Here is a 1,111,601-nt window from a genome sequence, read left to right on the forward strand (position 1 = left end):
AGAATATGTGCTAGAAATTTTTTTCATGAGTATACAACAATCTACCTCATTTAAAAAACTAACTGCAAGATGCTTTTAATTTACTTAACTACTGCCCTATTGGTGTATAGTTAGGTTATGCCTAATATTTGTTGGTAGAAAAAAACTGCATTCCATTTCTTTTTTATTTGAAACATCATGATCATTGTGTTAATATCTTCTTTGGATCTTTGGGAACATATTCACAGGTAAAAGTGGTTATAATTTTTTTTTCCTTATATTGTCTGGATTTTTATAATTTATACTACCTTTATAAAACCAGTTCAGTGTCACCCATCTATTTTTACACTCTGAAAGAACTTTTAAATATGAATAATACTGAAATTTTTGGCTCCTGAAGATTTTCTAAAATTTGCACCTAACCCATCTGGCCCTAGTTACTGATAGGGGATAGTTCTTTCTATTTCCTATTATTCTCATTATTTTTTAAAGTTTTATCATTAATAGTTTTTTTTAACATTGCCAAGTATTTCTTTTCCTATATTTTTGCATTTCTACTAGTAGCTACCTTCATATTTTAATTAAAATATTTAAAATATGTCTAAGTATAAACTTAAAATATCAGTTTTCCTCCAATAATAATAACTTCGTGTTGGAGAAAAATACAGTGCTTACTGGGACATGGAGACTGATGTGACTATAGACAAAGAAAGAACTTATTGGAAAGCTCTCCCAACAGAGGGGATCTGAAGAACAGACTTCAGCTCACTCCTGGAAGGGGGACTTGAATTTATACAGAACTTTCCTAGGCAGGGAAACAATAGTTGGTGGGAGGGGGTTGAGGGCCTGAGTGAGGGACAGGGGCCAATAGGAAGCCCTAGAGGTGAAAACTTTCCCTGAGAGTGACTAGAAGATAGTGGGTTAGGGAGCTGTGTTTTCTTGGAATGCTGCAGGGGCAGATGTTTCTTTGATCTGTAGGGATTTCATCCCCCTCTGATATGCAGGTAGGGAAGGTTTCCATTTCCCTTTAATCCCGTATCTATGTGGTTTCTTTGTTTAATCTGTGGGGAAGTGCTATGCCCTTAGGCACATAGGAGGGGGTTTGCCTTTTTCCCAATGTATATCAGGGGAAACTGAGCTACAGCTTGTTCATTAGTGCAAGCCTCTAACACTTCCCAAAATGGAAGACCTTTAATAGGCTTTAACTTATGTCTCAAGCTTCTAGTTCTCAATTTTTGTTGAATTCTTCCGCAATTCTATCAAATTATTTTTCATTTTTACATTACAGTTTGTTTTGTTTTGTTTTTATTAGCGAAGTTACGGGTTTACAGATCAATCATGCATAAAATACAGGATTCCCATATACCACCTACTGTTAACATCTTGCATTGTTGTGGTACATTTCTTACAACTCTGATGAAAGCACATTTTCATAACTACTGTTAGCTAGAGTCCATGGTTTAACCTGAGGTTTGCTGTTTCTGTAGTGCAGTTCCATGGATTTTTAAAAAAAGTTTGTATTGCCATAGATGCATCCTATTATTCCTTGTATAAAACTGGATTTATTGATTATATCAAATTGAAAGCCTCTAATTTCAGGAATTATTTAGAGTTCATGAAACTATTCTGGATTTTTGATTGACAAATAATTTTTTATCAAACCTATAAAAATAATCCCTTCCATTTTTAGAGCTGTTTCCAAATAATATGCCATTTCTGAATTCAACAATTTTCTCAACACCTCATGAGATAAAGCAGGCAGGGTTAGCCCAAATGTGCTGTTGGAGAAACAGAGGTGCAGAGCCACCAAGGTATTTGGTGAAGAGCTTGTGGTTGGCAAACCACGATCATCAGGACTAGGAGTTACTATTCCCATACTCTTTCCTGAATTCCAGAATTAGCCACTGCAAAAGAGAATATTGGGAGATTTGCCTTCCATTGTAAGTGTACTTCTTGGGTGTCTGGGAGAGAGAAAGGGATTCTGCAGTGCTTTCTGGAGTCAGGAATGCCAGGAGAAACATGCAGCATCATTTCAATGCTGCCAGCCTTTTCCACTTGAAGCCTGTTAGTGCCCTGACATCAGACCCAATGGTCGTCCCAGGGTATCTGGGATCCTGTCGGTCACTGGAGAGTTGAGTCACAGGAAAGGAGAAAGCAGAGCACCCATGAAACTGGAACAAGTAAGGCAATAGATCAACAGTCAAGATTTTTTTCTCTATCGATTGAAATAATGATTTTTTCTCCTTTATTAATGTGATAATTATATTGTATTCTTAGTATGTAAAATTAGTCCAATATTCCTGGAAAGAATCTTTTATTTATTTATTTTTTTCTGGTCTATTTCCTCTCTTTATTTTGTTTTTTATATGTTACATTCAAAAAATATAAGAGGCCCCCCACCCCACCCCTCACCCCACTCCTCCCACATCAACAACAACCTATTTCATCATCATGACACATTCATTGCATTTGGTGAATACGTTTTGGAGCACTGCTGCACCACATGGATAATGGTTTACATAGTAGTTTACACTCTTCCCCAGTCCACCCATTGGGCCATGGCAGAACATACAATGTCCAGCATCTGTCCCTGCAGTACCACCCAGGACAACTCCAAGTCCTGAAAATGCCCCACATCACATTTCTTCCCTCTCTCTACCCTCAGCAGCTACCGTGTCCACTTTCTCCATATCAATGCTACAATTTCTTCCATTACTACTCACAATAGTTTCATAGGTTTTCTGAATATAATGCAATAAGTTTAGCTTTCAACAATGAAGAAATAATCCAACTCAATCCACAAATGTTTTTTAACTAGTTCAATAAGGTAGAACTAATGAAATGTTTATTTCCAATTTCCCTGGTAACAATTCTGAGAAAGACAGTAAAGGAACAAAAATAGGTATACATCTACAAGGATAAAGAGGAAAGAAAGCAGAGAAGGGATGACAAGCAGATTTTGGAAAATGGCAAGCAGATGATCTGTGACTGACTCAGTAGAAGAATGTTAATCCTGTAGAAGAAGAAAGCAATAAAAATGAATTCTGGATATGAGCACAATAATTACAGACCCAAGGTACTTCCAGGGATTTGGGAGGGACTAGAGTCAAGAAAATTGGTTTAAACTCTATATTGTTATTTTAAGACTAGTGTATATATTAGGGCAGTCGAGTATGTCAAGCCCTCAACATTGTTGCGATTATCTCTGAATATGGTCCTTCAAGTAATGAAGATTGGTTGTCATTGTGGGCCCTGAGGGGAGGGGGAAAGAGGTGTTGAATACATGGAATCAGGGTAACTGTGGAACAATGGAAGTGTTCCACAAGATCATGCAATGATGGATATAGGACATGTCAAATTACATTAAAAATGTATAAAAGTCTATCAGCTAAAATGTAAACCATAATGTTAAACATAAGATAACTAAAAATTTAGAAAATTTTATAGTCTAAAATATAACCCAAAACGTAAACCCAAATGGAACCATGTTTGAAAGCTATTGTTTCAATATCTGTACATCAGCTTTTATTTTTTTAATGTATTTATTTATTTATTTTAACAACATCTTTCATTCTGGGGTGACTCTTAATCAATTGAGATCTCTAAATCTATGTATGTATGTATGTATCTATATCCATCCATCATCTCTCTATCATCTAACTATTAAATCTGTCACATTTAGCACCAATTAAAAAGCCCATTCCTTCGATACAATTGAAAATAAGTAAAGTATCTATTTTCCCTACATTAAGAATTTTTTTTGGTGGGGAGGGGGAGTGTAACCACAACCAGATAGATTTATTGTTGTCACAGTTACTGTGTAGTAACTGGCGAACTTGTAACATTGAAATAAAGACAGTGGCCACCAAGGATTCAGAAGGAAGGGGGAAGGATGAACAGGTGGAAGATAGGGCATTTTTAGGGCATTGGAATTGTCCTGCATGACACCGCAACGATGAATACATGACACTAAATGTTTGTCAAAACGTATAAAACTGTACAGTGAAAAGTATAAACCACAATGTAAACCATCAACCCTGGTCAGTAGCACTACTTCAGTATTGGTTCTTTTGTAATGAAATTACCACACAATGTAATAAGAGGGGGAACGTGTGTATTTGGGGGGGGGGGGGGGAAGGGAGAGGCTTTTGTGGGAATCCCCGATACTTTCGTTAAAAATACATTTTTTTTTTATTTTTTAAAAAGATACTTAGATTGCATAAATGTTACACCAAAAATATAAGGTTTCCCATGTGCCCCACCTCCCATACCTTCCACACCTTCCCATATAAGCAATATCCTTCATTAGTGTGGCACATTCATTGCAATTGATAAACACACCCCGGGGCATTGCCACTGAGCATGGACCATAGTTCACATTGTAGTTTACACTATCTCCTATCTCCCACACAGTTCTGCATGTTATGGGAAGATATCTGTCATTGCAGTGTCATTCAGGATGACTTCCAAGTCCCAAAAAAGTCCTGTATTGCACCTGTTTCTCCCTCTCCTGCCCCCAGCAGCCACTTCCTCCACCTTACCCTACTTTAAGAATTTTATCTGAAAAATATCAGTAGGCTGAATAGCTTATAGACTGTAGTTCTCATTTATATTTTATGACAACATATATTAATTCTAAATTTAAATCCAGAGCAATTGGAGAATATATTTGTGCAAATAATTTATACCATTTAGGTTAGAAAACTTTTTATTTCAGTCCCTGAGGTGATTTGAAGCTGTATGTACCCCAGAAAAACATGTTCTTAAATTTAATTCACACCCATGGATGTGGACCCACTATTTTAAGTAGGAACTTTTGATCTGGTGACTTCAGTTTGGGAGGTGTAGCCCACCTCAGTCTCTATGTGTCTTAATCTATTACTGGAATCCTTTATAAGCAGAATGAAATTCAAACAGAGGACAAGAAGCAAGAAGCCTGCCATCTGCTGGCTCCGGAGGAGAAGGGAGAGCCCAGGAGATGCTGCCATGTGCCTTGCCATGTGACGGAGGAACCAAGGACCATTGCAGGGAGCCCCAGAAGGCCACTCTTCAGGAAGAAAGCATTGCCTTGATGACACCTTGATTTGAGCTTTTTTCCATCCTCAAACCATGGGTGAATACATTCCCTTGTTTAACCCACTCTATTACATGTTTTTTTGTTTTTTTTTTTGCTTGAGCAACCCAGGAAACAAAAACAGATTTGGGACCAGGAAAGTGGGGTGTCACTATTACAAAGAGAAAAAAAACAAAAACAATGTGGAAATGGCTTTCAGATTGGATAATAGGTAGAGGCTGGAAGGCAAATGAGGTGCTTCACAGAAAAAGACTAGACAGCTTTGAAGCGACTAACGGTAGGAATACGGATGCCAAAGTTATTTCCAATGAGGGTGTAGAAGAAAATGATGAATATGTTATTGGAAACTAGAGGAAAGGCAATCCTTATTTTAAAGTAGCAGAGAACTTAGCAAAATTGAGTCTAATATCAGATGGAAGGCAGAACTTGAGAATGAACTTGGGTATTTAGCTGAGGAGATTTCCAAAGTAAGTGTGGAAAGTACAGCCTGGTTTCTCCTTGTAGTAAGAAAAGGAGAGGAAAAGCTGACAACTGAAATCCTCGGCATAACAAAACCAGAAATTCATGGTTTGGAAAATTCTTAGCTTCCAAAAAGTAAGTCTCCAGAGAAAAGTGCTCCATGTGAGGGCTTAACTGAACATGGAAACAGTCAGCAATTTCTGTTACAAGTCAGGTTTAGAAACACAGTTACCCATAAAAGATTTGTGGAAAGTCGTACTGTCTGACAGTTTCGACCCCTGTGTATTTTATGCCAAACTGACTCTTTTTTTTTTGCATAATACGTATGAACAGAACCACTGCCAGCCTGGACTAAAAGGAATGGAGATGGGATAAATTGAAGAAAAATCACTTCAAGGGCAAAACCATGGAATTTGAGGTCTGGACCAAAGACATCCTCTCACGCCAAGAAAGTGGAGCCATCCAGGTGTGTGGAAACTGTGAATCTGTCTCAGCACTTGTAGAAGGTGGGCTTTCCACCCCATTGTTTAGAAAGAGTCCTGACACCCCAGTGCTCAGAGAGGTTGGAGCCCATGTCGTGGAAAATACGGAAGGTCTGGCGGCCATCTGGTGCTCGGAGAGGGTGAAGCCTTCAGTCCAGAGCTGGACAAGCGTATGACTGTTGGGCAAGCACTTGGAAGGGGTGGTGCTGCCATTTCATCAGGCCCAGAGGACAAAACATCATATCATAGGTGATGCTCAGACCTTGAAATCTGATGACATATGCCCTGCTGGATTTTGGAATTGTTTGGGATCCACAACCTCTGTTTTCCTTCCAATTTGTACCTATGGGAGTGGGAATATTGACCCTTTGCCTGCCCTTCCATTGTAATTTGGAAGCAGGTAACTTGTTCTCTAGGGTTCGCTGGGTCAGCCAGAGGGGGACTGTGGCCAAGGAAAGACCACACCTGTGGGTGATTTTGGTGAGACTTTGTGCTGACCATTGTTCCTGAAAGGACTTAAGGAGTGGGGGGGTATTGTGATGGAATGAATGTATTTTGCATATAGAAAGAACATGTCTTTTTGGAATCCAGAGGATGGATTGTGGTGTCTGAAGTTGCATATATCCCATAAAAAAATTTTTAATCCATTGTAAGTAAGACCTTCTGTCTAGAAGATGTAGCCCACCTCAATCATGATGAACCTTAATCCTACTACTGGAGTCCTTTTTAAGCAGAATGAAATGCAGACAAACAAAGGAAGCCACAGGAAGCAAGAAACTGGACATCTACTAAACCTGGAAGAGAGGAGAGAGACCAGCAGATGTGCCACCTGCCTTGCTACATGACAGAAGAGCCAAGGATTGCTGGAATGCAGAAGTAAAATGCTCGTTGTTTGGGAAGAAATCATGCCTTGATGACAGGTTGATTGAGATTTTTTCCAAGCTTCAAAGCGTGAGTGAATAAATACCATGGTTGAACCCACCCCCATTTCACGGTATTTGCTTAAGCAGCCAGGAAATGAGAACATTTCCTGTTCAAATATTTGGGAAAAATCCTATTATTTTTTTTCTAACTTTCAAAACTTATTTGTCACTCATTTTTCTTTAGGTATATGATATTTTCTTTTTTTTTTCTTTTTTTTTTTCTTTCTGGGTGTACATGTGTTTTTGTGTCCTACATATGTGGCCATCTAGAGAAACAGTAACTAACATTTGACACTTTGCTTTTAGAAAAGACATAGTGACTAAGTGAACATTCTGTTCTTTGGGTTTCTATTAGAGAATATACCGTTATATCACATACATATAGAATCGCGTTTGAATGGTAATTTTCAGGTAGCTAAATCTACCTTTCACTTTTTATTAAGTTTGCTATAGTTGAGGAGAAGCTAAGTCTAAATCTAGTAAATTGAACTAAAAGTCAATTTTTAAAAACAATTAAGTAGTTAGAAATGTAATCTGAGCAGAAATGACAAGTACAGTTGTGATTATACATTAAATTATCTTGACACACTATACATAGTGTTTTGCATGTCATAAAGTTATATAGTGTGGTATGATATAAATACTTTTTTAAAATATATTTTTAAAGATATTTAGATTGTATAAATGTTACATAAAAATATAGCGGATTCCCACATGCCCTGGTCCCAAAACCTCCCACATTTTCCCATATTAGCAACATCCTTCATTAGTGTGGTACATTCATTACAATTGATGAAAACATTTTGGAGTGTTGCCACTAAGCATGGATTATAGTTTACATTGTAGTTCACACTCTGCCCTACACAGTTTTGTAGGTTATGGCAAGCTTTGTAATGGCCTGAATCTGTCATTATAATATCATTCAGGACAATTCCAAAGTTCCAAAAAAGCCCTCATATTTCACCTGTTCTTCCCTCTCCCTTCCTTCAAAACCTTCAGTGGCCACTGCCTCTACATCAATTACATAATTTCTTCCATTGCTAGAATCACAATAAGTCTCTAGTAGAATGCCAGTAAGTCTACTTTAGTCCATATTTCATTCCCCAATCCAGAGAATTCTGGGATGGTGATGTCCACTCCCCCTCTAATTGAGAGGGGGCTTCGATTCCATATGGCAAATGGATGGGACTCACTTGCTGTTTAGACTCTCTTGGTTTTGGGGATGGTCGTTGTCCATCATCATCTTCTGGGTGAGACCAATGAACTGGAGAGTAGGTGTTGCAAATCTGTTGAGATTCAGGGCCCAGCTGACACATGGACAGCCCAAAGATTTTCATCTCTTGAACCTATACCTAACAGCCTAGTCCTAATTATAGGCTTAAATAGAAGGGTCAGAAGAGTCATGTGTAGGAAAACAACAACTGAGTCCAGCTCTGTCACACGAGGAGGTACATAAATTCCAAAGTAGGGCCCACTGCCAGGGCACCACACTCCCGAGCTATCTACCCTGCCTATAGTGTCTGGATGTCTCCAGGGCCCTCAGGAACCCCACTATTTGGGGAAGTGTCTACTTTGGCAGTCAAAGAGATTCTACTGAGACGTGCATGAGGATAATCTCTGGAATGACTGCCCAACTCACTTTGAAGTCTCTTAGCCATATAGACTCATTTGTCTTTACCTTTTCCCCCTTTTGGTCAAGGTCTTTTTCCAGTTGCATTGCTAGTTGGTGACTGGGAGTAATCCCTTGGTGCCTTTTAACACATCTATTTTCAAATCCTGCAGTTGAAAATGATGTCTTCAGGGAATCTTGTACCACATGCATGTTTTCTATGTCTTTTTGGTCATTGGTCTTTATACTGTCCTGTTGGGCAAGCTGTCACCTGCCTATAGAACTCTGGAACCAAATGCTGTACCTGTCTTTCTCAAAAGTCTTCCCTCAATCTTTCTTCACTTGGCTCCTGGATACATGACTAGATTTGTTTTGTTGGGTTTTTTGGTAACAACTAAGCATAATTTTATTTATTTAAAATATTTTCATGGTAACAGAAAACTTTAATTCTTTAACCCTAATGTGTGAGTGGTAATTAAAATACTGATACTGCAATATATGGAAAGTGTAGATACTATGGAATCAGACTATCCCTTCATTTCCCCTGAAATCAAATACTGGGGGCCTTAGGTGGTGCCCTCATTTTGTCCAAGTGCATCTCCTTGATGGATATGAAAGAAGTATCAAAACAGTGCATGATTATTTCAAACCAAACTAGTATCTTAACTCATTAAAACTGTAATATGACTTACTCTGTCTATAATGTCCTTAAAAGCTAATTATGCAATTATTTATTATATTCATACCATTAAAAGGACTCTTAATATTCATTTGCAGTTTCAGGATTGGAATGTAACTCATAATTCTAGCAGTCTCTAATACATAAATAGGGACCCTAGAATTCCTTTATAAAGTACATTTATGAATCATTCAAACATGTAATAATCCTTCAAAATTATCTACTAAATTAAAATATCATTTTGATACATTTAAAAATGTTAAAGTGTCTAACACTTAACCACTGCCCTTGCTCCATTACATAAAAGACAGTATCTCTGTTTAATCCAGACCACTGAGATTGTCTTCATTCTGTAGAAATAGTTTGAATTAATTAATGTCCAACTGCTAAATATTTACGCAAATGTCCTTTGATTGTTCTGCTATAATATATTTACTTTTCAGCCTTAGTCCCTTTTACCCTTCAATATTTCATATTCAATTATTCATTCTTGTTACTCCAACATTTAACCCATGGGTTCTCCCTAAAGGATTAGCATCATTATGATTCAATCTTGTGATCTGACAATCTTCATGGATTTTGCATCACAATTGTCAATAATTGTTAACTTCTTGAACTTCACAATCCTTGGTACTCTTATGATTCATATTTTCTTATTTGGCATGTATTAGAATAATCGTATTTTAATTTAATGATCCATTCATCACTTGAAAGGAATTACATAAATGCACAGGATAGATTTCTGAATTATTATATAATGATAATTTGTAATCATTTTGATCTGAAGGGATTGTACATAAAAATAATTACAACATAAAAAAATAATCTCTTAATAGTTTATTACCATGAGGGTATGCATTTTAGGATACATCATCAAAGATAAAATGAGTTTAGAAATACAAGCAATATCCTAGATGAGTCGGGAAATGGTGGCATGTTTACTCTTGATTTTGTAAGAATATCTTACAGCGATTTCTATGCTTTACTTGATCTTGTAAGTTTGTACTTGTCTATTTGAAATGATATAGTCAAGCTATAAAAATAAGCAATGTGTGGTATAAATCTCTACTGGCTTACTTTTTTTTTCTTTTCACAACAGAGTTAAACTTCATTTCTCCACCAAACTCTTGCAATCCTACATCTTAATCATTTACCATTTGAACAAATAAAATAGACTCATAAAATGACGGAACAGTTTGTTTCACAGTGAGCAGATGTGGGCATACATTACACGGCATCCCATCTGTGACCATAATATATTTCCAAGTCTCATAAAAATCATTGGTTCTACTAGAAATTGTTTCCCAGATGATGATTCTGCATGATGAGTCAAGGGTCTAGCTGCCTGAGATGACGCTTTTTAACACAATCTAGGAACCCCTCTGAGGTACTGCACTGAGTGTAGGGAAGAGTACTGGGTGTTTCTTTCCCGAAGTGCTGGAGCTTACTGGAGTAGAAGGACCTTTCTCAAGTGCACTGCTGTATTTTAACCAATATGTAACTATAGACACTTTAGCATAGTATATAGTGTTTAAAAAGGAAAGCCTGTCAGATACGAAGTTAAAAAGAGTATTTCCCAAACAAAACATAAAGTAGGTAAAATTTCCCTGAGTAAAAGTAATAGGTAAACAACAGAGTAATTAATTATGTTTCCTACAACCTGCAAAACGTTTTCCCATGTGTATGCTGAGCATCTGCTCATGAAAATAACTATTTTATTTTTTAAAATATGAGTGCTGAAGGACAATCAAATGACTAGTATGAAAACTATGAAAGCATTTTTAAGATTTGAGACTATTTCATTTTAAAATGTCCTATGGACTTAAAAAAAAGTATTTTTTTAAAAGGCAGAGTTAAATGTCAATCTTATTGTTATAGAACGTGTATAAAATCATCTCATCTCTTTAGTAGTAATGAATTCTGATTTATGCTCATAATAGGTGAATTCGTGATCTATTGCTGAGTAACAATTACTTCAAAACTTAGTGTTTTAAAACATTACACACAACTTCTGTTCAAACAAATTCGTGGCATAAGTTGCTCTAGGGTGCCATTCCCCTACAGACTCTTCAAACCACTAGTAAAAGCTGGCAGAGCCATCTTTCTCGAAAGAGTTGCAGTACATCCTCCCCAGCATGTTCTTGATCCAGTTGAGACTTCCATTGTGGGCACCTGGCCCTGTTCTGGAGGGAACAGAGTAACATCCATGTGCTTATGGGATGCTTGTATGTCAATGCCAGTCTATCCATGAAGGCTGAAAGAGTAAACTAGAAAAACGTGGCTCTGGTTTGCCTTCCCAGAACTCATGCAGCAAGCAGAAGCTGCTTGTAAACAGCTCAAACACTGTAAGAAACAATTAAGTAAAAGTGGCCTGGGGCAAAGGAGTACCTGCTCAAGTCATAGAAAATGAACAGCTAAGATAGGAGAAAGTCTATTTCATAGGGAATAGAGAAGGCATACAAATCCCTATAAATGGGAGAATATTTAAGGCCACAAGCAAGGACAAGCCCAGGAAAGATGTAGGCTCTGAAAAGATGGAATGGACACTGTAGTTTACATTCATCTTGGGCTGGTCTTCTTGATACAAAAGTTAAACTCTCAAGGAGCACACCAGCCAATATACAGTCAACTTGCAAATACTATGAAAGGTGTTTTGTGTATTTGTATGTGTGTGTGTTGGTTCATTTGTATTTTTAGCTCCTGTCACACAGGAAATCTGTCATTTCAGTAGCTGGATACAAATGCAAGGAACATACAGCTTAGGGACTAAAACCTAGAGTTAACACTTTAAAATATTAAAATGTACTGTAGGCAAAAAAAGATTCAAGTTTACTTATTCAACACAAACAAAGAACTAAGAAATTATGGCCCATTGAAAGGAACAAGATAAAAATGCAGAAGCCATCAACAAAGAAGACTAGAATTTGAACATACAAGACAAAGACTTTAATAAAATGATCATCAATATGTTCAAGGAGATCAAAGGAAAAGCAGAGAAATTACTAAAGGATATCTGGAAACAATGAATGAAGCATGCAAGAATCTCAAAATAGAAATTTTTAAAATGAGCCTGACAGAAATACTGGAGTTAAAGACTACAATTACTAAAATGAAAAATCCCCTAGAGCATATCAACAGCAGATTGGATCTGGTAGAAGGAAGAATCAGTGAATGTGAAGACAAAGAAATAGAAACAATTCAGGCTGAGGAAGCAAGAGAAAAAGGAATGAGAAAAGGTGTAGGGAGTCTAAGAAACCTGTGGGACACCATCAAACATACCAATATACACAATATGAGAATTCCAGAAAGAAAGGAAGTGAGAAAAGAGGAGAAAGAATATTCTATGTATGAGAAGATATAGATTATTAGTTCAGCACCTGCTTCCCATGCATGAGGTCCCAGTTTTGGTCACTGTTGCCTCCTAAAAACAAACAAACAAAAAATCCAACTCTCATTAGGGAGGGGATGTAACTCAGTGGTTGAGCATCTGTTTCCCATGTATGAAGTCCTTTGTTCATTCCCCAGTATCTCCTATAGAAAATGGGAAAAAAAGAATATTCAAAGAAATAATAGCAGAAAACTAACTAAATTTAATGAAAGACATGAATATTTATGTATGGAGAGAGAAGAAGCCAAACAAACATCAAACAGGATAAACTCAAAGAGAACTATGCCCAGGCACAGATGGTCAAACCGTTGTATGTCAAGGACAAGGAGAACGTTCTGAAACCTGCAAGAATAAAGCAATGTGCTATGTATAGGGAGTTCCAATAAGATTGTCTATTTCTCAACATAAAACACGAGGCAAGAAGGCAATTGGACCAACTCTTTAAAATGCCAGAAGAAAACAATTGCCAACCAAGACAACCAAGAAAAATGAGGGAGAGATTAAGATATTTCCAGATAAAGAAAAGTTGAGGGAGTTGGTCATTACTAGAATTGACATACGCATTGCCAAAGGGATTTCTTCAGACTGAAAGGAAATGGCACTAGGCAGTAGATGGAAATGGCATAAAAATAAAGACCTCTGGTAAAGGTAACCTTATGGTAATTATAAACCTTAATACTATTGTATTGTATTTTTAGGTATATAACTCTAATTTTTAATTCTTACAGGTTCTAAAATGCAAATTCATAAACTATAATGATAAATCTATGGTGTTGGTCATACAATGTATAAATAATGTTGCATTGTATCATTTGTAACAAACATAACAAAAGGTGGGGAAGGAGGGGTATGTGAATAGTTTATATGTATGCTATGAAGTTAAGTTGGTTTCAAACCACGATTGTTATAGATTTATTATATTAAATTTACAATGCATGGTAACCACAAAGAAAATATATTTAAATATATATACAGAAATAAATAATAATCAGCTCAAAATTTTACAATATAAAAATAAAATACAAAAGTAAGATTTAATAGAAGAAATGAGGGAGCAAAGGGTATTTCTTATAATGACAAAAAAGTAAAATGGCAAAATAAAGTTCCTAATTATCAGTGCTTATTTAAATAAAAATGTACTCATCTCTCCAGTCAAATTGCAGTGAGTGGTAGAGTGGGTTAAAGAGCATAACTCAGTGTATTAGTCAGCCAAAGGGGTGCCGATGCAAAGGACCAGAAATCTGTTGAATTTCTAAAAGGGTATTTATTTGGGGTAGAAGCTTACAGCTACCAAACTCTAAAAAGTCCAACTCAGGGAACCATAAGAGCGACTTTCTCATCAAAAGTCATTGGCCATGTGTTGGAACAAGATGGCAGGCAACGTCTGCCAGGGTTCAGCCTTCCTTCTTCCTCTTAAGGCTCCATAGTCCCAATTTCTTCCAATACCAGCTGTAGACTGGGATAAGTCTCGTCTCTCTCCTGGGGCTTGCTTCTCTCTGGGCTCAGCTGCTCAAGGCTCTGGACTCTGACACTGCAGACTATAAATGAGTGGCTCATCTCTTTCCCGTGGACACAGAATCCTGTATAATAAACTGTCTCTCTTTCTCTGTGCTCTCATTCTCCATGCATTTACTTCCTGGGGCTTCAGCATCAGAATTCCAACTCTCTCCTCTGCTGTGTCGTTTTCTCTGTGAGTCCCTGTGGGGACTCAACGTCCCACTGACATGGCCAAATCAGAGCTCTAAGTTTAATTTAATCAAGTAAAACTGAAACCTCTGAATTTAAAACAATCAAAGGGGAACAGACCCAGAAGAACAGACCAGTTTATAAGCAATAACTATTTTTGGAATTCACAAACAATGCTAAATGCTATTCCTATATCTATTTACAAGAGACTCACCTTAAATTCAAAGATACAAAGAAACAAATAGATTGGAAATGAAAGGATGGAAAAAAATATATCATGGAAATAGTAATTAAAAGAGAACTAGGGTACTGATATTGAAATCAGATAAAATAGACTTTAATTCAAAAACTATTATGAGAGATAAAGAAACTCATTATACACTGATGAAGGGTCAATTCAACAAAACATAACAATTATAAATATATATGCACCTAACAGCAGAGCCCCAAAATTTATGAAACAAATATTGACAGATTTGAAGAGATAAAATAGATGGTTCTTTATTACTAGTAGGAGACTTCAAAATACCATTTTCCATAATGTATAAGGCATCTAGACAGAATATCAATAAGGAAATAAAATACATGAACCATACTATAAAGCAATTAGAACTAACAGACATATATAAAACACTTCAGCCAACAGCAGCAGAATGCACATTCTTATCTAGTACACATGGGTCATTCTCCAGTATAGACCATATCTTATATAACAAAACAATCTCAATTAGTTCAAAATATTGAAATCTTAGGGTGTTTCATTTCTGACCAAAATGGAATGAAGCTAAGAAGTCAATAACAGAGAGAGAAATGCAAAATTCACAAATATGTGAAAATTAACACACTCAATTAATGGGTCAAAGAAGGAATCATAAGGGAAATGAAATATCTTGAGGTAAAATAAGAAAATCTGGACTATGTTATTTAACTAATCTGTGCTCATCTGTGTATCTTTCTGAACACTAGAGGAATAACTCAGTTAGTAGTGAGAATTAGACAAGATAAAAGTCCCTGGACAGAACTTTATAGGAATAATGCTTCCGTAACTTGTTGAGCTGCTATTTTCTGTTATTTTTTTTATTTGAAATAAAGCTATGGAAAAAGAAAAAAAGCAAGTAAAACCATTTCACACTCACTGGAATGGCTGCTATTAAAAAAAAAAACTCAACAGAACATAACATGTTGGAGAGGATGTGGAAAAAAAACACACTCATTCATAGTTGGTGGGAATGCAAAATGATGCAGCCACTATGAAAACAGTTTGAAGGGTCCTCAGAAAGTTAAGTATAAAATTAACATATAACCCATAATTGCACTTCTACATGAATATCCCCAAATAATTGAAAGCAGGGACGCAAACAGGTATTTGAATACCAATATCCATAGCAGCATTATTCACAATTGCCATATGATGGAAGTGAAATAATTGGTGGTATAGCCTTAGCAAATTCAATCTCTCTATCTCATACTCTCTGTTTCTATCTCTACCTCTTTTCCTTTCTGTCTCTGTATCTATTTCAAACATACGTAGATTCATGTAAGTTAAGATCACTTACGATACAATTATATTCACTGTATTTTTAAAGAAAATGCTAGTAACATTTTTCTCATTCTGTATCCTCCTATGTGTGAGGTACTTAGCTTTTCCCCTTTCACAAGTGGAGAAAATGAAACTTAGAAAGATTTTAGACACTTATCCAAGGTGACAGCATTGGATGGTGATAGCATCTGTATCAGGACAAGCTCACATTTGAATGACCACCAGACCATGCTCTTAATCAGTCCACCAGTAGTTCTCAGTCTTCAGCTGTGGCTACCCATTAGAATCACTGGTAATATTTAAGATTTGTTTTATTTGAAATTTTATTTTTAAATCCAGATTCCTGGAAATTATCCAGAAGGTCCTGGTATGGATATGGGCATCTCTGTTTTTATTTCTTCTCCCAAGAGCTGCTAATGATCACCCAGAGTTGAAACACACAATTGAACAAGATTTATTTAAATTATACTATACAATTTTACTCTCTCCTGTGATACAGCAACCTGTTAAAATCAATAGTACTGTAAATCATCTGTACTATATATTTTTCTAGTCACTGCTAATCTTTGAGGAAGCTAAAGATGGGCAAATCTGACGCATCAGCTATCACTCACAGGTCTTCCTTGAAAAAGGGCTAAATAGAACATAATATCTTGTGTATTTTTTCCTAGATTCTGGATTTTCTATATTTGGGACTGGTGTCAGAGGCTGGTATCATCCCTGATTGTGTTCAAGGATGATAATTAGCCAATCATTGAACGTACACTAGGAACATCCCGGTAAACTTGCTTCCTTAGGTGGAGGACATTAGAGGATCTAAGAAGATGATCTACTTAAGACTCTTCCATGTAAGACATAAGCTATAATGAGGCCAATTTCTGCAATTTTTCCCTTTATGTATCTTCATTGTATTTGAAATCCAATGCCGATAGAGTCAGTGACAATCTGTAATGAATACTCTGCCCCTCCAAGATAATTAAGTTAATATGTATTAGCGAGCTCTTCTGGAGGCATTTAAATAACTCTTGTAGGAGAATGACAGCATAGAGATCATAGGTATTTGGAAGTGACTCTGAAAATAATTGAGGAATTGCTTAATGAGAGACATTCCTCTTCTTTTATATGTTCTTGACTTGCTATCTCTTGGAGAAAACTGGGGTCATAGTAGAATTTAAATTTTATAAGTTTGTTAAATTAAGAGGGAATCCATAAGGGCTGGTAAAATAAGTTGCTCTCAAAAATTATGAGAGTGAAAAACAGACAAGAGTGACTCATTAAAAACAAGTTGGGTGAAAAATACCTTCATGAAACAAGATTTTTTTATGCTGAATAAATCCAGAGCAGAAAACAAATTGGGACTTTGCCAGGGTTTTTATTCAGCTAGATTCAAGTTGCATGAAGCAACATATTGTAGGGAAATTTTGACGGACTTTAAAATTATGAGCACAGCCAATCTAAGGGAGATGTGAGAGAATGGACTATGTGACGACGGCAGCAGTACTCTCAGGAAAATATTAACCATGGGAAAGCTCAGAAGTATTTAAAGATACTATGAAAGATTTGCCAAGAGCTGACACATTTAGTAATGGAATAATTACAGGGAAAACAAAGGTTAAGGGAAAGCAGCATGTTGGAATGAACTAGAAAAATAATGAAGAAGGCTATTTTTCACTCTCCTTTTGCTGATGTAAATGCATAGCACTACTTGAGAAGTTAAAGAAAGGAAGGCATGTGTTTTGGGGTGTTTTTTCCTAATTGATTTGAAATTATAAAATTAGAAAAGTTTTGTCTTTGGCCTCACTTTTAGACAATGAAAAAACTTTCCTAAGGTTCTGTTATAAAAGTCTATCTGAAAGTTGTATAGAAGCTCAGAACATCAATTTAAATGCTTTGCAAAGCAAAAATATAAAAGAGGAAGGATGAAGTTTGGTAACTCGTATATGACTGTCTTCTTCTGGGAATTGCAAACTGTTACCAATACAGACATATGTCAGTGCAGATTAGTGTAGCATAGCCAGGAGAGAAGAGACAAGCTAGGGACTTAGAAAGACTCCAAGATTCCAATTGTTTCTGATCCTTAATACCAACTCTTCACTCTACTTCCATTTGTAAACAATTCCTTTTATGTCTCTCATTTTCATTTCCTCCAAAAATGTCAGTTTTTAAAAAAATGTACATCTAACAATCTTTGCAAACTCAGAGTGTACATTATCTAAGAAAAATAAGATCCTGCCATCCCCGTCCCCCGCCCCCATAAACTGCAAGGCTTTCATCTAAATTGAGGTGACATAAAATTCGAGATTAGCGCTGGAGGTAACCCGTGATATCCAGCAATGTTCTCCTCCAGCGTGGATATTTGTGAACCATGGGGATGCAGGTGGGTGTGTTGGGAAGTTTCAGTCCTGAAATCACCAGAAGAAAGATGTTACATGTAAGTTATCAATTTTAGGTATTTTGGATAATGTACATTAATACTGAAACAAGCAATATTGAAATGGAATCCAAAATGCCAAGAATTTTAAGGACAAATAAACATAAACATGAAAAGGCATTCCTCACTTGAAGCATTTATCTTGGTTCCTGCTACAGATTTTCATGGATGTCAGCTCATTGTCTTTCACTGTTAGGACTAATAAGGTTTAAAATACGAGAAAATATTAATATAATGAACCTGTTATTTAAGAAAGCAGGGAGATTTTATTGGACACAGCCTAAGTATAAAAAAGGCATAACAATAAAGTAGCATTAAAAGATTAAAAATTTAGAAGACATAGAATGCTGGATTAATTGGTTTAAAATAATCATCATCAAGGAAAAGAGAAGGCTTGGAGAGATAGAAATGAGGAAACTGAGGCATGTAGTATGTGAACAAATTTAAATTAGAAATTGAGTTATTGAGTTCAGGACTTTTTAATTCAGAAGAGCTAATCAAATTCTGCCTAATATTTCCTTTTTCTCAGACTAATTTTAGTTAATAACCCTCAGAATGCAAATGGTCTTAGAAGCTCCCTTGGTCTCTGAAAACCACTTACTCATGGTAAAATATTTTCAACAAAATGTAAGGAAGACACAATTGCTCAGTGCATTTTGAAAGCCCAAAGTGATACCTTACTCCAGTGGAAAAAAGCTTTGGGGAAAAAAAGCATGTCTTTTGAAGTAACGTTAATATTGTTTTTCATGATTACTTTTTAAAAAACAGTATATTCTTTCTCTGCTGGAAACAAAACATAATTATGTGTTCTGTTACCTACATAGCTATATGTGTTCACAGTTGTACCTATAAAATAAACCATGAAAATTAATCTGTATCTCCTTGAAATGCATTTTTCAGTCACAGACTTGAGTCTGAATTCCTTAAGCTGGAAACTCAAGAAGGAGGAGAGGGGTTGTTTTGAGGCAGAATTCCTCCTACTTTCTGGAACCCTCAGTTCTCCCTCTTCAAACCTCTGGCCTATTGGATGAGGCTCACCCATTACTGAGGACAATTTCTGCCCTGTGGGACTTGGGCTTGCCAGGCCCCACAATCACATAGGCCACGTCTTTAAAGTAAATATCTTAAGATATATATTTACACATTTATACACACACGCGTGTGCACACGCACATATGCCATTGGTTCGGGTTTCTCTGGAGAACCCTGACCGATACACAGCAGTAGGAAGTACCTAATGGAATGATATACAGAGCAAAAAATATTTATACTATGTGAGTTGTGTAAACTTTATCCAACACAACAGAGGTTTTTCTGTGTCTATATGGTGGTTGTGCTGGTATTTAATACGAGTTTATAAATTCTTTTATATATTGTTTCAATTATCACTTTGTACAGAAACTACTGACTCTAAAAAGTTAATGAAAATGAGTCACTTTATGCCAATAAAATTGAAAACTTTTAAAAAGTAGAAAACCTCTTAGAATATTACTTATCAAGCTGCTAAGGAAGAAAATTTAAAAATGTGAGAAGTCCTAAAATAACTTTAAAAATTGAATCAACAATCAAAATCTTTATTATTAAAACCAAATAACAACAACAAAAAACAAACAAAAGCTTTTATTTTCACTAATGAATCTACAAACATTCAGGAAACAGATAAGCCCAACATCATACAAACTCTCCCCAGAGGAAAAATAATAATAATAAAACACTTCACAAGTAATTTTATGACATTAGCACAATCTTGATAAAAGATATCCAAGAATGTTAATAAAATGAAAATCACTGATGAACATAGATTAAAATAATTCAAAATAAATTATCTTAAAACTTTCATCAACCATCATGTATAAAATAACATATTCTGACAAACTGGGTTTTAATCCAAGAATCCAAATTATTTTATTATTATAAAATAGATTAATTAAATCAAACACATGAATAAATTAGAGAAATAAATCATTTAATCTAGCAGAGGCAGGAAATGAATTGATATAATTTATCATATCACCTATTCATGGAAAAACAAAAAATAGAAATAGAAAGGAACTTCCTCATTATAATATAGAGTACAAATACCTTGACAAAACATTTAGACAATGGGGAAATAAGGAAAAATTTTCCCACAAGAGTGAAAACAAGAAAAAGACTCAGCTACTACCATTTCTATTCAGTGCTGTACAAGCTGCCCCATCCAATGCAATAAGGAGTGAAAGAAATAGAGAAAAAGAAGATGCCAAGCTCTTATTGTTTGGAAATAACCAAAGCATTTACATAAAAATTATTTAAGAATCACAGAATTGGTTAAGACGGCTTAGAATGTTTTCTGGAGACAAAAATATCTCTTAAGCAATTATATTGCCAACAAAAAGTACTTAGAAAACTAAGTAAATTACCGCTTAAAAAGTACCAACCTTTTAAGTGCCAAGGGATGACTCTAATGACAAGTGTTCAAGAAATCAATGAAAAATATTATATAACTTTTATTGATAAACTGTAATAATGACTAAATAAACAGAGATACTATGTTCATTGATCGTAAAACCAAATGTTTTAAAAACACTTCTTAAAATTTATCTGTACTTTCAATATGATCCCCAAAAAAAACAATAATTTTTAAATCTTGAAAATCTATTTATAAAATGGAAATGGAAATGCAAAGGATGAAGCTAAGCCAGGGAAAAGGCAATATAAAAATCCAAAAATCAGTATAAGTCACGTATCATATTTAGGAACAATTTCTGAACTGCCTTGAACTCATTTCGTGCTGAAATGTGATGCGTACTGAACTGAGACTATTTATACCACTTCCTTATTATGCAAAAGTGAATATGCTTCACCACAAGGATAGTGTGGGAGCTTGGAGCTATGTACCCCAGAAACACATATTCTTAAACTTGACCCTTCCTGTGCGGGTGCACCCTTGTAAATAGAACCTTTAGATGAGGTTTGCTTCAGTTGAGTTGGCCCAGCTGAGTCAGGGTGGGACTTGATCCCATGGCTAAAGGCCTTGGAGGGACGGTCACACAGCGAGAGATAAAGCCACAGGGAAGCAACCAGAAGCTGCGAGGCCAGGAGAGGCCCCCGTGTGCACTGCCAGGTGACAAAGAAGCTGGCAGCCAGCCCAAAAAGACAACCTAGTCGAAAAGCTTGAGTAGGCAATTCACGAAAACTCTATCCAAGTGGCCGATACATTCATGAAAAAATGTTCAAACTTACTGAAAATAAGGGACAGGGAAGCAGAGGTAGCTTAACCAGTTGGGCACCTGCCTACCACATGGAAGGTCCCAGGTTTGGGTCCCAGGGCCTCCTAAAGAAGACAAGCAGACTCCGCACCTGCTGCAGAGAGTTAGATGCTGTACATGTCATGATGAGCAAATGCCACAGGCCATCGGACGTCACAGCCCATGGGAAGCAGATGTGGCTCAGGCTGTTGGGCACTCGCCTCCCATGTGGGAGGTGCTAGGTTCGGTTTCCAGTGCTTCCTGGAAAAGGCAAACAAACAATGAGCAGACAGACAAGAAAACCATCTCGGGGAGGGGGAATAATTTTTTTTTAAATAACGTAAATAAATAAATCTTTTAAAAAAATCAGAGACATACAAAACAAAATCACAAGGTGATACTATGACCAACCCAGCAAAAACAATTTTTTAAAAGTGATTAAAAACTAGTGCTTTGGAAGATAAAATAACTTCTATTACCCTCCTGTTAGCAGTGTATATAAGCGAAACTATTTTAGAATATTATTTAGTAGTATCTATTAACTTAGGCAATGTGCTAAGCAGGTATAGAGTAGATAATCCCATGAAATTAAACACCAAAAGGAGGTACATAAGACCACTGATTGTAATAGCTAAAAGAACATGTTTGGAGAATAAAGAATGTGTAGAAATAAATGTATGACAAATTGTACAAAAGCAAGGAAGGATATAACAAAAAGCCTGTTATTTATTTATTTATTTTTTATTAGAGATGTAGGTTTACAGAAAAATCATGCAGAAAATACAGAGTCCTCATATAACTGTTCCTCTCAGGCCACGAGGCTTAGTCTTAGTTTAGTCCTAGGATGTGTATATCTAAAGGGTTGAAAACAAGAGTGTAGAAATCACCGGTGCATCCAGAGTCAGATAGCAAAGGGATATATCAAAACAGTGGTAACCAGTCTACATCCATCAAATGGCAAATATTTGGTGATAGAGGAGAATGGTCATAGGGGGAAGGGGTTTTTCAATTTTCTTTTTGTTTTGTTTTTAAATTTTTTAAATTTAGAGATGTTGCAGGTTTAGAGAAAATTCATGTAAAAAATACAGAGCTCCTTCTTTTAGTTTGCTAAAAGCTGCCAAATGCAATATACCAAAATGAGTTGACTTTCATTTAAATAGGATGCACAGACTGATAATATCAAAAAGTTTAGGGTTTAGTAAAATTCACTCATCATATGAAAAAACCAGGAAAACATCTAATTGAATGGGAATAGAAAATCAACAGACACCACCAGTGAAATTGCATGTACATTAAAGTTATTTATAAAGGCTTTTACAATGGAGATTTACTAACTTATAAGCTTACAGTTCTGAGGCCATAAAATGTCCAAATTAAGGCTCTACCAGGTGATACTCTTTCCAAACACCTGCCAGGGATCCTGGGCTCCCATCACATGGCAAGGCACAATGGCAGGTCTGTGCTCTCTCTTTCTCCTGCAGCCTCTTGCTTTCAGCTTCCCCAGCTTTCTCTCTGCTCTATGGCTTTCTCTCTCTCTGGTTCCACTGATCTCAGTTTCTTACTCTCATGACTTCCTCAGCTTCTGTGGACCTTTTCTGTCTCCCCATATTCATCCCATCTATAAAGAACTCCAGTAAGATGATTAATACCCACCTTGTGTCACACCGCACTTCAGTAGTCTAATCTTGTACTATTGTGTATAATGTTAGCTGTGAGTTTTTCATAAATGCCCTTTATCACATTAGGACTTTCCCTTCTATTAGTTTTAAAATCTGTGCCAATGTGTTCAGTGCTAGTATTTAGAAATACAATTAATTTTGTATGTTTCTCTTGTTTTCTGTGACTCACTGGTCAGTTATTAGTTCTAGGAATTTATTGTGTTTTGTTTTGTTTTATTTTTGCAGATTCACAGACCTTCATGTTATTTTGAATAGAGACCATTTTATTTCTTCTTTTCCAACCTATATTACTTCAATTTCCTTTTCCTGCTTATTGTGATAATCCAAAACTGAAAGCCTTCTCTATAATATCAGGAACAAATCAAGGATACCCTTTTTCACCACCAATATTCAACATTGTACTGGAAGTTCTAGAAAGAAGAAGTAGACAAGAAAAAGTTATAATAGCATAAATAGAAAGAAAGCCATAAAAAGAAATAAAAAACTACCTCTATTTGCAGATGACATGATCCTTTACGTAGAAAATCCCCAAGAATCCATAAGAAAACTTTTAAAGCTAATAAATGAATTTGGCAAAGTTGTAAGGTACAATATAAACGTGCAAAAATGAGCTGTGTTTCCATATACCAGCAATGAACAAACTGAAATGAAATTATAAAACAACTCCATTTGTAATGGTTTCTAAAAGAATAAAATATCTAGGAATAAATTTAACCAGGGTGTTAAAAACTTGTTCCCAAATAACTACAAAATACTGCTGAAAGAACTTTAAAAAAAAATAAATAAAGGGCAAGGCAGTTCATGTACGTGACTGGAAGACTCAATATTATTAAGATGTCAATATTGTTCAAAGAAATCTACCGATTCAACACAATTTCTATCAAAATCCTAGCAGGATTGTTTTGCAGAAATGGAAAAGCTAATCTTCAAATTTATATGGAATTGCAAGGGGCCTTGAATAGCCTATCAATCTTGAAAAAGTTGAACCACGTTGGAGGTCACATACTTCCTGATTTCAATACTTATTACAAGGGCACAGTAGTCAAAACAGTATGTTGCTGGCAAAAAGATACTTATATCAGTCTATGGAATAGAATTCACATCCCAGAAATAAATCCATACTTCCATAGACAAATGATTTTGATGAGGGTGCCAAGTCCATACAATAAGGAATGAATAGACTCTTCAACAAATGGTGTTGGGAAAACTGGATACCCAGAAGCAAGAGAAAGAATTTCAAACCCTACCTCATGCCACATACAAAACCAACTAAAAAAAGGATCAAGTAAGTAAACATAAGAGGCAAGGCACATCTATTTTACTTTTAGAAGAAAACATAGGAGGAAACCATCACAGTCTTGGGTTTGGCAGGAATTTCTTAGATATGACAGCAAAAATATGAGCTACAAAGGAAAACATACTGAATGTACTTCATCGAAATTAAAAATGTTTGTATATCAAAAGGCATTACACCAAAAGACACCTATAGTGACATCATCAACATGGTGATGGAAGACATACCTTGAAATAAACTCCCCAGAGATTCAGCAAAGAAAAGGACAAGTCCCACTGGTTAAGAGCACTGGAGGAAGGGAGAGACTGGGGAAGGACTGCGCAAATGCTGAATCGAAGAAAGAGAAAAACATCAGGTGCTATAGAAAACTTCCACACTGGAGCTGCTGGTTCACTTTCTCCCTCACTCAGACCTAGACAGTTTGGGGAGTTTGCACAGCGGCTCAGATCCCTCCCACCTCTCACTGGGGACAGCAGTGATAGAACCCACTCATATCCAGATGTCGGGTTCCAAGTCCAAAAAGACCTAGAGAAGAGCAGAGCCACGGAGGAGTGCAACACTCAAAAGGGATACAGAGGATTGTGGGAAGATGGCAACAGACTAGCAGGCAGAGCTGAACGCTCTCACAAAAACAACAGAGAAAGAGCCAAAAGCTGTCTGAGGGATCTGCTTTGGGGGTGGCAGACCAGGACAGCAATACACAACTCCCAGGAGAGTGAGGGACAGAGACATGAAGAACCTGAAATAACAAACTTGAGTTACCAAGCCCCTGTGGTGGCCAGGAAGGGCTCTCCTCCCCCACCCCCCAGATATTGAGCTGGGGTAAAACCCCTGGATCACTGCAGCCAACTGAGAGGAATAGACATTTTCCTCCCTGTCAGCTGTTCCAAGGGAAAAGGGCGGGGGAGGGGGGTGGTTGGGTGCTTTTCTTCAGTAAATTCAGCCAGCAGAGCCTGCTTTGAATCTGATCTGCAGATTTAACACCGGAACACAGGAAAGCCCAGATTGAAACACCTCCATGGAATGGTGCACTGACTAGCACCATCTGCTGGCCAGTCTGGAAGCTGCGTGGACAAAAACTAATCCCTGGGAGAAAATCTGCTCACCACTAGAGAGTCCCCGGCTTGATTTTAAAAACTTAAGCTGGGGCAGTTTTAAAGACTGAGAATAAGTTGAACCAAATATCAAAGCAGAGCTGTGGAGGGAGAGGGGGAGCTATGGGCAAGAGAGAGAAATTAGCCATTAGAGAAAATTCACCAACATATTCAGATGCTAATGCATCAGCAAAAAATTATAAGCCATACTAGGAAACAGAAAGAGATGGCCCAGCCAAAAAATCAAACCTCCTAGAGATACAGGATTTGATACAATTAATCAGTGATAATCACATAAATTTCCTAAATCATTTCAAAGTATTTAAAGAAAACATGACTAAAGAAATAAAGGATATTAAGAAGATACTGGGAGAGCATAAAGAACAATTTCAAAGCATGCAAAGAATGCTTATGGGAATGAAGGACATGATGGGCAAGATTAAAAAATACATTAGAGGCAGACAAGAGCAGATTTGAATTGCTTGAAGACAAAATTAGCAATTTTGAAGACAGAACATTTGAACTGGAAAAGACAAGGGAACAGAAAGAAGAGAATGGAAACATGAAAGAATCTCAGGAAATTGAATGACAATGTGAAATGCACAAGCATTTGCATTATCAGTGTCCCAGAAGGAGAACAAAATGGAAAAAGGGCAGAAAGAACATTTGAGGAAACAATAACCAAAAACTTCCCAACCCTTATGAAGGACATACATTATCAATATCTAATGACAATGCACCCCAAACAGAATAGACCTAACCTGATACAACTCAGAACTAACAGAGATAAAGAGAGGATTATGAAAGCAACAAAAGAGAAGCAAATTGTCACATACAATGGAAACTCGATTATCAAGTGCCTACCTCTCATCAGAAACCATGGAGGAGAGAAGAAAGTGGTATGATGTATTTAAGGTACTGAAAGAGAAAAACTGCCAGCCAAGAATTCTCTATCTGGCAAAGTGTCCTTCAAAAATGAGGGTGATTTCAAAGTCTTCACAGACAAACAAAAACTGATAGAATATGTTACCAGAAGATCATATTTGCAAGAGATACTAAAGGGAATGCTGCAGTCTGAAATGAAAAAAACAAAGGTGAGAGATTTGGAAGAGTTTAGAAATAAAGATTATTAGGAAGAGCAAACTTAAGGATAAGAAGACAGACAATAGAATGATATGACAAAAGAGAGCTGAAGGACAAAATGGATGAAGCAATTTAAAGTTTTAAAGTTGCACTTCATATCTATCCAATGAACCCTGAAATATGGAAAGAAGGCCTTTCTTGGGCAAAAACGCTCCAGGAAGAGCAAAAAGTGGTGCAGAGGATTAAAATTAGTGAATCATCAGCAGAAGTAACAGATTTCTCACCTAAGTCAGTTCCTCACTATGACTTTGAAAGTAATGAAATTGTTGATGTTTGTGCAGCTACTGCTGCGATACAACAGCTTCAACAATTAAAACAATGGTTATTGTGTCTGTTTCTGGGACTGTCGAGACTGTAACTGAGAAGTAAGATGGTTCTCCAACACCAGATGGTCCTGTTTTTATCAAAGCCTGATGAAAGAAAATACATAGCATGAATTATTTGAATCTTTCTTTTTGTAATACCATTTAGTTTTAGACATAGGGACATTTATTTTTGAGAAGTAGGGCAAAACTCCCATTTATAAGATACGTTTTTCAGATGAAGCCTATAAATGTAAATGGGAGCATTATTGTATAGTGTTTGGACTATGTTTTGATAAGTCATTGTTTATACTTAAGATTAGAATTCTAAGCAAAATGTTTTTAATGTATAATGGATGGATACATTCTAAAGACAACTTGAGAGCAAATTTATGAATAGTAAATAACATGGTCAGTGTTATTAAAATGTTGACTGATCAACTTTTGTTTTATGATAGAGGAAATAAGTGGTTGCTTTCTCTCCTAGAAATACACTACTGTTACTATTCACTCTGCTTTCCTAGTTTCTGTAGAGTAAATTTGTCACAGGCTTAAATGTTTTTAATGTTACTTTGATTCACAGTTGTAGTTTTATTATATATGAAATATTTGAAAGTACAGCCAAAATGCATGCAAATGTGAACAATCTGAAGTTTCTCTTAATTCTGATTTGTGCTTAATTTTTTTTTACTTTAAAGAAGTTATAACAATGGTAGTTTCCTCCTTCAGTATTTGTTAGATATGTGAAGTACTGATAAATGTCACAGTGATAGTTTAATTTTTAAAATGTGCATTTTAACTTTTTTAATGAGTGGTTTTTATAGACACATGATAATAAATTGTCCTACTACATTTTTTAAAAATAGGGGATCATGTGGGAGAGGGAGGAGGGTACATGGGAATCCTTCATACTTTTGATGTGACTTTTCTGTAATCTAAAACTTCTTTAAAAATAAAGTTTATTATATTAAAAAGAGGGTTACAAAAGATGGATAGAGAGATTGCGAGATGATTGTTAAGAGGTATGGGGTTTTCTTTATAGAGTAATGAAAATGTTCCAAAATGTGTCATGGTAATGAATGCACAACTCTGTGCATTCTGTACGGTATATGAATATGTCTCAATAAAAAAGAAAGATAATGAAAATTATGTGGATGAAAAGTACAATAATAGGAATAAAAATACACTACAGGCATATAAGAATAGATTTGAACAGGCCGAAGAAAGAATCAATGAATTAAAAGACAGGACAATTGAAATCATAGAGTCAGAACAGATAGAAAAAAGAATAGAAAAAATTGAGCAGTGTCTCAGGGATTTGAATGGCAGCATGAAGCACATAAACATACATGTCATGGGTATCCAAGAAGGAGAATAGAAAGGAGGCAGAAAGAATATTTAAGGAAATGATGGCTGGAAATTCCTGTGAAAAACATAAATATATATGTCCAAGAAGTGCAACATACTCCAAACAGAAGGCAGTGTATAGTATATTTAAGGTACTGAAAAAGAAAAACTGCCAGGCAAAAATTGTTTATCTGGCAAAACTGTACTTAAAAAATGAGGGCCAGGAAGTGGATGTGGCTCAAGCCACATCTACAATATAGGAGACCCAGGGTTCAATTCCCAGGGGCTCCTGGTGAAGGGAAGCTGGCCCATATGGAGAGCTGGCACAGCAAGATGACACAACAAAAAGAGACACAGAGGAGAGACAATGAGAAATGAAGTAGACCAGGGAGCTGAGGTGGTACAAGAGATTGAGTGAACACCTCTCTCCCAATCCAGAAGTTCCCAGGTTCAGTTTCTGGTACAACCTAAAAAGAAGACAAAAAGACACAGAAGAATATACAGTGAATGGACACAGAAAACAGAGAGTAAGCACAAAACAGTGGGGGAGAAAGATATAAATAAATACATCTTTTTTAAAAATGTGGGAGAATTTAAAATATTCACAGACAAACTAAGAGATTTTGTCAATAAAAGACCTGCCCAAAAAGAATTACCAAAAAGAGTTCTGCAGGTTGAAAGGTAAAAATGGAGACAGTGGCTTGGATTAATGTGAAGAATGAAGATCCTCACTCTGGGTGACTAAAAGGGTAATTTAATTTTCGCTTTGAATGGTAGGTTATGTATAAATAAGGGCAACCATAAAGAGTGTCATGAACCAAGGGTGATTATTAATTCAGTTCTATGCATCTGAGGTCTCATAAATTTAATTCATAAAAAGTTAAAGAGGGCAAGTCACAAAAGAGTAACAGTTCAAATAACAGGCAACCTAAGCAGTATTATATAGGGTTATTGTGATGATTAGTCTTATTATGTCCATTTGGCTAGACTAGTTCATCAACATGAATGTAGGTGTTGTTGAGAAGGTATTTTGTAGATGTGGTTATTATCTAAAATCTGTTGACTTTAAATAAAGGAGTTTGTCTTCAATAATGTGATTGGGTCACAGTCAAACAGTTGAAGGCCTTAAGAGGAAAAACTAAGTTATCCCAGAGAAGAAAAATTTCTGCCTCATGTCTGTAGCATTAAATCCTGTGTGACTTTCCATCCTGCTGGCTGCCCTACATAGCTCAGTCTGGTCAGCCTCCACAATTACATGAGGCAATTCCTTATAATAAATTATATATATGGACCTTCTATATATATCATCTCTTATTGGTTCTATTTCTCTAGAGAATCCTGGCTGTTGTAGGTACATAAAAAGATAAAGCTATATGAACAAAAGAAAAGATATGATTATCAGAAAATCAAGATAATATTTGCTTTGTGAGATGGGGCATGTATTTGGAACAGGATAGGGAGCTTTGGGAATACAGACTTTTTATTTCTTAAGCTGTTGTCTTTAACTGGATGATCGTTTATTATTATTTAAGGTCTCATATGTGATTTAGATCATATACATGTGTGCAATCATGTATATATAAATGATATCTCACAATACAACTTTTAAATGAAAAAGAATATTTTCCACAATTAGTTTTATATGTCCAATAAATCAAATCTGTAAATTGTGCTCATCAATATTTCTGTACCTTTAGTAATCTTTGCTTGTTTGGTCTGTTAATAAAGAGACTTAAATTGAATTATGCCCACCATGATGGTAGACTGGCCAGTTACTCCCTCCATTTCTTTTCAGTTTCGCTTTTTATAGTTTCAGGTAATGGAATTGATGCAGTATTAGTTTACCAGTTGCTAAAACAAATACCGTATAATTTATTGGCTTAAGCAACGGGAATTTATTGACTCACTCTTTAGTGGCTAAGAGAGGTCCAAAATCAAGACATCCATAAGGTGAAACTTGCTCCTGAAAGGCGTTCTGGAATGGGCTGCCAGCACACATTGGCACTTGGCTTTTCCTTCACATGACAATGCACATGGCAGCATCTTCTCTTTCCTCTTTTGGGTCCCACTGACTTCCAGCTACTGGCTGCTCCTGTGGCTTCTCTTGTCCCCTGATTTTCACTCCACTTATGGAGGACCCCATTAATCTATAAAGTCCAACCTGATTCAGTTGGGTCACACCCTAACTGAAGTAACATCTTGAAGAGAATTTAGTTGCAATAGGTCTACACTCATCAGAATTCAGACCAAGATCAAGAACATGTCCAAACTGGGTTACACTATTCAATCCACCTCAGATCTTATGGGTGAATGAAACCTTTCGTCAGTATGTACTGAGTCTCTCTATCCTGATAATCTGTTTATTTTAAAGTCTACTTCTCAAAATATTATATATCCTTGCCAGTTGAATTATTTAGGTTAGGATTTACCTGTATTTTATCCTCTTTCAACTTCACGTGAAGAGAAGGTTTTAGGTATCCTTCTTATAAACTGTATCTAGACTTATTTTATTCTATTTATAATCAAATGATCTCCATCATTAACTGACAAGTTTAGTTCATTTGCATTTATTGTGATATTTTGACATATGTCTATCTGCTTACTTGACAATTTTCTACCCATCTGCTATTAAAATACCTATCATTTTGGGGTTGATTTTTTTCCATCTTTTTCTTAGGCACTACTTCCCTCTACTGGATTGGCAATTGTGTACTTTGTTTTTATTCTTTTAGTTATCCTTGAATGCTTACACTTACTTATCATTAAAAAAATGTAAAGTTAAAAACACATCTTCCTTTCTTTCTCAAATAACGAACACTAAGGGCTGGAATACAAACAGGAATCAAATGTAGTTTCTGTGCTCTAGATGTTTCTATTCTGGAAGAAAAGAGGTAATGAGCAATACAATGAACATTAGTACATTTTGAATATCCAATGAGAAGTATGACCAAAAGTGCTCTAAAATCTCAGAAAGGAAGAAATGGCTCAGGCATAGAAGCAGGACTGGGATGTGTGGGCTTCTATCATATTAACCATTTTTATTATTAATGAACACAGAGGCTCATTTGGCTGTGTATTAGTCAGAGTTCTCCAGGAAAAAACAGCCGGCAGGGTATGTAAATACTACGTGAGTATGTAAATATTATGAGATTTGTTATAAGAATTAGCTCACAGACTGTAAGGGTGGGCGAGTCTGAATGCCATGTAGTAGGAAATCTTCTCAGGAAGATTTTCCATTAATTTCTCAGGAAACTTGGCTGGCTGAGGTCCAGATGGAAATTCTTCCTTTTGACTCCTTAAATCATCAGTTCTCCTTTTAAGTCAACTGATTGGTTAAGATGTCTGTCATTGTTGAAAGCTATCTCCTCAGTTAACTGTAGATGTAGTCAGCCGTAGATGCAATCAACTCATTGATGATTTAAATCCACAAAATATCCTCATGGTAACAATCAGGCCAGTGCTTGCTTGACCAATCAACTGGACACCATAACCTTGTCGCGGTGACACCTAAACTTAACTATCACTGACTGAACGTATGTTCCATAAGGAAAATGGGGTAGAAAATTCCGGATGTAAGCATGACTGACGTGAATATGGTTCCCACACCCAGTCCTTGGACCCTGGGGTCCACGAGGAACCTGGAAATCACAGTGGGACTTGAATGGAAAAGACCATATGGACCTTCAGCATGCCATCCCCTCAACATCGCAGCTCTACTTTCTTGGCTTCTGTGTTAAGGTGATAAGTAAATTTATTTGAAAAAAAAAAAACTTCACTGCAGTAAGAAGTTGCTGAAAATAAAACAACCTCAAAAATTCCATATAGGGAAAAACAGATGTGAAATTATCAGATAATGGCTTAGTTTTAATCTGAGGGTATATTCACATGGGTACTGCTGACTGCCCCCCTCCCTCATCCTGCCTCTGGCATATTTATTTAGGAGGGCACTTGCTTCAGGCTGAAAAGATCACCACTGATCCTTTCTAATTCATGTTGTATTGAGAACTAGGGGTGAATAATAAAGACCAAAATATGTAGGAAAGCAGCCAGAAATCAATCAAAGATATATATTCCCAAGGTGGGCCAGACTTTCAGGGACCATCCCAAAGCTTACTGGTGCAATAGAAAGGAGCAGGACAGTTGGAGACGAAAACTAAGGAGAAGCACCTGGCAATGTAGCTGGCTGCAACCCAGGGCAGGCAGTGATTCACAGCTGATGTATATCTGTGCACATTATCACACATGAATTATTCCAACAAATGAGCTGGAAATAATAAAAGTTTAGCTTAGTGCAAAATGTGATGACTTTATGTCGGTACGTGGGTCCAAGTGTACTTCTCCAGAAATACAATTTGACTTTCAAAAATCTCAGGCAGGTATGAAGTCAAAGGGAAGGGTTTAAAAAACTGGAGTTGGGTTTTTTTGCAGATTTACACTGATTTTATAGTGAGATTTAACTGAGATGCACCAGGGCAAGCAGTTTTGAATCTAGGAAGAAATCAAAGAAGAGAAAAAAACGAACACTGTTGATGCATTGTGCACGGCTGGTGAAAACTTTGCACTGGCATTCTGCATGCTCTCAGGGTGCAGGAGGAGAGGAGTTAAATCAGGGACAGCGGAAAGGGATTAACCTACTTTGTAATTTTTCAATGGCAGATATAGGACTGGTATTTGTATGGATGTTAACACTGGGCTCACCTGGAAAAACAATCTCAGACTTGTTTAGTTTTCTAAATTCCATCCTTTCTGTTTGATCAGAGTTTTCACCCCTCAAAACAGAAGGAAAGAGAAGCACAAGCTATTTGCCACAGAGGAAAAAGCTATCTGGTCAACCTCTTTCTTTCCACCTTCCCTCTCTTCTCCACCTCCGTCAACATTTGAGTTCTGTGGTGAGTGATCGTGTACTCCTTCAAGCAAGCTGCAGGCTAGAGTTTCTCAACCATCTCCATCTCAACGCTGAGGAATATGAAGGAACAGGCACCCCAGGGGGTTTTGCAGTTTGCATCCTTTTGGTACCAAATGTAATTCAAAGTCGAAGCTGATTTCTACAGATTCAAATGTGTAGGGCCTTTTCAAATGCAGAGGTGGCGTCTTCTCTTGTAGATGTACCTGTCCTAACAAACCAAAAGCAGATCCAAATCGAAGGCAAACTCAGTGCTTTAAGGCAGATTCAACAGGATGATAGTTGGGTCTCTGTACCCTCACTGTGAACTGTGCCCACCTGTGTGGGCATCTTCAGGGTGAGTGTGCAAGGTTATCAAGTCAAGGGAGGCCATGGAATTTTCAGGTACAGTATTTTTCAAAAGTTTTCCCTTAAAGTCCAGACAGTAAACTTATCCCTAAAAGACATGAAACTCTGTGGCTGTCACTAATTCTGACATTATCGTTTTATTCATTTTAGGCATTTGTTTTGGTTCCTAAAAGTCTAAATAATTTCTGCGAGGACCCCAATAATATAAGCTAACATCTTCCCAATTGTCCAGTTCTGTTCAATTAGTTTGAGGGTACCACTTAATGCACTGAATATTTGTAATACCACCATACCACGTAATATTTTTTAATTTTTCCGTAATTATTCCATTGTATTACCTTTGCAAACCTATAAGTAACCCCCCTCAGGTATATAAACCAATATTATGTGGGTGTAATTAAGAGTGGTCTATCCCATTGTTGTGGAAGCAGAGAGATTCAATGATTGTGTATTGAAGGCCAGGACTCAGGAATATTTTGAGAAGGAAAAATTTATTACAACTGGCCAGGCCCAAGGACTCCTGTCCAAAAAGCTGAGCCCTGAATAGAATTTCTGGGTCCCTTTTATACAGAGGACGTAGGACCAGGGAGTCAAATGGTGCTTTTATGAAAAAAGGACTTCTTTTTGCTAGTATCTTAGAGTTTTAAGTGTTTGTTTGAGTACCAGATAGGTTTCGAATTAACATACCTCCCACGTTCCAGGTAAGCTTGAATTAGCATATCACCCACATTCCATCTGGATGTAACTTTGAATACACATTCCGTCTACATACTTTCTGAATATTTAAAGCCTATAGGGTCTATATTACTTAACTGGCTATCTAGAAACTAGGCACACTTGGATACAGAATTAGATAATTTTGAATTCATGCACAGGCTATGTTACCGTTCCTGGGATCTTAACCCTGAAACAGGTCTTATTGTCTTCTAGATTGCAAATTTGCTCATAAGTTGTTTGATTCTCCAGCACTGGGTATTACTGTTAATCTTATTGTCTGCATCATTATGAATTTATAGCCATTCAAAAATGGTTTGGCGACACCTGTCAGGTCTGGTCCTGCAGAGAGTTAGTGGCTGCTATTGCCCAGTGTGTAGTATTAGCTTAACACCGCCCAAGAGCCGCAGTGCATGCTCCCTGTAAAGCCCTTCCTCCTGCGTAGCTTACAACTTCCTAATGTGTAATCTGCTATGCATTTGTCTACCTTAATGGCAGAGGAATTTTTTAAGTCATCAATGAATATGGTGGTTTGATGTCATATGGACTCCAGAAAAACATGTTCTTAAATCAAATCCATTCTTGTGGGTGTGAACCTATTGCAAATGGGACCTTTTAATGAGGTTTCTTCAGTGAAGGCCAGCCCAATCGGATGGGGCCTTAATCCTGTTACCAGAGTCCTGTATAAAAAATAAAATCAGGCAGGAGAGAAAGCTACAGCAAGCAAGAAGCTGAGCATCTACAGAACCTGAACGAGAAGGAAGAGGCAGGGGCTACTGCCATGTGCTTGCCATGTGACAAGCTGAGAACCAAAGATCATGGGCAGCCAGCTCCAGAGGGCCAGGGTCTTTGGGAAAAAATACTGCTTCATGATGCCTTGATTTTTATTTTCTTAAGGATTTTTTTTTCTCCCCTTTCCCTTCCCCCCAGTTGTCTGTTCTCTGTGTCTATTTGCTGCATGTTCTTGTTTTTGTCCACTTCTCTTGTTGTCAGCAGCATGGGAATCTGTGTTTCTTTTTGTTGCATCATCTTGCTGCATCAGCTCTCCGTGTGTGCGTTGCCACTCCTGGGTAGGCTGCACTTTCTTTTGCACTGGGCAGCTCTCCTTACGGGGTGCACTCCTTGTGCGGGGGGCTCCCCTACGCGGGGGGCATCCCTGCATGACACGGCAATCCTTGTGCGCATTAGCACTGCACATGGACCAGCTCCACACGGGTCAAGGAGGCCCGGGGCTTGAACCATGGACCTCCCATGTGGTAGACAGATGCCCTATCCACTGGGCCAAGTCTGATTCTCAATGATACCTTGATTTTGACTTTTTCCCAGCCTCAAACCATGAGAGAATAGTCCCTATTTTTTAATCTGACCCATTTCATGATATTTGCTTGAGCAGCCTATGAAACAAAAACAGTGACTGCCTGGTGGGTATGGTCAATTTGTAAATTCTAGTCAAAATTCAAAGAATTCTTATAATCCACAAAATTGACTGTGGTTAAGCCTAAGGGAAATATCCCATGTTGTCCATCTAATTCTGCATGAGCAACCTCGTTATCAAACCACTCTCATAATACTTCAGGTTTAAAGAGTTCAGCTTCTGATGCTGAGTTTTGTGGCTAATGCAGGTTCACGTATAGTGGTATTTCCATAATGGAACATCTTTGGACATTCTGTGGCCTTAAACGTTATATGAGTATCATTTTTGGTATCTTAACTCCACAGCGCCCTTTTTCTTAGTATATGGTAACGAAGGTCATTTCACATTAACCTTAGGCCATTTTTGGTGTAATTCAACAATTGTGGCTATACAAGAGTTATAGGAATGGCATGCATTCACAGTGTAGTACTGGGGATACTGCTGTTTCCTCATATTCCTCTCCTGCTTCTTTGTCTCTTTCTTTTTCTCCTCAACATTGTAGTCACCATCATCATCATCATCATCATCATCATTAATTTCCTGAGCTATCAGTTGTATAAAATAATAGGCAATTAGTAAAAACCTCTTGCTGACACTTCTAAGTAGCATTCAAAACATTTCCTATTTCATGGATCATGTGGGATCATGTCTGTTATAAGGCTTGAGATACTTTTGCCTACAAGATTATAGTAGTTCCTCAGCACATCCCTGAACTCTTTGGCAATTTCCCATTGCATTATTTGTACCTGGGCAGCAATGGTAGTCGGCTTGCTTTGCCATGTGGTTAGACTGTGGATTCTAATGTACTTATGGTGGTGCGCTCCAGACTTATTCAAATGTTGGTTAAAGTCACCTGCACTAGCCTAAGAGAATCAATGTTCTAATTCCGATGTTTTCGTGTATTCATATAGGCATCTGAGGTTTGAAGGCTACTTGTCTCTGCTGGCCAGTATAACCAGCCAAAATTAAATGTTTTCCTTTAATCTGTGTAATTGAGCCCATGGTAGTTGGGACCATGGCTGTAGTTTCACCACGAGAATGATCAGTCATGCTTCTCCTATGGTCCATATTGAACACAGCAAGCAACAACTAAACAATAAGGGCAATGCAGAGCCTTCAAGAGCAATTAGCTGGAATTCTTCATGGATGTGTTACTAGTTTCCCTAAACTAGTTTCTGCTACTCTGGCAGAAATCAGGTTTCTTAGAGCCCTTTGGTTTTTTTTGTGGGTGGTTCTGTCAGTTCTACAGGAACAACCCATTGTGCAGAATATTCACCTGCTCTTCCCCTATAAAAGCTTTTACAGAAGGTAAACTGGATATTCAATCTGATTGTTGTTCACTTGAGCCTTGAATAGTGCCTCAAACTGCCTTTAGTTCGATCACAAGTTGTTCAAGAAAGTCTGTCTCAGTACCTTCTGTAGAGAAATCACCAAAGTCCTTAGTGAACCAGGTTGGCGCTTGCCGTTTCCAACTTTCCCTTTGAAGGCCCTGGACTTCCTCATTGCAGCGGCTCTCTGATTATGCTTTGGCCACTGCTTCTCTTCCCTCTTTGAAAGGGCTGAAATTATTGTGGTGTCGGGCTAATGCAGTAGGAGGTATGGACATAACTTTGGATTAAATAGAGGAACCACGGTTTGCTCGTATGACAGATAGCTGGAGAAGTTGTAGAGGGTGGGGCTACGGCCACCATTTTCTTTTCCATTCTTGCTATGAGTTTGGCTTCCAACAAGGATGCAGATCAAAACAGGATGAATAATTCAACCAGGACTGCTATGATCAGTGCCCTTGAAAACATCTGCAAGTTAGACAAGCACGATTTTATTATGCTTAACCCACCCTAGTTATCCTTTTCCTAGGTTGGCCAGTAAGTCCTGCATGAGGCTTCTGACATCACTTCTCTAGGCCCCATAACACTGTCTGCGCTTCTAACACTTTCACCTCTATTCCTTTTTTAGTGTGTCATTCTGTGTTACTTCATATCTTTATTTCTTTATGTTGTGTTCTGATCATGAATATTTGGCTAGGTAATTCCAACTTTTGCTTATGATTTAAGGCTTTTGCAGCTTTCCAGACTTGTTCAGACTAATCTTTCAGGTCTACATGATTTGCTGTTATTCTCAATTATTCTTTTAATCATCCATTATATCTTTCTAAGCTTCCTGCTGTGTGAGGTAGTATGCTAAATGAAAGTTCCAGCATATCCCTTCATTTTCTGCCAATCTTTGCACTTCTATTCCTGTAAAATGGCTACCTTGGTCTGATTCTATGATGAGAGAGTTTCCATAAACTGCTCTCCATATTTCAAGGCTTTAGCAGTTGATTTCTGATCATTCTTTTTACATGGAAAAATTATTCCAATTGCTGACCATGTGTCTACTATATTACAAGTGTCAGCTTAATTTTTATTTTATATTTTATTTCAGACCTGTATAGTTAGTATGTATTATTTAAAATGCTGCATCTGGTTTTTAAGGCAGATAAATTGTTTTTATTTTTCCATGTTTAATTTTTTTTTTTTTTTACAAAGCTCACTTTTGTGGACAGTGCCTGTTACAATGTCTGTGTATGTGGGCAAATTTTCTTCTTTTATTTCCATTTTACTGTACTATGCAAGACTTCATAGCCTGATAGCTCATGTGCCAATTAATATATTTTCCTCCATAGTGATATTTCATCTTTCTCTATTTTCCATTCTCTTTTTTCTTTCTTTATTATTACCTTAGGTTTAGTTGCCCTACATCCTTTTGTATTCTAGTTAATCAGTCTACTGTATTATTGTTTTGCTGTCTTAGAATTCTCTTTTGATGTGTGGCTGGTGAATCTGTGATCATAATATCCATTTTATATTAGATATTTTATTCCATATTTCTTTGCCCCAAATGCGATGGTTGTAAATTTGCCTCTTACTCAATTTCCCATGATCCAGACCACACTGTCCATGAACCTGTAAATGTGTATAGACTCTCCTTTTCTTCTGTTAGTAATTGTTCAATTGCCAGTGCACATTGCACTGAATGCATTGGACCTTGCATATTTGGGTCTCAAGGCTGCACCCTTCCAGGGTACTCCACAGCAGCTCCAGCATCTGTAAACCATGCATTTCTGAGTGCCTCTAAAATGTGGTCCTTTGCCCAACTGTTTGTGCTTAGATCAACTCACACTTCAGACATTCTGTCGAGCCTGCAGTTGGCAATGCTGAGGTTTCCTCAGTTAATGCAGAGGTTGAACTTCCTTCTGAGCACCCACTCAGAATTACACCATTTCAAATTGAAGACCCACTGACCTGGCATAGTACCCTTGTGCTAATTTGGTGTTCGCTTGGCTCTTGCCAGTACGGGTTGTGGGATTCTTAGAGATACGCCTCGTTTTTCCATTAATGGCTCGGTCTGTGTGTTGTAATACTTCAGAACCATGCCCAAGCATTATTTTCTAAAGGAAAATAACTGGTCTTGACCATGAAAAATTTTAGCCCAACAATCTACTGGATAGAATTTAGTCAATTGGTGCCTTGTTCCATAATGACCATGAGGTAAAGCCTCATGTAAATATACTTTCTAGTCTAAATTTAGAATCTGATATATTGGTGCTAATGTCTGATAGGTTGTAATTGCATCCTTGTGTGGTTGTAATGCAAATTGCTGTTTATATGCTTTGTCTTTTTTGTTTCATTTATTGGTTTCAATAATATATCTCAATGGGGTTTATTCTGTTTCCAAAGCAAATAAATCCATCAATTTCTGGGTCTTTTCCTTTGTGTTGGGTGGTTGTAACTGTTGTAATTTGTGTATAGTTACACTTTCTGTGAACCAGTGTATTCCTAAAGATTCTGTAATAGTACCTGGTCCTTGCAACTTATTAAGATTTATACTTCAGCCTTATTTGTTAGAAAGGAAATTGTTTGTATTTCAGTGTTTTCCTGTTTTCTTTTGGCTGTTTCTATTATAATTATTATTATTTCATCAACCTAAGATAATATGACATCCTGGTATGGATATTTGTTAGAAAATATATGTAAATCTTGTGTTAACAGGTTGTACCCTACTGCTGCGCTGTTAATATATTGTCATTAGTGAACACATATTGCCTTCCTTCCCATGAGAACGCTGCCATGGTTTAGCTTTCACCAGCAACAGGTATTGCAAAGAACATACCTTTAATATCTGTGGTTGTATACGATGTACCTTTTATGGGGTAATTTTATTAATTAGCATACTAATACTTTGAAGTACTTATTACAGTTTAGGACCAATCTAATTGAGGTTTTCTAAAATCTACAATGAATCTATGAGATCCAACTGTTTGTTTTTTTTAATGACCATATGGGATTATAATAAAATGAGGTGGTAGAGATTATTATATCTTCCTCTAGTGGAACTTGTATTTTTTTAGTAAATCCTGGAAACCTCCTTTCCAATTATATTGGGGGATATTATTACTCTTTTTACAAGTGATAGCACTATAGAAGTCCATTTAGCCTTTGTTAATGCAACTGTCATATGACCTATATTTCTATTTTACAGGTGGTGGTATAATGTCCATTCCCATTATGTTTTCTAAATTAGGTCCTATTAGGTATTTGGCTTTCATAGATTCCATTTCTACTATTATAATGTAGCTATTAACCCAATTTCCTGTATTAATTTTGTCTTCTAGACCTTCAATATCACCCTTTTTGCTATTTTCTTCATCTTTGTTCATTTGGCCTCAAATCATTGTGATTTGGGATCCAGTATCAATTAACATTAAATGTTGTTCATATTTACAATTATCCTCAGAAATGGCTATCTTTACGTAGAGGTAAATGTCTCTGGCTTTGGCCAGGAGATGGAGACTGCTGACTTCCTATACAGAGATAAGGTCCCCATGTGTCTCCATCTTTGTTGATTTACCTTGCATTTCACACCTGGCTGCCCTAGTTACTTAAGGGGTTCTAGCTGGTCTGAGGTTCTACCTGTGATCACCACTGTTTCTAAACGTTGTCTAAAATTCTCCATTCCTATTATTGAAGATATTCCTGAAATTTTGTATCCATTTTTTTTCTATATTTTCCATAGTCATATATGTGTCTTTCCATTCTAGATTAAATGGGAGGGGTATCATTTGTTTTTCAAGCCTGAGCTGTGTCCCTAATGCATAATTTTTACCCTGACTTATTTTTTCAGCAGTCTAATTGCATCAATTTATTTGCCAATTGTATCAGCACTGAGAAAGCTCTTTCACGTGTTGATGCTGATCTTAGGATGATTTTCTTAATGGTAGGTTGCTTCTGCCTCTAATGGGCTATTGATATGACCATCATAAATCATAGTCAATAACCCCCTTTATTAAGGTATTAGTGGCATCCCCAGGAGAGGACCAAGTCCCTGTTTTCACTGCTTTTAAATTTGGTAAGAGCCATCTTGATTTCCAGGCCCTAGATATCTAATCACTGACCTTTCTGCTTCCTGATGTTTTTTCTGCAAAACTTCTAAGTATTTAATTCAGTCGAGCATCATTAGATACGTTTCCTAATTGTATTAATTTGCAGCCTGTTAGTGGCAAATTATATCATCCTTTGGCTCATAGATCTAAAAGCCACTGTGTTTCAGTTTTCCTTCCATTTTGTAAAAATTCTTGCCTTACTTTTATGATTTCTTGTCTCGTAAATGCCTTTTTCTGTGTTCCTGCACTAGGGTCATCCTCATGACTTGTTCTTAGTAGTTTCAGCTCTAGCCACAGGTCTCGCTACCCATCCAAAGGGCTGATGGGTCATCCTGGTAGTTACTATTGCTGGGCCACGGATCTGGGTCATCATCTGGAGCAAATGGGTTGGGATTTGGGATTGGCTTTTAAACACAATCCTTCCGGCCAGAATTGTCTCTTTCTTTCTGTCTCTGACTCTGGTGCTTATTGCTCCCACTAGTCAAGAAGGTCTTTCATCTTTCTTAGCTCTCTTAATTACAGGCTATAACCCTCCTGACTGGGTAATCAGGTTGACATCCAGAGTGTCTCAAATAGTAAGTTTTTGTTTTATGAGGTCCTCCATTGGCCTCCAAGGATCCTAATTTTTAACCCAAAGCTTTATCCTTTTTTAGTTGTTTTAAACATTTTTTTCCACAACTTGAGTATTCTTCAAGCTTTTTCTCAGTTTTTTTTTTCCAAACGTGAATGCCAAGTAAAATAAGAACATACAATATTTCATACAGGCAGTGAGACTATACCTGAATAAGAGCTCTATAGCCTATGGGTTGAGTCAGATGTTAGGCTTTTACATGTGCCTTTCAGAAGATTCTTCTCCATAGGGATGGATGCCCCAATAGCACCTGTGTCTGACTCATGACCCGTTATCCCTTTCGCAGGACTCTTTAGACTGGTGTGTGCCCTTGCGGCATCTGTACACAACCTGTGACCGACCAGCAGTCTCTATTGGTTCAGGAACCAATCAATTCACACCTCCTGTAAGATTTTAAAAATCTAAATACAAAATTGCCTTTGTGGTGTCTTAAGAAAGTATTCACATTGGTATCTGTATCCTGCTAACTAGAATTGTCTTACAAATGTTGTGGATTGAACTCCAAAGTCCAGCACTTGAAAGCAGAGTCAACAGGATGATAATTTGAATGCTCCGGGCAACTTATTTGGTTGCTTGATCGCAGGCTGCCAATCCACCCAATGCACAATAGCCAGCTCAAGGGCACACAGCACACCTGTCTCAAAAGGCCCATAAGAAAGCAGGTGGTCCCTCAGATAAGGGTCTCAAGAGCTTGGTCCCATGTGGTGGAGGTTCCAAAGCCAAAGACAGGAGGTGCTGGTCACCGGACAGAGGCGAGAGCGGCAAGGAGCTTCTTCCCAACACAACGCGGGCATTAAGCAGGAGTGAGAGCAGCAGGTGTCCATCAGCCTCTACCTGACACTTGCTGAAGTGGCGTCTGCACTGAGTTTTTATGGGAAATGCCTCTTTGGCTGGCATCAAGCCAGTGCATAGCATATCCTCCTACAAATATCTGGCTACCACTTGCTGCAAAAACATGTTTTTCTCAAGTTGCTCACATTCTAATTGTGGTTAACACGCTGACAATGTTATGGGGATTCAAGATCGCTGTCATTTCAATGCACAGCACATCACTTCATCACAGACTTTGAACTGGCGCTAACAGAGTCAGATCATTGTCTAGAGAGTTTGAAACTTCGGGGCAAAATAGTCTCTGCCAGCTTGATTTGGCAAAGCCCAGAGCTTCCTTACCTTCAGGGGAAGCCTTCAGCTGTGCCTTTTTAAAACAACCTCTTTCATCAGTGATTTAAATACCGTGTGGCGTTGCTGCTTCTGTTTCATGTATCCTTTTTAATTGGAAGTCTTTGGTACTCAGTGTTCTGAGGTAATTTCCTAACGAAGGTTGTCACTTAAGAAAAATCCAATAAATAATTAACAGACTGAAATGCAGCCGAGACCCAATTAGCTATATTTATTTTAATAGTTCTGGGACTTAGCTTCTGTGCTAGGCTCCCTTTGAGCAATGCCTTTACAGAGCGCAAGACTCTTCGCATCTCAGAGGGATAATAAGTGAGGACGTGTTTTCCAGCTCTCTGATATTTGAAGCGCAATTGACAGCACAGTACAAGAAGTGGGATGCTGCTTGCTCAGAGACAAGGACCTTCTCTGACACAAAAGACATTCCTACAGGAAAGGTCATTCCTTACGGACTTTTAATTTGGGGGATGGATCATTTGGTTTCTGCTCTTAGCTCCTATCACTATTGCGAGGACAATTTAAGGAGCTCCTGTTGGCACTGCAGGGCTTGGCTTTGTTTGATGCTCTCCAAGAGATGCCTCTTCGGTTCCTCACTGTGATTGCCTCTGTCGGGGGCACAGACTGGAAGGAAATAATTTCATGCTCAGCTGAATTTGTGGTAGGAGAGCTGAATAAGGAGACATGGTTCTAACTCTTTCATTTCAAAAAGAGAAAAGTTCACCTGCAGCCTACTGCTCTGTTTTGTTTCCACGATACTTCTTCATTTCCCTACTTCTCATACAAGTTTACACTGACTGCGTGTAGGTTTGTGAGAACCCTCCATCCTGCACGAAGAGGTATATTGAGAAAATATATGTGAATCAGGAGCCTTCCTTTCAATTATAATTCATCTACTGTATACCCCCAATACCACCAAACCACTGCCAAAAGCTGCAAATTTTTATACCAACCACCATTTGCCCTATGGAGATAACTAAAAGAACAACTTTTTGGTTTCCACTCACTGGAGAAAGAGGGTACTTAGAACCTACCAGTTAGGGTAAAACACGCCTTTAAAAAAAATATTATACATATGTGTGTGTGTGTATATATATATAAAGTTAATCAAACTATGTGCAGACACTTTCACAGTCAACTGAAGTTGGGTAATGATTTTCTTCCATGACATATTGACATTTATGTCCCAACTCTGAAACATAAACGTAATACCAAAGGTAAGAATCATTCTTTTTTTTTTTTATTGCAATAATGTACTTTTCATACCTGAAATTTATTTGTATGATATAAAGGTATTATTTTAAACAAAATGCAAGGGATTTGTTTATAAAATTTGGGTAATTTATAACAAAAGAATTTACTGAAACTTGCTAACACTTCATTTTTTTCTTATACATATTGCATTTTAAAAATAATTTTAAAGTTCAGTTTTATGATGGAGTCTCTCACAGACACATTTTTTAAAAATGCAGGAATCTGGCACATTTGCCTTTTTTATAATAGTATAACTCAATACCTTCAACGTCTTTATTTTTCTAAGCCCTTCTTGATCCTTTACTAATAGTCTTTTTTTTTTAATTGACTTTGTAATAATATTACATTAAAAATATATCTGTGAGGTCCCATTCAACCCCACCCCCCCACCCCCCCTCCCCCCCCCCAACAACACTCGTTCCCATCATCATGACACATCCATTGGATTTGGTAAGTACATCTTTGGGCACCTCTGCACCTCATAGACAATGGTCCACATCATGGCCCATACTCTCCTCCATTCCATCCAGTGGGCCCTGTGAGGATTTACAATGTCCAGTGATTGCCCCTGAAGCACCATCCAGGGCAGCTCCATGTCCCAAAGACACCTCCACCTCTCATCTCTTCCTGCCTTTCCCCATACCCATCGTCCACCATGTCCACTTTTCCCAATCCAATGCCACCTCTTCTATGTGGACATTGGATTGGTTGTGTCCATTGCACCTCTATGTCAAGAGGAGGCTCAGATTCCACATGGATGCTGGATGCAATCCTCCCACTTTCAGTTGTAATCACTCTAGGCTCCATGGTGTGGTGGTTGTCCTTCTTCAACTCCATCTTAGCTGAGTGTGGTAAGTCCAATAGATCAGATTGTAGGTGCTGGAGTCTGTTGAGGCTCAGGACCTGGCTATCACATTGTCAGTCCAGAGATTCAAATCCCCTAAATATATCTTAAACCCCAACATTAACTGCACCTCCAGCACATTAGCATGAAAGTCTTATGAAGGGAGATCCCATCTGAGTCCAGATTCATCACACATAAACACCATAAGAATCATTCTTTTAATCACTGCTAATTAACTCAACTCTTCCATACTCAGCAAAAGACAAATTACTGAAAGTACAGCCTGAATACCAATTAATTTTCTGACTACTTATTGTGTAATTCTGGGTAAATTATTGTTACTGGGAAAAAGTTATAGTTATGATTTGCAAAATTAAAGAGAACTGTTGAAAGTGGAAATAAAATAGGAAGAAATTAGAAATAATGGAAGTTTTCCTGAATATCCCAATAAACAGCTGCCTTATTTGCTTGAATTATTAGAAAGCTAATCATAATTAGCAATTAATTTGTTAACCATGCTATGTAGCTTGCACAGCTTTTTTTTTCAAAATTTTATTTTATTAGAGGAGTTGTATGTTTACAGAAAAATCAAGCAGAAAATACTTCCTTCCTGCCTCAAAAAAACACAGCCCTCTCTATTGTTAATGTTTTGTACCAGTGTGGTAGCTTTGTTACAATTGATGAAAATATTAACTATACTATTAGCTAAGGAACCATAGTTTACATTATGGTTCACTGTATTGTACAGCCCAGTGTCTTGTTTATTTTTTATTTTTTATTCTCCTAACATGTATACCCTAAAATTTCCCCTTTGAAACAAATTAAAATATAACACACAGTAGTGTTAATGAAATTCACAATGATATGCTACTATCACCACCATCCATTATCAAAACTTTTCCATCATCCCAATCAAAACTCAATACCCATTAAGCATTAACTCCCCATGCCATACCTTCCGCCAGGCTCTTGGTGACCTCTATTCTAGTATCTGATCTATGAATAATGCTTATTCTGATTATTTCATATCAGTGAGGTCGTGCAATAATTGTCTTTTTGTGTCTAGCTTTTTACAGTCAACATGATATCTTCAAGGATCCTCCTTGTTGTTGAGTGCACCAAAGCACCACTCTTTTTTACAGCTGAGTAACATTCCATGATATGTATATTACACATTTTGTTTATCCATTCATCTGCTGATGGACACATGGGTTGCTTCTGTCTTTTGGCAGTTGTGAATAATCCCACTATGAACATTGGTGAGCAAATACGTGTTTGAGCCCCTGCTTTCAATTCCTTTTGGTATATACCTAGAAGTGGGTGCGCTAGGTCATATGGCAATTCTATACTTAACTTTATGAGGTAGTTATTTGGGTATATACGGTTTTTTCAAAATTCAAAATTCTCCAGAATAAAGGAGAGCATACTTTACCCAAGGAATATACATTCCTATATAAGAGAGAATTTGTTTAAGGTCACTTGGTCAGAATTTGCAAATAATAAAATTAAGCATAAAGTAAATAAGTCTAAAATTTGTACACTGTATGAATTAGCATTATGTTTTAGAGAAAATACGACTCAGAATTATCATCTACTATTATTATTTTTTATTCACACCATTAAAATTTTAGCTTTCTAAAGTCATTGCCAGTGTTCAGAAATTACTATGGGAAAGCATATGCTTTTTGCAATGTTTGAACAGAAGTTGCTTAAAGGATTTGGTTTTCAGTCATGATGCAAGATAAAATCTCTGGCTTTTAAAATGGAATATTAGAAGTCTTTGATCCTCGGAGAATAGAATTTAATCAGATTGAAGCCAGATAGTTGTGATGGACAGTTATTTATTTAAGAGCAATATGACTTTTCAGTTTCGATAAGCAGAGTGCCCTCCTTTAATATTAAAGCTGACAGCTGAAGTGAACTTACTTTTAAGTTCAGAAGAGAAGAGAATGCATTTTTATGGGGCCCCAGGAAGGTTTTTATGTTTCACACTGGGGGAAAAAAAAGTAGTTAGACCACCTGGATGCCAATAAGACTCTATCATAGTGCTGTTTTCAGGGAATTTTAAAGCCACATAACAGAACAGCCTGAGGCCTGCTAGCAAATCTCTTCCCTTTGCATTTTTCAGGGTCTCACACAATCCCTGGCTCACACACTGTACTCAACAAATAATCGTTAACAAAATGAACACACAAAAAGGGTATGAGGAACTATAGGTTATAGTGATCCATGAGATGCATGCACTTTTGTCACTAGAAATCGTGTCCATCTCCTCTAAGGAACCTTGTCATAAGACCCACAGGTGGTTAGTAAAATCCTTGAGTCCTTCATATATATCCTGCACTGTGTAAAATGACCTTTTGTATGTCATCACACGTAACCCCCATAATAACACCAGAGGTCACCACCACGATTAACCCATTTTATAAACAGAAATCAAAAGCACAACGAAGTTGGATAATTGCCCCCAACTAAACAGCTAGTAAGGAGGTCTTTGATATTAGACATTTCTCTTATCACCTCACATTGCCTCCCAATATAATCAAGGCTTTCCATTCAGATAAAGTTGTCTCCACTGATTCTAAGATAGGGGGACTAGCTCATATATGAGTGATTTGCTTAAGGTCACCAAGTTTTCAATGAAACCATAACCAGGATCAAAACATTGATTTGGAATCAAATGGAAACCATAGTTTTACCACTTTATGAATAAAGCTGGGAAGTAAAGTATTTGGAAAAACCAATGAAATACGTAATTTTTTAAAAAAAGCTTTTTTATGATCTTCAGAAGGTTTCTGTCTCAACTGACAATGTTGTACTGAGATATCCCACCAAAAAGAGCAGTTCATGACAATGATCATTTTCTAGTAATAGTCACAGAGATAAGAGAGTTAAAAATGGAGTGAATATTCATAAGTTTCCCTCTCCCTCCCCCCAAAACATGATGTATGAGAAGACATTGTAAACTCAAGATGAAAGAGGCCTTGTGGCCTAGCAGAGAGGCCCTCTGTGGAAGCTGAGGAGAAGGTAGTTCTCTAGTCTGTCTTCAAGTGAGTTCACTAAGGTGTGTGAAGTGGACCTTCTAGAGAAAATGAGGACCGAAAGCCACTTTTGTAAAGGCTGTGGTTCACTCCCTCCCACATGTTGAAGAAATATTGGTCGCATAAAAATGAGACTCCAAACTGAAATGAGTTTTACATCCATCTGTGCATATCTGAGGCTGTGTATTCAAATGCTAGATGTGTACCAGGAAATCTCTTTCAGCTTTTCCAATCTGAAGTGTGTTCTGTCTATTTAGTAAGGCACCGTAAAGCCTAATTTTTCCAATTGGACTTCCCAGTTGGATTCTGACTTCTGTAACTCATATCCATGGAAGGTAGAGAAATTGAGGTATTAAAAGTCAAGATTGGAGAAGAATTATGGGAAGATGGCAGAGTAGGAAGCTCCAGGAACCAGTCCTACCACCAGAACAACTATTAAGCAGATAAGAATGGTCTGAATCAACCATTTTAAAAATCTGGGTCCGGTGGAACACTGTCAGCATTCAGGGAATAGCAAAAGCAGGGACTCAAACAGATATTTTCACATCAATGCTCGTAGCAGCAAGATTCACAATTGCCAAAAGATGGAAGCAACCCAAATGTCCATCAACAGAAGACTGAATAAACAAGCTATGGTATATACATTCCATGAACTATTACTCAGCATTAAAAAGGGATGAGGTCCTGACACATGAGACAACATGGATGAGCCTTGAAGATGTCATGTTGATTGAACTAAGCCAAGCGCCAAAGGACATATATTGCCTGATCTCACTGATAGGAAACATTTAGTATAAACAAGCTCATAGAGTCAGAATCTGGACTATAAGTAACCAGGGTGGAAATAGGGATAAGGAATAAGGAGTTATGGTTTAGAATGTGCAGAGTTTTTACCTGGAAGGATGGAAATGTTTTGGTAATGGATGGTGGTGATGGTTGCTCAGCACTGTGAGCATAACTAACAGCACTGAATTATGTTTTTGAATGTGGTTAAAGGGAGAAATTTTAGGTCATATGTATGTTACTAGAAAAAAAAATCAAAACACAGACACCATGAAACTGCCCTTTATTTTATGCATGATTTTTCTGTAACCACAAATTCTCCATTAAAAACAACCACAACAAAAGGTTTGGGGCTTCCCACAGATAGATGAGACGTTGTAAAAGTGGACAGAGTGTGGGATTAGAAACCTTCACATCAGTTTGGTTATGTGAGGTGAGCCTTTCAATTTCTTCAGGTATGTTTCTTCTCCCCCAGTGAAATGTAGCTGGTGTCTGAGATCAGCTCTAAGATTTCCTACTACACCAAACTCTCTCATGCTCTAGATGTTCAGCCAGAGAACCTCGAGCACCTGCTTTTCCACCCAAGGCTCATCTACCTTGACTCCTGATAAGCTTCTCTCTTGACATCATAGTAACTCCTTTTTACCACTCCTTTTTCAAGTAGGTACACCCCAGGGGTAATATTAACCAGATTTTTCAAGGAAAAAATAGGTTAGACTTTCAAAGTTTTATACTTAACTCCTGTTTTAATGTTAACATTTATAAAGCTTTTCCTGTCTATATGATGCTATAGTGGAATAAACGTAAAACATAGTATTAATTTTGCATGGAATGGTAAAGTTATTCCTTAGCAAGATTTAAGAGCCTCAAGAGAGTTGCAGTAAGAATAAATCATCTGAAATATATTAGTTGTAATTTTACTCTGCAAGATTTGAATATAATTGTGTTTATACATATGTCAAAATTATTGATTTACTGTTCTCCTTTTCATTTCCCTTGAACAAAAAATTAAATAGCTTTTAGTCTTACTTCAAATACTTTGTACTTACTACTTAGAAATAACATATTTATGATTGCCTCCAGATATTCTAGCATATTTCATATCATAACAAATGTGTATGCAAATGGAACTCACTTCACTAAACTGCTTATTATCTTGTTGAACACGGTTTGGGTTAAGATGGACAGTTTTTAGAAAATGAATAGTGACTTTAGAATTTGAGGACCTATTTCTGTTTCAAGGGAATTTTCTTTCAATCCGAAAATATTGTTCTACCTCTTGCAACCTCACTTTGTCCTCTCCAAAAGAGCTTGGGCTGCCTTATGTGCTAGTGACAATCCCAGAAGAGTAAGTTTCGACAAAGCAGCTGAGTTCTTCAGATAAAGAAGAGTCTATAGACAAATTTAATACTCCCTGTAAAATAAATGAATTTTTAAAATGAAGATTGCTTTTCAATTTAGGGCATATATGAATATTGCATGAGGAATGACATTTGTGATCAAAACCCTTCTGCATGCAAAAAATTTTTTGTTGTTGCTTTATAGAGAAGAGAAATTTTAAATTCATAGATACTATTGCAGATGACAGACACCTTTTAAATGCTTGACTTAAAATATCAGTGCTCTATAAATATTTGGCTGATTTACCAAACCAATTCATGTGTTGATAATTTCTATGGGTATTTAAACATAAATCTATAATGCATTTAAGTGTGCTTGTTGGTTTTATTATAATTTTTACAATTTAAAATATTTTAAATATTTGTATACAATTTTTAACCCAATTCAGAAAAATAGGGAAAAAAATCTTATAATGTGTTTAGTTATGTTTTTCACATTTCTTTTGCGTGAGTTTGCAATTGTTCATATAAAACTAGCGAGATTGGGCAAAACTATCTTTAATAAAATCAACCTCAAATATAAATACTTATGAATAGTTGAATGAATACTTCGAAAGACTGAAAGGCAGTGATAACCTTTTTCTTAAAATTCTTAAGAGAAAGCCTAAAATAGTTGATAAAATATGCCATGTCCACATATGGGAACAATCAATGGTTGGTGATTTCAGAAAGTGTGAGCAGGCAGGGAGAATAAGACAGAAACTATGCATTATTAATATGCAGGTATGGGAAATAGGGACACAGTACAGCTTGGGGTTGGCACACAGTGCCCTGACAACACTTTCCAACTTTTCCTCACTACTAACTTCTTCAACCTTTTCATAAATTATTTCTGTTATATCCACCCTTGAGGTCGGTATTGAGCTTAAGTGTCCCATATCTGGTTTCCGAATCTTTATGTCCTACATAGGTGATCTGATAGCTATTTTAATGGTCTCAGCCTTTTTGTCTTCTGCCAAATCTCCAAGAAAATAAGAAAAAAAATCATCTAGCATCTTATTATACTTCTAGTAATTCAGACCAAAATACCAATAGCTCATTTGGCAAATTGAATGCTCATTTGGTAAATCTGTTTCTTACAGAAGGGTACAAATCTCAACCAGTTTTCTCCATTGAATTTTAACTTGACGGTACAATGACTTTTCTCAACCCCATAAAAATTTCAGAAAGCTACAGAATGAATATTGAGTATAGCTGACTTAAGAGATCCAATATCATGATAAAATAAAATAGTACGTTCAACTAGTGATATTACACCTCAGTGGACTGTGCAATCCTGAAAGGTATAAATTTGCCATATATAGCTTTGCCTTATAATTGGGAGTTGCTTCAAATGAACTATTTGAAATGATATGCAGAATATGCAAAATATACAAACAAATCAGTTTTCTAATGTTCTGTTAATTCTGCTGTTGAATTAACCTTCAGTTAAGCAATCTCTTTTCCAATGATGCTGAGAAACTGAGATTAATTTTCCTGCATGTATCTCATTATTTTGTCTTCATTATAACCTAGAAATTGCATTTATATTGTTTTAAGCTATTTAGAAGTCACATAAATATGTCTTACTTTGCTAAATGCTGCCTAAGCAATATACCAGAAATATGCTGGGTTTTGTAATGAGAATTTATTAGGTTAGAAGCTTACAGTTCTGAGGCTATGAAAGTGCCCAAATCAAGGCATCATCAAGAGATGCTGTCTCACCAAGTTGCAGCTGTGGACTATCAAGCCCAATGCAGATGCACTCATCTCTCCCCTCTCTTCTTTGTCTTGTCTCTTCAGCTTCGTGTTGCAATGTGGGCTTAACTTCTTGGGGGGCCTCTTCCTGTGCTCGGCTGATCCCAGACTCTGGGACCTCTCCCTGTGTCTCGGCCATCTTCTTCTTTGTGTCTGATGCTTTCAGTCCCCCATTTCTAAAGGACTACAGCAAGAGGACCAAGACCCACCCTGGGTCACGCCTCACTGAAGCCATCCAATCAAAGACCCCCAACTGAATCTAATCCAAGGGTCCCACACTACAGGAATGGATTGGCTCCAAGAACATGATCTTTTCTGAACTCCAAAAAAAACTTCAAACTATCACACCATTCCATTTTATTCTAAGACAATTGAGGAGAAACATAATTTAGAAAAATCCTGCTTTTAATTTGACCTACTTTGTAACTGTCAGTATAGACTAGACTAAGAAGGCCTGAAGACATGACTTTAAAATGCTGTTTGACCTAAAGTAAGGGGGAAATGGAAAGGAGAAATGAGTTTATATGGCTACGAGTTTCTAAAAAAGAGTCTGGAGGCTGGCAGAAGGTTTGCCCTCATGCACAACTGAGCAGAGTCAGAGAGACAGATAAAGCAGATACAACCCCCAGATATTGGTTCCTTTGAGGGCTAAAGAGACCCATGGGAGTTATGGTCATGGCCGATGGGGTTAACTACCAGGGCAGATGGCCCCTCTTTGGAAATGGTGTTTATGTGTGATGAATCTGGACTTAGATGGGATCTCCCTTCATAAGACTTTCATGCTAATGTGCTGGAGGTGCAGTTAATGTTGGGGTTTAAGATATATTTAGGGGATTTGAATCTCTGGACTGACAATGTGAAAGCCAGATCCTGAGCCTCAACAGACTCCAGCACCTACAATCTGATTTATTGGACTTACCACACTCAGCTAAGATGGAGGTGAAGAAGGACAACCACCACACCATGGAGCCTAGAGTGATTACAACTGAAAATGGGAGGATTGCATCCAGCATCCAGGTGGAATCTGAGCCTCCTCTTGACATAAAGGTGCAATGGACACAACCAATCCAGTGTCCACATAGAAGAGGTGGCATTGGATTGGGAAAAGTGGACATAATGGACAAAGGGTATGGGGAAAGGCAGGAAGAGATGAGAGGTGGAGGCGTCTTCGGGACATGGAGCTGCCCTGGATGGTGCTTCAGAGGTAATCACCGGACATTGTAAATCCTCACAGGGCCTACTTGATGGAATAGAGGAGAGTATGGGCCATGATGTGAACCAATGTATATGAGGTGCAGAGGTGCCCAAAGATGTACTTACCAAATCCAATGGATGTGTCATGATGATGGGAACGAGTGTTGTTGGGGGGGGGAGAGGGGGGGTGGGGGGGTGGGGTTGAATGGGACCTCACATATATATTTTTAATGTAATATTATTACAAAGTCAATAAAAAATAAAAAAATTAAAAAAAAAGAAAAAAAAAGAAGGCCTGAAGAAAAACAGTACTTATGCTTTAGATTATTTTTTATCTAATCTTCTGGTGGCCAATTTAGAATGAACCATTTCTATCTCCAATGACTGAGGTTTTACTGACTCTTCAATTGCTTCCTAACATGAAACACAAAGTCTCTTCGAACTGTTTTTGAAGTCCTTTTTTCAAATGCCAAACTGATGTGGAGGCTTGAGTACAGGTTTTAATTAACATACATTATTGAAGTCTTTCAGAGTGATCAACTTTCCCATGGTTATTTGACCTAGGTCTCTTGATTGAAATATCTTTTTCATCTCAGAACTCTATAGTTTGTGAACATGTCCTGAAGTTCAAAGTCAGTGATACATAATGCCAAAATATAATTCATTTTTCATTTTGTGGTAATGGTATTTCCTTTCTAAATATTCACTTTGAAGGAAGAGGTATAAAATGAAGTCATAACATGAAATGTATGCAAAATAAGATGTCTGAATTCATTTTTCTTTTACAGAAATGTTTAGTACCATTAGTTACTGTATTTTCAATTGTGTTGCTGTAAGGTTTGATTTGAATGATGATGCTGTCTCAGGAGGCAAACAACAGGGAAAATTAAGCTCAATCATATGAGGGAGCTCAATGAGGAAATAGTGAAGGAAGTTAAAAGGAAGTATTTTATAATCATAAACTAAACTTTGTGATGTTAGATCATTATATTGTAACTCAAACTCTCCAGTAGTATAAGACTCATAATTGGGGACATTTACATGCTTGATAAAATAGGAGAAGGGCATTACAGAAGAGAGGCAAGTTGGGGAACTCATGAATGGTGTTCTCCCCAAATTCATATAAGATCTTTTCCTAGGGATTTGAGGATTGGGCTGGATGGGAAATGAAGTACATATAGCTATGCTTATAACTCTGGAGGGTAGGCTAATGTGTGGAAAACATTAACTCTCATTTAATGATCACTTACTAAAGGTCAAACACTATCCTAAGTGTTTTGTGTGCATCCTCACAAGTCTATGAGTTAGAATTAGTAGTGTCCCCGTGGAATGATGAGCATCAAGTCATTGGGCATGGTAAGCCCGGCAACCTCCAGACCAGTATAGTATCTAAGTTAAAACAAATCAGTAATATTTGGGGTAGTTCAGTGTTACTGTAAAATCTGTCCTTGGGTAACATCACACTATCAAGTAACTCAGAAAATTTACAATTTCCCTTGGTTGTTCTTCAAGAGCTAGTCCAGGAGATTGGGAGTGGGTGGGCAAATGAATGCTTTACCAATAGCATACACTAGAACCCTCACCACCATACTGCCACAAATGCTTCTAGATCTCTTTTATAAAGTGAGTCTTTGGGACCATTTAAATAAACATTTCTGGGGGAAAAAAACCTGATGAATGATAATCAAAGTCACTCTATTGACAGGGGTTCTCTCATTATAGATTTATATATTAGTTTGGCGCTTAGCAGGAAATAGAAGGCACACTCAGTTGGGATTATGAAGAGAACTTAATACAGAGTTTGGGAAGGTTTACGTGGCTGGAGCAGATGTGGCTCAAGTGGTTGGGCACTCATTGACCACATGGGAAGTCCCAGGTTCAATTCCCAGTGCCTCCTAAAGAAGATGAGCAGACAGATGAGGTAGCCATCTGGGGTGGGGTGGGGTGGTGGGGGACTTGAATTAAAAAAAAAAAAAATTAACCAAAGATTTTTCAGGATCCAGGGACTAGCAAAACCCAGATTAAGTTGGTGCAAAAGTAATTGAGGTTTTGCATTGTTGAAATATAGACATATGTATATTCTTAAATAAATGTTGTTATGTTATACATCATTTTAATGTGCATTTCTTACTTTATGTTTTATTGCTAATGATTTATTTCTTGCTGTTTATTATATTTACTTTAGACTATGGAAATGATGTTAAGACAAAAAACAAATTCGAGCAATTTTCTCATTTGAATTCAAAATGGATCATAAAGCAGTGGCAACAACTCACAACATCAACAAAGCATTTTTTTATATGCTTTCTTTTTTTGTCTTTATTTATTTTTTAATGCTACATTAAAAAATATGAGGTCCCCATATACCCCCCCACCCCTGTCACCCCACTCCTCCCATAACAACAACCTCCTCCATCATCATGGGACATTCATTGTACTTGGTGAATGCATCTCTGAGCACTGCTGCACCACATGGTCAATGGTCTACATTATAGCTTACACTCTCCCCCAGTCTACCCAGTGGGCCATGGGAGGACATACAATGTCTGGTAACTGTCCCTGCAGTACTACCCAGGACAACTCCAAGTCCTGAAAATGCCCCCACATCACATCTCTTCTTCCCACTCCCTACCCTCCACAGCTACCATGGTCACTTTCCCCACATCAATGCTACATTTTCTTTGATTACTAACCACAATAGTTCATGGATAGAATATCAGTAAGTCCACTCTAATCCATACTCTGTTCCTCCATCCTGTGGACCCTGGAATGGTTGTGTCCACTCCACATCTATATCAAGAGGGGGCTTAGATTCCACATGGATGATGGATGCAATCCTCCTGCTTTCAGCTGTAGGCACTCTTGGTTCTCTGGTTTGGTGGTTGACCTTCTTCACCTCCATGTTAGCTGAGTGGGTAAGTCCAATAAACCAGAGTGTAGGAGTTGCAAGTCTGTTGGGCTCAGGGCCTGGCTATCACATGAACAGTGCAGAGATTCAGGTCCCCTGGGTGTACACTAAACCCCAGTGCAAACCACAGGTCTAGTAAAAGTAACAGGACAAACTGTGAACAAAGATCACATCTGAGTCCAGCTCCATCACACAGAAACACAAACTCCAAAGTAGGGCCAACTGACATGGCACTGAAGTCCATCTGCCATGACCATAGAACCTGTGAATCTCTGTAGCCCTCAGAAGAACCAATACCTGGGGTTATATCTACATTATCTGTCTCTGGGACTCTGCTGAGGTGTGCATAAGGGCGACCCCCTGATAACCTCCCGGCTCTTTTTTGGAGACTCATAGCCTTATAAACTCATTTGTACTTTCCATTTCCCCCTTTTATTCAGGTCAAAAAGCATTTTTAACTCCTGATATTATATGTAGGCTGAGATATTCTGCTGGTCTGAGGTGACCCTTTTATTCAAGGTCATTTTCTAGTTACATCATCAGCTGGTACTTGGTAGTAATCCCTTGGTGCCAGGGAGGCTCATCCCCATGAGTCATGTCCCAAGCTGGGGGCAAGGCAACACATTGAATGCTGAGTTTGACTTCGAGACTGGCCACATCTGAGCAACATGGAGGCTCTCAGGAGGTAACTCTTAGGCACCCTGCAGCTCTAGGCCTTGTTCTTATTTCTGGCGCACAGGCTCACAAGCATAGTCATTAGTATCAAGGGCTCATTATTGGACCATCCTTCTTTTTTGGTCTTTGCCACTGCACTTGGGGGATTGTTGCTGTTCCATCAGGGAATGTGATAGAGCTCCCCTGGCTAGGAACTCAGCACTCCCTCAGTTGTCATTTTTAACTGTAACCACTATGAAAATATCCAAACATTTTTATGTATCCTGGAGAACTCCCTGCCAACCATGTGTCCCCTGTCAATAACATCCCACACCAGTATTCCTCCCCTGCCATTGTTGAAACTCTCTGTGATCCAAAACCTCTTCGAAAATGAAGCCCAATATAATGCCAAGTTCCATTAATAGTAAAATGGAATATAGTGATGAGTTTAAAGGTTAGCTATAGAATACATATTAATTTAGAAATTTTAAGATAAAAATTAATTGGGGCATCAAAAAATTTAAAAATGCAAAAGCTTTATTTTTGATGTTTTTCCTTCCATCACTGCAATAACTGTTGCTTTGTATGCAAATTGGGAAGGCAAGTTCTTCCATCTTTTCCTCAGTGTCTATGTCCTTTCTTTTCCTTTATTTCCCCCCTAATTATTAAGCTTGTCTTCACAAAACTTTTAGATCACAGTAATTCATATATACAATATACAGTACTCTCACATATCCAACAACCCTTTTCCCTTCCACAGCAATAATCTTTTTTACATGTTCCTACTATATTTACTGAAACTGATGTATAGATATTGAGACAACAGCTTTCAAACAAGGTAACACTTGGGTTTACATTGTGGTTTATATTTTAGACTATACAATTTTCTAAATTTTGTTATTTTATGTTTTACATTATGATTTACATTTTAGCCTATAGGCCCCTATACATTTTCGGTGTTGTTTAACATGTCCTATATACATCCATGCATAATCTGAACAAAGCATTTTATAGTACAGTGGTGGTTCAAGAAGTTTTGCAAAGGAGACAAGAACCTTGAAGATGAGGAACGTACAGGCCAGCCATTGGAAGTTGACAACGACCAGTTGAGAGCAATCATTGAAGGTGATCCTCTTAAACTATATGAGAAGTTGCTAAAGAAGTTAATGTCAACCTTTCTACAGTTGTTCAGCATTTGAAGGAAATTGGAAAGGTGAAAAAGCTCAATAAGTAGGTGCCTGATAGCTGACTGAAAATCCAAAAGATTTTTGTTTTGAAGGGTTGTCTTCTTTTCTTCCATGCAACAACAATGAACCATTTCTCAATCGGACTGTGATCTGTGACAAAAAGTAGATTTTATATGTCAAAAGGAGATGATCAGCTCAGTGGCTGGACTGAGAAGACGGTCCAAAGCACTTTCCAAAGGCAAACTTGCACTATAAAAAGGTCATGATCACTGTTTGGAGGTCTGCTGCTGGTCTGATCCATTACAGCTTTCTGAATCCTGGTGAAACTATTTCATTTGAGAAGTGTGCTCAGCGAATCGATGAGATGCACCAAAAACTGCAATGCCTGTAGCCGGCATTGTCAACAGAAAAGGCCCAATTCTTCTCCACAGCAACACCTGACTTCACATTGCACAACCAATGCTTCAAAAGTTGAACAAATTGGGCTACAAAGTTTTGCCTCATCTGCCATATTCACCTGACTGCTCGCCAACCCACTACCACTTCTTCAAGCAACTCAACTTTTTGCAGGGAAAATGCTTCCACAACCAGCAGGATGCAGAAAATGTTTTCCAAGTATTCCTCAAATCCCTAAGCATGGATTTTTATGCTATAGGAATAAGCAAACATTTCTCATTGGCAAAAATGTGATTGTAATTGTTCCTACTGTGATTAATAAAGATGTGTTTGAGCCTAGTTATAATGCCTTGAAATTCACTGTCAAAAACCGCAATTCCTTTTGCACCAATAATATTTCCAGTAGGCTTCTGTGTCAAGGGAAAGAGTGTTTCAGAGAGACAGCTGGGCAATGGAAGTGAGGTTGCTCAAAGAACCTATAATTATATAGGGAGGCAGGCACCTCCTGAGTTGTGGCAGAGATGAAGAGGGGTGAGAAGAAGAAACACCCTTACACCTCTCTCTTCTCACTCTTCAGTCTGCTGCTCTAGCCCACATTGACTGAGTTCTTCCTGAAATCAGAAAACAAGAATGCTTAGGCAACGTGGTCCATAGGTGTCAGCTCCTTAGAACAGTGAACACAGAACAAAAGAGCAGAAATTTTTCTGTGGAGAAGTAGAGGAGTGGCAAATAGAGGTCAACCAATACTCCATGCATTTATGCAACCCAGCATCCATTTGTTTCCTGGGAAGTCACAAAATCCTGTCTACCACCAAAACATTACAGGCTGATGTCAATTTAATAATACTCTTGGTGGATGCTAAATTATAATATTTTCTGTATTAAAAAAAAAGAAATGGAGGGAAAACTACTCATTTGGCATGTGATATAACCACAAAGCCAACCACAATGCCAAAGTCAGTAATCATAGTTTCCATCTTCCTCAACTAATTCCCTTCACCCTCTGCCAGCACCTTGGTTCCTTGAGGTTCTTTACAGAGTGGGGCAATCTAAAACTTTATTTCCACAGAATCCATGACCATGTGGGACCTGAGCTTATTGAGTTTCCAATCATTACTAGACATGGGACTACAAAGAAATCCCTTATGAATCCCGATGGTCACAGATTAATACCTCCTTCCTTGCTATCTATAGTAAGGAACCAATTTCTCCTTGGTAATTTGTATAAATTATCAAAAGTCTGCAAATCAATCCACTCATTTGCTTGTCAGCTCACTAGCAAGGGAACCCCAAATGGCCAACTAGAAGTCTCACTTTCCAGTTTAATGGAACCTGACTATAGACATTAGCATAGACAGCTCTTTTGGATACCAGCACTGCCAATCCAACTAAGCCAAGCCCAAGGTTGTGTGTGTTGAAAGAAAAAAATTGTGAGTGGGCTATTAAGTATAATAGTGGAAGGCCCATTCCTCTGTCCAAGTTGTCATATAATGGCTATGGAGGAAATAGCACAATATATCTATTATCTACTATTTTAAACCATGTGCCATATTCTCTAAGGATCTTAAATTTGCTGGATTTCTTTCCTCCCTGATGGTACTGCGACTGAGCCTTCCATTGGCCATTGCCACCATTCTAACAGGTCATCTAATTTTGAGTGATGGGGCACCTAGTAAGATCAATGAATTCTATGGCCACTATACCTGCTACCCTCTACTATTAATATTTGTAGAATGAATTTATTTATTAAAGGTGATATTTTATGGGCTAAATAGCAAAACGTAAGGCCCTCTGTTAGCGTAGGAATGGTGGTACTGCCAGAAGTGCTGTGAGCTGGAAAGGTCAGTCTATATCCAGAATGACTGTTCTTGTGGGAGCAATCCAATGCTCCCTTCATGAAGAAGGATGTCCTGTGTAGTCAAACTGCAATCCCATGGCTAGTGAGGCCACTGGGAAATTGTATTAAATTGCAGACCCTGAATTGTTTCTTTCTTTCAGCTTTTGGGCAGAAAGCAGATTAGCCTTAGTGAAGCAAATTGTCAAGCTCATGTGTTCTCATCATCCTTACCAATATAGCTACTTGGTTCCTGGGCACATTGAGTAAGAACAAGAGAGCAGGTAGCCCCAGAACAGGCCTTCCTTTCTATCTGATGATTGAGCTTCTCCCCTGTAGTAGATGCTTTCTAGGGCATTTAAACTTGACTCAAATATCGTTGCACTTCATTCCTATTTTGGTAGGTCAATCCACAAACCTCTACTCTCCCTCAACCTGGCCTTCCCTGCCTGCAATCTTCCGTTCTTGTCCTTTTTAATTCAACCAAGTCATGAGACATTGCTCAGAAATCAGTGTAACATTCCAAAGAAAACTGGACAGTCAGATTTACTGCTCAAATCTCTGCCAACTAGGAAGACTTCCCTTCTGTCGGTGAGGACAGTCCCTGTGCAGGGCTGTAATACAGCAGCTGGTGTCTGCTGCACACCTTGCAGACTCATCTGCAAACCAGGTCCTTGCATTTTGCTCTTGCATTAATTGGTTAATTCACTCTTCTCTTAATGGAAAACTGCCCACAACAGCATCACTGTAGGTTGCAGCATTGACAGTGAAATAGTTGAAGATGGTACAGTGAGTGAGCCACGTGCTATGCAATTTTCTTACGTCTTACAGGCCTGCTCAAGCGTGATCTTGTACATATCATTTCCATTTGATAGTGGAATGTTGTTGCACACAAGAAGTTTTATTATTTGATGGATCATCTGAGATTGCCAAGTGACTTGGTGTTCCGTGGTCATCGTCTGAGTAGGTAGGTGCTTCCTTTCAGATAGAGAATAATTGTAGGCATAACAATAGCTTTGCTTCAAATTCCTTAGGGGCTGAACTGTGATTCCCCTGCAGGCACTCCATACAGCTCTCCTGTCTGCCACATATTCTTCAGCCATCACTGGAAGTGCTCAACCACAAAGTTCAGGCATCAAAAGAGCTTGCACCAGGGTATGAGCTTGTATTAGTCCTAGCTTCCCCTGGAACCCCACACAATGCTGGTGACCTCATAAGCTATCCAGAAAATTTATAGAAGCCAGAAGCTAAATGGACCTAAGCCTAAGAACCATGAATTCCTACTATGTTGACAAGAATCAACTTGCTGACCTCTGGACAAAGAATTGTTCTGATTATACATATCAAGCAATTCTTTAGTAAGTTATCTATTAATTTTTAATGGAAGCTTATGGTTAACTAGCTATGACAATAGATCCCTGTGTGTCCAAACACATTTTTTATACTCCCCCATACTTATTATAGTAACTGCATCTACTCTGACTCTGAAAATTGAACGCCACCTTTCCAAGATCTAGATCTAATCAGGAGTCTAATTTCATGGTCGCATCTCCCCAGAGATTTTTCTAGGATGCTAGTGCCTCCCTCTCAAATGCATTTCTTTATTCCTTAATAAAAAGAGTGTCCTCAAAGAGGAGTTGTGTGAGCACTACAATTTGTATTTGACCAGCATGTTGCACATAACAGATCCATTCCAACATTCTCGTATTCCAGAGACTTGGGACTCTTCCTTCTGCAGTATGTAAGGGAAGTGCCAATGCCTCAACTACACTGATCGTCAACAAGCTGACTCCAGGTTTCCATCAACAAGGCTTTTGGAGCATTACTGCCTCCCCCAGCTGCTTGAGCCCATCATTGTATGGACACCAAATTTTTTTTTTTAAATTTCTCTCCCCTCCCCCCTCCCCAGTTGTCTGTTCTCTGTGTCTATTTGCTGCGTCTTCTTCTTTGTCCACTTCTGTTGTTGTCAGCAACACTGGAATTGTGTTTCCTTTTTTTGCATCATCTTGTGTCAGCGCTCAGTGTGTGCGGCGCCATTCCTGGGCAGGCTGCACTTTCTTTCGTACTGGGTGGCACTCCTTATCGGGCGCACTCCTTGCATGTGGGGCTCCCCTATGTGGGGAACACCCCTGTGTGGCATAGCACTCCTTGTGCACATCAGCACTGCACATGGGCCAGCTCCACATGGGTCAAGGAGGCCTGGGGTTTGAACCGCGGACCTCCCATGTGGTAGACTGACAACCTAACCACTGGACCAAGTCTGCCACCACCAAATTTTGATTGAGTACTTCGTCATTTATAAATTCAGCCCACCAGACTTTGTATTTAGCCCTCTTTGCACTAAAACCCTTAGAATCCACTTCAATACACTTTTTTTGTTGCTTGGTAGTATATTCTGGCAAAATCTTTCAATCTTGTGAGATATCACATTTTCCTCTGGTTCATGGCAATTAATTAGAAAAACTGGGTAAAGAAATTCTGGTGGAACCACGTCATCACCATCTTTGTGATGATGACAGTGACCCATGTAACCTCAGGATATTTAGCAGAGAAACAGGTAACAAGTTAATTTTGAGGATGATTTTTAATTGCTGGCCTGTTATCTTTGAGAGGATATGCTCCTCTGGTCCAATAGGCTATAACGCTCCATTCCTTCTGCTGTCTAGAAATTAAATGACAAATCCATGACCTAATCAGTGTTAAACATCCTCCTGTTAATTGCTATCAACTCTTGTAATTGTTGCCATAGCTCTGTACAAAATGTATTAATGTTCAATTAACACTTCCCTTTAAATTTATGCTTACTTTTTCAGAGATATATGCTCCTATCTTTTCTTAATCATGTTTCTGAATCATAGCTTTTTCCTAACAAGTACATACAAATAAAAATAAATATGTAACTATTATTATCTTTATAATTTTTATTACAGAAGTTGTAGGTTTACAGATGATTATTTTTTTAAATTCCATTTTCCACTGAAAATTCTGTTATGCATACAGCTATGAGTAAACCATCTATAATCACATGCTTCACAAGAAAATTTTTCACAAATTCTAAAGAAGCCAAACAAAATAGCATTAATATATATCACAAAAAATGAACAAATTTAATCTAGGTTTTCAGAAGTTAGATAAGTGATGGGAGAGACTAGTTTTAGTAAGGAGAATAAGGTACAATTTCTTTCTTAATAGGGTTGATAATTACACTAGTTGTGAAAAGTCATGTAGTGCAATTCTACAAATTGTACATCAAATTGTACACGCTGATTTTTCTTTTCAAATGTAGGATGGTCGAGCTTGTCATCCAGGGCACTGTGTCCACAGGCTAGTCTACCATATGCCAACACCCTATCATCTTAAGTTTAAGAGTCTCATGCTCTACCGACTGAGCTAGCCGGGCTCATCTTTAGTTTAATAGCATGTTGCAAAGACAATGAAGCAGGGTTTATGAAGAAAATAAACTCTATGATTTTCAATATAGGTTTTTTTAATGTTTTACAAAAACTTTAGAGAACAAGTTTGCTAACATTTACTTGGTCTTTTTAACTTCCATCTCTCCCTAAAATTCTCTCATGAGAACTTAGACAGGATGTAACAATTTTTCTTTCTTTCTGTTCCTTGTCTTGTTGCTTAGACTGTAAAGGTATGTTGTGATGCTCTCCTGTCTTTCTTTCTGAACTCTTTTCCAGAACATTTGCTCCCTTACTTCACTGACTTCCATACCTGAAAAAATGCCAAGGCGAAAAGTGTTATATTCTCAAATAAGTGCTTCCACTGCCCCCGCTACACATGTAAATTGAATGAATGAACCTTAGCCATATCCCTGATCTAAAATTTCATAAAGTACTCTTAATATATTAATAGATCATTTATTGAGTATTACCTATTTAACCAAAGCATCATTGACCCTTAGCTCCTTTGTCAAAAGCATTGTAAACTCCCTATAATTATAGGGAGTTTACAATTGCTCATTGTCACTTGAATAGGTAATTTTAAAGGATTCTTTAAAGAGTTGCAATAGTGGTAAATTTTTACATGTTAATTTCTGCTTAATTTCCATTTACATAAATTGTGCAGATTAGATAAATCTTGTAACTCTGTGTATGTGTGTGTCAGTTGGAGATTATTTTATGAATTCCAAAAAGAGAAAGATTAAGTTTGTAAACTAATCTATTCCTTTGGGTGTGATATCTTTTGATTGCATTGATTCAGTTGAGGGGCTGTAGATTAGATTACTTGATGAGATTGCAAATTAAGGCTTTTGATTGAACTACTATGTCAGTGAGACATGGTCCAGGTTGAGTCTCCACCCTCTTGCTAGATCTGATATAAATGGACACTTAGACAGACAGAGGGAAAAAGGGGAGTTGGCATATTTGGTTCTGCAATTTGAAAGAGAGGTCGCTTAAGCACAGAGTCCTCAAGAGCCCACAGAGCAGCTCAAGAGGAGACAAATCCAGCTATTTCCTGATAGATCACAGCTGAACTTGAGAAGAAAGAAGAACAGCAGAGACTGACATAGGAGGCCAAAAAAGAGACAAGTTGAGCTCCAAGAGGTGATCGATTCTGGAGGGAAAGGCAGAGGTAGATTCTGAAAAGGAAGGCGAGACCTCCACAGAAAATGGTCGCCATCTTGCTTCACCAAGTGGCAGCAATGTGAGGATCAAGAGTAGCTGAACTTGGTGAGAAAGCATCTCTTATGGTGCCTTGAGTTGGACTTTTCATGGTCTTGACACCGTGAGATTTTATCCCAAATAAATACCCTTTATAAAAGCTAACAAATTTCTGGTACTTTACATTGGCAGCCCTTTAGCAAACTATAACAATATGCATGTATATGAACACATTTCAAGGATTCAGAAATTAATCATAGTTAATTCAATTATGATGAAGTAGGCCACAATAATTTTGTTAGTATAATCTAGATCCTAGTTTGTATCCTTTGGATCCCAGGGTCTCTTGCATTCTTCTTTATTTAATAATTATAAAGAAAATAATATATTTTGAAAATAGAGTCCACATCTACCTTGGAAATCTTAGAAATTTTCTTAGTATACTTTAGAGTATCCCAATAATATTGGAGCAACATGATCAACCTGATAAGTTATGTAGAAAGGGTTTTAGAAACTGAATAAAGAAAGTTGGTTCAGTGACTTGGGTATTGATGAGCCTAGAACACCAAAAGATAGGAAGTTAATGCTAAAAGAAAGTACATGTAATGGTGTGAGGTTTTGTGGGTTTTTTTGAGCTTCAATTATTATTTTTTAAAATATTTTTTAAAGAAGCTTAGATTGCATAAAGTTTACATCAAAAATATAGAGGATCCCCATATACCCATCCCTTTCCCTTTACCACTTCCCCACATTAACAACTTTCATTAGTGTGGCACATTTGTTAAAATTGATGGACACTACATATAATGTTTTATTCCTCCCCTGAAATGGCTTCCTCATCCATTTGCTTGTTGTTTCTGCTCATTGTTTGTTCATTGTGTCTGTTCATTATGTCTGCTCATCTTCTTTAGGAGGCACCAGGAACAGAACCCAGGACCTCCTCTGTGGAAGGCAGGTGCCCAACTGCTTGAGCCATATCTGCCCCCTGCTTATTTCATCTGCTTGTTGCATCAGTTCATTTCCTCTGCTAATCGTGTCTGTTCGTCTTCTTTAGGAGGCACTGGGAATCAAAACCAGGACCTCCCCTGTGGGAGGCAGCCACCCAACTGCTTGAGCCACATCCTCTCCCACATAAAATATTTTTACCAGAGACTATCCCAGCTGAGATCAACTGAAAGGTAATTTTGGCAATTTGTGACTTGAGATTAGTGTTGGTCCACAAAGTACAGATATATGTGGCTTCCTGTTTAGTACAGCCTGGCTTTGACCATTTAAGCTCCTTGGTGGAATAGATCTATTGATTTTGTGGAATTTCCAACATTTAGTTGTTATGTTCAAAGGACATTTAGGGACACTGGAATGTGAACTTCTTGAAGGCAGGGCTAGGCTGCATCCACCTCTGAGACGGAGTACCCACAAGCACAGTATGTGTTCAATGGGCAAGCTCTAGAGTGTGTGAATCTACACAATGTTTGTGAAGATCTAAAGTGGCCATGATGTAGTATGCAGACAATATTTTTGAAATTCTTCCTAGGACGACTTTCTTGTTTAACTTATCAAAGCTTTCAGGTTTTCAATGTGATAGTGTTCCTTGTGTTGAGGTTTTTGGCAAAGTGACATAAATCAGATATTGAATTGGAAAAGTCTCAGCCTATCCCTTTTAAATGAAGAGGCTGACAATTTTGTGATTTATAAGTATTTAAGCTGTCACTGGCCACCCGGTGCCTTGCTAATGATTTTTCCCCTTTAGATGACAAATCCAGCTGATTAACTGTCCTAATTGCTACTGTTCACATACTTCCTTAGTGGAATCTGAGTCATTTGGAAGATATTTTTTTAACTAGGCATTTGTTTGGAATTTTGAAATGTAAAAAGAAAATTTCTTTATAAACGTACTTGAATATACTTACATGGCTTAGTTAAAATGACAAGTAAACCTGATGTGTCCCATGATTTATTTGAGCAGTAAAGGTATGTTAAAGTTCAGGAAAAGTATCTATAATATATCTCACATTTAAAACAAATGTTTTGAAGAACAGTTGTAGACATAACCAAAAGGTTTATTACTCTAAAGAAAAATTTATCTTAGGCTCATATTAAAAATCAGTTCCTTTAGAGGGGTTACCCTATCCCTAACATATAACAAGTTATACAATATATACAATTTATACAACTTCCAAATTTACATTGATTACATACAGTGGGTATTCTTAATGCAGTTGAAGAAAACAATTACTGAATTTCTTTATGTCATATCTCTTCCTATTTTTGTGTCAAATAAAACGTGAGAGAATTCTATTGTGCTACCATCCAATACATAATTGGTTCAGTATAACTTACTTAAGTAGAGAACTTACACTACTGATTTCTTTGAGCATGGCATTCAGTAGATGCACAGGCAATATACAAGTCAATAATTAAATGTTCCAATCATAAGCATAGATTTTCCAATTCTGTGGTTCTGATATAGCTACTTTTAAGAGGTCTGCTTTTGGAAACAGAGCTCTCCAGGAAACAAAGAACAAAGCAAGGGGCCCAATTAAGTGACATTTAATCACAGGTTAGACATTAGGGTGGGCCAACCCACAATTGGAGTAGTAAATGTGTCTACAGGGATAGCCAGTGAGATTTGCTGACAGATTGCATTAAGGTGTAAGAGAAAGGCAGGAGTGAGGCATGAGTCCAGCAGTTTTGCCCTAAGCAACTCAAAAGATAGGGTGTACGTATTGAGAGAAGAGGAAAGACAAGTTATGCAGCTTGAAGAGAGATGGAACCAAAATTTGGGTTAGGCATTTTAACTTTGAGCTTCCTGTGAAATATCCAGCCTGAGATGTTGCAAATGTAGTTGAGTATACAACTATGAATTTTAGAAGAGAGGTCTTAGATGGAAATAAAGATCCATGAATATTCTGATTGTATTTAAAACCAAGAGAATTGAAGAGATCATTTAAATATGAGGTTGTTTACTAAAAAGTAGAGGTCTGAAAATTGAGCTCACAATTTAGTTGTGGATAAATGAGGAAGGACTAAAAAGAAAAGAGTGGAAACTATGTCAAATGCAGCTAATATGTCAAATAAGATGAGGATTGAGCATTAGCAATTGGACTTGACAATGTGGATGTCACTGGTAACTTTGTTAGGTGTTGTTTGGTCAAATGGAAGGGAGAAAAGCTGGCTGAAAAGTTTCACATGAGATAAGAATTGTAAACATTGGATATAAATATCTATTTCAAGGAGTTTTTTCTTTAATGGGTAAAGGAAAATTGAGATCTCAGAATTTGAAAGGGCTGGAAGTGATCTTCAAGCAAAGAGAAATGTTCTAAACCAATGTCCAGACAAAGGACCATTTGCTATCAAGCTTTGTATATCATTGCTAAGGTAAAATATATGACTTACATGTCATTCATGTAAGGTGAAGATTATTTCTAAAATATTGTGACAAATCAATATATAGTGAATATCTTTAATTTACTAATGGGGACACATTTATAACATTTATTAGACTACTAAAAGAATTACTAGTCTTACTAAGAGCAATGCATTTTTGAAAATCACTATGCTAATTTAAAAAGAACCAGTAATTTTAAAAACTTCATAGTAAAGGGCTTGTAGAGAACAACTGCTGTAATGTCATCCTTTCTCATGTAATTTCAGGCCACCATTCTATTCTGTGTATTATTAAGCATGACAAAGGGACAATCTAGATTTAAAATCTAAACAAGTGGATCTGTACATATTATGTTATGCCGGGAAATCATACATCTCAAATTGGCATAGAAGGTTCTTGTTTATATCTCTTGTCTCGGCATGTTATTAAGAGTGCCCCCTTGCATTGCCAAAAAATATTCTGATTTGGGTGATGAAGTATATGATCATCACACTACCACAACTAGTCATTTTATTTCTTGATCTTCCTTTCCAGTGACAACCTCTTAAATGATAATGTGTCCACATCATTTAACCTTTTTAGTTTGTTACTTTTGATCAAAGAGACATGAGTAGTTTATGCTGGAGATTATAATTGATGTATATATAAGATTTTATTTTCCTTTAGTGCCAAAGAAAACAATGTAGAGGCATTTCCCACATAAAATATTTGTTGGCAGTCAATGTTGGAATAAATATTTTATTGGATTAATTTTAACCTTAGAAAATACATGAATTCCAATCAAGGATGAGTAAGAGAACTTCTGCTTCCAGAAAGATGTGGTAGATATACCTTTCCTTATTTCAAATCCTAAGACAAGCCTAAAACCTGGATATACATAAAAAAACAAACATAAGAAGACAGAGGAAAGACACACCAGCTAGGGAAATTGGTATCTTGGAAACGACATTTCAGTGAGTTATCTGGATTTTCTTTTTGCCTCATATATCCAAGATATGGTAATATAGAACGACCAGTCATGATGGAAAAATATCAGTCCCCAAAAAGCATCCTCTTTCTATCCAGAAGACAAACAATAACAGCTTAATAAGACAGAAAACCTTTAGAAAATAATTGTTCTACTCCAGCCAAACAGCACAGGAAAAAAGTGGCCCCAGGACTGACCTCACAAGAAAAATGTTCAATGGAAATACTAGACTTCCACCATTTCCAAGCAATAATGGGTCACCCCCACCCTGTCAGTAATGGCCAAGTGAGGAACTGGGAATTTAATTCCTGCTAAGTGGTAACAAAATTGCCATCCCAAGGTTTCATTTGAGATCACAAGGGATGCCTAGACATCGCCTCTATCCAGTAGTAACAGGACATCTTCCGTCTCCTCACTGGGGTTGAATCAGAGGAGGCCTACTGGATAGTCAAGACTTTTACAACTGCTCAAGGTCTATGAGTCCAGCCCTTGCCTGTAGTGGTGGGGGAAGAAGGAAAGGAACTTCTCTCACTTCTAACTAGGATCATATCAAGAGAAGTATAAGGGAGAGTATAAGCTCATTCCTCCATACAACAAGAGGAATCTCTCTTCATCCGACATGTCAACAGAGGTTAAGGGAGAACATGTACTTACTTACTCACCTGGCAGTAAAAAGGAAGTACTTCTTCATCCACTGCAGGAAGTTCAGAAAAGGAATGCTAAGCAATATAATCAAATAAGATGTAGAGTCTTATAATACCCAAAAAGTTCAGGTTTTAGTAAACATTTATTCATCATATCAAGACCCAGGAAAACTTCTAATTGAATGAAAATAGCCAATCAACAGACTCCACCACTGAAATTGCATGAATATTAATATTATCTGTAGTGCGTTTTAAAACAGTTATCATAAAATATTTCAATAAACAATTGTGAACATACTTGAAACAAACATGAACATGGTTGAAAATTTTTAAAAAATTAGAAAATCTCAACAAAGAAACAGAAAATATAATAAAGAGCCAAGTGGAAATTTTAGCACAAAAATATTATCTCAATTGGAAGCAAAGTGGGCGTTACCATCCGAAAATCCTCAAGATTGAGGAATGAACAAACATATCGGGGGATTGCAATTGTGAACTAAAGTAGACTTATTATTATTCTAGTCATGGAAGATCTTGTAACATTGATATAAAGACAGTGGCCCCCACAGGTTCTAAGGGAAGGCAAAGGGAAGAATAGGTGTAACATGGGGGCATTTCTGGGACATTGAAGTTGTCCTGCTTGACTTTGCAATGACAGATAAAGGACATTATACATTTTGTTAAAACCTATAAAATTGTGTGGTGCAAAATGTAAACCATAATGTAAACTTTAGATCATGGTTAGTAGCAATGTTTCACTAAGTGTCCATCATTGGTAACCAATGTACCACAATAATGAAAGATATTGTTAGTGAGGAAAAGTGTGGGAGGGGGAGAAGGTGAAGTATTTTGGATTCCCCTATATTTTTATGTCATTTGTGTAATCTAAAGCTTCTTTAAAAAATAATAATAATAGGTACTATTTTTAAAAAATACATTACCCAATGTACAGAATGAAGTTGAAGAGGAAATAACCAGTGAACATAAAGATAAAATAAGAAAGGTTTATCAAACTGAAAAACAAAGAGACAATAAATTGTGGCGTGAGCCTCAGGAATATGTGAGATTATCAGATCTACCTTTCATGTCAGCAGAGTCCTGGAAAGAGAAAAGAAAGAGGGTGGGGCTGAAAAGGTACCTGAAAAAAACATGGTTGAAAATTTCCCAAGTTTTTCAAAAGACATAGATCTAAGAAGGTAAACAAAATAAATCAAAATAAACCCATGTCAAGACAAGACATCATAGTCAAGCTTGTGAAAACTGAAGATCAAGAAACAATTTTGAAAACAAAAAGAGAGAAATGCATCTTCATAAAGGGGAAAAAATTGAATGACAGTTGATTTCTCATTGGAAACTGTGGAGGCCAAAAGCAAGTGCGTAATATTTTTCAAGTGCTGAGAGAAAAAAGTATAAACCCAAAATCCTATTCCAGCAAAAATATCCTTCAAGAATGAAGGGGCTATGAAGATATATGAAAGAAAGAAGAGAAAGAGAATCTGTTGCCAGCAGACATCACCTGAAATAGTTAATGGTAGTTCTCTAGACAAAAAGTTGACAAAAGAGGGAATCTTGGAACATGAGGAAGAAAACATTGAAGCATCGAAAATATGGGTAAACACAATAGACTTTCCTATTTCAACTGAGTTTTCTAAATTAAGTTTGATGGTTGAAACAGAAGTTATAACACTGTCAAGTATGGTTCTCAATATATTTGAAGGAAATATTTAAGACAATTGTATTATAAATCGACGAGTATAAAGACATTTAAAGGGAGGTAAGGTTTATATACATCATTTGAACTGGTAGAATGTTGTCACCTTTGGAGGGCAGCATATTATGTATATATATTGTACACATATATATTATATAAAATGTAATACATAGAGTAACCTGTAAAACCACTACAAAAGTTACACTGAAAAGCACTATAGGAAAATAAAAGTAGAATTCTAAAAAAATTCAAGGATCCTAAAAAAAGGAAGGAAAAAGAAAACAGAGAAACAAAAAAGGAATAACGTACCAAAAAAAAAATAGCATACTTATGCCTTAACACTTAAATAATTTTATTAAATGTAAATGGTCTAAACACACATTAAAAGAAGATGTTGGGCAAAGTGGATAAAAATCATGCTACTATATGCTGTTTATAAGAAACTCCCTTCAAATATAATGATATATATATAATTAAATGACGGAAAAAAGATATAACATACAAACATTAATCAAAAGAAACCAAGATTGTCTATTTTAATTTCAGGCACAAGAATGGCTATTATGAAAAAATGGGAAATAAGTGTTGGCAAGGCAAGATACAGGAACATTTGTACATTGTTGGTGGGAAAATAAAATGGTGTAGCCACTGTGTAAGACCATTTGGTGGATTCTCAATAAGTTAAATATAAAAATTACCATATGACCCAACAATCCCACTTCTAGATGTATATCCCCAAATATTGAAAACAGCAACCTGGAAAATTATTTGCACACCAATGTCCATAAATTATTCATTAATAACCAAAAGGTGGAAATAACACAAGTGTCCATCAACAGATGAATGGATAAACAAAATGTGCTAAATACATTAAATGGAATATTATTCAACCATAAACAGGAATGAAGTTCTGATACATGCTACAACATGATTGAGTCTTAAAGATACTATGTTGAGTTGAATAAGCCAGATATTCAATAACAGCTATTTCATGATTCCATTTATGTGAAATATATGTGCATAGATTACTGGTTACCAGGGACTAATAGGGGGTGGGAAAGTGGGTGAAGGGAATGGGGAGCTATTGCTTGATGGAAGAGAGTTTCTGTTTGGATTGATGGAAAATTTCAATAATGGATGGTGGGTATAGTAGCACAACATTGTGAATGTAATTAAGGTCACTGAATTGTACACTCAAAAGTGGTTAAAATAGAAAATTTTGAGTTGTATATATGCTACCACAATTAAAAGTTGTAAAAAACCTATATACAATATCAATACATTCTCTCCCACCAAAATGAAATAATTAGATGTAAATCTATAAAAGCTGTCCAGAACTTGTAAGTTGAAAGCTAAATTAAACTGATGAAACAATTCAAAGATCTAAATAAATGAAGTGATATATATCATGTTCATGAACTGGAAGACTCAACAAAATGAAAACTTCTCCCAAAACTTATACACTGTTTTAATGTAATTCTTATAAAAATCCTAGCAAAAATTTTATTAGATATAGGCAAGATTATTCTAAAACAAGAATAGCTAAAGTAATTTTGAAAAAGAATAGAGTGGGGGTAAAAAATCTACCCATTTTCAAGACTTATTATATAGCTATAGTAATAAAAATGTTTGGTTCTTTTGGAGGTATAGATGAATGGAACAGAATAGATAATCTTAAGCAGACCCACACAAGTGCATCCAACTGATTTTTGTAAATGGTGAAAATTAATCAATCCATTGCAGAAAGCATAATCTACTTAACAAATGGTGCTGGAATCTTGGAAATTCACAGCCAAAAAAAAAAAAATTTAACTTCTACCTACAAACCATACCTTATACAAAAATTAACTCAAAAATGGATCATATTCCATCAACCAATAAATGGATAAACAAAATGTGGTATATACATATGAGGAAATACTATGCTGCAGTTAAAAAAAAGAAATTGGAGCACTTATGATAATAAGGATGAATTTTGAAGATATTATGCTAAGTGAAATAAGCCAGACACAAAAGGAAAAATATTGCATGGTCTCACTAATATAAACTAAGTTCGAAGAATAAACACATGGAGTTTTAAAACCTGTAGTGTAACTTATGAGGAGGTAGAGGAGGACTGAGAAAGGGTTCTGACAATGTATGTGGAAGTTTTAACTAACTTGACTGTAAAAGTGTGGAAATGGATAGAGTTGATGGTAACAGATTACAGTAAGAAGTAACTGGTTTATAAGTGGGATTGTGGCTGAAAAGGGTAGTCTAGGCATGTATATATGAATTGAAAGAAAGCTAAAGTATAACCTAGGGACTAAATAACACAGTGATCCCAGAAATGGATGAGAATTGCAGTTAATAGCACAAATGCCAAAAAGTCTTTCTGTAAACTAGAATGGGTGTATATCATCCTTGCATGATGGAGGGAATGTGGAGAAGCATGAGAAAAATACAGTTAATATAACCTATGGACTATAGTCAGTAGCAATATTTTAATATTCTTCATCAATGCCAAAGATATACTGTGTTAATAATAGGGGGATATTGAAAAATATGCCAAACTTATGTATGCTAAGGACCATAGTTATTGGTAATAGTCTGATGGTGTTATCTCATAATCTGTAAGAAATGCTCCACAGTGGTGTGGTATTTTGGTGAAGGGGTATTGTTTGGAAATTCCACACATGTGCATGATTGTTTTATAAGTTCACAACTTCTGCAATAAAAATGTATTTTAAAAAATGGATCATAGATTTAAATATAAAACATAATTACAGAGCTATTAGAAGAAACATGGGGAAAATATATTTAGGATCTAAGATGTAATGAAGAATTAATTTTTTTTAAAGATTTATTTATTTATTTCTCCCCATTCCCCCCATTGTCTGCTCTCTGTGTCCATTCGCTGTGTGTCCTTCTATGCCTACTTGTATTCTCATTGGGTGACTCCAGGGACTGATCCTGGGGACCTTCCCGAGTGGGAGAGAGGTAATTACTTTCTTGTGCCACCTCAGCTCCCTGGTCTGCTGTGTCTCTTATTGTCTCTCCTCTGTGTCTCTTTTTGTTGCATCATCTTGCTGTGCCAGCTCTCCTCACTGGCCAGCATCCCCATGCAGGCCAGCACTCCTGTGTGGGGCAGAACGCTGCGTGGGCCAGCTCATCACATGAGCCAGCTTGCCTTCACCAGGAGGTCCTAGGTGTTGAACCCTGAACCTCCCATATAGTAGACAGGAGTCCAATGGCTTGAGCCACATCTGCTTCCCAAGAATTCTTAAACATAACACCAAAAGTAAGATCCACAGAAGAAAATCTCAAGAAATTGAACTCCGCAAAGTTAAAAACTTTTGCTCTGTGAAAAGACCCCACTAAGCTGAAAAGACAAACTACAGTCTAGGAAAAAATATTTGCACAAAATATATACTTCAAAGGACTAATAATTATAATTTGGGCTATATAAACTCAACATAAAAACCAACAATCCAATTATGAAATGTCCAGAAAATATCAAAAGCCATTTCATCCAAGAGAATATAAGCACTTGGAATTATGCTCAACATCATTAGCCATTGAGGAAATGTAATTTATGTCAATGAAATATCCCTACAGAATATTAGAATAGCTAAAATAAAAAATAGCATCAACACCAAATGTCTGCCAGGTTGCAAAGAAATTGGATATCTCATATATTGCTGGAGTTTGGCAATTTCTTAATAAACTAAACATTTATGTGCCATGCTATCCAAAAATTGCACTCCTGGGCATTAATACCAGAAAAGGTGAAGGTTAAGTACACATACAAAACCGTATGTGATTGTTCATAATCAATTTATTTATAACGGTTCCAAATAAGAAATAACCAAAATGTCAAACGGATTACTGCACATCAATAAAAACAATTTTTTAAAATTTATTTCTCTTCCCCCTCCCCCAGTTGTCTGCTTTCTGTGTCCATTCGCTGTGTGTTCTTCTGTGTCCGCTTGCATTCCTGTCAGTGGCACCCAGAATCTGTGTTTCTTTTTGTTGTGTCAGCTCTCCATGTGTGAGGCGCCATTCCTGGGCAGGCCGCACTTTCTTTTGCTCTGGGCGGCTCTCCTTACAGGGCTCACTCCTTGCGCGTGGGGCTCCCCTATGCGGGGGACATCCCTGAGTGGCAGGGCACTCCTTGTGTGCATCAGCACTGCGCATGGGCCAGCTCCACACAGGTCAAGGAGGCCCAGGGTTTGAACCGTGGACCTCCCATGTGGTAGGCGGACACCCTATCCACTGAGCCAAGTCCACTTCCCAAAACAAATTTTTGATACAAGCAACAACTGGATGTATCTCAGGAGCATTAGGCTGAGTGAAAAAGGCCAACATCAAATTTAACATACTGTATGTTTCTAGTTATAAAACATTCAGGATATGATAAAATCATAGAGATGGAAAACAGAGTTTTTGGGACATGGGTGGAAGTGGGTGTCAGTATAAAGGAGATATCTTTGCAGTGATGCAGTAATTCTGCATCTAGATTGCTTGGTGGTTACACAAATCTACATGTGATACAATGATGTAGAACTATATACACGCATTGTACCAAGGCAAAATTCTCCTTTTGTGATATCTACTATATTTATACAAGCTGTAATCAATGGGTAAAGCAGGGTGAAGGGAACATGGGAACTTTTAGTACTATTTCTGCTAATTACTGTGAATCTATCTTTTTTTCAAAATATAAAGTTTAAAATAAATATGTTTTAAAAAAAGAAAATTGCTTTCCTTACATTTCAGTAACTATCCATACTGAGCACTACCTGATGAGATTATCTGTCTCTGAGGCTTCAAACTGAGGTGAATCCATTTTTGATGCTGGAATTATTGGGCAGTTTTGTATCTTTTAGGCTATTCCTATGACAATTTTAACACTTATCAGTACCTCTCTAGGCAAACACAAAGCTAACCTACAACATAGCTGGGTCAGAAATGGTGAAACCAATCCATCCATTGAATATTTTCTTAATCCAGACATCACATCAAAAGAATATATTATGCGAGCTGCTCATGAAATGATACGAATTTTTAAAGTAAAATGAATAATTCTTCGGCACCATACAACTCACATTCTAAAATCAACAAGAGAACTTTTTCAAGGTATATAGTGAAGAATTTAATCTTGCCCAAGGAAAGAGATGACCTTTTCCTTCACCTTCTAGGAAGTGATTCTAAGCCTTTGTAAGGCCTTGCCTGAGGAAAGTGTCTTTGGTTGCCTGGGGACCTCCGGCCAGCCACAAAGTAATATTGTAACATTTAGGGTGGGAGCTTTGGGCCAGTCAGATAGTAACAACATGAGTTAGGGTGTGGGCCTTTGTGATTTAGGGTAGGGCCTCTGAGTCATGGTCAGTCAGTCTCATGAGCCGTCATCCATGGTCACATGATGGAACCCCCAGTGAAGACTCTTTGCACCGAGACTTGGCTGGGCTTGCTTGGTTGATGGTACTCCACGGGCTGTCACACTCTGATGTTGGAAAAGAAATGCTGCCCACGACTCCACAGGGAGAGGACAACAGACACGCTGCACTTAGTTCTTTCTGACTCTTCCCTGTGCACTTCTCTTGGCTGATTTGAGTCTCTATCCTTCAGTTGTAATAAACTGTAACCACGAGTTTAGCAGCTTTCAGTGTGTTCGGGCGTCCTTTGGTGAGTTATCGAACTTGAGGGGTACCCTCTAAACTTGCAGCTGATGTCATAAATTAAGTGTGGTCTCGTGGGCTACCGTGTGCTCTCTAACTTCACACAAGTCTTAACCTGCCAAATGGTGTTTCCCTACCAAGGGCTTAGAATAGAAGCTCTGGTACAGAACATTGTTTTTCTTGTTTTTTGTTCATTCAAATTTATTGCCATCCATCTTTCTTGCAATGTGTGACCATTTAAATACAGTGCAAAACACAAATATTTTTAAAGATGAAGTAAATGTTTTTGAATAATCGTGGATATTTTGCAATTTATTTTGAATATTTTTGTTCTTTCCTATAAAGAAAACAAAATACAGCAATTATATAACATGGCAGGTTAAATGACTATTTTAGAGATTAGTATCATATTTAATTAATAAATAAAATACTATCAACCATTTCCTAGGTAAAGCCGTATAAAGTACTGTATGTTACTTACCATGTGATATACATATAATCTTATTATTATCTCCCTCCAGATATTGGTTTGGTCTGCATTTGCTCCTTAGAGGTACTAGGTATAATTAAACTCCTGCCAATTCTGTAGCCTTGGAAATTTTGTAGCTATTCTTAATGCTTTGTTTTCTGCTAATTCCAAATATATTACATCATTCCTGTCCTTTCAGCTTCATGAATTTTTTTAAATCTCTGTTTTTAATCTGTTTAAACCCAGATACAAATCTCATTAACCCTTAGCATTTTTATTATAAAAAGAATATACACACACATGCTGTAAGAACATGTGAACAGTAAAACAAGTTTGAAGATTTTAATATCAAGTTCAAGTGACAATATAGGAGACTAATGAGACCCTTGTCTACTAGGAAAACATCCAGCCTTACAGAAAAACATGGGTATTTTGTAAGGGTTAACTGTTCTCCTTCCCCTCTAAGCACACAATGAATGCTATTAAATCCATTGCTGGAACTCAAAAGCAGCACACCATGGAGATGGGAAAAGGCAGGTTCCTGCCACGTTATAAACAGTTTTGGCAGTTATACTTAAGGTCATGTTGTAGGAGCTTTCGCTTGCCACTATACATGACTGAGACAAAAAAATTAAACAGCTAGGGAGAGGAAGTTAATTGTTTTGTGAGCTAGAATTCATGAGTTGCTAAAAAAGTTTATCTAAATCACTGTGTGTTATATTCTAATATAGTTTTCTTTGGGTTTAGGATCAGTACTTTGCCTAAACTGAAGGATTTATTGATATTCAAAGACCATCTTACCACAAATTACTTCCTATGTTATTCATCTTGAATTCCTCTCACCTTCCATAGAGTTTTCTCCTAGGAAAAAGCCACCTCTACAAGAAAGGGTTAGATGCCCACTAAAGGAAGGGGCATCATCTTCCAAAGGCTCCTTGGCATTTGTTATCCTTGATCCTGTGTGCCTTTCATCATTACCAGAGTAGTTGATCAGATTTACTCATTCACGGAACATAGGAAACTATTACCCAGAAAGGCTGAAATTCATGTAAAAGATCCTGACAAGCTGAGCATTTTTTACTGTAATCTCACAAGCACTTAGTCCCTAACTGTTCCTCTCTTCAGGTATTTATTTTCAATTGCTGAATAACACATGATCACAAATTTAAAGGCTCAGGATAATGCAAGTTTATCTCTCAGTTTCTGTGGCTCAGGAGTTTGCAGGGAATTTTGTGTTTTGGCTGTCTTTTCTTGAGGAAGTGAGAGTATTTATAATATATAACCTGATTCGTGGTGGCTGATGTTCTTGGGAAATAATAACAAAAATCATGAAATAATTTACCCTATCAGTCTTTTGGGGGAATTGCTAATGTTCTGGTTGTATTGTAAGAAAGTGTACTTGTATCCACCAAGAGGGAAGTTGAGGGAAAAGAACAACCAAAACACGGTCCTTTTGGTCTAATTAATTGTGGAAAATCTTTCCTAGCAAATGCTAAGTATCCTTGTCTGAATGTATAGTTAACAATTTGCTCATTAATGGCTTTCAGAACACTTGTGGCTGGACAGCCGCTGTCTACTTGAAAAGTGATGAGAAAAACATTTCCAATATTCTGAAAGATTGTTTTTAAAGGCTCTTTTCTTTAAATGAAAGAAAAGTGAAAACAATTACTTCCAAAGGGGGAAAATATCTGATTTGCCTGTTAACTTCTTTAAAATATCATTAGCCCGAACACCATTAGCTGCAATATTTCAAAAGGATTCCAGCAGATTTGTGAGTTTTGTTTTGTTTTGTATTTGTGCTCCATCAGAGTTTCACCTGGGAACATAATAGTGTTTTTAATAAATATTTCTGAACACACACATCACTTTTCAGAAGCACCTATGTCTTAGCTATGGAGAGAGAGTAGTTCTAAAGTAGACGTCTGAAGTTTTCTTTTTTAATTCATTTCTTTTTGCTGTTAGGCAAAGCATGTAATTGACCCAAACTAAACTGACATTTGTGGCAACGAATGAAAGACTCCGATTGAAGGCTTTGAAATTTTATTATTATAGTTTTCATTGAATTATCTCTATTGTCTAATGAATGACTGTCAGTAAATGAAGGCTGGCCACTGTCTAGGAAGCACATTTAAAAAGTGTAAATATTAATACACATTTTGTATTATTGTTATTATTAGGTGACAATGATGATGATTAGCGAGTCAAATCTAGTGATGAAGAACATGGAATTTAAGTCTAAGTGCCTTACTTTGAATTTCAACTTTGAACTGTGTAATTTTAGGCAACTCAGTATATCTCTCTGTTCTTCATCTATTCATCTAACAAGTTCTCCTATTCATAGGGTGTCAAGAGGTTGTCGAGGGGAAAACTATCTCTTGCTTCTTCCCAATTATTTCCATGATTGGATAAAACAAACCTTATTGCCCAAATGAAAGAAGAAATTCGCATATGATTCTTACATCAGTGCAGTTGCAGCTTTGGTTTATTATGTCCATTTTGCAAACACGTCATTGGTGAAATTACTGCTCTTGTCCTGGCTGTCGTTTTGCCCATGTCTAGCAGGAATTTTTATTTTAGTTGACAAGTATTAGGCAGCTCCATAAAATCCTGTCTTTCTAAAATTGTTTTATTCAATTACGCAATTTACTGAAGAAAAATGACATATTTCAGTATGAAAGTAATATTTAAGTGAGAGACTTTTTGTCAATTCAAGGTAAATTAAATTAACTTTGAATCAAACACCTAGGGAAGTTCCTTGCTTTACCTAGCATTTTGAATTAACCATACTTTCTTCTGAATGATTTCAATAAAATAAAATGAGGGCTCTTTGGATGATGCTTTTCAAATCTAGTAAATTTCATCATGGGGAAACAAAGAAGAACTCCCTGCAAATGGCTTCACTTCTTAAAAATTTTTAATAAGTGGCATTATTTTCTTAATAAAGGAAAAGAACACAGAATTTCTAATAAGTATTAGAATTCATTTAATAGCATGTTAAACGTTGTGTCGAATGCTGCTATAAAAGTATTTTTTACATTTGTGGAGAGGTCATAAATAGTGAACACTAGAGAATCTTGGAGTGTAGGTATGTTTCTGTGTACCTTCTACTTATTTAATGATAATGGTATTGTGAAAAATTTAAGTAAATAACAAAAGGCATAATATTTTATCTTATACAAATGAAAAGAAATGTAAGTTAACTTAAATAATTTAACAAATAAAGTATATATTTTACATTATTGCCTTTATTATAATATGTATTATTTATGTGTGCTTTTATAAATAATGTATATACACACACATTAAATATTCTTCACATTTTTGTTTAATCTGACAATTCTGAGTAAATAGAGTAGCAAAAGCTTAAAGTCTATTTTGAAGTTGTAACTATGAAGCAAGCTTATATCTAAATCAACCCCAGTTTTCTATGATTCTCTGGGAGTCTACAATGGCACATTGCTGCTGGCCGCAAAATTGGATTGAGAGAATAGACAGAGTGAAAATAGTGTATTAAATAGAAAAATGCTATTTAGCTGGAAGTCTCTCCATTACAAGCAAGACAGATAATAAATCGTATACATTTCAATCTAGCTTAAAATCATGACATTATGTGGTGTATATACCTAAAACTGGAACATGCCCAGAGTTGGGAAGGCTTCGGTCAAGACTTGAACCCCTTTAAAGAATGCAATTTATCCCTCTCTCTTCTCTAGCTGCTATTGTGTCTGTTTCATTCTAGAGGAACTTGCAGGTCACAAAACGGCTGCCAGCAGTTTCCAAGGCTACACGTTTCCTCATTCAGTTCAAGCAAATGAAATGATTCTCTCCAAGTAACTTTCACTGAAAACCAAGAATGCTTGTTTCCAAGAAGCCCATGGAGAGAATATATATTCTCTCTCTATAGATGATTGTCTTTAGCAAGGTCGTGAGCCGACACCTGAACCAAAAACCATGTGCAGCTTGAAAGGATGTGCTGACTCTTGGCAGAAAGATTGGAGGATATTGACAGATTCCATCAAGTTACGTGGGCTATGTGATGAAGGCATGGATGCCTGAAAAGAAATCCAGGAACTGTTACCACAAAGAAAGAAAGAATGGACAATGGTCAGCTCAAACCAATGAATGACATTTCATATGCTTTTACATTTTTCAAATATTAATGTAGTCTGTCATTCTTGGAGGAGAAAATATGGATAGCATTAAGAGAGTCTATATAGGAAAAATAGAGAAAGAGCATAAATGTACTCCCTTCAAATAAGAAGTAAAAATAGAAGCAGAGGAAATGGGTTTTACACACTAAATAGCGAGTCCTTCACCTTAACATTCTGAAAATTTTGTGGAAATAATATACAGTTGGGGGTAAAAAATCCCTTAAAAATTGGTGATAAGGGAGTGGATGTGGCTCAAGCAGTTGAGTGCTTGCTTCCCAAATGGGAGGTCCAGGGCTCATTCCCCAGCCCCAGTACTGTTAAAATTAATTAATTTAATGAATTAATTAATTAACTTCCCTCTTTAGAAAACTTGATGACATAAATTAGAAAGAGTAAATCCACCACCTAAGATTTTAACATAGCTAAAGCCTTTCCTAAACTAATCTGAATTGAACAAGACAAGGAATACTCAGGAAGTCTAAAATTTATGGTGTCCAGCAGAACTGTTTCAACCAGAAATTAAGCTCATTTTAGTGCAAGGAGCTTTGCATGTACATTTATTTTAGGGACTTCTGAAATTGAAAATGTAGATGGCTTTGATCTAATGGTGTCCCTCCTTTGTACTACATGAGTACAGCCTGGTATGTTTGTATACCATTAATAATTGATGTTTTCAATCTACTTTGTTAAGCTCCAAAGCTGCCAATATATTGGACCACATATATTTCTCACCTATTTGGCTCAAAGATGTTTAAATTCATTTATGGCAAGAAATTCAGATGTCCTTGCCGTTGTGGTGATAGTTCTAATTTATTTTTAAAAGGGAGGACAGTGGCTTAGTATGTATACATGGCTGTTTGTTACACGTTTACAATATATAAACACACCTGTGTATTTATTTAGGTGCGGTCACCCCTCAGGCTGAAGTGTGGTTTGCTGGCCTGGCGGGGGAGCAGCCGCGGCAGGCCAAGCCGCTGCCCCCATAATAGGGTGGCTGGTCGGACTCACCGCCACCCCTGAAGGGAGCTCGGCATGGGCGCAGAGTGCCCTCGGGTCTCCCCTTCTCGGCAGCCATGCTTCCGCGGCCGCCCCTCCTCCCGGATGGCGCCACACGATGCCTGTGGGGCGGCACCCTTCTTCTTCCTTCTCCCTGCGCAGGCGCAGGGCGGAAAATTCCAGTCTGCCCTTTTCCCCTCCCCCGACAGCAGCAACAACCAGGCGTGGGCGGGAAACTCCAGTCTGCCCTCTACCCCAGCAACAGCAGCCACCAATCCCTAAACCCTGCCCCTTCCACTAGCAATAGCGACAGCCAATCCCTAACCACCACCCCTCCCCTGTCCAGTACCTCCCACTGACCTTTCTCGGCAACCAATCAGAGCAGGGTGTGGCTTCGACCAATCAGCCTTCCCCAGCCCCTATAAAACTGTTGCCTCTCCCTCAATAAAGTGGACTTGCGTGTTTACCTTGTCTCTGCGGTAGTTCTTCTGCCGTGCGCCCTCCAGTCCTGAGAGCCCCCGACAAGGGCCTGGCCTCCCTTGTCCCCAGTTCGTCGCCTGCTTCTCCGGGCGACCCCGTCAGCCGAACCGCACAACCCCTGTGAGACCGACCCCTCGTCTGCTGCCGGACCGACCCCTCGTCCCAAGTGGGACCGACCCCTCGTCCCAAGCGGGACTGACCCCTCGTCCAGAGCTGGACCGACCCCTCGTCCGCAGCCAGACCCCACCTCTACCGACCGAGCAAGCCGCCGCATTTAGGATTCTAAGTGTTATTAAAGATGTTTTGAAAATTAATTTTTACATTGCTTCATGGATCTTCATACACCTTTTAGACACAAAAATCATTCAAGGTCATTATTTTATCTTGTCTTCCTTCCATGGCTGTGCTGTCAATAACCTCTTCCGATTATACAGCGCCTAATAGATTCCAGAAACTGTGCCAGGAGCATTCCCTACACTTACTGTCTCCACTACAGCATCCATTATGGCTCCCTCTGGCTGACGCTGGCCCCAGGAAGCTGCAGCCACCCTGGCCGGTCTAGAATTGACACAGCCAAGAAGCCGCTCATGCCTGTGAGCTCCTTCTGAACTGGCCCTTGTAGTTGGGCATTTCGGGGTTCAGCCCATTTTAGTGGTGGGTATACCAAGACTCAGAGAATTTTTTCAATTTGGCAAAAGTCAATAAAGCTCAGAAGAGACAAAGCCTGGATTTGATCTCTGGTAAATGAAATTATTTTCTGACCAGAAAATGAGACTATAACCTTTTGATCTGATTATCATTGTCCTTTTTCTTTCTCATTATATTTAGGTTTAAAAAAAAATGTAGTATTTGTGGCAAAGAAAGAATGCGTTTTGCATTTTAGTATTGTTTTGGAAATATAGACATCTAAGTATTTTATCTGAAAAATAAAAAAGAGACAAAAAATGTTTATTACTAAATGTATTAGTCAGTCAAAGGGGTGCTGATGCAAAGGACCAGAAATCTGTTGGCTTTTACAAAGGGTATTTATTTGAGGTAGAGGTTTACAGTTCCAAGGCACTAAAGAGTCCAACTAAAGTGCCATAAGAGGTACTTTCTCACCAAAGTCATTTGCCACGTGTTGAAGCAAAATGGTGAGTCACATCTGAGAGGGTTCATCCTGCCTTCTTCCTCTGAAGACTCCGTGGTCCCAGCTTCTTCTAATCTCAGCTGCAGGCTGGCATAAGACTCCTCTTTCAGGGCTTCTCAGCTGCTCTGAAATCTTCAGCTACAAACTCTCAGGCTCATCTCTCTTCCCTGGGTCTCTGCCATGCCTGTGGAGCTGTTTCTCTTCCTGTGCTCTTCTTCTCTGTGTATCTTCTTCTGTGTTCTTGATTGAGCATCCATTTATATAGCCCACCAAGGGGGCAGGGACTCAACCCTGCTTGCCCTAAAGGCATGGTCGAGTCAATGACCTACCCTTGATTTGATAAAGTACATGTGAAACCTCTGAATTTAATATAATCACAGGAGGACCAGACCATTTTACAAACATAATCAATATCTCTTTTTGGAATTCATAAATAATATCAAACTGCCTCAATAAATTTCATTAAAACATTGGTCTTCTGATTTAGAAGAGTTAAGAATTTGGTGATGGAAGAAGAACTAATTTCTTTTTTAGAAGCGTTACCATAAGGAATCAACAACTAATTTCCGTTGCATCCAAGGAAAGAGGAAAGAACCCATTAGGGGCTTAGAAGAAAAAGGATCAACATGCTAGAATTAGCTTTGTTTTCTTCTCCCCTTGGATTCGTATCTGTGCTAGATATTTTGATTCATCCTACCAGTTACATGCCCCAGACTTCTTTCCTTCCTGGGCCCTTGGAAACTGACCCATATGGACTGTATCAATCTGCCTTCACATTCTTTTTTTTTTTTTTTAAAGATTTATTTATTTATTTAATTCCCTCCCTCCCCCTGGTTATCTGTTCTCTGTGTCCATTTGCTGCGTCTTGTTTCTTTGTCCGCTTCTGTTGTCATCAGCGGCACGGGAAGTGTGGGCGGCGCCACTCCTGGGCAGGCTGCTCTTTCTTTCGCGCTGGGCGGCTCTCCTTACGGGTGCACTCCTTGCGCGTGGGGCTCCCCTACGCGGGGGACACCCCTGCGTGGCGCGGCACTCCCTGCGCGCATCAGCACTGCGCATGGGCCAGCTCCACACGGGTCAAGGAGGCCCGGGGCTTGAACCGCGGACCTCCCATTGCCTTCACATTCTTGAGTTTCTGTTTGGGTTCAGTCAATGGGAGAAGTTGGCAGAAGATCAGATTGTAGAAGGAAATTAAGGTTGGGTTTTTATTTTCCTGGCACCCTTCCTGTAGTATGACTGTCAGATAGCTTCATTTGCCTGTTAGAGATCACAGTTCTTGTCAGAGAGTCTTTTCAATACAGCTGTCCCACCCTCTCCCCTGGGTTTAGATAACTGCTTCTGCAGCATGCTGGTTTAGACTGAGGACAAGAAAGCTACCCACTTTGTTAGCCTCAGGGTATTTTAGTATTCTTTGTTGGTTTATTCTTTTTTAATATATTTTTCATTCATTTTTAAAAGATACATAGATTACATAAAATGGTACATTAAAAAAATATAGGGGGTTCCCATATGCCCCACTCCCCACACCTCCCACTTTTTCCACATTAACAATTTCTTTCATTAGTCTGGTACATTCATTACAATTAAAGAACACATTTTGGAGCATTACCACTAAGCACAAATTATAGTTTGCAATATTTTACACCCTTTCCCACTCAATTCTGTATGTTTTGACAGGATAAATAATTGCCTGTATCTGTCATTGCAATGTCATCAGGACAATTCCAAGTCCTGAAAATGCCCCCATATTACACCTCTTTTTCCCTTTCTGTGACTTCAGCACCTCCAGTGGCGACTGTTTCCACATCAATCATATAATTTCTTCCATTGCTGGAATCACAGTAACTCCTTATTGGCTTCTTAATACCCTGCCCTCACCTTTGTAAAACATCTATTTATTAAACTTTCCTTATTTATTTACTGTAAATACATCATATTTTTCCATCTGGGACATTGACTAATATAGTAACTGGCCTTTGGAGTAACTTTAGGAACCCTGAAGGGTTACAGAGTCATAGCAACATAAAATTATAGGGTCGAGCTGCTCATATATTTGAGAAAAGCAGAAATATCCTCTTTTCCAGAAGTATGGGGCCACTGGTAATCCATGGCATGTGGTGGCATCAGGATGACTCAAATTATCCCCATTGGTAACGTGAGATGAGGGGTGTTGTGCAGATGGAGGTCAAGTGGCTAAAGCACTGGTAACTATGGTAACAATAATGAGCATAAAGATGTGAAGTCTGGTGGCTTATTCTGGCTGGTCTAGAAAGCAAAAAGAGGGAAAAGGACAAGCTGAAGTCCTTGAGTGCCCAACAAAAAACAAACTGAGAAGAAAATAAGCAGAACCAAATAAATACCAAAATAGAAAGAATTCAGTCTTAAATTAGGATCACTAGTAGGAAAGGAGAGAAGGAGACAAACCCTGAGACATGAGGTGGAGATATTTGAGCAGAGGCAGTCAATGGTGAAATCTTTCAATGCCCAAGTTCCCCGCAGTCCACCTTGCCAGCAGAGAGATCCTTCTTCCACACCCACATGCCCCCAACACACACACCTACACTCACACACAGTGAAGGGTCCAGCTTGCTCCTGAATGATTGGCCCATGGCTAATAGTGGATCCTCAGGCTGTGGCCTCAGAAGGGGTTGCTGACTTACCTTTGGAATACCTCCATCTTGTCTGTCTGTCTTCACATCCAGAAGAAGTTAGATATTCATAGACTTGACTCAAAGTGTATGGCTTGCCTCAAGAAGAGTTAGTCTCTACCTTAAGTATATTGAAGGATGTCAGTAATTTCTATCAGCAGCAGAATGGTGAGTACTTTTTGAGTGGACTCTAAAGGTATCAAACCAGAAACCATGAAATATAAGTATGGATTATGCAGAATTTATTGATATGTATGAACTTGTCTGAGATTTAGGATTTATTGTATTAATCTGAGTACCTAAGAATGGTGTTAATAGAATTTGAAACTCTCAAGTTCCCCTGAACTTACTTTGCCCAACCTCCATTATTATCTCGACTCATTGAAGGTTTAACTCAATATTAGCCTACAGCCATTGAAAATAAAATGGCTCAGGTTGCCATGAGAGTTAGACTGTCTCTGTTATACACAAAGTTCCACCTAAAAAACTCCTTCTTTAGAATAGATTAAAATAAACTCCATTCACTAAATTGTTAAGAAACATATTGGTGAGAAGGACATTAGCACATAAAGCTCTGTAGTCACTGTCTTCCATAAGTCAGAGATAAAATTTGGGGGTGCTGCAATAAATTTTTCTATTCTGTCATCTCAACAGGAATAATAGGAGCCTAAATATAGAGTGGCAGTGTTGATCTGTCAGAGATCATGTGGTTGCCTTTAGAATAATACACCACTGAGATGGGGTGATAATTACCATGTTTTGAGAGACAAGAGATCTGATCTATGGCAATGGTTAATTGATCACCAAGCCACCAGTAATAAAAGAGATGGGCAGCTAATGTTTAATATGTAGAGGAGGAAATTTCTAGGGCTGGTAGGCAGAAACCTAATTCATGTTGCACTAGGGTATTTATGGGAGATACATCTTGTGGTTATTTCCCAGTGTCTGAGTGTATAGTTGGAATGAATAGAGTTACTGGTAAATTTCTTACATGGGTCTTATGATCTGTGTAGTGAAGGCAATTATGGTACAAAAGGAAGCCCTTGGATCTGAGCACTCCTATTAAGACAGTAAATAAAAAACCAAGGCAATCTAAATGATATTTGCAGATTTTAGTACCAACTAAAGTATTTTCATGATGCAAAGGTAGTGATTCCTACCACATCCTTATATAATTGCCTGTTGACCAGCATAAAAGAGAACCAGATCATGGAATATGATTGTAGATCATCACAAAATTAATTAGAGGATATTGATAATCACAATTGAGTTGCTAGAGGTGGTATCTTCACTGTAGTAAATCAGCACACTACCTCCTGGAATCTGGAGTTCAGCTACTGGGTTAGCAAATGTGGTTCTTTTTCCCATTCCTATCAATAAAAGTAGCCAGATGTATGTTGCCATCATTAGAAGTGAAAAGAGTAAACACCACTTTTCTAACTTAGGGCTTTGTGTACTCTCATGCTCTCTCATAATAAAATCCAGAAGTCTCTTGATGATACTGATATCTCGTTAATGCTATTTTTGTTAATTACATTATTCTACATGAACTTAATTATTAGAAATCAGTTGGCCCCCACAGTTCTATTGTAAGATACATGGATATAAGAAAATCGAGAAGATTCCAGGGGCTCTGTAATGTGGTGAATATCAGAATATCCTCTCTAAAGTGAGAGCAAGTTGCCACTCCTTGCACAGCCCACTATGAAGGAAGATGCTCAACACCTGTCAGTGCTCATTGGATTTTGAGGCATGAATCTTATTTTTGTGTGCTTCTCTAACACATTGCTGGATAGCTCATAAGTCTGTCTGTTTTGAATGGGACCCAGAATAAGAAAATACTTTATAGCAGGGAAAAGATGCTCTGAAGTTTGGGTCCACTCAACAGTATTGGAAGTGTTAATAGCAGACAGAGATACTCTACAGAGCTTTTGGCAAACTGTATAGAATTAGCACAGACTCCTACTAAGGTTTGAAAGTAAGGCTTGGTCTTTTCAGTCACTAACTCTTTTTTGTTTGAAAAGCACCTTATGTCCTGGTATTGGTCCCAGTAGAAAGAGAATATTTGACCATGGGAAACAAGTAAGCATACATCCCTACCTGCCCGTAATCAGTAAGGTGTTAACTGACCTACTGAATCATAAAATTGGATGAGTGCAGTATCATGCCACCATGTAATAAAAAAGAAATTTATTAGACTGGACCTGATCAGGTCTGAAATGGAAAACTAAAAAGAAGGTATAGTCTCAGATGCACATGTTTCCATCTCTTCACCTCTGCTCTCTCAATATACATCCAAATCAGGACATTTCTGAGATTGAAAAACAGCAATATTTTTAATTAGAATGCAGAAGTAGTTATAAGTAGTGCTCTGGGAAACCGGGATGTATCATCACCCTATGTAGTGGTTTGATATGGTTATGAATTCCAAAAATAGATACTGGATTATGTTTTAAATCTGATCTGTACCTGGGCATGACTGAGTTATGATTAGGGCAAGGAGTGGGGACTCACAGATAAAAGGCATGGCAAAGTACAGAGTTGGGGGCAGTTTGATATTGGAGTTTGATGCTGAAATGTTAAGCTGGAGCCCTGGGAAGAGGGCAGAGGAAAGAGAAGCCAGCCCCAGGAAGAAAGGAACCTTAAACCCAGAGAGAAACAAGCCCCAAGAATGTAGGAACCCACCCAGATGTCAGCAGCCATCTTGCTCCAAATAGACTTTGGTGAGGGAAGTAATATATGCTTTATGGCCTGGTATCTATAACCTCCTACCCCAAATAAATACCCTTTATGAAAACCAACCAATTTCTGGTATTTTGCATCAGGACCCCTTTGGCTGACTAATACACTCTACTTGTGACAACTTGATGAAGCAAGAAATAAAAGAAAGAAAATTTAGTGTTTGTCTTAGAGTAATTGCATCACATGCAAACAGCAGTCAGAACTGGACAGTTGAGATTATAATCCCACTCAAGAATGGCTTTGAAAGCCAGTGATATAGAGATATCGCTCTAGAGGACAAATTTTGCAAGGTGGCTGATAAGAGGGGAGATGGCTTGAGATACAGGATCTATGCTGAGTCACGGGCAGTGGTTAATGGGTTATCAGAATAATTAGGAACCAGAAAAGAACAAAACTGGAAGATTGGTGATAGGATATTTTGGGGTAAGGTATAGATCTCTCAGAACAGGCAAAGAGTGTAAAAATATTTTTCCTCTCCAAATGCCTACCAAAGAGCGACCAATATGCACAAAACTCTCAAAAATGAGATGAGGTCATAGATAAGCACCCTGAGGATGTGAGCATCCACGTGCTTTCTCAATGGGCCTATTTACTAATTGGCCATGATGGCAGAGATGGCGACCATGGATGGATTGAGCAATAGGCATTTCCTTGCCCAGACTGACCTGGCCACTGCTACTATGCTCAACCTGCCAAAAAGTAAATGCCAATGCTTCTTTGCTACCAGTTTGGCTTCATTCCCTGGCCAACTACTCACTGGCCACCTGGTGACAGGTTGATTAGTCTGGATTCCTTTAATCATGGAAGTGTTTATTAGCTAGATTTTGTTACAGTAAAAATCATTCTTAAAGTATCGGTGACTTTTAACAATAACAATAGCAAAAACTATTTCTTGCTCACATTACAAGAACAAGACTTTCAGTCTGCTGCATTTGTCTACTAATCTGAGCCCCACAGTGAAAGAGCAACTCCTGTTTAGGACATCCTGGTCTTGTGGCAGAGGGCAAACGCAGAAGAGGCTGAACCAAATCACATAATAGCAGTTAAATTATCTGCTCTCTGTGCGAAAATGGCATGTCACATCCACTCAACATCTTTTGACTGAAACAATTCACATGGCTAAGCCCTGCAATGGAGATCAGAAAGTATACACCTACCAGGTTGTACAAATCACACAGCAAAGGGCATTATAAGGAAAGGCTCTGATATTTGTGGCAATAATGCAATCTACCACAAAATGAGACCAATGTTGCCTATGCCACACAGGAATAGATATATATTCCAGATGAACATTTCCCATGTCTACTCACAGTTCTTCTGTAATCACAGAATGCCTTATGCATTGCCATTATATTCAGTACAAAAAAGCCTTTAATTAGGAGACATACATTATTTCAAAGCAAGAATGGCATTGGGTTCTAGCACACAATTCACAGGTCTTACTACATTTTCATCACTGCAACAACATATTTTATGGAATATGCAATCTACCAGTTGAGTTGCCAACCAAATAGATGTATTATATGCATTAAATCAGTGGATGATGTGTAGTGCAACCTCTGCTATATTAAGGATGCATGTGTTAGAAAAACAAAGAGTGGAATTGGGAGTGGTTTCTCTCACTATTAAAACACATAACCTTTGGGGGAATTTTTGCTCCCCACCTCCATCTGTATGGACTCTGTAAGTACTTGGGTGTCTGTGCTCAAAAAAAAACTTCCATGAGGGAACACCATCATGAGACTGTACTTGGACCACTTTGTGCTCTTCTTTTTATCACACAAGCAGAGAAGAGATCCTAGGGAGACTGATCCTGATTTTTCAGGAGAAATGTCTTGCTGCAACACAGTGGAGAAACTGAGGACAATGTCAGGAACCCAGGTGATTCATGATTCACATTAAGCTCCTTTTAGGTTGACTTGACCAATAGTGTAGGTCAGTGGGAAAATGCAACAGGAAAACCCAAAGCCTAGATCCTATAGGAATGAAGATTGGGATTATTTCCCCAGATAAACAACCTCATTCAGATGGAGTTCAAGTAAAGTTTAGGACACTATAAAAAAATTGGTGGAAGATGCCACCTGTGATTACTAACTTAGGCCTCATGCCTAGCTAGTGAAGGGAGGACTACAGCAACTATGTTAATGTTAACTGATTGTTTCTTTCCTTACCTTTTCCTATCTTTTGGATTCTATAAAGGGGTAGATGATTTTTTAGTTTATGATGAGAAAGCATTAGCATGTATGCCAAGGAGAAAAATGGATGAATTGTGTTATATATTTCATTTGCCCCTACTAATATACATTCCATCATTTTCAACCCTGCTCTGTGACAAAACTAAATTGTGTGAACTGTATAAAATGGGCATGTCGATAGATTTGTGAGAGTAAGCACAAAGTTTGTAGATCTTTTTATTGCATGATAACACTCACCAAGAGTATCCACCACAAAAGGGGCATTAAGTAATTCAGGAGACACAGTGGCTTGGCCAGGTGATGTCAGTCCGACCCTGACTTCATCCGTGGCCAGGGCTGTAAATGGGCTCCTAGATGGTGGAACCATGATGTAGGGACATGGATGGCGGTTAGGAGAGGGCTTACCAGAAAGGACTCATCACCAAGGCTAACCCGGCTACTGACACTGCCAAATGTCCAAACTTCTAGCAACAGGATCAATGCTCAGACCTCAAGAAGATACTACCCCTCCAGACCATTTGGAGTAGAGGGTTCTGCAAATTTATTTTACTCGCCTTCTTCCTCTTGTTAACTTCCTCAGACAAAGAAATGAACCAGAATCCCAGAGGCGCTGCTTCTAGATGAGGTGAAAGTACTCTATGATTGGCACAAAGGCTGGAACGTCATGGTAAATGTAATGCACCTTTCAGTTGCCAACTTCTGCACTGAACCAATTATTCTCCCAGCTGCTTGGAGTAGCGATTGCTGATGGCTAAAAGCTAATTCCCTCTTCAGGAATGGATGTAGTCAAGAGGAGCTAACCCATCTGAGTTTAAGTTCCTTCTCCAGGAACAAATCACAGCCAGTGACTATGGGATGTAGAGGTACAAAATCTGGACCCCTTGTTTCATTTCAGGAAAACTGAGAGTGGTCACCTCACTTCCAGAACTCCTGGTAGGAGCAGCTGAGGCATTTCTAGCAATTGCATTGTAATTCAACTGCATCCTCTTCCCTATCCTTCTTCCATCACTTTTTCTTAAGTATATTTCTAAGGACCTCTCCAATAAAAGACTACTCACAAAGCTTCTCAGAATTTGTTTCCTGAAGAATGTAAACTAAATCAGATGTTGAAATTAATAAATAATTTTCAGTATTTATAAAGAAGATGATGTTTTTCTTTTTTAGTCTAAGGAATTTTAAATCATAGTTTTAATTACTGTTGAACCATTCATACATTTCTGGGACAAAATATTCTTAGGGAGATTTCTGACAATATTGTGTGATATTCAGTGTGCTATAGTATTTTCATTAAGAATTTTTGCATTGTGGAAAAGAGTTCCCCATAACAATTTTTTTTCCACTTTTGCTCTATTTTCTTTAAGAAAACTTTACAGTTATGTGTCTTCATATGGTTCTTTCTTCACTTATTTTGGTGGGTTTTCAGTGAATCCTTTCAATCTAAAGACTAAAATCCAACCATTCTAGAGAAGTTTCTCATATAATGTCTATGGCAATTTCCTCCTATCTTTTTTCTTGAATTCAATTGTTCCTTACATTTCTTACCTCTCTATTTTCCATCTCTTTGTCTTTTTTTCATTTTTTGGAATGGAGGCTTGGTAATGGTAAAGCAAGAGGTTTTATTAGTAGAGATAAATTTAATAAAATTGAATGTCTATGTGGTCTTCGGGAGTAATAATTGTTAGTATTACCCAAATAATAAGATTCTACTCTTCAAGGACTACTTAGATCATTTTTGATGCATTAGTTGACATTTTCATAACATAAATAATGGTGAATAAAAATAAGGATGCCTAACTTTCTAATAAAAATTCTGTAACAGTTTCCTTTTTTATTTCCATGATTTCTATTTATTTCCAATATCTCATTATTTTTGCTGTGAAATATATCATACATAAGACAATATATAAGGAAATGTATGCATGTAGCAAACAGAACACTAATAAAAATAATATATGTATGGGACATCCAGTCTAGAAATGGAACAGAACCATGCCTTAGCAACACTCCTCCCCAATCAAAGCTTCACTTTTTCCCACTAAAGGCAACCCTAAAAAAGTCATGAGTTCAGTCCACCAAATATGTCAGGTCCTTCTCTGAGCAGATGGCAGGATTGCATCCCTCTTTTCCTGTGAGTAGGCGTGGCTGTGAGATTTGCTTTAGTCAATGGCATTTGTGCAGAAGTTATGTATGTTCTTTCAGGCAGACGCTTTAAGAGCCAGCTCACGATTCTTTCCTTCCTCCACATTAACTACCAATATTCACGATAGTGGGAGGTTTATTTTGTTGCTCAGAGGCAAGATAGATGAAGCAGAACTTCCTGTCAATTTGCAATAGACACAGAGTATAAATGAAAAATAATCTTATTTTTCATATCCCTGAAATTTTTTTGAAATTGTCCTTCTAGTGCCATCCAGCCACTGACTGTAAAGAGTAACCATAGTTAAACAAAGTTGGGTTTATTGGTATTTGTTGCAACAAGGGAGAACACACACAATCAAGAAGTGTAGGGAATCTCAATAGCAGATTTAGGAGAGGGATGTTTATCGGATTTGTGCTTGTGTCAAGTAATTTGGGGAAATGTTTAAGTAAGAAAACAAGTCTTGCTCTGGACTGGGTGCTCCCAGTGAGCGGGACAATTCTATGATTTTAGTATCTTGATTTTTATTTAGGAGGCAGGAAGAAGAGAGTAGAGCAAAATCCATGATTGGAAAAAAAGCAGCCATTACTTATAAACAGGTGAAGGGGATGTTTGGGTATATCTGTGGTTTGCCCAGAATTCTTGTTTTTGTCTGTGCTCAGACATAATTAGAGTGATTTTGTTTTAAGCTTGTTTTATCATGGTTCGAGTAGCCTTGTCTAACATTGGTGTTCTGTGAAATTGTTTATGTCCAGCAGGAGAATACCACATCCCAGCTCTTAGAGGCATGCCAGCTCATCTAGAGAGCAATAGTTGTGGACTATTTTTATCTTTTCCTTTTCCAGCCCTCCTTTTGTCTAAGGCCAAAGTCAGGAGGTAGGACATTAATCCATGATGACCACATCTTCACCATTACCAAATTTTGCTGATTAAAAGTTTGTCCAGTAACTTGTCTGTTGTAGGCCTAGAGTTAGTCCCTCATGCTCCTTTGTTGCAGGATAAATTGCCCACTCATCTGACGTGACAATGACTATGCAGTCACATTTAGGCTCTAGATAAGGGCCATGGGCTAACTGCAACACATACAAATAATGGTTATTAGTCCTTGTAATAGGCCTCAAAGCAAGGGAACTAGATTAGGAAACCCAGACAATGAAAACATGTTCCCAAACCCAGCTGAATTTCTTCTGAAAGTGAATTTTTCTTTGATCCTGGTCCCAGACTATTCTATTTAATGGACGTAAATAGATACATCAAGTAGTGTTTGCTATAGTACAACTACTCCTCTGCACTTTACCACAAGAGGCAATCAAGAGCTATGTGATATCCATGAGATCTCAGACCAGTGAATTTACACTGTGTTCTTGGGCTTCCAGAGTAGAAGATGTGTTTTCATTAGAAGTGCCTAAGAAAGGCATAAACTCTGTTGGTGACATATCAGTTTTCTCAACGAGTAGCACATCATTTGTCCCTCAGTTCCTACAAAGCAAACTAGAGTATCACTGAAGAGAACAAACTATTGTGGCAAGGATATACCTCAGAGTAATTCACATTCCATGTGGGTGACATCTTGTTCGCTGTATTGTAATGACCTCAGCAGAGGTTAAGGTTCAATTTTTACAAGACTGAAGTCTTGGGATTATAGAAGGCAAACTTAAGAACCAGAAGGAAACTGTACAACTGATCTTCTGAAATGTTTAAAGAAACAGACATTAAACTTTGTCAGCAGATAAGTAGGTTATAACAGAGCAAATCAGGGAGAACATATTGAGATGATTGGCTACTAGAAGTTGTCAAAGCACAGTAATAGGGAAGATAAGTTTGACACAAATGGAATTAAAAATTGTAATGAAGACTCAAACAATTAATTATATTGTATTGTCTTGGGTATTTATCAGTCATTAACCTTCTATGGCAGCTCTGAATGAAAGCTGTCTGCTTTCCCAAGCCTCTGGAATTCAAGCTTCTGGAGGATTCCTAAGAATCGTCCACCAGGCTTCCCCGACCACATCTAATCAGAATATTTTTATTGGGATCAGGAGATAGACAATTAGGTTGCACAACCCTGAAAAGGATCTGAAACCTATGGCTCATTGAAGGATACCAAAATCCCCTTTCAACCAGGACACAAGGAGTCACTGATAAATTAGTTGCCTCATTCTAAACAGAGAAAAGAAGTGGATGGAATTTCCCATTTTATCACTACTTAGTATTCTTTCATATACTGGCATTGCCTTTTATTTTTTGCAATCTAGTGAGCTTAATATAGCATTTCATACTAGTTTTATTTAGTATTTCCATATATAGTAATGAAGTCAAGCAACTCTTCACTGAGTATGAATAGGCCGTCTATGCCTTCTGTTAAATTCCTGTTCATTGATTTTTCCCATTTTATATTTGCTAATTTTTTAAAAATTCTTATAGTTTACTAGAAGTTCCTTGCCCATTCTTCACACAGAATTTTTCTGTTACATGTATTACATATATCTTCTTTTTTAAACAATTTTTATAGTGTTTGGATAAACATGTTTTAGTTTTAATAGTCAAATTCACCAATCATTTGCTTTTTCATCTGTGCTTGCTGTCATGTTAAAGAAATCCCCCTACTTGGATATAAATAATTCTAAAAATTATGTAGAAATATAAGAGTCCTAGTCAAGCAAAAACACTTTTGAAGAAAAATACGGTGCGGCAGGTGGGTGAACTTGCCAAATTCACACACTAACTCTTAATCCTTTGTTTATAGATTCTGTTTAATTTTCTGTCTACACTATCAGGTCTGTCTGCAAATAATAATAGCATTAGTTTATCATTTTGTGTTTCTTCTTATTTCTGTTTTGGAAGATATGCTTTTCAAAAAATTTATGGATTTTTCTTCTGGCATGAAGTTGTCCATAAAGCTTCTTATTTCTTATTAATATCTATAAAAAGTTCAGTGATGATCCCCCTTTTTTCTTCCTTCTTTCTTTTTTATTCTAGTAATATCTATTATCTACAGCTATCTGTAGCACATAAAATTTTCCATATTAATCATTAAGTGACTGTGCACTTCAGTGGCACTGATTACATTCACAGTGTTGTACTATTATCACAACCATCCATTACCCCAAATCAAAGGTCATTAAGATTTGCCCCTCTGTTTTCTTCTAAGACATTTATGATTTTAGCTCTTGTACTTAGGTCATTGATCCACTGTGAGTTAATTTTGTATATGGCGTGAGGTATATACAACTTCATTCTTTCACACATGGAAATCCAGTTTTCCCAACCCCATTTTTGAAGAAACTATTCTTTACCCTTACTCCATTGAATAGATTTGGCATCCTTAGAGAAACTCAATTCGTCATAGACATATGGGTTCATTTATGAACTTTCAGTTCTATTCCATTGGTCTACATTTGTATCCTTTTGCCAGCACCACACTGGTTTGAACACTGTAGCTTTGCAGTAAATTCTGAACTCAGAAAATGTGAGACCTCTGCTTTTATTCTTCTTTTTGAGATTCTTTTGTCTATTTGGGAGATCCTTGCAATTCCATATGATGACTCATTTTATTTACTCATATTTTAATTTCTGTTTAGTAGATTCTTTTAATCAGACCAACTAGGAGATTAGGATCAACTTTTTTTAAAAATCATCTCTATTGTATGCTCTTTTTTCTGTGTCATTGATTTCTCCACATAACTTTATTATGATTTTCTTTCTATATTCTTCAGATTTAAGGTGATTTTTTTACTAGTTTCTTGAAGTAGAAGCTATATTAATAGATTCTAAAATTTCTTATTTTATAATGAGTTTAAGAAATATAAATTTTAGGTATGGCTTTAGTTGAATCCATCAAATTTCCTAGAAGCATGGGAGAAGTCATGGCCCATTTTTACAAAAATACAAATATATTTTTTAAAAATCCTCAGAAGGAATAATGAATTTAAATGTTAAAATATAAAACTTCAAAATCTTTAGATTAAAACATAGGAGAAATCTTTGAGACTTTGTGTTAGGCAAAGATTTCCTACATATGACATCAAAAGATTGATTAATTAAAAAAGAACATCTGATATAAGGACCACCATTTGAAAGGTACTGTTAAAAGAATGAAAGAGGAGCCAAAAAATGGGAGAAAATATCTACAAAACGTAACTGAAACAAGATTTGGACACCAATTACATAAACTCAATAGTAAGAAAAATCATCAAAATGTATGAACAGATTCCCCAAAGAAGATTCAACAGTAGCAGATAAGCATGTGAAAAGATGCTAAGTCATTAGGAATATGGAAATTAAAATCATAATGAGATACCACTCCACACTTATTAGAATGACTAAAATACTGGAGAGGGTTTGGAGTAACTGGAAATTTCATACACTGCTGTTAGGATGCATGTAAAATAATACAACTATAGTTCTCAAAAATGCAAACAAATCTGTAGTGATACAAAGGAGATCAAGGGTTGCCTGAGGAAAAATTGGGTAGTTTGGGGAGGGGCTAGAGGAAAAAAAAGATTATGAAAAATCAGTAGAAAACTTTTGGAGGTGGTGAATATGCTCATTTTCTTGATCATTGTAATGGTTTCACAGGTGTATTCAAATGCCAAAATTTATCAAATTGTACACTTTAAATATGTGTAGTTTATTTGTCAATTAGACCTCAATAAAGCCATTAAAAAAGAAAAAGCTAAAATGTACACTATGTTGAGCAATTTGGTGAAATTGTGACAAATATGCTAAAACATAAGATTGATGAAAAATCTAAACCTGGACTTTCAGTTTTGATAAGATTGTCTCTAATGTAAGTGAACAACCACATGTTCCTGCATCTCAAAGGAGGAAGGCTGATTTTAGAGTTTGAATTTGCAAACGATTGATTGACTGTGAGGCTGGATGTCTAAGAGTGGGACTATTTTTATTAGGTTTCTACAGTTTTTGTGATTATAAAGTCCCATAGATTTGACTAGTTTGTCCCAATCCTTTTTTCCCCATCAGATGTATTTTTTTAGTCTACAATTTTAAAAGGTACATTTTTTTTCCAGAAAATATATATTTGTTTTGCTTTAGTGTGCATAAGGGCTGCCAATGTAAAGTACCAGAAATGTGCTGGCTTTTATAAAGGGTATTTATTTAGCAGTAAAAGCTTTTGGTTCCAAGGCTGTGTAAAGTCCAAATAAAGGTACCATAATAAGTGCTTTCTCACCAAAGTCAGCCTTCATGTATTGAAGCAAGATGGCAGGTGATCACTGCCCGCTCTCTACCTTCCCGTCCAGGCTTCCTCTCTCATGCTCTCTCAGGTTCAGCTACTTACCTTCCTTCCCAAATTCAGCTGCCAGTTGACATAGGGCTTGTCTCTTTCTGGGCCTCCTATATCAGTCTCAGCTATTCTGCTCTCTTCCCAAGTTCAGCTGTAAGCTATCAGGCATAGAGCAGGGCTGGTCTTCATTTTGCTGCTCCATGGGCCCAGCCTCTTGGGGACTTTGTGCTTTAGTGACCCTTTACTCACATTGCAGTATCAAATATGCTGGCTCCCCTTTTTTTTTAGACCCAGCAAGGAGGCAAGGACTCAACCTGAGTCACGCCTCTCAGACATAGTCTAATAAAAAGCCCTACAGCAGTCTTAGCAGGTAATCTAATCTAAGGGCCCCCAACTGAATTTAATGCAATCAAAGCGTATCACACCCAGAGGAATAGATTAGTTTACAAACATAATCTTTCTCTTTTTGGAATTCATAAAATAATCTCAAACTGCCACTGCTGTTCTACGAAACATTCATGTACATGGTGTTAATATTAAGACATCCTTTTTGATGAAAACAAAAAAGTCTGTTTTGTTCTCTAATGGTATTTGAGCATATATGATAGTAATATTAGATGCTCAAAATATTTATTGAAGGATGAACTATTATTTCAGAAGGTGGTCATTTTCTTAGGCTGAACAATTCTCAGAATGTATGAAGGCATTAAGATAAATATTGCAGATGTTCCTAAATAAGGTTTTAATTTATTTGTAAAAACTTCATAAGTAATACATGAACATATATACATTGTAAAAATGAAAATAATACATAATTATATGATTAAAGATCAGAATCCTTATTGCTTTTACCATCCCAATCCCAACTACTTCTACTGAGCAAACATTGTATTTATGAGTGTGATTCTTATTTTTTCAGATACTTTTATATTGCTTATGTAATGTATCTGGAGAAAGAGAATGAGAGAGAAAGAGAAAAAGAGAGAGATAAAATTGGTCCTTGTATTTTAATGATCACAGGAAGTATTTTCCCAGTTATTTGTTCAGTTATTCTCTGATTTTTAAGAGAATAAAAAATTGCCATAGAATGTACCAAGAGATCTAGTCAAGAATTGCCTTTGAGTTTTTTTAGAATTATTTCAAAAAAGAGGTTATGGTTACTGTATTTATAAAATGTTTCAGAATATCTCAAAGTATCTCTAGTTCCATCTCAGGTTTCTTTAGCTCCATTTTCCCCAACATCTCCCCTGCGTTTTCATCTTTCCCTCCAGGATGATGTTTCTAGTATCATCAAGGGCATATGTTTATCATGGATGACATAAAAGAATGCAGTATTCATGATACATTCTATCTATTTCTTTACCAGTGGTGAGCCAATAATTTAGAATAGAATTGGCAGGTAACACAGGAGCATGAAATCAATGTTGGCATAAACAGAAGAATTTTTCATATGGCTTCTTAGTCACACTCTCAGTTTTTCCTGCTCTGGTGTAAAATATTCTCTTTTTTCCCTTTAACAAGTGTTACTAAGAGTCAATTTTCATGCTACACTCTTTGTTGAATTTTTGAAAGATGTTTAACCTTGACAGAGATTTTGAAGAAAGGCTTCTCTGTGGGAATTAAATGTTATTTTACATCAGGCACATCAGGACTCATACGGATATTTTCCATTTTTTGCAATCCGTAGAGGTCTTAAGCATAGAAAAAAAATGGAAGGGCCATGCATTCTAACAATGTTGGCGGTTTAAACTGCCATTTTTCACTACATTTACATCCTTCAACAGTGTTGAAAATAACTTAGTGTATTTTCATAAACAAAGAACTCTGTGTTCAAGGAAGACTGACTAGAACTCCACTAGTCTTCATCCATTTACCTGTTGTGTGAAACGTGTACTGACCTTGGGAGATAGAGAAAATATAATGGAACAGCCTAGGCACCAAATGTTATGAATAGAAGTACAAGCAGATGTGTTAGTAAATTCAAACTAAGCCATAGAGTTTTCCCAGAAACTTACAGAGAAAAAGAAATAAGAAAGGAAAAACAAGCAGAACCATAGATGGATTTATAAAGTAAGGGCGATCAAGAACACAAGTCATTAAGTCAAATGTGATTAGGTCTCCTAAGGCCTGCTACGTGGAAATGAATTACATAACACTTAGATTGAGACAGAGTCACATTGCCCAGGAAGATGCACACCCCAGAAAATGAAAAATGCAGGTGATATCTAAAAAGTTTAACTTATGCCTCTGTGCCCGAGAGAGCTTGGGAGTCCTCCAGGCCTGTTGATTCTTCCACTTAGTTGGTCCATGACATCGTAAGTTATGAAGCAGGTAGGTGCATATCTGCACACTCTTCGATTCCTCACAATAAAAATCCACAGAAAGAATCAAGAATGGACAGCCTGCTCCTTAGATGAATCTTTGTATTCCATCTAATACCCAAGACCTTTGAACGTATAACCAATTTTCTTCATTCACCCATTCATTCATTTATTCAAGAAATGCCTACTGTGTGATAGCATAGATATCCACATCCTAATTACTGATTACACAGTATATTTATATTTCATTTTTATGTGTAACTGTTATACATCATAATAAAACTAGAAGAAAAGCATAGTAGAAGCAGAAAATAACATATTGCAAACTGCAGAAAACTGAACAGGCAAATTAAAAGAAAAACTTGAAGTAAATCCAGGAATATCACCAGGGAAATGGAATCCACAGCACTTAGGAAAAATAATTTTTACAAGGAGAATAGACACAAAAAGTTCAAAAATACATTGTAAAAAAGCAAAAGATGCAGGAGAATAGAATATTTGAGCTGAAAAAGGACTTTAGGTTTTAGACTGGTTCAATTTGCTGGGCAAATTAATATTGTAGTTATAGTCTAAATAAAGTCAGCCTTCATTAATAAGAATAAAATCCTGCAAGAATCCTAGCAGGAAAAAAATGTTTAAGTACCAAAACAGCATATCCACGTAGGAAATAATCAGCCACAGCAACATTATTCTTTGCCTACACTGCATGTAAACCAGAAGATTATATAGCAGTGTATACCATGTTTTGAGAAGAAAATATTGTTACTCAAAAAGGAAAACACATGGCCAAATTATTATAGCTGTATGAAGGCAAAAATAAAGACATTCTATATTCAAGAAATCAGAAATAATACTTCCTTTCCTTCCAGAAATAATTTACCCCCAAAAAGTGAGGAGAAATCATAAAATCTAATTAATAAAAAAGAAATAATTTTAAAATAGAGAGATGTGCCATTTTAAAGAAATATTTTTGTGTAGCTTAATAAATCTTATCAATATATTTCTGAAATCATAAAAATTTAAAAAGATTGCTCATGTCAACAAGGGGCCTTTAATAAATAACCACCTCTTCCATGCTCAGGTTCTGAACAAGCTGCAAAGTTACACAGAGTAATGGTGAAGACCAGAACATGGCCATTTTCATGTGTTTAATCTCAGCTGAATCCAATGCACGCCTAGGGAGTATTGGGAAGATGTGCTCAGCCAACCATCTGGTTCCAAGTTATCAATCGGATAAATCACTCCATTGTCCCTGTGGGGCAATGAATACAGGGTTGGAAAGGAAGACAAAAAAATTAACTTAGAAGAAAAATCGATCATAGTGGAAAATAAAAATGGGAAAAGTTATTGCTAACGTAATTCTTAAAACAGAAAGGTGCGTTATATAAAATATTGAGCAATATCCATTCGGTCAGACCATAAACATTTATTGAGCAACTAGTATGTCTGGCACTGATCTGGTTGATAATGTTGCAGCAATAAGTACAATTAAAGGGAAATGTCACTACAGTCAAGGGCAGTACTCTCAACCTAGAAATGAAAGTACACGTTCATGACTTTTATTATATCCTTATTGAATATGTATGTATATGTATGAATGAGTAGCATATTTTCTCCCAAATTCTGTGATTATACCAAATACCATTGATTGTACACTTTGAATGAGTTGTATGCTTTATCAATATGTATCTATAAAATTGATTTTTAAAACTAAAAAAAAAAAAGTACACGTTTATACAAAGACGTGTGCTTGGACATTTCCTGTGACTTTAATCATAATTGCCAAAATATTGTCAAGAACCAAAATGTTCATAAACTGATGAGTGCATAAACACTAAATACATACAAAGGGATTTTAGAAATGACAAAACTGCAGTGCCAGAGAGCAGATCTGTCACTGTGAAGGGTGGTCCTAAGAGGAGGGAACTGACCACAAGAGGGACATGAAGGAAATATTTGAAGCTATAGTAACGTTTTGTTTCATGGCCCTGGTGGTGACTACACTACTATTTGAATTAGCCAAAGCTCATCAAAAGGCACACTTAAAAAATTAGGGGATTTTATTTTATGTAAATCAAACGAAACTTACTTTTTAAAATGTTTAAAAAATTATATAGAATGAACAAATTGGGTTTAATCTGCAAGAGAATTGAAAAAATTATCTAGTGGAAAACCTAGAAATAGATTTAAAAATAAATGTCACATAATAATCCAAAAAAAAAAAAAGAAGAAGAAGAAACATCCGAGTCAGGCCATTTAACTCATCTGCAGGCTGCCATTGGCAAAGCTCCAGCCATCCTTTAGCCTTTGGAGTAAAATTCTCTCTACTGTCCTGGAAACCACGAAACGCGAAAAGTAAGAGAGCGGCTAGGCACCAGAAATGGGCCTGTCCCTGCTTCTCTGTGAGCTCTCTTCCATCTCAGGGATGATTTTATTGTCCCTTCATCGCAACCCATGGGAGGCATCCCACTTCTATCTTCCTCTATCATCCCTCACCTCCTGACCTCGGGGCTCTAACCCCCAATCAGCTTTGTTCATTGTCTTTGCTAACCCTATATCAAGTGTTATAACCACACCTCTCCATTTGAAAGTTTCCATTCTCCTTTCTGAAGTTCATGGTCACATATCAGCAATATCTCCTATATTCTTAAGCTTATCTGTGAACTTTATTATCTGCTTCTTCCTCTAAGTAAAGCGTGGCTCTCCCTCAAGACTTTGCTTCCCATTTACCTTATCATGTGGTAGTTATTTATTTCTTAATCTGTTTTTTTTTTTTTGTAAGATAAATACCCTTCTTGCTTATTATGGCCAATTACAGATGATACCTCCTCCCTAAATTCCTCCAGTTTACAATTTTTTAAAGCAGATTATACAATCTGATAGCAAGTTACAACCCCTACGTAAATACCCATTTTTATTATTTATTTTTTTTGTTCTAGATCACTGTCCTTTTCTCCATCACAACTCCAGTAATAATTCTTGATTTCAGCATCTATGTAGATGACTTCCAATTGACCCTTTGGTTTTATGGCTTCTTTTCTTCTAATGACCCAGTGCTCTGCTTACCAATGATCTCACCTTCCATGCGGTCCTGTGGGCACGCTGTAGTCCTTGTTATTTGCAATAATTGCAATCCTTCTTTTATACTTCCCACTTCTCAATAGTGTTTCCTCTCCTCTTGGCTAATACTTTCCAACACCCAAACTCTTACATATCTAATATATACCAATTTTGCAATGACCCTCACTCTTTCTTTTCCTCACTTCTTTTCTTCCATAGGTTAAATTCTAAAATTAATTATTTATAGGCAGTGTCTTGAATATATGATCAATTTTTTTCCCCATCTCTTGCTTCCTCATATTTATTTGACTATCCCCTAAGGCAGTGACAGCCAACACTGGTTAACTCCAACTCCATGGCTATTTCATGTGTGCTGACTGCAGTGAAGAGTGGCTATGGAAAATTACATAACCATCCTGAAAACATTCACGTGAAATTCTTGTCATGATAAAAGTTATCACCCACTGTGCACCCAGTCACTTTTCACCAACTCGGCTGCCACCACGATAGACCAAGTCACCACTCTTACCCTTTACCTGGATTACTGCAATAGTCTCTTAACTGGTCTCTGCTTGTATCCTTTCATTCTTATGATTTAGTTGCAAAGAATAGTGAGAGCTATCCTGTTAAAATGTAAATCAAATTATGTCATCCCTCCTTTCTTAACCTTCTGATGGCCCCATATCTCACGCGACATAAAGTCCAAAGACCTAAGAGGTTCCATGGGATCCAAATGCCCATCTGTCCTCATCCTCTATCTTCCCCTCTTCCCATCCCATCCTGCCACGCTGGCTTCCTTGAGCATGCTAGACTAAAACTGCCTCCTGGCCTTTTCAGTTGCTGTTCCCATTTCCTTTCCATGTTCATCCCATTTGCTGTCTGAAATGCTTTTTCCTAAATTTCACAATGGCTCAATCCCTTATCTCATCTCACCTCTTGACTGTAATGTCAATATTGATGACTTTACTGATTCACTGATTCACTGATTCAGAAGAATAACTTTCAATCACTCTTCCAAATATTCTCTGGCCCTTCCCTTTTTTAGCTTTCACCGTATACATTTCCTTTGTACATATTGTGTATTTTATTTATTTTGCTATGCCTGTCGACTTACTGGAACATAAGTACCATGGGAACAGGGACTTTCATGTCTTTGTTTACCTCTGTATAAAATGCCTTGAATTGTACCCTGCATATATAGGTGCTCATTAAATATTCATTGAATGTGAATTTTTAAATGTTGACATGCAGCTCTTATTAATTAGAAAAAAGGATACATGGACAACTTGTCCAACTTCAAACATCATATTTGGTGGTGTTAATGGAGGTTGGATTCCAAAAATAATTATTACTTTTTATAAACTGGAAACATTATGGTCCAGAATAACAATCTTACCATCCTGGTATTCAATGGTATACACTAAAACATCTAGCAGATTTCACTAGATATGAGAATAAAAATAAAATTCATTATTGAATCAGGAGATACCTTTCCTCCATATGTAAATATGATGATCATCTACTTTGGAAACATTCATGAGCTTGATAAGAAGAAAGAATGAATGATGCTTACTAAAGCACTAGGCCCAGAGTACAAGAAACTCCTGGAGGAATCCCAGAAAAATTTGGGATGGACTTGAGAGAAGTTCCTGAAGATAAAGCAGAAATGTAATTAGTGAAGTAATCTACTTGGACTGTTGCTATCCTTTCAAAGTGTGCCCCCCGTGGGAGAGGCCTGGGCACATGGCATTAAGCTTCATGATTTCTGACTAAATAGTTTGTCTCTTCAGTTTCTTCACACGAATTCCTCTGATTTCTTGGTTCTTTTAGTTGTTTGTTCTCCTTTGAACAATCTTGTTTTGCTTTTCTCGTGTGCATTACTCTGAATGGCAGAGAGCTTTAAGGCCATATCAAAACAATTCTGGTCATCTAGGGAATATAGTAATCTCTACAATCATAATCAAAGAACAGTTCCCTTCTCAGAAAACTGATTTCTCCTAATTAAATCTAGTAGCAGTGCACATGGTGCAACAATGGAGAAATAAGACCCTTTCTTAACCAGTCACATGAAACAAATCAGCCTTGGAAACTGATGGTTAGTGAATTTAGAGCCAGTTAAAATGAACCAACCATGACAACCAAAATCAGATTCCTCTGACGTCTTTCTGAATGGTTTGTTTCATAAAAACATACTCTATAATTTTTTCTTTACACTTGTACCTTAATGACCTTTTAAAACTGATTTCTTTGGGGTACTTTAGATAAGTGTATTTTCTTCTCCTACTGGAAAGTTAATTTTAAATATATTATGATGGTCTATTACATATTGGTTTACAAATACTTTCTTCCACTGGTCATGACCAAGTTGTATGCATTTTCTTTTCAAAGGAATGCATACTTATTCTAGGACAATTCTTCAATTAATTCACAGTTTTCTTTATAATTCTTCCTCTTAAGCCTGTTAGTATTTTGTGTTCCATTACTTCTGCTTATTTTATGGGGTTGCTTTGTCCGATGTGTCTGTACCTCCTCTTGCCCTCTTCCTATCCTTTCTGTAGTTTGTATTGTTATTTTCTTCTCTAAACTAACCACTATCTTATTTCCTCACATAATTTGTTACACAGTTGTAACAACCATCTGATCATTCCTTTTCATCATGTCATTTTAAAAAATATTTTTATTGATGCTAGCACAAGCTATGATGTAAATTAGTTTAGAGTATACTAATTTATTAGTTTCTCTTGCTTAAATGTAAGCTAATTTTCTCAACTTCACTATCACTATCTTGGACTATTCACATACATACTCCCACATACACAAAGGTATTACTTGTCATATACTTTAGCTAGAAACGAAAAATCTATATATCAAATACCACCTCAAATGAAAATAATTCAATTGGAGAAATATCTTGAATAAGACTAATTTTTAAGTTCTGCCGAAAGTATAATTGCATATCATTATCTGTGGAATTGTCTATAAAAATCTAAGTAACTCATCATGGAGTCTAAATTTATTGTACTTATCATCATAAAAATAATATAACAGAAATTAAAGTATCAAAAGTAATAAACAATTAAATTCCCTAATAGCAAGAATACCAAACAGCAGATTAAAAACATCCAAGGAATTTTTCAAAAATATGCATTAATTCATTTGAAAATCAGGTACAACAGTTATTTTCCTTTCTATTGAAATATATTTAGAAAAAAAATCAATTACTAGGTATTTCTGAAAGTAAGTGTAGCAGTTTGATATAGTTATGAATCCCAAAAATAGACACTGGATTATGTTTGTAAACTGGTCTGTACCTGGGCATAATTAAATTATGATAAGAGCTTTGATTGGGCCACATCAGTAGAGTGTTATGGGGACTCACAAATAAAACACATGGCAAAGGACAGAGCTGGAGGTTTTTGATGTTGAAGTTTGATACTGAAATCTTAAGCTGGAGCCCCAGAAAGTAAACTCACAGAGGAAAGAGAAGCAAGCCCTGGGAAGAGAGGAACCCTGAAGACTGAACCCTCGCTGATGTCGGCAGCCATCTTGCTCCAACACAGGCATGTGTTAATCCAACACAGGCATGCATAATAACAGAAAGATTTAAAGGAATAGAAGGAACTCAGCAAACGCGAATCCCGCCTGTTTACCAAAAACATCACCTCTAGCATTACAATTATTAGAGGCACCGCCTGCCCAGTGACACACGTTTAACAGCCACGGTACCCTGACTGTGCAAAGTTAGCATAATCACTTGTTCTCTAATTAAGGACCCGTATGAATGGCTAAAGGAGGATCCTACTGTCTCCTATACCCCATCAGTAAAATTGACCTTCCCGTGAAGAGGCGGGAATATGGAAATAGTGAGGGAAGTAACTTGTGCTTTATGGCGTGGTATCTGTAAGCTCCTACCCCAAATAAATACCCTTTATAAGAACCAACCAATTTCCAGTATTTTGCACCAGCACCTTTGGCTGACTGAAACAGTAGGATTCCAAATGAAGAAGAAAAATTAAATCAATATTATAAAAAAAAAATGTAAAATTTTCAATCTCAGCCATAAAAACAGATCAGATAAATATATATTTCTCAATTCACAATCTTAATTTTTTTTCCTAGTTCCCTTGACTTTCTTCTTGTCATGCCTTCTATTTTTTCTGTGTTTATCAGTTGTAGACTTCAGTCTAGCCAGTGGCCTTTGGGAAAAGAAAGAGCAGATGCTGTAGAATCAGACAAATCTGGAAATAAATACTGCTTCCCAATTTCCCTGGATAGAAAATTATCATCATGTTATTTAGCCACTCTGAGCCTCTGGTTTATCATCTTAAACTGAGCATAATTTTACAAATATAGTAGAAAATGTAAAAATAAATAAATAAAAACAAAACAAAGGACAGGAAAGGAAAGGAAAAAATGTACAAGTCTAACTGTGTGCCATACAAAAAATGTTCTGCTATTATGGTTATAAATATATGGGACTGGTTGCAGAACTGTTTTATTTGTTTTTTTAAAGACACTTTCTCAAACATAACCCAGCTAGTTGAAATATACATCAGTTTATACATATGCAAAATTAGACATACTCCTCTAATAATTCCTATTGGGATTTTCCTAGTTTGAAAATCATAAAAACCAATATTAGTCTTTTAAGCAAGAATTAAAATATAACATAGACTAAATATATAGATTATATAAAGTGTTTAGCTGGGCCTAAGAATATGTCCATGAATAAGTAAATGTATTTATTCTTTTTATAGGCACTTATTGAGGTTATGCCTTATGCCAAGTCTGCCTGATTGGAATACAAGAGTGAACAAAGAGTTATATATTGCACAGAAAAAGCTTGTATATCTAGAAGAAAAATGAGACACTTTATAATCATGAAAAGGTAATGTAACTATAACGAAAGGAAGGTATTGAGTGCTAGGGAAGCATATGTGGACTTTCACTTTATGATATTGTAATAAAGGAGACACTGCTGTCCAATGGGTAAACAACAGATTTTTCAAAAAGTGAGGCATTATTTCAAGTGAAAATAATATAATTTTAATGCAAAACATAGGAAAATATCCCTATTAAAATGATGGAGGCAAAGCTTTCTTAAACAAGACATAAAATCTACTAAACACAGAAGAAAACACAGCATTGGAATTGTTCTGCATGATATTGCAATGGCGGGTATTGGCCATTCTGCACTTTGTCAAAACCTATAAAATTGTACTGTACAAAGTGCAAACCATAATGTAAACTAGAGACCAAGGTAAATAGCAATGCTTCAATATTTATTCATCAATTTTAACAAATGTACCACACTAAAGAAAGATGTTGTAATAGGGGAAAATGTGAGAGGGGAAGGGGTGGGGTATATGGGAATCCCCTATCTTTTTTATGTAATTTTTCTCTAATCTAAAACTTCTTTAAAAATTAAATTTATTATATGAAAGAATAAATAAATAAACTGATAATATTAAAATCAAAAACTTATGTTCTTCAAAAGATGCTTTTAGATTTCAAAAGGCAGTGCCAATACAGGCTAAATTCAACCTAACAAAAGACTTCATTTCAGAATATAAAAAGAACTATAAATTAATAACATGATCCAAAACTAATGATTAATAACTTGAACAGTTCTAAACAAAAAATTTCCAAATAAGCTAATAAAGATGCAAAACATGCTCAACTATCTTTGTTATCAGGATTATGCCAATTAAAACTTCAATGAGAAATGTGTATGTAAAAAAACTTAAACAAGAAATGAAAAATTAACAAATCAAACCAGCAATTTTATAACAAGGATCATATATTATGGCAAATAGGGTTTATTATAGGAACGAAAGTTTAATTCAATGTTCAAAAAGAAATCATGGGAGCTGGTGTAGCTCAGTGGTTGAGTGTCAGCCTCCCAAATGCAAAGTCCCAGTTCAATCCTGGTCCCAGGACCTCAAAAAAAAAAGAAGGAAAAAAAAAATCAGTGTAATTCACCGTAGTAAGAAACTAAAAGGAAAAAGAATCATACAATCAACTTGAAAATCTTTTTACAAAATCTTGTAATTCAAGATGTACAAGACTCTACATTGAAAACTAACAAAAACTTTAGGGATGAAATTTTAAAAGTTTGAAGAAAAAAAATGAAGATATAGTCCAAGTTTCTCAGTTGAAAGATTCGATAGATTTAAGATATCAGTTCTTCCCACACTGATCATAGATCCAATGCAATGCCAATCAAAATTTCAGCAGACTATTAAAAAGTCAGAAAATTGTAAATGTTGGAGAGGATATGGAGAGATAGGAATGCTTTTTCACTGTTGGGGGAACATAGAATGGCACAGTCACTGTCAAGGGCTATTTGGCAGTTCCGAAGGCAGTTGAATACAGACTTGCCACGGTACCTGGCAATACCATTACCATTACCAGGTATATTCCCAGAAGAACTGAGAGCAGTGACATGAAGAGACACCTGCACACTGATGTTCATAGCAGCATTATTCATGATTGCCAACAGTTGGCAACAACTCAGGTGTCCATCAACTGATGAATGGATAAACAAATAGCGGTGTATATACACAATGGAATATTATGCAGCAGTAAGAAGACATGAAGTCATGAAGCAAATGACAGCATGGTTGAATCTGAAGGACATTATGTTAAGTGAAGCCAGTCTAACACAAAAGAATAAATATTGAATGATTGTGCTATTATGAACTAAATATATTGTATAAACTAATGGAGTTAATAATTAGAAGATAGGTCACCAGAAAGTAGAAGGAAAAAGGGTAGAGACTGGAAAGCTGAGGTTTAATCTGTGCAGAATTGGTCAAAAGGTTGATGGTAAATCTTTGGAAATGAATAGAAATAGTGAAAGCACATCATGGTGCTTATAACTAGCAGTGCTATTGTATGGGTATGACAGAGGTTGAAATGGAAAGTCTAAGATCATGTATATTAACAGAAGGAAAGCTAAAATCTGTAACATGAAACTGTATAAGATAGTAAAACCTCACATAAAACAAGAATATAGGTGATATTGAAATAAAAATATATTAAAGAAAAAGAATAGCAGCTATGTACAAGAGGCAAAGCATAGAGAGATTGAGAGGTGATGGGTTTTGCTTGTTTATTTTTATTATTGGAATAATGAAAGTGCTCTAGAATGATTGAAGTGATTACCCCAAATACCATTGATTGCACTCTTTGGATGGATTTATGCTTTATTAATATGTATCAATAAAATTGATTTGTTAAAAAAAATCTAGCAGGCTTTTAAAAAAAATTGAAATTGATGAATGGATTTTAAAATGTATATGACAAATCAAGAGTCAGAAGTTTCAAATCCATTTTGAAAAATAGGACAAATTTAGAGAATTGATACTGCCTGATTTGAAGACTTACTGAAAAGCCACAGTAGTCAAAAGAGACTTGTACATATACATTGAATTAAATTTTGACAAAGGTCTTCTTCATATCATATACACAAATTAATTCAAGATGGATCAATGACTTAAATATAAGAGCCAAAATTATAAATTGTTTAGAAGAAATTAGGAAAACTGCTGCCACTTTAGTGCTAGGCAAAGATTACTTAAGACATAAAAGGTACTAACCATAAACAAAAGAAGTTGGACCTTATCAAACTTAAAAATTTCTGCTTATCAAATTTGTACCTTAAAGAAATGAAAAGATAAACCAAAGAGTGGAAAAAAATATTTGTACCTAGAATATATAAAGAACTTCTACAAGTCATTTAAAAGCCAAGCAACCCAATTAAAAAGGTTGGCAAAAGACTTGAATGGACTTCTTTTTTTTTTTTTTACAAAAGAAGATACATGAATGCTCGGCTATTAAGTACATAAAAAGGTGTCCAAAACATTAATTGACAAGGAAATACAAATTAAAAATGTGAATGAGAAACCATTCTAAACCCAACAGCATTCTTAATTTTAAAAAGATTGACAATTCCAAATGTTGGCAACAACATTGAACAGCTGTTGGTACAGTTGGGTCTCTCAGGTATTGGGTAAGAATGTAGATGGGTAGAGCCATTTTGCTAAACTATTTGGCTAGTTCCTATAATGTTAAACAAAGTTCTACTCTGTGACTCAACATTTCTGCTTGAAGAGATATAAACTCTCCAAATTTTTGTGCAACAATGTCCATTGTAGTTCTAGTGATCATAGCCCCAAATTAGATACAAGCCAAATGCCCCTGAAATGCTTAATAGGTATATAAATAAAAATAGATAATAGTTATACAATGGGATATTACTCAGCAATAGAATGAAATAACTGACACACCAAACAGCATGCATGAATTGACAAAATGTTTATCAAAAGGAGCCAAATACAAAAACATATATACTGTATGATTTCACTCATGCACAGTTCAAAAGCAGACAAAACTAACATAAAACTACAAATGAGAGTAGTGATTGCATCTGGAGCAGGAGAGATTTAATGGCAAAGAACAAATGGAAACTTCCCAGAGTGATGAAACTTTTCTAGATACCAAGTGGAGTGGCAGTTTCAAGGGTTACTACATGCATTAGTCAGCCAAAGGGGTTCTGATGCAAAATACTGGAAATTGTTGGTTTTTATAAAGGGTATTTATTTGGGGTAGTAGCTTACAGATACCAGGCCATAAGCATAATTTACTTCCCTCACTAAAATCTGTTTTCACGTGTTGGAGCAAGATGGCTGCCTACGTCCGAGAGGGTTCAGGCTTCCTGGGTTCTTCCCTTCCAGGGACTGGGTTCAGGCTTCCTCTCTTCCCAGGGCTTGCTTCTTCCTGGGCTCAGGGTTCCTCTCTTGCTGGGGCTTGTTTCTCTTTCCTCTGTGAGCCTACTTCCTGGAGCTCCAGCTTAAGGCTTCAGCATCAAACTCCAACATCAAAAACCCCAACATCAAAAACCCCTCCACTCTGTCCTTTGCCATGCCTTTTATCTGTGAGTCCCCACCCACCAAGGGGAGGGGACTCAACACTCTAAAGATGTGGCCCAATCAAAGGCCCAATCATAACTCGATCTCACCCAGGTACAGACTAGATCACAAACATAATCCAATATCTATTTTTGGAACTCATAACCATATCAAACTGCTACACTACACTTGCCCAAACTCTTTAAATTACATGCTTAAAATCTGCACCTTTCACTGAATGTAAGTTACCAATTAATAAAGAATAAGAAACAAGGAACAAATGAAAATGCTTATACTCACACGTGGGCTTTCAAGCATATGCGCTAACCTTAGGCCCAGAAAAGGGGCAAAATGACAAATACGTAATACCAGCGTTGATAAGAAGGCGGAGCAGTCAGATGCCTCATATACTACTGGTGCCAATATAAACTGATGAAGCCATTTGAAAAACTGTCCTTCAGAAGAGCACATAGGCATTTCCTATAATCCAGAAATTCCACTCCTAGAAATTCCACACCAATAAGTGAGTGTACATATGTTCACCAAAGATCATTTACTAGAAGTTCTTTAGTACCACTATTAGTAAAAGTTAAAAACTGGAGAATAATCGAATGTCCATTAACAATGACATAAGTAAATTACAATGTTTTTACACAATAAAACATTACACAATAATGAGAATGACTGACTTGCAACATACAAAAATATGCATTAATTCCCCAAACATAATGCATAATGCAAATGAAAACCAGACACAATAGTACATATCATATGATTCCCTTTATTTTCCTTTCATATTCACAAAAACAGGTCAGGCCAATCTGCACTGCAGAGTCAGATAGTGACTGGATGGAGGGGAAGGACAAGTAGAAACAAGCAAAATGTCTTTCTTTGGTCAAGAGATAGGTTACTCACGTGTAGTCAGGGTGTGGAAATTTTATCGGGCTGTGCAATTATATACATATTTCCACTTTAAGTGAAAATTTTAAAAAACTTCTTGAATAATGCAGAGATTGTCAACAGCCTAAGGTAAAAGAACAAAAAGTTCATTGATGTCTTTCACTTGATTCGTTCAAACATCTGCTGCAAAATTGGGGGAGTAACATGTTTTATAAAAGGGGATTCTGAAACTGGGGTCCAACCTATATATCAGCTCCATCGCTAATTATAAAATACAACTTCTCTCTCTGAGCATTTGTACCTATAAAACAAGAGATTTAAATTGGATGAACTATATGATCACAGTGTTTGGATCTATTGTGCAAGACAGATCTAATAGTTTAAAGTGTTTTAATCTACAATGCAATAAAATATAGAATGGCTATATAAAATCATGTTTAAAATGTTTAATTTTTTATCAGATTGTAAACAATCTCTTCGGTATTTACCAAAAGCGAAAAACAGTTTGTTTAAACTCTTATCCCTTTGTCCTTGGCAGTAGCTAAGATTTTGATTAAATTGTAAGTGACGTCTATTGAACAGCACAGGAATCCACAGGACTTGCTTGATACCAGCAGCATTTATGCGGGCCCACGATTCTCTAAGTTTCAATGTGATTTCATTACATGAGGTTTAAAGTATTTATGGAAGGCTTCTGTTTAGGGGAACGATTATCCCATTTTCATTTTTACGATTTCTAAATGCAACATTAACTCATTGGTATTGATTCAGATAATAAAATAGCAATCAGTATTCAATGGATTGGATAATTTTCTTACAAACGTGAGAGCCTACTATCTATCTGCTTTTATATCCATGTTTTTATTTCGGTTCCCAAGACACCTTTCTTTCACAAACCATTAAGTTTCTCAATGTGTGGAAGCTTTTGGATTATTTAGCTTATCATAATAAAACAGCCCATTTGTTATAATCTCTAGAAAAGGTAGACCACATCTAAAACTATTTTTTATGTTCTTTTTAATCATATTAAAATGATGTCTATTGGTTCTACAAAGGCACAAATAAACATTTTTCGGAAAAAATTTTCAGGCACCATGACTTTTAATTTTTGTTCCCATTCTCAAGCCAATAAACTTTATATCATATAATTCTTCTCATTGCCAAAGACTAAAACAAAACAAAAAATAAAGGCTTCCATCCATATTGAAAACTGTAAATGTTAGGAAAACAATGTATTTCATGGAAAAAGAACTATTAAAATTTATAGCAGCCATCTTTCATGACTTTCCCTTTTGAACACCATGTACCCATCTTTTTTTTTTTTTTTTTTTTTTTTTTTGCAAGGGAGTAAAGAATTTATTAAGAAAAAGAAAACAAGAAAAGTACATGATCCATGCCATGGTATGGACTGTGAGCAAACTGCAGGGTGAGTTACATGGGCACGGGACCCGAGGTCAAGCCTTTTTAAAATATTCTCCCCCTTCATGATGTTGGGGGTAGGGCCTTAGCTGTTTGCAGTTCTGATTGGTTGCTCCACCTGCCAGTTCTCAGGGGGCCAATGGCAGGCCTTTTGTTCGGAGTTATCTGGGACCTCCCCTTGGCCCGGAAAGAGTCCCAACTGGGACCTCAAAGTCAAGGTCAAGGTTTTGGTGAGGGTCTGATAGCCATGTTGTCTGTCGGCCATATTGTCTGTCAACCATGTTGTGACTCCTCCTTGTTTCCCTGTACTAGCCTGCTTCCACTCCCCCCTCAGAGAGTTCACACCCTTATTCTTAAGGGGGTGTTGAGGGGTGATGATTGTTCTTCTGTAGTTACTTCCTGCTGGTTAGGGCAGTTGTCCCTGCCTGACAGGGTGCAAACCTCTCTGGCTATTTTTTGCTGTTGATGGAAGATGGGTCCTGGCCCCTGGTTGGAAATGGATGAAATTCCCACATAACTAATAAGGCATTGATTCTGTAAGAAATAAACTTAACTAGAATTTTGAAGATACATGGTTCCCCTAAAAGAATAAAGATGGTCCTACCCATCTTTTTAAACTGAGGATTATTGTTTGCAATAAACCACTTGCATGACTGCTCTGGGCCTGAGTTAGTGCATTGCAAAGACAGCTCCCATGAGATGCATTCTCACCCTTGCTTTTTATCTTCAAAGCTATAGATTAAAAGTTTCCAGAGCACTTGAGGTAGTAACCTTCAAAACCTTATACTCATCTTTCTATTAATACCTCTACCTCCACTAATGCAAGATATTGGTAATGGGGGGGGGGGAGGGTGTTATATGGGCTCTGTATTTTCTGCATGATTTTCCTGTAAACCTACAACTTCTCTAAAAAGAAAAGTTTCATGATAACAAAACCCAATTTGCACAAAACTGAATTCATCATGTTCCCAAATTTGCTCCTCTGTTCACAAAGGACTCAATTTCCCTGTGCTCATGTGTCCACATGAAAGGACTGAGCTGGCTCTCTCTCTGTTCCTTATCTAATTGTCCATTTGCAAGAAGGAGCTGAGTATGCTTGGCTTAGCCCTTAGAGTTTCTCCTTTAGTTCAGAATTTCTACAGAGAGGATGCTCTCTGATCTGCTTTCCCACAAAGCACCTCTGCTGTAGCTGCCCCAATAACAATTCTGCCAATGACTGAAAGAGTAAGTCTGTTTAATTCAGGGGTAAAGAGTAGAAACTCATTGTGCCCACATGTGTAATTGACAATCTCTAATTCAGCTTTATCTGGAAAATAATATTTTGCATTCTGCTCACTTCTATGCCTATCCCTCTTTATTTGGGAGTATGGGGCTAGACAACCAAAAGACTCATCAGACTTTTTATATATGTATGTACATATGTTTGAATATATATAGATATAATTTTAATTTTAATGAGGTATAATTCATACATGATAATATTTACCCTTTTAAAGTATACAATTCAGTGATTTTTTTGGCATATTCACAGAGTTGTGCAACAATCACCACCATCTAATTCTAACTAATTCCAGAACAATACTCATCATTCCCAAAAGAAACTCCATGAACATTAGCAGTGATTCCACATCACTCTTCCCTTCTTCTCCCCCAGCTCTTGGCAACTACTAATCTAATGTCTGACTCTATAGCTTTGTCTATTTTCGACATTTCATATAAATGGAATCATGTAATATGTGGCTGTTGGGTCTGGCTTATTTCATTTAGCATAATGCTTTCAAAGTACAAACATGTTAGAGCATGAGCGAGTGCTTTATTACTTTTTATAGCTGTATAGTATTCATTGTATAGATCTAGCTATTTTGTTAATCCATTCATCAAGTTGCTGGACATTTGAGTTATTTCCACTTGTTGGCTATCATACATAATACTACAATGAACAAGTTTTTATGTGAACATGCTTTTAATTCTCTTGGATATGCACCTTGTAGTAGAATTGTTGGCTATATGGTAATTCTTTGTTTAACTTTTTGAGAAATGGCCAAACTGTTTTACAAAGCTGCTGTGCCACCTCACATTCCCACCAGGAATATTTGAAGACTCCATTCTCTCCATATCTTACCCAACACTTTGCATTGTCCTACTTTTTTATTACAGCCTTTCTAGTGGGTGTGAAATGGTACCTTCATTGTAGTTTTGATTTGTATTTCTCTAATGATTAATTAATTTTTTGATCTTTTTATTGGCCATTTGTTTACCTTCTTTGGAGAAATGTCTATTCAAACATCTTGCTCATTTTATAACTGGGTTATTTGCCTTTTTGTTGTTGAGTTAAAATAGCTTTATATATTCTAGATACTAGACTTCGACAAATGTACAAATACATATAAATATTTTTTAACATATCAGTTTTAATTGCCAAGTTTATCCCAGGGCAAGAGTCCATTTCCAATTACTCATCTCCAGTTCTTGTTCCTACGTGGCCCAGCCAAGATGATCATTCCAGTTTATTCTTCAATTCATGCTTGATTTTCCATACCCGTCCTGATTTGGCAAACACAGAGAGCAAGATGTTCCTGCTGACTTCCAGCAGCAAGTCATCTCCAGGTCCAACAAACTAGTCAATCTTGGTCGCATGGCACTGAACGAGTGCAAGTCTCCAGGTGAGTCCCAAGGTGCAGTCCAGGTGTGTGTCCTCAGCTGATGCACAGGCCTCCCCTACATACCATGTAACAGTCTTCCAGTCCTCAGGCAAGAGGGAGCCAAAGTCATAAGACCAAAATACTTGCAAATATTTTCCCATTCCACTATTTTTTTTTCAATTTCTTAATAGAGTCCTTTGAAACACAAAAGTTTTTAAAATTCATTGAAGTCCCATTTGTCTGTCTTTTAATTTGGTTGCCTGTGCTTTGGGTATTACATCAAAAAGCCTTCTCCTTATCCAAGGTCATGAAGATTTACACTTACGTTTTCTTCTAAGAATCTTACAGTTTTGACCCATACATTTAAGTCTCTAATCCATTTCGAGTTAATTTTTGTATATGATGTAACACAAGGATCCCATTCTTACCTTTCAATGGTTCTCAACTTGAGAGAGAAGGGAGGGACAATTGTAGTCTGCTAAGCTACCGAAATGCTATAAAACAGAAATGAGTTGGCTTTAACAAAAGGGATTTCTTAACTTATGATCTTACAGTCTGACGTCCTGAAATTGTCCAAATAAAGGCTTCATCAGAAGATGCTTTTCTCCCCAAAGACTGACTACTGGTGATCCTGGACTCCCCTCACATGGGAAGGCACGAGACAGCGTCGGCTGGCCTCTCCCCGCCTCGGCAGGTTTTGTTGCTTTAGCTTCTGGCTTCCTGTCTTTCTCTCTGCTCTCATGGCTTTCTCCCCGTGAGCTTCTGTGGATTTCTCTTTCTGTATTCCTCCCATTTATAAAGGACCCCACCCCAGGAAGAAGGTTAAGACCCACCAGGGGTCATGCTGCCTTACTGGGGAAACCTAATCAAAAGACGGTCCCATCCACTCCAGGTTTACACCCACAGGAATGGATTAACCCTAAGGACACAATTTTCTGAGGTCCATAAAAGGCTCAAATTACCACAAATACAATACCATACAAATGTGTCAATAAATTCTTCTTGATCTCTCCTCTGAACTCTTGCTATTTCCATTCAACTCTAATCATGTGAATTGAACTACTTCATAACCGGCATTTTAGTCCAGCCAAAAATTTTATCATAGTTGGAAAACAGGTATAGCCTCTGACCTGTCTCTTCGAATTCACTATTGCCTTTCAGTAGTCCATTCTCCAAAAGGAGCCACATTGACCATTTTTAAGCACAATAAATCAAATCATTCTACTGCTTAAAACACTCCCGATGACTTACCATTACAGCAATGATTATCAACCAGAAGAATTTTGCCTCCTGGGGAAATTTGGCAATGTTTGGAGACAATTTTGGTTGCCACAATGAGCAGGGGAGATGCTATTGTTATCTAGTAAATAGAGGCTAGGGAAACTGCTAAACATCCTACAATGAACAGGACAGTCTCCAGCAACAAGGAATCATCTGGCCCAAAACAGCCATAGTCCTGAGGTTAGGAAGCTCAGTATTATCATTAGAATAAAACCCAACGTCCTCCCTGCAGGTTGTAGGGCTACACGACCCTGGCCTACCTCTCAGATCTCATCTCCCACTACTGCCTCTCTCTTAATGTTCCAGCCACACAAATTTCATGTTCTTGAACATAAACTTATTTTCTGAATCAAGACCTTGAAACTTGCTCTTCTCTTTGCCTGGAATGTTTTTACCCAAGATTTTTCCTTCTCATCACTCAGGCTTCTGTTCAAATACTAGAGATTCAATTCTGCAAACCATAGGGGATACATACTGACATGAGAAGGTGGCATTTTAGAACAGTGGGTTGTGAGTAGAACAAAGGAAGAAAAACTAATGAAAAAGAAAATGAAAGGAGGATAGACAATCTTGCAAGTATAGGGTATGCTGAATATATGAAATGTGTAGTGCATGCAATCACTGAGGCAGTCTGATACTTTCTACGAAGGTTGGGCAGCCTGGGATTGCAAATGTCACACATAAATGTGAATTTATGGTTGGGAATTGACGGGTGGACATGGCAGAATGTCAGGGGGAAAGAAGATTGAGTCTTCCATTAGGATTCAACCTGGATTGGGGGAGTGATGAGAAAAGTGGGTAGGTGTTTGCAGAGTGTGGAAAATACGAAAAAGGAGTTAAGCCTTTGGAGGCATATTTAAGGTAATGGGTGCAATTTCCATAGGAGAATTATTCTTAAAAGCAAATGTGTAGAGTACTGACAGACAGGTATTTTAGAGATTCAGCTCTTCAAGGCAGTAATTCCCATGGATGATTAGATACAGATTTTAGCCCTTCACATAGGTTTCTATCACACAGACAATTGTTCCTGAGCCTTTGGAAACCCTGTCAATGAGTACTTTCTCCCATCTTCACTCCTCGTAGATTCTTTGGTAAGACTCAGAAATAAAATTAGATGAAAATCCTTGCAACCATATGGATTAAAAAATACCATGCAGGAGTGACAGAAGGGTCATCCACATAAGTATTTAATTCCCCAATGATGATGACAGGCGATGGGGTTGAGAAAAAGTCTTCTGATTTTGAGCTGAAGTGAATCAAGGAAGTGTTAAGCCAATTCAGATCAATTAATAGTGGCTTCCTGGAACATACACTGGTGATGGACAGAATTCCGAGCCTGGAGCCAGAATCAGCAGGATAGATTGACCTATAAGAATGGTTGGAGGAAGAAGTTTCAGGACCTGCTCTGGGTAAACACTGCTGTTGTGAAAGGAGTGTACTTGAAATTGAAATATAACAAAAATGAAAATCCCAGCCTTCAAGTAGAGAGAATACAAATCAGGCAATTAATTAAAGATAGTGAAGTGGGGAGCAAAGAAATGTTTGACTCCCTGTCTAAATCCCATGCAATAGTGGTGATAGAAGAAGAAACCTCTATTTGAGAGAATTGATGGAGAATTGATCTAATTGGGGTTGTGGGTGGGAGAAGACTGGAATTCAGTTAAGTAGAGGAGGTGGAGTTGTTCGAGGAACTAGATTTAAATGAAACAGGCCCTGTGGGGAACTTCAAACAGTCTTTTATGAGAATGAGTTTCAGTGTGAGAAGACGGGCCCCTTTTCTGCCTCGGTGTAATGGGGCTGTGCGCCAGAACATCTGGGAGATATTCTTTTCCTTTCTACATTCTCCTCAATAGGTGAAAACAGAGGATCGGGGGGTTTTTTTGTTTGTTTGTTTAATTGCAATAAAATCTCTCCTCTAGATATTCTTAACCTCTGCTTGAGTGTTAGATTTGCGCGTAAATTATCATTAAGCCCCATTACTTTCCTTCAGCTGCTTTTAAGTTGTTTGGTGTTGATTTCCGTTACATAAACACCATCAAAGGAAAGACGTAGGATGTGATGATCAGTTAAAATGTCAGCTGAACTGAAAATCAGTGGGTGGGAAAGCTCAAGAGCCACTTACGGCTTTAAAACGGAGCAGACAAAGCCAGCTGAGTAAATAAATGCTGCTGCTCAGCCTCGCATTAATTGTGCTGTCTAGGTGAAGGGAAATGGTGTTACGGACTTGCTTCTAGGACTGAGATGGAAGTCGTCCCTAACTCGGACGGGCTTTCCCAACCCACACGATCCCCTTTTTCTCAAGCATCTGGATGCACTGACAGTGTCTTGGGTCAGTAGCACGGGTCAAAAAGACGGTGTATTGTTATTCACAGCTATGTGACCAGGTTCATATCATATGGAAGATTAATATTCTCCCAGTACCTAAAGGACTACGGTAGCGAGTCACTTGGTATGAGTGGCATTAATTTTCTAGACAAAGGCTCATATAATGAGGTCACTCTTGCTAGTACAGGGTTTCCTTGGCTAATATTAGTAGTTTGCAAAGCTTCCCTTACAGCGCGGTGAGGTTCACATGTTTTTCTATCATGCAGACAATTGCTTCTGAGCCCGTGGGACCCGGTTAGTAAGCACTTTCTCCCAGCCATCTCCTTCATGGATTCCTTAGGCAGACTCGTGCTTATTCAACCACAGAAGAGGTATATTTGGCCATCACAGAAGTTATATTTTAAATTCCCAGGAGGCACAGGATGCAGGTCCATCCTTATTAGCAGCATGTTCTCTCTCCTGCATATTACTCAAGTATATTGCATCATCAAAATATATAGCTGTAAATTCCCAAGAAATAAAGCATTAACACAGCATGTGAAGAGATGAAATACTCTAGAAAATTACACTATTATCATAGGCTAGAAAGACATATGATTTATGTCAATAAATTTATATATGACATTACTTGCCATTTTACTGTTTAACATCTATCTACGCAGGATGGAAAGTGTGCTAAGAGCTACATATCTCAATAGAACACTACACCAACACATGCATAACACACACATATTCTCTAGGAATTTATGCATAAAATAATCTGAAAAGGTAACCTTGAAAATTCAAAGAATATGGGATCTAACACACACCTAATAAGAATGCAATTTATAATATTGAAGAGTCATGAAATTTTACGACTTCATAAAAATGATTTATGAAAAAGGTAAGTCTTCAGTGTAAAAGATAAAAATCTCAAACCACATGTACTATGCCTCATTTAAAAACCAAGCATTAGGAAAGAACTATGGGCTTAGAATATTTAGCCTGTGGTGTGTACATTGCTCATATGCAAATGTATAAATCCATATCTTACCATGAGATTAACAATTAGTATCAGAATAGGAAAATTAACAATCAGATTCCTGTGTTGTGTTTTAGCTTAAGTACTGCTTCCCAAAGTTAATTAAGTCCTGTCTTCTGCCTTGTTTCCTATGGTCATTATCAATCAAAAACAATAAATGACAAACGTAGCTTAGCCTAACAGTGATGTTGAGACCACTGACATACCATTTCAGTGACTTTCAGTAACATTTGTGGATTTCTCCCACGCAGTACATGACGATGGACAGCCAAATGCAGCCTTGCACCCTGTCACTGGCTTCCTGGGGCCAGGCTGAAGGAGAGCCCCCGTCTGGCACAATAGGTCCCATGGCAGACAGAAATAAGAGGTGAAAAGGAAACAACAAAAGGTTCTCAAATGCTTTCTAAGTAACTCAAGCTACTGCCACTCAAATTTCTGTGATGAAAACAAGACGTCGAGGTGGTGAAGTAAACTTTTCTTATGGGGGAAAGAGCCCCATAGAGAAGAAAATACATAGATGAACAGTATATCGATCTACCCCAGTTCATCAATACAGTTTATTTTACACCCTAATCTGGGCAAGAAGGCAGAGAATTTGAACCGAGAAAATCAAGTTAGCTGCTTCTTTTCTTGGCTTACTCTGGCCCATATCCTAGGTTTCCAAGTTGTCCGATGTGTCTCTGCCTGTTTTCAGTTACATCCCTCACCTCTGTGGTTATGCCTTTTCCTGAAAGCCTTCTAGGCAGAGGTTCCAACTCGTTGTTCTTTCTTTGATACACCTCACTTGAACCTCTAAGCAGAAGACCCAGAGACTGTCTTTCTGGCATGTATAATGGATTCAGATACCACGAACTTTGCGTTTTACTCAAGGATCTCTTCTGGAATAAGTCCGTCCTAGTCAACAGAGCACAGTTCATTAGTAGAGCTCTGAATATCTCTAGGTGAATGTCTTTTGATCATAAATTTACACGAACAAGCTCTGAAGCTGACCTACTTTTTCTAGCCCAATAAATATATGTGCCTAAGTAATTTTATAGCTTTTTACAGAGTAATTTCTTTAGATAAAAAGAGTGAGTATTGATTAATACGTCGAGAAATAAATTATTTGCAGGCATACAGTGCTGTCTGATATTTTACAATAAGGGTAAATTAAGGAGTATCAAAAACTAAAATGGAATAGGAGTAAATAATCCTTCCTGGCTGCTGCTGCACGTAACTAAATTGCTGTATTTAGAACTGGTTTTTAATGACATGGCATGACATAGCTTATGCAAAGGGTAATCATTTTGCCTATTGCCTATGTAGTCCATCGTTCCATCTGTCCAGTAGAGGGCACCTCTGTTAACCCCTGGTGACAAGCAGGGCTGTTGCAGGACGAGAATCACCCTTTCTCCTCCTCTAGTTGCCCTGTCCTCAGAAATCAGGAAGCCCCACGTTCCTAACCTTTAGTGGGTCTTGTTCACAGCCTCAAACAGCTATTATCCATTTCATTAGTCAGAGTTCTCCAGAGAAAATAAACTGACAGGATATATATTTGTTCATATTATGAATGTATTTAAAGGAACTGACTCATATGACCATGGGACTCAGCAAATCCAAATTCCATAGGGCAGGTCACAAACTGGAAATTCAATGTAGATGACAATAAATACCTCAAAGAGGCCACAAGCTGGAAACTCAATTGAAGGTGACATTCAATTCCCCAGGAGAAGCTAGCTGGCTGATGTAGAGGTAGAAATTCTTTCTGATTGCTGAAATCCTCAGTGCTTGGTTTCAGGTCTCTAGCTGAGTGGACAAGGACACTCTTCTCACTGCTGAAAGCAACCTCCTTTGTTGATTGTAGATGCAATCCGCTGTAGATGCAGTCGACTTACTAAAATATCCCTCTACAAAATATCCTCACAATAACGATCAGGCCAGTGCTTGCTTGAAGGAACCACTGGACACCAAAATCTTGTCAAGTGGACATGTAAACTTAACGATCACACCTGTCAAGAGCATTTCCAGCAGGTTATGGGGGAGGAGTGAGTTTTGGATCTCAAACTGGAATAGGCTAAGAGGTAACACATTGGTGAAACTTTGACTGTGGATGTCAGTGTGATTATTTTCCCCACAAAATCTTTCTTTCTTTTTCTTTCTCCTCTATCTAGTCTCAAAGCACTGAACTGTAGTAGAATCATCTCCTTATTATTGTTTCTCTGATTCATTTTCCTTTATTTAAATAGTAATAGAGGAAGAGCATGCTCTCCTCCATTCATATTCCATCTCCCAAAAAAACTGGAAACATCCACTTTACCAGTTCTTCATCTACCCTTTCAGAGATAGTCTATACTTTTAAAAACATACGTTCCTATTTGTTTCTCACAAATATGAATCCATTATAATACTATGGACCTTGCTTTTTCCACTCAAGAATATACCTTAGAGATTTTCCATATCAGTTCATATGACAGACTCACTCTTTAATCTTTCTTTCTTTATTCCTTCATAATTTTTAAAAATTAGTTCTTTTATATTATGGCTATGTAATATTGTACAAATAATATGTGTGCATATATATTAATTATAAAGTAAAATGATTCAATAAATGTCCAAGAACTCTCTGTCCTACATAATAATACAATCTACTAAATAATACATCTACTAAAGGGTTCCTTCCTTCCCCTTTCTCCTATTTCTTCCCAGAGAAAACAGCTCTTCTCTTAATTTTTGTATTACAATTGTCTGATTTTGAAAAAGTTTATGTCATATGTTTTTATTCAGAAACAATAATTTTCAGTCTTGATTTTTTAGCTTTTTAAGAATGTTATTCTATATGATCTTCTGGGATTTTTTTTTTCTCTCAATACCACATAGATACTTATAATTGTGATACGTTCATTTTCATTAGTTCATAAGATTTCATCATGTAAATATGCTACAACTTATCAATTTTTCTGTTGATAGCTTGAGGATTTTTTGTTGTTTTTGTTGGTTTTTTTAATTAACTATACTGCTGTAAAAATTCTTTATATGAGCTATATGCCTAGCAGTGAAAGAATTGTTAATCTGTAGGGTATGAGAATGCTCAGCTTTTCAAAATAAGATCAAATTATTCTTCCAAAATGGTTGTGCATTCAACTTTACACTCTAACCAGTAGCATAAAAATTCTCCCATTGAATCATATTCATGCGGAGTTAGTATTGCCAAACTTTGTATATTTCCCATTTATTTTTCTTAGGTATATATATCTTGGAGTGGATTTGCTGGATCACAGGGTAGTTGTATATATAACTTTAATAGATCTCATCAATTTTCCAAAGAGGTTATTTGAGCTTACCCTCTTACTATTAATTATTTTAACTTATAAGAATTCTTTTTTGTTCTATACATAATTTTACAGATTCCTCCTCATTTGATGGGTGTATTATCTTCCTTTACCTGAGGAAAATATTTTTCTAAGTTGTTTTATGCACATTTTTAATCCTTTGATTTCTTTCAATTTTTTTGTGATTGTTTTATTGAATGGTCAGAACTTTAAATGAAGTAGATTTTAGACATGGGAGATGGGTTCAGAACTGAAACAACCAATTGTCACTTTCTGTAGGTCTTCATCTGTGCAAAGTCATTATTTTACAGAGAAAAACTATCTCCCACCCTCTGGCCTCGTGGAATAAGCCCAGATGTCAGCATTCTGTGAGACAAGTAGGCTGAGGTGGCTCTGGGGTTGTATGGTCATATAATTCCCTTCCTTGAAGTACATGAATTAGCCAGCCAAAGGGGTGCTGATGCAAAATACCAGAAATTGGTTGGCTTTTATAAAGGGTATTTATGTGGGGTAGGACCTTACAGATACCAGGCCATAAAGCATAAGTTACTTCCCTCACCAAAGTCTATTTTCATGTGTTGGAGCAAGATGGCTGCCGACATCTGCCAGGGTTCAGGCTTCCTGGGCTCCACTGGTCTCAGCTCCTCTGTTTCCTCCACAAGGTCAGCTGTAGACTATGAGGCTCTCTAGGCTTTGCCTCTCTCCACAAGGTCAGCTGTAGACTATCAGGCGAATGGCTCTCTTTCCCCAGGGTTCCGGCTTAAGACTTCATCAAATTCCAATATCAAAACTCCAACCTCAGAAACCCCCAACTCTGTTCTTTGCCACGCTTTTTATCTGTGAGTCCCCACCCACCAAGGGCATCTCTGTGACTCAACGCCCTAATCATAACTCAGTCATGCCCAGGTACAGGTCAGACTACAAGCATAATCCTATATTTCTTTTTGGAATTCATTAATAATATCAAACTGCTACAATACCCAACCCTCTATCCCAGCTTATACAATGTCATGACTGCAGAACCGTGGCAATTCTTCAGAGAACAAATCTTCCACTTATTCCAGGATGGCGAAAGAGTAGTCACATATTTGCACAGGATGGAGAAAGAAATTATGATTCTGTTTTAAAAAAAAAACAAAACAATCAAAATCAGACTTTCAATCAGCCTTCTCATTTGCACACTGCCCCGCCTAAAACCCCACCTTCAAAAGTACGGCTTCCCCCCAAATCCTAAAACATTCCGGGATTCCCCTTGTTGAATTGCTTGAATCAAGACTTCCTCTGCATTTCAGATTAGGTTTCAGATTTCTCCTGTGTGACATCAGTTTACATTTGTCCTACTTTCCCCCTTCTAAAAGGTCCTTGCTCTCCTGTCCACTCCCCTCCCCTCCTCTCCATGGGTTGATGAACATTGTTTCTCATTTTCTGCCACTTTAGTTAAGTTGCAGGTGGGAAAGAAGGGACAGCTGTGTTCTATCGGCCATGCTCTTTTCTCTGATCTTTGTAGTTGAACCGCCCAATCGTCAGAATAAGAATTTTCCTGACTCCTCATTTCTTATCTTTTCAGAGAATCTTAACCCAGTCTGACCCTTTCTGAGGCTCTTTCCAATACTTCAAAATTCCTGGCTTTGCAATATTTGGAGCATTGGTCTGCCAAACTTTTAAACTCATGGAAGCTTTTGACGAACATAAAACATCTTGATGTTTTCAAATATGGTAAGCTAAAAAGAAGAGTGTGCCACTTATTAGAATCACTGTATTATCTCAAAGCCACAAGAAATGTATCCTTCTTTGTTTTCGATATTTTTCACAACCCAAATCAACAAAAATGTTTTTTTCCAAAGGGAAGACAATATTGTAAAATAGGGCATTTGTTTCAAACTCGGTAGATCCCCAGGTCCGTGGGGGCTGATGCTGGGTAATTTAGAGATCTCCAGTTGTGCAGATAAAGGACAGAGCAGCAAATCAGGGGACCTGATTTGGATTCTAGCCAACTTTGTCATTAACTCTTATAATGAGACATTTAGCCCTCGAGAACTCTTTCCTTGTCATAAATTTGAGGACATTTAAATCACTGGTCTGAGGAGCTCTAATGTAATGTACTTGGAGCTCTACTTAAATGGATTGTCTCTAAGGACTCAACTCAAGCACTGTCTTATTACTTTCCCACTTTCCCATTACTCTCCTTCCCTCCCTTAATTTAGCCAGATACAGCTGATGAGTAGGGAAGGTTCCCATGCATTTAAAAATAATTTAAAAATAAATAAATAAATAATTGTGAGTAAATAAAAATAAATTATAAATAAGAGTAAATAACTTTAACATAAATAAATTTATAAGATTTTAAAGAAAAAAATAATTATAAATTATTTAGGACACAAATATATCTTGATCGAGCATAAGGGGAGGAGACTCAATAATATTGTTTACTACTCCAACCTAAGTGCTTAAAATAGTGCTAGCCACATAGCAGATGCTCAATTAATATTCAAAGAACGAATTCTAATATTCCATGCAAAAATCCCATATACAAGTTTGGCTTTGTAGTCTTTTCACTTTGTAGTTTTTTCCCTTGTCTTCCAGGATGAAATAATTACAAAGCCAACCAAAATAAATGTCCTCCACTTCCAGGAGATATTTATAATTATCTTATAGTGGATAAACTTGATTTTTAAAAAGACGGATCTTGAACATAGATGCATTAACAGGAATTTGGGAATAAAATAGTAAAGTAGGAAAGGATAAAGAAATCATTTGATAAAAGTAGATTTAGCAGAGACAAGTACAATGGGAAGATTTAATGATTTATATTTGATCTTTAGCCTTTTCTGAATAAAGGGGGGAAAAATCTTTTTTCTTCAATTCAGAGGTCTTTGAACCATTCTTCTCTTTTCCTCCATGTTCTTTTTATATTAAAATGATGAATGAGCATTAGCCTGACCTCATAGTCTTTCCTTTAACAACCTATTCATATTTAATGTTTTAATCTACTTTTCTTCTCCTCAGAATTTCTTTCCTTTCTGAAAGTCTTTGTCCTTGTCTTGTCTTTTAGGGCAAATGGCTTCTAAGAACTGAAGATCATACTCCAGGCATAGCTAAACCGGAGCGGTACACTAGACTTCTGCTTCCCACCTATCTGTAACGCTGACCTGACTCTTTTCACAACCTATCACATTGCAAAATTGTGTCTGGATTGTTCTTACTGTGCCTGAGGGGTTCCTGTTTTAGAAATATAAGAAAGAAGACTTGTTGTGGTTGTGGTGGTATTTTTCCCCAATAAGAAAGTTACATAATTCTAAGAAGCTTTCCTTTCAATTATTTTAACTTACGACATCATTAATTCTTTATTAATATGTGGACATTAGATTTATTAAGTGCCCACCAAGTTGAACATAGAAATACATGAGTGTAAAAATTACTCAGTAATTTTCCCAATGCAATTGACCCAATAATAAAAAGTGTTCTTCAGGAGAGCTCAGGTCCTCAAGTAGCCATCACCTTGGGTAAGACTAGAAAAATCAAGGGATTTGCCTTGACAGCAATCTGTAAAAGGACAAGTTTTTGAGACTATATCTTATAATATAAAAGAGTAGTCACCTTAGTGCCATTAGGGTTTGTCAGTCCCAGTTGTGGACAGCATGGAAATGTCGTTTTTATTATTTGGCATTTGTTTATGTGACACTCTTTTCCATCCAAACCAAAGACATACTTTCCAGTTAAGTTATACTCTCTAGAGGAGCAGGGTGTTATCTGCCTTACTGGTAAATCCCCAACACCCAGAACACAGATGTTCACTAAATGTTTAGAAGAATAGAATAAGCAAGGATTTTTAAAAAGATGTAGCATAAGATTTCAGAATGGTCACATGTGTCTTAGACTACCCAAGCTGCAAATGTCTTGCCTTAAAATAGTGGGAACAGTGTTCTGTTCATCTGTAAAATGTCAACCTATTGTCGGATGGTGGCTTGTACTTACATAATGTTTAAATAGTACTGGTTTAAATTAGTTAATGAATTTATTAAATTTTGTCTAGTTTTGGAAGGGCTACTACTTGTCCAGTTTGCAATAGGGTTAACATTTTTTAAAAATTTCTTAACCAATCAATTTTGATACATATTAATAAAGCATAAATCCATCCAAAATATGCAATCGATGGTATTCAGTGTAATCACATATTTACGCATTCATGTCTTCAATCATTTTAAAGCACTATTATTATTCCATTAATAATAATCAGCATAAAACCAACAAAACTTATCACACTCAATCTCTCTGTGCTTCCCCTGTCATACATAGCTTTTTCCTGCTCTGTAGTATATTTGTACTTATATTTTGTGAAAACAGTCTTATATACACAATATCACCCATATTTGTGTTTTACCTGAGGTTTTACTATCTTATACAGCCCCAGGTTACAGTTTTTAACTTTCTTTCTAGTAATATACATGACCTTAGACTCTCCCTTTCAACCACTATTATACCCATACAATAGCACTGCTGGTTACAAACTCCATGATATGCTTTCACTATTTCTAGTCAGTTTCAAAGATTTACAAACAACCTTTTTACCAATTCTGCACAGACTAACCCTCAGTTTTCCATACTCTACCTGCCTTCTACTTTCTGGTGATGTATATTCTAATCATTAATATTAACTTCATGAGATTACACAGTATATTTAGTTCATAATAGTGCAATCATTACAGTATTTGTCTTCTTTTGGCTGGCTTGCTTCACTCAAAATAACTTCCTCCAGGTCTGTCCATGTTGTCATACGCTTCCCTACTTCTTTTTCTTCTTATCACTGCCTAACATTCCTTCATGTGTATACTCCACAATTTGTTTATCCATTCATGAGTTAATGGACACCTGTTTCCAAAGTTTGGCAATGTGAATAACTCTGCTGTGAATTTCTGTGAGCAGATGTCTGTTCATGTCTCTGCCCCAGTTCTTCTGGGTATATACCTAGCAATGGTATTGTTGGGTCCCATGGCAAGTCTATATTCAACTTCCTTAGAAACTGCCAAACCATCCTCCACAGTGGCTGTACCATTCTACATTCCTACCAACAGTGAATAAGTGTTCCTAACTCTCCACATCATTTCCAACATTTATAGTTTTCCAACTTTTTAATAGCGGCCATTCTAATAGGTATGAAATGATATCTCATTGTAGTTTTGATTTGTATTTCCCTAATTGCTAGCAATGTTGAAAATTTTTTCATGTGTTTCTTTACCATTTGTATTTCTTCTGTGGACAATTGTCTTTTCAAGTCTTTTGCCCATTTTTTAATTAGGTAGTTTGTCTTTTTATGGTTGAGTTGTAGAATCTATTTGTATATCATGGATATTAAACCTTTATTGGATATGTGATTGCCAAATATTTTCTCCCATTGAGTTGACTTGTGACAAAGACCTTCGAGGTGCAAAAGTGTTTAATTTTTATGTGGTCCCATTTATCTATTTTTTCTTTTGTTGCTCATGCTTCAGGTGTAAGGTTTAAGAAACTACTGCCTATTAAAAGATCATGAAGATGTTTTCCTACATTTTTTCTAGGATTTTTATGGTTGTCACTTTTATATTTAGGTCTTTGATCCATTTCGAGTTAATTTTATAAAATGAATGAGGTAAGGGTCATCTTTCTTTCTTTTGGATATGGATATCCAGTTCTCCCAGCACGGTTTGTTGAATAAATTGTTCTGGGACAGCTTGACAGCCTTGTCAAAAATTACTTTACTGTAGATGTGAGGATCTATTTCTGAGTTTTCATTCAGTTCACTGGTCAATGTGTCTGTCCTTATGCAGTACCATACTGGTTTTTACCACAGTAGCTAAGTAATATGCTTTAAAGTCTAGAAGTGAGGGAAGCGGACTTAGTCCAGTGTTCAGGGCATCCGTCTAGCACATGGGAGGTCCGCAGTTCAAACCCCGGGCCCCCTTGACCCGTGTAGAGCTGGCCCAAGCACAGTGCCAATGCATGCAAGGAGTGCCCGGCCACGCAGGGGTGTCCCCATGTAGGGGAGCCCCACGCACAAGGAGTGCACCCTGTAAGGAGAGTGAGCAGCCCAGTGCAAAAGAAAGTGCAGCCTGCCCAGGAATGGTGCCTCACACATGGAGAGCTGACACAACAAGATGATGCAACAAAAAGAAACACAGATTCCTGTGCCACTGATAACAACAGAAGTGGACAAAGAAGAACATGCAGCAGATAGACACAGAGAACAGTCAACTGGGGGGGGGGCCAGAAGGGGAAAGAAATAAATAAAATAAATCTTTTTTAAAAAATTAAAAAATTAAGTTTGGAAGAGATATCCTCCAACTCCCTTCTTCCTTTTTTAAGATCTTTTTGCTTATTGGGGCCCCTTACCTGTTGGAAACTGAGGCACAGTGGCCTCTCAAGGAGAGATGTGCTGTCTCCATGACTACGCTTGCAACCTAAGGAATGCAGTGATTGGGAGTTCCCAGCAATGGGCTGAAACTGTTAAAGGCTGAAGGAAAAGATGAGCTCATACTTTTTGTAATGTATAGAACACTTAGACTTTGCACCTTGAGGTAAGATTTTTTTAAAAAGAAAATTCTTTAGACTATAGGTAATGTTGATGGTTAATACGTGTTGCTCCTTGATGTCACATACACTATGTTAATGCTAATGTTTATGCTTAATGGCACGTAGGCTGCTGTGGGCCTGCTTGTAGACACGTACACTTTGGTGTATAAAGAGCCCCTTGTAATCAATAAAGTTGTCTGATGAGTCTCTACTCACAGATCCCCTGATCCCAGCTCTCTCCTTCCCAGCTCTCTCGTTCTTTTTCTCTCTCGCTCTTTCTCCTTGTTTCCTTCACCCTTTTCTCTTTCTTTCATTCCCGATACCCTCGGGTCACTGATTACTCAGACACTTACCCTTCCAAATAAATTTCTTAATTGGGTTTTCCAATTCTACAAAAAAGGCTGTTGGGATTTTTATTGGGATTGTGTCGAATCTGTAAATCAGTTTGAGTAAAACTGACATCTTAATGACATTTAGTCTTCCAGTCAATGAACACAGAATTTCCTTCCATTTATTTAAGTCTTTTTTGGTTTCTTTTAGAAATGTTTTGTGGTTTTCTGAATACGGGTCCTTTATGTCCTTGGGTAAGTTTATTCCTAAATATTTGATTGTTTTCAGTTGCTAATATAAATGGATTTTTTTTCTAACTTCCTCCTCAGATTGCACATCAGTAGTGTATAGAAGCATTATTGATTTTTGCGTATTAATCTTGTATCCTGCCACTTTGCTGAACTTTATTAGTTATAGTAGTTTTGTTAAGGATTTTTTCAGAAGATTCTAGATATAAGATCGTATCATCAGCTAATAGTGAAAGGTTTACTTCTTTCTTTTCTTTTTGGGTCCCTTTTATTTCTTTATCTAGCCTAATTGCTCTAGCTAGAATGTCTAGCACAATTTTGAATAACAACGGTGATAGTGGGCATCCTTGTCTTGTTCCTGATCTCAGCAGAATAGCTTTCAGTCTTTCACCATTGAGTACAATGCTATCTGTAGATTTTTCATATATGCACTTTATTATATTGAGAAAGCTTCCTTCTATTCTTATCTTTTGGAGCATTTTTATCAAGAAAGGGTGCCATGCTTTTTCAAACACCTTTTCTGCATCAATTGAGAGAATCATGTGATTTTCCTTTTTCAATTTATCAATTTATTCTGTTTAGCCATTTGATTTTCTTGTGTTGAACCACTTTTGCATACCTGGGATAAAACCCACTGGATTGTGGTATAAAATTCTTTTAATGTGCTTTTGGATTCTGTATGCAAGTATTTTGTTGAGGACTTTTGCATCTATATTCATTAGAGATATTGGTCTGTAGTATCTTTATCTGGGTTGGGTATTAGGGTGATGTTGGATTCATAAAATGAGTTTGGTAGCATTCTTTCCTGTCCAATTTTTTGGAAGAGCTTGAACAAGATTGGTATTAGATTATCTTTGAATGAATGGTAAAATTCACCTGTGAATCCATCTGGTCCCACGCTTTTCATCTTTGGGAGGTTTTTTGTTTCATTTGTTTTTTTAAAGATTTATTTTATTTATTTAATTATTCCCACACACACACCTCACTGTTTACACTTACTGTGTCTATTCATCTTCCTTGTTTCTTTAGGAGGTACCAGGAACCAAACCTGGGACCTCTGATGTGGGGGGGGGGGGGTACCTAATCACTTGAGCCACTCCATTCCCTGCTTTGTTGTGTCTCTCATTATGTTTTTCTTCCTATGTCTCTTGTTACGTCAGCTTGCTGCACTTGCCCATCATGCCAGCTCACTGTCTTCTTTAGGAGGCATCTGGAACTGAACCAGGACCCCCCCCCCCCATGTAATAGGCAGTAGCTCAATCACTTAAGCCACATCCGCTTCCCCTTTGGGAGGTTTTTGATGACTGTTTCAATTTCTTCACTTGTGATTGGTTTGTTGAGGTCTTCTATTTCTTCTAGGGGCAGAGCAGGTGGTTTATGTGTTTCTAGGATTTGTCTATCTACATTGTCTAGTCTTTTAGCATCCATTTGTTCATAGTATCTTCTTATGATCTCTCTTATTTCTGCAGGGTTAGTATTAATGTCTCCCCTCTCATTTCTGATTTTATTTATTTGCATCGTCTCACTTTTTTTCTTTGTCAATCTAGATAAAGGTTTGTTGGTTTTGTTGATCTTCTCAAAAAACCAACTTTTGGTTTTCCTGACTCTTGCCATTTTTGTTGTTGTTGTTGTTGTTGTTCTCAATTCCATTTATTTCTGCTCTGATCTTTACTATTTCTTTCCTTCAGCTTGGTTTGGATTCGTTTGCTGTTCTTTACTAGATTCTCCAGGTATGCAGTTAGATCTTGAATTTTATCTCTTTCTTCTTTTTTAATGCAAGCACTGAGGACTATAAATTTCCATCTTAGCACTGCCTTTGTGATGTCCTATAGGTTTTTATATGTTGTGTTCTGATTTTCTTTTATCTCAACATTTGCTGAATTCTCTTGCAGTTTCATCTTTTACCCATTGATTGTTTTAAGAGTGTGTTGTTAAATCTCGATATACTTATGAATTTTCCCTTTTGCTGACAACTATTGATTTCCAGCTTCATTCTGATATGATCAAAGAAAGTGTTTTGTACAATTTCAATCTTTTAAAATTTATTGAGACTTGTCATGTGACCCAAAATATGGTCTATCTTGGAGAAGGATCCGTGAGCACTTGAAAAGAAGATATATCCTGCTGTTTGGGGTGCAATGCTCTATCAATGTCTGTTAGGTCTAGTTCATTTATCATATTATTCAAGCTCTCTGTTTCTTTATTTCTCCTCGTCCAGATATTCTATCTGATACTGAGAGTGGTGTATTGAAGTCTCCAACTATTATTGTAGATACATCTATTTCTCCCTTCAGTTTTGCCAATATGTGCCTCATGTATTTTGGAGCACTCAGGTTAGATGAATAAATATTTAGTATAGTTAAATAGTATAGTTATTTCTTCTTACTGAATTGCCCCTTTTATTAATATATAATAACCTTCTTCATCCCTTATAACAGTTTTGCATTAAAATCTGTTTTGTCCAATATTTGTATCATTACTTCAGCTCTTTTTTGGTTACTATTTACATGGAATGCCTTTTTCCAACCTTTTACTTTTAACCTGGTTGTGTCCATACTACCAAGGTGGGTCATTTGTAGACAAAATAAAGGTGGCTCATATTTTTTTATCCATTCAATCATTCTATGTCTTTTGATTGGGAAGTTCAATCTATTAACATTCAATGTATGACTTTAAAGGCATTACTTACTTCATCCATTTTGTCCTTTCACTCCCTGTTGTCATATCATTCTATTGTCCTCTTACCCTTTAGTTTACCCTTCCTAATAATCTTCATTTCTAAACTCTTCTCCAAATCTCTAGACCTTGTTTTTTACTTTCAGGTTGCAGCACTCCCTTTAGTATCTCTTGTAATTCTGGTCTTTTGGTAACATAGTCTCTCAGTTTTTGTTTGTATATGAAGACTTTGAATTCATCCTCACTTTTGAAGGACAGTTTTTCCTGAAGAATTCTTGGCTGGCAGTTTTTCTCTTTCAGATCCTTCAATACATCATACCACTGTCTTCTCACCTTCATGGTTTCTGATGAGAGGTCAGTACTTAATCTTATCAAGTTTTCCTTGTATGTGATGCTTTGTTTTTCTCTTGCTGCTTTCAGAATCCTCTCTTTATCTCTGATATTTATCATTCTGAACAGTAAGAGTCTCAAGTTCGGTCTCTTTGGATTTATTCTGTTTGGGATTTGTTGACCTTGGATATTGATATTTATGTTTTTCATAAGGGTTGGGAAGTTTTTGGTCATTATTTCCTCAAATATTCTTTCTGCCCCTTTTCCATTCTCTTCTCCTTCTAGGACACCCATAATATGAATATTTGCGCATTTCACATTGTCACATTCAATTCCCTGAGACTCTGTTCCATTTTTTCCATTCTCTTCTCTTTCTGTTCTCCTATCTTTTCCAGTTCAGATGTTGTCTTTGAAATCACTACTTCTGTCTTCAAGCAATTCAATTCTGCTTTTATGTAACTCTAATGTATTTTTAATCTCACCAATTGTAGCATTCATTCCCATAAGGTATGCTTTTCTTTGCTAGCTTTCAAATTGTTCTTTATGCTCACCCAGTGTCTTCTTAATAGCTTTTGTTTCTTTAGTCATATTTTCTTTAAGTGATTTAGAAGAGTTGTGTAATTGCCACTGATTAATTTTTTTAAATCCTGTTTCTCTTCAAGATATTTGATTAGTTCCTTTGTCTGGGCCATCTCTTCCTGCTTCCTATTATGGTTTGTAATTTTTTGCTGATGTCTAGGCATCTAAATTGATGGATTTACTCTGATGGCCAGTTTCTCTCTCTTGCCTCTTTTATTTTCACAGCTCTTCTTTGATATTTGTTTCAACTTATTCTAAGTCTTCAAAATTGCCTGGCTTAAGTTGTCAAAATTGGGCCAGAGACTCATTAATAGGATGCAGATTTTCTCCCAGGGATAGTTACCATGAATAGTTAACATCCATGCAATTTCCAGACTGGTCAGCAGAAGGCGCTCATTAATGCACCTTTCCTAGGAGGTGTTTCAGTCTGAGCTTTCTTGTTTTCCTGTGTCGAATCTCCAGAGCAGAGATTCAAAGCTGACTCTACTGCCTGAATTCACTGAAGAAAACCCCTTGCCTCCCCTCCCTTTTTCCTGGAAACAGCTCACAGGGAGGAAGATGTCTGTTCCCCTCTCAGTCAGCTGCAGTAAGCCAGGAGTTTTATTCCAGCTTAATATCTTGGGGATGGAGATGGGGAGCTCTTTCTGGCCACTGCAGCAGATTGGTAATTCACGTTCATCATTTTGGTTCTTTGGCTCTCTGTCCCTCCCCTTCCTGGGAGTTGTGTAGCACAGTCCTGGTCTGCTAACCCCCAAACAGATCCCTCAGACAGCTTTTGGCTCTTTCTCTGTTGTTTTTGTGAGAGCTTGAGCAATGCCTGTTAGTTCAATGCCATCTTCCCACAACCCACTCAAACATTTATTTTAATATAAAAATGATTAGGGATAAAACTGTAAAATAAAAAAGGCTTAAAGCAATTCTGAACATATATTAGCAGTGGAAATGAAGACAAGTTTATGGAAATGAAAATTTCAAAGTTAAAATTGAATAGATATGATGATGGATTTGACATTGAGAAATAGGATGAGAAACATGTCAAGGATAACCAAAAAAACTTCTCATTTTTCAGGTGGATAGATGGTGGATAGATTAAAAATTTATAGGCCACAATAAGAGGACTAGGTGAATAGAATTAAACAATTGCTTTCCAATTTTTGAAATTGTCTTAGTTCATATTTTGTACTAAGTACTTCTGTAGAGTGTCTGGTTTCTATAGCTGCACTGCCACCATTTAATTTTTATTTTTAGAAATCAGCATCTTACTATACTACTTCTAAGGTTATATACAATTTTCATTTTTATATCCTAGTTTGGTATTGACAAAAATGATAAATACCCATTTTTCTTAATCTATTATAACTTTAGTTTTTCAATGCAAAATTATCTTTAATTATGTAATCAATTATGTAATCCTTGCCATTTCATCAATCTGCATAATTTTTATCTAATTTTCTTTTAAAATATTCAGCATCAAGCATATACATTTAGGATTTTATATTTTTCAAAAAATACATTTCTATTCTTATTGAACAAAAAAAATGTTATTCCAACTTTAAAATCGAGACATTTTTGCTTATATAGATTCAGTAGGAATCATTTCTGACTTATGATATGTTGTCAGTGGTGTAAAATATAAAAGTTGACTTGATACCTTCTCGTTCATTTTCCAAGTATCTTTGTGCCTTATGTCAAGTTTTCCTGAAAATGTGGTTGGGTCAAAAATCGTTACTTTTAACCTCACTTGGGATATGAAAAGCTGCTTTATGAGTTTCATATCATTAAAACACACACATTCTCCTAAAGTATTCAGTATGTCAAAGGACTGTTTAAGTAAAGTAAACTCTATGAAGAGGTGTTAAGATTGACAGTGAGTGGCAGCCAGCACACACAGAGAGAAAGGAATAAGGAATTTGCGTTTTGCTGGTGTAGTTGCAGGAGGAGAAACTAAAACAGAACCTAAATGAATGAAAATTTAAGTATCATAGTATTTGTTTCCTAGTGAGGAAAATCTTTATTGGCGTAAAATTTCCCTTACATTTTATAAAACATTAAGTGATTTAGCAATTATAGTGACTGCTGCATGTATATTTTATTAACTTTCTCTTTTTCTTACAGCCTGAACTTTGGAATCTTGTTTTCTACTACTTTGAGAAAGCATGAGATTCTTGCCCTTCTAAAATATTTCTGGTGACAGTTGGGCCATGAGATTAAAAGCACTAACAGGGAAGCGGCTGTGGCTCAATCAGTTGGGCTCCTGTCTACCATGTGCAAGGCCCTGGGTTCACATCCCGGGGCCTCCTTGTGAAGGCAGGCTGGCCAGTGTGCTGTGGAGAGCTGACAGCCCATGCGCCCTAGAGAGCTGACGGCCCATGCGCTACAGAGACCTGATGCAGCAAGATGATGCAATGAAGGGAGAAAAGCAGACACAGAAAAAAAAGAAAAACATGCAGTGAATGGACATAGAGAACAGACAGAAAAAAAAAATGCTGCAAGGGGGGGAATAAATAATAAATCTTTAAAAAAAAAAAAAAAGCACTGACAAATTTGGCCTTTTGTTTGGTAAACTTATAATGCTATGTCTTCCACATAGATTATATTGTCTATAGGGTTTTCCACAATATCCTGATACCCCAATTGTGATCACTTGAGCAGTCTGCCATTTTTTTATCAATCCATTAGAATCAGTATAGAATATTGTTAAAAGAAAAAGCCTGTCACCTGTCTGACTAGGATAAATCCTAGCTTAGCCACTGTGGTAGTTTGAAACTTTATGTACCTGGGGAAAAAACACATTCCTAAATCTAATCCATTCCCGTGGGTATAAACCCAGTTTAAGAAGGATCTTTTGATGAGACTACTTCAGTTTCAGTGTGAACCACCTCACTCAGAATGAGTCTTAATCTTATGCCACAGTCATTCTAAAAGAATGAAATTTAGAGAAAGAGAAAGAAAGCCATGACTGTCTGACACTACAGTCAGTGAAACCCGGAAGATAATGCAGCAACCTGCAGATGCTGCCATGTGCCTTGCCATGTGACAGAGGAGCCAAGGATCACCAGCAGCCAGTCTTCAGGAAGAAAGCATTGTCTTGATATTGCCTTGATTTGGACATTTTTCCTGCCTCAAAACCATGAGCAAAATAAATTCCCATTGTTCATCCTGACCCATTTCATTGTGTTTCTTTTGACCAGCCTAGGAATCTAAAGCAGCCATTTACCAGCCTAAACAAGTTGCCCAATATTGCAAAGAATAATGTGTACATCATTGGAGTTACATCAGGATTAAATTAAAAAATGTATGTGAAGCAGCTCAAGCAAAGCAAACTGTACAAGAAGTATGCAATAAATATAGCCAATAAAGATTATTCCCTAGAGAATGTCGCTGGCCAAATAATTGTCTTATTCATCCTTAATTCATTTACTACTCCCAGTGATTTTATGGTTTTCCCTATTTCAGTAGCCTCCCCTTAGCCTGAGAAATTCCACCTTTTTGAAAGTTCTCGAAGATGAGGTTTTAGACTGCAACAAGGAAGAGTGAATTGGACTTTCCTTTTCCTAGAAACCTTTAACATCTATGTTGATTCTCTGCTGCCTCTAGGATTTCATTGCACTGAAAAGGGGACTTGCTGAGCTATCCAAAAGGGATTGTAATTTCCTGACAGGTTATTACATCACACCACAAGGATTTTCAGGACTGAGAGCTCATGTGACTCCTTCTCCATGGAGCCAGAGGATTTTAATTTTCTCTTCCCCCTTGACTCACAAGAAGCTTGTTGCCATGTCTCTAGATCACATCGGACAACTCTTGTCCTAGAAGACTCTGATATCTTTATCTTCTTCATAAAATCATGTTTTAATTAGAATGATGAATTCATTTCTGTCCTTATAGATTTTTAGCCTGTCTAGCTCGTCACTTGGAGAGATCTAGTAAAAGACAGGGAGGAGTGAAACTTGTGTTTCTTTAGAGTCACTGATTTCTTTCATTTTCTATTTTAAAATATTTCAAAAGAGAATCAGAATGACTGTAACCTGACAAAGAACAGAATCAGAGTATTAAGGAGCAACTAAAGTACTTCATAAATCGAATATGTGAAGGGGAGGTAAAGTACCTTACAAAAGTTTAAAAGATTTCCAAGAGGACTTAGTATATTTGAAGAAATAGTAAAAACCACAGTCTACCATGAGAAATTTGCTCACTTAAAGGAACTCTTATATTTCAAGCAGCAGGAAGCTCCAGGCACAGATTTATTTCAGATGAATCTATTTCTTAAAAATTTATTTCAATGGACATCATTGAGTAATTATTATGTCTTACACTGTACTAAGTTCAAACAAAGCTGTACAAAAGGCTTATATGGCTCTGGGACATACTACTAACTCAAATCTCAGAAAAGAACACCAAGACAAAGAAAAAAAAATAAGAATGGACAAAGTATATTGTGTATTGAATGTTGTATAGGTAAGATGAAGAGAGACACATAAGCTCAGGTTTCAAATTAAAATTTCTTCTCTGCAAAAACATTTCCAACTTTAATAAAATATTTGACTTTTTTATCATTCATTCAATACATATACACTTTTGCTTAGTTATATGTGTGCCAGACACAATTTTAAATGCTAGAGATAAGGGAGGTAAATATCCTGTGGATGTAGTCTTCTGGGAAAGATAAGTAGAACAACTCATTTAAAATAATTGGTGATCAATACAGATTTATTAAATGTAGATATATATTATTATTTCCTGGTTTGTTGAGCAGCTACAAATATCCAAGCTACGGTTTAGGGATATACAGGTAGACGTATCCCCATTTCCACCCTTAAGGAGCTCATAGTCCATATGGAAAGAAAGAATATACATACAACCAAACATGGCAATATAATCTGGTGACTGTTGGTGAAGCATGCAGACAGCATAGTAGAGCAGAAAGAAGGCATCACAAGTCCAGCTTCAGAGGACCAAGAAAAGTCTCCTTAGCATGAGACTGGAGAGACAGGTAAAAGCCAGATCGCTGATGGACCAGACTGTGCTAGAAATGGATGCTTTTTTTGTGCTAAAGGGAAATGGGCTGGAATGTGCTAAAGGGAACTGGGCTGGTTGTGTTTTAGATGGTGCATTCTGGCTGCCATGTGGGAGAATGAATATAAGGGAGACAGGCAAAAGGACCAGTTAAGAAAGTGTTGCTGTGGTCTAGGTGAGGAATGAGCATGGCCCCATTAAAGACATGGAAGTAAAATGAATAAGGGGGATGGAATTCAATAAATATTAGGACAGAATTTGTTGACATTATTGAATAGCAGAAGGTAAGAGTGAAAAATGAAAAATAAGTATGTATGGCTAGGATAGAATCAAATAAGCATGTCCATGAATGAAGCACATTGAGAAATAGAGAAACAGAGTGATTTCATTGCTGCATATGTTAGTTTTTTCAGAACCTGTAAAAAAGCGATATGGAGATACAGAGCAGAAGTTGAATAAATGTCTAAGATAAAAAGAAGGGGTCTGAGCTGAAGGTTTGAATTTTGGAATTGGCATTCATTTACTCTTTTCATTTATATTTCCACCCCCTTGTTGTTTGTGTTCACCGTCTGCTCATCTTTTTTCCTTAGGAGGCACTGAGACTCGAACCCTGTGTAAGATAGGCACTCAATCACCTGAGCCACCTCAACTCCCTTTATTTACTCTTAAGGTGCCAGGAATGTGTGAGATCACTAAGGAGACTGAGTAGACTGTGAGAATAGTTGCTAAATACCACAGGAAGAGAAAGGGAAGCCCAGAAGAAGGAGAAAAGCTGAGTGGTGTGATGATAACAGAAGAGTGCAGTAACACAGCAACCAAAGAATTGAGAAAGAGAGAGGATAAGCCACACTGTGCAGCAGTCAGGACACATTCAGTGGAAGGGCAGAGAGCATTCTCAGCATTTTCAGCAGGAAGGAATTTTAACTAATTGGGTTTTTACAAAATTTCAGAAGTCTTGAAAGTGCAAGTTCCAGTCTAGGTCTTCCAGAATGATGAAGAGCAAAAGGAAGAGTACTTTCAAGGACACCACTGGAGCTATAATAAGAACAGAGCTACTCCTGCTTCTGCAGATAAAACTCACAACTGGGATGTTGGAAAAGTAGAAAATTAGATCAAGAATCTGTTGCTCTTTTCAATTCTTGACATTGGGCTGTTGGACAATGAACACCAGAACACAACTGAAAGGAATCCACAGATTTCCAAGTCTTATTTATAAGCAACAATAACTACAGACTCTAAGAAATTGGTCTCCATTGGTTTACCCTTTCCTTATCTTGCTTCAGTGCATCAAATCGGAGAAACCTATTGCATACCCAAAATTAAAGTTGCAAGGGAGCTGGTGAGATGTTGATTTAAACTTTCCTGTCTTTCCAAATAATAATGTGTAATTTTGAGAAAGCCAACCCACAGATCCATCCACAGTTATCAGAAATAGCAAAACCTTCCAACAAGAAAAATATTGAAAAATACCAATTGAATAAATCAATTAAAAGGCACCAATGTCATGGAGAACCCAAAAACCTTCCTAAGGGAGTTTAGGGAAGTATATGGAAGATAAGAAAATGCAAAGAAAAACTAAAGACTGTTCTTGATTAATTTGCATAGAAAGGAGAAGAAAAAATATTCAACAGTTTTTAGTATAGGAAGCAGGAAGAAGAGTTTTTTGTTGATTATTTGCTTGGGAAGAGAACATTTAAGCATCCCTATGTACTTAGAGTAAGTTGCCTAAAAGATAATGGAAATTAAAGATACCACAGGAGGAAGAGGAAATTCTTGAGAAAGTAAGTCCTCAAGGGAGTGAAAAGAAATTAAGTTAAGGGCACAGATAAAGTATTTACCTCAAACAGAAAGAAGAAAAGTTCACATTTAAGACTAAAGGAGGAAGGAATAATTAATATTGAATAGATATATTTTTAGGTACATGAATGGAGTGGTCGGGGTTGAGATTGCAACTCATTGTCTTAAGTGCTTTTTTTGATTATTGTTTAATTTTTTTATTGTTGTTTTTTTGTTTTGTTTTCTCAGTATGAAGTAAGATCATCCAATAAGAATGACGATTGCAATAGGGGATATGAGAAAATTGTCAAAGGTTTAGAATAATCATTCTGAAGAAAGATGGGACTAACCAAGACCAGTAAACAGATTGACTGATTTGTTGAGATTACTAACCATGATATTTTCACTACTAACCTGTTTTCCTCAGAGAATCCTTTTTCAACTAAGTTTATGAGTAGAGAATGAAATTACAGCACTTCTAGATTGATTTTATGATAGACGAATTGCCAAAATGATAGGTGCAGAGGAATCTATGGTGTTGAAAGAGTTGCTAAAATACTTGGCATGGCATTCAAGAATTGAACTTGTGACATATCTAAGGTTATTTTGGGTGAGCTAAGTTAAATGGTAGTTTGTATTACATCCAATATATAAAATCTGGGCATCTGTAATAATTGGATTTATTTTTAATCTGAATAGTTACAAATGGCCAAAACTTCTGAATAACTACTGCTACCAGTAATGTATGCTAGTGCACACAAAATGAATTCAATATTTCTTTGCCCTTCAAAATCATTATATCATTAAAGCAAAGTTTCCAAGGCCTAAATAAGCTTTGAAAATAGCTTCCATTTGTTCTATTTACAAGAAAACTTAATTTTGACATTTAAGTTTTATGTGGCCCCAACCTGATAGGCTTTTTCGCTGGACATATCTGCTGTTATTTGCCAAGCCCTTTATCCAGGGACTTTATGGGTAATTTTCTGCAGATTTTTTATTCTCTTAATGAGTCAACAAGCACGCTCTGTAAAAGAAAATGAAAATGTGTCCATTAGATTTGCTGTGTCTATAAAAGACAACCTTGTAGTGTGAGGAAATCAGACATTTTGGGTTTTAAATACCTGGAGATAGTAGTACATTAAATTGTTAACAGTGATAAGTTTTGCATACCCAATGTTTTTGAAGGAAAACAACTGCATGTTTTATTACAATAAACTGTCAGTTGATTCTTTCCCAAGCACTGTAGGTACATTAACCATTCAAAATATTGTGAAAATCATAGTCTGAATAATCTTATAAATCAGATATACCATAAAACTGCTCCTTGTGTTGGCCAAGGAAAATGTTATACAGCTCCTGGTGTTGGATGTTTAACAAGAGATTTGTTTCAGAGAAGACAAATCAAAATGTTCCTGTGTGTAGCTGCTTTCATAAAAGCACATACCATGTTGTTCCAAGGAAAGGATGATTATGCCATATTTCTCATGATAATTATGTTTAACATTGCTCTATATTTTTCATAGTATCTTTTTGTCATTTCCCTAGGAAAAGTAAAATTCACAACATACAGTCCTTAAAGGAACAGCAACAATCCCCCAAGTGCAACGGCAAAGACCAAAAAAGAATGAATTTCCAACAATGAGCCCTTGATACTAATGACTATGCTTGTGAGCCTGTGCACCTAAAATAAGAACAAGGCCTAGAGCTGCAGGGTGCCTGAGAGTTACCTCCTGAGAGCCTCAGTGTTGCTCAAATGTGGCCAGTCTCGAAGCCAAATTCAGCATGTAAATGCATTGCCTTCCCCCCAGCATGGGACATGACTCCTGGGTATGAGCCTCCCTGGCAGTGAGGGATTACTACCAAGTACCAGCTGATGATGTAACTAGAAAATGACCTTGAATACAAGGGTCAACTTGGACCAGCAGAATATCTCAGTCTACATATAATACCAGGAGTTAAAAATGTTTTTTGACCTAAATCAAGGGGGAAATGGAAAGGACAAATGAGTTTATATGGCTATGAGTCTCCAAAAAAGAGCTGGGAGGTTATCAGAGGGGTCACCCTTATGCACACCTGAGCAGAGTCCCAGAGACAGATAAAGTAGATACGACCCTGGGTATTGGTTCTTCTGAGGGCTACAGAGACCCACAGGTTCTATGGTCATGGCAGATGGAGTTCTGTGCCATGTCAGTGGGCCCTACTTTGGAGTTTGTGTTTCTGTGTGATGGAGCTGGACTCAGATGTGATCTTTTTTCACAAGCCTCTCCTGTTACATTTACCAGAACTGTAGTTGGTGCTGGGGTTTAATACATACCCAGAGGATCTGAATCTCTGGACTGACCATATGATAGCCAGGCCCTGAGCCTCAACAGACTTCAGCTCCTACACTCTGGTTTATTGGACTTACCTCACCCAGCCAACATGGAGTTGAAGAAGGTCAACCACCACAACAAGGAGCCAAGAGTACCTACAACTGAAAGCAGGAGGATTGCATCCAGCATCCATGCAGAATCTAAGCCCCCTCTTGATATAGATGTGGAGTGGACACAACCAATTCAAGGTCCACAGGACGGAGGAATAGAATATGGATTAGAGTGAACTTACTGATATTCTATTCATGAACTACTGTGATTAGTAATCGAAGAAAATGTGGCATTGGTGTGGAGAAAGTGGCCATGGTAGCTGCTGGGTGTGGGGAATGGGAGAAAAAGATGAGAGGTGGAGGCGTTTTCGGGACTTGGAGTTGTCCTCGGTGGTGCTGCAGGGACAATTACTGGACATTGTATGTCCTCCCATGGCCCACTGGATGGAACGTGGGAGAGTGTGGGCTATGATGTGGACCATTGACCATGAGGTGCAGCGGTGCTCAGAGATGTATTCACCAAATGCAATGAATGTCTCATGATGATGGAGGAGATGGTTGCTATGTGGGGAGGGGTGGAGTGGAGGGGGGGTGGGGGGTGTATGGGGACCTCATATTTTCTGAATGTAATAAAATAATAAATAAAAAAAAGAATCAACAACAGAAAAAAAATTCACAACATAAAGTGCACTAGTCTCCTAAATTCCATTTTTAATGCATTGTTCATTTGTACAGGAAAAGGTGATCCTAATGTAAAGAAATAAAACTTTTATAGTGAAGAGTTAAAAGAAGGATCACTTTGGAATGGCAGAGTGAGGGCGTTCCGGGGATCCTCTCCCCAGCAAAACAATCACAAAGTATGAAAATTATTTAAAAATTATTTGAAGCCCCTGGAAATTGTCCTTGGGCATCCAGCAAATGTACAAGCATTTATTCAAGAAAATTGACTAAATCTTGATAAGACCCATGGAGTCTGTGGCACTTGAGCTGTTACCCACTCCTTCTTCATGTCCCTCTGGCTACATGACTCAAGCTCCACTGTGAATGGATGTGGTCAAGAAGAAGTGGCTCCTGCTCCTTCCTACTCCCAGTCCAGGGGTACAGAATGTCTCTGGAAGGGACCAACGATGAGTACATCTCTTCACCTCCAGATCATTGTTGCAGAAGCTAAATTTCTCATGAGTGCAGCCAAGAGGTCAGGGGCTCCCCTACTCATGGGTGGAGCCTCTACCTCAGGAATGGCAGGCCAAGAATATCCAGGCTCAAGGACCATCTCCCAGCCCCTGTGTGGGGGGAGGGCTTCCACGCGTGGAGAGGCAAGCTGCAGAGTCCAGAGGACACTGCCCACACCAATGCCTTGCTCAGACTGTGGGGCTGATGGCAAAAGAGGACCTGTGACCATTTCCAGCTCTGAGCTGAAGGTTCCAGACTTTCCCAAAAGAAAGGAAGGTGGTAACAACTGAGCTCACTGAAGCTGTCGCCAAGGAAACGGACTTGATCTGAAACAGAATATGGAGAAGTTCAAGCCTAAGGGTGTTTTCAGAGGCAATGGAAATTTTGGAGATAAGCAATTAAGAGAAGGCTGGTAGCTCCCTGAAGCAACAGGCTAAACTGAAGGCTAGCTAGTTTATCAGAGAGAACCACAGAGAAAGACTTAAAAACTGACCTAAAAAACTACCCCTGCAAAGAGACCCAAATTTAATGGATCAGATAACAGAGCAATTTATCCTGTCAGGGAATTGTTGAAAGCAATTGATCTATCAGCTGGCAATGAGTGGAACTAAAAGCTGGTAGGATGCCAACAGAAGCAGACAGCTTAACAGGGAGGTCAGGAAAGTGATAGCCAAAGAGAGCTCTGCTAAAACCACTCTTTCCGGGATGACCACATGCATGCCCTCTGGGAGGGAATGCCAGAGCCATCACAAGGCAGGTGAAATAGACTTTACTAAAATAATCTAGCGAGTCACTAAATAAACAAGCAAACAATAACACCTCCTGGGAAGGGTTGGGGAAGTACACAGAGCTCTTCAGTCTACTATATAAGATGTCCAGTTTAAAAAAAGAGAGACATGCAAAGTAACAGTAAAATGTGACCCACACACAGAAAAACAGCAAGTGAAGAAACTTCTGTGAGAACAACCAGATGTTAGATCTAACAGACACAGACTTGAATGTATCCTCTGTAAATATGTTCAAAGACTTAAAGGAAACCGTGATTATATAAGTGAGGTAAGGTATGATGACAATGTCACATCAAATACAGAAGAGCAAAAAAGAGATAGAAATTAATAAAAATTTTAAAAAATTTTAGGACAAACCTAGCAGAAATTAGAAAGTTGGAAAATAAAGTAGCTGACATGAAAAATTGGCTAAAGGGGCTCATGAACATCTCAGAGAAATATGCGATACCATTAAGCACACCACCATATGCTGATGAGATTCCAAAAGCAGAAGAGAGACAAAGAAAAATATTCAAAGACATAATGGCTAAAAACTTCCCAAAGTTAATGAAAAACATGTTAATCTATGCTTCCAAGAAGTTTAGTGAGCAAATACGATAACTACAAAGAGAACCTCACAGAGACACATGTTAGTAAAAATGCCGAGAGCTAAAAACAAGGAGAAAACCTTGAAAAAAAACAAAGAGAAACATGATGTCTCACTTACAAAGGACCCCGAATAAGACTAACAGCTGATGACATCATTAACAATGAGTCAGAAGATAGGGGGGAAATATTTTTTGTAATATAATTTTAAAAGATACTTAGATTACATAAACATTGCATAAAAAATATAGGGGATTCCCATATGCCCTGCTTCATACACCTCTCACATTTTGCCACATTAACAACATCCTTAATAGTGTGGTACATTCATTATAATTGATAAACACATTTTGGAGCATTGCCAAAGCATGTATTATAGTTTACATTCTCTCCCTCACAATTTGTAGGTTATGGCAAGATATATAATGACCCGTATCTGTCATTGCAATGTTATTCAAGACTATTCCCAAGTCCTGAAAATGCCCCCATATTACACCAGTTTTTCCCTCCCCCTGCCCTCAGAACCTCCGGAGACCACTGCCTCCACATCAATGGTATAAGTTCTTCCATTGCTAGAATCACAATAAGTCAATACTGGAACACCAGTAAGTCTCCTTTGGTCCATAGTTCATCCCCCAATCCTGAGGATTCTGGGATGGTGATGTCCACTTTCCTCTATTTGAGAGGGAGCTTTGGTCCAACCAAAGAATTCTTTGGTCCAACCAAGAATTCTGCAGCAAGCAAAGGTACCTTTAAAAACTGAGGGTGAAATAAAGACATTCCCAGATAAACAAAAACTGGGAACGTCTGTTTCTAGTACACTTGCCTTACATGAAATATAAAAAGTTCTTCAACCTGAAAACAATTAGAATCCACACAAAAACAAAAAGAACACTGTTACAGGTAATTATGTAGTTATAAAAGCTATTATAAATGCATATTTCTTCTCCTTTATTCTCTTAACTGGTTTAAAATGCAATTGTATAAAAACAGTATATATATAATTGTATTGGACCTATGACATATAGAAACTAAATATATTTTCCAATAACAGCATAAATGAGATGAATGTAAACAAAGCTGTATTAGACTACAGAAATTACTTCAAATAGTAACTCAAATCCATGGAAACAAATTAAGAGGATCAAAAATGATATATCAGAAGATAGAGTTCAATGCTCAGTTTTCATCTCTTAGGTTCCTTAAAAAAACAAATTTTCATATAAAGTGATAATTATAATAATGTATTATTGATTTTGTAATATATATAGCTGTAATATGTATAAAATAATATCAGATAAAGAGGAAGAGAGATTAGAACTATATAGGACTAACAATTCTATATCTCACTGGAATTAAGTTAGCATAAATCTGAATTCCATTCTGATAAATTTAAACTGTATCTGATAATCCCTAGAGCAACCACAAAGAAAATAATTCAAAACAGTATAGAGAAAAAGCATTAAAAGGCATCCAGATTGAAAAGGAAGAAGTAAAACCATATGTATTTGCAGGTGGCACGATCTGATATATAGAAACCCATAAGGATCCATGCATAAACACACACATACAAAACAAATGTTACACCTAAAAACTGTTACAACTAATAAATGAGTTTAGCAAGTTTGCAGGTAGAAGATCAATATAAAAATATTTTGTATATCCATAAACTAGAAATGAACAATCCAAAAATGAAATTATGAAAGCAATTCCATTTACAATAGCATTGAAAGGAATAAAATACTTAGGAATAAATTTAACTAAATAAGTTAAAACTTATACTCTGAAAATATGAAACATTGTTGAAAGAAATTAAAGACCTAAATGCATGTAGAGACATCACATGTTCTTGTATCAGAAGATTTAATCTTGTTAAGGAAGTACACCACAAATTGATCTACAGATGCAACAGAATACCTATCAGAATCTTCTTTGTGGAAATTGAGAAGCTGATCCTAAAATTAATGTGGAAATATAAAGGATCCAAATTGACAAAAATATTGAAAAGAATAAAACTGGAGGACTCACACATCCTGATTTCAAAATGTACTATAAAGCCACAGAAATCAAGATTTGTAATACTGGCATAATTTTAGACATATTGATCAATAGAATAGAATTGGGGGTCAAAAAATAACCCTTACTTTATGATCAATTGTTTTTCATCAAGGGCTTCAAAAAAACTTAATGTGGAAAGAATAGTTTCAATAAATGGTGCCGATACAACTGGATAACCACATGCAAACAAGCAAAATTTGACTCCTTCATAACTTTATGCAAAATTAACTCAAAATATGGGAGCTAAAGCCAGAAACTACCTTAAAAGAAAACAGACAATAAACCTTTGTTTAAGCAAAGTCTTCTTATTAAACCAAATGCATAAGCAACAAAAGAAAAATATAGATATATTTGACATCATCAAAATTGAAAACTTTTGTGCTTCAAGGAATACCATCAAGAATGTGATGGTAAAACAAAGAATAGGATATAATATTTGCAAATCATATATCTGAAAAGGGAATAGTACCAGAATATATAAAGAACTATTACAACTCAACAACAAAAAGGCAAATAACACAATGGAAGAATGAGCAAAGGGTCTGAATAAATATTTCTCCAAAGAAGATATACAAATAGCCAATAAGCACATGAAAAAATGATCAACATCAGTAGTCATCAGGGAAGCGTAAGTCAAAACAACAATGAGATACCATTGTACATCTACTGGGATGGCTATTATCTAAAACACAGATAATAATGAGCACTGGTGAGAATGTGGAAGTGTTAGAACCCTCAGACCCTGCTCATGGGAATGGAAAATGGTGCACTGTTTGAAAAGTAGTTTGGCAGTTCCTTAAAAGGATAAACAGAGTTACTTTATGGCCCAGCAATTTTACTCCTAAATATATTCCCCCAAAACTTATATATGAATGTCCACGTCAGTATTATTCTTTTATTTAAAAGATTTATTTATTTATTTCTCTCCCTCCCTCCACTCCCCTGCCCCAGTTGTCTGTTCTCTGTGTCTATTTGCTGCATCTTCTTCTTTGTCCGCTTCTGTTGTTGTCAGCGGCACGGGAATCTGTGTTTCTTTTTGTTGCGTCATCTTGTGTCAATTCTCCATGTGGGTGGCGCCATTCTTAGGCAGGCTGCACTTTCTTTTGTGCTGGGCGGCTCTCCTTACGGGGCGCACTCCTTGTGCATGGGGCTCCCCCATGTGGGGGACACCCCTGCGTGGCACGGCACTCCTTGAGTGCATCAGCACTCCGCATGGGCCAGCTCCACACGGGTCAAGGAGGCCTGGAGTTTGAATCACAGACCTCCCATGTGGTAGGCGGACGCCCTATCCACTGGGCCAAGTCCATGTCCCAGTATTATTCTTAATAGACAAAAAACTGGAACAACTCCTAAGTCCATCAACTGATGCATGTATAAATAAAATATGGTATATCCACACAATAGAATATCATTTGTCAACAGAAAGAAATGAGATACTGAGTCCTGCTATAACAGATGAACCTGAAAACATAACCTAATTGTAAGTGAAAAAAGTCAGACACAAAATACCACATTGTGAAAGATATCATATGTATAAACTGTCCAGACTAGGGAAATCTGTGGAGACATAATTTAGATTATTGTCTGTTTAAGGCTAAGGTGAAGGGAATGACTGCTGATGGGTCTAGACTTTCTTCTGGGAGTAATGAAATGTTCTATAATTGATTGTAGTGATGGTTCCATAGCTTTGTGGAACCACTGAGTTGTGTTGCTTTTAAATGGTAAATTTGTGGTATATGAATTGTATTTCAATAAAGCTGCTACTGCGAAAACAATTTAAGAGTACGAATCAAAACTTAATTTTGAAAAATTATTTTAGTGCTACACTTTCCTCTCCTGCTCTAATTTTTCATATTTATATGATATAGCTACATGGTTTATCTATTAATATAAGTCCTTTTTAAGAGTACCAATGAATTAGGAAAATGAGCCTAGAGAATATGATTCTCCTAAACAAATATAAACTTCACCACAAATTTTCTATATTTGTTATTAGTTTTCACTTTCCATTCTACTGTTAGTATACTGTGACATGAATATGAAAATAAAATAAAATGAAATAAAAATGGCCATTTCCTTTTGAGCTCTATGCTAATTCTGGTTGCTGTCACCACTTTAAAACTCACAGTTTTCTGTTTTGTTTTGTAGACCACACAATTAGGACCTTTCCCTTAAATAATTAACTAATGATGTAATTATATAGGTAATGTATGGAAGTGGGGTCCAAACGATCTGAAATCCAGCCCCAACTCTCTAATATTTGGACCCATCAAAATTCTTTAAGTCTTGGAGAGTTTACTTTCTCATTTATAAAATTAAGGTTACTTACTAAAATCCCCCCATTGCACCTGCAGAGTTCAAAAAAGTTCAAAATTTAACAACCATTTAAAATATTTTCTAAAAAATGCAACAATTAACAACCGTTTAAAATATAACTTGTGTCAATCTATAGAAACTATTTATTATAAATATAAAACAACCTAAAAATACAATTTCAAGGCAAATAAACATGTGCAAGTTGCCACTTTACTGTTATTGGATTTAGAATAACATTTAATTTACATTTCATGTTATACCAAGGCTAAACCTAAACCCTTTCCTGTTCAGGTAGATCTTAAGCAGGACTTAAAAATGTTTGTATCCCAGATTCAGACCTACCCAGTAGTACAGCACCTTCCTTAGCTTACCATCATCTTCCTTTTTAGTTGGGGTAAGAAAAGCTTCTAGCTAACGTTGATTACTTGTTTTCCACAGTCCAAGACCTAAAACCTTTGGTTTGCTTGGGGCTTTTTGGTTTTTTTTCCATTTGGCTGTGAAGATGGCTGCCTCTGTGCACACACCTATCACCCCCTTCGAGTTTAATCTGCTTGCAGTTGCTTCTTAAAGGGTGAACTGTGCCTGGGGTGAGCAGGTAGGCAAGACCAGGAGGATGCTATGAAGCTTAGGGTTTAGTTGCAGGACAAAGGAATGGATGGGCCAGGGGACAGGATTTGCTTACCAGAACCCCCTATGAACAGTCCTAGAAGAACTGCTGGTCTACCTATTTCTAGATGAATTTCAAGGGAGCTATAGAGATGGCATGACGTATTCTCTACCCCTGTGGTTGAAAGAGCTAAATTTCGTAACTTATGGTATAGATTAGTGAAGCATTTTCCTGGTGCCTCAAAAATGACCAGCTAGCTTGTCATTGGTACTATACCAGACAGCAGAGTCAGGGATTGCTCACCTACTGCTTCTTATGGATATGTTCAAGAAACCTCTATAGTCTCAGACAGTGAATAGATGCATCATGGCCAAGAATTCTAATTGCCCTTTGGTGTCCATTACCTCTTCTTCTGTTAGTAACAGATACCCTAAAATGTAGCTGTTTACTGGACTGCCATTCAGGTACCCAGCTTCCTTTGCGCATACTGTGGCCACGTGACTGATGTATAATGGAAAATAAGCAGAAGCAATGTGCAAATTTAATTCACTTCAAAGTGAATTGAAAACAAGCTTCTTTCCCTGGACTGCCATAAAACATACTACTTTTGAAGAAAGTGTTCTGCCAAGAAAAATTCCAAGTTGGCTTTGGAAGCACTGAACTGCTTCATTATAGAAAAATTGATTTCTCTCTTGTTCGAAGGTCTATCTTGTGTTGAGTCTTTTTGCTAAAGCAGCTTAGTTTTACACGAATATAGAAGGCAAAGGAGAAAATAACATACTTAATAAAATTAAGCTATGAAAGGCAGGGACAAAAATCAAAGCACACGGATGAAATATGCTTAGATAAACAAAATTGCTGTCAATTATCAAACACACAGTTTCTAATGCTAAAAAAGCAAGAGTTTAAAATTTTGAAATTGACTATATGAATTAAGGAGTTCATGCCTATTATGACCTGAATTGGAGGTCTGCACATCAAGAGGAAATAATGGTGCAAAGTGATAAGAAGGTAGATTCAAAAGTGTGGGGAAAAGAAGAAGAAATGAAATGTTTATAAACAGTAAGCCTTATCATTTATTATCAGATCAAAATACATGATGTTGTGATGGAAACTTTTAGTATAAATGTTAAAGATGCTATAATAAAATAGATTTATTCTAACTGAACTAAAATTTCTATAGCAACTCAGTGAACCCTTGAAGTTAGTTGGAAGAAGAAGTAAAAGCATTCTAATGGTCTCATTTTCTATCAGGATAATGTAAGCAATTGGAAAGGAATGCACCTCAGCATAGGTGATATCTTGCTTTTACTGATTAGATTAAAAATTGAACACAGGACAAGTGAAGAATTAATAACAACAGATAACATATTAAAAATAAGGAAAGGGAAATACAAAAACACATTATAAAATAGTAAGCAAAGTAAGAAGAAAACATTTGATTTAAGACTACAACCATTATGTTAACAAACTAATGAGTTTAGTTGCATTCAATTTTCCCATTGAATTAACAATTCAAGTCACTCTAATTGAAATATAAAACTATGAAGAGGTTGACATTAAAAGGATGGAAATGATACATCATGAGTAGCCATAAGAAAGCTTGAGTGACCACATTAATATCAGACAAACTAAATTTTAAGACAAGAAATACTACTAGAGAAAAAGAGGAATATTTTATCCCATTCAAAATCCTAATTAGATTTTTGTAGAAATTGCCATGCTGATTCAAAAATTTAAATAAAAATGAAAAAGGCCTACAATAATCAAAATAATTCTGAAATAGAAGAACAAAGTTATTAGATTCTCACTACATAATTTCAAATTCCAGTAGAAAGCTACAGTAATCATGACAATGTGGTATTTGCATAAAGATAGTTATGGAGAGAAACCAGAAATAGACCCACAATTACATAATAAATTGATTTTCAACAAGTGCCAAGCTAACTCAATGATGTAATAGTATTCTTTTGAACAAAAGTTGCTGGAAAAATTGGATATCTATATGGAAAAAAATTAAATGTTGGCCCTTACTTCATTCCATACACAATCATGTGAAAAGTGAATCATAGCCTAAATATAAAAGTGCAAACAGGATCCTGCAACTTTTGGTAGGTTGTATTTTCATTTTCAATTTAGTTTAAAAATATTTTAAATTTCCTTTCTATTTTGACTTATGGGTTTTTTAGAGGAGAGTTAATTTCCAAATATTTGTGAATTTTCCAAATTTCTTTCCCTTATTATTTCATAATTTAATTCTGTTTTGTTTTGTTTTTTTGTTTTTGTTTTTGTTTTTTGTTTTTGTATGATTCCAAATGCTGAAATTTTCTGAGACTTATTTTATGGTCTGGGAATAGTTACATTTTTGTGAATATTTCTTGGAGCCTACAAAAGAGCACATATTCTATTTTATTGTGTGGAGTATTCAATAAGTGTTAAGTCTATTTGATTTTTAGAGCTGTTCAAGTCTTATATATCCTTACTAATTTTCTCTCATGTACTTAATCTCTCAATTATTGAGAAAACAGATACGAGAGGAAAGATTATCTACCATGCAAGCATTAATCACAAGAAAAGTGGTCTCACATTGTTGTAATATAGTTTATTTCTAGTGACTGTTTTTCTTTTTGCTTATGGGTCAAAGTCTTGTGCTTCCAGTGTTTCATAAATTTTGAATGGATATTGGACATTTTGAATTTTGCAGTGTTGAGGGCTGAATATTTTTGCCTTCCTTTAATGAGTGTTGGTTCTGTTTTGGAAGGCACCTCAGTTACTTGAAGATCAGATTAATTCTTTAGAATGCTCTTTTTTTCGTATATCTTAGGGTGGGTCTCGCGTAATCCGTACTTTAGGAATAATTTAACTCTTCTCGTAATAGGTGACATTGCTCAAGTCTTCACTGAATACCTTGGTAATTCAATTAGAAGTCTCCTCTCTGGCAGGTTAGGATCAAATCTGTCTCAGCCCCTGTAAGCTCTAGTTCACCCTCCTGGCTGTCCTTTGCACAACATTACAATACTATGAATAGTCAACTTGTGTATGTAGAGCTCAATATTCTGCAACTGGCTCAAGAGGCTCAGATCAGGTGTGGACCTTTTCTTTTTTTTCTTTTTTTTTTTTTTAATCTAGCTACCTCCTTTCCTGGAAAGTTCAGCCCCCATCACTCTGATCTCTGTCTCCCTAATTCAGTGACACTCTCTTGCTCTGCATGAGTTTAATCTCCCTTCACTGCAGTCGAGAAATTTCTCTAGACAGAAATCTGCAGTAATCAGAAGCCTCGCCTTGTTTGTTTCCTTTAGGTCAGGGATCGCAGTCCCACATTTCCCATTGTTCAATGTTTAAAAATATTTGCTGCATACATTCTCCTAGTTTTTTAATTGTTTATGGTGGGAGGGCAAGTTTGATCCCACTTACTCCTTCATGCCTGAAAGTGGATTTTCTGGAAGAAACTTTTAAAAAATACAACATCTGTATGACCCCTTCTGGGGTTTGAGTCTTGTCCTTCAAGATGCAGTACATACCTTAATCCAAAAACTATTAAATGACTCTGTGTTCCCAAATACACAGAATATATACATCTTGGAAATAAGAAGTAGAAGTAGGTTGGTCCCTTTTCAACTCCCCTTCTAGTGATCTCCTTGGAAATCTGCACTCCCTTTCCTGCAACATTAGCCTCCCCTGATACAGATGTCTGAATTCCAGATGCAAACTGTGGTTCTACGAAGATACACAGTAAGAGCTCCATTAAACCGAACCCATGGCTGCCTTCTGGCTTGACTGTATCCTTAGTTCCAGTAGGCAACCAGACCAAACAAGGAGTTACTTTCTGCACTCACCCTGCGCATCACAAGGGTCCTCACTCCATAATAGGTTTAAGGCCAACTATGTCTGGAACTCAGGAGGGTCCATGGCGGAGCTCTTCTTGCTTCCATATTTGGTGGTAACCATGAACATGTAATAGAAGAAACTCCTTCTTGACAAGGGCACAACAGGCAGGTCTTCGGGTTCCTCAGGGATGAAGGTCTGCACTATCCATGGAGCCAGCAACCAAGATGAGCAGCAGTGCTGGCCTACAATGAAGTGACTCAATGTGTATTGAGAGAGGGAAATAATATCAGTTACGGTTTTGGTAGCAACTCCAGGAGTGGGGAACATGGCTTGTCCTATTAGCCTCCCTTTTGTAAGCTACGTTTTAGAAAATGTGAGTGGTCATCATCTTGGGGAATCTGTTTTAGAGCATGGAACAGTCATAACTACTTTAGCTTCCTTCCTTCCTCTTCTTACTTCCTTGCTTCCATAACTTTGGTTCCTAGAATCACCTTCCAAGCAAAATACTTGCACTCGAATCCTCAGGGGAATATATACTAACAACATATTTATTAGTAAAACCTGATATATGGCAAAACTGGTGCTGTGGGTCCATAGAGAAAACACAGAATTTTCATGATCAAGGTTGAGACAGTTGAATATCAGTTGGGGAAAACAGGGAGATCTATTTCTGCAAAAATCAATGACAGATGGATTGAAGATATAACTGTGTCCAAAATAGCTTAAAAACATTATAAGGATAATATAGGAAAATATCTTCATGACTTTTGTAGGGACAGGATAGGAAGAATATTTCATAAACATGATACAGATCTTGAAAATCAAAAAGACTGATGCCCTCAATTATATTAAAATTATGAAATTTAGTTCTTCCAACTTTGTACATTTAGAGAAGATATTTCCAACTCAGGATTATTTCCCAGAATATGTTAATAACTTCTAAATAAGAAGAAGACAATTTCAAAAGAAAAACACAGCTTGGAACTTGGGTGAGAAGCACCAGCCAACAACATACCTAGTCTAAATCTTGGGGAGATACAGGATATTATGTTTTTAAATCCAGTGCTGCAAATTTTGTATTACTTGCTTTCTTGGTTATTACTTGCTTTCATGCATGAAAACTTTAGAAATACGGGGGGTTCAGCTATGCAGACTGCTTTTATAGAAATTACAAAGTAGGAAGATAAGTAGAATATTGCTGGTGTTTTTTTTTAAAGAAAAATTGTTTCTAGGTTTTTAATAGAGACATTTTCAAATTGTCAAGTAAACATGATCACTTCCACGTGAAAAATTCCTCTAAAGTGCAATACATATTCTGATAGAAAATAAAATGTCACTTAAATAAGATTAGCTGATGGAATTATCTGTTACCATAATGGAAAGTAAAATAGAGATTTGAGCAGTCAGGGTCTTTTCCTTTTAAGATGTTAATAGTCCTTCATCCTGGTTGTAGTATGCTTAGAAGTATATTTATTTTCAGCATTCATTGCCTTGTGCAGAATTTCAATCTCTTCCTTCCTTTGATAGCTAATAACTATTTGGGATTGATGTTATACTGTCTGATCTTCTAAATAATGAATATATCTTTCTAGCTCAGATAAACTCTTATCCAGAAAGTCAGTAATTCCAATCAAAGGCAATACTACTGTAAAAGTTAGGGGAAAGTAATGACTTTTTAATTCCTCAAAGCAAATCCCTAAATGCTTTCTTCTAGAATGATTGATATGTACAATAGGTGTACAAAACCATAATTTCCCCCTACGGTTTGGGGGGAAAAAATTCCAATACATTTTTAATATCTCGTTTACCTTCTCAAGAGCAGAGTCTTGTATTATTTCCCAGCTTCATCAGCAGAACTATGTAGCTACAATATTGAGGTAGCCAAGGTCAGGCAACAAGTCTGTGAGGAAACTAGCACTTGCCCTCTAATCCCACGGCATTTCGCATCAGGCTTTTGTCAAGAATTTTTCATATTTGGGGAATCCTTGATTTCGTCTCTTATACATTACCCAGGTACCTGCAAGCCAACCTTGTGCATAGCAATTTCATCTGTCCTAGTTTATAGAAATAAACCAAAGTTATCTTAAGAGATTTTCAGTGGGTTACATGCTAGAGACAAGAAACAATTTAGTGCCAGAACAAACTGTTCCGTGTTGCTGTTAGTTTATGATTCTGGATTCTTGATGTTTAAGTTAGACTCCAAGGTGCTGAGTTTTTGAAAATGAAGCCTGGATTTCATAAGCCCCACCTGACCAGTAATCTTTACTGAACTAGAGAAGCCGCAGAATGCTTTAAAGGTTGGGAAGCAATTTTTTTTTGTTAAACAAGAATAAAAGCAGTGAGTCATGTTTTGGCATATATTTCAAGAGTTTCAAACGGCAGAATGTATAATACATTCATCTTGTATTAATTATATAAATTATAATTATTAAATTATAATTATACATTATGCATATTCTTCTTCACTTTAAAAATAATGGAAAGCCGTTAAGCAGTAACCTGGGATGCGTGTCAAATAGCAGATGACAATCCACACATGTGAATTCATTTTTTAAATTAATTTTATTTAAAATGTGATAATTTTATCTAATTGCAAACAAATTTCTAAAATACAGTTGTTGAAATCAAAAAGAAAAGCAATTCCAAGGCTTTAAATATTAATTTTTATTTTATGTGTTTTTTTAACTGAGAACTTACCTGCTTAGGATAATAAGCATCCTATACGATTCAGAATTGAGCTAATACCAAAATAGTAGGTCTAGCTAATTCATAAGCTGCATGGGCAATTTTACAGGAATTTTATCCCCCTAAAGGATATTCATTTTCAAGATTGAGTAAATATTGTTGATTAGAAAGTATAGAATGTTATAGCAGGAAAGGGTCTTTCATTTAAAAACCCTTCTGAGGACCTTAAGTAAATTTAAGTTTTCTTCCTCCACATCATTTTTTCTCCTAACATTTCTTTCCTTTTAAGCTCTGCCATCGACCACATGCCTCTTCATACATTCAGACCACTGGTATTTAGTGAAAGTCCTTTATGTCTAATACACAAGGCTGGAAATATAGGAAAACACAAAATAAACAGAGCAGCTGCCCCTTAGAGCGTCATAGGGGAAGAGGACATAATTTTATGCATATGTAATTATAAACTGTGGTAAGTACTAGAATGGAAAAGTATGTGCCGTGATAGTACGTTTTGCAAAGATCTGAAGGGCGAGTGACTAGAAGTCAATCAGGAAAAGAGAGGTGAAAAGAGTTTGGAAGAGCCAAGTAAGAATTAGTATGGTGCCTTGAAGCAACTAAAACAAAGTCATAACAGCTGGAAAATGCCGACTAGTGGGGAAAATGCTAAGAGTCTGTGCATAATCTTGGCCTTTCAAAGCAGTAGGAAGCCAATAAAGGATTTAAAGCTGGGAAAGCGTAGAATCAGATTTGCATTTTAAAATGCTACTTTTCTTCAGTGTGGGCAACGGATGTCATTGAGTTAAGACCAAATGGGACGGATGGGGCAAAGAGAAGAGAAAAATGTTAAGACGTTTGCAAGGGGAAATCATAAGATCTTAGTGATTGGGGATCAGTTAGGAGAGATGTCAAAGAAGGCTCCTATAATCCTAGACTGTGCGGCCAAATGAACAGTGGTTCCATTCACTGTGTGTTGGAACCCAGAAGACTATGGTGAGTAAGGAACTTTATAAGACGCGCTTTTGAAAAAGGTTGAACTTGAGGTGTATTTGTGACATCTTAGTAGAAATGTCAGAAAGGCAGTTAAATGTGTGTGCCCTGATACCAAAGGAAAATATTTGCACAGGAAACATAAATCTGGGAGTTTTTGGACTACAAATGTTGGAAGCCATGGGCTAGGTGAGATCACCAAATGGGAAAATAGTAAGAAGGAAAAAGGAATTCCTACATTCAGCAGCTAAGAACAACAGCATGAATGGCCACTTTTCCACAGAGTGGCCACGCAATTAGGAAGAAAACAGAAGAGTGTGGTGAAACGTAAGCCAAGTAGAAAAGGAGGAAGAGGTTACTTCTGTCATATTTTGCTAAGAGAAAAAGCCATTGAGTCTGAAAATCATCTATCGGATTTAAAGGCAGGGAAGTCTAGAAAACCTAGTCATAGTTTTTACAGAAAAAAATAATGGAATAAAAAGTAAATTGGGGGAGTGGCTGTGGCTCAAGCAATTGCACACCAGCCTCCCACGTGGGAGGTCCTGGGTTCAGTTCCAGGTGCCTCCTAAAGAAAAAACAAAGACAACAAGTGCAAACAACAAGCATACAGATGGGGGGCAGGAATAAATTGTGGTAATTAGAGGACCTATTATGAAAATGGAAATGGGGAAATAGGCATGTAGAGCGTATTCAATGTCTTCCATTTTGAAGAATGAGATAGGGCAGTAGGTGGGAAAATACACTGAATGGTTACATGCTTGTTTTGATGTTGAAAAATAAAGTGATAATTAATAGTAATAGGTCCTGACAAGGAGGGAGGGATTACCTAAGCATCATCCTTGAGAGAGTTCTTATCATTCCTTTCCACATAGTCTTTCCTATCTTTTCTAGTCTCAAGAAACATCTTTGTCTTAGGAGTTATTTATAGAATGTATTTTCTATGTTGACAGTTCTCAAATATTTTTCTTCCAGGTCCCCTTAAAACTCTCCAATATCATTGCATGCCCCAGAGAAGTTTTGTTTATAAGAATTATAGCTATCAAGATATACTATATTAGTTATTAAAGCTGAGAATTAAAAATATTATATATACATTTATTTTAAATAATAAAACCAAAATATTTTAACTGCGATGCTTTTATGAAAAATAACTACATTTTCCGAAATAAACAAAAGTTGCCCAGTAAGAAGAGTGGTGTCATTATATGTTTTTTATAAAACTCTTTATGGTATGGCTTAATAGGATATGGCTGTATTTTCATATCCACTTCTACCTTTGGTTTGCCAATATATATTTTAGGTTAAAGGATATGCAAAAATCCAGGCTCACAGCACAGGTAGTTGAAAAGGGGGATGTATTTTAATAGCCTCTTCAGAAAATTGTGGATATCTTCTCTGATACTATATCAAATCTCAACAAGTACTAGTTTCTTCAAGGTTCTTTCCAATGTGGAAACTGAACTATTTCAATCAACTTCATATTCTCTCATAAATTAAAATCCATTGGTCTATACTGTACTTTGTATGGCCTTTCTACACATGCACCATTTTGTAACATCATCCATTAGGCCTTTGAAAAATATTGGTCTCTGAGTTATAAAATAACTGAAAAATCCCATGTGTTAACATCACCACCAATATCGTTGGAAAAGTCTTGGAAGTATTGGGAGGCTGTCAGGCCACATTGTGGTACATACAAGTTGTTCTCAATTCTAATTTTCACCCGAAAGCTTTAATTTCTCAATGGCAATAACCACTGCCAGGATGTTGTTTCTTTGAAGCGACAGTCTCCCTTTGTTCATTTTTGAGAAAACGTCTGCAAAACACCCAAACCTCTATAGTCAAAGCCTATCAGTCCTTCCTTCAAGTAAAATGATTTTCCATTTCAAAAAATGCGGTCAGTTCCCTTCTCACTTCAAATAAGTTCACAAGTGCTTTTCCTGGACTCAACCTTGGTGTGAGTCTTGGTATGCAGCGGAAGCTCTTAGGTGTATTTCTCTTTTCATTACACGGGATATTAAAAAAGCTGTTTACTCAAGAGTCCAGACTTAATAAAACTTATCTTTTTACTGTTTCATGAAGGGCATTCTTAAGCAGAGCCTGTATTTCCCCCCACAAGGGCAGGACAGTAAAGAATGTAGCAATGACTCCGACAGTTTGGTGCCACTGCCGAGACGCCAGAACTTTGATTCACAATTGCTTTGATCCCACCAGTGCAAGAATAAGCGCAGTGGAAAGGGCAAATACCATCCTGTGTTATTATGGAAAATGTTTTGATCCTTCAGATTTCTCCACAAACTATCCCAGGATTCCCAGCAGTCTCCGGGTCACAGGGAGAATTGCTGGTTTATAACATTCTGCAATTAACCACATGATGCATTATGATATTCATTCTAATGCATTTTAACTGCTTCTCTACAATTTTTATTATATTTTTCTTTTTGGTATAAATCTACATTGCTTTATAAGACATTACAACCTGTTGTTCTTGTTTAAAATGTTTTGGTTCTGTCCCCATCCTTAATTGTAGCATATTTCTTTCCAATTTTTCAAGAAACCTCTGACTTATTTGAATTCTTTTAGCAAAATTTTACATTCCAAAGTGGGTCTGTGTGACTGCAAATTATTCAATGTCTGATGGGCTGAATGGATACCACTTAGATAAAAAAAAAATACTTGCTCCATTTAATTCCTTTCTGTCAACTTAGTTCTTACATAGTTCATTTCCATTTATATTTGTGAAAGCTCATTTGTCTTTGATAATTCAATATTTTTTAAAAAGTTAAAAAGAAAAAATGCATGCTGTTCCTTTTGGCAAATCATAAGAAATAAAATGTGTGCAAAGACAGTGAAGACCATTTCCCAGTGAGGTTTTTTCTCAAGAGCAATGCATAAAATAGAAAAATATTGCCTTTATATTGAGAAAATAGGGACCTTAGTTATCTGTTTCACTGGGGGATGCAAACAGCCTTTGTCGATGGATAGGTGCGGTAAGGAAAGCTTAGAGGGAGGGAGAGAGTGAGCAGTGGCTAGTCTCCTCCACTCACAGTTCACAGTTCACAATTGCCACTTTCCTTCTGGTGAGACTACATATGAACATATATACCCCTGCATCATACCTAAAGTAACTAAATAAAAGGAATAACGTCCTCATTTTAAGATGCTGGGTTCAAACTAAAGTAGTCTTTAGCAAACTCACTATGAGAATTTCCTGGGCTTTTTTGAAATTCTTTTTTATATCCTTTTTTTTTGTCCAACCAATATCGAGTGAAAGGTAAGTGTTCTATGAAGATCTTGGGGCATAAGATTGAATGTAACTATGTTCCTCTCTATAATGTATTTACAGTTTATTGGGGAAAATTAAGATATACTCACAAATTAACAAATTACTAAAATGGAATTCGTGATAAATTCTGTAAGGGAAAGTATGAACATAAAGATATAGGGTTGAGGAAAAAATGAAAATTAGAGTGTAAATGAGTGGAGGAGATGGCATTCTTAATTAGATTCTAAGGGCGGGTAGGTCTTTAACAGATTGTGAAAGTCTTGAAAGCTTCCCAATCTAAAAACGTCCCAAATAAAAAAGTCACAAAGGAAAAATAACACACATAATCATCAAGGTGTGCTTGACAGTTGGTAATAATCTACATTTGCTGGAGTCATTCTAGGTGGACCTGGTGGAGAAGGAAAAAACTAAACTAATGTCATAGATCGGCTTTAATTTAGGATATGTGACCTACAATTATATGAATTGGACATGTCTCTTTACGTTTCCATGACTCAGCCTTTAATCTTAAAGAAATATGATTATAATATTTGCCTTTCCTATTTTACAGTGTTGTTGTTAGAATCAAAAAGGATACTCACAATTTTTTGACAACTATGAAGTAATATACAAATGTAATTTGATAATATCTGGCCAGACAGACTGGAGACCAAAAAAAAGAAGAAGAAAATTATTGGTTCTTTACCAAGGAGCTTACTCATTTAGATAGATTAAGAAATGATAGAAGCTTTATTCAAGGAAATACTAGGAATAAACTGAACAGAAGGAATGCTTTTGTGATGCAAGAAACTACATGGCCTGAGGGATAAGGTATTTCTTATTTGAAATAAGTAATTTTAAAATTTAGTGAATAATAGATCAAATGCAATCCAAAATATCTGTATGTAGTTCCTAATATTTTTACAAAACTGAGTAAAATTGGCAAGTTAGTTAACTGTATATGCATTAAATCTTATATGTCAATTAAAAGATAACACAAAAAATTTGTATTAAGATTACTATCCCTACTAAGAAATCTATACTCAATATTTCCATTGGAATTACTGAGTAGCTATCAAATTTTATTAAATAGAATTTTAAATTTATTAAGTAGCTATTCATTAGTTTGTTTTATGTAAAGATTGAATTTCAGATTTACAACAAAACACAAATAATTATTGAGTGGTTCTCATTTAATACCCATTAAAAGGCAACTAATAAAGATAAGTATTTGCATAACTTTAATTCATTTTGGGTTATGACTTTTTATTTTACTCACTGATTTCAATGCAAAAATAAAGACAACTATAATTTTTAAAGCAACAAAATAAGAAACCAAAAAAGCAGCAGAGAATAATTGTAGAAATTTATTCTCACAGTTAAGTTATTCAAATCAAGAGGGTTGACATTTTTAATATTATTATACCAGCATGCATGATTTAAGTTTATATTGTTTTACCAGATCTAAATTAAACTGCTTTGGTCATCTCAGCCTTAGTGGTTTACAACATGGAATTTTGGATATAACCAATTTGGAAGTTTTCTATTTGATGTTTAAGTACAAAAGTAAAAATAATTTGGCTTGTATTTTTAATGATTGATTTCCAGGAACTAATCCTTGACAGTTTAATTCATAATTCTATTTATAAACTTCATACAATGATTCTTTAGCAACAAGATTTTACATTTAAAGTGTCATGTATCATGTAAAATTACAAATTAAGAATGATGTTTGGTGGTACAAATAACTGTCATCAGAGATTAAGTATTTGGAAAAAAAAAAGTTCTAAAACCATATACAGCAGGGAAACGAAAGTGGCTCAATCAATTGGGCTCCTGTCTACCATATAGGAGGTTCAGGGTTCGATGCCCAGGGCCTCCTGGTGAGGGCGAGCTGGCCCACGCAGCAAGCTCCCCCCATGCAGAGTGTTGGTCCATGCAGGAGTGCTGCCCCATGCAGGAGTGCCAGCCAATGCGGAGAGCTGGCACAGCAAGATGACGCAACAAGAGACACAGAGAAGAGACAATAAGATGTAGCAGAACGGAGCTGAGGTGGTGCAAGAGAGTGATCGCCTCTCTCCCACTCCAGAGGTTCCTAGGATCAGTTCCCGGAGCTGCCTAATGAGAATACAAGCAGACACAGAAGAACACACAGGGAATGGGCACAGAGAGCAGACAACATCGGGGGTAGGGGGGAAGAAATAAATGAATAAATTTAAAAATATATAAACATACACAATATATCTTGACTATATCTAAAATAATCGTTCATCTCATGAAAATATTTCTATTGAAAATATTTTAAGTCAAAGTCAAGAAGTCAATCCAGAATTAGACAAATATAAAATATATTTAATATATATTAAATATAAAATATATTTTCAAGTCACAATAGTTAGCACAAGGGAATAAATAGGAAAATGAGTAGAAGAAAATGGGGAGTCCAGAAATAGTCTAAAATATCTGCAGGGAATTTTAATATTCACTAAAGGTGAAAATGCAAACCAGTAGGAAAAAAGCTAGATTAACCACAACCAGGTTTAGAACAGTACTGTCTGTTAAAAAACTTTCTGTGCCATTGGAAATATTCAATATCCATGCTGACCAATATGGCAGCCACTTACCATATGTGTCTGTTTTACTTTCCTAGGCTGTTCAGATAGATACCCTGAAATGGGTAGACCTGAACAATGGTTTAGGTTTTAAGGCAAAGAGAAAGTCTGAATCAATGGATGCTTTCTCCCGGAAGACTTGGTGTTCTAAGGCTATCTGCCAATGGTCCTTGGTCCTTGACATGCCACATGGCAAGGCATATGACTGTGTCTCCTCTCTCTTCATGGTTCAGCTTCTGGTCTTCGTGGCTTTTGATCACTGTGTCTGGAAATCATTCCACTTCTAAAGGACTCCAGTAATGGGTTCACACACACAGGAATGGATTAGATTTAAGAGGATGCTTTCCTAGGGCACATACAGCATCAAAGCACCATAGTATCAATTCAACACTTGAAATGGATCTAGTGTAACTAAGAAACCAAATCTTTTCTTTTTCTCTACTTCAATTAATATAAAATTAAAGTACTCACATATGGCAACTGGCTAATGTATTAGACAGTGTCAGTTTAGAAAATATTAATAGCTAGGTACAAGAAAAATAATAAAAAAGGGCTATGTAGCTCATTACTAACATAAATTTCTACTGGATCTAAGATTTCAAAGTAAATATTCTAACCATAAACTTGCTATTCAAGCATGATATATAAAAAAGAATTCATAAAGGAAAGGTTTGATCAACTTTTAATAATGTAGACGTCTATATAATTAGCAAAAATACCAAAGACTAACTGGAAAATTATGTCCAATACATAGGATAAATAAGTCTAAATGGCTTAACATACAAAGTGGCTTTATCATTCAATTAGAGCAAAAAATATTAACAATCTAATAGGAAAATAGTAAGACAATAGTAATATGATAATAAAAATAATAGTAAAGGAGAAGGAAATGAATAGGAAAAGAAATATAGATTTGCAGTAAAGACATTAAAAAGGTGTTCAAGACAAGCAGGTGAGACTCAAGTAGTGGAGCACCTGCTTCCCACATGGGCATTCCCAGGTTTGGTCTCCAGAGCCTCCAGAAAAAAACAAAAAATGAAACAACAAACAATAAGCAAAGAGAAAAAAAACTCAGGAGAGCCAATGTGGCTCCAGGGTTGAGCACCAGCTTCCTATATACGAGGTCCTGAGTGCAATCCCTGATACCTTAAAAGGGAAGGAGGATGTGCTCAATATGACATTTTAACTACATAAATGCAAATTAAAGTAAATAAAATATGTTTTTTACTCTTTAAATAGACAAAGATTTACATGTTTTGGGGACCAAGTGCTAAAGAGGTTTGTGAATGGGGCCAGTTCATAAACTGGTGAAGGCCTTCTAAATTGGTGCAGCCTCTGAAGCAAATAATTTTGCAAAATTGATTAAATTTTAAAGTGCATTTCTTGTTTAATCCTGTAATTTTACTTCTAAAGATTTATTCTACAACTATATTTGCACAAATATACTAACAAATACATGTAAAAATGCTCACTTAATATTTTTGTAATAGCAGAACTGGAAATGACATATATACATACAAACAAATGCCAACATATATTCAAGACATATTTTCAAGTACAAGTTTTTAATATTCAAGATGTCTAAATATACATTTTGGCCAAATGCCTAATGGCCAATATGAAAGTTAATACTCACCCAAAGATGAAACTAAAGCTTGATAACACCATCCTTTTCAGAAGACAGAAATAAATACTGATTTTAATCAGAAGTAAATTGTTATTATGTTTATTATTATAAATTTTAGGTGTCAATTTTTAAAGTTGCCATTATATTACAGCCATAATTATTTTCAGCACTATCTGCTGCTAAATTGACGCTTTGTGCTACACATTAGCTCACTTTCAAATGAGATCAGTAAAGGAGCAATATTTAGGGAAAGCCTTTGTTATTCTTTAAACTATTCTTTGTGTCTTTATAGTCTATTAATCTTATGTCTGACCGGAGTTAATTTATCGTATGTATTGTTGTTGAAGATTTTGGAAATAGACCCCTCCCTGAATATGATTTCCAACATTGACATTACACTTTTAATTTATCCTCCCAATAGGTACAGACTTCTCAAACTAAACATTTTTTAAAAGGCTCATGGCTGAAGTAAAACTTAAATGGAGTTTCTTTAAGTTTAGTTTGTATAATGTTATGAATAATAGAATATCCAACCACTGTACACAAATTTGAATTAGGATATAATTTACACTGTGTTATTATGCTTTATATTACTCTTTAATATTTATAAACATTGGCTCAGAAAAAGTATGCTGTTTTAAAATTTTCTTGTTACTCAGATTTTTAAATATTTATATTTACTGTCAATATATTTTCTAGTTTATTTAACTATTGGAAACTCTTAAACATTTTTATACATAAAATTATCAACTTTTACAATCCCCATTAATTATTGCATAGAATTTCAAATTCTAAATCAAAAATCACATAAAAATATTTTCACTCTTAATTACATCTAAAAAGCTTACATAAAATTGAAAGTGAATATTTAGATATTAGCAATATGTCTGAATGACATGCATCATTCAAGTATAATTAAGCATGATGCTTATCTATGTTTTTAATGATCACTGATCAGACACAAGTTCAAGGATGTCAAAAATGTCATTGCAGTAGTCATCCAAATATTTGGCTTTCCAAAAGTGAACACTGGACCAGAATTTCATGGCAAAATTTGCTTAAATAAAAACCTGCAGCCTTTTATTTATTTATTTATTTTGTTGCTTTATGGTTAGACAGATGTGTAGTGAAATAGTTGTTGGATAAATACATGATAGCATTATATATTAAGTTATACTACTCATTTAGTGATCCAACTAAGTGAACAAGTACACATTAAGATATATTTTAGGGAGATAATATTACAGAAGTCAGACTAAATAAAAGCAGCAATCTGGGTCCATGTTAATGACAAGGCTAGCCAAAAAGATATTGCAAACTGAGTGGGACAGTGGTGATAGTTAATTTTTTTTTTTTTTTTTTTTTTGCTAGATTGTAACTGGAAGATGATTCTGAGCCAAGGTCTTGCTTTTCATGTTCTCTTCTGCTTTCGAGGAGAGTACTAACCTGGTTGTGTGCTAACCATTGCCAAATATTTTTAAGTAATTTTCTTTTGTTATGGTCAGATAGGCCAAAATAAATTTCCCTTTTTTTCACTATCTCTTCAGAGAAAGATGTGTATTAGTCAGCCAAAGGGGTGCTGATGCAAAGTACTGGAAATCTGTTGGCTTTTATAAAGGTTTTTGTTTGGGGTAAAAGTTTATAGTCACAAGGCCGTAAAGAGTTCAGTTCAAGGCTGCTTTCTTACCAAAGTCAGTTGCCACGTGTTGAAGTAAGATGGCAGGTGATCTCTGTCTGGTCTCTCCTTCCTTCTCCCTCTTAAGGTTCCATGATTATGCATGACAACTGAGGGATTGCAGAGTTCCCATACTGGGGAGCTCTGTCACATTCCCCAATGGAACAGCAACAATCCCCCAAGTACAAGGGCAAAGACCAGTGAAGAAGAATGGTCCAATGATAGGGCCTTGATACAGATGATTATGCTTATGAGCCTGTGTGCTTGAAATTTCAACTAGGCCTAGAGCTGCAGGGTGCCTAAGGGTTACTTCCTGAGAGCTTCCATGTTGCCCAAATGATGCCACTCTCTAAGCCAAACTCAGCATGTAAATGTATTACCTTCCCCCCAGCATGGCATATGACTTCCATGGATGAGCCTCTCTGGTCCCAAGGGATTACTACCATCATCAGCCGGTGGTGCAACTAGAAAAAGACCTTGAATAAAAAGGTAAAATGGCAAAGACAAATGAGATTATATGGCTAAGAGACTTCAAAATGAGTTGGGAGGTCATCAGAAGGGTCGTGCTTACACATACCTCAGCAAGATCCTAGAGACAGTCAAAGTAGATACAAACTCAGGTACTGGTGCTCCTGAGGGCTATGAAGACACACAGATTCTACAGTCATGGCAGATGGCTCTGGAGCTCAGTGCCTTGCCAGTGGGCCCTACTTTGAAATTTGTGCTCCTGATTGAGATGGAGTTGGTCTCAGATGTGACCTCTCTCACACGCCTCTTCTGTCACTTTTACTGAATGTGTGACCACTGCTGGGGTTTGTGTATGCTCAGGAGACTTGAATCTCTGGACTGTCCATGTGCCAGCTGGGCCCTGAGCCTCAGCAGAGTTGCAACACCTATTCTCCAGTTCGTTGGACTTACCCAGGTCAGCTGACAGGGAGGTGAGAATGGTCAACCACCACACAAGGGAACCAAGAGTGTCTACAAAGGCAAGCAGGAGAATCCCATCCATGAGCCGTGTGAGATCTAAGCCCCCTCTCAATTTAGAGGTGGAGTGGACATCGCCATTCCAGGGCCCAGGGGATAGAGGAATATAATATGGATCAGAGTGGACTTGCTGGTATTCTACTATAGAATTGTTGTGACTTTAGCAATGGAAGAAATTGTATCCTTCAAGTGGAGATGGTGGCCATGGGAGTTGCTCAGGCCAAGTAGAAGGAAAAAGAGATATGATATAGAGCATTTGCAGGACTTGAAGTTGTCCTGAATGATATTGCAGGGATGGATGCAAGACATTGTATATCCTGCCATAGCCCACTGGGTGGACTAGGGGAGAGTGTGAACTACAATGTAAACTATGGTCTATGCGAGGTGGCAATGATCCAGGGTGTAGTCACCAAATGCAATGAATGCACCTTACTGATGAAAGGGGATGTTGATGTGGGAGGAGTGTGTGTGGGGGGGAGTGGGGTATATGGGGACTTCTTATGTTTTTTAATGTAACATTTTGTGTGATCTATTATCTTTTTTAAAAAAGACAATAAAAAATTTGCTAAAAATAAAAAATAAGATCTTAAGGAAGAATACTACTTCCCATCAACTCTGGGAGGATGCAGCCTCTGGAGCACCTGGCTTTTCTTACTCTCATGGTCCACAAAGTCATGACTGGCCCCCTTTTTCAGCTTGCTTACCACCATCTTCTTTATCCTTTCACGAGGACCATGTATCTTAAATGCTGTTTATTTCTTCCAGAATCAGCATCCTCCAGAACAAGGTATTAGTCATGTGGAGATTTCATCTAGCTCCAGCCACAATGCTGAACCTATCTTCCCTCGGACTCAATAGAGTAGCCAGAGGGTTTTACACCCTATCAGGCAGGGCTTACTCCACCTAGCCAGCAGGAAACAGCTGCAGAAGAATGACCGCTGCCCTTCAGCTCACCCTTAAGAATAGAGGTGTAAACTCTCTGATGGGGGAGTTGAGGCAGGTTAGTATAGGGAAAAGGCAACATGTATATTATCAGAAGAAAAGCCAAAATATGTAACATGGGACTGTATAATATAGCGAAACCTCATGTAACATATGAATATGAGTGATATTACCTATATAAGACATTTTTTTACAAAATTTATATATAAATAATCTAGAGAAAAGGAAACAGAGTAGCAATTATATATGGCAGGGGAAGCACAGAGAGATTGAGAGGTTATGAGTTTTGTTGGTTCGGTTTTTGTTTTTTAGTATTGTATTATTACCGGAATAATGAAAATACTCTAAAACTGATTGAAGTGAACAAATGTGATTATACTGAATATCATTGACTGCACACTTTGGATGGATTTCTGCTTTACTAATATGGATCAATATAATGGATTTGTTAAATCCATTAACATGCCTAGATGGCAAAGATTCTGTATCTTAGAAAAATCTCCTGTGCTTTTTATTGATCGCATTTTTTCTTGTTTCAGGAAACAAGTGTTCTCACTTGTAAAATAATTAGGTATATTTTTACCAAAAGAAAAGGCTCCATGGGCCCAGCTTCCCATCTCAGCTGTAGGCTGACAGAGGGATTGTCTCTCAGGGCTTCCTGTATCAGTCTGGCATGGGCTCATTTCTTTCCAGGCCTTATCAGCTGCTCGGGTCCTGTTCTCTTCAGCTACAAACTAACACGTGAATGGCTCATCTCTCCCCAGGGCTCCAGGACCAAAATTGACAAAGTTCTCTCCTCTTCAGGATCCTCCTCTCTCTTCCTGTGTGTCTTCTTAAGTGAGTGTGCATTTATATCAGCCCACCAAGGGGTGCGGTCCCAAGTCCCACCTTATGACTTGGTTGAATCAAAGACCCTAAATTGATTTAATCAAGTAAAGTTAAAACCTTTGAATTTAATACAATCAAAGGGTATCCCACCCAGGAGAACAGACCAGTTTACAAGCATAATTCTTCTCTTTTTGAGGGGTTCATAAACAATCTCAACCTGCCACAACATGTAAATTCTTTTTCTGGAAATGCATGTTTGATCTTTAGGTACTACTGCACTATATTCAGACTTATAAGTCAACCTTTTTGAAATCATAATAAACTAAGAAAATCAATATATAGTTTGGTGGAAATTTCACAGTGTAGGTGCACAGTAACAGCTAAAAATATTTGTTAAATAATAGATGACTTTACAAATTCAGAAACACTAATAGTGTCTTGGATTTAGGTAATTTATGTGATTATTATCTCAATTCACAAATCAATTATAGCTGATTTAACTAATTGAAAATTTTAATTTCAAGTTGGTTTTCTACATGAATTATAATTGGGTTATTATACAGAAGAGCCTAAACTATTATTTAGGAAAGAAATGTATAGAAAAACAACAATGTGTTTAATCTCTGTTCTCTACCTTCCCCTGCGTGCTTTCATTTCTAGCCTCTTCACATGATCAGCACGTGTGAGAAGAAATCTTAACACTGACATGGGGTTTATCACTGCACCCTTCTCTTCTTTCTTGTTCCTGCCTCCCAAAGCCACTTATGAATAATGGCAATAAGAACAGTCAAAGCCAAATTATACTACCTCTTTCCAGAGAAAGGTAAAATATTACTGAATCCAACACTGCACACATTCATAGAATCATTTACTATCAGATCTAATTATTATTGGTAGGTACAAGGAATGATTGGTACCTCTGTGATTTCAATGGTGAATTTAATGAAAATTCTAGGCTTGTAGGTCAGAATTCTTCCTTAGAAAATAGGAAGTGAAAACTGCAAAGAGGTCTCTACCACTTTAACAACATGAAACAGCTGATTAACTAAAGTGTTATAACTTTTCTTGAACCCAACAGAGTTACAGTTGCAGGGCAACCAAATTGCTTGTATCATAAGGAAAACGAGGTCCACCAAAGAGACAGGGCAGGACCAGAAGAAAGGGACACCAGGCACCATATAGGCAACAAGAAGAAAGCAGCTAAACTTTTGAGAAATTGCTAAAGGAGAAGTGTTTAAAGGAATAGCATGACAGAATAGAAACCCTGGGAATCATAGACAAGTGATTTCTGCTCACAGGTTCTTCTCCACAGGCTAAAATCTGAGTGCATGTAAGAGGCAGGGGTCAGAGGGGGTCTGGGGGGACCCTCCCTCATGGTATCACACTGAAGAAAGGAAGCGACATTTCCAACAGGAAATCCAACCCAGGAGCCTTCACCAAGGAACGGGACAGTACACGCTGTTGCACATGTGAAGACCCATTGTATTGGGGGAAAATAAAGCATCTACCCATCCATTAGGGCAGAAAACTGTCCTGTGGTCTCCAACCACAGAGAATGGATCAGGAGTTTCTCTCCCACATTAAATTCACCAAATATGCAATGCATAGTCTGGCCGCCATTGAGAACAGAACACTGAGATTCGTTGAGAGCAGATTCACTGAGAAAGCCCTACCAGTGAGTTCCAGGGAAGGAGGGCCTGCCCAGCACAGGACAACAGAGAATCTTCCTGTCCCCTAGTGGGACAGCAAGCAATGAGTAACAGGCAACAGTAGTCCCCCCCGGGGGAGAAGAGCATTGAGGAGAGGCACAGTCACAGAGAAAGGCCAAACTTAAGGATATAGAGGAAAACTAAGGAAAGTCCTCCAGCCACCTTGCCACCACCTTAAGCAAAAAGCTATAAGAGGGAAGCAGATGTGGCTCATGCAACTGAACTCCCATCTCCCACACAGGAGGTCCCGGGTTCAGTTCCCAGTGCCTCCTGGAGAAGATGAGCAAGACAGCAAACTGACACAATGGGCAGGCATAGCAAGCTGACACAACTAGATGATGCAACAAGGAGACACAAAGAGGAAAGACGATGAGAGACACAACAAAGCAGGGAACTGAGGTGGCTCAAGTAATTGGATGCCTCTCTTGAACATGGGAGGTCCCAGTTTTGGGTCATGGTGCCTTCTAAAGAGAAGATGAGCAGACACAGAGATCCCACAGCAAATGGACAGAGAGCAGACAGTGAACACAAACGATGAGAGGGGAGAATAAATAAATAAAAATAAAATTTTTTAAAAAGCCACAAGAATTAGAAACTGGTAGTACATTGAAGGCAACCAAAACAATAAAATGAAAGCACTACTGAACTCCTGACTACATTGACTTCCATACTTATTTCTAGCAGAAGTCGTGTGTCCATTTTCAAACAAATAGTAGTTAGCTCAGCCTATTGTTTCATTCAAGATATTCAACATCCAACTAAAAGTATGGGAAACACACATACACACACAAATCAAAGAAAACAAGCACTTTCAAAAGACAAAACAGACAATAGAACCAGTCTCAGAGATGGTCCAGATCTTAGAACAAACAGGGTAGGAATTTAAAGTAATTATGATTAACTTTCTGCAAATATAAAGTAATTTTGGTCATCATGTTAAGGACTATAGTTGAAAAGTTAGAAAGCAAGTATAAATAAAATTTGGCAGAAATGTAAAATGGAAATGCCATAAATAAAATACATAGTAGCAGAGTAGAAAGTTGCCTTTGAGAGTATATTCAATGGATTTGATAAAGCAGAGGAAATAATCAGTGATCTTGAAAATAGATTAATAGAAATTACTAAAACTGATATGAAAAGATGGAAAAATGTTAAACAGAAAAAGAAAGGTATCCAAGAGCTGAGAGACAATTTGCAATGCTGAAAAATAATGTTCTAATTGCATATGTAATTAGATTCCCAGAAAACAAAGAGAGGAAACACAAGGCAAAAGTAATATAAAAGAATGGCTGAGAATTTTCCTAAAACAATATAAACCATCAAACCACAAATTTTAATACTAAAAAATAATAAAGACCCAGAATGAATGAACTGCATGGATTTTCTGTAAATTGTAAACTTCTCTAGCAAAGATAATTTTTTAAGCATGCCTTAAAAGTTACCCTGGGACCTGTAGAAATTCCAAGGATGCATAGATACCTGCTAATGACTGCAATTCTAAATCTTGACTGAGTATGTTTACATAATCAATGTAAGCAGATAGTGAAACTATACATGCTTAGGGAAGACTCAACAAAATACTGAATGCCTTTTTCAATTTTCTTAAAATTTTTTTAAAGCTGCAAGTATGAACATTACAGCTAATTTAAATTTTGGGCCATCCATGATGTTAGAAGGAAAGCTAAAGGGTAAAACTGGTATTGTATAACTCAGTGAACTTTGGGGTAGCCAAGGATTGTGGTTAAGAATACAAATATAGGGAAACGGACTTTGGCCCAGTGGTTAGGGCGTCCGTCTACCACATGGGAGGTCCGTGGTTCAAGCCCCGGGCCTCCTTGACCTGTGTGGAGCTGGCCCATGCACAGTGCTGATGCGCGCAAGGAGTGCCGTGCTACACAGGGGTGTCCCCCGCGTAGGGGAGCCCCACGCGCAAGGAGTGCACCCATAAGGAGAGCCGCCCAGCGCGAAGGAGGGAGCAGCCTGCCGAGGAATGGCGCCGCCCACACTTCCCGTGCCGCTGACGACAACAGAAGCGGACAAAGAAACAAGAAGCAGACAAAGAAACAAGACGCAGCAAAAAGACACAGAAAACAGACAACCGGGGGAGGGGAGGGGAATTAAATAAATTAAAAAAATAAATCTTTAAAAAAAAAAAAAAAAAAAAAAAGAATACAAATATAGGAATCTTATTTCAGGATCTATAACAAAGGTATGTCACTAATACAGGGTGTTGATAGTAGGGTGATATATGGAAAATGCACCTAAAATTTCTTCTCTGAGATATAAACATATTCATGCTGTCATAGGTATGTTTTCTTGATAGATAGGGGCCCACACAGTAGCTACCAATATATCGAACTTCCATCCTGGGGAAGTACTGCTATTTTCTCAAATAAAATGGCAAAAATCTCAGGAATACATAAGCTATGCCTAATAAAAGAAAGCAGACCACTATTCCAAGCCCTCCATCTTAATGCTTGTACTTATTAACCTTATTCCTGCAAAAAGGAAACTTAGCCTAATGTTAATCAATGCCTAACAGTTACCTCCTGAAAACCTCCTTGCTACTCAAATACAGTCCCTTTCTAAGCCAAACTCTGCAGATAAGCTCACTACCTTCCCCTCAATGTGGGATAAAACTCCCAGGGAGTGACCAAGCCCCAACCAGTGATGCATTTAGAAAAAAACCTTGACAAAAAGGGGCAACCATTAAATAAAAAAGAGTTTTTATGGCTAAGAGGTTTCAATGTGAGTCAGGACGTCATTCCAGAGGTTACGCTTATGCACGTCTCAGGCGCATTTCACTACCTGCCACAGTGAACAGAGCCTCAGACAAAAGTGTTCCCCAGTGCTCTCGGGACATCCTGACACTATAGGCAGGGCACACAGCCTCATGAAATCAGCACCTCTTCAGCAGACCCTATTTGGGAATATATGATCATTTATTTCCACAATATAACACAATTATACTCATTTATGATTCCCCTAGTCATCATTCTTCTAGTCCTTTTATTTACCTTGTAACCTTCAATATACCTGTTAAATGTATCTCTCAGAGACCCAAATCTTCAGTTTGTTCACATGCCGGTGAGCCCTGAATCCCAGCAGAGCAGCAGCCAGCAACTACTCTCCAGTTCTTCAGGTTAGCCCTGGACTCCTAACAAAATGATGATGCCAGACAAGTCCCATCCCAAAAAGACAAGGAGGGTCTACACTTACAAGCAAACAATTCCTTCCCCCTGCCCCACGCTACCTAAGTCCCCTCTCAGCCGGAAGCAGGCAGAGCAGACATCCTCCCAAATCCCTCCAGACTGGGGAATGAACAAACACAAGCGGGGAGTGTAGCCAGGGACCAAAGTAGATTTGTTGTTATTGTAGTGAAGATCGCATGTTAAAAGGGTAACATGTAACATCGATGTGAAGATAGTGGTTGTCAGGGGTCCAAAGGGGAGGGCAAGGGATGAATAAGGGGAACATTTTTAGGGCAGTGAAACTGTTCTGTATGATACTGCAATGACAGATACATGACATTCTACATCTGTCAAAGTCTATAACACGGGAAGCGGATTTGGCTCAACTGCTCGAGCATCTGCCTACCACCTGGAAGGTTCAGGGTTCAAACTCCAGGCCTCCTGACCAGTATGGTGAGCTGGCCCATGGGCAGTGCTGATGTGTGCAAGGAGTGCCCTGCCACACAGGGATGTCCCCCATGTAGGGGAGCCCCATGCACAAGATGTGCGCCCCGCAAGGAGAGCCACCTGTGAAAAAAGCGCAGCCTGCCCAGGAGTGGCACCACACACAAGATGACGCAACAAAAAGAGATTCCCAGTGCCGCTGACAAGAATGTGAGCAGACACAGAAGAACACACAGTGAATGGACACAGAGCAGACAACCGGGGGCCGGAAGGGGAAAAAACTAATTAAAAAACAAAACAAAACATTAATATGAAGATAGCTTTTGTCAGGGTTTCAGAGGGGAGGGAGAGGGATGAATAAGTAGAACATTTTTAGGGGAATGAAGCTGTTCTGTATGATACTGCAATGACAGACACATGACACTGTACATCTGTCAAAGCCTGTAACACTGTAAGGCACAAAGTATAAACCATAATGTAGACTATAGACTTGTTTATAGCAATATTTCAATACTGGTTCATCAATAGTAACAAATGTAACTAGTGAAAGATGTTAATAATAGGGGAAACTACGTGGGGCAAGGGGCAGTTATATTGGAACTCCATATACTTTTGGTGTAATATTTCTGTAAATCTAAAATTTTTCTAAAAATAAACTTTACTATTTATTTTTAAAAATACCCTTAAATATTTACATTAGAAGTTAGAAAAAGTTTCACAATAAGCTATGTTATATTAATGTGACTGTATACACTTATATAAAACTCAGTACTGAACACTAAAAAGGGTTCATTTTACTTACGGTAGGTAAGTTACCTCTGGCAAAAAATTCTATGTCAATACATAAATTATCATCAAAGATTTTCAGGGAAGGAGAAATTTAAAGAATGTGAGTAATTACCAAATTTCAAAGAGAATGATGAAATGATTAGTTGGAAACCTCAAAATCAATGGGGTTATTTATCCCATAAATGAAAAATATATTTTGTGAACATTCAATCAGAACATTTACATATCTACCTGGGTCTTATAAAGAAAATATCTTCCTCCCAAAAAAGATTAGAGGGTGTCCATAAGTCTAATTAGAACTCATCCCCACAAGAAGGAATAAAAGTGTAGAGAAAATAGGCCAATGTTATTTCTTTGTTAACAATTCCAGAAAGAAAGGTACTATTTGATAATTATCATTAAATTGTTTGTACTATGCCCATTTTAGACACTCTCAAAGAAATGAAAGTATCCACAAATAGACATGATTGTTCAATTAATGAAGAACACAAAATTGCTTCTGTTGAAAAATTTCAAAGTGTTATTTTTCTAATTTCATTTGTTGGCCCTATCAGCACACAAATGCTATTTGAAACGTAATTGTTATCAATAAGTGTAATTTTATTGCTTACAAAAAGTAAACATGAGATTTTGGCATAATAAGGTAGTTTTGTTCTATTCTATAGAATAGTTTCATTTTATTCCTGGACACTAAATTAATAATTCTTCTAAACTACCCTTCTCAGGATTTAGTTTGCATAGCATCGTGGATGCTCTCTTGCTGCTACTATCAATAATTTGCATTCCTGAGCATGAAGCATTTCCGAAGGTTTGGGTCTGCGTAGCTCGACATTCAACTTCCTTACACAAGAGCTAGGTAAGAAGCATACTTTCTTCAAATACTCAAGGTAAGCCAACTAGCTGTTGTATATCTCCCAATGTTTCAGGCAGCCACACTTTTTAGAACTACTATTATTCAATAAAATTCAGTTTTCTCTTGCGTCCTTTAACCAAACTTAATCAATGCGTATTTAAGTATTTCCAAACACAGTGATTCAGTTTGTGACAGGATTTTACTTCTGTAACATGGACAGTTGGCACTGTTCAATAAAAACTCATGCACTTGAAAATTAGGTGTGTTTTTTTTTTTCCCTGTTCGGAGTAGCATTTTCATTTTTCACCATTTTTAAAGACTATTAGAGTGCCTATAATTGAAAATTTTTAGGTACAAGAAGCAAACATGTCTGCTAAAAATCATCAAGTATCAAGGGCAGCCAGCATAACCACCTGAAACTTGAGTCGGCTTTTGTAGTTCAGGCTTTATTTCAATAACACGAGATCTCTAAGGGTTTCCAATAGCAGTTTTAAACTGGTTTATCATTGAAAGCTCTGCCAATATTCCCTTGGAAAAAAAACAGTGACAAAACAATGTGGAGGGTGTACATTCAGATTATAGTTCTTAATGATAACCCAGACATACCAGCTCTATTGCCACCCAATAGCAAATAGGGCAGAGCTGCCCTAGACCACCTAAAATTCTCTGCACTCCCGTGCATCACCGCAGCACAACTATCGATGTTTTTCAATGCACCTGTAAATCTTTCATGCTAAAATGCTCACCAAATATCAAAATATGTGTCATTTCCCCAATATTATACTACAGTTCTTTCTAACAGCTGGAGGGAGATGAGGAAGGGAGGAAGACGGGAAGGAGAGAAGAGGGAAGGAAGAAGGCGGGACATAAGAATCAGGCATGAGACAGACCTAGCTTGAAAGTCCTGGCATGTCAGTTTCCTACTCTGCTTCTATAAACAGGAGTGCTTTCCAGAACATCCTTCTACACAGTAACTGTTGTGCAATTTCTGCCTTTCCTCGTCCCTATTTACTTGGATATATAGTGCTTTCCGTATTATTTCTTAAGTCACACTCTGGCATCAATGAGAATAAGTGTAGAGGGGAAAGTACAGGAGAAGGACGTGTGGGCATTTCCAGCTTCTTAAGCCAACAGGGAGTGGCAGAGCAGAAGCAACTCTGGAGGGCTGAGGGGCGTGCCACACGTCGGTTAAAACAGATGAAGTCCAGCCTAGTGATGTGACCGCATGGGAGGAATATAAAACCCCTGCGTGCTCTTGGTCTACACTGACAAAGGCTGGGAAAGCTTACGGAAGTGGTCATAGCGTGTCGTGAAAGGCAGTTTGTTTCCTGAACATAAGCACATTTTGTTTGTCTTGCAAAAGAATGCTCTGTGATCCACACAGCTTTATCTTCTGGAAGGCGTCTGCCAAACAATCTTAATGGTTCTAAATAGGACTTTTAGGTTTAGAAGATAATTGCTTGATATTCTTTCTTTCTATTCACTTGAAGAAATATTTGCCTAACTACAGTCATTGAAAAGCTTTTATTTCCCCACCTAAACCCTTTATAGGGAATTCCAATTCTAAGATAGGAATATACAATTTGAAATGTAGTCAACTAAAAGCAAGATTCTCTTTAAAAGCAAGCGTGAGCCCCAGCGCCCGTGCGCGGGTGGGGAGGTAGAGTTTACAGGTGACCCCTAAGTCAGCAGCCGCGGAGCTGGTGACCCCCGGCCCCGGAAGCAGTCTTCTAATACACCACCGGTTTACTTAGCTTTCTTTGTAGTTTATTTTCCACAGGAACACCACGATATGCTGCCTGGATATGGGGCTTTACTAAAGAACTAACCAGAGTTAAGGATACAGAAACCTAAGAGGAAAACTAGATTAAGGGCTTGCTCTCAGTAACTGCCCCACGTTCCAAGGGAAAAGCTCTCCATGTGGGTCCCAGCGCGGGCATACTCCAGTTCCTAGTTGAGCTTCTTGGCCTCAGATTAATCAGTGCTGACTCCCCAAAGAGATCATAAAAGCATGGATTAAGCAACACTGAGTTTATTAGACTTGAGGGAAGGAAGGATGCCACTTTGTCAGAGTCATGGTAAGATCTAAGAAGGAAAACGTTACAGAGGGCCATGTAGAGTGTTCAAGAGTGAAAGGCAGGTCTTCCAAAGCTGAGAATTGCTTGAGTTTGGGCAAGGTGTATGACCTTGTTTCACTTTGCTAAAGGCTGCCACGGCAATAGCCCAGGAATGGGCTGGCTTTTACAGTGGGCCTTTATTAACTTACAAGCTTACATTTCCGAGGCCATGAAAAATGCCCAAATCACCGCATCAGGTGGCGCTCTCTCCCTGAAGACACGGCTGCCAGCCATCCTGGACTCCTGTCCCATGGCAGGACACGGAAGCAGCATCTGCCCTCACCCCCTTCTCCTCTAGGTCTTGCTGCTTTCAGCTTCTGACTTGCTCCAGCTTTCTCTCTCAGCTTCTGCAAGCTCCTCTCTGAGCTCCTGTGGTGGCCTTTTCTCTCTGCCTGTCTCTCCATCTTTATCCCCTTTATAAAGGACTCCAATAGAAAGATTAAGTCCCACCCTGGGTCACGCCTTACTGAAGTCATCTGATCAAAGGCTGAAGTGATTTCATCAAAACAGCCCATCTCAATTGGCTCACACCCCCAGGAATGGCTTAGCTCTAAGGACATGTCTTCTGGAGCACACACAGTCTCAAACTACCACAGATAGAAGAGGTAAAGATTAGTAGATCGCATGAGATGAGGGTCCCGAAGCAAAACTTGATGGCCAATATATGGACTAATGAGTGTTTTCCCAGGTGAACAAGCTGGTCACCCAAAAGTTTTAGTTTGCAAGAGTTTCCTAAAGTGAACACTTGAGTGTTTTATATGTTTACACCCTTTTCTTCCTGGACAAATATATCCTGGAATAGTCAACCCCTGTTGGGACAGGTTATCTCAGTTCTTAGTCCCAATAATTTCAATCTGGGGGTGCTGGCGATTGCAATTCTCAGGTCGGTCCTCTGCAGGGAAATGCCTCCTTCCAGCTTCCAAGCTGCAAATCTCCACTCCACCCCTTGTCGACAGAAGCACACACCCTCTTTAATGCGAGCTTTTATTGTCTTAGGATCTGAGCAATATCATTTTCCAAGTCAGAGTTTCTGTTTCTAGTGGGTTTATAGTTTTGTTGGGGGCCCAGGAAGCATTAAAGGTAAATGTAAGTGTCCAGAGGAGGAGCTTAAGCCAGATTCCTCTAATGCTTCCCCACTGGTAAGAAACAGTCTTTCTTCTATTGAAGTGGGAACATTGGTCACTACTGCCCTTGGACTACGGCAAGAGCGACTCTGCTCCCATGCACCTCTTGCCATGTAGAAAGGAGTTTGAGGGGCCGAGAGGACTTGCCTTCCCAAAGCCACAACCTTCCTTCCAGACCACTGTATCAGGGACCTTGGAATTCCTTGCCCATAGGCTCCCTACAGGTTTCCAGGATCTGCACAGCTTCTCTTTGTCTGGTTTGCTGAAAGCAGAAACTGCAACCAGTTTATATAGCCACAAAGCCAAGGGGCCGCTTTGTGGTGGAAAAAGAAAGCAGTACGAGGGTAATGAAGTAGAGGGTTGTGGAGGAAGTGAAGATCCGTGGGCTGGAGGATCTAAATACAAGTTTCCCGTGAGACTCCTCAAGGAGGTGGGAAGTAGAGGGAATGGTCTGCAAGATAAGGTTAGGGATGGCTTTCTCTATGCTAAGTTTTATTTCTGAACTCTAACAATTCTGAGAAATCTAAATCTGAGCCACCCAGGTGGTTAGGAAGTTACATATGTCGAGATAATAAGGATAGAACATATTTCATTTACCAGTTTACTGGCTTCATTTATAACTTATAATAGATAGACATATTTATGCGGGCTCCATTTTGCATGCAATGCCCAATCCACAACAGCTAGAGGCTTCTCCATTTTGATTAAGATAAACGCATGCATACATTTACACACATACACAAGCACACTCACAAGACAATATGGTCAGGATCAGAGCCTTCCACAGCACTTTAATATACTTTAAATGGGCTACTGGAGCAACTACATGCCCACTCCCTCGACTTCCAGGTGGCCAGGCAGGATCCATTTTGCAGAATCCCCTGGCAATTACCCAAAGCAGCAAGCAACCTCATGCCAATCATCACTACATATATTATAATTTTCTGTGTGTACTAAACATAGAACATCACAAAGACAAGGATCTTTGAATGTTTTATCCCAAGTAGAATAATGGCTACTGGAGATGAGCTGCTTGATAAGTGTTTGCTAAATTAATGAATGACATGAAAAAGTTGAGAGTCACTGGTCTGTGTCAATATCAAGAAAGAAAAAAATTCCCTAACTGTGCACATTTGCTCAGACCCTCTGCACTCATGGAATAGTGTTTAATATTTCTAGAAAATGCAATGTGAGCCCCCACGCCCATCATTGCACCATGACCAGCTTCTGTCTTTAAAGCTGGCTTTGGGAAGTGGATGTGGTTCAACTGATAGAGTGTCCACCTACCATATGGAGGGTCCAGGGTTCAAACCCAGGGCCTCCTGGCGCATGTGGTGAGCTGGCCCACACGCAGTGCTGCCGTGCGCAAAGAGTGCCAAGCCACACAGGGGTGCCCCAGCGTAGGGGTGCCCCACGCACTAGGAGTGCACCCTGCAAAGAGAACCGTCCCACGTGAAAAAAGTGCAGCCCATCCAGGAGTGGCGCCGCACACACGGAGAGCTGACACAGTCAGATGATGCAACAAAAAAGAGATGCAATTTCCCAGTGCTGCCTGATAATGCAAACAGATGCAGAAGAACACACAGTGAGTGGACACAGAGAGCAGACAACGGGGGATGGGAAGGGGAGAGAAATGAATAAAAAAAAAAAATCTTTAAAAAAAAAATAAAGCTGGTTTTGCTTGCATTAAAATGAGTCCCAAAAGAGAAAAATCTGCTACAAAAACTGACTACAAAAATGGCTGTACAAACGGTCTGAAAATTCCTTGTATTCTCAAAATCTTTTTTCACTACACCAAACACCAGGGCTCTCTCCTATGGTGGGTGCCTCCAGATCCTTTCCAGTGAGGCTGTGAGGGTCCCTGGTAGGAGGTGCTGCCTGCAGGGCAGGAGGAATGAGGGGCAGCCCCTTCAGTCACAGGTCCTTTGGTAATGAACTGTCCCGAATCCCCTTTAGGCTTTCCAATCAGACAGGAAATTCACCCCCATTTCCTGGATCTTCAAATGCTTTTCTGTTCTAAACTGAGTTTTTCTCTCTGGACCTCTCTTTCATAGCAACTCAGAAAATAATTCCTCATGTGTCATTGTTTCCTTTTCTGGGATCAGACTTCATGTATTCAAACATACAAAATACTATGTTTCAAAAGGCAAAAGTATACTTACCTCGCATCTCCATTTTTCTCCTTCTAAAGTGTGCAAGATTATTCATGTCCAGATCTTCTTACTTTATTTTAAGATACTTAAATCATTATTTTTAAAAAATTTATCTGTGTGTGTCCCCATTTGGACTATATTTACTCCAAAGTAGATGGGGCATATGTATAAAGAGAAGAACAGAGAGGAAGACAGAAGAAAAGATACTAGAAATCACCCAGCTTTTCCTTTTACCCTCTTCACATCACCAGGAGTCTGTCCTTGTCTGAATCCATTAAGTGAGAGGACCCAGATAAGGATCCTTTTGTCTACTGCCTGCTTCTTTCCTACTTAATATATGTGTGTGTGCATGCGTGCATGCGTGAATGCATGGGACACAGAGAGACGGAGAGAAGAAAAAAAGAGAGGTGGAGAAGACAAGATGAGCAAACCCAAATGTAACTATAACTCTAACAAATCAGACAAACGCTGCCAGCATCCCCAATAGATGAAACAGAGATAAACTTAACTGCAAGGGAAGGACATCTTCCTATTGGGCTTAGTCAAAAAGACTTGATCAAAGCACTTTGCACAGAGCTGCAGGGAAGATACCCCTGAGGGGCTGATTTCCCGATGGAAATCCATGAACTCCACTATTCGCAGAGCAGGAATTGGACACTCTAAACAGGAAAGTTATAATAAGGCAGTGACATTATAAATCTTTTCTGACTACAAACTTAATGAACTTTTAGCAGCCCAAAACTATTTCCCTTAGAATTGGAAGGTACAGGAAGAGCTAGAACAAACAAACAAAATTTCCTTCTTCCTTTCCTAGCTCCAGTAGTACCTAACTAGCTCTATCTGGAAATCAGTGGGCCATATGTTGATAGAGGTTATACGTGTCTCCTTGATAACAAATCTCTGACAAATGCCCTAGGAGGGGGGAAACAGTATTGTTTACTGCAACGTTATAAATCTCATGTCTGTCCAATATATTAAACGCAAACATGTGCAAGCTTACTTTTGTTTTGCCTGTATTATTCATGACAGGAACTGCACCAAGTATGCTGCTAAAACAATTTTGTCCTTTAAGAATTGACAATTATTTCCACCAGTAACAAGGTATTGGATGCTGGTGAATAAACAGTTCTGCAGCTGGTAACTTAGATATTTATTATTAATGATTTAACATAACCCTTGCCTTTAAAAAGGTACCTTCCAATTTACCTTTAACATGCGCTGCATTCAGGTACAGGAATGTTCCTGGACTACTAAAATATTTTTACAGCTGAAGAATTCTGTATTTCTTCTTCCAATTTTTCTCTCTAGTTATTCAAATAAGAATGGTGGGAAGTGGCAATTGCAGGATGTGGCAGCTATTCGCCTGCTCTTTCCTCCGATCTTTGGAACGCTCGGTGGGATGCGGGCTAAACCATCAGTAAGATGCCAGCAACAGAGATTAGCTCAGTAGTCAGATGTCCTTTCTTTCTCCCAGCAGTAAGTACGGGCCTTTCTGAAATTGCAAAAGCCTCTCAAGCATATAATGTATGGCTTCCAATGAGTTTGAACTTCATGCTTGAAGTGACACACAAGTAATTTAATTCATGCACCTGTATCTGGACTTTTTCCAGCCATAATGCAATGGGTAAATACTTCAGGATTTGCCTAATACGTATTGCAGGAAGGCATCAGAAAGGCACCGATTGGCATATTTCGGCAGGCAAAGGCAACAACGAGCTTCCAGTCGAGCTGTGATAGGCATCTGGGTTCAACCCTTGAGACAAAAACTGAGCATTTCTCAGCTCCAGAGGCCAAGCCCTTTGGCCTCGATGATATACAATTTTCTCATTACAAACCCTATTGTCCCCGAAGGAATTCCTGTCAGCTCTCTAATTATTTTCTCAGTTTGAAATAAGACCTTGTCTTTAAGAAGAAAGAGTTTTTGTCATGGGATTGTTTTCAACATCAGCTCACAATGCAAAGAACGAGAGCACAGGGAAAATAACAAGGACTCAGAAAAGGAGAAAGGCCTTTTTTTAAATAAATGCAAATCATTTCCCTGTAGGGAATATCAAAACACAAATAATTATGCTGCAAAAAAGTACTGTAGGCATTGACCAGACAGATTTTTAAAATTGCCTTTGCCTTAGCCCTCTGTCTTTGGTGGTAATATTTTAATAGCTACTATTTATGAGGTCACACAAACCCTAATCAAAATGCCTTGAGCTTTGGAGCCATATAACCCATTTCCATACAATAGAGCCTCCACAAATGGCGCCCACTTGGCGACTCAAGGAAGCTGACGCCATCTTTGAAAGTGGTTTTACTTCAGTCTATTTTTGCGGCCAATATTTTAACAATGAGCTAAGGCTGTTTTCAATCTTTTAGATGCTTATTTTGCATTTTGATATACTAAAGGGTATACTTTATTCCTGTTTCCTCTTCTGTCAAACAAAACAAAATTTACCAGCAGAGTTAGGTATAGTAATCCTTGTACCGGACTTGTCCTTGTTTGCTAAGGCTGCCATAACAAAGAACCACAAACTGGAGGGATGAAGCCAATAGTTCCAGAAGTCTGCAGTCAAGATGTCAGCGGGTTGGTGGTCTATCCAAAATCTGTGGGGGAGATGCCTTCCTTGCCTCTCGTGGTAGCAGAACCAGATCATGAAGTTTGTAAAGACAATATTAAGGTTTTGGTTTTTGTTTTAAGAGCAATAGGAACCCAATGAAAATTTTCCGGTGAAGGATCAAATAAATTTATACTTAATATACAAATTTTCTTATTACAAACACCATTACAAAAAAATTCCTGTTAGCTTTCTGTATTATATATGCATATAATTACACATATTTATATATAAAACTCTGGATGAAGTGTGGAGATAGATTGGAAGAGATAAAATTTAGAAGCTGAAAATTAATGATGGGTTATCATGATAAATTTAAGTGTGATTTGACCCAGTGATTGCTTGAGTATTGGCATGAGGATGGGGCAACACCAGTGTTTTGTCCTACAGATGAATGGATGATGGTCCTGCTGGCTGACTCAGAGAAGACAAGGAAGAAAAGATCGATTGTTTGTGGGGGAGGGCAGGTAGTGAGAATTTTTAAAAATGCATGTTTGATTTTGAACACACTGAGCTTAAACCATTGAGAGTCTAGGGAAGAGACAAGGATTTGCAACTTCTCAGCATGCAAATAGTTACTGAATGCATGGGACTAAATACCGAGGGAGGACCAGGTGTGGAGAAGGAGAAATGGCAAATGAGACTGAGAAGTTGCTGAGGGATAGACCAAAGCTCAGGAAAGTGTGTGGCAAGGAAGCTGAGGAAAGGGAACTTTTCCAAGTCATCAATCCTGCTTACAGATCAAGTTGGGTAACTGAAGATCCTGGTGATATTAGCAAAGGCAGTGTCCATGGAGCAGTGCTGTCCAACAGAACATTTTGAAATGATAGGAATGTTTTATATTTGTGCTGTCCAATCCAGTAGCCACATGTGCCGATTGAGCACTTGAAATGTGACTTGGGAAGCCAAAGGACTGAATTTTTAATTTTGTTCATTTCAGTTAATATAAACAGCAACCTAGAGCTACATATTGAATAGTACTGGTGGATTATGGAAAAGAACGTCAGATTCTAATAGACTGAAGAATAGAACTGGTCATTAGAGATAACTTGTTCATGAAGTTTGCCTCCAAAGGAGACGAGAACGTGCAAATGAAAAGAAGGTGGTGGAAAGGGAATGGTTGACTAGAGCACCAAGGGAGGGACTGGTCTTAGATGACATGAGGACTATGGCTTCTCTTCTACCCAAAGGAACTGATCAATATGTAAGTAGGAGCAGAGGTCAATTCGTATGAGTAGAAAATTAAGTGATTGCTTTCTTGAGTCTTCTATTTACTCTGTGTAGTAGAGAGGAAAGCCCATTCCCTGGGACCGTGGAGAGAGGTGAGAAGACTGAGGGCGTCTGTGACTCACTTATAAATGATTTCCTCACTTCCTTGCAAGTTCATCTCTCCTGTTTCCCCTAAGCTTGCTCACTTGTTTGCAGTTGAGATGTTTGATTACCAGGCATAATGTGAACCCCAGTGAAACTATCTCCCTGAATGCCCTTCAACTGATGCTGAATTTCCCACCACTTGAGTCAACCCCTGTGATCTTTTTTGGGAAAATGTGCATTTCAGTTAGGATAAAACAGTAAATAAAGCAGAAGCATTTATCCGACCTTCGGAACAATCAGTTCATCTGATTAACTCTTTAACAGATTTTGCCACAAAACGCAAATTTAAAAAGTAAGAAATGTTTCTGATCCTGGAGGATCCTGGAACCCAACATGTGCTAGACTTGTGAGTGTCCAGGAAGGACTCTCTGATCTCTTTGAGAGGAATAGTCTAGGACATTGCTAAAAAAGGAGATGGACAGAGCACTGAAGCTAAACTTGGTTTATCTCATTAAGACTCTTAAAGCCTATCCTAATTTTGTAGAGTCAATTTTCGAAATATGTCATTTTGGGAATCTTTCTTTCTTTTGGGGACAAGAAATTATTGTACTGCTCATTTCTCATGGACACATATATAAGTCTTGAGCACTGTGTGGCACATTCTACATATCCAGTTTGTAGTCCACGTTAAGCACCTTCCAAAGGGAACAGTTGGTATAGAAGTAAATCAACAGGGAAAAGGTGTGCCCTTCTCAGGAGAAGATGTACAGATCCTGCAGTTGTTTTTAAGAGCTGCTATACAAAAGTATCAAACTGGCTCAATAAACTGTCACTAAAGTTAAAGCAATTGCTCTTTATCCTCGCACATAACTTCAGTTAGATCATGAAACGGGAGTGCAGTAAATAAGACAGGGATAGAAAAAGTGAAGGGAAACCAGTGACTTGGAAGACAGATTCTGAAAGTATTATAAATAGGAACAAGAACCAAATTTGAAAATAATAAGAAGAGCAGAAGAGATATAAAACCAGAGACCCAACAGGATACTACCCAATATTTTCATTTTGTGCCAGCTGCCATTTATTAACACTCACTCTCGGCATGGCATAAACCTTCTCAAGGTCTTAGGGTAACTGAGCCAGCTACTGACACCGAAGAAAACACAGAAACCAATATTCACGCTTCTCAAGGGCAATGAGCACATGTTCATTTCCTTATAAGCAATGTTGTATAGCACATGCCTATGTTGAAGAGCTAAAAAAAAAAAAAAATCGATTAAATTACTTTGGGACCTAGGCTAATTTTAATAATTATCAATCTAAATGTGAACCACAAACCAGCATGATAAAATGTTACACAATTACAACATTACTTAAAATTCTACTTAGTTCATGTTTTCTAATTAGTTAGAAGTTACCGCATTAGAATATCTTAGTTCAAGAATATAGTTTACAATTATTCAACAGAGGTAACCAAAACTGAACTTATGCTTCTTCACTTTGCAACTGTTTGGGCTCTAAAACTTTCTCTAATATATTTTTAATAAGTTAACTCTACTTTTTTATAATAAAAACGTAAAACAGTTGTAAAAAAAATATTGTTTTAACAAAATCACCACTAGAGACTAAAACAAACTAAAACTAAATATTCTAAAGGCTGTAAAAAAAGAATAAGCCATTTTTTTCCTCCCATATTCACTAAGAACCAAAATATTCATGTTCAAAACAAATGGTTTCAAACATACTTCTAAATGAAGAAGTGATAAAACTAATTATTGGTCTGTGTATCTTTAGTTTCTCTCAAGTTTTCAACCTAATTAATAATGATGATCATGCTAATAAAATCACTAGCCTGAAGAAATAAAGTATCAATATATAGGTAATTCAGTGCTCTCAGGCTGGTTTCTGTAGGTCACAATTCCCCTGAGCTATGACAAAAAGAGTGTTCTGTAAGGATCCTATTGAAAATGACGATTTGAGATCAGACCAAAACTTTGACATGCATACCACATTAATATGTTTCTTACACAGGTATAATATATATGAAGTCTTCTTTGGTAAAAAATGCATTCACTAATTATGAACATTTATATAACCATGCTCACAATTAATTTTTCTAATCAATTATAAACTGATTATTATTATTTATAAATTTCTTTATAATTGCCATGTTCACAGTGTTCTTGTTCATAATGTTTCTCAGTTGGTAAATTTTGGACAGTTATTGCAGAGGTTTCTCATGAAAATTTTTATTTACTAGGTCAGTAATATTTAATTTGCAAATGTTTCTCCATCTTTTTCTATAGAAATCCTCTCCTTCCATCTGGTCTCCCATTCAAAATGTAATGGGCTCTAAACCTTTAAAATGCCTACTTAGGATTGCCAGATATAGCAAATAAATATGTTGCCAGGAACAGACTTAACTAAAAACCTTTTCATTACCTGAAATTCGAATTTAGCCAGCATCCTGGAATTTACTTGTTAACACTACTTATTTAATCATTTTTATGAATGATATAGATAGACTTCCCTCTACAAGCTCTTAGTGGTTTCCATCCAACGATGTGCCAAATTACAAACACTTGTGCTTTTAAATTCCTGGGAGAGCCCTTGGAAGAGTTATGCCAGAAAGATCTCACTATAGAGAAACCCGAATAGAAAGATCTCTTCATTCTTTAAAGTCTAACAAGTCATATTGTTCTCTCTAGCTTTTCTCTTGAAGAGTTCTGCTTCTCAAATATTTGATTAGTTACTTTTCCCCAATCTTAACAACAGGAAATTCATTTTCCCCCCAATATCTGTGATGAGGATTCCTTATCAAGCTCTCATCCAAATGTCTCAAGGACATCAGAATCATTTACTCTCTCCTATGACCATGTTTTCAAATACCTCTTAGGAAAGCATTCAGGCATTTCCTCTTGTCCTGGGGTAAGAAGGTGAAACAGAAAAATTTATTAATGTCATTACCATAAGACCATAAAGAGAAAAATGGTAAAGGGAGAGGAACAATGTAAAATAATTTTGAAAAGCCTCACTTCTCAAGAGCATATTTGAAAATGTACCACACAGAAGCAAAAGTAAAAGCATGCAAATGTGTGACGGGTTTAGTAGTGGTTTATTTAACTATGCTTAAATGGTAAACTTTTTGGAACATATATCTATTGCAATATTGCCCATCTTATATCATATATATTCATAGCTATATATATTATGTGTGTGTGTTCATTGAACCTGCCTGTCAGTTACAAATGCTGCCTGATGATGAATGAATGAATGAATGAATGAGTACATACATGCATACATACATACATACATGCATACATACATACACAGACAGCCTCTTTAAATCCCTGTAACAATTATTATTTGGGTCATGCAGTTGAACAATCACGCACATATTTTTTAAACATTTTAATAGGTATATCTAAGTCAATTTAAAGTCTGAACTCCTAGTAGTTTGACTTTCCATAGTCACGTGGAAGAAGGAGACCACTAAGGCTGTCACAATAAAGATGGGAGCAACAGAACGAAACCAGCAACCAGCTAGAAATTGAACAGCAAAAAAGATGTGGCGAGATGGGAAAATCAACTTCATGTGACAGGTGTTGAATTGGGCATGCAGGAACCAAAGAGAAGGGTAACAGAAAAGTAGATGCAAAGTGACAATAGAGGGAAGTGGAGATTAAAAGCTCAAGGACAAATCTGACATCAACCCCAGCCAGAACGCCAAAATGCTAAGGTGAGGGCTAGTGTAAGTGTGTAATTAATTGATAGGCACTGACTCAGGTGAATGGTCACTGGTTATCATAGAGAAAATGAGGTCTAGAGTCCTGCTTCTCTGGGCACATTTTCATCAGTTTTAAAGACATACCCTTTGCACAGCAATTTACTTCTTGGGATCCACTGCATCAATCACAATGCTAGTACATTAAATAAATATTGGTTATAGATGGATTCATATTAGCATTTAGATTCTCTCTATATGCTATAGCTACACATTATGGTCATTGATTCCTACAATTTTTCTTATAAGAAAAATTCACCTAACCTTTAATGTTTTATTTCCTTGTTATGTCTAAAGCTAGTTGAACAAATAGTAGCAAGTAAAACAACAACCAAACACGTGAACCAAACAGCTACCCACTGATAACAATAAATTCAAAAGAACATGTTTACCGTCCTGGTTTGCCTCATGTCTAAATATTACCCTGATAATTGCTGGCCTTCGATGAAAGAAAAGTGGCAACCTTTTATGACATGCTGAAGGGCCCTGATGAAATCATCTCTTTGCTTAGGCAAAATAAAGCACGCACCGGAGAGTTCAACTATTTCATAGGCCTGGGAAAATATTTTTTAAAATAGAACTGAAATAAACCTTAAAATGATGCTGTACAGCCTGGAATATATTCCAGTCTGATGACAATGTTTGTGCTATGTTGAATTAGAGCTGGTTTTTAATTATGGGTTGAATGTCAAAGTATAAACCCCTGAAATTAGAAGACTTTTGAGGTACAAAGAATTGGTTATTTGACATCCACATGAAACCTGACTTAATGTGGCAGCAGAATGCCATCAACTGCACATTAAATTATGACAGTCCGCATAGGGCCCATGCAATGCTCCCCATTATGAGAAGACGCATCTGCTCCCTTTTGGAGGCGGGAGATTATTGGAGAAGCTCCAGTACTTCTCTGTGCTTTTTAGATATGTACGTAAATGCATTTAGATCCCTCCAGGGAACAAGTTTGGTCATGTGGATCATTTAGGGAGACGAGGAAATTTTAGATTAATGACCAAAGATTCCCTTCCGATGGAGATGATAACCTTTGGGGCAGTCATAGTTTTAATAACCCATAATGATCAGCCATGCTCTTATTTGTCCTTTGAAACCAGCACTGTTTAATAACATTTTAGCAAAAATCAAAGTGGAAGGTTAGGGTAAGAAATGCGATTGATAATGCCATAGTCCAAGAAAAAAATATTTGGATGACTAGAAATAATGCTAGTGAATATTACCTGGGTTTTACCCCATGTCAGACACTGATTTTAACAATCTGGAAAGGTGAGTTTATTTAAATCTCCAAACAAATCTACCATGTGAATAGTGATAGCTCCATTTTGGATGTGGGCAGAGGGAAGGAGTTAGCTTTAAAGAGAAAACTGGTTTGTGTTTCTTTTTACCACCTGCAAGCGGTAAGTCTACACCAAACCCAAGGTGGAGGCTCCAGAAGCTAAGATTCTTGAGTATCAAGCGCGAGCATCGCCTTGGTGACAGATGATATGTATGTATTGTATCTCACTTCATTTTGTCTCTTCTTTCCACCTACCTATGGCCCCCCTCTGAGCCCATTTTCACAAGCAACCTAAAAAATGTTGAAAACCTGAGTCATTCTACTCCCCTCCGGATGAGATGAGGACTCTAGCAAGGTCCATTTGTCATTCATACAATTTTTCTCTAAAACTACTTGTGATGCTGGGTAATAATCCCCAGATGGAAGTCATTAAGGTTTAATTTGTATGCATATGTGACATCTTGCTTTTCAAAATCTTTTTGACTTTACTCTTTCCATTACTGAAACTAATTGATATATATGAGAAATAACTAATTAAAATGAGTGTAAAGCACTTTTCTCAAATTTAAAACGTGCCATAAAATGCTAATAAAACTATAAAAATATATGGAAAAATCTGTCAATTACAAAATTAACTTCATATGGAGAAGCAAATATCATTTATCCTTTACAATGACCAAATAAATGACTTGTTTGGCAGCTAAATGCCTTTTTGTTTTTATTTTCAAAATCCCAAGAATGATAGTTGTCTTTCTTTCATAAGGCTAACCACAGTAAAATTCTGCAGATGATCATTGTGGTCATAAATTAAAATTTTAAAAACTTGACATGCTGACAATACGTTTAGAATACTATTAAATAAATTTAAATCACCACTGTGGCAAATTAAATCAGAATGGAAGTGTTTCTTCCTTGTCTTCGTGGGCACTGTATCTGGGCAACGGGGAAGGGGAGAATGCACGGTGGATAAGAGGCCCTTTATCAGTGGAAGCAGCCCGCAGTGACCAAGTCCTGAGCAGGACTGAAGCTGCCAGATGGCCCTGGCTGTGCAGATTCAGAGAAGGCAGGCTCCGGAGGGTCCGCAGCTCTTAACTGGGGCAGCCTGAAGATAATATTCATGGAGAGACACAACCGAAAAAAGACACTGCTTGGCTTTGTTTCTGTACATGCCTTGAATGGAAAGATGAGAAAAAGGAGGGCTTCAAATGTATCAGCATGTTTTAAATAGAATTAAGTCAAACTATTTGCTGTATTTCTGTCCTTTTTCATCATTTTATTATTATTTTAATTAGAAGTAGTTCTCGATTTGATGACCTTCTGCCTACACTTCTTCATTCATTTGTTTACTCACTCACTGACTCATTCTTCCAACCAATCTCGCTTGAATGTCTGGGATATGCCACAAAGAAAAGGTCTCCATAATGCCATGAAGACACATGGTCTACTCCAAGGACAGTTTTCATGGAACTCATGGTCAATGTCCAGCACAGGCAAATACAAATAATCATATAAATAATGATATGAATATAATTTGATGAGCTAAAAAATACGGTGCTGGGGAAATTATGAACTGGGAATCTTGCACAAGCCTGAAAATCACCTCCAAGTTCAGGCTCAGAAGTCGGGAAGGCGTGTGGCCCAGAGAAGAGTTCCTAAACGCTTTCTTAAGGGTTTGAGGCTTTCCTTACGGGTCGCACTGCCATTTAGGAGACCAGGTTTTCCAAGTGAGCCCGAGGACATGAGAAAATTGTGAACATAAATTATCCTAGTTTTGTTGTTTTCTAGATAAGCTCCCTAGCTGGAAGAAAAGAAACTTCACTTCCAAAAAAATTAACTGTGTTCTTCTCCTATCAGGAAAAAAGAACAAAACAAGCATTATTGGGAAAGAACGACATTCATGTATTATTCTCGAGATCACGGGCTGCTAGACTTTCTTGGAGAAGGAGCTACATATTTTTCTGAAGCTTATTGCCACTCTAAAGGAGTAGCTTGTGGGGTTTGCTGATAGTAATAGCCAAAGAGACAAGGGCACACAGGGGAAAAACCGAGAAAAATAAACCTTCTGAGTAGAATCTGGAGAGGAACATCATAGTCAATTATGTTTCCCTCCTCCTGGAAGTGGCCAGGGAAATCAGGAGCAAGATGGAGCTCAAAGAGAAGGCATCCTGTAGTCACTATCTTAGGGTTTTAAAATCTACAAGCTCCTGCGATCCCTCTTTTAAAAAATGTTATGAGTATTGAGATCAGAAGGCAAGTTTTTAAAAATGAGATAAATTATTTCCTTCTGTTTTGTAAAGCCTCTCTACCCATTCTGTTTATCAGGTCCAAATCAAATCTGGGGTGATGCTACAGTATTCTCAACCCTGAGGTTGCTTCTATACCATATCTTCCTCATACTCACCAAAAAAATCTTCACCACAATGTCATTTTCTATTTTATGTATGAGTAGACAAGCATTTTAAGGAGATTCTAAACAGTGTTAAATAATCTTCATTGACCTTGAGATTGAGAACTAATGATCAAGGGCAGCTGGGGGCCTGGGATACAGGACAATATAAATAATTCAAAGATGTAAGTTTACAGCTCCATCTAGCTTCATTTCTGGTTCTTTAGTATCATGACTGCCAGGTGGGGGGAAATGTCATTTGGATGATTCAGGGCAGCAGGTAAATATTTTCTTCACACTGTTGAACTCATTTTGGGGTATCTTCTGCTGTCTGGCACTCTGTGCCACTGCTGCAACAGCAGCTTGCACCTCTGCACCCCACTTCCAGTCACCCCCTAGTTCACCCAAGCATGGAGCTCCTTGAGACTTCCAAAAAATTCAACCTAAGTGATGTAAGAACTTTCCACCTTTGTAAAATCTAGTGCTCATTGTTCTTCCATAGCATTGCAAGTATCTTTAAAAGAGTATTTCCATATTGCACCTAGCCTTTGTAGCTCTTGGAGTTCAGATGTGTTGGTGAAAACCTTCTTGAAAACTTGGTTCCATTCCAGTTCCTTACTTTCAGGAACAAGATATTCTGGAGGGTATATGGCCTGAGCACCAAAAGGCTGCTATGTTTTATTTTCAAAATCCAGTGGACTCCAGATTTTTATGACACAGCACTGAGTAGGTAACCTGAGGTTAGTCTTTAAGCACATCCATGTGCAACTGACAACCAAGCATAGCTATAAGTTAACATAAGATAAGAGGCATAGAATCAAAGTGGTACATCAAGTCTTCAGAGAGAAAAATCCTATTCAACAGTAGTCTCAGGAAAGATTCCTGGAAATCAATCTTAAATGGTGGGGAAGATTTTAATAGGTAGATATTTAGGGACACATTATTTTCAATTTGAAGTTGTTTATAAAACTCACAAACAAAACCAAAAGTAAACATAAGTATTGAATATAGTCACATAACTGAGCACAATTTTCCTAAACTGAATTGTACAAATTCCAGAGTAGAAGTAACAAGGAACAAGGTAGAAGCCATGTTTCAAGGATCCTCAGAGAGGGACATAAATGAAAATGATGATGAAACCTTGGACAGCTCTTAGACGTGTCATTATTGTGGAAGAGAAGAGTCAATGATGAATTCTCTGAATCCACCACATAGCATATGTTCTCTTCAAATAGCCTATAATATTCATTTGGCATTAAGTACCACTTTAATATTTTTAAAAACTAGGATATGCTCAGGTTAAGAAATTCTATATAAATTTTAGTATCTACTCCATATTTGCAGAGAGCATACCTACAATATACAAGTCAGGGCGAGGTGATATAATGTTACTATTTATTCCTTGGAGAGAGGAGAGGCCTGGATTTTTATTAACTTCTAGATGTCTAAGTGAAACAAATTAATCAAGTTTCTGAGCTTAAATAAAAATTCTGTGTAGATGTGAACAGTGCAGAAACTCAGACTGGGTTTTAGGCAGATGGTGCTTCCTTACTACAGTATCATACTTTTCCCAGAATGTTTGCCCTAACCTTCACAATGTTCTTTACCTTTATTACAAATAATCTCTAAGAGCACGTCTCTTCAGATAATATGTCTTTTTAACAAAAACCTGCGCCTTATTTTCTTATTTTTCCGTTGCTGCCATACCTTGTAATGAGTCCTGCTGACCCCAAAGCCAGGTTGTTGTGGCACTGATATAAAGGCAGTGGCCACCGGAGGTTCTCAAGAGGGAGAGGGGAGAAGAGGTGGAACATGGGGCATTTTTATTTTAGGAGGAACCGGGGATTGAACCCAGGACTTCGTACTTGGAAAACAGGCACTCACCCACTGAGCTACACCTGCTCCCCAAAGACAGTTGGTTTTCTTGTTCGTTTGTTTCATTTTTAGAAGGTACCAGTGATCAAACCCAGGACCTTGTACACGGGAAGCAGGTGCTCAACCACTTGAGCTACGTCCCCTCTCCATAGGGCACTTTTAGGGCCTTGGAATTGTTGTGCATGGCACTACAATGATTGTTGCTGCCTCCCTTCACCCCTCCTCCTAGCCCTTGTTATCTCTCTTTTCCAGCCGTTGCTATCCTTCCCGCCAGTCCCGCCCACTTAGCCAACTCATAATCTGCCCCCTTCCTTAGTCACCGCTTACCTCATAGCTGCCTGCACGGCTCCGCCTATCCACTACCGCCCCGTAGTTAATCCGCCCCAGCTCCTACCCCTCCCTTAACCCGACCCTATATAATCAAGTGTATTTCCACAATAAAGTGGACTAGCTCACTCTCACAGGCTGTCTCCGTGTTTTTTACCGCGCGTCCCCCACACCTGGAGAACCTAGGCCTACGCGCTGGCCTAGGGGCTCACCGCCGAGCCGTGGAAGCCCGCCCGGTCCTCGTGGGTTGCTAACTCAAAGTAGCAAGCTCAAAATAGCAAGCCCACAGTTGGGGGCTCGTCCGGGATCCTTTCCTTCCACCGCCCTCCGGCCCCTCTCTGCTGCTGCTGCTGCTGTTTACAGGCGACCATTTCAGCTCTCCAGGTAGGGACCCCATCGCCGTCTTTTCTTCTCCCACTATGGGCGCCTCTCTCTCCTCACACCATACCCCTCAGGTTCCGCTTTTAGCCGCCCTGCTTGACACCAATGGAGTCCGCGTTTCCCTGAAACAGCTCCAAAAATACTGGGACCTGCTACTCCCTTTTAATCCGTGGCTCGCCACCTGTCAGCTCTGGAGCCCGGACACATACTCTCGACTCATAGATCGAGTCACCTCTGCCATAGAGCATGAGAAGCGGTCTTTTCCGCCCAGCCTGCTGCCTGCTCTAGTAGCCATACGCGCCTGTCTCCTTGGTGCGCTGTCAGAAGCCATCCGAGACAAATCGGTTAAGCAACCCAATGACTATGAGCCCGATGATCCTGGCGACACAAATTCTCTGTCTGACCAGCTTGCCGCCGCTCTCGAGCGCGAACCTCCCCGCCCGCGCTCCCCACGGCCCGCAGAAGCCGCTTCAGTAGCTCCTCAAAATAGCGGACTTTCTCCTTCTTCTTCCACCTCTGCCCAAAATGGCGCACTTCCGGCTTCTTCTTCACCTATATCCGAGCCCGCCGGCGGGAACAAAGGCGCTTCCTCTCGCCTTTACCCGCCCCTCCCTGTCCCGTCATCTTCCGGCCCTGCCCCGGAAATGATGCAGACGCCATCTTCCGTTAAACCGGAAATGCCTTCTGCGCCATTTTGTCCCTCACCGGACGTGACTTCGCCGCCATCTTGGCCGGCGCCCGGAAATGACGTGACTTCGCCGCCATCTTGGCCGGCGCCCGGAAATGACGTGACTTCGCCGCCATCTTGGCCGGCGCCCGGAAATGACGTAACTACACCGCCATCTTGGCTGGCGCCCAGAAGTGATGTAGCCGCTCCGCCATCTTGTCCAGCGCCCAAAAATATCCCACCGCCAGTTTGTTGCCGCCTTGACGCTGCTAAGCCATCATTCTCTCATCTGTTTCCCGCTACCGTTCATCCCTCGCCACCACCGTATGGCAGCAGCCCCCCACCTGCTTCTAGCGAAGCACATTCTCCCGCCCCCCAGCTATACCTGCTCAACCCACTGCCCACACAGCAACGCCCTCAGACTTGGCTTCCCTTCACAGCAGAAGAAGTTAAAACTCTTTGCAAAGCCGTTAAAGAAGACGGCATTGATAGCCCATATGTTCAACAACTAATAGAAGAGTTGGGGGTTCAGCTTGTTCTTCCTTATGATTGGATTTCTCTAGCCCGTTCCATCCTTCAGCCAGGCCAGTTCCTTGAATGGCGCGCTCACTATCAAGTGGCTGTTGATCAACAAGTAGTGGAAAATGTTCGAGCAGGTGTCCAAGATCCAGCTGATGCCTACACAGGGGTTAACAACTATGCTGACCCTCGTTCCTATGTGGACATAGACCCAGGGTTTTGGCACCGAGTGAAAGTTCTCGTTCAGCGGTCATTCTCTTTAATTTCCACCAAACAATCCACCAAGTTCGCGCAAATGCTTCAGGACTCGCAAGAAACCTTTCCGGCATTTGTCGCCCGTGTTATCGAAGCATGCCAACGTAAAATTACTAACGAAGATGCTCAGTTTGCGTTAGCAAAAGAACTCATTCTCGATGGGTGCCTCGCACCCTTCTGAGCTGTCATCCTTCCTATCCGCGATAAGCCGATGCACGAATGGGTCCTAGCTTGTCGAGATATTGACCCGCAGACTAAAGCACTTACTGTTGCCTTCGCTTCCGCCATGGCTGTCTCATCTGCCTCCACTTCTGCCTGTTTTCGATGCGGTCAGCCCGGTCATTTTGTTCGTGAGTGCCCTCAACCGGCAGCTCCCCGCCCTGCCGTAGCACTGCACAGACCAAGAGGTCCCCCCACGCCATGCCCGCGCTGTGGTAAAGGGTATCACTGGGCCCGCGACTGCCGCTCAGCGCAACGTTTTTCTCAGCCTTTAAACTTCCAGCGGGGCAGGCCTCGGCCCCTCCCCCAAGAGGCCCTCCACAAAGCTCCAAAACCCTAATGTGGACCATGCCTATCAAACGTCACCAAAGACCTTCACTAGAACTTAAAATAGAGGGACAATGGCTTGACGGACTCTTGGACTCGGGTGCCGAAATCTCTTGTATTCCCTTCGAAATCGCCGCTTTTAATCACTGGCCCCTCGAAACTGGCCCTCAAGTCATCGGCGCCACGGGAGCTGCTACCTCTTGGAAAACATCTCAGCCTCTGCATTGGAGCGACCGAGAGGGTCACGAAGGCCAAATTCGTCCACTCGTCCTCTCTTCAGTCCAAACCATCCTGTGGGGAAGAGATGTACTCAGCCAGCTAAAAGCTCGAATCACTACAGAAGCCTTCTTAGCTGCGCCGCCCCCCCCCCTTATAGGGGCCACTGCTCCCGTTTCAAGACCTGACCCTATCCCTCTGGAATGGGACACAGAGGAGCCCATCTGGGTCGAGCAGTGGCCCTTGCCAACTCACAAACTACAAGCTCTCTCTGCCCTCGTTGAAGAGCAACTACAGGCAGGGCATATTGAGCCGTCTACCAGTCCCTATAACTCGCCAGTTTTTGTCATCAACAAAAAGAACACAAGCAAGTTTCGCCTCCTCCATGACCTTCGAGAAATTAACAAGCATATTAAGCCAATGGGGTCACCTCAGCCTGGTTGCCCGCATCCCACTGCAGTCCCCCAGCATTTTTATGCAGCCACTATTGACATCAAAGATTGCTTTTTCTCCATTCCCCTTCACCCGCGAGACTGTCCACGATTTGTGTTTACAGTCCCGCGTACCAACAATCAAGGAGCAGCACTCCGATTCCAATGGCGAGTACTACCACAAGGCATGCGGAACAGTCCAACTATATGTCAGCTCTATGTCAATCACGCCATTGAGCCGCTACACTCTAAGTTCCATCCAGAGCACACATACATCATCCACTATATGGATGACCTTCTTTTAGCAGCAAGTTCTAACACACTTCTCAATGATTTACTCTCTGCAGTTATGACGAACCTCTCAAGTCTCGGATTAACAGTGCAACCTGACAAAGTTAACCCCCAGCCACCTTTCCAGTTCTTAGGCTTTCATTTTCATCAATATATTCGGCCCACCAGCCTGCAAATCCATGTTTCTGATCACATGACGCTGACTGAGCTCCAACGGCTTTGCGGACAGATCAATTGGCTTCGATCAGCACTCCCCATCACAACAGCGCAAATGCAACCCCTTTTCGAGCTCCTGCAGACTAAGTGCAGTCCATCCGCTGCAGTCGTTCGCCCCATCACCATCACCCCAGCTGCCAAAGAAGCCATCCAACAAGTAAATGCTGCACTCCAGCAATGCCGCCTAGAGCGATTCTCTCCCGATCTCCCAATCCTTGCCTTAGTTTTGCCAACACCAGTCACCCCAACGGGTCTCCTATGGCAAGATGGTCCTCTTCTTTTTCTACACACGTCAAAAAGTAAACTCCCAAAAATCTGCCCATTTACAAGGGCTTGGATCACATTAGCCACTGACTTAGTACTTCTCTCCATACAAACGTACGGCGTCCCGCCACACACCATTGTTTGGCCCTTTGATGCAAAAGAAGTTACTTCCCTTATCATGAATAATGCTCAAATGCAGAGCCTGATAGAGTTCTTTCGTGGCTCCTTCGACAACCACTATCCTCATCATCCACTGCTGCAAGGTGTATCTCAATTAGCATTTTTCAACCCGTTCCGTCCGCTGCCCGCAAGAAAGCCAATTCCCTTTGCCATCACTGCTTTCACTGATGCCTCAAAAAAGGCCTTCGCTGCTGTCATATATGCGCCAGGAAAGCTTGAGCCACGACAGGTAATGTTTGCCAATCACCTTTCTGTTCAAGTGGGTGAACTTTTAGCTGTCGCTGCAGTCCTCAATCTTTACCCAGACCAGCCTCTCAACATCTTTACAGACAGCTTATACACCTTACAGGTATGTCGCAGCCTCCCACTTGCTACCTTTCTACCCAGCGACTCATCTATAGATCAAGCACTCACCTTTGTACAGCGACTGCTTGAAGAAAGGCAACAACCCTGGTTCATCGCTCATATCAGAAGTCACTCTGGCCTGCCAGGACCACTGACTCAAGGAAATGCCCTTGCTGACGCCTTAGCGTCCAGCCGCCATGTATACCCAGCTGCCATTCGAGAAGATTCCATTGACAAAACAAGACTAGGGGACTTCGTCAACCAAGCCAAACTTTTACACTCTCAATTCCACTTCTCTGCGCGATCTATCCAGAAGCTCTTTCCAGACCTCCCCATCGAAACATGCAAACATCTTGTGCATTCCTGTCTAACATGCGCACCTTTGCTACCCCTTGGACCCTTGCAGCCCCGCGGAGCTAATCCCCGCGGCCTGCGGCCTAACTCCTGCTGGCAGCTAGACGTCACCCATGTTAGTGCTTTTGGGCGCCTTAAATATCTTCATGTTGCAGTTGATACCTTCTCGCACCTATGCTATGCCGTGCCCCTCACAGGAGAGAGTGCCAAACATTGCATCAAAGCGCTTCGGCAAGCCATTCTATTCATGGGAATTCCCTGGGATCTAAAAACCGACAATGGACCAGCCTACCGCAGTGCCACCTTTGCCAGCTTTGAGCAGATGTACCACATCACACACCATTTCGGCATCCCCTACAACCCGCAAGGGCAAGGAATTGTTGAGCGCACTCACCAACAGCTCAAGCTACTCATTCAAAAAGAAAAGACTTCCTCTCCCCATAAAGCCCCTGCCGACGTCATTACTGCTTGCCTTATCCATCACAATCTCCTGACCTTCGATAACAAAGGACTCTCCCCAACTCACAAACATTGGGGAACCATGTGGCAACCTTCGCAAGTTCCTCTTGTTCATTGGAAAGACCCCGCCACAAACCTTTGGCAAGATCCAGCCCCCTTGCTAGCACAGGGGAGAGGCTTTGCTTGTGTCTTCCCAGACTCCGAGCCACAACCGCTCTGGGTTCCTGGGCGCTACATCAGGCCTGCCACCGACCCCAAAGTTCCACTGAATGACGAGTACACTGTGCCCTCCATTAGAGACAACATTGACTGCGGAGGCCCAGATGTCGCCCCATTCGCTCAAATTCAACACCAACCAGCCCCTCCCTGAAATGTTTATATTTAAATAAGTACTCTCTCCGAGTTTCTTTCCGCTGATTGTCCCTCCCCTATGAGGGCTCTCTTCTCCCTTCTTTGTCTTTACAGATTCCCCAAAAGACTCGACTCTGCACAATTTACAAGAAGAGCCTTATTGCCGCCTCTACAACCTGCTGCTGACAAGTGCCTGACCTCCACCGAAACGTGCCTTACAACTTATCAGAGAAGAACTCTCAGTGCAGATGCTCTTCCCACTCCCCTCGCACCCTCACCCACTTTTATACTTCTTTTTTATAGTCTTCATTTTTTTAACAATCTTTTCAGCTGTCTGTCTCGTGGCTACAGCCCCAGCAGATTGGAACCTCCGCCAACGCTTTCTCCTTGCTGTCGCCTTTCTACTTCTAATTGGCGTTTTCACCTCCCTCGTCGCCCTCCTCCCATGACCACCATGCGCCCCCAAGCAAATTCACTCGAGCCTACCTCTCCAACACCACCGTCCGCGAGAACCACACCAGCTCCTTCTCGCCGCGAACGACGTCGACAACGCTTCCTTGCCCGCCGCTTAAGCCGTCTTTCCCTGGAAGATGATGACCCCATCGAGCGCCAAGTTCTCCAGCTCCTCCGACAGGCCCGCTCTGTTCACACCCCCGCCTCCTGTTCCCCTACCCTTCCCTACCTCATCCATCTCCTCATTCTCATGTTGTCTCTAGCCTCCTCTGCCCAAAGCTCCTCATCCCATCAGCCATTCAACTGGACCTTGCAGACATTCCCGGAAAAACGCATTCTCGCTTATAATGTTACTAGTGTCGCTCCCTCCTTTCTCACGCACGTCTGCCCTCTTGCTGGAATTTCCTTCCGTCCCGAATGCCAAGTAAACAACATCAGAAAAGCGAAAGTAGGCCACCACTCCTCCTCATCCTGTCGAGGCGGGAATACAGCATGCCTGCTTTCTCGAAACAACCGTCTCCTTGGCCCTCAATTCAACCCTGTGTCTGGTTTTTACATCTGTCCTGCTAGTGCTCGAGGTTGTCATGACCCATCACACTTCTACTGCCCCTCTTGGGGATGTGTGACCATGGCCCATGGATGGTCCGGCGCCCCCAACAGAGACCCGTATCTCTCTCTCCAAGTAGCCAACAATTCCCGTTGGGACTTTATTTGGCTGACAGTAAAAAACCCAAACGACGATACATGGCTGGCCGCTCGCCCCTATGGACTCCGGTTGTACATGAGCAACTATGATCGTGGCGCTTTGTTTGAAATCCAAAAGCGTGTTGTCTCTACCCCACCCTCTGCTATTGGTCCCAACCACATCCTTAACCCTCCTCCCTCACCCACTGTTCACCTTCTTCCGTCCTCATCTACTCCCCTCAAAATCTCTTCCACCTCGGCCGCCGTCGTCCCTTCTACAAGCCCCACTTCCCCCCCCCGCTTCAGGTATACAACCACATCCTCTCATCCCCTCTAGTCCCTACTTCAAACTCCTAAACGCCTCCTATTCCTCTCTCAATGCCTCCCACCCCAACCTCACTTGCTCTTGCTGGTTGTGTCTTTCCCCCAGCCTCCCCCTCTATGATCCACTTGCTATCCCTTCACCACTCTTTACTTCCTCCACCGACGATTCCCCCTCTTCCTGCAATTGGAATCAGTCTACTCATGTCCCACTCACTTTTACGCACATCTCTTCCAAAGGTTTATGCATTCACCCCCGTTCTTCCCACACTCCTAGCCTTACTGTCTGTACCAACTATACCTCCCCAAACATCTCTGCCAAATACTTAGTTCCCCTAAACACCACCCAATGGCTCTGCTCTTCCACCGGACTTACCCCATGCTTATCTGTTGCCACACTTAACAAGACCAAAGAAACGTGTGCTCTCATCCTCCTCACGCCTCGAGTCATCTATCACACTCCTCTACATTTCTTTGAAGCCTTTGATCACACTCAAGAAGCTATCTACCTCCACAAACGCGAACCTATTACTGCTGTACTCACTGTCACTTCCCTCCTAGCTACAGCTGGAGCTGCCACTGGTGTTGCAGCTCTAGCCACACAAGCCTCCGCCCTCCAAAACCTCAGACAAGCAGTAGACTCTGATATCATCTACCTCCGAGATGCAGTCAAGTATCTTAAAGACTCCCTCAATTCCCTTTCAGAAGTTGTCCTGCAAAACCGCCGAGGCCTTGACCTCCTCCTCCTCAAAGAAGGTGGCCTATGTGCAGCTCTGGGAGAAGAATGCTGCATCTATGCCAACTATACCGGTTTAGTAGACTCCAGCTTAAAAGAACTTGAAAAAGGTCTCAACCAACGCCGACTTGAACGAGCCCAAAGTGCTGGTTCCTGGGGCTTCCTGCAGCCCCTCCTCCCCATCTCCTCCCGCTAATAACCCCAGTTCTGCTCATCATCCTAGGTCTCACCGTTGGTCCTTGGGCCATTCGACGAATCATCCGCCTTGCCAAGGATCACGCTGACAGTGTATTTTCCTCATTTGTTCAAATCCATTACCACCGTCTTGCTACCTCTGATCTCGCTCCTCAATCCCGCCCTTGTCCTCGCCCCCTTTCCCACCGTACTTCCCGCCTGTGAAGCTGCTTGCTGTGAAACTCCCTGACCTTAGCCGCCGGCACGGGTTTGTTTCCCTCGGCGTAAAGGGCTTGGGTGTACCCTCCGCCCCCCTTTATTGCTATATGTCTGAGAGTCCTTCGCGGTTAAGCCAGCCACAGTGCTATCCACCCCAAAAAAGCGTGCGCAACATCATGTTAGATATTTCGTCTAGCACCGGCACGCACCGACCCTAAGGGCTATGCATACATTCTGGCCAAATGATATGTCATTTGCCCATCGCCAGTCAATTCTACCCCTTTTTTCTCTCACCCTCCACAGCCCATCCCTCTACTCTCTCACGCCCCTTTTTTTTTATAAAACAAAAGGAGCAATTGTTGCTGTCTCCCTTCACCCCTCCTCCTAGCCTTTGTTATCTCCCTTTTCCAGCCGTTGCTATCCTTCCCGCCAGTCCCGCCCACTTAGCCAACTCATAATCTGCCCCCTTCCTTAGTCACCGCTTACCTCATAGCTGCCTGCACGGCTCCGCCTATCCACTACCGCCCCGTAGTTAACCCGCCCCAGCTCCTACCCCTCCCTTAACCCGACCCTATATAATCAAGTGTATTTCCGCAATAAAGTGGACTAGCTCACTCTCACAGGCTGTCTCCGTGTTTTTTACCGCGCGTCCCCCACACCTGGAGAACCTAGGCCTACGCGCTGGCCTAGGGGCTCACCGCCGAGCCGTGGAAGCCCGCCCGGTCCTCGTGGGTTGCTAACTCAAAGTAGCAAGCTCAAAATAGCAAGCCCACAAATGATGGATGTGGCCATTATACCTTTTGTCAAGACCTATAAAATTGTGCAGGGCAAAGTGTGAAACATAATGTAAACCGCAGCATGCTTCCATACGTTCATCCATTGTAACACCTGTACCACACTAATGAAAGAAGTTAATGGAGGAGAGTGTGGGGGGGTGGGGTATATGGGAATCCCCTATATTTTCCAAGTAACTTTTATGTAATCTAAATCTTCTTTGAAAATAAAAAGGAAAAAAAAACAAAGGCCAGGGCGAGTTACGCAGTCAGACCCAGGCAACTGCAGGGAACATATGTGTGTCAAAAACTATCTAAACATTCCTAAAAGTGCCTACTTTTCACCGTGACACCTTTTTATGTAGGCGCCCTAAGGACCCTTGAGGAAAGGGCTGCTGGGGGCTGGGATCAAAGCCTCAGCAAGTGTCCTGGGGCTGACTTTAAGATGGAGTAAGTGGCAGGAAACCATTTTAAAGGTAGATCTTTGTGTTTCTGCTTACAAAACATAATAAACAACGAAACAGAGCCTTAGCTACCTACACGTGCTCCAAACTAGAAGGAACATAAACTGGTGGATTTTTTTAAGGTAACATCTACTATTTGTAGGGTGACAGAAATGGACGTGCAGGTTCCCCTAGCAACTGTCCCTCGCCCTTTTTAAAAAGAACTGCTGGATGTTGCACACAGGATTAGTCACCCGGCATTTCTCCTTTCTTCTGAGGAGTTTGGGGGGTGGAGGGACAGCAAGACAAAAAGGGACATACTGTTCCCAGATTCTTTTGGAGCAAGGATTCTGGATGCAAATTAGGTCTGCGAATCTTATGCATGGGTGTAAGATTTGGAGGCAAAAGTCATCTTCCTGCTTGTTTTGTCAGCTTCTGCTGGAAAGCACGGGGAGGAAACCCGAGACTTCTTGTGGCACTGCAGCAGCGAGCTTTTTCTAGCTCTGTTCTGCCCAGATGTCGTCACTCACCACGTGTGCTACACTGAGCACTTCAAAGGTGGCTCGTCCAAATTGAGAGGTCTGTAAACACAGTAGGTAAGTGTAAATATATGATGGATTTTAAAGTCCTAGTACCAAATAATAAAGCATTTCATTATTTTATATGAATTATATTTTGAAATGCTACGATTTTGATTAAATAAAACATGCTATAACTAATTTTATATGTTTCATTTTACCTTTTTGAAAATAAGGCTAATTTATTTCATATTAGTGTTAATAATAGGGTGGTATGGGGGAACCCTGTATTTTATGCATGATGGTTCTGTAAACCCACAACTTTTCTAATACATAAAAAGGCCACTATGGGAGCGGACGTGAGTCAGGTGGTTGAGCACCTGCTTCCCACGTGGGAGATCCCAGGTTCAGTCCCCGGTGCCTCCTGAGAAACAAACAACAAGCAAACAAACAGAAAACCAACTCAGGAGAGCCGACGTGGCTCATGGTTGAGCGCTGTCTTCCCATGTACAAGGTCCGGGGTTCAATCCCTGGCCCTGGTGCCTAAGAAAAAAAAGGCTACTAGAAAATTTTAAATTACAAATGGGCCTTGCCTTCTAGCTCTTCTCTGGCTTCCCATGGGGGCGGAGAACGTGGTGCAGCTCCTCTCTCCGGCTTCCTCGGCCTGGCTGGCAGCTGTGGGGCCCGTTCTCCAGCTCCCCGATGGCTCAGAGTTCCCGATTCCGGCCTAGCTTCCGTGGCAGCCTCAGCAGCAGCCCTCCTGGGGGCAGCCCCTCCTGCTCTCGGGGTCTTTCCAACGTCTTGCTTATAGCCCCCTCCTCCAGCCCTTCCACATATTGGTGAACCCACTTCTCTGCATTAAAGGTGTGGTACCCTCTCCCTTAAAGCTCTTAATGTGTTCTCTCTTTGTTGTGCCGAATCATGCCTGATAAGAAAGAGAAACATCTTATAGAGGAGAAGGAATATTTTCTCCTGGAAATAGTTTAGTTTTTCAAGTGAGACCAAAAAAAAAATCTATTTAATGACAAACGCTCTGAAGCCACACGGAGTATCCCCAGGGTGTGTGCCCATCCTTCTTGCCTGAAGATAGTGCCATATCACCTGAATTTGAATATTCCAGATAAGGAGCCAGACTTGAAAATCCAACAAATGATTTGAAAATACATATACAGGGAAACGGACTTTGGCCCAGTGGTTAGGGCGTCCGTCTACCACATGGGAGGTCTGCGGTTCAAGCCCCGGGCCTCCTTGACCCGTGTGGAGCTGGCCCATACGCAGTGCTGATGCGCGCAAGGAGTGCCCTGCCACACAGGGGTGTCCCCCGCGTAGGGGAGCCCCACGCACAAGGAGAGCACCCATAAGGAGAGCCGCCCAGCGTGAAGGAGGGAGCAGCCTGCCCAGGAATGGCGCCGCCCACACTTCCCGTGCCGCTGACAACAACAGAAGCGGACAAAGAAACAAGACGCAGCAAATAGACACAGAGAACAGACAACCAGGGGAGGGGAGGGGAATTAAATAAATAAATAAATAAATAAAAAGAAAATACATATACATACCTGCTTCCCCAACTGTATCTGTTTCTCAGCTGCCAAAGCCAACACCACACAACGGGTTGGCTTAACAACAATAATGTGTTGCCTCCTGGGTTCCGAGGCCGGACACTTTGCTCCTCCCTGGGTTGGAATCTTCGGGCTCCCAGCAATCTTTGGGATTCCTTGGCTTTTCTGCCATAAGTCAATGCACATGGCGCCGCCTTCCCCTTCTCTTCCAGGCTCCAGTGATTTCCAGCTTCTCGCCTCTCCGAGGGCTGCCCTTTCTGTGCCGAGTTTGCTTTGCTGGGAAGGCCTTATTGGACGATGCCCATCCTCATTCAGTGTGGGCACCGCTCAGCTCCTAAGGTGGCCACGTGTCCTTCTTACAAATGGGCTCACACACCCACAGGACCTGGGACCCCAGCCTGCCTTTTGGCTGGACAGGATTCAATCCCAAGCCCAAGTCCCAGGGTGTTTAAAAAACGGAATTTTAAAGAGAAGGCTGCAGTAAAGGGAGAAGAGGTGAGACGGCCTCAGTCGCACACTGGCACTCGTCCCTGGTGCACCCTGATCTCCACGCCAAGGGCGTACAAAATGGCTGTTTTCCCCATTTTCCACATATCTGGAGGGCATCCAAACGGAGACCTCCCTTGCCGTGTTACTGTGTCCCTGTTGTAAAAGCAATTTATGAATCTGCCTGGTGATCCCTGGGATCATTCTATTTTGTATGAAGGTCGCTGCCTATTTCCTGCACGGGCTTCTCCGTGCGTTACTAGGGGCACTGGGCACCCGTATCACAGCATCAGAAAATTGCTGCCCTCGCGGTCGGACCTCCTGAGGTTTTGTGTGCAGTGATAGGAGCGCACGTGTTATCCTCAGCAGTGTGAGATTTTAGATGTAAACTGATAAAACAGCAGCCTCTGTCTGTCCAGTGAGGAGGTGGCCAAGTTGTTTAAAACCACAACAGGTACAACAATCATTCACACACACACACTGGGCGTATTCCTTTCCAACAAGTTCATCTCTCACCCATCCTATCATTCCAGGCATTTGACGTTGCACTAAGAGATCTTTCAAATAATATGCAGGAAAAAAGAGATGGGTATTACCGAAAACGATTTTTGGTATCTCGTGCTAGTGTCAACCTTGCGTTTTAGATTTACTTAACCTGTACCTGAACTGCTTAAATTTCTCGGGATGACTTGCAAATACTGTCAGGTTAGGGTAACGACTGATCTATTGCATCAGCACAGGTAAGAAGTAGGAAGCCAAGCTATGGTGGGAGAAGAAGGAGAGCCTGCTCTGTGAGCTCAGGCCTGGGTTCAGCTCGTGTTTAGCCTGGGGAGATCTGAAGTTATCTGATAGATTCAGAGATGCATGCGATTTTGCATTTGATATTGTATGGGGATCCAATCATAGACCTGGAAGAAAGCAATAGATTTACTTACAGTGTGGAAGGAATGGAAAAAGAGGAAAGGGGAAGGAGGAGAGAAAGTTAGTAAAGATAAAACATTGAGCATGAAACCTGAACTTCTTTCTATGGCCTGTAAACCTTCCGTGAACCACACTCTTTCCGTCTCTCCAAATTCACCCCACGCTTCTCCATCCCCAGCTCCTGACATTACAGCTTTCGGAACAGAGCTCTTTCTTTCCTGCCTCTAGGCCTTTGCCCATGCTTCTTAACTTTGATTCTCGATTGAACACCATCTACTTTTGCTCATCACCATGTTCACTATCAGCCCCTGGATCCTTCAAAACGCTTCTGTATGATTTGCATTCTCTTAGCTCGCTTGTTGACTTGGGTTTACCTTTCCTCTGTAATAAAAATATAAGCGCCATGATAACTTGCATTACTTGGTGTTCGTTTTTCATTCTGTTTAGGAGCATGAGTTTTTGAGTCATGCTTGCTATCTATAATTTTATGGCTGTTTCTTTTTGTGTGTTTGTTTTCTCTGTACTTTTTGTTTCGTTTTGTTTTGATCTGTTCTAAAGGCTTGTGAGAAGGAACCACTAGAAAGTGAGGTTAAAGATTTAGGTGGGTTTATGGGACAACTCAAAGATCTTGAAACAAGAAGAAGGGATGGGATCCAGAGGACATATGGAAGAACTGGACCTGGGTCAGAAAGAGGGAAAATATCTTCTGTTGTAACATGAAAGAATTTTTTTTAAAAAGGTAGCCACAGTTGGTTTTGTTGCTATGGAAAAGCAAAAGCTGAGGTAGTTATCAAAAAAATATCTATTTTCTTTTTTTTGTTCCATAAAAAATACAATCATGGAATGAAATTGAAAGTCAAGTTGAGGGTCTTTCCTTTTACTTTTCGTTTGTTTCTCTGCCATCACCCTAATGGCCTTTGAAACCAACTACCTGATAAAACATGGACCTTGGAACCTTGGTGGGGCTGGGAGGAAAGTGAGAACAAGGGTGGACATTTGGACAGTGAAAAATTAGAGATAAGTGTTGACAAGTTTTCAAGAAGATGGAGGAACATCTAAGCAAAAATATGTACTAGTAAAAAGTTATGATTATAGAAGAGAATTTTAAAAATCATTTCAAAAATAGGTACATTTTAGATGTGACCGTGTTAGACTATGACTGAGGAAATAGGTGAATTAGGAGCAAAGCCATGGCTTAAGTCAACCTAGGCTCTTAAGTGATGGCCTGAGTACATCTTCCATTCCAAGTGAAATGCTTCTGGTCACTCAGCGTCCCTTTATGACACCTATGAATGGAAGACAAGATTTCTAAGAGTCACACAATACTCTCTTGATGCACCAAGAGGCCCTATAACATCTCAATGTTCTACAGAATTTATCTCCTCACTCCCTCAGCCCTTGGAGGTGAGACATCTCACATCTCGACCCCGTGGCCTCTGATGCCATCTTTTGCTGCATGTGATGATCTACGTGGGCTCCTTCCCTTGTTTATCACTCTTGACTGATTCTGTTAGGCAGAAAAGAGACAGTAGCTTTCCCTGAGTACAAGCTGGCGCCCTCCGAAGTAGGCCTCTCCATTCCCAGAAAGTCTGGGCCTTCTCTTGTTTGGTGCCCCCACTATTCCAGGAAAGCAGAGAGATGCAAACAAAAATCTCCCCAGGGTATTTCTGTTCTGAAATATGCCAAGTGAAATAGGCTCTCCACAGCATCTGAAGAGGGTTCACAGCCTTGAGTGCTCATTGGGTTCCTGTGGGGGGGCGGTTTTAAAAAATACCGATGCTTGGGCACGATCTCCAATATTTTAAAGCAACTGCTCCAGTATGGGGCCTGGTCACAAAGATTTTTAGAAGCACCCCAGGAGACCTAAATGTGTAGTTAATATTGAGGACCATTGATCAAAACAACACATGCCTTTAAAAGGATGCTCATCTTTAATTCTCAAAGAGCTGGAGACATACAAGCCCAATCATATATCCATGTCTGAAGATCATGATCCTGAGAGGTCAAAGTGGATACACAAAAATCTTACCAAAAACTAACTTTTGAGGAGGGGGATGGGAGGAGCTGAAATAGCAAAATCCAATTAAATGCTAGTAATCTGTGAAAATAAAAAAAGGTATTTTTATCCCAACATTTTAATTGTTCAAGGTTTTTTTCTGAAGCATATTGCCACTAAAATGAACATTACAAATGAAATGGCACAAACGTCTTTGTAGCTCCTATGAAATAAGAGGCACTGTTAATGTCTTTCACAGCAGGGAATCCAATCTGTAGTTGTCTTTTGTTAGCTGCAAGAGATGATTTTTATGGGCGAGTTAGAAAAAGTGGAGACAATGGATGCAGATATTTCCTATCTTAACTTTGATGAAATCTAGAGTAAATGATTATTATGCCCTTCTATATTTCTCTTTATAACCATGTGATATGAAGCATGAGGTCTTGAATTATAATAATTCTTCCATTATAAATTTCTGATTATTTTAGCAGGCCATAAAACTATAACATTCTACGCGTTTTGAGACATGACAAAGTTAAAGGCCAACTTGAAAAGTAATGATTAAGATTGGATAATTCAGATTTCAACTTTTTAAAATTATTTTCTATGTTGGAGAGGGATAGTATCAGTATTGGGATTTGAACATATATTTTTATACATAGAATTTATATCCAAAGTAAGTTACAAATTTATATTTAAAAAGATGTGTTTCGCTTGATTTGGTTTGTTTTCAAGTGACATTTTACTGTTGAAAAACACACATGCAGAAAACTGCACAAATCGTGTGTTCAAAGATTTTTTACAAAATATTCACAGCCGTAGAAAAAACACACAGTTCAAGAAATAGATTAAAACCAGTACCATAAATAAAGCCCTCTAGCCCCCTCACAAGCACCAAAGCTGTATTCCCATAATACTCATCTTCCTGACTGTACCACCACACATTATTTTTCACTGTTCTAAAATTTAAATAAATAAAATCATATAGAATTTATTCTTTATGTTGACCTCTTTCACTTAAAAAAATTATATTTCAGAGATCCAACCATGTTATTCCCTGTGCAGAAATCACTTTATTTTCATGGCAGTATAGTATTCCACTATTTTTAAAAATGGTATGTATGCTGATGTTGATGAGCATTGGGTTGTTTCCACCTTGGGATTTATTCCAAATGATGCTGATAAGAACCAACTTTATATAAATCAAGTTCATGTATGTGAGTATATGTACACATAGTCTATAGGAGTAGAGTTGCTGCATAATAGTATATGCAAAAATTCTACTTTAGTATATCTTGCCAGTTTTCCAAAAGAGGTTTTCTGAATTTAAATTGCTACCAGTATAGTTTGAGAATTTGAGTGGCTCCGGATTCTAACCTATACTCTCTATTGAAAAAAGTTGCAGAAACAGAGAAATCTTGTAAAGCTGGAATCAGCAGAGCACAGAGGCATGGAAAGAGGCACCTGAGAGACTGAAAGAGATGGCCCAGAGGAGCCAAGTCATGTGCCTGATGGCCCACACTGAGCTCCGGGAGAATGTGAGCCTGGAGGAGAAGGCAGGGACCAGACTGGAGAGCCGCCATCTTGCCTTGCCACGGGGCAGGAATCCAAACCACCAGCAGCCCACCTTTGGTGAGACAGCTTCTCTGATGCCTTAATTTGCACATTTTCACAGCCCCAGAACTGTAAGCTTTTAACCCAATAAAACTCCATTGTAAAAGTCAACCCATTTCTGACATATTGCTCCCAATAGCTTTTAGCAAACTAAAACAGTTATTAATATATTTTTTAAAAGTACTAAGTGTTGATGAGGACATGAAAAAATAATAACATTTACATATCATTGGTGACATTAAAAAATGGTACCACCACTGTGGAAATCAGTTTGGCTATTTGTGAAAAAGCTGAAGATAGAATTGCCATATGCCCTAGCAAGCCCACTTCTGGTATATACCAAAAGAATTGAAAACAGAATCAAACAGATATTCTCATGTAATTTAACTGTATGAAAGGACAAAATCCAACATTCCTGAAAAGGAGAAAACTAAATCAAGAACTCAATTACAATAAAATTGGCAAGGTCGATCATCCATTCAAAATTTCTAGACTTGCAAAGCAGCAGAAACATTTGATTCATAACCAGGAGAAAATTTAGTCAATAGAGACAGATCCAAATTATAAAGATGATGAAATGGCAGAAAAAAAAAGAAAGACTTCAAAACATCTATTATAAATTTGCTAAACATGCTCATGGATTTAAACAAAAACATGAACACAATGAAAGAAATATAAGATATTCAAAAAAGAACTAAATAGAGTAAATTACATGCTCTAAAATGAAAATCTCAGAGTATGGGACTTAAAAAAAAAAAACCAAATTAGGCACTGTAAAAGAAAAGATCAATTAATGTTAGTATGAAGTAGTAGAAATTATCCCAAATGAAGAAAATAAAAAACTAAACAGTGACAACTGCAACAATATCTAACAGTCCAAAGTATATGTAATTGGTTGTCTCAGAATAAAAGGAGGGAAAAAACATTTCATGTCTGAAAATGTCAAAATTTCATTAAAATATTAAACCCACATATACAAGAAGATAAACAAACCCAGAGAAGGATAAGCACTATGACTATCACACCAAGATACATAACCAAATTTCCTTTTAAATAAATAAAAAAATAAAACCAGTGGTAAAGAGAAAAAACTTGCAGAAGGAAAAAGAACATTCCATATCATGGGGGAAAAGCAAGAAAAATAACAGATCTCACTTAAAAAAAAAAAAAAACTTTGCAAGCCATAATGTCATCTCTAAAGAACAGAAGATGGAAAAAAATCTGTCAAATTCAAATTCTATAATTAGTGAAAAATATCTTTTAAAATGAAGTCAAAATCAAGACTATTTCAGATGAACAATGCTGGGAGAATTTTCTCTAGCAAATCTACAAGAAATGCTGAGGTTGTTTTTGAGGAAGAAGTAAAATGATGCTAGATGAAAACTTGTATCTGCACAAAGGAGTTAGGAGTACAAGAAATGGTAAATATATGGGCAAATATAAAAGCATTTTTAGTGGCATAGTTTTTCTTTTCTTTTCAGTTTCATTAAAAGATTATTACCATTTAAGTAAAGACAATGTATTGTGGGATTTGTAACAAATGTAGAATGTGTGATAGCAACAGCACAAAGGACAGAAGAGGTGAAATGCAAATACACTGTAAAAAGGTTCATGCATCACAACCAAGTAACATAATATTATTTAAAAGAAGAATAAATTAATTTAATAATATACATGGAAACCCTTGAACAATATTAGAAACTAAGCAAAATTAAAATTATAGCTAATAGGGCAGTAGTAAAATAAAATTGGAATACTAAAAAAAAGAAAAAAACCTAATCCAAAAGAAGGGGGGAAAAAAAAAGAATACTGAAAAGATTAGTCAAATCAAAAATAAGAAACATCCAATCATATCTACAAATAGTCTAAATGTAGATTATGTAAACACTCCAATTTAAAGACAGACTGCCAGAATAAAAATTTGAGATCCAACTGTATGTGTATTCTTCAAAATAGTCACTTTAAATATCTATATAACAGATTATTATAGAGTAGGTAAAGTGAGATTTAAAATCAGTGAATTACAGACACAAAAATCAATGTGTATGAGTCTTAAAATGTCATGTAATGAAGGAATAAACGTTGCAGAAGAATAGATAGAGGATCTGGAGGCTTGGATTCATGTGCCCCAGAAAAACATGTTCTTAATCTATTCCCATGGGTATGAACTCATTGTAAACAGGATGTTTTGATGAATTTACTTCAGTTAAGATGTGGCCCAACTGAATCAGTTGGGTCTTAATCTTATTCCTGGAGACTTTACAGAGAAAGAAGCCATGGGAGAAGCAGGAAGCTGGAGGTCATCAGAACCCAAAGAGAAAGGGGGCACTGTCACGCGCATTACCATACAAAGAAAAACCCAAGGACCTCCAAAGCTTGCCCACCAGCCAGAATGACCTTGGGCAGAAGCAAGCCTTCTGGGTCCTGATGTCGTAAACTAATAACTCATGTTGTTCAGCCAACTCATTACTGGTATTTGTTTTAGCAGCCAAGAAACTAAAACAGGGCGGCTGACTTGGCCCAGTGGTTAGGGCGTCCGTTTACCACATGGGAGATCCACGGATCAAACCCTGGGCCTCCTTGACCCGTGTGGAGCTGGCCGGTGCACAGTGCTGATGCGTCCAAGGAGTGCCCTGCCGCTCAGGGGTGTCCCCCTTGTAGGGGAGCCCCACGCGCAAGGAGTGCGCCCCGTAAGGAGAGCCGCCCAGCGTGAAAGAAAGTGCGGCCTGCCCAGGAATGGCGCAGCACACATGGAGAGCTGACATGGCAAGATGATGCAACCAAAAGAAAAAAGAAACACAGATTCCCATGCTGCTGACAACAACAGAAGCGGATGAAGAAGACGCAGCAAATAGACAAAGAGAACAGAACCGGGGGGGGGAGGGGGGGGTGGGGGAAGGGGAGAGAAATAAATAAATAAATAAATCTTTAAGAAAGAAAGAAAGAGATAAAAAGAAACTAAAACATAAAAACATACCGTTTCTATAAAGTTAAATAAAATAGAGTAAATTGATGTGTCATTCAAGGATATAGATTCAAACTGGGGAAACCATAAAGTAAAACAAAATAATGAGAGACACACCCTGCCGGGTAAGGGTTCTCTTATGGATTTGCTCTGTCATCAGCTTATCAGTAACACTCAGTGGCAGTTTCACAAGCACCAATTTCATTATTTTGCTTCAAATACGTGTTATATTATTAGTATTAATGTCAAATTATAAAGATATATTTTAGAAAGCCAAAACAAAAACAAAACAGATTCCATTGTAGATGCTTGTGACAGTCCTACTACAACAAATGAAGTTTCATTTCTTTTCTGAAAAAACACAAAAATTTCACTCTTGTACAATAAAGCCGAGTACAGTTAAATTTAGTCTTAATGGAAACTTATTTCAAATTGCTTAATCAGCTAAGCAAACTCCTTTGTTTATATAAGATTACTTAATAGCATATAGTGACCTTTCAGAGTGTACCAGCTGTAAAATATTTAGATTCTCATATAAATTGCTTTCTTTCTATGCAAGGCTTTTGTCTGCTATTCACTTTTAATCATTGAAGGGAAGTGAGAAAAACCTATTTAATTTTTATTCTATCCTCGTCTTAACAAAAAGAAGATGGACTCTCTCGCACCACACTCCTCTGGGTGATTCTTCAACAGCACCCTACGTCAGAATTGATTCTGGAAGATGTAAGCAATTTCCATCCCCTTCGACCTTCTTTTCAACTCTCTGTCCAAGTACATGCTTTGTGCTACTTGTCCAAACACTTGGTGAGATAAGCCTCTTTGCATTTTAATTAATGGCCCAGGTGAAGCAGCATCTTATCGGCATCACAGCCACTTATAAGATAGCAGGCCTGCAGTCTGTGATTGCAGGTCTCAGTCCATGATCACCTGCATTCTGGAATTTTTATTTTTAATGACTAACCACATCAGTGTTAAATTTTACATTATCTGGAAGGTAAGTGTAGCATCTGTGTTGGGATTTTTTTCCCCAATGAGACTACAAACTATTTTTTACTAATCAGAAAAAAAAAAAAATCAAGAGTTAATTAGTTTTATAAAGCCATAGTTTGTTAGCCAAAACTACCCTAAATTTGTAGTAGAATATTGCTTGTGTTCCCATTAACTAACTCTAAAATGTTAGCCAAATATCTAATTTCTAAAACAAGTGGAGTCATTTACTATGTTGGGGAAGTTATAATTACAATCTGATCATACACAGCTATACAATGATAATTGCATTCCACTGCTTTACAAAAATCATGGAAAAATACTAGTATCCTGGAGATATCAATTTTAGAGGCTTGAAATATGTGAGAGCAAACAGTATTTTGATCCTTTGCAATGTTTTGCGTTCTATCTTAGGAAACAGATTCTCAGAGAGAAGTTTCATGCTGGAGCTTTCTTGGGGAGTAGACTCAGGAACAACAAAATATCAATGAGGAAAAGAGGACTGAAGAGAGGGAGGTGAGCTATAAAGCAATTACTAGGCTTTTATCAGCTGGGAACGATTGCCCATACCCTAAGGAGAGCTCAGGGTGGCCTATGACAAGAAATGGTGTTTATGTGTGATGAATCTGGACTCAGATGGGATCTCCCTTCATAAGACTTTCATGCTAATGTGCTGGAGGTGCAGTTAATGTTGGGGTTTAAGATATATTTAGGGGATTTGACTCTCTGGACTGACAATGTGATAGCCAGGTCCTGAGCCTCAACAGACTCCAGCACCTACAATCTGTTTTATTGGACTTACCACACTCAGCTAAGATGGAGTTGAAGAAGGACAACCACCACACCATGGAGCCTAGAGTGATTACAACTGAAAGTGGGAGGATTGCATCCAGCATCCATGTGGAATCTGAGCCTCCTCTTGACATAGAGGTGCAATGGACACAACCAATCCAATGTCCACATAGAAGAGGTGGCATTGGATTGGGAAAAGTGGACATGGTGGCTGATGGGTATGGGGAAAGGCAGGAAGAGATGAGAGGTGGAGGCATCTTTGGGACATGGAGCTGCCCTGGATGGTGCTTCAGAGGTAATCACCGGACATTGTAAATCCTCACAGGTCCCACTGGATGGAATGGAGGAGAGTATGGGCCATGATGTGGACCATTGACTATGAGGTGCAGAGGTGCCCAAAGATGTACTTACCAAATCCAATGGATGTGTCATGATGATGGGAGGGAGTGTTGCGGGGGGGGGGGGGGGGGGAGAGGTGGGGTGGGGGGATGGGGTTGAATGGGACCTCACAAAGATATTTTTAATGTAATATTATTACAAAGTCAATAAAATTAAAAAAATTTTTTTTAAAATTCACCGATGTTGAGAACCCCTGAATTTTCATTGGGCTTATTTTCTAACGTCTGGAGTGCTTGTATCTTAACAACACCTTCCACATGCTTGCCACTTCTTGCTCATCCAGGTTTAACAGGATGTTATTCTGTTAATCAATGGGCCAGGCTCTTTCAGCCTATTTTATGAAATAGAGGAGAATTAACATAGTTCTGACATAGCTCTGACCATAAATGGAGGAAAAGAGACTGAAAAAAATGAACAGTCCTGTGAAACTATAACAAAAGATCTAACATTTGTATAATTTTTGTCCCAGAAGGAAAGGAGTAAGAGGATGGAGCTGAAAAAGTATGCAAAGAAATAATGACTGAACTCTCCCCAAACTTGTCAAGAGAAATAAGCCTGCAGATTTAAGAATCCTAACCAGGATAAACCTAAAGAAATATATGCCAAGACACATCATAATTAAATGTGAAAATTAAGACAAAGAAAAATACCTTGAGAGCAGTCAGAGAAAAATGAAACATTTAGGGAAAAACAATTTGAATGACAGCAGATTTATAATCAGAAATTATAGAGGTTAGAAGGAAATTATTTATTTTCAAGTGCTGGAAGTGAAGAACTGTCAACCCAGACCCTATACTCAGAGAAAATATCCTTCAGGAATGAAGAGAGTAAATATGACATTTTCAGATTAATAAAAGCTAATAGAATTTTTTTTTTGCCAGCAGGCCTACACTGAAAAAATGTCTAAGGTATGTTTTCTGAACAGAAAGAAAACAATTAAAGGAGTAATCCTAGACAAACAGAGTAAAACAGATATAGCTAAATGCAGTAAGCTTTCTTTCTCCTCTTGAGCTTTCTAACTGAGCTTGAAATGGAAAAAAATTATAAGGCTGTCTGGTGTGGTTATAAATATATGAAGAGGAAGTATTTAAGACAATTATAAGTAGGGGAAGGTAAATTGATGTATGGGGAAGCAGGATTTCTATATATCACTCCAACTGACAAAATGTTGACACCAGGAGATTGTCCTAAGATGTGTGTGTGATACCTACAGCAACCAATGGGGGGGAAAATCCCTGCAAAGAGACCCACTCAAGAGAAATGGCGAGTTTTAGAGAGGAAGAGGTAACTCTCACCTGTAAATTTTAAGATGACGAGGGATACTCACATCACCTCTCTGCTAAGTGTTAGGTATTGTGAAAGAGAAAATGTTCCCACCTGTCAAAAGGACTCCTGAAAAAAGGGAGTGTCCAGTGGAAGAGATGTCCGTGAGACAAGCAAGAAATTGAAGTGAAAAGTCAGGGAAGAATTTAAGATTATAGGAAATTTAGGTAATGATAAACCATGGTTCCAGAGACTAAAGGAGAAAAGAGGGGTGGAGGGTTCGGAGGTGAGGATTTGGGGGATGGGGAGTGTTGAATCAGATTAAGGGTTATTTTTATATATGAGTTATAATGGAGAGATCTCAGAGCTGCAGATAATGAGATGAAGAGTTCTAATGTCTTTTAGATATGACTAAAGTAGGTAGAACTGTGCCTGACACACAGCCCTTACTTAGTCCTTGCTGCCTTCTTCATGGGACTAGGCTTTTCGCAGAATTGTGGTGAGAAGGGAGGGAGAGTCCAGCAAAGAGCAAGTGGAGTTCTGTGACCACCCCAAATTCCTGCCAAAGGCAGTCTAGGTCAAGGAAGGGACAGATAGAAGAGCGGCTGTTGTGCTCTGACCCTCTTCACAGGCCTACTTTTGTTGATTTATCTAATTTGTCAACAATATATTGAGAGTTACTCAAAATCTCTAACTCAATAATTTTCTCCCCATTTCAGCTATAATCATCATTGTCTTAGTTTGCTACTGCAAATATTGCAAACTGGGTTTGGGTTAGCAACAAGAATTTATTGGTTCACCGTTTTGAGGCTAGAAATCCAAAATCAAGGTATCGGCAAGGCCCCCTCTCAATAGGAAGTAGAGTAAGCATCATCATTCCCAAATCCTCAAGATTGAGGAATGAACAAACACAAGGGGAGAATGCAACTATGGACTGAAGTAGACATATTATTATTCTAATAATGGAAGAACTTGTAACACTGATATAAAGACCGTGGTCACCAGAAGTTCTGAGGGGAGGGAGAGGCAAGAATGGGTGTAACAAGGGGCACTTTGGGGACACTGGAATTCTTTTGCATGATATTGCAATGACAGATACAGGCCATTATACATTTTGTCAAAATGTATAAAATTGTGCAGTGCAAATTGTAAATCATAATGTAATCTATACACCATGATTAGTAGCAATACTTCATTATGTGTTCTTCAATTGTAACAAATGTACCACATTAATGAGGGATTTTGATAATGGGGATAAGTGTAGGGGATGGGGTATATGGGAATCCCCTATATTTTCTATGTAACTTTTATGTAATCTAAAGCTTCTTTAAAAATAAGGAAAAAAAGGTAAAAACAAGGAAAAAATATCAGCAAGGCTTGCTTTCTCATGGAGTCTGTAGCATACTGGTTCTGTGTCCTCACGAGACCTGGGGTTCTTTGGGTTTTATTTCTGCTCTCATTACATGACAATATCCTCTCCTTCCTGGCTCTGTGACTTAAGGGTTCTCTATAAAAGGCAACCAGGATATCGATTAAGCCCTACCTTGACTCAGCTGGTCACACCTTAACATCTCTACAAGGCCCTATTTATTAGAGGGTCACGCCACAGGAATGGATTAAAATTGGGAACGTTTTTCCCCCCTAGGGTACGTAACTCAGTCTACCACAATCACCTAAGATTTCAAAACCTCTAATGATGTTAATTCTTTGTATTACTTTGTGCATGTAAAACCTTTAAATTTTAAAAAAAAGGGATTTAAAATTTTAAAAAGGAATTTAAATTTTAAATAAAAAAAACTAATATTTGAGAAAAAGCAAATTTACTGTTTTGTTGGAACAGAAAGACTAAGTTGAAAAGAAATATGAGATCAGAGAAAATGGGAAAGTTTGTTGAAAGAAATTGTTACTAGATATGGGATTTTGGGTTACACAGGACTAGTAATAAGAAGATTATTTCATTCTAAAAGCATTGCCTTTAAATCTCCTCCCAGATGATGTTCTTCCAATTAAAAATTTTGCAAACTCAGGATTCTAAAAATGCTGTGAAGCAAAGCATTTGCAAACACAATTTAGCACTAGGTTTTGATTCCTTCACTCATAGCTCTAAATTTATATGCTTTAAAATATAAAATAATAATAATAATATTGGCTAATGGTTAGCTTCATTTTGGATTTGTGATTAAATTAGGATAATAGTCTAACAATACATTTAGATTCTCAGCCTCTTGATATGTGATCATTATAGAAAGCTTCATCCTCAGTTGACCTGATACAGAGGCAGAAGCATTGCTTCAAGAATTAGGAAAGTCCAGTTGTATTTCTGGTTCCATATTAGTCACTGAGCTTGTTTAAAAAATTGTTTATTCAAGATGGTATTTTTGAATTTTATCAGGTCAACGATCCACACATTTTGTGTATTTCCTTTACATAAAATAAAGTGCATTTTAAATTCTTCCTTTAACTATCTATTTATGTAGTGTTTTACATAACAAACGTTAAAGGTTTGGGGGAAGTTAAATATATTACCTGTTTTTTTAACTGGTTTCAAAATTTAGATGGTGAACCATTATGCTGCTGAAGAAACAATCATGTGCAATTGGGATAATAGTGCTTTTCTCAAGGGCTTCCAGTGATTTTTTTGTGAGAAGGAAATAACTTGCATATGTGTAATATACAGACTCCTATGGCCATTGCAAGGGAGCCAGAAATCCACATGAGCACCAAGCATTTACCGTAAACTGAATCCAGTGTGTGAGCGCACCCTTACATACTAATGCTATTTTTGTCAATTATCTGTGATAATATAAAATTAATGAAATAACATTTATTTCAAAACATTGTTAACTACAGTAGGTTTTAACCTATTGAGTAGCCCAATGAAAATATCCTTAAAGTACAACTGCCATCAAGTAGAGGGTCTTCAAATTTTTAAATATTATAAAGGGGTATGCAATTGCTCAGTTGGAAGCATTGTAATATTATAGGCTGGTCTTTAGCACTGTCTTCTCCCATGGATGTGTGACTGTGTTAGTAAACTTTGTTTTCTTGCTTCCATTCTCAAGTGAGCACCAAACTCAAATATCTCTCAATTCCGAACCCCGCATTCCATTTTGTAACTGGTGCTGTCCTAGAAAAGACCCTCTGTACATCTCATTTATAGATTCTACTTGCTTTTTTCGCTCTCATTTAGCACACTCATATAACCATTTTGACTTGACAGTCTCAGACATTCCCAGATGACGTTATCACAGTGTTTCGCTACAGTCATTAAAAAAGTCAAACACAAGAGTATTCAACAGTTAGCATGATTATCTTCTAATTTTTGGACCACAAAGAGAAAATTGCAAGTGCTCTGGTGTAGTTGGACTGGGGGAAGGGTGACAGGTGGAGAAAGCAAGGACCAGAACATAGAAACCTTGGTGCGCCCTACTAAGAAAATCAGGTTTTCTGCTGGTGGCAAGGGGGACCACTAAGTAATTTTTTTTTAAGATTTATTTTACTTATTTATTCTCCCCACCTGCTTGTTGTTTTTCACTTGCTGTGTCTGTTCATCTTCCTTGATTTCTTTAGGCGGCACCAGAAGCTGAACCCAGGACCTCTGATGTGGGAGGGAAGTGCCCAATCACTAGAGCCACCTCTGCTCCCTGCTTTTCTGTGTCTCTTGTTCTGTTTTTCTTCCCCACATCTCTTCTTACATCATCTTATTGCACCAACTCGCTGAGCCTGCCTGTCGTGTCAGCTAGCTGTCTTCTCTAAGAGGCATCAGGAACCTCTGGTCCTTGCTTTATTGTGTCTCTCAGCATGCTTCTTCTTCTTGTGACTCTTGTGTCAGCTCGCTGCACCCACCTGTTATGCCAGCTTGCTGTCTTCTTTAGGAGGTACTGGGATCTGAACCAGTGACCTCCCATGTGGTAGGCGGGAGCCCAGTCACCTGAGCCACATCTATTTCCCTAAGTAATTTTAATTTGATGACTAATGTGGTTAGATTTGTTTTTGTTTTGCTTTTTAAGAATATTCTGGTTGTATTTTGAAATATGGATTTGAGGAAGAAAAGGCAAAGGCAGACAAGCCTGTGGTGAAGCCACTATCATAAACAGGTGAACAATGATAAGGAGTTACCATAAAGCAGCCAGTTCACAAATTTGGGTGTTCAACTGGAGGCAGGAGAACATGGGTGGAGAGAAGTAAGGTTACTTATGGATATAGGAAATATAATTTGATGGAAAAGTCTAAATTATCAATAATGAGAAACCAAAATTTTGTCCTACAGGAAAAGCAGAATTATCTGTCTAGTCTTCCTATAGAAAAGGATTCCTCAATATCACTATCATATGTAGGGGTATTTTAGGTATTCTAAAATCTAAGTATTTAAGGATTCTGTGATAGGTTTGAAACACCAATGATAAACGTAAAGGAAAAGGCACAATAGGAAGTTGAATATGCAGGTCTATAACTCAGAAGGCAAAAGGTTCAACAACTCAAATCAGATATACACTGGACCATGTCTAACATAGGGGGAATAGATGTTGTCTTAGTTTGCGAGCCTGCTATGACAAATACTACACAATGGGTTGGCTTAACAGGAATGGGCTGGTTTTGAAGCTGGAAGAATTCCAAAAGCAAGTTATCGGCCAGCCTTGCTTTCTCCTGGACCCTGTAGCATTCTCGTGCCGGCTTGCCGCAATCTTGGGGTCCCTTGGTTTGCATCTGTTGCCCTTCACATGGTGATCTCTCTCTCTTTCTATCTGCTCTTCTGATTTCAGCTGACTTCCAGCTTCTGGCTCCTTCTTGTGGCTTTCTCTGAACTTGGGTTCCTCTTTCTGCTCTTTACAAGTCCTCAAGTAGTAACATTAAGATTCCTTCTCATTCAGTTGGGCACACTTCAACTAAAAATAACATCTTCAAGAGGTTTATTTATAGTGGGTTCAGAAATAACCATGTCAGTGTGTGGGCTAAGATTAGAAGTGTATCTATGTTGGGGTACATAATTCAACTGAGCACACATGTCAACGGGTTGCTCCTCTGGCATCAGGCCATGCCTCCACTTCAAGGGCTCACTTTACTGCTGTCCCAAAGAGGTCGGCACTCCACTGACATCTCTAGCTTTCTCTTTCTTAGGCAGCACAAATTTCCTTCTTAAATCCTCAGACAGATTAATCTTCCACTGCAGCATTATTCTTTCAGTTAAGTAACTGTGGGAACTTTCTTTTTCTGATAACAACTGCTAAAGGACAAGCATCTTAATAAGGTTTTTGAGCACACCTCTCTTTCAAATAGAGAAGCATGTTTATGGTTGATGACTTGTTTAAAATAGGATAAAAAATAAATCAGAGCGAGGACATTGGATTTTAAAAATCTGAAATGTGTGATGCCCTTGATAAAAGATTGCGTTAGAATCTCTTCAGCAGTGCTTTAGGAAAGGGATAACTATTTGATGTAGCCAGGGGATGGCTTAAGGCATCACTAATATATTTAGCCCTGGTGAAACCTATCCTGTTTCTTTAATATAACTTTTGCATCCCACGGTATCCCATTATCAGGAAAATCTTAGCAAAGATGAAGCGGTTTCCTCTGAACAGCTTTGATATTGTAACAAGATAATTTAATGAGCCCTGAGTTGATAATTTAGCATATGGAGACCACTCATCTATATTACATATCTTTGACTTGCAAATACCTCTGAATTTCTAAACTATTGGGTTATAATAATGTCCCTTGCACAGAGTAGATACAGATTGTATGAAACCCAGCTTCTTCTAACCAAATCTCTTCAGTAATCTCGTCCTGCTCAAAAGGTAGATTTGCCACGAAGTTAACGCTCATCATTTGCACAGGTCCTTCCCTCTGTGTTCCCACAGTCGTATGTGAAACTGGCAAATGAAGATTTTATTTTCAACCATGGCTAAGTTCTCCATTCTTTTCCACTCCTATTTCTCTTTGTCATACTTGTCCCCATGTCAGGTGGCAATGAAGAGACTGCAGGGATATTTGGGATCCAGCTAAAGGGAAGGTGAGCAGACAGAACTTTTAGGCCTGGCTAAGTGGGGTATATTTTTGTGGTCATAGTCATCATCATGCATATTTAAATTATCGTTTGCCTCCCAGTGTAGGAACACATCTACCACCCATCGTGCCGACTCACTTAGCGTCATGACAACAAGCACAGGCCATCTAGCAATAAGAGGGTGCCCTGCAGGGCTTGCAATCAATATATGAATATGGTGGAGTAGACGCAGGCTTGGAAAGCACCAAAGAACATTTTGTGAAGAATTTTCCAAACCTCAGAAATTTAAAACTGTAAGCAGTGGATTTATTTTTCATGGACCCCCCAGTCTAAATGGTCAATAAGGTAAAACAAAGATATGGTCCTTGAGAAAACGCAGAATTATCTTTCTAGTCTTCTTATAGAAACGTATACTTCAAAATCACTGTCATATGAAGAGGTGTATAATAAGTATGCAGCCAAAAATAAAAGGAAACGTGTTATAGGAGTGTTTCTGGTTTTAATTAATTAAAATGTGTTATTTTTCTGGATTTTCATCAGTTTTCCAATTTATAATTGATTGTTATTACTTTTCTTAATCTAAGTAAATATTTCCTTTTGCAGCTGAGATAACAGACTCAGATTTTCATATAAGACTCCGACAATTCAGATATCTTACTTTACTAACATTTTCAAATATAAAGCAATTTTGAAGTACAGACAATGAAAAGAAAGGCTAGGACCTCCAATCCAGCTGCCCAGGACTTCCTTGTGACATTTGGACCCAGGATAGCATGTGGCATCCTCTCTTAGCAAAGTGTGCCGTCACATCCCTGACATGGAGGGAGCCCATTCGGTTCTATAACATTCTCATTTTATACACAGGTAGTTACATAGCTTATGGGACATTCTCCAGTAAATCCATAAATTACGAGTTAATTTGCTCTAAGGGCTCTGTCAAGGCAATAGCCTTCTTTACGTGGTGAACAACCCAGAACTTCTCCCTTTGGTATGCTTTTGAATATACCCCTACCACTTTATGATGGAATTTTGCTGGAAATTTCATACCTATTCCAACTTCACTGACATTACCCAAGACAGGATTGGTTATTTCTTACCTCAGACTTCTCTGGGATAGTTTTCACCACTGCCTAGTAACAAGCTGGAATTGTTCTCAAATGGTCTATAATGCGCAGCTGCTTCAGACAGCTGATGACTCCAGAGCCCAAGATAGATGTCTTTGCTGGGTAACTTTATTTGATTTCTGCCAAAGCTTTCAGTCTATGTTATTCAGTTGTGGATCATAAGGACCAAATGAGACTGCCTCTGCCACCATCCTCTGTAAATCTTCCAATGTACATTTTTGCTCATGGTCCCCTACACATTTTTTTTTTCCTAGCAACTTTGTGACAAGAGGCCATCAGGATTCCTAGATGAGGCACAGCTGAAGCAGTCAACCATCTTGTCTAATATTTGGCAGTCTGCTGTTTACCTCTAAAAACTACCTTTAAGTCCTGGCAAGGCAGGACTATGAAAAACAGGAGTAGAATCAAAAGTCCCACTTCAACCATTTCTTAAGGAGAGCAGTGACCTCTTGGTGTCCTCCTGAAATTCTCTATTCTTAATATTTATGACTATAGAAGACTTGGTCAATTCCAAAGGTTCCCATTTATCATGACCAAATAGAAGTGGATGAAAGATGGACTTAGCGGATAGCCTCCTTGATGATGGTGGCGTGCCCTGTTTTTGCATGCCATGCATGTACTCAGGAAAAGGCAAGTGGATTGTCATTATCCAGGCAAGGTTTCCAAATTTTAACTCTACCCCCACGCTGATTCCCTCCTCAGCACTTCTAAATCCTTCCAGGTTCACCTCTATGATGTTCCAAAGCATAATTACAATCCTCCTTTGGGTACCTATATCAACATTCCTAAGTAAGTTTTCCTTACCAGCCCCAGGTCACTTAACCTTAGCAATGCATGTGGTCTAAGCTCCCTTGCCAGAGACTGAGCTAGCAGATCTGGATCTCTCAGTATTTTCTAGATTTATGGCTTATAATGGCACTTTAAAAGGTAAGAGGGAGTTCAGAACCATTCCCCTATATTCACTCACTGCAACATGTTGGTTGTCATGCCATCCAGATGACTTGGCTCATAAAAGATCACAGCCTTTTTGAGATCAGTCACCAACTCAGTTGTGATCTTTTATGAGCAAAGGATCAATAACATACAACACTGAGTGCTGTTGCTAAGAGAGCAGACCGATAGCTAATCCCCAAGTTTTTCTGGTAGTTTGCTTTTATCAAAGCTATTAATACTAGCCACAGAATATAATTTTTAATTAATTTGTCTTTTCTCCTGCCATTCCTTGTCTATCCACTTAGTCATTTGCTCAAGTTGATGGCTATTCCTACAAATTCCTTTGAGAAGAGTATACCCTAGGCTTTTACCATTTCACACAAAGTTTTGGTGTGTGGGCAGCCAACCTCTCATCAAGTTCTCATCGTATTTTCCTTATCTCCTGTTTATTGCCAAAATAACAATAATAATAAGAGGAAGAATAAGGAGGAGGAGAATGTCTTAACTTTCATGATTTGCACAACTGAAATACAATCCTGCTCATTGTACCAATCTGAAGAAACATGAAGAATCATATCATCAAACTGCACCCACAATTGAAAGACCTTATCTAGTGCCGAGCTTCGCTAATAATTTAAAGGATTCAAGTAGTCACGAGGTTCAGGCAAAGTAGGGGATGGTCTAGAGTCTCCCATACCCCCAGATGTGTTCTGGGCTTCATGAAGATATGAGGTGTCCAAGCTACGTGTGCAACCATATCCCAGACTCAGAAGGGGTCATGTTGGCCATTAAAATATCTCCATTTTATATTCAGATGGTTAAAAGGTTAATGTGACACTTTCTCTGGAGTCATGCATCTTAAAAGTTTAAAAGTTTACCTTTTATGTGTTTTGGCCATAAGCAATCCTAAAGAACTGGGTGTGTCCTGCTTAAAGAATTCCAGAGAACCCTCCTGCTAGCATATACCATTGGCCTGTTTCTCAGGAGATCCGTCATTAGTAAATTTACAACAAAATTTGACAAGGTCCTCTTCTTTCGATCCTGAGAGCACCTGCCTTCCCTGATAAAGGAACAGAATGGATTACAAGACACAACTTACCATTTACTACCCAGTGCGTAAATTTTTATTTTTAATGTAGGATTCTTTCTCCAAAGAAAAAGGGCCTCCAAGTTATAATTTTCAAGTCCTCCAAACATGGGCTCGATCCCCAGCTATACAATATACAAGAATTGAGAAAAAGATTAAGATACCTGCCCATCCTTCTCACGTAACTCTTCTCTAATACACCTACTCTGCTTTTGCCTTTTGCTCCTACGCATCTATTGTTTAACTCTGTGAGAAGTCACCTGTGGAAAATCCTTTCTAGCTTAAGTTTTCCTCCCAATGCTTACACAAGACTTTCTTTCTTTAGGCGATATTTTGCAAATTTATCCTTTCTTAGAAATTTCATTGCACAAACTACTTTGAAATAGCATTAATAGCTACATTGATTGAGTGCCTACTATTTGCTATGAACTTGTCTAGGAAACTTAGAGAATTGATAATAACTAGATCAACCCTACAAAGGAGTAGTCATTGGCATATTATAGACACTTACCCAATGTCATACAATTAGCAGGTAGTAGGGTATGAACTTAGATATTACTGCCTTCAATGTGTGAGATCCTTTCACTATACCATGATGCATTGAAAAATATTATGAAATTTATATAGGACTTGGCTCATGTGACTTTGGGGATGGTCAAGTCCGAATTCCGTAGGGCAGGCTGCAAGCTGGGAATTTCAGTGAAGGTTTTCAATGAATTTCCCAGGAGATACTGGCTGGCAGAGGTAGAGATGGAAATCCTTCCTTCTGACTGCTGAAAGCACCTGTTCTCCTTTTAAAGCCATTAACTGATTGCATGAGGCTTCTCTCATTGTCCCAGGCAATCTCCTCAGTTGATTGTGGATGTAATCAGCCATCGATGCAATCAACTGACTGATGACATAAGTCCATGAAGTCTCCTCACAATAACAATCAGGCCAGTACTTGCTCAATCAACTGGACTCCCAAACTTGGCCAAGCTGACACATGACTTTAACCATCATGGAAGCCGTGGCAATATTAGCATCCACCTTTTCCAAGGGACACACATTGGGGTGAAGCAGAGAATGCAGATTACAGGGTAGAGACACACTATGCTCACACATGAAAGGTACCTTTTTTTTTACATTGTTATACTGCTATATTAAATCAACTTTCAACTTTTACAATATATGCCAAATATGCCATTACTGACAAAATAAAGACCTAAGTGATCAACTTAGCTTGCAGGCCTCAGAAAACTTGCACTGATATAATCATAAGAAAAGAAGGTTTATAACTCAAAACAGAGAATAATAATTTCTCTTAGAAACTGTTGAAAAATGACTTGATGAAATGGACCATTTCCCCTCTCTTAAGTCACCCTTAACCTGTGGCTCTGGTATTGGCTTTTCTCAAGTTTTAAGAGAAGAGAAATACATGACCCTGCCGATTATAGAGGAAAGTTTTTTGGAGTTCTTGGGAAACCTGAGATGGAGATATGAGGAAATGGAACTTACAGGGAAATGGGAACCGGCAAAATTGTGGAGGCCATGGACTGTGCCACTGACCCCTTATGTAAAGCCTTCTAGCCTGATGAGTGCTTGGACCGGTGATTTATATTTTTATAAATGAGTTCCACCTCCAGGCTGATGTAGTATAGAAGCAAAGCTCTCCAGGAAAACCTAACTGCACCTCAAAATTAAGCATTAGCAAACATTTTGAGGAGGCATCGGACTTGAAGACATGATGAAATTTGGAAATGGAGGAGGCTGGGTGCTCAAAAAAATTCAATCTAAACCTGAAGAATCATCCAGATTACTTTGAAAGTTGATATTAAAGGAGTAGAGTGATTTTACTTTCTCCACATTCTTCATTCCACATGATCAATATAAGGGAGCAAAAATAAATGTGCCTTCTTTTATTGAGAAGCATTAAACTTGGCAGTAATTTTTAACTAAGTTGAAATAAGCACAGTGTCTACACACCAATAAGAAGTGATCCACAAAACATGGTTTAAACGAGACAGGTCAGGAGTCTTAAATTCTACTCTGGATTTGCCACTGTTTAGCAGAGGGAGCCTCACTGGGCCTCAGATATGAAGACATAATTTAAAGTTGCCTTTGGCTCTTTGAATCTACAAAAATCAAAATTAATTTGAAAATGTAAGTGACTCATTCAGTATTCATCTCAGGCCCAATGTCTATGCCTGTCACTCTGCTAACTTGTGAAAGACTACTACTGCTCTCTGTCTATATGCCTCAGATTCCTTTCCCACTTACCTGGGGTTTTCTTTATAAAAATCCTGTAAGTGAGGATGGCCAAGTAATATTACCCACATTTCACTGATGAGGAAACTGAGCTCAAGCGAGAACAAGGAATTTGCCCATTATTGAGCAATCAATAAATGGCAGAATGGAAACTAGAATCTCTTCTAACTGTAGGATGTTGGAAGCAATAGAAGCATAGCAGAGTACTTTTTATTGCTCCAGGAAGAACAACGAGTGATGGGAGGCACAAATGTTTTGTGATACTGTGAACAAAAACGGAGTCATCCCGTAGAAGTGAAAGATGCTTACGAGGAAAATAATTTTGTTCGGACAGAGAAGCTTGCAACACACACATGCTGGCATTTTTATGAAGGAATAATATCTCAGATCTGCCTGAAGTAAACCACAGTCATAAATTACAGTACCTGAACTTCAGCGAGGTTTTTAAAAATACATCTCCTACCCAAGATTAATCCCCAAGGCCAGCAAGCACTTTTTGCTGTACGAGGAGAGTGAGGCCGGAGACAAATGACTCAGAGGAAGAGGCACTTCAAGCAGAGGAATGGTGACAAGGGGCTTGGGAATCAACAAAAAGAACACGCGGCTTCACCTCTTATTTCCAAGGCTGGGGCGGGAATCAAGCCATAAAAACCATGACACAGGGTCTGAAAAAGGGAAGGAAACAAAAACTGAAGAGAGGGGGTAAATTAGGAGAACGTAATTGAATTCAGAATCCTGTTGACAACTCGAGTCCAGGGAAGCAATTTACTGACTAAATGTAACTCAGCATGGGTAAATAAATCTTCAATAAAAAGGCTTGTGACAAAAAGAGCATAACAGGTAGGACAGAGCCCTGATGAGCAGAATCTGCGCACGCGGGGGGTTTCCAGGGGTCCTAGGACCGGGCGCTGTGCTCACCAAGCCGGACGCTGGGTAACTGCGTGAGGGGACAGCAGGGATGCGTCACTCTTGAGCTCCAGAGAGGCACACATGAGGGCCCGGGGTCTCTAACCCCCTGGCATGTTCCTCAGATTCCTTGTTACATTTTTGGCAGATTTCATTTTTTGCCTGCTCTTCCCAATCTAAGCACTCCGATTTTCCTCAGCCGTGTCTCATTTCTGTTTGTTTTTTTTCCCCATCATCTTTCACCTTTAAAAGACGTTTTTAGTTTATAAAAATCACAGGTGTTTACAATTCCAGGAAATTAGAAATTTTTAGAGTTGAGGATGTCCAGATGCAACGAGTATTTTTTTTATTTCTGTAATCCGAGGAGATGGATTATTCACTTACTTTGCCCATGGATTAGATATTCACGTTCAAGGGTGAATGAATATCATTCTATATGTGTGGCGGTGACCTTGAGCTGTAAGGCAGAATGAGGGAACACTTTCTACAGTAAGGTTGTCTAAGCCACACTACAGTGTAACATAAGTGCTACATGTCTACATAAGTGCTGTGTAACGTTAAGTGCTGTATGTCTACATTTCTTAACTCTAATGAACACTGTTTTCGTACTTGTATTTGATAAGTGGAATTAACATTTTCGCCTGAATTAGAAATGTTAGGTTTAATAGCTTTCCCAGGATTTTACCACTTGCTGTAACTCCAAAATTTCCTTATAACGCATCATGGGACTCATTACAATCATGCTACATGTAATCTTGTCTCTGTGCCAAAGCTATTTCTTCTGCTAAAAGGAAAGAATCACGTTTGTCCCTTTTCAGTGAGAAAGAGGACAACAAGCCCTGGAGGTGACTTGAGGAGTGGTGGAAATTCAAGAGGACTGAGATAAAAGACAATCTTTATATCCCCTATGTCAGAAGCACCCCCTGAAAGGGCCATGTTGGGTGACTAGGGGAAGTGGAATCCTAGAGAGAGCTCCAAAGAAGAATGGGCCGGCAGATGAGCTTGGGCATTGCTGAGCATCTCAGTAAATGTCTGGCTCAGCTGCTACTACTAATGATTATTCTCTACTTTCTCCTCTTTCTTCCAACTCTATTAAAGTTCCCTACATGTAGGCCAGATATGGAACAACCTCAAAACAGTAAGGGACATGGCCACAGAGAGTGTTGGGGATTGAAACATGGACCCCACAAAGACATGTTCAAATCTGAATCCACATGGCTGTGAGTGTGAACCCATTCGTGAGTAGGACTCCTGAAGATGTTATCACCAGCTAAGCTATGGCGGAATTGAATCAGGGTGGGTCTTAATCTCTATTACTGAAGGACTTTCAAAGAGAAGCCAGAAGCCAGAGAAAGCCACAAGAGTTCAAGGACGTCATGCATGACAGAGGATTGCACTCATCAGAATGCTGCCAGCGCAGGGAGAAAGCATGACCTTACCACACCTTGATTCAGGACTTTTAGTCTTCAAATTCATGAGACAATAAGGCTTGTTGTTAACACCAGCACATTACGTGGCATTTGCCATGGCAGCTCTGACAAACTAAGAGAGCATGCCCTGTCTAAAGAAATAGCTAGTACGCATCTCATGCAATAATAGGTACTTCATGGCTGAATATTAACTCTTCTTTTTTTAAGAAAGGCTGCAATCTGAATTTTTATGTAAAACATTTAATTTTTTAAACTTTGACAATTCAATTTTATTTTTAAATTACTGTATTAGCCAAATAAAATGTATCTGCAAGGCATTTGTGGCCCATGGGCAGCCAATTGACAATTTGTCCCTTAACTTGTATTACAAAAATACATGAATTCCATGCCAGAATGTTTTATGAGAATCTTCCCCATCTGTGATAGATCTTAGGATGATTGTTGAAGAGCCTTATGTCCTGTGGAATTTTGTAGGATACAATGTATGTTTCCTAAAATTATCATGATATTAAAATAAGTTGAATTTTTATATGATTCATCCTGGAAATTTGTTGAAAGAGTGACATAGTGACGTGAGGTCTATATTCATTCAAACTATATCAAACGCTACACCACCGGACACTTAATTTCAGGTTTGGTTTTCACAGGAAAATTGGAAAATTAGATTTAAAATTTTTTGTAAAATTACTACTCCACTTAAAGCAATGAGAAGATAACTTGAAAGTTTATTCAATCTCAAAGCAAAACATTGGTCATTAAAAATGAACAATATAGTCAATAGAGTGAAATTATCAGGTATGAGGCCTATAGTCACAATTATACAATAATTCTATTTTTAATATTAAATTTTGTAATTTAATAGATAAGAAGAAAATTGTCTAAGTTAGTGATATTCCCAAGAAGAAGGATATACCTTGAGTGAACAAATTGTGGTTAGAAAGAAAAAGCTTACTTATAGACAGTATTTCAGATCTTAGTTGGAATGACTCATTTCTATATCTGAACTATTATTTTATTAAACAATGTATGAATTAGAGGCAACTTTATGAGAGCTCTTTTTTGTGTTGTTTTTTGTTTCATTGCTCTGTGTTGTGTTCTTTTTCCCTTCTATATCAATATTTTCATACCCAGCAACTAAAAAATACTTAGGTGTAGAAATGTTTCTTTGTTTTTATTCTTAGAACATCTCTTTAGAAAGAGAAAGCAATGAAGAAAAGCATAACGAATAAGATAAAGAAAGAATGTAGTCTATGATATTTTATATGTATCATTGATTTCTGGTGTTTTCCATTCTTGCCTTTTCCAAATAGTTGATTTTAGTGTTGTTTCCCAATCCAGTACTATCTGAGTTTGCCAGGGTTGCTATAACACTTACCACAGACTAGCTGGCCTAAAGAACAAGAATTTATTGACACACAGTTTTAGAGGCAAGAAGTCCAAAATCAAGGTATTGACAGGATCAAGCCTGTAACTTCTGGCAGGGGCTCACAGGCAATCCACAACTCAATCTCTGCCTCAGTCACATGGAAATCTTCTTCCTTTTGCCTCCTCCTTACAGGGCCCAAACTTCCTGTTTATAAGGACTCCAGTCACATTGGAGTGAGATAACTCTGATTTGTTTTGGCCTTCTTCTTTTGTTTAGCATCTTCAAATAGCCTTTTTAAAAATCAGTTCATTTCCCCAGGACCAGGTGCTAGGACTTAAACAAGTCCTGAGAGTGGGGGGCATGACTGGGGGCATGATTCAATCCATAACAACCTCCATTGTACCTTGGGTGTGCCAGAGGCAGATACCACGTAATGTAATTTAAAGGCGATGCGCTAGGAGAAGCACGTCTCCCAAGTACCCAAGACTTCATGGGACATGGTCTCTATACCTAAATCTGGGTTGCCTCTCTTGGAATGAGGAGTCTGGAAAGGTGTTCTACACCTGGGAAGAAGTTGTGTTTGGTATTTGGATGGTCAGAAGGATGCACTCTGGCAAAAACTTCCCATTGTTACCTTGTCTCTGAGAATAGTAAATATTTAGGTTTAGTAATAGATTTTTAGCTGGGCTTGTGGTTGCCAGAATACAGACTATATTCTCCAACCTTCTCCATCTTTCCACTTCAGCCACATAACGAAGCCATATGATGGTCAATAATAGATGAGTGAAAGTCATACAAACAACTTCTGCCTTTCAAATCCTCTGTAGTTCTAAAATTGATTACTGACCATACAATGAAAGAAAATCACATTGCCAATTAGAAAATGAATAAGAACAAACAACTGTGATTTGCTATGGTTAATAGGATCAGTAACTATATGAATGGGTAAAGGAAATCAGAAATATTTGTGATAAGCTATTTGTTAAAGTGACTGCAATTAGATAGTCTATTGTTTACACCCTTTGGGATAACAGTGCTCTTAAAAAGTTGTTATTCATGCTCATGAGACAAGCAGAAACTAAATTGCAATTTCCAGAAACCTGTGTCATTCAACCTGATGCATGTTGCCAAGTCATAATTGGCAGTCAAGAGAAAGAAGTGATAAATTACTGTACTGTCTGACACCTTTAAATGAACCTTAAATGAACAATTCATCTCTGGAGCTCAATATTCTTTAGGCACTAAATAAAACCAAAGAAATATTCTCAAGTCAGGGAGTTTTCCTAGGATATAAGAACCCCCAGATAAGAAAAATTCTCTCAAACGTGTCTGGATTATTCTAATTGCATAAAGCCTATTCTATTTCGTCATCATTTTGTTAAATAAACTGCGTTCTGCATCTGAAAATTCTGACTTGAAGGTTCAAATTCCCATTGGTTAGGTTTGCACAAATATCATGAATTCCCATCCCTGTTACACTGAGTAAGGGACACTCATGAGGTGTCAAATTCAGAAAACATTCAGGTGGTTTCCCAAGTTTCCTCTCCACCCACGAATGACAACGAGGGCAGGCCCACGGCTCTTCCAGTCACTCATCGGTAACAAAAGCTCTTCCTGTCACTTTAGGCACAAAACATAGACTCAGTGCCATAATTAGAATGTTCAGTTCAGCATCATAATTAATAAATTGATACTTTATTTAAACATGTAGCTTGTTCATGAAGTGGGAGAGGAGGGCATGTTCAACTTCTTTCATCCCCCACCCCAACTTCCTTCTGAGCTTTTCCCAGTCATGGCTCCTGACTCTTCTGGGAGGAGGGACAGAGAGAGGAAGGAAGAGTGGAGGACATTCCTTAGCTAGCCAATGCTTTCAGTCTTCAAAGTGGACACTGTGCTTCTTCAAAGCTCTCCTTGGAAGGCTTCTTGACTCATGCATTTGCATCTTTATTCCAGTGACCACATTCAAATCCTCTCTCAGACCTTGGACAACCGGTGGCAGCTGAGGTTACTTTCGGCTGAGGTCGTTTTAGTTGTCAAAGCTGCCCTCCTAGAGGGAAGACAAGTCAAGAGCACTCCACGTATTTCCCATACTTGGCCTCCCATACTTGGAGCATCCTTTGCTCTGATGAGCTCTAGACCAACAGGAAACACTTTCTCTCTGCCGTCAACTCACCTAACCAATCGTATTTTCTCACCTTTTGATTTCTGAAGAATGAGTCAGACACCAGTTTAATGTGTCCCAAAGCTCTAGGAGACACAGCGAACTTTCTTGGTGGCTCATTACATCCTTTCTCCCGACCTTTAGTCCAAGGGCCCAGGCTCCACACACGGACACAGCACTCCACGAGTTCTCCAACCCCATTCTGTTCTCCAGACTGTTTTGTAGACTGAAGTCCATCATCAGCTAAGGTTGTCAAGCCAGGTGAGGGAAACCTGCTTCGTGAGTTCTGCAGCTGCACCTGCCATTAGAAGGCAGAACTTGTTGCCTGAAGACCTTAGCTGGAACTGAGACTAAAAAGCTCCAGTTCAACATTCTTTGATGTTTTCTTTCTATTGGTTTTCATCTCAGTCATCCAATTTGTGTTTTCTTGGTTGAGAGGCATGTATCTTGGATGGTTGGAAAATTGAACAGTACTGAGAAGTGGGCTATAATTTCAGAGGGATGGGGTATCGATACCACTGTTGTTCTTTCTGAAAAATAAAGCTACATAACAGATCTAACTGATTGTGGCTAGACCATTCAGGGTATCATAACTTTTTAAGAGTCCTATCATCAGAAAAATCTGAAAGCAAATGTGTCACTAGATATTTCTTTCTCTACACTAGCACATCCTTCTCTATCACATCCTTCATTATCTTTAGAAAATAAAGAACTTCATTTTCCCCAAGTTTCACTTTCTGCACCAACCACGGAGGGACTACTAAACTGGTCAGATTTTCTCAGAACCTTTTCAAGCAGACACCTGCTGAGCAGAAAGCAATCCTGATTCCTTGCCTATTCTCACCTCCCCCCTCCAAAAATAATAATAATAATAAAGTTGGTGTAAATATACTTTGGTTTATTAACCTCATTAAGTCTCATTTTCTCCACTCTGATACAGCTGGAATAATTATTCTACCTTGAAGATTTGTTATGAGACCTTAAAAAAAGCTACACTGTATGGAAAGTTTTAGCTCAGTATTCAGCACTTACAGAGTGCTCAGTAAATACTATTTATTTGTCTTGTCAGTGTCACATACACTTTTGACGATAATCTTTACTTTAAAAATATTAACATTTGCATTTTAAATGATTGAATTGAATGATATACTTAAAATCAATTTGAAATCCAAAACATGCAAAACTTACACAATAGAAAAATACTTCAGATGTGTTACCTTATTAGGTCCTGATATTATTAGGCATGTTTACTGCCCTCTTGTGGCTCTTGCCGTAGTAACAGAGTCATTACTAAAAGGAATAGTGAACTTTTTTAAATTAGTTTTTTATTAGAGAAGTTGTGGGTTTAGAGAACAATCATGCATAAAGTAAGGATTCCCATATACACCCTATTATTAATATTAACACCTTGCCTTGGTGTAGAACATTTGGTATAATTGATGAAAGCACACTTTTATGGTTGGACTATTAACGATAGTCTTCAAGAAAGTATTATCAAACAATCTGTAAGGACAATTACAGGACCCATTAACATAAGCAGCAGTACCCTTCCATTTCATTCTGAGAAACTAAATAAGTCTACCTTATAAAACCACACTCATTACCAATTCTTATATGTTTATAAAAAGATTCATTTGGGAACCTTTTAAGTTAAGGAGACAGAAAACCTGCAGAAGACAGTGGTTCTCACTATCATTTGAAGATTTTCCTAAGTAAATTTTGAGAAGCAGTGAATTAGATCCGTGCTCTACCAATGTTTGCTGCCTTTACACATCTGGCCAAGGTTCTACGGCTGCTTTTGAGGATTTTTGTGACAATCTGACTTTGCGATCTGACTTTTCTCAGTTGCATATGCAACATAAATTCCAGCACTATGGTAATGTGCAATGTTTCCATAAGATTTTCAGGTTAATTATAGCATCCCTGCAAGTTTAAAGAGACAATTTTTTATTAAAATGACTTTGCATTTCACATTCAAGCAAATCCATCAGTCTTGGTAATTTTTAATAAGAAAAAGTATAGAGAGATATGAGAAACTGGATTTAAGAGTTGTTCATTTATTTATTTATTTTTTAGATTTTTTAATTTATTTCTCTCCCCTTCCTGCCCCCCCCCCCATGTCTGCTCTCTGTGTCCATTTGCTGTGTGTTCTTCTGTGACCACTTCTATCCTTATCAGCAGCACCGGGAATCTGTATTTTTTGTTGCGTCATCTTGCTGCGTCAGCTCTCCGTGTGGATGGCACCATTCCTGGGCAGGCTGCACTTTCTTTTACACTGGGCGGCTCTCCTTATGGGGCGTACTCCTTGCACATGGGGCTCCCCTATGCGGGAGACACCCCTGTGTGGCAGGGCCCTCCTTGCACACATCAGCACTGCGCATGGGCCAGTTCCACACGGGTCAAGGAGGCCCAGGTATTTTTAACTAATTATAAAAAGTATTCTTAAAATATGATTGTGGTCAATTGCAGGAAGAACCCCATTTATTCTAGGAACTTTCATTAGTCTAAACAAGTCTATGTCCTGCAATTTCTGATCATCTTTTTTCTATTAAGAATTTTAAGTACTAGTGCAAAAAGATGATTTCAATGTATATACCTGAAAAATATATTTGATACTTTCAGTGGAGATCTCTAAAAAATGTTTTATATTCTGTGGGCATGGTTTTTTCATACAGTAAACTTTATTTTTAAAGAGGTTTAGATAACAGAAAAGTTACATGGGAAGAATAAGGGATTCCCACAAGCATGTACACTTGTTACAATTGATAAATAAATATTGAAGCATTGCCACTAACCAAGGTCTATAGTGTATACTGTGGTTCACACTTAATTCCAGTGTTTAAATAAATATCTGGTAAAAGTTAGGAAACATGTACTAACTAACTAACAAGGCTTCTAAAACCTGAAAACATTTTTTCTCTAGTATATATAAGACTGTTGACTTTCTTTTCTTGATGATAATTTCACATGAAATATATTGAAGGCAAAAGCATTTATTTTAATGACTTAATTCTCTTATATTTGGATTAGATATTCCTTATCTATCAAATATTTTTCTTCCCCAAATATTTGTAATAATGACAATTTAAAATGTACAAACATAAATCTGATAAGCTTTTGTCGGTTCTTATGTATTTATAAAATCTACAATAATAAACAGAGTGAGTACAATCCATATAACTAATTTCACAAAGGTAACTCAATTGCTTTTTTTTTAAGATTTATTTATTTCTCCACACACACCCCCTCCCAGTTGTCTGCTCTCTGTGTCCATTCACTGTGTGGCTGTGTGTTCTTCTGTGTCTGCTTGTATTCTCATTAAGAAGTTCTGGGAACTGATACTCGGACCTTCCAGAGTGGGACAGAGGATATCATTCTCTTGTGCCACCTCATCTCCCTGGTCTGCTGCATCTCTTATTGTCTCTCCTCTGGGTCTCTTTTTGTTGCATCATCTTGCTGCACCAGCTCTCCACATGGGCCAGCACTCCTGCACGGGGTAGCACTCTGCATGGGCCAGCTCACCACATGCGCCAGCTTGTCTTCACCAGGATGCCCTGGGTATCAAACCCTAGACCTCCTATATGGTAGGTGGGAGCTCAATTGCTTGAGCCACATCTGCTTCCTCAATTGCTTCTTGTAACTTAAATATGATATGTTCTGGGGCAGGTTCTTTGGAATGAAGTTGGCCTTCCCACTGTGAGTTGGATTAGAATTCAATTATCCCACCTTATTTGCCCTAATCAAACTCCTGTGAACCTTTATTTCACACTGAAATTCTCTATATCCCTCAAATCTTTCTTTACACATAGGTCTTATAAGTTGTCCATATTCAGAGTTTCTTATCCTATTCCCTGAACTATTTTCTGACCTACAGTATCCCCTTCAGTAAGTATCTGCTGAATGATGAATTAATTGGAAATTTATCTTTGTGTATGCTTAACAGGTATGTCTACACAGCAATGCCTTGTTGGCATCTTGCTCAGTGATAACATTGACAATGCTAGCTAAATTATTAGGCATCATGATTATTTGCTAATGCATATTTTGCGTGTAGTAGTTTTAAAACTACCTGCAAATTCTTTGACAACTTCCATTAAGAAGTGTTGTGAAGAGGCTTAGGTTCCACATGGCTGATGGATGGGATTCTCCTGCTTGCAGTTGTAGACTCTCTCGGTTCCTTGGTGTGGTGGTAGACCATATTCACCTCTGTGTTAGCTGACCTTGGTAAGTCCAATGAACTGGAGAGTAGGATCTAAGCCCCCTCTCAATTTACAGGTTGAATGGGCATTGCCATCCCAGGGTCTCAGGATGGAGGAATAAAATATGGATTAGAGAGGACTTATTGGTATTCTCCTATAGAATTATTGTGACTCTAGCAATGGAAGAAATTATATCATTGATGTGGAGACAGTGGCCATGGGAGTTGCTGAGGTCAGGGAGAGAGAAGACGTGTGATATGGGGGTATTTTCAGGACTTGGAGTTGTCCTAAATGATATTGCAGGGACACGCTATAGATCCTGCCATAACCCCCTGAATGGACTGGGAGAGAGTGTACACTACAATGTAAACTATAATCCGTGCTGTGTAGCAGTGCTCCAGAATGTACTCATCAAATGCAGTGAATGTACCACAATGAAGAAAGAAGTTGTGGATGTGGGAGGAGTTGAGGGAAATGGGGAGTGAGGTATATGGGAACCTCTTATATTTTTTAATGTACCATTTTGTGTGATCTATGTATCTTTTAAAAAAAAGAAAGTATTATCCAAATCCTCTTCCTTTAAATCTGAATTGGATTTAGTGACTCGCAAGTAATGAAGAGAAAGGAGAAGTGATGGTGTATGACTTGCAAAGCTGGGTCATGGGAGAAGATGTAGTTCTGCTTTGCTTGCTGGAACTCGGGCCTGCAGCCATGACCTCTACGCACAGAGCAGGGCTCGGCTGATGCTGTGGGCTCTGGCAAGCCCACCTCGGGGAGAGCTCTGAGGTATAGGTGCTCTGCTTCACCGGTGGAGCTGCTCGGTTTGTGACATGACCTTCTGTGCATCAAAGCAGCCTTAGCTGTCACTTGGATGTCCCATATCCTAGCCCATATCCTAGCCCTGTGACGTCCTTCCTCTCTTGATCCACACCTTTTCCGAGATTTATCAGGGAACGTAGTTGACAACAGAGTTTCCCTCTTGCTAGTCATTGGTAGAACAGACCTACGGGGGTTCCCAAAGCACAGCCTGCTGTGTCCTTTAACACCCTCCAGAGGCCGCTCTTGTTAAAAGCTGACACTCCATTGTGTAGTTTTTAAAATGCTAAATGTGTCTCTTTACCTAGAAAGGATTCGAGACTGAAGAGTCGGGTTTTTTTTTTTTGCTTGATATTTTTTCACAAGCATTAATAATTTCGTTGTTTGCACCTCTGTGTGTTCATCAATTCACCAAGAGAAAACCTTCTTGTGGGAACTGTCATATCTACACAGCTATAACTAGACTGATTAAAAAAAGAAATGAGTGACAAGAGATAGCCATTCTGCCTTCCCACACCAGACTAGAATTAGACCATTATACAGTTATTTTTAATACTTATTTAGGATAAAATGTAGTAATATGCAAATTATTGACAACCTATAGTGGTGAAAGAAAATATTCTGAATCAGATTTGACACTTGGTCCAGGGCTATTTAAACTTTCAAAAACGTGATTCTCTGCATTCCGCCTTCTTGAGTAGAACCAAAAAATTCCAAAAAACAATAATAAAATAATTACCTTGAAGTCACGTAGATGCTAGTCAGTTATGATTGAAAGCATCTGTTCTCCATCTAACCAGGTCTTTTATTGTGTTTATAATCTGATATACCTAAAGCAATTCTCTCTTTTTCAATTAAATATGAGTGAAGATAGATGGACAAATCTGATACATTACTTATTGAAAATGTGTATGCAAAGAAAATCCATTTTGATGAAGTCATTGACAAGTCTTCCCAAGTTAAGTTTTAAAAACAAACTATAATACTATAATCCATTTTTTTTTTGGCAGATTAATATACAGGTATAAATTTTTCAATGATTTAAAGAAATGTGTTAATGCAATTAAATATATTAATCTAATCTATTGCTCTTTCCTCTTTTGAACTCTATATAATGTTTAATTTTTATTTTCAAAACAGCATGAAGGTATAGTCACAAGTCAATTATAGAAGTTTCCACCATATGCATTTTTTTCTGGCCATAATTATTATTTTTTCCATTCCATAATTACTACTGAAAGTAATCATGTATTTTTGAGGAGATGCCAAATATATTAGGCATTCCCTGCTATCAGTTATCTAATATGCATTTAAATTTCTTTTTTATTTAAACTCATTAGAATGGATTATGTTATGTGTAACTAAGGATACTGATCATAAGTGTTAATAAAGGATAATGAGAGACTGGTTTAAAGAGATTTCAAAGGGATGGACACTGCAGAACTGCTCTAACAGAAGGAAATAAAAGAAATGACAGGAGTCTTACATTTATGATGCCTCTAAAGCTCTGATAAAATATGATTTTACTTCAATATTTATTTTTAAATGATAGCCAATACTTCAGGGCCTATCTTCTTTCAAATTTCTCTTTATTGGGGGAACTCCACTCAACCAATATTGATAGTAATGCTAAGTGTATTGAGCCTAATTTATGCGTAGGATTCTAAAGTAGGTACTGAGTTCAGAATAGGAATAAAGCTTATGTTTTGGCATTTAAGGGTTTACTGTGTTACTTGAGCAGGTGGGCACATGCATAAAAATTCAAATGATAATACAAGGTTGTCATGTCAAAGGTCAATGTACAAAGGTGATAGGATTGTTCTAATTAGGCTAACATAGTGAAGATTTTTAAAGAATCATTATTATTTACTTTACCATTGTTCAGCATGGGTAATGCCATTAAGCATAAAGTTCCATGAATATTTGTTCCATATTATGAATTATCTTAATAATAATTACAAACATTAATTGGCTGCTTTTTATGTTCTTGATACTGACATAAGTGCTATAAATATTTATTAACTGAAATTATTATGACCCTTGAGTCATTTTTCAATCCCAACAAATGATAATCAATCATGAAATAAATACCACCCAAAATCATGGATGCATAATTTACCATATGCATTAAATCATGTTTATCTTGACAAAAGTAGTTCTATTTTGAAATATGTCTTTTAACTTTATTTCTCCTTTCTTATCTTCATGATTCCTGAACACATCCTCTTCAACAGTATTAGCAAAGGTGTTGCCCTTTAAATGCCATGTAATCTGGACGTACACAGCCATATACCTCACCTGTGTCTCTGGGTTGTCATTAGTGGAATTTTATGGATTATCTGAAAATACACTGGACATAAACTACCTTAAATCTGAATGTTCTGAAAAGGCTTCTACTTTTCAAATATCTAAAGAATTCTAAAAGTCATTTTCACACATTTAAGGGAAGAGCTTCTTTACATAATCAATTTCACATAATGGTCCACTTTTTCTCTGCCATAATGTCTTAAATAAAGCAGCCCATAAACTTTAAATAAATGAATAAATACACTGAGCATCTTCTCAAACGAAAATGTCTTAAATGTAATGATAATTTTGTGGCCAATATTACTAAGTAACATATGTAAGCACTTTATTCATTATGAATTTACTTGGTGTCCACAAGGTGTCAGTTTATCTGGAGGACAGTGACAACAAACCATAAAAACAAGGAGATATACTTTTGAAGAGACCACCAGATTATAGCTTCAAGAAAAACAATGTATCTATTTTTAGGGAACTAAAAATGGGGATAGTAAACGGTACAAGGCACAGATGTCTAAAATTTAGAAATAAGTAAGGAAATAAAGCATCTGGTCCTGTAGTATCTGCTCATTTCTCAAACACAAGGCTCACAGACGAGGCGTGAATTTATCAGTGAAATGGTTTGTGGCTAGGTGTGTTCTTAACAATCCCTCTGCCTCTTTCTGTTGCGTTTCTCCCCTAGCTGTTCTCTACACAGGTGCCTAATGCCTTCGAAGTCCTCGCCTGATGCTTCTCCCTCAAAGTGTCTCACCACAAAAGCAACAGCTTAATGCATTTTTTCTAAGGATAAAATGAGTGACAGCATATTGTATCCGTGGTGGATTGAATCGTGTCACCCATCAAGGCAAGTCCACCCTCACCTCCAGCCCTGAGGGTATGAATCCTTCTAAATAGGACCTCTGAAGATGGTATTCATTGAGAAGAGGCCAAACTGAGTGAGGGGGCCTGAATCCAGTACAACTGGAGTCCTCCTGAGCAGAGGAAATTTGAACCCTTTGGGAGACCGACAGGAAGAGGAAGGCCACAAGCTGGAAAAAGACTGATTACAGATTGCCTGCAAGTCGCCACCAGAAGGCCACCAAATTTGGGGACAGTGTGATCCTGACCAAACCTGATTTTGTGCTTCTAGCCTCCCACACGGTGAGACAATGGGTTCCTGCTGTGTGCCAATTAGTCCGTGGTACTCTGCACCAGGAGTCCTGGCAAACCAAGACAGTATCCCTCCTCCGTAGGGATTGCTTGCACTTTTAAAGGCCATAAGAAAACATCTACTGATATTGTTCCAAACCTAAAATTATAAAATAAGCCTTCATGGTAACTCGACCTCTTAAATCCAGACTTCCCCTTTCTGACCCTAATTTCCATTCTTTTCAGTATTCTTTATCAGCTATTCCACTTTAGTTCATTCTTTTCATCTTTCCTACTTTTATTCAGTAGCCCATACCTATATAGCAAGAATTCCACACGTACACCCTTTAAATTCTCTGACCAATTTCCTCAACTTCCTTGACCCATTGGGCCTTTGCCATATCCATTTGGCAGTCTAACCCTGTTTAAATCTAACTGTCTGGTTTCTGTGTACCTATGTAATTCTGAGAGCCGTTGGAGGAAATCTAAATGTCAGACAGATTTGTAACTCTGTAAATTTATGATCACTGACCTCAACAAAGGAATACTGCCCAGCAACTCTTGTTCCTATTTGAAATCTCTTTAAACTTCTAGCCTCCATCATCTTTCCATCAGTCCCAAATTTTACTTAACACTATTTCACCAAATAGTCAATATATCATGGAATAAATTCTACAAATTCTTGCAACAAACATATAAACACATTTGCACCACCTCTATCCCTTCCAGAAACTCTCCTCATATAAGTAAAGAGCTCGTCTTCCTCTTGTCCAAGACTAATTAGAATTTAGAGGTCTTTTCTTGAAAGATTTTTAGATGTTAGAATATCAAAATCCAAATGTTCATTCATAGGGTTCTTATAATTTTTTGTGATACGTCTTTTATATTAGAAACTCCTAAATTTGGAATAAAATAATTTTATGTCACTAAAACATGATTTTAAAGAAAACAATTTTCAAGAGTTTGCTTGAAATTATATATATATATATGTGTGTGTAAACAGTTGTTTGATACTGAAATGAAGGAGAGTAGCTGTGAAATATTTATACAATTGATGCATGCTTCTTTTCTAAATGCCTAAAGGCAGACAAGTTTCTTCAAACAAATAGAGTCTGGAGATAATCTGAGTGTGGTGGCTGAGTTATAGTACTTGTTAAGGAAAATGAATAAATTTTCATCATAAATTTAGATTATTCTACTTCATTCATATGATTGTAACTCTCACATTCCCTTTGCAATGAAAAATTTTGTCTCTAAATGATTTCTTGCCCATATATGTTTCTTTTCTGGTCATAGAAATTGTCCAAAACAGAACTCAAGGTTGAATCTAGTTACACTGTGATAGCCTCTACCATTTGCAGGCAGTAAAATAAGATATATAGACATGATAAGAGGGCTTATTTTAATATCTCTTGATCAGGCTTTTATTTCTTGAGGTTTGGGGTTTTGTGTTGTTTTGTTTTGTTTTTTGTCTTGAAAGGTGAAAATTTTAGATTAAATCATCTAAATAATGGAGTCATTTCTGTCCTTACACTTGACTGCCTAAGCTTTGTTTAAGTATTCATTCACAAGGCTGAGAATTTGTATAATTAGAATTACCCAGGCAATATACTTCAAGATTCAGGAAATGATAAAGTGAAAATATAAATCAAAAGTTAGAAAAAAAAAATTATGGGTTGTGTAAAACTATAATGTCATCCTTGTCAAATCATTAGGCAAACCCAGTAAAATGAAAATATTATTTCTTTCATAAATTTACTATTTTACAGAAAACATCTAATTGATGCAAGACTTTCTTTAAAAATTTTTAAATCCATTAGATGAGAATCACTTGAGATCTCTAATTATTTTTACTGGATCTTCCAGTTTCTAAATTGTGATTTCCTCTCCTCAAATTATAAAACATTAATGGTCTTTACAGGCACTATTTCAGAATCTACAAATTAATTTTCTATAGTATTTGAAGCTGAAGTGTCTACATTTCCAAATACATAATTACTTTCTCAAACAATTATACGAGGTTTCTAAGAAAAATCACTACAGAAGCAAAGTAGGATTTTACTATATGGCTGTAACTCAGCTTGATAACAACATCTGAAATAACATGATGAAGGCAACATCTTTCATTAGGGAGCAATCTTTAGTCCCCCAATATTGGATTCTGTTCCCTTGTTTCTAAAATAATCCTTTCTGATCTTCAGCCTAGTTTTTCTTTCTATTATTGAAAGTGGGGTATTGAAGTTTCCAAAGATAGTTGTTTACTTGTCTATTTCTCTCTTGATTTTGATCAATTTTTGCTTCATGTAAGTTCAAGTTCTATTGTCAAATATATGTATCTTTATAATTGTTATATATTCCTGATGGATTGACCATTCTATCATTTTAAAAAGTCCTTCTTTACTGGTAGTAACATTTTTTGTATTAAAGTTTATTTGTCTGAAATATATTTTTCCATCCTTATACTTTCAATCTATTTGTATCATTTAATTTAAAGTTTGTCTTCTGTAGACAATATATAGTATAATCTTTCTTTTTCTTGAGTTTGACAATATCTGCCTTTTGATTGGGTTATTTAATCCAGTCACATTTAATATTATTGATACAGTTGAATTCACAGATGTTAATTGTTTTCTTTACATTTCACATCTTTTCATTCCTCTATTCTCCTCTACTACTCTTTTGCATTGAGTGAATAATTTCTAATGTAACATTTTAATATATTTAATGACATTTACAATTAAAAAATCATTTCCTTAGTAACTACTATATAGTTTACTATATAATCTAAACTTACCAAAATCTGTTTCAGATATATACTAATTTAATCGACTGATCTATAGAAACATTATTCCTATACAGCACAATTTCCTTTCCCCCCTTTTTATGGTATTATTGTTATACCTATTATATTTGTATATGATACCCAACAATTCATTGTTACAAAATTGTGATTTTATATAATTTTATGCCTTTCTAAGAAGTTGAGAAAAGAAAGGATAGCAAACATATATTTATAGCACTGGTAACATTATTTATTTATTTACTTACTTATTCCTTCTCCTTCTCCTTCTCCTTCTCCTACTCCTACTCCTACTCCTACCCCTACCATTTATGGTTCTCTTCATTTGTTCCTTTGGCTTTGAATTACTATTTTGTTTATTTTGTTTAGTCCAGTGTTACTTTATTCCCACTCACCTCCCTTGTGCTGTTATTAGTACTACATATTACCTTTATTGGAAAATATATTACGTTTCTATATGTTATGGGCCCAACAATCCAACTATATATACAATGTTTTATGTAATTTCTTTTAAAATTAGCCAAGAAAAAGTTTTATGTAATTTCTTTTAAAATTAGCCAAGAAAAAATATGCTCAACACATATATTTTCCCAAGCTTCAACAGTGAAAGCATTTTTTGTTTAAGCCATGAATTATGAATCAGAGTGACAGTATAGAATTCATAATTAGTTCTTAGTAAAGTAAAGCTAACCTGGAGAGACAAGTCTTCAAAAGAAAATATGCAAGTGTCTCTTCTTTTTGCCCTCAAATCACAGAGGAAATCACAATTAGAATGTTCTAGGAGGCATGCCCACCAAATATTTTCCCATCTTCTTAAAATTTCTTTTATTCTGAAGGTACATTGACTTAGGTACAATAAAAAACCTAAACCATCGATAAGTTAGATATGTTTTACTTCAAAGACACAAGACAGTAAAGAATTATTTCTGACCCATTTCCCTGACTAATTGACAGCAAATTTATTTGAAGATGGCGGTGGGGTAGGTGAAATAAATGACCTTGCAATGTGTCATCCAACCATGCATTTCTGTGATTTCAACAGTCACGAACATTATTACTCCGCCTTTTCTATTTATTCTATTTTTACTGAAATGTGGAAATCAGATATTATGTGTGAAAGAATAAAGCCTTTATGAAAGACAAAAGGGGTTTTATCTAAAATAAGAAGCACTCCTCATTTTATAACCATGATATCAAAAGAGACTTATACCTTGACCTTGCACTAGAAAAAACACTGTATATAGTGTGATTAAAAAGTCATTGAAGGATTTAGCAGACTTGTAGGCCCAGGCACTAGAATCCAAGGGTAAAGATGCAAAAGTAAAAATGTTTAAGAAAAAAAACCCAAAGCAGAATGAGTCCTTCCCTCTGGCAAAATCATTGTCTCCCTGAAATAAATGTAACATCCCAGTCCTTTCAAGTGAGACCCTCTGATTTTTCCTTGCCACAGCCCTGGGATCATACCCAAAGCCCATCATATTCTCAATAAGGAATCAAGGTTACAGTATCTATAAGAACTACAAAAGGAGATGAAACTCAAATGGGAATGCCTCTAAATTAGGTAAGATTGGTGGGGAGGAATACAAAAGAAAGCCTTAAAAGCCAAAGAAGGAAACGTGGTGCTAGCTACAAAGACGAAAAAAGAGAGAAATATAAACTCAATATATTGGAAAAAAATAAAATCAGTTCTCTTTATTCTTGACAACTTCTAACCTAAATCTGGAAGAATAGGAGAGCTCATGAATTCAACTCCCTAATTTTCCAAATAAGAAAACCAAAGTCTAGAGATGTGAGTACTTTTTTAAGCACATTACTTGAAATTCTTTTAGAAAGGGTAGTGAATTGAGAAAAGGAAAAGTTAAAAGAATGGAGAAAAAGCTTAAGGAAGGAAAGTATACTAAAAATAAGTCAATTTTAAATCTACATTAATTTGTAGTTTGTACCACAATGTATGAAAAGATTCATTGAAATAACACTTTTTAGGTATTTATGGTGGTTTATAGAAGAGCTCATACCCTAGAAAAGATCTTAAGATTATTTTAAAGAGCTAATTGATAAAAATTAAAAATACATAAAAAGGTTGCCATTTAATTGGAAGGGTGATATTTTTAATTTCCAGTAAAAAAGCAGATGTAGTTTTCAAGTTATTTTAAGCACTGGGCACATGATATCTTAGTTTTCCAGGGTTGCCAAAACAAAGTAAAACAAACTGGATACTTCAAACAATAGAAATTAATTGTCACAAAGTTCTGGAATCTTGGATCCAAGATCAAGGTGCCGATGGGGCGATGTTTCCTCTTAAACCTGTGGGGAGAATCTGTTGAGCACATCTTTTGGGGACACACAATTTATTCCATAATACATATAAATGTCTATTTCTGAGACCTAGAATTCAAGAGGTTCATGAAGAATTTGGCAAAGGTTCTACAATTTGAACAGCATAAAATAATACCTATTTACTGAAATACATAAACATAAGGAGATTATTGAGCTTAAATAAAAGAAATACAGTTCCCAATTGTATAAAAGGACTTTACACAGAAGAGGATGAATGACTATCTCTTTATCATCAAAGAAAGATAACAATAACTATTTACAAAAAAAAAGAAAAATACAGCAACTATGTAAGAAATGTTTATTAAAATACTTGCTTTCTCTACCTCATGTCAGTATATGTGAAGTTTGAATTTAAAAATTGATCAACACATCCAGGGTATATGCATGCAGGCAACATTACATTGTTGTATGCCCACAAGAAACCAACAAAATCTAAATTGTTATTTTCCCCCCAGATATAATGGAGAAGTAATCTCAATAACAGGAGTCAGAATGTGACTATCTTTCCCAAAAGAGTTATTTATTGGCATGTAATAATTAAATAGGAAATTATTTGGGAACTGAAGGGAAAACCTCAAAAATGTCCCTTACCCCACCTCTAGATGGATAATGTCTAACATATATTAGGGGTTTAGTAAATAGTAAATGAAAGCTAGGGCTAAGTGGAATGATTTATTACCTTTTTTGAAGAGATAACTGCAAGAACAGCTGGAAATGTGTTGTTTTACCTGTATTTTAAAATAAAATAGTTAGGTTAGTAAGGAAACAATGGATTTTGGATAGGTCCGCCACACCCTGTGAAGCAAGTAGCGCCAATGGAGCATCCTCGGAACATAAGTTCAAGGCAAAACAGAGACTCTCAGCAAGTGATCTCTTCATTACTTGCATGATATAAGTAATGTCTTTGTCACTTATATAGCACTAAGAGATCAAGAGAGCAGAGGAAAAAGCCCCATCACAGCTGGTCTCCCCTGTGGCCAAAACTGGTGGTAGTCATAGAAGAGAGCCCAGCACAGCCCACTTCACATCAGGGCTAGACTGCTTGAGTGTGGTTTATCCACCTCACCCAGCACCCCACCACCACCACCGAGGATCCCTGCTCTGATAAGCATCTGGGGCTGCTCGATCCTGGTTTCCAGGCTGAAGGTCTAGCCTGGCCTTTCATTAGACTTAACGTCCTCCCCACCCCCAGGTTACGGAAGGGCCCATTACAACAGGAGGTGGAGGTAGCGGAAGGCCAGAGGATGGCTGCTAAGGCTGAGCATGTGTCCCTGACTTCCCCAGAGAAGGAGTCAGGTAGATGAGGTCCAGCTGATGGCTGGCTGTGATCTCCGGATGCAACTGTTTGATATTATTGATGAATTCCAAAAAGAAATACTGGATTATGCTTGTTATCTGATCTGTACCAGGGCATGTCAGTTATGATTAGGGCATAGATAAAAGGCATGGCAAAGGACAGAGTTGAGGATTTCTGATGTTGGAGTTTTGATGTTGGAGTTTGATGCTGAAGACTTAAGCTGGAGACCCGGGAAGTAAGCTCACAGAGGAAAGAGAAGCCAGCCCCAGGAAGAGAGGAACCTTGAACCCAGAGAAAAGTAAGCCCCAGGAATGTAGGAACCCAGGAAGCCTGAACCCTCGCAGATGTCAGCAGCCATCTGGCTCCAAATAGACTTTGGTGAGGGAAGTGACTTATGCTTTATGGCCTGGTATCTGTAAGCTCCTACCCCAAATAAATACCCTTTATAAAAACCAACCAATTTCTGGTATTTTGCATCAGCACCCCTTTGACTGGCTAATATACCGTAAAACAACTCATTGTGAAAACAATGCAATAATCCATCCACCTTCCCACAAGCATCACCACCCAGACTGGATTCCTCCTTATTATTATCATCCATACTAAAAGAAGTCTAATTCGATCTCCTCTTTTCTGAAATACTGTGGTTTTTTTTCAGTGTTGCACCTCAATTCTAATCACTATAGTGAGTAAATCTGCATTTTAGGAATTTTAACTTAAGAACAGAGGCTAACATAATGTCCCTTTGTCCAACAATATTGCAACCAAGTGTTTTTCCCTGTTCCTGTGTTAAAATGTTGTGGTTGAATGCATACTTTCCTCTTCCTATATTAAAACAACACATTTACCAATTACATTTTATTACTTCTGTACTAAACAGTACTAGAAATTCATATATTGTTGATCAAGGAAATACTCGCTACTGGAAAATAAGATGGAATCCACTAAAATAGCATAACATATCAACATTACCTGCTTTTGCATTAAGACTTGCTTTAAGACCCTCACTTCTCTGTACTGACAAATCTCAAGTCATTATTTAAACTTTGCCAAATCTCAACCAAGACCTCACTTTAAAATTAACCATCCTAGATCCTAAGATCTAAATACCCTTTTTTGGTTTCCCCTTTCCGAATCACTACCAAGATTCTGTCAAGATGTCATTCTCCCATGTTACATTGAGCCTAATATAATATTTTGCTTCGTAAAGAAGGTTTGGGAGTCAACCATAAAATATTTCCCATTATTTGGGTAAAATTTTTAAATCTTTGAGTAAAACTGCTACCACACACAACAATGAAAAAATAAGTTTCAAGTTAAATATATGCTTTGTTAGTATAGCCATTGTATCAGATAGATAAACTTATTGGGAAGCAAAATTAAATGCAAGAAGAATGAAAATGGGGAACCACTTAAGTAATCATAACTAAATAAGAAACATTAAATAGATGTTAACAACTGGCACAATGGGATAAAAAATACACTGGGTATTCTGAAACATTACTATGATAAATGTATAGAATAGAATCTCCAAAGATATAAATTTCCTTGTCCTCAATGTTATTAGATTAATTCCATCATATTTTTTATTTGGGGTTGATATTTCCTTTTTTAAAAACTTTAGATAATTTGGATTAAATATTTCTCTATGAGATTCTACAGAAATTAAACCATTTCTGCCTTTTGTGATGTTAGAAACACAATATGAATTAAGAGGTAACACCAAAGATAACCACAATTCAGAAATCACTGATTTATCAACTTGAAGTTTAGTTTAGAATTGGTTTTAAAAATAGCCAAATGGGGATAGGATGTGGCTCAAGCGACTGAGGGTCTGCTTCCCACATGGGAGGCTCCAGGTTTGATGCAAGTGCCTCCTAAAAACAAAAGTAAACAAATGAAACAACTAAATCAGGAGAAACAATGTGGCTCAGTGGGTGAGCACTGGCTTTCCATATCAGAGGTCCTGGGTTCAATCAACAGTCCTATTTTTTGCTTTGTCTTTAACTCACTGGTTGGCAAACCTTTCCCAAAACTCTTTGTGCAATCACACCCTGAAATTTTCTCTTCATTCAATTTTCAAAAATGCTTTAATTGTCTAAAAAGCATATATTTCCCATTTATTTTACATTAATTCATTCATTCAACAAAAATTGAGTGTATATCATGTGAAATGCATGATGCTTAAGGTGTCGGGAAGAGAGAAGAACCTGTTGCCAAGCCTTCCATCAAGAATCTAAATATTTAATGGAGAAATTAATTTGTAACCCACTGTAATATTAAATTAAATTAAATATTAAAAATCCATTCAGTCAACCAAAGTATTTTGAATATCCACTATAAACAAGGCACTGGGCTGGATGTTTAAAACACAGCCCGGAGAGAAACACACACATCATCCTGGCCATTCTTAAGATTGATGTCTGTAAGAGAGAGATACCACGGGATTTTTTTAAGGGATAAAACAAATAGTGTTTAAAAAGTTTCATTAATTAGTATCCTCCTGAGTCACTATCCCTATGCAATATATAACACACACCAAGTAATCAATATACTTTCAAAAGTAAGTTGCATTTTCTTTTTTTTATGATAAGAATATTGGAGAAGCTAGTTATATTGGTCTGACTATCTGAAAGCAATAACTATCCACTTTAGCATGTAAGATAGAAAGTTAATAAATCAATGATTTTTCTAAAGCAACATTCTAGGTTGTAACTTATATGTGTGAAAAGAAATGACATTGATTATATACTTTACCTGGGAAATATTAAGTGAAATAGATTCATTGTATACTCTATTTATTACATTACTACTTTTAATGCTTATGATAACTTATAAATTAGAAATGGGACATGCATATCTTTCTAACCCAGTTGATTTAGGAGTACTATTCTACTACATATCATACTTCTCCTTATTTATAATTTTCCAAAGATTTTAAATAGGGCATCTGACTTATATGACTAGTAAAAAACATTTTAAGAATCCAGACATATTGAAAAACAGAAGTAAAGGAAGAAATGGTTTGGCTTTTATTTTATATATTTTTAAAGATAGTTAGATTACATAAATGTTACCTAGAATATATAGGGGATTCCCATATGCCCCACTCCCCAAACTTCCCACATTTCCCACATTGGCAACATCTTTCATTAGTGTGGTTCATTCATTGCAATTGATGAACACATTTTAGAGCATGGCCACTAAGCATGGATCATAGTTTACATTGCAGTTTACACTCTCTTCCACTCAACTCTGTAGGTTATGGCAGGATATATAATGGCCTGTATCTGTCATGACAATGTCATTCAGGACAATCCCCAAGTTCCAAAAATGTCCCCATATTACACCTCTTTTTCCCTCTCCCTACCCCCAGAACCCCCAGTGGCCGCTGCCTCCACATCAGTGATCTTTCTTCCATTGCTAGAATCACAATAAGTCTAGAGTAGAATACTAGTAAAACTCAAAAGAATCTTTCCAAGGATAGCTATAAATTCTAACAGGCTGGAACACTTAATTCTTTATTTAGAGTTAGACTGCCACCTACAGGCTGATTTTAAAGTCATTTTCCCCATCCATCTCAAAATGATCAATGTATGACTAAATCTTCTCTAATTTAAGTTAAAAAACACAAAAACAAAAACAGACTTGTGAATATAGTCTTTTGTTCCAAGTAAAGACTGTTTTATAGAAAATTTCAGTGATTGCCCTTTAAAGTTTAAAAGCTCATTTGGGGACCACAATGAAAAAATCTACATAAAAAGTGATTCAAATTTAGCACAATTTATTCCTGTAAATGTTAAAATCTTAATTTTAATAAAATCTCATAATACTTTAACCAAGGGTTTTTAATAGTCAGTGAGTAAGATAACTATATGTTGTACAAGATAAATAGCAAATGGCTTTAAGGGGAATGAAGGAAAATATTTCCTTGGAGATATAACAATGTTACCATGACATGGAGTTTAAAATAAATTTATAATCAATGAAACCTACTATGAATGCTACATTCACCTAGCCACAGACAAATTAAGGTCACTGTGAAAATCACAAAAATACCAAACATCCTCCTATCCTAATTAATATGAGTAACTGCTGTCTCTCTATAAATTACAGATGTATCCCCCCTCCTTGTCTTCCTCCTTCTAGATAAGATTGGTTACGATGCTTGGTTGGTGTGGAGTAGATGTAGCTCAAGCAGTTGAGCATCTGCTTCCCATGTGGGAAGTCTGGGGTTCAGTTCATGGAGTCTCCTAAGAACATTAAAAAAAAAAAAAAAAAAAAAAAAACCAAGTCAGAAAAAAACCAATGTGGCTCAGTGGTTGAGTGCTGGTTTCCCACACACGAGGTCCCAAGTTCGATCCCTGGTCCCAGTACTTAAAAAAAAAAAAATCCCTAAGCCCTTCCTCACACCTTCTTCCTAAAATGCCCCAATATCTCCCCGTGCTGGGAGCTTCCCTTCTATAGCCAAGTAATAAGCCCACCTTGTTCAACTACAGAAGTGTTGCTGGTAGTCTTTGATTGAAAAGCATTGGTTCCTTACACATAAAAATACGAAGATAGTACATTGGTTACCCCAAACCTTTCCAAATGAGGTTAAGAGCTGAACTAAATGTGGCCTTTTCTCCAGAGAGTTTGTAAAACTGTTATAATTCTTAAGATATGGCTTTAGTTAAGTCTCTCTTCACTGAAAATAATAGATATCAACCTCGGCTCATTTAAGCCAAAAGTGATTTGGCCTTTCTCCACATTTTTGCTGTGTGTCTTTCTGCATCCCCTTTCCCTTTCTCCATCAACAAACTTCTTTCGTTGTTGGACCGACATCATCCTCCCTTCTTCCTTTTAACAGAGCCCGTGTGAAGCAGCTTGTCACAGCAGCTGATCCCACCTGCACATCCAAACGTGGGCTGCGTTTATCCAGAAGTCGACCCGTTTCCCTCGGTGGTGATGCCCAGGAAGAGCCAAATCACGCAGATGTGAACAACGAGTTCCCAGGGGCACCTGCCGTGGCCTCCTGGGGAAGAGTCTCTGGGGGCAGCACATCTGGATATCTGGGTGTAATTACCGGTTGTAAAGGCAAGATGGTAAAACAGAGAAAAGACCTGGATTCTTAGAGACGCTGTCGATGCATATAATCAGACAATCCTGATGCTCGTTCTACCTCCTGAATATCCCTGTACGTGACGCCATAAATATTCTTATTAATCAGTCTAGAATTAATTGATAGTTCTGTTATAGGCACCTGCAAACACCCTAAAACACTCCGATCATCTCCTTCTTGTAGTAGCTGAAAAGAAAGCCACTCTTTGGCTCCTAAGCCAAATGTTATGAGTCAGCCACCCAGAAAGGGACTCTATATCTCTCTTTCCTCTCTTACTCTCGCTGCCATTCTCATAATATCCAAATCCCAGAGAAAACTGTCAGAGCTTGGGTCAGTTTCCTACCCTTATTACAATCAGCTGTGCCTAGTGAGAGAGGCAGGGGCATGGTACCTAAAATGTCTTTGGGAACCACTACACACACATACACACACACATACATGCACACACGCTCAATACACAAACACACACAAAACAAGCATGCACACATTTGAACATGCACACACACCCCCCCCACAGTTCCCACAAAGAGGATGCGGTGACTGTGAATGAGAAGGTTAATATAAAATGCATCTACAAATATCTTCCTGTGATAGATGAAATAACACTAACTTGTAAATGGAAATGGACTGGGGGTAAATATTAATAAGTAAAATTGTGCACTAACGACAGCCTCACTACTTTATTCTCAAAAGTCTTGGTTCCCCTGGAATGCTCAAGCTACTTTTCAAAACTCTTTGTACTTTTGAGACATAACATTATAATCCTGAAAACAACTCACACTTGCTCCTACAACATGCTGTGAAACCCAATCATAGTACAAAGAGTGATGCAGAAAAATAATATTCCTAGCTCTAATACTGAACAGATGGAGATGATGCAGGATGGGAGATAAAGCCTAATGAATATGAATGTTAAAGTCGATCTAGGAAACAATTGTTGCATTAAAAGCCAATGATTCACTGAAATCTGTTCTTGCAATATGAGGAAAACAAAAATGATGTAGTTGTTTTCAGTGTACAAGTTTGTCTGTGCAAAGACTTCCACCCCTCAGGCATCCAAAACCTCCTCTCCTGTCCTTCGCAGAGGGTGGCCTTACTGCTGGAGGAAACGGAGGCCTTCAGAAGAGAACTTCCTCAAAGCCTCACCATCACAGCTCAGCTCTCCTTGAATCTGAGCTCCAGTACTTTGCCTTCTCTCCTATTGCTACGGAAGTGTTCCTCTCCAAAGCCAACCCCTCTATTTCTCCTTACATATCTGTATTTCTTCTGTGAATTTCCCCTATATTTTCTTCTTTATCCAGAGCCAACTCCTCTGGATAAAGTATAGAGGAAAATTGTGCTGGGCCATGGCTTTTGCTCAGTCATTATCAAACTGCAGACCAGCTGCAGAGGTAACTTGTCAGGAAAGCAAATTTGCAAGCATGACCCCAGGACAATGAATCTGGAACTCCAAGTTAGAGATCCAGAAATCTGTATTTTAACAAGCTCTCTAGTTGACTTGGACACACCCTAAAGTTTTAGAACCACTGATCTCTCAATTGGCTCCTTTTCTTTCTATAACAATTATTCTTTCTCTGATAGATTGCATTAGATCTCTGATCAAAAGAGAATGCAGATAGAAATCAATAACAGGGAGAACAGGACAATTCACAATATGTGAAAACTTTTCAGTGCACTCTTTTCCAACCAATAAGTCAAAGAAGATATTGCAAGGGAAATTGGGAAATATGTTGAGGTGAATGAAAATGAAAACACAGTATCATAACATATGGGAGGGAGGGAACATATGCTGAGAGAGAAATGTTTAGCTCTAAATTCTTAGATCAGAAAAGAAGAAAGCTCTCAACTCAGAGACATGACTTCACAACAGGAGGATCTAGAAAAAGAAGAGCAAATTAAACCAAAGGCAGCAGAAGGAAGAAAATAATATTGAAGCAGAGATAAATATAACAGAGAGTTTTTAAAAAAATAGAATCCATAAAACCAAAAGTTGGTTCTTTGAAAAGATCAGTAAAATCAAGAAATCGTTACATAAACTGACAAAGGAAGAAAAGAGAGAGGACACAAATAACTAAAATCAGAAATGAAAGGGTTATATTACTGCCAACCACACAGAAATAAAAAGGAACATAGCATACCATGGACAACTGAAAGCCAGGAAATTAGATAACCCAGATGAAATGAACAAATTCCCAGAGACACACAAACTACCTACACTGACACAAGAAGATATAAAAGATCTCAAAAGAACAATGACAAGTAAATAGATTGAATCAGTAATCAAAAATTTCCCAACATAGAAAAGCCCAGAATCAGATAGTTTCACAGGTGGATTTTACCAAATATTACAAGAAGAATTAACACCAATCCTTCTACCCCAATACTAAAGAAATCTCATAACCCTTAATTGGTTTTCTAAGATGCTTTTGTTGGTTGTGGTGCAATTTATTGGTTTTGGTTTTTATCTGTGAGCTATTATGTAAGTTTTTGGGTTTTTTTCCAAATACAACAAAAAAATGAATTTCAGAAATGTTAATTGCTAAGGTTTTAAGGAATCCTGAACATATGCTCCCTTCAAAAGAAGGAAGAAAAAGAAAAAATTCTGTTTTTTAACCCTGCAACTCATTGGAGAAAGGTAAAGTGAAATGCATATGATGGTATGTCTTTGAATTTACAAAAGATAGTGGTTTTATTAAGATTTTAGAAGACAAACACAAATTTTAACTCAGTGATCTTCAAATTTTAGTTATTACTTAAATTTACATCCGGAGCTATTGGCACCAGCATAATTTTTATGTTAATACCTAAAATTCTTCCTCATAAGTTTAAATCACTGCAAAAAAAAACTTAACTTGTGAAGGATGGTAAATATTGGCATTTCAAAATAAAATTGATATGCCACTCCTTTAAACTTTTTCCAATGGACTCTATATTTACTTTAATTATGAACTTGACAGAATTAGAACAGCATGTCAGCAGCTAAAAGAGAGGAATTAATCCCTATTAATGGAAACAGTTTGCCTAAAGTTCAGGACATTGTGCTTAAGCACATATCTGAGAATGTTCTGCCCTGTGCCTGTTCACAATAAATTTTATGAATGCTTTTTAATCTACTCTGTGGAAATCAGCAGGAAAACAAGTGAAGTATTAAGAAATGAAATGAACATCATATTAATATGTAATTTATTTAATATTCAGGTATTCCTTTTTAATATATCTTTTCACGAATGGTTTATAATGCATATAATTTATCAGTACATTAGTATTAGTAAATTATAAATAAACAAACAAACATAAAATAAACACAAATGAAGGCATAAAGCCACAAGTAAGCAAGAGTAACAGGCATAACATAATTGTTGTGTCAATTAAATATTATCGAAAATGTCTTCTCCTAAGGTTACTATGCTTTTAATAAGTAGATAAAAGGTATTAATGACTACATAGAGAAATTGGTGATGGTTGTAGGAATGCAAGTAGGATGCAAGTAGGAAGCTTGCACCCAAATAAAAAGTAACTGTGGATTTAGTATCTCCAGTAATTTATTACAAAAATTAATGAAGTAATATTCCTAGAAACTGAATAAATGTTCAAGAATAAAACTGATCTGCCTCTAGTATACATTCCTTCTATTTGTAGACATGGCATTGATCTGTCAGAATAAACAAGGGACTTTCTTAAAATCATATAAAGTCTGCAATTGACATGCATACTAAGATTCACCAAATGCTTCCTTATTACAAGAATAAAAAAAAAAAAGCAGATGGATATTTTGGCTTCTGGTAAATCTTGAATGTTCTATAATAGGTAAATGGATAATGCATGGAGCCTTGCAATGCCTCTGCTTCCTGTAAGAAATAAAAGAACTCTACTCCTTTTACTGCTTCTTGGGGATACTCTATGCTTTTTCCTCTTGAGTCTGTTCTTTGGTGGGAAATACGTGATCTTTGACAGCAGTTGGGAGAAAACTGGTTGGTTCATTAAAGGAATATTGTTATCACAACTGCCTCCCCGCTCTACAACATATCTCAAAAAGGGGGAAAAATACCTCATATTTCACATATATATATATACACATGCATATATACATGCATAGACATACACATACACATGCAAGTCCATGAGCACGTACACATTTATATATATGTATACATAAAGGTAGGAAAAGACATAAATCCTGAAGAAGGTTTGCGGTTAATATTTCAAATTACCCATTTTTCTAAAAGCCAAAGTTTTTTTACCCTCTCAGTTGGTTCTCGAGTCACGGTAGGATCAGGACGTGTGACAGGCAGGAGGCCTCAACCTCAGGTACAATTTCAGACAGTTCATTTTGAGAAAACAAAGTGCACATGAAATTGAGAAGCTAGACATTCGTTCCAACAAAACGGCCGTGAAGAGGTTAGTTTTTCTGGAAAGAAGACTTGGGGGGGCGTTTGGGGGAAGGGCGTTAGTAGACAACGTCCTTGTGATCTAAACCCGCGCGGAGGAGGAAGGAGGCCGCAGGGCGGGCAGGGGAGGCCGCGGGCTGCCAGGCAGGAGGGGCAGTAGCCTCGGCCGGCCCCGTGGGGGATTCTGGAGCAAAAACTGCCTGTCAGTCCTGGACGGGCGTGACCGTGGGCGCCGGCGCTCGGCCACGGCAACCCCTGAAGGGATTTCGGCGGACACTGCCGGAAGCACTCCCAGAAGGCAGTGCGCGCCCTTCCTGACTGGATCTGGGCGAGGCGCCGCAGTCTGTCAGGCCTCCCGTGGAACCCCTCAGGAAGTTCCTGGGTACCCCCAGAAACACAGTGCTCTAATTGCCGACTGTTACTAGTACCTTGTCCATTTCCTGGAGGGGAAGCGTCTTATCTGCTCAGGTCTCCTGCATGTGGAGACCGAGGGAACGGAATGGCGCTGAAGCAGGTCGCCTGCGTTGCAGAGGCCAGGCCTTGGCTCTGCAGTTTGTTTTCCGTTTGTGTGTCTAAGTGCGTGTCTGTTTCCCCTCTTTCCTCTCTGCCTCTCTCTCTTTTTCCTTCAAAATCTACTTCAAAAACCCTGGCCCTAGAAAACGGCAGCGACTGGAGTGGAAGAGCACAGCGTGGAAACGTGAGAGGAATTGGAAAGGCTGACTCAGAAAGGACAGGGGCAGAGTCGAGGGTTGCTGACGACAGAGGGTTCCCCGCGGGACACAGAGGCTGGGTTTTTATGTACAGGAACAGTTCCTTTAAAAGTCCCCAAGACTCATACTCAGAATTTAGTTCTCTGAAGATTTTTATTCCAAGAATGGCTTCATCGAAAAGCTAGTTAAAAAAAAAAAAAATACAACTCTAATAGCATACGATTTGGGAAAAGTCTCCACAGTATCCGCTATGGGCTGGAGAAGACTGAAGGCAGAGCAGTTACCAGGATGACAGCGCCAAGGCGAGGTGAAGAATGAGGGCGGTGAGGGGGCCTCAGAATCTTAAAATCGGTGGCACTCGTGACCTTCTGAACTGAGTGGAGGTCAGGGATGAGAAGGCGCCGGGGACCTAAAACTCCAAGCCCAGCAGAGGTAGGAAAGGGAAGGACATCCAACTTGAGGAAAATGTTAAATGCCTGTTTCAGACAGGTTGAAATGTGGGTGGAAAACCAAGGCAAATGTTAAGTAGGCCCGGATAAGGGCTCAGAAGAGGACAGAGCTGGGAAAAGAGATTTTAACAAAATCGCAGAAGAAAAGAAACAGAATATGTTAATAAGTTTCAAATTATTCAATTTGTACCAGTTTATATATTTTTTTAAAAAGTTAATTGAGCAATAAAGATGTCACTAATATGCTTTTGTAAAAAATATAGGTTCAAGCTAATTCTCTAAGTTTTTCAGTCTTTAAATTTTATCTATCACTATTTTAATTAACTATGATTTATTCATTATTCACATTAGGGTTATCCAAGTTTTATTGTTATTATACTATCACATAGTAAATCAAAATGTACATGCAGTGCAATGGTTAACTTATAATTTTGGTTGCATAACAAAGTGAAAATGTAGGATTTTTATTTTTACCAAGTGGTTAAAGATTTTAATTGTAATTCAACTGAATATATTCTTTTTCCATTGCACTGTAAATGTATTTTCTTCTTAGCTTTTAGAAATTAATAAGCAATGTATGCAATGAGTTTAACTGTTACAAATAAATTTTTTGGACATTTTTGTTATCAAATACTGGCAAGAGCCACTTTGTTGAAATTATTATTCCATATTGCCCATGTAAAACAAATACTTTTGGAAAAATAGAAATATATATAATTCTTTCTGTACATCCTATATACTTGATTAGAACAATGTTCTTGACAGAATTTCTAATGATTCACAAAGATTAATTTTTTATATAAAAGGGTAATTGTAACAACTCATTCACCTTATAATTCAGGGTTGCTCTTAAATGAAGTAACACATAACTCAGTAATGTAAAAATGTCATTTCCCGAGCTATAGAAATAAATTTTTGGAGGAAGAAGCTAAACACCTATCAAAGTGCCATACTGGATTTTCTAAATGTTATTTGGCCATATAGTGCAGAACTAGTATGAAAATGCTAATCTGAATATACATCTGTGGCCTTATTAAAGAAATGTTTATTAAGTAGAGAGAATTTGGGCTGCCCCTCAGTCTCCTTTACCTCTGTAATACAGAAGTTTTGCTAAAGTCTGACCAGTTCAGTAATGAATGTGCACTACACACAATCTCTTGATAGGTGGAAACTCTGTTTTAATGCAAGAGAAATAATATAGAGATAGATGTATAGTGCCAATGTCTGGGAAGCTTGAGGAAACCCTGAGATTTTTGTGTTCTGTATCTTCATTCAGAAAAAAATAAGTGAAACTTGTACATTCAAATCATTCAAAAAATTATTCTGGATAAATTGTAGCTCCCAGTGTAAAAGCTAAAACAATAAGACTTCTAGAATATAGGAAAATATTTTCATGGACTTGATATAGGGAGAGTTTTTTTAAAAATTAGGATACAAAAAGCAGTAACCTTAGATTAAAAGACCAATAACATGATCTATATTAAAGTTAAGAATTTCTATTCATCAAAATATACCATTCAAAATATGCTATGCAATGCATATAACCCAGAAAAGCCTCATATAAAGATGTTTTTTTGTTTTGTTTTTTAAAGACTTATTTTATTCCCCCCCACCCCGTTCCCCCCATTGTCTGCTCTCTGTGTCCATTTGCTATATGTTCTTCTGTGTGTGCCTGTATTCTCATTAGGCGGCTCCAGAAACCGATCCTGGGACCTTCCAGAGTGGGAAAGAGGCAATTACTCTCTTGCACCACCTCAGCTCCCTGTTCTGCTATGTCTTCTTATTTTCCCTCTTCTGTGTCTCTTGTTGCATCATCTTGCCATGCCAGCTCTCCACCTTGGCCAGCACTGCTGTGTGGGGTGGCTTTTCTTGCATGAGGCGGCATTCCCACAAAGGGCGGCTCTCCTCTGTGGGGCCACATTCCTGCATGGGCCGGCACTCCACATGGGCCAGCTTGCCCTCACCAGGAGGCCCTGGACATCGAACCCTGGACTTCCTATATGGTAGACAGGAGCACAATTGGTTGAGCCACATCTGTTTCCCTATAAAGATGTTTTTAAAATTATATAATCGATTAAAAATGTATAGCAAACACAATAGAAACATGAGTGAGAGTTTTAAAAAAAGATGAATAATTGAAAAACTGTGCTCAGACTTCATCGTCATCAGGAAAATTCAAATTAAATCTATAATAAAATACTCTATGTCCATCAGCCTAGCTACACTTTAAATGAATGTCGATACCAATCATTACCACAGATACGATGCAGCAGGGATTCATGATCCTGATAGGAGAGTACATGGTTGCTAATTTGAAGACATGTAACTCAAAGATACCAATTCCACTCCTAGGTAGATTCCCAACAGAAATACACATGTACACACACACACACCCACACATAAACACACATATTCACATAATTACATATATAATGAATCCATTTAAGTGTATTTCCAAGACAGGGAAAATTAAACATGAAAGTCAAGTAATGGCTACATTAGGGAAGAAAGAAGAGTTTAATATTGGGGAGGGGTCAAAAGGGGAGCTTTTAGGGTGCTTTTGGCACTCTTTTGCCCTGGGAAGGGAAACACAGATGTTTGCAGTATTAGAATTTTTGAACTGTACATTCATATGTTTTGTGCGTTTTGTTATACTTCAAATAAAAAATAAAGTCTTAAGGAAAAATGTTTTCAAGCCAGGAAATGTATTAAAAATGTAATAACTTTGCTTTTTAAATAAACATGGATCTGCTCGTTTCCATAGTAAGAGGAATTAATGCTTCCTGGATTTACAAAATATAGAGCTCCATTAGTGCCTTATGCAGAATACAGAAATTCATGCCACCTGATGAAGCAGAGCTCTCTCAGTTGAATTTCAAAATTCAAGGATATGTATTGCTTATCAGCAAAATGGGGAAAAAGAGGTCCATGCTGCATGGAGGCCATCTAAGCCTTCACCCATATCATAGCTTTTTCAGAGAAATGTGTTTAGTCCTGTTAAACCTGTTAATTCCAAAAATGAAGGCCCGTAAGAGGGTTCAACCTCAATGCTGTATTCTTGGAATTTTTTATTTGTAAAAATTGTTCTTTTTCCATTGCACTAGATGATGGCAGTCTTGCTATGCAAGAAATTCAGGATATAAACAGAATGAAGTTCCCTCAAGAAATACAAATGAATATTTTTAGAGGCCAACTTCTACTCATGCTGGTGTGTAATTCTGATAAGCAGCATATCAGCAGCCTGAGGAACATTGCTTAGCTGATTAACCTGAGCTCCCAAAGTGCCACGTACTTCTGAAGTTACTCTGGAGATGAGACGAGCTGTTAGCCTTCCGTGAAAGCAACTGGATGCACCGGAAACTGTACTTGTCTCTGAAGTAAGACCAAAGACTGAATTCTGCTCTGAGCAAAGAAAATCAATGGGAAAAGCAGCCTCTTTACTTTCCTATCCTATGGGTAATGGTTAAACGTTGAGTGAAAGAAATTATGAAAATCTTTCTAGGTTATTAAACTGCTAATGTTGCCCTTGAAACATGGGGTCCAAAGTCAGTTATTTCTGTTGGGCAGAAAGCATGAATCTGGGCTTTGAAATTTGGGTTTATTAAAGGATTAAGAAATAACAAGGTTAGTGAAGAGCCAGCCAGGCTGGAGCATGTGTGGAGCTGGTGTTTGGAAGAGATCATCCCTGTCCAGTAGAAGCAGGCATGCCTTCCTACCTGGAGCCAAACTGTCCACCTGAAACCCAGCGTTGTAAAGCAGCAGAGTTCATTGTTGTGGCAGGGGACAACTGAAGTAGTAAATCCAAGAATACACTCCATGAGCTTCCTTTAAGGCCTGTAAAATGCAGTCTGCTCTGGTGTGGGCCTGATTAAGGCGTGGAGAGAAATCTATCCCAGTTTAAGAAAACTTCGAGGCAGAGTAGGGAACGCTTCCTCCACTGGCGTCGCAGCTTAGTCGCCCTGGTGCGGTCACTAACCACGTGAGCCCATGCCTCTCTCCACTTAGAAGTTGCCTCACCCACCAGCTACTTCCCTGGTAAGAAAGGACGTGCAATCAAGAAAAGTAGCCCCTCTTATGAAAAAGTGACCTCCGGGATACCTCTGCCCAGCCGTTTTGCAGCTTCCTGCCTGAAGACAGGTGAGCACCATCTTTCCTCCTCTAGTCAAGGTGCCGTTTCACTTTAGTTTAGGGGTACCGGGATGAGGAACCTCTGTATAACACCAGGTGTTTGTTTTAAAATGGCAAATTGCAGGTGTTCTCCCCTGAATTATGTCCAGGTATTGCCTTAAATCTCTGCTTAAATCTGTAAAGCAAACAATACATTGTTTGCTTGTGTGGACAAACTCTTAAACACCAACTGTAGGCTCTATAAAAAACTGTAGCTCTATTTAATACGCTGCACTATGAGCCTACCCATATATAAGCCATCCAGGATTTTAATTCTATCTTTTTTAGCACCACAAATTAGACATACAATTATCCATTTTTACAGTTGGCATTTGTTTAGGCTTACCAGCATGTATTAGTCAGCCAAAGGCGTGCTGATGCAAAATACTAGAAATTGGTTGTTTTTTTTAAAGGGTATTTATTTGGGGTAGGAGCTTACAGATACCAGGCCATAAAGCATAAGTTACTTCCCTCACCAAAGTCTGTTTTCACGTGTTGGAGCAAGATGGCTGCCGACGTCTGCGAGGGTTCAGGTTTCCTGGGTTCCTACCTTCAAGGGTCTTGTTTCTCTCTAGGCTCAGGTTCCTCTCTTCCTGGGGCTTGCTTCTGTTTCCTCTGTGAGCTTACTTCCCAGGGCTTCAGCTTAAGGCTTCAGCATCAAACCCCAACATCAAAACTCCAACATCAAAATCCCTCAACTCTGTCTCTTGCCATGCCTTTTATCTGTGAGTCCCCACCCATCAAGGGGTGGAGACTCAACTCCCTAATGACATGGCCCAATCAAAGCCCTAATAATAACGTAATCATGCCCAGGTACAGACCAGATAACAAACATAATCTGATATCTGTTTTTGGAATTCATAACCATATCAAACTCCTACACCACAGTTTCATCATTTTCTGAGCTGGCTGTTGCTTCTCAAACCTTCTCCTGGAATACATTCTTTAGAAATTCTTTAAGTAATCATTTGTCGGGGATAAATTTTTTCAGTTTTTATTTGTCTGAGACTGTCTTTATTTCACCTTCTTTCTTGACACAATTTTCCCAAAATGACAATTCCAGATTTGCTTTATTTTTTCACTTTTTAAAGTCTATTATTCCACAGTTTCCTGACTTCCTTTGTTGCTATTAGGCAGACAGGCAGCAGTTGAACTGCCATTCATTTACGTGTAGTCCAGTTTTCACTTGTACAGCCTTTAGGATCTTTTCTTTGTCTTTTAAGTTTTTCTGTAGTGTCTACTTTTTTGCAGTTTGAATTTCACTTTTTATTTGGAATTCATTTTGCTCTCCCATATCTGGGAATTATGTCTTGTATCCACTGCAGATATTTATCAGTCATCATGTTTGTATGTTTATACATTACAATACTTGTCATTGTGCTTCTCCTCTGATTTCCTCATGGGATTCATATTATTCGTCTACCTTCCATGTCTCTTTATGCCAAGAAGAAACAGGAAATAAATGGCACACTTAAATTACAAAAAGTCAAAGAGGTGTTGAATATAAGTAGTCTATTGTAAACCTTGACGGATATAAGGACATGCAGAAACCAAATCTAGAGTTAGTGACTCTGTTACCAGCTCTAAGGAAAAAGGGGTTGGGGAGTAATTACTAGAACTCAGAAGGACAGAGAGTCATTACTGAGGGTCACCTTGAAAGAAGCAGTGAAATTTTATAAGAAGATTAGACTAAGTCACCTTTTGGAGGGTAGCCAGAGTGTTAACTATCCTTACTAGGTTCTCCTTCCTCTAACCCTATGCCAGGGATCCCCATAGATTGTCCCAGAATGGAAGCATGAGATGTAATTCATACAAGTCAGCATGCTGGGACCGAGACAAGAGTGGGAAAGGACAAAAATGCAATTAGATGGGAAACAGAAAATACCTAACACACTCTTATTTTACATCTATTTGTCTCTTTATGCTGGATTCCATGTAATCTCTCTGAACTGTCCCCCTATTTACTTCTCTCTTGAGCTATATTTAATATTCTTTATGTCCACTGATATTCTGATTTCAATTTTCATAGTTTTTTTAAAATTCTGTGTGATGCTTTTTCAAATTTGACAAGTCACTTTCCATGTCTTTTGTTCCTTTACCATATATTTGATATGTTCTTTTCATGCTTTAATCATATAGCTATATAATTGCTTCACATATCTGTAATTAATCATTCTAGTAGCTAAAGTCTACAGAATTTGATTCAGCTTTTTGTAGTTTCTTCTGACTTGCTTGTGTTTGTGATTTCTTTTTAATTGTGCCCATGTTTTGCTTGAAACAGTAACTGTAGGAGAGTCTTAGGGCTGTGTTTATTTTCTTCTTCCAGATAATGTTTACTTTGCTGCATCTATGTGACTATGGATCTTTCTTGCGAACACTGTCACCCTGGCTTTGAGTTTTTCTATGTCTTACAATAAGTGTGATTTGACCCCAAGTAAGAGGATATTTTTATCCTTTAACACTCTATCCATCACTAGGCTAAGATATGCAACCACTCATGCCATCTTGCTTTGAAGGGCAGATTTTCTCCTGATTAACTGCATGATGATATTTCCTTTCAAGGATCTCTGCTTTATTTGCCAGTCCCTGATCCCTCCTGCTGCCCTGCCCAAGCTTGGCCTCTTCACCTTAGGCACCACTGGGGCCCAAACTCACAACACCAAGGTTTAGCAGAAATTCTCAGGGCTAAAATTGCTTTCAATGCTCAGTAACTTCTTAGAACTTGTACCTTCTCATCATCTCTGGCCTATAAGATTTCCTTTATATTTCTGCCCTGCTCAGCTATTCATTTTTTAATTTTAATTATTTTTTATTAGTGACTTTATTTCAAATTCAAAAAAAATAAAAGAACAGAGAAAGGCAGCTCAACAAGTTATAGAAACATTACTCCTAAAAAGTTCTTTTTCAAGCACTTTTATCTCATCTAATTCCAACTGCTAAATCAGTTGTTCTTCCAGTGTTCAGAAAGATACACAGATGAACACAGATTAGTCAAATGACATAGGCAAGGTTTCCTTATTAATGAAAAAAAAAAGAAGAGAAAAAATCTTAATTGTATTCATATGTCACCAAACACCATTCCTTTTTTTATTTTTAGAATTAATTGTACCAACTTTGCTTTTGTTACAAAAATGTTATGTTGTTAGCTTTAGTCCATAATTACATTAGTTATATTTTCCCATGTATTACCACAGTCTTAACATCCTGTGATAAAAGAATATTTCTATATTTGTATTATGAAAACCACAATCCTCATCAACATCCAAAAATCATTGTTTTACATTCCCAGTATTATCCTCCACCTGTTCTCCAACTAACCTTAATCTTCCTAGACTTGTGTGACTTGATTCAGTCACAGTCACATCCATAAATCAAAAATGTTTGTTACACCCATTATAATGTGTTACTATCAAGTCCAACCATACTACATATTTACATTTGACCTTATTGAATGTTCTGCATACATCTAGCATCTTCTCCATCTTCTCATCCCACATTCCATCTTCTATGAAGCATAGGAATCAATTGGGAAAGCACATGACAACACGAATGAACCTTGAGGACATTATGTTGAGTGAAATGTCAGCCACAAAAGGATTAATATTGTATGGTCTCACTGATACAAACTAAATACAATAGGTAGACTTACGGAATTGGACTGTAAAGTGTAGATTGGTAAGGGATAGAATGTAGCATTTTTTTAATTTTAAAAATATTTTTATTCAGCTATTTTTAGGAGTGCCATAGTATAAGAGTTTCTCTGGACATCCAGTCTGCCATACAGCAGGAAATGGAAGTCCATATTCACCTTTTAAAACTATTCAGTTGAATATTATAAATACATTTCTTTATGAAAAGTGCAACAAATGCAATGGAATATGACTAGTGTAAAAAGAAGTGAAGTGCTGGTACATGTTACAAATGCATGAATCTTTAAGGCTTCATGCTGAGTGAAGTAAGTCAGACAAAGAAGAACAAATATTGTGTGAATTCTCTTACATGAAATACTTAGAATGAGCATATTCATAGGGACAGAAAGAAAATACTGGTGACAAGGGGCAAGGGGAGAGGAGAATGGGATGTTATCTTTGAATGAATGTGAGCTCTGGTTTGGGCATTTTGGGGACTTGGAGTTGTCCTGAATGATACTGCAGGGACAGATGCAGGACATTATATATCCTGCCATAACCCACTGAATGGACTGGGGGAGAGTGTGAACTACAATGTAAACTATAATCCATGCAGTGTAGCAGTGCTCCAGAATGTAGTCATCAAATGCAATGAATGTATCACACTTACAAAAGACGTTGATATGGGAAAAGTGGGGGGTGTGGGGAGGGGGGCATATGGGAATTTCCTATATTTTTAATGTAACATTTTGTGTGATCTATGCATCTTTTTAAAATAAATAAAAAATATATTAAAAAATGAATACAGTTCTTCAAATAATTCATCTTAAACCAAGTAAAATACTGTGATAAAATTAAGTTGTTGAAAAAGTACATGCTAACATGAAGAAAATTTGGAAAATATATTCAAATGTTAAAGTAAAAGAAATATCCTAACCATCTTTTTTTAAAGATTTATTTATTTATTTCTCTCCCCTTCTCCCTCCCCTCCCCTTTCCCCCTGCCAGTTGTCTGCTCTCTTGTGTCCATTCTCTGTGTGTTCTTCTGTGACCGCTTCTATCCTTATCAGCAGCACCGGGACTGTATTTCTTTTTGTTGTGTCATCTTGTTGTGTTAGCTCTCCATGTGTGCAGCACCATTCTTAGGCAGGCTGCACTTTCTTTCACACTGGGTGGCTCTCCTTACGGGGCACACTCCTTGCATGTGGGGCTTCTCTATGCGGGGGACACCCCTGCATGGCAGGGCACTCCTTACACACATCAGCACTGCACATGGGCCAGCTCCACACAGGTCAAGGAGGCCCAGGGTTTGAACTGTGGACCTCCCATGTGGTAGACGGATGCCCTATCCATTGGGCCAAGTCCACTTCCCTCATAACTATTTTCGATGGACAAATCTTACTTATGGACTTGTATATCTTACTTAAATATATAATTTTTTTTTCATTGTCCAAAAAAAAGGTCTGGAAACAGTGGTAAAGGATACACAGCATTGTCAAATGTGCTTAATGTCAAAGAGTTGTCCACTTAAAATGGCTAAGATGATTTATGTCATGTATATTCTATCACAATTTAAAATAAATGACTCTAAAAAAGTAAAATAAAAATGACTGAACCCACATGTCCATAATGAGAATTATATATTTTTCATACATGATGGTGAAAGGAAAAAACATGTTTCAGGCCACCATTTCCTTTATTTCTCATATTGTCCTGATCCCACACACAGTTTTGTCTTTGTGGGCCCTGAGAAAGAAACACAGAGAGCCTTAGTTTCTGCTGCCCAGTCACAAGCACACCAATGTCCGGCTCTTTGTCCTCGCCCCAGTGCCTGTGCCCTGGCTGTGCTCCCTGCTCCAGTCTCCCTGAGGTGTGTTTTTAAAAATGTGGCTTGGAGACCGTCAGGCTCAAAATCACCTGAGCCCCTCAGAGAAATGCACAGTGTGGGTCCTGCAGACCTATGTGGGTTGGTAACTTATGGACTTGGGTTCAGAAACCTTTTTTTTTTTTTTTAACTCCGAATCTTCCTGATTTTTATCAGAATAAGATTTAGAATCTGCTGATTTAGAAGATTAGAATTTGATGCTGACACCTTCAATCTCCTATGAGGTCCCAAGGAAAGGAATCGAAATATTGTCAAGTGGGAGCAATTCTAAGTTCTTCTACTCAATGAACCTCATGATTAAAAGTTCATGGAGTAGAACTTGTAGGGGACCTGTTTCACTAACAGCAATTCCAAAGTCATCACTCCTTTCCCTCTCAAGCATATGCGTACTATTCACACTCTAAAATTTAAAAGCAACAAAAATATTGTATTTTTATATGAGACCATCCCAATGTACTTCAAAAATCAGGGTAAGAAAGAAAAACTGGGATGATTTCAAGAAGCAGGGACACTAGCTATAGCATCTTAATTCCTAAGTGTATTTCCAATTGTACCCAACTTGTATACTTTTAATTAACCCATTTAATGTGGATATTTTCCTTCTTTTACTTTTAGGACTTTGTTCACTGTTTCATAGACTAGAGTTGACCTAGTTCCTGCTTTATTTTCTCATGACCTCTTTCATGCCCTTCGTTCCAAGTTAATTTTATTTCTCAGTGTGTCTGCAAAAAAGAAAATGGAATTTTATAAAATTTTCTGAATATACAAGTCAGTGTATTTCATAATTTTATGTGAATGCAGTGAGTCTGTTTCAGACACTGTGCAAGAAACTAGGAATGTAGAGGTGAATAAACCAGAGTTTACCCTAGAGGATAATACTGTGTTACATAATTACAGCTAAAACTGGTAGCATAATTTTGCATTCAGTTACTAAATTAATGCATGTACAACCCCATTGTGCTTATGATGATCAAGGCAATAATATTTACACTTTTGGAAGGGTTATCAAAATTATTTACCAAAAAACCCCACAGATTTTAGAATAACTTAGATTAGAAGATTTCTTAGACAGGCAAATAGTATCTAGGATGTATCTTCAAGATAGATAACATTCTCTTCATTTCATAGATAAGAAATCGAGGCACCTAGATAAATAACTTTCCCAAGATCACACAGTCTTCTACTATTAGCTACTTACTATATGAGGTTAATTATAATTATTTTGCTTAGCTCCAATAGAAACACACATTTACCAAATTATTTTTAGATTAATCATTTGCAAACTATAATTTACCCTTGGTTTGAGAAGAGTCAGTCCTTCTTATCAATGCTATTCCTACCACCAGATTAACTATCTAAAAATGGTATTAATCTTCTCAAAAATCTTTGAGGATTCCCTCTCTCCTGGGTGTTAGTAGATAATTTATTAAACTATTAAGGTATGTCTCCTCTTTGCTCTGTGTGATATTCTTCCTCCCATAATCAATTCTCTCAGCTCAAGAACATAGCCAAAACTTCCTTTGCCTTTTGCCTCAGGAGATTTTAGTTGGGTGCCAAAATATGAAGCTGCTTAGCAAGCTAAGAACTGTGTATATCCAAGTTTTCGAAGCTTTTGTATACTAAAGGATTTTAGGGAGGATCATTCTGGAAGAGAAGGATTAGAGGCAAGGGTTGTTTAGCTGGGGATCTGAAATAGCTGGGCGTAGAGATATTTGGAGACTTACCTCATACCAAGGAATCAGATGAGGTGTCTATGGATTCAGTGAATATCTAAGACCAACTACCTGATCTAAAGCAGAGCCTTTCAAGGGGAACTGTACCTCTGATGGTATACTGAAGAACGGCAAAGACAACTGAGTGGAAAGACTGGCCTCGGAAGCCATGCAAAAGACTTCAAGGTCAAGGCTGGCAAGAAGAAAGGTAAGAGGCAGAACACTTTTGACTACTGAGGGATAAATATATGGGGTTCTTTCCTGTAATGTTTATGACTTTGTATAACACCCAAACTTTAAGATTATCCCAAAAGTCGAAGAAGGAATCCCACCTTTTTCAAACCTAACTGAAACTGAATTTTCCTCCAAACAGGCATCTGGAAAATTGAAGCAGAACATAGTCCATTTGGAAAAATAAAGAGAATGTGATATTTCTTTCAAACTAAGGTTGTGATATAAGTTGGGAATATGTCTGGCTCCAAATAGCAGATAACTCAATGGACAATAGGAATTCATTTTTCTACCTAAAACCCAGTTCAGGGATCAGCTGCTGGAACTGGTGCAGATGCTCTGCAACAGCCACCCCCCATACTTAACATGTTGGCTTTATTCTCATGTTGATTTTTAAAATCTTATGGTCACGTGATAGATACAGACATTGTGTCCACGATCAGGGCAAGAAGAGGGAAAGGTGGTTATGCCACTTCTGTTTGTTTCTTTCATAAGAAAACAAAAGATTTACTCAATATCTCTCAGAGATTCCACTTATGTCCATTGTCAAGAAATATTTCACCTGACCACATCTGACTGTGATGCTAGAAAGTGCTTAACTTTTACGTACTCTATAGTGGAAGTGAATAGAGGAGAAGCAAGTTGGCAGTGGGTGGGTATGTGTGAGCTAGTCCACAGTGTCTAGATTCTAGATTGCATTAAAATTCCAAAGTGATCTGGTGGGCATGTAAGGTACGCCACAGTCCAAGCCCCTTTTATCTTCCTAGTCCTGACTTCTATTTCCCCTAATGAGGATTTTTTTTACTCCAGTTTGATCCTTCACCGTCCTTCAGACCCTACATGTGCATTCTTGTCTCTGCTGCACAGGTCAATTCCCTCTCCCTGATTTCCTTTCCCCAGCATCACCACTTATCTTTATTTGTCAAGTCCTACTTGCTTCATGAAATCTCAGTTAATCCTGTTTACACTGATTTTTGCATTTTGAAGTGCATTGGTTTAGTCCCATATGCAAACATAATTTTTTTTTTGGTCATTAGTATTTATTCTTTGGAGAAATATCTATTTAGTCTCTTGCCCATTTTTTTAACAAATCCATTTTATTGATATATATTAATAAAGCATAAATCCACCAAAGTGTACAATCAATGGTATTTGGTATAATCACATATTTGTGCATTCAAAAGTTCAATCATTCTTAGAGTACTTTCATTGATCCAATAATGATAATAAACAAAAAACAAGCAAACAAAACTGATCACCTCTCAATCTCTTTATGCTTCCCCTGCTGTACATAGCTGCTATTCTTTTTCCTTCTCTGTAGTATATTTGTATTTATATTTTGTAAAATTAGTCTTATATATGCAATATCACTCATATTCATGGTTTGGATGAGATGGATGAGGTTTTATTATCATATACTATACAGTACCATGTTACAATTTTCAGTTTTTAGCTTTTTTCCTAGTAATATACATGACCTTAGACTTTTCCTTTCAACCACTGTCATAGCCATGCAATAGCACTGCTGGTTACAAACACCATGATATGAGTATTGCTCAGCCAAAGGGGGACTGGTGCAAAGTACCAGAAATCTCTTAGCTTTTATTTTTTTTCTCTCTCTCTCCCCTCCCCTCCCCCCCCTCCCCAGTTGTCTGCTCTCTGTGTCCATTCACTGTGTGTTCTTCTGTGACCACTTCCATCCTTATCAGCAGCACCAGGAATCTGTGTCTCTCTTTGTTACGTCATCTTGTTGTGTCAGCTCTCCATGTGTGTGGTGCCATTACTGGGCAGGCTGTACTTACTTTCACACTGGGTGGCTCTCCTTACAGGGTGCACTCCTTGCACATGGGACTCCTCTATGCAGGGGACACCCCTGTGTGGGACGGCACTCCTTGCAGGCATTAGCACTGCTCATGGGCCAGCTCCACGTGAGTCAGGAGGCCCTGGGTTTGAACCACAGACCTCCCATGTGGTCGGCGGATGCCCTATCCATTGGGCCTAGTCCACTTCCTATCTCTTGGCTTTTATAAGGGTATTTATTTGGAGTAAAAGCTTACAATTACAAGACCCTTAAGAGTCCAACTCAAAGTACCATAAGAGTTACTTCTTCACCCAAAGTCTATTGCCGTATGTTAAAACAAGATGGAAGGCAACATCTGGAAAGGTTCAGCCTTCTTCTTTCCTCTTAAGGCTCCTTGGTCCCAGCTTCTCCCAATCTCAGATACAGGGTGGCATAGGGCTCATTTCTTCAGGCTTAGCTGCTCTGCTGTCTTCACAAGGTTAGCCATAAACAATCAGGCAAATGACTCAGCTCTCCCCAGGGCTCCAGCATCAAAACTAAGTTCTCTCCTCTTCTGTATCTTCTTCTAGGTTCTCCCTGAGTGAGTATCCATTTACATAGCCCACCAAGGGGGCGGGGACTCGACCCTGACCACACACTAACCATATGGTTGAATCAAAGCCCTAATCTTAACATAATCAAATAAGTGTAAAACATTTGAATTTAATACAATCAAAGGGTATCATGAGCTGAGGAACAGATCTGTTTACAAACATAATCTATATATTTTTGGAATTCATAAATAATACCAAACTGCCGCAATATGCTTTAACTATTTCTATTCATTTCCAAGATTTACAATCTTTATATTAATACCAATTCTGCAAAGATTAAACCTCAGCTTTCCATTATCTACCCTCCTTCTATTTCTGGTGACCTATATTCTAATTATTAACTCCATGAATTTACACAATATATTTAGTTCATTATAGCACAATCATACAGTACTTGTCTTTTTGTGTCTGGCTTGCTTCACTCAACATAATGTCCTCCAGGTTCATCCATGTTGTTATATGCTTCATGACATCATTTCTACGTACTGCTGCATAATATTTCATTGTATATATACACTACAATTTGTTTATCCATTCATCAGTTGACGGACACCTGAGTTATTTCCAACTTCTGGCAGTTGTGAATAATGCCACTATGAACATCAGTGTCCACATGTCTGTTCATGTCCCTGCTCTCCGTTCTTTTTGATATATACCTAATAATGGTATTGCCAGGTCCCATGGCAAGTCTATATTCAGCTTCCTTAGGAACTGCCAAAAATCCTCCACAGTGACTGTACAAGTACACATTCCCACCAACAGTGAATAAGCTCTCCTGTTTCTCCACATCCTCTCCAACATTTAGTTTTCCAATTTTTAAATAGCGGCCAATCTAATAGGTATCACATTGTAGTTTCGATTTGCATTTCCCTAATCACTAGTGATGTTGAACATGTTTTTATGTTTTTCTTTGCCATTTGTATTTCTTCCCTGGGCAGTTGTCTTTTCAAGTCTTTTGCCCATTTTTTAATTGAGTTGTTTGTCTTTTTACTGTTGAATTGTATGATCTATTTCTATATCACAGATATTAAATCCTTATTGGATCTGCGATTGAAAAATATATTTTTCCATTGAGTCAGCTGCCTTTTCACCCTTTTGAGAAAGTTCTTTGAAGTGCAAAAGTGTTTAATTTTGAGGAGGTGTATTCATCTATTTTTCCTTTTGTTGCTTGTGCTTTTGGTGTAAGGTTTAAGAAACTACCACTCACCACTTTTACCCCAGGTATGCAAGGGTGGTTCAACACAAGAAAATCAATTAGTGTAATAAACACTGATAAATTGAAGAAGAAATAAATCACATTATCCTCTCAATGCAGAAAAGGTGTTTGACAAAATACAAACCCTTTCTTGATAAAAACACTCCAAAAGATAGGAATAGAAGGAAGCATTCTCAATACAGTAAAGTGCATATATGAAAAACCTACAGTTAGCATGGTACTCAATGTGAAAGACTTAAAGCTTGCCCACTGAGATCAGGAACAAGACAAGGATGCCCACTGTCACCATTGTTATTCAATATTGTGCTAAAGGTTCTAGCTAGGGTAAATATTCTAGATAGAGAAATAAAAGGCACCCAAATAGGAAAGGAAAAAGTAATGATATAGACTGTGAATTTATACAAGCTTTAAGCTTGCATAGTTTTCTGAAAGCCAATTAAGTGATATAGGCTCTGTGTGAATTCAGGAAGCATATGGGTGGATGTGGGCAATATTATATTCAAGCTTCCCTGGGGTGCTAACAACCCCTAGGCCCTAAGAGACTAAAACCTAATCTAACAAAGAAAGTTACTTTTCACTCCAAAGGCACCACTTAACCCCTTCTCCTCAATCCTCTGCATAAAAGGGACCTAGAAGCACAGCTGGGGGCTCAAGTTTACTTCCTCTCAGAGAATTCCTGCATCCTAGCCTTCAGTAGTGATCACCAATCCCTCCTGACTTTCACTACATTTCCTGGGGGCTTGTCTAGGATTTGCTGCAAAGGCTAGAGGCAGCGGCAGTTGATTTCCCCTCTCAGATGCCTCGGAGGAAGCCGGGGAGCCCAGGCAAACCACAGCCCAGAGATCCCCTGAACCCCTTTAGTCCAGAAAGAGGTTATGGATTCCACCAGAGTCCCACCCCCCAGAAGAAACTGGAGGCACCAAAGGGTTTAAAAGGAGATTCTGAGAATGAAACAAAGCTCCACATGCCAGACAGGTAAGACTCCCAGGGGCAGGGGCAGGGAAAGCCTAACTCTGAAAGTTAGAAGGGGAGTCTGATCACCTCCCAAAAGAGGATCCTAGTACTCCCAAGGAGAAGGAAGGAAGCCATCTTCTCTAGGCCAAAGAAAGGAAAGGAAAATGGGTGGCTGTTTGCGTGTGACTATGGCAGCTGAGTGAGACACAGAGACAGACTTCTGTGGGGCAAGAGCAGAGTCCTGATCCGCAGTTCCATGGCAATCTCCTCTGGTCAAGGGCAGTGAAGGCACCCTCCAGAACCTTTGATCCAAGTTGGGGATTTATACCAATCTGCTAAGGCTAAGAGGTGTCACAAATTCCCATGAGGAATGTGGCCAGAGACAGACGAAGTGAAAAGCTAAGTGAGTGTTGTGCAGTGCTGACACAGGGTGGAAACATGGGAACACACAAAGTAGGACCCCGCTAGGTAGTATGCTGAAAACCTTTCCCCAGGTGTTTCGTGGAGATGTATATGGCATAAAGTTCCAGCCAGGAAAGCTTAGAATGCTTTGTGAATTAGAATAGCTGACTTTTGGCATGGGCTGGCCCCAGGAAGGCACCTTTGACCACCGGATCATCCATAAAGTCTACAATGTAGTACCTGGAAAACCAGGGCACCCTGACCACTTCCCATACATTGATGCCTTATAAGACACTGTGAGTCAAAGTCTGCATTGGTTAGGGAAGTGTACAACTAAAGAAGCCAGGATTGGGAAGCACACTTGGCCCAGTGGTCAGGGCGTCCACCTACCACATGGGAGTTCCATGGTTCAAATGCCGGGCCTCCTTGACCCTTGTGGAGCTGGCCCACGCGCAGTGCTGATGCACGCAAGGAGTGCCCTGCCACGCAGGGGTGTCCCCCGTGTAGGGGAGTTCCACGCGAAAGGAGTGTGCCCCGTAAGGAGAACTGTCCAGCATGAAAGAATGTGCAGCCTGCCTAGGAATGGTGCCACACACACGGAGAACTGACACAGTAAGATGACACAACTAAAAGAAACACAGATTCCCGTGCCGCTGACAACAACAGAAGCGGACAAAGAAGATGCAGCAAATAGACACAGAGAACAGACAACTGGGGTGGGGGGAAGAGGAGAGAAATAAATAAATAAATAAATCTTTTTTTAAAAAATGTTATAAAGAAGCCAGGATTTGCCTGATACAAAAACCCAGAAGTTCTGTCCAAGGAACCAGGCCAAACAAGCACCATGCAAAGGGTCCAGATAAAGTGGGCTTGATATCTGGTCCAAACCACCCATTCTAGAAGAGCCAGATGAAAATAACCTTCCACCATCTTATGCAGTTGCTCCTACCACACCAGTGCCAAGGAGTGGGGATGAGCCATCTCCACCGCTGTCCTCCCTGAGCAGCACAACTTTGTCGCTTCCACAGCTGCTCCCACAGCTGTCCCCGGAGCTGGTTCTACAGCTGCTTTTTCCAAGCAGTGCAGGCTCTTCACCTCTGAAACGGCTGTCTCTGCCAATCTCAGCCCCCCGCAACGTAGTGCCAACCATCAGGAAGGATTCCCTGAAAGATGACAACTCAGACCCTAGAGCTACCTCTCTCTGAAGGCCAAGCTCCAATTTATTATGATGTTAATGACCAGATTCTAGGAGGAAACTGAACGTTTGTGTACCAACCCTTCACTACTACCGACCTGTTTAAGTGAAAAAGTCACACCCCACCATACTCAGAGAAACCTCAGGCCATGACAGACCACGTCCAGTCCATCATACAAACCCACAAACCCACCTGGGCTGACTATAAACAACTCTTCATGACCTTACTCAACTTTGAGGAAAGGATGTGATTCACAAAAAGGGCTCTATCCTGGCTCAAAGAGCACCCACCTGAGGGAACTCTGGGCAGCAACCAATATACCCACACACTGTTCCCAGATGAGGATCCCTAATGGGATCCCAATAATGCAACCAGGCTCAATCAACTAGGAACTTTCCTTAGCGCCTTAGTTGAAGGGTTCAGAGCTGGGAGCTGAAAGGCAGTAAACATGGTGAAAAGCACCCAACTCCTACAGACTCTCGATGAAAGTCCAGCACAATTCTGTGAGCAACTGTGCAAAGTGTTTCATGTATACACACCCTTTAACCCGAACGCTTCCAAAAGCCAAACAATGGTCAATGCAGCATTTGTTGCCCATTCACAGGCTGACAACTGAAGAAAGCTACAGAAGGTAGATGGGTTCACTGGTACGAACATTTCCTAGCTCATGGAGGTAGTCACCAAGGTTTACACCAACTACGATGTAGAAACCAGGAGAGAGAAAAACCAGAAAATAAGAAAGCAGACCTGCCTGCAGCAGCAAAAGTCAAAAAAAACAACCCCACATCAAGGAAAGTAAACTGGGACACCCCTAGGGTGAAATCAGTGCATGTACTGAAGGAGGAAGGGTACTGGAAGCAGGAGTGCCCCAATAGGTTATTCAACCCTGTCTCTCCAAGAAGGTGGCCCAAGCGTTAGCCAGGAGAGCAAGTGAACCATCACAAACTAACCCTGGGTTCACAAATATTCAGAAAGTAAACCTGCAAATCAGTTCATTGGACTTGCAGGAAGAGAGGGCTCTGATGAAGACTATAAGAACAGACTGGGCTCTTATTCTCTCAGCCCCATGGAGCCTATGGTTGGAATCCAAATTGGGGACTGCACCATACCTAAGATGGTTGACACTGGGGCTCAGCATTCTATAATGACAAGGCCAAGTGGGCCATTATCAAAAAGACAAGCCACTCTCTTAGGGGCAACTGGTAAAAGCATGCAGTGGCCCTTCCTCCAAGCCAGGACCTGTAGCATCAGGGGTAAAAAAGTCACTCATGAGTTCCTATATCTCCTGGAATGCCCAGTCCCCCTCCCAGGTCAGGGCCTGCTATGTAAACTACAAGCTCAGATTACCCTGAACACCACAGGGCAATCCACATTAACACTGAGACCACCAAAGCCTCCGAAAATAACACTAACCCTCCCTCTGCAGGAAGAATGGAGACTGTTCTGCCTCACTGAGGCTGGCCAATCCATGGCCACACCTCTCCCCTTTGAAGATGTGCCCAAAGTATGAGCAAAGGGCAACCCAACAGAGATGGCACACAACATTCCTCCAATTATTGTTGAAATGAAGCCCACAGTCAGCCCAGTGAGCATAAAGCAATATCCAGTTCCACATGACACGCAAGAAAAAGTCCGGCTACATATTCAGAGATTGCTGAATGAAGGCATACCAAAGCCATGCCAGTCTCCATGGAATACCCCACTCTTCCCAGTTAAAGAGGCTGATGGGGATTACTGCCTGGTCCAAGGCCTGCGAGCAGTCAACTCAGCAGCAGTAATCTTACACCCAGTGGTCCCCAACCCTGACACTCTCCTCAGCTTGATACCCTCATGTGCACTCTACTTTTACTGCCTGGATCTTAAAGATGCCGTCTTGTGCATTCGGAGAGCACCCTAGAGTCAACCAATTTTCACCTTTATGTGGAACAGTCCTGGTTCGGGTAAAAAGAAACAGCTAACCTGGACACAGCTCCTCAGGGATTCAAAAATGCACCCACTATCTTTGGACAAGCCCTGGCCAGTGATCTTAAATCCTTTAAACCAGAAAGCCATAATTGTTTCATCCTCCAATATGTAGATAATCTCATCCTCAAAAGTCCCACCTACCAAGACCATGCAAGCTGAACCCATGCCCTCTTAAAACATCTGCAACAAAAGGGTTATTAGGTATCTAAAAAGAAAGCCCAAATCTGCCTACCTCAGGTCAGATATCTAGGTTCTAAGATAGCACAGGGGCTCGTGAATTAGAACCAAAAAGAAAGGAAGCAATCTGCAACCACCCTGAGCCCAGCACTCACCAAACGTTTCAAAAATTCCTCGGAACAGTTGGATTCTGCCACATTTGAACCCCCAATTTTGAGGTCTCATGCACCCTTTGTATGAAGCCACAAAGGGGAAGATCATGAACCCCTGCTCTGGGAAAGCCCACAGAAAAACGCTTTCACTGCTCTCAAGCAGGCTCTAATGGAAGCACCAAGCCTTGGGCTTCCAAATCTCAGGAAACCATTCTACCTCTTCATCCATAATTGCCAAGGGATTGCAGTAGGAGTCCTCACTCAGCACCTGGGTTCCTGGCAAAAACCTGTAGCCTATTTATCCAAACAACTGAACACTGTAGCCCAGGGATAGCACTCATGCCTGCAAGCTGTAGCCACTGCAGCAGTGCTAACACTAGAAGCCATAAAATTAACTCTTGGGCAGCCAATGAGAGCTCAGGTTCCACATGCGGTAGTCACAATCTAAGAAGCCAGAGAAATACACTGGCTTACTAACAGCTGCCTGGTTAAATATCAAACCCTATTATGTGAAAATTCATCCATCCAACTGAAACTCGTAAAAAGCTCTGAATCCTACCTGTCAAGGCAGGGTTCCAACCCATAACTGCCTGAAAGTATTGCAGGAGGTGTGTTCCAGCAGGTCGGACCTCCAAAACCAGCCACTACCAAATCCCAGCATAGAGTTCTTCACGGATGGGAGGAGCTTTGTTCAAGGCAGTGACCGGCAAGCAGGATATGCTGTAGTAACCTCAGAAACCACAGTGGAGGCCCAGCATCTCCCAGAGAACACATCAGCACAAAAAGCCGAACTCATTGCCCTCACCCGAGCCCTACAACTTGTGGCTGGGGACAAGGTTAACATCTACACAGACTCCAAATACGCCTCCCTTACCCTGCAGGACATGGAGCCTTATACAAACAAAAAGGACTCATTAACTCGGGAGGAAAGGACATTAAATATGGCACACAGATTCTGAAACTACTAAAAGCAGTTTGGGAGCCCATCAAAGCGGCTGTGATACACTGCAAAGAACACGAGACAAGCCACAGCCCCATCGCTCAAGGAAATTGGAGGGCAGATGCTGAAACAAAAAGAGCAGCACAGGAAAGATCCCAATCTGAGGACCTGGCCACTGCCCTCATTCCCCAGCCTCTTAATTATCAAAAACTCCAGTATACACTGCCTGCTCTTATCCCACAGCCTCTAAATCACCAGGAGCTGCAATATACTCAAGCCAAGAGAGCGTGGATGCTCTCTAAGAGCGGAACACAAAGAGCAAATGGGTGATGAACATTGCCCGATCACAGAATAGCCGTGCCTCGAATATTAGCCACAACCATAGTTCAGAACTACCATGAAAACACACACTTGGAAAAAAAACATCTTAAAGAAGTGTTAGACATCCCAAGTCTAGCCACCATCACCCATGCTGTATGCCAGCGGTGCATAACGTGCAAAAAATAACCCTTGCCAGGAACACACAGGAGCCCCAGGAGTCCAATGAATTGGCAATATGCCTCTCAAAGATCTAGTAGTTGATTTGACCAAATGCCACAATCAGGAGACTACAAATACCTCCTAGTTTTCATTTGCACCTTTTCTGGCTAAGTGGAAGCCTTCCCCACTCAAACCAAAAAGACTAAAGAAGTAGCCGAAGTTCTACTCAAAGAAATAATTCGTCAATATAGGCTATGCCTCCTAATTGGCTCCAACAATGGACCCCCCTTTGCTTCCAAAAGTTACTCAAAAGATTGCCAAAGCACTGCGCATCTGATAGAAACTCTACACTGCTTACCATCCTCAAAACTCAGGAAAAGTAGAGTGAATGAATTGTACAATAAAAACTTATATTACCAAGATTTGCCAAGAAACTGGGCTAACATGGATGCAAGTTCTCCCGAGAGCCCTCCTCCAAGTTCAAGCTGCCCAAGCCAAAAGCTAAGCCTAACCCCTTATGAAGTCTTCTTTGAGAGCCCCCCTTAATCTGAAATATAGAAGGGGATCTCAAAGAAAGAGGAAACTTATCAATAACTCAGCAAATGATCAGTTTAGGAAAAACGCTACAAAACCTGCATCACTGGGTCCAAGAAAGGGCCCCCATTAGCTTAAGCAGCTCCATACACCCGTACAAGCCGGGAGATGTAGTCTGGGTCAAAAACTAAAAATCAGCTCCACTACCCCTCAGTGGCGAAAACCCTATCTTGTCATTTTATCCACCCCCACTGCAGTTAAAGTAGCTGAAATCACCCCATGGATACACCACAGCTGGGTCAAGTGAGCTCCGCAAGAGTCCTGGACCTGTATTCCAGATACCCACAACTCAACCAAACTCATCTTTCAAAAGAACAAAATGCCAAGCCCTGCTCCAGTCACACCCAGGTAGATGACTGGTCCACGCACAGCTGAAGGTTAAGGAGAGAACACCGAGCTCTACTCTAACCACACCCTGGAAGCTGACTGGTCCACGCATAGCCGAAGATCAGAAATCCAGTCCAACCTTAGTTAAAATGTGCCCTCTCCTACTTCCCCTAATTCTAGCCCCCTAACCCTCCCTTGATCCCAAGTTGACACCACGGAGTATGAGCCATGTATCTAACAGGTGCAAATGGGGGCCATGTCAATAACATGTTAATATATCATAGCCATTACACCTGTAAGGGCTAGACAACAACCTGCCAGTTTCAAGGAGTCTCCTACAGTGTCTGCAGTATATCTGGCCAAATAACCTGCTTTGACCCCGAAGCCCCTACAGTCTCCCATTAGTGGAAAATGAGTGTCTAATCAATATGGAAAGCTGCTTAATTCTACCTCAGTCACTAGCCCAAACAATAAGTGTCCCTCTTATTCAATGCCTGTCAAGCCATAAATTCCAGTAAGTGGAGCGATTATGGAAGGCTCAGCTAGAAGCGAGTGTATGCTTATAATGATAAGTATTTGTGTCATCCAAACAGTACCCACTCCTGAAAAATCAGACAGAATTGTCAAACACTAAGCCAGTGCTATTGCCCCTACTAAACCTGTGTCACGTGGGCAACCTGGCATCCAAATGGGGATACCTGGTACATACCCAGCAAAGGGCATAAAGTCATCCTCAGCAAAGGAGCAGTATCACCCAACTGCCCCCTCAGACAATGTAATCCTTTAAATCTTACCATCCTAAAAACCTCCACTGAACTTAAGGAAAAAATTCAGATGGGACTCTTTATTAACAGTAAAAGAGTAAATCCAGGAGTTTACATTGGGGTCAGATAGAAAAAAACTTCCCTCCAGAGTCAAACCCACTCCGCATCCCATTCCTTCTATGATGAAATAGAGAAACCCTTCTCCATTCCACAGGTGGCCAAGAACCTTTTCATAAGGCTAGCCAAAACCATAGGAGCAGCCCTAAATGTCTCCTCATGCTATGTGTGTGGAGGTACTAATATGAAAAACCAATGGCCCTGGAAAACTGAAAAATACAATTACAGCCAACCATATAACGAAACTGGCCTCCCATATATGGCCAACCATATAACGGAACTGGCCAGATACCATTTTGGTATCAGATACCAAAATGGTATCTGGCCATTACAAACTTCTGTCATAGGAAAATATTGTGCTTCAAGGGTATGCCTAAACTCCTCTATATCTGTTGGAAACCTAACATGTATGGGGGGAAGGTTCCAAAATCACCACCAATACAACAGAGCCTTGGGGAAAATAGAATGAATCTAACCTCCTTCTCATAAATTGTACCTTCACCAAATTAATCACAGGATGGAACACCACTGCAAGAGGCCCTTTACTGCCCCAAACAGTCTGTGCTGGATTTGTGGCAAGGTTGCATTTCAGAAACTTCCCCAGAATTGGTGTGGTACTTGTATGCTGGGTACAATAAAATCCTCATTCTTTCTCATTCCCCTAGCAAAAGGGGAAAGGCTAAGTCAGCCAGTATACCAAAACATAGAAAAAGAAAAAAGCTATAACCATCTGGGCAGATAATGAGTGGCCCCCAGAATGTATAATCCCATAATATGGGCCAGCTACTTGGGCAGAAAATGGCATGTGGAGTTATTGAACCCCTATCTATACGCTAAACCAAATTATCTGCTTGCAGGCCATAGCGGACAAAACTAATAAAACCACCTGTGCTCTAACCTTAGCTAGCCCTACAGCAGACCAAATTCAAAAATGCTATCTATCAAAACCATCTTGCCCTAAACTATCTCTTAGCAGCTAAAGAAGGAGTTTGTGGAAAGTTCAATCTCTCTAATTGTTTCCTTAAACTAAATGACACTAGAAAAGTTATCGATAAAATTACAAACAATATAGTAAAAATTGACCATGTTCCAGTGCAAACCTGGAATGGTTAAAATTTAAGCAATCCCTTTGAAAACTGGCAGTCAATAGCAAAAAAATTTCAATCTTCTAGTAGAAATAATAGCCTTCCTCATAGGAGTATGCACCATACTCCCTTGCCTCCTCCCTTTCATCATATACAGGATACACGCCCTAATAAATAGTAAAGTAAAACACAAACAGCTGCCCATCTCATGGCTCTATATACATACCAATCAGTCCAGGAAAACTCCTACAATAGTGATGCTGAAACTTAACAACCTTCAGCACTTGCATCAAAGGGGGGAAATGATACAGACTGTGAGTTTATACAAACTTCAAGCTTGCATAGTTTTCCGAAAGCCAGTTAAGTGATATAGGCTCCATGTGAATTCAGGAAAGATGTGGGTGATATGTATATTCAAGCTTCCCTGGGATGCTAACAATCCCAAGGCCCTAAGAGACTGAAACCTCATCTAACAAAGAAAGTTCCTTTTCATGCCAAAGCACTGTTTAACCCCTGCTCCTAAATTCTCTGCATAAAAAGGATCTAGAAGCACAGCTGAAGGCTCAGTTTTTAAAACAAAAGTCCGCTGGACCTGGCCAGTGGTAATAAAGCTTCCTTCTCAAAGAATTCCTGCATCATAACCTTCAATATGCAATCACCAAATCCTGCCGACTTCCACTACAGTAAAACATTCACTATCAGCTGATGATATGATCCTCTATCTAGAATCTCCTGAAAAATCCACAATAAAGCTACTGGAACTAATAAATGAGTTCAGCAAAGTGGTGGGATACAAGATTAATGTGCAAAAATCAACACTTATATATACTACTTATGTGCAATGTGAGAAGGAAATCAGGAAAAAAATTCCATTTATAGTAGCACCTTAAACAATCAAATATTTAGGTATAAACTTAACCAAGGACAAAAAAGACCTGTATTGAGAAAACTACAAACATTGCTAAATGAAAGTGAAGAAGACTTGAATAAAAGGAAGGACACTCTGTGTTCATGGGTTGGAAGATATCATTAGGATTTCAATTCTACCTAAACTGATTTACAGATTCAATGCAATCCCAATAAATATCCCAACAGCCCTTTTTGCAGAAGTGGGAAAACCAATTATCAAATTTATTTGGAAGGGTAAGGGGTCCCGAATAGCCAAAAAGATCTTTAAAAAAGAAGAACTAACTTGGAGGACTCTCACTTCCATATTACTTAGCTACAGTGGTAAAAACAAACAAACAAACAAAAAAATGGCATAGAACTAGTATAAAGACAGACAAATTGATCAATGGAACTGAATTGAGAACTCAGAAACAGACCCTCACATCTACAGTCAAGTGATTTTTCACAAGGCTGTCAAGGCCTCCCAGATGGGCCAGCAGAGTTTATTCAACAAACGACGCTGGGAGAACTGGATGGCCATAACCAAAAGAAAGGAGGGCCCCAGCTCACACTTTCTAGAAAAGTTAGCTCAAAATGGATCAAGGACCTAAATATAAAAGGAAAAACTATAAAACTCCTGGAAGAAAATGTAGGAAAACATCTACAAACATGATACTTTGTACCTTTTAAATTTTAGAGTGTGAATAATACCCATATGCTTGGGAGGAAAACAATATTCAGTCTTTCTAATCTCACTTTTATCAACTACCTCAATAAAAATAACGCTATTTGTAAGGTTTTTTTGATATTTACTTCTCAAATTGGAGACTTGAAAAGTGTGCGTTGTATTTCATACTCCGTTCAGCACTTTAGGAGCACTGGAGAGTCATGGCTTCTCTGGACCTCCAATCCGCCATATTGCAGTTAGTGAAGCCTGTAGACACATTTTAGAACTGTGTACTTACCTGTCTGTTTTTCTGTTTGTTTTTTGAAAAGGGTTACTGTTAGAGGTTTGCAATAATTAACAAACCATACCTCAGTTTCCCCTGAAATGCATTGGGAAAAAGGTAAACCCCTCCCCCGTGTGGCACTTTCCCACAGGTTAAACAAAGGAACCCCATAGAGACAGGAGTAAAGGTGCATATCAGAGGGAGATGGAGATCTTTAGTACCTCTACTTGCATATCAGAGTGAGACAGAGACAGAAAACTTCATTATTTGCAAACCCTTTAAAACCCTACAGATCAAAAGAAACATCTGCTCCTGCAGCATTCCAAGAACCATGGACTCCCTCAGCCCCCTCCCACTACCTCACTCAGACCCTCAGCCCCTCCCACTAACTAGCATTTCCCCGCCTAGGAAAGTTCCGTGTAAATTCAAGTCCCCCCTTCCAGGGGCAGGCTGAAGTCTCTCTTCAGACCCCCACCATGCTGGGGGTGGGGCTGAAGTCTGTTCTTCAGACCCCCTCGGTTGGGAGAGCTTCTCAATAAATAAATTCCTTGCTTATGGTCAATCAGCCTCTGTGTCCCAGTAAGGGCCGTATTTTCTCCAACAGTTACCTTTACCTCCTTGTGTCTCTTGATATTTAGAAAATTCAAGAAGAGCTGTTATTATTACCTAATACATTTAAGGCACATTACTAACTTCTATAGGGATATAAAGAAAGGAACTAATACTACTTTTAGAAACATGTTTTGGACAACCAGCAAGATGGCAGCAGAGTAAGGAGCTCCTAGAGTCAGCTCCTGCTCCAGGGCAGTTAGTAAACACCCAGAGCTCTCTGGAGCTGCTGAAGCACCTGTTTGGGGGCTCCAGGAGGCCAGAAGAGCATCCTGCAATGTCCTTGGGGGAATAGAAGGAGGAGACTGCCCATCTGCAGAGAAGACTCGTGAGTAGAGGCTCCACACCGCGGAGGCCAGTGCCATCCTCCACTGGAGGCACAAGCCACCTCGGGAGCTGTTCCGCAGCTGGAACTGAAACTCCACTTCCCCAAAACAGGAGAGGAAGAGACAGTTGGGTACCAACCTTAGCTGATGAGGAAACTCAGTGGGCTACAGTATGATCCTGAGAACAGCTAAGGTTTGAGCCTGTCCAAGTCAGAAAGAGGCCGGGAGCCGCCATCTGAACTCCGTGCCTGGCACAACAGGAAGCGGGGCAGATTGAGAATCCCAGTGCTGGTGGGGACGGGCTTCTTTCCATCCAGGTCAGATCACAGCTCTAGCCTGGGCCCCAGTGCCACCTCCAGCAGGGAGGAAGCTGTAGGGACCTGCGCCAGCATCTCCAGGAAATTACCAGCAAAGCCGCGGAGGCTGGTGATTGTCCTGCTCTGGTGGCACGAGATGCCCCAAGAGCTGTTCTGTGACCAGAATTGGAAGCTCCATTTCCCAGAAACAGGAGGAGGAGATGGTTGGCTGCTGATTTCAGCTACTGATTAGTAAATTTCGCTGGCTAAGAGATAACCCTAAGAATAGTTAAAGTATTTACCTGTCCAAATTGGAAAGAGGCCGGTGGCCGCCATTGTGACCCCGCCCCCGGCCTGAGGGGAAGCCGGACCGAAAATCACAGTGACCATAGGAACCGGTTTCTTTCACCCAGATGGCCTGCTGCCCTAGACCAGGCTTCAGTCCCACCTCTGGAGGGGAGGAGGCTGAGGAGCCCTGCACCAGCCTATCCAGGTAAATGCTCGTACCTTTCACTGGTGCAGGTGGAATAATCAGAACTGGGGCAACCATGGTCATCTTGGACCTGCATTGCCTAGATTGCTGCCCACACCTGCAGTTCCATCCCCACCCCAGGCAGGGGAGAAAGGGCCATGAAGCATCATCAGTTTCTCGGGGCAATTCCAGCCTAGGCCTGCACCACTTTGATTATTCCATACAGCTGTGACTCTGTCCCTACCCCTGGCAAAGGAGAAAGTTGGGAGAAGCTTCAACAGTCCCTGGGGTAATGAGGGCAGCTTGAGCCTCCACAGTTTATAGCACCAATTACATCCTTTTTTATTTTTTTAATGTTTTTTATTTATTTCTCTCCCCTTCCCCCCTACCCCCAATTGTCTGCTCTCTGTGTCCATTCACTGTGTGTTCTTCTGTGTCCACTTCTATGCTTTGTCAGGGGTACTGGGAATCTGTCTCTTTTTGTTGTGTCATCTTGCTGCATCAGCTCTCCATGTGTGCGGCACCACTCCTGGACAGGCTGGACTTTCTTTCACACGGGGCAAGTCTCCTGACGGGGTATGCTCCTTGTGTGTAGGTCTCCACGGGGGACACCCCTCTGTGGCACAGCACTCCTTGGGCGCATCAGCACTGTGTGTGGGCCAGCTCCACACGAGTCAGGAGGCCCTGGGATCAAACCTTGGACTTCCATGTGGTAAGCGGACGCTCTATCCATTGAACCAAGTCCGCTTCCCCAATTACATCCTTGTCTCCTACTGTACAACCAGCAAGGGAGAAAGGGCAAGAAGCCCTAAACTAAAGAGAAAAACTGCACCCAGAATGAATACTCTGAGTAAGCCAGATGCCAAGACATCAACCAAAAATTACAATCCACACCAAGAAACAGGAAGAAATGGTCCAGTTATAGGAAAAAGATAAGTCTCTAGATGACATAAAGATGTTCAAACAAACCTCCTTAATATATTCAATGAGATGGCTAAAGAGATTAAGGATATTAAGAAGACATTGGATAAGCAAAAGAAGAATATGAAAGCATACATAGAAGAATAGCAGATCTTATGGGGATGTAAGTCACAATAAATAAAATTTTAAAAACATTGGGATGATATAATAGCATATTTGAGGAGGTAGAAGAAAGGATTGGTAGCTTGAAGAAATGGCCTCTGAAAGTGAATATAAAAAAGAACAGATGAAGAAAAGAATGGAAAAAATTGAACAAGGTTTCAGGGGACTAAATGACAACAAAAGGCAAGCAAACATATGTGTCATGGGTGTTCCAGAAGGAGAAGAGAAGAGCAAAGGGGTAGAAAGAATAGTTGAAGAAATAATGTTAGAAAATTTCCCAACCCTATTGAAGGACATAGATATCCATGTCCAAGAAGCACAGTGTACACCTATCCGAAAAAATCCAAATAGACCAACTCCAAGACACATACTAATCAGAATGTCAAATGCCAAAGACAAAGAGAGAATTCTGAGAACAGCAAGAGAAAAGCAATGCATAACATATAAGGGATATCCAATAAGATTAAGCACTGATTTCTCACCACAAACCATGGAGGCAAGAAAACAGTGGTCTGATATATTTAAGATATTATAAGAGAAAAACTTCCAGCCAAGAATCTTATATCTGGCATGATTGTCTTTCAAAACTGAGGACAAGTTTAGAATATTCACAGATACGCAGAAACTGAAGGTATTTCTAACCAAAAGACCAGATTTTCAGGAAATTCTAAAGAGTGTGCCAGAGCCTGAAAAGAAAAGACAGGAAAGAGGCCTGGAAGAGAGTCTAGAAATGAAGATTATATCGTTAAAAGTAACTAAAGTGTCAAAAGAGTGGTGAAAATAAAATATAACAGATAAAACTCAAATAATCAGGAATAAACTTAACCAATGATGTAAAGCACTTGTATTCAGAAAACTGCAATTCAGTGTTAAAAGAAATCAAAAAAGTCCTAAATAACTGGAAGAACATTCCATGCTCATGGATTGGAAGACTAAATATCATTAAGATGTAAGTTCTTCTCAAATTGATATACAGATTCAATGCAATCCAGATAAAAATTCCACCAGGATTTTTTAAATTGAAAACATGATTATCAAATTTATTTGGAAGGGTAAGAGGTCCTGAATAGTCAGAAACATCTTAAAAAGGAAAAGCGAACTCTCATCTCCAGACTTTAAATCATATTACTTAGCTGTAGTGGTGAAAACAGCATGGTACTGGTAGAAAGACAGACACATAAACCAATGGAACCAAACTGGTGGTTCAGAAACAGACTCTCACATGTATGGTCAAGAGATTTTTGACTAGCCCATCAAACCCACACAGTTCGGGCAGAATAGTCCATTCAACAAACGGTGCAGAAAGAACCTGATATCCATAGCCAAAAGAAGGAAATAGGACCCCTATATCACACCTTATACAAAATTAACTCAAAATGGATCAAAAACCTTTAAAAAGCAAGAACAATAAAGCTTCTAGAAGAAATTGTAGGAAAATATCTTCAAGACCTGGTGGTAAGTAGTGGATTCTTAAAGGAGATAAAAGGGAAACTAAGATGGACTATTGATGTTTAATGTATGTAGAAGTTTTAATTAGCTTTACTGTAAAAATATGGAAATGTAGAGTAGATGGTAACACATAGTGAGTAACAACTAGTTTATAACTGGGAATGTGGCTGAAAATGGTGGTCTAGGTATGTAAATGCCAGTTGACAGAGTGCTGGAGAATAATCTAGGAACTGAATAGCACAGTAAACCAACAGGTGGATGAGAATTGTGGTTGATAGTACAGATGCAAGAGTGTGCTCTGTGAGCTAGAGCAAATGTACATCATTATTGCAGGGTGGTGGGGATGTGAAGAAGCATGGGAAAAATACAACTGGAGTGACCTATGGACTGTGGTTAGCAGTAATAATATAATATTCTTGCATCTATACCAAAGATGTACTGTGTTGATAATGGGGCAGTCTGGAAAATGTGTCCCAAATGTATATTAAGGAGGTGGTAACCATCGGATGATATTATCTTATCTGTAGCAAATGTTCCACCACAGTGTGGTGTGTTGATAGAAGGGTGTTGTTTGGGAATTCTGCACACGTGCATGATTGTTTTATTAATTTACAACTTCTGTCATAAAAAATATATTTTTAAAAAAATAATAGGGTGGTTTGGGGGAAAAATACACTAAATGTAAAATAAGAACTATAGTAGTACAATTTTGACAATATTCTCTCATAATTTGTAACAAATGTCTCACAACAATGCAAGTTGTTGGTGGAGGGTTGATTTTTGGGACCCCTTTACGATGTTATGCATGGTTGCTTTGTAAGTTAACAACTTTTACTATATACTTATTGTTTATGTACATTCATATATAAATAATATAAAGATAATAATAATAGGGTGAGTTGGGGAAAAATACTTTGGTTAGTAGTAATATTTTGACAATGCTCTTTAATCATTAGTTAAAAAGGTTTAACAATGCAGGGTATTGGTGGTAGGGTGAGATATGAGAGACCCGTATGATGTTATATATGTTTGCTTGATAAGTTCACAACCATTACTATACACTTATTGTTTATGTATGTTTATGTATGAGTGATATACTTCAATAAATTTTTTTTAAAACATATGCTTTAAAATAATTTTAAATATAAACAAGTAAATGGCTCCAAACTCACTGGCTAGATAACCTCAACAGATATTAAAATAAAGTAATGTAAATAAATAATAAAATACATAAGATTAGTGATTCAAACAATATAAACAAGGAAAACATTTTTAAAATCATAAACCCTTACCTCCACCAAGGCTTTTCTCCAAAGTAAACATTTTTAAGAATTAAAATTCAACTTGTATAGTATCTTCTATTTAAATTATGTAAATGTATACATTTATACATAATGTATATATTAGCTATAATATATACATATCAGAGATTTTTCTAATAAATCTTGGAACTTCTCTGACTTCAGAGTCATTCCATTGCTTTCATATACAGCATAGTATTTTTTTGGGTATATGAAGAGTGCGAATCACTATTTTAAACAAAGCATATTGTTTTTCGTAGCTCAGAAGATTTAAATCATGTTTGATTGTCTTGATACACCTCGGACAGGCTCCTTTCTTTTAAGCCTTTAGTGAATCAATAACCTCCTCAAGGGCCAGCAGATGGCGCTACTGCAGCAAGCCAGGAAATGTGGAGCAGAAAGCGGACTGTTCAGAGTCAGCCAAAGACTATCTCCTTTCTGAAGCAAAAGAAAATTCACAATTCCATGCTGTCGTGATTTAACTAAGATAGACCAAATATTAGAAGTTTTATGTGCTTCCAGAGTCTAAGTTTTATGTGCAAACTTCGCAAAGGGGTAGGAACATAGGAGGAAGAATCTGAACAACTGCAGTGAAAGCGGCAGGATTTTTAAATGGCTTATCACTAGTGACAAATTGCTTCCACAGACAATATCCCAAATGACTGTCACAATGTCCTTAGCACATGAGCAATGAAACAAGTCATCCTCACTGTAGGGATGTGAAAAGTCAGGTTCCTCTCCATTGCGAAGATGGTCCAGAAATAGGGTGGATTGCACATCTCCTGACTCCAAATCCTCAGTTCTTTCTAATCCACCAATTCATTGGCTAGTTTCATTGTTGTGGTTGTTGCTATTGTTGTGTTTGCTTAGTTGTTTGTATTTGAAAACATACGTTATAACATTTTAAAGTTAAGAAACTGCATTAGTATTCAGTTGGTTCAACCAATTTTAAACTTCCTCAAGTTGAAAAAGAGGAAAGAAAAGGACAAGAAGAATCGAAGGAGAATTGGGGGTGGTACAGGGAAATGGACTGAAGAGGGAGGAGGCAGGAGAAATTGAAGGGCTGAAGGAATGAGAAAAGGAGGTGCAAACAAGTGGAAAGACTTTCAGTGGTTTTAAAGCCAGGGCTAAACACTGATTAGGCCCCTCCTGTTTACATACTGAACCCATGGAAATATTTTCAGTGCTCTGCTTCTTAAATAGTTTATGGAGAGAATGTATGTGTGTGTCTGTGTGTGTGTCTGTGGGTGTGTGTGTAAACTGTTTCATAGATTTATATTTTACTGTTTTAAGTTAACATTGCCTAGAAAATGGGCATTTAGGACTGGGTTCTCCACCAGACTTTGTCACATATTTTCAGGTGAAATTGAATAATTTTCATCTTCTTAAATCCTACTTCCCACACAGCCTCCAGCACTGCCCAGGTTGTAATTCGTCACTCTTATGACCCTCTAGAAATGGGAGCTGACAGGAATAGTTGGCCCAGAACCAATAAGTATGTTTTGCATAAGAAGTAATGTGACTGCTTCAAAGCACAAGTATTTTCCAATCATTTTTTAAACCTTCCTTAGAGCAGAAAGATTAAGTACAAGGTACCATCTATCCATTTTACTCTCACCTTAAAGGCAGCTTAAATGATGACATCCAATCACACTGTTACCTAATGTGAAGCGCTAAATGGACAGGATTCTCTTTTTGAGACCCATAAAGCAGGCCAGAATCATTTGCAGACAAAAAAAAACTTGTAACTAGAGATTCTTGAGATGTAACCATTTCCCCTTTCTCGAGAATACTGCTTTTCCTGAAAAGGGGGTCCAAGAATCTTGATGCATCTTACTTAAAAATAATTGCGACCAGTGATGATTACCAAATTCCATCTTTTGCTCAAGAGAGGAGAAAGTATCATAGGATAAATGTTCATTTCTGTTAGCAGGGATTAATCTGAGCATTTCCCATAACTAATTCTAACTTGAGTAGTAATGTACATGATCTTTCTACAAATTCTCTTGGTTGAATTTTAGAAAAAAAGCTTTACACTTGGTTTAATAAATGACAAGTTCACTTTGTAATTAAATAATCTGGGACAGCAAAGAAAAACAGAAAGGATAAGGTCTCTATGGCAATAGTCATTCTCTTTTTTTACCCAAGTCCTCTTCCTGAAGTTATCCACTTGAATTCCAATGTTTCCAAACAGTAGATAAAGCATAGAGTTAAAACATTTGTCTTATCTTCCCATAAATTAAACCAATAAAATAGTGAATAATACTGAAGCATTGTGTGGCAGTTTGAATTTTGTGAATCCAAAAAATTACATTTTTTAACTAATCCATTCCTGTGGGTGTGGGGTCCTTTGAATGCATTAAATTCAGCCAAAGGACCTTTGATTAGATCACTTGATTAGATGGCTTTAGGACTTCGGTTTGAAGTACATCAGTGAGGCATGACCCAGGTTGGGTCTCTGCCTGCTTGCCAGGTCTTATATAAACTTAGAAGACACAGAGAGACACACAGACACAGCAAGAAAGAGAGCTGCCGCCATCTTTACCCTGCCACGCGACAGAGAGAATTCCAGGTTCACCTACAGCTATAGAAAGACAGAGAAGCCCTACGAGGCTCAAGGAGACAAGGCCCAGGGAGAGATACCTGATAGCCCACAGATGAGCTCCAGGAGAAAGTAGCAAGAGACGAGCAAACCTGCGACCTAGCCTCACTGTGTGGCAGGACTCCAGGATCTGCAAGCAGTCAAGCTTTGGTGAGAAAGCATCTCTGACGATGCCTTGATTTGGACATTGTTGCAACCTCAGACCTGTAGCTTTTACCCCAAATTAATCCCCTTTATAAAAGCCCACCCATTTCCAGTATTTTTGCATTGGCAGCCTTTGACAGACTAAGATACGCAGGACAGTATATTTATCTTGCCCTAAAATACAAGGGAATTCTGAATGCTGAAATTATGACTAGCCTTCCAAGACTATAGTTGTTTTATCTTCCTTCAATAGAGTATTATTGTATTTTGTGTGTCTACATATTCCAAAAGTAAGCAATGGATTAAATGCCAATTCTTTAGGAAACTGTCATAAAACCTTTAAGAGAAGTCAGGGGTATACGCTAATATAAAAATGAGCACAAGATGGCACTGTTTCTTAATGTTAACCTCTAAAATCTAGATTGTTCTTAAAGGTAAGCACTAAACGTCCGAAGTGGGATTGGAGAACTCATGCTATTATTCTTTATCTCCCATAAGTGTATTTATTAGTTTGGGTTTTAATAGGTCAGTAAGTTGATCCATGTTTAAGTTTCTGTAGCAGTCTGATATTATTTATGAGTTCAGAAAAGAAGGATTATGTTTATAAACTTGTCTGTTCCTAGGGACGTGATGCCCTTTGCCTGTATTAGATTCAGCTGAGATGTCTTCAATTAAATTATGTTAAGATGAGGGCTTTGATTCAACCACTTCAGTAGGGTGTAAATCAGGGTCGTATCCCTACCCCTTGGTGGGCTATATAAAAGGACATTCACAGAAGATACACAGCAAGAGAGAGAGAGCTCCATAGACATGGCAGAGGAGAGAGATTTGATCCTGGAGTCTCAGCGAGAGATAAGGGAAAGAAGCAAGCCCAAGCCCAATACCAACCTGTAGCTGAGAGAGGAAGGCTGACCCCTTGCAGAGATCGGCCACCATCTTGCTTCAACACGTGGCAACTGACTGGCGAGAAACCACACTGGAGTTGGACTCTTTAGCGTCTTGTAACTGTAAGCTTTTACCCCCAAACAAGTACCCTTTATAAAAGCCAACCGATTTCTGGTACTTTGCATCAGCACTCCTTTGGCTGACTAATACAGTGACAAAAACAATTTATTTTACCACAAGTTTGAATAAACTGATTTTCATGGAAATGATGAAGTCTTTCTGAACATAGAGGATGTTGATTGAGGAAGTGCCTTAGTCAATCTCTATCATATTTAGTAAAATATTTATTGAGGACTTACTTCATAGCCTAGGTGATTAGGAAAAGCAGCCACAAGAACAGAGAACCCTGTCCTAAAAGGGATGGTACAATAAACACGTAAAGGCGGAAGAGGAGGCCGTTTGGCAGACGTGAGGGAGAGTGCTGTTTTAACGAGGGCAGCTCCCTGAAGCTGGGGTTTGAGCCAAGACCTAAATGATGAGAAAGGGAACGCCTTGCTGAGGTCTCGGGGAAGAGTATTCCAAGAACAAGTGCAGCAAAGGTCCTGAGAATGTAATTCTCTTGACCTGATGGAAGGCAGAAAAGAAGGCTAGTGGGAGGAGAGGGCAGTGTGTCCGCAGAGCGTGGAGAGAGAAGAGTGGGAAATGTGGGCAGGGCTGGGTCACGAAGGCGGCGAGGCCCAGCAGCAGCTTGGATTTTATTCTGCGACAGGATGTCTCTGGTGCTTTAAGCTGAAGAGTGACTGAGTCCTATTTATTTCATGGATATTTCAGGACCATAAAGAGCATGCAAACAATAAATGATGGATTGCATTGCTTAGTTATAGTGCTTAATAATTCCCAAACTAGGATATGTTGATAACCAAAAGCACTTACACTTTATAAACATTTAAGAAGAGAAAACTCTGGTCCCATGGTTTCAACACAATTTAGGAGTTGCTTATAAGGGAATAATTTTCAGACCACAGTGGAAACACTGAAAAATTACTTATCGGAGCATTAATATATAGGTAGTAATATAGATTTTCTCCGGTCCCAAAGATGTTCTCTAAAGACGTGTGCTTTCCCTCCAGTGTGTAACATTGTTGCTTGGAGGCCTTGGTTTCAGCCCACCCTGAATCCAGGTGTAGCCAGGTAGTAAATAGTCACCAATAGAAAGTGAGCAGAAGTGATGTCAGTCTCTTCTGGAATGGGCTTTTAGAAAGCTGGAGTTTTTCCCCATTCTCTACTTCCGCTTCTTCCACCTGGAAACTAAGGACCCCTACGCCCCAGGGGCTGGTGGAGCTACCAAATGTAAAGACTCAGGTCCTTGAATTACAAGCGAGAAGACAGCAGCCCACCTGAAACGCCCTCTTAAACCATCACCAGAGAAAGCATATTAACCCAATGAAATCTGGGTCCTAATTCACCCTAACTAGTACACCTCCTTGTGAAATATATGTGCTTAGAAATGTCCTTCTTAGCCAAATAAGCAATGGCATGGCAAAGCAACATATTTTCACCTCCATCGCGAGATCCAGAAGATCTTTTTTATTCTGCTTATAAAATGAACCAAAGGGAGACACTCTCAATTTTCTTATGAACTAGATAAGACATAAATAAAAACTATCATTCTTTTATTTAATTCCTAGGAAGGGTTACTAACAGAAATAATCAAAATGAGATGGAGATCAAATAAAATTCCACATGGTGAAATTTGTTGATTAAAAATAATGAACTTTGTGACAACACAATCAAAACTTCGTGAAAATTTTATATAAAAAATATCTGACCCTATGAAAATTCAGTTGGCCACGAAAAAACAAAAAACATAACAACACCCAATGGCACAAGTTAAAATCAGTAAAATTATATACAGACAAAACAGATCAATGAATCAAATCCATACTTTACAATTTACATAGAACAGAACATATCCCAAAGAAAATAGTTTCAGTCAAAAGAAGAAAACTGAAACTGTTTGTCCTAACATAAAATAAATCAAGTAATTAAATTAGCTTAATAACTTTCATTCTAAAAGAAGCTATCAATAAATATGCATTGATAGAAAATTAAGACATTTATATTCATAATGTTTGAATCAAATATATTACAGTTCAGGGGAGCAGAAGTGGCTCAAGCGGATGAGCACCTGCCTTCCACATGGGAGGGCCCAGGTTCAGTTCCTGGTACCTCCTAAAAAAAACAAAAAAAAACAACAAGCAAACAAACATGAAAACCAACTCGGGAAGCCTATGTGGCTCAGTGGTTGAGCACCAGCTTCCCACATATGAGGTCCCAGGTTCAAACCACAGCCCCGTGATACCGCAAAAAAAAAAAAGTATATGTATATGTATATATTACAGTTCAAAAAGGCAGGGTACAACGAACAGAATAAAAGTAGCCCCTTCTTAATTTTATTTGTAATCTTATACAGGTATTTTATTCCTCCAGACCTCAGGGTTCTCCTCTAACACTGTTTACACTGTTGATCTGTTTCATTTACTGTTTTTTACTGATTTTTCCTTTTTTTCACAGCAGCTCACATATGTGTTAAAGTTAGTCCTGCCCCTCTCCCTCTTAGTACCCATAACCATTGGGACCTCCCGTGTGGGCCTGGCAGGTCAGGCGGACCAGACTGCTCTGGATACAAGAGGATCCCAAAAGCAGAAGCTTCGCTCTCTGTCTGTGACAGGAGCCCTTATCTGCAGAGACAGTGTCCCTGCCTCCTTTCTGTTGTCTGAGGGGTTTCCAGACCGTCTGCCTTTGGTTTATTGATTTTCACTTTTCTGCTTCCTTTTTTCTATTGAGAAGAATTTGTTTTAACCAGAGTAGCCCCTCTCCTCCTTGGCAGATGAATGCCATGGAAGGTTGAACTCTGCCACGTGTATGCTCCCTCGTGACATCTATTCTTTGTCTTGGGAATAAAGGCTGAGTCTAAAAGAAAGGCCACTCATAAGTTCATTAGATAGTTTACATCCCTGCGTCCAAAACAGGGCCCCAAGAGTAAAAATGCCTGGCATAAGTAAAGCACAAAAGTGTACAACGACTAGAAATCTGTATAATATCATTAATTTTTCTCGTTATGTGCTTAATTTTAAAGCGGTAATTGCAATGAGTTTTATGAATCTAGCAGTTTACTTTAAATTTCTCCAGTCCTGGAGAAAGTTCTCCCAGGTTTCTCAACAGTTTGCAGAATCTACTTGGAGATAAAGATTCCTAAATTACTTCAATAGATTTTGCCGGTAGAGGTCCTGCTGGCCTGGCTTGCTGCTGCCTTTCCTCCTTCTCTTCTCCCTCTTTCTTCTCCTCTCTAGTACAGCTGATAGTTTGTAGAGTCTAAGAGATACTCTTTCTTCAAGCACCACTGCTCAAGATCACACTCTTCTGTCAAATCTCAGACTTCTTAGACTACTTCTTCTGTACGTCTTCCCACAGAAACCCTCCTCCTTTTTCTGATCCTGGAGAGTCGAGGTGGGGAAAATGGAGAAAGCATTGAGAGTTTAGCGACCACTTTCCACAAGCAAGTTTTTTTCCCACTGAGTTTTTATATTCATTATATGACCTTCATGTATCAGAAATCAAAAGCCATTCCTAGAGGCTGCTGTGTTCCTGGTAGCAACGCAGCCACAGCCGGCCTTGTGTTGAAGCAGAAAGTTAAATCTGACAATCAGGTTGCAAAGGATGTTGAGTCAACTTGTCTGATAAATGTCAGGTCAAGTTTTCCAGGGTGTATCCCCATGAAACTTCTGAGACAGAAGGTTGGGAAGCAGGAACCAGGACGCTGTCAAATTGAGGTGGGAATGCTTTTACTGATTTAAGGAGCTGTATGCAGTCAGATAGTTCATAAGCACATGGAACAAAGAGCTGAGGATTTATGAAGACAAGAATCCAAACATCTAGATAACAAAGTGAGCTGGTAAAGTGCAGGACTCCTAAAGAACCTGGCATTGCAGGTTAGGGTAGAGCCGCCATTTCAAAAAGATGCTCCAGGTTCCTCACGCACCCCAGTTGGGAGTCGTTTATCCTGATCTCAAAGGGCCTAGACTGAGTCTTCTGAATAGACCAGAGCTCTCCAGTGATGATCTGACATATTCAAGAAAAAGGGGATTGAATGCAGGAACGAATAAAGAAGACCCTAAAGGGGCACTGGGAGGGGAAGATATTTCACTGGAGGTGAGAAATAACTAGATGCAACTAATAATCCCCACTCAGAGACCTGGCTCTGTGGCCTGTCTTTTTGTGTTATTGTACCTCCTTTAAGGGTGTGTTTCAAGAATCATCCTGCTATCCTGGGGAATAAAACAAGAGTGGAACCCTGAGAAGCTTAAGGTAGTAAGGTGAAAGGAGAGGAAAGTGCAGAATAGGATCTCAAGCCACCTGGAGCCAAGGTTCTAGATAAGCATAGGTGAGGACTAAAACATAAAATAAGAAAGCCAGTACTAATTTTAGCTCCAGCAAGATCAGAGATGAAAAAGGAAATTTTGGATAAAGCTCAAATACTAGAGTTGATGTTAAATAAAGCCGATTTCTAATTTAACACTTACCTCCCATACATATACCCAACACTACCTTTCAAGTATCATATCAAAGAGTGAATATTTTGAGAAAAAAAACTTTAAAATTTTAAAAAATATATATATATATATAACCAGAATATTTTAAATATATTTAACCCATTTCCTAATAGTAAATTTAAAGAGTTATTAGCAATATGTAGAGAAAGTTTATCTAGCGGGTATTAAATACAGTGATGTCCTTAAAGTACATTTTACTTTAAACTAATGTATAACTTCACAATGCCTGCTCTGAATTTAAATTATGATATGGCCCTGGCAGATCAGTTCACAAGATTACCTCCAGATGGCAATGTCTCATTAAAATTATAATTTTGTAGGCACTCTGGCTCTCTGCAGTAAACCTTATCAAGAGCACCCTAGTGAATTGAAGTAACAGGTATGCAGCCTCTGCCTATATAACTTGTTTCCTGGCAGACTGGGGGGAAAAAAAGATAGATTCTACTTAACCAGTAAGGTCAGAATGGAATGTTCACCTAGAGCCCGCTTCAGCCACCTATGGATGGTTTACCAGATGTCCCTAAATTCTCAAGCCCTTCTTTTGTTTATCCTTGGATTTATCTAGTTCTTGGTTTGGTTTTCTTTGTGATCTCTTCTTTATGATAAAAACTGCATGTCCATTCTTAGAATTGTATTTCTCTTTGGCTACCCAAAGCAGATTTTAAGTTTTCTGGTAGTCTAAAAACTGCATTTTTGGATTGGATTGCATGACCTTATGAATCATAGGGCCCCAGATAAAAGTGGATTTGAATCTGTGTGATCTTAAGAAAGTTACTTAACCTCTCTGAGTCCAGTGTCCTTGTAGAAAAAGGGGGATAACAATAGGTAACTTGAAATGGTAGTGGTGAAAATTAATTATAATGCATATAAAGCAGAAAACAACACAGTATCTGACATATCAGAAGTGTTCAATGAATGGTAGCTATTTATTATGGCTCTTTCTGACTTTCAGTGTGTGTCCTGCCAAATTGCCACCCAGGAACTAATCTAACTGAATAACTTGAAATGTTCCTCTCTTAACCTCATCATTTCACCTGTCTCTTGGCAATCTCCACTCATTCTTCAAGTGCCAGCTGTGGTTTCTCCATGAAGAATTTTCCAAATTCCATAATCAAATTGAGTTGTCCTTCTCCTCACTCCCATTACACTCTGTGCAAACTTGTGTTACAATCTGGCTGTGTTGTGTTGTTATTTACGTGACTATACATCGGTATCCTTCAATAGACTATGAATTTTGCAAGGTCAGATACTGCACTGTTTTATTCACCTTTGTTTTCCCAGCACATAGAACAAAGTGCAGCACATTGTAGGTTCTCACAAAAATGTTTGAATGAATGAATGAATGAATGACCCGTGACTGACCTTACCTTGACCACATTTCCAGTCTCCTGATTCCCACAGCCCATTCTGAGTGGATTGCAAAATCAATCTGCTCTGCACTTTTCTCAGGGTGGTGGGAGGAACTGCTTATCTAGTCCCTTTGATTTGGGGCCAGAAGGAATTACTTTTGGGAAGATTGCCCTGCTGGAAACAGCAAACCTTTTACTCTATTTTTTTTTCCTTGATTTTCTTTTTCAAAGTCCTTTTGTTATGTCAGGCTAGCAAGGATTTAAGTCATGTTTCTGTGCCCACTAAATACTTCCTGCCAAAGATAAGAAAGACATAGGCAAAATTGGGAATAGTCTTGTTAGAAATCTGACATTGTGAATAATGAAATTTTTTATAGTATTACATCTTTATAATTAGAAAACAAAATCTGCTCTAGCTGAAAAACTCCCACTTCTCTATTAAAACCTAATTTTCCACTCCTCCAAATATAATCTGGTCAATACGTTTTTAAAAAAGATGTGGCAGTTGCATGGTCCTGCAAAGACTAAAACACAGCTTTGTTGACTGTCTTGTTTTGGGGTTCTTTTTACTTTTCAACTGAAAGTTGAGGGTTTGCCAGATAAGGTTCAGGCGCTTAGCTGAGTGCTAAATGGCAGTCTCCACCTTCCTGTATTCGAGTAAGAGCTCTAGGAACACCTTTCTAACTGGGTGAGATGTTAACTACCTCCTTTATCTCCCGCCTTCCCTGAATGGGATCCACATCCACCATCTGGTCGCCTGGGGCACATGAACGAGCATCTTCATGTGACCCATTCAGTTCAAGAGTGGATTGGAAAGACTGGGTCACAGGAATTTCAGAGGTGGAAAAGGTTTGAATTCATTCAAGGAGTTTTCAAAAAACTGGGATTGAATATCAAGGGAAGAGAACTTTTAAGAATAGCAAGATAAAATGTCAGTTTTGGCGTGTTTCTAAGCCACAGGGGTTGGTGGCCAGCTCGCTTCACTTCTGCGGGGAACTGTCCCTGATTGCACGCTCACCATCGTCTCGGCAAAAGCCCAGGTGTCACCTTCTCCCTCAGGGGCCCTGGAACATCCTGCAAATTGTTTCAGAGCATGCTTGTAAATGAATTTCCCCTAATGACCAATAATTTAACCTGATAAAGATTAGGTTCTAAATAACAATTTTTAAAAAGTCTTGGGCGGAGTGCTTTGATGGCACTTTGCTGTTATTGGCCCAACAAAGACGCCAGCACATCCTAATTCCAATTTATAATCATAGATATATCAGGCATGGAAAAGATCTCATGAATGAACAGTGTCATCTTCAAGCAAAGGATTAACTTCTAAGGACATTCTCCAAGGATTCCACGAACTAAAGTCACTCTCAGATGGTTCTCTTCCTGGAAGCAAATAGTCTTCATTAGCATCGTCTCTTTCTCTCCTTCTCCACCGTCCCTTTTTCCAGTTCTCAGTATCTTCCTCCTTCTTGGCATCTTGTGATTTGGAGGTTACTACATGCAGTTATATAGGAAAGGTTATGTATTTAAGAGTAATCGACTCTAATTGACATTCCAGATTGTGTTTCTCCATAATGCACAAAAATTGGGACTTTGGTAGAACTTCATAAAAAAGACACGAAAAGCAGTTAATAAATGTTAGTGTATTGGTCCAGGCCATCTCTCTAGAACATGCCCTGTCCCTATGCCCTAATTGTCTGCTGGGTGAGGGACAGTGACAAGTTATGGAGTCATATGTAATTATCTTTTATATATAAAAGTGGGTTATATTAAACACACTAAAGCAAATTTAAAGGGTAACAATAGATCTGAAAGTACCCTTGATAACATTGGGCGGTATGCATTTGGTAGTTGCCTATTAAGGAAATTGTTAGAGATTTGCATAATGTAAATTTTGTGTAAAGGGGTCAAAAAGGAAAATGACTAAAGAAGAAACAAGGGTGTTGAAATAGAGTAAATCAACCTAAGGACTCAGGATGACCAGATGCCCTCCAATAGCACATTAACCCAAATCCATTTCAAAGTAAGTTATCCTGATTCTAGAGCATGGTTTACATGTCTAGAAACTTGATTGAGGTAAATAATAATAATAATAATAGTAATCTTTTTTTATTAAAAAATAAATCTCTCTAGTCAGGATCTGCATGTTCCTTTCCTTGGTCCCTTGGAGATATAGAAGTTCTTGGGATACTTTCAAACTCATGCCTCTGGAGGCACATGCCATGAGAGTTATTATTAGTTAAGAAACAAGAATGTGCCAAACCAGTTCATGCACTATTAGTGTTCCAGAATATAGAGATTGCCAACAATATTAGCACATTGCTACAAACAATCTTGAACAATTGAGATAATATTCTTTTAAATTTTATACAAAATATTCCAATTAAAAATCATTCTGTGGTTAAGAGTCTGATATCAAGAAATGGCAATATATCTAACATAATTATTACATTTACTTTATAGACATTATGTGATTTATCACTAACAGCTGAGTATCCCTAATATATAGCAAATTTAAAACTCATACTACTGAATAATTATTTGATGTTAACAAAGAACAGATTATATTTAGATCTTGTGCAATTTATGGTACATGTGATTTTTATTAGTGCTTGGCTGGTTGTTTCCATCGTTCTTCCAAATTTTTTTTTTTGCAAAAATTGTTCTGAATTGAGTTTAGTGAGCTAGATGAATTCTCATTTTATTATCAAAGTTTCCAGCACATAATAATAAAAGCTTGTGAGTAATTGTATAAATATCTCTATTGCCCAGCAATAAGAAAGAACATGCAATAGACAAATAAACAATATTAACTGAGACGTACTCCAGAAAAGCATCATCAGTGTTTTCTTTGTATCAATTCTAAATATATCCCTTTTTTTGATAAACAGAAATAGAAGCATATCTATATATTTGGATACAGATAAATGCTTTATCATGTTCATGTTTTTAATATTACTGAAAAGAAATTATTAGATGGATGTATTAAAGAAAAGCACTTCATAACAATAAAAATTTCTAAATGTATCTCATGCTTCAGAAATTCTACTGTTATTTCACAAGAATCACTTCCATTTTTGTTTAAATATGTTTATCCAAGAAAGAAATAAAACAAATAGAATATTTTAAAAAATCAAACATGTCGGAAGCAATTAGGATGAAAACAATTTTCTGTTCTAGTCTTCATTTCTGCTTTCAGACGTGGAAACCATTGTTGCTTTGAATTCTTCTGGTAGTTATCTCCATATTTCTGAGTCATAAGTTTATGCAGATGTTTCTTGATATGTTGATTGTAGACATTATTTATTGACTTCCTAATATGATAGAGGAGAATTTCACTCTCTTAGCCACATTTCTCCTGCTATTCCAATACTTAGATCATTGCTATGAAATGCTCCCCTGGCTATTGTTGCAAATTTAAACAACTCACTTAAACTACCCATTTCTGATCTATTAATGATAGCCAGTACTTCCTACTCCTTGCTTTTTAAGATAAGGAAATTTTCACTACCACCCCTCCTTCCACCCTCCTACCTTCTTCCTCAATATCAGCAATGCATTTACTTTTACATTATCTGAGTTTGGGTAATATTCACATTCTGTTGTGTCTGAGTAATCTCTGAAATGGGTCATTGGTGGAGTCTAACACCAACAAAAACTTTAAAATTATTTTAACATCATTAATAATGTTCACTGCAAAACCATACAGAGTATATTTTATCATCTCCTACTCTATAGGTCCAATGTAAATTCCCTTTGCTCTCCATAGCAAAAGCATTCTGCTTGGTTTTCTGAACACCACTTACCTTTATCATATTCTCAAATTTTCCCAAAGTTTCAATTCCTCCCAGATACAGTCCTCTTCAGTCTGGCTCTCTGGACTTCCTGCCTAACTAACCGTCTAGAATGTCCCTTTATTACCACCCTGGGCTGGATCCATTATTGCCTGTATCCAATGCCATTGTTTTCCTAGTTTATTTCCTTATTCTGCTAAAGGTCATTCTCAAGTAACTTGAAAGAAAGGGCAGGTAGAAGGTAACTTGCCTGAAATTTTGTATATCTGAAAATGACTTTATTCTGCCCTCATATTTGATTGGTAGTTTGGCTGGGTATAGAATTCTAGACAAGAAATAAATTTCCCAACAATATTTTCAAGGCAATGCTTTGCCGAAGTTTAATAATCAGTTTTGCTGATAAGAAGTCTACTATTGCCTGATTTTTGCTCCTTTGAAAGTTCTCTGCTTTTTCCCTCATGAAACTGTAAAGAGCTTCCTTTTTATTACTGCTTTCTTTGTCTTTAAAAATCTGTGATAGTTTGATAGTGGAATGATCTTCTTTATCTCATAGCTTTTCTGTCTGTATTTTATTCTTGGAAGTTTGCCTCAATTGATTTTCCAAGACTTCATTTTTATTTTGTAAATAATAGTTTTATTATCCTAAAGCTCTTTCTTATTTTCTGATTCTGTTCCCCCCAAATACAGTCAAGGATACTGTCAAAAGTCATTAAATTTAAAATGTGTGCATTGTATTGTATGTAAATTATATCTCAATAAAATTGATTTTATAGGTGGCACCCTCCACTTACCTCCAGTTCCACTGTTAATCTCTCTCACTTTTCTTTCTCATACTCATGAAACATTTTTCTCCATTATCTCCTCACTTTTACCCTTTGTCAATCTTGAACTGATTCTCCCCTCCTCCAATAAATAATCTTTTAAGACATGAATCAGGTCATGTTAAGCTCCCACTGTACACAGAATAGAGTCTATACACTTTGATGTGGATCAAAGGATTACCTATTGTCTGCCTTTCCCTCTGACCTCATCTCATGAATTAGCTCTTTCATTCACAAAGTTTTAATAATAAAAGGTTTTTGAAATTGCCAAGCTTGCTTGCCTTAGGACCTTCTGTTGCTACCGTCTGGACCTTCTTCTCTCCGGCTGTTTGCACACCGGGCTCCTCATCATTTCAATCTCATCTTAAATCCCACCTCTTCAAAGAAGCCTTACCTGACCACCTTATGTAAATGCATGACTCCTTTACCATTCTATTTTCACATTTTCACCATAGTATTTAGTACTAGGAAACAGTCTTGTTCTATTTTTCTTCCCTCAGCAGAAGAGAGCTCCATGATTGTTAGGGTTTTCTTCATTAACAAACATCTAATATTTTGTAACTTGCTCATGTATCTGCATTTTATCAACCTCCATCCCAATATTATTTCCATTCATCAATGGATAATAAAGTCTTGATCTTGTAAAAAAAACCTAGAAAGCAGGTGCTAGGTTTGGAGTTAGAAAGTCTTGGGAGCAATGCTGAGTCTTTACTTATTTTGTGATCTCTGGTAAATTAGCCTCTGGGCTTCAGCTGTCTCGTTGGTAAAAGGAAGATTATAATATTATAATATATATAATATTTTATATATAATATTATAATATATAATTTGATAGAATTATGGAAAGAAGTGAGATGACTATTTTCCCAGAGTAAAAACATAGCAGGTGCTCACTAAATTTAAATCATCTTTCCTATCTTCACTTAGCCTTTCCCAAAGTATTGACAGAACACTTATCTGCCAGTCCCCTGACAGGTCAGGGTCTCCATGAGAGTCTCTAGTGAAGGCAATTCAACAATTCTCCAAGACAATCCATTCCATTTTGAGTCAACACTATTGTAAGGTTGTTTATTTACATTAAAGGGAAGTGTGCCCTCCATTACATTCACAGATTCTTCGACATGGCAAGACTGTGAAAGTGCTTTATCTCTTCTAAGTCTTCTTTGCCCCATCTGAAATATCCCCGGTTGTGGTAAGCATTCCCCATATACTAAAGCTTCTATTTTCTGGATGAATTCCTGTGTGTCATTTTTCCATGTAGTGCTTATTGCCTAGAAACTTCACAGAATTACCCACGTGTTTTCACACCAGGGAATGCTGAAACCAGGCTGTCATCCCCTGAATTTATTTTACTCGTCATCACATTAACTTTAAATCTTTTAAGTGGCATCTTACGAGGACTCATATTAAGTCTCTGAAATCTTTCTACATGTTTCTGTTAAACAATATCATTCTAATATTATACTTTTGCAAATGACGTTGTGTACCTTAATTCAAATTTTACATTTATCCTTAATACATTTCAGGTAAAAAAAAATTGACTTATTTCTATTTTATTTAGAAGTTATTATTTTAAATGGACGAGGAGTTTAATGGTAGAGATCATTCTCAACTTCTCCCCCAGATTTGAGTAATGTTGAATGCTAACCATTATGTAATGCATGTTTGCTTTCATTCCCACTCATTAGAAATGAAGTTTTGAAAATATTGACATCTGTGCTTTATGCATGTGTACTTTTACCATCTGGTGGATGTTATTTCCTTGTGGAGTAAAAGAATTACATAGTATTCTAGGAAGGCAAGTTTGGCACACAAAGCCATAAATATAGAACAAAATGAAAGGAACAAATTGCTCAGCTAATTCCAAATCTGTATTTATTAAAAATCAAGTAATAAATGTAAACATCTGGAATGAGTAATCACTGGAACAAATTTAAATCCTATTCTTAAATACATCTTTACTTTGTTTTCCTTAAAATTGATATTTTAACGTGACAGACTTTGATATATTTTATGCTTATATTTTAAATTCAGGGTATTCATTTATCGAGATTATTCTGAATATCTTTAGGCTCCAAGTAAATTCATTCAGTATCTTGTAGAAGAGCAATTGCTCTGAGGTGTGTGATAACTGCCTTTGAGCACAGAAGCATCATGGTGGTGTTTAACTGAATGAAAATTTGTAATTTGTAATTTGTAGGTATCCCCAGAGACTGAACTTGACTTCAGAACATTAGTTTGTGGTTTTCCTTATCCATACCCAAAGAAGTCCTCTATAAGGTTTGTGAAATATATGCACCTAACATTTATTTGGAAAACTATTTTAAAACATGAGATTGTGGTGTGTGATTGGAATCTGTTGCTTTTGCCCACCCGTTATGCCCTCCCTCAGTTTAGAGTACAACAGCTTGATTTTTGGGCTTTTGGGCTTTTTGTAACCTAGATATAGTCAAAAGATGGAAGGAGCCTGTGTTCCTAAATCCTCTCTGAAAGGAGAGCTACCCAGAGGAGCAACCACCATTTTGGACTTCATGTGTGATCTAATTCAGAGAGTAACAGAATATTCACGCATAGTTCACTTTTGCAAGATTACTGGTATGCTATCTACAAGTAAAGAAAATTCTAGGAGATATATCCATGTACTTACACCACACACACGCATATATATGCATATAATGTTCTAATATTTACCTTGAACTGAAGAGCAAGGCATAGTCCAGTAAGATTCATCTTTGCATTTGTTAAAAACATAAATCTCACTGAAAATTAATTTTAAGAATTCTTTTTTAGATTATACTTGGCAAGCCATTGGGCACTACAAACCTTACAGGCATCATGGAAAGTTAAATCTATATCAATCAATAAATAGACAAACAATTTAAATTTAAATTGGAAACACATCTATGGCTCCTCAGTGATTCTACCAGAGCTTCCTCTGTGATGCTGGTACTTACTTTGTGAATTAGCCATTCTTTCATCTTTATTATTAAGCAAAAACAACAATGCCAACAGCAAACCTTTGCAATTAAAAAGTAGAAATAAATGTAAGAAACTTAATTGCCCCCTTTCCCATTTTCTTCTCCAGACGATTTGTTTTGTGTGCAGCCAGGTTGGAAGCCCTGTGTCCAGTCTTTAGTATAAAGCCATAAGGCTCTATATGTACAAAAGTATGTTCTCTAGGAAACTTTGCCTTCTAGCCATCATCTATTTGTAGCTAAAAATGATAATAGGCCCACGTATGTTCAGCAGCTTAAACAATGGTCAGATATCTGCATTTGTGTTTCAGTAATCACAACAAAATAAGCTAACCATAAAGCTAAAGGGATGGAGAAGGTTTGCTATTATTTCTGGATATGCAGGACAGTTGAATCCAGGTCACTATACAACCCAGAGTCTGAAACTAGTCTGAAATTGTGTTTTTATGGTATCCAAATCTGTCATATAAACGTTCAGTGCCAGCCATTTCAAATAGTTTTTATGAACCCCAAAAGAATAAAAGCAAAAAAAAAAGCCAACTTACTTAAAGCTAGTTCGAAATTATATGTATGGTTATAAAAACCTAGCACTTCCCACATCCTTTGTATGTATGGGTAAAGAAAACCTAAAAATAACTTTCTTGTGATATGAAGGTATTGAGAAACTTAAATCACTGAGAGTTTTTAGCCCAGGACTGAATTCATCTGGCTTGCGTGCTTTTACCAGTAAATCTATCTGTGGTTGCAAAAATACATCATGACTTTAGAACTCTTTTATTTACAGAACATTAAACAGACATAAATGAATTCATGAATTGGCTGTGAAGGATCATGTGTGGTTGTTTCCCTCTGCGGCTCTTACACGTTCTCTGCTTGTGGGGATCTGGTACAAAAGGGCAATTGGAGGCAGTATCTTAAAAATGTCACATTGATACTTCTCTTGGGTAATATTTTGCTTTTACCACCCAAGGGGAGAAAAAAACTAATATCATCTCCAGAAATTGAGGCCATAGACCCACAGAGCTCATAGTTTAACATCTATCTTAATTTTCAGAACTCTTCGCGAAAGACTCTGATCTGGGAGTTCTGAGGTGTGACTCAGGCACCTACACTCTAATAAGCACACTAAAATGATTCTGATATAAGAGGTGGAGGCACAACCTTTTGAGAATCCACTGCTTTCACTGTGATGCATTTTCCTAACTTAGTGTATCAGTTAGCTTCTGCTGTGTAACAACCAAACAGAAAAACATCAGTGGCAAAAAAACAATAAGCTTTTCTAGCAAAACAGTTCTGCTTATCAAGGCTGGGCTTTCTCATATGTTTGAGGGTAGTCTAGCTGGTCTGCTCTCTAGCCAGGCCTTGGCTGGGATGACTGGGATACTTCTCATCTTCCTGCAAACTGGCTCAGGCATGTCCCCACAGTGCCAGCAGAGATGCAGAAGCGCAAGAGGTATAGGCTCTGTTCTGAGATTTGAGTGGCTCTGCTGCCACTTCTACCTACTCTACCATTCAAAGCAAGTCACGTAGTCAAACTCAGAGTGAAACAGTGGAAAACTATTTTCTGTCCCTCTAGTGGGAGGAACTGTGAAGAAACCTGTCAGAGGGCATGGATACAAGGAGAGGTGAACAATTGAGGCCATTACTGCAATCAATCCTTATGAAAAGCAAATATTCTGGACAGAAAATCAGTAATGTGCCAGGAATTTTATTTGGGGTACATGAGTTTGTGCATATGCTGATTCAAGGGCATTTCTAGAACTTACATTTAGTGAAATGTAGAAATGTACTATATTTCTATCAACACACTTATCTAAAGCCCAATGTGTATTTTCTTCTCCCTTGTTGTGAAGGATGTATAAATTGCTATGAGTCTTAACATTGCACATAAATACAACCTTGAGATTTTCTTAACCTGATATAGTCCTATCTACCAGATATATTTAATTTAATGAAGCTTTTCTTAGCTGACCAAGGAGCCCAACAAAATAAATAAAATATAGTTTTATATATATTTTAAGGGCCCCAAGAAATAGTTATGTACATTCTAAAATATCCATTTGAAAATTAGCAACTGTTTTTTCAGAAAACCATCTTGACTGAGATTTCACATTTTAAAACTCATGATAATCTGGAAATCTGGCATGAGATGTTCTTAAACGCAAAGCTGCTGTAGCTATGATAAAATACTGCTTTCTGTGTCTGAGAACATACATTTTCAAAGCAGTATTTGAAATGCTCATAACACAGTGCTTTAAAACTTTTTCCTTGAATTATTTCCATCCTCTGGGTCAATATAAACTCTGGCTCATTCTTATCTGTTTTTTAAACTATATTACCTAAAGGTTTTGGTTACTAACAATTGTATTCCTTCTATATAAGTGTGAGTGCAAAAGTCATCAGTTTCAGGGAAACGGACTTGGCCCAGTGGTTAGGGTGTCCTTCTACCACATGGGAGGTCCGCGGTTCAAGCCCCGGGCCTCCTTGACCCGTGTGGAGCTGGCCATGCGCAGTGCTGATGCGCGCAAGGAGTGCCGTGCCACGCAGGGGTGTCCCCCGCGTGGGGGAGCCCCACGCGCAAGGAGTGCGCCCATAAGGAGAGCCGCCCAGCGTGAAAGAAAATGCAGCCTGCCCAGGAATGGCGCCGCCCACACTTCCCGTGCCGCTGACGACAAAGAAACAAGACACAGCAAACAGACACAGAGAACAGACAACCAGGGGAGAGGGGGAATTAAATAAATAAATCTTATAAAAAAAAAAAAAGTAATCAGTTTCTTTTAAACATCTCTTGAATGTTTGGTTTCTGTTTTAATGTGGATTAGTAAGATTTTGCTTTATAGGAATAGCAATATATCTTTATTTTAATAAATTATGCCAGTGCTCTGGTGTGAAAACCGACACTTCTGTGTTCATAACACGGAAATATTCAACAGGCATCAATTTTGACACATACATTAATCTTCGGTGCTGGACTGATTGGTTACTGTTCTCAAAGTAAATAAAAAGAGTGGAAAGATGTATTTTAGTCTTGTGCCTGCTGTTGTCATGGGAGTGTAGGAAGGATCTCTCTTTAATAAACAGACAACCCTTTCCTATAAACTCACGTGATCTCAGACATTTACACAATTAGAAATTACTGTCGATAATTTATCTTGCCGCGGAAGAGACCGAGACATCCGGCTTGAGAGTTCTTTTCCCAAAGTTCTTATTAATCCTAAAATTCAAGGAGGTTTCCAAGGAAGAATTTTAGAAGGGAAAGAAAGAAGTCTCGTAGGAATGGGGTGTCAAAGATCCAGGTGTTCATTTTAAGAATGTGTTCCTAGGTAAGGAGGACGAAGTGTCATTTGTGCATTTTTGTTACCTGCCTAGATTTCCTACCAGCCTTGCAAAAATGCCCAGGGCATGTGCCGTGGTTCGATAAAGAATGGTGATTTGATATTGCAGACTCAGTAACCACAAAACAAAATGAATGTTGTGAGAAAGCCCCTGCTAATTCTGTCCTACTTAGTGATGCACTAAGGCAAGGGCCTATAACAAGCATATCCACAACACACCACCTTCAAAGCGTCATCTTATTTTAGTTCTTGTGATTTTGAACGCACTTTTTTTTTTTTTTTGTCCTTTTGGTCTTTGAGAAGTTATTTCAGAAATGCAATAGTTCCAGAGAGATCTGTCTTTAAACTATTTATGGAATAACAGAGCATACTTAAGTTAATATGGTGATACAAGATAGATTCCAGGTTGGAAGAGGCTTCCAAGGAAGTGAGGTGGGAATATTAATAAGATATTAATAACAGCACTTTGCTCATACAATAAAGGATTACGTTTACACCTATGTGCTATTTATGCTGGGCGCAGTTGAGATGTGAATTTCTCGAGGAAAGCAAAAAGGGCACAATTTTCCACTGGTTCTATTACTAACAGTAAGTTCCATGAGGGAAGGGGATTTGCTTTGTTCACTTCTCTATAGCCAGAACCCAAACCCTTCTTGGTCTAATAAATAAAGGAGTGGGTGAATTATAAATTTGGGGTATTTTTTAAAATTCCCTGTAAAACTGGTGGGTCTATTACAAACTTAAAGTTCTCCTTTAGATGTGCTACTGGCTTGAAAGAAAGGTCTTTCAACATTCTCTCCCAAAATGTTCTTAAGTTCTTTTCTACGGCATTATTGCTTAGAAGTAAGACCAAGCAAAGCCTTCTTACCTGCTTAATAACACTGTTGCCTAAAGTTTATACTAAATCATTCTATACTTGGGTGTGAACAATGAAACTCAGTCCCTATAACCATATGCTGCAATTGACACTCCATTAAAACAATGTGCGGTATACATTAAAGACTAAACATGAAGAAATCCTCATGAACATGTAGGACAGGGACGCACTTCTAGAAATCCCTTTCTTTGAAGAAAGAATAACAAAGAAAGAATAGCGACCTCCAGAAAGCCTCTCCTAGATGGAACAGCTTTACTGGCCACTTCAAAATAAAAGCCCTTGGCAATTAGCTCAGCCCTAAGGTCCAGAATTCACTTGTTTTTACCCGCAGCTTCTGAAAGGCTCCAGGGTAAGTAGCCAGGGGCCACAGGAGACAGGGCAGACTTTCTCACTCCTCCTCTCCCTCCCCACACAACACAGACTTTCCTACCCTCTTTTACTATCTAGGCAAACAAAGGCTGGAAGAGGAAGATTCAATAATATTCCTTTGAAAGAATTCACCTGCTTCTTCCTCAGTTCTCAGCTTGTGCATATACCCTTGCCAAAACCATTTATTACCAAAACAACAAGAAATACGTCGTTTTAATTAGGATTTTAAAAATCAAACGCAATGTAACTGATTTTTTATTAATTCCCTTGTACAACACTGGCATGACTTTTAAGTAAAAAAAAAAAATGAATGATATGAGGATTGTTTGTCTTAAATAATGCTGTTTGGCCCATTTTTATTCCTTTCTTCATCTGATTCTTCCTTTAAGAAAAATATGCACTGATGTAGACAGGGAATTAAAAAAATTTTTTTTTTTTTATTTTTAAAGGAACTTTAGATTACATAAATGTTACGCTGAAAATATAGGGAATTCCCCTAGACCCCACCCTCCTGCTCCCAAACTTTCCCCCATCAGCAACATTTGAGACATGAGGGAAATGCATAAGGATGCTGAGGGGGAAATGAGCCAGGCACTTGGGTTAGCAAACTCTAGAAAATCTGTAGTGTGGGAAAACTAACAAGCAAAGAAAAACACATGCTCCAAATATTTTGCAAGTTTAAGAGCCAATTGTTGACTGTGAAGAGACTTAGTCCTGGTAAATCTCCAAGCGTCTCTGCTTTCCGTTTCTTGAGACCTAAAAAAAAAAAGAAAGAAAGAAAAGAAAAGCAACTGGTGAATTTTAACACTCGAACATCATGTTATTTTCCTATAAACTGTATCATAATCTTAGTTTCTTCATATTATTAAGAATGGACAGTTTCTATGGCTCATGTTACCATGTCACACAGGATGTTCACTTCCTTGAACATTTCTAACATTACTAGAAATATGTTTATATTTTTCATCGTCACAGGAATACTTGTGGTTTTTCACAGATCTAATGCTTCATTTCTGTTGGCTGGAGAGCTGACTGATCCCATTAGTTTTTTGGCTGCAGGAAATTTTCTTTACATGTGAGAGGGGAAAAGAACAGAGATCCACTCCATGGCATCACATTGTTCCTACCATTATACTCTTTTCCTTGTCCCTTCAGAGCCATTCTCCACTCTTCTCCTTCTGCTCTATATGGACTGTGTTAGTGTCTCTTGATTTCTGACCTCTTTGTCGTTTGAATGGAGAGCACCAGCAAGGGGAAAAATGGAGGAAGGAGAGCGCAGTTGAGGTATTTCATCCATTTTGCCTCCCTGGAGGATCTGCCTGGGCTGGCTACATCTTTCAACAATGGTCATAGCTAATGTCAGAACCTCCTCTTCACACCATTAGTTCTCTGCTCGCCCGTGCTCGCGCTCACTCTCGCTCTGCCTGGACCTGGGATCCTTGCACCAGCTATTATAGTTTCCTCACATCTAACCTAAACATTGACAGAAGTCCTTTATTAACCTTCCTTTAAATTACCCAATTTGAGTGGTCATCTCTTTCCTGCCAGGACCCTAACTGATGCATCCATTCTTCTTCCAAGTGCCTCTTCCCTAGCTCCCAACCACTACTGCTTTCCAAACCCAATCAACAAGGGCAATTTATTCTTGAAAACAAAGCTATCTCTCCTGCCTCCGGGAACTGACTGCTCATCAGTCCACTGAATCTGTTGTCACTGAAATCACTGGTGGTCCTACCCGATGCCAGATCCTCCAGAAATATTCCTCCTTACACAATTGGCACTCTCCAAATCACTGCGGAATAATATTCATGCTTTCTTTCTCAAATGTTTTCAGTTCAGCACCTGCAACATTATTTTCTTCTTCTAGCTCCATAAAAGCTAGATACTATTTTTGATACTCCTAAATTAAATGGTATGTTTACCAAGTCCAAGTCTCTAAATTCGCTGTTCTAATTCTCTATGACTTCAGCAGTAACTATGACTTTAACTACCACTTACATGATGAAAACTTCTACATCTATAATTCTAGACCTCTCCTGCTAGCTCAAGGCCCATACATCCAGTGACTTCATTATCAGTTCTAATCTGAGGTCTGTGGCAGTTTGAGATTATTTATGAATCCCCAAAAGAGAAAAATAATGTTTGTAACCTAATCTGTTCTGGGTGGGGGGTACCCTTTGGTTATATTGGATTCAGTTGAGGGGCCCTTGACTAAATTACCTATTAAGATTAGGATTTTGATTCGACCATGTCAGTAAGGCAGGACTCAGGTCGAGTGGGCCTGTATAAACAGACACAGATATGGGAAGAGAGAGGCTCCATAGATACCAGAGCAGAGAACTTTGTCATGTGACAGAAGGGAGAAGGCTCAAACAGCTAAAGCACCAGGGAGAGATGAGCCACTTGTCTGACATCTACAGAGGAGGTGCCAGGCAGAGATCAGCAACCATCTCACTTTACACGTGCCAACTGACTTTGGTGAGAAAACCTGGAGTGGGACTCTTTAGAACCTTCTAGCTATAGGCATTTACCCCAAATAAGTACCCTTTATAAAAGCCAACAGGTTTCTGGAACTTTGCATCAGCACCCCTTTGGCTGACTAATAAAAGGTCCATTGAAGACCTCAAAACAAACATGTCCATCTTTATCTCAAACCTATCTCCCCTGAAAGCCCTTGTTTTAATGAATGTTCAAACCATCTGCTTGGACACAGAAGGCAAGATTTCAGGGGTATGCCACCAGATCCCCGTTCAAGACCAAGCCATGCATTTCCTCAGTTGTCACTGGAATGTTAATAGCTCACTGGCAAGTCATTCTGTAGGAATTGTCCTTCAGCAAAGAAAGTTTTTTTGCCCAAGGTTATGACCCCTTTCTAGGGCAGGAAATAGCCAGCGATTACTAAATAAGGAAGACTGAGTCCCCATCCACACATGTCTTCTCTGGATAACTCAAAGGGCTGTTCCAGCTCCAGAGCGCCACGCAGGGTCAGCCAAGTCTTTCCCTGCAACTGTATCACTGCTCAGCTTCTTCCTCTGCCCAGTCCTGCGTGCCTCCCTCTCGTGACTGCAGTGTTCTTTCTAAGAGCACTCTCCCTTCAACTCCCTGAACAAAAATTTCTGCCTCAAAGTCTGTTTCTCAGGAGAACTGGCCTCAGATAGCAGGAACTCTGGGTGTTGGTCTCCATGACTCCAACTTCCTTATCTCTTTCCTCCAACAGGCCACACAGTCTGTGAATTCTCTCTTCTAAACAAACACCCGTTATTTAAATCTCCACCGCCACCGCCTCAGTTCAGGTCCTCCTCTTTATTATCAGGGCTACCGCAACTATCTGCTAAGCCTGACTCTAGCTTTTCTTTCCTCTATCTTATCTCCACTCTGCTACCAAAATGATCTTTGCAAATAATAAATTCCATTATATCACTCTCTGGTTAAATTCCACCAAATCCTTTAAAATGAATTCAAGTTCCTCCTAATTACATTCCCGCCTACATCACCAGGCTCAAAGCCTTCTACTGCTATTGCTACTATCATTACTACTGCTAGTGCTACTTACATGACCACTCACGCACACACACTGACTGGGCTTCAGTGAAAAAAGTCTTATATCTACATTATTTCAAATAGCTCGTGTTGGTTTACACTTCACAGTTATTGAACATCTAGTTCTTCGACCAGGAGTGCCTCCTCTAGCATCCCCTATACTCCACCCACATTTCACATATAACACTAGTTCTCAAACCTTAATGTGCTTTTGAATCCCCAAAGGGGATCCTGTTAAAATGCAGATTTTATTTAGTAGATCTGGGCCTGTAGTGCTGCTGCTAGTCTGGGGACTAACTTGGAGTAGCAAGGCTCTAGAGTTAACTTCTACTCAATTGTCAGGAAGCAGAGATGGAGAGGCAGTGTTCCTGGAAGTGACATCCGACCAGGGAGAAATCGGATGTCATACTGGTCCCTGTTAACAGTCTCCTATAGCACATTCACACAGAACTTGCTCAGCCACAGGGGGATATATCCAGGGTGTGTGAGGTATTTTTTGGTAGATGATCATAGTTACTATTCTCCCAGATGGCAGTCCCACTCATTGTTGACTATTTTACAACGTCAGTGTCCCAACACCCCATCTATCAATCACTAGCAAACAAAAAGCAAATAAAGAGGCAAAAATAAAGCAGCATTTAAGTATCCCAGGCTAGGGTAGAGGATAAGGCTGTGACCTGTCAGAGTTGAGATCAGAGATATCAGATAGAAGGGCTATCACATCCATCTCTAAAGGAATTAATAACCATTAATGTTAAATTTTGTTTGTCTTATTGATATGCCATGAGGCAAGCTACTCGACTAATATATTCATTCTTGTAAGACAATGAAGTTTGTGTTACATATTTAAGTTCCTTTGATATAGTTTTGATAACACCCCAAAATGTCATTTTATTAAAACCATCATATACTTGTTAGTGAAGTTTGCTTAGGACTTCTGTTAGTCAGCCAAATGGGCACTGATGCAAAGTATCAGAAACCTGTTGCTTTTATAAAGGGTATTTATTTGGGGTAGAAGCTCACGGTTACAAGGCCCTGAAGAGTCCAGCTCAAGTTCTTTCTCACAAAGTCAGCTGCCATGGGTTGAAGCAAGATGGCGAGCAGTCTCTGCCTGTTCTCTCAGGGCTTCCTATATCGTTCTCTGGCAAGAGCTTGTTTCTCCCTGGGCCTGTTCAGCTGCAAACTATCAGGAAATGGCTCATCTCTCTTCCCAGAGCCTCAGATGCTGGAGCCCTTCTCCTTTCTGTCATGTGGCAGGACCTAAACGACAACTTCTCTCCTCTTCCGGTATTCTAGATGAGTTCCCATTTAGATCAACCCACCAATAGGGCAGGGACTTAGCCAGAGTCATGCCTTACTGACGTGGTCGAATCAAAAGCCCTAAATTGATTTATCAATTAAACACAAAACCTTTGAATTTAATACAGGCAAAGGGTATCGCACCCAGAGGAACAGACAAGTTTACAAAACTATTCTTTTTTGGGGGGGCGGGGGGAGAAGAATTCACAAATAATGTCAAACTGTCATAGTACTGTTCCAAGTAAAGATGGTAAAAGATATCTCAAGAACAGACTAAATCAAAGAAAGCTTTTGTAGCTATATTAACAAGACAAAGAGCCTTTAAGGCATACACATACTAGAAATAAAAAAGTAACTACAATATGGTGAAAGAACTAATTTGCCAAGGATATAATTCTGAATCTGTATGCATCTAAAAACATATCTCCAAAATACATAAAGAGAAAACTGATATAAACATCATGAGAAATTGATAAATTCATTGTTAACAGTTGGAGAATTTAAGATACTGTTCTTAGAAATATGAATCAAGTAAAAAGTAGAGGGATAGAAGCTTTGAAAGACAATTAATAAGCTGTACCTAATGAAAATATATAGAACCCTGAATCTAACAATTAGAGATAAACGTTTTTTTTCAAACGTATATGGATTATTTGCAAAAATTAACAAGTGCTAGGTTAAAAAATGTATTCTCAATAAATATTTTTAAAAATGCTATCATTGGCTTCATTTTCTAGCCATAACCCAAAAATAAAAAATATGTAATAAGAGGATAACCTGCCAAAAACCTTTTATTTCTTGTTTAGAAAATTGAGGGACACACACATCTTCTAAGTAAGAAACATTACACCTTCACTTAAAAGCAAGGACTCAGTCCTGCACATAGGTTCAAAGCCCAACCTTGCTACTCATCAGCTGTGTGGTTTGGGTAAGTGGCTTTGCTTCTCAGTGGCTCCGTTTTTTCATCTGTAAAATGGGTATAAAGTCCTATGTCAGAAGACTGTGTGACAAATGAATTATGTATATAAACTAGAGCCATACCTGAGACCTAGTAAGCAGTCAGTAACTGTTAGCACATATAATGATCAAATAATCCAAAGGGCAAAGAAGATTATTTCTAGTATTAAGTGGGAAATATTTAATACTGAAAAGTAATAAAAATGCTCCATCTTAAAACATGTAACATATAGCTAAAGCAGCAACCAAAGAAAAATTTAGAGCTTAAATTCATGTATTAATATAAAATAATGAAAAGGAATGAGCCAAGTAGTCAAATAAAAAGTATATATACATATTAAAAAATAAAATTAGATCATAAGAAGAGAAAAAAGGAAATAGTAAAGATGGGGAACGAATAAATAAATATAGAAGAAATAAGAGGATAAATAAATCCAAATGCTGGTTCTTTGAAACAAAAACAAATGACATGAAAAGGCTCTAGAAATAAAGATTAAGAAAGTGAGAGAGTGAGAAAGAGACATGATGATACCTGAGAGAAAGAAGGAAAACAATTTTAGGATGAAAAAAATGGTGGGAACTACAGATACAGCAAAGATTTTTTTGAATAATTTTATGCCAATAAATATTATAAGGATGAAAAATGGAGAATTTCCTAGAATATGCATATGCATATATAAATTTATCATATATATCATACATATAATAAATATACACATGTGTGGCATTCATATACTCAAAGAGAAATAGACAACATGAATAGAACTTACACATTAAGTTGAATGCACAATTAAAAACCCCTCTCCATTTCCCAACATACGTACACACAAAACTACTAGTATCAGACAACTGTAGAGGAGAATTTCACAAAGCATTCAAGGAACAAGTTATCAAATATTACACAAACTCTTTCAAAGTAGGGGAAAGAGGAAAGAGGCCTTAACACATTTTATGAAAGAACAACTTTGATAATAAAACCCAATAAAGAATTTAAAAAAAAGAAAATTTAGAAGACAGTCTCATTCAAGGGAATAGACATGAAAACCCAAAGCAAACTAGCATCAAACCAAAACCGACAATATATAAAAAATATTGCATCACACCAAGCGATGAATCTGATGCACAGAAAGCTAGCTGAACACTAGGAAATTCATTAGAAACTTGCATTTAACAAACATCTTCATAAACAAGTGTACAGCTGGAAAAGGAGACTGTTAAAAGATACCTGCCCCACGTATAAAAGACAAAACATAAAAAAAGACAAAGCATAAAAAAAAAAAATCTACAATCAGTGTGGCCGAGGGAGTCGCTGGGAATAAAAACAAACCACTGGGCTCAGGACTGCGGGGGGTGGAAGCCATGGCCTTCTGGGTTGACCGGCTCTTGCAGTTACCTGATGTGGCTTTGTTCATACTGCAGGGGAGTTTAAGAAGGTGATTCCACTTCAGAACTGAAAAATAAGACGCCTGACACATTAAGGAATCACCCATCAGTTTATGTATTTAATCATCGATGTCTATTACTGTTTCCCGGTATACAACGAATGCTTCAAACCAAGATGTCTTGTCTTCTAATGCATCACTGAAGTTGGGAGAACGCGAATCTCTGCATTGCTAGATTCTTACAGAGCTGGAATACTGGAGTTTGGGGTATAAAATACTCCCCCACCCATCAGGATTTATATTGATTTTTCAGATCTTAAAAAAAAAGAATCCTACGACCCTTGTTTGTATACTGTTAATCAAATAATTAGTGCAGAATAAATGACCCGTGAAACGAATTTCTGGTCTTTCATAAAAGGAATTTTTTAATTTCGAAAAATTCACATCTTTGGTAAAAGTCACTGTTTTAAGCATGCCTTTGAAAATGGCTGATGACTTTTTGGTGATGATTTATTTTCTTAGGTTTCTTTCTTTTGCACTACAATCTTTAGGATCCTTTTGGAAATACCTTGTGGCTGCTGCATTTTGAATTATGGAGTAATGGCCCTCAGGTATTACTACACAAAAAGATCAAAATGGTGACTCATCAATTATTTTTATGCCCCTTAAAAAGTGGCTCTGCTTCAGCAGATACATGCCAGTTTTCAATTTATCTATGACTCTTCACCCTACCTTGCTCCCGTCACTTTTCTGGGGTACTGTGTGTGCAGTGAGCAATTTTTGCCAAAAATTGTTATAACAATTATATTTGACAAGCGCACCTTGCTGTAAAGCTACTTGTGTTCTCCTTATTTGTAAAAATGTGCCCTGATTACATAGTATAATATTTGAAGATGGACTATGATGACCACTCACGGTTCAGTTATATTGCTTTTGTAGAAGAGCCAAACTCGGCAAGGAAAACGGATTGCTTGTCATTAGCTAGTTTAGCTCATTCAAAAACACTGTTGATTTGTTGTACCCTACACCAGTGAATTAATGAAATAAAGGAGGGGTTTTGTCTGAAAGCGGACTTCATAGAAGTAGGGCCAAATGTGTTCTAAATGTTTGGAACTAATATCTACTTTATTTTTTAAACGTTAACGAAGGTCATTTAAGAAATCATTTCATAACTTCTAATTTATACCAGGCTGAGCATTGCTGAAGGCGGGGATACAGAGTTGAACTTTAATAAAAAAAAATTTTTTTTAATTTAGTAATTTTACTTTTAGGGAAATTTGACTGGCACTTCCATCTTTGGAAAGTTGACCTTCCTTTCTGGAGCTCTTTGCTTTCGCTGAGTTGCACAGGTGTGATGGGAATAACTGGAAGCAGGTTTGAAAGGAGACTTGCTGTAGAAAGAGGAGTATGATACGATACCCTTGACATCTTTCCCACCGAAAATGAGCCGCAGCTCTTTTATTGGACCTGGTACCACACAGCTCCAAAGCAGGGGGCTTTTGTTGTCCTTGGGTTTTTGCTGTTATTTTCTCCCAGCCCAGTCTGTCTGTGGAACACTGACTCAGCTCTCTAATGAGAACAAAGTTAGCAATCTGCTGATAACCTAAAATAATGTAGAAATGAGTTAAAAATGTGAGGTCAGGGGCTAAAGCCACTAAGCTCCTTACATCAGGCCTGTTTCCCATTCTCCTCAGGTGTCACCTGATTTGGGAGAGCCTCTGGTTTTCTTTGGGGGCTACCTTCCTTTCCTAATAAGTTTTCTTATAACAGCTTTATTGAGATATAATTCCCATATCATACAATTCACCCACTTACAGTGTACCATTCAGTAGTTTATTCACAGTTGTACCACCATTGCCACAACAATTTTAGAACATTTTCCTCGCCCCGAAAGCAAACCCCATACCCAATTGCAGTTGCCTTCCATTTCCTTCCAGTATCCCCCCACCCTTGGCAGTCACTAATTTACTTTCTGTCTCTATAGATTTGCCTATTCCGGGCATTTCATTTAAATGGAATTGTACAATATGTGGTCTTTTGTGTCTGGCTTTCCAAATGTAATTTTTTTTTTTAAGTTTTATTTCTCTCCTTCCCCTCCCCCACACCCATTGTCTGTTCTCTGTGTCCATTCATTGTGTGTTCTCCTGTGTCCACTTACATTCTCAGTGGCACAGGGAATCTGTGTCTCTTTTTGTTGCGTCATCTTGCTGTGTCAGCTCTCCCTTTATCCGGCGCCACTCCTGGGCAGGCCACGTTTTTTTTGCATGGGATGGCTCTCCTTGAGGGCACATTCCTTGCACGTGGGCCAGTTCACTACGTGGGCCAGGAGGCCCTGGATTTGAACCCTGGACCTCCCATATGGTAGGCGGAAACTATCAATTGAGACACATCTGCTTCCCCCAAATATGATTTTAGTCTACATGGAGTGAGAATTTTTCTCAGCTTGAGAACTGTTACGACTGTGAAAGGAAGTGGTTGGCAAAACCCATAGATTTGAGGAGCGAGAGCCAAACACTGAAGGTTTCTCAGTAAATCTTATGCTAAATAGTTTCTCCTCACAGCCAATCATCCATGAGATGGTCCTACTTAAACTATTTCAGCTAGTCTCTGGAATGCATATTTAAATCCTTGCTTGCCCAGTCTGGAAGGTCCTGCTAAAAATAATGTGAAATAGTTTGGCAGATAGTTGGCATTGCAGTTTTCAGGTGTGTCTAACTTTGCTAGCAGCTGGTAGACCTTGGGCCAGGTGAGCTTCTAAGTTTAAAAAAGTTTCTTCCATTGAATTTCTGCTATCTTTTCAAGTGTGAACCATAGGATTGAAGGCGGCGTGAGTGCATTGTAAAACTGCTAAATGGATTGAGTATAGAGGTTTATTTACAGTACTGTGGGTACAGTACTTAATAGAAGAAAATATCCAGAGAATCAGCTGATGGCCCACCTGATGAAAATGCAGAGCAGTCCCCTGGAGGCTATTATGATTTGTAACTTCCTCATGATTGTTTCCTAAGCATTGTGGCTTATTATTATTACTATTTTTTGAGTGGACACGACAGCATCTTCCTGGTTGTATGTGGCCTGTTTCCATGATGTATTGAACACTGTTGTTTGTTGTGAGCTTTGATGTAACATAAACACATTTTTTAATGTTTCCTCTTTGAATGACCTTGTCCTGTCCAAAAAGTAAATGGTTGTCTCAACCTTTTAAATACATAAATAAATAAACATACTGTTAAAATTAAAAAGTAATTCACAAAAGCATAATGTGTAATGCCATTGATTTAAGTCTTAAACACTTTCAAAAATAGCACATGTAGTACTAAAGCAAATGTGAGGGTGATAAACTCTAATTTCCAGATAGTGGTTATTTGGGGAAAAATAAAGAGGAAAGAGCTAAGAGGAAGGCTTTGTCTTGTTTTGTATTTCTTAAAATAAAGATTTCTGTTGCAAATAGCACAAAAGGTTAACATCAATTTAATTTCATTGGAGGATTAAGTAGGTTTGTTATATTATTTTGTATATGTTTAAAGTGTTTTAATTTTTTGAGGGAATGTATCTGTAAGCTGATTTTTGCATGATAAATCATTATCATTGTTGGATGTGCCCAATGTATTCAGGTAATAATTAATGAGAATTCCTAGTCCTATACTCTGAGAATTAATTGTTACCTGATGATATTAGTAATCTCTTGTCATTCATTTTAAGTGAGGGGTAGTGAATTGATTTTAGGAATTTTGGGCCATGTCTTGCTATTTTTTATTTCTACCATGGAGTATTACTCCTACAATTGTTCAGGTTTGATAGAATCCTCAAAGCCCCTTGCCGTGCGTCCATGGGTGGTGGAGCTGGAGAGTTAGCCTTTGGTGGTGGTTTTGGAATAGAACCACCTCTAAATTTAGCTGGGGCCCAGCTGGGTGCATTTGGCATTATGCCTCTGAATACAGCTATTAAAAATTCTCCGGTTCATTTTTGGTTGACTCATTCCCTGACTTTGACTAAATTTTGCCTTAAAAAAAAACAAAAAACAGCAAGGCCTGCCGTGTTTAGGGTGGCTCCGAATACTTGCTTTCAGACTTGGATGGACAGGGGGTTGCCTTCCATGAGAGCTTCCCGGGGGGTGGGCTCAGATGCAGCAACTGACGCGGCCTTGAACTTCTGAGAGCCTTTTCTAAAGACTGTGCAGATGAGGAGAGCAGAGAGAAGTGCCCTTCCAACAGCGCCTGCCCAGCCTGCGTCTCCTCTCCATCGACTCCACCGTTAGACTCCTGACTGACTGGTGCATGGGGAAGAGGAAGCTTCCAGGGTGTCAGGATTGCCCACCCACTCCCTTCTCGGTGTTTCTCTCACCCGGCAGGTGCGAATGGCTGATGTCTTCCCTAAATGATAGCAGGCTGTCCGTCTGAACAGAGCCTTGCTAGCCCTTTCACTAGTGAAGCCGGCTAGTAAGATGGGGGCTCAACAGATGGACCTGGAACCGGCAAAGAGTCCCCGTGGACATCAGTATCCCCACGACGGCTGCTGGAAGCCCCCCTCAAGATTCTGCCATTCAGAATACGATTTCCCCCAGAAGCCAGGAGAAGCCCCAGATATTCTCCACGGCTCTTATCCTCGGGCCCTCCTGGGGGATTGAGGGGTGGGGTAGTCAATCAAAAGAGCCAACAGCTGGGACTCCTCCCCCGCCATTCGCAAAGGGGCGGAATAATTCCTGGTCTAAAGAGCAAGCGCCAAGGCCTTTTGCTCTCCCTTGCCTTCACCCTGTCCCGGTGCCTGTCCCGGGGCATCCGTGTGCCTATTCCTGCCCTCTGTGCCCTGCTCTCGCCTTTTTCCCCCACATGGACCAACACTCAAGTAAAACCTGGGCACTTATAATCTATAATGGGAAACTCTAGTCTGTAAATCAGCCTACTTTATCACTCTTTAGCCCCTTCCTCTCTACCTGGGACCCCTGATCTGTTATCTTCTCCCATTTCTCTTCCCTCCCTACCATAATAAATTACTGGCCTAACTCACCCGACATGCTCTTGGAATTCATCTCTGCGGCATAGTCAAGAATGTAGACAAAATCTGGGTACACTAGGGTCCCTGGGATTCCAGCCCAGCTACAGCATGCAGGCTCTGAGGATATTCACAGCTCCATAGACAAGTGAGAACCTGAGGGCGAACTGCGCTTCTCCCATATTTATTCTGTGCATTCTAGAATTCCTAATTTTGTTGAGTGTGATTTTTTTAAAATTCTAAAGTTCTATAAAGTTTCTTTGTACCTATAGTTCTACCTAACAGCTTCTTAGAACCTTAACAAGTATTTGTTATCCATCCACCTCCATCTCTAGTTACCAAAACACCTGACTGAGTGAAGGAAGGAGACATCTGGGACAAATCTGAGTCCCTGTAGCAGGTTGGTAGGGATGTGGCAGCAGCGGTGTTGCATCTCAAGGATTAACAAAGTGAAAGAGCTCCCAGTGGAACTGCCCAGCCTTGCGGGCTTCATTCTCTTAGGCCACACGTCTGACAGGGGAAACGACAGCCGAGGTCCTGGTACCCGCACCGCCTGTTAGATACAAACCAGCAGCGAGAGGTCCCTTCTGCCTTTGGTCTGTGGGGCCACTTTGTGCCCTCTTTGGTCCTGTGGACCCCGCTGTGACCAATAGTTTTTACTTAATGCTGTAAATGTGCCAGTCTCTCTCCCAACATTCTTTAAGCCCCATTTAAGTTTACTGTTTGCACTAAGGTCCTGCTCTGCCATCACTGTAGAAAATCTGCCCCTGAGAACACACGCACCTGCCTTGCCTAGTACAAGGGATCTACTTGAGATCTCTAACGTAGTCATTCCTACACATGAACAATAACAAAAATATTTGTAAAGCTCTTTTGGCCTAAAGGTGGCGTTGTTCAATTTCATGGGTAGAGATATTTCTGCCAAGGTCCTTTCTACCACTGCCAGTGGGAAACAACATACCAGAATGAGCCAGTGAACATTTTAAACCAGGCAAGTTCTCTCTGGCGACTCTGATAGGGCATGCTTACCTTCGCCTGACTTAAAAAAAGTTCACCATATGAGCAGCCTCTGTGGATGGAAGTGTTTACGGGCAAGGTAAGGGTAGAAAAAAAATACAACAAAACTTTCATCTACTTTCTAATTCTGTTACTCTAACATGGTCAGTTAAACTTCTCTCAGATTCTTCCTAATTCCAAAGAGAGAGAAGCTAGACATTTCATTCTCAAATATACCTTGGCGATGTGAACTACTAAGGCACTCAGAATGAGTCAGGCACGTGGGTGTTCATCCTCATTCTGCCATTGAGTTCCATAGCATTTTGCAAGTTATCGTCTGTCTGAGCTTTAGTTACTCCTCAAAAAATAAAAGCAAATAAATCAAATTACTGTATTAAACTTTTTTATAGTTCATTTCACCATCCTTAGCCTTTTTGGAAAAAAGAGTTATAAAATAGTTCTATCCTGCAAAAAGGCATAAACTATTATAAACACCCACGTCCTCCCCAGACAATGCAGCAATCCAGTCAAAGCGCCTTGGACCTTCTCCAGGGGCATCCCCCATCCTCCATCAGAGTCACTCCCTCAGCAATTTACTTATCATCCTGCACATTTCTCTGTCCTTTACCACAAATGCATATATCCTACACCATACACAGCATATTTTTGAATGCTATGAAGCTTCCTATAAATGACATCATACTGACAATATAGGGATCTTAGCAACTTGTTTTTTCCCTTTCAACATCATATTTTTGAGACTCTTCCAAAGAATATACTTTAACTCTTGTTGATTCATTTTTCACTGATGTTTGTGTTACTTTGAGTGGACATACAATTTATTCTCTCATTTCCCTGTTCTTGGCATTTCATTTTTTTCTGGTTATTTGCTCTAACACCATGGTGCTATGATCATTCATTTACAGTGTAGTAGAATGTCTACATGTATTCTGTAGGATATATGTCTAGCAATGGAATTCCGTGGACATAATCATACACATCTCAGATTTACCAGATATTGACAAATTGGAATTAAAATATAATTAAGGCAATTTGTATTTCCTCATCCATAAAAAGAAATCCTGTTGCTCCATATCTTCACTAGCATTTGTTTTTGTCTATTTAGATTTCCCCAATCTGAGGGAAGAGAAATGTTATCTCTTTGTGGCTTTAATTTGCTTTTTGCTGATTTCCAGTAAAGTTGAGCTTTTATTTCCCATGTGTTTATTAGCTATTTGTGTTTCTTCTGTGAACCACATTTTTGTATCTTTTTCTATTAGACTTTTTTCTACTTCTTGACTTGTAGTTTCAAAAATGTATTTCCAATGCTAACCTTTGTTAATTTTTGCATTCCAAACATGTAAGACTTGCCTTGGTCTTTCCACTTTTTATTGGGTCTTTTGCCAAACAGACATCTTTAGTTTTAATATAGTCAAATTTATTAATGATTTAATATGTTGGCTTGTTTAAAAAATTCTTCCCCTCACTCCAAAATTTTATACATATTCTATTGTATTCTGAGTGATCTAAAATTTTTCTTTCATAATAAAGCTTTCAATCCTCTCTTGCATGCGCATGCTCAGATTACCTGCAATGCTAGCTTTGTCATCTATCAAATTTCTATGTAAGGGTGTGAGCCAATTCTTGGGCTCCATTTGTCTGCCCCTGCACTTCTTGTCCCCTAATGTCTTATATAATGACACTTTCTAAGTCCTAATATCTGGTAGGATGAGTGCAACCACCTTGTTTTCTTAAAGCCTTAAAAATATGTATTTTTAGAATCATACTGTCAAATACCAATCAAACCCTATCAAGAGTTGCATTACCTTTGTGGATGATTAGGTAAAAAAAAAACCTGATGTTTTCATTATATTGATTCTTTTTCTCCATGAACATAGAAAATACCTCCATTAATATTAAGTTCTTTAAGTGTTAATTTCAATAATTCTCAGTAAGCTATTATACTTTTCTCCAGTTCCCTGAATCCTATGATTGATTTGTTCCTAGGCACTATGTGGTTTTTATTGCAGTTGTGGATGGTACAATTTTAATTTTATATTTCCAAGATGTTTTTCCATGGTGTGGTAAATAAAAAATTTTGTAGCTTGTCTGAGTGTCTAGCAAATTTGATGAACTTTTTACTTCTAACAGTATGTCCAGAGATTTTCTTGTTTTAAAGTAAAAATCCTTATTGTCTCCATGTGATAATGTTTGCTTCTTCCTTTCAAATATCTATTGTTTTATTCTTTTACTTTCCTGATTTCAGTGCCTAAGATCCTAAATAAAATACTACATTGGGGAAATGATAACAGAGTTGGTTGAAATTTATTTCAAAGGTAATGCTCTTACCACTTCACATCAAGCATGATGTTTCCAATAGGTTTTGGTAAATAGGCCTTATTCAGTTAAGAAAGTTCCCATCTCTTTTTAGTTTGCCAAGAATTTTCACTCAACAATGGATAATTCATTTTATTAAATGAAATAGTGTATTTGATATTACACTAATATATTCCATTTCTATTCTTAAGATTATGTATTGCATTCTTTCTTTCTTCTTGATAAAATCTTTCAGACCTGTCTACATTATTAGCCTTTCAAAGAACTTGGCTTTCTTGATCTCTCTATTGAAACTCTTTTCTATTTTACTAAAATTGCATGCATTTTTAAATTTTTTTCACATCATCTTCAGGTCTATTTTGTTTCTATCTATTGATAATTTCTTAGTTTGTATGTTTATGCCATTAGTTTTCAGACTTCCCTCATTTCAAATATATGCATTTATGGAAATGTATTCTTCTAAGTATTGCTAGATTCAATCTGCAGTATTTTGATTTTGTTTAATTATAAATATATTATGTAAATAGATATATTTATATACAGATTTTTATTAGTGAATACTTTAAGAGAATGCCTTTTCTTTTTTCTATTTTCTTTTTTTCTAGGTAAATTTGTTAATTATGTTGTTCAAATTTTCTTTATACACTTTTACTGATTCTATAAATTATTGATAAATTATATTAAAATTCCCACATAAAGAGAAATATTCCCAATTTTTCTTATATTTTTGATAATTTTTGCTCAAAAATATTTTTCATGTTATATATTTTAGTTAGGATTGTTACATCTTCTTACTGAGGTTGAACCTTTTATCATAATGCATTAACCTTTTAATATTCAATAATCTTATTTGAATGACAGTATATTTGCTTATACTAATCTAGTTATTCCAGAATTCTTTTGGTATTTGCCTGCTTATATAATATTATCCTTTTATTATTAAACCCTTTGGTTTTAGGCATGCCACAATACATATGTATTCCATCTAATAATCTCTGTCTCTTAATTGACAGATTTAACCCATTTGTATTTATGGAGGTTACTGATATTTTTAGATTTCTTTTGACTGTGTTTACTTCAAGCTTAATTTTTGCTCTGCTCCACCTCCATCTTCCCAGACATATTTTTGTTGTTTTTATGGATTGGGTTTTCTTACTTCATTTTTTTCCTTTACTCATTTGGGAGCCATATGTTCTCTTTTCTTTTGGTTCTCTTCTCTCTTAGCAGTAGAAGCTTTAGTGTCAGTTTACCCCTTCATTTATCAGTTTTGGAGAGTTATCTTACATTTTTTGTGGAACCAGCTATCTATTTAACATTTTTATTTTAGGTTATCCAACATGTTTCAGTTGTTTTTTTCCCCAGTGGAAAGGTTTCTCTTCCTTACTGAGCCATAAAGCTAACAGAAATGAACGTTTTCCCTATGTTCTGCCTTTCCTGCTAAATTTCCCTTTGAACTGATCAATTGCATACTGAGGAAGATAGCTTTCACGCATGGATAATAGAAATTTTAATGAGTAGATGCAGAAGGCAGAAATTTGCTTTTTATTCCCCAACTGCCCTTCAAAATCCCTTGTCACTGACGGTTGTTGTTCTGATAAAAATATCAACACAGTAGTTGTAAGAGTGGAGATGTGTTCTTGGTTAAACCCTTCGTTTTTTTCACTTTTAAATTTTTATTTATTGATAAAATCCTTTCTGGCTAGACATCTAACTATGAACATACATTTTGTTAAAAGAAGCTGTGTTTGGAGTTACAAGTGTTTTTGTAATGTATTTGGGTATCTAGGAGGGTAAATTAGTTACTTGCATTAAATTTTCTCAAAATCAGCAATAAATTATTGTTCAATGTGGTGGTTCACAGAGTCAATTTTATTAAAGTGAAACTTAAAATGCTTTTAAGTCACCAATTATTTATTATCTTAAGGCATTCAATGAAAAATGTGCTTGTTCCTTTTTTTCTGTGAATGTTTATAAAAATGAAGGGAAACTGTGTAAGAAATCAGTTTTAAAATATCTAGTTTAATAGCTGTAGTTTTACTTCCTAACAGCTGGCTAAAAATTAACTTCACCTTTCAACAAACACATGAAAATTTACCCATCTCATGTTCAATTTCTAATTAGAATTTCAGCAGACTGAAAATTATGCTTTTGACAGAAACCTTGTATACAAGAGCACCTGATGTTCCAAAAAGGAACAAATGAGCTTTTCTCCAGTTGCAGACTAATTGAGAGTGCAAAGTACACCACTTATTACTCAAAATGAACCTGTTTACCTTTCTGACATATCATGATTAGACTCCATATTTACCTACCAAATATTGTGCTCTATTTTACAAAACCAGGATATAACATCAATAACACTTAATTCCATGACACTTTCTAAGTATACATGTGAGGAGGGAACTTATACCAGTTACTTAGAAATCCTACTTTTAATAGCAAATGAGTACAGAGTTAACCTATAAATATATCAGATTGTCAACCTCATTTAAGTGATGATTTTGTTAGGCCTCAAAGCAAGGCCTTTATGGATAACCAGAGATGGCATGAAGAAAACTTCAACACGAGAGTTAAGCAAACTCACATTTATTACGTCTGCAGAGGTAAGGAGCCAAGGCCAGTCTAAAGTGACTCAGACCTGACTCCCTGTGCTGCGGTTTCACTCTTGTTTAAATACCCAAGTTACTACTTAGCATATGCTTTGATTATGCATTCGTTTTTATACATATGGATGAACACACATAGCTGGTTATATGATTGTATGATTAGCATGTTCAGGAAATTACGCTTGCACATACATTGCATGATCAAGAAAGGGGCGGAAAACTCCAACCCTGGGTGGGAATTTTACTATGTTAATTAAGCAAGTTGAAGTGAGGACAGCAAGGGGCTACCTCTGTGCAGGTCCAGCCAACTGGTTGAAGCTGGTTTTCATACTTCATTGCTTCAACAGGATATTCTTGACCACCAAAAGCGGAATTTGGCCCAAAGAGAGGGTTGCATTTCATTACTTTCTGATTTACATACAATTCTTTTCTCTGTATCTTAGCAACAGGGAGAGAAACAAGTTACTTTCAGGTATTCGGTCATCTTACATCCATCAATTTGTCTGTATGAATATGAGTATTACAATGGAAACTTATACATTTTCCAGACAAAACGTGTACACCCTTACAAACATTTAAGACCAGAGCTCTTTGTTGTCTTTGTGATGATAAAAGATACATAAGAGCATAAATTGTACTCTCTTCCTACCATTGATTGGGCACCTGGTATATATGAGGAATTGGAATAAATGCTTTCTATGTACAATGTCATTTGATTTTCACAGCGTCCTACAAGTTAAGTATTACAATTCCTATTTTATGAGAGTAAACTGAGTCTCCAAGAGGTTAAATAACCTTCCCAAGGGACTGTGGCTAGTTAATGGAAGAACTAAATTTGAATACTACCTCCAAACTAGGTATACTTCCCACAGAAACATACTGCCTGGTTTCTGAACCATTTGATACATTTCTATCTGAAAACCCATATCTTATCTCTTGATTTACAGATAATTTAAGTACTTTTTGCAAATGTCTTGATCATATCCCAAAGTAGTGGAAAAGCAGAAAACCATTATTTTTCCTGTTGTTATGGAAGCTGAAGGTCATAGTGATTTGGGAGAATCATATATCAGACCACAGCAAGAAGAAAAAAAATCTGCCTCCCAGTGGAAAGACTCCTGAGCAGGGAGTCCCATCTGCTGTGACAGCCCACCCGCAGCTATTGCCTGCCCAGCCCCCAGCCCCTCCCTCCTTCCTGCTGGCGGCGCCCAGGGCTGAGAGCCCTGTTCCAGGGAATGAATCACCAATCATTTAAAACCAGTCCAGTAAGCTCTTTTCCCTTCGAAAGTGCTGGGCTCCTGGCAGGCCTTCGCTTTCCCAGTGGTGTGATTTCTAGAAATGCTACAGTCACATCACGTCGGTGAGGACGAAGGACAAGCCGAGGATGGCTCCACGGAGGGTGGAAAAAGCGGCTCCAAGGGGCTTGATAAAATGCTTTCATCCTTCTCATCTCCAATTTGCTAACAAATAGGGCAAAAACAATTAATACTTAATTATCCTAAATGTATAGAAAGTATACATACATAGAGATGTAGAAGATAATATTAGAAAATATAGACACTAGCATTTTTTATAGTTTTTTAAAAAACCGAAAATGCACACTTATAGGTTTATTTTTAATTATTTTTTCAATATTCTAGAGCAAACAAAATAAGCAAATTATATTAAAAGGAGATTGTCCTCCACATTTTTACCATTTTAGAATATTGGGATTAAAAGTAAAATTTTGCATTAATTTTTCTAGCTTGGGGTTTTCTAAATATGTCCCTTAGTAAATAGAATTTAGTCTACTTTTCATATAAAATGACTGCATTCTGTTTGTTGGCATTTAAGTCAATCCAGCTCTCATTTGTCCCCTCCCTCCCACGCTCAGTGTGAGCCCATCTACCTAGGAAGGCTAGACAGACATTAGGGGTGATCCTCAGGATTGGGGAACGAACTATGGACTAGAGTAGACTTAGTGATATTCTACTATAGACTTATTGTGATTCTAGCAATGGAAGAAATTACATCATTGATGTGGAGACAGGGTCCACTGGAGGTGCTGAGGGCAGGGAGAGGGAAAACAGGTGTAATCCAGGGGCATTTTTGGGACTTGGGAACTGTCCTGAATGACACTGCAATGACAGTACAGGTCACTATAAATCTTGCCATAACCTACAGAATTCTGTGGGAGAGAGTGTAAACTACAATATAAACGTTAAAACACACTTAGTGGCAATGCTTCAAAATGTGTTCATCAATTGCAATGAATGTACCTCACTAATGAAGGATGTTGTTAATGTGGGAAAATGCGGGAGGTGGGAGGAGGGGCATATGGGATTCCCCTATATTTTTATGTGATTTGTGTAATCTATCTTTTAAAAAAATTTTAAGATAAAAAAAAAAAAGAATAGCGATGATAAGGAGAGAGAGAGGTAAAGAAAAGAGTGGATTTTTAGGACGTAGGAAATAGAACTTGGGGTAAAGGAAATATATTCCTAACATGCAGATAACTCTTTAAATCCATTTTATTATCATTAAACCTGTGGCTTAGTCTGGAAGGGGCAGAGTTGATCACAGGACAATAAATTTTATTCCATCCTTATGATGCAGACAGCTTCTAACCAGCTCAGGACCACTGAAAAATGTTCTGACGTTTTCTCAGTAAGACAACCCAAAGACATGATAATATGTTTATAATATCTGGAGCTCTTTAGGAAAAAAAAAAAAAAAGCTGTGAATTAAAAATTGTCATTTCTAATGTCCTAGCACTGAGAGAAAAGGGTTTGATTATAGACATCTAGAAAATGTGTGTTTGCCAAATATAAAATGGGCCAGGTATAGAATGACTGAGGTCTCTTCTGAACCCTGTCTCGATTATGAAGTTGTCTTTTCTATCCTGCTGCACATTGTATCATAAGTTAGAACGACAGCTGCTAGCCAGACAAAAAGGTTTTCCATTTTCAAGTAAAAGGGACCTTTTTATGAATTTAATTTTCTCTAACTGAAGACACAATCCACCTACAAAATGGAGTAGCATAATCTAATTAAAATCTAACAATGCTTTGGCCCCTAATGGCTTCATTGCTCCTTAACCAGTGTTAAATACAGAAAATGCTGCTGCCAGATTTAACCACCCTAAAGGAGCAGTAAGAAAATATATGTATCTAATTCACTTATATTAGGAAATATGACCTGGGGCAGTAATGTTATTTTCTATTAAGGTAATCTGGAAAGTGGATGGAAACCAGTTAGACAGTAATTTAATATAAGCACAACACAGAACTAAGAAATGAACAAATTTATTCCCTTACAGAAGAACAGTTAAATGGGATCTTAAGCTTGTATTTGATCTGAGAAACTGATTTCCAAAGCCTGGCATATAGTAATTTCATGAATACTACTTCAAACGTGATTGAGCAGTGCTTTCCAAACCAAACATGGAAGACACTGTCCCTCTTTTCAACAATGAGAAAACATCTTTAGAAAGTCGTAAGCTGAATGAATGTCTATATTTACAGTAAAAGCAGATACCAGGTAACTTAAAGAAGGCTTTATTCCTTTAGTCAAATTTCTTAAATCAAGTATCTACACATTAGTACATAAAATTTTAGGACAGAAAAATTTTAGACAGAAATTCTCCACAAGTCTTTTTACAGATTTATATTTTTTACATTATTAAATATTTATATTTAATCATTGACTTAGAAGACACATGTATTGTTCTCATAAATTTGATGTTTAAAACAACTCCTCCACTTATAAAAAGTTGTTTTTCCGTTTTTGTGTCTAATGCTCAAAGGCCCTCCTAGAGCTATTACCTGTACAGGAGTTGGTCTCACCGTTTTAGGTGAGTTTTCTTTCCCTGTGCCCCAGCCCTGTTTCCCCAAACACAGCTCAGCACCAGAAAAGATGGAGCAGCAGCAGCATAAACTAGGTGGTAAAATTGAAAAGAAAACCTGTCAAGAAGCAGCCAAAAATGTATTGTAATGCTGCACTGTAGGTAGACAGATTTCACCCTCAAAGCCCCAAACATTCCTATAAGTTCTTTATTAGAGAAGGTGTAGATTTACAGAAAAATCATGCAGAATATACAGAGCTCCCATGCACACACACACCCATTTATTTACACCATGTATTAGTGTGGTACATTAGTTCTAAGTGATTGCAGAATATTATTATAATTGTGTTGTTAACTATAGTCCCTGGTTTATGTTAGGGTTCATTTTTTGTACAGTCCTATTTTGGTTTTTAAAATTTTATTCTAGTAAAATATCTAAAACCTAAAATTTCCCATTTTAACTACAAATATATATTATAATTCAGTGTTATTAATTATATTCACAATGTACTACCATCACCATCACCCACTACCAAAATGTTTCCATTGATCCAAATAGAAACACTGTACAACTTACGCATTAACTCCCCATTCCCTACACGTATCTGGGCACCAGTAACCTCTATTCTAGTTTCTGACTCTATGAATTTGCTATTATAATTATTTCATATCATTGAGTTCATGCCATATTTGTCCTTTTGTGTCTGGCTTATTTCACTCGAAATGATTTCTTCAAGGTTCATCCATGTTGTCATGTATATCAGAATTTCATTCCTACTTATGGCTGAGGGATATTCCATGATATGTACACACCACATTTTGTTTAGCCATTCACTGGTTTATGGACGCTTGAGTTGTTTTCATCTTTTGGCTATTGTGAGTAATGCTGCTATGAACATCATTATGCATGTGTCTGTTTGAGTCCCTTTCAATTCTTTTGAGTATATATGTTGAAGTAGGGTTGTCCAGTCATATAGTAATCCTATACTTAACTTTCTGAGGAACCGCCAAGCTGTCTTCCACCATTTTACATTCCCACTAGCAATGAATAAATATTCTAGTTTCTCCACATCCTCTCCAACGCTTGGAGTTTTCTGTATTTTTAATTGTAGCCATTCTAGAGGGTGTGAAATGGTATTTCATTGTGGTTTTGATTTGCATTTCCCTAATGGTTAATGATGTTAAGCAGGTTTTCATGTGCTTTTTGGCCATATGTATATTTTCTTTGGAGAAGTCTTTTGTCCATTTTTAAAATGGGTTGTCTTTTTGCTGTTGTTAGGTTGTATGTTTTCTTTATATATTCTGGATGTTAAATCCTTATTGGATGTGTGGTTTCCAAATATTTTCTCCCATTGTGTAGGCTGTCATTTTACTTTCATGATTAAGTCCTTTGATGCAAAAAAGATTTATTTTGTGTGGTCCCATTTATCTGTTTTTCTTTTTTGCTCAAGCTTTGGGTATAAAGTCTAAGAAAAAACATTGCTTAACACAAGATCTTGAAATTGTTTCCCTATGTTTCCTTCTAAGAGTTTTATAGTTCTAATTCTTATATTTAGGTCTTTGATTCATTTTGAGTAGATTTTATATATGGTTGTGGCAGGTGTCCACCTTCCTTCTTTTGCATATGGACATCCAGTTTTCCCAGCAACATTGTTGAAGAGAGTATTCCCTCCGAATTAAGTGGTCTTTGCCCCCTTGTCAAAAGTCAGTGGTGGGGCATGGATGTAGCTCAGTGGTTGCGCACCTGCTCCCTGTGTATGAGATCCTGAGTTCATCCCTGGTACCTCCTTTAAAAAAAAAAAAGTCAGTTGGCCATAAATGTGTTGTTTTATGAACTCAGTTTGATTCCATCGGTCAATATATTTATCCTTGTGCCAGTACCAGGCTGGTTTCATTGCTATGGCTTGGTAATAAGTTTTAAGAACAGGAAATATGAGTCCTCCAATTTTGTTTTCAAGATGACTTTGGCTATTCAGGACCCCTTACCATTCCATATAAATTTGATTACTGACTTTTCCATTTCTGCAAAAAAGGTTGTTGGAATTTTGATTTGATTGGGAGTGGAGTGCACTGAATCTTAATATACACATTGTCTCCATTTGAAGATGCCTTGCTGTAAAATACACTTTTATGGATTTTTAAAGGAAAAAAAGAAACACATTAGATATCCAATTTTAACTAATCAAAAATAGTTTTTATTTGTTCTAGTAACTATATTGCATCTGTCCTAGTAACTGAATCTCTTCCTCAGTATCAGGATAAATTTTTGATGTGAGCCTTCTTCAAACCCAGAACCTAAATATTCTCCTGAATCACTGTTTTCTTCAGCCAGTATACCTTGTTGCAAAGTTGCACTTTGCTCTCTATTGACTTCACCTATGATCTTGACCTCTTTAGCATAAAAATAACACCAAGATTTTTGTCAAATTTTGGAATGATTAAACTCATGGTGTCACTTTTTCCTTAACTGAATTACAGGGGAAAATTAAACAATCCCTACTGAAGTCAACTAGTAAGTCTTCGATGGAAAAATATTTAGCATTTCCCTGACAGTTCTTAAGGATGCATAAATTTACCACAACAACTTTTCTATTTTCTTGAAAATATTATTAAGTATTCTAATAGCATTGGCAATTCCCACTTTAAAAGTTACTAAGTTATTCAATTTCACGGGCATGCGTTTTCATCATATGTGAGTCAAACACTGCAAAAATGTGTGTGCTAAAATGTGAAATTCCTGTACCATCTTCACAATTGGCCATTCCTTTTTTATTTGTTTTGGCGATTTCTATTTGTTTCTACTGCCTTTCTCACTGGTATGTACAAGGGATTCCTGCATACACAGTAATGTCTAATTTCAGTGATGAACCCAAGGATCATCTTTTGCAAGGACAGTTGAAGTTACTAGGTTAAAATTTAAGCTACAAATGCAAAATTGTATGATATTAACACTGAGGAGGTCAAAATAAATTTGTACACAAGCCAACAGCAAAGCTGCTACATGATACAACCAACCTCTGCCTATTGGTTGGTGAGTGTCTTCTGAGGACAAGGGTAAGGAAATTCCAACTTCATTAAAAATCTGATATGAAAATCAATATTGCTGCTTTGTTGAGGTTATTTGGGCACTGAGAAAAATAAGGTTACTCATTAAACTCTCATAGATAGGTGTTAGTATCACTATTTTGCACATTAAGAAATCATCATTAGGAAGTTAAGCAACATGTGCAAGATCTGATGGTGAATACCAGAGCTAGGATTTGACTATGCTCTAATAGTGAGCTTCATTTTCTTTCTACTGTATAAGGCTGTTTTTTGACATTGGACAAAGATTCCCATGTTTTTTTCTTTTATAATGTGCTGCCTTATTTCCACTTCAATTTGGGAAGTCCAACATCTTTTCCTCTGTCTTAGTTGCTAATATTCTTTTTCGAATTAGATAATCCTGATGTTCTGCCACAGAAAGAAACATGACACAGTCTACCCTCAGAGACCTCATAGTGACCTATGAAGAGGTTTACAATAAAGATGGGCAGAGAATGCTAAAGGCACAGTGGTTAGCTAACTAAACCTGAGTAAATAGAGAATGCTTACCAAAAAAAAACCCTTGAATTGACTCTTAAGGAAAGAATAAGAGTGAGCCAGGAAAACAAGTTAAGATGATCAACATTTATTTTATTATGATTCACTGGTGATACCATAAAAATTCCTTTATAGGCTTTTTTCTAGACCCACTTATTTTGCATGGTGCAGGATGTTTTGTGGGTGGCAAAAGCTAAAATGAATGAAGGCAGGAATGAGAGTTTCACAATCTTGTTTGCCACATAAAGGGATTTTAATGTCATATGTAGGTAACATTTTATTTGTAGGAAGTAAAAAAGGATGCTAAGCAAGAAAGCGAGATTACTGGAATTGTGGCTTTTGTTTTTGTTTTTAAAGAAAGAGCTAACTCCTGACTGAGCAAAGAATGGTTTGGGGAGGTAAGATATCGGGGCTGGGCCACATGTAATGTCTTTGGCAAACCACTGCTGAGAGCCTGGCTTAGGGCAGTGGTGGGGATGTGGGTGAAGGGCCCTGGGAAGGGGCAATGAATAGGAAAGAATGGGTTCAAGGTAGATATAGGAAGTAAAATTAGGGTATCTTCACCCAGCAATGACTTGTAGTACATTAAAGTAATGTGAAATGTATTCCTTGTTAGAGCAAGGGAGAGAAGTCTCAGATCCAAAATCTCAAATGGTGATGAGAGAAGTAAAGGGAAAGAAAGGAAAGCAACAAATCTAGAAACATATGTGAGTTGTATATAGTTAAATGGATTTCCACACCGCAGGATTTTTCAAAGCCACAAACAGCTCGACCTGTGATGGCTACCTCCAACACGAAGATGCACGATGAAGCATCTTCCAATATTTGTAATAACAAAACCCTATTTTTCACTTAGGATCCTCTCAAGGAACTAGCATTACAAAGAAAATAACAATGATACAAGGAGATGCTGGGCTAAGTGGGTCTCAATTAAGAGGTCATTAGAGATGAGATGTTGGGAGAGGAGCATGGGTGGGGTGGAGGAGAAGCCCACTGCGTTGGGCAGGAAAGAGTAATAAAGAGACCGTTAGTAGAGACCATTTTTACTAGAACAGCATGGTGGGCTGAGGTAGGGGAAGGAGTTGGGGGCATGATGAGGAGCAGTAGAGAGAGAGGGGAGAGAGTTGCACATAGAAATGGGAGGATTATTCTGGGGAAGGCTGCTTGTTCATTTGTCTTAAAAAGGCAATGACATGTCTGATGAGAGAGAGAAGTGAGATGGAACAGAATCTAGCGCACAGGTAGTGGACGTGCAGAGAGTGTCCTTCCAGAGGACGGAGTTATTTCCCTCAACCTGTTTGACGTTGACATCGACAATACTGTCCCCGGGGCCTTGTCTCCATTTGATGAGTTGCTGCTAGGTATTGATGGCTGATGACTTTTTCAAGAGTAGGTGTTTCACAGTTGTCCTCTGTAGTTGTAAAAGTTTTCCTAGATTAAGATAAATAGACACATAACTCCAGTTCCATTCCCTGGTCCCCAGCTGCATATCTATTTTATCGTAAGTCACTGCCTACAACGGAGCCACAACTATTGCAATGATTATTATGCCTTAATAGACCATGTAAGGGGAAGTGGACTTGGCCCAGTGGTTAGGGCGTCCGTCTACCACATGGGAGGTCCGCGGTTCAAACCCCGGGCCTCCTTGACCCGTGTGGAGCTGGCCCATGCGCAGTGCTGATGCGCACAAGGAGTGCCCTGCCACGAAGGGGTGTCCCCCGCGTAGGGGAGCCCCGCGCACAAGGAGTGTGCCCCATAAGGAGAGCCGCCCAGCGCGAAAGAAAGTGCAGCCTGCCCAGAAATGGCACCACATGCACAGAGAGCTGACACAACAAGATGACGCAACAAAAAGAAACACAGATTCCCATGCCGCTGATGACAACAGAAGCAGACAAAGAAGAAGACGCGGCAAATAGACACAGAGAACAGACAACTGCGGGGTGGGGAGGGGAGAGAAATAAATAAAAAATCTTAAAAAAAAAAAAAAGGCCATGTAAGAGCATATTAAGTCTATGTTATACATAATCCTATACTGTTTAATAAAATAATTTGGGGAAGGACCACCATAAACTGCCAAACATAAAGAAATGATAAGTTTTTCTTCTTCATGTTTTCCTAACTGTGAAATAACAGAAGCTACTTTGGAATTTGTATCACATGTACCACTCATTCACTACTTCAACTGCTTTCTTTGTGAATTATCATTTGACGGTTTCTTCCAGGTTTCTCAAATTCTGCAAGGACAGGGCGTGTTCATATCTCTAAATACTATCCCCAGTGGCTCCCCTAGTGGCACAGATCAAGAACAATATAATTCTACTTTTTTTAAATGGTCATTAAGGGATGTCTCTAAATCAAGATTTAGGAAAAGTTTGGGGACTTAGCACTAAATAAGATGGTGCTTTTTCCCGAGGGGCTCTTTATCTAGTATAGGGGTTCTCAAACTCAGCACTCATGAATCACACCTTGTTAAAAATGAAGATTTCCTCTTCTCATCCCCCAAAGAACAGGAACGAATCACAAGAGATAATCACAAGCAAAGTAATGCATGCATGCAATAATCCCCTTCAAGAGTGGTCTACACAAAATTCAACAAGAGCAGAGAAGAGCAATTTATTTATTTCCATATGATAGCTAAAATATTTGATTCCTTCCAGTGCTCTGCATGGACTCCTAGTGGTCAATTACATCTACCTGCTGAAGGCAGTGGTAATAATGTCAAACCCTTCATACCAGTCGGTGCCCTCTTGCAGCTCAGTACCTCCCTCGAGAACCTCCCTCCCGGGAATACAACAAATAAATGAATAATGTTTAGGAAAGTAAAGACTCCAGGACCCTGCTTCAGGGATATGGCGAGCATCCACTCCATTTGGGTTTTGCCCCAGCTGACCCTCCATTAAATATGCTATCTCCCCCTTATATAGGAATAGTAAGAGAGAGAGAGAAAGAAATAGACAGTCCAAGCTACACTCCTGATAGTGATCTGTAAACAAAAACATTTGGAAATAGCTAGTTTTAAAACAACCAGGACTCAGTTATGACTCACTCTCAGATTGATTTACCATGTTTACAGCAACTTCAATAGACTCGTAGATATGTATGTATATTTAAAAACAACTTAATAAAACATTTGAAACAATCAACATTCAGAAACTCTCCTCACCCTATGCGTTCTGCCTTCTCCTGCATTTGAATGTTACTGTTCTCACATCCCTCGAAGGTCTTCCCAACACAGAGAGGCCTGGGTTCAGTGCCGTTTCCCCTCGCAGCTCTGGAAACAACCCCAGAGGCGTTGCTGGAGGGTCAGAAAATGACATGATCTGACTTGTGCTTTGGTAGGGTCAGCCCAGCAGCTGAACCTGAACTAGGCTGTAGGACGCAGGTAGAAGGAGGGGCGCCAGACAGGAGGGAGAGCTGATGCTGGTGCAGGGGTGGTCAGGGTGGTAAGTGGTTGCCAGATTCCAGAGATCTCCTGAAAACTAGTGGACAGAACGGGATGAGGAATGTGTCAAAGTGAGGAGAATTGTACAGCGGGGAAAGTTTCTGAAAACGTAACTCTCCAATAGTCAAACGATGCTATCTGATTTGCAATACAAAAGTGAGATGTATGAGTTTGGATATGACATGATGTATAAATAATCATGAAATAAAGAGATGTCTATCAGGTAACACTGTCCTGTGTTAAACCAGCTGACTCCAAACAATACTTAGCTCCCTCCCATCATTAGAATTTTCCAGGCAGAGACTCCGTGGATTTACACCCACGTGTCATTGTAGAGGGCATCCTGTATCATCAGGAGGAGATGGGACTACCTGGGGTTAAAGCCATGTTATGATTTTTATTCCAACTGAGGAAAGATTAGAATAGATAAATATAGGTAGGAAAAACTCCAGAGAAATTAAATACTTAAATGACTACATTTTTCATGCAATTCTTGCTACAAAATAGTCTTCATGCCCTAAACTTCAGTGAAATATATGTCAGTTCCTCATGAACACGCCCACAGCAGATTGTAAATACAAAACTAGGATCAGCAAATGGAGAATGGTTTCATTGTCTGCCAGAGCACTCTCCAATTGGAAATGATCCCTTGGGAATTCATTACTGAAGACCAGTCCCCCCCCTTGAAACTGCTGGTCTCACTCAGGCTTGTCAGACACGACACTGGCAATGAGCACATTAGTTCTACTCAGCTTTACATCAACACATTTGGATAACCAGGTAAAATTCTTTTACTCCTTTTACCTTTAAATGTAAATTAATGTATTAAGTGTAACAATAGACTTCTGTATGCATTAATATGTGGGATGTTTGGGTGTTAATAGGTTTTTGAAAATACAGTGATGATATTTTATGCACTAAATGAAGTTCTGTGAGCAGGAAAAAATGCTTAAGATTAAGTATACATTAAAAACCCTTGAGATACTTAGTGTTATTTTGTGGCATATGTTGAAACTATATTCATCTAAAAAATGTGTAATGCTTTCTGATGTTGGAAATATGAATTTTAACAACGGTTGATAGTTGTGATGTCTTGTCATATAATTGTTTGGAAATATGTTTTCAGCTAAATAATTGAAAGTGAAATCATTTGTTCAGTTTAAAGCAGATGATTATATTTGGGGATTTGAGTTCTCATTTATTTCCATTTCCATTTTTATTGAATAATTTCATTACAGACATTGTAAGATTATCATTGCATTTTGAAAAACATGTATGTGTGTGTATATATATGCTTATAGTGATTAGAAACATACTATTCTGTTGTTCTTTTTATCATACACTTTTCTGTAGAATTTATCAAAATCCACTGAATACATCACTTACCTCTTTGACATCTAATTTATAAGACATACTGAAGTAAGCCCAGAGAAATGTATTCCCAAGATTATATTGCCTAATGGCACAGCTTTTTAAAAAAATTCAGAGCTTCTTAATCAACAAGATTACAAATGAAATGATATGCTGCCTTCAAGGTTGGAAGTTAATTGAATGAAGAGACAGCCTGCTTTTCTCTTACAGCAACCTATAACACTAATGGATAAGTTATTTTTTTCTTCCCTAAAGTAATTGCATAGTCATCCTTAATTTAAAATCACTTGCATTTACTCAGTTAGTTGTTTTCAAACAGGGCAAAGGTCCTGAACATTTATTCTGGGGAGATTTAAATTGTCAATATGATGTAGTGCAAGGACCTTTCAGTATAAGTAATTAAAATTCACTGTGTATGTGTGTTTTTTACTTTACATTGAATATTTTATCTCTTATAATGTACAAGATAATATAACTACAAATTAATCTTATAACCCCTAATTATTATCTCATTATTTCTCTGTTGATTCAACAACTTCTCTGGTTTCCACATCATGTATAAATTCTGAATAAAACGTTAAAGTAAAAATTTATTGATTCTCATTAAGTAAATTCTAAGTTAGTGAATCACACATATTAATTTCTGTTGTAATATTGCCAAAATTCATTAACCAATGAATGATGTTAGGAAAATTACATAGAATTGAGAGGCAGTGAAACGAAGCATCCTAATGCCTGTATGAGAAAACCGAAGCCCGTATTTCCATTAAGGCCTCAATACACAAGAATAAATTATTGCAATTTAAATATTAGTCTGCATGTTTTTGGTGTTTCTTATGTAAAACTCTTTTCAGAGCAATATTTTTTTATTTTATTAACTAAAACTACATAATTTTCAAGAAAATTAATCATCTTAAATTTAGCATATTCACTTTATGGTCTATTAACTGCTCCTAGACACCTCAAGAAATATTAATTTCTGTTATCCTGAAATAAAAGCTTTCAACCTAGCACAAAGACCTGTGCTTAAAATCGTTACACTATTAGCACATGTGGAAAAGACTCCAATGACAAATACAAAACCATATTAGCTTCAGATAATTTTAAGCAAAATTAATAAAGGCAAACACAAAATCCTTCTCTCAAAACATCACAGAGTTGGGAAGTATGAAAAGCCAATATTCTGGGAAATGGATGGAATTTGAAAAGTTCATTTTCTCTTATTTTATTTTCTTGTTCAGTGGCATGGAAATGTCTTATCTTGCTGTAATTTTTTAAAATTTTATGAAGAATTTTGAACATATACAAAAATGGACAGAGCAATGTAATGAACTTCTTTTAATCTGCAATTTTATTTCTGTCTCCTTTTTTTGTTGGAAATAAAAATCTGTATTTTTGTCTGGTAGAATTTCCCAGTCTGGATTTTGTTGATCAGTCTCAGGAGATAGTTTAGCATGGTCCTCTGCCTCCTGTACTTTTTGTAAATTGGTATTTGGGACAAGTGAATTCCTCAGATTCAGGATCTATTTTTTGTCCAGGTTCTTCAGAGATAGCCTTGAGTTCTTCCTTCAGGAGGCACTTAATAATCTGATTGTTTCCCTGTCCATAATGGCAGCAGCCATGGTGCTCAGTGTTGTATATTTAATCTGAAATGTGAGAACACAAAGTTTATTCTGAAAAACAGTGAAGCTATTAAAAATACTTATGGAAAAAAACCACCATAATGAAATATAAAGCTTACTTCTGGAATACTTGGCTAGGAAAGCCACCAAAGCATGTCTTTATTTTTTTATATATGACAATAGTTTCTATAATTTGAAGAAGTTACATATAGTAAAAACTCAATATCTAAGATTTCTTATAAAATGCACACTCAGTTCATGCCTTAGCCCCGTCCTCTATTTTTGCATTTGTGCATCCTATTATTCTAGCTCTGCAGTGGACGCTCTTAGCCAAGTTGTCCAAGTTGCCATCTCTAATGCCAGTTTAACATTATCTAAATAAGTACTTTACTATGAATAATATGGGTACAGCAATGTTTCTAGGAATCAAAATTAGGGCACGTAGTCTGAAAATAATTTGCCCCTTATCTAACAATCTGGGAAATACTATTGCAATGTTAAAATACTGACATTTATTTAAAAGTTCTATTATTTATGGAATGAAATGGAGAGAATATTTAAAAGCATCTATTGAGTAGAAGATGGAAGTCTGACTCAAGAGTAAGTCAGAAACCTGATTACTGGAACTAAAATATGAGGAGTCAGACCTCCAGCAAGCCTAACTTATTGATGTAATAGACTGGGCATCACATTAGAACTTCTCTACTCGGCCATGCCTAGAATCCTATTAAACCAAGCAATGGGGACTCTCCAGGAGGGCTTTAAGTGACTATCTTGTGAGATGGGAGAAAAGTAGAGACCCATTTTAATAAGTGCATGAACCTCAACATCAGTGAATAGTTATTTGTGAAGAAGTAGGGAATAAGTAAAGATGAAATATAAATCAAGTTGGGAAAATATCCATAATGATTTTATAAAATGAGTTATAACTCATTTGGGATAGTTGTTAAACAATTTATACTGTGAACAGGAAAATATAAATAAAGGCACTGACCAGTTGGTGCATGTATATGTATATAATACACAAAATGAACAATACACATTATGAAAATAAAAATATGAAAACAAAATTAATAGAAGGAATTTTACTTCAGATGTGGTTTATGGCAATAACATTGTTTTATGCTAAAGTGAGTTTACATTAAATGAAAAAGAACTCTTCAACTACTTAAGATATGGAAAGGCATCAAAATAAAAGGAAATTTTTTTAGGAATAAAAATAATGCACAGTACTACTACAGCAATTTTTATTTTGCACCTATTTCTTTGTTTCAGCAATATACTACATTCTGACTTGGGTGAAGGTGATAACTACTTGACAGTGATAGAAAAATGTAAAATTTCTTCCATGCTGAATTATTTTTAAACTACGTTGGACATTATTCAATTGTAGCTAATTTTCTGGAGTTCAAATAAAATGAATAGCTGCATATTTCTTTTTGTGGGATTGTTGACTACTGTGCTTCAATGAGAAATTTTAATTATTTTTAGATCCTAATTTCCCCTAGGAATTCCTTAATTAGTTTCTTCTTACTTAAAGGTTTCAATCATTGAGTTCTATGTAACCCATGCCCTGAGAGAGTTCATAAATTAAATGAAAGGTTAACAGAGAAAAGAGGCATGCCTTTTCATGGTACACTTAAATAGAAATCAATTTTAAAACAGTTGAGAATTACATAGTTTTAGTCCCCTTACATTCTTTTTTAAGATTTATTTTTTATTTATTTCTCTCCCCTTACCCTCCTCCCCTTGTCTGCTCTTTGTGTCCATCTGCTGTGTGTTCTTCTGTGACCGCTTCTATCCTTCAGCGGCACCGGCAATCTGTTTCTTTTCATTGCGTCATCTTGCTGCGTCAGCTCTCCATGTGTGTGGGGCCATCCTTGGGCAGGCTGCACTTTCTTTTGTGCTGGGCAGCTCTCCTTACAGGGAGCACTCCTTGTGGGGCGCCCTCCTTGCATGTGGGGCTCCCCTACGCGGGGGACACCCCTGCATGGCAAGGCACTCCTTGCGCACATTAGCACTGCGCATGGGCCAGCTCCACATGGGTCAAGGAGGGCCAGGGTTTGAACCGTGGACTTCCCATGTAGTAGGAGGATGCCCTATTCATTGGGCCAAGTCCGCTTCCCGCCCCTTATAGTCTTAAATTTGGCCACAACTCCTAAAAGAAAGGTAGCATAACATCTATTGCCTTCTAATAATAAGGTTCAAGGTTCTTGAGAGACTTCCCTTCCTCCATGTCAGTTTCTCCAAGTAATAAAACAAGGTAGTGAGTCAAATTTCAGGCATGGCTCATCTGATAATGATGAACATGATAAGGATATTAACTTGAACTGGATTATCCAATAGGTCTACACCTCACACAAGCTGATACATTATGTTTGTTTTTTCTTGATTAACAATAAATTTTAGCTATTCTATAAGAATTTTTATACTTCCCTAATTCAGAAATAGCTATTCAAGGACCTTTGTATTTCCCTATTAAAATCACCATGTCAACTTCCAGAAAATGGTGGGATTTTTATTGGGATTAAATTTATATATCAATTTGGGTAGAACTGACATCATTACAATATTGAGTCTTCCAATCCATAAACATGGTATACCTTCCATTTATTTAGATCTTTCTTAGTCTCTCAATGGTGTTTTATATTCTATGTAGATGACTTACACAACTTCTGTCATTTATTCCTAGGTTTTTATGTTCTTGGTTTATCCTTTGTTCATGTCTTTGTCATCAGGACTTAGTAATAAAATTATAAAAGAAATTAGGGGACTTTCCAATTCTGTATCCTCTAGAATATTTTGACTCATATAAAAATGCTGCAAAGAACCATCTGAGCCAAGCAGCAATTTTAGTGACAGATCAATAATAAAATGTTCCCATAGATATTGATTTGCAAATTTTCTTCATCTATTCAAATCAGTTTTAGTAATTTATTATTCATCTATGATATTATCCATTTTATCTGAATGTCCAAAATTATTGCCATGAGATTGGCTTAATGATCTTCATAATTATTTAATCTCTTCTGCTATTGTAAATATATCAGAGTTATAATTTCTAATGTCATATAGTTTTCTTTTCTTTCTTTTTGCCCTAACATTCCAGGAGTGTTTTTATTATTGGTCTTCATATAAAAGCAGACTTTGTTCAATCAGTATGCTTGCTTGTTTTCTAACTCACAATTTTCAGGTTTCATTTGTGTTTTAATTCACTTCTATTTCCTTTGACCTTATTTTGGGGGTACTTAGGTTAACTCTTTGGTTGATTTAATTTTGATTATTATATTTTATTAACAGAAACATTTAAGACTATAATTGTCCTTAGAGAATAACTAAAGGCTATACAAAATCTCATATTTTTATTCAGAATAAAGAAAATATTAGTTTTGCAATTATAATATGCCACGAAAGACAAAAACATTTTTTCTTTCTTCATTAATTTTCAAAATCCCAGCTCATTCATAGAATGAGGCAAAGTTGATGTAATAACATGCCCTAGAGAGTTGATCTGGGGCTGCATAACCCTACTAATAGCTGCACAAACTGATTTATCTAATACTGATTATCAAAGGAAAATAACAAAAGTAATAATGCAGGAATGAATTTTATATTGCCTTTAAATTTTAAAGAAAAAAATCAGGGTATGCAAATGTAAATGCATTAATATCAGCTATGGATTGAAGTAGAAGTAAAAATGATATCCATACTGGGGAAATTTTACCATATTTTCCAGTTCATAAGAGTAATAGGATATAAAACAATAGGCTGGTTTTAAAAGAGACAATTATGAATCATTTAACCAGTCATCCCCTACCTTATTTAACCAAGGAAGGAAGTTCTTCTTTAAGGATGGTGAATATGAAAGTGATAAAACTGACAAAAGCACAACTCCTCTGGCCAGGCGGAGGAGGTACACCCCCACTTGTTCCAGCCGCCCAGCCCCCCGCAGCCTGCTCAGCACCTGAAATGGCTCCCACTGGCAGTGCTCACCAAGCGTTGTTCTTGTGTAGTTAAAAATGAGATAATTAAAGGCTGATGAAATTCTAGTTAAATGTGACTTTTTTTAATACTCCTCTGAATTCTTTTTTATTTTACATCTTAGTAATTCTATTTATACTTAAAATTTGAACTAATAATCCAAATATTCCAGAAAATAAACCTTGCTATCATATGAGAAAATTGAGCCCTAGTAGAGTTTATTTAGGCAAAGGGCAGACTACTTATTGTGGTAGTGTAAAATTAGCAGGGAGACTCTTAATCCCTCCTTTCTTTTTCTGTATAAAGTTCTTTAATCCCAATAATTTATGCAAGTCTGCATGCCATACAAACTGCTAAAATTAGTTGTCTCACACATTCTATAGATGATGTAATTTCAAGTCTTGCATGTAGCAATTCAAATTAAAAATAGATCAGAGGGTATCTATGAAAGTTTTCCCAGTCCTTTTGTGCTGTTATGAAATGTGTTTTGAGGGACAATGTGCAAGAGAGCAAGATGCTGACTTTGAACAAAAATATCTTTAATAGATACATACATACATCACACATACCATCCCTTTGTACATCATATATATCTTATCTATACCTTGTATATATCATACTATTTCATCATAAATATCATTCTTTACAGCCTAGTCAATATAATTGCTACCAAAACCTGTCATGGTTGTGCATACTGCCATCCCATTCGAGCATTTATCAAAACCCCCACACTATACATACACACAACAGTATGAACTACAATCTGATCTTTATCTTATTTTAGATCCATAAAATAAGAATTTCTTATTTTAATTTAGCTCAAAATTGCAAAATAGTCTTACATCTCAGTGTTCTGGTAAGAATAGCCCAAAGAATGGGCAGCATTTCACCAAATTTTTCATATATTTCATACATTCAACCGGCCAAAATTAAAAGTCTCAACCAATACCGGATGATAAATGTTCCTAAGAAATGGGAAGTCATTTACCTTCTTCCAGCTCAGGCTTTAGCCTTACTGACAAAGTGAGATGAAAAATCTGAGGATCCCTTTTCCTTGCCAGACTTTTTATGAGGAAAAAAATGGCAGCATCACTCCAATTACTCCTTCAAACAACTGGACAAAGAAGAGAGCAGGTGTTAGGGACAAGAAGTTAAAGTTTGGAGTCCATTTTATTATAATACTTTATATAATCCACGTACCCAGTGGACATTTAATACTATAGAACAACTTATTATTCAAAAATGATTACTTCTCTCAAGATTTATGTTAGTAAGACATTGGTTGTAAGAAGTATTTAGTATGAAGAATTTCTTGAGCTTCAACTTCTGAGCACAACTACAGCTTGTGTGAAGTGTATGTAATTATTTTTGGGGTCTTGAAGCCAGAGTTTTAGAAGAGGCTTGGATGTCCCTAGGAAAATGTATAAAGTGAATTAAACTTCCACTGGAAGGACCCCCACATGTCTCCTAAAAGCATTCTCCTTCTCCTTCCTGCCCCCTCTAAGCTTACAAGCTCTCATTCAAAGCACAAGCACTCCTAAAAATGCTAGTGCTGTTCATCTGCTAACTTCCTGAGGAGTTAAAGAGTTATCCATAAAAACACCAATTACAGCTAAGAAAGACTTCTAGGAAACTGAGTATCAAAATGCTTGAGCAGTGTGGAGGTAAGTTCCGCAGACCCATTAAGGCAGAGCTTGAAATAACAGACACTGCAGGCTGGAGGTGGTTTCTACAAGTTGCGAGCCAAGGTATCTGAAGGGTTCTGCCAAAAAAGGCCACTCTTCCTACCTAACCCCACCTTTCTCCTACTTCCAGGGAACAAAATAATGAAACTGCAGGCCACATGTAAGAGATTCCTAACCTACTCTCCTCTACAAAGAACAAAGTTTTGTGCTGAGGCAGCAACCCAATATTTTACTATAAAATGTGCTGCTATTGGAATTTAGTATTTTAATTCTCTCCACTTGATTGTTGTCATTTTCAGCCTATCAGGATATATTCAAAGTACACTGTTTGCTATATGGACATTAAAAATTATTTAATTCACAGAATTATTAAACTCATCTGATAAGCTTCTAGAAGATACATGCATAGATACATATAAGGATTGCATATACAAAATAAATTTCTTAATGCCTCATTTTTTCTAGATCATTTTTGTGATGTATTTACAAATTAAAATGTCAATAGCTAACATGCCACAGTCATAGGTTTTCCACAGGATTTAACTGAAGGTATTTTAAGTTGATTTAATATTTGTAAATTTCCAGGGAAAAAGTACTGCTCTATTTTTTAAAATTTCTTTATGATAATGTAAGACAATAAACCATAGACAATTTGTGGTACTGTATTAATGATACATCTTCACCATTAGGAAGCGTTCTCTTCTCAAGACTATGTTTAAAAATACGTATCTCTGATATTTACCAGCATCTTTCAACCAGATTTTTTTTTTTTTTTTGAGGATTGGACCTGGGACCTCATATGTAGCAAGCTGGTACTCAAAATACTGAGCCACATCAGCTCCCCAGAGTTGGCTTTTTCCTTTGTCTGCTTATTATTTTGCCTTTAAAGAGGCACCAGGAACTGAACCGGGACTTCCCATGTGGGAAGCAGACATCCTACCACTTGAGCCACATCTGTTCCCCCAGATTTCTTTCATTCAGGAAGATTCTAAGTGGTTCCAAGAACTCAGTGTATGCTTCTCAGCATTTTTTCTCAATTGCTTCTTTAATGATTGCAAAATGTCGTTGACAACCTCAAGCTCAAAGATGACTTTTAACAATTACTGGATACTGGTCTCCAGTTTATTTAAAATGCCAAAAACAGGGAATTTTGATGAATTTCTCTTTGCTCAAAATTTCAAACACAAAGATAATTTTTGAGATACTAAGATATATGTTATTTGTTTACTGCACTGTTGTTTCCATTGTTCAGAGATCCTATATTTATTGATGTTGATATGGTAGTTAATGTACTTCCATAAAAATAAACACATTTTTAATAACACAATCAGGAGATTTGTCACCTGACAGAGAGAACATTACTCTTTTTCAAAAAGAAGATCCTTGTGATTTTTTTTGGCCAAAAAAGCCTCTTTTAAAGAACAAACATGCCTTTGATTTGGGAAGGGTCAGGTCAGTAAGCATCTGTAGTTTCTTTCTTAGTGACCTTAATGTTTCTGGCTGTAGAAAAACAGTAATGATTATAATTTCAGAAATGATGTCTAGGCATCACCTCCAGATTACCTAGAGGTATGAGAGAAAATAATTCAATGATTGGTCTTGGATTCAGGCTTTCCCAATTTTTCACTACAAATAAAGATGACTACGCAGAAAAATAGAACACTCAGTAGAACAGGAAGCAAAGACTGAGAGTTGATTGTCAAATCTGAGAGAAGCTGCCACAATCTACAAAACTGATTGAAAGGCAGAGTGAAATGAATTAACTTATGCTTCCTTTATATGAAATTTTTAAAATAAAATAAAAAAGTAGAGGCAAGCAGAAATTAGGTCATTGTTTCTACTTGCTTGAAAACCATGTCTTGAAGATGGTCAGAATATTGATTTGAAGAGCTGGCAACAAGAAAGGGCAAGACACGGGGTTGACGAGGAGGAAGCAGACAAGGCAGAACTAAAATGAGGGTCAGAGGCACTGAGGGGAAGAACTGTCATGCGGAAAACTGAAGAACTGATGCACAGCAAAGACTGGAGGAATTCTTAAAATTCAGAGAAAGAAGCTGATAAGAGTAATGATACAACCTAGGCACTAAGATGGTTCCTGAAAAATAAAGCAAAGCAATGTCATAGAAGCAACAATCAGAAAACAAAACAAAACTCTTCTAAACTGATGACAGAGCTGGGTAGGCCAAATTGGCAGGCCTTCCATTGTTTCAGGTAAAATCAATGAAAGAGCCTTGCAGCTCAGAAGGTTATGAGCTTTTTGTTGGTGGTGTCTGCACAAATCAGACAGTCTCACATTTGGGCTTCCTATCTACTTTGATTCCAGTTTTACTAGTATCATGTTGTTAGCGGATCTTTACACAAGCGTTTCCCCTCACTTTCTTGGCCTGTGCTTTTTAACACGATTCCACTTTGAACCTTGCATCATGAGCACATCCATGTGGATGAAGCTCTTTGCCATTTCACAGCCAGAATCTTGAGGATGTACAGAACTGATTTTCATTGGGTTTTTGCTGTATCACTCTAAGAAATATAACTCTTAGAATAATCACAGTTTATCTTCTTTTTAAGTATGTGTCCATAGTAGCCCACTGACAACTCTGTCAGTCAGGAGATGCTCCTTATATTTTAATAAGAAAAGAAAACACCTTAAACTCAGTGACTTAAGACAGTAGTCATTTCTCATTTGAGGCATGTGCCTATTCTCTTGCTACCCACTGGTCTGTCTCCAGGACCCCAGATGACAGGGCATCCACTCTCGCCAACCAGCAGGTTGTTGAGTCCAGGTTGGGGAATAGTGGACCGGCATTGAAAACTTCCATCCTGAGGTGACACGCATCACGGCCACTCAACATTTCACTGATGAGCGCAAATCAGATGGTCACACCCAGCTTCAGGGGAGCAAAGAATTGCAATCCTATCTTTTGCCCAGGAGAACGGGAAATATTTGATGGACAGAATGTAATGGCTGCCACATGTTCCCAGCTGAAGTGAAGCAGCTAAATTTGCTGATGCTCCTAAAATTGGTGTGCTGATAAAGGACCTAAGGGATCCAGGCATTTGGCATTAGGCATGCTCAATAATCTCTCCACAACACCTTCTCTTGGCCTGCTGCTAACAAAATTGATGATGGGTGTTATTAAAACTTGCCTTCAACTGGAATGCATATTGGGTGGGGACAACTGCACTACAGATTCAGAAGAAATCTGAACAGCCTTCCTACCCAGATCATGAAATCTTTTTCATAACCTGAAGCTAAATCCCCTCAACCGAAATAAAAGAGAAATAGCACCCAGGCTTGGAAATTTGGAGGGGGAGAAAGCAAGAGGGTGCTGGAAATGGGGAGGGTGTGATCCTGTTTCAAGAGCATGACACAGTAAAATTTCTGGGATTAATTACAAGCAACAGATTCATATGGAATGGTTTGGAAGCTAATGTGGCCAAACCTGGTTAACAGATGAATCATGGCTTAACTACTCAAAAACCCTTAGGTTTATGAAATGCTCCTCCAGAAGCCCTTGTCTGGGCCAGCAGCACCCTCTGCTGAGCTCTGTTCCCACCCACCTCTTAGGGGTAGGGCTGGGGACACTGAACAAGGGCGGCCAGGTCAACCAACATCTGCTCAGTGACCAAAATCCATTCCATTTGGATTTAAAGGGCTAAAGGTTCAAAAAAGAGAAAATTCATTAAAAAAATAATTAGAGAGAGAAACATATTAGATTGTGGATGGACAAGAACATTCAGGACAAAGAACAATAAAAGTTATACAATAAACGATCATTAGGTGTGGCCATAAAAGTAGAGACAAAAATATAAATGAAACAAAAGGCACATATTGCTTTGGTTAAAAAGCATAAAAATTTGTGTTTATATGTAAGTATTGAATGCAGCACTTCTATTACATTGATAGAAGGAAAACAAACTATTCCCTAGATGGTGAAGAAATAAATTAAAGCAGATTGAATGAATAGAACAGCATAGTTGAAGCTGTTCAAAATTAATGCAAAATTGAAAGAAAGAAAACAAATATAAACTGCAAGTTACCAAGCAGTGCACTTTGTTGCAAGTCACAGAACCCAGCCTGGCTATTTTAATGAGAAAAGGTTTACACTAAAGAATATTTTGAAGCTGACAGATTCTTGGAAGGCGGGAAAGCAAAGTTCTGAAACTAAGCAGCCAAAACCATTGTCCAGCCATACCACGAGGAGATGGCAGCATTGTTTTCACTAGAAAAGTCCTCATGGAGCCTTTCTCAGCTTGAGGTTCAGCCACCAGGTGTTTACTGCCACCTATTACTCTATTATTTGTTGTTATTCTTACATGGCTCAAACCACCATTCACAGCTGTCCATCCTTTGCCTTATCTATCAAAAACTTTGCCAGGAAGGTGAAAAGGAAAACTATGGTGCTCACTGTGTAAACTCAGTGCTGTAGTCTACATCCCATGGAAACCTGGGCATGGTCAAGGATTTGTCCAGCCTGACTGGCTGAATCAGTCTGTTCTGCTACTGGCTTTTTATGAATTTAAAATAAAATGTGATCAATAATTTTAAAAAGAAGAAAATGAACATAAACCCATAGAACACCAATAGTCTCTTAATATTTTTACTATATTTTGCTTGTTTTTTTCCCAAAAAAACAGTGTTTATAGCATATATGTCTTCTTTCTTATTTTAAAATATTTCCCTTTTATCATCCATACTTTAACATTCTTTAAAATTGAAAAAATATTTATATAATATCTGGTAAAGAAAGATGACTGGGTCTTTGAAAAACTGCTTGTAAAAGCTCCTGAAATCTATGAGAACTAAATAGAGAGGTTGAACAGAATACTCCACAAATATAAGAAACCTGCAAATAACTAATTGACATGAAAAAATTCTCAGGTTCACTAAAGTAAAATCACTGCAAATTAAATATGACTCTCCATAACCAGACAGCTGAGTTTCTAATGCATTATGTGGAGCAAAAGCAACTGAACACAAGTCAATGCTCACTTTCAGGGGTCACATGCCATATGTTTTTGTTTCTTTGGCTGCTCAAAGCAGATACTATGAAATGGGTTAGCTTTAAGCAATGGGAATTTATTAGCTTACTCTTAAAAACCAGGAAAATACCCAAATCAAGGCATCTTCAAGTTGATGCTTTCTTCCCAAAGACTGGTTGTTGGCAATCCTGGCCTCCTCTGCCACATGGCAAGGCATATGGCGGCATCTACTGCTCTCTCCCTTCTCTGCTTGGTTTCATTACCTTCATCTTCTTGCTGCCACGGCTAGATATCTCTCTCTCTTTCGCTCTTTCTCTCTCTCTCTTTCTCTCTCTCTCTTTCTTCAGTCTGTATATAAAAGACTCTAGTAAGAGGATTAAGACCCATCCTAATTGAGGTGAGTCACACCTTAACTGAAGAAGCCCCATCAAAAGATCCTACCTACAATGGATTTCACACCCACAGGTATAAATTAGCTTTAAGAACATGATTTTCTGGGGTCCATACAGTTCCAACAACCAAAATATTTATCTCAAAGCTGTCAGAAAAGTCTACTAAAATTTTCCCAAGAGGACTTTCTCAACAATCACTTCCCCTGATTGTTGTAAAAATGAATTTTGTTCCTTTAGTTTTTTCCAAACATAGAAAAAATTGGTTAATTTTGTTTGCTGTTGTGGGGTTTTTTTGTTGTTTTTTTTTTTTTTGGAGGGTGGGAAGGATTTCAATTAGCATTTTCTGTAATTATATGAAATACAAAAATCTCCAATCTATTATACCTTTAAAGATGTATGCATTAGCAGATCCAGGCTAAGAATGGTTAAGTTTTATAAATTGACAACAGCTTGTTGCTTAGACAGATGAGGGATAGCCTAATGAAGCATATGGATCCTGTGGTTAAAAGACAAAGGAAAAGTTGGCAGGAACTGGCTTTGCTATTTAACTTCTCACTGTGCACTAGCAACCCATAATTGTTATCAGATTCTGTTTTATGTTGTGTGGATATGGTCCAGAACTGTGAAAAATATCTTCTCTTCTAGGAATGTGAGGGCAGTTTGACTCCATTTGTCATCAGTCGACTGCCCTGGAGTAATCCAGCTTGTTAGGCAGGTGTTCCTCTCCTCTCTCTTATCCCAAAACTATATGCTTGCTCACAAAACAAAAGAACTTCCCCAAATCTAGAGCAGAAGAGCAGACATGACCTCTCCCAGCTCCTATTCTTCTCCTAGTCTAATAAATACCACTTAACCATGAATTCCAAGTCTATGTCTTTAGACTTTGTAAAAACAGCTGTTGAGATAGTCAAGCAGCCATAATTCTTGAATCGTCTTATATGTAGCCAAAAGTTTAAGGCAAATAGCACAAAATCTTCATCTGAACTTTTAATACTTTATCCTGTATACATTTTTATGTTCAGCACTTTAATTTTATTGCTTCATTATCCCGTAAAATTGGGGGGTTGAAATCTGGTATATCCCAGACTTTATTTTCTGTTGTAGAGGAGTAAATGTATATTAAGTGGCATGGCAATTATAATTTTCTGCTACCTTCGACATTTTAATCTTTGCCCCTGATCTCTCTCTCTCTGGCTCTCAGCTACTTTGGAATGGATGTATTCATCTAGATGTCCTACCCAGAATTACAAATAATGATTTCCTTCTCATTCTGCCAAATTCTCTCTTTCCTGGATTCTCTATCAGGTGACCAATTCAACCAGTAGCCAATGGTAGACAGCCTGCCTGGTGTCATGTTCTCTTTTTCAAGCAACTGGTCATCAAGTTTTGTCCATTTTATTATCCTTAATCACCTTCCACTATTCTTCTATTTTCTCTGCTCTTGGACTAGGATAACACATTTTGGCAAACTGTTCTTGTACTAGGCAGAACTGGAATTTGAATCAAATATTATCTGACTTTTAAAACCTGGCCTCCTAACCCCTGTTGGAAACTGAAGCATGATCTACTTAATTAAGGTCACAGATTTTCAATTTTTGGTCTATACACAATGGGAGTGATGTTATTAAACCAATGTTTTATAAGAGTAATCTAGAATTACTTTATGGGGTGTATTGGAATAAGAGCATACTACAGTCAGGGGAAGAGTTCTTTTAGTAGTGAGATGAGATGAGGAGGATGTAGCTAGAATAGTCTCAGAGGGGAAAATTAAGGAAAGATGAATCTGAGAGTAAATTACTGAAAGTTAAAGGACTGGCTATTACATTACTTTAGTTGCTTAACTGTTCTATTTAAATGTCAACATATAATAAAAGACTTAGTTTTCATTTCCCTGGAAAGTAGAACCTACTGAATTGTAGTTAACGACATTGCCCAATTTCAAATGTAAATTAAATGTATCACCTGACAAAAAGGAACTCTACTTGGGCTGTGCAAAGGTTTAGTTTGAAAAATACACCAATGCATTGGATTCTATAAAGCTCTTCAAACATAGAGAGAAGCATGCATTTATCTTCCACATTTATCATTTTGTTCAGTAGAAGTTTGTTTGGAAAATGTCTGTGATATCCAAAAACAAAGTTCCAGATGGAGGAGGTGAAAATAGACATATGTTCCAGATGTTTTTAATCTTTCTTTTTTTTTTTTTGGCTGTGGTTAAAAATGAAAGTACACCCTTTAAAAGACAGAATCATCACTTTCTTCAAATGTGTGGGGTTCCTATGGTGGCTTCTCACAAAATGTTGTCTAAACCTTCTAGTATAACTTGCATTTTGTGCACACGCATCCACATAGTCCATGTTTGTGTGCTCCTGTGCGTATGCATGCATGTGTACATGTCTATGAACAGTCTCCTTGTGGAGAGAGCTTTTTCTATAGGTGGAATGGTTCCCTGCATGCATTTCTAATAACCTACCTAAAATCCCAAGGTTAAAATTTCCTCCATGTATTATTATATTGAGGTAGCTGAAGGAGGTGGCTCTTACTTCATTTTGGTACCTTTCTGGTACCTTAGAGTGTTCAAAACTATGTAAGAAGCACTTCTTCTACAACGCCTCCTTAGCACATCTTATTTGAACACTATCTACAGGCACCTCAAACTCAATGTATCCTTTGAAGTGATGGACCTGTTCTGTATCTTAACTGATCAAGGTCAATATCTTCATTGCATTATTGTATTATGACTTTGTAAGACACTATCATTGGGGGAAGAAAGGGAAGGGGACATGGGATTATTATTTTTGCATTATTTATTATAACTGCACGTGAATCTACAATTTCTATATAAAAGTTTAATTTTTAAAACTCAATCTATCTAAAACTAAATTATGACATTCTCCCCCAAGAGAACAAAGTTCCTTTAGCTCAATATCTGCTGATGAAACCAGCATGTATCTAATGGCAACACAGGAATCATCTTTTACTCTTCACTCCTGCCAACCACACCCCTCTTCAGTCAATTATCAAGTCCTGCAGATTTGCTTGCTGTTTCTCAAAGACATCCATCTCTTCCTCTCTTCCTTTTCCCTACTGCTGATGCCATTTTTCAGAGCCTCATTTTCTCTTTTCTTAGTTACCAAACAGGCTCCAAATTGGGGCTCCCCTCTCAAGGCATATCACCCTCAAACAGTAGTTTTAAACTCAGCTGCATTTTATAGTCACTTAGAGGCTTTTTTTTTTCCTCTTTCAGAATCTCCATATATTCAATTAAATAAGAATATTTAGAAGTGGGAGCTGGGCCTTGGAATTTTTGGAAATCTTCTCAATTAATCCTAATGTGCCACCATGGTTGAGAACCACTGTCTTGAATATCATTCCTCAATTGAGATTCTAGAATGATTTACTAAGATGCAAGTCTGTCATCCTGAGTCCTTGTATGCATAAAAAGACTTCTCTCTCCTTGCAGACCAGATCTCCATTCTGTGTTGTTTTGTCATATATTTGTTTGTCCCAAATTATAACAATAATCCAAAAAATTCATATATGGTCCAAACCTCAAAGAAATTTCATGGAGGTAATGAGATGAGAAAGATAATTTAAAAACTAAACAACTAATAAGATGATATCAGATTATTAAAAAGCCTTTTGCAGGAAATAACCCTGGTCATATTTTAGGAGATTAATGGTTCAGGGAGGACTTAATTTATGTAGGGTAGTCTAGAAGATCTCTAAGTTGGTAGATTTGGGATAAAATTTGAATAACAAGGAGAAGCCAGAGAACAGCAATTATATAGATCCTGAAAGTGGGAAAATCACTCTGTGGCTTTGGGGAGAAGAGAAAAAAAAAAAAAAAAAACAGACTTGGCCATTGTGGCAGTTAGATATTATTCATCAATTCCAAAATGAGATATTATGTTTGTAAACTGGTCTGTTTCTCTGGGTGTGATACCCTTTGACTAAATTAGATTCAGCTGAGAAGGCTTTGCTTAAATTATGTCAAGATTAGGGCTTTGATTTGACCATGTCATTAGGACATGCAGGGTTGAGTCCCTGCCCCCCTTGGTGGGCTATATAAACAGACACTAAATCAAGGAGACATGGAAGTGGATAGAGAGAAGATACACAGGGGAGAAGAGAGGTGAGCCTGATAGTCTACAGCTGACCTTGTGAAGAGAACAGAGCAGCTGAGACCAGAAAGAAACAAGCCCTGGGGAGACAGATGAACCTTATAACTACAGCTGAGATCGGAAGAAGCTGAGACTATGGAGTCTTAAGAGGAAGGAGGAAGGCTGAGCCCTCACAGACATCACCCGCCATCTTGTGTCAACACGTGGCAACAGACTTTGGGTGAGAAAGTACCTCGTATGGTACCTTGAATTGGACTCTTTAGGGCCTTGTGACTATAAGCTTCTACCCCAAATAAATACACTTTATGAAAACCCACAGAGTTCTGGTACTTTGCATCAGCACCCCTTTGGCTGACTAAAACTGCCAGGAACGGGGTGAGTAGCAGACTGAGATGAGGGAAACAGTGAGGAGAGCTGAGAGGTGAGGCAGCCTGTGCAGCTGCACCCTGCTTGTGCTCCTGCTCCGTGTACTTCCACACCCTCTGCCCTGGGCTGGCCTCCACCTGGGCCAACACCTCAAGAGTGCCAGTTTCTCCTCCTCCCCCATGGACCCCTGGACTGAAGGAACTTGTCCTAGCAGCAGTGAAGCCCAGCCAATTTCATACTCTTGGCTTCCAGTGAAGGAAGAAGTCCAGAATTGAACAAGGAAAGCTATCTGGGCACAGAGGCTCAGGCTGACCTGTATTAAGACTAAGGAGATGTATGAGGATATGAAGATGAACAGTGAGAAGATCCTGCGCTCTTCACGGAGGCATCCCATCTTTCATCCTAGAATCTAAACCAAGGATAACGGGCACCAACTTCTACAGACAGATGACACTGCAATGGCAATGACAAAATTTGGTAGTTTGGTTTTCTCACTGATACTGTTCCAGGAGATGACTGAGACTGCTAGGGCCTCAGGAGGAGGCTAGCCTGTCCATCCTGCTGCACTCACCCCCTACTAGTTCAGCCTGGCTCGGCTGCCCACTGCTGTCCAGGGCCAGCAGCAAGGCCAGCAGACAGCAGCTCCTTGGCCACCACCCAGCTCAGGCAGACCATCCGCAGGCAGCCTCAGCAAGGCCAGTCCCTGCCTGGGAAGATGCAGGCCGGATATGTTCAGGAAGTCAGACTGTGCAGAACAAGGCTCAGCACCAAGCCCAAAGCAGCCCTGGCCAGACCACGCAGGTCAGCACCATCTGGGAAAGATCCGGCAGACCCCGTGGATGTGCTTTTCTACCAGTGTCAGTACCCAGGTGGTGCAGGGGCAGCTCAAGTCACTCGCCACCAGTGCCCAACAGAACACAGACCAAAGTCCAACCAGGACAGCGGCAGCTCGACGGGCTCAGGATAAGCAGCAGCTCTCCAGGACCCAGGAAGTCACCGTGACTGCCGGCCGGGACCCTGCCCAGTGCGCGATCTCCCAATCAGCCAGGCAGCCCCTCCTCCAAGGCCAAGCCCCTCAGCTGACTCTACTGAGGGCCTGCGCTGGCCAAACCAAGGCCCCAACACAATTCTGTCACCTAGGCTCAGATGTCAGGAAAGGTTCCCTCCCCAAAGGAACCAGCCAATTTCAAAGTCACTGATTTTCTGACACAAGGATGCCATGTTTTTGCTTCAGTTTTTTTCCCCTAAAGAATCAATATTTTGTTGAAGAATTAATAAGTTGGTCTGTGTGGCCAATACTAATATCATATTTATGGCATTTCCTTGAAGGGTGAGGTTGCAGCCATGTTTCTTTTCTTTTGTTTGGCTTTGTTTTGTTGTATTTTTGTCTCTCTACCACTTCGTTTTAGAAAATCTCTCCAGGGGTGTACAGTACCATATCCAAATTCTTGGAACAACTGCTGCTCTCAGGTTTTGCCATCTTGGTCCACTTTCAAATTATTACATGAGTCCATGGAGCTCTTTTACAAGGGGTACATTCCCTTGCCCTAGAGCTCTGGCATTCACCTCAAAAAGCAATAGAAAAATTGCTTCATTTAATAGATGAATTCATTCTCCATGGAGAGTGGATGATTTTTTCCCCAAACCATTTTCTCCCAGGAGCCCTATGAGACTGGAACTTTTTGCATCTTTCCTCCTCAATTCTTCTTTTCTCTCTCTCTCTCTCTCCCTCCCTCCCTCCCTCTCTCTCGCTCTCTCTCTCTCACACACACACTTTTTAATTTTTATTTTTTAAATGCATTAAAAATTGTACTACGTGCCTTTATCACCTGGACTTCAGATTACAAGAAATACAATAGGATTCCTTTAGGTAAGAAGACAAAGATGAAGAAAAGGAGAAGGGAGAGAAGTAGGCAGAGACCAAATCACATAGAAGCTTGTAGACCATGGTAAAGAGTTTGGGTTTTTTTCCTATGGATAGCTGTTCATTAGTTTTAGCCCAATGATCTGTTCCATATCTTTGAAAGATTATTCCTTCTCTATTATGTACACTGGATTATATGGCGATGAATGGAAGCAGCAAAACCAGTTGGGCATGTAATACAATCATTCAAGTTTGGATAAGGGTGGGTGACAGAGGATATGAAGACATATGAATGGACTGGATTAGATAAATATTGGAGGAAAAAGTGCAGGGCTGGCTGCTGGATTAGATGTGGGGTATTAGAGAAAGAAAAGCAGCAAAGCTGAAAGCTGATACCAAGATTTTGGCCTTGATCAAATGGACAGTAGGTAGTGCCATTTACTGAAATTGGGAGAGCTGACAAAGAAATAGGTTGAGGGAAAAATACCAAGCATTCTATATGGAAAAGGCTAACTTTGAGATGCCTATTTAGAAACAAATAGTCCAATATTTTCTCTAAATGATGCCTTATATATACAGAGAGTTGAAGTTCATTAACACTGAACAAAAGGAAGCTTAGGGGGAAAAGTGAGTAGCAGAAGAGAAATCATGAGCTAGAACTAGAGATGAGGGGTAAAGAAATTTGACTGACAAAATGAGATCCCTTGGGCACACAGATGTCTCAATTCATTGGAAAGTATTGCTGGATTAGTAAATACTTTGTACTAAAGAGTCTGACTCCATTTTTGGTACTTGCTGACAGCTTTCAGGTCCTACCTCTTCCCCTTCTGCCCTGTATCTGGTTGAACTGATAAGAAAGCCTGGGTGCTCCCTCCTTTGGCATTGGTGGGAAATTCAAGCCACACAAGATGGGGTCCATGCTCAGGTACTCTCCCCCTAACCTCACACCTTAATAGAAGCCAACCCAGTCTCCTTTCCCTGCTCTCTCTCAAGCCATTTTTGGAGCCTGACCTGCTCTTCCAGGACACTCATTATGTGAGGAATGCTTCGGTCTTGACAGCCAGGTGAGCCTGTGGGTGAGGGTGGAGGACCCATCCTATTTCTGCAAGGTGACAACAGGCCCAGCAAGTAGGATTCTAGTCATTGGCCACCCCACCCAGGATCTGGCTTCCTGCTTTGGCTTGCTGACTGGCTATGCTCCCCGCTGGCTAGCATGCTCTTGGAGCTATGCTGCTACCTGCTGGCAAGCCTGCATGCTGGACGAGACTGCATTTGCTAAGTCACACCAAACTTCTGTTATAGATTTAGCTGACTTTAAATCAGAAGTTTTGATAGGCACATGGGTTGTGGCCTTCCTTAAACTGGCCCTATGCCATGTGTCTCATTTTGAATTGTGTATCTCAACTCCAGCATGAGCCACGGCAGACCTACATTCAGGGGAACAGCTCTTACCTTGTGATGTTGGCTGGGGGTCTCAACCAGGCATTGGTGCCACTGTAGAGGGTGCTCAAGGGAACCACTGATATTCTGCAATAGGTAGGCCCATTGGTGGTCGCTCGGGTGGAGCGGCTGCCACGCAGCATCTGGGGTCCCCCCTTCCGAAAGCAGATGGCTCCCTAGGACCCTGCACGACGGCTTTGCTGCTTCTGCTGTCCATGCCTTCATGTACATAACGAATACTGCGCGCGACTTACACCCACACCTAGGGATCCCCCAGAGATTAAACAAGGTGGCCTTATAATCTTAGGGGAATTACTGAATATAAAGTAAAGGACAAAGTATGCCTCACCTTAGCCTGTGGAACAATGGCCTTGCCTAAATTCCTCATAGTCATACAATCATTTGCCTTTTTAAAAAAAATATATATATATGTATATGTGTTTTTTAAACAGACTTAGATTAGAGCAGCTGTTGCATCAGCTCGCTGCTCCAGTCCATCACATCAGCTAGCTGTCTTGATTATCTTCTTTAGGAGGCAATGGGAACCAAACCTAGGACCTCCCTTGTGGTAGATGTGCTTGAGCCACATCTGCTTCCCACAAAACCATTTGAGAGAAGGAGGGATTATTCTTATTCAGTCTTCACTTAATAATTCAATTTGGTCTGTTCTTAAATTTAGATAAAGTGAATGTGCCGCACAGTGGATTTCAGCAACCTCAAAGCTGTGTTCCCAGCTCATTAAGATTCCCAAACCCAGTATTATTGAAATTACTGACTCCACCCAATCAGGAACTAGAAAATATTTTGTAGTCATTGGTTTTGCTAATATATTTGGTTCAGTGCTGATTTCAACAGCCTCTAAGCCATAGTTTGCCATAACCTTTAAAGAAACACAATACACCTTTACCTGGATACTCATGGGTACTTCAACAGCCCTACCATTGCACTCAATCTCTCCAAATTTTTCCAGGAGCACAGACATAACTTCACACCGATGATATTCTCCTGTGAGGAAATTCATTTGACATACTCATTCAGGACATATGGATACTCACAAAAGACCTCACAAAAAGGACACTGCTCTACACATAGTACAAGGCCCTGCCACCTTGATTACGCTCCTGCAAATCATTTGGTAAGCTGAGGGCCTCCGCATCCCTGGAACTGTCAAGAAATAGCCACGGACCCTCTCAGCGCCCATAATGTTAAAACGAGCCCTTTTCTTGGGACATGAAGACAACATATTCCTCATTTACAATTTTACTTAAGCCTATTTGTGCTGTTACTCACAAACTGGCTCATCTTAATGGGATTCCTGCAACACGAGTGTTCAGAAAATGTCCAAATTTAAATACCCGGGCACTCCCTACAGTGAAGCAGTGAAAGACTCCTTTAGCCTCCTGGATGACCCACGATGGCCAAAAGTTGCCCATGGATTTCTGGTTTAAGAAGCTGCACTCCTAAATCCCACACTATGTGCCACTAGAGTGGCAGCTTCTGGCTACGTATGAGGCTCTCCTGAAAACAGAGGCTCTCACAGGCCCTATGAATCCCTGTACCCAGCCATGGCTCAGGGAAGCAGTACCCGGCAAGCTCAGCAGTCACCATGCTCTCCTTCTTAAAACAGAAATACTGTGGACAAGAGAAAACCAAGCCTGGGTCCTCTAGAGTCTCTCACTGCAGGAAGGGTCCTTGGTTCCTTGCTATATGACAAGGTACTGGACAAGGCCATTCTCTCCCAGACCTCTTAGTTACCTGGGACAGCCTTGGGATCCACTTAGTGAAAAGCACAGGGAGTTTGCACAGTTTACAGATATGTGATGGAGTGTGGTGACTTGGAACTGTGTGTGCCCAAGACAATCATGTCCTTAAAGCTAGTCCATTCCTGACAAAAGGCAGCAGGCCTTCTGAATAGTTACTTCCATTAAGGCATGGTCCAGGATGAGTCCTAATCCTCAGACTGAAGTCCTTTTATAAAAGGGATGAATAGAGAAAGAGAGAGGGGAAATCCATGGAAGCAAGAAGCTGAAAGCAAGGAAACCTTGATGCTGCCCTGTGCCTTGCCATGTGACAGAGCAGTCCAGGAGTGCCAGCAGCCTGTCTTCAGGAAGAAAGCATCACCTGGTGATACCCTGATTTGGACATTTTTCTCAGCCTCAAAACTATAAGATTGTAAGCTATAAATTCCCACTGTTAAAAGCTAGCCCATTTTATGGTATCTGCTTTCAGCAACTTAGGAAACTAAAACATGGAGTTCAGCCAGTTTTTTTCTGGGGAATTCATCAAAAACCTTCATCAGTGTTCCCAACTTGCAGCCTGCCCTATGGAATTTGGACTGGCCCATCCCCACTTGTCAATCTCCACAATCACAGGACTCAATTCCTATTTTTAAAAATCTCATAATATTTACAAACACATATGTATTACATTGTTTCCCTAGGGAACCCTAACTAATGCAGTGACCAACACATGCATTTTACTTCTCAAAATACACAATGCTGGGCTCTTGAACAAGATATTCAGTGGAACTCTTACCTCCCTTACTAGTTTCAGGCCACAGGCATCAAAAAGTACCATTATGGCTTATTTTAACAATATAAAATCCAATTAAGTGAAACATGGCACATTTCAGCCATCAGGTGAACATCGGGGTAAATCGCAATAAAGAGACTAATTCCATTTTTTATGTTTACTGTTGATGACTTTTATACTTCACCCTTTTGCCCCACTTATGGGCTAACTGATGAGAAAGCCCAGGTACCCAATTGCTTTGGTGCTAGCAAGGAATTCAAACCATGCATGCCCAGTTCCACACACACATAGAAATCCTCAAGACAACCCTACCTCGAAATCACAATAAAAACCAAGCCAGTTTCCTTTTCTTACTCCCAAGCCATTTTAGGGCCTGGTTGGGAACCTGCCCTGATCTCCCCAGAAAACATAGTTATATGAATAATAAACATTTCCCTACCCTCTTTGTGTATAAGTGGCATTATCAGTTTCAACATCCAAAGAAAATTCGGGTGGGATGACCACAACATACTTTCTCCTAAACCTCAGTCAGTACCTCAACAAACAATGAGCCCATGAAAATGAAACCTTTTGACTATTTGAGCTACTCTGACAGAATTTTTAAATGCAATTTTCTGTGGAGTTTGAGCCTGCAGCAAATTGACATTTTTCTTAATTCTGTATTCCAAAGGGTATTATCCACTGAGAACAGATGTTCAATTATCATTTTCTAGTCTGTTCCTTGGATTACCTAGTTTTTGCACATATTTTTCATCTGTGGATCCCAGACTGAATTAGGGCAAGTCCACACCCACATAGAGCCACATTCCCTACTTCTTTGTGACTTGTTTAGCTATGTTGCTGCAGAAACAGCCAGTTACAACATTAGGCTTCATCATGAAATAAACTAACATGTTTAAAACTGGAGGCATTTAGAGCTGGGTATCCCAAACATTCCTAAACAGTTCTGAGATTGGAATTTAAATGACTCACTGGTCCATGACTAAACTTTCTTTTCTCTTATTCTGGCTTATCACTTATTTCTGTTCCAAGGGTTTCATTATTGTAATGTTTGTTAAATGCATAGATTTGTTTCTGGGTATAGAATTTTATTTGGCTTGATAGAAAATCTAGATGACAAAACAAACTAAATACATATTTGTGTAAGTTGTATATTACAATAATATACATTGCACATTTGAATAATTATGTACCAAGTTGCCAATTACAATTTTGGTGCCTTGGGGAAATATGTGGTTTCTTGGCACCTGATCCAAAGGCCTTCCCATTCTTTTTATATTTTATTTTATTGTTAAAGCAGCTTTAGATTGCATAAATAATAAACTGAAAATATAGGGGAATTCCCAAATACTCCACCCCTCCTCTTCCCACACCTTTCCCCATTAGCAACATCTTTGAGTAGTGTGGTACATTTGTCACAATTGATGAACACATATTGAAGCATTGTTACCAACCATGGTCAATAGTTTATAGTTTACACTTTGCACTGCATATTTTTATAGATTTTAATGAAACGTATAATGGCCTTTTTCCATTATCTCAATGTCTTTCAGAACAATTCAAATGTCCCAAAAATGCTCCCTATTACGCCTATTCTTCCCTCTCCCTCCCCTCAGAACCTCTGGTGGCCAATGATACAAGTTCTTCCGCTGCTAGAAAATATTAAGTCTACTTTAGTTCGTAGTTGCATTCCCCACCATGTTTGTTCATTTTTCAATCTTGAGGATTTTAGGATGGTAATGCCCATTCTGTTTCTGATTGAGAAGTGGCTTAGATTCCATGGGGCAGATGTAGGGAACTGTCTTGCTTACAGTTGTAGATACTCTCTTTCTGGGGGGAATGGTAGTAGTCCATCATCATCGTTTTGTCAGTTGTCCTAAGCGAGTCTGATGAACCGGAGAACAGCTGTTTGCTGCAACTTTGCTAAGATTTAGGGCTCAACCAGCATATGAACAGTCGGAAGATTTAAGTCTCTGGTAGATATATTTTATGGGCATACGGCTAATTACAGGTTCAAGTAAAAGGGGCAGAAGAGCCCTGTGTAGGAAAATCATAAATGAGTTTAACTCCGTTACACTTGGGAACATTAATTCCAAGGTAAGGCCCACTGATAGGGTACTAAATTCCTAAGATTGTCTGTCCTACCTATAGCGTCCAGATGTCTCTAGAGTCCTCTAGAGCCCTACTATTTGAGGCACTGTTTACTGTGGCAGTCAGTGAGATCCTCCTGAGACATGCATAAGCATAACCTCTAGAATGACCTCCCAACTCACTCTGAAATCTCTTAGCCATAAAAACTCATCTGTATTTAATACTTCCCCCTTTTGATTAAGGTTTTTTTCCAAACGCATTGCTAGTTAGCGCGTAGTAATAATCCTTCAGTGCCAGGGAGGCTCGGGAATTCCATTCTAGCTATTTTGGACTCCTCTTGGGTATAGCTATAAGGAGTTTTCAGAAAGAATATTCATTAATTTTGAATTTTTCAGAGTAGAAATATTCTTTTTAAGTTTGAGCATCAAGAATGTTTACCCCACTTTTGTTTGAAATAACTTAAATTATTTTAAATTAATGATTCAAGTAAATTTCTTTTACCTGAAAATGTGACTACATACAAATATCTTCTTAAAATCAATTGTTAAAAGTGAATTCTGTTTTAATTAGTTACATACTTCTTGAAAGATGTCTTTCCGGAATCTTTGCCTTAATTTACCACTGAGAAAATGCATGTATGTACATGCAATAGGGTTATCCATTCCAGAGAGATAGAGAAAAATAACAAAAACAGTACACAAGGGCAAAACAGTGGCAGAAAACAGATTATTCTAATTTTTTGCTACAAAAAAATATTACATATTAAATCTCATTATTTGGAAGCACTTAATTTTTCACCCATGAAACTTGAACAATATCATATGAGAGGCACTTTGCTAAGAGCTGTGGATATGATGTAAGAGAGTCTCTACCCTTGAGTGTCTCACAACTGAGTAAGAGAGAAAAGCATATTATTGAAGATTCCAATGTTAATGAATTTGTATTAATGACATAGAAGCATACAAGACGCAGTCTTTAAATCTTATTAGGGAGCAAGTAAAGGGAGGTCTTACGCTGGATTTCAGAGTATACAAGCTAAAAGGAGAGTTAACAGAATTTGAATCAAACAAATGTCTATATACAGACTCCATAATGGCACAAAAGAGCAAGAGTGCTCAAGGCACTGCAAGTACTTCGTGTGGCCTGCCTATAGAGAGGGATAATAGAAGATGAGATTAGAAAGAAATTTTGGACCAGATATTAAAGACCCTTTAAGCAGCACTAATTAGTTTGAACCATTTTTGTACCACTGATAAACAGTTGAGGGTTGTTGTTTTTGTGGTTTTAATCAAGGGAATTACTTGACCAGCTTTGCGTGTTAGATAAACAATTCTGATCACTTTATGTTGAACAGACTGAAGAGGAGGAAAACTAGGAGTATGCAGGAAGAGCTGACGAGGAGACTAGCAAAGGATGGAAATATGAAGTCACGGTCAGAAGATACTGAAAAAGGGGGAAGCGGACTTGGCCCAGTGGTTAGGGCATCCACCTACCACATGGGAGGCCCGCGGTTCAAACCCCGGGCCTCCTGGACCATGGGGAGCTGGCCATGTGCAGTGCTGAGCACTGTGCAAGGAGTGCTGTGCCACGCAGGGGTGCCCCTGCATAGGGGAGCCCCACGCACAAGCAGTGCACCCCGTAAGGAGAGCTGCCCAGTGCGAAAGAAAGTGCAGCCTGCCCAAGAATGGCGCTGCACACACGGAGAGATGTCACAAGACGCAACAAAAAGAAACACAGATTCCCATGCCGCTGACAACAACAGAAGTGGACAAAGAAGACGAAGCAAAGAACAGACAACCCGGCTAGGAGAGAACAGGGGTGGGGCGGTGGGGGGAAAGGGAAGAGAGAGAGAGAGATAAATAAATAAATAAATAAATAAATAAGATACTGAAAAGGAAAAATCTAAGGGTCTTGCTGAAAAATTAATTAGATTGGGGGTGAAATTTTTAAAAAGAAGGAATAAAAGATGACTCTAAGATATTGATCTTGGTTGACTGAAGGGATAGAACATTACCTTTAATGGAGAAATTCTAAATGAAAAATTATTCATTATTTTGATTACGCAAAATATAAATATATTGACATACCAAAGATAAAGCATGACAAAATGGATCATCAAATAAAAAGTTATTATGAAAATGGTAATGATTTGTTTTCCATTAGGGAATGATATACTAAGAGGAAACAGACTAAATATTAAAGGAAGAAAGTATCTTTATACATAAATGAAGGTCTTAACTCAAGAGGTAAGACTGAACTATGATATAAAGACTGTTTTGTGCTGGCTTTCGAAAATAAATTTATTGTTGACTGAGATAGTTTAGGTGATAGACATAGAAAACTAACTTCTAGGTAACGACACTAATTCTAGGATTTTTTATTTTATAGAGAAAATAAGCAATAAATGGTTTCTCAGAATGACTTCTAAAATTTTTCTCAGTAAACGTATTTTCAAAATACTGTATTGTGCAGAATTTTCAATAAGGTTGATAGTAAATGGCTGAAAATGGGGGGGGAAAACAAAAAACACTGGATATTCTTCAGAGGATAATTCTATTTCATCAGAATATAAGTTAGAACAAAAAAGTTTCATAAAATCTTCAAGACCAAAATAGATTTTTACATAATTTATCCAAGCATTCTTCCCTCAGCCTTACATTTACTCCAGCTTTTCTTCTTTCTCTCACCAGAGCTAAACTTCTCAAGCTATATTCACAGTTTTTAAAATTTCCTTACCTTACTTTTATTCCTTCATCTACTGTGTCTGCCCAATTTCTATAAGTGAAATGGCTGCTACTAAGGTCAAGTGTCCATCACATGACTAAATTATCATATAAGAGCCTTCAGTTGCCTTGATAACTCATCCTTCTTAAAATATTATCTTACATTACCCTGATGATATTAATTTATCCTTCTAAGATTATTTCTTCTCATCCTACTTTGATGGCTTATTGTCCACCCAACCATTAACTGTTGGAATTCCTCAGAAGTTGGTCGTAGCCCTGCTACTTTTCTCACTCTACTCTCTTCCTGAAGAGCTCACTACATCTATGGCTTCAATTTCCAAGTACATGTCAATGAATTTCCAACCCTCCCCCTGTATTTCAAATCTCTGGAAAAGACCTTTCCTCTAGACTCCAAGCTCAAATAATGAAATGTTTCCTCAACCTCACAACATGGATGTCCCAAATACACTTCGAATTGTCCATGTCCAAATAATCACACAGTCGATCATTCCCATCTGTTTTAATTTACTAAAGCTGCTGTTAGCAAAATACCAAAAATAGGTTGGCTTTTACAAATGGAATTTACTAGGGTAAAAACTTACAGTTCTGAAGGCTGTGAAAATGCCCAAATCAAGGCAGCATCAGCAATGCTTCCTCACCAAGATCAGGTGCTGGAAGATCCTGGATTCCTGCCCCATGGCAAAGCAAAATGGTGGCACTCTGTCTGAGTCTTGGCCTTCTCCTCCAGGTTGCTTTCTCTGTCCACTTCAAGATGCTTGTGGGTCTAACCTCCTAAGACCTTCCTTCTGTGCCTCAGTGCTCCACTGATGCCAGACTCCAGCCCCTCACTCTCAGCCTCTGCAACTGTAGGCAATCAGGAGTCCTTTGTCACGTGGCCAAGTAAAAATGGCAGCTCTTTCTCTGTCTTTCTGCTTTCAAGTCTCAGTTTACTTATGACCCCAGCAAGAGGGTGGAGACCCAACCTGGGTCATGCCTCACTGATGTAGCCCAATTAAGGTCCTAAAATGTAATCAAATGTTCTAATAAAAAGATCCCGTACTTGAATTTAATGCAATCAAAGGGCCCCACACCCACAGGAATTGATTAGTTTAAGAATGTGATCTTTTCTGGGATTTGCAAAAACTTCAAACTGTCACACCATCAAGCATGGTTCTCTTCCAGTGTTCCTATTTTAATGAAATGATTTATCATTCACCCAGGTGCACATGAGAAACCTAGTAGTATTCTCGAAATTTACCTTTAATTAAATTTACCTATTTATATCATTGCTGACTGTCAAATATTACTTCCTAAATACCTCTTACACCTCTGTTCTTCTTTCCATGGTACTGTCAACACCCTAATCCAAATTACCATTATCTCTCTCCTGGATTGTTGCAAAAAGCTTTATAACTATTCCAGCTGAAAACTACCCTATATAATCAGGAAAAAAAAAATGTATTGGATAAAAGTTCTCAGTCCTCAAATCTATAATGGAAACAGAGTAAAATCTAAATTTAGTTTCCAAAATGCCTGTAGAAATAATAGCAATTGTTCAAGAACACAAGGACATCTATCCACATTACACATTGCCATTAATAAACACATCTATTTGTTTAGAGTAAGTGGTTTAAGAAGTTGTAGATAAAAAGGTAAATGACAGCATTATTTCCACCCAGCTATATCTTCTGCTCTGCGTCTTATTTTTCAAAACCAGAGTATCTGATCTTACTTTTCTCGTTCAGTCTTTTCCAGATCAGTTTGGGGTCATCGGAAAGCCTGGGCAAACTCTGGTGTATTTCTCCGATATGAGTGAGAAAATCTTTGGTATGAAGATGTTCATCTATTTTCTCTTGGAGTAGAAGTGATTCCAGTAAAGTCTTCTTCTGTCTCAGGAAGGCAGATTGGGCTAGTTCTGCTCTTTTCTCGTTACAGCTGGGACATTGAGAAGAAATGTGTTGCTTAGCTGCTGCCATATGCTTTAGTGTTGCCCGCATGTTTTTAAAATAGATTCTGTTCAATAGCTCATCCGGAATAGTACAGTCCCACACATCTGTCCCTGAATCTTCTGCATCCCATTGAAGTCTTTTGTGTCTGCTGCTCTTTGTCTTCTTAGAGTTCACTCTGTGATGGATCAAGTTTATCTTAAGGGTGCAAAAAGACTGCAGAGCCTTCATTTCTTCATCGGATACCCGAATGATTTCTGTTTGAACCGGCTGGTACTGTTTAGAGTTAGTTTCTTTGCTTTTGAGGAGGTCGATCCATTTTCTACTCAACTTGTTTTCATTGTTTTTGAAGTCTGAAAGCTCGGATTGCTTGTCTGGCCGTGTCGAGCCCGTGGTCTGCTTTTCACTCTCCAGTCGGTCCCCAGGAGCCTGGGGCCAGGGCTGCCGTCGCCCAGAGGAGCTGAGAGAACCGGAACTCTCTACCTCATCAGTAACGGACTGGAAGGTCTCAGAGTCTGTCGTAGCACTGACGTCCATCTGGCCGGTTCCACTTGCTCTTTTTGGAACCCCCGAGGCTTCTGGGTCGTTACTTTGCAGTAGGCCACTCCGCTCTGGCGTCCCCTTTGCTTCGTCCAGGTTAAGACCGGGAGAGAGTTCCGTCCCCGCAGCCCCCCGCGGGCTGGAGGCCGGGCCTTCCGCGCTGCCTTGGCAACCAGGCGCAGGCATGCGCAGTGAGCCTATGCGGTGCTGCCCGGGCTCTGACTCCGCGTCTGCGCACACCAGCTAAGCGGCGCGCCCTCTCCTGCAGGCATGCGCAGTGGGTCGCTGCTGCGCTGCCGCTTCCCCCGCACCCAGGTCTCGCTCTCTGGTCCGTGCGCACCGGCTAAGAAGTGCCCCCACCTTCTGCCCTACCGCTTCTCCTCGGCAGTGATGCTTTTAAGTGCAACGTCTAAGGGCGTACTACTGCTCTTCAGAGGAGGGCTGCAAACGCCGTTGCCTCGGGGGTCAGACAGGTGGTACAGAGGTGTGCGGTCAACAGGGGTGGGTGGGAACTATGACAAATTGGAGAGCACATGCCTGGCGTAAAAGCATCCTATTAAAAAAAAAATGCTGGCCAAAAAGCACAAGCAAAAACATGTCTGCTGGTCCCCTAACTAGGAGGCCACCTGTTCACAGAAATGTCTTAGGATAAAAATGGAAGTCCTGGGACCATCCTCTAGGATTCCTGCAAGGCACGCCCCTGTCTTTCTCTGCAGCCTCATCTTGGACAATTTTCTGTGCTCCTATATTGTGATGATCTTGCAGATTTCCCAAACCACACAGTTTCTTCCCACCTCGGGGTTTTTGTACTGGCAGGGTTCACTGACTTGTACGACAACAGACCACTACCCTTTTTACATGATTCATCACTATTCCTCCTTCAAGCCGTTTTCTCAGGAGGGGCTTCATGGACATCCTAACATACATCCTCTCCCTCCACATCCTCGCTTCGCTTTACAGCCTCTCGTTCACAGTTTCGACTACATGTCTGATGAGTAATTGATAAAGTCTCCTCTTGCACCACTAGATAAAAGCCCCAGGAAGGCAGAGCCCATATCTGTTGTTGACTAACATACGCCCAGCCCTTAGCAGAGTATCTGAAACAGAGAAGGTGGTCAACAAATCTGTGTTGGGTGGATGAGTTGAACGACTATGGAAACACAAACAAATATTATTCTTACACAGGTCCAGTGACTCTTGTGGTATACACACTTCCAGCTGAAGGAACTCTTAATTTTTTTTACTACTGAACTTCCAATTTAGTCTGGTACCCAAGACATGTCCTTTTGTAACAAGACTTTTTTTAAAAGGCACAAGAAAGTTTTAATAAACAATTATTCTCAGAAATTATAAAATGTTGGCTTTGGACATTCATTTTTTCTAGGTCTTAGTAAATATTTGTCAATTTCCAGAGAAGGGCCTCCCTTGCTCAGTTCCTTGGGTGGGGAGAGGGCACAGAGGCAGCACTATGTTATAGGGATCAATTTACTATTATTTCCAAAATGTTTGCTTTGCCAAAGAGTCAAAAGTCTGAAGTAGTCAAAAATATCTCTTAAATATGAGCCAGCTTCATATTGGTGACAGAAAAGAGACCACATCTTTATTTACCCAACTAAAATTATATTTTGTCATAAAATATTAGCCTTTTTATCTTTTTTAAAAAAAAATTAGTGTTTTTAAAAAGGTGGCAGATAATTTATGATCAGTTTCAAGCAATTTTGAACATCTCAAGGGATCGAGAGTTTCATTTTTACTTTTTATTCCAAAACTCTCCATCATTCCCTGAATATTTATACATTCATTGTAATAAAACCTTTATACAAATTTTCTTTCCCCAAAACACAATGGAGCTGTGCTTTCAAATAAAGTATATTCCTATCCTTTATATGCTAAATTTCTGGGGTAATCTACCTTTTGTTTTATTTTATAAAATATCACGTTATAGACTTCTCTTTTTTAAAATATACCTTTATCCTGGAAAAACGTAAATCTGGGGGCATAAATCTTATAATTAATCAATTTTTTTGTGATAATCGGCATGAACCAGTGAACTTTTTAACACTCTAAGAAGCTCAACAGTACTATCATTAGCAAATAAGTTTCATGAAGTAAGAGACAGATGTAAAACTCTAATGTTAAAATAGAAAATAACACTTTTTACGTAGACTATATACTTTTACCTTTCAACTCTAAGCCTATCAGAATAAATTTTGAATCCATATTCCCATTATGTTACCTATCTGTGAAATAAAAACAATATTTGCTTACTATCTTCCTTGCATATGAGAATTCTCAGTGATGTGTATGCAACAAGAAAATTTCAGACCATTCTGTAAGGAGTGTCTGGCAAATACATATATTCTATATTGTTTATTCGTGATTGTTAAGAGAATCATAAACAAGCATGATGACTTTTTTGGGGGTGACTATTTTAAGTGAGAAACACAAATATATAAAGGGAACAGGGCAGTAGAGAGTTGCAACTTTCTAACTTACCTCAAAATTATTTTATGCTATACCAAAAAGTATTACAAATACATTTTCTTACTTTTATCTGGAAAAGGAAGAAAAGACTTTCACAGAGAGGAAGCATTTATGGCCTTCCCAGAAATTTCAATACCAACATTTCAGGGTCTCAATAGCTTTGTTACTGAATTATGTATTCTTTATTTAGCAAGTATCTGTGAATCTTGGAATGGTTGTTGCAAAATTATTCAATCAGCCTTCAAATGTGCAAACCAAATGTTGCATTTTTATTTCTTATTATTAATGTAATCTTCCTTACAAGTTGGTAGCTGTGGAAAACCATTAACTTGTCAATTAATATTCTCATGTAAGACAGTTTGATTTGGGCAAATATCCAGTCCATGTAAACGTAACTCCCTGATAGTGCCGTTTCTTCCCTTCCCCTTTCATTCCCAAGATGGCAACTTGGTAGACGTCAAATCTCGTTGTCCTGCATGTATTTGGTATGAGGAACCTCTAACTTTGTGCTGATCTTTTCGCTGGCCTCCACCCAGTGGTGCAGCTGTCCGTGGGTGTTCGCTGTTTTCCACCAGGCGCCGTTGGCCTGGTTCCTTCCAGGGTCCTGACAAAATCTAAGGCTGGTGGAGCTTCCCTAAGTCTCGACCCCACTGGTGCTCCAGGCCCCCCTGGGGTCTGGCTCTGTTTCTTTCCGTCTCTGGTACAGACAGGATAGCCTGGAGCCCTTGCCACTTTACCCCTACTTCCTCTGGAAAGCTTTTCCTCCAGAAATGTCAAGGATCTTGACTTCTCCTAGGGGCTAATGGGAACTTCTATGTCCTTTATGGGCCAACTGTGGCTGAGTCTGCTTAGGATTCGAGGTGGGGATATAAATCAACCTCTCCTGACCCACCCAAACCATGTCACTACTTTTACAGCTATTCCCTCATGGCTCCTCATGGAGAGCCGGGCAGACTCTTCGGCTTCCATCTTCCTTCTTTACACTGGAACATGATTTGCAGTTAGGAGCTTACACCCTGAGATGGGCGGTCAAAATACAATCCTCCCACCTGATTCCCCTTCTCTCTAGCTTCTCTTTCCTCTGGAGGGAGAAGGGCAAGTCTTCAGACTCTCCCTGTCTGGGAGAAGTTTCCAATTTGCAGCCTTTTTCTTGCCAAGGCAGCATTAGACCAGAGCATCTTCCTGGAGCCCTTGTGGTCTACAAGGCTCCAGGATGGAATCTGGTTTATGGATGAGAAAAATTAAGTAGACAGAGCCTGCGAAATACTCCACCCCCTCACAAGTTTTTCAGGTGACACTGGGCTTCTGTGGACCAAGCAAAATGAAACTTTAGCTCTTTTCCCAAGGGGCTAATTTTTTTTTTTAATTTTTTTTTATTTTTTTATTTTTTATTTTTTTTATTTTTTTTATTTTTTTATTTTTTATTGACTTTGTAATAATATTACATTAAAAATATATATGTGAGGTCCCATTCAACCCCATCCCCCCACCCCCCCTCTCCCCCCCCCAACAACACTCGTTCCCATCATCATGACACATCCATTGGATTTTGTAAGTACATCTTTGGGCACCTCTGCACCTCATATACATTGGTTCACATCATAGCCCATACTCTCCTCCATTCCATCCAGTGGGCCCTGTGAGGATTTACAATGTCCGGTGATTGCCTCTGAAGTACCATCCAGGGCAGCTCCATGTCCCAAAGACGCCTCCACCTCTCATCTCTTCCTGCCTTTCCCCATACCCTTCGTCCACTATGTCCACTTTTCCCATTCCAATGCCACCTCTTCTATGTGGACATTGGATTGGTTGTGTCCATTGCACCTCTATGTCAAGAGGAGGGTCAGATTCCACCTGGATGCTGGATGCAATCCTCCCATTTTCAGTTGTAATCACTCTAGGCTCCATGGTGTGGTGGTTGTCCTTCTTCAACTCCATCTTAGCTGAGTGTGGTAAGTCCAATAAATCAGATTGTAGGTGCTGGAGTCTGTTGAGGCTCAGGATCTGGCTATCACATTGTCAGTCCAGAGATTCAAATCCCCTAAATATATCTTAAACCCCAACATTAACTGCACCTCCAGCACATTGGCATGAAAGTCTTATGAAGGGAGATCCCATCTGAGTCCAGATTCATCACACATAAACACCATTTCCAAAGAGGGGCCATCTGCCCTGGTAGTTAACCCCATCGGCCATGACCATAACTCCTGTGGGTCTCTTTTTTTTTTTTTTTTTTTTTTTTTTTAATTTTTTTATTTTTTATTGACTTTGCCGTGGGTCTCTTTAGCCCTCAAAGGAACCAATATCTGGGGGTTGTATCTGCTTTATCTGTCTCTCTGACTCTGCTCAGTTGTGCATGAGGGCAAACCTTCTGCCAGCCTCCAGACTCTTTTTTAGAAACTTGTAGCCATATAAACTCATTTCTCCTTTCCATTTCCCCCTTACTTTAGGTCAAACAGCATTTTAAAGTCATGGTATTTTATGTAGACATGGATATTCTGCTGATCCGCATTGAACCTTCCGTATAAGGTCATTTTCCAGTTGCATCATCAGTTGGTAGTTGATAGTGGTCCCTCGTTGCCAGGGAGGCTCATCCCCGGGTGTCATGTCCCACGCTGGGGGGAAGGCATTGCATTTACATGCTGAGTTTGGCTTCGAGACTGGCCACATTTGAGTAACATGAAGGCTGACAGGAGGAAATTCCCAGGCACAAAGCTGTTCTAGGCCTTGTTCTTATTTTGGGTTTATCAGCTCACAAGCATAGTCATTAGCATCAGGGGCTCACTGCTGAACCCTCACTCCCTCCCGGTCCCCGCCACTGTACCTGGGAGACTGTCACTGCTCCCCTAGGGACCACGACAGAGCACCACTGGCCAGGAACCCAGTACCCCCCCTACTGTGGTTTTTAATTGTTGCCACTATGAGTATATCCAAACATTACCATGCACCCTGGACATATGTTCTGTACAGCTCCCTGTCAGCCATATATCACCTGTCATTGGTACCCCATACCAGTATCCCTCCATTGCCATTGTTGAAACACTCTGTGATCCAGAACTCCCCGAAATTTGAAGCCCAATATAATTTCATGGTCCAAGGGGCTAATTGAACATGTTAGGAAACTGGCTGTGAGAAACCGTTTTGTGAAAGCAAAGACTCTTACATCATTCATGATAAGAAAAATGATTTCCACTGACACCACAGTGGTTGCTTTGCATTTTGATTTGTCTTGTTTTTTTACATCACAAATATCTGAATCTTTCTATCCCTTCTTTCACTCTGTCCTCAGTTTTATTATTTTTCTGAAACCATTGCCTTATGGGGAGTTGCCTTTTACTTTAATAGCTATTGTTCTGCAGAGGTAATATTTGTTTATTTTTGGTACTTTAAAAGATAAGCCACAAATATTAATTTTAAGTAAAAATTACCTGTATTCTGACCTCCCAAAGATTATCACTATAGACACTTAGGAATATGTAGTCTAATATTTTCCTTGAATACTTTTGTTTCTTAATAAAACCTAGATTACACAAATTACGATTTTATAAAAATTTTTTCAATTAGTGATAATATGAACATGTTTCCATTTAAGTTATAAAAATTCTTCAACGTAACTTTAAAGGCTGCATGGCATTACAATATTTGATTTATTTAACTGAGTAACTTTATTACTTAAATAACTTTCTTTTTAAGATTTATTTATTTACTCCCCCCACACCCCCATTGTCTGCTCTCTGTGTCCATTCACTGTGTGTTCTTCTGTGTCTGCTTGTATTCTCTTTAGGTAGCACCAGGAACTGTTCCTGGGAACTTCCAGAGTGGGAGAGAAGTGATCAGTCTCTTGTGCCACTTCCTCTCCCTGGTTGGTACATCTCTTATTGTCTCTCCTCTGTGTCTCTTTTTCTTATACTGTCTTGCTGCACCAGCTCTTCACTCAGGCCAGCACTCTTGCACTGGCCAGCATACCTTTACCAAGAGGCTCCAGGAATCAAACCCCGGATCTCCCACATGGTAGACGGGAGTCCAGTTGCTTGAGCCACACCTGCTTCTCTTAAATATCTTGACTTAAGTGCAGGTAGTTCTAGTTTTTTGCTCCTAAAAATTGTTGCAGTAAATATCCAAAATTTAAAATCTTTAAGTATGTTCATAGCTATATCTTTAGGGTAAATTCCAGGAGTTGTAATTGATAGATCAAAATGAATGCACATGTTAAAGGGTTTTGAGTATCTATTTTCCCCCACATCACTTTTAATCTCTCCACAGGACTATTGAAAGCAGTTCAAGATATATCATTTTATCTATAAATATTTCATTATATGTCTCTAATAGATAAGTCCTTTCAAAAAACATAACTATATTACACTGTTCACACCTAGTATGTAATAACAATTTTGAAATATTATCTAATAATTATTTAGGATTCCAATTTCTCTGATTGTCTCAAAAAGGCCTTTTCACAGTTGGAGTGTTTGAATCAAGCTCACACAAGATCCACTCACTGTACTTAGCTGAAAATGGTGTTTAAGGCTCTCTTGCTCCACAACATCCAAAGTACAAACAAAAAAAGAAAAGAGAAAGAAATGTTTCATTCTGAACATATCAAATTTGAATTCTTAAATTTATAAAACAAATGGAAACCACCCCCTTTTGACCTGGTTAGCATTTTTAAGGTTTCAAACCAAGAATGAGCCTAAGTCCAACCAGTGACATTTGGTCGGCCACCAAAGGAACCCACCCCCGGGATCTGTGTTGTTCCCGTGGCTCACTCTGATGGAGGACACCCAGCAGTGACATGTGGCAGGGTCATTTCAGATGCGGGTTGGCCAGAACCCTCCAGCCTAGGATGCTGGCAGTTGCAGCTGAGCAGCCCAGAGAGCAGGGACTCCCACAGTCACTCCATCCTCTGAGTATTTCCCCAGGAATGTCTGGGAACTCTTAACGCATCTTAGAAACTGGCAAGAATGGATGTGATACCTGGGAGGTGGCAAATAGGAAAGATTTCTCTACCCATCTTAAGGAGGGTTCACTTCAGTAATTACCTTGCAAGGCTGGTTCTCATTTAGAAACAGGAGCAAACAGGAGCACCTACTCAAGTCTGTGGGCACCCTGGTGCTGGGCATACAGAGTTGAGTAAGACTTAACATGCCATCAAGGAAACCACAGTATCAACGGGAAGCCTATATTTTATGCGTGGTTGTTCTGTAAACACACTTCTCTAATTTTAAAAAACCAAACACGTAGAATAACACATAGGTAGTTGGCAAAAGAGTGTGATATATGAATAATAAGTGATATATGAATAATAAGTGTCGTCACCAGTGTCACCAAGCATTTTTTTTCTTTTTTTTCTCAAATTACATACTTCAAATAATATAGTTTATTGTAAGTCAAGAATGTCTCAATAAACTGGAAAATATCCCATAACAACCCTGAAAAATGTTCACAGAGCTCCAGTGAATAACACAATATTACAAAATCACTGTCATTAGCATTTAATAAGAAGAATTCATTTAATAGTGAAACTCATGTCTCATATCTGCATAGAGGACTTCACTTGCTCCTAATGGCATTTTTATCCATCAAAGCATGTTTCTTAGGAGCAAGGCCTGTCAGTTAAAGAACTTTGAGCAATTTGGGTTACTTCTTCCCATTGAGATGAAAACATAATGTAATACAGGAAGTGTATTTTTAAAAATAATTCCTTCAGTCAACATAAATTGGACACTATTTACAAATGTTTTGTTTAATAAGTTAATCCATTTGTTTGGTTGGTTCTTTGTTGAAGAATCAATTATGTCAGTCTGGTTAGAAATAACAGAAGAAAATGGAATTGACTTTGAAATCTGGCAAAGTTCTTCTATATTTCTACTATTTTTTCTCAAAAGTTAATGGGATGACTTATAAAAACATTTTTAGCCTCTTGAGGAGTGTCAAGGACAGAAAATTGTCACTAATTCCACAAATAATTTTTAAATTAGGTTGAAATGTATCTGTTGCTATATATGAAAAATGATGTCATTTTAAACAAAACAAAGAAAAAATGGAAAGTTGCATGACAAATGTTTACCTAAAAGAGCAAACTTTCCAAATACCATAGAATGATTTACATAAAAGCAATGTAACTAATGTCAGTAGAAACTAGCACTGATTTATTAATTTAGTTACTATATTCATTTTATCTAAATCAGTGAGGATTTACTGACATTGTTTATTCTGTCTGTTTATATTAAAATACCTCTGACTTAATATGACTCATTATTGTACTGTAAGTCTGTACTTTTAAAATATCACTATTTTTATGTTTTCTCCCTTTTTAAATTTTATGTAACCTATATTAATCAAATTGAAAGTTTGCTTGGTAAAAAAAAAAAAAGAAAAGAAAAAGAAAGGAAAAAAAGAAAGAAAAAAGGAAGCAGAGAAGTTTAACTTTCTTCCCTACGCCCTCACCATATTCCCTATAATCATTTCTAAAGTTTCTTTTATCCTTTCAAGATTCTTTTCTGAAAATATAAGCCAATGCGCATTTATATTCCCCTTTCTTAAAAAAAAAATTAAAATACTCTACACATTGTTCTACATCAGTTTTTCTCTTATATGTATATCCTAGAGATTTTTTTTTCAATCTGTGCATAGTGATTATCCTTCTTTCTCTCCAGGACTTCAGAGTATTCCATTGTTGGAATGTACCACATTTTATTTCCACATTTAGATAGGCATTTTGCAAAGATAAGAAATCAATTTTTGCTTTATATATATAAATATATGTACATATATGGAGGTACAATTTCAAGAAGATTCACAGGGATGGGATTAAGGGGTGAAAGGATAAAGGCACATGCAATTTCTCTACAGATTTCTAAATTCCCCTCCATACCGGATGCCCTTTTCATGCCTCCCAGCAAAAACGAGAATGTGTATTCCCAGGAGTTTGGAAAACAAAACATATGCTTAAATGTATGGATTTTTGCCAATCAAATGGATGAGAAATAGTATCTCAGTGTCATTTAAGTAGAATTCCTCTTATGAGTGAAAGTTGACATTATTTCATGTTTATAAGAGCTGTTTGCCTTTCTTTTTATGTATACTATTATTTCTTTTATTCATTTTTCCATAAGATTTTCATGAGTTTTTTCCCCCCCATTCTTAAAAGCATTTATCAGCACTTCATCTATTGGGAATATTATTCATTAACTGTGATATAAATTCTAAATATCTTCCCCAGTTTGTATTTCTATTTGCTTATACTGTTTTTTTGCACACAATTTTGATTTTTTAAAAATTTTCATATATCAAGTTTATCAGTCTTTTTCCTTGTTGCATTGGATTCTCAGCCCCATTTAGGAGGATTTCCCAACTTCCATGTTATAAACTCACCCATGCTTTCTTACAATATTTATGATTCTTTATTTTTCTTGCCGTTAAACCCTGTTCCTTTCATTGTTTTCCCTCGTATATAGTGTGAAGGGTGAATTTAACTTTATGTTTTTTGTGTGGTTCTCCAGTGATTCCAAATATACTTACTAAAGTGTCTTTGTTAACCAATTATGTGGAAATGCAGTCACAATTATTATTTGGAATGCAGTCACAAACTAAATTCCTATATGCACTTTGTTTTTTTCTAGAGCTTCAACTCTCTTACATGGTCTTTCTATTCACATACCAATATCACATTATTTCAATTATAGCTGCTTCATAATTATGTGTTTTTTTGTGTTTTTTTGTTTTTTTAAGATTTATTTTTTATTTATTTGCCCCCCTCCCCTCCCCTTCCCTTCCACTTTTCCTTCTCCCTCCCCTCCCCTTCCCCCTCTTATTAATTTTCATGATTTTCTTGACTGTTCTTATGTGCTTATTTTTCCAAAACCAATTTGTCTTGCTCCAGGTAAAAATTTTTTTTAAAAATATAGTAGTATTTTGTTGGAATGCATTAAATTTATAAACCTTGAGGATTTTTTAATTTGGGACTGCCTATCCAAATGTATATCTTTGTATATACTCAAGTATATTTTGATGTCTGTTAGAGAGTTTTCCTTATATGAGCTTTGTACATTTCACTTTGTTTGCCTTTATGTATTTTATTTTCGTTTGTGTTATTTTGTGCACTTTTATTTTAGCTGTGGTAGAGGAGGTTGTTTCTTCTCTTATATCTCCTACCTGGTTATTATTTCTATACCAGAATGCTACTGATTTCTGTGTTTTTATTTTATATCCTGCTATTTTAGTAACTCTTATTGCTTGTAGTAGCTTTTATTTTTTATTTTTTCTCAGTGTTGTCTTTTTTTTTATTTTAAATATTACATTCAAAAAATATGAGGTCCCATTCAACCCCACTGCCCCCACCCCCCACTCCCCCCACAGCAACACTTTTAAAACACTTTATTAAATTTATCTCAATTTATTTTTTAAATGGACTCTCTTCTCTCTTCTGGTGGGCAGTCTATGAACTTCCACACACGCGTAAATTCTTGCAACCCTCATGTCAACTGGGAGAGGGCACAGTCCCTTCACTGCTGGGGACTCCCCTGTGCTATTTCCCATAGTCGCAGCCTCCGTGCCCCCACGCCTGCCTGTAGTAGTTTCCTCATTGAGTTTTCCTGTGGTTTTTCAGATAGATAATATGATCTGCTGATTGAGATTGGTATACCTCCTCCTTCTAATTCTTATGCCTCTACTTCCTTAGTATTATCTAATCTCTTTAATTAATACTTTCAACGCCAATGTGGAATAATAGTGGAATCAATACCCTTAGCATTAAAATAAAAAAGGTATTCATCTTTATCTTGGATTTGTAAAACATAAACAGAACTTCTCATAGTTTAGAAACGTTTTTGAACTTAGAAAAATAAGGAGCCAAAATGATCTGCATGACCCAAATTTTCCTAGGAAATACTATTAGTGCAAAGTTCTGGTAAGTAGATAGGTAGGGAAGGAAGGGAGGGAGGGAGGGAAGAAATTCATAAATTAATAAAAAAATTAACACCTCAATTAAAAGTTTTATATAAATTTGTCACCTATGCTTTTTCAGTATTGCCAGAGCCTGATTCATTTTGCCAAGGTTTATCTAAAATAATCATACACCATTTATCTGTCCATAATCATTATAATATAAACTAGCAACACACTATTTGAGCCTAGTCATTCTGAATGTACAAATTTTAACTTAGAAAATTTTTAGACTTTTGATACATGAACTTAATCTCAGTTATCCTGGTTTTAAAAGAAATTATCAGAGACATGGCAACTTTTTTTTTTTCTTTTTGTGCAGTTTATATGAAAACCAGGATAAAGGTAAATTCAAGTGTACTGCCGGGGTAGATCTTTAATATCAAAACAGTGAGGGTGATTTTGTTACATGAAAACAACAGAAGAATTTAAGAGAAGATGAACTGTTGTATAGTGCTCCTATGGCTAGATTGTTACAAGTCATTTGGACTTCTTTACTTGCCTGTTAATTAAGAAGCACCTTTGTCTTATATAAACACCGTGGAGACCTTGCATAAGCAAGTTATATTTCCCCACACTATCACAGACTTAACTGTCCAGCCTTTGGAGTGAGTGCTCACATCTGGTGCTGTAAGTAAAAAACACATCTCTATTGTTCTCACTTGAAAATAAGCACAATTAATGCATTTTACAATTCTTTTCACATATTTTGATTCATGTATTTTGAGATTCTTTAAGTTTTTAGGCACTAAGTGGAGATTGTCCACTGCTCTGCTCTGAGCATCTGCTCATATTCAACACAAGTATAAAACATAAATATTTTATAAATAAATATGCCCACTATGTTTAAGGGCAGTAATGGTGCTATTCTTTACAACAAATAACTTTAGAATTGAATTTGAATTGTATGATCTCCTTTGATACTCTGTCTTGAAAATTCTCTGATAGCAAATAGTATTTAGTTTTCTAGCACTGGCCCAATGGATAACTGCCTTATTTATTTCCTCTTCACTGTAGCTCAAATTCAGAATGATTCTCCTTGTCTCATGCAATTTTATGCAGTTAGGTGTTGGGTCTTTGGACAATATGACCCTAGAATCTAGAAAACTAATAGAAATAAGAACCTATGTATAATGTGTTTCTCTTCAAAGCCCAGAGGATGCATGCAGTGAATTGCCAGTAACTTGAATCTGAGTTACACACTTTTGTGTTTTCCTTGAACGACAGGGGTCTTATGCAGCAGAAGATGGTGGAAAAGATTGAAATTCGCAGTGGTTTTCCTGAAAAACTATATAGAATTATTTTCCTACCGCTCAGTATCTTTGCAAAGCATTTTACTGTAATTCAAGTTACAAAGTAAGCTTTCACTGTAAAATGAATATTCATATGATTGCATAAGGTTGAATGACATAGAAATTGCAAATAATTTCATTTGAGACCAATCTTTCTGTAAACTATTTTACTCGAGTGTTCAAAGTGATCATGAAAACATCGCCATGCTCTGGAGGGCCAGCTAATGCAATAAATTGGGCTCACTAGCTAAACTTCTTTTATCTCCTTATTTTAGATAGGCATTTTCCAAAAACAAACTCTATCACTGAAAAATGTAAGGCTGTTTCTTTAGAGCCTTCCATGCTTAACTTGAAAGCTGTCAACCCAGGAGGCTGAAACAGAGCAAGATTATGAAACCTGAGTGAATGGCTCATTCTTTGTGCGGATGCCCGGCTGCCATGTGGTACAGGACTGAGAGGCATGCACTATGATAGCTAATGAAGAGCTTCCTTTATATTGCACTGACCAGGACTTTTATTCGAAGCCCATATATTATGCCACTGCAATCTCACAATGTCAGCCTTTGTTCTAGCGAGCGGAGGCTGTTTCTCGTCCCTTCTGTAGCTAAATTTCGTGCACCAAACTTGTTAGGCCTTTTAAGAACAAATAAATGTAGTTATATGTCATTAAAATCGCTGCGGCTATGTTTGCAAAGTGCTTTTCTTTTCTTTCTCCCTTCTCCTTTTATACGACGGTGTCCCCCAAAGGTCAAGAATTTATCCTTTCAAGGTCACTTAAAAAAGGCTTGGAGGTAAAAGCCGTTGGCCTTCCTACTAGTCTTCCCGCTGTGACACAATGACATAAGAACAGGGGACAAGAAGGAGCTCCGTCCAGGATGAAGAGAATGCTGTCAAATGGGTCAAAATTAGTTAGACTGCCTAATTCTCAGCATAACTGTGAAGTGCACAGGGTGATCCATTTGTTACATTTTAACAAATCTTTTTCATACCTGTGTTATCTGATTAAGTCTCTTCTTTCCCTAAACAGCTACTATATAGACGTACCCCAATGCACACTCTGATAAAGTGACCTAAACAACAAATGATTGTCATCGCTCTCTTTAAAATATGGGTTTAGTCACCCTAAGTACAAACAAGAAACGTTAAAAAGTTCATGAGTGCCTATAACTTCGTAAAAACTTAGCAGCCTCTTCCCCCAGATTTGACTTGTATCCGCTCCTTCACTTTTGTTCCCTGCAGTATCAAGGGGACAGCGGCACTCTGGTCTCGGGGTGGCGTTACGTGTTAGAGGTGGTAACACAGGCTGCGGCTTATTGCCCAGGATCTGCAGCTGCTGCAGTCACCAGAGTAGACTTGAAGAGGGGCCTGAGGACTAAGACCTTTCTAATTCGGGCTCCAACATTACAAATTAGCTAATCTTTACAGGCATTATACTTTTCTAATACTTATGTAGTAGATCATACTTACGTAATACCTTGTAGGATTTGTCCAAAGTAAACTTAAATATGTAAACATACTTTGAACAACAAATAACTGCAAACATTCAAGTTCCTTCTTCATACGAAAAAATAAAATGATGAAAACATTGGTTCCTACTAGTCCAAAATTTCTACCCTCTCCATATTCTTTCTGATTTTCTGAGTCTCTAATTTAGTGAGATTATCAAACTTTTAAGGTCAAGAGATATAAATGGCAAAAAAAATACATCTTATAATGCCAGCCTTTGTTCTAGCTAGCAAGAGCAGAGTCTTGTCCTTTGTATTGCTAAGCTGCATACAGCAAATCTATTAAACTCTTTAAGTGCAAGTGCATCCCACCACATAGAATTAGTTTTGCTTTCCTCTTTTTCTTTAGATTTTTTAGGTTAGATTTTTCTATCACAGATTCTAATCTTTGATTAAGGAAAATGCTGTTAGTAAATAAAGCTTTCATCTGCAGCAGCTTCAGATTTTTATTTCATAGAAGGATCTATAAAATAGTACTATAATTAAGTACTTGTCTCAGACCTGTAATATTTCTAATTATTGTTAAAATACTTCTCTCCACCATGTATTACAATATTTTAAAAGTATACCTAAAAATAACAAAAACAAAGCTCTATTGAATTCTAAAAAAAATTTCTGAAATGTAATAAAGTCTCTCCTCCCTATTCCTGACTTCACATTTTTATATAAGTTAGAACTCTTCGGAGATCAAAATCCATTTGCAGTAGGAATTGAAACTATAAATAAGATTTCTGTAAAACTTTTTAATTTTTAAAAAAAATTTACAAACAAGCCTTTTGAAAATTGTAAATAGGTTCTCATTTCTTTCTTATTTTTCCACATGCAAAGCAGTCAATTATTTCACTGTCTCACAGGGAAGATATTTAGGTGAGCATCTACTTCATGCCTGAGTACATCTGAACTAAATGATTAGCCAAAATAAAGACAAATTTCACATGAGGTTGGCATGCTATTTTGCTAGTATGTTTGGTATTTTCTGTCCCAGTTCTAAATCCTCTTCTTGGCTACATACTCTTAGGGCCAGCACCACTTTTTCCATCCATTTGGCATGCCCACAGCCCCTTTGCATGCCACTAGACCCTCCAGCAGTTCTGCCTTAGCCGTTGACTCACACAAATCATGTCCTGACACGTGGAGCAAAGTGGTATCAAAATCAACAACATATTTCAACTTATATAGTGTTTCATTTCCTATAAAGGAAGGGTCGCAAATATCTGTGAAATTAAAAGTAATTTGAGGGGAGCAGATGCAGCTCAGCAGTTGAGCGCCTGCTTCCCATGTGTGAGGTCCTGGGTTCAAACCCCGGTACCTAATTTTTTTAAAAATGTGATTTGATTTCCTCCTCTTTTGCCTAATTCTGCTAGGTTTTTGGAGAGACCTATGCCATAGAAACTCAAGAATAATTGGATGTTAAAGTAATCAGACAATAACAGATGTTGCATTTTCGAAGTGAGGTCAAGGAATTGTGGTTAGGGGGTGAGCGGCTCACTGGACACTGCCAGAAACCCTGCAAAAGAACAAGGGTCTGCATCCTGGAGGAGCCATCCCTGGTTCCTTCCTCTCCCACACCCTGTGCATCCAAGGATCACGAAGTATTGTAAGTTCACTCTTATTACAAGAATCGCTAGTTCATACCTAATGCTCCTCCAAACAGACTGCTTCCCTTTAGCCCGTCTTAGCGCCCCTTCAGCTGCTGTGACAAATACCACACAAGGGGTTGGTTTAAGCAATGGGAATTTATCTATCGTCTCAGGGTTTCAGGGCCTGGTGAGCCGCCTTCCTCCAGGGTGGGCAGCAGTCTGGGCTGGTTGGGGGGCTATGTCTCTTCCCGAGGCCTTGTCCTCTCCTTCCTCTGCCTGCTGGCTTCCTGCTTCTGGGTCCTCCCTGTAGCCTTCTCTGCCTCTGTCTGAAATTTTTTGCTTGTGCAGGACTCCAGTGATGCAGATTAAGCCTTAACCTTACTCGGCAAATAACGTCTCCAAGAGATCCTACTTACAGTGGGTTCATACCCACAGGAATGTGATGGGGGGGTAAACTGGGGTACAGAATTCAATCCACCAGAGCCCCTTCTCAAGCACTTAATGCAGACAGCCGTCATTTCGCACCTGCTCTGAGACCCAGCTCTCAAGTTGGTCTCTCAACCTCCAGCCTCCTCCCATTCTCTTCCTTCCTTCCACCCTTCCTCTCCAGTCCTTTCCAAACAATTATTCACGTTGCAACCAGAACAATGCGCAAACGAGCCCACCCTTCTCTAGCTTCCTCCTTCTATGGCTTCCCATTCTTTTTTCTCACCCGTGCCCCTTAGCTGCTATGCTTAGGTTTTTTCTCAGTGCAAGCAAAAGCAGCACATTCAGGCTAACACAGTTACTAAAGGGTTTGTGGAAGGCTCTGCGAGGAACTGGGGAGACAGGAAATTGTTTAAGCAGCTGAGAATTCTCCCGAGCCCTGGAAGAGCTCTCAGCATTCCACAGCAGCTCCGGCGCCCCCGCTTCCTGCCCTGTTCTCCAGACTGCTTCCTACTCATCCTTCAGCTCTGGTGTGCCTGTCACTTCCTCAGACCCGTGTCACTCACCCGCTCAGTGCCCGTACCATTCCTAGAGCGATGACCACACGGTCAATAAATACACAACTGTGTACGAAGCTGTTTATTGCCTGCTGTAACTGCTGGAGTTAAGCCGCACAGGTGGGAAAAAGTCTGTCCTCTCGGCTATTCAGCTGTGAGCCTTGCACCTATCAGAAAATAATAAACTAATTACAAGATGACATAGCAGATTTGATAGTCTGGCCAAATTGCTCCGGCAATTCAGCAGCAGGTCTGGCACTTTCCTGCTCAGAAGTGGGCATGTGTTGTGCTGCCCCTTTGCCTACTTTATCCCTAGAGGCCCCTGTCCAGCCAGGCCTCATCCGCCAGTGTCTGCGTCTTTGGCACATGGCCACAGCCTCGATAGAAAGAGCCCCATCCCAATCCCCTTGCAGGGTGACAGGGCATCAAGGGGCTTCTCACGGGGGCGCCTGGCCTGAACCCTGCAATGGTTCTCAAACCTTGTAGCACGTTAGAGTCGCTTTTTAAAATCCTGATGGCCAGAGCATGCCCAAGGCCAACTAAACCAGACTCTTAGGGGCAGGACTCTGACACCAGCGTGTGGTCCGGCCGTCCAGCTGCAGTGTCAGTGCAGGGAGGACCGACCCTAGCGCCTGGTGCTCTAGGACCTGCAGTGTCCGTGGGCCTGGGGCATGCTGGGAGGGCAGACTCAGTCCAGCCCGGCCTGCTGGATCACGATTCGCATTTCAACAAATCCCTGGTGACTCCTATGCACGTGAAGGATTGAGAAACACGGGTCTAGGACATCTGTCCTAAATAGCCTTTTTTTTGCATTTTAACATATTTATTACTCGCCTTTTATAAGATGGCCACAGTTACCACTAATTCCTTTAATTCTTTATCCCTGGCTTCCCTCTTTCTCTTCTCTCCTTCCTATGGCACCTGTCTCAAATTACAGTTACCTGGCAAGCCACTCTCTTTCTTTCTTAGTAAACTGTTACCTCTTCTAATGTTATAATATATACTAAACTTTCAGAAAGCTCAAGGGGAAAATATGACTACAACCCTTGTATCCACCACTGATATTTTTTTCCTCAGTGTCTTTTTTCTGCATTGAAGAAGTCATTTTTGTTTGTTTTTTTAAAGATTTATTTTTTATTTATTTATCTCCTCCCCGCCCCTCCCCCCCAACAGTTGTCAGCTCTCTGTGTCCATTTGCTGTGTGCTCTTCTGTGTCTGCTTGAATTCTTGTCAGTGGCACAGCTTGCCGCATCAGCTCTCCGCGTGTGTGGCGCCATTCCTGGGCAGGCTGCACTTTTTTCACACAGGGCAGCTCTCCTTATGGGGCACACTCCTTGTGTGTGGGGCTCCCCTATGCAGGGGACACCCCTGCATGGCACAGCATTCCTTGTGTGCATCAGCACTGCATGTGGGCCAGCTCCACACAGGTCAGGAGGCCCTGGGTTTGAACCCTGGACATCCCATGTGGTAAGCGGATGCTATATCAGTTGAGCCAAATCCTATTCCTTGCATTTACAGAACAATCATGCATAAAATACAGGATTCCCACACACCACCCTATTATTAACACCTTGCATTGTTCAGAATATTTGTTACAATTGATGAAAGCACATTTCTATAATTGTACTATTAGCACTACATAAATAGTGAACCCTTAGTTAAACCATGGACTAGTGCTAATAGATCCTATTGTTTTTTAAATTTGTATTTATTTTTATCTTTTAATAAAATGTTATTGAAGTTATCATTCATACATGAGCATAAACAATAAATGTATAATGAAAGTTGTGAATTTACAAAACAAACATGCATCATATAAGACTCCCATACATCTCCCCACCACCAACACCTTGCATTGCCATGAAACATTTGTTACAAACCAGGAAAGGGCTTTGTCAAAATATTGGTACTAACGGTAGCCCATATCTTACATTTCATGTGTGTTCCCCCAACCCACCCAATTGTTAACATCCTGTATTAGTATTACATATTTGTTATCATTCAAGAGAAAACGTTCTCATATTTATCCTGTAAACCACAGTCCATCATGTACCACTGGATTCCCTGTTATACAGTCCCCTGCTTTGTAGGACCCATTCAAAATCTACACTCAGTGGCTCTCATTTTCATCACAGGGTTGTACTATCACCTCAGTCACTTTAGAATGTTTCCATTGCTCCCAAATTCACCATTGATATTTAATAAAAAAATAAGCACTTTGCCATAAATAATCCTTCATTATTAAAAATATATGATACAAATAGGGGAGCAGATGTAGCTCAAGTGGTTGAGCACATGCTTCTCATGTATGAGGTCCTGGTTCAATCCCCGGTACCTCCTGAAAAACAAATATATATATATATATATATATATATTACAAATGATGTCACCTGTTTATTCCTACAGAATTTTATTCCACAGGATTCCTCCTTAAATGTGCCCACTATCCTGAAATTGGTATGTATCTTCCCAAACATGGCCTTTCCACATTTGGAATAATGCAATGAACAAACCATTCAAGAAAATCTGTCCTCATGGGATTTATATTCTAGCGTGTGGAGAGAGATAACAGACAAAGATAAACACAGTAAATAAGTAAATTATATTTGAATATGGTATGTGATATGGAATCCTTCTCAGTGGTCAGGCAAGGACTCTTAAGAAAGAGATTTTGATCAAAGGCTTGAAGGAGAAAAGGGAGTGATCGTGAAGTTACTGAGGACAAGAGGAAAAGCTTGAGGGCATAGTAAGAGCAGATGTCTTCTGCTGAGAGCACACCGGGCACACTTAAGGAGCAGCCAAGGTACCTGTGTGGCTGGAGCAAAGTAATGGAGAAGGCAGTGAACAGCAGAGTTAGTGAGGACCCTGTAGGCTGTTGTAAGCCTTTGGATTTTCCTCTGAGTAATATGAATCATCATTAGAATATTTTGAGGAAGTGATTGACATGATCTGACTTATTCTGACAGTTATCTCTGGCTTCTATGTTGGTACTAAACTCTGTAGAGGGGATGGGTCATGGGTGGGGTGGGAATAAGGATGAGAGTTCAAAGAGAGAAGCCTAAGTCCAAATAAGAGATGATGGGTTTTGAACCAGACTGGTAGCAGTGGAAGTGGTAAGAAATTTTTCACACATTTTAATGTTTGATCTTGGAAGACTTCTTGGTGAGCTTGGGCCTGGGGTGAGGGAAAAAGAAGAGTCAAGGATGAGAAACTAGAAATATTGCATTTCCATTATGGAAATAAAAAAGACTGTAAGAAGAACAATTGTGGAGAAGACTGAAAGTGCAGTTGTTGACATTTTTAACTCTGAGATGCCTTTGGACACCTAAGTGGAGCTCCCAAGTAGGTATTTCAAGACATAAGTCTTGTAGACCAAGAGGCACATCTCACACAGAGATAGAGATTTGGAGGTCATGAACATACACATAGTATTTAAAACCATGACACTGGAGGATAAGAGGAGCAGCTGTAGGCAGAGAAGAGAAGCAAGAATTAAGAACAGGGATATTCCAATATCAAAAGCCTGGGGATACGAGAAGGATCCAGCAAAGGACACTGAGGAGTAGCAAGGAACCTAGAAAGAAAACCTGAAGAGCGTGGTATCCTGGGAGCCAGCCGAAGAGAGTATTTCATAGAGAAGGAGGTGATCAACCATATCAAACGCCGTCAAATAAGATAAGGACTGAGAATCAACCATTGGATCTGGTAATGTGGAGGATACTGGTGGTCTTGACAAGGGTGGTGTTGAAGAAGGGATGGGAGACCAAAGCCTGATGGGATTTAGTTTTTAAGAGAACAGGAGGAGAGGAAGAAGAGACAATGAGTGTGGATAACCTTTTTCAAAGCTTTGCTATACAGGGGAACAGAAAATGGAGACATGGCGCAAGAGCAAAGGGAATCAAGAGAGGGCTGTTCTTAAAAGGAGGAGGGAAAAAATTATGTTTTGTGCAGATGAGAAATCCAATAAAAGTTTCCTTTAATCCAATACAAGGGAGAAAAATGCAGAAGTGATGTTCTTCAGCAGGTGAGAGAGGAAGGGATTGAGTGATGCACGACAGGATTGATAGGATTTGCTATTGCAGTATTGGCAAAGTCAAAGGTGTGAGCACAGGAATGAGTAGTTCCAGTAGGAGGGAAAAGAAAGCCTACGGAGGTAAGAGGCTTGTGCGTCTGTAGAATCATCTACGACTATTAGCACATGATTAGAATTGGGGCAGGGGGTGGACAATAGTCATTACCCTAATGAAGAGGAGAGAAAGCACGTGGGACACATGAAGATATATACATTCTCTGTCATCCGTAATCTCACTTTCCAGGAGTATGATAGTTCCCAATTGTGAGACTGGCAATCTCCCTGAGGAAGATTTGGCAAAGGGTCTAGAATCAGTATTTGTAAACTCCGCTTGGAGAAATGCAATAATTATTTCCCTTTCACATGCAAAAATGCATTCTATCTTCAAAATGTTTGCCACCTTAATAAAAGGAGATTGCAAATTTTGTTTAAACTATAGAAAATATATAATTTTTAAAAAATCAATGTTCAAACATAAGACAAAATAACTGCTGACAAAGAACCAATACATAATTGTTCTAGCTTTAGATATTTTAAAAAAGAAGAAATAAGAAGAAACTTTGGTGTTCCTAAGCTTTGCTGAGTCACTCTTAATGATTTCCATCAGCATCCCCACTCTGCTTTTATTGGAAATTGTTCCCATCTATCTGTAAGGGCCTGGAGACTCTTCAAGATTTTCTTTCCTGACCATTTAATTGGTTGGAAGCATCACTGAAAAAAAATGTCCCAACTCAATTGTACTTCAAAGGTGTTAAAACTCACTTGGATATGTCAAGAATACAAGCCTCCCCCCCTCCCCAAAAACATCCAGTTCAGAAGAGTTCAAGTGAAAGGGATTAAAGATGGCGAACATTAAGAAAACACACCCACACCCACACACAGAAGCAATGAACCCTGGAGAACTAACTCCTGTCCCTGCAGTCTTAATTAGAGCATCCTGCGTTTTCTCCTGCGATGGGTATTCCAGCAGATATATACCCCCAGCTTTGCAGTGAGCTGCCTATGGTGTTTTGCTTCTCTTGGCTCTTTTTATGATTGGCCACTTTCCTACCCCGTAACTTCATTACGGGATTTGCAAAGAATTTAGGAAGGATCATAAAACTCCTACCTATTGGAAAAATGAGGGCATGAGAGCAGAAATCTCGTCTTTGTAACACCTATGAGTGATGATCATATTATATAAATGTTTACTCTTTTTTACATTTGAAGTTAACAACTCATCTCCAAGCAATACGTTCATCTTTACTGGGGCATTTTGGGCTTCTGTTTGTTTAATTTGGCAACCTAATGATTTATAACAGTAACTTCATTGATAATTAACAATAATGGCCTATGAGCAGCAAATGCTGTCAAAAATTAAATGGCTTAATGCTATGTGGGTGTTGATAATTATTGTATTAATAAGACCAATATTATGTAAGCTGACATAACAAGCTTTTAGTTTAATAATCCTGTTCCTAACTCTGTAGTTAATTGCAAGCCAGATTCCTTAAAAACGCACTTTTCCATAAAAGTAAATTGTTTCTTCCAATGTACCAAATAGAAAGAAGACTCATGATGATACACCTACTAATGCTCTCTAGAAGTCATTTGGACTATACAAATATCTCATGTGCATTCTCCATGATCATTGTCCTTCATTTACCTTTTACACTTTTTCTTAACTGAAAGTGGAAATTAATGTTACCATTATTTAAGAATGAAAAATAATTCATGATTTAATTATATTTCTTATATTTTCAAAATATGACAAAACAAAAAATTCTTTAAAGCAAGTTTCCTGTATTAATTTTGGTTTTTTTTTTTCCTCCAGCTACATTGTTAATATTCTCAAAACCTAATAATCTGTGGACTCATTTCTGCTGCATGGTATACAGCAGTGGGCTTCAATTTTTTGTGTAACTGCCCAAAAGAACTTTGAAAAAATGTATATTCCTTCACATGTTTTTAAGTTTCCAGCCAATAACTCTATCATGAGATTAAGTAGTTGGAAATGATAGAATTTCTAACTTTTTTCATCTTGTGTATGCTTTGAATATATTTTCTTCAAAACACTGAATGAAGATTTAGCTTATTCAATTAAAAAGACCCATTTATAAAAATAACTGGACCATAAAAATTTTATTGGCAAAGCCAATATTGTCAGATCCGACTTTAATCCAATTTTTAATCCATTTTAATATGGTTTCTTGACAGTCATCTTGCTTCTGAATTCTAATTTGTGTATAAGTAGACAGCTATATAGGTAGGAAGGTAGATAAGTATGCTTGTCTTGACAGGAGTATTTAACCTGGGTGAAGTAAGGTACCACATCTTCAGTATTTTTTTTTATTTCTCTCCCCTTCCCGCCCCCCACCCCCGTTGTCTGTCTCTGTGTCCATTCGCTGTGTGTTCTTCTGTGTCTGCTTCTATCCTTATCAGCGGCACCAGGAATCTGTGTTTCTTTTTGCTGTATCATCTTGCTGTGTCAGCTCTCCGTGTGGGCGGCGCCATTCCTGGGCAGGCTGCACTTACTTACGCGCTGGGCGGCTCTCCTTATGGGGCGCACTCCTTGCGGGTGGGGCTCCCCTACGCGGGGGACACCCCTGCGTGGCAGGGCACTCCTTGCACGCATCAGCACTGTGCATGGGCCAGCTCCACACGGGTCAAGAAGGCCCGGGGTTTGAACCGCGGACCTCCCATGCAGTAGGCGGACGCCCTATCCACTGGGCCAAGTCCACTTCCCCAGTATTTCTTACTGAAGCTTTCTTTGATTTGCTCTCAAAGGACCCTCAACATGCTTTGTTTTGGCACCCCAGAAGTCTTATTCCAGATGGACCAGTGATTGGCCCTTCTTTTGTAAAGTAGGAAAGAGCTATTGTGCAAGGGGATGTGGGAAAAGAGATATCACCCTGCCTGCATGATCAACCCACAGGCTTGTTCTTAGGCAGATCACTTTTAAGAAGCCGATCAAATGGAGGTTAAATACCTGGAACGTGATCCGCTTTAAACCTATCTGTGCCTACAAATGTGTTTAGAAAGTCTCGACATGCTCCTAGGGGTATGACTGTGCAAACCAAAGACCACGGTGTAGAAGGAGTGCTAGACTGAAAAGCTAAGCGTCACACTTATTCTAAGCTTGCTCACTAGAGCTGTCTTTTGACTGTGTAAACCACTTAGCCCACTGGGGCCCAATTCCATTGTGGAAAATAAGCAACAATTTCCAGAGACTTCTCAAATTAACATTTCCAATGAAGTATTCTTTTCTAAAAATCCCTTGGTCAAAAAAGTTTGGGAAATGATGCAAACTGTACTCTCTCTCTGCAACGCACATCTGTAGAGTAAATTCACTAAGGAAACTTGCAGGAGAAAAAAAAACATTTAACTTTATTTAACCCATTAATTTCTAGACTATTTGCCCACATAGACTTTTCTTTTGGTATAATGGATATTAGCACAATTTGAGCTAGTGTCCCAAAGAACACACTGCAAGAATTTCTGAACTGGGGTTGTCTGAGAGTCTTTCTAACTGTGCGGTTCTGTGATTAAACATAAAATATGCAGCAAAGTTGAATTGTAGTCGGAGAGACCAATCTGATTAAATTAGTCATTCCTTCCAAAGCACAGAAACTTCTTTTATAGTAGCTGAAGCTGCCCCAGAAAGAGCTAAAAGAATAAACGTATGTCATTTTGCCTTAAGATTCTGTGATTCCATTTCTATTTCTAAATAATGCTTCAGCTGTCCATTTTTAGTCCTTCAAAATTGGGCGTGAGTGTTATCCTCCTCTTTAATTTAATTTCAAATTCAGATTGCTATTGAGCTCAAGCAGACCCTGCACAACCCATCTGGGTTAATGCCTCAATGTGATAAAGTCAGAGTAGTTGTTTTGAAGGTAGAGATCCAGCTCTTGCTTCTGTATTCCCAGCCCCTGTCTGGCACATAATAGGCACAGTAAATATTTCCAAAGGAATACAGACATTGCTGCCAATTCGTGTTTTTTTTAAATGCCCACCTAGTCACTTTTGAAAACAGTAGAAAGAATAAAAATGAAGGATAATGCCTTGCTAAACTGACTCTTTAAGCTCCAGCTTTTGCACGTGAGCCCTGAAAATCCAGAAATCCAAATGCATTACCTCCCTGAATTGCCTTTGTCTATTTTGGCAGTAATACCCCTCAGAGTTCTTTCAGAGATTAGTTTAGTATGATCTTCTGATCCTGAAACCACGGAGACCCACTTCAGGCAACCTCTTCTTTTCCAGATGTTTTCTCCACCACATCCTTTTACCACGATTTAAACATGTAATTCCTCACTGTTCAATGTCTCAGTCTTTCCTGGCCTAGTTTTGTCACATACATGAATTATATTATAGGTAGTAGTTACACAGCCATGTTTCCGTGTTATTTCACTGGACTAGTTCATGGAAATCAGGAAGCACGGATGGTGAAATGTAGTTGCAGGGTTGAAGCAGTTAAATTTGCTTACATCATCTAGTCCTTTAGAGGGTTTTAAAGCAATTCTCAGAGCTACTAGAAGTACTTTCTGATATAGCTTTCAATTTCTGTTGATAGTTATTGAGCTTGCAAGGGAAAAGACTGATCTTAAAAAGTAACTTGAGTTTCTTGTAATACTATTATTTCCCGTGCCCTTCAATGTTTTCTCCTGTGACTCATAGGTTTATCAGCTCACTAAGACTGATTATTCTACAGTGACTATTGTTTGCTAGCTGACTTTAGAAGACCTGTCTAAAAGTAATTTCAACTTGAGATGCTGCTATTTCCTTCATGAGTTTTAACTGCTAATTTTCACCCTCCCTTAAAGTCGGTTTTCTTTCTGGCTGGAGATTTATCTCATGATTTTTAATATTGTTGGTCAGCCATAACTGAATTTAATGGAAGGGAGGAAAGTACAGAAAAGAATTATAATTGTCCTTCCAGTGAAACTAGTCATCATTTTTCTGTAACCCAGAGAAGTATTTTCTAAAAAGAGAAATTCTATGGTCAGAAATATGAAATCTTTCCTGTGGCTCAGCAAAAACAAAAAAGTAATCAATAATAATACCAATACAAAGAAAATAGCTTGCACTAGTTTACCAGCTGTCTGTTAGTATGTTGTCATAGCATTATATCTCTATGCCATTAAGAAATGACAACTGGGAAATGGATTTGGCTCAAGGGATAGAGTGTCTGCCTACCATATGGGAGATACAGGGTTCAAACCCAGGGCCTCCTGACTCATGTGGTGAGCTGGCCCACACACAGTACTGATGCACGCAAGGAGTGCTGTGCTATGCAGGGGTGTCCCCAGGGTAGGGAAGCCCCATTCACAAGGAGTGCACCCTGCAAGGGAGCTACCCCATGTGAAAAAAGTGCAGCCTGCCCAGGAGTGGGGCCACACACATGGGATGCTGACGCAGCAAGATGACGCAACAAAAAGAGACACAGTTTCCCAGTGCCACTGACAAGAATGCAAGCGGACACAGAAGAGCACACAGAGAATGGACACAGAGAGCAGACAACTGGGAGGGGGGGGTGGCAGGGAAGGGGAAAGGGAGAGAAATAAATAAAAAATAAATCTTTGAAAGAAAAAGGAAATGACAACTAACACCATTGTATAGTCAAATCTATGTCGGAGCTGATTAGGGTAGGAACAGTTCCTTAAATATCCATTATAACTTTTATATCAAACCTCATTTTCCAGAAATGATAATATTTATACAAAATATCACAATTATCATTCTTAAGACAAATAGCTGACAATATTAATTAAGTACCTACTATATGCCAGGTGATGATAATAGAAATAATTAACTCAGGTTTCACTGAGAATTTCTTTTCCTGAAGAAGATATAAACAAGGCACATTTACTATTTTAAAAAATCTTGGTAGTTCATGAATATATCTTTAAAGGAATTTCAGGAAAGGGCTGGGGGTAAATTCATTAATTTAACAATTCTCTACCACTTTCATATGGATATATCTTAGAGCATCTAAGTAAATGACCCAAATGTCCCTTCTTTCACTTAGCTGAATATTTGTTATATATTCTTCATAGCTTTATTTATTTCTTTTTAAAATGCCTTAATGTTATCCATCATCTCCATACTGACTCCTAGATTGTAGTCCCTCACCATACCTCTCCAAATCCCACCTCTTATTTTTTCATCAGGAAACTAACTCATATACTCAGTTTAATAAAGAAGCTTGGTGTACATCAATGAACAATATACATACAGAGAGACAAATACTAATCAAGTTTGTGTTTAAAATGGTCGTTGCCTGAGTACAGAATACTGCAGAAATATGTAACAGGATTGGCTAACCTAGCACTGAGTGGTGGAGTGAGGGGTGGGGAAAGGGCAGTTAAGTCTAACATGAAGAATTAACACCACCAACAAGCATATTGAACTTTTACTAAGTGCTAGGTGTGTGTATATGTGTGTGTATACATATAAATATATATAGTCATTTATTCTTCACAACAACACATATCCTGGAGTCCAATGCCTCAGTCTGAAAGAGTGGTCATATATATATACATACACAGATAATTACAAGACAATCTTTCAGTGCTATTTTAGAAGAATGCATGCCAAATTATGGGGTGCTTGAGAAAATTTCAGAGAGGTGTTAACACTTGAGCAAAATCTTGTAGATGAAAAAAATTTTATCAAGAAGATAAGGAGGGAAGAGAGGGCCAGAGAAAGAAAACAAAAAAGCACAAAATGGGTGAGAGATAAGAGTGTTTTAGGAAATGGCATGTATTTCAAAAGGACCAGACCAAGTGTTTCTGGAAACGATGATAGGAAAAAAGATTAGAAAGACAGTGGGAGTCGAATAGTGAAGGCAGGGACTGAGGCAAGCGTACAAATAAAGACTAACCATTTGAAAGCTCTAAGTCAAGCAAACAAACGCTTAGAGAAAATAGGCTGCCTTTTCCAACCTTGACAAATATGCCTTCTTACTGCGTGAGCAGAGTCTGCCTGCTGTCAGCAGAGACAAAATCCATAAACCTTTTCAACATTCAAAGCAATCGGACGTACTCATCTTTCTTCTGAGGACGGAGAGCAAAAGACACAGAGAAGCACTTGCTTGGGGCTTGATGGTGTTAGGAGACTGGTATCTATGGTAATTGGTTGTGCCATGCCAGTGACAGAGGCATCCATGCTTCTTTAATAATTTTATTAAATGTGATTGGTGATATGAGTGGTCTCTAAATTTGAATCCATGACAAGCCCCTCTTGTCATGAAGGTTATTTGACATAATACTGAGGGCTCTGTATTCTGTTCATAAATCTTTGGAAAGATATTGATCGATAAATACTACTAAGAATTTCCAGAAGGCTTGAAAAAATAAGTTGTCGTCATTGTTTATCATAAGTTCTGAATTGAGAATACTATTATTTCCCAACAAATTAAACTGATTTTGACTCAAGTTGATGCTTCCATTATATCAACTTTCTGAATGTGAAATTTTCTTCATCACTTAATCGAAGCAGTCATATACAATAAGAATAGTTAGGATGTCAAAAGAATTTTAAGAAATTATTTCATTGTTATTTTGACATATGCTTATAATTAAGCTAAGAGTATGTTTTTTACATACAACTTAATTCACAAAGAAATAACTTTTCCAAAGTCATCTTCATTCTAGGATACATAAAGCATCTGTTTCAGGAAATGTAACATTGTTTTTTTACAATATACAGCATTCTAGAAACTCTTGCCAAGTTATGATGGAAACCATGATTAAGGAATAAATTATGGAAAATGGAAAGAAGCCTAAATCTGGATATACTATTCCAGACTGATTAGGGCCAATTATTAAGAGTCCGACCCTGTTGGAAGCACAGCCTATCTTATAAGGCTGACTTTCACTATCTAATAGTGGTACTGACTGAGTAGATCCCATAATAAAAGATTCAAGAGAGCAGAGGACTTTGAAATGTTCTTAGTTTGCGTGCAGCTTCAGTGCTGAAGCAGAATGACATGCCGGTGATCCATTGATGAAACAACTGTAGTCTATAAATGAGACACCTGGAAGATGCTTTTAAGTTGCACCTTAAACAAAACCTTGTGAAACTTTGCAACTAAGTATGGCTTTTTAAAATGGTCTTGTGTTGATTCCAATATAAAGGATGTAATTCAATTCTGTTATGGCTTAATAAAGTGCTCCAAAATATTTCATCATATTAACACAGTATTTCAAGATTGGGATTCATAAATATTTCACCTCGCAACTGATGAAAAGAAAAACAAATTATCGAATTTTTTGGTCTATTTTTAAGGCGTGGGCATTAAATTCCAATATAATTTCAGACCATGAAATTCCATGAGAATTTAGAATTTATGGTGGTCTGTGATTATTGCTGAAGCAAAGATTAATGACCGCTATGAGAAAACCATTACATTTGTCAAGTTGACCACGGCCCTATAAATAGCATATCCTTTAAGGATTTATTTTTTTTTTTACTTTATAGTACATACGAATTCCAAGATGCCATTAAAAAAATTGTTTTCTTAATCCTCTTCTCCATTCTCTTCACTCAGTCTTGGAAGCCAACACAAACATCTAATGGCTATACGTGAATATGGTGCTTGGCTGGTTTACCAATCTGCCTTTAAAAGATTAACAAATTCAAAGATGCAAAAAAGGTGACTTTTTAAGTGTTTGGTAAGATTTGTAGCATTGTATTCATCATTAAAAAAATGGAAAAATTGGATTCCAAATTACGGATATTTTTTTGCAATTTCCTATCCATAAGAGTATAACAATTCTAAGGTTTTTGTTTGTTTGTTTGTTCTACTTGATAGACAAAAGATGTCAGGCAAATAAGAAGTCTTTTCCCCGCCAAAATTTGATATCACTTATCTTAGCATAAACGGTTCAGCCAGATATAGAATTTTAATCTCCAGATTCCTAATTCAATGCCTTGTCATCATTATCATCGTCTGGCTAATGCTCTCTTTATACGGTATTAAGTTAGAACTGACAAGGTATATTAGAAAAGATAGAGTCCAACAACCACAGAATAGATTTGCAATAGACTGGGGTTTCAAGGGTAGAGAATGAGCAGACACGACAGTCCCATTCTGTGACAACAGGAAGACACTCTGGCCCCCACTTTCGATCACAAAAGAAAAGGCAAACCCCGACAAGCGCTGAAAGTTTAGGCAAAAACTTTCCCATCGTTTTCCTCCAAGACATTAATGAAGTTGGAACTTTTGTCAACTTTTCTCTCCTGTATAGAGATCTACTTATTCCTTCGACCAAAACATTCTGCTCTGATTTAAACAAGGTATCAGTACAGTTTTATTCATATTATAAATGGACATTTAAAATGCAATATTAGTTCCTCTGCGAACTCACATATTTTGTTTCTAAATGTTGCATTTAAATTTAGTTACTTATGCAATCATTCATTGTAAAAATAAATACATATTTACTGCACTTTCTAACACTGGAGCTACAACAGTAAACAAACAGAAACCCAATCCCAGCCCCTATGAACAAGGTTGCAGAACTGCACATTTGCAGGCGTGCTATTAAAACTTGAAGTCTGTGTGCACAGGGGCGCCCTGAAGATGGCAGGGTACTGACTCAGGGGCCCTTACCTGGTAACTCCGCTCTTAGACATATGAAATGTCTCGTTTAAGCAACACTATTGAGCAAAGGGAACATTGAAGCATAGTGTCCAAGCGAATGTCCCCAAAGAAGTAATGCTTACTCCAAAAAGTGACAGGATATTTTTAACTCTCACAATGGACCGCATTTTAAAAACGGATTGTACACTTCCGTGCCTTGTTTAACAGAATAAACCCATCAGACTTAACTTATTCTAAATGACTCCATCTCAGCCTCTCGAGCAGAGGGTATTAGGCTCTGCTGAAATTCTGTGGCTGTTCTCAGGGGCATGAATCATGCTCCGTTGCATGCAATCCCGGAGCAGCCGCACCTGCTCCACCTTTCACTGCTTTCGTCTGCTTTCTGTAATCTCTCCCTCGTGCTGTGGGCCCTCAGCTCCTCCCCTCTCCGCACCTATTCCAAAGCTTCATTTTATCAGGCTGAAGTGCTGTTTGGATCAACTGCACAGTGAACTACATAGCCCAGCTTTCTCCAAACAACATACCACATATTTTAAACATTAGGCTAATAAGATCATGAGTGAATACATGAGGGAAATTACTGATTAAAAAAAGAAAAGTTGAGTTTCACTGCTCTGAGACCTTGATTTGGCCTGTGGACTGCAAATAGTTTGGTTGAGATTGTCAGTTAAGTGGCTAATATTCTGAGTTACTTCCTATTTTATTTGTGTGTGAGAGAGAGAGAAACAGAGTGAAATTTATTGATTTATGTGCATATATCCAATATATACATCTATTATACACAGGATGCAAATGGTATAAAATAATGAAATAAAATAATGATTTTGTCATTCTAAGATTCTCCATCTATCTGTTGTGTTGAATGTCCAAATTGAGTATTTCTGAATTTGAGGGAATTTACAATGTACAATATCACAACCCTTCAATAAGCTACTTCAGCAAAACTATATTACCTCTAAGTCTAGCCATTCAAAAATTTCTTCTCTGCTTTACCTTCATTTTTTGAAGTTGACTATATTTAACAATAAATATTTAGTAAACAATCATATATTCAGTCACTTGTCTGTATTCATATCTAGAAAGGTGGGCTGTAAGGATGGTTAGTTTAAGTATAAATCTATTTTAACCATAGCAAGATTTTGCTGTGAAGGAGTGAAATTCCTCACTGGGACCAGTTCGTGGAAATGCTCACAGTGAACTTTGACCAGATCTTCTCCGGCCGCTGCTGGATTTCTGGACTGCCTCTTTATTCACTTATCACAGATGTCCATGCTTCTTAAGATGCTTTACTCGCCATTCCATTAAATCAGGACTTTTATCAGCACTGATATATTGAGTACCAGTACATTCTTGGATTCTGTGTGATGGCTTGAAATTCAAAGCCTTCTGCAACTAGATTTATAAAGCTCTATACAATTCTATCTGAAGCTGCCCACATCTCTGTTAGCTGTCTTCTCTATGGTTTCTAAAGTATGCCTGTGGCATCCTTTTATAAAAATATCTTCCTTCACTTCACTATTAAAAACATTAGGTTTTATAACTTACCTTAGCATGTGAGATTCAGTGTTGCCATTGACACTATTTTCAACAGCATGTGCTAGATTGATTAGGTATAGAGAACATCAGATGTACCTGTCATCAGAGTTTATTGTGGAGGGTAGGAGTAACAGGGCCAGAACAAAAGTACAAACAGTGATTTTTGATCTGTTAATGAAGAGAGTTTTTTTCTTCCTTCATTTTGTTTTCTTGATCTAAAGAGGAGTAAAACCTTTTCTAGCTTGAGCTTCCACTTCTATATAGAAGGAAGTGTGTTTTTTAATTTCCTGTTATGGTTTTTCACTAAACATTTAACATGCTTAAAATAGAAACTTAAAGTTCAGAAATATACTACCTTCTTAAAGGCATAACTCCCGTTATTTATAGATCCTGTCACAGTATATTGGCGGCTTTACAAGAAAGATGTTAATAATTTTGGAGCTTGAGCATAAAATTCTCTCCTATCATACAATATGCCGTAATGATGTGTTTTCCAAAAAAATATTGTACCTTCGGAACAGAGTCTTGGCTGGCTTGAGATAATTTTTGAAGCAGAACTTCATCGTTAACAAGGGTTCAAGTGAAGATGATGGAGGGTCTCTAAGTGCTTGATTTACCTCGTGGCTCCGGGGGGATGTGCACTGTCCCCGCTCCAAAACACCCCTTGGGCTTAGAGCTGCAGAGGCCGCGCCCAGGCCTGGAAACCGTGAGGCTACCTGGGATAGTGGAAGGACCCGGGTGTGGGTGCAGGTCAGAGGGAGCCAGCCCTGACCGTGGCTCACGAGCTGTTTGCCAGGGAGCAAGTCGCCTGACACCTTAGAGCCTCGTCCTCAATTAAGAGAGGGCATGAGAGGCATGGCCTGGCAGCTTTCCATAGTTAGGGGGAGGATCACGTTAACTGCTGACGAAGCTTGTTCTTTTATTTTTTATTTTTCTAAGATTTATTTTATTTATTTCTCTCCCCTTCCCCCCCCATTGTCTGCTCTTTCTGTCCACTCACTGTGTGTCCTTCTGTGGCCATTTGCATTCTTGTCTTGCAGTACCAGGGAACTGTGTCGCTTTTTCTGTTGTGTTATCTTGCTGCGTCAGCTCCCTGTGTGTGTAGCGCTCTCCTGGGCAGGCTGTGCTTTTTTCCATGGGGCGGCTCTCCTTACGGGGTGCACTCCTTGTGCATGGGGCACCCCTACGCAGGGGACACGCCTGCATGGCAGGGCACTCCTTGGGCATGGCAGCACTGTGCATGGGCCAGCTCCACACGGGTCAGGAGGCTGTGGGTATCAAACCTTGGACCCTCCATATGGTAGGAAGACATACTGTCAGTTGAGCCACAACCACTTCCCTTCTTTTATTTTTTAAGATTTATTTTTTATTTATCCCCCCCACTTTTGTTGTTTGCACTGTGCTCATTGTGTGCTCCTCTCCCCTTCTTTTTTAGTTGGCACCAGAACCGAGCCTCCCATGTGAATGGCTTGAGCCACCTCCACTCCCCAGAAGCTTGTTCTTCAAGACTTTCCTTCCCCCTCCATTGCCCCTTTCCTATCAGTAAACACATCTTCTACCTATTGCCAAACCCCAGTTTTGAATTCTGTAATTCTACTCTGTAATTGCAGCCCCACCTTCCTCCATTTTCCCCACTTCCTCTTCCAACATCGCCTGTCGCTTCCCGTGATGGAACTTCCTGTCCTCCAGGTCATGCGTGCACCGTCCCTCTTATTCTTCATTCATCTTCACCTACTCCCTGCTTAGCTGGACACTCTTGGAGCACAAGAAAAGAGATGCTGTTTACCTTTCTTTGTTGTTATTGCCATTGGGGGTCATGGGAATCCCAATCTCCTTTCCCAAAAAAAATGAATTCTAAGGTACTTTAGAAACAGGATCAAATCCATGACCTCTGCACAACGCCCAATTGGGCAGAGCATCCAGGATGCCTTAAGAGCTCAACAAGCTTTCGATAAGGGTGATGTGCGTCTGCACCTCCACCAGGTAGTAAATGCATGGTCTTTGTGACAGCTGGGTTCACAGGCCAAGAGAGAATGATGAAGGATTCTGGGTTGTCAAAATCTGTTAGTTAGATAAGCAGGTTTATCAATATTAATAGACACTTTATAAATATCAATAATATACTTCAAAACACAATGCACTGCTTTGTGTAATACTCCCTGGAATTTATATCATAATGTAGAATTTTGTTATGGGCAATCATACCCATCTCCTTATTTAAATCTTGCTACAATCCAGTTTGGTAGTTTTGGGGGAGAAGTGGGTCTTTTTGACAGCTATATCCCTGGGACTCACTTTGTGCAGAAAAGTATTGCTTTGATATCTAGTTAAATTTCTCCAGGTTAAAATTCACCCTTGTCAACATTTTCTTGAGACAGTGAATTTCATTTCTTTATAAACCACTCAAGGACATATTGCAGGAGGCTCAAGTTGTGCCTAAGGCATGTCCACTTGAGCTACAGGGAGGCCTGGACATGCCTGCTTTATGGCATTTACATTTGTTCTCCCCTGTTGTGTTAAACTCAGTCTTCTTTCAAATGTCACTTCCTGATAGGAGCCTTTCTAATGACCTGACTCACACACACACACACACACACACACCACTAGTTAGTTCTCTGCTTGGGATTCTTTTTCTTCCTAGCAGTTTTCATTATAATTAGTATATACTTTCTGTTTATCTGTTTTTCTCAGACATTTTTCCCCCAAAGGGAAGGCACTTTGTCTCATTCCTGGCACATAATGAACTCTTAATATATGTGCTGAATAATTGACTGGATTTTATAAAAAGATAAGGAATCAGGAAGCAGCTGTGGCTCACTCAGTTGGGCTCCCGTCTACCATATGGGAAGCCCTGGGTTCACATCCCAGGGCCTCCTTGTGAAGGCGGGCTTGCCCGCACACTGACCACAAGTGCTGCAGAGCACTGCCCTACCTGTAAGTGCCATGGGGAGCCGACTCAGCAAGGCAAACCCAACAAAAAAGGGAGACAAGCAAAAACACAAAAGAGCACACAGCAAACGGACACGGAGAGCAGATAGCAAGCAAGCTGCAAGGGGGAGGGGAAATAAAATAAATAAATACAGACACAGAAGAACACACAGCGAATGTACACAGAGAACAGACAGCAAGCAAAAAGCTACAAGCGGGGATAAAAAAAATGATAAGGAATGCCCCGGACTAGTCAGAAGGTGGGCAACGTCCCAGCTGGACAGGCCAGCTCTGTCCGAGGAGAGTGGGGCCGTGCTGCGGAGGGCAGAGGTGATGTCCTGCAGAATATCACCGGGCTTTCTTCTGTGTCCATCCTCAGGGACTCACAAAGAGGTGCAAGAGCAAAACTATTTTAGTGAAAATCAAATTATGGAAAACTAAGAGAACACACCATTGGTGGCATCAAGCCTGCAGGAGTAGAAGCCCAGGGAGGGAAGGCAGTATTGACGGTAGCTGGCTCTGGCTCTGACAGTGGCAGGTGAGCATCCCCAGGGCGCATTCAGAGCCCAGTCGGCAGGTGCGTGGCCTCTCCTGGGCATCAGGAGCCTAACTTTCCCTTGAGATCCATAGCAGGAAAGGAAGAAAATGGTGCCTGCCATATGGGAGCCAAGTGTCTGCAAGACACACACTGCTTTCTGAGGACATCCAGAACTACCGCGTTCCAGTTTTTATGCCCCAAATTGATGTAGTCTGAAAAACCCAAGTTGCAATGTAACTTTCTGTTGTATTACAATATGTGATAATACACAAGAGTGTATTACCATTAATACACTAAAAGGGCAATCAAACACGTAAGACCTGAACATTTTCATTGTGTGTGGATGAACAATGGTGAGCAGATATAGTCAGCAAGAGTGATCAAGGAAGGTTTTCTGAAGAAATAGGTAAAATAGGGGATGGCTGAAGTAGACACTAAAATAGATGCTAAAATGGGAATGAGTTAATTGAACAAGACCTAGAAAGTGTAGACGGAATTTAGAGATAATATTCCATGAGCGTGCCATAAAGAAAAGGAGATATAAATAACCAGAATTATATGAACATAGTCTGTAAAATATTTGTGACAGATGAGATTTGAAGCATCCTCTTTGGAGCAACTGGCCCTCACCACCTACTGTTTGTTACTTAAAGTACTTTAAAACTCAGTCATCTCATCCAGGAAAAGTAGGCTAACGTCCTGTAATTCTTGTGAATTATTGAGAAGATTAAAAAGCTAGTGTACGTGAAAGTTACAACTCGATAAAAGGAAGTTGTAGTTAATATTTAGTCCCTACTCCTCCACTTACAGGTGAGGAAACAAAGCCTGTGACATGTGCTCGGAGCTCATCCATTTCTGGGGGTGTGGGCCCTGCACTGGGGTAGGATTCTGTTGGGGGGCCTTGGACTGGAGCACTTCCGTGTGTGTGACCCAGGGTGCATTGCAGCCCTCTTGCTAGAGTTCTTCCTAAATGGGACAGACATGCAGAGACAGGCACAGAAAAAGTGGCAGAGACAGAGAAACCCCGGGAGGCTGAGAGAGAGAGATCCTGGAGACTGGAGGCTAGAAGTATAGAGCACAGAGGCTGGGAAAGAAGCCCCCAAGAGGCTCAGAGAATCGAGACCTGGAGGAGAGCTGGAAGATGAGCCATGCTCCTGAGGGGAAGATGGAGACCCAGCCCCGAGAGGCGCCATCTTGCCTTGCCTTGTGGCAGGGGTCCAGGGCCACCAGCAGCCCACTTTGGTGAGACAGCATCTCTGATGATGCCTTGATGTGGACATTTTCACAGCCTCAGAACTGTGAGCTTTTAACCTAATAAATTCCCTTTGCAAAAGCCAACCCATTTCTGGTGTATCTCTCCCAGCAGCTGTTAGCAAACTCAAACAAGGCCCAAAGAAGTCTTTTGCCTGGCACCACAGAAATAATTGATGACTGAGGCTTAATAATATCTTAACTTCCTTAACATGTACTCTTTTGTCCTTCCATTGTTGAAGTATTGTGTACTCACTAAGGAAATCTCAGGAAATGTGCAAAATTAGAGAGCAAAGAAAAATGCCACTGTGTTCTTATCACTGAAAGACAATCGCTGTTGTATTTTGATATATTTTTCCAGTGTTTGCTCCTACTGATAGATATTTGCATGAACTTTTGCTTCTCGGTTTGTGGTGGTTTTATGGCCCCCAGCTTACGTCAATTAGTATTCTAATGTAAACCTTATTAGTGGCTCATGGCGTTTCAACTAATGTATACTCTAATTATTCAGCAGTGTATTTCCAAATGTTTGCATTGAGATTATGCTCTCATAAATAAGCTTTGTATATAATGTGGAAATAATTGGCTTTTCAAGTAGTTATTCCTTCTTTTCAGTTTTACGACTTTCGATTTATGTAATTGGAAGATTTCAGGCTAACCTGAAGAGCAGCTCTGTAAATGGTCAAGGCCAGTAGTTTACAAATGGAAGGATGAGGGTCAGCAGGGTGAGGAGTATAACACAAACATATCGAAAGGCAAGGGGTTGAGATCTTGTGCTTGGAAGTCCGACTCTCCAGTCTCAGTTACCTTATCTAAAGAGAGAGCATATTAATAGGTCCTACTCATAGGGTTGTTGGATTTGAAGAACGATCCTATATAGCCCTGAGAATAGCGCCTGATGCTTAGTGGTCAGTGCATGTCTGTTATGATTCCTGAAGTTTTAGTAACAAAGAAAGAGAGACAAGAATTATGGTTCCAAGAGGAGACAGGATGACTGATGGTTTCCTTATTTTGGGAGAAGATGAAGTCTGTGTAAGTATAGAAGGGAAGAAACAGATGGAGAGGGACGCTGAGCGGTAGGTCATCCTGAAAATATTCTCTTAATAGTTTGGCAGAGTCACATTCTGAAAGACTGTTTCCTTGGTCTTTCCTTTTGCCTTCCATTTTCTTATTCCCATTCTGCCCTGTTTTAAAGCAGGATAGCACCTATTTCCGCAGAGAAAGCATGTGCTAGCCGAAAGCAGGGAAAAGAAGCCTCCTGGGGATTTGGTGCAGGGGGAAAAATTCTTTTGGTCCTGATTAGGCCTGAAAGAATTCAGAGAAGAGACAAAAGATTTTGGAGAAAAACATCCTGGGCTAGAATTATGTTTCTTCCCCAAGACGAGAACTTTCCTTGGGCTGGGAGGACGTAGCCTTGCCACTTACTAGCTGAGTGTCTGGACCAGTTACTTAAGAAATAGATGTGTTAACTTCATACAACGAGGAAGTTAAAACTCTATAACTGGATCTAGATTTCTAAGTGGTAAAAATCCATATTGCTCTTATTTTCCTTTTGTAATATATGATAAGCCTTTCTAAAAATAAGTGCAAAATGTTTTCATTCATCTTACTTATACATAGCTGTGCTGAGAATGGCTCATGTTTTCACTGAACATAGCATCAATATTTTAGAAGGAAGGATGAAACTTGAGCCCCATCAAAATTGATTCTCCTGCCCCCACCCCAGAAATTTTGTTGGCAAAAGAGAAGGGAAAATTCATCAAATTCACATTCTTTATTATTTTTATTATTTCTAGACACTGAATTTCTAATACCAATGCAAAGAACATTTCAAACTTTTAAAATTCCAAAATACTTACGTAAGGAGTTGTTTTGTTTTGTTTCATTTTGTTTGGAACTAAGTAAGCTACATTTGGTGACTCCATTATTAAATGCTGTAATAGTTTGGATCGGAAATTAAATTTTGTTTGTATTCAAAAATCTTGATAGAACACTCTCTTACTTTCCTAATTACATCTGGGGACGAATGTAAAATTGCAACAATCTGTCATCTGATTTACTCTGGGTCAAGTGGTGAAAAAACTGTTCAGACAACCTGCCAGGTTCTGTTAGGTTACACCCAGAGCTTCACGGTTTAAGACAAATGCAGGCTGAAAATCTGACTCATAAGCATGTGGTCTGGCTCAAGGATATGTTACATGTATCTGGAAACTTACATGCACACACACACACACACAGCCAAGAAATGCAGAACTGTCTTCAGAGCATGAATGCAAAAACCAGAAACTGAGTATCTTGTCCTACAAATTTCTGCCATCTCTTAGAGAAGCAGCTAGGTATTTCCTTTGTGGTTTGCATTTCAAGGGATTTTTAAAACTCAGCAGTAAGTAATTTTCTTCCTGGATTATTTTGTAATTCTATTTCTCTTAAGAAATAAATGTATTGATCTCATAACACTAGGAAGCTGGTAAATAGGCATAGAGAAAGCACATAAACATGGGAAAAGAAAGGTAATGCACTGGCTAGCTCCAGGTAAGGTTGAAAAAGCCCCTCTTTTTTTTATGTTTACCTCTCATCCCTTAGGGTGCCTCACGTTTCCCTCCAGTTTTCCATAAGTCTCAAAAGTGGCATTACAGACCAACTGCTCTATCCCTCTATCCCCAGACGTGCCCCATGTTCTAAATTATCCTTCTTTCTCCCTGAACCAGCTCTCACCCCTCCCCGCTCCCCCTGCAGCCTACAGTAATCCAAAGTCCCGCTTCTTCCATGGAGGGCTAAGAGGAAGTGATCTCATTAAACTGTATCCAATGTGATTTCCTGATCGTCTTCTGCGACGGTTTGCTCGGTCGGTAGAGGTGGGGTCTGGCTGCGGACGAGGGGTCGGTCCCGCTTGGGACGAAGGGTCAGTCCCACTTGGGACGAGGGGTCGGTCCGGCAGCAGACGAGGGATCGGTCTCACAAGGGGTTGCGCGGTTCGGGTGACGGGGTCGCCCGGCGAAGCCAGCGACGAAGGGGTCGCCTGGAGAAGCCAGCGACGAAGGGGTCGCCTGGAGAAGCAGGCGACGAACTGGGGACAAGGGAGGCCAGGCCCTTGTCGGGGGCTCTCAGGACTGGAGGGCACACGGCAGAAGAACTACCGCGGAGACAAGGTAAACACGCAAGTCCACTTTATTGAGGGAGAGGCAACAGTTTTATAGGGGCTGGGGAAGGCTGATTGGTCGAAGCCACGCCCTGTTCTGATTGGTTGCCGAGAAAGGTCAGTGGGCGGTACTGGACGGGGGAGGGGTGGTGGTTAGGGATTGGCTGTCGCTGTTGCTGGGGGAAGGGGCAGGGTTTAGGGATTGGTGGCTGCTGTTGCTGGGGTGGAGGGCAGACTGGATTTTCCCGCCCACGCCTGGCTGTTGCTGCTGTCGGGGGAGGGGAAAAGGGCAGACTGGAATTTTCCGCCCTGCGCCTGTGCAGGGAGAAGGAAGAAGAAGGGTGCCGCCCCACAGGCATCGTGTGGCGCCATCCAGGAGGAGGGGCGGCCGCGGAAGCATGGCTGCCGAGAAGGGGAGACCCGAGGGCACTCTGCTCCCATGCCGAGCTCCCTTCAGGGGTGGCGGTGAGTCCGACCAGCCACCCTATTATGGGGACAGCGGCTTGGCCTGCCGCGGCTGCTCCCCCGCCAGGCCAGCAAACCACACTTCAGCCCCAGGGGTGACCGCAGTCTTCCATTCCTTCTGGGATGGTTTGGAGCTATGTATCCCAGAAACACACGTTTTTGTAAACTTAATTCATTCCTGTGAGTGTTCACCCCTTGTAAGCAAGATCGCCTTAAAATGTTACTTCAGTTGAGGTGTGGCCCAAATGAATCCGGTTGGGCTTTAATCCAGATTTCCCAGAGCCCTTTGTAAGCAGAGTGGAAGTCAGACACAAAAGTCAGAGGAAGCAGCCAGAAGTTGAAAATCAACAGAACCTGAAAGAAAAGGGAGAAGCCAGGAAAGGCTGCCATGTGCACTGCCATGTGACAGAGGAGCCCAGGACCAAGGATCACTGGCAGCCAGCCCCAGAGCACCAGTCTTCAGAGAGAAAGCATCGCCTTGATGGTGCTTTCATTTGGATTTCTCTTAGCCTCAAAACCACGAGCCCATAAATTCCCATAGTTTAAGCCATCTCATTGCATGGTACTTGCTTTAGAGAGCAAACTAGCCCATCTTCTTTCCCTAACACTTAAATGCACAACATTAAAAATCTAATTTTACATGTGACATGGTCACACAATAGGAGAGACAGGTGTGTTTCAACTTAGGGTACAAGACAATAATACATACTTAAGATACAGGAAAAACCAGGCCTCTGTCTGTGACAACCATTACTCCATCGATTTCTAGGAATTAGTTGTTTGATCTTTCTAGCAGAATAGGTGTTTCCTTTCTTTCTCATCTATTCACCTTCTTCCATCCGGAAGCTCTTCTTTCATTTGCAGGTATAAGAAATCAGTCTTTAGTTTAGGGTCTACCTGTAGCTATTCTCCCTTACAAGATTCTCCAACAGCTTCCAAGTGTCATGTTTGAGAAGAGGTATAAATAAAATGTTGAGAGAATATCCAAAAGGGAAGAACTAAGTATATATAATTTGTGAATCTTCTGGGAAGGTATTTCCAGAAAAGCAGATGTTAGAGTTAGGACCTAGGATAACAAGGGGTAAGAGAGAAACATTAAAATGACTTTCAGTTAAAATAGAAAATTAAACAGTATCAATGTTTATAGAGTGGCTTGCCTGTCTAAATATTTATAGAAGTTATCAGATTATAAGGTTTTTGAAGTCTTGGTCTTGTTAAAATTATTTTAAAATCCCTGGTAATTAAGATTATGTCTTGCACATGGTAGATACTCAAAAAGTGTGCTGTGTTTCATTGATTTGATTTGATTTCCCTCATCAGCACTTGAAAATAAAATAGACTAATGCTAACTAACAAAACTTTTGGGTTCATTTTAAGAAAAACATTTCTTCTTCTAATTCACTTATTCTATTTCCGTCTATATCCTGCACGTTCTCTGGTTTCTATCTTCTCATTGTTTAGCAATAAGTATCATTATTATCTTTTTCCCATCTGGAGGAAAAGCAAATATTCAGACACAAGTTAAAATAATTTTTGTGCATACATGCTAGTAATAAAATGATCTTCTCATATGAGCTTCGGTATCATCAGATTGGCTTGACTGCTGCTGAGCCCAAGGAAAACAGCCATCGAGACCATGTCTCACGGGATCTGTCTCCAAATTCATGGGTCTGTTGCTCAAACTGATTTTGCATGTGGAGTTGTTTTTGTCCTAAACTTTAAAGTCAAAATGTCTGTTTTTGATAGTTCACACCTTCTACTCACGATCCAAAATATTATTTTAACTCATTAAAAAACTTGCAGCTCAGCAAGTAAAATAGCTACTGTGTTTCTGTGATTCATTTGTCTACATAGGAACTTGGCAACTATAATCAACACTCTACTTTAGTCCACGGATAACTAATCTAAGTGGAGGACAGTCTGCCATATTTTATTCCACAATAGGATTATTTTAGTAGTGGAATTCAACCTTCCAGTATAAGGATAGAAGAAACCCTTTATGACACATGTTTTACAAATTCTTCCAAATTATTTTTCTAACATTTGAATTTTGGCAAAGTTTTTGTTACTTTCTGCCCAACATATTTTCCTCCAACTTAAAACGAGATATGTAATTTCACAAAAACTTTAATTTAAAAGTTTTTCTTCATATCCATTTTTCTTACTAAAGGGAAACCTGGACATTGAAATTCATGAAAGAAAACATTGTTAGTGTGTTGTTCTTCTATCCAAGAAATAATTAAGACCAGGCTGTGGAAGTGATACTGTACAAATGTGAATATGTCCTATTGAATCCTAAACAGAATATAGAAACTTTGCAAGCCTATGAGAAAGGCTTGCTTATGCCCTTTCAATTCTAATTATATCCTTTGTTTCTAGAGTTAACACATTATGTATCTTAAGGCTGATAATCTCTTAGAAAAATAAGGATTGCTAATGGATGTCCTATCAGGCACATGCACTTCTCTGAAACTAGATCAGATGCTTCATCTATAAAATCATTACAAAGAAAAATAATACACATTCTTTTCTAATGCCTTTACCAAAATAGGACATACATTGGACCATAAAACAAGTCTCAATAAATTTAAAAGAATTCAAATCATTATAGTATGTTCTCTTGACCATAATGGAATTAAATTAGAAATCAATAACAAAGATAACAGGAAAAGAAAACAACAGACCATTATCCCTTCGGGATATAGATACAAACCTTCTTAACAAAATTTTAGCAAATCAAATTCAACAATATGTAAACAGATAACACATCATGACAAAGTGAACTTTATTCGAGTAATGCAAGATATATTTAACATACAAAAATTATTTAATGATAATTTCCATATTAACAGGCTAAAAAAAAAACACTATATGCAGATTAAAAAAGAAAAAGTCATATTCCCAAAAAAGCATCTTTTTAAATTCCAGTATTCTTTCCTGATTAAAAAAAAATCTCAGCAAACTAGAATTAGAGTAGGGTTTTGCAACCAAGGCATCGCTGGTATCTTGGTAGAGACAATTCTTCATAGGGAGAAGCTGTCCTGTGTACTGTAGGATGTTCAGCATCCAGGAGCATCCTCCCCCCTGAGTTGTGACAACTAAAAATGTTTTTGAACATTGCCAAATATCCCCTGGGAGATAAAATCTTCCCTGGTCGAGGATCACTGGATTAGAGGGGAACTTCCTTAACTTAATGAAAGGCATCTGAAGAAAGAAAGAAAACTTGGAGCTAATGTCATAATTAATGGTGAAAGATCAAATGCTTTTTCCATTGGATAGATGTAGGACAAGGCAAGGATGTCCACTTTCACCATGCTAATTCAACATTGGTAATGCAGATTCTAGCCTGTGGAATAAAGAGACCAAGGGGAAATAAAAGGCGCTCAGATTGGAAAAGCAGGAGAAAAACAGTCTCACATACAACATGGTAAGAAAATCTTACGGATGTGCCAAAAACTACTGCAACTAGTTGGTGAGTTTTGAGGGTTTTTGGGATACTAATCAATGTAGAACGATGGATTGTATGTATATATACCAACAATAAACAATTGGAAATAGGTATTTTAAAACATCACTTACAGTAGCATCAAAAATAAGAAATACACAGATATATGTGATCAAAAAATGTACAAGACTTATATGCTGAAAAGTACCAAGCACTGCTGAAGAAAATTTAAGACCTAAATAAAAGAAGAAATACATTGTGTTCATGGAACAGAAGGTCTGATGTTATTAAACTGCTAATTCTCCCTTATTTGATCTAAATACCAAATTGACTAAAACCCTAACAAGCTTTTTCTATAGAAATGGACAAGCTGATTGTGACAGTTCAAGATTATTTATGAATCCCAAAAGAGAAAGAATATGTTTATAAACTAATCTATTCCTCTGGGTGTGATACCCTTTGATTATATTAAATTCAATCGAGAGGTCTGTGATTACCTGTTCAGGTTGCTTTGAGCTTTTCTGATTCAACCATGTCAGTAAGGCATGACTCTGGATGCGTCCCTTCCCTCTTGGTAGGTCTAATATCAGCACATGCTCACATAGACAGATGCCCAGGAAGAGAGCTCTGTCCTTTTCAGTCCTGCCCTGTGAGAAACAAGGCTCAAATGTCTGAAGCCCCAGGGAGAGTTGAGCCATTTTGACTGATAGCTTGTAGCTGACCTCAGGAAGAGAGCAGGACAGCTGAGACTGATGTAGGAAGTCCTGAAAGACAATCCCTATGCCAGCCTGCAGCTGAAATCGGGAAGTGGAACAGCTGAGCCTGAAAGAGAAAGCCCCGAGGGGAAGGCCAAAACCTCACAGAGATCACCTGCCATTTTGCTTCAACATGTGGTAGTTGAGTTTGGTGAGAACATACCTCTTATGGTACTTTGAGTTGGACTTTCCATGGCCTTGGGACTGTACACTTTTACCCCAAATAAATACCCTTTATAAAAGCCAAAAGATTTCTGGTACTTTGCATTGGCACCCCTTTGGCAGACTAATATGCTGATTCTAATATTTACATGGAAATGCAAATTTTATCTAAATTTCCAGAAAGTGTAAACTAATCTGCAATGACAAAAAGCAGATCAGTAGTTGCCTGGGGGAGAAGAACAGAGAGGAGTAAAAGGAAGGAGAGGTTTGGAGGTGATGGCTGTATTCGTTAGTTTGATTGTGGTATTGGTGTCAAAGGTATATGCATATAGCAAAAACATTCAAACTGTATGCCTTTAATGTGTGTGCAGTTTATTGTGTGCCAGTAAAGCTATTAAAATACATATTAGAAATGCCAAAAGCAGCTGAAATCTGGGAGAACTGAAGTATGAATGGACAAATAAAATGCAGAACGTTGCAAAAAGGCTCAGCTAGAAAATAAGAGCAAAATATACTATGAAGTACATGATGAAGGAAATGAAAACACTTCAGCTTTCTTTGCAACGTTAAGGGATAGAGCTGGAGTGTACAGCCTGGGGGGAAAGGTTCTTTCTGCACCTGGAGCTAGATTAATTTAGAGAAACACTGAAGGTAGGATTACAAGCGGCACACAGACATATTTGCAAAATTGTTGCCATTTTGATGCTTCTAATTAATTTGCCACTCTGTTCCCTGCATCATTATTTTGGGGGGAGAGAGAGTGTCTTTGGAAATATATAATATTGATTTTTAAAAATGTTTTCCTCATCCTCACAAAAGCTTCTCACTACCGCAGACAGTTTCTATGTCATTTGTTGTCTCCCGTTTGCAGTATAAATCTTCCAAAGAGTTGGCTCTACTTGCTGTCTCCAGGTCTTTTCCTCTGATTTTCTTTTAAGCTAATCAGGCCTTTGACAACATGATTCTCTGAAACAATGGCCTCCAAATTGCTAAATCCAATAGCCAATTAGGTCTTTGTCTTCTTCTTTGCTCTCTTTACATTCACTCCCTTTGGCGAACTCATCCAGTCTTGTATAAATTCCAGCTATATGTTCAAGACTCCCAAATTTATTTCCTCATTCCAGATGTCTCTTCCAAGTTGAATTCATATACCCAACTGCCTATTTGACATTCTTTTAGAGTGTTTAACAGACAGCTCAAATGCATGATGTCCCAAACTAAAATTTGGACCTCCACCACCCAAAACTCTTCACTCCAGATTTGTCTTTGTCAGTGATGACTGGAGCTTCAGCTGCTCAAGAAACATTTTTGACTCTCCTTTTCTTCTTACATAACAAATTCGATTCTTCAGGAAATATTTTTGGCACTAAAGTTAAAAAAAAATAAGTTCAAATCTGACCCTTCTCATCACCTTCCTCCAAGCCACCATCCAAGTCTCTCACTTATATTACTGCCTTAACCTCCCCACTGGTCCCCTACTTTGGCTCTTATCTCCTTTCATCCTATTCTTAGCACCACAGCTCTCGAAATGTAAATCAGATCCCATCCTCCTCTGCTCAGAACCTTGCAATGGTCCCTTTTCCCTCAGTCAAAAGCCAAGTACGTAACGAAGATCTCCTCCTTACCTGCTGACCTCATCTTCTGGTCTTCTGCCCCTCCCGCTTTCCATTCTAGCCACATTGATATTGATTTTGACATTGACATTGATAGTGCTGTAAATGGCCATCTTCCTCACCTTTTTCAGATCTTCCCTAAAAAGTCATCTCCTCAGTGAAGCCTACTCTAGAACCTCTTATTTAATTCTGCAACAATTCTCCCTCACCCTTCCCTCCCCATACTCTTTACCAGGCTCTGCTTTTTCTTGTGTCTATGGTAATATACTAGATAATTTATTATGCTTTTTGCTTATTTAATTCCCCCCCACAAACACACACACACACACCACCCCAGTGTAAATTCCACAAGGGCAAAGTTCTTTGGTTCTTTGTTTGGTTGTGTTTGCTGATGTATCCCAAGTTCATAGAACAGTGTCACATACATAGTGAACATGCAATAAATATTACATGAATGTGTGAATGGCGATGAGGCACGATAACATGCTCCGTATTGCGACACCCACACTATTCCATTTTAAAGGGAAACCTTTTTTTTTTTTATTGTATTTTAACAGAAACAGAATGGATATTCTTTCGAGGAGGTAAGCTTTTGTCATGATGGCAAAATCCTCCCCATGGTAGGCTGAGAATGCTGCTACAGGTGCTATAGTAGAATATGGGATATGAAGCCAGGTAGAAAGGTGCTGGAAGAGCAGAGATTTAATTAGAGCAGAGAAGAGAAAGACTCTGGACACAGCAGAAGCACCCTTCTCCCAGGCGAGCACAGGATGTGGGAGAGAGTGTGCAGCTACCATCTGAAAGGGCTAGAGGAGGAGCTAGAGGAAGCGTGAGTTCTAAGCCAAACATGAGGGGGAAACACATTTTTTCATAGACTAAAGATGCAAGGACCATTTTTTGTCTGTTAAAAAAGAATTTCAGAGAATATTATGGTAAAGCTTTAAAAGCATACCTGGAGTGTGGCATACGGTGATGTTAGCTTAAGCTTTCCTAGAGAACGAATAAATCCATGTGTGACACCTGACAGATGCACACAACCAGAGCTCTACGAAACGAGCCTTGGAGCCTCTGCACTTCTGGGCATACCCCAGTTCTACTGTCCAAACTATGAGATTCAGCAGCTTCTAAGACTATCTACTCTCTAGTGACTTTGTGCCAATATGATTTTTTCAACCCATTTGCTAAGATTATTTTTTGAAGCCTTTCAAAATTCGTCAAAGCATCTTTTATTCATAGCCATTCCGGGATTGTACTAATTTTGAATGAAGAGGAGCAGTGAATATAGTAACCCAAGAAGCAGGTGTAATTGGTTTAGAATAGTTTACAGGACTTTGCTACTTTTGTCACTTTAGAATCAAACCTAATTGTGCTCTTTTGATAAATACTTTCAGATGAATAGCTAAATAATTAGAGAAAGTGAAGTATCAAAATTTTGACACAGGTGATCAAAAATTGAATCATGCACATGCAAATTATTAAATATAACTTCAGAAGTTTTTCTATCCAGGTGTGTGTTTCAAGATGAACTGATTGGGAGAAAGTACATGCAAAAATTACGAAAAAAAAAACTAGAAATATCATCAAACACATTCTAATTTTATTTCTTAGAAATACATGTGATAACCTCAATAAATTACAAGCAAAGTCTTGTTAAATACAGATTTTTGGAGGATTAATTTTCATGGACATTGTGCTCCTAAATTTATTACACTAGTGTGCTTGTGTGGCCCTTTCTACAGTAACTTAAAGGCATTTATTCTCTCAATATATATTAATTACAAATCCATTATTATTATGAAACTATTATTCATAAATATGGAAATAATGTTTAACAGACAGCTTATAGTGTAACGTATCACAGATGTTGGCTCTGGGTACTAAATTAATGATGTTTGCTACTCAGTTCATAAGAGAGTAAAATATTACTTTCAAGGAATAAATCACACTTTGCATATTTGTAACTTTATTGTACTACATCAGAGTCACTGAACAAGTCTGTAAAAGAGGTCTAGATTCAGATTTTCAAATATAATTGTGGAATTACGAGATAGACTGTCATAACCAATGTTTATTACTTAGATCATCATACATGGGAAGAAAGCTAATTTTCAAAATAACTTCTAATCCTCCTTCTACTAGTCCCTTTTCTCCCCTCTGAGTACGTAACTGCTCTCGCAACAAAACTGTAGCAAATGCATACATTTTACTCAGAACTCAATAGATAGATAGAAACATGCATGCACACACATACATACACACATAAAAATATCATTGCAGAGAAAGATGCAAGGATCAAAAAGGACCAGGATTTAAATGGTAAAGATAATACTACCTGACACTGGACGTTACACCAGCTGTAAAGTCTAATGATTTTACACTATGTCCTATGATTTTATAACAATCTTAGTTAACAGAGACTAAAACTGAGGCTCAGAGAGGTTAAGTAACTTGCACAGGGTCACACTAGCTGTTCATTTTAGAGTCCGCCCCCCATTCTGATATGCTGTTTTCAAGTTCTTACGTGCCTTAATATGATGCTTTATTAGCTAATCTAGTGTAGAGTAATTACCAAACATTTCAGGGAGTGAAATATTTAGGTTTACAAATAGAAAGGAGAAGGGGCTAATACTCTGAACTCTTTTACATGTCTAACAGTATGACAAGTATTAAGGAAGTTATCTCATTATTTATCTTTGTACTCAATGGCAAAGCCTCTAGGAGAATGTAAGTTCTGAAATTTGTGCTCAGGCAACTGAAGGATCAACAACACATAAGAATGATTAAAGAATTGGGAAGTAATTCTTCTAATGATAGAATAAAGCATGAAGTCGTTTGTTTAGAGAAAAGAATGTTAAAGAGAAACTACTACTAAGAATGTCTAGAGCTCTAAAAAGGTATCTGAGAAATGTATGTAAAACAGGGTTTTGTTGTTTCTCAAGGCAAGAATAATAGAAACAAAGCTAAATTATATAAGGGAAGAGGGTATTATTCATGAGGAGAGGCTAGCTAAGAAGATTTAGCAGGATACTAATATTTTTTGAACTCTTGTTATATATGCCAGAGCTACAGAGAGAGATAGATAAGGTAGAGCTAAAGATATAGAGAGATTGTGTGTGTGTGTGTGAGAGAGAGACAGAGAGAGAGAGAGAGAGAGAGAGAGAGAGAGAGATGAGAGAGAGAGAAAGAGAGAGACACACAAGTTATTTTAGGAAAGCAGTTACATCAGTTCTCATTCCATTCTGCTCTAGTATTTTCCTTAGGGAAATAAATATAAATTTATAAATATATGTTTATAAAAACTCAGTCTTGCTTTCCAATGTGGGATTTATGTAGAATTATCCCTGCTTTTAAAGAGGAATCTGAAACTCAGAGAGTTTAAGAAGCTTTCCCAATTTCACACAGCAAATAGGTTGGAAGTTAAGAGAAAGTTGAACTACTCTAAGGAAGGAAAAAGCATGAAATATAGGATTATAAGACATGGATTCCACGTGGAATTTGCCATTCTCCATCATTTGACTATAAGAAAATTATTTCCACAAATTTCTAAAATTTTTTATCTGTAAAATAAAAATAAGAATACCCACAAAGATTGTTGAGCGTAGTCCATGGAAGTACTTTGACTATGACTATAAATAACTCTTTAAGGAATTTATGAAAGGACGGACTTCCTTCTTAGCATTTGTTTGAAAGTTTAATTAAAAGAATGTAAATGTTCATATTTTAAGCGGTAATATTAGATCTAAACTTATAAAAACTGCTTCTGCCATTTGTTTTTATTTGAAGATGTCCCATCTTCAAATTCACAAATCGCATACATCATTCTTGCCATTCTTCCTGTCTCTAAAATAGTCCATTAATTTTGAGAGATTTCACTTATCCAATAAGAAAAGTAGTGGCGATAATGTCATACGTTTTCGAGTTATCACCTACCCAATATTCTCAGGGAGTACTAAAGGGTTGGTCATTTGTGACATCCAGGTATCTGCCAACCTTTGTGGACATTAGACCTGACTGAGAATAAAAGTGAACAATGGAAGGAAACTACAATTTCAGAGAAGTCCAGGATGGATCTTACAGCCAACAGGTTTAATGCTTCTTATACCTCTTTCCATGTCACTCTTTTATCATATTGGAATTGGAACTGTCCTTGTGCTTCCACTATTGGAAACCCCTAGAAGTTTGCAAGTCGCCCATAGACCCAACCCTGGAATTGATGCGATCACCAACCACTGCAGAAGTGTTTGTCACGGAGAGCAAAAGAATGGGTTGATTGTAAATAAAGTAGAAGGGGGGGCAAGGCTGAGCAGTTTCAAAGGAGCAAGATAATTAAACTCAGAGACCCTGTTTCCTGCTTTTCTCCTATAAACAATGCAGTGGCTCCACTGGCCTCATCACAACCTGGCTGCCCCAAGGCCATGCCCTCTCCTTTCCTTGCCCTTCTCCCAAGGAGGATTCTCGGTCATAAAGGAATGCATATTGGTGTTCTCTTCTTCCCTGAACCCACTTGAGCTTCCCAGGCTTTTGCATTTCTGACATTTTATTACAGGACAAGCTAACATCTATTATTAATTGATGCGCTAATTAAAGCCATGCTTGCAGTTTCCATTAGCTTATTCCCTAAATTCTCCAGAGTTGGCTGTCTGGTTTTAATCAAAACCAAATGGTAGTCCAAGTTCCCAGCCTGGAGCGGCTAGGAGGAAGTCATTCAGTGGAGGCAGAAGAAAGCAGCAAAGATAAACAGATGATAGTTGACGAAAGTTGTGTTGGACGGAGGCTGGAGATACCCAGAGCGGCTCTGGAGACGCGATTCAGAGACTCTGTCATGCTAGGTGGAAGTGGTTGCAAGTGTTTAATGTCAGCAAGACTCTAATATGATCAAGATGGAGCCTGTCCTGGGCTTCTCCAGCCCAGGATTTGTGGAGCTCTGGAGGATCCGCGAGGAGGTACAGCTGCGTGTGCCATAACGAAGAGGACGCGCCTTCTCCCAAGTGCTTCGGGATCGCAGAGATCCTGAAGGAAACGTCCTGGTGCCTGGATTCTGGGGATCTCCCCTTCGGATCTTCTCAGGTACAAGATTTGGGGCTGGAGCATTTTCAATTTTAAGTCGTGCAAAACGACTTTAAAAATTAGAAGAATTACTTTCTTAGAAAGTCAGACTTCGTCTCACTTAAAAGATCTTTTGAAAAGGTATTTTTGATTACGCTGTGCCCATCCATTTAATAGAGTGGAAAAGTCGCAGGTGGGGGAGAAAACTGTTTTCTTTCTTTTTCCATTAGCAGTTTGGGGCAGGGGAAGAAAGAAAAAAAAAAAAAACCTCTAGGACTTTATGACTCTCCAGCTAATCACCTCAAGAGCTTTGACAAACTCACTGGAGCTCTGTGTAAAATCAGGAGGCCCGGCCCGGCTCCCGCCCGGGCTCGGGCTCTCGCTGCTCGCTCCCCCAGCAGGAAATGCCTTGCAGCACCGTGGGCCTGCTTGTGGAGGCCCCTTCTGAGCGCGCGGAGAGAAGTCCCTGGGAACGCCTTGACAGCGTCCTGCTGCAGCTCAGGCTCCCTCCAGCTGCCGAGGCTGTTTTTGTTAGAATCACACCCTGAGTCCAACTGCTCGGAAGAGAGCCACGATCCCGGCCACGAAATGTGAACGGCGTCTCTGCAGAGGCCGGCGGGGAGCCCGAGCGGTGCTTCACCTCCTCGTTGTGTAGGTAAGACAGCGCGGGCTCGCCACCTTGCCGGGCGCGGCCCTTCTGCGCAGAGGCGGGAAGACTGAGGGGGATGTTAGCACCCGGGGGCTGCCTTCCTCGGGTTCAGAGCTAAGCCAGGAAGCCGGGCAGTCAGAAGTGGGAAATGTTTAGCAAGGAGAAAAGTCTGAGCCAAATCGTTTTCAACCAAACATCAGTTTTAAAGTAGCCTCCCTTTAGATTTTACTCTTTATAAAGGAGCATTTTCTTTGGATCCCTTTTTATTCTTGACTTATTAATTAAAAGAATTATACGTTTTCCTGGTACATGGCATTAAATAAAACACATACACATTCTCACGCATCAGTGGGAGGTGTAAATGAATTCGTCTTCCTTTTTTTTTTTTTAACCCTTTTTTGCCAACAGGGTGGGTAACTCTTACCAGAGTGACTTTTCCTTGATAATGAATCTCCAGGGAGAGATATCGTGTGTCACATTTAAAATTATGAATATTGGCTTCCTCAGTATTTCCCTCCAACCAGTTTCAACTACAGGTCAAATTGCTTATACACAGCTTAAAATGTTCATTTTAAAAAACAAGTTACAAACGTGAAATTTCAGAATTCATTTTTTTTTTGTCCTAGCTAGTATTTAATCTGAGTTTCAGAAATTAAAATATCATAATTAGAATTTAACTTGTATATCATCTTGGAGTCATTGCTAGATGATATTTTAGGTGAAAAGTTTTGAAAAATGGAAGCAAATTTCCATGACAGTGATGTTCATTATGACTGTTTTAAGGCATCTGGAAATCACTACAATCATATGAAATACTGATCATGTATCCATGATTCATGAAATCATAAAATTACCTTTTCACCGGTATTTAGCCTCTTTAAGGCATCTTAAATGTTTGAATGTGTGATATATGAGGAAGGAAATTTAATAGTTACAGAAATAGCGTGGACTTATAATGCTTAGCATACTGTTATATTTATATTTCTGAAGAATGGAATTTATTATTTTATATTTTGTATTTATGCAGAGACCATCATGTATGTGTATATTCAAATCTATGAGATGAACAGAAAACATACTAAATGAAAGAAACAGTTTTGACAGTTGGTTCATAAGAAAGCAAATAGGTGTTATAATTATAATCTTTTATATAGTACAAGGTGACTACTGCTGCCTTAGCTAATTTATTCTTGAATTCTATGTTAGAATAACTTATATTGACAAATGTTAAACTGTTGACTAACAATTTGTCATGCTGAGACTTTTAAAACATGACTAAAGGAACCTATTTATTTGTAAATATGTTGAAAATAATTTATGGACTTACCTGAATTATGATTTAATAAAATCCCTGAATAGAACGTCAGAGATGGCAAAACCATTTGGGGCCATGTCTTCTCTCACTGCCCCCAGGTGCTCAACCAGGGAATGAGGAGTGACATTCTGAAGTGACCTGTCCAAGATCACAGGCTAAGCTAGTAGAAGAGATGACAGTGCCAGCACTGTACCCTGTTCATAATTCTGCTATCACTCTACCACATCAGAATGCTTTGATATAGTAATTACACACAAGGAAGCATGAACATGTCAAACATGTCCAGTAGAAGGCCACTCTGCAGACCGAAAACTGCTGTGCCTCTTAAAAAAGAAAATAAGAGTTTAAGCTGTCACCAGTGTTGCTTAGGTGGGGGAAAAAATCATTACAAAAAAAGAAACAAATTTACCAAATAATGCAAGTTTTTCACATGCAAACGTTTTCTTAAAATTATTTAATATACTTTCAACAAACATTTTAAGGGAATAACGTTTGTGACTATCATGTTACATGTCATGTTTATGCCAAGAAAAATCACCCATGTGACCATAATTATGTTAATTTTACACTGGTGTCTCTTAGAATCATAAGGCTAGAAAAGAGTTTGTCTAATTCATATCCATATTCAAATGGTTATCTTAATAAAACCATCCCAAACAGTGACTTTCAGAGAAGGTTTTACAACCTTCGGAAACAGTTTGAGAATCTAAAGTAGCCATACTTTTCTTTCTTTTATCTAACCTAAATCTCTATTGCTGCAGCCAATTTCCAGTTCTTTGAGCTGGAAATACAAACAGCCTAAATGGACACGTGAAAACATAAATGTACATTTCTAGGTCAAATAAACCCAGTTTCTTTCATCTTCCTTTCTACAGCTTAATTTTCAGTCCTTTAATTGGCTTATACATCTACTCTGAGCCTTCTCCATGATCCTCACTTTGTGGAATACAGAACTTGTCACGGTATTTTTTTTTAATTGTCTGACCAGTGTAGTGTAAAATGGGAGAATTGGCTATTTTATCTGCATCACACCTCATATATGACAACATATGCTGCTATGCAAGCTGCAACATTGCACGTTCCAAGGCAAATGTATTTCTCATAAAACCAGTGTAGGCCATTTCTGATCTATGGCATTTCGTCAGGGTGCTATGTGTGCCATGATGCTCTCCCCTGCCCCCATTTTCAGGAAGCACACTGAGTTCCTCTATGTCCTTACCACTTAAAAGACCCACTATCAACACTCACAGTGTCACTACACTTCACGCTACCAGACTGAGGAATGAATGGTGCAAAACAGTGCCCATATGCCTGGCTATGTGATTATTAGAAGGCCTGGTCAAAGAAAGCACATTTCATTTTTTTTTTCTCTCTTAAGGACATTGTATTAATAAAAGAATAAAATTTATTGTATTAAAATAAATTTATTACTACATTAATAAGCTAATAAAAAAGGAGAATTCTTTGTGGCTCTCTCCACACTTGCCCATACCATACACCTCGCTGTGAATATGTCAGGGATAGTTTAATCGCATATAGAGAAATTAGGTCTTATAGGCTTAAAATAAATACAAATGGGCTCATATAAAGTTCATCTTTTGCTTTCGTTTTATAAGTTTCCTCTTGGAGAATGAGCTGATCAGTGTGGGCACTGCCTTCTAATGAGAATCTACGTAGAAACCAGTACAGTGCAGCAAAGTTCCAGATGCGAGATGATCTACATCTGGCTCTGGGTTTTATCATGAACATGAAGAAATGGCAAAATGTGTACATAAGAATTCAAAGAAGATGAGGCAACTGTGCATACCTCCAGATTGAGGGACGCAGCCTGACTATGTGCCTGTGGCCCCACGCGTGTTAGACTCCTTCTGAGCAGGACTTGAACCAAAGGGTTTTGCAGAGAAGCCCAACTCCTGGTAGATCTTGGTGTGGAGACAGAACGCACCATTCGCTTCTGTGAAACAGGGGCTTTGAGCTTCTGTTTTGGCATTAAACTGATGATCAGAGAGTAGAGCTTAGAGAGAGATAGGCTTAGGTTTTTGGGTTTTTTTGTTGTTGTTATTTTTAATTTAAAATAGTTAAACAGAATAAAGGTGGCACGGATCTTGGGACCTAGTTAAAAAGAGGTTGTTTATTTTGGATTCAGTGGATTAGCGAATATATGACTGAACGTAAAAGGATTAAACAGGGATTTGAATGCCCAGCAAAAGAAAACCGAAGGCAATTAAACAGCATGCATAGGAAGTTTGCTCATTAATTGAGATGGATGGGTGGAAAAGATGATTGTAGCTGGTTTGTATCTGTGAAGAGGTTGTTTCTTTATTAGATTGAAATAACGAAGTGTTTTAGTTATTTAATTCAAATAACTCAAAGAGAAAAGCCATCCTAATAATGGACAGGAGATTGTAAGGAAGTAGGAGCTTTAGAGAGCAGGTTTAAAATTCAATTAGTCTTTCTTTTCATTCCCAGCAATTAGCGTAATATGTAGCTTGTCAGATATTGTCAAGACTTGTTTGTCAATAAATGCTTGTGGGATGAATGGGAGTGAAAGAGGAAAATAAAAACAGCACTGAAGAGTGGCCATCTGTGGGAGTTATAGGACTTTTTTCCCATTTTCAGACATCCTATAATGATTGAATAATCATTTTTTGTCTTTATTTATTTTTTTAATGTTACATTCAAAAAATATGAGGTCCCCATATACCTCCTACCCCCCTCATCCCACTCCTCTGCCCATAACAACAACCTCCTCCATCATCATGAGACATTCATTGCATTTGGTGAGTACATCTCTGAGCACCGCTGCACCTCATGGTCAATGGTCCACATCATAGCCCACTCTCTCCCACAGTCCACCCAGTGGGCCATGGTAGGACATACAATGTCTGGTCACTGTCCCTGCGGCATCACCCAGGACAACTCCAAGTCCCAAAAATGCCTCCACAACTCATCTCTTCCTCCCACTCCCTACCCCCAGCAGCCACCATGGCCACTTTCTCCACACCAATGCCACCTTTTCTTCGATTACTAATCACAAGAGTTCATGAACAGAATATTAAAGGGAGGGAAAATAAGAGCTTGGCAAGAGCCACCAGAGCCCAAGACCAGAGGTTAATACCACTCTCAGAAGGCAACATTAGAAGCTCATTAAGAACCAGAAGTAGGTGGGAACATCCACAAATGGCTTGGTCGTAAAGTTCCAGTGAGCCCAGTGAGAGCAGAGCACGAGTGGATTTTCCAGAACGTAAATGGGGTGGTGTACAGAAAACATCATGATGAGAGTCAGAAAACCAGCTCTGATCTGTATCTTTGCCGAGTGATCCTCTGTGGTGTGAGGCACATCCCACATCTCCTTTAAACTTCTCTAGACATAAGTAAAGAAGGGAAGCTGATGAAAACACTTACATCACCAGATCATTTTGAGCAGCAGATAAGATTTTGTATGAGCAAATAGTTTTTTGTTGTTGTTGTATAACAGACAAATCATTGTTGAAAAACATGGGTTAAGCAATTAAGAATAAAGAATCATAGTGTTCAATGTTTTTGTTCAAATAATGCATCTATGTGGAAATAACACGGGCATACCAGAGCTAGTTCCAGCTCAAAGTCAACCATGGATTCCACAGCTAAGAAGAACAATCAAAATCTGAGAGAGTAATCATCGTCATCATCATCATCATGTCACTTAGCATCTGTTGAGTGCTAACAGTGTGCCATGGACTAAGTCCTCTGCACATAGTATTAGCTCATGTTTCCCCTTAACTACTTTTTTTATTACTCCCATTTTAGAGGTCAGAAAACTGAGACACACAGAATTTAGAAGGTATCACCAGAACAATGGTTCTTTAATAGACATCTTGCTTTCATAAATAACGGAGACAATAAACCCTGCCCTCCACTAGGTGTTTGACCTTTATAGGAGATTCCATTTCTCCCCATAAAATTGGGGCAATACTAGTACCTCCCTCTTAGGTTATCTGTGAGTGCTCTTACTAAAGGAGATCGTGTAGTAACATACCAAATATGGTACCTGATCCACAGGAAGTGCTTGAGAAATGGAAACTTTTTATTACTGAAATTATACTACCATTATCACCAAATGTTTCTAATGTATTTACTATGACTTGGGTAGACAGAGGAGCACCTGGTGATAAAAATAAGCTCAAGTGTACATAAGTAAATAACAAAATAAGATGAGAATTAAACTAAAGTTGGTATCAGGGATTTCAAGACCTGGTAGGCTACCCAGCTAGGAGAAGTAGCTGAGTACTCAATGATTTCATCTTCTTCCTGATTCCAGTGAAAGTTGTACGTGTGGAACTCCTGAAAGTTCAGTTCCTCGTGGCCCCTTCGTGCATCGCCTGAGGTGATGAGGCTGGATGGCTCATTTTCATTTAGTGTGGTTACAGTGTCTGTGTTAGAGTGTTCTTAGAAATGATAGCAAAGCTGAAAATAGAAAGTGACCACTTGAGCGAAGCCACATCTCACCATGCTGAGGATAAAGAGTATGATCTATGTCCCTTGTTTAACAGAAATATTTTTAATAAGGCAAAAGCAGATTTTAATCATAATGTGTTATCATCCAAAAGACAGCCAAAGTTTAGAAATTAAACTTAGCTATAAGCTCTTTTTTTGTTGTTGTATGAAAAATTCCAATCGAAACAAGTTCAGAGCAAGAGCAATTCCTTACTCCATTATGGGGGATTCTGTAGGAAAAAAGTTAACAAGGCAAAACATTGTGATTAATTCATCAGGTGATTCATTGGCAGAACCCACCTAAATGCCTAGAGTGCTCAGAGCCTAGAGCAGTGTCCTTAAGAAGGCTGTGAACTTTTGAAAACTGGTGCCTGGGACACAGTCCCATCCCCCCAAACACAGATATTGAGAAATTGCTGTATCCTTGATGGAATACTGCCGTCCAAGGCGGTGTTAGTTCTGGACTCTCTCAGAAACCAGATATTCCCAAGAATGTCTCAGTGTAATCAGGAAAAATCACCGCATGTTTCAAGATTTCTCTGTGTTACACCTGGGCTGCTAAGAAAATGATTGACCTGAGCTGTCAGGTGGGTGGTAAGTCAAATGCTGACTGTGTCTGGGCTCCTCCCTGCAAGGAAATTAGACACTATTGGAAACTCCGTTAAACAGCCGGGACCTGGATGTGTAACCAGGCCACCACTGAACCCCTAACTTGCACTTTCACAAGACCCTGCCCTTTTCTGATAAGGTGATTTCTAATGGATGGACAGAGTTCATTAAAAATTTTCCCCAAGTCCTGGAATAACTCTGAACCCAAGAGCTAAGAATGAGAAAAAGGTTTGCAAGTTCAGTGAAAACCTCTGAGCTATACATAAAAATAGGTTAGCCTTAAAAGAACTTTTTTTTGTTGACGTACTGGGGCAGGGGATTGAACCCAGGACCTTGTATGTGAGAAGCTGGTGCTCAACCACTGAACCACATCAGCTCCCCTGAATTGGTTTCATAATTTGTTTGCTTGTTGTTTGTTTTTTTTTTTGTTTTTAGAAGGTACCAGGAACTGAACCCGGTACCTCCCATGTGGGAAGCAGGCACTCAACCGCTTGAGCCACAGCCACTCCCAAAAGAATATTTTTAAGCTGAATACCTACTTCTCCTATTTTTCTTCTAAAGACCAAAAATGAAGGAATCTTGGATGTGTCTCTCAGAAAAAGTTATATGCTACTTATTCCATTAACTTGGTTCCTTATAGATAGTTTATTCTCTACTTCACTAAAGTTTTTGATGATTTGACAACCTAAATAGACATAATCTATTTCATATACAAATATTTTAAGCTCCATTAAGTAATTTGTCAATAAAGTATTTTAACAGGAGTTTGGTTTTTTGGGGAGAGCTGGTGAGGCATAATGAGTAAATTCCAACATTTTTCAAAATATGTAAAAGTAGAGAATAATTTTTTGAGGGAGGGATAAAAAGAGAGATCGCTGCTAAAGAAAGGAAATCTGCATGAAATCATATGGAGATAAAGTCTTGCATCGTGTTATTAAAGATTTCTCTCTCCCATGACCTAATTCTAGCCCAGTCAAATTTCAATTAGATGGCATGAATATTTTAAAGGAGAAATACTAATTGTGTTTTACTGAAAGTTGGCTGGCTTCACTAGAATCATAGAAATGCTTTTAAAAACATGTTATCTTCTGCTGTTTGTGTTTTTACATAAAGGAGTTAAGAAAAATCATATCTGCTCTAGGCATCCTTACTGCTGCCAAATGCCTGGCATATGTAACATTAGTTGAGTACACGTTTGAAAATCGCATTAAGCTGTGATAGCATCTGTTTCTATGTTGTTGTTTGTTTTTTCTTTAAGATTTATTTATTTCTCTCCCACCCCCACCCCCGTTGTCTGCTTTCTGTGTCCATTCGCTGTGTGTTCTTCTGTGTCTGCTTGTCTTCTCACCAGGCAGCGCTGGGGATCTGTGTTTCTTTTTGTTGCGTCATCTTGCTGCATCAGTTCTCCGTGTGTGTGGTGCCATTCCTGGGCAGGCTGCGGTTTCTCACTGGGCATCTCTCCTTGCACAGGGGTCACTCCTTGCACAGGGGCCACCCTTATGTGGGGGCACCCCTACGTGGGCTGGCACTCCTTGCGCGCTGCAGCACTGCGCGTGGGCCAGCACACCCAGGAGGCCCTGGGCATCCAACCTTTGGACCTCCTATATGGTAGGCAGATGCTCTATCTGTCGAGCCACATGTGCTTCCCATATGTGGTTGAAATTCAGTTCAATAAGGATTTTTTTTAGTGCTTACTATGTGCCCTAAGAGAGGAGGTGGGGTGCATTAAGATTCAAATCACTAGAATGTTCAATTCCCAATCTCCATATCACCTACCAGACCCGTACCTTATAATAACAAAATGGGCCAATGTAGAGAAGTCCTTTCCTTGGTTCAGATGTTTTCTATAATCTTATAATATTATATTTTGGGGAGACTAACCTACTTTTAATTAAAGGGAGATTATTTCCCTCCTATCTTCTCTACCTACCCACAGTGACTAAGTACATAATATGTGGTAGATATTACATGCATATATGCTTTAAGGCAGGAAGAGGGGAAAACTACCTAGAAGTTTAAAATGGAAGGGATAATTAAGATAAAATTCCTAAAGTAAAGCAGAAATATCTCTGGCCATGCAAGAGAAAGGAAAGGGAGAGTGGCAGTACCCAAAGTGATAAAAATGATGGAGTTATGCTACGCAATGAATTACAGTGCCTTTCTTCTCCTGTTTCTATTTACCTCCATATTTCTTTTTTTTTATTGACTTTGTAATAATATTACATTAAAAATATATATGTGAGGTCCCATTCAACCCCACCCCCCCCACCCCTCCTCTGCCCCCCCCAACAACACACGTTCCCATCATCATGACACATCCATTGGATTTGGTAAGTACATCTTTGGGCACCTCTGCACCTCATAGACAATGGTTCACATCATGGCCCATACTCTCCTCCATTCCATCCAGTGGGCCCTGTGAGGATTTACAATGTCCGGTGATTACCTCTGAAGCACCATCCAGGGCAGCTCCATGTCCCAAAGACGCCTCCACCTCTCATCTCTTCCTGCCTTTCCCCATACCCATCGTCCACCATGTCCACTTTTCCCAATCCAATGCCACCTCTTCTATGTGGACATTGGATTGGTTGTGTCCATTGCACCTCTATGTCAAGAGGAGGCTCAGATTCCACATGGATGCTGGATGCAATCCTCCCATTTTCAGTTGTAATCACTCTAGGCTCCATGGTGTGGTGGTTGTCCTTCTTCAACTCCATCTTAGCTGAGTGTGGTAAGTCCAATAGATCAGATTGTAGGTGCTGGAGTCTGTTGAGGCTCAGGACCTGGCTATCACATTGTCAGTCCAGAGATTCAAATCCCCTAAATATATCTTAAACCCCAACATTAACTGCACCTCCAGCACATTAGCATGAAAGTCTTATGAAGGGAGATCCCATCTGAGTCCAGATTCATCACACATAAACACCATTTTCAAAGAGGGGCCATCTGCCCTGGTAGTTAACCCCATCGGCCATGACCATAACTCCCATGGGTCTCTTTAGCCCTCAAAGGAACCAATATCTGGGGGTTGTATCTGCTTTATCTGTCTCTCTGACTCTGCTCAGTTGTGCATGAGGGCAATCCTTCTGCCAGCCTCCAGACTCTTTTAGAAACTCGTAGCCATATAAACTCATTTCTCCTTTCCATTTCCCCCTTACTTTAGGTCAAACAGCATTTTAAAGTCATGGTGTTTTATGTAGACGTGGATATTCTGCTGATCCGCATTGAACCTTCCGTATAAGGTCATTTTCCAGTTGCATCATCAGTTGGTAGTTGATAGTGGTCCCTCGTTGCCAGGGAGGCTCATCCCCGGGTGTCATGTCCCACGCTGGGGGGAAGGCATTGCATTTACATGCTGAGTTTGGCTTCGAGACTGGCCACATTTGAGTAACATGAAGGCTGACAGGAGGAAATTCCCAGGCACAATGTTGCTCTAGGCCTTGTTCTTATTTTAGGTTTATCAGCTCACAAGCATAGTCATTAGCATCAGGGGCTCACTGTTGAACCCTCACTCCCTCCCGGTCCCCACCACTGTACCTGGGAGACTGTCGCTGCTCCCCTAGGGACCACGACAGAGCACCACTGGCCAGGAACCCAGTACCCCCCCTGCTGTGGTTTTTAATTGTTGCCACTATGAGTATATCCAAACATTACCATGCACCCTGGACATATGTTCTGTACAGCTCCCTGTCAGCCATATATCACCTGTCATTGGTATCCCATACCAGAATCCCTCCATTGCCATTGTTGAAACACTCTGTGATCCAGAACTCCCCGAAATTTGAAGCCCAATATAATGTCATGGTCCCTTACTAGGGAATGGCATATAGCGATGGGTTTAAAGGATAGATAAAGAACTTGGATAAAGTTAGATAAAGAGCTTAGATAAAGAATGTTGACTTGAAAAAATTCCACATCCTATCTTTTTCTTTTTTTTTTTTTTTTTTCCCCCCCTAATTATTCAGCTTTTCTTCACAGGAGTCCTAGACCACAGCAATGTATATATAATATACAGCACTCCCACACATCCACCAGAAAACCTTTTCCCTTCCACAGTGATACTCTTACGCCCTATTCATATCATATTTACTTAAAGTGATGTACAGAGTCTGAGACATTAGCTTTCTAACAAGGTGACATCTGTGCTTACATTATGGTGCATACTTTAGGATACACAGTTCTTTACATTTTTAGTTATCCTATGTTTTACATTATGGTTTACATTATCAGTCTGTCATCTCCTATATGTTATGGTGTAATATTGCATGTTTTATATCCATCCTTGTGTACTCTCAAGAAACTTCTCTCTTACCCCCCATTTACTTTGGTTCCACACATTTGACGTCCATTTTCCCTTCTACCTTGGTGCCCACAGTGACAGCCAACCTCCGTTTCCTGAGGAGCCACTTCCAGAGATAGATGGAATAGTGTTCAGGGCCTAACTTGCTCAACTGCCCCAATGCCCTGGGAGCCACCCTTTCTCTCGAGGGATACAGTTCCCTCTATTTGATGGCATTAGTTCTCCCCAGGATGTGGGTCCACCCCCACTCTCACTACTTGGGTTTCTACCCCATGGTGTCACCCACTCTGGCAGAATGAGCATTTAGACATTCCCCAGGAGCCTGTCCTGCATCAGACCCTCCCCTCCGAGCATTCTAAACAGGTAACCCTCTTTATTATATTTTGATATGATTTTCTCGGCATTTTACTCTCCACCAACACCTGACCCTCTCCTGTGTTCGTATGCTACCCCTCCCTCCCCCCACTTTTGGGCAACGTTACCCATCCGTCCCTCCCCAGCCACCCTCAAACCCGCAAAGCCCCAACTAAAGGCAACCCCTTGCCCCCCACTTTTTATCTCTTCTTTGTGTTCATACTTACCACCATCTCGTCTTAAATTCCACCCCTGCAGACATCGGCTCATATCCTTCCTCCACCCTCCGATTTCCTGTAAGCCTATCGTTCAGTCTCTTGCTATCTAGGGCAGCTTGTTTATTTCATATCATTGAGGTCATGTAGTATTTGTCCTTCAATGTCTGGGTTGCTTCACTCAACATAAGGTTCTCAAGATTCATCCATGTTATCACATGTGTTTGTAGTGTGTTTGTTCTTACAGCCGAGTAGTATTCCATTGTGTGTATATACCACATTTTATTGATCCACTCATCTGTTGATGGGCATTTGGGTTGATTGCAACTTTTGGCAATAGTGAACAATGCTGCTATGAACATTGGTGTACATATATCGGTTTGTGTCCTTGTTTTCAGTTCTGCTGGGTATATACCCAGCAGTGGTATTGCTGGGTCATATGGCAAACCTATGGCTAGTTTTTTGAGAAACCGCCATACTGTCCTCCAGAATGGTTGGATCCTTCTGCATTCCCACCAGCAGTGGATGAGTGCTCCCCTTCCTTCACATCCTCTCCAGCACTTGTATTCTTCTGTTTTTTTCATAGCTGCCAATCTTATGGGTGTAAGATGGTATCTCATTGTAGTTTTGATTTGCATTTCCCTGATAGCTAGAGATTTGGAACATTTTTTCATGTGCTTTCTTGCCATTTGTATTTCTTCTTCGGAGAAGTGTCTGTTTAAGTCTTTTTCCCATTTTTTAAATGGGTTGTTTATCTTTTTATTTTCAAGATATAGGAGTTCTTTATATATGCAAGTTATAAGTTTCTTATCAGATATATGATTGCCAAATATTTTCTCCCACTGTGTGGGCTCCCTTTTTACTTTCTTGACAAACTCCTTTGAGGTGCAGAAGGCTTTAATTTTGAGGAAGTCCCATTTATCTATTAGTTCTTTTGCTGCTCGTGCTTTTGGTGAGATATTCATAAATCCATTTCCTATTACAAGGTCCTGTAGATGTTTCCCTACACTGCTTTCTAAGGTTTTTATGGTCTTGGCTCTTATATTTAGGTCTTTGATCCATCTTGAGTTGATCTTTGTATAAGGTGTGAGATGGTAATCCTCTTTCATTCTTCTACATATAGCTATCCAGTTCTCCAGACACCATTTGTTGAATAGGCCACTCTCTCCCAGTTGAGAGGGTTTGGTGGCTTTATCGAATATTATGTGGTTGTATATGTGAGGTTCTATATCAGAGTTTTCAATTCGATTCCATTGGTCTATGTGTCTCTCCTTATGCCAATACCATGCTGTTTTCACCACCGTAGCTTTATAGTATGTTTTGAAGTCAGGTAGTGTGATTCCTCCAATTTCGTTTTTCTTTTTCAGTATGTCTTTGGCTATTCGGGGTCTCTTTCCTTTCCAAATAAATTTCATAGTTAGTTTTTCTAGTTCCTTAAAGAAGGCTGCGTTGATTTTTATTGGGATTGCATTGAATGTGTAGATCAGTTTTGGTAGGATAGACATCTTAGTAATGTTCAGTCTTCCTATCCATGAACAAGGAATAGTCTTCCATTTATTTAGGTCTTCTTTGATTTCCTTGAACAATCTTGTATAGTTCTCGGTGTATAAGTTCTTTACCTCTTTAGTTAAATTTATTCCTAAGTATTTGATTTTTTTATTTACTATTGTGAATGGTATTTGTTTCTTGATTTCCTCCTGATCTTGCTCATTATTGGTGTACAGAAATGCTACTGATTTTTGCGCATTGATCTTATAACCTGCGACTTTACTAAACTCATTTATGAGTTCTAGAATCTTCGTTGTAGATCTCTCAGGGTTTTCTATGTATAGGATCATGTCATCTGCAAATAATGAAATTTTGACTTCTTCCTTTCCAGTTTGAATGCCTTTTATTTCTGGTTCTTGCCTCAGTGCTCGAGCAAGTACTTCTAAGACAATGTTAAATAGGAGCGGAGACAGTGGGCATCCTTGTCTTGTTCCTGAGTTTAGAGGGAAGGAGTCTAGGATTTCTCCATTGTAAACAATATTGGCTTTAGGTTTTTCATATATACTCTTTATCATGTTCAAAAAATTCCCTTGTATTCCAATCTTTTGGAGTGTTTTTATCAAGAAAGGGTGCTGTATTTTGTCAAATGCTTTTTCTGCATCAATAGATATAATCATGTGATTTTTTTCCTTCAATCTGTTTATATGGTGTATTACGTTGATTGATTTTCTTATGTTGAACCATCCTTGCATACCTGGGATGAATCCCACTTGGTCGTGGTGTATAATACGTTTAATGTGTTGTTGAATACGATTAGCAAGTATTTTGTTAAGTATTTTTGCGTCTAGGTTCATTAGAGAAATTGGTCTGTAATTTTCCTTTCTTGTGATGTCTTTGTTTGGCTTTGGTACTAGGGTAATGTTGGCATCATAGAAGGAGTTGGGTAATGTTCTTTCTGTTTCGATGTTTTGGAATAGTTTCAGCAGGATTGGTGTCAGTTCTTTCCGGAATGTTTTGTAGAAGCCATCTGGCCCTGGGCTCTTCTTAGTTGGGAGATTTTTAATAACTGATTCTATCTCTCTGCTTGTGATTGGTTTGTTAAGATCATCAATTTCTTCTTTTGTCAATATGGGCTGCTTATGTGTTTCTAGGAATTTGTCCATTTCCTCTAGATTGTCATTTTTGTTGGAATATAGTTTTTCAAAATATCCTCTTATGATAGTCTTTATTTCTGTGGGGTCAGTGGTGATATCGCCTTTCTCATTTCTTATTTTGTGTATTTGCATCTTCTCTCTTTTTTTCTTTGTTAGTGTTGCTAAAGGTTTGTCAATTTTGTTAATCTTCTCAAAAAACCAGCTCTTGGTCTTGTTTATCTGTTCAAGTGCTTTCTTATTTTCTATTTCATTTAGTTCTGCTCTTATCTTTGTTATTTCCTTCCTTCTTCTTCCTGTTGGGTTACTTTGTTGTTGTTTTTCTAATTCCTTCAAATGTGCAGTTAGTTCTTCAATTTTTGCTCTTTCTTCTTTTTTGATATATGAATTTATGGCTATAAACTTCCCTCTCAGTACTGCTTTTGCTGCATCCCATAAATTTTGGTATGTTGTGTTCTCATTATCATTTGTTTCAAGGTAGTCATTGATTTCTTTTGAGATTTCCTCTTTGACCCACTGTTTTTCTAAGAGTGTGCTGTTTAATTTCCAAATCGTGGTGTGAAATCTGGGCTTCTGTCCCTTGCAAATCTCCAGCTTGACTCCACTGTGGTCAGAGATAATGTTTTGTATGATTTCAATCTTTCTGAATTCGTTCAGCCTTTCTTTGTGGCCTAGCATATGATCTATCTTGGAGAATGATCCATGTGCGCTTGAGAAAAATGTATATCCTGCTGTGTTTGGGTGTAGCGATCTATATATGTCTATTAGGTCGAGCTCCTCTAATATACTATTCAGATGTTTTGTTTCTTTGGTGATTCTCTTTTGAGATGTTCTGTCCAGAGTTGATAGTGGTGTATTAAAATCCCCCACTATAATTGTAGATGTATCTATTCTTTCACTTAGTTTTTCCAGCATTTGCCTGACGTATTTAGAGGCACCCTTGTTAGGGGCATAGATATTTATGATTGTTCGATCTTCTTGACAGATTTTCCCTTTGACTAAAATGTAGTATCCTTCTTTGTCTCTCACAATTGTTTCACATTTAAAGTCTATTTTGTCTGATATTAATATAGCTACTCCTGCCTTTTTTTGGTTATTGTTGGCTTGTATGATTGTTTTCCAGCCATTCACTTTCAATCTCCATGCGTCTCTGGGTCTAAGATGTGTCTCTTGTAGGCAGCATATGGATGGGTCATATTTCCTTATCCAATGTCCCAGTCTGAATCTTTTGATAGGTGAGTTTAATCCGTTGACATTCAGTGTTATTACTATCAAGGAATTATTTGTGTTAGCCATATTTTGATTGGATTTGTGTTTGTCATATTTTGTTTGTATATTTTTTTTTGTCTTTTTTGTTGTTGTTGGTCTTATACTCTCCTCCAACTTTGCCTTTCCTGTTTTTTCCTTTCTTCCTGCAGAACTCCCTTTAGAATTTCTTGAAGGGGAGGTTTCTTGTTGGTATACTCTTTCAGTTTCTGTTTGTCTGCGAATATTTTGAACTCTCCATCATGTTTGAATGCTAGTTTAGCTGGATAGAGTATTCTTGGTTGGAAATTTTTTTCCTTTAGTACCTTGACTATATCATACCACTGTCTTCTTGCCTCCATGGTTTCAGAAGAGAAATCAGCACTTAATCTAATTGAGCTTCCCTTGTATGTGATGGTTTTCTTTTCTCTTGCTGCTTTTAGGATTTTCTCTTTGTCTTGAGCATTGGATAATTTGACAAGTATATGTCTTGGGGTGGGCCTGTTGGGGTTTATGACTTGTGGAGTGTGCTGTGCTTCTTGGATATGTACATCTGTCTCTTTCAGTAGATTTGGGAAGTTTTCAGCCATTATTTCCTGCAACACTCCTTCTGACCCCTTTCCCTTCTCTTCACCTTCTGGAATGCCTATAATACGTATGTTTGAGCGTTTTGCATTGTCATTCAGGTCCCTAAATCCTAATTGGATTTTTTCTATCTTCTTATTGACCCCTTCTACTATCTGTTTGATTTCTGATGTACTGTCTTCCACATCACTAATTCTCTGCTCTGTCTCTTCTAGTCTGCTGATATTTGCTGCAAGTGTATTTTTGATTTCTTGAACTGTGGTGTTCATTCCCATCATATCTGTTATGTTTTTGCGTATGTCTGCAATTTCCCCTCCAAGTGATGTCTTCATGTTGTTAACCTCTTTCATTACTGCATCAAATTTGTCGGTGATAAATGTTCTGAGATCTTTCATTGCTTGTGCCAAGTTTTGCTCCCCTTCGTGATTATTGGTTTGTTGATTGGATTCAGCCATGTTTTCCTGATTATTGGTTTGGTTTGTAGATTTTTGTTGCTTTCTGGTCATCTCTTTATTTTGACGAATTTAATCAGTTCCTTAGCTTCTTTGTCTGCTCTTGGAGGTTAATTAGTTGTTATTTTTGCATAGGTGTTATCTCTTCTCTTTGTCACTTTTTTCTTCTTATTCTAGTTACTTGTTGTTGGTTAAGTTCACTTTAGAGGAAAGTATTAGTGTTGGGGAAAGGCAATTGTGTAAGCAAGGGAAAAGTGTAAAGTAGTATTGGTGATGTATGTTAACAAAGCAAGAATATGAGATCTGGGAGGATGGAGGTTAGATTCATGTAGATTGTATAGAGTTATAGCTGTAGGTAGAGTACCTTTTATGAAGTAGATGACTGAATATGGGAGGAATATGGTATGAACTACAAAGCTATTGTTTTCATGAGAGAGGGAAAAAGAAAAGAAAGGTAGGAGTTTCAAGAGTGGATAACAGACAGAAAACAGAACAAAGGTATTAGAAATTAAGAGTTAGACACTTTGTGGATTAAAGAACGGGAGGTGGGGGGTGGAATATAGGAGAGACAGTAGATGATAGTGGATATCAAGATGCAGGGGAAGGGGGATAGTGTAGGTAGCCTAAATCAGTTCACACAGAAATGAGGCAGTGGAGGATGGGAAAACCCAGCAAATGTGAGGTGTTCCCTGTAGCACCTATTGTATACTTGAATTAAAATAAAATGAGTGGAAGATGAGGGACAAGAGGGAAAGAGAAAACCGAAAAAAAAACTAATTATAATAAAGAAAAAAAGAAAGACAAGAAGAAAGGAAGAAAGAAAAAGAGGATGGGCAAACGGTGGGGAACGGATAGGGGGAAGAGAGATACAGGTATACACGTGTCACAATTGCAACACTATCTAAAACAACAACTTCCCCCCGCTTTGCCCTAAAACCCCCCGTCTGTCTGCCCAAATGGGTCTGCAAGCACCTCCCTTCCCACAAACCCCCAATAGGCCGCCCAGGGCCCACGAACTCCCCAGTACTGCAGATGCTCCAAAAAAAAAAAAAAAAAAAACAAAGAACAGAAACCCCTCCGCAGGCCCGGCTCCGCCTGCCGCTGCCCGCCGCGGAGGCCTGGACCGGCTCTGCCGGCTCCGTACGCTGCCGCGGCCTGACCCGGCTCCGCCTGGCTCCGCTCCCTACAGCGGCCCTGCCCAGCTCCGGCGTCCGCCTCTCGCCGCCGCGGCCTGCCTAAATATGATCTCTGGTTATTGTGACCTCCATATTTCTAAATGCAGGATCTGCAGGACGGTGTTGAAGAAAAACCCAGGAGTGAATCATACCACCTTCTATAAGTTGTCTGTGTTCTGACAAGACAGAATTGAGATATTAACATTTCAGGGGATGAATGAAAAAGTTACCATTCTCCCCAGTGCTATGAGTGAGGTGTCCAGGAAGAGTCGGGGAACGATTCAGTGGAGAATTTCTCTTCCCCGTGCTTTTACTGATTTAGTGCCATCTATACACTATTTTCTGTATTTTACACTTCCATTCATATAACTATTTAGAAAGTCAATTGCTAAGAGGATCACCAAGAATACTTGCACTGAATTTCAGGAATTCCCAGAAGGGATGCAGGAGGAAAGGAGACCCTCTAAGAATCTCACAGAAAATGCACGAACATTTGTGGCCCAAGATAAATACCAAGACTGACTCTCTTATTTTGCCAAAGACATGAGGCTGTGTGTTCACGTACGTGTAACTGGAAGGTGGAGTGATGAGTGGGGAAGGGACAAAGAGATTCATTTAGTCCTATCAGCTATAATGGACCTGCAGGCATATTTATGTGCCAACTCAACCTTAAAATTATTGCTCGGAGACATTGACATTTTAATTATTATTTAATATGTCACAAGATTCAGAGATAAGACATTTTTTCTCTCTCTCAAGCAAATGACATGGAATCATAACAGTAAATTATCTTAGCTGTTTCTATTTACCTCCGTATTTCTAAACAATATATTTTTCCAGTTAGACTTCCTCTATCTAACTTCCTGCTACAGAAAATCTCCTAAAACCATTTTCTCCACAGTCCCCACCCCATCTCCCACAAAACCCATCCTCCAAAAATAACTATGTCATAATTTTTGGTGGTCAGTATTTATTATTTGCATTATTTTGATTACACATAAATTTTCACAGCTGAGCCAGGTAGTGTTCTATGTGTGCATTTCTTTACTTGGAAAACTTTTCTTTTCCTGGAGTTAATTGATTTCTCTAGTTTTCTATATAACTATTACTAATTTTTCCACCCAAATGACTTTAATATAAAAGTCCTCTTAATGTGGCAACATATACCATATAATTTTCTTTTTTTTTTTTTTTTCTTGGAGACCTCCCTTACACAAAACTTTAGCGCTTCTGTGAAAAGATTCCTCACTTAGATATGCAACACAGATTTCATCCTGGAAATTCCTTTCCCTGGGCTTGTGTGTTAGATTCCTTGCTTCTGGTTGTCATGTTTTTCCCACTTTGTTTATTCTCTCATTTGGGTGGAACAACCCCACCAGTAGCTGCTTGAGAATGACAACTTGAGAGGTTAAAAAAAAATTAAGGGTCTTCATGTAATTTTAAGGTGCAAATCATTTCCACTCAGAATTTTGGAAGGCATGTTCCTATCTCCTTGTTTTTCCTGTTGACTGTTGAGAACTCCAGCGCTATCTGATTCCCAGTACTTAATTTTATTCTCCAACAACATCTAGGGTCTTTTACTCATCACCTAGATTCTGAAATTTCATGGTGATGTTTCTTGTTCTGGTCTTTTTTATCCCTTGAACTGGGTACTCCCTGGCTCCCTTCAGTCTGGAGGCTTGGGTCATGAGTTCTGGGAAATTTTCTGAAAGTTTTTTTCTTTGACAAACCCCCCTTCCATTTTCTCTGCAACACTTGCTATTTGAATGCTTAATTTCTGGATTGATATACTGTTTTTAAAAAATATTTTCATTCCTTCTTCCCATTCATTTGGCAGTTTGCTCTACTTTCTGGGATATATCCTCAACTCTATCTCCCAAAACTTTTATCAGTTTTTCTTTAATAGCTGCTTGGTCTCTGTTCATTTCTTAATGCTATTCTTCTCTTCTCTAATAAGTATAATATCTTATTTTATCCCTCTCCATTTTTTCCTTCTCGCTGCATTGTTTCTACTTTATTTTGATATATCCATTCTGTTTTTCAACTCCCCACACTATCTCTACTTTAATATCTTTTCCTCAGTGTTCTGATTACTGTCTTCCATGTTAGAGTATTTCCTTAAATGTCTTGAGTTCTTTGGCTTTCCTTTCATACTCAAGAGTAAAGAAGGTATGAAAAATTTTGTTGGAAAACTATGTGTGCTGTGTGTGTGTGTATGCGCATGCAGGGCCTTTCCTTACCTTCTTGGTATTGAGTGGAGATTTGTTGCTTCATTTGGTAACCTCTATCTGTCATTATCTATGACTCTTTCCTCTTGGGCCACTCTGCATCTCCAGAAAATCTCCAATCTCCTTCCTGGGGGGGTAAGTCCTGGCTGGGAAAATGATGGGACCTGACCGGGGGGAAGGCATTCAGACTCTCCCAGCACCCCTCTCTTTTTAGTCTCATAATGTAAATCTATCCTACTTTACACCTAAAATCTCCAGTCTCTTTGCTTCTAGTTTAAGGGTATGTAAGCCCCCAGTCCTCTCCAAGAATTGAGTGAGAAATAGTTGCAAGGTATCTTAGAGCTGGGAAGCAGAATTGCTCCTTTACATTCAATCAATCCTTTTATCGGTCCCATTTCTCGCCACATCATTGGAGGTACCTGGTTGATTCTATGCTGCAGACTTTCTGGAATTTTCTGATATCATTTTGCTTCTTCCCATAGAAAGTTTAGTTTCAGCTTCTTGCACGCTTCAGTTAGTTACCACTTACACATCACTTGTTTAAAATTTGGTTGGGTTGGTAAATCTTGCCTGATGCTGTCTCCTATCCTATTCTCTCTGGCCTGGAGTTTTACATTTTTATCTTTTACCCTCATTTCAGAGGGGGTTTGGAGAGGAGAAGGAACAAAGCCATAAAATATTAAATGATGATATGGCATTAATTCATCTCAAGAAGAAATTAATTTCATATCAAAACTAAATAGTGTTCAATGAAAGAATCCAAATTCTGGAAGTAAACAAAGTCCTCAATTCCTCCTGTTAATTAATTTACAAGATTAAACAGACACATATACAGATGAAACTGGATTGTTCCATAGGAGAAAATCTTAGAGTAACCAATTCATTCACAACCCCTCTGCTCATTAAAAGAAAGCTCTTGAGGGGAAGGCATCTCGTTACTGTAGATGGTAAGCACCTTGGAATCTGACACACTGTGAGCACGTGTAGGACTGGTTGGTTTGCGCTCATCAGTTGTAGGGTCTCTTCAATACCTCCTGTGGCCACTCCTTTCATTCTCTTTTGCAGGTGCTCCCAACACTTAAAAGCTGTTTGTTTTTTCTTGTTTTTTTCAGGGTTCTGTCCTTGTCCTCTTCTCTCATTGGGATCTACTATCTCCCTAGTTAATCTCTTCTATTTCCTTCATTCTTCACCTCTGTGCTCATGGCTCTGTATTTGATAGCTCCTCTAGAACCGTCTCGAGTGTTCTATCCAACTGCCTATGGACATCTTAGTTTATAACAGACTTATTGCAGCTCCTTCTCTTTAAGCTCCTTCTCAAGGGTTTCCTAGCTCAGTAAATCAGACCAGTATCCACAATAATCAAGCCAGAACCCCAGGAGTTACCTTTGATTTCTCCCTTTCTTCAACTCCAACGTCCAAGTGATCACCAAATCCTATTCGTTCTATTACCCAAATGCCTCTTAGACATGTTAACTTCTCTCTAATGTACTGCCACTTACCAAATTCCAACCATCAAAACCTCTTGCCTGGATTACTTCAACAACTTCTTACCTGATCTCCTTAACCTTTCGGCCTACTCTTACCCCACTTGTTTTCATTAGATCAGGCAGAATGATTTTTCTGAAACAAAATAACCAATCATGTTATATTACCATTGGAAAGACCTCTAAAAATTCTCCATCACCCACCAAAAAGAATCCAGGCTCCAGACTCAGATGTGTGTGTGTGCGTGTGTGTGTGTGTGTGTGTGATCCCACCCATGTTTATATCACACTGCCTACTGCTTTGCTCTAGTCATGCTGAACTTTCAGCTACACAAAAATTCCATACCCATTCTCATTTCAAGGCTTTGGAACATGGCTGGAATATTCCTTTCACTTATGAATTCCTGATTGTCCTTTAGGATAATATCACTGACTTTTTTGCACGTGCCCACATCTCTCTGGATTTGCCCCATTTTCACAATTTTGTGCTTTCTCATTCCACACTAATGGCTTGGCCTCAAAGGTTTGTTATAGGGATCAAATAAGATAATGTATAAAGGCTACCTATTATAGGCCCAGCACACTGCAGACATCAACAAATGTAGCTCTTAGGAATAGTGGACCTTTCCTTCTTTTGAGATTTTTCATTTCCTAATCTGCTAATCTACTTCTCTTCAAATCACTATGCTTTTCTCTGACTCTTATTCTCTTTCTTGTTCATTTATCTTCACTGAAAATATCCAAAGATGAGAAATATGAGATGGGGAGCAAAGACAGTGTAGCAGTCAAGGTTCTCAGAGAGACAGAACCAACAGGAAATGATAGATAGAGATAGATAGATAGATAGATAGATAGATAGATAGATAGATAGATAGATAGAGTGTTTATATACACATATGCGTATATATATATACATATACATAGTAACAGATTCATTTTAAGGAACGGGCTCACATGATTCTGAGGACTGGCAAGTCCCAGGTCCCTAGCACAGGTGGCAGGCTAGAAGTGCTCTGGTTAGAGCTGAAGTTGCAGCTTTGAGTCCAAACGCTGCTGAGGAGGCCAGTAGGCTGGAAATCCAGAGAGGAGCAGATGACATAGTCTCAAGAGTAATTTCTTCTTATTCTGGAACCCTTAGTATTTGTTCTTAGGTCCCCAGTGGATTTGAAGAACCCCACCCACATCATCAAAGGTCATCCCTTTTATGTAAAGCCAACTGATTTTAGAAGTAATCCCATCTACTGAAGACCCCTCCAGTACCATCAAGGCCAGATGAATGGACTCCAGAGCCTAGCCAAGTCGACACATAAAATTAACTATCACAGGGAAGAAGAGAGAGTGATGAAGGGGTGAGGGTTAGTGGGATGTTAATAGCTGTGGCTGCAACAAAAATGTAATGTGCATAAGAAGTGGATTTTCTGGGGAGTGGATGTAGCTTGTAGCTCTAATGGTTGAGCATCTGCTTCCCATGTACAAGGTCCTGGGTTCAATTCCTGATGCCTCCTAAAAAAAAAAGGGGGGGATTTTCTAAAGTAGTTCTTTGGTCATATAATTTTATTTTTCTTCAATAACTGATTTATTAAGTGTAAGACCAGTTATTATTTCATATTATATGATTCTTTGCTGTTTATCTTGAGTTTCTAGAAGCTGAATTCAAGAACCAAGAAAAAATAATTTGTGAGATGATAAATCAGAGATTGACTAGATTAATTCCCAGTGCTTCTCAAAAGTATGGGTACATAATAAGATAAGGAGAAAGTCTTAGAAAAAAATCACCTGAATTAAACTGCACGCTTACTTACACTGGATCACACTTTACGCGTGCGTTTCATTTGGTTGGAATAGCAGAGAGAAACAAGATTATGGAACAGTGCTTGACCTTGAAAGCCTTTCCATGAGTCCAAAAAATACAAAGTATTTTATGGAAATTTAATTTCCCTTCCAGTGATGAGATTTTGTTATTTTCAAATAGGACAGAAAAGTGAAAAAGCGTACAACTTCACTAGTAACAGTGGAAATGCCAATAAAAACAGCAATATGGCTGGGGTAGTAGCAACATGGTGAATGAGTTAGAAAAGAAGGCCTGCTAGACAGAAGAAAGGAAACTTTCTTTTTATATGCAGAACTATTCACTGATGGAGCAATTCATCTCCAAAATCCCACCCAATCCCCCATTCTCAAGTTGCCATGGTTTTTCAATAACACATCCCTCCCTGAAGCTACCTGCCACCGAGATACGCCATTATTTTGAGCCTTCACCTTCAGAGGCTGCCCGTGGAGGCAGACCCATCCTGTCCAAGATGCAGGTTTGCCCACGAGATACACTTTGTCGGGATCCATGGGAAAGAATGCATGTTCCCAAGCAACGCGGTTCCCCTCCAAGGCGACAGATGAGCTTTCAGATTCTAAATAAATTTCGGTATTTGTTGCTGCCTCCACTACTATCTTTCCCCAAGAGATGATTCTTGAATGGGAAGACTCTGGAGCCAGAAAGAAAGGAAGATTTGTCCCATTGGGCGTGCAACTCAGCCTCAAGGCCCTTTGACCTGAATGATGTGGAGACAGGAAATTTACCACTGAGGTCTTCACTCTCTGAAGTCTTGCCTCACATACCATTCCTAACATTACTGCCACTATCAAAGAAGGGGAGGGGAGGGGAGGGGAGGGGAGGGGAGGGGAGGGGAGAGGAAGGGAGGGGAGAGGAGGGGAGGGGAGGGAGGGGAGAGGAAGGGAGGGGAGAGGAGGGGAGGGGAGGGAGGGGAGGGGAGAGGAGGGGAGGGGAGGGTCTTTGTAATTAGGAATAAATATGAAATAAGTTTAATCTAAATATCTTTTGCACTAATATCACAGAAAATAAATCTGGGCATTTCACAAATATTAACCGGAACTGTTGAGTAATTACAGGTACACGTGGTTGTTTGTAATATTAATGCACTGGTGCTTGAACACATTCATTTAAGAAGTGAACAATCCCCCTGGAAATTCACTTCATAAAAAATCAACACCCTGGAATGACTCACACTTTTCCAGGACCTCTGTCCAAATCTTCAGTGGCTGAGCTCATTCTGAATGAAATTGTAGGAAAAGGACTACAAAAGAAATGTAAGCGAAATTTGCAAAATAAGGCAACTTGGTGAGGAGGCTCCTAGGAAAAAGGAGAAGCCCGGGCTTCTATGAAGACTTCTCTATCTTACAGGGTGGGATTTTAGTCAACCCAAACCTTCAGAAAAAGAGACTAGCTTGCTCATTAGTGATGGTCAACATTCTAATGCTCCCATTTACTAAAAGTCTGTGCCTTTAAATCATGGAGGCAGATTAAACTATAAATCTTACAAATCAAAATTTAAATGGGATGTGTGGAGAGGAAAGCTTGTGGTGAATTAAAAAAAAACAAACCCTTTTTTACTATGCCAGACCACAGGATATGGGATGAGCACTCAAAATGTAATGATAATGGTCATAATGGTAATCAGAAAATTTCAGGCCTTAAAAATAAAGATACTGTATATTCACTGACATGATTTGGAAATGTCAGGGAAACCAGAATAGAAACTGAGAACAAAAAGAGTTAATGTGTTGGATCTACCTAATTTAAAACCTCTCTTTGTCATTAGGCTGTCTCAGAAGGTGTTAAACTGCCCTCCTTTGACATTCTGGAAATATGTACTTGTCAAGGTTAAGTGACAAAGTTAATTAATATTACTGTAAGGTCTTAAGGGTAAAATTTGTATGTAATCTGGTCCCCAAAGATTCAAGAAAACCTTATTTCTCCTTCATAAAAGAAATGGAAGCAGAATTCAGGTTTCACCTAAATGTAAACGTGGCTTAGGGACGATACAGTAATACCACTTGGCATTTTCTTAAGTTAGCCTGCTCTTTCTCCACTGGATAAAAATAAAGAAAAGAAAGCATCTAAAGCAGAACCGCCCTATTACAACCCAAATTTGCCCATGAAAGCAGAAATTTTCTGGCCTGCCTCTATGCTTTTTTTTCCACTTTCCGCAGCCTCCCACACTATAATGACTTATGCATGGAATTCGGTGACTTCATATTTTCTTTTGAGTACAAAGTGAATGCCAACATGGAAAATCTGAATGCTCACCATTTTTCAAAGATGGTCACAGACCTTTGAGGGAACCAAACAGTATCTAGCAGGATATTTGGTTAGACCAAAATTCTAGTACATTCCTCTGGTCCTTCACCATCTCTACAGGGGTGGGAATCTGTACCTTTTGGGCATGTGCTTAATCAGATAGCTTGAAAGTTTTAGGGGACAATCAGAGTCCTTTTCAATAGACCGACACGACCCAAAACCAGCTGAAAAGTAAGCCAGTCCACGTTGTGCGCTGACAGCTTTTGTGAGGAGTAAAAACTGGAAGGGTCTCCTCTTTGAATGTGATTTTCTTTTACAGCCTAGCAATTTGGTTTCACGATGGGGCGGCATCTGGGTGAGTAGTTTTTATAGGGTTGCGTTTTCGTTGGGACAATCGGTCTTCTTCAGCTAAGGGTCTGACGAATGGAAGGCAAAATGGATGGAAGCATGGAATGTGTTTATCTTGCTGACCTCATCGTATGCATGGTTTTCTCGTTTACTTAAATTTTTACAGGCAAATTCGAGCACGTATACAAGCCCCACTTAGTAACAATGAGAAAGAGACTCAAATGTCTAAGGAACAGTCCCCGTTGTTTCGCCATGCTCACATCTTCTTTTTGGTTTCCCTGAAATTCTGCCTGAAGGGCTTGGAGACACACATAATAAAGATAGAGTGGGGGCGGAGGGAGAAGCTCTTCATTCTGTGGGGACAATGAAGTGTCTTAACTAGATGCCTGGGTGGCAGAACCTGAGCCTAAGCTGAACCCTGACTCACTCGCCAGGAATAACCTTGAGCAAGCTGCTCAATCTCTCAGGGTTCAACGTAAACTTGAGGATAGAGAGACTGCCTCCACAGGTGTTAGGGTTAAATGAGATCATATATGTCAAGCATTTATAAGCTGTAATCTGCCTCAATAAATGCTTGCCAGCTAGGAGTAGCAGCAGGATGAATATACAAATGCATTTATCCTAGGGCATTGTACATGGTATGCATTATCCTTTCTCACGAATTATGTGCTCATATGAACTAAGTGGGTTCTTCCCTGTTCCTCAATCACTCTCTGGGGTAAATACATCCTGCTAGCTTGGACTCTGTATCAGCTCTTTCACACACTAATGCATTCCAAGTGCCGTCTCCAACTCTAGCTTGACTTTTGCATGAACAGTTCCCTGGTGGCCCTGGTTGCAGCTGAAACACAAACAGGGAATAGATTTCTTTAACAACCAGTATTCACCAAAGCAAATCAGGAAAGCATGTGAGTTAGAGCAACAAGTTTCTTTGGGTGATTTTTATTAAGTATTGCAACTGAAATAATTTCTGAATAGAGTTTTAACTCTTCAGTATTTATATCGTAGACCAGTCCAACTGTATTTAAAGTATTTTGATGAATTTTGACCAAATATATTAAGTGTAAAACTTTCCTCTAATTTTAGGCTGCCTCGTAAAGAAATAGCTTTAGCAAAGTTAACATCACTAACGTTCTCACATGATAAAATTTCTCCATTAAAATGACAACATTATGAGGTTATACAAGAGATTTGGCATAAGAATGTCATTCTAACAAAACTTTTAGATAATAGTCTGAGATCTTTATTTGGCGAGCTGGACAAGCTAATAACTTCTTTCATGAGAAAAGAAGAAAAAAGAGTCACAAACACTGATATCCATGAGTGCCATTTTCATGTTCACTTTTTTCCGAAAATATGCCAGGAAGGCAATGCTGTATGGGTCTGTGTTTGCAAGCCCTTTTAAGATATTAAACAGAAGCTTTATAAAAATCTCTTACCTAAACTTTCATAGCATAGACAAGTGTTTTCCCAAGATGTATTCTGACTCTAGAAATCTATCAGTAACTACTTATTTCTGGATTTTTTTAATAGATGGTGAAATGACAAAGCACTCCCTTCCTCCATCAGTGAATCTGAAGAACTCGCTCATCCAGTTCCATCTCCTTCTGGCTGGCATGGATTATCTCTCTTGGTCTGTTGTTAAACTACGATGACATGTCGGTAGCTGTCCGGAAGAGAAGCTGGGAAGAGCATGTGACCCAATGGATGGGACTGCCTCTTCCTTCTGCTGATTACAATACAGCATGTCATCATGGACTAGGAGCTGACAGCGTGCAGGCAAGGATGGAAAAAGATGCAGCTCGAAATGTGGACCGCAAGGAGAGGTGTGTTTCACTGCCGGACTGCTGCCATGGCTCAGAGCTGAGAGAATTCCTTGGGAAGCCAATGGGTGGCATTTCAAAGGAGGTGGATGGAAGCAACAGCCAAGAAGGTGATGAGCAGTTTCTTTCCCTGGAGGCCAGCACAGAAACATTAGTACACGTTTCTGATGAGGATACTGATTCTGACCTCTATCTCACGGATGAGAAACAGGTTTCAAGGACTCAAGGGTGTAAAGTGTCAGATCAAAGTAGCGTCATAAGAGCAGGTCCTGTAGCTAAGGTGCAACCTGTGGTGGAAAATAACCAAGAGTCTTGTAAGTCCTGGGGAACTTTAGAAACAAATGGTGAACGTGATTTATTGCCAGTGGAAGAAAGGGGGGAGAGAAGAGTTGTTGGCGCTCTAAGTAAAAACCTGGAGCTTTCTAATGACACAGGCCTGAGTGAAATAAACGATGCCTCCAAAGTAAATGCATGTGATTCTTTGAATGTGAAAAATATTGTGCCTGAGAAGCAACTGCTTAATTCTGCCGTAATTGCCCAGCAAAGGAGGAAATCTGACTTCCCTAAAGATGGGCATGAAAGAAGCACCTTCCCTGTGGTACAGGATGAGTTCTCGGCTACCCCTTGTGTAGAGAGAGGACTGCCGTTATCAAAAGCAGATTTTGGAGGCTGCCTTGTGCAGCCTCCTTCCTGCCCCGGTGGAATGTCAGCTGAGAATGGCCTGGAGAAGGGTGATTTCTCGGAACATCAAAACAAAAGTCTTCCAAAGGTCAGCGCAAGAGATGGCATGCAATGTTTACACTTCCAGGAGACACTGGCTACCCAGGGACCCGCAGATAACCAAGTCAGACTTCGCAAAAAAAAGGTAAGGCCCAGGCGCAGATAATCTGGCTTCTTGAAACTTTATATGTACCCTGGTTTACCATCCCTTATTTCTTTTCTTGGATTAAAGAGATTTTGAGATGTTCCTCTTTCTCTGTAGTGCAGCTGCAAAACTCAAAGAATATCATCTTGGTGAAACCATCGAAATACGTAAAAGTATTCCTTTCACTAATACTTATTATGTTTATGAACATTCTATTTTGGAACTGTACTTTAAGACAAAGTTTGTTTTATTTTCTTTATTTGGAATTTAACAGCTCATAATTTTACATTATATGGAAAGTGACAGCTCTAGGACTACCTGAAGAGGGTCCCTGAGTGTTAGAAGAAAGTCGTTGTAGTTTTTTTATTTTATATCATGTTTTTGAGCCTGTTTCATTTTCCCTTCGAAAAGTATATTTTATCATCATAAAAGTGGGAAAAAATCACATATTAAAGCAACTCCTTTCTTATATACATACAAGGGCAACAACTCCTCCCCCCAAAAAGCTGCTGGTGCTGTTTTAAACGATCTCCTGCCACAGTCAACATCAGTAGATGCACTGTTAGCTCTGATTCATGCCACAACTCCTCTTTTACTCTCAACCAAAAAGAGGCCAGTAACTGAAATTATTTTTTTACACTGAGGTCCTTGGAATAATCTCCCTCCATGAGTTTCCAAGTAAGAGAAGCAAGTATTGGAATGTACCTACATGAAGCATGGTTTAGCTAGTGAAACCTTGGCCAAAGCTTGTTTCATCTGTATGATTTTTCCAAAACCCTCGTGGCAATGTAGTGCTCTATAATCCTGATATAACCTTAAGTAGAATTTCTTCTCTCACAAGGCTATTGGCATTGAAGGAACCTTGTGATTACACACTTGGGTTAGACATTAAAATAGACTTCCTAACCCCTCTCTTGATAAAATATTAATCCATAATTGCAGCTCTAAATACAAAGTTAATTGTTCTTAGTCCTATTCACCTGGGGCTGTCTGCAATGGGGAAAATATCTCCAACTCTGTTTGGTCTGCAGTGAAGAAATCTGGTTCCTATAAACTGTGGTTTTGCTAACAAACTAGATCGGTTGTGTGTCATGAGTTAGTTTAAGTGAAGTAAAGGATTTTACAGCAGAAATCAAAGTGCTCAAACTTTATGCCAACAAAGCATCCTGAGCTTCTGGCAAACTCTCACTACCTTGTGTAAGTCATATTAAAATGTTAATGCTCCATAAAGTTGTTATGATTGGAATATTCAGGTCACCTTTTCAGAAATTTCCATAGAGTCTATAAAACCTGTTGGAGGGAATGCGATAATGGCATAAGAAAGTACCAACTGCCCCCTGATACAGCCCCCCTAAAATGAGACAAAACCTGCCCACTGCCAGCAGAAACATTAAACATTCCAGAAACATATGCTCACCACTTGGACATTTATATCAGTACTAAGAATGCCGGAGAGAATTCACTCTTGGATATGTCACCAGAGCGTGGTTGCATTTTGAGAACTGTAATTATATCTCATGTACAAGGGCTAACTTAAATATTCTATTTTAAGAATTTCATCATTTTAAAGTGTTGTGGCCTGGTCTGGGCAAGTATTTGCTTTGATTCTACAACGCATTTGGAATGCCCGGTAGTTCCCAGATTAACTGCAAAATTTTAAGTTTGAAATCTACTCTAGAAAAGTATGACTGTGGGGAAAGCTCCAGCAAGTGGACCTTGAAGACATTTTATTGTTTTGTTTGACATTGAATACGAGCGTTAAAATACTTTTGAGTCAGCAGCTAGCCATTTTAGGACGTTACCCAAAGAAATAAAAACACATGCATAAAGTAGCATATTTAGAGTTGTTCATCATTGTTTTGAATGTTACTATACAAAGAAAAAGTCAGAATTTTCATCACTAGGAATTTCTATTGTTACTGGTTATCCATAACAGGAAATACTATTCAGCCACTAAAAAGATGGGATGAGATCCATCTTTGAAAGATGCTCATGATACTTTGCAATATGGGGGCAAAGTAGAAAACAACATGTATAATAGTATGCCACAGCCTTTTGCAATAAAGCATATATGTATATATGGAAATTGATCAAATATACAAAGAAATGTAAAACTCTCTGTTTGACCGAGTTAAAATAAGCACAATTCTTGATAAAAAGGCACAAAATTGTTAACAGTGCTTACTTTAAAAGAGTAGCATTAAAAGGTTAGAATCAAGGGACTTTCACATTTTGTCATATATAACTTCCATAAAATGTGGTCACATTAAGGGTGAAATGCAAAGAAACTAAGATATTAGATATATACAGTTTTTCCAAATGCCTGTAAAAGAGTTCCAATCAACTGCTATATATACACAAGTTATATTGCCAGTGTAACTTGTGTAAAACAGGTAAGTTTTTGGAGATACACATGAGCCACATTTTCATGTCTGTAGGATACAAGGTAGCAGATACTAGAAAGAGTTTGCTTAATTTTATATATTCTATGTCTTTAAAACCATCAATCATGGCAATACTATAAGATTAGAGCTTGGAAAAGTGAAATAGAATATAGCTAATTAAATTTTATTTAGAGAACTTTAATCAGTTCATCATCTGATGATCTTCTGAGTGAATACACTCCTTCATTGAATTTATGAGCAGAGATTTCTTTTGACCAAATATAATCAAGATTCTGAGATTTGAGAGTGAAAAAACAAACCTAATGGGGAGAGGATGTAGCTCAAGTGGTTGAGCACCTGTTTCCCATGTATAAGGTCCCAGGTTCAATCCCCTGTACTCCTCAAAAAAAAAAAAAAAAAAAAAAAATCTAATGTAGTGATCAAGAGAAGGAATTGGCATAGGACTCTAGAGATATCATTGTATTTTAGATTTGAGTTTTCATCCCTTGAGACCTATACGTTTAGGCAGGCATTCATTGATTTGCATGATGATTTTTTTCTTTGTTTTCCAATGGCCTTTTTGGTCATCTAGGGTAGGCACACATCTATTTATTAAGAGTTTCAATTGGAGAGTACCTCATTTGTTAAAAAAGAAGTTATTAGTTTCTAAGCTAATAACTTCCCCCAAAATATGACGAAGTATTTCATGAAAATGGAGATGCTGAATCAAGGGAAAACCAAGTGGTTATGGGCAGCCATTAGAGAATGAATCAGAATGCCATGTGGCCTATGGCCGGCACTCACAGGCTGGGTGGGTCCCTGGGGTAAAGGAGTTGGTTAAAAGCCATTCTCAGAGGCAGATTCCAAAGAAGTCTGGAGGAAGGAGACAGTCTAAGAAGTGGTCTCTTTAAACCAAATGACATAGACTTGAGGCTAGATGTTTTTCAAAGAGCTAGTTAGTATATTTGTTTATGATGATGGTTGTATTAGTCAGCCAAAGGGGTGCTGATGCAAAATACCAGAAATTGGTTGGTTTTCATAAAGGGTATTTATTTGGGGTAGGAGCTTACAGATACCAGACCATAAGGCATAAGTTACTTCCTTCACCAAAGTCTATTTTCACGTGTTGGAGCAAGATGGCTGCCGACGGCTGCGAGGGTTCAGGCTTCCTGGGTTCCTCCCTTCCAGGGTTTTTCTTCTTTCTGGGTTCAAAGTTCCTTCCCAGGGCTTGCTTCTTCCTGGGCTCAGGTTTCCTCTCTTCCTGGGGCTGGCTTCTCTTTCCTTTGTGGACTTACTTCCTGGGGCTCCAGCTTCAGCCTCAAACTCCAACATCAAAAAACTCCCAACTCTGTCCTTTGCCATGCCATTTATCTGTGAGTCCCCACCCACCAAGGGGTGGGTAACTCAAAGCCCTAATGATGTGGCCCAATCAAAGCCCTAATCATAACTTAATCACGCCCAGGTTCAGACCGGTTTACAAACATAATCCAATATCTATTTTTGGAATTCATAACTATGTCAAGAGCTAGAGGTTATTTAGATATTTCCCCACATTTTGAAAAATCATAATAGTTAGGTAAAACTTACTGACATTTTTATTTGCTTACATAACCAAGAAGCAATCCCTATCACAAAGCAAAAGAACTCCAAAAGATGGTGCAAAGTGATCTGAGCTTTGAAAATATTCCTAATTCCACATCCCAACAATAAAATATCTTGGGGAACTTATTTTGTCACCACGTATTAATTAGGAGGTACAATCAGCTGCTGTAACAGAAAGTCAAACAACATCTTCCTCTCACACATGATATAATCAGGATATAAGTTCCAGCCCAGTGGGGAGACTACTTTTTCCAGATCCCCAGGCTGCTTTACTCAAAGTGCACTGCCGTTCTGAGCCCTTATTCCACGTGCAGATCAGGGAGGAGGGAAAAGAGGGCAGGGTGGCCACTCTCTGTGTAAAAGCAAGACCCGGATGGCGCCTACTTCCACTACCCTCATGATTCATGTGAGAACGTTGTAGCATGGCCACGCCTAGCGCAATGGCGGCTGGGAAATGGAGGGCGCCTTCTGGGTAACTTTGATGATGATAAAGAAGGGGAGGATGTCTATTAAGAGAAAACCACAGTCTCTGCCACGCGCTCTAGCATAAATATGTTCTAACACACCCTGGTGTGTTGTGAGAGGAATAAGCAAGCTGCGTATTTATGCTGTGATATTCTTAACCTGTATGAATACATGGGCTTGCATTTCCTACTACAGAATACCTTTGCATTCCAGGAAACTTTTTAATATATTGATGTGAGGTTGATCAAATGCTGTACTACTTTCCATGGAAAAACTTCCCAGGAGAAGAACATTTTACTGTATTTCAGATCTCTGGATAAAATGGTACCTTAATTGACTATGACTTGTACAAATGAAATGTTTTCTCCTTACCGCATCTTGAAAATATATATGACTTGGTAATAGTACACCTAAGCCTGGAATGAACTTCTCTTTCCTTTCCATCTCCTGAATACCTACCTGCATAGGGTATTATAGCAAAGGGAAGCTAATGTTGACCAATGGGTGACATTAAAATGATAGAAATTACACAGAGCATGTGATGGACCAAGGGACGAGGCTGGCTTGAAGAGTCTGAAAGGAAAGGAAAGGAAAAATTGTCTAAGAGATAAAAACGAAAGGGGTAGTTAAGTCGAAACCATATACCCAGCTAATGTGGTGATGAATGTTGAATGAAAGCAAGGATTAATAGGAGAATTAAGGTTTTTTAATGAGCCCAGTATCACTCCCGAAGAAGGAAGGCATAGAAAGCTTGCTGACTAGAGTGTCTACAACTAGAAGCGGGAGGAGTGCATCCAGTACCCATGTGGAATCTAAGCCCTCACTTGACATAGGTGTGCAATGGACACAACCAATCCAATGTCCACAGAGAAAATGTGGAATGGGTGTGGGAACGGTAGCCATGGGGGCTGCTGGGTGTGGGGAACGGGAGGAAGAGATGAGATGTGGAGGCGTTTTCGGGACGTGGAGTTGTCCTGGATAGTGCTTCACGGACAATTACGGGACATTATAGATCCCCCCAGGGCCCACTGGATGGAACGTGAGAGAGTCTGGGCTATGATGTGGACCATTGACTATGGGGTACAGTGATGCTCAGAGATGAACTTACCAGGTGCAATGGATGTGTCATGATGATGGGAGAGAGTGTTGCTGTGGGGGGAGTGGGGGGCGGGGGCGGTGGGGTTGAATGGGACCTCATATTTTTTTTTAATGTAATTTTAAAAAAATAATAAATAAATAATTTTTAAAAAATTAAAAAAAAAAAAAAAAAAAAAAAAAAAAAAAAAAAAAAGAAAGCTTGCTGAGTATATGTAGATCTGCAGATAAATTCCTAAGAGGAGTAGGATTTTGTAGTAGGCTTGCTCTGGTTTTAAAGACACAGGCCTGTTGAGCTGAGTGTATTTCCTACATCCTCTTGTGTTTAAATGCTGTTTCCCTAAGTCGGGGGTTGGAAAAGTTGGCACTAGGTGGAAAGCTGGAGTCTAGATGGACAACACATTCCTGTGACAGTTCTCAACCCTATTTTTAGCTGGGTCTGTGCCCCAGGTAAAGCTGCTGGCTTTGTGGGTAGCTGATTTTGTGCATTGTTAGGCCACTGAAAGCAGTCAAATTAAACTGAAGATTTTTTGCCTTATAAACAACGAAAAAGGTAAAAACAGATTTGCAGATATTTTAAGTTCATGTATTTTGCTTTACAACAAATATAATTCCCCTAAAACTAACCAGAAAGGCAGAAGCATATAATTACAAGATAAAGGACAGTAGTAGATTGTATCAAACAAAATCAATCAGGAATTAAGATTGAGCCTGTTTGATATTCCAGGCCCTGTCCTGAGCGCTGGGTTCACCCCACAAGCCGGAGAGCAGAGGCCCTGCTTCCGCCCCGAAGCTCATCGCCCACGGAATCCTGCTAGAGTTCCCAAATAAGGCTTGTGCTTGACTCACACTGCAGGCTGGGCACAGCACGAGAGAGAAAGAGGAGGGAGAGCGAGGGATGCAGGGAATGGGGCAGGAGGATGAGAAGGAAGAGGAAAGTGAGAGAGGGAAGGAAAGGACGGAATAAAATAGGATACTACAGGAGCACTGGTCAATTGCAAGAAAAAAAAGAAAAAAAAAATACAAGTTCTGGAATATAGTAGATTTGTGACAGGCTGGAATCAGATCCTATATCAACATGATAGTTGATATCAAGTCCAAGTGAAAGTGAGTAGAAAAATCAGACTGAAGTGTGGTCAACACCAGCAGAAGTTTAACAAGGATAATGAATTTGGCTCCGGCAATTACAGAGCAGGTGGAAACAAATCATGGTCACTCTCATTTTACATCAGGGACTCTCAGGTTGGGGGCAGCCCCCAGGGGCTCTGCCTCTACCCGGCTAACAGTGCACCCCGAGTAAGCTCAGATTTCAACATCCTCAAAGGTTCTCACTTCCCCACTTTCTTCTGTCAAGATAGCTGCGAATTCTCTCTAGGCCCATAGAGTACGTGTCCCTGCTATCACATTACCACAAATTCATTGGCCTTCAATGGCTCCCACCCTGCTAACAAAAATGTGCGCTCACTGAGAGCATAGCTCTTCCGTTCCATGTCTGCACATCCAGCCCAGGGCCCGCAGCCCTGTTCACAAAGAGTTAAATGAAGCCATACCCCAATAGATGGGAAAGCATCTGTTTTCAAAAGACAGTATCGGGAGTCAAGAGCCCAAGTTAGAAAGATGCCAAAGAAATTAAATCGTATAACCAAAATCAGTGATGACATTTCATACTTTATGCCGCTGTCTCCTCCTCTGTTCTCTGTTATTTCCATGCCACAGCAGTACATGAAGGGAAAAGAGAAGAAAGAAGGAGAGCTTTGCAAAATCTGGGTCCCTGAAGTCACCTTTTGCCACAAAACGACTCATCAAGTTATTTAGCAATATACAAGTGCCTAATGTTAATTATACATTTATTTATTTATGAGGTGCCAGCGCTGGGGATGGAACACAGGACCCCATATGGGTGAAGCCGGCACTCAACCACTGAGCTACATTGGCTCTCCTGAGTTGGTTTTTTTCATTTGTTTGTTTTCATTTTAGGAGGCACCAGGAACTGAACCCGGGGCCTCCCGTGTGGGAAGCAGGCGCTCAACCACTCGAGCCCCATCCACCCCCCCAAATGTTATTTAGAATGTACTCAATTGTCTCCAAGGAATGGGCAAGAATGGGTGTAGGGGAAGAAAATATTAAAATGTCCATTCATAGTTATTTTTAATGTAACCTCTTAAAAATTTTGTATATGTGTTATAACGTATATGATATATGAACACAAAATAAAGGTTGTAGTTTATATATAAATAGCATATAGTTACTGAAGGGTACACAATCAAAAAAGTTGGAAGACCGATGGTCTAGAAAACCTATAGCTTCGCAGGTTAATGTAAATTTCAGGAAGCTGGGGTGGAGTGAAGGAGATGTGACAGGGATAGCAGAGCAAGAGGCTGAAAGATGAACGAGTAGGACAAGTGGAGGAACATTTGCTTAGAGAGTGTCCTACACAGTGATTTTCCTTTTAATTTCTTCTGTGACAACCACATAAAGCAGGGACATTTGCTGCTAGTTGCCTTTCAGGCAGAGAAATATATTTCGGAAAAGAGCGATTAGATCTGAGCAGTTCTTGCTCCAGATACTACTGAGAGTAGTTGTGATGTGTGATGTGCTTCTGATGGAAGCAGTGACTTGGACCAAAATTACACAGTTACGTTAGTTATTAACAAGATCATTAATAAGTTCGCATTAACCCAACATCAGTTTTTACTGGCACAAGTATTAACATACTTTTATGATGTTATTATAAATAATTAATGGTCATTTCAGAGCCAGCTGGATACCAGAGGCTATCGTAAGAATGAAGCTGATTTAGTTTCTTCCTCGTGGATTTATGTTACTGTAAACCAGGACCAACTTATTAATCTTTTAATGCCAACAAAACCACCATGGGTTTTGGCTGCCTCACCCAAAGAAATGCCAATATCCACAAAAGTTTGGATAACTAGCAGAGCCTACATAACAGAGGCCTGCCTCTGTCACCTGCCATCAGGCACGTCGGTGCCAACAAGAGCTGTTCATTTTCTGGCTCACATTTACAGAAATAAAGTACGCATCCCTTGCTGCCAACCAGATCTCGATTCCATAGATAATTTTCTAATAGTCAAGAAAATTAAAGTGCTACTTAACAGATAACCTGACAGTTTTCAAAGGAAATGTAAGCAAATAGGAAAGTACACTTTTATTATTTTTCCAGTTCTATGTCCACATTGGCTGAGGAATAAAACTAGTGATTAATGAACCTCTTCAATTTTTAAGTTCTATTTTTGAGCCAGTGAAACTTTCAAAGGGTTTATTGCTGTTTTCATACACATTAAAAATTAACACAGATGTTTAGAAAAAAGTGTTGAAATGGCATCATTATTTGGTCTAGAAAATGGATGCCTGGCTCTGAACTTGAATCCGGGGAGCGAGCCGTGGTGAGGGGACACGCACGGCCCGACCGTGGGGTCTCACCTGTGTGAGTTCACCTCTCAAGGGTGTTGGGAACATTGCCTGAGATGCAGAATGTGATTAAATATCTACAGAGCCTCGTGCCTGGAACGATCCATTTTTTCATCGAAACTTGAGGCAAAGCCCTGATGTCAACTAGCAGAAGAATTAGAAAATAATTCTATCTGAGAAAAAGTAAAGTTCTAGTGGCAACCATCTCCGCAGGATGTATAGCCAAGCATCAATAGTTACTTCAGCTGGAAATTTCTGGAAGGCTGCCTGGCCCGTGGCGACACTCACTACAGCGCTGTGCGTGTAGCGGAGTGGTTGAGCAAGTGGACTCTGAACCCAACCTGCCTGGGTTTCAGCCCTGCTCCTCTCACTTAGAGCTCTGTGATCTTGCACACGTTAGGTACCCCCCCTGCACCTTTGTGTTTTCATCTGCGTGATGGGATGCTTCACTCAGCTGTTAGGTGGATAAATGAAATAATTGTACGCACTAATCAGATCAGTGCCTGGCACACGGTAAATACCATGTGACTTTAGCTTTTGTTATTATTAGTTGTTTTGTTTGTTTGGGCAAATTGCACACATGTGAAAGTGAGCTGGACTGTCTGAAAATAATTGGGGGGGTGGGCGGGGTTGGGCAGGAAATGGGGATACCAACAAAATTTGAGAAGGAATTTAGAAAGAAGTCAAGCCACATGGACACCTTTGTCTTACATGTATTGTTATAGAATACAGCATGGAATAGCCATTCATTTATTCATTCAACAAATATTTATTAAGCACCTTCTGTTGCTTATGCCCTGTGCTACGTGGATGGAAGATCTGAATAAGAATCGGTCATGCATCCTAATCTGAAGGAGCTTATGTGTTAGTAGGGACACAAATAACTAACTTGAAGATCAAGTCCAACTAACTTCAATAATCGTTAGTATCAGAACCTATTGTAATGTTAGGGTTTTTAAAAACATGTGTTTTATTTTTTTTAAAGATACATAGATCACACAAAACATTACATTAAAAAATATAGGAGGTTCCCATATACCCCACTCTCTACACCTCCCACTCCTCCCACATCAACAACCTCTTTCATCAGTGTGGCACATTCACTGCATTTGGTGAATACATTTTGGAGCACTGCTACACAGCATGGATTATAGTTTACACTCTCTCCCAGTCCATTCAGTGGGTTATGGCAGGATATGTAATGTCCTGCATTTGTCTTTGCAACATCATTCAGGACAACTCCAAGTCCCGAAAATGCCCCCATGTCACATCTTTTCCCTTCCCTGAGCTCAGCAACTCCCGTGGCCACTGTCTCCACATCAATGATACAATTTCTTCCATTGCTAGAGTCACAATAATTCTATAGTAGAATACCAGTAGTAAGTCCACTCTAATCCATATGTTATTCCTCCATCCTGTGGACCCTGGGATGGTGATGCCCACTCCACCTCTCAATTGAGAAGGGACTTTGATCCCACAAGCCTGGTTTTTGAACTACAGAAGCAGCAATGCCATGATCAGACAGAGAGGCACAGAGCTAGCAGAAGAACCGTTGCCCGATGGAGAGGGCAGGGAAGACTTCACTCAAGTGGTGCTTAAGCTGATCTTTGATAGATGCAAAGACTGGATTCGTGGGAAAAAGGGGAAAGGAGGCTTATTTTAACTGTTCTTGTGGAACACTATTTTATTTCTTAAAAAAGACTCAAACTTAAATCTTAGGAAGAAAACGAAATAAGCAAAACTTTCAAAGAAGTCATTATGCAAATGAATATAAAGGTTTGGTTTTTTTTATCACTTTTTCCTGGGTGATAAGTAAATCAAAGGGACGGCAGTACTTCACATGCCATGCTGCAGGCAAAGTAGCTTTCCATTTCTAGAGGTTTTCATTCCGAACTTCGATTTTTAGCTAAGCTATGTCTGGGCTCAGTTAGAAGATTAGATTCCTCATCTTCTCGTATAAGGATATTGCAGATTTATCAAAGGAAAATTAATTATCTAGATTTCAACATCCTTATGTGTCCTGAAAAGGATGCTGTTCCTTTCTTCCTGGGCTAGTATTTGATTAGTTAGCAGAAAAATGAAATGAAGCTATCGGGACTCCCCTTGATGACTAAAACATTATTAGGAGTTATACTAAAAAAACAGTTCACCTGGTTCAGTGTTGATGATATGAGATTTCCTTCCCACTAACTCTCATCACCTTCACTGATACATAAGAACCACACGTGGAATACTGATAGTTTTTTTTTTTAAGATTTTCTTTTTTTCTTTTTTTCTCTCCCCTTCCCCCGCCACCCCCCCCCCCCCGTTGTCTGTTCTTTGTGTCCATTTGCTGCGTGTTGTTCTTTTTGTCCACTTCTGTTGTTGGCAGTGGCATGGGAATCTGTGTTTCTTGTTGTTGTGTCATCTTGTGTCAGCTCTCCATATGTGCGGCACCATTCTTGGGTAGGCTGCACCTTCTTTCATGCTGGGCAGCTCTCCTTATGGGGCGCACTCCTTGCGCGTTGGGCTCCCCTATGCAGGGGACATCCCAGCGTGGCACGGCACTCCTTGAGCACATCAGCACTGCGCATGGGCCAGCTCCACACAAGTCAAGGAAGCCTGGGGTTTGAACCGCAGACGTCCCAGGTGGTAGACGGACGCCCTATTCACTGGGCCAAGTCCACTTCCCATGATTGCTTTTTTATAATTACAAAAGATCACAACAAAATTATATAACAGCATTGATAACTGAAAACAGAAGAAGGAAAAAAAGCAAGCAACTAATTCCTTGCTTGTTAAAAATTCAGTTCTGATTATGGTGGTTCATCTTCCACTCACTGGAATGGCTAACCCACAACTGGAAATTTTCTTTAGAGTCATACTGAAAAAGCACACAAAGATATTTTCATTAGAATGCAACACAAGAAAGGTGCTTTGTAAGTGTCTGATAGAAGACAACATTTCAATTACTATTTGATGTAAGTATAAATCAAGAAGTTCTTTAATTTTAAGAGCAGACAGTGCAAACCCATGAGTGACAGGGACTTGGAAAACTGATCTGTTCAGAGGACAGCAGCCAGCAAGGGTGCCGCGTATCTTCTGTGGTTACCAAACCGATCCACATGGGAAAAGATTGTGCTGAAGCTCAGTGTGCTGGAAAAGAGCCTTCACTTTCAACATTAGTATTTAAATGTTATTTAGACTAAATGATCAGGTATGTAACAAAATTATGTATGAATTTCTGATTGAGTTAAAATTTTTCTTAAAAGAATTATGAAGTATATAAATTCCAAGCCTGTCACAGTAAAATAAGTTAATTAACAAAAAAGCTATATATGTTTTATATATATATATATATTTCATTTTCAATATCTATAAAAATCCAGCACCATCTGAGCTATGATATGTGGCTGCCTAGAATAAGTACAGTCTTTATCCGAAACTTGGAGTAGAGGAGGTGACAAAACACGCAGGGGCCAAGGGGTGGCCGACTGCGGGGCCAGTATCAGCAAGTTGGTAATCAAGCTCTGGCCTCACACGTTTCCAAAGAGGGTAAGAAGGGCAGCTCGAAGCAGGCCCGGCCTCCATGGCAAATATCGCCTACGAACAAAATAAGGGATGAAAGAGAATTTTCTTTTCATAGGCTCGTGGAATGTTCCAACTGGTAGAAACTTGAAACATCCTTGCATTTCACTCTAACTGGAATAATGCGTGTGTGTTGGCCGGGCCAAGCAGCTGTAATTTAGAGCTCTAATAGTGGTGTGTAGCCTTACCAAGGCAAAGCCGCTGCCCCACAGAGAAGATGCTGCGTTGCATATTATCATGGAAAAGGTATAATTTAAAAGTAATCAGAAAGAATTGGCCAACATCAAAATGTAACACAAGCCTAATATTAAGGGTTTCTTTTTTTTTTGAATGATGAAAAGAAATGCTTTATCCCTCTATTTTAGACGTTGGTCCGTTTTTTGTGCAGAAAAACAGCTTTGCGAATTTTGACGACCGTTTCAGGTATATGCTGAAAAGAAGTTTGAAATCTCAAATGAAGTTTTTCTCAGCTTCTCCTGATTTCTAGTTTCATAATAAAACATTGCCCTTTCCTAAGGTATGAATTTTCATTTAATTCAATTATTCTGTACTCTTTCCCTGTGATCAACATAGACTTTTATCATAAATACTATCTCTGTCCACTTAGAAGTTACAAAGTGCTTTCTCTCAGATGTCCACAGTGTTTGGATTGAGGCATGATAGATTTTAAACAATCTGAAAAGTATTTCAAACAAGTTCCATACTGTGAGTAATCATTAAGGAGGCAAGGGGTGAGAGGAAGTTAGCTAGCAGATTTCAGTATAATCTTTATGCAAATGTTTCTTTTAGTTAAACATGTTAATGGTCAAGTAAAGCAATAAATTTTTATGTTTACCATTCTGTCTAGACGAGAAACAAAAGGATACAAATTATGCATAAGCTTATCTTGGGCAGCTTAAAATGGAAATAAACCTATTTCTGACAGTCAATCCTATAGAGGTATTCAATCCTATGTTACCAACATGAACACATTTATTTTTGCGATAGAGGAAAAATGGGCAATTGTTGTATTGATTACTTGAAACCAGTTGGTCGTGAAACTTAACTTCTAACTTTCACATAAAACCTTGTTTTTAGAGCATCAAATCACTCATTGACATAGGGAATGATGCACACAAATGACTGGCCAATATTTGCAGCGTTCTAAAGTCAGAGACTGCAAAACACAGCATCAGTTTCACTTACTTTCCGGGTTTTCACAGCAAAACGTGGTGCACACAAAGTTGTATGAGGCAGGGCTGGGGGAAGAAGAAACATGAGTCTCTACCAGGAGAAAAATCATAGAAGTGTTTTAAGAGAACGAGGCGCCCTGCTATTGGAAGGAGCTATAAAGCCACCTCACGGTCATGTTTAAAATCCCAGAGGGACGTAGCCATCACACTGCGGTAAATAATAACCTTGTCTAGGGGTTTTTATTGTTCTACATTTCAAAGCCGGCTGAGCGACACTTGACACAGCATTTTCAAGAAATTGTTAGCCCATCAGCTACTTCACAACAAGCCCTTGAATCTGGAAGGAGTATTAGCATATAAGCCACCTGAGATGGCAGGGCCTGCACTTCTAACCCCACAGGATTCTCTCTGCAGGGCACCTGTCATTATGCTCTCCCCCTGCCGTGGCCAGCGGACACCAGGTGAGAAGGAGCAGACAGGATTTTCCTGACAGTTAGCCTCGAGGCCCTGCTTACGTTCAAAGTGACACGTTTACCTCCTCCCGCAGCCGCTGCCTTCAGTTCTTTCTGCACAGAATTCCATCGCCACTTGGAGAACACTGTCCTGCATTCCTAATCTTCTTGTCCAAGGATACTGTGAAATTTTAAAAACAAAAGAACTAAACAAGTCCGTGTAACTAAGGGTGAGTTGTAAGCAATACCCATCACCCGAATGTACAGAGCCACCCTTTCACGTAGGAAGGAGTTATAAAATGAAATTTACCTTGAAGAAGCAAGGCAAATTGAAGTATTTCCATAGCTCCAAGAACTGCAGGGACTCACTCTGTGTATAAAGACTTGTTTCAGGAATCCAAAATGTTTATTTCAAACTTCTGTGATTCCTGTGGTTACCAGTCCATACACCTGTGGACTAGACATAACTCCAGAAAATTCACTGACAGAGATTTGGAACCTATCTTCACTTTAGCAACACTATTTCATGGTTGTGAAATAATGATTTACTTCCTAAATATCTCGTTGCCTTTATCCTATCACCATCTCTTACTTCACTTACTTCACCCTCATCCTGTAACTGGTCTCTACCTCCAGTCCTAACCCCTCAAACCCAGTCTCCACATTGCAAGCCAAAGGAGGTTTACACAATGCAGATCTGTCCCTCTCCCCTCCACAGCTTCAAAAATCCCCATATGGGGAAGTGGATTTGGCTCAACTGATAGAGCATCCGCCTACCATATGGGAGGTCCATGGTTCAAACCCAGGGCCTCCTGACCTGTGTGGAGCTGGCCCACACACAGCGCTGATGCGCACAAGGAGTGCCGTGCCACGCAGGGGTGTCCCCCGCATAGGGGAGCCCCGTGTGCAAGGAGTGTGCCCTGCAAGGAGAGCTGCCCTTGTAGAAAAAGCGCAGCCTGCCCAGGAGTGGTGCCGCACACACGGAGAGCTGATGCAGCAAGATGACACAACGAAAAGAGGCACAGATTCCTGGTGCCACTGACAAGAATGCAAGCGGACACAGAAGAACACACAGCAAATGGACACAGAGAGCAAACAATGGGGGGCGGGGGAGAAAAATCAATAAAAAATAAATCTTAAAAAAAAAATCCCCATATGGTTTTCAAGGGCTCTCAATGTGGGCCACACTCCCCTCCAAAGGTCTCATTTTGTGTCCCTCCTCCTCTCACCTTTTAGAGCCACGTGAGACTCCTTCTACTTTCCTGAGTTCTCCATCCTTTCCCTCACCTTCAGCCTCCCAGCTGCTCTCTCCTGCCAGCCCACCTCCCCGCCCTGGCCTGACTTCAGGTCACGTCTTACATGTCACTTCCCTCTGCATGCCTCCGCTGAACCCCTCCAGTTGAATTTGGCCCTCCTAGTAGGTGCTGCCAGTGCACCTAGTAGGTGCCCCCAGCCTAGCACTTCCCACGCTCTTGGCATGATCTACTTCTTGTCCCTAACTCCACTGCAAACGCTCGGTTCCCGGAAGGCAGGGACCTGCTGATTCATAATTCGGTTACCATTCTCTCTTTGTGCCTAGCACATCGCTGGCACAGAGTGAGCACTTACTGAATTTCTGTAGAATGAATGACTGAGAGAAGATCCTCACAGAATTTCAAGGCTTATCTTAGTGCACAATAATAGTTAATACTGCTCGTTTTACTGCACTGACTTTCAGTTCTAATTAAATCACTTAACCACCCCATACTCTATTTCCTCATCTTTAATTCTAGCCTACATCTTTAGGCAACAATAATTTTAAAAAAATAGTAACCTAGAGTGAATAATATGAAGATATTTCTACATAAAATGTACCTTATTACAAATGATATAAAGATTTCCATAACTATAAGTAATTATATGAAGTCAAAATTCCAGAATAGGAGGCGGCGGAGTTGGCCCAGTGGTTAGGGCGTCCTTCTACCACATGGGAGGTCCACGGTTCAAACCCCGGGCCTCCTTGACCCATGTGCAACTGGCCCACGCGCAGTGCTGATGTGCACAAGGAGTGCCCTGCCACACAGGGGTGTCCCCCACGTAGGAGAGCCCCACGTGCAAGGAGTGCGCCCCGTAAGGAGAGCCACCCAGTGTGAAAGAAAGTGCAGCCTGCCCAGGAATGGCGCCGCACACACAGAGAGCTGACACAACAAGATGATGCAACAAAAAGAAACACAGATTCCCGGTGCCGCTGGCAACAACAGAAGCAGACAAAGAACATGCAGCAAACAGACACAGAGAACAGACAACAGGGGTGGGGGGAGGAAGGGAGGAGAAATAAACAAATCTTAAAAAAAAAAAAAAATTCCAGAATAAATTCCAAGCCTTAAAATGCCTCCCATTGTGGCCTGAAAAGACACACTTCCAGTCAGATTGCATTGATTTATTGATTAACTACGTGTTTTTATCTCTTTTTATTATGGCAGTCGTACAAGCACATGGCTAAAATCAAAAGTTAAATTTCTTTCCTCACCTGTCCCATTCTTCTGAAGATCCATTGCTAACTGTTTATGTTTCCAATTCTGGCGCATTACCAATATGACTATATATACATACTTCATTTCTATTTATTAATTGACATTACACAGAATCCAGGATGTATTCCTTTTACATATTCAACAAATATTCATTCACTGCTTAACTTCACCAAGCACAGTTCATTGTAATGAACTAGAACAATGAACTGACAAATTTTCTATCCTCAAGAACTTACATGTCAAGGAATTTAGCATTCTCATTCTGTCTCTGAGCCTCTCCCTTGTTGTCTATTATTTTTATTACTTCTGAATTTTTAGTTCTCCTGCTATTTGCTGCCACAAATTACTATATATAAAATGTCCATTCTTCTATTTGTTGATGTATCTATTTTAAATTGTACTTATTTTTCTATTTCAAAAGTTTAGAAAGGTAGCACTTTCTCCTTGGTCCATCTCTCTTCCCCTACTCTGTCGCCTGATTTTTTGGTTATAATATTTTATGTTTGCAAGATTTTTAGTGTTCGCATTCTTCTTTGGGTCTGTAATTAATTTTTCTGTGCTTCATCTGTAAGTTAACTATAATAATTGAAAGGCCATAAAAATTCCTTACACTCTGTACACATTTAATCTTCCTCAGGAAACATCATCTTCAAGTTATTTCTCTTCACCAAGAGCTAGCCTAAGCTCTTGATCTTTATCAGCTGAACATCATATCCCCCAGCTTCTGTTTTGAAGACTTGTAAAAATTGTAGCCCTTACTCTAACAGAGTCCTGTAGAAAGGCCCTAAGGCTGGTGCCCCTGGCCTCCTGTGGATTTTAGAGTCTTACAGTAACCGCTCTCTGTGCCTACTGCCTTCAAACTCATTCCGCTTTCTCCAAGGCCCCAACGCTACGTCTTCTACCTTGTCTCCCAGAAGATGTCCTTACCGAGGAAGGAAGGAAAATGAATGAGGATCAATGCTGGTCTTCATCTTGTTTGAAGATGCATCTAAGAAATGCCCTGATTTGGTGATATTATCTGCTCGTTGAGGTCAGGGACGTACTTGTGGCTGCTCTGTGACTCTAGCGAATAGTAGAGCTTAGTGAGAAACAGGGAGTTGTGTTAGTGGAGGGAGAGAGAAGCGAGGAGGGAAGAGGAGGGGATGAAAGAACCAGCAGGTGAACAGATGTATGAGTCCATGTTCCCCCAGCCACAGCCGATCACTGTCTATTTTCAGAAAGGAAGATATAGGAGGAAAGCATGATTTCCCTTGCTATGCCCCTGAAAAAAGAGAAAAGAGATTCACTTGACCTTGACCCTTATGTTCTACACATCTTTAGATTTTATGTGCATGAAGGACTGTGTCCTAGGATTAAATAAATATTGTTTATATATATATATGTTAACGCAATCAACCATGAATTAATTCAATTAGCTTTTTGTTAAACCAGGCAGGATGCCTGATATTAAATATTAGATATTAAAGATGAATAAGTTATTTAAATACACCTTAAGAAACAAAAACTTGTGAAAAAGCATTCATAACTCAAATACCTTCTGGTACAGGCTCACCACCTGTTGTCCCAGCATCCCGACTGATTAGCCCTGCCTTCCACTCCTGACCGTTCCATTTACAAGATAGATTACATGGTCTGCATAAATGTTAGCCTTACTTAGAAGTATTGTGGACGTGTATATATAAATGAAAATATACCTTCTTTCCTTGTCTAAATTTTAAACTTCTTAGAGGGATAGGAAAACCCTGCTGAAATTATGAGAATACATTTGCTGATGTTTTTAATTTTCCTAATATTTTGAAAAACCTCAATCCAGTCAGTTTTATAGAAAGTGAACCTTGGATCATTGGTATATGCTTTGAATCATCCTGGGAAATAAAGCTATTGTCATTGGATGGCCCCAGAAAGTCATGGGAAGAGCTAATATTCACAAGGCAATGAATAATACTGTATTATTATTGTATTATTCCTATATAATATTGTATTATTACAGTACTATAGTGACATAATTTTTTACTCATTCTATTTAAAGCTCAAAAAATACAAGTGCATTTTGCTTTTAAATGGATGCATTTCTCCCATCAAGTTTCACCGCTATAACTACATTTTGCTTCAAGAGGCAACCGACTCACTTTTATTTAGCCCTGGAAAATGGTCAATATTCTGACAACTGATTATCTTAAGGAATTTTCGCACCTCCAGTTCAGAATTCAATGGAGAACTGATTAGGAAATAATGAGCCAAGAGTGTGGGAACTACAGAAAATACCAGGTTGAAGGAAATGATGGGAGTTTCAGTTTATTCTCTTTTTAGAGTCTGAAAAATTTCACTCAACTCTAGATTTTTAAAATGAGTTATTTTATTTTATTTTTTTAAAGAAACTTTAAATTACATAAATGTTACATAGAAAATATAGGGGATTCACTCATCTCTAGTTAGTTTTTGAAGATGGCTTCTTGGGCTCTTTCACATCACAAAATCAGTTCTTGACCTCACATACCCAATACTTGCTAAATCAATGAGTCTTAATTTTAACTGCATTGACCTTAATCCACAGTATGTTCTTCTAAGGATTTGATATTTAGCCTCAGGGTTTATATTTCTCCCAATTTACTCTAGAGCTGGAGCAGACCAAGGAGTCTCCCCATCTCTGAAAAAGAATTTGTGGTTATGATTATGTCTTTCTTTTCATTGTGAAACTACTGCTGTTTATAATCTTTATTTTCTATGGTTACTACACATAATAGTGTCTTTTATTCACTTTCTTTCTCTAATTCACTAAGTAAATCCAAAAATCTCCCTTCCTTCTGGGCACATGCTAAGAATAACAGGAAATTCATTATTTTAACCACTCTGTTTAGCCAAAGGCCTGATAGAAAAGATGGTCTTTCGCTGGGCTTTCAAAATCAGAACACCAAAGTCCTTTTGAACCTTTCTTAAAAATCAAGGTTTTCCCAAGTAAAGATTTTCAAAAACCAACTTTAATTACTGAGATATCTATACTTTATTAGCAGAAACACCTTCTTAAAAAGACTGTTTTAAACAAATTCAATCCTGATGTTCAAATTTAAGTCACGGAAGAAAAACTAACTATGAAATATTTAGAACTTTACTTTTAAACGGAAAGTATAATTTTGTGTTTGTCTATAAAAATCGTCATTTTAATTATATTTATATTGAAATGCTTTTATTAATCTTTAAATCCTACACTTTGATTTTGTATACAATTATAAGAAACTTCATAATAAAAAAAAATAAATAAATCTCAGAAGTCTTTATTCTTAGTAAACCATGCTGACAGGTATTCGCATAAATACTACAAGCGATTGGTTCTTAGGTGATAATGGAGCCAGCAGAGTGGCTCATGGAAGAATGAGCCCAGCTCTGCCACCCTCTCTAGTCCCGGGACCTCCTCAGCTTGTCTCCTCACTATTCAAGGGAGCGTGTCAAAGAGGAACTCTTCATGTCCCTTTCAGCGATTCATGTCCCTAATTTCCACATACTTGTATGTTAGTAAAGTGAGTTTGATCTCAGCGTAATGATCATTTTTTATTTGTCAGTGCTTACTCCCCAGCATTAGAATTGACCACCCAAGAAAAGTTGTCCCGGCCGTAGAAAGGTTATAACAGTGTCACTAAGAAACGGACTTCAAAAATTCTCTTCTAAAAATCTGCCTTCCCATCTTGGCCTGGAAATGTCCCACCTTGTGGTGGGTGTCCCTCGTGGCAGGTCAGGCAGCATAGCACTCCTGGCCTTGCAGTGGGATTCCCCATCACGCTGGCCCTTGGTCGTAGAGAACGGCCTTCGTATTTGCCTTCACGCATACCCTCTTTAAGACAACGTGATGATTTGAGGCTTTTATGGACCCTCAAAAAATCATGTCCTTAGAGCTAATCATCCGTTGCTGTGGGTGTGACCCTATTGTAGATGGGACCTTTTGATTAGGTTACTTCAGTTAGGGCGTGGCCCAGGGTGGGTCCAATCCTCTTACTGGAGTCCTTTACAAACGGGATCAATGTGGAGAGACAGCAGCTGAGAGAGAGAAGGCCATGGAAAACAACGAAACCTGGAAGAGAAGGGAGAGAGCAGCCACCGCCACCATGTGCCTAGCCATAGGACAGAGGCGTCCAGGATGGCCAGCAGCCGGTCTTCAGGGAGAAAGCTCTGCCCGATGACGCCTTGATTTGGGCATTTTCACAGCCTCAGAACTGTGAGCTTGTGAACCAATAAATCCCCATCGTAAAAGCCAACCCGTTTCTGGTAGGTTGCGTTTCGGCAGCCTAGCAGACTAGAACAAAGACAGATTTTCATTCTTTCCTTATTCCCGGTAACTAGTATTCAGGCACTCAATAAATATTTATTTGTTGATTGATAGCCTCTGTAGTGCTGATTAAATGTTTGGGGCAAAAAAAGTTAGCAAATTTTTAGATGTCTCTGTACTTAGCCCCGTACCATAATACCTTGTCAAAACCATCCGCGGTAATAACTTTTCAATTATTTAATAGTCCATTTTTGGGTTTCTTGTGACTCAAGAGTTCCTGCCCCTGGAAGAGATGTTTGAATCTCCCTCATTTGGCAAATGGCAGAGTTTTGTTTAAGAGACCTGCATTTCCTGCCAAATGCCTCCCAGGAATGGCTCTCCCCAATGAGGCAGGGCCCAGCAGAGCATTAGGGGGTTTCAGTTAGGTCCTCAGAGACTTGGTGAAGGCTTCTGGGAAGAGACACCACGTCTAACAGTGAGTAATGAATTCTCAAGGATTATTGGTCATTCGTCCAAGATATTTAATGAATTCCTAAGTGAGACTATGAGTCCATCTCATACTGTTTCAAGTAAGTTATAGAAAACTAAACATTGGGTGAAAACGTACATATTTCTTCAAAATTTCCATCTTCTCATTCTCCTCCCACAGGGAAATGAACAACCGCCCCCTTCACTCCCTGTGCGTGTGTGTGTACAGAAACATATAGGTCTGTGGTGAGAGCAGCGCTAGCTTCTTCTCCTGGATCTCCAAGGTGAAGGACACTGCTCCCAGTCTCTCAGCCATTCCCTGGGAAAGTTAAAAATAAGTCCCGCTGAAAAAATAAATTGGCACTTGTTATTTGAGAAAATTGCTTTATTCCAGGAACTGCCTCATGTAGCAGAAATTTATTTACCATCTGTGTGGACTTTAAAAATTTTCCATCTTAACTGATATACAACTGAAATAGAAACAGACTCTCCGTGCGTAGGTTTTCCACAGGCCTCAACTTTTTAAAGGGTGTTAGCTAAGAAACCTTTGGGATTTTTGTGGTCCCCAGAGTGGGAGCGCGCCGTGGCTTGCCTCAGCCCCGAGATGTCCTGAGGAAGAACCCCAAGCTGATGTCACCTCAGCCGGGTGGGTGTGGCTTCAGGGCAGGCGTGGAGAGTAGTGGGAGCACTCCGGGGACTTGGCTGAAAGAGAGTTCTGTCTTTAAATGGTCATTCCAATAGCTACCCACTACATTATGCTACAAAAGTTAAAAATTAAAAAGAAAGAGAAGTGCTCCTTGGGCAATAAATTACCTTCTTCTGAATTGTTTTTAACTTACGCAGTCGGATAAGACAAATGCACTTTCCTCTTTCCCAACTGTATCAGAGGATTATTTTATTCAAATGTTTTATTAAACTCTTCCTCAAGAGGAAATAACTTTGTTCACTGAGGGGAAAAAAATGTGATTGGATGGAAGGCTGAGCACAAGTGAATTTATTTGAGGCGGTGCTTTATATAAAGTACAGAAAAATAGAGGGGAATCCAGTTGCCAGTTTTTACACAAAATAAGCTGCCCTGCCAGGATGTTTTTGCACATTATTGAGCTATTTTATCAGAATCTGGAGAGTGGAAACTGGTGCGGCTTATGTACTTAATTATCTTTGAAATTTGTACTTTCCCTTCATGAAAACTCAAGACCTTGGGCCATTTGAATATCTATATAGACTTTTAGCAAAGCACTACCTCACTTCTTGGGACATGGAATTTAGGCAACTCTTAGGCCAACGTCATGTCAAACTGTGAAGGTCATATATTTCAAAATATCATCGGTCATGTTTCATTGCACATTTTTAAAGTTATCTTAACATTCAAATCTGGACCTCAGGAAAACTACCAGAATATGGAAAATTACATAATCTTCTTATAAGGATTATAGGTATTTGTACCTTTGCAAATACCCATAACTCCTACGTTTGAGCACTAACTATACGCCAAGCACCAGGCCCAGGCTCTTTCTATGCATTTTCTTTTTTATCGAAAACTTTATAAATTAAATACAAATCAGCAAGTGAAAAAACAGAGGCCCTGACAAATAAGCGACATAATTCAGATCACAAAGCCGTTAAGTGTCAGAGCTGCTAGTCAGGACCCCTGGGTCAGAGCTCCGAATCCCATTATTCTGGCTTTGGTTTTAGACCCAGGGATTAATGTAAAAATGCATTCTAAATGGAATAGAAAGGATTAAAAAAAAAAACCAAACAGTAGTGTTCACAGCTTTTAAGGCTTTATGTAAAATAGAGATTTCAGAAATTCCAGGACTATGGTTTATTTCCAGGACCTAACAGAGGGGGCTTTCCCTTTTGGACCTAAACACTGGAAAGGGGACATATGGAGAGAGAAGGATCAGTGGTACCATTCAGAACGAACTCACTGTTCAAATTCTCACTCCTTCCAGAAAACAATGTTGCTCTACAAAGACAGTTCATAAAGCAGGGAGAGTGAAGCAGGGAGAGTGTGAGGCGGTTATTTAATCCATCAGCCTCAATAAGCTTCCTGTAGAGTTGGAGTAACAATGAGAAATAAGTATGGAAAATGCGTACCATGATATCTATCATAGGAGGCAAATGAATCGTAGCAGAGTCTGACAGTGATAAGGACTTGTGGAGCCTGGTGGTGGACGGGGCAAGGTAGAACTAAGTGGGGCAGAAATAGTACACGTGCAATTATGAACTCCATCATATTCTTTAAGAGCAGTGATTGCCTCTACAAAAGCAATCTCTGGTCACATCCTTTTTCAGTCTTTCCTTGGTATTAGAGTGTTTCAGCTCTGTGTATTATTTTGCATGTTGTTCTAAAGCAAAATGAGTATGGAGTTGAAGGAAAAACACAAAAACACTCCAGCCCACTCTCTTCTCAACTTGCCGTCTTGGGCAAGTAAATGTACTTCCCCGTGCTGTTGTGAACTGAAAGGAAGACTTTCCTTGCAGTATTTTGCCTCATTAGGTGCCCTGAGAAGGACAGGCTTGTTCAGATGTCTTCAGTCTCCCACTGGAAGGGGGGATCACCAAGGAATCTCCCTCTTCAGCGCTGCAGCAGTGGGCGGAAGGAAGACTTGAACCTTGGCGGGAGCCTGGGTAGTGGGAAGACAGAAAGAACCTGAGGGCTGATGCCGGTAACAGCACTGCAGGGGGAGACCTGGAGCCCCCTGGGGAGTTCGGAGCCAGCTCAGGATGGAGAATGGGAGCCTGGAATTCCCAGCTGAGCTAAGACGCTGCATTTGGTGGTTTCCTTCCACAACTGCAAAAGGGCATTCACCATCCCCATTTGAGGCCCATGGAGTCCTCAGCTCCTAAGATCAAGCAATGCACTTAAAAACAAAACCCAAAAAAGGTAGCTATTAAAACTGAAGTTAAGTCAGAGGATGATCAGAGTTAAAAAGCTCTTTTAGGGAAGTGGGAGTTGAATCGAGACTTTTTTTAACTTTATATTTTATAAGAATAAATTTGCCATGTAAAATATACGTGGAAAAAAGTCAAGAAAAATCAATACTAGAATAGAAACAATGTGTATAAATGCCAGAGAACAAAATAGAATACAAAAAAAATACAAATAAAAGAGTCAATCAATTCCACAATAAAGGCAAGAAATATTTCTTAAATGTGATAAATAAAATTTATTAAAAATTTTAAATGGGATAACCAAGCCCAAATTTATCTATAATTAGAAATATAAATGTATTTTAATCACCAGTTAAAAGGAGAATTTACTTGTTAAAAAAAAATTTATCCAGCCAAATGCTCTTTTTACAATATCATACATAAAATATAAGAACTTGGTAATGTTGAAAGTAAAGGGATAAAGAAAGATAGTAAATAAAGACAACTGAAAGAATGTATTTAAAACTAAAATTCTTTAAATTGGGTGACCACACAATGGTAAAAATTTCACTTCATGAGGCAACTATAACAATCCTAAACTGGTATGCAATCAATAAAATAAACTAATACCCAAACATTAATATAAACAGATGAAATAGAAAAATTCCCCATTTGGGGAGGAGATTATCAGATCTCTTAATGAGAGAGCAAACAATTTTAATGAAGAAACAGATGATTTCAGCAATACAATAATCAAGCTTGATCTGATACACTTACAGACCTGCACAAAACAATTAGAGAAAACATATTCTTCTTAATCACTTGTGGAGCATTTTCAAAATTTAGAGTATGTCTTGACAAATTTAAAAAAATTGTTATCACAGAGAGTGGATACTCAAACCACAATTCAATTAAGTCAGACAATCAATTAGATCTTAATAATAAAAATTCTCCATATATTTGGAAATTAAAACATAATCACATTAGTAGTTCAAGGGTTAAAGAAAAATTTATAGTTGAAATTTAAAAATAATAACTGAATGATAAGTACACAGTGCTTATCTATATTTGTGGGATGTTTCAAAAGAGTTGTTATAGGAAACTTTAAAGCCTTAAAGCCTTATGTTACAAATGAAGAAAAAACTGAACAATAATAAGGTAAGTGACTAACTTAAGGAATGAGAGAAAGAATGATATAAACCCAATTGAAATAAAAAGGAAATTCTTAAAAACAAAACTCAAGGTAATTAAAAGCAGACATAAGATTTGTAGAATAACAAAAGAAAACGTTGACTCTGAAAAAAATCTAAAAATAAATACACAAACTTCTATCAAGATTAGTCAAGAAAGAAAGAGACCAGGCACAAAAATATTAGAAATGAGAAGTACAACATAAACAGTGATAAAGATTAAAAAGATAATAAAAAGGATACAATGAAAATCTTTAGGCCAAAAAATTTGAAAAACTAAGAAATGGAGAAATTTCCAGAAAAATAAAATTTAACTAAACCTAATCCAGGAAAACAATAATAGTTTTATAACTTTCTTAAAAGAAAAGACAGTATTAAAAATCTTCCTACAAGGAAAACACCAGGCCCGAATGATTTTACAAGGAAATTCTACCCGGCTTTGAAGTTAATAGATCGTTTCAGTCTCTTGTAAACTCTTCAGGAATAGGAAAGAGCAAATCTCATTCATGAATACAGATGCAAACCTAAATAAATATTAGCAAACAGAACTGAACAGTACAAAACAAGATAAAACACCTGAAGCAAACTGGATTTATCCCAGGAATAAAAGAGTGGTCTAATACTAGAAAGTCTTTATGTCATTTGAAATCTGTATAATATCCATTAAAAGGATAAAGGAGTAAACTGGATGATCATCCCAAGAGATGTAGAAAACTTATTTGGAAAAAAATCAGCACCTATTTATGAAAAACTTTAGCCAACAGGAAAAAAAAAAAAAAAGGAAATTGACAATAGTCAGGAACTTAACATAACAGAGTGATATCTCTAAAAACAAATCCAAGGGCAAATGAGAACACACTGTCATTGCTTCTTTTCAACTTTGTAGTGGAGAGCCACAGTAGCAGGGAGAGCAGGGAAATTAAAGTCTAAGAATCAGATTTTTCGCAGAGAAGATGACTGTCAACTCAAAAAGTCCCCCCAAAATATTCAGACAAATTATTAGAAATAAAAAGGGCTTAACAAACCCACAAAAATATAGAAAATGTGTATATTTTTAAAGTTATTCACAAAAACAAGAGAAACTTGACACTAAAAGGAAATACATCTGTTGCCCTTTGCATGGCGACCGTGTATGTGGGAAGCCAGCACTCAACCCCTGAGTCACCCCAGCATCCTGCACCTTATTTTATGCAGGATCTTGTAAAACTTTTTTTGAAAGATGTTAAAGAAAATCTAAAATAGAAGCTTATATCATGCTCACAGCTAGAAAGACTCAAGATTGTAAAATTATCAATTTTTCTAAAATTGTTCCGTAGAGTCAATGCAATTACAATAACAATTCCAGTAGTGTTTTTCAAGAATCTGCACTAGTTTATTCTAAAATGTGCATGGAAGAGCAAAGAGACCCAGCCATTCAAATATCAAAACCTAAAAAATATATATAGATATATACTGAAATTAATACGATATGGTATTTATGAAGAAATAGACAAATTGACTAATGAAACAAAAGGGAGTCCAGAAAATTTCGATATATGATAGAGGTATCCTTGCCAGTAAAGGAAGGAGGGGGCTATTGCCTGGAAAATTGGTTACAAAAGTAAAATTTAATCAATGTCATCTCTTTCCCGTTCTCCCTCTCTCTCTTTCTCACACACATACACACAATTCAAGATAGAGTAATGATTTCACTGTGAAAAGAAATACTTGGAATATTTGAGATGAAAATCTAAAAAGATAAATTTCAACCTTGGGGCAAGTTGGTAAGGAGTTCTTAAATGAGATGGAAAGAACACTAATCATGTAATCATAAAGGAAAAGATGGATATATTTAAATATGTTAAATTTTAGAATTTCTGTTCATAGAATGACTTTATAAAGAAAAGCATTAACAAATAAAACCCAGTCGATGGAAGAAGACAGTTGCAATACAGAAACAAAGTATTAGCATCCAGGAATATGTAAATAATTTCATAAAAATCCATAAGAGAAAAGAAACACAAAAAGAGATGAATGACGATTCACAGAAAAGGAAACACATGTGGTCATTGCATAAAAAGAATCTCAAATGCCTTTGAAATCAGAGAAATGCAAAGTAAAGTCACTAGCATACAAAATGTCAAGGTCAATTAGGCTCTTTAGGAACTCCTACACATTCTTGGTGTCAGTATAATGGGTATAACAATTTTAGAAAACAAGCTGGTCTATTACATCTTAAAGTTAAACATTCATGTAATCTTAAACTCAGGGTTCTCACTCCTAGAAACAATCTTGAATTTGTTCTCCGGGAAACATATACAAGAATATTCGTTGAATTACTGTTCATACTAGCAAAAAACTAGAAATAATCCAAATGTCCACGGATGAGAGAATGAATGGATCAATTGCAGTATATCAACAAACTGGAACCTATGTAGAAATAAAATAAGTTAGAAAGCTAATGCACAACACTAGATTTTTGTAAACTAAGATTGTGGAGAGTACAGGAGGCAAGTTTCAGAACACGGCACAGAGTAGAATATCATTGTTACAAAGCTTGAAAACAGAAGTAAATAACTTCTCATTTAAACATACATCTACGTATAATTTTAAACCTCAACTTTTAAAGAAGCAAGGGACCAAAAACCAAAACCAAAAACATTTAGGAAAATACAGGGCCTTGAGGGAGAAAGGGAGAGGCTAAGTGAGGGCACAGAGGTAGAAGCATGCCTTTGGTCAAGTTCAAGTTCTCAGGTGGGAGGGTGGACTCACAGGTGATCACTGTATTGTGCCTTATAACCTTCATATCTGGAACGTATGTTTCATGTAACCAGTTAACGTACTCCAATACCACCAAGAGAACTGTTCAGAGATGATAACAACTATGAATACGTTTCAACTTTAAAGCTTTAGTGGGATTTTTATTGCTGTGCTTTAAATTTATGTTGTTGAGATTTCCCCCATTTGACTGTAAACTGCTCAAAGGCAAGAATTTTGACTTAGAATTCTAAGTAGCACTTGGTAAATATGGCACAGGAATGTGTCAAGTTGAGGAAGAAAGAGAATGTCTGCTGCTCTTCTTCTTGGTGAGTCTGGATTCCATCTGACTTTGCGTACTTGGCCTTCACAACACATCCAGCCTCCCCATTGAGGAGGAAAAGGTCCCTCTGCTGAAGGCTCTCCAGGACTTTATGGAGCTTTTTCCCTCTGTGTCCTCCACGAAATCCATCACCAACTCCGTAAATTGCCCCGAGCACCCAGCCATTCCTGTCACGGGCCCTGAGATTTGTATTCACTTTTAGCCTAAAACTTGAGCTCTCTAGACTCTTGGGAAAAACTTTCCACTGTGTTCAAATTTCATCTTTGTTTTCCTCTTCCTTTTATTGTAGTTTATTTCTTTCATTTATCCTTTGGACTGCAGTGAGAGTAAGTGGGTTAGCTGCCGTTTTCTCCCTCCGTTCTTCGAGCTCCTCCATGTCCGCCATCATCAGAGCAGCCACTCCGGCCCCAGCTGGTCTTCTTTCCCTGACGGAGAATTCTCTAGGGATGGTTGATGATCCCAGTTTTTAAAGACATAGGTCCTGGGAATTTTACAAAATGTCAGGTTCCTGTTTCCTCATCAGAGAATAATAAGCCAAAAATAGTTTCTCTAAGCGCTTATAGGGCAATGCTGCTTCCTCATAACCGGAAACGACCAGCCCCAATCTGAAGACAATCAAGCACAAAAAGTACTTGTATATACTTTATGTGAGATCTTTACTAAATTCACAGTTTTCACCTAACCCAATCAAAGGTTAAAAAAAAAAAAAAGGTATTTCATAAACTAACATTAGTAACTAATAAATGTGAAAACCAGTATTTAATATTCATATAATCTGAATATGTATCAGATTGCTCTCTTCTATTCCTTCATTCAACCTTAAGAAACTACCTATATCCTACAAAGTCATATTTTTAAACCATTCTCTTTCTGTGATATCATATAGCAGAGTAGAAAAATCACATATAATAGAATCTGGAACTATCAGTTATAATTAAGGCCCAAGATCAGGGACTATATTCCCACAAGAATGACAAGCGTGATACATATGCAATCACCCCAAATTCCCATGCTAAAGAACAGTCTCTTGTGAAGTACTTTGAATGCTGGTGACCAGTTAAAAAGCATCTACTGAGCACGTTTGCTTGTTTTTCTAAGACTATACAAAAAGCTGCCGTGGATAGCCTAGAGATAATTCAATTCAAAATTGCCAGTTCAAAATTGCCAGATGTCTGTTGTCTGACAAAGAAAAAGGTTGGTTGCTTCTGATTTATTTTTATTCCTTTGCACTAATGATACCTATTCATCACAGTGATCCACAATAAAGCCATTGGGTATGGGAGCTCCAGAAGCAGCTATAGCAGCTAATAAAACACGGGCTCGGTGCTCTTCTCTAGAGACTGTTGGTAGACAGTGAGCTTAAACGCCTCGCAAAGCTGCTTGGATTACAACCCTGTTAATTTCTTCTGCTTTCAAAAAGGAGTTCGATTTAGACGTCAAGAACAAATCCATCTGCACCAAGAACAAGTCACCAAGCACGTGAACAGCGAGCCATTTTCTTCCTCTTGTGGGGGACAGATTGCTATTAGGCTAGGAAAGAAAAGTTCCCACGTGGACTTGACGGATTTTCAGATCTTCTGGGCCACAGATGGTATCCGTTACCATAGGCTACAGGATGAAATAACAAATGAAGAGTTGGTAAAACTGTCCTGAAGAAATCTGGAGAGAATCTGCATGGACTAAGTTGAAAATGTATTTGCTGAGCTACAAGGCATAGCCCGTGGCCTCGCAGCAGTAGCTTTGGGCCCTCCTGGCAGTGGACTAGGGTCAAGCAACAGTGAGAGTCTGACTCTGCGCCGCCTGCCCCTGTGGGTGGCATTCCACCCTGCAGTGTGGACATGGAGCAGTGTAGAAAGAGAGAGCGCAGAGGGCTGCGTGTCCCTTCCCTACTGCTAAGGTGAAACGAGCCAGCAGTTTCCCATCCAGAGGTAAATGGTTCACACGCATCGCTGCTTCGAGACAAGGAGAAGCAGCACACACTGTGTCAGGCAGCATCCGGGAACACGGCGTGGATTTAAGTATGTACGGAAGATAAGGTGGGGCAGAGAGCACTGGCCTCAGGGAGAGGCCACTCACTAGCGCTGGGACCTTGGGCATTGCGCCTGCTCCTTGGTCTTTAGAAAAAGGGGACTGAGTGTGACACTGCACAGGGGAGGGGGTGGGAGAAATGCCCCCTCTAAAGGAGCATGCCTAGTCTGAAACCGGTATTAAGTATAATTTTATCTTTGGAAAGAAAGGGGAAAATTGTTCATAAAAAGTAAAAACTATGGAAAATAAGTGTCACAAAATCTTGTCTGATGGAGCATCATAGTACTTGCAGTGATTCTCATCTTGAGGCAGAGGCATGTCCCGTGCAGGGAAGACAAGGGGAAGGAAATGGAGAGGCAGAAGATCCTCATGTTTGTTGAGGGGGTGGAGGGAAATTACTGTTGAGAAACACCATGTGGACTGATGTGCTGAATTGACATATGTAGAGATGGTGCCATCCTCCCAAGACACACTGGTATGGTATGGAATGGCGTGGAATGGAATGGTATGGAATGGTATGGCATGGCATGGCATGGTATGGTATGGCATGGTATGGCATGGTATGGAATGGTATGGCATGGTATGGAATGGCATGGCATGGTATGGTATGGTATGGTATGGAATGGCATGGCATGGTATGGAATGGAATGGTATGGCATGGTATGGAATGGTATGGTATCCTAGTCCACTGACATGGTCTTCTTCATTATCACATTATTTCTATGCATAGCTTTCCATCTGTAGGACTCTGTTTTCCCCCTCTCACTGGGAAACAGAAGCCACCATAATTCCATTCAAGAAATCTGTTTTCAGAACTGGCGTGCCCAGGATAGGTGCCTGTCACTTGCCTGGTGACCTGATTCCTAAGGGTTCCTGGCCCTCGTGTCCTCTGTAGAGCCCTCAGAAGTCGTCTCTTTCACCCTCAGCAGGATTGCGTGCTCAGGGAAACACGGGAGGAGAGTCTTTCCTTGGCTCCACAGCTTTGGCCCACACCGTTCTCCTCCCCAAGTCTCTCCATCCCTTTGTCCTTTCTCAGAACCGTGCACTCCCATTCCTTTAAGGCGACACTCAGGAACTTACACAGCATTTATTTACCTGCCCCTACCTGAGGAGATCCTCCCGGTAGAGACCCTTTGTTAGATGCCTTTGCATCTCCAGCAGATAATCTGCCTAAACGCCTGGTCTAGGACGACTGAGTGAATGAAGGCATAAAACACCTGCAGGGAGCTTGACGATCATCATTACGAAAGTCTTTTAACCGGGCAGCCAATGTTTGCCCGCTTTTATCCTGAACAAGGAAGCCACTTTGCAAGGACCTATGGGAGATTAAAAGTTGCTACCAAGAGGAAACAGCCATCGAAGTGTTGCAAGACAATTAGATAGGCCCCTTCCGAGTTAAATGGGGACCAGGCGGCGTATGTTTAAGAAACCTTTGAGTGATACAGACAATATATACCAGAGTAAGGCGACCTCGGTGTCTGCTGGATTCATTTGGTCAAACATTGGACAAGTCTTTCCTGAGCATTCAATGCTTCCTCTATGCTAATCCTACGGCAGTGAGCAGGATCACCTGGGGAAGGTTCAGAGGGGAGATGTCAAGTAATTTCATTTTAATTGCAAAGATAATTAAGCTTCAGTGATGGGCAGAGAGGAATCTGGACATCATGCCAGGCACGATATACTCAAAGTAATATTGGGTGAGTGGAAGGGGTGTTTCCCAGGCCATCTTCCTACTCAAAAACTTATAAAAAGAACTACATGAAAATTTTTTTATGGAGCATGTTATGGGGCATTTGTGTCCTTCCCGTTTTATGATGCTTCTTCACAGGAAGCAGTTTTCCCATAACATTTTCTTTTTATAAAAATCAAAGGGTCACTATTTAAACCAGATCGGAAAGGGAAATCAGAACAGCGATCCTTCAAAAAGTGCGCAGTGCTGGAGAAGGGAGGGCCACGATACAGAACCTGCTCATGTGGGCGAGCTGCGTGGTGTGGTCCAGAGCTGTGATCCTCTCAACTCCCAGCTCCACCCCCATCGGTTTCAATGAACAAAAAGATAATACTTCCTTCTCTAAGAGAGAACTGAAGAGCCCAGTAATGAGCCTCAGAGGACTCTCTTGATCCTTGTAGAGCGAGGAGGAGAAGAAAGCAAACATTTAGAACTTACTTATTGATACAAATATTTGAAAAATAAAATCAGAAGAAGTCCACAGACTGGGAATCCTTTTGAAAAGACCACCTTCTGACATTGGGAAAAATCCAGAGGAGGTCAACACCCTCCAACTTCCTGTCTCAGAGAAAGAAAAAAAAAAAGAGACAGAAAACGAAAGAGGGGGAGGGAAAGAAAGAAATCTGAAAAAACAGAGCTTCACAGATCTTAGAAATTCTCCAGAGATACAGCAAGGAAAAAAAAAAGGAGCTTTCAAGAGAACCATTCTTCAAAGAACATTTTTTAGAAGGGCTACATTTTGAAAACCAAAGGATAGTTTGTTGGTTCGTTTTAAAATAATATTCTATTAAGAAAGAATTATCATTCATTAGCTAGGTCCAAGAAATTGCTTGATGTATAGTCATGGAAATGGATGAAAGGCTAACATTTTTGGCTGGTTAGTAAGTTATTTGGATTTTATTCAACAGAAGAATACTTTTTATTATTGTATCATATGAGAAGTTATCATATAATATGCTATTGTACAAAATTAGTTACCAAATTAATAAGAAGAAAACTTTGTAGGAATTTGAACCCAAAATTATAAGCACAACTTTTGTCTAGATGAAGGAAACTGGGGCTTGGGTTTTAGTATTCATTGCACATGGCCGAGGTAGGGTAGTAATGGAAATGTGGAAATTGCAATTACAGGTTTAGCCCATATTTCAAAAGTTTGTTTGAAGTACTTTCAGCTACTGTCATATGAGGTGCTGGCAACATGTGTGATTTCAAAATAGTAGCAGTGACAATTTCAGGCAACAGTTTTCATGTACAGTACAGTGTGATCTCTGTGGAAATAGAGAACAAAGTAATCTTTTGGAGTTTTCTGAAATGCCAATAGCCCATTTCAAATAGCAAGGGAATTCTTGAAGGGGTTCGTTCATCTTAGAACATTTTTTTTGACTCTATCTTATCAAGGCTTCAAAAAAAGCAGAACTTCCTGAAGTCAAATTAGTAGAAATAGCAATGCTTTGGGAGTTAGGAACTCTTTTTTTTAATTCTTACCCAGTTTGACCCTGGGCAAATCATTTCATTTCTCTGGGCTTTATGCTCCTTATCTATAAAGCAAGGGGGTGAGGCTAGATGATCCATTAAGATTCCGACACTAAAATTATGGATCTTGCCCCAAATTGCTCCTCTGAAGTTCCACACCTAAATAATGCTCAACATTTTGACTAGAATTAAAATACTTAACTCTGACAATAGTTGACTGTTGTATTTTCACATATGACAAGCTTTTTGTTCTGTACTTCCTGGAATCATTCTGCTTTCTCTTTTTTAACAAATAAATTTCATTGATGTATATTAACAAAGCATAAATCCAGCCAAAGTCGTGGTATTCAGTATAATCACATCGTTGTACATTCCATCATTCCAATCCTTTTTAGAGCATTTTCATTATTCCAATAATAACAATAATGAAACAAAAAACAAATAAACAAAACTCATCACCTCTCAATCTTTCTATGCTTCCCCCACCTGACATAGCTGCTATTGTTTCCTTCTTACTAGTTTATTTGTATTTATCTTTTGTAAAAACAGTCTTGTATATGCAATATCACCCATATTTGTGTTTTACATGAGTCTTCACTATGTTTTACAGTCCCATGTAACATTTTTTAGCTTTCCTTATAGGAATATAACTGTCCTTAGGCTTTCCCTTTCAACCACTGTCATACCCATATAATAGCTCTGCTAATCGCAAACACCATGATGTGCTCTCACCATTTCCATTCATTTCCAAAGCTTTACAAACAACCTTTATACCAGTTCTGCACAGATTAACAGCTTTGCGATGCACCTTTCCCAACATTCAGAGGATTCTTCTAGGGTCCACTGATGACGTCAGTGCCTCTTACCAAACGTCATCAGAGGGTCTCAGTGACTTTCTGATAGTCTAGTCGTTTTTCAACTCTGCCTTTACTGGCTAATCTTCCTTTACTGTCTAACCTTGTTGGTTCTCTTTCAACCTATTCCATACTTTAATAAAGTGTTTTGGAGAAGATTAATGGTAAGTAATTCCTCTTTCTAACTATTCCCACGCAGCACCTTAAAGGCTAATTCGAAAAGTAAAGAGTTTAAAATTCACATTTTCACCTTCTATACAAGCAATAAATTTGATTGCTTCATTGTGGGTGAGGGACGACTGTCATTAAAGAGCCCCGCTGAGCTAGTTGTTTTGGCATCAAGTCGTTTCTTCCTGCTCCTTCCTCCCACTACGAAGTTAAACCAGGCGCCTCCCAAGGAGGGTTTGCGTGAACTTTGTTCTTAATTCCCTCATCTCACTGAGCATCATTTGTTTATTCACTGGCTTTCACTAGAAAACTGCTCGGGTTTTATTCTCCTTAGTATCCTTAACATTTCCTGTAATACCACATTATTGCATGATATTAACCATGAACTTTCTTTACTTCTTTGAAAAATAAATATTATACTAGTTTCTTCTTTTTCCTTTCATGACTGATACCTTTGTAAAATAATTTTCTACTTCATTTTCTGTCTTTTACTTCCAGCCTCATCTTTCCTGATTTAACTTCCAAGAGCCTTCTAGAAATTACAGTAATAATATGATAGGAGTGTATTTTATAATATATAATCTTTTTGACAAGAGCATATTTTAAACAACTCAAAAATAGGCCCTGCCTGATGCTGAATACGAGAGCAAAAGAGCTGAGAGGACAGAGCAATGTGAACCGATGGTAGTGGCCTGCAACCTGGAAAAAAACTGTAGATGTCAAGCATTGCTTTTTGTATTTCATTTTGCTTGGGCTACAGCATGGAACCTGTGGATAAGGCTGGAGATGAGGGGGTGGGTGCCACCCTGGGGGCTTTAAGGATCACTGTGACCCCTCTGGCTCTTACCCTGGGGTAGATAGGAAGCCCCTGGAGTTCTTTCAGAAGAGTGACACGATCTGAGCAGCACATTTTAAGCGACGAGTGAAGCCTATGCCTCTGCATGTACAAGTCTCCACCGCTTCCCTTTTCTTTACCATAGGTAAATATTTTCCATGCTTGGGAAGGGTTATTGGTTTGCAGTGTTTGCTTCGATAAACAAAGGAATCATTTTGATTCTCGCCTGACTTGGCGGCGAACTGTCCACACATCATGATGTCAAATGAATTCTCTCACCTCTGTCTAATCTAGATTTCTTTTGTCACTATTCACTTTTTCAATCTTTCGTCAGCTACTTGGTGAGAGCCTGCCATCTTGGCAGGCACTGTGCTAATGGGATCCCAGTAGGGGAACAAAACGGACAAGACCTAGAGTTCATAGAAGTCTTAGCCAAGCTTGTCCATCCTTCATAAACTTTACCACCTTCATACCCCAAACCAACTGTCCCATAGACTACATATTTCTTAAGTACTAAGAAACTCTTTTCTACCTCTTTCTCTGTTATGCACCCATCAGACACTTTTGTTCCAAGCCTACCTGCTGCCTACTTTGCTGGAATTAGATCATTACTCTTTGCCTTCTCAGGAATATGGTAGAAATGGCCTGCTAAGAAGATAATATACTTTGTGAATGTGTTTTGCATATGAGGTATAGTATTTTAGGAAAACAGTAACTTATTTTTTTTCTTAATAGATGTTTCAACTACCAGAATTGGATTTTTTCCCCAACCAATTCTTTACTTTCTCATATTACATGCTGGGTTGCTTCACAAGATTTTTTTATGCTCACAGAACTATGACCTTGTATAAGTTTCCCAGGAGACACGATTCTCAGCATTTTGTTGGACAAATATTTGTTTTTTTTGTAACTACAGAAACAAGCCAAACTGCACGTAGTCCAAAAAATCATTCTGCCCTTTTCACTATACTTTTTAAAAATGGATTTTAAAGAATATTAAAATTAAAATGTTTTAATGTCTCTGTACTAGTGCAGATGACAATTAAAACATTTTAATTTTGACCTTTAACCATGAGGACAATGTTGAACCTTGGCACATATAGTAAAATAATTTAACTTTCTGAGAAAGGTGTCATAATGTCTTCTCATTTTACTCATCAGTTAAGTGGACATGAAGAGAAGAGAAGGCAGTAATATTTTGCAACTTCGGAATTTAGTTACTTGCCTAAACCAGTAGCATGAAATGTATTTTTGTATGCTAATACATAATTTAGCAGGTAAGGAATTGAATTTAACTATAATTGAATTTAACTATAAAATAGCATTTTTACAATGGCAAGAAAGTACTTTTGACTTTCGAGTTATAGTAAGCTGAGTTGAAAAGCAAATTTAGCCAACCTAGTGGTATTTCTATAAATCCTTTTGAGGACATTCACGTCATACCTGATGAGATATTGTTTCCTAGGCCAGACAAATGAAGTGACTGCTCAGTGGAGGCTCACTAGACATATTTACCTGAAAAAATAAAATGCTGGACCAGCTGCCCTATTAGTAAACATCTTAGAAAGTTCTCAATTTTCATAATTATAACCAACAAAACCAAGATTTGCCAGAAGTGACTCTGCTTTTTGGTCTTTTTTGATAAAACACATCTCTTTTTATTTATTATCCTCTTCTTGCCAATGTTATCACTACATTACATTCCTCTTCATTGTGATGAATGATTATATATTTTGAAATATTTTGTCTTTTAAATCATTCATCTTTTGGTTCTGGAGAAAATCCTGAAGAGACTCCCGTGGCTTTGGGCCACTCACGTACCTATTTCTCGATTCTTCTGTAAAATAAGGAGGAAATGACCTTCCTGGGTTCTGGTGAGAAACAAGCCCAGTGATGACTGTGCACTCCAGAAAATCACAAAGAGCGTGAGAGCTGCTGCTGGGCCTGTCACAGCCACTGCGGCCCGCAGAGCTGTAGGGACACCGTGATGGCGAGATGGGCCCAGTTTGCACTGATCAGGGGTATGGGAAAATCAGCGTTCTCAGGTTTGGTTACCGTTTTTGCTATACATAGGGGTGCCAGGGAAAACTTCTTTTTATTAGGAGGCAGTTTGAGATTGGTTCAGTGTACAGAAGCGCTCAGTTTGAGAAAAAGCCGTCATTTTAACTGGCCACTTTGTTTTGTTCCCATTTTAATTAGCCACTTTGTTTTGTTCTCTTGATTCTATGATAGTTATCTGTACCTAATGACTCAGCAAGTGGTGAAAAGTTAAAGCTTTGTCAATGATAGCAATCCCCTCGCTGACTGGGTGAGGTTGCCTGGGTAGTTTGACATCAGGTAGAGAATCTGGTAGTCTCTGCTTCAGCCATGGATAGGACAACATGAGATGAGAGACCCCTTTTAATCTCCTTGTGTAACGTTTAATTTCCAGAACAGATATAACTACCAGGATCTGTCAAATCATGGGCAGGTATAGATAGAACCATGATCTAGAGCAATTTTTAAAAATGAACTGACCTTTAATTTTGTGGTATATGTCTATAAAGAGGTACATCTCTATGAAGAAAAATCTGTATTTAATATTAAATTCACTTTAACTTTTTGTCATTAGGTATCTCTTCAAATGTTGCTGCAAACTAATTGCATCTTTTATATCAGCTTTTTAAAGACTATCTCTCAAATGAAAGTGGATGCTCAATGCAGCTGTAAACAAGTCACACTGAATGCCAATCATTGTTAAGTGGGTGAAGAAATAGCCAATAAATGAATTTAATGTGACCTAAATCAGGCAAAATATATTTATCCTCAATTTTCCTTTATCTCATAGTTGTCTTAAGAAAATTTGACTCCTTTGGTATCATTTACTTCTTTTGTGATGATAACCTTATTTGGAAAAATTTGTTTACGGTCATTAACTTTGCGAGACATTTATGAAAACGTTTCGATCTTAAATGTGAAATTCTCAAAATATCGTTGTCACATTCTAGACAAAGGAAAAATATTCAGAAAGTAAAGCATACAATCAATTTTCTTAACCCAGCTTCTAATTTTCTTTCCAAAGTAAGTCCTCTAAGTTTCCTTACCCCTAACTTTAATAATATGCTAGGGTAGATTTTCTTTTTGGTTCCTTAAAAAACATGTTTTCCAAAGTTTGTAGGAAAATACATCAAAAGAGTTATAAATTACTGTAAGGCTCAGGGACTAAAAACTGACAATCCCGGTGGTACGTGGCATTGCTGAAAGTTGCGGATAGTACAGTTTGAGAAAAATTGTAATCTGCTATTACAAAGATATAACTGCCACCAAGTTGAAAATCCTTCCTCAACTGGATATTTATGCCGTTGTGTTCTTGACTTAGATTTTGATTTTTCTTCAGCACCACACAGCTTGTTACTAGCGTGCAAAAGGGCGACACAGATTCAGTGCACCTGGGTCACATGCCTCCGTCCTGCCCCACGCTGGCCGGTGACATATACAATATTCTTAAAAGAATAGATGAAAGATGAAAAATTGCACTTCTTGGGAAATGAATACCAACCCTATCTCCTCTTTGAAAGAGACAACTACACCCCATTTGACACTGAAAATAATCCCCCAGGAATTTCAAAATGCCCTTTCCTTGTTCTTCCTCTGGCAGAGGCACAGGTGAACTCTATTTCCCTCCATTCTATCAACTCCACTGGGTGTAGATACGTGCCAATCTCTACATTTCCAAAGACTATTATTTACTGAAATCCAACAGTATACTTATCTTTCTATATAAAAAGAGTCTTTGTGAAACCCAGTGATCTCTGATTCGAGGTCATTTCACGGTACTGGGATGATTTTTCTTAATTGCTTCATAAGGTCAACCTCTGGAACGATTGTGGCTTGCAAGGTACAAGATGCTCATTAAGTTAGCTTCCTTAGTAATCCATTAAATGCCTGCAAACTGGCCTCGGTTCCTTGAGTTCATCCTGGTCTCAAAACGAAGTGGCTGGAGGGACATCTAACAGGAAGCACAGACACCTCAAAACCATCCAGAGCCCCCCAGAAATCACCAAACCATAGAGGCACTTCCCTTGTTGTCAAATCTGCTTATGGTACATTTGTTGACAAATATTAGGAACGACACCATCTGCACCAAAAGAGTTCTAAACAAGGTGTAACGATTCTGACATAAAAAGTAAAAACTAAACACTGTGCACTGTTGAAACAGGAGGATATTAATTTTAAGAAGGATAATGTAAACACTACTGTTTAAAGAAATTTCAAGAAACGCTAGAGAAAAATCCTTCTTTTGACTCTGGGAAATCCCACAAATGTTGCTTGAGAACACACTCTGATCCAGGGTTTCATGATTCATTACCAACCTTTTTTCCATGTGAATGTAAGTGGATGCCCGTGGGGACATCCGTGGACTGAGCCATTGCAAAGGAGTGAGTCACCTGGGTTCGGAAGCCTTCCCAGCCAGAATCAGACGTGGAGACCACTCGCCTCCAAGTAGTTTCCAAGATGAGTTTTCTTTCCTTTTTTACAATTGCACTCTTCAGCATTCAATTTCCTGGCATTTGTTTATCCATGTAGCCTCATATCTTAATTTTACTCTACTCTGGACACAGGTAGAAGACTTAATTATTTTCTTTATGTGCATACACATTCACACATGTGCCCACTTACACACACCCTTCTAGAATCTTTCAAGGCCTGAGATAATTGGCATGTATGTTTCTTCTAAATGTTAGGTCTACAAGTAGGATATTTTCATGTTTGAGATTCATTTCTAAAGTATTCTCAAAATGCCAGGAAAAACCTATCAGCCAGTCTAAATGAAAAAAGCTACAACATAAAAATAACAGAACAAATAAAAACAAATAACACAACACCTTCCACACCAGAATGGGTAGCAAATATTAGAAAATAGTTCTTAAATGTTCTTGTGTCCTTAATCTTAGTCTGTCTTTTGCACAGACCAAAACTGAAAAAAATCTTAGCAAAACAGAATTTATTGTACAGGTTATCACCTAGTAGAATTAAAGATGTACTAGCTAGTAAGTCATTTTTTTTTCTTTTCTAAGCAGTGTTAAGTAATTAAGAGCAGACTCTGGAGCCAGGTTTTCTGAACAAAAATCGCATCTCCACCACTTAGTAGTTCAGTTCACCTGATCAAAAATGATAAAATATTTGAAAATGTAGGCAAGCTGATTCTTCACAACCACACACTCAGCTGAACCAAATCCAATTCATGCCAAAGAGGCAAGTCAGATAGACTTAGTGGCACATACTTAATCGTAAAATGTAAGAATCACTTAATATTAACACTGAATACATAAAATATTTAGTGGGAAAAAACCTGCATACATTTTAAACCTAGTACTGGACTCGATTTCAGAGCAATTATTTTATTTCAATGTAAATTACCTATATTCAGATTCCAAAATTCAATATTTGGATAACAACTTAATAATATGGAGAGAACCATGCATACATGTTAATCAGTGCGGTGAATTCTAGAATCCTAAACACAGTGAAGTTTGGAGGAGAGTTTTGGAACCACAAGAAAGGAGCCCTAGATTTTTCTTTTCATTTTTTCAATGGCCACAGAGCCAAAGGTTTCTGCCTCCAGTGTATGATGACTTAGTACTTAGTCACAACTAAATAACGTGTCCAAGTTGCAGCCTCCAATGTCTATTTTTCCTACTGGGACAGGCTTGTGGAAATCAGGAGGAAGAAAAACAAAAGGAGAAATGAGTGTTATTTTTCACATTTCTCACAATTTAAAACGGCAGGGGAAGGAAAGGAGCAAACGGATTGAAACATCCAGAAGTAGTATAACAGTCGAGTAAATTTTGTTAGTGAAATACATTATATCATATATTTTGTATCCCTGAGGGTTGTTCCCGAAGTGATACCATGACAACAAGATGAATGTGATGAAAAAACGCCATTAATACTGAAGGCAAGTATTTTCTTCCGTCAGTTTTCATGCTTCTTTGTTCTCAATTACGGGACATTTGTCCATGTTATTTTCTCTTCTTTCCAGAGGGAATGACTATTCTTTCACCAAACCACATCAGGATAACTGAAGGGATCCTTGAGGGACTTAATTTGCCATTGGGGCTTATTTATTTAATTTTTAGAAAACAAAACAGATTTTTTTTCATTTGATTTTTCTGATTTATACTTCATGTGCTACTAAATCTTTTTCCATGGCCCTTCAGGTAGTGACCATATAAGGAATTTTACCAAGAGGCAGATCACTATTTCAGTAACAACCACAATGGCTTAAAACCATTCCTTAATACTTTTCTTGCTTTTGGTAATTTTTCTTAGAGATGAGGGATGATTAAGAATAGCACAAATGTCTTAAATGCATATTCCTCTGTATCTCTCAGGAGCCCATTTATATACTTTAGTTTTTGACTCATTGGAGACTTTTTCTAGGGACTGAGCGTGCAGATTCCTTAGCTTTTTAAAGGACTACTACACAGGAAAAAAGAGAGATGTCTGGTTTACTTTTGTTTTGTTTCTCCTTCCTTTACAGCGGTTGCACCTCAGGGTAAGATGATATTACCCAGAAAAAAGAGCCTTCCCTCCCTAAAGTTTCATTAGATCTGTAGTGTCAGCCATGTCATAGATATGAACTTTGAACCTACTCATTACGGCGCTTCTGCAAAATTAACCAGGTGTTCTACTCTTTGGGATTATTATAGGTGACAGGTTTAATACCTGGTGTCTCTTTACCTTGTGCCTATGTTTATACATTTGGATTTAGGGTAGAAAGTTAGATTCTGTGGGCTCTGCTGCAGCTGTTCTCTTCCACGGCTTACGAGCTCTATGGAGATGGACTATCTGAGCTTTTGACACTGAAATACAGGCTTGTGTTTGTTATTGCCTGAAGCTTCCTGCTTCTTCCTTCAAATCACCCATCTAACCTCCCCCTTCCCTCAAAAACAATTCTGCTCTCTGTTCCTGGTTAAAGATGCGATGAATACAGCAATGTGTGGCCAACTGCCCACTCAGTTTTGGACAGAAGTGGAAAGACGAAGAGCGTACAATATTATTGAAATACTTCTCTCTCTCTCTTTTCTTTCTCTCTCCTTTCTTCCTCCTCCCTGCTTTCTTGTCTCTTTCCTTCTCTCTCCTTCCTTCCTTCCTTCCTCCCTCCCTCCCTCCCTCCCTCCTCCCTTCTCCCTTCCTTCCCTCAAATATGGAGTTTGGCAGAAACATGGATTTATACATGAATGCCCTAGCTCTTTTACTTTTAGAGCATTTGTGGAGTGAATGATTTCATTATGTTTGGGGATGTTTTGTATCTGCAAGTTTCATATTTACCTACATAAATAATAGCCTTAGGTGGATTTTCTTGCCAAGTTTGCTTTATGTTGCATTTAAGACAAGTCAAATGTTTTGCATGGCGTTTTCATTTGTCAGACCCCAATGCTTCTTTAACTCTACTCTGTGCCTTGTCACTCTGTGATCTTAGAGACAGGCCTTGACTTACATTTAGTTTAGATACTATAGTTTCTGCTTTTTAAAATTTTTTTACACTTTTATGGATGCTTAGAAACCCATCCAAAATAAAGGTGTTGAAAAATCACCAATTGTATGATTACGTAAATTTTCAAGCAAATTACTTTCTTCTCTAGTTACGTTTCCACATACTTTCATATCTTGTCTTTGTTCTCCTTAGAGTATGAGTTTTTTCTGTTGATTTTTCCCCAAAGATATGATTTGTTTATATTTTAAATAACCTTTTTACCACATATTGGGACACAGTATGTAAATGTTCTTTTCAAATGTCACATCAAGCTATCTATGGAATTGAATGGTCCAACTCTTTTCAGCACTACAGAGAATTGAATTTCTCAAAATTTCAAGGAGTATATTTGAATCTACCAATTTAAAATCAAATATTAATTTCAACTACCCAATGCTCTCCCGATTTATATAGTCCTGCTGGAGAATAAAAACCCAAAGCAGAACAAAGCCCTATTTTTGAAGGTTTCAGAGAGCTCTTGAAGCAGACGGGATTTAGAGTCCACGACATCAGGAAAAAGGAGCTGCAGAGAGGAGGCCCTGCATCGTGTGAGGTGCCTTCTGTCTAGCTCAAGTGATAACAGGCACAGAATCCTGGAAAAGGGTCATTGCTGAGAGGTAGGAAGCCAACACAGCTTTCAGGAATCTTCTAGCTTCTAGCTGGGGAGAGACAAATACTGGAGCTCAGAGTTGCCCACAGCAGGCAACGTGATCCCCCAAGGAGCAGGCACAGAGGAGCAGGTCTGCTCTTCAGAGATAACTGCATTTAAGGGACACATGAAATTTAAAGCTGCCCAGGACCAGAGATTGAGAAGTCAAGAAGGGTTTTTGCAATCACATGGTGCCGAGGACACGAATATTGGAGTTGGGGTCCAACTAAAGAGGAATCTAGTAAAGCCCTCACTCTCTTGGCTGGGCGCCCTGGAGGTGTCCGCAGGTAGAATGGGAGTGAAACTGGCAGAGGGAACCGTGCAGAGACTTCCACCCAGCCAAGCGTTCACTAGTCCCCAGATGAATGAATGTGATCACTTCTCACTGCACTACTTACCAGGAAATAGGCTGAAGCATTTCTGGAGGAAAAAAATATCATCCAAGTCTCTGCAATATTTCATACAAAATGTCCAGCACTGATCACAATTATCCAGGCATACCAAGGAGCAGGAACAAAAAAAAAACAGATATTAGACACAGACTGAAGATAATCTAGATAGGGAGAATCTCTGCAAAGAGATCCATGAAATGCACCGGAAGAATCAAATGGTAATTCTAGATGTAAAACAGTGACTAGAATTAAGATTCCAGTAGATAAGCTATAAAAAAGATTTGATCAACAGAAAGTCTTAGTAAACTGGAAAACCAGCAGTAGCCCAACTTATGCACAGAAGAAACTACAAACAAAAAAAGAGTGTGAATGATGTGGATACAGAGGAAATATTAACGTTCATATATTGTAATTTTGGAAGGCAAGAGATTGAGAAAAAAAAAAAGGCAGAAGCAATAGATGAAGAGAAAATGCCCATGAATTTTCCAAAGCAGGTAAAAGACAAATTCAAGAACTGCAACAAACAGAAATAAGAATAAGTATAATGAAGCCCACTTTTAGGGAAGTAATAATAAAATTCTTAAAAAATAAAAACCAAATCCAAAGAGCTAATTTTAAGGGCAAGTTGAGAAAGACCAATAGTAAGATCTAAAAGAACAAATGTTCAAAATGAATAAATGCTCAGACTCCTGCCCTCGAATAGTGAGATGCCACAGAGTATACATGTGAGGAAAAATGAGAGAGCAGGCTAGAACCTGCATGAATGTTAGCCCTGTTAGCTTGATAATGACAAATCAGTGAAGAAAATGGAAATAGATCCTATCTAGCTCCTAGTTACAGAAGTGGAGAGAGAAAGCTAAACTCAGGTATTAATGAAATGAAACTTAACTATTTTTCAAAAAGCATTGAAAATGTCCATGAAGCAAGATTTTTGCTAAATACTGTAATCACTGTGAATCTCCTCTAATGTTGATGGCATTTGCTTGTATACTTACAATTTTAAATGGAAATGCAGTGGAATAATTTATAACACATTTATAATAGATATTTTAATTTATAATACATTATAATTCTAATAGAAAACATTTATAATTTATAATTTATAATATACAAAATTTCTATTAGAATTTATAATAGAAAATAACTGAATCAAGACAAAATTGTGAGAGGAGAAAAGCCATAGTTTGCATTAATGAAAAACTTAATATGATTTTACTCTTACAAATAATGCATTAAAGTTTTTATCATAGTAATTTTCCTCATTCCTTTTGAAGGGTAGAATGCATCTAAACTTGCCACAGTGATGACTGAAAACTTCTCTTTGTCACTCATTTGATAAGATCTTAAGATCAGAAATTCTAAGCCCATGCTCTGAGTTTATGATCCTGAAATATTTTTGATTTGCCTTTTTTAAAACCCGTGGTAACAAATATATATAATATAATGTTTGCCATTTAATCATTTTGTGTACAATTGTCATTAATTACATTCACAAGGTTATGCAATCATTACCACCATCCATTACCAAAACATTTTCATCACTCCAAACAGAAATTCTGCACCCATTAAGCAATAACTCACCATTCCCCACTCCACCCAGCTCCTGCCTATAATTCATTTTCAATCTCTATGAACAAGCCTATATTTGATTTTCTTTTTAAGAGAGCTTATGCATTATAGACCCACTCTAGAACTAAAAAATAAATAAAAATCATTCGGTTTAATTACATCATTGACATGATTAATGCAATCCTTTGTGGATTCTGGGAGAATCCCAGGATACTGTTGGATAAACTTGCACCTGAACAATGGCAGTAAATCCTGGGTAAAAGCGATAGAGAGAAATGCCAAATATTTGACATGAGTTCAAGGAGCATAGCCACAATTTTAGCAAAGACGTGTTAAAGAAATGCTGTATACTTATCTTCCTTTTGAATATTCATAATGCTAATTATCATACAAAGGCTAGGAGAACTATAACAACAAAAAGATCAGTTAACCAATGTGTAACAGTTTTCTTAACTAATTAGCACCCAGAACATTTTATCATGAATGACCTTTTAACAGTGTTTGAAATTAGTGTTTTATGGAATACACTGGTATTGAACTTAAACTGCCTTTGAAGCGTCTAAGGTCCTTGAGGGGTGATTTCATATGTGGAGCACCATAATTCAACAAACCACGGTGCACAGATATGTCTAACAGACAAACTCCAGATTTTGGAATTATGATATTTTCATATATTCTTTTCTCTAGTTTATTTTAAATGCCAAAAGGACTATGGGTACTGAATGTTAAGGAAAAAACAAGCTAGTCTCTGTGCTAGACCAAATGGAGTAAAGGAATCATATACAGAATACCATGTTTCCTCCAGCTTTCAAACTCCAGCTTTCAACTGTAGACACAATTGTCCACATGGAGGTTTTTAAACTTATTGAAGATGGATTAATCTCATTGTAATGGTAGTTCAGTAGAATTATCCTAGTCTATGTTTCAGGTTTGAACTATTTGACTGTTATATCACATATCATACTTAGAATTTACTTTTCAAAGAAGTGAATAAAACTGTGTTATTCACAAAGAAGTGAATAAATAACTATTATTCACAAAGAAGTGATTAAAACTGTTCTTGTAAACTATTTCTAAGTATACATGTAAAGATAGTAATAGGGAGTAAAAATAGTTCAACACAAAAATGCTAGGTAGTAAAGTAAAAGGGATATTATTACTGAAAAGAAACAGTTATTTTAAGAAATACTGACTTTTAAGTCACTTCCTTCTATTATTTGTAATTTAACTTTAGTGCACTTTACCATCTAAAATCCCATGAACATTACTCTCTTATTGGTCTTTTCTTTGTGTGTGTGTGTTTTTTGTTTTTCAGCATTCATGACCTTGGCCTACGTTGAAATATACCTATGTTAGATGGAAAGAAAACTACACATTTCATTTCAGCAAAATGAACAGACTTCCTAAACTTTTTTCCCCCAAAGTTATAAATATATAAAAGCAATATCATTCTCACTAGACATTCCATGAAGATATGTAGCTAATCAACGTGTGCTGAGACAGGAAATTTGAATTTTTATAGGAAAACTACTTTATATATTTATTTATATTAAACATGTTTTCAAATAATAAAAGAAAAAGCAGTTTGTAACAGTAGTCTTTTGTGAAACTCAGGAAGAAAATGCCAAGGAAGCCTCCAGAGATTATTAAGTAACTTTTAGGGGGCCTAAGGATTTAATTTTGTTTTTCTCAGAGTAGATTCCCTGGAACCATATTTCTACAAGATAGACTGGGGAGAAAAAAGATAAAACAAATTTCTTTAATCAAAAAAGAATGAAATACATGTACAGAGTGTACTCCTTTCTTAAAAATTCATGATAAGAGTATATATGTTCTGAAAGTCTTGCCATAAATAAAGCGATATTTTTGAAATTCTTTTGACCAAAAAACTTTTCCCTTCCTAATACCTATTATTATCTCATAAAACAAATGTCCAGTGGAATTTACTTTGAGGAATACGGAACTATTTATATGGTTATTTCATTCTCCTGCTGGAAAGGGTACTTAGAGTAAAATGCAAAGGCCAATGATCAGGAAAAAATCATTTACCAGGAGATTGTGTTTAGAGCTGTCATAAACTCTACCTCATCAAGATGAATTGTGAAGGTTGAAACATTATTTCCTCTACTAAGTAGGTTTAGGAAAGACAGGGCACTGAGGACTGTTCTGAAGCAATGCTTCTCCCTGTGAGACAGAGGCACATAGTTGTGGTCTTTTTATGTCAGATCTGCTACAAAGTCCCAAAGAACTAGAGGATAGGAACTAGCTTAGGTTTTATCCCTGAAAGGATTTTTGCCTCTAAAGAGCATACAGGGTGTGAACGCCCATTAGACCTTGAAAGACTATAGGAATGATCCAAATACTAATTACACTTGAAGTTTCCTAGCTTACACTTGGGTGAATTATTAATTTGGGACGTTTAGAAAGCTGAGAAAATTGTATCGGTCACAGGAAATGCAGTACCCAAACCCAAAGAGGTGAAAATACCTCATTTAGATAACAGAGGCCAGCAAACTACTATCAGGAAGCCAAGCCTAACCCTCTGCCTGTTTCTGTAAACGAAGTTTTACTAGAACACAGCCACGTTCCTCTATGTATTGTCTGACTGATTTTATGCTATAACAGCAGAGTCGAATTGTGACAGAGGCACAGCCTGCAAAGCCTAAAATATGTACTCCTTGGTCCTTTGCAGAAAACGTTTGCTAACTCCGGTTTGCGGGGAGTATGCTATTGATTACGTGTATTGAGAAGTGCGGTGAGTGGGGTTAGTGGGTTTAGAGAAATGCTGGGAGAAGGGGCCTGCTGTGCACAAGGAAAACCTCAAGACTTGAGTAGAGACCTGAAAAAGTGAGGAAGCAGTCTTGTGAAGGTCTGGGAAGGGTTTTCTTGGCAGAGGGAATTATATACTCAAAAAGCATGTAGGAAATTCAGTGGGAGGAGAGAGGTGTAAAGGGGAGCAGAAGTGGTCAGAGGCGTGGCCTTAGGTGTGTGATCAGCCAGACTACAGCAACTTCTTGGCCAGATTAAAGTTGGGTTCTGAATTATAGGATGCTTTCGAGTTGTTTTAAGTTAGGGAAGTAGTATGACCCGATTTGTTTTAAAGCAATCACTCGTCCTGTGTAGTTGAAAACTGACTGCAAAGAGACAGGTAAGGATGAAATATGACAACTCCAAATTTTAAAAAAAAGCACAAAAAACCAACGGTATCCGCTTTGCCACCAGACTACGCAAGTACTCTTTGTATTTGTTTGTTTATCTCTTTTATTATTATTGAAATAAGGAAAATGCCCTAAAAATGACTGAAGTGATGAATGCACAGCTATGTGATTGATTATACCAAATACCATTGATTCTGCACTTTGGGTGGATTGTATGCTTTACACAAATACTCTTGGTAACACATCTATCACCAGCAGAGGCCGTACATCAGAGCCGTGGTTTTTATCTCTGATTACACATTACTGTTTCCTGGGTTGCTTTTAAAAATGCCAGAACTGGGTTGCACAAAGAGATCCTAATTTAATTTGATTGGTATGGGGCTTGAGCATCAGTTGTTTGTTTGTGTGATTGTGTGTTTGTTTAAAGCTCTCCAAGTTTCTCTCATGTGCAGCCAAGACTGAGAACCATTGTTTCAGAGAAAAATATCGGAGGAGAAAAATGTCAGTTTCATACCATAGCTAATTTTATAGTAGTGTAAAAGAAGACAGCATCACTATACAGCATAAATCATCACATGATTTCCCTACTCTTCCTGGGGAACCATTATAAGACTCTCAAATTATTTAGTGTCCTGAACAGTTTTAAAATCAGACCAGGGACCCAGTGATCTGAAGCAGGCACAGCTTTCCTTAGGAGCTGTGACAGTATCAAATGGCCTTTAGCGATCCCAGCAGCCTCCTCATTCTGTTATTTGAATCAATTTGTGTGACGTTTATGACCTGATGTGCTTCCTGGCAAGACATTTCATAGGTTGGGAGTTTTAAACACATCGTCTGCACCCAGACTGTTTCCTAAAAGATGGCCTCCAGCCCCTGCAGACCTGCCCACACAGCGGTCCCCAGGAGCCAGTTACCAGAGTGATGCAACAATATTATTTGGTCTGTGTCCGCATGTGGACCTTCTAAACCCAGGCATAGCCACCCAATGAGGTCATGTGAGCTGATGTGATTTGTTGAAAGAAATAAACATAGAATTCATCATGAGAAAGGAAACTTTATTACTTAATGTGAAAATGATTCACTTGGCTTAGATCGTGTGTAAGATAGAGTTCTGTGTTGTGACTTAGGAAAATAAAAGACATATTTCAACTTTGCAAAGATGCTCAAGTGTTCACGTCCTAGAAATATAAGAAATCAGCAGGGACCTAAAAGAAAGCCAGCAGCATAGCTTAAGAAAATCAGGCAGCAGGCCTTAACTATACTCTCTCCCCTTCGTCTCCTTTTCTTTTCACTTCTCCTTGATCAATGTTTGCAATCAAAGAAAATCTTGAGTCCATTTGCTAGAGCCTTCAGCTTTCCACTTGTCAAGTTGAGAAACAGTAGGAATGGTGTGGACAAGAACGAGGAAATCGGCAGCAAGAGGTGAGAACCGTGACGCTTTTGAGGACAAAGCAGAAGTTCAGTGGGCCAATAGAATTCTGGCAAAATCCTTGTGAGGTGACTAAAAGCTATTTCAATGTGTTAGTGTGCGTGACAGCGTCAAATACTTATAGGTCCAGTTTTTTTCCAGTTCCTCTGAAAAAAGAAACATGGGGGGGTAGAGTCCAGTAGAGAAGGAAGATTACAAATTAGACAGGCTGTCATTTTTAATCCTTGAGATTTGTCTGGTGTGTCTCTGGAGAGAGCCAATTCAAAATTCTGTGGCAATAAATTAAATTTTGTTCTCTCATATCTTCCATTTTAATATATATTGTTAGAAGAGCAGGGTTTTATGGATGTTTTTATATAAGAAACCCTTGGTCTTTAAGCACAAGGGTTGGATCACATAAACCTTTTTCCTTAAAAAGTACAAAGATATAGGGAAAGTTAATTTTTTTAAGCTTCATATCTGTGAGCACCTAGTGACCAGATACACTCTACATTTCTAATATTATACTTTATTATTTTTAAAATATTTTTTGACAACGTGCCAAATCAGTAGATATTTATAAGCATGAAGCATCTTAAACATGGCAATATATCTCGAAAGATAGAAGTTCTGGGAAAGTACTGTTTTCTCTTGAGCTTGTCTGCTTTCTACATTGTCCGCTTGGTGTGTGTTAGAAAGCTGTTTAAAAAAAACTAAGAAGTTTTTTAGTTACTCCTAAAGGAACTTTTAAATTTGTAAATGACATTAAACTACAACACTTAAAAAACCTAAGAACCTCTTTTACGGGAGAGTCTGGAAAAGAGAAAATACAGAAAATTGAAATAAGGTCAGTGTTTTTAGTGTACCAACTTTGTTTCTCATTTCAGGGATTAACTCTTGATAAGTAATTCCATACTGGTCCATAAAATTTGATATGATGTTATTCTCAAGAAAAGTGCAAAACCTGCTGGACTAATACACTAAGGCAAAATCAAGGGGTAAAAATGTTCTCTTTTTCCAATTTATATTTTTTAAAAATGGAGTGGGAAGCAGAGTCTGGGTTCTGGTTCCTGCCCCCTATTAGTTTTCAAAGTGCAGTTATTTCTGTATTCCGTCATTTATAATTGAGAAAGGTGGACTGAGGGGCTAAATTTCATTATCTGTATCTCTGTCTTGATCACCTTCGCCTTTGGGTCTTTTGGTTCTTTCTAGGGGCTTATTAGAAAATGTGTATAAAACTTGCAGCTACCTAGGAGGATGAAATAGTCACGATATTTACTCTCTGATATATTTCAGGGCAGTTTGTTTATGTGTCCCATTAAAACAGCTTAAAAACTCAAGTATAAATTCAAGAAATATTCTGATTGACACTGATTCAAGTGCATTCTTTTACAAATTCAAGAAGCTTCCTCCTTGTGTCTCCCTTCCCTGTGTCTGCTCATTTAATATCTCCCACCGCTGATGCCTGCCCCTTTCTCTCGACCTGAGGACATCTTCCAAGACTCAAATAACCTCATTTTTTCTTCAACAAACTGCTCCAGTTCACTATTACCCACTTTGACAATTTACCAAATATTGCTTTAGATATATTTTATTTTTATGTAATTATACTTTGAATTTCCAACTCTTTTAAGGTATTATAGCTTTGTCTCCCTCCTCCACCCGGTATGGATTCTTACATACCCCAGATACTCAATAATGGCTCAAATGCTAGTATATCATATTAAGGGGATTAAATTCTGTCCTTCCAACATAACTTAAAGTCCTCAGACATATCTTCCATCTCTCCACCTCTACCATTCTCTCTTATACATACACATGCATACTCCCAGGCTGGCATATTTTTATAGCTGCAAAGAAATGCTAATACGTTTTGTGGATTTATATGGGTAAAACTTAACTGATCTGTGTGTGTGTGTGTCAAGTGCAGTGACTTCTTGGCTTATGGAGACAACTGAACAGAACAGGGGCTTAGAAATCACTACTATATCTCGGCCCTATTGCTAGCTAGGGGACCGTAAGCAAGGATCCCAGCTATCTGGCATATCATCCTCATTTTTAGAATTATAGAATTAAATTCGGGCTTGTTCCATTGACATCAAAGCAATGATTCTATAGGCACATCCACTTTTCTTACCCCCTCTGATGAGCACAGGGTAACTGGGGAAAACTCTAGCCAGTTTTCTTGTATTTGTTCCCAGAAGAGAGATTTTTGTGTCAACACGGAGCATGTCTTACAAAATTTATAGGACAAAAGTACTCTGACATCATACATATGGAAGATAACAGCATACATCTAACTGCATAGTCTCATTTTAGCCTGTCGGCTTGAGAGAGAAAACAAAAATCAGTTCCTTTCCTTTCTGGGGAAGAACTCTTGGAACTCATGCAACCCAGAATTAATTGTGTTTACCATTTGGATATTTGAAAATTAGTCATAAAAGCTGACTTTTCGTGTATGAGACAGGCATTTGTGACCAGCTTATCGGAGAACAGCTCCGAATCCATGTTTCTTCCCAACCCACAGCGGCCTTTTAGAGGTCTCCTCTGGAAAGGTGACACCCGCCCCAACCTTCTGTGGTTTTTCCAAAGAGTCCTCAAGCCTTACTGGACATTCCTACCCCAGAATTTCAGCAGCTAATCTTGCCTCTTCGTTCAAAGAGAAAACAGACACATCAATCAAAAAGTTCCTTCGAGTTCCTGTCCTCTCCCCACGAATGTTCATGTCTTTTCGTGAACTCTTCCTTCCAGCTTTAGGGGGGTTTCCATTTCACTAAAGAAGGATCCCCCTTTTCTCCTATAGCCAGTGCCTCCACCTGTGCTCTGGACCTCAGCCACTCCTGTCTCTTCAGGGTCTTTGCTCCATCGGGTTTCCTGAATTCTATGGTGTCAACCACTTTTCCCTCTCAGCTGGCCCTTTCTCCTTAATTTATAAATAAGATGATCTCCCCTATTTTTAAAAATGAAAAGAAAGAAGGGAAGGGAAGAAGAGAGGAGGAGCGAGCAGGGAGAGGGGAGGGGAGGGGAAAGAACCTGCTGTGATAGTGCCTTACCACATAGTAGCTACTTCTTGAACCCTCTTTCCTTCTCAGACAAGCTTCTGGTAAAACCAGTCTCTCCAGATGTTTCTCATGCATTCCCTAATTCAAGACCTATCTTGGCTTCATTTTGGAATGATGTTTAATGAAAGATGCACATTAAAATGATTGGTAAATTTTTTTTAAAGTACAGATGCCCGGACTTCAGATCTACTGAATCAGAACTTATGGGAATAGAGGCCAGATAGTCGCCGTCTACAAAACCTCCATAACTGATCCTTACGTGATCACCGCTCTACATCATTGATTTTTTAATATAAATTCCTAAGAATCATCTAGGGGACTTCCTGAGCCCCCAGCTTCAATCATAGGCTTTCCCTTATGTCCAAAGACCATCTCCACACAGTGCTTTTTCTCTTTGCTGCCTGAGCTGGGAACTCTGCTCCTGGATTCCTGGCCAGACGGTCAAGGTCAATACACTGCTTGTTCACCATCCGCTCAACCTTTTATTAGGTGCCAGGAGGGATGCCACGGCATCAGATGACGTCCCAGAGCATCTGCTAACAAAGGGGTTAAGAGCTTGTCTCTAGCTGGGGCAGAAACTGAGAAAGGCTCTGAAGAAACTCATATAACTTAAAGGTACAAGATGTCTTCATCGTCTCAAGGCGTTCACAATTTATTTGGGGAAACAGACAAAAATGACCGGAGCGGCCTTGAGAACAGGGGGCCAGGGGTGCTGTGTGAAGGGGTTGATTCATTCTGGAGGAGGCAGGGATGGGCAAGCCGTCATAGAGAGGGTGGCATATAAAGTAGGCCCTGGAGAATGAATGGGATCCTTCCATGTGGGTCCAGAAAAGAGGTGACCTCAGAGCTGCAGAACAGCATGGGGTGCAAGCAGAGAGAGGCAGAAAAACACAGGGAAATCTGCTTAAACGTCACATGTTGCTAAGAAACTCCAGCTCTGTACAACGAGCAGCAAGTGGTGTGAAAGTATATGGCGCTCCCTGGAATGGCAATTCACGCTCCTGGAAGGAGCTGAGCTGGGGGTCCGTGTGTGGAAGCTAGAGGGACAGGACAGGACACCCAGGGTAGGAGTCCGAGGCAGAGAGGCGGGAAAGGCTTGGGGGCGGCAGGTTGCTGCGAGTAGATGAAAGTTTGCATAAGCAGCTTGCAGCCTGGGCCTAGCTGCGACAGCAGGTACTGCGGCATCCTGCAGACGGCGGGAAGGCTGCCTCCTCTCCACATGCGTGCAGCCACAGAAGAGCACTGCAGGGCTGGGGGGTCCAAGCAGGAGCAGTGCTCACAGGTCTATAGATTAACTGTGGGGTCACACCTGCCGCAGACAAAAGCAGGCGTGTTTATACGTAGAACTGGCAAGTCTTCGATAAAACTGGACAGAATTGGAAAGCTCGCTATATGACAAGGCAGTTTTTAAATAGGGTCTCCCTGGAAGTAATCTCGAGGTCAGTTCTCCCGCCTGCAGGGAGAATTGGAGGAAATCCTAGGGTGAGATGCAATTTTTAAGGAAGAAAAGTGGGGAAAACACACAGAATGAGGCAATGGCACTGTAAATACAGGAATCCTCACGAGATGCAAAGCACGGGGATACATGGAAGGGGCGCGGATCTGAAAGGAGGAATTTCTGGAACTCTCTCGTCCCGGCCCTGCCTCCCGTAACAGGGATGAGCTAAATGACGGCAAGATTTCCCTCGGGCTTTAAAGTCTGTGGTGCTCAGAAAGAAGATGGCATAGGTTCTGAGAAAATGAAGGCAGAGCCTCATCAAGAGTGTCACTTAAATGCAGTCTGAGATTTAAAAGAAGGCATTTATTGAAACCTAAAGGCAAATATTCAGGTAATTAAAAAATAACTGGTATGCAGTGACCACTGAAATTATTGCTCAAACTACCAATGAGAACCCCTTGCCACTCTATAGCAAGATATACCTTAGAAAACGATATTGAGGCTCAGAAAATAAAGGAGAAGGGAACTGTTTGGTAAGTGGCTACCGCTTGGCAGCTCTGATGTTAGCTGCTTATATATAGAATAGATGTGATTTCTTTCAGGAAAAAAATGGACTCTCCCTCAACGTTATTCACATTATGCTAATATTAAACATAGCTCTTCAATTTCTATGCCATCAGACTGGCCTTCCAAAAAATGAAGCAGTAGATTTTAGGATTTTTATTTTATTTTTTTTAATTTGGAAAGGAGTTGGTTTTTTGTTTCATCTGCATTAAACTACAATTGGATTGACCACAGTACACATTTTTGCTACAATTTAGTATGATAATGGTATTGACCCAGCACCTCAAAAACCGCAGCAAAATGCAACAGCTGTGTTCTCCAGGTGGGCTTTGTAATACACCTGTCACCTTCTACCCAGACGCAGCCTCCCTGTCCCCCAGGATTTCATTACATGAGCGTCTGATGGAAACAGGGGCCCGCCTTCCCACTACACATTAACCTAAACAGATCAGACTGCCGGTGTCACAGTATCATTCCACTGTTGTTTGTTTTCAGAGTTTTCCTTCCTGTCTAAATAAAACCCCTCCATCCTGTGGACCCTGAGAGAGGGATGTGCCATTCTCTTGACCCACCACATGGCTCTGTCCATACTGATGTGCAACAAATCCTCTAGGGTTGTCTGTATTCCTGGCAACATTTCAATACTAACATGTGGTTACTTTTTTAGAAAGATTTTTCTTTTCCTTCCTGCACTCAAGAGAAGCCATGGAGTTTGTGGGAAAGAGTGGCTTGACTCGCGCATTTTTCCTTCTGAGATAGTGACCCTCGTTTCCTGACCCTTCTTCTTTGACTGCACGTTGTGTCCTAGGAACTCAGAAGGAGAAGCATCTCCTAAATATTTTCGTGGCTTTGAAAGCAATACATCTAGAGATATGGCATGTGAGAAAATTCATAGCGTTCTCAGCATTCACATCCCTCCAAAAGTTAGTAATCAGTCCTCTTTTAATTGTATTTGTAGCTATTTATATTCCATCTGCATTGGTGCCTTGTGCTACTGCGTGCAGAGGTTGTTATAAACAAATACCCACTTAGTGTATGTCAATTCTATTAAATAACTAATTTCTGGCAAAGAGCCTGTTCGAATATAACAGAAAGCTGATATATATATATTTACCACTACTGTTATTTTTTCCAAGTAGGACAATGAGTTGCTTTGTTTTATTTTTTTTTCATTTCCAAAGTTCATGAGAACAGTCTGTATTTCTATTTTCAATGACATAAGGAAATATCTCCTTGAAATGCTATTGAAATGGAATAAAGATATTTCTTAGGATTATTTAATTTACTTTCTAGTTTTAGAGCCACAGCAAATTTCACATTTGGGTATATATTTTCCCTACCAAATAACAGAATCTTAAAAATAATGAGAACATAATTTGTATTTTCCGCCTCATATGGACTTTCTGAGTCTGTAATGGATCAAGGCTTTCCCTCCACCTTGAGGCATTAGAACAAAAATATTCAGTCCTCCCTGTAACTTGCTCTCAGTAGAAGAGCATGTACTCTGAATTATTTTATCAGTAATGGTGACAAATTCTGCTAAAAGATCTATGCTTTGGCACGTATTTGGCCTTCAAATCCTCAGCTAACATCTGTGGTTTAATAAAATTTGAACAGAATTTTATTAAACTGAACAATGGCACACACCCAAGGGAAATTGTGTGAAAATGCCATTTCTGATTAAGTAGTGACAGAATGCTCAGGAAAACCTAGCGATTTGATGTACGTGTAAACAGTATCTATAGTGTGTGATTCAATACGGGACTCACGCTTATCCACAAAAAACAGTGAAGTGAAGCTTCACCAACTTAATAGAGGACCCTTCTCACCAGTTTATAAGACACGTCTGCTTCTGCAAGTCACTTCCGTGGCAAATTTAGGTTCACCTGGAAACAAATAAGGGGAAATAGTATGCACTAGAGACCCAGGGTATGGCTGGCTCTGTGAGCAGTAGTAAATGGAGGGAGGACAGGAAAGGGTCATTACATTTTTCTACCTTCAGTATATTTTTACAAAACCTCATTTATAATCCTCATAAATATATCATGATGAAGACTTGGTGATGGGAAGTTGGAGGTTGAAGAGAAGAAGTAAAAAGTTGCACATGTGGGAAGCTTGGAGAACAGAGCAAACCTATGAGATTCACTTCAACTCAACCACGCCTTAGTGTGTTTAGTACATATCTCCTACTGTACTTTGCACAAGAACTCAGTCAGAGCTAGAATCTTTGATGCCCCCCCAACGAAACCAGAATCCAACCTTAGTTTATTACGATGTCTCACGTCCTACTGTGTTCCCAACACGCCATGTACTTCCAAGCTTCCATCTTCCCAATCTGATTCAATTTTCAATTTAACTGCTCTCTTTCCTAGGAAGCTGTCCCTGTATCATCCAGTCAGAATCTACTTTTCTTTGCTTCCATAGTACTTTGCTTAAATATTAGACTCATTCCATTGTGCTTGGTTGGTTGTTCACGTATCCATCTTCCAGATGAAATATAAACTTCTTTTAAAAATGAGGAATTTTTAAATCTCTTGTATACAACACAGTGTTATTGATGTAGTATTTGACAATAAATATGGAAAAAGTTGAAGCCATAGCCCCCTTCCTGATAAATGTAAATATTCAGAAAGAAGAGATTGACAGTACCTAAATACTCATTTTTCCATTCATGTATGCAGGAAAGGTGTGAAATTTTACAGGGTATATTTTAACCTTCTCTGCAGCCACTCTTTCTCGCAGTCAAAACCTGTCAAGATAACCAACTAAAGACTGTTTTTTATCATTGGTAAAAGGAGATGATTAAATTACACAATGTATATAGTCCTTCCCTGCCTAAAGTTCTATTACTACTTTCAAAATTTCACCATGAGCAAAATAGAATTTTATCACTAAGTGCAATTCTGTCTGCCTTGGACTTCTGAGAAGAGTTTCTTATGAAAACAGAAAAAGTTACCTTTAGCATTGGTTCAACCATTATTAAATATATTTCAATATATATGTTTCAAACAATATTTTTTAAAATTTTTGTTTATTTATTCTCCCCCCACCTTGGCTCGCCAGGGGGCACTCGGCTCACCACGTGGGCACTTGGCTCACTGTGCAGGGACACTTTCTCTTCTTTTTCACCAGGAGGCCCCAGAGTTCAAACCTGGGTCCTCCCATATGGTAGGCAGAGGCCTTATCACTTGAGCCACATCCACTTCCCCAAACATAATATTTTAAGAAAACCTGAATCTCAAGACATGTTTTAAAATGCTATTTAATGTTCTCCCTAAGTTATTTGAATTTATTTGTGCTTATACAATAGAGGGCCAAAAAATTACTAGAAATTATAGGAAATACACGTGTCAACTGCATGGGAGAATCATTTAGTATTGACTTTGGTCATTCAGATTAAAAACCATGGAAATGCATGGGTCCCTTTCGTAGGCCCACAGTTTTTATGAAGAACAAGCAAGATACACATAATTTTTAAAAAATTCCTCTTCAGTATGCTGTAGTGCAGGAGAAATTCCCAAGGCAGAAACATGGGTTGAGTGATTTCCATACTGGGAAAGAAGAAGGCATTGTTAGGTTTCCTTAAGCACAAGAGGAAGACAAAGAGACAGGTCTTAATGACCTCCGGGAATTGGAGGATGCGCAACTTCAATATTTTGGAAGCAAAAAGCTATTTTTCAAATGTCCCTTTCCCTCAGAAATAGTATACCACAAAGACGATTTTGAGTCTTGACTAAGTCCTGTAAGGACACAAAGAAAGAACCACTCTCCTGCCAGCACAGGTTCTAATCAGTGCACTTGAAAATTCTCTTCGAAAGTTCCCCTGCTCGTTATGCCCTCTTTTTGTATTAACGTTGACGCATAGAGATTGACAGATACTATCTTATTACTAAAGACAGGGACTTGGTAGGTAATTTATTGTTAATTAACCAGAAAACATTTCTTGAGTCCTACCATGTGCATATGCTCTGCAGGGTACTTGAGAGTTTACAAAGAAGCATGAGGTCTATCCTTTCTCACATGGGTTTTAAAATTGATTGAATAGACCGTCTATCTATGAAAAGCTTCATAATAAAAGGCAGCTACTGACTAGTTATTCCTTTACACATTAGTCACCGTCAGAAACAGATCAATGAAATAAATAGTTTGGTTAAAAATAAATGACCTCCATCCCGGAATTTAAATTGCCATTGATTTTCTAAAACAGTTGCGTTGGTAAGTTTTCAAGGCTAGCGAGTAGAGGATAATGTAAGCAGGAATTACTGTTATGTTGCTAAATAGTTTAACTTTTTAATCAGAAATACGGTGAGTTATCAGTCCATATTAAAGAGACAAGAGACCCAACCAATGTTCTTAATAGAATCTGTTAAGATTTTAATAGATGTTGGGGGCCTTTTTTATAGAGTATAGTGTTCTTTTTACCACGTGGAACTTTCTGTGTAGAAACGGGTCGTTCACTTGGCCTGAAATCCAGCATGCTAGGTTGTATTGCCATTCTGTTTCTTGTTGAACCATTTTATAGATCAAAAACAGTCAGCTCTTGGGAATCTCCCGTGGGTCGTTAGAGCCGCAGCTGAGGTCTCTGTCAGTCTCCTCCTTACTTTCTCTTTTAACCCTATTGTGAGGATTTACGGAGAATCACACACTCCAAATATATTCCAGGACTAGAAGACAGACATCCGAGGGAGAAGCAGGGGCTGTGGGTCTGGGCCTGCTCCCTGGGCCTTCTGTCCCAACACATCTACCTCGTTGCTCTAGCCTAATAGAGACGGATCCCTGAGACATCAGTGAAGCGGAGCGGGTGTGGTTCTGTGGTTGAGCGCCTGCTTCACATGTGCAAGGTCCCAGGTTCAATCCCCGGTACCTCCTGGGGAAAAAAAAAATCAGCTGACCTAGGAAGCATTGCTGATACATTTCTCTTTCTTTTTTCTCACTGATCAGTGATTTTTACCGCCCTGCACAGGCTCCTCTCAAGAAAACTGCACTCTCATGTAGTAATTCGAAGAGCATTTCAGTAGAGTGGTAAAGGCTCTGCGGTGTGTATAGGAGTAAATGGGCAGGGGAAGGAATTAAATGAAGCCTGTTATTTTTTCAACATGATCTTCATGGAACTCCTACATTAGAACCACGGGGGAGTTTATAAAAGACAGAGTCCAACAGCCCATCAGAAAAAGAGTAGCCTGGCATCTCCAGAGGGAGACCCAGGAATCTACATTTACTTTTTTTGGTCAAAAACGATTTCAAATATACTAAAATATACAGAGTGGCACACAACAAAACGCCTGGGTACCCACCAGCTGGGGTTGTAATTCTTAATATCTTTGTTTGATTTTGGTCTGCTTTATTTTGTTTTGCTTCACAAACGAAAGATTGCAGAGTTCAGCATATGGGCATGACCTCTCTGATCCCACTCTCCACCCCAGGTAGATTACCGCGATCCTGAAGCACCTCACCTGCTCATGATTTAGACCTAGATAGTTAATATAATTGATAGCACATTTATGCATCGTTTGTATATTTTTAATTTTATATAAATCACATCGAACAGTGTCCATCATTTTGCAACTTTTTTTTTTTTTTTGGTTGCGGAGATATTTCACTGTTGGTGTACGTAACTTGAGACCAGTTATTTTAAATGTGTAGCATGGCACCTGCATAGTTAAGATTTTCTTTGGGTGATTTTTATGTATGGTAAACTGAGAATATGGGAAAACAGTGAATCAGGCCAAAGCCTTCACAGCCTACAGAGGAGTGACAAGGAAATCTGTGGGTATGAACTTTGGGGTAAACGGGGTGGCTACCCCCTGCCTGGGCCCCATTGAAGAAAATCTACCCTCAACTGAGCAAGTTCAGGTGGAAAGCATATGGAGAGGGTGCTTTCTTTTTCTTTGCACAAGTAAGAAACATTTTTAGGGTTTGCTGATTGTAAGGCATAGAGTAACTTTTGGCATAGTTTTTGGGGTGATCCCAAAACCAGGGGGTGTTTTGCAAGACCTACAAGAACATTGGTCTAACTTCTTGGAGTAAAATAACATATTATTATCTGTCTTAAATACTTTTTGTATCTGTATTTTTGATGGTTCTTTTTTTAAACTTAAACACTCTATATCCACCAAGTAAAAAATAACTGCATATTTTAAATTGTTCCATAATCAATGTTTGTTGCACAGAGAGAACAAATGACCAAAAAAAATGACTATTCAGTACTTCTTGCTAAAGTTATTTAAAAGCTCTAAATGATAAAAATAAATGAGATAAAAAGTTAAAGCTTTTAGCCTGTTTGAATGTCAGTGAGAAAATGCAGAAAAAATAAACATATTCTCTTTTACTTTTTCTTGAGGAAATAGTTTTTCATGACAAGTTGTGTCATATCTTCAAAACTTTGAAGTGTATTTACTTAAATCACTATTTGGGTCAAGTGTTTATCAACATTATCAAGTGAAGAATTTTATTAAATTCCATCACGTTGCATTGCATGGAACTAGTTGCCATTTGATTTAAAGATTAAAATTTGTCAAGAATATGTTTCTTAGTTCATCACAAGCATTGTATAGCTAATCCATTGGATGTCTACCTTCAGACCACAAATGCGGAACTTTCTAAATCTATTTTATATGCTCACTTACTAGACCTCTTTAAATCTTAGCTTTCCCATAAGAGTCCCATCATATCAGTTTCCACAAAATGATAATTTGGGATTATGGCCAAAAGAGTCAAGGTCATAATAGTATTCTTTCCTATCTTTGAGCTAAAAGAAACAATATAAATATTCAAGAATTTGTCCAATCTGTGAGAAGTGGAATTCTGATGGAGAAAAGAGGAAGGAGCTGGTCATAAATCAAGTTGGTCCCCAGCAGGATTCAACATATTGAGGGGAACAGCTTCAGAAAGAGATGACCAGGATCTCAACAGACCTGGCTGTGGCAGGTGGCATTTAGGGGGTCAGAAGTATAGATAAATTTTCTCTACACATATGAAAATGGATATATAGCATATGTACAGTTTAGTAAACTTATTTACTAAATAAGGTTTAGTAAATGAACCTTGTTTACTGGACCTCTCCTCTATAGATAAATAGAGCTTTTCAATGATTATTTAAAAGCTTCAGAGTATGCTGATACATGGATAGACCAGCTTTTTTTTTTTAAATGCTCATGATTCGGAAAAGGTAGGGGGAAGAATCATAAAGATGTATTAGGCAGTTAACTAATAAGATTTGGGGGGAGGTGTCCCTACCTGTGCTGTTATCAGCTTTTTAAAAGCATGATTCATAGTAATTTATGTTGTCGCCACTTTTATTCTCTGGTTCGGGCAGACTTTGGAATGAAGAAATGCAACCTCAGTGTAATCAAACTGCATTTAATCACAGCTCAGTACTGATCTTGAACCTGGTCAGGGCGATGATGGAAATGCCCCCTGGTGTGGCTGCACAAGCCTGGCTGAAGCACCTGCCTGGCCTGAGGCATGGGTGGAAGTGCCTTCAGCATTACAGTCCACCCTGGGCCAAGACACAAGCCTGGCCGAGGCAGTGGTGGGAGGGCACAGCTTGGCGCTGCTGCTCAACTTGCCGCTCGATGTTCATTGTTGGAGCTTGGCTCAGTTGTTACAGCTTGGCTCCATGTGCTTGCAGCTCAGCTCGGTGGCTTGACTCAGTGTCATAGCTCGACTTGCGGCTCGGTGTTCGGCTTGGCTCAGCATTCACAACTCAATGTTCCTCTGATAGGGGTGAAGATGGAATGCACACTCAGCACTTCAGGGCGCTCTTGATATAGTCTAGCTGTGTCACCGCCCCGGGGGGGTGGAGCCCCAGTTGTGATGTTCTGATTGGTCAATCATGGGTTCCAAGCAAGGGCATTGGTTAGGGTTTGAAAACAAGATAGCATGTTATATAAATAGGGTATCCTAACTGGGAGATGCTGACTGGCTGACTATGAGAGGTGTTGACTGGCTATTAATTAAAGCAATGGATTCTATTGGTTGAATACTCTCTTACCTTATTGGTCGACTCAGGTCCCTCTTCCCATTGGTTAGCTCAGGATCCCTCTGCATAGCGGTCCCAGGCTCAGTTACCTGCCTGCTCCTTCAATTTATTTATTTTTTGTTTATAATAAACCTTCACTTTAATACCTAAGAAGTTATAATAGTAATCACTCACGTATCTTTTTTTTTCATTTATTTTCCATTTATTTCTCTCCACCCCACCCACCCCCCATTTTCTGCTCTCTGTGTCTATTTGCTGTGTGTTCTTCTGTGTCCTCTTTTATTCTTATCAGCAGCACTGGGAATCGGTGTCTCTTTTTGTTGCATCATCTTGCTGCATCAGCTCTCTGTGTGTGCCACGCCACTCCTGATGAACGCTACGCTTTTTTGTGCAGGGTGGCTCTCCTTGCGGCATGTGCTCCTGTGGGGCTCCCCTACACAGGGGACACTCCTGCATGGCACAGCACTCCTTGCACACATCAGCGCTGCGCATGGGCCAGCTCACCACGCAGGCCAGGAGGCCCTGGGTTTGAACCCTGGACCTCCCATGTGGAACGCGGACGCTCTATCAGTTGAGCCAAATCCGCTTCCCACTAACATATCTTATAAGCACATTCTTGTAAGAATTTCAAAATCTACAGAAAAGAACATGGGTGCCCTGCTGCCCCCCCAAGGATGGTGGCTCCCCAGCTCAGTGGAATCCCTCCAGGTTATTTTCCATGCTTCTACTACACACATACAGAAATACAGAATTCTGTGGTGTGTGCATGTGTGTGTGGCTGTGTGTTAGTTCACAATTAGAATTTCACGCTTACAGTATTGTTCTTTGCCTTGCTTTCCTCATGCAACAGACCCTCTAAGAGGGTTTTTCCTGTGAGAAGCAGGGGCCCCAAATTCAGTTGTGCATTCTGTGCCCTGCACAAGGTCTAAAGAGCGAAGTAGGGCCTGACGGCAACATTTATTCAAGCAGTGGGTCCTGGAACAGGATGAGGGGTGGAAAGCCACATCTGTCCAAAGGGGTGCATTTTACTAACGTACTGCCCAGGCTACTCCTGGCTCTACCATTTTATATGAATCTACCTCTCACTTAGCAACTACTGCACAGCCGTCCAAGAAATAAAGGCACCGTAATGTATTCATTTATTTAAACAGCAGTTTTCTATTCATGGCCATTTGGGAAAAGTAAAACCTTAGTGAACACCAGTATCTTTTCTTTTCCCCCCTGGCGCAAGTTATTCTCTGGGTTAGACATTTAAAATTAGAATTGCCAGGTGAAGGACATACCCTAAGTTAATTTTAATAGGCACCGTCAAACTTCTCTCCAAAAAGGCTCTATCAACTCCCATTTCCAAAGGTATTTTCAACCCTGAATGTGGTCGAGATTTTTTTTTTTTTTTACAGTCTGATAGATGAAAAAGAGTCATCTCATTTTTAAATTTAATTCACATTGCCTTGATTACCAGTGGAGTTTTGAGGTTTTAGATCATTAGTATTTTTTCTTCTATGAATAGACTTTTTTCAATGCTTTGACTATTCTGTTTGGTTGTCTTTTATAATATCCTAATTTTTTGTTATATATTCACTAAGTATTTTTCCCAGTCTGTCAATTGCCTTAACTTTTATCAATCTTTTCCTCAGTGGATTTTTAAACATATAATGTCTTATTTCAAAGAATGCTGGGGTGGTTTTATTTTTAAAAGATTTTATACAAATTATTATTCCTTCCTTCTTTCAGATAAATTTTAGATTATCCTATTAAAATATCTGTGGGCAAAAAGTACATCATGTTTGGGATTTATGTAAAATATTATTTTTAAAATGTAGGGAAGAATAAGTAAAAAACCAAAATTGACAAATTATTGTTCATTTTAAACTGGTAGGTAGATGGGAGTTTATTATACTATTTTTCTTTACTTTTGCATATATTCGAAGCTATCCATTCTAAAAAAATGTTGCCTGTTTCTTCTGGAATTTTTTTTTTTTTTAATCATGTTTTTAAATTCCCCATGGAGCTTTGATTTGGACACCTTTGGATTTCTAAATTAAAGAGAATTAACATTTCTTTGATGCAACAAACATTTATTTTGTGATTGGCCTGTGACAAACTACTACTCTAAATTCTTGGGTTACAGCATTGAATAAAACAGAACAAGGCGGCAGACTTGGCCCAGTGGTTAGGGCGTCCGCCTACCACATGGGAGGTCCACAGTTCAAACCCCGGGCCTCCTTGACCAGTGTGGAGCTGGCCTATGGGCAGTGCTGATGTGCACGAGGAGTGCCGTGCCACACAGGGGTGTCCCCGCGTAGGGGAGCCCCACGCGCCAGGAGTGCGCCCCGTAAGGACAGCCGCCCAGCACGAAAGAAAGTTCAGCCTGCCCAGGAATGGCACCACACACACAGAGGGCTGACATAACCAGATGACGCAACCAAAAGAAACACAGATTCCCGTGCCAAGGATTTCAACAGAAGCGGACAAAGAAGATGCAGCAAATAGCACAGAGAACAGACAACCAGGGAGGAGGGGAGAGAAATAAATAAATAAATCTTTAAAAAAAAAACAAAAAACAGAACAAGAGCACAGCCTTTGTGTGATTGACATTTGGAGGGAAAACAGATGATATGCATAACAAATTAGTTACGAAGTATGCTCAAACTAGTTTTCCTCTCCAGAACAATTACATATCTCTCCATTTGTTCAGATATTCTTTAACATCTTTTGGTGACCTTTTTGTTATTCTCCATAAAAAGCTTACTCATTTCTTTTTCGGTCACTCCTGGGTATTTTACATTCTTTGTTGTTTCTGTGGTTTGAATTACTTTTGCTTTCCCATTTTCTAAATGGCTAATGGCAGTAGATAAGAATGTTCTTGGGTTTTTCTTTGTTGATCCAAATTCTTTATTTGTTCTAGTAGATTATCAGTTTATTCTCTAGAATTTTCGAGGTACATGTTCTCTACCTTTGTAGTACATCATCTCCGTTTTGTTCTTGTTTCTGTTTTTGTTGCATTGGGTAGAACCTCACATACAATGTTAAATAGCATACGTGATAGGGAGCCCTTACATTTTCCTAATTTTATAGGAATTTTCTGATGTTTCACCATTATCCTCAATGCTTGTTCTAATTGTTTCATACTTTTAATCAAGTTAGGAAGGATGCCTTCTAAGTTCTTGGAACCTAAGAGAGATTTTTGAAAAGTTCATTTGTTCCCTTTTTAGTCACCAGCAGGTGACACACACTCCACATGTTAGTAGTAAGGAAATGAATGACAACAAAGAATTTACTCTGAATTCATACATTCATGGACAATTTAGTGCAAAACATTAATAATTTAAGTAAATTTAGAATTCCAAACATCATAAGAGCACTGTCTTGCGTTTTCAAAGTTTATCTTGCTACTAAAGAAAAATCAAAATGGCAATTCTTAGATTTGCCTGGGATTATAATACTAAGCAAGAAAAAAGAGAAAAGAAATTTCCCCTTCACTGAAGTTGTAGAACTAAAGTTAAGAAACAATGACTCATTCATTCATTCAAGGAATCAGTCCGGAGAAAGCCTTCTCCATTAGAGGGACATGGTACTTGAAACCAACAGTTTTGTATGACATGCCCAGGTGTGTTATAGCCAAAGGAGCAGTATTATGTGGGTAAAAAAAAAATTACATGGGTTGTCAAATAAAATACAGGATGCTGCTTACATTTGAATTTCAGACAGAGTGAAAACTGGTATAAGTATATGTCATGCAGTATTGGTCCCATTAAATGTTGAGAACATGTTTGGACTAAAGCATTACTTCTCTCTTTTTTTAATTCAAATATAACTGGGCACTTTTTTTTTTTTAATTTACTAAATCTGGAGATACTAGTCACAAATGGGAAATAATATGGCATATTTGAAAAACCAAAAGGTAGTTTTTACTACTAGCACAATACTTCCCAAAGCATACTGTGTTTTACTTGAGATCTATGGTTTACAAGAGTTTACATAAGGATTTTTAAAATTTTGATAATTTTATATGTTCAAATGTATTAGGAAAATACTAAGTTATAATTTATATGCTATATACCATTTGTATATAAAAACAATATGATTTAACTCTAAAAAGGTGAGAAACATATTAAGGAAGATATAGTGTTGGTACTCAGGATGACTGACTTTTTAGAATTATGTATTTTAATAATTTTAAAGTTATTTAATATCCTTCCTTTGGAATACTTTATAACTTCATACATATGTCTACATGTACTATGTGTATTAGTCAGCCAAAGTGGTGCTGATGCAAAATACCAGAAATCTGTTGGCTTTCATAAAGGGTATTTATTTGGGGTAGAAGCTTAGAGTTACCAGGCCATAAAGCTTAAGTTACTTCACTCTCCAAAGTCTTTTGCCACGTACTGGAGCAAGATGGCTGCCAACATCTGCCAGGGTTCAGGTTTCCTGGGTTCCTTTCTTCCTGGGGCTCATTTCTCTCCAGGCTCAGCTGCTCTGCTCTCTGCTGTATGCTTACTTCCCAAGCTCCAGCTCAAAACCCCACCCTTCTTTCTCCTTAGTGTGGTTTCTCTGTGAGTCCCTGTCCACCAAGGGGGCAGGGCTACTGATGTGGCCCCATCAAAGCCTTAATCATTATTTAATCAAGTAAAAGTGAAACCTCTGAATCCAATGTGGTCTAATATGCCCAAAAGGACAGACCAGTTTACAAACATAATCCAATACCTATTTTTGCAATTCGTAAACAATATCAAACAGCCACAGTATGCATATATATAATGGTCTATTATACATGTATATAGGTATCTGTATGCACATACATATAAAATATTCAAAAGGAGAAATTAAATAAGTGGTTATTTTGTTTTAAGAGAGAGGTCTGCCTGTACTAGAAGTCAGATTTTCCTTTTAAAATTATTTGCAAGCAATTTATTAATGTTTTGAAAGGTAAAGTACTGCTGACTGATTTAAAGTCTTCATGTCATCAGAAACACAATGAATACCCAAGCTGCCTTGCTTAATAAACTGGCACTGTAGGGTTAAAAAAAAGCCAAACCTAATCTAACCATTTTTTAATTTTCTGGCTGAAGAATAGTTTTTAAATCTCTGACAGGAAAAACAGAGATCATTTCATAATTTTGTAATAGCTGCTTTATTAGAATTAAACTCTTGTCTCAAAACCATTTAAATTCTTGGCCTCACATTATGTATAATCTATATAATAAATGCTTGAAATTGGCTTGAATTAAGCCAGATTTAAACCTGGATCTCTTCCTTCAGCACTGCTCTTCTGCCAATTGACTTCTTACTGCCCTTTGCTCTTAGTTTAATAAGTTATTGATATTATAATTCTATTTGATATGAACGTTTTAGCACTGCTGGATTGGATGAAACAGGCATGCATGCTCTAGCTGAAAAATTCCATTTTCTGGTTCTATGTAAAGCAACATCTAAAGCAGTAGAGAGGAGAAACAGTTATATTTTCAGAAATAGTTACACCAGACTGTTTCTTGGAGATAATTTATTTTTCATCTTCAGATACTATGACTATTTTTGGTAGGGCTAGACTTTAATACACAGACCAGTTTAGCTTTCTTTCCTGTTAAACAAACCCACAACGAAACTGCCTACACACTGAAGATACTGTGATGATCCCTTACCATATATATATTCCTAAATATATGTTCAAAGTAAAAAGATCCAAATCCACAAGAGCATGAAATATTTATTTTAAAAGTCATGCATCAGATTGTACTGTCTGTAATTAAAAGAAGATTCAAATTGGTAATAAAGGTAAGAGCAATACTTGCTCTAAATATTAAAGAAAGATGTTGGATTCCCAGAAGGTTCTGGAGCTCAATTATCCTCTATTTGCAAAAGAGCTGTAGCCAGGACAATGGCTGTGACTGGCTGGGCAATTCCATGGAGCTGCATCTTTGGAAATTTCTTCTGTTCACATTCTATGACCAAACAGTTCAATTCCGCTGCACTGTATCCAATAAGAGATAAATAGATGAATTTGTACACAAATCTCTTACCTTGAATTTTACAAATCATATCCCCATCATAATAATACCTTAATGCATGACTGAGTTTCTCATAGTTCATTGTCAGTTTATTTTTACATTGTCCCCATTTCTGAGCAACGAGTTCAGGCTGATTTAGCCTAAACTCACCTTGAACACCAACCCAAGAAATGCACTCTCTAGCATCCTTGTCAGTAAGAAGTTCTAGCAATAATTGCCATAACTGGATTTGGTCATTGTGTCTTGTCCTATTTCCACGTGTACATCTATCTTCTGAAATCCTTGGAGCTCACTGCACTTTAGCTGCCTTTGCACTACTGTTTGGAATTTTAATGGTAGTTGGTAGAGCAACTGCACTGATGCTGGAATGATTTGCACAGGTTGATGAATTGTAACTATCTCATTCATCTGTTGTTCTTGGCTTGCTACTACATGTTTTCGAAGGCGCTCCAGATGACTCCAGAGAATTTCTCCCTGAGGGATCCGCTGAAAACAATCTTCACGGATAAGACCACATAATTCTCTTCCCAGAATGTTGAGGGAGGTGAGGTCTGTATCAGTTATGTTGATTCCTTCATTTCCCCAAGTACCCAATGCAGGACCTGGCCTGTGAACCACTGTGTAGGACCATAGGGTACCCCAAGGCATTCTGGCTCTATAACCTTCCCATCTTGTCATTTGTTCGGAGGTTCCATTTGAAAAGGCTGTGATGTTTTTTATGCCATCAAGGGTTATCACTTGAGCTTGCTCCACAAGATGTGCCTCAGCCTCAGCATGGCAGGCATCTGGATCAATAACTACTTTAAAACAGTTTCTGCAGGTTTGACAGTTTGAACTACGTTTAACCTTGGCTCAATTCCTTGGTAAGAAATTACCTGTACATTAAGTTGTACAGTTCCATCTGTGTTTACTCCTTGGTCAAACAAACTTCGTTCAGGATCCAGCTGGTTGCCCCTTGTCAGCAAATTTCATGATCATCCAACGAATACTGCAGTCTTGGTTCTAGTAGTTTCTTTATCTACTGGCTCATTGAAGTCTATGGCTTGGCTTATGCATTCAGTGGAGGTGTAGATTTGTTCTACAGTGCTTTCGTCTCTGCATTTGGGTTTCTTTGTTCCATGAATCCCAGTTTCTATCAGCTTCTCGGCTTCTCTTTGAGTCATGGGTGATTTATTTCAGAGTATCAGTTCCACTCCAGATTCAGCCTTGCTGCCCTCGCCAGTGCTCCTGCTCCACCTGCAGCCTCTCTCTGGGCAAGACCTCAAGCTCCTGCAACTCCAGAATGAGGCCTTGCGCCCTTCCTGCAGAATCAGTGCTGATACTGAAAAAAAAAAAAAAAAAGGACCTGGGCTGCTTTTATAATGGGAAAAATCTTAGAGTAAAAGTTTACAGTTTCGAGGCCATGACATGTCCAAGTAACACAAAGCACCATCACGATGCTTTCTCACCGAAGTCAGCTGCTGTTGATTCTGGGGTCCTGCCACGTGGTGAAGATGACCACTGAGCTCTGCAGAGGTCCCTGCCTTCCCCTCCAGAACCTACTGTCTCCCAGAGCTCAGCTGTGGGCCACAAGGCACAGGGCTTTTCTCTTACCGGACCTTTTCCCTTAGTGACTGCTTTTCCGTGATTCAGCTGTGAGCTGCCAGGCATGTGGTTTGTCTCTTTAGCTTTCAGCGACTCCATGGGCTCAGCCTCTCAGGGCCCTGTTCCATGCTTCTGTGCTCTGCTGGTTGCAGACTCTGGGACTTCTCTCACCCTCCGGTCCTCTCTTTCACATGACAAGATCAGTGTTGGGGCTCCCTTTCTCCTGTGTGTATCTCTGTGTTTCCCTTTATATCACACCCTGCAAGAAGCCAGAGATCCAAACTGACACAGACCAATCAAAAACCCTAAACTGATCTTATTTAAGTAATCTGATCAAAGGCTCTTTAACTGAATAATGCAATCATAGGGTACCTCGGCCATAGGAACAGATTAGGTTAAGAACATTTTATTTTGCTTGGAATCACAGATGGAGAACCAGCGCCAAAGCCTGGTTAATGGGCTTTTAATTGCGGTTATGGGTTAATGAATGTAACCTAATCAAAGGGTTTTGGCCGTTAATTAGGTTAATTTGATTAAGGGACTTTTTTTTTTCCCTAATACAGAACTATTTGTTTATTTTTTTCTTTCACTTAATATAATGTGTTTTTGTCTGATATTAACATCTTATAACGTTAACATACATTTGTTCAGTTTCAAAGAAAACCAGTCTTATATAGGCAATATTACCCATATTCATAGTTCACATGAAGTTTTACTATGCTACACAGTCCCATGTTACATTTTTTAGCTGTCCATTTAGTAATATACATGACCTTAGACTTTTCCTTTCAACCACTGTGAAACATTGTTGTGCTTTCACCTTTTCTATTCATTTCCAAATATTAATACACATTCTTTTCACCAATTCTGTCCAAGTTAACTCTCAGGTTTCCAGTCTCTAACCTCATTCTATTTTCTGGTAACCTATATTCGTTATTAACTTCATGAGATTACACAATGTGTTTCGTTCATAATAGTGCAATCATATTGTTTTTGTCGTTTTGGTCTGGCTTCACTCAACATAATGTCCTCCAGGTTCATCCATGTTGTTATATGCTTTATGACTTCATTTCTTCTTACAGCTGCATAATATTCCATTGTGTGTATGCACCACAGTTTGTTTATTCATTCATCAGTTGATGGACACCTGGATGTTTCCAGGTTTTGGCAATTGTGAATAACACCACTATGGATATTGGTGTGCAGATGTGTGTTCATGTCACTGCTCTCAGTTCTTCTGGATAGTGGTATTACTGGGCCACATAGCAAATCTATATTCAACTTCCTTAGGAACTGCCAAACAATCCTCCACAGTGACTGTACCATTCTACATTCCCACCAACAATGAAAAAGTGTTCCTATCTGTAGCAGTTTGATATTATTCATGAATTCCAAAGAGAAATATTGGATTATGTTTGTAAACAGATCTTTTCCTCCGGGCATATTAGATTATATTGGATTCATAGGTTTACTTGATTAAGTAATTATTTAAACCTCTTGTGCCAGTAGGGCACCAAAGGGTGGGGACTCACAGATAAAAGGCATGACAAAGGGCAGAGCTGAGGGCTTTTGATGTCGGAGTTTTAATGTTGGCATTTGATGCTGAAGCCTTAAGCTAAAGCCCTGGGAAGTAAGCTCACAGAGGAGAGAGAAGCCAGTCCCAGAAAGAGAGGAACACTGAGCTCAGGAAGAAGCAAGTCCTGGGAAGAAAGGAACCCTGAACCCAGAGAGAAGCCAGACCCTGGAAGGGAGGAACCCAGGAAGCCTGAGCACTCGCAGCCGCTGGCAGCCATCTTGCTCCAATACATGAAAATAGACTTTGGTGAGGGAAGTAACTTACACTTATGGTCTGTTATCTGTAAACTCCTACCCCAAATAAATACCTTTTATAAAAGCCAATAGGCTTCTGGTGTTTTGCATCAGCACCCCTTTGGTTAACTAATACATTATTTCTCCTATCCTCTCCAACACTTGTAGTTCTCTGTCTTTTTAATAGTGGCCATTCTGATAGTTACGAAATGATATCACATTGTAGCTTTGATTTGCATTTCCCTAATTGCTAGTGACAATGAACATTTTCACATGTTTTTTCATTTTTATTTCTTCTTTGGACAAATGTCTATTCAAGTCTTCTACCCATTTTTTAATTGGGTCATTTGTCTTTTTATTGTTGAGTTGTAGCATCTCTATATATCATGGATATTAAATCCTTATCAGATATGTGGTTTCCAAATACTTTCTCCCACTGCATCAGCTGCTTTTTCACCCTTTTGACAAAGTCCTTTGAAGTGCAAAAGTGTTTAATTTTGAGGAAGTCCTATTTATCTATTTTTTCTTTTATTGCTCATGCTTTGGGTATAAGGTCCAAGAAACCACCACCTACCACAAGATCTTTAAGATGTTTCCCTACATTTTCTTCTAGTAGTCTTATGGTCCTGGCTCTTACATTTAGGCTTTTGAACGATTTTGAGATGATTCTTGTATAGGGAGTGATATAGGGATCCTCTTTCATTTTTTATTTTATGGATATCCAGTTCTCCCAGAATCACCTGTTGAAGAGACTGTTTTGTCCATTTAATGGGGACTTGGCAGGTTTGCCAAAAATCAGTTGGCCGTGGAGGTGAGGGTTTATTTCTGTACTCTCTATTCCACTGATCGATATATGTCTATCTTTATGCCAGTACCATGCTGTGTTGACCACCGTAGTTTGGTAATATGCTTCAAGGTCAGGCAATGAAACTCCTCCCACATAGCTCTTCTCTTTTAGAATGCTTTTGGTTATTCAGGTGCTTACCCTCACAAATAAATTTGGCATTTGTCCTTTCTATATCTGTAAAGTAGGCTGTTGGAATTTTGATTTGTAATGCATTGAACCTATAAATCAGTTTGGGTAGGATTGACATCTTCACGATATTTAGTCTTCTAATCTATGAGTATGGAATATCTTTCCATTTGTTTAGGTCTTCATTGACTTCTTTTAGCATTAGTTTTTGTAGTTTTCTGCATAAAGGTCCCATACTTCTTTGGTTAAATTGATTCCTAGGTATTTGAGTTTTTTGTTGCTATTGTAAATGGAACTTTTTCTCTGATTTCCTTCTCAGATTGCTTAACACTAGTGTGCAGAAACATTATTGATTTTTGTGTGTTGATCTTGTATCCTGTCACTTTGCTGAATTTGTTCTTTCTTCAGCCTTTGCTGGCAGCGCTCTCCCTTTTCCCAGGTAGAAGTAATTCCATTCCCCTCGGCATCAACAGCCAATCCCATTGTAGAGCAGGAGATTGATCTCTTTATTCCCCATGGCAAACAATGGTGTAGCCCCTCCTACCCTGGAAGGGCGAGACACAGCAGGCCAAATTTGTGGGTCAGAGGCTGAGTCAACCTTCGGCACCCTCCCTCTATCCCTCTCTTTACTGGGGAGGTACATCCCTGGGGCTCCCTTTGTCTGTAGCCAAAGGCTCAGAGGCCTGGGAATTGAAGTCTCTATAGGGTGGGGGAAGGCACGGGCAGCTGCAGCTTAACTCAGTTTTGCCATTGAGATTCTTTTCCTTTGCCCCTTTCTCTTCTGGTCGTTGTCCAGCATTCCCATGGTGTCCTAAACCCTAGAACATTTTTTTCCCAGGCCATCTCTGCCTGTCCTGTGGCTATTTTTCTGGGAGAGGAGAGAGTCCCGCATCTTTCTAGCCAACCATCTTCCCAGAAGTCTATCCAGGATGACTGATATTTGAGGAAACCTTGACAGGATCAGGGAAGGTCGTGAGAGATGAAACTAGAAATGTCAGCAGAAGCTAGGTTAATACAAGACTTCTTTTTTAAAGTTGTGTTACATTTTCATGGAAAAGGAATACATTTTCACTTGTTTTTCTGTATTATCTACACCGGAGTATCTATCATAGTAGTCCTGAAAACAGTTTCAGAAATTTTAATGGTAAATCGATTTTCCTCTTATATTTTCAAACAAGGAAAAGTTCTGTCTCCTTTAAAATCTGAGTCCCAGCAAAGAGTTACTGACAATTATAAAAAATAAAATAAGAAAAAACTGTAGGGATTTGTAGATGTCACATAGGCATGATGACACAGAATAAATAACTCAAAAGGCTGAACTTGAGTCTACAAATGTATTAACAGACTATGAATGTCAACTCCCAAAATTGGCCCTTCAAGTGAAGATTGGTTTCAGAATGTTTACTAAATTATTTAGGTAGAAATTATATCCAAGTCCAAAAAATGGGCCTTTTAAGTGAGTAAAGGAAGTCATCCTCAGATTTCCCTGGGATAGAGAGGAATTGCTATCACACAATTCTCTCCCTAGTTTACACCTGCCACTTCTAAGCTTGCCTCAGAACCAGCTGCTCTTTGAAACCATTCAGAAAGGTGTGTAGGTAATTTACAAAAGGTCCAGAAGAAAGTCCTGTTTGTAGCCTAGAGTTAAAAAACCTAGCAGAGAGAATTATTTTCTTCACTATGCCTTATAAACGGAAGGAGATAAATCAGGAGTAGCATAAACACTTACTATAGAGCCATAATCATGGTTTAATGATTGCATGTCCTTTAAAAGATTTTTTTTAATGTCTAATTTTTATTTCTAATTTTAGTATGCAGTTCAAGACAACAACCAAAAAAGGAAAACTTGACATTAGTGAAAACAGGTTTACAATTTTACAATAATAATAGCATTCTTTACATAAAAGTCAATTCTCAAAGTCCTCAAACTTGAGAACACCCAAATAAACTTCCATTTATAGATTTCCCCCTTCTAGTTCCAAAACTTGTTATTTTAGAATAAGTACTCATGTGAGATTTAGCTGAATAAAAAAATCAGCAATTATCCAATGCAAATATCATTTTGCTTTTTCTCTCCCCCGCCCCCCCCCCCCCACCCTTTTCCTTCTATTCTAGGTAAGGGTAGGAAGTAATAAATACTCTCACTATAAAATTCTGACCAAGCACACTGGCCTTTTCTAGTCAAGAAAAAGTAGATCAAGGGAAATTCCTGAGACAAGGCAGTCTTCAATGTGTTCACAGAAGCCACTGACTATAAGCCCTCTCTAGTTCACCCTGCCGAAGATGTACCATGCTATTCATGCAGATATGTGCAACTTTCTTTACCAGATAAGCTATGAACACTTTACTGCCAACCAAACTTGCCCATTCCATTTAGAGTCAGAACATTTTTCAAACTTTTTAGGAAAATAATCTCTCCTCCCAGGAAAAACTAATTCAGATACACTTATTAGCATCTTTGGTTACAAGGGCAATACAGTGGAGATGATGTTAATAATTATTCTCCCATGGCTAAGTTAAGATTGGAAAGAATCATATAAGTAGATATAAATATAACCTGCATTTTCTAAGATACTTACAACTCATTATATAAAGTCCAGCTCTTTTTGAAATTTTGTACATATAACAATGACAGCCATCTCTCCAGGGGTGAACCCGCAAACTTCTTGTAATACAAGTGATAGGGAAGGTCACTGAATGTGATTTCTCCAGTCCCCTCTGAGGCTAGGTCTCCAAAGGGCACACAAAGGACAGGAACATGTCCAACTGGTTCTTCACAATAACTTCAACTGGATCCAGCTTGTGGGGTAGATAATGGGCCAGAGTCATCTCCCAGGCATCGACGAGATATACACCAACTCCTGAGAACATCTTCCAAAGGACGGTGTCCAGCTGAAAGTTATACCAGTCGCTGTTGAAAAGGCTCACCTCAGGCCCCAACTGTTGAGCATTGGCTGTCCGGATGACCACTACAGTCTTAGGGCTTCGATCCAGAAGTTGGACAACTGCTCGACGGATGTTCCTAAGCCGCCGAATGTACACTTCCAAAGGGAAGGTACTGAAATGAGACCATATGGCTATAGCCACCACGGTGTTCTTCCCTCCCACAATGCCATTCAGCTCATTTGCCACATAATGGAGCTCACTGCTGCAGACAGTCGTGAAGCGGATGGGTGGACCGTGGCAGCGGTACTTGAGCAGGATATTGTGCTTCTGGTCCACTGCAAGGAAGGGACCGACATTCTTGGGACTACCCAAGTTAAACTCCACTAAATCTGGAACAAATGTGGTAAGGTATTCAAACCATTGTCTGATTGTTGAGTCACCAAATAAATACACCACTTTTCTTTGTAAGCATTCTGTAATGTTGTCAGGGTCATTAAACTGGCGCATCGTAAACTTTCTGGGCCTCCACTGGTCTTTGTAATAATATCCAGAAGGAAAAGTTCTTGAGCCTTGAGATAGTTCTGGGTTGTTAGTTTCTTTTATTCTGCTGGGAATCACAGTCACCCAATCAGGTCCACTGGAGTTGATTGGCATTTTGATATTGACACCACTCTGGAAGAAAGCACTCTCTGCGGCAGTGAGGAGGCCCTTCAGGTATCCACCTTTGAAATGGTTAATTCTGCTACTACAAGGGAGCTTCTTTGGTTTGAAGCAGAACCAGGGCTCTCCAGTGTAGAGATCTGTGAAGTTACAAAGGGGCAAACTCCAAAGGGGCAAACTCCCAGGAAGACACACATTACACTCGGTAGTTTCAGAAATTCTTCCTGAACGGAAGAGACTCTTGAAATAGACTCTGTCTGGTTTCTCCTCCTGTAGGTGCTGAAGAACTCTAACCCCTTCACTGGGGTGGACCAGAGATATAGATACTTTAACTTTACCTGGCCAAAGCAAAGTAAAAAAGACCTTGTAAAATCCATTCTGGTAGTCTACCACTCTACCCACAGCCCCCGCCTGCAGCTTGGGAGAGTGGATTCTGGCCTGCAGGTAGTCTCCACCATACTTCTTGGGCTTTCTTTGAAAATCCTGTACATGAACCAGCACCTCCAGCTGACCTCCCACTTTGAAGAAGGCTGCAGAGTTCAAGATGACAAAGTAGCTGGAAGAAGGGTCGGTGCTCTTTACAAAGGGGACTGGTCCCACGTCAGTTACCTGCCCCTGCATGGCAGCCAGCAAGGAGTCCTCCTCCACACGCTCCTGACTGGACAGGGTCTGGTGCTCATAGCCACAGTAGGGATTCCGGCTAATTCCTGTCACCTGGGAGGAAACAAACTGTCCACTGCTGTCGATGAATATGGCTGAAACAGTCTCATGGTCCAAATACTCCACCTGAGTTACATTAATGACCAGCAGCACCACCATCAACACTGTAAGCAGACAACAGAAAAGCCGTAGTTTGAAGAAATTGGTCCACATTTTCTGGCTGTATCTTGATCACCCATGGCCGACACTATGCTACTTTCACTCTTCAAAATTCCATGCCTTTGCTTTTCTTAACTGCAGATTAGCCTTCAGTTTAATTTGCTTCTTTCCTGCTAGTATCCTTAAGAGTTCTTTATAAAGAGGCACTGGAGTTGATTTAAGAAGTACATTTTTCTTCAAAGAACTCCTCCAGGTTCCAAAAGATTCTTTATAGCAATTTTAATTGAGGTTATTATTTATCATTCTGTTATATGTTATAATGTTATTGGCACAAGATATTATTAATTAAGGATAATATACAAAGAATTTTGAGTTGAACAGAATACATCTGGCAAATAGGGAGATAATTGTTGGTTGGTTTGTTTTTTCCTTCCAGTCTAAATAAGTTTTATATTGAAATGCAGCAGAATAAAAATTAAGTTTGACTCATTTAACTTACTTAATAATTCTGACATAGGATAATTACATTATCTTTAACTTCTGACTGTCAATTCACATGAAAATATTCACTGCGTTTGAAGAATTTAAAAAAGATTTAATAACTTTCTGTTGCTTTAAGCAGGATATTATTTTAAGAAAGGAAAGTCTAAAATGAGGAATTTATTGTCAAGTGAAATATATAACACAAATATGAGATTTCATACTAGTCCAGCTGGCTGCAGATCAAATAATTCCAGTATGAAGTTGAGCCAAGTCTTTTGCTAAAAGGTCCCTTTCTTTTACGGGTGATCACAGAGTACTACCAGCCCAGAATTGCCAGTAAGATGCATACAGAATTGAAGTCAGGATAGGGCCAGAACCTTGGATGAAGAATCAGGAAGTTTTAGGTCTGTTCCCAGCCTAGCCTGTCATTTATTATGGCTGTCTATGATGCCACAGCTCATTGACAAGCAGAGCATTCAGGCAAAGCTCTATTTGCTGAGGCAAACTTCTACTATTTGGAAGCATCCGGGTATTTTAGTGAATGTTTTTGGTTCTCTTCCAAACGCTTGGCATTAGGAAAACAGAGCCCATGTGTCTCTAGTGGAGGCACCCTTTTCTCTGGACTTCATTTTTCCCAGTCTGTATAATGTCCGGTAACTTGGAGCTTGTTCCCACCACCTTGTTTGTTCTGTGTTTTGTATTGTTCAATTAAGAGCATTTGGAGAGAGAGAAGGACTGGGATTACCTTTCCATAAAAGGGAAGAAGGGTAGTGGAGATTCCTCTTCCATAAACTTTATCAATTCAAAGCCTTTCTAGAGAGAATAACTGCCTACCTCTTTGCCTTTGCCTTTTTTAATTTGAAAAGTTGTAGGTTTGTAGAAAAATCATGTAAAAAAAATAGTCTTCGCACTTTGCTGAAAGAATATTAAAATTGTACTTTTAACTGTAGTCCATAGTTTACATTAAGGTGTATTTTCCCCCCATATACCACCCTATTATTAACAACTTGCATTAATGTGGTTCATTTGTTATAATTCATGAAAGACCACTTACATAATTGTACGATTAACTATATCCATTGTTTAGAAGAGAGTTCACTGTGTTGTACAATCCTGTTTTCTCTTTTTTTATTCTAGTAATATATATGACCTAAAATTCCCTCTTTTAACCACATTCACATATGTAATTCAATGCTATTAATTTCACTCACAATGCTGTGCTACCATCACCACCATGCATTTCTAAACTTTACAATTGACCCAAATAGAAATGCAGTACAAACTAAGCATTCACTCCCAGTGCCCTAGCCCCAGCCTGGCCCCTGGTAACCTTTACTCTAGATTCTAACTATGAGTTGGCTTATTCTATTTCATATCAGCGAGATCATACAATATTTGTCCTTTTGTGATGGCTTATTTCACCCAGCATAATGTCTTCAAGGTCCATCCATGTTGTTGTGTGCATCAGGACTTCATTCCTTTTTAATGTTGAATAATATTCCATTGTATGTTTATACCACGTTTTGCTTATCCACTCATTGGCTGAGGATACTTGGGTTGCTTCCACCTTCTGGCAATGGTCAATAATGCCACTGTGAATATTGGTGTGAAAATATCTGTTCAAGTCCCTGCTTCCAACTCTTTTGGGTATATCTAGTAATTTCCAGGTCAGATGATAGTTCTATACTTAACTTTTGAGGAATGCCAAACTGTCTTCCATAACAACGGCACCATTTTATAATCCCATCCGCAACGAATAAATGTTCCTATTTCTCCACATCCAACACTTGCAGTTTTCTACTTATTTAATAATAGTCAATCTATTGGGTGTGAAATCGTATCTCATTGTGGTTTTGATTCTCAGTTTCCTGATAGCTAATGATTTTGAGCATCTTTCCATGTGCTTTCTACCCATTTGTGTATCTTCTTTGAAGAACCCCATCTCCTATGATTTGCTTACATTCTCTCCCTCATTCAGTACCCCTTTTCCTTACACTTGTCAGTTCTGGGACCTGTCCTGTCTTACAGCAGTTCAGTTCCTTCGCCCCACCTTCTACCATTTTAAAATCTGCAGGTTTTTCCTGCCTCCAGTTTCTTCTGCATGGGATCAATCCAGAAAAGTGGGCCAATCCAGAAAGGTTTTGCATTCAGGTGGTCCAGTGACCAGAGGCTGGGTTGCCTGAGCGCGCTTCTTGGCAAAGGTTCCCTAGAGCTGCCCTCCCAACCCGCCCCAAGGGGCCTTCGGATGTGGCGCTGCTCAGGGGCCCGCCCGGGGCCTCTGCGGACTTGGGTCCCTGTGCCTGGAGGTGCGTGGGGATCTACCCGGCTGTGAGTGGCTCTAGGTCTGCATCTGGGGCAGGAGGGACCCCGGCGGGCTGCGCCTGACCGAGCGACCGCGAGGGGTCCAGACTGGGGGGCCTGAAGGAACTCTCCTCCCAGATCTTGGAAATCATTCTTCTTTTTCTTCGAGTCAGCGTTTCGGGAGTCCTTTTCCAGTCTCGATTGACCTTCAGAGTTCTAAGCAAGCGGTATTCGCCCTTTCACCGGTCCGTTCTGAGGAAAGACTTTACGAGGGGCGGGCCTACGGCGCCATGTTTGATGACGTCACCTCCTCGAGAGGCCCTATTGGTCTCCCCCGGATGTCGTCACAAGTGACGTCTTCGCAGCGTCGGGCCCGTGGCTGTCTGGGAGAAATGGGCACGTGGTGTAGGTATCAGGTGAGTTGGTCCTGTTAGACTTGTGACAACGCAGGAGATTGGCAGGAGCTTTCGCCTCTAATTTGGCTGTCTGCTGACCTCACTGCGTGTGAGAGAGCTGCAGCAGGCAGTTTCTTGCACAGCAGCGCCATACATTATCTATACTTCGCCAGCAGCTGGTTGCAGTCTCAGGGCAACAGGATGTGTCTGTTGTTAGCAGTGCAGAGGCAAACATTTTGGGAAAGGGAGCCTTTATCACCCCTGTTGACAAGTTCAGCTCGCAGTCAGCTAAGCACTCCTCCTCATTAGGAAAGCAGTTTGCCGCTGCCCCGTTAAGAATAGCCTGTTCCTGTTCCAAACAGGCATTTATTTCTGAGGCTGCGTTAAAAGGGATGCACAGACCATACCTTGACCCCAGAACGTGTGGAGTCATGTATTAAATTCTGGGCACTAACCTGTCATTGAGTCACTGCTAGAATTATGTCCTGTCCAAAGAAAAGTAAATAGAATTGATGAGGACTTGAGAAAATGCCACATGAGAAATAATTGAATGGACCATAGTTTGATGATATTATCTCACATTCTGTAACAAATGTTCCATCATGGTGGGGTGTGTTGGTGAAGGGGTGTTGTGTGGGAATCCCACACATGTGCATGATTGTTTTTGAAAGCTCACAACTTCTGTAATAAAAAAATATATTAAAAAAAAAGAACAAGCAGAAAATGGGCACAACATAGTTCTTCAGTTAGTTGAAAGGCTATTTCTTAGTGCAGACACTACTTACTCTTTGTATTTCTGGAGGAAGAACTAGTACGTTAAAGGAGTGTAGGAAATGACTCGAGGATATTTCCAGAAATTACAGCTATTCAAATATGGAATGGACTGCTCCCTAAGGGACCAGTGGAAAGCACACAGTGGGTGGTCAATGAGCATATCTTGGATGATTGTTAAATAAATCTTTAAAGAACTAGCCTAGATGACTTCAAAAGTTCCCTACATTTAAGTGTGGCTTAAACATAGTTTCGGTACACTAGAAGGAATGCAAACCAGGCTGTAGGAGTTGAGAGAATACAAGATGCCTAGGCGGGTATTAAAGTTAAAAATTTTGCCCATGGAAGGAAAGCTAAATGGGTAGTGAAAAGAGACAAGGACAGGGTCTCTAGTCTAGGCCTTCCCAGTGGAGGAGTGGCTTGGACTTAAAACTCCCTGGAGTTCTGTTTCCTTGTCTGCAAAGTCAGGGCACTGAACTGATAACCCGCAGTCCTGGGCCTCTATATTTCTAAATTCTTAGGTGTTGAATGAAGTATCCAAGAGATAAAGCAAGCAACGTAAATGTGACATAAAAATGTGAACATAAAGATCTTTTTTTTAAAAACATTTATTTATTTCTCTCCCCTTCCCTCCCCCCCCCCCCCCCCCCCCCGTTGTCTGATCTCTGTGTCCTTTTGCTGGGTGTTCTTCTCTTTGTCCACTTCTGTTGTTGTCAGTGGCACAGGAATCTGTGTTTCTTTTTGTTGCATCATGTTGTTGTGTCAGCTCTCCATGTGTGCGGCGCCATTCCTGGGCAGACTGCACTTTCTTTCACACTGGGCGGCTCTTATTACGGGTTGCACTCCTTGTGCATCAGGCTCCCCTACGCGGGGGACACCCCTGCGTGGCAGGGCACTCCTTGCGCGCATCAGCACTGTGCATGGGCCAGCTCCACATGGGTCAAGGAGGCCCGGGGTTTGAACCACAGACCTCCCGTGTGGTAGGCAGACAGCTTAACCACTGGGCCAAGTCCGCTTCCCTAAAGATCTTTTAATTATAGTAAATTTTAGGGAATTTTGCAAACATGAATTAATAGATGTCCAAGGAAGGCAGACAAAGGAGTCACTACTAGAAGAAAAGAGAAACCTCCAGATGAATACTGGACTTTACCTGGGTGACAAGAGTGAAAATTAAGGAAAATACATGAATTAAATAAATAAAATGCACTGTTTCAAGATGCTATTATGTCAAGTGAACCATAATTACAACTATTGGTTTAACTTTGATGTTTCTATTTGAGTCAAATTCTGAGAATTATTCTTGGTCCTTCTGACCCCTCCCCCATTCCGAGTGTGTGCTGAAGACACCATGCACCAGCTCGCACCAGCTCACACCAGGTCACACCAGCTCTCAAGAGCCAGTTGTGTGTTTCTCCCCAACTCTGCCCTCAGTAATACCCAGTCGGAAGCTGGAAATCTGCCATGGGAGGATTTACGCCACAGAAATTGGTAAATGCTACAAGTCAGGGCTTACTTTTTATTCTGTATTTTTTTTGGAGATCCAGTCGCTAAACATTACCAACATACCACTGCGTGCCCACCACACCCTACTTCTAAGCAATATGTACCAAAAACAGTGCTCTCTTTGATCTCAAAATATATAGCGACGTGTTAAAAAAAAAAATTACCTGTTATTTCCTTATGTCAATGTAATTTGGGTCCAGTTCAAACTTCAGCATAAAAAGGAATATGACTAGGATTAGAAGAACAATCTTAGGGTAAATAGAACGGTCTAGCATGTAGTAATCATGTGGCATTGATGGGTGTAAATTATGGTAAATTTCCAAAAGTCCTTGCTTGCCAGTATGTACAGAGAGTTCTGAAAATCTAAAAACCTGGGTGAGTTTTACATTGCTAGCCAGATTCCACCACTTCTTGGTTTACATCCTGCCAGTTGTCCCCATTGCACAAAGAATAAAATATGCCTCTTAATTGTGGCCTTCAAAACCAAAAAAGGATTTGACTTTTATTTCCATCCAGCATCATTTTGTATTAGCACTCATTTACTCTCCCTTTCCCTTTCACTCTTTCAGCTTCCCTAACCTTTAATCTGATCCTTATACTCACCAAACTCATTCCTACCTCAACATTATTGTATTTATTCCTTTTTATCCTTCCCCTCCTCTTCTTTCCTCTTCTTCTCTCTCTCTTCCTCCTCCTTCCTCCCTCACTTCCCCCATCCACTCTCTCTTTATCCCTTTCTACCTCTCTTCCTCTCTCTTCTGTATCTCATTCTTTCCCCCTCATTTTGCAGAGAGCTCATTTCTGTCCACCCTATATAATTCAGGACCTTCCCCTTAGTCACTGTATTTCCCATTACCCTGTTTATTTTCTTCTTACACTGGTTCCCATCTGAAACTATCTTATTTATTAATTTGTTTGCTTTCATTGTCTATCTCCTCATGGTTGAATATAGCCTCTAGGAAAACAAGGATCTTATCTCTCGTGTTCACTGATGAATATTTAGGCTCTTTAATAGTGCTTGAACTAGAACAGCTGTGACTGAAGGAAAGCAGGAAGGGAAGATGGAGGGCAGATAATCTAGCATTTGGCCTTGATTTAAGGGGGTTAAGTTACTAAAATACCAGGGACTTCATTAATGGGCAGCTTCACTTATTAATAAGTTGCTCTTCATGACTATAGTGAGAGCGTGAAAACAAGGTTCCACTGTAGGAGATCAACCTTGCCAAAATCTGAAAATACACTGCTCTTTAGAGGTATGAGGTATTTGCTGGAGTGTAGCCATGGACATATGAAAGGTTAGGACTTTCTCGGTCTTTCAAATCAAGGACAATAACAATTACCCAAAGAATTAGATTTGTAGTCACTCTATCTTGTGAGGTTTTATAAATAAATACCATAAGATCCTGGTTTGTGTACTTGACACTTCAGGCTGACTGTAATCAATGGTGAGTAAGCAAGCATCCATGAAGGAAAGGGGAATGGGAAGAGGTTTATTTCTTAAAGGAATATTGTAGAGCGAGGCCATTTGGTTTTACTCCTTTTGGCACATCATTTGAAATAACTTGATGCTCAGCCCATGGATTTGAAAGTGTTTTTAAATTACAATCTCAGCATCCAGTTAATTCAAAGACAAATTGTTTCTGAAACTATTGCTGATAGGTCTAGGATATGTGCAGGATATACTGCTTTATCCAACACTAATTTCATAGCTGGAAAGATATCAAGATACATTTTCTAAGGCTTTGGGGAGGTGTTATTTCACTGGCTCCTATTGATTTCATTATTATTTTTCCTTAAAACATATTGCATGTGCAGAATATAACTTGACTCTATGCCTGCCAGGAGGAAAAAACATATTCTTTGTCCTTGAGGATGTTATAGCTGAGACATAAAAGACAATCATACAAAACCATGTGTGGATATAGAGATGCAAAGAACATCATTCTGCAAATACAACCTTGATTTTAAAAAGAAGGGAATTATGTAAACAAACACATTGGAAAGAGTAATTAGGGGACTTTGAGTCTTCTCATCATTCAGGTTTTTCTATTTTTATGAAATGTTTAGAAGAGGACTAAAATAATTGCTAATATCTCTGGGATTCTCTTTTAAGTTATAAGGAGGATTTTACAATTAAAAGTCACTTTTGAATATAATAAAGGTCTGTAGCATTGAAGGATATGATATATAGTAAGGTTCATGTCTCTTTGTTTCCAAATATTGTGCCTGTTAAGCACAATAGAACTTTACAATGACAAAAGTTCTGTGATCCCTTAAGTCTGGCGGAATTTCACTAAATGTTTTAGACACAGGGACAATGGGAGGAAATAGAAGTAATAATAACAACAGTGTTCTGAAGAAATGAACACATCTCAAATATAGTTGATTTATTCTCAAAATTAATGTCTTTGTGGAAATAGGACTAATTCTTTTACTTCTTAATTTGCTTAGCTGAACACAAATTCATATTACTCAAATAATTTATCCAATGTTAGCTTAATTGATTGATTCTTTGACCAACTTAATCCAATAAGTCAATTATTTTGACTTCTGAAAGCTAATGTGCCTGTGGTAGTAACAAGCTCCTCTATCCATTTAGGTATATAGCCCCCATAGAATTAGAGGAATCAGGGGCATTGTCCTAGTCCCTGTCCTTTGGTGGCTAGAAAACTTAGGGGAATAAGAAAAATACCAAAAACAAAATAAAAGTGCTGAGTCAGGCAGTTATCCTATTCATCCCACTTGCTAAACAAAGTTGCCAACCTGCGCTTTTGCACTGGCCCCTCTCAGGCTTCTGTCATGACATAGTTTCCTTTTGGAGTCTGCTATTGATGATCCTTTTAAAGTCTAAGAAAAAAAAACTAGATGACTATCTAAATAGAGGAAGATGACAACATGAGCCACAAACAATGATGTGCCCCAAAAGGACTGGCCCTGAGTCTGTTACATGCCTGAATAGATTTTGCTTGTAAAGAACTAACTGTGATTGCTCTGATTCCTCTTTTGCCCCTACCCAGTATCCTACCCAAACCTAACACCTTGCACAAGACAGGGAATTTGAAAGATTCCTAATACTAGTGGACTTGATTTGATCACACAAGAATAATACATAGTCATGCTTAAATAACTCTGTGGTCAATTACAAGGTTTAGTTACTCCTATAAGCAAAAGTATTTCCATAATTATATCTATATTATAGGGAATTCAAAATAAGTAACTGTGGTCTTTTAAGACAATATATATTCTTGCGAAGGATTTGTTCAAAAGAGAGTAAAAGAAAAAGAATTTTGAAAGGAAAACTGGCAATGATATAGCTTAATACTGCAATAGAGAAATGGCCCCATGTAAGGAAAACTGGCCACTGTACAAACTGAAAACCTGTCTTGCTTGATTCTTTGCCCACTTTTTACCATACTCAGAAACACTTTTCCAAAAATATTCTCATGTTCATTGGAAACTAGTGAATATGCATCAACATTTGCTGGTGTTATACTTCTTTTATCACGCTTTGCTCCAGAACATACATATTTAATATTCATGTAAAATACTTTCCTGGCAGTAGGTCAGTATCTTCCCAATGAAGAGCCTATTGATGATACAGAATAGAGCTTCCCTTCAATCCTGACTATTATTCCGAGTCCTTTTTGTCCCACTGAAGAACAGGGAACTTTTTATTTGTTCTAAGAAATGGCCTTTCAAATTCAGTAACAACATGTTCTGTTCCTCAGGAAATAAGAGAAGATCGAGACAGGGCGCGGCTAGACTCCATGGTGCTGCTCATCATGAAACTGGACCAACTTGACCAGGACATTGAGAATGCTCTCAGCACCAGCTCCTCTCCATCCAGCACGCCCACGAGCCTGCGGCGCCATGCCCCTGTGAGCTTGCCCTTCCCACTTTCCCCCCGGGAGAGCGACAACTCCCTACTTCGTACAGTCCCTCTTGCAGATGAAGCATCTTGGACAGCAGGGTCTACTATGCTTCCTAGTGTTCAAATCCTCGTTGTAGTTGCTTCCCTAATTGTCAGTTTTCTCTGAAATTATATAAAGCCCATTAGCAAGTACTGTGCCTATTGGGTCTAGTGATTTAATCCCAGTGTCTCCCAGATTTGCATTGCATGTAGAAAATGCTTAATAAATATTGTTGCATGGGTTGATGGGTGGATGGTTAGATGGGTGGATGCTGGTTGAACTAAGCACACTACAAGAAATAACTTAGATGAGATCAACTTGAGAACATTTGAAAATCCACTCAGAATAACAAAAGTCACTCCGAATTTTATTCTGCCATGCATTAATTTCATGTATGTCTGAGATTTTTTTAGGCTTACAGTAAAATCCGGAAGTCCTAGACTGACAAGGCCCTCTACATATTTAATTTCACTTCAAATGAAATGGCTTAGTTTGTGCATGTACAGCAAATGTGATGGTAGAGCTTATTACTAATTAAGCCATGAAGTCCTTTTCAATTCATCTACTATATTACCTATGTTATAGCTTTAAAAAAAAAACATTAAATCAAGAGATTATGTATTTACCGCAGGTCAAAGAGGTAGAAATTTTCATATATATATATTTGAGCACCTGATGAAATAAAATTATTCCATATCAAATTCTTGGAGTAATATAGTTCCACCATTGATTCTGAAATTACACAAGAATTATTCTGACTGTGGAGCAGAATATTTCAAAGTACATAAACATGTAATAGTAAAAGCTAACACCATATATGCTAGGGCAGTATTCTAAGTGCTTTACGTATGTTAACACATTTGTTGTTTGCAACATTTTTCGGATGAGTTAAAGGCACAGAGAAGTTAATAATTTCATGGCCCTGAGCCAAGATCCACACCCACCCAGTCTCAACACAGAGCCGTGCCATTTACCTGCTACATCATACTCCCCTGCTAGGTGACTGACAATGGAATGTGATGGCTTGAGAAAACTTTACAAATAGTAATCATTAAAGTGGATGGATATGAAATTAAATACTTCAGCCTAGAAAGCCCAGTAGAAGTGGAATTTTGGTCCTTGTTTATAACCTTCTGGATACTTTTTCCTTTCCCTTCGGGGTCCTTTCAAATGTTTTCTTTACAGTGAAGGCTTCCCTCCATCTTCTGTCTTCCCAGACAGTCAATTCCTTCCCCTCTGGTGCCACCATAGCGTCTGGCACATACTTGAGTTTTAGCATGTACCACAGGCATCCCAATGGAGGAAAGGCAATCAAAGTTATCGCCTAAAGACTAACACTAAAGCATAGTTTAAATATTTTTACATATGGAGGGTCTATGGAGGCATCATACTCATTTTCATCAACATTGTTAGAGCCAAGAATATCTGTATTTGTCAATAGGAGGTCCTTCTCGGTACTTCTTCTCCATTAATCTAGGCTGGGATAATGTTTCTCTTTAAAAGTTTCTGATGTGAATTGCAAATCTCCCCTTATCTTTTTAATCTCTCCCCTTTTCTCTCTCCTGTCAGCTTTCATGAGTCCCCTCTACCTAGGAGAAAAGACACAGCCCAGATTTCCACTGAATACAATTCCAGCTCACATCTCAAAAATAGTCTTAATTTACTCTAAAAATTAATCTCCATTTCAGAAAGCAAGATAGGCTTTACCTACTAGACTCAGCTGTTTATGGAATGGTAAAAGCAAAACGAAAACAGCAGCGAGATGAGTGATGATTTTAAGATTTGCCGACATCTTCATCTTCTGCCTCCAGTCAAGCTGTAAACTCGAGTTTATAGTACAAGCACTATCTCATGGAGTATCATCACTGCTGACCAACTCTTGGTTCTGTAAATAAAGATGTTTTTCTAAACTCTCAGTTCAATATATACTTTCAGAAGGCAAAAAAATGCTGGGCAAAAGTTATGAACTTTGGATTCTGACAGATTTGGGTTCAAATGCCAGCTCCATAACCAGCTGCATGGGAACATATGAAAAGTATTTAATTTCTCCACTTCAGGCTCATGTGAAAATGGAGATATTGCTTCCTTTAACGAATGGCTTCTTGGGGGGAGTAAATGAAAGAACTGTGTAAAATATATTGCTCAGATCTGGCACAGAATACGGGTTTAGTAATTGCTAATTCCATTTACGTACTGTCCCCCCTCCCCCCCCCCCCCCCCCCCCCCCCCCCCCGCCCCATACTCATTCAAACCAGGCCCTGGGCTAACGATGAGGACATCCCACAACCCTCACAACTTCATTTTGGTCTTTATATTTGTCCAGGTCATCTCTCATTCTTTATTTCTGCTCCTCGGCATTTAAAAGCTAATTTAACCTTCTCTCATCAGCAGTTTTTCCGCGGGGTCTCTCCACTCCTGTTGATAATTGCCCCATGGAATAAGGTGGTGGTAACAGCATGATTATGACTCCATGCTCCCTGCCCGACGCCCCCTGCCCCACACCCCATCCTCACCCTCCACAGGTTAGCAGGCTGCAAAGACACAGTGACCCCCCAGTGTGAGATCATTTATGAGAAAATGGTACAATGAGTTCTATATATAATAAAAGGGATAAAGAATAATAAATCCCGGCATCTTTAAGAAAGGCTTTAAGGCAAAAAAATAATAATAATAAATAAAATAAAGGCAGAGATAAAGCTTTATGGAGGCTGCCTAGGTGGAGACTTACCAAATAGTTGTACCTTGGCGGATTCGCCACAGCCCAGGGTCTGGCTTTCTTCTTTGCAATTCAAAAACTTGGTTTTGTGCGAGTTTCCACTGTGTACCAGTCTCTTGGGAGCTGGCTAATGTAGGCATTCTCGCAGGATGGGTGGTGGAAGAGGAAAGAAGAAAAAGACAGTAATTTTTTTTTCAAAGATTTATTTTTATTTATTCCTTCCCCCCCCCCCCCAGTTGTCTGCTCTCTGTGTCCACTTGCTGTGTGTTCTTCTGTGTCTGCTTGCATTCTTGTCAGCGGCACCGGGAATCTGTGTCTCTTTCTGTTGCGTCATCTTGCTGCATCAGCTCTCCATGTGTGCGATGCCACTCCTGGGCAGGCTGTGCTTTTTTAGCATGGGGCAGCTCTTACAGGGCGTGCTCCTTGCACGTGGGGCTCCCCACACAGCACCCCTGCGTGGCACGGCAAGGGCCAGGAGACCCTGGGTACTGAACCCTGAACCTCCTATATAGTAGGCGGATGCTTTATTAGTTGATCCACATTTGCTTTCCAAGATAGTAATATTTACTGAGCATTTGCTCTTTATATATGTGACCTCCTATATCTTCTTGATGATCTCAAAATTAGAAACCTAAGCTTCAGAGAGTATAAGTAATTTACCTAAGGTCCCCTGGATGCCAGACTCCAAAGTCCATGCTCCTGTACTAGATTATAAGCCTTCTCCAGACATAAACTGCTCATTCACAATGAGTTAAGTACCATTTCTAGAATCAGAATGCCCTTGTCAGATATTCAGGGCATAATAAAAAGCTAATTTGAAGTTTGAGTTACAAATAGTTTGAGTTAACATGTCGTCTAGGGGAGACTGGATAATGTCTTTGGCTATTACATTCATTCCATAGAGAAACGTAAGCAACATGTGGGCCAGTACCACTTCACTACCATTAAGTGGGCCTCCAGTCCTGGTTCTAATGTATTTTTTCTGTCTCTCTGGACATTCTCCTGTTTTGAGCTAAATTTCAATGCTAGCCCTGCATGCGAGCCCATGGAGTATGACTTCAGTCAAGCTGCTCACCTTAAGACTTGGTTTCATCATCTATCTAGTGATGATAATACCATCCACAAAAGATTGGGATCATTGAGGAAGATAAAGGTTACAAAAGTATTATCTGTAAAGAATAAAATACAATCATTTGGTAGATTTATTAAAATTTATGTTATCTGAGAACAACTGTGTTATGTTATCTGAGAATAACAAGTTTACCTTGTTATTCACCTAATGAAATCATAAACAGGAAGGCAAAACTAATGCAAAAGATATCTAATATATTTAAAGGTCAAATGTAAATGGCTTATAAATTACCTGCTACTTTTGACTATCCTACTGATGTTGATTCAATTTAAAATTTAATGAATCATATTTTTATTAAGTGAAAATGTGGTTTGTCTTTTCCAGCCCCCCTCCAAAAAAATTAGATGGCCCCTAATGTGAAATCACTTAGGGCATAAGAAATTTGGTTAGAATTATGTATTTTACACATGCACACATTTAAAGAATTTAGTAGTACTTTCCATATTCATTATCATTGTATATGTCAATTATACCCTTCCAATTGGGAGAAAATTTAGTTTCAATGCTATTGATGATTTATAATTTTGTAACAGTAACTATAAAACCACTTCTGTTGTGAGCACTAAGAAAGGGGAGATATTAATTTTGTTAATCTAGTTCTTTCACAAAACAGGTTTTAATGAGCATTTTTTTTGGACCAGGCATTCATCAAAGTTCTGGGATATATGGGTGAACAAGACAGGTGAAGTTCCTGCCCTTGTGAAGTTTAGATTCTAGTAGAAATAGACAAGGATTAGAAAAAGAGGTGAATGCATAGGAGGATGATAGATAGATAGGTAGGATAGATAGACATAATTGATTGATGGTAATAAGCGATGTGATAGATTTGCAAATTAGACAGTGATGATACTGTAGAGGTTGAAGGGTGAATACTACTTTAGCTTGAAGTGTCAAAAGATGCTTTGTAGTGATAATCAGGCCGAGACCCTGAATGACAAGAAGGGGCCAGCAAAGGGAAACTGACAAGCAACCAGTATGGCTAGAACATAGCAAGAAATAAGAAAATGGTGAGCATAAGGTCAGAGAGTTGGGATGCAGGGCAGGTGATTGAGAAAGAGTTGACATAGTGATATTTAACTCATCATCTTTTCAGATTAAATTTGCAGACTGATACTTACCTTTGCTCCATTCCCTGTACTATTCTCACCTGGCCTTTCCTCTGTGCTCTAGACTACCACTGGGTAGCCCTTGAAAAGGTTGCTGAGTAATTGCATCCACTCAGAAGACATATCTTGACCACATACTTTGTACCTAATTACTAAGAAGACATATCGGGAGTAATACTATTAACATTTGTAATACAATGTATTTATACAATGCTTCCATTGATATGTGGTTCATATATAGTGGCTAACATTTATTGGCAATTACAATGTGCACTTTGCATGTAATAGCTTGCCTAATCCTCATGGACTCTATACAGCATGTTATTATTATACGCAATTTCAAATGAGGGAATTGCATTACCCAGCACAAAGCATAGTCGCTGCCCTCAAATAATTTATAGCTCATTAGGTAGACACTTGAACTCAGTGACTCCAGCGCACTGTGGTAGATGTCATCATGGAGGTCTAATGGGAACACAGAAGAGAGTGAGGTGAAGAGAAATGAGAACCGTCTTGTCCTGTGCCACCCACAAGGACCCTGTGAGGAAGTCTGGGCACTGAGTTGCCCGAGGGGTGATACAGGAGTTGCTGGAATCACGCAGCAGGCAAGGCATGTCTGTGACTTCTACTTTCTGAATGACTACAGTGCCCTAGCTAGCCCACACTCCTACCCCTTCCAATTCACAACAAGCTGTTAAATGACCAAAATAGCCTGTTAGCTCTTTCTTAAGCATTTGCATCTTAAAAGAGGACCCCTTGAAGAAACAATTGTTATTACAAAGCAACAGCATACTTGTGGGTGACCCGTCAAGGTCAGTCAGCAACTGATTAAGTGTGTTGGGAGTGGGGGAGGTAGAAAGTTGCTGGTGGCAGGGAGAAAGGCGTTTCAGGAATCTTCACTTGCCTATTATAGCAAGCTTTTTTTTTTTTTTAATGTTTTAAATAGGATGTGGAATCAGGATCTGAAAGTGGAGCTGATACCATTTCAGTAAATCAGACGCAAATAAATTTGTCTTCTAACACTGAGTCCACAGACCCACCACCTCCCTCCCCAGTGGGCAACTCTGGAACCAAACCCAAGACTGTGGTAAGTTGTAAATAACAATCCACCTGAACTTTTAAGTGTTGATGATCATCAGGTAAGTGTTGATATCTTCAAGTTTTTGCTGCAGTGACTGTTAATACATATGTACAACCCTAGAAATATATGTTTAATAAATGATGGTAACACAAATGTTTCACCAAAAAAGGTCATGGATCCAGAACTACCCAAAATGTGATAATTACATTTTGCTACTGGATACACAAAGCTTTAAAGAATTAGGAGTACAAATTCTGACTCTCCCTGCATTATTATCCATACCACACCACTTATCATTTGTTTGACCTTGAAAAAAATTGTCTGTCTATGCTTCTGTGTATATATCTAAAATCACCCACGTCCTACATTTTCTGTAGGCATTAAATGACATAGCGTATGTTAAGTGCTTAGTGATCTGTTTGGCCTAGAGTCAGTACTAAAACAATGTAAGCTGCTGTCGTCATTATTATGATGCTTCCTAGACTTTACAGAAACTACCAAGACAAATGAGAAGGGACTCATTTACCATGTGAATTAATATAGCATGTGAAATTATAGAGCATTGTTTCCATTGTGAATAAAAGACATTTTCCTTTCCGTAGGAAGTTGACCTGCAACAGGAAAGCAATATTTGACTCTAAAAGATAACATTTATGAGAAAGTAATTACTACTTCAAATATCTAAAGTCACAGTAGCGCTCTGAAATAGCCTTTCCTAGTTTAATGAAAATCAGATTGTGATATTATTTTTTAAATACCCATGTTAGCTTAACACAGAGAAACAAGGTTGGATTGCTTGTTTGCCCAACTTTAAAATAAAAGGCAAAGGCAGGTCTGAAATAAGAATCAAAAGAAAATATTCTGAATTTGAAACAAGTTAGATTGCTGCAATTGCAAGAATAATGAAGATATAACATTTAAATAAAGATATGCCAGCTACTGTCTAAACTCAGACTTCAATATTTTAAAAGAAATTAAAGCCCCTATTTTTATATCTATGGCGTTTTTGATGAAATAGACATTTATTGAGCTCCTGCTATATGCAATGCACTATGCTAGATGAAAAAGAAGACTCAGGAATAAAACTTGTTCTTTGTTTTTCAACAGTGTACCATCTAGAAAAGAGAGGCAGGCATGTAAACAGTGAAATGCAGTGGAATGCTTCATGGGTTCTGCTAGTTTGTATATACTGGGAATAGGAGGTACTGACAGCAGACTCAAGAATGCTATTTTGGGGTGCATGAAAAAATAGGGTTTGAAATAATGTGTTCCAGAGATGAGATTGCAGTGAAATGGTGCTGTTCTTTTTCATAAGGGGTAGAGAAGGTTAATGCAAAATTAAAGTGTGAAACCTGAGGTTTTCATTTTGCTACATTCTCATAAAGGAAAAAGATAAAGACCTTTTGCGGCAGTTTGGAGATTTTGTAGGCTCCAGAAAATCCTGTCTTAGAGTGAACCCATTCCTGTCATATAAACCTATTGTAGGTGTGACCTTTGTATTAAGTAACTTCAGTTAAGGGCCTTTGATTAGACTGCATGGCCCAGGGTGGGTCTTAATCCCCTGACTGGAGCCTTTATTAACGGAGGAATTAAAAGCCACAGGGACAGACAGAAGCCTCCAGAAGTTGAAATCAACAAACCCGGGAGAGAGAAAAGCCCGAAGCTGAAAGCAAGGAGGCCTGGAGGAGAGGGGAGGGACGAGGCAACGCCCCGTGTGCCTGGTCGCCCCAGCTGCAGCTCGGGAAGAAGGCATCTCCTGAGGATGTGGTGACTTGAACACTTTCACGGCCTCAGGAGCTGCAAGCTTTCAACCTAATAAAGCCCTGTCGTAAAAACCAACCCATTTCTGGGATATTTCTTTGGCAGCATTTAGTAAACTAAAACATTTTAATAATATTTTAGAATGAAACCATAAAAGTGCCCATTTTCTCAGGATTTTAACCCCTTAAGAGTACTTTGTGACATATTCTTTCATTAAATTTCATGTTTTGACATATCAGTTGACCAAAATATCCATCACACAGGCACAATTATGAAATACTAAAACCAATTTTTGAACAGAAAATTTATTTCATGTACCCCAAGTCAAGTACTTACTGAAAATCTGTCGAGTTTGAAGTAAAATGGGATGTAGCTATGTATCTGGCTGCTCAGATGTGTTTTGTTATCTGGGAGCACAATCACAGCTTCGTACTTATGCCACAACTCAAAGTCAGTGAGCAGTGAGAATCACAATCTCCAAACACAGTATTCCACTTCAGGACAACCAAAAAGTGCAGAATACATTGTGACTAACACCACAAGTTGGGTTAGACAACTGGACACGCAACTCTGTCCACCTACTGAAATATAATTTAGTAAAATTCTCTAACAAGCTGCGACAATTACTCAGGAAGATCATCCACCATCAAAGGCAACTGATTTGGGGAAATTTCTTAAAGGAAATGGCCAGTAAGGAAATTATCTGGAAAAATGGGCTTTGGTTTGGGGGGAGGAGGGAAAGAGTTGTTTTAAATTTCTGTGTTTTTGTATTTTATTTTTTGTTGTTATTGGTGATATTATTTTGAATTCTCTCTTTCCACTGCAGCTTGAAAATAAGTATTGAGCTATGAATTTTTTAAAATTATGTTTTTAGTTGCTCCTGGGTTAGAATAAATGAGAATTCGATCTGTCTTATGAGAGAGTTTTAAAAAGCTCCTTACTTTGGAGCTTGGGGAATAGATGATGTATAATGACAGTCTGGATATTTTTGTGAAAAGAAAGAAAATCCTAGTATCTTGCAAAGTAGTTCTTTTCAGCACGAACTAAAAATTCAATTTTAAGATCAAGTAGAATTTCTAACACCTACTTTACCCAACCACTTATAGTGAACTAGCCCTCCGCTTTATAATGTTTCATTTTTAGAGAAGGCCAGCTTTCCTTTCAGAATTATTTCATCTTGCATTTGGTTTCCTGCTGTGAAATCTATTTATTATGGTGACTAACTACCACAAATATTTGGTTTTCCTTTTGTATGTAAGGTCTCTTGGTTTCTAAGTGTCTATTTTTAAATAAGATTTTGTCTTTTAAATATATTGTTAGAATGGGACCAATGAGTAACAGTCAGAGTTTTCTTAAATGCCATGTATATATCATATTGAATATTAAGCACCAGAGTAGATTTCTGTGATATATTTCATGCAAAAAAGAAAATGTTAAAAGGTAGGTAATCTGCTGCCACACAACAGATAAGATTAGAAAAAAAGAGAGAGAGGCCTCATGCTTCGTGGCAAGAAGCTCATTGGTTTCTCTCCAAATCTGTTTTTTCTCTTTGAAACAGTCTTACAATGCCTTTTGTACTAGATACTCCCACAAGTCACCCCTGAGTAGTTATATCAGTTTATATGAAGTGTTTTGATTGCTTGTAGAACAGTATAGTCACAGCACTCTGCACGTGCCTGCAGCTACTTGACTTGTTCCTTTATTAATTATTATAGGGTTGCTAACTGGAAGATTTAAAGAGCTGGGCTCTGGAACCTCAGGGGTTTATCACTGCTGTTCCTAAAGACATATCTACGTTTAGGTGTTCCTATAATCATCATTAATCATATATTTATTTAAAAAGATACTAAGCCCCAGATAAAAAGGGAAACAGAAAATTGTATTTGTAAAATAAATAACTGGCCAAATAGAAGAATCTAACATTTTGCTTGTAGGATAACAGAGAACATCATTAGAAGCAGTACAAATATATGCCTTTAATTTAGTCTGAGTGCTTGCTATCCCCCACGCCTGGCCAGAGAGAACTCTTTAGCTGTCTTGTGAGGGAGAGGATTCAAGTGACAGTCATGAGACCTCAATCTTTTGGACATGATTGTTGGGACCACAGCTCTACAGAGCAGCTTTGAGGATAACCTAAACTACGTAAAGGAATTTTGGAGTAGATTGGCGTTCATATCAGAAGGTATTGCACATTAGAGTAACAAAATAACCCTTCTAAAGATATTGGATACAGTATAGATTATTAATCTTCAATATTTGTAAATGCTGTAGGGTGAAAAAGACAAAGAGGTCTTATTCCAAGTTCAAAATGGCAACAGTAGCTCTAATTCCACAGATTGAATCTTTTGACCATTGCTACCAAAACAGAGAAGAGACAGGGCCGTGGGGGAGTCCTCAGCTCTTGGAGGGGCAGGAGCTGGAGGGGGACAGAATGGCACCAAGCAGAGTCTTCCAGCTCCACTCAGGTTCAAGATGAATCCTGCCAGAGGCTGCTGGAGCGTGGTCACAAAGAGCCTCAGGACCGTGTCCTGCCCTGTGAGGTCACGAAAATTTCAACACAACTTTATAACAAAAAGAGGACTCCAGTGCCACAGTCCACCTGATATTTTAGCCACTTGAACTGACAATTCCAAAAGTTCCACAGTCAGTCTAACCTGTTGTTGAAGAAACAGCACGGTTTCAGTATGACCCAGAGCACAACTGCTTAGGCTGTGATTGATTTAGTGAGGAGCTCATGGCCTATCTATTATATATATCTCCTCTAGCATGGTAGAAGTGAAAATTTTTTTTGTCTCACATTTACTTTTATATATATATATGTATTTCAAGTGGGGACAAAAGAAGAAAGGTGGTAACCGTATAATAATTTTGACATGTTATTTTAATGAATTTCATTAAATTTAAAGTCATTTAGAAACAGTTTTATTTCCCTTTTCTTTAACCCATGAGATATTATCTAATCCTCATTGTTCTTGAAATTACCAGTTTATGTGTTTGATACGATGTACATAAGAACCATGTATTTTCACTTCTAATATTTCTATGAATACGTAGCTAAACCTGGTAAAAGAAGAAACTATAGGGATATGGGCTTTAGGAAACTCTGGAAGTTTTAGCCTGTTAATTACTATAGAGAAAATCATTTTTTGTCTATATAACAATAATATAAAAAAATGAAAAGAACAAGCATTCATGGAGTACGTACCATGTGACAAATAATTGCTTTGAACTCGTTGGCTTATTTCATCGAATCATAACAAAAGCCCTTTAAGGTAGATGCTAATATTAACTACAGTCATAGACGAGGAAACGGAGGTTCATAGGGACCCGCCCAAGTTGCTGCTGTGCCCAGAGCTTCCATGCTCAGAGGCACTGCTTTATACAGATCCACTTCAGAACTAGCATAAATTGATACATTTTTTATTGAAAACAAAATATCTCTAATATTTGGATTCTCAAAATGCATGAGAACATTTTTACTGAGCAATAAAGAGCAAGTAGCTGATAGATCAGAACATGGCATAGATACAGGCTTCTAACATCGTTTTCTCACTAAAAGCTACCAAATCACCCACCACAGATAGTATATTTACAATATATGGCTATCAATATGTACATGTAAATATATCCTCTCCCTACCTTATTTTTCAGAAACCTCTGTTGTATGTTTAACTATAAGATTAAACTTTTAATGAAACCAAACGAGAATTAGGAAGTTCTTATACAGCCACCTAATTATTATCCAGTATAAATCATATTAATATTTATTAATTTTGTACAAGAGTATTACTCAGAATGAACACAGAAACCACAAGTGCAGGTTTGTTCGCTGTCACCTGGTGTGGAATGGGGATGTCTGTTTCTGGGATAGATTTGAGGTTTGGGAAGAGCTAAGAAAGGGTTTCAAAAGAGAAAGCCTTTTAAAGGTAAAAGAATACAGGTTAATTGGTAATTTTTTAATATACTATTTAAAATTTTTAAAATACTTAGATTACATAAACATTACATAAAAAAATACAGGGGATTCCCATATGCCCTGCTCCCTACCCCACCACACTTACCACATTAACAGTTATTACAACTGATGAACACATCTTGGACCATGGCCACTAAGCACGGATTATAGTTGACATTGTAGTTTACACTTGCTCCCACACAATTTTTTAAGTTATGACAAGATATATATAATGGCCTGTATTTGTCATTGCAATGTCATTCAGGACAATTCCCAAGTCCTGAGAATTCCCCCATATATCGCCTGTTTTTCCCTCTCCCTGACCTCAGAACCTCCAGTGGCCACTGCCTCCACATCAATGATAAAAGTTCTTCCATTGCTGGACTCACAGTAAGTCTATAGTAGAATAACAGTAAGTCCACTCTAGTCCATCGTTCATTCCCCAGTCCTGAGGATTCTGGGATGGTGATGTCCACTCTGCCTCTAATTGAGAGGGGGCTTAAGTCCCATGGGGAGTGGGTAACTTTTACAACCAATAATCAACTTGTTAATTGCTGCTGCTTCTATAAAAGACAGGTGTCCATGTACAGCTGCTTAAAAATAAATGTATAAAGCCAGTAAATTATTGTTTTGATGGAGGGTTACTTATTAAAGTTGTCAGAGTATGACATTAATCCATGATGAATTAGCCACAAAGGAATCAGGAGAAGAATTCTGAACCTGGAATCAATGAATAGATTCAGGACGGTCTCAGAACCCCTGAAATTTTATGTAAAATTATGAATGTATATCAGCATTTACACATTGCTGGGTACAAGGCCATCAGCTTCATCAGATTTTCAAACGACTCTGAAGGCCTCCCGTACGAGGTAAGGAAGCACTACGTCTGAGGATTTTTTAATGGTTCTGTTTCTGTCATTTATCTAGTAGAGACGTAGTGATGAACACTCTAACATCTTTGTAACAGATAATCAATACGCTTCAAGTACTTTGACAGGAATTACTTCATTGGAGTTTGTTTCCTAATGGAGAATTCCATAGTATTCTCTTTGCATCAAGTAGGCTCTATGCTTCATGAACATATGAAAACTGATTCTCCTTTGCAACAATAAAATTAGTCATTTGTGCTTGTCCTGATTAAGAAGCATGTAAATATACTACAAATGATCCAGGGAGTAGATGTAGCTCGTTGGCTGAGCTCCTCTCTCCCACGTACAAGGTCTCAGATTCAATCCCTGGTGCATCCTTAAAAAAAGATCTATTCGCTAGCCCACACAGTGCTGATGTGCGCAAGGAGTGCCATGCCACACGGGTGTCCCCCACATAGGGGAGCCCCACGGGCAAGGAGTGCACCCCGTAAGGAGAGCCGCCCAGTGCGAAAGAAAGTGCAGCCTGCCCAGGAGTGGCAGCTGCACACACAGAGAGCTGACACAACAAGATGACGCAACAAAAAGAAACACAGATTCCTGTGCCGCTGACAACAACAGAAGCGGACAAAGAAGATGCAGCAAGTAGACACAGACAATTGGGGTGGGGGTGGGGGGGCGAAGGGGAGAGAACTAAAGAAATAAATTAATTAAAAAAAAAAAGATCCATTCCAAGAAAGAAAAACAAAAACCACCTGGGCTTCCCTATAATAGTTTTGATGTAATCTTGGTTTCATGTCTGAATACAATCACATATCTTGTAGATATGATCTTTAAGCTAAAGTAATTATGCTTGTGATTTATTAATGGTAGGCACAAACTAAAATTGAATAACAGCATGTAGATTTAGGCATCAAATCACATCATCTCAAAGAATTATTTAAAACCTATTCATGTTCAAAATTTTAGAAATAATCCCCATTTTGTTTGACCAGGTTTTATATGCTATATTTTTGCTTAAATGTTTAGGTGGATTTTAACAAAGCTGGTCATTTCCCCTAATGCTGGTTAAAATAAAATAGAGGGATAAAAGCACTATTGTTTGTATAAATGGGAACTGCAAATACTCCTTTTTTTACTGAAGTCTGAGGGAGAGAAATGCAAGGTAACATATAAAATTGGCTAAACCTTAAATAGTATTTCATACTGTCACATGATATTATTGGCTTTCATATCCTAAGTAAAGAAAATACTCAGCATAGCCAAGGAAAAACTGAAACAGAATTTTTAAAGAAAGTTTAGACAACCTTTTCTGAGACATCAAAAATGTGAATTAGTACAGTTTACAATTAACAAATTAAAACAAAAATGCAATGGTCTTAGAAAAATGCCTTTGATTATAATGCTTTTGAATGTGGCAATTTTATTTTGACACAGCTAAGAAGTAATGTTAAAGTATGTGGATTTTTAAAGAATATTTGTCTCTGTTCACCAAGATCCTCTTTGTTTATGAAGAAGAAAATAAAGACAAAATTTATAGCTCTTCTAAGAAAAGTTGAGCCACCAGCGAACTGCAGGAAAAAAATGTTTCTAAAAAGGAAATTTTTCTATGATTATTACAATAAGATACTTCTTAGAATTCTGTGATTCTAGAGCATAACCTTGGACTTAGAAAAATAAAACATTTATGTAACCATTTGCTTTTATATTTAAAATAAATTCAACATTCCCTCAATTCTTACATTTTAAGATAATGACATCTGTTTTCAATCCATTTACACATTACTCATGACAGTTTTGTTTGGGATGGGTTACTCTATCTCCACAATCACCTCCTCTTGTAAGCCCTTTTCCCTGTGAATCTGGGAGTTTCAATTTGCCAAGAAGGAGTGAAACTTGTACCCAAATATACTGAGTCTGAATACTAAAGTAAGCAGACGGTTATTAAATATTTTTGAGTTGGCAAAAGTTTTTCTCCATTGTTTCTATTTAGTTTTTAGTAATCTGGCTGATTTGATTTCTGGAGCAGAGTTCCTAAAACTGAAAGAATGTTGAGAAAAGATCGGATACACATAAATGAATGATTGGCCAGTTAGAATTGAATAGATCCCATTAGGATGAGAAAAAATTTTTTAAATCTTCTAGGCAACCTAACTATATGAATAGTTCTGTTGCACTTTATCACCATTACAATGAGAAAAATTTAGTTTTTCCATGAGCTGATGTGACTTCTCAAATACAGTTCATATTTTCATCCAAGAGAAATAACAACTTCCAGTTATTTCTGGGCAATGTAAAATGGCAAGTCAACAGCATGCCACATCACAGCAACCAAGAATATAATTCATGGCACTGAGCAGTAATAATAACTGTGAGCCATTTTCACAGAGCACTCACTCTCTCCAGTTCGAACCTAGTTGTCTCAAAACTCAAATTACTTAAAGTATTCCCATTTTTCTACTTCAATTCTAACAGACTGATTATTAATTCTGCCCCTAGCATTTGATGTCCTCCATACTCACTTTTTAAAGACTGGCCAGCCAGTTAAATGCTAACCAAGAATTCCATGTGAATATTCAAAAACAGTTACATCAAGTTTACACAGAGGCCCTTTTAGGCTATAGCTTTCAGCTGGGTCGGCCACATACAAAAATTTTCCAATGAAAAAATAAGAGTATCAATGAATCATTTAAGTATTTTGATAATCACACGGATAAACATTTGGAGTCATGCAGCAAAAACATGAAAGTCAGGGAATTGTATCCTTTTTATCTTCATGATGTCTTGATATGCCATTTTCTGAAGAATATCTGTTTTCTTGACTCTTCTGAGTATTTAGTGAGTAATTAACATGCCGGTGCTTCTTCCTTTTGAACCAGTAGCCCATACTCCTTACGTCTTGCCGCAACTGACTCTGCTTCTTAGTGACTCTCTAGTCTTCCCACTGTAATAAACTGGTAGCATCGAGACCGCCTGGGTTAGGGACGCCTGCAAAGGAAAGCAGCTCATGTGCATGACCACGACTCTCCTTTTTACCGCCGATGGTTCCATCCATTTTCTTTTCTGTTGACGTCATCTATTCATCTTTGTGTAGATACTGTCATGCTTTACTAAATAGGCATTTACCAAATCGGTCATAAACGTGAAAAGCAGAGGCTCATTCAAGCACGCAGTGAGAACTGTGTAAGTCAGTGCTCCTCGCACTGGGCAAGCTGGGACGCCCGGACCTGCCTTCCTCCACCGCGCCAGCCATGCGTTTTTACTTTTATCTCTTCTATCTACTCACCTTCTACATAAGATTTTCTTTGGCCAGTTCACAGCACAAATTTTGTTTGAACCCTTGACTAAACAAAATCCAAGAGAGAAGCAAATGTAGAAGAATTTGAGAGAGGCTGGGCACCTCTTCGCTGGCTGGAGCAGCGGGGTGAAGTGGATGGGAATGAGGCAAGCCCGTTCTAGTGGTGCAGCTAGCAGTGCTGGCGTGTGGGGTGCTCATGGTTGAAAGGGGGCGTTAAGGTCGTGCGTATCCCTGGAAGGAAAGCTAAAGGACGGCAGGTGGGACTGTACAGCATAGTGAACCCTCCTGAGGACGTTGTGGTCACTAGCGCAAATGTAAGACTGTGTTTCCATGAAATAGAACAAACGTGTGTCGATGTTACAAGATGTTACTAATAGGGTGATATTTGGCCAAAAATACAACCAGAGCAAACTCTGGACTAGGGAATAGTAAGATATAAATATTCTCCATCAATTATTTTTTTAAAAAGGGAACTATGCTAAGTGAAGAAAACCACACACAAAATACTGCATACGGTTTGACTACATCTATATAAAATATAAATGTAAATCTGTGTAAAGAGATGGAATTAAAGTAGCAGTTATAATGGCAGGGGAAGGATCGAGGGCTTGGGAGGTGATGTAAGGGGTGGGCGTTTTCTCTTTTTTGCTGGAATGAAAAGACTCTAATATTGATGGAAGTGATGAATGCACAACTCTGATTACCCCAAAAGCCATTGATTGTACTCTTTAGGTGGATTATATGACTTGTGAATATGTTTCAATAAAAATGATTAAAAAAAAAAAAGCATTCAGGTAAAGATGTGCCCAGAGCTTCCTTGCTGCCAGGGGGACACCTCCTTCCCCAGGCTTCCTCGCCACTGGGTCACCAACCCCAGAGGGACAATAGAAAACAGAAGCGTGGGAGGGAGCAGACTAGATGACAGCGCCGCCACCCAGCCCGGCGCCTGGTTCTGCTGGCCCAAATCTTTGGTGCAGGACGGAACACTGAGTTTTAGCTGCACATCTTCACCTTGTTTTCACTTTGTTCCTATTGGGAAGTAAAGTCGAAGCTTTAAATAATTCATTTACAGAGGGACATTTAGGACTCACAACTAATAGAATGTCCACTTAAAGATATTTTTAAAAATATATTTACAAAATGATAGTTTGTCTTTAATTTTATGTTTGGCATTTTGTAGCTAGATCACAATTGTGTAATCATGTTCCTACTTACTCATAGTGTTTCTTTCCATATTGACTTCAGTGTTACACAAAACAATATGATGGCCAAGTCCATACAGTTTTATCTGCTTTTCTAATATTCCTTTTTGAAGTTACACAGACTGAAAAACAACTACATAATTACTAAAGGACAATTTTTATTACTGCAGTGTTTACTTTTCATATACTTAGACATCGCACTCTATCTTAAAATGTAAAGAACAGTGCTCTTAGATGTCCATGTCTGTTTGACTGATCTGTTCATGTCTTTATAAAATTATCATTTTTAACAACCAAAGCCTTTCTAATTTATAACGTAGCTAAACACTAATGCTATTACTGTTACAAAACCCAAACCTTTTTTGTTTTCAGCAGCTATTAAGAATTTACTATGGCTATGCATATGCCATTTTGCCAGACACTGGTATCGAATTTAAGGGGACAAAAAAATAAATAAAAAAAGACATGCTTGAGATCCCTGGACACAATCTCTGGGGCCAGGCATTACCTGGAGAAGGTTTACTGGACAGTGTTCTCAGGAGTTGGAAACGTCTGGAAGTGAGGAAGGCAGGCTTGGGCAGAAGGCAGAGCTGCACCTCCCTGCAGTTCCCACAAGGGGGGTCCTTCAGCGTTGTCCCAGCCTGAGGCAAGGGGGCTGGACCTCTCCATTGCTGTGCCAATCCTTGGCCTGAGGCTGCCCTGACAGTGATGTGACCTTAGGTGAGGCAGTGCCTTGTGGCCAAGGGCGTTTCCCAATGAGAGCAGCAGACACAGCCACTGACAACCAGTGTCCCCCAAAGCAGAGGGTTTGGCGCGTGGGCCCTGAGGAGGGGCTCTGGGGGTCGCGCCGCCGCCTCCACCGCCCCTGACGCAGCCTTCACTTTGATAGGGCTCATGCTGGCACAAGAAGAGTCTGGTCAAGGGTAAGAAGCCATCCAAGATGTCAGGAATAAGCACTGTGATGTCAGATTGCAATTCAGGATGTCAGAAGCACCGAGTTAAAGGCAGTATCAAATGTAAGAATTAAATGGGAAAGAAAGGGAAGCGGACTTGGCCCAGTGGTTAGGGCATATGTCTACCACATGGGAGGTCCAGGGTTCAAACCCCGGGCCTCCCTGACCTGTGTGGAGCTGGCCCATGCGCAGTGCTGATGCGCGCAAGGAGTGCCCCGCGTAGGGGAGCCCCGCGCGCAAGGAGTGCGCCCGTAAGGAGAGCCGCCCAGCGCGAAAGAAAGTGCAGCCTGCCCAGGAATGGCGCCGCCCACACTTCCTGTGCCGCTGATGACAACAGAAGCAGGCAAAGAAACAAGACGCAGCAAATAGACACAGAGAACAGACAACCGGGGCGGGGGGGGGGGGGGGGGATTAAATAAATAAATAAATCTTTAAAAAAATAAAAAAATAAATGGGAAAGAAGTACAGGAATTCTGTTAGGGAAAGTGAGCCCTCGGGTAAGACTTCCCGGAGAAAATGCCAATGGAATGTGGTCTTTACCAATGAGGGGGAATTACCCAGGTGAAAAGTGGGGCGGGCATTTCAGTCAGAAGAGCATGGGACAGTCATCAGGGCACAGCGGGAAATCGCTTTAGACGGAAGCAGCCTCATGCACCACTGGCAGAAAATGCAGCTGAAACAGCCGTGTGGATGAGTTTGTGGAGGATTTCCAGTGCCCTGACAGAGAATCTACTTTAAGGGCAAGGTGAGGATGTTTTTAAAATGAGGAAATAAGATGATTTCATTTCTGTTTTAAAGATCTGGTTCTCTGTGAGTAATAAAAATACATTAGGGGTGGGGGCTATGTGGGGTGTCAAAGGAACAGAGGAAGAGCAGCTAATATTTGGGGGAATGATTCCAGCAAGGGAGATGAAACCTGAAAGAGGGCATGAGAAGGGAATGGGCCAGGTGCAGCTTCATATCCACTGTGAAAGAAGAGTTAATAGGCCTTAAAAATTGACCTTTTGCAAATGATGAAAGAAAGGGAAGATTCAAAGCTGCAATTGAGATCTATTGCTTGGGAAATTCAGAGAATATAGGTTGATTGACTAAGGTGGGTAATAAAGGAGCAGAAGTAGGTATGAGGAGAAAATGAGATTTTTTTATAAAGGTATAATTTACATGAAATAAAATGCATCCAGTTTGAACATACAGTTCAATAATTCTGACAAATGTACATCCTCATCTAACCATCACCACACAGGGCTAACTGCATAATTTGCAGGACTCTGTACAAAACAGAAATGCAGATCTTCTTTTTAAAAAGCAGGTGAACGTGCTGTTAAAAGTATTAAAAATAAAAAGTTTTTTCTTTTTTTCCACACACTCTCTGTCAAATTGTCACAGTGTTTTTTATTTGCCATTTAATGGTGTGCTAAGTAAAGGAAACTTAAAATGGTTAAATGTTAGTGGGAATTTTACCATTTACCTATACATTGTACAGTCCTGGTTTTAAATGCAAATATACGTTTAACTCATATGTGGAATCACCAAAATGTCATACTTCATATGCTGTGGCTTGGTCATACACATGTGGAACTTTCTTAGGCAGATAGAAACACTGCACAAAACTACTCAACTGTTTTACTTCAGTTCTCGATATGCTCTTGATATGTGCATTTTCTACCCAAACTTTCAACCTTTGATTTGCTGATGAGGGAAAAAGCCTGAAATGTAAAGGAACTGTGGTTTGCTCTATCTTTCTCTTTCCTTCAATGTCATCATTTGAACTTAAGTGGTTGGTGAACACAGGCAAGTCACACAACTGAGAAAGCATATGAAGGGGTTCCTCAGGCATTCTTGTTGCTTAGTATGCCTTTGTCTTCTTTTTGCATCTGAACAAGTCCTAGTTCAAATAGAAAGCATGTCCTCTCAGAGCTGTCAGCACCCTTCCTCCTCTGTAGACATAGCATGTTTACCTGGTACTTGCTTTGCATCTGACCGTACTACCACACTTCATGAGTCCAAAGGAATTCTGTTTAGGGGCATTGTGAAGGCTATTTGTGAATGGATTAGCAAAGAACAATGGGCAGATGTTTAGCTCACATCTCCTCTGCTCACGTGCACTCTTCATTGTCCAATTGGACTTCACTTAAAAAACACAAGCTCAAAGATAAATTTATTTATTTATTTTAATGTTACATTAAAAAAATATGAGGTCCCCATATAGCCCCCACCCCCCTCACCCCACTCCTCCCGCATCAACAACCTCTTTCATCATCGTGGCACATTCATTGCATTTGGTGAATACATTTTGGAGTACTGCTGCTCCACATGGATAATGATTTGCTTTGTAGCTTACACTCTCACCCAGTCCACCCAGTGGGCCATGGCAAGACCTAAGATGTCCAGCACCTGTCCCTGCAATACCACCCAGGACAACTCCAAGTCCTGAAAATGCCCCATCATATCTCTTCTTCCCTCTCCCTTCCTTTGGCAGCTACCATGGCCACTTTCTCCACATCAGTGCTACATTTTCTTCCATTAATCACAATAGTTCCAGAATAGAATATCAGTAAGTCCACTCTAATCCATACTCTCTTCCTCCATCCTGTGGACCCTGGGATGGTTATGTCCATTCCCCCTCTATATCGAGAAGGAGCTTAGATTCCACATGGATGATGGGTGCAACTCTCCTGCTTGCAGTTGTAGGCACTCTTGGCTCCCGGGTGTGGTGGTTGGCCTTCTTCACCTCCCTGTTAGCTGGCCGGGGTAAGTTCCTTAAACTAGAGGGTAGGTGTTGCAAGTCTGCTGAGGCTCAGGGCCTGGCTGTCACATGGACTGTCAGAGATTCAGGTCCCCTGAGGATACACCAACCCCCAGTGCCAACCACAGGTTCAGTAAAAGTGACAATTCATAGTGGTTACAGTTAAAAACGGCAACTGAGGGAGTGCTGAGTCCTAGCTGGGGGTGGGGGGTGGGGAATTCTATCAAAGATAAAATTAATATGAGTTAAACCACGAGCAGGGTCCTTCGGAGCACAGCGCCCTCTGTGACGACACAGAGTGTAAGTCCATAAGTGGCCGCCACAAGATACGGAACACATTCTCTCACCTCAAAAGGATCCCTTGTGCCTCCCAAGTTAATCTCCCCACTCCCAGCCCCAGCAAGCACTGATCTGCTTTCTGTCACTATAAATAGAATTTGTCTTTTCTAGAGTTTCTCATAAATTGAATGATATATTAACTAATCCTTTGTGTCTAGCTCCTTTCATTCAATGTAGATGAAGAGATTTATCTATGTCGTTATGTTTATCAGTAGTTCGTTCTTTTTATTTCTGACTAGTGTTCTAGTGCCTTTGTTGAAAAGACTGTCCTTTCCAAATTGAATTATGTTGGCTTCTTTTTTTCAAAATCCAATTGGCCACATCTGTATGGCTCTCTTTCTGGGATCTTTTCTCTTTCATTGATCTCTATGCCTGTCCTTATCCCAGCACCACACGTTCTTGATTCCTGTCGTGTTATACTAAATCTTAAAATCAGTTTATATAAATCCTTCAACTTTGTTCGTCCTTTTCAGAATTGTTTTGGCTATTTTGCATTTCCATCTAAATTTTGGAATCAGCTTGTCAGTTTCTACTTTTTAAAAAGTGTGCTCAAATTTTAATGAGGACTGCATTGAATCTCCACATTAATTTGGGGAGAATTGAGATCTTAACAATATCAAATCTGCTGGTCATTGAACATGTATATATTTTCAGTTATTTGTGTTTACAATTTTTTTTAGCAGTATTTCTTAATTTTCAGTGTACAGGTCTTGTGCATATTTTATTAGATGTATAACTAAGGGTTTAGTTTTTTAATGTTATTGCAATGGGAGTTACTTCAATATCAGTTTCTAATTGTTCGTTGTTATAGAAATACAATCATATATATATGTACTGTATCTTGATAAACTTATTAGTTATGTTAGCATTTTTGCAGATTTTGTTTGCAAATAATTATAATTCTACTTCTCCCTTTCAAATCCCTATGCTTTTTATTTTATTTTTCTTCCTTATTGAATGGACTATGATCTCTAAAACAATGTTGAAAAGATATGGTAAAGGAAGACATTCTTTCCTTGTTCCATATGTTAGAGGAACACACTCAGTCTTTCACATTATGTTTAATATGAGCTGTAGAATTTTCAGTAATGGTCCTTTTCAAGACAAGGCAGTTACCATCTATTCTTTGCTTGCTGAGAGTTTTTAATATGAATAAATTACTACTTTTATCAAATGCATTTTCTGTCTTGACATGATCATATGATGTTCTCTTTTTCTCTTTTGTTTTGTTTATACATTGATTGATTTTCAATTGTTAAACCAACCTTCCATTCCTGAGATAAACACCTTTATAAATTAGTGGGTTTGATTTGCTAATTAATATTATTAAAAGATTTTGGGGTATTTGTTCCTGAGGGATATTGAGCTCTAGTTTTCTTTTCTGGCAATGTCTATATTTGGTTTGGGTTATCTGGATAATGTTGAACTCTAAAATAAATTGAAAATGGTATTATTTTCCTCTATTTTATAAAGAATTTTAAAGAATTGATATTATGTCTTCCTTAAATGTTTCACATGATTTACCAGTAGAGTTTTATGTGCCTGGTGTTTTCTTTGTAGGAAAGTTTGAATTCTGGAATTCAACATCTATATTTGATAGATGGCTATTCATGCATTCTATTTCTTCTTGCGTCAGTATTGATCATCTGTGTCTTTCAAGGAATTTTATCAGTTTCTTCAAGGTTGTCAAACATTGGCATAGTTCCTAATATTTCTTTATTATCCTAATAATATTTATATTTTCTGTAGTGATGTTGACCTTTTCAAAACTAATAGATAATTTGTGACTTCTCTTTTTTTTATTTTATCAATTTAGCTAGAGATTGGTCAAACTGTTCTTTTTTTTAAGCCTTTCTCTTTATTCCCACCCCCACACCCCCTCCCCTGAGATGGCCCCCCTCGTCTGTTTGCTAGCTGTTTTTGCTTGGTTTTTTTAACTTGTTCTTTGTGCTCGTTGTATGCTTGATGTTTTTGTTTCTTGTCTGCCCGCTGTCTGTTTGTGTTTCCTTTAGGAGGCACTGAGAACTGAACCCGGGACCTCCTGTGTGGAAGGCATGCTCTCAGGTGCTTGAGCTGCATTCGCTCCTTGCACATTTTATTTTTGCTTGTTGTTTGCTCATTGTCTTGTTCATTGTTTTTGCTCATTCTCTGCTTGTTTTTTTCTCATTGTCTGCTTATTGTTTTTGCTTGTAGTCTGTTCATTGTTTTTGCTCGTAGTCTGTTCATTGTTTTTGTTCAATGTCTGCTAGTTGTCTGCTCTTTGTTTGCTTGTCTTCTTTAGGAGGCACCGGGAACTGAACCTGAGGCGTCCCATGACGGGGCAGGCACCTACCTGCTTGAGCCACATCCTCTCCCCTCTTTTTTTTTAAATCAACTTTTGATTTCAATGCTTTATTCTATTGTCAGTTTTTTATTTCATGGATTCTCTTCTTGTCTACCTTATTTCCTTACTTCCATTGAATTTTAACTTTCTCTTCTTTTTTCCAGCTTTTTTTGGAACTGTAAATCACTGATCTTAGACCAATCTTCTTTTCTATACGTGAATTTAAAGCTGTATGTTTCTCTCCAAGCTTTACTAAACTGCATCCCCCAAATTTTGATTATGGATTTGCTTATTTATTCAATTCAAAATACTTTCTAACTTCCTATATGATTTCTTCCTTGAACATGGATGATTTAGAAGAGTGATTTTTAATTTCGAAATATTTTGGATTTTCTAGATATCATTCTAGTTTTTGATCTGTATGATGACAATTCTTCTTAAATTTACTAAAACTTGTTTTATTGTCCAAAATATGGTTATCTTAGAAAATGATCTATGTGCACATGACAAGGATATGTATTGTGCAGTTTTTGTGCAGATTTGTATTTATATTATTACCATGGATTGCTTGGTAATGTCTATATTCTACTGACTTTCTCTCTAATCTTTCTATCAGTTATTTAGAGAGGACAATTGATATCAACTATTGTTGTAAATTCGTCTTGTTCTACTTTCAGGTTTGTCAGTTTTTGCTTTCTTTCATTTTGAGGCTTGTTTTTTAATTGTATACACATTTAGATTTGTTATGTCTTCTTGATTAATTGATCTTTTTATCATTATGAAATATCCGTCTTTATCCTTGGTATTATTTTTTGTTCTGAAATCTACTTTCTAATATTAATTTAATTATTCCACATTTTTATGATGAGTGTTTACATGGTAGATCTTTTTCCATTTTTTTAGTTAGCCTATCTGCAACCCTGTATTTCAAGTGAGTTTCTTGTAGACAGCATATATTGGGGTCATGCCTTTTTATCCATTCTGGAAATCTCTGTGTTTTAATTAATGTTTCATTATCCTCTTTAGTACTCACTCTACAAACTCTGTCTCTCCTTCCTAAACTCTGGTCTTTACATTCAAAATTTTACAACAACAGTTAGGAGACATATTAAAACATTACAAAATAATTTGTGTGCTAACAAAATCGAGCCATAGATTATCCTCTTTGAACACAATAAAGAATGATTACTAACCTTTTGAAATGGGTCACAGTATTTTTCCAGGGAGAATAAATATGTGTCTGTCAGTTTGCCTAGACTTTAACTTTTTTCTAATTTGTGGTCTACCTGACATAGTTTCCTATTATGGGACCTGGTTTCTTCTTCAGCTCCAACAGATGCTAATGAAACTGCTTTCCACACTGGCTAGACTTTCTTGGAAATTATGATGAAAATGAGGTCCAGTGACAAGGAATGTGCTCTTCCTGGCCAGAGGTGCTGAAAGTTCAGTTTGGGGCTCAGATCTAGAAGCTCCAGCAGCTTCCTGAGATGAAGAAGGATAGATTCCAACAATAACCATTCCTGTAGCGTCTCAGATGGTGAGATCAGGCATGGGTGAAGGGAATTAGGGCAGGCAAGTCAAGATGGTGGATTCTGTACTAGAGAGAAGGAGAGAGAACAGCAGCTGTGTATGGCAGGCGAGGCATAGAGAGGTTAAGAGGTGATGAGTTCTGTTTGGTTTTTTGCTTATTATTATTCGGAATAATGAAAGTGCTCTGGGAATGATTGGGGTGTTGAAGCACAAATATGTGATTACACCAAATACCATGGATGTACTCTTTGGATGGATTTATGTTTTATTAATATGTATCGATAAAATTGATTTGTTAAAAAAAATGATAGTGTATTCTAACTTGTCAGCTGGGTGGGCAGCTGGAAGGGCCCCAGGGTTTTAGGTTTATATTCAGATTCGGACTGAAGGGCTGTTTTTCTTTCTGAAACAAGAGTAACTAAATGTAATTTTTCCTTAAAATACCTCCAGAAACTTTTATTAAAATATTGTCATCAAGCCAGAAAACAATTATAGCATATATAGCAAAATACCATCTGATGCAATTTAAAGGAAGCACAAAAATAAAATCATTCCAATATTTTTATTACTGTTAGCATATAATTTTATTTTTTCCTAATTATTCCTAGCATATTTCTGAGTTATAGAGTAACATTATTCATTAATCAGTTTAAAGTAAACCATCATAGTGGGTTAACTATAATTCCAGTTGCTGTATAAATTCGAAGGGACATAACAAGGACATGAGCTGTGTGCTCCCTTCTGAATCTTCTCAATTAAATTATTTTAAAATTGTTGGTAAGTTACACACACGAGGAAAAACAAAAGGAATACATTTTATCAGATGTCCAAATTTAAAATGTATTTAAGATGGAATGCGGAATTTTGAAAGTTTTGCAAATAAAGTAATTTGGAAGGATGGAGAGAGAGATAGATATTCATCAAACAGTCTTTTGGGGTGTTTTTCTGGTGTTTTTCTACAATGGATTTTATACTGCACAAGAATATTCTGATACCCAAACAATATTTCAGGGAAAAATTCTAACACAATTAATCTTTCCCTGGATTAGAAGTTAGATTTCCATATACATTATTTCAGACACTTTGTTTTACTTCCTGAGAGAATTAATACAATACTAACTTAAAATTTTATAACTGTAAATAATTGTGGGGTCTTTAGAAGGACTTTCTTCTCTGGCGGGAAAATAGTACTGGTAGACTCCTACAATTACGAAGTTATTTTTCCTAGAATGAAGACATTTTACACCTTAAAAAATATATTCAAAAAAAAGATTAGCAGTAATTAAAATATTATCTATCATCATGAAAACCTTGGAGATTAAAAGGCAAAGCATTGCCTTATCTTGCTGTTGGTTTGCTTGTTGTCTTTTTTAATCTTTCAGAATGCTGCCATCTTCTGGTCAAATTGTATATCACTTCATACACACAAAGGAGATCTGCAGTATGGCAAATTTGGTTTATATAAAGTCATCCTTTATCATTAGAAGCTACTTTTTTAATATTTGTGCCTCCGATATTCTAAAACGAGAGATCTTTACATGACTCTTCAGAAACTTAAAAAAGTTAAATTCACAGCAGGTGTTTCGAGGACTTGTAATGCATGAAAATATATATTACAGATTAAATGCCATTTATATGGAAGTATAAATAAAGCAAAGCATCTCTCTCTGACTTTTTTCTTTCCCTGTGAGTTTCTATTGCTAAGTATAATTAAAGAATTTTTACCTCTCTTTGCTATTTTTACTTCTACAAACTTGTTTTAAAACTCCCCGCCCCCCCCCAACGGCTCTGTCCTCTGTTAGCTCATCTGCTCTTCTTTAGGAGGCACTGGGAACTGAACCTGGGACCTCCCATGTGGGAGGTGAGTGCCCAACCATTTGAGCCACTTCCATTCCCTTCTGGATGCATCGTCTGCTTGTTGCAGTGTCTGCTCATTGCAGCATCTGCTCGTTGTGGCAGTTGTGGCATCTACTGGTTGCAGTGTCTGCTCATCTTCTTTAGGAGGCACTGGGAACTGAACCTGGGACCTCCCATGTGGGAGGTGAGTGCCCAACCATTTGAGCCACTTCCATTCCCTTCTGGATGCATCGTCTGCTTGTTGCAGTGTCTGCTCATTGCAGCATCTGCTCGTTGTGGCAGTTGTGGCATCTACTGGTTGCAGTGTCTGCTCATCTTCTTTAGGAGGCACTGGGAACTGAACCCGGAACCTCCAGTGTGGGAGGTGGGTGCCCAATTGCTTGAGCCACATCTGCTCCAAACTTTTACAAACTTTTAATTTTCAAGTTGATTCACCTTGCGAGAATATACCTACAATATTTTATATAACCTCTTAATTAATGTTCTCCTTAGAACAAAGCAAACTATTGTAGTTCACAACTGTTTTCTTGTCATAGAGTCCTTCATATTTGTAACTTCTTTCAGGATTGCTTATGAAAGGGTTAGTAAAAATTTGAGCCCCTACCATATCCAGTCTCAATACAAGGCAGAGAAAATTCAAACGTAAGGAAGATGCTATCCCTGCACTTGAAAGTACATAGTTTAGTGGATTTCCTTTGATAAGCCCTAGAAACCTTCAGCATGTCACACTGTCCTTAATTTATCCCACCAAAAATATTTTAATCTACTAAAGCCGAAAGCAAGTGAATCAGAGTTCAAGAGTGCAAACATCTAAAAGACTCATCAGCCACTGCTTTTTGTCCCTGGTGGTGTCTACCAGTCTCTTTTTTTGTCCTCACCTATTATTTGCAATCTGCTGACAAGTATAATCCACATGAAATAGCCGTGAAATCTGCCACAGCAATCAGTATTTACAGGTGAAGAACCTTGACACAGTGTGACCCGCTCACGTGAGCCCGTCCACGAGAGCTGGGATGATGTGTCGGGTCAAAACCACCAGCTGGTCCTGGTTCAGCGGTGCCTAAGCCTTCACAAGGTGAAGGCAGGCGGGACATTTCCAAGCTCTGGAATGATGTCGTGAGACAGAATCACCAGCCGAGATGAAAAGCATGCTGGTGGCTCTAGATTTTCCCTCTCCCTTTTCTAGTTATGAATCAGTAAAACTAAACCTCCCTGCCTCCCACACACCCACCACCTCATGTTTACTCTTTACTAAAACAGAATCACACTTTCTACTCCAACTATATGGCCTTTCCAATATTCAAAACTTGCCTGATTGAAAGGGTATATGGTGGGCTTGGAGAAGGAAAGAGGAACTATGCTTCATGATAGGGAGAGAATCCTGGGACCACCATGTCCCTTTGTTGTAGCAGAGAGAAGTTGGGTATACGTGGTATTGAAGGCCAGGACAAAAGAATCCTGAGAAGGAGATTTATTATGACAGGCTGGACTCAGCGGATTCCTGTTCTAATAAAACCAAGCCCCGAATAAGATTTTTGGGTCCCTTTTATACAAAGGATGTAGGAGTGGGGAGTCAAACAGTGCTTATATGCAAAAGGACTTTTGATTAGTTTCTTCAGGTGTTTTATCTGAGTATGAGATAGGTTATATCCTCCAGGTAAGCTTGAATTAACACATATCCCCCACATTCCAGGTAAGCTTTTAACAGGAACCCCCACCTTCCAGATAAGCTTTTAACATGAACCCCCCACATTCCAGGTAAGCTTTAATTAACACATATAGTTTGCATCTCCCTGAGTAGCCAAAGCCTATAGAGTTTATACCTCTCAGCTGGCTCTCCAGGGAACTAGGCATACTTGGATATAGAATAAGTGTGAATTTACGCACAGGCCATATTACCTTCACAGGGGGGTATGCTCACTGCCAGACATACTCAGGGGAGCGGATGTGGTTCAAGGGGAAGCGAAAGTGGCTCAAGCAATTGTACTCCTGCCTACCACACGGGAGGTCCGGGGTTCTGTTTCTGTTGCCTCCTAGAAAGGATGAGCAAGACAGTGAGCTGACATGACAGGCTGGCACAGTGAGCTGATGTAACAGGATGGCACAACAAGAGATACACAGAGGAAAGCACAGTGAGAGACACAAAGGAGCAGGGAGTGGAGATGGTCCCAGCGATTGGGTCCCTCCCTCCCACAAGGGAGGTCACAACAGGTTCGGTTCCTGGTGCCGCCTAAGGGGAAGACGAGCTCACAACAGATACAACAAATGTAAACAACAAGGGGGTGGGGAGAAATAAATAAATAAAATGAATCTTTAAAAACAAATTAAAAACCCTCAGAGGCACGGAGGGAAGAGAGAAAGCACATCACCAGCAAATCCTCCTCAGCTGCTTTGCCTTGTTTCACTCGTAATGATCCTCAAAATTTCCCTCCCAATCTGGTTGCCACTCCTCGATTTCTCAGCCTCCAAATTAAAGTGTCTCTTTGTTCACCGTGGAGTGACAGACAACTCACATTTCACTTGCAGAGGCTTTTGCATGATTTTAAACATGTAGAGGAGCGTCCTTGTCCAGATTAACTTATCCTTGGTGGGGGGCGCAGAGTGTTTGGAAACATCAAGTCAATTCCTGGGCTCCTGCAATATGCCAAAGACCAGAAAACCAGATTCTCTTGATTCAGATAAGAAGCTTGAATATCCTAGCTCAATTCTGATTACAAAGCAGCAAAAGATAAAACCATAGACTACCTGCCAGAAACAAGATTTTCTTTTCCCGCATTAGTATAAGATAACAAGTAAAAAAATCAAGTGTTGTTGAATGGTGTTTACCAAGTAATGTGAAAACGCTCCCCATATTCTCTGTAATTGAAAATTCAAGCCACTCCAGTTAAGCTTAAGAGTTCATGTGATCAGTTTCTCATAGCCAAGCATTATCTTAAGATAGAAAACCCTACTAAAACTACATGAAAACAGCATTTCTTCTTTTTGGCACCTTGTCTCAGAGCAGTAATTAGAGTATGGTTTAAATTTCTTCAGGTTTCATGCTTATGAAAATATTAGGAGGAAATGAGAACATCTCCAGGTCACTGGAACACGCTGCCTCTCTTCCTTGATGTTTTGGATGCTGACCTATCAGCCGATTCTCATTGTTCACAGAAGTTAGACTCTGAAAAGTCTCCGTTCATACTAAACCTCTGCACTAAGGGACATACAGGGTGAGGTTCCTGCAATCCTCTGGTCACATTTGCATCAATCAGTTAATGTATAACGTTGTTACATGTGCACCTGTTAAAAGACACCTTATTAAGATATGTATTTTTATTCATTAGCATTGAACTTAGCAGCAGCAGCCCCGGCCTCATGCTGAATGAAGTGTGTCTAACACACATACGTTCTCTCTAAGGAGCGCCACAGTCCTCTTCACTTAGGAACATCGTCAGCACTTCTGCACTAGGGGCCACTTGAAACAATGAAATCATCAAAACAGCACAAAATATGAACAAGAGCATACCAGATACACCATGAGAAAGATACTTATTTACAGTAGGATCGCTGGAACAAGTAGGCAGAGTGCTGCCTTGTTCAGCTTGAGCTGGGAACGTGCACATCTGGCACCTAAAATTTTTCGCCACTGTGCACATGTCGGCGAATGACCGGAAAAGCCCTGTGACTATTGATTTGGGGTTACAAATACGTTTTAGCAAGTAGGCAAATATGCAAATTCAGAATCTGCAAAGAATGAGGTTCAACCGTATACACACTGACACACAAAATAGCTTATGTTTTTTAACCCAAGTTCAGTGCATTCCGAAATATTACTGGCGTGACACATTTGATCTAGAATTAATAGCCAAGCTTTGAAGTATATAAACGATCCTTTTAATTATCATCACAGGGCAAAAAGCAGTCGTTGAAATTTCCACTTTAAAGTTAAAGGATTTAGGATTAAGTTGGCCTGTCCTTTGACCTCCTGGGTCAGAGGATAAGTCAAAGCATGGGTTTGGAGTGCTCCAGTGTGGCAGATCTAAGTCCATAACAAACTACACAATTATGAACATTGCGTTTCTATTCCATTGGGACTTATTTCAAGAACCAAAATTTTAAATATTAAAAATAATAAAAGAAGATACAGCTGTTTCGTTTATAGCATTTCCACACATACCTCTTGAGCAGAAAATGACACTATGGTACACATAATGGGTCTTTTATTAAGATTTTTCTGTATCATTGAAATCTTTTGGAAACTGATTACATTTTGATAAAGCAATCCAAACCTGGAATTATGGTAAAGTTTCCATTAAACAAAACAATAACAATTTATAAAATTATTTAGAACATTTTATAAAGCAGGATATACACTTTATATGTGAATGCAAACTTTGTAAGTTTTATCTCTTCCTCTTTTTTTAAATATTTATGGTAAGCCAGTTGAGAATTTTAAAAATTAAATAATTAGCCCCTTTTACTGGTTCATCACAAGACTTCAGTGAATTTATGGAATTAAATATCTTAGCAGGGTTCTTGATGCATAGTAAGCTTTCCACTAATGATGGCCATTGTTATATTTTAGTTTATACAAAAGATGGGCTTTCACAAGTAGCACTTAAAATTGTTTTTGATGAGTTAAGTAATAGTTTGAATAGTTTGCATGTTGTTTAAGTTCTATGGCAAATATTTCTGTGAAGTGAATATGATTTCAAATTCTGATGTTTCTGCACTAAGGCTAATTAAGGGAGCTGCATCTGTAGCTGAAAAAGACACCAAGACAATTGGGTTTACCGAGAAGTTGAGTATGTCAACATCCCCAGGAAGGATATCCTTGTCCCACATGTCCAAGCATAAGATAAGGAGTGATTTACTGAGTCAAGTTCCCAGAAAGATTGGAATATTCAACCGCAGGGAAAAGGGAAAGATGAAGGAGCCTTTGATTGCCAGGGGAAATCCCACAGCTCGCTTTTTTTATTCAAAATGACTGTATTGAATGGGGCCATTAACTCGGAAGACAAGGGTTATGGAAAATATTAATAAATCAGACACTCCTCTTTTCACCGATCCTAAAAGTCGTTGCCTGAGTTTTGGCTTTAGCCAGGTTTGCTGCTTTCTGTAACTATGCTTCTTTGTTGTTGGTCCAGAGCCATCCCTGGTGGATGCCAGGTCATGGTAACCAACAGCATCTCATATCCTTGTGTCACTGGGAATATGCCAGAGAATGTATACTGTAAATTAGAATTGCATATAGTCCTGGACATTTGTTTCTCTGCTTTCTTAATAGCGTAAATCATAGGCCTCTTTCCATATGAATAAAAATCTTGTGCTAAACTGAATATCAAGATGAGTTCAAACTATTTCTTCCAAAATGTAGCTTCTTCTGCCCCACTATTAACTTTCCTGTTTTTAGCAAAGGTGTATTCCTCTGTATGCAAGAAGATGGGGGAAATATTTTAGTATTTTTTCAAAATATTAGAGTTCATGAGTTGCGTTTGTTTTATAATTGTAGTCATTCAAATACCAGCAAATAAGCATCGGTGTTTCACCAACAAGGAGCACAGACATTTACTGGGGGGATTTCTGCATTGTGTGGTCCCTCCCAAGAACTCATGCTTTTCCCATGTCACCACAGAATAATTTATTTGGACATTTTCCTGGATTGCTACTGACCTAACTACTAATCCTACAACAATGCTACTATTTGTGTACAAAGTGATTGTCAGTAGGCTGCCCACAGGAACAATAATTTATATTGATTGCTGTTGTCTCCATAAATGTTTAGTCTTTATTAGCAGTTATTAAGGAAACCAAGCTTTTTTACTTTTGAGTTGGAATTTTCTGGGGCTCTTAAAATAAGCCCTGAAAAAGGGGGTATTAAACAAAGGTTCTCTTTTTAAGCATTTATTATACTGTTTCTTGATATCAAAGCCAGACATGCACACATTCTTAAGAGAAGTTGTGAGTGAAATTTGAATGGGAATGAGATAGAACTTTCCCCCAATAAGTGAAACCTCAAGTTTCAGTTCAAATGAATGATCTCCAAGTCTATTTTACTGCCTTTGTTATCTTCTTCCATCACTCCCTGGTGAATGGATTTTCAAGAAGCTCTTGATCATGTGTCGTTATGCAAGCCACTCCTCTTATTTGGTCCCTTTAGGATGTGGGTGCTCAGTGGTGAAGATGCTTTTAAAGACCAGATATTACCTTCTGGTTATGTTTTATTTACTCATTGAATACTCATTGCCTGAGATCCTATTATGTGCCAAGCATTGTGCCGGACACCAGGGATGCAATAACCTTCCTCGAAGAGTTCACAGGTAAACAAGGAGACACACTAATAAGCAATCAGTTCTAACTCAGGTAAGCCTGGAGTGTGACAACTAAACTAATTTTGAGGGAGTCAGGGAAAAGTGGAATACAGTGCATGCTCAAAAATTGCTTCTTAGATATTTAAGAGAGTTGGAGTGAAGGAGTGAGGGGCCAAGGGCAGAACCCTCCAGAAAGAAAGCGGGGTCGCAAAGGCATGAGGTGAGAATTCCCATGCTCCAACTTCAGAAGGCTCAGAACGGCACAATTTGGAGAATCATAGAATTTAAACAACATGCCAACATTCTATATGTAAAATACTATTTGATTCACCAAAAATAATTGTATGTGCTCTTTATAGATCTATAGATCTGTCATTCTCTCACACTGTTGGATCTTCACGTTCAGAGCTGAGCCTGGAGGGAACCAAAAGTGTCTCCTATACTGTGACAAAGAAGGAGAGGGGGATCTATCCAAGGACCCTAAGAGGGAAAAAATATGACCATATGTGCATTTTGGAAAAAAATCTCTCATGAATGGGGAGAGAACACGTTTGAAAGACTCTAGGGTGAGCAGTTATTTTGAAAGCTGTTGGAGCTCTGCAGGCAGTAAGGAGCCCTCAGCGGAGGTGGTAGGAATGTGAAGGAAGAGGTGCAGAGGGACCAAGATAGAGTGAAGAACGAAAAGCTGATATAAAGTAACTGACTAGATATAAGGAGTGAGGGACAAGGAGGAACCACTTTTCTTAAGGTCTGAGAAACTGGGAAGATAATGGTGCCAGAAGGGGAATGTAAGAGCAGAAAGTTTAAGTACATATTTTGTATTCACTTCTTCAGCATTCGTTTTCCCTTCTTCTGGAAATAATCCCAGTTTTCATTTGAGGACTATCCCCCTCCCAACATAGCTCCTATGGTGTGGGGAAGACTACCCCACATGGACCCTGTGACCCAGGTCAGAGCCCCTAAACATACTGAATTCCATTGGCCAAGGAGGGTGTGAGCATGTGAGCTGTATGCTGGTTTGGCGGTGCAGGTTGAGGAGGTGGGATCCCCTTGGTCTAAGCTAGATCAGTTAGGGTTTGAATATCAGGAATTTGGAAACACGATCTGTGAACGAAAGGAAGAAGTCAAGGTTGATTTCAAGGTTTCTGCCTGAGCTACTGGAGCAATGAGAGAATGCCTCTGAACTGGAGTATCCACAAAAATTAAGAGAAGGTGCTGGTCACAGAAAGAGCATAACCTCAGGGAGGAGGGTATGGTTAACACTTCCACATACTACAGAAAAGTCACACTTGAGAGAGACAAGGACCAAAAATTGCTTATTTAATTGACAACAAAGAAGCAGGACTTTGATGACCTTGGTAAGAACAATTGTGATCTTTAAAAAAATTTTTTTACACAAGCCTAAAATCCTGAACTTTAGTATCAGACTATGAAAGGAAGAATCCATAGACTGAAAAGAGAAAGACTGAACTTTCTGCAGCTCCCCAACCTATGTACAACACGACGGGAGCTACAGAGACGCTTTCCCCACTCTACCCGCTCTCCGTGTGAATAGAGCAGTCACTGAAGTGCTCGCTCAGCCCCTTCTCTAAGCGTCACCAGGGAAGGGTTCAGCAGAAAGAGCCTGGCTAACATGGTGCCACGGTGAGCCATTAATGTCCCGCCCCCACCTGACCTTCTGAGGGGGCTCTTTAGCCTAAAAGCTCAGGAGATATGTCATAGGTTCACATCCTAGAACTGCCCTGGGCCAGCCCAATACACAAGTAAATGTGGTTTGAGTGGAATGTATCTTCTAACAGAACAAGGATATTTTGTAGGGATTTTTTCCACGGAGGGAGAACTGCCTTGCATCTTCAGGCAATATCCCACTGTGTCAACCTCAGGCACGTCACGGTTTCCCTCCAGCAAAACAAGAACTTGACCTTATTGTTGTACTGCTTCATGAAAGGCAAGGCTACCCTTTAGTCAGCCAGGGATTCCCAGGCCACGAAAGAGACGGTGCCAGAGCTCTGAGGATGGAAAGAGGGAGAGATGCAGCAGGGGTGGAAGCAATGTGGGCATTCTTTAACGAGGTGTCCCTATAGACTAGGGCATAGGGCAAAGCAGGTGCGGACAAACTCTCTCCTGAAACCACACTCTTTATCTTCTCAAACTGTTTCCTCATCTGTAAATGCAAATAATAATGTTATTTGTCTTCTAAGATTACTGAGAGCATTTACCAAGATGAAGCACATGAAGCAGTAATTTCCATTAACTATCATGGTTTTTATTGCTACCTGTGAAAAGAAGTTACAGGTAAACCAAACATGTAGCAGAAAGAGCTCAAAATCCCCTTCTATATGCCCTGCCAGATAGAATTTGCTTCTTCCTTCTTTGTGTCCCCTCTGCCTAGAGCATTTCTCTTCTGGACCTTAGAAGGCTGTGACTCACCTATTGCTTTACGTGCCTACCCCATCTGCAAGAAACTGTCAGCTCCTGGGAGAAGTACTGCACAAGGAAAGGAGCTTGGTTTGTTCATCTTTGTATCCCCACTGTCTGGTGCGGTATCTGGTACCAACCCACGCACTTGATTGTTTGGCGGATTTTGAATGAATAGTAGGACAAAGATATCCAAGTCTTCTGCTGGGTACCTTGAAAGTGAGAGCCAAACCTCTCAGCTTCTCTGTCTGACTGGATTTGGTCCTGTCAAGGGCATTTACCAACCATGCAAGTTCTTAAAAGGCAGCTCGAGTCCCCCGGAGATGTGTTGAATGGGCCTGTACGGCAGTGCTGGGCAAAGGAGAGCAGCTCCTCGGGCTTCACCTCGCTCCAGGGGAGGCAGGGACGAGTTGCGCTCTGAGCAGCATCACACAGGACACGATCCCCACACCTGCTTTGTCTTCGTGCCCAAGCCTGCACAGCCCCTTCATGGGAGAACTCACACCTCCCTTTCATCCTTCGCATCTCCCCATCTTTCCATCTGCAGGGCCCTGGCACCTTCTCTTTCATGGCCAGGGCGTCCCTGCCTGACTAAAGTGTAGCTTCGCCCTTCACACGGAAGCACAACGATAAGGTCAAGCTCTTCTTTCACTCCAGGGAAATCATGACGTGCCTGAGGCTGACCCAGTGGGCTAATACCCAACCGAAGATGCAAAGCAGTTTTTCCTCTCTGGGAAAAAAAATTATTGGTGTTCTATGAGAGGGCACATTCCATTCACACCATATGAATGTAATGGAAATTCTATTGGCAATTTGAAAAGGAAATTGAGTTACTTATGGGATCTATTCATGTTAGACCAGAGCAGTGCTTCTCCAATAGGCATGCATTGGCCACCTGTGTAGTGGATTGGTTACAAATGGCCATATCTGAACGTCCCCCCACCCCCCAGGTCTGACTTAGAAAATCAGAAATGTAAACTGGAGAAGTGGCATCTCAACAAGACCCCAGAATTGTGTAAACACCCTGAAATTTGAGAAGCACTAGGCTGAGAAGCATCAGTAGTAATTTTTTAGTATATTAAACACCAGTGATAAAGACTACATACATAAAACTATTCCAGGACCTGTGTTTCTAAAGCATGAAGAAAGACCTTAGGACACCAAAAGGGCTTGAGTTTGGTGTGATGGAAAATCTACTCTCCCGGGAGACAGACACAGGCTTAGGACCTTTATCACGGCGGGGCATCCATCTCTTGCTGTCTTAGTTGCTTCAACTCTAAAGTGGGAACCAAAACCTTATCTCTTTCAACGAAATAGCTCTGTGTCTCTTCCACCGTGGGTTACATAATACTGGAATAAATTCGGCTCTTTGGGTCACAAAGGTCACTTGAAGCCAGGGTTAGCGAGTTAGTTCTTGAATAGGCTTATTAGAAAATGGTTGCAGGGAAGTGGACTTGGCCCAATGGATAGGGCATCCGCCTACCACATGGGAGGTCCATGGTTCAAACCCCGGGCCTCCTTGACCCGTGTGCAGCTGGCCCATGCGCAGTGCTGATGCGCACAAGGAGTGCCCTGCCACGCAGCGGTGTCCCCACATAGGGGGGCCCCAGGCGCAAGGAGTGCGCCCCATGAGGAGATTCATCCAGTGCGAAAGAAAGTGCAGCCTGCCCAGGAATGGTGCCGCCCACATGGAGAGCTGACACAACAAGATGACGCAACAAAAAGAAACACAGATTCCAGTTGGGCTGACAACAACAGAAGTGGACAAAGAAGAAGATGCAGCAAATAGACACAGAGAACAGACAACCAGGGCAGGGGGAAGGGGCAGAGAAATAAATAAATCTTAAAAAAAAAAAAAAGGTTGCAAAGTCACCAACAATGTTACATTCCCATACTATTACTGATCATAATTAGGGCTAGAAGAGAGTATGTGGGTATTCCTGGAAAATCCCTTTCCAAACTGAAAACCTTCTCAAGGCTCTTGCCCTAAAAATATCATGTCATCCTCACCTACAGATTTAACCTCAATGAGTTCTTGAAACCCTCTGCTCTCTGGTTTCAACCCCTCTACTACCTGGTGCTGGGAGATCGGATACCTGAAGTTGTCCAGTTCAAGTGATAGAAAACACACACAGGAGACTAAAAAACCACAGAGCCCTTCATTTTTACTATGGAGTAGTAAACTAAAAATCACAGAGAACCTGCTTTTAGGACTTCAAAAGACTTTAAAGGATTTAGTGCACTAGCCTGAGTAAAGAAAACAAACCCTTCCGAAAAACAAACAAGCACAGTTTTTGCTCTAATAAAGAAACAATGTTGTACAAAAGCAACGATTCATGAGCAGAGCTTTGGTAGGTGGAGGTTGCTTTTTTGCTTTCCATCCATCAGGCTACCTGATGAGGATTCACACAGGAAAGCTAAACTTAGTTCCCTAAGGACAGAATGCTTGATGCATTGCAGAGCCTCTGAGGATGGCACAGGATGGCAGCCAGCAAGCCCTGGGCTGCGTTTCCCAGCCAGTCGTGGTTCTAGACTGACTAAGGAGAATTCCACATCCTGAGTCAGAGATGCAACTGTTTGCCCTTCTCCGTGAAAGGCTGATCAGATCTGACCTTGCAAGGCCCGAGACTGTGGCAGAAGGTGAGTAAAAGAGGATGTGCAGTCGGCAGGGCAAGGGACCAAGACCAAGAGGAAAACAAAAATTAGAAAAAAATATGAGATAATAAATGAGAGAGAAAAAGAACAACAACACAGAAGCGTGGAATCAAAAAGAAAGGTAATTTCCTTCCACCTGTCTTATAGTTTTCAGCATTATAAAATACACTCTAGGAAGCGGCTGTGGCTCAATCAGTTGGGCTCCTGTCTACCATATGGGAGGCCTTGGGTTCATGTCCCGGGGCCTACTTGTGAAGGCAGGCTCGTCCACACCCGCAGAGAGCTGTCGGCCTGCACCTGTGGAGAGCTGGCACAGCAAGATGACACAATGAAGGGAGACAAGCAGACAGAGAAGAATGCTCAGTGAATGGACACAGAGAGCAGACAGCAAGCAAGCTGCAAGGGGGGAAGGGAATAAAATCTTAAAAAAAAAATTGTAGCCTCAAGTAAGACCTGCAGTGGACAGTGAGGGAGGCAGAGTTCATGGTTGAGACAGTGAGCAGGTGGGAATGGGGGCTGGAGAGAAAATGTGCCAAACACAACATGGAAAGGAAGGTGGTAGTGATGCAATGCCACAAAGAATGCAAGAGAGAAAGAGCCCAAGCAATTCCACAGAGTTGCAGGAAGATGTGTGGAAGGAGAGTCTGCGTGGACAGGGAGTGATTGACTGGAAAGCTTTGGAGCAAAACTGCAGCCTGGTGGCTCCCTACTGAGGCCAGACGAGGAGGCTGATCTGGAAGGAGCAAGGCTGGGCCCAACCACCCCCAAGTCCTAAGGTAGCCTCACGGCCTTTGCAGAGTCTTGGTAGACCACTCAAAAGGATAGAAATGCAGATGAGATGAAGCCAGAGGAAGCACAGGGACTGAAAATGTACTTGCTCTGTAGCTGAGAAGATTTATAATTTTCTTTTCTTTTTTTTTTAAATCCTCCTCTTGCCTGGGCTTGGGAGAAAGAGCTCTGAAGTCTAGGTCAACCCTATTCCAAGCTCTTGCGTTAGCTAGCTGCAGGACTCATCTCTACTGATGTTTTAGTTTTCTAGGCTGCTCAAAGCAAATGGAATTGGTTGGGTTAAACATTGGGAATTTATTCATTGAAGGTTTTGAGACTGGGAAAATGTCCAAATCAAGTCATCATCAAGGCGATGCTTTCTTCCCAAAGACTGGCTGCGTGTGATCCTTGGCTCCTCTGCCACATGGCAAGGCATGTGGCTACATATGCTGGTCTCTCCCTTTTTTTCCGGCTTTTGTTGACTTCAGTTTCTTCCTTCCATGACTTTATCTCTCTTTGAATTTCATTATCTTATAAAGGACTCCAGTAATAGGCCTAAGACCTCCCTGAATGAAGCGGATCATACCTTAACTGAAGTAGCCTCATCAAATGGTCCTACTTACAATGGGTCCACACCCACAGGAATGAATTTGATTTATGAATATGTTTTTCTGGGGTACATACAGTTTCAAACCACCACATTTGGCTTCAGTTTATTCTTCCTCAATATTAGGTTATCAGACCGCTATTCATGGTTTTCGGCATAGAGTCACCCTTCCCCACCCCGACATACACTCACATACCACTTACCAGCCCCAAAGAATCTTGTGTGGCTTGCTGGCTCCATGGGCCAAGGCCATCCGTGTCTACCTTGACCACTACTACTTCACCACAATGAGGGCAGTGCAGCACGTAAGAGATCCTCAGCAGATGTGTGTTAAATGAATTCCCATAGACTACAGTCCACAGAGCAGGTAAAAGCACAGCTGTCCTGGCTGAAGCAGTGTGGAGTCCTACTAATTCAACCTTCCTCTTCCATCACGTGGCCCCTGTGGGAATGCCAAGACTCCGGGAGACGCAGTCTGAACATCACTGGACTAGGTGGCCTCTAAAGTTCTACCCTACTAGTCTATGATTCTGAGGGGTCGGTGCAGCAAGCATTGAGTTGAAGGGTAGAAATTAATCTGGCTTGGCCCGCATTCACCTGCCCGAAGGATCCCGTTTCCCGCCTCACCTTGTACTTCAAAGCCCTGGTCTTTAAACCTTCCCACTGCTACATTTCCCCTCTCTGCAGAAGATGAAAGCATTTTTCCAGACAGGCCTGCTGTGAATGACTTCATGGAAAGGAATATCTTGAGTCCCTTCTGTGCTCCTCACACGGGGAACTCCTTGTATTTATTTATTTTTGAGAACAGGGCTTGGAGGTTGACGTTTCCACTAGCAGCTGAGTGATATTTTGTGAAGTAAAAACGCTCCTTCTCGGTGAGACATGCCTCGCATTCCCGTCTCCCCACTTCAGGCACCTCGGTGCTGCTGACTGGGCGGTGGAAATGACACACGTCTGGAAATCCAGGAGCAGCCCTGTCTCCCAGATGCCTGCTCCGGAGCATACAATGAAGATGTTGTAGGTTGTTCGTTGGGGCAGGCAGACGCCACCATTCTCAAAAGGGAAATCCATGGCATCTGCATCTGGCACGCGCCCCTCCGGTGCCTTCAGAGGTGCCTTGTGCTTCAGTGCTGATCACACCAGGGATAGGATCAAGGCACAGACTCATGGGAATCCCCAGGGGATCCAGAAATATTAGTGTCTTGAGGTGCACCAAGCCCAGTAACCCCTCTTTAAGGGAGGGAGCTGTGCAGTCACATACCACCAACAGGCGGGTCAGCAGTTGCCACATAAACCCAGATAGGAGCAAGCCGTGTGGTCCTTTGCCACTGCATCCTGCAGCTCACTCTGCTTCTTTTCCAAAGGACAGATACAATCAACCGGCTTCAAAGCAGTTTCTCCCAATTTATGACAATGAAGGAATCCCTAGAGGGTGGTCTCTTGACCTGTGTGAAGACTCGTAACAGGATAGAGGTTGTGAAATCAAAATTAAAAATAGAATTGGATTGCTAAGGACTAGAGTGATAGAATACTGATTGGATTAAATGTAGATTAACTGGCAGAACAGGAAGACATTTTTTCCCAGTTGAAGAGAGTGCTGAGCACCTTTGGGTACAGATTTCTCACAGTACCCTAAAGATATCAAGAGCTTAATATTTTTTTAAAGATTTATTTTATTTACTTCTCCCTGCCCCTCATTGTCTGCATTTGCTGTGTCCATTTTTTGTGAGCTGGTCCCCTCTTTTCCAGGAGGCACCGGGACCCGAACCCGGGGACCTCCCATGTGGGAGGGAGGCACTAATCGCCTGAGAATCTCTCGTGTTTCCTTGCTGTCTTTTTGTTGCATCATCTTTCGTGTCACCTCGCTATGCCAGCCTGTCATGGCAGCTCACTGTCTTGCACCACTTCTCCAGGAGGAACCGGGAACTGAACCAGGACCTCCCACGTGGTCGGAGCCACATCCATTCCCCAGAGCTTGATCTTTGACAACTTAGAAAATATCTTTTAATAAGCTCAAAAGACTTTAAGTAATGAGTTTTATTGTTTTGATCATTTCAGGTAAATGAATCAGAAATATGGTCCAATTTTCCTTAAAGTATGCATGTTTTTATTTAATGAGGTGAAAGGTGTTTTGGTCTGGATTGATCTTTGAAAGAAGTCTATAGTGTGTGTTGAATTTCAAAAGCCTACCCCGCATCTACAAAGGGAATCTGTGTGATCTTAGGGATTTTCGTGCCTTTATTTAGGACTACCAGGCAAAAAGCGATGTTGGGGATTGAATCGTGCCCCCACAAAAGGCTTGTTCAGGTCCCAACTCCTGTGCTGTGGGTGAGAACCCATTTGTAAACAGGACCTTCGAGGACTTTTAGTGACGCTGTGCCCACAGTAATGAGGGTGTGCCTCGACCCAGTGTGGCTGAAGTCCCGAGAAGCAAAGGAAAGTGGACACAGACCAATGCCGCAGGAAGCAACCAGAAGCTGAAAGTCAATGGCACCCAGAAAGGAATGGAGAAGACACTGCCACATGCATTGCCGTGTGCTAGAAGAGCCAAGGATCGAGGATCGCGGGCACCAGCTCCAGAATGCCAGTCCCAGGACAAAGCATTACCCTGCTGATGCCTCAAGTTTGGGTGTCTGACTTTAAAACCAGGAGCCAAGAAATTCCCTTTGTTTAAGCTAATCCATAATGTGGCATTTGTTTCAGCAGCTAAGAGGCTAAGACAGGAGTAGCATTACCCAGAGACCTGGAAACTTCAAAACAATGGTTGATTGTTGCTCAGGGACAACTGCATATGGGGAGAAAACAGAAGCAAATCTGAACACAAGCTGCTGGGCTGATGCCTCTGCAGAGCTCAGAGGCCCATCTGAGAAAGTAGACCAGAAGCCACCTTATCATGTGTTCTCTCACTTTGCTCACACGCCATCGTCTCGTTCATTTCCCTGCCTCCTTCTTCCTTGCCTGCCTTTTCTCTAGAGCCAAAGTCTAGCACTCTATTATCTGAGATCTGGAAGAACAGTTCCCAGGGAAAAAGGGAGAGGATAAAAGCATAAATGTAATCAAAATATGCACACATGCACACACACACACATACACACACACACTCCTCCCTGCCACATTCAAGTCTTGAGTAACAAAGACCCTACTGTAGCAAGTCTTTTCAAATTTTAGAGAACTTCTTAAGCCCAGAAAGAGTTATAGGAATGTGTACCTTTGTATCTTATTTCCTTTAGCCAAATAAAGCAAATGCCACACAAGCATACAGCTTTATTCTCATTCAAGTTATCATTTTGTTGCCAAATAGAAATGAGGTCCAAATGAAATCCAATTTTGCAATCATCAAATACTGAGAAATGTTTGAGCATGCTTGGTGGTGCGTGCCAGTCCTGCAATGCTGAAAAGTGAAGTTTTAAGATTCTCTTGTTATGGGAGTGGGCTTTGATTTTTGTTTTCTATTTTATGGGGAGAACACATGAAAATATTCTAACCAGTGGTCTGGGATTCTATATCATAGTCAAGCAATTTATGATAATTTATTCTTCACCTCTCCCATATCCTTTGCATAATAGAAAGAGCAATGACTTTTTTTTCCCGTTTCATTCTCTCATTCTCTCTTCTTTAAACGGCAGTAACATATATCCACATAACAAAAGTTGCCATTTTAACCATTTAAAAGAGCAGTGACATTTGGAATAAGAACTAGGTTTGATTTCTAGTTATGTCACCAGCTTTATGATTTTCGACTAATTTGTCATCTCTGAGCTTCAATTTTATTAAGTCATAAAGTAGGAATATTTGTAGATAGTTCTCATGGTTGCCATGAAGTTTAAAGTAGAGATAAGTGGGGACAGATCTTTTTTTTATTTATTTAATTTATTTATTTCTCTCCCCACCCCTCACCATTTGTGCTTGCTGTTTATCTTCTTTTTAGGAGGCACTGGGAATTGAGCCCAGGACCTCCCATGTGGGAGAGAGGCACCCAATCACTTGAGCCACCTCTGCTCCCTGCTTGTTGTGTCTCTCATTTCCTCACTGTGTCTCTTCATTGCGCCGTCTTCCTGTGTCATCTTGCTGTGTCAACTTATTGTCTTGCTCATCTTCTTTAGGAGGCACCAGGAACTTAACGGGGACCCCCCTGTGGTAGGCAGGCATCCAACTGCTTGAGCCACGTCCACTTCCTGGGACAAATCTTTTGTTTGGGTACTCTAGAAAGGCCTCTCTAGGTTATTGAAACACTTAAAGGATGAGAAGAAATCAGCCATGTGGCTGTAAAGAGCCAGGAGAAGAGAATTCTAGATAGGAGATATCCTTGGCATAGGCCCTGAGACAGGAAAGATCTTGGAATGTGTGAGGAATGAAGGGCCCATGGCTGAAACAGCTCAGTCACACAGTGTCTAGAGACTTTAGGAAGCTTGTGTTTCATTATAAGCAAAATGTTTGTTCCTTCCTCTCCTCACTCCCCACTTGTTTATAGTTCTATTGGGAGTAACAAGGTTTGCACATACTGAAAAATTAGGCAATAATAATTAGTCATGGACTATGAGAAACAGATGTCCATGTTCAGAAAGTAGAAGGTAGATGTGAGCGAATGCATGGATGAAATATTTAATGTATATCAAAATTTAACTCTTACGGCTTTTCCTTGAAATTATTTTACTATTGGGCACTTGGTTTTCCACTTTATAGCGTGCCCATAAGTTTGACTACTCCAAGACAAGTGTCCTAGTTTCACACTTTGTGACCTTCACTTCTGAGGATGCCAAGGAAAGTTTTCCAGGCCAGAGTCTACTCCAAAACACAGGCACTTTCCCAAGTTTTATTGGTTAATTTCCAGAAAGTCATTTAAGCTTCATTGCTTGGCTTCCCCCATCAGATAGTGTCACTGAGACCATATTCCCAGCAGACTTTGTCTTCAGCTTCCTAGACTGACTCCACAGGCTAAATTCATGCTTTACCTAAACTCAGTTCTGCCCTTCAAACTGATTTAATCTAAGCCAGTGCTCAATAGTTTTCCTTCTTTCAAGCAGGAAGCTAGTAAGTTCTGCTGTTTACTTAAAAGTTTCATGGTTGACAACTATTGTGTCAAGCTGTTCTTTGACCTTGAGTTCAGATGCATTTCTTCGTTTTGGGGTAATTCTGTGCTTTTCCTTCTTTTTCCTGGGTTGACAGTGTTGGAGGCCTATCTTAGCTGGATCTAGCTTTCAGGTTATTACCTGGACAAATGCCAGCACCTACTGCCCTAACTTACTCATAGAAGATTCTTGATAAATGTGTTTGATGAGGAGAACTGGGGTGGCAGTACCTATTTTCAGTCTCTTGGGTTCTGCCTTGTATACAAAGCTTGATTCTACTGCTTCCTGCCTGATCAGGCGTTTGATTTTGGTAGAGGCAGTAGGCTGAAAAGTTCCTAGGTATTTCTTGTGGGACTATCATTAAAATATATGAAACAACAATATCTAAAGGAGACTTTTTTTGACATATGCTACTTCTTTAAAATTATATCTGAAATAAATATTACGTGCCATTGAAAATACTTGTATTGCAATGCTAAAATGAGGAAAAAAAGGAATTTAATATTGCATATGCAATACTAGCCCAACCATGTGAAACAGCATAGAAGGAAGGAAACACACCAAAATGTTGACAGTTTTTCTATCTGGATAGTAAGATTGTGGATGGGTTTCTTTTTTCTTTATGGTGTTCTACATTTAATAATTTTTTCAAGACATGTATTACTTGCATAATCAGAAAAGTATACTATTTGTAAAAATAGTGTAACTAGAAATAACTGTTTATAACTACAGAAACAGCATAACTAGAAATCACACCAAAAAGCAAAGCATAACTGTGATCCCTTTGATTCTCAGGGCTTAACCTTGGGCACATTAGAATCAGCGTGGGAACCTGTAACAATCCCAATGCCCAGGGTAAAGCCTGTACTAATTAAATTCGAAATGAAAACATAGGCATCAGTATTTTTAAGTTCCCCAGGCAATGTCTACGCACAACCAAGTTTAAGAACCACCGCTAGACTAATGGAATACCTTACATCAGTGGTTGGCAACTCTGGCTGCGATTAAAATCACCCAGGAGCTTTCTTAATGCCAACATATAGTCCCTACCTCCAGATTCTGATTTTAATTGGTTTGCCGCAATGGAGGGGGCAGGCACAAGTATGTTTTTAAAAGTTCCCTCAATGAGTCTGATGGGCCTAAAGGGATGCGCAGCACTGCCTTAGGTAAGCAAACGTCTATTGACTACCCACTCTGTGCTGAGTGTTCTATGTGCATCATCTCATTTAATTCTCAAAATAACCCAACAAGTTGGGTATTATTTTCCTAATTTTGCAGAAGACAAAACTAGACCTCAGAGACATGAAATAAATTGCACAGGGCAGCTCAGCTTGTTAAGGCGTAGAACCAGACTTTGAACCAAGGTTGTCTCCTGTGAAGGAAGAATTCTCCACAGTTCTGGGAGAATACTTTTAAAATATCCATATCCACTTTTAAAATGTTACTGTAGTACCTCTCTATAAATCTTTCAGTCAGCAATTGTCCCATTCCCGTCAAACGCTGTCAATTGTAAAAATTACATCTGCAATTTCCTGGGCATTTCTGTTTATTCATTTTATAATAAACCAAATAGCATTAGTTTAACTTTGAATATAACCTGGCACATATTGTAATGCTTTAGAACTTAAATTCCAACTTGTTAAAAGTTACAAGAGTCAGTGCCTAACTTTGAGACACTGTCCAACTTTTATCCTGAAATTATGACATATTTTACATTTTTATTTTACTTTTTTTACTTTTTCTTATAATGAACAGTTAAATATATTTTGATAATTCCTTAAAGAAGAATTGGAAGCACTCTAGGATGGCACAAGACCAGTTTTAGGATTACTGTTCCAAACCAATTTCAACATCACTGGATTTCCAGAGATTTCCTCTCTGTTATTTCCTTAAGAATGAGTTATGTTTTGCTGAAACAGCGAGATTCCCACTGACCTCAAGCAGAGCCACAGGTATATGTTTGTCAAAAGAACTGGGCGCTTTTCACAATAACCTGAGACCCAAGTCTTTGAAGTAAGGCTCATTTGCCCAGATTTGTATAGTATTACCTGAGCACAACCTTACCCAATAAAGCCAGATGGATGGGTTAAGGATGCAAAATAAGCCATTGCAACTTGTCAGGAATTCCAAAACAGCTCAGGAGCTGGGTTTTGTGAGAGAGCAGAGGACAAGAGAACAAATACAGTTTACAAAGATCATTTCTAACAGCATTTTGCTTTCTTAATAAAACAGGCATTACCTTTGAAATAATTTTGCATGTGAGTGTCTTCCAGCACTCACAAAATTGCAATGTGTCTTAGTCTTAGTAGTGACATACTGTGTTAGTGAGTACTCAGAAAAAAGAAAAAAGAAAAGGAAAAGGAAATGGCTATCTTGAGTATTTGGTTTCAGTAAAAAAAGAGAGAGAAATATTTTCTACAAACCCACCTCCTTTTCATTTTCCTTGTCTTTGTGAGCATTTTTATTTTACTCCTTCCTTGGCAGGAATTTTATGTTGTACATTCTAGGATATTATAATTGAGTTATTTGAGAAAGAGGAACCATAATAGATAAAATGGAAAACTATTTAAATATTTAGTTTTAAAAAGAGAAATACTCTTTTCCATTTTTTTCATTCACTATAGATTAGAAGAAGATGTTTGGAGTCAAATCAATAATAGCCAATGCTGCTAAGCACATAAGAAAAATTCTTATCCAGAATTAGCAAGCACTTTTGAACTAAATGCACGACAGAGGCCATCCCTCATTCTTGTACCTAGACAGCACCTACCTTTGCAATCTCACTAATCTGTAGGTAACAAACTTGGTATTTTGAGATGAAAGTCTGATTAGAGCTTTCATTAAGTTCCTCAGATTGTTTAATTACAAGTAAAAACATCTCTGTATTTGTACTTTCACATTTCTGTCTAGAATGGAAAAGCAACCTGTTCTGATATCACTGGTCTTGGCTAATTAATAAGTTAGAATCCTATGACTTACAACAATTAGTTCCAGAAAAACTTGGATAGGAGAACATTTGCTCTAAAGCACAATGTTATAGCAGGATTAGTCTAGAAAGGTCTATCTGGAGATCTTCAGAAAGTTCTCACTTCTTTTAAGGTAATGAGAACATATACACAGGCATTTTTATAAAATGTATCCCCTAAGTGGAATTTATATTTTTCATAACCAAGTGGCCCTCTTCTAATTTCTTCCAGGAATTTTTACATGTTCAAGGAATTGCAAAATTTCTAATATGTTACTAATTCTGGCTTTTCACACAGCCTTGAAAAAAGGAAATAGGTGTTTTCATCCATCCCGATTTCCATAACAATTCAGCACGCCTATTGCAAAAATAGCTCAACTGTTGTAATTCTCAAGATAGAAAATTCTGAAGATGAAAAGCAGTGGGATTTGACTCATGAAAGAAGAATCAACCTGTCTTCTTGTTTTCAGGATTTCACAATCCTTGCTAAACCATAACCAAAGGGCCAAGAGCAATAAAATAGCAGAAACCCAGGAAGAATGCGCTAGAATTCAGAAAACAATGGCCCCAGGCTTAACTTCATTGACCTTTAATCTGTTTGGGTCATCAGTGATTTTTCTATAAGGCATCCCAAAACGTGGCGGTGAGCAGGTCTTGCCTAGTGCCTCTGCACGGCAGAGTCCTCACAGTAAAATTCAAACATGACTGCGTGCTGCTGAACAGTTGAGGCAAATTTGCCCAATAAGAAAGATAAATTTTCGCTGGCATGGTGTGTGTCAAACAGGTACATGTCAGTGAACGAGGCAGGTCTTCTGACTCAGGGAAGGATGCTCTGGAGGCTTCTCCAACTCATGCCTGTCAAGTGCTCTACGCTGGAAGACCTGAAACTCTAAAACTGGCCTCTCTAGAGTGAAGTGTGGCCTGGGGATAGAGAGCACTGAGCAGGGAGTCAGGACACCCAGCTTCTGGCTAGGGATGTGTCATTTATTAGCCGCGTTATCTTCAGAAATGAGGTTTGGAAATAACTCAGTGAGGTCCTATATGGGCCAGAGCTGATGGTGATAAATAGACCGTTGCTGCCGGCTTCCAGAAGCTTATAAGTTAATGGAGAATGCAAATGAATAGAAATAACTGTGATATAATTTGGGAAGTTTTAGACAAGCACCTGGAAAAATCTCTAAGAGAATTAGGAAAAGGAATAATCAACTCTGTTTGAGAGCCACAGAAAAACATTGGGCAGCCCCGGAGCAGGGCCTTGAGGGCTGATTGACAAGTAACCTGGCGTGGTGAAATGTAGGTGGAGGGGAATGAGTGGGGAATTTAGTTAAATTGCAAATCGAGGCAAATTGTCAAAGGCTTTGGATCTCTTGCTAAAGAATTTGGTTAACTCAGGTTCTTTGGGACTAAATCTCCTCTTTAAATAAGGGAGTTGGACGGGAAGATTCTTGAGTTCATGACCAGGTCTTAAAGTCCAATAGGATTACTTTAAAAGCTCAAGAGGAAATGCCTTGTGTGAAAGCTGTCCAGGTGATAGCAATACCTGTAAAGAGAGCGCCAAGGCCAGGGCTACTCGTCCAAACCCCAGAACAAACAGCCTCCCTCGCATTGTCATGACAGGGCTTAGCTGAAAAAGTAAAACACAATTTTTAAAAATGGGTCAATACGACTTTGTGGTGCAACGTCCGAAGAGCGCTCTCCAGGGCTTCGAGTTGAATTACATAAAATGTCGTTCTGGAATGATGGCAAATAAATGATTATTTGGCATAGGGGTGGATTTTTAAAGTTCAGTTCAGGTAGCAAAATCCATCAAAATGTGAGTGTAATGTTTAGAACATTTGAATTTTTAGTTCTTTGTGACAATTTCTCCAGAAAGTGAGTTATTTAACAGAGGGCGCAGCAACACGATGACTGTCCCTGCAACCATCCCGGTGAGGTCTTGTTACTTTGTTTTAAATGAGACACATTCACTGATTTTAACCTTCTCATTTTCTGCACTTCTGGAGTTTATCAGTGACTAAGTATTGGTGGCAGTCACAAAAAAATTAAATGGGCTAACGAGCTTGGTGCATAAATGATTTCAAACCAAACAAGTTCATTTTGTAAATATGCTTTTTTGTTTGTTTTTACTTCAAAAGGGGTTTGTTTATATGCATACCTAAACTAAAAACTCTGGCAAGTATCCCAAGCAGTCACTCAGCATAATTATTTTCAGCACCTACTTGATGCCAGAAACGGTGCCAGGCCTGGGAATAGACAAAGGTGAGGGGACAGACCCAGCTCCCACTTTCATTGTCTCGCCCGTAACATAATTACACAATCAGTGACAGAGGAAAAACTGCGCAGGTTGCTGTGGAGCGCGCGACCAGGGCGTCCACCTGGTTAGAAGGGTCACGAAACGCTTCCTAGAAAAAGTTGCATCTACGCTGTGCAAGCAAGGAGCCTGGCAAGCTGCAGGTCCCAAATGAATGACTCAGTCGAAGTCAGGCAAAGAAGCAGGGAGCGCGTTTTCAGGCAGAACAAGCATGCTGGAAGGTCTGAAGAGCCGCCGAATAAGTAACAAAAAGCAGTTCAGCGACGGCGCGAGGGCGGAATCCCAGGGGAAAATCGTAAAGAAGGATCTGTCAGGGGCCAGGTAGAAAGACCCGGACTCACCATCCTGCCTCAGGAGTAAACGGAGAACGAAGCCACGGACAGAGAACGTCTCAGTAAAAGGTGCTTTAGAAAACGAGGCTTCTCTTGTTTTAAGAAAACAAAGAGTAAAAGATTGTGCCACCTTTTAAAGGTATTATCTAGGAGTTCAAGCATATTTTCTCCTTCTGACTCAAAAGAAATGGAAAAAAAAAAAACATTCTTGAAGTGGTCTGAAGCTCCTCACCAGAATGTCCAGTTGTCTTCCTCTCATGAGCTGCTCCTCTCCCTAAGACCTGACTTAATTTCTACAAGGCTGCAGCCTTAAAAAAAAAAAAGCCACCTTTCAGGGCAGAGTGATCTTTGTTAACAAGAACAACTATGAAGACAAAGTAAATAAATAGCCGAGATAGGAAAAATTGTACAGTATCTTTAAAAAAGAGAGAGGCTGATTTTCAAATAAAACAGCTTTATGGTGGTGCTTTGTTTATTTGTTGTTTTGCTGAGACAGCTTTTTCTTTTTAAGTAGGTTTCTTCATAGTTCAGCTTTTGTTATCCTCCCCACAGAATGAGACTGTGATTTAAAATGCCCCTATTTCTGGTAGGTTTGCAGTCAGGATTGTAACTATGCTGGGCCCGAGTTTAATTTCTTTTTTCCTGAACCACAGTTATCAAAATCACCTAATTCTTCTTCTTCCCCAGAAGACAATGTATCATATACATAGTAATGACATATTAACAATTAGGTTAATCAATTATTTTTACACCTTAAAAGTAAACTCTCATATGAAGCTGAAGGGACAAAAAGATACCCCTTTACCTCCTTCTCCATCTAGTAATTTTCCAGGTATGTGCATGTGGTAGGAGCCCCTGTCCAGGGTGAGAGCACACACATGCACAAACAGTAGTGGCTTGTCCTTTCACCAACAAGTTGTTTTTAAACAATTTTTTAATGTACTTAAAAAAAAAAAGATACTTAGATTATATAAATGTTACATAAAAAATATAGGAGATTCCCATAGGCCCCACTCCCTACCCCTCCCACAGCTTCCCACATTAACAACATCCTTCATCAGTGTGGCACATTTGTTACAATTGATGAACACATTTTGGAGCATGGCCAAGAAACATGGGTTATAGTTTACATTGTAGTTTATACTCCTGTACAGTTCTGTAGGTTATGACAAGATATACAATGGCCCGTAACTGTCATTGCATTGTCATTCAGGATAATTTCCAAGTCCCAAAAATGCCCCCATATTACACCTGTTTTTCCCTCTCCGTCCCCTCAGAACCCCCAGTGGCTACTGCCTCCACATCAATGACAAAAGTTCTTCCATTGCTAGGATCACAGTAAGTCTATAGTAGAATAACAGTAAGTCTACTTTAGTCCATAATTCATTCCCCAGTCCTGAAGATTCTGGTATGATGATGCCCACTCCACTTCTAATTGAGAGGGGGCTTTAAGCAATTATTTTAACCCAACTATTCCAAGAAGCTAAATTTTAAAGTAAATCAATCCATACCCTGGAATAAACTTTATTTTAAATAAAGGCATGTGAAGATTTTATCTTGATGATAGCCTCTTAAAAGTTGGATATTTCAAATATATGCCTTTATTAAAATAAGTATTTTCATATTAGTGTCCAGGGATATGATGAAAGGCAAAACTGTAGATAAATCATGTTTTGAATTGAAAAAAAGGGGAATTTACAGGTATTTTTATTTAATAAAAATCACTCATCTTTAACTATGGTTCTGGGCAATTTATTTAAGTATCTAACTTATTTTTGTCTATGAGTACATATTTATCACTTAACTTTGGGAAAAAGGACCATTCATCTACACATGAATGAACATTCTATTTTTAAAAGAAGGAAAAAATAACTCACCTAATAGTGCAAAACAATTCTTAATGTCTAAGCTAAATATTTATTTGACCTTTTTCTTATCTGCTTAGTATCTTATGCCAAACAATTTCTCTTTTATAGAAATGTTAGCAGCCTAAACCATCGTGTCCATTCCTTACTGTAAACATATCTGTTCATAGGATTCTTGAGGCCATACATATCTCTAATCTCCAGCAAGTAAGACTACAGATGACTAAACTGAAGCTATAGAGAGAAAGTGATCTGTCCAGTCTAGGGTTTCCAGTTTATATGAATCAGGCATTGTTCTCAGAGCTTTGCTTATAACTCATCATATCCTCACCAGCTTCTGAGATGTGTATTGTCAGTGCCAGCTGGAGAAAACCCTAATGTGTGGCATTTGCCAATTGCTGTGGTGTAAATCCTTGCACCACGGCCAATTCCAAACAACCAACAGTTTAACAAATGTCTCACAAAATTTCTGAATATTTAAGAATTGGCTCTCTTGAGCTGATAGAAGCCAGCTCCAGAATACCACTGGGAGAAGAGGGAAGATAGACATAGAGAAAATAAGAGCAGTGTGTGAATGGTAACTCATTAGGAAGTTTGTAGTGTACTGGATTTGAGGCAGTCTGGCTGGCCAAACTGCCCTCGATCTCAGTTCTCCATGGCTACTTCACAGGTGCACTTACTGTTTTACAATTTTTCCATCTTTTATCTGTCCCTGGATGATTTCCATTCCACATGGGGCCATTCGCCACTTAATAGGAAACATTCTACCTGTATGTAAAATACAACAAAATTATTAATCACGAAGTATTGATCATTTACCTTGTGCAAAGCCCTGCACAGATGTTTTGGGAGGTCATGAGAACTGGACATAAAGTAATGCTACTCAGAGTTATCTTTTATTCTTTATACTTTCCCTGTGTTTTCAGTTTTTTTTTATACAACGTCTGTCATATGAATTAGGCATTTGTTGAAAGAGTGGGCATATATTATATGGAGGAAAATAAGTTGCATTTAAAAAAGAAAAGTAAAAACCATAACAACATAAATTACTGGAACTGGTTTCATTTGGAATTTCTTTGAGAAATATGTCAGAACATGCGCAATTATTATTTTCCTAAGTCAAGGGTCAGCAGATTTTTCTGTAAAAGTCTAAGAGTAAACATTTTAGACTCTGTGAGCTATATGGTTTCTGTCGTGACTACTTAATTGTTCTGCTGTAGCTTAGACGCCTTGACTGATGCATGTGGATATGTGCCAATACGAGTTTGTTTATGGTTACTAAAATTAGAATTTCGTATAATTTTCATGTACCACAATATTCATTCTTTTTTTTTTTTTGCAATTATCAAAAAATGTAAAAACCGTTCTTAGCTTATCTATACAAAGCATGCTGCGGGCAGATGTGGCTCACAGGTACAAGTTTGCCGCCTATTTCCACGTGATCACTTTGGGAAGATCAGCATTACAGTGATGTGGAAAATATCATCGGGGCAAGGAACAGGGACTGGGGACTCAACCCCAGCTCTACTTCCTACATTGTGACATTAATTGTTCAATTTCTTTGTGCCTCTGGTTCCTCACCCATAAAATGGGGATAATAGTGGGACCTTCCTTATTGATTTATTATGAAGATGAATTAATTAGTATATTTTAAATCCTTAGAGCTGTGCCTAGGACACAAGAAGTATGATATATGAGTTTACTAAATAGTCTCATTGTTTAAAACAGCTTTAGACCCCTTCTCTAGAAGGGCATTCAAAGCCAGTTTACAAACCATAGAAGAAAAAGTCACTACCTTATCATCACCTCCCTCATTCAGGAAACCTGGCCCTGTATTTGTCCCCTTCAAAAATCTAAATAAAAAATCTGTTTTTAAAACCTAGTTTATAAAACATATCACTAGAGTTGACTTAAAAATATATAATTATCTTTAAGAGGACAAATATTTCTAAAGAAAATATCAAAAGAATGAGTACTAAGTTGGAACACAATTATGGAGAGGGCTTTTTAAATAAAGCACGAGGACGAGAATTCTCAAGTCTGCCATCTTCCACGTCGGCTCTTCTAACGCGGACAATACTAAGTTAGCTAGAAACCTTCTGGTGTTTTTCTTAACAGTTACACTTCACACTTTCACATACAGAGCTCAAAATCTTGGCGAGAAGACCAAATACGTACATATGGCGGGGGGAAGTCAACCAAGGGCAATAAATGATAAAGGACAAATAAGCGATAAAGCAATGGGTGTCATTGAGGAAGGCAAAGTGGATTCTAGCTGAGGCAGTTAGAAATCCATCTTTGGAAGTGGGCCTTGAAAGAAGGCAATAAAAATTTAAATACATGGTACAAAACAAACAAACAAATGAACACAAATAAACACAAGGTACAGGTGTAGACTGGTGTGTAGTATTTTTGTTTTCTCATCGCCTCCGGAGAACAGATCCAGCCACCTGGCCATAGAGGTGAGCCCGTGATCCAAGTTGGGAGCATCATAATATCTCCATAATTCTTCAGACCTGTCAGACACGACCTCTTTGTCACTTGGTGCCTGGTCACAAACTAAGAGATGTAATCCCCAATGTGCCTGTAGACGTAGCCTGTGAAAGTCAGTAAACAGAGATGCAAAGAAGACAGATTGGGTGCTAATGTCATATGACCCAGTCATCATGAGGCCAGGTCCATCCTCAGACTCAAAATATATAGACTACAGCTTATCTTCTTTTTCCTTCCATATCTCCCTCCTCCAGGCACCTGCTCCTTTCCTGCTATCAACTTCACATTGCCTAACCTAATCATCCGTTAGAAAACTTTGTTTCCTTTGCTGCCTTCACCTCACCAAACCAAATCAACATCAAATGAGAATTTTTTGCCTCCTTTTCCTTTTGTGATATTTACTTCTTGTGTTTGTGAACAAAACACCTGCTCATGTTTTAACATTCAAAGCAGTATGACTATGTATATCACAAAAATTAGGCCCCAACTCTCTCTTCCTTCTCCTCCTGATGTCACTCTCCAAAGCAAGCATTTTCAAATAATTTTGTTGTTTCTGTTGATACTTATTCTATATGCTAAATGTCACATTTAACTGATATTTCTTGATATTTCACCTTTAGCTATTTAACTATGAAAGATAAAGATTTAACCTGTAACAGACATACTACCATGATATTGTGATATAATTATATTCCCTTACTTGAGACTACTTTTTTTCCCTTAGTTAACTCCTTTGACAGTGGGGAGAAGGCTTATTTTCTACATTCCTTTCACTTATTCATTTTCAAACTCTTCCAGAGCTGTAAGTCCTCTTTCGATATGTTGATGTATTTGATTAATCTGTCAGTTTTCTTTTTGTCAGTTTGTTTTGCTTTTTATTTTTCTTGTAGTTATTTCTTTTGGCACTTTCTGTTTTTCTGCTGTTCTGTGGCTTGTTTGTTATCCTTCTCAGGTGTCAGTCCAAGACTTCCTTCAGCATTATCCAGGTTACTCTCTTTAGCTCATACTATTTTGGATTCCCTATTTCCAAGAATCCATTTATCTTCCCCTTTTTTAGTTTACTTCCTTGTTATGATGGAGCAGATTCTCCAATATCTTCTTGAGAAATATGCAGAGAAAGCCATTTTTAAAATAATGTCCATATCAAATGTTTTTTTAATCTTCTAAAATACTTGATTGATAGATTCGAGGACATTTTCCCTTAGGATATTTGAGCATTACTTGATAATCTAGCTTCCAGTGTGGTTCTTCAGAAGTCAATGCCACTCTGATTCCCACTCCTATATTTGATATTTTCTTTTTCTCTGTCAAAGAGTTAGGTTCTCCTATTTATTCGTGTTTAGTGAGACAATGCCATGGTGTACTATGGCATTAGTCCATGTCTTAGTTTCCTAGGGCATCTGTTAAAAAGTACCACGAACTGGGTGGCTTCAAGCTTCCTGGAGAAGATCCTCTTTGCAAGGATATTGTGTAAAGGTGGATGGGGGAAGGACATTGCAGGGAAAGAAATTGACTTTGTGTTCTGGCATCTAGAAATCTGAAGTCAAAGTATTCACAGGGCTGTGCTCCAGCTGAACCCTGCAAGGGAGAATCCTGTCTTGCTTCTTCTAGTTTCTGATGTTTGCCAGCCATCCTTGGTGTACCTTAGCTTTTAGAGACATCTGCCTCTGTCTTTACACGGCTCTCCCTGTCTTCATCCTCAAATTGTGTTCTCCTCTCTGTGGCTGTGTTCAAATTTTCTCTTCATATAAGGACGCCAGTCATATTAGGGCCACCCCTATTCAGTTTAGGCCTCCTAATCACATCTTCAAAGACCCTATATCCAAATAAGGTCATATTTACATGGCCAGAGGTTAGGACTTGAACATGTCTTTCAGGGGACACAGTTCAACATGTAATAATTAATCATTTCTTTTTTTCCCCTTACTTTATTTTTTTTTTCCCTAGGCACCTGTTTGTCCCTCATTCCTTCATTTCTGGGAAATATGCTTGTATTTAAAAAAATAATAATTTCTTCCTCTTAGTTTTCTCTGTCAGAACTTCCTGTTATTTAAACATTAGAACTCCCAGGCATTTCCTCTCTATTTTTTTGTACCTGTTGTTTTCCATTTTCTAGTTCTTTTTTGTCTTCTTTCTGAGAGATTTTTCTCAAATTTATTTTCCAATAATTCTATTGGGGTTTTTTGGTTTTTGATTTTTTTTTTTTTTTTTTTTTTAGTTTCTGCTTTTTTGTATGTAAGAGCTCATTCATGCTCTCTTCAAGGTTCTTTTCTGTGGCATCCCATTCTTACTGGAATGACTTTTATCACTTCTTTATTGATTCTAATTATGGTTTTCTTTGCAGTTTTCTTTTTCTTGTTGTGTCATCTCTCTATTTTCTCCAAATTTCATTTTTGTATGTTTGTTTTATTCTGCCTTTCATGTTAGAGGCATTCCTCTCATATCTGGAAAGCTGTGTATATATACTAATAGACTAAAAAGTTGATTGGCTGCTTAGTTTTTGGGAAAGGGCTGAGAAGGGGACACTATGAGACCTATTTACTGATGAATAGTGATTAGGTTGAAACTCAGCTATTTTCTAGAAGTTTCTCAAATGCTGACATATAGTGGTCTTTTCTCTTGGACTAAAACTTTTCTTCAGAAATAAACCCTCTAGCACTTCTAGGTAAGAGGGACAGGAAATGCCTGGGTTTCAAATTCAAGGACTGAGCAAAAGAATGTGCAGACTTTCACTTTATTCCACTGCTGCTCTTCCTACCCTCAGCTCTACCCAATACCCTAGAATCCAGGGCCTGCCTGGCTAATCTCTCCAGAGAGTAAACTTCCCATCTCTTGCTGAAGTGGCAGAGGGGCAATCCAGGGGAATCCGGAAATCTAAGTGCTCATTCATTCCTCTTTTATGCATCCCCATATGCCCACCTTCCAGCGTAACTGGTACCTTCCTGAGCACTTTTCTCTGTTTCTAGTTCAAAGACACCACTTCTCTCTTACTAGCTTCCCCCTAAGAAGGCTGAGAATTCAGCTTTGGTGCAGCCCATAAAGTAACTAATAGCAGTCCATCTACTTTCTAGAGTAAGCCATGTTATTGATATGGCTTGTGTCATCTTAGTTTTTGGCCCAGCCTCTTCATTTTCATGTTTTTCCCCTATGAGTTCATTTTCTTCTTTCTTTTTTTTAAAAACTCTTATAATAGGTTTTTAAGAGTGATCTAAGATAACTTTAACCATTCCCACTCTCAGCACTGTAATGATGGTCTTCATAGAGTCTCTGTCGTCTTTCTTTTGGACTCTTGCCACAGTCCCTGCTCTGCACCTCTGGCACCTCCCTCCTGGACACAGCCTGCCCTGGACAACGGGAAGATCAGTGGTGCCATCACAGCACAGGGGCTGGGTGCAGTTTGCCATCGAGCTCTTACGGTACTTGCAACCCATCTGAAGAACTAAACATACAGGTCAGCTTCAGTACGTCATGCCACTAAGGGATTGTGGGAGCAGACCTGGTGATCCCGTTACCATACCATGTAGGTCTTTTGTCTCCTAGAAAACCATTTCAGAGTTCCATACAACGAACTTGAAACTGAACGTTTGGCCCACAGCTTGCTGGCACATTCTGACTAGGTTACATTTTGTTCCTGTTCCTAAATGAAAAAAGCGATGATGGTGAACACTTTTTCTTCCCTTGAAACCAGCAGAAATAGAACACGGTTCAAAACGCTATCTGTACTGAAAGAACCTCTTCTAATACGTCGTGAATCTCTTCATATGAAAAATCACATATTAAAAGGCAGAAACTGAAAAAAACACAAACAAACAAAAATAAAAAAACCCAATGGAATTACTGGAAAATAAATTTGAGAAAGAAGCTCTCAGAAAGAAGACAAAAAAGAACTAGAAAGTGGAAAACAACAGGTACAAAAAAATAGAGGATATGCCAGGGTTTTAGGGACAGCTAACATTCTCCAAGGATAACATTAAATAATGCCAAAGTGGAAAACTCAGGACAGAGTTTCTGAAAGGCTTTTCCCACGGCTGGGATTCTTGCAAGGTCGTTTCTTAGTGTACTGACAGTTCTCTAGCTCACGTAGCATGAAATGGCAGAGGCACAGTACACAAAACCCTATTCACAAATGTGCTCAACTTTTATAGTATTCGTACCAATAGCATCGTGGACAACCCCGTCCAAGACGTATAGGTCCTTCTTTCCTAAAATAAAGTAAATAAGGACTTCATCTTTTCATCCTGAACCATGGGTGAGTCTGAGGGTGTGAAGGAAAGCGTACCTCAGCTGACCCTCCATTCATCATATATTAACTATGGGGAATTGTCTCTTCCCAGAGACCCTCGTCCCTCCATGAGCTCCTGCCCCCCGCCCCCACTCCCATCATCATAGCTCCTGCTTCAGGGAGACTCATTCCCTCTACTTTCTCAGCAATAAATACTTTTTGCTTTCCCTTTAGGGGAACAGACTCAACTGTCTTTTTAAGTCTAAATCCATTTGTTATAGCAACACATGGCAATTTTAGGCAATAGATGACAGTCTGCCTTTAGAGAAGGGGAAAAAATGTTTTCAAGTTCCATTCCTAAAGCGTCCTGTCCTCTCAAATTCTTTTCCAAGCTCTTCTGCTACCTAAGTACATCACACACGGGTGAATGATTTCCAGCCTGGGTATTGCCCTCTGTATCTGCAAAATGAGGAGGAGAGGGAACATGCTAAGTCCCTTTCCTACTCCACTCCTCTGGGATTATATTATAGTATTTACCTTCTCAGTCTGCAGAGTAGTATTTTTATCATTTCCTGTTATCCATCTATTATACCATCTGGTGAAATAATTAAACAATTAGTAAGCTTAGTAAACTTACTAAGTTAAATGTGTATACGCAATTAGATCATTTTCTTTCACACCATTTGCAAGCTATATCTAATTACAAAATGAAATTTGCTTTTCTGGTTATTACTTTCATTCCCATATTTCTGAACCACAAGATAAAAAAAATTTACCCAGATGATTTTATCCACACTTGCTTTCCAAACATGTCAGTCTGCCTTCTGGTATAATAATTATTGTCATCATGGTAATACTATTGAGCTATAGCAGCTAAACTTGTACATTATTTAATCAATAACCATTTCTGCTGCTGTTTTGCTGGCATTGCCTTGTGGCAAACATCTTGTTTACTCCCTACCCTGTTTTCTCTTGTTACTCCCTACCCTGTTTTCTACTTACTAGAATATCCCCCACTAAACTAAAAATATTTTAAAAGGAAGTTCTATACTAATTCATCTTTGTACCAGGGATTGAACCCAGAACCCCATACATGGGAAGCAGGTGCTCAACCACTGCGCCACATCTTCTCCCCCAGTCTCTTTTTTTTAACAACTATGGTGAAACAAAAAATAATTTTTCACTTTGACCACCTGGAGAATGATTTAATTTTCCTCTTAATCTCCTTCATCCTCACCCTTTACCCACTTAAAAGCAGCAATGTTTATTTGGTATTTGTTTTTTACTCATACTAATTCATGCTCATTCCAGCTAATCCATGCTGTTTGCAGCCCTAAGTCTGAAAGTGATGGCTCAGTGCCCAAGACAGGAGCATCACGTCCAAGCCTGCTGTTTTACATAACTCCTAGACTGTGCAATGTGGCATCCCCAAACAGTTATAATCACGGAATGGGAGAAAAAAAAAGTCTGAAGTCCAATAACTCCAATCTGGTTAGTCTTGACAATGATATATGCCTTTCTCAACCAAACTGTTCACTCTTTTCTTGTTCTAATGACATAGCATTTTCTGGTGTTTCCTCCGAATTTGCTATGTATTTTTAAACATTTTTAAATTAATTTTTTTACTTTTAAAGAAGCTCTAGATTACATAAATGTTACATAAAAAATATAAGGGGGGAAACGGACTTGGCCCAGTGGTTAGGGCGTCAGTCTACCACATGGGAGGCCCGCGGTTCAAACCCCAGGCCTCCTTGACCCGTGTGGAGCTAGCCCATGCACAGTGCTGATGTGTGCAAGGAGTGCCCTGCCACGCAGGGATGTCCCCCGCGTAGGGGAGCCCCACGCGCAAGGAGTGCACCCCGTAAGGAGAGCCGCCCAGCGCGAAAGAAAGTGCGGCCTGCTCAGGAATGGCGCCACCCACACTTCCTGTGTCGCTGATGACAACAGTAGTGGACAAAGAAACAAGACGCAGCAAATAGACACAGAGAACAGACAACGGGGGAGGGGGGGAATTAAATAAATAAATCTTTAAAAAAATCTATATATATAAGGGATTCTTATATGGCCCACTCCCTCCCCCTCCCACACTCTCGCACATTTAACACCATCCCTCATTAGTACGGTACATTTGTTACAATTGATGAACACATATTGAAGCATTGCCACCAACCATGGACTATAGTTACATTACAGTTTATACTCTGTCCCACACTTTGTAGGTTATGACAATAAACATTTTTTCTTGAAGTATACCATAAAAGTTTCTTAGTATAAGTGTTCAATAATTTGTAAATAAGGTAGTTCTTCATTTGCCATGTATTGCTTCATATTTATTATAAAGAGGAAAAAAGAGTGCTTTGCTTTTCTTTTGTTATAATTCAGCAATAATGGTTAGATTATTTTCAAGATCAGAAATGGTTTTTAGCTTGGAATTCACAGAGTAAAAGCAAATAAACCCTTTTTAAATTCACACACATCAAATGTTTCCTATTGATCTGCTACATTTCAACTTAAGAAGTCTCTCTATTGCTAACATAAATACTAACTGGCTTAATGACCGGTGAACAGTTTAGTTATATTTTACTTATTGAAAGCTGGTTCAGCTGACAGCTTGGGTGATTTCATGTTCACGTGTGATTAGAAAGCTTGAGGGATGACTTTCTGTCCTTCACTCTTTGGGGACTGAAGTCATCGGTCTGCTTCTTGCTGCCCTTGACGGGGCACTGATTTAAGAGCCACACAATCTTCAGAATGAGCCTTGCATCTCAGCAGCAGCACGCAAGGAAAACAGGCCTGCCTGCGCTGCTCAAGCCTTCTGCGAGGAATCCTCATCACCTTCCAGCTGCTGCGACGCCCTGGCAGCCCAAGGGCAGTTGTCCAGTCAGGAGCTGTGGGAATTCTCAAAGCTGGGCCCTGAATCTCAACGGAGCTGCAACACCTACTCTCCAGTTCATTGGTCTCACCCAGGACAACTAACAAGGAGGTGAGGATGGATAACCACCACACCAAGGAACCGAGAGAGTCTACAACTGCAAGCAGGAGAGTCCCATCCATCAGCCCCATGGGATCACAGCCCACTCTCAATCAGAGGTGGAGTGGGCATCACTATCCCAGAGTCCTCAGGATTGGAGAATGAAGTAAGGACTAGAGTAGACCTACTGATACCCTACTATAGACTTAGTGTGATTCTAGCATTGGAAGAAATTATATCACTGATGTGGAGGCAGCGGCCACTGGGGTTTCTGAGGGCAGGGAGGGAAAACAGGTAGAATGCGGGCGCGTTTTCAGGACTTGGGAACTGTCCTGCATAGCATTGCAACTGCAGATGCAGACCATTATGCATCTTGCCAGAACCTACAGAATTGGGTGGGAGAGGGTGTAAAACTACAATGTAAACTCAAATCCATGTTGAGTGGCCATGCTCCAAAGTGTGCTCATCAGTTGTAACTAACGCACCTCCCTAATGAAGGATCTTGTTGATGTGGGAGGTGAGGAGAGCGGGGCATATGGGAAACCCCTGTATTTTTTACATGACATTTATGTAATCTAAATACCGAAAAATAAATTAAAAAGTGGCCCAGCAGCAGCAGCACCTTAGGTCCTTGTTTGAAATTACAACTTCTCAGGCCCCACCCTAGAGGTGGTGAGTCAGAAGTCCTAGGCCTGGGGCCCAGTCACCTGTGTTTTAACAAGCCATCCAGGTGATTGTGATGCATGCTGAAGTTCTAGAACCTTTCCTCCAAGCTAAAGGCTCAGCCCACGTCTACACCCAGCCCTGCAGGTTGACTTCACTCCTGGCTTTGATCTGGTCTCTGTTTTGAGGAGGAATGTAAAGACTAGACAATTCCCCATGCTTCTGTTATGTATGGTGGGATGAGTCAAGCTTTTCAATTTCTTAGAGGTTTACTTTTCTCCTCTTCTTGGTTTGTTTGCTACTAGCTTCTTTAGTAGAGTGTTGAGGTTATAAGCCAAAGGAATTGGTTCAAAAGAGAAGAGTACTTTCTCTGAAATCTGATCCTCCCACCGTTTGTTTTTACTAAAATCCTACGGAACACAATGTCTTCCCATCAGCGTGAGTCTCAGAGTAGCAATATTGAACTTGGATATCCCTCCAGTTCAGCGTGAACTTGCCCTGGTCAGTACCATGACATGGAAAACCCCAACCTTCAGACAGATTTGCGTGCTGGTAAAAGCATCCCTAGGGATAAGAGTGGCTCTCCAGCAATGGGATGGAGCAGCGGAGTGCCATTTAACTTGCCAAGAGCATGCTTTAAGCATCTCAGAGCAGCGGCACCCATTTTACTTCTTTGTGAACCTTTGGTGGATGAATTAATTGGAAGATTTATAGCTTAGGCCAGATTGTTAAAGCGTATGGGACAGCTTTGAAATGTGAAGTTTATAACAACAATAAAACAACAATAGCCACCAAAAATGTCAACATTTTAAAGACTTGGCTAATCAAACATACTCATTCTACAGGAGAAGAACTTGGGACCAGAAACTTACATCCATTGGGCCTGTGAAATAAAAGCAAAAATCAGAGCAGCAACTAAAGTTCAGCAGGCCATATACAAGAGAAAAACCAGCCTGAAAATTGGAAGATGAAAGCAAGCCACAGACACTGCCTGCAGTGCCTTCACTCAGATAGGTTTCCCCTGCACTCATCCAGGCCCCTTTGCCAAGGTCAAGGTGACACCTGCCTGAGACACTGAAACCACCCACCTCGCCCCACGTGATCTCGCCCCTTATTCAGCTTCATTTGTCTTCCTAAACTGGTTGTTCCCTGGCCTTTCTAATTTTTGTATTTATTCATCTTCCCTTTATTTATTTTTCACTTTTTTTTTTAATTAGAGAAGTTGTAGGTTTAGAGAAAAATCATGCAAAAAAATACAGAGTCCACATATACCACCTCACAAGCACAGTTTTCCTTATTATTAGCACTTTGCATTAGTGCGGCAGGTTTGTTACAATTGATGAAAGAATATTATTTTAATTATGCTATTAACTACAGCCCATAGTTTACATTAGGGTTCACTGTGTTGTACAGTTCTGTGGGGTTTTTTTAATTTTTATTCTAGTGATATATGCACAATCTAAAATTTACCATTTTAACCACATTCAAATATATAGTTCAGTACTGTTAATTCACAATGTCCCATTAGCAGAACTTTTCCATGACCCCAATTAAAAATTCTGTACAATTTAAGCATTAACTTCTTATACCCTGCAACCACCGTGGTGACCTGTACTCTGGTTTCTGACTCCATGTATCTGCTTGCTCTATTTCCTGTCATTGAGATCATACAATATTCGTGCTTTTGTCTTTTTGCGCCTGGCTTATTTCATTCAACAGGATGTCTTCACGGTTCATCCCTGTTGTCACATGTATCAGAACTCCATTTCTTTGTACAGCTGAGTAGCAGTCCACTGCATGTGTATGCCACATTTTGTTTATCCATTCATCTGCTGGTGCATACTTGGGGATTGCCAGGTCGTAAGGTAATTCAATAATTAACTTTTGAGGAACCACCAAACTGTTTTCCACAGCAGCTGCACCATTTTACATTCCCACCAACAATGTGCACCATTTTACATTCCCACCAACAATGTAGGAGTGTTCCTGTTTCTCCACATCCTCTCCAACACTTGTTATTTTACATTTTTAAAATAGTAGCCATTCCAGTGGGTACGAAATGGTATCTCTTGGTGGTTTTGATTTGCATTTCCTTAATGGCTAATACATCTTTTCATGTGGTTTTTGACCAGTTGTATACATCCTTTGGAGAAATATCTATTCAAGTCTTTTTCTCATTGTCTAATTGGGCTGTTTGTCTTTTTGTTGTTGAGCTATAGGATTTCTTTATATATTCTGGAGAATAAACATTAATCTGGTATGTCCAAATACTTTCTCCCATTCTGTAAGTTGTCTTTTTACTTTTGTGATGAGGTCCTTTGATACACAGATGTTTTTCATTTTTAAGGAGGTCCCATTTATCTATTTTTTCTTTTGTTGCTCGTGTTTCTGGTGGAAAAGTCTAAGAAATCATTGCCCAATACAAGGCCCTGACGATGCTTGCCTGTGTTTTCTTCCAGGAGTTTTAGAAGTTGGATTCCTGTCTTTAGGTCACTCTGGACCGGGTCTGGGGACCTACAGTTGTGGTTCAGGCTGGCTCCACCCCTCGGAGGGGCGCAGGCGGGGGCGGGGCCACAAGGGTTCCAAGGTGCCTCCTACTAAAGCAGATTTACTCAGACAACACACAGTGGCCTGATTCGGCACTCATCCAGTTACTGCAGCCCTTTAGCTATTTTACTAGTGTCAAGGAGGATGGTTCTGCCAGTTTCTGCTAGTTATTCAAAGACTCTGCAGGGGACAGCACCCCGGAGTGAGGTATGCCTCCATCTCGGTCAACTGGAGGTGCAGAGTCTGCTACTGGATCTTACATTACACTTTATTTCATTGATTATTATCTGTCTTGCCCCTCTAGAATATAAGTTTGATGAGTACAGCAGGGATTTTATACGTTCCATTCACTTTTTTAAAAATATATTTTTATTACAGAAGTTGTGAACTTACAAAAGGGTCATGAACATGAATGGAATTTTCACACAGAACTCCTCTGGCAACACACTACGTTGTTGTGGAACAGGTATTACAGATTGTGTATCATCAGACAGTTACCACTAACCGTGGTCTCTAGCGTCCGTTGTTCTAGTCACCTGTGTCCTTGCTGCTTTCAGTACAGAGCAGACATTCAGGCAGTGTATGTGGGAGGGAGGGAGTGAGGAAGGAAGGGAGGAAAACAGGCAGGCAAACCTTTAAGCCGTGAGTGAGCACTATGATGAACTGATTTTTATAGGCTTACAGGCTTTCTATACCAATACTTCTGAACACGGAGGGAATCGCTATCCCGTTCTTTATTGAGTGAAAGCTGAAAGCTAGAAATCGTTTTAGGAAAAGAATGTATGCATTCACAAATTTTGCATGCAACTTTAGGAGTTCAAAAATGAGGGGTCCCAGGTTACGGAGCCCTGCTTTCTATGCTTTCCACTTACAGTTATCGTTTCGTAGAAATGGACTTTTCACCTTAAATCAGAAATGCTCTCGAGAAAGTTTTCTGGAGATGAAAGCAATCCACCCTCCTTATTTAGAAACAGGGAAATAAAGATAGGACATCTCTCACCTGTATCATATCAGAAATCAAGTGTATTTGAAAACAGTGCACAGGGAAGCAGACGTGGCTCAACTGATGGAGCGTCCGTCTACCATATGGAGGGTCCAGGGTTCGATCCCCCAGGGCCTCCTGACCCGTGTGGAGCTGGCGCATGTGCAGTGCTGCCACGGGCAAGGAGTGCCATGCCATGCAGGTGTGCCCCCGCACAGGGGTGCCCCACGCGCAAGGAGTGCGCCCTGTAAGGGGAGCCGCCCAGCGCGAAAGAAAGTGCAGCCTGCCCAGGAGTGGCGCCGCACACACAGAGAGCTGACACAGCAAGATGATGCACAAAAAAGAGACACAGTTTCCCAGTGCCTCCAGATAATGCAAGTGGATGCAGAAGAACACACAGGGAATAACACAGAGAGCAGACAATGGGGGGGGGGGGGGGAGGAATAAATAAAATAAATCTTCAAAAAAAAAAAAACGGTGCACAAATATCAACAAAATATCTAAAATACTACCTTGTAATCTGCTGTCCGATGTAATGAGTCCTAGAGATGAACCCTCCAGAAAGAAAAACTGTAAACTACTCCTTTATTTCTTGATGGCTTGTCGTTTGCCTGGAACAGTGTGAACTGCTTTGCTTGCCTCACCTGGTCCTTACAGGTGGCCTCCAGGATTAGTTCCAGAGGCCAGAAAAGGCGTGCACTGGGCCATGCCGCATGGCAGGGGCATGCTGCAGGATCATCTGAGCATGCACCGTCTGTGGCGCCGTCTCAGCTTTGGAAGTGCTTGTTCTCTGCCTTCTCCCATTGTCTTTTGGCTTTATAACACTCTCTGATAAAGCGGATATAGTTTGTAAAATTCCTGTTTGGCAAGCAAGAGGAGGGTTTGGTTTATTTATTCATCAGCGGTCATTCCACAAAAATATTATTGAGCTTCTATTCTTATAGAAGTTTCCCACTGTCTCGTTACCAAATACAGGCATTATTTGTGAAGTGCTTCTGACCTAACAGTCCACATCATAAAAAGCCTTTGATTTAATTGCTTGGTTAACGTACAGGCAGATTTGAGGTGAAACATGCCAAGCGACTCCTCTGAAGTCAAAAACAAGTTGGGGCAAAACTGCACCCAGTTCAGGTTCTTTCAGTTGCATCAAACCATCTTCAGGGTAATATGTGGCAACTTGGAGGATAATTGTCAGTTTAACCAAGACATTTATCAAGTTCCTCCTCTACCTATGCTCCTTGGCTGGTAACATTGAAGTATGGTACTCAGCATGTGATAGGACATTGATAAGTATTAGCTGAATGAAAGAAGGAGTGAATGGAGCCCTAATTAGTCCAAACTGCATGTAGAATTGAATATTGTGGAAAAAATTTTCATGGATATCATTAGCAGTTGAAAGAATGAGACTCACTTCTTGACACTAATGAACTCTTGCTTAATTCACTTTTCTTTGTTGCTCTGAATCTTATTTCTGTTAAATGTCAGTAATGTCATGCTTTCTCATATTATTTTTACCAAAATTGATGGGGAAATGTGCTCTGTAGGTACTAATATGTATATACATTTTTTAACTCACACATTATCTTGGAAATTCAGTCTTCTTAATTTTGTCTTCAATGATCCTAAATATGCATACAGGAAAATTGATGGATAGACATCAGAATCTGTCCCCTTATTTTTCCATCTTTTTACAATTCACTAATGCTAATATGATTATCAAATCAAATCAGGGCCTTAAAAATAATTACAAAATACAAATGTCCTAGACAAAGTTGTTACCCTGCATCGTGACCTTTGAAAATATTAGGTCAATTATTTTTTACATAACCATGAGTGAATTTCTCCTTAATTACAAGTGAAGTGATTCATTATTCTGAATTGAAGCAGATAATGAATAATTCAATTTAAAAATAATCCTGGACTTGTTCATTAAATTGGCTGCAGAAGGGCAGGGGGAGGGGTATATGCAGATGTGTTCATATTTCCATTTGAAGCTAACAGTGTGTGAGCATCTCTTGGCTATACCATAGGAAAACATTGTTAATTCAATAGAAACATATGTTCTTGCTAATAATTCAATATAGATCTGATAATGAATTTTCTTAGAAGCATTATACTTATTGTACTCTTGCTTTTGTTTCACTTTAACTTGAGCATTATTAAGGGAGCACGGTATTTGTAATTCTGCCAGTATCTATAGAGGCCTGTTGATATTTTTGTCCCCAAGAAAGGAATACATTTTTTTCCCGCTGAGATGGTGTCATATATTCTTGGTCATCACAATATCTCATGGCTTTGGGGCTGTGAGTTGGTAAATATTCATGATGTGTGATAAAGCATGATACATTCTGTGAGATCTTGACTAGATAAAAATGTATGCTCCGTTGTGTCTATACACACACAGGACCTAAAGGTTATGTCAAACTAAACTGCTTGTGATTCTGGATGACTTTTGTGTTCTTTGCTTCTTGTGCTTTTCAGTTTTCTATATTGCACAATTAAAAGTTTGAAAAAAAATAAATGTTACTTTAAAAACCTTAAAAAAAAAAAAAAAAAAAATAATCCTGACTGAATCAGAAGTATCCTTGCTTGATCTCAGAAACCACACTGCCAATATCTAATGTGGGTTATGGAAATAATAGCCACATGTATTTTCTCTGTTATAGACCTTATTTTCTGTGGTACATGATCAAGATTTTAGTCTGGTAGAAATTAAAGACATGAAATGCTCTTATATCATTCTGAATTTCAGTTCTACAATAAAGATATTATCAAGCATGGATTTGAATAATTCTTTATTCATTTTCTATTTTTTTCTCCAGGAAGGAGACTATACTTTCTCTTCTATCTTTTGCCAGAGACAGTTGATTTTTTTCTTTGTTTATATTTGCCATTTTATCTCCTTTAGCCAAATATTTAATAATTCATTTGCCTCTGTTCTAAGAACTTGTAGATCTTGCATATATTAGAAAAATTGACAAATTTGATACCAGTCTTAACATTTTGATTCTGTTTTCTTGAGGTACCATTAATGTTACATAGCAACAATATGTTTTTGTGGCATATTACATGGTGTTCTCAAATTTTTTCACATTAACCATCACAGCAACCCTGCAAGTAAGTACTGTTGTTATTCTGATTTTATAGGTAAAGAAGATGAAATTCAAGCCAAGAGCATACAGACAGTAAAAGGTCAAACCCAGTCTTCTAGTAATGCCAGTTCTTTTTCTACCACACAACAGATCACCAGGGTATAAGGCACAGCCAAGCACCATGGGTCAATGCGATTAAAGCTGGCTACTTGATGTCTGTGAGGTCCCAATAGCTGTAAAGTTAATACAAAGCACAGGCTCTTTTTGAGGGTTAAAAATCTTGCCCTGGAATTATTTATTTTACTAGTCTGAAATATTAAAATAGTCTTGCAAATATCAGGACCTGTATTAGTAGACTGTAATTTCTACCATCCTAATTTTATCTTCAATCCTGGTAGTAAACTTTCTGCCTCATAGTCAAACAATTTCACACTGGGGCTGGATACAGGTTAGGAAAATAAATTCAAAACTATGTATTAAAGATTCTACTTTGGGGGAGCAGATACAGCTCAAGTGTTTGAGCACCTGCTTCTCTTGTACAAGGTCCCAGGTTGATACCCGGCACCTGCTAAAAAACCAGCAAATGAAAAAACCAACTCTTATTGGGGAATGGATTTAGCTCAGTGGTTTAGCACCTGTTTCCCATATGCAAGGTCCTGGGGTCAATCCCTGGTACCTCAAGAAAATTTTTGAGAAAAGATTCTACTTCCCTGGATTTCAGCAAATAATGGAATGTGCTTCATAATTTTAGATAAATAGTCTTCTGCTCCTAAAGGGAGCTGTATTAGTCAGCCAAAGGGTGCTGATGCAAAATACCAGAAATCGGTTGGTTTTTACAAAGGGTATTTATTTGAAGTTAAAGCTTACAGTTATCAGGCCATAGAGAATAAGTTACTACCCTCACCGAAGTCTTTTTGCCATGTTTCAGAGCAAGATGGCTGATGTCTGCCAGGGTTCAGGCTTCCTGGGTTCCTCTCTTTCCAGGGCTCATTTCTCTCTGGGCTCAGCTCCTCTGTTTTCTCCACAAGGCCAGCTGTAGACTATTAGGTAACTGGCTCTGTCTCTCTCCCTGGGGCTTCTGCCATGTCTAAGGAGCAATCTCTATTCCTCTGTGTTCTTCTCCTGTGTGTTCACTTCCCGGGCTCCAGCTCAAAACTCCATCATCAAAACTCCAGCTAACTCCTCTGCTCTACCATGTAGTTTTATCTGTGAGTTCCTGCCCACCAAGAGGGTGTGGACTCAACATCTTACTGACCTCGCCCAATCAAAGCCCTAATCATAATTTAGTTACATCTAGGTACAGACCAGTTTACAAACATAATCCAGTATCTATTTTTGGAATTCATAACCATATCAAACTGCTACAAAAGCTTCAGAAGGGAAATAAATCACTCAACTGGATTTTCCCAAGAAAGACAAATCTTTGGAAATATGCAATCTTTCCAGTGTTTGGAAAGATTCTTCATATCATAACTTTTCTTCTCCTAGCTAAAATTCAAGTACAATAAACAATGATTTTTGTCTTCATATATGAAAATATTAATTAAAAGTTTTTCTAATTCTCAAAACAATTGCTTATGAAAACTTATTTTGACAGAAAATAATCAGGCTGTATTTTAAATTAATAAAGTCATAATTACACATGGCATAATACAGGTCCAATAAATAATGGCTGATTAATATTGCTTCCTTATATTGTCATGCACCTGTGGCAGACTTAATAAAGAACAGGAAAATGAACTGTTCGTGTGGTTATATGGAATGAGAGATCTAGATTTGGCTGGAGCATTTGGGTTTGCTCTTAGAGTCTTCTACAAGGCCAAATGGATGTGTCTTCGTTTCCTAGGCTGCCATAACAAAGTACCACCAACTGGGTGGCTTAAGACAGCTGGAGTTTGCCTCACAGATCTGGAGGGTAGCGGCGTTGGCAGGGCCAGGCCTGCTCTGAAGGGTGTAGATCTCTGGCGGCACCTTGCCAGCACTCCATGGCACTCTGACTTAAGGCATAACTCAATCTCTGCCACCATCACATGACAGTCCTCTTTCTCTGCCTGTCTGTATCCAAATTTGCTCTCCTTATGAGGACACCAGATATACTGGGTTGGGGCCGCCCTAATCCAGTTTGGCCTGATTTTAACTAATAACATCCCATTTGGAAATAGTATTCCATGCACGAGACTGGGGTTTAGGTCATGAACATTCTGTTTGGGAGACACAATTCAACCCCAAACAATCTGAGGCGGATCCTACAGTGCTTGCCATCCATTCTCGTGTCCAACAGGAGTGTCTATCAGCTTGATTGAGGGATGGTTTATCATGAGGATAAAAAGGATGTGACTTTAAATAGACGTTGAGAAACTTCAGTCAAGGGCTACACAACCCCGTCTTGGTTGTCTTCCATGCAGCATCTAAAAGTGATATAACTCAATAGTAACATGAACTTACTGGGAAATATTTTGTGTTCATATTGTTTTTCTTAACAAATACATTATTTCGTAGAGAAAAATAGTTGGGTCCATATAACCTTGATTTTCTTATCCCCTGAATATGCTTCCTTTTGTTAAAAAAAAAAAAAAGCCCTATATTTGAACTCTAGCAAACTATAGACAAATTCTTGATCCATTTGCCTGATTTCCTACTAGTGTTCTCGCTGCTCTCTCTCATGTTTCCTCGCTCTTCCTCCTTTAGGAGACCTCTTAATATGAGAGCCAGCTCCAGCCATCTTTACCTCCATCTATACTCTCTCCTTAGGAGATCCCAGCCCATTCCATGGTTTTAAAAACCTGCAAGATGATGGCTCTAAATATATGCCTGTAGCTGCAAGCTCTTCCCCTCTTTCCTTCTTCAGCTTAGCACAGAGATTACCAGGTACCAGATTTTCTGTGAGCTAAATTCAGACTCTGCCATTTACTGTACCTTGGCACTGATAATAATAATCCCTACTTCCTGCTTTAGTAGAGAGGATTAAATTGGCTTTTCCACCTAAAAGGACTTAAAGCATTGCCTGGCCCGTGGTAGATATCAATGAATGATAGCCATTGTTAATGCCTTAGCACCTTCATGTGGATGCCCAATAAGTATCTCACATTTATCTGATAAAAGCAGGACAACTGGCTCCTTCTCCCCCACAGCCCAGGACTCCTTTCTCAGTAAATGGCATCGTAATCCATCCAGTACCCCAGGCCAAATAACGAGAAACAATGCCCAATTCTTCTCTTTCCTTGTATGACCTAGCCAATCCATCCACAGTAAGGCCTGCCAACTTTTCCTACAAAATATCTTCTGTTATTTCCCATTTCCTTCTCCGCTCACACAACCCCTGTCCAAGTCACCGTTGTCCCAGGGGCAGCTGGTCTCCCTGCCTTTCATCCTGTCCCTATAGGGACTAGCCTCTCCACAGAGTAATCTTTCTAAGATTATTTTCAAGATACTCTCCTGCTTAAACTCGTCCAGCTGCTTCCACTGCAACCAGCATAGAATTCCCCAAGGACCTGTGGGTCTGGCAGCAGGCCCACACCCTCTGCCCCTCTCCCCTCTGCCTTGCTCACTCTTCTCTCCAGCCTCTCTAGACTTTGCCCTGGCTTTTGAGCATGCGCACCTCCTTTCCATTCCAAGGGTTTTGCACTTATTTGCCCTGCTTTCCCCATATGTTTGCAGGGCCACCTCCTTCTCATTATTCAGGTTGCAACTCAAATGCCACCACCCTGAGAGCTGACTTCAAGGCTTACCTTGGCTAAAGCCACCTCCCCTTCCCCATCTCCAAGCCTCTGTCATTCCTGCCATGTGGCCTAATTTTCTGAGCATTTATCTGAATATGAAATTAATTGTTTTCCATGCTTTTGGTCAATTTCCCCTACTGGAAAGTTAGCTTCCTGAGAGGGGGCTTTTCTAATTCTGTTTACCACTGTTTTCCCAGTATTATAACCGTGCCTGGCACACAGAAAAGACTCTCAAAAAAATACAATCTGGCTGGCTAACTTCAGACTTGCTAAGAGCTTGTGGTGCTTTCATACTCTACCCTGGAGTCTAATAAAATTGAAGATGTTTGCAGGTACCCGACAAACTGTTGTTAGCTAAAGGAGAATGAGTCACTCTGAACCTTTTAGGAACTCACCCGTGGCCTGGTGTGCCGTGGACTTCGCTTTGTGTATTGTAAATAAAGCCATCTTTAATGGAGGCTGAGAAGATTCAAGGGACAGTTTTGTGACACGCTGGAGAGCCATTTCCTATGGCAGCTTTAAATCTCCCCTTTGAGTGGTTTTGAGTCTTAAGAAATTTTTATTCCACATCTCTCAAATAAAAGCACATAATATTTAGAGGAAAAGGGTTTTTGCAAGAATTTATTCTTTCGTTTAATAATGAAGCAGAAAACACACAAAAAATATTTTTTTAAAAATTACATAAGTGATAACAAATGTTATGTGAAGAAATAGTTATACTGTTGTTTGTTTTTTTAAAAAAATGTATTTAGTTATGTTACTTAAATAACTTTTCCAGAATCACAGTGCTATAGAAATTCTGTAGGAGTGCTTTAGTCCATTCCTCTGCCTTCAGGTAGGATACCCAGAGATCCTGTTTTGAAAAAACTGGGAAGGAGATTCTAGAATTGCCTTTAGGCATCCATTTCAGTAGGGACTCAGCGTAATTCAGAAAGTATCTCACTTAGATATATTATTCAAAATAGACTCTTAATTCCCTAAAGTATCAATTAACTGAGGTTAATTGATGGGCTAATCAAGTAATTTACTTCTCAGAGAAATGGCAAAACCCAAGAAAAGCAGCCTACAGCATGCACTCCACGTGTCCAGCAGTATCCAGGGCATGCTGTGCACACTCCCTTCTCTCTCTGATGCTCACATGGACTGTTTGAAACCAGACAGTGGGGAGCATTGCTTAAGAGCCAAAGGCAAGAACTGAAGTCTTCAAAGAATGGCTGCATTGTGCTCATTGTGCTTTATTCGCCAAGGCAGGAAAATATGCTAATCTGATTTATAATGCTTTCCTACAAAGGTTTAATGTAAAGCTGCATTAAGAAAAATATGCAGTTTATGTCCCATTTCCAAAATATTCTGGTCACTTGAGGTTTTACTATGTGTGATTGAGAGGTCATTAAAAATACCGACGCTAATTTGTCTGTTAACAAAAAACCTGGTCTTGTTTTATGGAGGCTGGATGCAACCTAACATGGTTTTGAGTCCTCATCCTTAGAAGTTGCGCTCACCAATTTGTGGTCACATTCTCAACATGACATGTCATGGAACAGAAGAGCAAAAAAGAGTAAGACAGTGAAAGGATAATACTAAAGCCATTTAAAACAAGGGTAAAGGCCCGACTTTGTGCCAATATCAATATTTTATTCCTTTGGTATATAAAAATATTTGTGCTTCTGAAATCTTAGAAATTTCAAAAAATAGATTGTATCCTGAGTTGCAGAGTTTATATAAGGTTGTTTTTGTTTTTGTTTGATTTTTTTTTGAATGTTGCCATCTGTATCATCACTCAACTTTAACATAGCTATTTTGAATTTAAAACATTTATAGTGAGCAGAATTCTGCTTTGTGATAAAAAATCAAACATATTGATTTCCTTCTCTTTCTTGATCCTCTATAACAAGGGCTGTTTTAACAAAACAATACATGTCCCCATAACAACAGCAAGTCCTCAAGCTTAAAGTTCTCCATTCTCAGCCGTTTTTGGAGCGTTGTTTCCTTTTACTGAGCCAATTGCTAGCAGGCTTAGAATTTGTTCTTTATACACGCAGGGCAGGGATTCACAGCCTCAGATCTCTGAGCAAAAAAGAATCCTTTAAACTGGAATTGCTACCTAAGAGAATGCCCCCCCCCCTTTTCCCGTCATTCATTATTTTCCACATAGGAAACAAATGAGTGTTTTTCAGCAAGGTAACCTTCACTCAGTGCATCAATTAGATTGTCAAGAGAGGGCCTCATTTTTGTCTTGCGGTACAAATCATTTCTGTTAAACAATTATGCTTCAAAATTCGCATCCACAACTGGAAAATGACCTTATATGGAAGGTTCAATGCGGATCAGCAGAATATCCATGTCTACATAAAATACCATGACTTTGGGATGCTGTTTGACCTAAAGTAAGGGGGAAATGGAAAGGAGAAATGAGTTTATATGGCTACGAGTTTCTAAGGAAGAGTCTGGAGGCTGGCAGAAGGTTTGCCCTCATGCACAACTGAGCAGAGTCAGAGAGACAGATAAAGCAGATACAACCCCCAGATATTGGTTCCTTTGAGGGCTAAAGAGACCCATGGGAGTTATGGTCATGGCCGATGGGGTTAACTACCAGGGCAGATGGCCCCTCTTTGGAAATGGTGTTTATGTGTGATGAATCTGGACTCAGATGGGATCTCCCTTCATAAGACTTTCATGCTAATGTGCTGGAGGTGCAGTTAATGTTGGGGTTTAAGATATATTTAGGGGATTTGAATCTCTGGACTGACAATGTGATAGCCAGATCCTGAGCCTCAACAGACTCCAGCACCTACAATCTGATTTATTGGACTTACCACACTCAGCTAAGATGGAGGTGAAGAAGGACAACCACCACACCATGGAGCCTAGAGTGATTACAACTGAAAATGGGAGGATTGCATCCAGCATCCAGGTGGAATCTGAGCCTCCTCTTGACATAAAGGTGCAATGGACACAACCAATCCAGTGTCCACATAGAAGAGGTGGCATTGGATTGGGAAAAGTGGACATAATGGACAAAGGGTATGGGGAAAGGCAGGAGGAGATGAGAGGTGGAGGCGTCTTGGGGACATGGAGCTGCCCTGGATGGTGCTTCAGAGGTAATCACCGGACATTGTAAATCCTCACAGGGCCTACATGATGGAATGGAGGAGAGTATGGGCCATGATGTGAACCAGTGTGTATGAGGTGCAGAGGTGCCCAAAGATGTGCTTGCCAGATCCAATGGATGTGTCATGATGATGGGAACGAGTGTTGTTGGGGGGGGGGAGAGGGGGGGTGGGGGGGTGGGGTTGAATGGGACCTCACATGTATATTTTTAATGTAATGTTGTTACAAATTCAATAAAAAATAAAAAAATTAAAAAAAAAAAAAATTCGCATCCACTCAAAAGGAAGCACCACTTGGGTCACCCTCTTTTCCTTTGTCACTACTCGGGAGACGCAGGGTGCGCACCGGAAGGCCGTGGTTGCGCACCGGAAGGCAGCGTTGCCCGTGGTTGCGCACCGGAAGGCCGCGTTGCCCGTGGTTAAGCGCCTGCGCAGGCGTCCCGTTCGCAATGCTTCGCGAGGGAGACGGGGCTGCGGAAGCAGCCGCCGGGCGGCCCTGCTGGTGCTGACGAAAGAATAAACCTTTTAAAAATAAAAGCTGAGGCTTATTTGCGGACCGTCAACCCATCTAGTTTCCCAGCATAACCAATCGGAGACCCTGCATACTAGGAAACTGACATAAAGGAAGGTGGAAAACCCCCGAAGTCCCTGGGTCGAGGGACCTGGCTCAGAGTGAGAGAGAGACGAGCTTTTCTCCTCCCGGCCCGTATATCCTTGGTGCTCCTTTTAAGCCTGTTTGGACATATGATTCTTTTTCTCTTTCTTCCTCTCCATCGCTACTCTGTATGTTCCTTATAGCCTAATTTCAAGTGTGTTAACGTTTTTCACGTTTTGGAATGACTGACCTACTTCCACATTCATCATGCTTAAGTAGTGAGTGAGGAGAGTCATCTGAATCGATGTTTTCAGTCTTTCAAAGGAGGGTAGTGAGGAAAGAGGCATGTGTGTGATCTAATCCACGACTTTACAACCACCTCGTACAGAAGGATGACACACAATGGAAAGATCGGTGATTGGGAAAGAAACGTGGACAGAGGTAGCAGGTGATTGGTTTGAACGTGTTCCCCTCAGTAACTATTATTTATCATTAACATGTGATCAGACCTTACAAAATACTCAACATTCTACTAAAAGAAGGTGGTGCTGAAAAAAAGACGCAGATCCAACAGACTTGGAATCTTTTTTTAGTAAGCAGACCTTTGTGTTCAGCCAAAAGGTCAAAATTATTGAGGTAAATAATCAGAAACTACATGCACCTTGTCTGTTAAATCTCCACTTCAGCCAGATGTCACCAGGTTTTTTTCTTTTTATTTTTTTAAAGATTTATTTATTTCAACCCCCCCACCTTGTTCCCCCCATTTTCTGCCCTCTGTGTCCATTTGCTGTGTGCTCTTCTGTGTCTGCTTGTATTTTCATTAGGCGGCTCCAGTAACTGATCCTGGGACCTTCTGGAGTGGGAGAGAGGCGATTACTCTCTTGTGCCACTTCAGCTCCCTGTTCTGCTACATCTTCTTATTTTCTCTCCTCTGTGTCTCTTGCATCATCTTGCTGCGCCTGCTCTCCACGTTGGCTGGCACTCCTGTGCGGAGCGGCTTTTCCCACGCGAGGTGGCATTCCCACGCAGGGGGGCACTCCTGCATGGGGCCACATTCCCACATGGGCCGGCACTCTGCCTGGACCAGCTCGCTGCATGGGCCAGCTTGCCCTCACCAGGAGGCCCTGGGCATGGAACCCTGGACTTTCTATATGGTAGACGGGAGCCCAGTTGGTTGAAGCACATCTGTTTCCCACCAAGTTCTTTTAGTATCAAATGAGTCTACCGTGGAGAGCAGGTGTGGCTCAAGTAGGTGAGTGCCCACCTCCCTAGTTCGGATCCTGGTACCTCCTAAAGAAGACAAACAAGGAGCTGACAATGAGCAATCCCCCCCACCCTCAAACCAAAAAACAATGAGCAGACAATGAGTACAAACAACAAGAGAAAAAAACAAGCAAACAGAAGGGAAAAATCTGTGGTGACTTTAAACATTGGCTAATAAAGCAACACTCCTTTCTCTTCCACTACAAAAAAGCCTGATCATTAAAAGTGTGTCTCACCTACTTGAGTATTCAATCAATAGGCTTTATTTACTGCATGAAATACACTGCACCAGCATAAGATGGAAGAAAGAAGATAGCCACAGTGTTCCTGTTCTCCAGGACCCTAGAGTTTAGGTGGAAAAATAAGAATTGACATTACGAATATGTAATAGGAACATGTAAAAAGATTTTTAAATAATACCATATATGGGATAAATTCTACATTAGTAGTAGAAATATTTCCTAATCATAGAACAGATGAGACATCCCAAAAGTCCTAAAAGCCAAATCACTCCAAACCTGGAAAGAAAACTCTGGGAGTCTTTTCTTTTCTGGGCCTTTTGCACCTTAGCTTTGGCGAGCAGAACCTGGCTGGGAATGGAATTTACACTCCTAGGTTGAGAGGCGGGCAGGGTGCACCAGCGTGGGAATGACTGGGATTCCACTGATCCCGCAGACTGGAGCCAAGGGCGGGGAAGCTTTCTTCCAGGGCACAACTGCAGCCTCGGGCAGCCCTTCTGTTCATGCCAGTGAGCTGCGCCAATAACATAGTCGAGGTATGTCTTGACATGACAAAGTTGGGAGGTTCAGTGAGAGCGGTAGATGGTCCCAAATCCAGACGATGACGTCCGTTGAAGCCTCAGTCTGGTGGCAGGTGCTGGCTGGCTTGGCTCCCCATCGAGGCCGTGATGGGCCCCTCCCAGGCAGGGGCCTCCTTCTCCATCTTCTCCCCGGGGCTTAGTCGTCTCTCATGTAATATTTGTTCAAGAATGAATGGGACAAATAAATCTCTCCATCAGTGATTCAGTGAATAAATGCCTCACCCTCTCCCCTCCCATTCATTCAACCCCTCTGTCTGGTTCTCACCCCACCACTGCTTCCTCTGCCTTTTCAGCGCCTTTCACGGGGCTGGATCCACAGAGCACACTCAGAACCTCCGCGTCCTGGTCTTGGCTCCACTGCGCTGTCAGCATCGCTCCTCTCCTTTCGGGAAAGCCTCCACTTTGCCTTCTGTGTCATCACACTCTTCCGGTGGCTCTTGCGTCCCTGGCTGCTCCTAGTCAGTTTGCTCTGCTGGCTTCTGCTTGGCTTGGTCCCTAAATACCAGCCTCCAGTCCCAGGGCCGCTCCTCTTCCCAGATCACATTCTCACCCTGTGAGGCCTGATTTCCCCTAATTTCGGGTCCTGCCCAATTTTTATTCAGCCCTGATGTCTCTTCTGACCTCAGATTCTGTAACGGACAGTTTAAATGTCTCAGTGTTGCCTCAAGTTGAGTTAGTCCAAAATGAATTCAGTCCCCTGCTACTATCCATTCCACTACCTCCTGCAGCACTTTCGTCTGCTAGGCTCTCAGGGGACAGAAAGCTGGGGTCTTCTCTGGCAGCCTCCACTCCCACTCCCCTACAGCCAGTCCATGTCCAAGTGTCTGCTGATGACTCTAATTGTAGCTTAGCACTTCTCCCCATCTCCATCCCTAGCACCCTCCGAAGCTGCAGTCTTTCTCTTGCCTGGATTGTCTTCTCCACCTGTTAATGCCACCTCTGCCCTTGTCCCCTTCTTACCGATACTTTCTCCTCATAGCAGCCAGAAGGATCTTTTAAAACTGCACATAGAATCACACCATTCGCCTACTTCAGTTGTGTCCGTGGATGCTCAGTGCATTTGGTTTAAAATGACAGACACTTAACATAAATGACAAGGTCTTGCGCAACCTGGTTACTGCCTAATTCTGTACCGTCGTTCCATGACATCCTTTCCAACTTTCACTGAACTCCAGCCGCATGATTTTACTTTCAGAACCTTGCCTTTAATAAGTCAGTTTTTCCCAGCTTGGAAATTTTGCACATGCAGTTCCCACTTTGCCTAGTTAGTTTTTATCCATTATTTACATGTCACATTAAATGCTGCTTTCTCAGAAAAGCTAAGATGCCCTCTCTGAACTTTTCCATCTAGCACTTTCCACGATGTTTAATTAATTGCCATTCATTTGAGTACTGATTTAACATTGCTTTATCCACTATGGTATAAGCCCCATAAGGCGAGAGACAATATCTGCTTTTGTTCATTTTTAACACCGCTAGTTCGTGGCTCAATGCCCAATGCATCCTAGTAGGAGCTCAGTATGTATTTGATGAGCAGATGGATGGATGGATGGAGGAAATGCAGTGGGAGACAGGAAGTAGAAAATATGTTTCAGCTATTAAAAGTTGGGGTACAAAACACTGCCAAAATGTAACTGCATTTATTTATAAGTACAGCAACTTCTATCTCAGGCCAGGAAATAAATAATCTTTACTTTGGCTCAGATGCCATTTGTTAGTACCAGTCTTTACACAACCTAAAACTGCAACCAGTCCCAGTTTCTACTGGATAATCATGGGATCACCTGGAGGACAGCTGTACACCGCAGTACTTGCTAAGCCAAGTCAGTGTGTTCTCCTAGCTCAGTACGTCTCAAAGCATTGTCCCTTTAGCAGCAGCAGAAGCATCATCTGAGAATTTAAAGAAACTCTTCCTCAAGTCTTACCCTAGCTCTACTGACCTAACGAATCAGAAAAGCCTGGGAAGAGAGGGCCAGCAGTGACTCTAATACCTGCTCAAGTCTGAGCTCTCACCAATCTGGCATGGGAATGGCTTTTGACTGCTTAAACATACTCCCTGACGCATCAGGCTCTTTCGGCAAGCTCAGTGGAGGAAAGATATTGGGTGCCAGTGTTGCTTGGCCCCAGCTGGGCTGGGGAAAGCAGTGTATGACTTTTGAGTTGGGAGGGACAAGATTATATATGCAATTATATGTGCTGTTTTTTGTACGCCCTTGCATATTTTGCTATACTTTGTCCAAAACTTGTAAGTCAAGGTCGATCGATACTCAGAGAACTGTGTTCAAGTGAAATCTTTCCTTAAGTGAAAAAAAGTTCTCACTTCAAATGTCTGCTCTCAGTTTCTGTCTTGAATTGTTAGTGAAATATGCATTGGATATCTTTTTGTCTTTCCTAGATTTCAAGTTCACTGAGACTAGGAACTCCATAATTTAAAATATCCTCCACATGTAATTTAAAATATCCTCCACATGGATTAGCACTACTGCATCTTTAGTATTTATTGACTGACTGGTTGATGGCACCATTTTCTTACTTTAATTTGGAATATTAAACCATTGCTTGTTTTAAAATACGATGCAAGAAGACAATATTTTCCCTTAGTGCCCATTTTTCCAGACAGTATTCAATCCTGAGCTTCATATGTGATAGTGCCATTGGTACTTTCGCCAAAAATTCTTAAATCTCTGCAGAATTTTCCAGTGGTTTCCAGCAGCTGTTTGTTCACACATGAAAGACCAGTTGTTCACTGAGAATTACTCACTGACAGCCTGCTTCACTTATGTCTCTACCTTAGGATCAGACCTCGGAAACCACCCGCTCTTCATCTTCACCCTCCTCTTACGTGGCAGAGCAACATTTATGGCTTTCTGGGATTTTCTGTGTGTGTGCACAAAATCGTTGTCCCAGCACATGTTTAAGGGTTTGGGAAGTGTCGTAGTGGTGCTGTGCCGTTTAAATGGTGTGACTATGGAAACAGGGAAGAAAAGTTTCTAAATATCTCATTATCCCTTCTTGCCAAACGTGAACCAGTCCAGCAGTCTCCTCAAGGGACTGGCTCTGTGCTGAAAGTCAGACCCTCCTCAGCCTCCCTCCTGCTTCCTCCCGAGGTTTTCAGAACTCTCGACAAACTCCACAGGCAAAACCCACTCCTGACCGACTTCTCTGATTTCCTTTTGTTGTCGCTGTTGTCGTTTCTGGTTGTCTTACACAATAACTGCCTCTGGGTCCAGAAGCCTAAAAGTCATTTCTCTTATGATCCTGACTTCCAGGACCTTTGCTGTGCCTCTTTGCTCTGTGGTTCTTTTATATACCTGGGTCATTTCAAAAGAACCTCAAGACATTTTTTAATATTTAGTGTTTAAGCAAATCAAACCAAAAAAAAAAAAAAAAAGGCTATTTGATGCTCTAATTGTTGCCTTAAAATATGTATATAAATATATAAATTCACACATACATACAAACATGCACAAACAAGCCTTTGGGATTTATTAAGGAAAACATAATTTACAAATTTAATAAAAACTCTGTAACCACTTGATGTGCAAAAAGATTCAGTCTTAAAAAAAATAATCTCCCATTTTTCACTTCATAAGTAAAATCACATGGTTTGAGTTAATTGGAAACTAAGGCCTCATTCAGGCTAACCCAGAAAAGAAAAAGTAAATAAAGCTCTCTCATACTGACCAGGTTAGAGCTTATTTGAATGTCACTTGTCCCAGAGGCACCCTATTACAAGTTCCCTGTAAGGTGAGCTACGGCAACCCCGAATTTCCTTTTTAGAGGTATTTCTGGAGGTTCCCTTTGTTAGCACAATGGAAAGAGAGCAGCAAGTACAACAGAAGCTTAGCCATTGTTCTCTTCTGCTTCAAGACTAAAAACAAAACAAGGGAAGCAGATGTGGCTCAACTTGAAAGAGCATCCGCCTACCACATGGGAGGTCCAGAGTTCAAACTCAGGGCCTCCTGACCCATGTGGTGAGCTGGCCCACGTGCAGTGCTGATGTGCGCAAGGAGTGCCGTGCCACGCAGAGGTGTCCCCCGCGTGGGGAGCCCCACGCACAAGGATGCACCCTACAAGGAGAGCCACCCAGCACGAAACGTGCAGCCTGCCTAGGAGTGGCACTGCACACACGGAGAGCTGACGCAGCAAGATGATGCAACAAAAAGAGACACAGATTCCCAGTGCCGCTGAGAATGCAAGCAGACACAGAAGAACACACAGCGAATGGACACAGAGAGCAAACATTGGGGGTGGGGTGGGGGCCAGAGAAGGGGAGAGAAATAAATAAAATAAATCTTAAAGAAAAAACAAAAAACCCAAAATCAATCCCACAATCCCGTCTGAGTTGTCAGACTCCATGAACTGCTCTGGAGGAACAGCCTCATCCCGTGGCCCTTGCCCGGTGCCTCCCCGACAGCTCCGAATTCAGCAGGGGACACCAGCTTCTGCTCATCACCCACAACCCAGCTTTTGGCCTTGATTTGCATCAGCACCACATGAGGGCATCTGCCCTTATTTCCAGTTTCCAAAATGGGCATACATTTATTTTATAGCCAGAAAAATATTTATTTTTAAAGGAACTAATGCCACCAATTAGTGACGTGCCTATTTTATACCTCATAGGTTTACTGTGGGTTATTAAATAAGATAGTAAATGTAAATACTCAATAACAATATGGTATTAATTTTGCCGTGTCATATATAAATATGGTTTGGATACTATATGCCTGACTCTGTATGTTTACATCAATATTTGTTGAAAAATCAAAGTTACTTAAGGGTAGAAATCAATTTTTATTGTGCTGTATATAGTATCTATTTTCATTTTAAATGTGCAGGGGAGCTCTATAAATATAAACTAATAAATGATGACCATCAACCCAAGTAGAACGCTTAAGTAAGCACACAAAAAAATTATAAAAGAGAACAATAATAAATAGAAGAGCCCAGCTTTCTACCTATTTCCATTTGGTCTGCTATTAAAAGAAAATACTGCTTAAAATTCCAGCAGAGGAATTTTGTGATTCTTTCTATAAGGCATAAGGAGCTTTTTTTAAAAAAAAAAACTGGTTCTCTAAGAAATGAGTTTTAGTTTATAGTTCTGCAGATGTGTAAAAAAAAAAACAAAAAAAAACACAAGTTCCTGATTTAACTATAGGTGAATGTATTTGTTATCTGTTACTGCATAACAAATTGCCCCAAAGTTTACCCACTGAGAGCGAGAGCATCTATGAACATTTATAATCTCACATGGTTTTTCGTGGGTCAGGAATTAAGGAGCAGCTTAGTCGAGTGGTTCTGGCTTAGCTTCTCTTATGAGGCTGTGGTCAAGATACCATGGGGAGGGAAGCGGATGTGGCTCAACTGATAGAGCATCTGCCTACCATATAGGAAGTCCAGGGTTCAAACCCAGGGCCTCCTTGACCTGTATGGTGAGCTGGCCCACGCGCAGTGCTGCTGCATGCAAGGAGTGCCGTGCCACACAGGGGTGTCCCCTGCGTAGGGGAGCCCCACTTGCAAGGACTGCGCCCCGCAAGGAGAGCCACCTTGCACCAAAAAAAGCGCAACCTGCCTAGGAGTGGTGCCACACACACGGAGAGGTGATGCGATAAGATGACGCAACAAAAAAGAGACACAGATTCCCCGTGCTGCTAAGAATGCAAGCGGACACAAAAGAACACACAGTGAATGGACAGAGAGCAGACAACGGAGGGGAAGGGGAAAGAAAGGAATAAAATAAATCTTTAAAAAAAAAAAAGGTACCGTGCGGAATTCTCACTGGGGAGCGGAGGTAGCTAAAATGGTTGAGCGCCTGCTTCCCATATACGAGGTCAGGGTTCAATCCCCAGTACCTCCTAAAAACAGAGAAGACGACTGTCACTGGGCAGCAGCTATAGCTCAGTGGTTGAGCACCTGCTTCCCGTATTTGAGGTTCTGGGTCAATCCCCAGTACCTCCTAAGGCTTGCCTAGAACTGCAGGCCCTGTCTCCAGGATGGCTCACTCACACGGCTGTCGGCAGGAGGGCCCAGGGCCTTGCCACGTGCACCCCTGCGTGGTGGCGCTGGGCATCCTCACGGCAAAGCCCCCGCTTTGCCCAGCGCGAGCTCCCCAAGGGGAGAGCTTGAGGGAGGGTGATGCCTCCCGGGGCCGGGGCGGCACTCGCACGCTATCGCTTCTGCCGGCTCTTCATGGCCAAGTCCAGCCCAGACTCGAGCAGAACTAGACTCCGCCCCTGGAGGAGAAGCACGTGAGCAGCTGTGGGTGCGCTTTAGAACCTTCGCAAAGTCCAGCCCAGACTCGAGCAGAACTAGACTCCGCCCCTGGAGGAGAAGCACGTGAGCAGCTGTGCTGCGCTTTAGAGCCTTCGCAGTCAGCGGCGGGGGACGCGTGTGTGCGGTAAGCCTGCCTGCCTAGGACGGGACGGTGTCAGGCTGGCTGAGGTTTTTACTCACAGGCTCCTCTAAGAGAAACACAGGCGTTTCAACACCACTTAAGAATACTTTGAACATGTGAAACTTTAAAGATAAGGAACCTTCAGAACTGACGGAGTTGGGACCTGAGGGGTTTATTTAAGACTACAGGGATAGATGTGAGAGCTCTAGCTACCGCTTTAAATCCTCTGGAGCTCAGGTATATGTTACATGGCAGATCTGCATGAATTCCAAGGTGGTAATCAAAAGCAAGGTAACCATTCATAGCCAGGTAAGGAAGTTTGATGGGAGGGTACAAATAGATTAAAAAAAAAAAAAAAAAGCCAAACACCTGTAGTCCTTGCACTTTAAATAGAGCAAAAAACTTCCAAACATATGACTAGAACAACTAAAACGATATTATATATTTATTTTAAAAACTGACATGTTGTCTTTTAAAGCTAAAATAATCAAAAAGTAAGTACCAATTAGTAGGTACCTATTAAAATGGTCAATGGATAATATCTTAAATGTTTTAATTAACAAGTTTAAGTATTTAATAAAAGCAACTTTGATTTATTTTCTATTCTGAATTTTGTTAATCATAAAGGAAAATTTACTATAGTTTGCAAAAAAAAAAAAGTACATGGTCAAACCCCCAGTGCAAATAATATGTCCTAATAGAAGTATTATTGAGGCCTACTTCAATAAATCTCTAATTTTCTAGTACTCAGAGTTCCCAGAATGGAGACTCTGCGGAAAAGTACCATTTGTTAATGGAATTTTGATCCCAATACTAAACAAAAGAGCCGCAGGAAATAAAAATAGGCTTGACCCAAGAATATAGCACATTTATTCAATTCCTATCAAAGACACTTAAAAACAGGCCACCTCTTTCATCTTAGCCCTGTGGATTTGGTGTGAATCCATATCAGGAGAGCCAATTTAAAGTATGTATTTTTCTTATTTAAAAAAAAACAAAAACAGAAATTTCAGAAAACCTGCATGAGAACTCAGTGAATTGTCTTTCTGACTCATGGCTTATATAGTGGTGACTGCCTGTAAAAAAGGAGTTTCTAATTGGAAAGAAGTAAAGGCCTTACAGAGGAAACATTCTCATTGTTGCTAAAATGCCCCAAGCTGCTTAGTTATCTCATTTTGGAACTACTTTAAAATCTCTAGTTCCTTTATAGATCATATTAATAAACCTGAATATTTAAGGAATGTATTCATCATTCCTGGTACTAGATTTTGCATTTTAAATAAATTGGTTGACATCAGTTTTGTGGATTTGGCACCCTGTTATATTGCAATACCTAAACGGGGTATTGCATATTTTTGCTTTAAAATATGGTGTCACATAGTTTATTTTGCTAATTACAGAAAAGAGATCATAGGATGAAGTTGCACCTAATACAGGGTTAGAGTTACCCCAAAAGGATCCTAACTTCTAACAACAAGAATTGATAGGATATGTTTCCAATCCTGCCAATGCTGAATTTTACTGAGGCCCTTGATCCTGGAAAACAGCATAGGCCAAGAAATTCCCCATTTGTGTTACTATTTTAGTCTTCTAGGCTGCTCAAGACCAATGCCATGGAATGCGTGGGGTTAAACAGTGGGAATTTATTTGCTCACGGTTTTGAGGTCAGGAATACATCCAATCAAGGCGATGATTTTGTCTGGAAAACCAGCTGCCGGGACCCTTGACAAGGCACGTGGCAGCAGCTGCTGCTCTCTCCCTTCTCTCTGGGTTCTGTTGGTTTCAGCTTCTTGCTCCCATGGCTTTCTGTTTCTATTCATTCTGTTTATAAAGGACTCCAGTAACAGGATTAAGACCCACCCTGAATGAGGCTACTTAACTGAAGAGGCCTCGTCAACCTCCTTCAGTGGGCCCACACCTACAGGAATGGATTAAAGTTAAGAACGTGTGTTTTGGGGTTCATGTAGTCTTAGATCACCACGCTGACCAAGACAGCCTTAATTTTGACTTTTCCTTGGTTGGACTAAACTTTAGATAGGCTTCTCCTGGTCTCTAGGCCCCTGAGCACCTCACCTTGGACCTTCAGAATCCAGGTAGAACAGGCTCCCCTGGCTCCCCCAGTAAACACAGGAGATAAGGTTCAGTGCTGGACACACTCCCTTGCTTGACCTTCTCTCTCAGCTCGCCACCCCCTGGTCCTCTTCCAGTAGCTCATCCCAGTCCTTAAAAATTCCTCTGCCTTCTCTTCAGCAGAGTTCAGTCCTCTCTCTATTGGGATAGCCTTCTAGTCTCTCTCTCTCTCTCTCTCTCTCTCTCTCTCTCTCTTTCACACACACGCACACTAACCTCTGGTTTTTCTCTTCTCTATAGCATTCAGCTTTGAATAAAGTCATCCTTGCCTGTTACTCATTATCAGTGCAGTTTGTCTTTGACAACCCATTTTATAGACAGCAGAGGTTGTGTTAAGGCCAAATAATCCAGTTAATGGAGATCACCAGGAAATTTAGGATAGTAAAGCAACATCTTATAGATATTTAGAACTGGAATTCATCTGACATGGCATCAGTTTGATAACTTAAAAGCCAAGGGAACCTTTTGTCAGCCCTAATAATAAATTCACTGAATTAAACAATGGTGGGGAGCTGTGTAATGAAAGGAGCAGGTCTGGGGGCTGCAGGCGGTGTTGAAGACATGATGTTTTGTGCAAGCAATCTTTACCAGTGGGGGAAGAGGGAGCCTTAATCATTATGCAAAGTTAATCTTTAGAGCCAGGTGTCTTTTACATGCTTCCTAAATTACCTTCATTTCTTTGAGTGTTCTCTTTTCATTTTGTTGATGTGTTCGTAATCCTACACAGTTTTGTAAACTAAACAGCCACTAAACCAATTGCTATTGAGCTCAATAAAAGGTTTACCCTTTATGGACTTACATAGGCCCTTTAGCACCACTGTAGATGGACGAAAAATTCCAGATCTACAAACACTGGCTCCATTTTGAGTATTCCTTGTCAGCACCCAGCTTTCAAGTTAACTTCACTCCACCGTGTCTGCTTGGGGGAGAGATATTTACATGGGGCTAAGCTGCAGAGCAGTCACTCTGTCTCGGGTATCAACATTTTCTAGTGGGGTTATAAAAGTGAATGATTCCTGCTTGCACTCCAGTAAAAGTCCTCTTAACCAGTGATAGCTGATTCAGAAAGAAGTGCAGCCAGCCCAGCACTGGCAGGTAGAAAAGAAAAATGCATCCAGGGCTTAATTTGTGTTAGTGAGAGTTTCCTGGTCCTTTGGAATTCATGACGCCCACCCATTAGGCATCTCAAGGATGGTGTGTGTTCAACTACTCCTTTAAGTCCACCTTCCAGTTGGGATTCTTTTTCTTTCCACTCATTAAAAACAGTACCAGTATCTTTGGTTTCTATTTTCCTCTTATTTTTTTGATATGAATGCTTGTTTTGGGGAATCACATCAGAGGGTATTTGTAGAAAAAGGAGCATCGGTCCAAGAGAAGTTGTGCAGAGCAGAGGTTAAGGACAAGCTAAAATCCTGAGTTCAAATCTTGACTTGACCACTTACTAATGATGAGACCTTAGGTAATTAACTTACCTTGTCCCTGTGTGACTTGGTTTCCTCCTTGGTAAGGGAGTCGTTAAGGGTATAGTAAGTAATAAGGGAAAAGGGCCGAGAAGAGTGGCTGCCTGCCCCCCAGGTTGCCTGCCCCTTGGGTTGCTCTAACTGGGTGCTCTCCTGACCACAGCTTATCTGGCCGACTTTCCTGTCTCAACCCTCTTAGCACTCTCCTCAACTTCCACCTGCACTTGAAAGCACAGCTTCTTGATGTTCCTAAATCAAACTCAACCCCTTTCTGGTATATTCTCTCTCTGGCCACTCCTGGGAGTTTAATCCAGACCCTCCACAGTCCCCCACCACGCCACCGACAGCTCAGGAGCGCCGTGGGCATTAGTGCCTCGATGACATTGGTCAGAATAGTCCTGAACATGTCATTTCATCCGTCTTTCCCCCAAGGTCCTGATTTATTTCCTTCTCTCCCTGTCGCCTATCTTCTACCCAGCCTTTGACACCATGGGTTAAAAATACATTTTTTGAAATGTTCAGAGTTAAAGTCAAAACTTTAGCTAACTTTAAAATATACGTACAATTCAGCTACCCATACTTTGTTGATAAAGTCTTTATGTTTTTGTCTAATGCACAAACACATATAACAGTTTTCCTATAGAAAGTTAATATTGAAGCAGTTCAATCTAGATACTAACAGTTTCTTTCATTCTTGCCAGTAAATTATTCTTCTATCTATGTTTACACGCAAAAATGCAGTTTATTACTAGTATTATTTAATTGTACTAATATACTCAGCTGGTTCTAATATTTTCACCATTAGCATCACAAATTATATCTCACAGAAGGCTCAGAATTCACTGACCCATTTTGAAATGCAATTTCCAGAGGCTAAGATAGACTTTTAGGAGGCATCAGTGGTTCCCAAGACTTTCAGTTTATAATGTTCTGTAACTGCATAACCAACACCCCCCAGAGAGAGAGAGAGAGAATCCCATGTTCTTTCATAGAAGGAAGGAAGAAAGGTGTATCAATCAGAGTTCCAAAAGGAAATGGAAGGAATGCCTGATATAAGATTGCTTGATGAGGATCAGTTACAAAGGGACTGTTTACAAAGGTGTGGGGTAGGAGAAACACAAGGGATAGTGCAATAACCAAGGGCTTAGTAACAACTGAGCTGTTAGCACCCCAAGGCCCAAAAGGCAAGTGAAGGACGAAGGACGCAAGTAACAGTGCCCAGAGGGGAGGAGTCGGTAAAACGGGCTGCCTAGAGAAGAGCTGACCTTGGGGGACAGGGCAGTCAGTTCCCGGCACTGATGCCGGGAGGTCCAGGGGACAAATACTCTGACCTTGCTCTCTTCCCACTAGTACCCCTACTGGGGCTCCCCATTGGGCCAGCCCACCTGCCCACCAGAGCAGGGTAAGGAAATTAATACTATCATCGACAGAAGGGATGGAGCCTTTGCATTGCCCATCAGATCCTGGGAGAAGGGGGGTCTCACACCAGCTAACAGCTATGATTTGAGCTAGAAAGTGAGAGAATGGGAAAAATGGAAAAACAAACACAAACACACACAAACCTGTTGTGAGGGGTACTAGGAAGAATGAAATGGCCTAAGTTTAACATTCAAGTGCGGATGAATTGCTGGTTAACATCGTCCAACCAGAAGAAGGATAAACAGCCATTTCGAGTCAATTGCTCTGAATAAGTCAACCATCTTGAATATCGTTGCTGAAAATAAGTCTACAGGTCTATCGTACTCTTTGTGACCGTTCATAGACAACTCTGAAAGAACCAAAGCTACCTTGAATAGTATAGTCAGGATTCCAAAGAGGTTACCATATGCAAACCTTAAAAATGCTTTGGTTTCCTGGGCTGCTCAAGCAAATACTATGAAATGGGTCAGGTTAAGCAATGGGAATTGATTCGTCCACAAGAGACTGGGAAAAAAGTCCAAATGAAGGCGTCATCAAGGTGACGCTTGCTCCCCCAAGATTGTGGCATTCCAGGGCTGGCTGCTGGCCATGCTTGGACCTCAGCTTGTCACAAGGCAAGGCACATGGCAGCATCTCCTGGTCTCTCTGTCCTCTTCTGGGATCCACTGATGCTCACCTTCTTGCTTCCTGTGGCTTTCTCATCTATGTCTGAAGTTCATTCTGAGTATAAAGGACTCCAATAATAGGATCAGCCCCATCCTGATTGGGCTGGATCACACCTTAACTAGAATAGCCTGATCAAAGGGCCTACTTACAATGGGGTCACACCCACAGGAATGGACTGAGTTTAAGAGCATGTTTACCTGGGGGTACATAGAGCTCCACACCACCACACAAAACAATAAAAGAATACTTTAGAAAACTCCCAAATTTATGGATATATACATGGCAAATATCCAACAAGGAAGGGATTATGGCATTTTTCTAGTAAAACCAATGAATGTATTAAGGTTTTTCAACAATTTTTTCTAGAATTATTCAGATTGAGCATTAAGATCAAATAAATGTTTTAAAATGTATAACTCACCAATTTACAGAAATAGAATGACTTACAACAAAAGACAAATAATACAGGATTGATAACATTTAAAAATTATATAAAGCTATGGAAAGGGTAAAATGATTATATTAAAGTGAAGGTTATTATAGTTACCCCAACTGGGCATTAATTACAGTTAGCACTGAACTTTCATAATAGCCAAGTTGAAGAAGGACATACGATTTGTTAAATTCTGTAATAAATTTATTAAATGAAAACTTACCTAAAGGATACTGAACTATGTCATGAAGAATATCTTAGTATTAATATTAGTAAGAATTTCAATAAAGGCTGAGTGGAGTTAAATTACTGTGGACTAGGCATGGGGCTTTCTTTTTATCTGGCTTTGCCAAAAGAGTTAATAATAAAAATAATAATTTCCCTTAGACCACATTTCCAAGTAAAAATGACCTCAATCAGAGTTTTGTCAGGAGCTGGACAGGCTTAAATTCAGCAGTGAACCCTCTGAAGAGAGCCTGGAGTGAGCTCTTCTATAGGGCTTGTTGATGAGAGAGCCTCCAGCTCTAGCTACAGTAAATGCCAGGGTTTAAAATAAGAAAAACATTTTATGTCCAGTGGACGGTCAAAGATGAGCTGTAGGTGTGCCTGTGAGCAGCATCCCTTAATCATCAACTTCTCTTTTCAAATGCCTCAGCAACTGAGGCTCCAAAGTTGTAAGCTGTAGAATATAGATGAAGCTATAGTTTGGACTGCAGACCTGAAAAGACTGCTATTAGAGTCAGTGATCTTGGCGAAAGGAAGGGAGGGAGAGAGGACCACAATCCAGCTGACAACTTTTAATCAAGAAGTTATGAGTTACGTCAAGTCTTTCTTGGAAGTAAGGATACAAAACAAATTAAATTTCTCGGGTAATAATGCATGTGTTTAATTCACTTTGGTTGTATGCGTGTGCACCTTGAAGACAATCCTCACACCAGCACTTTGTCCCTTCCTTCTCTAACTAACCTTCCATTATCTTCTTGAGACACTAAGTTAATCTGGAATCATGAACACAGGGAGGGATCAAGTGTGGAGACCTTTGGATTTCAATGGGTCTTATGGCAAACAATGTAGTAGAAAGTGCTACAAGACCCAGAATCAAGTCTGGTCACACTTGACCAACTAAAGCTCTGTAAAATTGCACAAATCAGTTAGCTCTCAGGGTCTCAACTTCTCACAGGCAAGATGGCAGTGAAAGATCTAGATTAGTTTCCTAAACAGTGGTACACAAACCCGCTGGTACAAATACCAGCCAATCTTACTTGATACAGAGATAAACATTTTGAATTTTCATAGTTATGTTTTAATGGAAATGTTTTATTCTTAAAGATGCTTCAGATTACATAAATATTCATTGAAAATACAGGGGGATTCCCACACACCCCAACCCCCAACCCCCCCACTCCTCCCCGTCAACCACAGCCCTCATCAGTGTGGCACACGGGCCACGAATGATGACCATATTGCAGCATTGCGTCTAACCAAGGTCTATAGTTTACATTCTGATTTACACTTTGCACCCCACAATTTTATAAGTTTTGACAAAATGTATAATGGCCTGTATCCATCATTGCAGTGTCCCAAAAATGTCCCCATATTACACCTTTCTTCCCTCTCCCTCCCCGCAGAACCTCTGGTGACCACTGCCTTTAGGTCAATGATACAAGTTCTTCCATTGCTAGAATAATCCTAAGTCTGCTTTAGCCCATAGTTGCATTCCCCCCTTAAGTTTGGTCCTTCCTCACTCTCGAGGATGGTGACGCCCACTCTGTTACGTCTCAGGAGGATCTCATGGACTGCCACAGTAAACAGTGCCCCACGCAGGGCGGCTCCTGAAGCTCGAGAGCCATCCAGACACTGCAGGCAGGGCAGACAGTCTCAGGAACTGGGCACTCCGCGAGTGGGCCTTAACTTGGAACATGTGTTTCCCAACGTAACAGAGTCAGACTCATTTATCATTTCTCTACCCATGGCTCTTCTGCCCTTTTATTTGAACGTATAATTAGCACTATACTCAGTAGTTTTATTTAATGTGTGTTATGAATAATAAAACCAACAAATCAAACCATGCATTTTATTTTTATTATTTTGAACAAGTCAAATAAAAATGGAAATTTATTTAAATTTGATTTAACAAAATCTAGGTGAATAATCTTATAGGTGATACATTGCATGTAGTAAAAGTTACGAGGGTGGTATTCGAAGAGCTGAAATTTGGGAAAGGCAGCTGAATGATCTCTATGTCCCTTCCCCCGTGAAGAGTCTATATTTTCAATGAAAGAGTGATGATTATCAAAGCTAGAGAAATACTTTGTAAACAAAAAAAGATGACATCAGAATGTCAGTCAGGAAACAGCTTTTCCATGAGCACTTTGTTCAAATGGAAGCAAACTGAAATCCCTGACTGGCTAACAAAATTGCAGACTGGAGCAATTCCAAAAGAATTTCTAACTGAAGAGATGGAAACAAACCCATTTTCCTGTACCTTCTTTTCTTTTATATTATCTTTTATGTCTTCAAAAAAAAATGTGAATCCCCAAATCTTCCTGTGGTCTCCTATGTCGTCAGTGGTCTCTTGTGCCCTCATCTGAGAGGGAGACTGTGCCTTCAGTGAGAGACATTTTCCTGCCATTTCTAAGGACATAATTACCCGTTTTGAAATTTCTCTGTAAAATATTTTTGCAGGAACAAAAATAAGTGTTTTAAAGGGAAGGAATAAATTACCCTGCCACAGATTCTCCTATGGATTAAACTCTTCTTAAAAAGGCCAGTGGAGGAAATTCTTAAAGAACAAAACAGCATGTTCCAGACACTTCTGTGTGAACATCTCACATATTTGAAAACATGCAAAACAAGCACTGCCTGTAAAGACAAATACATGGTAGTGTGTGTGATGTACGGCGGGACAAAAAAAAATCCTTGCGTGGATCCTAGGAGTAGAACCTTTCAGAATACCCCAGCTGCCCATTAAAGGAAAGGGTTGGCCCGGGTGAAACCCAGAAAGGCCTCTTAGTGGTAGTAGTCTACGTCCTCAGTTCAAAGAACTAAGAGAAAAGTAATTTATGCTAATGAGGGAAATGGCACAGTAATAAAAATAATATATTGAAAAGGAAAAATGGTACATCATTTTCACCTAAATAAGAAGAAACTGTATCCATTCAAATATTTCAATTGTCATTGTGCTAAAATGGATTCGGATATGATACGCAATCCTGATGTTACTATTTCTGTTAGCAGCTTCTGTGTGGTTGCTATAGTGACTAAAAGGTGTACAACTGAGGCTGTGCTGTAAGGGCAGGAAGTCATTCCAGCAGAAGACCTGAAGAATCAACATATGTCTACAACGTTTCCAGAAGGCATGTCAAAATCAGCAGTTCTCCAAGCATGTTTCACATTCAAAAACACAAACAGGCAGCACACAGTCTAAGCTCCCACACACAGCTTTAAAAGATCTCAGGAAGAGAAAGCAAATCGTTCCCTCCTCTTTTACTAAAAAACTTTCATCTTGATGACTTTAAAAAAAAATCAGTTGTCAAACACTTTAACTTCAATACAAATCTTTAAATGTGGAGAGATGTAGGAGGGTCGGTATGTGGAGTGGGAGATGGGTAGTTGTGAGCTATAGAAAAGACTGTCCTATCATTTGAATATCACAGAGAGAAGAATAAGAAAAACTATGATTTTCTCCCAGTCATTTGGAAGTTATTAGTAGAACTTTCCTTTGTTCCACTGAGAAATGAGAGAAGAAAATGCAAAGTTACAGCGAACCCATATGGCCAGCAGGAAAATCCTATTTAATTGCTTTATTGCCAGAAATGCTAAATCACTTCCTGGGGATGCAGTTCAAATGAAACATATGGCAGCTATTAGCAAAAGCCCCTAATGAATTCAAAAATAACCTTTTTATTGGAGCTTTCTTATAAGCAACAAGATTACACATTTAAACTGTATACACAGATATGCGTTTGGTATTTTAATTCCGCACGTCTTTGATGAGCACCTAGTCTGTATCAGCGTGCAGCCAGCGTGCGTGGAATCTTTCTTTCCAAGCCCCGGAATGAGCATAACACTGGGACTTCGGGACACGTGACTCGACACAGCAGGACGTGAGGGCTCAGAAGAGCTTCTCTGGTAGAATATGAATTGGTCCCGAGTAAGCCATGCCTCTTCTCAGACAAGAGGGCCAAGAAGACGCCCCTTCCCAAAGGTCCGATGCCCGGGAAAGCCAGCCTGCTTCCCCCTGGGCGGACCTGGCTGCTGGCACCTTCCCACTCCTTCCCAGCCGTGATGCCAGCACTGCCATTTAGCATTGGCTCTGTGCAACTGCTGTTTGTCTTTTCATCTACGTTCTTCAGTTACACTGTGAATTCACGAAGAAGGAAACTTTGCTAGGGATTTTAGTACCTGAGACCGTGTTAAACATGGAATTAGTATCAATAAATAGCGTTGATTAATTGAAAATCAAGTGTCAGCATTTTCAGATTCCTTGAATGCCTTGCATGCCTGGGGAATTTCCTAAATTTAATCAACTTATTCGTAAACCGTTTTCCAGGGAGTCTGTTCTCCCTAAAATCCACAGATACGTCAACTGAGGAAAATTCAACTGTTATTACTACCTAGGTTTACTTTTAAAGGGAAACGATAAAATTCTAGGTCCATAAACTTTTGACAGTCCTTTGTCCACATTTTCATATGGCCATTGCAGCTATTTAATGTAAGTGAGCAGATGAGGTGAGATTCTACAGTCATCGGCACTCTTTACATGGTGGATTGGCACTGGGGAAATGAAGACCAATATACTTTTGCTTCATAGCCCAATCCTTTGATTCTTAAATTTTTTAAATATTACTTATACATGTATAGTCAAATACAATAAACTGTGGGAAAGGACTGCATCTGTCACTGGTCAGCTTACGATTTGGGGCAAGACATTTATTTTGTCTGAGTTCAGATAAAAAGAGAGCACTTGAGGAAGTGGACTTGGCCCAATGGACAGGGCGTCCGCCTACCACACGGGAGGTCCACGGTTCAAACCCCGGGCCTCCTTGACCCTTGTGGAGCTGGCTCATGCGTAGTGCTGATGCGTGCAAGGAGTGGGTGTCCCCCGCGTAGGGGAGCCCCACACACAAGGATTGCACCCCGTAAGGAGAGCCACCCAGTGGGAAAGAAAGTGCAGCCTGCCCAGGAGTGGCCCTGCACATACGGAGAGCTGACACAAGATGATGCAACAAAAAGAAACAGAGATTCCCAGTGCCGCTGATAAGGATAAAAGCAGTCACAGAAGATCACACAGCGAATGGACACAGAGAGCAGACAACTGGCGGGCGGGAAGTGGGGGGGGGGTGGAAGGGAAGAGAAATAAATAAAAAATAATTTTTTTAAAAAAAGAGAGAACACTTGAGATAATTTCTAAATGTCCTATGCAGATATCCTTGCACAGCTGTTTCGTGATCTAACTCACTGTGTATCATGGGCCTGCTACAAAATTTTCTCCTCCTTCATTTCAAAATGCAGGGGCTCAGAGGCCAGCATGCTAGGGGTATACCCTGTTTCCATGACTGCCTTTGTAGCTGTGCAAAAACTACTTTACTCTCTGGGGTTTTACAGGGTTCTTATAAAGATTGAGTTTCGCAGGTAAAAGCTTAAAACTGTGTGCTGTGCACACGAAGCACCCATTAAGTGTTGGCTACTTTTATATTGAGAAACTTTCTTTATGAACATCCTTTAATTACCTGTCACCAACCAGATCTTGACAGTCTTATCAATGAAAGGGTCTTTGTCTGATTTTGTTGTTTTTTGCTTTTCACAAAAGAGAAAATTTCATTTAAAGTCCTGGTCTCCAGTCAGGGAATAACCCCTGAGCGAGGCATAAAATATAACACATGTCCCGGATTTACTTTCATTTAAAAATACTTTTTAAAACACAACACCTATAAAATTCAACACCAAAACTGTAAGATAACTCTCTTGAAAAGGGAGGGAAAAGCTTTTCTGTGATATAGAATCAGAGAAAAGTTCTTTCTGGAGCAAAAAGAAAAGTCAGATGGCCCTGCTATAAATGGAAGGATGCTGAGGAAAATGCTGGAAGCCTACGCCCTCCCTTGGATGCCCCAGCTCTGCGAAGGCTTCCTCCACACTGCCATTGGCTAACCTGATGTTCTTTCTTTTTCTTTTCTTTTCCCTCATGTTCTCTTCATGGCTGCATCTTTGGCAGAATACAGAGCCCGTCTTCACACTTGGAGAAAAGGAGTTGAACCACTGAATTCAGACTGAGATGATTCAAAACATTTTCAAAAGAGATAACTTATGCCCAAAGAAAGTTCACCCTATTTTTTAATCCAAATGAAGATCTTTGTTTTAATTAGTTGGATAATTATACTGGTCTCCAAATCCCCTAAATTCCAAAAGTAAGGATCTTAGCAGTTATCAATATCTCAACAAACACATAGGCATCTTGACCTGTGAATTTCCTGCACTAGAAATAGGATGCCGTTTTCTTATGCCGATCCCCAGCACAGGTGCACATGGATCTGTGCACTCACTCACACACTCACACACACACACATGGGTCTGTGCACTCACACACTCACACACTCACACAGATCCCCTGAGGGCGCTTTTCTTACCCCAGCTCTGCGGACGCTGTCCCCTGAAGAGGTGGGCAGATAGAACTTTCAGGCCTCTAGTGTGGATCTGGGGCTGGGGGATGAAAGCTCTCAAATCCAGTTAGGTCACCTGGATTCCTCGAAGCTTTCACTACAGGGCGGCACCCCGTGCTCACTATATTTTATACACGAAGAGCTGGAGAGAATGGGAACCAGAAATTTGACTTCCTTAATTTGCTTTAGGGTATCCATAAACAGTAGAACTAGACTTTCATGTTTTAAGTCTTTTGAAACGATCTAATTCTGACCTCTATCTTTAAAATAATGCTAGTGGTCGACCCTGAGAAACGAGCTTCTGAAACTTTATTATCAGTAAATTAACATACCTGGGCCAAAGTCCATAATAATAAAGCATAATAGCAGCTGTCTTTTGCCTTCTGTGCTTTATAATGGTTACTGTATTACCTCCCCTGGCAATCCTGTGAATAGGTGCAATTTTCCCCATTTTATAAAGGAGGACTCTGAGCCTCAAATGCACATAGCAAATAAGGGACAAAGCAGAGATTTCAAATGCCCAAAACTGGTCCAAATTTTCTTTTTTAATTTTGACTCCCAAAAACAGGGCAAAAGAAAATCAGGTTACGGACTCGCAGAGTCTAGAAGAAGGTTATCAGGAGACAGAAAGGGAGTGGAGGGTGGTGAGCCGGTGCTCACTATGGGCAGAGCACAGGCGAAGGTGGAAGGTGGTGGTTTGGCAGGGGATGGGGTGGTGGTGATGCAGGCATGCGATTGAGGTGGACGGTGCTGGAACGTGGGTGTGAGCGGGGCGGGGGGGATTGGGTTGGACTATCCATGGAAATGGGGGGAGGGCTGGAGGAAGGAGCAGGTGAACTCTGGGGACTCGCAGGTCTGTGGTTAAAACTACAATGGTGGGAATGCTCTCTTAGCAAATGCAGGGGAGGGTTAATGGTGCAGGGCTTTGGCAGTGGGGAAGTATGTGGGAAAGGGTGCACCTGGCGCAGGCTTCTGTGGAATATGAAAGTGTTCATCTTGTCATAGGGCGTTATCTCAGTGGGTGGGAAACCACACAATAAACAAGAAAAACTCACATCCTGGGGAGTCCTGCTAGGTTCTCAAATAGAGGGGCAAGAGCACAGTCAGTGCCTAGTGAAGGAAGACAAACCAATATGTCAAGCCCTCAATATTAATGAACGTAAGAATGAACCTTATTCTTCAAAAATTGCAGCCTAAGTGGGCGGACAAGATAGCGGCAGAGTAAGGAGCTCCTAGAGTCCGCTCGTGCTACAGGGAAGTTAGTAATCACCCAGAGCTATCTAAAGCACCTGTTTGGGAGCCCCAGGAGACCATAAGACTATTCCACAACATCCTTGAAAATAAAGAAGGAGGAGACTACCTATCTGCAGAGAAGATTCATGAGTAGAGCACGCCATAATGTGGAGGCCAGTTCCCGTGGTGCAAGCCGCCTCGGGACCTACCTGTAGCTGGAGTTGGAAGCTCCATTTTCCAAAAATAGGGGAGGATGAGACAGTTGAGCATCAACTTCAGCTACTGATTAGTAAATTTGGCAGGCTAGTATATAACCCTAAGAACAGCTGAAGTTTGAACTTCAGCTGTACCCCTGAAATCTCTTGCTGTCTCCCTATCAGTTGAGCCAAATCCGTTTCCCAACTGTGGTCATTTTAGACTTGCATGGCATAGACTGCTGCCCACACCTGCAGCTCCATCCCCACCCCAGGTAGGGGAAGAAGGCATATGAAGCTTCAAGAACCTCTCTAGGCAACTACAGAGAGTCTTGTCCTGCACAACTTGGGTTATTACACATGGCTGTGGCTGTCCCTACCCCTGACAGAGGAGAAAGGTGGGAGAAGCTCCACTGGTCCCTGAGGCAACGCAGGCAGCCTCAGCTCCACAGCTTACAGAACCAGCTACATCCTCAGCTCCTGCTCCACAACCAGCAAGGGAGAAAAGGCAAGAACGCCCTAAGCTAAAGAGAGAAACTGCACCCAGAATAAATACATCTAGCAAGCCAGATGCCAAGGCATCAACAAAAATTTACAATCCATACCAAGAAACAGGAAGGTCTGGCCCAGTTAAAGGAACAAAAGAAGTCTCCAGATGACATAAAGGAGTTGAGACAACTAATCATAGATGTTCAAAGAAATCTCAATAAATTCAATGAGGCCAAAGAGATATAAGGATATTAAGAAGACACCACAAAGAAGAATAGAAAGATAGCAGATCTTATGGGAATGAAAGGTGCAATAAATGAAATTAAAAATACACTGGAGGCATATAACAGCAGATTTGAGGAGGCAGAAGAAAGGATCGGTGAGCTTGTAGATATGGCTTATGTTTTTTGTTTTGTTTTGTTTTTGTTTTTTTTAGATATGGCTTATGAAAGCGAATGTACAAAAAAAACAGATGAAGAAAAGAATGGAAAAAATTGAACAGCATCTCAGGGAACTAAATGACAGCAAGAGATGTGCAAACATACATGTCATGAGTATCCCAGAAGAAGAAGAGATGGGAGAAAGTACAGAATGAATATTTGATGAATAATGGTAGAAAATTTCCCAACCCTATTAAAGGACATAGATATCCATATAGATCTCTGTGTCCAAGAAGCACAGCATACTACCATCTTAATAAATATGAATAGGCCAACTCCAAGACACATACTAATCAGAATGTCAAATGCCAAAGATTTAAAGAGAATTCTGAGAGCAGCAAGAGAAAAGTGATGCATAATATATAAGGGGTGCCCAGGAAGATTAAGTGCTGATTTCTCATCAGAAACCATGGAGGCAAGAAGGCAGTGCTATGATATATTTAAGATCCTGCAAGAAAAAAACCTGCCAACCAAAAATCTTATAGCCTGCAAGATTGTCTTTCAAAAATGAGAGTAAGTTTAGAATATTTACAGATAACCAGAAACTGAGCTCATAACAAAGAGATTAGCTTTGCAGGAAATACTAAAGGGAATGTTACAGCCTGAAAGGAAAAAGACAGGAGAGAGAGAGAGACTAGAAATGAAGATTGTATCACTATCAGTAATTAAAAGTGTCGAAAGAGTGGTGTGGCAGGTTAAGATTATTTAAGAATTCTAAAAAGAGAGATTGTGTTTGTAAACTGGTCTTTTTCTCTGGGCATGTTACCCTTTGACTGATTTAAATTCAAAGGCTTTAGATTTACTTGATTAAACCAAGATTAGGGCTTTGATCTACAACATACCTGCTAGAGCTAATAAACCATTTCAGTAGAGTGTGAGGACACATGATCAATATGCAAAAATCAGTGGTTTCTATATAATCATAATGCACTATCTGAGGAGGAAGTCAGGAAAAAAATTCTGTTTACAACAGCAACTAAAACAATCAAATACTTAGGAATAAACTTAACCAAGGATGCAACCTGCACTTAGAAAACTACAATGCATTGTTAAAAAAAATTTTTTTTAAAGACTTAAATAATTGGAAGAACATTCCATGCTCATGGATAAGAAGACTGAATATTATTAAGATTTCAGTTCTACCCAAATTGATATACAGATTCAATGCAATCCCAATAAAAATTCCACCAACAATTTTAAACGCATAGAAAACACAATTATCAAATTTATTTGGAAGAGCAATGAGCCCTGAATATCCAGAAGCATCTTAAAAAGGAAAAGTGAAGCTGGAGAACTCTCACTTCCAGACTTTAAATCATGTTACCTAGCTACAGTGGTAAAAACAGTATGGTATTTGCATAAAGCTAGACACATAGATCAAAATGGAACCGAATTGATGTTTCAGAAACAGACCCTCACATCTGTGGTCAAGTGATTTTTGACAAACCTGTCAAACTTACCCAGCTGGGGCAGAACAGTCTATTCAACAAATGGTGCTGGGATAACTGGATATCCATAGCCAAAAGAAAGAAAGAGGACCCTATCTCACACCTTATACAAAAATTACCTCAAAACGTATCAAAATCCAAATGTGAAAGCAAGAACCATAAAAGTCCTAGAAGAAAATGTTGAAAAACATTTTCAAGACCTGGTGGTAGGTGGTGCATTCCTAAACCTTATACTGAAAGCATGAGCAATGAAAGAAAACATGGATAAATGGGACCTCCTCAAACTTAAACACTTTTGTGATTCAAAGGCCTTTGTCAAGAAGGTAAAAAGGCAGCCCACCTCAACAGGAGAAAATATTTGGAAACCATATATCCGATAAGGGTTTGATTTCCATTCTATGTAAAGAGATCATACAACTCAACAATAAAACAGCAAGCAATTCAATTGAAAAATGGACAAAATATTTAAATAGACATTTCTCCAAAGAGGAAATAGAAATGACCAAAAAGTACATGAAAAAACATTCCATATCACTAGCTATTAGGGAAATACAAATCAAAACTACAATGAGATATCTCCTCACATCTCATAGAGTGGCCATTATTTAAAAAAACAGAAAACTGCAAATGCTGGAGAGGATGTGGAGAAATAGGAACATTCCTTCACTGTTGGTGGGACTGTAAAATGGTGCAGCCTCTGTGGAAGTCAGTCTGGTGGTTCCTCAGGAAGCTAAATATAGAACTGCCATATGATCCAGCAATTCCTCTTCTATGAATATATCCAGAAGAACTAAAAACCGTGGCATGAACAGACACCTGCACACTGGTGTTCATAGCAGCATTGTTCACAGTTACCAAAAGATGAAAACAACACAAGTGTTGATCAACCACTGACTGGATAAGGAAAATATGGTGTATACCTATGATGGAAAACTATGCTGCAGTAAGAAGAAATGAAATTGGGACACATATGATAACATGGATGAATCTTGAAGACGTTATGCTAAGTAAAGTAAGCCAGACACACAGAGAAAAATATTGCATGTTCTCATTAATATGAACTAAATATGAAGAATAAATGCATGGAATTAAAACCTAGAGTATAGGTTATTAGGAGATAAGAGAAGGGTTGAGAAGAACTACTGATGCTTAATGTATGTAGAAGTTTTAATTAGCTTGACTGTAAAAGTGTGGAAATGGATAGAGCTGATGGTAACACATTACAGTAAGTAGCAGCCGTTTTATAAATGGGATTGTGGCTGACAAGTCTTGGGATGTTAAGTGTCAGTTGAAGGAAAGCTAGAGAATAATCTAGGGACTGAATTGGGGTGGGGGGGGGTCATGGAAAAAATGTGACAAAGTACACTATAGACCATGGTTGTTGGTAATAGTCTGATGATATAATCTCATAACCTGTAACAAATATTCCACCATGGTTTGGTGTGTTGGTGAAGGGGTGTTGTATGGGAATTCTACACATGTGCATGATTGTTTTATAAGTTCACAATCTCTGTAATAAAAATAGATTTTTAAAAATAATAGGGTTGGTTGGGGGGAAAATAAACCAAATGTAAGGTATGGACTATAGTTATTAGTAATATTTTGATGCTGCTCTTGCATAGTGTATTAGTCAGCCAAAGGAGTGCTCGTGCAAAATACCAGAAGTCTGTTGGCTTTTATAAAGGGCATTTACTTGGTGTAAGAGCTTACAGATACCAGACCATAAAGCATAAGTTACTTCCCTCATCAAAGTCTGTTTCCACGTGTTGGAGCAAGATGGCTGCCGACATCTGCCAGGGCTCAGGCTTCCTGGGTTCCTCTCTTCCCAGGTCTTGCTTCTCTCCGGGCTCAGGTCCTCTGTATTCTCCACAAGGCCAGCTGTAGACTCTGAGACTCTCTAGGCTTTGCCTTTCTCCACAAGGTCAGCTGTAGACTATCAGGTAAATGGCTCTGTCTCTCTTCCTGGGGTTTCTGCAGTGTCTAAGGAGCCGTCTATATTCCTCTGTGTTCTCCTGGCTCAGGCTCTTTCTTCCTGGGGCTTGCTTCTCTTTCCTCTGTGTGCTTACTACCCAGAGCTGCAGCTCAAGACCCCAGCATCAAACTCCAAATCAAAACTCCACCGTCAAAATCTTCAACTCTGTCCTTTGCCATGTCTTTTATCTGTGGGTCCCCATCCACCAAGGGGCAGGGACTCAATGCCCTACTGACATGGCCAAATCAAAGCCCTAATCATAATTTAATCATGCCCAGGTACAGACCAGTTTACAAACATAATCCAATATCTATTTTTAGAATTCATAACTATATCAAACTGCTACACATAGTTTGTAACAAATGTTCCACAACAATGCAACATGTTGGTAGAGGGGTGATGTATGGGACCCCTGTATGATGTTATGCATGTTTATTTTGTAAGTTCACAACTTTCACTATACACTTACTGTTTATGTATGTTCATGTATGAATGATATATTTGAATTTAAAAATATTTTTTTAAAAGGGAAAAAATTGCAGCCTAGTGGTTACCATGTGTCCAGAGGGGCGGGGGAGGGAAGAATGGTGGGATCATGGGGCATTTTTAGGGCACTGGAATTGTTCTGCATGATCTTGCAATGACCAGTACAGGCCATTATGCATTTTGTTAGAACTTGCAAAAGTTTACCATACAGATTGTGAACCATAATGTAAACCACTGACCATGGTTATGGCAATGCTTCAATAGTTATTTATCAATTGTAACAAATGTACCATACTCACGTAAAATGTTATTACTAGGGGAAAATGTGAGGGGACTAGAGAAGGGGTATCTGGGAATCTCCTATATTTTCTATGTGACTTTTCTGCTAAAGCTCCTTTGAAAATAAAATGGAAAAGGAGAAAAAAGAAACCAGCTACAAAAATTCCACCCAAGTTCAAAGAGCGGTTTTAGTCTTGTTAATTGCCAGTATCTTTTGAGGATATATGGGTATGTTTTGGGTTTAGTCTGTTTTCAGAGACGAAAACAATAACACTATAGTTTGCAATTATCATAGAAGGATCTGTCTTGTGACTTTTATGACAGGTCAACAATCTTACTTTTCTTTTGTCAGATTGTATTTAATAATTGCTCCATTAGTGTACATCATTTTATTAGTAATGATGTTATTTGATGTTTCTTTCTATTAATACCACAATTGTGTGAATTTTCTTATCTTTTCAGGCTATTCCAGGTATTTCAGAGAAGGAAAAGGCTGGTAAGTTGACATTTTGGTTATGTTTTCCCTTCTTTATATTTTTGAAAGTTCCTTCTTAAAATAGACATTTCATTAAGTATCTAAAATGTATAAATCTCATCAATCTTTGAACAAATATTACTGCTGAATTTCGGAGAAATGTTTTGCTAAAAATGTAAGAAAATATATGCAGCATTCTAAGATAGACATTACGTTGGTTAAAATGTGTGCTTATGTAGCCTTCTAATTGCAACCACAGTTTTTTTCTTAAGGAAAATATTTCATGTCAATCAACATACTGGGGAATGGTCTCTGGAAATCGGTTGTTAATTATTAATATGACTCATTTTTTTATTTGAAATGCTTATTCAGTAGTCATAGAAGACGTGGTGATCATTATTTTTAAAGCTTATGCTATACTATCAAAATATAGTTATAAAGCAATATGAATAACTGCTTTGGATTAAAATTACAATATTTTTCTATGCTTTGTACTATGAATATTTAATAGTATTGTGGGAAAATGGATAATGACTGATGAGAAACATGGAAATATGAAAAATTGGACTTAGATTGGTGGAATTATGTGCTCTGTTAAATCTTTTTTATCTTTCTTAATAATTGTCTTATGTGTTCTTTGTAACAAAAATTAAAGACCAAAGATTGAAAATGGACTGCTGAGCTAGAAGCACATCATTTAGTTCTTGGACATTTGTGATTTTGTGATGATCTGAGAGAACATAGCATGGCTTCGAGTGACTTTATACTAAAGCATTAGAGTTTTTTGGATGTGGTTTTTGTACTGGGGAAGTTCTTGTCTATTTCTGTGACCTTATTTTTGCCCCCAGGTAGATTTTACATGAACGTTTTCATCATTTGTATCCTTGTGTGAGGTAAACTTTCTCTTATGTTTAGGCTGTGTCTGGTTCCTTCAGTCTAGTATGTTGAAAGGTATCCTTTCAGAATAGAAGGAAAATATTGAGCTGACATCATGTGGCGAAGCAAGAGGCAAAAAAAAAACAAAACAAAAAAACAAGGCAATGGCATTATATGGATTATTAATATCTATTAATGAAAGTCAAATTAAAATTCCAAAGCTCCAGACCGTTAACTGGGTTGTGTTAATTATCTAGTTAGGACAAGAAATAAATGGCTATAATGAGCCTAGGCATCATAAGAAAAACAAAATTAGCAAAAGTCATAGTTTAGCTTGAGTTGCAACATACTCTACAATTCCCAATATTACCTGCAATTTAGACAAAGTATGTAGCAGAACAAGTTGTCATTTTGTTCCAGAATATCAGAAAATTTTTTTCTATCCTAAGGAGAAAGTCCGGGTCTGAGTTCTTGGGAGGGGAAAATGGAAATACTGTTGGTTGAGGGAATGGAGAGGCAAAGCTACCTTCTTCCTCTCTTGTTTAAGTGACGCCAGTTTGGAAGGGAGAAGCACTGCATTATGTCAAGTTTCTCAAGTAGTTTCAAGATATTATTAGAAAAACAAAGATCTTATTAGACAAAAAGCATAAATATAATGCAAACAGTACTTTTAAATTATAATCCTGGAAATTTTTCCCAGCAACAACCAAAATATGAAATGAAACGTCACTCTTTTAAGAATCTCTTTGGGTCACTTCTACATTGCTGGGCACAATTAAAAGAGTTCATAGATTCAGTTGACAGAGGTGCAGTGCGATGACCCATGGGTCGGTTGGTGTGATCCACCCAGGCCTCCAGTTCCTGGAAGCCACATCCCATCTCAGATACTTGACCCAGGATGGACTGGGTCAGTCCAGAACAGACCCAGAGCAGAACCTGGCTTCTCCTGTACATTGAAACATTAGGATGGAATTTTATTCCAAAGTGGATTTTGACTTAGGTTTCTCGAGACAATGATGATGTGTTTAGGAGGAAGTATAACTTTGTTGGAAAATTAAAAAAGAAAGAAATGATTTTGTCATAAAAGTCAGTAATTTTATGTGTCAAGGCAAACACCCATGTTTGAATATTTTACTAATAATGGTAACCGACCTGACCATTCAAGAGAGGATACACTTTGTTTCAAAAGGTATAAAGAATAATAACGGTTTTTTTGGCAATCTAACTCCTGTCTTTCCAAACTTCACTGTGCTCTATTTTAAATATTTTGAGTGTTTTCATATAAATGTGAATCTCTTTATGCCAATCTTTATGAATCTCTGTTTTTAAACTTTCTCTAGACAGAGGGATGATCTTGAGGCAGAGGACCCACTCAATCTTCTGAGGGCTAATTAAGCTCTTAAATAGGATTAAGCTTCATACCCACCCCTAAGGCTTGTCTTTTTTTTTTTTTTTTTCTGTCTTGCTAAGTGAATGTAGCCTATTGTTCCTTATTAAGAAAGTCTATTTTTAATCTATGTGACCTCTCATCTAAGCCAAGTGGAACGAACTCTGCCAGCCTTTGTGAAGCTCTAAGCAAAATCATTTTGGGTACAGTCCATTAATAATTCTTGCACTGCAGTTGTGTGTTTGTCCCTGTATGTTTTTAAGTAGCCATCTTCTATTCTGATCCATGTTGCTATGAAAATACAGCCTGGTGAGATCGAGTCCAGTGCTTTCGCCTAACTGGTGATGACAAAAAATTCCAAGTGGAAATAATTTTGAAACAGCCATTGGGTCTACAGATATTCATTGAATAATACCATATTGAAGGCATTATATTAGATTCTATCAAGGAAGCAGTTATGAATAAGGAATGGTCTCGGCCCCAGAGGAACTCCAACGCTGGCTGAGAATCTCCCACCCGGCCAGCACCTTCCATAGCATCTTCTCAATGGAGGACTTCTTAAACTCTTCAGAAACTCCCAGGAAAGGAATCAAACTCAAATATTGTTTTCAGGAAATTCCGCGTCAGAACTGTGCATTTTTAGAGTCTGAAGCAATATCCAACCAATTCGTTTAAAGAAAACAATGAGGATTAATCACGAAAGTACCAGTCGGGGTAATTGCATCCAATACTTAGTGTTGTTAGATACATTTCATTGTGTCCTTAGTCTCTGCGCCCCTAATGCTGTTGTTATATTCTCCAGAACATCTGCTTCCTATCTGTGTGGGCTTGAACATGTTACTTAACTTCCTTTTCCCTCATTTCTAAGAAAATAAATAATCTGTCGTGTTGTTGTTAGAAGGCAACAATGCTTGCCCAAAGGAGGCCCTGGAAAGTGGTAGCTGTTTTTTATGATAATGAGTTGTGTTTATAACCCATCACAAGTACAGGCCAAATGGGCACTCGCGGAATCCCTGCCGCGGTGTCAGCTCCAGCCGGCCCTCAACGCCGCCCCGGGGCACCGGGTGACAGCTAAGCAGCCGTCTCCCGTGGAACCAGAGGTCACTTCTCGGGAAGGCCTGTGAGTGAGCCCTTGAGCCAAGGTCATCCCAGTCCAGGCAGAGCTGGCCCGGTTTAGCCTCGCCTTAGAAATACTTTCTCTCTTGAGAACCCATGTGCTTCAATTTTCCCCCAAAAGATTAGTCCCTGAGAAATGTTAGCTCTGCACCCCATGTTCCTGTGACCCCATCACCTCCCCATAACCCTGGGGAAGTCGGAGCCCATGACCCCGACCCAGCCAGGAACCGGGGCGCCCTGCACCTGCCCTCACCTCCCGCACATGCTCCTGCCTACACTATCTTCTATTTATTTTTATTTTTATTTTTTATTTAAGATTTATGTATTTATTTATTTATTTATTATTTATCTCCCCCCCCCCGCACCCCAGTTGTCTGCTCTCTGTCCATTCGCTGTGTGTTCTTCTGTGTCTGCTTATATTCTTGTCAGCAGCACTGGGAATCTGCGTCTCTTTTTGTTGCGTCATCTTGCTGAGCCAGCTCTCCATGTGTGCAGCACCACTCCTGGACAGGCTGTGCTTTTTTCGCATGGGGTGGCTCTCCTTACAGCATGTGGGGCTCCCCTACACGGGGACACCCCTGTGTGGCAGGGCACTCCTTGCACACATCAGCACCACTCTTGGGCCAGCTCCACACGGGTCAGGAGGCCTTGGGTTTGAACCCTGGACCTCCCATGCAGTAGGTGAACGCTCTATCCATTGAGTCAAATCCACTTCCCTAGACTATCTTCTTTTTTATTTTTTTTAAAGATTTATTTATTTATTTAAATCCCCCCCCCTCCCCTGGTTGTCTGTTCTTGGTGTTTATTTGCTGCGTCTTGTTTCTTTGTCCGCTTCTGTTGTCGTCAGCGGCACGGGAAGTGTGGGCGGCGCCATTCCTGGGCAGGCTGCTCTCTCTTTTCACGCTGGGCGGCTTTTCTCACAGGCGCACTCCTTGCGCGTGGGGCTCCCCCACGCGGGGGACACCCTTGCATGGCACGGCACTCCTTGCGCGCATCAGCACTGCGCATGGCCAGCTCCACACGGGTCTAGGAGGCCCGGGATATGAACCGCGGACCTCCCATATGGTAGACGGACGCCCTAACCACTGGGCCAAAGTCCGTTTCCCTCTAGACTATCTTCTAAACACCCTTGTCCTTGTCAGTTCCTCTGACATTCCTTTAATGCAGGCCTTCACTTTCCACTGGACTTTTGCAATGGCTTCCAAAATGGGTTTCCCTGCCCGAACCAATCACCCACTCCCAATAAATCTCGACTCCAGTGCGCTCCCAACACTGTCATTACCTTTGCAAAGCGCACTCTGCTCCTGTCAGTTCCTGCTTTAACATTGTCTTCATCTCCTGTTGTCCACGGAATCAGGTGCCTCCCCCCTGCTTGGCACACCGGCTCTCCTTTCATGATTACTTTGTAATCTGGATGCAGTACAGTTCACTGAGCCGTGTGTCTCCATTTTGTCCCTCACCCCCACCCGCCATCCCCTTTTGACCTGCTCTGTGCAGTGGGCAGCTGGCCCACGGGCACTGCTTTTGTCTTCCCCTTTGCCCAGTGAGCAGCACCAGCAGGAGACTGGAAGAGGGCGGGCGTGGGAGTTCACTTCCCAGGCCGCCCCCCGAGGGTCCCCCTGGCTTCTCTCAGGCAGCCCTTTCCACACCACAGGCCAGATTTGGACAGCCCTTCCCTCCTCTTGCCTCATCAAGCTTAGAGGCTGTAACTTCACTATCCATCCCTTGCAATTTCTCTAAACTTCCATGTAAACAGGCCTGTTAGTCAACTCCCCTCACATTACCCAGCGCGCCATCTGTTCCCTGCTGGGACCTTCACTACCTGCTTACTGAGTTCTTTCTATTCTTTGTTTTTCATCAAACAACAGCCACCATATTTTGCCACAGAACCCATTCCAACTCCGTGTCGCTCTACTTCTACCTAAAACTGTGACATACAACCTCGTTTTAAAAGATAGATAGACAAGACAGATATCCAGATAGAGTGAGCTGGATAGAGAAAAAGATGGCTTATTCAGAAAAACATATATTAGGCCACGTTTTCCTTCATTCTAAATGAAAATCATTTTCTTTAATCCCACGGGGGAGAAAAAATAGCTACTCTTATGATTTGGAATGTGTCTGTTATTTGTTATTGGATAAAAGAATGTAACTTAGAAAGTTATCCTTGCATTTTAGTGATTAAGAGGTGACTCTGAGCATATTTGAAGAGTGACCTGGAGCTACTATCGCTCACTATAAAGTTAATTCACAGAAGGCATCACAGATTTGTCAGGCTACATGAGCTTCCATAGAAATAGGTCATTAGCATTAGCCAAGAAAGGCTTTTCCTTTGCTGTCTTAAAAAAGCCTTCATGTTTGATTAGACCCAGCAGTAATAGCGCCTTCTCAACGAATTCCCTGGCAGATGCAGGCTCCTAAAAGAAAACAAAACCAAAAAATCCCCTGTATTTCTTATTGCAGTTCTTATTACCTGGCTTAGTTATGTGTCTTCATCTCTAAGCCAGAAGCTTTTCTCCGACAGGAACATTGCCTTTGTGTGCCCTGCAATTGAAACAGCTATTAGCACATAGTAGGAGTTCTGTAAATACGTGCTAAGCAATAAAGTATAATTAATAAGATGCTTTAGCCTCAGTCTTAATGATTTAAAGTTAATATGCTTCTAAACTTTCTGTTTAACTTTTTCCCCAATGACTTCTACTCCCAAGTATCTCAGCCAAGTAATGAACTAATGGTGTTATATGGAGACTCGATCCCGTACAGATGTATAAAGGGTGCCATGGAGAAAGATAGCCTAGAATCTGACTTTGTTTGGCTGTGTTCCTGGGTCATTTTTTTCTTAAAATGCTTGTTCTCCTGCCTCGAGGTTATTTGGTTGACCAGAAAATGTTAAAAACCAAGATAATGAATAAGTATAGCCTGAAACCCTCGTGAAAGATAGCTTTCAGAAGCAAGGAGCAGAGTCACAGTCTCTCCAAGCTTAGTGTTAAGGCTCGGAAGGCAGAAAATAGAAATCAAACACTTCTTTGTGCAAAATGTGTGAGGGGAAAAATCAGGGTTTTCATAGCTTCAACCCAAGCTCTCTGTAAATACTGAATAACAAAGCCCAGTCTTGGTACCTTTTGATATTCATTTTCTTGGCTGCCTTTGATTACTGGGACAGGAAATACAGATGACCAAAAAAAAAAAAGAGAGAAAATAACTGAAATAGACCCTTGCCTTTTTCCACCCTGATCATCACTGCTTCTATTCAGAGAATATCCGTGCAATCTACTTTCCTGCAAGCATATTCCAATATCAGGTCCAAGGCATTTGATGAAAACACAAAACCAGCACCACTCTGTTCTGGGTCCTCCACTGAGAGACCCTGCCCTATTTTAGGTCTCTGCTACAGAAGAGATCAGCCTGGATGTCTTGCTTTCTCACCCATTAGACTTTAGCATGCTCAAACCAGGAGTTTATTTCAGTCAACTTTGTACTCCCAGTGCCTCGCAATACTGTTGTTTCTTGATGTTCAATGAATGAATGAATGAATGAGATGAGATTTTTTTAAAATCCAGAAATGCTCTACTCTGTACATATGATAATCTTAAAGCCAAATGTAGACTCGTGACCGTTCTGTTCCAACTGAGGCTGTTTCTGAAACTGCATAGACACCCGTCCCCCCCAGCCAGCTGTTTTACAGAGTTCTGCAGGTTCTGAAAAATGTGTCTTTATCTGGCCCAGGCTGAGATTTAGCCAGCATTCCAAATTCTTTATTCGTTTTTACTTCCAGAAAATGGATTTCATTATTTTTATCCTAATGGTTTATAAAGTCACTTATTTCAGGCTTTTTTTTTTTTTTTTAGTACCATGGTCTCCGCTTGCCTGTTTTTTTATGAGAAAGGAATTTAGGGTATGCCCACACATAACCTCTCAGTTTCTGAAACCTAATGTAAACTAACCCATTAAAAGTTGGTTGTGGTTGACTGGGCTGTTGAGAGGAAATACATTAGCTTTCAGGTGCTAAGGAATTCATGAAACACAAATAAGCTATTCTTAAATGCCAGTGATCTTGAATTCATAGGATATTTTAAAATACGGATGGTTTTCTAAGTCTCTTTCTTAGTTTCCTATTGGTATTTTAGTTATTAGCGAGTAGGTAAAACAAATCAACTGTATCACCAAAAGCAATCAAACGTATTTCTTTTCCTCTCAATTGCATTTTAAGCAACGTGGGTAAATGATAATGTCTCTTCTACCAAGTTCCAGGTCTGATGTGACCCGCTGTACTCGGAGAGGTCTTTTCAGATCTCCACGGCAGAAAGTAGCAACCCACTGGTGTCTTTGTTCTGGCATTTAGTGATTCCTAGGATGTATTTCTGTTCCTAAGTTATCTTCCCTACCGGGCTGTGAGCTCCGTGCAGACAGAAACCACCCTTTCATCCTTGGCATCCCCCTCCTCCTTTGTGGTATCTTGGACAGGAAAATATTTTTTGAATCTGTCGAACAACACATGCAAGCACTCAGTTCATTTCCAGGGTATTAATGACCAGTACTTTTCACCATAGTTAATGAGCTTGAAATATCTTCCTGCAAAAAGTCTGATGTACATCTTGCTCCCCCCATTACCCTGGAAAAAGTGGCCACGAGCAGTAAGATTTGAAGGAAAGACTGATAACGACCAACACAGGCTAATGAGACAGTTTTGCATTTCAATATATTGACATTGACCTTTTACAGATAGAAAAAATAACTTGTTCATTTTCAGTCTTCCATGAAGAAAGACAATTTATTCAAAAGGCCTCTTTCAGTTTTATTTAGAAAGCAATAGAACTTCCATTTAGTTCGAAAATCATATCTGATCCTTTCTTAGATGCCTTCAAATATTTACCTTTATAAAGTCTCCAGCACACAATTTGCAGTTCAGTTACTTTTATTAATAATGTGAATATATGCACAAAGATGTCCCCTTAAGACAACTGTACATAGGTTTCTTTGGAGATAAACATTAACTTTGGAAGGGTACTCGTAACAATAAGTAATTTTGACATGTTTGAATATGAAATGTACTACAATTCTGATGGCAAGACATTATTTTTCTTCTCATTTTGATTCTCCATTGGTTGGGAGGACTTTGATTTATTTTTCTATATGCAAGAATTTAAGATCATTCTATTCCAGAGAGACCCATACACATTTCTATTGTAGAATTAAAACATGACTTTGAGATGTGGGTTGCCTAAGTGGGAAAACGAGGCCGTTAGTCACAACCATAAACAAGGTAGCCAGTGTCAAAGGGAAGGCTGGCGCCATCATTTTGCCTGCAGCCTGTGTGGAACACGGTGGGCTCTTCCAGGAGAATAGTGGACCGTGAATTTAGGAAGCTGTTTTGGCTTGAATGCTGCAATCGAAGGGGCTCACAGAGCTCTTACAGCGCTGCTTGAGCAAAAACAGTCCTTAAAAACCCTTACTCGCCCACCACAATGGGGTTTTGCATTTTTTTCTTTTACAATTTCTCAGAAAGGAAACCATTGAGAGTCCCTCTGGAAAACTCTTTCCAGTAACTTTGAATTACTATAGTTATCAACTTCTTTTTTTTTGTATAAATTTTTTTTTAAAAACTTTAGATTACATAAATGTTACATAAAAAATATAAGGGATTCTCATATGTCCCACTCCTTCCTCCTCCCATACTTTCCCACATTAACAACATCCTTCATTGGTGTGGTACATTTGTTACAATTGATGAACCCATGTTGAAGCATTGTTACTAGTATGGACTACAGTTTACGTTATAGTTTGCACTTTGTCCTGCACAATTTTGTAAGTTATAACAAAATATACAATGATCCATATCCATCACTGCAGTGTCATGCAGGACATATCCAATGTCTCAAAAGTGCCCCTATATTACACCTGTTCTTCCCTCTCCCATCCCTCAGAATCTCTGGCAGCCACTGTCTTTACATCACTGATAAGAGTTCTTCCATTGCTAGAATAATAATGTCTATAGTAGAATCATAATAATAAGTCTACTTTAGTCCATTGTTCATTACCCAATCTTGAGGATTTGGGGATGGTGATACCCACTCTGCTTCTAATCAAAAGGGGACTTAAAGCTTATGGGGCAGATGGATGGAGCTATCTTGCTTATAGTTGCAGACATTCTCTGTTCCTTGGGATGTGCTTTGTCCATCATTATCTCCTTGTTAGTTGTCCTGGGTGAGTCCAATGAACTGGAGAGTAGGTGTTGCAACTATGCTGAGATTCAGAGCTCAACTGGCACATGGATGGACCAAATATTTAAGTCTCTGGGACATATATTTATCAAATATAGTGCTAGTTATGGGTTCAAATAAAAGGGACAGAAGAGCCATGTGTAGAAAACCTGTAAATGAGTCTAGCTCTGTTACACTGAGGAACATAAATTCCAAAGTAAGGCCAGCTGACAGGGTGCCAAATTCCTGAGCTGTCAACCCTGCTTATATCTTCTGGATATCTCTAGAGCCCTCAGGAGCCCTGCTATTTGAGGCACTGTTTACTGTGGCAGTCAATGAGATCCTGCTGAGATTTGCATACGTGTAACCTCTGGAATGACCTCCTGACTCACTTTGAAATATCTTAGCTATAAAAACTCATTTGTATTTACCGATTTCCCCTTTTGGTCAAGGTCTTTTTCCAGATGCATTGCTAGTTAGCACTTGGTAATAAAAATTACTTGGTGCCAGGAAGGCTTATTCCCAGGAGTCATGTCCCACACTTGGGGGAAGGTAGTGCATTTATATGATGAGTTTGACTTAGAGAAAGAACACATTTGAGCAACAAGGAGGTTTTCAGGAGGTAACTCTTAGGCAGTATATAATAATAGGCTAGGTTTCAATTTCATAAGGAAAGGTTCATAAGTACAATCATCAATGTTAAGGGCTAGTATAATAGTCTGTCTTCCTTCACTAGACATTGCCTTTGCACTTGGGGCATTCTTGCTGTCCCATTAGAGAACGTAGTGAAACTCCCCAGGATGGGAATTCAATATTCTTTCAGTTTTTGTGTGGATCTCCACCCATCGAGACAATGTCCCATCCCATGAACACCTGAACATACTCGTATATCTTAGAAGCATGCCCCAGGCGAACCACTTCCCATGCATACTCACATCACTGATACCCCACACCAGTGATCCTTCCCCACCACTGCTGTGACCCTTCTGTAATCCAAAACCTCTCCAAAACTGAAGTCAACAAAATAACCAAATGAAACTAATAAGAAAATAAAATAATAATTTAACAAATAACTAATACAATACATGAAAATTTTAAAACAGTTTGAAATAATAAAAAAATTTTTAAATATAGACATTATGTCTTTCACCACTGTAAGATCTACTGTCTTGTATATACAGTGACATTTTCTTCCATATTTTCCCACAGTGTCTTACTTTTTTTTTTCATTTTATCTTCAAAGGAGCTTTAGGATACAGAAAAGTCACATGGAGAATACAGGTGATTCCCATATACCCAGTGTCCTCTCCCTTTCCCCCCTTCACTTATTAATAACACTTTATGTGTGGATAGTACATTTGTTACAACTGATGTACAAATATTGAAGCACTGCTACTAACGATGGTCAATGGTTTACATTCTGGTTTACTTTTTGGATTGCACACTTTTATAGGTTTTGACAAAATGTGAAAGTGGCCTATATCTGTTATTGCAAGATCATGCTGAACAAGTCTAATGCCCTGAAAATGCCCTACATTCCATCTGTTCTTTACTTCCCTCTCCATCCCCTTGGACTCTACGGTAATCACTAAGTTTCAATTTTTGAAGAATAAGATTCCTAGTTATTTGAAATAATATAGAGGGCTTGACATAATGGTCTGTTTTCTTTCACTGGGAACTGCCTATGTTCTCAAGGGATTCTTGGCCCTCTAATTGAGAATATAGCAGGACTCCCCAGGATGGGAGGTTACTATTTTCTTGTTTCTTGTGTGGGTCTCCACCCACTGATACAGCACCCTATGACAAGAGGAACACTTAGATATTCCTTAAGAGCCTGCCCCAGGTGCCCCCTACCTCTTACACTCCCCACATCTGATTTCTTAGTATAAACCTTAGATTGAGACTTTTTTATGAATTTCTGGGGACAGACGAATGAAGGTAAGGGTACAGTTGTCACTCCTTCCATTTCCCTGCCTTTGTGGCTGTGGCTATGGCTATGGAGACTTCCTTACCTTTTTAAGTCTACGATCTTCTTAGACGTGTTTCTCTAAATGTTTTCCTTGCCATGCCGTGATTTCCTGGAAAGGAGACATTTTCCCTGCACCTATGGAATGCCAGCCTCATAGCAGCTTATCCCCCCACCCCAAGAGGGCTTCTTCATCTGTCTGCTTGTTTGCTCATTTCTCCACTCGTTGTCTGTCTGTCTTCTTTAGGAGGCACTGGGAACCAAACCTGGGACCTTGCCTGTGGGAGAACTGTAGTCCACCACTTAAGCCACATCCGCTGCCTGCTCATTGTGTCAGCTTGTTGTGTCAGGTCATTGCGTCAGCTTGTTTTCTTTAGGAGGCACAAGGATCCAAGCCCAGGGCCTCCCATATGGGAGGCAGGCACCCAACCAGATGAACCACATCTGCTTTCTGCTTGTTGTGTCAGCTCGTTGCGTCAGCTCATTGCATCAGCTTATCTTCTTTAGGAGGCACCAGAAACCGAACCTGGGACTCCCTGAGTGTGAGGCGAGTACCAGACTGCTTGAGCCACATCCACTCCCCTCATAGCAATTTTTTAAGTGTCTGTTGAATGAATGGTTGAATGGAGACTAATAGCAAGGATTTCATCAGTGCCTGCACTTTTCTAAGCACTTTATAGACATGGGCTCATTTAATCCTTTTAAAAACCTGTGAAGCAGGTGTTATTTCTTTCTACATTGGAGGGATGAGGCCCCCAAGACTCAGAGAGGTTTTGTAAGACACCAAAAGCCACAGAGCTAGCGACAGGCTGCGGCAGGATTCAGGCTCCAGCTGGCAGACACATCGCAGGCTCCTAACTGCTCTGCAGTAAATGCCGAGGCTCCTCAGCCTGACAGACTCCTGTTCCCATGATCCGGCCTTACCCTTCCTTCCCCGCTTTATCTCCCATCCTCCTCCAACCCACACCTTCCGCTGTAGCCGTGGCGGCAGCCTCACTGTTCTCCTGAGTTTGCTTCTGTGGAGCTTGCCCTTTGCCCCTCCAGTTTCCCGTCCAGAAATTATCTCCCCCGTCCCACCTTCAGTGTGAAGCCTCATGTGACAACTCCTGCTTAGATTAATTTTTTTTAATAAAGATTTATTTTATTTATTTCTCTCCCCTTCCCCCCATTGTCTGCTCTGTGTGCATTTGCTGTAGGTTCTTCTGCATCCACTTGTATTATGAGGCAGCACTTGGAATCTGCGTCTCTTTTTTGTCACGTCATCTTGCTGCGTCAGCTCTCCGTGTGTGCAGCGCCATTCCTGGGTGGGCTGCGCGGGGCGTCCCTCCTTGTGGGGCGCACACTTTGCATGTGGGGCATCCCTATGAGGGGGCGCCCCTGTGTGGCACGGCACTCCTTGTGCACGGCAGCACTGCACATGGGCCAGCTTACTCCACTGGTCAGGAGGCCCTGGGGATGGAACCCTGGACCCTCCATATGGTAGATGGACACTCTATCAGTTGAGCCATGTCCGCTTCCCTTATATTAATTTCATGGAGGAATAGAGTATGGAGTAGAGTGGACTTACTGATATTCTATTCATGAACTATTATGATTAGTAATTGAAAAAAATGTGGCATTGGTGTGGAGAAAGTGGCCATGGTGGCTGCTGGGGGTAGGGAGTGGGAGGAAGAGATGTGATGGCGTTTTCAGGACTTGGAGTTATCCTGGGTGGTGCTGCAGGGACAGTTACTGGACACTGTATGTCCTCCCATGGCCCACTAGGTGGAACGTGGGACAGTGTGGGCTATGGTGTGGACCATGGGGTGCAGCAGTGCTCAGAGATGTATTCACCAAATGCAATGAATGTCTCATGATGATGGAGGAGGTTGTTGTTATGGGGGGAGGAGTGCAGTGAGGGGGGTGGGTGGGGAGTATATGGGGACCTCATATTTTTTTAATGTAACATTAAAAAAATAAAGAAAATGCTATGAGGGGAAGCAGACTTGGCCCAATGGCTAGGGCATCCATCTGCCACATGGGAGGTCTGCGGTTCAAACCCCGGGCCTCCTTGACCCATGTGAAGCTGGCCCATGCACAGTGCTGATGCACGCAAGGAGTGCCACGCCACACAGGGGTGTCCCCCGCGTAAGGAAGCCCCACGCACAAGGAGTGCACCCCATAAGGAGAGCCACCCAGCGCAAAAAGAAAGTTCAGCCTGCCCAGGAATGGCGCCGCACACACGGAGAGCTGACGTATCAAGATGACGCAACAAAAAGAAACACAGATTCCAGTGCTGCTGACAACAGAAGCGAACAAAGAAGAATACGCGGCAAATGGACAGAGAACAGACAACTGGGGCAGTGGGGGGGGGCGGGTGGGAAGGGAAGAGAAATAAATAAAAATAAATATTTTTTAAAAAATGCTATGAGGGGAGCAGATATAGCTTGAGCAGTTCAGCATCCGCTTCCCACATATGAGGTCCAGGGTTCAATCCCCAGCCCCTATAAAAAATGCTATGACTACAGCATAAATAGTGAGTGTGGGTCATTTTCATACTTAGTCATATATGGACTTCCTTGGTCTTTTGAGTGTTTGCTTTGTCTCAGCCTTGCCTCCCCACAGTCCTTTAAGCACCTTTCTAGAGTCACCTGGTACAGAGCTCAGCACCTACAAGGGGCTTATTTAATACTTTTTTGCTTAAAAACTCTTTTAGAAACTCACAAATGTTAACGTTTATTACACTCTCCACTAATGTTAACTTCTACGCTTCCTTCTCTAGGCAAAAGTGCCTCTTTTCTCTTGTCATCAATTTTTATTACTTAAGTTCTCTCCTTTAGAATTTCTCCAAGTTTTCCGAAGAAAACTCCTACTAAATATTTTAGAAGTCCTTCTTATTTGTGGTTGTACCTACTACATACTGCTGAGAAGTACACAAATCTCCCTTGATCCAACGCTGAAGCTTTCTCTCTCTCCATGCCCCAATCACCATTTGTCCTGCCTCCAAATGTTCTAATAAAAGTATTACCAAAAGTGAGCAAAGCTGTAATAATTCATATAATTTATAAGGACTATGTAATTCCTGCCTTTATGCTCTTGTTCCTGAGGTTTACTCTACTGTTATCATTTTCTCCAAATCACACTCTTCCGTCAAGGCTCAGCCTGTGTGCCAGCTTTTGTATAAAGCCTCCCAGTGCTCTAGCCCACGGGGAACTCCCTCTTGGGCCCAGAAAGATTTCACTGCTCACCTTATCCTCAGTCCCTAGAGGAGCAGCCTGCATGCTCTGTGGCTGTCGATTCTCAGCCCGGGCCGGCCGATTGGACAGGGCGGGCGCTGGGCAGAGCACACCTGGCCCAAGCCGGGGGATACACTGGCTGGCCCAAGACCGGTGGTGCCATCTTGTCCTTTCTTCTCTCTCTCTCTTTCCCTCTCTGCTGTGTCCATGTCTGTCTGTCTGTCTCTCTCCTTTAGATTAAGAGCCACAGAGACTCAGGTCACTCTGAGGCAGGTGCTTGAGCTGAAAGGGTTTAGAGACCCCGGGGGTGGAGTATCAGAGGAAACCGTTCTGTGAAGAGGAGCACGATAATGGAGCAATAGGACCAAGACAAAGAAGTAAGAGACCTTGCAGACTGGAGCAAGAGATGGAGACAGCGGCTCCTTCCACCCCAGGTGACTCCAGGTGTCCGTGCCAGCTCCCAGGAGCCCCGCGGCCTCCATCTGCAGAATATCTCCAGATGCTTACTCCCTCCACTCCCTCTTAGGCCTCACTGGCCAATTAGGTCCTTGCACTCATAATTTAAGCCATTCCTCGGCAGATTCCTATTGAGTATACAACCAGTATGAAAAATACCTATTACTTAAGTTTGCATGATTTTACACCATGCTGTTTCTCGTATACATGTCCTGTCTCCCAAAATAGAAGTAGCCTGAATAAGGAACCACGTCTTTTTTCTGTTTATGATTTAGTTTGTCTTACTTCACAGTAACTATTTATTATTTCTTATTAGTGGACATCAGTAAATAATATTAGTTAATTAATCTGGATTAATACTAGACATATCTTTTGTCTCAGTTTGCTAAGACTGCCACGGCAAGGAACCACAAACTTGGAGGCTTCAAACCACAGAAATTTATTGTCTTACAGATTTGGGGCCAGGAGTCTGAAATCAAGACGTCGGCAGGGCCGTGCCTCCTCTGAAGTAGGGAGGAGCCTTTTCCGTGCCCCCTCCCGGCCTCTGGGGTGGCCGGCAGGCCCTGGCGTGCTGTGGCTTGTGGCAGCATACCTGTGACCTCTGCCCCGGGCCCCGTGGTTGCCCTTGCTCTGTCTGTGTCAGTGTGTCCCCTCTGTCTTAAGAGGACACCAGACAGGTGGCTGCAGGGTCCACCCTACTCCAGTACGACTGCATTTTAGCTTCACCCTTCCATCTGAATCCCCATCCACAAAGAAGGTCGCTTTCTGAGCTTCTGGAGGTTAGGACTTCAGCCTCTCTTTTTTGGGGGGACGCAGTTCAACCCATCACATAGTGTCTGGGCTGTAGCTCCAAAGTGAGCCCTTGCCCAATGCCCACCAGAGAGTCGTGAAGTGCCATCAGGATTGTGAGATGAGAAGGAATTCATTGCCAAGTTCACAGGCAGGGTGAGCAGAGGGCCTGCGGCTGGAAATCTGTCTCCCCGAGTTGGAAGTGCTTAGGGTTTCTATGGGGTTCAACAAAAGGAGGTGGGGTTGTGACGCGGAGGGGAGGAAAGCAGCATCAGTGGGGAGCAGGGCAGCAGGGCAGCGTGTTGACTGACACAGGTGGCATGACTAGAAAATGACATTTGAGCACGATGAGTGGGAGATGATGGGGCTAGAGACAGTTTGATCTCTGAGCATGGGCAGATGGGTGCCACGCCTAGTTCAGTCTAAGGTTTTAGGCTACTGCGCATGTCAGGCCGGCCAACTCGGATTACAACGGGCTTGATTCCTTCTGAGCTGATTCCTGTTATTTTATTAATAAACACTGAAAGCGATGTATAGGAGTCATCAGGCCTCAGGGTTGAAAAAAGAAGGTGAGGGAATACAAGCTGGGCCCGTTAGGAGTTATTTTTGTTACTGTTGAGTTCCAAAGAAAAGATTATGACGTTTACAAAACATAGCAGCAGCATCAAAGAAAGAAAACATCTGGATTGCAGTTCAGTAAGTCACAGATATTGGCTTCTGGCTATTTTAAAAATTTAACATAGTTTTTTAAAAAGTTTAACATACATCAAAGCTATATTGCAAAACATCAGAGGGTTAGTAAGGGCCTAAAATACTATTTAGCGGGGTTGAAATATATTTGTTCATTTATGATCGGTTGCAAATGTTGACTAAAATGATCCCTCTTCCTGGTTAGACTAGACCACAGAACTACACTGCATTGCTCTATCACCACTTCAGAGTCTCCCGCAACGCGCGTAACATCTTCTGTCCCATCTCTTCTCTCCAAATCAGTCCTGTCCTATCTTGTATTTATTAGTGCCATGGATTTTCTTTTTCCTCTTGACCAAATATCATCCCCTTTTCTCAATCACTCAACTTCATCCTGAACATGAAATTAGTTTTTCAGCTTGTGCTGCTATTTGTTGGAATCAAGTATTGCTGCCCTCAACAGTTTGATGATATCAGTAGAGTACAGTCACGTTGCTTCGTGCCACTAAGTTCCATTAGCAAACTACTGGATAATAAGAGTGAATCTGATAAAACCAAAAAGTGGAAGAATGTAAGCAAATTTTAAAATATATGGGGAATGAGACAATTGAAAGTAGCTTCAAGTGAAAACACAATCAGAATTCTGTTAGACTTACCTGCCCTCAGTGACTTAGCTTGCTTTTTCGTTTAATTTTTAAAAACATATACATGCAGGGTCAGAGTGGGAGGGGCATTTCCATGGTCTGTTGGTTTTTTAAAATTATGAGTATTTTTTTTTATTTCTAAGGCCTCTAAGGGCTGCATTCCAGCTGCATTAATGGAGAAAGGGGGAAACAGACTTTGGCCCAGTGGTTAGGGCGTCCGTCTACCACATGGGAGGTCCGCGGTTCAAGCCCCCGGCCTCCTTGACCCGTGTGGAGCTGGCCCAAGCGCAGTGCTGATGCGCGCAAGGAGTGCCCTGCCACGCAGGGGTGTCCCCCACGTAGGGGAGCCCCACGCGCAAGGAGTGCGCCCATGAGGAGAGCCGCCCAGCGTGAAGGAGGGAGCAGCCTGCCCAGGAATGGCGCCGCCCACACTTCCCGTGCCGCTGACGACAACAGAAGCGGACAAAAGAAACAAGACGCAGCAAAAAGACACAGAAAACAGACAACCGGGGTAGGGGAGGGGAATTAAATAAATAAAAATAAATCTTTAAAAAAAAAAAAAATGGAGAAAGGAGCTTCCATCTCTGCAGGTGACTCAAAGGGGATGCCAGGCTTTACTTATTTCATGAGCTGGTTTTTTCATTATCTAAAGAAAAACAAGAAACTCTTTATTTTGTAATATTTTTGAGCATCAAATTTTAGAGGCTTTAAAAAAACCTGAGTCATCTAAGTCTAATTAATGACATTAATTCTGAGATGGCACTTGTTCTGCAGCAAATCAGGAGCTCCTTCCAGATGGTCCACAGCCATGGAACATACACAGAGCAGTGACCCTCTAATGCTCACCTGCAGGGAGATGTGTCTTCCCAAATGGGGATATTCCTGCCCACAGAAAAACGTCTTGGAGCATTCCAAAAGCATTCCCATCTAGAACATAAGTCAGCTTTTCAAAAACAATTGCGGATGACAGCTAGGAAGACGTTTCCATAAAGGAAACATTCTAAAATTTGAGCAAAGTAGGTTTAGTAAGATTATATTCAGAAGTCGGAAAGAAGGCATGGCTGTTTTTTCTTCCCCTGGTAGACCCTAACGGAGCCAAGCTAACAGCACTGATCCATAGAAAGAATTCCACATCTGGAGAATCTTTACTCCATCTGTGGTAGGGTGTTCTGCCCTTATTCTTTCTCTACCATTTCCCATGACTTTGGCTTACCTCGCTTTTTTTTGTTTTCATTAGCAAAGTTCTTTAACCCTTAGGGATTTTGTTTTGTTTTTAAGTGGAAGGAGAGCAAGAGGATGCCTTAAAATGTTTGTGTGATTCCCTAGAATTTAGTCTTACTTTTCTTTATGCATCTACAAAAATGATGTACTTAGTAAAAAAATATGACTGTTACCTGATAAATCCTATGGAATTTGTTTGAATTTCTTTTCTTCGCTTCTCTCTTTGCCTGGCTGAAGGGTTGCCTACACAGTTGTCAGCCCCACTCACTCAGCAGAGCCACACACCTCATTTCCACTGACCCTTAGTCTCCTCTCTAGCAACATCCACCTTCTCCACATGCTGCAACTCAGCCTCCCTGTCTGCGCTAACACTGTTGCCTTCTCCTAAAATTCCATTAAAAAAAAAAAAGTAAGAAAATTTCCTTTCATACCATCTCCAAATTGCCGTATTTCCTTCCTTGAAGCTTTAGCACTTTTCCCTGAACTCCCAAGTACTATATCTGCATGTCTCAAAAGGATTTTATCTCTTTATGCTCTTTGTATTAGTCAGTCAAAGGGGTGCTGATGCAAAATACCAGAAATTGGTTGATTTTATAAAGGGTGTTGATTTGGGGTAAGAACTTACAGATACCAGGCCATAAGGCATAAGTTACTTCCCTCACCAAAGTCTATTTCTACATGTTGGAATAAGATGGCTGCCGACATCTGCGAGGTTTCAGGCTTCCTGGGCTCTTCTGGGCTCAGCATCTCCATTTCCTCTACAAAGTCAGCTGTAGACTGTGAGGTTCTCTAGGCTTTACCTCTCACCTCAAGGTCAGCTGTGCACTATCAAGCTAATGGCTGTGTCTCTCTCCCTGGGGCTCCAGCTTTTAGACCAGCATCAAACTCCAACATCAAAACTCCAACATTAAGAACACTTAACTCTGTCCTTTGTCATGCCTTTTATCTGTGAGTCCCCCACCCCTTGCTGGTACAAGAGGTTTACATAATTACTTAATCAAGTAAACCTTAATCTAGTAAACCTATGAATCCAATATAATCTAATGTGCTCAGAGGAAAAGACCAGTTTACAAACATAATCCAATATTTCTTTTTGGAATTCATCAATAATATCAAATTGCTATACCTTTTATTATAATTAAGACTTATTTTCCCTATTATGTGATAAATTGCATGTCTGATTTGTCTTTGAATATCTTGTACGTAAAGAACACTCAGTTTTTTCATTGAAAAAAAATTGCATTTTTAGTCAAGAATAGTGGCACACATGTTAATGCCCTATAATTCTCTAGAATACTTGTTTCAAAAATCAGACTTAGATCTAGGCCTACTGAATCAAAATCTCTTAGACTTGAGAATCTGAAATGCTCACATACAGGAAAATCTTCACAGTAAAGTTTGAGGATCACTGGTTAATGTCAGTGAAAGTACCCCACTTATTCTTGTACTTCCACATGCATATAATTTCAATATGTTCCTCAAAACTATTCTGCATAATAAAATCCTCAGGCTTAAGACAAATTACTGTGACCCAGAATGACTAGCAACAGATCTTATTTTATTATAAATACAATCAAAAGTATTTCTGAATAATTATATTTGCCAAATAGTGCTTTGGGACTTACAAAGCTGTCTAAGATACTACCTTCAGAGAGCTTATAGTCAGAGTGAGAGGAAAGAGCGATATATATATAAAAAGTCATTAAGCAAGCAAAGTAATCAAAGATGCCCTGTAGTCCATATAGTTTCCAGTATTTGTCATTAGCCAGCCTACTTATTATCCAATCTCCCAAAGAGAAAACAGCCTTTTAAAGTCATGAAAACCATTCCATATGCAGTTGGGGCAGGCATAGACAAAGGAGAGGAGCAGAGGCTATTCCACAAAGCCGAACGTCCCATTGCTCCACCACTGGCATTCAGTAGTAGACATTTCTTAAGACCAGCTTCTGGTTTTATGCATCAAGTCCTCTAGAGTCCAACGCCCACCTCTCTCCAGGACTAACCTTCATTCACATCTGGGAATAGCACAGCGAGTGTTACCAAGCACCGACAGCACAGGAATGCCGATCTCCTCCGGGGTGGGCCTGCTTGGGGGAAGGGGTAGACCAAGGGGAGTCGGCGCCTCTGAAGAGCCTGGTGGAAGTGGAAGCTCACTGAAGCCCCATGGGAGGCGCCGCTGAGAGGGAAGTGGGGCTGGGAGTGGAGGAGAAGCAAACAGACCTCCTAGTTTGCAACTTTGTAAGCCTGGAAGCAGCCCAGATGACACTGAAAAATCACTGCCATATATTCCTGAAACCTGGTTTGCATATTATAATCCTTTCGTGAGACCACAATCTTTAGCTTCTCCTCAGCAAGGCCTATTACCCCGACTCCAGCTTTTTTTTTTTAAGATTTGTATTTATTTTCTCTCCCCTTCCTGCCCCCCCCCGCCCCAGTTGTCTGTTCTCTGTGTCTATTTGCTGTGTCTTCTTTGTCTGCTTCTGTTGTTGTCAGTGGCACAGGAATCTGTGTTTCTTTTTGTTGCATTATCTTGTTGTGTCAGCTCTCCGTGTGTGCGGCGCCATTCCTGGGCAGGCTGCACGTTCTTTCGCGCTGGGTGGCTCTCCTTACGGGGCACACTCCTTGCACGTGGGGCTCCCCTATGTGGAGGACACCCCGGCGTGGCAGGGCACTCCTTGCACGCATCAGCACTGCACATGGGCCAGCTCCATACAGGTCAAGGAGGCCCGGGGTTTGAACCGTGGACCTCCCATGTGGTAGGCGGACGCTATGTCATGTGAGCCAAATTCGATTCCCTGCCCCAACTCCAGCTTAATCCAAATATAGCCAAATGTCAGCCCTCCTGATTCTCTTCCCTGCCTGCTCACCTTCTTCCCACTTCCTCTTCTCTCCACTGGAATGTTGAGGGCGACGGACTGAGGGGAGGACGGAAGTGATATTGGTATGGGCAGCCTTCCAGCCTCTCCAGTTTGGCTGTCCCGGGTCTTCCCTGCCCTAGCCCTGAGAACGCGTCCTTGAGCACGTGGCAGCCTGCTGAGGAAGGGCAGTAACGGGTCTGCGGTAAGGTGCTCATGATGCACGTGGACCTTTAGCTGAGGGACAGAGAACACCTGGGCTTGAACAGTCCACAGACGATTAGGCAGGGGCGGGGCTGGGGAGCTTTGAAAAACTGAGACCTGAGGCATTTTTAGGCCAGGAAAATGGTGCTGGCACGGTTAGGACAGGGCACGGTGAGACGACTGGGTGGCCCGGCCAGCTGCACCTGCTGCTTGCGTTTGGAAGGCGATTGGAAAAATTGATGGGTCCAGATTCCAACAGGTCTTGGATAGTGAGTACAATTTTTACAAGGAATATGAATCTTATGAAATTAATCAGTGGCATTAACCAAGCTGCAAAGATCTAAACATCTTCATTCTTAACTCTTCATTCAGTAGTAAAGGAAAGTGGTGGAAACAGGTCTTTTTAAATGGTACACAACAATACCAAAAAAACCATCAGATAACTACAAAAGCTACTGATAAAGGACTTTGGTAAGCATACATTACATGGGAAGTAGGGATTAGGGTAGGAAAAAATACAAAGATTTTGGTTTAGGCTTTTGCATTTTACTTTCAAAAGATGAGTTCTACTTTATTATAATTCAACCATTACTCATGATAATAAATTACAAGCATTAAGATAAAGAAAACAGAAATTTAGAGAACTAAAAAAAACAACTCCTTCTAAAGATCTCCAATATTTTCACTTATTTCAGAGCAAACCATTTTCCTAAGAAATTCTAGCCATTTCCTTAAAAATTAGCCAGATGAAAGGGAGGTTTACTTTAAAATGATCATATTTTACATTTAAGTGACAAAATGCCATGTTCTGTTTCCTGTTACCACCCACCCCTTGTTTTCCTTTGAGTATTTTAGATTTCAATGTCCTCTTATCATTGACAATCTATAGTCTTGGTACGAGATGTGAACCTCTCACTGTGCATAAAATTCCAAAGGCAAAAATACCTCCATTTCCTTTAGAGGTGGACTTTTGTTTTCAATTTCCAATGTGAAATACTAGCAATGCTTATTATGTTGCTTTTTCACAAAAAGAACAAATAGGGAGAAATGAAGAAATAATGACTGAAAACTTCCCAACCCATATGAAAGACATAAATATCAATATCCAAGAAGAACAGTGCACCCCAAACAGAGTAAATCTGAGGAGATCCACTATGAGACACTTCCTATTCAGAATGAGAAATTCCAGAGATAAAGAGAGGATTATAAAAGCAGCAAGAGAAAAGCAACACATCACATGCAAGGGAACCTCAATAAGAATAAGTACTGATCTCTCATCAAAAACCATGGAAGTGAGAAGAAGAAAGTGGTATGATATATTTAAGGTACTGAAGAGAAAAACTGCCAGCCAAGAAATCTTTATACAGAAAAACTGTCCTTCAAAAATGAGGGTGGATTTAAAGTCTTCACAGACAAATAAAAACTGAGAGAGTATGTTACAAAAAGACCAGATTTAGAAAAGATACTAAAGGGAGATGCTAAAGGACAAGAGACTAGGAGAATAATGTAAAAATGAAGATTATTAGGAAGGGAACTTAGAGGGTAAAAAGACAGACAATAGTAAGATATGACAACAGAAAGCTAAAGGATAATAGGGATGTAGTAATGGATTGAAATCCCCAATCAAAAGACATAAACTGACAGAATAGACTTAAAAATATATAAGCCATCTATATGCTGTCTATAAGAGATTCACCTTAGATGTAAGGACACCAGATTAAAAGTGAAAGGTTGAAAAAAGATACACCACACAAATAGTAACCAAAAAAGATCTGAAGTAGCAATACTAATATTGGACAAAGTAGACTTTAAATGCAAAACTTATATAAGAGATGAAGAAGGTCATTATATATTAATAAAAGTGACAATTCACTAAGAAGAAATAACTATACTAAATATTTGTGCACCTAACCTCAGTGCCCCTAGATACACGAGGCATGCACTGGCAAAACTGAAGGAAAAAGTACATACCTGTACAATAATAGTTGGAGACTTCAATATACCACTCAGCATTGGATAGAACATCTGGACAAAGGATAAATAAGGAAACAAGGAGGTTGAATAATATGATAAGTGAACTAGACCTAAAAGACATTTATAGAGAATTATACTCCAAAACAGCAGGATATATATTCTTTTCAACCACTCATGGATCCTTCTCCAAGATAGACCATATGTTGGCTGACAAGACAGGTCACAATAAATGTAAAAAGTATGAAATATACAAAACACTTTCTCTGATGATAATGGAATGAAACTGGAAATCAATAACACAGAAAAAGGGAAAAATCAGAAGTATATGGAGATTAAACAACACACTCTTAAATAATCAGTGAGTCAAAGAAGAAATTGCAAGAGAAATCAGTAAATGTCTCAAGACAAATGGAAACAAGAACATAACACATCAAAATCTATGGGCTATAGCAGGGGTCTTAACCTTTTTTGTTCCACAGACCCCTTTGCAAGTGAAAACTACAGACCCCTTACCAAGTCCACACTATACTGTGTATTATTCAATAAATATATCACACCTGCACCAAAAAGTCCCCACAAGAATAATGCTTTTTTGAATTTCAATTCGAGCTCAGGGACCCCTTGTTAAGAACCCCTAGGATACAGCCAAGGCAGTACTAAGAGGGAAATTTATAGCTTTCAAGGTTTACATTAAAAAAAGAAGAGCTAAAAATGAAAGACCTATCTACACACTTGGAGGAAATAGAAAAAAAGCAGCAAACTAATCCCAAATCAAACTGAAGAAAAGAAATATAAATATCAGAGAGTAGAAATAAATGAAATTGAGAACAAAAAATCGATAAAAGAACCAATAAAACCAAAACTTGGTTCTTTGAGAAGATAAACAAACCCTTAGCTAGACCAACAAAAAACGAGAAAAGATGCAAATGAACAAAACCAGAAATGAGAGGGGGAACATTCCAACTGACCCACAGAAATAAGAGAGATCATAAGAGGATACTATAAGCAACTCTATACCAACAAACTTGATGGCATAGATGAAACAGAAAATTCCTAGACACACACAAACAACCTACACTGACACTAGAAGAAATAGAAGACCTCAATAAACCAATCATGACTAAAGAGATTAAAACCACCATTAAAAACCTCCCAAAGATGGAAAGCCCAGGGCCAAATGGCTTCACAGATGAATTTTACCAATCATTCAAAGGCCATCTAATACCAGTCTTGCTCAAACTCTTCCAAAAAAGTGAACAGGAAAGAATGCTCCCAAACTCATTCTAATGATCATCCTAATATCAAAACCAGATAAAGATACTATAAGGAAAGAAAATTACAGATTAATATCCCTAAATGAATATAGATGCAGAAATCCTCAACAAAATACTTGCAAACTGAATCCAAAAGCACATTAAAAGAATTACACACCACAACCAAGAGGGTTTTATCCCACATATGCAAGGGTGATTCAACACAAGAAAACCAATTAGTGTAATAAACCACATTAATAAATTGAAGAAGAAAAATCACAGAATCCTCTTGATTGACACAGAAAAGGCATTTTGAAAAATACAGCATCCCTTCTTGATTAAAACACTCCAAAATATAAGAATAGAAGTAAGCTTTCTCAACATGGTAATGTGCATAAAAAAAAAAAAATTAAAAAAAAAAAAACCCACAGTCAGCATGGCACTCAATGGCAAAAGACTAAAAGCTTCCTGCTGAGATTGGGAACAAAACAAGGATGCCTACTGTCACCACTGGTATTCAATGTTGTCCTAGAGGTTCTCGCTAGATTAATTCAGCAAGATAAAGAAATCAAGGCACCCAAATAGGAAAGGAAAAAAGTGAAACTGTCATTGTTCATTGGTGATATGATCCTATATCTGTAAAATCCCTCAAATCCCACAACAAAATTACTAAAACTAAGAGATGAGTTCAGCGAAGTAGTGGGATACAAGATTAACACACAAAAATCAGTAGCATCTCTATATACTTCTAATGAGCAATCTGAGGAGGAAGTCAGAAAAAAAATTCCATTTATAATAGCAACTAAAATAATCAAATGTTTAGAAATAAACTTACCCAAGGATATAAAAGGACCTGTATTCAGAAAACTACAAAACATTGCTAAAAAAAAACAAAGACCTAAATAAATGGAAGGATGTTCTGTATTCAGGTTGGAAGACTAAATATAGGTAAGATGTCTTCTACCCAAACTGATTTTCAGATTCAGCACAATCCCAATAAAAATCCCAACAGACTTTTTTATAAGAATGGAAATGCCAATTTGATAAATTATTTGGAAAGGTAAGGAACCCTAAATAGCCAAAAACATCTTTAAAAACAATTAGGTTGGAGGATTCTAACTTCCCAACTTTAAAGCGTATTTCTTAGCTATCCTGTTAAAAACAGCATGGAACTTGTATAAAGATAGACTGTGGACCAATGAAACCAAATGGAGAACTCAGAAATTAACCCTTACATAAATGGTCAAGTGATTTTTGACAAGGCTGTCAAGTCTACTCAGATGGGCCAGAACAGTCTATTCAACAAATGGTGCTGGGAGAGCTGGATAGCTATATCCAAAAGAAAGAGGACACCTATCTCCACGTTATACCAAAATTAACTCCAAATGGATCAAGAACCTAAATATAAAAGCTACCACCATAAAATTTCTATTAAAATATTCTATTCTAAGAAAATACAGGGGAACATCTTCAAGATTGGTGGCAGGCAGTAGTTTCTTAAACCTTACACCCGAGGCACCAGCAATGAAAGAAAAAATTGATAAATGGGGCCTCCCAAAAATTAAAGACTTTTGTTCTTCAAAACAATTTTTTTGTCAAGAAAGTAAAGAGGCAGCCCACTCAATATTTGGAAACCACATATCCAACAAAGGTTTGATATCCATGTTATATAAAGGGATCATACAACTCAATGATAAAAAGACAAGCAACCCAATTGAAAAATGGGCAAAAGACTTGAATAGGCATTTCCCCAAAGAGGAAATACAAGTGGCCAAAAAGCAGATGAAAAAATGTTCAATATCATTAGCTCTTAGGGAAATGCAGATCAAAACTACAATGAGATACCATTACACACCTTATAGAATGACCGTCTCCAAAAAAACCAGAAAACTACAAGTGATGGAGAGGATATGGAGAAATAAAAGTCTCCTTCACTGTTGGTGGGAATGTAGAATGGTGCAGCCATTTGCACTATTTGGCAGTTCCTCAAGAAGCTGAATATAAAACGGCTGCATGATCCAGCAGTCTTGTTACCAGGAATATGTTCAGAAAAACTGAAAGCAAGGACACGAACTGACATTTGCACACTGATGTTCATAGCAACATTATTCACAATTGCTAAAATATGGTTCTTGCCCAATTGTCCATCAAGTGATGAATGACTAAACAAAATGTGGTGTATACATACAATACTATTCAGCTGTAAGAAGAAATGAAATCAAGATATTATCTGACAATATGGATGAAACTTGAGAACATTATTTTAAGTGAAATAAGCCAGAAACAAAAGGACAAATATTGTATGGTCTCACTAATATGAACTAAATATGATGAGTAAACTCATGGAGATAAACTCTAGAGTATGAGTTACCAGGAGATAGAATGTGAGCTGATGTTAATGTATATAAAATGAAATTTGTTTTTAAAGTGTGAAAATGAGTTGAGTTGATGGTAATACATTATAGTGAGTATAACTAACACTGCTAATTCAAAAATGAGATTGTGACTGAAAGCGGTAGTCTGGACCTAAATGTCAATTGAAAGGTAACTAGAGAATAATTTAGAACATAGGAATTTTTGTGGTTAATTGTATAAATATAAGAATGCTCTTTTTTTACAAAGTGTTGAAAACATGGTGATACATGGGGAAATTACAACTAATATAACTTATGGACAATTGTTAATAAGAATATTGTAATATTTTTGCAGCAATGGCAAAGAAGATATATCAATTCTAAGGGACAACTATAAGGGAATATAAGGAGATATGGGATTTTTCCTTTTGGAGTAATGAAAACATTTCAAAATTGACTGAGGTGATGATAGCACATTTTCTGATGAAAATGAGAGCCGCTTAGTGTACACTTTGGATGGATTGTATAAAACATGGGGCTGTGTAATACAAAGAATCTAGTGGTGAAAGATAGATTATGGTTAACAGGATAAATATGAGAATATTCAGTCACAACCTATGACAAATATATAATATTAATTCAGGGTGTTAAAAACCAGATTGGTTGCAGGCAAATTACACCAAATGTAAGATACGGGCTTTAGTTGGTAGTAATATTTTGATGATGCTCTTTCATAGTTTGTAACAAATGTTTCACAACAATGCAAGGTGTTGGTTGATACAAGGTAATCCTGTATGATGATATGCATGTTTGTTATGTAAGTTCACAACTTTTCCTATACAACTGTTGTTTATGGATGTTCATGTAAGAACGATATACATCAGTAACATTTTATTTTAAAAACGAGAGAGTAGGAAAGCACCGCCGGCACCAGATTTCCTCCACCCCTGTCATGTTCTTATGTGTTGATGAGGTTTCCCCTGCCTCCCCCAAAAGGGAATTTATCCCAAAGAAACACTTGCTGGAAACCTCCACGGCACTCCACAGCCCTTTTGTTCTTCAGGCATGATCATGCTTGACCTTCACACATAAGCCCTCTTTCGTGTGAAACCTGCAGGTGCCACCACCATTAGAAATGAATCACGCTGTTCCACCTCTACTATTTTTCCTTCTCTCGAGTCCATTCCTTTTTCTTTCTTCTCCTAACTTGTCTTTAACAGTTTATGTGCCAGTCAGAGTATATGCTTTGAACTGTGTTCCTATTTTTATTCTCCTTGTTTAGATAATTGAGAAGAAGTTTTAGGTTTACTTTTCCTCAGGAAGAGACTGTGAAAACTGTGTTATTTTTCTCATTTTTTTCAGCAAAATACCTCTTATCCGCATAAATAATATATCCTAATATAATAATGCAACACAATAATAATATATCATTATTGATTGGAAATTTTTATTGTTTTAGTTATTAATAGCATTCCATTACTAATAAAGAAATTAATACTGGTAATTATTCAATGTAGAATGATTCTTTTGTAGTACTATTCAGATAAATTTGTTTTGATAATATCCTAAGTGCCTTGTTATAAAACTCTCTCATATTATTTGATTCAGTATCACAACTCTAGGTATGTTATTTCAATATGAAAAGGTGTACCAAATCCCACGCATACTCAAGAAAGTTGTCCATTCTCCCAGCCAGTGATTATTCCATCAGCAGCTTCTCCTCCCTGGTGATAAGGAGTCCCAGCGAACCACCACCTCCCCGCCTGTCTGTGAAGGCCTGTTTTTAAAGGACTCCTATGTTTAGTTGATATTTAGAGATTTGGAGTACTGATGATTTGCTTTTGTCATAGAATTTTCAGTACTATTAAAATTTGAACCTGAGTTTCTATTTCCCAGTTCTATTGCCTCTATATATTTTAGAATTGTTTTTCAACAAATCCATCTATTTTTTTCCACTGGTTTTTTAATTTGTGGAAGTATTTTGTTTACTATAGATATGAATGCCCTTTTGGTTATTTATGTGGCAAATTTTTTTCCTAGTTTAACATTTTATTTTATTTATTTATTTATTTTTTTAAAGATTTATTTTTATTTATTTAATTCCCCTCCCCTCCCCCAGTTGTCTGTTTTCTGTATCTTTTTGCTGCGTCTTGTTTCTTGTTTCTTTGTCCGCTTCTGTTGTCAGCGGCAGGGGAAGTGTGGGCGGCGCCATTCCTGGGCAGGCTGCTCCCTCCTTCGCGCTGGGCGGCTCTCCTTACGGGGCGCACTCCTTGCGCGTGGGGCTCCCCTACGCGGGGGACACCCCTGTGTGGCAGGGCACTCCTTGCGCGCATCAGCACTGCGCAAGGGCCAGCTGCGCACGGGTCAAGGAGGCCTGGGGTTTGAACCGCGGACCTCCCATGTGGTAGACCGACGCCCTAACCACTGGGCCAAAGTCCTTTTCCCGTAGTTTAACATTTTAAAGCATTAACACAAAAAGTTTCTTCATTCTCCTTGTAGTTAATCCCACTTATGCCTCAGGAAAGCACTGACGTGCTCACTGTCACTAAATTTTACATTTGGCAGAATTTCATATAAATGGGAAAAGTTACCATGAATATTGTCATGCAAGTGTTTGTGTGGACTTATACTTTCATTTCTATTAGGTAACATCTAGGGGTGGAATTACTTGGTAAGAGTATATTCAACTTTTCAAAGAAACTGCTAAGCTGTTTTCTATAGTGTCTGAACCATTTTATATTCCCACCAGAAATGTATGAGTTCCAATTTCTCTATCTCCTTCTGAAAACTTGTTAATTTTAATATGTAATGATAGCTCAGTGTAGTTTGGATTCACACTCTAATGACTAATGATGTGGGGCATCTTTTCATATACTTTTTGGCCATTTGTATATCTTCTTTTGTGAAGTATCTGTTCAAATTTTACCCATTAAAGAAAAAATCTAGTTGTCTTTTTGTTATTGAGTAGTAAGAGTTCTTTATATATTCTAGACACAAATCCTTATCAGATATATGTTTTAGAAATATTTTTTTTATGACTTGACATTTTCATGGTGCCTTTCAAAGAGCAAAGGGATATAATTTTGATAAAATCCAATTTATCATTCTTTGGTAATTTATGCTTATTAGATCCTAACTAAAGAAAATTTGCCTACCTAAAGATGATGAAAATTTCTCCTATGTTTTCTTATACAAATTTTGTAGTTTTAGCTCTGACGTTTAGGTCTGTGGTCCTTTTGGAGTTAATATTTAAGGTGTTTTGGTTTAAGGTCCATTTGTTTAAAGTATAAGGTAAGGATCAAGGTTCATTTTTTTCCTTATAGTTATATAGTCCCAGGCCCACTTGTTGAAAAAGATTATCCTTTCCCTATGAATTACCTTGGCACCTTTGTCAAAAATCAATTGTGGCCATATAATATAGATGTATTTCTGGAATCTTTTTTCTGTTTCATTGGTCTTTATGTCTAACCATAGATCAGTGCCACCTGTTTTGCACAGTAGCTTTTTACTAACTGTTAAAATCAAGTGGTATACATTTTCCAACACTTCTTTTCTTTTTCAAAATTATTTTGACCTTTTTAGGTCTTTTGCATGTCCATCTAAAGTTTAGAATCAATGTTTTACTTTCTGCAGGAAAAAAAAGCTGGAATTTTGATTGGGTTTGTGTTGAATCTAGATTAATTTGAGGAGAATTAGCAATATTGAGACTTCAAATCTGTGAATCTGGTATATCTTAGTTCTTTAATTTCTCTCAACAATGTTTTACGGTTTTCAGGTTTTTGTAAATGTATTTTGTTAAATGTATCTCTAAGTATTTCAAACTTTTTCATGCTGTTGTAAACGGTATCTTTCCCGTTCATTGCTAGTGTATGGAAATATAATTGATTTTTTAATATTAACTTGCATCTTCAGCCTTTGCTAAACCTACTTTTTAGTTCTAGTTTAGCCTGACTGGAGTTTAATCAATGTTATTGTTCTTTTCAAAGAACCAGCTTTTGGTTTCATTGATTTTTCTCTGTTGTTTGTCTGTTTTCAATTACACTGACTTCTGCTCTCCTCTAAATTGTTTATTTCCTCTATTTTGCTGGCAGGTCCAGAGCTTTTACTCTAGAGCTAATTCAGCCCTAGTGCTGAGGGTGACTCTTCTGGTAGCTCTACCCCATTCCTCCATATTTTCTAAGGTCTCTTCTCTCTGGCTGGTGGGAAGACAAGCTCATTGCAGCCTTGTGCCGGCTGCGGGATACAATCTGCCTTCTCTCCCCAGGCTCAGTCTCCTCTCATGCAGGTGAAAGGCACGATTTAGCTAAAGACAGGAAGAGCCTCCTCTTAGGCACACTGCGCTGCCAATTCTAATCACCTGTTTCCCTGGACGCTGATTGCTGCCGTCTCAGCACCTCCTGATTCTTTTGACTCCTCCTCCCTTCCCGTGGCCCAGAAACTGCTCAGGCAGCAAACTGAGGCAATGATTGCTTTCAACTCTTTTTTCTTCCCTTCTTTCAGAGTCATAATTCTGTGTCGAATATTGCTCCATTTCTTAAAAATATTGTTTGTATTTTCATATTCTCTTCATGGAGAGACGCTAAGTCAACCTGTAAAATAGCTTTTTACAAAACATTCAGGCCTTTTGGTATTGGCTGTGTTTCGTGTCTTGTCACACTATATGACATTTATTGATAATACGGTTACAAGGTGTAATCAGTAAGTTTGCTCCCAGGTTAGAGATCACAAAATTTTCATTGTGGTCTACTGGGTTCAAGCATAGATGGATATTGAGTAGATAGTGTAAACAACATTGATGTGAGCACTTTAATCTAGAACACTTAACAAAGTTCCCAACCCATTTTATTCAGTGTATTCCTTAGGGCCCCAAATGCAGAAGCAGATGAAGAGAGAAAGTTACCACTTGCACCGGAACGATGTACTAAAAATGATCATATTGGGGAGCAGATGTGGCTCAGTGGTTGAGTGCTTGTTTGCATGTATGAGGTCCCAGGTTCAATTCCCAGTACCTCCTTGGAAAAAAAAAAAGGGTGATCATATTAAGCATTTCAAAATAAAAACATGCTTTGGGAGCATGTGATCTGTATGGTAGCTGTTATTGATTGGAGTAAATGGAAACCATTTACAAAGACCTCCTACTATGAATTATCTTTGTTCATGAGCTATTGGATACAAACATAAAGGAGGAGAAAAACTCCCTGACTTTTGTGGAGTTACAGCCCTCTAGACAGATCTGTTATTCAGGGCAGGCACTGTCATTCACTGAACCTTTTGGCCCATTACTGGATAGGATAGGGCTTAACCAAATAGAATATTTTTTTAAGTTAATAAACTTTATTTCAACTTCAAAATAAAAATCCAAAATAACAGAAAAAAGGCAGTTTAACAAATTACGGAAGCATCACTCCAAAAAATTCTCTCCTGGCACATTTACCTCATCTAATCCTAAAAACAAACTCAATTGTCCCTCCAGTGTTGAGAAAGAAACAGCAATGAGCACAGATTGGTTACATGGTTTGACCGTGGTCTCCTTGTAAATGCAGAAAATGGAAAAAAAAAAAAGGCTTAGTAATTTCCTTCCCGCACCAAAGACACAGATCTAAGTATGGCATTGACTAATAAACTTTTCATTTTCCGTTGTTAGTCACATTATTTTGAAAGAAACTACCACTGCTTTGGGCTGTCTGAAATCTTCTAATTGCTCTAAAGAGGGCAAGAATGGCCATAAGACCAAGGTGAGTTTATAGTGCACAGGCTTGGAAAAGCAAGTGTCCTAATATCACACCAAGGAAGATGGGGCCTGAAACACTAACAGGTAAAAATTTGGTTTCCAGTAAGAAGACAAAATTTGTAACTTAGACAAAATCTGACACAGTTCTAAAACGTTACCAAAAGGGGATCTTAGCTGGAAAAGACTAGGTACCTACTTGAGCCAGTATCACTAGATCAATTTACAGACCAGAGTCTTGCTCTCCCAGGGGTCCGAAAGAGTCTGCAAAGCTTCCCCTGGGCAGAGTACAACTAGGCCAGGGGTTAAAACTCACTTTTTATCACAAAGATAAGGAATTGTGAAGCTATCAAGACCTAACGTTGAATTCCCATTTCTCTCCTAGCAGATTCTTGAAAAACCATATTCCCATTTTCCCTGTCTACCAAGCTTAGACATACTAATCATCAAATACTGTTCTCACTTGCCAGAGTCCCAAAAGACAGATTATTTAAAACTTGTGGAAATACAACTTGAGCAATTATTCTATGAACAGTGGATTTAAAAAGCACTTAAAAAAATGTGGATCACTTCTAATGGTGCACAAATAAAGAAGACAAAAAATGTGTGTTTTTTAACTGGCTGTGTATTAGAATGGTTAGTACACCATACTCTTGGCATGTGGCTGTGTTTCATCTGTAAGAAATTAAAATATCCTCATAACAAAATTTGGGCTTAATGAATTTTCAGAAATGAGGGGCCAAGTTGCCAGACATCTTCTGAGCCATGTAAAAAACCATTAATTAAATTCCACCCTGCTCAAAAACATCAGCTGCTCCTCTTCCCCGACAGTCTACCATTAAATATTAGATTTATGTTAAGTACCACCCCCCCCACCCCCTTTTAACAGAACAACCTCTTAGATAGGTTCTAAAACCTCTTGGTTAAATCCTGTACTTAGAATAAGTACGTTTTTCTAATGTCTGCCAAGATGAGTGGCAATGAAGAGCAGGAAGTATTGCCCTGGAGAGGGAGTGTTGCAAAGGAGGTCGGGTTTGGACACTTGGAGAGCAGAACCGGGTGCCCTGTCTTTGAACTGTGAGTGTTGAACTAGGCTTCCGGTTCTCCTGGCTCATTATCCTCCAATTTTCATAGCTCAGATCACTTAAAACCCACCTGCAGAATTAGGTGGCTGCTACACCCTGGACCCAGTTAGTTATTTTGTTGGCTATGTTGAAGGAGCGTTGAATGCCCAGTAGCTTAGTATCAACCAAGCTTAGATAACGCTGATGGATCATTATCATCACAACCATCGTTAATTTAAGACCAATCAAGGCGACTGGAAAGCTGATGACCTCTGGAGGTTGACTCCTCTCCTGGATCTGCCATTTGCTATCTGACCTTTCCCCAGTTTTTCCTTTCTGAGCTTCAACTCCCTCATCTTTAAAGAGGAGGTAGCAACACCTATTCTGCAGGTTTGTGCTGCTAGAAGCGTTTGTGGGTGCACTATAAGTACTCAATAAAAGTTATTTCCCCCTTTTTCCTCCCTCCCTTCCCTTCTGTGTTTAAATATAGAAAAGCTTCCTACCTATGGAAGCCAATCTCTTTGCATGAATTCATGCAATCAGTTGATATCATGCTTGGTCTGACTGTATGTACCTAACTTTATTATAGGTCTAGGTTAGAAATTAGGTCTACAAGGAGCCAGGAATCCAGATAGTTTCCGTTTTGCTCCCAGAACATTCTACATGTTTCTATGTGGAACTTATGACATTATTTTGGGTTTTTTGGTTTTTTAAAAATTTATTTCTCTCCCCTTCCCCCCTCCCCCTGACCCCTGCACTGGTTGTCTGCTCTCTTTGTCCATTTGCTATGTGTTCTTCTGTATCCACTTGCATTGTTGTCAGCGGCACTGGGAATCTGTCTCTTTTCTTTTGTTGCATCATCTTGCTGCATTAGCTCTCTGTGAGTGTGGTGCCACTCCTGGGCAGGCTGCACTTTTTTTGCATGGGGTGGCTCTCCTTACGGGGCACACTCCTTGTGCGTGGGGCTCCCCTGTGCGGGGAACACCCCTGTGTGACATGGCACTCCTTGTGTGCATCAGCACTGCGTGTGAGCCAGCTCCCCACACAGGTCAGGAGACCCTGGGTTTGAACCCTGGACCTCCCATATGGTAGGCGGATGCTCTGTCAGTTGAGTCAGATCCACTTTCCAACACTATTTTGAAATTATGTGTGGTCAATGTGATTTCTGTTCCTTGGAGACAGAGTTTATGGCTTTCATCCTCAGTTTCCCCATGCCTGGCACAGTGTGTGCTTCAGGACAGGTGCTAATTATATGTATTAAATGGAGCCTAGTCCACACATACTATAAACTTGTATACATCACTTATTCTATGGGACTTTGGGTTCTGCAAAAGGGTTCCCTGGACAACCTGACCAGGGAAAGAGTAAAAAGGCATAAAAGTACCTAGACCTCTTTGAAGGAGAAACACAGAGAGAGAGAGACTTTGTGTAAAAGAAAACTATGAATTAGACAGTCAATTTTTCTGAAAAATTTTTATGGAGAGTTTTAATTGAAATTGGCTCCCACAGTCATAGACGTCTATATAGAAATAAATATTTATTGCCTCCTAATCTATTCCCAGGCCAAAGAAAACAGAAAGCAGTGGATATCTTTGAAGAAGCACATCCTTAGTTGGGGAGATGCATGAGATTTAACTTGGGACTCAGGATACATAGATTACTAATAAGCAGTGGTAGTAGTGTGTTAGCTATAACTCATGAGTACCATTATAATAATCTTCCTTTGTATAATTAAGATATCAAAGTTGAACGGGACAGAGGAAGGAGGATGCATGCTGGAGAAATCTGAACACTCAGGAGAATGCCTGTGGGTTGGAATAAAAGTAATTATGATAATAATTAGCATTTGCATGGTACCTCCCAATTTACAAAGTGCTTTTCCAGCATTATCTCATCTTGCAAAGGATACGAACAGCCCCTTTGATACTATCTTATGCCAATATCGAAAGTTATAAAATGGGATTTGGAGGACAGTGAGAAAGGAAAGGATTAATAATGCATTAAAAGGAAGGAAATCAGCCAAATTTATTGGCATAAAAATAGATGTATTTGGCACTTTAGAAACTCAAGAAATGCCTTGTGAAAAAGAAACAGCTGGCCTTTATCTTGAGTCACCGTGCTTGGCACTTTTTAAATTCTTTTGCGATGGGATTTTGATGTGCAATCATAATAACGAAGGTCACTTGGAACTAAGATTTGCCAAAGTTAGGGGCCACTTAAACCCTATTTAGAGGCAAAATTAAGAAATCACTTCATTAAACCCCTGAATGTAAGGAGAAGAATAGGTGGAGGGTAATACGGGGGAGCTGCTTAATAGTGTGTTTAAAACCCTAGTATTCTGGACACAACCACTCTAAGGTCCACAGGATGGAGGAGTAGAGTATGGATTGGAGTGGACTTACTGATATTCTATTCATGAACTATTGTGACTAGTAATCGAAGAAAATGTGGCATTGGTGTGGAGAAAGTGGCCATGGTGGCTGCTGGAGGTGGGGAGTGGGAGGAAGAGATGTGATGTGGGGGCATTTTTGGGGGTTGAGTTGTCCTGGGTGGTGCTGCGGGGACAGTGACCAGACATTGTATGTCCTCCCATGGCCCACTGGGTGGACTGTGGGAGAGTGTGGGCTATGATGTGGACCACTGACCATGAGGTGCAGCGGTGCTCAGAGATGTAGTCACCAAATGCAATGAATGTCTCATGATGATGGAGGAGGTTGTTGCTATGGGGGGAGGAGTGGGGTGTGGGGGTGGGGGGTATATGGGGACCTCATATTTTTTTAATGTAATATTTAAAAAAAAAAAGACAAAAAAAAAAAACCCACACAAAACCCTAGTATTCATTTCCTTGAGAGAATCCAGACTTATGTTTGATGCTTATCACAGCCATATCGCCTTTCCTGAAACCACAGCTAAAGGTGGAACGTCCTCTCTCATAGAGAGCCTAATCTGGACACGGGAATTAATAAAACACAAACGCGTTAACAAAACGCAAATGTGGAGGAGCCTTGCCCTGACAGTTGCGGAGAGCCCCGGGGCACCCTCTCCTCTGCGCCCGCCCCTCCTTTGCCTCCTCGCCCTGCCCTGCCCTCCAAGCGCAGGCTGACCCGCACGCCGGCGGAGGGGCCACGTGCCGCGGGGTCCCGCGCGGGCGTGCGCCCTGCCCCGTCACCGGCCGCCCCGGGGCGGGACGCGCCCACAGGCACGCGCTGGGCGCCGCGGGCCTGGGGGTGGCGGGGCTGGGCCGGGCGCCGCGGGCGCGGGGGTGGCGGGGCGGGGCTCTCCCGCAGCCGGGGCAGCCCGCGCGCCGGGGCCGCAGTGCGCGCCGCAGAGCGCGGGCGGGAGGGGCAGGGCTCGCCGCTGCGCGCCGGGACCCCGCAGCCTGGCGCGGCCGCCGCCTGCCCCCGGGCCGGGAGCGCGGGCCGGGGCCGCGCTGGAGGGCGCGCCGGGGCATGCGGGAGCCTCGGGCCGCGACATGGCTCGGCCCCCGAAGGCCCCTCTGCGGAGATCCTTCAGCGATCACCTCAGGGACTCCACGGCCAGAGCTCTGGATGTGCTGTGGAAGAACAGCAGGGACAGGCGGCTGGCAGGTGAGGGGCGCGGGGAGCGGGGCGGGGGGAGGCACCGGCACGCGCGGCCCGGCCGTGAACTTGGGCGGGGAACGCGCTCGGCAGCGCGGGGCTCGGCGCTGTCGTGGCACGGGTTTGAGTCTCCTCTTCAGCATTGAAGGCTCCTGGCCCTCTGGTGACTGGCCTGATGATTGCTAGATAAGGGTTTATCACATTTTTTTAACCTTGAACAGAAAAGCAAGGTCCTTTGGAGCGTCGCGTGGCCAGCAGTGATGCGTGGCTTGCTGGCCAAAGCCCTGAGCGCTCGCGCCCTCGGGGGTCAGCTTGGCGAGGCTGGCGGGAGCTGGCCTGTCGTGCCGCAGGAGGGGGCCGTGGAAAGCCGCTGCGTCCCGGAGCGAGCTGCCTGGCCCGGGACGCCGGCTGCTGTCCCGTCTGGCCGCCTGCAGCTGCTCTGGGCTCGGGCGATTTGGAATATAATAAAACCAATCAGATAAACACAGTGGGGCACCCCAAATGGTGCAGGGCGCCTGCGACAGCCGGGAACAGCAGACTGCTTAAAGGGGTGCCTGAAGGAAACAGGGGCGTCTGCCTGATTCTGGGGGGGGGGGGTGGGATATGCATACCTGGATGTAAAAGAGCATTTCACACTCATAAATTCTCGGACTCCAGTAGCTCCATGGCGCCTGGTTTCCTCTCTCCGAGGCCATCTACACATCTGGGTCAGCGGTGGGGTTTTCTTAGCCCTCTGGTTAGCCCAGCTGTTTTTCATATCTGAAGGACGTTCTAAATTGTTAAAATATCAGAAGTGGTCTGGAAATGTCAATCCACGTTTCAGTGCTTGTGTGCTCTTGAGGAAAGGTCTTTTGACTTTCACATAATTGTCCTGATAGGACTTCAAAGAAAAGAAATGTAAGTGTGTGATGGTGGCAAAGCAGGTTATGAAGAGAACATGCGCGTTACACACTATCATAGCTGGACGTTGATTCTAAATGCTTGCGCAGGTCTCTTTCTCTGTTAAACTAACAATATTGCCTAGAGCTGGGAGTGAGTAAACTAGTCCAACCATCAGGCCGGGGAGAGGGCAAAATATTTTTAAGTTTAACCATTTTATTATTGCTTTAGAGTAAAATATGATACCTTACAGAAGTCCAACTTTCTAAAAAAAGTTGAATTATTTTTTAAGTGTATTCTTTAATGGCAACAATTTGCAATTGGCCAGAGGAAGTTTAAGAAATAAGACATGGGGGTATGAAGTCCATACTGTAATTAGTTTGCCCTTAAAAAAGAAAATGGGGTCTGTTCATTGTTGGCTGTTAGACAGTTCCCATTGTTGCAAATGGAAAGATTTCACAAATAATGTTGTATTCAGGGTAACACAAAAATATCTTACTTGTGGGTGGCAGTTTGAGTTGAGGGGACTAACTCAGACATTCCTGGTTCTTTCTCTTCCTCTTTCGTTTCCGTATATGAAGAGCTTTGACAGCTGTTGACCTCGGAGCACTTTGCCGTTTCTTTCGGCTCATTTGCCTGTTGGATGGTAATGGGATGGTGGGAGTCCCAGTGGAGCACTGAATGTAAACCCACTGGTGAAAAACAGGGAAAAGTGATTTATGCAGGAAGAAGACTAAAGCTTTTCCACAGCCGGGCAGCAGAGAGGGTGGTGGGTGCTACCACTGAGGGAAGGAATTCTTGATGTTGTTGCAAGTAGTCACCTCCTCAGGCTGCTGTGACAAATCACCGCAGGCTGGGTGGTGGAGGCGACAGAAACGTGTTCCCCAGGCACTGGAGGCTGGACATCTGACATCCCCGCGTTCCAGGCTCCTGGGGGAAGCGTCCTTGCCTCGCTGGCTCCCGGGGCTGGTCTCCTTAGCGCAGCCTGACTCCAGACTCCATCCTCCCTCAGTGGCTGAGTCTCAAACTTCACTCTCCTTTCTCTCATAAGTCTACCACTCATTGGATTTGGGGTCCGTCCTAAATCCGGGGTGACCGCGTCTCGGGATCCTCAGCTTAATTCCTTCTGCAGAGACCCCGTTTCCAAAAACAGTTACCGCACTCAACTGCACCAGGCCTTAGCACGTAGACACTTCAACCCACCACACTCGGATCTTCCTAGAGTCGTTTGACCTTGTTTAGTTAGTTCACGCAGTGGAGAAACCCGGTGCTCCACCCGAAAAGAAAGGACTTTGGCTACCCCAGCTGATGGATTATATGGGACCTGGACTGTTTTTTTTTTAAAAGATTTTTTAAAAATGTTATTTATTTGTTTATCCCACCTCCCACCCTGTTGTTTGTGCTTGCTGTGCCTGTCGTTGTGTGCTCATATTTTTTTTAGAGGCACTAGGACCTCCCCTGTGGGAGGGAGGCACCTAATCGCTTGAGCCACCTCTGCTTCCTGCTTCTTTGTCTCTCTCATTGTGTTTTCCTCCTTGTGTCTCTTTGTTGCTCAGCTCACTGTCTTTCCCATCTTCTTTAGGAGGCTCCGGGAACCGACCCCAGGACCTCCCATGTGGTAGGTGGGAGCTCAATCGCTGGAGCCACGTCCTCTTCCCTGTCCTCCCTGTGCTTGGGTCACGTCTTAGAGCTCAGTTGGTGCTTGTCAAGTGGAGACTGGCTTGGAGCTTTCATTTCTACCCCTTTCCCTCCAACTTCTCTGCACCCAACCCTCCACTGACCAAAGACTAAATAGCAGCCATCACTTTTCCACAAAAAAATCCACACCTCTAAATGCCAGGGAAAATCGTTGTCATGTGTCGTACCACTTTGCCCTCACTTGCAGAGTGGAGGGCAGTAGAAAGTCCAAACCTCCCTCTTGCTGTTGTGAAATTAATGAGGTGCCAGGTAAGAAGTGTTTTGAAGCCTGTGGAGAAAGATACTTCTGTTAATATTACCCAAAATGCTATTTCGGTGATGATCGTTGATTTTCATCAAGTTTCTCAAAATAATCTGAGATTTCACAGAGTCTCCCAGGGGTCTTCCTGTAAGTTTTGCTACAGAGTTTCTGCTGAAGGGATGAAGTTTTGACTTTCAGTGTTAGATATTGTCCTCTCTCTCTCTCTCTGTCTCTCTCTCTCTCCCCCTCTTCCTCTCCCTCTCTCTCTCGCTCTAGTGTTCTCTCTCTCTCTCACTCATACACACAAACACACACAAACTATATAATTTAACAGTTCCCAGTTCTTCTACCAAATAATTTCATATACAAAACCCATACTTCTCTCTGTCTTAAACTTCCTTATATATAAAACAGAGTCTGTCTGTTATTTTGAAGGATCCACGGCCTTATAGATACAAAATACAGAGCTGCCGCTAGGGAAACGACCTCAGCTCATGAGGACTAATGAACAGGCTGTCTTAATTACACTCTGCCTAATCCCTCCTCCCCCGTCCTCCCAGCCAGCCTCCACAACCACAGTTCCCAGCGCACAGGCACGCTGTCAGCAGCACAGAGGTTGGCGTCAAGTGTCAGTGAATTAGGCTTTGGGGATGACAGTGGGTCCCCGGCAGGAGAGACGTCCCCTGGGTGAACAGCCATCCCGTGCACCTCCTGTGTCCTCTCCAGCCCGAGCCTGGCTCACGCCTCCACTGAGCCCCTCTCTCTCCTTTGAGACAAGGCCATGGGTTTCTAGGCATGATCCATTCCTGAAGCCCACCTGATTAACAGTTTCATATGGGGATCCTGAACCTTTTCTGTGCCAGTGGATCTCTCTAGCATTCTGGTGAACCCTGTGGATCTCTTTTCAGAAAAAAAAATGTCGTTAAGTGGGTAAATAAAATGTATAGACTTATAAAGGAAACCGGTTGTTTGACTACAGTTATCAAAATGCAGACTTGTGATGTGGTGATATAATATTAGTGAATTACGCAATAGGCTAAGACATTTAAAATATAGGAGAGTAAGTGTAACTTGAACATTTGTTAAAGATACCAGTATGCAGACTGTGCTGTTGAACGAGAACGAGAGCGTGAAGCGGCAGGATGATCTCGACGCATAACCTTGACCACCAGGCCCTCTAGATAGAGAACTTGAGAGCCGCGCCAGCATCTGGGTCCCCAGGGCCAAACCCGCAAGGCCACTGGTTGGTGGGGAGGACTACAGGGACAGAGATGCCCGGTATTGGCCAGAGTGTCACGTGCACATCTGTGGACAGGAGGCAGGAGCCGGTTCCTAACAGTGGAGCACCTGAGTGTCCCATCGGCAACAACTGTCTGGTGTCTGTTATGACAGAGTCACCAGGCAATGCCTTTGTGTCTGTGGGTGTGTCTGCCTACATTCATAATTGAAGGAAATGCTAAAATTCAGTTAGTGTTTATTGGAAATAAAAATGCACGTTTTCCTCATCCCACTTCACAGACCCCGTTGGTTTTATGCATAGATCTTGGTTTTAGGAATACCTGCTTGATGCTGCCCGTGGCTTTCATACCTTCTTTTCAGACATTCTTGTAGGTTGAGATGCTGGGCTCTCATACATGAGATGGCTGGAATTCCTCGGTATGTATTTGAGGGAACTACACAAACAAGTTTGGACTGATGCACCAATAAGACTGCCTCTAAAGAAAAATAAGGGAAATTAAAGTTCAGGCTAGAAAGAGTTAAAGAAGCTGAAGGCAAGGAAAAATCTAGACTACACATGTACTCTAGCTTTCATCAGTTTGAACAGTGGAATGAATGAATAAACCAAAAAGAAAATAAATGTTTATTTAACAACATCTAAGAATGTGAGAACTACCTTTAAAGGTGTGCAGAACATACCATTGCAACAAAAAAAAATCTACATACTCTATTAAGGAGATGTGGCATATAAAGAAAAAAATGTCTCAGCTTGTAAGATACACATGACGCTTCTTCCATAGCTAAACATTTAAGAGAAGGAAAATTGAATTGCTATGAAGAGGGCAGGGAAATTAAAACAAATCTCTGTCCAGCTGGGAATCAATGGGCAGGTAATAAATTCTTCAGTTATGTACATTGCTTCCGTCTTCCCTGTTATTTTGTTGAATATTGATTATCTCGTGTCTTTCATGGAGTTGATTTTCTATTTCAGCTGGCCATGTTTCCAGTTCACTGGAAAAATAAATGCTTGACATGCTACCAAGCGCATTGGTTCCCCACTCAGTAGGGTGTCAAGAATTCTCGCCCACTTCCGGGGAGGGGCAACCACGAACACTGACTCCTGTGACCTGCTCTCCCCTCATTGGCCCGCAGTGGAAAGCAAGTAAGGGCGTGTGTAACTCGTGCTTTATAACCACGAGTGATGTATGCCCCAAAATAAGCAGGCTTCTCCAGTCAACATAGCCGACCCTATATGAGATTTTCAGAGGGTGTGCACGACAGCCGTTAGCGATGCTTCCCGGGCCACCGTCACATTTCTGGAAGGCTGAAGTGAGCATGTGTGGATATTAAATCAGATAGGACTAGTCCAGGGACAAGAGGAGCATGTGGTGAATGAGGGAAAGCGTCGTGTAGTGGCAGGAGAGCTGGCCCTCGCTCGGAATCCTGGCTGCTGCACCGGGGAACTTTGGGCAAGCTGCTTGTTCCTCTCCGACAGAAGAGGCTGATAACAGAACCTGTGTCACCAGGTCACCTGAAGGCGTGGCTGAGCTGCCATGCACAGTGCTCAGAAGCGTTGTGGCGGATGAAAAGCCCTCCCTCCGTTTTGGTTGTCACAACTCCTCTTCTCTTTTCCTCATGCCCTACTTGCTCAGAAGCTTCATCCTCTTAGCATGACATCACTACAATTTAACTAGGCCTTTTGGACAAAAGTAGTTCAACAAACACCCCAAAAATAAAAGAAAAACAAAAATGTCAATGGTAAATGGAATTGGTTTCTGTCCCACTAGAGAGAAAAAAGAAGCGGCCACTGGAGGCAGTTGTCAGGTGCATCTTGCTGAACTCCAAGATGAAATGACCTGAGTAACTTTCACAAGGAAGGGAAGCAGTCCTCGTGTATAGTCTGTCAGATCAGATAGACAGTATCTGAAAGTGTTCCCAAGCGAGTTGGAACCTGCTTTGAAAATTGCTGCATAGATGGAGCCAAACATGGAAAAGAGCAGCAGGCGGGGTTCGCACGGGGCTCTGGTGTGGGAAAAAGTGTGTGAGTGTGAGGGCTTCTCTTGAAAGGGAGGCTGAACGCACCTCCCTTCCGGGGTGGAACTTAAGTGACTGTCTTTATGTCACGTGTGTGCAGGAGCAGTCTCGCCAGAGGTGTCCCAAGGCAGAGGCTTGGTAGGAGACGCAGATTAATCAATCACAGGTCTGCATACAGATCTGAAACTGTATAATAAAGCAAAATCTGATTTAAAAGGTTCTCTTTTCTGTTGGATTTGAACTTGTTATGTTTTTAAATGCCTGAGTCTTATCACTTACCTTTAATACCAATCCGTTATTCTTTTTTTTTTTAAGATTTATTTTATTTATGTCTCTCCCCTTCCCCTCACCCTCCCCCCCCCCCCCCCCCAGTTGTCTGCTGTCTGTGTCCTTTCATTGTGTGTTCTTCTGTGTCCATTTGCATTCTTGGTGGCACCGGGAATCTGTGTCTCTTTTTGTTATGTCATCTTGCTGCTTCAGCTCTCCATGTGGGTGTCACCATTCCTGGGCATATGGGGCAGCTCAGTGCGGGGCGCACTCCTTGCACGTGGGGCTCCCCTACACGGGGGACACCCCTACGTGGCACGGCACTCCTTGTGTGCTGCAGCCCCGCGCGTGGGCTAGCTCACCACACAGGCCAGGAGGCCCTGGGTTTGAACCCTGGACCACCCATATGGTAGGTGAACGCTTATCCATTGAACCACGTCCACTTCCCCAATCCGTTATTCTTAAAGAAAGATTCCCAGGGCTTGTGCTTGAGTCATTTGTGTGCAAGGAAGACGGATTTGCATTGATATTCCTCCGCTCCGCCCCCATTTCTCCTGATCAACCACTGATCTTTTTGAAGAGGTTCCCTGGAAATACTGATGAAGACTTAGCCATGGAAAAGACCAAAGTTATCTACCCCATAATGATCAAACTCACAATCATAGTTTTTAATATTACTGCCTCTTTGCTCAGGTACAAAGACTAGACGTGCTTTAAAAATATATATATAGTATATATGTATATATATGAATTAAAGGTGGTACCTAGCAATGGCGGCTATCATTTAGATGCACACTTTATGACAAATGATAGAATAGCAATAATTAAACTGTCATTTTGAGTTCTAACTCTGTGCCAGAATCTATGCTGAGAACTAGACAACTATTGTCTCGTTTTTTCTTCCAAATAATCCCGACAGGAATGTAATATTATTTTTAATCCCATTTAAGTTAGGATGCTTTTTGATTATTCCTTTAAAATCCATTTGTCCGTGTTCATGGACAAAGTTCAGAAGCCTCCAAATCTGTCGATCATTAATTAATCTCACAAATATTTATTGAGCACCGACTGTGTGGAAAGCCCTGTGCTAGGGACCAAGTGATAAGCTGGCCTGACACAGCCCTTGCCTGCCCACTGTGAATGTGAACCCTCTGAACTAAGCTGGCACCAGCAGGGGAAAGTATGCTCTTTTTATTAAGGAAGAACTGCTCTGAGCGGTATCTGAATCTTATCACTGATTTGCCATTGATTCTCAGAGAAGCACACTTGTAAGGGCAGTACAGAAAAAGAGCATAGGTAGCTTTTATAGATATACTCAATAAATTTATTGTTTCCTCAGTACAAACTGCAGATGCAAAATGTACAAAATGCCGAATATAAGGGATACATGGGTGAGAGGGGTGGGACATAAATATAAAGATTGAGAAAAACTGGTTTAAACTGCTGTGCAGATTTCTATGGGTCAAACTCCCCTCCTGAGCAGAGTGACCTGTAAACATAAATGACCTTCACTAAATAAATCAGACCATCAAGGTGTCTCTATGGAGCCCAATGAGTGCATCCATCGAAAAGGGGCCGGGCAGGTTGTGCTTTTTTCCTAATGAGCTGGCCGTTTTCTTCATAGAACAAAAAGACCTATTACTTCAGCGTGTTAGGAGGGATAGTTTCTATCAAATTTTTTCTTAAGATGACATGCTCGCCTCTTTTCAAAATTTAAGTGTACTGAGTCTAAAAAAATATCACTACCTAATATAGGGTGCACTTTGCTGATTTAGAAATCAGAATTAATTAAAATTGGAAGTCATTTATATTTCAATTTATAGATGAGATGACAATCAGACTTCAGAATGCATGGACTAAAGAACTGACGTATATTGTCCTAAGTCTTTTATGATTCCACAGAATTTTTTATGGAACCAAACTGGAAGTCAGGACACCTTTTTATTCTGATAATACTTTTAAGAAAAATATTCCTAGTTTACATTTTTTAAAGGAATGAAAATCATTATGGATGAGTTTTTTAAGTATGGCATAGTTATTATATTACTAAATGTTTACCAATCAGCAGAGTTATGCCACCCTCAGCAGGAAAACACTTAAAATAACAAGATGTGAAAATTAAAGGGGAGTGGATGTGGCTCAAGTGATAAAACCACCGGCCTACCATATGGGAGGACCGGGTTTGAACCCTGGGGCCTCCTGGTGGAAAAGAAGAGAAAGCACGCCGTGCAGCGAGACAGTGCCTGTGCGGTGAGCTGAGTGCCTACGTGGCAAGCTGACTGCCCATGTGGTGAGCTGAGAGCCCACACAAGTGCCCATATGGCAAGCCGAGTGCCCACGTGCCCACATGGCAAGCCGAGTGTCCACATGGTGAACCTAGTGCCCACACGGTGAGCCAGTGCCTGTGTGGCAAGCTGAGAGCCCACGCAGCAAGCCGAGTGCCCGCGCAGTGAGCCAGTACTCATGCAAGTGAGTCACAGCAAAATGATGGTGCAGCAAAAGAGAGACAAGGGGAAAGTCAAGGTGAAGCACAGCAGAGACCAGGAACTGAGGTGGCGCAATTGACAGGGAACCTCTCTCCACATCATGGTCTCCAGGTTCGAATCCCAGTGAATCCTAGAGGAGAAAGACAAGAATAGAAGACAGAAAGGGAAATAGATACAGATGCTCGCACAGCGAATGGACACAGGCAGCGAAAACAGCAGGGAGGGGCAGAGGAAGGAAAACAAATAAATATGCAGTCACAGGGAAGCAACAAGCTATTGCTTCACATGCAACGTGGTCTCACACAAAAAATCTAGTCCATTTCAGATCAACATCATCCTTCATTGCTTTCAGTTAGTTAGAAAATTAATTACCGTCTACATGTTGCAGAGGTTAATGAGGTCAATGAGAACATTACCAATGGAAGTAAGAATTTGTATTGATAATGTTTTGATCAATTTTCACATTTTAATTAATAGCATATTTTGAATATTGACAATACGTCCAAGTGTTATGGCATCATTTTTCCTTAAAAGTAACTTCACTTATATATTCCAAAGACTAGTTAATTTTGGTTCCTTGGTGTTACTAGGTAGGGACTGAAAGATGGGAAGAAAGCAAGAAACTTTTCAGGTTGAGCACTGCATCTTCAAATCAGGGGCACAGAGAGACACACAAACAGAATACCCACCGAAGAAAAGGGTAGCAAAGAAGACTTGTCTACTGGGTGGGCATTGACCTTGCGTGAACTCAGATTAACTGATACTACTTGTGTGCTGGCTAAGTGGACAACACTATGCTGAGTGGCAGAAGAGGTGCAGCAGTGAAGTGAGCAGTGTCCCCAGACTCCAGGGCCTGGAGGAAGAGGTCAGCTCATCAGAAAACAGGGCTCCAAGACACGTGTTGGTAGGTCCCATAAGACAGGGCAAAATCAATCAATCGCTCTGCTCTTGGTGTCTCTCTCTGTGTCTCTTCTTTGCAGCATGTATTTACCATAGGTGCAAGTGATTTTAACAAAAGGTTATCCCTGTTATTTAGTCATTCCTAGTTTTTCTTTTTTTTTTTTTAAGATTTATTTTTATTTATTTCTCTCCCCTTCCCCGCCCCCCCCCCCCCCCCCGTTGTCTGTTTTCTGTGTCTATTTGCTGCGTGTTCTTTTGTCCGCTTCTGTTGTTGTCAGCGGCATGGGAATCTGTGTCTCTTTTTGTTGTGTCATCTTGCTGTGTCAGGTCTCCATGTGTGCGGCACCATTCCTGGGCAGGCTGCACCTTCTTTCGCGCTGGGCGGCTCTCCTTACTGGGTGCACTCCTTGCGCGTGGGGCTCCCCTACGCGGGGGACACCCCTGCGTGGCAGGGCACTCCTTGCGTGCATCAGCACTGCGCATGGGCCAGCTCCACACGGGTCAAGGAGGCCCAGGGTTTGAACCGCGGACCTCCCATGTGGTAGACGGACGCCCTAACCACGGGGCCAAGTCCGCTTCCCCCTGGTTTTTCTATATTTTATATCAAAGTCATGCTCATTCCGTATCGGACATCATTTATAAGTGAAAACTTCCTTGATGCACTAACTTTTAAAGTCATAATTATCACTCCTCTGCTGCTGCCATGGCAGTGAAAACATTTGAATCCTTGCAAAGAAGAGCCTCTCGGCCTCAGTGAGGATGGCAGAGCGGTGCTTAGTGTGTGTGTCCGATGGTGTGAAAGTCGTAGAGCGATTGCCGGCTGGAATCTTCCTTTCCCACGGTGGCATTGGTGTGGTCAGCCAGGTGAGTTACCTGGATGTTCCTCCACATCTGAAGAAGTCCCCACCCTCGTACTAGACTGACCCAGTGGGTGGCTGCCCCACTGGGAAGGAATCACAAGCAGCGCACTGTGATTTTTCTTCACTATGCCCTGGAGGTTTGTCTTTTCTGAGACAGGGTTGACTCACACCCTGCTTTAGCGGAACTCGAATATGCTCTTGGTTGCAAGTTCCACCAGAGCTTGAAGGCAGTAGCCAGCAGCGGAGTGAGAGAAGAAGGCTGTTTTTATGACTTGCCAAGACACTTGCCCCAACTCCTTTTTTCAAGTAGTTTTACTGAGGTGTACTCATATACCATACCCAACTCCTCTTTTTTAACGGTGGAATTATCCTAGTGTTCAGTTTCACGACAGAAGGGTATAGCTTTTGTCCTCTTTTACTTTACAGCAGAAATCTCTAGTCAGCAAATCATTTCAGTCAATAACAGAAAGATTCTTAATAAAACCAAATCAGTGACTTCTAGGCAGTGAAAATCACCAAGACATTGGCATATTATCACTTGGTGAAACTTCTGGGTCATCTCTGAATTTCTGATGGCACAAGATAACCCTTTTCTCTCCCGCTCCCCAAATCTTTAGGGGGTTTATGACCAGCATGAGCCCATCTAAGCCAATGCACGTAGCCCCTCAGAAATCTTCATGAGATAGAGGATTCCTGATTTATAGGGTGCTGGTGGAAAGTCGCAACGCAGCGTCTAGTTGTTGACAACTTGGGGTGAGGGGTGGGGTCAAGAGCACATTTTATGGTGTCTAGACATTGTTTTATCTTGTAGACTTTTGGTGACATATTTAGCTTTTTGTAGACAATTCTCAAATCACTGACTCAGCATTCAGTGTGGTTCAGTTTATCATGATCTGTCATCTCTAATCTGGTCTTGAATAGCAGGAAGTTGTAGGTCCCGATTGAAATGTGACCTTAGAATGTTTTCATTCATGCTTGATTACTGTATCCCAGAGGTCTAGACAGTGTTGTTGGTTTTTCATCCACATAAACATCTGGCAAAAATAAAGGAAAGAGCAAGAGAGAGAAGAACTAAATGAGAAGAACTAGGTAAATAAGAACATTCCTAATCCACCTTCACATTTAAAACATACAAGGTAAAACTTTTAAAAGTGATGCCCATCTCAGGTCCAAAGGATGCCATCAAACATTGTTTCTCAACTCTGATAAGATAGTCTTTGGACTGTAATTATCTACTGATGAGAACAAGTTTGAACATGTCATTTTCGACTGCATTAGAAACATCTTTGCTCTGTGCTATTACAAGAAGCTAGAATTTCATTTAGTGAATTCCAGCCAAATGAAATTAGCAAGTGCGTGTTGACTCATGTGTAGCTCATGCTGAACAAATGCAACCCCAAACCAGTGAGGGTGGAGAGAGGGGGCCGGGGGGGCCCAAAACTGCAGCCATGTGGGGTTAGCATGGTATCTTACCCTCTAAAGTTTGATTTCACATGGGTTGATTTTAATATTCTAAGATTCATCCGTTGTCTTGAAGCTATGCAGAGGGCATATTGGAGAGCTAGAAACCATCACATTGGAGTCCTGTGCCTCTGAGTCAAAGGGAGAAACTGAGGCCCTTTCCACAGACCTCATTCAGCCAACCACCACCTAGAACGTTCCCTGTGCCACGAGCAGCAGGGGGGAACGTGGACGGAGAGAACCCACGGCGCATATGTGAGATGTATGCAGGTGGCACATGCCGCATTGCCAAGAGTGAAGCTGGGAACTTTACTTTGAATACTCTAGGTTTATGAGACAGACATTAAGAAACGAACCCTAATTTATACACTTCATTCTGTGAATAGTCTTTCTTTTTCCCTCCCTCCCTTCCTTTCTTCCCTCCTTTCTGCTTTCTAGAAGAATAAAGACGTCCTTCAGTGCTGATTTTGTGCACATGGGTGATGATTTAGGACCCAAGACCGTTTTCACCCAAAGCCTTTGGCACAGCATAATCATTGCACAACTGAAGATAAACATGGAGGGTGAACGCCCCCAAATATCTTCAAAGCTGTGCCTGAAAATCTATCGTCACTGCCCTTTGCACCCTTTAAGACAAACAACAACAGCCCCTCACTGGCCACCCCTCACGGACCAAGGATGAGCCGGCACATCAGAGCCAAATGTTAACAGGCTGGGATGGAGGAAAAATAAACATTGGATTTAAAAAGGAAAGAAAGAAAGCGTCATCTCGTCCGGGGAGGGCGTGAACGGGAGGCGAAGGTGAAGGGCCGCCTGCTGACGCCGCCCTCCAGGACACCAGGACAAGTGGGTCCACGCGGCGCGCCCGCCTTTTCAGCCACCGCCGCGCACATTCTGAGCCCCCACTCCGGCGAGGCCCGGCCCCCGAAAGTGCTTTTATTTCAGTGACCCCGAGCATGACTCCCACTTTGCCGGATAAAGTGGTCTCCAGGCTCACCCTCCTGTCCCTCCTTCGTCGCCGACCCCGCCACCTACCACACTGAGTATGGTGCTCCGTGACCTTCGCGCCTGCTCCCCCTCTTCACCCTTTGGGTACTGGGGGTGAGGCCGTGAGTGTAAGTTCATAACGCGCCATCTGTCCTTGTGCGTGCGTGCTCGTTCCTTGTTCCTTAAAATATGTCAACTGGTTAATAAAAGGCCGTTATCTGATATATCGTCCTCTCGTCCCTAAATAAAAGTGTACGTTTTTTAATCACACATCAGCTCTCTCTTTTTGAACCAAGCCCAGGAAAATGCCATTTGACAGCTTTTATTATGATTGCAAGAGCTGACCCATATCTGGTATGAACTGAATTCTGAGAGTCAAAAGCCAAGTGCTGTTAATAACTTTTGGGGAGTGGGTAATCCTGGTTCACTTGGAAGCCTGAGTTGAGCTCTGTGCTGATTGCTCCTGTACGATGAAGGTGATGTGGCCATAGCTAGTGGCCCGTGCAGTCATCCACTGAGACGTGGGGGCCATCTCATGTGGATTCAGTTGCTCTTTCCGTGATATGCTCATTATTGTTTTTTTCAAAATTCAATATAGTTCAGGTAACATTTGAAATTGGTATCTTCACTTTCCAAAAAAAATCTTTTATCCAAAAATATCTTTAGATATGTTATCAATGATCTAATAGTAGGATTATTTTTATTAATTCCTTTGGACATACAAGAATACTCATGCATCGACCCCAACTTATGTAATAAAACATTACATACTCCTCCTGGCTCACTTTTCCCTCTCTTCTTCTCCCCAACTCCCCCTGAAATTCTCCAGTCCTGAACGCAGCGAACAATCATCCCCAGACTTGTTGTTTATCGTTTTTGGTTTTTTTCTTTTTTATTATCTTTTTTTTTTTTTTAAGATACATAGATCACACAGAATGTTACCTTCAAAAATATAAAAGGTTCCCATATATCCCATATAGTCCCCACACCTGGCTCCTTCCACATCGACAACTTCTTTCATTAGTGTGGTACATTCATTGCATTTGATGAATACATTTTGGAGCACTGCTGCATAGTATTTGCTTTGTACTCTCACTACATATTTAAGCATCTCCCACAGTATTAATTCTTGTTTTGCACTGCGTGTGCATCCGCAACTCTCTTTGCTCAGAATTGTATTTTTGAGATTTGCTCGTGCTGAAATGTAAAGTTCATTTACTCTTCTTGCCGTTGTCTAAAGAAGGGGCATCTGAGCGGGTGCTGGCTTCCTAGGACCACCGGAGCAATGTCCCTCAAGCTGGGCGGCTCGGAGCCCCAGGGCTTTTCTCACTCACCGTTCTGGAGGCGGTGTTGGTGGGGCCGAGCTCGGAGGCTCGTCCTTCTCCCCCAGCTCCCGTGGCCCCCCGGCCCTCCTGGACCCCGTGCTTGTCTTCCCGTGGCGTCATTTCTGTCTCTGAGTTTCCGTTTCTGTCTCGCCCCAATCGAACACGAGCTCCTCTCCACTCTCACCTTAATTACACCTGCAAACCCGCTTTCGGAGTAAAGTCACATTCCGAGGTGCCACGAGGGCATGAATTTGGGGGTACACTGTCAGCTCACTACTTGTTTCCAGTTACTTGCCATTACGTGTGCTTAGTGCTGTGGGTGTCGTTGTCCACACCTTTGTGACCACGTGTGTGAAGGTTCTCTAGAGTGATGCATCTAACGGTGGAAGCGCATCTCTAGGATGTGCACGTCTTCTGTGGCCACTTGTTCTCCAACATGCGTTTACACTCCTACCAGTGGTATATGACAACACCCACGATAGAAAAGAGAATTTTCAACTGCTGTAGAAGTCATGGGATATTTTCTTTAAATGGCATTACGTTATAAATGGATAGACAGGAAGACATTAATAAGTCAAATATGTATATGAAAACAAAAAGTTTTTAAAGTATTGATAGAATTAAACAAAGACTAGATAAGTGACATTTGGAATGCAGATTGTAACAGATGGTATTTCTCTTTTTAGAGTTGTATCTTATGCACATCAATACAAAGATATAAAAAAGATATGTAATTAAATGTCTGTTTAAAGGTGGTAATAAACATAAAGTTCGTTTAAGCCTATTTTGGGTCTCTACTTGAGTACAAGCGCAGCTGAGGTAGGTGCTGAGGCTAGAAAATGGAAAGAAAATTTAGCTGGAGATTAATTACATTAAAAAATATTTACGGGGAGCAGATGTGGCTCAAGCACTTGAGCACCTGTTTCCCACATGGGAAGTCCTGGGTTCAGTCCCCAGTGCCACCTAAAAGCAAAAAAAAAACAAACAGTAAGAAAAACAAATGAAAAAACAACTCAGGGGAGCCGATGTGGCTCAGTGGTTAAACGTCGGCTTCCCACATACGAGGTCCCAGATTCAATCCCTGGCCTCGGTACCTAAAAAAAAAAAAAAGAAATATTTACAAGAGCCACTAACGGAATATGCCTCCTCAGAAACACACAAACAAAATCCTTGCAGCCTTCCGTGAAGGCCAGGGTTCCCTGGAATCAACTGTGAAAGCCTGTCACAGGAGACCAACTATTTGAATATCATTGAAAAGGAACCCTTTTCTCAAACAGTAGCTAAATCATCCCCAAGTGAAGAAAGTATTAATTTCAAAAAAAATATGGAATCTATTTTTCATTCTAAAAGCAACACTTAATTTATAAAATGTCTTCTGTAAGCAAAGCATCATGTTTTAAAATGATACGCATGCTAAAAACCAGTGTTTCTACTTCCACATTACTAAGGGAGATGGATAACTAATAATGGTTGTTCTCTTTGAAAGTTCAAAACTATTGGATATGCATGACGTGACCAGGACAGTTGCCTTCATCTGTCCATCTAGTAATCTTTTTCTTATCCTCCTGACAAATTGAGAGCCATGAGCTTCGCTATGCTGTGAAAATCTCAGATTTCGTATTAAAAATGGTGGCACAATCAGCTCTTCCTAAGGGCCTGGCAATATTGGTGAATTTATGACTTCCCTAATTAAATGATCTCTTTTCATTTTACTAAGTTGGCTACCTGCCAGAAGGTAAAGTCCAGGAGGATGCAAGGCATAATTGGCAAAACCTGTGGGGATTTCCCTCCGAATTTCATGATTATCAATTTCCCTCCTGATTTTAATGCCTCTTATCATTTCTCTTAGAATATGTTCCGCCCAAGCAATTCTTTAAAATGGTCTTGCCTTGATTTTTCAAATCGTCAACTTCTATTTCTTCTTTGACGTTTCCTAACTTGAGTTAGAGCATCCCTCCAATAACCAACCTTTCTTTAATTTACTTATTCAATCTCACTGAAACAACTACCCTCAAAATTATTATTTTTAGAACACATATCATCATTGATTCAGAACTCATACCCTTCCGACAAGAGGAGATGTGGAAGAAGAGGCAGCAGAAAGCCTTTTTGGGTTTTTTTTGAGACTCTGAAAGAATGTGAGGTCAAAGTAGTGCCTGAACTTCCTGATGGCTGAATCTAGCAGACACCTAACTGTCAATGCCAGGCTCTGCTCGGAGCTTTTCCTGCATTATTATTTAATCCTTGCACAACCCAGTGGATAGGCTCTGTTATTATCTTTGTTTTTCAGATGACTAAACAAATCCAGAGAGGTTAAGTGTCTTGCCCCACATCACTTAACTTGTCCAAAGTAGATTCCTTGACTTTCCCACAGAGCCTGCCTTTTTCCTTTCGGTCACGGTCACCTTCCACCCCTCTCTTCTCTTCATACCCTGCTATCCTTCTGGCCCCCACTCACAGCAGCGCCACCTGCAAACTGCCCCCCGAGTCCAGCCGCTCCTCACCCGCCTCACGGCTCCCACCCGACCGCACCACCCTCACCTCACGCAACTGTATTCTCACATTCGCCTCTTTGGGGCCTCCTTCCCTCCGCCGGTTGACCCTCTACAATTTATTCCAGACACGGCAACGAGGGTGATAGTTTTAAACATAAATGGGGTCCTGTCGCCCCTCAATTCTTTCAATATCTTTCCCTCACACTTAGAATGAAATCCCTACGTGGCCAAGAAGTCTTTACCCTGCCCACGTCTCCTGCTGCACCTCCCAACAACCTCCCGGCTCTCTCCATTCCATGAATCTGGCCTCTTGGCAACTGCTGTTCCCTCACCCTGAAAAACGCCTTCCCCAAGTCATCGATTATGTGGTTCCATCCCTTCATTCAAATCTCTGCTAAAAACGCTACCTGTACTGCGAGGCCATTCTGCCTCACTTACAAAGTCGCGTTCTTTCAACTAATTCCAATCCTTTTGATCCTAGTATGTGTCTGTGTGTTTATCATCTGGCTCCCTCTAGAATGTAAGCTCTCCATGAAGGCCAGAGGCTTAGTTTCGTACATCTCTATCTCTATGCCGTGTCTGACACGCAAACATTGTCCATGTAATCAATGGACAGGTGTGTAAACCAAAATGCACGTTAGTAAATGCAGGTATTAGTCTTTCGCATGAAAGGACCAACTGAAAAGCGGGTAGCAAGAAGTTGAGACAAAAAAAAAAAAGAAGTTGAGGCAAAACATCTTTCACATTCTTTCTCAGTCGATCAGAAACACTCAAACTATTTGAATCCGTAATCCTTCCCGTGTACATCACATTTATTCTTTTTTTCATAAATTATTTCTAGATTTTACTTTTGCTTCTATGTTGATAATTCCCAAAATCTCAACCTATCATATGTACAAATGATGTCATGATTATGCTTTTACCCATCCAGCATCAGTTGACTCTCCTTTATCTATCTCTGTTTCTATGTATCTGTGTATCTATCATCAATTATCTACATCTGTCTGTCTACCTACCATCTATCATCTTCTCGTTTAGCTCTCTCTGTTTATCTCATCCCATCCTCACCTTTCACCTCGTCATCCTGTACCTTCAACTGTCTACTGGACACCTCCAGTAGATGGTGGATATCCTGTAACTCTAGAGTTTATTTCACAGTTCCCAGGTTAACCTCATCTATTCCTTAGAGTTTCTTCATCCACCATAGCTGGCCTCAGCTCCCCTTTGGCTGTCATACCAATTCTGTCAGTTTTGCCTTCTGAATATCTCGCGTCTGCCCCTTCCTGGTCCCAAGTTTATCCCAACAGCACAGAATGCTATTGCTTCTTACCTAGGCCAGGGCAAGGTCTTCTAAGTCTGCGTCTCTGTCTGCAGTGCCTCTTCCTTCAGTCCCTCATGCATGCCACTGCCATCTTCATTTATCGCTGCTTGTGCTCAGAAACCTTCCATGCTTGTACTTTCCAAGGCATATCACACCAAAATAAAACACCTCTACCTGCTTGTGAAGATACTCTGATTCTGACTACTCTACTGAGGCGTAAATATCTCCTTACTGTTCCACTTACACCTGTTCATTCCTCCTCCTCTGTAGTTTTGCTGCTGTTCTCCAACAAACATGGAATGATTCCTTAATCCAAATCCCAGCCACCTTTCAATCTTCTTACTTGGATAATGTTTAGAATAGTCTCAGCTTTCACTGATGTCCATCTCATCTAAAGTCCTGCAGCATTTACCTATTTTTAAAAGTTGTGGGCTTCCTTTTATTTATTTCATTTCTTTGCTGCTCTTTCAGGTTAGTCTTCTCCACCCAATTAGATAAGAATCTACTTGAACAGAAAAACCACCTCTCGTATTTGTGTACAGTGTAGGAATGCACTAACATAGCATACCAGTGATTTTTTCCCCAAGCAGCATACATACACACCAATTCAAATAAGTCAACATTCCCGTCTCTTTCCTGGAAGAAACAAGTCTACAGGCCAATTCGAGGAAGGCAGGTGAGGGAGAAAAAAGAAATGTGATGTGATCTGAGAAGTTGCATAATTTTCAAAGATAGTAGTAACCATTGTATTTTTAAAATCACAACAATTATAAAGTGTTGCTTCCCTCCCTACCCCCACAACCAGAAGATTTCTCCTGAAGCTGATGTGGCTTGAGGGTCCTTTACTTGCACAGTCCCCACCCCTCCTAAAGTAATCCCTTCTGCCATGTTCACACGGTTTTGGAAAATTTGTAAAATTCAAATGTTCTAACAACTGCACTCAATGCATACTATTCGTTATGACTCACAGCCCTACCGTGTGGGGGCGTTTTGCATTCAGAATGCATTCAGTTTCTCAAAGCGGATGGCTTTGGAGTGGCCACAGGTCTTTTGTGTTCGTAATTGTTCATGCCAGATGCCATTAGAGTGGCTGCAGGCATTCTGTAACTGTAATTTTTAAACTTTGAATTTTCTAGCTCTGCTTTCTTACTTGCAAAATGAAATGGAGTAGTCTAGAGATTCGCTCCAGACAGGCTGCTGCCCTTGAGAGAAATGGCAGGACAATGCATAGAAGGAAATGAAATGGTAGGAGCCAGAAACCACTTTATATTGAATCACTACACGTAAGGCACCCCTCTCATTGAGCACCTCAGCAACCATCTGTGGAGGATATTATTTTCCCCATTTATAAACGAGGAAGATCAAGCTCAAAATCTTAAGTAACTTGTCATAAGTCAGAGATAGTAAGAATTTAAATTTGGATGTAAGTTCGAATATCCTGAATCCAAAGTCGTCGGTATCTCATCCCCATGGGGCTGAAGGAAATGTCAGGAAGTAGATCTAAAGAAATTTGTGTCTGTATGCATAATCATTTTTAGAAACTCTCTCATATCCTCCTAGCATGTTTTTGTAAGCAAACACTAAAAACGTTATTTCTTTCGCATAACTCTGTCATCTGCTTGGTCCATTACTTCATGAAATTCAGAGGAAAGCTGTGGTCTCCTTTGTGTAGTCAAGGATTCCTAATTTGTCAGTCCCTAAAGAAAAATGTGAAGGAGGAGTATTTGAAAGATCTGAAGAGTTTGGAGTGTGACACTCAGGCTATTTATCTTTAGGTCCTGGAATGTTTTGTTTCTATCACCCTTGCACTTGTGATTTGCTGGGTGATTTAAGTTGAGATAGTAGCCACTCCAAAACGGTGTAAGTGAATTGAAACTTGCTGTGTTTAAGTTAATGCTGGGTTATGGCTCCCTGCCACTTCACAGCCTTGGAGATGTCTGTTAGTACTTACGTACATTTTATTTCAAGTTGACTTTTGATTGTTTTCCTCTTGTATTTTCTCAGACACTTTTTAAGCTAGGAAACAGCTTTTTCATTGGTTTGGTAAAATGCATATAGAGCTTGATACTCACTAAACACATTAGAAGAGAAAAAGAGAGGAAGAGAGAGAGAGGAAGAAAGAGAAAGAGAGATTGCTGTGAAGTTCCCATGCATTCAGGCAGGGACAGCTGGTTAGGATTAGTAGAGCATTCTACCTTTTCCCACAGCCTCTAGTCCTCTTTCATTTTATTTTTTCCCCGTAGTTGACATAAACAAAGTCAGCCTCATATCCTGAAGTTAGTTAGCAACATTTTTATTTTTTACTTAAAATCAGGATATTCTACTTAATGATCGTCCAGGCTGAATCGAGCAAACGTTTCATTATTCAGGGATCTTCCTTTTAACAAGGGCGTGCGTTCTCATGATGGCTAGTGCCTATGAAGTGGATTATAAAAGCTAGGGTGTCCCTACCAATAGCTACAGCGCTGTTCACTTGTAAAATGGACATGGCAGATTTATGGCTTTTTTTTTTTTAAGGTAAGCATGGGCAGCCTGGGACCTGCTTGACAAGATTAGTTAGAAAATTCCAGTCAGCAGACTCGGGTTTGTGGCTCACGTCATGGGCACCGTGGACAACTATTTTGTGATAACCCGGTTGCGGTGTTTCAGGGTCGGGTTGGAACTTGGTCCCTGATGATGTCTTCCAGGACAAACAAGACAGTGTGCGGATTGCAAATTTATGTATATTTAAAAAGAGGTCAGGGATTGCAGAGTGTGTTTAAAGGCTGCCCTTCACTCAAAACACGGATCAATATGTTACGCCCGGTCACTGTTTATTCTGCGTCCCAGAGCTTGGCCTCGCCTCTTACTGGCTCCGCTGCTTTAGAAATCCACGACGAGAAGAGCCATTCTACCCTCAATAATTTATTCCAAATAAGACCTCATTTGAGCTATGAGGCATTTAGAATGCTTGAGTTACTGGTAATAAGTACATCTGATCATCTGAAAATCTCCAGTAGGACTATTTTTTTTTTTCCGTTTTCTGTCATTTAGGCATTCTTCCATTTAGTCCAAACTCCTGAGTCACGGGGTCTAACTTGTGTTTCTGACTCTGGTAAGAGACAGCTCTGTGAGACCTTGGGCAGGCCAACAACCTACTTGAACTTCATCTTCCGCCTCTGTTTAGAGGGGACTGAGTTATCTCCAAGTCTCCTTCAAACCCAAGTGCACCCAGGGCCTGCGTGCCCAGCACTGTGCTGTGTGGTAGCACAGAGGCGCGGGGCACCCAACGAGCGGGGCAGTATCCGCCCTACAGCAAGCGTGAATCGGTACCTCCTGCGTGGCAGGCCCTCTGCCAAGTGCCGCAAAGCTGACCGAGGACAGCCGCCGTGCCGGGGCATCAGGAGGACGCTGTCCCTGGCCTTGTGCGGAAAGTGATCCTACAGGCAGCAACGGGGCTGGGTTCAGAAGCTTGAGAGGACATGGGGACGTGCGAGGAGAAGAGCGGGCGCTGTGAATCCCAGGGCAGGGCACCCCACGAGCAGAGAGAGCCACAGCAGCGGCCAGGGCCCGAGCCGGCCAGCGGAGTGCGCTGCAGCACAGAGCTGTGGTTCTTCACCCTCCAATCTGTCCATTTCCTCTTTCCTCTTTGTTGTAGTTCACCAAAGGCTGCCAGTGCAGAATTCCAGAAACGGGCAGGCTTTTATCGTGGGGATTTATTAGGGAACAGCTCATAGTTCTGAGGCCGTGGAAATGCCAGATGCAGGCATCCTCAGAGAAGCTGTCTCACTGCAGGTCGGCTGCTGGTGGCACTGGCCTCGCGCCCCGTGGCCAGGCAAGATGGCGGCCTCTGTCCGCCTCCTCCACCGGCTCACGCCCTCCCTGAGCTCAGCTCTCCCCTCCCTCTCTCCTGGGCCTCGTTGCTTCAGCTTCAGCTTCTCCACTGATTCCAGTGTCTGGCCTTTCTCTCAGTCCCTCGGGGCTTCTCTGTCTTGCTGTGGCTCCGAGCACTCATGTGGTCCTTTCTCACGGGGCAGCTTTTCCTCTCCCCTCTTCTCAGTTTACATAGGACTCCAGGAAAGGGCTTAGATCCACCCGGGGTCCCCCAGTCTAATCAGAGGTCCTTAACCAAATCCAGCCTAATCCAATGTGATCTAATCCAAAGGTACCTTAACTGAGTGTAATCAAAAGATCCCACTTGAAATAGATTTAAACGCACAGGAATGGGTTAGTTGAGAACATAATTTTCTAGGGTCCACAGAAGACTCAAACCAGGACACTTCCTTGGTCATTCTTCCATCCATCTATTCAAACACTCTTCTCTGAGTACTCATTAAGACACTATATATTGGGATACAAAGGAAAGGACTCCTCCCTGCCTTTAGTAGTATTATTAATAATGCTACTTATGAGCTCTTTTTATAATAAGTACTGTTATCAGCTTTTTACATAGTCTCCTCACTAATGCTTACAAAAATATAATGAAGTAGACTGTACCTTCCCCATTTTATAGATGACAAAATTGCCATTAGGAAATATTTTAACTATCTCTTCCAAATTTATACAGTAAGTGAGGGGAGTCAGGATCTGAATCCTCTTTCCAGGATCTGTGGCCTTAACTATCACTGTTCTGTCCCCTATTTGTTGAATGAAAATGAATTTTGTTCAAAGTGAAATGATTTCTAGTCATGTAACAGCTCCAGCATAGCAGTCACCAAAGGGAATATACACTGTTTTTGTAAATTACGTCTTTGAGTGAGTCCAAAGTCTATATCCTTTTCCCTCTGCCTCTAGATTCAATTTTTTATTTCCACTGTACTTTTGCTCTTTCTGCATTTCTCCAGTCAGAAGATTCCAGTGATATTTGACAATTGGGGGTGAGGGTGGGGGTGGATTAGGAGCTAGCTACACTATATTCTAATCATCCTCCCAAAGGCAAGCCCACACAGCCAGTCTCATTAATGAGACAACTGTGAGAGGTGTCCCAGGATTCCAGTGCACGTTGATGCAAGATAGTGACCGGAAGTGGAGAGAAATATAAAATGAAGTTTTCTGTTTGCTTTCTGGTCCTCCCTTATTCTTCAACATCTAGAAAATGTAGAGGGATGCACACAGGGCATGGAAATCTGGAAGTTCATCCCAGGGGGCTGCAGTCGGGAAAGGTGGTCTGCCCTTGGATGAGTAAGAAGACTGTCCTGACATATATCAATTACGGCTTTGTATGTGTTTCTTCTCATTTGTGTGTTCACAGTTTCCCCTCTTGCTGTTCTTTCCAAGTGCTTTTTATCTTTTCTTTATTTTGGGGACTAAGATCTCCAAATAGGTGACTGCAGCATTGCAAGGAGATTCCTGATAGTCGCAAAGCCAGTCTCCTGAATATTTGGTAGAGTCCTTATATGCCTAAGCTGTTGGGTTTTTAAGAATTTTTGCAGGAAGGATTTTGCGGATTTAAGGAGATGGCTCTTCTAGTTAACATCTGGGCTGCGCCCTGACGTCAAGGGTGCAGTGATGAGGACCAGATGTTACAACTTAGCAATGTTTTTGTTACTTCTAAGCATGTGCTGCCTTAGCTCCTTCTTGTCTTCCTTCCTTTTTTTTTTTTTTTTTCTCCAGGCTTTAACTTCTTAGTACATGAAGGTTATTAGAGAAAGCGCATTTAGCTTATGGCATTGATCCAGAATAACTGAACTCATCCTCTTCCGAGCAAACTTTCAGGCCACTGCAGGATGTGCAGCCTGTGGGAAAGCAGGCTCTGGGGTCTGGTTGGATCATGGCATTTCTAGTCAATTGTTATTTTCAGTTAAAACAGGTTATATACTAAGTCTTTTCAGGTTTAATAATGTGTAGTAAGGAAACAAGGAATAAAATCTATAGTAAATATTCCTTTTTGTGCTTGTTTGCCTTTTAATCTGAATTCAGTTATACACACACACACTATTTCCTGCTTGAGAGGAGGAGAATCCCTGCTCACGCAAGAACAACCGTGTTCCAGCAGATCCATGTTGCAATGAGCAGACAAGGATAGTTTAAAAAGGCCTTGTGGTTCTCTGACATGCTTGCCATGACGTTGAGAAAATCCCCCAACCACAGTTTCTTCCTTCCAAATCCATTTTAGATCTGTGTCCCTTAATTTATCTGAAATCTTCACATGGCTATTCACGTTTGCGGCAGATTTCATCCCTTATGTTAAGGAATTCCATACGAGTTCCCTACACCTTATTACTTTGTTTCTAGTTTAGCCTTGGTTTAACTTCCCCTGCACACTTCCAGGAGTTCCCGAGGTTCTGATCTGTTATTCCAAGGCTTGGGGACTTTATCACAGGGTAGCCCCCTTGCCCTGGGTCCTCCCCGATGATGCTGGGTGACCCTTTCCTAGCGGCGGCGTAATGCGGCGCTTCCTTTCTGGGTTCTTGACGTCACGCACCCCACTCCAGAAATCAGTCGGAGCCTTAACAGAAGAATGGGTTCAGGCCAAGACCCGCGCCGTTGTTGTTTGGTCAGGGGCCATAACGTTGTAATGCGACAGTTTTTTGGGGCATAAAAATTTACTGCATTTTGCACATGTAAGCCCTCAAATACTTGAAGGTGAACAAGATTCCCTCTTCAGTCCAGCATCTCTCTCTAAGTATGGTAACGTTTTCTTATTGGGCGAGCTTTCAAAATCTCCAAACAGCTTGCGGGATGCTTTTTAGTTTCTTAATTGCCCTCTTTAGTCAACAAGATTTGCTTCTGCCCAAGTAGGTTACGGTAGGATTCCTTTCCTGCCTTATCTGGAGCGTTCGACATTATTGAAGCCATCTCTAACTTCAGTAAGTATGTTCCTATTTTTATCTCCTGCACCTTATTGTGGATTTGCCCTAAGCTATGATCACCCATAAGCAAAAAAACAAGCAAAACAACAACAACAACAAAACCCTTTTAAACATGGACTAGTGTCCTCAGGCCTTCTCTCTTATGAAGCTGAGAAGGTTTTTTTTTTTTTTTCAATCCTAAATACAGGGTTGGCATTTGCCCCAGTTAAATGTAATGTTGTTCATTTTATCTACACATCCCCTCACCTATAATTCTAGCCTATTGAGATAATTCGAAGTCTTTACCACTTCTTTTATTAGTTCTTATTCTTGGCTTTGGGGTGTCCATAGACTTTGTAAGTATGCCATTTATGAAAACCACTGGGGAAAATGTTATTTAGGATAAGAACAGTGAGAAAGTGAGAGAGCTCTCTCTCTCCAGGTCCATATCCGCTCAATAATGAATACTCTTACAGGTTGGTTATTCAGCCAAAATATGACTGTATTCAGTTATTCCATCACTAAGCAAGTCTAAAGGAATATCAGGAAAGTGTTGTTAAGTGCTGTGTTAATATCAGAAGGCATGCCATTTCCCACATCTACTAGTCTAATAACTTACACAAGGGAATGCGAGCAATAACAGGAATTACCTTTGTCTCTAATTCTTGCACATTTCAATATTATAGAACCCAGTTATATGGTCTCTAGTAATTATGATTATACCTGGTATTTTGTTTAAACATCTTTAAAAAAAACACATGTAAATCACCTTCATAGAATTCTTTCAAATAGTTTAATTATCCCCATTTCACATATGAAGAATCAAAGCTGAGAGAGGTGGCTGGAAACTAGGTCTCGTGATTTTAAGCTCCGTTTTCTTTCAGTGGCTCCACGAGTGGCAGGATTAATTACATTCTATCCACAAGGTTAGATGCTCAATGAATATGTTTGGATGACTGACTGGCTGGCTGGACAAATTTCTCAAAAGTCCATGCATCAAAGGACTTTTTGCCTCAAAGAATTTTGGCATTTAAAAGAGAGAAAAACTCTTAAGAAGAAAAAACTATCTTTCAACCGTTACATCAACAGAAACTAAACCTGCAACTACACAAAGCAGGTACCAGTTATACCTTGCACATGGGGATTAGTGGCAGGCGCCCCTGTGATCTGGAAAATCTGAGTAAAATTTTTGGTCCTTCATTAGTACCAGAGAAGTCTGAATTTTTTTCTTTTTCTTTTATGGAGTGTTTACAGTGCTTTATTATAAAATTTGGGTTAACTATTTGGTCATAGGAGATATTATATGATACTATACATATATTTTATGCATTTCTTAGTTTCTGAACTTTTTTTTTTGCATCTTCATGTATCATCTGCAGCTTCCGCAAAACTCCCCCAAAATTTCATTTAATTTCTTCTGTGGACTCGCAATGTATCAAAACCACAAAGGGGACAGTTGTGATGTGGAGGGGATAATTGTTTTTTGAGGCTGCCGTGTGTGTGGTATTGTCATTGGTTACAACCATGTTAACCAAATCCTGGCCAGGATGAAATTACCGATGACGTGCAGCAAAGTGAGAAAAATAAGGTCAATATACTGATTTTTAATAGTATTCAGTGTATTTGATTCAAAGCATCATCCTTTATTCTGCCCTACTTTTTTATTGTTATTAAAATGTCCTCACTTTTATGAAATTATGGTGATAGCACAGGTTGATTTGGGGTGACGATACAGGCTGATTGTGCGTGATGTGTCTTCAGTTAGGAAGGTAGAAATCAGGTGTCCGTAGTAGTTTGGAAATTTTGCTAGTCTGTGACATCCAGAAGTGCCCATGTCCCTGGAGGAGAGAGTGCCAGTAAAGAGGTGCTGCTGTGCTGGCCTGCTGACGCCAGCCGGGGTCTCTGTGCACTAGGAGGGACGGTCCAAGGTCTCCGCAGAAGCTCAGTGGAGCAGACGGGAGCAATGGTGTTCTGCAGGGAGAGTGATACGGTGGGTCGAAAAAGGTCAGCAATCAAGAGGCAAGGTGCACGGAGCAGAGATACTTGATGCAACAAGATGACACAGCAAGAGACAAGAAGAAAAAACGTAACGGGAGTCACAGCAAAGCAGGGAGCGGAGGTTCCCAAAGCCTCCTGAAGAAGTCGAGCAAGAGACACAAGAAGAACAACATAATGAGAGGCACAACAAAAAACAGGGAACAGAGGTGGCTCCAGCGATCAGGCACCTCCCTCCCACATCGGAGGGCCAGGGTTCGGTTCCTGGTGCCTCTTAAAGAAACAAGGAAGATGAACAGACATAGCGAGTACAGACAGCGAGGGGGTGGGGAGAAATAAATACATAAATCTTAAAAAACACAACAGCATACCTGTGGCTCCTCTGCCATGTGTCAGGAGGAGTCCCAGAGAGTGGGACCAGCCACGAACGTGCCACCTTCCGTGCTCCGAAGGGTTGGTGGGCTCGTCCCCTAGAGGAGTGAGAGGAGCCCAGCGGTAGGCATGGGCACCGCGTCCCACCGCAGTGCGGGGGAGAGGCCCCTGCCCCAGGCTGGAGCGGATCCAGGAGCGTGGGTGGCAAGTGCGTGAAGGAGGAGGTGGCAGGCGTGGGGGCTCAGAGACGTTTGCCAGAGAAGGGAAAAGGAAGGTAAATGGGGAGCTAGTTTGGGTGAGAGAGACTTGGTTGGGGGTACGTTTTGTTTTTCTCTCCATTGTTTTTGCGACTTTGGTTTGGATTGTTCATTTTTTAACCAGGATGGGAGAGGCTTAAGCATGTGGTCCAGCTTAGCAGACAGAGTGGAAAACAGGTTGAGAATCTGAGAGAAGAGAGTTTGGGGCAGCAGTAGTTCAGCAGCCTGGGTGAAGGGCTGACTAGGAGGAGGGTGTCACCCTACCCCGAGGTGAACAGAGGGGGGGGGGGTGTCGTGGCAGGGGGGGCTGGAAAGGAGTGTCTGGGACCTGAGATGGTGCCTCCGTTTTTTTTTTTAATGCAGCAGGGACGTCAGCTGCTGAAAATGAGTCAGAGCTTGACGTGCGTGGAAGGTTCCGCGGAATCACGGAGAGGAACGGAGGGGGCGCTCCGGGAGAGCCCCACCGAGCTTGGGGAGCCTGCGGGTGGGTGGTGGCCACCTGCACAGCTGTGACCCTTCCTCTAGCAATGACCAGCCATCGCAGGAGGAAAAAGACAAGGCAAGATGCAGCTTGAAAATCCACTGAGGAGGTTTCCGAGGTTGAGGGCAGTGACAAAACGAGACACCAGGCAAGTGGAGGGGCCAGTCAGAGCGTGACGAGGAGAGAGAGGAGGGACAGGAGCCAAGGTCAGGAGGCGCGACGGAGTTAGACTCGTGGAAGCAGCACAGTAACAGCCCCGGGCCGTGCCCGCCAAGGGTCTTGGGATTGCAGACTCCGGCACAGGGTTGTCTGAGCAGCGCCGCCTGCCCTGGTGAAGCTGCGGGACTGGAGCCGGGAAGAGCCTGCACCGGGGACTCAGCCTTCAAGGAGGAGGGAGAGCAGTGGCGCTGATACAGAGCGGAGGGCCTCCACCTCCAAAGCGTCGGGAGAGTAAGGACTGGGACGCAGCAGCCCGGGCTCGGGGGACGATCTCCCCACGCCTGACTCGATGCGATGTGGAAGCAAGAGGTGGCAAGAGATCCGGAGGTCCATTAGAACGGAGCGTGCAGAAGCTGCTCCAGAAGCTGGGGCTGTGAGCATCGGCTGACAGTCACGCCAGGATGCCAAGGGGCCGGGGGAAGGTGACGGCGAGACGGCAGCGAGGAATGCCATGCACTGCCACGGTCGAGGCGGTTCAGGCTCTCCCGGGGACGCTCTGTGCCAGGTGCTCAGCCACGGCCCAGCGGGACCACGACTGCCTGCAGCTCGCAGTCACCGGGCACTACCAAATGTTACGTAGCGCACGTGACACGGCGTCGCCGAGTTTCGCCCGCATCTGAGGACCCGAGGGGGCAGAGGCGAAACTGCAGCCGCACATGCACCTGTTATTTGCTACATTCAACACAAAACAATACCTCACTCAGGAGAACGCAGACCAGAAAGTGCCAGTGCTTTTCGTTTTGAGCAGTTGCAGGTAGCGCTATGTGGCTTGTTAATAACTTGATAAAATTTCCAATAGTTTGGGTAGAACACTGTTCTAGCACCACTGTGGGCCTGAAGTCTATGATACTAGTCTGGAAGATGACCTGAGTCGGTTCTGCCATTTGGCCCCATTTCTAGCATATCTTCAAAGTCAGCCAAGCGCCCTGCATTAAGGCAGTGCAGGGCAGTGGTTAGGAGCAGCTGGGCTGTGTGGCAGGGAAGACAGCACGGGGAGCAGGTGCAGCTCAACTGCTTGAGCGCCTGCTTCCCACGTGGGAGGTCCTGGGTTTGGTCCCCGGGGCCCCCTGAAAAAAAGCAAGCAGACAGACAAAAGAGCCAACTCAGGGGAGCCAGTGTGGCTCTGTAGTGGAGTGCTGGCTCCCACATACAAGGTCCCAGGTTCAATCCCCCGCCCCGGTACTTAAAAAGAGAGAGAGAGAGAGAGCACGGAGTGTTGGAGGCAGACTGGTGAGCTTTGAACCCCTGTCCAGCCACTTATGACGGCATAACTATGGACAGGTCACTTAACCCCTCTGTAAAATGGGGATATCCATACATCTGCCACATCAGGTTGTTGTGGAGATTAAATGAGCTACTACGAGCAAAGCGGTTAGAAAGCTGCCTGGCAAGCCGTAAGTGCTAAGTAAGTGTTAACCGTGACCGCGTATGGTGTGCTGCTCTTTGAAAGGTAGTATATCTTCTAGAGCTGATCCTGCTTGCCAAAGGAATGGCCCTGCTAGCTTTGTGATTGCAATTCTGACCTAGTAACAGCTCTGCCAAATTGCATAAGCAGAGAGCGAAGCCTGCCAGCGCCTGAAGTTTTCACTGTTAATGGAAGAACTGGAACTGACTTTTATTTGGCGCCCCATCAGCTCATGAAGCCTTGCCGTCATTCCAGTAATATTTTGTCTCTTGTCTCTGTATTTTCGGAGGTCATGCGTTAAATATTTGTAAAATCAGCTTTCTTCTTTCTGGGGCAGTGGGTGAAGGGCAGCTCTGGACGGCGTGCTTGCTCACGGAGGGGTCTGCTTCCGCCTGCAGTTAGAAGAGACGCTCGGTCTGGGTTTGTTCATCACGGTTTTGCAATCCAGGGTCCCTTCTGGATGGGGCAATGTTCCGACAACAACCCCGGAATGGACAGTATTTAAGGTCTAAACGGGGGTGCGGATGTGGCTCAGCTGCCCACGTGGGAGGTCCCGGGTTTGGTCCCTGGTGCCTCCTAAAAACAAACAACAAACAAGAACACCAACTCAGGGGAGCCGATGCAGCTCAGTGGTTGAGTGCCAGTTTCCCACATACGAGGTCCCAGGTTCAATCCCGGTACCTCAGAAAATAAAATAAAAAAGATCTAAGTGTGGGGGTGCACTGGCCTGATAACACTGAATTATTCATTCAGTAAATACTATAAAGATGTCTCCGGTGCTCTGCTAGACCCTGGGACAGCCTCACGCCAAGCCATCTCCAGATACTGAAATAGGAACTCGGAGAAATGTGATTTAGAAATGAGCGAGGCGTGGTATGCGAGGGGGCGGTGGAAGATGGAATGTGCCTTGTTTGACTTGCCATGCCTTTTTAGGTATTTCTGTGATTAACACAGGTGGGAACGGCGTCGATATGGACCGCCATCTGTGTGTTCTTTAATCAACAAGATTTCTGTGTCATCTTCATTTTTAAATGCTTGCTGAGCACTAATTCATTCTGTTTCAGAAGAGATTCTCTATGTCTCCCCATTCCTTCTCTCTCTCTCTCTCTCCCTCTCTCACCTTCTTTCTCTCCCTCTCTCTCTCTCCCCAGAGTGCCACCTTATGACTGAATCTACTAAGAAAAGGAAGAACATGGAATATATTGAAATATTAATGACTTCACTCTGCCATTGCCATCTTAATTCCTAAATTTCTCTTGGTCACGTTAATCCCATCTAAATCGCTACCTGGGAGTCCCATGAAAAAGGAAGTGCAGGACTTTACTTAAAGGCAGGCTTGCAGGCTTTTGGAACCAAAGTTATTTTTTTTTCTTTCCACGTGAAAATATTCTATGAATGAAAACAGACCCTTAACATCAGTTCCTTCAATTAGCCATCATTGCAAACAAGGACATTTCAAGAAATCTCCTCCGTTCCATAGTCTTACTAGACTCCTTGAGTCTGCTCAGCTGCGTGCTCTCATCAGTATGCTTTCTCGAGAGCACCACCCCTGTGCCGAGTGTAGCCTGCTCATCAGCCTAGTTAAAGTGTTATGAAAGTATTTTAAGGGTGTAGCTCAGGTGGCTGAGCACCTGCTTGCCGTGTATGAGGTCCTAGGGTCAATCCCTGGCACCTCCTGAAAGTAAGTATTTTAAGATACTTTCCATCCATCTGAATAATTTCTGATGGTGGGAGGGGAGTGTCATGATTGGATTTCCCTTAAAAGAGTCCCTGAAACAAATCAAGTACTTTATTGAGGAGGAGACAGCGGGAAGCATGGTGTAAGAACGAGGAGGTAAGATGGAGGTGGGGGGACGGCTGATGAGGCGCTCCTTACTGAGTGGCTCACCTCCGCAGGTGTGGGTTCTAGTCCTGCTGCACAGCCGCCCCAGGCTTCGTGGAGAGAAACAACCTTTTATTGTGCTCCTGGATCCCGTGGCTTAGGGATTGGGATGGGCACCTGAGGGGTGTTGCCACAACCTGTGGGTCCCCCGCTGGAAGGTGTCTAAGGCCGAGGCCACCTGAAAGCTGGGCAATGGAACCACCCAGAGGTTTCCTCACTGGCACACCTGAGCTTCCAGCCAATCTCCTGCTCACGGCCTTTCCACGCGGCCTGAGCGTCCTCACAGCACGGCGACCTCGGGGTGGTCAGGCTTCTCCCCGTGCAGCCCTGGGCCCCCAAAGCCAGTATCCCAGAGAACAAGGGAAGGCGTCGCCCCCTTTCCCAACCCAGACGGAGAAGCCGCGCAGCCACGTTCCAATGGTTCCAAGCAGGTGGCAAACCTGCCCTGATTCCCGGGGAGGATGAGCAGACCCCTCCTCTCAGCAGGACAGAACGCTGAAGAATTTTTCAGCCTTTTTTCTAAGGAAAAATTCACCTCAGTGTAGGCACTCCTACCCATCTCGACTGTATTCCTCAAGGTAGGAGTGGGAAGGAAGATGAATTAACAGGAAATTGCAATATAATGTTGTATACAGGTGGCAAGAGCCAGTTACGCACAAGCTGTACCAGGACTGCAGACAAGGGCACTTGGCCTGGCCGCAGGGTTCAGGGCTGAGGGGTTAGAGGCAGTCAGATGAAGGAAGGCGGAAGGAGATTTCATTAGAAGGAATGAACACTGTAGCTCGGGCTATCAGTCAGCCGGAAGGGGGCTGATGCAAAATACCCAAACTCTCTTGACTTTTATAAAGGGTATTTATTTGGGGCAGAAGCTTATAGTTACCAGGCCCTAAAGAGTCCCACTCAAGGTACCATAAGAGGTACTTTCTTACCCAAAGCCTGTTGCCACGAGTTGATGCAAGCTGGCTGCAGATATCTGCAAGGGTTCAGCCTTCTAATCTCAGCTGTAGGCTCGCATAAGGCTCTTCTCTTTTCCTGGGACTCATTTCTTTCCAGGCTCAGCTGCTCTGCTCTCATCACGAGGTCAGCTGTAGACTATCAGGCTCATCTCTCTTCCTGGGGCCTCTGCTATGTCTAATGAGCCATCTCTATTCCTCTGTGTTCTTCTCCTATGTGCCTAATTCTGTGTCCTCCTTCTTCATGTATTTACTTCCTGGGGCTCCAGCATCAAAACTCACTCTCTCCTCTGCCCTGTCATTTTCTCTATGAATTCCCACCCACTTAGGAAGTGGGGACTCAATGCCCTACTGACGTGGCCCAATCAAAGCCCTCATCGTAATTTAATCAAGTAAAAGTGAAACCTCTGAATTTAATACAATCCAATATGCCCAGAGGAACAGATCGTTTTACAAACACAATCCAGTGTCTGTTTTTGGAATTCATAAACAATGTCAAACTGCAGCACATGGAAGGTGGAGAGGGGCAAAGAGGAGAGGGAGGTCAGGAGGAGCCTTGAATGTCACACTAAGAAGCGTGGACCTGACTTTCAGGGATGGAGCATCATTAAGAGTCCTCGTAGGAGTGCGGGGGAAAGACCACGAGGGTCTTTAGCAAGTACAGCAAAGCTAAACGGGGAAGTATGGAGCTGAGAAATATTTAGGAAGTAAAACAGTTGGTGCCTGGCGATTAGCGGAGGCTTGGAGTGAAGGGGAGAAGTACAGGACCCCCCAGGCTGCAGCCTCGGGTCCTTGGAGGAACGGTGGTTCCAGGGAGATGCGGTTTTCAGAAGAGAAGCCGGTCAGGAAGGAAGTGGTGAGGACGAGGAGCCTGTCCAGGTCCACGTGTCCAGCAGGCAGGTCCAGGCATGAGTCTACACGTGGGGGAAGACAGGGCGAGGGGTTCCGACCAGAGAGTCATCAGCAAATAGGGAAAGGATGAGATGCCCCAGAAAGAACACAGAGGAAGACAAGAACAGCGTTTTTGGCTCCAAGGATGCAGGTGATGCCAGCAACTTGAAGTCGTCCACACTGGATGATCTCAATTTGCTGGATGCTGAAGAAGACAAAGTTATCTGTTGAGAGAACTGAGAACAATTGTTAAAACAATCCGTAAAGAGAAACAACATTCAAACATGGACTGCAGCTGGTATAAAAGAACTTTAGTTGGTTCTCTTAGCACTATGCAAGCCTTGGTAATTGTGCCTGATGGTAGCATTCTCTCTGCCTGTACTCTGAAATTCTTAACCCGGGGCCCCATCCACTAAGAGCATGTTGGGCTCATACTCTCTGTAACCGCGGTCCCACGACAGCTGATTCTGATTCCTTCGATTCGCACACATATTGAATCATCAAAATAAGAAAATCATTCGCCACCTCCACATTGACGCCTTCACAAACGGCAATTCCAATATCAGCCAGGTGGAGCTGGTTTGTTCTTTCTTTCTCCTTGATGTTCAGTATTCATTATTTCAGAGAATCCTAACCATCTATTTCTGTGACAGAGCTCCCAACAGTTTTCTTCCTGAAAACTCCATTATTTTCCTTGGTCTGAGCCACAGGGAAGTCAGCGTAAGGATGTTTCGGAATGAAAGATGTCTTTCCCAGAGGATTTGGTGGAGGAACAGAATGCCGTTGAGCACCAGAAGGCTCGTAAAGTGCGCAAGCCTTTCACACGTGCCTTTCTTGTTCAGGTACTAATGGTATAATTACCGGCACGTCGGGGTGCACATGTTTTTTATCTAAAAAGGAGTCTCTCTAGTGAAAAGCGTCGGACACCCACTAATCCACGGATAATCCCCACGTTTCCCTTCACTGGCTTCTATTGCTTTCCCCAGCAAAGCCCCCATTAGAGCTCCTGAAGCAAGCCAAACGGACAGGCCGCGCCTCACCCTCTTAATGAAGCATGGTACACGACCAAAAGGCAAGCTGCCAACAGGGAAAACAAAAGGGCCCCCAGACCGCGAGGCTCCACACTGGCTAACTGGCCCCCAGAAGATAAGCGAGAGGTCTGCTTAGGCTCTTGCGTCCTAGCAGCCCAGCAGGGTCTCCCTGGAAGAAGAGCTCCCCAACTGGGGGGTCAGTGCAAAGGGGAGATTCTCAACCTTTGTCCCTCTTGAAAGAACCGACAGCTTTCTTCAGAGTGTGGTTTCGCCCGTGAGGGAGAGGACTGAAGGGAGGCAAGGAAAGGGAATGACGCTTTTCTGATGTGTCTCCTCTGCGTACCAAAATATCAGCTCCCTTACCAAAATATTACCTTTCCTGGTAGCTTCCTTTCATGCTCTACCATTGGACCTCATCTAGGCTATCAAAAGTATGCAAAAAGCTCAGAAACCAGAGGAAAAATTAACCAGAGCTGAAAGAAAAAAGTACCCAGGTCAGATTAAAAATTTTAGCATAGGAAAACTTGTACACAGATGTGGTGAGAGCCACCCCGGGGCTCTCCCTAAAGGTGTTTACAGGACAGATTTGCTGCATAATAGCTTCCTGAGGGGCCTTTCTTAGCCTCTAATTGAAGGTACTTCTCACCTCTTCGGGTGACTTCTAAGCACCTGCTTTTATTTCAGATGAAGAGAGGATGAGAGTGGGCACACATCCACAATGTGACCTTCCTGAGCCCCCACAGAAGTGAAATACTTCTCAGCCAGATATTGAGTCCCTGCAAGAATAACTTGGATGTAGAAAAACCTCAGCTGTTTTACTCCTTTTCTCCCCAATGTCTATCTCTATCTCTCTCTTTAAAGATTTATTCCCCTTTTCTCTCAACCCCTTCTTTGGCCTTCCTTATCCTCCCCTTCTCAGGCTCCTCAATCTGATAGAAAGAGCAAGAACTATTCACAATTTAATACTTTGCCTCCCAAGACACCCACTTACCTACTGTGCGAAAGAGTGGCCTAGAGTCAGTGCTGGAAACAAGTCACCAAGAAAAGCTTCAGATTTTGTACATTTAGGAGTTTTTCCCATTCGGAGTGAAGACATTGTGCAATTAAAAATTATGTTTCCATTTGAATAGAAATAGGCGTTGGTAACTTGGTTATCTAAAGGTTGCTAGTGACTCCTGCATTCTTTCCCTTCCTACGTTAAAACATCTCAAGGGAGCGGAAAACCCGGGTAAGGCCATTATGAGATTTGCATTTTATAAAGATCTCTTTCGTTGCTAAGTGCGACATAGGTAGGAGAAAGCAGCCCCTGAGGAGACTCTTAGAGTAGGGAATGATGAGTTTAAGAGCATAGACTGAATTTGGAAAAACTCTATATCCTTGGAGAGAAAGAATTTGACTAGATAGAAAAATAGAGGAAAAAGCATTCAAAATAAGCAAGAAGCCAAGCACCTATATAAGGAGAACCGCCCAGTGCGAAAGGAAGCGCAGCCTGCCCAGGAATGGCGCCGCCCACACGGAGAGCTGACGCAACGAGATGACGCAACAAAAAAGAGACACAGGTTCCCGTGCTGCTGACAACAACAGAAGCGGACAAAGAACACACAGCAAATGGACACAGAGAACAGACAACTGGAGTGGAGGGGAGGGGAGAGGAATAAATAAATAAATAAGTAAATTAATATTTAAAAAAATAAAAAAATTTAAAAAAAATGAGGGGAGCCAGTGTAGCGCAAGTGGTTGAGCACCTGCTTCCCATGTATGAGGTCCTGGGTTCGATCTTCGTACCTCCTAAAAAAATTTTTAAAAACTCTTAGGGAAGTCTAGATAAAGTCCACATGATGCTGATAAAGGTCATTTTTATGTCTCTTTGAACTACACCAGCCCTCTCTTCGTCTTTGAATCTGGGGTAAGCCCTTGTTCTGTGGCTTAGAGGACACTGTCATGGGGACAAAACCAAGCACACAGCCTGGTAAACTGCCCAGAGAAAGGCAGAGACCTCTACGTGAGGTGAAATTTCCGTAGTAGGCTCAAGTGGGTTCCTTCGGAAGCTTCCATAAAGAGCTGAGGAAAAGTTTCCTGATCTAGACCCCGTGTGTCTACTGAGCATTTGAAGATTAAGTTATGCTTGCAGAGCCTTGCAGCCCCTGAAATACCTCTCCAGAGGGCAGAGGGTTCAAGGGGTGCCCGCGTGTTTATCGCTGGCACCAGAGCAAGTATTACAGAAATGCAGGTTCCTTGGCTTTCCTCCCAAACTCTGGCTACTCTCCCGCCTGACTTGAAGCCACTCCATAAATTGTTTTGTCGTTTGAGGCATTACACCCTGGGTTAAAATTCTGCAGGAGTCCAAATATTTGAACCCTCAGCGTCTGGAAAACTTCCCATTTCTAATACTAAATACTCTCTTCACCTCATTGGAGTCTCCTTTGAAGCAGGAGAACGTGGCACAGATCTGGGGTTATGGATCAAGGTCCCTCTTGAGGTCTCTGCCCACGTGTGAGGGGGATCTCTGGGGACAAGGGGCTGGGTAGCTGGGTAGCTGGTTGGGTGCTTGCTCAGAGCATGGCAGGATGTTGGTCAGGATCCAGCCCCTTGCAGCCAAAGACCCAGCCCATACCTTGACACCCAGCGCGTGGCAGTGACATGGCCGTGGTCAGGAGGAGGGACGGAATGGCGCAGAAGGCCCTGCTGCCCGCGCCTCCCTGCCCCCGCAGGAACCACCTCGGTGGCCACTGCAGGTGCTGTGCCGTTCCCCTCTTCCCACGCATCCTGTCCTGTCGCTGCGCATTTGCCCAGACCCCAGTCCCCACCCTGCTGTGCTCTGAGGCTTAAACCCTGCTGAGGCAGCGAAGCCCCCAAAGCCCCTCCAGCCCTTGCACCGAGCCACGCTGGCAGCTGTTGTGACATTGAGCACTGGACAAAATTTGCTGGTTGTGCTTTGCAGATAAGAGATAAGAAACCAATAACCCTAGGTGGGTACTTTCGAAATCCTCTTACCCAATCTCTGTACATAAAGCAGGAATCAGGAAACCCAGGGGGTGGTGTATTCAGAGCCTGAAGTCCAGATCACTCCGCACTCCCTGGGTTTGTTGTCCTGACCGCAGGGCCCATCTCCACTTTTCTTATTCTCTCCGCTCCGCCCCAGCAGGGTGCCGTGCCCCCGGGAGGCTCTGCAAGTGCTTGTGCATCTTCTGGTAGGTCTAGGGCCAGCTCCGCCCTCTCCTGGTAGCATACTTCAAGGAGCATGCCTGTGGCGGGAGAGGGTTGATCTGGATAATAAGCTTCCAGAAAGGAGGCCCATCCTAGCTGCTAAACGTAACCCATATGGCCATGGTCTGCCCAAGTGCACCCAGTCAAGGGGACAACTGGGCGCTGAGCACCAGCCTGCCCTCAAGTCCCCAAGCCTCGCAGGGAGCTGGTCCACGCTGAGGAAGGGGACTTTTCTAATTAGTAAGAAGGACTGATACTTCACTAAGCCACACACCTGCACGGCGGGGTCTGCCCACCTTTTTCTAATTGGCGCGAAGTTTCTGCGTGGGTCAGCAGAGCCTCTTGTATAACCAATGGAAAGGAAAGATCAAAACTATCTGGCAAACTGATAGACTTCCCTTTCATATTTGTCAGAGTGTATATAGGTTTAGTTTTTAGATTTCTTCCAAAAAGATAAAATATTTGTGTCCATTAATATAAATACATGTGTTATGCACATATTTATATATTTATAAACATATACACATACATATATGTGTATATACAGTTTGCTTTGGGGTAGAAATGAAGATAAATGTCTACTGAAATGTTTGTGGGCAGACTTTTATCTATTAACTTATTCCAAATTTTGTCAGAATGATGTGTTTACCTGTCCTTTATCCATTCTTTCAATAAATGTATTAGAAATGTACTGTTTAGGGGAACAGGTGTAGCTCGGTGGTTGAGCACCTGCTTCCCAAGTATAAGGTCCCAGGTTTAATCCTGGTACTTCCTAAAGACAAATGGAAAAACCAGCTCTCACTGGGGAGCAGGTGTAGCTCAGTGGTTGAGCACCTGCTTCCCATGTGCAAGGTCCTGGGTTCAATTCTCATGGCCTTCAAAGAAAAAAAAAGCCAACAAGTAGGAGGAAGCCCTGGCCCCCGGCAGCTGCCTCTCTCCTCGTGTAGCACGCGTGCATCTGCTCCTGGACCGCGGCGCATGGCTTTGACCCCTGCCCGGCTGGTCCTTAGAATAGCAAGCAAAGCAACGGAAGGGATATAGTTACTCTTCTGTATGAGAATAATTTTCTCATAAATCATAAAAAGTTGGAGTTGGAAGGGACCCGAAAAACATCTAAGCCATCAACATCTTCATTTCACAGAGAGAAAACTGAAATCTGAAAAGATCCAATGACTCACTCTTCATCTCTTACCTTAGAAAAGTCAGATTATTATCAGGCCCAACCACGTCCCCTCTTTCCCCACTCCCAGAGGCCAGGAACAGCTCTCTATGGCTTTGTTGTCCAGCACGGAACAGTTCACACTGGAACCAGGAATCCCTGTAAGATAGACCTGACCTCAAAATGTTCATCTCCAGTTATATTTATTTCAATAAATTCCTAATAACTAGTTATAATCATAGCCCTGCCCACTAGTCATCCTAAATAGCCTTAAATTATCTTTCAGATCCATCTGCAGAGCAAATACAGTAATATTAACCTGCCTTAGAGTTGTAACAGCAATACCGATTATTTTTTTCAAGTGTCCAAAAATATATGGTGTTAATACACCCAAACGCATTACTGTTTTCTTTTGTTCATTGTACACACTATTGTGCATGATTTTCTATGGATATAAGTGAAAGAATTAGATGACAAGGTTGGCGGGCTAATTAGAGGCTCGGCTCTTTTACGTCTCAATTCTGTTTGTAGTATCAGTTTACAAAGAGCAGCAGACAGAACCTTGTAATCACATCACCTCTTACTTAAGGTGCAATAACGCCAACGTCAGACGATTGACTTGAACTGAGAGGTTAAAAAGAATTGAACCAATAAATATAACCCCTGAAATTTAATTAAAATCAAGAACCTGTAACAAATGTTGGAAAAGTAAATGAGACTTAAAGACAAAATACCCAAAGAAAGAGTTAAATGTTTCTTGATCTTGCCACATTTGACATTGCCAAAAAAATGCAATACATTCTTCCTTCAGCATCCTTTTTATTCTTACACTTTACATGTCTTTAAAAGTTGTACATCCCAGAGAATATATTTTAGATTTACCATAAATAATTTCAAAAAACGGGCTCCATGCTACCTTAAGAAAATGAGTAATTTTTAATCGTAGGTTTTTCTTCTTATTTCACTTTGCCTTCTGCTACCTCTCCCTGCCTCCTACTATTAATATTTTATGAGTACCAAAAGTTCTAGTCTTCAAAAATCCTTCTCCAAACTGATGGCAGTTGTTCATAGTCCTGCCTCCTCCGTTTTGCTTCAATGGGTGTTTTTGAAGCTGTGAGGAATATAAAGGTGACCAAGACTTGATGTGTACACGGCAGGTGGTCCAAATCAACACGATGCCATGTCCCGGTGGGTGATGATGAGCCACGGGATCCATGTCTTAGAAAACATTCTCCAAGAGAGGGCTTTCTAGGAAAATATTTCATTCCCTTCCAGTAAAAAAAAAATCTCTAGTTATCCTACTGAGGAATTTTTATTAAATTTTAATTTAGGCATTTCTTGACTTTAATGTCTCATCGGATTCCAAAGTACAAGAAAATGTTCACAAATTAGCCCTGGAAGAGTTATTTTTATAGCAGATTAGGATATTGCACCTTGAAGAAATTCATCATTCTGAGAGGGAGAAAAAGATGAGTTAGGATTTTAAATGTGCAAATTTTCTTTTGTCCCTAAGTCTTGAGGCAAATGCAGTGCATTCTCTCCACATTTCCCTTGTGTATTCTGAATGAAAAAGGGTACCAGCTTTAGACCCAGCTTTTTGGTGGTGGTTATCTCATTTCATAAATGTACATCAAGCTCGCTGTTGTCCTTGGCTCACTGAATGGAAGGCCATAGTTAAAAGGTCATGAAGTACTTCATTTTCATCTGTAAAATTGAATGATGAAATCTTCCTGCTCCTTCAATTGCCTCAGTCCCAGCTTTCCATTACTAATTGGCTATACAGTCAGTAAAACATGCAAGCAAACCCAAACACGCTTTCATTATTAAACAGCTGAATGAAACTCAGTAACAATAAAAATGTGTGGAAGCGGATGTGGCTCAAGAAGTTGAGCACCTGCTTCCCACACGGGAGGTCCCAGGCTTGGTTCCCGGTGCCTTCTCAAAACAAACAACCAGCGAAACAAATGGAAAAACCAACTCGGGAGCGGATGTGGCTCGGTGGCTGAGCACTGGCTTCCCACATACAAGGTCCCAGGTTCAATCCCCAGCCCGGTTCCCTCAAAAAAAAATTCATTATCACAAAAGATAACAGCTCTCATAATTAAACTGGCTGTTAAAATGTACTGCACACCACTATACAACATATGTATGCATGCAGACAACATATTTATGGCATTTCCCTTTTGTGGAAACAGCTAGCTGATAAACACCAGCTTTTTTTTTTTTTTTAATTTCTCCCCCCCCCCAGCCCCCCGCCTCCATTGTCTGCTCTCTATATCCATTCTCTGTGTGTTCTTCTGTGTCTGCTTGTATTCTCAGTAGGCAGCTCTGGGAACCGATCCTGGGACCTTCCAGAGTAGGGGAGAGAGGCGATCATTCTCTTGTGCCACCTCAGCTCCCTGTTCTGCTGTGTCTCTTACTGTCTCTCTCTATCTCTTTTCGTTGCGTCATCCTACTGCACCTGCTCTCCACATGGGCCAGAACTCCCGCACAGGGCAGAACCCCTCACAGGCCAGCTCGCCTTCACCAGGAGGGCCTGGGTGTTGAACCCTGGACCCCCTATATGGTAGACGGGAGCCTGACTGCTTGAGCCACATCCGCTTCTCTCACCAGCTATTAAAAGTATACAAATTACTTGTTTGCACACTGGACTTAAAATTGCAATAAACTTGCCAAACTTTATCTTTTCTAATTAATGTGCCACGGTCACTGGCGCCCTGTTTCCGGCCATTGTCTGGTGGAAACGTAGGGGTCAGGCTCGCTGGCCTCCGTCCGGCTGACCTGCAGGACTTTTTGCTTTCCCCGTCCTTTTGCCTCCTCCCGCTAGACTTCCAGGTGGGATTTTTAAATCTGTGCTGGCAGATTGCCTGCCCAGAGCACTCTCACTCGTCGATTTTATGAGAAAACCTGCAGCGTAAATGGCCTCCCTCTCCTGAGCTCGGGACAGCTCCCCAGCTCCCTGCCTGGTATCCCAGGCCCACCTTACAGCTCTAGATCAAACTGCCGAAAAGCTCATGGGCAGCCATGCTGCGGGACAAAGAGCACGGGCTTTGGAGTAAACAAGAGTTGGGTTCAAATCCTCACCTGACAGTGGTCTGGACAAGGTACCTAACTTGTCCGCGTCTCACTTTCGTTGTTCAAAAAGAGCAGCGGTGGGGTTTAGTAAGAGAAGCCCTGTGCAGGACTGGCCGCCGTGCCTGCCAACAGCCGACGCTCGAGTCATCCTAGACCATCCGTGCCTGTGCCAAGAGTCTCAAAATCGTCTCTGGTTTGGCTTCTTTTAAAATGACTTTATTTACAAATCAGTTGTTTGGTTTTTTTATTTTCAACACAAATTTCCTTCTTTGCCGGGATCCCATGGCAAAAAGCAATCCCCACAAAAGTCCACCTCTCAGCCTTCCTGTGCCTTATCTGATTCAGTACGGCTTCGAAATTGAATCCATACCACATACCAGCGTTCACTGACACAACTGTAACTTACATGCACCAACAGTTTATTTCAAGTACAATCCAAGACAGATCTTTTAAAAAGAACCGAGCGAGGGAAGGTATTCTACCGCCCACGAGATGTTCTCCTGACTAAGAGCCCTTGCTGAAAGAGGGTTGTGCGAATAAACAGTTCTCTTCAACTTCAAGATTTTCTCCAGATTTCCATTTGTACAGAACTTTTCTTCCTAGGCGAAGTGTGTTGTCTTCAATTAACTACAAAGCCAAAATACAAGTACTAATTAAGGCGGATGTCAGGATGCTAATCAGAATTAGACTGGGGATGCTCATGTAAACAGGAAATGAGCTTAAAATAGACCCATCCTAAATTACACAGCTACTTGCTAAATGTTTTAGTGGAAGCAGCGTTTGTCTTTGACTAACAGATGAGGAACCAGTATCTAGTTTACAGTTAATTGCATGCTGCTATAGTTGTTTCCTTTAATACAAATAATACAATACAATACAAATAAATTGTATTGAATCCAAGGTTTTACATTGACTTGCACATACCTATTATTAAGTGGAGAAAGAAAGGAAAAAGAAAGAAATGAAAACACTTGTTATAACTTGTGAGTGGTTGAAATTTTTGAGACTTTCAGGGTTATTACTATTATTCTCAGAGAAAGATGACAAACCAGTAGAATTCATCTCCCTGCAACCAGATCCTAAATTCAAGACTCTCTTGCCATATGAAGGTTGTATTTGCTTAATATCAAACAGCTGAATGAGAATGAGCAGTTTAGGTATATCCAGGTATCAAAACATTGTGTCGATAAAATATCCAGGATAATAAAGATTATTATAAGATTGTAGAACTTCATTTGAAATGCCCATGGTGTGCATTCTTACCTCATGCAAATTCCCCCATATGGAATACAAATTGATAGGAACAAAATATTAAAAATAATGTTTATTCTTCAAAATACCTTACATGGTGAGAAGAATTTTCAGCTAAGGAAAAAGAAAACAGTGTATTGAAATTCCTTTGAGATAAAAATATGAGTACTTGTCATGAACTGAGGGCAATAACCAAGGGCTGTGAACAAATATTTTGTAAAGTATCCATTTAGCAGTAGTCAAAAGTGTAAATAAATTCTATATTTTTAATACTTTATTTTGTTCAGTATGCCATTGTTTCCTCCAAAAATATTGTTGCTCCTTTAGGGAAAGAAAACAAATAGAATCAGATAATAAATGGAAGTCCTTTATTTCCTTTGCATTAAAAAAGTTTAAAAAGTTCAGTCTTAGAAGGAGGCAGCATAATGAGATCAGTAGCTCTTTATAAGAACTCTGTCTAATCCAGGGGTTCTTAGCCAGGGGTCCCTGAGCTTGAACTGAAATTCACAAAACATTCTTCTTGTGGGGACGTGTGGGTGCAGGTGTGACGCAGTTATTAAATAACACACTGTAGTGTAGTGTGGACTTAGTAAGGGGTCCAAGGTTTTCTCCAGAGGGGTCCATGGAACAAAAAAAGGTCCAGAACCCCTGGTAATCTAATGTGATACTTGATGCACGCACCAACTTATATTTAATTTTTTTAAAAATTTAAGTATTTAAATTTTGAAGTCCAAACACGATGATGTAAACATGAGTCTGTGGCCACTGCCAGGCAACAGTGACGGTCACTTGAAGTGAATATGGTTTCAGGGAAGCACCTTTTCAGCCAGGCTGGCTTCTCCCAACGCCGGTTGACTCATCAGGCTGGAATGGCAAGGAAATCAGGAGGGCCGCATGTTTATGTTTTGTCTGTGGCAGAGCGTGGCCGATGTGGAGAGCGAATCCCAGGCTGCCCCGGCATGTCACCCCCGGCCCCCGCCTCAGCAGTCACTGGTCAAGGACCGTCACATCCCCCCCCCCCCTTTTAGGCCTGGCTCTTCCCTTTCGAAATCTGTTTTGCCACTGACCCCATACGGTGTCTGCTCAGGCACCCAGGCCTGGTGAAGTGAGGTCAGCTCATCTCGGGACAGCTCCACGTCACTGACCAAAGAGCTGAAAGTCCAGAAGGGGCCCCGTGACACGCTTGGCCAGGATACACGCAGTGGGCCACATTGCATGTGCCAGGTAGGCCGGGCTGCTTGTGTTTTCTGGAGACACCAACAGGTGGCCATAGAAGCCTAAGAAACATCCCTTCACAGGGAAAAGACAGCCAGGCACATCTGCGTCCAAGAACTTAGGGTTCAGAGTTCACACTTTTTTAGAGAACTTTCAAGGTAAACATAAAAATATGCCATTCACAAACAATCAGAAGACGGAACATTTAGAAACTCCCCGCACCTCATGGCGATGTATGTTGCGTGTCCTTGGACAGGCCACGTCTCAGCGTCCCCATGAGTTCAGCGAGTGAACTTGGTGACCGCTGCAGTATCTCGCGGCTCTAGCAGTCTTGATGCACACCAGGTTATGAAGAATCGTGGACCCATAAAAGTGAAGGAAATGCCCGACCCTTTGCTTATCTCTGTTTTCTAAACCTGCTACAAGCCACGTGTATTCTTTTTGTGAATGAAGAAGCAATAACTGATTTGTATCATTTCTGTACCTTTAAAATACACGGGCATAAAAACCCTAGAGATCATCTCAGTTTACAAACGAGGACTCAGAAGAGTAAGAAGTAATTTGCCTGAAGGAATACAATCACCACCAGTGAATCTAGGATCCTGACCTAAATCTTTAGACTCCAAGGCTCCTGCTCTTTGGTGACACACGCAAAACAGATATGTAATGGCGATGATCAGTCAACAGGAATAAAAACCCTGGCTTGACTTTGTTCATCTTCCTATCAGGATATAAAAGGCATTGAGGCCTGGCAATAAAACCAAGAATTTGAAGAACTCGAAGGCAGGCACTTATTCCTCAGGTCCAGCCCTAGCCCCTGCTTTTTCCTGCCCTGAGGGCGCAGGCCCAGATTGGGAAGCTCGCTTTCCTGGCTTCAGTTAGCCCACCTGTTGGTGTCCTGAGACCCACCACTCCCTTCTCCCCCCCCAGCCACGGGGCAGAAGCCAAAGATGTGGTGTTTCTTAGCAAGGGGAATCCTGAGAATCCCTCCATCACAGCTCTGTCTCCAGAACGAAGCCACGGCTTTGGGACAGCCTGTCTAATCCCTCCACCCCCCAAGTATGAAAAAATGTGAAAGAGAAGTGTCATCAGGCGCTTGTAGAGTGATTGCAACCTAATCTTGCTTTGCTGTTTAACTTTTCACAGTATTGTGAGACAGACAATGACTTTTGAGTTTAAAAGAAAGGAAAAGCAATAAACTAGAAAAAGCAAATTGCTTGGTGCCCTTTTCTCTTGGCTGTGACTTTTCTTACTTGTTCTCTGTTCACACTAGCAGAGATTGGACACAGTATTTATGAAGATATCTGATCATCATTATTTACTGGCTGGGAGTGCAAGCAATGGGTTTATTGGCCAGTATTGGTAACACATCAAAGTACTTTCCTAGAAAACAGTGCCGTTTCCCGCATGCTTGTTGTGCATGAAATCAGTGCACCTAATAAAGTAGAGAAGGCTTGTTAGCAAGAGCAACAAAGCTCCCAGTGTCCTTTATGAGCGGGCGGCCACCACAGAAGACATCAAAGCCCCTGCCAGTGGTGTCTGCACATCTGTTTTCTTTTTATTCAACGTGTTATTTGGTTAGTTGTGTGACAACATCAAAGCTTTGGGCCATTAGGCTCCGTGGTCCATATGGGACTAAATTCATTTTACTAATCCATCTGTTCTAAGATGTAAATGTTTCCAATAACTGCAGGTCACCAGTTAGAGTGAAATGAACAAGGTCAGACTTTACCGTGAGTTTCCAGGGCCTCCTTCTCTCCTTCGGTCTGGAGGTAGAGAGGGGCCCGGCTCTCACGCAGCTGGTGGAGTCATCTGTTCCCCTGCGGAAATGTCGTATGAAAATAAGAGCCCAGGAAAAAGAAGTCTCTCTCTCTCTCATAACAGCTTTATTGAGATATTATTCGCATACCGTACAACTCACCCATTTAAAGGGTACAATTCCGTGGTTTTTAAGTGTATTTACAGACTTGTGCGATTTTAGGATATTTTTGTCATCCCAAAAAGAAACCCCATACTACTTGTCAGTCACACCCCATTCTACTACACTCCCGTCTCACCCGGCTCCTGGCAACTCCCCATCTACTTCTTAGCTCTGTGGGTTTGCTTATTCTGCACACTTCATGTAAGTGGAGTCATGCAGTATGTGGGCCTCTGTGCCTGGCCCCTTTGACTTCGCAGTGTTTTCAAGGTCCATCCGTGCCCCGGGATGTGCCAGTGCTTCATATCTTCCTATTGCCAAGCGCTATCCCCTTGCATGGCTGTACCACATTTTATTTATCCAGTCACCAGTTGAAGGGCACTAGAATTGTTCCCGCTTTCTTTTTTTTTTTAATTCATTTATCTCCCCTTCCCCCACCCCAGTTGTCTCCTCTCTTTGTCCATTTGCTGTGTGTTCTTCTGTGTCTGCTTGTGTTCTTTTCAGCGGCACCGGGAATCTGTGGCTCTTTTTGTTGCATCATCTTGTTGTGTCAGCTCTCCATGTGTGCAGCACCACTCCTGGGGAGGCTGCACTTTCTTCACGCAGGGCAGCTCTCCTTACTGGGTGCACTCCTTGCACATGGGGCTCCCCTACGTGGGGTACACCCCTGCATGGCACTTCACTCCTTATGCGCATCAGCACTGCACGTGGGCCGGCTCACCGCATGGGTCAGGAGGCCCGGGGTTTGAACCCTGGACCTCCCATGCGGTAGACTCACACCCTATCAGTTGAGCTAAATCTGCTTCCCCCCACTTTCTATTATGAATAATTTTACTGTGAACATTCAGGTACAAGCTTTTGTTTGGACCTCTGTCTTAATTTCTCTAGTGTTTTACCTAGGAGTCGACTGGCTGGTCATGTGGTAACTCTACATTTAAATTTTGGCTCTTTTCTACAGAGGCTACTTTCCCACAAACAGTATATAAAGGTTCCAGATCTTTTGTATTATAGTCATCCTAATCGGTATAAAGTGGCATCTCCTGTGGTTTTGATTTGCATTTCCTTAATGGCATAGATTTTCGTGTACTTGACCATTTTTGTGTCTTGTTTGGAGAAATATCCATCCAGATAATTTGCCCATTTTTTAATTGAGTTATTTGTCTTTTTATTACTGCACTGTAAATTCCTTTAAATATTCTAGATGCAGATCCTTTATATAATTTGCAAAATCTCTCTCCTTTTTAAATTTTATTTAAATATTCCCTAGTAATTGTGTATTTCCTGTCTTTAGGAACAGGAAACTCCTAAAAAAGGAATCATGAGTCATAACAGAGGAAATAAGCCACATTTCAGAGGCCTCTCTGTGCCAAAGATACAAATTTGAAAAAATAAAACAGAAAACCCTAATAATATTAGAACAAGAACTTGATATTAGCGTTACCATGGCCACTGCAGTTTCGTTCCAACAATAATAATTATCCACATTCATATATGGATTTACAGTTTACTGTGTACTCTGACATGCATAAGCTCTTGTAAGCTTCCTAACTGCTCTATGAAATATTGTAGTTATCTTACTTTACTAATGAAAAAGGGAGAGGGAGTCCACTTAGAAAGTACCGTGTCATCCTTAAGGTTAAATTTGGCCCAGATACCAGTTATATAAATGCCAAAATATTCAGGCCAGAGTTCACTGAAGGAAAAACAAAAGCTATAAAACTAGTTGGTGTAAAATGACTTTTTAAACAATTTATCCATTTGTATGTGATACCAAAATGGGAGATGAAAAGTAAAACAATGGCCTATGTAGCAATTAACTGGCCATAGATAAAACTATATGATAACAAACATCCAAACAACTTCATCGATCTTTGGTGGTGTCTTGTGACTCACAGGCCTGTCCCCTTGAGAGCATCACTGATAGTGGAGAGCTGGGGGCAGCCATAGAGCCTGCTCTTGAGTTTTTGTCTGATAATGATGGCTGTTCTCATGGGAAAGGGCCCACCACGGCAGCCACTAACTGTCTGATGCTGGACAAACCACAAACCTCTGGCAGCCTCCACTTCATCATCTGTGAAATCTACTAAGGTGCCTTATCCCTACCTTCCAAGCCTGTAAATTTTGCCACATGATCTCAATGGTGACTGGATTAGGGTTTAAATAAAATGAGGGCCGAAAGAGACCTGCAGCATCCAGGACTCTGAGTAGAAGAGAAGGGGCAATGATGCAGCTCATGCACCTGATCTCTAGGCGAGGTGCCTGTGGGTGTAGGACTAATGCAAGCAGGGAATTCAGATTAAGCTCTGTAACTAGTTGCCCCCTCCGCAGTCTGTACAGAGTAACAGTGAACTGTTTCTCATGTATGCTTAATTTTTTGCCAGAGTGTTTCAGTAGAGATTAATTCATGCCCACACAGTCTAAGTTCAGGAGGGTCCAGTTTAGTCTACCCAAGAGCTCGCCTTTGAGTCGAGCCACTTGGAGGAAGCTGGCACAGAACCACTCAAGTCTATACACAGACTAATATAAAGTAGACCAGAGTTTTCTCTTGGATCAAAGTCCAGAACCCTCTCAGGGGCTCCCCAAACTACTTGGTCAGAGGGACACAAAGTTATAGAAAGTACCAGAAAATCAGAGTCATCTTTGATCTTTATTGGGAGAAAAATATTTTCCAAACCAAATTTAAGTCACCTGGCCGGAGACTAGAGAATATTCGATATGCAGACCTTCCTGGAAAATCCAGGACCTACGATTGCATATCCCTGTGACCATCAGGAGATGGAATTAGCATCTCCCCCAGGGGACGGGCCAGTGGCCTGTGTCGTGGTTTGCTAGAGGCTGCCAATGAGAAATACCAATTCCCTTTGCTATTGGGAACTCACTAGGTTAAAAGCTGACGGTTCGGGGCTGTGAACGTGTGCACATCAAGGCACGGTCAGGAGTTGCTGCCTCACCAAGCCGTAGCTATGGGCGATGGGGCACGGGGCATCATCTAGAGAGGCCTTCTCTCTCAACTCAGCCGCGGGCACCCAGGCCTGGGGCAGGGCGCAAAGCCTGGCACTGGTCTCTCCCCTTTCCTCTAGGCCTCGGCTTCTCAGCTTCGAGCTGCCCCACGGACCGAGCCTTTTGGGGGCCTCTTCCGCGCCCCTGTGCTGCACTAATTCCGGCCTCTGGCCCCTCCATCGGTCCCTGAGGCTCCTCCTCTTTCAGTGTTCCTGTAGAGAGGACACCAGGAGAGGGTCGCCCCCACCCCCACGCACTCCCAGGGGCCCTCAACCGAAGCCGCCCAGTGGAAAGGCGGCCGCTCACAGGGTGCATCAGCCCCAGCGACAGGATTATCTGGGAGCCACCCTGCTCCAAGCTGTCACAGCCCAGAAAAAGAGTGTCAGCTCTGAGCCCTGCAAGCTGGCCATGCACGTGTGGCCTGTGGAAGGGTTAATTGTTGTCTAAATCAATTAAAGTCTGTCACCATTATCAATATTAAACGATGGGAAGAGGTTGTGGCTCAATGGATAGAGCATCCCTCTACCATATGGAGGGTCCAGGGTTCAATACCCAGGGCCTCCTGGCCCGTGTGGTGAGCTGCCCACGCACAAAGCTGCCATGCACAAGGAGTGCCGTGCCACGCAGGGGTGTCCCCCCATGTAGGGGAGCCCCACGCACAAGGAATGCGCTCCGTAAGGAGATCCGCCCCATGCAAAAAAAGTGCAGCCTGTCCAGGAGTGGCGCCGCACGCACGGAGAGCTGACACAGCAAGATGATGCAACAAAAGAGACACAGATTCCCAGTGCCCCTGACAAGAATACAAGCGGACACAGAAGAACACACAACAAATGGACACAGAGAGCAGACAAGGGGGTGGGGGCGGGGAGAGAAATAAATAAAAAATAAATCTTTTAAAAAAATATTGAATGAGATGATAGGGCAGATCTCTACAGAGTGTAAAGTGCTGTACAAATGTTTGAGTTATTCATTAGCATCTACACAGCATTAATTTCTGTCTCTACCTAAAATAATATACAGGTGAATGTAAAAGCCATGTGAAAATGCCTCTGATTCCCTAGGGAAAACTCAAACTAGAAATCCAAAATGATATTATCCAAAAGGATAAACTGATAATCAATATCTGAAAAAAAAATTCTGTGACTATGGGAAAAAAGGACAATCTTGACTCTTTTTTTTGCCAGAATGGACTCTTGGGCACAGTCCCCTCCCCTGCCCCCTGCTCTGCTTCCCAGTTAGAGTCCTTAGCTGCCTTCCACTTAGTGATGAGTTCAGAAACACTCGTGCAGCGGGGAGAGCGTGGACGAGACGTTTGCCCTCTGTTGCAGGTGCCAGCCGGGTGTTCTCAGGCCTTCCTGAACTCTGACATATCTCTCGACTTACCCTGTTCCGGAAATCTCCAAATCTAAGGGTGACGGATGCATTAGGCTGGAGTGCTTAGGGGACGAAGGCTTTTGAAAGCATGCTGCGGCTGCTTCAGCAATCCCAGGGAAACTTGCTTTGAGTCGAGAGCCACTTTAAAAAAATAAGTTTGTTTTTTTTTTAAAAAAGAACTCCCACCTTTACATAGGAATATCGGATTTCTATTTTAAATTGCACTGAGGTATGGAAGGAACAGACATTTCCGCTTATACAACAGCCTTTAATCGGTGGAGATTAAGGAGCTGGGCTCTCCAAGAATTCTTAAGACTGGCCTTTCATTTCCTGCCACAGATAGGAAAACTCATTGAAAAACCAGCAAAGAAAAGAACCACAGGGCCTCTAATCCGAGAGCCCATCTTCTGTAACTACCCGGAAAATTCCTAAGGACTTCTGCATTCTTTCAAGTTTGGGTTTGGTTGTTAACGTCCTTGATGCAGAACACCGTTGTGGAATGAGTAGCTTGGCCTTTGGCTCTGGGATGAGAAGCTTAGTGGAGAGAAAAATCTGGAAGCACTCACCCAAGCGGATATACGCAGCCCCTATCTAGCCCTTACTGAGCTCTGTCCTGTGCTCATATCAGAGAACAAGGAAATGTTGTTTAGAAGGAAGTAGCCTCTTGAGGAAGGAAGTGGGCAGTGCAGGAAAAACAAATCAGAACTTCTCCCAGAATAGAATGTGCCTTTGACCACCGCCTCAAGCTCCTCGCCCGGTGTCCGAGTCCCACTGGACAGTGATCTGCAGGTCAAAACCTGTCTAAGCCTGTGTGCTCACGAGCACATGTGAATATTTTCTGAAATCAGCCTCACTGGCATTTGCAGCCCTCAGATTCTGCTTGGGCTCTGTAGCCCTTAATAAACAGAAGTATCTGCACATTTGCGACCACTCTGCCAAAGATTTTACATTCCTCCAACAATGCCAAGAGCAAAAACAGTTCACTACTCTGGAAATTTAATGGTCGTTAATTACAAGCTCTTCTGAGCAACAGGATTGAAATCTCATAGCACACCCTCTGGAAAATGGACTGGGGTTTAGTTTACATGTCCTCCACAACCAATATCTTCATTGTTTTTATAAAAGCTTTATGGTTGCTGTACAGAGCATGCACATTTAATTTCTTTATTTCCCCAAAGGATTTCTGCAGACTTGGAAGGGTAAATGAGTAATTAATTTTCTGTCCATCTGGATCTTAAGTAACCTCTTAAAATCAAAAGATCCCAAATGTTTTTGGGAAAAGAAAAAAAAGTTGTTTTCATATGTCACATACTTTATACGCCCTCAGAGCCTGTAGTCATTCCAAAAATTGCATAATCTGATCATGGCAATGTGGGGTAAAATACATGCAGAAAGAAACAGCTTCTTAAAACAGCTTCTATTTTCCTTTTCATTAGTATTTGTTTCAGATATTTTTCACATTTTTAAGTGCTTTCTTGATTTGTTTCTGTTTTATCATGTAAAGGAAAGCTCTCTGCCTTTTATAAACCACTGAAAAATTAAAAACAATATACAGGTAGGAATAGTTGAAGCCAGTTTTAAAAACTTGAAAGATAAAATAAATTTTTTAAATTATAATGGTCTGCTTTCATATGTGTGTGTGTGTGTATATATATATATTCCTAACAGACCAATAAAAGGTAAAAATTAAAAACAATATACAGGTAGGAATAGTTGAAGCAATTTTAAACACTGAAAAGCTAAAATAAATTTTTTGAATTATAATGGTCTACTTTCATATATGTGTGTGTGTGTATATTCCTAAGAGACCAATAAAATGTAGTGCACTCGTTTATTAGAAATTGACATTCCAAAGGTGTTAGCCAACCAAGTAATTCTTTTTAAAGTTTCCTGTGCAAAAATGTGTACAAAGGAATGTTTCTATACCAATTAATGTTGATAGTTGGTTTTGGAACACTAAGTTAAGCTAAAAGTTAGTTTCATGTGTTGTTTTTTTTTTTTGGTTTTTTTTTTTTTGCCGTTTTTAACAAATATCATTTGGTGGTTAATTTTTTTCTAGACTTTTTAAACTTTGTTCCATTTCAGAATAAGAGCAAAGGAATGATCAAAAAAGACATCATCCAAAAAGCAAGTCCTCACAGAGGTACACAGACTGTCACCTTTTTATAGATGAGAATTGTACATCCTTTAAAGAAAGTGTTAGCTGGACCGTGTGTACCACTGGCAGACTTGGGAATTCAGAGCAGTTCAAGTTCGCTGGGTCAGGGGAATGATTTTTATTTAGCACATCCTTTGTGCACTGCTCTGTGCTAAAGGATTACATATAATGCTTCACATTGTCCTTTAACAAGCCTATGATGTCACTCTCTCCATTTCACAAACATAGAAATTGAGGGACACATAAATTAAGAAGATTGCAGAAGGTCACAAAACTAGAACTGATAGAACTAGGATTCCAGCCAGGTCTGTTTGATTCCGTGTCCTGAGCTCCTTCCCTTACATGAGGGGAAGGTGAAGTGTCAGCGTCCAGAAACAGAGGGGAGTGGGAAAGGCAGCAGTAGAAACTGGGGTAAACTGCAGAGAAGCACGAGTTCCAGAATTGCCAGGTGGTGCTCAGCCTTGGGAAACAGTTTTTGAAAGTCTACAGTTGAGCCTACAAAAATTAGGCAGCTCTCAGTTTTCAGCAGATAGAGTGTGGGAACTTCTGATGAAGGCACTAACAGCTGGCGAGTGAGGAGGAAATCAAACACATGTATTAAAAATAATAAGAGAAATAAAGAAAAAATACATATGATGTCTTACCTTTTAAATGGTGTGTCTAATCTACATAAAACATCATCAGGTATATTTAGTAAAATACTGGTGCGGACTGTAATATGAGCATGGTAGCTCAAAACCCAGTCTAGGATAATCTGCATGAACCAGCTTTTGAGGTTTTATTTTCCTACCTTAGACTGAAGAGATTTAAGATGTGGGGCTTCCTCCATCCCTTTTCTGATTTATGAAAGTGTGGGTGTGTGATTCAGAGATTTAAATAAAAACGTGTGGTTTTGAGCATGGCCCTGTATGTCTTGATGTAATGTAACTCTCGGGTATATTCTGCTGACAGTGCCATGCCTGCAAGGGTTGTCAAATGAATTTGAATTGATGAAAACCCCGGAAAGGTTTAAGTTCTAGACATCAGAATTCCAGCTTTCTTTGATTTGATTTAGAAGAGCAGCTAAGCCTCTCCCGTGGCAGTGCTTTCCTTGATAATAAGAAACGTAAGACCTTTGGAAGAGGCTCTCCCCACTCTGTGAGTGAGGGTCCTGGTTGCCAGCCAGTTCTTGAGGTCTCTCCCCAGTCTAGATGTCGCAGAAATCATCCAGGTTAGTGGAGCTCAGAATCCCCCGGAGAGGCCAAGGTGGTGACACGAGGGAGTGTGTTTAGTTTGTAGGGAAAACTTGTGAAAGGTGATGACCTCGTTTAAGCCTGAGAAAATCCAGTGAACGTGAAGTGCTAAGAACTCAAGGCTCAGAAGATAGTGGCTTCACCTCCTGCACGCAGGCGTAACCTGTTAACCCCAGGCGGACGTGCAGGCCGTGACTGTAGAGAGCCGTCACCTCACACCTTCTCGGCGGAGCTGCGGTTCGTCACTCAGCCCTCAGCCTCCCCTGCTGACGTCCCCAGCTGTACCTGGAAGGGGCGCTGAGCCCCCCACCGCGACGGTGTCCCTCCAGACATGACCAGCTAGCGATCCCTGTTTCAGGCTCTGCGGATTTCAGGTTGCACTTGAATGCCGTAATAAATCAAAGGCAAGCTGCCCATGTTTAGTTCCTAGAGCCGTGGTGTACGGGTTCACTCTGGATCCAGGAAAAATAAACACGCTGCGTGCGTCCCCATCTCTCTCCTCCCCAGGAACGCGGTATTTGTGAAACACGCGTAACAGAATTGATGGGCTGTGAGTGATCGCAAGGAGTGTTTGTCTCTTTTCTTTAGGGAAATAAGAAAATAATATCTGATAACAAGATCCGGAAAATATACTGTCCTTTTTTAAGTGTTCCCTTCTTGATAGTTATATTTAACAGTTAAGGGGCATTTGGTCCTGATGAAAAGATACTTGGTGCTTTAAAGAAATTCTTGCTTGGATCAAAATAATAGACTATCAACATGACTTTCCTTAGCAATTCCTCCTGAACTGCATCCGCCCCACATGCCATTCTGCTCAGATTTCCATCTCCGCCTGGACCACTCGCGTCCTTCTTTACTGTACATTTAAATTTTACATTTCCTTTGTTCTCAGAAGTTCTCCTTCTCCAAAAGGTACTCGCCTTCCCTCACCTCCCAAGACCAAAACCAACCATCCACTTGTGAAACCTTCCAGTGGACAGAAGTTCACTTAGTATTCATTACATTGCCTTGGTTTTGTGGTTCAGTTGTTTTGTCCACGTCTGCATTATCTCCACTACTAGAGAGACAGGAGAGCTAATCTTTCCTATATTTGTGTAATGGTTAAATGGTTCCCAAAGTGGGGAAAAAAGGGAGTCAAAGAGGTCTCAATCTTTTCACTCAATCTAAACAGCCACTTGTTGTTTTTAAGTATAAAATTAGTAAGACTTCATCTTGACTCACAGTGCTCACAGCCTGATGGAGAAAGCCAGCACATCCAGTAGCCACTAGACACACGCGGTCACTGAACTCTTGAAATGTGGCTAATTCTAATTGAGATATGCTGCAAGAGTGAAAGACCTTCCAGAATGCAAAGGCGTAGTACGAGAAGCAGCGATTAGAAGCAGAGCGGAGTAGCCGTAGAGGCCAGCAATGCTGTGGAAGGGTCATGCTGGCAGAGTATGAAGGGAAGACGGTTCGGGGAGGGGGTATAGCTGGTAGGAGAGTCTAGGAGAGCTTTGCGGGGAAACAGCGCGAGGGGATGAGGGTGCGGGCAGCTGCGGGAAGCCTTGCCCGTCATTTCCCAACCGCCCTGGGACCCAGGCACCGGGGACCTGCAGGCAGTGAACCGCCTCAAGCAGCAAGTCCAGGGGACACGGTGTGGGATGAGTTGTGGTCCTTCGTACAGGTGGACAGAAATATAGGCAGATTATGTTGAGGGCTTGTCCTCTGGTCCTAAGGAACGAGACAGAACACACGAGGTAGAAATGTGTGGTGTCTTAGACTATCTACTATTCCGTGGATAACCAACATGGAATTTTCCTTGAACTGTATCCTGTCTTAGTTTGCCAGGCTGCTAGGACAAATGCCACACAGTAGGTGGGCTTAAACAATGAGAATTTATTGACTCATGGTCTTGAGGCTAGGAGAAGTCCAAAAGTGGGGCATCAGCAAGACAAAGCTTCCCCCTGAAGTCTGGGGTTCTGGGGCCGTGGCCTCGGGCTTCCTGGGCTTGTCTCCCTGCCACCCCTCACGGGCAGTGGCCTCTCCGTTCTCTTGAGGGTTTCACTGACTTCGAGGTCCAGCCCCTCCCCGTGGCTTTCTCTATGTCGGAATTTTTTCAGCTCATGAAGGACTCCAGTTACCTGGATTAAGGCTCCCTTCATTCAGTTGGGCCACACCTGAAGAGAGATTACATCTTCAGGACATCTTATTTACAAGGGGTTCCCACCCATAGGCATGCAGATTTAGATTAAGAACATGTCTAGGGGGTGGATGTGGCTCTAGCAGTTGAGTGCTGGCCTCCCACACGGGAGGTCCCAGGTTCAGTTCCCGGTACCTCCTGAAAAAGACGGACAATGAGCAGACATCAAGCAAAAACAATGAGCTGACTGTGAGCAAGCAACTAGCAGACAGGGAGTGGATGCAAATGAAGCAGTTGAGTGTCCACTTCCCACATGGGAGGTCCCTGATTCAGTTCCCAGTGCCTCCTAAAGAAAAAAACAGACAGACAGTGAGCAGATAACAGGCAAAAACAACAAGCAGACAGACAAGGGAGCCATCTTGGGGGGAGGGGGAACCTATCTAAATTGGGGTATATAATTCAATCTACCACATGCCCCATCTTCAACATCAGTACAATGGCAATATATTTTTAAAATCAGACATTTATAGTGAGGTGTATTTTTATAGCTCTTATATGGAATTTATTTTTCCCACATTTAATATTTAGATATAAATTCCCCCAGTGTGGCACCAAAGGCAAAAATTTCCCATATCCATTATTGCTAAACTAAAATAGTTCATTTTGTAAGACTTTTGGGGAATGAACTAACAGTTTTATTGTATAATAAAAATATAACGCATGTAGAATGGTGGCTCCACTGCCCTGTAAGTGTCACGAGGGGAGAGATTTAGGGCTTTTTTCCCTGCTCTGATCCTAGCGTTTAGAACAGCGCCCAGCACAGGTCACACTCAGGAAACGTTTGTTAAATGCATGTGTGAGTAGAAACAACAAGAGGCAGCTGTTGTTGGCTCCCCATTCCTACACTGTGGTTTGGCTGAGCGGGCGCCGTGTGCCTCGGGGCGCGGGGTCATTGCCAACGACAGAATCTGCCCCCAGTCACCTGCCGAGGCTCCTCGGAGCGTCCCCTGACGCCCGTCTCCCGTCACTCATTCCTGGCCTGGGCACCCAGGTCAAGCTTCTGCTCCTCTCCGCACTCCCTCGCCTGGAAACCAGCGGAGAGCAACCAGTAAAGTCAGAAGTGGCCCGAGATAGCGGCACAAAGGGACCGCGTTTTCCCCTGGGAAGTGGCGATTGGTTTGTCTCCGCACACCTTCCCTGAGAGTGGCCTTTCCATGTTCCGGAAGAAGAACACGTTGCCGGGGGGCCCTCTCCTTGCTGCTACAGAGTAAGGGCTCCTCCTAAGATGGGGCGCATGTGGGGTCCACCAAGGCCAAGAGCAGGCTGAACTGCAGCCACCCCAGGCCGGAGGCTGCACCTGACAGCAGTGAGCTGCAGAGCCACGCACAGCTGAGCAGAGAGCGGCCCTGGAAGCCTGCCGCGAGGGGCCTGAGAACTGGAGAGGGGCGTCCCCACGTGCAGGAGCACTAAACTGACCCTGTGAGGAGTGCTCCTGTTAAAGCTGTCCTCCTGGCCGTACTTTTCACTCTCTTTGGCCACTCTGAGCATTCCCTAGTTAGAACGTTTCCGCATTTTCTCCACCAGCCTGCAAACGGTTCTCTAGGATATGCATAATCTTCATTTGGGGAAGAAAATAAAAGCCCGAGAATATTTTACTCAGAATATATTTCCTTATAAAGAAAAAAAAAAGGTCCTTGTTCTGAAGTGCATCAGATTACGAAATTCTCTTTAAACACCGGTTTGAGATTTTATTGCACAGTTGGGGCCTCGCTGCAGATGTAGCTGAGGCTCCCAAAGGATGAAACTTCTTCAGTGAACTGGAGTTAAGGAGGGAAAAGCATCTGCCAGGAGGCTTCTCTTCCCTGGACACGGAAGCCCCTGGTGTTTCATATCTGATTCATGGGAGAGGGCAACGTTATTTATTAGATTTTCAGAAAACAGGTACTAAGATTGGAACGATGCAGAGAAGATTAGCGTCGCCGCTGCACAAGGTGACACGCAGATTCGTGAAGCGCCCCACGTTTCTGAGCCTCGTGGAAGACTGCTCGCCAAATGCGTGCGGGAGAACTACAGCGCAGTTAAGCGGGAGGTGGGGGCAGGCGCTGAAAGAGCCCAGCGAGGACGGTGGACTGTGTGGCCAGAAGACAAGGGAGACGCTTGAGCTTATATAGCTGTGTGGGCTGCATTAGAAGGTTCCTTCATCTCTGTGAAGTAACAAACGTTGGCGTCCCCTTCCTCGTCTTTGGCTCGTCGTTAACGATGGCGGTTCTCTCCTTCACCGTTGTGTGGTCTCGGAGGGTCTCTGAGACACTTTCCGATCCATCTTGGGTCTGACTTTGACGTCTTACTTTTGGGGTGTAGAGCAAAATGCGGGACAGTGAGTTTTCGAGAGTGGCAGGCTAGGAGAATGAAAACGGCCCTGGAGAGAGAATCGGTTTTAAAAGGCAGCCCTTCCAAACCCACGCCAGGACTGCTGTCGGATGTCACCTGCTCCCCCTTCCCGGAAATGAAGGGAAACCTCTTTCATGGACGTAGCTGCTGTGGACATTGAGCAAAGCCGTCCGAGCCAAGTAATTGTTCACAAGACAGAATAAACTGCCCTCTGCATTTCTCTTAAAAAATAATTTTCCTTTAAAGTCGTATATTATTGGGTTTAAAACCATAATTTTCGAACATTTTCCCAAGTTTCCATAACTAACATTTTCTGAAAATCTGTGTGGTCCTGATAAATTCAGGGAGACATTCTTCTTCAGTCTTTATATAGGAATGTAGTCGTATATGTTTTCATTTCTGCATATTTCAAGAAACTAAGGGTAGCATGGATGGGACAGGTGTCGGAGTTGTGCAGTGCACAACTTGTGCAGATGTACACAGCGGACATGGGTGTATGAACACACACATACATGTAGTCACTTTGCTTCACCTTCCTTTCCTGAGCTATATACAGCCAACAATAATTTCTGAAGAAAATTCAGCTTTCCAATGTTTGTAAATCCGTTCTCAGGGTATTTTTAATGTTGATATTATCATGCAGAATTTTTACTGAAAGTCTTTCACCTTGTCTCTGAGTCACCTTGTCTCTGAGTGGAGATTAAGAAAAAGAATCATAAATTAATTTTAGTTTTAAACTCCATTGCTTTAAATATCTCTTCTTGAAACTCAAAGATTCAGAAAAAGTATAAGCTATTTTTTAATCTGTACTACAGTAAGTAGAAAGGCATATCAAATAAAAATTAAAACTGCACCCTTGTGCAGAATAGACTTTGTTTGGGTCAAGTGAATGTGCAAAGTGCAAAACTAGAAACAAACGTTTAGTCACATGGAAAACATTTCTGGACTTCTGCCTGTGAGACCTGCCTGCCTCCCAAGCTGCTACACGGTGATATTGAAAATACTTGACGTATCACAGAGATAACATGAGGATTAAAGGCATGTTTGAAGTTCCTGGAACTATTCTGCAAAAGCTACTCTACAACACACACGCACTGTCAGTAACTCCACACAGCCATTTTCACCCATTTCATCTTTCTCTCATATTTCCCGACATTGAAATATCACCTTATAATTATAGTTTTTGCAGAGTGAGTGCCAAAAGCAATATAGTATCACTTGATAAACCAGGACAAGCAGAAAATATGGTCTTAGGAAATGAGCATACATATTCATTAAGTCACTCACTCCTTCATTCATTCATGTCAAGCGCTGTACCAGGCACTAGAGACGTAGCACTAAACGATGCACATACCTCCCTCCCTCGTGGAACTTACAGATCAACAGGGGAGATCAAGATGGCAATTCCTGGGTATTCCAAAGAAAAGCTCCGTGCTATTAAATTATGACATAACATTATGACCTGATTTAGTCTAGTCAAGAGCCGAAGATACAACGGGTAGAGGCACCTGCGGAAGCTGGGAAATCCAGCACGGCTGGTCATCTCGATATAAAGAATGCCATTTGTATTCTTGTTAAACAGGAATGGAGTCTTTGTAATATCAACTTGGGCTCCCTGTGGAGTGTTTACGTATTTATAGCACCGTTTATTTAAACTGAAGTCCATAGCTGTTACTGCCTATCATTCACAGTACCGGAGTCCCTACAAATAACTTTTCTGTGGTGTGTTAAAGTCCTGGTTATGATTTATTTAACCTCATCGTTGCTTGCCAACACACAGCTTGGGGTTTTTGTTAAAATTTCATCCAAGAACCTGACAGGCACAATACCTAGCTTTAGCTTCCCTACTAGGATTTCATATAGATTTAGAAGGCACCGCCCACTCTTTGGTTTCAAAGTATCTTTTCACTCTTTTCCTTTCCTTTTCTTTTTTTTTTTTTAATTTTCTTATCCTCCCCAACCCTTGCCGCTTGCTTGCTGTCTGCTCTCTGTGTCCATTCACTGCCCGTTCTTCTGTGTCTGCTTGTCTCCCTTTGTTGCGTCATCTTGCTGCACCAGCTCTCCGCGGGCGCGGGCCATCAGCTCTCCGCGGGCACGGGCCAGCTTTCCTTCACAAGGAGGCCCTGGGAAGCGAGCATAGGGCCTCCCATATGGTAGGCGGGAGCCCAGTCGGTTGAGCCACACCCACTTCCCTCTTTCCTTTTCTTTTTAATGATGGCCTACCTTTTATTTCTGTTTTATGACTCTCATGCAGTAACAAATGGTTTCAGTTAGAAGGACCTAGAGAAAAGAATCGGGCATTTTCCCCTAGCATGCCGTGGTGTGGTATCACTATATTATATGTCCATTAGAAAGAGGAAACACGGCTAATAGTGGGCAATAGTGACTCCAGTGAGTTTTAGAAATAGATCAAGAGTAACCTTAATGTCCCCTAAGATTTTATTCTCCTGTTTCCTTTCCCCCATTGTATCTATTTGTTTGTTAGTTATAAGTCAGGAAAATTTTTAAAAAACTAAAACTCTGTTCATTTTAGATTTCTGTTCTTGTCACACACATAAAATGACCCACATAACCTAAATAACTGTAACAAATAGACTACTTAAGGCTAATATGAACAACTTAGGCCAGAGAAAGATTTTAAAGTAGCAAGAAGGACAGATGCTTTATGGAGTTTTCATTCTGAAGATGAAGGCAGACAATACTTTGTGTAAAGGATGTTGAAATAAGTGTTTTAACCATCACGTCTCTAAAGATGGAGAACCCCAAGTGGCGTGACTGAGCCAACAGTTATGAAATAACAAATAAAAACCATCTGCCTTGGAACACCAAAATACCAATATCCTTCTTTCCAAAAGTCAGGGAAATCATTTCAAAAACTGACTGAACGTGGCAAATGAATTTGCAAAAGCAAGAAAGGTTTGGAAATAGGGATCTCTATTGAAGATCCAGTGCTATCATCGTTTCGTTCCATTCATGTCCCTATTTTACAATATATTAGCAGGCTTCCTTTATTTCATTTTATTTCTTCTTCTGAAGTTTTGCCTCCACTAGATATCATAATCATAATCCTTACTTATATATTTCAGGGATTTAACTTTTGATCTTCTCTTTTAATAAATATTTTGGTCTTCCTAAAAACAATACTAAAAAAAAACCTTCCTAAAACAATACTAAGAATTGGAGTTTTGCAGAAGAGAACTATTGAGATATACAATGTTTTGTTACTGTTTTAAAAGAGATTATTTTATGGCAATCAGTAATGACAGATGGGCAACAAGTCTGTAATGATTCCTACCCTCGCTCCTCTAACATTTAACAATAGAAACTTAAGAAAAAACACCCCTTCTCCACCACTACCCCCAAAACTCACTAAAATTAGCAAACACGATCTGAGTGTTTTAAAGCCCAAAATTGATTTTAGTTTATTGCCATAGACTTGCCACTCCCGTGTTTAACATCTGCAGGGTTTTGATTTGATTTTTTGTATATATATGAGCAATCTTGTGTTCTACAATTTCAGGTACCTTTAATTTTGTTGTCACGGAGCTTGAGGGGCAGCAGTCCTGTGGCTCGAGTGCGCTTAGCCTGCAATCCCATATCCATGTCTCATTATGACTTTCCTATTCTCTCCTTGTAGTTGCATATTCAACCACTCTCCTGAAGAATTGTGCTTTTTATGGGAAAAATTATATCCAACAGTAGAAATTAAGACTGTGTGGAACATAGAAACTTTGAGATAACTCTTTATAGATATATCTACATATTTATCTAAAGGGATAGGTAGATCCCCACAGATTGCTACCCACAGATGTACATGTGTATATCAATGTACACGTAATAACTAAAGTGTGAGTCTTTCTGAACAGGAAGTCCCCACGGCACAAACCAACAACGTATTTTTGTCAAGGAAGTGCTGGTTGTTGTAGAATTTCAGGCTTTAGGAAAAACAGTGACCCTTTCTCAGTGCCTCTTAACCTTTTTCATTTTCACGTCCTGTAATATTCTCCATATTCTTTAATATCAACTAATATAAAATAATCTATGGAACATAGTTAATACGGAGACTATAACAGACATTTTCACAATGTAAGCCACAAATAATAGGTACTAGGCCATTAATTTTTCTTTGCGGATAGAAACTTTTTATCATCTTGTTTCCACACTGTGTTAGTGTCGTAGGCTGATGAAGCTAATACCATGCAGTGGGTTGGCTTACACAGTGGGAATGTACTAGCTTACGGTTTAGAGGCTGAAGGGACGTCTACATCAAGCATTGTCCAGAAGATGCCTTCTCCCCAGGATGGGGGGACCCCGGCAATCTTCGAGGACCCAGCCTCGTGAAGGCTGATGGCAGTGTCCCCTCATCTCTCCACTCTGCCCGTTTCCTGAGCTTTCCTCTCTCTTTGCGTTTCATTCTCTTATAAAGGTCTCCAGTAATAAGACCCCTCCTGACTGAGGTGGGACGTGCCTTGCTTGAAATGACCTTATCAAAAATTATATGGACTCTTTCTGGGACATAAATGGCTTCAAACCAACACACATCAACAATTCTCCAAGTTTTAAGGAAACCCCGGTAAAATTATCTTGCTTCTTTGCATTTATTAGCATACCAAGGGTTTTGTAGCAGTGTGTGTGTGTGTGTGTGTGTGTGTACGTGGTCATACATTAAAAAAAAGTCCACTGCCTTTTTAATTTTAAAACTCAGCCCCTACATCACTGTTCCCAAGTCTTGACTCATGATTGATTTGAAACTCTGGGCATTGCAGAAAGCAAACAGAAGTAAGCCCACTCTTGGTAAAATGTCACTTAAGTGGAACTGAAAATTGGAGAGCTATTATGGTTGCCCTAGGCAATTTTGAATTCTGTTAATAAAATTCTACACCCAAGAAAGGAAAACTGACAGCAGTCACCTTTAAAACTGAAATTGTGAATCTGCTACTTTTCTGTACGATTTAATCACTTGTACTGCAACAAGGGTGACTGATAAAAACTAAAAATTGTGTTTCTCTTCAAAATGTATTTCAGGAGATGGACCAAGACAGGGACAAAGAGCCTAGTAACAAAAATCTTTAGCTGTGTTTCTAAGTTCAGCCCTTCCCTGCCTAGAAATTCTTAGGTAAATACGATATAAATAAGTTTCATGAAATTCATTTCAGCATCCCTACTTTGAGATTAAATTTATGAATTCTGCAGGCAAATATATATACAACCTCATGAGAATCTGACCTTGTTTCCAACATGCTGGCATTTTAAAGAAACCAAAAAACAGCTCTAAAGATATCATTACAAAGGTGGCCTTGCTGATTGAGAAGTTCTCCTCTTGTTCCTTAGCTCATGGTTTGTAATTCACAGAGGTAAAAATAGGATGAATTTTCAATATTTCATTCCTTTTTCAGTCTTGCTTTAACAAGGGGTGGTACCCTGGTTCACACTTCGATTTATTTCAATACTTGATTTTAGAGGCTTATCAGAATGGAAAAATATGTATAACTCCAAATGGACAACTTTTTAACTAAATCATGATACAGATTTTTCGATCCAGTCTAAGGATTATCAAAAGATTTTTGCTGGCATTTTACTGAGTGTCATTTCTTTGATGTTTTGTAAAAGAATATGAAAGGACGTTGTTTTACATTTTTGATTGTGCGTTTGAAATCATTGCAGCTCTTCATTTAGAAAAATTTTTTAACAGGTTAGAAAAAAGACTTCAGAATTTTAAAATTTTTGCTTATTGGAGTTTTTGTAAGTGTACCTGCATGCCATTTTCAGTAATAACAACATAACAAAGCATACGTTTCCAAAATATTTTCAGATTTTGTCACACCTTTGTTTGTTTTTAAAGCAGGTGTTTCCTCATTCACTGTTAAAAAGTCACCTTGATCTTGAAGAAACAAATTATATGGACTTCCGAAAATCATCTGACATTATTGTGACACAGAAATGCCAGCAAATTTGGAATAGTTGCCTTTTTGTTCAAGAAAAAACTGAGTAGCTCACCTTTAGGCCTAAGTTCTTTGCCATGAATAATGAGGAACCTCTATACATAATTCCATGTGGTTTTAGGGTTACTGCCTATCTTATTTCAAATATCATAAAGAATTTCCAATAAGTTATTAATGTTTGTGGGTTTTTTTACTTAAAATTATATGACATCAGTGACATTTTGTAGCATTTTATGTGCTTCTGGCTTTAGCTTCTTTGCCAAAAGGGATCATCTATTGATTTTGCAACACTGACTCTGGAAAGTCAACCTAAGATTCTTTCTATGGTTAAATTTATAGTTTTCCCACAAAATATTATTTTTATTAAAGGAGTCATTGACTGTTGAGATTTTAACTTCCCTGTTTTTCTTTCCTTTGGTTCACAATCTAAGGGCATGGGTAGTCCTTCCTTTCCCATCACCGAAACAGAATTGAACAAATACTAGAAGCCGATACCTATTAGAAACTTCTGACATTTCATTTAACAGTATATACCAAAGTTCTTATGCCGCAGAATTATTTATAAAACTTGTTTCCTCAACTCTTTAGCAAGTTTTTACTGTGAATCTTTTAACAGGGTTTATGATCAAAAGAATGTATTTCAGCTTGACACTATATTTTGTTCTAAGTGTTGTTTTAGCCATTTTTACCATAGCAAGAAAAAAAAAATTGTTTCTTCAGTGTGTCTTTAGGGTCACTGCCTATTAAGTGGAATTCGTCAGTTGTGGCTTCTAAATATTTATCATTAAAGATTAAACTGAGTATCAAATAACTTTAAACCTCACTGGAAAAAAATAAAAAGCTGTCCTTATGTTTAAACCTATGAGATTTAAAAAATTTCTTGCTCATCTGATAACATCATATTATCCTGATCTTATATCTCAAGGCATAATTTTCCCCTAGGAAAAGGTTCACTGTGAAAAAAAAAGTGAATCTGTACCCATATTTTATTGGTCTTCTGCATAATTGCATTGGGGGTGGGGTGGACAAGTAAAGACAGACATTTTGCCAAATCTGATTAGATGGCCCACAAATCAAGAGTTCATATTAGGAAGAGAAGACATGGCAGCTTTTCTTGCTCTTTCCTTTTTCTTGCCTTATTAGTGTGACTTTTCCATTAGAAATGTATTTTCAAATGAGGCAGCATATCTCTTAAAGCACTTAGGTTTCCTTTTCATCCACAAGCAAACTGAAGCATCTCTGTGTAAGCTGAAAGCAGGTGAATGATTGAGAGGGACCCTCGACAGATCCAAGTCCTGGAAACGATCGGTCCTCAGTAAACGTCGAGTGTCCTAACTAATGAGCCCAGGACCGCAGGTGGAAGCCGGCATCCGTCTGTTTTTAAATACGCCGGAAGCTGAATTCTCTCCCCACTAATCAGCTGTGTCTGTGTATGTAGATGCACACGTGTGCATCCGTGTTAATCACGGCCCCTTCGCAGACCCCAGGCGCAGGGGCCGATGTGCCGGACCCGCCGCCAGGGCCCCCGCCTCGAGGACTGGCTGTCCTCAGAGGTGCAGGTGACGCGTTCAGTCTGCAGCCCAGGCTGTAGCAAACTCACTTTTCCCCAGAACGTGAAGACTTGCAGCTCAGTGTTCCTCTCTGAGTGTGACCGCCAGGGCATGCCATCTGGTCTGTAACAGTTTCACGTCAACATGTGATCACAAAACGCCCTGTCGCGAGCTGGCAGGCTGCAGGCTGCATGGCAAAGCAAGTGCTAGGAAGCAGGCCAATTAGCGTCCCGGTCCCCATTACAGGGCAGCACACAAGGCAGGTGCCCTGCCAGTCACCGCTGAAAAGCATTCTCGCCACTTCGTCATACATAAGGGCAACCGAGGGATTGGACTGCAAACATTCTCATATATTTCTCAAAACAGTTTCCTGACTGAGTTAATGAATGGAATGGCTCAGAATTTCCAGTCGGAGTGTGACAAGTAATTAGTGGAATTGGCAAAGCATCTAGTGACTATCTGAAAAGATGTTGTGTTTTCGGATCACTAAAGAGCAGTTTTATTTGCCAGTGATTTATTTTATGTGTAAAGTATCCTACTCATAATGAAATGAAATAGCCATGACTTGAGCTCCATAAAATATTTTATAGCTTCTAAAACCTATACCTGAGTCTATTTTACACATGTGTGTATATGTGGATGCATATGCGTATGTGTGTGTGCATGTGAGTGTATAGAGAGGAATCGGTGAAAGAATTGAGATGACCCTGAACTTGTCTACATCTACAGTTGTTTATTTCTAGCCAAAGAGTTTTGAAAAGTCTGGAATTTTTTTAGCTGTAGCCTATCAATACTTATCAGCAGAATCCTAAAGGGAACTTCAGAGTCTGAGGAAAATAGTGTATCTCATTACCCTTGCCTGCAAATAACCCAAAGTGTGTGCGCTTTGCAAAGCACGCGCTCCTGTGAGAATCCAGCACTGCTCGCGGCCTTCCGTTTCCACCCCAATCCCCCCCAATCCCCCCCAGCGCCGGGCTGTGTTGGCACACCCAGGTGAGCTCGGCTGGCAGTGGATCCAGGAGACCTCAGCCTCGAACCTCACAGGACTGGACGAAGACGCGGAAGTCTCTCTCTCTCTTTCTCTCTCTCTGTCTCTTTCTCTGTCTCTCTCTCTCTCTTTCTCTCTCTCTGTCTCTGTCTCTCTCTCTTCGCCCTGAGCATTTTTGCCCCTCCAAGCCTTAAGACACACTTCTAATCCACTGCCCTGCTACAGTGGTCTGTTGACCCCAAATACCTCAAAGAAAAGACCCAAGAAGCCACTGAAGCTTCTGGGCAGGGACATGACCAGAAAAGCCCTCTCCTTCCTGGTAACAGCGGCAGCTGGGAAGTGGTCGGGCCACGCTGTCAACAATTCTACTTCATTTTAAATTAACATGCAACCACAGGGCTATTTCTTATCTTGTTATTTCCCAGCTATTCGGTTTTGGTTCCCAAAGGGGTCATTTCATGTTTGGGTCCTATCTCGAAGCCATTTTAAAGGGAGTTTCCTCTTCTGCCCTTAACCCTGAGCAGCATTTGCCTTAAAACGTCGGAGCCTGTGCTTGCAGCTAAGGACGGAAGGAGAGGAAAAATACCCACAGAGTAAAGCTGGCAAGAAAAGAGGGTGGGAAACAGTTCACCCAAGCCAGGTGCAGACAGCAGGCTCAGCCTCAGGACTGACACCAACTCCTGGGCTTCTCAGCTTCCTCCTTTGCATAGAAAGTTCAGTACTTGTTTCGCTTTGGGGAGTATCCCAGTGTTAGAAATGCTCATCCCTAACATAATTCCAAAACTGATCAAAGGAATCTAGACAGTTCTTGTCACATCTTATTTCTCTTGCCTGTTTCTGAGATCCAAGTGAAATTCCCCATTCATTCTTTTAGCTGAGCTGCTCAGGTTATTATTTGGAGAAAAAAATCATAACAATAAAAAATGTAAAAAGAATTAAGCCTGGGGAATAGTGACACTTTGTGTTGCATTCCTTCTTTTATCTTACAACAGAAAAGGGAAGACCTAGCAATCAGTAGTTGAACAGGAAATGAACACAATCTAAACAGGATGAAATCAGCACCGCCTTAGGTTTAAGAAGGAGACAAACAGGAATGAATGCGGGAGGTTAGTGCTCTGAGGGGGTACAGGAGAGAATTCCTCCTTCCTATTTTGGGTTTTCATGAAAAACAGACCCTAAAACCAAAATCCTAAGCTCTTCTTGAAAAATAAAGGGAACGTAATGCGTTAAAAAGGGGAAGCTTCAGTTCTGACACCAGGAAAATCATAATGTGGGAAAGAAAAGACATGTTGAGTGAGTGAAGAATGAATGAATGAATGAATGCGTAAATAAGAAGGAAAAAGATGAGGAAGCCCAAAGAGAAACGAAGCAGACAGGCAGGCTAGGAAATTTCAAGGACAAAAGAGAGAAGCTTATTTGAGGAGTTCTGGAGAAAAAAGGCCCAAGTCATTTGGCCAAATGTCCAGGAATGAAAACGTTATATATGGCATTCAAAATCTGCTTTCAGAGATAAGGAGTTGTATATTGTAAAAGACAGACAATAACAACCAAAATCTACACTGCGGGGAGAAGGGGGTTACTGATATAAAGTATGCTTTTGGAGAATCCAGAAATCGCAACAGCATAAATTTCTTTTTCTTCTTAACCATTAAACTATAAAGTATTTAAATAATTAGACTAGTGACCATGCGTTTTATTCTAATATATTATATTAAAACTTGAGAGTTTTCTTCTTTGAAACATTCTTAGTTTTATTTTATGGTTCTTATTGTTGCTAAATATTGCCCTCTTAAATTACTTTCCTTATTGTAAAATTCTTAATTGATATTGTCAGAAGACATAAAATGTTTATAAGTGTCTGTTTTATTCATATTTTCATTTTGTTTTATTTGAATTTTATGCTTAGGTGGTCTGTACAATGCAAGCTCTGGTGGATTTGAATATTTGTTTCATTTTTTATGATTTTGTACTTGAAAATTCTTTAACCTGAGACAACTTACGTTAGAGTATTAATTTTTCACCTTAAACTTATTTTGAAAGAGAATGGCTGTATTGAAGATGCTGAAAATGCAATTTAGAAAATATTCCCACAACCTTGAATGCAGTCCCAAACAAATCAGAAACAACTTCTTGGATTTTGTCTTCTCTTTCCAATTGCCGGTTTGCATAATTATTTGAAGAGTAGGAGGGAAAATATCCAAAAAAAACACCTCTGCTTCCTTCATAATAACAATCTACACGAAATCCAGTTCAATCGAAAGAATCAACTCCTGCTTTCTTTTGTGCTCCGTAATTATAGTTGAGGCTCTGAATTGAGATCCAGAGCCAAATCTTGGTTCCACGGTATCAAAATTGAGACCAAACTTGTTTGGCAAGTTCATTTCCAAAGCTCCATTTAGGAGAGCAAACATTAGTATTTAAGGCTAATTTCATTAGGGATATGAATTCCAAAGCCAGAGAACCTGGGTACGCCTCTCAGTTCTGCCACATTTTAGCTGGGTGGCTTTAAGCAAGTTATTTAACCATTCCACACCTCAATTTCCATACCTGTAAAATAAACATAATAACAGTACTTTCTTATAGGGTTGCTCTGAGGTTTAAGTAAATTTAATACATCGAAGGCTTTTTGTGTGGCATCTTGTAAGCACTTAATAAGTGTGGACTCTTAGAATCATTGTTATTCTACTTAAATTTTTTTATCACCATAGTTTCGATAAATTGAAACCTTGGTGATACTGGTAGTATTATGTTGGGAGAAGGTGGTGCTGCAGAGGAAAGGGTGCTTGGACCTGGAGACGGGAGAACCAGTTTCAAGCTCAGTTCTTCACCTTACTAGCTGTGTGGTTTTACCCATTTCCCTAACCTGTGTATTATCACCCATAAATACATAGAAATAGCATCCTCCCCTCACTCTCTTCTGTGGAAGGCATATATAAAAATACTTTGTTAATATAGAACAGGAACTTTTTAATAAAAGTATATATAAAATGCAGTGAGGACCCAACAAGGGGAGGGCTAAGTCCTGGCTAGTAGAACAATAAAAAAAATGTCTCCCCCCAGAAAGGGCCTGTTCAATGGCATTTTAAGGAATGAGGAGAAATTTGCTGGTCAGCATATTAGAGAGGAAAAAGGAAAGGCACGTGTGGAGATAGTGGTTAGAGATGTGGTTCTATGTGAAAACTTAGTATAAGCTGTAAAGCGTTAGGAAGGTGTAAATGTTGATTGGAATTAATTTTCTAGACACCATACCAAGTGGCTGAGATTTTATCTGTAGGTTTGGGAGCAATGAGAGATTGTATTTTAATGTTTATGTTGAATGCAAGGTGGAAAGAAATGGATGACGTTTTCTATTTTAAAGAGCAATAAACCTAGAAATTTCCAAACCAACCCAGAATCTAGAAGCAAAATTGAAATTCATACAGGAGTAAATATTTGTGAAAGGGACTTAGATTTGTTTTACTTGAATTGAAAAGCATCTAGTGCAGACACTTGGGAAGAAAAACCATGAACTTGCTTTCACTCAGGCATACTGTCCAGAGATGAGCATAATTACACAGTGTTTTAATTATCAAGAAATTTTTGGTAAATTGGAAGACATAGCACCTAAAACCAGTGTGACATCTCTACTTTACCTCTGTAAACAGTACCAAGTCAAAATAAATGGCAGACTATGACATTGAAAATTATGGATGCTAATTTAGGAATTGAACGTCTTTGGCTTTGACCCCTTGCCAGTACTATTGCCTGGCCTCATCACAGGTTTTTAAAAATTATTATCAGGAAGTGCATTTGGCTCAAGTGATTGAACTCCCGCCTACCACATGGGAGGTCTCAGGTTCGGTTCCCAGTGCCTCCTCAAGAAGACAAGCAAGACAGCAAGCTGACACAATGGGCTGGTGCAGCGAGTTGACACAACAAGATGATGCAACAAGAGACACAAGGAGGAATACATAACAAGAGACCCAACAAAGCAAGGAGCAGAGGTGGCTCAAGTAATTAAGTGCCTCCCTCCCAAATGAGAGGTCCCAAGTTTGGTTCCTGGTGCCTCCTAAAAAGAAGACAGATGCACAATGAACAGACATAGTAAATGCAAACAACAAGGGGCTGGGGAGAAATAAATAAATTCTTTTAAAAAAATACAAATAAAAATTATTGGATCATATTCCTTATTGTGCATTTCTTCTAAGACTGATGTTAGCTTTCAGGGTATTTCTTCATTCTTTTTTTTTAAAAGATTTATTTTATTTCTCTCCCCTTCCCCCCGTTGTCTGCTCTCTGTGTCCATTCGCTGTTTGTTCTTCTGTGTCCACTTGCATTCTTGTCATGCAGCACTGGGAAACTTTGTTGCTTTTTTTGTTGCATCATCTTGCTGCATCAGTTCTCTGTGTATGCAGCACCACTCCTGGGCAGGCTGCACTTTTTTTTTCACGCAGGGTGGCTATCCTTGCAGGGCATACTCCTTGTGTGTGGGACTCCCTACACAGGGGACAACCCTGCGTGGCACGGCACTCCTTGCCCACAGCAGCACTGCGCATGGGACAGCCCACTACATGGGAGGCCCTGAGTATCGAACCCTGGACCCTCCATATGGTAGGTGGATACTCTATCAGTAGAGCCACAACCACTTCCCTCTTCGTTCTTGAATTGACTTAATCTTTTACTTTATTATTTTTTTGTTGTTGTTGCGTCATCTTGTTGTGTCAGCTCTCCATGTGTGCGGCGCCATTCTTGGGCAGGCTGCACTTTCTTTCGCACTGGGCGTCTCTCATGGGGCACACTCCTTGCGCGTGGGGCTCCCCTACTCGGGGGATACCCCTGCATGGCACGGCACTCCTTGTGCGCATCAGCACTGCACATGGGCCAGCTCCACACGGGTCAAGGAGGCCTGGGGTTTGAACCTTGGACCTCCCATGTGGTAGGCGGATGCCCTATCCATTGGGCCAAGTCTGCTTCCCAATCTTTTACTTTAAATAAAATAAGCGTTCTATTTGTCCAAAGGCAAATCATCAGGCTAAATCCAGGATCAGGAAAAAAAAAAAGGTTAAATTTCTGTTTCCTTCTCACTGGCTCTTCTTCTGGGCAGCTTTTGGCTGTTCTTGAAGCTCTCACCCGATTAGTTTTGCCACTTAAAATATTCAGATTTTTATAGTTCTCACCACTATTTTTCACTCCAAAGACCCCTTTAGCTGTTTATTTTCCCACACAGAGATTACGTTCTGAAATTATTTCTTAGCTATAAAAATGTATTTATTCATAATAATTCTTACTCCTTGTTTTTTAAATGATTCAAAAGCTTAAATAGCTGCCAATTAGGGACTCTGATCAGCATTGTGTAGCCACTATTAACACATTATGTTGATATAATTCTAGCTAAGAAAAATAAGTTTGACACTTTTAGTTGGACTTGGCAGATTTCTTGAAACTTTCTGAAATGTTGAAAATGACCCAATAACACATTATTATCTGTTCTCAATTAGATGTCCTTGGAACCTAGTTTGGCAGCCATTTGCAGAATTAAACAAAAAGTATGATGTGAATAAAAACAGGAACAAAATATTTTATAGATACTCCTTCATCTATCCATTGAAACACAACTACTGAGTACCTATCACAGGGCAGCTACCTTGCCTTACATAAGTATTCATTCTAGAAGATGTAAAGACCAAGTGTGGAAAAACAAACTAGAGAAAAATCTAGAATCATTTTTAACTTCTCCAAAGCAGTGGAATCAGAGTCAAGTATCTCTGCGCGCTCGTCTCCCCAAACTAGATTGCTGAGCTCTCTGTTTTCATCTCTTTTCAGGCCCGAATTGTAATTAGCGTCACAGAAGTACTTAAAACTGTTTTGATATTGGGTGTGAAATGCTGTGCAGTTACATGTCATGCCTGTAAAACGGAGGAAGGGGTTTTCTCTTAGCTCCACATGTTAATCAGCACTGACAATCGGTAAAGCATCCCCCCGGGAAGAGCTTTTTTCTGTCTTTAAAGGAAAGACCTGAAAGACACTGTGAAGGGATTATCTGCTGCACATGAGGAATCATAGAACATAGACTCATGAGAGAGTAGGACGCATACATGGTACACGGCCCAGAGAAGGCCTGTCAGGTATAACTCATGAATCAGTAGCCCACTAGCGCCCAAATCATGGTATCTCAAACAATATAGCTTATACTGGCGCATGCTGAAATAAGAAAAAATGAGGGAAGTGATGTGGCTCAACTGATAGAGCGCCTGCCTACCACAAGGAAGGTCCAGGGTTCAAATCCCAGGCCTCCTGACCTGTGTGGTGAGCTGGCCCACGTGCAGTGCTGATGTGCGCAAGGAGTGCTGTGCCACGCAGGGGTGTCCCCAGCAGGGAGAGCCGCCCTGTGGAAAAAAGTACAGCCTTCCCAGGAGTGGCGCCACTCACACGGAGAACTGACGCAGCAAGATGACGCAACAAAGAGAGACTCGGATTCCTGGTGCAACTGACAAGAATACAAGCAGACACAGAGGAACACACAGCAAATGGACACAGAGAGCAGACAACAATGCGGGGGGGGAGGGGAGAGAAATAAATAAAAAATCTAAAAAATAAGAAGAAAATGTCGGCATGCTAGGGATTCTTTTTAATTTTGCTTTGTTTTGTTAGGAATGTGGGTGTTTTTTTTTAATAAAGGAAAATACAAAGAATGATGTAATGAAGTTCTTGTTTCTTCTGTTCAGAACTGACAAATATTAGCATTTTATCATATCTGTATTACCATTTTTACATAAAGAAGTTAAATATTGTGGATAGAATGGATGCCCCTTTTAAAAACCACACCAGGTCCATTCCCTCCCCTAATCCGAGGGTCACCACTCGTAAGATGGTATTTCTTCTTCCAGGCCGCACTTGTGTGTCTGTGTGTGTATCACTGTAGACTGTTTCATATTGGTTGTCGTGTGTTTTGTTTCTTATAGATTTATTTCAGCCCCAATCATTGTTTGCACTCGCTGTCATCTTCTTTTTAGGAAGCTGCAGGAATGGAACCTGGAGCCTCCCACGTGGGAGGGAGGGCTAATCACTCGAGCCACCTCTGCTCCGTTTGTTGTGTCTCTCATTGCGTTTTCTTCGCTGTGTCTCTTGGCTGCATCATCTCATTGCACCATCTTGTTGCATCAGCTCGCAGCTCCCAGCTCCTCATGGCAACTTGCTGTCTTGCTTGTCTTTTAGGAAGCACCGGAAACCGAAATTGGGCCCTGTGATAGGCAGGAGCCCCACTGCTTGAGCCACATCCACTTCCCTGGTGTGTTTTAATTTACAGAAATGGGATATCTTTCATAAAATTGTACTTATTTACTCTTAAAGACTAGCCTTCATTCCTAACATCATTTTCTATTCTTGTTGACACTACAATATATCCTTTATTACATGGTAGTGATAATAAACACCAATTAAAATGTCCTTAACTGGCAAAATTTAAAGTTTGCAACCTATATTTCTACAGTGATCCCTTACTTATTGGGAATACTGCTGTAACCCAACCACAGCTTTTCTGCCAAGTGGCTGTCAAGCATTCGGCCAGACGCCTCCAGGGATGGCCGTGCTAGCTGCTAATGTGGCATCATCTCTAAGGAGCTGTGTTAGAAAGCAGGCCCCTGAGTTGGTCTGAAATCTCTTTCCCCAGGACCCTCCCCTATTGCTTGTATTCTATATTATTTCATGGTCATACGAGCAAAAGCAAGTCTAATTCTTCTTCACAGATGTTCTTCAGCCATACAAAGACACATGCTGTTTTCTCTGAATCTTCTTTTCTACAAGTTGAGCATCCTTAATTCCTTCAACTCTTCGTTTACTATTGGTAGGAGGTATTTATTTCCATATGAAGGTGCAATGGTGCCATTGCAGCTCTCACTGCTGGTGAGAGCATGTTGATTAAAACAACACATCTGCTTTTGATCTTGTACCAGAATGATTACTATCTCCAAGTGCTGACAAGATACGTTCGTCAGCTTCAGTGGATATCCTAGGTTCTCGTGTAGGCCAAAGCTGCACTGCCAATTGGTGATGACCTTGGACTTTGAGGTGCTAGCTGTTGCTTCCCACGTGCTAGAATATCAAAGTATCAGCATTGGTCGAATAGATGAGAAACGGTCCTATCAAAAGGAAAAGCCATGCCAGCAGTCTTCTCAGTCTAAAAGTAACCATTGTAAAACAGAGATTGATTTTCCTAGTTTTGCTTTCTAATCCATAACAAATAGGGATAATTCAGGATCAAAATACTCCTTCGAGAGAGCTATGAGAGGGTTAAAAATTAGTTTTTTTGTTTTTTGTTTTGCTTTTGGTTGGTTTGCTCCTGAAAATGGAGTCCTTGCGCTTTCGCCAGCACAGCCAAGTCAGGTATGTTGACTCAGACTCAAAGCAGCATTTGCAGACCTGTTTGGAGTAGACCCAATTCCAGGGTGCACCGTTCACCAGGGCCTGCTTTTACGCCAGGGCCATCTGATGCCATCAGGAAAAGCATTCTTTATAAAAATGCAAGGGATCCTTTTCATGTGATATTCCAGGGAGATCAGTGCTGAGATGTACAAAAGGGCAGGGGTGATTCACAGTGCCCCCTCAGCTCCCAGGGAAGCTTCCTGAGCTGATGTTGACTCATTCCGCCCCGCTGCTGGCACCAAGGCCTTGGAAGCGATGCTGACTGCAAAAGCAGCCCTTTCACTTTCCTGAGAAGGGTAATGGATTTTCCCCTCAGAGCACTTTTATTCCCTGGAAAAATATGACATTTGAGAAATATTTGAAACACAGGTAGATTTTCTTATTGGGAGATTAAGTGAGCATTTCTCTGTGGGTAACTAATGAAGGCTCTTGTACACTGAAAAGTTTAGTCTTCCGCGGAGCTTGAGAGCCGGCCACTCTCTGTCATCAGCTCTCCACTGAATTACCGTATTCCACTTACTGCACATCTAAGCCCACACACACACACAAGGCTGGTAAGAAGCAGAGCTTTAGGAACTCCATGTCAGGCACGTATGTGGAATTTTAGAGGCAGCAGCTATTCCCTACAAATGACAGAAATAGATGCTCATTTCCTTCCATGACTTATTTGAAATTAGATAGTTGGTCAAAATCCAGAGAGTCCTGGCAGATTTCCACCTCCCGGGGAGCACCATGGTAATTACAACTTGTTGGCATTCTTTCCAGCAATTTCAGAAGGGATACCAAGAAATGAGCGCCCAAAGAAGTTGAATCATCCCTTCACCCTTTGGGGGACTTACTTCCTCCTGTTGGGGTGAAAGCCTTTTGCAAGGTGTTCTTGGGAACTTCTGTGACTGGGGGAAGCAGAAGGCAGCAGCCAGGCTGGGTTGCCACGGCAGAGAGGAAAACTTTCTCCTCTGACCCCTGCATTAGGGGGAAGCGGTGGGAGGGGGGATTTCAACCACAGCTGAAAAGATAGCGCCAAGCCATGAGTGAGTATGGTGGAAGGCATCGAAATCTAACTCCCTAAATAACACTTTAAAAACGACTTTCTTCATCAGCCACAGCCCTAAATGGGCTCCTCTCATGTAACTCAAAAAAGGTTTTTCAGGAAACGGATATGGCTCAACCAAATGGGCTCCCATCTACCATATAGGAGGTCCAGGGTTCGATGCCCAGGGCCTCCTGGTGAGGGCGAGCCGACCCACACGGAGTGCCAGCCCACGCTGGAATGCCCCCTTTGCGTGGAAATGCCGCCCAGCCCGGGAAAGCTGCCCCCCCACGCAGGATTGCCAGTCGACGCAGAGAGCTGGCACAGCAAGATGACGCAACAAGAGACAGAGCAGAGAAAATAAGAAGATGTAGCGGGACAGGGAGCTGAGGTGGTGCAAGAGAGCAATCGCCTCTTTCCCACTCTGGAAAGTCCCAGGATCGGTTACCGAAGCCGCCTAATGAGAATACAACAGACACAGAAGAACACACAGCAAACAGACATAGAGAGCAGACAACGGGGGGAGTGGGGGGTCAGAGAACTAAATAAATCATTAAAAAATAAAGGTTTTTCAAGGAATTTTCTAAATTCCCAATTCAGTGCATCTGTCCCTGCCCATCTTCAGAGGAGTCCCCTTTCGTCTTGTGAGAAGTTACAGCAGTACATCATGATCATATAAAATGCCACAAGGAAATACACATTCCCTGAAAGGAGCGAGCCGGCCAGCCTGGCATGTTTGAGCCCGAAAGCTCGCTCCTCTAGAAGATTCCGAGGAGGAGGGGAGACTTGAGTTGGGTGACCTGGAACAGCAGAGGGGAGGGTGGCATTGAGCCAAGGAACAGCGTTGCTGAGCAGAGGTGGGTGCTGAGCAGCTCGTGACACTCGTGCCTTCGAGGCCTGCGGCGGCCGAGCCCGAGCCGGGCGCCGCGCCTTGTTCCAGAGGGAGGGAAGCAGCAGGTGGAATCCAGCCTTCCCAGGCGCGGGGCCGCCCACTGCCCGGGAGGTCAAGGAGAGCTTCCGGTGACTCTTCTCACTCTCAGCAAATATTCCCTTTCCTACCTAATTTCGTACTAGCAATTTTTTCATCTTTTTCATCTTTTTCGGCCCAAACTGCAGAAGCGTCTGGCTTCATGACACCTGGTTTCCGCCTGCTGGGCGGGGTCCCAGGGACGCCCCCCGGGGCGGAGGCTCCCAACAGGGAAGGGTCTGAGCCGTCGGGACCCAGGGCCCAGCCGCTGCGAAGAGGTGCTCAGGAAAGCTGAGTAAACGCGTCAGCCCGGGTGCGCAGGAAGCCGGGAAGCTCCTGCAGCCGGAGAGGGGAGGGTTTTCCCTTCCATTTCTGGTAACTGCTAGGGCTTAAAAAGGGGGGCAGGGAGGGGCGTGGTGGAGGGGGGAAAACTGTTGATTTTTATATTTGCCTTTTCTACAGGTCCTTACTATTTGGGGTTGAATATCTTGCGTTGTCTAGATATACAGTAACTTCCGCTAATAGTGGTAACTATTGCATCTTTCCCAAAATGTATGGCAATTTCTTATTGTTTTATTGCCTTAGCTACTGCTTTCAAACAGTGTTGAATGAGGGCAGTGGTAGTATAATGTATTCCCTTTTAAACAAAAGAGGAAAATTTCAGCTTGAAAACTAATTACTATTTTTTTCCCCTGAGATAAACAGCAGCAGCAACAAAAAGCTTGCCTGCTGGAGTGTTCAGCTTGGAACTTTAATTTTTCAAAGCTTAGAAACAAAACTCAGATGATCGTCCTCCAGATACAATGTCAATGTCTATAGCCCTTGAAATGGAGGGATGTGGATTCCCAGTGCCTGGAACGCGATAGCTGCTCCTTAAGTATCTGTGGGATGAATGAATGACTTTCCTGACGAGGTGAGGCGATGAACGCCGGCCCCGGCGGCCCGGGCCTGCCACCCTGTGCAGCCGCCTCACGCACTTGAATGTCTTCTTCTCTTACTCTTTCTCTCTGAACCGCCAACCAGGCCCTTTGCACTAAATACCTGCTCACTCTACTCCTGGCCTTTCCAGAACAGATTTAACTTATTATTAGACTTGCCTCTGAGATCAGTTACTCATGCTTTTTAAATCTGCAGCAACAGAACATCAGGGAAGTGGACTTGGCCCAGTGGTTAGGGCGTCCATCTACCACATGGGAGGTCCACATTTCAAACCCCGGGCCTCCTTGACCCATGTGGAGCTGGCCCATGCGCAGTGCTGATGCGCGCAAGGAGTGCCCTGCCATGCAGGGGTGTCCCCCGCGTAGGGGAGCCCCACGCACAAGGAGTGCACCCCGTAAGGAGAGCCGCCCAGCGCAAAAGAAAGTACAGCCTGCCCAGGAATGGCGCCGCACACACGCAGAGCTGACACAGCAAGATGACGCAACAAAAAGAGACACAGATACCCAGTGTTGCTGACAAGAATACAAGTGGTCACAGAAGAACACACAGCGAATGGACACACAGAGAACAGACAACTAGGGTGGGCGGGGGAGGAATAAATAAATAATAAATCTTAAAAAATCAGAAGAAAAAAACCATCTTGGAAAATTGGAATCCACAAGATCTTCTCGGAAGGAATCAGGAAGGCCCTGGCTTTAGGCTGGCAGAGCGGCTTGGCGTGATTGAGAGTGAAATCCCGTGTGGCTGATGAACCACAGGCACTGTAGGGCCATCACTCCCACGTCTTTTATTTACTGATAAAGACTCGAGGCCCAGAGAGAAGGACTTGCCCAAGGCCCACCTGTCCGTGGCGGAGCCGCCACTTGACCCCAGTCTTTGACCCTCAGTACTGTGGCCTGTCCAGTAGAAGCTGCTGCCCGGGATGACGGCGCACGGTGGACTCGGCCATGCGATTCGTCACCTAGGTTTACCTCGGAAGCCTCGTATGACCGGATTTCTGGTGGCATCCAGAAATAGCCTCCTGGGGCCGCCCCACGGGGCTAGACTCGAACTTTCTCCTCCTCCCGCCTGTCGGGAAGGGTTGAAGTAGCAGCAGCACACGCAGTGCCCAGTTGGTCTTTCTCGTCTTTGTAAGTCACGTGGCCACCAGGAGGCCTCAGGAATCCCGCTTCCTTCTCCGCTGCCAGTCACTTGGATTTCCTTGCTTTCTTACCCGCCTTCTGCCTTTGTCCTTGCCGTGGGGCAGAGCCCACCATTTCTGCTTTTCCACCTCGTCTCCAGCAGCCCAGCCCATGCAGGGGGCTCACCAGCTGTGCCACTTTCCACCTACACACAGCCACTGATGGTTTGGGGATAAATTTTTTTTTTAAAGATTTATTTATTTATTTATTTCTCTCCTCTCCCCCGCCCTGGTTGTCTGTTCTCTGTGTCTATTTGCTGCGAATTCTCTGTCCGCTTCTGTTGTCAGTGGCACGGGAACCTGTGTTTCTTTTTGTTGCATCATCTTGTTGTGTCTGCTCTCCGTGTGTGCAGCGCCATTCCTGGGCAGGCTGTGCTTTTTTTCGCGCTGGATGGCTCTGCTTACGGGGCGCACTCCTTGCACGTGGGGCTCCCCTACGCGGGGGACACCCCTGCGTGGCGCTGCACTCCTTGCGCACATCAGCACTGCGCATGGGCCAGCTCTACGCGGGTCAAGGAGGCCCGGGGTTTGAACCGCGGACCTCCCGTGTGGTAGACGGACGCCCTAACCACTGGGCCAAGTTGGAGAAAAGGTCGGAAGGAGGGGCAGTTGGTCGCCCTGGAAGCCACACCTTCAGCTCCCCCGCACACTTCTGCTCCATCTTCAGTTACAAACGCGTTTGGCATCGTCTAATCCAGCCTGCTTTCTTCTCCCCAGTAGCGTCCTTTCACCCACGCCCTCTCCACTCCATCCACAATAATGAGTCCTCTCTTGACCTCAAAACCCCATTCTTGTGTTCTTCTCTAAAGAAACGTAACTGAATCTTTGGTTAGATTTTTGTGTACCCCCAAGTTCATCATTTACCACTCATTGATGACTTTTGCCTTTCCCTAAGGTAGTCAAAGGAGATTTGTCCTGTCAGTCTAATTCTTTTTTTTTTTAAAGATTTTATTTATCCCTTCTCCCCTCGTTGTTTGTGCTCGCCATCTGCTCTCTGTGTCCCTCCATTGTGTGCTCTCTGTGTCTGCTCATCTTCTCTTTAGGAGGAACCGGCAACCAAACCTGGGACCTCCCATGTGGGAGAGAGGTGCACAATCACTTGAGCCACCTCAGCTGCCTGCTTTGTTGTGTTTCTCATTGTCTTTATTCTTTGTGTCTCCTTGTTGTGTCAGCTGGCCTTGCCTGCCCATCACTCCAGCTCGCTGTCTTCTCCACCGAACCTGGGACCTTCCCGTGTGGTAGGCGGGAGCTCAATCTCTTGAGCCACATCCACTTCCCTAATTCATTCTTTCAGCAAGCACTAAAACACCTAACAAAATCTGAAAAGGGTCTGTGAGTATATGGTCCTTCAGGAAAGACAGAATTCCTTCCGCTGACAGACTTTATTCTGTGGCACTGATGCCAACGAGGAGAAAAAGTCTGAGCAGCAGTGGGCAGTAGCAGCGGAAAGCAGAGCAGGCACTGCAATGCCAGGCTCGCACCAGCGAGCTGGTGCCGTGAGATCCTCACATCCTGCAGTGTAGCCACGGCCACACATGGCCAGTGGCCACTCGAAACATGGCCTGTGCAGAATTGAGTATAAAATTCACACTGCATTTGAAAGATTTACTATGCAAAAAAATATATTTAAAATATCTCATTAATAACCTTTACCTTAATTACCTGTGGAAGTGATGGTCTTTCAGATGCATTGGTTAAATAAAATTAGTTACTCTAATTTCGCCAGTTCGTTTTTGTGTTTTTTAAGGGGGCTGCTAGAAATGCTGCACTTACCCATGTGGCTACACCCTGTTTCTTTGGACAGAGAGCGCCACGCCTACCCTGACCCCTGCCCAGCAGAGCCCAGGAGCCCGGTCCCTTCTTGTCTGAGTGCTGACCTCGTGCTTAATTTGGATCAGAATGTCTTTTTACTTAATTGTAGCTGCATTTAACACTTAGGGCCCGAGTATCCTCACTAAAGGGTACTTCGAGTTAAATAAGTTTTTCCTTCTTGGCTGGACTTGGCGCCAAGAGAAGAACACTTAAGAGTTGAAGACAAATGATTTATAAACAAACAAACAAAATGGATCTGTATGTAACCCTAACAGGAAGAGGTTATTTTAGTCTCTATTGTTGAATGGCCTCTATGTAAAAGCTTTTTTTATCATGGACAATAATTACAAACAACTGTCTTTATACTGTTGAAGTGACTTTGGTAAGTCTAAGGCTAACATATCAAACACCTTAAAATAATTGTTTGAGAAGAGGCTTGGTCCAGTTTGGGTTTTTAAATTATGAAATATTTCACACATTTAGAGAACTATAGAATATAAAAATAATAAAATTATTCCTACATTCACCATCCAGTTTAAGAAATTAGATGTCTTTAGTCTCTTACAAAACCTCTATCACCCCAGAGATAACTACTAGTTTAAATTTCATGCTTTTTACTACTTTTCTTTTAGTTCCAACTTTACTACTAGAGCAGCCATTTTAAAGCCTGGCTTAGCCATTTAAAGCTGCTTAAATGTACGGACCTTCTTAAAACAATTACCCGGGTTACTAGATAGCAACGAAAACACCTAAAGCAATTCTTCTATTTTTATGAGTGCTTTACCCTTAAGAAGAAGGAGCAGGAGCAAAGGAGAGGCAGGAAAAAAAAAGATGTTATTAAGTTCTAATGACTGCTTCTCATATAAGCACGTGACACTATATAGAGGGCTGAGGGGCAAAAAATAAAACACACAAAAAAAACCCTCTACTGAGCAGCCAGAGGAAACTGCATTGGAAAATCTGACACTTAATGAATATTCGACAAATGTTAGTGGCTCCCCTGAAGAGGTAGCGATGGTGAATGCCTCCAGTATTCCCAGATGATTTGATTATTTTCTTCATTCCTACTATATCGAAAGCAAAATTTCAGAATCTTCCCAACCTCAACTTGCTTCCTGAATGGCATGCACCATTTTTTTAATATTTATGTGTTATAGATAGGTAGATAGACCAATACATATAGATAGACATAAATAGAAATGCATATATTGATATTGCATGCAAAGAATTTTTTTGTAAGATTTATTTTATTTATGTATTTATTCTCCCTTTGTGGCTTGTTCTTTTCTTTGCTCTCTTCTCTGTGTCCATTTACTGCACATTTTTTCTGTATCTGCTTGTCTCCCTTTGTTGCATCATCTTGCTGTACCAGCTCCCCGTGGCACATGGGCCAGCTTTGCCTTCACACGGAGGCCCCGGGACATGAACCCAGGGCCTCCCATATGGTAGACGGGAGCCCAACTGACTGAGCCACAGCCGCTTCCCTGTACCATTTTTATATACCGTAAAACTGTGATATCTGTTTTCTGTTGGTTAAGTGACTTTCCCCGTCGTGCCTCTGTATCATCTAGGTCATCCTCACTAGTTCTTCTGCCCACCTTGGAATGCAGTCCTCAACGAATCAGGATGCGATTCTCCTAACAATTCCCTCCAACAAATATTAACACCCACCTCCTAGTTGCCTACCAAATTAGACTCTGAGGATAGGAAGATGGATATGACGTAATCCCTGTTGCAAAGTAACTTATATTCTAGTGGGAAACGTAGAGAGGTTAAAGAGACTATTTGATTCGACAAATTGTCATGGAGCCCTTACTATGTGCCAGGTACTCTTAGGCTGTAGGGATACATCAGTGATTAAAACGAAAGTGCCCGCCTGCATGGAGCTTACATTCTACTGGGGAGAGGCAAGCAATAGAGAAATAAATACATGAAACATATGCTATAATTAAAAGTAATAAATGATACGGGGGGATTAAGCGGAGAAAAGGCACAGAGTGTAGGGGCAGTGAGGAGAGGAGTAATAAGAGGAAGCGACGTTTACTTAAAGACGGGAAAGGCGAGGCAGCAGCCGAGGGCTCTCTGGAGAAGCTTTCCGGATGGAGAGAACAAGAAGTACAAAGGCCTTGAAGGGGCAGCAAGCCTAAGGTTCTGTTTCTTCTTTTAGGCTCCTCTTATTTTTTCAGGTTCCTTTGTAAGAACCATCAAGGAGGCCAATACAGCTGGAGTTGGAATGATCAAGGGGAAAGAAGTGAGAGAGAGGGCCAGAGAGGTAGCGGAGCAGAAGACCTGGTAGGAGATTGGAGGGTATTTGGTTTTACTCTAAGGTAGGAAGCCAGTGGAGTGGTTAGCAGAGGAGTGCTGTTGCATGACTTCACTGTTGATAGGTTCACTCTGACTACTGCATGAATAAGAGCCTCCAGAGGGACCAGAGTGGAAGGAGGGGAAGCTGGGAGGCCCTTAGAGAGATCCAGACAAGAGGTGGGTTGGCTAGGTAGACAGCAGTGGAGGCGGTAAGAAGGGCCCCAGTTCTGGATTTATTCTGAAGGTCGAGCCAAGGAGATTTGCTGACAGAGAGGGTATGGGACATGAGAGAAAAGAGAAGAGTCAAGGATGATAAGGAGGCACTTTGAAAAGAATGGAGGTGTAAGGAACTAAGATGGAGAAGACTCGGGGAAAAGGAGGTTTTGGAGGATAGATCAGAAGTTCAGTATTGGTTCAGTATTTAAATGTTAAATACCTATTAAGCATCCAAGTTGGGGTCAGTTGTGTAAACAGGTCTAAAAGTCAGAGGAGCGGTCAGGACCAGAGATAGAAATTTGGTAATTTAGGGCCATGAGACTGCATGAGGTCACCAGAAGGGGAGTTTAATTGGAAAAGATGTCCAAGTTCTGAGCCCTCAGGCACTCCACTGTTCAAAATCCAGGAGACAGTGGACCCTGGGAAAAGTGACCTAAAAGGAGTGGCCAGTGAGGTACCTAAAATCAGGAGAGTGTAGTTCTCAAAAATGCAAGAGAAAAAAGTTTGCCAAAGAGGATGGAGAGTGATCAGCTTATCAAGTAATGCTGATAGAGCAAGCTGATAAAAGCTGGAGAACTGACCATTGGATTCCAGAACATCAGGGCCGGAGGTGACCCCAAGATGGGCAATTTTGGTGAAGTGACAGAAGTGAAAGCCCCGTGGGAGTGGGTTTAAGAGAGAATGAAAGGAGTGGAGTTGAAGATAGAAAATGTAGATGACACTTTCAAGTAGTTTCACAGCTGAAGAGAAAAAGTAAATGGACTGGAAAGGCTGGAGGGGGAAGGGGGTTCGAGAGAGGCCTCTTTATGTTGATGGAAAAGATTTAGGAGAAAGAAAATCAGTTGATACAGGAGACAGGTGAGAATTGCTGGAGTCCTTCAGTGAATAGGAAGGGGTGGGACTCAGGGTTTGTGTGTTTACCCTTAGATAACTGCACTAGTGAGATGAGGACAAACTGCTGAAGTGTTTCCTCTCTCTGCACCACTTTTCCAGGAAAAATCAGAACAATTCCAGCTTAACCTCTCAAACTTCCTCTTGTTCTCATAAATTATATGCGCCATCATGAAATTCAATCCCAGACATTGCTAGATATGTTTCAGCTGAAATGGGACCTTATTGCTCATTAATTGGAAAATAAATTTGCATCTTCAAGAGCAAGCAAGGAGCATTGTATATCAGTTGCTAAATAGAGAAATCAATGAGTGGAAATTTAGAAATTCTAAATGAGGAAAACACTGTTTCTCGCCTATAGTTTGTGTCTTATAGTAAAAGTCTGGATTTACCCTTATGAAGCAATACCCCATTTTCTATGTTTAAATGCAGCAGATGTTCTCTTCTCAGGAAATAATTTCATATCATTTTGGGGGGTTTTATTGGAAAATTGATTAATATAAGACAACATTGGCCTGTTAAGAACCGAGATAAGTTGTACAATGAATAAAGAAGTTATAGCAACTGACTATATATGATTACGCTGATTTAGTGATCAGCCGTGCAATATTTACTTTAGGAATCCGTTAAATCCAACTTAAATATTACTCATGAGAGTTATTGCCAAAATCGTGTCCTTTGGATTCCTGGTCTGTTGAGCAATGGCCCCGGGCAGGGCTTCGTTTGGGGTTCATAATTCTAATAGCCGGCCTTCACTGAGGCCCGTGGCTCAGGACGGTGGGATAGAGTCCCCATGAGTGTGTTACAAGCTAAGATTACACCTTCGTGGAAACTTCCGGACCCTCTACTATAGAGCACATACTATGGCTACAAAAAGGAAAGCCTTAAAATTCAGAGGTAATTTCTATCAGATTTCGGAAAGCCAGACAAAACTTTGCAATCATCATGTGGAGGAACAGTTTAAAAGGCAGCCCACATTATTGCATATTTAGAAAGTAACAGAGCATTTATTTGTTTAGTTCAACTTCAGCAGTCATTTAAGTTGTAAATTTAAGTTCAAATTTAGTTTAAATTATGTTCCCTTTATACAATTAAGCAAAGTGTAGCGAAAAGTGAGAAGAATTGGCAGTTGAAGATTATGCAAATGCTTGTTTTGGTTCCTTTTACCCAAAATAATTAAATGGACTTTCATGGTAACAAGGTCATTATTTAAGAATAATGATGAATGGATGAAGTATTAATGTATGGATATTTATATAAATATTTCTTATTGTCCTTTGCACAATAAGTGAAAATTACTTCACTCCCATACGTGTGTTTTGGTAAACATTTCTATTTGGTACATTTCTACTTGGTATACAGTTGGTAGAATTGCCATCTCATTGTTGGTAGGTACTACAAAACAGTTTTCCAGAGTAGTCATACCAATTTGCCTTCCTACCAACAGTCTATGGGAATTCCATCTGGCCCACAGCCTCACCAGCACTTGCTATTTTTCAATTTTTTCATTTTAGCCATTCAGGTGGTTGTGTATCAGTATCTCATGATTTTAATTTGCATTTCTCTGATGATTAATGAGGTTGAACTCTTTCTCTTATGCTTTTGTAAAGTACCCATTCAGGTCTTTTGCCCATTTTTTTTATTGGGTTGTCTGTATTTTTCTTCAATATTCTGGATACAGAGTCTTTGCTGGATAAATGTATTGTGAAAATCTTCCACTTTTTTTTTAAGTTAGAGAAGTTGTGAGTTTACAAAACAATCATGCATAAAATACAGAATTCCCATATACCACCCCACCAAACAACACCTTGCACTGATGTGGAACATTTGTTACAACTGATGATAGCACATTTTTATAATTGTAGTATTTTTTTTTTAAGATTTATTTATTTATTTATTTATCTCACCTTTCCCCCTGCCCCAGTTGTCTGTTCTCTGTGTCTATTTGCTGAGTCTTCTTTGTCTGCTTCTGTTGTTGTCAGCGGCACAGGAATCTATGTTTCTTTTTGTTGCGTCACCTTGGTGTGCAGCACCATTCCTGGGCAGGCTGCACTTTCTTTCGTTCTGGGCGGCTCTCCTTACGGGGTGTACTCCTTGTGCATGGGGCTCCCCTATGCGGGGGACACCCCTGCGTGGCAGGGCACTCCTTGCGCGCATCAGCACTGCACATGGGCCAGCTCCACATGGGTCAAGGAGGCCCAGGGTTTGAATCGCGGATCTCCCGTGTGGTAGACGGACACCCTAACCACTCATGGAATTTTTTAAAAATTTTTATTCTGTTGTCATATATGCAATCTAACATTTCCCTTTTTAATCATATTCAGATATATGTATTTCATTGCTGTTAATTGCTTTCACAGTGTTGTGCTACCATCAGCAACATCCAATACCTAAATGTTTCTATCCTTCCAAATAGGGACCCTGGACATTTTAAGCCTTAACTTTCCATTCCCTATTCCCTACTCCATTCCCTGGTAACCTACAGACTAGATTCTGACTCTATGACTTTGCTTATTCTTAATTGTTTCAAATCAGTGAGGTCATATAATATTTGTCCTTTTGTGTCCATCATTTCACTCAACATGATGTCTTCAAAGTTCATCCATGTTGTCGCATGTATCAGGACTCCATTCCTTTTTACAGCTGCATAATAACTCCATTGCATGTATGCACCATATTTTAATACTCCATTGCTTGTATACACCACATTTTGTTTATCCATTCATCAGCTGATGGACACTTGGGTTGCTTCTGTCTTTCAGCAATTGCGAATAATGCTGCTATGAATATCAGTGTGCAAAGATCTGTTGAAGCCCTTGCTTTCAATTCTTTAGGGCATAGTGAGATTGCTGGATCATACAGTAGTTCTACACTTAGCTTTATGAGGAACCGCCGAACTGTCTTCTACAGAGCTGCACCATTTTACATGGCCACATGCAGTGAATGTGCCTGTTTCTCCGCATCCTCTCCAGCACTTGTTATTTCTGTTTTTTAATAGCAGCCCTTTTAATGGGTGTGAAATGTTATCTTCTTGTGGTTTTGATTTGCATTTCCCTGGTGGCTGATTATGTTGAGCATCTGTTCATGTGCTTTCTGACCATTTGTAAACCCTCTTTGGAGAAATGTCTTTTCCACTTTCCATGACCAACAGCCAATCCCTTTTCATGTACAGTCTTTTGTAACCACCATTAGCCCCTGCACACTGATTCCTGCTTGCTGTTGCATACAGGTATTCTTGCCAAGTAAGAAACTTTCCATCTTGTTTGTTTTCTTCTTAGGACCACTCTTTAAACCTTTAAAGGAGGTGGTAGTTTCTTAGTTCTTTGATGAAAGTGACAAATCCCTTCTTTCTACCACACAATTTTAACCATAAGGAATTTCATTTCCTCCCAAGAGTACACAATTTGGAGGTGTTTGCATGTTCCCTTTTCAAACAGTTCTTGGTGACATCCTCAGGTGCAGTCACTGCAGCCATTAGACAAGCCTGGGGGAGGTGCTGGGATCATCTTGGAGCCTCACAAAGAAAACCCATGCTCGTCAGAAAGTAACGGGCTCTCAGTGAGGCTGGTTAACTCCTTTGGTTAACTCTGCCTCTGGGCCCCCGGTCCCTCATCTGTAAAGTGGGATAACAATAATCTCTACCTCGCAGGGCCATACACAGACAGAATAATCTAATTTGAAGTAGTTGGAACAGTGCCTGGTACAGTGCGCCCTCCCTGAGTGTAGCTGCAGCTGTTCTTGCATGATGTGCTCCCTGCACCTGCCCGAGCTGTCTGGTGCCTGCCCCACCTCACATCGCTCCAGCCCGTGAAGCCTTCCTGGTATCCCTGCCTTCCCAGGTCACCCCATCCCTGCTGCAGAATTCGTGGTCCATCACAGATTAGAACGCTTTTCTATATACAGTTAGAAGTATTAATTATCATTTGTGGGAGGTGGATGTGCCTCAAGCAATTGGGCTTCTGCCTACCACATAGAAGGCCCCAGGTTCGGTTCCTGGTGCCTCCTGGGGAAGATGAGCTAGACGGCAAGCTGGCACCATGGGCAGACATGGCAAGCTGATACTACAAGGTGACGCAACAAGGAGACACAAAGAGGAAAAATAATGAGAGACAACAAAGCAGGGAGCTGAGGTGGTTCAAGCGATTGAGCACCTCTCTCTCACATGGGAGGTCCCAGGTTCAGTTCCTAAAGAGAAGATGAGCAGACACAGAGAGCACACAGTGAGGGCCAACAACAAGGAGGGTGGTGAATTATTGATTGTTTTGCATCTGAATCTTGTCTTTGGAAACAACTATAAACTCCATAAGAAGTTTTTCTAAATTTCCCACAGGCATACTATACAGCTAATTAGTACAGGAAGTACCAGCTGCTTAGTAAAAACATGTTAATGATGATATGCTAGAACTAAGTTTATGATATGATATATATGGAAATATATTTTGTGTTTAATGGGGGGTATTAACATCTGGGGTTTATCTTCTCATTCTTTATTATTTGTTTATGGCGGGAATGATTCTGGAATATTTTAAATTTTGAAAGTATCATTCCCAATAAAACCTCCTTTCATAGTAAGCCTCTCCCTCTGATCTAATCATTTAATTTTGATATAACAGAACTGCTTCCTATCAGATCTTCCTACTAACTCACAATCAGTCTAGATGGGAAAAATTCTGTTCTGTTCTCAAGATCGTGGAAATGTTTCTACAAAATTGTTTCAGGGAGTGACCTCTGTCTTAGCTTGGAATGACCTCTGTCTTAGCTTTCTATTGCTGCTATTTAAAAAATAAAACAAAATCACCGCAGACCTGATGGCCGAAAGCAGCGCGAATCCGTTGCCCTGCGGTTCTCGAGGGCAGACGTCCGAGCTGCGGCTCAGGGGGCTGGAGTCACGGCGTCGGTGGCGTCTTCCCTCCCGAGGCGCTCGGGTAGAAGTGGGGTCCTGGTCACTCACGGTCTAGAGGTCGGCCGCGCTGCTTGGCCCCGGCGCCTCCCTCCATCTCCAAAGCCCACCGTGGGTCACGCACCTCGGCATCACCCTGACCTTCTGCCGCCTCCGCCTTCCATAGGGCCCCTGTGATGGCGTCGGGCCCACCTGGGTGACCCAGGCGACGCTTCCCACTTCAGCTGATCAGCAAATTGAACTCCGTCCGCAACCTGATTGCCCGTTTCCAGCTAACAAGCTGCCTTCACAGATTCCAGGCATGAGGACGTGGACATCTGGTCAGAGGGGCACATCTGTCCGTCTACCTCAACCATCTCTGCCAAAAGGAAGAAAGGTCCTACTTGTGGGTAATCTCCACCCTTCTGCCAGCATTTTAAACTACTCCTTTCATTTTTTTTTTCCCTAGAGGAAATGGAGAACAAATGAAAAGCATATTAAAATTGGGCTCTAAGAGCCATAAAACCAAATCAGGCCCTGACCTAATTATTATATAATTTTATTTCCATGAAATAGAAAGAGTGTATCCAAAAAAAGCACGAACCTAGAAATACAGTTGAACAAAATAAGATTCTAGGCAGTTTGACGTTTTGGAGACTAGGATCTGAAAAGTGTATAAATGTATTCTCTGTTTATCATAGAAAAGATGTGATATATACTTACGATTACCTGTATATAACATTCTCAAAATGATAAATTTTAGAGACCAAGGAACAGAAGAGTGGCCAAGGTTAGCAAAGGGCAGGGGTGTGCCTACACAGGGGCAGCCGAGGGAGTTCCTTTGTGGTGTCTCAATTCTGGGTGTTGTGCACAGCTCTACATGTGATAAAATGTGACAGAATTATCCTCAAAGACACCAAAAAAAAAGATGAGTACATGCAAAAACTGGTGACATCTGACTAAAGTCTGTGGTCTAGTTAATTGCATTGTGCCAGTCAACGTCAGCGTTTTGATCCTGTGCTATATGTCACTCCAGGAAAAACTGAGGGATGGGTGCATGGGGTTTCTCTGTACTGCTATTTTTGCAATTTCTTGTGATTCTCTAATTATTTTTAAAATATGTTGATTCTAAAAATGTGCAGTTATAACAAGAGGAAGTGGGAGCGTGGGTGGATGACTAAAAATTGAGATGAGCACGTAAACATCTGTCTGCAGTGTGGATTTTATTTATAGTTTAATATTTGGAAGAGACATGGGAAAGCTCAATTAATAAAAGTTCAAAAAATGCATTCTAATTCTGAAATCATCCCAAACCTGTAATTTCTTAAATGCTCTAAATTCAGTAAACTAAGTAGTTTTATTCTTAGTCCAGTGGCTGAAGAAGAGAAGCAGGAAAAAAGAAAGAAAGAAACATGATTTTGTTTCTTTAGACACAATAAAAGTTAAGTAATCAGATTAATCTGAAAAAGGAGAACACACGGAGATCTAAAATTCCCATCCCAGGTGGATTTTGCTTGAATGTGTCAAGAAGGCGGTTTTCCTCCAGAGGTCACAGCAAACCTGTGAGATCGTTAAAAATAGGCCTCAAATGTTTGTCAACTTCAAGGCATTCTAGAGAGGATTCCAGAAAGCACCTTTCAAAAATATGTTGATTTTTAAAATGCATTTACTCAAAGTTAAGGCATTTCAAAGCCCTCATTATAACTGTATTGGGAAGCTACACACAGTATCAGTTACTATTAAACAGGTAGAGAAAAGAAAACATTTTATTCAGTCTAACTTTATCTGTTATCTAAAGAGGATCACCAATTCCAGTAAATTTAGAGAAGCAGAAATTAACAAGAGAACAGGAACTCAGAATGAGAGTCAACCAGGGTTTGTTAAAATGGATCTCGTGATCTCTGGAAGATACTGGGAGCTCATTTCTTGGTCCCTTCTTGGGAGTTCACTTAGTGAGCGCTCAGTAGGTCAGCTAAGCTCCTGAAGGAAGAGCCGCATGCTCTCTGATGGTCGAGATGGAAACGGCCGTAGACATCTATACCAGAAGCTTGCTCCTAAGAATGCACAGTCCTGACTGGCGGAAGTCCAGGACGTTCAGCTCCCTTCTTGTGCCACTTACCAGCCGTGCGAGTTGGGAACGTCTTCATGATCAACTTGAGTCTCTGATTGCACTATGACAAAGGCTGGCACTTATTGAGGGCTTGCTCTGTGCCCAGCGCTGCTCTCAGTTCTTTATGTATATGGCCTCCTTTAATCCTATTATAGCAATAACACCCTGAAATACTCCCACCTACCCCACAGGAAAGGACTTAGTAGGTACTAGATACAGGTAGGTGTCCTTTCGTTGGTTTCTCTTACTCAGAAGTTTTCCTTGAAGTGATTTTGCTATTGAGGGCCCATTGGCAACACCTTGTCAGGGGTCTCCGTTAGCGAGAGTGGAAGAATATTTACTTAACTATTTGCACAGGCGCCCTGACAAGGCCGGTTCCTTAACTCTTAAAATAAATAATTACCATGTTACCTCCCCAGACTCTATAAATTACCTACCCCCAGATGATGTCTATAAAAACACGTTATTCTCAAAAGAATGGCGCCATGTGGATGGAGCATAATTGTTGTTCTTTTGGGGTGGTGGTTACGGCGACCACCTTTTTTATAGGAGTGGCTGCATACAGACTTACTGATCTGCTGAGCATTGGTTCTGAGCCCGTAAGCTCATCCTGAGCTCTGCTGCGCCGTGGAGGTAAGCCTGCTCCGAGGACAGGCGTTCTGGGATCTGCAGCAGGAAGATTCATTTAGCATTTGCTTTAGGCCCAAACCTCCCCTCATCAAAGGACTCTCGTTGTACCCTCTGCAGGGCCTTAATTAGGGGCCCTGTTTGTTAGGCCTTGAAGAGGAATCCACTTTCTCCTGTATGTAAACGACTTTTTAAAAGGAAGTAAAGCACCGGTGGAAGCCGGAGGAACTCTTTCAGGCCCTTACTGATGTCATGTTTATTAGAAATTTTTAAAAATATAACTGAGAATAAGGATGAGTACAGCCTAAATGGCATACATTCTACCATTCCTGAAAGTTTTGCTTAGTCCTTAATTAAAATCCCGGACCTTTTATGGGGAGAAAATAGTTAATTTCGCAGCAGCCCCTTCTCTCTGATTTGCTCTGCTCCCCAGCTGAGCGGATCCCCCGGGCCAGGGGGGAAGGCGAGCCCGTGGCTTAGCCCGCTGCCGGCTGAAGGATTTCCCCGTCTCTGCTAGGCTGTGTCCTCCGCTTTCTCCCTCTGTTAGTGCCCCGTGGCTGCTGTAAGAAATCACCACACACTGGTGACTGAGCACGACAGGCATTTATCCTCTCACAGTGCTGAGGCCAGAGCAGGAAAGCAGCATCACTGGGTGGAAATCGAGGCGCAGCGGCCGCGCCTTCGGGGGCGCTGGGGGGAGGCCGGCATTCCTCTCTTCTGGAGTCCTGGGGCTTGTCCTCTTCTCTGGAGTGTCACGTCCTCCTCTGGCTCCTGCTTACAGGGGTAGGTGATTGCACGAAGGGCCACCTGGAGAACCCAGGCTCGTCTCCCGTCGTGTAATCCTTCGCTTGATACAGCCACAAAGCCCCTGTTGCCATTTAAGCCAGTGTCACAGGCTCCAGGGATTAGGGCCTGGGCGTCTACCATCTACCCCCTGCCTCAGCGGCCTTAGAGATGGCGCCCCATGGCATGCTCTAACAACCACTGAATAAAATTAAAAGTAATAGGGGCGCAGATGTGGGTGAAGCAGTTGAGTGCCCGCCTCCTGCTGCCTGCTTGAGAAGACAGGCAGACAACGAGCAGATAGCAAGCAGGGACAACCAAAAAAAAACAAGGAGCAAAAACAATGAGCAAGACAATAAGCAAAAATAAAACACGAGCAAGGAGCAAATGTGGTTCAAACTGTTAGGCACCTGCCTCCCAATGGGAGGTCCCATATTTGTTCCTAGTGCTTCCTAAAGAAAAAAGCAGGCAGACAACGAGCGAAAAAAAAAATACCAGAGCAACGAGCAAACAGACAAGGGAGCCATCTCAGCAGGGGGGAAACAAACAGTATATATAAAAAATAATTACTATTTTTAAAAATTAATATACTCCGTAAACATGAAATTAGCTCTGTTTCATGTCACAGACTGTCAGATAGTTAGGGGCCCTAAGCCACAAAATTTCTCCTGTGGCTCTTCACCTTTTGAGCATGTGTTAAAGTTGGACCCTTAGGTTATACCCTCAGGTTCAAAGCTGATAACAGAGACCCCTCTTTCATTTTTCTCATCAACCAAATTAAATTCCTGTAGCATTCCATGTCTGCAAAATAGTGTTCACCCCCATTTTCTTTAATGTGCAGAAGCATATTCTGAAAGAAGACTTCCAGAATCAATAATGCATACCCATTTGCCTCTTTCTAACTCTTCATACAAAAGACTTCAGTTGATTTCTGATTACTGTGAAAGACTTGAATCAGGTTTGGTCTCAGTGACTGTAACTGAATTTTAAGTGCAATAATCTGCTGTATTTCATCGTACAAGAACCGTGTGGTTCTTCAAATATTGAAGGTGATATAGAAATGCATCCATTGTAACCTATTTTATTCCTGAAGAATATTAGCATGTGTTGACAACTTTCTATAGCATATCGTGTTCTAATAACAATAAACAAAGTTACGATACTAACTAAAGTTGAAATCAGCTTTTATTTACTAAATCACAGAATTTTAGAATTTAAGGACTTTAGTACTTAAGAACTTTAAAACTAAGTCATGAAATGTTCCCCCGTATAATTGCTCTTTGAGAACGTATTGCATGGGTTATAAAATCCTGATTTCGGCCATCGCTTTCATTTTTGAGATGGGGTAGCAGGTTCCACAAGATAAGGCCTGACTAGAGCCACAAAGCAAATTCTAGGGCCCAATGTGGACTAACAGAGGCGGAGGCCTTCTGACTTCCGTCGGATGATAGATTTTATCAGTAGGAAGGGCTGTTGGCTCTTTATTGAGTTTCTACTATAAGCCAGGCAGTAGTCCATGATTCTCGACTTAAAAATAGTAAAATCCTACTGATAGGCATTATTTCCCTATTTTACAAAAACACTGAGGTTTGAAGGATTAACTAATTTGCTCAAATTCTCATAGATAACTGAGTGGCGAAACCAAAACTTAAATCCCTATATATCCAAACTCCACAGCAAAAAAAGAGAGAAAGGTATATCTGTCCATGACTTCTTTCTAGCTCTTAGACAGTAAAATAACATTTTCCACTGGGCATGGTTGATTTATCTGTGAGGAACCAAAGAACTCCTGAAAACTTTAAAATGTGTAGTGCTGAGTAGGTTTTAGCCTTGGTCTGTCTAGTAGTAAAGCCCCCAAATTTCCAAGTAGTAGGCACCCCACCCTCATTCTGGCCCATTAGAACATGGTGGAGATGAAGATACATGTTTTTGTGCTATTTCCGGACTAGTAATAAACTTGACAGAAAATTCTAAATCTCGCTTCCTATGCCCCTGACCTTTGCTGCAAAGCAGAGAAGAGTATGTTGTGCTGCTCCTGAGACTCGGGTACTAAATTAGACTCTTCTAGCAAACCGTCAGCAGCACAGGGTCACCCTCAGGAAAACCGAGCCCTAATCAGCAAGCCCATTTCCTGGCGGCGGAGGGGATTTTGCGCTTCAGGAAAGCAGAGAGATATAATAAGAAGGTCGCTGGTGCAGCTTTCTGACAGAAATAACGGCCCCTTGATCAAGGGGTCGGGGTGGACTTCACTTTGAATGTCAAAAGCAAATGTAAATCAGCCAGTTGTTTATCTCTCCTTATTCCAAGGGGGAGATCAAAAGGAGGCTTATCGGGCCTGGAGACTGTTTATTTCCATCTCAGAACAAAAGACGCCGGGGCTTTTCCTTTCCTTTGAGGCTGCTGGGCCTGCTCCTTGCACTGCCTTTCCTGATTGACGATGATATCCCGACCCTAAATCCACGGGTGGAAGGCATAAAAATCAATTTCGGGGACCTGTCTCGTTTATTCTTACAGCAGGAAAGATGGAAAGAGCATCAGGTTGCTCTTGGGGGTAACGGAGAGTTTAGAGGCCGGGTCAGGCCTTCCTGCCACTTACTGACGCGCAGTCCCAGGACCTGAAATGTGCACTGCGCAGGTGCAGGCGCAGGCCAGGGCTCTGGAAGAAGTTACGTCTCGGAAAGTATGACTGGCCCTTCCTACTGTTAACATTCTGGAAAATCATCTAATACTCAAGTGAATGCATTTCTTTACCCAGAAGCCACTCTAATCTCAAGACCAGTTGTGCTGCTTTGCTCCTACCGGCAAGTCCTTAAAGAGCCGGTCTTAGAAGGGGCCTCCGGAGAAAGATAAGGAAGTAGCCGCCCAAGGGCCTGGAGGTACCTTAACGTTACTAGCTGTGGCACAGGGACACCAGACCTGAGGCAGCTTCTAACCTGGCTCTTTATTTTCAAACTTAGAGCCCAGGAAATGAGGAGGGAGCATGCATTTATTTTTTAAAAGCAGAAGAACACTCTAGAAGGACCAGGTAAATGGAACTGAGTGTATTTCGTTAGTCTCAAGTGACCAAGTTGTTGGAGTGTGTGGTCTAAAAATAAGAAGTCTCGTTTTCGTTGTGTTCAGTGGTGGCCTAACACAACGGCAGGTGGAAGGCAGACCCTGAGTCGGACTTACTCGTGGTTGAGGTAATCCGCGCAGGCGAGGCCACTGGCAAGACTGAGTCAAATAAACGCCATGTTGTGCCACTCCCCTTGGAGTTAAGTCACCGAGTTGACGGCAAAGTGTTCCCACCCATTCGTGTCAGCCGCCCACTACCACGTGGCAAGGCTCACAGGAAAGCTGTGCCCGTCTCCAGATCCACAGTCTGATTTCAGGCATCATCCATCGGGCCCCACTAGCAGCCCTGAGGCTGGGTGGTGAAAACACCCGGCTTTCCCCACTGAGCTGCCGTTCACTTTTTTTTTCCCTACGATCTCTCTGTTTTTTTTTTTTAATATTACATTCAAAAAATATAAGAGGTTCCCATATACCCCACCCCCCTCACCCCACTCCTCCACATCCACAACCTCCCCCATCACTGTGGCACATTCATTGCATTTGGTGAATACATTTTGGAGCACTGCTGCATCACATGGATTATAGTTTACATTGTACTTTACACTCTCCCCTAGAACATTCAGTGGGCCATGGCAGGATATATAATGTCCTGCATCTGTCCCTGCAATATCATTTAGGACAACTCCAAGTCCCAAAAATGCCCCCACACCACATCTCTTCTTCCCTCTCCTTGCCCTCAACAACTACCGTGGCCACTTACTCTACATCAATACTACAGTTTCTTCCATTACTAGTCATAATAGTTCCTCCTACCCTCTGGTTCACTGGACTTACCCAGACCAGCTAACAGGGAGGCGAAGATGGTCAACCACCACACCAGGGAACCGAGAGAGCCTACAGCTGCAAACAGGAGAATCGCACCCATCATCCATGTGGAATCTAAGCCCCCTCTCGATATAGAGGTGGAGTGGACATCACCATCCCAGGGTCCACAGGATGGAGGAATAAAATATGGATTAGAGTGGATTTACTGATATTCTACTATGGAACTATTATGACTAGTAATGGAAGAAATTGTACCATTCACTTTTAATCTATAATCCTCAGGGAAATGAGCATGAGGCCCTACGGTCCAGCTCACACACATAATATGTGAAATTCTGTGTATCAGAGTCACTTACTAAAGAACTCCCAAATCCCCAATAGAAAGGTTGCATTCCCTTGCACTCTTTTAGAAAAAAGTCTTGACCAATTAGACTTAAGAACATAGGAAATGTCCAGACAAAGAGAGGCTTAGCAAAGTCTACTTGAGTTAGCTTGTGCACCTTTTTACCCTGTAACTCCTTGTGTAACTGTTTTCTGAATTACCTTCTTGCCGAGTGTTTACCCTGGAATGTACACAGATCCCTTCCCTAGAAAGGCCTTTGTTCATTTCCTCTGCTGGTGTGGTGTAGCTCTCCAGGAGCCTTTTTCTTGTTGGTTCAGAGTTCAGTCTGTTTTCTGGGTTTTGTTTCCTTTGAAAGGAGATGAACTGAACACAATTCTCTAGCTCTTCTCTCTTCATTTTCATCATTTGGAAGTGGGTTTGCCTCTCAAAAAGCCCCCCTGCCTTCTTGTGCTCTCTGACCACTAGAGTGATCTCCCAGGGGTCTCGGGCAGCTCCTACCCAGGGCCTCTAGCCTCACTTGTCGGGCCCCACCTGGTTCTCAGCTTCTACGGCCTTCTTCTCTTATGGGTGGACATGAAGCCACGGGGAGTTTTTGAACGATATTAGACAGCCAAGTTACATAGGGAGGTGAGCCGGAAGGGAAAAAAGAAAAAGGGAAAAGAGGAAGAGAATAACATTGAAGAGTAAGTCGTCAAAAACAATGCCGGGGTTCTGGGCCAGTGTGCCGTTACGGAAAGACTGAGAGGGAGGTGATGAGTCTTCTTAGGAGGAGGTTTTCTGGGCCGTACGTTTTCACGCAGCTCCTGCCTGCTCCTTCACCTCTCAGGAGATGGGCGCTGACCCCGTGAAGCCGCTGGTGATCCATCAGGCGATACAAGGGGGAGTAACGTCTGCGGACCTGGATTAAACACACACTTTTCCCTAGACCAATACCTTTCTAGATTCCTCTCGCCATCTGCAGGATGAGACTCAGAGAGCCAAAAGAAGGGTGCTTGCTTAGAGAAATGGACCCAAGCAGATCATTCACCCTCCTTCTAGTGCAGGTCGTGGGTCCTCATGGAAGAGAGAATCACCACAGCTCCTGTGTGGTTAGCCCTTCCACCAGGGCAGATGAATATACAAAAATGCTGTGGACGTACTCTTCAGGGAAGTGTAGCTGTGGCAGCAGTTGTTGAGGTTGCAAGGATCCTGGCCAAATCTTTCTTTCCAAAAGGGCCATGACAAACAGAAATCCCCGCTCTGCACCCACCTTTCTAACTAGAGTGTTGAGTTAGAAGTGCCAACAGAACATCCAAGGAGAGATTGCTCGCTGGCTGTTGAAACGTCAGGACTGGAGTACTTTGTGAAGAGGGCAGAATGTGTGTGGAAATACGGAAACACTGCTGCTCAGCCTACGTGCTACTTATCTTCCAACTCCCTTTCCATGCACCGTGCCCAAGGCACTTCAGAGTCTTTCTGAATTAGGCCACTTATCTTTGATCTTTCATCTACATGTGTGTGTCTATTTGGGTGTAATTTAACACTTTTAGTCCCTTTAAGGTTATTGTATAAAATAGGTTTGCTAGGTAGAGCAAAGAAAAATACAGAATGCCTGGCAATATGTGATTTCCAGATAAACAAGGAATTGATTTTTAGTGTTAAGTATGACCCAAATATTGTACAGGACATCTTATACTAAGATGCTTTTCATTATTTACCTGAAATTCAGGTGTCATTGGCCATCCTGTATTTTGTCTGGAAGCCCTGATCTAAAGAGAAACCAAGAGAAAGCCTGTTACAGAGCCAGAGCTCTACCCCTTCTGCAGCTAACCTGCCCTGATGATGTTGCTTTCCTGGTTTGAGTCTTCTGTGGACCCTAGAAAAGCTAACCCATTTCTGTACATGTAAACCTATTTTATGCGGGACCTTTTAGATTGAGTTAAGGGACCTTTTGATTAGATTGCTTCGGTTCAGAGTCCTTGATTAGATGCCCAGGGCGGGTCTTCATGCGACCCTGTGCGGGAGTCCTATATAAATGAAGGAGAGGGCAGAGAAAAGAGCCGCCTCTCCCGCTGCCCGGTGACAGAGCGCTCCAGGGTCACTGGAGCTGCAGGAAGGAGAAGCCTCGAGAGGCTGGAGGCTGGAATCAGAGGCGCAGCCAAGGGAAGAACGAGCCTGGAGGAGAGGGAGGGCTGAGCCGTGGGTGCTGCCGGGCTGGGGAGAAGGGAGCCCCGGGAAGGCAGAGCCCGGGGAAGGCAGAGGCCGGCCGCCGTCTTGCCTTGCCGCCTGGCAGGAGCCCAGGACCGCCAGCGGCCGACCCTGGTGAGACGGCATCCCCGGTGAGGCCTTGATTTGGACGTTTGCACAGCCTCAGACTTCTTCACAGTCTTCCCTTAATAAATTCCCATGACCAAAACCAACCTGCTTCTGGTATTTTTATCGGGAGCTTTCACAAACTGCAACATTCCTCTTAACTGACCTGTGGGCTATCAGGCACGCAGGTACTGCTGCCCACAAAGCACAGCAGCACCTGCCAGACAGTGGAAAATCCAGACACACAGCCACTGCTGATTCAGATTCTGTTGAATAACCACCACACTCTTTTCACTAAACGTAATTTCACAGGCTCTTCCACCGAATTGTCCAAGCTGAAAAGGAAAGCAAGTCCTGGCCAACTCCATCGGCAGTGTCTGGGTGGAGCATGCGAGGAAGTCTCCCGGCTACAGCATAGTTAGGACAAGAGAAACGGGTTTTTTTCCTGATGTCAAGTTTGAATTGTCTGCCCTGGCTGTGCCCTGCTACCTCCAGAGGGGCGAAGTTTCCAGGTCAAGTCACACCTACCAATTGTCATTTCATCTAGCTAAAATCTGGTGAAAATCCATGTCACAAGGAAGTCTCCAGAGGTGACATCCGGGGGTGAAATGGCACAGAGAGATGCTGGGAACCCAGAAGAGCTCAGGCCACGCTGCCCAGTCTAGGCCGAGAGCCCTGATGGGATGAATTCACTCTACGTGGGATCACGAGCAAGGGCTCGCCAGCTCCGTCTGGCTGCCTCTGGGTAGCTTCAGCCACCGTGTCCCGGAGGCAGTAAGCGCCTTCTCTCCCCATCCCAGTCCCACAAAGTCCAGAGGCAGCCCCGCGGCGCTGCTCCTGACATGTAATTGATTCAGCCCCTCATCAAAGACCAAGAGCAGCCGTGCCTGCTCCACCTAAAGGTCTACGCACCACCAGGCTTCCTGCCCATTTTCAAAATCTTCTCTTGGTCCTGGATACTTTTCGGGGAGATCTTGGAGGCAGTAATGCCTCCTAGGTGAATCATGTTCTTTTCTCCCAACTTTGATAACCTGATCATGCAGTCCACCAATCAAACGATCTAATACTGATCAAATGTAGGCAACCTACAATTTTAACTGATATTAAAAAGAGTGCCCACGTTAGAAGAGGATGGACTGCTGCTGACTACTGGCCCGCTAACACGTATTTGGAGTTGAGACTCTAATCACGGGTAGCCTAGCTGTCCTCCACGTCTCAGGAGTGTTCCCGTACAGCGCCCTCAACGTCTTATCTAAGGAGGCTCAGGTCCAAGTGCAGGGCCCGACAATGACTTTGAAAGACATCTTCTGCCAGTTTGATATGTTTCTAAGAATCCGCAAACCCCTGTTTTTAAAAATGTAGCTCCCCCCATTTAGTTTCCAACACAACTACCTCGACTTCGATGGTCTCAAGTCTTAAATTTATTTCAGTTCCTCTGCCAGGGTAGACATTTGTTTATCTTTTCCTGAGCTTCTTCATAATGTTGTTTCCACTAAGCAGTAAACATGTTCCCCAAACCGTCAGGATCATATTTGTTTTATCAATCATCTGCCTATCTAGGCAGCCATCCAGAATCTTAGCTCTACAGCAGTGGACCCAGCCCTTCAGGTAGAAGTTCTTTATTTAAATCCCCACAGCACTGTAGTTGTACTTTTATTCCCTATTGATTGGAATATTTGGTACCAAAAAGCCCACTATAAGTTTAGTTCTTTTTGAAGTGAATTTGTGGTGTATTCATCACAGAAGCAGCTACCTATAGTTTAACAACATTAGTACATATTTTTCCTGAGATGGCTCCCTCCTCTGCCGTTTCCGCTTGCTGTTTGCACTCGATGTCTGCATGCTGTGTCTGTTCACTGTGTTCTCACTGTATCTGCTCGTTGTGTCTGCTCATCTTCTTGTTTTTTGTTTTTTTTTTTAGGAGGCATTGGGAACCAAACCCAGGACTCCCTTGTGGGAGGCGGGCACTCAACTGCTTGAACCACATCTGCTCCCCGCTTGTTGTGTCTGCTTGTTTGCTCGTTGTGCCCATTCATTGTGTCAGCTCATTGTGTCTTTAGGAGGCACTGGGAACAAAACCCAGGCCCTCCCGGGTGGCTGCTTGAGCCACATCCACTCCCAATAGTGTAGTACATACCTGAGTGAGAGATTTTTGTCCTTTCCCTCTACAAACACTACAAATGCTGGCGTGGGGACCTCTTACAACAAGGGGAGACTCCTAGCATGGGTCCCCAGCCCCCAGCTTACACCCCTGACCTGTAGCACCTCAGGGGGGCTCTTGGACAGTGTGGACGCTGTAAGGGCCGCAGTCCCTTTCCTTCAGGACCAGGCACCTAACGGTCCGCCGCGCACCAGGAGGTCCAGGGGCGGGGAGGGGGCGCGTGGGAATCGGAACCAGAGGCAGGATGCGGGGTCTTTGAAAGAGCCCCAGGCCTGGGCTCCTGGATCAGGGCCGCCCTTCCACGCCGCTGACGACCGCGCGTGAAACGCGGGGCTTTTCGTCGTGGCGGTGGTAAAGCGGGGCTGCTCATGAGCGCGCCTGTCTCGGTTTCGGTTTTGCTCCAGGTACACAGGGTGGAACCTTTTTAATAAGGAGGATAACTGGATTCGTTTAGGTGAGACGGAGGATCACCTTTTCCAGGCCGACCACCCGCCCCACTCCCACGTCCGTCCTTCTCGCCCCCTCCAGCCCGCAGCAGCAGGGTCTTCACCGGTGCCTCTCCCCTCCCTGATTGAAAAGGAAAAGGCCCTCGCTGAGCAGAGCCTCCTGTGGTTTCACCTCTAAATCATCCTGGAGGTTTCACTGATGCCAAGTGAGAGGGAGAAGGGACAGCGGGGCCCTCGCTCCGAGGCAAGCCGAGGCGGGCTGGCCCTGGGTGCCAGCCCCCAGATGCAGCAGGCAGCGCCCCGAGAGCTTGTGCAGTTGATGAGAAGCATCTCAAGGTCTTCAGTCAAGCTGCGACAGGCGCTGGGACACTCTGAGTCAACCGGCATTCGGTCCACTCCTCTGTCATTTTTTATGACTCAGAGACTTATGGCTTAAAGCTACAGCGACGACGCTGTGGCCTCCCCACGCCACCTTTTTGTTTTGCTTGCTAGGTTTCCACTCCTTTCTTTTTCCTCTCCCCATTCCCTTCAGGCTCCCACGACGACTGGAAGAACGTTCCCGAGGCCAGCAAGGGCTCGGGGTGGGGCAGGCAGTCAAGATGCTGTCGGAGGGACAGTGGACACACGGGGGCCTGTCGCCAGCACCGGTCCCCCAGGAGGAGTGGGGGCGTGGGCTAGTAATTGAGGGATGCACCCAGATGTTGCACAACAGATAAGCAAGGGAGGGGGTGTTGAAGGAGAAGGCGACTCAGGGGAGGGAGGGGATTTTAGGCCTCCAGTGGGGCCCAGAGCCGGGACAGCCCCCCAGCCCCTTCTCCGCCCTTAGCGAGACCTAAAAGCAAGAATGTGCCTCACAACTTCTTGATAACTGGCAGCAGCCTGGAATTTGAGGGACCCATCCTGGGCCCCTGGGATGGCGAGCACCGTTGCCGAACTAGTGGGGTACATGAAAAGCCCGGCTGTGCTCCCCGGCTTTGGCGCTCACGTAGGAGCGTCTGTGGCCCAGCAGGCACTGGGCACCCGAAGCTGCGGGCAGCGGACGCCTGAGAATTGCCTGCCTCGATCTCTCCCGGGTTCTTGGGCTCCTGCCCCAGTCCTGGTATTTGATTTAGAGGCCTAAGAGGGAAATCAGACCCACGTGGGTAGATAACAAAACACTCTGCACCTTGAATCATGAAGTGGAATTTGAATCTGAAGCCAAAACTCCTATCTCTGCCTGCCTCTCTGCCTGCCTCACTAATTACATAAATTTCCTTGCGAGATTCTGCAGCTGTTTATGTGAACACAGCTCCGGTTCCCAGAAGTGGTACCTCTCAGGGCTCGCAGGCCTGGCCTGGGACTCAGATTCCTAAGTGCTAGTCCTGTCTCTCACTGCGAGGTGCTAAGTGGCCCTGGATTTATAAAATAGAGCTCAACAGCTGCTCTGAGATGCATCGAGAAATAAAAGCAAAAGAGAGAGACAGAGAGAAATGGAGAGAGAGAGATTTGTAGTGAACAGTGACTCTAGCAATAAAGATTACGTGCACAAACTTTATAGAAAGAGTGTTGGAAGGCTACAGCTGAAGAATAGTACATGCTACTCCCTTTGGAATGTTCTTGATTTCACTGGGTGGGGGAACACCCAAGATTCGCAGATGCTCACCCAAAATACTGGGGGCGGGGGGAGGTTGTTGGGTTTTTTTGTTTTTAATTTAATTTTGTTTTTTAATTATCTTTTTTTAAAGTTAATAGATCACATACAATGTTACATTAAAAAACATAAGAGGTTCCCATATACCCCATTTCCCACCCCCACCCCCATTATTTTTTTAAGTGTATTTTTTTGAAGATACATAGATCGCAAAAATGTTACATTAAAAAATATAAGAGGTTCCCATATACCCTACACCCCCCATACCCCATTCCTCCCACATCAAAAACCTCTTTCATCATTGTGGCACATTCACTGCATTTGGTGGATACATTTTGGACACTACTGCACCAGGTGGATACCAAAATACTGTTTGACCTGCAGAAAAACCAACCAGAAATTATGGGAGGTATGCCCCCTCTCTTATCTCTCCCAGAACCTCACCACCTTTGTTGGACAACAGCTTTCAACTTTGCTCTTTCTAAGAATAAAGATGTTAGGGTTGAAAAATCAAGAATCTTCCCCAGATACACAAATTATTTCAGCACAACTGTTTCTAAATTAAAATGTTGCCTGATTTTTCCACTAGGAAATACACTGTAAGATATTACTTTTTTGCTTATTACATTCTTTTTAATAGAAATATGAACAAGTTTGACTAACTATGGCTGTCCCATAAATAGGTACTGTATTTAAGAGTTAGACTCACAATTAGCCCCTCTCGATGACTTGGACTGATTGGGCAGGGACCCCAGAATCCTACAATGGTGGATGACATTAAGGACTTTTTATATGATATAAAGATGAACCAATAAAAATGTGACCTCTTGGCATCTATTAAAAAAAAAAGATATCTTGGGTTTCTCTCAGTGAAATAGTTGAAGGCTCTAAGATTTTAAACAAAAAACAGCTGGCTTATAGGCACGAGTTCCAAAACCTGAAATATTCCCATGCTATCTAGTTTCAAAGAATGCTGCTGCTGTAAATTTGTGAGTAAACTAAACTGGTAAAAGACGTTTTCTCTCTTTCAATTTACTTTATTTTTGTTATAAAGTATTTTGCGTGATAAAAATTGCGAGGTCTGGTGGGAAAGGCAAAGGAATGTAGTCAAAACCATAAAAGCTGAGTTCTCATTCAGAGTTTGAAAAGTATGCAAGGGAATGCCCGAAGATTTACATTTAGAGAGAATTTAAATAATTACAATTGTTCTACCTTTAACTTCTAGAGCTCAGAGTAGTATTTTTAAAAGATTCCCTTTTAGCCCACTGCCCCGGCAATATATTTATTATTTTTGTCAGTGCACAGCCTGCGTGACCTTTCTTACCTAGTTTGCTTAGACTGAGCCCAGTTGGTCGGTGACTTAGAAGCCAATAATGAGCTGTGTAGTGATTACTAAATCTTGGTTATTTTTCAAATGCTAAATTACCTTTAGTCAGTCTCTCCCTCCTTTTTTTTCTTTTTTTCTTTTTTTAATTGCTCTGTTTATTTCTGTTGTTCCGTGGAGCTAACTACTAGCAGTATCTCTTGCAAAAACACATGTTCTTCCCTGTGGCAAATTTTCTTCTCTCCCCCACTCCTTCACGGCTCAGTATCACTTTCCGCTCTTGCACTTTCTCTAACCTTGCCTCCTCAAATTGCATGTAAGGTTTTTTTCCTTGTACCACCAAAGATTCTTAGAGTCGTTAATGTTTTGGAAAGCCTCAAACCGAAAAGGGGGGAACACGTGGTGTCACTGGGTAAGTGGTTTTGATTTCTAAGTCCTGGTGTGCAGGGGGAGACGCCCTGCCTAATTCCTTAGGTAATGAAGTTTGCAAGGTCAGTGTGACACGCATGACCAGTTCCAAAGGGCCCCTGGGAAATCAGCCTGAAGGTTCTGGGTGATCACCAGCCACGCAAGTGTTTACACTTCCTGTCTAGGGATCAGATTCCAGTCGCTGGAGTTAATCGTGCCATTTCAGTCTACCTTTCCTACCTGAAAAAAAAAGTATCCCCTCCCAAAGGCAACGGAAGGCGGCTATTCTTTCTATCACAAATGTATCCCCTGAAAATACACACTGACTTCAGCCAAGTTCCCAGTTTCAGAGGGGCGGCGGTACAAGGCTGCCCTGGAGGGCCCCTGCTGGGGATCCTCTGCGCACGCCTTCCCCAAGCTCCTGGGCACTGAGCTCCTCTTCAGCCAGATCAGATGCAGGCCCCTTTGGGCTCCGCATCACCTTCCATTCTAGAGTGCAGACCTAGGGACCCATCCTGTCCTCCAAACCAGCAGCTATGGTTCAGCCCTGGAAGGAAGGGACGGGAAGTGTGTGAAAACACATCCCACCCGGGACTCAAGAGTCAGAGTTTCCGAGGGAAAATATTGGATGGGTTCCTGGGCTTTGGTGGGAAGGAGGAGAGTGCTCCTCAGGGCGTTCGCACAGGCAGGACAGTGTCAGGCAGGGAGTTAGGGCTCCTGTATCAAAAGCCTCTGCTGTGTCCTGAGCACTCTGACCTCAGACCCTTGGAACCATCTGGCACAGCGGGGAGAAATGCAGAACAAAACAAAACTGTGTCCTCAGTATCCTCTGTGGCAATGTGACTTGGATTCTTTGGGGTGGCCTTTGGGCCATCAAACTGATGGTAGGAAGTTGCTCTAGGACACAGCTTGGGGTTAGGGTCAGGGCCGTTGGTTAATAGTGAGCTTATTAATATATTAAGGGAAACCCACTTTCCAATAGAACAGTAGAGTTGTATTTTGGAGATGATTTATCTTGAATATGTAGCCGTATGTTTGCTAGATTGCTGGGTTGATTCTGCTTGCAGGCAGATGAAGAAAAGCACAAGATAATACGTTGTCACTTTTTTTTTATCAAAAAAGGAGGGATTCTATATTCAGAGTAAATCTAAAGCACATATTACTCTTTAAAAAATACCTGAAAAATAATCAGGACTCAGAATGAAAAATAAGACAGAGGACGAATCTCTAGGTCATCAGTTTGAAAATATTTCACTTAACAAACAAAAATTAGTTAGAAAGTTACTCATTCTATTTTATGAGCTTTTGACTCATGGTTAAAATATTTAGTTTAAGTTACCTCTGACCTGCAGCACTGGGTTTTTTAAATTCTTCCCCAAACTATCAAATGAGATCCCTACTCTGTTTTCATCAGTAATTAATATTTATCAGGAGACCTCAGATTTGGGGGTAATCTTAAATTAGCAAGATTTTTAACAAAGTCATGATAAGGGCCCTTACTATATTTCACATCAATACAGTAAACAGTAGGGTCTAAAAGTATATGGGGAAAAAATATGGGGGGAAGTGGATGTAGCTCAAGCAGTTAGGCACCTGCTTTTCACAGGGGAGGTCCCAGGTTCAGTTCTCGGTGCCTCCTAAGGAAAACGAAACAAACAACAAGCAAAATAAATCTAAGAACCAACTCAGGGCAGCCAATGTGGCTCAGTGATTGAGTGCCGGCTTCCAAATACGAGGTCCAGAGTTCATTCCCCGGCCCTGGTACCCTAAAAAAAAAATAAGTATATGGGAGCTTTCGAAAACTAAAATTAGAATATTTAATTCATATTTTGCCAAAAGTATTTATCTCAGTATTTCACCAGTGAACTTGACTCATTGAAAATAAATAATTTTATTGAACTCACTTTTTCTGTAGAATATGATTAAAAGTTTAAAACCTAAAAAAGGTTACAAAGGAGGACATTCATTATGATTACAGCATTTAAGATTCTAAGATTAAAAATGCTGATGTCCCAACCACACAATTTTCTCTATGTTTTAGGATTGTGTTTTGTTTTGTTTTCATTTGCTGACCATACTAAACCAGAGGCGCCATTATATTCACTGCAGCCGATGTGGCAGCGACAAACTAGATACATTATGGATGTTCACCAGTAATCAGCTGGTTGAATAATTATGGTATAGCTAGACCATGGAATTCTATGCACATTTTAAAAGAAATCGAGTCTCTCTATATGTATGAAATGGAAACATGCACATTGCACATTAACAGGAAAAAGGCAGGTTGTAGAATAGTTTGCACAGAAACGTGGTGAAAGCATTTCTCTCTATATACATACACAGAGAGAGAGAGAATATGTAAAGTATACTAGTAATTGCATAGACAGTGATTTGAATCACTGCACTAGCCACCTCAGTAGGTGGGGGAGTTTCACTTTGCATCCATCCAATTTTAGTGTTTGGTTTTTTCACCTAAGTATGTATTGCATTTATACATTTTTTAAAATTTGCTTTAAAAGGTGATTGATATCATTTGTCCTTTATCTAAATATCCAAATATGAATAGTGCTTATTTCTGGCTGGAGGATTATGTGTGTCTTTTCTTCCTTGAGCGCCTATATTTCTTAACTTTTCTACACCAAGTGTGTGTAACTTTGTAATAAAAAATTTTTTTAATTTTAAAGCTGAGCATGGAGCATTCTCAGGAGAGAGACCATGTCTAGAGGCCAAGTGCTGGGAAGGAGTGTGCCTAACTAACAGTGTGCACTGGTCAGATATCAAGCCGTGGGTTTAAAATGAGCTGCTGCAACCAGCAAGCTCCCGAAGGCTAAATGGCAGCCCCTGTTCAGATAATTGAGGAAGAACCCCAGGAGGTTGCCTAGGCCCGCGTCTTAAAACGCAGTGTTCATTTCACCTTAAGGTTTACAGTCAGAGTGGTTTTTTTTTTCCTTTTTCAATAATTTTTGAGAAGTGAGTTTACACAGCCATCATGCACACTGTACAGGATTCTCATCCACGGCCCCACCGCCAATGCCATACGTTGTTGTGGCACATTTCTTAGAAACGACGAAAGAACATTGTCACAGTATTACTGCTTTCTATAGCCCAGAGTTTGTTTGGTGTATTTTTCCCACAAACCATCCTATTATTAACATCATGTAGTAGTATTGTGTATTTGTTAAGAGTTCATGAGAGAATGTTCTCATATTTCTGCTCTTAACCACAGTCCATCGTCCACCACAGGATTTACTGTTTTGCCATCCCCTGCCTTGTACAACTCATCCAGAGTGCACACGCAGGGCTCCCAGTTTCATCACAGAGTTGTGCTCTCATCAGCTCAGTCTACTTCAGAACGTTTTTATTACTCCAAAAGGAAAATTCCCATACCCCATAGTAGCCCCCCAGTATTGACCCTCAGCGCTGGTGTAGTATCTTGTTTGCCACTGCTGTAAAGCAGGCGGTCATATTTCTGAAAGCTGATATTTGACCGAAAATAGTTCAACGGCCTCAATATTCCTTGGAAACTAAAACCGTCGCTTCATTTACTGAGGATAATCTGTAAGCAAAGATTCCTAAATTAAAGCTTATTTCCGATACTATTGAAACTATGTATTTATAAACTCGGAATTATTGGGTTCCATCTAAAATTTTACAGAACCCAAAATCGTGACTCGCACCCAGGCGGGAAAAGCGCGCAAACTTGTCAACTGCAGTTAGCAATGACTTCGCAGTCTCCGGGGCTTTTCAGAACACTCCTTAGGGAGCAGGGCGTGTACACGGTGGAAAATCCGCGGTAGCTGCTTCTATGCTCAGGTTTTTCACAACCATTGACTACGGTGCAGTGTAAGAACGAGGAAGCCCTCTGACAAAATGCAGACTCTCTTTACAGGGGTTGGGAGAGCCTTATCAATGCCCCGAGGAAGCACGCCAGTTCTGAGGACCCCAGCTTCCCCCCAGATCCAGGCTCTGCCTCGCCAAGCCCACCTCCGATTCCAGCTCGCCCCCTCCACAGCAGCCCAGAGACTGTATTTGGCAATTTGGGGGGAAAGTTCATCTCTTCAATTAATAAGAAACTCTCAATAATGACCAATTTATACTGTCACAGAGAAATAAACCTATGACAGCCACATTTTTCTGGGACAGAGTAAACTCCCCATCACACACCCAAACACCCTGTAGGCAGCCCTAGGGCTTTTCTTCCTCTGCTTAAATAATGAATTTTAGCAGGTAATCGTTGCATATGATATAAAATTTTTAAAAGATACAATATGGTATAGAATGAAAAATAAGCCCCCCCACACTCCTGTCCTTCACTCACCATGGTTTCTTTTTTTAAGATTTTAGTATTTATTTCTCTCTCCCCACCCCCTTGTTGTTTTTCACTGGCTGTGTCTGTTCTTCCTTCTTTAGGAGGCATCAGAGCCAAACCCAGGACCTCTGCTGTGGGAGGGAGGTGCCCAGTCGTTTGAGCCACCTCTGCTCCTGCTTTGTTGTGTCTCTCATTCTGTTTTTCCTCCCCGTGTCCCTTGTTGCGTCTTCTTGTAGCGTCAGCTCTCCATGCCTGCCTGTCGCACTGTGGGCTTCTTTAGGAGGCACCGGGATCCGAACCAGCAACCTCCCGTGTGGCAAGTTGAGAGCCCAGTCGCCTGAGCCACAGCCACTTCCCTCTTCCAATGGTTTTTGTTTCATTTTGCATTTTTAAGTCTTTAACACATTTGAGTTACACATTTACGCTCTGGGGTAAAGAGAGGGTTAGGTTTAAACTTTGTTTTTCTCTAGGTGGCTACCGAGTTGTGCCCACTTCAAGTACTGAATAATCATCCTCCTCTTCCTCCTCTGGTGTGCAGCACTCCATTTCATTTCATCTAAATTCCTCTATCAGCCTGGGGCAAGTTCTAGATTCATTGCTCAGGCCCGTTGGTTTGAAAGTGTGGAGAAGCTTACGCTTACACACAGGCTCTGGAGCCTGAATCCTTCAGTTTGGATCTCAAGTCTTCTGTTTACTAAATTCCTCATCTATCAAGTGGGGATATTAATAATCACAGGATTATCGTGGGGCTTAAACTACTTAATAGATGGAAAACACTCGAAAGTGCATGACAGAGAGCCTCCACACATATACAGTACCATTACTCTTAAAACATACTGTCGGCGTTTTTATTGGCATTTCGTTAAATTGACAGATTAAATGAGGGAGAACAGACATCTGTAAATACTGCATCTCCCCATGTAAATAACACGTGCTTTTTCATGTATTTCTCAAGTCCTATTTTGCAATTCATTTTCTTCAGACATCTGCCTAGAGATCCTTACCCAGGTTTTTTAAGGACTCCCTGCTCTATAATTCATCTTCCCCAGATATTTCATCATCATATGGTTCCCATTCCTTTAATTCCTAGCTACTGCCTCCCCACTCTCCATCTTTGGACATGTATTACTTAGGACACTCAAATGAGGACCTTGACTTGCCCCTGTCCCTCATAACAGTAGCAAGCTGCTGTATTTCTTTAAGATAATTAAGATTCAATATTACATATAATGGCTCGTGCATTTTTCGAGGTAGGAATTTTCTGCTGTGACAACGTCGGCTCACTGGAATATTTTTCTGAGCACTGAGCCCGAGTTTGCAGAAGGCATCTTGAGAACTCAAACCCTTCAATAAGATTTTCTGCTTGAACCCTTTATCTGAGTTTTGGTTTCACGCACATTAAACTGTTGCGGAAAAGCATGGGTCTTTCAAAGTTCAGGGGGAAAGTGTCTATGAAGATCTAAGACGGAGCTGAAGACAAAGCTATAGCCAGAGGCCTGGTTTCCCGAGAAGGAAGGAGTCGCCCCCTAATCTGTCATGCTTCTGTCGAAGAGGATGTGAAAGGCATCCAGCTTCTTGTTTACAGCAGGTCATGTGTCTCACAATCCCGCGTCTGTGCCCGCCGGTCACATGACCAGGGTTCACACTCTGGCCCCTCCAAGCTGCTTGTTAAGTGCAATATAGTGAGTAATTAGAGTATTGGCTCCTGAGAAAAGAGAGACAACGAAACCCTTTTTATTACTTACCATCCTCCCAATCACTGCCTAAAGTGATTAGGAGGGAAGAAGGCACCGTTCAAGGAATAATTGAGCCTGCTGGGCAAGCCTTCATCACTCTTATTCTCCGTCAGTTCTCCTTCCTCAGGACTCTTTGGTTATATTAAAGGTAAGGTGAAAACACTCGTGAAAATTCTTGAATCACAAAGAAAGTTGTTTAAAAATAGACACGTGGGATAAGAGAAGTCACAGAGCCCGCTTCCCCCACCCGGGCCGGCCTCTCCTTCTCAGGGCCCTGCCTTTCCTTCCCATCTCCTTTAAAGCTGCCATGGGGACCTTCGGAGGCGCTGGGGGCTGGCTTTATGGGCAATACAGCTCCCTTCAGAGACCAGTCCTACAGACCTGGGAAGTGCCTCTGGGATCTAGGGAAAGCCCGTTAGTTCTGGGAAGGGCTCTTTAAGCCGGTGTGGCTGTCACCTGCAGAGTGAAGCTGAGGCTGGGGCTGGAGGGTGATTCCCAGAGGTGAGCCTTGGCAAGCCAAGGGCAGGCGAGAGGCTGACACCCCGGAGATTGTCCCCTTCCAGCCCTCGTCCCCTTCCAGCCCTCCTCGGCAGGGACAGGATCTGTTTATTTCTCGCTCCTTCTATGTGCAGGTGTTTCTTGAACTGGTCGTAAGAGGCCCTCTTCACCTGTCCAAAGATGGAGGAAAAGCCATCAGATATAAAAGAGAGTTTGAGAGCTGTGAATGTTATCCGTGCTTGGGCCAAATGGGCTGGCAGGAGCCAGGGAGCAGGGCCCGGAGCAGACTGAGGCTTAGAGTCGCCGAGGGGGCAAATTTCACGCTTAGGGAGCAGGAACTTAGGTTGAATTGGATAGTATGTCCCTAGGAAAGAGAGAGGCTATTTCAGAGCGGCTCCTCAGAGCTGGAAATGAGGAGATTATTAATGCCCAGAATATAATGAGACCGTTTAGTCCCTGGAAGTTTGGAATTTCGGGGAAATTAAAGGAAAGTGAAGGAAGCGGATGTGGCTCTAGGGACTGAGCTCCCGCCTACCACAGGTTTTGGTTCCTGGTGCCCCCTAAAAGGAAGGCGAGCACACAACAAGCAGAGACAGCAGATGCAAACAACAAGGGGTTCGGAGAAATAAATAAGATAAATCTTTTTTTTTTTTTTAAAGGAAAGGGAAGCTTCATGTATGACCAAGGAGGTCGGGAAAAAGAGCTGGGCTGGGATCTGAGCTGGGAAGTATGAAAGCAGGGGCTTTGAAAGTTGGCTTGAGTCAAGCTGTGTCAAGAAAACAGGACTGAGCCTCTGCCTTCTCTATTTTGATTCTGCCGAGAGATTTCTAATCAGTATCAGATAAATGGCATTCACCTGGTTACCAGTTACCGGCTGTGTGTCTGCTGTCCAGGAAGTACCTGGAGGAATGAGAATGAGAGCATGGAGCCTAAAAATTCAAGGTTAAATCTTCTGAAGAAGCCTCTGAAGCCCTCAGCCTGGGAGGTAGCTGCTGACGTTTGTTCCCACAGGCCCTGCTTAATTGTTAGTGCCCTTGACCAAGAGTGGTTTGCCAGTCTTCCTGAGACTCTACCTTTCTCAATCACAGAGTCTCCTGGAGAGCATTAGTCAGCCTTCAGCCTCAGTTGCAGCAGCCCTGCTCCATCATGCACTTTGCTCTTATGGAAGAGCTCCACTCTCCATAACTGTGAGCTATTCAGGTTGGCAGCATCCACATCAGACAGAAGATCTGAAAAGCCACATGAAAAAGCTTCCTTTCTTGATTTTAGGGTTTGAGATGGGCGATCAAGGGAACCAAAGCTGTTGGGATAGAACAATGTGGCTTACAAGGCCGTTAGGACAGAGAAGCACTAAGTTCATTTTGAAAGAGGAAAAAGAAGTCCATGCCTACGAATTTGGGGAAGCGGGCTGGTCATACATTTGCCATCCTTCGGTTCTCTACTGGAGATTTATTTAGGTCAGGTGTTTGGTTAGACCTCTTCAGCCCCAAGAAACCAAGAGAATTGTTTAGAAACTCTCTTCTGAGGAAGAGCCCAAATGATACAACTGATATATTTAGTTCATATTTTAGCCTAATGAGGAAAAATATTTTTATTGGTATATGGATCCTAGGTACAGGCATGCAAACCCACTCTACCAGGAAAAAAATGGAATAAAAAAGGATTCTTTTGCTACATCCCATAAGTGTTGGTGTGTTGTATATTATTTTCATTCACCTCAGGATATTTCCTAATTTCCCTTGTGATTTCTTCTTTGACCCACTGGTCATTTAAGAGTGTTTTCTATGTGTTCAAATTGTCTATTTAACCCTGTAGCTACTTTTTTGAAGAAGCATGTTGTCTTTTTCTTACTGATTTATAAGTAGTACTTGTGTATCAGGGATATTAATCATTCCTCGTTTATTATAAAAAATATTTAATAACTTGTGATCTGCCTTTTAAGTTTATTTCAAATATTTTAAAAAAACAAACTGCAAACAAAATTCAAAGATCTTATTGTTCCTTTCAATTATTAACTAGGAGTTTCCTTAGTTTTCCCTGTGTGGCTTGAAGCTAAAAGTGTTAAGATACAAAATCAATTTGCAAAACAAGGTTATTTAATGTGTGAGGTTTTTGCTCTATTTCTAGTTATAGGTTTCATTATGTATTCAAAAAAGACTTTAGATGTCTTCTAAATGCTTACATTAAAAAGAAAAAAGATCTAAAATCAGAGACCTAAACCAACAACTGGAAGATCTAGGGAAAAAAGGGCAAAGCAAGCAGAAGAAAGGAAATGATAAGGATTAGACATAAATGAAAGAATAAAAATACAATAGAATTAGCCAAAAATTGTTTCTTTGAAAAGATCAATAACATTGACAAGCCTTCAGCTAGACTGACAATGGAAAAAAAGAAAGAGGATACAAATATCTAAACTAAGAAATGAAAAGAAGGACATTACTACAGACCCCACAAAAAGATCAAGGGTTAAAAAAAGATACTATGAACAACTGTAAGCCAAGAAATTAGAAAACTAAGATGAATTGGACAAATTCCTAGAAACACACAAACTGCCTACACTAACTCAAAAAAATAGAAGATCTCAACAGACCAGTAAAACATAATCACAAACCTCCCAACAAAGAAAAGTCCAGGACCAGATGGCTTCATTGGGGAACGTTACCAAACATTCCAAGAAGAATTAACACCAATCCTGCTCAAACTCTTCCAGAAAATTGAAGAAGAGGGAATACTTCCTAACTCATTTTATGAGGCCAACATCACCTAATATTAGAGCCAGATAAAGATAGCATAGGAAAAGAAAATTAAGACTAATATATTCATTAGCAAAAATCCTCAACAAAATACTAGCAAATGAATCCAACACTGAATTAAAAGGATTATACAGCATGATCAAGTAGGATCTACCCTAGTTATGCAAGGGTGGATTGACAGAAGGAAAATCAATCAATGTAATACACCATGTTAATAGAGCAAAGGGGGAAAAAAAACATGGTCATCCCAATTGATGAAGAAAAGATGTTTGACAAAATCTAGCACCCCTTCTTGATAAAAATACTCAGAAAATGAGCAATAGAAGGAAATTTCCTCAACATGATAAAGGGCATATATGAAAAATCCAGAGTTAACATCAAACTCAATGGTGAAAGACTGAAAGCTTTCCCCTAAGATTGGGGACAAGATAAGGGTGTCCACTATTTCTAGTTACTAAATATTATACTGAAAGTTCTAGCCAGAGCAGATAAGCAAGAAAAAGAAATAAAAGATGTTCAAACTACAAAGGAAGAAGTACCACTTTCCCAATTTGCAGATGATATGGTCTTATGTATAGAAAATCCTGAAAATTTTACAATGCTACTAGAGCTAATAAGCAAATCTAGCAAAGTGGCAGAATACAAGAATAACATTCAAAAATCAGCAGTGTTTCTCTACACCAGTAATGAAATATCTGAAGAGACTATCAAGAAAAAAATTCCATTTACCATAGTAACTAAAAGAATCAAATATCTAGGAATAAATTTGAGGATGTAGTAGACTGATATGGAAAACTACAAAATATTTCTAAAAGAAATCAAAGACTGGGAAGTGGATATGGCTCAAACGATTGGGCTCCTGCCTACCACATGGAAGGCCCCAGGTTCAGTTCCCAGTGCCTCCTAAAGAAGATGAGCAAGACAGCAAGCTGATGTGATGGGCAGGTGCAGTGAGCTTATGCAACTAGATGACACACCAAGAGACATGAGGCAAACATGAGAGACACAAAAAAGCAGGGAGCGGAGGTGGCTCAAATGATTAGATGCTTCCCTCCCACATCAGAGGTCCCAGGTTCAGTTTCCAGTGCCTCCTAAAAAGAAGACCAGCACACAACAGACACAGCAAATGCAAACAACAAGGTGGGGAGAAATAATAAAAAGAAGTCTTAAAAAAAAACAAACAAATTCTAAATAAATGGAAGGTCATTCCATGTTCGTGGACTGGAAGACTGATTATTTTTAAATTGTCAGTTGTACCCAAAGTGATTTGCAGATTCTGTGCATTCCCTGTCAAATCCCAACAGTCGTCTTTGCAGAAATGGAAAAGCCGATCACCAAATTTATATGGAAGGGTAAGGGCCCCAAATAACATAAACCATCTTGAAAAAAAGGGAAGAACTTGTAGGACTCAAAGTAAAACTCACATTTCCCAATTTTAAAATTTATTACAAAGCTACAGTAGTAAAACTGTGGCACTGGCACAAGCACGGACCTATAGAATAAGGGAACTGAATTGAGAGTTCAGAAGTTAACCTTCATGTCTATGGTCAATTAATTTTTTGACATTGGTGCCGAGTCCACTCAATGGGAAAAGAAATAGTCTTCAACAAATGGTGCTGAGAAAACTAGATATCCAGATGCAAACAAATAAGTACACCCCTCACGCCATATTCAAAGTTAACTCAATGGATCAAAGACCTAAACATAAAAACCAAAATTACAAAACTCTTAGAGGAAAACATTCGTCATGGAGATAAAATGACAACCTATAGAATGGGAGAAAATATTTGGAAACTACATATCCAATAAGAGTTTAACATCCATGGGAAGCAGACTTGGCCCAATGGATAGGGCATCCGCCTACCACATGGGAGTTCCGCAGTTCAAGGTTCAAGGAGTGCCCTGCCACGCAGGGGTGTTCCCCGCATAGGGGAGCCCCATGCGCAAGGAGTGCACCCCATAAGGAGAGCTGCCCAGCACGAAAGTGCAGCCTGCCCAGGAATGGCGCCGCACACACAGAGAGCTGACACAACAAGATGATGCAACAAAAAGAAACACAGATTCCCGGTGCCGCTAATAAGGATAGAAACAGTCACAGAAGAACACACAGTGAATGGACACAGAGGGCAGACAACCAGGGCGGGGGAGGCGGAAGCGGGGAGAGAAATAAATAAATAAATCTTAAAAAAAAAAGAGAGTTTACCATCCAGAATATAGAAATAATTGTATAATTCAACACCAGAAAAGATAAACAACCTAATTTAAAAGTGGGCAAAAGACTTGAATAGACATTTTTTCAGAAAAGATATACAAATGGTTAATAATCACATGAAAAGAAACTCAACTTCATTAGTCACTAGGGGAGTGCAAGTCAAAACCACAACAGGATGCCATTTTCTACCCACTGGAATGGATGCTATTAAAAGAATGTAAAATAACAAGTGTTGGAGAGGAAGTAAAAAAATAGGAACACTCGTTCATTGTTGGTGGGAATGCAAAATGGTACTGCCACTGTGGAAAACGGTTTGGCAGTGCCTCAGAAACTTAAGCAAAGAATTACTCATGACTTGGCAATCCCACTTCTAGGTATAGACCCAGAAGAATTGAAAGCAGGAACTTAACTGATATTTCACAATGGTGTTCTTAGCGGCTATTCACAATTGCCAGAAGATGAATGCATCCCAAGTGTCCATCAATATATTAATGGATAAACAAAGTGTGGTATTTACATACAATGGAATATTACTCAGCCACAAAAAGGACTGAAGTTCTGACACATGTAACCACATGGATGAACGTTGAAGGCATCGTGTTGAATGAAATAAGTCAAACACAAAGGACAAATACTGTGTGATCTCACTCATACGATATAAAGCAGACACTGAAAAACAGGTTACCAGGGGACAGGGTAGGGGTTGGCAATGGGGATTTAATACTTAATTGGTATTGCGTTTCTCTTTAGGGTGATGGAAAAGTTTTTGGTAATGGATGGTGGTGATGCTAGCACAACACTGTAAATGTGATACTACTGAATTTTATATTTGAATGTGATTAAAAGGGGAAATTTTTAGGTTGTATACAAGTTTCTAGAATTTAAAAAGAAATTTTTTTAACACATAGGACCATACAACACAGTGAACCATAATGTAAACTTGGAACTATAATTAATAGTATAATTACAATAATATTTCTCATCCGTTTTAACAAAGGTACCTCTCTAATGCAAAGTATTAAAAATAGGATTGTCCCTGTTTTCTGCATGATTTTTTTTGCAAACCTACAACTTCTCTAATAAGAAAAATAATTTTTTTAAAATTTAAAAATGATAAGAAGCCAAGAGGAAGGGGAGGAGTTCCTAGGCATTGAAAGAATCCAGTCTGGGTTAGAAAGAACATGAAGAGATGTGCATATTGGGCAGCGGTTAAGAATTATTTGTTTTTCCCTAAGCGAGTCATCAAGGGTCCATAATCACATTTGCATTTTTAAAAGACCAGTGTGGTTAAGTAAATTATTGAACCTCCAGAAATATATGCCTGGCAAAATAGAGCAGCAAGCTCAGAGAAAAAGGAAAGAGGAGGGTTCATTTTTAAGAAGGCCATTCGGGTGAAAAGCTGGGAAATTCTGCTGAATCAAACTGCCAGGTCTGAATTTGATCTGCAAAGTATGGAGTCCACACCACACATGCTTGTGAGACCTCAGTGATGATAAATGGGGTTGTCCAGGAAGGAGAAAACCTTAGATTGTAGACTCCTAAGAAAAGGTTCTGATGCCAGGATAGGAAATGGGAAAAGTGACCTTCAAGGGAGAAGAGTTCAAACACAGCAGAGACAATGCCCCGGCTTGAAGCAGAGCACCGGCTGGGACCACAGCTTCGTGTTTGGAATTGCTGTGAGCAGTGGTGCTCTACACAGAGGATACTTTTTCTTTCTACCATTAAAAAGTAAATAAATAGTAGCATTTTTGAATGCCATGTGTTTAAAGTCCTGTACCAGGAAATGAATGTGAATATAAATTTCGAGTCACACATCAGAACAAACTGGAACCTACAGCCTCTTGGATATCCAGATGGCTGAAGGAACCTGAAAGAACATTTGTTCTTTCCATTGTCGTTTTCAGTGATCCAAGGTAGCATCGCTTCCTAGGGGTAGGAGCAAGTCCACAGCTCGGCTTTACTACCCCGGTCAAGGTCTTGGTTGCAGAGGTTTAAATTCTCGCTTCCTCAGTTATTAACAATGTGAAGCCAGGCAAGTTTTGTAACCTCGCTGTGTCAGATTCCTTATCTGCAATAATATAAGGTCTGCCCTCAAACCATATTGTATCTTCAACTTAAAATCCTAGGTTAAATGTCCAACATTCTTGTTTTGCCACATAAAAAACCCAGAGGACATAGACTCTGTTATGTGAGCAACCCAAGCTCACTGATTTGCATCGGTGACCAAGTGAAGCGTATGATTCATACAGATCTCTTTCTCGAGACATGCACGGCCATAAGGACTTCCCAGATCTGTTTTTCTAATTCAGACATCTAGACAAGACCATTACGATGTTCAGAGCACTTTTCTAATTTTTTGTGTTTTGTTTTTGACTTTCATCTGTTGTAGCCCTTTGTTTTGTCCACCTACCAAAAAGATGACAATGGTCAGTAGAGAAATGGCAGTTTGTTCAAGACGAAAAGGTCTACATTAAAATGAGCCAATCTAGCCCATTCCATCTTGATAAACCTTCAAACATCAGTCTTTCACAATTGATGATTCTGGTTGCCGGTCCTACTTTAAAAAACTTAAAATGTGTTGCCTTGCAGTTCAAAATACAGCGTAATTCAACTGAATCAGTCAGCGCTCCCTGCCTGGGTTAGTTACACATGAAAAACCAAGCTTGAAGGTACACAGCAGCTCCCTTCTCCTGTGGACTATTAAAGTAAGTTAATGACCTGGAGCTGCGAAGGAACGCTATAATGGTCAATATGCTGTAGTTAGCAGCCAGAGAGAGGGAACTGTTTACTATTTTTCAAGCAATTGACTAAACCTATCCCGTAATATCTTTATTTAAGGACCAACCTACAGCAAAAGAGCAACATATTACAAGGCAAATTAACACAAAACACTTTCTTAGTGGAAATAAACTTATCCCGCTTAGATTTTCAAAATTATGGTGGCAAATATTATTTGCACCAATGCTTTTAGAATGATACTGATTTAAAAGTCACAGTTTAGGGGGGCTCAAATAAATAGCTGTTTAAAACAAGGTGGTACAGAACAAAATTGTTTTTTTTTTACCTACAAGGTAAAAGGCTATAAAAATGGTCATTTTAGCCTTAATTTCTGAAAAACTTACCCATGTTCCAAGATTTGTTTCGTAAGTATATAGGCATGCACACACATTGCACTTATGGAAAATCTGGAAGTAAAAAAACGTTTCAAAAACACAGTCCCCTTGGGTCTCCAACTTATACCCTGTCCCTGCTAGCTTTTCAGCTTCAGGCCTCACTCTGCAAGGTATCTAACATGAAACCAAGGGAGAGAGAAAAACAAAATAAGACATCTAAGATATATTTTAAGGACATAACGAAACCTGTGACTAGAAATAAAGCAAAAAGTCCCATACATTAAATGACCTTGTTTTGTAAATTTATTTTTTGTCTTAGCGCTTTCGGCCTCAAGCCATATAGGGAACACTGTTTAAGTAAACTCCTGGTTAATAATTGAAAGGAACAAGCTCTTTGTGCAGTTTGTTACTTTTTAAAATATTATAAATAAACATGATTCAAGTTAAAAGGCAGATAAGAAATTAGTAAAATATCTTTCTAATAAATGACAAATAGTTAAATATATAAATACTACTTATAAATCAGGGGAAAAAAAGAGAAAACGATTCATCAACAAAGTACTGTAGGATTAAATAGTCCGCACACATGAGAAAACAACTTGATAAATAGGAGAAAACATTCAGTCAGTTTCATATTCAAACAAGTATAGACTTTGTAGACTTAATAATGAGATATGTTTTGTTTCTACAATTAGCAAAAAAAAATCAAAATTAGAATATTTGCAGACCTGAGTATAAAAGGAAATGGGTATCTTCAACAATGGTGAAAATATAAAAAGTACAAACTTTCTGGATAGTAGTTTAAATATATATATATATATAATGTCCTAATACCCTTTGATCTCCTAATTCAAAGTACATAAATTTGCCTCAGGAAATAATCATTCTTGCTTTTTAAAATTTATTATGCAAGAATGTTCATTAAAGAAAATACGGTGAAAAGTAAAGGCTCAACAATAGGAGATTGGTTAAATAATTCATGGTGTATCCAGAAGATGAAATGTGATTAAAAATCATATTCTTCAAGTATATCAAATGAAATAAAATATTACAAAATAATATATATTATGATCCCAATTTTGTGCAAAAGTATGCACCATAAAAAGATTGGGAAGATAATGCATGCAAACGTAATACATCTGCAATTATCTCTGGTATTGATTATGAGAAGGTTTTATTTTTTTTTCTTTATACCTTCCATATTTCTAAACAATGAAACTTTTATAATCATAAATTTAAACAAGAAGAAAACAAAGGATTAAATATTAATAGTACTTAGAAAATAATGTGTCCGTCCTGAGCTCTCAATGAATTATTTACTATAAGCTAAACACAGTAACTGTTAAATTTAAGGTTAATGACAGAAGAGACCAAGAATCAAAACATGCATGTCAAGGGGAAAGCAGCTGAGATGGTTTTCATGGATTCAAAAATAACTTCGTGTTTTGTTTTGCATTTGCTCGATTTTTGTATTGTCAGAGGGCATATGAAAGAATCAGAGAAGTCACTGGTGAGGCGCACATGGGAATTGAATGTAGCAGGAGCACCGGGTTCAAGTCTTCTATGCCTTCTTTTGCAGTGAGGCCTTAGGCTTGTCAACTGTCAGCCTTTCAGTGAGGCCTGGAAAAGGAAATTCCACTGCAAAGATTGTAATGATCTCAGAGAGATGCTTGTTGATTCGTCAAATCAGGATTGAGGATTCAGGAGGTTCCAGCGCTCCACCTTCCTTTCTCACAGAGCTGTATCTCTTCTTACACACAGCGTAAAAGCCCTGTCCTCCAAGCTCTTCCTGTTCTTGTGTTTCACCCAGCACAGTGCTTTTCTAGGGCTTGATAAATATTGGTGAATGATCAAAAGCATTATGCTAGGCTTGTTCATATTTGGGCCTCAGGGGATTATCACAAAGTAGACATGTCCATTTATGCAGCCTCATTTTTACAAGGGACTATCTCACCTCACTGCAAGTATCACTGGGAGGGTACCATTAACTTTCTCCATATTTTGAACTTGAATTGTTTTCAAGCTGTAGTCCAAAAAGACCTATCTGAGTAAGAGAGCTACTCTAGGCAAAATTAAGAGGGGTTAGAACTTATCTGACTGCCTAAACTCCCCTCTTCTCCACTTCCTCCATTCTGCCCTCCACCCTTGGATGTTAGACACTAAATTTCAGAGGGTTGGGGAAGAACCAGACTTGGATCACTGAAGCTTAGAAATAAGTGGATGTTTTTAAGAACAGCCATTATGTTTCAAATTTAATTATTTTCCTTAATTGAATACTGTTTAAAAATTTTCAAAACTTTCTATTCTTTGCCATAGTTCCTTTGGACATTCCAAATAAAAAGTTATTTTCCCTGGTAAAGTTCACCATGCTCCATTGAACACAAATTATATTACATTTTCCAAGTCAAAGAAGTCTTTTAATTCCTAAGGGAGAGAAATTTCCAAAGAGATTGCTTGGCTCACATTGCTAGAGCAGAGGTTTAAACTAGCTGCCCAAGGGCTAAATGAAGCCCAAAGACGACATTACTTGGAATGGGTTTATATTTTTGTAATTAGTTGCCAGCATTTAAAAATTAGGAAATGTAATATATAAATCTAGAAATCTAGGGGCTCCTGAAAAGTCTTTAAATCCAGAAAGGTTGATGGAGGCCAGCGACCAACTGAGCCTAACTGGCAGCTGCCCTCTGGGAGGGCCCCTGGATGACCCAGTTCTCACCATTCCATTGTGGCGTGCTTTACTGGCCCCAATACCTGCCTGCTTTCTTGTGTTTTTTTGAAATTTACTTATTTTTCTTCCCTGACCCTACCTCACTGTTCTTTGAGTTTTTTGTGTTTTGTTTCTTTTTTTTGCTGTCTGTGTCCATTCGCTGTGTGATTGTCTGTATCTATTTCTCTTTTTGCCTTCTCTTTTCATCTTTCTCCTCTAGAATTCATCGGGATTTGATCCTGGGAACTCTGATGTGGAGAGAGGTTCCCTGTCAATTATGCCACCTCAGTTCCTGGTCTCTGCCGTGCTTCACCTTGACTCTCCCCTTTGTCTCTCTTTCATTGCATCATCATCACTTACATGTGTGGGCACTGGCTCGCTGCGCAGGCACTCGGCTTGCTGCGTGGGTACTCGGCTCACCACGTGGGCCCTGGCTCAATGTGCGGGCACTGGCCCACCACGTGGACACTCAAGTGGGCACTTGGCCCGCTACACGGGCACTCAGCACACCACACAGGCACACTTTTTCTTCTTTTTCACTAAGGGGTGCCACATCTGCTTCCCCCTGTCTGTTTTTTTATGGGCTTTGTTTAACACATTATAGTGGAGAAAGAATAAGATAGTATCCCTGAACAATATTAATAATATTTTTAGAGTAGAAACTAAAGACAGTAGCTTTGTGAGTCAGCTACTCACTTTGCCATTATATTAGGAGTTAGATATGTGATTTTTTTCCTTCCTTAGTGAGTTGAGAGTTGAAAGGGAAAACATCCAAATACAGAAGGGTGTGGAAATCCCTGTGAATGACCTCTAAGAAGCTAACACCTGAAGTGCAAAAAGAGCGTGGCAAGACCTAAATGGCACAGGCCCAGGTGTCAACTCTCCTTTTTTTAATCTGCCAATGAAAAGCAATCATTAGTAACAACAGAAACCTGGTGCAGTTTGTGATGGCTTTTTTTTTTTAAGATTTATTTATTTTTTATTTATTTCTCTCCCCATCCCCACAGTTGTCTGCTCTCTGTGTCCATTCACTGTGTGTTCTTCTGTGTCCACTTGCATTCTTGTCAGGAGGCACTGGGAAACTGTCACTCTTTTGTTGTTGTTGCTGTGTTATCTTGCTGCATCAGCTCTCCATGTGTGTGGTGCCACTCTGGGCAGGCTGCACTTTCTTTCACGCTGGCGGCTCTCCTTACGGGAGGCACTCCTTGCGCGTGGGGCTCCCCTATGCAGGGGACACCCCTGTGTGGCAGGGCACTCCTTGTGTGCATCAGCACTGCGCATGGGCCAGCTCACCACACGGTCCAGGAGGCCCGGGTATCAAGCCCTGGACCCTCCATGTGGTAGGCGGACGCTCTGGCAGTTGAGCCACAGCTGCTTCCCTGTGGTGGCTCCTACATATTGACCGGGCTTCAGAGGACCACAGGGTGCTGGTGGGGAAGCAGGCTCTGTTGCAGAGTTGATTCCTCTCTCAAAGAGTCCAGTGTTTCAATACCTAAATCGCTCTTCATGCAGAGTAGCTAAGAAATCCAGGCTAAGGCCATCGTCTTTTACAGTCAGATGAAATCTTGAGTGATGAGTTAAAGGCTCAGTGAAAACAAAGGATTCAGAGTTGTCCTGGGGACTCTCTCTCATCTGGTAAGGGGCCCGTTTGTTGACACTCTTGATGATTTTTTCACGCCTGCCTTTCTCCCCCCGGTCTGTAAAAGGCTCCTGAGACTCACAAAGGTTCACGTCAAGGGCTCATTTTGCTTTGTTGTAATCTTCTCCTGGGTGATTATGTAAGACTCAATTGTGTGTCCTTGTTCCATGTGCCCACTTAATAACGAGTAGTAATGGCTCACATGATGGCGTGCTTATCGCGGGCTGAGCCCCTGCGTGCGTTTCCTTATTAAATCTTCACATCGGCACACGCACTACGACAACCTCCTCCTCCATGAAGAAGCTGAAGTTGGGAGAGGCCAACGTGGTCAGAACTCAAGTGGTCGCCTCTAAGAGTGCCGCTGTCAGCCACTGCTCTACAAACAGAGCCGCCTTCAGAACGTACCGTGTCCATTTCTAACGGGGGTGAGAATTAAAACTGTCTAAATTGGGGTTTGGGCCCTGGTCACAGGCTGTGTCAATGAACCAAGGAGCAGAAGGAGTTGAGGTCCAGGGAAGGCCAAATGCAAAGCAGTGCGTCGCTGAGGGCAACGCTGGTGCAGTTACTGTCGGCGTTATGAATTGATGGTCATCGTGACACCACCTTCCAGAGAGACGCAACGGAAGTTAGAGAGGGTCCAAAGAAGTCACGCCAAGGAGAAAGGAGTGGGGCTTGAACAAGAAGAGACAAAGATGATTAGTATGTTTTATTCTGGAAAGCAGTAGGTATGTAAGTGGCACAGAATAAAACTCCAACTCTAGGAAACCAGCATCAAAATATGCTGCCATTTGGTACGTAAACTTGGAATTGAGTGTATTAGTGCAAATAAAATACAAGGTCACTCGGCAAATAATCTCCAAGGACTTATTCTGAGAATTGATATGGTTTGGGAGAGATGCATAGAGTATCTATATATATTTTAAGGTTTGAATTATTAATACGAGAAATTAGTGTGTTTCGGATATATGTTCGGATTTCTAAGTTTGAGGTATACATTGCAGACTGAGTGATCTTTTCAAAATGCAGGTGTGACCCCGACGGGATGCCTCCTTCCCTGAAATGGCTTCTCGCTGCACATCACCGCGAAGGATGAAACATCCTTAATGGGTACAGGGAATTGAAAAAGTTCTGCCCCTTACTCTCCCAGCCTCCCCTCGGAATCACACTTGCCCTCGCTGGCGACTCTGGCTCTTTTTGACAGTTCCTCAGCTTCTGTACTTCAGAGAGCTGCTCGTGGGCCTGGCCAGGTCCCCACTTCACAGCACCTGCCTTTCAAACTCCTCCTGTTGCTTCCCCGGCCAGCAGGCAGGGTCCAGACCTGCCCTTGCGCACTGTGGGTCCAGCAGTGATAAGTGGGTAAAAGCTTGAGCTGCCGGCCCCTCTCCAGAGCTCAGTTCCGGTCTGGGTAAAGGAGGGATCTGGTGGTGGCATTAGCATCTTTCTTTTGTTTTATGACAAAAAGGGGAAAAGAGGATCTTGTGTACGTAATCATAAGACACGGCTATGAAATTAAGACCTTTTAAACTAGGATTTAAGAGAGACGAAACTCTCCCATTTGTATTTAACTCTGTTAAAAACTAAGTCCTGTCCTCAGCTCCCCACCCGCTCCCCTGCTTTATATGTCTCCACCTAACATACTATCTTTCATTTATTTTGTTTACTGTACCTCCCTCCCCACCCCCCCAAGTAAACTCCAGCAGGAAGGGATGTTTGTCTCTTCTGCACATGGCTGTATCCCAGAGCCTTGGCACACAGTAAATACCCTGTACATACTCGTTCAATGAATGAGGTTGGGGCAAGAGATAACTTTGCCCAGAGATACACGACGCAGAAAGCATCAGGGAGCTCCGTAGTAAGCTTTCACTGGGACCTGGTCTGGATTTTTAAAAATCTTGCTGCGGTTGTAGTCCTCTGCCATCTTTAAAATGGGGCTCCCCGTTCCGTGGGAGCCCCCCCGAACTGCTGTGCCATCAGGATCACCCGAGGGCTTATAAAGGCAGATTCGCCCCCTGGGATATTCTGGTTCAGCGCAGCACGTGGCCTCAGGGTCTGGCTTAAGAAACGTGGGCTGAGACTGCAGGTAGTGGATTCCTTCCGTTGAAAATGCAATGAATGGTTAGGTTCTGAGTTATCCAAGTAAAGTATGCATTATGTGTACTCTGAGGGATGCAAACTTCTTACACAGCATGATCAAGGGAAAGCCCCAGAGGCCCGAGCTCCTCCCGCCCTGCAGCCCCGCGGGCTCCGGCCGTGCGTGCTGGGTGTCCTTAGGACAGTGCCGGTCCCACGTACAGACCAGGAGCCGCTGGGCCACCCCCTCCTCCTAGTATGGGGCACAGGACCTCAGGGCCGGGGGAGCTCGGCAGAGCCCCAGCGCCCCGCCCGCGCCCCCGGGGTCGGCCTCACCCGCCGCCGCCGGCTGCCGACGTGGCGCACGTGGGGCGACGCGCCAGCACGGAGGCGGCGGGCGGGCGGGGGGTGCGGGGAGGGCGCAGCCGAGCGCCGGAGGCCGTGCGGGCGACCCCCGCCGCGGGAGGCGGGGAGGCGGGGAGGCGGGGCGCCGGGGCCGGGCCCTCCCCCGGGGGCGGGCCCTGCGGGAGGGCGCGGCGCGCGGGCCGCGCGGGCCGCAGTGCCCTGGAGCGGGCGGCGGCGGAGCTGCGCGTGCGGCCCGGCCTCCCCGCTGCGGGGCTGCGCGGCCCGCGCCCTGAGCGGCCTGGGCTCTCGACCTCGCCGGGACCGCGGGCAGCGCCACGCCACGGCGAGCGGGGATGCGCTGAGGCCCGCGGGAGCGCGCTGGCCGCCGGCGGCCGTCGGGCCCGGCGGGGCAGCCGAGCCCCCTGGGGCGGCCTCGACCTCCCCGCGGCGCGCCGGCCCGCCTGCGCCGCCCTGGCTGTGCCGGGAGAAGCGGGTCACCATGATCCTCACACGTAAGCTGGACCTGGGTCTTGCCGTCGGGCCGGCCGCGGAGGGGACGCGCCGCGGGGCCCTGCGCCCCCGCGCCAGCCGGTGCGCGTCCTCCGGTGCCTTGGAAGTGCCGTCGGCGGGCGCTCGAGACCGGGGCGCCCCGGGGGCCTGGCGGCGGAGGGGAGGGCGTGCGGCGATCGTTTGGGGACGGAGCTTTCCACCTCGGGGTCGCTGCCTGGCGCCTGACGGGCTCAGCGGGGAGCGGGAAGGGCTGCGGGAGACGCGGGCGGCCGCCTCCTGCCCCGCGGGCCCCTCTGCCCGGTCCCACGCGTCGGCTCGGGCTCCAAGGGCTCGAGCGGCTGCGGCGCCCCGGGTCGCCTTCTCCAGGGGCTGGGTCGGGGGCCGGCGCGGGATGGGCCCGCCCTTCCGTGCACAGGCCCGGCCACCCCGGGGCGCCTAATTTGGTGACTGTAGTGGCTCCTGGAGATGCTTTCTGAACGCGGCTGGAAGTCGATTCATAGAGAACTGCCTTAATTTCAAGCCGGTGGTGTTTAGAGACGTCCCCCGCGGGACCGGGAAGGCGGCGCAGCGGGTGGCCCGCACGTGCGCACCGCCTGCGCGGGAGGTGCGGCTTCCCCGGGCGGTCCCCGCGCCCTGGGCTGCCGCGGAGCCGCCGCCAGCCGGGGCCCGGGCGGCCCGAGGAAGGAAGCCCGCCGCCCCTGCCGGCTTTTTTCGCAATGAGGCGACGGCCGCTTGGCGCCCTGCGCCACCTCGTGCCCCTGTCCCCACCTCCGGCGTCCCGGGCAGAGCCTTGGATCCGTCGGGAGTTGCCCGCCGCGAACGCACCCGGCCGCGCGTAGCTTACTGCGCCTCGGCGCGCCCTGGCCCTCCCAGCCCCTGGTGCGAGGGGACTGGGTGAGGCTGACGGGGGCGGCATTCTGGTCGGCAGCCTGCATGCTGGGCGCGCCTGGGCCAGTGACACGACCCCCCTGTGCCGCCTCCAGCTGTGACACAGAGGTAGTAACAGGAGGTCAAATGAGCCCTGCAAGTAAATGCTAGCGCGGTGCCCGGGACGGATGCGCAGCAAATGCCCCGTTTATGCCAATTGCTGTGGAAGGGACGCGATCCTGACTCGGTCTGGCGAAGAAAACTTTCCCACCCCCTCCCCGCTCCAGTCCTGATTTCAGTCTTTATACCCAACGGAAGTGAGCAAATGGGTCCCTTCTCAGGCCTCGGAGGGTCACTTCAGCCACTGTTGGTGGGGAGGAGGATTGCAGCCTAGCACAGCCGGCCTTTATGGAAGGACTCATGAGGGTGTCATGTATGACGCATTTGGAGAGGAAAAATATCAACCCTGTAGAAGTCGGAATACTGAGGCTTCAAGTTACATTTTTTTCCTCCTCAAAACTCTGCTTCTTGCAGGGAGGAGGGAAAATAATAGCCCAGCAGATTGCACAGTTCCGAATGTAAATCTATCAGCAGCTCCAAGAGATTGACTAATTCAGTATCCATCTGGCTGGCAGGCTGGTCCCGGGCAGAGAGAATTTGCAGACCCAAAGTGTGGAATTAACGGAGGCGCCCAGTGCCCTCTTGGCTTGCAAACTGCAGCAGATGGTTCTAGGGGTGCCCTGGAAGTCAGCAGCCCCCCCTGCTAGAGGAACTGAAATCCCGGCGAACAAGTGTCAAATGGTTAGCAGATGTGCGTTCAGGAGCTCTTCGGAGACATTTTCTGAGAAAATGTTGGTGATGGCATGTTATTGACTTTTATTGTGGCATGCCAGATTTACAGCACGGCCCAAACCTAGGTGCACATTTTTTTCATTAACACTACTGTTCAGAGTTTAAAATGAACCGCTGCAGATTGACTTTCTCTCCCAGCTGGTTTTTAAAAGTTTGCTTTTGACAAAAATTGATTGTAATTCTAGCTGAGTGACACCTTATACCAAGCAGGCTGGAAGCTCAAAAAGGGGAACTGATCTGTTTTGCTGACTCCAGGATGGGAATAAGTAGCCTCCAATTTAAATCCTTCCCCAATGTGGAGGAGAAAAATGGGTTTAGTGATTTTTGTGTGAAAGAAGGGAGAAAGTTATATAATAGTGATGCAGTTAACTATTTCTAATTGAAGGTGATGGGTCAAGTTTTCATACACTGGACCAATCAAAGGATTTTCCTGTAGGTTGGGAGAGTGAGCGAGAGAAAGAGTGCCCTTCAACTCAAAACTTGTTTTGGTGATGGTCTGTACTGCAATTCAAAGAGCAAAAGCCAAGCAGAAGTTTTAAGAGGGTTTCTACATTAAAAGGGCATTTGGATGCTCCTGAAAAAGATAGCGGGCTAGTAGACTTTGCGACTAAACAAATTGCTGTGAAATGAATAAAAAGTGTACCAAGGACTTAACCTTGAAATCTTTTTATTTGAGGTACTGGTGTGGAACTCGGGGCATATGGGCGGTCCCAGTGGCATGCCTTCCATTCAGACGCTTGGTGAGATTCCAAGAGGTGGTTTCAAAGACAAAAATAAGTACTTGGGTTTCCCTTCGTGTCCCCATGGAGATTTTATGTCTTGATGCAGTGTTTAAACGAGAGTGGTATTTTTATGACTTAGGTGGGGGTCAGTGTGCAATTTGGAAATAATCAGAGAAGGGTCATTTTGGTCCAGAAGCATGGGGGCGTGCACAGTACAGTGGGGAAATGAATCGGACTTTTTTGAAGAGAGCCTCATGCTGGACAGGATGAACCAGTATTGTAAACACGAGTTTCTCATGCTTAACTCTCCTTCCTAGCAACAGGAAGAAGGAAATGAGGCCATGCAAAAAAAAAAAAAAAAGAGCCTGAAGGGCTCCAGACAATACTTGACCCACCCTAGCATTCACCGTGTACAGCCAGAAGCCTTGCAAAAGTAAAAATAACTTCAGATGTTTCCCCTTCCTCACCTTCCTTTGCCAATTGACCAAGACAAATTCTGTTGTAGAACCTCATGGCAAAACCCTGGCCCCGTGGTGTGGCTGTCATGGACCCTCACATCCCACCAAGCCTGTTCTTGAGATGATAAGACAGACCTGGTGAGAAAAGGCAGTCCTTGTTCATCTTTTTTTTTTTTTTAATTTTTTTGTCTTTATGTGATTTTTAATGTTACATTCAAAAAATATGAGGTCCCCGTATACCCCCCACCCCTCATTCATCTTTAATGTTTGTACAGTCCCATGATTGGAATGGATTGAGTCAGGGTCCAGTAGGGGAGAGAGGATTTAATTTCTGTCATTAGTCATGCCTCTGAGTGGTTTTGTCGGGCTCTGCCCCCCAAGATACTTAGTTTGGAGTTTTAGGGCTAAAATGCAGAGGAATTAGCCATCCAGCATTTATGAATCATAAACAGTTCTCCTCCCTCTGCCGGTCAAGGTGAACTAATGCCCAGCCGTGAAGTGTAAATAGCCACCTTGTTCTGAAAGCTGTCCCAGGTTCCTCTTCACTGACTCGTCCCAGGAGGGGTTTCTCTGGAGCAGACCTTCACAGCTGCCTTCCTCTCTGGCCAGTGGGGATGGAGAAGTGAGCGGGCCCTGGGGTTCGCCCACTTTTCAGAAAGGTGCATGTGCTTTATAGGAGTGAGCTATACATCATCGGTGCTTTCTTTCAAGCTCAAATTAATGGGAAATCCAGTTAATGCAGAAGGGATGATTGCCAGCCCAGAAGGCTCTTGCTGGCTGGCTGGCGGACTGTGTTGTTGTTAAGGATTAGCATGATAAATGATAAGGAGCGGGGAGGCCTGCTGGGGGTCCTTAATTAGGGCCACTGGGTCTTAACCGTGTTTTTTCATCAGCCCTTCCCTTCTCGCCATTGCCTTGGATATGGCCCTATATATTTTTATAGACTTTCACAAGTGCCCTTTTCCAGTATGGATACCATACTCCTTTTAAATGTTTCTAAAATTCAGACTTCTGACAAGATAGGAATACTATTAGAGAAGCTTGGAGTTATTGTGCAGTTTATACTCCTCATCCCATTTTAACGCCACACAAACCCCACCAGGAAGATGCAGTTATCTGCATTTTACAGATCATGAGTCTGAGGCTAGAGGGAGTTAAATCCTTTGCCTAAGATTACTGTAAGTGGCAGAGCTCGGATTTCCACCAGGCATCCCTGGATGTAGACTCCACCTTATGGAGATGTTCTTTGGTGGGGGTTGCTTGAGTTTAGAAAACAATGTTTGGTACCCAGAGAGCCTTGCAACTAATTTGCCCTTTCCCAGGGTGCTTTCCCTCACAGATCTGAAGGTGTAATGCTCTAATGCTATTTATATTATAATGCTCAAATGCCCAGGATTGACAAATTAGTGGTTTCTGAGTTCTCTCTTTGGGCACCTGTGTTTAACATTTGGGGGAGGGGGCTGGAGCCCCGTTTTCTGGAAGTCCAGCTTCCCTGGCCTATACTGGATAATGTTTCTTTCGGAGTCGCTGAAACATTGGAATGGAATCCTGGAAATGCCTGTTCGGGAATAAAGTTCTCTACTTCCCCCCCACCCCCCCACGTCGCGCCAGCGTGCGTGGACGTCAGTTTCTCTTCCCATTCAGCCTCCTCCTCTGTTCTGCCCCTCGACTTGGTTTCCACGCGCCCCCGCGGCCCCCTCCAGGGGCACAGGCCAGAGCCGAGTGAGGGCGACGGGCAGGCAGCCCTGGGAGCCTCCTCCCACTTGGCTCCCTTCCCCGCCCCTCCCTCGGATGTCCTGGGGAGAGGACGGTGGCTTCCTGATGCTCGCCTGTCACCAAGGCGCCTGCCTTCTCCTGCGGAGGCCCTGGAGGATGTGTGAAGGACAAAAGGTTTCCACACCCGAGGCCCAAGCGTTTCCCAGGCTCCCTGCACTTAGCACGGGGCCAGAAAGCGGCTTTGAAGTGCAGTCTTCATAGATGCATGAAAGAGGTGGAAGATGCCACATGTGTCTTCCCCCTCCTGAGGCTGGAGCAGTGACCAGCTCCTCCGGGGTCCCTTCTCCACCCAGCTCCCTTTTTCAGATAGGTTGCATGGAAAGTGGCTTTTGCGTCATGCCCTTGGGTTGGCAGAAGTCCTGGGAAGTTCCAGGCGTTTGCAAAGGCTACGTAGAAATAAGTTGCTTTTTCCCTGCTGAGGGGCAGCTGTGATTCAGGGAAGTTCAGCGATTAGTCCAAGGTCACGGTGACCTGAATGGCACTTCAGACCCTTCCCTTAGCAGGGATAGCAAGGAAATGCGGATCGGAATGTGTGCGGGGAAAATGTGTCAGTTATAAAACCGGAAATGTTCCTAATCCAGGGCTCCTAACAAGGGGTCCCTGAGCTTGAATTGAAATTCAAAACGACATTACTCTCGCGGGGCGTGTTGCTGCGGGTGTGATCCGTTTACTAAGTTACACGCAGTAGAGTGTGGACTTAGTAAGGGGTCCGTGCTTTTCACCCTGACCGGGAGGGGTCCTGGAACAAAAAAGGTAAGAGCCCCTGTCTAAACCTGAGTCAAATTTTGACCATTAGGTTGCATGTACATATTTGGGGGGGCCAGATGTCACAAGCAAACTCAATGAAAATAGTTATTTACCTTAGCTAGATGACAGTAAGGCTTCTTTCTTCTTTTTTTTTTTTTTTTTTTTTTTGAGGTACAGGGGATTGAACCTGGGACCTCGTATGGGAGAAGCCGGTGCTTGGCCACTGAGCCACATCAGCTCCCTTATTTCTTCTTATACCTTTTGTTTGAGCCACTTCCATTCCCTTTTTTTTTTCTCTTTATAAAGATTTATTTTATCTTACATTTTTTGGCATAAAACTGAAAAAGTTAAATGGAACGTTGTTTCCTGTTGGGAGTTAAACATAGCGGTCGTTAAGGGCAGCTTATACGCTTAGCCAGTACCTGCCGCGTGTTTCATTTCCATTGGGCTTTGGCAAGGCAGCTTGGTGTTTCATTGGTGTCTTGCTTTTCTTTATTTTTTTTTTGTTCTCTGTCAGAATTAACTAAAACATAGATGAGCAGTTGAGTTAGAATTCCTCACTATTCTTTTTTACTTTTAATTGAACATTTTTGTAGCACTACAGTTTGCCTGTTGTTTTGTTTTTCCCGTGCTCTAGAATTAGAGAATTTAGGGCAAAAGGCACTGCTGGGGGAGCTGGCCTGAGTAGAATAAGCTCTGTTAACAATGCTGGCCTTCTTGGTCTGCGCAGTTATCGTTTTTAAAAACCTAGTATTTTAAGAGTTATTTCAAGTGCCTTCCTTAGTACTGCGTGTTTTGAAATGCAGTAAGAGTTGACATCCACTATCCACATAGGGTGTTGTGTTTTTTTTTTTCAATGTAAACCAAAGGATTTGGTGTGTTTTCACCCCACCCCAGATTGAAATGAAAGATGTGATGCGGTATCTGTTTCTTCAATAGCTAATTTTTAATTTCAGTTTTGCCTCTTCGTATTGGGTTAATTGCCTTTTTAAAAAAATTAGTTGGCATGTATTTCTTCTTATGGGAAATAACGGCAGCAGCACAAGTCTGGAGTGCCTGATAGAATCGGATCACCAGGCTTCAGCTAATACAAGGCTGTTGTCTTGGCAAGGGAAGAGCACATATTTTACATGAACGACTTGCCTTTTCCTGATTTGTGTGTCAAAGAGTACTTTGCAAGCGCTTGTACTAAATGATCCCCAAAGGGCATTTCAATCGGTTTAATTTCTGCATAGCTTAGCTAAAGTGTCGCCTCTCGGCCTAACCCCAGGTGTATGCTTGCAGGGTGTGTCTCTCAAGATTTCCTTCTTTCTAGGCAAACCCATTTATTAAGTTGTCATCACATCACAAGGAAAAGTGGGTTCTCTCCCCCACCCCGCCCCTTTCTTTTACTTCTAGGAATATTCTTTACTAGAAAGCAGCATTTGCCTGCAAACCTCAGGCAGAGGAAAAAGAACCACCCCCCAAAAAAAACTTCCTCTTCTTAAATGTGAGGATAATCTTGGTAGGACTGAAATATACCGAAAGTGTTCTAACCTTGGGGCCAGAGAACTGGGTAGCTCTGAAAACTGAAGCGAGCTTCCTAAACTCCAGACCAGCTTCCTTGTTTGAAGAGAAAAAGATGAAAAGTTCCAAGATACACTTCAGTGGCCGATAAGTTGATTCTTCGGAAGCCAAGTTGTTGTATAACTGAAAGGCAAATATGAAAGATAAATAAGCTAAGTAAAACTCTTCAAGTTTTGTTTGGGTTGAAGTATTTTCTTCCTGTAAAGATTAAGTTTGGTTTGAGGGCTCTAGACACACTCATAGCAAACATTTAGGGCTTTATGTTCTCTATAACATGAACCTAGGCTTATGGGACAAAAAAAAAATCAGCCCCTTTAAAAGCAAATAAAAAAATTCAGCAGTAAGTTTCAGCATGCAGTAAGTTCACAAAATTGGGCAATTCTCGAAGCTGTTTTTAGTGATCTGATTTTTTGAGGGAATGAGAATGCGTCAATGTAATTGATAGATTTTGGGGAGTAGACACGAGGAATAGCGACATATTCTAAAGGTTATCTTAGTGAGAAGGGGAAAGGGTCACAAAGGAAATGTTGGCATCATGGAATTTCCAAAAGTCTTTTGTCAGTCCCAGGTTTTCCACATGAGGATGAAGATCCAGAAGATTATTTTCCTGAGGCTACCTAGCTAGTGAACTCTTTCCTGGACCTGTTCACCTGACTTATTTACAGATAATGCCTTGGCCCCTTTTGGTGATGGGTTATCAAAAGGATTTTGGGATGCCCAGATGCAAACCTGTTTTATATCTGAGGAAATAACCTTGGTTGTTCATTGAGTTACCAGGCTGAGGAGGCACTTATATCCATGATCTGGCGTAACCTACTTGCTACTTCGTGCCATCTTACTTCCTTTCTTCTGTGTTACAGTAAATCCAGGCTCTCCACCATTCCTTCACAAACACTTCTATTCCCTAAGTCTCCATTTAGCTTAGTCTTTCTCCTTTACTCGGAATCCAGTCTCTTGCTGTCCAGTCTTTCCTCCAAGACTATGGCCCCCCCTTACATAAAAGGGCAAGCACAGGGCCTGGGCAGTCCCCATCGTCCACCAGCAGGAAGGGACAGCTGCCTCTTTGCTTACCTTTTATTTTTTTAAGACAAAGCTGTACATGAGAATAATGCATTTCATATTGGTCATTTGGTAGCTATCAAATAGCATTTAAAAAATAGAGTAGAAAAATATAAGACCATCATTTCTAAGTATTTCAGTTGTTGATATATTTATACATGTGTTTGTATACATACATATGCCTTTCTTTATACTTGGATGTTTATATGTATACCTATACTTGTGTGAGTACCTGATAAAATGTATATCTTTTTCTTTTTCACATGAACCTACATAAACAATAAGTGTGTAGTAGAACTTGTGAACTTACACAACAAACATGCATAACATCCTACAGGGAGCCCATACTCAGCCCACCATTACCTTCCATTGTTGTGAAGTATTTGTTACAAATTATGAAAGATATCATCAAAATATTATTACTAACTATAGTCCATTCTTTCATTTGGTGTGATTTTCCCCCAACCCTCCCTATTACTATTACTTTTTAATATATTTTTAATACAGAAGTTGTGAACTTACAAAGCAATCACGCACGTGTGTAGAATACCCGTACAACACCTCTTCACCAACACCCCACACCGTACTGGAACATTTGTTACAGATTATGAGATAATGTCATCAGACTGGTACACCAACCATGGTCCATAGCATACATTTGGCGCATTTTTTCCATACCTCCCCATTATCAACACAGTACATCTTTGGCATTGAAAATTATTGTGGATCCTGGTCAGAAAAATTAGAAAACCACTTCACTAAAACAAGGATTGTGTCCGTGGTTTATTTATTCATATGGCAGTTTATTTATTGAACCCTCAATTATGCAACGCAATGTTTGCGTATTAGAGAGAAAGATAGACAAAGAAGCTTGTCCTCGGGGCTTACTGGAAGAGGAGACAGAAAATAAACATAATAAGTAAATTACCTGATATGTTAAAAGGTGGTAAGTGCTTTGGAAGAAGGAAAACTAAAATGGCACAAGGGGACTGGGATGGGTGGGAGAGAAGGAGCAGTGAGTGAGATGAAGATGGGGTGACAGATGGAGTGACGGGTGTGGGAGGGATCAGAGGAAATGGGGACTCCCTGGTGTTGGCTATATAAGGTCACTGGGGCTTAACAAACACGGGGACCTTTGACTTGCCCTTAGGCAGGTCCTCAACTGGGACGTCACCTTCTCATTTGGCTTCCTCCTTCAGGGTAAAACCCTGTAGGAGAAGTGGCTTTGATTGTTCCTAATCCTGCCCCACAGCACACTTCTTAGACATTCAGTGAATAGTACTGAGTGGCCTGGAAAACGAAGCATGACTGGCTTTGCTTAAGTACTTGTCTCTTCGTGGAGAAATTAAACTGGCTGTACTAGACTATAGCAAAAGGGGCTTGGGGTCAGCTACTCTTAGGCCAAACAACCTTGAGAACTGAGTTAGTGCTGGTTGATCAGGCTCCTCTAGGAGGCTGGCCCTTCCTGTCTGGTTTCCTGGAGGGTAGGCATGTTGCTAGCGTCGGTCCAATCTTTGCTCTAATTAGATAACACTAGTGTTTATAAATATTAGTGTATGTATTCTGCTGTCTGACTTAACCCTTCTAGGAATTCATTTTACGTAGGAAGCTCCCGATGCCCAGTTTTTGGCAGCTGTGTGTGTTGAACATTTATTTTTGTTAATTGCATATAAAAGGGGATTAAAGTTACACCTTTTAATCTGCCTGAGAAGAAAGAAAATACTGATGGCTTCTTCCTTTTCCTTTCTTTTCAACGAATATTTGTGTGCCTCCAGTTGGAAAAGCACTTTTTTAGGATACATAAATGACTGAGGACACCGTTCTTGCTCCCAAGAAAGTCACGGGAGGAGAAGGGTCGGTTGAGTGAAGGAGGAGGCATTTGGTCGAGGGAAAGGAGAGTAGACGATGAAGGATGTGCAGGGCGAGAGATGATGGCGCATCCTGGGAACTCCTGACGTGGCTGAAAGCCTGGGACGGGGGATATGAAGATGTGTATCCGACTCGGCTTCTTAATCCTGACTGCCTTTAAAATTACTGAGGGGACTTCGAGGAAAGACCATGTCTAAGCCACCACAAACTGAGTAGTTCAGAATACCTGGATGTCGAGTTGGTCCTTGGTCCTTTGAAAGCTCCCCCAGGCGATTCCCATCTCCATCTCGGGCTGAGAGCCAAGCTCTTGCCCTGCTCTCAGGCGGCTGAGGCTGTGGTGCTTCTCCAGCCGCGCGACAGTCCTCTGAAGTTGACCACCTTGACGTAACGGAGAGAACTGATGGGCAGGGTTCCTTCCATTTGAAGGGAAGAGCGCAGCCACAGAGGAATCTTGGTTCAGGGTCAGAAAGCACGTCTGCCTTCCCACGGCTAAGGTGCTTCTCTGGAGCCGTGAAAGCATCAACTTGTTCACAGATCTTTGTCCACTCATCTCACATTTCTGGAAATCCAAGGAATCTGGAAAGTGTGCTTTCTTAGGTTCCTCTAATTCCTTGGAGTTGCATTTTAGGAATAATTTGAGTTGAGTGTTGATAGTGTGTTCTCAAAGAAGAGAGGGATTCTGAGATCCCACTGGGATGCTAGGAGGAGCAGGACATGGAAATAGTCACTTCCCGCTGAGACCCAGTCGCTGTCGCCCCACTGGCCAAGATCAGCCAAGCCCAAGAGATCTCCAACAGGGCCGGGAATTTCTGTTTAATTTCTTGTCCAGGTAAAGGGAAGATGCATCACGGCAGGAAATGTGCGACTGTGGCCTAATGCAAAAGGATCTCCCGGGTCTCCTTCATGGAAACGGGAAGAACTCCTTTGCGAAACAATTAATTTAAAGCTATTTCCAATACAGTTTTCTGGTTTCCTCCTCATCCCATTTGTGTGTTGTTTGCTTTGTGAAAACCCAGGAATAAACGTTGCGTTGGATTTCCATTGGATTTCTTAATTTCAAGTGGCATCTTTGGCCCAGTGGGAAATGTCTTTTAAAAGTCACCCTCTTGGTTTTCACACCCTCCTCACCCGCACATAGGAAAGGGGAAACTGAGCTGGTCGAGGCCTCTAAAAGCAGGGACGGGGTCGTGTGAAGGTGACTGAAGTAATGAAATGTGTACATGGTTTCCTTTAATCGCTGAAATTCTTGTTCTTTGTTACCTGTCCTGCTGGTTTCTGGAAGTCTTAGTTCCTTCTTCCATTATGGGATTTCAGTGTAAAGAAAGCTCATTTTTAAGGAAAGGTGGTTATTTTTACCCCTCTTTCCTCATATGTATCTTATCATGGAGATGCCAACAGTAATCGCAGTTTAGGGACAACTGGAGGAGTAAATGAACGAATTTACTAAGTGCTGAGGCAGAATTACATGTTAAGCGCTCGATAAAAATTCGCCATTGATAGAATAGTGGAAGGCATCTGGGAAGATTGCAGAGGAGGCAGCAGTGGTTTTTTTTTTTAAACCAAATCTATTTTATTGATACATATTAATAAAGCATACGTGCCATCCAAAGTGTACCATCCGGTGGTGTTTGGTGTAACCGCGTAGCTGTGTGTTCATCGCTTCAGTCATTGTTAGAGCATTTTCATTACCTCAGTCATACGGACCAACAAAAACCAGTCAAGCAGGACCCCCCCCCCCACCCTGTGCTGCCCCCAGTACACGCCGGTGCTTCTGGCTCTTCCATCCAGAGTGCACAGGCAGCGGCTTTTAGTGTAACCACAGCGTTGTACATCCATCAGCTCACAAATTTTGGAACCCTTTCACCACTCCAGGAAGAAGGGCCCCACGCCTCTTAGTGAGGCGACGCTGAGGGAAGCGTGACCTGGGGTGAGGGGCGTTTCAGGCCGGGCGATCGTGGGGTTCACGGTCACAGCATGTATGGAGGCCAGGCAGTGGCCTTTGGCTGGGCTGGAGAGGAAATGACAGGAGGTGGGTGCTGGGGGAGAACCTAGAACGCCACCCAGAGGTGCAGAGACCGGGTGTGGCCGGCAAGGGGCAGACGGGACCAAGCAACGGGAGCCAAGGGGCCGGTGGGAAGGAAGTAGCTTGGCTCACAGGAGAAGCTGGAGAGGCTCCACCCCCACGTGGAGAAGCTGGAGAGGCTCCTCCCCACACAACGCGGGTTTCTTCGGCGTTAGGTAAAATGCTCTACTGTGTGGTTTTTTTAAAAAAAACACGCTGATATTGGATCGTGAGCATTTTCTCTTGGCTTTGTCACAGGAAAGGGGTGAGGTCGACAACGACTCCACTTTTTAAAAAAATTTCTAAATTTTCTAAATTCCGATTTCTGCTGCAACAGAGGTGAACGTCTCACATTCTTGTGAAGCCTAAGTGTTCTAGAATGCAAATATTTTAGTGTAAAAGAGCTGTAGGCTTGTCCATTTTCCATACTTTCTAATCTCAAGAAAGCCAAATTCTCGAGTTCAGGATGAGGAAAAGGAAGAGTGAAATCACTAGATAGGTTTCTGCTGTTCTTGCAAGGACTCATTTAGCCTGTGTAAGCCTTTAATTGTATTATCTGCTGAAGACTCAGACCTTCACCTGTTCATTTCATTCTCACCAAGTGACCCTAAGAGGAGTGACTGCCCAGGTTTTTAGATGAATTTTTGATCGTTTGGGGGCATGTCATTTTCTTAGCGGTGTGAATGAATATACGGAAAGACAGCCGTGGCGAAACCCCGTCCGACCTTAAATGAGTAATTTACATGAGAACACTGTTAATCTGTAAAGTATTTTATAAATAAACAGAAGTTTTAGAAAAGCAATCTTTCCTGCCTCTTGGCTTGAAGCTGTTTTAATTGAGAAATGCAGGGAAAAAAGAAATGCAGGAACAAGCCGCAGGTAGGAGGTAAAATTGGCTAGTGAATTATGCCTAATTCAGTCTTTTGTGTATGTGCAGACCTGGTGTCATACCTGAATGTAGCCACAAAGAAGGTGGACAGTTAGAATTTCTGGTTTATTTATCACACTGGATAAGTAAAATATTAAGAAAGCAAGCCTGGATGCTTTTTAGCAGTGTTCAGTGGGAAGCAGTATGTTCAAGGAAAAAAAAAGCTTCTTTTGGCTGTAGAAGTCATTTAAAATATTTTTTAAAATATCTAGCCTTTTTTCTTTCCATCTCTATCTTCAGTGGTGCGGGGAGAGCACTGAGGGAAGGGAAAAAATAATTTCCCCATTCTTCGAAGTGAAAGATTGAGGATTTATGTTTTTCCAGAAATAGAGTTTTATTAAAAATATCTTATAATTTTATTTAAAGCTTTGGTCATTTCTTTCTGTGACAAGGTATGGATGTAAATACATGGGGAAAATGTTAAACTCAGCCAGTCCACACTTGTCAGTTCTATCTGTTATTTTATTCACTGTCACGATAGAAGCTCTTCCACAGTTAGGCCACTCCGTCCTTACCCCCAGTTCTCTCAGCCCTAAATCTTGTGTTAATCAACACTGCTTTCATTGCCACACTGAGAAGATTCAGGAGCGTAAACCTTGCCATGCGTTTATTTCCACTCTGCTGCCCTGTTTTTGTCTGAGTATGAAGAAATCCATCAGAAGATAGCAGGTTGCTTTTCTCTTCGGTGTGCTCAGAAAGGATTCACCGTGCCTAATCGCTTTAATGACATCGCGTGTTCTCAAGGACCTTTCTTTAAATGCTGAAATAACAGGGCGAAAATGAAGCCATAAAGTGCTCGACAGAAGTGAGACGTGTTTCCTCTCCCTGACTTTGACTGTGACTTGGAGGAAGATTTGACCCTTAATCCATCCGTTCCGGGGCCTTTATACATGCGTGGCCAGCTTTTGGCAACCCAGTCCTCGGTGGCCGGGGAAGGTGGGAAGAGGCGTTGAAAGGCCTGCTCTTTGTGCAAACAGAGAAACTAATTAACGGTCCCGACCGCCCGAGAGTCCCTTTTAAAAGGACTGTAAATATGTGCTCGAGTGGGTTTTAACACGGGGTGTCAGTTGCCCTTGGCCTTTCTGTTTATCAATACTATCTACAAGATGTTAAACCGCAGAGTCGGAGAAGCTTGGTTAGGGATTTCGGCCTGCCAAGATTGTGGGATTTGTTGACTCAGTGCCCTGCGTGGTATCCTGGCAGCCTGGGCCTCTGTGGCTGCGTTAATGATGAAAGGCACCGCCCCGCGGCCTGCGGCGCTGCAGGTTCTGGTACTTTGCTTAGCTGAATTCTACTCTTGAGTCTCCGATGTGCCCAGCGGTCTCCTGTTGAAGTGAGAAGTAAACCAAGTTAGGCCAGCCAGTCTTAAAATGTTTTATTTGATCTTGCCTCAATTCTCAGAGTCTTTTGTAACCAGACCACAGAAGCAGCACAGAATAACTTACTGCTCGTACCCCAGTTTTCTTTTTCAAGGAAAAATACGTAATTATATGCAGAGAAAACAGGAAAGAGACAAACATTTAAAGTGTCTTGAATCTTTACCTTTGTTTTTGCTAAATTGTAGGTTCTGTAGAGACCAAGCTTGTATAATCAAAGTGAGTGAGGGAAAATGAAGCCCGCTCAGGTGCACGTGATGACAGCTCTGCTGTTCTCTGCTCTGTTCTAGAAATCGAAGCCAAGGACGCTTGCGATTGGCTGCGGGCCACGGGTTTCCCCCAGTATGCGCAGCTTTACGAAGGTGAGCCAGAGAAACCGTTTTTAAAAAAAATTGGCATCATCTTACTTCTTGGTTCATGTTGATCATTCATCTATGGTTTAGGCAATTTCAGAAATTGGGTATTTTTTTAAGTATTTCACTTTCTAAAGATGGAGTAAGCCCTGGTGACCCCACCGCTAAAACCGAAGCTCAAGGAATCTGATAGTGATGTGTCCGTGTGATGTCCAGTTCTGTCCTTTGCCGCCCTCTACTCGAATCCTGAATCTTGCTTTTTTATGTAATCTTATTGCATTTTCCGAAAAGGTATGTATTTTTTATAAAGTTGATTTTCAGCTTTATAAAAAAGATACCATGCTTTATGTATCTTACTGTTAAGATTCTTCTATGCTGTGTCCCCATCGTTCCTTTGTTTTGACTGGTGTATAATACTCCATCGTGTGGACTGGCCACGGTTTATTCATCCACATTTTGGTTTTATCTAGTTTTTTGGATTTTGTTTTTTTTTTATCATAAACTATACTGCTTAAGAACATTTTTGTACCCATCTTCTATTGTGCTTCTGCAGTAATTTATTTTGCGCATGTACCTCAGAGTAGAATTATGGGGTTGTAGAGAATGTGTATGTTCAGTTTTATAATGCAAACTTTTAAAAAGTGCTTGTACCAATTTTCCTTCCTACCAATAATATTGATAAAAAGAGCCTGTCTAGCCACATGGTGTCAACACTTGATATTCTCTGACACCGAGTGGATGTCAGATGGACATCTTAATAATTTTTCACTTCCATTTCCCTTTTCATTAGTTATGAACATTTCTCCTTTTTTTTTTTTTTTTTTTGTGTTTTTTTGGCCATATATATTTATTCTTCGGTGTAATGTCCGTAGCCCATCTTTCTCTTGAGTTGATTGTGCTTACTTTTTTTTAAAAAAACAAAACTTGTAGAGCCCTTTATTCTATTTTTTTTTGTAGTTGGCACCAGAAATTGAACCCAGGACCCCATACATGCTAAGCAGGTGCACAACCGCCGAGCTTGGCCTGTTTTGCAGCTCTTTACACTAACTACTAATCTTTTGTTGGTCCGTGTTGCAGATTCTTCCCCCATTTTATAATTCGTCTTTCCACTTTTCTTTAAGGTTGTGTTTCGATGAACATTATTTTTCCAGCAGCATTTAATTTTTTAAATTAAACAAAAGCCTGGAGAGAATCTAGGCTTTCTTACGTCGTTTTCCCATCAGTGCAGGATTCAGTTTCAAGCTCGCTCAGACGGCAGCTGTGGCGGTTGTCGGGCCCGGGTGGTGGCTCTAGTCAGTCTTCAGTGCCCCGTGTGGCTTGCCTCCCCGGGGAGAAGGCGGGCAGGGGGCAGGCAGCCAGGCCTGCTGTAGCCTGGCGAGCCTGGAAGTACTGGACATGCCCAGCAGGCTGCCTTGAGGGGGGCACAGAGGAGCGGGGGCCTCAGAACAGTCTGTCGGAGCCCTCAGAGTTCATTTGTGCTTCCCCACTCTCCCAGCTAAATTAGTTCATTACCTAATTAACAGCCCCTGGTCTTCCTCCTTGTAGCTCAGACTGTGTGACATTTTTCCATGGAAGATGGATTCTGAATTATTAATACTGTGCAGAATAGCTCCTCTTTCCTTCTTGTCTTCCTTTTTCCTTCCTTCCTTCCTTCCCCCTTTCCTTCTTCCTGCCGTCCACTTGAATACCCTGCATGCTTGTGCAGTTCTGCGGTTAAGCACGCTTATGCAGATAAGCAGCCTGCATGCTTGTGCATTTGTTTGTCTTTCTGTCCCTCGGGTACTTGGTGACCTATTAAGCTCTTCCCGGTCTGTTCATCGTAGGATTTTGGAGGTGAGAGGGGCACCAGCACGCTTGGATTTTCAATTCACAGCTCCTCTGGAGACGAGGAAGGATGATTGCATTTACAGTGGCAGAAACTTGGCAGTCCTTTTGTTCTTCTGTTTGGAAATTACCTCTCCTTCCATTTTGTCCGTTTTTGGTGTCGGTTTGCTGACAAGCAGCACTTTCTTGTGATGTGTACTTTTGCTGAGACGCACTTTCAGCCTTCCTTCCAAATCCTAGGATGTAGGCTCCTTTTTCACAAGTTACACTGTGGGGTCCCTTCACATGTACAAGTCTTTTGAAACTCGAGGAATGCTGCTTCTTGGGTACACCAAGTTTTGGGCTGGCTGTTACTTCTTCCCTTCATCCTGCGCTCTGTGGGGTGAGCCCACACACCCACCCCCGCCCCACAGTCCTGTTTTCCTGTGCAGCTTTATTTGGTACTCAGCAGTTTTTACTTCCTTCCCTTAAATCCAAGCTGAAAGTTTAAATTCTAACCTGAGACACACTGAGAACATCTATACATCCATAAATCATCATTTTTAAAAAGCCAGTTTTTTCAGAAGAGACTCTACACCAATAAGAGAGAAATTGCTTAACTTAATTCTTTCACTCACATTTAGTTCCTATCTGAATTTTTTAATTTTTATTTTTAGTTAACAGAATTTTGAGGTGAGTTTGGATTAGAAAAGTAATGTAAAATATACCTCCAGGTACAATTCCAGTTAGAAATTGCTAAAATATCACATACTCGACAGATGGTATAAGTTTTTTAATTTCCATTTATATCTGACATTATATTGTATAACTTTATAAGTATTAAAAAATATTCTTTAATATTATTAACTCAGTTACTTAATATTTACAAACCAAAATTTGTCACAGCCTTCAAAAAGCTTTGCAGTCTGTCTTGCTTCTACTTACTAATGGTTTGCAATTATCATAAATCTCTGCTTGCATTTCCACTCTTAACAGTGCCACTAATAATTTGCCTAAAAGAGACTTAGGCTTAAATTAAAGAAAAAAGATAGGACTCTATGATACTGGATGTCACATATTTCTTCATAAGTCTTTGGGTTATAGCTAGTACCTTGGTCTGTATTAGTATTCAGAGCACAATATCAGTAATTCAACTCTAGCTTTCAGAAGAAAAGAATAAATTGTCAATTAACAGCCATTGTGGTAGTTTTCAACATTGTAAAAAAGGTACTTTAGATGTTATCCCTAAAAAGTAGGTTACTAGGTATAAAGACCTCCACCCCATTCTTTAAAGCTGATGAGTATAAGTTGTAAACTGTAAAAACATAAAATCATGTGCTCCCTGGTCTACCCAAGAACCAAACCATTCCCTGCATCTCCAAGACTGTCCCTGATGCAGCCATGTCTGTCCCTGATGGCACAGTGCTAGCCATGTTGACCCAGGAGGATTTTTTTACGTCATGATCCTCCTGTCCTACTGTGCCTACTTATTTTGCACATGCCTGACAGAATCCCACAGAGTGATTCTTCTCCATATTATATAAACATTCTACTGGGCAAGGCTGGTTGTTTAGCCTGGTAGCTAGAACTCCACAGAGGATGATTACTGGCCTTGCTCTAGTGGCGATTTCAAAACCATTGTAAATTTTCACAGTGCTGCTACAGATCTTTCTCCTTCCTATTCTTCTTGAATGTGTTTCTCTACCGAGACTCTTTTTGGGCACTAGAGAAAAGGGAGTTCTTCCTTTGAGTTGACTCTTTTTGCCCTGTCTGCTTTTGGGTTCTGATATAACTCTCAGTATTCTAAGAGTAGTAAGCTCCTCTACAGGTTAAGGGATCTGGCATTCTGTTGTCTGCAGTGAGTTTATAGCTAGCTCTTTGTTTTAGAGAGACTTCTATAAACTCCATATTGAAGTGCTATTTGTTTTTAAATAGGGTATCTTGAACACTCCTTGATCTTGATGTCATGAAAATGCTTACCATGTTTTGCTGTTGTTCTCCTGATCTTCCTTGGCACAGTTTTCGCATGACCTCTTCCCTGCTTCTAGGTGCGGGAAAAAAGTCTCATTAAAAGGGACCATCCTTCTGGTTTAAGTTATCATTTATAGCAGGAGTTTATTGCCTGCTGATTTGTTTAAAGATGGAACTGCGTTGCGGGCCATGTATCTCTGCTAAGAAGCTGCATTTGAGTCTCCAGACCACTTTTAAGAAATACTCTCCTTTAGCACACAGATACTAAATGTCTTACATTTTACTCCCCCATAGCACTTGATAGGGAATGCACACAGTAGGTATTCAATAAATTACTTGGACTTCTCTTTGTTGTTGATTTTCTTTCCTGCTAAACTGAGCTACATGCTCAACAAATACATTTTTATTTTTCTTCTAGATCTCCTGTTTCCCATTGATATTACCTTGGTCAAGAGGGAGCATGATTTTTTGGACAGAGATGCCACTGAGGCTTTATGCAGGTAAATGGAAATGTTTTGAGTATTTTCTTTGTTCTTAAAGAAACTAATTCTTGTCACGGAAGTGGTTTTGGTTTTGCTCTTGTTCTAACTAATTGTTAGGGCTTTGATTAACAAATTAATTTGGTGGTTTAATTTGTTATGAATCATGACCCTTTTAATTTAAAAATTCAATAAAATCTTATTATTTAGTATTGCCATTAAAATTTGAGTCAGAGTACTCCAATAGTGCTGTTCCTTACATGATACCCCATGTGATGGCTTGAACCAGTCAGGTTTGGAAGCTTGGAGCAGCTCTCGTTCAAAGGCAGAAATTGACTACACAGCCTGGACCAGGTACCTTACCAATTACAGGCGAAGCTGCTGCTACGTTGAATGGAAATAACACATACAGAGCAATAAACGAGTGGTCTGGGTTAGGGCAGACTGGTGCAGGGACCATTGTTTGAATTCCAGGGAACCTCTCTGAACCTCCTCAGTTCTCCAGGGACAAGATGGTGACAACAGAATTAAATAAGGCTGTAAAACCTCTGCACAGCCCTTAGCATACAGTGGGCAGGCAGCAAAGCAAGCCTTGATGTTAAATGTTGAATAAAACTGTCCGAAGCCCCCTTCATTGTGCTCCTGGAAATCCAGATGGAGGAGCAGTGCGGGTTTTAGTGGAACAGAAGTAATAAATGTAGGGCAGATAATGCCTGGACACGGGAAACCCTCGGGGAACCTTCCACATCTTCCTGACAGTTCTATTCATTTTCAGTTATCCATCCTTTTTTTTTTATTTTTCTCAAAATTTAATCATATTCTGGAAATAAATTATGCCCCGACAAAATCCACATGTTGATTTGGTTGTAAAATTAGAATAAAGTTTCTTTTAATCTCAGTATTTGAACTTGAAGAAACGTCCGTCAGGTAGAACAATAGACACCCAGTATGTTTTTCCTCTTTGTAAGCAAGGAAAGCCACGGTGGCGCGTGAAAGCCCTTTTTTTTCCTTTTGTCTTCTATAATACAGTGTTGTCTGAGGCAGCTAAGTGAAGCAGTGGTTTTAGGGAAAAGCAGTAGGATATTTGGCATGGTGAGTGGACTAGGCAGATTCTCATGCCTCAAGAAAGAAAAAGCAGCACCCTAGCAACCACAGGAACGCCGTCCCTTTTCTGGTCTGTTCAAATGACGGCCTAGAAGTGTCCGGGGCGCGGGCACACGGACCAAGAGCCCTCCTTTCGAGCTCTGCATTGCCCTGAGTCATCCCAGCCGAGCCCACTGGAATGAAGAAAAGTCCTGCTGCAGTTTAAAAGGAAGGAAGTCGGCATCCGGCATGTGAACCGCCCCAGACATTTTTAAGATGTTTCGCTGCTTAGCTGGGCAGCAGAATTAACTTTATTTTCAATTCGCTGCTGGTGATAAGCCACATGAGTGAGGTCACGCATAAAATAGGAGACCTTCAAGCTTTTGCATCAGGTCACCCACTCCACACACGGCAAGCCCTTAGCGAGTGGGCCCTCTCCACAGCAGCAACTTTGGAATTCCTGGGTCCTAAAAATATGGCTGCAGCACTCTCGGCCAAAGGGTCCTGGTTTTCATTGGAGCTGTCACTCAGTTGTGAAATCGCGTGTTCCCGTTCGGAAGAGAAGCTGCGCTGGGCTTTGCAGGGTTGACCTGTAGGCAGAGACCTCTGTGTCCCTGGCTGCAGGTCACACCGGCTCTGAGCACCAGGCGAAACCCAGCTCCTTGGGAGAAAAAGAATCTGGGCTCCCTTAAACATGGGACAATTTCTCTTTGTCAAGTCTTTCTTGGACATTTATCCCTTTTTGTTAAGGGCCTTGAACGAGAACCACTCTCGGCAGCATATTCTGGTCAGACTTCAATTTTCTTTTCTACAGAGGCTCACTGGTGAGCAGTGAGAAGGATGCAGTCATGGGTTTGCAGTCAAGGTCCTTTGAAAATGACCGGGCCCAAATCCAAAGGACTTCTGAGTATGTAGAGAAAGGCGGTGGGTTTTCTTTGTAAAATGAAATCCTTTAGAATTCAGTCACTGTCACCAACGTGTTTGTAACGGGAAACCCACGGTGCTCGTGTGCACTCACAAGAACTCTTCTTGGGAAATTATTCCCCCGAGAGACCTGAAAAAATATTCAGAAGGAAACTCCGAGAGCCATTTCCAGGGTGTTTCTAGCACCGTCCTCTGAAGTGCCTGATGTTCTCGGCTGGCCGCAGAGGAGTTGGGGGTCCCTGATTTTCTGATTAGGTGAAATGCGTCTCTCTTGCCAAGTCTGTGTGTTCCATACGTCTCCTCGGCCCGTGGAATTCAAGGCCCAGCCGGTCACGAAGCTGTGGTGTCCTTTGAAATCTTGCCTTGTGGTTTGTGACGTTCTGCCCGACTGGCAGACTTGGTGTTGATTTCCACCTGTGGCTTTGTTGAAATATTTTGAACGGGGTATGGTGGCCCACCCTGTGGTACGTGGCATACAGCAGGTCACAGGTTAGGTAAGATGGTTACAGAAGCTCAGCCTGAAAGTTTTACAAAATAATTCTTCCACCCCACCCCCTTTTCTTGGACCATATTTTACTTGCAGATATTACAAGGGGTCCCATGTGCATGCTAGCATTCTGTTTAGCAGAACATTTGTTATAAACATTCATCTGCCTGTCACGTTTGCTCATCTTATAGCTGGTTTGCTCAAAATTCTGGTAGGTGCTGATCCCTGAACATTTCTCCTTAGGGCAGAAGACTTGGAGAGTTCATGCTTTTTTTTTGAGAACGAAATTTGGTAATGACCAAACATTACAATTATGGGACTGCTAGTTTTAGCGGATGAATTTAGATTGATAGCCTGGCATTGTTAAAGCACACACTTGGAGGAGGTTTTTGTAGTCGTTTCCTTGGAAAAATTGGCTTTTGTCCCAACAGTGTTGCTCGCTTTGCTGCGTAGAACAACCCTGATCATAAGGCCAAGATTATGAGATAGTTCTCCCCAATATTAATACTGGAGCGAGTACCTTGTCTTGAAGCATTTGGCTAGACAATATTGTGAACTGTGATCTACTAGAAATATCTCAGGTAGTTGCCTCCTGTGAAATGTTCGCTTCTGAAAAATACTCCATGTTGTTAACGTTCCTCTGGAATTGAAACCAGCTCCTCCTGTAACACTCCAAAGTATTAAGGAAATCAGGTGATACCATATAGTGAAAAGGAGCTATCCATTCTCTTATCTTCAGAATATACTTTAAGACAGCTCATAAAATGCCCAGGCATTTGCTGTCAAGCAACCAACTTTATAGTCGAGTTTAACTCTGTCGCTGTTTCTGTTCTGTTAAAAGGGAAGCAAGTAATTGTTTTAAAGCACTTGGCACTAATTCCAAGAAAATAACCTTTTTAAGAATCGGAGTCATTTTTATTTGTCGAAGTTTTCTTAGGAAGTGGTTCCTTTTTCCTTTCTCACTCTTCTGCTCTTCCCTGTTCAGCTTTTGAATCTGATAGGGCCTGGACCCCCACAGCTGTGCTTTTTTAGCAGGGTGCTTATAGCTCCATGCCGCTCAGCTCTTGGCCTTTGCTCGCCCACCCGTGCCCTCCGTCCCCTTTCAGAGCAGGGTACAGCTGCCCAGAGATAAGATGGACACCGTCCTGCAGAGCCGAGCCTTGGGCGCACCCTCGGAGGATGAGATGACCGAGGCACCTGGACCAGGTGGATTAGGAGACGGGTGTCTCTGCCATTCATTTCGAAATCATCCTTAGGCTAAAGGGTGCTCCAACCTAGTACTGTCACTAATAACTTTTTTTTTTTTTAATAATACCGAATTTGATATTTTGGAGTGGCCTTTAGCAAGATCTGACCTCTCAAAACCCTAGTTCCCCATCTGGGAAAGGAAAGTGCATAGTAAAATCCATACCGTGGGGCTGTCGTGAGGATGAGGAGGAGACCACACTTCCCGATGCCCGCGCGTGCCTGGCCCAGCGGGAGAGCCGGGTCCCATCTCGCCCACGCGCTCTCAACGGCGGCACCGTCGTCTCTGCGTGGGGTGAGGAGCCACGGGTGACGTTCCTTGGACGTCCTAGGGACAGATGACTGGTGAGCCTCAAAACTGTGAGGGCCTGAGCTCGGTGCCACCAAAACACGAAGGTAACATTGTTCTTGATGAAACTGCCCCACTGGGTCTTTTCTCCTTCAAGCCGAGAATTTGCGGAGCGAACCCCTCCCCGGCTCCCGTCGGCTTCCATGCCTAGTAAATCTGGTTATAAACACGACTCAACCATTAAAGCCCAAATAAAGTCAAGTGGGTATTAGGTTACCGTTGATTAATGAAACCCAGACCTAAGACTGACTATACGGATTCCGGATTCTGATCTTGGAAACATTTGAGCACTCTAACACTGGGCCTAAGTCATGTAAGTAGTTGGTGCCCATAGAGAAGGACATTATTACAGCATGCATTTTGAAAGTCGGATGACTTTTTCCTAGTTACTTATTTTCTCTCTCCCTCCCTCTCAGCAGAGAAAATTTTTCTGAACATGGACACTTGAGGTTATCTCTGTTTATTCTATAAACAGCCTACCACTTCATCTGTGAAATCAAAGGTAGTCTTATCAGGCAGGCAAAAATATTTTCTCTCCTGATGCATCGCAGTTGTTAGTTGTAAGAACAGGGTCAGGGAGATACAATCTTGAGAGGTTATGTGGTCAGTTTGAATATGTGTGAATTAAATGCTTCTATCCTATGAAAATGTAAGAATTACAATTTTAAGGAACACTAGAAAATTAATGGGGAGAGCCGTGACACAAGCCAGCAAATGGACATGTTTAAGGCTGATCTGAGGAAGACTGAGTGATGGTAACCTGGAAAACGTTAGAAAGAATTGGGGCTGAGTAGCTGTCGTTGGCATTTTTTACATACCACTTATTTCAGCATATTTGAAGGATTTCTTTTTTCAGCTATTCCATTACTAACTAGTAAGTGTCTGTTTTTTGTCTCTTTCCTTTAGTATTTTATTTTCAATGAAACTAAATTATTTCCCTAATTTTAAATTAAAATTACTATTGGGCAAGGGTCGAAAAAGTATTAAATGTTAATATGACTTCTTTCCGCCCCCACCCCCCCCCCCCCAAAATCTGATGGGATTATTTTATGCTTATTTTAAAAGTCCGTTTTGATCCTTGAATTTACAATATACACATTTTAAAATAATCATTGTGCTCTTGCTAGGGCTATACCAAAAACTATCTTGTCCTGTATAAGGAGTTGTAAAAATAACTGGGTATTGAAAGAGGGCTCAAAATTGGTACAAGAACTCTCTGAATTTTGAAAATAGACTGTCTGAGATTATTATTTGTTACAAATTATGTTTTTTATTTGAATTTTGGCTTGGGCTAGATGGTTTTCTATACAAGAACTCTGAATTTTTAAAACAGGTTAAGATTATTTGTTGGAGATAAATAAAAATTGTTTTTTATTTGAATTTTGATTTGGGATAGAACACACTATTTGCCATCAGTTGGCTCCTGCTGCTGTTCTTGTTGGCAGCTGTTATTCCTTGACTCTACGTAGAGCTATGTGCAGGCTCAGCCGAGAGGTTATTGGGAGCGTTATTTTCTCAACTGCAGTTGTTGGTTCCATGTGGAATGAGGAACCTGACTACCATCACATTGTGCCGGTTTATTATAAAGTAATAACTTTAAATGAAAGTAATAACATTTAATGAAAGGTGTAGAAAAGTGCTCTTAACTACTCACTTTTTAAAGATGTTTCTAATACTTTTATAAATTACAGATATTAATTGGTTCAAAGGAGCTCATTAAGCATGTCCACTGTTGGAAAAAAACATATCTACCCACTCATCTGTCATTTCTTACCTTTGCTAATATTGTTTCTTTGTTCCCATAGGCGTCTCAATACTTTGAACAAATGTGCGGTGATGAAGCTAGAAATTAGTCCTTATCGGAAGAGAGTGAGTATATAAAATGTATGTTAGAATGGGAGGAAATCAGATTATATGTTTTTATGTAGGTTTTGTTTCTCAAACTCTCTATTTCCTTCTTCTAAAACCTCTCCATTTCAGCGTCATAGTCAAGTCAAGATTACCAAAGACTGTTGCTGCAACTGTGCTGTAGTTGAAACCAGTAGTTGCAGCCAGCCAATAAGTTGGGTTTTACCACTCTCTATTGAACCCAGGACCTCATACATGGAAGCAGGTGCTCGACCACTGAGCTACATGCATTCCCGTTACCACACTTTTTGATCTGAATAAATCGACTATTTTGCCTAATTAATTCAGTGCCTACCACACAGTAAAGGGACAAGGCTTAAGGAGTCCCAGTGGATTTTGCTGCGTTCTCTGTTGAAAATCAAGCTGAAGTTCCTTGGAAATATTCTCTCTTCAGTATGTAACAGTAACAGTTGTGTTTCAAAGCTCTCTAAATGAGAGCAAAGGCTGCCTTGTGGAATATTGAAGAAGAAGAGATGTGGGGGGAGGGGAGGAGTAGGGAAGGAAGCGGGGGCAGCCCCCCACCCATCCTGGTCCCGTGGCGGCACGTAACTGCACTGGGGGCTGTTTTCTTCTACACAGGAAGTGTGAGGACCTTTTATGAGACCCTAGGAGAAGAAGTGGGCGTAGCTCTGGGAGTGAGGATCACAAATCACAGTAAACAGGAACAGGTTTGGTCAAAGAACATGTTCAGAGTGCAAGTTCTAATGATCCTCGAGTCCCTGGCCTGCAGCAGGTCACCTTTTGGGGGCTTAAGCCTTTTAAAAAGCAAACCGGGACCCCAGCAGCACCCAGTGAGCTGTGTAGAAGAGCGTACGAGTCCTTTTAAATACTCTCTACTCGCTGTCCTGCGAAAGTGGTCATGGGATATTGTCCACACTGGTGGAAGATACGCAGCATACCGAAGCGTGCCTCAGTGCAGAGGTCTGTGTTACGGCACAGTTCTGTGTCCCGCACGTAAATCAGGCACCATCAGCCGAGATGTTCCTTGCTGTTTACAAATGTATGCTATCCAGACCCGGCATCTGCAGAGCCTTGCTAAATTGCCCATAGCACGTCTGAGGTTGAAATTTCACAGGACAGTTACGGCGTTTGCTCTTGACCGGTGCCTGGTGGGGGAGGGGAAGAAAGAGACCAGGTGAGAGCCGGAAAAGGATCGCCTTTAAGAGACAGGTCTCCATCGGCCTGTTAGGAGAGCTTGCGCGCTCTCAGGGCGGCTCGAGCTGTAAGTCACACCTTCACAGTGTCTGCAAACGTCCTTTTGGTTTGCAAAAGGGAACAGAAAACACATACTACCAACAGCACATTTGGAGGGCGTCCAGAGGGAGCGCTGCCCGCTGCTGACAGCAGTTCAGAATATTTTGCATACCTGGAATTTTCCCTGATTTCAGAGGTTTCCTCTGTGAGCGACTAAAGAATGGTCTATGGATCCGAGATCCACAAAACGACTCTTATTCAGCTTGTGAGGCTTGGTCAGGCTCTCCTGCTAAGTTCTTCAAATCCATCTTTGTTATTTAAGAACTAGTAAGTTAAAGACGGTAGGGGCGAATCGACGCAGGCCATGCCTTCTGCGTGGCCCCCCCGGCCCCGGGCCCGCGTCCTGCCCTCTGCCCACCTGGCTTAAGTGGCTTCTTTTTGTTCTTGCAGAGTGAAGATTCCGACGAGGACGAGCCTTGTGCAATAAGTGGCAAGTGGACGTTCCAGCGGGATAGCAAGAGGTGGTCCCGGCTTGAAGAGTTGGATGTCTTTTCTCCAAAGCAGGACCCGGTCCCGGGGTCCCCCGACGAGCCCCGCCTGGAGGCGGCGGCGAGCCACGAGAGCATGCTGAGCGACCTGAGCGAGCGCCAGGACGCGGCCTCCGTCCGCAGCCTCAGCAGCACGGGCAGCCTCGCCGGCCATGCCCCCCGCGGCGGGGACGCTGCCGCGCCCCCCCGGTCCCCCTCGGCGGCTAGCGTCAGCCCGACCGGCCACGACGCCACCTCACGCAGCCCGCCTCCCCCCAAGGACCCGGCCGGCTCCAGCTCGGGCACGAAGGGCCCCGAGAAGACCGCCAAGTCCAGGGCGCGCAGCCTGCTGAAGCGCATGGAGAGCCTGAAGCTGAAGGGCTCGCACCAGGGCAGGGCGCGGGCGCCCCCCAAGCTGGGGCTGCTCATCAGCGGGCCCGTGCTGCAGGAGGGCCTGGACGAGCAGAGGCTGAAGCAGCTCAACTGCGTGGAGATCGCCGCCCTCCACGGCAACCGCATCAACGCGCCCCCGGCGCGGAAGCGGAGCGTGTCCAGCTCCACGCAGACCAGCAGCAGCAGCCAGTCGGACGCCGGCAGTGCCGTCAGCACCCCGAGCCCCGTGGCCCGGACCCGCAGCCTCGGCGCCTGCGGTAAGCGCGGGGGCATGTACCTGGAGGGCTTCGACCCCTTCGCCCAGTGCAGCGACGTGGCGGAGCACAACTGGAGGAACCGCGAGGGCTGCCCCGAGGATGCCGTGTTCTACATCCCAGAGGATCACAAGCCGGGCACCTTCCCCAAGGCCCTCTCCAACGGCAGCTTCCCCCCGTCGGGGAGGAATGCCTCGGTGAACTGGAGGACCGGAAGCTTCCACGGCCCTGCCCACCTGAGCCTGCGGAGGGAGAACGGCAGCGCCGGCCCCAGGGAGCTCGGGAGGCGCAATTCCTCCAGCTCGGCCAGCAGCCGCCTGAGCGTCTACGACAACGTGCCGGGCTCCCTCCTGTACTCCAGCTCCGGGGACCTGGCGGACCTGGAGAACGAGGACATCTTCCCGGAGCTGGATGACATCCTGTGCCACGTCAAGGGGATGCAGAGGATGGTCAACCAGTGGTCAGAGAAGCTCTCGGACGAGGCCGACTCTGACTCCGCCCTGGACTCGGTCTCCCCGTGCCCGTCCTCCCCGAAGCAGATCCACCTGGAGGTGGACAACGACCGAGCCACCCCCAGTGACCTGGACAGCACAGGCAACTCGTTGAACGAGCCCGAGGAGCCCCCTGACATCCCCGAAAGAAGGGATTCTGGAGTCGGGGCTTCCCTGACGAGGTCCAATCGGTAAGAGCGTGTCCCCTCCCTCCGGGCTGGGGGCGGAGGTCAGAGGGGGGCTGCTTCTACCGAAGGGCATCCACAGCCATCAGGTCCCCGAGGCAGACGTCAGCCCCAAAAAGCCAAAGAGCGCGGTAGTGTCATCCTCAGACCCCGAAACCCATGTGCCAGCCGGCAGCCCAGGGCTGGTTCCGCGCCGGGCCCGCTCAGAAGCCCTGGTGCTCACCTGCTCCCCCCGCTCTTCTCTCCCAGGCACCGGCTGCGATGGCACAGTTTCCAGAGCTCCCATCGGCCGAGTCTGAGCTCTGCTTCTCTGCAGATCAACTGCCAGTCCGTGGTCCAGATGAACCTGCTGCAGAAATACTCGCTCCTCAAGTTAACGGCCCTGCTGGAAAAATACACACCTTCGAATAAACACGGTTTTAGCTGGTAAGGGTTGAAACTGCTCGGTGCGCTGCCATGGAAAATTTTGTCTTGGGTCGGCTCCCTGTGGCTGTCCCAGCACTGAGTATATGTCAGTTCTTTGCGTTATCAGTATCTTCGTTAGATCGATCTATTGCCATCAGTCTCTGCTTGAGACCACATATGATACTGTTTGAACCCGTACAGCTTAGGGAATTGCTGCAGGGTTGGTTGGACCTTCAGCTCGCTGAGTGTCTACTTCTGGTTGTCAAGGTGAGAATACACATCTCTCTTGTGGAGTAACTAACGAACAGCTCAGTATAGGCAGATCTGTACACAGCATCAGACCGTATTTATGGAAGGAAAGAAAGAATAACACTCAGATTGTAAGGCCTCTTTGAAAGGTTTAATGTGTGTACAGCGGCTTGCCTCACGGTCATAATGTATTTATGAGCCATTTTTAATGCGAATATTTGCAGCACCACTCAAAAGTCTTAATCTGTGGTAATGTGTTTTTCCAGCAAAGATTCTCAAAACAGTGAGTGACAAGTTTAAGATATCTGTTGCTCTAAGACATTATAGGCTGAATATAAGTAACAATGAGGCTTATTGGTTGGATTGTGCGTAATTCCTTTTGGAAAGCACTAGACGGCCCTCGGTGTGGATATAATGTGAGAGGTGGCTCGCCGGACTGGGTGGGTCACGGACAGACCTGAATCTGTGCAGATCTTAACTTTGACTGGTATCCCAGTGCGTTTTGCAATGTCTACTGGTATCCTTCGTCTCTCTCAAATCTGAGCTTTTATTGGGCAGTTGCGTAACGACTGCCTTCTATAAAGATGGAGAAAGTAGTCCGTCTCCTTAAGAGCTCTGTCGCAGACCGGCGCTGCTCAAGAGATTGCACAAAGCCACGTGACTCCCCCGTCCAGCTCCTCTTCTGCTCTGGACTTGGAGTGAGTGAAACCAGCATCAAAGCACCTCCTGCTTAAAGGCTCTTATTATGTGAGCCTTTGCTAAATACAGAAGTTGTTTGTTCGGAATGGCAGAAATAAGTATTGAACGGTTTATCCCCACATGCTTCAGATTCTCGGTGGAGCTCGTAATGTGTTCCCTCTACATTCCACAGCTGGCCGTTTCTCCCCGACAGCGGGTGTTGTGCACGTCGGAGTTGTGCCTCCATGTGCTGTGCTGTGTGGAGGTGCAGATGGGACCCTGCTCTTTGGCTTTCCCTTTCCTAGAGCGCCAAGGGTACCCTGGCCCTCGGTGAGCACCCAGCGGCACCTGCTCTGCCTTCTGCCGGTGCGCCGCGCTTCAGAGCGATGTGTCCCCTGCCAGCTGCTTAAAATCGCAGCTTGCAATGCCCGTTTTGGAGAGCCCGCCCCTTCCCCTCTCCCCCGCGCTCTGCTTCCCACCAAACCCTCGAGCGACGGAAAGTCCGTAATGCTTCTTGAGCACTGGTCAGTTTTTCCAGTGAGTCAGAACCAACGAACAGCCTCCCGCTGTGGGATCCAGGAGGGGAGAAAAAGGCCCCCCAGAGCCCCTTCCCGCGGGCTGTGCCCTTGCCCGCCCCACTCGGCAAGGCCACTTGTAGAGCTGAAGTTGCTGCTCGGCAGCCAGGATGCCTGACATCGGTTTCCTGCTGGGGTGGGGTGGACCCGGGTGGGCCCACAAAACCCCCGTCGTGCCCTTTTCCCCCTTCCCTTAGGAGCCCGAAGACACTTCCTCCTTCGGGGTCCCCAGCAGGAGATGTGGTTTTGACTCGGGTCACCCCGTGGCCCCGCCGTGGCGTTCGGGGCTTGGTTCTCACAGGGGCAGACCAGCCTCGGCGTTGGCTGTTTGCTCTTCCAGCATTCCTGGGCCCTTTTTGCCCTAAATGCCGTGGATCTCACCAAGAACCTACAGATGATTTTTTTCCAGGATAAATGGTACTTGCTCTTCAGACCCTCCCGGGAAGCACCGATCAGGGTACCCCGGGGTGCGTAATGCTTCTATTTCCTGTGACTCCACCGCCCTTCTCAGGGGTCACGGTGGAAGGACAATCCCCGGCCAAGGGACGGTGACCTCAGCCCGCAGGCCCGGCTCCCCCGAGGTGAATGGTGCGGTCGGCAGGACGCACCGCCACGGTGGGACTGTTTTCCTCCAGCGTGGGCGCTCCTAGCCAGCGAGGGCTCATGATGTGCCCGGTGCGCCCGAGCTGGGAGTGCCACGTCACGTAGAGGTAGCAGCCCCCGTCACAGGTGCACTAGCGCGGCCCTAGGCCCGCCGGGCCGGGCTCAGGTAGGCGGACGTTCACCTTTCCCCCCCTCTCTGTGTTTTGAAAGGGCCGTACCCAAGTTCATGAAAAGGATCAAGGTTCCAGACTACAAGGACCGCAGCGTGTTCGGGGTCCCCCTGGCCGTCAACGTGCAGCGCACGGGGCAGCCGCTGCCGCAGAGCATCCAGCAGGCCATGCGCTACCTGCGCAACCACTGCTTGGACCAGGTGGGAGCCGCCACCCGCCCGGGGGGCCTCGGCCGGGGGGTGCACCATGCCAAGAGGCCACTCTCCTCCTGACCCCCCACGCTTTCCTCTCACCAGGTCGGGCTCTTCAGAAAATCGGGGGTCAAGTCTCGGATCCAGGCCCTGCGCCAGATGAACGAGAGCGCCGCGGACGGCGTCAGCTACGAGGGCCAGTCCGCGTACGACGTGGCCGACATGTTGAAGCAGTATTTCCGAGATCTGCCCGAGCCACTCATGACAAACAAGCTCTCGGAGACCTTCCTGCAAATCTACCAGTGTATGTGGGCTTTGATCTTAGTGGCTCTTGGCCTTGGCGGAAGCCTGGGTGCTCCTGAGGCCTCCTGCTTCCTTTGATGTCCTTGTTTCGAGCCCTCCCGGCGACCTCCGGGAAATGTGTGTCATCCGCTTCTTCCTTGGGCCTCCTTGCTGGTGGAGGTTTCTGTGTGGCTGCTGGAGAATGCAGAAATAAACATCCCTTAGTTACGACAGCAGAGGTGCCTGTTTACATTCTCATCCAGGAGCTCGTTCTTTCTGTCATTTCCAGATCAGTGATACCAGATGCTTAAAAAGAGCAGGTACCACGAGCTCTCTCTCTCCGCCTCGTCTGGAGGCATTTCCTTTGCTTTCCTTCTCTCTCCCAGGGCTGTGCATTTAAAACTTCACAGGTGTCCGTGCACTTTATCTTGGCTGTAAAACGAATAAATAATCTTTTTCTGTTATTCATCTCTGCTTCTCCCAGAAATACTTGGGGAAACAATGCCCATCCCCTTCTCACCCTTGAGTAAAGCTTAAAGCAAACAGTTGTCTAAATTAACGATCACGGTCAGGGTTATAGCTTTTATGGCCTGCTGTTTTTCTTGGTGCAGGGTGCTGTTACAGCACTGTAGTTTCAGAGCTGAGGTTCTCTTAGCACTCAGGATTGTCTTCAGAATGTTGGGCCCTTTATGAGAAATGGAGCTGGTCTGGATTATTTCACTCTGTGCTTCATCCTTTCATATTTTATGAAAACAGAGATCAAATTTTCCCCACCGAGGTATTTGTTACATATTGTAACCATGGAGCTGTTTAATCGGTTGTCCTACGGCGCTGCGTTTGGGTGACTTGATTTTTCCACCACGTGCTTTCTGAAGGACTCGCTTAGTGTAAAGGAGACTGCGGTTTAGTGCAGTGTTCTCCCCCTATGTATTATTTCGTGGTGTGTTGGTCAAGCAGGTATGTTCACGACAGCCTCTCAGTATGCTCTGTCAACCTTATAGAATATGCTAGTTTAATATATCTCTTGTTTAAATTCACTATTTTAGCACCTACTTTTTCTCCATTTTAAAAATGAGCACACTGGCTGAAATTATGGAAACCGCCCCGGAAAGCCTGGTCGTTGTGTAGTCAAAGCTTAAGAGATCTCATTTCCTACTCTCTGCTGCAGTTCTTGCCTAAGCCTTTTCATCACAGCTAAGCAAAGTTAACGGTTGATAATGTTTTCGGCATTTAGAGTGGTCAAGTGGGGATGTTTAAGAAGTGCTTCGAAGAGAAAAACTGTCCGGTAAACTGAAAGAACAGGCACGGTCTGGAGCTGAAGTCCCAGGTGGAATTGAGGAGTCCGTTGGCATCGCGGGCGTTTAAAAACGTTTCACCCCTCCACGGGGCTAGCGCCTCCACGGGGCGGGAGATGCCTGAGGGTGGGCCTTCCTCTCTGCCCTGTCGCCTCGCGCGTCCTTCCTGCCAGCGCTGGCCGGGGTCCCGGCTGAGGTCCCCGGCGCCGCGTACGCCCCGGGATGTCTCTGCGGCCCCCGGGCGTCTCTCTGCCGCCCCGCGCTGACGCGCCTGCTGGTGTGTGCAGATGTGCCCAAGGAGCAGCGCCTCCCGGCCCTGAAGGCGGCTGTCATGCTGCTGCCCGACGAGAACCGCGAGGTCCTGCAGACGCTGCTCTACTTCCTGAGCGACGTGGCGGCCGCCGTGCGCGAGAACCAGATGACGCCCACCAACCTGGCCGTGTGCCTGGCGCCCTCCCTCTTCCACCTCAGCACCCTCAAGAGGGAGAACTCTTCTCCCAGGTGAGGCCCCTCAGGCCGGGGCAGCCCCCCCCACACCTGCTCCTGACCTGCCCCTCCCCTCGGCCCTGGGGGGCGCGGGGACCACCCAAGGACACCCAGGTTCTGAGGCAGATTTGGGTCCGCGCCTCAGGGCGGCGAGCATGGCATCTACTCTCTGCCTGCCACGGTCGGTGCAGGTTTCCTGCCCTGAGCAGCGGCCGCCTCGTAGGCCGCGTCGGGCGGCAGGCAGTCTCTGAGAGAACTGAGGCCTCGGGGGGTGGGCGCGGCCCTGGAACACGCCAAGGAGTCTGAGAAATAGCACAGGCTCAGATTTACCTGGCCCAGGCCCACCCCTGTTCGGTCATCAGTTCATTTAATGCTCCCAACAACCAGGCAGAGGTACCGTTAGGAATCAGTAGACACGGGAGGAAGGCGAGGCCGAGGTTAGTCAAGTCAGGTCCTGGCCCCTGCCTGACAGGAAGGAGTGGCAGGGTAGCGGGGGCCTCTTCCCACAGGCCAAGTCCAGCTGGCTGTGTACGTGCCTCAGCTCCTCGTTCTTAGCTGGAGGCCTGAGGCCTGGTGTGTGGGGTGAAGTCAGCTGTGCTGCTGAAAGCCACACGGCACTGAAGTGTCCTTTTGTTACCTGGTTCTGAGTTTACTGACACATTCCACCTTTAATGGGATGGAGAACTAGGGATGAGTGGAAGAGCGATCAGATAAGATGACTAGGAGAGCCGAAGAAACAAACAATTTATCCCTCACCTTTGGAAGGGGATTCTGTTTGTTTAAGCAGAAAAGAGTAGCGGCACTATTTACCCACACCCAGTCAGAAGCTCCTTCGCCCTTCCCACCTCACGTACACACCGGCCAGATGCCCTTCTTAAAGTAGAAAGCTGTGCAATGGAATCCTTTTAAATGACCTGGATTTCGTGGAAAACAGCCTCCTGAATGTGTTTCGTGACTTGCTTGTAAAACTCGGAGAACCACTTTGGTGGCCAAAGTAAAGCCCTGGGAACGGTCCACAGGCTCCTCAGAAAGGTCTCCTCTCTGCCCTTTGGGTTTCCTTGATTCGAAAGGTAGGAGTATGCAACTATCCCTCCCCCTCGTTCCTGCTCTGTCTAGGGTGATGCAAAGGAAACAGAGTCTGGGCAAGCCAGATCAGAAGGACCTGAATGAGAACCTGGCGGCCACCCAGGGGCTGGCCCACATGGTGGCCGAGTGCAAGAAGCTCTTCCAGGTGAGCGGGGAGGGCCAGCCGCTCCGGAAGGAGAGGCCAGCGGGGAGGGCCGAGATCGGGCGCCCAGTCCTCGCTGTCTCTCTCCAGCCGCTGGAGAGAGTGGACTGGAATACATGTAACAGACATGCCTTCCCTGTGTCCACCACAACGTGTAAATGACTTAGAATTAATGCGCGAAACGCAGCGGCCTCTGACCATCAAAAACTAAATCTCAGCAGCACCGGGTGGATCTCTGTAAGCCCCGTTTGGGTCACTTCCCCTCCCCCTGTGACAGTGCAAAGAGTAACTTCTTCACTCCCTTCCCGAAGGCGACTGATTATGTCTCCACAACACCACGCGGCCGGAAGGCGCTGGACCGTGCGCCCTGCCTGGCGGAGACTGCCGCGCCCGTCGATGGGCACTGGGGGGCGCATACAGGGACAGACCTTTCTTCTTCTCGTTGTTCTTCCCAGGTGCCTGAGGAAATGAGCCGATGTCGAAACTCCTACACCGAGCAAGAGCTGAAGCCGCTCACCCTGGAAGCCCTGGGCCGCCTGGGCAAAGCCGCGCCGGCCGACACGCAGCCCTTCCTCCAGCACTGTGTGGACAGCCTGTGTAAAGAGGCCAAGGAGAAGTTTAAAGGCTGGGTGAACTGCTCCACTTCCGAGCAGGCCGACCTGTCCTATAAGAAGGTACGTCTTCCTGGCAGCTGGCTGAGTAGCCCTGGGGTTCCTCAGCATCGAGAACGGTGCGTTCCCGGGGGCCGGCACTCGGTGGTCCCACAGAGCAAGGCGGCCAGGTGATCCGGGTTCCCAGGTAAGAGGAGACGCCGGTCGGAAGAGGGTGCTTGCTGCTCATCTCCCACGATTCCCAGGGACGGCCCTTGGTTCCTCTAAGAGTCGTCCCAGAATTCCCCAGAATGTTTCAGTGATCGTGTCGGGCTCAGGGCTTCTTACGGCATGCTTAAATGTTGCCATAATCTGGTCAGAGTCCCCTTGCACGGGTCCCTGTTCTCCAGTCTTGGCCCTTTCGTGAACAGGTAGCGCTTGGTGGGGGGTGAGGGTGGAAAACCCCTTGAAGGCACCTTGTGGGGCTGAGGGTGATAGGTCGGTAGGAAGTATTTGTTAATCCCGTCTCTACCACCTTGTTGTTTCTTTTCAAGGTGGTAGAGATGGGATTAACAGATATTTCCTATGGAAAATTGAAAAAGTGTGGCTGACCAAGCGTAAAGGACCTGACTTTTTACACTGGCCCCACTGTGGGTCCCGAGAATCCAGTGCAGCCGTTCTGGCGGCGGGGACACCAGCTGCCCTGTTCCCTTTCGAGCGGCAGTCAGTTGAAGCCGCGGGTCCTTCCTGCCCTCAGCACGTGACCATGCGTCCAGCTAACGGCCTTCAGTGTGCGGCCGGGTGTGTGGTCTTGGCATTGAAAGAGGCGCGCTTCTTTCAGGTGAGCGAAGGCCCCCCCCTGCGGCTCTGGAAGGCAACCATCGACGTCCCTGCCGGGCCCGAGGAGGTCTTGAACCGCCTTCTTAAAGAGCAGTACCTGTGGGACGTGGACCTGTTGGACTCCAAAGTGATCGAGATCCTCGACAGCCAAACGGAAATTTACCAGTATGTCCAGAACAGCATGGCGCCCCATCCCGCTCGGGACTACGTGGTTTTGAGGTGAGAGCTTCCCCAGTGGCGGTGACAGCAAAGGGGGGACCAAATACCAGAACCAGGCCTGCGTGAAACTCAATCCTAGGAGAGGGTGGAAGTTGGGCTCCAGAAAAGTGTCCATCTTTTCCGGGTCAGGGGAGATCTGCGCCTATTCCAGCCGTGTCGTCCCCGAAAACGGTTTGCACTAGAATTGACCTCGGAGAGAGACACATTCAGATGCGTATGCTCGTTGCTGGCAGATTTTTTGCCCGTTTTAGGATAGTTTTTCTTGTTAGAAATGGCTTCGAGTCATTTGGATCCCCAGCTAGTACATGAATGAGCCAGGAAATAGCATTCGGGTCCCAAGTGAGATGTGGCGAAGACTGATGTACATGGAATCCGAAAATTCTCTGGCGACGTCACAGAAGGAGGAATTCCAGAAATCTTTGAGGAACTGTAACGGCGTCAGAATAAAGACAGAGCTTCTCGGGCAGAGCCATGCTCCTTTGGATGTCTGTGTGCTGATACACTTGTTAAATATAAAAAGGGTCTTCAGTCCCGCTTCAGAGCGGTTCTCCTTCCGAACAGCGGCTGTCTGCGCAGACAGAGCCTCCTTGGAAGTGGCTCTGTGCACAGTTCCTCCTTCGGGAGCCCCCGGGCCGCCTCCCCAGGGGCTATGGCCCCAGGCCCTGGCCTTGCAGGTGCACGCGGGCCGGCCTTCAACTTGGCTTCCCTGGAAGCCCATTTCCCACCTCTGGTTTTGTCTCTCCAGGACGTGGAGAACAAACCTGCCCAAGGGCGCATGCGCCCTCCTCCTCACCTCAGTGGACCACGACCGGGCCCCAGTGGTGGGCGTGCGGGTGAACGTCATCCTCTCCAGGTACCTGATCGAGCCCTGCGGGCCCGGAAAGTCCAAGCTCACCTACCTGTGCAGGGCCGACCTCAGGTACGTCCCGCCGCCGACACTGTGGGGCGAGGGCCGGGCGGAAGGCGCCGCAGAGAACCAGAGAACGGCGGCATTCAAACAAGCCCGTCGTCGTGTCTTGGTTCCTTCGTGAAGGCCAAGTGCTAATCGCAGATAATACCTCCCTGGTTCTTGCTGTGTGGGTCCCGCTTCCTGGTTTCGGTCCCGTGGGAAGTGTTGGAGTTAAGCAGCCCAGATACGGCAGTTGATACATGTGCATAAACACGGTTTGAACTAGTGACATGCTTCTCATTTAATATTCAAAGATACTTGAATAAAGTGACACATTCTTTTTTTTTCCCCCTTCTTCATACATGGGAAGCAGGTGCTCAACCCCTGAGCTACATCTGCTCCCCGACACTTACATTTTTAATCATTAATTCAGCTTATACCCTCTGCCCTGTGGATTGCACGTGTGCAGAGACCAGCTGGCATTCCTCGGTGGCCCCGATGTGAGGTCTGCCCTTATGTGTGTCACTCACCCGAAGCTCGACCCCCCCCACAGGCCACCCCGCCCCAACCCCACTCTCCACCTTAACAGAAAAATGTCTGTGGTTGATGGTCAGCAGGTGAGAGAAGGGGCTGGACTCCGCCCCCTTCCCAGCTTAGTCATACCAGACAATGAGCACAAAAATGAGCCGCTTGAAACTCTTTCCAAGGGGGCTACCATGCTAAGTAAATTTTCACTGGAAACCTTCACATCTCAGTACTTTACAAATCCACGCGATCTGTCTTGGTTATATGCGCCAAAACTTTCCCCGATACTTGTACTTATTTTGTTGTGCCTTAAGAACCTTCTGGTCCCAAATGCGTAAGGGACATGCCAGGAGATTACTTAGGACTAATAAAAGTTATCTTTACTTACACATCTTGCTGCTCAAGAAATAGACACGTATTCAGAATTCCCTTCAGCATATTTCAACGCTTTCCAACTGAGTAACCCGTCCCCTTTTCTCTCTCTCATAGAGGCCGCATGCCAGAGTGGTATACAAAATCTTTTGGGCATTTGTGTGCAGCTGAAGTTGTAAAGATCCGAGACTCTTTCAGCGTCCCCAACGCTGAGAGCAGAGACACCAAATCGAGGTGATTTCCAGAAGCAGAGCTCCTGCCTCCACCCCGGGATGTTTGTTTCTAGAACACTTGCCAGTTCTCAAGACGAATGGGCCTGTTCCTGAAACAAAGGAAACTACAAGGTGGACTGTAGGAATTGAGAGTAGAGATTTGATACCTTTTTAAAAGCTGCTTCCTGTTTGTTTTAAGGTCTATGACCTTGACTGGAATGTATAAGACTGAAAAAAAAAAGTCTTTGTATTCCTATTCGAATTGCTTCTGCGAAGCAAAGCTCTTTAAATACATTCTGGAGGAGAATGAGGATGCTTCATTCTCTTGTGGTATTGGTGTGTGTGAACCTATGTCGTATTTGCAGTATGTTGAGGGTCTGGCGAATCCACTGGAATAGTTGGTACTCTTTGACGTGGTTTCTCACTGAGATGAGCAAAGAACGGTTTGCACAGAGGAATGTGTGATTGTGTGTTGCTGGTCGAATGGCATAGATGTGTAAGTTGGAATGCAGTGTCTGGCACACTGAGACACTTCCCAGAAGGACAGTGATATATCGGTTTAACCTGGGATATCCGACCACCCATGGATCCATCCAGAAAGGGGGCCCATCACCCCTGTTCATTTCCTGTTTTTGTTTTTCTTTCCGAGTTATTAAGTATATTTCTTCTCTACCACCCTGTTGTTTATCATAAAAGCGATCATGGTAGATTTACTCTGATGCCCCTTTTCTTTAAGTTTTGATGTGAAGAATGAACACTCTGAACATGTCCTTCCCGAATCAAGCATCCGACCTCTTTACCTGTTAGAATTGTTTGCATTTTCATGTTTATTCCTAAAACTCTTTGAACAAAAGAAACTGTCTCCAAAGGAAATCTCTGGTAATCTAACACAGCCACAGATCTTTTTTTAAAAATTTATTATCAGCATTTCTGAAAGCTGCACACATTTATTAATTGGGTTTTCCTGTAACAAATAGGCTTCCTGGTTTGATGACATTTTTTGGTAGGTTTTATTTTTCCTATACTTCTTTTTCTTTTCCTTTATAATGCCCTTGGAATATAATGTTTAGTGGTAATGGAAAATAGTAATCATAGTGGGGGGGAAAGCGCAGTTTTTTGGGAGGGTGGTCTTTCTACAGGTTTTACTGTAATGGTAAAGATTGACTCGAGACAGTGTTAATAAATTTATTTTGTATGGATCAAAAGTGAGTAATGTATGAATGAGAGTTGTAAGAAGGATTTTTATTTTGTTATAATTTACCATTGTCAGTATTATTTCAAAGCTTTGGAGAATTTGGGAAAAGGGAGCAGATTAGAGTTTTAAAATTTGAGTATTTTGGATATCAGTGTTCCTCATGAAGATATACTTGTATATTCAATTTTAATGGCTTTCAGATTTGTAAGATTGTATGTTGTATAGGCCATTCTATTAAATATGTACACATGTCTGCTGTGCTTTCAAACATAGCTAAAGCATGATAAAGATTATTATTTAAAATATACTAGTATTTATACCTCAGATATAGTCTTTTGGGTTTTGTACCTCAAGGCTTTTTTCTTTCCTATTGTAAATACAGTTTACATGAATACAATCTACGTGGAAAAAAAGTAAAAGGAAGAGGTTTATAACTTGCTCTATATCTGTACAGAGTATAATCAGTAAGTGCACTATTAAATGTTTAAAATACGGGAAAAGTCTGGCCTGCTTTCCTTCTTATTGCATCTCACTCCACCCTTCCAAAGGATATCATTCTAGCCTCAACTAAAATCAAAATACAGATTTGCTGAAGGAAAAATTGGACTGCAATTCATTCCAAGGCCAAACTGCAACTGAGCCACTCACTGATAAACAGGAAGCCCCGGGGACGGTGCGGGAAGTGTGGAGAGTCCACACACAGTCCAGCTAGGAAACAAGGCTGAGAAAGCCACAAGGACACGCGGCAGAACGATGCTCGTAGGCAAACAGCAGGGTCACCCCATTCTGCAGAAAGGCCTCTTTCTCACCTTGTGGCTTTCCTGTGGAAAGGATTCCTTGCATATTTAACAAGAAGAATTCAAAGGACGTGAGCATTGCAGAGCATCCTGCTTTCAGGTCACGTAAAGCAATATCGCAGCAGCCGGGACTGCTTGCCTAGACTGTAAGCTCCGTGAGGGCAGGGCTAATCTGCACACCTCTATACTCTCCTCCAGCAGCTCTTCAGTGTTTTGTACCTGTAGGCACCTAATAAATTTATTATTTACTAAACTGAATGATTGAATGAGCTTTCATTTGGAAGGGAAGAGCATCTAGGATGCATCCGTCTTCAACCCTTACTTTGACTTGTCGATGCCCATTTTTGAGTTGGCCGAGACCGGAAATGGTTAAAAACTAACGGGCTCCTAACCTCTTAGGCTGGCAAAGGTGGAGCTGTAGATAGTGAGGGCACTGATTCTAGTTAACAGTGATCTTTGTGATGTAATATCAACTGATTTCACTTCTTGGGTCCATTGTGATGTAGATCTTACAAGAGGGTTTAATTTGACAAGTGCTTACTTGGTCAGAAGAGGGAGGGAAAAAACAGCCCGATTATCATTTTTTTAAAAGGCACATACATACACACCCAAGGCATTGTTATTTGGCTTTTCTTCAGAGCTGTATTAAAGATAAATTTGATTTGGTCCTGAAAAGCCACTTAATGCCTTAGGTTGTTTGAACAATTCTTAGTTTCTAGTGGGCCATGGAAGATTACCGGAATGGAGCAGGAGCTCTCCCCAGCACCCTCTACACCTCGATGGCTTTTGTCCCACCACCCTGTGTTTTTTTTTTTCAGTTACTCAACACCACTATCTTCCTCACTGCTCAGAACTGAAAATATAGCAAGACTATTAAAAGAGAAATCGTAACGCCATGTGCTCTGCGTGAGGACGGGTTGCTGTGCACTCAGGAGCGTTACTGAACATCTTACAGGAACAAAGCTCGAGGTAATTGTTAACACCCAAAGCATCCAACCATATGAATTTGTTGCTAGAGTCACTTGGAAAATGCTAACAAAATCCAATTATTTTTTAAGAAGTATTTTTTCTAGAACTGTTAGAGATGAGTGAGATTTTTGAAAGATACAATGTGAAGAAAAATAAAGGAAAATAAATGTCAGATTGGTGCTCCCCATCACGAAGGATGTATGTGTGCAGGGAGAGGCCAGGAGGCTGCACAGGCATGTGAGTTTTATGGCTGTATTCACACGGCCACTTTCTCTACACTTGAGTTTCACATACCCCACGGTGGCAGGTGCCCTCAGCATCCTACAGGGAGGACGTGGCTTAGAGCGACAATCCGAGCCCTCAGACCTAAGTGTCACCGGATTTTGTCTGGGTCCTTGGCTGTGCTGCAGAAATGAATTTCAAGAGCGCACGGGGCGAGTTAGGTCAGTGATTTATTCAGGTAGGGAGGGACGAGAAATGGGAGAAAGTAACACAGCAGGGGTCCCAGGTAGAGAGGAAGGGGGTGAGAAGGGATAAAGAGGGCTGATTTACAAGCTACAATTCCCCATTATAGATGATAAGTGCCCAGGGTTACTTGCGTGGCCTCGTGGCAGAGGAAAAACAGTGAGAGCGGCGCAGGGGGCAGGAACGGGTCCAGAGGCAGGAGAGCACGCAGGCCTCGCGGTCTGCTTTATAAACTATTAATTATTCCACCCCTTTGCTATGGCAGGGGAGGGGCTCCAGCTGTTGGCTGTTTTGATTGGTCACCCCACCCATCAATCCCCCAGTGAGGACCCAATGACAAAGTCCTTGGGGAACATCCGGGGCTTCTCCTGGCTCCCAGAAGAAGTCTTTGTTCTGGGTGGCAGAATCCTGGAGGTGGGGGTCCTCCAGCAGCCGTCTTGGGGTTCCTGATGTCCACGTGGACTCACTGCCAGGTTCCAGATCCATCTATTAATGCCCTACTTACTAGCCAGCCTCAGAAGGACTGAGTCCACTAGGCTTTCACTGCCCATTTGCACATCTTCCCCAATGCAGAGGCCAAATTTCTCACAGCAAGAGCCGCTCGGCCGCAGCCTCAGCGTAAGGGTCCCGGGGCACGCTAGGGAAATGGAGGTTCATAGCAAAATAACTGCATTAGACGGAGTCCCCGAGAAACGAGATTGTTCCGTCAGCCCATTGGTGAGATGACTAAGGAGAAAGAAACAGGTCAGGATAAACACGAGGCAAAAGTTTTACTTCCCTTTCATGGCTGGAAGATACTGTAGTTCTGCCTCGCAAATCCAAAATACAGTTTGGAGGTACAGTTAAGGATTCCCGTATGAGACGGGAAGATGCGATTCGCCGTACACAAGCCCCGCGCAGCCAGGCTTAGCCTTGCCAGCCCCTGCCATCTGCCTTTGCTTCGAGGTTGAAACCTCCTTGGCTGGCAGCCCAGGATGAGAAGCCAGGTCCTGGGCTTCCTGCAGTACCTCCCACCGCACGGGAATATCACCAAGTGCTCCTCAAAGATGGATGAAGGCACTTTGGAAGACAAGGGCTGTTCAGATGAAAGGGAGGCTTCCTGAAGGCCAGGTGGAATTCAGTCCAAGTGCTTCAGCTCACCTGCCTGTTCAAGCATCCGTTAATGGTTATAAGGCAGAAATCCTGCACAGTGAGAGCATGGCATGCATGTCATCTTTGGGTTTCATCAAGATGAACTGCACCCAAGGAATTTACATTCCATTTGCCTAAGGAATGCAAATTGCAAAAGGCCTCAGAGAGCCCGGGCAGGGGAGGCCCAGCTCAGCCTGCACTGTGGGAAGTGTTTGGGCCCATTTGGGGGAGGGGGAGCGGGGGAAGAATCAGTCCTTTGCAGACAGGGTTTGCAAGATCACGTTGGCAGCTGTGGCCCAAAGTAATGACGCTCTCTGTGTGGACAGTTCAAGGAGAGCAACCAGTTTGCCCTTGTGGACCCAAGGCTATGTTGACAAATACAGCCTCAACACATCTGTGCAGAGACTTTCCATCTCATTGAACTATAAAAAAAAAATTGGCATCAGGGCTAGAAATACTGCTACCCATAGGGGATTTTCATTCCCTTCTTTTCTTTTTCCTCTTAAAATGCAAAGCATTGTGGCAAAGGAAAAGTATTACTTGTTCCAAGAGGGCTCTCGTCAATCATGATGAGTAATTTGTTCCGTAAAAAAATTCTGATCCCCAAGGAAATTGTTACAAAACATTTTTTAGGCAACTTTTACAATACGAATGTGCTTTGCCCGCGTCTGAATGGACTTGAGGTTGAGCTATAATTTATTAAGCATCATAATGTGTGAGGCACTGGGATGAATGTATCACATATGGCTCATATTTCATTTAATTTCATAGCAGTCCTTTGAAGGCAAGCTTATTAGCCCCATTTTATGGGTGAAAAATTTTAAAGGGGTCAGGAGACTTAAAGAAATAAGGTAGCTATATAATATTTGCAAAGGGACTCAAAAATTCTAGAAGCACTCTCCGGTAGAACTGTCTGCAATGATGGAAATGTTCTTTATTTCCTCTAATACGGTAGCCACTAGCACACATGGCTGTTGAGTGCTGGGTATGTGGCTGTGTGACTGAAGAGCTGAATGTTTAATTTTCTTTAATTTTTATTAAATGGCTACATGTGGTTGGGACACTTTATTGGATAGTGCCTTTCTAGAGAAAGGGCCTTGGCAAGTTTCATTTCAAAGGCCAGAGAATATATCCAAGCAACCAGTTCCTTTCTCTCTCTTCCACCTATAATAATCTTCATTTAAGAATATACATATATGGTAGATATTTTTATAAGTTTCATTGGCCTCATTTTCAGGTCAGATGATATTCATCATCCCATCAGCCACAAGACTGAAACTGTTTCCTAGTCAACATCCAGCTTCTCTGTTTCTCAAGCTTGGGGTGGATGACCGCATTCCTTTGCTTGCAAAGAGTATATGAAGAGAACATGTGTAGGGAAGCGGACTTGGCCCAGTGGTTAGGGCGTCCGTCTACCACATGGGAGGTCCGCGGTTCAAACCCCAGGCCTCCTTGACCCGTGTGGAGCTGGCCCATGCGCAGTGCTGATGCGCGCAAGGAGTGCCCTGCCACGCAGGGGTGTCCCCGGCGTAGGGGAGCCCCACGCGCAAGGAGTGCGCCCCGTAAGGAGAGCCGCCCAGCATGAAAGAAAGTGCAGCCTGCCCAGGAATGGAGCAGCACACATGGAGAGCTGACACAGCAAGATGACACAACAAAAAGAGACACAGATTCCCAGTACCACTGATAAGGATAGAAGTGGTCACAGAAGAATATACAGCAAATGGACACAGAGAGCAGACAATGGGGGGGGGGGGGGGGGAAGGGGAGATAAATATATTTAAAAATAATAAAAAATATAAAAAAAGAGTGTATGTACATCTCCAAACCAAGAGATCAAGATGGAGCAGATCTGGAAGGGTACCTCCTGGCTCAGAATATTCTCAGCTTGCTGCCAGCAAGGAGATGATCCCAGACATTAGCATTGATGGCCCCAGGTGCCTGCCCCGCTACTCGCTTGTCTTGTGTCTGCCACCCAATAGGCTTGCCTTCGTGGGGGGGGAGATTGGGCATTCAGCAGCTCTCAGAGCCCAGGGCATCGCGCGCAGGCAGTTCTGGGTCCAGGTTGATAACAAGAAGTCCGCGCCAAAAAGAAAGAAAGGAAAGAGAAGGAAAAGGAAGGAGAGAGGGAGAGAATCGAGTCTCAACCAAAAAGGCAGTCAGTGGGAATGACGCTAAGACGGTCATTCCCACAGTGATTCCTCACTTCATTATATTCCTCACTAGGCTCCACCCTTTTTTCAATGTTTTCAAAGATTCATCGTTTTACACAGTATATTACTAAGAAGTACTGCGTTTCTCTTCTTATCTTCATTATCTCTCAATGTGTTGTTTTTAACCACTAATCAAAGCTTCTGTGAAGAGTGAAATAACCTTTTTTTTTTTAGGTACCAGGGCTGTTTAACCACAGAGGAATATTGGCTCCCCGCATGGGTTTTTTCATTTGTTTGTTGTTTGTTTTGTTTTTAGGAGGTCCTGGGGATCAGACTCTTTTATGTGGGACGCAGGTGCTCAACTGCTTGAGCTACATCACTCCCAAGTGAAATAACTTCTGTTGCCACAAGATATGAGCATCTTCCATGAAAAACAGCTTTATGAGTAATTTTAAAACTGAAACCTGGGAAGTGGATGTGGCTCAAGCACTTGGGCACCTGCCTACCACATGGGAGGTCCTGGGTTCAGTTTCTGGTGCTGCTTAAAGAAGACGAGCAAGACAGCAAGCTGATGATGGGCTAGTGTGGCAAGCTGACACAACAGATGATGCAACGAGGTGATGCAATGTGGAGACACAATGAGGAAACACAATGAGATACACAACAAGATCTATTTTATTGCAGTATTTAAAAATGCATAAATATGAATGGATTCCTAAAATCATTCCAAGATAGCAAGAAATTAAAGTTCACACAGAGGAAAGGATGTGGCTCAAGCAGTTGGGCATCCTACATAGGAGGTTCTGGGTTCAGTTCCTGGTGCCTCCTGAAAAACCAAAAAGCAAACAACAAGCAAAACTAATTAAAAAACCAACTCAGGTGAGCCGATGTGGCTCAGTGGTTGAGCACTGGCCTCCCACATACAAGGTCCCAGGTTCAATCCCAGGTGCCTAAAGAAAAAAAAAAAGTTCACAGAGTCTTTTAAGATTATTAAAGCAAGAAAGAAATGGAGTCCTCTGGGATCATGTGAAATGCCTAAGTTATCTCCAAGAGCTAGAGAATATTTTAACCCAGACCCCAGAAACTGAAAATGGAATATGCTTTCCTGTCACGTTATGAAAAGGAAGGAAAGCAAACTGGCCTTGCTGGCCACGGCAGGATGAGGACACAGCTGCTGGGTCGTCTATGATTAGCCTAATGTGTCTTTGACTCAGTAATGATGCCCAGTTGTCCGGTCCAGCAAGCCCTGGGCTAACTGTACTACAAAAGCGTTTCATGGAATTTAATCATCAGTGAGTTGATTGCATAGGTGGTTGATGACATCTACCACCAACTGAGGAGACTGTGTGAGCCATGAGGCGCTCGCCCAGTGACTCTCACCCAATCAGTTGAAGGCCTTGAGAGGAGAAGTGATTGCAGCATTCAGAGCGAGAATTCCCATCTCTACCTGGGACAGCCAGTGTCGCCTGAGCCCCTGGCCCCCCGCCTGCCCTGAGGAATGTGGACTTGGGCAACACCACGGCTGAGTGAAGGAATTTTATAAAATCTCGTACGATTTACAGGTATCTCCTGTTGGTTCTGTTTCCCTAGACAAGCCTGACTCATACAGGCTGGCTGTTTGAACCAACCTAAACCACAGACACGCGCCTCAGCCGTGCCACAGTGCCAGCATGGCACCTCCAGCTGGCCTTCCATCGGAGAGGTCCAACAGCGCCACCCACGAGCTCCTACATCAAGTGGCTCAGCCTGACGTCAGCCCGATTTTCCAAGGACCAGTGGCCAGAGAATTTCAGGAGTGCGTTTTTGGTGATTTTTATCAGTATTGTTGTATGATGTAACGGACCTAAAAGGATAAGAAAACAATTTCAAAAGCTGATAGCTCGGAGCAGGTGTAGCTCAGTGGTTGAGCACCTGCTTCCCATGTTCAAGGTCCTGGGTTCAATCCCCAGTACCTCCTAAGAGAAAAACAAGCCACACACACACAAAAAAAACCTGATAGCTCCATTCATTTACTTTCACCCACTTTCTAGTTTTCTCAGATCCTACACTCATTTAATTCTAAGAAAAGAACAAAGAGGGACAAAATCCAGAAATATAAGGGACAGTGCCTCCAAATAAAACAAAACCCTCATTTAAGAACAAAGAGAGGGAAGCAGACTTGGCTCAATGGTTAGAGCGTCCGCCTACCACATGGGAGGTCCATGGTTCGAACCCTGGGCCTCCTTGACCCGTGTGGAGCTGGCCCATGCGCAGTGCTGATGCGTGCAAGGAGTGCCCTTCCATGCAGGGGTGTCCCCCACGTAGGGGAGCCCCACACACAAGGAGTGCGCCCCATAAGGAGAGCCACCGAGCGTGAAAGAAAGCGCCGCCTGCCCAGGAATGGTGCCACACACACGGAGAGCTGACGCAGCAATATGATACAACAAAGAGAGACACAGATTCCTGGTGCCACTGACAGGAATACAAGTGGACACAGAAGAACACACAGTGAATGGACACAGAGAACAGACAACTGGGGTGAAGGGGAAGGTGAGAGAAATAAATAAAAAATCTTTAAAAAATAAAATAAAATGAAAAATCATAAAAAGAAAGAACAACGGGAGAAAGAAGCAATAGGAAACAAGTGGCCAGTGCAGGGTTTCTCGTTACCAAAATAAACTCACCAAAATTCCTAAGCCTAAAGCTCGCCTCCTGCCGCACTCTGTGTTTGGAGACACTCTTTCTTTCTCCCTGCTCTCTCCATCTCTCAGGAGTCCAAACGCCTCCCTGCCAACCCCCACTCACCCACAAAAAGCACGATCAAAACAAATAAGCGTTTAGCAATACTTCCTTCGGCCTCCTGGCATCTGCAAAGCACAAAACTCCACTTGGTATTTCTCCTTGGTTAAGTTTCGCTTATCCCACCTCTAGCCCCTAGGCTGGCCGAGGAATTCTTTATCCCTTGCCTGCTTCAGGAACGGAGGGAGAGCTGTCTAAAGCTTTGGGGAGGGATTCCTGGAGGGGTGGGTAAGGCCATAGGGCTGGAGCTAATGGTCATTGATAAATTAGGGAGAGGACGGTCTATAGGGTAGTGGGGAGAGAAAGGAGATTGGAGCCAATGTTCTCCAGGTCAGGGGCCCAGATGCACAGGTTTGGAGGAAAAGGAACTTAACAGTGAGAAATAGTAAAGAGACACAGCACCTGAGCCGCTGGGCGCTGGGAGGAGGGCGGCTCTGAGAAGAGGAAACAAGCCCTGCTCCGGGACGGCGAGGCACGACAGGCTGGCGAAGTGCCTGGTGAGCGAGAGAAGACCCGGGGCCTGGGGCAGGAATGGAGAGCAGCGCGGGACTGTCCAGGCCCCGTCCAGGGCGATGCCTCCAGGGCCGAGCAGGGTTAGAGAGGCTGGGACCGCCTGCGGCTTGCAGCAGCAGCAGCACAGGTGGCTAGACCCGCGACTTTGTCGGGAGGGCCTCTGGGGTTTTTCTAGTAAAATCGGTGAGTGCATCAGCGTTAGCCACTTCTCTCTGGAGGTACCCCCAGCCAGGGGTGCGGTTTGATTTTCTTTTTTTCTTAAGGCTTACCTTTTATTCATTTACTTAAAGATTTATTTTTTATTTATTTCTCTCACCTTCCCCTTCACCCCAGTTGTCTGTTCTCTGTGTCCATTCACTGTGTGTTCTTCTTTGTCCACTTGTATTCCTGTCAGTGGCACCAGGAATCTGTTTCTCTTTGTTGCGTCATCTTGCTGTGTCAGCTCTCCGTGTGGGCGGCACCATTCCTGGGCAGGCTGCACTTTCTTTCGCGCTGGGCGGCTCTCCTTATGGGGCGCACTCCTTGCACGTGGGGCTCCCCTATGCGGGGGACACCCCTGCGTGGCAGGGCACTCCTTGCGCACATCAGCTCTGCGCGTGGGCCAGCTCCACACGGGTCAAGGAGGCCCGGGGTTTGAACCGCGGACCTCCCATGTGGTAGGCAGGTGCTCTACCAGTTGAGCCACATCCGCTTCCCCAGTTTGACTTTCTTCCCTCCAGGCTCCCCAGGGCTTGGCCCCCAGGCAATGTCCTCCTTTGCACTGCTCCCCACCGTTACCCCCTAGAGCTCTAAATGCCCCAGGTGGCAGGAATGAACGGTCCCTTTCAAGCAGAAGGGCCTGCACGAGGCGAATATTTGCGTCTGACCTCGTTTCTTCGTCACAAGCCTGTGAAGTTGGGAGTCGTGACTGTTCCATTTTACAGGTAAGGAACCTGAAGCGCTGCTAGGCTCAGTTCCCCCAAGCACCGAAAGTAAATCCCGTGGCGCTGGCACGTGGAACGCACAGGCCTGTTAGCTATTGCCTACTGTTTTCATTGCTCTACCAGAGGGAATATTTCCTGGCGGGCGGGAGGATGCACTCTAGAGCCCGAGTCCCTGGTTTCCGACCACCATTTACGCTGACGCTGTGGCCTCGGGCAGCTGGTTACTTACCCTCAGTTTTCACATCTGCAGAATAGAGACAACAATGGTAAAGAACTTGGGACAGTGTCTGGCCCATGGTAAGCATTACGTAAGATGAGTTATTACGACTTCCAATTTCTGTCTTTTTCTCTCCTAATTTAAATATATGACAAAAGTAAACTATATGCACTCAGATTTTTTTTTAAAGATTTATTTTTTATTTATTTCTCTCCTTCCCCCCCTCCCCCCAGTTGTCTGCCCTCCGTGTCCATTTGCTCTGTGTTCTTCTCTGTCTGCCTGTATTCTTATCAGCGGCACCAGGAATCTATGTCTCTCTTTGTTGCGTCATTTTGCTGTGTCAACTCTCCGTGTGTGCAGCGCCACTCCTGGGCAGGCTGCGCTTTTCACATGCGAGGTAGCTCTCCTTACGGGGCGCACTCCTTGCGCGTGGGGCTCCCCTACGCGGGGGACACCCCGGGTGGCACGGCACTCCTTGTGCGCATCAGCATTGCGCATGGGCCAGCTCCACACGGGTCAAGGAGGCCCGGGGTTTGCACCCTGGACCTCCCATGTGGTAGGCGGGCGCTCTACCAGTTGAGCCACATCCGCTTCCCTGTGCTCTCATATTACGCTCCAAGCTTGGGTGGCCAATCCCAGGGGAAGCTGGTAAAGACCTGGAAGCGTCCTTCCTTATGGATTCTGAGATTTATCAACATTGGCCCAGGTTTCTACTTTGTTAACCCTTCAGCGGACATTTATTGAGTACCTGCTGTGTACCAGCCAAGGAGAGCCACAGAAGTAGAAGCCACCGCTGTGGACTTGGAGGTGCATCGAGTTGTCTTCCAAGGAGACAGACATGGGAATACTTAATCACATGTGAGGTCGTTGGGACTCTGCTCAGAGGCCCCCGGAGAGCCGGAGGAGGGGGTGACACTTGGGGGGCTGGGTGCTGGAGGACGGGGGTGGCGCGTGGGGAGGGAGCCGTCGCAGGTGGAGGCTGAGGGAGCAGCCCCCGCAGTGCTGGGGGTCGGGTGGGCAGGGGAGAGGCTGGAGAAGCAGCCGGGGTGAGGCGGGCAGGGCCCGCTCTACGGAATTGGAATTTGGCCCCACAGGCAACCGAATCAGAGCTGGGTTTTCCAGAGCTCAGCCTGCCAGGGGTGGAGACCGGGAGGGGCTGGGCTCAGTAGAGTCCCTGGCAAAAGGTCGTGAGCTCCGGGGCTGAGACAGTGGCCACGGGGATGAAGGGGGGCAGGCGCTGGGAAGGCAGGTCATCAGCAGGTGCGATCTACCAGGGGACAGACGCTGTGGAATGAGCGATGCGAGATAGGGGCCCGGCTCCAAACCTCGGCTCCGCAGCCTGGCTGGAGGATGAAAAGCCGTTCAGGAGGAGCAGGTTGGAGATGGAGATGGGGACGAAGGGTGAGTTAGAGCGCGGAGGCACCCAGGCTCCTGCAGGGCGTCGGGGCTGAGCTGTCCCACGGGGGCCGTGGAAATGCCGAGAGGTGGGGACAGAAGCCTGGCCCGAGGCGCGGGCTTAGGAGGGCAAGTTGGTAGCTGAGACCCGAGCCGATCTGAAGATGGCCTGGCCCGGGGAGGGAAGAAGAGGCCCCTCCTGGGCCGGCCCAGCCAAGCAGGGCGAGCTCCATGCCCGAGGTCATCTGATAGAAGATTCCAGAAGGGCGCAGGGCCACGGGATGGGGAGACGGCTTCCTGCATAATTGGGGGCCTACCCATGGTTTAGTTTTACTTTTTCTGACCTTGATGCTGTGGATTCCTGAACTCCCTCCTTGATGGCAGGCGTGGGTTTTGTTCATGGAGCCCTTCCACGGGGGCTGAAGGCGTGGCGGAGAAGTGGAACGGGGAAGAGAGCGATTGGTGTCCGGAAAAAGCTTAATTAAAGGGAAGACGTGTGCAAGGCAATCAAAAACGTGAGCAATCGCCACCGTCCCTACTCCACAAAAGGAGTGTTTTTCCAGAGTAAAAAACTGGTCGCTTACTTTAATATCTCAAACAACAGAAACAAAAATAAGAAAAGGCTAATAGTACAAATTAGGGCTTAGCGCAGGAAGGCTGCAGGAGTGATTTAAAACACTGTGATTTTGTGTGCTAGTGTTTTATCCTCCCCAGGACCGTATTAATAGAACCTGCACATAAAATCAAACTTATTTTATATCCAAAGGTGCCTAGAAAGCCCACTGAGAAGTATAAGCTCTATAGCTTTAGATACTCAGGGAGGGTGGCGCCCAAATGTGTCAGCTTACCTGCAGTGTGGGGGTTCATGCTAAAAGCTTCCCTGGAAGGTGGGGGATCTGTTATTTCAAGCTTGCCTGGAGGAAATAACCTATCTAATACCCAGATTAAACACGTGAAGAAACTAACAAAAAACCCTTTTGCATATAAGCACCGTTTGGCTCCCCTCTCTTATATCCTCTATATAAAAGGGACCCAAAAATGCTATTCGGGGCTCGGTTTTATCAGCACAGGAGTTGCCAGTCCGGCTGGATATGTTTTTGACAAATTATAAGGAAAAAACAATGCGTTTGCCTAATCAATGCATTTTAATCCCTAGACAGTATTCAAAACAGGGCAAACAAAATAAAATACAACGCTCTCGCGGGCGGTGGGGAGTTGGGACCCCACAGCACATCTGGGGCCCCAACCGGTGCCCTTGTTTCAATAGTGGGGTGCAGGCCAGCGGGGCCGCCGGCTTCCCCGGGGGCCAAGAGCCCTGCCTGCCAACACGGCCAAAGAGCTGTGCAAAAGCGCTGCGTGGAAACACGTCAGTCCTTCCCAAGCCCACTGAAGGCCGGGCATCAGCCCCCCTGAGAAGCCCCCCGGGGGCCAGTCCCCCCTCTGGGCTTGCCGCCTTGTTTGGGGCAGGCCTGGGCTGCTCTGCCCGTTTTGTTCTGACGTGGTTTTGTTTGGGGCCGAGTCCTCCCCAAACTGGCACCTCGTTCCTCCCCCCCCAACACCTAACCCTGCCCAGGGTTCTTCCCAGAGCCCCAAAACCGCGCGGCCAGAGCACGGGCCCCCTGCTTTCCACCCGCCAAAGGCAGAGGCCTAGAGCCGCCTTCTGGCTCGGGAAGAACGGGGGGCAGGAGGGCACCCCGTGCTGGGGCTGCTGAGTCAAGGAAGCTCTGGCCTGCAGGGGAGCCGGGCCCCCCCAGAAACACTGAAAACGCCCCGAGAAGCAGGGCCCTGGGCAGCTAAGCAGGCCACGTGTGCTTCTGGCTGACTTGGCACAGTCGTCGAACTGGGGAGTCGAATCTCGACCAATCCACGACAGGTCCCTTGAGGGCCCGGCGGGGGCCCCTTGATGGCAGACAGGAGTGGGGACAGGGCGAATCTGGGGTCTTTCATCAGTCTACTTGGACCCTGGAAAACAAGAGATTTAAGCCTGCATTTATTTTTTTAAGATCTGTTTTTATTTATTTCTTTCCCCTTCTCCCTGTGTCCCCCATTGTCTGTTCTGTGTCTATTTGCTGCGTGTTCTTCTTTGTCCGCTTCTGTTGTTGTCAGCGGCACGGGAATCTGTGTTTCTTTTTGTTTCATCATCTTGCTGTGTCAGCTCTCCGTGTGGGCGGCGCCATTCCTGGGCAGGCTGCACTTTCTTTCACTCTGGGCGGCTCTCCTTACGGGGCGCACTCCTTGCGCGTGGGGCTCCCTACGCAGGGACAACCCTGCATGGCAAGGCACTTCTTGCGCGCATCAGCACTGCGCGTGGGCCAGCTCCACATGGGTCAAGGAGGCCCGGGGTTTGAACCCTGGACCCTCCATATGGTAGACGGATGCTCTATCAGTTTAACCACGTCCACCTCCCAGGGTTCACTCTTGCTGTTGTCCAGTTCTGCCCTGTTTTTAAAATGATCGTTGTGATAACATGTATATAACATGCAATTTCCCGTTTTGGCCACTCTCAAGTATCCACTTCAGTGGAGTTAATTACATGCACAATATCGTGCCTGCCATCAGCATCGCCCATCACCAAAACTTTTGCAGCATGATTGCATTTTAATTGACTTCTCAGGTCATGGCCCACTCACGCACTTCAGCACAGCTCCTTTAAAAAATAAAAGTGCCGCAGGGCTAAGATAATTTACTTCCCGCAGCGCAAGCACCTGACAGGTAGAAATCTAAACTTTAAAAAAACAGAGTGTGTGAGGAGGGGGAGGATACCTTGAAAATCCTTTAACTGTCAGACATCAGCCTGTGCTGGCGGAAGCACCCTGTATGTAATTTAATCAACACCCTCGGTTTTCCATTATGCTTTTCCCTCCCCAGATAAAGGTCCTCTTCTCACACCCCCCTTATCTTGGCCTGACCCCTCACCTCTCTCCGAGAGGAAGTAGGAGCGGTGAGGAGAGTTAATCTGGTCGCAGCTATCTGGGGAAAGGGGAAAAAAAGAGGCAAATGGGGCTGAAGCGCCCTGGCGCTGCTCACACCTGCCTGTGCCCCTCCCGGGCTTTGAAATGTCACCTGCACAGGGCAGCCACGTTAGGGGCTGTGGCCTGGTTGAAAGACGCAGTTCCAGGCGCGATTCTCCACCTCTGACGGTGGCAGGTCCCTGCTGATCAGTCTCTGCTCCCTGTCTGATGAGCAGACCAGCGCCTGGTGGAGCCGAGCCATGCACCACTGCTTAGAGACTTGGGGGGGCTCCTCGCAGAGAGGTGAAGGGTGGGAGGACAGGCGGGGGGGGTGGATTTCAACGCAGAGATACCTAATGCCATGACTCATGTTTAGTGACACTCCTCCAGTGAAATCCACTCTGTCAGATCAAAAGCAGAGGTGGATCATTAGCTCTTTGGGGAGCCACGGTGAACTCTGACCCGCCACAGCACTGGCAAGTCCACACTGCAAGGCTTGACAGTTTCATCCATTTATATAGGGGCTGACCTGGGCATCCTGCAGAGGGCACATTTGTGGGGTAGACGGAGAGGGATTGGGCGGTTTCTCTATTGCTCTTATCCAATACATGGCATTTCTTAATATTCCACACGTGCTGAGACTTTTTTCTTTGAGATTTTTTTTATTTTTTTATTCCCCCTCATGTGCTTTCTGTGTCTTGCTCATCTTCTTTTTAGGAGGTACAGGGAACTGAACCTGGGACCTACTATGTGGAAAGGAAGTGCCTAACTGCTTGAGCCACCTCCATCCCTGCTTGTTGTGTCTCTCATTGTTTCTCCTCGTTGTGTCATCTCATGACATCATCTTGTTGCATCAGCTTACTGCGCCAGCCCATTGTGTCAGCTCGCTGTCTTGCTTGTCTTCTTTAGGAGGCACCAGGAACTGAACCCAGGACCTCCCATGTGGTAGGTGGGTCGCTTGAGCCACATCTGCTTCCCCTGCTTAGACTTTTGACATCACAAAGCACTAGTAGTTAGGAGTGATAGGACACGATTGGTGAAAAATTAAGTGGCAACAGAATTCTAGGACTCTCGTTCCCTTAATCTGCCTGAGCCTCTGTCTCCACGTCAAGAAACAGGAAGCCAAACAATGCCACCTAGACTAAGGGTCAATGTAAGTGGAAGGGACTTCAGGATAACCGTCTCCGGGAGGCGCTTGGGAGAAACACGGGGCTGTGTGTGTGTGTGTGCTGATCCAAATGGGAGCATTGCTGGAATTTTTTCACGGGGTGGTGGACATGATAGAATAAAGCAGTGACTTGTTCACGGGCCAGGGTGGGCCCAGAACCGTTTCCTGAAAAAATTCCTGGCTTTGACTGCAGGTCCTTCCCCCTCCACAGCAGTCTAACACTTCTAAGGACAAAAGCTACCATCTCTCGAAGCCCTTGAACTTTTGCCTTCCAACCCTTGTCCAAAGGCTGCTGGAGAAAGAGATCCCAAGAAGGGTTATTTTCAAAAGTATTCAGTCCATCCACTTTTCTGGGTATTTTAGGTTCTGTCTTTGGGTAAAGCCAGACAAGAGAAAAGTAGAGAGGTGAACTGCTAGTTCCAAAAGAAAACACAGATGCTTTCCACCAGGGAGCCCCCTGGGCCAGCCTTCAGCTGCAGTGATGTATTTGGTTTTACCTTTTTTTTTGGGTAAGCCTCGCTTCGCAGGTGCTTTACTCCTAAGGGGTTCAAAGAGCTTTCTCTTCCAGGAGTTTGCTCTCCTAACTCACTTTATCTCCTTCTGCCCCTCCTCGTCACCTTTTTAGAGCTGAAAACCCCAGGATCCAATTCGAAGCTCAGCTGAGGGAACTGGCCCTTGGGATCTGCTGGCTTGTATCTCATTACTTCTCAGCTTGGATCTCCAACTTCCTCTTCTCCCTCATCCTGATTTTTGAGTGTGCTTTGGTTGTAAACTGTCCCAAATCCTTTCCGGAAATTAGAAGGGCATTAACACATCAACAAGGTGTTTAAAAGAATCAGTTTGTATCCCAAGTTATACATTAGCTAGGTAGGCTCTTTATCTCAAGTTCTCTCTCCTTTCACAGCTTTAGTTCTCACTACCTTGGCTAGTAACCCTAAATGGCCCGCAGCACTCAGTAGAGACCAACGCAAACTAAACGGGCCTTGATAACTGTTTGTTGAATGAATAACAGATCTGCTAAGGGCAGAAGTGCTGAAAGAGAGGGCCTTGAAACTTTGCCCTGCAGTTTAGAGATTATCTCCACATTCAGGTAATTGAATTACCCGAGTTTACAGTTTCCTGACCCTGATACTGATTTAGTTTTTCTTTTCTGTAGGAGCACCCTCTACTTTGGACAAGGCTATTTATTTCATCAGTCCCTTTGTCTGCTTCCCTAAGGGCCGAGAATGCTGTAGCCAGGCTGGCAACCTTTTCCTGTAAAGGGCCACAGGGTGAATATTTTAGACTCTGTGGTCCAGGTAGTTTGTGTTGCAAGGATGCATACTTGCAGTTCTTAGCGCCAAATCAGCCACAGACAATAAATAAACCAACAACCGTGGCTGTGTTCCAACACAACTTTATTTACGCACAGGTAAACCTGATTTTCATAACGCTTTTCTATGGCACAAAATATTATTCTTCTTTTGCATTTTTCCCCACCATTAAAAAAATGTGAAAAACGATTCTGCGCTATACAAAAGTGGGCAGCCCCAAGGAGGGGCCATCGTCCGCTGCCATCTGCTCTCTGGTCTTCTTTTCCAGGAGTCCCACTTCTCTCGAGCCAGCGCCAGGTGAATGAGGGAGCCCCCCACCACCTCGCACCCTTCGGCGGAGGCCCTGGAAGGTTCCGGCCTCCCTGTGTCCTCGCCCTGATGGGGCCTGCAGCAGCCTTCTGGTCTGTGGGATGGAGAAGGAGCCTGCCCTCAAGCTGGAGCGCAGCAGCTTCGGGCTGCTCTACTCAAGGTGACCTTTCCCAGGCTCAGGTGAAGGACGGAGGCTGCGCATAGCTCTGCGGGGACCCCGGCCCCTGCCGCCGCACCCCCGGGGCGGGTTAACCGCCTGCCCTCCACCCGTGGGCCTCCTCCGGCGACACAGCGAGGTGGGGGCCCAATCGCCTGCTCACCCCACTCTCCTCCCCAGGTAAGGGTGGCACCTACATTCCAGTAGCAGAGAGAGGTCGGGTGAACGCGGTACAGAAGGTCAGGACGCGAGAACTCTGAGAAGGAAGATGATCTATTTCAACATGGCCAGACTCGGCGGACTCTTGTCCTGATAAAACCTGAGCCCCGAACAGCGTTTTCTGGGTCCCTTTTATACAGAGGAAATAAGAGAGGGGAGTCAAACGGTGCTTGTATGCAGAAGGACTTTGTGTTAGTTTCATCAGGTGTCTTATCTGAGTATTAGGTTATTTCCTCCAGGTAAGCTTGAATTAACACGGATCCCCCACATGGCAGGGAAGCTTCTAGCACGAACCCCCACGTTCCAGGGAAGCCCGGCACATTTGGCTGGCACCCTCCCTGAATATCCAAAGCCTATAGAGCTCATACTTCCCAATCGGCTGTCTAGGCATATTTGGATATTAAATAGGTTTGAATTTATGCACAGGCCATATTAACATAACCCCACAGGAGCCGGAAGGCCCTTCTCTAAAAGCTAGCCCCCTTCCGGCTCTCAGCAGCTGCTCCGCCCAGGGGCGCTGCGGGCGGCTCTGGGTGCGCCCAAGGGGTCGGCCAGTGTTCACACGCGCAGAAGCCTTGTAAGTGTCACTACTTACAAAAGAGGGGGGGAAGAGAAAGCTGTTTCTTTCCCTAGCCCCAAAGATAGCATCTGTCCGCCCTTCCCTTCTGTTTCAGGTTGGGTCGGGAGCCTTCCCTGCTGGTTGCCCAAGAAGAAGTTTCTCAGGCGCCTTTTTCTCAGTCATTTGTGTTTCTCACTCAGAGTTGGTTGCTCTCAGCCACGGGGACGATGACTCCTGTAAGAAACCGGCTAGTCAGGGCCTCGCCTTAAAACAGAGCAATGATTCAACCTCGCCCCAACAGTCTCATCTGTGCCCCACACAGGAGAGCTGGGGTCCGTGCCACGGCTAAGTGAACGCTGCGTTGCAGAGTGACTGAGTGAAGGCAGCGCGTCCCCAGGACGGCCGAGAAGCAGCCTTCAGGAAGCCGGTGCAGCCCAGGGCCCTGAGCATCTCAGAGAGCCCCCCAGCAGGGCCCACCGGGCCTCGACCAGGCCACCACCAGGCCCCTCACCAGAGCCCCCACCAGGCCCCCCACCAGGGCCCCCACCAGGGCCCACCGGGTCCCCACCAGGCCCCCCACCAGGCCCCCACCAGGCCCCTCACCAGGCCCCTCAGCAGGGCCCCCACCAGGCCCCTCAGCAGGCCCCCACCAGGCCCCTCAGCAGGGCCCCCCCCAGGCCCCTCAGCAGGCCCCTCAGCAGGCCCCCCACCAGGCCCCTCAGCAGGCCTCCCACCAGACCCCCCACCAGGGCCCCCACCAGGCCCCTCAGCAGGCCCCCAACCAGGCCCCTCACCAGGCCTCCCACCAGACCCCACACCAGGGCCCCCACCAGGCCCCTCAGCAGGGCCCCACCAGGCCCCCACCAGGCCCCCCACCAGGGCCCCCACCAGGCCCCCCACCAGGGCCCCTACCAGGCCCCCACCAGGCCCCTCAGCAGGGCCCCACCAGGCCCCTCAGCAGGCCCCCCACCAGGCCCCTCAGCAGGCCCCCCACCAGGCCCCTCACCAGGCCTCCCACCAGGCCCCCCCCACCAGGGCCCCCACCAGGCCCCTCAGCAGGCCCCCCACCAGGCCCCCACCAGGCCCCTCAGCAGGGCCCCACCAGGCCCCCCACCAGGCCCCCACCAGGCCCCCACCAGGCCCCCCACCAGGCCCCCACCAGGCCCCTCAGCAGGGCCCCACCAGGCCCCCCACCAGGGCCCCCACCAGGCCCCTCACCAGAGCCCCCACCAGGCCCCCACCAGGCCCCCCACCAGGGCCCCCACCAGGCCCCTCACCAGAGCCCCCACCAGGCCCCTCACCAGAGCCCCCACCAGGCCCCTCACCAGGCCCCCACCAGGCCCCCCACCGGGCCCCCCACCAGGGCCCCCACCAGGCCCCCACCAGGCCCCCACCAGGCCCCTCAGCAGGGCCCCACCAGGCCCCTCAGCAGGCCCCCCACCAGGCCCCTCACCAGGCCTCCCACCAGGCCCCCCACCAGGGCCCCCACCAGGCCCCTCAGCAGGCCCCCACCAGGCCCCCCACCGGGCCCCCACCAGGCCCCCTACCAGGCCCCCCACCAGGGCCCCCACCGGGCCCCCACCAGGCCCCTCACCGGGCCCCTCACCAGGCCCCCACCAGGCCCCTCACCAGGCCCCTCACCAGGCCCCCCACCAGGCCCCCCACCAGGGCCCCCACCAGGCCCCCACCGGGCCCCTCAGCAGGCCCCCACCGGGCCCCCCACCGGGCCCCTCACCAGGGCCCCACCAGGCCCCCCACCAGGCCCCTCACCAGGGCCCCCACCGGGCCCCCCCACCAGGCCCCCACCGGGCCCCCCACCAGGCCCCCCACCATGCTCCCCACCGGGCCCCCCACCGGGTCCCCCACCATGCTCCCCACCAGGGCCCCCACCGGGCCCCCTCACCAGGCCCCCACCGGGCCCCCCACCATGCTCCCCACCGGGCCCCTCACCAGGGCCCCCCACTAGGCCCCTCATCCAGGGCCATCACCCAGAGCTTCAGTCTGGAACCACGAAACTGAGGCTGGGAGTAAAGCAAGACCTTGAGCTCCAGAAAAGAGAAAGGAAGGGGAGGGCTGCATCCGCAGGTGCAGCGAGGAGGGGGCGGGAGGTGGCGGCGGAGGGGGAGGCGAGGGGGAGGGGGAGGGGGAGGGGAGAAGACGAGGTGGGGGAGAAGAGAAGGAGCAGGGGAGGAGGGGGGGGGGAGAAAGAGGAGGAAAAAGGACAGAGGACAGGGGGGAGGAGGACAGGAGGGGGAGAAGAGGTGAGGAGAGGGAGAAGGAGAAGGGAGGGGAGGGGAGGAGGCGGGAGGCAGGGGGAGGGGGCAGGGGCGGCGCGCGCAGCCGGGGCGGGGCCGGGGCCGGGGCGCGCGCCCGCGGGCACGTCGCGGCGGGCAGGGCGGGCGCCTGGGTGCGGGGCGGGCCCCTGGGTGCGGGGCGGGCGCCTGGGTGCGGGGCGGTGCGCCCCTGCCCTGTGGCCTCGGGGCACGCCGAGGAGCCCGCGGGAGGGAGGGGCTCCGCCGTGGGTTTTACTTTGCCAGCCTAGGCGGTCCCGGCGCGCGCTGCTCTGGCTTTCGGGGTACGGGGGGACCCCGCGCCCCCCGCACAGCCCCGCGACGCGCGGCTTCTCTGGAGCTTTGGGGTGGGAGCAGAGCACTGAGCTGCCGGAGGTGGGCCGGCGAACCCCACCCCTCAGTCCTTGGCCTCCGGGGGGACGGGACGGCGACAGCCCCAGGCGCCACCCCTGGGGCGCCCCTTGCGGGGCCCGGGCGAGGGTCGCTCCTCCCCAGAGCCGCGGCCGCCGTCCCCCCGCAGCCGGAGGGGCCGCTGGAGCTGCGCGGGGGCGCCCGGGTCCCCTGCGTGGGCCGCGATCGCACTTGGGCCTCGGGGGTCTTGGAGGCCCCCGGGGCTGACCGCAGCGCCCTGGCCGTGGAGCCTGGACAGCAAGACCCCTCCTCCCTCGTCGAGGGGCCAAAATGACCGCCCTGAAAGGACCCTCGGTGGGTGCTGGGTGCTGGGCACGGAGTCCAGGGATGAAAACACGCAGCACTGCCCCGTGGGGATTCTAGAGAGTGGGGGACTGGCGAGGAAGAGGAGAAAAGCCAAGCAGGTGGCACGTGGTGGCAGAGTGGCAAAGACGATGGAGAACAATGGGGGGGGGCTATCCATTGGGTGCGGGGGGGTGCTGACGTGAGCAAAGGGCGGGGAAGGGCACACAGGCATGGGCGCGGAGCTCCGCCAGCAGGTGGCGAGGAGAGGAGGGTGGGGGGTCTCGGGCACCAAGTCCCTCTGAGCACGGGGCAGCCGACAGGCCCCTGTGGCTGCAGGGAGGAGACGGGGAGGGAAGGGAAGGAGGGGAGAGGAAAGAAGGGAGGTGGGTGGTGGGTGAGCCGTGGAAGGACCTGCCACCGTGAGCGCTCGGGGGTGCGCGCACAGGCACCCGTGACGCGACTTCTGGGTTAGAAATCCCTCAGGCGGTGTGCCCGGGAGACTGGAGAGCGCCAGACCGAGGGGGGTGGCTCGGCCGGGTGGTGGCGGGGAAGTGGTGACCAGCGCTTGCGTTCTGGATGTGTTTTAGAGGTAGAGCCCGCAGGATCTGGGGATGGAGGGGGGTCATCACTTGCAACCCAGGGCCCACACTAATGCAAGATGTCGATAATGCGAGCTCTGTGCTAGGCACAGGATTCTTTTCCTGTAAATCTTCAGCTCGAGTAAAATTTAGAAAATTTTTAAAAATGAAAAATAAAGCATTTGGAAATTTTCAACAAGCTTCTCTTTTTTTTGCAACCATCTGACCCCCCCCTTTTCCTTCACAACCCAGCGTGTTGAAACGGGGGTCACACTTGCTGCAGTCTGGCTGCTGTGCCCAGTTTCAACGAGGCTGTTTTCACAGAGGACACAAGGGGCTGCCGCAGGGACGGTCCTGGGGGGCATTTCCTGGCTGCCTTGGCTGCCAGTGGCCACATCCTCTTTTTGGAAACTCTTCCCTGTAACAGCTGTATTTCCACTTTCTCCTTGGACCCCCTACTTCAGCGGTTCCTCTTTCTTGGGATTCTCTTGTGTTTCTGTTCGTTGTTTGTTTTTTGTTTTTCCTCTGCTCACCCCTTTGTTTCCTCTCAGCCCAGACTGCACTTTGTGTGTATTAAGCCCAGACTGCTCTTACGGTGTGTAGTAAGAAGCGCCCCTGCTCTTCTTAACACACACACTGTCCCTGTGTGACCCCACCCAGACAGCCGCCTGACGCGTGAGCAAAATTGGGTTCTGGTGACGAGAAGAAGGGTGCGTTTCCTGGCTCCCCGCAGCTCACCTTCCCTGGGGTCGTTCCAAATACTTGACATGTTTAGAAGCCCTTCGTTGTGCATCTACACATGCTTCGGATGGCCTGTGTTAAATTAACGGTGGCTGAGAAACCGTTTCTTTAGCGGCTTAAAACAACCACGCCCGCCAAGCCTCCAGGCCCGGGGCTTCCTCAGGAGACGGCGGCCAAGATGGCGCCGGGCCGCCCTGGTGCCCGGATGGAGGCTGCGCTCGGGGCGGCGTCCTCGGCAGCCCGTCGGGGCGCGATGGCTGTTTGTGGGGGCTCTCGGCCCCTCTCGACGCGGGCCTCTCCACGGGGCCGCTGAGCACGCTCGTGGCGTGACAGCGGACTTCCTGCAGAGCGAGAGGGACGCCCGGGCAGCCCCGAGCCAGGGGAGGCGAGGCCGCCCGGGGCGTGAGCGCCCCTACAGCTGGGGCTCCGGCGGCCATCTTGGAAGCGGGCGGCCGCCCTCAGCGAGAGTCGTCTCGTCTCCTTTCTTATTCTGAGGAATTCTGACTCGTCCCTCAAAACTCAGCGCCAGTCAGCGCCTTTGGGAGCCCTCCCCGACTGAGGAGCTTCCTCCTCCTTCTCTTCCATTCCACGAAGGGCGCGTCTCCCTTCACTTACTCAGCTGCGCTGAAATCCCGCGTTTCCTTGTTGCTTTCTTCCCCACCAGAAATAGCGGGTACAGCTCTGAATTTCTACCACACCTCCCTCAGTTCTCTGCTGCTTGGTGCTCATATTTCGGCTTTCACATTGCATTTCCCACCCACGTCACTTCTGGCCCAGACCCCACTCCTCTTTGCCCCAGCAATTCCGTTCTAGAGATTTATGCGCAGGAAATAAACACACAGTCAGCAAAGAAGTAGCTACAGTGATGTTTATTGCAGCTTGTTCATGATGTTTAACTTTGTAAAAAAAAAACCTGCATTTCCAAAAATAGAGATTTGCTGAAGTAAGTTATACAATAATATAATGGAATATTGCATAGCCACTAAGAATGATAATACAAATGTTTGTTGGCATGAAAATATGTTCACGAGATATTATTAAATGAAGTAACACAAAGTTGTAAAACATTTAACAAAAAATAAAAACACCTATACACACACATCCACGCACCCCCCCCCCCAAAAAAAACCAAACCCACACTAGACAGTCCCTTGGATATGGGCTATGGCATTATGAGTGGCTTTAGTTTCCTTCTTTATCTCGTGTATTTTGTTAACATTTCTGACATGAACATCTTATTGCTTTCACAGAACATTTTTAATAAACCACACTTTTCATTCTACTGAAGCAAAGGATAGGTTTATCCTCTGAGGTTCTAACGGGAAAACTCTGAAATCAAGAGTGTATTCAGGCAGCAGACTTGGCCCAGTGGTTAGGGCGTCAGTCTACCAAATGGGAGGTCCGTGGTTCAAACTCCGGGCCTCCCTGACCCGTGTGGAGCTGGCACATGCGCAGTGCTGATGCGCGCAAGGAGTGCTGTGCCACACAGGGGTGTCCCCCATGTAGGGGAGCCCCATGCGCAGGGAGTGTGCCCATGAGGAGAGCCGCCCAGTGTGAAAGAAAGTGCAGCCTGCCCAGGAATGGTGCCACACACACGGAGAGCTGAGACAGCAAGATGACGCAGCAAAAAGAAACAATTCCCATGCCGCGGACAAAGAAGACGCAGCAAATAGACACAGAGAACAGACAACCAGGGTGGGGGAGGGGAGCAGAGAGAAATAAATAAATAACTAAATCTTTTTTAAAAAAGTGTATTTTGTTTGTCAGCATCTTCTCAATGGAGAATGAAGTCAAGGAGTGCTGAGCCATTTTCCTTTTCTAAGTTTTATTTTCCTCCTCTTTTTTCTTTTAAAGATATATTTATTTCTCCCCCCTTCCTCCGTTGTTTGCTCCCTGTGTCCATTAGCTGTGTGTTCTTCTGTGTCTGCTTGTATTCTCACTAGGCGGCTCCAGGAATTGAACCTGGCACCTTCTGGAGTGGGAGAGAGGCGATCATTCTCTTGCACCACCTCAGCTCCCTGATCTGTTGCATCTCTTATTATCTCTCCTCTGTGTCTCTTTTTGTTGCATCATCTTGCTGAGCCAGCTCTCCGTGTGGGTCCGCACTCCTGCACAGGGCATCACTCTGCATGGGCCAGCCTGCCACACGGCCAGCTTGCCTTCCTCAGGAAGGCCAGGGCATAGAACTCTAGACCTCCTCTATGGTAGACAGGAGCCCAGTTGCTTGAGCCACATCTGCTTCCTTCCTCTTCTTTGAGACACAGGACTTTTCCAGTCCTGGCATTCTTTGTTCTGAAGAATTCACATACCAGCCAAGGAATTGATTGTCCTCAGGAGCTATCCCAGTGCCCTCTCTGCTCTCAGAAGGCAGAGTAATTCTCCCAATGTAGCATCTGGTTCCCTGTCTCGACTGAGTGAAGGTCTTACTCATCTTGCAGCACTCACAGCACAGTGCTTGGCATATCTGATGAATAAGGTTGCCAAATCCAAAAGGCACATTTCTATTCTTTTTTTTTTTTTAAGATTTATTTTTTATTTATTTCTCTCCCTCCACCCCATTGTCTGCTCTCTGCGTCCATTCACTGTGTGTTCTTCTGTGTCTGCTTCTATTCTTGTCAGTGGCACTGGGAATCTGTGTCTCTTTTTGTTGTGTCTACTCTCCATGTGTGCGGCGCCACTGCTGGGCAGGCTGCACTTATTTCGTGCAGGGCGGCTCTCCTTACAGGGCATGCTCCTTGCGCATGGGGCTCCCCTATGCGGGGGACACCCCTGCGTGGCACGGCACTCCTTGCGCATCAGCACTGTGCGTGGGCCAGCTCCACACGGGTCAAGGAGGCCCGGGGTTTGAACTGCGGACCTCCCATGTGGTAGGCGGATGCTCTTTCTGTTGACCCGAATCCACTTCCCTCTATTCTCTTCTTATTGAACTTCTCAGGCACACTTGGCTCAAGTGAACCAAGTGACAACTTCTTTCTTTGGAATTGGTCTCTTCTTTTTGCTCCTGTGCTAATACACTGCCTTGTTTTACCTCCTAGGCCTCTGGCTCCACCTTTTCAATGTCCTTTTCCTGCTCTCCCTGCTCTCTGTAAATAACAGAGTTCTGCATTGCTCAGTCCCTTCTCCCATTTCCCTCTCTTTTGATGACTTCATTTATTTCTGCAGCATTAAATCTCACCTAGAGATCAACTGTTTCCAGCCAGCCCGTACATCTCTTCAGAGCTTCAGGTTTCTATATCCAGCTGCCTCGTGCTGGATGTTTCCCATTTGCCCTTCCAGATCCAAGCTCTGCTCTTATCCACCCTCCTTTCTGCCCTGGCAACTTGACTTTTATGGATGACAACCACGGGCTCTCTGACCCTGGCCAGGTTTGGTTAACAGGAGGTGTCAGACTGGAGGACAAGAAAAAACCGAGGTCGTCTCTCCTCTCTCTCTATAGCAGTTACTGCACCTTTCCTTTACGCCTGTAGGCTGGGCAAGGCCATGGCTCTCACTCTTACTAGCATCGGGGGCAGTAACACTGTTACCAGCACCATTTTTCTTTGCTAATCCTAATCTTTGCCTGCCTTTTGTAAATAGTCCTTTTTTAAAAATTTCTCTCCCCTTCCCTGCCCCCCTCCTCAGTTGTCTGCTCTCTGTGTCCATTCACTGTGTGTTCTCTGTCCACTTGTATTCTTGTCAGCGGCACCTGGAATCTGTGTCACGTTTTGTTGCATTGTCTTGCTGTGTCAGCTCTCCGTGTGTGCAGCGCCACTCCTGGGCAGGCCGTGCTTTTTTTACATGGGGCGGCTCTCCTTACGGGGCTCACTCCTTGTGCATGGGGCTCCCCTACGCAGGGGACACCCCTGCGTGGCATGGCACTCCTTGAGCGCACCAGCACTGCACATGGCTCAGCTCATCACAAGGGTCGGGAGGCCCTGGGTTTGAACCCTGGACCTCCCATGTGGTAGGCAGACGCCCTATCCATTGGGCCAAATCTGCTTCCCATAAATAGTCCTTTTTATTAAACCCCTCTCAAATTATCCTGGACTCCTGCCAGAACCCACCCTGATTCACATACCACTTGACATCTCCCCTTGGGCATCACACTGTCGTCACAAACATGGCATGTCCAAAACCTTGATTTTGGTTTTCTCACGTACCTCCTTCTCCCCACTTTCTGCTCTCTTTGTAAGTGGGACCACTACCAGTCCTCAGGCACAAAGCAGACCGCAAGGAGTCCTACATGATTTCTCCATCCACCTTATCCCGACTCTCCTTCATCTAATCTGTCACTCAGTCTTAAATTCAGCTGTGTGCAGCTGGCTTCTCCTTACTCTTTAGAGTTCATCTTGAATGTTAACTTCTCAAAAAGCCTTCCTCTACCCAACAAGGCAGAGCTCCCCTTCCCATCCTTTTATTCCTTCTCAATGCACCAATTTCTTTCTTCTTGGGACTTACCATGATTTACACAATTCCACACTAACCCCTCCTAGAGCACTCCCCCATCCTCATGCTTACCTGCCTCTCCTACTGTACTCTAAGGTCTTTGAAAGCTTAGGCTGTATCTTTTTGCACCATTGTATCTGAGGTGGGCCCTGTTGAGTCCCTACCCAGCTTCCCACCCTCTTCCTCCTTTCCAAAAGAATAGTGATTTTCACCCAGCGGTCTACCTTCAGGGCTCAGGGGAGGCGCACCTCATTCCAGCTTGGGTTGAACTCTGACTGGCCTAAGCCACTGATGACAGTCTCATTCTCCTTGGAAGTGATGGTTTCTGAAGCTCCCTTGATGGACAGTAACCTAAGCTGGCCCAATCAGATGGAAAATAAGGACATCTATTCCCAGGGAGCAGAGATTTTTTTTTTCTCTCTTCCCATGGATATGAGTAATGAAAAAATGCTGCCCCAGGGAACATGAAATGATTATTTTACTTGTCAGGTGTGTCCTTTTAGTGGGAAAGGGTGATTCTGAGCTGTAAGAGCTAATGGGCTTTGTCTTGGTGGATGGAGACTCACACAACAACCCAAAGAATATTGAATCCCCATACTGGGGAGTCCTGCTGCATTCTCAAACAGAAGAATCCTGAGTACATGGACAGGGCAGAACATTAGTTACACCAGGACCTTGATATTGATAATTGTTCTTATGAACCTTTTCTTATGAAATTGAAACCTATCCTAGTATTATATATTGCCTAAGAGTTACCTCCTGAAGGTCTCCTTGGTGCTCAAACATGGCCTCTCTCTAAGGCAAACTCAGCATATAAATGCACTACCTTCCCCCCAGCATGGGACATGACTCTGGGGGATGAACCTCCCTGGCACTGAGGGATTATTATCAAGCACCAAATAGAAATGCATCTGCAAAATGCATTGACCAAAAAGGGGAAGTATTAAATACAAATGTATTTTTATGGCTAAGAGATTTCAAAGTGAGTCAGGAGGTCATTCCAGAGGTTACACTTATGCTTGTCTCAACAGGATCTCCTTGACTACCACAGTAAACAGTGCCTCAAACAGCAGGGCTCCTGAGGGCTCTAGAGACATCCAGACACTATAGGTAGGGCAGACAGTTTCAGGAATTCAGCACACTGTCAGTGGGCCTTACTTTGTAATTTATGCTCCCTAGTGTTGCAGAGTTAGATTCATTTATAGCTCCCCTACTCATGGTTCTTCTGCCCCTTTTATTTGAACATATAATTGGCACTATACTTGCTAAATATATGTCCCAGTGACTTAAATCTGTGGTCTGTTCATGTGCTGGTTGAACCCCAAATCTCAGCAGAGTTGCAACACCGGCTCTCCAGTTCATTGGACTCACCTAGGACAACTAAAAGGAGATGATGATGGGCAACACTCATCTCAAGGAACAGAGAATATCTGTTCCTGCAAGCAAGACAGTTCCATCCATCTGCCCATGGGATCTAAATCCCCTCTCAATGGGAAACAGAGTGGGCATCACCATCCCCAAATCCTCAAGATGAAGGAATGACCAATGGACTAAAGTAGACTTATTATTATTCTATTATAGACTCATTATTATTATTTGGGTAGTGGAAGAACTTTTATTATTTATATAAAGGCACTGGCCCCAGAGGTTCTAGGGGAGGGAGAGGAAGGAATAGGTGTAACATGGGGGCATTTTCAGGACATTGGAATTGTCCTACATGACATTGCAATGATGGATACAGGCCATTATACATTTTGTCAAAGCCTATAAAATTGTGCAGGGTAGAGTATAAACAACTACATAAACTATATTCCATGGTTAGTAGCATGCTTCAATATGTGTTCATCAATTGTAGCAAATGTACCACACTAATGAAAGATGTTGTTAATGTGGGAAAGTGTGGGAGGGGGTGGGGGTGGGGTATATGAGAATCCCTATATTTTTTAATGTAATATTTATATAATCTAAAACTTCTTTAAAAAAGAAAGATTTCAAAAAAGGAGAAAGGATTTTTTAAAAATATGCACAATTAAATCCTTAAAAAAAAAAAAAAGAAAAAAAGATGATCCAACTTGGAGACCAGCTTTTTTTTTTTTTTTTTTCTTTTTCTGGGCTTGACCTAATGTGGCAGAATTAATCTTAGAAGTTCCAGAACTGTATCTGTACTGACTTCCCCAAGGTCCAGTGCCCTTCAAAGCCCCCATGGAAAACATGCTGTTGGCTTTATCCATCTTTTCTCTGTTGGTAGAAATAAGTTACATGATTTGTCCAGGGTTTAATAAGAACCCAATTCTGTTGGCTACTAGTCCAAGGATTTATCCTAGACTACTTATTTATTTCATATAGTCTTCACAACATATGAAAACAACTCTCAAAAGATGTTGTAATATATATGCCTAAAATGTCAGATTCAAGCTTTTATTATTTGACTCGGTTGGTGAGATACACGTTCAGAAAGCAAAACAAACACACACCCAACTGAAAGAAAATATTTCTAAAACAAGAAGCATTCCTTTTGTAAAAGTCCTCGTAAGTATGGAACCAGAGAGAAGACAGAACTAGATCAGATTTCAGGACTATCAGTGTTAACAAGACTGAACTAAATCATTTACCATTTTCCTCCCCATGGAACACAGCCTCATCGAAATCCCTGTCATGTTTGATGCATGAATTCTCAACTGAGGAATCACGACAGTGCTTAGAATCTCCTTTTTTCTGGGTAGATCTGCCTGAAACCTTGGGATTGAACCAAGCAGAGGGAATAACTTCCTTGGATGCTGCCTCTGCCTAGGAGTTCAGAAATATAAATGGGAATGGTGACAGGGGAGGAGGAGGGAACAATTCAATGGCAGATCGGGGTTCAATGTTGGGAAAAAGGTGCAAGTGTAGCTTGACTCTCCTTCCCTGTAACCCTCTTCTGATAACCTCCCAAGGACACTGGGTGCTAGTCCTTTCCTGGACACGTGACAAAGAGCTAGGCTTTACGGATGGAGCTAGAGCCTTCACCGAGTTCCCAGCAATTTCAGAGGCATTTCCTTCACTCCTGAGTCCTAAATTCCCAAGCAACTCCTGCACTGAGAGGGCAGAACCCCTTTTCCTGTGGGGAAGGGGACAGCATGGATGCCATAAACCACTTGAATCTGCACGTTGTGTAGTTGGGGCAGAGATAATGAGAACATCATAAAGATGGCTCGTGGGGCTGCAGAACTTCCAAAAGTGTGTGTTCTGTTGATAACAGTGATGGTGGAGACAGGTCGTACTGAAGGTGTTATCATCGCATATAGAATGCTGCAGCTCATCTGAGATCAGGGGCCAGATTTCTCCCATATTCTCAAGACTTAAACGTCTGCCCTTGGACCACCAGAATCGACGGCAGGAAGTCTGATCCCTCATTGGTCAGCTAAGGAAACAGGGACATGCAAATCTATATTGTCTGGTGCTGTATATCCAATCGAAGCGCTCCGCTGAATGCTTACTCTAGGAAGTGCATGGTGGGGGATCTACAGGTGACAAAGACCTGGCTCTAAGGTGCTTTGAATCTATGGTTTGGTCTCCACCTATCAAACCAGCCGAGAGCAGGTGTCCTGTTCAAGGCCATGCAATTTATACCATTGCTTGGGAATAAGTGCCTTACCCCACAGATCTGGCTTTTGGATTCACAAATTTAAAGTGCCATAAACCAAAACCAAAATAAAATGCACCAAAATGCCTCACAGTTGACTTTCCTTCCTCTCCACCCTACTCTTCCTCTTAAACCAGGAGCATCCTCACCAAATCCAGGCAGTTTACTGCTGAAGCAGATCCGTCTGCTCTTCTTGCAAGGCGAATGTCATGTGTTTGTCAAGGGCACGTAGCTTCCTCCCACACACTCAAATTATCATGTTGGAATTATGCTGAGGAACGTTTTCTCTTCCTCAACAGCAACTGCTAGAATGTGCTTGCTTTAGTAAACAACAAATGCAAACTGGGTGTTCTCACTCAAGCTATCTGAATACTCACTCTTTGGCTTTCCAGAGCCCAAAATACAAAACAAAACAAAAAATAAAAACAAAACCACAATACAAACCACAGAAATCTGAAATCTCAGCTTTTTTCTAACTAACGTTATTGATAAAAATAATGAGGCGCTGGATGGATGGTCACAAAACAGGCTGACTCTTCATGTGAAAATGAGTGAGCTGATAATTGCATAATGGAAATTAGACAGCGGTAGGTTTTCGCTCCTCATATTTCTCTTCTTCACGGACTGAATTATACTGAAAACATTAATGGCAGAGTGAAGGAAAATATTTGAACAATTAAAGTTTGGGATACAAATTTACTTTCAGTGTGTTTACGTAACGCTGATTTTAAACGTGATTTGATCAGATCATTCTGATTTCCCTCCTCTCCCTTCTCCCACTCCTACCACTGAATCTTGGGTCAGCCAGGGGTGATGAAGCCAGTGTTTCAAACAAGGTCCTCAGAGGATCAAAGGAGATCCTCAAACCAAGGGACTGAGTAGATTCAATGAGACAGAAAGTTCCATTTCAAGAAGCTAAGGGGTGAATCTGATGTTAGCAGAAACCAGAGATCTGGAAGTAGGGATTGGAGCTGAAATATAAAGCTAAGAATCTGGGACCAATGCGGTGAAGACTGTCTAGAATACACCTTGGATTTCTTGGCTTCACTTTACAATGCTTTCGAGTTTACTTGAAAGGATAGGGCTTTCTGAAGAACGAGCAAAGGGAAATTGGCCAGCTCTCTTCAGCGTTCCATGTCTTCCCTGTGACTTCTGCTAGCTTCCCCCATCCTTCCCACCACCCACCCCCGCCCTGACCCCGGCAAGTCCCTGGCCAGATGAATGGCTCATGTGCTGTTGCCAGTGCATGCCGGGGGTGTAGGCTGGGCGGCTGTGACCCCTAGGGACTGCCTTGCCCTTTCCTCATTAAATGCGTTGTTCCCCTGCAGTGCACCCCAGGATCCCCAGGGAAGGCTTGCCACCAGCCATGCGATTTTTAAATGTGAAGATTGTCCCCGCTCGAGAAAGGCAGGACCAACTTGTGAAACTTCGTGAGGGTTCTGTTTTCCAGGAGACAAAATTATACCCAAGACGTGGGAAAATTCAAGAAGGAAGACAGAAGAGCCACGGTGAAGGGGTGGTAGCATGAAAGGACATCGAAGCTGGGAAAGGTGCGATGAGGCCCTTGAGTGTCTAACTCGCAAGGTCCTTGTGATCAGAGCCTGGGGAGATGCTGAGGGTGCAGTAGGAATTTAATTTCAAACATTTGAGGAGCCAGCTCCAAAGGGGAGAGATAACAGGAAGGACTGGGGAAGGGAGAGTTATGGCAGAACGCTGTCACTCTTGTATGGATTAGAGACAAGCCCACCTTTCCCTCCCCACTTCCAATCCCCCCACCTCCAACTGCCTCTGGGACCATCAGAAAGAAGTTTGTGTAGTAATGGGAGCTGAATTGCTCACATCCTTACAATAAACACATCCACAGCCTCCAAGGGCTGGGACGATGAAATGATACGCAGTCATCCTTGTCCTCAAGGAATCTGGGACGCAAGGGGGAGGAGTATATTTTAGGACTTACTGAGGAAGGGAAATTGAACCACATTCCAATGGACGAGCATTTTCTATAACGGGGAGATCTTTCACATTCAAAAGTGGAATATACACAAGCGTGTGCAGGGCAGGGTTCTGCACAAAGCCCTGAGGCCGTTCCAGTTTGTACCTTCTGGAAGTTACGGATAAAGTGGCCCAATGAGAAGTCACCTGTGAAAGAGGGAAAAACAGACCTGGGTCACAGTGACAATAATTCATACGTCGGTGAGAAGCCCGAAAGCCATGAAGCCTAATCCTGAGTCTTCAAGGAAGCTGTTAACGAGCATCAGTGCAAAGGAAACTGACCGCAGGGAAATCACCAGAGGCTGCCACAGGGGCTGCCCTCTCCCCCGGAGCTGAGGGCGGCTTGTCAGAAGAAAACACCCGAAACTATTCCTACAATACGACCAGCAGCCACAACTTGCCAGGTTTTACCCTTTAGGGTAGGCAAATTCTAACTTACCCCCTCTTATGGGGAAAGGCAAGAATTAATTCTACAGAAACTTTCTTACCTGAGTCCCACAGTATTTCCTCCACGGCCAAGTGCTTGTCCCCGTGTGACTCCAAGCCATTCTTTCAAGTGAAGTGTGTTTTTCATTTGTTTGTTTTTCCCCTAGATACCAGGTATCGGTGAATACCAGTACAGATGAAAAATGTTGCTGTGTTCTAGAAGTGGCTCCGGGATACTTTAAGGCAGAGGTGAAAGCTTCTGAATGCTGATGTAAGAGGGTATTGCAAACTGTGGAACAGAGATGTGGTATTCAAAGAGCCCCAGTTCCACCCTTGCCGGCGCTCCCACCGGCCTCTGTAGCACAAGGAACACCAGGGCTCTCACAGTGGCAGAGAGGCCTCTTGCCCCAGCCCCAGTGGCTCTTCCTAAGTCATGTCCCCCACAGCCTGTCCCCCAGAGAAACTTGTGGGGTACCTTCCTCCCCAGAAGGGGTCAACAGGGCTGTCCTAACAAATACCACAAAATGGTTTCAACAAGAAGAATTTCTTGGGAAGCGGATTTGGCTCAACTGATAGAGCGTCCGCCTACCACATGGGAGGTTCAGGGTTCAAACCCAGGGCCTCCTGACCCGTGTGGTGAGCTGGCCCACGCGCAGTGCTGATGCGGCAAAGAGTGCAGGGGTGTCCCCCACATAGGGGAGCCCCACGCGCAAGGAGCGCGCCCTGTGCAAAACAAGTGCAGCCTGCCCAGGAGTGGTGCCGCACGCATGGAGAGCTGACACAGCAAGATGACGCAACAAAAAGAGATTCCCGATGCCGCTGACAAGAATGCAAGTGGACACAGAAGAACACACAGTGAATGGACACAGAGAGCAGACAACAGGGGGAGGGAGGGAGGCAGGGGAGAGAAATAAATAAAAAATAAATCTTAAAAACAAAACAAAACAAAATACACAATGACAAGAATTTCTTGTCGCACAGCTTTGGAGGTTAGAAGTCCAACATCGAGGTGTTAGAAGGATCATGTTTTCTCTGAAATCTGTGGCAGTCTGGTGGCTTGCGGGCAGTCCACAAATCCAGCTGCCTCTGTCACAGGCCGTCTCTCCCCCCTCTCTCTCCTCCCCCCAGTGCCCAAATGTCTGTGCTTCAAAGGACCCCAGGCAGCCTGGACGAAGCCCACCCTGACTGCGTTTGGCCTCACCTTAACGTGAACATGCTCTCTGCCAATGGGTTCACACAGGGGCCGGGGCTTAGGACGCAGACACAACTCTGGGGGGCGTGAGTCAGCCCCTGCTTCCGCCCAGCCTTCCAGGGCATTCCAGGGCTACCTTCACAGATGGTTCCCTGGGAACTCCACTTCTCCCCATCTCTACCCACGATTTGCCACCCAAGTCTCGTTCACAATCAGTGCACACATTTGGCACCTCTTGTTTTGGGACCATCTCACTACTGGCTCTTTTCTTGTCACTTTTAATCACTTCACCCTTCCAATTGTTTACAATGATCTTATTCATTTCTTCACGTGCTTCTTGTCTATCTTTGCCCTCTAGGGTATGGTCCCTGAGCTTTGCTTGTCTTGGTGACCACTGGCCTTTCAGGGCTGAAAGTGGTGCCTGGTATATCATAGGTGCTTAATGATTTTTATTTATTTTTTGCTGGGACTAGAGAACTGGGGAGATAGGATGGGTCTTCTCTTTAACACTGCAGTGAGGGACTTGATGTAACCAGAGGTCCCTGGTGGGCTGTAGAGCTGTGCATGATACTCTGGAAAGCCCTAGAGCAAGGTTCTCCAAGTGTGACCCAAAGAGCCCTTCCTAGAAGGCCAAAACTACCCTGATGCTACAGCAATAGAGGGCAAAACGGCTGGTGCCTTCAGGGGATTAAGGCTGGACCACCAAACTGTCCTCACACACCCATCCAACAATTGGCAGTTTCCCTAAAGAATGTCCTTGATGAATCCACAAAATACATGAATTTTATTACATATCAATCCTTGATTACATGCCTATTTATTTTATTTATTTACCTCTCCCCACCCCCTCATTGTTTGCACTTCTTGTGTCTGTTCCTCTTCCTTTTAAGAGGCCCTGGGAAAGGACCCTGGACCTCCCACGTGGGAGGAAGGCACCTAATCCCTTGAGCCACCTCTGCTCCCTGCTTTGTTAACGTTTCTCATTATGTTTTCCTCCTTGTGTCTTGTTGCATCATCTTGTTGCACCAGTCTGTCATGTCTGCTTGCTGTCTTGTTTGTCTTCTTCAGGAGGCACCGGGAAATGAACCCAGGACCTCCCATGGGATAGGCGGGAGCTCAATTGCTTAAGCCACACCCACTTCCCTACATGCCTATTTAAAATCCTGTGTGATAAAGTAGGAAGTGTGAATTAAGCATTTCTGTTGTATACTGAAGTTTGATGATTTTTCTTGAGGAAAACTACTTGGTGATTGTTTGAATCGTGAACTAGTCACTTGTAAATCGTAAAAAAAAAAAAAAATGCTTGAGATGTCTGGGGTGAAAGAGGCCTGAGAGACCTGGACAGTGGAGCTACCTGCTTTTTCCACCTTTCTCTTCACTTCAGGCCTGGCCCACACCGATGAAGCAAATGAGGAACGGAAGCTGAAGGCAGGAGATGAATATTGACTCACTGAGCGCCTACATGACCGAGGACCTCTGCTCTTACTTTATCCTCAGCACTGGTCTTTGAGGCAGTAGCAGGTATCAATTCCATTTTAATAGAAGGAGGAGTCGGGTCCCTTGCCCAGGACCACACAGCTGAGGAGTAGGTGGTAGCATTGTCCATCGGCCCAAAAGAGAGCCGAGAATTACCAGGAACGTTTAAGTCCAAAATACGTCCATCTACAATATAAAAGCACAGTGGACATATAGGATGGCCTCGATTTGAGTTATCCCAACATACTTCCCAGGACTGGGGAAGATAATGGGGCCAGAGAAGAGTTATCAAATTTCCTGCAGAACTCTAGAAACCAGCAGTGCCTCTCTTTAAACTCCTTTGAATACTTCTTCCTCCTAAGGAAAAGGGTTGTGTTTTTTGGGGGGGCGGGGGGGGGCGTGTTCTGGCATCTTCTGTGAGTATGGAATGATGAGTAAGGCAGCTTGGCCAGCTCCAGCCTGGCTTCCTGTGAGAACGGGAGCCCTGCGTTCCCGGCCTTTCTTCTGATGATACCTGGGGCGGCCGTGCCCCCTGGGGTTCTGGGATGGCATCCCGCGACTTCCTGTGCTGTTCGAGTGGCATTTGTATGCGCCTGGGCACATGTGGACCCAGGAAAACGTGGAGGCAGAAAGGGGGAGGATCTGACCTGAATTTTCTTGACTTTTGGGAAGTGGGTAAAAATGGGGGTTCGGTGCTTGTCTGCCAGTAATTATCCATGTGGCTTTTGGCAAATTCTTCAGTCATCAGGCCCAGTTTTCCTTCCTCATAAGGCCCTTCCGGCGCAGAAATTCTTTGACGCTGGGTTGGCTTTGCGGTTCTCCATGCTTTGTTCTGGAACATTTGTTTTGCTTCCTCCTGATTTGACTTCCCATGTGTTCTTGGTCCTCTCCCACTTCCCTTTATTATTCCTAGATTAGAGCCCCTTCCGGTTAAGTTCTTCCAGGAAAGGACCCCTCCACCAGCCTCATTATTCAGTGCCCACTATTGCTGAAAAACCACTGCAGAGGGCCCCTTTATCTTAGAGGGAGGCCCGCCTCCTGCTCAGTTCCTGGGGTGTCTGGAGCCCATTCTGTCAGGGCCTTCCCTGGGCCCCCAAAACAGCCCAGCCCTGCCGAGCTGGCAGCCACTTCTGCAGCATTGCTCCATCTGTTATTAAATTCCAGCGGGCTTTAGAAATGCAGGACAACGGCCCCGTTAAGCCTCGGGCTGCCAGGTCTGAGCAGGAGCCTTTAAAATGGCATCAGGAAATGAACTTCTCTCGTCCTTGGAAGCTCAGGCTGTCCCTCCCTCGCCAAATGCTGTCCCACATCCTGGACAGGGTTTTAGCACCATCTAGTGATGCGAGGGCTGCCGGACAGGCCTTGGCCGAGAAGACCTGCTGATGGTGAAGGAAAGGCAAACAGGGATTTCTACAGAATTCTGGGCCCATGGACAGCAGATAACTTAGCAGGGCAGAAGTTCAACGTTATTATTAAACCTGAAAATGGGTGTAAGCTGCATAATCCCTGGGCCCATGCAAAGTGAAGATTCATGGGTGTGTGCCCTTTGGTGAGGAATCATGGTCAGTGTTTAACTTCGAGCCAGGTTTTCGTGCCTGAGTGTGGGATCCCAGGGTTGTCTGTTTGTCATTTATTGTCCACGGCAAAACATGGGCAAGTTGCTAGATTTTTCTCAGCCTCATTTTCTCATCTGTAAAAGATAATTTCTAAGAACCCTTCCAGTTCTAAAAATTTTCAAACCAACTCCAAACACCGCAATTCTCTCATCTCCTCTCGGAGACTGTGCGCCTTCAGAGCTCAGGTTCTTTCTGTCTTCCAAGGTTTAATGCGAGCAAGAAGTATGGAAAGTACACCAATGGCTGTATTTCTTGGTACTGCTATGTCTCTGGTATTATTTTAGACACTTTATACTCATTTGCTTTTTTATGTAGTCTTCTGAAAGGTCTGGGTTTCAAAACTACAAGATGAACATTGTTGTGCTCATGGTACAGGTAAGGAATCTACCAAACCCTGCTCTTCATCTTTCCAAACCAGCAAAGAAGATGAAAGAGAAATGAGTAAGAGAGACTATTTTTGTCGCTATAATTCATCATAACCTTATTTACAGCGTAGAGCACAGTGTAATTTGCCAGCTCCTCACAATATGTGTTCAAAGCCACATTCAGAGCTATTTTGATATTTTTCACATACTCATAAAGGTGCTGTCACGGGCTATTGTTAGAGAAATCATTTTTTTAGGAGTTATGGGAATTGAACCAAGACCTCGTACATGGGAAGCAGGTGCCCAGCCATTGAGCTGCATCTGCTCCCCAATGAGAGTCGGTTTTTTGTTTTGTTTTGTTTTTAGGAGCTACCAGAGATTGAACCCAGGAACTCTTACATGGGAAGTAGGCGCTCAACTGCTTGAGCTCCATGTTCCCAGATAAGTGATTTTTTTAAAGATTTGTTGTTATTATTTTTTAAAGATTTATTTTATTTTTAAAAATTTCTCTCCCCTCCCCTCTCCCCCCAGTTTTCTGCACTCTGTGTCCATTCGCTGTGTGTTCTTCTGTGTCCGCTTGTATTCTTGTCAGCGGCACCAGGAATCTTTGTTTCTTTTTGTTGCGTCATCTTGTTGTGTCAGCTCCCCATGTATGCGGCCCCACTCCTGGGCAGGCTGCACTTTGTTCATGAGGGGTGGCTCTCCTTACAGGACGCACTCCTTGCACATGGGGCTCCCCTACGCGGGGGACACCCCTGCGTGGCATGGCACTCCTTGCGCGCATCAGCACTGCGCATGGGCCAGCTCCACACGGGTCAAGGAGGCCCGGGGTTTGAACCCTGGACCTCCCATGTGGTAGGTGGACGCTCCATCAGTTGAGCCAAATCTACTTTCCAGAAGTGATTTTGAAAGATAAGTTTTTCAGGGAGTCAAGGGGACTCGCTGCTTTTGAAGAAGCACTAACGGGGTGCCTGGACTGGGTGGCACTTTCACAAGCCTCTTCCCTGGAACCGAAGAGTGAGGAGGGCTGGAGGGAAGCACACCCAAGGGCAGTGCCTGCCCCAGACACTGGTGACAGGTGGCTGGGGCCGAGGTCCCGCAGCACGGTGGCAGGGCCATCGGGGGTCCCTGCACAGCACTGCAGCTCTTCACCTGCTTTTACTGGGTCAGCTGGTTCGGGCCTTCCTTTGAAGATATGCCCAGCAGGGTGTGCATAGAAACAAGGCTTCCAGGCCAAACCGGGCTGAGTCAAGTGACATGGGCTTCTGTGACCCAGCGCTGGACTTCTTGGAGCCTTTCGTATGTCCATGTGCACTTTAAATTTAATTTATAAGTTTGATGCATTTTCAATTTATTAATGAAATACGGGCCTATGGTGGAATGATTCAAGTACCTTTCAAGAGCTGGGGATAAAGAGAAAGTGGGGGGAAGTGGACTTGGCCCAGTGGCTAGGGCATCCGTCTACCACATGGGAGGTCTGTGGTTCAAACCCCGGGCCTCCTTGACCCGTGTGGAGCTGGCCCACGTGCAGTGCTGATGCGCGCAAGGAGTGCCCTGCCACGCAGGGGTGTCCCCCGCGTAGGGGAGCCCCACACACAAGGAGTGCGCCCCGTAAGGAGAGTTGCCCTGTGCGAAAAAAGTGCAGCCTGCCCAGGAATGACGCCGCACACATGGAGAGCTGACACAGCAAGATGATGCGACAAAAAGAAACACAGATTCCCGTGCCGCTGACAACAACAGAAGTGGACAAAAGAAGAACACGCAGCAAATGGACACAGAGAACAGACAAAGGGGCGGGGGGGGGGGGTGGGGAAGGGGAGAGAAATAAAATAAATAAATCTTTAAAAAAAAAAAAAGGGAACGTGGGGAAGTGTATTTGGCAGAGAGGTCCACCTTTGACCAGCAGCCAATGAGGACCCGAGGCCTCTGTCAGCAGCCACCTGGGGAGCGTCTGGGACATGGGTCCTCGTGCAGACGCGCTCTGGCCCCCGTCTCGACTGGAGCCTCGGGAGAGGCTGGGCTCTTACTGCCTCCTAACCTTCAGGCACTGCGCGGGATGAGAAGTGCTGGTCGCCTTAAGCCACAGCATTTGGGAATAATTTGGCATGTGGCAGCAGATAACCAATAGATCCGGAGTGAGCATTTAACTTACAGTTTTTCCCACGTGGATTATAAAGAACATTTCAGACAAATCCACACAGAGTTTCTTCCTCTTAATATAATGGCAATGTGGAGTGATTTGCCTTTATGCTTGCTTCTTTTCTTCCAGCCTAGTCCAGAAGTTTTGTCTTTATTATCTCATTTCTTTGTAGGTTTTCTTTGTCTTTGGTGGCTGTTAAGAAACTACCAAGAGAGATGCTACATTGGAAGGATGGAAACTATCACGCAAAGACAGGCAAACTGGTACCCTCATACACACATGCACAGACATACATGTATAAGAACAATTAGGTGATTAAGTGCAAGTAATACATTTCTAAGAACATGAGGAATATACAGAATGTTGGGTCAAGCTGTGTGTCACATACCAGACCTCCAGAGCTGTGCCTGGGCTTGAATGTGGCTTCTCTGCTGGACTGCATTCAGTTGTCCTCCGCTCCTCAAGGGAGAGTGGGGGTGGGGAGTGACGGGAGAGGGGGAGGCTGAACGGTAGGAAAGCGTTCCCCTTTGGACCCCTGTCTCTTCTCAACCACTCCCGGGCCCTCAGTTCTTGCACCGTGTGCGCGCGTGTGTGCGTGTGTGTGTGTGTGTGCGCCTTTCTAAGTGGTTACGGTGGTTGGTGGTGGTGGTCGTGGTTGGGACATGAAGCCTGCAGGAAGAAGGGGGTAAGGAAAGGGGCCTCTCGTGGGTCTGGCCTCAGGGTGGAACAGGTATGGGACAATCCGACCACTCTCTACTGCTCCTTTGTGACACGGGGCTACAGAGGTGTCCCTTCCCTTAGGTTGCTTTCCAAGACTCCCTTTGGTGATCCTTGCTTTGGCTTAGGCGAGACCCCCAAAGAGGGTGCAGGAGGGGCATGGGTGGGTATGAACCGAGGACGGGGGCAGTGGCATGGTCGTGGGGGGATACCAGCACCAGGATAACGGCAATATTCTGTGCTGGGTGTGCTGACCGTTGACTAAAAGGCCACCAGGAAAACGTGGTGACTGAACAAAGACCTGCTGCAGTGAGGGAGAATATCGCCTGATAGTCTTCACAGTATCTCTAAAGAGAAAATTAAGGGCAGGCATTCCTATTGCGTCAGGCCCAGGCTGGGTGGCACGGAGGTGAGTCTTGCAGGGCAGGACTGCGCCTGGGCAGGGTTTCGACCCTGATTCGTGGGTGCTGAGAGGGTGGGTCTTAGAGCTAGTCTTGATGCCCAGGCTTTGAGTCTTGATGAAAGGTGCTTGTTTGGTTAACAGCCTTCTCGTCCCAAAGCAAGCACGGAGGCGACTTTTGTTTGGTCCTAATGTCATTACCGCCCCCCCACGAGATGGCTCCCTCGTCTGCTTGCTCGTTGTTTTGCTCTTTGTCTATTCGATGTCTGTCTGGTTTTTCTTTAGGAAGTACCAGGAACTGAACACAGGACCTTCCATGTGAGGGCAGGGGCTCGACTGCTGGAGCCACATCTGCTCCCTGCTGGTTTTGTTTTGGTTCATTGTCTGCTCGTTGTTGTTTCTTGTTGTCTGCTCGTTGTTTTTTTTTTCTCATTCTCTGCTGGCTGGTTTTATTTTTCCCATTGTCTGTTGGTTGGTTGTGTGTCTTCTTTGGGAGGCCCTGGAAACTGAACCTGGGACCTCCCATGTAGGAGCTTGACTGCTTCAGCCACATCCACTCTGCTTGGTCCTCACATCACTTAACACAGGCCCAGGAAATTACGTTGGCTTTAGTTCTCAGGTACTACGAAAGTGGTAGCATAAAGGAGAGAGGGATTAATTTCATTCAGGGGAGGGTTAAGAGTGAAGAAGGTGAGGTTGGAGAACCGCCTTTGTTTGCCAGGCTGCTATGACAAATACCAGATAATGGGTTGGCTTAAACAGTAGAATTTATGGGCTCAAAGTTTTGAGCTTCGAAGTCCAAAATCAAGAGATTAGAGGTGGCATCTGTGGCACTCCCGTGCTGGCTGCGGCAGTCCTTGAGTTTCCTCGGCTTGCATCGCTGTCTTTCATCACATGGTACGCCCTCTCCCTTTGTTGGCTCTTCCAGTTTCCACTGACCTCTGGCTTCTTCCTGTGTGGCCTTCTCTAACCTCTAGCTTCTAGTTTCTTCTCTTTATAAGGGCTCAAGTAATACGGATTAAAAGTCACTCTCATTTAGTTGGGCCACACCATAACTGAAAATAACATCTTCCTGAGGTCCTATTTGCAATGGATTCCCACCTACAGGAATGTAGATTTCGTCTACATTGGGGTACATAATTCAATCTACCTCAGAAAAGCCTCATAGAAGAGTTACTTGACTTCAGGATTGAAGCACTGAGGGTGAATTCTCCAGAGATGCAAGGTGGGAGAGTCTAGAGCAGGGGTTCTTAATCTTTTTGTTCCACGGACTCCTTTGCCAGTCAGGTGGAAACCATGGACCCCTGACTAAGTCCACACTACATAGTGTATCATTTCATAAACAAATCACACCCACCCCAACCTGTCCACAAGAGTAATGCTTTTTTTTGAATTTTCAAATCAAGCTCACGGACCCCCTGAAATCTTTCCACAGTCCCCTTGGGGGTCCACGGACCCCTGGTGAAGAACTCCTGGTCAAGAGTGTATCTCAAACTTTATTCACCTGGGGATTGTGCTGAAATGCAGATGTTCCCGTGGGTCTGGGCTCCACACAATCTTGATGCCGCTGGCTTGTGGCTCCCCCTCGAGCGGAGAAGCCCTGGACCAGTGGAGCAATTGCAAACCCTCGAGGCATGAACGGACAGGGTGTCTCCAGGAAGCACCTGGATGTCCCAGGGTCGGACTGACGGGTGTGAGCTGAGAATGGGGTAAGGGATGAGGGGGGAGCAGTGACCTGCTGAGGAGGCGCCCACGCTAGCAGGGGAGCCTTCGCTCCCTCCCGGTGAGCCGCGGTGCCCGGCTGCAGCTGCACGTTAGAACCCACGTGGAGGCTGAAGCGCGCAACGAGCCGGTTTCCAGTAGATCCTTCTTAGGCACAGACTGAAAACAACAACCAGGTGTTCTAACCTGCAGTGAGGTCTGAGAAGTGCTTTGAGCAGAGTGCCCCAGAGGGCGTTTCAGGTGACCCTGACAGCCGCGGGGCCGCGGTGCTTGGGCTGCACATGGGGAGGCCGTGTTCAGCTCCGAAGGCAGCTTTGGGAATTTCCTTTAGCTGTTGAATTAACACAGATTATAAAGGTGGGCCTGAGAGAGAGTCGAGTTCTGGAAAGCTGCTTCCCTGAAGCTAAGGTGACTTCCAGGAAGTTCGGCCTGTAGTTTACGCCTGATGAGGGTGCTCTGGGACAGCAGGACGGCAGCGTGAGGGGGTGACAGTGACAACCAGTGGCATCAAGTCCCAGCTTGGCCGCGCCTGCCCCGCCCACCACCACTGGGCCACTCCTCCTTGGATTTGCTACCAGGAAAGAGGCTTGGTTTAGTTTCCTGAAAAGCAGATACGATGCAACAGTTTTTCTTAAACAATGGAATTTTTTTTGCTTTCGGTTGGAGTCCTGGAAAATGTCCAAATCAAGGCGTCGTCAGGCCGACGCTTTCTTCCGGAGACGGGCCGCTGGTGATTCTGGGTGCCTCTGCCCCATGGCGCGACTCGTGGTGGCGTCGCTTCCTTCTCTTCCAGCTTCATTGACCTCAGCTTCTGGCCTCAATGGATCTCCTCCTGACTCCACGTCATTCTCATTTAAGGGGCTCCCCTAGCAGGATCGAGACCCACCCCAACAAAAGGCCCTGCTTACAAAGGGTCCACACCCGCAGGACTGGGTTAACCTTAAGAACGTGTTTTTCAGGGGGTGCACTTGGCTTCAAAGCACCACAACACCTGTGTGATGTAAATTAAAAATATGGACCGTGTCTGGGTGACTATACAAATGCTTGATGTCTCTACTTTCCCTTTGGCATTTGGTCTTCTTTTTAAAACCAATACAGAACTTTAATGGCTTTCTCATTGCAAATAGAAAGAAAAAAAGGAAATGTCATAAAACCTTAAGTTACTTTGCTTGTTATTTTTTTTTAAAGATTTATTTATTTCTCTCCCCTTTCCCCCTGTTGTCTGCTCTCTGTGTCCATTTGCTGTGTGCTCTGCATCTGCTTGCATTATCTGGCATCACTGGGAATCTGTGTCTCTTTTTGATGGATCATCTTGCTGTGTGCAGCACCACTCCTGGGCGGGCTGCACTTTTTTCACGTGGGGAGGCTCTCCTTATGGGGCGCACTCGTTGCGCGTGGGGCTCCCCTATGCAGGGACACCCCTGCGTGGCAGGGCAATCCTTGCATGCATCAGCACTGCGCATGGGCCAGCTCCACACGGGTCAGGAGGCCCGGGGTTTGAACCTTGGACCTCCCATGTGGTAGGCGGACGCCCTATCCATTGAGCCAAGTCCGCTTCCCTCCTACCGTTTTCTTTGCCAAATGGCACATGTGACATTTAGAAATGGTCAGAACCCTCCTGATCTCAACCATGCAGAGCCTGAGGCGTTCCTGTATGGCATCTGCAGCTGAAGATCACCAACTAGAACATACTGGTATTCCCCAAACAGGTGCCTTCTTCGTTCTTCTTCCACAGATTAAGGAAATTCTATTTCATTACCAGGAAACCACGAGATCTGGCATAGTACGTGGTACCTGCTCTCTGCCGGCAGGTTGGCCTCGTCAGCACGTGGGTGCCACCTTGCTGCTTCCCCGGCACTGGGCTTCGGGCGTGACTCCAAGTCCAGGGTGGGCTTTCACTGCCCAGAAGAGGGCAACCCAGCTCCACGTTTCCTTCGTGAGCCTTGCCTTCGGGGAGCTCATTGTTTGGGGGGGCATCACATCCTCCCGGCAGCCGGACGTGAACTTGGGAGCCATTTCCCCCCTTTTCTTCTCCCCAGATCCTAGCTCCTTCTCCCTAGCTCTGCCTGTGTCTATGGTCATTTCTAGACCTACTGCCCCAGCTCTGGTCTCCTGTACCCTGGCTAGAGACCCCTCCAGCCCCAGCCTGCCCATTCCCCACCCTCTCCCTCCCTCTGCTCCACAGTCATCTTTCTCGAGCACCGGCCCCCTCTTGGGCTCCCGAGCACTGGACGGTGAAGTCCAAGTTCATCAGGGAGCCGTTCAAGGCCCCTGACAGACAAACTGCAGCCACTTCTCCCCACTTCCCGGCCTTTTACCCCCTTCGCAGAGCCCACCTCCAGGAGGCATGCAGGGCTCTCCAGCAGGTAAACCCCCGGGCCTTTCTTTTTAGGGCGCTGCACGGCTTTGGTGGCTGCCTAACTCTTCCAGCCGTTTCCACGTGGACGACACTGTAGGATCCCCGGGCCCCGGGCTGGCGCAGGGACCCCGGGACAGGGTGAGTGTGCAGGAGCCTGGCGCGGCCCGGGGCTCGCATGGGGGACACCTCGCCCACCTCTCCTGCCCCCTGCCATGGGCAGCCCACCCTCCCTTGGCCAGAGGGGAAGGCAGGTGGGAGCTGGTGGTAGTGAAAGGCGCCCCTGCCACCCGTTTAGAGCAGCCCCAGCCCTGGGCACGGGCTGCAGCCGAGTGCTGGCTGCTCCTGGGGGGAGACCCCGACCCTGTGGGGTAGGCGCTGGGCACAAGGAGCCTTAGTCACTGCCGTCCCGCCCCCACGCTTATTTTTGTCATGAGGGCGACACAAGGGAACAACCTGTGCATGCTGCCAGGAGGCTTATTTTTCTACCCCCCCCCCCCCAGTTGTCTGCTCTCTGTGTCCATTCACTGTGTTCTTCTGTGTCCGCTTGCATTCTTGTCAGTGGCACTGGGAATCTGTGTTTCTTTTTGTTGCGTCAACTTGCTGTGTCAGCTCTCCATGTGTGCGGCGCCATTCCTGGGCAGGCTGCACTTCCTTTCGCGCTGGGCGGCTCTCCTTACGGGGCGCACTCCTTGCGTGTGGGGCTCCCCTATGCGGGGGACACCCCTGCGTGGCACGGCACTCCTTGCGCGCATCAGCACTGCGCATGGGCCAGCTCCACACAGGTCAGGAGGCCCGGGGTTTGAACCGCGGACCTCCTATGTGGTAGGCGGACACTCTACCAGTTGAGCCAAATCTGCTTCCCTCAGCAGTATTTTAAAACAGATATTTCTGCCAAATATCAGAATATTTCGGATTTTTGCAAAAAGATTGGCAGAGTGCACGTTTCATGCTTTTTTTTTTTTTTTTTTTTTTTTTTTTTTTTTAAAGATTTATTTATTTATTTAATTCCCCCCCCTCCCCTGGTTGTCTGTTCTTGGTGTCTATTTGCTGCGTCTTGTTTCTTAGTCCGCTTCTGTTGTCGTCAGCGGCACGGGAAGTGTGGGCGGCGCCATTCCTGGGCAGGCTGCTCTTTCTTTTCACGCTGGGCGGCTCTCCTCACGGGCGCACTCCTTGCACGTGGGGCTCCCCTACGCGGGGGACACCCTTGCGTGGCACGGCACTCCTTGCGCGCATCAGCACTGCGCATGGGCCAGCTCCACATGGGTCAAGGAGGCCCGGGGTTTGAACCGCGGACCTCCCATATGGTAGACGGACGCCCTAACCACTGGGCCAAAGTCCGTTTCCCACGTTTCATGCTTTTATCATTAGCACTTTTCGTTTCGTCTCTCAAGCAGGCACTCTGGGAGATGGAGTAGCTCTTACATCACAGGGAATGGGGGTGCAGGTAAAGTGCCACCCTGCTGCCAGATGCCCCGCCAAGCTGTGTTAGGGTCACAGCAGTGCTGGGCACCCCCATCCCCTTTCTTCGACTCCTGGCGCTGGTGATGATTTGACGACCCGCAGGGGAGCAGGTGAGAGGAGGAGCCCGTGGGCCTACTTCCCCAGCACCGTGGAAGAGAATCTTCTTTCAACATCAGTACCAGATTTTCACACACCCAGTTGTGGGTAGTCTAATACATCTTTATTGATCTTAAAATATATCTTTTCCAGTCAGTAACATTCCTTTATTAACCCACTACAGAATCTAGTATTAAATGCTTAACTTGGCTTCTTTTAGACAGAGATATTAGTATTCAAATACAAACTTACCCCATAGTTTGGAATTCTGAGCACTGGCTGTCAGGAGATAAGAACACATGTCCCATCACGCTCAGAATGGAGATGCAAGGCAAGATTCTATCCAGTAACACTTAAATTAAGTACTTTGATATGTAACTTAGACTCTAATACATTTCATAAGCATACAAATTATGCGTTTTTAAATAACACTACAAAAAGATCCTGACCATCATCGTTAATACAAATAAAGTATCTTCAAATTATTACAACAGTCCAGATATTTTACATCAATTTGTGCTTTTTAAAACTATTGCTAGGTTCCTCTGGGAAGAGCTAAAGTAACTTTCCCTTGTAGAAATAAAGAGTCTTTGCACTTTTGATACATGTAGCCCACGTGTCAACAACACCAGAAGAGGCACAATAACATCTAACAATTATCTTTAAATTTCCCTGAAACAAAAATTCTCAACAAAATACACTTCCATAGCAGTTACTTACTTAACATTTTCACTAGACTTTTCCTTGGTCACTACCGACAGCAAACGCTAGCTATTTACATACGTAGAGACACATTTAAGAGAGCATCCGATTCTAAAGAAAATGGGATGGCTTTCACATACATATTTAAAGTGTCCCAGAAATTTCCTGTGGGTCCACGTCAGTGAGTCGTAAGTATTGCTTCTGGTCTGTGTAAATAGTGACAAAGCTAGCCTTTACTAATGGGTCTCTCCGCTACCTAACTTAATAGAAAATCTAATGGAAGTGGTATGATTAGCTCACCAGAGAAACGTCTGTCATTCAATCACATTCCCTGCTGAGTGAACATAACTGTAACTGAAACTCTTTCAGGGAATTCAGGATTCAGTTACACTGGCTGCAGATTAACTGCAGTTACCACAGTCTTTTTCTCTGTGGAAGTAATAGCCAGAGAAAAAGAAATCTTCCATGTGGAGAAAGCATGTGGTTCCATGTGGTTGAATTAAAAATGAATTGGGTTGGGGTAAATTTTTCCCCAGCCCTAATGGAAGGAAGGCCAAAATACGTATTGCTTTACTAGGGGGGATCCAACGTGAAAATGGCCTCTCACAAGCGGTCCAGCAGCCTGTCAACTAGATTATGTGACAGCACCAATTCCTGCCTGATAATGTGATTACTCGGGCACAGTTGGGAAAGACCTGCCAGAGGGGATGGTACGTGCGCTGTGACTGAAATGATTCCCATTCCCATTAATAGGTCACACCCTGTGGGACCCCTGGCGCATCAAATATAGGACAATTCACAGCATTTTCTCTTCGGTCAGCTCTTTTAGATTCCTGTACTTTTGCTCTCCAGGCCACAAGCTTTCTTTTGGCATATAAACTCAATCCTTGTTTGGTGAGACTCCTTTATAAAGGAGTAGATAACTGAGACTGCAAATATGGGGCTTATAATTTCAAACCAACAGTCATCATTGGGATTTACGATTGGGATGAGAGGAACTGAGGATTCTTTTTGGGTTCTTCTGTAATATGCTCACACTCCCAGGGCTTTTCCATCTGTTGGATGGGTGTGTGGTAACACTTACCTCACATGCCCCTTGATGAAACAAAACCTGTTTATGCATTTTTCTTTGGAGAAGGATTACACTTGGGATATTTTAAAAATCCAAGTATATATCTAGGTGATGTGATAATTACCTGCCATTATGTAATTTCTAATGAAAGCCTTGCTTAAAATAGCAGCTTGCAGGACACACACACGCAATTAAGATGATCTGCAGGAGAGGAAGCCGAAAAAGAATTGAAAATCAAGTCAGGAAGGCCTGCATGTCCTGCTAAGGAGTTTGTATTTTCTTCTCCAGGACACAGGATTTTCTGAAATATGTTCCACAGAAAACATATTTGTGCTAGAGGATGTGAATATTTCTAGGACAAGTCAGGTAGAGTAAGTGCAGGCTTACTTTAGGGTAGACATTCAATATGCTGATAGGCATTGTGATTCTCCAAGAGGTGGTTGTATATATTGCGTTTTTCAAACTAAACAACATAGGGACACCACAAATATAAAACATGTCCCTCCAGCCTGGCCCTTTAAGGTCAGTGAATTCGGGTAATTTGTGCACCATCGACACATTCAATATTCATTGCCTTATACTGTACATGTTTGGCACAGAGCCGGGCTCAGGAAACGAAGGGAATGAATGGAATATCTGAATGGACCTCAGTGTTCTCACCTGTGAAATGGGACACCAAGAATACAATTTTTAGAGAATTGAGGAGTTGGAGGAGAATGAACAAAGAGCACATTGTGACCCAGAGCTACATACTTTTTCAAACCCAATGAACTTATAAATGAAAATATAAACGACGAGGGGGTGCTATGTAAGGGATTACTAGCGAGTCCTTGTCTACCTGTGGAATCGCCGCCTAACCTTGCAAAGCTCCTCCGTAAAGGGGATGAGCCCGCTCACCCTGAAAGGCTGTGACACCTGCCTACTGCACCCCGTGGCAGGGAGCATGTGGCGTGAAGAGGGTGGGCTTACATACGGGATCAAAGGCCCCTCTCAATTAGAGGTGGAGCGGGCATCACCATCCCAGAATGCTCAGGCGTGGGGAATGAAATACGAACTGGAGTGGACTTACTGGCATGCCGCTACAGACTAATTGTGACTCCAGCCATGGAAGAAATTGTATCACTGATGCGGAGACAGTGGTCACTGGACGTGCTGAGGGCAGGGAGAGGGAGGAAGAGGTGTGATGTGGGGGCATTTTCAGGACTTGGAAATTTCCTGAACGACATTGCCATGACAGATACAGGCCATTATATATCCTGCCATAACCTACAGAATTAGGTGGGCGAGAGGGTAAACTATCATGTAAACTATAATCCACGCTTAGTGGCAGTGCTCCAAAATGTGTTCATCAATTGCAATGAATGCACCACACTAATGAAAGAAGTTGCTGCTGTGGGGAAAAGGGGGATGGAGTGGGGAGTGGGGCATATGGGAATCCCTTTTATTTTCTTATGTAACATTTTATGTAATCTAAGTATATTTTAAAAATAAATAAAAAATATTAAGGAAAAAAAGAGCGTGGGCTTGGAACCAGCTCAGCCCTGCTCCTTGCTCCATGTGTGATCCTGGGCAATTTAATTTCTTTCTGCAAAATAGGGACAATAATTAATCTCACCCCAGAGGGCTGCAGTAAGGATTACAAATAATAGTGTTCGCTATTAAGGAAAGTTAGTTGCTATTGTTATGATTTTACATCTTTTATATATTAAGAGAGAGAAGCTCAGGTGTGCCCTAATTTGCTCCTCCTTGACTACAGCTGTTTAGCCAGTGATTAGCTCCCATTTTTCCTGCCTCCCACTGGGCAGCACTGGGCACTCACACAGTGCTTTTTAGAAGTATCCTCCCCCCAGCAAGTTCAACAAACATGGGCTAGACCCCCTGTTCTCCACATTTACATACTTAAAAAAAATCCACCAGTGCTTATTCTTTTTGTGGCATTAATATGCAAGTACATTAGTGTTTCTAGCCATTTTCTCTCTGGATTATCTCTAATGTTTGCCCATTCAGTTGATGGTCAGTTAAATGGAGAGGAATGCTTGACCTCTAGAAGTTGGAAGGAAATGGAAGGGCCAACCTAGAAACAAGAATGATGCACTGTTCTGAACAGGGATGTGTGATAGGAAGTGAGGACCGAGCCAATACGATATCCCAAGAGAGTTGTGCAGATGGTTTGCTCGTTACCATGACATGCTGAGGTCATTTCATAACTATAGCAACAATTTTAAAAATAGCAATTTAAATAGGTCACTTGCACACCCACTGGGAGGTCATTTTGAATTGCATTCTTTGCAAAGTTAATGCGCTTTCCCCAAATCATCTCGCTGTCCACATGGAATTCCTCAAATGGCCCTGTGAGGCATTGATGTGCCAGGGGAGGTTGAGGGACCCTCAAGGCACCCCCCCCCCGGCCTTCCTCTCCACTTCCGGTAGTGGACCCTCCAATGATGATAGCAAATACGGAGAAGGCACCCCAAAGACCCTGCTTGATCCAGGAATAACGATGGAGCCCAAGTTCTAACATCACTTAAGAAAGATCAGTAAATTCTATGACCACGCAAGGTGGTTGACTGAATGCTCACAAGTAACCCGTGTAGGTTTACAATCCCTTATGACTGGTGCTCCTTTTAGAACACCAGCCTAAAGATGGACATGATTTTAAATATCAGGGTTTTTATACTGGTTTTGCTCTTCCATAGCTTTTTTTAAATCGAAAGGCAGAAGTTAATTTTCAGGGTGTTTTTCACATCCATACACCTTCAGAGAGGCTATCAAGCACAGAGTTAAATATTTGCGTACAAAATACCACCTGTGGGCATAGAATCTTGAGCTCAGCAGATAAAGAACTAAAGTCTGTATTATTGGTGATGTTGTATCTACAGTCCTGCAAAGTTATATTTTTCTCCCAAGAAGTATTCCAGAAAACCTTTTTTTATGCACAGTGGGGTACATGTGTGTTTAAGAGGTTGCTCTCACAATCCAGCTCAAAAGCTATTTTTTTCCCCAAAGATTTATTTATTCCCGCCCCCCTCACCCCCCGTTGTCTGCTCTCTGTGTCCATTCGCTGCGTGTTCTTCTGTGTCTCCTTGTCTTCTCATTAGGCAGCTCCAGGAAGCGATTCTGGGACCTTCCAGAGTGGCAGAGAGGCGATTACTCTCTTGTGCCACCTCAGCTCCCTTTTCTGCTACAGCTCTTATTGTCTCTCCTCTGTGTTTCTTGTTGTGTCATCCTGCTGTGCCAGCTCTCTGCGTGGGCAGGCACTCCATGTGGGCCAGCTTGCCTTCACCAGGAGGCCCTGGGCATCGAACCCTAGACCCCCTGTATGGTAGACAGGAGCCCAATTGCTTGAGCCACATCTGTTTCCCTCAAAAGCTTTTACAGCACAGCCTTATAAACTGAATCTATGTACCGACCTTTACATAGTAGGCTACCACCAGAAAGAGAGGACTCCAAATGCAGGTTTCCGGCAGCAAGGCTGGGCTTAAAGATACATGTGACACTGACCTGCGGGGGTGGGGGAGGTAGGGGGTAGGGAGGCGGAGGGAGGAGCGGGGAGCCGACCCAAAAAGGCCACAAACCCTTAGTGTAAGAGCATTTCCTACTACGACAATCTCTCCCTTCCACCAAGAAAATCACTTCCACTCCAGGTTGAATGTTCTAATTTAAGAAATGGAAGACACACTAAATTAATTTTTAATTTATATTCCACATCCATGTCATTTCTCATTGTTCCTCTAATGCACTGAATAATACCAATCACAGCTACCATTTCCACTAGATAACCCCTTCAACTGAAACGGTGATGACGCGATCTTCTTTTGAAACCCAAAGAGAATTAAAAACGGCAATATTTTTCAGATACACATTTAAAATAATCTTGTACGTGGCTGTGAAAGTAGCATCATTATTTTATATTTGCGCACAATCACTGAAGGGGAAAAAACACGCAGATGAAATCCTTTACGATTTCTGTTAATTTTAGTGGAAAAGTAAAACAAGACTTGGGCTTCCACCCAGGATTACAGTGGTCTGGAAAGTAGAAAGGCTTTTGTAAAATGTGAATTTTCTCCGTATTAAAGCTACTGGAGACCATCTTCCTGGGCCAGTGTCTTCTGCCCCCAGTTCTCTAATCCATCCTAATAATACCTGTACTTCAGGACCAGGACACAGCTGTAAACGGGCCCACCGTGAAACCTAAGCAGATGCTGTGACCATGCGATGCCCGACCTATTCATTCGTCGATTAGGGAGCCGAAATTCAACCTCGAAGTGACAGGAGTTGATTCTGCCTAAATCCCTAACACAATATGGTTGCTTTCCATGTATTATTTTAAAACGCACAGCAAACCCATTCGTCCTTAGGCGAAGGCCAAATCCTGGACCTTCATAATCTGTCCTCAGAGCCCAAATCAGCCAGTGCCTCCGCCAGGTTCTCATTTCTTAAGTATCCGTTTAATTCACAAGGAAACCATCACTCCAGATGAAAATGCCTCATGAGTCCATCTTGGCCTTACCTTCACCGGATAGTCATGCTTTTAATAAGGTTGTAAAAATCCCCATTTGGATACTTGCAACAACTCCTAGTACCTGCTGCTCCTCTCCCCACTTGCTGCCTTCTCAGGGGAGGAGCACCTGCTTCTCCAGTACCAGGTCCCTGGCTCAATCCCTGGTACCTTCTAAAAATAAACTCTTCTGAGCAGCGATGAAAACCTTATAGTTTACTAATCTTGAAGCACGGATGCTGGTTACACCAAAAAGTCCTTGCAACCCTTCTTGGATTATTGCCTCTTATTGTCTTTTTCTAGACTCTCACTTTTCTGAAGCCAAGTCTTGGCAACAAAGGAATTTATCACCTGGTTCTATTAGCATCTGTGCAATGGAACAGGTTTACCTGTAATCTTGCACAGAGATCTAAATGATACTGGAGGAGCAGAAATTATACCTTTACTTTATAAAAATGCTGTTTTTTAAATGTATATTTAGGAACAGAATCTTTTAAAGTCAATGTCTATATAATAATGAAAACAACATATTCTTACAAGAACTTCATCTTTCCAGGGGAAAAAAATCGAAACCCTACGAAAATATCTTATATTGCTTCTTCAGATCTATTGTATTAATATTTAACCACAAATACCCTTTATCTAATAATGCTTTAGGTGTCGGGCGCTGTGCTTACCCAAAGATTAAAAAGATGATCTTTTCATAGTTGCTACAGACCAAAATAAATGGTTTAAAAAGTAATAAAACTGGGTGCAAATCTGAGTAACCGTAACAAACCAGGTGAAGAAAACAGCATTCATCTTTAGGAGAAGTTGTCTAAAAGGACCCAATCAATCAAAATTTTCCTTTTTCTCTGCAATAATACACCAGTTGCCATGATCATTTCCAGAGCTCAGAATATGGAGCTCGGACACGTTCTCCTGCAGGAGGCCGGAGAGCTCTCCTTCTCGAAATACGTGGTAGTAGCGCATGAAGGCTCTGGAATCCAAATTGACCGCCTCTTGTCCTTCCACGGAAATTGGGTCATCTGGGATGGAATCTGTGGATTCCACTGCAGAAAGCCGTCTCAATATTTTACTTTGAGAAGCGTTACCTTCTTCTAGGTTGCCTGCATCCATACAAGCCTCATGGGTGCTGGCGCTAGCCAGAAAACAGCCGTCTCCAGTTCCCCTTATTTCTTCTTGATGGTCTCCATTTAAATGCTCCAGCGTGCCTGCTGCTCTCAGCCACTCCAAGTTTTCCGGGGAAGAAGTTTCTCCAAACACGTCTTCATCTAAATGTTGTTCTCTTGCTGATGACAGCTCTTGGGGACCTAAATCTCCACCAGAGTGTCTGGAAGGCTGCACGGAGATGGTGCTGCTGGCCCAACCTTCTTGGTTTCTCGAGGGCCTCGCTCTTTCGATTTGCTTCCTCAGAGTTGATTCATCCAAAGATCTGGAGAAAAACCAGGAACGAAATGATTTCCCCAGTGTGTTATAAAGCCCATTTTCTCCCTCGCCTTCCTTAGACAGAGTTCCACAGCAGGTGCCAGGCAGGCAGTGGTCCACGCTGTGGGCTCGCTTTGAATCGCGCCTCTCCTCACGACCAACGGGGCAGCTGCACCCAGAGCAGGGAGGCTGGTGGGGTCGGCTGGCTTCGGCTTGTCTACACTGCCGCCTTCTCCCCGACTGCCTGGGTTCTGAGAAGAGCTGGGAACAGAAGGCTCTGTTCCAGGGAACGAGCACATCTTGCTTCTCGAAGTGCCGGTGCTTTTGTTCCATCGCCCAAACATAAATCATCAGCTGGCCGCCAGGAACCAAGATCCTGGCCATTTCTTTTATTGCTCTGATTCTTCTTTGTTTTGTAGAAAAATGATGTATGACTGAAAAAGAAGAAACCAGACCTCAATGCATATATACACCTGCAGACACGTACATTTATATACTACTAGTGTTTTCTGTGTAACAGTGATGACATTTTATCATCTAGTGAAATTCTCCTTATTTCCTAGACAGCAGGGCAGATGGTAGAAATAGCACATAATTTTTAAATTTTAAGACAGACAATTTTTAGCTTTGGCTTCTTTACTGTTAGGTGATCTTGGGCAAGTCAGATAATTTCTATAGATTTTAAGTTTCTTCATCTATAAATAAAAAGTCTAGAATAAATAATCTGTGAGATCTCTTCCAGGTCCAAAATCCAATGACTTCTGTTAACCAGAAGGATGACCAACATGAAATAATTTTTAAAGAGACTGCTAAGTTAGATAAGTGTTCCCAGGCAGAATTTTACACAGCAATTAATTTTTTTAATGAAAAGTTGGTACTTTTAAAGCACCAAGAGGTTAACACTAATCGGTGTTAATAAAATTAATAATGCAAATAGATATAAAGTTTTTTCTGTTTAGATGATGCAAAGATAATCCAGCCCAACACAAATGCAAATAATTGTTTGTGAGAAAGAAAATTAATATAATACAAAATGGTTGTGCATATAGATATATATATTTTTAAAGATTTAAAAAAAATTGATTCCTTCCCCCCATTCCTCCTGCTGTCTGCTCTCTGTGTCCATTTGCTGTGTGTTCTTCTGTGTCTGCTTGTATTCTCATTAGGTGGCTTTAGGAACTGATCCTGGGATCTTCTAGAGTGGTAGAGAGGCGATTACTCTCTTGTGCCACCTCATCTCCATGTTCTGCTACATCTTCTTATTTTCTCTCCTCTGTTGTCTCGTTGTATCATCTTGATGGGCCAGCTCTCTGGGTCGGCTGGCACTCCTGTGCAAGGTGGCTTTCCCATTCGGGGTGGCATTCCCATGTAGGGTGGCACTCCGCGTGGGCCAGCTCACCACGTGGGCCAGCTCGCCTTCACCAGGAGGCCCTGGGCATCGAACCCTGGACCTCCTATATAGTAGGCGGTGGCCCAATTGGTTGAGCTACATCCATTTCCCTGTACATATTTTTCAAATTGTCGTGTTACTGCCAATACTTATAAAGTCAAAGACAAAGTGAGACTCAAGCAGAACTGACTTTATCTAGTCTTCAGGGTGTTTATTAAGCATATTTTTATCCAACAATATATAGAAAGTGCTAGTCTGTAAGCTTCTGGAAGAGTTGGATCACAGTACTGTGTCAAGAAGGAACATCAGCTTATTTTTCCACACACAGGCCCACCACAAATCTCCAGTAGGACATTAGGCTCGAGCAAAACCTGGATGCTGCCTCTTGGTCACCAGGAGTGAGGGAAGAGGTAGAAGGTGGAACAGTTCCTCCAGCCCCCCCACCCCCATAAGGGAGCTGTTAGTAGTAGCTTTAGGCAAATTTCCCTGCCACAGAGAGCTATTAAATAGCTAAAAGGAGCTTACTGAAGGGATAAAACTGTCCTAGGCAGCTGGTCAACAGGTGCAGCTGCTGCTGCTACCAAACACAGGATTTCATTGCCGTCAGGCGCAGACAAACCCGGGGAATTTTTACTCTACCATGCACCAGTGGAAGAAGGCTAGAGGTAGAAGGTAGATGTGATGTGGGTTGAAGAACCGGACGCCAGCGTATTTCGTCCTAGATGTGGCCTTCACTGGCCTGTGACAACCGGCCAGTCACTTCAGCTCTCCAGGTCTCAGACTTTTTTTTTTTAATCTACGCCCCCTCTTGCGACTTGCCTGCTGTCTACTCTCTGTGTCTGTTCGCTGTGCACTCTTCTGCATTGTTGCTTGTCTCGCTTCTTGCTGCGCCACCTTGCGGAGTCGGCTATCTGCCATGCTTGTGGGCCAGGCGGCACTCTGTACTGCCCGGGCCAGCGGCCCTTCGCGGCGGACAGGTGAGCCTGCCTTCACAAGGAGGCCCCGGGACGCGAACCCAGGGCCTCCCATATGATAGCCGGGAGCCCAACTGAGTGAGCCACAGCCGCTTCCCCCTCAGAATTTATTTTAAAGAGCCCTTTATAATGGTTGATTTGAAAGCATTCATTTCATCTCCAGAGGCAGGGTCCTGTCCACGGAGGCAAAAGGTGGGAAAACAGAGAGATGCAACACATCCCAGTGCTCAGGCCAGTCCCTGTCTCCAAAGGCCATCAACAGCTCCATGACCTGAACCTGATTCTCCTTAGACCTTTGTATGAATGTGTTTTCTAAATACTCACTTTTGGGGAAGCGGACTTGGCCCAGTGGTTAGGGTGTCCGCCTACCACATGGGAGGTCTGCGGTTCAAACCCCGGGCCTCCTTGACCTGTGTGGAGCTGGCCCATGCGCAGTGCTGACGCATGCAAGGAGTGCCATCCCATGCAGAGGTGTCCCCCGCATATGGGAGCCCCACGCGCAAAGAGTATGCCCGGTAAGGAGAGCCGCCCAGCGTGAAAGAAAGTGCAGCCTGCCCAGGAATGGCGCCACACACATGGAGAGCTGATACAGCAAGATGATGCAACAAAAAGAAACAGATTCCCGTGCCGCTGACAACAGCAGAAGCAGACAAAGAAGACGCAGCAAATAGACACAGAGAACAGACAACTGGGGCAGGGGGTGGGGGGAAGGGGAAAGAAACAATTAAAAAAAAATAATCTTTAAAAATAAATAAATAAATAAATACTCACTTTTGGGGATCATGAAAGGAAAGTAAACCCCGCCATTAAAGCAGCAGTATTTTAACACAACAGTTTCTTTTCAGTGAACTCACAGGTCTCCAAAATTTGAGGATTCTATTGGGCTTCCAAAGTTTTTGTTTTTGTTTTTCTTTTAAGGAAGAAAGTTTTATATTCATTTATTTATTAAATGTTTATTATATGTTACTCCATCCCTAATCAATTAAAATACCATAATTCTACTCAGGAAATATCTGAATTTCTTTTATTATTATAGTTATATTTAACAGTTAATAAGTGACAACTTTAAAACCAAATGTCTTTGCAAAAGAAAATAGTTTCTTCATTACAAATGATATGTATTATACTTATATATACTTACATGTTCTGTTAAGAAATATTGTAAATGTAACTGTTAAAGGACTTAAGGCTATATTTCAATGAATTGTCAATGTCAGGAAACCATGTTGAATTTTTTTTTTAAGATTTACTTTTTATTTATTTCTCTCCCCTTCCCCTCCCCCCCCATTGTCTGCTCTCTGTGTCCATTCGCTGTGTGTTCTTCTGTGTCTGCTTGCATTCTTGTCAGCAGCACCGGGAATCTGTGTCTTGTTTTGTTGTGTCAGCTCTCCATGTGTGCGGTGTCTGTCCTGGACAGGCTGCACTTCCTTTCGTGCTGGGTGGCTCTCCTTATGGGGCGCACTCCTTGTGCGTGGGGCTCCCCTACGTGGGAGACACCCCTGTGTGGCATGGCACTCCTTGCGCACATCAGCACTATGCGTGGGTCAGCTCATCATACAAGTCAGGAGGCCCGGGGTTTGAACCCTGGACCTCCCATGTGGTAGGCCGACTCCCTACCCGTTGGGCCAAATCTGCTTCCCTTGAATTTTTAAAGGACAAAAAAAATCCCCATTTGTTTAGAAATTATAATCCCTACTTAAGGAAGTGGAATTGGCCCAGTGGTTAGGGCGTCAGCCCACCACATGGGAGGCCCAACGTTCAAACCCCTGGGCCTCCTTGACCCGTGTGGAGCTGGCCCACGTGCAGTGCTGATATACACAAGGAGTGCCGTGCCACGCAGGGGTGTCCCCCACGTAGGGGAGCCCCACGTGCAAGGAGTGCGCCCTGTATGGAGAACTGTCCAGCTCAAAAGAGCTGGACACACATGGAGAGCTAACGCAGCAAGATGACGCAACAAAAAGAAACACATATTCCTGGTGTCGCTGATAAGGATAGAATTGATCACAGAAGAACACACAGTGAATGGACAGAGAGAGCAGACAACCACGGGGGAAACTGAGAGGGAAAAAACCTCCCTGCTTAAAGGCAAAATATAATTCAATGTATATATCCTATAGCAATGTTTTCTTGTTGAGAGCCTAGAAAATAAATAGCTTGAATTCAAATTATTGGATTCCAAACCCAGATGGGAATTTACACAAAATCATCTTTAAAGTCCTTTTATACCTTGACATTTTATGTGTTGTTGAACTATTCAAGTATCTAGTCTCTGTGACTATCAACCTGTCCAGTCAGAGTCTATGGGTTTAGAATAAAGCTGGGTTTCTCAACCTCAGCTCTTTTGTCATTTTGGGCTAGGAAATTCTTTGCTGTGATAATTCTTCGTGTTAGCACCTTCTTACCCAGCTGTGACTACCAAAAATGTCTTCAGACCCCTGGCATAATAAAGCACAGAGTTGACAGACACTATTTTAATATACTGCCAAACCATCCTAGAATTTTTGCCAGACTATTCTAAAAGTAAGTAGAAAGAGTGTTTTTTTTTCTTTCCAATCAGTCAACATAGGGAATGTGTGGTTAGGTCTGATGCTTACCTGTCACATTGTTATTAAGAGAAATGGACAAGCCCACAATATCTTTCCTTGTGTTAGGATAGACGGGCCATGCCAACGCCTAGAATTCTAAATAGGGAAGTAAGTGTAGGTGGGCAGAGGGTAGTCTATTGAAATCTCCCATAATGTAGTTCAAATGAGAAACCTACCTGATAATCTCATCACGTTAATTTATAGGTACAGTTCCTAAAAATGCGTGTTGTTTTTTTTAAAGATTTATTTATTTATTTTATTTCTCTCCCCTTTCCCTCTCTCTCTGCCCCCCCCCCCTGCCAGTTGTCTGTTCTCTGTGTCCATTTGCTGCACGTTCTTTGTCTGCTTCTGTTGTCAGCGGCTCGGGAATCTGTGTTTCTTTTTGTTGCGTCATCTTGCTGCATCAGCTCTGTGTGTGTGTGGTGCCATTCCTGGGCAGGCTGCACTTTCTTTCGCGCTGGGCGGCTCTCCTTATGGGGTGCACTCCTTGCGTATGGGGCTCCCCTACATGGAGACACCCCTGCGTGGCAGGGCACTCCTTGCGCGCATCAGCACTGCGCATGGGCCAGCTCCACACGCGTCAAGGAGGCCCAGGGTTTGAACCGGGGACCTCCCATGTGGTAGACGGATGCCCTAACCACTGGGCCAAGTCCGCTTCCCTGTTTTTTTTTTTTTTAAGAGGCACCAGGGATCAAACCAGGGATCTCCTTCATGGGAAACAGGCGCTCAACCACTCGAGCTGCACCTGCTCCCGCATGCTGTTTTTTCATTTGAAAATGAGAGGATGGTCCCCTGCTCTGCCCCCTCTCCTGCGGGCAAGGCACGAGGCAGCAGCTGACGCCGGGAAGGCCCTAACTACAGGCGCTTCCCAGAAATAGGAAGGGGGGCCCCCAGCACAGGCCCCGACAGCAGCCCCCGGGCGCAGGGGGCCTTGGGGACCCTAGAGTGAATGTCCACAGAAGGGCGGCAGAGGACGCACTTGCCTGGCCTCCCTCCGATTGCTGGTTCTTCAGGGAGCCTGAGCGAACGGACATGCCTCTAAGGGCCCGCGGCTCTGAGCAGTGCTGCCGTTCAGGAGGACTCCCTCCACTCAGTGCCTGCAACCAGCGTGGACCGGGCAGCCCAAGCTGCGAGGAGGTGGGGGCAGAGCGCAGGCTCCCCTGGCAACCCCCTCCTGCCCGTCCCGCCTCGTCTGGGGTGACGGGATCGGGGCCGGCACGGCCCTTCTCTGCAGAGGTTCAGCCCTCGCCTAACACCGAACAAATCCATCTCCCGCCTATTTCAGGAGACGAGGACCCCGTCTTATTCGGCAATGTTGTTGCACAGAGCAGTCCGTTTTTTAAAGGGTCACCTAATATAATAAAGCTTGCTGCTTTCAAACAGATTTAATCTTTTTAAAAAGTGTATTAGAGCAGATCATTTGCCTTGCCAAAGATTTTTCAGTTTGCAAAAGAACTTCCCATAGCGTCCCCTTAAAAAGCAAGTTTCCCTAGCATATTCTAGGTTGCAGAAATACACATATCAGGCAAAATGGGCCTTCCTGGTGTATATTTCAGGCATGGATTTTTCTTTTTAAGGTTTATTTTATTCACTTATTTCTCCCCACCCCTCACTGTTTGTGCTCGCTGTCTGTTTCTCTGTGCCCATTTGTTGTCCTCTGTGCCTGCTTGTCTTCTCTTTAGGAGGCACCAGGAACTGAACCTAGGATCTCCCATGTGGGAGAGAGACACTCAATCGCCTGAGCCACTTCCATGCCCCACTTTGTTGTGTCTCTCATTGTGTTTCCTCTTTGTGTCTCCTTGTTGCATCATCTTGTTGTATCAGTTCACCGGGCCAGCCCATCACACCAGTCCATTGGGTCAACTCACTGTCTTGCTCTCTAGGAGGCACTGGGAACTGAACTGAGGACCTTGCATGTGGTAGGCAGGTGCCCAAATGCTTGAGCCACATCCACTCCCCTGAATTTTTTTAAAAAAATTATAAAATTGGTTTACTTTAAAAATGATTCAAGAATACCCAGTTAAGGGAAACGGACTTTGGCCCAGTGGTTAGGGCGTCTGTCTACCATATGGGAGGTCCGCGGTTCAAACCCCGGGCCTCCTTGACCCGTGTGGAGCTGGCCATGTGCAGTGCTGATGCGCGCAAGGAGTGCCGTGCCACACAGGGGTGTCCCCCGCGTGCGGGAGCCCCCACGCGCAAGGAGTGCGCCCGTGAGGAGAGCCGCCCAGCGTGAAAAGAAAGAGCAGCCTGCCCAGGAATGGCGCCGCCCACACTTCCCGTGCCGCTGACGACAACAGAAGCGGACAAAGAAACAAAAGCAGACAAAGAAACAAGACGCAGCAAATAGACACCAAGAACAGACAACCAGGGGAGGGGGGGAAACTAAATAAATAAATAAATCTTTAAAAAAAAAAAAAGAATACCCAGTTAAAGTCTTATTCCAATGATACACAACACAACCTCAAAGCAGTTAGACACTTCTACATTAGGAACAAGGACATAAAACAAGAAAGGCCACATCAAGGCTGTGATAAACTCAGAAGGAGAAAGGACTCTCGGGGTCTCCCTCAGGTCAGTGTGGAGGGGGTGTAGATCTAAGTGCTGTGTCAGGTAGCACAGCACTCAGGCCTGCGTCTGCTGTGGCTTGTCATTTTGGGTATGTGTGCTGCATTTGGCATACTTGGGAGAATGTGAGGAACACATTTCCTAGGCTCATAAACAATCTCTGGCAGTAAGACAGCAGGGTGGCATTGTACAAACAACCCGCTATGGCGCCAGGTGGGCCAGTCTGGGTGCCGTGGTCTCGAGTGTCACTCATTACTAGAAGGCGCTCTGTGGCCCAACAAAGGTAACATGGCGCCAGAAAATTGGCTTCACCTTGGAAAAACCTGGCTTCATGTCAATGTCGCAAAGTACTGTTGTCAACAAGAAACGTACCTCTAACGCTTTCTTACTCCTAAGTAAAAGAAATCAGAATGAATCATCCAAACGATGATCCTACCAGTGGGCAGGTTTAACCAGCTGACACCATCCGTGTGCCATCAGCGCACTTGGGATGAGTCAACTCTTTCAACCCACTGAAAGGTTCCGGAAGGTTGGGCACAATGAGGCACATCGCCCTGTCTACGCAGAATGGATGTCAAACGGGGGGGGAGGTGGCCTCCCCCACGCGACATCCTCCTCCTGGCGAAGAGTGAGCGCGTGGCCGGGCGGCCCTACCTCCGATGGAGATGATGGCATCGAAACCCCGATCCCGGAAGGGGAGATGCAGGTTGTCACACACCAGGACCTCGCAGCCCCTCTCCCGGGCGATCTCCACCAACGGCCCACAGTAGTCGCAGCCCAGGGTGTGGACCTGGCTGTTCACGTTGAGATACTTCCCAGTGCCACATCCTGTAAGAGAAACACCTGTGAGACGCCACTCTTGCAGGGGAGAACGTCAGCAGCTCGTCTTATAAACGGACTGTACATCCCTCTATATCACCTAACCAGGACAGAACGCAACGTGGTGTGAAGACATTCACACGCGCCAAAGAAAAGCCTGCGGAGAACGCCTAGAGACTTCCACAGGGAAGGGAAGAGGGAAATCACAGAACATTTCAGGAGGTCCACAGGGCTTAGCGCATGGAACTCACTCCACATTGGCCGGTGGCAGGAAACAGTCGCTCCCTACAGTCCAGGGACAGAGCGGTCTCTACACGAGTCATCGTCAGGGATGTATTTCATTTTGAATGTACATAGGGTACGGCATTTATTCTCAAGTTTTCTCTTCAGACGTTCTTGCCACTTGCTGGCTGTGTAAATAGAATTTTTTTTTTTTTGGAGGTACCGGGGCTGGGAATTGAACCCGGGACCTCCCATGCCCCGGTACCTCCCATGTGGGAAGCAGGCACCCAACCGCTTGAGTCACATCCGCTCCCTACTTGCCGGCTGTGGAGACCAAATGAATGTCAACAAGTTCTCTACAGATGCAAACAAAATAATCTGCCCAATTAAATATGCATTTCAAGTTTTAAATTCGAAATTGAATGAAAAAGAATTTTTAACATCTTTTTATCCAATCTATTGTCAGTGCTGGGTTTTAAGTGATTTCTATGGACTTAACATGAGACTCTGACAAAGAACTAGTTTTGTCTTAAATGAACCATTTTTGGCATTCACTTTCCAGTGGCAGAGACTCAGATACCTCAGGATTTACACAGCCCAAAGACTTAGATCCATCCCATCTTACTGAGATTAATCACGAAGAAGGCACTACCATCTTGAATCAGTCTTCTATAACCTAGCACCTAGCATTAAATACTAGTACAGACATTTCCTCTAATTCCTTTCTAGATATATTTAAATATATCGATTGGCGCTTATATTTATTCCTATAGGTATTAGCTATGTGTTTTTCTGCCTGAAAAAGTATCTAGAGTTATTCAAAGATGATTAGCTTACTACTTCTGAAATACATCATGACACTTTAGTAATTCCTCCTTCTAGGTACTTTTCATAATTTATACAAGACACTCAAAATAGAGTTATGGGTCATTGGTGCCAGCTGAGACACTGGAGAGTACACGGGCAAAAAATAAGGTTTCCAATATTATCATTTCAATGTAAGTAAATGGGACCTTAGAACACTATTCCTAATTATGCATATGAGAAAAAGGATCCACTCTTTGAAGGCAATCATGGGGAAAATAGAATTCACAAAATATTTTCAAGTTGAAATTCTGTATATTTCAAAGATGATGGGCATATATTAAGGAAAATAATAATGTGAATTGGTTTGCTTTTTTATTGTAGCAGGGGACGCGTTTAGGGAAATCAAAGGGAAAATTACCCAAAGATACTAACAAAAACGGGTTCACAGACCATTAGAGCTGGCAGGCACCTGTTTAGGAAGCATCTGTAATAATGAGGGAAACTGAGGTCTTTGTAAATCTGAACAGCTCTTGGCATGTTTCAAGTGGTTCTGGAGCCCTTGATTTATTCCTTTTTCATTTCTAATGGCATTCCTTTTTAAGGGGAGCAGAGGCACTCCCAAAGATGATGCAATTATCCATTTTCTAAGGGCACACTCTGATGCTAAAGAGGGGAAGATTTTATCTTAATGAGAAAATCAAGAGAACTGCCAAGCCTGGTTGCCCCATTATCTTAAATGTTCAAAAAGTAAATCAGAACAGTTATGAGACTGCAAGCTCCAGTTCACAACAGTCATGCTCTCTTACAGAATCTCATTAAGTGATAGCCTTGCATAGTACTAAAGTGAGATTGGAAAAAAAAAAGCATTTGCAGGCTTAGGTCTCCTCCATTTTCTATCTGGCCCCAGACATGACTAAAGAAGAAAAGAGATTATTTCTTGGGTTCAGTAAACTGCTTTGGCCCGCAGTGAACATGTCTTTGTTGAAAAGAACTTATTAATTGGAATGTTCTCCGAAGTTTGAGCAAAAAACTGCATTTTTAAAAATTAGGAATTCCTTAGTAAGACTTTAGTTGCAAGAGAATTCTCTTTCCCATGGGAAATAGGAGACTATAGCCTATTTGTTTCCTACTTAATGCACATTCCTTGGGGCCAGAGGTGAGGGAATTTAGTTTATTCTGCAGGCATAGTACCTGCCACACAGCAGATGCTCTAAATTCTTATTGCCTCCAGGAGAGAATGATAATTTGAATGATCTGCCAAATTTAAATCTGACCACAGAGACTGGGAGTAAGTACCCTGGGAGTTAAGAGGTAAACTGAATTACTGTGTTCATTATCATGTACACAAATAATTAGCAATACTTTAGGACAGTTGCCTCTGACTTTAGATAAAAAGTAAATTAAGTCTTGCTTTAAAAAAGTATGGAGCTCTGGTCTTTCTCCTACTTCCTAAACTGATTCAAACAAAGATCTCAAACCACAGCACGCCATCCATGCGCCATCTAATCAACTTAAAGTTTATGGGCCCATGTCAAGAAAAGTACTGCCATAATTTCCCCGGACAGGGTATTTCCAGAGAGCACTTCGGCATTTCTGCTGTCTTGAGTTATTTTTCTTTAGGACAGGGTTCCCGCTCGCTTCATCCCTGATATCTGCCCTCAGGATACAATTTCCTTCCATGGGCTGCCTCAGCAAATCAGATGGGAGTGATAGCGCTGATAAAATTTTAGTTACCTAAAGGTTATATTATACCGTGAAAATTGTGACCTTGCCAGAAGAATTCCCATATGGGAAATTGGGACCGCATTACTTCTGGATGGCTTTCACTCTATACAAAGTTGATTCATAGTTAATTATAATGAATTATAAATTGCTATCCGAACAACCAGTCAAATTTACCACCATAACCAACAGGTGATGATTTTACCTAAGCAGAAAATCTAGAAAGAAAAAGAAAACATTTCCTTTTGGAATATCATCAGTTTTTTTCCTTTGACTAATTCTTCTGGGCATCTCTCTTTCATTTTCATCTCTTTCTCCCTTAATTTCAATTTATTTAAAAAAAATCTACTCATTTATTGAATAGTAAAAAATGTAAACATTACAAAAATTCAAAGAACAAATGGGTAAAATATATACCTGTATGATTTTATATAGAGATGTAATTGTGGATTTGCACAGATTTAAAGGTTATCTGTACCATAATTTGTAGGAGCAAAATATAGCAAATTATATATCTATCTATCTGTTAGTAAGGTTCTATTAGCATAGAACATTATGTAGCTTTTAATATTAGGCAGCTCAGTAAGTACAAAGGAAGAATGATCCCTACAATATATTATAAGCAACAAAAGGTAGGTGTATAACTATTTGTATGGCATACTACCATTTGTGTAATGAAAAAAGGGAAATACACCCATACACGTCCATCTTAGATACAAATATGATTATATTTACACAAACTCTTTCTAGACGTCTACATGAGAAGCTGGTAGCACCAGCTGCCTCTGGTGCAGGTTACAGGGTGCTGGTGGATGGAGATGAAAGGAGATTTTTCATTCTACAGCCTTTTGCACCTTTGCTACTGAAACACCTAAGTGGCTTACCTATCAAAAAATTTTAAACTATTTGTCTTCCTGCCTTTTTGAACTATTTGTTCATATTCTTTCACCCTTTTTCCTTTGGGCTGATAGTCTTTTCCATACTGATTCTGAAAAATGCCTTGTAGATTAAGAAAATTATCCATTTTTCTATCAGATGTGTGCAGATATTTTAACTTTGTTTTTGGTTATTTAATTTTGTTTATATATGTGTCCTGATTTTTTCCCTTAAAGAACTTTTAAATTTTATGTGACCAAAGTTACTGATATTTTCCTTAATTTCTAAGAATATTTTAAAATATAATCTAGTTGTCTTCTAGTCCTTTAGTGACTTCATTTTCTTATACTTAAATCTTCGCTTCCTTCTAACTTACTTTTGTGTACAGTGTGAGAATGTAGCTCTCTTATTTTATCTTCCTTTTACATGTACTGTTATAGTCCAAAAGCCATCTGCTGAATAATATATCTGTTCCTCAATCGATTTAAAAATTCTGACATTATGCTTAGATAATTGGTGGTAAGGGCTCCAAATTCACTGCTTTTTCTGCAAATAGATTATTTTTTTATGTTGACATGCTGGAGACCCTTTCTTTGTATGTGATATATCCCACACTGCATGCACTAATTTTTTTCTTTTCTCCTTTTTTTTAAAAATTAGCAACAGGTTAACAGAAAAATCATGCATAAAATACAGAGTTCCCATAAACCACCCAACTACTAATTAGTACATTGCATTAGCGAGGTACCTTTATTACAATTCATGAAAGAACACTTCTGACATTGCCGCACAACTAACAAGCCAGGAGCCCTGGGCACATGTCTGTTTTTCTTAATAGTATTTAGAGTGAATGTCAAACTAGGCAGAATTTGTAACTACAGATCAATAGCCATTATAGGTACAGTTGGCATGCAGTTAATAGAAAGCAGTTTTCATCTGGCATGCCTCAGGTGGGAATGCATGCATGTCTTTTTTATTTCATTTTTTAAAAAGATACTTAGATTATACAAATGTCATATAAAAAATATAGGGGATTCCCATATGCCCTGCTCCCCGCATGTCTCACATTTTCCCACATTGACAACATCTTTCATTAGGGAGGTACATTCGTTGCAACTGTTGAACATACTTTGGAGCATTGCCACTAAGTGGATTAAAGTTTATATTGTAGTTTACACTCTCTCCCACCCAATTCTGTATGTTATGGCAAGATATATAATGGCCTGTATCTGTCATTGCAATGTCATTCAGGACAATCTCCAAGTCCCGAAAATGCCCCTGGATTACACCCGTTTTCCTCTCTCTGCCCTCAGCTCCTCCAGTGGCCACTACCTCCACGTCAATGATAACAGTTCCTCCATTGCTAGAATCAGAGTAGAATACCAGTAAGTCTACTCTAGTGCATAGTTCATTCTCCAGTTCTGAGGATTCTGGGATGGTGATGGTAGAGGGGGCCGATGGATGGATGGGACTCTCTTGCTTGCAGTTGTAGATTCTCTCAGTTCCTTTGCATGCATGTCTTAAAATTTTAGTCCTGGCTGTGGTTTCCCACTTCTCAATTCAGAAAGATACCCAGCCAAAGTCCCTAGACAAATCAGTGGCTATGAAGATATGGTGTGCAGGTAAATTCAGGAATGTGGGATAGGTAAGGGAAAGGACCTGGGAAGTTAACTTTAGTTATAGGACTTGACTTGTGTAATCCCACAATTCTGGCTCTTCTATAGAACGCATGAGAACCACTCAAAGTGAGCCACTGGTACAAAACACTGTATTCACAAACGTGAAGTTTTCCAAGTTTCAAGTTCAGCAGTCATTTGATCTATTCCATCCTTACTGGGTCAGGTTGGGTAGGGCGGGTGCTCTGAGGCTCTGAAAAGACAGCCACTCCCTAAACGGAGCTTTAAGGAAGTTTCCTACCTGCTGACTTGCTCGGATGAATCTCTGCTAGAAAGTGAAGATTCTAGACACTGACATTCCAAGGACACATTGGAAGGACTGAAATGCCAATACTAATGAGGGATTTGTTGACGTGGGGCAGTAGGGGAGGGAAGGGAGTGGGGCATAGGGGAATCCCTTATATTTTTTATGTAACATTCATATAATCTAAAGCATCTTTGAAAAAAATAATGGGAAGGGGAAAGGCTGGGTGGGATGCGGGCACCCCCGGCTCACCTATGTCCGCCACGAGGCTGCCTGGCCGCTGCTCCTGGAGGAACTGGCGCACACGTGGCCAGGCCTTGCTCGGCAGGTCGCTGAAGCAGGGCGCGGTGCTGGCGTAGACGGCGTGCACGTGCTGCTTCTCCAGCTGGGAGGCCGCATGGTCCATCCTGGGGAAAACAGGCCGACCCGGGCAAGGCGGGTCACCATCCGCCCTGGAGACGCCGCAGGGTGCAGAGCTCCTAACCCCATGCCCAACCCTGCCAAAGCCCTGCTCTTCTTACATGGTATCAGCTGCCAAAGACGAGCAAATGGCAGAGTTGCCACCTGCTAAGTCATTTCCAGCAAAGGATGTTTGGGATGGTACTAATTATTGCAGGTTCTTGCGCAAGGTCAATTCTTCATTTTGGATGCACAGCCAACCAGATGGTCTGCTCTGGAGCGAATGGTTCTACCTGATGCTAAATCGATTGAAAATTGTTGTGATGTTGTGATGGGGAGCTCACCACTCCAATCCCATCCTAAGCCTTTAGATGCCAAACCCTTCTCCACCTCCCGCCAGCTTCTATTTTTCATAAAGGCACACATTTCCTGTCTGAGGGACTTCAACAGCCTGCAAACAGGTTTTCTGGCCCTTTGATCCCTTGCCCTCAATCATGCCATGACTTTCTCCAAAGCGTCAATCTAATTGTGTGGCTTCTTATCTTCGATTTTTCCAGCGGCATCTTCTAGCTTGGCTGAGCAAAGGCAGTCGTGGTAGGAGAGCATGCAGGGGTGCCCTTTGGGATCTGGCCTCCTGACTTCTCACCTCTTTTTTTCTAAAGATTTATTTTATTTATTTCTCTCCCCTTCCCCCCGCCCCAGTTGTCTGTTCTCTGTTTCCATTTGCTGCGTGTTCTTCTTTTTTGTCCGCTCTATTGTTGTTGTCAGCAGCATGGGAATCTGTGTTTCTTTTTGTTGCGTCATCTTGCTGTGTCAGCTCTCCGTGTGTACGGCACCATTCCTGGTCAGGCTGCACTTTCTTTTGCGCTGGGCGTCTCTCATGGGGCACACTCCTTGCACGTGGGGCTCCCCTAAGCGGGGGACACCCGTGTGTGGCACGGCACTCCTTGCGCGCATCAGCACTGTGCATGGGCCAGCTCCACACGGGTCAAGGAGGCCCGGGGTTTGAACCGCGGACCCCCCATGTGGTAGACGGACGCCCTAACCACTGGGACAAGTCCGCTTCCCTTGATATCGCCTCTTAAGGGCTACTTCTCACCAGCCTTCCCCCACATCAGATGGGCCTGAAATACCCAGTGACCCCGTTTCTCGGCCCAGGCACCTTCCCTCCCGCGGGGCCGGAACAGATGCTGTTGTTCATCCAGCTCACTCCTCCTCCTCTTCCCATCCAACGTGGATCCAGGCACCCCAGAGAGCAGTGGGAAGTCCCAGAGATCCCTGCTGCTTCCAGCTTAGTCCTTCAATTTGGCTCTGGAGGCAGGTGAGGGCGGGGTGGCCCAGGGGAGTGGCCGGGCGCTCAGGGGGTGGCTTTTGTACCAAGGGCTCTGAAAGCACTGCTGATAACTGAGGCGCCCCCCGGGACCCCCAGCGCTGCCCGCTGCCCTCCGGCCTCCCGTGCACGCCTCCGTGGGCCCCGGGGTTTCAGTGTCTGTCTCCAGCACTGGCTGGAAGCTCTGAGGCAGGGGTTTGTCTTATGGAATGCTGAACCCCCAGCACTTAGCACACGCAGAACCACAAGAAGTGAGCAAAGACACAGCCTCAGAAAGGACGGGAATTCTGCGCACCGAGGCAGCTGGGGAGGGAGAGGAAATTCTTCATCCTGGGAATGTGTGAGAAGGGAGACCCCAGGGAGTGGCCGTGGCACACGTGATAGAGTGCCCGCCTACCATATGGAGGGTCCAGGGTTCAAATCCAGGGCCTCCTGACCTGTGTGCAGCTGGCCCACGTGCTGTGCTGATGCGCACAAGGAGTGCCGTGCCAGGCAGGGGTGTCCCTCGCGTAGGGGAGCTCCACATGCAAGGAGTGCGCCCCACAAGGAGAGCTGCCCCACGTGAAAAAAAGTGCAGCCTGCCCAGGAGTGGTGCCACACACATGATGCAACAACAAAAAAAAAACAACTGATACAGTTTCCTGGTGCCACATGACAAGAATGCAAGTGGACACAGAAGAACACACAGTGAACGGACACAGAGAGCAGACAAAGGGAGAAAAGGGGAGAGAAATAAATAAAATAAATCTTAAAAAAAGAAAAAGAAGGGAGACACACCCCCCCGAGCTTGCAGGGTATGGGGAGAGAAGGGATGGTTTCTTGCAGCCTCAGTGCCCCCAGCCCACCCCCATCCTGGGATGTAGAAGAGACCCGGTTGAGACCAACATAAGGTAATAATTGTCCTCCTTTGGATTTCGACAAGTATCAGGTGGAAAGGGATTTTGATTATTATGCAAATAATCATACTCTTAGTCACCCGTTTTAGCCTTTGTTGATGAGCCTTGGCAGAAACTATTATTATTACCATTATCATCAAGTGCTTCCGTCGTTCATTCTGCATGTATTATTTGGAATACTGCAGGGAAGAGCTTACAGGACTGACGCTCAAGAAAAGAAATCAGGAATACGATGTCCTTAATCCTTATGGACCCGTGCCCACAGCCCTTGCAAAAATTCTAAGGAAACTCTAACAGAGTAATTTGTGAGATATGACAAAACTGCCACCCAAATTGAAACAGCTTATATTGCACCCTCAACCAGAATTTACAAAGTAAACATATGGCTGGCTATAACTGCCCACACACTAGGAAAAAACCAACACTGAGCGCCTTTCCATTTAATCAAAATCTCGGTAGACTTTAAGTCTATTTACATTTTTTCACTCCAGGAATCAATCAGACAAGGTAATTTAGAGCACCCTAGAAGAAATAAATTCTATGTTATTGCATTTGCAAATGTTAAAGTTACTGGCAACTGACAAACTCGACTCTTTCCAATTTGCATTAAAGAAATGGCTCCAATTTCAAATGCAGTATCTATACATGCAGCCCCTGGGGACGTTTCTTAAGCCAGCCTGGAAGTGCCAGGCCTCGACCATGAATAGGTCACTTTTAAGGGCTATTCTTAAATGTGTGAGAGATAGGAATTCACTTTATTTTTATAGTAATTTACCGTTAAGATATATAGTTGAATATATAGTTGACAATGAAAATTGGTTTGCTGAGTTGCAATTCTCCATTATTACATTTATGTAACTGTGGATTTAAATTTCTTAAAATATATTCCCTGTGAATTGTATGCGCATAAGCAAATTCCTTATGAATTTGATGGTGTGATTAGGCTGATAAGATTAATACTAAAATAAGAGCTCAGGATTTTAGGTGAAGCAAGGAAGACAGGGTTTGTTTTTTTCTGGGCTCCCTAAACTATGTGCTGTCACATTCTAGACCCACCAAGTACTCCAGATAACAAAGGTCAGTCGTCAAAATCTCGTGTCCCTTCTTTGAGACCCAAAATGTACGTCGGCTTACTTCAGGTCCCCTCCAAGATGGCGCCCTTGTCTGTCTGCTCGCTGTTTTGGCTTGTTGTTTGTGTCCGTTATCGTTTGCTTGTTGTCTGCTCATTGTCTGTTTTTATTTTTGGAGGTCCTGGGAACCAAACACGGGACCTCCTATGTGGTTGGTGGGAACTCAATCGCTTGATCCACATCTGCTGCCCAAGCATCCATTTGAATCAGAAAGTCCGAAGGAAGCATCATCATTGCTCACTGTGGCCCATCCAAGAGAAGCAGCTTCTCTGAGTGACAGGTGCACGCCTTCCCCTGCTTTCCCACCTACAGCCAGCTGGACCCGGACCTATAGGGAACCAGTCCACGAGTGGGTTGACCCAACGTTGAGGATCTGAAGAGACTTGAATAGTCAGAGGACGGCAGAGGCTTGGCTGTGCTCACCTGGAGACATGGGAGGGAGCCATTTCAGCCACACACTCCGAGATGAAAGAAGAGAAAGTTCCTCTGTAGGATGAAGGCAGCTGAGTGAAATGGGTGAGATATTGTGTTGTTTCATAAGAGACAACGGAGAGCAGCAGAGGGAGGGAGGGCCGTACAAATGGCCTTCAGCTCTAGTTCCTGCGAATTCACTGGAATCCAGGGAGCTCCTTTTACAAGGCTTGCCTGGGGTCCCGGCGAACTCCATTTCCTAATCTTGAATCTCAACGACATGCCCTGTTCTAGCCCCCAAATATTCTTCATTTGAACTCATTTCTGTTTCTTGTAACCACAGCTTTCCCAAGACAGGCCAACCACTCTTTTTTTTTAAAAGAACATTCTTCAATGACGGTTTTATACTTAGACATCTAGGGTTCGAGTGTTCAGGGCGACTGACATAGAACACGGCTGTCAGACCTTTTATTGGTACGATCCAAGCAGCCTGTAAATTTCACAGTGTAACCTTGAGACAAAAATTAAAATGAGGCTAACAATAAAAAAATCATAAATAAGATGGCAAAAATGTAAAGAAAACGTTTGAGAAAGGAGCAACTAACTTTGCCAGGGGGAAAGTGGAAGACGGCACAGAAGAGGCAGCCCCTGGACCAGAGGTCCCCCGTTGCTCCTTCCCCTGCCCGGGCTCCGCCTGCCCCCCTCAGCTCAGCCTTCCTGCAGGCCTCAGGCACTCACGCTCAGCCCCACGCTGCTGCTTCCGCCTCCTTACCCCGCTCGGGCTGACCTATCATTTGCAAAGCCTCCCTCTTCTAGCTCCAGAAGTGGCTCTTCCATGGTTCCATCCCTGTTCACTCCCACCACCACCATTCCACTCATTCCTCAGGGTTCAAGTGCAATGGTGCCTTGTTTTTCCTTCTCTCCTCCCTAATGTTTGTCTTAGTTAAAAAAATTTTTTCAGACTACAAAAGTAAAACATGGCAAAAATAAAGGGACCAGATTCTCATCCATGCGTGGCCAGGCTTGTCGTGGACAGAGAGAGAACTGACTGCAAATGGGAATGAGGAAACTTTTCAAGGTGAGGGAAGTCTTTCACACCTTAATTGTGGTGTTGCTGGCGGTTTCACAAGTTTGTCAAAGCTCATCAAACTGTAAACCTAAGAAAGATGAATTTGTACTCTAAGTAATTTATCTCTCTGTCAAGGTCTGGTCTGAGACTTTATCCTGCTACGAACTAATGAGTTTGCCTGCCACAGTTTCATGAATGCTGGAAGAAGACATAAGAGTCCTGGGTCAGAGACAAGGAACTTTATTACTCCTGGGACAGCAGGCAGCATGAGTGCTAAGCTTCATTTCTTCCTCTTGCCTCCAAGTCTACAGAGGCGATGCAGGGACAGGCCCAGGTGGGTGATACGTGTGTAGCAGGTTTGCATCATAGCTAGGGAACCCTAAGGAAACGCCCAGTCTGCCTTACCTTTGCCCTGGGAAGAGACCTTGTCTTTATTATCCTGGACAACAAAAAGAGTCTGTCCTCTGCCCCAAGGGAGACACTGTGTCTTTCAAGGCTGTTTGTATAACAAGATGGACCAGAACAAAAGCTGATCCAAGACATGCAGAAATGCGAGCACGTGTGGAGAATTACCTCCCCACAAACTCCGTAAACTCGACAAGAGGGAGAAGAGGGGGAGAGAGGAAGGAGGGGGTTAATGAATGGTAAGACAACAGGGCATGCCAAGATCAGAGGGAATGACTAGTTTAATGCCCTAAGGTAGAAACATGCCTGGTGAATGAAGCCATGTGGCTAATGCCTTCTTGCTCAGTGATGCTGGAAGGGGAAATAATTTACAAAGATAGGCAGAAGTCATATAAACTGAAAATTAAGAGAATTAATTTGGATTTCATTTTAAGTACAATGGAAATGGGTTTCAAGTTGGAGCGGGGCAAAACAAACATGATTGGATTTCCAGTTTTAAAAAACCTCACTAGGTATGGCTAACTCTCAGTGATCACAGTAGCTACTGTTTTTATTTGTCAAAGCAAGTTCACCATTCCGCTTCTGATAAATTGTATCGTGTCCTCCCTGGGTGGACATGTGACCCAAGTCTGGCCAATCAGGGGACCTCATCTCCTCTGACACAGTCATTGGTTCGGTGGTGGACCAATCAGAGTCCTTCTCTGAGATTCCTCAGGGCCAGCAAATGAAGAAGTAGCCTTTCCTCTGGCATCCCAGAGCTGGACGGGGATAAAGGCCAGACTGCCAGCAGCCATCCTTTCTGGCACCTGGAGAATTCCTGTCTTCAGAGAGAAGAAAATGAAGCCAAGCCAAGGAAGCTGATGAGGGGCAAAGAGAAAAGGATGCTGGCAGCACAGAGTCCTGGTTCCATTCCCGGATGTCTTGGCTTTTGAAACCCTGTGGGCGACTCCTTAGCCTTCTCAGCTCTGTAAGGTAATAAATCCCCCTTTTCACTTTAGCTTGTTGGGTTTGTGACTTTCCACTGTAAGAGTCCTCTCTAATCCAGCGGTACTTCTCATACCAAGTGCTTTTGTTTTGTTTCTAGCCTTTATTCCTTGGAGAATAGTTGGGAGGAGAGACAGTGATAGAAACCACCAGGAGAGCTGAGTGGGCGCATGAGGACAAAGGCTGGGCACAGAGGAATAAAGAGAAGGACTTGAACCACTCCTGCGTCAAGTAAAAGAGTCATCATTCAGGCATCACAAGTGCTTGGCTTCCCTGGACGGGGCATATGGTCAGGATAGCACTTCTCCAGTCACTTGAATTCAGGCAAAGCTGTGTGACTTAGGATTAGAAAAGACATGACTTCTGCATGGAAACTTTACAAGCCAGTGTAAGGCTTGCCAAGTTCTTTTGTTCTCGTTTCCGCAATCGTGGAGGCTGTGTTAAGGTGAAGACTTCAGTGGCCCAGCTCCTGGAGTGACTATTCTTAATGGATAGACAGTATAGGTGAGAAATAAAACTTGCTGTTTTAAATTTAGAAAAAGACAATAAACAGCTCATTATAAGAAATGTTGATAGTAAAAACTCTCTATCATCTCCCTCTACAAAAATACCTTATTACTATGCAGGTTTTCCCTTTTTTCTTCATAAATATTTAAAATTTTCTCTCTCTTATTTAGTATAACAAAGTTGGGATAAAACTGGAAATAGTTTTGTACCTTTCTTTTTAAACTTAATACTGTGAGTAGCAACTTTTGCCTGATGCTTTCTCTAATCTCCTCAAATAAATGTGATCTCTTTAAGCCCCTAAATTCCACAGGATATGAAATGAATCATATTCTGCCAAGTAGTCAAGTGGTTAAAATACTGCTAGATTATGTACTTCGAAAGGAGAAATAACATTGCATAAAAATCTTTGTTTAGAGCTCATAGTTTCTAGCACTAGACAGTTCACAAAAAAGGCCATTGAGATGGGCAGGAAAAACATGAAAAGGTGCATTGTTTTAGTTTCCAGCTGCTCAAGCAAATACCATGCACTGGGTCAGTTTAAACAATGGGAATTTATTTGCTCACATTTTCGAGGCTAGGAGAAAGTCCAAATCAAATTTTTATCAAGGCGATGCTTTCTTAAAAGCACTTAATACCACTTAAAAGTGGCATTCTTTGCTGGCTGCTGGTGATCCTGGGTCCTGGGCTCCTCTGTCACATGGCTGTGCACATGGCAGCTCTCCTGTCCTCTCCCTTCTCTTCCAGGTACCACTGAGTTCTACCTTCCCGCTTCCCAAGTTTCTCTCTCTCTACCTGAATTCCGTTCTGCTTATAAAGGACTCCAGTAATAGGATTAAGATCTATCCTGGGAAGCGGATGTGGCTCCACTGATAGAGTATCCACCTACCACATGGGAGGGCCATGGTTCGGTACCCAGGGCTTCCTTGACCCGTGTGGAGCTGGCCCATGCACAGTGCTCACGTGCGCAGGGAGTGCTGTGCCATGCAGGGGTGGCCCCCTCATAGGGAACCCCCATGTGCAAGGAGTGAGCCCCATAAGGAGAGCCGCTCTGCGCGAAAAATGTGCAGCCTGCCCAGGAGCGGCGCTGCACACAGGCAGAGCTGACGCAGCAAGATGACGCAACAAAAAGAGACACAGATTCCCGGTGCCGTCTAACAAGAATGCAAAGGGACATAGAAGAACACACAGTGAATGGACACAGAGAGCAGACAACTGGGGGAGGGGCAAGGAAGGGGAGAGAAATAAAAAAAAAATAAATCATAAAAAAAAAAAGGACCCATCCTGATTGACGTGGGCCATGCCGTAACTGAAGTAGCCTCATCAAAATGTCCTCCTTACAATGGCTTCAAACCCATGGGAATGGGTTAAGCTTAAGAACATGTTTTTCTGGAGTACTACATCTCCAAATCACCAAAGTGCTCTACTTCCCTGATACAGGGACTGCAAATTAAAACCACAATGAGATATCACCACCTATGAAAATGAACGGCTAAAACGGAGAAGAGAAAAACCACCAAGCGGCGGTGAGGATCTGGAGCGGCCAGAGTTCTAATGATCTGCTGGTAAAAGTGTAAATTGTTTCAACCTGTTTGGAAAACTGTTTGGTAGTAATGACCAAAAGTAAACACTCATCCTATGGCACAGCAATTTCACTCTAAGTTATATATCCAATAGAAAAGTACACACACATTCACCAAAAGACATACTCTAGAATGCCCATAGTAGCATTCTTCAAAATAGCACCGAGGAAGAAAACTTTCAAATACCTTTCATCAGCAGAACGGCCAAATAGATTGGGGTATATTCATTCAGTAGAATATTAGAGAGTGATGAGGATGAACCATCTGCAATTACATGCAACACTATGGATCAATCTCGTAAATAAAACATTAACCAAAAGAAGACACAAAAGAGTACACACTGTATGAGTCCATGAATATAAGGTACAAAAAAGAGATGAAGCAAATCTCTTAGACGTGGGATAGTAGTTACGCTTGGGATGGGTGGTAACTGGAAAGGAGCAAGGGGTGGGTCTGTGTGTTTCTTGATCTAGTTTCTGATTACATGAGTGTGTTCTTTCTGTAAAGATTCATCTAGCTGTACGTTTATGAATTTTTCTCTCTATACTGTATTTCAATAAAAAGTAAGAAAAATAATACAACCTTTTGCTTTCTGATTATTGTCTTGCAATGTATTTTATTTAATTTATATTTTTAAAAGATTTATTTTTATTTATTTCTCTCCCCTCCCCCACACCCCCATTGTCTGCTCTCTGTGTCCATTTGCTGTGTGTTCTTTTTTTTATTATTTCTCTCCCCTTGCATCGTCTTCTTTGTCCGCTTCTGTTGTCAGTGGCACAGGAATCTGTGTTTCTTTTTGTTGCATTATCTTGTTGTGTCAGTTCTCTGTGTGTGCGGTACCATTCCTGGGCAGGCTGCTCTTGCTTTTTGCACTGGGCAGCTCTCCTTACGGGGCGCACTCCTTGCACGTGGGGCTCCCCTACGCGGGGACGCCCCTGCGTGGCACGGCACTCCTTGCGCGCATCAGCACTGCGCATGGGCCAGCTCCACACGAGTCAAGGAGGCCCAGGGTTTGAACCGGGGACCTCCCATGTGGTAGGCGGACACCCTAACCACTGGGCCAAGTCTGCTTCCCCCTGTTCACCTGTTGAAATTAGGAATCCTCAGGTGTCAGCTGGGCTCTTTGGAAGCTGTGGTCGACATAATTCGTCCTTTATTTCACTTGGGTTTTATCCAGTGAAGATGCTCGTTGTCTGAAAAGCACACAGATCCAAATTAGGTAAAATGTGCTTCCTTTCTCAGCAGACGGGTGAGTCATTCGACCGCTGCCCTAACTGATACGGCATCTTTACTGAGACCAAATGATTTTATTCTCCATTGGTTCCTGGGTAATCTAGTACTAGACATTATCTCATCTAAATTATGCACCTCCTCAGATGTCTTTTGAGTTGAAAATTTCTCTCTCAACAATGTAACAATGTATATATACATTTTTAAAATGTTGTTTAATGGGGATACAACCTAATAATAACCCAACTCATCTTTGAACCTCATCATCTTTAGTTTCTGATGTCCACGGGCAGGAATCACCTGGACACCCTGCATTATTTCACGGGAAGGCTAGAACACAGCCGAGAAAGTGGTACTCTGCTCAGCTTTGAGTTTCAAATTGGTTTAAAATACACAGCAAGGCCCACGCGCAGTGCTGATGCACGCAAGGAGTACCCTGCCACGTAGGGGTGTCCCCCGCATGAGGGAGCCCCACGCGCAAGGAGTGCACCCTGTAAGGAGAGCTGCCCAGCATGAAAAAAAGCACAACATGCCTGGGTGTGGCACCGCGCACACAGAGAGCTGACACAGCAAGATGATGCAACAAAAAGAAACACAGATTCCCAGTGCTGCTGACAAGAATACAAGCAGACACAGAAGAACACACAGTGAGGGAAGTGGACTTGGCCCAGTGATTAGGGCATCCATCTACCACATGGGAGGTCCGCAGTTCAAACCCTGGGTCTCCTTGACCCGTGTGGAGCTGGCCCATGTGCAGCGCTAATGCGCGCAAGGAATGCTGTGCCCTGCCACGCAGGGGTGTCCCCTGCGTAGGGGAGCCCCACGTGCAAGGATTGCGCCCTGTAAGGAGAGCCGCCTAGTGCGAAAGAAAGTGCAGCCTGCCCAGGAATGGCGCCGCACACACGGAGAGCTGACATAACAAGATGACGCAATAAAAAGAAACACAGATTCCCATGCCACTGATAACAACAGAAGCAGACAAAGAAGAACACGCAGCAAAAATAGACACAGAGAACAGACAACTGGGGGCGGGAAAGGGAGAGGAAACAAAAAAAAGCAACAAAAACCCAGGTGAACAGGGCCAGACACCGTGTGTGGGAGCAGGGAGGCTGCTCCCCGACCTTGCCAGAAGAGCCTGTGCTTCCTGTGCCCCCTCACCTCGCTCTTCAGTGACCTCCCTGCTTTACTGTCACTGTCAGTCACTGCAGCAGTTCTCAGTACTTCGGTGCCTTCTTAGAATTGTTTAAACAAATTGAAATTTCCTGATTTCCACCCCCCCCCCTTTCCTTTTCTGAGATACCAGGGACGGGGATTGAACCTGGGACCTCGCGTGTGGGAAGCTGGCGTGCACCCACTGAGCCACATTGGCTTCCCTGAGTCAGTTTTTTTTCATTTGTTTTGCCTATTATTTTGTGTTTTTTTTTTTCCAGGAACCAAACCCAGTACCTCCCATGTGGGAGGCAGGAGCTCTTCTGCTTGAGCCACCTCTGCTCCCACCTGATTTTTTGACTCCTACGTTGGTCAGTTGTAATTCTCCTCCTTGTGTTCCAGTGGCTCCCTTTGGGTGCACTTAGTGGAAAAGCTTGCTGGGCTAACCTTAGAATAAAATCATTCTGAACAATTTTACAGTATCTGTAAGCCTTAGTACCTAAGGCAGCAGCGGTCTGGGGCCTAACTGATATCTGGACAGTTAATCTTCTGAAACACATGCACCTAATACAAAAAAAGCAGTATTTTCAAAAAAGAAAGGAGCCCAATATAATCAGTAGCTATGTGCCATTAATTAATCCATGTTTATTTTTTAAAGGAGCAAGAAAGAGAAAGGAACTAGGGGAGAAGAAAAGGGGGAGAGGAAAAGAGGAAATGAACACACATTGAGTGATTATCATGTGCTTCATGCATGTTAATGTAAAAGAAGCAAGACCAGGGGAGTGGAAAAAAATAAACAAAGATTTAAGAGCTATGATTTAATAAGGAAGAAGAACAGAGAGAAGGAAAGGAGAGGTAAAAATATAGAACTTTATATTTTTAATTAATTTTACTTGTATTCCAATTAGGGCTCAAAACTAGAATTATACATTCTAACATCAATTTTATATAAGTTATTATATATTATTTAATCATTAATGGAAATTAAGTTTTGACAACTTCTAATTGTAACAGATATTTGCTTGGATCTTTGTATTAAAAAATAAAACCTCCAAATAAGTCTTGCTTCCTAATGCCAAAAACAGTTAAAAACTCTCACTCTAGAAGTCTAGAACTCTAATATGTTGGAGTTTAATATATTACATTAAAGCTACTGATGTTCATTCCCAGTGTAGTAAAAAGGTTTTAAAAAAGGAAGTGTCAGGCAGCCCTGCTTGTGTATAAAATCACCGATCTTAAAACGACTGCCTGAGAAATTGGGTACTTTACCTCAGAATTCAGCTTAGAAGCTGAGGAAAGGGAGCATTTTTAGCGAAGTTGTATTTCCATGGAATGTTTACTTTTTAAAATTTCTCTGCTTGCAATGTAAATTGCACTTACACGAAGAAGTATCGGTTCAAGGATTGCTCAAAGCTGGGTGAGCTACCGCATTTCTTAAAGTCCCGTTAATTTGTTTTTCGGGGAAAGTAGCAAACTTTGAAACTCACACGCAAATCTGGGGATCGCAGGTCACTTGGGGTGCTCTCGAGGGGACCACCACAAAAGGAAGGAAGGAAGCCGGGAGCGAGAGAGGACACATTCCGCGTTTCTTTAGAGAGTGGCCCTCAGAGCAATGTGCAGGAAGGAAAGTATGGCTGGAGGTATTTTCTGATCAATGTTTATATACATGTATATAAACAATAAGACATTAGTTTAAAAGGAGCGTGGCACTGCTGATACGTGTTCATCAGTTGCAACAAATGCATCACACCAAGGAAGGCCGCTGTTAATGTGGGAACGTGGGCGAGGGGAGGAGGAGGGCATATGGGAATCCCCTATATGTTTTATGTATCATTTATGTAATCTAAAGATTCTTTAAAATAAATAACTTTTTTAAAAAAGAGGAGGGGAGGGTCTCCACAACAATTTTGGAGACCTAAGCTGTGGGTGCATGTTTGATCTCCCCAAGCTCCTGCACTGATGACCACAGCTGGGGTGCCTCCGACGTTTTAGAGAGCCGAATGCTTATTTTTAAAACAACGTTTTGCTTTTCCTCTCTTGCTCTGGAGACCTACGCCTGCCTCAGACACCGGCTGATGCCGCATGCACCTGCCAGTCATGACGGACGGGTGGGCACGGGGTCCGACCTAGGCTAACTCTCTTTCCTCGAGGAGCTGACCAAGGAAAGGAGGGGCTGAGGCCAACGGCCAAGGGCACAACCTACAGAAAAGGCTCCCAAGGTTCTCACCATTCTTCACTTTCTGACATTTTGTTAGTTAGCTCTTCCTCCTATCAACTAGTTAGAACGCGCCCACCAAATCCCTCCTTTGCGCTCAAGAGCTCAGTTTAATGTTTGCATCCAAGGCCTTCAACTCGACTTGACCTGTTCTTCATGGCCACAGCAGGTGCCTCGGGGAGGGGCGACGGTAGGAGACGCACGTGGCAACCAGAGCATGCAACGGGGCTTGCTGCAGACGGAGGGAAGGCCTCTCACTGGAGCCCTCTGCAATGGGTACAACTGGGTGGAGTCTTAGTTCCCCAGCTGCTAAAACAAGTAGCACACAACTGGTGGCTTCGACAGCGGGGATTTACCGGCTCATGGTCTGAGACTGGGAGAAGAGCAAAATCAAGGCCTCAGCAGGTGACACTTCCTCCCTGAAGCTGTGGCTTCTGTGCTGGCTGCTGGTGATCTTCGGGTCCCTGGCTTTTCTGTCACAGGGCGACGCACATGGTGGCCTCTTCTTTCTCTTCTGGGTTGCGCTGACTCCCCGCTTCTGTTGCTCTCTGTGGTTTTCTCCGTCTGAATTTCCTTCTTGCTTCTGCAGGCCCCCAGTGATGTGCAGTAAAGTCCATCCTGATGCAGCCGGCCACACTTTTAACTAACACTGATGTCCTCCAAAGGTCCTATGTACGGTTCACACCCACAGGCGTGGGTGCAGAGCACGTTTTGTTTTTTTCTTCGGGGTTACATAATTCAGCCTCCCATGGAGGGCAGTGCCATGCTGGACCCTCCCGTTAGCCATGCGGGCTTAAGAGCTCAGTGCTGTCAGGGCACCTCCGTCTTTGCCAGCCTAGCACCTGAGGTATCATGACAGCGTTTTAGCTGCGTCTCTCTTCCCTCCCACCCCCCAGGTCTGCCGCCTCCGCCCGTGATGCTGGGGCTTTGCCACACTCCCCGCTCTGTCAATGTGCACCTGCTGGGAACACGCCCCCCTCTGGTAAGAGGCACCTGTTCAGATCGCACAGCGTAGCCGTTCCTCCTGGCTTGCAGATGACAACCTCCACTTCACGCCAGTGCCAGATTAATTTTCCCGAGTCCCTGTGCTAACACCCCTCGCCGCCGAAAACCGAGAGGTCTCCGCTGCCCACACGTAAAGCTTGCGCTGCTCTGCCATTCGACGCCCCCCGGGCTGGCCCCTGCCTGTTTCCAGCCTTCTTCTCTGCAGCTTCTGTTTCCTGGACTCTCAGCTCCGCGGCGCCTCCTCCCCATGCCCCGGGAGGGCCTGTGCGGCTCCCCGTTCAGGCAGCCCTCTCTCATCCGAAACGCTCCTCTGCCACCTTCCCTGGCCGAAACCTCCCCGAGCCTCGGAGTCCAGCACAGCTTCCTCCTCCTCCTCTCAAGAGTCTTCACAGGTAAGGACAGGGAAAACGATCTCTCCTGGTACCTCTGTACACCGTGAACTCGTCACCTCTACGACTCTTGGGGCGTTTGTCCTCATACCACCACCTTGAATACCCACCTCGGTGCTTGTTCTCAACCAGATTAGAGACTTCTGCAGGCAGGAACAGAAGTTTCCTCTTTCTTCACACATCGCGCAGAGCCCAGGGCAGTGCAGAGCCCAGGAGGGTCACTTCATAGTGACGCCCTGCAGAACCAGGGACTCAAAGAGCTCCTCCCTGGCTCCCCTGCAAGATGACCACCCTGCGCTGCAGACAGGCCAGCACCCCAGAGCTGGGAGGCAGAGCGGAAGGCAGGCTGGACACGCTTTCCTAGGCTGACTTCATAGGCAACAGTCTCCTGCGCGTGCAGAAATCTGTAAAATTCCCTCTTTTATAGATAGAACCTAGGCACGTGTGACAGTCACATATTTATAACTAAAGGCAAATAGGAAGAGTAAATGGCTCCCCTACTATGAAATGCTCCTGAAGACAGTGGTGATAGAGATAGAGTAAAACTCTCCTTTAAATATCAAAAACATACTCAATATGAAGGACTAAAGTGAAAGTACAAGCTGGTCAGTTAAAATCCGTTACCTCTATTATAAAAAGACAATTATAAAGCACATAGCTTTTTAATTTTTGGCCTTTTGAGACTTAGTGTCTCAAACTTAACAGACACATAGTATTTTCACGTGGAGATCTTATACTGTAAACTTTTGTACAGTAAAAGCGATAACATATTAAGTTCTGGAAAAGCATTTTACTTTCTTTAAACAGTAATTATGTTCTTGTAATTTTTACATACCCCATACAACTATTTTCCAATCCTTTTTCCAGCTCGTGCAAAAATAAAGTCCACCTTACTTTATGTCACATTCCCATATATTTAAAACTATAGGAATTGGTACTAATTAGGTTTACTGAATAAGTTCATTGCCAAACAACAACAACAAAATTAAAATTTAAAAAAACATGTAATTTGAATTGCAGTAACAGCTGAAAGTCACTAACCTGAGTCATCTTGTGATTACAGGAAAATTACTTCTTGTCTTGATGAATCATGACAGTTTCCACCTCAGAGAGGGACAGTTGTGTCTTGTGACTTTCTCAACATGTAACAAATGAAAATGGGAGGAGTGCCATCAAACAGTGCCGCCCTTCACATGATGAGTTGCTTTGTGTAAGCCTTTGAAGGGAAAACAGGGCTTATTAGGGAAAAAAAACAACCCACAACAAATACTTAACGAATGTCATTTTAACATAATAAAAATACCGAACCAGCTACAGCCCAGTCTGGCCTCGTGACAGATGTATAAATTTTCCAGCGAAGTAGGGCTTAGGAAGAATTGTTAATATGTGGAATGTGCCAGAATTATTAGAGCAGTTTATAAATCAATTCCTAAGCTTTCTGCAAAAACAGACAGTACTTTCTTTCAAAATTAAATATAACAATTTCATCTCGTTCCTGCAAAAATTATAAGCATTGAGGACCCACTTTGAATCCAACGGCTTAATTAAATATATACTATTTACGACAGGATTACCAAGTTTTATTAAAATTTCCCAGTACAGTTTGACTGCTCTATATTTATTCATGTTGTCACTTACTTTCATGTCACTTTGACAAGTACTCTTAGTTTTTTTTGAGGTACCAGGATCTTGTATGTGGGAAGCTGGCGCTCAACCACTGAGCTACATTGACTCCCCTGAGCTGTTTTTTCAATTGTTTGCTTGCTGGGGGGTTTTTTTTTTTGGTGTGGGTTTTTTTTTTTTTAGGAGGCACCAGTCCCCAAGACCTCCCATGTGGGAAACAGGTGCTCAACCACTTGAGCCACATCCACTTCCCTTCGTTATTCTTCATTTTTCTTTTTCCTTAGAGAGTGGGCCTGCCATGAAACTCATGGGAAGGCTCTTAGTAAAGTCTTGTACCTCGTATACCCGAAAGCACCTTGCAATGAAGAAGTCTTGGGTGTACCATGAGGTCCTGAGCACCTGGGGTGGGAGGAGGAGCCCGTCCTGTGACAGCTCAGCGCTCGAGTCCTCCTTTGCAAACGAGGCGCTGGGCTTTACCCAGAGCACAGCTCTCGAGCATTCCCGTCTCCACATCTTTTGTGTGCACACCTCACTGCTGGGAGTGCCCTTATCACACACGGGGGTTCACAGTACGGGGAGGCTGGGGGCACGTGCAGCTCCTCCCAACCCCCCCACCTCCTGTCCTACCCCACTCTTGGTCCCTGTTTCAGAACCACAGATCCAGGTGAGATCTGCAAGCTTCTCTCTGGTCTTTGAATTTGCACACAGATGTTAGCCCCACTCATCGCTCAGCCATATCTAGGTGGAGTCTCTGTGCCAGCGAGAGCCACAGCGCTTACTTTTTTAGGAAGAGGGTTTAAGAAGCAAGGCTGGAAGCATTGCCAGTCAAAGGATCTCACCTTTTCCTCAGGCAATTTTAGCAGCGCCTTTTCTAGAAAGGAGGTGAGTTCTGTTTCCTGAGCCCCTGGGCTGGTCCTCTGGATTAACCCTTCCAGGCCCTGGGCTAGCTGCAGCCAAGGCGCCTGTCCTTCAGGTAGAGTGGCTCAACGCATCAGCCGCCCAGGGAAGCTATTTCCAATCGAAAGTCTTCAGTGCCTTGGTCAGTAAAGGAACTAAAGAGGAGGAATTTTCAATAGAGGCATATCTGAGCTACTTGGCATGAGGGCAGGGACAGGGGGAATTTTCCATATGTCAAATCACACCTGTACACATCAAGGACTTGCCTTCATTTTACCAAATTTTGGTCCAAATCTGCCTCTGCCTAAAATGTATGAATCATATGATCTTCTCTAAGAATTTGCTGGGCAAATAGAAAATAGGGAGTATTTATCTTTAAAAAAAAATTGAATTCAAAGAAATATTTTACTATATCAGCCATTTATCTCTTAAGTACTCAGTAGTGAAAGAAATCCATTTCTTCTCCCCTTCTCCTTGAATAAAGGGAAGGTTTCTAATAAATAACAGGCAGAGGTTTCTAATTCAGACTTTATGAAAGTTCAGGGTTAGTGGATTAGCCTGGGAAGGGGGCCATCCCCTCAAACCAGGGCTTAGGGGCAAAGACAAGTTTCTGGGTAAAAAAAAAAACTATTAAATGAAAAATCTGTATTTACCATTCAACAGATATTAATTGAATCCCTGTTGTGTATAAGGCATTAAGGATAGAGATAAATACCATTCCCCGCCCCCCCCCCCCCCCCCAGCCAATCCAGGAACTCAGAATTTAACATGAGAAACTTAGAAAGAAATAGGAAATCAAAATATGATAGAGCCTTTACTGTGGCAGGGATAGAATTCTGAGAGCTTCTGAATCCCGAGACTCATGCCTAGCCTTAAATTCTCATCAGTGTACCAGTTTTATTTATTATTAACCCCATTACAAATATCTACGTGTCATGGACCTTTAGGCCACTCACAAATATTGAAAAGCACAAGCCCCAAGGTTCCATGAGGAGTGAGACGGATGACACGGTCAAGGTGTGCTCAGGTGTTGCAGGGGCACCTGGGAAGGACGCTAAGCCAGCCTGGAGCCAGGAGCCCGCTGGGGGCTGACATCTGAGCTGGAGTTTAAAAGACAAGGAGTCAGACAGGTAAAGGGGAAGTGATTCTAGGCCCAGTAAACAGCGTTTGTGAAAGGAAAATGAGACCAGTTACAATCTCTAGTTGTTTACTTATTTACCTCCCTGTTAATTTTAGCAGGTACCAGGGATTGAACCTGGGACCTCGTACGTGCCAAGCAGGTGCTCAACCACTCAGCTGCAGGCACTCAACTGCTGAGCTACGCCCACTCCGCTCCCCCCCATTACGATCTCTTATTAATTTCAAGTAAATTAATGACAACAGCAACAATAAGACACATATGCACACGTGCGCACACATAATTTACTGTCTGCCAGGTCCTGTTGCAAGCATTTAACATATATTAACCCATTTAGTCCTCGCAATAGCTATATTAAGTAGAAACTACTATTTCCCCCACTTTAAAGAAAACTGAGGCACAAAGAACATAAGTGACTTTCCCAAGACTTCATAGCTAGTAAGTGGCAGACTCGGAATTCGAACCCAGGACATTTGACCTCAACATGCACATTCTTGACCAGGCACTGGGTAGGAGGTGGCTGTAAGAGCAGGCAGGAGTCAGGTCACAGAGGGCTTCGTTTCGCATCGTAAGGAGTTAGGTTTATCCTGAAGATAACGGGTAACCATTGACTTATTTCAAGAGAAGTGACAAAATCAGGTCTGGGTTTTAGAAATCTCTGGCTCATGTGTAGGCTACTAATGCCTGGGCAGGGTACATGGTGAAGACAGAGGAGCCTCATTAAACACTTTAGGAAAAGGGTGACGTTAAGGATGTTTAGGAGGGCACAAGTACAATAGATACTGAGGAGAAAGAATCAAAGGAATAGAACTTGGCGAGTGATGAAGATTTAAGGTAAAGAGCACCTGAAGATGAAGCAGGGATAAAAATAAGGCTGACATAGTAAGACGTACCACGGCCTTCCCAAACTAAGTGGAAGGAAAATGAAAGTAAACAAAAGGAAACCTTTAGCTCTGAGAAACCCTTCCTTGGGAATGCATGGGTATACATCCAAAGGCTACTTAAGACTCATGATCTGCAAGAAATGTGGCATCAGAAGGAATAGATGTTGGTATCCGATTTTGGAATGCCACAGAGATCAGTGACACATTGTATTTTGTATTTTGGTTATTTTGTGTTATGTATCTGTATTCCTCAGCCAAAGGGGTGTAAAATACCAGAAGTCGGTTGGTTTGCATAAAGAGCATTTATTTGGGGTGGAAACCTACAGTTGCTAGGCCATAAAGTGTAAGTTACTTCCCTCACCAAATTTTTTTGTTACATGTTGGAGCAAGATGGCTGCTGACATCTGCCGGGGTTCAGGCTTCCTGGGTTCCTCTGGGCTCAGCTCCTCTGTTTCCTCCACAAGGTCAGCTGTAGACGATGAGGCTCTCTAGGCTTTGCCTCTCTCCACAAGGTCAGCTGTAGACTATCAGGCAAATGGCTCTGTCTCTCTCCCTGGGGGTTCTGCCATGTCTAAGGAGCCATCTCTACTCCTCTGTGTTCTTCTCCTGTGTGTTAAATTTCTGGGCTTCAATTCCAACAGCAAAAGCCCAACGTCAAAATCTCCAACTCTGTCCTTTGCCATGTCTTTAATCTGTGAGTCCCCAGCCATCAAGGGGGCAGGGACTGAATGTCCTACTGTCATGGCGCAATCAAACCCCAATCATAATTTAATCACACCAGGTACAGACCAGTTGACAAACACAATCCAATATCTACTTTTGGAATTCATAACTATATCAAACTGCTACAGTACCCATCCTAGTTTGTATCATGGTATGGGTTATCTGGTATATATCCCCTATGTTGTGTATTAATTGGAGGCAATTTCCAGGTAAGGACCATATACCTTATGTATTTCTTATCTTTGCTTGGCATGGCAGTTTACAAAGTGCTCAATAAATGTCTACTATATAAATATGTGAAAAAGGAATAGAAGAATAAGAAACATGGCGACTGTGGACTGGAGGAGGAAGACAGAGGAGGTCAGGCTTCAGGCTCTGGCGATGCTTTTGTGGTATATGAAGGATGACAAAGAAAGATGGCTGTGACGCTCAGGAGGGCAGGCTGGGTAAGAGATGATTTGAAAATTGTCTTTATCTTAGGACGCAGTAGTTAGGGCCTTGGGACTGGATGGAATCAAAGGAGATTGTGCAGAGTAAAGACGGCAGTGAGGTTAGAACTACAAAGATCTCCATCATTTAACTCCCACAATTGCCAGTATTAGAGGAGAGGTTAGCCACATCCTGCTGGAGAGCAATCACCATTAAATGTAACTAGACACAAGTTCTCCCACTGCTAGAATAATAAGTCTGTAATAGAGTAATAATAGGTCTACTTTAGTCCATTGTTCATTCCCCAATTTTGAGGATGGTGATGGCCGCTCTGTTTCTAATTGAGAGAGGCTCAGCTCCCATGGGGCAGATGAATGGACCTCTCTTGCTTGTAGTTGTAGACTCTCTGTTCCTTGGGGTGGGCGTTGTCCATCATCATCCCCTTGTTAGTTGTCCTGGGTGAGTCCAGTGAACTGGAGAGCAGGTGTTGCAACTCTGTTGTGATTCAGGGCTCAACCGGCGCATGGATGGACCAAAGATTTAAGTCTTTGGGACATATAATTAACAATTATAATGGTAATTATAGGTTCAAATATAAGGGGCAGAAGCTATGTGTGGGAAGCTATAAATGAGTCTAACTCTGTTACATTGGGGAGCATAAATTCCAGAGTAAGGCCCACTGACAGGGAGCCGATTCCTGAGCTGTCTGCCCTGCTTACGGTGTCTGGAAGTCTCTAGAGCCCTCAGGAGCCCTGCTGTTTGGTTCTGAAGGGAGGGAAGGGAAGAATAGGTATAACATGGGGGCATTTTCGGGACATTGGAATTGTCCCGCATGACATTGCAATGACAGACACAGGCCATTATATATTTTGTCAAACCTATAAAATGGTGCAGGGCAGAGTGTAAATTATAATGTCAACTATAGTCCGTGGTTAGTGGCAGTGCTCCAATATGTGTCTATCAATTGTAACAAATGCACCACACCAAAGAAAGTTGTTAATGTGGAAAGTGTGAGAGGGAGAGGGGGCAGGGCATCTGGGAATCCCCTGTATTTTTGAGTAACATTTATATAAGATAAAGCTTCTCTAAAAATAAAGAGAGAGATTAAAAATTTAATTAGGATCTGTTGGCTAGGCAACAAATCCTAAACAGCTGCTTCGGTAGCTACGAGAAGAGCAAAAAAATGGATAAGGAAGGTAATGGCTGATACAAGAGAAAAACAGCAGTGGCTGAAATTAGGGAGCAAGTATATGATTTATTGATAAAAATTAAAAGCACAGGTAGCAAAAAACATTAGCTTCGACAATTTGGAGGGACGCTCGACTTGGAGTATAACTCCCTCTAAAGAACGAGGCGAGTGGAACAGGCTTCTATTACCTTAGTCCTCCTCTCCCCGGAGCTCCAGGATGATGCAACAAAGAGATTACAGAGTAAACAGCAGCAGAAGGAACCACTGGCATTTCTAATGAAAATCCTGCGAGTGGAACAAACTCAGGACTTCAGAACAACAAACCCTGTGGCTCTGGGCGAACAGGACCCTTGTAACAGTCCCAACAAGGGCTAAAAGGTTTCCCGATGAAAGAAAGTGGACAAAATGAGGCAAACGCATTTACTAGAAAGAGATAACATATTTCCAAAGAATACTTGATATTTCTTGAAAATGTTCAAGGACTACTGGGTCTCAATTAACCACGTTTAGGAGTAGAATATTATCTCTAAAATCTAAATAAAGAAAGCAAATAAAACCGCCTCTGGGTAGGGGGTTTGTGTGTGGGGTAGGACAGTACAAAAAGGGAAACAACGGAAGAACACTGATTATGAGATCTGTTATCAGGTGCTTGTGCCTCCATGGGCAACGACGAGGTCATATTCACTGTGACTCTATTAAAATTCATTTTCATTTTGAGACTATAGAAGCCTGAAAAAAACCAAGAAAATCGTACGTGTGATTTAAAAAAGAAAGAAAGAAAACATAACACCCAGCTTCCCCCAGGCATTTGCTGCCGGTGCCAATTTGACAAAACGAGTTCTCAGTCTGTTATGATAAAAGTAACAGACGGGGAGCGGGTGTAGCTCAGTGGTTGAGCACCTGCTTCCCATGTAGGGAAGGTCCTGGGTTCGATCCCCAGGACCTCCTAAAAAGATAAAAGAAAGAAAAGGAATAGGATCCTTGGAACAGCATCTTGGAAGAAAACCGTTCTGATGTTAGGAAAGACATTTCCAGGGGAGAAGTAGAACATGCCACCCTCTGACCTCTCAAGGAAGGATATCCTGGGGTGATGAATCCAGTTATTTTACTGGCAAAAGGTGGATCAGAAAGGGCTTTTACACAAAGACTATGGTAGTCAGCTCTAAAACAGTCAAGTGATGCTTTCTAAGGATGGAATTAAGGGGGGAAATAGGAAGATGAGTTTTCACATGTACTTCATAAAGTACATTTATAAGCGATTGACCCAAACAGGTATCCATGGGGTTATTACAGATATAAATAAAATTGGGTTATATATAGGAGGTTCAGGAAGGTGCACAGGAAGTTCAGTAAATATGGAATTAGTTTCATCCGCTGGAGATTCCACCTCCATTTATTCTTTTTTGTAAAGATTTATTTATTTCCCACCCTCCCCCCATTTCCTCCCCCATTGTTTGCTCTGTGTCCACTCGCTGTTGTGCTTCTGTGTCTGCTTATATTCTCATTAAGCGGCTCCAGGAACTGATCCTGGGACCTTCCAGAGTGGGAGAGAGGCAGTTACTCTCTTGTGCCACCTCAGCTCCCTGTTCTGCTACATCTTATTTTCTCTCCTCTGTGTCTTGTTGCGTCATCTTGCTGCGCCAGCTCTCCACGTCAGCTGGCACTCCTGCGCGGGGCGGTATTCCAGCATGGGCCGGCACTCCACGTGGGTCAGCTCGCCGTGTGGGCCAGCTCGCCCTCACCAGGAGACCCTGGGCACGGAACCCTGGACCTCCTATATGGCAGACGGGAGCCCAGTTGGTTGAGCCGCACCTGTTTCCCACTTTTCATTCTTCTGTGGTCTCCTCAACTTCCCCTCGCCTCCACCTAGATTAGGCCCTGCTCTGGTCCAGGGGTCCCCAGTCTTGCGAACTCCACAGACCAGCAAAATTTCAAAAGACCTTTAGGAGAACCAGAGGAGCCACTGATTTATTTTTTTATTTGCAGTTTAGGACTTAAAAATATATATATATATATGTACCAACTGTACAGATGAATAAATTCACCCCACAAAAGATGGAAGGCCATCATTTCTAACTAAAGGAGAATCCTTTAAAATGGAATAAAATTTAGCTGTATGAAAAACGTTCTGAACAGTCTTGAATATTCTCATTTCACTAGAGATGGGCGAAAACACTGTCACAAACCAGCACAGGAATAGAGAACTGAGCTTCGGGGACCAGAGTAACATACTGGTCTCCAAACCGACCAGACTTCCGCCTTCACAGCTCTGCGCCCTAATATTCATCCTGCAGCACCCCAAAAGTCCAAACACCTCAGCACGGCACACCAAGCCCCCCCTGCTGTGACCCAGCCCAGGCTCCAGCCCTCCCGCCCCCACTTATGCTCATCAGTGCTACTCAAGGTAGCAGTGGGGGAACTGGTCACTACGATTCTCAACAAGAGAAGGGCTGCACCCCAGAAGGGAAACCCGAATGCGGAAATTTTAACCGTGATAAAAGACAGAAGCGTTAGCTTAGGGACTTCGATGATTCTGGCACGAGCTCCTCATCTAGCACGCGGCTCGACCTTCACGACTGGCAATTGTCTGAATGCTCAAGACACTGGATGTCTGCATGCTCTTCGCTCATCTGTTCATTTGCCTGGAATTTCCTCTCTCCTCTAGACCACCTGACAGATACAATTACCCTCGAGGGCTCGGCTTGTGTCATATGACCCAAGAAGTCTTTCCTGTCCCCAGGTAGGAGTCCCCACTGCTCCCCTGTGCCCCCCCATATCACACAGATCCACTGCAGTACCAGCACCGGAGGAGAACCTGCTTGGTTTGTTTGGGCAGCCTGACAGCCAACTGTATTTTTTAACAGGACAACCCCACAGTGTGCCGTGCTGGCGGGATGCTGGGCCTCGCCTCTCACCGTGGACACTGAGGCAGGGAGATTTACCTGGGCGGATGGCCTGGCCATGTCAGCTGGACTCAGTGAGAATGCAAAGCAAATCACTCAGCGGCCAGGACACGCTGACGACGTCCAGCAGTGACTGCGGCCCACGTGGCACAATGTCCCGGGCAGACCGTTCCTGCTAAAGGGTGGCCCTTGTCCTCTCCTCTCTTGCCCATCTCGGGCTTGTGCCCATTGTCTAGCCTTGATTCTGCGGAACCCCCAAAGTATGGCAGAAAACGTTCTTCTCCGATGAAGATGGTCAGAGTGGATTTCTTGTTGCGTGCCGCTAAGAACTTTGATTCAAAAAGGAAGTATCAGCAGTTGCTGGTTCAGAAAAACATGAGGATTCTGAGATTGCTCATCAGGCCCAGGTGGGAGAGAAGATCGTCAAAGCATCATCGCTATTCCAGAAGGGGAAGCTGGCAGCCGAAGGCACACGGTGGCAAAAAGCTTACCAAATTAATCACCCGTGGTCATAGGAATTTGGTGCCCAAGCAGGGAAAGGCTTGGAGGACAACTCTGCTCAAGCCCAAAAACAGCAAAAAAGCCTTTAGGAATTCTTCTTGACGAGGGGGACGAGGCATTTGAATAACTAAAGATGGAGGAAGGCCAATTCAAATCACTGGAGCCGGTACTCAAGACCCAAGCTCGATTCTCCTAGCTCTTGGAGCTGTAGGACTAAGGCAGCTGAAAAATAAGCTCAACGTTAGAACACGTGGGTTGCCAAATCACTTGAACTCACAGCCTCACCAAGTATATTCTGGGAAAGCCAGGCAATGCCTGGGTGGAGAAACTGGGCTGTGAGAGCAGGAACAGGGATATATGGCTACAGTGCGTTGCCCCTTGCCTGGTGAGGACAGTCCTCATTTCCCTGTAGGCCCTACAGCTCTCCACCTTGCAGTGTCTCCTAAGAGAGACCTCTGCCCCTTCCACACCTGCGTTCCTCCACCTCTCCCTGCCTCCAGGTTGTAACTAGTCACCTTCCTGCATGCCCCAGGGAGACAATGAGAAAGATAAACTCAGAAGGCTCATGGGAATTTAGAAAGACAAAGATCTGGGATAAATGTCCACACGTGTGGATTCTGAGGGAGAGTGGCCAGAGAGAAGAAACTATAATTTTAGCCTGCAATAATTTTACCAATATGAGTGCAATTTCCCGTTGCCAACCAGAGCAACGGGAGATGGTTTCAGGAGCTTGCTCACCCGGTGCCACAAAATCTGGACTCAGTCGTGGCCCAAACGAAGAGCTGAGATGCCTACACTTCCTGGGCAAAGTCAGATAATGTAGGGCAAGATGGTCCAGTTCATGACATGTAGCAGCTGCCGGACTGGCTGGGACAGTGAGTGACACAGAAACACGTTTAGGGAAGAGTCACATCGATGGACTTCTCCAAATTGCTCATCGTGTGAGAATATTTTTTAATATAAGAAGAAGAGGTGGCCAAGACGACCTCCTGCCCCAGAGCTCCAGCGCTTGCTCCTTGGGGGTCATGAACCGAGCGACCGTGTTGGCAAAGTGGAGGCCACACGTGCTGGGCCGCGTGGTCTTCCTCTCCCAGGGTGCTCTCGCCACCCCACAGCTCAGCACCAGCAGAAGGAACCAGTCTTGGTCCACGGTATCATATACTTCCAGGGAACCAGCCATTCCCCCTATAGGTTAATGGTGTGGGGACGCTTTCCATCCTAGAGAGGCAGCAACCAAAGGAGGTGTCAAGGGGAAGACGTTCAATCTGGGTTTGGATTTTCTTTCTTTGGTTGACATGCTTCTGAGAGCAACACTATCGGCGAGTGACACCCCCGAGAGGCTCCCTTCCCTCCAGGTTTCCACTGGACTTGGCCAATGAGAACTGTGGAGGAGGAAAGGGGGGATTATGCTATAAACCTACTTCCTCCCTGCAGGGCAGGGTTAACAGTGGCTTTCTTGGGAAGTGGACTTGGCTCAACGGATAGAACATCCGCCTACCATATGGGAGGTCCAAGGTTCAAACCCAGGGCCTCCTGACCCGTGTGGAGCTGGCCCATGCGCAGTGCTGATGCGCGCAAGGAGTGCCGTGCCACGCAGGGGTGTCCCCCGCGTAGGGGAGCCCCACGCACAAGGAGTGCTCCCCATAAGGAGAGCCGCCCAGCGTGAAAAGAAATTGCAGCCGGCCCAGGAATGGTGCCCCACACACAGAGAGCTGATGCAGCAAGATGATGCAACAAAAAGAGACACAGATTCCCAAGCTGCTGACAAGAATAGAAGCAGACACAGAAGAACACACAGCGAATGGACACAGAGAGCAGACAACTGGTGGCGGGGGGAGAGAAATAAATAAAAAAATAAATTAAAAAACAAAACAAAAACAGTGGCTTTCTCTCCTGAAGCCACAGCTCCTGCTGGGCAACCCTCTACAGCGTCCTTGCCAAGTCTTGGTAACCAGTCTTTCTCCTTTGCTTCAGACCTAGGGATGGGAATAGTTGCCTGCTGTGGCTTGGACAGCCATTGCTACCTTCTCTTAACCTAGGCAATAGCCTGTAAATAGCGAGAAATGGCACCTTCAATGGCACCTTCTGTCTACACTGTTTCCTACAGGGACCTGTGCTGACTTTGGGATGTGACAGCGTATGTATTTTTCTGAGTCAATACGGGGCACTCTCCTCCCCCATGCTCCAAGGCCAGACTACTTGGGTCCAGGAAACAGGGTGGGAATGGGGAAAAAATCGAGAGCAGTGCCTCTAACACTTATACCGGGCTGTCCACTTGATGAATATCTGCTCCCTGTCGTCATGCCTCTGGGTGAGCAGGTCTAAAAGCTTTCACACCCCAGGCAGAAGAGACAATGGTACCGGAGGGTGCCGGATACTGAGCCAGCACACTGGGTCCTGGGGGGCTGGTGGGTGGAGCTCAGGTTCTTGGCATTGGGAGCTGCTCTGGGGACACTAATTTTCTGGGTCTGTTTCTCTGGCCTCCATAATCTTTCAATAGGTTCCTTGTCAGTCTACAGATTACCAGAGACTTTCTGTTGCTTGTAATCAGGAACCATGACTCACATAGAAAAGAAGAAACATTATTGTGTTTGTTTGTTTACTCCCCCCACCTTGACCTTCAGCTCTTTACAGACAATGGCCATATCTGATTCTTTTCTTTATCTGTAGGGCCAATCACTGTATCTGACAAAGATTAGGTGGTGGACAATTATCAAATAAATGGATGAATATCCCTATGATGCCAGAAGCAGCAGTTCAAAAAGAGTATTTTTGGCCCACTACATTTAGGAGAAAGAGACAAATGATCACTTCTAAATTTTATCCTGGAATTTACATATGTTCAACAAAAATATCTGATATCTATATCAAGTATCTATTCAGGGAGGTAGAATACAAAAATTCCCACAGGCTCAGACCAGTAAATCTACTCACATTTTTGCATATGTTTTCATATACTTTTTAAAAAAGAGATTAGTTTATTTCTGCACCACCCCACCCCCCTTGTTGTTTGCACTTGCTGTCTGCTCTCTGTGTCTGCTCATCTTCTTTTTTAGGAGACACCAGGAACTGAACCTGGGACCCCCATGTGGGAAGGAGGTGCCCAATTGCTTGAGCCACCTCCGCTCCCTGCTTGTTGTGTGCCTCATTGTGTTTCCTTGTTGTGTCTCCCCATTGTGTAAACTTGTTGCATCAGCTCGCAGCACCAGCCTGTCACATCAGCTCACAGTCTTGCTCATCTTCTTTAGGAGGCACTGGGAACTGAACCCGGGACCTCCCATGTGGTAGGTGGGCACCCAACTGCTTGAGCCACATCCACTTCCCCATACGCTCTTCTCCTGAAACAGGGACAAAGGATGAATTGTTGAAACTCTTCTCTGAAGCAAACCCCGCCAGCTATATGCTGAATCTTATGCTCTTCTGACACAGCTCCCCTCGTGCACTTCTCTCTCCTCTCTTCTCAGTCATCAGGTTTCCCCTCTCCGTCGGATGTTTCCCATTAGTATAAAAATATGCTTCAATATCTCTTAATTTAAAAACTGACAAACAAGCACCTTCTCATGCCCACAGATTATCATCCAATTTCAGGCCGAATGTCCTTCAAAAACGTCTCTGCTTGTTGGCTGTCCTTTGATCTGATAACTTTCCCACGGTCACACCACTTGTCCAGAACCTGAGAGTGAGTGCGGCACCAAGAAAGCTGGGCAGGCGGCCAGGCAGCCACTCTGAAAAAACAAATGCTTCACCCGCTGCTGTCCTACCTTGTGCCCCCTTTACGCAGGAGATAAATAAGCTAATCATGCAGGGGTGCCCAAGACTTCACTGTCACCAACCCCAAGCCTTTGCTCCCACGGCGGAGAGGGCAGCGGTGCAGCCCACGGCACCCTCCTGCACTTGGCCTGGTGGGCTTCGCTCCCCCACTGCCCCCGGTGTACCTGCAAAACTGTCCCGTTGAGCAGGCAGGGTTTGTGGGGCCAGTGAGCAGGCATCTTCATGCCCTTGGAAATCGACTCTATGGGGCGAGTTCTGCTGTGTCCCTGGATTAGCCTTGGGCAGGGCCGCAGCTTCTCCAGCGACCTACCAAAAAGCCAACATCCTCAGGCCACTTCATTCACAAATCACTCCTGTTTCTGAAATGACTATTCCCCATCTGGTATAAAATCCAAAGTCCAAATGCCACCCTCATCGGCAGCTTGTCGTCGCCCGTGCGAGCCTGCGCCCCTGAGAGGGCGGCGCCAGGGAGGCGGAGCTGGGGATTCCTCCCCTGGGTAACCCCCTGCCCCCGTTCCAGCTGGCCTCTGACCCTTACAGAGTGGCCGGAGCTGACCGTGCGGAGAGGAAAGAGCAGAGACCCTTTGTGACTGGTACCCGTGCCAGCTGCCGTGGGCAATCCCTGGGGCGTGGGGGCCCCTGGAAGCGGGTCGGGGCCTTTAGGGTCCCCTTGCTGGCTCCCTGCAGACCCTCCTTGTGGCAGCGTCCTGCCCAGTGCGATGCTGGCTGCTCAGGGCTGTCCCCCAGCCCACAGCTCCAGCACTTTTGCCCCATCTCCTCGCTCACCCCATAAGCTCCTGTGATGCACCCATGACGAGCGGCACCAGCGGGGTCTCAAGTGGCCCAGCTCGACCAGGCTGCGGTGAGGTGCCCGTCGCGGTACGCAGGCTGCCCCGACACACAGTACAACGAGTCGGCTTAAACAGCAGAAGCCAATCTCGAGGCACGGGCAAGGCCGGGCTGCCTCTCCCGTCGGCCGCCTTGGGGTGGTGTGTGGCAGCCCGCGGGGTTCCCTGGCACGGGGAGATGCCCTCCTGGGGCCTCCATTGCTAGTTTCCCCAGCTTCCCGGCTGTCTCACTGGGTCCACGTTTTTTCTGTTTCTAGAGGACTGTAGTAAAGTGGATTAAGACTCGCCCCCATTCAGTGGGGCTGCACCTCGATGTAAATGACCACCTGCGAAGGGCCTTTTCCTAGGCTTCACACCACTGGCTGTGGGCTACGACCAGGGCATGTCTCTTGCTGGGTAGGCAGTTCAGTCTATCACAGCGTCAGGACTTCCCAAACTGTCCCTTGGACCTGCTACTGCAGGTGCTTCTGCTGCCTTCAGATGACTCCGGCCCACGGCCGATGCCAGGCCCTGCGTCCTCTAAGCAACGGGCAGCACATCCCAAGCTTTCCCAGGGGCCCTCTCGCAGCCCCTGTCACTCGTCTTTTTTTTTTTAAGATTTATTTATTTATTTCTCTCCCCTCCCCCCCCACCCCGGTTGTCTCTTCTCTGTGTTTATTTACTGCGTCTTCTTTGTCTGCTTCTGTTGTTGTCAGCGGCAGGGGAATCTGTGTTTCCCCTTGTTGCGTCATCTTGCTGCACCAGCTCTCCGTGTGTGCAGTGCCATTCCTGGGCAGGCTGCACTTTCTTTCGCGCTGGGTGGCTCTCCTTACGGGGCGCACTCCTTGCATGTGGGGCTCCCCTACGCGGGGACACCCCTGCGTGGCATGGCACTCCTTGTGCGCCTCAGCACTGAGCATAGGCCAGCTCCACACGGGTCAGGAGACCCGGGGTTTGAACCCTGGACCTCCCATGTGGTAGGCAGACACTCTGTCAGTTGAGCCACGTCCCTTTTCCCTTGAGAGAAGGGAGAGAATGCTGGGTGTCGGCAGGGGAAGGGGCGTCCACTGCACCCCAACAGCTCTAAGCAAATCCTCTCCGCAGGGTCCAAGGCCTTCGACTTGGCTGTCGGGCCAAGGGTTACAAAACCAGATGGCAGCCACCTGCCCTCGGGTGGCTGAACAACTAGTTGTGGAACACGGGAGTAGCTGCTGCCCAGTGTGTGGGACTTAACTGCCATCAAGCGGTTGCCTCGCCACGCCCAGCTCACCTCCCTACACTCGACTTTGTGTTATGGGGGTGGGACTCTACAAACAACACTTCTTCTCTGTCCAGGGGCTCTGCAGGTGGGGGACGTGGAGGGCAGCTGAAGGCCAGGGAGGAGGACGGGGCCAGCTCCTCTCTGTGGCTTCCTGCTCCTGCCAGCTGCCCGGCAACGGCCCTTCGCCTGGCAGCAGCCTGCGTGCCACGGTTCCTCCACTGCCCAGACCAGCCCTCTGCCCGGTGCATCCGCCAGCAGCGCCCCTCTCAGCAGCCGGCCCCCACTTCTCAGGGCCCCTCCTCGGCACGCGAGGTGGCAGCACCGCCCAGCAGCGTGCCCACCTCGGAGGTCCCGGGGGCTGATCCCAGCTCGGGGGTCCTGCCAGCCTTCCGGCTCCTTTTGTGCCCTCAATAAAGGGTGGCTGCTGCTTTCTGCGTTTCCTCCCACCGGGCTCCCTCGACGCCCCCGTGGCGTTTTCTGTCCTCTAGTACCAGTTTAACTAGTCCCTTGTATTAAATCCTCTCTGGAACATAACTAGTGCTAACCTAGCAGAGTTTCTGTTTTCTGACTGGGCCCTGACTACTACAACGTTCCAGCAAACGTGAGGGCACAAGACAACCCCACTGCATGCCCTGTCGTTACCTCCTGCCTCTCTCTGATGAGTTGTAAGCACTGTGTTTGGTTCACTGAGGGCACCTGGCACAACGAACAGAGCCTGGCACAGAGCATGGCTTGCATCGTATTTGTTGAATAACTTCATAGGAAATCCATTGTTCAGATAGGAAAAGATCATGTTGGCTATGCAACTATGCTGATAAGACACAAAAATTATAACACATGCAAAAATATTCAAGAAAAAAATAAGTAGTTCCACTTTGTAAAACTCTTTTTCTGAAATTTTTAGCTACATCCCTTTCCTGCCTTTTTGCCATTGTACGGCTTACCAGTTTTTGTCATTGTGGGTTTCTCCACATTTTTCTTGTTCTTAGACCATGTTATCCACGGATAGTCTTTCAGTCAGGAGACTATTTCTCCTGCTCACTAGGTAGTGGCTACTAAGCCAGATGCTCTAATGATACATCCACTTTAAACCGAGCTAATAAATGATTGAAAATTAAAACACCAACGTTAAACCTCACAAATAAAGCTTCAAATGTGAACTGAGAGCGCCGTGGCATGATGAAAAACCATCCTGGGAAAAGGGACCGAGGGTGCTAAGCTTGGGCCTGCCCTCCCGGGGACGAGACCGAGGCCAAGCCCTGCAGCCTCGCCGGGTGTCTCCGGCCTCCTCTTAGAAAAGAACGGCTCATCTCCAAAGTGCCCGTCTCGCCTAAGACGTTCTGGTTTTTATAGAGATGTGCTTTCATGCTCCAGAATTCCGAAGCCTTGCCTTCTAGGGGTGACTGCTCCCAAGTGGACCTTCTTCTTCTCTTACAGATCTAGGGGCTGGACAAGCAGAAAGTAGCTGATAGCAAGCAGCTGAAGGAAAAGTCTGGCTGCCAGTTCCTATTTCCAGTTCCAAAGAAAATGATACTTTTCCTGTCACCAATACTTTCTAAGCTTGCCTGGATATTTTTAAGACCCCGGCTTGCAAAACGGTATTATTACCAACAGCCGCAGTGGACGTCTAACGCATGGGGATACATCACAAAGCTCAAAAATAAACTCAGATCAGCGCAGCAATGCCTCCTTCCAGCGACACCTGCACGTGCACGGCAGCCCAGAGGCCCCGGGCGGGCGCTGGACAACCCATCAACTCACTCAGGTTGAACTCCACGCCCGGCCGAGACAGGGCCGGGAACTGCCCAAGGATCCAACACGGGGTGGAGACGACAGTGACACACACATCACCTCTCCACTGCCACGTGTGATGAGGGAGACAGGGAAACGGAGAGGTTGCTGGAACTTCAGAAAGAAGGTGTGAACAGAGGAAAAACAGGCTCATGTAACACAGACTCCAGAATGTCCAGTTCAAGGGCAGAAGAAGAACAGATGGGTCTGTTTGATAATACCAGATGTCTAGGACCGTTATCAGAGGGAGCTTGTTTTCTGCACATAAGGCCATTCACAGAAGTAAACACAGTTTGCGTCGGGGAGAAAAATCAAGCAGGAGTGGCGTTATCACCACTTAAGGGCTAAAGGGATGCTTGGTACCAAGAAGGTAGACCAGGCCCTGACATAACTCACACTTAGGCATTTAATACATATGTATATAATGTGTATGTGTGTTATGTATTTATTTATGTATGAATCACACAGACATACGGAAAGGTGGACGCACACAGTGGTGTGAACACACGGTAGGCAGCGCTGGCCCAGAGCCCAGGATGCAATGGAGAGGTTGACAGCAAGCTTTGCACGCCATCAAGACTTCGGGTTTTATATAAATCCGTAAGGTCGAGCACATTTATGTGATGACTTCTGGCCACTGCAGACCCGCTGCCTCTCTCCGTGACACTTGGCCGGCCAGTGCCATAAATACATGGCACTGGTGCATGACCACATGTCTCCCCGACATGGTTACACAGGAAAATGGAAAATACCTACTGGAAGAGGCGGAGATGCGTTTTCCTAGTGCCCCAGTGACTGTGTCGGGAGGTCGAGTCCTTACCATCTGGAGGATTGGTCCTACCCAGGGCGGGGCGCTGGATCCTGAGTCCATGTAGGCACAGCCCCCGGTGGCCCACGCTCTAGTTTCTGACTCCATGAATTTGCTTATTCTAACTACTTCATGTGAGTGAGCACCCAAGATATTTTTCGTTTTGTCGCTGGCTTATTTCACTCAATGTGATGTCTTCAAGGTTCATACATGTTGCCGCATGCATCGTCACTTCATTCCTTTTTTAATTAATTCCAGTCTATGTGTATGCCACATTTTGTTTATCCAATTGTTGCTTGATGGACACTTGATGGGCTTTCGTGACTAATGCTGCTATGAACGTCGGTGTGAAGCAGTCCCTGCTTGCAGTTATTTTGGGTGTATACCTGGGTGTGGGATTGGTGATCCTCTGGTATTCTACCCTGAACTTGCTGAGGAACCACAAAATTGTCTTCCACTGTGGCTGCACCATTTTACGTTTCTACCAACATGGCACAAGGGTTCCTATTTCTCCAAATCTTTGCCAACGATTGTTACAGTATTCATCAGCGAAAGGGGTGCTGATGCAAAATATCAGATATCAGTTGGTTTTTATAAAGGGTATTTGTTTGGGGTAGAAGCTTACAGTCGCAAGGCCCTAAAGAGTCCAACTCAAGGTACCATAAGAGGTACTTTCTCATCCAGAGAGTCTGTTGCCACGTGTTGAAGCGAGATGGCGGGCGGTGTCTGCAAGGGTTCAGGCTTCCTCCTCCTCCCAAAGCTCTGTGGTCCCAGCTTCTTTCAATCTCAGCCCCACGCTGGGACAAGTCTTGTCTCTCTCCCAGGGCTCGTTTCTCTCCACGTTCACCTGCTCTTCTCTCTCCACAAGGCCAGTTGTAAACTGTCAGGTGAACAGCTCGACTCTCTTCCCAGGGCCTCTGCTGTGTCTGATGGAGCCTTCTCTCTTTCCTCATGTATCTGCTTCTCTGTGTGCTTACTTCCCAGGCTCCAGGAAAAAACTCTATGTTCTTTTTTGCTTTGTTTTTTCTCTGTTTCCTACTGACACTGCCCAATCAAAGCTTTAATTATTATTTAATCAAGTAAAAAGGAAACCTCTGAACCCAATACCCTCTAATATGCCCAGAGAAAAGACCAGTTCACAAACATAATCCAATATCTATTTTCGGAATTCATAAACATTATCAAACTGCTACACTTATTTTACATTTTTAAAAATAATAGCCAGTCTAGTGGGTGTGAAGGGTTATCTCATTGTGGTTTTGATTTGCATTTCCCTAATGGCTAATGATGTTGTGCATCTTTTCATGTGCTTATTGGCCCTGTGTACATCATCTTTAGAGAAATGTCTATTCAAGTTCTTTACTATTTTTAATTGAGTTGTTTGTCTTTTTGTTGTGGCATTGTAGGAGTTCTTATTTATATATTCTGGACATTAAACCCTTATCAAATATTATGTTTCCCAAATATTTCCTCCCATTCTGTAGGTTGTCTTTTCATGTTCCTGATAATGTCCTTTGATAAATGTAAGTTTTTAATTTTGATGAAGTCCAATTTACCTATACTTTTCTTTTGTTGCTCATGCTTTGGGTATAAAGTCTAAAAATCCATTGCTTAAAACAAGGTCCTGAAGATGTTCTGCTGTGTTTTCTTCTAGGAATTTTGTAGTTTTAGTTCTTATATTTAGGTCTTTGATCCATTTTAAATTGATTTTTGTATATGATGTAAGGTAGGGATTCACTTCCACTCATTCACATGTGGATATCTAGTCTTCCCAACACTATATGTTAAAGATGCCCCATCGAGTGGACTTGGTGGCCTTATCAAAAATGATTTGGCCATAGATGTGAAGGTTTATTTCTGAACGCTCAATTCTCTTCCATTAATCTACATGTCTGTCCTTGTGCCAGTATCACACTGTCTAGATTACTATAGCTGTCCAATAAGTTTTAAAATTAGATAGGGTGAGTTCTCCAACTTTGTTTTCCTTTTTCAAGATGGTTTTGGTTCTTCAGGTCACCTTACCCTTCCACATGAATTTGATGCTCAGATTTTTCTATTTTTGCAAAGAAGGCTGCTGGAGTTTTGATTGAGACTAGGTTGAATCTGTAAACTCCTTTGGAAAGCACTGACATCTTAACAATATTTAGTCTTCCAGTCCATGAGCACAGAATGTCCTTCAATTTATTTAGGTCTTCTTTATTACTTTTCAGCAATGTTTTGTAGTTTTCTGTGTACAAATCCTTTACACCCTTGGTTAAATTTATTCTTGGATATTTTATTTTCTTAGTTGTTATTGTAAATGGAATTGTTTTCTTGATTTCCTTTTCAGATTGTTCATTACTAGTGTATAAAAACACAACTAATTTTTGTGTGTTGATCCTGTACACTTAGATTTTTCTATATATAAAGTCATGTCATCTGCAAATTGGAAAAGTTTTCCTTCTTTCTTCCCAATTCTTTTTATTTCTTTTTCCTGCCTAAGCACTCTGGCTATAAATTCCAACTTTGTTTTTTTTTTTTTTTTTTTTTTTTTAAAGATTTATTTATTTATTTAATTTCCCCCCCTCCCCTGGTTGTCTGTTCTTGGTGTCTATTTGTTGCGTCTTGTTTCTTTGTCTGCTTTTGTTTCTTTTGTCCGCTTCTGTTGTCGTCAGCGGCACGGGAAGTGTGGGCGGCGCCATTCCTCGGCAGGCTGCTCTTTCTTTTCACGCTGGGCGGCTTTTCCTCACGGGCGCACTCCTTGCGCGTGGGGCTCCCCCACGCGGGGGACACCCTTGCGTGGCACGGCACTCCTTGCGCGCATCAGCACTGCGCCTGGCCAGCTCCACACAGGTCGAGGAGGCCCGGGGTTTGAACCGCGGACCTCCCATATGGTAGACGGACGCCCTAACCACTGGGCCAAGTCCGTTTTCCCAAATTCCAACTTTGAATAGCAGTTTGAATGGCTTTTTACCTGTGCTTTAACCCCAACCAGCAAGTATTTAACTTAACTGATTTCAGGGCACTGTTCATATCTTTGGAGAATTATCTCAGAAGAAAACAAACGGAAATGATTTGCTTCAGATCCTAGAGCTAAGCCATTTTTAACATAAAATCTACCAAATATTTCTTCCTGACAGTATAGTTTTTTGTGTAGCACAAAAAATTCACTTTCATGCCACCTAGAATTTTATAAACTATGTTTTCCACAGCTCTGGAATATTAACAATTGTTATTTATAATGACAATTAACACTATCTGATCCTGAAATCCCTTCTGATTATAATACCCTAATCCAAAAATTGAAAGGGAGACTGTAAAGTATATATAAAATAATAAAAATATTACTAACTCTATCTGTTGATTTGTGAGGGAAATAAGGTCTATCTTAGTTTGCCAGGGCTGCTGTAAGAAATGGCTACAGACTATTGGCTTAAATAACAGGAATTTATTGTCTCATAGTTTGGGAGACCAGAAGTCTGAAATCAAGGTGTTGGCAGGTCCACATGTCCTCTGGAGCCCACAGGGTTCTGGCGGTGGCTTGTCGGCGATCCGTGGCATACCAAACTCTGCCTCTGTCACCTTCTGTCTCCTAATGACTGTGTTCAAATTTCTCTTCCTCAAGGACACCCATCCTCTTGGATTAAGGACCCACAATTATCCATTCTACAGTGTCATATTTTAACTAATCGCCTCCTCAGATATCCTATTTCTAAACTATATTATGAGGGGTCACATTCAAAGGACCAGGAGTTAGGACTTGAACATTTCTTTTTTGGAGACACAATTAAAGCCATGACGAGGTCTTTGGATCTCCTCCATGTTCCTCCCCACTGTGTCTACCTCATCAACAAACCCTGCAAGGTATCACTGGTCCTGCTTCCAACAGATGGCTTCCCTGATCCCATGCCTTCAAGTGAGAGTCCTCTCTGAACTCCCACAGCACCTTGTTCCCACACTCATGGATGATGTGTCACTTCTACACTCGATAGTTCTGTGTAGGCCAGCTCCTGTATTCGTTTGAGAAGTTCTGGGTTAAATAGGTACTGAACTCAAAATTAGAACACTTTCATCATATTTAATTTTAGAACTAACTGAAGCCTGATCTTTTCAGTACCAAGGCAATATTTATTTTAACCACTTTTATGGAAATCTTCCAAAACTATATCGCATACTTTATACATCTTTATAAATAGCTAACAAACAAAACGTTTTATTTAATAGCATAGAGTTTAATTATGCAAAGTATTATAAAGCAGCAATGTTCTCCAAGGCTTAACAAAGTATCTGCAGCTACACTAAGTGGCACTAGGCTGTTACTTGCTTGACCACTTGTTTCTGCTTCTTAATCATTCTCTGCCTTACGTTGCTGTTGGCTGTCCCTTCCCACAGTAGTTTGCCAGCTTCTAGGAAGCTCCTTCACTTTCTAATTTGCTGCTTTTCGTCTTTTTGGGACTTTAAAAAATCAGATAACTAAGTGTAGCAGTTTGATATAATTGATGAATTCCAAAAAGAAATATTGGGATATGCTTGTAATCTGATCTGTACTGGGCATGACTGAGTTATGATTAGGGTGTTGAGTCCCCACCCACCAAGGGATAAAAGGCACGGTGAAGAACAGATTGGGGGTTTCTGATGTTGGAGCTTTGATGCTGAAGACTTCAGCTGGAGCCCCAGGAAGTAAGCTTCCAAAGGAAAGAGAAGCCAGCCCCAGGAAGAAAGGAACCTTGAACCGAGAGTAAAGCAAGCCCCAGGAACGAAGGAAACCAGGAAGCCTGAACCCAGCAGACATCGGCAGCCATCTTGCTCCAAATAGACTTTGGTGAGGGAAGTAACTTACGCTTTATGGGCTGGTATCTGTAAGCTCCTACCCCAAGTAAATACCCTTTATAGAAACCAACCAGTTTCTGGTATTTTGCATTAGCATCCCTCTGGCTGACTAATACACTGGTTGCTAAAGCAAATACCATGCAAGGGGTAGATTTAAACAAGAGGAATTTATTGGCTCATGGTTTTGAGGCTAGGAGAATCCCAAACTCAAGCTGTCCTCAAGGAGATGCTTTCTCCCAGAAGACAATGGCGCTCTGGGGCTGGTTGCCGGTGATCCTTGGTCCTGGGCTCCTCTGTCACATGCCAAGGCACATGGCGGCCTCTCCTGGCCTCTCCCTTCTCTTCTGGGTCCCGCTGACCTCCAGCTGCTGGTGGCTTCCTCTGGCTTTCTTCTCTCTGTGACCTTCCCTATTAGGTCTTAAGCCATAGGATTCAGACCCATCCGGGTTGAGCTGGGCCAACCAGGGAACCTCAGAAGGTCCTGTTTACAATGGGCTCACCCCACAGGAACGGACAACGATTGAGAACATGTTTTTCTGGCTCCAAACCACCAATTAACTTGGTTGGGATCCTCTCTGAAATATGAAGAACAAGACTATTGGGGGTTATCAGAGGGGTTAGTTTTGCATCAACAAATTTTTTTTATAGAACTTTTTTTTTCTTTCCCCTTCCCCTGCCCCAGTTGTCTGCTCTCTGTGTCCATTCACTGTGTGTTCTTCTGTGACTGCTTCTATCCTTATCAGATCACCGGGAATCTGTGTTTCTTTTTGTTGCATCATCTTGTGTCAACTCTCCATGTGTGCGGCACCATTTTTGGGCAGGCTGCACTTTCTTTCACGCTGGGCAGCTCTCCTTATGGGAGGCACTCCTTGTGCGTGGGGCTCCCCTATGCGGGGACATCCCTGCGTGGCAGGGCACTCCTTGCGCGCATCAGCACTGCATGTGGGCCAGCTCCACACGGGTCAAGGAGGCCCGGGGTTTGAACCGTGGACCTCCCATGTGGTAGACAGACACCGTAACCACTGGGCCAAGTCCGCTTCCCTGCATCAACAAATTTTGTGATACACATACTGACTGCTCCCAGACCTTCTTTCTTCTGAACGGTGATGCGGATCCTGGGAGCCCCGTGAGCGCCGGCACTGGCCCTCGGATTGTCAGCCTTCTGGTTTCTAGCCAGTGCTCTCTGACACCAGTTCTTGGCTGCATGTTCATTTCTGGGCTGCTGCTTGCTTCACTTAGCCTGAGCTCCTTATTGGCAAGGAGCTTCCGTTTCCTTTGTCGTCTGCAGCAACACGTACCAGTTTAGACCTAGGAACCCCAAGGCGGCGGTGAGGTTTGAATGTTCACAGCGAGCACTGGGGCTTTTGTATCTGAGTAAGTGCCACAATTATTCAAGCTGCACGGAAGTAGGAAGTCAGCCAGATGAAAAAACGGTCTGCTTTGCAGGCAGCCTGCATTGTACTCTATAAGAATATGTTTGACATTTTAAGTTTTCCTGTGGCTGTAAATTGTAGCTCTCTGAGCAGCAGGAGTTATTGTGTCTGTGCCCAGAATAATGCAGACTGTTTTGCAAAGTTTAATTTTTTTCAGTTTTCATACTCCATTTTGATACTGTGTTTGTTTCTTCAGAGATAAACCTATAAGGACACACAGTCTATTATTTCTCATTTAAAATCGCAATCACCTTCTTTTTTTAAACCCCCAAGGCGTTTCATCAAAATCTACTTTTTAAAAAACCAGCCAAATTAAATATGAATACCGGGTTCTAGTGCTAAATTAAAAATTTAAAAATAAATAAGACAAAACATGCAACCTGAAATTCCTTTGGCCAGATGGAAATATAAATTGTAAATGGCTATACGGTATTTAATCAAATCAAAGATGCCATGTATATTGTAATACGCACAATTATTTTTCATATAACCGGGATAGGTGATATGCTGACTAACAGGTGTACCAATTCCAAAGATGTTGAAATGTGAAACAATGTAAAAAAGAAATCGATGAAATACTTTTGAAAAGTATTTTTAAATAACACATTAAAAAAATAATAATAATAGTGAGTTTTTTCCTTAGCAAGGCCAATAGTCTACTATTTTTTTTTTCAGGAGGTACTGGGGATCAAACCTGGGACCTCGTACATGGAAAGCAGGCACTCAACTACTTGAGCTACCTCTGCTCCCCAATATTCTACTTTTTGATCATCAGATCTTTATTTTATGCCCTCCTAAACAGTCAGAAAATGAAACTTAGAGTCTTAGGATGTACGTGGAGGAACCTCCCTCAATTTCCCCCACCTGCCACAGCCGCACGGTATTGACAAATGTGGCCTCACCAGGCCAACTCTGCTCCCACTTCATTAAGAACACGGCACCGTCTTCGACTTCCCTCCTTCTATTTCAAAGTCCTGTATGTCCCTTCGGATCAGATGCCCAGACCCCAGTCAGGGGCTGGCACCTCCCTCTTGATCTCGTCCCGGGGGCCCTGGCTTATCCTCTCCTGCCCTGCCAGCCCAGGCCTCCCCCGGGCCTGCACAGGCGCAGCTCGCCCTCTCATGGGTGCAAACAGACACCCACGCGGATATGCAGCCGATCCCGAGACCTGCCCCTTCAGCCCCTTCTTCCCCTTTCCCTCCCCAGCGGGGTCCACAGCCCGGCCTGGTCTCCCCTCAGCCTGTGGCCGGCCTGGCTCCGCTCCACCTCACAGGCCTCTCACTAGGTTCTCCAGCGAGCGCACCCCTGAGAGAAGAGCGGTGGACGCCACAGGACCGGACGTCTGGGAACGGCCGCTCGCACGTGGACCAGGACATGCTCTTTCTGAAGCCCCTTATCCCTCAGGAGTCAGTCCCCAGCAAGCAAGAGGCCCAAACGGTAACGAGCTCCTCAGCGGAAGGGCTGGCGGTTCTGAGAAAGACGTGACAGGAGGCGGGGAAGAGGGCAGGGACAGGAAATGGTGTCATGGGAACTGCGGTGTAAGCTCTTTGTCAGAGCAGGCTGGTGACACTGATGGCGTTTTTAAACCCTTGAGAACCAAGCAGTCTAGAAGAGAAATGATACGCCTTAAGGACCCAGATTGAGAATGAAAGTGCACCAGCTCTAGAGCCGAGAGCATCGTGCCCCAGCCAGTCTAAACAAACTGATGTAAAGCTTCCCTGATCAGAGGAGTTGTTCAGTCAGAGCTTTAACTAAAGAGGTTAGTGCACCAAGTAGTCTATAAGTTGCAGCAAATGGGACTGGCGCAAGGATGGACATGTCGATCAGGGGAACAGAACTGAGAGTCCAGAAGTAAACGCCCACCTCCATGGCCAACTAGATTTCGACAAACCTACCAAGTCCATGTTAATGGAACAAAATGGCCTCTTCAACAAATGGTGCTTGGAGAAAAGAATGAAAGGCGGAGACAGTGGCCACGGTAGCTGCTGAGGGTAGGAAGAGGGAAGAAGAGATATGATGGGGCATTTTCAGGATTTGGAGTTGTCCTGGGTGGTACTGCAGGGACAGATGCTGGACATTGTATGTCCTGCCATGGCCCACTGGGTGGACTGGGGGAGAGTGTAAACTACAATGTAAACCACTGCCCATGTGGGGCAGCAGTGCTCTAAAATGTATTCACCAAATGCAATGAATGTGCCATGATGATAAAAGAGGTTGGTGATGTGGGAGGAGTGGGGTGAGGGGGGTGGGGAGCATATGGGGACCTCATATTTTTTGAACGTAACATTTAAAAAAAAATAGAGGGAAAAAAAAAGAATGAAAGAGGACCCCTATCTCACTCCCTATACAAGAATCAACTCAAAATAGATTAAAGACCTAAATATAAAAGCCATAAAACTTCTAGAAGAAAATGTAGGGAAACATCTTAAAGAACTTATGGTAGGTGATGGTTTCTTGGATCTCACATTCAAAGCACGAGCAACCAAAGAAAAAATAGATGAATGAGACCTCCTCAAAATCAAACACTTTTGCACCTCACAAGACTTTGTCAAGAGGGTGCAAAGGCAGCCGACTCAATGGGAGAAAATATCTGGAAATCACATGTCCAATTAGGGTTTAATATCCAGGATGTATAAAGAGATGTTACAATGCAACAATAAAAAGACAAATGATCCAATTTAAAAATGAGCAAAAGACTTGAATAGATATTTGTCCAAAGAAGAAACACAAATCACAAAAAAACACATATGATTAGGGAAATGCAAATCAAAACTACAATGAGATATCATCTCACACCTATCAGAATGGCCACGATTAAAAAGGCAGAGAACTACAAGTGTTGGAGAGGATGTGGAGAGATAGGAACATATACTCACTTGGTGGGAATGTGGAATGGGACAGCCATGGTGGAGGACTGTTTGGCAGGTCCTAAAGAAGTTGAATATAGATTTGCCATGTGACCTGGCAATGCCACTATTGGGCTATACCAAGAAGAACTGAGAGCAGTGACACAAATAGATATTTACACACTACTGTCCATAGTGGCATTATTCATGATTGCCAAAAGTTGGAAACAAGCCAAGTGTCCATCAACCAATGCATGGGTAAACAAACTGTTGTGTAGTCACACAATGGAATATTATGCAGCTGTAAGAAGAAATGACAATGTGGATGAACCTGGAGGATATTATGTTGAGTGAAGCAAGCCAGGCACAAAAGGACAAATACTGTATGATGGCTACTCTGAACTAAATATACCATGTAACATATTGTATGATTCCATTTATATAAAATATAAATATAAATCAATTTATAAAGATGAAATTTGATTAATGGTTATGTAGGGCTGTGGAAGGCATGCTAAGGGGTGTTGAGTTTTTCTTTTGGGAGTAATGTAACGGTTCTAAAATTTTTTGTGGTGATGAATGCACGACATTGTGATTATACTAAAAGTAATTGATTATACACTTTGGATAGATCATACGGTATATGAATATATTTCAATAAAACTGCTGAATAAGTAAATAAATAATGGTGCAAGAATAGCCAGAAATAGCAGCTATGTACAGCAAGGGGAACTAAGAGAGATTGAGAGGTGAAGACTTTTTTTTGCTTATTTATTTGTTTTTTCTTTATTATTGTTATTGAAATAATGAAAATGCTTTAAACTACAATGTAAATGACGATCCATGCTGTGTGGCAGTGCGCCCGGGTATATTCTCCAAGTGCAATGAATGTGCCTCATTGATGAAAGGGGACGTTGATGTGGGAGGAGTGGTGGGTGGGGGTGGGGCATGGGTGATATGGGAACCTCTAATGTTTCTTAACGTAATGTTTTGTGCGATCTATTTATCTTTTTAAAAAAAGACAATAAAAAAGTGAAAAAAAAGAAGATGCTTTAATCATCACTGAAGTGATGAATGCACAGCTATGTAATTAAACCAAACGCCATTGATTGCACACGTTGGATGACCTGTATGCTTTATTAATACATACCAATAAAACAGATTTGTTAAAAAAAATAAGCACGTCAATGCTTTAAGGATCACTATTTTTAGCAAAATTTTAAATGTCAAAATATAACATAGTTTTTCCTCCATTTCTAAAATTACTTCATTATTCTTCAATTTTCTGTTATAATGAATGAATCACAATAAACAGGGGACCGGGTATAATTTCAAACACTAAACTATGTGGCCAAAAAGGAGTAACTTGACTATTGAGTCAACAAACTAAACCTTGCCTACAGCACAGGCACAGAGCCATGTGTTAAGTTGATTTTTTAGCTGCACAGGTGATGGGGTTGCTAATGGCTTCCGCTTTTCAAATATTCACTCATTCTAAAATGGTATGCCGTATAAAAAAATCATTAATTTTATGCCAGAATACATTATCTTAATGAGAATACATTTCCAAAGGTCCAAATTTTAAAAAGTACTAGAACCAACAGATTCATCAGACAAATTACTTTGGCTGAACCAACAGATTCATCAGACAAATTACTTTGGCTGAAAAAAAAATCTTTTAAAAATATCTGTTTCAACATTTGCTTGCAGGTTTCCACATGTACTGCAGACGTAGGACTGCATATGTGTGTATGCATAGGTTTGGTTTTTTGAAAGATTTATTTGATTTATTTATTTCTCCCTCTGCCCTTGTTGTTTTGCATTTGCTTTGTCTGTTTGTTGTGTGCTGGTCTTCTTTTTTTAGGAGGCACTGAGAACCAAACCTGGGGCCTCCCATGTGGGAAAGGGGCACCTAATCACTTGAGCCACCTCTGCTCCCTGCTTTGTTGAATCTCTCTTTGTTTTCCTCCTTGTGTCTCTTGTGTCAGGTCGCTGTGCCAGCCCGTTGCGTCAGCTTGCTCTCTTGCTTGTCTTCTTTAGGAGGCACCGGAAACTGAACCCAGACCTCCCATGCAGTAGGTGGGAGCTCAATCACTTGAGCCATACCTGCTTCCCTATAGGTTTTGAAAGAGGCTGGTGTAGGGGCTAGCCCACTTTTCCCTTGTTAGGTAGGAACTGTGGTACTCCTGGCTGGCAAAACAAAAGAAGCAGGTCTGCATACACAACAGCTTGAAGCAACGACCTGGGAGCTCCCTGCTGAGTAAAGCTGGCATGCAGGAGTCAGTCGACATCCGCAGCAGGAAAATGTCACGGTGGAAAACTGGAGGGACTTGAAGACACATGACTGGGAAGGGGTCCAAACTCAAGGACCAGCCTCGCGGCCTCCAGACCAGCATTTCCTCTGGTATCCGGCCTGTCTGTCTTTGGACTCTGGGGCCCTGACCTAGCCTTTAACCAACATGAAACTGAATGGAAAGGAATGATTTTGCTTGCAAGTCTGACCCTGCTCACTGGCTAAAAGCGCGGGTGAAATTTCTACATGGAAGTTGTCGTGGACCTGATCAGATGGTGCAGCTGAGGTTAGAGTGACAGAGCATCTCTCATCTACCGATTCCCTTGCTGGACTGTGTCCCCCAACGGTTGACATGCCGTCACCTGGGCCTCGGAAGGGACCATTTTCTACATCTTCTTCTCCTGCACCAGGCGACATGCCTGTTAAGTTTTCAGGCTTTCTTCTAGATGCTGTCCATTCAAGGCAAACCTTACGAGGCTCGCTTGGAGTGCGTTTTTTCAGAAAGTTCCCTAATACCTGGTCAGCCTCCACTGCAGACAACATCGACAGGTGTATTTTCTGAAGTAGTCTTCTACTAATGGCCAAGAGTCACAAGGTTCCTTCAAGGCAGCCGTTGGAAGTGACCAACATTTCTGTTCACTCCACAGAGCCTGGCAGCTGACATAGGTCAATTCCCAGCAGGTAAATGTGACAAGTTTTTATTTCTCCCAGGCCTCCTAACATTCCTCTCTGGGGCCTGTCAATCCCTCGTAGAAAGGGCAGGATTTAGAATTTCAGAAGAAGAGATCTATTCTGATGCTTCCTCGTACATAAAGGGATTGTCCCAGTTGAGGTCAGGTGCCCCAATGACCTTGCCGTCGGCATTCTGGAATCCCCTTCCACGGCCTCTGACTATGAGCAGCCAAAGCTCAGCTGTACCTGCAAGGTCGGCGTTCCACGGGGGCCTGTGTCCTTTCATCTCAGCTTCCAGATCAGCGGGTTGTCGTGGGTTCTGCTGCCTTTCTCCAGGAAGCTGAAGGCGCCCCGTCTTCCAGAGGCAGTTCGGGTCCTGTCATTCGGCCTCGTGCTGCTGATCTCCTGGTTCTCTGCTGCCCAAGGCACTTTGCTAGACGCAGAGTCTGCTCCGCTGGCCGCCGACCCTTTTCACCAAGAGCCCGCAGGGGTTCCTGCAGTGCAGGAGCTGCAGCAGGTGAATGGGCTCCCTTTCTCGGGTGGAATGAAAGTGGAGGCCAGGTAAGGGTCTTTAGATGATCTGCAACAACTGCTTTTCTGGGTGGAGTCTGCAGAGGCCTGGCTGGACTACCGCCGGCCAGGTCACGGTGCTGGAGAAGAGTGATCTGAAGATCTTGAGAAGGAAAGAAGGTTCCCTTTTCCCTCCTTACATTTCTATATTTAAAAGCCAGTATTGCAAGGAATGCAAGCATACTGCACACAACACCTCAATCTTGGTGACCATAATCCTGGCTTGCTGAGACAGTCCCAGTTTATACCTCTCTTCCCAGAAGAATCATTAATAAGGTCCCTTCATTCTCAAAAATGCCCCAGTTTGGGCAATAAGTTTCCTGGTCACCCTAGATCTAATTTCATAATTCCATAAACTATGGCATTTCCATTCCCACCTGTCAATGTCTTAGCATACAAATGTGTTTGCATTTTATAAAATTACTCTAATTGCTTAAGTCCAAGGGAATGTTCAGACGATTACTATGGCAGACTGAGTTATTCATGTACCCCAGGAAATACATGTTTGTAACCCCAAGCCTGCGGGCATGCACCCATGGTAAGTAAGACCTTTCAATGATGTCATTTTTTAAGGTGTGGCCAGCTGACTCAAGGTGGATCTTAATCCTAATCCTGGTGGGTCTATAAAGAGAAAGCCGGAAGGAGCCAGAAGCCTTGAAAGAAGGAGGGGGTATTGCCATGTGATGGGAAATGTTCAACATCACTAATATTAGGGAACTGCAAATCAAAATTACAATGACATATCATTTCACACCTATCAGAATGAACACTATTAAAAAGACAGAAAACTACAAGTATGGGATGTGGAGAGCTAGGAACACTTATTCACCGTTGATGAGAATGCAGAATGGTACAGCCATTGTGGAGGACTATTTGGCAGTTCCTAAGGAAGTTGAAAATACATTTGTCACTTGACTTGGCAATGCCTCTACTGGGTATGTTCCCAGAAGAACTGACAGCAGTGACACGAACAGACATCTGCACACTGATGCCCATGGGTGGTGTTATCCATGATTGCCAAAAGCTGGAAACAAGTCAGGTGTCCATCCACTGGTGAATGGTTAAACAAACCATTGTGTATTCACACAATGGAATATTATGCAGCTGTAAGAAGAAATGACAATGTGGATGAACCTGGAGGATGCTATGTTGAGTGAAGCAAGTCAGACGCTATGAATTAAATATATTGTGTAACATACTGAATGATTCCATTTATATAAAATATAAATATAAATCAATTTATAAAGATGAAACTTGATTAGTGTTTATGTAGGGCTGTGGAAGGCATACTAAGGGGTGTAGAGTTTTTCTTTTTGGAGTAATGAAATAATTCTAAAATTTTTTTGTGATGATGAATGCACAGCATTGTGATTATACTAAAAGCCATTGATTATACACTTTGACTAGATTGTATGGTATGTGACTATCTCTCAATAAAATTGCTTACTAAGTAAATATATAATTGTGCAAGAATAGCCAGAAATAGCAGCTATGTATAGCAGGGGAAACAGAGAGATTGAGAGGTAAGGAATTTTATTGTTTGTTTGTGTTTATTATTATTATTGAAATAGTGAAAATGCTCTAATAATGATTGAAGCGATTAATGCACAACTACGTTATTATACCATATACCATTGGTTGTACACTTTGGATGAATTATATACTTCATTAACATATATTAATAAAACTGGTTTGTTAAAAAATTTGAAAAATGATTTTATTTAGTTTTTCTCCCTTTTGATAAAGTTCTTTCTGCAAATGCTTCTCTGATTAACACATGTTAATAATCCTTCAGTGCCAGGGAGGCTCATCCCTGGGAGTCATCGACTCATGTCGGGGGGAAGGTGATAAGTTTATTTGCAGAGTTTGGTTTAGAGAAAGGCCACGCTGTAGTAACAAGGAGGTTTTCAGTAGGTTACTCTTAGTTATTAATTATACTTAGGCTTAATTTAATTAATATAGGAATAAGATTTATAAATGCAAGCTTGGCTTGCATAGAGGGCTTGGCTTATTAGCCTATTTTCTTTTATTAGGCAAGGGTTATATAATCCAGAGCTTTTTGCCATCTTATTGGAGAAAGTAGCAGGACTTCCCCAGGAGAAAAGTTGAATATTTTGTTAGTTACTATGTGGGCCTCTATCTTTCCAGAAAACATACCTATGGCAACCAGGATACCTTTATAGCCCATGAAAGTATCTAGCTATATAACTTTCAAGATGTTCAAGAGACCCTGTCTGTTGAGAACCTAATTGACCTGCTTTCCAGGGTTATGTTAATTAACAGGTAAAACATAAACTACATGCTTACCTTGGTTCTCATGTAAAGTTCTTCACATGTACCTTCAGAGAAGCCTCAGAGTAACAGATAAGGATATTTTGTTTTCTGTGAGGTATAAAATTTTTCTAAGCATAAAATACGCAACATTCCCATAACCTAACCCCACTCCCTTTTTTTTTTTAAAGATTTTTTAAAAAATTTATTTCTCTCCCCACCCCCGAGTTGTCTGCTCTGTGTCCATTCGCTGTGTGTTCTTCTGTGTCTGCCTATATTCTTGTCAGCGGCACCCAGAATCCGTGTCTCTTTTTGTTGCATCATCTTGCTGCATCAGCTCTCCATGTGTGTGGTGCCATTCCTGGGCAGCCTGCACTTTTCTCACACTGGGCGGCTCTCCTTACAGGGCGCACTCCTTGTGTGGGGTGCCCCTATATGGGGGACACCCCGGCGTGGCATGGAACTACTTGCGTGCATCAGCTCCGCGCGTTGGCCAGCTCATCACACGGGTCAGGAGGTCCTGGATTTGAACCTTGGACCTCCCATGTGGTAGGCAGACACCCTATCTATTGGGCCAAATCTGCTTCCCCCCACTCCCTTCTGACACTTAACATTGGTGTGCTACCTTTTTTACAACTGATATAAGGATGTTAAACTATCACTGATAACTACAGTCCATGTTTTACTTCTCGTGCATTTTCCACCCATATAACAGCCCCCCCTCCTTTTTGTCTCTCTTGGCTTTCTTTTTGTTGTTTTGTTGTTATTAAAAACATCAGCAGGTTCATCCATGTTGTCATATGTTTAATGACTTCATTTCTTCTCTTTTTTTAAACTTTATTTTGTACACTTAATAATTGAGTTGATCAAAGCAAGCCAGATACGAAAGGACAAATACTGTATGACACAGAGAGAAGACAACTGGGGGGCAGGGAAGGGGGGAGAAATAAATAAAAAATAAAACTTTAAAAAAAAAGTTTGTGTTACTATGAACCAAATATTTTGTGTAACACATTGTTTAATTCAAAAAAAAATTTATATGTATCCAGTACATTTAAATGGGAAACGTATGTTTTTATTCAATTACGTTTTCTTCTTAGTTTTTAATTGTTTATATTTTCAATTATTAAATGTACAAAATAAAGTTAATAAAAGAAAAAAAATTAGCAAATATTCCTTGAAGTCAGAAATACCTTTTTTGTTTCAATTATTTCCACTTTCCACCTCCCAATGAGAGAGTAGACTTTCTCTTCAAGGAAATCACCGTTCTCCATACTGGTAATGGAAGGGCCACTCTGTTATAACCCTTTATTGTTATCCCCCACAAGTCCATCAGGCTCCCCAAGGCAGAGCCATATATCCTTAACATCTAGCACAAATCCTGGGTCCACATAGGCTCTTCACCCTTCTTGAGTCAGTGAATAAACAAGTCATTCATTGATATTCAAGTATTAGTCTTGCTTGGTTGTCTTCAAATGTTGTTGTACACGTAACAACAACAACAAAAACTCCTTGCTCTCTCCTCCCTCCCCCCAATCTGGCACAGCAAATCGAACCAGAGAGAAGATTTCAGATTTGGATGGTCTTCTACTTTATAAACTAACGGCAAATCAAAAGATAATGTTGAATTTCGGTCCATAAAAGGCATTGTGCCCTATGACTGAATCTTGAATTAAAAGTTCTGGACAAGACAAGAACTCATCACCCTTATAAAGGAAAGGAAGGAAAATCCAGGTTTTTTTCAAATATAAATGAAAGAGAAAAATTGGGGGCAGGCTATCCAGAATTAGAAGGCCATTCATGCATTACTATAACATAGGAAGATTAATATTACTTACTTTCCCTTATGATTAATCAAATAATAATATAACCCTTAGATCCAAATAGTTTCCATCAGAGAATATGACATGGGGGATTATAGGGACATTTTCATAGAGGCCAAGGATGGGACTAGTGGATTTATCTTGAGGCTTCAGCTATTCTCTAATTTTCTAACTCCAAATATCAGAGGCAAATATAAGATGATTTCATTCAATAATCAAGAGTAATTGCTAGCTGAACTAATATAACTCAAGTAAAAAAATCAACTGGCCATTTATTACTTAGGAATAGCAGGTATCAATCACATCTACTTTAATGGTTTGTGAAAAACGAATCTGAGAAGCACCAGGGTATAAAATAAGTGATTAGAGTGAATTTAAGCACGTTCTTATTTTATTCTCCAATAAACAGGTCATTTCTGTCTTCGAATCCTTAAAAAAGCACCATGATGCTCACAGAGTAAAGAAAATCTCAGTGGAAACACAGATATACAAATAATTCATCTAATAAAAGAACTAGTCAGCCAGGGACTATTATTTTTCTGATAAAACACTACATTTTTCCTTTGTGTGTGGTTCATTAAACTGCTAGGCTACCTGGAACTTTGGTTGAGAGGCTTTTCTCCCAACAATTTTCCAGAATTTGATTGCTAAGCTAAACCAAAAGATTATCATTCCACATTTCAACAGTACCACATGCAGAGGGAGGTGCTTGGTAATTTTTTGATATTTATTTTCTTAATAGTTTTTCCAGTAATTTCAATTGTAATAACTATACTACCCATCTTTTTGTAGAGGAAATTGGTTAGCAACTAAATCCTTCTTTGATTCTTACATATCGACCTCCAAAGGCAATCCCTACAAGTTTTGAATTAAAATCCTGTTAGACAGGATGGATTGTCACTTGGCATCCACTCCAGTTTCCTTCAAGCGTCCATCCTTCTACCTCGGAGCTGGAAGACTATGAACTACATTTCCCAGAGTCCCTCGCAGCTAGGTCCTGGGTACAAACTGGATTCTGCCAGGGAGACGAGTTGGACGGGAGAGGTGGTGGGTCTCTAAGGAAGGCGTTGGCGGTGGTTTTTGCTGTTGGGAGCCATGCTCAGCACCAGCTTTGTGGAGGTGGAGAGGTACTTGTGCAGAGTCGCTGATTCCTGGAACTCTGCCAAAACAGGCTGCTCTTGACCTCAGCAGCCCGGGGGTTCACCGGTGCTAAGTGGGAGTCATTCCTCAAGGCTTCACCCTAGATCCTCTCCTCCATCCCTTCCAACTTTCTTGGGAGCACCACGTGAACCTGTCTGCCTAAAATTGCCGGGGTAATTTCTGGTAACTACCAATGGGTGCGAAAAGAGAAATGAGCCCTGACAGTGCTCAACCACCATGGCAGCAGGTTATGCTGTGGGAGACTCAGGCAAGTAACAGCACATTAGACTGAAGGTAGCGGGCTCTTACAACGGAAAGGAGTGCATCTCATTAGGATGATGTCTTTATTTTTATGTGATGAATAGCCAAATCTGGGGGATTTGACTGAATACTGTTTTCTTGTAGGGTTTTTTGGTTTATTTTTAGGAGGTACTGGGGATTGAACCTAGGACCTCTACATGGGAAGAAGGCACTCAACCACTCGAGTTACATCTACTCCCCAATGAGAGCTGGTTTTTTCTTTTTTTTTAAGATTTATTTTTATTTATTTCTCCCCCTGTCCCTTCTCCCCTTTATCTGCTCTCTGTGTCCATTCGCTGTGTTTTCTTCTGTGCCTCCTTGTATTCTCATTAGGTGGCTCCAGGAACCAATCTTGGAACCTTCCAGAGTGGAAGAGAGGCGATTACTCTCTTGTGCCACCCCAGCTCCTCTGGGTCTGCTACGTCTTCTTATTTTCTCTCCTCTGGGTCTCTTGTTGTGTCACCTTGCTGCGTCAGCTCTCTGCATCGGCCAACACTCCTGCGCCGGGCAGCTTTCCCACGCGAGGCGGCGTTCCCACGCAGGGCAGGTCTCCCGCGTGGGGCCGCATTTCCTACATGGGCTGGCACTCCATGTGGGCCAGCCTGCAGCGTGGGTCAGCTTGCCTCACCAGGAGGTCCTGGGCATCGAACCCAGGACTTTATATATAGGAAGCAGGCACTCAACCACTTGAGCTACATCTGCTCCCCGGGTGATCTGACTGAAATGTTTGTCAAAGAAATAAATTTAAGCCCTAGAGCATAACCCCCCGTGTGGCAGGTCATGGAGATAGCGCATTTCCACGTAATTTAACTGGGATGCTCAGGGAATAGAAATAAGCAGGGAATAGCAGTTCCGTGGGATTCAAATTTCACAGTTCCATGAGGATTCAGCAAAAAGTCCTTCTTTGCTGCTTTCTAGCTGTTTTGTTTCATCGCTATGGGTCAACTTCCCACCATAGGAATGACATAATTCATAAATGCACAGGACGTTAGGGCTCTAGAAAGCACCTCAGAAACTTCCAGTTCAGGAATTTTCCAACCGTGTTTCTCTCCGAGTGTGGCACAGGGTTTTCGGGGCTCTTCACAGGGGCCGGGGAGGGCAGAGGGCACAGCCTCAGGCCATCGTCAACCAGAACAATGCCAGCTCTCCTCTTCTGTAGATGGAGCTTCTACCAGATTTTTGGTCTGAAAGGGGTTCCCTAGTTTAAATAACAAAGCTGAGGACCACTAATCGAGCCTGATATCCTACTTTCCAGATCATTATCAGAACAGAATGATCATAAATCTTCAAGCAGCCGGGGAAATTCCTGCTTCTCAGGTCAAGGTTTCAAGGCCTGAGAATGCTGACGCTCTCACGGGTGGGCAGTGGCGCCGGTACTGGAATCCAGTCCTGCGCTCACGCCACCGCAGCGCGATTTGAAAAGGATTATAGCTGGCGCCATTAATTGAGCGCTTCCTGTATACCACATGCCACGTGAAGGGCTCTGTGCAATCTCACTTAATGCTCATGACAGCTCCGCGGCATGGGAAGTACTGCTAGTCCATTTGACAGCATGACATCTGAGGTCTGGCCAGGGGCCTGGGGTCCCCGGGAGTCCCCACAGACTCAAGAGGAGCGTGACCTTGCCCGAGGGCTAGGCTAACCCGAGCTGAAAGGGCTTTCCCCCACGGCAGCCTGCACAGGGGCTGCAGAGGTCAGGCGCCTGGGGGCAGTGACAGCTAGGGGCACGGGATGGGGGGTCGGGACTGGTGGTCGCTTAGAGGATGGCCCAGCTCCCAGGGGAATGATCCGGCAGCTGGGAAGCTGCGGGAAGACTCTTGTGTCTAGGATTGCTGGGAAAGGCTCCAGAGCCTCCCTCACTAAGGAGGGCCGCCCGGGCCTGGGTTCTGAGCCACACCAAGCGCCTTCGTACCCTGTACTGCGAAAGGAGGGCTAACTCGAGGTAAAACCGCCCGTTGAATTACTCCTGGGGCTTATAACCACTTCATGTACCTAGCTCGGCGCCACCAAGAATAGATGAATAAACAAATGTAGCACAAGTTAAAAAGCAGTACACAGGGAAGTGGACGTGGCTCAACGGAGAGAGCATCCACCAACCATATGGAGGGTCCAGGGTTCAAACCCTGGCCTCCTGACCCGTGTGGCGAGCTGGCCCACAAGCAGTGCTGATGTGTGCAAGGAGTGCACCCCACAAGGAGAGCCACCTGGCGTGAAAAAAGCACATCCTGCTCAAGAGTGGTGCTGCACACATGGAGAGCTGACACAGCAAGATGACACAACAAAAAAAGACATAGATTCCCAGTGCTGCTGGATAATGCAAGCAGACACAGAACACACAGCAAATGGACACAGAGAGCAGACAACGGTGGGGAAAGGAGAGAGAAATAAATAAAATAAATCTTAAAAAAAAAAAACACTACACAAAAATACCAACCACACATAATCACAAGAGGCTGTGTCAAAAACGTGACACAAAAACGGAAAATCGCCTCTTCCCTCCATGAAATGCCCAGGTGGAACAATTCAAGAGCTAAGTATGGCAATATTAAGTGGGCTGTTTAAAAGGAGGTACTAGGGAAGTGGACTTGGCCCAGTGGTTAGGGCATCCGCCTACCACATGGGAGGTCCACGGTTCAAACCCCGGGCCTCCTTGACCCGTGTAGAGCTGGCCCATGCGCAGTGCTGATGGGTGCAAGGAGTGCCGCGCCATGCAGGGGTGTCCCCCGAGTATGGGAGCCCCACATGCAAGGAGTGCACCCTGTAAGGAGAGCCGCCCAGTGCAACAGAGAGTGCAGCCTGCCCAGGAATGGTGCCGCACACACGGAGAGCTGACACAGCAAGATGATGCAACAAAAAGAAACACATATTCCCATGCTGCTGGTAAGGAGAGAAGCAGTCACAGAAGAACACACAGCAAATGGACAGAGAGAGCAGACAACTGGGGGGGGGGAGGGGAGAGAAATAATAAATAAATAAATAAGTAAAAGGAGGTACTAGATATGGGCGAGCCAGCCAAAGGGTATGGAAAATGTACTCTCTTTAAAAAGGAGACACACCAGAGCACTGAAGGGTGAGAGAGAGTGAAGGGGTGGGGGAGTGGGGGAGTGGGGGGGGAACATGCAATCTAATATTTTACATTTTTAAAACTTGAATATTATGCTAGTTCTATTTTGGATGTTTTCATTGAGCTTTCACAGCAGGGTTGCATTAAAAGAACTGACCAAATCTTACATTCATTCAATGGTCAGTCTTTTGTCGTTTCCCTGCCAGGCAGTGCTCTCCCGCCGAGGGTTGCGCAGGTGAAGCAGCCAGACGAGGCCCTGTTCTGGGGAAGCTCTGATGGTGTGGGAAGCCAGGTCCCTCGCCCCTAGGCCCAGGAGCTCGGCTCCCGGCCGGCCTTCGATAGCTACCGTTCCATTTATTATAGCATTCGATTGTCCAGCCTGGCACATCCAGGACTTTGGCCTACGACTTACAAATATCTACCATCAGCTTAAACATTTATACAAAACACTGAACTCCTAATCCCCACATAGCTTGGGGAAAAAAGAAGACAACAGGTGCAGCCAGGGTCATTGATCTTGGCATGTTTCAATCCATCCCAACTGGCTGCCGCTCACCATGGAGCTGGAGATGGCGGCAAAGCCCGAGCTGTGGCCGTGTGGACAGTCGCGTGGCAGGTCCAGCCAGAGGACCTGGGCGGCCCTGGGTCCTCTCGTTGGCAGGTGCGCAGCGGCTGGCAGGAGGCCGGCATGTGCTCCTCGGTGCCCAGGCTGTGGAGCAGGCCCAGGGCCTCTCAAAATAGACGCAGGAAGCCTTGTCCACAGGAGAAATATGAGCAGATTAGCCCTGTACGGCTTGTTATTTTTTTAAAGATTGATTTATTTCTCTTCCTTCCCCTCCATTCCCCCCATTGTCTGCTCTCTGTGTCCATTTGCTGTGTGTTCTTCTGTGTCTGTTGTATTCTCATTAGGTGGCTCTGGGAACTGATCCTGGGACCTTCTGGAGTGGGAGAGAGATCACTCTCTTGCGCCACCTTGGCTCCCTGTTTTGCTACGTCTCCTTATTCTCTCTCCTGCGTCTCTTGTTGCGTCACCTTGCTGCGCCAGCTCTCTGCACTGGCCTGCACTCCTCTGTGAAGCAGCTTTCCTGCACTGGGCAGCATTCGTGTGTAGGCTGGCACTCCATGTGGGCCAGCTTGCCCTAGCCAGCAGGCCCTGGACATCGAACCCTGGACCTCCTACATGGTAGATGGGAGCCCAATTGGTTGAGCCACATCTGTTTCCCCCCATATCGCTTTAATAAACAAGTCGATTCAAAGAGGCTCTCTGTAGGATGGCTGAACAGATACAAAATACATATTTTATTTTATTTTTGTGTGTAGTTTTTTATTTTTTAAATTAAAGTTAATTGATCACAAGGAACGTTACATTAAAAAACATAAAAAAACAAGAAACATAAGAGGTTCCCATATAACCCACTCTCCACCCCCACCACATCATTTTTTTTGAAGATATATACATCACACAAAAAAAGTTACGCTAAAAAACGTAAGAAGTTCCTGTATACCCCCCACCCCTCTACCCCACTCCTCCCACACCAACAACCTCCCTCATCATTGCGGCACACTCATCGCACTCGGTGAACACATTTTGGGGCACTGCTGCACTACATGGATAATAGTTTACCCTGTAGTTCGCACTCTCCCCCAGAACACTCAGCGGGTTAAGGCAGGATATATAATGTCCAACATCTGATCCTGCAATATCATTAAGGACAACTCAAAATCCCCCAAATGCCCCCACGTCACATCTCTTCTACTCTCAAATAAACGTATTTCGATTATAAAAGGAAATGAATCCAAATAGCTTTAAAGTCGGAAAATTAACACAAAGCGCTATCAAGTCAATTATACTAAACATTGGTTCAGTTTCTGACTGGCTAAAAAAATGTTTGTAAATATCCTTTTTATAAATCAACAGAGTAGTCTGAAAAGAAAAAAAGCTCAGAGTAAGAGCTTTGCACAAAACGGTCAAGCGCCACGCTGGGACTGCGATCCTTACGTAAAAGAGGAATAATGAGCCTCAGGGCTGGGGCCTGTGCGCCAGCCCCTTCCACACAGCCTGCCCGCACCCTCCCAACACACCCTGCTGCTCCTGGGGACTGCCCACCAAGATCAAAAGCTCCCAGGCTCTTCCTTCCCCTCCTACCGCGCCCCAGACTCAGCTTCACTTCCTAAGGGATGCATTTCTGAGGCCCACCCTCCACAGGTCCAGCCCCCTGGTGCTGCGCTTCTGACACTTGTCCCGCACAGTGGGCAGCCCGGGTGATAACGCAGGTCTGCACGTTTCCTGCTGGGAGACCTGCTCCAGGATGTCGGTGGCCAGGCCTGCTTCTCTTCTCTAGGAGCCGGTGCCCAGCGGGGTGCTTCTGGGAGAGCGGGAAATGCCCACGGATGGCCAGAGCGAGTGGACAGCAGGGAGCCCTGCTCTATCCCCAAAGTCCAAATAATCCACTGAATCACAGCGGATGCTCTCAACAAGCCGTATCTCCATTTCCTTACCGTCCAGCAGAAAACGAGGAAAGCCTCTCATTTTATGAGGACCGTACATCCAATGGCATTGGCCCAAACTCCTTTAACGCGATGTTTAAATTCTGCTTTAGAATTTGGGTGGTCATCTCCTGCGTCCTTTCACGATCTCATTCCCTCAAGATCCACGGCAGGCACTTCTTCACCCAACGTCACCTAAGGCCCGTCAGGTACAGGAGAAGCAAGTGTGACAGTGCGAGCCTCTGCTCCCGAAGGACCCTGGCTACTAGGTCATTCCGCTGTCCCCAGGAGGTGATATTCAAGTGGACGTATTTCTTCGTCTTGTTAGAACCTCTCTTTCCAGTGGCTCGCAACGGCTGCAGCATTTTACACCACGCCCTTCGCTCCTCTCCAACCACCCCAGAGTCCAGGAAGTGGCTAGGGCAGGGATTCTCCAGAGGTGAGCTCCTCCAAACTCTAGAGCTCCTTCTGGTACAAGATTAAACGTCTCTCTGGAATGGGAGCGGATGCGCAGCGTATGCTGAATTTTAATAAGCTCTATTATAAAAGTGTGGAAATGAACAGAGTTGGCGGTAACAGTAGAGCGAGTATAACACTGCTGGTTTATAAATGAGATGGTGGCCGGAAGGGGTCGTCGGTGGACGTGAATGTCAATTGAAAGGAAGCTAGAGAATAATCTAAGAAGTGTGTAACAGTGATTTGGGGGGTGGATGAAGATTGTGGTTAACATAAGAATGTTCTTTTACAAAATGTTAAAAATATAGTGATACATGGGTAAATTACAACTAATATAACTTACAGATGATAGTCAACAGTCACGTAGTATTTTTGCGGCAGTGGCAAAGAAGATATATCAATTCTAAGAGACAATATGGGGGTTCTAAGGGGGTATGGGATTTTTCCTTTTGGAGAAATGAAAACATACTAAAACTGACTGAGGTGAGGACAGCTCAACTCTGTGATGAACATGGGAGCCTCTGAGTGTGCACTTTGAAAGGACTGTACAACCTGTGGGGCTATGTAACAGTGGATCCAGTGGTGGAAGATGGACTGTGGTGAAGGGGACAAATATGAGAATGTTCTCTCGTCAACTATAACAAATGTATAATACAGGGTGTTACTAATCGGGTGGGTTAGGGAAAAAGTAGTAGTAATATTTTGACGATGTTCTTTCATAGGTTTTCATCATTTTTAACAGAAGTTTCACAACAATCCGACATGGCGGGGTGATATATGGGAGGCCAGTATGATGATACGCGGGTTTGTTTTTTAAGTTCACAACTTTTTACTATACACTTATTGTTTAGGTATGTTCATGTATGAATGATATGCTTCAATAATATTTTCTCAAAAAAATTTTAAAATAAGGAAGTACCCAGAGTGCATTGTGCCAACTCCGCTCGAATACCTTTAGTGAGGGGCCCTTTGCGATGTGCTCTCCTTTGCAACAAAGAGAAGAGAACCACAAAAGCTGAAGGACATACAACTGGCCATTGGGTGCCACTAGACTTTCAGCCTTAGTGGCGACCAGATTACTCCAGAAGCGGGCTGGATATTTAGTTCCTTCAGGCTGTCCTTAAACACATTCTCCAGTATCGTAATCCTTTCATGCCATCTTCTCAGAACACTTAAACCTTCACCATGAGTGAAAACCTAAGATTGCATGGACAAGTGCTGAGAGCCTAATTTCAACGATGCATTATACCAAGGGCTAAATTGCAACGAGAGCTTTGAATCTCTTGCTGTTTAAAAGTATAAAGTGGAACACCAACGTGCAGGGAAAACAAGGCTTTTGTTGCACTTTTTCTCAACATTAAGATCCTGAACATTGCCAAGCTTGCCTGGCCCTTTGTGCCTTCTTCAAAGCAGTAACAGAGCGCCTCATCACGTTTTTTAAATTTCGGAGACTAGTTTTCTAAATATGCATATGAATTCTTTACAGGTGAAATGCATGTAAGTACCCATCTATCCACCCATCAGAAATAACTTAAGTATCAATACCTCTTCTTTACAGTCTTCAGAATCCCCAGGACAATTTGGCTTTAGAACATACGTATGAACAGATTTAAGACTCATTGGGAAAGTCATCTCTCTCTCCATCCTAATTCACTTTAAGGCAGAGTTAACTATGCAGGCACAGCATTTTCGATTTCACAACTCACTGATAAGTAAAATCTTCTTAAAACCTTGAACTACCTCGGTGCTTTAGCTATATTAAGACACACACACACACACAAGGACAAATTATTTCCCAAGAACGGCATCTCAGTAACTCATCCTTTCCAGAAATAGGATCTCTTTTGAATTACGATGAATCTACAGAGTTCCCTTTCCAAATGTGAGCACATGCATTAAGGAAGCAGTTCTCTGTGCTCTGGAGCAATTTTCTTAGTGACAAGATACTTTCCTCTAAAATAAGTTCTAGGCAATCAATGGCCACCAGTCAGCTCCTTTCATTCTTCTCAAATGATCCCCTTGCCCTCACTCTAAGGCACCGCTCACTGCTCCTGGAGAATCCTTTACATGGCATGCTTCAGCAGGGCACCAAGATCAGAAAAACCTCCTTTCTCTGACATTCATAAGAAATGAACCATTCCTTAGCTAGTAAGACCAAGGATTCCACTGGCTAAAAAGTCACATAGATAATAACACTGCTGCATGCTGAAACAAAGAGTTAACTGCCCATTGTTATCCATACTATTGCCAAATGACATAAATATATTCTAGTTATTTACTCACATAAAATTTTCAATGCACATTTAAATTCATGCACACCCAACCAGTATACAGAAAAACACGCAAATGTTTTCGGTCTGGACCTCTTTTCTACAGCAAGCGCTGCATGTCCACACCATTTATCACAAAGGCCATGCACAGAGCAGCTATGACACAAATCCTACCGTCCCATTTTGGCATTCCTTCTCCAACGGCATTTTACAGTCTGCTTTGACTTATTCGGCAAGTTCTTTCAGGTCAACTCATTAACTATTCTGCTAAACTCTCTGGCTTAAAGTTCGCTTAAATTGGTCCTGTCCTGCCAACTGAAAACCCATGCGCAAAAGACACCTTCTCAAGGAAAGACGCCCGGAGCACGCATTCATGGTGACCTTTAGGACCAGCAGCCCGGCCCTGCAGCTGGAGTCCCGAATCCGCCGTCTGCGTGGAGGCGCTGACGCACCTGCGGTGCCCGCTGCTCCCAAGTGGCCAAGGCGAGCGGGCCACCACGGCCCCCCGCGGGGCGCGAGGCCACCTGTCGCGCCCCCTCCTGCCCGGCCGCGGGACTGGGGGTGGGGAGCAAGAAGCTTCCCGCCGCTGCGCCCCGCGCGCCCCGGCCGCGTCGCCGGGGCTCCCCGCACGGTCCGCGGGCGCGAAGGTCCCCGGAACCCCAGACTTGAAAAGGCTGTCCCGGGGTACCGGGGGGCGGGGTGGGGTGGGAGGGGAGCCGCTCTTGCGTCAGAGCGGGGGCCGTGGCAGGTGTCACTCCCACCCCCTGCCCGAAGTCAGAGGGTGAGCACGCAAAGAAGAGGGGAAAATAGACGGAGGGGTGCGGGGGCGCGCGGGCCGGGGGAGGGGGTGGGGGGGTTAGCGCGCGCGCGCGCCCGGGGCCCCCCGGAGAGCAGAAGTTGCTGGAGGCCCGCGCCTGCGGGGAGTGGGGGGGGGGCGGGGCGCTCGGGGCCGGCCGAGCTGCGGGGCCCCCCTGCCCGCCGCGCCCGCAGCCCCGCACAGCAGCCGTGCGGCGCGCCCCGCGCAGGACGCGGCTCCGCGGGGAAGCTGGGGACCCCCGAGCGCCCTCCCCGCCGCCGGCGCCGCGCCCCGGCCCGCCTTCGCCGCCCGCCGCCCGCCGCCCGCCGCCCGCCGCCCGCCGCGCCCGGGCTCCCGCAGCCCCGCGCAGGCGGGAGGCGCCGGGGGCGGCGCGGGGAGGGGTGCGGGCCGGCGGGCCCCTGGGCGCGGCAGCGCGCGCCCGATCGCGCCCCGGGCCTGGGGCCCCGCCTCGCCGCCGCCCGGCCCGGGAATGGGGTGACCTTCCTTCCTGGTCCCCGCGCGCCGCGCGCCCCTGCGTCCCGCGTGGCCCGACCTCGCCGCTGCACCTGGCGGCCCGCTGCGCAGCAACGCGGGGCCTGGAGCCGGCGTCCGGCGGTGCGTGACGCCCCAGCGGCCTCTGATCGGGGACCTCGCGGCCACCTACCCCGGTGGAAGTGGCCCCATGGGTGCAGGGCAGAAGGAGCCCGGCGGGCTCGGCACCTTTTCCCTCCCGCGTGCTGCATCTGGGGAGTGTGGCAAGCCACCCAAGTTGCCTGTCTCCGAAGGAGGGCTGGAATTCCGGCTGGAAGTTTCTGCGCAGGTGGGACCCAGCTCCCCGCTGCCCCTCTTGCTCCTGTAACAAGAGCCTTCACCCTTGTCTGCCGGATCCTCGGCATCATAATCCTCCTCCACGATCAGACAGTTCTCATCAGGGACCTGTGGACTCTAAAAAACTGTGCGTGCCCAATATTGACAAAGGAGCACGTCTAGTGCTTGCCCTGCTGACCTTTCCGTGTGAGGCTGACGCTCCTGACCTGGGGGTGGGGGTGAGGGTGGGGGAGACAGCGTGCTGATTAATTTTCCCATTGGTGGCAATTTGTGGACGCACGACTCTGTCTTATGCAGACAGCGAGGTCTGTGCAGGGCTGGTGGAGGGGCATGAGTCTGTGATTCTGGAATCGTCTTCTAGGGCCACAGTGTATTGGGGCGCGGAGGGAGACCTTTGCGTGGCGCTCTTAATCGCCCAGGAGAATCAAACTGACATTTCTCTTTTTTTTGTGAACATCTTTTCCCTTTAAAAAAAAATCGTGAGCTTGGTTTTACATGTTTCTTGAGCCGCACGCCCTTTTTGATTCCATCCTGGCTATGGCGCGCCCTCGAATGCAGAGTGCGCACTGCACACTGTCAGGCTCCTTGTCCTCTTGGAACAGGGCAGTAGGGGCCGTGACACTCCGAAAATAAGTATAGTGTAATGCTTGGCACTCTTAGGAACCCACTAAATAAATCCTTGTTGGCTTGAATAGGGTTTAAACACAATTATCGTCAATATGACAGTGGCTTGAAGTTCTGCAAGAAAATATGAGGTAAGTCAGTTACAGGGGAGACGGTCAGGGAAGGCTCCTGCAGGTGGTGAGGGGCTCAGGGTTTGGACAGGGAGAGCTGGCCAAGGGTGGAAGGGAGAGAGCGGGTCATGCTTCCAGGGGATGGCCGAGGCCAAGCTTCTTACCCTTGAGTGGGTATTAAGCCCCTGGAGAATCTGATAGAAATGTCGGAAAGCCCTATTATTAAGAGTAAACAAATGTAATACTATTTGCGTACATTTTCTGTGGAATCCCTAGAGGTCTGTGAACTTTAAGTTCCCAAGTCCTTGTTTGGAGGCAGGAAGTAAAAGAAAGATGATTCCAGTTGAGGCCTCCCTACCTGACGTCACCGAGCACGCTGCTAGAATGTGGGTGCCGGCTGTGGGAAGGGAAAGAAAAGTGGGCTGGAAAGAAAAGGCAGATGCTGGAGTGGCGCAGCACTCCCTCACTGCCAGCTGAACTTGTAAACAATTTATTTATTTACAGGAGAATTTCAGTTTCATATCCCAGCATAAAAAGGCAAAGAGATAGGTAAAAATAATGACTGTGAAGACATTCCCAGGTACTGGTGCCAGATGAGGACATGGGAGTTTATTGTATTACTCATCATTTGTGATATTTGAAGTTTTTCCTGAAAAAAAATTTAATGAAATTTCACCCTCAGCGACTATCCTACGACATTTCCAAACTTGTTTTTTTTTTTATGAAAATTTTGTATTTTAAAAAAGAAAAGAGTATATAAATATAAACTCATCAGTCATACCACACTTAACAGTAGGTTTTCTCTAACAGGGAAATACAAAGTGCATTGGCAAAAGTCTCAAGAGAAATAGGTCCCATGAAACATTGCACACGTGTTTTCTTGTTGTTATTTTTCTAAGCTTACACAACTTAATTTACATTGTTTGGTTTCTTTTACTAGTTTCCTCTCTAATTCTGAGCACCTGCCTGCTCACTGCCTCCTCCTGAGAAAAGCAGCCGTGGGTGCTTCCTTCTCCACAAGTTGCTGTGTGTCCTCTCGTGTGACTAATTCACCAAGGACTGAGGCCACCCAAGAGCTAGTCCTGCAGCTTCTGGGAGAATCGGTTGGAATGATTAGAGCTGCATCCCAGTCCGATTCTGATCTTTTCTATCTTGTCTCAAGAGGAGACAGGCAGGGGCTGCATTTGAACCCGGGCAGCGTGGGCTCCAGAACCTGTGTTCCTAACAATGTGGGCTGAGCACAGGCTTCCTCCTGCACCTGGAGAAGCAATGACAATTACCCTGTGCCACATGCGTGACCAAGTCACCCTGAGGGAAGGAACGGATGCCTGCCGAGTGAGGAGTTCGCCCTGCTGTGCTTCCAGGAACACAGCAATGTGTTTCTGCACTGACCTTCTAGGACCTTCCCCGTTTCTTAGGGCTGTGGAGAAGGTTGATGGTCTTCCTTTCTCTCCTGTATAGTGATGTCTATGGGTATCTACTGTTGGCCTTTTTTTTGTAGCCGGAGTTAACACAACTCTATAACACGCTGATTGCCTATAAAACTGACATGCCAGGAATTAGAGCTAGAACTGTTCTTTCCACTGCTATATCCCGTTTCATGGACTTCTTTTCATGTAACAAAAATAGAAAAGATGCCTTCTTGGGGATGCTATCTAAACACAAATGGCTGCAAATCGAGTCACGTTTTCCAATGGTGTTTTTAAAATTCATAAAATATTTTATCGCAAAAAGCATCTGTTTCTCTAAATCATTTTGAAAATTATGTCCAGGATTTAGCAGCTATTATTTTCAAGCATCTATTCAATGGAAATTTGGAAGAGACAATGTAAGAAACCGCCTTGGTTTCCCGGAGCTGCTGTCACCTAGCCTACAACAGGCAGGCTTAGATGGGGATCTGAGTCGAGGGGAAATCCAAAATCGAGGTATCAGTAAGGCACCCCTTTCGCCCCCAAACCCATAACATTCTAGTGCTGACTGCGCCGATCCCTGGGCCCCTGGCAGCCCTGCCTCCTGCCACGTGGCCGGGCCTCTCCTTGCTCTTCAGCTCTGTGCACTCCTGGCTTCTGCTCCAACCTGTGGCTTTCTTTTACTCTGGCTTCCGGGTTCTTCTCTCTCAAAGGCCTGCAGGATCGAGGCCCACGTTGATTCAGTTGGCAACACCTTCACAAAAAATAACACCTACAAAAGGTTTTATTTACGATGGACCGAAGCTAAGATTTTTTTTCCCAAGATTTTATTTATTTATTTATCCCCCCCCTTGTCTGTTCTCTTTGTCTATTTGCTGCATCTTCTTCTTTGTCCGCTTCTGTTGTTGTCAGCGGCACAGGAATCTGTGTTTCTTTTTGCTGTGTCATCTTGTGTCATTTCTCCGTGGGTGCGGCACCATTCCTGGGCAGGCTGCACTTTCTGTCGCGCTGGGCGGCTCTCCTTACGGGGCGTTCTTCTTGCGCGTGGGGCTCCCCTACGTGGGGGACACCCCTGTGTGGCAGGGCACTCCTTGCACTCGTCAGCACTGCGCATGGGCCAGCTCCACACGGGTCAATGGGGCTCGGGGTTTGAACCATAGACCTCCTATGTGGTAGGTGGATGCCCTAACCGCTGGGCCAAGTGCGCTGCTGGAAGCTAAAATTAAGAACATATTTGCCTGAGGTCCCTGACCCAACCACCACATAAACCCATACGGCAGAGTCCTCTCCATCAGGTCCATTCTCAGGTCTCCGTTGCTTTCAAGATAGTCCATGCCCAGCTCTCTGCTGCTTGCACATATTCCCTGGATTAGGACTAGCAGCCCTCACAGCTCGGCCCTGACCTAAGGAAAATCACGAGGTTTCTCCAGCTTTCGCAGCCCTGAGCTACGTAACTCTCCCTAAGTGTGACATTTATGTAAGAAAGTCATGCAAGTCATTTTCCTAGCGTTTTTCACCATCATCTTATTTATTTTGTCCTCATTGTCTATCACAGTTCCTGGCACTTGGCACTCAATGCATATATTTGAATGAATTTGCATAAATTGCTGTAAGATGCAAAATGTGCTGCATTATGCTCCTGGACTGTTTCTTTTGCTTCAACTGGAGCATCTACTACACACAAGACCTTGGTCAAAGTACTGGCTGCATGTGTTTTTACTGTATTTCTCCCCTTTTAAAGTCATCCTGTGTTTTTTAGATTATTTTAACTAGTTTAGCACAATGATGTCTTGGTGCATGAGGAAGTGGGGCCTCTCAACATGTGGAAAGGTAAATGGTGGTGAGGTTAGCTGCAGATTTCAGGAAGAAACTGTGAGGTACTCCAGGCTCCCCTGAGCAACCACATTAGCAGGCTGGAGACAAACCACTCTGGCAACAGGAACAGACAAAGTGCAAGCTGTATCGGCTTCGTTGGTTTCTAAGGATTACTCACAACAAACCAATCAGCCTGGGTTGAGGACCGAAGAGCTCACAGCTGTTTATAATAAAAATTAGCAGGTTCTAGAAATAGGAGCCCTAATCAAAAGCTGCCCTTGGCGCTGTCTAGATGTGCTAGCCTGCAGTCCCAGGATGCCTTCCGTCTAAGCTCTAAACCCTTCAGTTCTCTGGCTGTTTTGCTACCAGAGTGTATGGAGCTTCTGCTTTCATCCAAGAAATTGGTTTTCTCCAGACCTGGGAAACCTAGAAGGCCTTTTGGGGGTAAACTGAACTTCCCAGCATCAACCACAAGATGTTTTCTTCTCTGATAGCGTTGTCTTCCTGAACTGCATAGAAAGCAGCCTGCCAAATCTCAGCGTTTCTCCAGCACTTGTCCTTGGTCCTCTCCTTTTCTCTCTCCATAATCTTTCCCTGGGAAAACTCAGACACCTTTCTTTTTTTTAGTCTTTATTTATTTTTTTAATGTTACATTAAAAAAATATGAGGTCCCCATATATCCCCCACCCCCCTCACCCCACTCCTCCCCCCATAACAACAACCTCCTCCATCATCATGAGACACTCATTGCACTTGGTGAATACATCTCTGAGCACTGCTGCACCTCATGGTCAATGGTCCACACCATAGCCCACACTCTCCCCCAGTCCACCCAGTGGGCCATGGGAGGACATACAATGTCCAGTAACTGTCCCTGCAGCACCACCCAGGAAAACTCCAACCCCCAAAAATGCCCCCACATCACATCTCTTCTTCTCACTCCCTACCCCCAGCAGCCACCATGGCCACTTTCTCCACACCAATGCCACATTTCTTCAATTACTAATCACAATAGTTCATGAATAGAATATCAGTAAGTCCACTCTAATCCATACTCTATTCCTCCATCCTGTGGACCTTAGAGTGGTTGTGTCCACTCCACATCTATATCAAGAGGGGGCTTAGATTCCACATGGATGCTGGATGCAATTCTCCTGCTTGCAGTTGTAGGCACTCTTGGCTCCCTGGTGTGGTGGTTGACCTTCACACAAGCAGTGCTGATGTCTCAAAAATCGGTTTCTCTGGGCTGGGCTCCTTATGGAACCTCTAGTTCCTCATGGCTAGCAGCTTGCTCAGGGTAGCTACCAGGATGATCTCAGCACCTCCGAATCTGAAGTCCTGTCCACTTGGGGGACCTCTTCCAGCTGCTCTTTGCTTTCTTCTATTAAACCCCATCCTCTCAATCACCTGGCAATTCTTTCCTTCTCCTTGCCCTTCATATCCCATCAGCATCCACCATCTGCCAATTTTACCTTTGTACTATTTCTTACATTTATCTACTCCTTTCCCTTCTTAATGTTTCTATCCTAGTTCTTTAGGGTTCTTGACTTCTCAACTAGATGATTATAATAATTGCTTAATCTGCTCTCCAGACTTTCAATGCCATCTCTTCCACAAAGCCTTTTAGCTTTTTATCTGGAACTAATCTCCCTGACCTAATAAATTAGCAACTCTTCATCTATAACCTTCTTAATGACACTTAATACTAACTTTTATAAAAACCATTCACTTATTCACTTATTTAACACATACTCAGTTAGCATCCTCTATGTGCTAGGAAAATAGTTTGATGAGCAAAACAGATGCATTTTACCTACCCTCATAGAACTCGTAGTCTGATGGAGTGACTGACATTAATCGAATAATCACAGGTATCACAACTGGAGCGTATAGTTCCAAACTGAAACAAGTGTCTTGAAGGAAACCTACAGAGATCCATGAGATCTCATATGTCCCATCTCCTCAAAGAAGAGAGGACAGTGTAGGATTCATCTTTGTGTCCTCTGTGCACCAGCCCAGAGCTAAGCATAGGAAGGGCATGCAATAAGTTTTTGTTGAAGTAACACATGCACAACTACTTCTGATAAATAAGTGCATGACTTTCTCTATGCTGCGCATCACTGAATAAAACACATTGGAGGTATTCATTCAAATGCTGACTGCAACACACTGCCACTTAAGCTGTTTACTTTTGTTTCCATTACCATGAATCCCTTGGTCACCTGTCTCCAAATGCCTCATTTTCTTTGTCGCCTCATCAACATATACATTCTTGCAGTCCTAGTACCATTATCAAGAGTATTCTTTACTTTGCAACAAACATTCTTATATATACTTTAATGATTTGCTGATATCACCAACCCAAGTCCATTATGCCTCTTCCTCCTAGTTCATAATGTTTGTTGAAGATGTAAAACAACATTGTTTCTTTTGCGTCACAGGAGACTTGGCCATCTTCCAGCTGTCCTTTTTGTTATTTGCCTACTTCCTCTCCGTCTCTGAAGCCATTTGATATTACATCTGCATCCTTATCTTCTTACTTTCTGCCATGTGGCTCTCTCACCATCTACTATTTGTGATCTTTTAATTTTTGGAGTCAGTGTTTTTTTTTTTTTTTTTTTTTTTTTTTTGCTGGAGCAGTATATGACACATGCCTCCTAGTTTGTTTTATCTCTAATTTTCTTAAGGAGGTACAGGGATTGAACCCAGGACCTAGTACATGGGAAGCAGGTGTTCAACCAGTGAGCTACATCTATGCCCCTTACCTCTATTTTTCAACAGCATTCCTGTATAATTCCTTTTTTTCTTAAAGATTTACTTTATTTATTTATCCCCTCCACCCCTCACTATCTGCTATCTGTGCCCATTTGCTGTGTGCTCTCTGTGTCTGCTCATCTTCTCTTTAGGAGGTCCCAGGAATTGAACCCAGTACCTCCCATGTGGGAGGAAGGCGCTCAGTCACCTGGGCCACTTCAGGTTCCTGGTTTGTTGTGCCCCTCCTTGTCTTTCCTCCTTGAGTCTCTGTTGTGTCATCTCGTTGCACCAGCTCATGGCGCCAGCCTCGCTCACCAGCTTGCCTTCTCCAGGAGGCACGGGGAACAGAAACTGGGACCACCCATGTGGTAGGTAGAAGCCCAATTGCTTGAGCCACATCCTCTTCACTAGAATTCCTTTTCGAGAGGCATTCTCAAACCTAGAAACTCAGGCTTGATCTCTGTGTGTGCACACTGTTTGTTTTCAGTTTGGCATGGACAGGGAATGGGGAGCATGGCCTTATTTGCAAAAATAAACGCCACCCAGTGAGAATGCATTATGTAAATAATGGAATTTCCATCATATGCAAAATTACAGAGCCATATTTCTGAAAACAATTTGATGATGTGGAAATATGATATAGTGTTAACTGAAAGAGCATTTGATCCCAATTTTGTAAATATTGGAAATATGCATAGGGAAAATACTGGGAAAATACAAAAACATTACGTAGTTTTCTCTGGGTGATAGAATTTTAATTTTCATATTTTTTAAGGGAAAGAGACTGTATGTATTTTGAGAGCAAAGTGTCTCATTATTTGTAGCCACAACTCTTTCCTCACAGATCATATTGATATTACATCCCTGTGGCTACAATCAAGTCTGCGAGAAATTGTATCAACACCTACAAAGCCCTCCTATTCCCTTTTGTAATTATTATTTTCAATTCTCAAGGGAAGCAGTGCAAGAAAGTCCAGTTGTTCTAAGTATAGAAATTGCAGTTACCACTAGAAGTGGTAACAAGCTCTCCATGGCTATGTCAAAGACACAGCCACATGCACCTTGTATTGTAGCTAATCTGCCTGCTGTATCTACATTTTATTTGTTGGATAAAGTCAAATGTCAGCTCCCTGGCTAAGAGTATCAAATACCTACCTATTGGTAAAGGCGATCTTGAGTTTCTATGAAAGTCAGCTCTGGAAAAATTAAAAAGATAATGTGTGTGTGTGTGTGTGTGTGTGTGTGTTTAGTCCCTAGAGATGTGATATTCTTGGGAAAATGGAGGGTGAAGTTTGAGGTAATTGGTTTTTACTCTTCCCTGTTACTATTTTTGGAACTTCTATTTCAGGGGGTGCTTGATTTGAAATTTTAAGATTAAATTAATATTTAAACTTTGGCATTAATATGTGTTACTCTGTTAACTGACTATAAAATAGTTTCAGAAAACTATGGAGTAAGAAATTTTATTAGAAAGCTATTTGCAATTTGTCAAAGTGTAATTCTTATCTTCTGAGAACAAGCAAGACAAGATTAGAACAATACTGCTACCAGAATTCTGATAATCAGTCTATGACCCTGTGCTCAACCAAGGTGTTTGGATCTTCATTTACTTGTCTAGAAAGTGAAGGAAATGAATTATGTAATCACTGAAGTCTGTCACAGTTCTTTAAAAAAAGGATTTTTTTCTTGGATCTGCAAGGTTGTAAAAACCCACTTGAAAAAAAAATCAGGAAAAGAGAAGGGATTTGATGACTTCTTTGCCCCATCTAACTCATTTTTGAGCTAAAGTTTGAATAGGAGGGTCCTTTTCTCCCAGCTGTATTTCAAAGGATTGGAAGTGAACTTAGTTTTTTATTTAATTCCTACAGAAATTTTAGGAAGAACTTGAAATATGGAGGGGGAAGGTAACTTATTCTGAAAGACTCCAAAAGGCCGACTAGGACGAGCAAGTGGAAGCTACTGGAAAGAATATTTAGACTCAACAAGAGGAAGAGAATTCTAAAGTTTGAGCTGCCTGAAAGTAGCGCTGCTTCGAGGTTTACAATTCTTTGTCTCTGGACAGGCAGACAGAAGCCAGAACTCTTCTTGGTGATGTGAGCAATCACCAACATTTGGATATACATCAGATCCGAGGTCACGCCAGGTGCCTCAAAGTCCTGCTTTCCAGGGCTGGAATTCTTTGATGTCATGTTGACAAAGGACTTTGAGAAATAGCAGAACATAGAGCCTCTTCAGGTGTCCTGACAAGGAATGAGGCCGGTATTTGCACAGCACAGCCTTTACAGCCTCTTGTTTCTCTTTCCTACCCAGATTGTTTCACCTTCTGTATTATACAAAAGAAAGTTTATGCTTGGAAATGAGTTCATTACATCAAAATAGACGATAACACGGGAGAGAGTAGCAAAGATTGTTTTCATCCCATTATCAGAGGGTAAGACCAGAGGAGTGATGCTACAGGACTTCTGCAGGGCTCATCGAGGAAATCTGGGTCCTCAGTTTGGCTAAGACTGTGCTCAGAACTGTTGATCTGGAATTTGTGCTTCCTTTTCCCCATTTCACATGAAAGAAAGGAAAGGAAATAAGATAAGCAAAAGAGCTGATCAGTAGAATGGTGATTGCAAACCTCAAAAGATGCAACTGAGCAGACAAAGCAGCCATAAACACAGCCAGGTAAAGTTTTCTGACTAAAAGAAAAAACAAACAACCCAACATGAATAAGAAAACAGGAGAAAATGCCTCAAAGAGAAGATAGCCTCTTAATTGGGATGCCAAGGGGAAGATGGCAGGTGAAATGGCCAGAGTCAGCCCGCACTGTGGACACACAGGGAGGGCTGGAGGTCCTTGGGAGCGGGAGAGAGCACCCATCCTTCTGGACAGTGGCTCTTCCATTCCTCAGGGCAGAAGCTTTCCAGAACAATCTAAAAATGCTAAGCACAGTTTTTCTATATCCGAACTGAATTCATGTTAAAAGAAAATTTCCTTTACCTAAGGGTTACCTTTACTCAAGAAATGTTCATGAAAGACAACTACCTGCATTAATCAACTACAGTACATTTATAAAGTCTGTAAATTTTAGGTCCAGGTTTAAAGAAAGCCTAGAATGGTTTGGGGTTCTAGAATTCTATATCTCTGATTGTCATGTTGCTCAACCATTAGCTTTTACATTAGAAATGATTTGGAATTATTTCTACATGTGTCGATTCAATATCTAGGTGTGTTGTACAGAAATAAGGAGAAAGCCAAGAAATTTTAAAAGATATTTAGGTCTGTGCTATTGATTGAGGGAAAAATATAGAGGGAAAAATCTATTTGCTTCTCAGCAGATTAATTTTTAATACTGCTGACCAATTATGCTAACACAAAAACAAAATAAAGAATTTCCTTAGGGAGGTCTGCTTGTCTTTATGAGAAAACAAAAGAATCACATCATGTTAATAAAGCAATTGTGTGGGCATGCAAAGTTTAAGAGATGAAAGGGATTTTAGTGATAATAGAATGCACATAAAGGAAATAAATGTTTACTCAAGAAATATCTGAAATTCAGAGCTGTGTGAAAAAGAGGATAAAAACATTCATCGTGGTACCACCTAAAGACAATTATGTGTAACATTTTGGTGCATTTCCTTCCTGTCTGTCCAACTATTAAGCATTTTTAAACTCAAAACTGGGATTACATCATTGCATCCATTTTTAACTGTATCTTTATGCAATGTATCATGTTGTTAAATAATCTCCAAAAACATTGGTGACATGATCATTTATTAGTCAGCCAAAGGGGCACTGATGCAAAGTACCAGAAATCTGTTGGATTTTATAAAGGGTATTTATTTGGGGTAAAAGCTTACAGTTGTAAGGCCTCAAAGAGTCCAACTCAAAGTACCATAAGAGGGTACTTTCTCACCCAATGAACAGACACAGAGAGCAGACAGTGAGCAATGAAGCGTGTGTGTAGGGGTAAATAAATTTATCTTAAAAAAATAAGTATCTTCAAAAGCCCCATTTACACTTGCTTCATACCCATAAAAATGGAATTAAGATTAATAACATTTTTTTTTCTGGTGTACATAATTCATCCTGACACAGGCACTGGGTCAGTACATCCTATACTAGCACACTTTTCCTTCCTTTTGGTCCTACTATTCCTTCAGTGTGAACTTCCCTCCTTCCTCATCTTTACCTACAAAAATACTGCACATAACTCAGCTCAAATACCCGTTTGAAGCTTTGCTTCCTATCACAGAATGATCTTGCTCTTCTCTAAACTCTCATAGATTTTATTTCCTTATTGTACTTGCGTAGCTGAGTTTTGGTCACAATTGTATTCCTAGTGGCTGGCATGGAGTAGCACTTAATGCTTGTCCAGTGGACGGATGGATGGATGGATGGATGGATGGATGGATGGATGGATGGAGAGAGGAGTGCATTTTGTTTCTCATGCAAGTTGGATAAATTCCTTGTATGTAGAATCATGTCTCATTCATCTTTTCACTGCCCCATGACTGGTAGGGACATGTGGTAGGCACTCAAAAATGGAATGTCTACGTGCTACTGATGGTGATGGGAGAGGTCCAATGTTTTTTTAAGGAGAGATGTTCATCAGGCTTTCATAGCTCTTCAAATATTTAACATTCATAGATAAGAAATGCATTGTTACATTTGACCTAAATTCCTTTTGCTGCAATTTCAAATCTTCCATGATTCTTAGTTATTCTACAACCACAGCACTTTTTGACCAGGAAAATGTTCTGTTCCCCTAAGCTATTTTTGTGTGATTGGTCTATTTACAGACGGGATGGTAATGAATCGATTGCTCTAAATCAATACTGCTACATTATTTTAGGAGAGACAGGGTTTTTAGACTCTTCTGTCGTCTTTCTTTTAGCTTGTGGTGTCAATAGTTCGTCACAATTTCATGCTTGTATAGAGGTGGAAAAATAGGGATATAATTATTTGGGGAGAAATTAGGGGAAGTGGAAATTGGGCCTCACGTATTGAAGGCTCAGTAATCAGCATTATCAATAGAAAACAGAAAATATTTATCTTTCAATTATAAAATGAAGAAATATGTATCATGAGTAAATAAGGTGGTATAAATCACATGAAATTAATTATTAAGAACATGGCTGCTCTCCAACTTACAACCAGAATCTGATTTCAGAACAAAACTAAGCATTGTATTTGCTCAGCATGGTTGTTGCTGAACAGTCCTCAAATTATTCAAGACAGTGAACTGTAAAAATGTATATTTATTACCAAATATTTTCAGCATAGCAATATAAGCTTTTCCATTTTAATTATACAACTAATACCTAAATACATTGTTGAAAAATTAAAACATTAAGGTAGATTGTACAGAAAAAGCAGAAGTCCCTCTTCACAATCTCCTTCCCACCCAAGAGGTAGCCTTCGTTAAGGGTTTGTGTTATTCTTTTAGACTTTTTCTGTGCAATTACAAATATATATTTGCATATGCAAATATGATAGAGAGCAGCTTTTACATAAATGTAATCATACTACAGGTATTATTCTACAACTTGTCTTATTCATTCACAGTGTCCTGAAAACTCTATATATACATAAAGATTTGCCTCGTTCTTTTTAACTGCTCTGTGATATCCATCATTTTACTACATTGTATTTAACCATTTTCCTATTGATGGAGATTTAGATTATTATTGAGATTTTATTATTTCAAACTGCCATAGCAGAAATCACTGTACTTGTCTGTTTATGCCCATGTGTGAGTATTTCTTCAGGTTGGAGAGTGGAAGAGCTGCATCAAAGGATATTTATAATGCCTTTAAAAATTTCCCAATGACCTTCCACAAAACTTTCGCTGATTTTTGGCCCAACTACAGTATATGAGAGTGCACCCATTTTATTGTCTGGATAAAAGTCTTTTTAATTTTCTGCCAATTTTCTAGATAAAATATGTCTCATTGTTCTTTTAATTTGCGTTTTCCTAAATTTTAGGGAAGTTGAACAACTTTTCCCCTTTATAGTTCTTCTGTCCTTTTGCATGGTGGCTTCTGGGGTTTGTATTTTGCTTAGGAAAGTTTTCTCCTTGCATGATTATGGAAATATTAAGCTATATTTTCTTGTAATGATTTCAAAAATATTTTATTGCTGTGGTGTGAGGTAAGGAACTTGGTCAACGCTGTGGAATGCCTCAGTAGCCTTTCCAACCTCCAAATTTCCAAATATTTTAGTTTGCTAATTGCTGCCAAAGCAGTATACTAGAAATGGGTTGGCCTTTCCGATGCGGTTTATTAACTTCTGAGCTTACAGTTCTGAGGCTGTGAAAGTGTGCAAATCAAGGCACCATCCGAGATGCTTCTCCCCGAGCTGCAGCAGGGGGCGATCAGGCACACAGTGGCATCTGCTCCTCTCCCTCTCCTCCAGGCCTCGTCGCCTTCAGCTTCTGGCTAAAGGGGTTTCTTCTCGGATTCTGTGTTCCTTGACTTCAGCTTCTGGCTCTCGGGGCCTTCTCTCTCCCAGCTTCTGGGTTCCTCTCTGTTTCCGTGGCCCTTTTCTGTGGCTACGGTTTTTTATTCCTCCGTTTATAAAGACTCCAGTAAGAGGATTAAGATCCACCCTGGGTCATGCAGTCTAATCAAAGGCCCTTAACTGAAATAATATAATCAAAAGGTCCCACCAGCAGTAGGTTTACACACATAGGAACGGATGAGCTTGAAGAACGGGTATTTCTGGGGTCCATAGACCTTCAAACTGCCACACCATATAGCTAGGGGGGTTGGATGTGAGTCTTGTTCCACCAGTCATAGGTACTTACAAGAGACTTTTACCTGAACTGAGTTACTCTGGGAGAAAGGAAGGGAGTGGAAAATCCATTTGCAGCATCTGCTTTAGTTGGTCAGAGCTGCAGTGACTGGCTTAATAATGAGAATTTATTGTCTCACAGTTTGGGAAGCTAGAGGTACAAAACCTCGGTGTCAGCGAGTCCGTGCTCTCTCCACTAAGTCTGTGGATTCTGGTCCTGACTTGCTTCAGCCCTTGGGCTTTCTCAGCTGTCCCCTCTGCCTCTGGCCCCGAGGCGCTGTCTCTGCCGTGTGCCCGCTCTTCTGGTTTTCACTGACTTCTGGCTGCTTCCTGTGGCTCTGACTGCCCACGTCTGAATTTCCTTTATGAGATTTCTATTCCTACAGATGAAGACCCCCTGAAACGATTCGGCCACATCTTACTTAACAATGACGTCTTAAAAAGGTCCTGTTTCCAAATGGGTTCACACCCATGGGTACGCAGGTTAAGACTTGAACATGTCTTTTGTGGGGGACATGATTTAATCCCCAAATGGCATTACTTTGTTTTTTGCAAATATCTTTGATGTTTGTCTTTTTTTTAAATTCTTTTTTGTTTATTTCTCTCCCTTTCCCGACCCCACTGCCCTGGTTGTCTGCTCTCTGTTCCATTCGCTCTGTGTTCTTCTGTGTCCGCTTGTATTCTTGTCAGTGGCACCGGGAATCTGTGTCTCTTTTTGTTGCATCATCTTGCTGTGTCAGCTCTCCGTGTGTGCGGCACCACTCCTAGACAGGCTATGCTTTTTTCACACTGGGTGGCTCTCCTTACGGGGCGTACTCCTTGAGCGTGGGGCTCCCCTATGTGGGGAACACCTCTGCGTGGCATGGCACTCCTTGCGTGCATCAGCATTGCACGTGGGCCAGCTCGTCACACGGATCAGGAGGCCCGGGGTTTGAACCTCGGAACTCCCATATGGTAGGCGGATGCTCTATCACTTGAGCCAAATCCACTTCCCATGATGTTTGTCTTAATAGCAGGGATATGAAGTCTCCTCTCTGCATCTGCATTCAATTTGTTGAGATACGTCCCCCACCCCCATGGCTCCTTCATCTGTTTGCTTATTTTGTTTCTTTTTGTTTTTTTTGCTCATTGTTTATGCTCATCTGCTCGTTTGCTATTTTTATCTTCTTTTTTTGCTCATTGTCTGTTTGTTGTTTTTTCTTTAGGAGCTACTGGAAACCAAACCTCCTCAGACCTCCCATATGTGGCTTGAGCCACAGCCACTCCTTGCTCATTTGTTTTTGCTTGTTGTCTGCTCGCAGTTTGCCTGTTGTCTTGCTCATTGTTTTTGCTCATTGTCTGCTCGTTGTTTGTTTATCTTCTTTAGAAGGCAACAGGAACCGAACCCAGGACCTCCCATGTGGGAGGTGGGCGCTCAACTGCTTGAGCCACATCTGCCCAGACACATAGTTTTGATTGAAGTTTATGAAAAAAATTGGCTTCACGTAGATAGGTAGTTGGAGAAGGAAAGTATTTAAATAGCTTTTTCAGATCACTGTGAATATTCTTCAAATTTAAAAGCACTAGTTTCTGAGAGGTTAACTACGATGTGGAGTCTAAAACCTTATCAATGAGATTTTTGTACTCTGATGCATTAAAATCCATTGCTCTGGGGAAGCGGCTGAGGCTCCATCAGTTGGGCTCCCATCTACCTTATGGGAGGCCCTGGGTTCGTGTCCCGGGACCTCCTTGTGAAGGCAGGCTGGCCTGCGCACCGCGGAGAGCTGGCACAGCAAGATGACGCAGCAAAAAAAAGGGACACAAGCAGATACAGAAAAAACGCACAGCGAATGGACACAGAGAAGAGACAGCAAAGAATGGAACAAGCCACACGGGGGGAGGATATAAAAATTTTTTTTTAATCCATTGCTCTGGCTTGCACTCTGAACAGATCTTTTAGCAAGGCATGATTCTGTAATACGATGCATGCAATGGTTATTTGGGAAATGTTGGTTCACTGAGATAGGCTGATCTCCCAAACGCTGACACATTCTGTTATACAAAGTCAATAAAGCTTGCCAGCTTCCCCACACTTGAAGCCTTTTCTGGTGCCCTCAGTGGTGATGTTGATGGACGGGATGTCTTAAAGGCTCACTCTGGCCTTTGCGTGGTAAAGTGATCACTGGGTAGTGTAATGGGCACTGGAGTTGGTGCTCGATATCCATCCACTCCAACTCTTTCTTATCTGCTGCCCGGATTCCTGCTTAGCTACCACCAAACAGGTACACCTCCATGAGGTTTGCGAAGGCAAAGGCCCTGAATTGGCTGCTGCTTCCACTTTCTACTGGAAAGTATCACGGCCAGGAGAAGTGACTTCTCCTGATCCTCGTGGCTTACTGTTGCAGCAGAGGGAAGGGGAGGGGAAGGAAAAGTAGTGTTGGCATCCTGCTCGTTGTACCAAACTCCAGACACAATCCCAGGGTCTCAGCCCGCCCCAGGGTGTGCAGGTGTTGGGGTCACCAGCAAAAGTGCAGCTGCCACGGGCTCTGGATGGAACAGCCCTGCGTTCACATGGAGCAGCGACGAGCTAGGGGAGCTTCAGGGGCAGGCGTCGGGGCCCCACGGCCAGGGTCTGCCATCCGCCAGCCGCCCCAGGGAGGTGTCACTGGTGCAAACCTCTTGTGCCACAAGATGTAGGCTGTTGCTTTCTCCCCAGTGGAAACAGACACAGCAGCAGGGGCGGGCCGGGTGCCGGGAAACTCACTCCCCGGGGAAGGTTTCCGAGCACTCAGGGCCAAAGGGGAAGGAGTGGGCCGGCAGCTCGGCACCTGCTAGACCAGAGGCTCTCCACCACGGCCCATGAGCTTGAATCAAATGCCCGTGGGGACGTGTGGGTGCGGGTATGGTCTGTTTATTCAAGAGTACACAGCGTAGAGTGGACTTAGTAAGGGGCCCGTGGGTTTCACCAGACTCACACAGAAGTTGATAGCCCTGTGTTTAGGAGATGAGGTTTATCATCTGTCCTAGGAGCCTGCGCATTGGGTCCCAGCACAGGGTTTATTTGTGGGTGTCAGAGAGAGGGCAGGCGGCGCTCACCTTCACAGGTAGCAAGCCTGGCTGTTTCGGCTGGAGGCTGAGGAAAGGAGCAGAAGTGAGAGGCAGATCTTTCCGTCGCCCGCCAGCCCAAAGGCACCCGGAACCGAGCGGGCTGGGCTCATCACTCTGCACCGGGGAGAGGGTCTCAAGGGAGGGTTTGAGGGGAGCGGATGTGGCTCAACGGATAGAGCGTCCGCCTACCACGTGGGAGGTCTGTGGTTCAAACCCCGGGCCTCCTTGACCCGTGTGCAGCTGGCCCATGTGCAGTGCTGATGTATGCAAGGAGTGCCCTGCCACGGAGGGCTGTCCCCGCGTAGGGGAGTCCCACGCGCAAGGAGTGCGCCCCGTAAGGAGAGCCGCCCTGTGTGAAAAAAGCACAGCCTGCCCAGGAGTGGCGCCGCACACACGGAGAGCTGACACAAGAAGATGATGCAACAAAAAGAAACACAGATTCCCGTGCCGCTGATAAGGATAGAAGCGGTCACAGAAGAACACACAGCGAATGGACACAGAGAACAGACAACGGGGGTTGGAGGGGAGAGAGAAATAAATAATAAATCTTTAAAATAAAAAAAGAGGGTGCTCAAGCTTATTATGGGATTTCGGCTTGAGTTAGGTGATTTGGGGAAGGCTCAGGCAGCAGAGCTGAGCTCTGGATTGGGTGTGGTCAGGAAGAGGGGCTATGGCGTGACAAATCTTATCTAAAGAAGAGTGCTGGAGTGAGACTAAAGCTGTGCCTGGTGAAGGAGCCCGGTCATTCAGAGTCCCCAGGACAGGAGGAGGCGTGGAATTTTGTGGTTCGGGCAATATTCCTGGGTCTGACCGGGCTCAGACACGAATGCAAGGCGGTCTTGTTTTTGTTTTGATAAGTAAAGGTCACGGAATGGCCTTGTCTGAGGCTGATGGTCTGTGAAATTGTTTATGTTGCAGAGAGCCGGGAGCGCCAGGGCAGCTCCTAGCAACGCCAAGGCCGCCTCATTAGCCGTCAGCTCCGGGATGGCCAGAGCAGCTCTTCTCCCTCCCAGAGGAAAGCCAAGAGCCCCAAGTGACTCCAGCAGGGAGAGGCGGTCGGTCGTCTAAAACGCTGCTAAGGGTTCAAGGTGGACGGAACTCAGGAGGTCCCGTGTGGCTTGGTAGCACTGGGCTTTTGGGACACCTTGCCAGGATGTGGCACGTTAACTGGAACCAAACCTAAACAAAGCCGAGTTTCAGTTTCAGCTTTTAAAAAACCAAAACAAAAAGAAAACCAGCTGCTCGACTGGGAAAAATTAATCCCCTTTGCTGAACCTTAGCTGTTCTGTTTGTAAAACAAGGGGTTGATGATGATCCCCTGGAAGACAGCAGGGGACAGAGCCTACACCCCAGAAGAGCACGTCTCACCCTTGAAATATGTGGGGATCCCGCATCGCTGGCCCCAGAGGTTTGGCTCCCGTAGGCCTGGGGGCGGGGTGCTGAGATTTCATTTTGGACAAGTGCCAGGTGCTACTGCCCTGCCGGCCCAGGCACTGCCTTGCCTACCACTGGTATTGACCCAAGAAGAGCGGACGCTGGGATCACAGCATCTGGTCTCAGGGTTCAAATCCAGGCTCTGCTTCCTAGCTACGATCTTGAGGAAGTCACTGCAGCTTTTGGAGTCTCAGCTCCTCCAGCTCTGCGAACATCAAGAGCAGCTTCTCTCTGGCCCCTGCTCCCATTCGCTCCCTTGTCGGAAGCAAGACTTAACATCTCTCCATGAAGCAAATCCACTGTAGATTTTATTGAAATAATTGTTTTTGGGGGGGGACGAGGAGATGGAGGAATTGGTTCATACTGCAAACATTAAGCTAATTCATTGTTTTAATCCTACAGACATTTCTTTCCCTCCTGACGCCCTTCCTCAGTGGCACCTCCTGCCTTCCCTTGCACTGTTCTTCACTCGGGGTCAGTCCTTTGTCCTTACCTTTTCTGTCCCCTCCTCCCCCAGCCCCCCTAAACTGACCCCATTATCTGCAGCATCTCCACGCTCAGGAGCACCACCCGTCACCCTCCTCTGAAGAGCAGCGCACCAGCCTCTGGGGAGACCAGGATTCACATTTTAGATGACACCGGGGTCATAGGGACAGAAACACCCCGTGTGAACCACAGGCAGGTGAGTATGACGGCCCCCTGCTGGGTGTTTGGAGGCTTAAACAAGCTCTCCAATGCGATGTGCCAGGCATGGCGCTGGGACAAGAAGGAGCAGATCCTTCTCCTTCTGCGGGAGGACAGAGCCCCGACCTGCCTCGGGTCCACAGGTACAGCCTGTGCCCGGTGCGCTCAGGACCATGGTGGAAAACACAGTCCCCTGGCCGTGGAGAGGACTGTGGGGCCATCCCTTGCCCACTGTCGCCGAGCTCAGGCCAACATTCCCTGCAGGCAGGAGACAGGCTCATGGAGGCGGGCTCGGTTTGGGTACCTGCCTCACACCAGGTGGGACCTCCGTCTCTGGCTGGGGCTACTGATCGCGATCCACTAGCTGTGGGGAACCGAGGGCCGCTGGAGAAGCTGACTTCAGGCTGTCTCTTCTCTACGTGAGGAAAACGTTGTCCCCTCTGGAGGTCGTGCTTGTTGGCAACCTGACACCTGGCATCTTGGTGTCTCCCTCTTTCTGCCTGACGTTTTCTCAACTTTCAGATTTCAATTGTTGTCACCTATGATTTCAGCTAGTTTAAAGTTTAAGAACAATCTCAGAAACTGGCAGTGATTCACAATTGGCGACCCTCCCCAAATGTCCAGGCTTGGGGTCCCCTCGGCTGGGTGTTCCTTGCCCTCTCAGCACACACACAGGCACATATCTGGGCTCACGGTATGTTGGTTCATAAGGACTCACCATGGGTCCAATCATTTATATTGGTTGCCTTGGGAGTCAAGCCTAAGGGAATATGCCTTTGGTTCAAAGCCAAATAAAGAAGATCTAAAAGCTCTCTTTTGGTATATTTTCATTTCCATCTCACCGTCCTTATCAGTCAGGTCCAATAGCTAAAGGATTGAAAACCTTGTTTCGAGACTCTTCCAACCCAACAGCGGTAAAATATTTAAGTCCCTTAGTCCTTTGGTTCCAGGAATTTCAGAGAGATGCTTTTGTCAAACAAGCTCCAGCCAAGACACATTAAATGCATTCCGCTCATCTGTCTGTAAAGACCTTGAATGGAAACGGCTCCCTGGGGGAATCTGCCATGGGGTCAGATCCTTCCTGTAGGACCTCATCAACCAGCCTAGTTAATGGCATCTGAAGCACTTGCCACCTAAAATGGGAGTTGACGATTGATTAAAGAGATCAGAAGTACTTGGGCAGGATTTGGTATGTGTAACCCAGACAGTGGAATGGATTTAAAATTAACCTCTCCACTCAACCTTCTCTTCAGCCCCCGGATCTGGGAAAACACTCCATTAACAAGCAAATGCTGAAAGAATGTTTAAGAGTTGCACTTGTGTCTTAGATTTCCAGTCTGCAACTTTTGACGTGCCGTCCCTCGGCACCTGTCTGCCCGGCACTGATTACTGCAAACGCTGTTCCCATCCTCGTGCTTTAGTTCTGTCTCCTGCAGTCCCTCTGGAGAGGAGGGCCTCCGCCTTATTCATTTTCCAAGTCCCCAGAATGCCCAGCATACTGCCATGCCATGGCTGAAAGAGCTCAAAAAATATTGAAGCATAAAGAAATCCTTTGAGATACAGAATCTGTGCCGTTTACAAAATTAGAATAAGATCCTTGCATTGAGATGTGAACATCCCAGGAACCAAGCTGAGGCTTTCTCAGTAAGGATATTCAGGGGACACAGATGTGGCTCAAGTGATAGGGCTTCCGTCTACCATATGGGAGGACCTGGGTTCGAGCCCTGGGGCCACCTGGTGAAAAAGAAGAGAAAGCGTGCCTGCGTGGCAAGCCAGTGCCTGCATGATGAGCTGAGTGCCCGCGTGAGTGCCTGCGTGGCGAGCCAAGTGCCCGTGTGGTGAGCAGAGAGCCTGCACGGTGAGCCAGTGTCCTTGTGGTGAGCAGAGCCTGTGCGGTGAGCCAGTGTCCGTGTGGCGAGCCGAGTGCCCGCACAGCAAGCTGGGTGCCGGTGTGAGTGCCTGTGCAGTGAGCCGAGTGCCTGTGCGGCGAGCCGAGTGCCCGCGTGGTGAGCCAAGCACCCACGGGAGTGCCTGTGCAGTGAGCCAGTACCCACACAAATGAGTCACGCAGCAAGATGATGATGCAACAAAAGAGAGACGAAGGGGAGAGTCAAGGTGAAGGGCAGCAGAGACCGGGAACTGAGGTGGAGCAATTGACAGAGAACCGCTCTCCCCATCAGAGGTCACCAGGATCGAATCCCAGTGAATCCTAAAGGAGAAAGACAAGAAGACAAAACAGACACAGAAGATCATACAGCGAATGGACACAGCAAGAAGCAGCAGGGCAGGGGAGGGAGCCGGGAAGGGGGAAAAAAAAGAAAGAACACTCAGACCAACTCTGCCCCTTCCCAGTCCCCAATCTTCTTTATTTTTCAACCAGGAAAATCAGAGGTCCTCAGAGGCTGTGTCAGGAAATTCTACACATGGCCCCACCGTGGGAGCTGCAGCCCCAGCTCTTAACACTACCTTCCCACGCCCCTCTGAGCTGCTGTCTAATGGCAGAGTTCTCTGTGCCCGGCAAGGGAAGCCTCAGAGTGACCAGCACAGCTTCAGGCCAGCAGTCACGCTCCACCTGCATAAATGGGCCCCCAGGACACACCTGTGTGCGAGCCATCGGGGTAGGGGTCCAGGGGGGCACAACGTCTAGGATGTTGCTTTGCAGTCCCCTGTCCCTAAAGGGCTGCACGAAGCTGGGCATCATTCTAACTCCACAAATCGATAGCTTGTGGCCAAGTAGCCCCCTTACTGGAGCTGAGTCGTTCTTCTCTTCCCTTCCTTCCCTTCGTCCCTCCCTTCCTTCCTTTTAAAAAATCTGTAGAGAGGAACAAGGAAGGCTTGCTAATAGGCCGTGCTGGGAACTGTGTACATTCAGCCGGGTCACAGCCTTGTTTGGAGACAGTTTTTTTCATGAGTGCATGATGCGGTTGATTCCTCGGCCCAAGATTTCCATTAAGTTAATAGAGGAGATTCAATCAAGGCAACTGAATCTCTGTCTAATCCCTGTAATCCGATTTTTTCTTTCTCTATCTGATTATGGTGTCAGGCACAGCGCCTGCGCCCTCCTTCTCTGATGCGCACGTTTGGTACCAGGCATGACCCACCTCCGGGGAAAGAGCAAATGCCGGTGGCGCCTTCAGGCTTTGAGTTCAGTGAGCCAGAATCAGGGGCAGCAGCAGGGACAGCTGGAGGGACCGAGCGGGGGTTTGGGGGGTGTCTTTCCTTCTCCTTCCCCGTGCTCTGTAAATGCCTGGACAGACAGACAATAATGAAGTCTGTCCCCACTCATGAAAAATTTCACACACATGGCCAGCCCATCCCAGGCTGGAAGGGGTATCTAAAAAGGATGACCCCCCGTGGGGGGGCCCTACTGGACCCCTTCCTGTCCACTTCCACTTGATTTTTCTCATCTTTCTCTCAGTTGGCGATCAGTTTGCATGAAAGTATTTTAAATGCAGACAGTTCTGGGAGTCTATAATCAGTGGGACTTAACACCCATCACCTAGATTTCTCAGTATAATCCGGCGTTGGAGGCAGGATGAGGTTGTGGAAGGAAGGATAAAAGCATTGTATTTCTCATCTTTCCTGGTTGTGAGGGGTTAAAGTAGATACAAATTTTTTAGTCCAAGAAATCAATATGTGGATGGATCAATTTAAGGTATGAAATTATTCTACCAGGAGCACGCTATCAAACAGAAACTGGTAACGGAGATTAACTTTGGTGAAATGGAACTAGATGAGAAGACTTTCGCTCTCCCTTTTAGAAAATTGGCTTGATTTTTCTCCTTTACAAGTGCAGGTATTACTTTAATGAAAACAAAAGGACTAGTTTAAAATGATTTTAACAGGGGAAATGGACTTGCCCCAATGGATAGGGGGTCCGTCTACCACATGGGAGGTCCGCGGTTCAAACCCCGGGCCTCCTTGACCCGTGTGGAGCTGGCCATGCGCAGTGCTGATGCGCGCAAGGAGTGCCGTGCCACGCAGGGGTGTCCTTGCGTAGGGGAGCCCCACGCGCAAGGAGTGCGCCCCATAAGGAGAGCTGCCCAGCGCGAAAGAAAGTGCAGCCTGCCCAGGAATGGCGCCACACACACGGAGAGCTGACACAGCAAGATGACGCAACAAGAAGAGACACAGATTACCGGTGCCGCTGATAAGGATAGAAGCAGTCACAGAAGAACACACAGCGAATGGACACAGAGAGCAGACGGGGCGCGGGGAAGGGGAAATAAATAAATAAATAAATAAATAAATAATTAAAAAAATGATTTTAACAGGTTACCCTCATCAATAATTGTTTAAATAAATTGTAGGGCATCTACAACCATAAACTATTAGGCCCAGTGGAAAGGGTGAGGAAAGGAAACTCTACCTGTTCTGATGAGGAAGGATGTCCGAGAGGGAAAGCTGAGGAAGAAAAATACTTAAAAGAATAATATGATCTCATTTATGTGGGAAAAAACAAGAATGTCTATATGCAGCGTGTCTTTCCTTCCAGGTTCCTTAGCATAGCCTTGGGCTGTGGCTGCTGTTCAGGTGTAATTATTAGCAGTGTCCTCTTTCACCTCCCTGTTTGGAAGAGAAATTCTATGGTGACCCCCTACGTATGTGCCCATGTCTGTATATGCCTAGAAAGTAATCAGTGAGGCTCCACTCCAAACTGCACTGGAAGAAAGCAGGGGAAGGACTTCCCTTCTTTAACTTTCTATATGTCTGGATTGGATTTTGCAGTGAGCATGCATTCCTTTGTTTTCATTTGGGAATTTTTGGAGGACGATTTGCAAATAATTCAAGAATATATTCTCCATGGGAAAATTTCAAACGGTACCTCTAAAACAAAGTACCCCTTCATCACTCCTCCCATCCCAGAAACAGTCCCTATAATCACATAAACAAACATTATGTTTTTGGGGTATATTGGACCAATTTGCATTTTTTCCTTAACTTTACATCTTAGAGAACTTTCCATGTGTGTATACATACAGCCGGTTTCTTTCTTTTCTTTGTTTCAGGAGGTACTGGGGATTGAACCCAGGACCGCATATGTGGGAAGCAGATGCCCAACCACTGAGCTACATCCTCTTCCCAATGACAGTTGTTTTTTTTTGTTTGTTTGTCTCTTACGAGGTACCAGGGGTCTAACCCAGGATCTTGGACATGGGAAGCAGGAGCTCAGCCACTTAAGCTGCATCTGCTCCCCACAGCTTGTTTTTGTTTACTGCTACGTAACCACTCATGGGAGAGATGCACCCCAATTTATCTAATCATTGTCCTATTAATGGATATTTAGGTTATTCTGGTTTTGTTTTCTTTCTTTGCAATTACAAATAATGCTGCAGTGAGATTTCATGTACAGCATTCTTTGCACACAGTGTGTGAGAATTGGACAGATACCAAGAGGTGGCTTTGCTGGGTTACGACAGTGCGTGCCATCCAGAAGATTCTGCAGGGAGTCACAGTCGTTTCCTACCTCAGCAGAGCTTGAAGGGCTCTGGCCCCTCTCCCGGGTCTGCTCGGAGCCAACCTCTTTGACCCCACAACTCTCACCATGTCCCCACCAGCCCCAGGTCCCGCCCCTGCCCCAGCCACCCCTTCTCCCCAGCCGCATGCCATGATGAGGGCTCCCAGTTGCGGGTGGTCCAGAACGGCCATCAAGCCTCTGAACTCACCCATGCCCACCAGCTGCTCTCCACCTCTCCCCTCTCCATGTCTGCGGCTTACTCCTTTGACTGTGATGACATGGCTTTGAGGAACTCTGCCACATATATTCTCCACCAGTGTCAGGAGGAGAGGGAATGAGCTGAGAAACTTAGGAAGCTGCAGAACCAACGAGGTGGTCGAATCCTCCTTCAGGATATCAAGAAACCAGACTGTGAGGACTCAGAGTGGCCTGAAGGCAACCGACTGTGTGTTATGCTTGGAAACAAGCATGTACCAGTAACTTCTGGACCTGCTCAAACCAGCTACTGTGGAGAGGAAACCCCCCCCCCCCAAACTTTGTGATTTCATTGACACTCATTACCTGAACGAGCACGTGCAATTGATCAAAGAATGGGTGAATACAAAACCAACTTGTACAAGATGGGGCTCTAGGAACCTGGCTTGGCAGGTTCAGCAAGTGTGTCCTGGGCACAGTGAGGAGAGCTAAGCCATAGGCAGGGTTCCCATGGCCTAAGGTAATTCCTGGTCACCAAGACAGAGCATGACTGTTGGGTGTACCTTACCTTTCGTATACATTGTATCAACAATTGCCAATTTCTTTCATTTGTACCATTCCTTCAAATAAAGTAATTTGATACTCCCCAAAGAGTTTGTGCCGTTTACATTTAATAACATCCTGCTGAATGGCCCATTAAAATCATCTGTGTTATTTTTACACTCATCAGTATTATAAGAAAGCTCTTATGTCTCCACATTCTCATCAATATATGTTGTCAATTTTTAAAAATTGTCTAATTTTGGGCAAAAAAAAATGTTGTTGGTTTTCCTTCATTGTATAAACTTTTCCTAAATGTTTAGTACTACTGATTTCTTGCCTAGTTAGTGGCTTTATTTTAAAAATCATAGCTTGCCTATAATCATTGTCATGGAAAAACATTTTATAATTCTTGGACCTGGATGCCAATAGGTGGACTTCTGGCCTTGAGGACAAATAATTCTGCAGGACACTGCTTGGCATGAGCAGGAGAGTGGAAGTGGTTTATTGACCTGGCTACTATTTTTGCTGTGCCCAGCTGTTTGCCCCAGGGTTCCTGCCAGCTCTCCAGCATACCACCTGGAGCTCAGAGCACATTTAAATCCAATTTACACTGCAGTACCCTCCTACATTTTGGGCTTCAATCAAGTTATCCATTTCTTTTTTTCTTAAACTTTCCATTGTGAAATAATTTCAACCTTACAGGAAAGTGGTAAAAAAAAAATACAAAACCCATACTAAGAATTTCAACATACCTTTATCTCCCCAGATACCCAGATCCACCAATTATGACATTTTGCCACATGTGCTATATTATTCTATCTATCCATCCATCAGTTTTCTAAACATTTAAGTGTAGGTCTGTGTGTTATGCTCTTTTAGCACATAATACTTCCATGTACATTTTCTAATAATAAGGATATTCACTTATGTAACTACCTTACGTACAGTTATCAAGTTCAAGAACTTTAACATGGTATAAAGCTTTCACCATCTATTCCAATTTTTAAATATGTCCCAGTAATGCCCTTTTGGGCCTTCCCCCGACCCCCACCCCATTATTAGATCCAGTCCAGGATCATGTATTGCATTTAATTGTATTGACTCCTTAGTTGCTCTTTTGTTTTAAATTGTGAAAGTATATACAACATAATCTATCCAGTCTCCACCACTCCCAAGCATACCATTCAGGGGGATTAATCACATTCACAATGTTGTGCTACCCTCCATCACCATCCATTTCCAGAACTTTCCCATCTCCCCAAGCAGAAAATCTATACATGTTTTAGTTCCTAGGCTGTTCAGGTAAATACCATGAAATGGGTTGGACTAAATCCATTGGGTATTTATTGGCTCGTGGTTTGACACTGGGAAAAAGTCCCAATCAAGGCATCATCATGGCGATAGTTTCATTCCTACATCTGCAGCATTCTGGAGCTGACTGCCAGAGGTCATTGGTCCTTAGTTTGTCCCATGGCAAGGCACAAGGCACTGTCTCCTGGTCTCTCCCTTCTCTTCTGGGATCAATTGATGTCCAACTTCTTGCTTCCTGGGGCCTGTTTTTTTTTCTGCTTGAATTTCAGTCCACTTGTAAAGGACTCCAGTAAGAGAATTAAGACCCATTCTGATTGAACTGGGCCACTCCTTAACTGAAGTAACCTCTTCAAAAGTCCTGCTAACAATGGATTAGATTTGAGAACATGTTTTCTCTGGCTTGTGGTGGTTTGAAGCTGTTCTCAAACCACCACAACCCATTATGCATTAACTCCACTCTCCCCCACAGTGTCCTAGGTAAACTGTCCTCTACTCTATCTCTATGTGTTGGCATATTTTAGCTATTTCATATAAGTGGAATCATACAAAGTTGTCCCTTTGAGTCTGCCTTATTTCAGACATGATGTCTTCAAGGTTCATCCATGCAGTGGCATGTATCAGAACGTCATTCACTTTTAAGGCTAATATTGCATTGCGTGTATCTACCCCATTTTGTTTATCCATTCACCTGCTGGTGGACACTTGCGTTGCTCCCTGCTCTGGCAATTGTGAATTACACTGCTATGAACAAGTGATATACAGATCATTCTATCTTGTCTGTCATCATACTTCCTGTCTAATTGACAGCGTACTGTCTTGTTTTCTTGCACACATGTTTAATGTCATTTCTAGGGATTTAGAAACAGAAGGGTAGTTTGCTCAATCTATTGTCTTTCTCTAACCTCCTACATTTACAGTGCAATACCTTTCAGAGTGCATTTTAGAGAGGGAGACAGACAGAAAGAGATTTCAAGCTATTCCAGTTACATTTTACTCAGTGAATATCTGATCAAGAGTGAGTGCGAGGTGGGAATTGCAAGCCAAGTGGCACACAGAATGGGCCTCTGGCTGTGCTCAGTGTGAGACTTGTGTTTTAAGATATGTGTTTTTTTTGGTACAATATGGTCCCTCTGTGTGGCCAACCACGTCATCTGGTGCCTAACTGAAGAAGCAACAATCTGTCCCAACAATGGAGGAATAATTGTGCTGGACTTGGAGAGAGACCATATGTTGGTTTTCAATGTGGAATCTTCCTACAGGATTTTCAATGGTAATTTTGAGTATAGAGGATTTTTTCCTTGACATGTCAACTTTAGAACCTATTCCCAAGCTCTGATGTGAAAGTGTAACTCCATTGTATTAGCAAGGTAATTTTAAAAATTTCAAAATAATGAAGTGTTTTAAAACACCAATTAGGTGAGAGCATTTATGGAAGAAAATTTTTGTTAGAGAGGTAGGATGTGTAAAGAAACTAAATTGTAAGTGATTTGGGAGCATGGAATGAAATAGGTTGGAGAGCATCAGCAGATGAGAATCCTGGTTGTACTCAGACAAGATTCCCACTCAGCACCTAATGCAAGCCCCATCGAACCAGGAATTGACCCCACAGGATTATGGACTTGTTCTGCTCACCATATTGCAATCTTTGATAGTATATTTATTTAAAAATATATATTCTATGTTCCAGCAACAATCTTATTTAACCAACGTATTGGCTTTTCAGTTGTGTTTTTATTTCTAGATTCCTGCCAGGAATTTAATATTGATTTTTGCCATCTGTCACATAGTTGTGTCTCTCACATTTATTTCAACTGCAGAACTGATTAAAATATACTTAACCAAATCATAGATAAAGCAGTTAAACAGAGCAGAACAAAGAGGAGAACTGTGTGGCTCTTCATACCATCCACCTGAAGTTTTTAATAGAAGAGTTTTAGAGATGATAGGATTTTATAGAACATCGAACCCAATGTTCATATTGAGGTGCAGAGACCCTGAGCGGTGGGTTGACTGGCTCTAGGTCATACAACTAGTTATTCACGTATTCAACAGACGTGTGTGTGTGTTAATCTATCATGTGGCCTCATTGTTCGTGGAAGAGCCCAGAATTGGCCCTGACTGCAGGGCCAGTGATCTTTTCCACTCTCTCCTTTGACACCAAATCATTAACCATCACTCCCTGAATACAAAAATTTTGCAGCTCTCAATACCCATGTATACTTTCACCACTCCGCAAGGATATTATGGGATATTCTCCTTTGCTAATAGTAAGATGACTTTGTAGACTTTTCTGCCCTAATAAGTCAATGATTTTATGCATTTAGCTTGACATTGCTTGTATTTCAATGACTGTATGTTGTTCATGCCATCCCCAGTTCTATTCCACTCTTTTCTTCTTCAACCACCTTAGCAAATCTTATCCATTGAGTTGACTTCTGAATGGATAGCACCAATCCCCATATTTCTCCAGGGTTCAGTCTCCAGAGTTTCAAACTTTTTTCTACCCATTTACACCCCAGATCTGAAAACAAAACTCATTACCTCTTCCTTGCCAAACCCACTTCTTGTCCTGATGTTTGACAGCGTCACAACTGACTCAATATTTTGGGTTAAAAATTTGAAAAATTTCCATTTCTCTCTTTATTTGTTTATTAAGTTATATTTATTCTATCTCCAAGTATATTTCAAGGAGCTGCTCATTTTCTCTTGTTTAGATAACTGCAGTAGCCTCTTACTTCCATTCCTCTCACCTCCAGTCTTCTTTCCAGAATGTTTTTTCCACATCAATCCAACTTCTCCCAAACTTGGCTGCTGTGGAACAATATTTTACAAGATACTAAAAGATTTCCCATGGAAACAAATTGCTTACTGTGGTAAGCAGAATTCTAAGATGGATCCCCAAGTTTCCTGGCCCTTGCGTCATCAGTCAAATACTAATCTACTTCCTGCTATGAGAGGATTTTGCAGATGTGATTAATGTCTCAAATCAGTTGACCTTAAAATAAGGAGATTATCCTGATGAGTCTGTCTTAATCACATGAACCCTTTAATAGTAGAGACTTTTCTGTGACTGGTCAAAGAAGAGAAGTAACAGAGATTTGTCTTGAATGGCCTAGAAGAAAGCAACCCTCCCACATTGTGAATTATTACCAGGCTTCATATGGAATGGACCTGAGCGTGGTCTCTAGAAATGGAGAGCTTTCCCTGGCTGACAGCCAGCAAGGAAATGGGTTTCAATTCTGCCATGGCAAAGAACTGAATTCTACCAAAAATGAGAATGAACATGGAAGTGGATTTTTCCCTAGAAACTCTATGTGAGAAGAGAACTCAGTGTGGCTAACACTTACTTTTAGCCTGAGCAAAGGTCAGGCTGCTGACCTGCAGAACTGTGAGCTAACAAATGGACTTTCTTTTAAGCCACTAAGCTTGTGGTAGTTTGTTATGCAGCCATAGAAAACCAATACACTCAACTAGAGTTTGGAAATAAGAGTTTAAAAAAGCAGGCAACTTTATTTCAGGAATTCTCAGAGTTCTATTATGCTCTCACTGGTGTTCTTATGACTCACCAAGGAGATGTGTTACGTGTTCCCTAAGCCACACTGATGACAGATATTGGCCAAGGACTCTTCTACAAACACAAGCTTGGGAAACTTCTGATCTAATCGTTCTGCTTCCTTAGTTTAAGAACCTGTGATGACTTGCCATCATTTTCTGATAACGTTCAAATCTCTTAATTTGGCTTTTGAGGGCTTGCAAAGTCTGGTCCCAGCCTACAGTTCTAGCACTGTCCTCGGCCATTTCCCACATCCAATTTGGCTCACCCTTCTAATCATGTTACTTCAGTCCTCTTTAACTTTGTAGATGTGTCTCATTTTTCAAGACACATTTATCAAGACTGCCCCCTCCCACACCTCTAGATCTCTAGGCAGATCTGCTCCCCCTGCTCTCTGAGCTCCCCTGTATATAGAGTCCTTATCCCCATGTCATGTTATAAGACAGTTATAGTCCATCTCCTCCCACCAGATTGTAAATTACTTGAGAGAAGGAACTCTTCCATTTGGGATGGGTGGACCTCAGGCTTAATTTTCTGTAGTCTTGGATCTGTTACTTTTTCCTTTGTTAAAAAATGGGCCTTCTTTCTTGGATTAAATTTTCAAGATCTTCTTATTTTGAACAATTAGGAGAAATAGGGAAAGTAGAGGACTGGAAAAGGAAATACTGAATCAATCCTAAGAAATAAGAATGAGAGAAAGATCAATGTGGGAAGGGAAGTTTCTGAACAGAAAATCCTGCTACTTTTATCCCTCCTAGAAATAACTTCTGCTTGAACTTTGCTCTGTCGTACTCCAGCCTTGCTGTTTATTTTCCTTTGGTCTCATAGGGTCACTCATGATGTTTGCTTCATTCTGAATTGGACCCATCCTCCCTACCTGCTCTGTACCTAGTCAACAGGGTTGAGTGTTTCATGTGTTCTGGGTAAGAATCAGTGTACCTTCAGTAGACTTGGAGGGTTCTGACATGTTAAAGCAATGTTGAACAAATCCAAACGGTACTCTATTAAAACAGTACTGTTCCTCCCCTGTTTTTCTACTCTGGGGAGATGTTTTAAGCACTCCTAATGTAATGAAGAAACTTGTTCTTAACAAATGTACATCTACTCTTTATACTGCCCTCTTCCCTGCTTAAGTTGGATGGTGGGTCTTCCCAATAGAATCTGGGGAGAAGTGAAAGAAGTTATTTCGGTCCTTTTCCCTGAATTTCCCATACATGCCTTCTGCTTTCTTTACCATGCCACAGTGATCTTAGAAGGCCCATGCTCCAGATGGTCCAGCTTCAAATGGAAAAAGGCCAACTGCTCTATCTGACTTTGTGTGAAACTGTTATTGTCTTAGGCCACTGAAATTTTTAATTGTTCATGCAACTGAGCCAAGCCATCAACCTAGTTTAGTCTGTTTTATACATTTGGCTACTTGGAAGTAGTTCATAAAAATTCAGATTGTGGCAAATACGTAACTAAATACAAAATAGTATTTTGAAGGAAGCCATTCAAGAATCTCTGCCATTTTTTTTTTCAAGTGAGGTTTTGTTGTTAAAGCATAAATGCCAAACAAATGTTACAGACGCACAAGATTATAATTAAAGTAATCGGAAGGAAATAAATTTCCCACGTTACAGATATAATTTTATCTGAGAACGTGGTTGCACCCTTTCCAATATTCTTTCAGAAGTCTTAATTATACAGATTACTAGCTCAAAGAACAGGAGGTTAAACAGCTGCTTCCTAACTTGAAGCCAAAAGTGTGAAACAAATAGGCTGAATCATCCTTAAAATAAAAAACCAAAGGCTGAAAATAAACAGTGTCCCCCATTGTTTGGGGCACCTCATCACCAGCATCTCCTCCTTCTGATGAAATAGACTCGTATCAGGAACTGCGTGGGAAGGGCGGGGTTGGTGGTGGGGGACTTTGAGAAACGCCTTCCTGAATCTTCTTGAGCTGCTCCCATCTTCTAACCCCTGCTCTCTGTCCCTCTGGTTTCTATTTCTGCTGGGAATAGCTTGCGGTAGTTTGAACATGTGCCCTGGCTTGGTTCTAGTCCTTTGAGTATTGTCTCAAAGGCAGCTTTTTCTGTTGCTGAAAGGAGTGGAAGGGATGGGGGTGGGATTTGTCCCAGGCCCTCCTCTCGCTGGCTTCAGTCTGATGACCGAAATGCCACTATTTATTACGTGGGCCACAAAGGTAGCAAAAGTGAAAGGCCTTTTGATTTTTTGAAAGCCGTTGTGAAATTAAATGCATACACCTCTGTATATGAGTTCTGCATCCCAGGACATTTCTACCCATCTTGACCATGAGCTGAAATTAAAGACTACACAGGCATGGAGGGTGCAAGGGCTGGAGGACAAACAGGGGAGAGAAAGGCTCGCGGAGATGAGGGTGAAAAAGCCAAACCCTCGCTCCTCACAGTTCTGCTCTGGAATCTGGAATGGGATTGTAATGTACTGCCGGCCCCAGAGAGGTGTCCGGTAAGCTGTTTTATCAATCTTACTTTCCTCTTGATAGACGAGGGGGTTGATGTTCACCTTGGAATCTCAGACATGGCTCAAATGTGGAGGCTGGTGGTTGGTTGGGAAGAGGGAGCCGTCTCCTCATCTGTGCAAAAGATAAAATTGACCCAATAAAGCCTGCCTTTTAGCCTAAATGTTATTCATTTTATTTTTCCTTCTTTCTCTCCGTTTTAGTGTAACATAGGAAGAAGGTAACTTTTAAACTCTGTCTCCTTCTTCCCAAGCCCAAGTGTCTCCTCTTACAGTTCCAATGAGAAGAAAGTCCATCTACCAAGAAGAAGGAGCGTAGGCAGGCCCTTACCTCAGGTTCTTCTCAGCGCAGCAGCCTCTGTGCTCAGAGCTGGGGACGAGGGGAGACTTGGATGGAGAGAAGGGCTGGGACCCCTACTGTGGCGCTGTGGATGGAGAGGTCTGAAGCACCACACCCCAAGGAGACGCCCCTTTCCCTCAGTCCAGTGAAAGCCTCTGCTCCTGGCCCAATAAAATGTCACCGGGCTTGGCCACACTCAGCTGCTCGTCCCCTTCTCAGGGACTGGCGGTTGTGGGGGTGTGGGCAGGGTCTTTGAATCTGACCCCAAGGATTCGCCAACTTTCCTCTTCCTAATTCTGAAATGGGAACTCCGTCGTGAGCACACACAGTTCAACCAGACAGATGACTTTCGTGGGCCAAGCACCCACACAGAGGAGCTTTTTTTTTTTCTGACACAGAGGAGTTTTTGAACCAGAGGTGCTGTAGGTCACTCCGTGGGCCTTCGGAGGGTGCCTGGAAAGGTGGTTTAAACCAGTCATCAGAGCCCCGAGGGACCTGTGGGTTCACTGGGTCAGAAATTCTCAGCTGAACTATAGGAATATCTCAAGAACCTGTTTTTAGAGACTTAGGCCATAGGAGGCACAAGCCTGGGGAGGCTGGGCCCCGAAGAATGATGGGGAGTTTTCTGGAAACTGTAGAATTCAACGAGGATGGTGGGTTCAGTGTAGTTTCATGTCATCACTGGTGACCCTGCCTGTGGTGGTTTGAGGCTGCAGATACCCCAGAAAAACTCATTCTTAGACTTAGTCCATGCCTGTGGGTGGGGACCCATTGTAAGCAGGACCTTCCAATGAGGTTCCCTCAGTTAGGGTGTGGCCCCCTCAATCAGGCGGGTCTCAGCCCTATTACTGGAGACCTTTACGAGCAGGTGGAATTCAGACAGAGATGGCCACAGAGCGGGCAGCCAGGTGCTGAAGAGCAGCAGAGCTGGAGGAGAGGGGAGAGCCAAGAGACCCCCCAGGTGCAAGGTCATGTGACAGGCTGCAGCCCGAGGACCGCGGCAGCCACCAGGAAGAGAGCATCGCCTTGATGATACCTCGATCTGGACAAGGCTCAAAACCATGAGCATTCCACATGGATGAGGGATGCAATTCCTCTGCGTGCAGCTGTAGGTACTCTTGATTCCCTGGTGTGGTGGTTGACCATCTTCACCTCCCTGTTAGCTGACCTGGGTAAGACCAACGAACCAGAGAGTAGGAGTCGCCACTCTGCTGAGGCTCAGGGCCCAGTTGGCTACCACACCAGGGAGCCAAGAGCGCCTACAACTGCAAGCAGAGGAATTGCAGCCATCATCCATGTGGAATCTAAGCCCCCTCTTGATATAGAGGTGGAGTGGACATCACCATCCCAGGGTCCACAGGATGGAGGAATAAAATATGGACTAGAGTGAACTTACTGATATTCTACTATAAAAGTATTGCGATGAGTAACGGAAGAAATTTTGGCATCAAGGTAGAGAAAGTGGCCACAGCAGTTGCTGAGGGCAGGGAGAGGGAAGTAGAGATGTGATGTGGGGGCATTTCCAGGACTTGGAGTTGTCCTTAATGATATTACAGTGTCAGATGCTGGACTGTATATATCCTGCCATAACCCATTGAATGGACGGGGGGAAAGTGCGAACTACGGGTAAACTATTATCTGTATAGTGCAGCAGTGCCCCAAAATGTGTTCACTGAGTGCAATGAGTGTGCCACAATGATGAGGGAGGTTGTTGGTGTGGGAGTTGTGGGGTGGGGGGGAGGTGTGGGGTATACAGGAACCTCATATTTTTAATGTAACATTTTTTTATGTGATGTATATATCTTCAAAAAAATACCATTTACAAAAATGATGTGGTGGGGGGTGAGGAGTGGGTTATATGGGAACCTCTTATGTTTTTTGTTTTTTTAATGTTTTTTAATGTAACATTTCTTGTGCTCTAATAATTTTAATTAAACAAAAAACAAAAAAAGCCGTGAGCAAATAAATTCTCATTGTTGAAGTCAACTCCTTGCATAGTGTTTGCTTGAGCTGCCCCAGGAAACGAAAACACTGCTTTAGAATAAAAGGAGGAAATGCCGACCTTTATCGACCAGCTGTTGAATATTCATCAAGCAAACCAAAGGGGACAGAGGGGAAGTGGACAGGAATTCCAGGGACTTGCGCCTAAGAAACCTCTAGGAGGGAGGAGCGAGCAGTGGGGAATAGGCCTGGAGTTTAGAGCTACGAGAGGGCGATTGGGGGTCCCACCCGCCGCGCACCTGCGAGGCCGGAGCCCCCGGGGTCCGTGGCCCATCAGAACTGCCCGTTCTGCGCTGCTGCTCTTTCAGCTTCCCCCGCGGAGTAGAGTTCAGTGCAATCCAGGAACGGAAAGCAGATGGGATGGAGCTGTCCCCATGTTGTAGAATTTGAAAAAAGTTCAATTATTTGCATATAGAGAGGCCAGGACTCAGGAATGATTTTGAGAAGGAAAAATGGTTTATTGAAGGCTGGCCAGACTCGGGAGCTTCCTGTTTCCATCCCGAGCCCTGAACAAGATTTTTGAGTCCCTTTTATGCAGAGAGGAAAGGCCAAATGGTCCTTTTGTTTCAGTTCTCAATAGGCTTGAATTAGCATATATATCTTCCACATCCTAGGTAAGCTTTTAGCATGGACTTCATACATTCTAGATAAGCTTTTTTTTTTAAAGATTTATTTATTTATTTAATTCCCCCCCTCCCCTGGTTGTCTGTTCTTGGTGTCTATTTGCTGCGTCTTGTTTCTTTGTCCGCTTCTGTTGTCGTCAGCGGCACGGGAAGTGTGGGCGGCGCCATTCCTGGGCAGGCTGCTCTTTCTTTTCACGCTGGGCGGCTCTCCTCACGGGCGCACTCCTTGCGCGTGGGGCTCCCTCACGCGGGGGACACCCCTGTGTGGCACGGCACTCCTTGCGCGCATCAGCGCTGCGCATGGCCAGCTCCACACGGGTCAAGGAGGCCCGGGGTTTGAACCGCGGACCTCCCATGTGGTAGACGGACGCCCTAACCACTGGGCCAAAGTCCGTTTCCCCTAGATAAGCTTTTAGCCCATTTGGTTTGCATTTTCCCTGAATATTTAAAGTTTATAGAGTTTGCAGTGATGAACTGTTTCCTGGGACCGGAGTCGTTGCCATGGTCACCAAGGGCAGGACTGCAGCCTCCTACCATCCCACACCCACAAGTCAGGACAGACAGCCTAGGCTAAGGTTATCTCGGAAGAGACAAAGAGCCTCCCACCCATAGCCCACATCAGCCACACTCCCAGGGCGGGGGCCCACGATGGAGCCCCTCGGGCCTCATGGGTGCCCGGCCAGTTATCCTTGGTCCTGCCAGCCTACGGCGCTGAGATCCACTCTTCACGTAGCCCTAGGCCCCGGCAGGCCTTCTGAAATTGCACGTTAAGTTATAGATCTGATTTTTCATTTTGTTTTCGTTTTTTTAAATGACCCATACAGTATGCGATTGCATAACAAGTCCACCAACACAGAAGCAGGCGACTAACACACCCACCATCTTTCCAGTTCTCCCCCATCTCGCACTTCCATCTCCTCTGAAGTGCCGTTAGCACTTTGGTTTGGGTTCTTCTACAGCTTTCTCTAGGCTCCTACGAACACACGCAAGCAAACATATCCTACTCAAATTTAGGATTTTCTCTCTATAAAGCCTCTTAAACATCACTCTGCTGTTCATTTTCACTTGGCTGTCCATCATGAATGTTCCTCTGTATAAATACATATAGATAAATCTCATTACTTATTAGTAGATGCTTGATATATTATAGAGTATATATAATACTTTATTCAACTAATCTCACTTTATAGACATGTAGGTCTTTTTCAGTTTTTAAAAATAACCACACACATGCTTCAATGAAGAGACAGCCCTGTACACATATCCTCGGGTTTCCATTCTCTTATTTCCTAGTGGGATTTCTGGGTCAAAGGGTACATTTTCAAGGTTAATATATATTGCCAGATTTCTTTTCCAAAACGTCCAAGCATATCAAAGTGATATTGACAGTGTGTGAAAGTGCCAGTTTTACCACATCCTGATCAGCACTGGATGTTACAAATGTTTTAAGTTTTATACATCTGATGGGTGAAAAATGATGTCTTATTATTTTTCTAGTTTATAATTTCTCTGACTACTAATAACAATGAGCATCTCAGACAAAAACAAACCTCCTTTATTATCCTTTCTTGAACTTTTTAAGAACGGTTTTTCTCTCTTGGTCCTTTTCGAAGGTTTGTTTCCCCTGAGGAAGCTAAGTAAATCACCACATGGCACTCAGAATCACAGGTGTTGGCTCTTTGTTTGCTGTTTGTCCCACGTGTCTGTGTTATATGGCTCTGTCTCCCTGGGATACAATGAAATAAAACTCGGACCATCTCCAAATATATTTGAGTCAGACTGTGTATAGGATATTTCTAAAAATTATGCTTGGTTTTATCTCATCTTGGAAGATAATGAAAAGAGAGTGGTTGTCAGCTACTTCCTGCTGAATGGTGGTGTAATTTATTTTCTTTGAGGAGTCAGTGTTCCAGTGAACACTTTTAGCTATTAAATAAGATGTGGCTTAAAATTTATCATCAGTCTGTGCTGTCACTGAGACCTGTCTACGCCAGTATTTTGTGGAGGGATTTTTTTTTGGAATTTTTTTTCTCATCCCCCCACCGCCCCATTATTTTCTCTCTGTGTCCTTTCATTGTGCGTTCTTCTGTGTCTGTTGTATTCTCATTAGATGGCTCCGGGAACTGATCCTGGGACCTTCCAGAGTGGGAGAGAGGTCATCAGTCTCTTGTGTTACCTCAGCTCCCTAGTTCGCTGCATCTCATGTTGTCTCTTCTCTGTATCTCTTTTTTGTTGTGTCATCTTGCTGCATCAGCTCTCCGCATGGGTGGCACCACTCCTGGGTGGGCTGCACTCCTGTGCGGGGCAGCTCTCCTTACTCAGGGGGCACTCTGTGTGTGTGGGGGGGGGCACTCCTACATGGGGGGGAACCCCTGTGCCGGACAGCATTCCTTGCGCCTGGCGGTACTCCTCATGGGCCAGTTCACCACACAGGCCAGGAGGCCCTGGGTATCAAACCTGGACCTCCTATAGCAAGCAGAAGCTCTATCCATTGAGCCATATCTGCTCCCTGTGGAGCTTTTTGTTTTGTGTTTATTAGTATCATTAAACTTTGTCTCACTAAGCAGGATGAATAAGGAAGTATAGTAGTCACGGTTCTCTAGGGAACAGAATCAACAGGAGATACCTGTAAATAGTATGGGATTTTACAAGATTCTCTCATGTGACCATGGGATGCACAAGTCCAGGTTCTTCAGGCAGGCTGCAAACCAGGGGCTCTGAGGAAAGTCCAATGAAGGTCCTTGAAGAGTTTCTGGAAGACATTGGCTGTCCAAAGACCAGCTTAGAAATTCTCTCTGAAGGCTGAAATCCCTTCCCCTTTTAAGGCATTCAACTGATTGGATAAAACATCACTCATTGCTGAAGGCAGTCTTCCTGGCTGATGTAGATGTAATCAGCCATCTGTCCAGTAACCTCGGTGATGACTAAAGCCCATAAATGTCCTTGTATTACAATTAGCCCAGTGCTTGCTTGACCAAGCAACTGGGCACAATTACCTGGTTGAGTTGACGCATTAGCCTAACCATCATAGAAAGCAGTAATTATTAAGCTCTGGTTTCTCTGAGTGAGTTTAAGAGTAAATAAACCTGTGAAGACTAAGTACTTACTTCTGTACCATCGCCTCTGTGGGGAGATTCATGAGGAGGCAGTGGGCTGCTTTTAATAGCCAGGGGCATTGTAAGAGGGGAGGCATATTTTGTTTGCCTCAGATGAGTTCAAAGGACTCAATCTATTATGAGTTCTTCTGTGGAACAAAGAACCGAACGTGGGACCTCACTAGAGTCCAGTGATGACCCAAGAGGGACATGAAAAGCCCATTCATTTCTAGCACATCTACCTCCATGGAAAATAAATGTCTAGAAGATGAGAATATTCTCAGTTAGGACAGGAGGAGGGAAAGAAGTGGAGGGTACATGATTCTCCTGCTACCCAACCTTCCTTCTTTCCTCTTTTCTCCACTTAACCCAGGAAATTGACCTCGATTCGTTTTTTAAGCGTCTGGTATTAAGAGTGCTCAATTGGAATAGAATAAGCCATTTCCCCTTGGCACAATTTTCCTCACTAACTGAATGAGACTTTCTGGAATCTATGGACAAATTGTAAGTAAAATTTGTCCTTGAATTATTGGAATTAGTGTCTCTATTAATCAAATATATTGGAGAGTTTCTAAATTTCCACTTGTACTTCACTGGATTGCATAATGTTTATATTGTAACTTCATCCTGACTCCAAGAGGTATGGCAGCATTTCCCATTTGGCATGGTGTAACTCAGGTCATGGGAATATCAAATTATTGACACCCTTAGCCCTGGGGTGGCTGGGGGTGGCCAGAGGTCCTGTATGGGTCATCTTAGGCTTTGTGTAGATTTGTCCAAAAACTCCAGTAGCCCACATGATTTTGACATTGTCTATGCATGACAGTACGTGAACAAGATTGGGAGTACTCGTTTATAAGGGTGTAGACAAGCACAGTTCTCCAAATTTATTTTAGTTACTGAAACAAGAAACTGATGACTCAGTTGTTTTACAGTGCTGGAATTTCTGTAATCTTTTCCAGAAACCATAGCACATAACTTTCTGTAATATCTCCAGTTCTGTTACAGCTGCAGCTAATTACATTCTTCGTGCTATGTTCCTAAAGCAGGGCCTTATATTAATAGAATTGGAAAAGTCTAGTAATATATTACACTAATCATGTTAAGTCATTTAACTTTGGAAAATTTTTAATCTTCAAAATGCCATACGGCATATGAATTAGGAAAAGTACCATGTATTTGTCCTATGTCATGACTTATGTGAGACATAAGTATTTTGGATAAAATCCCAACTCTAGGTAGTGTCAAGATCAGCCATTTTTGGCTAACGTTAGGTATGGTTAATGCCAAGCATTTCAAAGGACAAAGAGTTAAAAGAGATGTTTCATACAATGAACACTTGATTAATACTGGTGTAGATCCGATAAGTTATGGCTGGGACCCAGAGATAAATATATCCATAAGTGTGGATTAGTTGATCAAGCAATATTTAATAACCAAGAAATCCAAGGAAGTTCCAGAAGATGGGCAACTGGTATCAGAGAGGACAAGCAGAAGATTGGAAGTACCAGTTCTTGGAAAAGACTCAGGAGGCACGGAAGAATCTCACAGTAAAACAGCTGGGACATTAGCCACTGAACCCAATGAAAGACTCATTAGAGGGAAGGCATTGCTAAATGTTGGGTAAAATGTGGAAAACTTGCAGAAATTAGGCAAGGGTAGTGACTCCCTAATTGCTGGTTATAATGTGACCATAGGATAAGCTGAAAACTTGGGCTGATGCTGAGTCAATAGGTACTGGCTTTTAATTGAATGGAAATTGCAACTTGAATGAGCTCACAGCACACATATCCTGTTTAGAGTTATGTAGAAGAGCATTTAGTTTCATATTTAAGTCCTTGGCCAGCTTCCTTGTTATCACACCTGGCCTCTGGGTAGTAAATAAGATAGGTGACACTGGATGTAGTTGGTGTTAGAGAAACCGGTGAGAAAGGCTGATGCAAGTCAAGATTTCTAGCTTAAGCCTTCCGAGCAACAAAGAGAGAGGACTGATAAGTGTTAGATTTTGAAGATCAGTAGAAACATTATCTGAAGCAAGATTCAAATACTCAGAGTCAAATATCATGTCAACAAAGCCAACCCATCATGCCACACTTTTCTGATTCTTAATCCAAGGTTCTTCTCCCCACCCAGGATATTTTTATGCTCGTCCCCAAATCTAGCCATTTTGTACTAATGATATCAGATTAAAATGAACATCAAGAGCGATCTATGGTTAATGCAATCTTGAACATAAAATCAGTACTGAAGACAGCAAGGAAGTATCTTGAACAAGCAATAAACAGCCTGATAAAATAGCTAACCCAGGTGTGACAGTTTGAAGCTTTTTGTGATCCCAGAAAAGATCATGTTCTTGAAGTTAATCCAGGTCCTGTGAGACCCTTTGATTGGATTGGATTCAGTTGGGAGAACTTTGATGGGATTGCTTCAGTGCGGTGGCCCAGGGTAGGTCCTTGTCCTCTTGCTGAAGTCCGTTATAATCAGAGAACTGAGAGCAGAGGCACACAAGAAAAAGCACCAGGGACAGACAACCTGAGGGGCTGAGAGAGAGGCCAGAGGCTGGTTCAATAGAGCACAAAGACACAGAAAGGCATGGAAAGAAGCCCCCTGAGAGAATGAAAGAGAGGAGTGGGGAGAGATGAGCTGCCTGCTGATCACCCACAGCTGAGCTGAGGGAGAAGCTACACCAGGAGGAGAAGGCAGACACCCAAACTGGAGAGCTGCCGTTGTGTCCTGCCATGTGGCAGGAGTCCAGGATTGCCAGCAGTTGACTTTCAGTGAACCAGCATCTCTGTGGATGCCTTGATTTGGACATTTTCACAGCCCTGAAACTGTAAGCTTTTAACCTAATAACTTCCCATTATCAAAGCCAACCCATTTCTGGTATATTGCTCCCAGCAGGTTTTAGGAAACTAAAACACCGAGTGATTTGTTTAAGATGGTATAAACTCCATTTTGCATGCAGACAGCCAGCCTGTACTAGCAGCCACCTTCTCTCCACCATGGCATGGAGCCCCTCAAAATTCAGAGTCCAGGGAAAGGCAGATCTCCTGGATCTGGAACCACTTCCTCGTAACAGTATGAGCCCAGTGAACATTTATCCCTGGGGAAAAGAGTCAATGACAGTCACAGGGAGAGAAATCTAAAGGATAAAACATACTTAATTTAAGATAATATTTCATTATTATCTCCAGGGTGACTGGCATTATGCTAGTGTTTTCAATCTGAGAACAATTGAGAACTTCAATCTAAGGAGCAAATGTTTCGAGGCAACTATAAACTATAATTAAGCTATATTTGACTTCACTGCTCTTTTCTATGACAGATTGTAACACCCCAAAACCTCTCGCAGAATCAGAAGATATCGTATTGCCATAAGGAACGCAACTTCCTCGCATTTCCTAACGATGCTGTTTTAGAGAGAAAATGAAATTCCGTGGCTTTATTTCTTACCTAAGTGACCTTATTTGTGAATATTACATAAAAGTTGGCTTCTGGAGAATATATGAAAATGAACTATAAATTCTCAGGTGAAACCAATGCCAGAATGTTAGCACATCTTTTAACAGCCCTTGGTTCTAAAATTAAATTCTCACAATGACCAGAGGGAAATCCTGTAAAGAAAAAGGGAATAAGACAAAAACAAAAGCAATGACAATAAAAAACCTTTTCTATAGCATGATTTTGTGCTATCATGGAAATATTTACTTAAAAAACAAATACCTTGCCAGTAAGGCAGAAACAATTTTCCAAGTTGTCAAGAACCTCTTATCATAAACATTTTATCCTCACTGTAGAATGAAAGAAATGAAAGAAAAGTGAAAGCAGTTCAAAGGCCAAATTATCAATGTGATGTCTTTTAATCCATGCACTTGCATTAACTCAAGTATCTGAAAGCATCAACATCTGCTGACTTTGAGTTCAAAATAACCAGGGATGGAGTGTCTTAGTTTCCTGGCTGCTAAAACAAATACCCCACAAGGGGTTGGCTTAAGCAATGGGAATTTATTGGCTCATGGTTTGGAGGCTGGAAGTTCAAAACTGAGGCGTCAGTAGGGCAGTGCTTTCTCCCTGAATGCTGTGGTTTTCTGGGGCTGCCTGCTGGTGATCCTGGGGTCCTTGGTTTTTCTGTCACGTGGTGATGGCTCCTCCTTTCTCCCCTGGCTGCATCCATGGTCTTCTCTGTGTCTGGCTTCCACTCTGCTCACAAAGGACTCCAGGACCTGGATGGAAGCCCGACCTGGTTCAGCTGGGCCACACTTCACTGAAGTAACGTCTTCAAGAGATCCACACCCAGTAGAATGCTGGCCAAGACCAGGGACATGTCCAAAGTGGGGTACACAGTCCATTCCACCACGTGGGTCCTTAAGAAGTGAGGATTATCGGGAGAAATAGTTGCAATAAAAGGGATTTTCCCATTTTGACAAAAAAGGGGAAAATATAGCAGAACTCAAGGTGCAGTGTATAACACATCATTATCTTAAATTTAAAATGCAATGGTACATTAACAACAACATTCATTCATTCATCAAATGATTTTTGGTACCTACAATGATTGAAGCACTTTCGGGGATACATAGGTGAAGAAAGCAAATATTCTCTGTCCTCATTCTAGTCCATAGGCAAAGACAATAAACAATAAGTAAGTTATACGGTATGTTACAGAGTGATACGTGTTATGGAAAAAGCGTGAAAAGGCAGATGAGGTGGTGTGGGGAGTGGGGGAATTCCAGTTGCGTTTTAAGAACAGAGGACAGGGAGGTAGCATGGAAATGACACTGGAGCCGAGCCCTTGAAAGTGAGCAAGAGATAACTGCATGGCTACCTGGGGAAATGCTCCCATGAAGAGAGCAGAAGGACAAAACATCCCAAAGGCATGAGGACGTAGTACACCCTGCAGTGCGGTGGGGGCCACCATAAGAGCTCTGGGTCCGAGAGAGCCATTGGAGGGTTTTGAGCAGAGGCACAGGGCCTTTTAGTTTGGTGGTGAGAAGTGCTCCAATTCCTTAATGCACATTCCCCCAAGCTTCATTACGGCACACTGCCCGGCCTCTTCTAACACCACTAAATGAGAAGGGGCCTCTTCTAACACCGCTAAATGAGAAGGGGCAGTGGAATCGCTTCAGCATAACTATTTAAAGAAACGCATCCTGAGAGGCAAGTATAACAGGACATAATCCATAAAATGTTTTAGCAAGAATTTGTTCTTCTGAAATATCAGCACGATTTATTAATGCAGCATTCCTAATGCAAACCAGCTTTCTTTTAAAATTTAATAGAAATAGTTTTCATTTTATTTTCATGCCTCTGATTTGGTTCTTATGTATCTCTTAAAGTGAAAACATGGTCTTGATTTTCAAAAAGTATTAATATTTGGGATAATCTGGGCTTCAAAATTCACCTTTTTTTGGTTTGATTAAATTGATGACCTATGTTCTAAGTTTCTTCATTTTATATTCTTTAGTAGCCATAGATAGAAGGGGACAACTGCTTTTTATTATTCATTTAAAGGCAAATTACCATGGCCTGAAAATAGTAACTCACCAGCCACTCCAGAACCACAAGATCATAAATTTACAATGGCTACTAGCTAGTGCTTTCATCATTCTCTCCCTAATCTACCTGCCTCTGGTCTACCCAACCGAGTTCTGAAGGCTTAAAAAGACGGGAGGCAGGCTAGTTTAGGGAATGAGGGGACGAACCTGCGACCCAGCAGAAAGCCACGGCGGGAAACCCGTGGCCGTGGAATCCCACCCGGAAATCCTCTGAGAGAAAGACCCCCACCAAAAGCTGCTGGAAGAACCCCGGAGGATTGCCCTCGATTGCCCTGGATCAAAGACAAGCCCCGGATATTCTCAAGGGGCCTTATCATTGGGGTGCCCCTGGGGCATTGACGGGTGGGGTAATCAATCAAAACAGCAAACAACCGGGACCCCTCCCCCGAACATTAGCCAGTGGGAGGAATAATGAATGGTTTACAAAGAGACACAGAGGTGCAATTGTCCCTTTTTTCCCTGCTCTGCCTGGACCAGCCCGCAAGGATACCTGGGAACCTGTCATCTGTTTTGTCTCCCATTTCTATTCTCCTTCCATTTCCTTACTACTGGGCTAACTAAACCAGCAGGTTCTTAGATTCATTTACGTAACACAGCCAAGAACCTCGAGGATACCCAGCGATATATAGTGATAGGAAGATCCTCATTTTATTTTTTTCAAACTCCAATGCCTCTTCTCTCACTCTTGAAACTAAAACAGAATATACTACATTGCTAAGCAGCCAGACTTTTTTATTCATAGAAGATAAAGCAAGCAGCTTTCGCAATTGAGAAAAGGAACAGAAGATGTTAGATATTAAAATCAAAGATGATGCTGGCTTCGGCTGCACATATACTAAAATTGGAACAATACAGAGAAGATTAGCATGACCCCTGAGGAAGGGTGATATGCAAATTCGTGAAGCATTCCATATTTTAAAATAAATAGCAATTCTTTAAAAAAAATCTAGGATCACAGTGCCCTTAGTACTAAATACTGACCGTCACTAATTCAGAGTGCCACAGCACAGCGGTATTTCTAAAATTCAGTGATTCTATTCAGCTAAGATCTAGTTCTCATGAAGCCTTTTTACTAATTGTGCCAACATGCGAATATCCATACAGCTCTTGACTGGGAAGAATGGATACACTAGCATGTTCCAATGATTAAATATGACAACAAATATGTACCAGTTAAAAGTTCGTTAACTGCTAAAAGAAGCAAATTCCAATTGTGATACCCCAACAGAAGTATATTTTTCACTAAAGTCCAGTTGGATTTGGGCATTCCTGAGCCTTTGTTGCTCAAATTCTTTCTCCGTTTTGTATTTTTCCAGATGTACCAGACCTCAGAGGTCTGAAGAAGACAGCTTTTCCAACCCTGCAAGGCCTTAAATTTCTAGACTATTCTTTTCCATTCCTTTTGCAAACTGGCCTATTCTTTCTTGAGCTCACTTGTCTCTCCTACTAGTTCACTAATCATAAACCTGTAAAATAGCACTGACCACTGACACTGCGTGGGCCAGCCACTTTGCTTAGAGTTACTGATGTGGGCTATGAGTGGGAGGCTCTTTGTCTCTTCAGAGATAACCTAAGCTGTTTGACTTGTGGGTGTGGAACGGTAAGAGGCTGCAGTCCTGCCCTTAGTGACAATGGCAACGACTCCAGTCCCAGGAAACAGTTTAACAATGCAAGGGCTATAAACTTTAAGTATTTAGGGGAAATGCAAAGCAAATATGCTAAAAGCTTATCTAGAATGTCTGGAGTCCATGCTAAAAGCTTACCTAAGATGTGGAAGATATATATGCTAATTGAAGCCTATTGAGAACTGAAACAAAGGGACCATTTGGTCTTTCCTCTCTGTATAAAAGACACTTGAAAATCTTGTTCAGGGCTTGGGATTCAAACAGAAAGCTCCCGAGTCTGGCCTGCCGTCAATAAACCATTTTTCCTTCTCAAAATCATTCCTGAGTCCTGGTCTCTCTATACACAAATAATTGAGCCTCTCTCAAATTCGACAACATTTTTGGCGACTCTGGTGGGACTGCAAATGAAGGCCAGAGACGGTAGCATTTTGCTGCCCCTTCCAAATCCCTGAGGAAGCTGGGAGGACTCGGGTGAACCCCAAATCTGGGCGCCCCTGGATTAAATTTAATCCAGAAAAGATGTGGGCTCCACCAGAATCTTCCCGACAAAAATCGAGGGCAATGGAAGGTCTGAAGAGAAAGATTCTGGTAACGAAAAAGAACTCTGAACATGGAAGAAGGTAAGAATCCCCAGGGGAGCACAGTCTGGAAGGCCCTAGCTTTAATTGCTAGGAAGCGGAGGCTGATCACCTCCTGAGAGAACCCTAGTAGCCCCAGAAAATTGGGGGAAAGCCGTTCTCTCTAGGCCTAGGAAAAGGATAAAAACCGGGGAAAAGCCCTGGTGTTTTAGGTTTGTCTAACTGCATGTTAAAAGCTGGTACTGGTCTCACATCCACAGAAGGAGTGGAGCCTTGATTTTAATAAGAAGGGTTGTTTATAGGTTCAAGTCCTAATGTCCTAGAGAAAAACCGGGAAAAAGCCCTGGTGTTTTGGGTTTGTCTAACTGCATGTTAGAATCTGGTACTAGTCTTATATCCACTAAAGGAGTGGAGGCTTGATTTTAATAGGAAGGGCTATTTATAGGTTCAAGTCCTAACATCCTGGAAATTGGTCTGGATTAAAAAAATGAAACAAAACAAAAAAAAACTTGGTTACAGAAAAATGGATCGGCTTTTCTAGTGGAGCTTGGTCTGGGTGTAAATTTAAACAGTGGAGAAAGTCTAGCTGATATCTTTTGTTATGGTGCTAAATTGTGAATGAATTTGCTATATACCAAATGTTAAATGTTCTAAGTTTGTGATGGCTGTGGGGGCAGCAGTGCTGAAAATATATATAGAGAACTTGTGGTTCAGATTAGTGACCTTTGTGCTTCTGTTTGTGTCAGCTCAATGCTAGTGTTGGAGTTGTGTTGTTATGTAAAGTAGAATTCAGTGGAGCTGGAGAAATGATTATGGGGCAAAACTGAGGAGTCTGGATATTTGCGGAGTCTAGATGTTTGTGCATGCTCTGCTGTCTTGTCTCTGGTCTGCCCCTTTGCCGGGGCTTGGAGGCCATCTGTGTCTGTGCCACGTACCCAAGTTTGTTGGGGCTGCCCCAGTCAGGGTGGCTGGGTCCCTGGGAGAGTTTCTGTCTGCTCATTTTGGCTGAAAGCTGGAAAGGGGGGAGGGGCTTGCCCCTTTCCAGTGAGTCCACCCTTCTATTCATAAGCCGCATTCCTGTTTGTTGTGCGCCTGACTGCCTGGAAGGGGGGGGGGGGAGGAGTGAAGAGGGTGAAAAGCAGAATCAGAATAAATGCAGTAAAGTTCCCTCCATAGGGTGTCAAAGCCAAAATACGTCTGCATTCTGCCCAGGTTCTTAGAAGGTGTTGTAGTAACTTTAAGTAAGAGAATGTGTTCTGTGAAGGTAAAATTTGTCTTAAAGGTATAAATAGTTATAAAAGTTTTAACAAAGCATTGTTTAAATTAAGGTATTTAAATGGCTAATTGCAAAAAGTCATTATTAAACAAAACTGAATTGATAATACCAGCCTTCCCTGCCAACTTGCATCAAAAAAACTGTTTCCGGTATTACATGCTACTAAATATTAAAAGTGAAGAAAAGTTCATTATTTTAACAAGCTTGTTTAGTATTAATGGCAATTATATGTTGTAAGAAGTTTGCCTGGTAACTTAGTATGTGGGATATATGGAATGTGTTTTTATTGTTAAGGAAACAGAAGATGATTTTGTCCTAAGATAAAATGATTGATTATTGGAAAGAGTAGAGTGTGGGAAAAAACCTGAATGAATACTGAAAGTGTAGAAGGTTTGTGAAAGGAAACTTTTATGATTAAAATTGAGTAAAATCAGTATACAAAGAAAATCTGTTTTATCAAAATAGCTTCTTGTGCTTTAACCTCATCATTTCCTCAGTGTTAGAAGAAGGGTCTTATCTTATCAAATCCTAAAAAGTAGCTTTTATTTCAAACTAACTGCAAGAGATTTATTTTACCTTAAAAGAAAAATTAAAGTAATGGTTAAGTTCATTTAATATGTTATAAGTCAAATGAAAGGTGTTTAAAAGTGTTATAAAATTAACAGGTTTTAAAAAATTAATAAAACTGTAACTAAGAGTTAAAATCATTTATAAATGCATTTATATTATGAAAGAGCGGAAAGATAATAACTGAAATTATAACTGAGTGAATTTAGCCTGAAACTATTATTTAAGTGTAAATTCTAAACTAATCTTTCCTTTGTTTATGGTTACTTCAAGCCTAACCTCACCCCTTGCCTTTGCCTATGGTTATTTCATAATAGCTTCTGCCCCTACAGGCCAGACAAGAGCAAGGACACCACTGTCTCCTGTCCTGGTATTAGTAACCCTTTCTCATGAATTCAAGTGTAAACTAAATAAATTGCTGCCTGATGGAATAAGGTTAAATGACCACTGGAGTTTTATTATCTCCAAAATCAAAAAGGGGGGTGGAGGAGGAGAAGTCTCCTGCCTTAATGGTCAGTGTTCTTAAGAGCGGTAATTCATGAGAGAAACCAGTCTGTCTCCCTGAGGCTTCAAATAGCCTCAGTAAATATATATAAGATTAATCTTGTTGTTTATCCAAATTCTGCTAACTTAAAAGTAAAATATAAAGTTCTAAAACAAAATGGTGCTAAAGCATTGAGAATATTTTGGTTATTACAATCCATTAAGTAAGAAGGAAAATTCTTGTGGTAAACTGCATGGTAATAGTGTAAAACTGCACAGTCATAGTGCAAATTAAGAAAAGTTTCAGGAGTCTTTGAAATGTTTTGCAGTCACACTTGTTTTGTAAAGATTAGAAGTTTAAAGTAACTAAAGTTATGTTTTTGTCTCAAACTATTTATATCTGCCTATTTGCTCAAATTGTTGAGGTTAAATATGCAGTTATATAAGTAAAATGTATTTCTGAACCCCTAATTAATTAAGCTAAACAGTATATAAAATAATGCAAATTACAAGTAATATCAATGAGTTGTGTTTGTGTCTAACTCTTTGTGTCTGCCCATTTGCTCAGTGTATGTCTTCATACATCAGGATAATATTAAATTAACAAATGAAAATTCTTAAAAAAGCTCTATTCAAATTGTTAAAAATTAAATATGCAGTTATATTTGTAAATATTCTTAAAGCCCAAATTAAACTAAGCAGGATAAAAAAGTCATATAGAAATCTAATTATAAAAACAATTGGGAAAAGGCCTTCTCTTTGCAAGAGCTTTAAAGGCAAGATTAGGTGTGGCAGATTAAACCTATCTACTAGGCTCGGAATTAAGAATCAGTTTGCTGGGTAATTTCCCAGTTTAAACCTTTTGTCAAACATAAAATGTAAAAAAAAAAAAACAAAGATTAGGTTAGTTTTCACATAAAGGAAAAAAAATGTTGATTGGTGTAACCTGGTGGCCTGCTGCCTCAGTCTCCCACTCCCGGGTTGGACAGCAGTGGAGGAGATCAGCTTAGGCCAGTCCTACCGGCAGGGCAGTGAAAGATTGCCCAAGAAGGAGCTATGTCGGTGCCATTTCAGCACTAAATTCTATTCCTTATTTAACAAAGGGGAACAGGTAAAAACTAAAATGGTTGGAATGTGAGATAGAGGAAGCAGTTACATCACAAACTTTTGCGCGGGAAAGTTAGGTCTCAGATAAGCTTTAACTTCTGAAGTATCCAGTCTATGGAAAAATAGAGGAAGAGCTTGTGTGCTAGGCTTAGGGGTATAAATTGTGTCATTTTTCTTTGTTCCAGGCGCCAGCCATATCTGGCTCTGTGCCCCTTCTTGCAAGATTGAAAATAAATTATTTTCTTCTCCACAATCTGGTGAGCCTTATTTACTTCCAGAAGATTTCTTTCCAACAAAATAAAGGTAATTAGTGGCTCTATTAACAAATTTCAGTAAGTAAAGTCCATAAAAACTATGGAGAGATCTTTCCTGGCTTATGATTAAACAAATTAAGTAATTGTGTAATGTGTTTTAAAACCTGGTAGTCAGTATGCTTTTAAATTGTTCATTTTCATAACTTAAACAAAGAAAAGAAGTTCTTAGCCTCCTGTAAGGGAAAAAGAGAACATTCCTTGCATAAACTATAATGGTTTCAATTTTATTTAACTTGAGTGTAATCTCCCATAGTTAATTTATAAACTAAATTAACATTATGTACGAAATCTTTAGAGTAATGAAAATTGTAAGTTCACATTGGTGAAATTAGGCTAAAGGAAAAAGATTGTAGATATGCTCTCTTAAATAAATAGAGTAAATTTCTTTGGTAATTGTAATTTAATAAGTTTATTTAAACATGAGGTGGCTAGTCAATGTGGTTATAGTCAATTATAAAGAGTTTGTAAAACATCTTCCAAACTAAAAATGTTTAAATCGTTCTAGTTCTAAAAGTCATTGTTAACTAAAACTTAGATTGATATTGGTTGCAAAAAATAACTTCGTGATAATAAAACCTGTCTGAAGGCCACCGCAAGGTACATATTTAAGTAAATGGTAATAAAAAGTTATCTTGATTCTATTGGAAATATTCTGTTTTCACTTAACAATAAAAAATAATTTTTTCCTCTATTACTAAAGTAAAGTACCTACTGTTATCTTCATGGTAAAATTGTGTAAGTAAACAGTCATTTGATATATGATGTGTTGCATTAAATTGTTTAAAAAATATATATAAAAACAAGGAATAAACATTAACATTATCAAACTCTTGTGCGTTCAAACCAGGCCTTGTATACATTGCATTTTGCCTCTCCATGTGAGTTATTGGCTAGGCTGGTCACTGACCTCTCAATTAAAAATATTTGCTGTATCAGCCTCTGGTTCTGCTCCTGAAGTCAATGGAAACTACGTTGCAGTTTCAAGCTCCTGCAGCAGCCAATAATGACTCGGTAAAGCCAAGTGTACAATGGACATCGCCTCCAGACTGGCACTGTTCCATGGTGCCAGAGAGCACTATGCACCAGGCTAGTAGAATACTGGAAAATCTCTCTAAGATCAAGGATGCTGCGACTTGCTCACTGCGTTGAAGAACATGCTAAGTGGAGCCATGATACCAGGATACTGTAAGTGAAACTTAAACACAATTGGCATTATGGCCTGCTCTCATGGAGAGATAACATGTAAAGTATTACAAACCTGAAACTCAAAACTAATAATTGCAACTCTGAATCCTTATGCATTAAGTAATACATTAGTTAATATTAAGTGCTGTACTTTTATCCTGTACTAAATATATGCCTAATAATTATAATGTTATCTGTTCTATTTTGGATCAAGTGCAGAAGTATATTAGACATGTTAAATTCCTGGTAAAGTCATTTTCTAAACAGTTAATAAACATGTCTATAGAATAAGGTGGCAGTCTCAGCCAGTCTCAGTCAACTTCTATATTCTACTGTACTCTGCTGTGTAGCAAAGGTGAGGCGTGCTTGCTAACGGTGAGTCACCTATTGAACAAGTCAAAATTGCTAGAAATTGTACAATTAAAGCCAAGGTGTAAAAAAACCTTTATTCTGTAGTTCTGATCACTCCCACAGCTAAAAACTAAGAGAATTTCCAACTTAGTGTTCTAATCCTGAATGAAGCAAGTTGCCCAAGGAGTGCCAGTTCACCAGGAGCATCTGACAGAGCGAATAAGTGCCAATCATTGAACAGCTTGGAATGTGTCTTCAGACAAAGCTAAGTGTCTGTTGCAATTTCTCTCTAAAAATAAATAACTTAAAAAAGAATATATATGCTTTTCCCACCAGCTTTTAAGAAGGAGTGCCATCTTTATAGGCACCTAACCTTGTCTACCTCTGTAATCCAATGTCCTCTTTTAAAAATGGGTATTACAAATTTTTAATTAAGTTTGTTTCTTTCAGAGTGAACATCTTATTAACCATATGAAAACTTCATCCAACTTCGTACAGAATGCCGGATCCATCTTCCTCCAGTTAAAATAAGAAGTTTACACCTTGTTAGGCAATGACTATAGCCCATGGCCAGCAGGAAGCAGTTACAGAAAAGAGATCATCTCCCTTCAGCACCCCTTTTAAATTAAAGGTGTAAACTCTTTAAAGGTAAAATAAAAGTAATAGATGGATCTGGAACCTGACTGAAAATCCACATGAGTGCCAGTGGCAGCAGGATAACTGCAGGAGGCCCCTGCCCAAAGATTCTGCTGTCCAGAATGAAAAGTTCTAAAAACAGTCCTGGATGCTGCACTAAAGACTGATAAATAATCAATCAAAACAACAAACAGCCATCCACCTCATAGCTCCAACAATAATTATGTCAATGCTTAGCAAGTTAAACTTTGGCAAAGGGGGGAATTGATGTGGGCTATGGCTGGGAGGCTCTTTGTCTCTTCAGAGATAACCTAAGCTGTTTGACTTGTGGGTGTGGAACGGTAAGAGGCTGCAGTCCTGCCCTTAGTGACAATGGCAACGACTCCAGTCCCAGGAAACAGTTTAACAATGCAAGGGCTATAAACTTTAAGTATTTAGGGGAAATGCAAAGCAAATATGCTAAAAGTTTATCTAGAATGTCTGGAGTCCATGCTAAAAGCTTACCTAAGATGTGGAAGATATATATGCTAATTGAAGCCTATTGAGAACTGAAACAAAGGGACCATTTGGCCTTTCCTCTCTGTATAAAAGACACTTGAAAATCTTGTTCAGAGCTCGGGATTCAAACAGAAAGCTCCAAGTCCGGCCGGCCGTCAATAAACCATTTTTCCTTCTCAAAATCATTCCTGAGTCCTGGCCTCTCTATACACAAATAATTGAGCCTCTCTCAAATTCTACAACTCTACGAGTGTCAGTGGGGCAGTCAACTCCTTCCTGGGCTTTCCTGACTGTCAATGCTTGCTCTTGCACAACGTGGATCTTCACTTTGCCAGCCCCTCTCGTCAATGTCCTCACCGCTCACTGTCCAAACTCTAAGGCCAACATTTAGGTGTTTGTTAAAGCAGCACTCCATTCCAGGTATGAATTTCTGTTTTAATCATGAGAGGATAACTGCGGCACCACACAAAACCCCACGTCTCAGTTGCTTAACAGAATAGGCGTCTATACCTGGCTCACGGAATTCCTTGAGGGTAAGGAGACGGGATGCTGGAGTCCACTGAGCTTGGCATTTGCTTCACAAAGAAGTAAGGGAAAATTTGCATCCTACTAACTTGGTTGGATTTCCAAAAAGAGCCAAGTTTTCTCCAGAGCTCATGATTTCTTCCATGCGATTCATCTTTTATCTGGAAGCCTCAGGGTTCTTTGAAAAGATGCCAAATCTCCTAGAAATAATTTCTACATTCAAACTTTTGTCACACCAGCTTCATCCCTTACTTTCAAATCATGAGAATAAAGAGATTGCCCCCGAAAGTTCGGAGAAATCTCTCGTCATAGAGCCAATAATGAACACAGTAGGAACTGTAATTCCTCCACGCTGCTGTGCAGGATGACAGAGATGCAGTCTCCAAAGTTTTCACGGCTAGTGGGTAGGCAGCCGGGCTCTGGTGTCAGCCTGGACGTGGCTGTCCCTTGTTGGAAACTGAGGCACAGTGGCCTCACAAGGAGAGATGTGCTGTCTCCACGGCTACGCTTGCACCCTAAGGAATGTGGTAATTAAGAGTTCCCGGCTGGAAAACGGACTTTGGCCCAGTGGTTAGGGCGTCCGTCTACCATATGGGAGGTCCGCGGTTCAAACCCCGGGCCTCCTTGACCCGTGTGGAGCTGGCCCATGCGCAGTGCTGATGCGCGCAAGGAGTGCCGTGCCACGCAAGGGTGTCCCCCGCGTGGGGGAGCCCCACGCGCAAGGAGTGCACCCGTGAGGAAAGCCGCCCAGCGTGAAAAGAAAGAGCAGCCTGCCCAGGAATGGCGCCGCCCACACTTCCCGTGCCGCTGACGACAACAGAAGCGGACAAGAAACAAGATGCAGCAAATAGACACCAAGAACAGACAACCATACTTACAAAATCCAATGGATGTGTCATGATGATGGGAACGAGTCTTGTTGGGGGGGGGAGAGGGGGGGTGGGGGGAGGGATGGGGTTGAATGGGACCTCACATATATATTTTTAATGTAATATTATTACAAAGTCAATAAAAAATAAAAAAATTTAAAAAAAAAAAAAAAAAAAAAAAGAACAGACAACCAGGGGAGGGGGGGAAATTAAATAAATAAATAAATCTTAAAAAAAAAAAAAAAAGAGTTCCCGGCAAATGGGATGAAGCTGTTAAAGGCTGAAAGAAAAGATGAGCACAAACCTTTTGTAGTGAATAGAACACTTAGACTTTGTACCTTGAGATAAGATTTTTTTAAATTCCTTAGACTGCGGGTAACGCTGATAGTTAATACGTGTTCCTGCTTGTTGTCACATACACTGGGGTATATAGAGAGCCCCTTGTAAACAATAAAGTCGTCTGAGGAGTCATTACTCGCAGACGCCCTGATCCCAGCTCTTCATTCTTTCTCTTTGTTTCCTTCTCCCTTTTCTCTTTCTTTCATTCCTGATACCCGTTGGGTCCAAATCTCCAACAGTCCCTGGCCTGGACTTGGTGTTTCTCAGCTTCGGCTTTCAGGTCATTAACAGTGGGCCTGTGGCGCCACGGGGAAGGGGCAGACATTTCGGTTCCCTATCCCGGTGCTTCGGGAGAGGAGGGTAGTCTGGGCTAGGCCCGCCAGCCTGGAGCTTTGTAACTCAATCGGGGGCAAGTGGCAGAAGGCACGAGGAGACCGGCGAGGCCAGCAGGAGAGGGAGAGCTGAGGGACCTAGAAACAGTCTACACGAGGAGGGAAGCTGGGTCGTCGGAAGGCCAAGCAGAAGTGGTTGGGGTGGGGACTGGGAACCCTGCTTTGGCATCATCTGGACCTGCACTTGTGCCCGGCTTCACGTGGGCCATGCGAATCGAGGTATCCTCCTAAGCCTCAGCTCAGTTTCCTCATCAGGAAACCGGGTGGAACCCTTACTTCAGAGGGCCCTTGAGAGGATTCTGCTAAGACACCGTGCAGTCAGCCTTGGATGACATAGTCACATCTACTCCATTCTTGAAAACATGGTATGGTAAATCCTCAGTTATCTGGGACATATGATCCACCATTTAAAATGGAAAAAATAGGGGAAGCAGACTTGGCCCAATGAATAGGGCGTCCGTCTACCACACGGGAGGTCTGCGGTTCAAACCCCGGGCCTCCTTGACCCGTGTGGAGCTGGCCCACGCGCAGTGCTGATGCGCGCAAGGAGTGCCCTGCCACGCAGGGGTGTCCCCCACGTAGGGGAGTCCCACGCGCAAGGAGTGCGCCCCGCAAGGAGTGCGCCCTGTAAGGAGAGCCGCCCAGCGCTAAAGGAAGTGCAGCCTGCCCAGGAATGGTGCTGCACACACGGAGAGCTGACACAGCAAGATGACGCAACAAAAAGAAACACAGATTCTCGTGCCGCTGATAAGGATAGAAGCGGACACAGAAGAACACACAGCGAGTGGACACAGAGAACAGACAACTGGGGCGGGGCGGGGGGGAGAAATGAAAATGAAAAAATGAAAAAAATAAAAATGCATTGCCAGCACATCCAAAAAAACCAACTAAATTCTCCACTATCACTATAAAACTCTTACACACTGACACAGCAATCACCCAGTGTTTTCGTATGACATCAAATATTTTAAACAATGGCAAAGAGGAACTCAAGACATAAGCCAGTAACAGGCTGATTGCATCTAACAAAGGGAAGAACAGGGTTTGTGGAAGAGAAGAGAGAGGGGAGAAGGAAAAACAACCACCTTTGTTTTCCTCCCTTGGCGCAGCTAGCAAAGAAACGGGGCAGGGCGCCCTGCTCTTGGGATCATCAAAAGAGACAATCTGAGCTGTGTCAGGCTGTCCCTGGGTGATATCGCCAGTGTCCTTTTTAGCACTCCTTAGGTTTGCCAGCTCTGCATCATTTCCCTTATCAGAATTTTGCAACACCAATTGCCTGTTGTTTACAACTCCAATATTGATTGCCTGCAGTACTCAGTTACACTTTTCCTGACCAAATATAATTTGCATCTCCTTTTACGTTGTTACATTTCTCAATATGCTTCCTTAGTTTCAACTTATTTGTGAATGTCAGGGTTTGAGGGCCTCTTATACTGACCTACTTTTTTTCCTTTCTTCGAGGAGATTTCATTTAATCATGTAAAAAGATTGATGCCCATGTTTAAACAACATGGGAACGAGATGCTATCTTCTTGGCAGGTACTAGTACCTCTCATCTTGTCCTTGAACATATTGCATAATGCGGGTATGTATGTATTTTTCTTGTAGCTTTTTTATTTTGGCATCAATTCAGATTTATGGCATGGAACAAGAATGGTACAAAGAACCCCTGTGTATCCCATAACTACATGCCCAAAATTAAACATTTTACCGTGTCTACTTTATCCTTGTCTTTCATTTTATATATTCATGTGCTTTTTTTCTGAACTATTTAAAAGAAAGTGGCAGGAATGATACCTTTTTTTAAAATTTAATGTTAATAGATTACAAGGAATGTTACATTAAAAAACATAAAAAACAAAAAACAAAGGAGGTTCCCATATAATCCACTCCCACTCCCCACCACATCATTTTTGTAAATTGTATTTTTTGAAGATATATACATTACAAAAAAAAAGTTACATTAAAAAATACAAGAGGTTCCTATATACCCCCCACACCCCCGCCTCATGGCATAACACTTTTTAAACCCCTAATTACTTCAGTTATCTAAAAACAAGGGCATTTGCATGCATAGCTACAGTCCAATTATTAAAATCAGGACATTCGCCTTGATGCAATACCACTGCCTAAAACTACAGACTTTATTTAGATTTCTGTAATTGTCCCCAAAATATTCTTTATAAAAAAAGAAAACTTTGGATCATGTTGCATTTAGTTGTCACATCTCTTTAGTTTCCACCAGCATGTAACAGTTCTGTAATCTTTCTTTGCCTTTCACAGCACTAATATTTTAAAGAACATGGGCCAGTTGTTTTGTAGAATTCCTTCCATTTCGGTTTGTTTGATGTTTCCTCATGATTAAATTCAGATTATTTGGCAGAAATCCACAGACCTGATGATGTTGTCTTCTTTTGTGATGTCAGGTGACATGTAAATCTGTCCCATTATTGATAATGTTAATATTGATCATTTTGCTAGGGGGCGATTGTTAAGTTACTCCATTGTAAAATTATTATTTTTCCTTTGGCAATTAATAAGTATTTTCTTGGGAGATACTTAGAAACTGTTAATATCCTGCTAAACTTCAAATTTTTTTTTTTTAAACAGCATCTTTCTTTCTTTTTTAAAAGATTTATTTATTTATTTATTTCTCCCCCCCCACCCCACCCTGGTTGTCTGTTCTCTGTGTCTGTTTGCTGTGTCTTCTTCTTTGTCCGCCTCTGTTGTTGTCAGCGGCATGGGTATCTGTTTCTTTTGTTGTTGTTGTTGTTGTTGCATCATCTTGTGTCAGCTCTCCGTGTGTGGGGTGCCATTCTTAGGCAGGCTGCACTTTCTTTCGCATTGGGCGGCTCTCCTTACGGGGCGCACTCCTTGCGTGTGGAGCTCCCCTATGCGGGGGACACCCCTACGTGGAGGACACCCCTACGTGGCATGACACTCCTTGCGCATGGGCCAGCTCCACACGGGTCAAGGAGGCCTGGGGTTTGAACTGCGGACCTCCCATGTGGTAGACGGACGTCCTAACCACTGGGCCAAGTCCGCTTCCCTATTCTTCAAACTTTTACCCTCTAATTTTAATGCTATTGATGATGCTTGTCTTAATTAATTATTATGATAGTTGCCAAAATGGTGATTTTCTAAACCCATCACATTTTCTGCATTTATAAATTGACTTTCTTCCATAAAAAAAATAATGCTGTTTTCTCATCCCATTTGTTTGTTTATTTATTTAAATTGCTATAGACCCAGGGATGCATATTTTATTCATTGGACCATAATCATTTACTGTCATTCCTTTTTCTGATGCTCAAATTGCATTTGATTTGGCCAATGGGAACCCTTTAAGCTGGCTCCCCTGTCCTTTTGACATGATCCCAAGTTTTTTGGAAGTATCTTCCTTACTTTCTGGCACATGATGATCCAGCCTCATCTTTTTATTTTTCCTTTCTTTTTTTTTTTATTTTTATCCCTACCCTTGTGACTTTTTGCTTGTTGTCTGCTTTCTGTCTTGCACATAATTTCAATGTATCACAGACATACACATGCAATTCCTTCTAGCAGGATTTCTATTTTGATTTGGTGGGTTTTTTTGCATTTTATTATAACAAATATTCAGCTAGTGAGTGTGGCAGTTTGATATTATTTATGAATTCCAAAATAAGATGTTTGATTATGTTTGTAAATGGATCCATCCCTCTGGGCAGGATACCCTTTGACTGCATTGGATTCAGCTGATGTCTTTGATTAAATTATTTTAAGATTAGGGCTTTGATTTGACCATGTCGCTAAGGCATGCAGGATTGAGTTCCAGCCCCCTTGGTGGGCTGATAAAACAGACTGTCACACAGGAGTAGATACATAGAGAAGCAAATGCATGAGAAAAGAAAGAAAGCTCCATTAGACAGGGCAGAGGCTCTTGGAAGAGAGATGAGCCTGATAGTCTACAGATGACCTTGTGAAGAGACCAGAGCAGCTGAGCCAGAAAGGAAATGAGCCCTGGGAAGAGAGACTAGCCTTATGCCTGCCTACAGCTGAGATCAAAGAAGCTGGGACCACGGAGCCTTAAGAGGAAGGAGGCAGGCTGAACCTCACAGATGTCGCCCGCCATCTTGCTTCAACACATGGCAAATGACTTTGGGTAAGGAAATACCTCTTATGGTACCTTGAGCTGGACTCTTTAGGGCCTTGTCACTGTAACCTTTTACCCCAAATAAATACCCTTTATAAAAGCCAACAGAGTCCTGGTACCTTGGATTGGCACCCCTTTGGGCTGACTAATACAGTGAGAGTTCAGTCAAGAGGATTTAGGAGGAATCCATCAAATAAGCTTCTAATACATGATATTGTTTCTTGTTATTTATTACAAACATGGGTGGTGTCATCCACTTAGGGACTATTAGGGGAAATTAGATCTTTGTCCTTCGCTCTAAGGCATGATATGTGCAAAAAATTGGAAGGATGTGATGAAAGAGAGTTACAATTTACCGTCACAGAATGAAATCCGTGGTACCCTTCAGAATCCCGCAAAAGAAGTTAGTACGTTTGTGAAAATAAAGAGATATAGATATATATGTTCAATATGCTTAACCTCAGACAGTTGTTTCAAAAAAAGTATTTCTTTTAAAACAGGTTGAGCTTTCTGGAGGTACAAATAATTTAAATAATTTCTGACCCCAGTGACAATACAATGGAACCACCAGAGGTAGGTCAGGCTCCACAGGCTAAGGGCAACCCTCTTACAAAATTGCCCTTTAGAACCCAGTTGAGATTTCTGGAGTTCCTGGGCCTCCTGCATTTGTGACTAATTGGCTACAAATATGCAGAATGACCCACATTCCCAGAAAAGCACTATACTTATCATTATAGTTTTATTACAGCAAAAAAAGAAACAAAGCAGAAGCACCCAAAGAAGGGCACCATCCAGCACGTTCTGGGAGGGTCTCAAATGTATGGCTTCCTTGTCCTCTCCATGTGGAGTCAGGATGCACCACTTCACTGTCTTGGTTTGGCCAGGCTGCTGTCACTAATACCACAAACTGGGCTGGTTTCAACAACAGGAAGTTATTGGCTCATGGTTTCAGAAACTGGATGGCCTCTTCCTGGATCAGTAGCATCCTGACCAGCAAAGAATCTGAGGTTCCTTGGTCTTCCATCACATGGCAGTGTCCTCTCATTCATTCTCTGCTTGGTTCCTTCCATTGGCATCTGGCTTCTGGCTCTGCCCCACAACATTTTCTCTCTATGTTGGACCTTCTTCTGCATATCAAGGATGCTAGTAATTCTGATTATGGCCCAACCTCATTTGGTTGGGTAACACCTTCACTAAAATAACACCTTCAAGACAGCCTATTTACAATAGGTTCACACCCACAGGAAGGCCGATCAAGACCAAGATCATGTCTAAAATGAGGTACATAATTCAACCCAGCACTGTCACCCTCCTGGCATATAGATGAGGATTATCAATTAAGCTCTCTGAGCTTCGGGTGTTCAGAGTTTTATTAGAGTCGCCTCTCTTCTCCTGGTAGGTCAGGGAAGTCAGGCTGGTATGACCTGGCTCAAGTCCTCTAATGACATGGCTGGTCTTTGAGCATGGCCCCATGCCCCATCCTGCCTCATCGCATTGGCAAAAACTACCAGATGTGGTCTTGGGCCAATCAGGAATAACCAAAGACACTCCTATCCCAAGAAATTCCAAGGATGTAGAGTATACATCTCAGGAAACAGGGACAAAGACTGGCCAGGTCCTCTGTTACACTACAGGAGGATGACATGATATCTCATCTGCTGAAGTTGCCTGTCACTGCTGGAAGATACATCAATGGACAGAGTTCCTCTGGGATTATTTCTAGATGGGGAACTATCAAGCCTTTGCTATATTTGCCTGAATAGGAACTTAGCTACCACAAGGCAAAATGTTATATTACTTATTGAAGAAGATAAAGGTAAAGAGAGAATGACTCTCATACTGTCAGAAATCATTTCTCAAATCCATGATATTGACGATCCTTGATAAGGAACCAGCTTACAGATATAAATTTATTTTTCTAATCTAGTCATACATCAATCTGATAGATTTTTACTTTATAATGAGCAGAATTTCACCCCAGTAATATTAGTCATTAAGAGAGTATCATAAAAAATTATTTTGGGGGAAGCGGCTGTGGCTCAATCCATTGGGCTCCCATCTACCATATAGGAGGCCCTGGGTTCACGTGCCAGGAAATGCTTGTGAAGGCAGGCTCATCCGCACGCTGTGGAGAGCCACTGGGCGTGGGCGCCATGGAGTGCCACCCAGCCCGCAAGCACTGCAAGCACCGTGGAGTGCAGCCTGGCCTGCAAGTGCCGTGGAGAGCTGACTCAGCAAGGTGACACAACTAAAAGGGAGACAAGCAAAAATGCAGAAGAGTGCGTGGTGAACGGACACATAGAGCAGACAGCAAGCAAGCTGCAAAGGAGGTAGAAATAAATAAAAATAAATACAGGCACAGAAGAATGCACAGCAAATAGACACAGAGAGCAGACAGCAATCAAAAAGCCACAAAATGGAGGGGGGGCGATAAAAAATAATAATTTGGAGTGAGTTGATAGCGTCATGTAGGGCATTAATACTTTGTTAGAAACAAAACTTGCTGATATTTATATAGTGCTACCATATTACATTTTAAAATGTTAATGAAAAGTATCACAAGCTTTTTTTGCCAGGGTTATTATTATCATTTTATATACACATACATACATATAAAGTTGTGTTTCTTCATTTTTTTTTAAGATTTATTTCTCTCCCCTTCCCCCTCATACCCCAGCTGTCTGTTCTCTGTGTCTATTTGCTGTGTCTTCTTTGTCCATTTCTGTTGTTGTCAGCGGCATGGGAATCTGTGTTTCCTTTTGTTGCGTCATCTTGTTGTGTCAGCTCTCTGTGTGTGCGGCACCATTCCTGGGCAGGCTGCACTTTCTTTCGCTCAGGGCGGCTCTCCTTATGGGGCGCACTCCTTGCGTGTGGGGCTCCCACAGCAAGATGACGCAACAAAAAGAAACACAGATTCCCATGCTGCTGACAACAACAGAAGTGGACAAAGAAGACGCAGAAAATAGACACAGAGAACAGACAAGGGGGGAGGGGGAGGAAATAAATAAATTAATAAATCTTAAAAAAAAAAAAAGCACAACCAATATTGCCAGATCCAGGAGAGATCTTTACAGAGCGGAACCAAGGAGCCCGATTCTCTGGCTCACAGGTCCCTGAAGAGAACAAAGGCAAAAGCCTTCTGCCTAGTGCTTGGAGATAGGGAGCTGCGTGGTTTCCTCAGCTCCCAGGGCCCCTGCACACCTGAGAATGGAGCTGCCCCACCCTGCTCCACTCCTGGGCGCAACCCGACCACGGGAAGCTGCGGCTTTGCAAGGAGGGCCGTAGGGCTCAGGGGCCAGCACCGTGCTGGAGACGGGCCGCACCCCGTTTCCTTCTCACTCCCCTCTTGGGAGAAGAGGCGTTCCTGAGCTCACAGGCACTGCCAGCCTTTATGGGGTCAGCTCAGACAGGAGAGCCAAGGAGGTTTTGTTTCTTTTTAGGAGATACCAGGGATTGAACTCAGGACCTATAGATAACCACTGAGCTACACCTGCTCCCCAAAGGAGTCTTTGCTTCTTTTTTTATTGAGGGTTGTTGTTCATTTCCTTTAGGGCAGGGATTGGATTTTCAAATCGTAATATGACGACTGTCAGGCGGTCGGGGCCAAACGATCATTCAGAAAGACAGACACCCATCCCCACCTCCAAGGGAGGGCGCCGCGGGGAGGGCAGCGAGAGCCTCACAGCAGGTCCCAGCCCCCTCCAAGCTCTGCCCAGGGCACCGATGGAAAGACTCCCATTCACCCAGAGAAGAGACAGCAAGATCAACTTCTCCAGGGGACATTGGCCCATGGCCAGCAGCCCCCGGCCTCCAGCCAGGGCAGATGCAGGCAGAAGTTCCATGGGCAGCCACAGCTGTAGTGGAGCCCCTTCCCTCCTCTTTGGGCACAGATCTACCAGGGAAGGATGTGAGCCAGATGCTGTAAAATGGACATGTTTCAGCCAGACTGCCTCCAGTGAATGTTTACATAGGCTTGGGACAACAGGGGAAGGAATGTGTGGCAGGCCACTCACTGCCAGGAGTGTGTTTACCTCCAGGCACTGCCTAGAGGGCCAGCTCAGACAGGCTGCTCTCAGAACCATCCCCTACCCCGAGAGTGGAAGCCAAGCCCCAAAGGGACAAAGCCTTGCCAAGGTGTGTCACCAGCTAGTGGCAAGGTTTACATTTAGTCCTCTTACTACCCCACAACATTCTATGTCTTTTGCTCTATGGCAACCAGCCTATCTAATTGCTCAATAAATTGTTACTGGTATAATTCGATTTGATCAAGGTAACCATCATATTAGCTAACCAAGTTATGTGGACACATTTAGGAATACTTCTCTTCACGTCGGTTATTTGCAACAAACATTTCTGCACAGAAAACAGTGATGTGTTCTGAAGAAAAGTTTTTTTTCTGGTAATTTTCCAGCACTCCACATTTTTTTTTAACCATAAACTTGTAAAGATATTTATGTATAGGGCATGGTAGACAGTTCGGGATCTCAAGCACAGATACTGCTTATCGCTTTCCCATAGGCACCAGTACCAATGTTTACACAGCTCAGTGAAGTGCAGGTAGAGAGCACTACATGACAAAATCAAAAGTGTGGTCATGTAGTAAAACCACATTCCACCCTTAGTTTACTGGAATGAGTATGGAATGTCAGGTGGGGTCACTTGCAGAATTTTGAAAAGCCTATTTATTAAAAACAAAAAGCAAAACAAAACAATAGAACTGCCTTAGAAAGGGACTATGGAATCTCTTCTCATGACTTCAGACACCTCACTACAAAAAGCCCTACATAAATGATGAATTTTGAATGCAACATAGCGCTTGGAAAGGAGGTGTGACTGGAAATCAGAGACAAGCCTTCTAGAATCAATCTTTTAAAAACTATGTGATCATAGGAGAAACACCCATGTGGTCTAAAAATGAGGTGAAGTTTGGACAAGGTGTCCACAGGGTTTCTGCTGTCACAATTTAGGATTTTCTACACTAAGAGCCCCTCCCCAAAAGGTAGAGAATGTTAATTCTATCAAAAACCAAAATTTTTAAGTCTTTTTTTTTCCTGGTTTGTGGCCATTACTATTTAGTTCTTTTAAAACTTGAGCATTGGACTATAAAGTTGTATATAGAGAAGAAATGAAAAACAAATTTGGAGTGGGATGACATAGGTGGAAATGGTAGAACTCATTTGAGGTAGACCTCTGAAAATTTTTTCCTCCATAAAAAAGCAAAGAGTAAAATGTCAGAAATGATCAGAATCTACTTTTTCAGACTTTGGAGATTGGTTAAAGCCCTGCGGCAATCTGGGGCTTTCTGTGAATTTAGTCAAGAAAGCAGCTGAAACTTAGAAAGAACAGTGAGCAATCTGGTATTTTAACATGCCCTTTTCCCACCCCCTCCTCTTCAACTCTGCAGTAACCAGGAAAACCAACAGACTGCAGTCATGGTGAAAATCAGCAACCTGGCGGCCACTGGAGGGGTCAGACTGAGTTTGGAGCTGCTTTATATCATTTCCAGAGAATTGCCATTTTCTGACCTGTCTAATGGTTCTCCAGAACACTCACTTGCAAGGTTGTCTTTATTTGACTCAACTCAGGGATGGCCTTTTTTGAAAGCCTTTTCCCCAGGGGTGTTTGTTGTAAACAATTATAAGTAACTGTTTAAATTTATGGTTGTCTAAGGCAGTGGATAATAGCTGGGGCAAACAAAAGGCTAACTAACTAAATAAAAAGGAAAAGCTGTAACTGAGATGTCCACAGGGACTTTGAAAACTCCAACACACTTCTGAAATCTAGATGGCCACGTGCATGTGTAGAGCTGAGTATATGCCCAGGAAAGACCTGAGAGAGCCTTGAGATCTCACTTATGGCTGACTTTGAGGGTCTGTGCAGGCAAAACATGAAGGCCAAGGAAGAGTTGTCAAGTATTTGGAGGAATATTGAAGGTATAGGATATGCACCTAGACACATTATAATCAAACTGTTAAAAGACAAAGACAAAATCCTAAAAACAAGAGAGAGGCAACTCATCCCATACGAAGGATCCACAATAAGATTAACAGCTGATTTCTCACCAGAAACCATGAAGGCCAGATGACATATTCAAAGTACTAAAGAAAAAGATCATCAGCCAAGAATTCTACATTCAGTAAAACTGTTATTCAAAAATAAAGGAGAAATTGAGTTATTCCCAGATAAACAAAAATTGAGACAACTTGAGGCTAATGAAACTTCCCTATAAGAAATAATAAAGGGAGTCCTTAAGGCTGAAATTAAGTGACATTAAATGGTAGTTTGAATTACATGAGGAAATAAAGAGCATCAGTAAGTGTAACTATATAGGTAAATATAAAGGACAGCATAAGTATATTTTTTGTTTGTAACTCATTTTTTCTCCTATGTAACTTAAATAACAATTGCATAAAACAATAATTGTAAATCTGTTGATGGGCACACAATATACACAGATGTAACAGCACAAAGAAAAGGGGAGGGACAGAGTTATATAATAGCAGCAGGTTTTTTTTTATATTATTGAAATTAAGTTGTATTAATCCAAACTAGATTGTTATAAATAAAGATGTTAATTGTAGCCTCCAAAGCAACCAAGAAAAAGCCCATCAAAAATATAGTAAAAGAAATGACCAGGGAATTAAGATGATACACTGAAAATAGCTACTTAACACACACAAAAAAGGCATAAAAAACAAATAGTAAAATGGCAGATGGAAATCCTACTGTAACAGTAATTACATTAAATGCAAATAGATTAAGCACTCCAATTAAATGGTGGAAATGGGCAGAGTGGAAAAACCAAGGCTAGACTGAATTCCTCACCTTTGCCTATTAAAATATTAACAAAAAGAAGCCCAACGTCTGACAGTCTCATCAGTTCTTGGCAAGAATGAAAGAATTTATTAACATTTCAACTTGCAGTAGCACATTGTACCTCCATGCAACAGGAGCACACAGAGGACACAATCCAGTAAGTATGATTAGGCCAAAAGAGAGAGATGCCAAATTACTAGTCAGTCTTAAAGGACTCATGTTTAAAAAGGATTCATATTTAAATTATTTATAGACATCTGCTAAATAAATTGAAGGGTTGTTGACAGCCACTAACTCTCTGCTTTTTAAAAGAGTGAAACATTATTTATCTTTTCTTCTAAGAACTATTTGTGGCATTTGCATTAGACTAACTTCCATGCTCACATCCTCCATGTTTAATGCCATACCTTTTTTTTTTTTACTACAATTCCCCAGTCCTTTTGATTCTTCTCTGTCCAGATGTATCTTTGAATACATTTTTAAAAGGGTAGCATGTGGGTAGTAAATTTTCTTGCATCTTTGTATGTCAGAGAATATCAGGGCCAGAATGCGGGTGAGATGAACCAGATGTGGAGGACACAAAATTTAAGGAAGCTCTCACTCTCATTTGTGAACCCTGCACTTGCCTGATCCTGAGAGTGACTGCCTCCTTAAGAGTGATGTGCCTCAGAGGCAAAACTTGCCTCCCTCTCCTTCTGGCCTTGAGATTTATATTGCCTTCCCTCACAAAGTGGATTTATCATTTTTTTGGGTTAAAAGTTTTCCCCTCAGAATTCCATTGCTGTATTGTATTTGCTACTATCTAGAAGCCATGGGACGCCAGTCTTGCTTTACACTTTATTTGTAATCTCTTTTATTCTGCCTGGACATTTGTAGCATCTTAAATTTTATTCATGAACATACTCAAACCCACTATGCTCTTTTTCCAGATATGGCTCTGTCTTCACTAATTTTACTCAGTACTCACTACTTAGTACCCTTTGAATATGTTAACTTAGGTCTTTTTTTAGCTTAGGGAAGACTTCTTGCAGCTTTTCTGTGATCATTTCAAGCTATTATTTTGTTCTCTCTTTGGATTTCCCTTCTTTTTTTTTTAAAGATTTATTTTATTTTGTTTATTTCTCTCCCCTTCCCCCTTCCCCCTTCCCCCTTCCCCCTTCCCCCACCCCAGTTGTCTGTTCTCTGTGTCTATTTGCTGCATGTTCTTCTTTTTGTCTGCTTCTGTTGTTGTCAGCGGCATGGGAATCTGTGTTTCTTTTTGTTGCGTCATCTTGCTGTGTCAGCTCTCCATGTGTGCAGCGCCATTCCTGGGCAGGCTACACTTTCTTTCATGCTGGGAGGCTCTCCTTATGGGGTGCATTCCTTGTGCATGGGGCTCCCCTACGCAAGGGACACCCCTGGGTGGCACAGCACTCCTTGCATGCATCAGGACTGTGCATGGGCCAGCTCCACACAGGTCAATGAGGCTCGGGGTTTGAACCGCGGACTTCCCATGTGGTAGACGGATGCCCTATCCACTGGGACAAGTCCGCTTCCCTGGATTTCCCATTTTTATAGATTATATCCCCTGGATCTAATAACTCATTTTTAATCTCCTCTTCCTGTCCCAGTTCTTCTGTACAAACCTAAAAGAGAAAGAACAATTTTTATTTACTAATGACTGAGATTTTAAGTTCAGAGATCCAGCAACCTGGAGAGAGGTAGGGATTCTCAGCAATGAGATTGCATTCCACACCATTTTTTTGGTATGTTAATTGTGGCCACCTATGTCAGGATTAAACCCCAGTTATTCTTACAAGACTTTCTGTAGTGCCTCCCTTCACGCCTGGTGGGTCTGCTAGTCCCAGAGACAAAGTCCACATTTGGGTCATCTTCACTGTTCATTTGGTAGCCCTCACTGATCAGATGTGCTAGCCCATGGAATGAACAGTGCCTCCAAGGGTTTCTATCCAACACCCCTGTGCCTACTCTTGCCTCTTACTTTGCCCTCTGAGCTGGGGTTATTAATGGGTTCTTTTAGTAATCCCTCAATTTAATTTCTGGGTTCACTGCTCTTTTCCAGAAGGGAGGTCACAGGCTATCCCTAAGGAGTCCCCTCAATAGGATCCCACATGTACTCTTTCCAGCTGAATTCTTTCACATTTTGTACCTATGGATGAAGTCCCTGCTTAATTTGCCTAATCAGGAAGGCAGCCCTTACAGATGCTTCCCCGGGTACAGGTGATGTCCTAGGTGTCCTATACAATGTTGACTTCCTCCACATATGAACGCTCGGTGGAATCTCTTCCAATAGGCCAGATATGCAAAATGGAATCTCTTGATTTCTCTTTGCTATGCAGATTGACTGACTGAAAGAACCATGAATAGGTATTACTTTGTATGAACAGGTGAAGAAGGGAGAAGATATCTTAGGCAGAAGGGACAACATTTAAAAATAATCTGAGAACAGAAAGGTTTTTTTTTTTTTAAGGAATTGAGTTTGTTAAAGACTGCTGGGAGCAATATACCAGAAATGAGCTGGCTTTTACAATGGGGATTTATTAACTTATGAGCTTCTGTTTCTAAGGCTATGACATTGTTCAAATCAAGGCATCATCAGGAGACCCTTACCTCCCGAGCTACAGCTTTGGGCGATCAGGCATGTGGTGTGCTCCCTCTCCCTCTCCTCTGGCTTTGTTGCTAGGTCTGCTTCAGTTTGCTCTATATGTGGCTTTTCTCTTTCCTTGGTTCACTGATTCCAACTTCTCTCTGTTTCTGCAGCTCTTTTCTCTGTGTCGTGGCTTTTTATTCCTCTGTTTATAAAGGATTCAAATAAGAGGATCAAGACCAACCCTGGGTTATGCCCTACTGATGTGATCTAATCAAAAGGAAGGTCGCTTAACTGACTCTAATCAGAAGTTCCCATCTACAATAGCTTTATATGCACAGGAATGGATTGGTTTGAAGAACAGGATTTTTTTGGGTCCCCAAAAGACTCAAACCAGCACAGTCAGTGTGGCCAGAGCATGGTAGATGAGGAGGTGAGGGGGAAAATGGGTATTCATGGTGGATCGTTTATGTGTTTAATTCTGAGAGAAAGGATAAGTGACATGATCTTATTTATATTTAAAATATCAAATGATTGCAGTATGAAGAATTGACTGGAACAGGGTTCGAATTAAAGCAGAGTCTCTTTAGCTGCAGAGACCAAATGGGGTATATGGAGGTTTGGCTAATGGTGAAAGCTGTAGAAATGAAGAAAAGTGAACAGATCAGAAACAAGATATATTTTCATGATGGATTGGATGTGCACAATAAGGGTGACTCCTAGGTTTCTGGCTTATGCACATGGGTGGAAAATATAGTCATTTATAGATACATGGAAGACTGGTGAGAAAGACCTGGTACATTGGGGATCATGAGTTTAGTTTGGAACATATTAGTTTTTCATGCCAAAGAGGATAGCAAGTAGGTATTTGAATTTACTGGTCTGGAGCGAAGAGGAAAGTATAGGCTTGACATATATATAAAATATATTCAGCATTTGCCAGATATACTGCTCTGCTTTTGAAGCTGGTGATAAAAAAACTTGCTGAAAGTTCACAGAAGGTCTTCATATATAAGTGAGGGATTCAAGAAAATAATCTACAAAAAAGGTAGTTTCAGTAGTCCTAAACTTTCAGATATCACAGACCAGTAAAATTAAAACAGATTTTTAAAAAGTGGGAAATTGATTCCAGGTTGTAAACTTTTGGTAACTAAGGACATTACAAAAAAAAGCATTGCTATCCACTATCACCATAATGTCATAAAAGAAACACTTCCCCCCAAAACAAGAAAAAAGATGAAAAACTTATTTCTACATAAAATCATTCTTTTAAACAGAATACATTTAGCTTTATGAAGAAAATCACATATTCCTGATTTTTAAATTATTTTTTCTATAAATCTGTGCAAACTTCACACCAATACAATGGACATAAACCTTGGACAAACAGTGGGATAAAGGACTTGGCTAATCCAGTTTCGTGAGGAAAAAAAAGATAAAGGTGGAGGTACTTACGTCCTTTGTATAATCTACATGTAGCTTATATGGCCCCATCCCTCACCTCTTTCTGTCTTGGTCACTTTCCTGCCATTTGGCTCCATTCAAAGGTTTTGATGCCCTCAGAGAAACTCCAGGTCAGCAGAGATTTCTTCTTCACTTCTTTGCAGTCCAGCTGGAGCTGTGGGAACAGTCAGGCTTCCATTCCTCCCATATCGAGACCTAAAGGATGTTAGAGCAAAGAAGAAATACCTCATGACCATCTGACCAACCTTTCTGATTTTGTTTACCTTCTCTGGAAAGGTGTGGAGCTGAAGGCAGGTCAGTCAACTCATTTGGTCACCAAGCATTTCCTGGGTGCCTCTTCTGTGCTCAACTCTGGGAATATAGAGATGAAAAACAAGGCTCTCCTTTCTTCATGAACCTCAAAATTGGAGGGATGCAGCTGGCCCCAGCCAAGTCTTCTGTAGGCCTGATGAGCAGAACACAAAGTTGCCTTTTATGGTGGTGGGCAGAGTCTGGAGGGCCTGACCAATGGATGGAAGGGAGGTCCATGAACTGTCTACCAAGCTCATGAGCAGATGATTTGTTCTCTCCATCCAAGACTCCTACAGGGCACTTCTGTGAGGAGCAAGTGAGGTAGTGGGAGCTGAGGCCCTCACTTGACTATTTATAGCTGTGTCCATCACACATTCTCTTTACCGGTTTTACAGTAAACGAAAGCAAATGCATCTGAAGTCCTACTTATTCCTCTTTCCCATCTTTGATCCTGGACCAGCTATTTATTTTTTGATGCAGCTCACTTGAGGTCAGCAGGGTGGGCAGGAATGACCTCGTGCTTTAAAGTGGGATTAGAAGTGGGATGAAGGTGAGCTCTCCATCACCATAAGGACTGCTTCTGGTCCACGGCATTCAGGGGCAGCTGGGCTCTGGGCCCTGAAGGCATGTGGGTCCTGAGATAGAAGGGCCACTGCCACATCAGGCCCTTCTCATAGGCTGGCACCCATCGGCCAGCACGAAATGCAGATGAATTTGGAGTGGATTTGGGAGGGGAAAAACATTGTTCACACTGCCCAGTTGGGATGGAGACTGGATTCCAGGTGCTGGTGGCAGCAGGTACCCAGCCCCTTCCTGAGTGTGGTTGGGGGTGATCCAGTCCCCTATTGTCTCAAGCATATGCAGGTATTCCCTGGAGATGGTCTGACTCTGGTGGCCGTGTTTTATGACATCCAGCTCCACCCTGTGGTACTTCTGTCTCCATCGGGGAGGAAGTAGGGCTCCTCCACTGCGGCAGCACAGGAACACAAGAGAGAGGTTGCTGGGGCAGGATGCCTCCCCCAGTATTCCATGATGGAGGTCCGCTGGCTATGGGGAGTCAGCTCCCACTAAGGAAGCTGACCTCGCCCTGTCTCCTCTCTATGAGAGCAGAACATCTTTCCATCAGTGCCTGCGTGAGCCGTGCTTTTGCTGGAGACCCCAACACCTGTACTGGAGTCCCCTGCCATCTCTTTGGGGACCCCTCCTTCTAACCACCCTTGAGAAGTGTCCCAGCTGCCGTGCTGCCACAGCCATTTACTGCAGTCCAGGGGCCCTTCCCCATTCCACTCCATGGACAGATTGGCAGGGAGGGCGTCCCCAGCGGCGGTGGCCCTCCCTCTGTCAGGAGCAGCCCCACACGAGGCTGGGACCAGCGGCTGAAGCCGAGCCTGCACTGCTCTCTAGCACCGCAAGCCCGGACATGCCGGCAGGCTGCTGAAGGTCCTCTGCTGTGGCTGCAGGTGCAGTCACGGTCAACCTGGGGAGCTGCTGAGTCGTGAGCAGAGCCCTGCTTTGAGAAAGAGACCTGAGTCCTTTGCTGGCGCGACAGGACGAAGAGTGGCCAGAGCGACGTCATCTAAGCTGCACCAAATGAAGGAACTGAAGAGGCCCTGAGCCAGGGACAGTGGGCCACCCCTCCTTGGGGTCGCGGGTGGGAAGCTCCTGTGCAGAAAGCGGCTCAGCTAGGAAAGCTGCTCCCTCAGGTGTCTCCTGGAAGTGGGTGCCCTGCGGTCGTGTGAAGGGCATGCCTCACCCTTGGTTTCCCCAAAAGTCCAAGGGTTGAAGAGGCCTGGAGAGGACACGTGCCTTGTCTGATCCAAAGTAGCTTCTGGAGGGTGGCCATGGCTCCGTCCCAGGACTCTCAGAGGGTGAGCTGGTGGCTGTGTACCATCCTCTTGAGGCAGGCTCTGTCCCGGTCATCCGTGCACCTCGGTGGTAGCTGGTGAAGCACCAGGGGCAGCCTGCACTTACTTGCATCTTTATTCTGAATGTCCTTGGCCCGTTTGCTGGTCCTCACGCCTGGACCAGCCTTTGGAGGTCTGGCTTAGCACGTGAAGGAAACAACATATAAAAGAGGAAGCGATTCAGCTTGGAAAGCACAGGGCTCGTGAGCCCATGGGGTTTGACGGAAGCTTGTAAGGGGCCACCTGGTTCAGCCTGGGGTGGGGTGTCCGAGACTCACCTCTCGGGCTCCAGCTCCAAGAATGAGGAGAAGTTCCTTAGGACTGGGAGGATTCCGTGAGGATGGACGTGGAGAAGGAGGTCACCCAGGCGCCAAGGCGGAAGGGAAGGTGGGAGTGCAGGTCAGGGCTGCCCAGTCTTCAGCTCAGAAGTTGGTGAAGGCATCTCAGGTAGAGTTTCTAGAGACCATTGTGTTAATACATTCAGCCATTCAACGGATGTTTACAGAATACCCGCAGTGTGCAGGCAAAGCTCTTCAAACGATGATTAAAGCTTGTTCTCTGTTCTCAAAGAACTCACAGTTCAGCTGGCATTATTTGTAAAGAAATAGGTACCGATGTAGAGTTTAGAACAAACTGTTACAGGGACGTGAAGAATAGAGTGCTTAATTGTGATTAAGCAGGTCAGGAAGCCTTCACAGAGGAAAAGGTGGTGAAATTATTAATAGAATGGGAAAGGGCTCTATGTTCAACTGGAGAACAAATGTTCAACTGCCAAGATGTTGAAAATAAATGCCTGTACTTATTTTAGTTTGTCCTATTTGAGAGAATGCTTCAACTGTTGAGGCACTTACAAATTAGATGCTAATTAATGAAGTGAAAATGATGCAAGGAAGAGATCCAGATTTATTTTAAAATGGCATGGTAGAATCGAGTTACTTACTAAAGTCAAGCTATACATGTTAAAACTAAATGCATTTATAATTGTAACAGAATTGGGAATGTTTTAAAATATGTTAAGTATATTCTAACACATACTGAATATTTATAATGTCTGCTAATTTTCTATTTATAATAATGTATACTTAATATTATGCATTTCTAGATTCTTTATTGAAATGATTTCCTTCTCCATATTAATGTTTTTCATCTCTTGTGCATAAACATACTGTCTCAAACTTGATGGACTCTTATCTCTGTTTATTTTCTGAGGTAAGCATTTCTGTCCTTGTTTTAAAAATGATATTTCAATTGAATTATAACATTCCCACATGCACAAATATTAAGTGTACTGTTTAGTTAAATTTTACATAGGTATGTACTCATTTGGCTGCCATTCAGATCAAAATAGAAAACATTTCTAGAAATTTAGAAGGCCCCATGAGCCCCTTTCTTATTAAAACCCAGCCCTGCAGAGGTAATCACTCTTCTGATTTCTACCACTATAGGTTAGTTTTGCCTGTTCTTGAACTTTATATAACTGGAATTCTCCTTTGTGTCTGGTTGTTCTTGCTTAACATGATGTTGATAAAATTCAGCCATGCATCCTGTGTGTAGTTTGTTCTTTTTTATTGTTGGGTTATTATAATACATTATATATATGAATACAACAAAACTTGTTTATCTATTTCTGTTGATGAACATTTGGATTATTTCCAGATTGGGGCTTTTATGAATAAATCTTATATATGTCTTTTAGTGGACATATGCATTCATTTCTCTTGGGTAAATAGGAGTGGAATTACTGAGTCATATGATAGACATAGGTAGAGCTTTAGTAGATACTGCTAAATAGGTTCAAAATGAACACTTTGAATTCACACCAGCAGGGTATTAGAAATTTGGTATTGTTGGCATTTTCAACTTTCACCATTCTGGAGAGCTCATAATATATCTCTCTGCAGATTTAATTTGTACTTCTCTGATGACTAATTATGTTGAGAGCCTTTTCATAAGTTTATTGGCTATTTGAATATCCTCTTGTGAGGTGCCTATCTCAACCTATTGTCTGTTTTTTAAAAATTAGGTTGACCTTTTCTTATTGAATGAGAGGATTTCTATTTCAGACATGAACCTTTGACAGATATTTGGTTGGCGGACATCTTCTGGTCTTTGGGTGCCTTTTCACTCTTTTGATGGTAACTTTTTTTGTTAGAGAGAAGTTCTTACCTTCAATGAAGTTCAAATTTATCAATCATTTCCTTTTATTGTGAGTTCATTCTGTGAGCTTTTAAAGAAATCTCTGCCTTTCCTAGGGAAAAATTCTCATGACATGAAAATAAACCTTTAACATTACTCATAGAACTGTGTAACATCCAAGGTTCCATTTTTGGATTTCCACTTGGAGTCACTGCCCTAGCACATTGCTAAAGAACACCCGTAGATAAGCATACCACCAGAATACCAGCAAGGGAGGATCTGATTTTAAACTAAATAGGCAAAGAGTTTTTAATTTTAGGGGAACAGTTACTTGGAAATAGTGATTACATATTAAATAAACATAACATTTACAAGCACATATTAAATAAATAAACATTTATGCTCTGCTTGCTTCCAAAACTCAATAATATTAAAGATCTTGAAAAAAATAGTGTGAGATGAGAAAATAAGTCACTGGAAAGTACCAGGCTTATTCTTCCTCCCTGGAACTGCCCAGTTTTAAACACCAATTCTCCCCATGACCTTACTTTTCATCACTATCAATAAGATACATAGATGAGATATTTGTGATTTTCAAAACTTGCTCCAACTCAACAGACCACAAAACAAAATTGATGGTCTATGAAGAGGGAACTATTGTCGAACTCATCTTTTTACGTGCTCATGTTTTTAAACCTAAAAATACACACAGTCATTATTCTCAACAAAGGAATATGCTAATATCTCCATATTCTAATTAATCTGTGTCAACTGAGAAATAACAAACTAAACTACAAGGCAATAAAGACATCTATCTGGAAACATAGAATTGCAATTCGGGGAGCACAGTTCAGGTCGCAACCTAAATTGTGTTCTACCTTGGCATTTCCAGGCAAGGGGTTTGAAAGGGAAAGAAGATTACGCGAGTTGTTTGTGATTGGATATTTGGGGTACTTTAATTGTCCTTCAGGTTAGACAGTTAACTGAGTTCTTTATCTTGTGGTTTGTTTGTGGTGTCCCTATTTCCTTGGTGTTTTCAGGAACATTGTTGCTTGAGGCTTTGCATGCTGTGACAGCTTAGTACCTGCCTGAGACCTGCCTAAGAGTAAACTTCAGAATCACTCCCTATTCCATTTGAAATCTCTTAGCCATAGAAATTCTATTTTGTTTTATCTCCTTTAATATCAGATTATCATTCAATTATACATACTGATCACAAATGTCAAGGAATTTGACATATTAAAATACAATTACAACTCCAAGTCCCGAAAATGTCCCAATATCACATCTCTTCAATGATATAATTTCTTCCATTGCTAGAGTCACAATAATTCTATTGCAGATGCAATAGATATTATATATCCTGCCATAACCCACTGAATGGACTGGAAGAGAGTGTAAACTACGACATAAACTATAATCCATGCTGTGTAGCAGTGCTCCAAAATATACTCAACAAATGCAATGAACGTACCACACTAATGAAAGAAGTTGTTGGTGTGGGAGGAATGGGTGTAGAGGAGTGTAGTGTACGGGAACCTCTTATATTTTTTAATGTAACATTTGTGTGGCCTATGTATCTTTAAAAAGATAATAAAAGAGATAACAAAAAATAATAAATAAAATACAATTACAATCTACCATGCTGAATATAACTTTTCTTTACTGATTTGTAAGTCTCTGAAAAACTTTTAAAGCATCAGGGCCTTCGGCAGTAGCATGAATTGTCATTCAGTAACACCCCAAAATTCAGATTAGTCTTTCTATCTGAATTTGATATATAAATAAGAATTACTAAACTTTGTAATTATATACAAGATATTTCAACCTCCACCGAAGTTCCAACTAGAAATAAAGAAAAAGATACTCTAAGAGTTTATATATCTTACTAGAGTCAAAGAAAATCAGTGCAGTTGTTGAAACTGTTACCGGATTTTGTCTAGGTTCTTGACTATACTGCAGAAATGAATTTCAAGAGCACGTGGGGTGAGTTAGGCCAGTAATTTATTCAGGCAGGGAGGGACGAGAAATGGGAGAAAATAACAGATCGGGGGTCCCAGGTAGAAAGGAAAGGGTTGAAAAGTGATAAAGTGGGCCATTATAGATGATAAATTCCAAGGTTTACTTGGGTAGTGATCCAAGCAGGGGAGAAGGCAACAAAAGTCAGGAGCCAGAGGGGACAGAGAGAGAGCTCAAGCCTCCTGCCCACTTTCTGAACTGTTGATTATCCCACCCCTTTGCTAATGGCAGGGGAGGAGTTCCAGCTGTTCACCATTTTGATTGCTTATTTCTCCCATCAATCTCCCATGATGGCCCAATGATAAAGTCCTTGGGGAAATATCCAGGGCTTCTTTTTCTGAGTGGCAGAATCTCATGAGGGTCTTCCAGCAGCCACCTTGGGGTTATTGTCCACGTGGACTTCTTGCCAGGTTCTAGATCCATCTACTGATTCTCTATCTTACTAGCCAGCTTCAAAACTGTATTTAAAACTTGGCAAAAAGACCTTCCCTCAATATTTAGACTAAGATGATTCATTATACTAAGACTGCTTTTTGCGTGTGGTTCTTTTCTAATTTTCCATGATTATTCTGGAAGAAAAGCTGAGTCTAAGAATAATAAGTGTCTTTTTCTCCTTTGTTCATTCATTATTGCCTCATTCATGAAAATTTTTGTTCATGTGTGAACAATAGATAGGACAAAAGGTTCCATAATTGTGATGGTAAAGTTCATGTGTCAACTTGACCAGGTCATGGCATCCAGTGGTTTGATCAAGCAAGCACTGACCTGATTGTTACGGTAAGGATATTTTGTGGACTTAAATCATCAGTAAATTGATTGCATCTATGACTGATCACACCCACAATCACCTGAGGAAATTGCTTTCAACAATGAGAGACATCTTATTCAATCAACCAAAGGCTTTAAAAGGAGAAGTGATGATTTCAGCAGTCAGAAGAGAAAATTTCCAATTCTCCTTCAGCCAGCCAGCCTCTCCTGGGGAATTCATCAAAAACTTTCATCAGAGTTTCCAGCTTGCAGTCTGTCCTGTGGAATTTGGACCTACCTATCCCCACCGTCAGGTGAGACAATTCTTACACAAGCCTCAGGATATTTACAGATTTGGCTCTGTTGCCCTAGATAACCCTGACTGATACGCACATGCTGTGATAGCCGGGGAGATGGGCAACAGCGAGCCTCAAATGAAGAAGGTCAGTTGGATTTGGGGTGGGGAGGAATTTAGGAAAGGCTGTAGAGAGGAAGTGATTCACAAACTGACTCCCCCCCTCTGTTTTCTTTTACCATTCTCTTCTCTGTTGTTCTGTTTATAAAAAAAGGCTTATGAGTGTAACCCTCTCATCCTATACTAGATTTGCAGTCTCAGTCTTGCGGAATCTATATATATACTCTAGGTTCAATGTCAGCAGGTCACTGACCACTAACAAAACAGATTGGAGAGCTACCTTATATTTGTAGGAAAGCTCTGGAAGCTGGCCAAGGCAGAGAGAATTCAGTTATCTATGGCTTAACTCTGAAATTCTGATGAAGATTTGGTTTCCAGTTTTCAATTCTGTGTTGGACTGTCCTTGCCATTCTTTAGAACATCTTATTCTATTCTACTTGAAACAGGACTGAAGCTCAAATGTCAAGGAGCATAATAATGCCATATTTCTGACAATTAGGTGTCCCCAGGGGTTTCGATAATTGGGTCAGATGTGAACTGGAGTCCAGGTGAGCGCCTTGTCAGCTCTAATCCACATGGATACTCTGGATTTTAGGGCACAAGGTCTATGCTACATTTATTCTGCTGTACTTTTTCTGAAACTTTACAACTGAATGTTGAACAAAATCCTCACCAGAGCAATTCTGATAACTAATGTATGCTTATTTACGTAAGAAACATGAAGAAATATGAGAGAATAATCTGCGCTGAAGATATTATGCATTATTCATTCTGCGAACACCTCATGATTTCTAGCATAATGTGCTAGACTCGTCAATTTTGCCACGTTCTTTTTTCATGTTACTTCTCTCCCACAGGGTTATGCTTATTTTTTTTTCACATTGTAGCAGGCATAATTCCTATTGCAAGATTATTTCTCAGTGTTTTTCGGGGGAAAAAATGTGTTTTTTTTTAAATGGGAAGGAATTGGGGAGTTTTTAAAGCTTTGAATCTCTCAGTCTGAAGAAAGGATGGGAGGGGAGAGAGTGTGTGTGTATTTGTGTGTGTGTGCATACTCAAGAGATGCAGTGATATGGTAAAGAGAGAGAAGAAACATTTTCAAGAAAATGCTGCTGCGATAGGCTTTTTTTCAGTGTGTGCTGAAAAAGTACAGGCCTTCTTATAGCTCAGTATTGCCTAGGTCTGGGTAGTAAGCCATCGGAAGCAGTATTACTGCTATCAGTTGAATCATGTAGCCTTCAAAGGCATATTCAGGCAGTAACCGCCAGTCTTGTGGTGTGATGCATTTAGAGATAGGACCTTCAAAGGTCAGTGTGAGCCCTAATCCAATATGCCTGGAGCACAGGAAATTTGGCCGCAGTGAGAAGGAGACAGATGGAGAGTTTCAGCCATGTGCTAGCGGCAGAGATGGAGTTATGGATTGCCAGCAAGCACACCGGGGCACCGCAGACTTCAGAGAAAGCATGAGCCTGTTGACACCTTGATTTTGGAGTCCTAACCTGCAGAACCGTGAGACAATAAATTCTTACTGTTTAAGCCAAGCAGTCTGTGGTATTTGTTACAGCAGCCCTAGCAAACTAATACAGCACAGGGATTCCCTGGTTACTTTCCAATGTGAAGGCATATAGGCCAATGAGGAAACATTTTAGTCTTGTTACAATTGTTTTATTCAAATTCTGTGTGTTGTCTTTACCAACTATAACTCTATGGCTCTTGCTGCTAGCATTATTTGTTTAAAAGCACCGAATTAAAATCCCAATACTGTAGACAATTGTTCCCAGCAGATATCTCGACTAGATGCGCCCCAAACAGATAATTACAGTCAAGATTCAGATACTCAATGTGGGCAGAAAATTTCCCCCTTAACTGGGTTCTTTGTTAGTTTGGTGGGTAACACCTGACTTTTGTTCTGATTCACTAGGTCTCTAAAGATAAGCTGTAGAGGACATGAAGAAAAATGTCTTTACATGTATGTAGATAAATTACAAAGCCACCCCTTCACTAATTAGAAGTTCAAAAAGTCCCTGGTGGGGACTGAATCATGTCCCTCATAAAGAAATGTTCAAGTCTTAACTCATGTTTCTAAGTGTGTGACCCACTTTTAAATAGGACCTCTGAAGACTGCCATGTTAGTTAGGTGTGAACCCATTTGTGAATAGGATCTTTGAAGATTGAATCAGTGGGCTTTAATCCATGGGCTGAAGTCCTTACAGAGACACGGACAAATGAGCAGAAGACTTAGAAGCTAGAAGGAGATGCCATGTGATGGAGGCAGAGATGCAAGCCAAGGAACCCCAAGCATTGCAGCCGGTCAGCACCAGATGCTGCAGACAATGGGAGAAAGCACGGGCCATCCAGACCTTGGTGTTGGACCAGCCTCCAAAACCGTGGGACAAGAGATGCCTGTTGCTTAAGCCAACCCATTGTGTGGTGCTTGTCCTGGAAATCTAGGGAAGTCCTCTTCTTTTAAAAATTTTTTCCATCATCCTGAGTTTTATTTCTTCGTCAAAGTTGATGTACCCGCCTGGTGGTTGTAATATCTACTTGTGAGCCTCTGAGATTGTTAATTGTTCTGTTTCCTCCATTAGACTTGTTGCCACAGTAGTTAGCTCTTTGGAGTTTGTTGCCCGTCTTCCATGTTACTGATTTTTCCAGAACATTTGGTGATTTTTAAAATCGTTTTCTCATATATGTATTTTCTTCAAGTTGAAGGGGACTGATGTGTGTGGATGAATCAGACTTGTCTCTTGGTTGATGGTTGGAAGAACTGATTGATGGGTACATGGGATTTATTGAGCTGTTCTCTCTACTTTTAAATTTTAATAATATTTGTCTAAGATTTTCATTGTTCTTTTTGACCAGCTTGTCATTCTGTCTTGGTGTAGGTGGAACTTGCCATTCTCAATACGAGAGAAAGATTCCATTTTCAGAGGAAGGTGGCTTTGGTCATATGAGTTTGAGCAAACATGACAATGGAAGTGAGAATAAATTAATGAAGTCTAGCTGCTGGAATAGAGTAGAATTCTCCTTCCTAAATCAAACTGCTCTCAATTTTTCCACGACTTATTTCTAACAAGCTGTTTCCTTGCCTCTTTTCCAGCTGCCACTATGTTCCCTCAAAATCTTACATGCTTCATTATTGAATGATTCCAGGAAAATAACTTCAGAACACGTGCCATTACTGGGTTCAGATTTTGTTTGTATGAGCACGTAGGATGTTGCAGCATAATACTTGAGGTAATACTGAGGATACTGGTCATACGTTGGGCTTATTTTCTATAATATCTGCTTGAAACACGTTGCACATCATCTGGGGCACTTAAAGAAGTGCTGTCCAGATGCCGCTCAGATTAGTTACAGTTAGATCTGGGAGGGAATGTGGCACAGGCATCGGTCATTTTTATGAGCAGCCCAGATTCAGAACTGTCTATTGTTTCATCTTTCCATTTTTAATTAACATAAATCCAAGTTCCAATGTTAACGATTTTCACATTTAAATCCCATGTCAAGATTTAGAACATTGGTCTTAAAATATGTCTCGGCATCGGATTCTCTTGGGATGCTCCTTGTTAAAATGCAGATTCATGGGGCCATGCCCATCAGGACCCTGATTCGGTGCCTGGCATTGGGCCAGGGATCTCCTTTGGTGACAACGTACTCCAGGTTGACTTTTGAAAACTGCACTTTGGGAATTTTGGATGTAGTGACTTCTTCCTTGCCCTTATCAGTTAATCATCAATTTGGTTGATCCTTCAAATGTTCGTTTTTCTTAATATGGGTTCAAAAAGGGATTTCTGCAAAGGCCAGATCAAGGCCAAGGTAAAAAGTTTGAATTTTATTCTAGGTGCGAAAGGTATGTTTTTGTTGATTTGTGTGCAAGAGAGTGACACAATCTAATTCAGTACTCTTCTAAGAACTTGTACCTAATTTTGTTTTTGTAAATTTATATTGTTGTTCTTAAAGAGCCTCCCCCCGCCAATTACATAAGCTTTTCAGCTCCTCCAAAAAATTAGGCTGCCAGGGACACACCAGATCCTCAGTAAATGGCGGTTCTTCATCTCCATCCATCTCTTCTTGAAAGTTGCACCTCACCTTTCATTTTATTTTATTTTTTTAGAGATTTATTTTATTTATTTCTCCCCACCCCCTCATTGTTTGCATTTGCTGTATCTGTTGCGTGCTGGTCTTCTTTTTCAGAGGCACCGGGAACCAAACCTGGGGCCTCCAATGTGGGTGGGAGGTGCCTAATCACTTGAGCCACCTCTGCTCCCTGCTTTGTTGTGCCTCTCGTTATAGTTTCCTTGTGTCTCTTGTCGGGTCATCTTGTTGCACCTGCTTGCTGAGCCTGCCTGTCATGTCAGCTCACTGTTTTGCTTGTCTTCTTTAGGAGGCACTGGAACCGAACCTGGGACCTCCCGTGGTAGGCAGGAGCTCAACTGCTTGAGCCACATCTGCTTCCCCTTATCTCTTTATATATCCCAGTTTTTAACTCAAGCTGATTGGCCCTAAAGGGAACTCTTAAATATTTATTGAATAAATGACAGAAAGCAGGGCAGGAAGAAAGGAAAACTGACTCACTGGATTTTTCCTTCTCATAGTACCAGGAGTACCAAGTAACTGACCTCTCATTTACTTCAATCTTGAATGAGCGTGGGCCTTTTGCAAATTAAAAAAAAAATCTTTTAAGATGGCAAGCGGAACTCCCTTGCCATGCATGACTGTGGCCCTTAAAGCACGGAATAAGAAGTGGAAGATATGAATTTTATGGGGGAATATATTGTTTCTGATTTTGTCAAAATGCTAGGGGGAAGCAAGAATATTAATGCAGACTTGTTGACTGTGAGCAAATAAGACTGCTGATTTTTAGAAAAGACCTTCACGTCTTTTCTAAGAGATGCCCTGAAGAAGTACAAGAACTCGTGATTTTTCTCCCTGTATAATATTAAGTGCAAAAAACACGAGTTTTTGGCATTTCACCAACATCAGTCAATATTTCCAGATTCCAGTTATTACCCTGAGAAAGTACTTAAAATAGTACCCTGTCTCCACAATATGTTTCTACAGAAGTGTCACGACCTACTATCTCAGCAGAAATACAGATTTAGGTTATAAATTTTCTTTAAAAGCTTCCTCTCGCCTTGTCTTCTTGCACCCCCAAATTCTGACTTTCTGACTACTCTTTCTCAAGCTCCTTTATGGACAACTATTCTTCTTTTCCCCCCTCAGACTCTGGCATTTTCTAGGCTTACATCCAAGGTTGCTTTCCTTCTTCCTCGTTACATTCTCCCTGGAACACTTCACTCCCTTCTCTGGTTTCATCGGCTTCCAGCGTCTCCACATCTCTACTCCAGAGCCCCAACCTGTTCTTGGTCTCACTAGCCTGACAGCTGCGTGCTCCTGGAAGTCCAGGACACGGATTGCGAGGGCTGGTACATCCTGGACCAGAGTCCCTTGGGTCAAGAGCTTGAAGGAGTGGTGTGCTCCAGTGGTGGGACGACTGAGGCAGCTGATGGTACAGAAACGAAAGCCTGCAAATCCAAAAAGCTGCACGACTTGTCTGACAAAGGATGAAAATGGATGGTACTTTCTAATTAGATAGTGTAATTAAAAATGATAAAATTAAAATGAATTATTTCTATTTTCACAAACTCAATCGACTGCCCCCATTAATCTGCATAACAATGGTATTTCCAGTTTTTCCCTTCAAAGTGAAGTTTTACAATTATTTGAAAAACATAACTTAAAACATACTATCCCAAAGACCTGATTCTGTAAAAAGTAGCTGGGCTAAGGACATTGCATTCCATCATTAAAATGAGGCGTATTCTGACACTTGTGACAACAAGGATGAAACTTGAAGACATCATGTTGAGCGAAATGAGTCAGATACAGAAGGCAAAGGACAAATATTGTATGGCCTTACTGAAATGAAATAATTAAAACAAGCAAACTCAGGGTCGGAATCTAGAATACAGCTTACCAGGGGAAAGGGACAGGATGAAGGTAGGGAATGGGGATTTAATGCTTAAATGTAGAAAACATCTATCTGATTTGATCATAAAGTTTGTTAATAAATGACAGTGATGTTAGCACAATATTGTGAGTGTAATTAATAGTACTGAATTATATATTTGATTTGGTTAGAAGGGGAAATTTTTAGGTTGTATATGTATTACTAGAATAAGTTGTGTTTTTTTTTAAACTTAGGACTATACAACACAGTGAACCCTATTGTAAATGATAGACCATAGTTAATAGTAAAATAATAAAAATGTTCTTTCATGAATTGTAACATGTACCACACTAATGCAAGGTGTTAATAATAGGATGGTATATGAGAACTCTGTATTTTTTGCATAATTTTTCTGTAAACCTAAAACTTCTCTAATAAAAAATAAATTACGTAAAAACTTGTAGTTAAAAGAGAACTCTTCCATTCCAAATGTTTTAGTAGATGGTACAAAAAAAGAACTCTATCTATTTAAATTTAGGTCATAGAATAAAGTCCAATAAGGAATATTCTCTACACTTAACAGTATTTTTAGTTTTTCAATTGATTTATTAATTCAATTGATTTTCATCCATCTTAACTTTTGGTTCTAGCATTCTCAGATAAGTGTAGGTGTTAACAATCCTGTCAACATATGGAAATAACCAATTTCAGGCAGCCTATAATAATTTATAAATGACCTATGTCCCATCTTACTACACAGGTTTCTACTACCACATTCCCTCATTTCTAATCTTTTCTTATTCTTTCCATAACCATTGCACCAATCTCTACGAGGCAAGGAAAATCATCCCAATTCACTTGTTTTCAATAGGAGATGAGATTTTTCTGGCATATCAGCTACCTAACGTTGTTATACTCTCTGTTTCCTGGCGACTTCTCCTTCAATGTAACACAAGTTTGGTGCTAACAATACATCATAATTCTTGAGCACATGAACTCTACAGTCTGATCGTCCAGGTTCAAAACCCAGCTCTAACTTATTAGCTAAGTGACTGTAGACAACTTATTTAACATGTCTGAACTTTTGTTTCCTTACCTTAAATAGGAGAACGATCATATGCTGTTTCAAGAATTCAATGAAATAACACATGTAAAGTACCTAGCAAGGGTCTGACACATAGTAAATCTGAAGTAAATGGTAGTCATTATGATTATTGCTATTATTTTGGCACAGGAATCCCAGGGATCATAATCATTGGTAATTGCACCCACACATGTACCAAAGTCACCTCTCTCCAACTCTCTACTTCTGAGGTACCCCAGATAATTCTCTCTGGTCACTTGGAAGCTGGCCTAGCTCTGCATGAATCATAAAGATCCTCATTTATTCCACACATATTATTGAGTGCCTATTGTGTGCTAGGAATGGGGCACTGATGATGTAGGAGTCAGAATGCAGATAGTTCTGAAATGGGACTGTGGACTTCTGCTTCCAACCGTGATGGAATACTTGGTACCAAATTAGACGTAGTACTGAAAATCACTAAAAAACTGTACAAAATATATAAAAATCAATTGTTTTGGACAATAGTTAGGGCAGGACTGGGATTCCTGAGAGAAAGGAAAAAAAGTGAATCCAATGATTGCCCAAATTTCTGCCTGAAGGCCATTTCTAGATTGGCCTTTTCTTGAACTGATGACACAGAGATCAGAGTTTAGGGACACTGAGGCAGATTCAATAATAGGCAGATTACTGGAGAAGAAGGAGTGACACAGATACGGAGCTTCATAAATTTGCATAGAAGTCCTCTTGAGACTTTAGCAGAATACTAAGTTGTACATGTACAGGGTAAGACACTGCAAGCCTGGGCAAAAAATAACTCTTGGGGAGTGGATGTAGCGCAAGCAGTTTGGCGCCTGCCTCCCACATGGAAAGTCCCAGGTTTGTTTCCTGGTGCCTCCTAAAGAAGACAGATACTGCAACCACCACAACCAGCAGGTGCTGCAGATGCCACAACCAGCAGATGACAAAGCCAGTGGATGACACAGCCAGTGGGGAGTGGATGTGGCGCTGGTGTTTGGGCACTGCTTCCCATGTGGGAGGGGTCCTGGGTTCAGTTCCAGTGCCTCCTAGAGAAGATGAGCAGACAACAAGCAGGCAATAAGCAGATAACAAGCAGATAGATGAGGGAGCCATGGGGGGAATAAAATAACTAAATAAATAAATAAATAAAACTTAAAAAAAAAAAAACTTTAAGGCTGACAGATTTTTGAGTTCCAACTCCCTAGAGTGAAGGTACCTTGTTGAATATCTGAACATTTATAAGAGATACGAGAAAAGACACAGCTCAGGAGTAGGGCTAAACGAGTTCTAAATTAATGCTATTCTAGACCCACCCCAACAAAGCTTAAAAATAAGCCTCAAAAGGATGAAGTTGGTCTACAACTTCCCTGACAGAAGAATACATGATATTCTTCAGAGAATAATTCACTATGTCTGGTATCCAACAAACTGTGCAAAGAGTCAGGAAAATGTGATGCATATCCAGGAGAAAAAAAATCAATAAAAATAGATCCAGAAATACTGGAGGTGTTGGAATCAGTAAGAAAGGTTTTTAAAAGAGCTATTTATATAATTATATTCAGGGATTTAAAGGAAAATATAAACAAAATAGGGAGAGAAATGGAAGCTATTTTTAAAAAGAATGGAACAGAACTTGTAGAGCTGAAACAAAAAATCCCTTGGATGAGTTTATTAGATTAGAAACTATAGAAACTGTGAAAGAAAACATCAGTGAACTTGAAGAAGAGCGATAGAAACTGAAAAGAATGAACAGTACCTCAGTGACCTGTGAAACAATATCACGCAGTCTAACATATAAACTGGGTCCAAAAAAAAGAGGAAGCAGGGAAAAATATTTGAAGAAATAATAACTCAAAATTTTACAGATTTGATAAAAAATATCAACATATCTATCCAATATACTCAGTGAACCTCAAGACATAAACACAAAAGAAACCACATCAAGATACATCATAATCAAGTTTCTGAAAACCATTTCAAAGACAAACTCTTAAAACCAGCCAAATAACAAAAGATAGATGATATACAGGATAACAAAGATTAAAATAATCACTGGCTTCTCATCAGAAACAATGCAAACTAGAAGGCAATGGAATGACATCTTTTAAACACTGAAAGAAAGGGAGAAGACAACTCTCAATGAATCATTGTAAATTAAGCAAAAATACCTTTAAAACTGAAGGTGAAAGAAAGGATTTTTTTCAGACAAAGTTGAGATCATTTAATGTCAGCAGAGCTGCACTACAAAAAATGTTAAAGAAATAGCTTCAAATTAAAGGAAAATTATGCCAGCAGAGAAATTGAACTAATATTAAGGAATTAAGAGTGACAGTGTGTATCTGCCCTGACAGTGGGACTGGATGCCACTACAATAAGGGCTGGTCTAGGCTGATGGGGTCCCAGCTCGTGGGGCAAGCAGGGTGTGGAGCATGATCAGAGAGGGATCCTGAGTGGGGGGCAGTGGGAGCTGGAGCTGGAGGCTTGGCTTGTGGGGCATGGGTAGGATGGCTGCTACTACAGCTCCTGCTGCTGGCAGGACTGGCCCCAGTTGGCTTCTACTTATACCAAGACCAAGCTGCTACCAGACCCTACAGGGGGACCAGCTGTGGTGTTGGGGCTCAGAACCTATTCAAGAGTCCTGTCCCCATCGTTGCTGCCCAAGAGCTGGGGCTGGTACAATGTGAGCAGCATCCACTAAGCCCGCATCTCCAGGAACCAGCACATTCCCCAGCACTGCATCTCCCCCTGGGCCCACAACAGCACCAACACTGGGTGGAGGGGATCAGGATCATGAGAGAGGGTATGTGGCTCTCACCCTGCTAGCCACACAGAACATCATGGACTGCGGCAGGGCTGGCTTCTTCAGAGGAGTACTCCCATGACCACGGCATCCCCATAGCACCTGCAACAACTATTAGCTCAGGGACCAGTGTGGAACATGCACTGATTTCAAACGTGCCATGTCATTCAGAACTACACCTGCTAGAGTGTGGGCGACTGTGGCTCCCTCTTCAGATGGGAGAAGCTGATGGCAGAAATCCAAGCAAACAGCCCCAACGGCTGTGGCATAATGGCCACAGAAAAGATGGATAAATGCACTGGCGGTATCTGTGCAGAATACAATGAGGGGCTCCTCATAATCTTATTGTTTCTGTGGCTGGACAGGGTGTCAGCAATGGGACTCAGCATCGGATTGTCCAGAATTCATGGGGTGAACCACAGGGCCAGAAAGAGTGGACGAGCATTTAACTAGCACCTATAAAGATGGGAAGGGCACTCACCAGAGCCCTACAATCGAGAAGCACTACATTTGGGGACCCCATCATTTAAGGGGGATGCCTCTGGAAGAGCAGTTTTTAAAAAGATGATATCATGAAACACAACCAAAGGGATCCTATCATTATAGGCACCAGGTTGGCACTGCTGTGGTTTGAAGGAAATGGGGAGATATTCAAAGTATTTGACAGCTGGTAATGGCACTGAGTACCTAGAAGGGGCACCTGCCAAAGCCAGGATCAGTGTACCGGCTGGCAGAACTTTCCTGAGAGAAGAATCTAAACTGGAATGGCAGACACCTCACAGGAAGGCTCTCCTTTTACAATAGCTGCACCGAAACGACAGGGCAAATATGGGGTCTGCAAGAGACGTCACAATTTGTGACCTCTATTTCCTTTAAAAGATAGCTGGCATTGTATTTTTTATTTGGCAATCATGGTCTGTAACATGGCATTTAAGAGAGAAAATAGTTCAGATTTACTCTGTCACCTTGGAATCAATGCGGGGAGATGGCAAATTCGAATTGCCTGAGTGATGAGTAAAATAAAGGACTTTACACAAGAAAAAAAAAAGTGCCAGAAAATTAAAATATGTGGGTTAGAATAAAAGGCTTTTTTTCTTTATGAAAGATAATATTTAAAATATGAAAGAAGAAACTATTTTTTAAAATGGTTGTTTAAAGCAAAAAAGAATAACAATGTGGTTTATAACATATATAGAGCAAAAATGTTTGGCAAAAATTGTATAAAAGAGAGGGGAGAAAATATACAAATATACACTCATAAGGTTTTTACATTACATATGAAGTTGTAGACTATTATTTGAAGGTGGACTGTGGTAAGTTAAAGATATACGAGGAACCATAGAACAGCCTTTATAAAGGAATAAAAAAGTTTTACTAGTAAGTCAATAGAAGAGATTAAAATTGAAGACTAAAAATACTTAACCAAAAAGAAGTTAGAAGAATGGAAAAAAGAAAGAATAGATGGGGCAAACAGAAAACAAGTAAGTTGGTAGACTTAAATCCATCTCAATAATTATATTAAGTGTAAATTGGACAACCCCAATTTAAAGACATAGCTTATCAAACTGGCTTTAAAAAGCAAGACCAACTATATTGTCCACAAGAAATCAATTTTAAATGTAAAATTACAGATAGATTATAAGTAACTGGCTGGTAAAAGTGGTAATCAAGTGTATTAGTTTACTCGGTCACTGAAAACAGATATCATGAAATGGTTTCAGCTAAACAATGGGCATTTATTAGCTTACGTGCTTACAGTAAACCATCATCAAGGTGATGATTTTTTCCCAAAGACCAGCTGCCAGTGACGCTTGGCTCCTCTGCCACATGGCAAGGCACATGGTGGTATCTCTCCCTTCTCTTCTGGGTTTCGTTGCTTTCACCTTGCTTCCATGGCTGGCTTTCTGTGTGTGTGTATGTGTGTGTGTGTGTGTGTGTGTGTGTGTGTATTCATTCCTTTTATAAAGGACTCCAGTAAGAGGACTAAGACCCCATCCTGAATGAGAGTAGCCTCATGGAAGGGTCCTACTCACCATGGGTCCACACCCACAGGAATGGATTCCATTTATCCCTTTCTGGGGTACACACAGCTTCGAACCACCACACCATGTAAACACGAGTCATAAGAAAGTGAGGTAGGCATACAAGCATTAAACAAAGTAGTCTTCAGGACGAAGACTATTCTCAGGGCTAAAGAAGGATGTTTAACAAGGACAGAGGGACAATTCGTTAAAAAGACGGAGCAATCCCAAGGGTGTTGGGACCTAATGAGAAGGTGTCTAAATATATGAACCTTGCTTAGGTATCAGAGTGACCTGTGGGACTTTTTAAAAGGTCCTCAGGCTCAGGTCACGCCCCAGCCTGCTGATTCAGACTCCTAGGACGTGGGCAGGTGTAGTTTTAAAAGCTCCTCAGTGCTCAGCGTGCAGTGTGGCTAGGGCCATGTGTCCACTCAGCTCTGCGCACGTGCCAGGACTTTGAGGATATTAGCTTCACCAGCCTCACCCTCACCAGACTCAAAGGGGCTGAATAACCTGCTCAAGGTCACACGGCCAGCATAGAGCCAGCACCCGACGCCATCAGTCGGGCTGGCAAGGTCCGTGTCGCTACACAACATTATGGGGCTTCCTTCGAGGGTCTTTCCAACCGTGAAGGAACACAGGTGACTGTACTTACGTGCAGGACACCCATGCCCGAGGGGGAACGGGACACAATTTAAGGGGAGTTGTCTTTTGAGTTCTCATCACTCCTAAAGAACTAAATGACTTTTAAATTCTGCCACTGTGTATATAAAACACAGGCTTGTAGAAATGAGCGAAGGTTTCCATCGTTTCACAGCACAGTAGAGAACTCCACTGTGGTCCATACCTTAAAAATTAATTGAGGTTCGTTTCCAAACCTGCCTTAAATGGACACAAAAGATATACAGTCCCCAATCAAGTTGGTTTTGCCCATGGTTTAGACAAGCAATCCATACACGTAATTGTCCAAGACATGCTCTTCTGCCAAAGAACTCTTTCCAAGAATAACAAAGCAGCCAAGGAATCTGCTCAATCCTTCTGACCTAAAGGGATTTCCCAAATGGTTTCGTAGTGTCTGATTCACAAATCTTTGTGAGGTATTTCAGCAAGATTCAAAATGAGAGAGCCTGAAGACGTGCTCTAATAGGAATTAAGTTGTTTTTTCAGGACACAATAATTCTATATAGTTCCAGTAAACTATGATTGTATAGGTCGTATCTTGTGAAGAAGACAATTTAGGAAAGGTAGGCAACGGAAAAGATAATAGATAAGCAGCCACAGTTACATTAGAGAGCAAAAAATAGCAATCAAGTCAAATCACATATTGGAGAAAATTTTTCGGTGTAGAAGGAAAGGTGGTGTGTAGGAAGGGATTGATTAGCCCTCAGCATCTGCAGACTGCTCTCAGCTACTTGCCTCTCTCCTCTCTACCATGGGAGGAGGTGACCATGCAAGGAGATGCCTCCTCAGTTCTTTAGAACTTTCTGCACCAGCCAAAGTCAGAGCAGCACTTGGAAATAGCCACAAGCCACACCTGAGAACATTCCAGTACAACCAAACCAGGAAAGAACTACCCTTGTCCCTTTAGAACATCAGCTCTTGAGTAGACAGAGTATAATATGAAAATAGGCAAAGAGGTGCAGGCTCATTCATAGAGCCCTGAGAAAAACCAGCATGTCCACCAAATCGAAGCCACCCACCTGGGAGAGATTGCCAATGGCAGTTTTCAGAGGATAATGGCTACAACTGGAATGTGTATTTATGAGAAGAAATAGGAAAGTTAATTGGATTCAATTGAATAAAAGTAAACGAGGACACTTGGAGATAAAATGGTCTTATATGTGAAATGCTCAAGAGACAAACTATGAACAATGGTGGACAAAAAAAAAGCAAGGTTTTTTTATCACAATAAATAAAATTTCTGAAATGTAAAAAAAAATGTCCATTAATAGTTTAGTAAGCTGTGCTCATCTAGGGTCTTGCAAGAAAACCAGGTAAAATTACGTGTGTTTGTCTGTTGTAGTCTAAGTGCTTCCTTAAGAAATTTTCTCCCCAAAGTGAAAGAGCTGAAGGAACTTGGAAAGTGGTTATTAACAATTATTGAAAAGTGATTTAAAAAGAAAAGTCCTGAGCCACAAAACACTTGAAAGGTGCAACAGGCCTGATTAAGAGAGATGACTTCTCAGAAACAAGAGGAAACTACACCAGAGGGCAAGACCGGAGCGCTGAGGGCGGTCACCAGAACCGCGACACCTGTCGTTGTCCCGTGGAAGTTGTTTCAATGGAAACAGCAGAGCTGAACTGAGCAAATCCTGCAAGGAAAGGAGCTCTGGAAGATGCTGGAGAAACAAGGACCAACTGTGAGAGGCTGAAGAAGGCTGAGGGTGGGTGGGGGAGGGGGAGAGGCCCCTGGTTGGGGGGGAACTACAGCCCCGCGGCGAGGCTGCGCCAGGAGGGTGCTGAGGATACACAATGATCCAGACGCCCCGTTGTGAGAACACAACAGGTAGACGTCGCCAGCAGGGTTTTGGGGGTATGGGGTGGTGGTGGAAAGGAAATATAAACATTTAGCACTAGAAATGAATAGATTAGCCCAACTGCTTATTTACAGGTGAAGAAAGGAGACCAGGTCATTTCAAGGGTCACCAGCTCCTGGCACTGCCACAGGACACCCCACCTGACCCAGCCTCGTGTCCAGTACAAGACAGCTCTAAAGAAGTCTTCACATGGGTGGTGTGAAATGCGAAATACCCCGCATTCCTATAACAGGCCTTGGAAAGAACATGCTGATCTCTCATTTTAGGCCAAGAAGGTATATTACAGCTATGGCTTCTGCTCCTTTGCAAATGGTGCTCCGTCTGCTTTGAACATCTCCTCGTTGTTCTCCTTGAACGTTGTTCTCACTACTCAGAATCCTTGGAGCCTCCTTGTGTTGCCTTCCCAGTCTCTCCAGGTGGGCTTCACATACTTCGTACTCTTTGTATATCTTAAAGATGGTTTTATTTGGCCTGCCTCATGCATTTTTTTTTACAGTTTATTTATTTTTAAGATTTATTTCTCTCCCCTTCCCTGCCCCCCGCCCCAGTTGTCTGCTCTCTGTGTCCATTTGCTGTGTGTTCTTCTGTGTCCGCGGCACCTGGAATGTGTATCTCATTTTGTTGCGTCAATTTGCTGCGTCAGCTCTCTGTGTGCAGCGCCATTTCTGGGCAGGCTGCACTTTTTTCACGCTGGGCGGCTCTCCTCACAGGGCGTGCTCCTTGCACGTGGGACTCCCCTATGTGGGAGACACCCCTGCATGGCAGGGCACTCCTTGTGCGCATCAGCACTGTGCATGGGCCAGCTCATCACACAGGTCAGGAGGCCCTGGGTTTGAACCTTGGACCTCCCATGTGGTAGGCGGATGCTCTATCCATTGGGCCAAATCCACTTCCCTGCCTCATGCATTTTTGTTGAGTGTATTTGTATTTAAGTCTGTCTCCTACTAGACCAGGAGTTCCTGGAGGACAGACTCGGTGTCTTATACAGTTTTGTACATCCAGTACATTCCATGGTGCCTGGTATCATGGGAGCTGTTCAATTATCGTTTGGTCAATGGAACTGAACCCAGCTGGGATGGTGCCGGGATCTCCTGTTCTTTCTGCTCCATACCCCAGAGCTCAAAGACTGTGATCCTGCAGGCTCAGTCCTGCCACCATATACTTAGGCCTTCTTTAGACCTGGGATCCCACTTCAAACTTCTCTACTATGTCCCCAATTTGTTCTCCAGGGTAAGAGTAGCCCTATTCTAAGTCTTAAGCTCTTTGTTAGTAGCTCTGTCTCCTGCTAAGCTCTTGCCCCATACCCCCATTAGTGGCTTGCTGCTGTTTGTGTCCCCACAGTGCTTTTTAGAACTCTGATGCTGTTATCCACTTGACCACAGGAATTGCTGCTGTTTGAGATGCTTGACCCTCTCCTAGCAGTTTGGATTTCCTGGACTAGCAAGCAGCTTGGAACAAACACAAGTTGGCCAACCTGTGTTGAAGACACTGCTGCTCTTTCTCTCCCCACTCCTCCCCCTATCCCTTCTCCCCATAAGGCCAACTCTACAGAGACAGTATTCTGGAAATATCAGAGTTCAAACATTTCAGCATCATTCATCCAAACAATACCCAATGAGTGCTTATTATGTGCCACCTTCCATTTACTTAAGTCACTATAATCCTTCCATTGACATTTTTCTTTTCAACCCCATTAGTGTCCTCTTCGTTGCTAAATTCAGAGGACATCTTTCAGCCCTTTTTCACCTTGACCACTCTGCAGCATTTAGTAACATCAACACATCTTCTTTAAATGCAGTAGAGACTTTTGGACAAGACCCTCTCCGGGTTGTTTTTCCTACCTCTCCAGAAATCCCCTCAGCTTTCTTCAAATCTCTCTTTACTTTCTTAAAGGCCTCTGTTCTTAAGGGAAACAGTTCTATTTCCTTCTCATCCTGGGTGTTCTCCCCTAAGTTTTCATTTACCTTTATTCCAGGGCTGCAACTTGAGGACACGCCATTCATTCACTACTACAATGCGTGGTGTGAACTTCCTCCACCTGGAATGTCCTGTAATGTACCTGCCCCATCACCATATGGTGGTGCTGCACTTGCCACCAGTCACCTTTCCACCTGTGAAATATCCTTTGACTGCTGTGCCAAGACACTAGCTTGATTTTGTTCTCGCCTTCCCAGCAGCTCCTCTTCAGGCTTCTTCATAAGTTCTTTTTCCTTGGCTCAATATGAAAGCTCTTCTCTTTTACTCACTTTTGGAACTGAATGGGAACCAAATACTCTTCTCTCTGGTTTATGCTATAAACTCCATGTTTAAAAAATCAAATTCTATGGAGACATTTATGTTCTACAATTTTTCTTTGCAATAGTGGCACCTCCAGAATTTCAAACTCTGCATATGTATTGCACCAAAACATTCTTAACGAGTAAAAAGTGATGGAACTGTAATTTTGACTTTAAGATACCTTGAACATTTTCACCCCATTGGGCATTCATCCAAGATGACTGAACTAATTGATTTTTTGGTAGTTTCTTCTTGGGTAGGATTCAACTGTGTATTCTCTAAATGACTGGGATGTAGAAGTGATGGGCAGATGTGATACACCTCACCATGGCAAACCTTAACAGGGGAAACTGATGACTGAGCTAACTGAGGATTTGTGTTAAGAGTATAATCACCCTAGTCTGTGTTTCAGGTTCTGGAAGTTATTCAGAACTTCAAATATTTTATTAGTTCAGTAGGGCTCACCCACAAAATTGTATTTATCATTTTATTTTGTTCTTTGGCTACCACACTATTTAGCATTGTCAGCTTTTCTTTTTTTCTTTCTGTGGCATTTGAGTCAAGAGTTCTAACCAAATATGGCTCATCAGCACCGGACTTCCAGCCAACACACTTCCAATGGGAGGGTCAAACCCTGAAAGATTCACACTCTTCTCTTCAAAGTTTCTCCCCAACAGGACTGGCTACATAATTTCAGGGGCCTAGTGCAAAATGAAAGTGTGAGGACCTTGGCTGAAAAAGCATTAAGAATTTCAAGACAGTGATAACAGAAGAGTAAACCAAAAGCCAGGTGTTTCTGAAAGACTGCACAGGTTGCATGTCCCTGAAGCCAGTTCTGCTCCCCCTGCCTCCAGGCTCTCTTTTTAACTCCTCAAGGCTGACGTTGTCTTCGTCCATGCTCATTTGGAAGAGTGTGGAAGCAGTTAGGGCCTTACCTGAGTAGTAGAGTCTTACCCAAATTCTCATGTCCTTCAGGTTGGAGAAAAGGGCAGCCTCACCCCATTTGCAGATTTGGTGATGAAAGTAAAACACATTTCCAAGAACTGGCTGTCCAGTATTATTAGTGAAACAGTGTCAGTAAATATTTTAATGAAAGCAGCTCTTCCCTGGCAGGGATTGCTGTGAATAAATAGCCTTTTAGTTTAATTCCATTTTTCAATTCCTAGAATTGTGAAAATGTGTACATGTTCTATAATATAAAGAATGACATTCCCCCTAAGATCAGCAATGAGACAAGAATGTTTGCTTTCACCCCTGATATTCAATTTTGTTCTAGAAGTTCTTACCAGAAGAGTTAGGCAAAAAAAAGAAACAAAAGGTACCCAGATTGGAAAGGAAGAAATAAAATGATCTCCATTTGCAGACAGACAGGATCTTGTATATGGAAAACCTAAAGGAATCCACAAGAAAACTATTGGAACTTATATGTGAATTTAGCAAAGTGGTAAGGTTCAAGATCAACATACAAAAGACAATCATGTTCCTATAGATCAGCAATGAATAATCTAAAGTGGAAGTTAAGAAAGTAATTCCATTTACAATAGCATCTAAAGGAATAAGATATCTAGGAATATATTTAACTAAGGATACAAAAGTCATATACTGAAAACTGTATAATACTATTGAAAGAAATTAAAGAAGACCTAGATAAATGGAAGATATCCCACATTCCTGAATTGGAAGAACTAACATAATTAACATGTCAATATTTCCCAAAGCAATATACAAATTCAGTGCAATCCCTAGTAAAATCCCAGCAGGCTTTTTTGCAGAAATGGAAAAATCAGTCCTCAAATTTATATGGAACTGCAAGGTGTCCTGAATAGCTAAAACATTCTTGAAAAAAAATAAGGTTGGAGAACTCACTCTTCTTAAATTCAAACTGTATCACAAAGCAACATTAATCAAAACTGTATGGTACTGCACAAAGATAGACAAATAGATCAGTGTTACAGAACTGAAGGTCCAGAAATAGACGCATACATCTACGGTGAATTAAGTTTTGACAAGGTGCTAAGTACATGCAGTGGGGGAAGAATAGTCTCTTCAACAAATGGTGTTGGAGAAACTGTATCTTCACATGCAAAAGAATGAAGTTAGACCTGTACCTCACACCGTATACAAAAGTCAACTCAAAATGGGTCAAGGGTCTAAATATAAGATCTAAACTCTAAAACGTAGATTGTAATATTGGGGCAAATTTTCATAACCTGAGATTTCGGAACAGATTCTTAGATGTGACATCAAAAGCACCAGCAACAAAAGAAAAAAATAGATAAATGGGGCTTCATCCAAGTTAAAAATTTTTATGCATCAAGGGAAATTATCAAGAATACAAAAAGACAGCCTACAGTATGGGAGAAAACAGTTTCAAAATATGTCAGTTAAGTTTTTAATATCCAGAATATAAAAAGAACGTTTACAATGCAAAAGCAAAAAGACAAACAATCCAGTTAAAAATGGGCAAAAGACTTGAATAGATATTTCTCTAAAGTAGATATACAAATGGCCAATAAGCACATGAAAAGATGCTCAACATCATTTTCCATTAGGGAAAGGCAAATTAAAACTACAATAAGATGCCATTGCACACCAGCAAGGCAAGGATGGCTATTATTTCTAAAATGGAAAAAGTAAGTGTTGAAGAGGATGGAACTCTAGTGCATGTTGGTGGAAATGTGAAATGGTGCAGCCACTGTGGAAAACTATATGGTGATTCCTCAAAAAGTTAGAATTATCGTTTGACATGGCAATCACACTTCTAGGCATATACCCAAAGCGAATGAAAACAAGGTCACAAACAGATACACGGACACCAATGTTTACAGCAGCTTTATTCACAATAGCCAAAAGCTGGAAGCAACCCAAGTGTCCACCCACAAATGAATGGATAAACGTAAGGTAGTAGATAAGAAAAAATGAAACTATGAGACATGCTATATGACATGGAATAATCTTGAAAACATTATGCTCAGTGAAATAAGCAAGGCACATAAGGGAAAAAATTGTATGCTCTCATTATAAGAGATGAGTATAAATCAGCAGAAAGCAGATAAGAGGTTACCAAGGAAGAGGGAGGGGAGTGGGCAGAGAAGGCTTGTAAAAAGTATTTTTTTTAATGAAAAAAAAAATCTGGTGGTTTCAATAATAGAAGAAAAAGACCTACTGTATATAGCAAGTATTGTCTTTTTCCTTCAAATATATTAACATTAATAAGAAAAAATATGAGTTGCTTTAAAAATATATGGGAGCTAGTCTGAGCTGTGGTATGTGTACAAGAAAAGCAGCCGTGGTTGAAGGGATTTGTGTCTCTGGCAGAGTCTAATTTAGCATTGCCCGAAGTGTGCCCTGCAGATTGCTAATGCTCCATGATAAAAGATCTCCACACTCAAATAAGACTGGGTAGTGCTGCAAACAGCATCGCTGTTTTCGAGAGCCCCATATTAAATTCCTAGGTGCCCTGCATTAAAAAGGGAAACAAAAGCACAAGGGAAAATCCATAACCCATTTATCGTCATTTAACCCAGCTTTGCCCAAAGGTACTTAATCACAGAGACCTTTCTCTGTGGAACAGCTGCCTAAGCTCTGCAGAACTGGTGTTGAACAAGCACACTTGGCAAAATGCTGGTTCAGTGTATCCCAGGCATCCGAGGAAGGGAGCTGATACTGCCGAGCACTGTTGGTTCCAGGCAACGGGCACGCCTGAACTCACTCAGGAGAACAGGAGCCCTCCCACGGGGGTCCTGACATGGCTCGTGGCTCCCGTGGGCATGCAGCTGGAATGGGCGGCGGGACCCAGTGCTCCTTCCTCTATGGCATCCGAAATTCACCGACAGGGATAACAAAACAACATTAAAGATGAACACCTGCAGATTGCATGTTCTCAGTTCCGAAGGCTGAGCCTTCAGAAGACAGAACTATTTGGTGGATTTTCCGCAAATGAACCCATGAGCCCGCCTTCTCGGGAGGCCTGCCATCTATTAGGGGGCCCAGGAGACCAAGCTTTCCCTTCACAACAAAGCCAGGAGGAACGATTGTACCGAGTAACTATGAGATGCGGAATGCAGAATGCCCTTGTAGAGAAGCAGAGCTGCCGAGCTCTGCCAGGTGCTGTCAAGCGGAAACCAACACCGAGAATTCTGTCAATCTCAGGAGATTCGTTCAAGAGATAAATATCTTAGAAACATAATCTTTACAAGCCATTTATGTGGCTGTGGGAGTTGCTGAGGGCAGGGAGGGGGAAGAAGAGGTGTGATGTGGGGGCATTTTCGGGACTTGGAGTTGTCCTGAATGATATTGCAGGGACCGATGCAGGACATTATATATCCTGCCATAACCCACTGAATGGACTGGGAGAGAGTGTAAACTACAATGTAAACTATAATCCATGCTGTGTAGCAGTGCTCCAAAATGTACTCATTAAATGTCATGAATGTACCACACTAATGAAAGAAGTTGTTGTGGGAGGAATGGGGGTTGTGGGGAGTGGGGTATATGGGAACGTCTTATATTTTTTAATGTAACATTTTGCGTGATTTATGTATCTTTTTAAAAGAAGATTAAAAAGATTGAAAAATAAAAAAGCAATTTGCAAACTTTGCTACCTGGCTAGCAGAAGATCAAAGTGGACTTTCAGGTTTGCATTAATGTTGAATCCGGTTCTGATTTGCACTTTATGCTTAGGACTGAAAAGGAAATTTGCCGTGAGCCTCTTTTTCACTCCATCTCAAATAACTTGGCCTTTTATACCTGCTAGTTTCTCCGGGTTTTCAGGAAACACTGAATCTTTCGTTGGTGAATCACTGCATATAGTAATATTAAAGAAAGCATTCCATTTAAAAAATCATTCAGGAGTTGAGACCACATACAGCAGATACTTACGAGACCTTTGGGAAAAGCAGCCACAGAGAAAGAGAAGCACAAGGTAAGGCTGGGTAGACTAAGGACATTGCCTGGACCAGAGGGAGGGAAGGCTGCCTTAGAGGAAAGCCCATTCCTAAGGCAGCCCTGGAGGCACCAGCAGGGATGGGTCAAAACCCCTGCTGGGCTGGTGCACAGCAGTCCCGGGACAGCACTGATGGCCGGAAAGGGTAAGGTGACACTGAGCTCTTGTACCCGGGGCATGAGATGCCGCTGGACATTATACAAAACCTGGGGAAGGAGAGAAAAGAAAGCTACACAGAAAGAGAGAGCATGCGTAGGGCACCTCAAGTACGGATCACCCAGTTTCAACAACTATCAATTTATGGCCAATTATGTTTCACCTCCCTGTCCTACCCATACCTGGTTTATTTTAAGGCAAATTGGAAACATAATATTATATATTCTTAAATACTTCAATTGGTATTTCCAAAAACTTAGGACTCTTTTTTTTAACAAAACCATCATACCATTACCACACCTTAAAAAATAATGATTCTGAATATCATCGAATATCTAGTGTCCAGATTTCTCTGTCTCATAAATGCATTTTTGCAGTTCATTTTTTTGCCTCAGAATGCAAACATGGCCCATTTGATTGGCATACCTCTTAAGTCTCTTTTATCCTGTAACAGTTGTCCAGCCCTCTTTGACCCTTGCACTTTTCTTACTGAAGAGACTGGGTCATTTGTCCATAGAATTTTCCTCATTCTGAACTTTGTTGATTGCATTCACCTAGCCTTATTTCACATGTTCGTCTATCGCCATATTTTCTGTGAATTGGTAGTTAGACTGAGAAGTTTCATTTGATTCAGGTTAAAGTTTTTGGCAAGAATACTTCATACATGGTAATATCAAACTTGTTTTTAATTCCCTGTATTAGAGGTATATAATCTCTTTAATTGTCCCCTTTCCCCAAATAGAGCATGTTTTCCCAATGTCAGCTTAACTTAAAAGTTCAATCTGAGAAATCTGTTTATCTGTCAGTAATAACTTTCTGCATCTCTGGATTCAAAGGAGAAACTGAGTGGATTAGTCAACCTGAATGTGTCTACTCACTGGGTTCACCTCTCAAAGTTCCATTCACAGTTATGAAAATCTCCTACCATAGACCCTAAAGGGGGGCCCATGAAGAGGAGACCATGGAAATCAAAGGGCCTTTTAACAAAATAATTCATATTGTTTTCTAGACTGGTTGTTCACACTTCTACCAGCGTGAAAAAAGAAAATGCCATTTTCCTACATCCTTGCTAGTCCTTGGTATTCCCATATTTTTCAATTTTGGCCTATCTGATGCATGTAAGAAGGAAGCTAACTGTGTCTTACTGTGCATTTCTTCTATTAAAATGAGATTTAATAAGCTCACTAGCCACTTCCCCATTTGCTAGTGGGGTTCCTGTCACTGACTTGTCGAGTGCACTGATCCTTTATTGGTTAAGTATGCCCCAAGTTACTTCCCCCAATTTTATTTCCATTGAGTACATGGTATCTTTTGTCAAACAGAAACCTTTGCTTTTCATTAATCATTTCTTCATTTCTCTCTGTGTGGTTTGTGGACTTGAGAATTTCATCCTCTGCGCCCAACGTCACAAAGGCGTTTTTCTTCCATTCTCTTCTGAAAGGGTTTTTAGACTTCTGCCTTTCCCGTTTGGTTATGTAGTTGCTCATAGTTTATTTCTCTGTGGTGTGAGTACACTCCTTTTTCTGTATAGTGTGTCAATTTTTCCAGTACCGCTTACTACATAATCCACAGTTTCCCCCCACTGATTTGTAATGCCATCTCTGGCATAAACCAAGATCCCACTAAAACAAGGGTCTTCTGATTCATAAATCAATTTAGCCCCTATGTAAAGGTCTACCGGACTTTCTCTTTTGTTTCCTGTCACTATGCCACTGCTTCAGTTACTATGACTTCAATTATGGCTTCATATCTAGTGAGGTGATCACCAGCCACTTATGATGCTTTCTTGGAGAAATGGCTTAGCCATTTGTAGGCCTTTATCCTTCCCCAAAATATCTTGCTGAGGCCATTACTAATTTAGGTTAAATATATAGATTTGGAGAGATGTGACATCTTTAGAAGTTTTAATCTTTCTATTCATGAATTTGATACTTCTCTCTATTCAGTTATTTCAAAGTGTTATATATTTTTATAATACCTAGACACTTAAAAATGTTATTGCTCTTATTATACTTATTATGCTATTTTTTCTAATGATTTCTAATTGATCATAGATAATTTAGATAGAATAAAAATTTTTAAATTCTTTATATGGTTTTTCTTTTATTATGGAACTTTTAAAAAATTATTTTTGATTACTTATTTCTGGAAAAGAGAAAATATATTGATTTTTGCATGTTGATTTTTTATCTAGAAACCTTGCTTAACTCTCATTCTAAAACTTCGTTGATCTACTTTGGGTTTTCTTTGCAAATGCTAAATGTCTCCAATTAGTACAATTTTATATCTTCTCCTCCAATTCTTATACCTGTTGCCATAGGCTAAAACCTCCAATGCTATGCTTAACAGTAGAACATATTACAGATATTCTGATTTATTTCCTGACCTTAAAGGGAGTGTTTCTAAGGCTTATCCTAATAACATAGCCTTTATCAGATAATTTAAATTTTCACTAAACTTGTGTTCTAATAAATTTCTAAGACAAGTTGTATTTATTGAAAGCTTGTACACGCATATTCTATATTTCAGTAATTCCACTCCTGTGACTATATCCCAGGGAAACTCTTAAATAGATATAGGAGAAGATGTGTGTGAGAATGCTCATCACAAAACCTTGTTGGAAACAACTGTAAATCCTAAATACTCACCAATATAGGAATGGTGAAATAAAATGTGCAGTAATGGAATATTTTGAGGTAGTCAGGAGGAATAGACCTACATATAATAAAACAGATTAGTTCTTGGGAGCATAGTTTTAAATGAGAAAAATTAAAAGCAGAATGACATTAAAATAAATAGGAATATATAGAGGAATATAGAATGGAATTATGGATAAAGGGTGAGAGGAAAACATTTAAAAAACTGATGTGGAGACAGTGGCCACGTGAGTTGCTGAGGGCAGGGAGAGGGTAGAAGAGGTGTGATATGGGGGCATTTTCGGGACTTAGACTTGTCCTGAATGACATTGCAGGGACAGATGCAGGACATTATATATCCTGCCATAGCCCACTGATTGGACTGGGAGAGAGTGTAAACTACAATGTAAACTATAATCCTTGCTGTGTAGCAGTGCTCCAAAATGTACTCATCAAATGCAAAGAATGTGCCACAATGATGAAAGAGGTTGTTGATGTGGGAGGAGTGGGGGTTGTGGGGAGTGGGGTATATGGGAACCTCTTACATTTTTTAATGTAACATTTTGTGTGATCTATGTATCTTTAAAAAAAAAGATTTTAAAAAACCTGATGTAAATCTATTCATTCAGCTAATACTTATGAAATGCCTGCCACATGTTTCATAATGATCTGTGTGCTAGCAACACACCAGTGGGAAAAATACCCAAGGAAGAAACAATCCCTGCTCCCATGGAGCTTACCTTCTAGTGGGGGGAAGCTGGCATTGCATAAACCATGAGCTTGTGGCTCCTGGTTTGCAGGCCCTGATTTAAATGTGGACAAGTTCTAATTGGGTAAACGTAACTTACGGACTTGAAACGACTGGAGGACCATACTAAGAAAGTACATAACTTAGTGCCGTGGGTTGTAGTATGGGCATGCCTGGAATAGAAGGGTCGTGATCCAAAAGAGAGTGCCCTTTTTTTGTTGAAGCTGGAAAACTGTCATTTTAAAGATGTACAAGTGCAGGCATTTCGGCTTTCTAGAGAGGAGACCTGAGTTTGTCCGTCTTGATGTCCTGGAAAGGGTCACTTCGGGGGCGCTTTTTACTATCCAGATACAGAACAAGGAATCAGCCGTTATTTTGACAAAGACCAAATTGTAGGGCAGCGACCTCCTAGCAGAGACTGGAAGGTTATGTTTGGTGGATGAACGTAAATCAAGCTTATCATTCAGAGAAAGTAGATGCCTGGAGATGATGGACAATGAATTATTTCCGCCAGCTCTAATTTGGAGTGCCCTGACACTGACGGTAGGTCCTTGGGAAGTAGGTCGTGTGCCTCAGAGGTAGGGAAGAGGTAGGTCGTGTGCCTCAGAGGTAGGGAAGAGGTCCAGGAAGATGTAGAAGGCTCCAGGAAGATGTAGTAGGAATAATAAAAGCATTAGTGATGAAAATCAGCCAAGGTCTCTTGAGGGCTTTGCATGTACTAACTCACCGAACCCTTGCAGCACCCCTGAGAAGTAGGAATCGCCTCGTTTTAGCAAGCGGGAAGAGGCAGGTGTGATTTAGTCACGTACCTGAGCTCCTACGGCCCCAGAGCACAAGGACAACGGCTCCTCCCAGCAGCCGAGAGCCTGCTCCACAGCAGGGACCGGGTTCTTCTCCCCCAGGGAGGTGTCGGTCCCCAAGTGGCATTCGGCACAAAGGAGTGTCCCCAGAAGAGCAGAAGCGTGCCCCGAGGATCCGAGGGATTCATGGGGGTGGCTAATTTCCAGCCATCCGTCCAGCTGAGCCTCTAAAGCAGGGGCTCTTAGCCTTTTTTGTTCCTCAGATCCCTTTGTCAGGTAAAAACCATGGACCCCTTGCTGAGTCCACACTGTGTGTGACTGAATAAACAGATCACAGCTGCACCCACATGTCCCCACAAGGACAACGTTGTTTTGAATTTCAGTTCAAGCTCGCGGGCCCCTGGGGAGGCACCCCGGCTCTAAGGGAAGGGTGCCTCTGTGTTACAGTGCAGGCCGAGGAGGCTGGTGAGGAAATGAAACGCTCCGCCACGAGGCCGTGCTGGTGGCACTGGTGGTCGTTGGTGATTGTCCAGCACCCCACTTCTCCATCCGGCCCAGGCTTGGCCAATCACAGTGTCATGTCCACAGGTTGGTTGTCAATCCACAGCCAGGGCTGCTGAGCTGATTCACGTCTCTCCCTGGGCTTGTGTGCATCTGGAATCCATCACATTGTAATAAAACGTTTATAATGTAACTGGGAACGTTTAAATGCTGACTGGATAATGAACGATATTAAGGAATCACAGTGACTATCTGAGGCGTGATGCTGGTATTGTCCTTATCCTTCAGATATACAAACTGGAAGATCTGTGGATGAAATGACTTGAAATCTGAGTAAAAAGAGCCAGAATGACTCAAGCACCCCTGGGGTGGAAATGAAAACCTTCATCCGTGTGGAAGGAGGATGTGTGCACTGGGAGTTTCTCACTCCCTTGTCTCTACTTCTGGGTTTAATTTCTTTTCATAATTTAAAAAAGAGAAAGAAAAGAAAGACCTCCCTGATGTTTTACCCACTGAGACCAGAGGCAGAAGGTCTGTTTCCTCCTCTGTCTCTCCGCTGGCACGATGTGGCTCAGAACTGGTGGCAGCTGCCTTCTCCGTCTTGGGAGAGAGTCCACCTGCAGTAAAGGTGAGACCTCGTGCAGGGAGAAAAGGGCAGTGGGTGGAGAAGGAGAGAGGGCGTGCTGACCCGAAACAGGTGCAGAACTGTATTATTGACATGGTGAGATCATCACAAAGTCAAAAAGACATGTCATAATGATCCCTTTATATAAAATACACATTCACTTAGGTAAAGAAATGTACAGGGAAAAAATCACTGGAGAACATATATATATATATGCACACATATGTACATGTATATATTGCAATGTGTGTGGGTGGGTGTGTGCTGCATTTAAATCTTCAGTCCATCAGGACTTATTTATTTTGGAAAATGATGAGAAATAAGTATATAGGGAAGTGGATGTGGCGCAGCTGATAGAGCGCCCGCCTACCACATGGAAGGTCCAGCGTTCAAACCCAGGGCCCCTGGCCCATGTGGTGAGCTGGCCCATGTGCAGTGCTGCTTCGTGCAAGGAGTGCCGTGCCACGCAGGGGTGTCCCTTGTGTAGGGGAGCCCCACACGCAAGCAGTGTGCCCCGCATTGAGTCACCCCACGTGAGAGAAGCACAGCCTGCCCAGGAGTGGCACTGCACACACAGAGAGCTGACGCAGCAAGACGACACAACCAAAAAGAGACACAGATTCCCGGTGCTGCCGTGAATGCAAGCAGACACAGAACACACAGTGAACGGACACAGAGAGTAGACAATGGGGGGGGGGTTGAAAGGAAAGAAATAAGTAAAATAATTCACAATTTCTCCACCAATTTGATATCACTTTAACCAAATCCAAACTACTTATCTCTGCCCAATCTACTCTTCTTTTGATCTGTATATTTTGGCACTGTTAATTACTATGGTATATAATATGATGCCATATCTAAATGTTGAAATTCTCCCTTCTGAATGTTACCCTTATTTTCAGTATTTTAAAGGTCTTCATATGCCTTTACTTTTTAAGATAAAATTTAGGAATATCTTTTCAAGTTAAAAAAAGAATGTGATTGAGATTTAGACTGTAGTTATATTACATTAATATATAGGATTTTTAAGAACCCTAAAAACCTTCATAAGCTTTCTGAAAAATATGTAGTTTAGATATCTAAAAGGCCTAGCTAAGAGAATACAAAATGCACAGTACTTCTGCTTTTCTTTTTAGAGAAATTGGTACGGTCTTTTAAAATTCTCTGTTCTCCATTTTATGTTTCTATCAGATTTTCTTGTATAAGGCGCTCCTTTATTTCCAGTGTCACAGGCAGTACAGATCAGGTAAGATTAATTCTGCCAATGGAATGTTACTTGAAGAGTCTTCATCTTCATTTCTGTGTATTTTTAATGGATGTTTGCATTAGCAGCAATTTTGATCAAAGCTAGGTCCTATATTTTTCATTCGGATCACTTTTCCTAAAGAGAAGAAAAACTATGTATGTTTGGCAATTGGGCTCCCTCTGCTGCTAGATTTAGCACCTTCTTGTACATTTTACTCTCAGAATCTTAAACAAAATAATAATATTATAATATATTTATAGCAAAAGCAAAGAAGTTCTGTTTTACAGTGTCTTATAGCTAGAATGGACCTAGAGAGGCATTTGCTAACTCCTGGGTTGACTGTGTAGATAAGACTTTTCAAGGTGAAATTTTGAAGATTATATAATTATGTCAAAAATATACGAATGGAGTGCGGAGGTGGCTGAAGGTGTTGTGAGCCCACCTCCCACAAGGGAGGTCCTGGGTTTGGTTCCTGGTGCCTCCTAAAGAAAACAAAATGGACAACGAGCAGAAAACAACAAGCAGGGAAGTGACTGGGGCTCAATCAGTTGGGCTCCCGTCACCATATGGGTCCTGGGTTCACGTCCCAGGACCTTCTTGGGAAGGCAGGCTCGCTCACACACCGTGGAGTGCCACCCGGCCCGCAACGACCGCAGAGCTCCACCTGGCCAGCAAGCACCGTGGAGAGCCAACTCAGCAGGTGATGCAACAAAAAAGGGAGATAACTCCCTGGCGCTGAGCTATTACTACCAAGCACCAGCTGATGATGTAACTAGAAAAGACCTTGAATTAAAGGGTCAACTGAGACCAGTAGAATAACTCAGCTTACATGTAATACCAGGTGTTAAAAATTGCTTTTTGACCTTGAATAAAAGGGGGAAATGGAATGCATTTATATGGCTGTGAGTCTCCAAAAAAGAGTCGGGAGGTCATCAGAGGGGTTGCGTTTATGCATGCCTCAGCAGGGTCCCAGAGACAGCCAAAATAGATACAACCCCAGGTACTGGTTCTCCTGAGGGCTACAGAGGCCCACAGGTTCTATGGTCAAGGCAGATGGCTCTGGAGGAGTTCAATGCCATGTCAGTTGGCCCTACTTTGGAGTTTGTGTTCCTCAGTGTGATGGAGTTGGACTCAAATGTGACCTTTCTACACTTGCCTCTTCTGTCACTTTTACTGAACCTGTGGTTGGTGCTAGGGTTGGTGTATACTCAGGAGACCTGAATCTCTGGACTGTCCATGTGAGAGCCAGGCCCTGAGCCTCAACAGACCTGCAGGTCCTACCTTCTGGTTTATTGGACTTACCCTGGCCAGCTAACAGGGATGTGAAGAAGGCCAACCACCACACCAGGGAGCCAAGAGTGCCTACAACTGCAAACAGGAGAATTGCATCCATCATCCATGTGGAATCTAAGCCCCCTCTTGATGTAGAGGTAGAGGGGACATCACCATCCCAGGATCCATAGGATGGAGGAATAGAGTATGGAATAGAATGGACTTACTGATATTCTGCTATGGAACTATTGTGATTCGTAATGGAAATAATTGTAGCATTGATGTGGAGAAAGTGGCCATGGTAGCTGCTGAGGGTAGGGAGAGGGAAGAAGAGATATGACGTGGGGCATTTTCAGGACTTGGAGTTGTCCTGGGTGGTGCTGCAGGGACAGATGCTGGACATTGTACATCCTGCCATGGCCCACTGGGTAGCCTGGGGGAGAGTGTAGACTACAATGTAAACCATTATCCATGTGGTGCAGCAGCGTTTCAAAATATATTCACCAAATGCAGTGGATGTCCCACGATGATTAAAGAGGTTGTTGATATGGGAGGAATAGGGTGAGGAGGGTAGGGGGTATATGGGAACCTCTTATATTTTTTGAATGTAATGTTTAAAAAAAATAAAGAGAGAAAAAAAGGGAGAAAGCAAAAAACACAGACGAGCATGTAGCGAATGGACACAGGAGCAGACAGCAAGCAAGCCTCCAGTGGGGAGGGGAAATAAAATAAATAAATACAGACACAGAAGAATGCACAGCAAATGGACACAGAGAGCAGACGGCATGCAAAAAAAGTCACAAGGCAGGGGTAATAAAAACAACAACAAACAGACAATGAGCAAAGACAACAAACAGACAACGAGCAAACAGGTGAGGGGAGCCAATGTGACTCAGTGGTTGAGCACTGGCCTCCCAAGTGTAAGGTCCCATGTTCAATACCCAGTCCCAGTACCTTAAAAAAAAAGGAGCTTAAAAAAATATTCAAATGAGAAACTAAGAAAGAGGAAAGGTCACTGTGGTTTGAAGGCAGTAGTGTTCTGGTAAAGGATTAACAATCGGTTCTCCCCAAAGCCCTGATTTGTAGTGTTTGTTGGAAATATTCCCACCGTGGCTGATTTCAAGCTATGAACCTGGGTCTCTGATGACAGAGCTTGGAAGAGAGGCACACAGATGTCTCCTGCAAGCCGGTTCCAGCAAACCACCGGCTGAAGGTGATGGGAAGGCTTGAGCTGTATTTTAAATTCTACATAGGTATTATGAGAGGCAATAATACATAGTGGAAAAGAAAAAGCAAAGCCTTGAAGTTAGATAGACCTGAATTTAAATCCAGTTCACAGCTTTCTAAGTCTGACTGCTGTGCTCTTTGGATCTGTGTTCTTATCTCTAAAATGGGCCGATGATACTTACCTTGCAAGAATGTTGAAATTAAATTAGACAATGTACATAAATTGCATAAACTGAACGTTCATCTCTAATAAGTGATAGGATAAATAGTCACATACACGCAAAAGAGATAGGATTTTCAGGGCCTAGTGTACAACATAACTGGACACAAAGATGCTTGCCACGTACTTAATGGACAGGCATGCTCTATCATCTCAGAGTGTAGAGTCAAGCAGGAAAGGATTCTGTTTAGTTGGCTAGGAAGAAATAATTCTGATTATAGTGAGAGATATGTATTGATGGAGTATGGGAGGAATAATGTTGGATAAGTAATACCGTATTTTGGTTTTGGTTTTCTGGATAAGAGGCAAGAGAAGGCAATTGTCAAATAAGGGAAACACATTGTTTCTAGACTTCCGGTCCTGGCTCAGTGGAGGAAGGAACCGGACAGGTGTGCTTCCTCGTTGGCCCCCTGTGTTGGGGGGATTTATTTTTAGTCTTCACTTTCAGGAAAGGCCCAGCCCTTTCAAAGCCCTGGCTTTAGGGAGGCCTCGTGGGTCCAGCTCCCCATCTGGCAAAGCCCCAAGGTTTCACTCTACTCCTTCCTCTGCTTAGGTGTTAGAAAGATGGCCCTGGATCACTGAGGACAACCCCAATCCCGGGTCAGGGAGACGATGACCCATCCTTGCCACTGTGTTTTCAGGTCCCTCCTCGTTCCTGGAGCAGATACACATGTCGCAAAGGAAGAAATAAAAGCACATCGTATCATTCAGCCTGCGTTTCCAGGTATTTCAAGACGTGAGCGGCTGTTCAGATGATCCACTCCATGAGTCGCACGTAGGAAGGATCAGCTGTCACGGCAGTAGGTGCCCAGTCCTCCAGTCACCTAGCCAACCCTTCCAGCTGGCCCGCCTGGACACCCCGTCCAACACCCACAGCCCACCCCTCTCGCTCAGCTGCCAGCCTCCTCCCAAGCTGCAGCCCCAGGCCCCCAGCCCCCAACCAAGCTAAGAAACGCTCACGGGATCCAACAACCCCAAACTCACATACCAAGTGGGACGGCAAGAGTCCACAACAGGAAATGCTTTGGGTTTGAAGACGAACAAAAGTTGCAGATCAAGCAAGAATCCTCACACACATGTTTAATGGCTTCAAAGAAACTTCATGAATGAATGGGTTTGTTAAAACACTTCCATCCTGTTTCCAACCAACGACAACAACAGAACCTTATACCGAAAGCTTCAGTAATTAAGAACAAAAGTTACATTGCAAAATAATAATAATAATGCCTTAGTCCAAAGTCTCCTGTTTTCAAGAGTAAAACGACTGGTCTATCTTTGTACTGAATAGGTGAAGTGTGCTTTCCCCAGGACCTGCCGGTGTGAGGTTTTCTAAATGAACGGCTCCAAGCTCAGACCTAACTGCAGGTGCAATTCCTGCTAGAGGCTTAGTCTCACCCATCACCCTCCAGGCTACATTCCAAAACCTCAGACAAAACAGCTTATGGGTGGCTGCTCTATTTGGTGAAGGGATAGAGATTCCAACACCTCTAATCCAGGCATATTTTCCTTGCTCTCCAAGAACTTATTATATTAGTAGATTTTCATCAGTGGAGCCACCTCCAACAGATTGAAAAAAGGGTTTTAAAAGAATTCCTTCTTTGCTGGCTCATGCACAAGTCTCTGGAGAAGCTCCCATTACTTGATGAGATAAGAGAAAAAAAGCCAAGTCCTTGCTTTCACTGGGGACAGAGACTAGTTAAAAATGTCCTTCGGTCTTGCAAGAATGTGTACCTATTCAAATTGTTTTGGTATTTCTTAAGTTGTTGAAGAGAATGGGATGCTGCCATCAGAAAGAGTAGATATCAAATGTTTTTTAAAAAAAATTTCCGGGAAGGGGACATGGCTCAGCTGATAGGGCACCTGCCTACCACATAGGAGGTCCTGGGTTCCATCCCCAGGGCCTCCTGACCCATGTGGAGCTGGCCCATACACAGTGCTGATGTGTGCAAGGAGTGCCGTGCCATGCAGGGATGTCCCCGTGTACGGGAGCCCCACGCACAAGGAGTGCGCCCCGCAAGGAGAGCCACCTTGCGTGAAAAAAGTGCAGCCTGCCCACGAGTGGGCTGCACACTCGGAGAGCTGGCACAACAAGATGATGCAACAAAAAAGAGACACAGTTTCCCAGTGCTGCTGAGGGTGCAAGCGGATGCAGAAGAACACGCAGCGAGTTGACGCGGAGAGCAGACAACGGGGGGGGGGAGGGGGGGGGGAGAGACACGCAGGGAGAGAAAGAAAGAAATCCTTAAAAAAATTGAAAATAAATTTCTTCCCCCTTTCTGCAGCATTGGGCAGTTTTATATTCCCTTTGACTTTGAACACATACGGTCCTGAGAGAAGCAGTATTGACGACGGAGAGTTCTGTCTGCATCTGAAGGCCCAGTGGCTTGTGGCAGTGAAGTTGTTCACGTGCGGGGTGTGTAGCTAGTCAGTGACCTGGTTCCAGTTACGGCTCCAGCACTGATTATGTCTTTGAACTGAGTCAAGTCGCTTATTCTCTCTGCGCCATGATTTCCTAGCCTCTAAGACTTCAGCCTGTAAACTGAGAATAAGGTTAACCTTAAACCAAAAAACAGATACCCATACTATTATAAAGGACTGCCAGTCCTTCTATAGCACATTGTTTTAGCTCCGCATCAGATTTTGACTTTAAATGGCTAACCCCAAAAGCTCTGAACAGTTGCTCTTCTACTGCGCCACTTGTAGGCTCACTCCTCTTTCTTGGAGAACCAGATGTCAGCCTTCACTAAAAGCCATCTCCTTCTTCCAAGTTTATCCCTTTGTCTATTTACTGTGATGGCAAAGTCATTTCTTAATGGCAGAAATGTTCAGTCTCCCTAGGTAAGCTGCATTTTTCTAATAAAATATTTTTCTGTTCAAAATCATGTAGAATAACATTCTATATTCTAAAACTTTGTGATTTGTCTCAGAAACTGTGGAATTTGTTTCAGATATCATGTTCAAACACTTATAATCCTATAAAACATTATGTTCAGAACATTCGTAATCCTATAATACACAGAGGTAAAATCTTTCTGTCACGAAAGAGGTGAAAGTCTTGACCCACCGTGGAAGATGAATGTGGGATGGACGGAAGTGTGTGCATAAAATACCACATTCAACTAATGTTTAATTTCAAACCAAGTAAAAGGCAGAGTCAATACAAACAGATTGCATTATATACAAGATGAATGGGGATTTTTGTCAGGCTCTAAAGGCAGTCCTCTGCAGGCTTACAGCAGCCATCCTGTGACACCCAAGATGTCACTATACAAAGAGATATTGTTTGCATGCTCAAACTCACTTGGTGCTAGACCAGCTGGGACCAATACTCTCTCTTTTTTTTTTAAAGATTTATTTTTTATTTATTTCTCTCCCCCCCCACCCCAGTTGTCTGGTCTCTGTGTGCATTTGCTGTGTGTTCTGTGTCCGCTTCTATTCTTGTCAGTGGCACCGGGAATCTGTGTCTCTTTTTGTTGCATCATCTTGCTGCATCAGTTCCCCATGTGTGTGGTGCCACTCCTGGGTGGGCTGAACTTTCTTGCACGCTGGGTGGCTCTCCTTATGGGGCGCACTCCTTGCGCGTGGGGCTCCCCTACGCGGGGGACACCTTGTATGCAACAGCTCTGCGCATGGGCCAGCTCACCACATGGGTCTGGAAGCCCTGGGTTTGAACCCTGGACCTCCCATATGGTAGGCAGATGCTCTATCCGTTGAGCCAGATCTGCTTCCCCAATACCCTCTTTAAAAATCTTAGACTGTGTTTGCAGGCCACCTCCACCATAGATGAGAAGATTAAGTAGCTTGAGTTTCAAAGAAGAAGCTTCTAAGAGTGGCCCATGGGTGAGAACCCATTTGTAAACAGGTCCATCAAGGTTGGTATTAGGTAAGCCGTGCCCACACTGAAGGGGCCTTAATCCAATGTGGTTGAGGTCCTGAGAAGCAAAGGACTGGACACGAAGAGAAGGCACAGCGAGCAGCCAGAAGATGGGAGTCAAGGGGACCTGAAGAGAAGGGAGAAGGCACTGCCAAGTGCATTGCCAGGTGAGGGCAAAGCCAGGGAACCCTAAGGATTGCCGGCAGCCAGGAGACACGACCCCAGGAGGAAGCCTGCCTTTCAGCCTCTGAAACTACGAGCAAATTAATTCCCATTGCTTAAGCCAACCTGTTGGATGGTATATGTTTTAGCAAGTAGGAAACTAAGGCACCTATCAACAGAATTTTATATAAATCTTTATATTGGATGAACTCCAGCACACATAGAAGCTTACGAGAGCCAGCTCAGTGTAAGACGTCAAATCAGGAGACCCAATATTTTGGGTTCTGTCAACAGAGAAAGCACAGAGAATACACCCGTTACCACTGTCAGGAGGCTGGTGGTCAGGCCTGTTGGGAGTGCCTTGTGGGGTCAATTTGCAGTTTAGGGACCTGATTAGAAACAGGCAGAGTTGTTGGAGTATGTCTTTTCATCTCCTGTGAAATCTGTGCTTATACTTCATAGGTAATGATATAAATGGGGTATGCCAGGGATATACTCACAAGTCTGTGATACAGACAGTATATGCCATAGATATACTCACAAATCTATGATATAGATGGGGTGTACTAGAGACATACCCACAAATGCCACAAACACACCTAGCACCTTCAGAAGCAGCTCTACCCCTGCGATGGCTACCATGATGTGGGGGGGGGGGGGGGGCATTTCCAGGACTTGGAGTTGTCCTGGGTGGTGCTGCAGGGACAGATGCTGGACATTGTGTGTCCTGCCATGGCCCACTGGGTGGCCTGGGGGAGAGTGTAAACCACAGTGTAAACCATTATCCATGCTGTGCAGCAGTGCTCCAAAATGTATTCACCAAATGCAGTGAATGTGCCACGATGATGAAAGAGGTGGTTGATGTGGGAGGAGTGGGGTGTATATGGGGACCCCTTATAATTTTTAATGTAACATTAAAAAAAAAAAGAGAGAGAGAGAAAAAAGATGCCTTCAACTTAATACTGACCCTGGTGTTCAGCAGTGCAGGATCCAATTTGCCTGTCCTAGCACATTGTCATCTAGAACAGAGCAGTCAAGCATCAACCTAAGGGACACCCATCACTACATCGTATCTCTAACTACTCATCCCCCTTTACAAATCTCTTCTTTCAATTCATACATATTGTTCTTTTACAACATACACATTTCCAAACTACTAAAGAATGTGCAACTAGGTCATATATAGTATTTTGGGAGATTGGACAATGGTGGGGAAAATTGCAACTATTAATTTAAAAATGAATACTGTAGGGAGGGAAGCAGCTGTGGCTCCATCAACTGGGCTCCCGTCTACCATATGGGAGGCCCTGGGTTCACATCCTGGGGCCTTCTTGTGAAGGCAGGCTCACCCGCATGCTGCGGAGAGCCACCTGGCCCACAAGCGCCCCGGAGAACCGACTCAGCAAGGTGATGCAACAAAAAGGGAGACAAGCGAGAAGACAGAAGAGGCACAGAGAATGGACACAGAGAGCAGATAGCAAGCAAGCCGCAAGGGGGAGGGGAAATAAAATAAATAGATACAGACACAGAAGAACGCACAGCAAATGGACAGGGCAGGCAGCACGCAAAAAGCCACAGGGGAGGAGGGGGAGTAGAATAAAGAAAAAAAAGAATATTCTATTAGTCAGGATTCTGTTAAACAGAATCAATAAAACATATATATATAATATTAAGAGATTTAATTTGGGAATTGGCTCATGTGGCCATGGAGACTGGCAATTCCCAGTTCTGCAGGATGGGCTGCAAGTTGGGAACTCAGTGATGACACTGAATTGCCCAAGCAAAGCCACAGCTGGGAACACCAATGAAGGTGACGGTGAATTCCCAGGAGAAGCTGGCTGGCTGAAGTGGAGGCAGAAATTCTTCCTGACTGTTGACATCATCAATTCTTCCTTTAAGGCCTCCATCTGATTGGATGAGGAGATTCTGCTCATTGTTGGAGGCAGTCTCCTTTGTTTATTGTAGGTGTAATCAGTTGTAGATGCAACTGACTAACAATTTAAATCTATAAAATACCTTCAGAGGGACACTAAGGCCCATGCTTGCTTGACCAAACAAATGAACACCAGAGTTTAGCCAAGCTGACATTTGAAATTAACCATCACAGAGATTAATGATCAAAATGTTCTGGTTTTTTCTTCTTCTTCTTCTTTTTTTTTCTTCTTCTTCTTTCTTCTTCAAAATGTTCTATGTATTGACTGTGGTCGTGGTATATGATTGCATAAGGTTTTTTCCCTGCCCATTTAAAATGCTTTTTCTTTTTAAACTAGATTGTGAAGTGCCACTGAAATAGGCAATGTTGGCAAAACAATGTCTGTTACAATAAAATGCACTAGACATTTAAAGAAATAAATAACCTTAAAAACCATGTTAGGGCACACAAACCCGGGAGAATGCATTGGGAACAATGTTTCATGCGCACGTGAGAACAGGTATACCTCTTATTAAAACTGATATAAACAAAGCCGTCAAAGCCCTACAAGTGAGATCTAAAAATCTAAAAGGGTTAACCATAGTGTATGTAAATTATACTTCAATAAACCTGACTTTAAAAAAAAAAGCAAACAAAAAATGAAAAGAGTCCCCAAAAGGGCTATTAAAAATATGTATATGAGATGAACTTACCAGGTGCAATGGATGTATCACGATGATGGGAGAGAGTGTTGCTGTGGGGGGAGTGGGGGGCGGGGGCGGTGGGGTTGAATGGGACCTCATATATATTTTTTAATGTAATTAAAAATAATAATAATAAATAAATATTTAAAAAAAATTAAAAAAAAAATAAATAAAAAAAAATAAAAAAATAAAAATATGTATGTATTATGACCTAAACAGCCATAAAATTAAATACATTCCTTTGAGGTTATTTTGTTTAATGTTATGAATTCTAGCATGCCAAACAATTCTACAGAATTATAATGTAATCTGAACTTTATTATTCAGTCATGTATTTACACTGAGATATTTATAAACCTGTTTAGGCTCAAAAAAGATATAATGTTCTTCATAAATGTATCTAGCTAATGCACCCTCTCTGCATAGGCATATTAATTCTCACTCTCTACCCTTATTTATTTAATGACTTGAACACTTTAGGTATTTGTTCTTATACATAAAATTAAGAGTCTTCACAATCTTCATTAATTTTTACAGCATTTTGCTCTTGCCATAATAAATACACACTCATACTTCATCTGTCTGCTGTATATTAAGTGCCAAGTTATATCTAGAACGTTTAATCTATGCTTGAAGATGAGAATGACTTGTTTGTATTACTGGTATTATACTATCTGATGTGGTGGCAAAAACTATGTGGCCAACACAGGCGTTCAGGGATGACAGGTATGATGCTAAAGTGGAAATTCTGCTAACTGGCTTTCCAAAAGCTGAGCCAAACTCATGACCAAAAGACAGGTTTCTGGTGAATTTTGGTGCATTCTCAATTTATGTTACTAATACATAATAACTCCTGATACACGGATGCATTGATTTTGGAAAGATTTAATGGAACTTCTTATTCTTCATGATGACCGTTATTGGCTCTAAGCAGAAGTGAGATGGGGAACCATTTTAGCAGCTATTACACTGGTCATTTTGGATCCATTAAGACACTGAAATAGGACACCCAAGTGTGATGACCAAATGTCTCTGAAATGATGTGATGCACTTGGGCTTTGATGAGCCTCGCCATCATCCACTCTGTGACATGGATCATCTCTTCCAACCAGGAAAACACAGCAAGCCATTAAGGGACATGTCTTTGAATCTTTCTTTCAGAAGTCTGCAAGCCCGCGTGTATATAGACATCCATATATATGCTTTTAAAAAATAAAAGAAAACAAAGGGCAGCACTCTTTATTGAGATGCACTTGCGCTCTGAAGAGCGTTTTCTTCCTGGGCCTGCGGCCAGACATGAAATGCGATATTTTGTGGCATACTTTCATTGAAAAGGTTCAGAAAGTTCTCCATCAGTGCCCATCAGCTATCCCCTGGCCCGGCCTCCTGGAATTCAGCAGAGGGCTCCCGGGAATGGCGCCAGGGAAGCGAGAAGGCCTTACAAAACTTGGCCAGGGGACTGGCCGTCCGTGAATTTAATTTCTTCACACTAAACTCACAGGAGAAATCAAAATACCTTTTTTTCCCTAATAACTGAGTTTTAGGAGTCAGTTTCACAATTTCTTTCTCTTAAAAGGATTTCTAGGTGAAGAAGCCAATAGAACACTGCCTCCCTTACCTCGAGCCTCCAGCCAGAGGAAGATATGGATAAACTTCTAACAAAAAGACGCTTCTACAAGTCCTTCAGTAAAAGCCTGACACCTTTCTTAACATTTTTATCTACCCAGCTCCTGACGAGAATGTCCTTAAGACAACTGGACACCGTTCAAATAATTATTTCTATACAGGGCATTTTCTGCAACTCAATCTTTCAATCAAACCACAAGGTAGTTTTGGAGGGACCTGCACAACAGGAGAGTTTGCAAACTCTACTATTTTCTTCAAATTCAAGTTGTCATCCTCAGGATACATTTTCCTCCCAAAATATTTGGGAACAAAGCAATAGTTGGGAGGCAGGGGGAGTGTTTTGGGGTGTCCCAGCCTGCCATGAGTAGAACTGCGTTTGAAAAATCTCATCCAAGAAGATAAAGCCTCCTGAGCATGCCATGGGATCCACGTTGGGTCTCAGCTCTCAGGAGCCAGCTCGTCCTGTCCCTTCATTTCAAAGCTGGCAGAGGAGAAGGCAACCTATTTGGTGCATCCAATTTGAGCCCTTTGAAATTGGGATTCCAATCAAGTAGAACGTATTTATTTTTTCCAAAGTGAATATTTTATGTTGTAAAAAAATACTCATTGTTTTTTAAACTTTTAGAGGAGAGATTTCAGAAAATGTAGGGACGCCTCTTTAAATAAAAAAAACAGTTTCTGTATTTGTGTGTTCTCATTGTTAGTTTATTTTAATTGGAAACTGAACTTGGGAGGTTTTAAGCAAGCCATTTAACAAAATTTTGCTTCAGGGCTTTGAGTGGCTATTTTGGGGCTATTTTTGTTCTGTATTTTATTTCAAAACTTTGTTTAGAAACTGAGGCTAGAGGACTATAAACAAAATCAAGTTTCTAAAAGGCCTCCCTTTTTTTTTTTTCTCCTACTTCAGGGTCGGAAACATAGTGGAAGATCTCTCCAAAGAAAAATATTTTCAGTTTTGGAGTTTTCTTTTTAATTGGAAACTGAGGCTGGGGGCTTTAAACACCATTTTTAAAAAGCAATGTCTAAATTTTACAGCAGAGCCTTCTCCTGCTTTCTTTGTTCTTTATATCAGAGACTTCTGGTTTTCTCAGCTTTTTATTTTAGGAGGTACCAGGGATTGAACCCGGGACCTTGTACATGGGAAGCAGGTGATCATCCACTGAGTTATACCTGCCTGCTCCCCTTTCTCAGCTTTGGTCTGTCAGTTTGTTTTATATTGGAAACCATGGCAAGGAAGTGTAAAACAATATTACATATTTGAACACTTAAAAAAAAAAAACATTTGAAAAGATATAGCTAGGCTTTGGGCTATACATTTCTATTTTTGTTTTACTTTAAAGCAGACACTTTTAATTATATGTTGTGTCTTTGTACAATGTAGTGTTTCAGTTGTGCATAGTGATTAAAGTTGCTCATTATTTATTCTATTCAGCACACGTTCACTAAGCTCTGACTGTCCCTGGCACCTCTAGGCTTTGGGGTACAGCAATGAACAAAAGAGACAAAATTCCTGGTCTCATGTCACTTGGATTCCAGGGGTGCTTGGTAGGATATGATGTCAGGAAGTCAGGGCAGGGTTTGTGGCTGGGCAATAGAATTGAGGGATGCAGGATGTGAGAGTTGGGTTGGAAGTTGAGCAACAGCTGGGGGTGGGGTGTTGGATATGGAATTGGGAGGAGGGGCTATGGCCAGAAGGAGTGGGCTGGAAATGAAAGACTTACAGTGAGGGTAAGGATGGAGGCTGGGTTTGGGTCCCTGTATTGGCAGCTGATAGGATTAGGATTTTGCTAAAGGGCATCCAGTGCATGAGGAGGTAAAATGCATCCTGTTTTGACAGGTATGTGTCTCAGTGCTGAAGAGAGAATATGAAAAGGATCCCACTTACAGACATGTAGAAATGACCTCCCAAAGTGTGCACGCACACACACACACAGAGGCAGGGGGAGGTAAAGATTTATTTATTTATTTATTTATTTATTTATTTCTCTCTCCTTCCCCCCGCCACCCCGGTTGTCTGTTCTCTGTGTCTATTTGCTGCATCATCTTCTTTGTCCACTTCTGTTCTTGTCAGCGGCATGGGAATCTGTGTTTCTTTTTGTTGCGTCATCTTGTTGTGTCAGTTCTCCGTGTGGGCAGTGCCATTCTTAGGCAGGCTGCACTTTCTTTCACGCTGGGCAGCTCTCCTTATGGGGTGCAGTCCTTGTGCGTGGGCTCCCTGGGGCTTCCCTACGTGGGGGACACCCCTGTGTGGCACGGCACTCCTTGCGTGCATCAGCACTGAGCATGGGCCAGCTCCACACGGGTCAAGGAGGCCTGGTTTGAACCGCAGACCTCCCATGTGGTAGTCGGATGCCCTAACCACTGGGCCAAGTCCGCTTGCCTGATTCTTTCTTTATTTCATCTGACAAATATTTACTGGGTTCCTACTTTGTGCCAGGCACTTGTTAGGTTTTGGGATACAGCCATGAATGAAAGAGATCCCTGGCTTTATGGTGCTTAGTTTGAAGTGGGTGTGTGTATAAATAAATAATTTAAAAATGCATAACTAAGCTAGAATCATGCCTAGAAATGATGACCAAGTTTTAGGCTAATCCTGAGCCTCTGCTGAGTTGTCAGGCTCATTAGTGTGGGGAGTTGATTTTGATGCTCGCATGAAGGTAGGAGATAAGACTTTCGGTCCATAAGAGGAGAAAACTGTAATGCAGATGCCTCTGTAGAGTTATGGCATTGAAGTTAGACCAGAGAAAATCCACCTGCTGGCACAGAGAGACAACATGCATGCTTATCTGCCCCGGTGTGGGGAGAAGTTACAGAAGTTGGAAAGGCAAGGCCACCCCTAAGCAAAGGAGGCAGAGATACAAGCCAAGGAGCCCACGGGGTGCTGGCAGCCAGCACCAGGATTCTACATATTTTCAGGAGAAAGAAGCCTTGCCAATACCTTAATTCAGGATTTCTTCTAGCCTCAAGATAGAAGATCCATAAGGAAACAGAGAACTTGAATATTATGATAAATGTAATTGACCTAACAGATAGATACAGGACACCGCACCCAAAACAGCAGGTTATACATTCTTCTCAAGTGCATACGGATCATTTTCCAGACATGTTGGGTCGTAAAACAAGCCTCAATAAATTAAAAATGTTTGAAATTATACAAACCATCTTCTCTGACAATAGTGGAATGAAGCTGGAAATCAATAACAGGTAGAGAACTGTAAAATTCACAAATATATGGAAGTAAATAAAACACTCTTCAACAATCAGTGGGTAAAATAAAAAACTGCAAGGAAAACCAGTAAGTATCTTGAGACTAATGAAAACAAAAGCAAAACTTATAAAAACATATGGGATCCAGTGATGGCAATGATGAGAGGGAAATTTATAACCCTGAAAAGTTAATTTAAAAAAGAAGAGCTAAAATCCAAGACCTAATAGCATACCTGGAGGAACTGGGAAAGAATGGGAAACTAACCCCAAAGCAAGAAGTAGGAAAGAAATAACAAAGATTAGAGCAGAAACGAGAGTAAAAAAGCAATAGAGAGAATCAACAAAACCAAAAGTTGGTTCTTTAAAAAGATCAGTAAAATGTACAAACCCTTAGCTAGACTGAAAAAGAAAAAAAGAGAGAAGGTGCAAATATAATCAGAGATGAGAGGAATGACATTACTCCTGACCCCACAGAAATAAAAAGGATCATAAAAGAATAATATGAACAACTGTATGCCAACAAATTAGACAACCTAGATCCATTTCATCTTAGGAACACAAATGAACAACCTACATTGACTCAAGAAGAAACAGAAGACCTCAGCAGATCAGTTGTAAGAGGTTGAATCGGTCATCAAAAAACCCCCAACAAAGAAAAGCCCAGCGCCAGATGGCTTCACAGGTGAATTCCATCAACCATTCCAAGAGAAATCAATAAAAATCTCGGCTCAAACTCTTCCAAAAACTTGAAGAGAAGGCACCACTATCTAATTCATTCTATGAGGCACAAAACACCGTAATACCAAAGCCAGATAAAGATACTGTAAGAAATTGATACATCAGACCAATTTCTCTTATGAATATAGATGAAAAAATCTTCAATAAAATACTTACATATTGAATCCAATAGCACATTAAAAAAGTTATACACCATGATCAAGTGGCTTTTTTCCCCAGGTATGCAATGGTGGTTCAACACAAGAATTTCAATTACTGTAATACACCACATTGACAAAAAAAAGAAAAAACCCACACTCTTATCAATTGATGCAGAAAAGGCATTTTATAAAATCTAGCATCCATTTTTGATAAAAACACTTAGAAAAATAAGAATAGAAGGAAACTTCCTCAATATGATAAGAGCATATATGAAAAACCAAAGCTAACATCATACTCAATGGTGAAAAAATGAAAGCTTTCTAAGATCTGGAACAAGACAATGGTGCCCATTGTCATTACTGTTATTCCGAATTGCACTGGAAGTCCTAACCAGTGCAATTAGGCAAGAAAAAGAAATAAAAGCCATCTGAATTGGAAAGGAAGAAGTAAAACTTTCACTATTTGTAGTTGAATGATCCTATATATATAAAATACAAAGCCCCCCAAAATTGATGACAAAACTACTAGAGTGAAGAAACAAATTCAGCAAAGTGGCAGGATACAAGATCAGCACACAAAAATCAGTAATGTTTTTGTATACTATAATGAGCAATCAGAGTAGGAAATCAAGAAAGAAAAAACCCATTTACAATAGCAAGTAAAAGAATCAACTATCTAGAATAAAGTTAACCAAGGATGTAAAGGAGTTGTACACGGAAAAATACAAAGCATTGCTAAAAGAAATCAATGAAGACCTAAATAAATGGAAGGATATTCTGTGTTTCATGGATTGCAAGACTGAATATTGTTAAGAGGCTAATTCTGCCTAAAATGATTTACAGATTCAATACAATCCCAATCAAAACTCTAACAGCCTACTTTGCAGAAATGGAAAAACCAATTATCATATTTATTTGGAAGGCTAAGTGTCGCCAAATAGCCAAAAACATCTTGAAAAGAAGAATAACATTGGAGGACTCACACTTCCTGACTTTAAAGTATATTACAAAGCTGCAATGGTATAAAGAGCATGGTACTGGTATAAGGATAGATAAATTGACCAATGGGATGAAATTGAGTGTTCAGAAATAGACCCGTACATCTATGGCCAATTGATTTTTGACAAGGCTGCTAAGTCCACTTAATTGGGAATGAACAGTTTATTCAACAAAAGGTGCTGGGAGAATTGGATGTCTGTATACAAAAGAATGAAAGAGGACCCCTATCTCATGTATGCAATATTTAACTCAAAATGGATCAAAGACCTAAGAACCAGGACTGTAAAATGCCTAGAAGAAAACGTAGGGAAGCATCTTCAGGACGTTTTGTTAGGCCATAGTTTCTTAGAGTTTATGCCCAAAGCATAAGCAACAAAAGAAAAAAATAGATAAATGGGACCTCCTAAAAATTAAAAATTTTTGTGCATCAAAGGTCACTGTCAAGAAAGCGAAAAGGCAATTTACTTAATGGGAGACAATATTTGGAAACCACATAACTGGTAAGGGTTTAATATCCAGAAGATAAAGAAATCCTACAATTCAAAAACATAAAGACAAACAACCCAATTAAAAAATGGGCAAAAGACTTGAATAGACATTTCTCTAAAGAGGAAATAAAAATGACTGAAGAGCACATGAAAAGATGCTAAACATCACTAGTGATGAGAGAAATGAAAATCAAATCCACACTGAGATATTATTTCACACCCACTAGAATGGCTATTATTAAAAAATGAACAAAACAGAAAACTACAAGTATTGGAGAGGACGTAGAGAAACAGGAACACTTCTTCACGGCTGGTGGGAACAGAAAATGGTGCAGCCCGCGTGGAAGACAGCTTGGCAGTTCTCAGGAAGCTAAGTATAAAATTACCATGTGGCCTGGCAATCCCCCCAGAAGTGAATGCAGGGATCAGACCTATATCTGCACACTGATGTTCACAGGGGCATTATTCACAGTCGCCAAAAGACGGAAGCCACCCAAGCGTCCATCACCAATTAATGAACGAACCCAATGTGGGACACGCACACAATGGAATATTATTCAGGGATAAGAAGAATGAAGTCCTGACACATGGGAGAGCGTGGATGAACCTCGAGGACAGTTTGCTGAGTGATATAAGCCAGACACAAAAGGACAAACATTGTATGATCTCACTGATATGAACTAATTATAATAAGCAATCTAGTAGAGTTAGAATGTAGAATGTGAGTTAGAGAATGGAGAGCTGATGCTTATTTGTACAGAATTTCTATTGAGGTTGATTGTAAAGGTTTGGAAATAGCTGATGGTGATGCTAGCACAGTATCGTGAGTGTAATTAACAGCACTGAAATATATAGGTGAATGTGCTAAAAAGCAAAACTGCCATTGTATATGTTACTAGAATTAAAATTAGAAGACAAAACATAGGACTTTCTAACCCAGTGAACCCTATTGTAGAGGACAGCCTATAGCTAGTAATATAAGAATGTTCTTTCGTGAATTATAACAGAGGTACAACACTAATACAAGGTATTAATAATAAGGTGGTATATGGGAAAAAAACACACCTAATGTAACCATGGACTATGGTTAACAGTACTATTTTAATATTCTTTCATCATTTGTAACAAAGGTACCACACTAATGCCAGGTGACAACAAGAAGAGGGTATATGCGAATGTTACATTTTTATATGATTTTTCTGTAAACCTACATTTTCTCTAATTAAAAAATTTTGAAAAATAGGACATACCTCACAGGCCTGTGTATTGGGTGTTTTAAATGAGGTGATCTGGGAAGTGGATTTGGCTCAACTGATGGGAGGCCCAGGGTTCAAACGTAGGGCCTCCTTGACCCGTGTGGAGCTGGCCCACGCACAGTGCTGATGCACACAAGGAGTGACGCGCCACGCAGGGGTGTCCCCCACATGGGAAGCCCCATGCACAAGGAGTGCGCCCCACAAGGAGAGCCGCCCCTTGCGAACAAAGTGCAGCCTGCCCAGGAGTGGTGCCATACACAGAGACAGCTGACACAGCAAGATGACGCAACAAAAAGAGACACAGATTCCTGGTGCTGCTGACAAGAATACAAATGGACACAAAAGAACACATAGCGAATGGACAGAAAGCAGACAATTGGGGGGGGGCAGAGAAATAAATCTTAAAAAAAAAAAATGAGTAATCCATGTAAATTGTTTCACACAGGGCCTAGAACATAGAATTTCTCAATAAATGCTGGCTACAACTATAAAAAATAAGTACAATTAAATTTTAAAAGTGCTATCATCAATTGTAACAAATGATCCACATCAATGCAACATGGGGTGGTAGATGGGAATCCTGCATTTTATGCATGATTGCTCTGTAAATGCACAACTTCTCTAACAAAAAAAAGAATTTTTTAAAAAACTGACTAGGAATAATAGAAAGCATGCGCTCAGACAATTTAATAGGTGAGAGGTCTGATGAAAACTTTTTAAAAATAGGAACGGATGTGCCTTTCCCATCGAGCTCATCTCCATTTTCTGTTTCACAGCCTGGAGAGGAGCACCTGCGAGCACTGGGTTTGCTTCTGCCTGTTCAGTGGGAATGGCAGAGGGCCCTGCATGCCAGTCTGCTCCCTTGGGTGGGGAGTGGTCAGTTCTGGAGCTGGAGCAGTCCTTGGGCCCTGAAAGTCCTCCTTGGCCACCGCATTTTCGGCAGTCATCTGCTAAACTCCAACAACATTCATGATAAAACCTTCAGCAAAACAATAATAACAGAAACTGCCTGAACACATCAAATCATACCTATCAAGAAACAGTACCCAGCTTGATGAAATTTTAAAAGTAGTCTCTAAATTTAGAAATAAGATGTCCCCATCTCTACTTTTAGTTGCCATGTTATTCTAATTAGCTAGCACATGAAGACAGGAAAAACAAAATGAAAGGGATAAGATTGAAAACAAAATGAAAGGGATAAGATTGAAAACAGAGAAACAAACTAGTATTATTAAAGAGACATATTTGTTACTTAGAAATTTTAAGTGAATACAGTGAGAATCTATTAGAATATATGAGTTTACCAATGATGATGGAAATGGGATAAATATACAAAAACTAATAACATCCTAAACATGCAGTTACAAAATGTAATTTAAAACAAAAATACAACTTATAATTGGGACAAAATAAAAGTCAAACAAGAATAAATCTAACGAAATATGTGTAGACCTTTTTTTCAAAGAAAATGATATGTATTTATTAAATGTCATAAAATCAATCCTAAATGAATGGAAATGAAGACTGAATATCATAGAGACCACAATTCTTCATACATTAAGCCAAAAACTCTCCATAAAGTCAATGGAATCCCTATCAAAATCCCTAGTATTTGTCAAGAAGATCCAGAAATTCACTTGGAGAGCAAAGAGCTCAAAACAAGCAAGACAATATTGAAGAAAAAATAGGAATGGAAAATTCACATTATGAGAGATCTAGAGGAACTCTCAAGACAGTTAATTAAAGCCATGTGACAGTGTCAGGGGAATAAACATGTAAACCAGTGAAACAAAGAGCAGAGAAACGGAACTGTAACACTCCCTGGTAAATGACAGAAGGGGTGTTATATAAGTCAGTTGGAAAAGGATGCAGTGCCGAATAAATTGTGCTAGCCATATGGAGAAAATGGAATTATTTCCTTATTGTATCCCAGCCACAAAAACAAATTCAAGATAGACAAAAAACTTGTAAGTGAAAAGCAAAACTGTGAAACTTCTAGAAGAAAACATGGGAGTACATCTTTACAATATCAACTGTGGAAGGGTTTCTTAAGACACCAAAAGTACAAACCAAAAAAAGCACAGATTTAAATTTAAATGCTATAATCAAAAGTGAAAAGCTGAGCCATACATTGGGAGAAGGGAAGTGTAACCTAATAATCAACAATGGGCTATATAGGTTGTGAGTCACCTCCTTACTTAGCTTTGTTAAAATGCCATCTTTTCAACAAAGTCTTAACTGAACTTCCTATTTTTTTAAATTTTATTTATTTCTCTCCCCTTCCCCTCATTGTCTGCTCTCTGTGTCCATTCGCTGTGTGTTCTTCTGTGTCCGTTTGCATTATCAGGTGGCACTGGGAATCTCTATTTCTTTTCTCTTGCATCATCTTGCTGTGTTAGCTCTCTGTGTGTGTGGCTCCACTCCTGGGAGGGCTATGCTTTTTTTCACATGGGGAAACTCTCCTTGCAGGGTACATACCTTCTGCATGGGGGACCCCTATGTGGGGGCACCCCTGCATGGATGGTACTCCTTGCCCGCAGCAGCACTGTGTGTGGGCCAGCTCACCACACTGGTCAGGAGGCTCTGGGGATCGAACCCTGGACCATCCATATGGTAGACGGACGCTCTATCAGTTGAGCCATGTCCACTTCCCTGAACATCCTATTTAAAATTGCAACCATTTCATCTTGACTTTCCCTAGCTCCCTTCTTTGCATTATTTTTCTCTGTAGAAACTACAGCCTTCCAACATATTACACAGTTGACGTCTTCATTTTCTTTATTCTTTGTTTTTCCAGCCTGGAACCTGAAGATAAGTCAGCACTGTTCTTAAAATGAGAAGGAGATACAACTCACAGCTCTGCTGCTTTCTCCACAGAGCCCTGAGTAAATAGCAACTGCCCTGGGCATCTTTTCTCATCTATTAAATGGGGCTGATAATCAAATGTCAGTCATTCTGTACCGCTCATCATTTTTGTGTTACTCCCTTATTGCTTACACTACACTGGGGAATAAGTGAGAAACCTAAATTCCTCTTACATCCCTCCTGTGATGAGCACATCACACTTTGCAAAGCACTGCTCTGTTGAGCACTTTATGGATGAAATGAGGCTCCATATGTGAAAACATCCAACTGTGTTTGGCTCATATCTCACATTTAGCAAATGCAGTAAATGTGTGTTGGATCCTAATCTGCGTATTTTATGTAGTAAATTACTTCTTACCATTTGAAAATATTTAATCTAGTCCTTCCAATTTTATATTTTTAAAATCTGTGATCTTATTAATCTAGGAAATGAAAGCCTCAATGCCTCTGACTTTTTTTCTTATTCTTTTCTCTGCATTTAGAGACAGAAAACATTTCTCCTGCAGTCTTACTTATACCATTATTTTTTTGGTAATGATAGATCTATTATTCAATTATAAA

The 1,111,601-nt window shown here is 41.4% G+C and overlaps 3 protein-coding genes, 6 long non-coding RNA genes, 1 other non-coding gene and 3 pseudogenes across 23 annotated transcripts; 5 read left to right on the plus strand and 8 right to left on the minus strand.

The window, feature by feature from the left end:
- Positions 1 to 252,670: 252,670 nt before the first annotated feature.
- On the minus strand, positions 252,671 to 263,909 carry LOC131276560 (uncharacterized). The gene is made up of 3 exons (XR_009184029.2): positions 263,571 to 263,909; positions 253,611 to 253,659; positions 252,671 to 252,898 (listed from the first exon to the last, which is right to left on the minus strand). It is a non-coding gene; the product is annotated as an uncharacterized lncRNA (long non-coding RNA).
- An 84,153-nt stretch (positions 263,910 to 348,062) lies between these two features.
- On the plus strand, positions 348,063 to 856,002 carry DLC1 (DLC1 Rho GTPase activating protein). Of its 5 annotated transcripts, none has more exons than XM_058289885.1 (18): positions 348,063 to 348,133; positions 458,037 to 459,191; positions 546,493 to 546,642; positions 552,576 to 552,716; positions 651,465 to 651,498; positions 831,143 to 831,214; positions 835,398 to 835,479; positions 841,352 to 841,415; positions 843,099 to 844,504; positions 844,748 to 844,924; positions 847,219 to 847,378; positions 847,475 to 847,673; positions 849,234 to 849,447; positions 850,549 to 850,663; positions 851,116 to 851,334; positions 852,092 to 852,309; positions 853,055 to 853,228; positions 854,213 to 856,002. In XM_058289885.1, the coding sequence occupies exons 2-18, from the start codon at positions 458,160 to 458,162 to the stop codon at positions 854,331 to 854,333; spliced, it is 4,578 nt and encodes a 1,525-aa protein (XP_058145868.1). In that variant the 5' UTR covers positions 348,063 to 348,133; positions 458,037 to 458,159; the 3' UTR covers positions 854,334 to 856,002. The 5 variants fall into 5 exon arrangements, with proteins under 5 accessions (XP_058145868.1, XP_058145869.1, XP_058145870.1 ...); XM_058289886.1 differs by lacking the exon at positions 348,063 to 348,133 and adding an exon at positions 429,939 to 430,991; XM_058289887.1 differs by lacking the exons at positions 348,063 to 348,133; positions 458,037 to 459,191; positions 546,493 to 546,642; positions 552,576 to 552,716; positions 651,465 to 651,498 and adding an exon at positions 688,817 to 689,056.
- On the minus strand, positions 348,503 to 379,202 carry C29H8orf48 (chromosome 29 C8orf48 homolog). Its single transcript, XM_004452641.3, has 3 exons — positions 378,263 to 379,202; positions 355,316 to 355,441; positions 348,503 to 350,370 (listed from the first exon to the last, which is right to left on the minus strand). Exons 1-2 carry the CDS (start codon positions 379,200 to 379,202, stop codon positions 355,434 to 355,436), a joined length of 948 nt encoding a protein of 315 aa, XP_004452698.2. The 3' UTR covers positions 348,503 to 350,370; positions 355,316 to 355,433.
- LOC101440665 (GA-binding protein alpha chain pseudogene) lies at positions 528,411 to 529,743 on the minus strand (annotated as a pseudogene).
- Positions 534,722 to 537,565, minus strand: LOC101441105 (NXPE family member 3 pseudogene; annotated as a pseudogene).
- LOC131276561 (uncharacterized) lies at positions 693,962 to 707,850 on the minus strand. 2 transcript variants are annotated; one of them, XR_009184032.2, is made up of 3 exons: positions 707,229 to 707,714; positions 702,127 to 704,497; positions 693,962 to 700,664 (listed from the first exon to the last, which is right to left on the minus strand). It is a non-coding gene; the product is annotated as an uncharacterized lncRNA (long non-coding RNA). The 2 variants fall into 2 exon arrangements; XR_009184031.2 differs by lacking the exon at positions 693,962 to 700,664 and having other exon boundaries at positions 701,236 to 704,497; positions 707,229 to 707,850.
- On the plus strand, positions 707,576 to 757,729 carry LOC139437837 (uncharacterized). Its single transcript, XR_011647749.1, has 2 exons — positions 707,576 to 718,972; positions 719,870 to 757,729. It is a non-coding gene; the product is annotated as an uncharacterized lncRNA (long non-coding RNA).
- Positions 747,112 to 747,212, plus strand: LOC111762790 (U6 spliceosomal RNA; annotated as a pseudogene).
- Positions 856,003 to 868,140: 12,138 nt separating the features above from the next.
- Positions 868,141 to 873,086, plus strand: LOC131276562 (uncharacterized). Its single transcript, XR_009184033.2, has 3 exons — positions 868,141 to 872,370; positions 872,541 to 872,741; positions 872,919 to 873,086. It is a non-coding gene; the product is annotated as an uncharacterized lncRNA (long non-coding RNA).
- Positions 872,339 to 875,798, minus strand: LOC111759931 (uncharacterized). The gene is made up of 4 exons (XR_009184030.2): positions 875,467 to 875,798; positions 873,553 to 873,750; positions 872,936 to 873,086; positions 872,339 to 872,675 (listed from the first exon to the last, which is right to left on the minus strand). It is a non-coding gene; the product is annotated as an uncharacterized lncRNA (long non-coding RNA).
- A 26,135-nt stretch (positions 875,799 to 901,933) lies between these two features.
- On the minus strand, positions 901,934 to 984,945 carry TRMT9B (tRNA methyltransferase 9B (putative)). Of its 9 annotated transcripts, XM_058290003.2 has the most exons (7): positions 983,630 to 984,238; positions 941,587 to 941,730; positions 940,573 to 940,785; positions 939,152 to 939,326; positions 923,664 to 923,818; positions 917,700 to 917,873; positions 901,934 to 909,965 (listed from the first exon to the last, which is right to left on the minus strand). In XM_058290003.2, the coding sequence occupies exons 5-7, from the start codon at positions 923,815 to 923,817 to the stop codon at positions 908,935 to 908,937; spliced, it is 1,359 nt and encodes a 452-aa protein (XP_058145986.1). In that variant the 5' UTR covers position 923,818; positions 939,152 to 939,326; positions 940,573 to 940,785; positions 941,587 to 941,730; positions 983,630 to 984,238; the 3' UTR covers positions 901,934 to 908,934. The 9 variants fall into 9 exon arrangements, with proteins under 9 accessions (XP_058145986.1, XP_071068727.1, XP_012374157.2 ...); XM_071212626.1 differs by lacking the exons at positions 940,573 to 940,785; positions 941,587 to 941,730 and adding an exon at positions 918,116 to 918,274; XM_012518703.4 differs by lacking the exon at positions 940,573 to 940,785.
- Positions 984,946 to 1,029,577: 44,632 nt separating this feature from the next.
- LOC111759934 (U6 spliceosomal RNA) lies at positions 1,029,578 to 1,029,683 on the plus strand. Its single transcript, XR_002793774.2, has one exon. It is a non-coding gene; the product is annotated as a U6 spliceosomal RNA (small nuclear RNA).
- A 21,947-nt stretch (positions 1,029,684 to 1,051,630) lies between these two features.
- On the minus strand, positions 1,051,631 to 1,057,096 carry LOC111759932 (uncharacterized). The gene is made up of 4 exons (XR_002793773.2): positions 1,056,983 to 1,057,096; positions 1,054,547 to 1,054,704; positions 1,053,069 to 1,053,250; positions 1,051,631 to 1,052,083 (listed from the first exon to the last, which is right to left on the minus strand). It is a non-coding gene; the product is annotated as an uncharacterized lncRNA (long non-coding RNA).
- Positions 1,057,097 to 1,111,601: the final 54,505 nt, after the last annotated feature.

The sequence above is a fragment of the Dasypus novemcinctus genome, chromosome 29 (genome assembly GCF_030445035.2).
Source record: "Dasypus novemcinctus isolate mDasNov1 chromosome 29, mDasNov1.1.hap2, whole genome shotgun sequence".
Taxonomy (NCBI): domain Eukaryota; kingdom Metazoa; phylum Chordata; class Mammalia; order Cingulata; family Dasypodidae; genus Dasypus; species Dasypus novemcinctus.

Coding starts and splice junctions, on each gene's coding strand:
- C29H8orf48 (XM_004452641.3), bottom strand. CDS start 379,202: ATGCCTGCGCCTGGTTGCCAAGGCAGCGCGGAAGGCCCGGCCTCCAGC.
- DLC1 (XM_058289885.1), top strand. CDS start 458,160: ATGTCGGTAGCTGTCCGGAAGAGAAGCTGGGAAGAGCATGTGACCCAA. Junction 651,499..831,142: donor TTCAGAGAAGGAAAAGGCTG/GTAAGTTGACAT, acceptor GCTCTGTTCTAG/AAATCGAAGCCAAGGACGCT. Junction 847,379..847,474: donor GCAACCACTGCTTGGACCAG/GTGGGAGCCGCC, acceptor TCCTCTCACCAG/GTCGGGCTCTTCAGAAAATC.
- TRMT9B (XM_004476247.4), bottom strand. CDS start 923,817: ATGGACCATGCGGCCTCCCAGCTGGAGAAGCAGCACGTGCACGCCGTC. Junction 917,874..923,663: donor CAGCCTCGTGGCGGACATAG/GTGAGCCGGGGG, acceptor TTTCTCTTACAG/GATGTGGCACTGGGAAGTAT. Junction 909,966..917,699: donor TGCCATCATCTCCATCGGAG/GTAGGGCCGCCC, acceptor CTTCTTTTTCAG/TCATACATCATTTTTCTACA.